Below are 1,131,647 nucleotides of genomic sequence, written 5' to 3' on the forward strand. Positions count from 1 at the left end.
ATTCAGGTCCCACAGAGGACAGCTATTCACCCACAAAGGGCAGCCAAAAGTTAGGCTTGGTTTTCCCAGTGCTTCACCCTTCTGGTCTTCCTGGTATACAGTTTTACCTTTCAGCGTAGCATGAAGTACAAGGAGATTTTTCAGACAGGCTTCTAAACCAAGCTCTTTCTTCTAGACTTCATAGAGAATAGAGACTAAAGTGACTTCTCTGTCACCCTCAGTTTCCTTGTCCCTCCTCAGCAGTCATTGGAAATTGGATTGGTCATGGTTATAGGTTTCTTTTTTTAGGTCATTTCTTTTCTGCTGGACTTTTCTTCTGAACCCCAGAGGCTTACTGTGTTTTCTTGTCATGATAACCATAGCAATCTTAAACCCCCCTAACTTAAATACAACTGTTCCTCTCTGTCCAGATTCACAAAGGGCTGCGTTACACTCACTCCATTTCCCGTTCCTAAAATGGCAGGCCCAGCCCTTTTTTATTCTGTTCATACTTGTAAAATTATAATTACTTTGAATTTATACAGATACATTCACCTGTCTTTAGAAATACTTCTGTTTCAAAATATAATTGCCCTTTGCAAGGACTTTAGGGTCTGGGCTTGCACTCACATTTTTGTGAATAAAGACTTGTAGCAGCCCTGGGCTGTACCGGTGCTTCCATCCTCTGGAACTCCTGCATGTTCATTTGGGATGAAAGATTCAGTAAATAGAGCAGTGCAAGTATGAATTGTACATTTACAAAGTCTTGTCCCATGATTAATTTGGACCAGGCCTTTGTGGGACTCAGCACAGCGTGTCATTAACAGAAAGGTAAATGCTGACATGTATTTACCCCCTGATCTAAAATATCTGCTACGGCTTTTTCAAATAAAAGCCTGTCCACACTTTCTGATATGAGCATAAGGTTCTTGGAGGTTATTGACCTAAGCTAAAAAGTAAAGGAATAAAATCAAATATCATGCTGAGGCAGACATCTACCACAGATAATTCAGCATAAACATTCAGCAATATAATAAACTGTAGGAAACATTCTTATAATGGACCTGTCACGCATTCTTAAGGGCTGACCTTATCACTCCTGCTTACAAGCACCCACACATCCTTCTGCACAGTACTTGTGCTAAAGATTACTTGTAAAAAAAATAATAAAAACAACAACAACAAAGACAAACAAACACAACAATATAGCTTGTTCAAAGTAAAAGGCTTTGTCTACTACTCATATTTCAGGAGGTTCATTTTTTGATAAATGATTAAATTCTATTTTGCCTCTTTTTTTTATCTAATCCTTTTCCAAAGTAAGAAGTCTCACTTAGCAGAATGTCCCTAAGCCATTTCATTCCCTTCCACTAGTCATATTGCATGAAAGAAGAGCCCTAGGGACTAAAGTGCCTTGCTGTCTGTAGCATAACCTCAGCTCTTTGTTCCAGACTTCAGACTTCCTGTTTGCTGTTGAGCAGGTAGCTGCTTGTAATTTCCTAGCTGTAAGCACATACATATTCAAAGGGCTGTTGTGTGAGTAAACACATGGAAGATGAAGGGGTGCTTACATAGCAAGGTATTGCTAACTTGAGATAGGTAGAACCGAGGTCACGGGGGAGCTCACATGCTGAGAAGATGTAGGTGGATTTTTCATAATCCTCTGATGGACAGATACACTGAGTAAAAAATAAAGAATGTGTGGTCACAGATTTGCTGTTTTGCAACTAAGCATGTGTGGCAGAGGAAGACTTGAAACTTACTGATCTCAGTTTGTTTTGGTAATGGAAAGTTAGAAGTAATGGCTGGTTTTCTCACAAAAAGCTCTTCCTATTTCTTGCTCACTTTATAGCATTAACATAAATATATTACATCAAGAAGTAAAGCAGATAGAAAAAAGGCAAAAAACAACCATGAAAATCATGTTTAAAACACATTATTAGGGGCTTGAAAACTAAGCAAATGGAAGATATAAGAAAAGGTCCAAACAATCTACAAATGTAGCATACGTGCATTATTTTACAGTCTGTGATTCCTGACAATGTGACATAAACAAAGACCAAAGGGAAAGGCTATCCAGAAGCAATTAATGAGGGGTGTCATTATTTTGCCCAGCTGTGGCTGGGCAGTTGCTTGCATGGATGACAGCTGAGATGAATTGGGTCTGTAGGAGAGAAGAAACTAGGGGGGGAAGAGCTTTGTTAGAAGTGCTGGTGATAGTTTTGTAGGGTTGTTTGTTTTTGTTTTTACTTGCTTGACACTAGAGGCACTTTGCTGGAATTCAGAGTGGCATCTGCTCTGGATTTTGCTCTTTTTTCTCCTCCAAAATGAGTTCAAGTGTGAATTACCTGCAAGTTGTGGGGAACTTCTGTTTTTGCCTGTGATCCTGTAGTATCCAGAATGTGATGCTGAGTCTGGTTAGCCCTGAGGGGAGTGAAACCTGTGGCTGGTTATGTAGAAAGAAATTCTTAAATAAGATGCTGACTCTTTCTTTTCTGTTGTGCTCTGGCTGGATTCCTGCAAAAGTGCAGTAAGGTTACTGCTTCAATATAGCCTGGCAGGAAGTGGTGGAGAGTGATCAGAGCAACTTTTCTGTGGCCCTTAGGAAATTTTGACCCAACCTAGCAGTGATACCTGGCTGTAGAGTCTTGCTTGGTCTCATAAAGTTGAATGAGATATAAATATGCCTGTTGGTGAGGTATGTCCTGACCAGTGCATGCAAAGCTTACCTGATTCAGGTCAGCTGCGTGCCTTCCATTGTAACCAGCTTGTCCTACTGTGGCAACTTGCTCACTAGCGTGAGAACAAACATGAGCTGGGTCAGCGTGGTTTTCTGTGCCTAGACCTCTTGCGGCTTTCAGCAATACAGATTGCTTATCATGAAACAGTAACAGAACCATAAGAGATGTTTGAAATGAAGTCCTTTCTTATGCCTATGGTTTATTTGCATGTTTTTCCTGCTCCATAAGATTGAAATGATTTGATGGCTCAAGTAATTGTGCCCAAGTATACAATACAGAAATCCGTGTTTATGGTTAGTCTTAAGTTGTACAAGTTTAATGAGGGATTTTATGGTGCTAAATACAGCAAGTTTTTGTGGAGACCAGTAGAGTTGTGGGATATAGAACTTTTCTTCCCCTGATAACTGCTTCCAACTCAACCCATCTCAGAAACTGAGCTATTTGAAGAAAAACTCTCTGCTAGTGTGAGTGAGAATAAAGGCGTTCTCCCCAGTGGAAGTGCAACTTGTTAGAAAAAGTTTAGTGCTGAAATTTTGAAGGTCCATTTATGAATAAAAGGTGTATGTCTTCACCTCATTCCTAATTCCATCATGGTTTGGCACTGGTTTAATTCCTTCGCTCTGTTGAAAAGTTCGTTTCTGAAAACTAGTTCTTTTGACAAAGACTCAATTATTTATAATCTATCAAAGCCATCCAAGATGAAATACTAGGTGCTAAAGGAGTCTCCTGTGAGAAATGTATACTGTCCATTAATGGCTGGAAGTCATAGCCAAACAAATTCTAACAGGAAAACAGGTACAGATTTATTTTCCCTTTAGTTTTACCCTAAGATGAAAGCTTGCTCTAGTAGTAATGTTTGCCAACAGACCTGCTCTTATGGGGAGGACTGTTCCTACTGAATCTCTCTGAAGAAGATAGGTTTGTTCTCTTCTGTCATGAAGGGTAATGTCTGCTGTCCCTATTACAGGAGGATCTGAGGCAAAATCCATACTTCTCTTTCAGGAAAATGTTTCCTAAAGACATGCTAATGAAGAATTACAGTTAAAATGCGTTGTAGTAGGAGAAATTTACTTACCTTCTAGCACATGAGCCATGGTTCCTTTTATTTCTGCAAATAAGAGTGAAGAAAGACTTGGGTTATAAGAAGAGACAAAAGCAAAGTCTGATTAAAATTGACTCTCAGATTCTGGAATTATGTGACAGTGTCAGGTGTCTCAAGTCTCAGAGCCTATACTGTTCTTCAGAGCTTCGGAAATGACTACAGACATAGAGCAGTAATTCACCCAGGACTCCGTTCACCAGCATAATGCCTGATGTTACGTTAATACAATGTCTTGCTGCTATGTCACAAGCAGACACGCAGAATAATTAAGCATCTAAGTGAATGTGAAGGGAGCAGGGGAGAACCTGTCTTCTCTTCAGCTCCAGCTTTTTGGCTGAGGGTGCAGGACCATGTGCAGGCAACTCTAATACCTGACTGTGGTGTTTGCCTCCAAAGTCTCATCCTCAAGGTGTTATTGCTCTCGTACAAATGTGGACTACTATGAAAATGCTATTTTTTTCATATGTTCCCATGTGAGTACACTTCTTGATATACCTCCAGATATTTTTAAATCTGTTTTTTTCACATCTCAGTGTATGAGATATACTTTCTGATGTATAATATACTGATATAATTTCTAATATACTTTCTCATGTGCTTGTTTTGTGTAAAACCAAGGTAACAGTTCCAAAATATACTATCTGCTCTTTAATCTCCATCTTACACGTCAAGCAAGTAGTAACACTTAATTTTTAGGGTGGAATGAGAGTTTTCACTGAGCCAAAACAGCACTTGATTCACTGTGAGGATTTCCTGTGCATCTTTTTTGGTGGTTGTTAGATATCAGTCAAGATTTAGTTTTCTACACGTTGAATCTAAATGTTTAATTCTGAGGCTTTTTTGGCTGAAACAAATTGAAGTATTCAGAAATTCAACAATCATCATAAATATATTCCCAGCTCTGTCTTTGGTACAGAATTCTTCTCCAAACTCTTCTGCACTGTTTTCTCTGTGTGTTTTTGTTTTTCCTTTAGTTTTAACTCTGAATGAATTTGCAGTGGGCAAATATCTGCTTTATCTGGTGCCCTGAGGTTTTTGTGCATGGATGGAGCATTGCAACAGATGTATAAGCACAGCTGTGGAAACCACAGTGCACACAGTTTCTTATTAGCTATTCCCCTCAAACACAGGAGCAATCTAACTGCTAGATATGTGGGGTTCAGTGGTTTTCTTCTGTGATGTTGTTTGGCAATCATGATGGCAAGTGCTGTTTTAAGTGCTTTAAGGAAGACTTCAACACAATTGTCTTTACTTAGTGTGTTCGTTTTCCTAACCCAGAAAGTGTTTGTCCTTCTGGATGATGTCCAGTTCTGGTACGTGTCACGAAGGGACCTTGGTGGCTATGCCCTGGCCTGTGCCTTGATGGGCCAGGCAGCCACTTGGATCTGCTGTCTACTCCAAGACAACCTCCTCTTGTCAGCCTTACATGTCAGAAAGAAGCGTGCTTTGATGCATGTTCCTCTGAGTAGGTTCAATAGTGAGCTTCCATCAAAGGATTTTCCCTTAAAAATCTGTCTGAAGTGTTTTGAAGAGAGCCTGAACCCAGGGGAAATACCAGTTTGTATCAACCAACAAAAAGCCCTGTGAAAGCCACTGGCATGTGTTGATGTATAGTTTGGAACCTCTAGATTGGGATTTGTTTTTCCTGACAAAAGTTAAACATCTCCTGTGCTGTTCCCTGCCACCTTTCTCCCACACATCCCCCCCCAACCCCTCAAAACCCACCAAAGCTCACTACCTTCACCATTTCCCCCCTCCTCCCTCTCTGTCCAGCAGCGGACCAGGAAAGGTCATTTGGATGCTTTCTCAGCTGTGAGTTTGCTGTGTGGCCTCATGACAAGTAACCTGGGGAGCACACTTGCTTGGTCCCATTTTTCTGAAAGACTCCGCACTGGGGGGGAACACAGGCTACTGCATTTATATTGTAGCTCCTGCAGTGAATTTTCTTCTGTCCTTTTTCCATCCAGCTGCTGACCAGCAGTACCCTGTTCCTGACGCGAGCATGCTATCTAGCCATGGGTGCAACAAAGCTAAGGAACAATTGGTGCACATTCTCCTGACCTCCAGCATCAATAGCTACTTGCTCCTGAAGGCAGTCTGCCATGGTTGTTGCTCCAATAGCAAGCAGTGTGAAGGCTCAGGCAGTTTTCCAACAAAACTCAAGTCAACTTTGCTCTCAGTGCTCAAGTGGATGAGTCGCTCAGCTGAGTAGGAAGACCTTGTTGCTGTGCTCTCAGGAGTCAGCATTGCTGTTTGCTGTGCCAGATCGCCCTGACGAGCCTGCTCCCAAATGATCTGCTTCTTGGAGCTGGAGATCCCTCTTCACAGCACCAAGCTTCCTGTGCTGACAGTCTGGGAAGGCATGTGGAAATAGATATAGTGACTGTGACTTCTGTCTGTCCCCCCTTCTCACACAGCTGTGTGAAGATAAATTTTGCATTAGATGTTACGGAACTGGAGGAAACATTTTTCCTCTAGTAATGACAGGGTGTTATCACTGTCCAGGCATGACCCCAGGTTATTCCCCAAAAAACTCATAATCTGATACCTTTTCTTTACAGTGTGATCTTCTGCCAATGCCTGAACATGTCCAAAGACAGAAAAGTAGTTACAAGATTTTTAAAACCGCTTTTGGAGAAGGCAGCTGTGCCAGAATGGGGGAGACTGAATAGGAGGGTTAAGCAGAAATATCTGTTGTTTATTCATCTTTTGACACAAGAAGAGCTCTTTAAAATGAGTGGCCATGTCTTCCCTTGCAGTCTGCTTTGCAGTTTCTTTACCACTGTAGAGATATTGCCTCTAACTGGAACACAACTTCACTCTTGTGCTGGAGCACCACCAGTGTTTGAGAGGACTAAGCAGCTGCTGCTGTTTAAGCAGATGTCTTCACCTGCCTTGCCACCTCCCGGGCTGGTCCTTTCCCCTGCCGTGGTACTTACTCCCTTATGGCAGTCTTGGGGTAGATCAGACCTCAAAGCTGACTTGTTTTTACCTACCAAGTTGCCTAACTGTTCATTGAGGAGCTGCATAAGCTGGTACCAATTTCAGTGATGGGACGCTGTGGAGGTGGGAATAAGCTGCTAGCAGCAGGGTGGGTGGGGGAATTTTGGGACCATTTTCTTATGGCACACAACCAAGGAGCAACATTGTTTTGTATGTATCCTGCCGATACTACAAACCCTAGACCAAAAGAGGGGCCTGGGATGTCTCTTGCTTTAATCTCTAGCTCTGGCTCCCTTAGTACCTTTTTCCTTTTGAGTCACCTTCTTGGCTTAAAGTGAGGATTTTTGGCAGCCACCCCCAAAACACCCAGAAGGAGAGGCCTGTTTTTCCCAGTGTTGTGTCAATTTGGTCACTCTTGCACACAGGTTACTTCTGCGCAGATTTGAGAGACGGAATCAGGGATACAAACGCTTCCAAAGATTTTCTGAAGTAACCCCATCTTACGCTACCTGCAATGAGAAACACATATGTTCCATTTTCTGTATCTTTGTTCACATGTTTATACATGAAATGGGAAGTCACTGTGAGAATCACACTTTTCTGTTCATTTTATCTTGCTTTTTCCAGCTGTACGAATCATAGCAGGTAGACGAAAAGCAGGGTACCCTACAGGTTGGTGTGAGAGCTTGTCAGGGGAATGATGTGGGTGTGTATGCTTGTACCGAGCTTCAGAAATACTCTGTGGAAGTGAGAATGTCTTTCAGTCTGTGTTCCTGTTTACTGTGCTCAGACAGCACTGGGGGGATATGAGGAGAATTGTACTAGGGATTTATGACTAGTAATGTGGAAGAGATGCAGCTGGCGACGCTGGAGAGCTCTGAGTGAATTCCGCAAAAGAACAGGATGTGAGAGGGGTTTTATGTAATACTCTGGGGCAAGCTCATCAAGCAACAAAAAAATGAGACTCTGTGGTCTCTCAGTTGTGCGAACATGGTGGGGAAGGACTGAAACTTAGAGAAGTCAGTTCTTTCTTAGGGGTGGAGGTGGGGGGGAAAAATTGGTGCAGTCTGAGTTTGTTAGAACTTTTTCCTCCTTTGTTTTTTTGTTTGCTTGTTTTTTGAGGAGGGGAAGAATAGTTTAAAACTGGTATATTAAAATACCCCAATGACAGCTAAAGAAAGAAAAAGGCAAGCAATCTTTTCCTGCCAAAGCTCTTTATGCAGTGAACATGCTGATGAGAGGATGGGGCATCCAGTGGGAGAAAGGAAGAAGCATTCTCGGTTGCTCCTGTAGTTGCCCAGGAGACTGGGCTGAAACTCAGACTGCAGAAAGCCTAGGTTGCTTTATCCTCTGTCCTGCAGAAGGATTTGTGATGGCTTTGAGAGTAAATAGACCAAGGAATAGGGACAAGGCTGGTCACACAATCCTGTGGACTCTGCTGTGTGAGTTTGATCTCTTTCATCCCTGAAGGAGGATAGGACTGTGAGCCATTTGAATGGAAATGGCAACAAAGAATGTAAGTTATTTTTCTTTCTGGCTAGAGTCTTGAGCAGTCTGGGGAACAGGAAGGGAAATACAGTAAGTTAGCCCCAAACAAGAGGTACAGCAAGTCTCAGATTCATGTCATGACTACTACTGACACTGGTGGGCTATTGTTAACCTAGGGCATGTCTGGCATCTCTGAAATTTTGCCTGCCTACGGTTTGTAAAGAGAGGAAAGGAAGAGATCTCTGCATACTGCCTTTGTCTGTAATATACTTAGTAAAAGTCAAGCAGAGTTGCAGCTTTCCAGATGGTCTCAACGTAAAATGCAGTGGTGAAGAAGCTGTGTGCTTGTGGGTAGGTTTGTATGTATGGGTGCTCAGAGCTTGCTCAGCTGCTGCAGAGATGCGATTTAGCCAAGTATGATGTGCGTGCAGTCAGTCAGTTGATGTGCGCTGTGGAAACTCACTCACCAGGATAACTACAAATATCTACTAAAGTCAGTGTGGTTTTCTGCTAGCCTTTGATAAGGCAGTTCAGTTACCACAAAGAACTAGCAGTAATTCAGTTAGCCATCCAAAGCATTTCTTTGTCTAGCTCTCGTCTCCGAGTTCATTTGCATTGTGTGTCAGCTGTGCAGCGTTTGAACCTCTGTGACCAAGCAGCTGTATGTGGCAGCACATGGGCACAACGCGGCCACATCAGCGAGTGAAAGGAGCGGTTTCACTGCGCTCTGCCAGCAGAATCAGTCTGCGTTTGTACAGAGTCATGGCCAGAAACACCCCTAAACAGCCATTTATAGGAGTCTGCTGGCCGCACATGAAGAGCGTGAGGAGAAGCAAGGTGTGGTGTGTAAATTAGCTGTTCAGCTAGGAAGTGGAGGCCAAGCTGGTTTGCTACTCAGAGAGGAAACAAGACATCTTCCACGTTATCAGGTTATAAGCAAGACTTAATAGACAAAAATAAGCATAAACTATCTTGAGATTCTATCTAAATATAATTGATGGGCCTGATGCCTAAAGGAGGACAGAGACTGTCAGACAGCTACGCTGCTAGAAAAGCTGCACAAGGATGGAGTGCGGTGACATGGCATTTTGTTTTCTCTGTAAAGCTAGATGACTACTCTGTATGTGCTGAGATTTACAAGCTTGCTCTTCTTATCACTGAAGTTTGTATGAGGTTTTGGTCCTGGCTCAGACATGAAATAAGGCTCACAAAGCTTGAGAAGTGCTCAGTCATGCGTAGAAGCAGTGAATGAAGAACACAGACCAAGATCATCTTACAGATTTCTGAAAGCCGTGGAGTTCCCTGTTCTCTGCCTTCTGTGCCCACTATGTAAGTTCAAGCTCAGCCCAGTCAGGTACTCTTCTGGGCAGGGGGTCCCGACAATCACCCTGTTTTGTCAACCTTAAGCCTAGTGTTTGTACACAAGCTGCTAGAACAAAGCTAATAAATCTGGTTGAACTTCATCAATGCCCTCAAAACACCAGAGGTTTGTGGTCATTTGTGGAGAAAAGCCAGCCTCCAAGGTCCTAGTTTCTGTGTTTTACTTTCTGTAACATATTAATGCTCCAGTTTTAAGCCCAACTTGATGACTGAGAGCTAGAGATCTGTGTAATTAATACTCCAAACAAACAAATGCTTGAATAGCTGTTGATATGGGGGGTGGGCAGGGGATGTGCAATTAACGTCACGTGGGATCGGAAGGGTTGTAAAGAGTATAGAGAGGCCTAACAGCTGGCAGATGGAAAAGGTCTCCAGGTGTATTAGTTTGGAACAGGGTCTTCTGTACAGTGACACTGATGAGACCTGGATTTCTGCTGAGTTTGGAGAAATGAGGTGGGTCTGAAATACCTACTGTTTCTTTGAAATTTCAGGTGCATAGTAATACTCAGCTCTAGTAACATCTACCCAAAATAGAAGTTCAGAAATGATGAACAGGCACGGTTATGTTTAGAGGCTTAGAAGTGGCAGCCTGTCATCAGCTGGAAGATTACACTCAAGGACTCCCTTGTGTTAGGACTACTAAGATGTGTTTAAAGAAACTGGTTATTAAAGAGCTGTGTTGCGTGTGCTGCAGCTCTCTGGATTATGCAAAGAGGTACATGCAAGTGTGAGGCTTAGATCTCAGGATTGTAATATCTTCTATGTTTCAGGTAGCATAACTGCTCAAGATCAAATATTCTTTTTTTTTTTTTTTGTAGCTCTTAGTGATGCGTCTTTAAAACTCGTATAGGGAAAATGAGAATGCTGCTCAAATTTAGCTTCAGTGCTGCATAACCGTACTTGGAAAGCTACTTCTCATTAGTATGCAAGAAAATTTCTTCTGATTTATCTTAACCAATAAGATAGGCTACTTAAATACTAGGATATAATCTATTTAAAATGGAGTGACTTCTTTTCATACATGGCAAATTAATTTCTTATTGCATGTATGTTAGTTTTGGTTTTATTTTTAAAAAAGTGATACATTTTTTTTAAGTATCAGCTTGTTGTCTGGGTGATAATGTCTACAGTTGCACTAGAGAAATGGTATAAAAAAGCTGACAAAGTTCAGGTAGGATCTGCCCTGCATGCCATGTTTCTGCGCAGTTACACTGGCTGCATTGTGGATGCTTGTTACTTCTTCCTGCATGCTTTGGCACTGGTGAGTCCCTGCTGCATCTCACAGTGCTGACTGTGAGTTTCTTTCATCTCTCCTCAGGTGCTGCATTACAAATAGCTCCACACATGGCTCTGCAGATGGAACGTGCCTTGGCTTTTACTGGTTCCTCATTGTCCTAGAAAACAAGACATCAATACTGTAAGTATGAGGACTAGTCTCTTTCATGAATGCAATTTTGGCCTCTAAGAACGTTAAAACAGAATTCCTCCCCCTTATTTTGATAGGGATCTCAGGAACAGAAGGCTTAATATCTGAGATCTCTTATTAGCGTGACCAGAGCTGGCCAAGCAAGTCATGAACCCCAGTGAACATGGAGCTTAAGTAAGTTGGATGCAGCAGTTAGTTCTGTCTCTGTGTTGTATGCATGGTGACTCTGGGCAGCAACTGCACCTCATGACAGAGAGGCTAGCTCCGATAAAGTAATTGGCCAAGCTGCCTGAACTCCAGAGCAGTTTCAAGAGCAGACCTGTTCCACTCTTGTACAATACTTCCTGCACTTCTACGCTGACCCTGCCTTCCATAGTTTCATTTGAGTAAGACAAGATCATCCAAAAGTCTGGCTCCAACCTCAGAAAGGCAATTTTCTACCTCTTATTCTTCATAGCCTGGCAATCCTTGTTCAGATCCATCACCCAGACAGATAAAACTACCCATTCCCTTTGTATTTCTCCTGCTGGAAGAAGTATGGCAGCAGATCTCTAACACCACATGAATGGCCTCTGAGACCAGCTGTGCAAACTGAACTAGCTTGCTTGTGAAAGACTCTGAGGTGACTGCACATGACATGTAGTACCAGAAGCCCTTCTAAACTTCCCTAGGACTGGCCAGAGGGGTTTTGTGTGTACTATGTCTTGCACATACCTGTTATCACAGAATACGTAGAGGTGAAAAAGAGCAAAAAGGAAAAGGAGGCTCAGCAGACAACCAAGGATGATGACACAGTGAAGAAACCATGCAACGCTGTCTGAAGAGAAACAGTTCTTTTAAGTACATTTCACAGATCATTTACCGTGTGCCTCTTTCAGGATCATACCTTCTAGACAACACTCTCTGTTGTGTACATCTGAATAATCCTGTCTTTTCACAGCTCTATCTGTGGGAGGGAAGACTACAAAAATCTATCTTCTTGCCTAAAATTTCACAGAGCACTTTTCAATTCTCACAGCATTTTTGTTTATCTTTCCCTGCCCCCAACAAATTTCTCCCCAAAAACTTCAGCTCAGCTGCATGGTTCCTGCTGTAATCTTCCTAGTGTCACTGATGCCTGTCATAGTGCTTGAACAGAGGGCTAGACAGGATTTTGAACGCTGAACACACAAGGGGGAGCTTACATGAGGAGCAGGCTATGGACTTGGTCTCATTCAGAGTTGTGTGGTACACCATGCAGGTTACAGTCTTCTCGTCGGTGCTGTGTGCTGTGAACCTGCTGAGCACGGTCACTGTCCCGTTATCGTGGCTGTCTGTTTCGGTCATGGAGTTGTTCTCAGGGACCCACGAGATCTCAGCAGCCGGCCTCCCCGCCGCTGCCTTGCACACGGGGTTCCTGTGGTCGTCGCAGTACAGGGACAGCCTTGGGGGGACTGCAAAGCATCAGGAAGGGGAGACATGTGGGTTGCTGCAGTTGGCAGAGGCTGTTCTTATTCTTTACCCAAAAGGAACGTCATGAAAAGAGGAGAGTCAGGTTGGAGGTGCCATCCCGTCACAGCAATGTGTGCCAAAGTGACAAAGATTTATGTCTTTTTTTTCCTCATTTTGGACAACTCTCCCACCTTGAGGTGAGTTACCACAGCCAGGTACCATTAGAGGAGGCATCTCTGGACGTGGAGGTGGGGAATTACCCAGAATACAGGGCTGAATCAGACTTTTGTCCTAGGCAGCCTTTATGCATGTGGCTTAAAATGGATTTGAATGGCAGGCTAGCAGGAAATGGGGCTGTTCTTCCTGCCTGGGTAACAACATCCCGTGTTTGATCGAATATCTCAGTACTCGGAGGTGTTGCCCTCCCATGTTTTTGTCATACTAAAGTAGCGTGTTAGTGAGTGACTACAGGAAAACAAGACGCACATGCAGACTCCTTCTTTAGTGTATTGGGGATTGCTTCACACCCGTCACTTGTAACTCTGCGGGGCAGAAAGGGGCAGCAGAAGGGAGAAGGGTTTTGGCAAATGAGGAGAGGGAAGAAACAGAGCTACTAAATGACATGCTTGACCATTAGTGCCATTGAGAAAGCTCCTCTTCTCAGTGCACGCTTCCTCCTGTGCAGGAGGAGAGGAGCTGTGTCTGTCTGGGGCTGGAGGTGGTCCTTTGGAGAAGGGAGAAATGAGGAAGGAGTCCCTTACCTAGCACGGTCAGCTGGTACATCTGGTGGAAATTCCCTTCCTGAGTTACCACTTCACAGCTGTAATTTCCTTCATCAGCCATTCCCACTTGCTGTATCTCAAGGGCATAAGACTGGTTTGATCTGAATTCACAGTTCACTCTGTCACTGCAGTTTGTTCTGTCCACCTTTTTCTGATCAGCCCTGTATCCCAAGGTGCAGGGGCCTCCTATCTTGGGGCTTATTTTCCACGTCACCATAGTTGCATCTGGTTTGTTAGGGCAGGTCATCACAGCGCTGTGACCCACTTGTGCTGCCATTCTGTTCCCTGGAGGAGACAAAGAAGGAGAAGGATGTGTGAAAAGGTGCCCAAGGATGTCACTCACAGCCTTGGAGTTCTGGTCTGTGCTTCGGAGGGAAATGTCAGCACTGTTACACTCCAGAGGGAGGCCCTGTCTGTGCCAGCCCAAGAGCTGCATGTCTTGGACAGAAAGAAATACACAGCCATGAATTTGGCTTTGCAAAAGTTGGTCCTTGGTTTTACTCTTCTGTAGAGTTCTCCTCCCTAAACCAGTAGATAAACAACATGACTGGGAAGCAAAGTCTGGCTGAGCTGCAGAGCCCACCTGTATGAGAAGATCTCTGTTTGCTTTTCTCCCTACATCACTGCCCAATACAGGAGAAAAATGAATGAAGACATTGACCCTACTTTTGTGCTGGATATGAGCAGCCGTCCTAATAAGGTCAAGCACAGATGGCAAATTTTGTCCTGTCACTCCAAAGTTTATATGAACTAATTTCCCTGGTTATAGTGCTGTCAAATGGAACAGTAGAAGAGTAAGTATGACATTTAACTGGAAATAAAACACATGCCTGCTGTCTGTCAGATGAAGAGATCCCTGATAGACTCGTGATCACTGTCCCATGACCACCTGTCTTACCTGATCCCAATAAAAACAAACGTGAATTTGCGTAGTTTATGTAGGGTAGGGAGGAGAAAGGTTATTGCTGTATTTTCAGATCCCATTATCTTTGGACTTTATCTTTTTTAAGTATTTAACTGAGTTTGTAAAGAAGAAAGAACCTTCCCATTAAATCTTAAGCTCTTGCAGGTTATTGCTTTTGCATCAGAAAAATCCCTTCAGCACTTTCTAAAGATTCCTTCCTCTAGACTTTTTCCCCAAAGAAGAATTGAGAAAACATGACTGTGATGCATTGCCCCTTCCTCCTTAGCCCTTAATAGATGCTTGGTCCCAAAGTACCGCCAGAACTACCTGTGGCTCCTGTGACTGCAGTCATGGTGAGCAGGACGGCGGTGTACGTGGTCTTCCTGATCTCTTCCAAGGCAGCTCTTGCGTGTGTGGATGATGCAGGTTTCTTGCACCATCCTGCTTGCTGTGAGATCCTCATCGTCCCCTGCCAGTGATCCTCAGCAGTCAGAGCCACCGCTCTTCCTAGGCTCCTGAAGGTTCCTGACTGCAGCTACAAATAGGTGGTTCTTCATAGCACAGAGCTTCTTCCTGTGCTGAGAATTGGTGAACGCAGAGGAAATGGTATTGATGGTTGCTTTCTGTACACTTCTCTTCTCACAGTAGCACTATGCAAGAAAATCTATGGCAGAACTTGCACAAAGTATAAGCCAAGTGATTTTCATGCCTGGTTCTGATCTGACAGTGAGGATTTTATCAAAGAAAAAAAAAAAAAAGTCACCTAACAGCTTAAGATCTTTCCTCTAGGATATATTGGCAATCCCTCCTTCCCTCCAGGCAGGGAACATAGGTAGGTAGAATCTTTGTGTGTGATGACACTGCTGTCTTATACCAGCAAAGGTACTTTCTCTGGATAGAGGATGAACTTCCCTGGAAATTAATGCACTGAACTTAATTTTATCAGAACCGTGTTAGCCTCCCCAAACCGTGAAGCCACGAGGCTGACGTGACGTGATGCCTGTTTGCTTGTTTTAGGAGACAAAACTCTTCCCCCACAACAACAAGCACAGCTGATTTATGCATTTCCATGGCCATGCTGAAATGTGCCCACCTGAAAAGGCCTCCGTTCTCTGGCCAAATGGATGCAAGGCATCACTGACCCAGAGAATCACTGGAGGAAGGCAAACATCCCAGCCCCCCTCCAGGTAGTAGGTACAGGTTAACCGAGAAGAGGCAGAGCACCCATTGGGGACCCAAAGGTAAAGCTGGGTAAGTTCAAAAGGAAAGTCATGCATCCTGTGATTGCAGTTCTTATATTTAGAGAAGCCAACAGCAGTGATATAATGAAATCCTCATCTCTGCTGGCTGCTGTTGCTGCAGTTTTCTTTCCGAAACTCACTTTGACAATTTCAGCTATCTTGGTCAATGCAGCTTCTGCTTCTGCTGTGTGGTTTGGAGCTTACATGCAACAAACACTTCTCACGTTTAGAGGTGGGTCCGAGACACAAGGATCACATTTGTCTCTCTGAGACAGAGATCCCTGCAGCACCGGAGGTACCGTAGCTTCAGCCATACCCATCCGGGTGACATAGTTCAGCACTAGATGGTGGACGCAGCAAAAAGCAAGCGGGAAGGTTGTGTATTAGTGATTTGGCTGAGATCAGGTAGGGGGTGTCTGGTGTTTTGCATTTCTGGAAGCCCAAACTCTGTCTGCCTTTAGGACTGGAGCCACACAGCATGGTAATACTGTGGTAAGAGCGTCACTGTCGTATCCTGGGCAGCTGCTCCGAGCTTCTGGCCTTGTTGTCTGCCTCTAGCACAGCCCTGGAACTGGTTTTAAGTGTACTTCAGTGTCAGATTGCTGCCGCCTCCTCCTCAGTTCAGAAGACATCTCCCCGAGGGGCTCCGTGCGTACACCCTGCTTCCAGCAGCGGGTCTTATCCTCCCCTGCTGCCCTCCCGGCCCCAATTACTGATGTGCCAGGTGCAGTTTGGTCTGACTTTACCCTCCTGGCTGCCTCCTGGAAGAGGCCACGCACTGCTGCGCTCTCATCTCCATCTCCTGGGCGAGGCAGGCAACGGCACCTGCCTGGAGATGCTCCTCCTGCAGCGAGCAGCTGCTGGGTCCCAAATGAAGCCTGTCCTTTTGCTTTTAGGGATGGTCTGTGTTGCTTTCTAGTCTTACTGCATTTATAAATTATCAAGGATTTTGCTCAGATCCTCACCTGAAATGTTTTCTGGACAGATCACTAGAGAATATGGTAATCTGAGCAACCATGTCATAGATCTGCAAGGGGCAGGAGCCAACTCTTACAAGGGCAGTCTTGGAGCAGTCTCGGACTTGTGGCCTCTGTGTGCCATCAGTACTGCTGAATTATGTCACACGATGGCCTTTGGACGCCCTGGCCACAAAAACTCCCATATACTGAAAAGGGCAGTCCTGAGTTGGTGCCTGGAGACCTACCTGGCTACAGAGGAAAAAGTTGTCAGTAGGAGACCACGGTGAGAATGAACAACTCAAACAGGGTTGTTCCTTCACACCTGAACGTGGTCAGCCTTGCTAAAGGTCTGGGAATGCCATGCTCACAGAGGCGGACATCTGCCACGGCGAGGGCGTTTGTCGCCTGGGGTGTGTGCAGGTGAGCGAGCCTTTATGTGGCAGCTCTGTCTGTCTGCGAACCTTTGGGATGGCTCCTCAGGAATTCCCCATGGGGAGTGCCAGCAGCAGTGAGCTGTGTGGGACGCTGGGGCAAAAATACCTGAAAGCACCCACTCTGCTTCACGTGTTACAGTTTAGCTTTAAAATGTGAAAATCTGCCTACTAGGATGGTTACAAACATGATCTTTGGCCAGGGTGGGTTTTCTGTTACTGGATTCACCGCAGATTTTAATTAAGTTAGGTTGTTAAATTACCACAAAACATTAGTGGTGTACCTAAACTAGTTCTTGAGATGTTTATTCTTCTGCTTTTTATCTCTATATTCATCTATGATTTATTTACATCACTGGGGGTGACAGGAGAAAGGCATGCTCTGTGTGTGTATATATATATATATATAAACTACATGTTTATTTGGTAGCGCTTTAAGTATGCACGTAGCAGACAGATTGTGGTCTGTCTTGAGTTACATGCATTAGAGCTCCACCTTGCTGCAAAAGGAAGCAGATTTTAAGTGGATGTAATTCATGAGACCAGGATATATACAATACAGATTTATTTATTTATTTATTTATTTATTTATTTATTTATTTATTTATCCCCCCCCCACACACGTTTTCACCTTTAGCCCACCTCTAGTCAGAAACTGGTCTCTTCAAGCAAAAACGTATGTCCTTTGCTGATCACAAATTTGTGAAGAAGCTCACACCTCTCAGCAGGAGCTTGTCCAGTTACCAAAGACTCACAGCCACCTCTGAGGAACACGCAGGCTGCCGGCTGGCCTTTTCTAGGGGGGCACAAGCTGCTGCCTCATCGCTTTGTGACTGGGCTCGCTACGAGGCCGCTCACTCAGCCGCTGTCCTGTTTGCCATCTAGCGGGGCTTCCTGCCCTTAGGAGCTGCTCGCTGTGCTATCCGAGCCGTGCAGCCCTACAGGGTCTCGTAGGAAAGCTGTGCCAGCCACCACCTTTCGGGGCCAACCACCACCGTTTAGGACTTCCAGGCCCTGGCGCAGGGAGCAGCCGGGTGGCGCCGCCCCGCCCGCCCCCGTGCCGTGCCGCCGCCATGCTGCTGCTGCGGGCGGCCCGCGGCCGGGCCGGGAGCGGGCCGGGGCCGGGGCCGAGGCCGGGGCCGGGCCGCTGCCCCCCGCCGCCCCTCGCCGCCCTGTCGCAGGTGCTGCGGCTGGAGCGGAGCCGCCGCGCCGCCGTGGTGTTCCCGCTGCAGAGGCTGGCCCGCTGCCTGCTCCCCGGCGCCGAGGCGGCGGCCCTCAGCCTCTTCCAGCCCGGCCTGCCCGCGCTGCGGAGCGCCGAGCGGCTCTTCGCGGCCGGCCCCGGCCACGCCGTCACCTACCTGAGCTCCGCCGTGCGCACGGAGCACGCCCCGCCGCCAGCCCTGCCCGAGGTCGGGGCCCGGGGATGGGGCCGGGATCCCGGCCGGTGGCCGCCCCCTGCCCGGGCGGGTGTGCGGGACACGGCCTCACTGCCTGCCCTTCTGTCCTCCTGCCCCAGGTGTGCTTCGTCGGCCGAAGCAACGTGGGCAAGTCGTCGCTGATCCGGGCCTTGTTCTCGCTGTCGCCAGAAGTGGAGGTCAGAGTGTCGAAAACGCCGGTGAGTGCCGCTCTGCTTCCCTCCCCTTGGTCAAAAGCCGGTGCTAAGCCGGTGCTAAGCCGGGCAAGAAGGGCGAAGGAAACCAGGGCTTGAGTAACATGAAGTGACAGGGGAGTGTGCCAGCTCGCAGCCATCACAGGCTTGGCTTTTCCAAAGGAAAAGATGGGAAGTGTCCAGCTTAGCACCTCAGCCAGGGCTGGCACATGTAGCAAGCAGCAAAGTCTTGCAAGCCAAGTGGTTGTGATGTTAAGCCCTTTGGGAAGCACCGGGCACAGAGATGAGTGTAGGTATTTTTAAGGACATTTATTTAAGGACATTTATTTTAAGGACAGAGCCATGTGGGGTTGTTAAAAGGAGACAACAACTTAAAGCAAGAGTAGCATTTTTGCAGCATTCTCTGGGGTGTAGGGTATAGTACGGAGATGCTTTGTGGGGCATCTCCTACTCCACTGTTTAAAGCAACTTCTTAACCCTTTGTCTCAAACTTTTTCCTTTTTTAAATCCTATGCCCAGGGCCACACAAAGAAGATGAATTTCTTCAAAGTCGGGAAGTACTTTACTCTGGTGGATATGCCAGGATATGGCTACCGTGCCCCACAAGACTTTGTGGAGATGGTGGAGGCCTACCTGCAGGAACGGCAGAAGTAAGGAACTTAACTGCACCTCCGTTCAGTGGTGAGAGCTGAACACCCATATGCAGCATCGTGGGGCTGGATGGAAAAATGCAGCAGAGGTGGCTGCTTTCAGTGGTAGTGCAGAAAAGATGGAGGTGCTGCTCCATGCTGACCTCTCAGTTACCACGCGTGGCCCAAATCCTACATTACATGTTCATGGTTATGAATTTGGAAGTAGCACAGTAAGATGATACAACGGTGGTGATTAATGTTGCCTGTATTTCTGACAGCTTGAAGAGGACTTTTCTATTAGTTGATGGTGTAGTAGGACTCCAGAAAACAGACCATATTGCAGTAGAGATGCTGGAAGAGTTTGGGATTCCTTATGTGGTAAGTGATGCTTTGTTCTCGAAAAGGTAGAACAAAAACTTGTGTTAGTTTTATGCTAAAGGTAATCTCTAAAGCTATGTACCCTCTACCTGAGCTCTTGCAAGTTGTCCTACCTAAGTAGAATACCTTCTACCCCACCTTTATTGTTAGTAACGTAGGTCTAAAGTATGTCTGGGGGGATTTGAAGGACTTTTTTGCTTGATTTATTAAATTAACACTTTTTTTCAGTGCTTAGATCAAGGAATTTGAAAAAGTCCACAGCTTATGCAGGCTATGGAAGTGTTTTGGTGAACTGTATTATACCATTTTTCCCAATTAGATAAGACCCAGAGCTTTCAGCCTGCCTTGCAAGATGTTCCAGCATAGCAGCAAAATAATCCTCTTTTCCTGTCTCAATCTTCCCTTTCTGTATCTGTGCAGATGGTGTTAACAAAAATTGACCGAGCTTCCAAGGGACTGTTGTTAAAGAATGTACTGGGAATCCAGGAGTTTGTGAAGGAGAAAACTCAAGGATGCTTCCCTCAGCTATTCCTGGTCAGGTAAAGCTCTTCTCCGTTGCTGCTGTTGGCTTTCAGGTGATGATTTGCACTGGACAAGCTACCTAAAATGGGTCTGTCTGCGCTAGAGATGACACTTCCGTGTGCCCCAGGATGACAGGTGGGCTGCCTGCACAGGAACGCCCCTCCTTCTTCCCTATCCTCTACACCTATGTTGAGTTCAGCTTTGAAGGGTGCTGGGAAGGGTAGCAGTACCTATGCTGCCTGATAGCAGTCTTTGCCACTTTGTTTGGAGCTGTGTTAACAGCAGCAAGCCGTAACTGATTACACTGTAGAAGTGCTTACATCCCCCCAGTGCAGTACAACCTTAATTTAATACAGCCAGTGGCTGAGCTTGTTTGTAGTACGTGAAGGTAATGCAGCATCAGGGACTGAATATCCGTGTCTTTGTTTCCACAGTTCTGTAGTGTTTTCAGGAATCCACTTGCTAAGGTGTTTTATAGCCCATGTTACTGGAAACCTGCCTGCTGTAGAGGACAGCTGAAGACTGGCTCCTGATCTGCTCGGCTCATCCAGAACAAAAGGTACCAAAACTACAGGTCTATATTTTCATTGTAAATAACCCAAAGCACTAAAGTTTATTTCTGGATAAATTTGCATAAGATGTTGGATAAATTAATGTTTGTAAGGATAAGTTTAGTGTTTAATAAACTCATCAATTCAGGAATTTTGCACTGTGAATTAATCCAGGGTACTTTAAAACTATTTTACAAACCTACATGATTGTGTGGAGAAAAAAAAAAAATCAGAACCTCCAAAGACAAGCTAGGTTTTAATACAGCATTTCCTTTCCCTCCAGGTAAATGTTCAAAAAGCTACCACTGCATACATAAGCTCTGCTGTAGTTAGGATACCAGAGAGAGTCTAGTAATCTCATTACTAAACTGAATGTCTTTGTATCAAGGAAAAACTAAAGCTCTAATATTAAGCAAACTACACTTGTCACGTTGAACTGAATGATAACCCTGAGGTTTACATCTCTCAGCTTATGTAGCGGGGACTGAAAATGAGCAAGCGGGCACTCTGCCTGCTCTAAGGCTATGTCGAGTGGAAATAGCCAACACTTTGTTTGTGAGGGGCTTTTGGGGAACTTTTTGTAATTTTTTGCTGTTGTAATTCCTCTGCATTGTGCATTCTGTAGGTTCACCATTATAGCAAGCCTCGCTTGCGTCCATCAACTTGTCCCTGTTCCAGGTGGACACAGGAAAGGAAACATTTAATGGGATCTGCCTCTTGGTTGCTGTCGGCTTGAAGAGTGCGATAGATGAATGGACACCTAGGGGGGGAGTCTCTCCTCCTGCCCGTTACCACCAGTCAGCGCTGTGTCTACCTTCTGTTTTAAATCCCGTACGGAGTCCTGCAGCTGTGCTCAGACGAGTTGCCAGTGACGAGGCCACTCTATGCATCTGCCATACCCTGGAAGCTGAAGCACAGTTCTGGGGTCCCACAGCAGCTGTACCGGGCTAAGAGCACCTGACTGGGGGGAGACCAGAGGTGGCTAGTTACAAGGTACAAAATCAGCAAGAAGGATTGCTATTAAATAGCAGCAGTTGTACAAGGGAATTTAGACCAAAGCTATTAAGTGCCTGTGTCAAACTCTGGCACTCATCTTGTCCAGGCTTAAGATTGCCGACTGTGTGTATGCAGCTGTCTAAGTTACTTACATTCGGTTCTGGAGAAAGAATAGTTCTGTAAACCACTAAGGGTTAGAAGGTGGGATTTCTGTTATTTTGTTACTTTACAGAATTTACTCTAACGCTCAGATTAGACTTGAATGAAGTAAGGTCTGTTTCCAGCACATACATAGGAAGTGGCAGTGTGTGAGGAACGCAGGAGACAGCTGTGTATCTCTAGTTTCCATGGCAGAGCAGAGGTCAAGCCTGTAGTTCTCTGGTATTTTACCTCTAATCCAAAAGTGTTCCACAGGAAATCAGCCTGCAGGATGTTTGATCCTAGGAGTAAATACAGTACTATGTAGACAGATGGAATTATGTGCAAGTCTTAAAAAACGGTATCTTAAAACCAGTATCTTTCAAAAACATCAATATAGTCAAGGCTATCATTTTCGAGGCTGCAGTCTTGACTGAGGAGCCTCTAAAAATAAGCCTGTATGGTTAATGGGTACATGTAAAAGAAAGCACATTTCTGGTTTTAGTCTCTCTTCAGAGCAAAATCCGTTACAATGCTCAGAAGTGTTTTATTAACTATTTAAATACATCAGGTATGTCTGGTAAGTCCGTTTGTAAAAATAAAAGTGCTTTAAAGTGGCAGCAGACGGAATCAGACCCTATGATCCTTGAATGTGTGTAGGGTTACCATAGGTGTCCATAGGGGCACCAACATGGAGCTAGGTCGTACAGTTTCTTAGAGCCATACTAGAGACAGTACGCAGTGTCTTATCCTGAAAAAACAGCTTTACCTCTGGATATATTTGGGTTTTCTGCTGTGTTGGCCAAAAGATTCTCATTCAAGAATGCCTCAAATACTGAAAAAACTCTAGTGTTTTGTTCAGCCATTTGCAAGAGAGAACACACATCAGTTTGTTACATGTAGGAGCCAGTGCCCCTGCGGCAGGTAAGATAAGTAAATAAAATCAAGTCCTCTGCTGGACTTTAATATTAAATCTTGGGCCAAGGGCCTTGGCCTTGTCTGCACCTGTTGTGTACAGAAATGGTTTTTGAGTACTGGCTTCTAAGAAAAAGGATATCACCTTGAGCATTCTCTGATCTTTCAGCAGTACCTCTCGTTTTTCTTCCTCTACTGCATCAGGTCTAGGCTGTCACCACAAGTCTGGCACAGTAGTGTCTCTACATCAAATTATTCCTTGATTTGAAAACTCTGGCTTAATGAAGAATCTTTTGTCTGCCTTATGCTGTCTGCCCTCCTATGCAAGTATACAAGAATAGCCGGTAAAACTACCCTGTTTTAAAGAAAGAGGGCTTGCCTTACCCTCTCATGACATCTGGAACATGCTTGGCACCCCCTTCACTATGGGGATGTGGATGGTTGGGCCCACTTCTGGGCTAATGGAGATGGTAGTGAAGGATTTCTGTTCGGTCATTCAGGAGTAACACCATTCATACAAATTTAAAAAATAATAATAAAAAAAAAGCCACCTTAACCTCCTGAGGTCCCTTCCAACCCCAATTATCCTGTAATCTGACAGCCCAATATTGAGGGTCATATACAGATGGGGGAAGGGTCACCAAATCTACCCCAGAGTAATTTATCTGCATCTTAAAAGTACACAGCTTGAATCTGGAAGAATTAGAGCATCTTCCTGGTTTTGTGAAATTGAAAAATGCTCATACCATCCCTGCATCCACAGAATAGGAAACCACAGGCTTAAACGCAATTATATTTGCATTGGTAAAGCTCTTTGCTTTCGTTAGCTATAGTCATTAGCACTGGACCAATCCTTTCTCTGGCTTCTCCTTGCAATCCCCAAACTGGTCCACTTCCTGGCCCAAGACAAGTCCCTGTGCAGCCCAACCCCAAACTCTTGCGTATGGCTTGGTTTCCCCACTGAAGCCCCTACACAGGCACAGGGGCTGGTGTCAGAGCAGGAATCTCTCAAACCCTACCCTGTTCCTTTCCACACATCGAACCACTTGTCGGGCAAGGAGGCCGAGGGTTTGCCTGCTCTGGGAGGTGGTTACACAAAAAGCATGGATGAAGCAGGGAACAAGAGCCCGGGTGCGCCCCTAGGAGGGAGTTACAGCTTCTCCCCTGAAGACAGCACCCGCTGACACCAGAGGAGCCGGAAAGGCTGCGGGCCTCGCAGACACCGGCTGCAGCCGGCCTTGTCCCGCCGCAGCCCCGTTACCGGCGGCACCTCCCGCCCGGACGGGGCCAGGGCTGCGGCCTCCGTGCCACGAGATGGCGGCCGCCAGCGGGGGCGCGGCGGGGCGAGCGGAAGCTGCTTGGGGCGGCTGGGAGCGGCGGGCGGCGGCCATGGCTGACGAGGAGGAGGACGCGCCGGTGAGCGGGGCCGGGCGGGGGGCGGCCGGGGCCGGGGCCGGGTGCGGGGCCGGGGCCGGGTGCGGGTCCCCCCGCGCTGACGGCGCCTCTCCCCCGCTGCGTGCGCCCAGTTCGAGGAGGACGCGGAGGAAGGCGGCGGAGGCCTGGACGGCGGGCAGGGCCGGAGGAAGCGGCTCTTCTCCAAAGAGCGTGAGTCGGGGCGGGGGGCGCCGCCTGCCCGCGGCTGGGGGCTCCTGCCCCCCTCCTGCGGCCCCTGCGCTGGTCGGGGGGCGTGAACGGGCGAGGCAGGCTCACGCCTCGCGTCTCCCCGCAGTGAGGTGCATGATGTACGGGTTCGGGGACGACCAGAACCCCTACACGGAGTCTGTGGACATCCTCGAGGACCTGGTCATTGAGTTCATCACGGAGATGGTAAGTCGGCCGCGGGGCAGCGCGGGCAGGGCGTCCTCGCTAAGGCCTCAGCCTGCTGAAGGAAGGGTAGCGCCTCTGGCCCGATTGTTGCGCTATCCCAGGCAAAAAGCTGTGGTGCTACCAGGAGAAACCTCAGCTCAGACTTTGCACTTCCAAGGCTGAGACAAAATTCATGCATTTTGCTCCATGGGGGCTTAGAACAGTGCTGAAACCTTTAAGTAGCAGTTAGTGTTGTAGGGGGAAAAAATCCACAGCTGACTTTGCAGTTGACTGTGGCATCACTACACATACAGCTGACAAAATACAAAGCACAACCTCAGAAGCTTATCTACTTAGGTTTTCTCAATGTTTTTACATAGATGGAAAAGCAATTCCATGCAACAAAATAAATGCAGGCTTCTGGGGCCTGAAGCCATTGCTGCTGTAAACGTTTGGATACTGTCTGAAAGCTTGTGGTTTAAAAAAGTATATATTAATGTTCGTAGACCCCCCTCTCTCTTGAAAGGTTAGTCTTGCCTACCCTGCTCAGCATGCCTTAAACTGCATTCTGGTACAGGTACTGCACGCTGCATGCCAATTCTGCTTGATGATATTGCTCCTCAACCACTCTGCAGACCAGGCGTCCCCTCCTGTGTGTGATCTGGGTTCAGTTTGATGTCATTACTATTACGTGTAGAGCAGTATGTGGGGCGGGAGTGACGGCACTTAGCAGTTCTGTGACTAGGACACTGGTGCCCAGATCCTGAAATTGCCAGCTTCTTGATTATAAAAATGCCAGGGAATAAAGTGGTATTAAGAGCTGAAAAAAACCTCAGGGGCCAGAGGAATGCTGTTTTTCTTCCTCCTACAGACACACAAGGCCATGTCAATTGGACGGCAGGGGCGTGTACAGGTTGAAGACATCGTCTTTCTAATCCGCAAGGACCCCCGCAAGTTTGCCAGGGTTAAAGACCTCCTAACCATGAACGAAGAACTGAAACGAGCCAGAAAGGCCTTTGATGAAGCAAACTACGGATCCTGATTCTGTGCGCAGCCTGCTCTGGGGCACGTCTCAGGCACCTGCTGCCTAGCGGGAAGGAATGTCATGTGTTGTTCGGAGGGGTCACTCGGGATGGAGACCATCCCTGAGGGATATTGGCCCTGCCCCTTCTGACAGGTGTTCAGGCAGCTGAATGTTACCCGACTGGATGTGGTATGCTTTTTGTACTATTCTGTCACTTCAAGAAATGAGCTGTAAAGATTCTTTGAAGGGGAAAATTCTGTTTGAAGTAGGACTGTGATGAATCAGACACCTAGAGGGCTAATGACATTTTTTTTCTCTATTTTGGTTATCACTAGGTATTCTGTTTACAGGAAACGTAGAAAATGGATTTTGGTTAAGTGGACATACCAAGTTTTCTAGCCCAAACTCTTAGAAGTTCTGCTGGCTGTTCTGTATATACCCCTTGAATAAAAAAGTTTAAGTTTACGTGTGCTCATTCTTCATAAAAACTTACACTGATCACGCAGGGTGCATGATGTTGTGTTGTTTTTTTTTTTAAACACCTAAGTGCCTGTTGGGGTTCTGTCCATGTAGACACAGCTCTCTTGTCTTTTACAGTAAGTAAAACTAGGAAGCTGAGGTTAACCGGCTCTAGATTTACTTGCACTTAGACATTTTCCTTGCCCCTGCTGAGCAGGTACTCTACAGTGAAGCTGCTTCGTCTTTGTTCTGATAATTTTTTCTGTGTAGTTTCCTGGCGATGCTGATCTTGGGACTTAGGCTTTGGCTTGTAACTGACGGAAAGCACTGACCTCACTGCTTGTTCTAACCTTATTTCGTAAGTACGAATAGCTCAACCTTACCTTGCCAAGCCGGCAGAAATTGCACATTGAAAAGACTTCAGGACAGCGGGAGACAAGTTCATGGGTAAGTTTACTCTTATAGGCCCTGTCTGTTTTTGCCCCATTTCTGGAGCAGCAGGACTCAGGTAACTCCCCATTTCAGGACAAGGACAACAAATGCTGGACAACAAATACTGAAAACTGGTAATACTGCAAGTGAAGGCTGTCACCTGTATGAGGCAGCAAAGAAGGAAAAGTATAATGACACTTTCTTGGAAAAGTGACAAATCTTTGGTCCTAGGCAGCAGCAAATGATCAGCTGCAGCCCTCTGCCTTGGTTGCTAGTTATCTGCCCTGTGGATGATGGTCCAGCAACAGAGAAAGGGCTTTAAATAAGACGTAATTCAAAGCTGCTGTTCCTGAAAAGTCTAGGTGAAAGGATAAAGATTGCTCATCTGTTTTGAATGCTGTTCCATTAAAAAAAAAAAAAGGTATTTTATAAAAATATACTAAAATAGTTATTTTCTTAGCAGAATTTAGGGTATGAGTTACCAAAACACTAGGTATTCTGAGAGTTTAACATAGAAAAAAGGCAAGCCCTCATCCTCCCAGTCCAGGATCACACACCCATTGCAGCAAAAATAGAATCGATATCCGTGTTGTCAGAGACTTCTTCCTGCACGGAGCCAGGGCTTTCTCTCAACAGCAGCCGCTTTGGGGTCCCTGCTGCGCTCAGTTTGTCAGCAGCTGTACAAGCGATGGAAGGTCCAGCCTGTCCTGAAGGCCCCCCGGTGAGTAACGCACCGTTCTCACAGACTCCAAAAAGCTCAGGCTGGTTTTGCTGTGCAGTCCGAGTTCTCTTCAAGCACTTGGACGATTTCATCTTCCTCTGCCAGAGCCGTGCCCCCAGGTACTGCCTCGGCCAGCGCGTGCTCTGTGAGCCGTACAGCAGGTATTTGCAGAGAGAGGTTTTGACACAGCACAGCTTCTTCTGCAGGCTTAAGGGAAGGAAGGTGCACAAAACAGAACTTTTAGCAGCTGTTAACAGTTACTTCTGGTGTTTTCAGAGATTCGGTTATTGGCGTTCTCTACCATTTTACTTGTCACACCCATGAGATACAACAGCATCTTGTACAATAGTAGCCAGGGCTTTTTGAAGAAGCCTGGCACCCTTTACATCATCTAGCAGTTACCATTTACATGCCTGTGGTTGAAATTGCATTTTCATTCTCCCTCTTTATTCTGTATTTGTGCATCTGCTGACCTTTCAAATCCTCTCACAAATGAAACCAAACAGAATATTCATATCAGAGGGTGTAGTGACCTGAAGTAGTGAGCCTGTTTAAGCTCAAGAAAGCAGTTTAGACCACTGCATTTCTCTGCACTGCAGCAAAACACAACATTAAAATGTAGTGCCAGATCCAGAATGCCCCTGCACGTGTAACGTACCTGCATCCTTGCGCCTCCACATGGTGTAACCGGTTGCTTTTCAACAATTTGTTACGCAGAAAATAAGCTGCTGGTTTGAGTTTGTTGCCTTTGCACCACAGAATAGCTTTTCTGAGTGCCTCTGACAGCTCCCCAAAAGATGCAGCTGTTTGAAACATCTGTATGAGAGACCCAGTGTGCTGCAATTTTGCCATATAGCGGGAAAGCGATTCTGGCATTTCTTTAAAAGGTGTTGATGTAATGTATCGATCCTGAAACAAAGAATAACACGAACAGTTACCTTTTATGTTACACCAGAGTGTTAGGATCTTTAAAGTTAAAATAAAGAATGTGTAAGATGGTGGCACACAAACCTCTTGTGTTGGAGGTCTGGATGGTCTAAGTAAGCTCTTCACGTCAAACCCCAGGTGCTTTCCTAGAGAGAGAGAGGGGAGAGTTCCTGTTATGAGGTTACGAGTTTTAAATCTTTGCACGCAGACACTAACGCTTTGCCCTGCTGAGCTCTCAGCTCTTCTGCTGTCTCAGCAGGCTCACGCCTGTGCTCAACACTCTCCTCCTCTTCCAAGGTCAGGAGAGGGGAGTTTGTACTCGAAACACCCCCTCTGTGTAGTAAAGCGCTTGGCTGTGTTGGGCAGAGGTTGCAGTCAGTCTCAGCTGTCAGAAAGCAGTGGCACCGTGGCACAAGACCTTACCTCTGTTCTCTCTGGTCACCAGAACTGGCTCTCCAACATCTGTAGGGACACTCGCGTTTTTCACGGCACTCGCACAGGTCAGAAAACCTCTCTTTTTCCCAGCCTCCGATGCTGCCTTTGGCACGGCTGGGAAAAGCTTCTTCATCCAGCTGGTGGGTCGTTTTGCTGTTAGCATTTTAGCCTTTTGCTTCTTCACCTCAGAAGAAAGGTCAACTCCAAGGAAGTTTCTGATATCAGACGGGAAGGCAAACCCCTTAATATAAGGCATCTGCTGGGTCTCGGACACCAGACGCAGTGATGTTGACAGCACACCATACAAGGAAACGAGGCTCTGCAATATGCATCTGTACTGAATCCTGAAGAGAGAAGATAGATGTGTGTCCTCTAGCAAGACCTTGTGCTTACACTCACTGAACAAGTCCTTCAACTCAAGAGGAAGAGCTACAGAAAAGATCCCAAGCTGCCCTTTATCTCTACTCCCCCTCACTACACTTTTTCTTTTTACACTCCACCACCACGTTTTCCTTTAATATTCGTCGGAGCTCCCCCTGCCGACACACCTTCCACCTTTCAGGCACGTTCACAATCAGAGTGTAGGACTAGCAAAGAGGATTTCCCTGAAAAATTCAGCAGTGATGTAGAACAACTTTATCACAGCCCTTCCATTTCAGCATGAGGCAGACTTACTGCTTGCTGCAAAAAGTATCAGATGCCAGTGTCTGCGGCAGGCTGGCGTTATGCGGTGTTAGTAAAACCACAGCATTAAAGGCTGCTATGAACTAAGAACAAAGCCTTCCGAAACGGCATGCAAGAAGTCTCTCTCCACTTACACAACTCTTCAGGTGCTAGAATCAAGTCCAAAAGGATGGAGGGATCTCTGATTCATACGATTTTTTTTCCCCTCTCCTCCCAGCTGAATAAAGCTCACTCAGCAGCAAGACTTTAATTACAAGCCCTTCTCCCTGACAGGCATGTCAAACAGACAGACAACAAACAAGACTCTTGACTACACAAACCATAGCCGGCTCAACAACCCCGAAGCCACGGTGTTCAAAAGTATGTATTCTTGTGAACAGAGGTGTTTAACGGACAAGCTGAAGATTACACCAGTTAAGGTTAAAAAATAAACAGCCTGTAATGAAACTTGCTGAGCACACCAACTAGAGGTGGCTCGCAAGGCAATATCCTAGATAATTTGGGGAGATGAGTATCAAAACTTTGGGTTGCTCAAAGAGAGAAGAGCAGCCAGCCAACAGCCTGAGGTTCCCGCTTAATAACATGAAAATGAGATGTTTGGCTATCAAAGAAACTTCAAGTTGCATACATGAATTGCACTGCTGAGTCCATCAGCAATACAGGTGCTACAGCAGACCTTATTTTGGTCTCATGAACTGCTGCTGGTGACCTGTAGGAATGCTGACATAGTGAGAAAAGGATACAGAAATGCTTTACAGCAACAGTCCAGTAGACGCAGAATGAGCTTGCAGCCTCCCAGTACCTTCACAGCCACCGTTTCCAGCATAGGCTGGCTGGGAACTAAGTACTCTGCATGGGCCTGGGATTTATTTTTCCTGTGGCAACACAAAGACAAGGAGATGGTTATGATCTAGCATCTTCTCATTTAGCTCTGAAGACTCAGCCAACAGGCAGTATAACACACAGCGTCATGATGCTTACTTGGGAATCAGTTCTGCCAGGGTTTCAATGCTGCCCACCAAGTTCATCTTCCACAGGCGCTTCAAGCATTGTTCCACCTGGAGGAAAGAAAATTCCTTCAACTGGTGTTATGAGATGTGAGTGCCTTGGTCTAAGAACTGTCACTATAATCACTACTGTGAATAAGGGATTAAGTCAAGAGCCAGAGCAGGCCACTGTTAATAGGTGCTGCTTGGTTTTTCCTGCAGTACACAATGGCTTTTGGTATTTAACTAGTTTTTCGAAAACAAAAAAGCATAATGAACGAAGAAGGTAAGAACGATTGCAGTTTCATTTCAACGTAGTTATTTGAAGATAGTGACATTCCCTTTACTGGAAAGCTGGAAAATTGGTAAGGAGTTCAGTTTTTGTCTTAAAAGAGGAAGTACCTGATAGAGTGGCCTGTGGTTGTTCCCCCCCCACCCCCCCAGTTATAATTAATTGAAATTCAAATCCCTGTATGAATCTTATACTCAAAGGTACACAGTTGCACATACTTCAGGTCTTGGTACAAGCAAAAGAGGGTTGACTACTAGTTATAAAAGGCTGGAAAAGTGCAAATTCATAGGATCCTAGAGCCACTACGGTTGGAAAAGACCTCCAAGATCATCTGGTCCAACCATCAACCTACCACCAATCACCCACTAAACCATGTCCCTAAGCACCACGTCCAACCTTTCCTAGAACACCCCCAGGGACGGTGACGCCACCACCTCCCTGGGCAACCCGTCCCAGTGCCTGACTGCTCCTCCTGAGAAGAAATGCCTCCTCATTTCCAACCTAAAAATGGCACAGCGGAGATCCTGGAAACCCTCACTGAACTGAACTGATGAGACTCAAAGATGGGCAAAATGCACCTGATGAAGAAATCTGTGGGGGTTTTTTTTGCGTGTGTACGGCTTTTGTTTTGTTTATCCCCACGATGTGACGGGCGCCCAGCTCTGCTCCCAGAGCCTTCCCGGGACTGACAACCGGGCCCCGGGCCGCAGAAAGCCGCCGACCCCCCGCGCCCCCTCCTCACCTGCTGCAGGGCCAGGTACGGCCGGTGCCGGAGCAGCCTGCGGCGGTACACGTACAGCAGGCCCCGCAGGACGCGTCCCTCGACGGCCGGGCCTCTCCCGCACAGCCCCTGCACGGCCGCCCCGCAGCGGCGCCGCAGCGCCGGCAGGCCCCTCACTGCGGGCGGGAGGCACTCAGCAACCGCAACAACCGCCGCAACCCGACCGCCCCCCCCCCCCCCCCCCGCGCCCCAAGCCGCCCGCCCGTCCCCGGGGACCTGCGGGGTGCCGGGCCGCCAGGGGCACCGTGTGGCTGCCGGCCGGCCACGGCACGTCCAGCCGGTTCCACGCCGCCTCGGCCGCCGCCATCTTCTCGCCGTCAGGGCGGAGCGGGGCGGGACCCGCTGAGGGGAGCCGGGCACCCTCCAGCGGCTGCTGCAGCGCGTTGAAGGAATAAAGTTAAATCGAACGCGGATCTCGCTGGTTTTGTTCCTTTTTGGAGTCCCCTTTGCTATGTGCTTCCCGTTGTTCCTATCAAAGTGGCGTCCCTTTAAAAAAAAATGTGGAGCAAAATTGGCGTTAACGATGGCACCTGTGGGGGAGAGAACGTGTTGGAGAGCAAAGCTGGGGGCAGAGCTGATAAAAGGCAGCTGCCCCAACATCTGCTGTCCTGGGGATGGGGGTGCTGAGTTCCTAGGCTGGGGGCACAGCCTGGGATATGAGGTGTGAAGGCGCAAATGGAGTCCCCGTGCTGTGAGCAGAAGGCTGCGAAGGTCTCTCTAGCTGAGGTTCTGAGGTGCTTCGAGCACCCCATAAGCGAGGAGCAAGCCTGGGCTATTTGCTTTCAGTGCTGCTGCAAAATGAAGCAATTGGCGCAGGGGCTGTACCCATTGCTCCATTCCGTGTTCATAAAAGGCCCTGGGAGCATCTTTATCCATGCTGATGGCACTGCTTCCTTCAGGGTGTACCATAAGTCTGGTGAGAGCACAAGCAGCTGAGGATGCTAGGGGCTGTTATTATAACTGGCTGAAACTTAGGAGCAAAGTGGGAGAAAAGATTTTTTTCGTTCCTGCTCTGCATGTTTTTCAGGGTGTTCTGACTGTATAGGCTATCCTGCTGCCTATGTTTTATTTTAAAGGACCATAGATGAGTGGTAATGCAGATGTATAGTCTGATTTTTTTATTATTTTTTTTTAATAATGCTTTAGTGAGTTACTTATTTCAAGGGAATAGCTGGGATGAAAGTTTATTACAACTTATGTTGAAAGAAATTATTATTTAAAATAAAGCCTCAGGTTGTTTCATGTCCTGCTCTGTTTATCTTCTGAGCTATGGCTCCCTTGTATGAACTCTCACAGCAAATCTAAAACTGACTTTTTTATCACTATGTGCAGCTAGCAAACAGCAACAAACTTTGTCTTATGTAGTTGCACTACTGCAGAGTTCATTGCTCTGAGGGGGCAAGAGTGTGTAGTAAAGAAAGAAGATAAATATCCATGGCCTTCCATGTGATTAGATACCTACCAGCAAATAAAAGGAAGCAACTAGCAGCAGTTAGTTTGGGGCTAATGCTCACAGTAAGTAAAAAGAGTATCTTGTGTTGCTCTGCAGCGGTCTCAAAATGCAGGCCTGTTTTCCCCGGGTGGGACTGACCTTACCGAGAAGGATTTGTTTCCTTACTACCAAGAACTCTTCTAATTTCTTTCTCTCAACAGAGCTATTAAAAGCTGTTTATCAAGGCTTTTGCAGTTATCTTCCCCTTACCTTCTCTCGTTTCCATTTCAGATGTTGGCAGCATTCAGCAGTCAGAGGACAAGGTAAGCCTGTCTCTTTGCCTTCCTATGTGTGCGGATACAATCCTGCTGTGGCAGAAGGCCAGCCTGGGAGATGTCGGTGTCTAAAATTGTCAATGTGTTTATACTCGCTAAGCGTTGCGGGAGTCACTGTCCCCTGCAATCTGGAAAATGAAACAAAATGTTAGGAGTGAACTCAAGTAAAGCAGTCTGTGAAACAATGTGCACAGATGCTGCCGACTGTGGGATAGCCTACAGACTTTTTGTCTTGGTAACAGAGCGTTTAGAGGTGCTAGATAGATTATTTAAAAGCTTAAAATAGCCTATCTGGGGAGTGTTTCATGTTATTTGATAAGCACCTAGTTGCTTTGAGCCCTTCTCATCCTGAGTGGTGTGCTCAGCTGTGAGGGGCAGCAGAGCCCCCCCCCGCCCATGGCTGGGAAATGAGGGCTGTGAAGATCATTCACAACACTTGGTGCTGTACTGCTTCCTTGGCCTCTGTCTGCAGCTGCTGGAGTACTTGGGAGTGGTGATCTATGAAGCCCTGGACTGGGGAATCGACAGCCAAGTGGAGCGAGAACTGAGTGATCCCCTGGAGAAGCTGCTCTGCCTCATGTTGAAACTGGATGACGAGGCAATGAAGCCAGCGGTCACGCTGCAGGATGTTATCAAGGTTTCCTTTTTTCTGCTTAGTAAATACAGCAGCTTTGGAGGAGCTGAAGGTTAACAGTGCTGTTAAGCAAGATGACAGACCATTTTGGGGGAAAGTAGCTTGTGGGAGGACATAGAGGGAACACGTGGCTTTCCCATCAGAAAGGGAAGGCAAAAACATTTTAGGTGCACTCAAATGCCTATGGAAAAGAATTAAGAACGAAGACTGAGCATGGCTCTTGCAGCTCTGTCTACAAAGTCCTTCTGTACGTAGTCTCCAAAGGCTGCATTCAACACCTAGAAGACTGTGGACAAGTGACTTGTTTCAATATCCATAATATTTGGTCTCTGCAAGAGGACTTGGATGTCACAACTCAAACTAACAGCTTCCTCTCAACCATAATTTAAGGGTACAAGAAACTTTCCATGCCCCAGTCCCATTAGGGTAGGGGAGCAAGGGGGAAAAAGAACATAAGTGACTGCACCTGCTGTGTTTTGTTGTGGTGTGTATGTGTTGGAAGTTTTCCCTTCCAGGCACTTATTTCAAAGCACCCATTGTGGAGAACAAGATAGATAAATTACACACAGCTACTTAGATTATTGTTCGTAGAAGATTAGGCATCTTGCTTCTTTGCTCCTCTGTATCTGCAATAGAACAAACAAAAAAGATACAAAGGAATTGAGGAAGATGATTTTTAACCATACATCAAGAAAACTGAATTTTGCTTTCTTCCAGCCTTCCATGTTTTTTCATTTCAAGATCTCTTTTAAATGACTCCATTTCTTTCAGGCCTGTGAAGAGCGCTTGTCCATGCCTTCTGAGGCTAAGAGCCATTATGAAATGACCTGTAGGAGTCTTTTTACTGAATTTATGGAACTTCAGAAGCTTGTCTCCATCATCCATACCTCCAAAGAGGTATATTTGTGATCACCCCTTAGCTACTATCATTTCTACCTGCATAAATTGATCTAATTATAAAGTAATCTTCCCGTTGCACTAGAAATGGAATACCTAGCTGAAGGTGTATTTTGATGACATGAATGGCTTCTGTCTCTGCATTGTAGTAGTAATTTATTGTAGTTTTTGAATGTCTGGGTGTTTGGGGCTTCAAAGCTTTTCTATGTTAATAATTTATACTGGATAGATGGGAAAGCACTGGACAGCGCAATGTAATGACCCCATGTGCTTGCTCCTCAGAGTCTGAGAAAAATGGATGTTGAAGATTTGCTGGAAACCCCCCTGCAGAAGAAGGAAAAACAGTGGGTAAGGGATTTAATTTCTTCATTATGGTAGGTTGGGCTTTTTTTTTTTTGTCCACCCATGCTTCTGTGAGGTTTTCCAATGACTCTTTAAAAAACAAAGAAGAGAGCTTGAACACCAACAAAACTTCTTAGGTTGTTCAAGAGCCTAAGTAGTTAAAGACTTGTCTGCAAAACAAGCTGGGAGTGAACTTGAAGTTAAATTATTTCATGTGTTTACCTCATGCGGACACTTATTCTGCACAAAGAGCCTCTTTGTGGTTCAGCTTAAACCACTTCTAAAAGTGAAATTGGAGGCACTCTTTGGAATAAGTGTCCACAAGTACTTACTCATGCTGTTTCTTCCTGAAAATGAGACCCAAACTCCATCTCTTGGCAGGAATTGATACCTGCCAAAAGCAGTCTGCTTGTTTCTGTAGCGGGATTGACAACTCTCAGAAATCTGATCTGTTGGTGGTAGAAGTAAGGTGAACGAGATCACTTTTAGCATGTGGGGTCTGTGCTGATTCGGGGCTGGAGAGACTGAAAGCAGTTGATAGCTCTGACCATCCTTTTGAGCTTCAGCAGCTCAAAAAAGGCAGAAAGGAGGGGGAGGCTGGAGATGTAGCTCCTACCTCCTGTCCATGTCCTTTCTTGTCCTTCCATTCTGTCCTTCTGGGGATGTTGGACTGTGTGTTTGGGGCAGAGGAAGCAACTCACTCTGTTCTTTTCAAGCCCTACATAGTTAGGGCTCAATCAGAAACAAATAGCTCTTCTGGCTGGAGCTCTGCCCGGCATAAACAAATGCACTGTAGTCTGGAGTCTGTGGAGACAAACGGCAAGCCCCGAGAGACTTGTGGACTCGCTCCCTTTGTCTAAATAGCACTTGCTTTGAAGCGTGCTCAAACTATTCGTATGAAAATGTTTGTGAAATGTGTGTTTGGGCATATTCTCAATTTTGTGATCTATTAAAATAAACTGGCAAGCTATCTCAAACCACAAACTCATCAACAGCAGTTGATGCTCTTTTCTGCAGGGAATACATGAATAAATACATGGGCTTTGCCGTGTGGCCTGAAGGCCAGTGTGTTTGGCCTCTGCTCCTTCAGGAGACATAAATTCCAAAAGCAGGATGTCTGTTGCAAATCCTCTGACTCTAGTTTCCAAGTCCCTATGCACCAGTTGATTGCATCGTTCTGACACACTCTTGAGTTTAAAATAACCAGGGTGCCAACTTTGCTGGGATCCCACAGATTGGAGCTGATGCCTTGACCGGTGCCAAGCAGTTAACGCTGTCTGTGGACCAGCCTTTTCCATCCCGTCTGCTCTGAAACAGGCATTCTGAAACACAGGCCACAAGCTGATATCGTGCAGGGCTGTACCATCCCAGCAGAGCTTACCGTGTGGGTCAGAAGACACTCTTCACCTTGAAATCCAGGCACTGAGACCTCTTAGGAACAGCTGTCTTCCCATGAATGAAAGGAATGAAATATGTTTAGTGTTGTACAGGAAGCAAATGCTGATCAGTTTGCCCAGCTTTTTTTTCAGCAGGACTTTGAGAGATTTTTTTGTGTTCTCCTAAACAATTATGTTAATCCGGGAGATACGGCTAGTGTGTGGCTACTGTCTGACAGTTCTGCTTGTCTGGAGTTGAGATACAACTGTTCCAAAGCCTGGCTAAAACAATCCAACGAAGCATCCTTCTCCTTGAAGGCAGCCCATCAGTCAGAGCTTGCATAAGACATTTCTGATATTATACCAAGATATCTGAAGGGATAAGTAGAGAGAAGGTGCTTCATCCTGTAAGTGAAAGAGGGAGAGGAAATCAAGTCAGAAGTTTTGTTCTGAGGCAATTTTCTAAAATGTTTTGCTTCCCTTTCAGTGTTTATAATACAATCACTCGTTCTTACTCGATTTGCCTTTGGGATCCAGATAAGCTGTTGACTTAGCACTTCCATTACAATGTTGTCTAAACAGGCTATTGAGTGGATTATGTTTTTTTTTCCTGTCTTAACTTTTTTTGGGTTATCCTGCATGCCTGAGCATCCTGTGGAAAGAGGTACTAATACAGGAAGAGGATGAGCAGATGTCAGTGTAATCAGATTGTGTCTCCAGGCTGAAAAAGCTAACATAAGCTGCTGCAAAGGTTGAAGTGTGAGATCTCTTTCCCTTTGTCTTCCTCTTTGGTCTGTGGGCTCTTCAATCCTTGGCTTCTGAAAATTCAGAGGATTTTAATGGTAAGGTTTGGGATTTCATTCTCAGTATTTCCTAGGAGGTAATAAAATGGAGAAGAAAAGGATGAAAAAACAAAAAAAAAACCCTCTGGCACCTGCAGTACTTCCAAGAAGTACTTATTGAAGAAAATGGGTCTAACTATCTAGTAACAAACTGTTTTGCTGAAGTATGTTCTTAAAGTTGATGACAAAATTCAGGAATGAGCTGGGGAGCCAGCTCACTTATTGTAAAGTGACTTCTATAAAGAGAAGCAATTCTCCATCTTGGTACTGTGCCCTGCAAGTGGGTTGAAGGAGGTGTTAAGGACACGTTTCTATGTTTCTGCAAGACCTCAGCTGCTAAGTGTGCCCTGTTACAGGGAGGGTGAGAGTGCTGCTCCGTGTGTTTCTGCCTGCTGTTGACTTGTCCCTCGCTGGGTTCTCCTAGGCACCCCTGTGGCCCAGTGTCATCTGTGAGCTGCAGGGTGGTGTGAGGCTGCACAAGGCCACCGAACGACCAGAGCGCCCTGCCCCGCTCAAAGAGCGTGCCCTCTCCCCCTATGAGTTACTTCTGGATGACATTCAGCACAAGAGGTACAACCTTCGGAAGGTGAGTGACTGACCGACTGCAGTCGGTGGACAGTTTTGCAACCACCTGCTCTAACTGCTTGGTTTCTAAACAATACTTGCTGAGACCTCTTCCCCAAACCTTGTTTTAAAGTCTTTCTCAAAGGTACTCCTAGTCCAGAACTGTCTGGAGCTTCCTCTCAGCTCAATATTTGATCACCACGTTTATCCATCCAAACACTTTATTCCCAGTACCATTTTATTTCAGGACTAGCCAGACTTTTATGAAGCTGGATGGTAAACTTGTTCTCCCTTCAGGGCAGCAGCTCCATGAAACAGACCCTTGCCTGCTTATGCTTTCTTCCTCAGACATTTATGTCTTTACAGGCTCCTTGAGCTGTACTGTCTGGCATTTCTGACTAGTTTTTCTTGCCTTTTCAGCTGCTGCGGGATGCATGAAAGTATAAAATCACTTTTGAGTGAGTGCTCTGCTCAGCCTCAGGCAGAGGCCTGTAGGCAGTGTAAACAGGCTACTGCAGGAATTTAGGCAGGGTTAAAAAAAAAAAAAAGAAATCCAAACTGCTTCCAGGGGCTGTGATGCTGACTCAAGAGGTAGGGGCTTCCAGCAATGTTGATGGTGCTGAAGATGCCCGGATACAAAAATGACTGAGTGCCTCTGAAGGTTTGTGATGCTGTTCACTTGCTGCAGCTTGAGCTGGGAGTGATGAGCAGATCTAAAACATTGGCATAAGGCTTTGTGGCATTGGCGTGCTTTGCAAACAGACATCTTGGCAGAAGATGAGACAACTCTACTTGTAATAAAGAGCAATATTTTAAAAAGTGTAAAGTTTGCTTACCATGCTAGACATCAGCTTTTTTTCCTCCCCTTGATGGTGCTCCTTGAGTGCAGAGGGTTAACAGCTGCAGCTAAACCACGCACCCTTAAAGAAATTCTCACTTCTCTTGGCTGTGGCTCCAGCCTTCAGAAAAGGCTCTGGCATTTGTTTGGAGACTGATAATTTGTTCAATAAATAAATGGATAGTAACAGAAGGGAGAAAATACATCACAGCTACTTGTGTTTTATTGCAATGCACGACAGAATCATTGCACTGTGCAGTACAAAACGATAGCTCCAGGTGGCAGGATGAACTGGCTTGATTTCTTTTTCTTCCCGGGGTTGATGAGAAGCACAAGCTTCAATCTGAAGTCCCGAATGCTAGAAGAAAGCATGGAGTACTTACTACTTAGGCCTTTGTTTGTGAAAGCTCTTAAGCGAGGATTTCCCCATCTGCAAAGCTACTTTAAGCTTCTGTAGCAAACAGTGGTCTAATTTGCAAATGAATGAAAGCCCAGCTAGTGTGGGAAGCTGTTGTTGTTCTACCTGCACTCCCACGTGTTCTCCAGTTGTACACGGGGAGAGTAAATAGCATAGCCTTCAAGTATCAATAAGTGAACTAGGCAGCTAGAGGCGTGCATGTACAGCTTGACTTCTTTTCTGCGGTGCTTCCCTCTGCAGCAAGCACCGCATCATTCTGTATTTCCCTGTGCCATTTTTATGCCTTCCCCACATTCCCCATTCTCAAATCCTGACTTGAGTTATTCACTGTGCCACTGACTAGAAAGATGTACGAGGAGTAGAGAAAACCTTACTGCTTAAGCATAATTTCTCTTCTTTCAGGTGATCATCGAGCAAAAATGCAGAACCCCCAGTGATGATGTAGCTGCTCCCAAGCCTCACCTAAAACCTGTAGGTGACCTGGTGCTGCATCTAAATCTAATGAGAGCAAAACAAGATGACTTTGGAGCTGACAGGATGTTTTCTAGGAATATGGAGTTAATGTCTTAGCTACTGGTTTGGGTTTGGGAGAGGCACGTATGAACCATGCTTAAATTTTCGACAGACCCTCTGCCAACCTACCGTGTTAGGACTACGGTAGGTGACAAATCTTCAGAGGAGAAAGATGATCAGTCTCTCTGTTCCTGTTGCTGTTTCTTCCATCTGGAACATTTTGTGGTCCCAAAAATACTCCATATTCCTTGATCAAGCCTTGTCTCTAATCTGAGAGTTGCTAAAAGTATTCTACAGCAAACACATTATCTAAAGCTTCTCACGTACTTCAAAAAACTAGAAATGAGGCATGGAAAGCAGAAGCGTACAGGGCCTAGCGCCCTCTCTAGCGAGAGGCAGTTGTAAAACAGTGCCATTGCTGGAGATCTGGTTGCCACCACTGGTCTCAATCTTTCTACTGTTTCTTCCTGGTGATATGCTCTACCTGCAGGTGCTGCAGAGGAAGCTGAAAGAGTGCGTGCCACAGGAGTCCAGGTGGCACGAACAGCTCCTGGCAGAAATAAAACAGCCACAGACGCTTCAGCCATCCACAGCAAGGGAAAGCGGGGCCAGGCCCAAAGGTACCTGCTGCAAAGCGACCCATCAAGCATGCAAGTGAAGTCACGGTTGACTAAAAATAATGGACGGCCTTTGAAATGAAAGCCCACTTTTTTTTTTTCCCCGTAGCATATAATGCAAGGGAGGTGGGAATGCAAAATTTATGTTGATAAAGGTGATATGGCATAAGAATTTTCCAGAAAATCTGTTTGTGGCGTATTAAGACTTGAAAATGTTTCAACTTACCCTTTTTTAGGGGGTTCAAATTTGTCAGCTAAGTTAGAGAACAGGATTTCAACCATCACCTGAAACTAAAGACTATCTAACAGAACAAAGTCAAACCAAATATCAAATTCTGGTACGTGGGTATAAGATTTGTTATTTTCTTGCCACAGCACAATATCTTGTGTGTATTTTTCTTCCCCTCTCCCAACCCTCAGAAATGCCTGTGATGCCCAAAATCGCCTTGAGACCTCCAAGTGATCGTTTCTTAACATTTCAAGATGCCAGTACAGAGTTTAAAACTGTCAACGCTATAGCACAGCAGCTGGAACCAGAAGTTCAGGTAAGGGTTTAAATGAAGGGACTGGAGAGGTGTAAATAATCTGGTCTAGGCTTTGGATCTGTACACACACACATCCTAGAACATGAGGTTTAAATCTTAGTGTGAGTAATCTTGTCCATCTAAAGTGAATAAACATGACAGTATTAGGTTCACTGAAGTCCTTGCCTCTACAGAAGCTCATGTGATATTTAAACACTTTATTGTGGCATGACTGCAGCCTATAAAAACTAACTTCTGATCTGGTCTCTAAAACTAGGGCTTGCAGAAGTCTTGATATGCATAGGAGTTTGGCCAATATGGGCCAAAACTTCTCCCACTTTACCTCACAGTGAGGCGACTGATGCTAGAAATATTTGCACTTCATGTGATTTATTTTCAGGAAGCAACTTTACTGGTGAATTCCCACTCTTGGGCATGTGGAGAAACTAAGGCAGTACCATTCTTCAGTAAACTGGGATATGTGGTCCTTGTGTTCCTTAACTCCACAGACTGCTTATGAAAAGCTTCACTGCTTGCTTCTGGAATTCAGTCTGAGCGTAGTCGGAAATCCTGTGGAACAGAACTTGAGCCCTAACACATCGTGTCCAGCACAGATGCTCTGGCAAACAAACAGCAGTCTTTCTGTAAACATTAGCCTGGAATACAATTGCTTAACTGAGGAAAACGGATATGAATTAATAAAAGCAGAAAAATGTAGCTATATTTGCACAAGTCTGTGCTACTTGTAGGAATGTTCAGTGTTTGAGGAGCACGTGGTTGGTGTATTACTGTAAGCTGGAAGGACCTTCTTTATGGAGACTGCAATATGATCGAATTGTGTTCCTGCTTCTCTAGAGAAGCTAGAAACAATGCTCTCTAGATACAGCATTGGGTTTGAACTCGGTTACTGGGGTGTAATTTCTTGAACTGTTCTCCAGTGTTGCTATATGTGAGCCGGAGCCAAGAAAATGGCAAGGTACTCTGAAAGCTGTAAAGGAAGAATCTAGTGAAGTTAGTTGGCTCCTGCCTAGATGAAACTAAAATCTGCACTGAACTAAGTGAGGGAGATAACAGATGAATCTGAAATTTCACCAGCTTGACCAGAGCTTCCTTGCTGGGGGGAATTAACTTGTAATTGCCTCTTGGAACACAAAGTTTCTAAATGTACCGCATTTTTTTTTCTCCCCTCCACTTCTGACTAAGCCTTGGACTATTTCTAGTCAGTTCTGGGTCCTGGGTTCTGTTTAGCAGCAGTGCTTCTGAGCAAGTGGGCTTGGTCTCTCTTGTATACAGTTTAAGAATACCTTGTCCTCTGATTTACAGGAACCTACTCCCAAGCTGTCTTCCAGCACCCACCTTGCCGCAGCCAAGTCATCAGTAGTGTCCTGCAAGAGCACAGGTCAGTGTCCTTTTTGCTGCAAATCCAGACCGGGTGGTAATAAAGCACAGTCAGAGTCAGTGCCTGCTGGGCTGCCAAAGTCTTAGGTTGGGGCTCACTGTGCTACACATCTCTGCGCACCTAAAGACACTTGACAGGAGAAGCTCCAACACCAAGTAATGAGTTTAGGGAGGTGCACTTCCTCAACTGCAGAGGAATGGTTTTCTGAAGCTTGGATGGCTCCTGCAGCTTCAAAACAATGATAGCGTGTCCCCGAAGGCGTGTAAGTAGAAATCACAGTAAAAGCTAAATGAACATTTTGGATGTTCAGGATGAAAGTGCACCACGTGATTTTATTAAACTAAATGGTGCTAACTAATGAAGACTCGTCACTCCCTACTGACAACCGTAATTACTGTAACCTCTGCTTTTTGTTATCAGGGCTGATGGAGGTTGAGGGTGGGGGAAAGTAGGCCTTGCTGCTTTCAGAAAGGAGGGGTAGTGCTCTTGAGCAGTCACCTTTTGGGGAGAATATTTATAAGCTGCCAGTCCTTTCTTCCGTAATCCAAAACTCTCTCTTCCTGCTCAGGTCTCACTGCATGTCCTCCCGTGAGTGCACCCATGCTAGCAGACATCAAATTTGACTGTTCCCTGAACGCTGGCCAACAGCAGCTGCCTCCTTACAGAGCAAGATCCAAATCTTTAGAGAGTGGCCTTCAAAGCAAGGAACTTGTAAGTGGGGCATATCAGCTGGCAAGCTGTTCTGATACATCTGGTGATGACTCCAGAAGGCACCTTGAACCTTGTGCATGCAGTGATCACGTTATATTGGTTTTATTTAAGCCACATAGCATGCTAAACTTCAGATTAGAAATTGGGATATTTATTGTTTCCTTGGAGATGGTGTAAAAATAAGGATGTATGCTGTAGTGTCCTTGTGGGGATTTCTTATTGTTCAGTTTGAATGATATGAAAGCGTTCTTCCTCTTATAAGACAAAAATGCAACTTCATTACTTGGAAGTATCTGTGCAGGCTTCCTCAAGCAGCCTGTGGCTGGCAGTGGGACAGTCGTGCATTCTCCATCTCCCCTCTGTCTAGACTTTAATACACTCACGAGCATCCTTTCAGCTGCATTAAGAGGAACCAAGTGTCTGACAACATGTAGATAGCAAAGCATCAGTGACTTCTAAATGTATGTAGTAATGAAGTGACCAGGCTCTAAATGTGGGAGTAATGCTGGGTTTGTGCTCTTCTGTGCCACCTTCTGAATCATGGCTTAGCCCTGTTCTGTGCTGACGGATAAAAGCACTTTTCTTTCCTGGTTGACAACCAAACCGTAGCCCTCATTTGTGCGGGCTGATGGCTCTCTTGGGCAAGATAAGGCAAGAGTGTCACACTGAGGAAAGGGACGCTGTGCCTAGGTGAGGAGGGGCCAGGGTGCCACCTCTGCTGTGCTCTGTGTCACAGGTGAGAAGTCCCAAGAGACTGGCTCTGGAGATGGGATTAACTGTTATGGGGACCGAAGGACCTGCTTCAGGAAGCTGCTTGCGTTCTTGTCTATAAGCTCAAAAACTACAGCAGGGCTCCCTGTAGTGTTCTAGTAGTGACTAGTATTGTCAGTCAACGCCTACTGCCTATCGCTAGCAGAACTGAGTTTTGGGGACAAATGCTGCTGAGCCTCCTGGGACCCAATTTTGAGGATGACTTCCCCAAATATGTGTGCCTTCAGCTTTCTCTGATGCTTGACCTCCTGTCTTTGGATAGGACTGTCACCTTCCTAGTACGTGGCCGTCACCAACCATTGCTGAACTGATTGGAACCAGATATGCAACGAGAGTGCTGGAAGGGGAAGGCCAAGGAGGCAGTGATGGTGTCTCTTCAAGAGGAAAGGTAAGTTTCTTCTCCTTGTTGTTGTGCTGCCTGTGCCTTTGCAAAAGCTGGCTGGCTTCATGTCCCTCAGTGCTGAACTGCTGAGGTGCTTTCTGCCTCAGTTTATCCTGTTCATGCAGCTGTTCTGAGTTTGGCCCATGGCTGCACAAAATCTTTTAATACTTGTGCTGTGATGACTTCTAATCAGACATATGCTGTGTAAGTTGCCTAGGAAATAACCCAGCCGTTGCTAATACTTCCTGACTGTTACTTCCATGCTGGCAGAACTGTTCCTGTTGGCCAGCTCTAAAATCACAAAGATATTGACTGGGATTTGGTATACGGTGAAGCAAAGGCTGTTAACTCCCACAGCTGAGTTGTGCTGATGTGAACCACCTTGCTGAGCAGCGGATGCAAAGGCTGGGGAGATGAGGGGGCAGGGAACAACCTGCAGCACAGGACCGCTGGCTGGGCACTTCTTTATTCATCCAGTCTGTTCTAGAGGGCTTGTTCCACCAAGCCCCTCTAGAGCAGATGTCTTCAGTGCAAGCCCTTTGCGATGCAGATGTGAAGATGTTCATGCTGCTTGTTTTGGGGATCAGCTTCTTGCCCTCACTTTATTTAGCAGACAGTTCTGCTAGTACAGCTCTGATACTTCCCCACCCTCTTTATCTCGTGCTCCTGAATCTGTTTTCTCCTCACCTTACTCACCGACCCTGCTTTAACTTGCCTCTCTCTGCCTATACTAAAATGGCTCTCTTACCCCCTTTGTGTTCTTGCTGCTGAAGTTTTTTTAGCTTTCTCAAGCTCTGTTTCTCAAGATAATATCACTTCTGACTGCCAGCTGTGTATGAATGTTCTTTTTTATAAAGTTCAAGCGACTCATCAGCTTCCTTATGACTCATTTTTTTTTTTTGCTTCAGGATTGGATTCAAAGTTGCCCTGACTTAATCTCTTTGGGATTGCTGCAGTCTACCTCAAAGAATGTCTCTCTTCTTCCCTCTCTTAACTAGCTACTGTTACACTCTTGCACAATACAGCTATTGTTTGTTCAAGAGCCTTTTTTTAAACTCCTGTTGTCTGGCAGCTGCCCTAAACCTCTGCATCATAAAAACACAGGCTTACAAATAAGGCTTTTTTTGGCCTTTTTAGCCTTTAATTCCTGTCTTTCTGCTATCCTTCATTGGATCTCTATTATTGTATGTGGATCTAAAGCCTTTAGAAGGCTAGTTTATATGCTTGCTCCTTGGCAGGCAGTGGATGCTGCTGGTAGGAAGATATTTCCAGTTGGCATTCACAAATAACTTTCTATTCCACAGATCTGTTTCAGCTGCCGTAAGCAGATGTTTCTTAAGTGGCCTTACAGCTGTTACCTCTGCAGCAGGTGAGCTGTTACAAAAGGGCTGAATGAGGAGGGAGAAGAGTGAAAGAACAGTACTGCAATACTCAGTATTCAAACAGTTGTAGCACTTGGATGGGAATGGGTTCCCTAGCCTTGCAGTTTTGCCTTACTACACAAGCCCGGCTGAAGTGTCTACAGCTGCAGAGGAGATGGAAAAACTTGCCTCTGAAGTGGTATCAATACTAACTTGTAGTATCAAGCTAGCAATAACCGAATTTACTGTGCTATCAGTAGACTTGATTCTTCTCAGCAATTACTCCATTTTGCTCTGTAGGTTGCATTTTACTTCAGTCAAGGGCTTGAGAGGTTCTGGGAGAGGCTTTTCAGCAGAATCTTCTGTTTAGGACTGGAAAAGCAGACTCTAGACCTTGTGACTGGGAAAGAAGTTGGACCCACTAGTATCCACTTATTTGTTAGTTTTTCTCATGGGAGAGAGATAATTTCAGTCTCACTTAAATCTATTTGAAGCAGCAGCAAAGCACTGAATTGGTTACAAGTAAACCTCTGGGAGTTTAGTAACTGGTGTTGGTGCTTGCTGAAAAGCAGTGGGTACTTGCAGATAAAGCCTTCAAGCTATGAATGCTGATGTGCTTCAGCTGACTAAAACTGCCATAAATAGGAGGGCTGGAAAACTGAACGGGGAGTTCTAGACTTGTTCGCTTTGCCATCAAGTGATTGTGCCACAATCACGTTAAGGCTTCTTTGGGAAAGTCACCCTTAGCTACAGCATTGGTATCTGCTGAGCTTTACTCAAATGATAACGTTGGGAATTTTTTTTCTCCTAGTGTCATCTGCTGTGACTGCTGCATCAAGGCAAGTCTAGTCTTTACAACAGCAAATCTTTTTTTTCTGTTTTTTTCTGCACCTCACCTAGTCATAGGAAACTTTCCTTCACCTCACTGATACCTCAAATCTACCCTCTAGCTTTTTTTCTAAGAAAAGGAAAGAGGCCATAATACAAGGTACAAAAGCAGCCAGGAAAGACAGACTATTCAGCTGAAACAGCTCTGGCTCCTCTTTCTTTGATCCTGTGTAAAGTGGTTGGGATTACTCTGTGCTCTATTTATACAAGGGTCAGGGAGTTCACTGCATTAATGTTTATCTTGTAAGTGCAGTAATAAATCAACTACATGCCATGCAAATTTTCTTGCTAAGAAGGAGGATTTCCTTGAGAACTCGGGTGACTTGTGCTGTGATTGTAGATGTCCGTGCCCTTCAGAATGTGTGTTCATCTCCCACTCCACTTCTTAAAACTTGTGAGACTCTCCAGAGAGGAAGACCCAGCTACTCAAGAGAGGAAGAACTCAGAGCTGCTGCATGAAGTAGAGCACTGGGAGAGTTGTAGGTAAGCTGGGACAGATATGGTTTCACCTTGAAAGGTGGTACCTGTTACTTGTATATGCAAATCAACAAACATGACAGCAACTGCTCGATGTAGTCCTGTGCTGGTCAGCTGAATGTTATGCTGGATGATTCATCTAGCTACTGGTCTAAATGGACCTACAGTTCTCTGAAAGCATTGTGGGTTGTAGATGACCAAATGGGAGGATGTGTAGGTGCTGTGAAATCCATTTTACTTTTTAGCTGTCAGGTTGCCAACTGATTCAGGGGTGTCCATGTTAGCTAAGACAAAAGTACTCCTGATAGCTTCATTTATATGAGAATTTCCAGACTCCATTACATTCTATATCCATAACAGCTGTGGGCATGTTACTACAACTCAGCAGTAGCCTCTATCCCTAGAACTACAAATATGCGAATGGTCTCAGGTATAACTGACTGAAGGGTAATGCAACAAATGGTTTCCTGAGTCCTCCCATACACATACAGATACCCTGTCCTTTTTGTCCCTGGAAAGGGAATTATTGCAAAGCAAGCTTCTGACAGGTCTGAGTGGAAAAGGCAGACCCTGTGAGTGTAAGGGTAATATCTAGGACTCGAAACATACCTTCTGTTCTCTTCTTTCCAAATATGTTTGTATATATTCTACTGGGTGAACAGGTATCTTTTCCCTCTGAAACTGTTCTTTAATGTAACTAAAATAGCCACAGTGGTTTCTGGTTCAAATGACTGCACCTCAGTGACCAAAACTCAAGGCAGTATTCACTACTGACATTATCACTGGCAGTCCTTTGCAGGTGCTGCAGAAGAGGTCTGAGTGATGGCATTACTGCCAGCCTTCCAGATGTCAAAGAAACATCCTACAGCACATGCTGTAAGGATTCAGTCATAACCTTGGATCAACCACAGATATCCGTTAGCCCTTTAGCTGAAATGCTGTGTTAGTCAACAGAGAGGTGTCAGTAAATGAAGCTGCTCTGGTGCTTAGTAGCTTCCCCAGGAGGAGTTGACTGCCCCATTGAACTCGTGTATAATCACTTAACGTTGGATCAGGCCTGGGGGAAGGGTAGAAAAGCTCTGTACCCTCTAACAGATACCCAGGTCAGTTTTCCTGTTGTTTTTTTCCCCTTTCCTGCTCCAGCGTGCCTGTTATTTTGGAGCCCCGTTGCCTAGCACGGCCTCTGTGCTGTTACTCGAGGACCATGGCAGACTGGCTGACTGCAGACATCTGCACTCAGTGTGAGCATTATCTGCTGAACGTGGCTTCCAACCAACAGCAGAACATCCCACTCAGGAGAATTTCCCAGTCTTGGACTAAACTGGAATGACTCTGCCATACATTTCTCCTGTCACTTGTTCTGTACCTGAATAATTTAAACAGCTTTATGCACTTTCTGACATAAAGGCCCGAATAAAAGACTTCCCTGCTGTTTAGTCTAAGCAGGAAGCGCAGTTAGTATTTATGTATTGTGAAGTATTATAAAACATTGTGGTTTTTAGAACTGTTTTAATTCTTTTATGTGTCTTTGGGGAAAATAAATGTTGAAGCACTATCACGCCTCTAGCACTTCCTCCTTTGCACCTGCAGTTGTCATTTTGTGGCACTGTTTGCATTCCTTGCTAAGCCGACTTTGCCCTATGCCATGAATATAGGGAAACTTTTAAGCTAAAACCTCTATTTCATTTTGCAGACACTTATTCTTCCCCGATAACTCACTGCAAAGCACCTGAACTCACTGCTGTGATGAATGTAACACTAGTGAAGGCTGTCAGGCAGCCTGCTCCATCTGTTTGCTCAGGAATTGCTCTTGATTTCTTTCTTGTGTGTGTGTGCTAGCTGTGCTTTGCCAGCAGAGCTCTTCATGGCACTAGTCTATCCCAGTGCCATCATCACCTGAGGGAGGGTGGCTGTTTTCTAGGGAATCTTGGTTTTTGTATTGGTCTACAGCTTTGCCCTAAGCTAAACTGGACTATTGCAACCTGTGTGACACTGGAACAATAAAGAACGTTTTGGTAAATTCTTTGTGTGGTTAAAACCAGAAATGAGATGCTTTGATAGTATGTCTGCTTCTCCCCAGGAATTGCCTATATGGAAGGGGTGTAGGTGCTCTGATTTGTCTTCCACAGGATTCTCTGTGGTGTGGTGCGCAGGGCCTGGATAGACAGTGCTGAAGGATACAATGGACTTGTAGCTGGAATGAGTCATACTGAAGAAAATACTGACTGCAAAGGGAAGTGAAGAGCCAGTTTCCCCAGAGAGTGGAGAAGGGAAGAAAGGCATGTTTAAGCTGAACTCAAGGTGTGCCTCAAAACTGCCAGAAGGGTCAATATCTCCAACTGACTTGTGCTAGCCTAACTCTGCTTCCTCTAAATTGCCTGTCTGCAAGCTGATGCCTACATGCACGTTTGGGCAAGCTCTGCAAGTCAGTGAGTGCAGGGAGGCTGAAGCTTTTGCTTCCTTTTGGAGCAAGTTCAAGTGTTCTTCCTTCAGTCAATTAGGAGGGGTGCAGCCTGCCTGCCTGCCTGGGTCCTCTACTGTATGTGCTAATTGCTGGTGCTGCTGGGAGGCACATCCATATCAGGCAGGTGGGCTCCTTGCAGGCTGCAGGGAATGGCAGCCAAGCCACAGCTGTGCTTGCTGGCGAGATGGGCACACAGAGTGGGGCCAGGGGCATGATGTGCTCTTGGATTCCTGCTGAGTGAGGTAGTACAGACAGAGCAAGAAAGGAGCTGAGATCAGCCTGTCTTGAGTAATCTGCAAGCCTGAAGAGCCTCTCAGAGCCTAGGTACAGTAGTATGGGGAAAAAGGTATCTGTATTATGCTGATGTAGATGATTTATCAGGATAGCAAAGGCAGCTCTAGGTTCTGTCTATTGTTGGTCTTTTTTTTTTTTTACTACTGTGTGACCCACAAGTGGTGTGAAATATCCTCACAGCAGATCAAAATCAGGCAAAGGAGGAGGTAGGATGATGCTAAGGGGCAGCTTGCCTCTACTGCTTATCCTGATCTAGCAAGCTGTCTACTCTAGTGATTGTTGGCCTCTGAGCAGGCCAGTAAAACCTCTGTCCCCTGTACTGGAGTGATCTCTAGCCTTCCTTGAACTTTAGCTTTCAACCATTGCTCCTGATCATGGCAAGGCTTGATAGCTTGTGGGGGTAGGTTTACTAGAAATGTACTAGAAATTTGGCTGTTCAGCCACAGCCAAAGGAGCCTGTCCATCTCCTCTTGCCTTCTTCATTTCCCTGGACAAGGAGAGCCCCTTAGAGGGAACAGAGGCCAGGCCTTACCTGGGAGCCATGGAGCACGGGGTGGAGTGGGTGCAGGGAGCCTGAAGCCAGAGCTGGAGCCTCCCAGGTGGAACTGGTCTGGGACCAAGCCTTAAGGCACAAAGAGCAGCACCTTTGGGGGAGGTGGAGGTGGCTGTGCAAAACCTGTTCTGTTCAGGTTTGGAGGAAAGCATTCCCTCTGCAAGAATGCAGCAGGATTTGATCTGTCTTCTAGTCTTTTGCTGGCTCCTCTCACTATACTGACCAGAGCTTTCCCTGCTCGCAGTTAACTGATCTTAGTTGTTTGTGTTACGTACTGGTGAAACTTACCTTTGGGAGTTGGGGGCCTCTTGGTATCCTCACACAACTGCAGGAAGTGTTTTGTGTCCAGGCTCTGGCCTTAGGTCCCTTCACGCAGGTCCAGCTGCAGTCTTCAGTGCTATCCCAGTAGTGAATCATGACTGAAATGTGGGCAAAAAAGTCTAATTACTACAACCGGTAATAGCGGGAAGCCCTTTTTTAAGGGATAAAGTGTAATCGTACACTGAATACAGCCACCCCGGGCTGGCGGCTCCCCCGGGCCCGGCAGGGGGCAGCCACGGGCCGCGGCGGGGCTGGGCCCGGCCCCGGGGCTGGCGCCGGTGGAGCTGCCCCGGGACCGGGCGGTGCTCGGCGTACGGCCGCCTGGCTTCGTCCCCGGCCCGGTGTTGGTCGTTTTCTGGAAAGTAAAGGATATATTTGTTATATGTAAACGGCCTCTTTGTTTTCTTTGTCACTGCTGGGTGAGGCAGCGGGAGGCGAGGGGTGGTTGGGCTGAGGGGTGACAGGGTGTGACACGCACAGGTGTGCAAGGCCAAAGAGCAGGGAAGGAGATAGCTGAACAAAAAGGAGGTTTTAGGTGTTGGCGAGCCAGCAGGAGAGGCCTTACTGCAGTAACTCTGTGTGGATTTCAACATCTTTTTCTGTTTGATGCTATAAACCAGCTGGGAAAACACAGTGACTGACCCTTGTGGAAAATAGGCACAAACCCACTTTAATAACCTCACCTGGCGAGCCAGGGCCAGCTACTTCTCCTTCAAATGAAAGGTTGTTTTCAGTGGGCTTTTGCCCTGTGTTCAATTTAGACCTGCTTAATTTTTTCCTTCTCTTATTAACGTTAGGGGTGACATTTTATATCTGAAGTAAAACTGTGGATATAGTGTTGGACAGAATTAAATTTAAAAAAATAAATTAGCCAAACTGGGGAAAGGGTCTGGAAGAAACAGGAGGCCATTCAATAAGGGTGTGTGGAAAGTCTTACACTTCAGCAGCAATGTGAGCTCCACAAAGACCGACGAGGGAGTGGTGGGTTAACCAGCACTTCTTCAGAAAAAGGATCAAAAGCTGAATGCAAGTCGGCTATGTCATGGTGTTGAGGTGATGGAAAATGAGAAGAGATGTGGAGTAATTGGATCCAGCCCAGAGGAGAGCAGGGAGAACAACCGGAAGCCTAGAAACTATTACCTGCCAGGAAAGCTTGAAAGGACTGAAATTCCCCATCCCAAAGGAGGAGAGAACTGAAGTCTTTAAGCACATAAAAGGACACAATCTTTACTCCTTGTCTGTGATGGAAAAGGAGAAAGAAAAAAAAAAAAAGGCTTAAATCACAGCAGGAAAGACTCAATTTAGATGTTAGGAAAAACTTTCTAATGACAGGGATAATAAAGAATAGACTGCCTGGGGAGTGGAGAGCTTTAAGATCAAGTTAGGCAACATCTGTCAGGGATGCCCGAGGTTTAGGTGATGCTGCCTTGGGTTAGAGGGATGGACTGGTCTGACCTTTTGAGGTCCCTTTCAGCCCTAATTTTTCAGTGGTTCTGCGGGCCGACATTAATCTTCTTAATGGTATTTAAACAGTCAGCAGCTTCTCTTAAGTAACTGCTAGCAAGTCTCTTCTCTTGCCTGCGGTTTAAAATTAGCTTAATTTCCATGCATCACTTTCACCCTCCAGCTCCTGAGTCCTGCACAGCCAACCAGCAGCTGAATTCCTTGACTGCCTGTCAGTACCTTGCTTGTGGCTCTGTAAATATCCAAAAAGAAGAAGAAGGGATAGAAATAACGAATATAGGTGGCTGTCTTCAGCGGGAGGGCGGCCTCCTTTTATGCCTTTTTATGTAGGAGATAGTCCCCTTTCTTGTAACAGCCTAAACTTGCGTACATTTGTTTCAGTGCCTGCCCTGCACCCCAGCCACCTGCTTTTCCACCCCACTGCAGCTTTCTGGGGGAGCTTCTTGTGCCCCACTCTGCCACTGTGTGAGGAAAGAGCCACCTCTAGCAAAGGTTGGCCTCTTCCTCGCTGCCAGTTTGTCATAGGGCAAGTGGATTGTTCAAGCCCAGAAGCTACCCAACATGTGTGGGCACTCATACATAACAATGCTAAGGTGTGTAACAGCAGGCGTTGGCATTAATACATTGTCCACAGGTGATCTCTGCTCAAATGGCACAAAGCCTAGAAAAAGTGAGGCTGTGGTGTGGGGTTGGCGCTGGGTCTGGGAGCATATCCTTCCATCCCTTGAAACTACAAATGAAGGTGAGTTGAGTTTTTCATCTGCTAGCAATGGAGTGAGGATTGGGGAGAAAATGGCAAGGCTCTGCAATCCTTGTCTAGTGGGCCCAATTCTTGGAAATCAGATGAGTTGGTGAGTGTGTCTTGGAGACAGACGTGTTTGCAAACTTGTTAGTTATTTGCTTAAAACAGAAAAGATGGTGTTTCCATAGCTGGGAAAAACTGCTTCTAACAAAAGGGGGAACCACAAGTATCTTATCTGCCCACAGAGAAGCAGTCACAGCTTTCTACCACTAATCTTCTGCAGTGGTTTTAATCAGCTGAGATAATTGTGGGGCAGATATGCAGGCCTCCCCATTCTCTTTTGTTAACAGACAAGAGCTGTGCTATCTCTCGGTGACTGTTAAGTATTAAGAGTGTTATTTTATATGTGGGAGTAATGTACAAAGAAGCAAAGTGGCCACCGCAGTAGCAGGTTGGAACACAGGGTCTTTCACTCTCAGCCCTGAGCACCTTCTTCCAGACTGTGTTGCCAGCTCGGAGACTTGGGGGCTTGTTATTTATATGCATAATAAAACACCACCTGAATGCAGCTGGAATCCTACCTTTGAGCACCATTAACACTCCAGTGACTTCATTTACAGTTATTTCACTTTGCCTCTCTTGGAATGAGAGTTTCAGGTGTGCTCTCCTTTAAAAAAAATACTGTGAAATATGCATATTTTACAGTAGGTTGTGTTTTTGTAGAGTCTACCCAGACTATATAATAGCCACTCTGTGCACAAATTGTACAGTCAGTTCCACTATCAGAACTATGACAGTTTGAAGCAGACTTTCTAAACGAGACCTCAAATTTTTAAGACACTTTTAGGAACAATACAAATACAGTAAGCTCCTAAGTTCCTCACGAGTTAAGGGTGAAGCAAGCTTATTCTGCTGTGGCTTGGGAAAGCTTTTTAAAGCTTTTTTTTAAGTGCTATAAAATTCATAAGCCTTCTTGAGGTATTCTGAACACTGCTGTCTTCCAGGATTTGGGGGTAGGACGAGATTGGTCCCCCAAATGCAAGTTTATTTGAATGAAGTAATTTATATAAAGCGCAGTGGGATATTTCATGGGAAGAGGAAATCAGGGCCTTTTTTATTTTCTGACCAGACATCATCACCTGGGGAACCTCGGTCCATTTCAGCCGAGCACCCTGTGTTTTTGGGTGCTGCAGACTCTGAGGTTTTCTGTCTGAGCGTTGCTGCCAGCTGCAGCGAGCTCGATCTCTGCTTAGCTCCAGAGCTGGAGCCAGACTGCATGCTAACACAGAATGGCTGCAGGCCTTTTTGGTGTTTTTACTCTGTGGAGTTTTTATGAGACCATATCTGTCAAACGTATGTGTGAAGATAAATCAAACAAGCACAGCCACGGCTATTAAATAAATGTGAAATCTGAGTGGCTTCCACCAGCCCCTCAGTCCCTCCCCCCTAGCTGCCGTGTGTGCTGAGTGTTTTACAGAAACAGGAGGGTGAGGGACGGCTGGTTATGGGAAAGGGAAAGCAGAGGGGAGGCAGCTCCTGGGGAAGGGGCTGACTTCTTTGCAGGGGGAAGCAGAGCTACGAGATGGGTTTGGGGCTCATGCTGCCAAAAGATTTGGGTCTGGAAAGAGCTCGTTTGGGATTTTTTATGACTTTTGAAGAGTTAGGGGCTCAAAGCATTCCATCAGGAATGTGGTCTGACTGCTCTCACGACATCCAAAGTGCAGTGAGAATGGGTACTCAGCAGAGGAGGGAGGAAGGTTCTCCAAGAAGTGTGATCAGTTGGCAGTCTCAGACCATGTGTGGGCACCATGAAGTAGCTGTGCAGTGAATACCGAAGCCTGAGAAGGACACCCACCTTCTACATGCCTCACAGACTGTCCTCTCCTGTGGAATAAAATTTTCTTGACCTGATCTCCAATCAGTTTTTCTCCTGTTCCTTAAACTGTCCTTCCCCCAGGAGAAGGGTGGTCCTTCCAAGGTCAGGGTTGAGGCTGCTGACAGGTCAGGGAGGGCAAGGTCAGGCTTGAAGCTGACTGTCTGTACCAAAGCTGTCCCACATAGGGAGAGGGGCTTGCAGTTTCCAAAGCCATCAATCTGCTCCCCACTTTCACCAGCTATTCACCTCTCCCAGTTTTAAGTGGAAGAAAATACAGCCAAGCTCTTCAAGCCCTTGTGTCACGCCTCTGGGAGCTGCATTCTTGCCCTCGAGTGGTCAGTCAGTGAAACAGAATAGCCAATATATCACTCACAGCATCTTTATTTGAGGCTTGAATCTGGATCAACGTATCTGAGGGCTACTGTAACTGGGAAATGATTCTTCTGATTTCTGACAATGGGTCCTCTTCTGCCACTGAGGAAGCATTTGTCATTTCCCCCTGGCTGCGCTAGGGTTTGGCTGAACGTGCTTATTTACCCCAGCGCTTTGTACACAGGGGGAGTGTGTCCTCGGGGAGGAGATGGGGGCTGACACGAGCCAAGGCTAACAAATCACACAGTAATGCAGCATGCTATGCTTGTGCCCCAGGTGAAACAGGAGGGCAGCGCCGTGATGGGCTCTGGACACGGCCTGTAAGGCAGGAGCAGGGGACAGGGGGTATTTGACCTGGGTCCTATATGCGTGAAACCATTGTACCTCTGTCAAATTGCAGTGCTGGTTTCTGCTGGCAGAGGATTTGACCCCAGTATAGTCTGCTATGCATAGTGTGTCATGAAGTCTCCGGGACATTGTGGTCTACGTCTATCACCAGCGTTCAGTTGAAAGAAAATAAATATCAGAGGTGCTTTTTGCCAGTAAAAACATAAAAGGAAAGAGAAGGCTACTGTACTACCATTTCTGCTGAGTTGCTAATGGAAGGCCAAAAGATTGTTAGTAATAATTAGCGATGAATGTGAGACTGCTGTTGAACAAATGATTGATTAACCCCTGGAAGGCCAGGAAAACACTTAGGATCAATGTTTCCTGGAAGGCAAGACATTCAGATTGAACTGGATGGGCTTATAGGGCCAGGTTGCTCAGCTGATGTCCGTTCTTAGTTGACGTGCTGGCATTACTACCTTCAATGAAATCTGAATCAGACAATTTAGGTAAGCTGAAAAAATCTTATCCTAAGTTTTCCATTGATTGTGATTAATGTTAAATATTTAAGGGGCTAGCTTTTCATTCAGTATTGGGGATAGTTTTGTGGTCTTTTGTTTTTTATTTTTTTTATTTTTTTTTTCCTGTTAATTTTGGAAATGCAATTCCATTTACAGTGGAAATGCAATTCCATTTACAAGTGCAGGTGTTTCATGGAACAGAAGTAACACGATGGTGAACCCAGCCCAGGATAACTTTTAATTCTCTGGCCCTCCATTTATTCTGCCTCTCTCTGCTTGTGGTCACCAGTAATCTTCTGTTTACATTCCCGCCCTGTAACCAGCAGCAGAACCTTGTTAAGATCACTCTAGGGGTGTAGATTGGCTTCGACATGTAATGTTTTGAGGAAAAAAACAAACAAAACACTCCCACTGAGATCTGCAGCACGCGCTATGGTGCTCACAACATTGGCGCTTGTCTTGGGTGCCAGACTTGCAGCCTTTCCCTCTGCTTTGGCCAGAGGAGACAGGCGCTGGTCACTGGGCAAGCATGAAACCAAACCACGATTTTCTCACCTCCCATGGGCATCAACCTCTGCTCCTGTCACCGCTGACAGTTGTGACTGCAGGGAGCCTCCTTTTTTGCAGCAAGAGCTGTTTCCCCACCAACAGCAACGGGAGCAGCAAGCCCTACTTTCCAGGGCTTCCAGTGCTCTCGGGTCGGGTCTGGCCCGGCCTCCTTTGCCTCCCCGTGACAGGGGAAGTCTGGGCAGGCCCTTGCTGCTCCTCAGATGTGCAAAAAGATCCGAGGCACTCACTGCAGACAAGTGACTGGAAGGGGAGAAAGTGCAGAGAGTTAAGGGTGCTTTAGGAGAGCAGGCTGAGGAAGGGCAAGGAGAAACACCTTGGCTACCTGCCCCACTGAATGCTCTTAGCAAGGCCCTCCGTTTCAGGCGGACCCTTCCCAGCCCTCTCCCTCAGCCAGCCTGCCCCAGAGGAGGCTCTGACGGCCGCCAGATCTCTGTTCCCCCTCCAGATCCCCGAGGCAGGACACTTATGTCATTCCTGTCAGCTCTCCAGCCTGTTCTTCAAGCTCTCCCCTCACAGAGGCTTCACAGCTGGATACTTTATGCATTTCTTCCATCTATTTGCCCTAATAGTTTCATAACATCAGGCCTGAATCTTTCTTACTGCAGTTTAAGCCTGTTACTGTATCCTAACCTCGCCGTTATAGGCAGGTAAAACTGACCAGTGCCTTTCTCCTGTTGCAGCAATCTGTCATGAACTTGCAGACTCGTTGTGCTTCTCCTTGGTCTTCTTTTCTTAAGGCTAAACTTCAACAATTCTTTCAGATTTTCCCCCAAGATCATGTTCTCTAGACATCTGATTATTCTTTTTTTTTTTTTTTCTTTCTTTTTTTTTCCCCCCTCTGGACTGTATCTAATTAGCCTACATCTTTTTTTGGCTCTTCCAAGAGTATGGCACTGATGACAAACAGTTTGGTTTTTAATCGCCTCTAAACCTCAGCTCCAGTAGTTCCATATCCATATTTGTGCAGCCAGTTATTCCTCAGTGTGGAGTCTTGCATGGATTCCTACTGTGTCCTTTCTTTTTTTTCCCTGACTGTTTCTCTAATTCATCAAGCTGTTTTTTAGAAACTCTGTTCCTGCCTTCAGTGTACTTGCAGAGCCTTCCAGCTTTGGACATCCTGCAAATTTAATCATCTTTCTTCTCGTTCAAAGTCCAAGTCTCTGGCTGACTGGAGTCAGCCAGAGAGAGAAACCTGTGGATCTCTCTTCAATGTGCTCCTGTATTTGGAGAGCCAAGTCTTGTTCAAAACCTTTCTCGGTACCAGTGCTGCGTCTGCTCTGCAGTAGATAGACCACACATTCCTTGCTGGTTTAAGAGGATTTCATGCAAGCCAGTGTCAAAGAACTTAACTCAAGTAAAGATACTGACATCTGCTTCTTCTTACCAGCCTGTGAGATCTGTCTCCTTGTTTTAAAAGGAAATTAGATGGGTTTGTCAAGACTAGACTGTGAAGCTAATATTGGTTGTTACCCATCCCATTACATTCCAGTTCCTTACAAATAGCTTTTTTTTTTTCATTACTCATTCCAGAATTTTTCCTGTAATTAAAATTAACTTCATTGGTCTATAATTTCCCAGTTTCATTTTTTTTTTCCAAAGACTTTCTGATTTGGTCTGTCCTTGCTTTTGCTATGCTTGTATAGTAATTCTCAGTAAGCTAGCCCGGATTCCACTCTCTATACACAACCTCCTTCTTCTGCCTGAGTTTAACAGCAGCCAGTCTAGTCAAGCTGGTCTTTTCTTGTGCTCCTTTTCCTGTCTCTGAAATGGTGTAGACCTTGCTGCCTTCCTGTCCCAGGAACCTACTGGGTGCAAAAATCTCCCGTTACTATCAAAGCCTGGGCTGTGGTTGGAATCCGCTGTTGCTTCCTGGCTTGTTGGTTTGCAGGAGGCCTGTTGTTGTGACGAGGCCTACATCTGGTGACCTGTAGGCCATCCTATGCAGTTGATACCCATGTTTTCTCCTTGAACTATATTAATTATAGCATTTCATCTGGCAGATCTTCTGGGTGAGGGTTACCCCTGAGCTGAGCCACCCACCTCAGCGCTATCATTACTTTTTTTGTTTTATTTTGTCTTGTTAGAAATGCATGAATGAGATGGTCACATCCGCAGCAATGCCCAGCAGCTATCCATTGCAGCTACTCTGGAAGAGACGGAATCGATAGCGAGCACCACTGGCAAACCAGTTCCTCCCTTGCAATTACTTTTCTTAGCCTTTGAAGTGAAGGCTAGATCTGCATCGCTGTACTGGCAATGAAGTCCTAACTCAGGCCATCTTTGCATAATGTTTGCTCAGGTGTGATGTTGGAAGTGAAATCATCGCTGCCCCTTTTCCAGAAAAAATAGTCATTATTTGCCACATTTAATTAAGTTTTCTCCTCCATTCACACCCCCTCCCCCATCCAGCTCTGAAGTTAGTTTTATAGTTTCCTCTCAGCCTTCTCCTTTGATCCTAAAGTAGCTGTCACCTCAGTACCTACAGCCATTCCTTTCTCACCTTGGCCAGCATAAAATGTGTTTGTGTGTTAATGGCTTTCTCCTCGGGGGCTGCTGACTCTCTTTACTAGTCAGCTGGATGCTAGATGAAATCATTCCCCCTGCTGTTGCAAGTATGTCACATATATATTTCCCCGCCTGTGCTTTATGTTCCGTCCCAAATTCGCTCATAGGAAATGACTCTGTTTTAGTTCATTTTGTTTTGGAAAGTGAATCTGTTGCCAGGGGAATGCAAGAGGTTTCCAGGCGCGGGGTCCAGGTTTGGTGCAGGAAGGTGCTGCGCAGACCTTGCCACACACAGCCTGCTGCAACTCCTCGCTCTTGCTCTGCGAGGAATTATTCCCTCCTCAGCACTGGCCATGCTCAAGCAAAAGTGTCCTAAGTTGTGTCAGATCTCTGCCTTGGTTGGCTGGGCATGTGACCTCCTCTCTCTACCTCGTCTGATTTGTGTCAGCTAACTTGCCCTGGACAAGAACTGAGGCTTGAGCTCCTTAGCTGTGGTATTGAGATCCACACAGGACCCATCTCACGGGCATGGTGTACCAAGAGGGCTAATGGGGGACAGGGCCGATGTGAGAAGAGTCTGGAAGAGCAAATCTAGAAGGGAGGAGTGACAGTGTGAGTGAAATGCCAGCAAAGAGATGTGTGCAGCTAGATGCAGGGACCTCAGCATGCTCCCACGCTGCTCCTCAGAGGTGAAACTTTAAGCCCCTGTAATCAGTGACAGATGCCGGCTGCTGAACCAGAACCAGGAGAGGGAAGCGAAGATGAGGGTCATGCAGAGACGTGTGTTAGGCGTGTGAGGAACGATTGCAGATTATAGTCTCCAAAATGAACAAATGTTGTTCGCTAGCATTTGCTGAAGATTAACTTTTCTTTTAAACGACCCCCCCCATTTGCAGAAGAGGTCTGGAGAAAAGGTCTGTGATTTCTTGTTCTCTTTATTTCTTGGCATATTGCTCTGTGAGTAAGCTTATTAAACCTTACTTCTGCAGATCATTTTCAAATTTATGCTTACATTATGACCAAAAAAAAAAAAAAAAAGGAAGGAAAAAGATACCTCCATCCAAAAAAATGGCTGGCAGAGGATGAAAAGAAGTCTGCTTTGGAAATGAACGCTGTCTCTCCCTCTCTAATTCATATGCACACATAGCCTTGGTGGGCAGACCACTGCTGATCAAGGTTACTAACAAAAGTTAAGGCCAAATCTGGAACAAGGGAGAACTCTGAGTAGAAACAGCTCAGCAGATGCACATTTATTTATTACATTCACTGCAGCAGCAAAGAAAAAAAAAAAAAAAACACAAAACAAAAATATTTCTTGTGCCTGCATCTGATTTGCCTGCAATGACCTCTCTTTCCTTCGAGCCAAGTCCTTTCTTTCTGCAGATCTCCATGTATGGTTGGCATTCCACAATTAGGGAGGCGTCAATAAATCAGTGACAGGCAAGCAGGGACTTCAGCCTTCCCTAGAGTTTGCACTGCCAAAAGTTCATCTCTGAGTGCTCCCTCTTCGTTGCGAGCAGCAGTCAGCATGCCTGGGGTTTGCGAGCTGGAGCAGCATGGGCCCGAAGCCGGCCAAGCTCTGGAGCTGGAATCGGAGGGGGTGGGGACATGGATCACATTGGGTTGAGCTGAACACTGTTAGATATTGGGCTGCGCCGTGAGCCAAGAACTTGGGTGGTAGCTATTGTTGTGAATCACGATCGAGAAATGTTGTTATTACATAGTGCTGTACAATGGGCTGGGGCCTGATGCAAGCGGCGGGGATCCAGCTTTGCAGAACATAAAGACCTAAGAAAGGCTCATGGGGCAAGAAAGGCTCGTGGGGCAAAGGGGTAGCAACGCCTGTGTGTGGTGGAGAAGGTGCTCTATGAAGTGCCAGTGGTGTGGTGCAGTTGCCCAGGTGCCATTTGAGGTAGGCATGGTGTGCCTGTCACAGAATGGTTTGGGTGGTACAGGGCCTCAGCAGGGCCCTAGCCTCAGCCCCCACTAAGTGCAAGGCTTCTCTCAAAGCTAGATAAAGTTGTCCAGGACCCCGTCCAGCTGCGTTTTGAAAATCTTCAAGGACGAGGATTTCACAGTCTGTGAAACCTGGGCCAATGCTGAACCAGGCAAGGTTTTTTTTTTCTTAGCATTTCTCTCGCTGCAGCCTGTGCCCATTGCCTCTTGTCCTCTCTCTCTCCACCTCCAAGCGGAGCCTGGTTCTTGGCTTCTCTGTAACCTCCTTTAGGCAACTGAAGACTGCAAGCAGATTCCCCCTTAGCCTTCTCTGCTCCAGGCTGAACAGGTCCATTTCTCTCAGCTTCTCCTGACAGGCCCACTGTAGCCCTCAGTCCTCTTAGTGGGAAGTAATCTTCCTCTGCCTTGTCTATTTAGACAGTAAGGTCTTTGGGATGGGTTTTGTTATTTGGTACACGCAGGGCAATTTGAGACCTCCTGGATCTCTTTGCAGGGGTCTCGCAAGTTCACTGCACGTAAATAAATAACAGAGCACAAATCAGCTTTGGAAATCCTCTGAGAATCGGGTGTGCAGAGGGGCCTGGAGAGGTGATGAGTTAGAGCGGGGAGGCAAGAGCGATGGATGACCCCTTTATGGGGACATCTTTCTTCTGCAGGTCACCCCATTCCTTTGCCTATTGGAAATCAGAGAGGGGCTGCAAGAAAATCTGCAGGATCACGTGGAGAGCAGGACAGGGAAGGAGTACACTACTGGGCACTCGGTAATGGTTTCATAGGTGCCCGCACCATTTTTAGTGCAGGTGAAGGAGAGCCTGCGGTATCCGTAATTGGCTCCAAAGCCTCCCCGTTAGTGCTCAGCTGGCCTAAATCTTTGCTGCAAACCCAGTTCTCCTCATGCTTCTCCCTTGGACTCTAGTCTGTAGCACGAGCCTTTATGTATTGAAAGCCTGTTATGTTCCCACTTAGTTTTCTCTTCACTAGACTAAACAAACTCAATTCTTTCAATCTCCCCTCATAGATTATTTTCTAAAGCTTTTATCATGCTTGCTGTTGCACCTCGGAGCGCTTCCCAGTTTGTTTACCCCACTGGAGATTGCTGCCACGGCATCCCTGGTGCCAACTGCAGCACGGTTGTTTTCTCCCATGCCTGGCTTATGAATCTTGTATTCATGCGTCCCATCGAGAGACTTGTCTGTTTTGAAACAGCATGACAGCATTGACTAGATTTTTGTCTGTGGTGCCGGGAGCCTGTCCTGCAGCCGTGCTCTTTGTGCAATTAGTCCCTGCTTTGCGCCGCAGTCCCAGCACCTCGCTGTGGCATTCTGTGCTTGCTCTGGTGTGATTTCCATCCCGCTGATTTGAGACCAGCTCTCCAATTTATCCGGATTGTTTTGAAATCCGTTGCTGCCTTCCCCTTTGCACACCCCGTGGCTTCAACTCCTCCCAGCTCAGCGGTGCTCATGAATGCTATCCTGCTTTCTCTACAGCATCCCTGCAGTTGCCGTCCCCATGATCTCCTCTCCTGCAGCCAGCCAAGCTGTTGAACCGCATGGGGCCTGGGGCAGAGGCCTGCTGGCAGCAAAGGCAGTCGCTAAACTTTGAGGGCAGCCTTATAGGGAGCTGCACACCTTCCTGTAGGGTGATTTCACCTGGTGGTTTCTGAGACGGTTCTGCACGCTGGTGGGCACCATGCCTTGCTGGTGCTTGGTATCTGCCGCTGGTCTGCTGGGAGCAGTGTTGCAAAGCACCAAGGAAAGAACAGGCCCCAAAAGCTACCTTGAAGTTCACAGCTGCGAGGATCTGAACTGTGGGGAAAAGAAAAACCAGAGGCAACATGTAGGCACATGGGTGCACTGGAGGGTCAGGCACTTCCCTTGCTGCAGCACCGTGAATACCTGAATCCCCCTGGGCCCCTGCTGAGCCGACAGCGGGACCCACCTGTGCCTCACAGTCTCCAGGCTGGGCTGTGGGCTCACATACTTTTTCCAGGCTGTTTCTCTGGGATCCCCGACAGCATTGCAAGCCCTAGTGAGTCTGCCCCCAGCTAGCACACACAATGCTCTGTGCAGGGTCAATCCAGCTGGCATTTGTGCTGGAGATGTGAGAGATGGCAGGGTGGGAACAGTGGGACAGACACTGGGCTGGCAGAGGCCAGGTCCCTCTGGCCGTACGATGATCTCCTGCTGCTCCTCCATCCCTTCAGTTCCTGGTGTGCCCCGTGTCATTTCTGACACCAAACCATCCCCTCACCCAACAGCAACCTGTCTCCCACGTTTGGCAAAAGCCACCCATTTCCCATTTGCAGCAGCCGCACTTTGATCTGCCAGCGCTTTGCAGGGCTTGGTTTCCCCACTGGCTGTGAGGCACCAGGCTGAGGAGCAAAGCAGGGCTGGGGTGAGGGGTCTGTGCCTTCCAGGAGCCCTTGGCTCAGCCCCTAGACACAAAGCTAACAGGCTCAGGAAAAGCCAGTGGGTGAGCCAGAGTTTCAAGTTCAATTGCAACAGCATCCTCTAGACCTGTTAATGCTTTTGATTTAGGTATGACATTCCTTTGATGCATAACTGCTCATATGATGCTCAGGGGATTCATATGTCTGAGGGCAGTGTTTATGGCTTGCCTGTTGTCTTTGCTGGACCGCCATTTCAAAGTAGGTGCAGTTCTCAGAAACGCATTGGTTATGAAATGGACATATTCAGAAAGGGCTGCTGCAATGGTCCTTCCTGAAATGTGGGGCAAGCTTGAGGAGAGTTGCCTGCTTTCACACCAGAATCACCTGTGTGTCCCATAAATTTGGGTGTTTTTGAATATTATTTGCCCCAGAAATAAGGAACCGGAAATAAGGAACAGAAATAAGGAGCTCCACGCTTAGTGGAGGAAAAGTTATTTATAGTAAAGGTAGAAAATGTGCAATAATTAATGTTCCCTGCATGTGTAATGTCTAAGAGCCCGTCATCATTGCTCTTTAGTATCCATCCTAAGTCATGTCCAGACCCTGGCAACTCAAAGGGAATAAAGAGAGGTCAGTTTTGTGTCTTCTAGACTCTCATTGGAATAAGTACCCACATCCTGACGGGGACACCACACCTTGCAATGCCAAACAGGCTGCCCCAGCTGTTTTGGGTATCTTCCTACAGGATGGCACATCAAGTTTCAGGGCTATTAATCCAGCACCTCCCACATGGTCTTTGTATTTGTAGGGGTGTAAATGGTCTGGATCTACACCAATATTTTTGTTAATGGTTTAGGCATATGCAAAACGGAACGTCAAGTGTTACCGTGCCTTCTTTAAAAAAGATGTTTCACTTCATATTTAAAACAGAGAAAAAGCAAGAAAACAGAACAATTTATGCATTTCTTGCCATTTAAAGGCATTCAGCCCTAGTTCCAACAGTAAGAGATGTAAAATATCACCACACAGCTCTTTTTCTTTCCTCAGGTGGCTATGTATGAGTCTGTCAGGTTGATGACTCCATCTTTTTGCACCAAGAAATGCAGATTTTCGTTCGTCTCTGCTAAAGGCAGACTTGTGGGCCAACCTCCTAAAAGGGATCGTTGTTCAAAGAGCTGCTCTTCCGTCCCACTTTGGTAACTTTTTCCATTCACTCTCCTCAGGTGCGAGGCCCCAGTTTAGCAAGGTGTTTAAACACCTCTTTAAGCCTAGGATGAAGCAGAGCCCTTGAGCATGCCCTCAACCCCAGGCGTGAGTCACCCTGCAGTACAGCGAGCAATTAAGCAGGTGCGTGGCTGGAGCAGAGCCTAATGACTCCTTAGGTCCTTTGTCAGCAGCAGCATAAATCCTCCTGGTGGCAGGGGCGGGAGTGGGGACGGATGCGTGCTGCTATCATCACCCCCTCTCCAAAGCTGGACTTGCTCCTGAAGGCCGCCTGCTGCCTTCCTCCCTCTGCTCCCCAGCTGCTGGGTAGCCATCACCTCTCTGAGAGGAGCAGTGACCTGCTACACACCCAGATTTACAGAAAGTTTGGCAAGATCATCCTCCATTTCACAGGAACGTGGGCTGATGGCGAGGAAGGGAGACTGGGATCCCCCCAGGGCCGGCTCCCGGTGACCCGAGCAGGGCGATGACGGCGGGGCCGCCCCAGTTGATGCCTGCTGGGGACGTGAGGGGCAGCGAGGGAGGGAAAGGTTTTCTTTGGTTTTGTTTCTCCGAGCACGCGGGGGCCGGGAAGCCCTCCTGCAGCCGCCTCATCGCTTGGAAAGCAGAGCACCATCTCTGTTTAATTTTAATGCAGCCCATTAACTAAGCTGCCTCGCTGCACTTTGTCCATCTGGGTCGCCCTGTGTGCGCCAGCGTTTCCCTTTCACATTATTCCCCCTTGTGAGACTCACCCCCCCTCTTCCCAGCCTGTCTGCATTGTGCTGCTCAGGGCCAGAGCACAACCTGCTGCTGTTCCTGTACCAAAGGGTACTAGTATGTCCAAAGACAAGCTGTGTGTATTGCAAGAAACTTTTAAAAAATGCCCTTATTTCACAAGAAATGGAATAAATGCAGAGCATGGCTAGCGCTGTGCGCAATTGTTAAACGGTAAAAAAAATAAAAGGGGAGAAGAGAGGAGGAGGATGGAGGAACTGGGGGCAAGGGAGGCAGCTAGGAAAGTGGGGTCCCTCCACTACTGCAGCCATCAATTACAGGGTTTGGAGCTTGGTAGCTGCTGTTGTCGGCAGCGTGGAGGGTTGTTTTCTCTCTCTTTTTATTTTTTTTTGTGAGGTCTGGGCAAGGAGGGCGAGCAGCCGGGGGCGGGGAAGGAGGGTGAATGCAGGATTTTGCCCAACCCAGTGATTCTCAATGGAGGCTCTGGGCGATGCTCAAAGAAAGGCACCCGCGGGGCTGCGGCATCCATTGCCGGTGGGATGCTGCGGAAATTTTGGCGCCCTCAGAGGCCTCTGAGCTCAGTCCGTGCGCTTGTGCTCCGCTGCAAAACCGAGGCGGGTAAATAAATAGGCTGTGCAGCACGGAGCTTTGGCTGGGGCGATGCTGGCCTGCGCCAGCTGGGGCTGTGTGTGCGTGCGTGTAAAGCTACACATACACATGCTCATATATATATATATATATACACACACATATATATAACACATTCCTGTGCAGAGCGTGGGCTTTACGGCCATCAGCGGAGACTGCTGGAGCTCTCCCCCTCGCAGTTTGTGCAGTCCCCAGCTAGGTGATATCATCTCTTCCAGGAAAACATCTGGTCCTGATTTACCGGCTGCCCTTCTGGGTAATGTGCTCCTCGGATTAATTACTTTCACAGTTAAAAACGTGCACCTTGACTTCACAGTCTGAAGTTGTCCGGCCTCGGCTCCCCGCAGCTGGTCCTCATCATGCCCCTTTTTTGCCAGATTAAAGGGTTCTTTGATATCAGGAATCTCTCTCCCCCTTGAAGTGCTGGTAGATCAAATCACTCCTCGGACTCACCGAGGAGTCTGTGCTTTTTAAATTACACACAATAGGGCAGGTTGTCTGGGCTTCACGTCCCACCTCCCCAGCAGAAACCTTTCCAAATTGAGCTGCGCAGCGTTAAATATCCCATGGCACCTGCACCTGCTCGCTCACCTGTGGCTGAGGCAGGCACAGTTGCAGTCATGCCCTGGTTGGGCTGCTCCCACGGTGTAAAAGGAGCAATTAAAATGAAATTCACTGTCCTTTTTGCCAATGAGAAACTCATGGCACGCCAAGCAAGGGTGGCCAGCACATTTTTTTGCTACTGGTCTTTGAGGAACAGATTCATCTCTTGGGTCAAAGGGTGTTTAGCCACAATAATTTAAATTTGGAAAAAACAAAAAAGTTTATATTTAGGAACCTTGTACTTTTTTTGATTGTTGGTTTACAACATACTTTCAGATTTTATCTTGTCATCGTACTGTGACACAAATGGAGCAAAGCTTTTCAACGAAGCCAGGTGTGAAGGTGTCTCCCCACCCAGCTTTGCAGTAAACAGATGCCTGTGTCATAGAGGGGACCCTGGGAATGCTCAGCTTGACTGAAACAGAAAGGAGAGCCACGTTGTACCCCCACACATTGCATTTTATAGCTTTTTTTGTTGTTGTTTATAAGCCCTTCAGCACAGTATTGCTTCTGCATTTATTAAGCTCAAGAATCACGCAGGACAGCATGTGGGTTTTCACCCAGATTTTAAACAGTTCTCTGCTTTCAGCATTCACGTATGTGGTCTTTGCTTCTGGCCCTGTCCTGTTTCAGTAAGTCTGATGCCTTTCTCCATGAGTTTGGCATAAATAGGAGTAACTCCATCTTGCTATAAGGAGTTGGCTGGGGAAGCTGTCCAGCTACAGCTGTACGGGGGACCTGAGCTCTTCTAGCTCAGCCTCCTCATCGCTGAACCATCTCCCAGCTGGAGCCATTCCTCAAGAGCTTCAGATTGGGAAGAGAGAAGACTGGCTTGGGCAGCCTTTCCCACGAAATGACGTCTCTAAAACAAGGGATTTCTCTCTCAGAGTGTGTTTTACGCAGAGCTACAAGTCTCAAGGTGAGGGCAAAGCAGACCTTTATTCACCATCTTCTAAACTCAGGAGGTAAAGCCATGGGGTGTCCCATGGAGCACTGCAACAGTATAGTCCAGGCCCTGGTAAATGCAGGCTGCCAAACTTTTCTCCAAAGATGGATTAAAATTCATCTTTCAGAAAGATTGCCTTTCTTCACAGGCTCTGTGCGATCTCCAGTTGGGCCTCTACCTGCTGCAAATTAAAGCTAATTGAAAAAGTCTCTTCAAACTGCCCAAGCGAGCTGACTGAGGCACTCCATCCCCACTGGTGTGCCGACTGGTGGCATATTTCCACCAGGCCTGTAACTCCATCGGCAAAAACAGAGAGCAGTTGGCTCCTCAGACATCAAACCTCCTTCTTCCTGTGTGGCGCTCAGTGCTAATGGGAATGGAAAGGAGAAGAAAGATCTCCTTTCTTGCCTCAAATCCTCCTACCCCACGTCCCAGTCCCAGGGGTCCCGTGTGATATGAGACATGTGTTTTCCTTTCATCCCTGCTTGAGAAACTCATGTTTCTACATTAGCATGCAAGATGGAAGAGAGCCAGCCGTTCAGCAGGGCTGCTTTGGGAGGATTTCATCCTGGAGACCACTTTTACCTTTTCCTCGCTGTCTCCCCAGCATTGCCTGCAGCAGGAAATTCCTGACAGTTTGTCACCTGTTTGTTCCTGGAGTTGCTGAGCCAGGTCTCTTGACCCTGTTGGTGATACACTTAGAAATGACGACAAGCATCTCTCACCGGAGGCTGTTTTTGGCAGCTCAGGTACAAGCTGCCCTATGGGGCTGGTGGCGAAGGAGTGGAGAGGGGAGGTGGCTCTTGTCTCACCTGGTGGAGAGGTGCTAATTAAGGTGGCTACTTTGACTTTTCCTCCCCTGACACCCTGTGTCAGGTTTTCCACAGCCCGGTTAAGACCGTGCATGACCAAACCGGCCTCCCATCTATTCCTCTCTTCATCACCAGTCCCTTGCCCAGGTACCAGTGCATGCTTTTATTAAGAATAACGAAACCTGCTTGTCCTGCAGCATAGTGTTCGCTCATTGCAGTGCTGCTCTGTAGGGAAATGGTGAATATATTTTTCCTTTTTATTAGGCCTACAACTGCTTGCTGAGAGAGGAGCCCCAGAGGAATGCTTCCTAACCAGACATCAGCCAGACCTTAACTGTGTGACCTTACGGCTTGTAGACAGCAGTTTTGCTAGCCCATCCAAAACAAACCTATCCTTTGTCCAGATGCAGAAACTGCACGGAGGCTGTTTCGTTTAGAAGCCCTTCTTTGGACAGCTTATTCCTCTGGTGGCCCAGGAAGGCTGTCAGCCTCTCTTGTGAACTATTTACCACCTCTGCTCTTTGTAACACCGAGACTTTTTGCTGCCTCGCTCTCTCCCCGGGACCAACGGCCTGAAAGCAACAGCGCACGCCCAATTCAAGCTATGCGTGACTCCCCCAGCTCTGCCTTCGTTATAAATAAGCCAGTTGGGCCTGGCCAGCCCTTCACGGACGTCCATGAATTTTTCCATTCCCAGTGAAGCAGGGATGCTTTAGGTTTCCTCTTTCCCACTGAAATAGCCCAGAGCTTGCTGTCTCAATCTGATTTTGAATGGGGCAGGGGTTCACGGTTCCGTACCGACGCCAAGCCGTGGGTGGGAGCAGAGAGGAGGGTTTCTTTCCTAGGGACTTGAAATCTCTTCTCGGTCTGTTTCTGAAAGATTTCATCTCTCCAGGAAGCAGCGCTCTCCCGGGATAAGCTGTTTGTGCAAGGCTTGGCCCTGTGGGCTCATGCTGAAGACTTCAGACATAGACAAACCAAAAGCCTGCTCTTTTTCTGGGCTTGGTCCAGTCAGGATCCATATTTCAGGGGAGTCTTTCCATCCAAGAAACTGAATCTGAGCTGCTCGTATCTCCAACTGGGAAGCGTTTCAGAGGAAAGAATAGCTTTAGCCCAGAGAGGCATGTGAAACGCCGTCGCCCCGACTTAGCTTTCCCTCCGGGCAGAAGACAAAGCCGTGGGCCGGGGGGGCTGCTCGTGACCGGGGTGGGCGGGCGATGAAGGGACTTGACAAAGGGCACACAAACAGGCTGCAGCAGCGACAAGGGGAAAAAAATTGACGTGCCGTTTTGTTATCCCTCTCCGGTCCGCAGGGACTGGTCTGCACAGCTGGGTGTGGATGAGAGCCTCCATACTATCCGGACAAAAAAAAAAAAAAAAAAAAAAAAAAAACCGGAAAGATAAAGATACAGAGATTGAGTTAGGAGCGAGCAGACCCCATTTCTAAGGGGCTTTTAGCAGTGGTGCCAAAGCTGGGGGCCATGTGAAACACACCCCGCTTTAGATCATGAAAGCCAGCACCTGGGGCAGATTTTCTTCCAGGGCTGGAAGCGTGGGAACGCCTTCTCTTGAGGTGTATCTTATTTCTGTGGTCTGGCTAAAGAGGTCCCTCGCTCCCAAACCGTCACAGCCTTTGTTTCTTTCCCAAACCTCCCAGCACAAATCTTTGCCTCGAGATCACCGGATCAGCTGCCACCTCCCTGCGCTGGTCCCTACTGTACCCGCCAGCCCGGTGTGTTTTATTTCAGACCGTACATCTCGGGATGAGCTGTGTTTCAGGCTGTACATACCCAGAGGAGCTGTGTTTTGGAGACTGTACGTCCTCGCACCCAGCAGCAGCATCCCTCCCCCTTTCCAAAAAGCTGGCGTGGGTGGAGGTGGCGGGGGGAAGTAAGATGTCACTCTTGTCCTGGGCAGAGAGACAGGGACTTGTCACTGGAGGTGGGGGCAGAAGGGGCTCGGGGGAGAGGAAGAAGGTGCTGACAGCCCCTCCCTGAGATGTCCCTGACCCCTGCCCGGGCTTTCCTCATTGCCCCCGTGCATGCTCTGGCCAGCGGCGCGGGGGGCCCTTAAAAAGCCTTGCTGAGAAAGGTATTTCTTGTGGGGGGCATAAAAAAAAAAAAAAGCGGGAGGTGGTAGGGGGGAGAAGAGAGAGGGCAGGCCCCTTCGCTCCCCACTGAGCCCATTTCTCCTGCTTTGCCGGAGCTGTCAGCCTTGAATCCCGGCGGCGTCCCGTAACGAATTGGCAGCAATGGGGGCTTTGGGAGCCGGGCGAGCGCGGGCGCGGGGGCTGCGCGGGCGGCGTTGGGGATAAAGGCGCCTGTCACCTCCTTTGTGCCTGCCCGTGGGGGCGTGCGCCCCTCGCTGCGGAGGGTTTGGCTGGGGGGCGAGGGGATGGAGACGGGGGCAGCAGGGAGCTGCTCCCAAAGGGATGGGGAGCGGGGGGCATGGGGCTGCTCCTGCTGCCCCCCACGAGGAGTGGGATGGTGTTGCGCTGCGATGCTGGGGAGATGCAGAGGCCAGCGCCCCGTTTTCCGTCCCACTGACGAGCCCTTTCTGTGTCTGAGGGAAAATCTCCTGCCCCAGGTGAGAGCTGTGAGCCCTGTCCCTGCACTCAGGTCTCTGTTCATCTTCTGGAGGCAGAGGCTGGGGCTTCTCCTTTGTCACGGAGCCAGTTGCACAACCACGTCACAGCGTCGCAGACAAAATATTGTCCGGGCGACGTTTTTAATGGCTTGGGTTGACTCATGTAAAAATGCCTCGCTGTCCATGACATTTGTGGAGACAATCTGCTGATAAAAGGATTCGTGCGTTTGCAAATGGAAAGAAAGAAAAATAACAATTGCATTTCTCAAGGGTCCTTCACAGTGGAATTTAATAACTGAAGCAACCAAACAGGGACAAGTGTAGGAAAAACAGGCTCCTGAGGCAGTTGGGCAAGAGTACAGTCAGCGAGCACACATAGCACAGCAGTGCTCATAGCGTGTGACATTTGTACTTTGTACCCAGTCTGAACCCAGCTTTGGGGACAGAAAATAAGTGAAAGATGGTCCATGCATTCATAGGTCTGAAGGCCAAAAGAGATAATTAGACCATCTAGTCTGAACTTTTTGTTTCACCAAGACCCCAGGATGACACCCAGCTATCCTTATTTTGAGCTAAATGACTTGGATCTGACCAGTATTTTTCTTTATCACAGTGTTTTGTCTCTGGAGCTTGAGTAGACCCCATGTAAAAAAGTCTGGGCTCTTGGCAAAATGCATTTACTGTTCTGTGTTTGCCTCACCTGGCTGGTGCCACTGCTGGAGCGAGCCAGTGCCACGATAAGGCAACAGATCAGTCTGTTCTTAGAAAAGGAGAACATATCATCTGATGCATCCTTACACTTTGGAAATCAGTTCTTTGTGGAATGATTTTTTAAAAAAGATATAGAGAAATACATTAAAAATACATAGTTAATATTTTTGAAGGCTTTCTGCTTTGTTTGAAGCTTAATGGATTGCCCTGTTGCTTTCTCCACGCCCCAAACACCCAAGGTCTAATGCAGCTCTGTCCATGCTTGGTCCATCCAGTGGCCACCAGCTCCAGCCCAAGCTCCCAAGGAGCTCTGTAAAGAGATTGACTCAGCTCAGAAAGGAACAAGACCCTCGTGCGTGCTCCAAACAGTTGTTCAGAAATGCCTGCACAGCCACAGGCTGCACTGGTCCTTGGCCACTTGTGATGATTGCACCATGGGCTCTGTGGATGACAGACTGCCTTAATGCTCTGCATTTGCAGGGCACCTCGCGCAGTACCATATTAATGTGTAATATTAATTACCCCAGCCCACGTTCAATGCCAAGGCCCTCCTGTGAGGGTGCGAGTGGGGCTGGCACCGCTTTTGCAGTGATTTTTCAGGAGCTGCACAGAGGGGCATGGTGCCCGTGGCTGCGGCCCTGCTCTGCCCGAGAAGAAGTGATTCCTGGCAGAGGCATCAGCACAAGCCTCACATTTGCTCTCTCTCAACTGAGAATAAAAAATAATTCGTTTTCAGGTAATACGGTGCTGTTCTTTCCATGTGGAAAAATTGGGAAGGCATGCTAGACTGTCACTCTTTTATTTTTCTTCTTGCTAACTGTGTTGATTTCTGCCTCCCCACTCCCAGCTGCCGCTCCTCTCCAAGTTGCCCTTTTTGACTCCTCAGTTAACTTCTATGTCCATCCGTTTACCACTAAGGACGTGGCGATCCTGGGATGTAAATCTGCACTGACGTCCCTGCCACTTGCCTGCTTTTGCAGGGGCTGACATCTGCGAGACTCGTGGCAGCACCGAGCAGTGCCCTCCTCCCTGAGGGCTGCTGGCCCCTTCCCAAAGCCCAGCGCCTTGGTCCAGGACAGAAAGCCAACAGCAAGCAGCCTGGGCGACTGCTGATGCTGGTCTCCAGCCACCAAGAACCACGTGAGCCTGGGTGTAGTCTACACCCTCTGGTTTCTGCTGGCTCACCTGGCCTTCTGCTGGCTCACCAGCTCACCCTGCTTGCCGTCACTTCAAGCCGTGGACTGTCTTTATTCATTGCATTAACTTGGGCAGACACCCTTGGTGAGACTTTGGTTAATTTGGGGCCCAGGCCAAACTTTCACAAGCTTTGCTTTGGAGCTAAACTGTGCTTTTTAGACAGCATCTTGGGAGTAACTTTTAGGGTAGAAACAAGGGCAGCTGGGCACAGGCTTTGTTTTGAGTCATCATGACATACCAGAGTTGGTTTTCGGGCAGAGCAGAAACTTGCATAAGGCCCCAGCCCACATGCGATGCCTTTCATGGAGCACTGGAGCTACTGTTTCTTGAAATGGGAGGTTTGTTCATCTTAGCAGGAAGATGGGTTTTGGGGACACCTCCAGAGTCAGGACAATGTGTTTGCTCCTAATGTCACCTCAGGGTGAAACAGCTCCTCCCTACACAGCAAATCTCTGACAAGCCTCACAACGGGAAGGGGGCCAGAGATGGTGGCAGGCCCTGATGGTGCATCCCAGACTGTACTAATAGGAAGGGTCGCCACAGCACCATTTTCCAGAGGTAAGGCCCCTGCTGTGACATAACAGCATTATTTGCCCAGATATGGGCTTTATTCTGTATTCAGTCTGATTCTTAAGGCCTGTTAGAGGCAAGCAAAGCACTTCTCCTGGAGCCCTGCAGCTGGCACCTCTGCTGCCAGGCAGAGGACAGGGCCTTTGCTGAAAGCCCTTCTGAGCCACTGAGGGAAATGGTCTCATTGATGTTTATGTATTGAGCCCTTTTTCTTCTGCTCAGCATTATCCAAATCAAGCAAGACGACTTTGTGGAGGCTGAAATAAATGAGCTGTCCGCTTTGATCCTATAGGCACTAAAACTGGGCAAGCTAAAAATCCCAGCTTTGATACGCTTGGATCACGGCCTTCCTTGCTTCACTGGAGGGTGTGCTCTGATGATGTTGCTGTCCTGTGCCCAGCTGCTTGAAAGATTTCTTTTAATTACTTTCCTTTAACATAGCTTCCCTTAGCACAAAAGGAGCCATAAACATCGCAGCTGTGCAAAATGATGTGAAGACATGATACAAACCTATGTGCTCAAGAGGCCTGTGAGCCTGACAGCGCACTGTAGGCAAATGGTTTTTAATGAAATCATATGCAAGTGGCGTTTCAGCAGGGTTTTCATCTGTCTCTTCCCACTCAAGTGAAAGGAAATAAAGGGGCATACTCTTTAAAAAATGATTTTTAAGGTTTTAGAAAGAAGCAGAGAGAAAAGAGAGTGGGACTAACAGGTGGCCTGTGTTCTGCCCGGGGCTCTCCCATGGGCTAGCTGTATGATTTTGTTCAGTTCCCACCACTGCTCTGCTCCTCTGTGTCCCCATATGTAGGGTGGGAAGAAAGACAACGAGTGGATAAGGAAAATGGGAGCAGAGATAGGGACGAGTAGGTGGATAATGAGGGGAAAAGTTTAAAAGGGTCATCAATTCTCAGGCTGCAGGATTCAGCTCAATATTTATATACTGCCAGGAGGAAATCTGGGAGCTGTATGATACAACTGCTCCCAGCAAGATTTCTTGCACTTCCTATTGACACCGGGCAAGCGGATCTCAGCTCTGGCCCAGTCAGGCCTTTCTTGTGTTCCTACCAGCACCCACTTTCACAAAGCATCTCCCCGTAGGTAAGCAGGAAGCTGTGCACGAGTGTTATTCTTATTAGGGATGACTGGCTGGAAAGGCCCAGGCGAGTCTCCACCCCACCACGGTCCACAATGGGGCGATTACAAGGCAGCAAGTTAAGCGTGAGCTTTGGGGGCTGCTGTCTTGAGCTCTTTCAGCTCGGGCTCCCTCTGCTTTAGGAGGGGTCTGTGCTGTGGTGCCCAGGGAGAAAGGGTGCCGGCTCTGCCATGCCATCGCCCCCGGTGCTGTGGGAATGCGGCTGCATGCCGAGGGGGTGCCGCACTGCTCCGCAGGCCTGCCGAGCTGCAGCCGCTGCCTTGCCTCTGGGGCTGAGGGCTGGGGGAGCTGGGGGGGCACCGGTGGAGGGGGGAAAGGAAGCAACTTTTTAAATAAAAAAAAAAAAAAATAAGTGATGAATAGATCGGCTAATCCCGGGAAAGCTTGAGAATATAGAGCAGCGTCTGTGGGGCCTCCCTTTTTTCTTTTCTTTTTTTAATTTTCTTTTCTTTAATTTCGCTGCAGCACGTATAATCAATTATGGCCTGAATCGGGGATAAGGGGAGGGAAAGTACTTCAATTCATAAATCAATTTTATACGGTCATCAGTCAGGTTGTGAATGCAAATACCTCTGTCGGTTTAGGTTATTCAGAATTAATTGACTCCCACCGGGCTGGGCTGCAGATGGAGAGGAGCTTTCTCACAAAGTCTGCTCAGGCTCAGCATGGGGGCAGGCAGGCGGGCCGGCTTCCTCCTCCTCCTCCTCTTCCTCTGCTTTCCTCTCCCGGAGCATTATGCTGCTGGCACTGGGGAGAGTTTTGTGTGCGTGTGCGCGTCTGTGAGAGGGAGCGGGAGAGATGCTTGAAGAAAGAAAGGGATATGCAAAGATTAAAGTCACAAGCCCCCTCTTCAGCCCTGGCCTGCGCAGACACTTTTATGTGATTAGGAATGCTTTGCTTTCAAGGGTTTGCTTTTAAGCCTTGAGCTTCTCTTGAACTTCTCCAATAAGAAAACAAACAGCAGTGTCAAAGCCTCCCCCTGTGCCTGGAATTCGGGCGAGAATCGTGTCATTAAAAAGCCACTTTGCTACTGGGACTTTGGCATCTGAGCCACTGTTTCAAAGCCCGTCTGGGGCAGGAGAGATCGAAAGTCATTAAACATCTAGTGGTTGTTTTGGTGGCCTATTGAAAAATGAGTTTTGGAGGGTTTGGGGCCACCAGGAGGACACGGGACACACGCGGCCACCTGGATCCCCATTCCCTGCTACTCCTGGCTGCGGCAGACCAGTGGCCAAATTATCTGGTGAAGGGGGGCTTTTTGGAGGAAGCCCAAGGGATGGATTTGTTGTGAGGGTGAAGATGTGTGTAGCCCATAGCCCCCCTTTTCTGCCCCCGTTAGCGCTGCCCTGCTTTGCTAGGACTTTGCAGACCTGGGCATCTCAGCTTCAAACCCCAGGAGAACTTCCTCTCAGCTCTCCAAACTCTAGAGAAGGAGGCCCTCAGATATGCACCAGTAAATAGCTAACTCATTCCATCAGCATATATGAGATCAATTGCCAAGAACAGTTGGCACATGTAGCCCTCTTTTAAACAGGGGTAAACTGAGGCAGAAATGAGGTGGCTTGATCCAAAACACCACCCTTTAAAAACTGGCATAGCTGGAAATAAAGCCTAGGTTCTGTGATCATTACTGTAGCTGCCAGGGCACAGACCTGAGAGATCACCAGAGAGCTGAACGTACACTTCTACCTTTTGTAAAGTAAAAGATAGGGCATGTTCATGCCTGTTTTAGGTTTTGGTGGGGCTGGATGACCTGGTCTAAGCTGACCTGACGGAGCTGATCCACATTATCCTGTGGAAACAACAGGTCAGCAACACTGAAAGCTCAGAAGACACCATGGAGACAGCCATCCCTGAGGCTTGGCGATGCTCAAAGTGCCCCGGGAGGAGGAGGCTGCAGAGGAAGATGTCTGTAACTGCGTGCAGTTCAGTGGGGAGGTGGAAAGCTGCCTTGCAGACCTTCAGCGGGAGGAGTGCGGTGTAGACCTTGGCAAGGGGAAGCGATAGGGAGCAGCAGAACAAAAGAGCCATGCAACTTCCCCTCAATGCCTTCCTCCATTTTGAGTAAATCTACTATTTTAGTGATAACCAAAGAGACAGGTGCTCTGGACAGCCTTTCACAAGGCTCTGCCAACTTCACAGCATCCCTTATCTTCAAAACCCTCTGCTATTTTTCACACATGCAATTTTGCCAGAGCCTCAATTTTGTCAAATACTGTGGTTTAGAGAAGGCACAGGTTGGTTTGCTAACTCCAGCACTGACCAAAGAGCCCCAGGGAATTTACCACTGCTGCTGTATGCTCAAGTGCAACCTATGAGAAAGAAAAGAATAGGTATTTGCAGGAGTGTTGAGTCCTTCAGGATGAAAATGAGAATTGCGTGGACACGTTCAGCTTCCTTCTGCTGGCGTTGGTGTTTCTGACTGTGTCTCTCTCCTCGGAGATCTTCAGAAGCATGGTCCTGGGCAGCCTGCTCCAGGAGGCCCTACTCGAGCAGGAGATTGGACCAAACGACCTCCAGAGGTCCCTTCCTACCTCAGCCATTCTGGGCTCCTATTATTCTGTTTGCTGTGGTCAGCACGGTTTCTCTGCTGCTCCTGCTCCTCACAGCAGGGGAGCAGGAGGCAGGAGTGTTTGGTGTGTCCAGCTTGTGGTGCCACAGATGAACCTCGGCCATGTGGCTCCTTGTGTAGCAGCCAGGTGCTCTTTCTTCCCATGCCCAGTGCCAGAAAACTCATGCATTAGATAAAACATGACGTTGCGGCCTGTTTCGCTCCAACGCTCCACTCTTTGTGGACTTTCTCTGGGTCCCATCTTCCCGCTGGCCTGACAGGAACCAGGCCTGACTTTTCCTAAACACGACCCACCAGGGCCAGAAGCTGGGATATGTGCCGAGCCGGAGCCAAATCCCCAGGTTAGAAGCCCCTGAGATTATCTGCTTGGGATTCGTCAAATTACAAAGTAGTTTAAAAAGCCTTTCTGCTCACCAAGCGAATTTCATGTGCGAGAGCAAACCTACTTTAACGCCCCGCCGGCTCTCCCTGCATTCCCTCGCTGCTTCATCGTTCAGCGCCCGACAATGCTTCATGTGTTTCTGTTTGCTCAGCATGCAGAGGGGAGGCCTCCCCCTCGCCGGAGCTTTCTTAGCATTTTTAATCATGTTTATAAAGTCAAATACCTAAGTGACCAAGAGCCGCCGGAGCCGCTTCTCCGCCCGGCGGGGTACCGAAATCTCTCCTTGAAGTCCGTGGGGAGAGCCACGCTCTGCCGAAACGCTGACCAGAGCCGGGGCGCTCGCAGAGGGGAGGAGCGAGCCCCTTGTTCGACTACACAGCCCCTTTCACGGGGGCCCGGGGAAGGAGGGGGAAATCTTTACACCCGCGGTGGGACTTCTGAAGAATTTACAGTCGTCTTTCCTGGAGACACTAAAGATTTTACAGCCCTGGTACCAGCGGTTACAATGCCCTACGGAGCGCGGGGCTGAGCGTGTGCCAGGGACCCCTTCATCTCGCCAGAGGCTGGCCGGCGGCCAGGGTCTTCGAGCGGGGCCGTGCTTTTCAGCGAGGGAAGGGAGCGAGGCAGGAGCAGGGGGAGAGGCCGAGCAGAGGGGGCGAGGAGGGGAACAAAGGAGGGCAGGATGGGAGCGCTGCGGGAGGAGAGGAGGCAGCAAGGAGCGAAAGGGAGGCAGAGGAAGGAGAGGAGGCAAGAGTGGAGGACGAGGAGGAGGCAGCCCGGGGTGAAGGAGATGAAGTGAGGGAGGAGAGGGAGGGAGAAGAAATGTGGAGGACGGCAGAGGGAGGAAATGTGAGAAGAAGGAATAACAAAAAGGGAGCCAGGAAGAGGGAAAGGAAGGAATAGCAAATAAGAGCCAAGGAAAGTTATAAAGCAAAACAGGGTCTTCAAGCAGGTACAGCGAGGAGGCTCAAAAACAGCTCACAGCCCAGTCCCCTGGGCAGCCCCAGCAGAGAAAATGAGGCTTTGCAGGGACCCTCCCCAAGCCTTTACACTCTCAGAGGAGCTGGCAGCTCTTCTGCATGCCCTGTTCTGCATAAACCTGCACACCAGGTGCCTCTCTGGCAGATGCTCACCACAACGAACACGAGGGTGTGCATACCTCTACACGCACATGCAAGTGTGTCACACACCCCAACGTGTGACATCTGCGCTGTGCACCTGCTGTGCACCAGCAGGCTCTCCCCTTGCCTTCCCCTGCCCGTGCAGCACCCACACACACAGCTCCAGCTCCACTCCCTCTTCGGCTGGCTGCAACACAAGGCTTGTGCTCTGTGAAAAATGCTGAGGTTTAGCCATGTGTGTTCACTTTTTTTTTTTTTTTTTTTTTTTTTTTTTTTTGGTGATGGCCGGGGAAAGAATCCAGCAGAAAAATGAATACCTGAGGTAATTTCTGAATGCTGCATCTGCTTGTTTTACAAATGGGAGGGTGTTTCCCAGGGGTCCCATGTGCTGGTACACCTCCTGCTAGCGGAGCCATGGCAAACATGTTGCTCTCAGGCCAAAAGGGACATACAGAGCTACTGCCAACAGTGTGTGCCCAATCCACTGTGTTTTTAAAGCACGATACACCAACCTATACTCAGGGAGGGTCAGCCACAATCATAAAGGTCCCTTGTAGTGAACTTCATGCTCAACACATCTGTCTGGTTATAATGGACAGAAAATGGCTTGCAACAGAGATTTTCTAGATTTTACATACATTGTCATAGCCCAGAAAGGGTAGGGAAGCAAAGGTTGAGAGGCCTGGTAACTGCATGTTGGGATGAAGCAGTAAAAATGGTTTAATTTTCCATTAAAATCCCTCCCCATGAGCTGTGCAAACTTTTTCCTGCTAGAGAAATGCCATGCAAAGGGTAACACATTGCTGTTTGCACTCTCCCACATGGACAAGAGCCACAGGCCTGAGCTAGAGGCCCAGCTGGCAGCCCGCGGAGGTGGGTTTGTGCACGTGGCCTCCCTGGGAGCGTGTCCTGACATCTAAGCACCACGGTGGAGCCACAAGGACCTCAGGAGATCATCCTCTGGTGTCAGACCTCCTCTGTGGGTGCCCCAGGGGACACAACTCATTGGGAACAGCTGGACAGATGGGTGCCATTATTTCGAGGCCTACCACATGTGCATCTCCTTCAGCATGTAGACCAGCCTTTTGGGAATGCTTACCTACTGCCACTGGCTGTTATCACCTCCTGTTGAAACAACGCTGCCTCAGAAATGCCCCCGTCTCCTTTCTCCCCATGTTTTCCTTGAATCTTTTGGCTCTCCCACAGAATAACCAGAAAAGCATAGGGTATAGTGCATGCATTGAGGGGACAACCAATGTGAAACAGAAAGGAAATGACGGGAACACATATTGGGCACGCTCTCTGGAACCAGCAATGCAGGTTGAATTTGCTTTGTTTTTACTCTTCAACCTGTTCTTATTCGGGCATCACAGGTGGCAGTAAAGCCGAGACGATGCTTTGGATACACACGGTCATTTTTACTAGGAGAGATCACTGGGGAGCTTACATGTCAGGGCAGGAGTGGAAAGTTGCTGGCTCTTGTGCCGAGACTTTCTTGTTAATCCAAGCAATTCACCCACAAAAAACCCTAATGACTTCAAACCATAGTCCAGTGGGGCCCCAGCGTCCTCCAGCCATAAACAGAAGAGAGAAATGGATCTGATAAAGAGCAGCTCGTCTGGTAGGCTTGGAGGAATGTTAAGTGCGTAGTCCGTGAGAGCAGGAACAGGCATGGCAGAGCACAGATCTTGGCTCCAGGGGCTGATATACCACAGATTGTGTACATCTTTCTCTCCTGCGGGTGAATAATTGTCCCCCCGGCTGGTGGGGAGCGGGTTCCTCCTCCAGCCTAACCTGGCCTTCAGCTACGACACACCGTCCAAACGTTTCCAGACTCCAGCAGCAGCCCGTACGAAGCGAAGGAGCTTGGCACCTTGGGAGGTGTGGCCCACGGCCTTCATTCCTGATGTTATTTGGTTCCCTAATTTTGGAAAGAGCAGTGGAAACAATTAGGTCTCTTAATTTCTCCGAGGCAAGATCCAAATACAGAAAAGAATACATCTCCCAGGCAGGGAGAAGCGGGGAATTAACTGCCTTTTTTTGGATGAGATCAGAGAAAGCTGATTTATGAAGCAAAGAGAAAGCAAAGTGCTTTTATGGGTAAAATGTTCCCTGCTTATTTCCTTTCTGTCAGACTACGTTCCTCCCACGCTTCTGGCTGCAAGCTTGCTCCTTGGAATCCTGTTTAAGCATTTCAGCATGTGCTGATTTAACTGGGCAAGGATTCTGACAGATCTTTGCAGAAAACATCACAGGAGCTGCTGGAGGTGACTGCCTAATGCTGACCTGGGGCACACTGAAGAGGACCAGGCTGGTGAGCAAAGATGCAGCCAGCTTCATGCCCTTGCAGCTCCCCCAGAGCATCAAGCTCTCAGGAGATGCTCCTCCTGCTCTGCCAGGTCAGGGTGTATCTCCCCACCTGCTTTTTCTCCTCTTGAGGAGTTAGAGGCAAGTCCGGTCCATGGAGAGGGGGGCTGAAGCCTCTCTGAGACCGGGGGCATTTGGTTCCAGCTCAGCCAGAGCGAGTGAAATCAGAACGGGAGAGAAATTCAAGCGGGTGGGTGTGGAATGAGAAAGCTTGTGCGAATGAGTTTCCACACACAGGGCTTTCAGCTCCTGCCAACGTACACATGGGACGGATGAACTCAGGGGAACTCAAGAGAGGCTCGTGTCTGCTAAGGGAGGCTGTAGCAAACATCTGACATTGAACTACCAGGTACCAGGGCTAAGACTGGAGTATCTGCAATGCTGACAGTCTAGCCATGGTCCTTGTGACAAAGGTGTCTCTTCAGGGCCAGACTGAGCTGCAAAATTCATCTGCTGTGCCCACCCATCCCAGCCACGCGAGCACAGCCCAGTTTTGACTTAGGTAGGTGCAGCCATCAGCGCAGGCATTGCTGGAGGGAACACGAACAGAGCTGTGCTGGTGGTTTATGGAGCAGGTCAGTGCAGCCTGGTTTGCACACGCACCAGACTGTCCTGCAGGGGTGTGTAAAGGTCTTGGTGCCAGCGGCTGCCACCCCCGCTAGGCACCACCTGCCGATGAGGCGTCCCCCAGGAAGGACACCGCACGGAGGCTGTAAGGGACAGGAGCAGCCCAACACCTGGCATACTCGCACAACATCTAATCAGCAGAGGGGGCATAATGAAATTACCCCCCCGTGAAGTCAGGCAAAAGAGGAGAATATTGTTTAATAACAACCACAACGATGTCTAGAAGACCCCGTGCTCAGACCCCAAACTGCGGTAGGTTTACAGGGAGGAGGAGGGGGTAGGGAAGAGAAAGCCCCACGAATTGACCTCTCTCCCCCCTGCCCCCGCCTCTTTCTTTAAATCCCCACCTAGTCAGGAGTGCTCATTAAGGATGGCTCTCGTTTCCCTAATTAGGCTGCCCCCTTCTCTTCACGGGGCTCCAGACCTCTGCCATTCAGCAATAACAAGAATAACAAGAAACTCGTTATTTTACAACCTGGGCCGGGGAGGAGGGGCGAGGGGGAGAAGATGGGCTTTGTGATGGGCTGCTCGGAGGGAAGCCAGCTCAGAGAAACCTGGGGGCTGCGGGGAGGGCGTTTTTAAGTGCAAAATGACATTTAGGCAAAGGCAACTCTGTTAAGGACAAAGCTATGCCAGCCCTGGAGGTGTGGCGAAGCGTTCACAGATCCCACGAAAGGACCAGGCAGAGATCTCGCCTCAGGTTGGCGCACGCTTTGTGTAGCATCCTGCCCCGTGCCCAGCCACCATGACCCCACATGTGTTTAAGTGTTTTTCTGGATGAAGGGGGGAAAACATTAAAAAAAAAAAAAAAAAAGCAATGCTCGCCACCTTGCAAAATCAGACCCTCCCTGGCCATTTGGAATGAATTTTGTCAAGAACAGCTTATCGTCTCCATAAATTGTCACAGATCCATGCTATTTTGCAGAGTTAAACATTTCAACATTTTATCCACATTACCAATTAAGCCATCTTTGCTCAATTTATGCCTCATTTAAATAACTTATTACATCAGATATAGCTTTTTTATAGTTTGGTTTTAAGTCTCTTTCTCATACTCTCTTTAAGACTTGTCTAAGTCTTTCAAGATGTTCTTTAAAGCCCTCAGACCAAATTAAAACATCATTCACTGGAGCTTCGGCACTTAGCAGTTTCTCACAGATCTGGCAATTACCCTTTGAAATACCTCGGGAGCAGAACAAATGCCAAATGGTGTCTGCCTCAACTTATACAGGAACGTTTTCAAGCACGAACGTCGAGTTATGCCTCAAAATAGGTACAGGCGTGCAAGCCAGCAGCCCTGATTCTTCTGAGGTGACGAACGTCCTGCAACAGTGTCCTGAATGATTTATGATATCAATTATTTGGATTTTGCCTCTGAGCCTTTCTTACAATGATGGGTCATATTGTTTCCTAAGTTCATGTTCATGCCTTAACTCAGTTGCATCTGCTAACGGGTTCAGATTGTCCTGATTGTAAATAGACAAACAAATATGTATCTGCTGGGACCGAGATTGACTGTGCCAAACCCTCTGTAAGCCCTCTTCTCTTCTTCCCACAAAGAAAGAAAAAAAAAAGAAAAAAAGAAAAGACCCCCCCCCCCCCCCCCCCCCGAAAAAAAAAAAATTAGATCAAGGCAAATAATTTCAGCTGAAACAGTTTTCTCATGGTAGGCTTTTTGTGCCACTCCTGCCCCACCCCCAAGATTTGTGTCACCTGGAACATTTAGCAAATTTACAAATTCTCCCACCAAGAAATATTTGGTGAGGACTCAGGCTGGAGAGGGGGGCATCTTACAGCTTTGTGGACAGCCTGAGCTGGTGGAGCCTGCTCTAGCTTGTGGAGATGTTCAGCATCTTCGGGACTTTGCCTTTTCCTAATGGTAAAATCCATCTTTTTCTTTCCTGGTTACCCTGACCCCTCTGCCCAGAGGAGCACTTAATGTTTTGTCTGTGCTGGGGCTGGGAGATGTCTTGGCTGTGGTAGGAAGGAAGAGAGTGCCCCAGATCGCACATCTGGTTCCGCATCTCCTCTTGCTCCTCTGTTTCAAGCAGAAACACATGGCAGGTATCTTTACAAGCTCTGTATATCTGTGTTACACCAAGTGCATCTGTGTTGCGCTTGGAGGGGAGCCCAGAAGTTGCTTTCCATGTCAGGCTTGCTGTCTGTACTGGCAGTGGATGTGGGAAGGTGGAAAGGTCCTGATGTGCCCCAGCACACCCACTGCTGCCAAAGGGATAGCAGCCCCTGCCTTGCTGAGCTTGTGCCTTGAGGTGGAAGTGAAGGTGGAGGAGATCTTGGCTTCAGGCAACTGAGAGGCTTCTCCAGGGTCACCCAAGGAAGCAGAGAGCCGTGTGTGGTTGCTATTGGCTTGTACCTTGGGGACAGCACAGGCTCCTTTACTTGCTGAAAGGAGCAATGGAGGAAAAAGCCCCATTTTCTTTCCCCTGCCCCACTCTGTCCCTGTTGCCCCGGGTGCATTGTCCCCTTTTGTCCCCGAGAAGCACGCGTGTCCGGTAGCACTGCAGTTATTTTTAGGACAGCTTGGCCAGCATCCACACTGGTGGTGGCTTTGGTGAGCCGGGAGAAGCTGACTTTTCTCTCTCTGCCTTTCAATGTTTGGAAACAGTGAGGCTGCCAAGGGAGCCCGTCTCCTGCTCTGCACTTCCAGACTCTGGAAAGCGAGAGTGAGCCTTGAAAAGCCTGGCAGGATGGTCGGGCGAGCGTGCCAGGGAGCCGGCAGCGCGGTGCCAACACCATCGGCCCTTTTCTGTGACCGGCCAGAGAAAGATGGAGCTGGAGAGCGTGTGGGGGGGTGAACGGGAAGCAGGGGCGGAGGGAGAGGCTGGAAAAATTGCACAAGGCTCCTCAGAGGGAGACTTTTCATTTCCTGCGCCTGGCTTTCTGCGTTGGGTACGAAGGCAGCTGGGGAGGGGGGCCAGCATTGGCACGGAAGATGGAGCGAGGAGGTGGGGAAGGACGGCAGTACCAATGGGGCTTCCCAAAAAATGGTTCCCTTGGTCCTCCTGATGCCTGGTGAGAAGGGACGAAGGCATCCTTAGGTAGGTCAGCAGTGAAGAGCTGGGCACTGCAGTGCTGGGGGCCCTGGCACAGAGGACGCTTTGTACCTGAGATGCTCCTGGTGGAGCAAAGACCGAGTGTAGTGCAGCCTGCTCAGCCAGCCCACGCTTCCACTGCTGTTTTTGCCCCAGCTACTCCAAATCTAACCTCTGAATTAAAGTGTATTTTCTTCTGGTGTTTAAAAATAATAATAATAAAGGAGCAGAAGGCATATCTTTGTACCAAAAGCATTGTGAATACCCTGTGCCATGCCAGGGAGCAGCCAGGCCACTGACACTGCAGCAGCTGGCACTGAGGGATGTGTCCTTCCAACAGGCTGGCACCTGCTTTGCTGCAGGGACACTCGTGGTGATCCTGTGCTGCCAGGTGGTGGGAGATAGGTCCCCTTCTTCTCCTGCAGCTCTGTGCCACGTTGCTGCTGCCAAAAATGTGAAGGGCTCCTGTGTGCGAAGGGGAGGGGAGGAAGAGGAGAGAAAAGAGATGTAAGTGTATGGGTGTGCTGGGGGGGATGGACGTGCTGGGAAAGAACAGGACAGCTCTCAGGAGAGGATTAGCACCCTCTGCGGACTTTCGCTTGGTGTATGTGGTGTCCCACGATCTGAGCAGCAGCTCCTCTCATGCCATTGTGCGCCCAACCCGCTTAAACCAGCGCTGTTGTTTTCGGCAGGGCCGGGCGAGCGTTTGCTGAAGATGCTGCTCCACCTGCTCGCCCTCCTGCTCTTTCTCTCTCCCTCCTTCCCCTGCTGCCGCGGTTCGGTTCCCCTCTCCCGCCCCGCTCTCCTCACACAGCGGGATTAATCCATCAGCCCGCGCCGCGGAGGAGGAGGGGCGAGGAGCCCGCACTCCAGTGAGCACTGGAGAGGCCCCCATTCATGGGTCAACAAAACCGGGGAGGACTCTTGGACTTAATCAGCCAAGGAGCGCTCCAGCCCTGCAGACAATTAACATCAAAGCAGGGCAGGAGGGAGAGGAGACGGGGCAGAGGGGAAAGCCTGGAAACCCGTGTGTGAATCCCGATTGAAAGAGAGGGAGGAAGGGGTGAGAGGGAGGAGGCCCGGGCGGCATGCAGGAGGAGCCCACCTGCGGCTGGCTCCAGGATGGGGAAGCCAAGGTGCGAGGCTGTGGCCTTGCTGGGGGTGGTGTCCCAGCCTCCCTGCTCCTGCCCAAATCCTCTCGCTGAGGCCCTGCCTCACTCAGAAGGCTATTTCTAACAGTCCTGTCACAGTTCATGTAAGCAGGGAAAAAATTTTTAATGCTTTCTGAATAGAGAGCAGCTCCTGCCTCTGCGGTTGTGTGAGCACAGCGAACCCAAGGGAGGGGGGTGACAGGCTTGCAAGGGGAAGGGGCTGGCGGAGGAGGCTGCGGGGCTGTTTTCTGGCACTCGTACTACACGCTTCCCCCTCGGCAGGCCTCACTCTGCAGAGACCTTTCCACACCTCAGGAGCACCACAAGGAAACGTGAGGCTGCTGGTGAGCCCTTTCAGTTGCGATTTACCATCTTCTGAGTTGCTACGTGGGTATTGAATGGAAAATCATATCCGTGCCACAGCTTGACAGCATATTCCTTCTCCTTGGCCTCAAACTGTTCAGACTTCTCCTGCCCGGAGCTTTGTGACAGGTCTTGCTGCCACCAGCCTGCAGGTACAGCTGGTGCTGTGCTGAGATGCTGCAGCCCACGTAACAGCTTCACCCACGGCAAGGGTGGCGTTACCATTATGTTAGCGCTGCCAGAACACTGCTGCCAGCAGCCGGGTCTGTAGGACTTCCTCCTGCAGTGGCAGAGCACCGCTCCTTGCAGTTCAGAAGCTGGCACCACAGCCCTGCTTGTCTAAAATATACCTAGGGGTGTGCATGCATCGTGGGGGTTAGGATGAACTCCTCATTTGGGGGAGCAGGGAGTTCTGGCTTATGCTTTTTGAGAAAATCGCATAGAGACACAACCCCGTTATAGACTGTGAAGAGAAATCAGGGAAGATGGAGTACAAAGACAAGGAAAAGGTGGCAAAAACACTGCCAATGTGAATTACCTCTCCTAGTTGATAGGTGACTTTCATATAAAAAAGAAAATCTCTCTGAACTGCTAGCTAGCCCTATGAAACTCTGTTTCCATATCAGTATCCACCCCAGAGTGCATTGCCCAACTCAGAGTAACTTCTGGAGCATTTCTGGAGACACTTCTGACAAGCTTTCTGAAAAGCTTTTATTATCTCTTTCACCATGAGAATGGTAGCTCCATCCCTCTGTACATCCCAAGAGCTGATCACTGCAAGCCTTGCTGCTCGGGGACAGGCAGCTGACAAGCTCTCCCTTCTCCATCAGTCCTGATGCTGGTCTCCGAGCTGTGAGTGGATAAGCAGGACGAGGACAGGGCTATGTACATCCCACAGAGAGCAGGACTCTAAGGATGGGCTCAGGCCAAGGCCTGCTGCTCCGGGTGGGTTTGCGGCACTGCACGGACAGGTTTGTGCTGGGGTGGTTATCTCAGTGTGCGTACCTCAGTGGCTGGCAGGCAGGCACAGGAGCAGCTCTCAAGGTATCCATTACATCTTAATTGTGGCTGTCTGGCCACAAGAAAGGACAGGAAGGGGAGCGCAGGGCCAGCCTTGGCTTTTGTTTCATGTGCTGAACTTTCAGGCGCCTCTTTGCTTTCTTCCACCCACCCGCTTCTGCTCGGGTAGAGCCGCTCACACCACGCGTACTCCCATTTTGTCCCACCGTGGCTCTTCTCCAAGAGCTGTCCCTTGGAAAAGGGGAGGGGGAAGAAGGGGTTGCAATGAGGTAAAGCAGCATAATGCATTCCTGCACCTTCCTCCTCCTCCTCTGCGCCGTCTCCTGAGCATCCCTCCCTCTTCCTCAGCAGGTACCTGTGAAAAGTGACCCTGTCAACAAAACCCCAGCAGGACCGGCCTTTGGTCTCGCTCAGGCAGCTGGTTCCCATTAAATGTTCTCAATCACGGAGAATTCTTTCTCTCATCTGAAATATTTCATTATTGCTTTTCCTTTCTTCCAGTTTCCTAAGGAGAAGGGAGGGAGTGTGAGTGCAGTGAACTAAAGAAAGGGAATTTAGAGCTTGATCTTATCACTCCCATGTGGAAGGCTTGTGAGCTAGCCAGCAGCTGGGACATTTATTCCCTCTCTTATGTGCACAATGTATTCCTCCTCATCTTTTCATCCCCCCTCAGGTAGAGTCAAAACAGAAAAGAAAGGCCTCTGTTACCCTGAGCACAAGTCTCTCCCTCTGCTTATGTGCAACTAAGTGAGCCCAGGAGTTAAAATGGGTTGGGTTACCCTTGGCAGGAGGCTGAGGGGAACAAATATGAGCATCCTGGTTTTGCCCAGGTGCCACTGCTGTTGGAGAAAGAGAGAAGTATTTGTCTGGACAGTTTGCTGGTACCCTCTCTCCTGGACCAACACCCTGTTTTTCTCCTTTTTGCTTCTCTACAGCAGATGAGGGTGAGGTGAAGGGTGTGGGAGCAGCTCAAGACAGGGAAGGAGAGCAGTAACAAGGAGGCACATGTTTTTTGGCTGGCTGGTAAAGAGGGTAGGAGTGCTTATCCTTGTGAAGAGAAGGAAATGTATGACTGCATAAAACCACCATTTTGCTGGGACTGACTCTGGTGTTTAACAGCTGAGGTGATCCTAGGGCTTGCTGCAACGCTGCCATGGCCCAGAATGACAGAAATGGGCACGTACATTTTCACAAGCCATTTTCCAACCTCTGTTGCTTTGGGAAGACAAAGAAGACATGAAGTCCCACGTTGTCCAATGAGCAAATGCCCGTGCTTGGTCTTCTCTGGAATTTCTGCCATTTGTCTCTGCTGTTCATTTCTATCCTGTGGCCTGGTGCGCTGCCTGCAATGTTTCTCTTGGGACCAGAGACACGTTTCTCCTCACGGTTTGTTACTAGGAACTGTCATATCATCTTCAGCCATCTGAGAAAGTATCCTCATCTCCTTGCTTGCAACTGGCTCGCAAACAGCTTCCCCATAGGGCTGAATGGCGAAGGATCCTGCATCTCTCCTGCCTTAGCATGGACGCATGAGAAAGAAATCAACCCTGAGTGCTTCACAGTAGGAATGTAGAGCTGGAAGGGATCCCCTGTTTTACCACGTCTTGTCCCTTGCTATTGTCAGCAATCACATAATGCAATCATTCTCACAAATGCGAAGCTCCAAACAATCCTAACAAGTTTTAAGATTCTCCCACTACCCCAATTAGTAGGCTATTCCAGAACTTGACAGCTCTGAGGCTTAAGCCATTCTTCTTATTTCCAGTCTCAATTTATTCCTGGCTGGAGCATGCCCACTTGTTCTCCTGCCAACATTGTTCCAAAGCTTAAATAGCTCTGCTCCCTCCCTGGTGCTCATCCCTCTGATGTGTTTACCAAGAACAATCATATCCATTCTCAGCCTGCGTTTTGCTGGGCTAAATAAATCAACGGGCTCCTATCCTGTGATAGGCACCCTCTTCCCCTGACCGTCCAGCTAGCCTTTGTCTGCATCTCCTCTGCTCTCAGCTCTCCTCTTTCCAGCACGGGTGGTGAGAACCACAGACCATTCTCCACGATCTGTGCCTGCGGCAGGGACCTGAGTAGCTCTGGGATTTCTGATGGTGCCCCGGAGACAGAAGGTCCAAGCACGGGGCTTTTTATAGGCACAAACTGTTTTTCCCAGTGGATTTGGTTTTCAACCGCCTAGTGCTGGGGGATGCAACCCTATCTCAGGGTGGTTTTCTCGACACTGCTATGGAGTCAGCAGTCCCGCTTGGCTCTGAAGCTATTGTTGCTCAGCTTTCTATAAAGCATGCAATACTAGCTTGCAGAACCATAGGTATAAAGTTACTCTTGAGGTTTTGACTCATCTGGTGGCACTAGCTGTTAAAGCTGGGTCTCCGATTTCCCAGTGTAGTGAGGCACCCTGAGTCGTATCACTGGATAGCTTTAGCAGAAGGTTTTGTTTATACTTTTTTTTTACAGAGCAATAGGTCCACATACTTTTTTTTTCCTGCGATGCTTTCCTGGACAGTCTGAATTCCTGTCAACAGGATATTGAGAGGCCCAGATAAAACTATATAAGTGTGTGTGTGCTTTTCACGTAATTTAGTATGTATCTGACCCTCTACCTCTCCTAAAACACTTCATTTTTCTCTTATGAAAGGTGTGCAGAGTGGAGATGACAGATTTTAGGCTGGGATACTCTGCAGCAGAAAGAAACAAATAGATCTACTTTTCAGTTAAGCCAAACCTGGGCTTCAGGGGGAAGAAAAAAAAGCCAATTTCAGCTTCTGGAAGTGTAGGAATCTAGCCATGCTCCTCATTATTTTACTCTGTGGCTCATCCTTTACACACAGGGTACTCTCCAAGTACCATGCCCTTTAGATTTGAGGAAGGCAAGCAGTTGTGCAAGTGCATTGCAATATTATTTTAGGAACTGGAGTTAGAAGAAGTGACTAGCTGAAAGGGAGATGTGCACAGGCTACAGTCCTTGGGGTGCAAAGTCTGACTCTGGGTGCCTCTCACCAGATCTTAGTTGCATTTTCTTACATGCTGTTATAAGGGTGCCATAAAAAAAAAAAGTGTTTTTCCCTATATGTCTAATTTTTGGCCTGCAGTGGACTTTTCTGGATATGTCATCAGGACTGTGAATTTATGCAGATGTTTCACCGTGCCCCTGGAGGTTCAGAAATAACAGTGCCTGACACTGGAGAGAGGTGCTGAAAGGCACCCTTTGCTCTGCACCCTTTCTGCCACCTGAGAAGCTCTGGGTCACAGAAGTCTGCCCTTACTGATAGCTGTCCATCACGTTCATTCAATTCTGTTTTGTACATCTGTAACACCACTGCTTGTGTCTTGTCAGAATCCCATATTCTGGCTTTACTGGGACCCAAGATCTCAGCAAGCGCCATGCAATACAGAAGCAGTGCAGCACGGAGATCTGCCTCCTGACGGATTGGCTCCACGCTTGAGAAAATGGGCTCTGTAAGCAAGCACCCATGGGCTAAACTAATTTGGGTTCTCCCTGGTTACACAATTCCAGGTTTTGCACCATGGCATGCCTTCTGTCTGCACAGGGAGGCTGAGGTATAACAGGAAACAACTACTCAAAAACCTGAATCTTTTTCCCCCCCTGAAGTCTTTTGTTCCTGAAGCCAAATCATAGTAAATCAAGGGGTTCTGCCTTATATGCAATTAAAGTGGTCTTAAAAAAATAAAAAATAAAAAAAAAATCCTACCAAATCCCCAACTCCCAGAAAGGAAGAGGAGGAGGAAAAGATGGGACCTCAGAGAGGCTTCATAAATCACGTTGCAGTGGACCTGGTGCAGATGTTCCTGCATTCAGCCCACCAGGCAAAGCGCAGCGCCATAATGGGACTGAACGGCCACATGTGAAAGCAGACAGAAGACAGCTGACTTGGAGGAGACGTGCTCTCTCTGGCACATACAACACATGCTCGGTCCCTGCCCTGGCCTCCCTCGGTCCCTCCTGCCAAAAAATAAACAAGCCAGATCAAACCTGTCATGGTCTGGAAGTCTTCAGCTATCCCTTTTATTGTAACGTGGTGTGCATGCTCTAGTTTCCCAGTGCTTAACGCCTTGGCATAGCACTGAAAAAATGTCTCGATCTCCAGTTCTGGGACTGTGGCTTTCCACCTGGCTGTCCAGGCAGCACCCAGGCCCAGGGCAGCAAGACACAGCAAGGAGGTGAAGGAAAGGGACGGGAATTTCTCCACAGCCAGACTTTTCCTATTTTTTGGGTGTGTCCTTACTGAGTAACCCAGGAAGCCCCATCCCTGCAGCACCTACTCTGTCCTAGAGACCCCTGTAGAGGGTCCAGGTGCACCAGTGCAGGTGGCCAAGGGCTGAAGTGAGCACTGGGGTCCACAGGATGCAGCCAGCCAGGAGGGACAGGTGGCTGTAGGGATGAGCACCAGGAGACCTAGCTCCATGTGGCTCTGGAGGAAGGGGCTGCCTTGGTGCTGCTGCCACTGACGGCACAAGCAAGAGCATGGTCCATCCCCAGATCCTCAATCCCAAAGCATCCTCATCCACATCAACAGGTCTTACAGCTCCTCCTGATAGAAGAATAAAGCTCACACATCACCCAGCGGCTGTGTCTTGAGTCTGGGAATAAGGGAAGTGGGTGGCAGGTGAAGTTTAAAGCCAGGTTTGTCTGTGGGTAGCCTTGGAAAGTGTGTCCTATTTCACTGAAGGAGCCTGAAATGCTGCAGTTGTTAGAAACAGCCTCGTCAAGTTTGCTAGCGTTTCCCTCAGTGTCCTTTGGTGGGTACCCACAGCAAGAAGGTTGGAAAGAAAAAAACCTAGGTCTTACCCGCCTAGCTGCACAGTGATTGTGCTTTTGTTTTCGGTGTATCTGGGTACCCATCTGCCAGTATATCAGGGCACCAGCAAGTGCAGAAACGGGCAGCCACCTTGTCTTTGTCCCCAGAGAGAGACAGAAGCAGACACACATCATGTGAGTCATGCCAGTGGGGAGACGTCATTTTTCCCTGCCATTATTTTTTTTTATTATTATTTGATTTGTCCTCGTTTCAAGAAGCAGGAATCATTCTCGTTGCGTTTTGTCCTTTGTGTAAGGGAAGGAAAAGACATGTCGGGAATTCCAGCAGGCTTTGGGGCAGCCAGCACCTGGGTGGTGCATTGTCTTTAAAATGGTCTCCAAAAATAACCAGGACCGCAAAAGGGGAAAAATTAATAAGGATAATTAACTAGTTTCCATCTCCAAATGCTTTGGAGACATGAGCTAATCAGTCTGTAGACACATACAAACACACACAATGTCTGTAATTAGTTTGCTCTTCTACTTCCTTACCTCTTCCCCTAGCAGATTGCCCACCGAGATCCCTATCAGGCAGAACAGGTCTCTTTCTGCCCCCTTTGCAGAGGCCTGACAGTCTTGCCTCTGCTCATATTGCACCGTGCCTCTGTCAGTCTGTCTGTCTGACTGCTTCCCTCCCCTGCTGGCCAAGATCAGATTTCACCAAATGAATCACAGTCTAGTGGAAACTCCCTCAGATCTTTGCCAAGAATTGCAAAGTTGATGAAAATGGGACTCACAGCCAAAGGGAATTTAGCACGGTTCCTTACTGGTTCCAACCAACTGGTTTCCCACTGCTGTTGGTTGCTTCTGGTTGTCCTGTTTCCACGTTCAGCCTGGCACATCTCCTCCACCAGGAGCGGCGTTCCCAGGATTATCAAGTTTGTTACCAGATGCTGCACCACACCTCCGGGGCCCTCCTGGTAGCTGCAGACTGCCCAACTCTTCCCTTCCACCTGGGCGTTTCCTGCTTGGTTTTCTTTTTGCAATGAAGGGAACTCAGTAAGACCAAATGCCCATGCATCCAGATCACCAGTGTGGGTTTAAACTTCTCTGTTCTGAGTAGGCTTTTTTTTTTTAAATCTGGTATAGCCCTTGAACCTTACTTCCCTCTCTGATGACTTCATGGTGCTGCTGGTTTCAGCGCTTGGTCTAGCAGAGGAGGTAGCCTCTGGCTGAGAACCACAGGTCCCCTCCCAGATGAGGCCCAGACTCCATGTGGGACCCTAGGCAAAGTTACTTTGCTTCTGAACCTCATCTTCTCCACCAGTAAAATCAGTGTAATAAACCCTTTTATAAAATGCTTTAAGGAAGACACTGGGTTTAGTGCTGGAGGGGTAACTCATGATGGAGAGAAACCACTGCGTGGTCTCCTAGGACCTTCTGCACACAGAAAGGAGGTTGTTTCATGCCACCCTCAAGATAACCCCCAAACACTTAGTAACAATCCTTTCCTCAGCCCCAGGCTCTGATGCTGCAGTGAGGAGGCTGCAGCACTGGGGTCTTCAGATTCTTCATCCAGACAAAGACTTAGTGGAAGACCCTTTTGAACAGTTACTGAGAGAGAAAAGCCCCAGTGCTTTCAGGCTTAGCATCCCATCTTTGTGATCGCCAGGAACGTGCTGTGGAGTACCACCAAGGCCCCGCAGGAGAGGCCCTGTCATACTCCTGGCTGCTTTTGTGCTCTGCTCAAGTCTCCTTGGGTTGGTGTTGTCCCACATGTCCAGAAACAAGCCTGCACCTCACGTGGCTCCTGAGAAGCCACTGAAGAGGAAACCCTTAAAGTTTGGTGGTCAGTAGGAAGCTCTTCATCCCCTGGGCTCCCGTCTGCTCCAGCATCTCCAGCCCCAAGAGGCCCAGGTGTGCTGCAGCTCTGTCTCCACCAGCACGAGCCTTCCCCAGAGCAGGGAGCAGCTCCTGGGGCCAGTGTTGGTTTCCACCAGGAGAAGGCAATGCTCCTCTGCCACAACCGCCTTGCCCAGGGAGAACTGCAGGCCCTTATCACCATCCAGCCCCTTGCTGCGAGGAGGAGCGATCATTTTCCTTTCTGGGTCTCCCTGCTCTCTCTCCAGCTCTCTGCTCTCTCTTTCCCTCTCATCTATTTCCTTTGACGCCAGGCCCAGGCCCATTGCCAAGTCTCAGATCCATTAGCGAGGTGCCTCGCTGACTGAAGCACAAATCAGGATGGATCCGGGTGCAATTAACAGCTTCTAGCACCTCATCTGGAAGGCATTAGCTTGGCTTTTGGGGGAGGGGGTTATGGGTTGGGAGGAGAAGTGAGAAATAAGAGGGAATGGATATAGATGCCAAACAGAATAAATAAGCTATTTCTGCCCCTTTTAGGAACCACCATCCAGCATCTGACAGCAGCACACAAGCAGATGTGCAGTCGCCATCAGCGGGGAGTGCAGTTACTGTACCGAGCCAGTGTACCCTATAGACCTTCCCTCCTGGGAGGATTCAGCTGTTGGGTCCAGCAATGTACCACGATGGCATGGAGGTGTGCAGTCAGCCACGGCTTGTGAGCGATGTCCCAAAGCAAGGCTTGTGGTTATGGGAGCTGTAAATGCACTTTTGTCTACCTTGTCCTCATCTTCCTATGGTGCTCTATTCCATCTGGCTCTCAGTGTACTAAAATCCCTAACAGCATGATGCTCTGGTGTCTCTCTTGCACTTGAAGAGCCAAGACAGACCAGCATATATTGGTTATGGTGGCCCATAGGTGTGTTGTAGACCAAGAAGCCGCAGATAATGCAGTTCTTGCCTGTGCAAAGACATTGGGCTTCACCCAGCCTTGTACATCCCATCGAGGAAACCTCTGGTATTGCTCTCAGCAGAGACAAAGGGCAGCCTCACTCCTCACCAGCTTGCTCTGGGGTGCCCAAATGCACAGGTGTCTGTGGCTCTCGGGCAGCCTCAGCTCTAAGCTAAAGGAACAGGGCAAGCATACTTGTAGTGCAGCCGTCACGCTCCCAGAAAGGGCATGCTGTTTTCTGAAATGGTGTATGCTGGGGGAAAACCAAACACTAATTGCCCTCTCCTCGTGTGGCAGAGCCTGCTAGCCTGCAAGGCAAGGGAGCTTAGCTTTTATTTAAACATCTGGGTGCGATCCCAGTGCCCAGGCGCCAGATCCCCGTGCCACAGCTCACAAGGTTTTCCACTCCCAGGGCCACCTGCTGATGGCCAGAGGCTGAGGAAGCCAAGGCGTCCTCCGAGTCAGTGATCTCATGTTGTTCCTGCACAGGCAGCAGCTGGAAGTAGCTGGAAACAGCCCTCAGAGTAATTTTTCCTATGCCGGCTGTTGCCGAACGATGGTCTGTGGAACCCTGCTGGTTGGTGAGCTCATGGAAAGCCATCTGCACCTGGGCTCGGGGGCCATCCGGCCAAAACGGTGGTGACATAGGTGCGGGGCTGCGTGGGGGAAATGTGGAGGGCTGGTATTTGTTGGTTCAAGGAGCCCGGGATGTGTTGTTACAGCCGGTGCTCTCTGTCGTGTTCCTGCTGGCGGACACACGTATGGCAAGTGGATGCAGAGGGCAGCGAGGGGGAGTGGATGCGCTCGGCCGTGCCTTGCTGCCTGCAGAGGAGGACGCATGCTCGCGCTCGGCCGGCGGCTGCCTGCACATATTCCCGTGTTTTCCCGGCTGGAATGGAGGGAGAAGGCCTGTTTTCGGTTAAGCCCTTGGTCACACGAAGATGCCTTTCCTATTACTCTTTTGTTTTCCCTTCCCAGTAACATTCCCGTTTAACTCTTCCAACACTCCCCCGGGGTGCAGCTCACCCTTCCCGAGGGATGCCCCCAGGCAGGGGCAATTCGGGAGCAAGGGGAGGTTGTGGGGGTCCAGGGCTGGAGCCCCCAAACCCCACATACAGGCTTGGGGAAGCTGTTGCAGGGGAGGATGGCAGCGCCAGGAAGAGCTGGGGTGCCAGGAGGAGGATACTCCAACGCCACAGTGCTGAGCGTGGTGGAAATACCTAAAGAGTCAGTCACGGTGTTATCATGGCTGAATTTGGCTCCAAACTTCAAATCCGCAAAGGGGGAGTGCTGGAGGGGGGTGGGGGGGGTGGGGGGGGGCAGAAAAGAAAACATGCAAAGGCCTTTTCAAAACCAAAGACCACAAGAAAAAACTTCCTATAAACAAATCAAATGGAAATATTTTTTTAGTTCTATAAACATTTCCCCTTGAAGCGTTCAACCCAAATATTGCATCACTGTGCTAAGACATAAACAAAGCTTACAGTGAAAGAGATGCACACCAACAATAGACTAGCCTGTTTGCCTTGTCCGGGCTGTGAGAAGTGCAAAAAATAAACAAACAGGGCAAAGAGTGACAAGCAGAAGAGAGAGATGCCTGAGGAGTACTTGTCTGAGCTTTTGAGGGAGGGGAGACCACCACCCCCACCAATTCCCAGTAAAGTTCAAGGAGAAAATTCGGCTCCTTCGGGGTCCTTAGGAAGTCCCAGGTCACAGGACAGATGGGCCAGATTGTGAGGTGGCCTCTAGGTTTTCCTCAAATACATTAACCCTTTGTAGGGTTGTTTAGAAAAAATGTGTTTGACGCGAACATCTCTTGGGTAGAGATGTATTAATTTTTGTGGCGATTGTAATGGTGGTAGCAAGAACAAAACTGGCCGAGCTGTGCTGTGTTTGATAATGATGTCGTGCTTCCCTAGAGGAAGTCCAGCCTCTTGACCATGGAGAGGTTGTTGCCCTCTGAGCAGCAGTGAGCGGGCTTTCAGAAGGGGGCAGGGTCTGGGGGCCTGGCTTTTAGTTTGGATGCACTCTAGGAGGAAGAATTTGGCATCAAACGAGAAAATCTGACATCCCTCACACACCCAAGAAACGTGCCCAAGAGGCAGCAGCATCAGGTCATGCTGGGGGCCTCAGGGCTGTATTTTGCTCTGTCCTCCTGGGGTATAGGTACCCCTAATATGGCATGGCCTCATTTCTCACATTTTGGGGACATACTATGACCCCACGCACGAAGATCTTCAGTGGTGGGACACAAAGAGACCTGCCTTCAGTCCTCCTCCTGCTCCTGTGGCAGGGAGAGCAGCAGCCATGAGTAGGAAGGACAGCTGGACAAGGACGGGATGGGTGGATGAGGCAGCAGAAGCAGGTAAGGGATGAGGTGGTGAGCAATTTGGATAACAACTTGGTTATCACTCAGTATCGTGGTCCGACACTGGGACCAGTATATCCCTCACACACACACTGTAGGAGCTGCCATACATCTCCTGTTATGTCTCCCCCACCAAGAGAGACAGGCAAGGAGCTGCACAAGCTGCTCTTGTGGGAGGGGAATTCCCTGTCATTGCAGCTCACGCAAGAGACACTGTAGGAAAGGCCACAAAAAAAGCAAGCTGCTTCGCAGTTCAGTCTCATGGGAAAGTTTTACTACCAGAGAGCTGGTATAACTTGAAACCCCTTGAGCAAACTGACCCTATATTTCTGATGAGAGGAAAGGGGAATGAGATTATGCTTGATCGCTCAGCTGGGGTCACTCTGCTTGGTCAGCGCAATGAGCAGAAGCAACTTGGATTTCCCTGGTGGCTTTACGCCCTCCCTCCACGAGCCTTCCTGCTGCTCTGCGACCCCAGCCACATGGTCTGCAGGCCTGCACGGTACAGCAAACCTTCTGAGAGCATTTGATCTGCCCAGGCTCACTACAAAAGCTTCTTGATGCATGCTTTGGTCTCGCCAAAACGACTTCAGGTGCTGCTGCAGGAGGTGATTTATGAGAGGAGGCCAGAAGAAAGGGCCTCACACGCTTCTCACGTTACATTGCCTCCACACCGGTGGGAATTCAGGGGCGCCTACACCCGGGTAGCTGAGGGAGAACTGGGCCCAAACTGAGACTATCTGACCAACAGACAGGACCAAAGGGCTGTAAGCACTAAGCAGGGGTGGACCAAAGCAGTAGGCCCAAGTAGGCCCAGAAGTAACGAGGTGAGCTGTTCCTGTACCACCAAAACCCCGAGTCGTACAGAAAGGATTGCTCCCCTTTTCTGCCTTCCACAAGGAGCCTGCCGGCATGGCCTGTGCCAGGCAGGAACGGATTGCACGGGTCTTGGCCTACGCAAGGGTGTTGGGAGCACCGATGGCTTGCAGGGCTTCAGGAGGTGGTCCACAACTGGGTTGCAGCATCCTCCTCCGAGTCCTCCCCCCGTACACTCGCGCCTCGTGCAACATCTAACACATGCAGCCAAATGAAACAGCGGCAAATAAAAGCAGCTGGGAGAAATGAAAAAAGCAGAATTTCAAAGCTTTGGCTGATCTTTATTTGGCAGCACATGCTGGCTGCTGTGTGGTATCACTCTGTGAAAGAATCTGTGGATTTTTTTATTATTTTTTTTCTTCCCCCAGAGGTTAGTTTGTTCTCTGGATTAAAAAGGGATCAGAAACACTAAGCTGTATAACCTTTTAAAGTTCGTCTAACCCTTGTCCTCAGAAACTGTATACTCCTGAGCACCGCAGCCTTGGTATCAGCTGTGGTTCTCTTTTCTAAAGGGGGACCTGGTTTCTAAAGTTACAAAGAAATGCCTGGGAGGTGCTTTGCTATCCTGCTCTTTAACATGCAACGGGAGTGTATGTGTGCACAGCCTAATGAGAGGACAAAACCGGGCATACGCGCACAGAGGCACGGAGCTGTAAGAGCAGCTTTCTTTTACACGGTCTGCAGATTGCAGTGGGGTGTCAGCGTTCGGTTTCATAGACAAAAGTAGCATTTTGGAGGGGAGAGTGTTAAAAGAGTAATGCAGGCAGGCAATGTGTAGCCAGACTAACCCAAAGGAGAGGCACTTAAAGCAGTTCAGAAGTCAGGGGCTGCAAGTCTAAACACCAGAGGGCTGGGATATTGCTGAGGGTGATATGAAAGGGTCGCACTACGAATGATGAACAAAGATGGAAATGCAGGTTGGTAACATGATGATGCTTTAGGAGACGTGTCTGTCTGAGCTGGACAAGAGTACCCCTCTCCTAGGGCAGTCTCTTGCAGGCTCCCCGGGTTCGGCTAGCCGCAGAGGCACAGCTGCAGAAGGTCAGCTTATGAAGGGTGGCACCTCTGATGTTCCTTGAGAGGTGAGGAACCTCACCTGGCCAGGGGGACCTTCAGGAGAGGGGATTTGTCCCAATGAAGTGTTAGGGGCTGGCTGAGTGGGACCTGCCTGCACCACAGGGGCTTCCCCGTGTGCCTCACGGTCTCCAGGCTGGGCTGTGGGCTCACAGATTTTTTCCAGGCTGTTTCTCCGGGATCCCTGACAGAGCCCATCAGAGCTGCCTTTTATCAGCACTGCATGCCCTAGCGAGCCTGCCCTGGCTCACACACAAAGTGCTCTGCGCAGGGTCAACCCAGCCGGATTTCACGCTGGGGATGCAGGTGATGGCAGGGTCGGGGCACGGGGACAGCCGTGGGGCTGGCCAGGATGAGGACTTGTTGGAGGGCTCTTCCAAGGGGCAGAACAAGCCAGAGGCAGTGAAAAAGAAGGAAGGCAAGGCAACAGGTGTGGGGGGAAGCGGTGGAGGAGAAGAGATTATGGGTAAATAATAGGTGAATAGACAGAGTGCCACAAAGAGAGAATGTGATGTAAAGGAGATCTGCATGCCTTAAAATGTAAGCTCCCTTGCTGATAGACATGACAGGTAGCTATTTATCATCAGTGTAATTACTCGGGCACTGCACCCCAGCTAAAGGGGTCTTTTCAGCCTTCAGCATTAACCTGGAACACCTTTAGGATGCCTCCCTATCTTGGCTGTTGATGTCTGTAAACCCCAAACGACTTACTTCAGATTAAGGGAATCAGTAAAAAGTGTGAAATCCTAAACCCGGTGAAGTCTGTAGCGATGGGAATAAGACTCCTATTGACTATGGTAGCACCAGATTTCCATGCAGCATCTCCACAGAGAAAAAAAAAAGTGGTTCATCTAGCATGAGAAGAAACTGCTTTTTCACATCACTGTCCCAGCGGAAGAGGAAATGCATGGTCTTGATTTTATGTTCTGTCCAGCAGGCTTATCATTACTCTGAGGTGGATTTTGGCAATGAAGCCACAGGCAGGAGGGCAGATGCTGACGAGCTCTTTCTGCACACGGCAAGTTCGTGGTGCTCCTATGTCCAGGCTCAGGACTTCCCACATCCAGCATGACAGCACTGCTGTGTGGTCACGATCACAAACGTGGCTGCATTGGCTTTCACTGCATGAGGAGTTTTAAACTGTAGAAGAGTTGTTGCGAAGTTCTGAGGAAGGAAAGCAGGATCTCAGGGGGAAAAAAAGGCTATTTACTTAGGGTGTTTGAGCTCCTTACTCAAGCAAAAGGTTTTGCCTTTTGCATTGGATTATTTACAATTAACAAAGGCTTTTCTTAAAGACCCTGTCCTCCACCTGAAATGCTTAGTGCATTGTAAAGCACTCCCCAAACACAAGACGATCTCTCCAACTGTAGATTCCTGAGCTTTTTAAGACAAGGAGACAAATGAACGTGAACTTGACCATCTCATAGACCAGGGAGCCCTGGAGTCCAAATATTTCGTATCAATGAACTAACCACTAACAGAATAATACTTCTTTAGAAAGTCCCCCATATGCATATAATGCAACACCTGGAGTGTAGGCACAGCCATACCCATATGAAACACATTTTATACCAATATACCTATCATTGTGCAAAAGGAGAACGACACTTTTCTGGGGGAATCTTTCATATATGCTGTTTTAACTGTGTCTGAAATAGGGATTGTACCAACAAAACCACCCTGTTGCCAGCCCCTATCCAAAACAAGGCAAGTCTATCACCCGTTTACCCCTAAGGTTACAAGCGTACACCATGCATGTATTCTGAAATAACATCTCAGCCAAAGTGGGACATCTCTGTCCGACATCAGGGCGAGCTTCTCACAAGCAAGTCTGTGTCCCTGACTTGGGCCCTAGCGGTGAAACTAAACTGACCTCAGGCTGGTTTAGTTTACTCCAGCACAGATTTCCTAATATAGCCAGGCCCTATCTCTTGTCATCCCGTCCCACCCCCCCTCTTTAATTTGGCTCTCTTGAGTTTTGATGACTGAATCGCTTCCTTCTTTCTTTCTCTGATTACTTTCTTAATCTTCTGCCCCTGAAAGATGCTTAGATCCTGAATCCCTGTACAAATACACTTTCCTTTCTAAGCTTTTCACCAGCCAAGCAAGGTTTTATTTGTTTATTTAATTTGACAAGCTGGGAGAGAAATGATCCCATTTCCTATGGATTATCGAAGTAACAAATAGCTTTACAAGAGGGTAAACAAAGCAAAACTCATGCTGAAACCCCTTTGAACCAGGGGCTTCCCATTCACTTCCCCACTTGGGATAGAGGCTGCTGCCCTTGGACTGGGCAGCTCCTGGAGATGTGTCCTTGCTGCCTTCTTGTCCTCTCTCACCAGACTCACCATGAATTCCCAACAAGGCAGCCACATGGCTTTGAGCTCACTCTGCAAAGGAGGGCTTTCTGCGCCTTGCCTTTGGCTCCATGGCCCAATGCCTCCTGTGGGAACAGAAAAACCTGGGAGCAAGTCCAGGAGCCTCGATGGAGGCAGGAATGCTGCACAGATTTTTTTCTGGGAGTTTCACTTGACTCAGAGGCTGGGCATGGACACCTGGAAACATCAATCTGTGCATGCAACTCCTGTAACATGTGTTTCTGAGAAGAGAGAGGCACAAATTTGGGCTAAAATTTAGAGGGAGTCAGAGTTAGTAGTGCTGATAGCGCCCCCCCCCCCAGGACAACAGCCAGGACAGCAGTGTGCAAGTCACAGTTTTTCGGGGAGCCCAGGTTTGGGGGCTGGGGGCTGCCCGTCTCTCCCCCACCCCCAGCATCCCCTTCTGTTTATTGCTCCGTCCATAATTGGGAGGCATGTGTGGATGAATTAAACATAGCAGGGCGGATGAGAAAACTCTCCCTCTTAGCTGGCTGAATGAGCAAATTTAACTGAGCCTGTTACCCACTGCGTATCGTACCGACATGCCAGGGTCCGGTTTCCTTTGAGCTCGCCCTTTCATGCGGAGTCCCTCGGTGCCCCCCGCCTTGCTCCGCACAATGTCAAACAGCTGGAGCTCCTGCGGCCCGAGGAGGAGCCTTTGCATCCGACAGCAGCAGCAGTGGGAATTTTGCCTGGGATCGCAGAGGGCTGGGGCCGAGGATCGGGATGCTCCAGCACCTCCAGAGGGGGACGGGTCCCCCCCAGCCGCAGCTTGCGTCTGGTCAATGCCCATGGTAAAAGCTTCCTTAAACCCTAGGGAATGGGGCTAAAGGAGGGGTTTTTGGCTTTCTCACTGCTTTGAACTTCAGCCAGGTCAATGACAACCTGAGGGCAGTTCTGGTGGGTGGTTTGATGTAAAGGGGTGCCAGCCTAGAGCCGGTGAGCTTGTCTGTGGATGCACAGGGGACATGTTTGCATGAACCAGCTTCCTACTTCATCCCCAAGGCATTTCTTAGACTGATGTGGGAAGAATAGTAAATGAAGGGTGCTGCTGCACCCCACGTTTCCTCCTCCCTGTGGATAAACAGGGAATGTAATCCTGTGGGGCTGCAATCCTGGCCTTTTTTTTTTTTTTTTCCCCTAGCACGAAACAAGCCCCAGGGCAAGTTCTTTTCACAGGGTAGCTTTAATTCTTCTCCCTCACCTCTTTCTTCCCACCTCTGTAAGCCTAAAACTCGTGAGGGCTAATTCAATTCCTGTTTTAATTTAGGACAGTTTACGACTACTCTAAATTAGGAAACCACTGCTTTTCAGATAAGGCAGGTGCTAGAGGTCTCAGCACTTGTAAAAATTAGTCCACTTAGTGAGGTGTCTACATATGGATTTAGCACCTAAGGGCTGTGTTGCTGAGCAATGAAAAGAAAAACTTGGACTCTGGGAAACAGTTCTTTAAAAGATAATTGGACAGCAAAGTTAATGCTGGGGAGGAAGGAAGTTTGTGTTCAATTTGGTAAGCCTGCCCATTCATGTACAAGTTGACGAGCCATCAGTACATATTTCCTTGGAACTCCAGAAACCACGCAGATGAATCAGTTTTGAAATTTTCAGTATCCCTGTCATAAAAGGAGGAAACAAGAAACTCAAAACCAAGCAGAAACAACAACAACAACAAAAATCAGACTTAGAAACTATAAATCACGTGTATCATCTATGCTCTGTGCATGGCAAAGGTGTGAGAAACCTATTCATAGTTTGTAAACAATCCTAGTCTGACTTTGCAGTGACAGCAGATTTGTTTCAAACTCATCTTTATTGTAGAACTTTGACAGGATTTCCCTGCACCTCTGGGGTAATTTTACTAGCTTGTATGTTGTTGGGCACATATACATCCTTTGGAGTGGAGGGAGGCAATGAGCAGGAGTTGGTTTGGTTTGATTCCAAGGATTGGTGTCCTTGCTTTTTTTTTTTTTTTTAAAATTTGTGCTTGAGATACTTTCCCCAAGAGTAATCATCTGCCAGGGGGAAGATTGGAAGAAAAGGTCTTCTCCTTCTTTTTTCACTTTTTTTCCACATCACCTTCAGAGAAGCCATATTTATGGGTTAATTTGTGGAGTCAGTCACTTTCCTTGAAACTAGCTGGCTAAAATCACACAGGCTGTTCGACCTCCATTGGAAGGGACTGTGTTCATTTAGCAAAATATTAGTGCTGGCACTTTGGTGGAAAACTGCAACCTGAAATAAACAGTTGGGCTCACATTATTTCATCTGGCTGCATAAAAAATTTGCCTCCTACTTAGACATTTCTTTTCCTCCTTCTCTGCCTACATTCTTGTTTCAGATGTCTTGACATCCTGATACAGATGGTCTGTCCTGTGTCCCACAGCAGTGCAAATGGGATGGGTGTCCTCTCCTGGAGGGAATGAGTCTGTGGGTGATGCCCGCCAGATAAAGCACCTCAGGTCCCTTCACAAACACTGGTTTGTGAGGCAGCTATGGAGATGTTTGAACTCCATTCGCACAACTGGGGGAACTGAGGCACACAGTGTCGACAGGCACTTGCGCAGTCCCACCCTGCAAGCCATCGCCAGAGCCTGGAGGAGGGATCTAATTCTCCTGCAGACATGTAACATGCAGAGCTGAGCGTAACACAAAAACCTGGCATGGCTCGGTGTTGGCAGGTTTGCCTGAAAGAGCAGGGATGGCTGAAGAAGCTACCCAGCTTGTGAGGCTGCAGGTCAGGGCATGCTTGTGCACGGTTGCTCATAGGTACCTTCAGCGGGTGCCTGCTGGTGAGCTGGCAGACCCGTAGGAAAGCTGTCTGACCCCTTGAAGGTTTCTCCAACAGGTAGTTGGAGAAACTTCCACACAGTTTTCAGGACTTGGTCCCTACAGGGTGGCAAGGTCAATCAGAAGGTCTACCACAACACCTCCAATGATATTTACCTCCAGAGAGTCTCACAGCCCAAACATTGCCCCCTAAACCCCCAAGTCCCCCAGTCCCTGGTGCCCACAGTGCCTGCGGGCACTGCCCATCCCTCCCGACCCCATGCCGGGGCATCCGCTTCGTGTGGTGAGGTCTGGCCGCCATCTCCCCTCTGGCCCTGGGGGAGCCGTGGCCCTGCGGCCACCATCCCGCGGGCCACCCCGTTGCCCCAGCCGCCACAGCGGCCTCCCTCCTTGTCAGGCCAAACTTTTCGGCCCAACTTTCCTGCTTCCGCCTGCCGGGGGGGAGTGCGGCGGCCGGGCGGGTAGCAGCTCCGCGGGTGCCGGCGGCCTCCCTTCGGGGTAGACAACGTCCAGATGATGCTGGTTATTGTTATTGCTGGGGGGGGGGGGGGGGGTTGAACAGGCGGCCGCTGCCTTGCTTTTTGGGGAAGGGAGTTTAATTTTGTGTTTTCTCCCTCCTCTGGCTCCTCCTCTTCATCCCTCCTCCTCCTCAGGGGGAGGGGAGGAGGGAGAGGCGCTGGGGCAGGAGTAGCCGGAGCAGGGAATTGTTTGGGAGTTCAGTCATCCAAAAGCCGTCTCCCGTATGGAGGGTCTGGCTCCCCGCGTCCTCGCTCTCCTTCCCTCCTCCTCCTCCTCCTCCTCCTTCTCCTCCTCCTCATCCTCCTCCTCCTCCTCCACCCGCACTGCTCTCCCCGCCGTGCCTCAGCTCCGCATATAACCAGCCACAACACACCGCCGGCAACCCCCAAGTCAAGGGCCCCCACCTTCCCCTCCCTTTCCCCCCAAAACAGGCTTTCTTCCTTTCTCTCTCTCTTTTTTTTTTCTCTCTTTATTATTATTATTTTTCTTCTCTGTGTGTGTGTGCTGAATTCCCCGCAGATCCGGCCTGGAAGTTCCCAGCTCCTGGAGTTAAGCCTCTTTGTTGCTTCGCTCAATTTCGGGCACGGTCGTGTTCCCCCCGCCTGCTGGGCCGGAGCCCCCGGTGAGTGAAGTAGCGGGGAGCGGGACAGGGGGGCGTCCAGCCAAGGGGCGAGGGGCTTTCCCCCTCCTCAGCCCTCCGGCTTTGTGCCGGAGTTGGGGAAGTTGCTGTCGGGATGCTGGGAAGGGGTCAGCGGGCGCGCCAAGGAGGTGACAAGAGAAGAGCGATGTCCCACTGGCCCCAGCCAGTGCGGGATTCGGGTTTGTGCTGGGGCAGGTGGGATTTGGGGAGTGGGTCATCCTCTCCCAGCCCTTCCTCCTCGGCCAGGCGGCGTTAATGGAGGGCCCGGAGCACGTACACGCCGCGGTGCTGCGGCGCTTTGCTTAAAACTTCCCCTAAAGCTTGGTCCACGACATCTCCCTGTCCTCACCACTGGCTGGTCGAGGAGTGTGGTGGAGAGAGGGAGAGGGAAAAGCTGTGCAAAAAAAAAAAAAATGTTTTCATCTCCTGTTGCTCCAGCTCTTGTCAAAAGCAGATGGGAGTTTGCAGGCAAGTCTCAGCTCCTGCAAACACAACCAAATACACTTTGGTTTGTGCTGTGTGAAGGGGCTGCTCCTGCAAAGAAAAGCGTGGGTGGGTAATCCGTGAGCAAAATTTCAGTCCTTCTCTTGTGCAACTGTAGATTTTTATCTCTGGTGCAAGGACGAGGAACGATTTGGGTTGGGGGAAGTGATTTTCTGCTCTGTGGCGGGATGCTGGAGGATTTGTGCATGTGTGCCTTGCTGCGTGTACTGTAACTTTGGCAGGTCTTGGTGTTGGCTGCAAATAGCAAATGTGCTGGGGACAAAGTGGGATGCAGCATTTGTAGCTGTGTCCAAATGAAACCTTTTACAATGCTCTGCATATGCTAATAATTACTTTGAAAAGTAGTAATAGACTTTTCCCAATACCTCCAGCTGGCAAAAGGTATTTAATACAAATCTTGTGTCTTTGAGCACTTCCTCAGCTAATTCTGGCACCCCAAGTGTGATTTCACTGGCATTGTAGGAAAGGCAGTTCAGGTCTATTAAAGGTTTTTTTTGTTCTTGTTTGTTTTAAAGAAACTCTCTTGACCTCTCTGCAGCATTATGCAAGTGGGATAACAGGCTTCCACACACACTGTGTGCCCGCCCGTAATTCCAGGCATGTCTTAAATTGTTTGATTTTCTTGGTGTCCAGTTCTAATTTCTATATCACTACCACGGTATCTTTTTGGTACGTTAATTCGCAATCTGCCATTAAAGTTTATTTTCCCATGGGCTAAAAAACTGTCATGGAAAATATTAGAAGAATGTGGGTGCTTTTGCGAGTAGGGCTTTAACTTAGTTTTCTTGTGTTTTGAACTGCCTCAATGTGCCTACGTTTGAAGGACTCTTACATATATATGCATATATACATACATGCACGTGTTTTTTTCAGTGGGTTGGATATTGAGGTTTATGGCTCTGGCAAGGACTTCAGCAGAAACATTTCACGGGTTTGCAATGAAGATTTGTTCTGTTTATTTAAGTGACCTAAAGAAATGAAGGTGAAATAACTTCCCTTGCTAATGGGAGTCATCTTGGGACCTTCTAAAGTAAATAGGACAATTAGGGAGAGCTGTGAGCTCCCTGCTGAGTGAGTGATATTCTCTGACAAGAAATAAATGGAGTTTTGTTCTATGTACTTTTTAAAAAAACCCCACCCCCCCAGCTACAATTACAGAGACTCATCCCACAATACAACACAGACAAGAGGTGTTTGCTGTGAGGGTTGGAGTCAGGTAGAGAGCAGTCCTCCCCGCTGGGGAAAATGAGGCAGGTTCATCTGGAGAGTGCGCAGGGGTCCTGTGCAGATTTTGAAAGTAAGTTCAGTTTTCCATCTCTCTCACACATACACATGCTCGCCCCATGACACCTTTCTTTGAGAGATATCCCAGCACAAATAGCTGAAACCACAAACATCTCTTCTCTGCTTGGTGCAAAGGAGAACTTTTACAGGTGAATATATGTGCTACAAACTGGCATGTAAGTCTTACGGATGCTCTGTAGCCCTGTGGTCTGGAAAATATAGCTTTTCTGTATCAAATACTGACACGATATCCCCAGTAAGTACAGGACGAGAGGCTCTTCACCACTGCAAAGTGAAGCTGGGTGCCTGGTGTTTGGAGAGGCCTTCCCAGCCAGTCGGGTGTGAGACTCTCAGCTTGGAGTTTTGCTCTTTCAGAGGACAGGTGAATTATTGCCCAGCCCCCATGCTTCTTGAAATTACGTTCAGTCCTCAAAACTAACATCAGACATGCCTCCAAGCGCTCGATACCAAACTTGCAGCTGTGCTGTGCTTTCAGGTTACTGGTTCAGCTCCTTCCACCCGGCCACCTCGGCCAGCGGATTTTGCCCTTTGGGAGCCGCCTGGAGCCTCTTGCCCAGCAAGGAGCAGTGCAGGTGGGGTTGGGAAGCGAGCAGCCTGCTCTGTCCCCACTCCCCCCCGAGATGCTGAGGGGACACTTCCTTCCCTCAGTTAAGAAAACTAATCTGTTTAGAGCAGACCTGATTTTTTATTGTTTCTCTTCATTGCTACTGGATGACCATGCTTGACTAAAATACCAACCTGACACTGCTTCCCAGCTTCTTCCTTAATTGTGTGTCCTCATGAGCACAGAGGCCTCACAGTCCGAGACCATGCATGGCAAAAGAAAACCCTATTGCTTCTTCTGCCTGGGCTGTGAGAGGAAAGACGAGTGACAGGGGAGGAAAGACACTCTTCAGGTGGACGCAGAGGTTTGGATGTTGAGCTGTCAGGACTGTGGCCACAGCCAATGCACATACATTGCACGATCTTAAACAATTTCCTTCATAGCCCTGTACCTCAGTTTCCCCCTGCAGAAAACGGGGCTGAACCCTGTGCAGGTGGGGTGAGCGCTGTGGCAGGGCAGACGTTGCCACTCAAATTGCCATCAACAGCAGTGTCTCTTGTGTCTCAGGGCAGAGCTCAGACACACCAGGGGACACCTGCTTGGCCATGCTCCTCTGCGCCTCCGAAATCTTTCCCTGTGCCCAGGTGAAGACAGGCCATCTCCCAAAGGGCCCCTTACCTACCAGGTTGGCCCCGGATGGGTCTCCAGGGACCTCGGGCTCAGTCAGTCTCAGTCACTCAGCCCTCAAGAAGTTCCAGCAGCAGTAGGCCAGAGTGACTCTGGGTTAACACGAGTTTCTTTGGCAACAAATAATGGTCGGCCAGTCATTTTAGTGCCTGACGCCGAGTGCCTCAGACGTATGAGGAGCAATTCGCTTGGACTTCTTTTATGTGCAAGGGTATTTTGATGTATTACTGCTTGCATATAGTAGACCAGGGATTGCAAATCACTTGGTTTAAGCCATAGCCTCCCGGGCTAAGAGCTTTGCCCTGCAAAGTCTGCTGTTGGGATGGGGTATCCCACAACGCAGAAGCTCTCTTGCAAAACCTTCAGAGACTTCCTGTTTCTGGTTAGACTGAAAACACCCTGAGGGAAAAACCTGCTGCTGTGTACTTTGGTGCTCCTGTGGTCAGTCTCAGCTTAAAAGGTTGCTATGTATTCCAGCTCCTAGGCCACAAGGACAATTTGCAGAGAGTAATGAATAAAGGGATTGCAGGTCCCAGTGAAGACTGGCTTCCATTTTTTGCTAAATGTATTTTTTGAGTAAGTGTTCGACAAAATGCATCGCAAACATCTTTTCTTATTTCCTGGTGTCTGGTTCAGTCCTTCTTGGCCCTGAATCACACGACATTGTTTCCGCTGCTTCGTTGGCTGAGCACAGCGCTCGAAGCTTGTTTTCTGGAGGCAACGCTCACAGGATGGGAAGCCTTCAAAATCTGCTTTGTATGCACATTTGCGCGTAAGGCATCTTCAAATCTGCTCTCCACAGGAGCGTGGGCTCCAGCAACACAGCTGCAGGAGAGCTGGTGGAAAGCAGAGACAAAAGGAGCTGGAGCACGGTGGAAGCGAGCCGGCTGAGGAGCTCGGAGAGTTGTTTGTTGTAGGGGAAAAGCCTTCAGTGCTCGCGCGGTTCTGAAGCTGCCGCGGGCGGTGCGGGGTTTTGTACGTAAACAGGGAACAACAGATCCCTGCCCTGAGGAGCCTGCATGCTCCTTTTATTAAAATGGCCTCTTTTCTTCCCTGTGAAAGGACAAGCAGGCTGAGGGGCTCAGCTGTGCCTGATGGAGTTGTTAGCAGAGCACCTGGCGCGGTGGAGGCTCAGTGGCTGAGAGGGGCTCTCGGGCTGCTCTTGTGCCTTACAGGAGCACTCGAACAAGAGTCAGTGCCAGTTTATTTTGGCTCTGGTGGGACTGATGGAGGAAAATGTGCTTCAGGGAGCGTGTGGGACGTGCTCGAGCTTCTTCGCCCTCTTTGTGGGCAGCATGCCAGCGCAGAGGTGAGAGCCAAGCCTTACCCTCCCTTTCAGCTCGGCTGCTCTGGGGATGCTGCTGCCCTGTGGCCAAAACCTTCCCTGAGCTCCCTTTGGACGTGGGGCTCGCGGCTGCACCTTGTGCCCGTGCAGCGAGTCAGAGACTGGCTGGGCATCATCCAAACCACGCAGCAGCATGTTGCCGCTATGAAAACCCGCTGTTGTTGAGATCACAGAGGTTTGGGGCTGTGGTGTATGTCTGTGAAAGCCAGATGGTGGCTTGGAAACCGGTCACCTTTTGTGAGCTTCTGCGCCTGGCAGAGGGAGTAAGTCTTTCACCCCGAGCCCCATGATGGCAATGCCATTTTTGCTCTGCAAGGTCTGCTCTGGAAAAGGGATTGGCCAGCAAGTCCTGCACTTGTGCAGAGCTGTGGTCCTACAGCCCGGCCAAGTGCAAGGATGCGTTCGCTGGCTGTGATGCCAGCGAGTCTGAACAAGCTTCTGTGTCTAAAGGCTGTGCATCAGGCTCTTCTCCTGTTCTTTAAATCCTAGGAGTGGAGGGGAAAAGGGTGTGAAGGTCCCTGTCAGAGTTGCGTTGGCAGCTTTCAGATATCACAGGGAGGTTGCTTTTTGTTTTTCACCTAACTAACAAAGGACAGGTTAGGCAGAGCCCCGCGGACCAATGTTGAGCTTGGTATGGATAAGAAAGCTTGTGCAGATGCAGACCTACTGATGTAGCGTTTGAGAAATAAACCTCAAATGTGGATGCACTGGCCTAGAGTATAGCATTTACATGCAAAAGGCTGCTTCATCTGCTAATGTCACTGGAACTCATCCTGGTACTTTTAGGAAGAGCAGCTACCTGGCTTAGTGATGCCAGCCTTTTAGGGCACGAGCCTGGGATGGCAGGAGAGCTGGGTTTGGCTCTTTGCATCCAGATTTCCCCCGGGGTTAGGGCAAGTTTCCTCAGTTCTCCACCTGCAAAACCTGAGAGCGGCACTTCCCTGCCTCCTTGTGGTGCTGAGGGTAGGTCTGCCGGAGATCGGCAGAGGCCGTGGCTTTGCTGGCTGCCAAAAAAACCCTCTCTGATTAGGACCGCCGTCGGTTTCAGCAGAGAGCCTCCTGTGGCATTGGCAGCCCGACGGGAGGCTGTTGCGGTTGCCTCTGGGGACGTCCACCCGTGCGTGCTGGGTGGATGTGGGCTCTGGGTTTGGTCTGGGGGCAGGCTGGCTGTCCGGCTGGAGAGGAGACGCTCGCTGAGCGTGACCCGTGGGGAGTCTAGCGTAGGTAGCAGCGCTGCAGCTGCAGCAAATTTATGGCTCCAGCCAGCGGTGGTACAGAGAGGCCATTGTAGTCTTATGTACTACTGTACAGTGTGTATCTCGACACGCAAAGTGGCTCCTGTTTTTTTTTTTTTTTTTTTTCCCTCCTCCTCTCCATCCCTCCATGTCTAGCTTTATGAAGTTCCACCCCTTAAATTGCAAATTTGGCCTTATCTTCAAAGAAGCCCTTTGGTGCCAAGCTTTTAAAGGTAGGTAGGAGGCAAGAGCAAAAACATCAAATCCATTAACAGCCTGGTTGCCAGAGAAAATGTTTTTTAAAACAAAATCTGAAACTTTAGTGTTCGAGATCCAACACCAAGATTGAATACAAGTATGGGCCTTGTCCCCGGAGAGTGGCAGTACTGGGAATATGCTGGCAGAGACCATGGAACGAGGATTCTTGTGCATGCACGCACACAAATAGACAATTATTTGGAAGCCAATGGTGTTCTGGATGCTGAATAATAATTTACTTCATCTAGTGCCTTCTGTCCCAAGTTGCTCCCTGGGCTGTAGCTGACGTGGAGAGCCTTCTCATCGCTCCAGTCCTCTGCTGGATGGCAGTCCCCTCTGGGGCAGGAAGGTGGTGCTTGCTTGCACGTTCCTCGTCCGTGGGTGGTAAAAGGGGTGAGCCTTCTTCAGAGCCTGCTGCTGTCCATGAGCAATTCCTTTGGGCCCCCTGAATCTGAGTTGATGGTGAATGTGATTTATTTGTTTTTTTTCCCCCCACCGAAAGCTGCTTGTTTAACAAACCCAAGCACTGTCAGATTGAAGGGGTGGGTTTGAGTCATGGTGTCAAGAGATGTTTTCAAAAACGCGCTGGGTGGGATTTTCCAAGAGCACCTGGGGTGACTTAATGGTATGGTGGAGAGTCAAGGAAAGGTGTGCGCTGAGGGACCAGACAGCTCTCCCCTCGCTTTTAAATACGAGGTCGCAGTTGGCAAGTCTGTGGGACGGTCCCACTGTCACAAGTATAACAGCTGCCCAGATTATTCCCAACCACCTACTCTTGCATGGCGATACGCTCTTTATTTCAAAAGTGGCTGTCGGGCACATCTTGGCTTGCAAACAGTGTAAGTGCAGCTTCCAAGTCAGAGCTATCAGAGTAGAAGGAGAGCACGGTGGTGTAAATCCCCAGCTGTAAAGGGGTTTGAGTCCAGTGAGGAGCACCCCATAACCAGCTCCCTGTGGGGGCCTGGCCAGCCAGGCTGCAACGGAGCTGTGGGACTCCGCCAGGAGGAGGGCTTGATATCTACCAGGCTTTGAATCCCTGTGGGGACTTCCTTACCTCTCAGCTGGCCAAGCTGGACATCTGGCTTGTAGCTCTTGGGCACCTTTGGAGCTTGATGCTTGTGGGGTGAGACGGGGCTGTGAGAAGCTATGAGCGCAGAGGGCTCCTAAGAGAGGCATCCCAGCAGCTCGGTATGTGTCCATCAACACCAGGGACACGTCCAAAGCTGGAGCTGACCTGAAGAAAAGAGGTCTTTTCATCCCAGGAGGTGAGGAGTAGAGCTCGTTGTGTGCCAACTTGTGCCTGAGCACTCGCCGTAATGCCGTAGAGGAAAAGTGCTAGACGGTTCAAGGGCAAATTGCTTCTGAGGACTTTGCCACTCTGGCCACCTGAGCAGCGGTGAACGTTACACGAGTAGCTTAGTGTGTTGGCACCTGAGCTCCAGGTCCTGCCAGAGACTTCTTCCCAGCCAGCAGAGAGGGAGAAGGTCTCAGGCTGATGGTCAGCTATGCTCGGTGACCATGCAGCCCATGAGCTCCACAAACACGCAGTACAAGCTGTGGGACCCTGCTGATCGCCTCATGAAGACTGCTGTCTTTTGTGCAAGCAAGGGTCAACTATTTACGTAACGCACTAAGCTAGGCAGGAACATACTTGCTATATGTACAGTTGTTGGGTTTTCCTCATGATTGCCTGGCTGCAGATTTGGGGAGGAGGGAGAAGAAGCACAAAGAGGACGATGGCAAGAGCAAAGTGGCAAGTCATGTTTATTATTGATGCCTGACCACCTAACCTGCTCTCTGCCCTATAATCTGCCTCCCCTGGGATAGCTTTGGACACCCCTAACATCCGAGCCACTTCAAAGAACCACCTTTCCAAAAATTTCCCAAACGAGTGACCAAGCAAACAAGCATGAATTTCAGCAGCCACAAAAATCTGAGTGTAACCCAGTTTTTGCACAGCTGAAGCATTGAAGATAAGTAGAGGTTTCTTAACACTGGCTCCCTGGGCAAAGGCCTGAGGAAGGCCTGCCACGCCACCACTGTATTCCAAAACCTAAATTATTATTTGTATTGTAGTAGTGTCTACAAGGTTTAACCGAGACAGGGACCCAGCCACGTTAGATACTGTGCTAGCCTGTAGTGGGAGACAGTTCCTACCTCCCGCTTTGAAACAGTAAGACAAAAGCAGGACAGGAGATGAAAACAAAGCATGAAAAAGGACTTGTGTGCCTTGGGGTCACTCAGCACATTGGGACTGGAGCTTAGTATGGACACTGTGTTGCCTGATACCCAGCCCGGTGCTGCATCCTCCACCTTGCCCTGCTCTTCAGAAGAGCATCACTAGGGCTACTCTTCCTCAAAGCTCTCTTCAGCTGAGAGTTGTCCATAACAGAGTCTTATCTCCCTTAGCCCTCAGCTCACATCAGTCAACGAAGGACGGTGGCTCCAGTGAGTGGTTGTCCAAATGGAGCTCCTGGTGCTGCAGGCATTGTTGGTAGTGTCTTGCCCCTGTGGAGTGCTGCAAGAGTGGGTGGGTGGCTGAGGGGAGAGGAATGACTTTGGTTTTCTCCTGTCAGCTGGTTTTTGGTTGTGGTGATTTGAAAGATACCTGGGAGAGCTGAGAGTCAGTGTAATAAAAGTGCGTGCTGCAAGCAAAACGATCTCGCTGCATAAATACTGCGTGCCTTCTTTCTCGAGGGGTCTGGGACCGTGCTCCTCCTGCTCTGGAGGCACTTAATTTTAGTACACGAGCCAAGGATGAGCTCTAGCAGACACTGCCAAAGCCAAGCCCATGTGCTGCGGCCCAGATGCAAGAGGGCACGTTGCTTGCCACTCTGCAGTCAGCACAGAAATACCGTGCGTTGTAGGGAGGCGCAGGAGGAGGGATGAGGAGCAGTAGGAATAAAAGAGCTGCTCTTCCTGAGAGCTCCGGACCATGTTGAGCATTGGGCTGGGGACATGCTGGGTGTCTGGATGGTAGCCCAGCTCCTACTTGGTGCAGGTAGCCTGGGATGGAGCACCCTTGTGGACCCCGACGGTGGGACATGAGCAGAGCCTGGCTTGTCAGAGAAATGGGGAACCATCTCTCAAGGAGGATAGGACGGCTTCAGCCCTCCTTTCTGGTCTGACTTGTGGCACTGTTTTGGGGAGCACGTAGAGGGATGTGGCCTGCACAGGCGTCCTCCTCTGGCACCTGTTTGTGTGCAAAGAGCTACGGGCAAGTCTTCCTGGGGGCTGTTGTGGCCATGTCCTGCTGCTGCGTGAGCAACAGCCTCCGCTGCAGTCAGAGGCTCCTTGCACGGAGGAACGCTTTGAAACGTGTTTTAATGGCATTGTGTAGCCAAGGGCTCTTTGCGGCTGGATGAGGAGATGACTCCTTCCCTTGCTCTGCAGGGCGAGGAGCCTGTTCGAAGCAGGACTCCTCCATTTTGTGAGCGGGTTTCATTCTGCCCTCCGCCAGCTAAATAACTTAACAGAAGAGGTCTTAGATGAGGTGACTCCCTGGCTCAGTAAGTGCCTTTGGAGTGGTAGGGTGGTGGCCAGGCAGCTGCATGGGTACGTTTTTTTTCTTTTGTGCTTGTTGGTTCCAGGTTGCTCCTTGTGCATGAAAGTCTGCGAGGAGGCACCAACGTAGCTGTTGCCTTCGTTTCTGTCCAGCTGGATTGGGCAGTCTGTGGGATGGGGAAGATATAAAAAAAAAAAAATGGGTTGTGCCACCCATCTCTCCTCATGCTTAGTGAAAATAACGTCTCCCTCCTTCCCAGCATACACATCCCTCTCAGTTCTTCTCGGACTTGGCAATGGGAAATGATACTGGGATTACAGCGGGTCCTTCAAATGCGCTCCCGTTCCCCAAGCGCGTGCTGCCTCCTAAAGGATGTGGGGCTGCTGCTGGGCCCTCACGCCTCCCTCCTTCCCAATTTCCTGGCTTTAATTTACCCTCTTATGCCTGAGGTCCCTGTGCCGGGGCCGAGCAAGGCTTGTTGGGCCGTATCCTGAACGCCCCTGTCCTTACTTGTTTTGGGGAGGGCTGATAAGGAACCGCTGGCGGTGCCTCCGCGCTGCTGGAGCGGTGCTCCCAGCCCTCGCCGACCCGGGGCGAGCGCGGGGTGCTGGCGTGTCAGAGCGGGTTCGGGGAGCCCTTGCCCAGGCAGGCAAGGCTGCAGCCTCCCCGGAGGCTGCTCTTGGAGACAGACCAGCCTCCTTGGAAAGGGGAGCCATGGCTCTGCTTCCCTCCTGCCCCACAGATCGGGGCCCAGGGGTTCAGAGGCAACCTTCTCAGCATTTCTGATCTCGTGATGCTGTGTGGGCTCAGCGGTGTTCGTGTGGACCCAGATCCCTTCATGTGGCTCGAGGAGAGGCTTGACAGGGCTGGCAGATGTGGCATGTGGCAGGCCAGGAGGCCTCAGCAGGACATTTTTGAGCCACAGCAAGGCAGCCTTGTCTGGGAGCCTGCAGCCTTGAGCTTCCAGGGCTTTCTGCTGAATCAGTCAATAAGTAAAAAGCTGCTGGTAGATAAGGGATAGGAAGGCAGATCCTAAAGTAGAGATCATTAGAAAGTCATGTTTGGGGTGGACTTCAAGGGGTCGCCTCCACCACAGACTCCTCGCATGCTGTTTCTTAAGGTCTCCTTAACTACTGAGGCCCTTACTTGGGGGCTGCAAAAAAAAACCAACTCATTTTCCATGTAACACTTCTGTAGTCGATAGAGAAAGCTGGCAGAGGTTTCTCTGTGGCTTTTATAGCAGGGGCTCCCCAGGGGCTTTGCTGAGGTACAGAGCCCCAGAGGCTGCGATGGGTCTGTTCCCCTCTTGCACGAGGGAGGACGCTCCCAACAGATGTTTGTTATCGGCAGGGCAGGGGGGCTGGAAAACAGACAGACTTCAGCTGGCGAGAAGCACAGAGGGAAATTATCATCATTTCCCTATTAGGCTTGTAGAGGGAATTCTGGAAGCTGCTTTTTGTTCCATTGTTACACTTTATGTTTATATAGCTTATCTCTTTCATGAGAGACTTAAATCCTGAAGTGTGTTGTAGATGTGACTACATGAGAATGCTTTGCTTTATCCATCCCTAAACAGAGGATGGCAGATGCTCAACTGGACTTGAAATCATGGAGCAGCATTTCCTCAAAACCGAGGAGTACTTTTCATCCTAAAAGAGTTGATGGCATTTTTGCAAGTTAATAAACGATCGGTATTTTCCATACTGATACATCTGAGATTGGATTTCCCTTGTATAGCCGAGTTTTCCCAGTTGCTACAGAGTGAGGAAAAAGTCTTTGTTCCTTCCCACTCTTCATATTGCCTGTGTGGTCTGTAGCAAGTGACAGCATTTCACCTACTTTGGAGGGGATGGTGGTGGGGTAGGTACTGACTGAGCTGGTCCACAGATGACTTTGCACGGAACAGTGAAAGTTTTTTCTAGGGGTATTGGTGCTATGGGACAGTCACAGACTTCCCTTCTCAAAGAAGGCGTTGACAGTCTCTGTAAGCAATTAGAGAGACATTCTTTGAGGCAGAGGATGTCTTTTTATTGCAGTTCTGTAGAGTACCTAATACTGTTGTCTTAAAAGAACCTCTGTAAAATAAGAGAATCGATTGCTCCTTATTTTCCTTTACTGGACAGGTAATGTAAGGATCTTTGGAAGACCCAATGGGTTTTATTTCTTTTTCCCTGGTAGACAACTGAGCAAATACCAGAGGCTGTATCTTTTAAGAATTTCTTGTGCTCAGTGACATACACTAATAAATGGACGGTAGATTCCTGTCTGTTCTGCATCTCCTGTTGTCAGCCCCCTGAGGCCCAGGGCCTGGTGGCTGGTTATGGTGTGTCACTGCTTCTGCCTGCTCTCCTCCCCGGGTACAGTCCTCTCCAAAAGTGACTAAGCACATAAAGCAAGGATTGGGTTGTTGGTTTTTTGGTTTAGATTTTTTTTTCTTCCCCTATTCTAGCACAGACATTGACCACAGTCATGCATTTGTTTTTCTCTCTTACTTCCAAATGCAGTCACATAACAATAGCTTAGAAAAAAAAATATTGGAAGCAATTTGGTCGTGAATTTGTTTCCTTTTTTGGGCTACGAGAAGTGGCTTAGCATTGGGGTGAGGAGGCCTGGAGCTCCGAGCCATCTTTCTCAGGGTTTAATGGGCACCATCCTGGTCAAAAGAGAAGCACTGTGGAAAGCCATCCTTTTGGGGGCAAGCACTTCCATTGCTCTGTGTGCAGGGCCCCGGGCTGGGGGCCTTTTTTCTCAGCTGATTCCAAGACATTATTTGCTATTTACGTAACAGCAAAGTCTCGCACAGACGCTGCTAAACAGGCTTTGTCTGGCAGACAGGGGAAGGGCTAGGGGAGAAATGCTGCTTCCCCTGTCAGACTTCTTCACAAGTGGGTGGCTGTTTGCTTTCCTTAACAGATCGCTAATAGAAGGTGGCGGGTGTTGTTGTAATTCTTTTTTTTTTTATATTTTATGTAGGACGTCATGACAGGTGGTGGTTTTGAATATTTTTTTTACAGCTGTAGAAACAGATTACTCTCTAAAACAAGTTGACAAGGATGGAGGAGTGAGAGCTGATGAGAGGCGGGATGATCTGCAAAGAGGAAGACAGGTCAAGGTGCCAGGTGGTACCCTCATAAAGAATGGGAGAAGTATTTTGCAGACAGGATTGGGGGATATCTTTGGGTCTTCAGAGAGGGTACCACCTTTTGCAAGACAAATAGAAGGCCATAAGATGGGACAAGAATGAGATTGGCACGCTGGTCAGGAGGGTGCTTTGCTGTTAAAATCTCAAACAATGCAGGCAATGAAATCCTGAAATTTTATCCACGGTTCAATGGATTTGGTCCTTACGGGAAGGAAGGCATCAGCAAGTGGAGCTTACACATACCAGAGAGAGAATGCCATTTGATAAAGGCTAGAGCAGTAGGTGAAGTTTTCGGATCACAGGAAGTTTCCTTAAAGTATTTATTTATTTATGGCTTTGCTGAAAAAAAAAATTGCGGCCAGCTGTGTTTAAAAATATACCAGTAACAAGATACTTAAAGAAAAGGAGTCAATCTCTCCCCCTCCTGACGTGCCGCCGGGTGCCAGCCGCAGAGCCTGAGGCCGTGACCACGGCAGGGCCCTGCAGCCTCCAGCGCCAGGCGTGGGGCTCTCGGGGATCGCCCTTTGGCCGTGCTCCAGGGGCAGCCAGGGCTGGTTTTGCCTGGGCTGCTGAGGAGCCTTGAACTGTCTCTGACAGCCCCGGTGGGGAAATGCGGGAATGAGGAGGAGGAAGGGAAGCCGAGGGCTTTTGTACTGAGGGAACAAAAAACATCCTCTGCGTGTCCCTGGGTTCAGGATCTGCAGACTCTCCAAACTGGCTTGCTTTTTCTGTGGTGATTTTTTTTTCCCTTTCCTTAAATGTTTCTTTAACTGATGTGATTTTTGTATTTTTGGCTGGAGGGTGTCTGTTTGGGAGACAGAAGCCGTCTGGGGATCATCTCTTGGCCCATCCAGCTCATCCTCAGAGCACACGCAACCATCTCCTGCAGGCTGCATTTCCTCTAGGATTCCCTGTGGCTTTGCCGAGGCCAGGCCTTCATGTTTGGCAGTGAAGACGGAAAGGCCACCAAACAGGCTGGCTGGCTGGGCTGTGTCCTCCAGCCCTCTGCCTGTGAGGGCTCGGGGGGTGGTTTGGCCTTGCGGCAACAAGAAGTATCCTTCTGGGGCAAAATGCTCAACTTGTGGCCCTGGGACCAGCACAATGAGATAAGAGCATTTGGTCTCCACCAGCCCTGGGTGCCGCTTTCCGACTATCCAGGAGAGCTGCAGCTATGGGAGCGGTGAAAAATGTATGTAGTGGTAGGCAGGAAAACATTTTGAGGAAGAAGATGCTGCTTCTGGTGATGGTCTGGAAAGGCAAAGCAAGTTAGGTTTGGGCCTAGGTGGAGGATTGTGTGGAGAAGTCTCATCTCCTCTGGGCCCACTGGTTTTGGCCCCAAGATGATGTGACATATCACAAGGGAAAAATCTCCTCTCCCCACTGTTTCCTTTCTCCACCACTGGTAGCTAATCAAGATTCAATTTTAATGACTTCCCTCTACTCTCTCTGCTTCCTCTCCCCCTGCCCCACACATGCCTTTTTTATATTATTTTTTAATGCATTTCTTTTTGGCAGGAGTTAAAACGCAAGAAGCATTTGGACCAAGATGAAACCGGTCGAGGAACATGTTGGGCAGTGCAATGCTTTGTTCTGAGTTCAGGGGGAGAAGAGGGGGAAGTGAGGGGAGGGAGGGATGTCATTTCCCAGATGGGGACCCTGCCAAAGATGTTCTTGCTTTGGAAAGCGAAAAGCGGTTTTGAGGTTATACCAGCTTTAACCCTTCGTCATTCCACTTCTGTCACGCAGGGAAGCTCCAAAGTCGTAGTCCTAAAATGTGGCCATGTTGTGCTGTGTGTCCCAGGTGACCTGAGCAGTCCCAAGCCAAAGTCTGCTGTTGTGACTGAGTACTGATGGCAGCCCGAGGTTCTTGCTGTTGGAAAACAGAGAGTGGATGAGAAATCTGCGTTTGTTTATCAGTGAGGATCCAGAAATGGTGTGGTTGCTGTTCAAAAAAACAAAATCAGCACTCTCCCCACAGGGAGTCGAGACTGCCGTGCCGTTTCCTGCCCTGCCAGAAGCACCTGGTGGGATTTGGGATGCTGCTGAACTCTGCTTCAGCTGTTCCCATCAGGAGGCCTCACGATGTGCAAGACGCTTCGGAGACACCTTGTCCTTCAGCGCCTGGGGCCAGAGGAGCCCTGCCAGGGGGGCACTGCTGGGAGAGGGGCTGCAGCGAGCCCCACATAGTTTGTGGTGGCACTGGAGACCACTGGGAGGCCTGTGCTGGCTCTCTCCCTCTGTTTCCAGCCAGTCTCCTGGGCTGCAAAATTGTGGTGTTAGAGGGCATGGCAGAGTGGAAAGCCTACGCAGGCATGTTCTGCTGTACTGGCGACTGCCTTGGGCCACAAATATTGCATGGTGTGTGGGCTGCTGATTTAATTGCCCCGGGGTTGTTGCCCTGTAGCTGAGGGTGAGAATACAGGGAAGGGAAAGTTAAAGCAGCAAGATCTTTTCGTTACGATGTTTTCTTGCAGCACTTGTGTCAGGTCTCCAAAGGAGGTCATGCACCTCCCAGTTAAAAAAAATCCAGGGCTTGATTTGTGCTGTTGGGCAGTTTGATGGTATGGAGACCTGGACCAAAGGCACGAACACCCTGATGACATGAAATGCATAAATGTCGCTTAGTGTACGCCCAGGCAGAGTCACTGTTCATGGCTGCTAAACCTGAAAGGTCTTTCTTCATGGGGACCAGCAATCTCTCTAGCCTTCCAATCTCTCATAACCCCCTTTCATCCGGCTAGGAGGAAAATAGCTTTCTTAATCCCACCGTGAACCTCCTGAACATAACCACGACCTTCATCTCCAAAGAAGGTGTCAGTAACTGGTCTGGAGACCATAAGCTTCTTCTCCCCAACAGCTGTGGCAGCAATGCGTGAATTTTTGGTCTCTTGCACGTAGCTCAGATGGTCCCAGATGCACTAAGGCGTGGCTACAGCAGCACCGCTGTGGGCACACTGGTCACCAGGAGCAATGTGCCCAGTACTGGCCTTGAAACATGCCTCGTGTCTTGCACACTTCTTTCTAGGCTGCCAAGAGGGGCCTGATCTGTAGCAAATGAATATCTGTGATATTTGGTTTCGCCTGTCAGGATGGGGTGGAGGAAAATAGAGACAAGTGGACAGAAGAAGCATGTGTGTGGTTACACGTGTAATGGGTTACACAGGTCTGTAGGCCTAGTTGGAAATCTCATGTGTACGATTTCCTGTGCAGAAAGTCTGAACTTACATTTTTTCATCCCTTTTCTTGGACCCCTGAAGTCATCCACATACCCCTTTCAGTAGCCTTGTGAACCATGGATGGGAAGCGCTGGCCGATGGACAGACTCTTGAGTGGGAAGCAGGAGAGCAAAGTTTCCCTCCTGTGCTCCACTGCATGACTAAAAGAAAATTCCTTTGCCTCCTCAGTCAAGGTTCCCCTTCGTCCCTCTTGCTGGCTTTTGCCACTTAAATAAAAAGCACGTAGAGTGGCCATAGCCTTGCAGCACCTAGCACAGCATTCCCCACAGCTGGTCCATCTCCCCTCAGCCTGGAGCTGGGCTCCATTTCACTTGCCCTGGTGTTTGCGTATGTATGCAGGCACTGCAGGAAAATATCCACTGATCCCATGCTGACTGCTCTGCCCGCACCTACCTGGCTCTGTGACAGTATTTTGAAGGCACGAGTTGCTTCTCATTCAGCTGATGTAGTGGTGGTCTCCCTGTTGTAGCTCAGCCCCCTGGATTCACGATGGCCTCGGGTGGGCTGCGACAGCCGACCACGGGGCGCTGGCAAATGGTGGCACGTTGACTCTGCTGCTTCTCCTTCCCTGTTTACTTAGTTCTTGGCAGCTGGATGTTTGAATGTTTGTAGCTCAATGTTGTTTGAATGTTGCAGTGTTTGCTTGACAAACACTTTCCCTGGAGTCTGTGATTACGGAAAGTTTAGTCTGACAAGGCCCACTGAATTATCCTGTTCTCTGTTGTCAATAATCTCTTGGATGTTGTCTCCCTTAACCGCAATATTTTGTGTGTGGTGCAAATTCTTTTCTTTCCCCTTGTTGTAATCAGCCTGCCCCTCCCTGCTTGGTTCAGCTGATGAAGCCGTAACCCTAGGATGCTGACATCTGTACTTTACTAATCCAGAAATCCTGGGGCTACCAGGAAGCAGTATAAATAATAAGACCGCATACCTGTCTAGCACCTGAGAATCCAAAGCTGTCTGACGCACGTACTGCTTGCACCGGCTGGGGTTTGCTATTCCTGTTTTCGCAGCCCGGGAAGCTGAGGCACAAGGTAGGGCTGTGTTTTGTCCAAAAGATGAAGTGCTGATTCCAGAAATGTGGAGTCATAACCTCCGTGACTGAGTTGCTATCCCTCTTCGTTTTACAGAATTTGAACCCTAAAAGAAAGCAATTAGAGTGGGCTGTGTGGTTTCAAGCAATGCTTTATTTGCAGTGATCCACGGGCATTTTGGCACCCCAGTAAATCCAATCTGAGAACAAAAAAGCAATCACAGGATTTCTCCAGGGTAAGTTATGTTCCTTGGCTGCAGCCAGATGTCCATAACGTGCCTCACAGGAGGGGCGACGTCAAAGTACCGTATCTTGTGGTCAGCTTGGTGGTTTGGAGCGATGCTGAGGGACAGGCGTTCACGGCGGGTTCTGGAGAGGGGAAAGATCCTGCTGTGCTTCAGGGGCGGTAATGAGACCCCTGGAAATCTGCCTGCAGGGGGCCGAGTGGCCAGCCTGGGCTGTCCCGCTGCTGGCCCAGCTGGGCACTGCTGGTTTCCTTACCACCTCCAAGCCAAGGGCCTGCCAAAATAACCGGGGCTGGTTTACGGTCTTGGGTGGAAACCACAGGCAAACCGTGTTGAATCGCTGGATTCTACCCCAAACCAGGCAACGTGCACGGGCTTCTGTTTAGTGTCATTTGGAGATGACTGGGAGAGGAGAGAGGCGGAGGAAAGCCGGCGTGGATCCGGCATTGACGTAAGGCTGTAGGTAGTCTGTTCCTCACGCCTGCAAATACCGTTCCCACGGCTAGATCGTACCGGTGAGAGCCGAATAATACCCGAGCAGACGTCCCCTGGGAAATGGGGTGTAAGAGGAGGAATATTTTGTCTGCAGTCCTTTCAGAAAGGGACACTTGAGGGGGGGAAGGAAAAAAAAAAAGGCTGGCGATGAGGATTAGGGTGAATGCGTGCCCTCAAGGCACGTAATCTCCGCTGAGGCTTAGGGGAAGTTGGGTCGGTGATCCCTGCACTGCAAGGCTGACCCCCTGCAGCACCGTGAGCGTGGGGGATAGGAAACCCTCGGGCTGAGCGAGCCCCAGGGGGTAAAAGCATATTTGTTTTTCACGTGCAGCATCAAGAACATTTGTGGAAGGGAGGCAAGCATGTTCAAAAACACGCTAGGGAAGGGGTGGACAAGCATGATGCTGAATAGCTCAGGAAATGTTGTAAAAGAGCTGCATCCACGCAGAGCACAAGAGCAGCACCCTTACGTCCAGACCCTCACGTACATGCCAGTGTTTTTTAATGCATCGCACTCCTCCCTTGGTGTCGGGGCACCCCCAGCTCCCTCCGCTCTGCCCTTTTCTCCTCTTCCCCCTTCTCCCATGTGCTTTTATTCCTCCCGCAAACAGCGTGCGCCAAATCCAACCTCACAGCTGGCTCGGCTCCACGTGTTTGTTTTCTGTGCCTGCGCGGCGCTTGCCAGCGCCGCTTGCGCCCTTGCTCCGAGGTGGAGGCGGGGGGAGAGCAGGGGCGGTGGGGAGGGAAACAGGAGCAGGCTGCTGCTTTCCAAACCCTTATTTGTTTAAAGCTTAAGCCTGTTTGAGAGCGCCTTTTTGGAGTGAGGGGTAAGTGGCAGGGGCGGGATGCGGGGGAATGGAGAAAGTAAACTGTGTGTCAAGGAAAGCAAACTTTGCAGCTGGAATTGCTGCTGGTGCTCATTGTGTGAAGGGGCCGGGGAGGTGCCTCTGGCTCCGGGGACGTGCCGGCCCTCTCGGCGCGGACGTGAGCGTGAAAGGACGAGGATGAAGAGCAGGGAGCTGGCGAGGGACCGACGCCGTGCCACAGCACTGGCAGCTGGCACGTGGGTGCTGCTGCCCAGCAAGCGCTGGTGGTGGGGCTGCATCGAGCACGGCAGTGTTTGGAGAAGTGTTTATTGCTGGGATGATAAATGGGGCAAAAGGGTGTGCAGAAATTACCTTAAACAACAAAAAAAGCATCGGGATGTGGGGCAGTCTGACAGCTGTGTGCCGAGCCCAGGGCTGACCCCGTGCCCCACCCAGGTGCTTGGCACCAGCCGGGGTGTTTTCTGTGGGTGCTCATCTCTGTCCCTTCGTTTTGGTGCCCTCAAGCTTCCTCTTGCGTTTTTTTTGGAGCAGTAACATGTTTTCCAGGGGAAATTTGTCCCAGCAGAGAGTCCTAGAGGCTTTTGACCTGCTCCCATAACCAAAATGATTATTGCTGGTGAGAAGCATTTGAGTGACAGCAATAGAGAGTAAAAACTCCCATTTATTCCCAAACTCTAAAAAAAAAAAAAAAAAAAGGTAAAACCCCTCTTAAATACAATCTTCAAAGGCCAAGAAAAATGGACTTGTGCTCTTTTGCATCCCAGCAACAAGTCATTGCTGAAAGGAGTGCAAACGAGAAGGCAGTTTTTCTTTATGGTGGTGATGGGGATGCCTCTAAAGCCAGCCATCTGGGGATTAAACTTTGTATTGACGTTACTGGCGAGCACTTTGTCCTGTCTCTTTTGTATGCTCTTCTGGATTTTTATGTCAACTGTGTTAAACTAGCCTTGCACTTGTTAATGCAATTTCTGGGCCTGCTCCCATTGAAGTCATGGCAAAGATCACGCCGATTTTGGAGGCAGCGGGATCAAGTCCTCTGCTGTGATCATCTCAGTGCGTTGTTTTAGCAGGTATTTCTGACTTGTATTTCATATAGGCTTAGTCAGTTTTTTTGACTGTTAACGCTGCAACTGTTGTAGGTGCCCTTGCTGCCAAATACACCCTGGACAAAAGCTCAAGAGCTAGGAAAGTAGCCAAGGCTTCTCTCTGCCCCATCAGGAAACTTTCCCCATTGCAACTTCCCCCAAGGAAAGCTTAACAGTTTGTTGCTGGCAGTTTCTGTAGGCTTTTCTGGTTTGGGGGGGGAGGGGGTTGTTTGTTTGTTTTTTCACTCTATTATTGTTCCTAATTTGATACGGTGAAGATTTTTCTATTGTTCTTAGACAAAGAATTTTTATTAAAAAAAAAAAAAAGGAGCTTGGAGGTGGGTTCATGTTTAAGCATGTAAAGAAGACAGCTGCTCTCAGGAAGAGCGGTTTGCCCGCTGTGATGAAGGTCCCGCGATTAAGCAAAGTGTAGGTGTGCCATGGCATCGCCCTTGACTTCCTCATTGCTGTTTAATTTTCCTGATTTGAGCTTTCTGCCACCTCTGTTCCTTACTTTCCTTTGGTACCTCACAGGGCTTTTCCCCCGTGTTATTTTCCCTGCTTCTTGCCGGGCCTGTCTCCTCGCTGACCTCTCCCTAACCCAAGAGGCAATTAAAGCCTCAACCTCAGACTTCGAGTTTTGTTTTTTTGTTTGGAGAGGATGAGACAGGAAAAACAAAAGCGGTGCCCTGACTTGTGTAAACTAGCCACAGGCACATCTGTGTCGGCGCGATGACGGCTCCCGGCGGGAGCTGCCCGGCCCTCCCGGCGCTCTGCTCCCCGCGGCTGTTGGTGGAGTGGGGGGGACGGCAGCGACCTGATGCCCCACTTGTGCCCGGGGGAAATTCGGCCCCGTGGCAGGCAGGTTGTGCATCCTTCCCACCTCGAGGTTGGTACCGAGTGGCTGGGGCTGGTGGGAACGGCCCCTGGGGGTGCTTTGCAGCCCTGAAGTCCTCCTGATGTGTCGGGAGTCCTGTGCGGTGCTACCAGCATCTCTGCAGAGGTGTGAAACGCCGGCCTGCCTCTCACGCTGCCTCTTAGGGCACGCCAAAGCAGAGGCAAGTGCCTCATGCTTCGCCCAGCCACTCCAAATAGGAAAAGGCATGGATGGATACATTTTTGTTATCCCTTGCATCAAACATGCTAAGGCGAGCAATGCTCCTAGCCTGTGGTTTGAAGTCTCTAGGGCGTGGGATGGTTTTTGCTCTGCTCTGTGCAGCATCTGTCTGCAGCTGTGCCTGCATTGACAGTGGTCTCTGGCTTTAATTGCGATGTGAATGATAAAATGAGTGTCATTTTCAGAAGGCTAGGACGCCGGGGTTGACAAACAAGTATGCAGCAAAGTAAATTCCCAGGCTTCCAAGACGGACGGTGGTTTTCACATCACACCTGGGTCAGCGGGTGACCCCGTTCCTGCTCCGTTCTCCACAGCGTTTCCCATTGCAGAGGCGCAACGCTGTCCTGCTGCGGAGCCCCAGGTCAGCCGGCCTTCCTTGCTGCGCCAGGAGCTGGGTTAATGCCACGGTAGCTCTTCCAGGTTGGAACCAAAGCAGGACCAAGCCTCAACCCCAAAGCGGGGTTAAGGGTTTCGGCCGGGGGCGCACCCTGTGCCAGCCCCAGGGGCAGCCCCAGCCAGCGCTCTGGGCGCGCTTTCCCCCGGCGGCGCGGGTTGGAGAAGGAGCGGGCGAGCCGCCGGGCTTGTTGCAGCAACAACATCTGTTTCCTGGGTGCACTTTGTCTCTGAAGAGCCCGCGCCGCACGCTCCATCTGCGCCCTTCTTTTTGTGCCGCGCTTCGCCGGCGAGGACGGGGGCCCGCGGGGAGGAGAGGGTCTCCGGCACGCACCCGCGCCCCCCGAGCTGGGAGAGCCCGGCCGGGCAGCCCCTGCGTCCCCCTCCTCGCCCCCCTGTCCCCTTCCCGGGCCGTCCCTTCGGGGAGCCCCCAGCCTCTCCAGATTAGAGCTCTCCAGGGACGGGGCCTTTTGAAAGGAAGAAAGGAAAAAGGGGGTGTGGGGTGGGGAGGGGAGGAAAAGGGAGAGGGGGAGAGAAAGAAAGAGGGGGAGCAGAAGAATGAAAACAGACCCAAGGGGCAATAGTCCCTCGAGCCATTTCACTGCATTACAATGAATATGGACTCTATTAAGCTCCGTTCTGCCTGTTAGTGTTTCCCAGGGCAACACAGCTCCCATATGGCAAGCATGCAGCAGATTAGGATGGGCCTCCGGGCTTCATTGAGGGCCCGGGGCTTGACTGGCAGTTGAACCCCATTCCCCCCCCCCCCCTCCTCCTCACACTTGACACTGCCTGTGTTTATCTAAAGCGAAAAAAGGGGCCGGGGTGGGAGAAGGGGGCATTTGGGGGGTTATTGTCCCGGGCAATGGGAGAGGGCAGGGAGAGGGGTGGGGGGGCCGGGGGAGGGGGCCGGGGGGGGGCGCAGCCCCTCATACATATGCAGGAGGGGCCGTGAATGGGCAGAGGAGAAATAAAGCAGATGGAATTCGTGTTAAAGAACAGCCACAATCGCCCTCCGAAAACGAGCAGAGAAAAGCGGGCGGCCTTAAAGGAGCGCAGGGAGCAGCGTTTATCCAATTAGCAGGGTTGTCAAATTGAATTTACTCAGGACGGAGCGGGGGGGCCGGGGGGAGGCGAGGGAAATTAAGTGCCGAGGGCATGGGGGGAGCGCGCCTTGCCTTGCCTTGCCTTGCCTTGCCTTGCCTTGCCTGCTGCCGGAGTTTCGTCTTTTCAAGAGCCCGAGCTGTTTTCGGGGCTCTGGGATGGCCTGGGGAGGGCATCCTTGCCTCCCCTGTCCCAGGGTGTCCGTCTGTCCAGCCGACCTGGGACCTACAGGCCTCACCAGCCCGTGCCCGCTAAGCAGTGACGCTGGCCTGGATTTTTGGGGACACGAGCAGAAAGAAGTCGGGAAGGCTTTGCGCCCTGCTGCCCGTTTCAGGCTGCACGATGCCACCAGGGGCAGGTGTGGAAAGGGGTTGCCTTTGGGGCTTCTTCCTGAGGGAGATTTAAGCAAAAAGTCACAAAGATCGCAGCGCGTTTGGTTTGGTTTGTTGCTGGTTTGGTGTATGTGAGCAGCTCTGCTCAACAAGTAGGAGCTGTTTTACTTGCGAGTTTATTTTGTTTCTTTTAGGCAGGTGTCTATTGCCACCGAATTGCTCGGGACCGGCCTGGGGGAAATCTGTGGTGTTTTTTTAGGGCCAGCTGGTGCCCAGGCGTGATCTGTAGTTAGCAGGCAAACTTGCTGGTTTGCAGCGTGGTGGTGCCATGCTGGGTTTGGCTCTGGCTGTTTTCTTTCTCCTAGCTGTGAGCACAAAGTTATCCCACAATTTCTCTTTGGCCAGTGAGAGGGCCCCCCTTTTTTTTTGCCTGACCTCTCCAAAAAGGCAGGGAGGAACTCCTCACACCAGTGGATCAAAGGCTCTGTTAGCAGGGCTAACTGCTGACCTGCTCGGGTGTCTCACCTCGACCGTGCCTTTCAGCCGGAGGATTACGTGCTTGTGTGGTGGCACTTTTCAGAGGGGACAGCAGCAGTTTGGGGTCCAAGAACCACTTGCCTGCTGGGATGGACACCCCAGGCAGGGGCTGGTTTCTATTTGGGACCCTTGTAAATCACAGGCGGCGTGGCTGTAACGAGGGCTGCTCGGCCGGCCCTCGTTAAGCAGGAGGGGGCTCGGGGCTGTGGGCAGCATTTCCTCAGTAAAACCTTCAGCTTCTAATCACCCAACACCTCTCTCGCCGCCCGCCTTTAATTCGGGCCCCTTTTCCCCTTCCAGCCTCGCCACCCCTTCTCCACACACGCCTCCCTTCCCTCTCATGGCCTCTTCTTGCCGTCCCCATCCCACTCCTCTCCCTCTGCAAGGGGGGCTTCGGTGTGGGGCAGGGGGCTTCAGGGTGGGGCGGGAAGCGGAGCCGACAGGTTTTACACCCCCCGCCGTCCCCCTCATCTGACGAAGCCCTCGTTAATTTTGTTCTCCTAATGGCCCCTCCTTTGATTTACTGGGCTGTCTGAAGGGGACTTCGAGCCTTCGCTCCCCTGGCAGGAAATTGTTATTTTAACCTGACAGGAAAGAATTAAAAATAAATAAGTAAATAACTCCCCCACCGCTGCCCCCCCCTTTGGAGCTCTTCCCGTGACTTTAACTCCTTCTTTTCCTCCAGCAGAGGCTGGAGGTGATGGTGGCCGCAGAAGTGCCAGCAGCCGGGGACATTGCTCGGGGACCGCAGCCCGGGGCCACCTCCGCTCCTTCGGGATGCAGGGTGGATCGAAAGCCGCCCGATTAATAAAGTTCCTCGCTCTGCACCACTGCAGGCTGCTTAAGGGCAGCGCTTTCAAAAGAGGTCAGCTCCCATTTAGGCGTCGAAGTAAGTTGGTCGCCTATTCAGGAGAGCTCAGCATGTCAAGAACTGAATGCTTTTGAAAATCTGGCTTCAATTGTGGAAGCTGAGAATTTCGAAATCTGGCCCCGGATCCTAATAGTCCTTTTGGAATTGATGTTTTCATTCATTTTCCTCATTATTTTTATGCCGGCCATTTACTTTTTGTACTTCACTCAGCTGTGAAAGAAATGGCCACATGTCCCTTTTTAGAGCTCATATTCTGCCTGGAGGTTTGGGGAGGTACCATACACTTGTTGCAGCACACCTTCTCTCCTCGCTCTCCGCTCGGTGCTGGTTAATCCGCCTAGTGCCTCGGCCAAACTTTGTCCTCGCCCCTTTCCCTCCCACCCCCCACCTCTTGCCCTTCTTCTCTTCGCAGACCTGGGGACAGCCAGTTCGGTCCTTGCCTCCATGTGCCTGGGTGGTCCTCGCTCGCGAAGGGTCCGTCGCACGTCTGCGCCCTTGGCTCTGCCCTTCTGGCCAGCGGCTCTGCGCGGCGCGTTGCTGCAGGGAGGTCTGGTTGGGAACCTCTTCGCCGTCCCCCTCCCCCAGCATGGACTCCGAGGAGTCCAACCCTTTTCCGTCCAACATTTTTCCATCCTGCTGCCAAACCCATCCAGAGAGGGCGAATGAGTCAGCTTTGCTCCGTAGGCTTCCAGCACTGAGGAGCAAGGCTCGAGTCCTACCCCAAAATGATTCTTCTACTTTGGTGGAAGACTGTCCGTCCCCGGTGTACCTCCTGGTGTGAGGTAGAAACCCAGTTTTGAAGCCTAAACCAACGCAGAGTCTTTTCTAGGTTAAGGTGGCACATCGGTGGTGTCAACGGAGGTACTGCTCTGCTAGAGAAGGACCTCGGGCGCTTCTACTGCCGTGGTCAGAGGTGGCTGTGGCACAAGGGAGGACACTTTGGTAGCTCCATTAGGTGGAGAAATGAACTTGAGTGACTCAGATGCTCTCCAAACCAATAGCTGAAGGATCTCCAGCCACAGTTTGTGCTGGTTAGCGGGCAAAACGCCTCAAAGCCAAATAATTGAGGCTCTTCCCTCCTCGGGGGAGGAGAGCGGTGCTGGGAAGGATGAGGCACGTGGGAGGGAGGTTGCTGTGTTATCGCTTTGGTGCTGGTGGTTACCCACAGAGGATTTCCACATGTAATGGAGCTGTGGGCTGCAGCAGCGTGACTTCAGCTGATCTTTCCGGGAGCCTGCAGGGTCTGCAGCAGCCTGATACCCAACAGCCAGGCTCAGTCTGTGCTCCTGGATGCCACGTAGGGACACACCAAGCGTGACCTAATTCGCCCTGCCTCTCGGCAGAGCTTGTTATCTTGGGCTCGCGGCCACGCCAACTGTGGCTGCCCGACTCCCGGGAAAGAGCTGGCTCACGTCGAGCCCGCTGGGAGGGCAGGCAGGGTGAGCTCGCATCAGGCTGCAAAGTACGGCGCTGGGATGCTCTTCGTGGCATTCGCAAGGCTTCAGCTGCAGATCGGTTTGCTTGGCATTGCTTCCTTTGCATCACCAGCAAAATCATGGCTTGGTGAGATCTCCCTGAGTGCTGTGGCTCCTTGCCTTACCGAGCATCTCACGGGGTGTCTGTGTCAGCCTGCACAACAGGAGCCTCTCTTTTGGAGGTTATGCTTGAAGGGATTTGCCCCCTCTTTTTGACCGAGATGGGTATGGAAAGGACGTGCTCAAACTGGTCATTGCTTGAGCCATGTAGATCTTTGGTCCCCCTTGCCAGCTTTGTCTGCTTTGGTGTTCATTCCTCACGGTCCCTCCTAAGCAGCTGCTGCGACGTGCAGCTCTTCACAGCAACCTGAGCTGTGATGGGTGGCCTTGGGCTTCGCATTTTTTGAAGATTGTTGGTGCCTTCAAATACGAACCTGGTGGTTTGTCCAGACAGGTAGTTAACTCTAAATAGGCTGTGCTTCAGGCTGAGTAGTTTATCTGAAATCTTCCCATACGTTGGTTCTCTTAGTTTAGAATAAAGGTGCCAAGTAAGTGTGGTTCACCTTGTGCCAGTGTCTGCAGCCTGCTCAGGCTTTGGTGAAACCCTGAAAGTTTATGGGTGCTGATAGAGGAGCTAGGCAGGGCTGGAAAACAGAGAGAAGTCTGAGGGTTTTATAACATCATCTTTTTTTGTCTCCTGCAGGAAGCCACTGCCGCACCTCCACCACATCCCTTGAAGCAGCTTATGGGACCGTTCCCTGGGCGCCTCTGCCCCAGGAGACACCGCATGGGATGGCAATGACACGTGGGAAGAAGAGACCCATGTCCCCCGTCCCTTGCCTCCTCCTCGCAGCCGCTAGCTGCTTTGCCCAACTGAGTGAGTTTCTGCTCTTCTATATTCTGGTTTGTTTATGTTTTGTCTCGAGGGAAGCTGAGCTCCTGGGATCCCACTTCTTTCTGGCTCCAAATGCTCCTCAAAGGGAGAAGGGGTGACAGGTGGGGCTGGACATCCCTGCCAAGAAGAAATGAGGCTGGTGTGTGTCTCCAAGTACTAGTGGGGGAGGATGAGGAGCTGAGGGGAGGGTGAGGCACGTATAGAAGCGATGGGGAATGCAAAATGCAGCAGCACTGCAGGTTTTCCCTCTGTGCCCTCTTTTGCTGAGACTCACGGGGCTTTCCTCCTGCTGTTTCTTTCTCTCCGTGCAGGTGAATCTCTGCAGGTCACCGTGCAGCCTGCCTCCATTGTCCAAAAATTCGGGGGCCCGGTCAGCCTGGGGTGTGTGGTGGACCCCCCTGGAGTGAACCTCACCTGGAGACTCAACGGGAAGGAGCTGGCTGGGTCGGACGAGGCGCTGGGTATCCACGTCGAGCGAGGGAAACTCGTCGTCGCAGCCCTCAACAACCACACCGTGGGGCGCTACCAGTGCATTGCTCGTGTGCCCGAGGGAGTCATCGCCAGTGTCCCCGCGGTGGTCACGCTAGCTAGTGAGTAACTTTGGTCTTCTGCCCTCCCCTGCACTGCTCAGGCCTCTGCTCACCCATCTCGAGAGGTTCTTCTAAGCTCTCTTGTTTGCCCTGGCAGGAAGGGAGGGCTCCTTTGACTTTTCAGGACATTTTTGTAGTTGTGGTCCTCACCGCTGCTCCTGGGGAGGCTCTGCCTGGGCCACCCTTGTCGGGGCAGAGGAGTCTGAACCTCTCCGAGACCCGTGCAGCATTTAGCACAGCAGGTCGTGCTGAGGAGACCTCCATCCCCCGGCAGTGCCAGCACTGCCTCCGGGCCCCCTCCCCAGGCACAGAGAGGGCTTCGTCTTCACAGCAAGGGGGAGCGTGGGGCTAAGCCTTAAGAAAGCGCAGAAGTGAAGATGTTTGTGCAGAGTGGGGGCTGGTTTTGCTTTAAAGCCAAGAGCTATTGGCTTGTCACTGATACATTAATCAGAAGTGAAATGTTTAGGCCAGGCTGGGTGGGAGGAGGAGGTGAGGGAGAGTTGCTGCGCTCCGAAGCCGGGCGGGAGGGGGTTGTCACGGGGCCGAACCCGTCGGGGGATTTGGCCTGAGCTCCGCACCGAGATTAAGTTTCGGAGAACGCATTCCAGAGCAGAAAGGGGGCTGTGTGCGCTGGTGGCCTGATAGAGGGAAGGAGAGGAGGGGAGAGGTGGATGGGGTTACCAAGGACATGGTTTGCATTTAGGAGAGCAGGGTGTGCGCAGCCCCTCAGCCTGATCGTTTCATTCTCAGGCTGATCTCCTTTTCTCCTTTTCCCCCTCGCCCCAGCCCACCGCCACCACCAGCTCCGTCTTCTTTGATGAAGAGTGGCAGTTTGAGGGTCTTCCTGGGTCTGGCACCAGTGGTGGGCAGGAGACAGGTCCTACGGCACCAGAAGGTCCCAGTGTGCCCCTCAGGACAGATCAAGACCACGACCAAGTAGTCCGTGGAGTGTGACGTGCTGCTGATGTGAGCCTGGCCTGGGGAGCATGGGATGAGTGGTGCACTGAATGGCTCCGAGCTGGCCCTAAGCCACCCCGAGGCTGTGAGGCGGCCTCGGATGGGGAGGGCTTGGAAACCTGTGAGTGAAGAGAGAAGGGGCAGCCCTGGGAAGACGTGGGGCTGAAGGTGTAGGAGAGAAACCTTCTGGAGGGGTTCGAACAGCCAGGCTCACATCAGGGAGCTGGAGGCCGCTCTCAACATCAGCTTTGCAGTGGTCTCAGATAAGGGGGGGCACCGATTTGTGGTGGGACTGAGATGGGAAGCCCACCAGGTGCACCACGAGCTGTCACTCCTGCTCCAGGCCGTATCTACAGAGCTGGGGACCAAGGTGGGGGAGAGGAAAGCCCCTGGCAGGCTGGCATTGCCATTGGCACCGTGGGCTTGTTCCAGGGCACCGGCTGGGCTGGGAGAAAACCCTCTGAAAGTCTTGGCTCCGTCCTAAAATTACTTTTGGAGGTGGAAGAGAGAAGCTGGAACGTGAAGGAAAAAAAGCAGGAGGCAGAAAGAAGTATTTTCCAGATTATGATTTAGGTTGATTTTGGAAGTGGATCAGGAGTCGTTGGAAAAAGTGTCTTGCTAGCTTTCGAGGGGCGTAGGTAACATCTGGCCAACTTTTTGGCTCTTTCTCTCCTCCTCCCTTGGAGGAAACCCCCTCAAGCGCCCCAGGTGCTGCGTCCCTCGGCGCCTCCTCGGCTTCGCCGATGGTCAGCAAGCAGGCAGACAGACGGTGTGCTGCAGCCGTGGCACTGGTGCCTCCCTCCCCGTCCGTGGCACAGCGACGCCGGCTGGCGCTCCCCAGCCCGTCCCTGCCCCCCCCGGCTCAGAGGGCTGGTTGAAGCCAGCATTTAGTTCCTCTGGCAGGGAGAAAATGGTGGTTGGACAGCCCAGGGGTGCGCAGGAAGGGGAGGATTTCTTAAAGCAGCAAGAGGAGCAGCACTTGGGGCGTCCTGCAGCGGGCTGGAGGCCGGCGCAGCCTGAATGTGTGGGGCGGAGGTATCCTGAGCCCTTTGCAGGGCTGAGAGCAGCAAGGAAGAGAAAGGTGTTTTCTCTGCCAGCTTCCAGGCGGCAAACAGCCCTGGTGCTACACAGAAAGGTACGGCTGCAGCCGACATTGGGGGGGCCACATAAATCCGCCAGGGGCGTGAGCACGGTGTGGTGTGGGCTGGTGCTGCCGTGGCAAAAGACTTCCAAAGCTGAGAGCTCGTGGGGTGGTAACTCAGAGGGAAAAACATGCCGAAGTGCTTGGCTGGAGCAGAGGTGCTGAAGTGCAGGCAGCCAGAGGTGGTGAAAGCCGTGCAAGCCCCAGCATTTGGCTGCGTGCGTGGAAAAATCCGTGCATTCAGCACAACAGCCAGCCCGGGATGGATAGACGTGTCATTTAAACCCCCCAAAAATGAAATCAGGGGTGAGGCAAAGGGGGAGCCACCTGCTCTGGTGTATCCCCGTGCCACGACCCTGCGGGTGGGGATGAGAGCGGTGTCCGTGTGTCCCGGGGATGCCGCGGGATGGGGGAGGCTCGCTGCCCCCCAGCAGCACGTGGGGAAAGCCGAGCCGTGGTGCTCGCGGGCAGCGACCCTGCGCCGGGTCAGGCTGGGGGTCCCCGAGGAATTTGCAGCTGCGTCCTGAAGCCGGCCCCACTCCTTTCCCTCCGCCTGGGCCTCTCCGCTGATGGCTCCCCCGAGGCAGGGGGGCCGGCTGCAGGTTGGAAGAGCATTTGCTGAGCCGGCACGGCACGGCACGGGGGGGGGGCTCTGGCCCCGGGGGCAGAGGTGGCGTGAGGAGGGGAGAGAAGGAAAACACAGGTGGTGCTGCTTGAGCTGCGGAGAGCTGGCAGGAGGGCTGCGGGACGGCCCGGGGCGATGCGGAGGCCAGGGGGAGCGGGGCTTGGGGATGCACCTGGGGGTGCATGAGGGAGCCGGAGGCTGTAGGGCAGCCTGGGTATGCCCGCGAGGGCCGCGGGGAGGACTTTCACCTTGAGGGCCTGCTTTTTATTTACTCCGACTCCTTCTCCCGAGTTATTTATGGCCTCCCATTCATTTAATCCGCTCTGTCTCGCCCGTCTCGCTGCTTGGCCCCCGGCCCCGGACTGCAGCTGGTTTCGCTCCCCGATGACAGCGGCGCAGGCAGCTGCGGGGCTGACCCTCCTCGCGCCTCCAAGCGGGGCGCAGATGGACACGAGCAACGGCCGCTGGTCGCGCTCCTTTATACTCACAGACATAAAAATAATAATAATTGTAAGCCCTGTTATCCCCGCGCGGCCGGGCTTCGCAGCCAGGAGAAGGGGGAAGCGGTTTCTCCCAGCTGCGGCGCGGATTTTGACCGGGGTGCGAAGGGGCGCACGTGCTGCGTCCCCTGACCCTCACCGGGGTCCCCCCCATCCCAGGGGGCTCCTCTGAAGCCCCCAGGAGGAAGCTGCGTGTCCCCTCCGTTTTGCCGTGCTGTGGTGCACATGGGGAAGCGGCGGGGAGCCAGGGCAGAGCCCGCTGGCAAATAACGCAGCCTTGTTCGCTGTGGGGGAGCAGGAATTTAGGGGAGTAGCTTGGCAGGGAGCTTTTGTTGCTTGCGTGTTGGAAAATGGCTCGTCCTGCTGCCCACCTGATGACTTCCCCCCTCTCCCCCACCGCTCTCACCCCGCGGCCCCTTTCCTCCATCCTCTCCCCCTCGGCGGGGGGACGCAGGAGGAGCCGTGGGTCCCAGCCCCCTCAGCGGGGCACCCCGCAGCTGGGCCAAGCTGCTGGGGGGCTGCGTGCGAGGGACCCCCCGCGTCTGCCGTCCCGAGGGTCCCCCCCACGGGGACGGTGCTCCCCGGTGGGGCTGTGGGGCTGCGCAGAGCCCATGCGTGCATGCACACGTGTGTGTGTGTGCATGTGCAGCTCCCTGCCAGCGGTGCTGGAGCCTATGCCTTGGCTCCGAAATCTTAATTTGGCCGTGATGAATCCAGACCACCAAGGCGCACATTAACTTCCCCGATGCTCGTTTATATTTTGGCGATCGGAGAAGTATGTGTGATGTGGGCAGGCGGACGCTGGGCTCTCGCCTCTTCTCCACCTCCTTCCATTTCTGCGGCTCTCGCTATTTTATTCCTTGATCGAGTACAAAAAGTGAAGAGGAGAAAATGCCCGGCACCCTTCCCCTCCCCAGCAGGAACTTTCGTTGCTGGAGGAGCGCGGGGCGCCGCCAGCTTTTCACAAGTGAAGAGTTAACCTTCATCTGGCTTTAATACCCAGTGGAAACATGGCTCCCCTCCTCGGCCTGTCTTAAAGGATTAATGGCATTTCTGAAGTTCGCCCTTATTCCTTCTTTTTATTTTTATTATTATTATTTTTTTGTAATTGAATGGTGCCAAGAAATTCCAGAAGTATGAAGCATGTTCGCTGCAAATCATTTTTATGACATTGCAAAACCTCCCCTCCTCTGCTCGGCCTCCTCCCCTCCCCTCGGACCCGGGCACGGGAACACTCGCTCCCCCAGCAGCCGCCCGGCAGCCCCTCCGCGCCGCCTTCGGGGAGGCTTTCTCGCCGCCCTGCCAAGAGGGCTGGTTTTTATTTAAACCCCATAAAGGATCTTGCTTTAATCAGAAAGTCTGCTTGAGAAATTTCATGTCACTTTTCCATGACTGTGGGTGGGAGAAGCTCGGAGCCAGCGTTGTCTCTTGCTCTTGGAGCGCTGCTATGTTTCCCAGAGAACAAAAACACATTTTTTGCAGGCTCGGCTGCCAAGGGAAGGCTGCGTGGAGCCCGCCCTCCACGAGCCCTCGTGCCCCCCAGCTCTCCAAACTGCCCACGGGCACTTGGATGGGTTCGGAGGGGGCGGCCGAGCGCAGGGCGGGTGCCCTCGTCCTGATGTAGCTGCGTGCTGCTCGGGGACACGTGCTCGCCGCTGGGCAGCCAGGCGACCTGCTGCCTGCCCTGGCAGGGGCAGGTCCACTATTTGCGCTTTCTCTCTCTGTGTTTCCATGTTTCTTTTGTATAAAGAGTGCCCTGAGCAGAGAGGCTGGCTGCTGGAGTGCTGGAAGAGCGCAGGGCAGCTCTGGGTGCGAGAGCTGCTCGCTGGGAGCAGCTCCTGTCCCAGTGCACACTTGCCTTCTGGAGCAGGGACCTCCAGTTTGCTGCTTGAAATAAGTGGTTTTGGGGTCTTTCCCTTCCAAATCTTGTTGCCTCCCTGATTTTGTCCCTCACTCTCGCCTGCGTTTTGATGCTTGTATAATTTTGGGAAAGAAGGCAGATAGTTGAGAGCCTGGTGCCCATGGGAAGCTTTGTGACGTGAAGTTCACTTGGGTGTCATTTTGGTGTCATTCTGCACACCCTTGAAGCACCCTAAACTGTGATTAAAGCATTTGCTTCTCAGTAGCAGGCCAGCAGCTGTGTTGGAAATAGCAGACAGTAGAAGGACCAGTTTTGGCTGCCCCTCGGTGCTGCAGTAAGCTGGCTCTTCTTTGAGGCTGGGATTTTTTGCACCCAGCCTCTCAGCCATGGAGCAGGCAGCTTCTCCAGAAGCTGTGTTATAATTTACCTGCTTTGTAGGAAGGAGGAGGAGGGAAAAAAAAAAAAACAGCTCTGAAAGGGGACCAGTTTCCTTAGCTGCTGTCCTCTGCCGGCACCAGGGCAAGCAGCCCTGCGCCCACAGGGAGAGGCCAAGGCGATGGTGAGGTGCTGAGATGCCCCGTCGTTCGTTCACTCCCTGTGCAGATCTCAAGGACTTCAAGTTTGACGGCCAGCACGTGATCGAGGTGGACGAAGGCAACACGGCCGTCATCGCCTGCGACCTGCCCGAGAGCCACCCCAAGGCCCAGGTGCGCTACAGCGTGAAGCACGAGTGGCTGGAGGCCTCCCGAGGTGAGCGCCTAGGGGGTCTGTCCCCCCGTGTCCCCCCACGGCCTTGGTTTTACCCTTCCCTGCCAGCAAGAGTGCTGTCTGCCTGCTGCCTCCCTCTTGTCCCTTTTTGGCCAGTTTGAGGACAGGCTCTTGTAGGGTCTCTGCTGGATCTCCCTGTTGTCCCCTACTCCTGGGGGGCCAGGTGTAACACCAGCTTGTGGAAGGGGGAAGGAAGCAGAATTAGGTGATGCACCATGTCGCTCTTCACTGGGCATCCCTATTTGTCCATGAAGTGTTCCCCTAGCCCAGCCCCTGGATAAAGATTTTTCTGAATTTGGGGAATTTTTAAAAACTTGAGTCTCGATTCTACAGCTTTGCTCCATCTGCTGCAGGCACTTGTGGCAAGCTAGCTTCATCTGAGGCTCTCTTCCTTCCACAACTGCATCGTTGCTCCTCCTGGTGTGTGAACAAAAAGGGGTCATTTCAGCGTTCTCCTGTTGTATTTTTCCCTTCCCACTTGTCCACCTTTTCTACAGGGCACAGTGTTTCTTCCGGGGGACACACCTTATGACCATGCGCCATCTCCTCTTCTCTCCCTGCAGACAATTACCTTATCATGCCATCCGGGAACCTGCAGATTGTCAATGCCAGCCAGGAGGATGAGGGGACTTACAAATGTGCTGCCTACAACCCCGTGACGCAGGAGGTGAAAACCTCAGTGTCCAGTGAGAGGCTCCGCGTGAGACGTAAGCTGCTCTCCTTTCTTTGCACATCTTCTCCTTAGCCGTTCTGGCCCTGGGTGTACATACAAAGTGCTACTGCAGCTGTTTTTTGGTATGAACCACCATTGTCAGCTGCTGAGAAAACTCCTTCCCAGCAGCAGAATGCCCCAAGGTCTGCTCCTGGGATCGCTGTGCCTGCTCAGGATTTATTTTTGGTGACGTGCGAGGACAGGTCCTTAGTCCTTCAGCAAGACTACTTTGCTGTGTGCACGCATCCCTTAAAGAATGGCCTTGTCCTGCACTGCCGCCTTCCTGCCCACCTACCTCCTTCCTCCTTTTGTCGCCAGGCTCCACAGCAGAGGCAGCTCGGATAATCTACCCCCCCGAGGCTCAGACCATCATCGTCACCAAAGGCCAAAGCCTCATCCTGGAGTGCGTGGCCAGCGGGATCCCCCCGCCGCGGGTCACCTGGGCCAAGGACGGCTCCAGCGTCTCCGCGTTCAACAAGACGCGGTTCCTGCTCAGCAACCTCCTCATTGACCCCACCAGCGAGGAGGACTCGGGGACCTACAGCTGCACGGCCGACAATGGGGTTGGCGAGGCCGGAGCCGCGTTCATCTTCTACAACGTGCAGGTGTTCGGTGAGTGCTGCTGTAGTCCTCATTGGAAGAGGGGCTCGGACTTTCTCTACTGCTTTCAGGTTCCAGTTCCGATGAGACGGGATGAATTCTGACTTGAGGGTGGTGGTTCCTCCTTCCTGGCTCCCACCATGAGCTGGAGATGATGGATCCTCCCTCCTGTGGGGAAGGTTTGCTCTAACACTCTCTAGTGGAGGACTGGCTGCTTCTCAGGCATATTTGAGCTAGATAATAGCAAAGACATCAGTGTCTTGCTTTTCACTCACTCCTTGTACAGAAGCTCTTTACGGGGTGAGAAATGTAACGGGTACTACACCTTCTGTGTTTCTACCACACATCCTTCTCCTTCTCACAAGCATTAAGGAGGATAAGCCCGTGTTTTGTTGGATTTCATGACACCCAAGTGCTGAAGTGTTACTGGCATGAGCACAAGCTTTGCAGAGTAATGTTTCAGCTAAGAAAAATGGGACTCATAAGTGCCTGCTGTCATCCTGTGGCTGAGAGGGACACCTCTCTGTGTGGTAGATGTTGGATGCTGAAGGGGAGTACCACATCCATGTGGGACCCCTCAGAGGTAGCAGGACTGGCAGGGAGGGTTGAGAACCTACAGAGAAGAGCGCAAAGCCACGATGGTGCCGTGCTCCCTGCCAGGTGATGCTCAGCAGCTGTGCTGTTTCCCCTTGCAGAGCCCCCGGAGGTCACGATGGAGCTGTCCCAGCAGATCATTCCCTGGGGCCAGAGCGCCAAGTTCACCTGCGAGGTGCGGGGGAACCCCCAGCCCTCCGTCGTGTGGCTGCGCAACGCCGTGCCCCTCTCCGCCAGCCACCGGCTCCGGCTCTCCCGCCGGGCGCTGCGGGTGGTCAGCGTGGGGCCCGAGGACGACGGCATCTACCAGTGCATGGCAGAGAACGAGGTCGGCAGCGCGCAAGCCATGGTGCAGCTGAGGACAGCCCGGCCAGGTCAGTCCCTCTCTGGAAGTTTGTGGTCACTCAGTGCTGGAGCCTAACGCACGGGGAAAGAGCAGAGGGGAGCAGAAGAGAGTTGGTGTATCACCCTCTTGCTTGGGTTTGAGCTGCCATACTCTTCCTTCCTTTTCACCCTACACTCTGAGGGTTTCTGGAGGAGCCACCTGTTTCCTTGGACCCTGATCCAGGGTAAGAGGGCTAGGAAGCCCTCAGAGAGGTAAGAAGTCCTATATGGCCCAGGCATGTTCTGGGAGAGGCCCCAGTGGGGTGTGTTATGTTTATACCAGGAGAGAAAGCTTGTTTCTAATACCTTTTGGAGTGGCACAGCCGGCAGCACCATCTGGGACCTGATACCTCTAAGGGACCTGTGGTGCAGTGTGTAAATAGCTCTGGTCTTCTGAGAGGAATCAGGGGGCTTCTCGCAGCTCTGTCCTCACCCCAGGACTGGATTGGGATTTACCCTGCCCTTACCGCCCATTTACTCTTGACATCTTGTCTTTCAGGAGCTACCCTCAACCCTGGGCGAGATGCCCGGCTGGGCTCAGCTCAGCCTCCGACGCCGCCTTCCAGGGAGGGTGCCTTAAAGCTGCCCCTGGATAAAGCCGGGCTGCCGAAGCCTGGGACCACCCCGCTGTCAGCATCTGCACAGTGCGCAGCCAGCAGGGAGCTGGTGTCTCCAGCCGAGGCCCCCATCATCCTCAGCTCTCCCCGGACGTCGAAGACAGACAGCTACGACCTGGTGTGGAGACCCCGGCCTGACAGCAGAGCCCCCATCCTCTACTACGTGGTGAAGCATCGCAAGGTATCAGTTGCTGTTTTGCCCTGTTCATGTTCCTTCCTCTGTGCTGGTCTCCAGGTGGGCTGCCAGCCTTGGATTTGTCTGTTTAATACCTGTATTTCCTTTGGGTAGGCAGAGGGTTGCAGTAGAGAGGTAGGTTTTGCTTTGGGCTTTGAGTACATTTCAGATCTGGTGTGTTTTTGATTCCCAGCCACTGCAAGGCACCATTTTCAATTATATGTGAATATATGCATCTATTTTCCTGGAGTTGCTTGACTTCATGAAAATACAATATAACAGGAGGCTTCTATAACACCCCCATATTCTTGATTTCTTTCTAAACAAAACTTACGCTGAGGGTTTTAACTAACTATCTCTTTATATAGCCCTTTAAAACAAAGACAGAAGATGCCAACACAAGAGCACAAGGGGGCAAGTTTTAGAAACAAAAGATGTCAAATCCTCACCAGACTGCAGGGTCTAGTTGTCTGCCAGGAGGAGATTTGTCCCCCAGTGGTGTATCATGTAACAAGCAGTTCTGCATGCAATCTTAACTCGCGGGCTGGAGTTTGTCCATATTTTATTTGTTTTTCAGCGCTTCACCTGGAAGGGGCTGTAGGGCAGTGGAGGTCACCATGGGTCACTGCAGTTTGCAGTAATATGTTTTCAGTGTAGTCCAAATTCTCAGCTGGAGACTCTTTCTTGGGACGCTGAAGGATTGTGTGGAAAGGAATTAGTCCCAATAACCCTTAAACTTGTTTAGAAAGAGTCTCTTTCTATGCGATCTGTAGGATCAAGTTATATAATGATCTGGTTTTAACATCTCCGACTGGAAAAGCGTGTTTGTAGAGAGGGAAGGAATCAATTCAGCAACAAAAGAAAAGGCTCTTTGTGTGAAAGATGGCTAAGGAAAGTAAAACCTAATGACAGGAGGCTTAAAATTGTGCTGGGCAAGGGTCTGTTTCTCTTCTGGAAAATATCTGCGGCTGTCTCTTTTCCCTGCACGTACACTGACCCTAAATTCTTAGCAGCCTGCAAGCAGTCAGATGCCATGCAGCCATTATCTTTGTTTCTTAAGAATTTCTCTTTTTCTTTCCTGGATATTAGCAGTCTTTAGGGCTCCCCTCCCTGGCCTCACAGCTCCGCGGGCTGAGGAATAAAAATAAAACGAGGCAGGCATTAATCAGTCAGTGTCAAATGCTTGGAGAAGATGAATGATACAGCAGAGTCTTGGCATTTCCGTTCTGTTGCGTTGCCTGCATTGCTAATGCTCCTTTCAGCACCGGGTCACTTCGGTGTCCTGTGTATTTGCTTGAAAAAATATTATCCTTACAGCTGGGGAGAAGGAGGAGAGTCCCACCTTCCCTTCTGCTCCGTATGGGGCGTCAGGACATCACCAGAAAACAGTATTTCCACATCTTTCCAGGCATACATGATCTATTCCCTGCATAAGGCGCTGTGTTTCCGCCAGGAAATGCCAGAGGTGAGGCTTCAGAGCCTTAACTCTGCCCTTCATCAAGCATCCTGGACTAATGTGCAGCTTCCCCAAATCCCACTGCGTAATCCCAACTGGCACAGCCTGGGCAGGCTTTGAACGCTCCCTCTGTGTCCCCGGATCCCTCAGCTCTGCAATATCAGGCTGAAAACATCTCCCTCCTGCACGGACAGGAGGAAAGTTAGCCATACTTTACACGACGCCCCAAGGGAACGCTTCAGGGCTCGGTGCTGGCCAGAAGCCCAGCCAGCCCCCAGCTTTGCAACGCCGGTGTCGGTCTCTCAGCAGGTCACCAACGCCTCGGACAGCTGGGCAGTGAGGGACGTCCCGGCCTCGCAGCACCGCCTGACGCTCACCAGGCTGGACCCCGGCAGCCTCTACGAGGTGGAGATGGCTGCCCACAACTGTGCCGGCGAGGGACAGACGGCCATGGTGACCTTCCGGACTGGTAAAGGTCCAGCCTGGCCCTGGCTGTTTTGCTCTGAGCCAGGGGAGGGCCCCTACAAGCATCCTTCCTCCCTCCGTGGCTCAGTTGGACACCTGCAGAAGTGAAGAAAATAGGCCTGGGAGGGCTGTCAGGAGGTTGTTAATCCATCCTGTGCCTTTGGGGGTTATTCTGGAGCCGTGTTTGTCCAATCTGTTCATAAAACCTTGTCCTGCACTAAAGGAAACTGCAGGCCCTCCTCCAGCAGTCTGTGTCACGCTGAGCTGGCTGCACCACCGAGAGGATGCTCCTAGTGTCTAAGCTCAGTCCCCCCGTCCCATGCTGCTTATCCTGTCCCCCAGCAAGGATGGGGAATGGCATTCCCTTCCTTGAAACCTTCCCCATGGTGCTGGGCCTGCTCACGTATCCTCTGAGGCCCCTGCACTGTGCTATTTACCACCTCCTCGGGCAGAAATCTAGCAACAAGATTTCCAGAAAACCAATTAAAAGTTTTAGAAAATTAAATATTAGTGGGGGCAAAAGAAAAGCAATTAACAGTAGAACCAATCTGCCCCTTTAGCTTCGGTTCCTGTCTGCAAGTTGAGCACTTTGAAGCCCTAGGGCTGTTTGAGTCCAAGGAGTATTTACCTCGGCATCGCAGCTGGGAATCTGTCTTTATTCACGACAGCAACAATTAACTCTGACCTGCATTACCGTGTCCCTGATGCCATCTCTCCCTTCTGCGCAGGCCGGCGTCCAAAACCAGAGATTGTTGCCAGCAAAGAGCAGCAAATCCAGAGGGATGACCCAGGCACGAGCACCCAGAGCAGTAACCAGTCCGACAACAGCCGCCTGTCCCGTAAGGCCCTGCCTGGCCTGGGTTGGCAAGGAGGGAGGGCGAGGGGCACCGGGTCGGTGCTGGGGCTAGAGTCTCCCCTGGGTAAAGCAAGGGTGGGTGGTCTCTAGCTCCTGACTAGGAGATATCTTTCTCGGACACCCCTGTGCTTCTTGGCAGGCAGGCAGTCTTTGGAGGGGAAGCTGATCCCAGAGCCTGTCCCCACCGTTAACACAAGGACCTGTCAGAAACTAAGAATGGGCAGTGAGGGTAGGCGGTTGCTCCATCTGGGCATTGTGCTGCACTGGAGGAACACCAGTTCCTGCTTAGTTAATCCAATTTGTTGTTTCCCACCTTGTGCCTGCCACTGGTATTCAGCAGTGCCGTTATCCTTGCTGTAGTTCATGTGTTCCCTTTGCTTTCATCTCCGCAGCTCCGTCTGTCTCTTTCCCTCCCATCTTTTGATTGTTTTTGTATCAGGTTATATTTCTACAGTTCGGAACTCTTCCGTATTTCCTCCTCAGCTGGCTCCTCTCAGCCTTTCCTGTTTTCACCTCCTACACCTGTCCGTCCCCTTCCTGTCCCCAGTGTCAGGCTCCCCTGCTCACTGCCTCCACATCAGCCGGGCCTCTCGTCTCCAGCCCCGCATCCGCACCTCTCAGTGCTGCCCCTCCTGTGATGGGCGTACACACCACAGACCTCTTCTCTCCCTGCTCGAGTTGGGAGGGGAAAAGGAGCAAGGTGCAAACAGGAGTAAAAGATGTTTGGAGAGACTGAAAGGAACGAGGATTTGGGGATGCCAGCTCTAATGAAGAGGCAGAAAGAAATTAGCACTCAGGACTCAGCACATGGGTGGGTGCAGGGCAGGCAGTCCTTCACCTGCTTACCTCTGAGCTACAGGATCCTCCAGACACGGTCAGAGGAGGGTGTTTCATGTCTTGATGTGCCCTTTGCAGCTCCAGAGGCACCAGATCGTCCAACCATCTCCATGGCATCGGAGACATCTGTGTACGTGACCTGGATCCCCCGGGGCAACGGCGGGTTTCCCATCCAGTCTTTCCGGGTAGAATACAAGAAACTGAAGAAGCTGGGAGACTGGGTCCTGGCCACCAGTGACATTCCTCCTTCTCGCCTCTCCGTGGAAATCCCTGGCCTGGAGAAAGGTAGGCAGGTGTTCTCCTCCCCGCTTCCTGGAGGGCTGTGGGAGAGCTGCGCGGCCCCTGTAGGATGGTCAGCCAGCTGTCGCAGCTCACTCAGCCCTGCCGTGTGGGATCAGAACAAAGCCGCCCCAGCTCCAGCCTCGGATGCTTGGGGAAATGCTGCAGATGCTTCTCCAATTTCTCCAGCTGCAGAGACCAGCATAGATTTGACCTCCCTCAGGGAGTCTTGCACATGCTTTTCTGTCTTACAGGACGTAGTTACTGAAAGCATAAGAGTGTCTTGTCTTTGCCATTTATTAGACAGGACAGAGCTTTCCTTCCTTAGCCGCAGGCAAGACAGACGGACACACCATTCCCATTGCACTTCACATGAGAAAAAAGGCATCGCTAAGTGGGACAGCTTTAAAGGACAAAATCACCCAAACTTAAAGAGCAGAAAAATGATGTTTGATTAAACATTATTTAGGCTTAGAGCTTTTATCTGAGATTTATGATTTCCATGTAGTAGAGGAAGGATGACATCCCATACCTGCTCTGGGGTAAGGACATCCTTTCAACCATCTCTGAATCCATCCACATACCTGCCATAACTGTGACCTGGCCTCTAGACCATCCAGACGGTAATTAGGAGAGGCAAATAAAAGCAGGCTCAGTCTAGCACATGGCTGAAATCTGGCCATGCATTTTTTATCGAAGCCTGGCTGTAGTCTCTCCACCTTCTGGAGATGTGGCTCCTCTCCAGAGTCAGGCCTGTGCTGACAGCAGAAGCCTTGGAAGACATTGGCGCTGTCTTGGTAAAACTCTTATTTCCCATTTCTCCCCTAGGCACTTCCTATAAGTTCCGTGTCCGAGCACTGAACATCCTGGGGGAGAGCGAGCCCAGTGCTGCGTCTCGGCCATATGTGGTGTCTGGGTACAGCAACCGAGTCTACGAGCGCCCCGTGGCCGGGCCGTACATCACCTTCACAGATGCCATCAACGAGACCACCATCATGCTGAAGTGGATGGTAAGGTTTGTAGGGAGGAAAGGTCTCTGAAAGTGCAGGGTGCAGGTGTGTGGGTGCTACCTGCCTGGCTTACAACGCTTCCAGGTTACCAGGCTGGAGCCTGTCAGCAGCACGAATGGATTGGGGATCCGATAGCTCTCACAGAAAACAAGGGTCAGGCTTGGGCCGTGTAGAAGTGGAGGAATTCAGAGAGCCTGGGAAGCTCTTTTCATCTGAATCCAGCGTTGCGCACAGGAGGCATTTCAGTGGATAACCTCAGGGTCTTGACCAGTTCATTCAACAAGCACGGTTCAGCTACTCTGGGGGTGGCTGCTTGCTCCCCTGGCCAAACTCCTGGAATCCATTAGCACCTCTTGTCTGTCCCAGTAGTTCCCAGCAGACGTGTCCTTCACTCTCACTTGCAGAATAGCAGCTGTAAGGGCTGGTAATTGTTTACAGCAGTCCAGCCCAGAGGATTTTTAGGAGCGGGCAGGATCTTTTGGATCACAAGCTCAGATCTAAGTGTTTCCAACAGCTTATTCAGAGGGGTGCATCACTCTCTTCTCTCCCAGTTCCTTCTGGCTTGAAATTGCTACAGGGCAGCATGGGCACTGCTGTTGTTTTAAACACAGTAGCTGATATAATACCGGGTGAAAGACAGTATGAGCACATGGAGCTGGGGCAGTACAGCTTTGGGTGGAGGAGGAGCAGAGTTGTCCATACAAACATGAGACTTCTCCAGTCGCTGGTTCATGGCAAGGTAGATGCTGTTTGTCTGGAAGCGGTGAGACTGTTAGAGTCAAGGTGAAAGTGTGTTTGTCCTTGCTCAGCTGAGTCACTGATGCTGAGGAATTTTTTCTTTTTAGCATTGGCGGTAGCTGCTGGGAGGGCGCAGAATACAGGATGTTTGGGTTGACAGGACTAGATTCATGGCCTGCCTGTTACCTGAGAGAGGCAAGATGTTAGAGTATAAAATAGCAATGAGCTCTTGGAAGGAAGTCCTTACTGTGAAAACCAGCGGCAGGACAAGGAAGAGCTCCCTGTGGGTCTTCCTCCTGCCTCATCCCATTTGTCCTGACTCTTCCTTGCCCAACAGAGGGCTCTGCTAATTTCTGCTCTCCCTCCCATTCTCTGCAGTATATCCCTGCCAGCAACAACAACACTCCCATCCACGGCTTTTATATCTACTACCGCCCCACTGACAGTGACAATGACAGCGACTACAAGAAGGATGTGGTGGAAGGTAGGAGATTTTGGAGTCTGGTCCCAGCTCTTGATTTCTTCTGTAAGAGTACATGGCCAGAAGGAGCCTTGTATACCAAAGGCACGAGGTGGCTGCTGCTGCTGGCTAGTCGTGCTTCACCTCTCACTGCTGCAGAGATGGGCCAGCTGCAAGTTCCCCACGGGAGCTAAAGGCACCGTGTGTGTGTGTTCCCTCCTCAGGAGATCGGTACTGGCACTCCATCAGCCACTTGCAGCCAGAAACCTCGTACGACATTAAGATGCAGTGCTTCAATGAGGGCGGCGAAAGCGAGTTCAGCAACGTGATGATCTGTGAAACCAAAGGTAAGCAGCTTCACGGGTACCACCCCTGCCTGACTGTACACCATCCACGCTCAGGCAAGCAGGTGGAGACAGAAGAGCGGGGTAAATTTGTTGGTGCTGATTCTCAGTTTGTGTATACACCCGTACCAGTACTCACAGACACCTGAAGCAGACCTGTGAGTCCATCAGCATTTCCCTCAGAGCAGTACTGACCTTTTCTCCTCCTAAGTGCCACGTAGACGGTGACTGGAACCAGAAGGGCTAACTCCCCCTTGCTGGTCTGAACTGCTGTGCTTGATTATAAGCGAGTCCCATCTCGTCTTCCAAGCAGCTGCACTGTCGCAATAGGGACAGCATTAAGTCCAAGTGGGCGTTTTGGAGGCTTTCCCTTTTTCCTTGTGCTTTAGCAGCCCAACAGCCTGGCAGATCTGTAAAGCAAGCACAAAGGACTCATCTGTATGGCAATATGCTTCAGCCCAGGAAATCCTCTGGCATCCAGAAGCACTTCTTCAAAGCCACTGCAGAAGTCTGTTCACTCCACAGCAGTGTAGACATCCCTGGAGAGTGCTGCTCTTGCTCCTGCCCTGTCTGTGTCTCACTCTGACTCTTTCCTTCACAGCTCGGAAGTCTCTTGGTCTGCCAGGTCGTCTTCCACCCTCAACAGTGGCCCCCCAGCAGCATCCCCCGCTCAGCGGCGGGCACAGCGGCCTGGGGACAGGAGCCATGGTGGCCCGTTCCAGCGACTTGCCGTACTTGATTGTGGGCGTCGTGCTGGGCTCCATTGTGCTCCTCATCGTGGCCTTCATCCCATTTTGCCTTTGGAGAGCCTGGTCCAAGCAGAGTGAGTGTCCTTTCTTGAGGGCTGATTTACAGGATGTGCTCACCGTGTGGGTTATATCTGAACCTAGGTGTAATTGGGTCAAACACAGAATGTGAAGGCTGCGCGTTCTGTGAAGCAGGGATAAGGGTGGGCAGAGGACAGGATAAAAATGTCCTGTGGAAGTCCCCTGTGAAGACAAAAGCTACTGGTCTGTCCCTTGTCCCGTTTACCTTGTTGAGAAGGAACCCTGGGACTAGAAGAGGTGGCAAGCAGCACTGCCTTTACTTTTGTGGTGGGCTTCTTTCCGCTTTTTGTCCCCAAGGGTGCTTTGAGTGCCAAATAGCTGCCTGACAGGACTGCCTAATACTGTCCCACCCAGCAGCTCACTTCAAGAAGCTCAGCTTTACCTCTGCTTTTGGTCTCAGATTTCCTTTTTCTTCCCTCTGCAGAGCAAACCATCGATATGGGCTTCCCAGGAGCTGGGCTGCTGGTATCATCCTGCCAGTACACCATGGTGCCCCTGAGGGCCATCTCTGCTCCTCGTGCCAACGGACACCCCTACGTTAACGGGCAGCCCTACACCAATGGGGCACATCTGAATGGCATCTGCCCCTCTGCAGGAGTGGGCTATGCAAGCACCAAGCCCCGAGACTACAGTCCAGACGTGCAGCAGGTATGTCCACATCTGCAGTTGATTTGACGTGAGCTGGAGGCCACAGCTGCAGTGGGAGGGCTTCTGCAGACATGCCTGACACCCCTTGCAGCATGCAAAAGTGCCCAGACTGTCTCCTCCTTACATGAGGTTTCCCCAGGGCAGTGGAGTTGCATGAGACATGGGAAGAGCAGGAAGGTCTCCAATTCACTCGTGATGAGGTGGTTTCCTGGGGCAGTGGCTCTTAAGTATGGAAGAGGCAGTGGGCAAAAAGCCCACTTAATGGAAATGGTTCCTGTTTCTCCTAAGCAAATCTTACAGGGACTGGCAACGTTGAGGATTCTGTGTGTAAATAGTAACATAAACCAAGGCAGTGCCACAACTGAGACTGTACATTGGTTATCATGAGCCAGTAATTCAGTAGTAAGCATGAAGTGAGTTTTTCAGCTCAGTTCTCCTCTATCTGCTATGGCAGAAGAAACAGTTTCAGCTTTCTCTACCTACTAAGCAAGAGCTTCGCCGTTCTGCCCCATGGTTCTGGTTCTGATGGAGATCAGCACCTACTTCTTAATGCTGCTTTGTGGCATTTCTAAGATCCTTCTCTCTCTCATTCCAGTCACACGAGGAGACCAACGCCTTGCTGCAGGCACGAGTGCTGCAAAACGGGAGTGCCCAGCGAGACTACCAACCCTCCAGGTTAGTCCTGGCTTACGGAGGGGGAGGATGGAACGATCCAGTGGGGCCTGCCAGAAAACACCTGCTCACAAAAGTTAGCCCTCAGGTTGCTCTATTCTCTGTCACAGTTCATTTGGGAAACAAAACTGTGCTCCAGCATTCAGCCTTTTTCATCTAAGTCCTTTTCACACAGCTCATTCCTATGGTTTGAGCGAGGGGTAATTGCATTTTAGAGATAAGACCTACTGTCCCTTATCCTCCCATTTCCTCCTCCTGCTTCTAAGCAGGAGACTAAAGAGTACAAAGAGAGAAACCAGCATCTGTGGCTGGATGCTGATAAACAGCTGCCCAGAATCTGGCTAGTTGCAGGCGCTCTGTCTTGCTGTTGACACTTCAAGTCATTATTCCACTGCTCCCTGGGAGGGATTACTCCTCCCAGCTGCTGTGGCACTCACAAAGTTTTGAATGGTGGATACCAGTTCCCATCACCTCATTCTTGTCCCACAAGTATATCCCAATTTCCCCTCATTTAGGAACGTTTTATGTCATTCCATTGATGCAGCTAATTGCTACATAGATCATCTCTTTCAAGGAGGAAACATCTGTGCATAGTGCTAAACTTTTTTCTTCGTCTGCCTCCCCAGATTGCCCAGTTCCAGACCAGAAGACAGCTCTTTCCTCTACAGCCTCCCAGATGACTCCACTCACCAACTTCTCCAGCCACAAGATGACTGTCCTCACCTTCAAGAGCACTTCATTGGCCTGCATCATCCAGTGATGGGCAGCAAAGTTGGAGGCCCTAGTTTGGATGCTCGACGGGATCCACTGTTCCACCAAGGTCAGTGGTCTGGAAAACTCAGTGCTTGCTTCATCTTGTTGTTTTGGGCTGATTTTGAAGGGAATTCTTACCAGAGAGCCTTTCTGATGGCTTTGTTCATGCTCATTTCTGTGGTGCAAAGACTTAATAACGTGTAGAGCAGCTTAAAAAGGCCACGCTAGCAGTTGGGGACTGTAAATTGCCTGGGACAGTCTTACAGGACAGATTTCTCAATTCTCTGAGAACATGAAACTGTATGCTGCTGGAAGGGCACACACCTACCTGCAGTTGCAGCAGAGGTACTGTCCCTTAGTCCTTCATCTCACGTCTTCCAGACCACCAGGCAAGCACCAAGGTCCCTGAGGACTTAAACGAATCCATCCCCCTAGGATGTGATCCATTGATCCACCCCTCCTGTAGCATGGATCAAACTCCCATGTAACTGGGAATTTTAGAATTTGTCTTTTATCAGAATACCTATCCTCATAAAATGGACTGCTGAGAAGAAAGCTACCACAGCACCTCTCATTTCTGTATGCATTTTAACGGTCTCTTGCTCCTCTGCCTTTCAGGAAGCCCTTGCTGCCTAGGCCTAGTGCCAGTTGAAGAGGTAGAAAGGCTAGACTGCTGCCAGTCCAGAGGAGACCTCCATCCCCAGAATCCAGTCATCACATCCTTGAGTCAGGACCTACCAGGACATCTGAACAGCAGCTCGCCACCACTGAGGACCTTAGAGACTCATTCTCCTACCAGTTAGGGACCAAGCTGCCTTTTGCAAAGACTTATTCTAAAGAGAAAAAGAGAATGGGTATTTATTTTTGTATACCACCCCTATTTATATATTTATGCACTTGTATATAGATGTATATGTGCCTTTTATAATGCTATGGAGACAGAAGTTATCCTCAGCAAGGCAACGGGAGGGCTGAAGGAACAAGGCCGCAAGCTATCCGTGGCACTGGGCTGTTGGTCAGAGCACAAGACTGAGACAGCAGCACGAGACATTGCAAGACATGGGTCCAAACAGAGCTGCCACCACCAAGATCTAGCACCCTCATGCAGTGAGGGCTTCGCACAAGATAACGCTACCAAGAAGGTCTTTTCTCCTCGCCCACAGGAAGGCATGTCCCAGGAACATGCTCCTGCGGGCGGACTGGAGTTATGCACTCTGCCTAATCAACTTAAACAACCCTTCACATAGATGCCAGCTGCAGCCGCGTATCTGTAAAGACAAACCCACGCTTTAACACCTAAAATAAAGGCTTAAGTCTTTTCTGGGGCTGACTGTACACTAAATCCTCCCACAAAATGAACCTACACTTTTTTTTTTCCTTCCAGAAATAGCAAACAGGATACCTGGGGAAAGGTGACATCTTCCTGCAGCTAGAGTTTCCAGTAGGCCGCCCAAGTGACCCTTCTCAATGCTGAACCTGGGAGAAGAGGGACTGCCACTACCTGTGCCAGTTAAGTGACATGAGACCGCTAGGAGGAGCAGAGCTAGAGGAAATTTTCATTCATCTCCAAGGATAGCTGCATAAAATTTGGGGTGGACACCCAAATCCCTGACCCCCCAACATCCTGGGGTTTTGTTGCTTCAAAAGCTTCCAGCATCTAGGTTTGGGGACAAGGCTGTTTTCTTTTTTTCCCCCTGAGGAAACAAGATGCACAGCACCTTCATAGGGACCCACTGAAAAGGCTGCCAGCACAAATACCACTCATTTGGTCGTGCTGAGGCCAGCAGGGGCAGTTCTTGTGCCTGGCAAGGATACGGTTGGATCCTGCCTGAAGGTATACCTCACAGAGGAGTAATGACTAGGGAGGGAGTGGTGAGGAGGAGCAAGAGCAGCTGCAGGTTGTTCAAGCTGTTTAATTTAAAAAGAGCAACAACTTCCAAACTTCCTTGTGCATTGTTAGAAACTTTGCAATGGAAGAACATTTAAAAAAAAAAAAATCCCTCCACTTTGGGGTTGAAGGAACCATGGTAAGACAAGGTAAGTGCTATAAATGGTCACTCACTGTCAGCATCCCAAGTGCCAGAGGAAAAAAAAAAAAAAGGAATATAACCTGAAAACAGACAAAGCCTGGCTCTGCTCTCAGTCTGGTCTACTGCTGCAAGTCAGTGGAATTACAGGCTACTTCACTGCTCATCTGTTGCTACAGCCTCCTTGTGCCAAGTAAATCCGACATCCTGCACTTCAGCGAGTTTCCCACTTCTGTAGAGCAGGCAAGTCTCCGATTGGCGCCAGACCCATCTGAGCGCTGTAGGCCCTGAGGAAAAAGGTCCCCTTGCCTTCTCCAACCACACAGCACTCCCCATCTCCACAAAACTGCTGTTGCTGCTAGGATGTTCAACAGGTAACAAGGTGCACCCCCAAGACAGACCTCCTTTACCAGTTTTGAGAACACAGGTACCAAAGATAGTTTCAGATGGACAAAACTTTCTCATACCCAGCCTTCCAAACCCCTTTTTGTGCTGAGACCTACGAACAGGCATACGCAGCTGCACATGCAATACACATACACAGATCATCTGTCTAGTGCAGAGCTCTGCAATGGACTGATGACAGCATTTACTGGTTGCATTTGCCCATTTTAATTCTGTATTTGCCACTATAGTCATATTTTGACAGAGAAAACCCTTTAAAACTAACCCCCTGCTTAGCCAAAACAATACATTTCGCACTTCTAGGTATTACTACTGCTGCAGTTAACTACATCCATTTTTAAGGGACGCTGGGACTGTTAGTTACCGTGCATGGTGTAAGAACGGGGAAGGGTTCAGAGAGTGTCTCAGAGTCCTGTGGTGATGAAGGCTGTAGAAAGAGGCACCCATCTTTTCCGGTTAGGAGACTGAGTTGTTCTCTTATGCAACCATCTTTTCTGCTGAGAAGACTGATCTCTTCCCTTAGGAGGGCAATGTCATGAGCCCTGTGTTTCAGCAGTGACTCCATCCTGGCCTTCTCTTTGATGTCTGCAGTTCGGGGGCCCTGAAATTCTGCTCCCTGTAAGGAGAGAAAAAACAGCTCCCATAAAACATGCAAGAATTAACAGTGGAAATGTATTTCCTTTGGGAAAGTGAGGCTTTCCAAGGCACAGGACAGCTTCATGACTACGCCACAGTCCAAACGCCTCCCAAGTCAGATTGAGGGACTGTCAGCTTAGGCTCAGTCTGTCTTATTCCATAATACTTTGGTCTCAAAGAATATACCTTAACTCATTTGGCTGTTTACATGCATCAAAGGAATAATTTTGACTTCCTGCAAGACATTTTCTAATTAGAAATAAGATTAGTTTGTTCTGATATTAGAAAGCATCTAAGAAATTACCAGAGAATTTAAAATATGGCCTACTTCAGGATCAGCTCATCTATCTCCCCTTCTAAAAGACCCAGAGCAGCCATTCAGCCTGTGCTGCTAGGAAATATTACCCTGGACTGCTAACTGCAGAGCAGGATGCTTGACCAGGGAGATGGTGAGGGCTGGATGAACTCTTTTCCACTTTTGAACAGCCCCAAACCTGCATGTAGCAGTACCTTACTGTGTTTCAGCTACCACAGTAGCTATAAGACTTACTAGATCATTCTTTAGTGAATCCAGCGTAGTTTCAAGTTGCTGCTTTTCAAGGCAGAAGCGGTTCAGCTGCTGCAGCTTTCTGGTATTTTCCTTTGTCAGCATCATTAGCTTCTGCTGCAGGTCTAAGGTTCTTTTCTAGAAAGATTAAAAAAAAATTAAACTAGGATGAGAAAGGATAAACAGTGTGAAACAGGGAACAAGTGCTAAGCAGAACATGTCACGGAAAGAGGTAAACAACAAACTGATCCTACATACACCATGTGATCCCACAATACCTTCAGTGCAATGTGTTCTTTTTTGTTGTTGTTGCTGTTGTTTTCCATTATTGCAAATAACTAGGCATTTAGTTTAAAGCAGTTAGTCAAGAGCATAGGAAAGAGAAAACTGTTAGGTACGTACTACGCCATACGCGTGTAAGGTATTAAGCTGGCTCCTACACCTGCCACAAACCAGCATAAAAGACAGAGAAGTCTGGGGCTATGGATTTCCACTTTGAAATCTGGATCTCGTACCCAAGTCCAGGAGGAGGAGCGGGTTCTTTGCATAGCTACAAACACAAGACAATCAGGAGAGCAAGGAGCTGCTGGAAATCTGAACAGTCTGTCTTCCTGAAAACGTGTCATGCTGTACAAACACGCAAGGAACAGACAGGACAGTTCATTACAAACCAACTTGTGCCCTTCTGGAGTTCATTATAAAAGCCTTGAAACACATCTAGATGTGTGCTGTGTTGAATGACACCAGACTAACTTCCCTAAGGAGCAGTGTATATGCCACATCAAGGCTAACCTCAAAACATGTTAGCAATTTACATGAACAGAAAAAAAGTAGAAACCATGAAACCTATTACGTGTATATATATATATATATAAAGGATAAAGGTGATGATGCTTTACTGCTCAGGAGGGGTGGGGGAAGATCTCAGTCAAGCAATTTAAACAAGACATGCTACTTGCTCATAGAGATATTTTCTGGATCTCTTGAGATCATCTCATTTTCTGTTTTTTCTCTCTCCATGTTTTTAAAAAGACAGACAATGACAGCACTCTGTAAGGACAGCATAAGAGTGTTGCCTGTTTGTACCACAGTAGCTGCGCCTTAGGCCTCCCAGACAGGGAAAAGCACTTTTCATACTGCACAGTCTAGTGTCCCAGACATAAGCCAGCACTGCCCTGCACTCAAATAGTTTGTCACCAAATGCAGTGGGAGGAGGCAGTAGGTACCGAATGGAAAGCACTCCGGAAGAACTGAAGCAGAAGGATGCATTGGAGGAAAGATTTTTTTATTTTTTATTTTTTTTAAGTGTGTCAACTACCTCCACAAGAAAATAGGATGTGCAGCAGCAACTGGAGCAGAGGTAGGAGTCATGATGGGACATGGAAATCGGACATTCTGGTCAACTTGGTGACAGGAGAAAAAGAAAAACAAAACACGAATACGTTCACAAAAAATGTTAGTGTAGCTATTCAGCCCCAGCAAATGAAGCCTTAATAGAACATCACAGTCATATATATATGCCCCCCTCATATTCCTGCTCCTTACCTCCCACTCTTTGAGTTCCTGGGAGTGCTCATATTCTTTCTGCATTATTTCTACTTCCAGCTCTTCCAAGCATATGTTAACAGAGTGTGCTTGAACTGCTTCAAAATCAACCATCCGGCCAAACTTCAGCATCATCAGCTGATTGCATTCCTCTTCCAGTCCTAAAAGAGGCACAAATGGTAGAACTGCTTTTCATTGTTTAATAAGAATTTACCTCCAGCTTTCTGTCTGAGCTCAGTGGTATATGCTCTAGAATAAATAATTCACTCAAAGCCACACAGAAATCACAACTGAATAGTGCCATTGGTTATTGCCCGTGACCACACCTGTGTTGTCAAGAAGCCACGCTCTTAGCCAGTCCTAGTGAGCCACCTCCACACCACGGACTATAAAATGCTTCAGTGGGTTGGCAGAAGGGGGTTCAGTGGTAGTAGACACCAGGACATCTCTGGGTCTGGTCCTCCGTTTTATGTTTGTAAATGTTTTGAATAGAGATTTTATCATTCTTACATTACACGGAGGAAATTGCATAAAAAGCTTATGTGGCTTTGCAGAAAGAACTTTTTTCTAGCAGTTCCTGTTTAGAGCCAGAAATAGCAATTGTGTGTCCTGATTCCCAGCATCTCACCTCAGTCAGCTCTCCTTTTACTAAGTGCCCAAATTATTTAACATAGCCTAATGACTCTGCAGTGCAGAACTACCAATACTTCATCAGAACAGTCCACTCAATCCACTCTGGTTTATTTTCTGCAGTAACCAGCTGTGACATTTGGGTGAGAGTAAAGACAGACATCTGCTGAGTTACCCACACCCAGAGAGGGAACAAAATGAACAATAAAGGCTGTGTTGTTTGGAGTCTGTTACTCACGGCGAATATTTATCTCCATCTCCTTTTTGTCCTGGATAAGTTGCTTATGTTGCTGCTGTGCCTTCTTATACATCTCTCTCTGCATTATCTTTTCATTACGTAGGTCCACAATTCTCTTCTGCAGATACTCTAAGGACTGGTTGGTAAATACCAGAGCTTGGGAAAGGTCACTGGGTATCTCCCCATTAACGAAGTACTCCACCTGTCAGAAACAGAAGTTATCCATAAGCAAGGCTAATTTGACTTGTTAAGGGCACCGAAGATCACTCTGGACAAAAAATGTATAAGAGTTTGAAAACTAATGAATGACGTAATAGCGTGGGCACAGTTCTCATGTTTTGGGCCAGGGAATTACTACCACTCAGAAGCTAAAAGGCTACTTGGAGCTGTGATGACTCCCTGTATACAAAGCTGTTTTCCTTTCTATAGCACTGAAAATAAAGTAGAGTAGGGGACTCCCTGTTGAGTGTCTCTGTGCTTCTGAATGAGCTGGGACCTGCAGAATTGCATAGCTGGGCCTGGAACTCTTCTGTCTTTCTTACCAACATTTTAATGCAGGTAGGGAGAACAAATGGAGAGAGCTGAGTTTGCTTCAGAGGTGTATGAGTCACAAGAGGCAGAAGCCTATGTTTTCTCTCTGAGGACAAGATTCAGCCCAGAGGAAATAACAGTATTGTCTTGAGTTTTCATCTTCATTTTCTACTAATCATCCCTGGGATAACAGCTGCACAGATGAATACAATTTGCCTACAGTTTGGCATTCTTGAATTGGGAAAAACTCCCATTACTTTCAGTAGTTTGTTGTTGTTTTTGTTTTCAGTAGAATATTGGCAGACATAGACCTGAAGAAATATTCCATGCCAAACCTATAAAACACTTGAAGGCTGCACACGTTTCAGCAACGTGCTGCCCCTAGCTGTCCTTATATGAAGGAAAACAAACCTAGAGGAAATAGCAGTATGAAGTTCAATTAATGGCACTGTCACTCCAAGGAGACTGTAGTAAATTAGGAAGTAAAGGCCCAAAAAACGAATAACACTACTGTTTAGATGTACACAGGCCATTCTGCACCTGCCAAAAGTAAGAGTAATAAAAACACAAAATCTTGAATTACCTGATGAAGTTTCAAAGGCACAACTACATATAACTCATTAAATTTCTGCTGCTTTTCCCACTGAAAGGTGTCCAGTTCCCTCTCTGCTGTGTTCAGACTGGCTTCTATTGCTTTTGCCTGCAGAAAGGCAAATTGTGGACAGACAAAATCTTATAGTATTCAAATACACAAGACAGCAAGGATCTGTGTTAGAGTCCTTGATCTGAAGGAAAAGAAGCATGGAAAAAAATCCTCTTTTTTTCCCATGTAGTATAATAGATGAGTTTCACAGCTTAACATGAGGCTTATTTCTGTATTTAAACAAAATTCTATGCTGAATACTTTTGTACACATGTACACATATATATCTCCTTACTTGAGAGGCCCCATATGTATCAAGAGCCAGTTGCTTTGTTTAGTGTCCAATACACTTCTAGATTAACAGAGTCTGCAAGATATTTTTTTATTGTTTTATGCCTGGAAATGCTTATTGATTCTGCATGAGAAAGAAACAATTCAAACTCAAATGTCAGACCCCAGGGTGAATATGTGGCAGCTGGCACTTAGGAAAGCCTTTAAAAACTAAACAAAAAACGTTGTAAGTTAAGCATATTTGCTGGGACATTTTTGAGACACAATAAAAGCAAGCCTTGCATAATGGTATTTTGGCAGAACTCTCTCTCTATCCCAGAAAACCCTTTAAATTGAGATATTTTTGAATTAATATAAATCAAATGTCTTGATGAATGCAGGAGCTCAAAAAAGCTAAAAGGAAAACTTGCACCAAGTGAGTTTATTCAATAATTACTATGACAAAGAGCAGAAGAAAATAACTAAAAGCAAAAGAAACAGATGGAAGGATAGCATTTTTATGGTTTATTTTAGCGTGCATTTGTGTTAGGGCGACTCTTTATATTCTCCAACCCCATACACATGCACACAGGATGGGCCAAATTGCACCGGGCATTGCATCTGAACCAGAGTCTGGTTTCTGCTGCTGCACAATGGTTAGACAGTTGGGAAGAAACTGGACCTAAAACCTGGATCCAGCCCCCTAACAGCTAAGGTCAGACCACCTTGATTTACTCTTTCCAGGAGGATGGGTGACCCATGGTGAGCTGCCTCCTGCCTGTGTGCTAGCATGGTTATCTCTACCCGAACTGAGGCCACATAAAAGGTTATGATTTCCATTTTAAATCTTAGCCAAAATCAATAGCACAACATTTTCATTGTACTGGAGCCAGCTGATGCTTTCTGAGAAGACAACAGTACCATACCTTTTTGACCAAGACATTATATTCCTTTCTGAGGTTAGCAGCAACTCTCTTCTCCTTTGTTAAAGCTTCCTGAATGTCTACCCGCTTCTCCCGGAGCTGGATGGTGTTTTGGAAGAGCGCCTTATCACAGTCTGAGAAGGAAAGGGTCAGAGGATAGCTTAGTTTCATTACGACTGTACAGTAGTTACAAGCTTGAGCTAGTAACTTCTCCTAATGTGCATGTTGCCCAACATTCCCCATAGTAAGACCATGCTCTTGGTCCCTTAGAGCTTTGTCAGAACTTAAACCCTATGGGCCAAGTTCCTCCATGAGGGGGTAGATGTCTTGGATGGATCTTTTTTCTTTATATTCAGTCAAGACAGTTTGTTTCCAGAAGTAAGACTAAATGCATCAAATAAGACTAAATGCATATTAAAGCCAAGTGCTCAAAAGTTAGCCTTTGTAACTAATTCAGTCCCAGTAATTAATACACGTTCCATTACAATCTTTAGTTACGTGAACATGTAGTTGTTTATCTGTGAATTTCTACCTGGTGCAGCAAATTCAGTCATACTAATTAATTCAGCATTACCAACAGAAATCAATTCACATTAAAAAAAAAAAATAGGCAAAGCAAATTACACTTAAAGACTGCATACGAAGAGGTTAATGCAACATGTCATTTCCCCATTAAATCAGTAATTTGGATTTTTTCAATAAAAAGTAAAAATGCTCCACATTTCTTCCCAACATTTCACTGAAAAAGGAGATGGACAAGGAGTTAAGAAAAAATTCAATTTATGAAAATGATGCTAAAATCCAATGTGAAAAAAAAAAAAAAAGGTAATTTATTGGTAAATTCTAGCAGAAAAAAAAAAAGCAGTGTTGTTAAATGGTCACTGATATCTCACTCAAAGATCTTAAAAAAAAATAGTTAAACTCCTACAAAAGAAAAGAAGAGGTTGCTTGCTTTTGCTGAATGAATGACTGAATTAATGAATGCAGAGGATTTTGCAAAGCTCCTACCTTTTCAGATAAGGAGGGAAGCCTAGAAACATGCAATTACTGCATAAATCCACGAGGTGGTAACAAAGAGCTTAATTTAACATTATTGTAGTGTCCCCCCAGAGCTTCCCTGAACAGGGACCCAGCTAGGCCTGGCGGCAGGTTTCCAGAGAGCAGCTGCAGCCTCACTCCAGCTCCGCTTCTGTGAGGAGCCTTTTCTCTCCAGAAAACAGCCATGAAATGCTGAATGGTTCTTTACATAAAATAATTAATTTTTAGCACTTAGAGAAGTTTTATTTTTCCAAACTTTTTAATTACTGTACCCTATACTGTCAGCGGTTTCATTATCTTCACTGAGATTTCCTGGGGACAAATGCTGCACTCAGGAGGACCGCACACATTCTGTCCCTTAATGGCATTAATGTGAGGTGAATAATGAAAAATCCCTTTTAAAAATACAATACTGTCCCTAAAGCTCAACTAGTACTCAACCCAACGAAATGCTATCTTAGTACTCTTTGGACAAACGGAGACATCAAAGACTTCATCTTCAGATCTAGAATCTTCTTCATCGCTCCCCAAGCTGGACTCTTCATCACTCTCCCATTCACTCCCATCTTTCTCATCTGGAAGAAAAGGACAGTACTGCTGACTTGCAGAACACCCCTCAAATTCACTAGCTGTGCATTATGTGAATGTGCTGGTGAACACAATAATCAACAAAAAAGCACCCTGATAATATGTGGCTCCAGGCACCCTTTGCCTATTGCATTAATTTGATAATTTAACAGAAAGGAAAAAAAAAAAGTGGGGGAGAGAGAGATCAAAAAAGTGGGGGAGAGAGTAGTGCCAAATGCATGAACACAGGCACATTTTTTGAGATTTTCTTCAATTTTTCCTCTCTTTATGTGTGTAAAGAATTTGGAATTTAAAACTCGTAGGTTTACCACTCTACTATAGAGATTAAACAACCAAGCAAAATACACAGAAGCACAAAACTGTCACAAAAGCATCACTGTTGATTGCACTTTTTGCTAATCATGTCCCAGTGGAAATCAAAAGCCAAGTCAACGAGAGGGTGCAAGTGTTTTAGCTCAGTAAGACTGCCTAGCCTTAACAATTAAAACCTAGTCACTAAGATAAATGAAATCCTTTCACAATGTGTTTAGTCGTGTGACTAATAGATGATTGCAGATTAGGTCTATGATCTCTCATTAGTCAATGGACAGATTAAAGGAGAATGTCACCAATGTGGCAGACTAATCACTTATCCATAGCTCCCATTGGCACAGCACAGGAAGCAGCTATTTAAAGCTTTGCCTCTTCTTCATACCAATTATCAATCCTCAATATTGACATACAGGAAGTACGTTGTAGGAGCTGTGATCAGACCAAATATAATCATGTTAGAGGCTGAATTACACTGTTGTTATCATTCATGTTGGCTTCCATAGAACATGGGGAGGTACAGAAACAAAACCCAGGTAGGTCTAATCTATTTATTTTTTTGAACCAAGTTCAGTATTGCATGTATCCAGGGATCCAGCTAGACTGAGAGACATTTACTTTACTGCACAGAAGTATGTGCAACAAACCCAAAAAATGAGAAAAGTATCTCCAACCTGCTTCTCTTTCTACTTTTTTTTCCGTGCACTTCATTTTCTTCTTCAGAACCTTGGTCAGAAAATGGGCAAACTTGTTGTTTTCTCCAAGGGATGCTTGGAAGCTGGCATAAAGAGCTTTCTTACATTCCCGAAGCTTTACAATCTCAGACTTTCTATCCTCCATCTGTGCAAGGTAGCTGTTCAATTTTGACTAAACAAACAAAAAAATATTCTTTAGTCAACAGGCACACAACCTTTGAACTTTTATGTAGGTAAGACGTATCAGTGAAGATCTGGAAATGCAAAACTTGACTTTCTCTCTTTGAATTCCTGCTCCAGTCAAGCAAAACCTAGAAGTATGTTCTTAAGTTAAAGTATATGATTTGTCATTGACTCCACATCATGAAGAAACTATAAAAATACAACTACTTTGACTGTGAAAAGATTAACTATTGGAAGTTAAAAGCAACCATCCTAGGCTGATCACCAAGAGTTTCTTGCTTTTCCAAATTTAGCACTAGATATTAGATCAGTGCTAAAAGGAAGCAAAGAGAAGCCACCATTTATTTGATGCCTTACTTTCTTTTCAGGCCACTCATCAGCAGTATTTTTAAGTCCAGAGACACATGGCCTACATACCTGCATGGCCTCCTGCTCACTGCGGAGGGTGTTAACATGCCCCTGGAGAACATTCTCAGTTTTCTCAACATCCTTCAGGATAAGCAGCTCTTCATACCAAGTGATGTAGCGCAGGTCAGCATACTTCATCTGCACATCCAGCTGCAGTTTCTTGTGCCGCAGGACACGAAGTTCAGCATCAAAGTTGATCACTAGTGAATTGATCTGGAGTAAAAGAGAACTGCAAATGAGGAATAAGGAGAGTATTTGGAGTAGAGTTAAACATGTAAAGCAAGAGAAAGGAGCAGAAGGGAAAAATTCTTTCTGTCAAGTCAACAACTTGCTCATGCTATCCACTAATGATTACTGAAGCACTTAAAAAGACAAAGTTAACTCCAATTGTTTCTATATTCTCAGCACAATAACACAAAAATCACCCGGGCTTCACAGGGATGTTTCGTTGCATCCCACTCCACCCAAAAAGTATTTTACTCTTCAGAGAATGTTTTACAGTAGTCTGTAGTACACTTAAGGAGTCCATGTAACAACCCAGACATAGCAATAATTACTGTCTTCTGCCTTGACACACTTCTCTCAGAATACCTGACAGCTCTTCCCTTAGACATTTACAGTTAAATCAGTACTAGCAGCTGCCAACATGGCCATATACATATGTGATGGTCATAGCAGCATTTGGATATTCTCTCAAAACCTCTATACACATGAACACAAGGGTATCTGTGTCAGATAAAACCAAAGAGTCAATGACCAACAACAGATATTAGAGAAAAGAAGGTATGAAACGGAGCCAACAAGTGAATGCAAGTGAATGGTGATACACCTCTGGCAAGCTCCTCTCTGTACCCTCCTAAACTCTGATTTATGGACATCCTGAGCTTGTAGTACTATGTTTGCATTTAACATCTTGAATGGATTTTTTTCTTCCAGAGTTTATCAAATTGTAGCTACTTCCACATCCAAAGTTCAGTTATTGGTCGCATAGGAACAACAAGCTTTCCACCTGACCATTTCATTTGGTCTCTCTCCTTCTTTTAAGAGCTGATTGCCACTCTCCTTTTCTTATGCTATTCATAATTTTGTCACCTCTGGTACATTCCTTTCAGTACTCCTTTTTCCAGACCAAGGATGCCTTATACATGTAGATATGCCTTTTAAAGAAGCTTTTCCATGACCTTAAACCTGGTATGTTTAAAATTATTTTTAAGACCACAGTGTCAGGACTAGTCATGTTACTTAAAAGCTGAGAACTTCATGAATCATAGCAAAAAATAAGAATCAGATCTATTGCCTGGACTCAAAAAGTGATGAAGAGAAAAAAAATCTAACACGTTATTTGCCTTTTTTTTGGCCACTGAGCTCATAGTTTCACATAACAATCAATAACAAATTAGAAATCTGATTTTCAATTGATTATAGTCAGCACAGAGGTCACTGTTACAGGTTTATATAGATTTACCCTGTAAATTTGTACTAGATAGCATTTTCCTGAAATTATGAAAGGCATGGGTAGCTGCAGTCCTGAGACAGGAGGAAAGGGGTTCATTTCTGATTGAGTGAGATTGTTCAGTATGAAAAAAATAACTTCTGATTTCCTACCTTTTTAATCAAGGAATCCTGCAAATACAGGTTTTTTATCTTCTCCCTCTTTAAAATTTCCAGTTCCATTTCAGTTGGCTCTGCCTTCTCAATCTCAAAAAGCTTTTTCTGCTCTATGACCACAGATGATGTTATTTTCATTGGGTGTTCTCTTGCAGGCTGTGTCATGGGGCCAGACTCTTTAAGGGAAGAAGCCTTTAGAAAGCTACGCCTAAGTGCACCAGATGAGGAAGACCCTTCCAATGGTTCCTGGAGCTTTGCCTTGGCCTCCTGCTCCTGTTTGAACTTAAGGAGGATGTCAGTGTCATATTCAAATTTTTTTTCTGGAATCTCATCTGGGTGTAACCGAGGAATCGGGGGAAGAGGGAGATGTTCTGATAAATCTAACGCTGCCTGTATGGATTTCAATTCTTGCACTAAACACTTGATTTCATCAATAACAGAAACCTTGAGATCCCGCAAGGACATGATCTGTTTGTTCATATTCACTTTCTTCTTATGAATCTGCAAAGAAAAACGATTTTAGTAGGATTTCCCCAGTGATACTTACATAATATGCACTCTTCCCCAACACAGGTAATGGAGAAGAGGCTTGTCATACTGACCTTCCTTCTTTCCATACTAGCTTTCTTTTCTGTACCACCTCCACACGAGTGTTTTTAAACAGCTATCTTTCTCTCTCTATTTTTAAAAACTGTGGAACCACCTCTCTAACTCTTCTTCAAAAGAAAATAGTAAAAGAGTGGAAATGAGGCTTCCCCTCTCTCTCCTGACTTGATTGTCTGTTTTCTGCACTGCTTCAACATTTCACGTCAAGAAATTCACAAAGACTAATAATTAGCTGTGGGTTTTAGAGGATTAGTCATTTGGGCTGTCTCTCATTAAATACAGAGAGCATCTCAGCTTTGATACATGGCTCTCTTCTCAGGCATATTGTACAATTAACATACCAACAAAGAGAAAATTAGATCTCTTTTAGTATTTTGTAAAGCAAAATTTCCATCCCAAGAGCAAAGGAACTACACCTGAGAGGACCTTTACTGTATGCATTACCAAATGCACAGCTGTACAGAGATCTAGACTTCTTTGACAGTCCTTGAAACAAAGCAGTTATCTCATATAAATGCCAAAGACACTGAAGCAGTCCTTCAAAAACATAGGTTCTGGAACGCAGATGTGATTCTCGTCAATAAAATATGTGAAGGTGAAGCTGAAATCACAACCACTGCAGACAGTTAGAAATGGAACAAAGTTCTGAATTTTTGAAGTACAGTTGATAGCAATATTAAAGACAAGAAAGTAACATCCTTTCAAATGCTTTTGGATTTGATAAACAGCCACTAGATGTCCAAAACAAATCCTCTCCAGGCCTTTTAGCAATCTGGAGTGCCAAAGTCAACTCAGAAAATTTTGGCATTAGGTGAATATTTTTCCCCTACTTGAGATGAAGATCTACTAATCCAAGAAGTGACACTTAAATCAGATGTAAAAATAGATTCATAGAATCATTTAAGTTGGAAAAGACCTTGGCAGAATCCTCTCTAATCTTTATGAAATAAAACAATATTATACATCAGGCATCTGAAGTAACTGGAATTCTTCATCTGTATAAATCTGGGATTTACAACTAGAACTATTCCTTTTGCTTGCTTTGGCTTGTCCAACCAAGTCAGGTTAACCACTGGGTATCTAGTAACATCAGCACCACAATCTAGTCCTGGAGCCCAAGCATGAGATTAAAGCAATCCAACAAATTCCCTAAGATTGTGGCATTGCTTCTGTAATGCTGAGACCTCACTGCCAAAGCAATACAGACTAAAAGGAGCCTGAGACTAGGCAATATGTTTGAGAGGATAAGACTATGGAAGATTCATGGCCACAGAATATGACAAACCATGCAGTGAACAGGCTCCTCTCTCAGTAGGAAAGCCTCCATACCAAAAAGCAACTTGACAGTTCCAGGTTAAATGGATACATTTCTTCATTGTTCTTTTTTCTAAAGAAATTCATCATCACTCTTTTACACTCCAGATAAATAAAATGAGAAATAGAAGCTGGGAGTGGGGAAGGGCGCTGGCAGAAGTCACAAGGAAATAGCAAAGTTACTGCACAACATTTGAGCTTGTTGGGTCTTTCTGGTTAAAAGACGTAATAGCTGTAGGAGTTCTGTTGCAGGAAGGCAGTTCCAGAACATCTAGTTTCCTGGAAGGCTCCAATATTTAGTACCCAGAAGCAGTGACTGCTGAAGCACATATATGAAGAGGCTATGCTAAAAAGACCTATCTTTGCTCATATCCCTGTTTTTGTAAAGCTATTTCATAGAAGGGATTAGCTCAGTGTGGTAAGGAAAGCATCAGTCACTAGATGGTAAGACTTTTTTTTTTTTTAAAAAGAATTAAAAGGCACCTTCCTGCTGAAACACTGGAAAATGTAACTACTTTGGTTAAAAAGAGCCATCTGAGAGTTATCCTGGATTGACTCAGTTTTGAGTTTGGTGGAGCATTAGCAGTCCACAAGAGAAAGACTCCTTTGTAACTAAATCTGAATTGACACAGTCTGTCCTTCAATGGCTCTTCCCACAACCACTTCAATTTCCGTTCAAAAAATGTCTTCAGCAATTAATCAACTATTCTTCCTCCTGCAAAACGGCAGAAGTATCTACATCAGTGAATCGGTTTACATACCAACACTTCCAAGGATGCAAGCTGCATCACCTTCTTTTCAGCGTTCATATGTTCGTGCTGAGGGACTCTGTAATCAGTGGCAGTCTTCAGCTTATAACACCCCATATTTTCCCGTGCTTCTTTAATGGCCTGAACATCTTTGGGATTCTCATAATCATCACTAGGTTTGCTCTTGTATCTGGTAGGTACAAAGCAAAGATGAACTTTAAGACAGAAAGCATACAAATGGGGACAAAGTATACAGTACAAAACAGGGTCACTTCATACCTTCTGATGCATGCAGAAAGGCTTGGGAGGATCAAGAAAGTATCACATACCTCTTTCAGAAAACAGTGACTACTTTGGAAAGGATATCCTTGCACATTTGAAAGAAAACTTCAGACATTTCCCTCCCTCCCCCCCAAAAAAGCACACTAGTAGGTAATGGCCTTCATGTGTAACTAACTTAACCCACAACTGTTGCAGCATCTGGTACATCTGGTGCTGGTAGGGTTAATTGAAGAGGTTGACTGTGATGGTTTAGGTGTCCCTAAATCATGATTGATTTAGATACCCTCTTAATCCCTATATGAAGATGCAGCCGCTTAGCTAAATTCAAGTTGTTTAATGTTTTAGAAGAACCATGGAAACATAAAAGCTTTTAATTGTCTCTTGAGACTCTGAGGTACACAAAGCTTCATGTATTTTAATTTCACCCATTAGGAATATAAGAAACTAGGCAGAGATTTGATAGTGCCATATAACAGCTAAATAGGATTGCTTGACCTCAGACAACAGCAAAACTAAAAGGGCACAGAGTCCAATTAAAGACTCACAGTTTTTCCCACTCCGCATTCCTCTTCATTATCTTAGCTTTCATCTCATTGGATTTCTCAGCAATTCTTCTGATTTGCTCACGTTTGCTTTCTATAAAACGTGCTGTTGGCTTTCGGACCTCTGACTTCTTCAGCTTTTCAGCCTCCCCCTCAAAAATTCTAGCATCTGAACCAAAAAATAACCATGTGAAGATGTAAATACCATGCAACACAGTACAATCTTAACTACTGGAAACCCCCGAGACATCTTTTGTAAAGCTGGTGTTAACCAGGATAGTTTCACTTTAGTGGACGTTCTGAACATATTCAGGTTCTTTGAATCAGCTCTTAGTCGAGTTCTACCCACGGTTTTGACAGATGATTGCTGACATTGCATTAAATGCGGAAAACTATGTACATATGTTACAAGTATGTAGGTACTAAAAAACATAACAGTTATATTTCTTTACCCATACCTGGAGGAATTATCATTTCTTTAGCCTGGACTCAAGAAAACAAACTGAGATGAAAGACAAAAGCATATTACTGGTAATCTGTAAAAGCCCATCATTAGCCCTATGCTTACGCTTTGTCTCTCTGACGGTCTCCTTTTTTTCCATCTTTTTCCATGCCCGCTTAAGTACTGTCTTCCTCCAAGACGGATGTTCCTTATCTTGGCAGTACTTCTCAGAGAGTGCTAGAAGTCTATAGGTGGAAATCTGATGATTGCTTTGAATAGCATGAACAATAACAGTGTCAAATTCCAGTGAGGACCGAAACCTGTAGAGCCAAATTAGACAAAACTGTCTGGTGTCAGTAGGTGCAACCTACCATTTTTCCTTCACCAAAAGGACCTGAGTAAAGCAATTTACTTTTTACATATATAATCATTACAAACAAATACAGTAACTACATAACAGCATGATGAAATCTGACACCATCTATTGACTTTTATCTGATCTAGGAATAGAGACGCTCAAGAATAAATATAGTAACACTGCTCCCAATATCAAAACTTATACCAGGTTCTACATGAAAGTATCTTTCATTTTCCATGAGGGGCTGCTTAAAAATATGTTCGTTCAATTCTCCTTTCCAGTTATACACTCTCTGTGACTAAATGGTTTTTGTTATTGTGTATTATTTCTATTGTGCATTTATTTTTATGAATTCATCTTTTGCTATAAGAGCAACCAAAAACGCACTTTGTGCTTTAACTTGTGTTCTTGAGGAAGTTAATTTCATAACTTTAAACTGTATAGATAATATTGCGTTAAGAATGACATGGAAGTATTTAACAGACATGCAGCATACTTGAAAAACAGGAGTTTGTTTCATAGGTTGCGCTTCAAAGCTCCAGTAAGAATTCCCGGTTCTTACTGACATTTACTGGCAAAATCCAAGCAAACTTATTCTCCTCCCAACGAAAAAAAAAAGACCACTTTTCTTCTTAAAGAAGTAAATCTGAATTAAGCTATTTCCTTGATATGAACATCTGAATTTTGACCAAGAATTCAAAAGAAGCACACACAAAAATCAATGTATACTCTTGTGTATGTTTCAAATCAAATAAGGACATAATCATAACAGAAGAATATAAATATTTATTATATGAGTGGAAAAAATATATTTTTTTTTCCTTGTGGTAGGTACAAATCAGTAAATAATAAGCCCCATGCAAGGTCAGTGGGAGAGGTAGAAGAAAAGAGGTACTTACCAATTTCGCAGTTTCTGCAGTCCAATCAAGTTTTTCTCATGTTCCCAAGCTAGTTCCTTTTCCACTAACTGGATTTTCTGTGCTGTCTGCCTATTCAGATCCTCAAAGATCCTATGATCCATCTCGTACTGCTGTAAAAACACAGAAAACCCAGCATCACATTATCTTGGCTGCTAGGTTTTGCTAAGAAATATTTTGGGCCTGATGCCAGCATCTCATGCACATTGGCACAATTATTTATTTCAGGAGCTATTCAGATCTCCACAGAGAATCACGTTCCTCCCCCCCCCATATGCTTCTTAAATGGCACAAATCATCAGCTATGATTTAGAAATCCTGGAAAATTATACAGTCAAGTGCATTAACCCATAGCACTAGACATCTTTGGCCCCAACACATAGGGCGGCAACATTTTTAAAAGGTACCTCTTATGGTAAATGACTTATGAAAAACAAACATACATCTCTGTGCAGCTGCATGTGCTTTGGCAACTCCTGATTCTTCTGAAGCAGAAAAAGAAACTCTTGTCTCAGAGCAGTTAACTCCTCTCTTTTCTTGCTTTTTTTGTCTTCAGCTTCCTTCATGATCCGTTCATACTCCTCTTTCTGCTTGACTTCCTCAATGCTGAAAATGCAAGAAGAAGGAAATGGTATTATCCCAATGGAATAGAGGAAAGATTAAAGTTTATGTAACCTTCTAGATTTCCTTGATGGGCTTCAACTTCCGGTGAACTCAGCGGCCCTGAAGGTAACTTAGGAAGAAGTCCCTTGCTGTATATTTATACAGGCCTAACATAATTGGACTTTGACCTTGACCTTGTGTTGTCCCTGTAGTCTCAAGTTAAATAAGTCTCGGGGTACCGTATTTGAATTACTTCCACAGAAAAGTAGAAGAAATGGAAGGAAAGTCTGACAAAACTTTGTGCGTAATGACGAAATAATCCAAATTCAGCGTGATGACCTCTTCCCTTCTCTTAAAAAGAAAAAGGAGGTATGTGCTCTGAAGAAAAAGCTGTCAACAGTTGGATATCTCTTTCATCATTATCCAAGCATCTCTTACTTGTAGGCATTGGGATCCTCAATGTCTTCAGTAGCTTTCTCCATCTCAAGACCACTCTGGAATAAAAATGTCTTGCCTTTAAACAAGCAATAATAGTTTCAACAGACAACAAAGGTTTTACAAACATTAAGACAGAACTTCTGTTGCCTCTCAGAAAAACAAAAGAACCCTTCATGATCAATATTGCTCTACTGGTCTTAAATACCAGCCTTTGATGTTTCAAGAACAAGAAACAATTAAGTTGGCTTACATGTAAAAGAACAAATGAAGCTGAGTTCTTGGGGACAGAGAACAGAAATTCTATATCCTCCTCATCAACATTAATGCCTAAATCATTGTTTGTCCCAACTTCACTCTGTCCCATAACATCTTTGGTTCTCCACCCCACAGATCGAATTCTCGTCTCCTCTAACTGCCAGGCTGACAAGAGACATCATATCCTGGGCTAATTCCAAGTTACACGTGTAATTCATCTGGTTTGCTTCTGCTGACTGTGTAATGGGTTCACAATTATTAGCTGTGAGGAATGACAGATGGATGGACACTGCAGTCATACAAGCCCCATTTCCTTAGGAAATCATGCTCTAAGACAAGAGGGGGGCCTATCACCCTACAGTGAATACAGTGGTACTAAATTGATCTGTAATTTAACTCAATTAGTTTCAGAGGACTTGTATTTGATTCTCTAGGAATCTCATTAAGTTTAATGATGATGGAATTTTTAAAATCTTCCACATGACTTAAAACTAGAATAGATACTTAATGAAGATTTACTTTGATAAGGAAAAAACTCTATTAGGGTGGTCATTAAGCAGCATTGCTAGCCTGCACAATAGCAATTAACTGTAAAGATCTTTATATAGAGCTACTTACATATTCAAAATGATAAAACTGCATGTATGCTTTATAATTGTATATTAATTATTACTTGTAATACAGGAGCTAGCGAGGTTCTGATACCACAGGTTTCCATCATTCACTTAGTTTAAGAAAATACTTTGGAGTCTACTCCTAGTGTTATATATTCTTGCGATACTGGTAAAGAATTCCAACTGGCCATGAATAACTTAACCAAATTACTAAAATCCCAATTTCCTCTGTCTCCCTCACTATGCATCTTTCAAAAACTAGCTACTGACTAATATTAAAAATATTTAAAAGATGCATTTGTTTTATGTTGATGCTTTAAAATTTTAACTGCACCAAATGTATAACCAATACAAATTTAATTGCACATGATAGTACTTCTTTACTCAACAGATCTCATTACTTTTTTCAAGTTAGATAGGTTTCATTGAGGCACTCAAGAGATTTTTTAGTTAGGTAATTTTGGATAGTTCAATAAAGTCCGAACATGCTACGGTGGGGGAACTAACATCTCTCTTCTTGTGTATTATCAGTAGAACTGTTACCAAGTTCCAGTGTCTACTGTTCAGACACACTAACGTTAAAGAGCTGCACTGTGATTACAGGACAACTGTAAAATCATTACTGCTAGAACTTTACAAGACTGAAAGAGGAACAGTATCGTCATGCTCCGCTATTTTGCAAATTAGAAAAAATCCAACTTTTGAATTGTACAATAAATGGTACCAAAAGCATTGAGAAACTATGCATTTGGCATTCTCCAATGTTATTTCTAGAATCCCCATCCAGAGCAGAATCATACTCTACCGGAATAAAATCAAAGATGGGTATTAAGTTTGCCAAATCCTTGTGGTACTTCCATCCTAGGTATGCCTATGATTATACTTTTGAGCGAGAAAAAGATAGTACAATATGATATATGAACCACACACACTATTTGGAGAAAAACACAAAACATTGAAAAGGAGCAATGCAGTCGTATTGCCTGTTGATTAGGGAATGTTTTGCAATAACTCTTCTTCCAAATCGTTTGGGAAATCTCAGCTTCTGCTGTGAAAGATCTATGATGTCAAATAATTGAACTGGATTTTAGCCATATGCAGTAGTTTCATAGCAAATAGACCTAATTCAGTGAAAGAAGGTGGCACAGTATGTACGTATTCAGATTTGTTCTATAATCAGAGCTATAATTCTCCATATGATAAAAACAAGAGTTTAGGGGATCTTCATTTAGTGACTTACCCTAGGAGAGGGAATTTTGGCTTTTAGCTCTTTGTGAACATCCTCTGGAGACAAGATGTTGAAGGTAAAAATGTTTCCATCTCCACCACAGGTAATCAGAAACCTATCATCATAACTAGAACAGATCCCCCGGATCTGGCCATAATCATTGTCATGTACATTGAAGGACCAGTAATCCTTCAGGGTATTTGCCGAGAGGTCTTTATCTTGGAGAGCATAAACCCGCAGTGCTCCATTCTGCATCCCACAGAACATCAATAGTCTGCTGGTACTGTCAGATAAGCAACCAGAAACAATAATAGAAGATAACTTGCAACAACGAAGGCCACAACTCAAAACACAATGCTTCTAAGGAAGAGCTAATCTAGCTGACTAAATGTAGACTTTCCAACTTTTGCTTTGTGGTTGCAAAGTATTTGGACCATCTAAAGTAAGTATGGTACTACTGCAGCCTTTTTCCCAGCTGTTTGCTCAGTACTGTTCTAGCATCTACTGAGTATCGCAGAACTGGTCTCAGCCCTGAATTGGACAGTGCAGAAGACATCAAGTTTAGAGATAAAAAAAAAAAGTTTTCCCTCCCCAGTCCTCATCTAGTAGGAATGGTGGCCAATTGAAATGCAGCCATCTGTGGATAAAAGTCTGAACTAAACCTGCCTCCTTAGAAGCAATTCATGCCTAGCCTTACAGGGAACCCTAACATTAGGAGTCTGAAAATAACTCACTCTTCCCATTTGTACAGTTCACAGAATGTCCTGAGAAGCCTGTACTCTTTGGACAAGAGAGATGGACTGATCCCTCCATGTTCTCCTCAAAGACTAACTGTGTCCTCTCTTTGCTAGCTAGCAAAGAGAATCAGTGGTCTGGTGATCATAATTTGCAATCCAATTAAAAGGGTAGCAGAGACTTCTGATGGTTCTTCTGGAGCTCTTCAAGCTAGGATGCATAAGCCTTAATCAATACTTAATTAGAAATCAGCCATTTTCATCTTGAAGAGCTTTTAAAGATACTCTGCCAGATACACTGTCCAACTGTGTCCATTATGAATTTTAAATGAAACTCTGAGGAACCAGGGAGAGTTCCTGTGTACTATAACTGATCCACAATTAAAAAGGAACAAAGCAGTGTACCCTTCTCCTTTCCAAGTTCAGTATCATCAAGCTTTGTAACAAAGCTATCTGTTACACTAAATTGTTTTACCCGAAGGAGATCCAGTGGATGGGATTGTCGTCAGCGTCCTCAATAGGAATAACTTCAAAGGGTTCATCATGCCTCTGTTCAGGGTCTTCTTGGTGCTGATTTGAGGAGAATGCACAATGATAGAGGAAACCTGAGTCATATCCACCCTGAAGAGAAGGACCATAAAGAAGTGTTGACAAAAGAATGCTGATGAAGCTGACCAGGTAAATGCAATCTTCTAAATAATTTTTCCTTTCTTAAGTATCTACTGTAGGTTAAGAAATGTTACTTCCAAACAACTAAAGATCCTATTTACCCCTAGAGATAATCTATAATGATCACTGGCAATACAAACCATCCTACCAATATGTTAAATTCTACCTTCTGCTAGTGAGGAAACAGGTTAGCCTTTGTGCCCAATTCAGGCATCACAGAGAATAGTACCTATTTGAAATTTACTGAGTAATCTGAGCTGGAGTGGCACTACTGATTTAATTCAAAAACATCACTGAAAACATCAACTATGACATGAATTCCATGTCCTAGAGATGGCAGGTTTCAAATGAGTTTTCTCAGATACCCAGATGTGAGGGGAAGGTTGCCACATCTTGCAATCCCACCAATATGAAATAAAAATTGATTTACCAAGGAAAGCCAAAATTTCCCTGGTGCTGAATAAAACCCACAGAGAATGGGACTGGGCTCCTCTGGTATGTACAGAGTTGGCAATGGCTCTTCTTCAGGTTCCTCTTCAGGTTCTTCTTCTATGTCCTTTCCCATCTCCTGTTGCTGCTTTATCCATTCAAGCTTTGCTTTCTCCTTCTCCTGCCTTTTTTTTTCTCTCAGTGCAATCTCCTCTTCCAGCTGTTACAACAAGCAGTGAAACACAGAGACATGAAACTGACTGGAGGAATCTAATAAATGAAATCCAAGAAGATCCTGGCATTATATACACAGAATATCCAAAGAAATCTCTTTTCCTTCAACTAAGCAGAGATTAACCAGACTTCATGGGAATCTCCAGTAGAAATGCCCACTCCTCTCCTCCGAAGCATTTTAACTCATAGTCCTCAGAAACAGAAACTATTCTCATGCCTTTAAAAATCTACTGCTATATGGACTCTGCAGCTTATGCAACGTATTTCAGTGCTTCACCATCCTTACTGTTAAATAGCTTTCCTTACATTTTATCTAACATATCCTTGTTGCAGCTTATTAATTATTTTTCTACTCCCAGAGGGAAAAAAAAAGGACAATTAATACTCTCTCTCTCTATAGAAGCCCTTTCCATTTTTAAAAAGACTTACAGTGTCTCCCAACAATGTTACTCCACTTGGACCAAAAAGCTAGTTCTTATTCAGAAATACATAGATTTCAACAGTGAAGGTTCATTTTTCACACTAAAAAAAATGCCCCTCTTAAGTTATAACAACATAAAAAAATCAGAAATATATAACTGCCCCCCCAAAAAAAAAGATTTAATGTTTGCCTCAAAGCAACCACATGGGTGTTTTATGACTACTCAAAGGAATTTCCTACAGGGCTACCATCAACGACAAGAAACATACTTTCTCTGAAAATTACCAAAATGAAAATATTTTAAAAACTGATGTGCTAACTTCACTTTCACTAACGTCATCTTCTAATTCCTATAGAAACGCACATCATGCTTTCTGTTTTCTACTTGAATAAACAAACAGTAACTTGTAAATCCAAATGTTGTAACACAGCCACAGATGGACTCTACCTTGCCTTCCTCTCTAAGAAGCTTAGCAAAAATTGTATGCTTTAATACAGGGAGTAGAAACTTTTTAAAGGTAGTTTTGTCCTCTGAACATGAAATTCCTCCACAGGAGAGTACTTTACCTTGATTCGGGATTTAATACTATAAAAATGAAAGTACTGTGTTGGCAGGTTTTTGATTTGGTAGGTGGATGCTGTATCCTGTTCCTCAGGGACAGGGGCAGGAACCTGGAGAACAAAGCCATTCTCACAAAGGATGAGCAGCATGCTCTCCACCTGTACAAAAACACATAAAATACAAGTATGGGGCAGGTGTACAAATGGAATTGGGAGAAAGGGGAAAAAGTCAGTAGATGAACGGGTACAAAACCAAGCTCTAACCAGGAGGCATTAACCCTTAACTGTGCTGTCATTTAAGTGGACACTTTTAAATGGATGCTAGAAATCAGTGACCCTCTCATATACTGTGTATCGCAGGCAAAGTTAAAGAATTGAAGTCCTTGCCATATACAAAACAACTATCATTCTGACACCACCTAACTAGGAAGCATCATGATGATATTTTGGGATTTTGGTTAAATTGAAGGGTAGATCTGACCCACAAGTTAGGAGGTGAGATTTTATTTTGGTAATTGCTTGAAAATTTGTATGTTTCTATACTACCTAAATCCCTTAATACCTTCAAGACTGGGCTGGGAATCTTGCCAGATGCTATTTAGCTTTGAGTTTGTTTGTTTGTTTTTTAATTGCTGGTACCTGTCAGGTCCCGTAAAATGCCAAGTAAGGAAGAATAGCCAAGGTGAAGGTAATATTTTTTTAGTTTTGAGAGTTTAAAAGGCAAGTCTTTATGTAGTTTCAATTTTCATAAGCTATCTGGAGAACAGAGAGAGTCTTATTTATCTGAACCGTCACTAAAAATGTGCAGACGGGGGTATATTAGAGTTGCTATGGAAACCTTAGCTAGGAACGATATGGTTCTTGTATAAAATTTCAGCCTTACAAACACATTCGTTAGATTTATAGTCTTTAATTACCATGGTGCTTATTTCAAAGAGGAAAAAAAATACTCAGATGCTTTAATCATGTTCAGCCAGTGTTCATATCCAGCAGTGGAGACCTAATACCGATAAACACAATTACTCAGAAGAATCTGAAAAAATCAAACACACATTGTGTGATTTTTAATAGTAGGGAGTATCTTGTCCTCAAGGAAAGGATCCAAAATGTCAATGTCAGACCAAGATCTATCATTTCTATAGTAAGACAGAGTTCATACCAGCAAGAGTTCTTTTGCCAGCACAGTTTTTATCTGTTCTCGCAAAAAAGCAACAGCTAAAGTTTGCTGCTGCACACCATTTTAATGCATCCTGGTGGCCACTTTGTCAGTATTAAATACAATGAACTATCTCCCTTCTAGATAAGATTACTGGATTGACAAAAAAATTCACAAGTTACTCTAACCTCATCAGACTTTTAAAATAAGTATTAGCAAGAATCTATTTGAGTATGTCACTGAACAACTTCAAATAGAGAGCATAAGTTCTGAGAAATACCCAGAAGTTTTCTGAAAGCTTTGTCTGCAATTGCAAATGCCTGTTTTAACATCAGCAAGAGGCACAGGCAATAATACTCAAGCGATGCTTTTCTCAAAAACAACAACAACAACAAACACATTCCAAAAGTTAAGGCACTTGTCAGCTCAAGGCAGGGACTCAAAACACTAAGCAAAATTCTGTGGTTTACATATGTTTCTGCTCTTGATTATCCAAAGTCCAAATATGTCCAAATTAACTGAATCAGACATACAGCTACACAGGATCTATCTGTCATTCTGAAGCAGCATGCAAAACAAAGCAGCAAAACATCTTTTGCACTGTCTATAGAGAACATGGCTAGAGTGATTGATCTTTGTCTGTTTTCATTGGAAGTTCTTTTCAAAATGACATTCTGACACTGAAAGGAAGGAAAAAAACAAACATGCATTACTCACATGAGAAGGTGGAGACCACTGTAACGCCTGCACAGGCCCGGGGACACAGATGAATCCAACTGGCTCGTATTTGTCTTCAACAGCAAAAAAGAAAACTGTTTTGTCTTTACTCTGATGAAAAAAGAAAAAAGAAAAGAAGAGATAATGACTGAATGAAAGTGACCAAAACTGACCAAAAAATTTGTAGTACTGTATGAAATACGTACTTCAGATGTTTTGTGGCTAGACACGGGGACCTACAAGTGCCTTGGAACTTAGAATTGGATTTCCATGGTGATTACAGTAGGAAGGGGAATAAAAATCCTGCTCATCTTCCTCCAGGGCCCTGACTGCACTCGTAGGCTTTAATCACTGTGATGTGCCTCTGCTGGCTTCTCCATCCATGCATGTTCTCTGCCCATTGCCCCAGGAGCTCACCTAAAGCTTGGGCCCAGGTCCGGCCCTGGCATGAGCTATGTCATAGCCATGCCTGTTTCCAGCCCGATATCCTGCTGTCCCCAAGCAGTACTCTGGATTTCCTCCTTTGATTTCTGATGTGGCTTGTTACCTTGCCTTTGACTCATGGATGTTGGGCTGTTGGTGGAAGTGTTTGCTGTCACCAGCCCTGCTCTGCTCACCCAGCTCAGGCCCTGTGGGACCGTGCCCTGCGTTGGGGCACTGCCTTTGCTTGTGTTGAGGCCACCATAGTGGAGCAGCCCCACTGTTGCTGCTCCCAGAAAACCCTCATATTAGGAATGGCTCTCTGAAGTACTCACTGAGTTGTTCTCTTCACCTTCTGCTTTCATTTATATTTCTCTCATCTCAGTATCACATATATTTACTGTGCAATGCTGTCATGCACCTGCTTGTTACAGAGGTGATTTGTAAGACATGACAGCACAGGCTGATCTCAGATACTAAGAAAATCCGTAACTGGTGCACAAGATGAAGCACGGCAGCTTGAATTTTGCACTAAATGAAATACATGGCAATCGAGGAATATGAAACTGCAACTGAACTGCTAATGGCTGAAGGCCAGCTTTTAAAAAGAGGTACCCCACTGACTAGAAGTCATTTCAAAGCCTAGCAGGCACACTGACAACCTGATCGGTCAACCGTGCTGTAATGCAAACCAGTGTTGGGTAGCAGCTGGAGTGCTGCCAAGGTGGTGTACAAATGAACTTGCTTTTACTAAATCCAAGATACTACTAAACTAATTCCAAAATAAGCCAAATGCATCTTCAAAATGGATTACAGAATTCATACTAAACAGTCTAGTAATTCACCAAATGATGGTATGGATTGCATGGTTGGTTTCCTTCATATAACAAAGGTGTGTGCAAACAGATCCATCTCTTCCTCCAGCACTACAGAGAACTACAAGAAATGATCAACAGCAATAATGGAAGTATAACTGCATTGTCAGTAACCAAACTTTGCCTTATTTCTTTAAATAATTTCTACATTTGTGGGTTAAAAAAATAACCAAATGAAGTAATACATACCCCTGTGGCAAGGACATCTCCATCTCGTTCATAAGCCAAGGCCGTAACTGCAGAAGTATGAGGTTTGAAAGCTTGTTTCAGATTCATCTCTGCGTTACCTATATTGGTCCGTCCTCTGAGAATAGCCAGTCCTTTGGGATCATAAATTTCAATTATGCGAACAACACCATCTTCAAAGCCCACAGCAATTAGACCTCCTTTAGGATTTACCTTTGAGTGGAAGAAGGAAGAAAAAAAATCCCAATGTATATCAGTGAGTTTAGAATAACAATCTGTGTCACGTATTTTGGTGTTAACCTATAACTCACCTTACACAGACACAGCGTTAAAGCACGAAGAATGTTCCATACATGGAAAATCTTGTTTATCCTTTCTAATATGCTACCATAAAGGGAGGGGGAAGACTAGGGGTGGAAGGAGGTTGTTTTAATTTTTTTATATATATATATTATTTTTTTTACTGATGACATGCCATTGGGACTGGCAATATCAGTGAGGATGTAGTTGCAATTTATGAGCAAAAGGTGTTTCATATTGATATACATATATATCAGTATCTTCTTCTTAAGCAGAAGAGTTGGAACTCAAAAAGAAATTATTATACTACCCTGAATATAATATTTGGCATTGAATGTGGGCATGATTTCTGAAGAGATGAGGGCACAGATTTCATGACATCCAACAGGATCCCAAGATCCTTCTCTGCAGAACTGCTTTCCAGCTGGTAGGCTCCCAAGTAGTACTCATGTCTGTGGTATTCCTCCCCAGATGCAGGACTTTGCATTTTCCCTTGTTGAACTTCATGAGATTCCTCTCAGCCTGAATCCCCAGCCTGTCCAGGTTTCTCCAAAGGGCAGTACAGCTATCTGGTCTATCTGTCTGGCCACTCCTTTCCAGTTTTGTATCATCCGCAAACATACTGAAGGTGCACTCTGTCCCAGCATCCAGGTCATTAATGAGGAGTATTGGTCCCTGTAATGACCCCTGGGGTACACAACTAGAGACTTGCTTCTAACTGGACTTTGTGCTGCTAATCACTACCCTCTGGGGCCTGGCCATTCAGGCAGTTTAAAATCCATGTCACTGTTCACTTACCTAACCTGCACTTTGCCAGCTTGCCTATGAGGATGTAACAGGATACAGGTGTTTCAAAACACACGGGACAAAATTTTCTTAGCACAAATTTTCAAGTACATTCAAGCACTTTAAACTACGGGTACGTATCTAATAGGATTTTAAAAGAAGCTAGCTAGACTAAGTACTTCTGATTTTTTCAGCCTATGCTTAGTACTAACTTTTGTAAAACTGATCTGAATCAGTTTTGTAATGTACAATTTATTGTGGTGATCAGCTTACCTCTTGAATGTAGAGGTCATCATCTAATAGCATCCCTGCAGGTCTGCATGACAAGAATTATAGTCACAAGACTATAATGATGACTACCCTTGCCTTGGAAATTCAAGTAAAGCACTCTCCTCCATAAATTTGCTTTCAACGAAGCTGCCAGGCTTGCTATGTTTCCTTAAGAACATAACTAGACACTACTTTAATTAAAATTAGCAAATATGTCTAAAACTGATAGACCCCACACTCTACAAATGATCAGTTCTGGTGACATTTTTTTATGATTAATCTCCAAATGTTTGTGGATTGTCTGTGCTGTCATTTTGAAATGTGTTAACTACCTCATTTTAATTGACAATTACTTGGCTTGGATTAAATAGAAGCTGTTAGCCTATAAACTATCATTTCTTCCTGGACTGCATACAGAGATCTGATTTTAAAATCTCACAAAGACACAAAGCTGGATACACGACAATCCACAGTAAAGTCAAACTGTGCATATATATACTGTATATATACATACTACTACAAAAGCTTATGCACACATGCTACTACAGTAAATTCCAGCATGGTCTAAACAGTAACTTCTTTAAGGTTTTATATTGTGAGCACCTTTCTTTATGCTTGCAGGCTCATAGGCCCTTTATGATTTTTTCTTAACACACACAAAAGAAAAAACTTACAACACGAGGTGCCCATGTCAGTGCTGTTCCTCCTTGTTTAAACTGAATTTCACCCAGCTGCCTGTTGCTGGTGAAATCATAGATACGCACTGACCCTGTGTGGAAAGGAAACAACAGGAATTTATTTCTTGCAGTGTCATTTCCATTTTAAGATTCATGGTGAAACGTCTATTTATTTGAATGAAAGGCGGGATGGAAAGTTATTAATTTTTCTCTTTGAGTATCAAACGTCCATCTGGAAAGACATTCCTGGTGATTACAGAGTACCACAGCTATCATGGTGCTCATCAACAAAACATAAGCTTTCTTCACACTTTAGCTTACACACTCCCGTGAGTTGTCACAGCTGAGGGGTGTAGTAAGAAGTCCCATGCTGACCACCATGTGCAATTTTTGAGTAATCACAGGACTGTGGCCTACTCTAAGGGAAATCTGTACTGTCAACATAGGAAAAGATGATACGCTAATAGCTGGAATTGCCTAAGGAGCAAAATATTTAAATGGATGAAAATGGGAGGTTGTCCAAAAAAAATCCATTTTCATCAAAGGTGAAATTAACAGATTGGTAGATACATATATTGGTCTGCATAAAATTCCATTCCAGATGGCATATATCCTAAGTATCATTTGCTCAACTGGTACAAGTTTGTCTTCAGGCTAGAAGTGCATATATATTGTATAACACAGGCAAACGACAAGATACGGCTGACAAGAATTGAGTTAAAGACCTTGTAGCATTTTCTGAGCAGCATGAATGACATTGTTAATGCTCTGGCCTGTGGTTCTTCTTTCAAACCATGGTAAAGCTAACAGTAAGAAGCCTAAATAGCTGTATCTATATAAGTTAAATTAATGTCTGGCATTACACATTAGCTGTTGTTGAGAGCAAGATAGTTATTGCATTTTCTAAGAAAGCCACAAATATTACTATTCATAACGACTTACACAATACTAGAAATGTATGTAATTTCTTATAAAATAAAGATCCCAACACTTATCAATCCAGAAGCTTCAATACAAATGCTGTTATTCAATACAAATGTTGTCTTTCCAGCTGTTCCTTCAAAACAAACAGAATTTACAAAGCTTCCCATTAAAAATTTCTCTCATTAATATCCCAGGCTTATAAGATTAAGCATTCCCAGTGTATTATTTCAAAACTTTGATGATTTGTCTTAACTGTAAAAGAACTGATCCAAGAATAACAGTTGATGGTAAATGGACTTTTCAAGAGCAAATACACAACTGCAATTCAAAACAGAGTAGTTCCAAACATAGCATCATTGCTCTGCAAAAACAATGATGACAGTGGTATCGGAGGAAAGGAATTACTTACGATCGAGAGCAGTGGTGGCCATAAGGTATGTCACAGGAGAGACACTCACAGCCTCAATCCTTCCGGAGTGAAAGGTATACAGGCACTCTGGATCACGGGTCTGTAGTGCAAAAGAGAAAACCAGAAATTCTGCTATGTGCTGGAGTTGCACTTGTAAGTTATTAGCAACTGTACCTTTGGCAGGCATGAGTTCCTTGTTTAAAAAAGAATAAAATCAAATGTTCATAAGAAGATCATGAACAAATCAGTATAAGAACATTAAGCTGTTTCAAAATCCCATCATTTTCTATGTGTAAATAAGGGGAAATACAGGAAAACCACTTTCATTGAGTGGTTTCAGACCTGAAATGAATATTTTCAGTACAGAGTTGTTGCTCTAAAGGCAAAGAAAATGCTCCCAGTCCTAGGCTTATACTGCCTTGGAAATCTTTTCATCATCCAAGGAATTGTAGTTTTTGTCATGTATCTTTTACGTTAATTTTTATATCATGTTTTATACATCTCTTTTTACCATGAAATTCTTGGAACATTATTTATCTGTTAGCCCAGAACTTTATTCCAATCAAAGGGAAAATTCCAATTTACTTCAACGTATTCTGGAGCAAAAACTAAATGCCCCCATTTTACCTTTGTTATTTCTTTCATCATCAAAAACATCTCCAGCAGTAATACTTGTAGCCAACTGGATAAAACATATCAAGTGCACTTCATCTTCTCCTTGTTTTTCCTAGTTCTTCATGTCATTTACAGGCAACAGTAATGACTCTTTCAAATACACCTAACTAGATAGGGTACGTAAGTACTCCTTGAACTCACTTCCTGCACTCATGCAACTTTTATTTCCAGTTTATGAAAATAAAATTCCTTTATGATAAATTTTAGTTGCCAAATTCAAATTAAGGAAGCAAAAATCAATAATGACTTTTGATAATCCTGCACAATCATTATAGTCAATAATGTTATGAAAATATTTTTTAAAGAAGAAAGATCTTATCAATGCTAAAATTTCCAGCTGTGCTGGAAACACAAACTTCATTGTAGATGAATCCCATATAATTAAATAAAGTAACTGCAAAGGAATTGAAATAAATCAGAAGAAAAACAAAAATGAACTTACCATATTTGAAAAAGTCAAATCTAGCTTCCAGATTGCTCCATTGGCATCCTGAAGAAGCAAAACCAAAACATGTAACCTGAATATTTTCAAACTCAACATGGAAGTAAAATTGCCCACAAGCACTCCTTAAAAGTTCCTCAATGATTATCATGGTGAAACTGAAATCACAGAAGGTAGTGCTATTGGTCCTATCAGTCCTCTCCATCAGTTCAGGATAATAGATTTTGACATTCTCCTACACTTATGCAGCTCTGGCTCTGCAAGTCATAGTCTCACATATTACCAAGATCGAAATCTACAGAAAAGAGATATACTGACCTGTAAGGTACTCCTGCTATAACCAAGCATTACTTCTCTCATTCTGTGTTTCTCCACAGGGCTGTACGTACTTGAGTGTATTTTACCTGAGCATACCAAATGGGCTGTCCACTGTCATGAACTTTTGACATGAAATTCAGACTGACGTTCCTGCCAACGTGAAGTTCATTCATAGGCTCCACCTCCAATAACCCTGTGTCATCCACACAATCAGCAGCATCTATTGTCTCAAAATTCCACACCTTCATGGAATGAAAACAAAAAATGGGAAAAAAAGAGACTGGGTTTTTATTAGGTCAGATTATGTTTTCATATACAATTAATATGGAAATTCAAAATAATAAGAAACCAGGGGAGGGTAGAATCTATAGGTGAAGATGACACCTGTCACATATGCCTCGCTGTTCTGAATCTAACCTAAAACAGTGAATCAGCAAATATTATCTCATACAATTGGGTGCAATGTAAAGTATATGCAAAAGTTCCCTCTCCAATTCTGATATAACAATAGATTAAATACAGCCCTGGCACTGGCAGAACTACACGTAGCAACCTCAGAGCTACAGAAATTAAATGATATCTGACAGCTCAGAGCATTGCTCATACTGAAGCAGCATGGAAGAAAGAATGGGAAATCCAACGCATCCATGTTCTTCTCTGCGGTATAAATCAGTTGGCACCTTGGAATCAAGTGAGTTTTCCTAATGGGCTAAGATTGATTTATGAAATACAACAACAAAAACAGGGTGTTTGGAACCATGTGTTGTCTAGAATAGCTTCCTGATGATTATCTGGGTCTATAGAACATGAGCAGAAGACACGTCTTCCCTTAAAGAGCAAGTAAACAAGATAGCAAAATCCTTGACAATTGACAGATGAGATCAGAAACTGGTCTAGATACATAAACCATTTTGACCTTAATTTATAGGATTGTGTGTTAACTTCAGGATGCTTGATGCTTTTTCTTTTGATTGTTCCTGTGTTTCATTGCATGTATCTCTGAGGTTAAATGAAATAGAAATTAACTAATAACTCTAATAACCTCAGCATTAAAATAATCAGAAAATGTATTTCAAGTATTGCCATAGTTTATCGTTTGAAATAACACCAATGTAACACTAGGTCTGAAAATTATAAAGATTAACCAAAACAACATATGAAAAAAAGTGTTAGAATGCAGGGAAGCTTTTAGAGAATCACTGAAAATTATTTTGATTTATTTTAGTAGAAGGTGATTTATTTACCACTGTGAAACAAAAAATTTTGTGTAAACAATACTTGATTCAAACATTTACACTGGAGATGTGTCTGTATTCTGTTCTAAAAAAGAGTCATTCTCATAAAGCAACTGTAATGCAAAAATGCCCCTATAAATGAGCTCCAGAAATTAATAAATAAATAAATAAATAAATTACCTCCTGACCAAAAATTTGCACACCTAAAGGCAGAGCAAAAGAACTCACCCGAATGAAGCCATCTTGTCCAACAGTGGTAAGTTCTCCTTCATCCAAAACTAACTGGGTGATAGGGCCAGCGTGACAAGGCTTGTGTCCAGCTCGACAGAGCTCTACTTTGATGAGGCCCCCTTCCCAGAGCAGCAAGTTGCCCCACTCAGCCCCCGAGATAACCTTCAATGCAGAGGAAGAGAAGCACTTAAGCACCTGCCCTTAACCATACAGAAATATACGCAAAAATATGGTTAACATTTGTGGCTTCCTTCTACAAAAGCATTAAATTAATAGCAATGTACAGATATTTCCAAGAGAAGGTGTAAAGGGAGACACAATTCACCTTTTTAGGAATATGACATCATTTACATGCACTGAAATGGTTGAGATTAGGGCTAACACACTTTATATTTCTGTACACTAAGGTTTTCACTATCCCATTAGAGAAGCCTCAGCTCTAAGCCAACAGAGATCTTTTGTCTGGGAATTACAATATTAACCATACTTTTCAATTATTACAATGCAAGCATTTTCTTTGGCAAATTAATGTCAATATTAGCTCATCAGAGCAGTGCACTGAGGGTCTAATTCATATCACTTAGAAGCAAATAGTAATTCTCCAACTAACTCAGTAGACTATATATCAAAACCTGAGAGGGAACATAAAATCAATTAAAATTGTTCTGACTTACCTTCCCATCAGGTAGCTCCACATACCCTATAATGTCAGTCACTGATGTTTTTCCAAACCTGCCCAAGGCTCCTTGCAACTTGAGACCACTGAATGTGAGAGCCATCTTCCAGAACCTGAGTATAGAAAACACATCCCTCTCTGACAAAAGGCTTCCTAGACATGCTCTTTACTCTCTCAGACATTATAATAATCTTACCAGGGATGCCGTTTTATGATGTTCATTTATTATTCTTTTTTCCACAGGAGACCTTGGTTTTTTCTTTTTAAAATGAGATATAACTTTGTAACCTCACAAACTTTTCCATATCCTACCTCCATGAAAAACCTGGGAGAAGGATTTGGCTTGGGTAGAATGAAGACTAAGCTATTATTTAAAACAAGTGTAAAACACATAGCTATATCTTTCCTGATACAACCAATACATGTAACTATAATAACATCTATTATAGTCTTGCTATCTCCACTGTATGATGTTCAACTTTGTAAATCCAAGGGACTAAGTTCCTCGCTAAATTTCATACAAGTACCACCATGCACATGAGCATGACTGCAAAATCTCAGTGAGCAAAAACTTTTATCATAGATCTTCAAAGCTATTCCTAATTAATTATATTATTTTAGCAGTATAAAAGATAGCTTTAAATTACTGCATTACAGAAAAAATAACATCTACAGCAAATAGGGATGGTGCAGGAGACATTACATTTAAGATAGGTGTTAGAAATTGGAATTTGAGCCCACATCCGTATTAAGTGTCATGTACATCTCTGTTACAAAGCTATATCAGAGTTTATTCATAGCATTTAACTCAAAAGAAAGTTTATAAGAGAGTTTGTTTTGTCAGATTTCCATAAATAATATATTCTAAACCACTTCCATTCTTGGTCTAAATAAGTGATTTCTTGTTTCAGACCCACCTTGCAACCAAAATATAGAGCACATCTCAGATTTTGATCTGAATCCTCTATAAAATTCAGAGAAATTTTATAAAAGTATCGTTTCTATTACAATAGCATCCAAGTCATATCTTAAGTCACTGCTGTTTTAACAATGAACTTTGGATAAACACAGAGCACAAAGCTAGTCCCTGTCCCAAAAGGTTTAAAGCTCTCATTTATTATTTTATTACAAAAGAATCCATGAACTTACCAATGGAGGCAGTGTATGGAAATATACCTTTTGTAAAGTTCCTTGTGAGTTTTTGGTAGTATCAGTGGCTTTCTGATCCATGACATGGAAATCAGTTCTAATGTCTGCCCAAACAGCAGCTGAGTTCAATAAATCAAAGGTAGAAAGCCCAGATGGCAAAGGAGGCATGCATGCTACATTAACAGCTAGAAGACATGTATATGTACATATTTTTGTATTAAGTCTCCCCAATGCTTGTTGGAATTACAAAAATGGAGCCATTAGAATAGATATCCAATGCTAAGCATCATCGGCAGCAAAGACATTTAAAAGACTTCACTGGCTGAAGGACTTTCTTTTGTAACTGCAATAGGTAAAATAACATTCACTGCTGGTGAATGTTTGCTAACAATACATTCCTGCTAGTCATCATCTAGACATTATGACTTTAGAGTTGATATGTATTAATAATAATTGGCAAACCTACCTGATGTGTCCTACTCCCACTGTAGTTAGCTGTTCCTCGTTATCAGGAGAAAATGTGACCCTGTAAACATCCTGTGAAAAAGCTTTTGACCTTAACACAATCTTTTCTTGTTTCCAGTCCCAGATAGTCAACATGTAGTCAGGGCTGCTTCCAATACTAGCCAGCAAAGTGCCAGCACGGTTGAAATCGCCAAAAACATAGGCTTTCTCTGTTCCACCTGAAGAAATGTACAAGTCCCAATCCACACATGCATGGAAAAGAGGAAAAAACAATAGAAAAATATGTTTAAAAGGCGCTCAACGTTCACTGCAGTTTGTTGTGGTTTTTTTCCACTACTTAACAGTTCTCAGTTGGTTATTTCTACTGAATAAAGGCTTTCTCCTGTCCAATAATGAAAAAGCTGGAAACCAGTGTTTCCTACTCTGCTGTGAAGTACCAAAGGGTTGTAATTCTTTCTAAACTTAAAGTGAACCACTACTCCATCTGCTGGGATCTATAAACGCTGGCCCATTTGTGTAAAATGAAAATAGTACTTTTTACAGTACCTCGTAGTATTCTGTAGGGCCTCAGTGAAGGATAGTCGTAGATGATGAGGTTTGGTTTCTCTCCTTTTTCTCCTACTGCGAAGTACTGCTTAGTAGGGTGTGCCTTGAAAAAGCAAAAGTCCTGTTGCATGTTGTAAAGACATCTTTGTCTTTATTCTGCTAGTTAAGTTATTGTATTTGCTCACACATTAGTCAAAAGATATTGCTTTACATACTAGGTTGCATTTTTCTGTATGTTTATCCTGAACAACTGCCAATCTATTGCTCAATACCAGAACAAAGTCACTATACAAACACAATGGTAAAACCATTATGCACACAAAATGGGATTATTGTGCATATACTGCAGAATCATGACAAACTGTGAAACTGTACAATAATCTCCTTTATTATGCATCCTTTTGATATTTCTACCTCACTCAACCCACCGGCTGATTGTACCATGTGCATCATTTGGGTCAGCAGCCATCCATGTGTAAAGCTGCAGAAAAGACATCCTGAATTACGTTGTTCTGAAGATAGACAGATGTAGCATAATTTTCCAGAAAAGGTTGCTTACAATGGAGCAGAACAGTCTGAGGCTGGTATCCTGAAAGCCCTGCTCATATGGAATACAACATGCTCATATGGAATGCAACTGAGAGATGGCAGAGCTATTCACAGGGAAAGGTGCCACAAAACCAGAGAAAACATTTGAGATTCAGGCCTTTCATAGGAGTTTACTAGAGTGAAACAAGATACTTCTTCTCTTCGTTTACCTAGGTACTTAATTTTCTAAATTTTAACTGCAGGCAAGACACTAAATTAGTATCAGCTGTGAATAGGAAAAATTAAAGTGTTCAAGAGAAAAAGTTGGTATGAGCCAAAATATTAAAATAAAAAAATAAGAATGTAATAGGGCCTAAAATGAATCCTAGCTGGCACCTGTCAGCCCTTTAAGGTACCTGGGCCTGAGACAGGTACGCAGATATTTGTGCTCTGCCAATCATACTGACAGGCTGAGTAGCTTGCACTGCATGGTCCACACATCCCTTTAATCTGTACCATTTTCTTACGTATATGCATGTGCAACTACAGAACATCCCATCAAGCAACCAAGAGACCATGTCCCTTTATAGAGAGGGACTAGCATCCTAAAACAAGAAAAGAAAAAAAAAGCCATACCGTTATAAACCCAATTCCACCTCCACTGCTGCTCCGGAGATAACTTTGAGATTCATTTTTCAGGTCCAGGAGCACTACCTGGTTGCCTGCTATATATAGCAGTGTTTGGCTATCCATCACCATCAGGTTTACACTTCTTTTGCAGTCATATCCAAAAGAATGTCTGAGAACAATGTAATAAGGAAAAGATTTCGACACTGGCTTTCTAGAAAAGCTTACTAAGTGGACAGAAATGCTTAAACCAAAACTGAGACAAATACTGAGCCTGGTGACTAAAAGGCTGATGGCAACAGTTTTCTTCAATACACAGTGAAGGTAAACTATATGAAGTCTCTATAATTGAGGGGAAGGCAGAAGTGTAGACCTTCTAAAACTTGTGATCCATCCTTCCATCTCCATTACAGGGTACACTTCTTGCCTCTGCTGGACTCTTTGGGGCTGCAAGGAATTCATATTCTACCAGTTTAGCAACCCATTTTCAAAGTATAAGAAATGTGCATCAGATTACTCGTAACTTTTCTACAGTTGAGAGTTCAAACCAAGGAGCTACTCAGGCTCACTTGTTAAATGTCTACAAGGCAGATGTAGAGCAGGGAAAATCCAGTCTTAAACAGCAACTTGACTGTGTCTGCAGAGAAAGCCACCAACACTTGTAAAAGTCACATATCATATCCAACTTGACTGTACCTAGCAAAGAACTTATTATAGCTCTCAATTGATTGGCATCGCTTCCTTCATTCCACCCAGGCTAGGTCTTTTGAGCAGCAGGCTACAAATCTACATAGTTTCTTCTGCACTTCTTCCTTAGCAGTTCTGTGAAGAAATACGAGGTATACAGCTGTGTACTCACCCCCAGCTGCTTGGGGAACAACAGTATATAAAGGCAGAGCTTTGCTGGGAATATTCTTACCCTAGTTCTCTGCCTAATCACATTACCTTGACTGATCTAGTTATATGGGAGTACTTACTAAAGTAATAATTATGCCTAATAAGAAATATTTATGAGGTCAAGTAAATGTTTAAGATTAAATTCATCCAGGACCATGACTGGTTAGGATTCTTAACTATGTTTCAGCCAAAGGTATCCCACTAACACCACAGAGGGTACTCCACATTATACAAGTATAATTTTAAGAACATGTATTAAGAAATCCTTAGCTTTAAATCTGTACAGCCTCAACAGAAAGGATACTCAAGAGTAAGAAGGTTAATTGGTATCCCAGAGTCTTCAGTGACAAACGGCCGTGAATACACATCTTCACAGTTATAGAAGAAAGTTTCCGATATTTTCTGTTCTATCTTCTCAGGCCTTTTTTCTGCCTTTGGGGCTACTTCAGCACTATCTTCTTCTTCCAAGTCATCCTCTGCATGTCAAAAGTGGGAATATAAAGAAAATTTATACTCAGCATAAATCAGCATAGCTGAAAACGGGGGGCATTCTGTCTTAGTGACAACCTGTCCTGAACAGCCCATAGCAAGCCCTCCCTCCAGCTTTTAAAGACTTCACTGTTAACACTCAAATTTGAAGAACTTACAGGAAAAAAAGATTGAGAATATTTTAAAAAACATTGTTTTTAATACCGAAGTAGTTCAGCGTTCTTTGGTATTTAGGTCTCTGCTTTAGAAACCAAATAGTATTGTAAATATCTCTTTTCAGCAGCTACTGAATGCACATAGTCATAGAAAACAACAAGTAAAAGCACATACTCTTTGCTCTTTCACATAGAGCAGACCACCATAAGTCATCATTGTCCCAGAAAACGCATACTGCTGATGTGTGACCAAGCATAGTTCTTCACTGTGATGCAGAATACTGCCAACTAGTCATAAGCACTTGTTAAAACTGCATTCAAGTTAGATACCTCAGACTGAATTCCTATTACCTACTTTGCAAGCTTCTCACCTTACGTTAATTTTTTTTCTCCTCAACCAACAGAGGGGTCAGATACCAGCAAGGGGAAGGAGTGAAATGAAGTACATGACGTAAGCCAACAGAAAATGAGCAGTGAAACTCAGCTGCAGTTTGATGGCACTGGTCTGAGATGCTGTTCATAACAACAGCAGCCAAAAAAGGAAAACTAGAAAGCAGTGGGATTTTTAAGTTCAAGCCAACATTTCTTCAGTGGAAAGCAGTACCCACCAATGCTCTCTGTGTCTGATTCCACTTCCTCCACATCCTCCTCTTGTTCCTCTGCAGTTGGTGACTCCTTTGGAAGACTAGTTCTGCTTTCTTCTGCAAAGGAAAATTGGGATCATTGTCTCTTGGGTATGAATTCATTTGACTAATTTAATACAGTTCTATAGTAGTAAAAAAAAAAAAAAATCCCCTCTATCCAAAAATAGACTTCCTGCTGTTCAGCATCAAGTATAGGCAGACGTTTGCTTTCAGATAACTATATTTTAAAACTTAGGAGGAGGAAGGAAGGAAACACGTCCCATAACAGGAAAAAGGTATAATAGAAAGATCAAACATGCCAAAAGTAATATGCCAACATAAGCATCAGAAATCTTTCAAAGTTCCACAAGAGACTCGCTAGTGGATTCTGTTACCCATGCTATCTAAATCTAGTGTGTTAGATGAGATGCAGAGTGGACTCAAATAGACACTGGACAGAAGCTGCTGTAGGTTCAGTACTGGAATCATGATATAACAGCAGAAAATACTCACGGACACCACTGGGATCTGCCTGTGTACCTTCTGCTGGCTTCTCATCTGCTCCCTCCTGTTCACCTGGAGATGGCATGTCTTCTTTACCTGGTGGCAGTAAAGAGGAATTTCTAGTATTTTTGCCTTCATCTGCCAGTTAGACTATTTTCATTTCCTCTCAAATGCTCTCCGATTCCCAAATATAATATTTGTGTTCTGCCTGTATACTACAAATATGAATAATCCTAGGATTTGTCCTACTTTACCGGGTGAATTTGTTGTTTCAGTTTTTAAACCTCTGGGCTCTGTGTACATCCCTACAGACAGACTTTCATCTAAATACTGTGTATCAAGGGAAACTGAAGAGAGATTCACACATTTTTGGGCTTCTCTTTAGGGTACTGGGGTAACATTTGTTTCTGAGAGAACAAAGCTGTTCTTCCACCTTTCTGGTAGACTTCACAAAAATATCAGTAGATAGATATTCTGGGATCATCAGACATCTTGAATGGAGAAGCAGGAGAGGTGAATCCTTAAGAAAAAAAATTCTTCAAAACATTCTATACTGAGTTAATAAAATTAACACAGTTTAAAAAAAAAAAATTAAACTGCTTAACTAACTCCCTCTGTCAATTCTTCAGCTTTCAGACTATTATTTTCAGAGTGCTACAATTTCCCTAGTTACCCCTGTCCTCTGAGTTGGGAAAGATTGGGAATTTTCAAACACAAACCAAGCATGTTGATCATTTATATAAATTTCTCTGAAAGAAGCCAAAGAAGATAAGTGTTGTGTTTATTCTAAATTTGTTCACTTTTTGATTTCAAATGTGGTATCTATTTCAAAAAACAAAAACGCCTTAAAATGAACATGGGAGCAATTTTGTACAAATACTACAGCTGTAAAATATGATCAGAATTCAGAAAATTCGTTAGTTGAATGAAAAGAAATCTAAATATTTAGAATAATGAATATAGCCAGAATGAAAACAAATTTCTTTGTATGTGTGAGCTGGACTTTGACAGCATGAGAGAGTCCCTAAAAATGCATTTCTCGTTTCTGGCATTGAGTCAGAATCCATTTGGAAAAAGATCTTTTGAGGTGTCTCAGTCTTTTCAGGTATTTCACGAAAAACAAAGTGTCCAAACATAATGCTACCCTCCAGAAAGACAGAGAAGGCAAAGAAATATTGCAGATGTGTTATTCATGTCACTACATGGTCAACCCACCCTACACAATCTTCATCTGAAGGCTCTGAAGCTTTGCCAGAGTCTGACTTTGCTGAATAATTTCATTTAAGATTTAAAATGAGCTTTTACCCCTCGGGAACGCTGAGGAAAACTTGAAAATAGCCATGCAGAAAGTTTTAAATTCAGAAAACAAATCAAAAGAAAACAATTCCAATATATCTCCAAATATTTAAATGAAATTCACGAGTTTTTAGTGAGCTAGTAGAACTGATGTCATTGAAAGAATAGTTTCACACTAGTTGCATAAAAATATGGTGGAGTGTTCAGAGACCTGGATTCTCACTCCAAACCCTGTAAAGACGTGAACAATTTGTATCAGCCGTTTCACCTTTGGCTGTCTCGCTTATCTCTTGTGAAAAATGAGATAATAATACTTACCCATCTTAGCAAAGTGTTTTGATATCCATAGAGAAAAGTGCTATAACATTTCAAATTATTGTAACTAATTAGCAATCATTTATCTTCTAAAAATTAAGACTAGAGTAGTTTTCATTATAAATTAATTCAACTCTGGAAAATGCTTTAGGCTGAAAGAGGGTCTGAACATTTCTGCCTGCATCGATATCTGGGTTCCAGTTATAGAAAGCTACTGCAATGTTCACTGTGCATGTTACTGTGACGGCATTCAAACACTGTGCCAAAAAAAAAAAAAAAATTAATTTTAAGACTGTGAGGAAATTCAAGAGGGGGACATCTACTTTTGTTGCGGATTCTGGGTTTCGTGGATTGACTGATCCAAGAAAACTTCCATGCAAGTTCACTGTGACAACGGTATGCATCTCTCTGAAATCCAAGATAGTGGAAAGTAAAGCTAATATGACAATTCTAGCAGGGAAAAAACAGGCTGGTAATCAGAAATTTTTGTCAACCCTAATCATACAGAATGCCTTACCACAATGCTTTTATTTTTTCCCCTCCAATCCTAGTAATTCGACATTCTGACTTAGAACACTCTACCAGATCCACATCAGTTCTACCATCTTGCTTTCTGACAATTCACTCGGGAGTGAATTCAGGTTTTCTTTGATTCAGTGGCCAGTGCTATAAACTGTGAACTTAGGCAATTTGAGGGAAAATGAAGTTTTGCTGTTCTCTTGGCTACGTTCTCAAAAGCCGCAGATCACCTCAGAATGGAGAAATACATTCATTCAGGTACGTTCTCTCAGTTATTTCAAAACTAAGATCGTTTGTTGGCAATTTTGCCACCACACAGAACCCTTACATACAGAAGCTTCTTCACAAATTTCTCAGTAAACTTGGGCATTAAGAGAACTCTCTTCTCAGGCAATTGTTTCGTTTATGCTTTTATTCCTTGTGAAGGAACTCAGCTGATCCCAGCACCCTGTTTCCCTTTATAGATTCTAATTGTGACTCCTTTTAGCACAGTACTATAAGCCTTACCGGCTAGCCACTGCTGTCTTTCTGGCCTGGAGGTAACACTGACCTAAGGATTGAAATGCTCTGCTATCATGAGAGTTGTCTGCCATGGGGAATTACATGCTTATCATCTGTTCCAGACTGAAGCGTCTTCCTCAAGTCTAGCTCTGCTTTGGAAATATCAGATTTCTCCCCATCTGCCAAGTCCTGCTTGTTTAACTCAAGATACAGTCCTCTCAGTAATTTTTTCTGTTTTTTCCTTCTTTTTATGAAAACCACCATGCTATCCAACGACTAAGAATTCCTTTTAGCCTTCAGACCACATCACAGCACAACAGCAATTTACTGGGCCAACGATAGGAACACGTGCAAACAACAGAGTTTTGCAAAGCTTAACTTCACTCAAAAAGAAATTAAAATCTTTAGGTGCTCATATACACAAATATATGACTGTAAGTCAGGCTTAGCTATCCAGTCCTGTCTGTGTATCACTATGTGTCTGCATTACCACAAATTTACTATTAAGAGTCAGTTCCAGGCAATCAACCCAAAATCCCAAGGAAATAATTTTTCATAATAGAGTAGTGCTGTCTCTTATAATAGAAGACACGAGAGAGAGGAGATTAACAGACAACACCAATTCTTGCAGCAATTAAGGTGAAGCATATAAAATATTTACTAGCTAGAGACTGAGGCAGCAAGGACAGAGCTACAAAGAAGGACTGAGACACATCATCTTTATTACAGCCTCGTTATCTCTTTTGTTACCCAACAGAGAGAGAAAAGAAGGGGATGGGAGAGCTCTGCTTAGAACCTGGCTGTTGTTGTGTATATTCAAAGTATTTTCCTACGCAATGGGAGAAATAAAACCAAACTCTGATTTCCAGCCTGGCAACTAAACCAGCCCTTTTTTATGATCCCGATGCGCTAGCTCTGCTTCACGCAAGCAGACACGCCAAGTCTATGAAAGCCTGCCCTGCGAATAAAGGTTAGTTACCAGTTTTCTATTAAACGAAAACACGAAACGTGTGGTATCACCACGGTTACTCATTAACTGGAGGAAAACCATAAAACCCAGCCACAAACGGCACGCCACTGATGCAGCGGGCAGTAAAACTAACTGCCCCTTCACACCCAGCGAGGCAAAGCCAACAAAGCCCACCAGGTTTCAGCAGCAGGGGGTTGCCCATGCCAGCTGCAGAGCTCCCCTCCTCTTTTACTGCCGGGATTTTGGGGCTGCCCTCACGGCCTGGGGGTGCCCTTATGGCAGGGGGGTGCCCCCACGGGCCCAGCCCCGCCGCCCCCTACCTGGGGCCGGCTCCAGCGCGGCGTCCGCGGTCTCCAGGCAACGGCCCCGGCGGCGCGCGGAGCACCATGGGAGATGTAGTTCGGCGGCCGGCGAGGAGAGGCCGCGCGGATGGGGCGGCCTGCAGGCGGCCGTTAGCAGGGCTAACGGCTGTGGGGCGGGGGGCACGCGGTGGCGCTGCTCCCACCATGCTTTAGAGGGGGTTTTGTGTGGGTTTGGGGCATTTGTTTTTAAAAGGAAGATACCTTTCAGGCAGCCTTTTCAAAAAATAAGCGGGAAACCTACTTGATTCCCCAAACTTTCAGCGTCGTCAGATATTTTCTGAAGTATTCACATGCACGAACGCAGTTGAAACGTGGCGAGCTTTACAGCACAGGGCTGCCTTCCTACCCGCTCCCACACAGTGGTCAGTGTTTCTGAGGACAGCAGAGCCTGGACGAAAACGTGTGTTGAGGTCTCTGTCCGTATCCACTTGTCCCATGGATAATGTTGTCTTCAGTTCTGACCCATGGCTGCCGTCAGGAGGGCTGCTGCTCAGCGTGGCGAGAGGTCAGTGCCCACGGGGGTCATTTCACACGAGTGTAATGCACCTTGTGGGCACAATTCAGCTCAGCACTCAACCCCGTCCTCGCCATCTCCTCCAGAAACAGCAGCCAGTAAAAGTGTGACCCCAGCAATGGCCCAGCTAGAGACGCCAAGACCACAGCGACACTCTCCAGCATCTCACGACTCCCACATGGAGCTGAAATGCTCCTGGGTGCAGGTGAGAGCCTTTCCACACCGGTCTTCCTTTCACAGTCGGCTCTGCAGAAGAAATCTGCAAAACCAGAGCTCCAGGAGCAAAATGCCTCCACCTGAGCTCCAGGAGAGCGGCCACCTACCCAAGCACCTGCCACCTCCCGCTGTGGGACAGAAGGCTGGCTGTCAGCCACCACCACCTGCACACTATATATATAAACATATATGTGTATTATATGTGTATATATATATATATAAATACATATACATTTTAAAGCGGTTCCTGAAGCTGTGGGGCCGGTATCTGCCCGCCCAGGTGCGGAGGAGGAGGAGGAGGCGGCGGTGGGCGGGAGGGAGGCCGCGCGGCAGGGAGGGGACAGGTGGCACGGGAAGGGGAGGACCCGGGCCAGACCTGGCCGGTGCTGGAGGAAGAGGAGGAGGAGGAGGAAGCCCCGCCATGGCTCTGCTGCCGGCCTGCCTGCTGCTGGCCTGGCTGCCGGCCGGTGAGTGGGGCGGTGGGATGGGGGCTGCCGGCCTCCCCTTCCCTCCCCGCCCCGGGACACCGTCGGGGCGAACGCGTTGGGGTTGGGGGAACGGGGTCGCCCCGCTCCTGTCCCGGTTTGGGGCTAGGGTGGTCCGGCCCCGGTCCTGAGCTTATCCCGGGGCAGGGCGGAAGAGCGGTGCCGCCCCAGCTCGGCACGAAAGGTCGCACCGGGTGGTTTCGGTGCCCCAGAGGTGCGGCCAGCTCCTGGCCCAGGAGGAAGTGGCCCTGCGCTTCCCGGCCGCCTCGGGGCAGGCAGCGGGGTTCGCACAATCGCCGTGCTTCTGGGGTCTTTGTTTACGTTTAACTGTAAACGCCAAGGATATGTTTTTCACAGAGAACCGGTAAAAGAGGCAATAAAATAACCGAGGTATGCTTATTGATTGTCTTGCTTGGCAGCAACGTGCCTGCGGGATGGTCTGGCTAAAAACTGTCTTCGCCAGTTCTAAAGGGCAGTGTCTTTTCAAAGGAAGTCACAGATCTGAGGTAGCGTGACTTGTTAGGTTGGTAGTGCCCAGGTTTGTCCTTTCTAAGCCGGAAAAGAAGGAGAGCAGCATGCTGTAGGTGAATGCAGCTCGACCTTAGGAACCTGCCTTAATGTCGCAGCATTTCAGTTGTCTTGTGTGATCGTGGTTGAGGGGGTTAATATGAAACATCAGACACGCTGAGACATCTCACTGTCCTCCAGTGGGAACAGTAGGATTTTAACCTCCTTAAAAAGTAAGGAACTTACCTTTCAGCTCTGACTCCTTTGTAGAACAGAGGTAGTGACTAAAGATCCCTTTCAAACAGAGCTTTGGTTTCAGTAAGTGAAAATTACACAGTGGTTTTGAGTATTTTATTCTTGCCTGAGAGATGCTGCTATAGGAAGCCCACAGGAAGGCTGTTGTGTTTCCATGGGCCTCAACAGGTCATAATTCTTATGGGAAATATCTGTTTGGCTGCCAATGACATGAAGGTTTTGCCAGTCTTGGGGGTTCAGATTTTGGTTTGGTTTCATGTGGTTTCCCACACAGATCTTGTGTATTAGATGTTTCACAATGAAAGCTGAAACAAAGTGCATTAACATACAATGCAATTAAATAAGAGCCACTGCAACTACCTATCACCAGCCCTTGTCTTGCTACAGCACTGTAAAAACTACAGAGCCTTGCTTTTGCTAGAATTTTGCACAGTTGCTGCTATTTCTGTATTTAAGTGTATGTGCGTATATTTTATTTTTCAGAAAAGCCTTGAACTCAGAGTTTACCATGGTCCTCTCTGTGTTCACATGGCATTTTTTTAGGCAAAAGATCTCTCTCTGCTGTGCTTCGAGTTGGCTGGCCAAGAGTCTTACTTCAAGGTAGAAACTGAGCAGGTACTGCACTGCCAGTATCCTACTGCAAAAAGACTTGTTGAGGCAGTGCTGCACCTCTGCAGCCATATGGTTTCTACGTGGCGGAAACTGCCAGGAGCATACTCCATGCAGCCTAAGAGGATAGTGAAAGAATGATGCTTGCAGATGTGATCCAGATGTTATTATATATTCCCTTATCCCTGTTCTTATCCTGAATATATAGAATAAAGGGAAAGACTTTGAATACGCAATACAAAGCAAGTGCTTGTTCATGACCCTTTTGGTTGGTGCCGTCCAGACCTCCCCCTTTCCTTCTCTCCTTCCATGCTGTCATGCTCCCCAGTCAAGAAAGCACCTAGCATAGTACTGCAAGCCATGCCCTGTTCTCTGGGATGAATTCCAAACAGGGCATCCTACGCTCACTCTGCGCTGTTTGTATTGCCTTATCAAAGGCAACTGGTGATAACTTCACTATTGTTCATGACAAGCACAACTTACTCTATTATCAAAGTTTAAACAAGATAGAGATGTCTCTGGAGTGTGGCTAAAATAAAGCATAGCTTTTGAGAAACTTTGTAAAAACTTGCTCAGTGGATGCTGTTGCTTGGGTAGAAGATGCTGTGGAAGTTGTTGTGAATGAGTTGTAAACGTGCACAACAACATTAAAATGAGGTGTTGTAGATGCAGGTCCTGTGTGAGGCAAAGAGAAGTTGTGGGTCTGGTCCAGAGTGAAAGTTGTGATGTGATGTGTGCTCCTGAGGGCTGACTGCCTTCTGTTTTCTTGTTTGCAGGTTGTCTCTCCCTGCTGGTGACAGTGCAGGATACTGAGCGTTACACCACCTTATTTGCCAGCGTCATCCTCAAGTGTGATTACAGCACCTCAGCACAGCTGCAGGATGTCGTGGTGACCTGGCGCTTCAAATCCTTCTGCAAGGACCCCATCTTTGACTACTACTCAGCCTGTGAGTGTCAGGGGTGTCCTCCAAAGAATCCCTTTTCAAATGGAAAAGAAGGGGCAGGCAGACTTACTGGGGAATACAGGCTTTTGACCTCTTCCTAACCACAAGCCAGGTCTGGTTGGTGGTATTTCCCCAGGCTTCAAGAAAAAGAGGTCATGTCTGTGATTTTCTTTGCAATGTCAAGGCTTTATGATCCTGTGTCATAGAAATCCCAGCCACATCAGCTCATCTGTCCTTCGTGTCATCAGATTAGCAGGCAGTGAGGTTCAGCCGTGTTTGACGCATCTCAAACTTGGCAGCCCCACCTTCTGCTTCTGCATATTTGAAAGTAAGGGTCCCACAACAGGTAGACTTGATGATTCCATGATGGGGCACAGGGTTGGAGCTAGAGTCCAGTTACTGGGTGTTACTGATTTTAGGAAGAAATACATGCATTTTGGAAGGCAGAAAGACTTCTAAGTGATAGCATTTAGTACCTGCAGCAGCATTCCATGTGCAGACATTGTGGTGTGTGCAGCCTTGTTTCAGGGATGTTTATGGTTCTTAAGATGGTAGGTTTAAGATGGTCAACCTTAGCTTAATTGTGCCCTTAAAAATGAATTCAGAATTTGTCCTTTCTTCTCTTCATTGCAAACCCTTTACAGACAATGCTCTCTGAATGAGTAGTCTCCTCAAGTCTCAGCTCCCAAATGCCTGGCTGTTCAATGTTAGATTATACTGTGAATCTCTCAAGAGAGAGACAGAAATTGCCTCTAGTCCCCCGTTAATGCTGTTGGGCCTCTCCACATAATCCTGAGCTGGAATCAGATGATGGGTTCTTTTATGTCTTTAGGAGCCCCACAACATGTAACGGCATACAGGGGGGATAGAGAGATAATTCCTACAGCGGTTCATGTATGTCTAGATACTTTGTTTGGTAAACACACTTATGTTTTTATCCCAGTAGTCCTGGGAGTTCTGTGACTTTTTCCCTTGCAGTTTACCTTCACATTGGTACCTGCCCTCTTGCCTTCCATTATTAGCTTCTTTCTATTGTTGTTCTTTCTGTTGTGAGCACATGAGTCATCTCCACTGCAGCTCCTACGTTCTCAAAATCTGTCATTCCTGTGGCTCTATCTCTGTTTGCTTTTAAGCACTCCAAAGCAACTTGTCCTTGCTGTTTTGAAGCCATGCTTTCTATTACTGAACAAAAGCAAATGCACATGTGCATTCAAGAGTTTTCAAAAAGTTTTCGTACTGCTTACAAGGGGATAGAAAATTAAATTTGAAATAATAACTTTTGGCATCTTTTCTGGTGATGTGTTTATAGCATACCAGGCTGGTTTAGCTCTTGGCCAGGACCCTTCTGATGACTGCAACGACAGCCAGCGAAAGGTGCGCATCGTCATCCAGAAATACGGACAGAATGAGCCTGTGCTGGGTGTGGACTACCGGCAACGGAAGATCACCATTCAGAACCGTAAGTGACTTGGCCTCACAGGCAGGCAGCGAGCTCAGTAACTATCCAGTATCTGGGCCTGTGAAGTGACAAGAAGCATAAATGTGGCTAATGCCATCTGTAGCCACACATACTCTGTGAGGTGGCAATGGAACAAGAGTTATGAAGGGCCAGCTCCCTTGTTCCCAGCTGGCCTGAGGGTGTTGGAGGCATTACAAACTAAGGCTGAGTTGAGGATGCCTGAGCATTTTGCTGAAGGGCAAAGGTAAGCTGAGGAGTCCAGAGGCCAGAAAACAGTTTTCCTCTAAGAAGTACTGTATAGTTGTCCACGTGCATTGTATGCTCCATGCTGCCCCTGGAGCAGTAGCTGTTGCTACTTCCAGGGAGTTACTGGGATGTCTGACCTAATGGGGACTGTGGTTTGTGTTCCAAAACTAGTGTTGGCAGCATCCATTTTAATACCCATCACCTGGTAGCACTCTGGTATTTCATGGCACAAAGAATTAGCCCCACTTCTAAGTATTGTTGCCTTCCAGCAACACAAAGAGAAAAGGGGCTGGCAGTTACTGCTGTTTACAGAAGTTCTCAGTGGACTCAAAGGGGATTGCCTTAAGGTGATGGCTACCCTTGGGGAGAGGGGAGATGCAGTACTGAATGTTGCCTGCAGGCCGAGGACCCTCTTAGAGTGGGGCCTGAAAGTAGTGTCAGTCCCAAATAGCCTGCTGACCTCTCCGTCCTTCTTCTGCAGGGGCAGACCTTGTCATCAGTGAGGTCATGTGGTGGGACCATGGCGTGTACTACTGCACTGTGGAAGCACCAGGAGATACCTCAGGCGATCCAGACAAAGAAGTTAAGCTGATTGTGCTGCGTAAGTGCCAGTGGTCTGTTGCCTGGGTAGCAGATACCTCCTTCTGTTCTCTTTCTCTCCACCCAAATATTTCTCCAGTAGTGGAGAGGTACTTAGTAACTTACTGTGCGCAGGTACGTAGGGATCCTCTTTCTCTCTCCATTTCTCCCACAGACTGGCTCACAGTACTCCTCATCATCCTCGGTGGCCTCCTCCTCCTCCTGCTGATAGGAATATGCTGGTGCCAGTGCTGCCCCCAGTATTGCTGCTGCCACATCCCGTGTGTCTGCTGCCCAACCCGGTGCTGCTGTAATGAGGAAGGTGAGGTGTCCATGTCCAAATGTGTGTCCGTTCATGGCTTCTGTCAAGACAAAAGCTTGAGACACAGCTTGCTGAGTTCCACTTTCTCCCTCCAGTTCAGTGTCCATATAGACTGAGACATTTATTTGGGCAATGTAACACTCATGATCACTTTACTTAGAGAAGGGTAGCTAGGGACGTGGATCCCACCTTGCGCCTCTATGGCCTGCTTTCAGAAGTTCGTCCCCACTGCCATCTCACTGCCAGCTTTGCCCATGTCATGCAGGGCACGGTCACTGGCCTTTTGTGCGTAGCTCAAGACTGTTTTCTTCTCTGTCTTGTGGTTCTTATGCCCGTGCACATGAGGAAGGCAAGCAAGTACCTTGTCCTTATTGTGATGTTACTCTCCAAACTGTCCTAATCTTCAAGTGTGTTGCTCTGAGAGGTACTTGCATAAAAATTAGATTTTTGTTTCTTCTTGTTATTTTTGGAGATACTTCTTTCACAAGAAAAAGGTTTGTTTTTTTTTATGGGGAGAAGGAAGTGAGAAAGAAACGAGAAAGATGGTCTGTCATGATGGTCAATACTGCAAATGCTTTCTGAGGTTTTGAGGATCAAGAGAAACTTTGTTGTGTATAGGTTTTTGCAGAAACAAAGATTCTGCAGCCAGACCCTGCTCTGTTAAGAGGGCCAGCCAGGAATGGCATTTGAATTTTGGCTACTGAGGTTTTTTATCTGCTGTGTTTTTGTAACTGAAACTTATCAGCGACACAAGGTAGAATACCCCCCATGCAGTTTACACGATTTGACAGGAACAAAACACCGCAAATACATTTACTTATCACTGAAATCACCAGATTCTTCCCTGGATGCTGCAAGAAGATTTGTGAACAGAGGGCTGTGTTTCTGGTTTCCTTTTAACTGCAAAAGAATTACTTGGTATACCTTGGGTGTTAGTAAGCTTTCTAAGAGCTAAAAGAAGTGCCTGTGAGAGGTTTAGATTGAAGTTTAATCTGCTTAGCCTTTGCAAAGAGCTAACAGACCATCTCATTTGCTAAAGCCAAAACTGAACAAAACACTTTCTGGGGCTTTATGGGCTGTCAAGTGAAATGTATGGTGGTGAGGACGCTATGCAAATTTGGCAGAGAAATTACTTTCCATGAGGGGAGAGAGAGGTTATAGAGATGAAAGACTCATACCTCCAGACTTCCTAGTTCTCATCAAAAATGGATTCTGAAAACGCATGAGCTTTTTTGGAGGGTTTTCTGTTCTGTAGGAGGTGATGGCACACTCCAGAGTAATGCTTTTGTCTTTCCTGCCTCCTATGTAGGATAAATATGAGAGATTCTTGTGGGGTTCCCAAAACTTCTCCCTGCTCATGAGAGAAGGTACGGATGAGTTCAGCCTCCTTGACTGGCTGCTGGATTCAGTGAATGTAATTTCCATCCCAGATGCCTGCCCTCTTTATCATCCACTTTGCAAGGGATCCTTATGATTGCTCCCCTGCTTTAGTGCTCCTTCACTTCATCCTGCATCTGACTGACTTTTTGGCCTTCAGGAAATGAATTGGAGACTTAAAAAACAAAAGAAGATTGAGACAGGAGGCATCTCAAAAAACAGTCCTGAGGAATAAGAGTTCCACTACAACTGAAGAAAAGGCAAAAATCCTCAGTTAAATCTTAGAATTACAGTGCAAGTTGTGGTTGATTTCTTCCCACTTAACTGGCCACTAGAGGGTAGCCTAGGTCTGCTGAATGGGCATAGAATACAGTGAGGCAAGGTAACTGGATGTTCTAAGTCAGGTCATCAGCTAACACGATTTTGAACCTAGTAATATAAGTGATTTGTTTGGGTAATTCAGAATTGGTATTACAGAAATATTAAAAATGCCCCAGGGGCAAGCCAATTATATTCCCCATGGAAAACTCTGTGAAAAAAGCCTGGTAGTACAGATACTGTGGTAAATACATGTTTGACCTCCTTCTGTTCCTATTAGTTCCTTTTCTCCCGTGGACTTCTCCTACTAATGAATTGGTGCACAAGGATGTATTTGCACCGGGGTCTGACTAAGTTGGAAAGTATTTTTTTTTTTTTAGAATTGGATAATTGTCCCGGCAGCTGTAAAGTCTGTCAAAGGTAAAGAACAAACTTTCTCTGCAGGGAATGGGTGGAAGAAACAACAAAACATCCTGCCAGAGTTTTACAGCAGGTATGTTTTGGAACTAGGGTGAAGATAAATATGTTCACAAGCACTTTAGAAAAGAGATCTGTAACTTTATCTCCATTTTTTAAGTTGGGGGGAACCAGAGTGCATAGTTCAGTGAGTTCATGTATCAGTTTCAAACTGGAAAGCAAAGTGTCTGGAGGAGGAAGAAAAGATGAGGCTATTGGAAGAAGTCTAAGGATAATTCTGCATTTGTTCAACTGTAGGGATAGATCAGAGAATCACAGGCACAGAATTACTTTGGTCCTAGCAACTGCCTTCATACCCTAAGGAGGAGAACCTGCAGTGCAGTTGTTATCCCTGTAGCTGCTGAGCCTTTCACTGCTCAGGCCAGACTGCATTCAAAACCCAGGGATGTGCACTCAGCAGGTGGTAGGACATTCTCAAGGTGATAACCAGAGGAGTGGGAGAACAGATAAGGCCTTTCTCTTCCTTTTATGCCCCTATTTTCTTCTTTCTCTCTTCCTTCCAAGTCTGAAGGCTGAACTGGAGGAAAATCCCTTGGAAAAAAAAATAATGAATGAAGTTTGACATAAAATTCTTGAAAACTGCTACCTCAGGCCACACTGCTTTGAAGAAAAATCACAGTATTTGGATTAAACCCCCTGAAGTCCCCAGCTGTGTAGGTCAGTCTGTTTGGAGCCAAGCTGGAGAGGGGGAAGTAATATGGAGTGAAGAACAAAGTGGAGCTGCATGAACTGGGGGGAAAGGGAAGGCTGTGTGGAGAGGCATGGTCAGTCCCTGTTACGCCACAAGTGATGCTCTGTGTAAATTTAGTGAAACTGCTAAAGGAAGGCATATGTACCATCTGTTTAAGAAATGAAGTGCCCTGTGAAATGGAGGGAGGAGTTGAGACCCAAAGAGCACACAATCTAAATGTTGCTTGCCACAGATGAACCCAGGGGGCAGAATTAATTGGAGCTTAGCTGTAGCCTGGTTTCTTAAAGAAGGAAGGCTTATGTAGTCAGCCTGTCCATCCCCAGTCTCTTCCCCTCCAGTAACTTTTAATTTTATCAGTCGACTTCAGCCAGATTTATCAGAGGGGTAAATGTCTCAAAGGCAATTACATTCCTGTCTCCTGAAATGCATAGGCAAGAATGTTCTGTTAGTGCCTTACAGGAAAAGAGGCTTCAGTGAAATTCTGCCTCTTCTGAGACTCCAGAGAAATTTTGCAGAAGTCCCAGTTGCAGAAAAGTTTCATGCAGTAGTGAGAGACAAGCCATGCAGAGTTGGGCTTGCAGAATTTACTGGTACACTTGAGTTTTTATTCTAAGTGGTAGAAGGAGTAAGTTTCTTTAAGATGTTTTTAGCTATTCTCCCCCCAAAAAAGCAGCAATGAGTGATGGATTTGAAGACAGGTGGTGGGATTGTCTCTGTAGGGTTGAGATGGAAGTGCTGAAAAGGTGAAGTGGGATTGGAGCCTGACCCCTGTGGTAGGGGTCTGGAGTTAGTGGTGGAAAAGTAGTGAGGGAGAGGAATTTCCATGGAGTTTGCTCTTTTGTCTCACAGGACATTGCTGCTGAGAATAGGAAATTTAGTTTGTTCACTAGTTTGACCACCCTGTCCAAAGGGGTTTAAGTTTAGCAGTCATGCTGAGGTAAAACAGAGAGAGAGACAAGAGCAGCTGAAAGACTAGACAGGGAGAAGCTGGACAATGCATCTCTGAGTGCTTTGTCTGTGGAACAGAGAGGAAACAATTAAGGCTTCAGAGCGTGGTGTGGATGATAAGATCTGGATAAAGCCTACATGAAGGGGGCAAGAAAGGTCTCATTTAACTCTAGGAGACCAGTGGCAAGCTGAAAGAGTTTTAAGAGAGAAAACAGTATGGTAGATGTCTCACTGTCTGAACCATTATTTCCCACCTTTCTACAACTGTACTCATAATGACGTGGCAGGCAGAAGTCCTGCATTTGGTTACGTGCTGTGTACTTAATCATAGTGCTATTTGTTCCCAGTTCCTGGAAATGTACCCTAAATGTCTGGCAGTAACCCTTTTCTTCAGTTTTAGGTATCTTTTTGAAGCCATACAAGTTTGTGTTGAAATTTCCTATTCTTAATTTTTAACCTTTGTCATAGGTTGGCAAGAGCTTTTCATTCTGTGAATTTTATGTACCTGGTCACATTTAAAGTCTGTAGTCTGTCAAGCAAGATGGCAGGTGTACTGCAAGCTGTGCAAGGGGTAGTTGCCCTAAGCTTTCTTCCTCTTTTACAGCACTGGAACGGCATCGGTTCATGAAGCGGGCTCAGGCACTTGCGCCTTGGATGTCGCCTAACATGTTCTATGGAGGCGGCGATAGGAACTCGCAACTTTCCTCTTACCAGCTGAACCCTCTACTGCAACAAGGTGAGGTCACGGCATCATTTCAGAGAGAAATCGGGAAATTGGGACGAGAAGCAGGAAACTTCTCAGGCAGCTTCAGCAGTGAGGCTTCATCCTCTCTACTGCAGAAGTGAGAAAGATGTTCCTAGCATGACAGCTCTGCAACATCTGTAGTGCTCTTTAGACTTGCCTGGGTGGATAAAGACAGGATATCTGTCTTAAGTGTCTTGCTAGACTCAGTGCCAGTGAAGTAGCTTAATGCTAACTAGGGCATAACTTGTGCTACCCCACAGTGACTGCAGGGTAAATATACCCAGCTTATCTCACTTCATGTGGTAGAGGAGGGTACTGTATCTTTGTTCTGCCGTGCTGGTCACGGTCAACTCCTTATAGCCAAAATTGACATGACAAGTGAGGTGCAATTTGTTTGAGTTCTTATCAAATGTCTAGTCTTCATATGATTGAGGGCAAACTCCCTTCCGTGCAATAGATCTAGCCCGCAAGCAGTGAAGAATAAAGGACTCGTTTCTGAACACGGAAGAACTTGCTAGATGTTCTGCCCCCAAATCCTACATCAGCGATATATATTTCTGCCTTAATGGATGAGGAAAGATGGAGTGTATGAAGCTATAGAGAAATAAATGATATTGCTGGTAATAAGTTATTTTATTACTTAATAACTGCACAAAATTAGGGGATTTCAATATAATGGCTTCTCAAATATAATATTTTTTTCATCTGAACTTAGCTTTTCATCGCTATACAGCAGTCACAGATTTACAGTCTGTTACAAACTGTTTGAAGACATGGTTTGTAAACTTCATAATGTTAGATTCAACACATTTGAATGTACACTTTTTTTTTTAACTCTCTAGTTAATTCTACAGTTGCCATTTTTCCTAGCCAGGACACCAGTTCTCTTTAGGAAGATCTGGTGAGTGAGCCATCATGATTTAAGACAGAATGCACTGAGACTTCTCAAGGAAATGCACATGTGTCCTGGCAGAGTACAATGAACAACTAAATTCCTCAGGCTGTTTCTTAGCATGTTTCAGGTCAACTTTGAAATTTTAGAGGTGCTGAATGGAAGGGAACTCTAAGGTCATCTAGTGTTAGCTCTTGCTTAAAGGAAGACTGTCTCCAAACTCAGTCATATTAGCTGTGGCTTTGTCCAGCTGAGTCCTGGAAACCTGCAAGGATGGCGATTCCATGACCTTTTTCGGTAACTGTTCCAGAGCAGCACCAGCTTCCTGGTGAAGAAATGTGTGTGCTTATGTGCATTTGTATTAAAAAAAAAAAATCTTATTTTTCAGTATTGATCCATATTACTTCCAGCTCAGTGAAATCTAAGAGGAAACACTATGAACTTTCTCTAATTAAAAAAAAAAAAAAAAAAATAAGGAAAAAATAGTGTCAATGCTGTAGGGAAAAACGTGTTCCTCTCTGAACACGTTTCTTGGTGTTCTGGATGACTTTGATTTCTTACCTCTGTGCTGCTCAAAACACAGATCCTGGCTGCAACTTACCAGTTGCTACGCTTTATACTTCACTTTGTGTGGTTGTGGTGCTTGAGTTTGAAGAGCTCTTGCAGTGAGGAAGAGAAGAGAGGCTCAAAAGGGATTTAGCCAAAAACATGAGTGCAGAGAGGCCCTCTCTTTATTGTTTCTCCTTGTCTTGCTGCATTCTCCTGTGCTTTTATCCTTAGATGTGTCTCTGCAGAACAGCCTCCCACTGGTGCAGCCACCAGCTCAACTTGCCCCTAACAAAGGTGTTTTGGACTATCTGGAGTCTGAAATCCAAAAACTGAACCTGTCGCAGCCCCAGCCACCCCCCCACCAGCGGCAGGCTGTGCAGCCCAGCCTGCTGTCCTCCCTGGGCTCCGACATCATGCCACGCAGTGTAACAGGTCCTCCGCCGCTCGCCGACCGCGTCCCCTCCTCCCATGGGAGCAGCAACTCCTCACGGGCGCAGAGAGCTGCCCGCAGCCCCAGGCCCTGGGACTCTGCAGCAGAGAACAGGAGGGAAAATCGGAGGTGGCCCTTGCCGTCCAGCGGGGATTCTCGTTCCAGCTACAGTCGGGAGCCCCGGGACAGGCAGCGAGAGGACTATCCTCAGCGGCAGAGGACAGGCGGCTACAGCGGCAGGCCCCAGCACTCCAGGCGGGATGTGTCACCCACCCGCCGGACTGAGAGGGCCAAAAGCAGCAGCAGCAGCTGCAGCTTCTATTCGGAGGAGCCCAGGGAGCGCTCCGGCCACCATCGTGACTGGAGGCAGCAGCCGGCTGGGAGGCGAGAGTACCAGCAGCACACCGGGAGGAGCAGTAACTCGGGTCACCGGAGGCACAGCTACTCTCCTCCTTCTCGCCGGGGGTCCTGGAGCTCCTCAGAGGAGCACAACCGTCTCCCAGCGACAAACCGCAGGCGGCGCAATCGGTCTCGGGAATGGCCAGAAGACAAACCCCCCAGTTACCGCTCACTGGAAATCATCCCAGATCGGGACAGCAAGCACAGGGACGGTGCGGGACTGCGGTCGGTAAGTCAGCCGCCTTTTTGCTCTCCTGCCTAAGGGAGGAGCTGGGTTCTGGGGTTGACAGTAAATGATTGTTACTTTCTGCAGCCTGTTGTCTTTCAAAAGGCAGGCAAGGAGCACTGAGTACCCTGCATGGCTTGGTTATGAAGAGGCTGCTGAGTTCACTGCCTTCAGACATACGTTGCATGGCTATAGTGTGTTCAGGGACAAAGTGAGACGCTAAATAAAGTAGGTCCCCTATCACATCCCACAGTGGGTGACATGTTATACCCTCTTCACTGCTGCTCCTACCTAGAGCCATTTGGGGTTCTGTGTGCTGGTGTTAGAAAAGGTCTTCTACACTGCCTAGGGAGGAGCACTTCCAGAGTAGGCCGCAGTATTGAGTATCCCTCTCTAGCCTTTTCTGGCATTGCTTTGCTACTGATTACTTTTATTTTAACGTATGAGTAATTCTATTACCAATCTCTGACATTTAATTTTCATACTGTCTTGGTGGCATTTTTAAGATAGTTCATATGGGAAAGCATCTAGGTAAGATGCCTAAAGCTACGTGAAATAGGCTTTTAAAATCACAAGTGGCTGTAGTGGTGGGAAATGCATGATGCTTCAGGCCAGGTGGGTGAGAGTGACTTCCTTGTTGCAACTCCTGAGCACTGCACTCCCATTATATGGGCAGTGAATAGCTATTGTTCACATCTCATCTTGTCAGTTCACACTGGGACTATATTTCAGCCAGCATCCTGTGTGTGAAAAGGTTCATATCCAATTGCTAGCCTCCGAGTTAGACACCGCAAGTTAGACACCCTTTAAAAAATGGAGTTTTTTAAAAACAAAAAAATGTTAAGTGTCCATTACTGCCTATATGCAGTATTTTACCAGGTGGCAGCCTTCAAAAAGGGCTGTATTTTGCATATAACGATTTTCTCCTCTGAATTTTTTAAGGAAATGCAGCTCTAGTCCCAGCTGGGATGTATGGGTGGTTTTGTTGTGGTGCTCAGAGCAGGTAGGAAGACGCATGTTTTCCATCCATCCTTCCTTGTTCCTGAATCTTTTATTTTCTCTTTCAGGACAGAGGGAGTTCCCACAGTGCAAGAAGCATAGTCATTTAATGCCAGTACTGAAAGAACTGGGATTCCCACTGGACTCCTCTTAGCTTCTCAGCTATGTCAGTTGGAACGGCTGCTTTTAATTGAACAGGCAACCAGAAAACAAGACAAAAGATGAAACTGCTTCCCCTTAAACTTGTGGCCCTGAAGAATTTATGTTTAGTGACCATGAAAGCAATACGTAACACCTTTTTGTTACTGCTTTGATTTGGAGACTTAAGTTTTTAATGGGCTGTGGTCCACTGAAAATGTTCTATTGGAACCAGCAGGATTTTTTAATAAACGGTGTATTCCCAGACTTCAAAGAGAGACATCAGTTGCCTTCATTAGGTACCCTGGCACTACAAGGAGCCCAGTCTGTAGAATACTGGTCCTTTGCACACCAGTTACTGGAGAATGACTCAGATAATCGCAGAGTTGTAAAGTCAGAACAATAGAATAAGTTGGAGGAGGCCTCTGGAGCTCATCTGATCAGGCCCCTTCAGAGGCTGGTGCAGGGAGGCACAACATCTCCTTTCTTAGGCCCTCTGATATACTTCAGAATATGTAAAATTTCTGCTTCTGCCTGGCTACTCAGCATAGTTAGGCATTTGCTTCCTTTTGTATCTGGTAAGCCTCTCTTCCTAAAAGAAGAATCACAGCGACAGAAGGATGATAGAAGGATGTACAACTGCCTTAATAAGGGCTCACTGGCACAACTGAAAGTTACCACCTCATGCGCCTTGTATTGACTGAAATACCCTGCCCTACGTTAAGCTTAGACCTTAGTACCTATAGCAATGCTTGTTCTAGCCTTTAAAGCAGACTTGAATTTATTTGTAAATGTAATGGGCCAAATTTACCAAAGCTTGGTTGTCCCCACAGGGACTGAGCAAGGTATGACTAGTGTCCCTCATATGGTGGACCAGAATGTCCTTCAACTCTAGGAAGCATGACTTTGATGGTTGTATGCTTCCTGAGCCATCTACTCTTTTCTATGCGTTTTATGTTCTCCCTTTGCTCGCTGTGCCATGTATGATATACATGGGGTGGGATAAAGGGCTCCGAAGAAGTCTTACGGTCGCAATTTTTACTATTGTCTTCTTGATCTTTACCCCGACACACACCGGTTCTGAATACATGGTGCATCTGATCTACAGCTAGGTTGCAGGGTTTTCTTATCTCTTACCTTCCAACCTGAACACAGGATTTCTCTATGCTTTGAGACCAGCTGCAAAGGGGAGTGGCTTGCCATTTCTCTTCGATGTGATTCATCCCTTGTTTTCATTTAAGATGTGCTGGAAAAATTGATGTTCTCTGGGTGTTGTAGTTGCATGCTGGCAGCTTCCACAGAAAACTGGCTTGCCAAAGGCACTTCTGGATTCAAGACTCAACTGTTGGCAAGGAGCTTTAGGAGCATCTTGTGAATTATTGTGTAACCCACAGGCACAGAGATTGGCCAGTGTTAATGACTGTATTGCCCAGCTTATTTCCCAACCAGTGCCACATGGGACACTTTCAATTATTTGTTCTTTTATGTCCCAGTTACTGATGTCCCTGGAAGACTGACTTGGGCATGCTTTCATTTTGCCCACCTCCCTTTTTCTTTTCTTTGGACAATGATGGGAAACATAATGCTAGAAGCAAGCACTCCTAGCTGGATATCTGATACAGTTGCTGGTCGACCAAAGGCTACAATGGAGAGCGCTCATTTTCCTACAGTTTCTTGGCTGACAGTGCTTATTTCTGATTCCTTTGTATGGAGATAGAGCAGCAGGATCCGCTAGCTTCTCGACCCAGCCTAAATGTCCAGGCTTCAGGGAATGCCCCTTTCTCCTTCAAGAGTAGAGTCTATTGAGACATCAGTTGTGATCCTGATCTGGTAGCACGGGAAAGAGTTTCCTTTTCTTAGTGTTTAACTGTGTATAAGCCAACACATGTCCAGCAAGTTTTACCAAGAAAACCCAGATGTCTGTGTGTAACAGCAGCAGTGTTTGAAGCTCGACGCTCTAGTGTGAGCACACCAGCTGCAGAGGTTGCACTTTTTGATCTAAATACCGTGAAAGAGCCTTCCATCGCTACTTGTCACCGTGGTCCCCATATTTGTGACTAAGTGTAGATTGTGTGAATTCATGCAAATCATGCTGTGTGAAGTCTGAAGAGTTTTATCTTTATCATGCTTGAGCTCCTCTTCAGTCACTTTGTTCACAGTTATGGAAGTGTTAAACAAAACTCTTCAGGGAAAAATGATTATATCTCAGACTTAATTCTGTGACTTAAACTGCAGACAGAAGTCAATTAGGTTTTCCAGCAGGGAAGCAGAAATGGTACCAGGTTTGCTAATATCTGGTCCACAGAACACTGTAGTTCATAAAGCACCAGTTGGTGGGCTGTGAAACAATTAAAAAGGAAATCTATAAATGCATACTTTGCAACTGAAAGCAGGCAGAAAAGCTGGAAGGAAATAGGCTACACTTTAAATGCTCATTTCTATTTTTAATTGGCTATAAATGAAAGTTTTTGCAACAGCACTGCTCAATACTATTTATATTCCCTTTTTTTTCCAGTAAGATTACCAGATCTTTGACGTTTTTAAAAGAGAGATTGAATTGAGTAGCTCAAATACTACACACTGAAAGAAATTACAGTAGGAAATGGCCTAGCCTTATTCTTTCTAGGCTGTAACTTACTGATGTTTAATTTTTTAGCCATTCCAAAGAGCTGATGTTCATGTGTCAGCCCATTTGTGATGAAAGAAATTGGATATGTTTCTTTTTTAGAGTTATTGTCACTCTAGACTTTTGTTTCTTCCTGTCATGCAGTTGAAGGAACATACCTTACCATCCAGAATGAATTTCCTGTATCAAGAGTGCCTTGATAGCCACTGGAGTTATCCTAATTAAAATAATAATGTAATGAGTAAGTGACCATGCCCCATGGGGCAGATAAGGACACCCATGCTGCTTCTGTCAGCTGCTTTCTACCTCAGGCCAGAGATTCATCAAGAAAGATTAAAAAAAAAAAAGTAATAAATTATTTTTTCTTTGATTCAGAAAGGACTTGCAATACCTGGCTTTCTTGCTTATTTGCAGAGCACCCTGCTATTCCAGGATGCCGTTCCAGGAACGGGGGGCAAGGGCTGCTTCTTGTGCAATCATTGATCTGGGCTTGGCAATTGCCTGTTTGGCAGGAGAAAGTGCTGAAAGGCCCAGTTGCTATCTCTGGGGTTGTATTCATGATAGCACTAGGTAAAGTTAGGCTAACTTGGTGGGGAGGGTAAGTTGCCTCATGATAGCAACTACAATGCAAAGCTCCTCAGCTGTACATATCACTGCACAGGGCAGCTAAACCCCCTTGGTGTTACTACCTCGAGCAGCACATCAGTTTAAAGCGCCCTCTTTGTACAGTCAGAGACTGCCGTTTGTTGATCTGACGTAGGAGAAAGATGTGACGTTAATTAACACCCATAGTAATAACTGCTCATTGCTATTTCTGTTAAGTTTAATGCCTATAATGTGCCTTGTACTGGTTTTCTGAATGTTATTGCAGCTGTAAGAGCAGGTGGTAAATGTGTAGATTCTTTTCAATGATTGTTGAATGTATCATTAAAATATAAAGGAACTTACAAACTGTTGCTCCTGTGTGTTCTTCCTAGACCATAAATTGCTTTTGAGTATTTTCACCAGAAGTGGAACTGAAAATTCTCTGTTCTGACTTCTAGAAGTAACCTCGTTAGACATTAGTAAGAATTTTCTGTTGCTTATTTTTGGACAAAAATGCAAGATGGTTTGTTTCTATGAGTGGATTTTTTTTTTTTGGTCAGTGTTTGTAATATTTTCAGGAGGTTTTTTTTGTTTGTTTTTCCCAAGAAAAAAATTAATAAATATTTCACCAAGAAAGTAGGAAAATTGTCTGGAAACCCACTGACAGCCCTCTTGAATGAAGTGCCCTGAGTTGTATCACTGCTGCAATCACTGACTTGGCTGCCCTGGCTGTGAAAGGGGAACGCTTGCTTTCTGACTGGGCCCGGTCCCTCAAGCAGCCTGGGGAGAAATTATATTTCCCCAGTCCATGTTTTGACAGCTGGCTCAGGTGCATGCCCATCTTGTCAGCCTGTGCAAAAAGGCTTGGATATAGGGACAGAGGAGCTGCGAGAGTGCTGCATGGATGTCCACGTTTACCTGCGTGCCTCAGTTGGTTAATGCATGTGTTGGAAACAGAGGGTGAAATATGGATGAGCGTAATAGCCACAAATAGTTTGCATCTGTCAGCCCAGTGAGAATACAGAATGGGCCTTCCCACAGGAGCAGTGGGAGCAAAATTCAGCCCAGCTCTAGCTACTGTTAATGTGGAATTTGGTCAGCTTATGAAAGGGGCCTCCATGACATGGTTGCCTGAAAAGCAGGGGACTCAGTGACCCAGGAGCTGCCTTCCACGTCTCCTAGGCTCAGGTCAGACTGACCCTCCATTACCAAATCCCAATAACAGCAAAAGAGCAAATGGGGAAACAAAGCAGGACCTTTGACCCCTTGCTATCTCTATATTAGCTCTGCATAAATGCCGGTGTCTCAGATGAGCATCTACCTCAGCTTCGGCCTGAGAGAGAGAAAGCAGGACAGGTAAGAGCTGCACTGTCTGTTCTGGGTGGTATGGACTTTGTGAATGGTGTATCTAGGATGGAGAGAAGTGAGTGGAGGGGGAAGAGGGTGGGAGTGCTTGAGCAACCTGGATTGAAGTTAAGTGATGGATGGCTCCATAGGACACTCATAGGAGTGTCGAGCCCATGGTAGGGATTACAGAGTTTCAGCGTTGGAAGATGTATAACTTTTTTCCCAGCTGCTCTCAACACAGGGGCTACAGGCTTTAAAGCAGGTAAGATCCCCTCTTTACGCTCCTGGGAAGCAAATTTCTAACTTTTGTCTACAGAGGGAGAATTTGGCTCTAGGATTAAAAATCAAGGGAGGATGGTAACTGAGGAACTGCTGCTGGCTGGCAAATGTCTAGTGAAGATGGAGTGGTAACTTTTTGAGGTAATCTGTGCATAGAAGGAGAACAAAATGGAAATTGTCTTACTGTGGAATAAGAGGGAGCACTGACTAGTGCCACTACCTGGAACAGGATTTAGCAAAGTATTCATAAGGAATAGGCTTGCAGCCTTTTTTTGATGTTGCAGGTCTTGGTACTGCAATGTTCACTTCGTGTTGTTCTGACATGCCACCCCGTAATTCAGGCTGTAATCAATTTTAACTTCTAAAAACCTTTCTAAGAACACTGTATTTGAATATCTTGTTTAGATGCAATGTCATCCTTTCAACGTACTAAGTACCAACTTTTTAAGAGTTCCTCTGCCTTTTTTAATAGACAAAAGGATATTGGATGAGGCTGAAGTTTGTACTTATTCCCTTCTAAAAACGTGTTCTGCCTGGGTTGCTATCTGATTCACTAATCACAGCGTGGAAAAGAACCTGGTTGAGTCTTTTCTCGACTAGTTCAAGACAAAATACTCAGATCACTGGGTCGTTCAGATCATTTTATATGAAGCACTGACTAGCACAAGGTTCTTAGAGCCATTTGCAAGAAATCAAACCAGTGGACTTAATAGACTTTTTGCAGTTGTACCTATGCATAGAAGAAGCCTATTCTGACCACTGCCAGTTTTTAACAGTTGTTGTTAGCCAGTTTTAGTTGTTTGCTCAAATACTGAAACATGGAATTTTAGTTCTCTTCTTTTAAAAAAAGAAAAAGTAACTTTAACTGTCACAGATTTCCTGGAACTCAAAGCTCTCATTCATTGTGGATATTTGTCATTATATAAATAAAAGTACACTCATTTTTGTGCTATCTTTTCCTCACCTCAGAAGAAATGCACCATGTGATCTTTCCTGCTTTCTTTTTCATTTATTCATTAGGTTTGTTGCACAAATGTGGTGTCTAACAGACATGTTTTATTTCTCTGAAAACAAACAAAGCATTGTGTTGTGATTCCAGCAGGTCTCCCGGTGCGCGGGGCTGAACTGGTACCGCAAACCATGGTGCAATCCAGGGCACTGGTGATAGCTCTGATCCTGCTCCTTAGCACCACCGTTCCCGGTAAGTCTGAAAAGCTTTTGTAACAGTTTTTCACTTGCCTTAGAGAAGCCTGTCCCATCCATAAGGTAAAAATATGAATATATGTCCCATCCACAAGGTAAAAACATGAATATATGGTGCTAGCTAGAGTGAAACCAGACAGTAGGAGCTTGGTGTACAAACCATCCATACCTGGTGCAAATATTCTAGCATGTAAAGCCTATGACTCAGGTGCCCCAAAATTAGCAGTGAGGTGCTGCTGGATGCTGCTAGAGCAAATTCTGGGGGAGGCTCTGAACCTGAGAATTTCATGTCTCTTCCCATTGCGTGTGGGGGAAGACATCAGAGGAACTGGAGAAACCTCATGCCTTTTTTGCCTCCTCCTTCTCAGAAGTGCACTCAAAGTCCATCTTTGAGAGGGACCGTCGTGACTGGTTGGTCATCCCCGATGCAATTGCAGCTTACATCTATGAAACTGTGAACAAGATGTCCCCTAGAGTTGGTCAGTTCTTGGCGGATGCTGCCCAGACTCCAGTAGTTGTTGGGACCAGGTATGGAAAATCTGTGCTAGCATTGCAGCAGCCATGGGTGGAAAGGGAGAGGGAGGAGTGGGAGAAAGAACAGATTAATGAACTATCTGTAGAAGGAGACCCAAGGGACAATTAATCAACAACCACAGCGTGATGTGACTATAAATAAAAGCAAGGTTGATATGGCTTCATATGACAGTGCAACCTCTTCCCAGGGATGCACGTTGAATACAATACTCACGGGGATAGCAAATACTGCTCTTTAGACATGGGTAGTGAGGGAGAGGCCACTGACTGGTGGGGCATCAGCCCCCCTGGAAGGAGCTGGGTAGGTGGAGTGGTGCTGTCTGTGAGGGGCTGAGTACTAAAGGTGCCAGCAAACACTGGTGGCGCTCAATTCACACAATTGGCTCTAACTGTAAATACGTATTCCTCAGAGAAGGGGAAAGGATTTCCTCCTGAAAGGAAAAGCAAGATGACCCAAGAGATACAGTTTCATCCAAGTCATGGAAAATACTACCTATTCTTATCTTCTGAGGAAAGCCCCTCTAGGAGTGCTGAGGAGCTTCGCACTCTCAGTGAAAAAAGCAGTGTGAAAGAAGGGTAGTTTGATAACTACTGCAGATGCAGACTACCCTCACTCACATACGTGTGTATCTTACCACATATGCTCTTGTCTCCTGCAGGACTTTCCTCATCAGAGAAACGACCAAACTCAGTTTACTGGCTGAACAGCTGATGGAAAAAATAAAGAACCTGTGGTATACAAAAGTGCTAGGCTACTAGTCAGAAGAAGCCAGTGTTTCCTGATGTGAGTTGGCAGCATCCTGCAGTGTCCTCTTCCCCCTGCCCCTTCTATGGACCAAGATCAGTCAATAACACATAATCGATGCTCCTGTTAATGCCACTAGAGGGAACCCAGCGTCAAAGACCAAAGGATGGAAGAAACCTGCTGAAGTCTCCCCCGAAAAAAAAATAATAAAAAAAAAATAAAGCTGCTGGGCATGGGGAGGGCAATGAGATTGCAGAGCTCTTCTGTAGCCAAATCTTGAAAATTAATTCCTCCTGAATGACTTGGCTATTGACCCTCTAATAAAAAAATTCTTGTTGTTACACTTCCTTAGGTTTCCTACTTGTATTGATTGTTATTAAATCACATCCACCTTGGCACCCCATTCTGCTGAGAATATAGCTGCAATTCACAGTAAGTCATTGCAGACTGTGGTAACAAACCCTGACAGTACAGGCACATTTAACCAAGCTCAGGCTCCTCTTGGTGGATGGGGGGACAGGACAGGACTACCAGAGCATCTTTTGGGGTAGCCACAACATGGCGACCATAACCTCACATCAAGACAGACAATGAAGTGCTGAGTCCTACTGATTGTGCTCCTTGGTTAGGTAAGAAGCAAGCAGGTGCATCTGCATCAAGTGTCTGAAGATTTCAAATCACTTGGGAAAACAAGTGCCAGTAAATGAAACTGTGCATCAGTTTGAGTAGGACTTTGAAAGAGTGATTCATCATTCAAGCAGTGAGGGAGCCTTTCCAAAGGAGAAAGGAGGGGAAAATCCCTCAGTAGTTTCAGGATGGAGGGTGATCAGTTTATGAGATGGGCGCCTATGCCCAGAACTGTTTTTGAAGACCTAGAAGGTCTTTGCCAGCCCTGTGTAAGTGTGCCTAATCTCAAATGCCCACATTAAGTAAAGAAATCCACCTACTTCATCAGCGGGTAAGCAGAAACAAGTAGGCAATGTCTGAAATCACAGTGGGAGACTGCAGCAGACGCTAAAACAAAACACTGCTAGTCACAAGATCTAGGAGTCACAGGCATGTGAGCAGGGCTGCTGCTTAGAAGGGACAGCATTTACAAGGCTGACAAAAGGAGATTTGCCTAAAAACTGCAAAGCAACACTACTGTCCTTTAGGGCACATCTCTGTTTGGTTTCCACTCGTTGGGGTCAGAGTTACGGGAGTGTAACTGACCGTACTGCGGTCCCTGCTGGCTCCTGGCTTGTCCTCCCTTTTAGAGCAGCCCAGCGCTTGCTGCTCCCTGACACTGTTTCTAGGTTATCTGGTAACCAGCAATGAGTAGAGGAAACATAAAAAGGGGGACAGCCCAAGGAGGAACTGGGAGACATTAGCGTTCAGCTGTCATGGACGTATGGAAGAGAGCAAGGGGAGAAGTGAGGGCTGACAGAGAGGAGGGAGAAGCAATAGACACTGAAGGAAGACAAAACAGCAACCTCAAGGCTATCCCTTCCCCTATTTGAGTCTGACTGTAGAAATGAATTCAAATAGCTGACAAAAGGCTAAATAACAGGCAACGGCTATATTTCATCCTGTATCTCTGCTCCAACCTCCCACTAGCGTTGGTGGAAGAGCTGCCCTGTCTCTACAAGCACAGTTCTAGCCTTGGATTTTACCCCGCAGTCCACAATTTACAACAATATTTGACCTTGTCAAGAGACAAGGCTTTGCCATTGTCAAGCTTCAGTACTTGTATTGCTTGGGCAGCCTTATGATGGGGGAAAGAAAGTCCTAATTGAGCAGGAAGGCTTTCTTTGGTGTGGAGCACTGGATACTGAAAATGTACATATCCACTTTCTTTCTTATAGGTCAGAAAGACTTAATTGTCAGCAGTACCTGATTCTCCAAAGTTTCCCGTTGCCCCACTCTCAACTTCCTCTTCTAAGGTCTCCCCTATGAGAGGAGTTTGCTTCAGCACAAACCCAAACATGCTCTAGCTGTTGTCCTGTTGGAGCAATATGGTAGGCTGCAAATAATGCAGGACAATGGTCTTTTGGGGAAATGGGACTCCTATGTTTTGGGGGTTGATTGTTTGTTTTTTTTTTTAATTATTAGTTGGATCAGCTATTGACATAAATTTGCACTTAACCAGTTGTCTTGAATAATAAATCTCTTTTCACATTTTCTGTGTCTCAGCAGGTACGTGGTACCATGCACAGTTGGAGTGAAATCAGTCCCTATGCAGAGCAGCAAGCTCTTTCACCTTTAGTTACTTCACCACTTTTGCAGACCTATTTTGCAGATTTCTTTATTGCTGCCAGTTTTGCTCAGACTAGTTCCGCTTCCCTGGTCACGCATGAATGTGCCACATGCATATATGAATTACATTAATGCATCACTACTGAGAAAAAGGCTTAGAAAATTGCAGTTTGTGCTGATAAGCATGTTGACCACATGAAAAAAAAACAGAAACTTCAGTCCTTTCTGCTACAGAAATAATTTCCTACCTGTTTGTTTTGCATGTCTGCTCAGTCTCTCTCTTTCTTCCCAGATGTAACCCTTGCAGGCAAAACTCTGTATCTTAAATCCACTCCTGCATTCAGCATCCTGTGACTTCTCAGGACGGGTGTTTTTCTCACTGCTTGGGCACTCCAGGCATATTTTCTCCTTAAAAGAATGAAAGTCATGAGTCTTTTAAAAGAGCCTGAATGTGTCCTTAGAGTTATGTGCCTTGGAAACTGGTGCTTCAGACTTCTCTTTGTATGTGCTGCTAAAAAAAAAATGGTAGGGAAAAGTTTGGAAAGTAGAGGGGAATTCACGTTGTGTTTTGAGCCAGTTGTATTGCTTTGTCAATGCAACCCGGTGTCACTTCTCTACTGTATCGTGGCATAGCTGGAGCAGAGCAGCACTTGCTGTGAATTCCATGCTAAAACTTAATGCAGTTCTGATATTTTGTTAAACACGCATATAATCTGTTCGTTCCTCTGCAGTGTAACCTCCAGAAAGTCCTAGCCAGCCACGTTTGATATTGATCAGTTTTAGTATATGGGCAAAACTGAATCAGCATGTAGATCTCTGATTCTCCCGAATCTCACAATCACAGTTATCTGAGCATTTGTATGCTTTAAAAGAAGTAAACAGAAAACTTTTCGGGTGGCTGATCTGCTGCATAATCTACAATGTAGGACAATCTACAAAATAAAAAACCTGCCGCTGCCACTTGTGACCCTGACATTGCAGGCATCGTCTTTTGGCAAGTTCTTTAAAAGCAGAAACTAGCAGCTGAGATCTGGCACAGCATTCAGGATGGGACTAGGTAGGGAAAAAAAAAAAAAAAAGGCATTTTATCCCAACAGGGATCCTGGGGCAAACTGATGGGACTGGTAGTGAAGGGGTCTTACTCTTAAATTATTTGCTCATCTGCTCGGTAGGAATAAACAGCTTAATCTTAATCTGCCTGTAATTTCTTTATAAATAGAGATGGCAATCACTTCCCAAGTGATGCCTCTGAAAGTTCACTGAGTGCCCCGACATTCTTGGAGAGACTTTGTGAGGGAAGTGTTTACTTTGGTTGATATTCATGCTACAGAAACTTTCTTTGTGAGTAATCATCATTCACTTACCAGCTTTGGGAAAGCTTGTGGTATAACTGGTTCAACTGAATCCATTGAGATGAAATCTTCAGAGATGTCCGTTTGCTGTTGTTTCTGAGATGGGTGAATAACATCTCGTGTGTTCCTGATCTCTGCAAAAACACCCTTTCTTGGTAAGTATCTACCGTGCTGAGTGCTTTACACTGTTTTCTGTTGCGCAGCCTGCTGATGGCACGGAACTGTTTGCTTTTTACGCATCCCAGCTCCCTTTACCTGCTAGACATGGAAAAATTACACCTTGCTGCTGACAAGCAAATGGCTTGCACCATGCACTGCTGTGCCTGGGAGGGCTGACAACCAGCACAAGTGCTTCAGGAGCAGAAAGCTGAAGCAGAACAGGTGGGAAGGGACCTGATGGGTGCTGCAGGCTGGGACATTCCTCAGGAGATCAGGACGGATGGCATCCCCATCCAGCATGGATTGGCACACCTCCAGCAATGGGGGCATCCCCAGCTTCCAGCGCTCTGAGTGAAGAATTTCTTCCTCACACGCCTTCTTGAAAAAACAGGCGACGACAGCTGGAGGTGTGTGTGCGTGGGGGGGGGGGGGGGGGTTAAGTCACACAAAGCAAGCCACGCAAAGCAAGTCACACAGAAAGCCACACACAGCAAGTCGCCCAAGTAAAATTTATGCCTGCCTCTCTCCCCCCGGGACCCTTTTGCCACCCCTCTCCCCTCAGGGCACCCCGGGGGCTCGGCGGGCACGGTGCTGGGGGGCCGCCAGCCCTTGCGTGCCAGGCGCCGGCCGGCGGGCGGCGGAGATCACTCAGCGCCGCTCTCTCTTTCGGCCGCAGCCCGCTCTCCCCCGCCGCCGCGGCCGGCCCTGACTCAGAGCGGCACCGCCGCCGAGCGCCCTTCGCACGCGAGGCCGCCGCCCCCGGCCCCGGCCCCGGCCCCGGCCCCAGCCCCGGCCCCGGCCCCGGCCCCGCCGCACTCGGGCCCCGCCGCGGAGCGGGGCGGCGGCGGAGCGGCCCCGGAGCTCAGGTAGGGCTGGGGCGGAGGGGGGGGCACCCCTCTGCTCCATGCTTACTTCGAGGGGGGTGCGGGCATGGGGAGAGCGGGGTCAGAGCACGAGGAGGAGGAGGAAGGAGCGGTTCTGCCCCAATCCCCCCCCCCGCTTTATGGCCAGGCTGGGTGGGGAGGACCCCTTGGGTTGTTTCCACGCCGAAGAAGTCGGGTTTTTCGGGTTGTGCTACGAGGCGTACCTGGTGCCGAGGCGGGGGCTGCTTTCGGTTGGGTGTGACGACCCTGTGGGGTGAGAGGGGAGCCCGGCCGTCCCATAGTGCTGAATCCCTCCATGCGTGCTTTGGTTTTTGGGGGGGACGTGGGGCGAGGCGACTCCGCAAAAAAAAACACTTTTAAAAGCATTTCCGTTTTCGCTGTTCCAGACCTAAACACAGGCGCAGCATCGGTGGCTGCAGGTGTGAGCTAACCGCCCTATAGCTGTAGGTTATTGAGTTGGCAGGGACCCACAAGGATGCCCTGAGGGTAGCAGAGATAAAACCGGCTTCGTTAGCGCGCCATGAACACTGCAGTGTCTGTGCGCAGGCCACAGCATCGGGTACCAGCCATGCCTCGCGGGAGGCCGTGTTTCTGAAAACGGCGTTGCAGAGAAGTTCCCTACAGCCCCGAGTGGCACTGACTGTGCCCGCAGAATAAATATGCACAGGTGTAGCTGTGGTGTGAGTCAGCGAAGAGCACAGGTCTGCCATTTCCACAGCCTCTCGCCTCCAGGTCCGCAGTAGCACCCCAGCTAGCCTGGTTCAGATACTGCTTTGGAGGCTGCTCAGGTCAGGGCCTGCAGAGGACACTAAAGAGAAAACATGCAACTCATGCTTTGCGAACTGCAAGATGGGTTTATTTTTATCCTGGCTACGATGCTCTCCTTTCCCTCCAAAGCTGCCCGTGTCCCTGTCCTACACACAGGGTGCGGACGGGAGCGCCCTGCCCGAGGAGCATCGCTTCAGGGTCCACAAAATGGCGTGCGTGGTGCCGCGAAGGCGGCGTGATCTGCAGGACCCGGCTGTTTTCTGTTGTGGTCAGTAAAACACTGGGCTCTTGTTTTGCGAAGAAAACAAAAAAAGAAAAAATAAAAGGTCTAGTCTTGTTAATAGTTAGAGGTCACACTCAGATTCTTAGTTTAATGCTGTCTTTTTTGGGGGAGGAGGTGAGGTTAAGCTGCCTTTGTTGCTATTAGCTAATTCAGCATATTTAGGTTTCCCATGCTTCTAGTTTCTGAGCTGCTTTGCTCTGTGCAAAAGTGGGAAGGCTCTTGTGTTTCTCCTGTTTGGGTGACAAAAATTGCTGGAATTATATACGTGTACTGCTGTTTTAGCTATTTAAGCAACTCATTGACTCTTTTAGCAGGTAAAAGCTTTCAGTGGTTTAAGATTTAAAAGAAGCTTGTAGTTTTCTAATAAAGTTGACTTGAAATTAGTTACATTTCATATATAGTAACTCTGGTAGATACTGCTGGTGGAAGAGAATGCTACTTTTATTTTTAGTTACCCGTTCTCCCAAATAATAGTTTAATACCTCGGAAAAACAAAGATCTATTGTGTAAAATCAATGCTCACATGACATTTAATACTATAATATTTATTGAGAATCAGTTCTTCATCCAGAGTAGTCCTGAAATGATTCCAGTCATTTCTCTAAAAAATGTGTCACATGAAGGTACATTTTTTTGTCTTGAGCCTAGTGATGGGGCTGGTCTGCATCTGCTCAGAAGAGGCTAGCGCTGCAAATAGGGCAGAAAATACCAACTTTCAGCTTCCGTGTCTGTAAAAGCAACCTTTGTCCATGTAAACTCTGTCCTCCTCCTCAGCGACTTCTTACTAGCGGTTTGGTTTACATTTTTTTCCACTTGAATGGTGAGCTCCTTTTGCTTCATCATGCGTTATTGCAGAGGGTGCACTGGCTGACAGACGGAGGGAGGAAAAAAACCTGTCTGCATCGTGTTGCCTCAGCGGGTGTCTGTAGCTTTTGCCAGCCCACATGCAGTGCTGGAAATAGGGTGGAGGCAATTGCCTTCGCTCAACCTGGAGAAAAATGTGTGTGGCAAAAGGCAAGATAGAAGAGTACCAGGCACTGCTGCAAGTTTTTTGGGTGGCTCACTGGCTACCAGCCCCCATGGAGGGTTGGCAGGCAGTACAGGCACTGCTAACTCATGCCATGGCCAGACACGGCGTCAAAATCCTGAGTGTGAAGGGTTTGGGTTTGAAGGGACCTTATAGACCATCTAATTCCAACCCCGCTGCCATGGGCAGGGACCCCTCCCACCAGCCCAGGCTGCCCAAAGCCCCATCCAGCCCGGCCTTGAGCACCCCCAGGGATGGGGCATCCACAGCTTCTCTGGGCAGCCTGTGCCAGGGCCTCACCACCGTCATAGGAAAGAATTTCTTCCTAATGTCTAGTCTAAACCTGCCCTTCTTTATTTTAAAACTACCCTTTTTTGGTTTAAAAATACTTCCCTGCTCCGCAAGCACTTGCTGCCGCAGGGTGCGGATGTTTGTGGTGTTACTGCCATGACCGAGCGAGTGACAGAGCTGGCTGGCACAACCCAGTGAGCTGGCACTTTGCTGGTGCTGATGGCTGGTTACGGCCTCACAGCCCATCAACTTTCTTTTTAATCGGAAGTTTCTTTCCAGTCTTGTTTGCAAAGAAAGCACGTGTGGTTCGAGGATAAACCAGCAAGTTCAAGAGCAATGAAAAAGACCTTCTAAACAGATCTGCATGGGATTTCATGATTTTCAAAGCATTGATTGAATTCTGAGAAGTGAATTGCTACCATTACGTTTTTTGTCAGATATGTGTCAAGAATAGTTGACGTGTATTTGCTGGTGATCTAGACAATTGCCTGAGGTCTCCTCCAGCTGTGCTGCACTGGTAATGACACTGGTGTTACAACATGAGTCAGAAAACACGGTTGCTTTCTTAAAATAAAAGGAAGGCTGCGTGTCTTTGTCCAGCCGTCGACAGCTCTTGGCAGACACCAACACTACAGCTTCTCACCGTGGCGCCACGTGTGTCTCTGACACCAAATAAACCCTACCCACCGTGGGGCAGGAGGCCCTGCTTTATTTTCTGGCCTCGTAAAAATGCAGGCACTGCCATGCAAAGGCCGGGTTCAGCACGAGACAAATAGACAGCTGCTTTGCTGTTCTAGTTTAATTATAAGACTGAAAACGTATACTTTGGTCCTCGTTCACTCTGTGCAGTGTTTTGGAAATCCTGTTTTTATTGTAATCTTCCTTTTTCACTTCCTCTGGACCTTTTCACAAAACTTGATTTAGGGCAGATGCTATCCTATCAGGTCTTACGGCAAATACAGATCTCATTTACTTACTTATTTATTTATTTATTTGAGATGCTTAGCCTCGCTCTCCAGCTCTGGCTTTCAAGTCTGGCCGAAGTAAGCATTGTCCAGGGACGTGGCCCAGGGAAGGCATCCGGAGAAGGGAGACTGAGCCTTCCAACACATGAAGCAAACGCACGGACCACTGGTGTTTGGCTGGGTAACGCACAGGCTTACAGCTGTGGGTGAGGACATGGGTTTAGGACACCTGAGCTGCTCTCAGCTGGCTGGTTTGCAGGATTGGTGTGGCTGAAGAAACGCCAGCATGCACTTTACGGTCAACTTGCAGCCCAAGCAGATAGCCCCAGCGTCCCAGGCCTTGTTCATCCATCACTGATATTCCCATCACCATCACCTGCTGAATGGCAATTTGGGAAAGTTGTGTCCGATGGCCTCAGGGAACTGAGCCCAGCGGCACAGCCCAGAGCATCTATTCAGATGGCTCTTGTCTTTGTGGGGGGCTGTGTAATTATAGGAGTTTCATGGGACCTCAGACTGTTTGGAGATGAATCACTAGCATGAACTCTGAAAGAGGGCACACTGATCCCACTGAGTTCACTGCTGGCTACGCAGTCTGTGGGTTAGGCTTTCGGTCTTATCATGCAGCCAAACCCCAACTCTCTTGAAGTTAGCCCTATAAAACTCCGGCTGATTCCAGTGAAAACAGGAGTTTCCCCATCGACTTTAATTGCTATTTATTTGGGTGACAGTGGGGGGTAGGGACCTATAAGCGTCACTAGTCCAGATGCCCAAGTCCTCAAAAACTTTGAGTAGTGGGAGGGTTGCATCACCTTTCAGCAAGGATTTCGGATGTTTCTAATAGCCTTGGGATGGTTGCAGCCTCTGCAGGAGCTGTGCAGGTGGGAGCATGCTACACTGCCGTCGCTTCATCCGCTCCAAACTTTAGTCCTAGGCTCTGTGGGGTTATCAGGGTTATTCCAGGATTATTCTCCGCATCCTCCAGCTAGATCTCTTCTTTTTTTTTCTTTTTTTTTTTGTGCAGCAGCCCTGCTCTGAAATGTTTTCTCAAGTGCCAGCTTAGTTTCTCATGGGCACCTTGTTTTAGTACACTTCGTATCTGCCGCATGCTCTGCTCTACTCCTGCAAAGAAGCAGGTGCTCGCCAGGTCTCTCCGTGCCTTTATTCTCTTGATTTTTCTCTCAGCTGCCTCCTCTCTCCTGGCGAGGTGTGCACATGGGTTTTTTAATTACCTGACTATTCCTAAGTGCCCTGAGGTGCCACGTTCTTTGATGGGAAATCAAAATAGCTGGGTGCCATTTCACCTCACCTCCAGCCGAGCTGCTGGGAGGTCTTGGGCATGCAATTGCACTTCTCAGTGCAGTCGTCTGCCTTCTCTTTGCCTCCTAACACCCCTCCATCTGTAGTCTGTAGTGTCCTGGCTGGCAATGAGGAGGGCAGAGGTTTATGTGCATGTATTTCTTGAGAGCTGTCGAGCTCCCACCCTTACCTGCAACATTTCCTTCAGTGGCATGATTGCACCCGTGGCGGGTAACTCCCACAGGTTCAAAGCTGCACAAAAAAGCGTGCATCTCTTCTTCTTTTTTTTTTTTTTTTTTATGGTTTTAATGTTTTGCTGCGTGTGAAGCGTGGGTAGGTATTTCTGTGGTTCCCAGAGGAGGGAGGGTGAGGAGGGGGTGACGGGGGAAATGCGCGGGGAGGACTGGGGCTGTGTGGTCATGCAGGTGTTTAGGCAGCACGCAGGGGGAAGTCGAGCGAGTGGTCCAGTCAGGTGCCTGCTACTGCATATGGCAAGCATATTGATTTATACGTGGTGTTCCTGGGTGGAAAACCTGTTCTTTGCATTTTAGGTCTGTCCTTCTGGTCATTTTGCCTACCGGTTTTGAAGCTAGACTGAAAATTTGGATGGATTTTAAAACCGCTGTCCAAGTTTCGTTCTCAGAGCAGAGTGCCACGCAGTTTCATGCTCTGGTTTTCTTTGCCTGAAACTGAGGGTAAAACAAAGGGCATCCTTCAGGTGGCAGCTGTCATTTTGTATTAATAGTAACTAGTTTTATCCACATACAGAGAAAGATCATCAAATTCTGGGACAGAGGCGGGTTATTTTCAGACTTGACTAGTGACTTTTGGATGCGTTCAGTTATTTTATGTGATTATCTAATTGATTTATTTTTGAAGAGCCAGCTGTTTAGAAAGTGAGTACTCAGCCCTTTCTGGAAATCAGTGCTTTGCAAAGGGTCTGAAGCTAGGCATCCACTAACGAAAGCCTCAGAAGTCACCAGTCACCTTGTGGGAAGCGTTTTCTTTGAGCACAGATTCCTGCCTTACCTCCCCCGTGCCCTACTCCAGTACCCAGAGCAGCAAAATGCAGTCCAAATTTCCAGAGAACCACTGGTCTCTCCTCTTCTGTTGTAGGGATGCCTGTGGTAAAACCCCAAGTACTTTAGAAAACGTGAAAAGTAAACAGTAGAGGAAGTAAGTTCACTGACTGGACTTAGTGGGAGCTTCTGACTAAGAATACGAATCTCTTACTAAGAAGGAAACTGTTTTGAAGTTTGAAAAGATGTATTTTGGTTACAATGCATTATTTAGATGATTGATACCGATAATCTTGCGTGCTCTCAAACACAACACGTGACCCCTATTTCTAAAGCTGCATTTTATCTGTTACAAAAACACAGGAGCGGTGAATTGGGAAAATAAAACCTGCAATTCAATTCATATTTAAAAATAAATAACAACCCTACCAGACTGGCCTTTGCTAGGGCTTTTCTCCTGAGTGATGAATCCTCTTCACTTTCTCATCCCCCGTATTTCATGTTCTTTTACTTTATTATGAACTCCCATCTTAGATGCCTAGGTGTTTGGGGCCAGATTCTCTCTGGACTATGCTGAGCATCGTGTGGGTGCTCAGTTCCTTTAGCGGGCTCTCCAAAACCTCCTGCCACGTGCAGTGGGACTCCAGCAGGGCGCTGAAGACCCACATCTGGAAACTAAGCAGGTGCTTGGGTTGTTACTGAAACCTCGAGTGCACTAACTGCAGGTTTTGTGGTACAGTATTAAAATGTTACATGAAGTAACGTGGGCTGCTTCTGGTTTTCTAGGGCTACCTGTGTGTCTGACATTAGGTAGCGCAGTAATTACTTTTGAGTCCATTTTAATGCATTGTCAGTGCGTATTTCCACTGGATAGGAATTTAGGTAGCTCTTCCCTTGTTCCTGTTCATCATCCAATCTCAATTTCTCTGACTGCATGCAGAATGCTGGCATATTTGGTAACCAGTCTGTGTGGAGCTATTTCCCATTGTAGGATTGTCTTTAAGCCATTTGTGATAACTTCTTCCTGTTCTTCCTTTGCCAGGCTTTTACCTAAAATATGCTCCTTAATTGGGTGAAGCCTTTTAAATATGAGAAGAACCAAAATAATTTTTCAGTTAGAAATTTTGGAGCACGTAATGATTTGAGTTCACTGCTTGCAGATCTGCTCGTGAGTCTCTGTTGACTCATGAATATAAGTGATTATACGAGAACAGCAAATTGATATTCCAGCACTATATAACTGCTAAAAGTGCGCTTAAGTGTCCCCAGTCATGAGTTGGCATCTGCTTATAATATACGCTTTACTAGCACCTGTAAAAAAAACTTATTTTCTCTTATTTATCTATTTGTCTGTTTCTCTTATTTGTCTTATTTCTCTGTTTTCTGTTACTGTTCCTGTGCAGCGATCAACAAATTTTACTGGATGTAGCATGGCAGCGTCTTTGTGCAGCTGTCCACATTGGTGCATCTGGTGCTGAGATGAAGGCTGCCTAAATTCCTTACCCCATTAAGTGAGCATCGATTCTGGGTACAATTTTCCTTTGTGTTGAGATGAAACACTTTATTTCTGAAAAACGTTGATTCGTTGAAGCCAAAACGGATACCAAGAGATGCGTCTGACCGGGTCTGACTTACGTCAAGAAGCAGAGGCACTTGACCTTCAATTGTGTACATCTCAGGAAAGAGCACTAACCTCTAGATTGTTTTTTTTTTTTATTTATAGTTGTTTTCATGAAAACCTCAGAGGTCTCGATTTCATTCCAAGGCAGTAGAAAAATATCTCTGAAATCATGAAAAGCTCTGTGGGATGGGCAGATACACGTTCCCACCCAGATCTGCGGACAGCTTTCTAGTTACTAATACTTTGCTGCATTTCCATGACAATGAAAGGAGAAGTTAGGTTAAAAGCAAACAAACAAACCCCACGTTTTATAGCTGGAATCATCTCTAATTTATTTTTTAAAAAGTCCAAATTACTTACAAAGATCTGTGGTAGGTGTCATGTCAGAATCGCACCTCTTCCATGTCACACAGCAAAGCACTTTGGAGTCATCAAGGTCTTTTAACAAAGATAAAATAGGCAGGCTGTTACGTTACTCAAACCTACCAGGTTAATTACTTGAAATCACAATAATTTTGCTATCATCCTAAGCTGTATTAGTGCTAACATACAAATAATGAATATTAACATGAAATAGTCAAAATTCCAGAAGTTTGTTCAACTTCTGTTGTCTTTCATGTGCAAGAACTGAACATAACATTTACCTTCTAAAATAGATCTGCAGTTTACAAAAATAAAATAAGCACCTTCATAGGGTACGGTCTTTTGGATGAAAGCCTAAAATAATCCAGAGAGTTTTGCCTTGTTGGATTAGTTGCCTCCTTTGTAGGTTTTTTCCGTCATGTGAAGCATTCGCTGCGGCATTACATATGATTCTCTTCAAGCCTTGAAATATTTAGCAAATTCATTGTTGTTTTTTTTTTTTTTTATTTTATTACTATTATTATTTTTTCCAGGGGCTAGTGTGAAAGGTTAGGCAGTGGAAGGAGATCCTGGTAGGTTTTCCAGGTCATTGTTCCAATTTGGTCTGGTATTCTGAAGCGAAACCAAATGAAACCAGCAGCACTAACTTAAAATAACTGAAATTCCTGTAGATTGGTTATATTCCAAAGAGATCGTTCTGCTTTGGATGGGATTGAGGCGGAGGGAAATAATAAGTGAGTCTGACTCACTAAGAAAACGCTCTTTAAAACAAGATGTGATTTTTTTCAGTGACAGGGATCACAGGTTATTTGGAATGTAAATCACCAATCTCTTTTTCTTTCTTCTTTTTTTCAATTAAAAAAGAAGCCACTTGCTATGTACTGATAAAAGTAGACAGAGGGTAAAGGATTGGTGAGAGGAGACGACTGAGACAGTAGTTTTTGAAGGTCAGACAAGACTGAAACGTGAACTGCATTGTTCTGATTTTCAGACACAGGAAGGTCTGAAAACGCAGTTGTCGTTCTGCGTGCATCTGTAAGCCTGAAAAAGGGGGGTGGCAGTTAGGTGTGGGGAGTAAAGTTTCTCACGTGGAGGAAGAAAAACAAAATCTTTTAGAAGAGGTAGTGGGGGAGAAAAATACGCATGCAGTGAAGGGAGGGGAGCGCGAAAAGCTGGTGTGTGTCTCAGGTACTCCCTTGCAACCCAGGCACACATCCCAGCATCTCTCTGCGTGCCTTGGTGTCACCGGTGATGGCTGGAAGATGCTTTTGCCTGCACTGGCCCTAGCAGGGCTGGGGTCCGTGCCTTGGTTGATGGGCTTGCGCTGCCCTCAGGTGAGGTTTGCTTTCGTGTCTCTGCCTTCATTAAGCAGCACCGCCGCAAGGCTCAAGAAAAAATGCAAATACCTGGATTTATTCATAACACCCAAACTAGTTATCCCCACTACGGATGTTTAGAGAATACAGAGGAAAGGCAAGGCGAGGGAAGAGCTGTAATGAATGCAGTTGTGCTGGAGTTACATCAGAGACGTACCTCCTCCATCATTCAGTTTGCACATTTTTTCCCTTGTGACCAGTGTTCAGGGCTTTGCCCATTTCTCTCTGGTTTTGACAAATTGTGTTGGCTCTTCTGGTATAGCTGTCTTCTCTTTGAAGCCTTGCAGCCCGTCTGCACGGGTGCCACCGTTCACCCTGCGAGTCCTTGTGTCCTCTTCCTAGGTTGGAGACCGTAACTGTTTTTATTAGACCACCCTCTTTAATTAAAATAAAAGTTATTTTCCACAGATTTATAAAACATCTCAGTGTTACTCCAGGAACAATCTCCTGCGCCTCATTACCTAGAAAACAACTCAGCTTCAATGAAATGGAAAGGTCTCTTCTCTAACAATCAAAGTGGTCTCAGGACTATGGATGCAGACCCTTTATTCATGAAGAAGCCATGCCTGAGCCGCTCGGGTCAGTGATGGCACTGGTCCATGGGCCAGCTCGTTCCTGCCCTGGCAAAGCTCATTCCCTTCCCTACAAGAAGGGAATGATCACAGAACCAGACTCGTATAGCTTAGCTTTAAACTCTGCCGCCCAGTGAAGTGGGAAGAGGTTTCCTGTATAGCATCGCATGGAAGTTGTCACCACCTTATTTTACTTCTTAAAAAGTAGAGCCAAAGATGTATACTTGCTGACTTCTTGGTTTCAGTTGGCAGAAGAGAAATTGCCTTACCTTACAGGGCTGTAAATATCATTACATATCTTTTAGTCATTGCAGTTCAAGATTTGTTTCCATATATGTTGTCTTATCACCTTGTGATAAGATGTCTTCTGCCTCTAAAGTCAACACGTTTGCGGGTTTTGCGAAAGCTAGTTCAAAAGCTTCAAAGGCTAAGTGTAAAAGAGAAGAAAGATAGGAATCTTGAAAAATCAGGAAATACAGAAGGAAAGTTTCGAACAGTCTTTTGACTCAGTCACGTTATACATCCTGGGTGCTTTAAGGTATTGATTTATTGGATTTATGACAAGCAGTAGTATGTTAATCTAAACATTTTACAAGAGAGACGACAGAATATGAGACATTGCAACACAGCCAAGGTATCAGGGCTGTTGGAAGTCTAATTCATATTTTAACCGTGCACTTTAAAACATTTGTTTTAAGAAAACATTTCTATCACTGGCATTTAGAAAAAGAACTCCAGTACCGGATTTCTGATGAGCTGTGTAACTCCGTATTTGTTCAGCTTGTTCTTCTATGAGGTATTACAGCTGTTAAAAATGTGGACTTGACACCAGCTGGGCAAGTGCTATCTCCTCTGCAGTATATAAAATGCAAGACATCTGCATTTCCCAGAGACTGCTAAATAGGAATGGAACGGCTTCATAGAGCTTTTATTATTATTATTATTATTATTATTATTAATGTATAGAATTTAACCCTATCAATGAACTAACAGAGTGCAGCTTTTGGATTCCTTTTCTGTGAGCATTCCTGTAGCCAGAGTTTCTCAGCGTTCTCTGTTTCACTCAAACGTTTGTGAAACTCTGGCTAATTTTGCTTTTCAGGCACATTTGCATTTGACTTTGCTTGTGTCTTGACATAAACTGGTTGCAGCTAAACAAAGCAGACCTGGACTTCGAAGGGTGCACAGCATCATACCGTTATACAGCAACCCAAGCAGTCAGAAATTGTGTCATATCCCCAAAACCATCTTAAAAGGTGTGAAGGTGTTGTTGTTTTGCTTTTTTTTTTTTTTGTGGTTGGGTTGTTGTTGTTGTTGTTTTGTTTGTTTTTTTGCTTGTTTGTTTTTAAGAAAAAATGTTAAATGCGGAGTCTCATTGGCTTGTCTTCTGGTTTCTCTGCCTTCAAACCTTTTTTTTTCTGAAATCATAGGGGCTAGAAACTTATTTTAATTACTGCGATTAAAACTGAGATTTAATCCCATAATCAAGAAGCTGACGCTTTTAAGGAAAACGCACAAGGCTCAAGTTATGACAGCAGGTAACACAGCAATTCATTAAAACATTGCATTTCTAAACTCAGAAAACCTCCAGAAAAGGAGAATCGATCAGGTTGTTTCCAGGACGTTGCGATGTTTTCGTGTGTAGGCTAGGAACCGAAGAGAAGCAATACTTCTGTTTTTCTTGCTCTGAGCAGAATGAAAACCTACGCCTTTCAGTTCAAAGCCTGCCTCGGGGTGGCTCCGACTGATCGGCCTCCCCCTTGCCTGTGTCGGTAGGGCTCCGTGGATCTCTCTCGGTGTGGCGTTTTCAGGCTTGCATGGCGCAGCGACACAGCAATCGCTGTGAACCATAGGTCAGTGGTTAAGGTTTCCTATTCCATTTACCTGTCTTTAAAGGGAAGTGCTGCTCCTCCAGCCTGACGTGCCGGCTGCATTACAGCTGTAGCTCTGCCCCTGTCGCTCGTTTCTTTTTTTCCCCTTTCCTTGCTTTAGTCTTTTCCTGCCGTCTCTGGAGAGAGAGGTCCCTTCCTCCGCGGTCCTGGCTCCCAGTCAGAGGGACACCGAGCGCTTCCTCTTCCTAGCAGCGTACTCCCCCACGATGAAATTGGATAAGGAGTGGCTCAAGCGGGTGTCCAGAGTGTCAGAGACACTGCCGCTGCTGCTGACTTTCACCCACGGGCACAGGCACCTGAGCATGGCCCTGCGGATGTAGTTGTCAAAGCAGTAGTAAATGAAGGGGTTGGCACAGCTGTTGGCGAAGGCAAAGGGGCTGCTCACCTTCATGCCCACCTGGGCCACCACGTCAGGAAAACAGTCGGGCAGCTTCCGCAGTCCCAACAGGATGGCCATAAGCTTGAAAAGGTTGAAGGGGACCCAGGAGATGACAAAAGCAGCCACTACAATGAAGACGATCTTGATGGATTTTCTCAGTTTCTTATCGTGTTTCCCGGACCTCTGGTAATGCATGCAGAGCCTCCTGGTGATGGAGCAGTAAAAGGTCAGGATGCTCAACAGCGGGAAGAAGAAGGCCAGGATCAACATCATCAGCGACACGATCTGTTTGGATTCTGTCACGGCTTTGTCTGCGCAGTACGTCTTGCCATAGCGCTCCTGCAGCTCCCTGGACAGAAGGGTCGGTATCCCCAGGCAGCAGGATAATAACCAGACGCAGATGCAGAGGCCGGTGGAATAGGATCTGGTTCTGACCCTTCTGGCGACAGCGGGGTACATGATGGCAAGGTACCGGTCCGCGCTCATGCAAGTGAGGAGGAGGATGCTGCAGTACATGTTGACGGAGATGATAAAAGAACTGGCTTTACAGAGGAAAGATCCTACCCTCCAGCTCCCGTCCGATACCTCCTTGTCCACCCACAACGGCAGCGTGATGAGGAAGATGAAGTCAGAAGCAGCGAGGTTGATGATGAAGATGTCGATCAGCCTCTGGACCCGGCGCTTGAACACCAAGGCCGCTATCAGGATGGAGTTGCCGATGATGCCCACCAGGAACACGACAGTGTACAGGATGGGGAGGAAAGTAGTCATGTGCTGCAGACGCTTGTACTGGCAGTTGTCCTCATAGAAGTAGTCATCGTAGTTCAAAGTGACCATAGTCACAGGCGAAAGCTGGCTGAGGTCCATTTCTGGCCAGGCCGTCCTCATCCTGGCGCTGAGGAAGGCTCCGAGTTCCCCCTACTCTTCCCCTCGAGGCCTGCTTTAAAAACATGTTAGCGATAAGGGGGGAGGAGAGGGGGAAGGAGGAGGAGAAAAGTGGTTTTGGGGGGGGGTAATTCTTACACTTTTAGCCAATCGTGTAGGAAATAGACAAGCAACGAGCGTCTTTGATTAGTCAAAACCCTGTCCTATGAATAAAGAGCTGCAGCTTTTTTTTTAAATCAGGCTTAGTTTTACTGATTTTATCTTCATTTTATGTTTGCCTGTAGAGGTGAACGAGTTTGTGTATTGCTTTTGTTTTGGGGGGTGGAAGGTTGTTTTCAAGATTCTGAACTTAATTTTTTTTTTTTTTAGGACAGGATATTACTAGTTTGCAGAGATTAAAGGTTGTACCACCTCAGAAAAAGTCAGAGAGTGGTGAATTCAGGTGCCACATTCTCTATCTTTCGTCAAGTTTTTTTTTGCTTAAGTTGCCCTTTGGGGCAAGCTCAGCTTTTCTGCATCTTGGAGGCTTTTATACTTTCTTTGTTCGTTTATGATTGTTATTTTCTGTTGAGAGTAATTCTCTCATATGGATGTCCTTAGGCAAAAAACATTTAAAACCACGGTCTCCAATCCGCCCCGTAGATGTTTGGTGCTGGTTGCAGGCTCCTGACTGCTCTGCCAGTACCCCCTCAAGCCCCTCACCCAGCTTCACCAGAGTCTTTGAGACGTAGAGGCCAGGTCACCGGCATGTCACGTCTTCAGCTGCAGTCCGAACCCTAACTCGGTGTTCCCGTCCCCGCACCAGCTTGCTTGTAGGCCGCACTTCTCGTCCCCAGAATGGTGGCGTGGTCTTTCTCCTCCTGACCACAAAGCCTCCATCCCTTTGAGCCATTCTCAGATACGCTGCTCACTTTTCCTAAAGAGCCATAATTTCCTCCATCATTTTTTCACAGTTTCGTGCACGGCTCCAGCTGTTGCTTAACCGTACAGTCAGCTCTTGTGGTGTTGCATAAATCAAGTGAAAATTCTCACTTTTTGAGGTACTGATTTTATTACGTCTTTGTCAGTGTGTACTAACTTGAAACAACTTCTACTATTGTTCTTCATCATCCTTCCTCTCTTCTGCAGATCAGTTCATCTTCTCCTTCCCCTCCCACCTGCATGTTCACAGACCCGGCGTGTCCTGGGGCTTCTCAAAGCTTTGAGCAAATCGTTCCTGGAAAGCTCTCCAGTCCCAGCCAGGTCAGGACCACATATGTCTGCCTCCACACGCAGAGAGCAACTCTGCATCTGACAGGCAATTAATCCCGTCCAGGGCACGCTGGATGCCCTCAGGCTCACTCTGCCAGTGCTGTGGTTACGTGCTCCGGTGTTGTGGGTACTTGGTAGACTTCCAGGTGCCTGGACGGGCAGACAGCTGCTATTAGACTGATGGATCAAGGGGTATTTAGATGGGCACTCTCTGTTGCGGATATTCTGATGATTAATTAGGAGTTAGTTATATATGACAGCCTTCCGTTCCGTGGGGCACTAGTGGACTCCTCTCTCGCAGACATGAGCACGTGTGTTATTCTACTCTGCACTTAGATCCTAACACCTTACATGCAGTCAACAAGCTTTATAAATCACGCACAACCTTCTCTCTCTCCATCTCACATCACAAAATACTCCTTGAAATTCACTCCCTCCCTCTCTTCATCCCAAAGTACACAAAAAAAGCCAGTAACTTTTAAATAAGCGTAATAGAACCATGAGATAAGCATATACCCATGCACTCTTGTGCTTGTGGTTCCTCACCTTGTTGTCTCCGTGCAACTTAATAGCCTTACAGAGCAAAACAAAAAATTGGATAGTAAGCCTTTTCCACCAGGGATCAGTTCTGCTCTCTGGGGTGAGCTCTGTACTTTGTGAATGCTTCAGAGAGAGATGTGGATGTTGCTCTGAGTTTCCGTATTACAGATGTAATGCTTCCTCATCTGGACAGAGGATTTGCAAAAATACTATGATGTGTTGTCACAAATGACGAAGCTGTCTGTAGTTGTCTCAGTGAAGCAGCAGCAGGTGTGTTTGCAGGTGGTCTATAAGCCTTGTCTTTTTTTAATGTGGTATTGATTTGCTTAGGGCTTATCTTCACACAGGATCTGCATCTCCCAGAGCTCGTTTCCCTGAAGGAGAGCTCTCAAAAACACTCAGCACACAGAAATGCCCCTCACAACGCTGCTGTGCACATACTCCAGAAAGCCCGGCACATGATATGCTGAGACCCCAGAGATGCCATGAGAGTTGTCACCAGGAGGACAGCCTCCACCCCTCCTCACCACCCTCCTAGACGTCTACAGCACTTTTGTCCTCCTCCCACACCTCCTCAGGTAGGTGTCAGTCCTTTTCCTGGACAAAACACTCTGCTGAAGCAGCAGCCACTGGCTTGGCTGCAATGTGTTTCCTTCCATCCGGGGTACACATCCTCTCCAGCCCTTGCCACAGTGCTCTTGAGGCAATGTGAAACACGCGGCCACCAGGTGCTGAGTTGTTTTGAACCTGAGAGTGAACCTGAAGCTTTTGTGACCACACGCTTATGACAGATGCTGTTGTTGTGGCCGTGTGTGTGGTCAGAGCCACTTCAGCGCGTCTGCTTCTCTGATGTCCCTGCTTTTTTAAAACGCACTTGTGAAGTGTGTTGTGTCAATGTTTGTACCGTTCCTTAAACCTTCCTAATAGGAAATACTGCAGTCATTGAACTGGAGGCAGCTGCTCGGTGCAGCAGGTACAGCTCAAAACATCACACTCTTGTAGAGCCTCAGCAGCTTTTCTGACAGTAGCGAGGGAAAACATTTAACATTGTTCTCAGTCGGGTAAAGCTTGTTGACACGTGTTATGGTAGCCTTATAATGTTATGGCAAAATGAGTAAAAGATGTGCAGCAAAACTATCTGTACAGGAAGTATGTGGGATGTTGATTTAATTTGTTTCACCACCACCCCTTACATATTTCTACAATTGAAGCATTTCTGGCACCAAGGTGAGTGGTTTTTTTTCCCCTTTTTTTTTTTTTTACATTATCTGTTTTACTGCTAGGTTTAATGTTTTATTCTAACTTGTACGTGTGCTTTTATGTAAGTACAGGCATTTAGATGAAATTAATATGCATCAGTAAATTATTAATGATGATAAATGCTGAGAAGGAACAGAGCTTCATTTGGCCATGAAAGAAAGTGTAGTAGTTTCTAAATGATTGTGCTTCAAAAACCTTCTGTAAGGAATAGAGATTTGCAGACCAAATAAAAAAATATTGGCTGAAACTGTCCTATTATGCTACAGCTGTGGTGAAGGCAAGCTCAGAGGAAACCATATGAATGCCAACTAACAGAAGTTTCATGCCAAAATGAAGAGGAGAGGGTGGAACTGATTGAAGTAAAATTGTGGGTGCCAAGACAGTGCACCAGGATGGGCTGAAGTAGTTTCCTATCTGGAGCAAATGGTCTTCAACGTGGGATGCAGGAAGAAAATATTTTTGGTGCAATTAGTAAATAAAAATATTGATGAAAAAGTGTTTATTTCTTTCCTCTTTTTCTCATCCTTTTTTAATTTCTATTTTTGTGTTTGTTTTATAATGTGCATAATATGTTAGTACAGTAGTAAGTGTAAATAATTTATAAATAAATATACATATAATGGAGGTGCATAGATCAAAAATGTTTTACTGATTGGAGTCCACGATCAAAAAAGTTTGGAGACCCTTGACCTGGAGGTTGAGTGGGTATCTTTAAAGTGAACCTGTGCTATTCATCATATTTGGAAGAAGCACATCTGGAAGGTCTTTCTGTGAAAAATGTAATTAGGGTAGGATTTGCTTAGCCTATAGTCTTCTGTGCCAAAGATACAAAAATACAGAAGGCAAAAATAAAACTGGGGAGACTAAAAAATTTGAGGGGAATCCATGGGATTTCTGCTGCACTGTCTGTGTGAAATGTTCATAGATTGTGCCTAAAACACAAAAACTAAAACCGCCATTTTTATTACAGAGTTTACCTGTCGGGAGAAGCGATATCTTGTAGAAAATTAGCTAGTAATATTGAAAGAAATAGGCAATCTTGCAAGCACCTTTTCCAGGTCTGAATCAGTAACTCAAGAAGTGGTATTTGAAGAAGTTTTTTTCATTTCTCATTCAGTATCAACTCCATTTAATACAGATAATGCCTCCTCCTCTGAGTGTTTACTTATTTCCTTAGTGTGCAAGAGCTAAAATGCCACAAATTTTGTGTGAAGATTTTCTTTTACAACACACGAGGATTTTGTTGGCTTGTTTGCAACATCGCTGTTAAACTGTCCGTGCTGGAACACTCTTGCTGGAGGTACAAGACACGATTCAGGGCTGCTATCTAAGAAACTACAGATCTGCACAAGGCAGGAACAGCTTTTAATCTATAGCCATCAGCATTATTCACTTTGTGCTTTCATGTGTGAACTACCGCAGTTTCTGAAGCAAACTTTTACTTTGAAAATTTTCTGGAATAATGCTGTTGTGTAGCTGATCTGATCTAGCAGAGGTTCTGCTGAAGCAGGTTGAGGAGGTGTGAAAAGAAAATGGCAAAAGATTGGTGTTAGCTATGAACGACTGTGCGTTCGTTTGTAATGTTTTTATTGGGTTACCCTTATATTATATGAAGTGATTTTCTTTCAGAAAAAAGAAAATCCAGATGAAATTTGTTGAGAGTATTTTAAATTAAATTAAATGAACATGCACCTCTCTTTCCTATGGTTGTTTTTAAGCAGCTGTACATATCATTGATCAGGACAGATGATGAGTAAGAAGAGGCCAATGCAGTCTAATTCTGTAATGGAAGTAGCAATGACTGACAAATTTTCCAGAAATGATTCTCATTTTTACAAGATCAGATCTTTTAGGGAAACAAACAAACAAAAAAAACTATAGGCTTGCCAGTGCTAGATAATTCACTATGATTTATAGTGATTGCAATTCTTGTTATTCCATAGCTTACAATAGAGTTGTTTTGTGTGTGTGTGTTTGTTGTTTTTTTTTTTTTTCTTTTAACATCTTCTAGCTTCAAATTCTCCTAGTTTTGCCAGGTATGCTGAAAAAAAATATTACTGATTTTTTGTTCCCTATTGTCATTACTTGTATTTTATGATCTTGTAACTCCTTAGCTCTCTCTTCAATATACTATATTGGCTGACCGTCTTTGATGTTTCCCTGAAAGAGGTTTTCTCACTGCATAGTGATTTTCATGCCCCTTTTCAGGTTCATCTCTACTTTGCCAACATGTCAAAACTAGACACAGTATGTCAGCAGCCAGTGGCAACTCTGGATCTGATATAACTCCTGTCCTCCTTGTGATTTCTTTGTTTATACACCCAAGGTTGCAGGAACATGGGGTTTTTTTGGCCACAGCCACATCTTGGCAGCTGGTAATCCACCATGACTCATCTGTCCTTTTCATTTTTCCTAGGATAAAGTCGTCTGCCATGCAAGTATAGCCTCTGCTCTGTGCTCTTAAATGAACGTGCTCATTGATGACCCTATTGACACATATGTTTGTTTGCCCCCAGCTTCCAAATGACCAGGTCACCCTGTACCAGTGCCCTATCCATTTAATTATTTACCCTTCCCTCAGGCCTTGTGTCATCTGTGAAGTTTATCAGTGATGATGCTCTGCTTTCTTCGATAAAAATGCTAAATATTTTAGAATCCAGCATAAACATGGTCAGAACCCAGACAACTTCCTAGCTTATAGTTATGAGGTGCTGGTGAACCAGCAACATGATCTGGAAAGGTGTGCCATCCTGGGAGGGGTTTATTAACTAAAAATACCCATCACTGATGTTACCTTTACCATCCTAGCCTGTTATCCCACTGAAAAAAATGCTTCCTGGCCACCTGAGAAGAGGAGCTGGATGGGGTCGTTTCCCCAGAAGTCCCCAGAGATGTGAAAACCTTGGACGTGACTCCGTTTGCTGGGTGTGTGTTTGCTGGTTTGGAGGTTGGTAAAACCAAAACTGGGTGTGGAGGTCTCTCAGCGGGTGGGTGTTAACCACCGTTAGGAGTCCTCCTTCAGCTTGTGTGGGTACGGGGACCAGGGATGGGGGGCAACGTCCAACTCGGGGCATGGAGTCAGTGCTGCCGTTTTTTGTGGGTTTTACTAATTTATTTTTTTTTTAATGTGGTGTTTTCCCAAGTCATGCTGCCAGGATATCACACCACCGTTTTTACAAGCAATAGAGCAGAAAGGGAAGAAAGATGAGCTTTATGGCTGCAGCGGGAGGCGAAATAATGACATTGCAGAAGGCAGAAGGGCACTGCTCAGTGTTTTGGGGTGATTTTGTGGAATCTCGTGGCTGTTTCATCCAGCAGGGGACGTCTGACTGAAAGTGTAGGGGGCTGCCAGCCCCCAGCCTGAGCTGAGGGGACAAAGCGGGGTGGGTGTCTCTGTGGGGAGACTACAACTCCCAGCAGGCATCGCGGCGGGGAGCCGCCCGCCTCCCGCGGTACCACGGGGCTGGGCGGGCAGGACTACATCCCCCAGCGTGCCTCGTGCCGAGGGCGTGGCATGGGGGCGCGAGGCGGCGGGCGGTGGGTGCCGCGTGCCGCGGCGGTTGCGGCCGTTGGGACCGTTGGCGGGCGGGTGCTGAGGGCGTGAGGGGAGCGGGGCGGGGCCGGGCCGGGCCGGGCCGTGTGTGGGCGGCCCGGGGCTGTAGGGGGGGGGGGAAGGGGTCCTGAGGTGGGTGATGGCCGCTGTTGTGCTTCCAGGTCGCTGCGCGGGCGCTGAGGGCGCTGCGCAGACGGGATGGATGGAGGAGCTGGGGCTGGCGGCTGCGTGTGCTCAGTGCTTTGGCTTCCCGCAGGACGCGGATAACGCGGCGCGCTGAGGTGGTCGGCGGCCAACGGAACCCTGTGCTGAGGGGCGGCGGGGAGCGCTGAGGTAAGACGCCTTCGGTACCATCCTTGCCTAAGCCTTCTTTACCCTCAGTGCCAAAAAGAAGCTTCTGCTTATCAGTGTTCCTCCCCACGCTCGCATCTTTTTTTCAGGCCTTCCTCCTCTTCTCCCCCACAGCAGTCCAGTCTAAAGCATGTTTTCTGTAAAAACGCCAGCCCTCGTTAGACTGCCTTTGTGGCCTTCCTCTGTTGTGATGGCAAGTGAAGTGAGCTTCCTACGTGTGGTGGCCTGCTCCTGGCTGAGGGGAGGTAGCGACTGCTGTAACAGGAGAGAAATGTTTTTATTTTTGTGTTCCCTTCCGCCATGGTATAGCAGCTTTGTAAAAGGCTTGGTCATTTCCTAGCCTTGTAGTTGTTTATCTGCCAGAATACTTGCTGTTGTGCTCTTCTGTGTTTTTTCTTTTTTCAACTCCCCGGGCTTGTGCTTTTTCTCCTTATGTGAAACATATGCATTTTTTCATTCCTTTGAGTGTTGCTGCTGGTTTGGACTTTGCCTTCTCTCTTATGAACTGATGCTTTGGATTTTTTATATGTCTCCTTTTAAAAAATACATAATTTCAACGTCCTGTGAAGCATTTATGCTTGAGTGCCTGTATGCTACTGCCTTGTGTTGTTTTATGTTCATTGCATAGTTTAGTTTCAGGAATAACTTGTTTGAAATGGTGTCTGCTGTTAGAATGAAGTGTGCTGGCAGTGCAGTATGAACGTATATACCTCTTGTAAAATGATGAAGGTTCTTGCTGACAGTCTATGATGGCAGAAAGTATTTCTATTTAGTATCAATCTTTGTCTCTATAATTAGTGTCAGCTCTGGTAGTAGTAATGTTGGTGGTTGCTTTTTTTTTATTTCTGTTTTAAGTAGTCTTATGCTAAAGCACCTCCTACATGTTTTTCTGCACAAAACCTTTTGGAAAGCATGTCATAATCCCTGAAACATGCCACATCTCTCTTCACAGTCTTTCTGTGATAACTCTGACTGGCACTGCCTACTACCCCCATTGAGTTCTGCCTGGGGCTGGAAGCATGATTCTCTCTGTAATAGAGCAAAGGACACCTCGTTTAAGTGGGTGTGTGTCTGCTGTGAATGAAGATGCATTGGGTATGCACTGTAAATGAGCAGGATAGTCCAGTCTCCTGGGGTGTTTGCAGTGGGAAGAACTTCGAGTTCAAAATTGGCCTGAAGTGTTGTTGAGTGTATCTCTTCTGTAATTCTTTTCGTCTTCTGAAAGTACTTAAAGGGTTAGCAGAAGCACTGAGAGGACTGTTATTATAAGGAACTGGGGGTGTGCTCTTGCATTGGCACAGTCTTGTACGTTCTTCAAATCCATGCGTGTTCTTTCTAGAACAACCTGACACAAACCACCTGCTAATTTTTAGGGACTGTAGCCATCTTGCCTGCTTCTGCCTGTCCCCAGAGCTGTGCGTTACAATGATTGAGCATCACTGGGTGGCCATGTCTCTTTTGGCCTGTGGGTAACAAATGCTGGGCAGTGCTTGAATTTTTTCTTAACTCTTCAATTGGCTTTTTGGTTGTCAGCTGCCATAACTCTGCTAAGCCTGCTGTATGTTTCCCAGTATGCAGCAAGCTGGCCAGAAGCGTGTGGTTGCATTTTAATGATGCCATGATAAGCATATTTCCAGTACCAACGTTCTGGACCTGGCAGCAGGGATGTCGTATCTGAAAGTACGACTTCTCGAGCCAGTTGTTTTCTTTCTGTGTGCTAGGTACTACGGACTTTGTAAGCATTTATAACAAAAAGCCGCAAAGCAGTGGCCTGGTAATGTCCTGCTTACAACCTTGTTTCACCGGGTACTACTTTGAGGATGGAACCTGTAGGCTCTCTTGTGCTCCCTCCTTCCAGAGAGAGCCCTCTCTGAAGAGAGGAGCCTAGTGCTGAAGGGCTCCTCTTGCAGTGACTGCAGGGTAGTAGAAAATCCAGACCGGCCTGCTCGCCAGCTGGTTCTGCTGCTTACCTGAAACAGTTCCCAGGGATCTGTTCGGCTCAGCGGGGCAGCAGCCAGGCAGCACAACGTTAGCTGCGGAGATGCCGCATGTGCCGTTTGCTTTGTGAGAAGTTTGTGAAGGGGAAGAGATCCCCGAGTGAACTCGGTGTAGAAGAACAGAGGGGCAGCCCTATACGGCAGCTTGCTTGTCCCTGTTCTGCTCATCCAGTGCCTTGTGCGCTCTAAGCTAGATGCTTGGATGTCAAGGGAGAGTGCAAGCGCGTAACCAAAGATGAAACAGCACAGAGTATTTGCTTCTGAGTCTGGACTTGGTTCTGCGTCTTCTAGATGAATAAGCCCAGGTATGGTGTTTTCTTCCTCTTTTTAAATCGCAATTCTGGATTCACAGTTCACAGAATTGTAGTACGTGAACTTCTTAGTGCTTTAAATGGGTGCTACTTGTCAATTCACCAAAAACCAGTTCTATTCTTGATCATTTCTAAGGAAGCAGTTAAATGAGGCATACTCCATAATAATCCCTCTTTGAAAATAGAAAAGAGACGTGGGATGATATGAGTGTACATCATCTCCTGTCCCCAACCCTGTTAGTTTGAACCAAATAGAGGAGCAGATAGGAGGGAAAAGGAACGAGAAGGGCACTGTTAGCAGCAAACACTGGTGTGCCTTTGAAACTCCCTGCTTATTTTGCACCTTGTTTCATAGTTCAGAATTTCATATTGGCAGGTCTGACTTGAGCACTCATACTTTCCCTTGTGAATGTTGCATGTTTAAGCATTTGTTGTTTCCTGTTCCAGTTCATTTGGCTGCAAAGAAACAAGACTAAAATATTTTGATCAGAGTGTGGGAGAAGGAAGGTAAAACAAGCAGTAAAGAAGAACTGATTAGATAGTAGCTCATGCCACCAGAATAGCTCTAGTTGCAAAGGTAACTTCAATTAATATTTTATTTGGCAAGTGCCTCAAGCCTGACTTATCATAATCCATAAACTTAATCAAGCACAGCAAATGGACGAGCATAACAGGCATTTGAAAGTCCTCTGACGCATTGCACTCTCTGCAAAACATTACGTGTGTTAGCAATCAATTACTCATTAAAATCACGGTACTGTTGAAGTGTAAGTGCATGCAGTATCTGTTTTTTGCTGTGCCTTCTTTACTCTGACTTTCTGCTGTGAGCATGGGCCTGTGAAGGAGGGCATTAGTGACCTCCTGCAGTGAGCTGGGCCAAGGCCCTCATGCTGGTGCGGGAAGGTATTTCAGTTTTGGAAGCTCCTGTCATCCAGTGCCTGTGGAACAGGGCGCTCCCCTTGCATTGTTTTAGTTCTTTGACACGCCTCTGTACACACTGGCATTATTGCAGTTTTTATTGTCATTTCCAAGCTTGTCTTTCAGCACTGCCTTCGTGTTCTGTCTCTGGTGCCTAGATACGTTTCAGTGTTTCCCAAAAGGCATTCCAGTATCTTGGCATGGCTGCCCTTTGTGAACAGTCTGGAGAAGTTTTTTTGGCATGCTAGTGATTCTTATCTTTGCTGTAAACACAAGCTGTGGAAGCCGTATGGGATGGCAGGCTAAAAATAATTCTACCCTCGGTAATCTCTTAAGGCAAGATAAGTCTTCTGACTGAGCGCTGTAGGTGGATTCTCTGCTCTGTGGTTCCCTACCGTCAGGGTCAGAAGTGCCAGTGAGCTGTGCCATCTGCTCTGGGGACACAACTGCTGTTGGTCTCTCAGGGAGAGAGGAGAGCAGCTAGCACAGAGTGCTGCAGGAGGCTGGGAGAAAGGCGACAGCTGTGCCTTGAGCACCCGACCCCGTGGGCGTGAGCTAGTGCTGCAGACTTAGCGTTGCTGTGCCTCCAGCCTCCTGGCAGGGGAAGAGATGCATATCCTGAAGGCGCATTGCGTAACAGGAGTGGCGTCATGAGCATGACGCTGCTGCGTGGATAACTCTGTTGTAAGTATCTGAGGAGTTACTCACCTGGCCTTCTCTTTTCTTTCAGCAGCAAGGGTGCAATGATGGATAACCGTTTTGCTACAGCGCTCGTAATTGCCTGCGTTCTCAGCCTCATCTCCACCATATACATGGCGGCTTCCATTGGCACTGATTTTTGGTACGAATACCATACCCTGTCCCCTGCTGAGAACATTACAGAGGCTGGCAGGAGCGTCTGGGAAGAATTCGTCAGCGAAGAGGCAGATGAGAAGACCTACACAGATGCGCTCTTCCGGTGCAACGGCACAGTTGGGTTGTGGCGGAGGTGTATCACTGTACCCAAAAACTCTCACTGGTACAGCCCACCAGGTATCTGGAGTAATTAACACTTCCCTCGCTTGTCTAGAGGGGTACATGCTAACTTCCTCACAACATGTCCGTGTCACTTTCTTCCTCCAGAAAGCTTATTTCTAGCTTGTATGTGTTGTTTTTTCTTTTTTTTTTTTTAATAAAGGCAGTCTAAGCTTTTAAAGAAGGGAAAGGTAAAAGTCTGTGGCTGTCAGTGCTACAGAATCAGACACGTGATCTAAATTTAGTGTAACTTGGTTTTCCTTAGTGTCCGTTGCCCATTGGGTGATACAGTTGTTGTTGCTCTGCCCATCGCCCTCTTTCTAAGAGAGGTCAAGGGATCCAGCAATGGGGAAAAAATACTGCTTTATCAAGATGACACTCAGTCCTTTTAGCTAGCCATTCATTTAGCTCGTGTGTCACAAATGTCCCACTGTGGCATCAGCTTGTTTTGGAGTACTTGTAGTGTTGGATATGGAATGAACTATTTGTATTCCCTTTTTTGACAATTGTTGGAGGATATAAAGAAGTGCAGTGAGCAATTATTTTAATTGCTTCAAAGTAGGGTTTGAACACGTGTGAAATTCTGAACCCTCTTGGAAAAAATACTTTCAAATGCTTTTTCTGGAGAAAACATTACATAAAATACATTTTTTTTCCTCTAATGAAAATACATTTTGAAAGAAATGTAAAAACAACTCTGCTCATTAGCATTCTCCAAGCAATACCTAATTGAGAGATAGAAGGGGAGAAATTTAGTATGAAAAGCAGGTATTTCTTTTTCTTTAAGCAGTCCTTTCCATCTCATTTTTGGATGAGGTGTTGAGTAAGATATCACATTCTGCATGTGGATATAAGCACAGCTCTGTTATGGGAGTACAGGAATGTGAAACAACATAGTTAAGCATCATGTGCCACATTTTGTCCCTACTTGCATGGCACAGATCTATAGATTACCCAGGTGAGCTTAAAGGTTCTGCATGTTTGAATGCTGTGCCTCCTTCTAGTAACTCCATTATGCCTACTGCCTGCTAAGGTTTCCTTCAGATCTCTTTTGAGAGGTTTTGTTTTGTCTAAAATAGAAGTTGGAGGAGCTTCCCAGCTTAAGAGGTTGGAAGAGGAGGAATTGGATGGAGATGGGGTGGGGGGAACCTAATGGTAATTGTATTGGTTTTGTTTGTTTTTCTGTTCCAGAAACTGATATGACTACAAACTGCATCAGTTTTTCCCTCTCTGATCAGTTTATGGAAAAGTACATAGAGCCTGGAAATCACAACAGTGGCACGGATTTGAATCGGACTTGTAAGTGTCTTTCACATGTGGCAGGTAGAAAAGGGGGATAAAAGAGAATGGGGTTTTCCAAATGCAGTCAGTAGTGAGGAAGCATCTGCGTATTGCTCTGCGTATTTTATTTTTTGCAAGTAACACAGGTAGTAGGTCAAAGTTTAAAAGGAAAACTTGGGTGCTTTAGCATAGATTTTTAGCCATGAATGTGGTACAGGAGCTTAGGAGTTAACAAGTAAAGTTCTTCCTACTTCAGTTGGAGCCTTTGGTCCTTTTTTAGTTAAGCCAATGAAGTAGTTTGGGTAGAAAGGAATATAACCTGGTGGGAGAAGGTCAATTTTTAGCACATCATTGAGAAACCTGTCTTGTGTGTTTCTTTAACACGCAGATCTCTGGCGATTGCAGTTTCTCCTGCCCTTTGTCAGCCTTGGTCTCATGTGCTTCGGAGCTCTGATTGGGCTCTGTGCATGTGCCTGTCGCAGCCTGTACCCTGCCATCGCCACCGGCGTCCTCCATTTCCTCGCAGGTCGGTCTCCTGCCACCCACTGCTTACCCTCCCTCCTCCAGAATCTCTTGGCGAGAGCCAGAGCTCTCCAACAGCGAACTCATCACGCGTTACTTCTTCCTTCCTCAGGACTTTGTACGCTGGGCCTGGTTGGCTGCTATGTAGCTGGGATCGAGCTGCTCCATAAGAAGCTGCCCCTGCCTGACGACGTGAGGGGTGAATTTGGCTGGTCCTTCTGCCTGGCCTGTGTCTCGGCACCTCTGCAGTTCATGGCGGCCGCTCTCTTCATCTGGGCAGCTCGCACCAACAGGAAGGAATTCACTCTCTTGAAAGCGTACCGTGTAGCATAAGTACTGCTGCCTAAGTGTTAGGTTTCCATGTTATAGCCTCTTCTCCACATGGCCCTGTCTACTTTTTTCTTCTTTTATTCAGAATTTTACCTTGTACTGCGTTCTTCTTGCCAGTGTAGCCTGCAGGGCCTGAAGACAAAGACCTCTGGGCTAAATGACCAAACTCTGCCAGAAGTCTGCAGAACTTTAACGATTTTTTTAATTTTTTTTTTAAGAATTATTGTTTTTTAAGCTTCATTTGGTTGTTGAATATCCCCTTGGTTAGGTGTACATGCCCCTTCCTCATTTTATTTCCTTGTCATCCTGGAGGAAATGAGAGGGGTCATGAGGAGGAAATGAGATAGGAAAAGATGCAGGTAGGGAATGGGAACTACGGAGCAGAAAAAATAAATAATCAGGACTTGTCTGCTGCATGACCTATGGAGAGCACCCAAGAGACATGGGGGAGCAAAGGTACCTTTCTTGTGGAAATGCTGTCATTAAATCAGTGCTGTAGCTTAGCTGTGGGGCTCTTATTCTCACTAGCTCACTACTTGTGGCTTCTGCTGAAACTGATGTAGGCAGGGCAGCTGGCTCTGGGAGTGCACAGCACGCCGTCCTGCGTGGAGAATCCTAAATGGAGAATCGGTGCTGCTTTTGCTATGGAACAGGAGAAGTTGGGGTCCCCGCGGAGCTTTGTGCTGCTCTAACTGCACTGCTTCCGGGGCCCGGGATGGTTCGGTATCTGCACTACATGTGATTGTGCACTCTAATCCTAACGTGCGGTGCTTTTGCTTGCTGTGAAATAAGGCTTTCCTCTCCCTTGTGGTGTTGAAGAGAACCCCTCACAACCTTCTTCATTTTTAATTTGGTTTAGTGTATGTGTGTATATGTACATAACATAAACGTTTTTTAAAACTCACCTATTTATCCTATATAGCACACAACAGGGTTTTTTTTAAAAGGTGCTGCTCAATTCCCACATTGCCCCAAACCTATTGTTTAAATGAAATAAAACAATCCTCAGATGTTTTCAGTGTTGCGTTAATTTGATGGGAGGGTGAGGGAGTGTTCTGGAGTTAATTTTGGTTGGGGAAAGAAAAAAGTGTCCATATCTCTTTCTGTATTCAGGGAAATGTCACTATAAGCAAATATGTTTGATTATGTTTCTTAGGAAATTCTTGTGCTTCTGTGAACTTTAAATATTCCTTTACTTATCACTGGGGGACACAACACTCCATAATTTGATTAGCACTTTGCTTACTTTGCACTTATTTATCCTAAATCACTGCATCCCTGGCCAGACCGAGTGGCATGTCTTATCTTGGAACACTGTTTTCTAGATTGAACTGTTTAATTCTGAGGCCTTAACTCCCCGCGTTTATAAGAAACATGTTTTAGAAGAAATGAATCCTGACAAAATGAATGACTCTGTGGTGTCAAGGGTTCTGTGAGTTACCTTTGAGAATGACATGGAAGTAGGCATTGTGTATCTCTGCTGGGTTTTGCTTTGTTTGAATAGGGGTTACTTTGCAGTCCAGTTCTCTAAAAATCAGGAATCTCTTTCAGTATTGTTTCTTCAGTGATTTTTTTATCCTGTTTGATAGGGATCAACCTACTTCTCCTTTTATAACCGTCACTACAGTCTTTACAAAATGAAACAGGATAGACTCATCCATGATGCTGAAAACCGGGATCATGAAGAAAGCTGCAACACAAACTGTTCATTCAGGATAACCGTCTTCCCCCTGTTTAGTAATTTTTCACCTTTCCACCTAAAAAGGCTTTTCTCCCTCTCTATGATGTCTGAGCCAATTCTAACCTTGTGAGAGGGGCTGTGGTATTTCTTTACAGAGTCTGAGGATAAATGAAAACCCTTGCTGCTGATATGTACTAAGTTGTTTTTTTATTCAGTCATTAGTTATCTCTGACTTCCCTACATAAGGCCCAACTGCTCAGCTTGTCATCTCTCCTTTGTCAGAAATAGTAGAGCATACAAGCCTCAGTTAGGGTCAAAGGGACCGGAAGGTGCTTATTCAGCACTCTGTGAGAGAGGAAACACTGCTGGTTATTTTATCTAGTATGGTGATTTTTCTTTTTTCCTTTCCTAGGAGCTGGCAGAACTTAATCTGTGCAAAGGGAGTCCTGCTTGCTCTCTCCTCTTGTATCAGACACCAGTTTCTCTGAAGCATGAATTGCCGTTTTTGAACGCTAACATTCTTGCTTCTAAAAGATGTATTGTTTTGGGTAGAAAGGGAAGTGTTAGAGGTGCTCTTGGTCACTTCAAGTATCAGTGAAAACAAGATAAGATTGCCTACTTTTCTCTCTCTCAAATAAATGCTTCTGTTTTTCTGTGCCCTGAAATGAAGAGGAAAAAAAAGCCTTGATTTGAAGCATTTATGTAAAATGTGTGTTGCCTTTCAAGTTTTTGTTTTTTCACTCTTGTGTAGAGGTTTCTCTATCAAAACAGATTTCAGAGAGGAAGAAGCAGGTCACTTAGAGGGCTATTTCTCTCCATGGTTTGGGATGATGGGTCTGCACCTAGCTCTCTTGCTCTGTAACCATGTGCCTTGCTCACGGTAAAGACCGGGAGAAGAGTTCTTGGGCTGCCAGCTTGGGGGGCCCACTAAGTGCTCTTGGAAGAAGGAAGCAGCGCGCAGGCAGATCCTCCAGAGGTTGGCTGCATTCAGAGATGCTTGAGGCCTGTGTGCGTTATACATATCTGCAAATGCAGACACCCTCGCTCAAAAAAAAGGAAGGGTGCTCCAACTCTGGAAGAAAGCGGTGAGATGGAAGGCTGATTTGTGTCCCTCAGTATCTTGTGGTCTGACCGTGAGAGATGTTTACTGATACTGGCTGAGCACTGGAGGTAGGGATGAGGCAGATGCAGACAGTGAGATCAGAAGAGATGTTTTCTTTAAAAGGAAAAAAGAAATCCTTGTGTGTCTGCATGTGTGTGTGTAGGGGAGGTGGCACCAATCTCTCATACTTACGTTGCACAGCGAACATGAAGATCTATCAAAGGGAAAGGAGAAACAAAAAGGAGGAAGAATCCCTTCAGACCAAGAGTGAGAATGGAGGACTCTTAACAGCACATGGAAACAAGCACCAAGGACTCCAGTTTAACTCTTCCTGAGGTACTGCAACGGTCACTGCTGCCCCTCCAGCACAGTGCTGCGTGGAGGTGGCATAGCCAAGTGGGTGAACTCTTGTGCTCACAAGAGAAGCCCACAAAGGCTCTGTCCTATGATCCACTATATTACACTCCTCTGCCTTTCTCCCTTGTAAAATTACTACTTTTAAAAATAGACATAGGGATAGATTTTATTTATTGGTCAGGTTTAAGCAGTGAGTATCAGATGTCTCTGTGCTCCTTGCTTGCTGTGTCCAGACAGAGGATGAGGTGGATGCTGATTGATTTTTTGCAAAGGATCCAAGCATCTTTCTAGCCTCAGGTTTTCTGATGTGAAGATCGAAAACTTTCAAGAAAACGGGAACATTCTGTTCAATCAAAACTAATCATTATTTAATCAAAACCCTTCTTAAAAACAAAACCAACCAAACAAATGAAGAGCTAGTGAATTTTTAATGCCTTTCTTTTTCCAGCTTACTCAGGCCTTTCATCTGCCTCTTTTTAAGTGTCTCACATGAAGTGGTTTTAGAATACTGTCTTTTTTTAGCTTGATGTTTGTGAAGAAGTTAGCCTCCCAGTGTATTCTGTATCACTGTCCCTGGAAAGGGAAAACCTTTACATATGTAACTTTTTAATGGACCTAACCATTACATTGTTAACTTGGGCTAGTTTTCGGTATCAGACCTGCATATTTTTTTTCAATTTGTTGTACCCATTAAATAATTGGAGGGAGCCAAACATGCTTATAACCTTTCAAAAAAGTAATTAATGAGGAAGTGTTTCCACAGGACTTTGTTAGTGAGGCTTCCTTCTGTCCCATGTTACGATTTATGTGTTTGGGCCCTTACTATTAGTTCTTTTTTCCGTTTAGCTTCCAGAGCTGAATATACATGTAGATTTTGCTGCACAATAGAAGAACATTAACATGAACTGTTGTTGAGGGCCATTCCCTGTTGTAACTTCACCTTTATTGTCCTCATGATACAAGGGTTAAACTACGCCATCTCTGTTCTTGGAAGGATGGGAAAAGCCTGGTGAAGAAGCAGCAGGTGGTCTCTGTGGAAGAACCATCTTCTGCTCACTGCCTGCTTGGAGGAAACAAGGCAGTCCCTCGCCAGCGGGGGGAGCCCAGCTCTCTGCCAGTGCCCACCGTGGTTGTGCGCTCGTAAGCTCAGTGGAGGAGACTCACGTTAGCTGTAACAACTGTCAATAATCAGGTGTCGTTTGCACTGTGTCAGGTGAGTGTGATTAAAGCCTTTCCCAGCAGTGTAAACTGTGATGTGTCTTGAGTATATTCATCAGCTAAGCTACTGAATCAATACTGTACTGATGTATTGTTCTGTTTCTGTTTTGTTTAGGCCAAGTACAGCTCGTACATTTAACTAATATTATTCCTTGGGAATATTTCTCTGTATAGTCTGGTAGTGGGCACTGGCAACACCTCTTTATGCCAGATGATTTCTGTGTAAATTCACTGAGGAGCCTCTCCTTATCAGAGGATTTGCCTGCAACAAACACATGTAAAGAGCATCAGAGCTGACAACTCATTGATTTAATTCACCAGTTAGTCACTAAACTGATGTGGTATGTTTTGAAGCAATGGCCTGATGAGACCAGGAGTGTGCTGGCGTTGCAGTGCTAATTTTCTATGATGCACTGGCTCTGCCAGAGCATTTCTGCCTATGGGTGATTTTGATACCAGCCACCAGAGAACTAGTTCTGCAGCCTCTTGAAGTCCTTCCTTCCACCTTCCTGGGCCTTGGCCCTGCGCTGTACCATGCTTCCTTACTGCTACTGATTCCCACATTTAAACTACTTGTGTGGGTGATTTTATGATCCCCATGACATTATGGGTGTTGGACAAATGACTTAAGTACATAGCTTTAGTTGATAAAAGGGTGGGGTTCATCTTCACCAGAAATGAGCTCTGCTTTCTGGAATTGTCGAAGTAGCGTTTTTGTTGTTTTTTTGGCAAACAAATCCATTTTGCCTTACATTCAAGTGACCCATTTAACTAGCCAGTCTTTGCTTTTGCATTTTGATGTTTACTTCCACGCCAGCAAAGCAGCAGCAGTAGTATAAAGCCACACTGTCTGAGCAGTATACTAGGACTGCTTGAGTTTCGTAAAGGTCTTCAGGTTCTGGAGGGGGATTAACCATCCACAACCAGTGATGACATCACAAAGGGTGTCAATAGCAGAATGCTGCTGGAGAAGTTAGATGTGCCACCTATAAAACTGGGAGGTGAGGTAGAAGGACTGGTGAGTGGGGCACCAGCTGAAGTGGGAAATGAGCAGTCCCTTAGAGTAGGTTGCAGGTTCTGGAGCAGCTCCGCCATTCTGCTTGAGCCACTGCAGATGTCCAGAAACAGCTCTGAGGGCTGCATTAATTGTGTGAGGGGTAGCACAGAAGATACATTGCCGTTTCCCCTACTGGCTGTAGGAGCCATGGCTGTCCTCCGTGAGGAGCCCAAGGGAGTGTGGGGAGAGGAAGTCAAACCTGTTTTGGAGAGGATAGGTGTGGTTTATCTCCAGCCACCTTTGTGAGCTGACAGGAGTGTCATCTCGTGAGCAATAGACCTGTTATTCTCCTTTTGAGTCTCCTTGCTTCTTCCCCCCGACTCCTACACTGATTCTCCCCTCTCCACTCTCTCTCTCTCTCTTTCGTAGTCTGCTTTACCATGATAAATAAACCCAGAGGGCCTAAATTCTGTCCACATCCCTGTTATGCACCCAATTGAGTGCATTGGAAAGCCTAAAGCCAACTAACTGAAAATGCCAGGCGCAGGAACCTTTGTTAGGCCGTGCAGCTGTGGCCCTGAATGCCTTCAGAGCACTGGAACCCTTTTCAGATGCTGCTCTGTCAGATGAACATGATTAAATGAACATGATATGATTAAATAAACAAATCCAGTGTTTACAGAGTGAGAAACAAGACCTTAATTTGCAGTAAAGAATTTACATAGTATGTTCTGGGCTAAAGGAGCTCTTGTTCCTGCCAGCTGTCTAGTTCTGTTATGCTCCATTCCCTGGATCATCTTTCCTCCAGGAGATGCCAGTAGGGGGGATAACTAGATACCCTAGAACTATAGAGTAGGGATACTAAAAAGATAAGTAAACATAGACCCTCAGATGAGCATTGTGAAATTCAGTAAGGATCCAACTTTATTATTTAACCTGGGAGACTGGCTCAAGATGTTTTCCAAGAAGTCACTTGTAGACTTTCCTACTATATTTGTCTGAAGTATATTTAGTTTGGGACTTATTTAATCTAGCTCTTAAGTGAGACAAGCTTAAGGAAGCTGATATCCATCTATTTATGATTATTGTCTTCCCTTCTTTATAACTTCAGAATCTATTGACCAGCTCAAGCCAGAGTTGCTGAAATAGTAATTCTTATAATTTTAATCTAAATAGACCTCACAGAGGACAGGGACTCTGTTAGTGTCGCTGCTGAAGGGAGCATCACCACCTAGGCCTTTGTCTAGACTACAGTTTGTTTTAACCATTGAAGGCACTGCTATAAAATGAAAAGAGGTATTACGTACCGAGAATTCCTGAGGTGATTTTGCAAGGGATGAACGAAATATAATGGGAAATGTTCCTCTTGGTTTTACAATGACAAGACTAATCTTGAAATTTTGTAGATACGTTATGTGATGCCACTCTGTAAAATTCACTGTCACCTGTATGTGACTCTTTTGAATCTCAGTGCAGTGTTTTCAGTCAGTAGTCACTTGGTGTAATGAAGAAGCAGTTTCTCACTGATTCTGCCTTCACAATACATCTCACAATAGATTCCTGTCCCATTTATGGTGTTTTCTGTAGTCAGTAAGTATGCACATACATAGTGTTTGTAGACCCAGACTGATGTGTTTTAGGTATTGATGGAGTGGCATTAGAAATTGTCATAAACAGAATAAGAGTAGGTTTTTGATATGCAATGGGAATTTTTTGATGTTTATAATGCAGAGTCAGGCTAAAATGAAGGTGATCGAAGGAAAGCATTGGGAATTAGAGGTAACGTAGGACTTTACAAAAGCAAGGTTTGGAAAAGAAGTCTGAACTGCAAATAATAAAGCTGATATTCTTTCTGGCCTTGCAGAAAAGAAGATAGTTTCATATTAGTGATACAACGATACCTGTCCTGAGACAGTATTCTTCTTGAGCTTGTTCACACAGAAGCACTTGTTGGCTGGTTTCCAAAGAAACTGAAATTTCCCTCTGAAAATCATCTTTCAAATAGGAAATATTTGTTTCTCATCATACTATTTTTCTAATGATAGATTCTGCAATACCTGAATTCATTGTATTACGAGTGTTGCTTCATTCTTGAGCTCCACTTCTGTATGTCTTTTTTTTTTTAAGTAAGGTTCTGCCTAATCTTCTCCTGGTTCCTCCCAGAAGAGCACTTTGAAAGCTTTCCTGTTACTGAATACTACACAAATCTTCTCACAGTGGGGAAAAAAAAAATGGAAAGACTAATGAAGAGGTAAATACGTTCAAATCATGAGCAGTTAAACCCAGAAAGACAAGAGCCAGATTCAACAGGAAATAATCCGGTCTGAAAATAGTTTCTAGTATCTTAATGCTATGGTGGTTGACACTGCTTTGTGGGTATATGGCGTTGAGGAGATGATGTAAGTAACTCATATTCAGAAGTTACAAGGAAATGCTGAGAGTTCAATTCCAGTATGACTGCATCTCACATTTAAGGGCTTTAAGTATAAATTTAAGATTTTAGTGTTATATGTTAATTCTGTTTCAAAATCTCATTGTAAGACTTAAGAGAAAAATAAATAGAGACTCAGGGCTTTGTTGCTTACCTAGGCTCAGGGGTTTAGGGAATTTGTTTTTAAACTGTTGTGGTTTTTAGCTTGGTTTAATTTTTAAATTTCTGATTGTTTCTGAGGCAAAGAACCTTAGCACATGATTCTAAGAAAGAAATATCTCCCCAGAAATCACAGCACCAATATATTTAATATCTAGAATTACATTGTTTTTTATCTTGGTGTAGTGCATTGAGGCTGACAAATTACCTTTTCTGAGGATTTATACTACAAAGACTTAGGAAGATGATGGTTGGAGGGAAAGAGCCAGCCAGTAAGACCTTTCCAGTCCTTACTTTTTCCCAAATGTGTCCTGCCATTAACCTGTTGATATCAGACTTACACTCAAAGCTCTGTACAATGGTACAGAGATACTTCAGCAAACAGCACAAGGGAGCCATGAATATACAAGGAAAGATGAATGCACAAGTACAGAACTATGGTGATGGGTAAAAACTCAGACTTGACTCCTTCTCCCCAGTGTTGGAAGTAAGAAATGTAAATTACTGTTCTTTTTCCCTGTAAATATGGGTGAAGTACAGTAATTGTAGCCAGGAAAGGCGTGGAAAAACGAACACGAAAGAATAATATTCTTTTCCTTTAAAAAAAAAAAAAAGTGGTGACTTAAAAACCAAGCTTTTGTGTTTATCTAGGATTAGCATAAAGCAGATCAGCAAAAATCAATTCTGTAGTAATCTCAGGAAAAAAAACTCTCCTCATACAAACAGGAAACAAAGCACCAAAGACAATTCGGTGTTGGTTGAATGTGTGAAGCCTTTGTTGTCATTATGCAAGACAGGATGGCAAACATGTAAAGCCAAATTTAAGCTCAACAGTGGCCTGTTGTTCTGCTAGGCAAAGGCAAACTGCAAAACTGAGAAAGCGTGAAGGCTGAAGTATCAGTAACTACAGAGATTATTGATGAAATGTATGTATTAATAGTTAAACTAGGGACATATAGAGGCTTGTAAAACCATCTCCAAGTGATGCACTTAAATTCTACGGACAAAACAAGTGTTAAAAGTGTTTTTGGAAAAATATCTTCTGTGTAAATTACCCCAAGAAGTAGACTTGTTGTTTCACTCAACCCAACAGAGATTTTTACAGAATACTTGTTGAAGAAGAAAAAAAAATATTTCTAAAATAACGGAAGAAATTAAGCAAGTAGACTGCATCCATATCCTGAAGTACATGAAGCCAGGTAGCCAGCTCTGATAGCCCTAGGAAACTCAGCCAAGATGCATGTTTTTTCCTGGGCTCAAAAAACTTGAAGAAAACTCCCTAAAGAGATGACTGTCAGATGGATGCAACAACAGAAATGTGATCTGACTGGGGAGAAAAAGCACAATATTCTTGCAGCTTGGTGCCAAAAATTAGTATCAACCGTTTGGATAGTGTTTCTTGACCATGCTAAAAGACTAGAACTGGAGAGGGGAGTTAAGAATGTTTGTAGGGAGCTGGTTTAGGGAACATACAAACCCTGGCAGCAGCGGTTAGGAATTTTCATGGAATTTTCAACTATTAAGCAGTGACTGGCATCAAAGAAGTGGTGAGGCATTTCAGGAGGTGCAGCCTGATATCACATTCCATAGTGTCACAGCCAACAGCATGCTAAATTAGCACTTAAAATTATAATTACACTTTATTTAAGTGTGGTCTTATGGTTACTGTAAGTAACCATACTGGTTTGAGACAGCTGGGAGAGCCAAGTAAAGGTTAAAATCTTTCTATGCTTGTAAGGAAAAGGCTACATGAAGTTACATTCGTGTCAAGATTAAGATTTGCTCAGCGTAAAGAAGCAGTTTTACTGGGAGTTGAGCAGATGTCTGTGGGGCTTGGAGCCTCCCCTCTTAGCACTTCCTCACTGTGGTATGAAGGTTGTTGGCCAATGTACTAAGCTAATCAACGTTCAGCCCGCACTAACATCAAGCCCTTGCCTAACCAGTCCTTGGGTGCAAAAGGTACAGGCTTTGGTTTGGTAAATCCTTGTCACGTAAGGGAGAAAAGGACTGGCAATGGGACTGCATGTGTGGTCAGTTACCCAGTACAAGCACAAAATGTGAAGGTGTAATACATGGAGCGTGCCCTCAACCTGTGGCTGGTCAGACAGGAACAAAACACAAACCCACGAGGTGACCGCGATGACTAGCTCAGAACATTGTCTTTCCAGCAGAACAAATTGCAGAGCTGTCTCCTCCCTTTCTCCTGAAAGGTGGAGCTCTTTTGGCTGTGCTGTTTTTTTATCCCTTTCCCAAACCTTTTTATATACTAAGTAGGAAACACAGAAGACAGCAGTTTCCACAGCAGTGAAGAGGTGATGAGTCACAAAACAAAAACAAGGTAGTGGTGGCAAATATGAGTGTTGCTGCAGTGGTGGATGCATGTATAGAAAAAGAGAGGTTTTGAAGGGCCTGTGAGAGGATAGTCACGATGTAAGCAGAGTACAGTATTTGAATTTGGGATTGATAATTCAGATTGTGATTGGGGAAATAGTAAAGAAGAGTTTCCCAATAGGGTACGGGGGGGTGAAGATGTTTACAGAAGCCTGGCCTGACTAAAAGCAGAGGGATTCCAGGAATCCTTAAAAACTTGCCATGTGGAGCACTGGTTGATGTCAAGGAAAGGGCAGCTAAACCCTTGTTTTCTAGTGTCCCTCCTAATAAATCTACAGTAGTAACCTTGAGCTCAGCTATCCTTCAAAAGGGCTACAGGATCACAAATAATCATGGTAGCACCTCCAGGGAGTGCGTGATTTCATGTTTCCTGTAGGAGCAGGAATTCCACCTAAGATTTAGCCTACTGTTGGCTTTTTCTTTATTTATTTGGATATCAAACATAAAAGATGCCAGCCTGTAAACTGGATGCAGCCTAGTAAAGCAATCTGGATAGCGGAGGGGAGATGGTGTAACATATCCCCGTTTTCTTCAGGAAGTCTGTGTGAACTTCCATGTGCTTCATGATCTAGCCAGGACCAACTGGTGTTATGAATGGAGGCTTTCAATAAATAAGAGAGCCCTTTTCCAGGTATTCTGGCACCTGAGACTTGAGACAGTATGTGTGAACCTTAAAGCTGTTCATGATGGAGGTGAAAGTAGTAGGTTGGGACAAAATGTGGAAGGAGAGAAGTGCAGGATGGCAAGCGCAGAAAGTGCAGAAGCAGGAAATCTAGCAATTGATGGGGAGGAAAAAAAGGGTAATGAAGCCTGAACAATGGGGAAAATGAGAAGCGAAAGCAGACAGCGTTTCGAGCTGACTAAATGCATAGTAGACTACAGAGATAAACACTGCTGCAATAAGGGAGCCTTGGAGTCAGGACTGAAATATACTGGCAGAGCTAGGAGGGAATGATGGTCTAGAATAGCCAGGGTTGAAATGCATCTTCAAATCTGGAAGAAGAACTTTATGTGCTCCTGATTTCTATTACACCTTCCCCACTCAGGCCACCTCTTCCTCTGTCTCCCAGTCTCGTTTCTGAGCAGTAGCTATGAACACACGTCTTTACATTCCCATATCCAACAGCCTCATGTGCTACCTGTTGTTACTAGTGAAAAGTGAAGCTCAAGCAGGGCAATATGCAAAATGCAAGTGAAGCAAGTTAAACCAAGGAATTCATTTGTTTTCCCTAAGCAGTAATGAATATGCCCTCATGATCCCAGCGCATTTACCGTAGTGTAGTAAAACCACTATTAGCAGTTAGTATATTTATTAAAGTGTTAACTTAGGCAACAGCAACCAGTCATTGCAGAGATAAATAAGAGACTCAACCAGTCAGCAGTTTGAAATAATCACAAGAAAACAATACATTAATTCTGCTTTCAGAATTTCAGATTTTTCAATTCATTTCCAAGTTTAAATTTGGGCATACTTCCCTATTGTCCTACAGCACTCTTCTTCAAACAGTGCAGACACATTTGGCTATCAGAGGAGTCTGTGTTTCTTCATTTTGTGTTTATTGCTGAACTGGAGAAGCATAAATAATATCTTCAAGGGAGGGCAATGTGAGAAAGAAAAAAACGATAGAATCAAATTTTAGTCTGAACATTTATAACACCTTTTTTTAATTAGGTTTGCAATTCAGGAAATGTTTGATACAAAGATGTTAAATGTAGGTGTTCAAAACTAAATGACTCAGATAAATCTAAGCTGTAGAATAGATGCTTTGAGCACTCAGACTGACTTTGGAGATTGCTTATAGTGATGGACAACCTGTCAAAGTTAGGCAACAGGTTACGGTCACTATATCAGAGCTCATTTTCCTGCCAGAGACTCGGTGAGGTTTCCTTAGCTGTGCGTTGCTATTTCCACAAGTGGATGTTGGCTACTTCTTGCCCTGGTCCCTGATTTCCTTGTTCAGAGAGTCAGCTGTTGCGTTGCAGACTGGAGGTCAGAGTGTGAGCTGAACGCAAGGCCACGTAGACAAGGAGCCCCAGACCTTGACCTGCAAGTTACTGTGACGAGATATAGAGTTCAAGCTGCCTGCCTCTCAGTCTTTCAGGCGCTGCGCTGTTCCCAGTTTGACCCCTGGCTCAGGGACCCTGAGAAGCCAGTAAAGCATCTGCAGAAGTCCCTCACACCTCTCTTTTGGTCCCCTCTTGAGAAAGGGAACTCAGGTATCTGTCAGAGGTGGAGTTTGCTCCACCGGGGGTCTCATTCAGTCAGGCCCCAGGCAGTGCTTTAAAGCTTGTCACCCTGCTTGCACTTCCCATTTTGATCACCTGCATCCCTGGAGCCCTAGAGGAAAGCACACCCACCCTCCAGCATCCTCCTTCCGCAAAGTTATGCTATTAAGGTTAAATATTAGCCAGCAACGGCTCAGATGGGAGTTGGAATCACCACTTCAGTATAATTACTGGAGGGAGTTCCCGAGGGAGGAGACACAAGCCGCGCAACTCCTGCTGGGCCCCCGCGAGGCAGCGGAGGAGCGCACATGAGCGTGCAGCTGCCCGCTCTGCTCCCTTTGCCTTTCTCCTTTTCCTGCTGCGAGCACGGGGCCTGTGGCAGTGGTGGGCCGGGGATTTCAGTCTCACAGTTACGGTAGGGTTGTGCTCGCCCATCAGAGCCCTCAGGAACAGAAAACATCAGAGCTGTGCAGCTGCCGAAGCCGCAGCTCCGTACCCCATCGCTGAGCCTGCTTTGACCAGCTCTCTGGTCTGGTTGCCCTGTATCGCTAAAGATGCCCAATACATACAATTTCTTGAAAACTTGCTTGGCAAAGATTGCCAGCTGCTGCAGCTGGACTGCTCTCAGCGGAAGGCAGCCCAGGAAACCCCTTGCTGCTGACCTTTGATTCAAACGCCAATATTTAGCAAGCAAATATTTAAAGGCATGCCATTAGGCACGAAGGCACGGCTTTAACATAGGAAACTCCAGCGAGGGGTGCAGCTGAGACAGACCCGCACCGTGCAGGGGAAGGGACAAACAGCCTTCCTCCCCTCCTCTTCCTCTCTGGCAGAGCATCCAGCCGTGACCACCAGCAGCGGCCGTGCGATGGGGCCACCACCTCTCCAGTTCAGCTGCCCACAGCAACTGGTGTGACCGGAGCGTGTGCTGGCCCCGTAGACCCAGCCCTGACCGCTGACCCACATACCGAGGAGTGTTCAAAAAATTAATTAGTCTCAGTCAGGTGCAGCAACAGGCTGCACCTAGAGGATATTTTTCCCTCTGGAGCGGCCCAGAATTAGCTCTGCTGGTCAGTTTATAATTAGATACTTGCATCTAACAGTATTTTTTTCTGTTAGATGTTTCTAGTTTTGTCTCTTCTTTTTAAAATGTGAAAAATAATCAGTCTTAAAGTAATATATATATATATATACACACACATACACACACCCTGAAAAGAATGATCTATAAAAAGAGAAAATCCCTGCCAGGTGGACACCACAGCAGAAAGCCCAAGCCGCAGGCGGCGCGGTGGCTGGCTTCCCTTTTCCGAAGCTACTCAGAGGTTAACCAGGGTCTGTGAGCAAACAGCTTAGAGAAAGAGCCCAGCTTAGTGCCCGGGGCTGTCCCAGGAGGCGATGGCAAGCAAACAGGGGCAGCCCGCACCCTCTCCAGCGCAGCAAGGAGCCCTTTGGGCAGGGCTGCCACTGAGGGAAGTTGCAGGAGGGGGTGTTTGGCTTTACAGGCATATGCGCACAGATGTATATATATAAAAACCCAGCAGACGGAGCCCGGGAGGGTTGGCAAACACACCCACACCTTGGTTCGCCGGGCAGCGCTCTGGGCGTCCCGGTGGCTGAACTCCAGCGTAGGGGAGTGTGCGGGTAGTGGGGATATCTGCCCATGGGCTCGCTGCTGCTGCTGCTGCTGCTGCTGCAGGCAGGTGAGTGCCGCGTCCGTGCCCCATCCCTCTGCCCCTGCAGCCCCCCTGCCCCAGGCAGCTTCTCCCCTTGCTGGCAGATTTACCTGGGTCATCCGTATCTTTTGGCTGAGTATAAAGTACCGCTTTTTCTTTCTTTTTTTTTTTTTTTTTTTTTTCAGCTTTATAGTGCAGGGCTGTGTAAGCAAGCCGCGTGCCTGCTTCGTTTCCATGGTGGTTTACAGAGCTGCTGCTGCTGTACAAACATAGGTCATTTTTTGGGGGATAATTTTCTGCTACAAAGTAGTTGGTGTTTGTGTTTCTTTCCAGAAGTATCTTCTTTTTATACTAATGACTACGGAGCGAGCAGATTTCACTCCATGCGAAGTTCAAAAAGAAGAAAAAAAATCCTATTTAAAAAGCCATAAACGTCTGCTGACATAAAGCCCCTACACACAGCAGCAGCATGACTCTAAACCAACAGGTCTGAGGTTTCTCCAGCAGTACAGATTTAAAATTAACCCCAAAACGTTGCCTTAATCTGCAGCAAAGGCTGCCCGTGCCCACGGGAAATGGCAAGTTTAAGCTGTCAGATCCAGCTCCACTCACCTCCCTGCAGGTATGTTTTCTGCCGAGGCGCCTGTCGACAGCAGAGCTAATGACCGGCCACGCTCACGGGAGATGTGGCCAAGTTCAGGCTGCTGGCGAGACTCGGACTCTTTCAGGGCTTCCACGGCCACGTTGGCTCGGCTGCCCAGCACATTAAAACCAGCTGCAGATCTTGGTCCAGTTATTAGCCGTGCGCCTGGGTAGCGAGGCGTACTTGCTCGGGCTGACCCTGAGCTGCGGCAGTGCGCTGTCAGCTCAAACCCCAGCCGGCTTTCAAAGAATGAAACAGAAACATCAGACGCTGCCTGGATGCCTGAATTATTTCAAGCTCTTGCAGAGCACACAGCCTTAAGCGTTTCTTTTGGACTCAATTCCCCCTGGGTCCTTTTCTCCGCTTTCATGGGTAGCTCTGCGCTGTAATTACAGTTCCTTGATCCTCGGAGATAGCCCCGAAAGAAGAGCGGCCTTTCTTTTTCTGGGTGAGGCAATGAGATCTTACCCCAGCCTCGGCTGTGCTCAGCCAGCGGCCAGTCCAGAGGTCCTGTCTAAGAGGTCAGTGAAAAACAGCAAAAAATAAAAAATAAACCAAGCTCCTTGTCAGGAGGCTTGAACGTCGACAAAGACGGTTTTGTTTCCATTGGAACATTTACAGCCTGCTTCAGTCTGCAGACCTCAAAATTATTACTTTTTGCCCCAAATGCAGGGCATTTGACCTGTTCCAGTGGCATTACCTGCGATGTCCCTGGGGGTCCCCAGAGCCGAGCCTGCTGCTAACCCCGGGGCACCCACTGTTTGGACAAGGGAAATAGGTCGCCTCTTCATTTTCTGAATAACACGGGTCTAATGTGCTTTTGCCACGAAATCTGAACACTCGAGTAGTGTTTAGGTGAGCGGATCGGTTACTTTTTCAGGAATGTGCACTTAATCCCCGAGGAGCGCCCTGAGAAGCATAAGGAGGCTGTGTGAAACCCCGAGACGGAGAGCGCGAGGCTCTGCTCACTTCGGAGCCGGGATTGCCGGGGGGAAAAGGATGGGGGAAAGTGCTGTGGGCTGGGCTGCGGCTCCACATTTCACAGAGAGGAAGCAAATGGCCGGCTTGTCATTAACGGGGACAGACACACGTTGCCTTCAGCGGGGTTTTGGATCAAGCCCAGAGCATGAACCGGAGTGCTAGAGGGGAGAGGCCCAAGCGAGGGGATTAGCTGGCTGGGTTTTGAAAGGAAAGCAAGAGTTTTAATAACAGTACTGCATCCCCGGGTGGTTTAGGGGGTCCACATACACACAGCGCTTTGCAGAGGCCTGGCATGCTGAAATATCAGGGGCTATTCAGCGTGGCGAGGGCTCCCCGCTCCGCAGCTCGAGCTGCATCGGGACCAAGCACACCGCGAGGGCCGGCCCTTTGCTACGGCTTCTCCTTCATCCCGGGCCGAGCGCTCACCCAGCAGGGTGCTTAGGCGAGCGGGGCGGCCGGTCCGAGGGGCCTGGTGCCGGCAGCGGGTGGCTTGGCTGTACGGGGCGGAGGAGTTGCGCAAAGCGCTCAGTTCCTCACGGTGAGCGCGGGCAGTAATTGCTAACCACTGTGCATTGCTATCGGTAACGTGACGATAAGCATCAGAGGCCGTGCTGTGAACTTCAAAGCGGTTTGAGTATTAGGGGCAGGGTACCCTCGCTTTCTGCAACAGTTGCTGGAACTGAGAGTCTGTGATTTCTTTTAAAAAAAAATAAAAAATCTTTCAAAATAACATTCGAAATCACCATAAAGTGGTTTGAAAGACCTGTAGCTCAAAGGGCTCCAGAGCAGTTTAGGTGGCTGTCTGCACACTCTGGCAGACACAGAACTCCTTTTGTTGTTTTATTATTATTATTATTATTTATTTATTCAAATTCATGCAGCCGACATACTGTTACAACTTAAATGGACCGTAGTAACAGAAGTGGACGTAAATGATGGCATGGTATACCTTACAGGCCTGGGGTCTTGCAGCTATTATATATAAATTGTATATAATGCAGCTATTGTATATAAATTAATAGCACTGTCACCTCTTTGTGATCCGGAGAACAGGTTAAAATACCCTGGATAGTAGGGAAGACTTGGATAACGCAAGACATGTTGGCCAACAGAGAAACCCCACCTTTTTCTGCAGATCCCAGGTACAGCCTGGCTGTGTGCAGCTCCAACCTGGGACACCACAGCTCACCCAGTGAGTTTTCCGTGGTTGGGGACACCGCTTCCAGGTGCAAGGTGGCCCCAGGTGCAGCACAGCTGCAGTCACACGCTGGTGCACCGGAGCTGGGAAGTCTGGCTTGATTTGAGCTGACTGCTTGGGGTCTGCTTGGGTATTTCTCCCCTCTGCTGGGCAAATGTGGTGGCCAGTTAGATTGCCCCAGCTGCGCCCAAACAACCAGTCAAGACCCAAAATCTCCCTGTAAGGATTTTAAGATCAGCATCCGGCGTGTTTAATCCTTGCGTGAATCCTTGTCCTGTCTTTGCAGTTTGGAAAGGCGCCCTGGGAAAATCCCATTCGCTGCACACCCGAGGAATCATTGAACTGGCAGGAGCTATCACCTGTGGCACGGGGCGGTCTCCCTTGGCATATATTGGCTATGGGTGCTACTGCGGACTGGGAGGACAAGGCTGGCCTAAAGATAAAACAGACTGGTAAGAAGAACCTCAGCTGTGTGTCCAAAAGCACTGCAGATCTCCTTGCTCTTCCCTGCCTGTACTCCTGTTCCTCCAAGGACTCGTTACGGAGGGAGCTTAGTATATGTCAACAGCACTGGGCAATTGTGAGAGAGGAGGCATGTACCACCTGGTGTAAGAACGAGGCTTCAGCCGCCTCCTGGATGAGAACTTTGCTCCAGGGAGCTGGCCCTATGGGGTAGAGGGCAAAGGAGGAACCAGGATGAGAGTTCCTGAACTAGCTGCGTCTTTATGCACAGAGAGGGCAGTGACCAAGATTGTTTGGACGGTCGTTTCACCTGGTCCTGAAAATGACAGGGATGGGAACTTTGCTGGTTACCTTCTGGAGGAATCCAGATCTTTGTGAAGGGTGGTCAAACCTGTTGCCTTCATCGCCTGTTAGTTTACACTAAATCAAGCAAGGACAGCGGCGTAGAGCATGGTGTTATTTCCCCCTTTCTTTCTTAGTGGGGGATACACTGTGCTTTGTATTTCCAAGGCTAAAAACGATGAGTCTGTAAGGTGTTACAATGAAAGGATTCTTTCTTGTACTTTGCCGCCAGCGTACATGTAAATCTTTATCATGAGGGGCTCTGGGGTGCTCTGAGCCCTTGATTTGCAATCTCATCTGGTTTAAAACCTCAAAGACAGAGCACACAGGTCTATCTGCTTTTATCTGCAGTCAGCAAGCCAAGAGTTACCCATACACAAGTGCTGCTTTTTGCAGGAGGGAAGGCAGTGTGTAGCTCACTGGAAAGGAAGCTGGCTGACTTTTCCAGTGTACCCAGCTCTTGGAGACATTGCATATTTCTACCAAATCAAACTTTGAATAGGGAAGTGGCAGGACAGAAGAAGGAGAAAAAAAAAAGAAGGGGTGAAGGGGAGAGAAAAGATGCCAAGGCTAAAGGCCAAATCCTCTGTGGGTATAAAGCAGCAAGTAGCCATTTAAGCCAGTAGAGCTCTTTTCGTTAATGCAGTGGGAATTTCCCTGCCAAAAACCCTCTCTTCATATCCCTGGTTTATATGTGCATGGCATCTATGAAACAGTGGATATGGGACTTGCAAATAATGAATGGCCGGCCACAAAGTGTTATAGGTGTCAGGTCTAGAGATTTCTTTTCATTCTCAGTTATATCTCTTGATCTACTTATAACCATCTAGAACCATGCCTATAAACATGTTTATTATTTTCATTATCTCTTTACCAACTCTTATAACCAAGCCTTTAATGTAAAATATGACTTCACTAATTTGGAGTACTTCATTAGCTGAAGGCCTGAGTGGAGTCACCCAGAAGCTTTTTTCCACAGATGTTCAGTGACTCCAAATTTAGGCAACTGTGGGAGATGAAAGTGCTCAGAGCTCCTGAAAAACAAAGTAAAATCTCATCTGGTATTCATCAGTGTGGGTTTCTGCTGCTGTTTGATTTCTATGGGACGTGGATTTTGTCCTAATGGCAGAAAATAGGGACTCTGCAACTGGAAATGACTCAAAAATACCAGATAGATAGTTTGTAAAAAGGAATCTCAATCATTTAAGTACATTCATTACTGTTGCTTAGCTGAAATGTTTGGTTGTGAAAACAAGAAAAATACATATTTTGTTTTAGTTAGGTTCTTAGTTAAGAATAATTGGCAATGACACACTAGATTTAGCCCTAAAAGTTTCTAATTTATGTTCACTAGAGGAATTTTCTGATACCTGTTAGTGCAAACTACTGCAAAAATCAGCGTGGCTGGGTATCCCATGCCAGTTAGTGACCACATTATTTTCCATATTTACCATTCTAAAAAAGTGTGATGTGGAGTGTCAAAGCTATATGCTTTGAGTGACAAATACTGGTGGAAATGACTCACCCCTTGACACCTCTTTTGTTAGGGCCTCCGTAAAGAACCTAGGAGTGATTTTTCTTGTGAGTAATTCAGTCAATCTGTCTAGACAGGTCTAGAGTGTTTCTAATCACCTCTCTTTCATGGGGAAAAAAAAAAAAAAAGTGTGTCAAGTAGGTAATCCTTTTATGAGGTTTATTCCGCACACTGACTTAGATGTAGTGTTGCCAGTAATTACCTTTTCCCTTTTGTTCCACTCTTACAGACCCTTCACTTCAAGACATAATGACATCTCTTCTCCATAAAGTCAATAGATATGTTTCTCCTTCCCGGTTCTATTCCCTGGATTTTTGCACCACAACTGAAAGGAGAGCTGCTATAATGCCTGCATTTACCTGGACTTGTAGTCCTATTTATTTATTTTTATCATCCTGGAAATGTTGCCCCTGCACTTCTGCCTGGGATTTCCAGGAGGAAGCATGGGCACCCCCATTTATGTGAAGCAAAACCATCGAAAGCCCAAGCAAAGGTATTTAGGCAGTGCTCAGCTTGCACTGAGCAGTGGTTTGTAAAGCAGGACATAAAGGTGCTCAGCACCTCCCTTGAAACACAGACACCACGAGAGGCAGGGCGGCATATGTGGCTCATCCAAGTCTTGGCAAACCCACACAGAAGAGTAAGATTTCCCTTCAGCTACTGGTTTAAAGCAAAGCGCAGGGGTGGCTGTGCTGTTCAGATGACAAACACAACGTGACAAATTCTTACCTTAGCAGCATTTGCTCACTGCAGGGTCAGGCCAGCCAAAGCTGTCTGTAGCCATTAGGGCTGTCCCCTCACACAGGCGTGATGAATGGGTTGCTTACTAATGCAGCTGAGTTTGTTTTTCGTACTTGTTGACCAACGCTCTGCTGCGCTGTTTGCGCTGGTCTGGCAGAGCATTAGCAGGTTTTTAAGAGCTTTAACACCACATTTTGACCCAGGTGCAGAAAAAGGCTTTTCCAGACAGGAAGGGCCATCTGAAGATGGCAATAGGATGGCAGGTTTCCTCGCTCTTCATTCCTTGGCAGGTCTTTCAGAGCATCTGAAAGATGCTTGTAAAATATGAGCTAAAGCCTTCTCTCTCCGTGTTGGTGTCAGCCACATGTCACCCTGCTGCCGTTATGGGCATCAGGAGGAAAACGTAAGTGGAAGGAGAACTGTGCCCCAAATCCTGTGGCTCTGCAGAGTTTATGCAGTCACCTGACTTCACAAAGCCAGCTAAGGAGCGTCTTCAAGAGCTATCACACCTCTTTAGTGCTCATTTGGTCATCTTTGCCTGATTTGCAGACCATCTTTCACCTCTTCCAAGATCTGTTCCCACAGATCTCTCTCTCCTCACAGGAAAACTTTCAGATATGTATATCCCATGGGGTTTATTCCCATTCTTAAGTCCTCTGAGGAGGTGGCGTGGAGGTAGATACTCGTCTGCTGCTGTTAACTTCCATTTCACTGCGTTGTGAGTAGTCTGGTTGTAATCATCTCACCGGTTTCATCTTTGCAGGCTGGAGAAGAAGAAGGGTGTTGGGTTTGCAGACTCATCTGTGGGATGAAATTGCTACTTTAACTACTAAATCTGTCAGTCAGTAGGGAAAGCACACCAGTCTGAATTCAGGATGTGTATAAGCACAGGGCTTACACAAAAGCTAAATTTTATCTGACTGGCCTGATTCTCATGTTTCTTTTACATGATTTACCTAATCTAGTTGCAGTGATTTTATTAGGGTTTGTATCAGTGGTAGATTTTGGTTTTTGCACTTCAGATCTCTTTCTTCTTGGCTTTATCACTTCCTGCAGCCTACTGGCCTTCGTATCCATAAACCAGTTTCTAAAAGGGCAAGAATGGTTCTGCAGCAGAAGGTGATGAAGTCTGTGATGTTCCTGAGCTCTCAGGTGAAGTGCTGACAGCTCTCAGTGGGTCCTCGGAGAAGCCCCACTTTCTGCACAGGGGAGCTTCATCCTTCTTGCAGCATTGTTCTTTTTTTTCCAGAGGGATATATAATGGTGGGTCCCAGAGTGCATCACAGAGCTTTTTATTGGCTTTTCAGATGCGTTGTCCTCAGGCCTTGAAGATGACAAACAAGGTCTTCAATTAGACCTCATCAACATCTTGAAGAGGTGCACATCTAGGACTTAAGAGCTTCTCTAAAAGCCTTCTGCTCCTCATTTCTCCTTGAGGCCAACCTGCTTCAGCACTTCCCAGTTACCAGAACAGTTCCTCCGTGGTGTCCCTATGGTCCTGCAGGGACAGCTTCTGGAAGTACAGGAGATCACTCCACCTGAGCTCCAGCCTCTGACCTCTCATTCGTGCTGTAACAACCTGTGTTATCTACCATAGGAACTCCTGAAGTGCTAAATCATTTCTTTTAATGATTTTCATCAGTCTGTTTATTTTAATTTAATCAGTCTATTTTAATTCACTAAGCTACCAGAATAAAATTCAAGTGGGGTGAAGTTTTCCTATATATCCTGAAGTAATCAATAGTGGGAATTATCTCACTGAGTACAGTCTGTAGTGCAGATATCAGTGGCTGAGCTAGTCACCCTAAGCCCCCTCTATGGTCAAAGAAGAGCAGTCAGTATCTGCAATGCTTTTCACCTACGTTAGATCTATGCGGTAGGATAATATGAACCGTGCCCTGGGCATGCATAAAGGGAGCCTAGGTCAATCCTTTACACGTAGATGTTTACAGCTAGGGGTGTAAAGTCTGAATCCCACCTTTGAGGCTGATGGGTTTGTAGCCAGCTGCTCATTGAAGCCAAGGAAGGCAAAAACCATCCTGACTCCGGATTCTGTGTTGGGTCCAAGCCCAAACTGGTGAGCCATGGTCACGCACCTCACCGTAATGCTTCAGCCCCTGGCAGTGAGCGGGATTACCATGTCCTGGGTATTGACCACACCTTTCTTTCTGGGGACAAAAACCGCAGGGCAAGAAGAAACGTCATGGTCTTGGGAGCAAATATGGCATTAGCAAGCTCCTGAGCTTTCACGGAGATGCCAGGACACTCTGCTCATTAACAATTTACTGACAGAGCCGTCATTAGCGGTGCCTGAGTGGAACACCCCTGCGGCACTTGGAAACCCCCCAAGCAAAACCTTGCAGGGTGCCTAAGCCCAGACTCTGCCTTTTTTTCTCCCTAAGGTGCTGCCACAGGCACGACTGCTGCTACGACAAGGCGGAGAGAGAGGGCTGCAGCCCCAAGGTGCAGAGATACCAGTGGGAGTGCGAGGAGAAGGCCGTGCAGTGCGGTAAGGAGGCTGTCGCCTGCATCGGGTTCGGTTCCCTCCCTCCTTCGGGGGAGCACAGGCTGACATAAAAGCTCCGTGTGCCTCGGAGGTAGGTCTGTGCATACCGAGCTGGTTTTAAAACTGCTTTGGGCATCCTTCGTTCTCCTCTGAGCTCTCTTCCTGTTCCTGGACAGGTAAGGTAGGGCGCCAGCCTTGTGTGGGACTCCAGCCTGAAGCCCTCAGGTTCCAGCAGGATTTTGAAGCTTGCAGATTTGAGTGCTCTCGAGTGCCGCAGGCACATACAGCGTGTGTAGGCTGTGCTCAGCTCTGCAGCTGGTACCCAGTCAGGAAGGTCTTGAATTGCACAGTCACAGCCCGTCAGTGGCTCACACCAGTTTGTTTTGACATACACCAGATGACTCCAGTCTCAGAATTTGTCACTTCTATTTCTAAGTCTTCCAAAAGTCCCTGATGGTAAAATCCATTGTGGAGCTCCTTGGAAGTTTGAAAAGAAATGTGAGAGTAAAACCCGTCCCCGTACCATCAAAGCTATTGCTTGAAGACTAAATGATTATTTCTATTTTGTTAGAAGATCATATCCTTGTAGTGCAATCCTCAACCTCTCCAGCAGCTGAAAACCTGCCAGCAGATACAGGATGTGGCACAACATATCCACAGTAGCTCCTGTCCGAGTGCCAAAACAACCTATTAAATAGAGAGTGCTGGCTGAGGAATATTTTGCTAAAGTCATAACTGCTCTCCCTCTCATTTATCCGTATTTCCATAGCTGTCTGATATTTTCTGCTAGCTGTTTTGATATGTAACTATTTCATTTTTTTGCTGTGAAGGAACAACCCCAGTTGTAGATGTAAGACTTAAAGAGTCCATGAGATGTGCCATGTTAGCCCCATAAAAATGCACAGGGCTGTACTTGTTCCAACCTGGTTAACAAGTGTTAGTTAAACAAATGCCATTAATTCCTTAGCTATGTCCAGGCAGGGCCTCATGAACATCCAGCAACTGTTCTCCACGAGGCTTCAGCAAGCTTCACTTCCTCTTACATCCACCACAGGGAAGAACAACAGAAACGTGCCCTGAAGACAAATTTCCTAGGCTGCAGCACAGCAGGTTTTACTGCGATGTGAAGGTGTAATGTCTGATTGCGTTCAAACTAAAGGAATAAAGAGATTTCAAGGCATGTGTGCTGGGCCTAGAGGAATGATGTCCGGAGAAATTACAAGCAAAACTGCTTTCACTGTCCATGCTATGCAAGAGGAAATCGTATGCCTGTGGCCTGGCACTATGTCATAAACACAGGTATTTTCAGGGAAATGAAACAGAAACTCATTTTACCTGGGACTTCTCACATCTTTTGCTACTGCTATGCAGTTTTGTGTAACGAAAAAAAAATTGGCAAACCCATATATTTCAGTCCAGATACGCCATCACTTGTAGGTGAATTCTGTTCAGTAAATATCCGGAATATAGAAAAGGCTGTAAGCTGCTGGGGCTGGTCAAAAAAAATCTTTGTGCTCTCACAGGACTGGCTGCCAAGTCAGGCTGCTGTACTGATGTTAGGCTGACAGTGGTTGGCATGGCATAGGGAGAACTCAAGGAGCAGAGGGCAGGGAGAAAACCTGAATGGTAGTTAAGCAAAAAATGGACTTATTGCTGAGTCCTCACGAAGGGATCCCTTAAAATGTTACTGGTAGGTGCGTGATTCTCTTCAGAATAGCTTAAGAAATGTGGGCTCATCTTATTTATCAGATATAGGGTTGATCCAGCAAAGTCCAGTGAAATCTGGAAAGATTTGTATGCACGGCAGTTGGTTTTGGATCAAAGCCTGTGTGCACTGACATGAAATAATGCTTTAAACTCTGCCTAGCGCAGGGTTTGGAGGGAGATAGAAAATCTACGGGAGCGGCCTCATATAAACAAGGCACTGTGCTTTTAAGTAATATTAGCTAACAGCTGCATATAACCTCGAGGTGGGATGGGCTTCATTAGCCCAAAATCAGTCACTTGCAATGGAGCCACCTGAGCTAGCTGCCTTGATGCTCTCTGTGGTGTTACCTGGTCATGCAGTTGTATGGCTGTGTGGTGTATAGCTCCATGTGTAGGGTTTAGATCAGGCTCTGCAGCCCATGACTCACAAAAATCAGGTAGCTGACCCTGCTGCCGAGTCCTTCAGCTCCTCTGCTGTGATCAAAGAGGTGAGAGCAACTCACGGGGCATGACAGAAGGGTGCCTGGCAGGTGCTGCCATGGCCCTGGGTTTCCAAATGTCCAGTCCTCTCCTGAGAATGGTCCCTCTGGGACACTCTTCTGTTCAAATAGCATTTTTCTTTTGAAACTGGTCTGATCTGAAGAGGGAGGAATAAAAGCTGGCTTAAGGAAAATGGAGGATTTTTAGCTCAGGCTAAGCTAAAATAATTTTCTTTTTTAGCTTTGGTCGCTGAACTAAAAACCCATCGTTCACACAGCTTCAGAAGCAGGGAGTGCTCTGTGCTGGGCACATCTTATAGGCATTGCCACTTTACATTCAGCTGCCACTTTCTGATGCTCCTGGCCACAGTTAAGGTCAGACCCACTGACAGAGAGGGGATGGGGAGGATCAGATCCACACACAACACAACACGTTGGTCCTGCTGTCCTCCTGCTCACGCCGATGGGGATTTTCTGCGTAGCAGCTGAGTAACCTCCTTTGCCTCCTCCCACAGCCTGTGTTCCCCAAGAACCACTTTGTTAGGGACTTGCTCGCTCTTCAAAGTGTTTCCCCCCTTGGTCCAGCACACCATCCCTCATCTTCTGTTCACATTTTCTCTTGCAGATAAAGTGACAGACCGATGTGAAAAAATGGTGTGCCAGTGCGACCAAGAAGCAGCCAAGTGCTGGGGAGAAGCCCCTTACAACCCGCTCTTCACCCTCTGGCCAGACTTTCTGTGTGGACGGACTCATCCCACCTGCCACTTCAGCTACGGGGGGGAAAAATAGTCTTGTTAGAAGCTTTCCTCTAATCTGAAGGCACTGGAATAAAAATTGTACCTCTTTTCCGTGAGCTAACAATGGTGTGAGAGAATTTCTGTCAGGTAAGGGCTTGTGGGGAAGAAAGACAGGGCAAAATGTGTGCCTCTTCCAAATACTGAAGTAAGGATAAAATCTGATCCTTTCTGATCCTTTCTGTGCGAAAGGTGAGGACTCCTGTGACACTCCAAGCAGATCTGCGCTGAAACTGAGTGTTGTCAGCAGTGTAGCAAGAGCACATTGCCAGTCGCCAAATGGCTTTTTTTGTCCTTTCACACAGCCTGACCTTCAGCTCCCACACAACTGCACATAATCTGGAAAATATGTAGAGACTTCTGCCAAACTTTTTTTTTTTTTTTGGTGTGTGTGTGTTGTATTTAAAAAAAAAATCTCAGAGAAAAGAGATACTGGTTTCTGAAGACCAGAATCATGCCAGTCTGGAAGTACAGTGACCCGCTGTATTTACCTGGGGTTGCAGGAGGATCGGGAGCATCACAACAGGAGGAAGCCTCGTTATGCCTTACTTGCAATCAGAGGAGTTCTCCTGGCTGAGCTGCTTCCTCCCGAAAGGAAGAGCAGAGCTCTTGCCCTGGGAAGGGCTCCAACCCTTCTTGTAGACTGCGTGTGTGTGTTTCTGAGCCATCTTCTACCTCTTGTTCTTGCCCCACAATGCTGGGGATGCTCCTGGGGAGCGTTCAAAGGTACGCAGAGTTGCACTGGGACGTTACTGGTGCAAGACCAGCAAATATTTCTGACTTTAGCCAGTAGGCACACCTCGCCAAGGCAGAAGAGCACGTTCCTTGCCTGCCACACGTTTCAAACCCTGATGTGCTGCTCTCCTGTACCGGTGTTGGCACAGTCCCCTGCCACTGACCGCCTGGGGATCAATTACTGTCACATCAAGGGACCAGGGCAGTGGAGAACATTACTCATGACAAGCAAATCTTACATCTCTCCTTTTTCTTAAAGCTATTTGAGGCTTAGATAGAAGCACTGTATTTCCCTCTGGAAGAGTAAAACAAAACCCCGTTTTGTCAGGCAGGGGTAGCATTCAAGTGGGCCTTCTTTGCCTCTTTGTTGCAGGACTGTAGGCTGGAGCAAGCCCACGGGACAAGAGCCTCTGTACTGAGAGGGGGACATTCCCAGGCAGATGGGAACACTGGCTGCACCCAAAAAGTGACACATTCTGGGCAAATGCATGGCGCTTCCCTCAGGCAGGTGTTTTTGTGGCTGGAAGCCTTCCTTCTGTCCACTTTGAAGCACTGCTGGCAGACTTGGAGCATCTCCAAATAAGATGTAATGGCAGGGAAAGACCCAAGGTACCTCATCAGAGCCTAGATTCAGAGAGATGTGGCCAGACCAAGTGGGCCCTCAGCAGGTGACAACACAAATTCCTTTATGAAAGGCTGTTTTGCTCCTCGCTGCAGGTGGATGTTGAATATGCCACTGCAGCTGTCAAAGCTGCAGGAAGAAGAAACATACTAGAAAAAGAAAAAATGCCAAAAGCAAGACGTATGAATGCAAAAACTTTTATTACATCTAGAGCTTCCTTTTTGGCTTACAAGTTCCACATTTAGCCTTTGCATCTTCCAGTGATTTCTGTGGCACTGCAGATCAAGCTATGTTGCAAGAAAGAAAGAATAGAAGAAGTGAGCGATATGACATTAGTACAACACAAGAAACTCTCCCGAGGCTATCTGGCAAAGTGAGAGGTTATAAACTCTGTTTGCTCAGAGGGTTTTCTAAGGGATGACGCTGTGTGGGCAGAATCAGCCTAGGCTCTACTCAGCAAGGCTGGGAGGGTAAGAGGGAGCAGAGCTCCTGGCTCTGTCCCTGTCTCTGTCCCAGCAAAGCTGGCCATCAGGTGGCGGCAGCGCTCCAGTGAAGAGCAAACACAGCTCTTCGTGTTTGTTTGATTGATTGATTTCACGGAATCGCAGAATGGGTTGGGTTGGAAGTTTAGGTTGAGTAAGATTTTTGAGTTCCGGAGAAGAGAGAAACAAAATGAGCTTTTCAAAAGAGTCCCATTTAGCAAAGCGTCCAGTCAGCTGAGCTCGTCCTGAAATACAGACTGCATCTTGGGCTGCGCCAAAGGGAAACTAAACTTGTGGCAAAGTCCAGCTTTCGGTGTCAGCTTACTGTTATTAGAACAGCTGCCAGAGCTGGAAAAAAAGAGGCAGTTGCGTTTTTGGATACGTCAGCCTCTCCCTGGGTCATTTATTTGTGTAATGAAAATGTCTGTTTTACCCTATCTGAGCAGTTGATCTAATAAAAGATATTACTGGGCTTTACAAACCACATCTCGTGTGTGTACTTTGTCCATTAGAGGCTTTCTGTATGCAAGCATGACAAGACTACTGATATAAGTGTGTAGTCAGTGGGAGAAAGAACCATTCTTCAGGATAAACCCCAAAGAACACAAGCAGATCCAGGAGGACTTGGTTAAAAGGAGAAAGAGTGTCTCACGGAACAACTCTTTGCTAAAGGTGGCAATTAAAGAAGATACTCTTTTATTTATAGGTAACTCACTGGGCCCATACATGAAGGTCTTTCCAACATAACCAAAGAAATACCTGCAAAAGAAATGGAATAGAGGACCAGCCCTGGCAGAGTTTCATCCACACTGCATGCTTCCTGAACCAGACACCTGCTCTGACCAGAGGTAAGTAAATGGCTAATTCCTACTCCAGTTAAAAAAAGGAAAGAGGTGACCAGGGTCATCTTCCTACCAAGTAATGCCAGGTTTTGTTCTGTGCTCCATACCTTGGTGAGAGCCTTGCTTCATGCAGAGGGCACACCTCCTTAGCTGCGGGGTTAGAACAATTATCAGAATCACCACGCCTCCGATGCCCGCCGCCACAACTCCGATGATCGTTCCAATGGATTCTTCGATACCGAACAGGCCTGGGGGAGAAGGAAAGGCAGAGAGAGCAGCATAAGATATCTTTCAGGCACGCGTATGCAATGCAGTTAGCACATTTGCTGCAGTGTCTGTAGGAAAGCTTCTTGCCATGACAGTGACTGTAACGATGTCTTGTCTGGCATGAAATCATTGTCTTCCACATGTGAGAGAACGTATTGCACGACGGAGCAATTTTTTCCATTCCTATGCATGAAGCTGCTATGCTTTCTGGGGGTTTAGGGACAGGATAGCCCCATCTCCCTAGCAGTCTCCCTTAACCTGGTGCTGTTATGGAGCAGCACCCAAAGGCGGGCAGAGCTCCACTGAAGCCCTTTCTTTGACTTGTTACTCTTCGGGGCTGTTGCATGGTAGAGATAGGATGATCCCATTTTCTTTGAGATAAGAGCACGTTGGCCTCCTAGCTGCACTATTTATTGTGACTGAAGGATGATTCAGGAAGAACCTTTGGTTAGGTGGGGACACTAGACCCACCTAGTTATGGGATGCATCACGGAGAGCACCTGCCCCACAGCACAGCCTGCCAGAGGAGGAGACTCTCTGTGAGAGGGAACTGGGCGCGCAGTGGCACAAGACTGATCTGAACAGATTTTATGTGACTGCCCCCTGGTAGGCATTCTGCCATGTGACTCATCCAGAAAGGATAATAAAAGAATACTTTAAAAGCCTTCCAGTTTCATCTACAATTACAGTACGATCAGGCATTCATTACATATCTCTAAGGGGTTGCATTTAAGCTTCACTAGAAAATCTGGATGCTGTTGCTACTCTATTGGCTACAAGATAAATTCTGAAATCTTATCTCAGTTTTAATCGGCCCTTAATCATAATGAGTTTAACTCAGGACACCTACCACTGAGCTACACTGAGGCAATTCACTGAGGAAAGGAAGAAAGGGTCTGTACAGGACATCACCAACTGTTCTGCTCCCCCACTTACCTTCTCTTTTTCTCTTAACGTAGGTGCTTAAGACAGACCCACCAATACCTTCATCTCCATGCTCCGTCACCACTCACAACCAGAAGTCAAACCTATTGCACAGGTGCTGAGGAATTCATAGACAGATTTCCAGACATCTGGTCACTTGTTCACAGGAGAAGCTGCTACCTTGCTGAATAGATGGACATGCAGTCGCTCACCAGTAAACGAGCTGTAGCTCAACAGTAAAAACCCAACCTGATCTTCCCACATACAGGGAGGTGTCCTGTAGTTGAAATTGATTTGGGGGGCTGCTCGTTCATCAAAAAGGCAATGAAGGTGGTGTAGAACCATCACTTACCTCACTTCAAAATATACGTCATCTGCTTCATGTAATGGACAAGTTAACACTGTCATCTAATTTCTCCTTTTAATTTTAGATAAGTTTTTGGACAGTCTGAATTTGTGGCACACTTCATTTCTTGTGAATTATATTTCTCATGTTCTCTTGTCCCTTTAATTCAGGCAGAAATGATGTATTTCATCTTCTCAGGAACACAGAAAGGCAATTATATCGGCCAGGGAGCAGACATTGCACGAGTAACACGCACTACTGAGACTATGAGATCAAGCCAGTGGGAGACCTCATAAGATACATAGCCAAGTCCTTGCAGGGGCATGATTTTCTTGCCTTGTCAGAGCTGTGGTTTAAATTGAGTAGTTGTATAAAAATTAGTAAGGGAAGGATTCAGGCTCAAAAGGGCAAAGGCCTAGTGAAACTCAGTGAGCTAGAAGCTTTGATAATGAACAGCACTTGCATGATTTACTCCTGACAAAGAAAGTGCTACTTTTTGTAAGTTAGATAATAAGATAATAAACCTTTTGATGTTTTGATTCGTTGGGATTGGAATGTGTTTGGCCTATATAAAAAGGAAAGCTTCTTTGACATTCCCAGTTGATAAAGGCAAAGCAAGTTATCTCCACACTTAATATGCCTGGTGTCTATTTGTGAGGCTAAGAAAACAGCATGGCAGTTTTAATGCTACTTTGATTTTAATGTGACTGAAATTAAGCAGAACCAATATAATATGATCCTTGTGTTTTATCATGGGATTACTTACGTCATCCAGAGTTAAGGAATGAATATGCAGATTAGTGGGTTGGAGAGAAATGACGTCCAAAAAAAAGGAGAAAGTATCTTGTCACCTGCCACTCATAGGGGTTCAGCTGAACAAAGCCTTGAACACAAGAGAACTTGTCTGGCAGTTTCATTCTTGGCACTCACTGATTTTAGTGACAAAATTATTTCTTCCTTTTTTGGTTGTAAATGTCTCTTTTTATAATAACACCTGTGTGATTGTTTCTAGGAGCAAGCCAATCAAAATTACCTAGCCTAACAAACAGAATGACAAATACTACCTAGCAATTACACTCCATGGCACCAGCCCATAGCTGCTAGAGGCCAAGCAGACTAACTTCCCTCCTTCTGCAAGCATGTAGACCAGCTTTGGAGGAGGAAGAGGGAGAAAAGAATATAATAAATAACACCAAATATTACCCAGAGCCCTCCTGATCCTCAGCTTTGTGCCGTCTCCTGTCGCCACCTTCCCGTCTGGAAGTGTAACCTCACAGAAATAGATTCCGTGGTCACCGGTCGTCACATTGAGGATCACCAGGGAGGCATCTCCCTGGGACAAGTCTCCGCTCAGGAAAACCCTAGAGTTATTTGGCAAGATGGTCACGTTGTTTTCTAGCAGGTCCATCTGCCCCTTTTCGTCTTCTTTGTACCACTTCACCGTCAGGTCAGCCAGGGAAGGACGTTGCGGACTGCTAAAGTGGCAATTTAAGACCACAGTTTCCCCCTCTTTGGCTTTTTCCTTGGCTGGTGTTTGAGTCACAAAAATGTGCCATGGCTCAGGCGTCGTCAACAGTGGAGGCTGTGCTTCCCTGTGAGATACAGCTGCACTCTCCTTGCTTGGATTTCCACCACTAACACCAGCATCTGTACCAGAAAAGAGAGAGAGAAGAGAAGGGTTGAGCGCAGTAGGATTATAAGCTTTGTGGCTGTTCCTGACCTGTAACCACAGCAAAGAACGGCTCCTGGATTTAGGACTCGAGGTTGGTCACCATTATGGCAATAGGGATGTTTTTCATGGTTCCTGCTTAGGTTATGTTCATGTGTGCAGATAGGTTCGCTGCCACATTCAGCCACATTTCCACCTGGAACTCTAACCTCTTTCTTCCCACTCCAAAAAGTCTCAGGGTCTCAACCATTTTCAAGTCACAGCAAAAAATGCATGTCCCCTTGCACACAGACAGCTCTGTTCAGACAAGTACAGTGAACACGTGTGCATCTGAATGCAAGTGCCTGCATCCCAAAACATAATGTGTTAGCTTCTTAGGGGGTTTGGCATGCACTTCCAGTTTCAGGGCAGGAAGTCTTGGGCCCTTGGGAAGAAATCTCCATTGCCACAGACTGAACACTCAGAAGTTATTGTCTGCGAACAGGGGGATGGCATCTTAGCTTGCTGCAGGTGTTGAATACTGATGTGTTTCTCTAGAGTGGTGACACGCTCTACTCAGGAGAGACAGATTTTCTAGCACAGGAACTCCTAAAGATGATGCCTAACCAACCTGAAGAGCAGATCTGATTTTCAAAGAGGCTGAAATTGAGGAGTTAGCAGGCTCTCAGAAAATGTAAAAATAAAGTTCACGCTCTATATCCTTACCGGGGATATAAAAGCTTAATGACAGAGAATGAAAGGGAGAAGAGAAGACCTGGAGAGCCGAGGGAAGCTGCAGGTGAGAGGCACTGACTGCAGTATGTTCTGTATCTGTTTTACAAACAGAGCAGGAAAGCACAAAGATGGGACTTGATTTTCTGTTTGCCTAGCAGAAAGTTAGTTAAGCCATTCTGCCTGGGCAGCCCACTTTCTGGAACTGTTTTCAACAAGTTAGAGTTCCTGTGGGTTTCAACATGTAGATTTCAACATACACGTTTGATAACTTGAGTTGTTGTGAAAACACTCAGCCTATGAAATAGCCAACTCCATTTTGACAACCAACATCCTGAAACACAGAGAAGATGCACCTGAAGACGCTGTCATGCTATCTTATTTTTAATTAAGAGGACTCCTGTCACTGGGTGACATTTATCCTCTGTGAAGGGATCCCATTATCCCGCTACTCTTTGTTAGAAAAATACAGACGATACGCCTGTACCAGAGATTTAAAGCTGCCTTCCCTCACGCAACTGCTAATCATAGTAGCAAGCAGCCTCGAGCTAGGAGTAATGCAAGTGTATCTCATTTCTGGAATCAAGCCTGGGCTGGGAAGATGAGAGGAATAGTTGCTGTCTCAAATCCCCCGCTGGAACAAAAAGAGGGGGAAACAAACTCTTAAAAATAACCCAGCAGCTACCTCCAAGCAAGGGTTCAAACCAATCTTTGGCAAAACTTTCTTCCACTGTTTTATTTTCTTCGAGTAAAAAACGGTCTCCCTTCTTACAAGTCGGTGCCCTCTCAAGGACTGCGGATCACTCGGGGAAGGTTGTGATCTCCTATTGTCTTCAGCCTTTCACCGCCGTTCAAAGGGTGTGAGGTGCTATTGTCTGGGCCTGCCGAAGCTTCTCAGTGACAATAGCCTCTGTTCATCAGGGACAAACGTCTCATGGCAATGGAAAACCAACCCGCTCGCTTGATGACGGGTTTGAGAGTTACTTGAATGCTCCTCCAGGCAAGCTTGTGTACAAAATCACAGTTGTATTCATAAGCTATTATTATTTATGACTTGTATGGCAGTAGCACTGACAGTTTGTGTCAGAAAGCAGGGCCTTGCTTTTCTAGGTGTCTCACAAAAGGGTGATGCACAGAGTTTACAGTTTAAGTGCCAGACAAGAGATAACACATGGATGCAGAAATATACATGAAACAAAAGCTGGCTATGAAACTGGGCAACCACATAGCATGCAACGTGTCTACTGTCCCCAGATGGCTCACAAGTGGTGCCCACATAAGATGATATGTAGCGTGACTGAAACCCAAGCCACAGGACACAGAAATAAATAAATAAATAAATAAATAAATAAATAAATAAATAAATAAGTAGGTAAAAACAACAATCCAGAACAGAACATGTTGTGCATCCTTCACAAAATGGTAACAGCTTCCACCACCCTTTTTTCAGGAATGAATTTCCAGTTCCAGGCTGTGAAGTTGGTCAAAACAGGAAGATGAGGGAGAAAAGAGAAGAGCTGGTTAGCTTGTGACTTTCCCCACGCCCCTGTGACAGGATGAAAGAGAAGCAAGTCACTGCATGCAGCGGACAGAGGTTTGTGCGAGCAAGCTGTCTGCCAGCAGTCCAACAACACAAGGAAGAAGGCCTGGGAAGCAGGACACACGGAGATTTTCCAGAGTTTTCTTGTTTCCTTCCCTGTTCTGTTAATAACCCCATTTCAGCTCCTGTGTGGAGACACTGACAGGCAGCAGGTACTTTTCAATCAGACGAGAAGCAGCTTTAAAAAGCTCTACATCATCAAATTTCTGAGTGGTTGGGAGGAAAGAAAAAAAGTTCACAAGGAGTCTCCTATTTTTATACACCTTGTGAAAACCTTGTGAAAACTCAAGTTTAATCTTGAAGTACAAAGTGTAGTGCAAATACTTTGACAAATGTGTGACAAAGCTGAAGGTAGCTTGACATATTTTGTTTTTGTGCATATTCTGATGTGATGCATTTCATTATTTGTTAAAGCACTTTTGTCTTGAATATTCTTTTAAAATCTCTATTCATCAATCATCTTTGCTGGATACTGCTGCTTTAGCAACAGCAGTGTGTGCCACTGCTACCTTCTTTTCAAGGAACGGCAACAGAATTTCTCCTCTGCTAGAGGTATTCCTGCCTTACCATACACACTCCCTGCAACACAATCATATTCCTTTTAGTGAAGAAAAAGGCATCATTTTCACACAGTCACTTAGTGGCACAGAGATCGTAACAGAGCAGGAACAATGTGCTTTGATGTTGCCTCTTGTTCATCACCAGTTTCATTTGCACTGCCTATCAGGAAATAACTGGCCTTGTCATCTGTGTTACCCCACGTCTTTGATTCAATAGATCTATCTTACAGCTAATTAGGAAAATCAAAATGCAAGAGGAGTAGGCTGTATCATTTAATCCCAGCTCTGTTTGGGGTTTTCACTGATAAGGTCACAGCACAGCCTCTATTTTTCTTTCTTTCTTCCTTCCTTTTTTTTTTTTTTTTCTGGTAAGGTTGCAAAACTGGAACCTGCTAGCTCACTGGTATTTAAATACACAATGCCCTTATCATACTGGCATTTGGCAGTATACCAATGCCAAATGCTCTGTTGACTCTGCTTCAAAGCTCTTTTTATGTCAATCGCTTCATTAGGAGAGTGATGTGTAGGTCCCCCTTCAGTGGGTTGTAGGGCTCAGTCCCCCCTGGAGAGGAATAGGAGGCTTTTTGGTGAAAGCTCTTAGGCTAGACAGAGCACAGAGACATACAGCATGGATGATCTTGTCTTGACCTGGAAAAATTATTAGATGATCTAATAGGTCACTGTCATATAAAGTTGCTCGTTCATGGCCATTTTTCAGCCATGAGGGGAGAAAGCTCTCTGGGACTCTGTGTAATGTGACAACATGCTCCACGTTTTCCAGTACCCACAGAGCACCTACTAACCCACCAGCCTACCCTTTACTCCATCTGCAGGTTGGTCCTTTCCCATGTGAGGCCATATCATTGGCTGTGGCTGAGAAATACACGAGGTAGTCAAGAGGAGGCAGGAGGACAAAAGGAAAGAATAAAATATGCTAGCATAAAAATGCTTCCTAGTCCTGGAACCTCAGATTTCCCTGTTGGTCCCTGGAGTTCACCAGAGCAGCCCTGCAAGCTTCATTTGCCAGGGGCCAACAGCCTCGGGGAACCAGAATGGAGGCTGGAGGTCAGTACCAAATGTGCTCTTTCTTGCTGTGCTTCCTTTCCTTTGTTCAAGCTCAATAAATGGAGAAGAGGTTGAGGACTCAATTTCCAACCCACATAAAAATCCTCACGTGCTGGAACGACCATCTTTCAGGTGGTTTTCTTGGCTTTCAAGCTCAACTTCACACCCAGCTGGTGCTGCGAGGGTGCTTTGCAAGCTCTAGCCTGCTCCCAGTTGGCCTGTGATTAAGTGATCAATGACTGCTCATAGCTTATCTCAATTTATATGACTTTTGCCCTGGGTTAAGTTTGGCTTTCACAGATGGATGTGAGTAACTACCTTGTGTGGATAACTGCTTGCTAATACATCAGAGAACTAAAATAGAAATGAAGGTTCTAGCAATGATGATACACAGCCCTTCTTCTTGAAAAACCCAGGCAAACTCACACTTTCTGGAAAGATAAATTCCACCCTGGGGATCAAGTCCAAACACGTACTGCTGTTAACTAAATAGGAACATATGTATAAAGAAAAACATGTTTTAACGCAGTGTACAACACTGGATATAGTTTTCCTGCATCCTGGGGAAGCCCTCAGGAAAGAATATTTTTTTGGAAAAAAAAAAAAAAGGAAAAAAAAAAGAAGAGAACCTCTCAATCCAAATTCTAGGAAAAAAACTATATTTCTTCTAATTAAGGAAGGTGTTGTAGTACTCACCCACCAGTAAGAAGAAGAGAAATGAAGACACTGCAGATCCATAGAGCTTCCCAATGTGCTGGCTCATCGCTGCTGAAGTATGTGGTCTCACCAATAGTACAAGCAAAAAAAGTAGTGCAGGTGGTACGGGCAAGACAAAATACGTGTGCGCTATTGCAACAGGACCTCACATTCTGCCCAGTGAATGTCACACTAAAGTTACCACCGCGCTCTGCCTGCTGCCTGGATGACAGCCACATCTGAAGTCACAACAATGACTTCCCGGGGGCTGTTCTCATCTATCCCATAGAAGATGCCAAAAATGCTCTGAGAGCAGAGGGAAGATAATTTTGTTTGTTTTGTTTTTGTTTTTTGTTTTGGCCTCGTATAAACCAGAACTCTGGGCCGAGTACAGAATATCCAGGTATTCAAAAGGAGACCTCTCTTCTGCTGAACCCCTTCCTAGTGGAGGTGAGAAGAGAAAGCAAACTCGATTCCTAGCATCCTAGGGAAGTTACGGGAATTTATTATATTTGTGGCTGTACACACACTGTGTGTATAGCTAAAATATATTCTTTAAAGTACGGAGCCATACGCTGCAGCCGTATGGAGCACGTGCCAGCCCAGCTGGCTGGCTGACGCCTCTCCCAGTGCACCTATCCAGCAGCCTGCTGGCTTTATCTAAGGGCTTTGCTTATCTTTAGCACTCTTCAGATAACGGAATTTCGCTTGATTATCCAGTAGAGGCTCAATTCCACACCCATTAAAACACTTTTGCCGCACATTTCTAAGGGAAGCATCAGTATTTCTGCTTTTCTTGGTATTTAGAAGCAAAAAGGACAGCCCCCCCCCCCAAACAAAACAAAGAGAAAACCCTACACACCATGAGGAAAACTGTCCTAATGCTACAGCTTTCATGACTAGTCTTCTGACAAATTCTTTGACTTGCATCTCTGCAGGTGGAAGGACTGCAATAACTGTTTCATGAAATTCCACACTTGACTCGCAAAAGCCTACTGACTGAACGATGTCAAGAGGAACAACATCTAGCTTTGACGTAGTGACACCTGTATCAATGAAAGCAGGGTTATGGCTGAAGAACCTAGAAGGCAAATATTTAAATGGGCTGGTAGAGTGGGAAGACCCGACCTGGGATTATCAGGAAGGAATTACTCTGAAGAAACTATTTATTAAGTAGGGAGTTGGGACCAAGCGTAGGGCAACATATCACTTTGGTGCAAAGCTGAAAGGTAGAGCTCAAGGCCCTCCTCAAGGAAGTATTGCCAAAGTGCTAGACAGTAAAGAAAGTATCTATGAAAGGAACAAGCCAGGGGAATCAAAAGCAACCAAGAATTTGAGGAGGGAATAACCAGCGAAGTCAGAGGCAGCTGGCACATCGAGAGGAGCTGGGACTGAGTTAGTGGCCATGGCTGGGCGGCAAAGGAGTCAGTGTGGGAAGATGGGTCTGGATCAAAGGCATTCCAAACACTATCTGATGTAAGCCCAAGTATCTGATGCATTTCTAAAAAAAAAAAAAAAGTGTGTTGTGATGAGCATAAATGGCACGTGCAGTGTGTCCGTTTCATCCTGTAATGGTAACTCTGCTGTGAATCCTCCATGAAACAGGACGTGCCCAAGAAAAGCTGTCGGGCCAGCCAGCTTCAAACCAAGGGAATACAGAGGGTTTTCAGTGTTTTAGTTTAGTGTTTTTGTTTTTCAGTGTCGCAGGCAGCCACCAGCTGAAGGTGAAGCTTCTCCCCCTCGCCTAACCCGACACGATTATAGGGTTTCGCTCTCCCCCCTCTAGGGGTCCCTGTGGAGCGGCGTTGGGCAGGCTTTGCCCAGCCCCACCGCCTCCCGCAGTCAGGGAGGGAAGGAAGGAGGGGGGGGCTGTGTCATCACTTTTTCCTCCTCAAACTTTCCACCAACTCCGGGACGTCCTCACTGAGCTCTCCCAAAGCCTCACAGGGGCTCCCCCCGTGTGTATGGGGGGGGGGGGGGGGGATCGCAAAACCCCCTCCGCCTAACCCGGCTCCCCATCGGGGCCGTCCGGCAGCCCCCTGCCGTGGGCGGGCGGCCCCTCTCCCTTCTCTCCTCTCCCCCTCTCCCCGGCCCGGCCTCCTCATGAGCCGCTGGCCCTTGGCAAGCGCCTCCCGCCTTCGGCTCCGCGCCTGCCCCTTTAAATGGCGGCCGCGGCCCCGCTGAGGCGCTTGGCGGGCGCCGCGCCGCCCTCGCCCCCCTCCATGGTAAGCGCCGCCGCTGCCACCGGGCTCTGCGCGCTCCCCGCCGGTGAGCTCCGTGCCCCGGCCCCGGGAGGGGGGAAAGGGGGGGGGTCCTGCACGCCTCCGCCGCCGTTTCGGAAAGTTTTGGGGGGCAGCGAGCGGGGCAGGGCCCGCCGGGGCTGGGGGGAGCCGTGGCGGTGCCTCCCCGGCGCTGCTCGCCCCGCGGCTCGGCTGCGGGTTCCGCCGGGCGAGAAGCCGGGTTTGGGCTCTTCTGGGTGGGCTGGGGGCTGGTGGGGCCCGCAGGGGTGCTGGCCCGGCTTGCTGTGGGATTTGGGACGAGTGTCCCCCTGTACTGTAGCTCCGCTGCCCCTCCTGAAGCAGAACCGAGCTCCCAAGCGAATAGCGGTGTCAGGGGGAAGTGCTCCAAAAGCGTGCTTATTTTCATAGTAAGGAATGCAGGTAGTGCTGCTGGCCTCTGTAGTGTTGCATCTTGTACAAATAAACCTTACGGTGTAAATAATAGGCATAAGTATATGTATTTGTATCGTCATAAAGTATGTTGCATCTCTGGGAAGTGCAACATCTGCACGACCTTTCTTGCTTTCTGAAAGGTCCCTCGGTTCCCAGAGGTGTCCTGCAAGTTGTGCACAAGTGTCTCGTGTTCATGTAAGCTCAGCTCTAAACGTCTGTGTGGCTTCAATGCCCAAGTCGAGGTGTTGCTGTGGAAATAATATACTCTGATAACAAGGTAGGTAAAAATTAAATATAGCATACGCTGTAAAAAATCAATGAAAATGCTGCCAGTGGGAAGTGTTTCCATGCCGCTCACCTGGATAAATCTAGCACGTCAAGTTTCGTTTAATACGCAGCTCTTAAATGGCTTAACCATCTTCTTATTTCAGCACCTTTCTCCTCTGTTGTCAAATGACATAACCTCGCTTCCTTGTTCTCAGGAAGTTCATGAAGTGGATCATGGTCTTATCAGCCAGCTGCTTGCGGACTCAGAGGAGACGCTTGGTTCGTGCACAGAAAAGATGCAGGTTCCTGCCCAGTACAGTTGGAGTGCTGACTGGAGCTTTTGGGTAACGTGTCTTTTCTTCCAATTTGTTTATCTGTCTGCATCTGTATGTATGTATATGGACTAGCTTTATATCCTCTCTTCTCAGGTTACTTTGTTGTCATGAATTAGTAAAGCGTTCTCCACCCATGTAGTGAGGTAGGTAATTTATCATTATCGGCTTACTAAAGTGTAAGCTGAAACTGAGAGGGGATGAAGTTGTTTACCTGATGTCACGTATCAAGTTAGTGACAGGACTTCTGACTTCCGTGCCCAGTCCTGTCTCCCAGTTCCTTGCCCGGTTCATTGACCTGTCCAATGTCTCTGTATGCCTCTAGAAAGTCACTGATGCTTTTTAACAGTAAGGGCTGAGTTTAATTCTTTATCTTGGATAAGATGTATTTTCCTGGCATCTGTTTTTTTTTTTTTTTTTGTCAGGTGAGAATATGTGTTTTCCACAAGGATAAGCTTTCTGAGTTCTGTATAAAGGAATAAAGGATGGTATTTGTAACTAGGAAGGGCAGAAGAAGCATGCACATGTTCATTCTGCTGTTCTCCAAGGTGTTGCCTCACTGAAAATGGAGGGCATTAAAAAATAAACACTTCTTAAAACTCTTTTAATTTTTTTGATTTTTTTTTTCTCCAGTATATTGACAGAAGGTGAACTTACAATTGTGGGCTTAGTGTGTGTGTTGCTTTTAGTTTAGTGGATGGGTTGCCCTGTTAGGAAGGTGGCACACTTGGGTGTGCGGCGACAGGTAGGGAAACACCTGATCTCGTGAAAGATTTGGATTCCTCAGAGCTCTGACGGTGTGACTCAGGATCTGCATCAGGTGGCCTCAGTAAATTGGCGTGCCTTAGCTTGTGCATAGGAACATCATCTGGACGGCCATGTCCTTGTCCTGATGAGGTCATCAGAGTGTTCATTGTGCTAAGCAGCTGAAAGATGAAGTAACTCGCAGAGGCCACAGGAAATCGGTGGCAGAGCTGCAAGCAGACGTGTGGGATCAGATTTCCCAGCTTCTTGTTTGAATCTTGTTAGATTTATAAATCTAATTTGCGTGTCTCTTCATCCCTCCTGTTCAAGCCCTAGGGGCTGTCCTCAGTGGTCAGAACACTGACTTCACATCTCAGGTGCTAGCATACATTTCCTCTGAAATGCATGTATGCTTTTAAACTGAACAATAGCCATCTCGAGCCACTACAAATGGGAAAGGCTGAATCCAGGTAGGTCTGAGAATTACACTGCTAGAGTGCTTGGATCATTCAGTGTTTTTTTCATTGTTCCTACAACAACAAAGATGATATAGGGCATTCTGCCTGTGCCCAGCTGTACCTCTGTATTTGAGTTGGTAGCAAATAATGTTGTGTAGGCACTGTACCTGTCAGCTGAGCTCTCATTAGATAATAAATTAGATTGTTTGTGTACCACTGAGAGTTAGTTTGCACAATCGTTAGCACAGTTGGTATTTTATGTGGGAAAGAAACCTGTTGAGATCTCAGGGTCAGTTTGTTGGACTTAGAGTTAGCAAGGATTTGCTAAGCTTGGCAATCTGAAATAGTGAAGTATGAAGTTTATAACTGTGCTACTGGCTCTGAATTTTTAGCTTTGAGATGCATGCCTAAGGCTAGAAGTTTCTCTGAGCAGGACCTCAGGCAGTGTGTGTGCAGTATACTGCGTGTCCTCACAGTGCCATTTTCTGCCTGTCCATAACTTTTGTGGGTACTGGGATTCTTCTGTGCTGTGACAGCTACTAAACAAGTGTGAAGCATTCTCTAGTATTTAGTGGTTGCCTTCTATCTATGGTTTATACTCAAAGACTTCAATATTTGTTTGAAGTTTGTGTTTATCTGGCTCGGCAAATATGACCTTGTTCTTAAGAGAATTGTGTAAATACTTGCCTCTTTTAAGACAGTGCTGTGGCTTTGAAGTTCCAACTATGCGGCTTATGGTGCTGATTAGTTTTAAAAAAACTTCTGTGGATCTGTTTGTAGGAGGCTGTGCTACTCATTTTCTCAGCCTCAAGAAGACTGAACTTAGAAGCAGCAAGAAGCAGAATGTTGCAAATTCAAGGCCAAAAAAAAAAAAGGTGCTTGCATCTTCTAATTAAAACGTTATGTCATTGGCATCTTTCCCTGTTCTTCTAGACAGAAAATGTGTTTTAATAACTTTCATGGCTGATGATCAGCTGCTAAGGATATAAACAAATCATTAGAACTCCCTGAATATTGAGTCACAGTTGATGTGTAGGTGATAACATGGAAGGCAGCTTGTTGCAGTGCCTAAAGCATGTGTCATGAGCACTTGACCAAGGATGATCTTAGTGTCCCGTGGCAGGTGTGGATTTGTTAATGCTCATTCCTACTTTTAAGTTGGTAAAACTAAGGAGCTCTTACAACAGCAAGAGCAGCCTGCAGGAGTGGCTGGATATCAGCTTTGTTGCCTGGCTTATTTGCTTTGAGAGCTTGTAAGTGTCTGACTTTTGTTCACGGATTCATTTTTTTTTTCTGAATATGTCCTGTTGCTTCTCTGATGATGGAAACCAAATGTGGATGTTAAAGTCTGACTGGTTTGACTTCAATTTTTCATGGATTTGAGTGGGAGTAGGCAGTTGTGCCATGCCTCTGAAAGTCATGCTAAGTATCACTAATGCTTTATAGGTGCTATGAGCAAATGCAATTAACAGCAGACTCAGATTGGGAGCCTCTGGGTTATAGTCTCTTTCCTGACTATGGTGAGTGGGGAGAAGGAAGAGTGGCAGGAGAAGAAGAAAGAGAAAAGAAAAATCTCAGCCTATGCTTGACTTTTTCATCTCTAAAGCAAGAATACTTTGGACAGCGTTATTGGAAAAATTGTGAGAATTAATTTTCTGTACTAGTGTAAGCAATTCTTAAATTATAGCACTACAAACTGCTGTTACGAGACTTACAGATTTTACTGGTACTTGCAGTGCTTCTTTGAGGATGTTGTTTTCATAAATACCCTTTAAAGTGTTGTTGTGAGGATATTTTTGAGGTGTTGGTTTTTTGTTTGGTTTTTGAAGACTGTTCCCTGGAGGTGGACAAAGCTAGACTTTGTCCTCATGGAGGAAGAAAAAAGCTTGTTTGCAAACTTGACCACCTTACTGGAACCTGTAAGGCTTGCATCTACTTTTGATTATATGGTTCTGGTTTTGGCATCTGCAAATGGAAATGATGAAAATCAAAGATGCTTTGGAAATTAAGGTACATATGGAAGCTTTATCTCAAGATTCTGAAACCATTTTTTACCCTTCTTACATTCTTCATACTGAAATATAATTAAATTTAATATCTTTGGAAGAAGAAACCTGTGAAAATCTTGACTGTTCTCCTATTGTAATGAATAAAAGGATAAAGGTGAATGAGGAAGCTAGTGAAAAGGATCCTTGCATCAAAAGTGAGGATATTCTGTCTGGGAACTGTTGTCTATTAACAAACAGCCAAAGTTCATAGATGTCTGTAATAAGAAGAATGCCAGTGGAAAGAAAGAACAAAAAAGTAAGTCCTTATCTCATCATGAAACAGTAGGTGGAAAGAGTTGTTGAAATCAAATGGGCATCTCAGAAAACTGTTTTTATCTGAGAGGGTTGTTTAAGAGTTTGGAAATGGAGGTGGTGAGGAGGTCTGCAAAAAGAGAGATAATGAGAGATGCTTTATAGAAGAAAACTTGAATGCGATGTAATGTCAGTTTAAAGAGCTGGTCAGTTTCAAGGAGTATGGCAACAGAAGCAAACAAATCATACAGGGAAAAGTAAAATGAGAGGCCTTTTATTTTTCATAATACCAGAACCAATGAGGTTATACAAGACTTGGAAAAGGGTTTTGAAATTTGAAAAACATGGATATGGTTTATGAGAGAGAGCTAATCTGTGGGAAAGTGTAAGTATATATGCCAAGACTGTGATAAACATATGGCTCAAACCCGCACAGGAGGGATGCGGATATATACATCACAATTCAGGTGGTAACTTTTTGTGGCACAGGTATAAGCTGACATACTCTGGGGCTTAAGACTGCTAAGGGCTTGATGAAATATTTCATGCATCTGTAGTTGTTTGAATGCTCCTTTCTGTGCACGCTGATGTTTGCTCCAGGAATGGATTATTGGGTGACTTGTATCAGTGACTATGTTTTGACAGACCAATGTTTAAGGTCCTTGGTCAGCTGCTTTATCTCCAGTATTGTGCACTTGGTATGTTACTTCCAAAGAAAGATTTCTTCTCATCTGTTACCTCCAAATGCTTGGCTTCTGAAGGAGAAACATCACGGCTTGTGACGTCAGAGGAGGATTTTTAGCTGCCTCCTTGTTTGCTGGTATGAAGCAGCTGGCTGAGGAGGAGAAGAATTAGATGTAGGTCTCCAAAGAGAATAAAATTCCTAAGCAAGCTCTTGCTGTACTTCTAGCTCTGGTATGTCATTTGTTGACCTATCTGGAATCTCTGGAATAGGTGCTGTTTAGCCCTGTGTATACGGATGCAGCATTTTGAAAGGGTAAGGAAAAGGCAATTTTGTATTTCTGACTATCCCTTGAACATGGTTTATTAGGTTAGTGGCTGTTTTTGTTTGTTTTTCCCTCTCCCCTCACTTGTTTTCACTCTGGGAATCCCTTGTTGTTGTTGATACAGCTCCAAACTGAGCACTGGAGTAGATCTGACTGCCTTCAAGTTCCAGCCTGTTCTGAACAGTAGTTAGTGCCCTGTCCAAATATACTTTCCCCAGCTGCAGTAATTTGAAGTTGTATCTAATATGCTTTATTACACACCTCTAAAGAATTAGCCCAGAACCTGGTGGGTAACAGATCAGGAAGAAAATGCTTCAGATTCGTGTGATTTCTTTATTTATTTGGACACTGCAAACAGAAACATTGGATGTGCAATATAACTTTGAAAATCAGTGTAGTTAGTGCTGGTTGAGTGAAATCTCCTTTTCAAAATCTGAAATCTCCTGTGGATGGTTAGATGACTTGGGACACATGCTTCCCTTTTCAAAAACATGAGAACGGTAAAGAGGAGTATATGACTTTTCTGTTAAGGCTTACTCTGGAAGTCATATTCTGTCTCATTTCATGGAACAGATGGTTCTGCTCTAATTAAGTTATGTAAAGATTCCTTAGTGATATCAGCAGTATTTTAGAAGTTACATGGAATAAGTGGGCTTCTTGGGTAGTGCTTTTTTTGTTGAAGTTGTTTGTGGAGTCAGTAAAGCCTACAACTGAGGTGTTCTTTCACGAGTTTTAAGTTTGATGTGTTCAGTTTATGTATTTGTTACTGCAACCCACCCCAAATCCTCAAGGAAATGACAAAGTTATTCAGCTTGCTCATAGAGCTTCTCAGATTCTCCTGTTTTCTGCTATTCCTACCCAGCAGGACTCAAGATACCAACGCTTGCAGAGTAAGTGGAGGTCTGTGATCATGAACTGCGGTGCGTATGCAGCTCTGCTTAGCTTACACTGATAGAAATGCCCCCCAGTAGCTGACCCCGTGCATTCCAGTTTTATGTAAGGGTGAAGAAAAATTGTGTATGTTCTTTCGTGGTGCCAATGGTTCAGTCAAGTCTGGGAGCAGCTTTTAATGTAGAAATGACTAAGAGTAAAATTTGCATTTGGTTTCTAAGGTAGAAAAGGAAGAGCTCAAATTAGATATTTCATAAGACAAATAGTTTTGGGGCAAATCTGTGGCAAGTGGTATTTTCCATGTAACTTCAGATGCAGTAGAGCTACTTGTAAGCCTTTTCTCCTACTTCCTAAAAGGATCAAATAAGTCTAAAGAAAAGCAGTTTGGTTTTTTTCTTCAATACATTGTCTTCAGTGAAAGATCAGGTGAAGGAACAGATGCTATTAACAAATAACATTGGCTAATTGTTTCACACGTGTTGTAGGAAGAAATATGAGTCAGATGAAACTGTCGTTCAGAAAGTCTGTTTGTTTTTCTTTTTTTATCCAAAAAGAAGTCATCTTGACTGAGCTTTTAATTACTACTGCATCATATTAGTTAGTATGCTGATGTCTATTGGAACCTGACAATGTGGTTACAGGGCTTGAGGTTAAACTGGGGAGCAGAGAAATTGTCTGAGCTAAAGGATAACTCTGTGCAGGGAGAGTGACGAGCTCTCTTCCATCACATTGCAAAATTACATGACGTTAAAATAGTAACTTCAGAGTTCATACAAACACACTTGGCTTATTTGTATTAAGTCTGATTTAGAACTTGGTCTTTTAGATCTTATTTTTTTTTTAAGATCTTTGTATGTTAGATAAAATTCGTGTTGAGAAGGAGAAAAAAAGGATGACTTGAATCTTTGAATTATATCCTTGAAATGAGGAGAGTGTGTACAGGCTTGCAAATTTTTCCTAAAATGAAAAGGAGCTAGGCACTTAAGACCCTTGTCAATTTGACATTTACTGGTGTCTTGGGAAGATGGTGTGAAGCACCCTCTCTGGTAGAGGCATTGTAGGCATAACTTTACTACCAGGTGTGAGGAAGTTATTGCCAGCTATGGATGGTTTTGATGAGGATGTTGAGTAAGTCTGAGGTTGGACCACTTTGCCTCCTGGAAGCTAAAAGCATTTTAGTTTTCTCTTCTGAGCTGGGGAAGGTATTTTTTTCTATGGAAGTGACCAAATCTCTTGAATGTTTTTGCTTAGCCTTCTTGTTTAAAATCAAAGTGTTTGTTTCATCTGACCTCAGAGGTACTTTGTAGCAGTTATGTAAGTAATTATAGTTGAAACTGAAATCGTTAGCCTTGTTGCAAACTGGTTCACGCTTCCATACTCAGGTGTGTTTAACCAGTTGAAGATGACTTTATCTTATAAACAGGAAATCCCCTGAAACCACTTCACACTTCTGCCACTTCTGAGGCTGGAGCCACACTGGTACCCAGGCTTTGGTGGTGCCTTTCTGAGACCGTTTTGGGTCCTCCTGCTCTCTTTCTGGTAGAAGGAAATCGTCAACAATTTTTTCCCTACGGATTTGCCTCTCGATATCTTGTGGCTCCTTTTAGCACACCGAGATTCCCTGTGGTTTATCTCAGCTCTGTCTCAGGAAGGCAGGAGAGTTGCCTCGTTTTTCTGGTGAAACCAGTTGGTGTTATTTACCCGTGCAGCTGATCTTGGCAGAAGAACTGCGGGGCATCTGAAGTGCCACCACCCAAGTGCTTAATAGCAGTGAGCAGCCGTGGCTGGTAATGTGGCTGTAAATATGGCCCCATTGTATTCAATTGTCTTGTTCCTTGAGGTGTTCAGATTTAAATCTGATTATATGAGTGACTAAAATGCTTTGAAATCCATCTTTATTTTTTTTTCCTCCTCTCAGCTTCCTCAGCAGGGCTGTATGTAGTAGGAGAGGGATTTCTCTTCCCTGTGAGTCATTAGCTGTATCTTCAGCCAAGTGCCCAAGGGGATCTGCTCACTCCCGGCCCAGCCTCCTACACCTCCAAGTGGATGTAACACAGTCACCTGCCTCTTCTCGTGTGGCTTTGAAACCTCACGTGTATTGTGGCAGCTTTTTGGCCAGCGTTGCAGCTGGGGATGCATGGGTGATGCTGTGCCCCTCCGCACTTCAACACTGGGAGATGCTCCTAAGCAGCGCATTGATTCCTCCCTGGCTGGTTGTGCTCCCAGAATGTCCCCGAACACAAATTGTAGTCGGAGCCTGGCTCCACCTCGCTGCTCGCAGAAATGCAGCAGACAGGTCCCAGGTGAGACAGATGGGAAGGCACAGACAGCACAAAGAAAGCAGAGTAGTTGTGTGCCTACTGTTCCCCTTTGAGGGCAGACAGAGGTCTGACAGGCATGCAGAGCCCCGCATCCTCCAGGCAGCTGCTCTGTGCCTGCGAAGGATGGAGCTCTTGGCAGCGGTGTGCTCATATTGGCAGCTTGGCCCTGCATGAAGCATGCCCCAGTCTCCGAACTTCTGGAGCTCAGGCTGAGGAGGTGTCTTAGCAAGGGCTGTAGCCTTCTGCGATGCGGAGAGGAGGAGCACTGGGGACCAAGTGCTCCTTTCTGAGCTGGTGTTTCCCTGGTGACAGTAGTTTCCTCTGCTGTCCCCTTTGGGACTCCAGTGAACTTCAAGTGACCTGTGCTGCTTCGTTTGGTCTGCCTCCCCCAGTCTGTTTAGGTTATGGTCATTTTAGGCTGGAGCTCCTCCCCAGTCCCCTTACTTTTTATTTAACTACTTCTCGCAGGGTTTGTGTGCTAGTTCTGCAAGACCCGAGTGTCTCTGTTTTCTGTGCTGGCATGCAGGCAGAGGCTGGCAGAAAGCTAGCTAGTGCTGCTGGATGTCGTCCAGCGCTGGCTCTGAATGAGTGGGTGAGGAGAGGGGAGCTGCAGAGACTGCCGGAGTGCTGGCCAGGGACTTGCGTGGACTGGAACAGACTGCAGCCAGCTAGAGGAGGAGGAGGTATGTGTAGGCTACGTGCATCTTCTGTCTTTACATTAGCTTCATGCCTCAGTCAGTTTTATTTCTGAAATTGAGCATATGCTTTGCTCCTCGCTGTACATGTCAAACTTGATTATTTTTTTTCTGCATCCAAATCAGAGTTGTTACGAAAGTACGTCGGCTTAGGAAAGTGCATCGCCATTTAGAAGAGGTTTAGAACACTTACTCGCAAGGAGGAAACAGTAAATACTGCAAAGCAATTGCTTCAGAATAAGCAGGGGATATATTCAATCAAAACTTTTTTTTTTCCAGAGGAGTTTATAATGTTCCTTCTGATAAGAGGCTTTCTTATCACTGATAAGAACGCATTTTCAGCTGCAGTGCATTTCCAGAAGGCTTAGTTTGTGTGTGCTTGAAGTGTGTTTCCTTTTGTGCTTGCAAGATGCATTATTCATTAGGTGCTGTTCCCTCTGGATAGAGAGCACTCATGAAAACTGTATTCTGAGCTGTCATTTAGTAACGTGTGTAGTTAAATTGCACCGCCGTTGAGTGGACTGTAGAGCCTCATGAGGTTAAATACAGACCTTGTTGGAATAGCTTCAGCTGAGTCCTGTGTCACTGAAACGTAGTGGCTTGGGAAATGGAGCTGGTTCTCATGGGGTCCTGAAGGAGAAACTGTGGAGATCTCTTCACGTTTTCTAAATTGAAACGTTTTATTTCTAAGTTCTTCCTACTCTTCTCTATTTTTTTCTAATGAAAACTGTTGCGCAGCCAACTGAAGATTGAAGTTCAGTGAAGAACTTTGGATCTGTGAAGACCGTTCACAACTTCCATCTTTTGAACGTCAAGTCTTTAGTTTCCTTTCTGCTTGGGCGGGAAACCAAATTTCAATCTTTTTTTTCCACAAAAACGGTGTTCGTGCCTTATTCCTAATGGTATAGCCTGGTTTTAGCAGCAGAGCTCCCAGTGTTTCACATAGTGCTAACTTTTCTTGTCAGAATTGTACTTGTGACAACTTTGGTTGTGGACTGGAGGCTCTTTTCCAAGCAGTGCTGCAACATGACTTGATGTTTATACTTGTGTAGGCACCGCTCAAGCATGAGACCTTCTGTCCTGCCCTCGGAGGGAGAAGGTGGCTGGTGAAGTGCAGGAGACGATCGGGCCTTTGTGAGCAGGATTCGAGGCCAGCCGTGCTCATGTCGCACCATGTGGTAAACGGTTGTGGTACAGCCTTTCTGATCAGTAGTCCAACAGAGCTGCTTTTCTGAAACATAAGGGTTTGATCCTCTTCTGTGGATATCCTTTGTCCTTGTTGTCAGGTCAACAAGGGCTTGATGAGGCTGAGGTCTGCAGTGGAGCTGGTGAGGGCTGGACTGCTGTTGAGCTGGTGCAAGTGGGAAAGGGGGTGAACAGATGAAAGCTGGGGAGTATGAGACACTGCTTCTGAGGTACTTGACCCACCAGTCTTCAGACTCCCTCTTTAAGTACCTGATTTTAGTCAGTTTCATGAGAATGGGTTTTTCAAATACTTTAAGAGTGTGTCCAATATTTCAGAAGCTCTCCATAATGAAATATGTGAGATATTTCTTGCTATGTGGATTTTTGGAAGCTACTTGTGTTAGAGCAAATTAGTGGTCTGTTTTAATTTTTTATTGTGCCTGTCCATGCATCTGTAGGAACTACTTAATACTAACACTTGTTTTAGGGGGACTAGGTACTGTCTTTAGCCTTGCATGTGGTATCTTACGGATTTAAAAACAATAAAAAACTGGAAAAAACAGTAACTTGAGTTTTTGCTCATGACCTCTTCTAATATCCCTTGACATTTTACGTGCTGTATTTCCAACAGAAGAAAGGCCCAGTTGCACTAAAATTCTTACTGGATGCTGCTCTGCCTGTACACAGATGCCACTGAAGGACAAAGCTGCCAGTGGTTTGTTCTCTGCTCGGTCACTAAGAAATGTTAAAATCTGTTTCTCCTTCAGCCTGTGCAAATAAGAGCGGGGTTGGGCTGCAGAAGGGGACGTAATGACCCCAGTGTGCAGCCCTGTGCCTGCCAGTGGCCCACTGGAAGAGTGCCCTGTGCTTAGGAGACTCCCCTCTCCGGAGAAGTTAAGGGTGATTGAAGAAGAGCATAAAATGAATGTAAGTAAAATGGTCCTGGCTCCTTAAACTCTTCCCCTTTCCCACTGTGGCTATGAGCTGGCTTCCATTTGCGTTAAGAGAGTAAAAATTTACTCTTGGAGAGCCAGTTCCTGTGGATTACGGTGGCTGAACTGACCCTAGCAACAGTTGCTTGCTTTCTTTCTCTTTTTATTTGCAATGAATCATATGACCTATTAATTAAATACAACCGTGTGGACAACTACGTGAGATCAAATAGCTCTTTATTTAAAACAAAAAAAGTGGAAACTCTACACAGCCAGTCCTGAAGTGCATGGCGTACTGTACACACCACAGTAAGTCACCTGGAGTGAGGAGGTGTCTTGTGACTCCTTCTTTCCCTGTGGAAGTTCAATGTTTTTATGCTTTGAGAGAAAGGAAAGAACGGTAAGATACTGCTAGTACACCTTAAGAGTAGCCAGTAATTGGAGTTATTTCTAACCCAAAATTTCTCTGATTTTTTTTTTTAAAGAATGGTTAGTGAAAATAAATCACTGTAAAGGGGTGGATTGATTTTATTTGCTCACGAGAGAGTTAACACAGAACAAGTCTGACATATTTAAAATACAGCCTCACACTTGTTTTCAGAAGAAATAGGAATCTGTGTCCCAGTGCCTTGAAAAGATAAGGGAGACTGGTAGTCACATGAATGTGAGCTTTCACTGTGTTTCTCTGCCCAAAAGCAAATGTGAGTCCTGAATTTGTGTGTTTGCAGTGATTCCTGCAATGTTATGTCTATCTCTGGAGCTCACAGCTGAAGAACCACACTGAAAGTAGGAGGGGATTCAGAAGAGCCTTCACAATAAGTCTGCAAAAAATCTTGCTAATAGACCTGAGAAACTTAATGCCTTCTAAAAGAAGATAGGGTGTGACTTGCTCACAGTCTGGAAAGAGTTCACAAGGTGAAAATAACATTAATCAACAGACAGCTAGAACAACTACCCGTAGCTAGGGTAGATTCTCCATCAGTGGCGACTTTGAAATCAAGAAGATAAAATATGTATCTCTGTATGTATTTTATTTTCCAAGGGGGAACTTGATCATCACAGCTCTGGTTTTAAAGCAGGACTTAAGTCACAACATCATGCGTTATGGGTTAGATTGGATGGTTCTAATGGAGGCTTCTGGGCTGAAGAAATGACTGCAGTGGGATCTGTGTTTAGCTGATGAAAAGGCTTGTCAGAGTGGACATGTTGTACAGGTAGCCTCAGCAGAGGGACCACATTGTGCCGAGTTGTTCCTATGATTATAGATAAGTTTGCCTGTATCTGCTTTGGAGTACGTGAAGTCTTCATTTTGCTTGCCCAACGCTGCTAAATTACTTTTTTTCAGGGCTGTTAAGGCTCTCTCATAGCCTAATGAGGCTTTAGACCTGCTGAAAGTGTGGTGTTGCCCTGTTTTTTATATTTCTGCCTGTACAGATAGGTCTCAAGAATACTTTTGTTCTAAATCAGTCTTTTTGTATAAAATCAGACTCCCCTCTGACTGTGGTGTTCTTCTGGAGGCGTTTTTCTTTTGATGCTAAGCAGGATTTTAGATGTATTTGAATAAGGGAAAACAATCCGTTCTTCATTAGAAATGCAACAATTTTCCCAAGGGTAATTAATGTTTATTTTAATGTGCTAGGGTAGGATTAAAAAGTAATTTGTTTTCAACTGTGCCTAGAAACTTAATTGGAAACTACAGGTCAAGTTCTTCTGTGTCTGAGGAACAGCACATCAGGAGGTCTTTATTTACAGGGGTGGATGGTGTGGATCTCTTACTTGTGAACTGAGGAGCAAGAGCAGTAGTCCATGTTGTTATGTTTAAGTGAAGCTTTTAAATATACGTGAGGAATAAATCAGGCAGCTTGTTCATAGGCTTACTGGAATCTGGGACCCCAAGCACATAGTAGTGACTGATACCAAGACTGTGAAGCTCAGTAGGAGGCTTGTGTGGATCTCTTAAAATCAGGTGAACTCCAAGTTTTATTACTCTGAGAGAGGTCATCTTACCTCTGCTCTCAGCTGTTTGTATTTATTTCTGCATGTCAAAAAATACAGAATGCAAATTGTTGTGTAGCGTGCGGGTTTGTGGTGTCTCAAAACAAGGACAAAACACTAACAAAGCAAATGCAAAATTATTAACTGCCATTAGCAAACTTTAAAAATGTGCACACAGATCTACTGAGGTTGACTGACTATTTGCATGCTTGCTTATATATGCAATAGAATGATTTCTGAATGATTAGCATTTTTATTGTACCCTTGGGAGAGAAGGCATACCTTAACTTTCCTCCACAGTTTGCTAAGTGGCTCAAATTCTTTGCAGTGTCCACACTTTGAAGGTGTAGATGTGAAGGGAACCTTCACAGGCTTTAACAGGCTTTCATCATAGGAATAACTCAGGTTAGTCTTATTTAAATTGACATTATTTCTGGAACTTTATATAGTTGAACTCGGTCAATTTCTAAACAAGGTACAACAGTGTCCTGATTCAGTGTCTTCAAGTTGTTTCTGATTCCTACGTAGCTGTCTTTAAAACTTTCTGGACAGTGCTGAAGAGGTTTTTCTGCTTTTGTTGCTTTGTAGAAGTCTGGTGTATTTTGTGGCCTCAGATAAAGAACGTTAATATGTTGTCACTGGACTTAATGGTTTGCCTAGTGATTAAATATAGCATGCCCATAAATGCCTAAGATTATCCTGAGGCAACGTGTTTGCCCGATGACTTATAAGTAAACTTGGAAATACGCATGTGTTTAAAAACTGTTGTTTTCATCTGTTAAGCTCCCTAGTGCAGCCTATCTTGTGATTTCTTCTTTTAATAGCTGATGGTAAGTTTTGTAACCTAGAGGTGGCAACCTGCCCAAATCCTGCCATGTATTGGACGCTATAATGGTGATATGGGAGATACTGAATTCATAGAAATGGAAATGTCTCCTTTCCTTTGTTTGAAGGAAATTGATGTTGCCAGTAGTATTAAAATTGTCTCTGTTGTTTCCAGAGTCCGTTGACTGATGTCTTAATCACCAAGCCACATACTGAGTGCATAATAATTACAGATCTAAGTAAGCTCATTTTCATACAAAATAAGGAAAAGATAAGGTTAAAAAGCTTCAGTGTGCTCATTTTTCTTCTGATTAGATAAGGATTCAAAGCAGGCTCTTCATAAATGTCCTGAGAGCTCCATGGAAATCTACTATTAATAAGAGCATTTCTTATTGCCTATTTGCCAATCATGTGACAAAGAACACTTAAATGCCAGCAAGGGATTCTCAGACAAGCTATAGCAGGTTTTATGCTCTAGAGAATTATTTTTTTTCCTGTGTAAAACTCAAGATATCTTGAGTTTTTATTCTTGGAGCTGTTGAGCTGGCTGATTTGAGCATTAGAATAAAATTGTCTGTGATTCTGTAATGCTCCTGTTCTCTTCCCCTGATACCTTTTGTCTTACAACCACTCTTATAACCACATGCTCAGTTTCTGTACAGCTAAATATATGTCTCTTGTATACAGCGTGTTTCTAGAAGTACTTTCTCTTAAAAGCATGACTAGAACTAGCTGAAGTACAGCTATGGAAGCATACAGCTTAGAGGACATGTCTAACATTGTCCTGTTGATTGCACCTAAAACTTACTTTTCTCTCCCTCCCTCAATGCCTTTTACACTACAGTGCTTAGAATATTAGTGGGCAGACATAGAGGCTTTCTGTTATTGGAGGCTACAGAAGGTAATGTTTAGGAACTTATCTTTTTAAAGCTGAACAGAGTCAGACTTTGCCCTCACTGTGTTATATTCACTTAAACACCTGGCCTTGAAGTTGCACTCTTATATTCTTGTGGCGTTCTCAAGTGTAGGTAGACGAGAGAGCATCATAGAACATTTGTGGGGAAATCTTGAGCCATGAGACACAGGAATGTCTCCTGTGGGAAATGGCAAAATGTGAAAATGGTGATGAGGTGGTGGCACTACTGGGACTAGTTTATTAAAAGAGCTGGCTTTGTTCTGCAGTTCTTCTGGAAACAACCACAGACATACTGAAATGGTACTGACCAACTAGTGTGCTGCAAGAGGGTGCTAAAACTGGGTGGTTTTCAGTAAACATGCTGCAAAGTCTTATGGTTAAAAGTGGTTCTTTTGCCTCTTTCCTTCTTCCCCCACCCTGAAAGTAAATAGCCCCTGGTCTCATGATAGAAATGGGTTTAAGATGTGCATCCAGTTTTGGAAGGACTCAAGTCCTCAAGGACATATAGCAGCTATATGCTGTTCAGACCTTTAGAAAGGTGTTCAAGAAAACAAACCACCACCACCAAAACCCCAAAAAATCCAGGCTGTAAAAGAGGCTTTTTATGGTATACCTGGTTTTGGTACCACCTGAAAGTGGCTTATTCCTGTCTTAGCTGTAATTTGACTCAGTCGGTCACTGATTTGTACAGTATTTTCTTCAAGGTTTTCTTACTTTTTCCCAGCTTTGGGACTACAGGAAGGCCCCTAAACTAAGTGGCCAAAACCTGTTACAAAAAAAAATGAGACCTTGTTACTACTGCAAAATTACTACCAAGTTTAGTCTTCTCTGAGTTTACCACCCAATTTTAATCTTATATGAGTCCTAGGTTGTGATCCCCTTAAATATGGGGTGGAACATAAAACAGATCAGGAGATCAAGAGCTGGTGGTGGTGCTGCTATTTGTGTTTGCAGGAATAAACTTTGGCCTTTATTCCTGCAGGCCTAATTGTAGTAACTGGCAAAAATCCCTTCTGTAGTAACGTTTTTCCCCAGTGGCGCTCCAATTAGAAATTGGTGTTATAGGTGGTGTTTTCTTGTCCAGCTGATGGCCTGTGGGAGGACCCAATCTCCTCCGTCACCTCCTGTGCTGTGGCTTTGCTGCCTCTTCATCGAGTCTGTGCTAGAAGAGGTTGATCTCTGCAAAGGGCTGTGGTGTGCTTGTGAGCGAAGCAGGTTGCTGTCATGCAATTGTAATGCCTCATAATTAGCATCTGGCCTGATAAAGGGAACAGTTTGGACCCTTCTATCCTAAATGCTGGGAGCACACTCCTGCATAAGAGCATAATGTTACAGTGACAATCCCATTTAGATAGCACCTATTCTTTATTGCTCGTTTGGTGTCCATTTGTTCTTGAAGATAAAGTTACAGATCTAGCATGAAGACATTTGATGGTTGAAAATAAATCTGTTTGCTTAACCTTTTACCACTCTTTGTTGCAGCTCTCAAGTTCCACTTACAAATATAGGAGCGAGGAATTCAAGAGGCAGTTTTCTCATCTGCCAGATTCAGAGAGACTCATAGTAGGTAAGACATAATCACACCAAAACTGCTTCTCTTATGACTGATAATTCCAGACTGCAGCAGTGCCAAGGCTTTTTTTTTTTAGTAGCGTATTCTAACTGTAGCTGAGAACTTCCTGTTCTCCTGTCTCTGAGCCACCAGGACATATCTGCAGGGAAAGTCAGGTCCAAACTCCTCTCTTGCACTGCCTGCTTTGTCAAAAGACGGGCTCCTTTTTCCAGCTGAGAAGTGAAGGAAACAATACAGGATCCTTTGGTCCATCTGTATATTGGATGAGAGCTTCTTAATGTGTTTTTCTGCTGCTACTTTTTAGTGGGTGACAAAACACCTGCTGAAAATGGTGAAGATATGACTGACAGCTGTTAGGTGGCAAGCTGGAAAGAGAGGTTGCCCTGCAGGGTCAGGGTGAGTGCTTAGCAAATAAGCTCAACTTACGTGCATTGCCTTGTACAATGCAAGTGTGCGAGGAACAGAGGCAGAGTTAAATCCAAAGAGCACTGCACTTATTTTATGTTGATGTGGTTTCTGGGACTGAGTGATGCAGTGGGTGCTAGTAGTTTTAAGACTCTTTTCAAAGATAAATGCCAGCGATGTGGCATTTTTCTTTGAAAGAGGGCTGGGGCTGTTCAGCCTGGAGAAGAGGAGGCTCAGGGGATCTTTTTCAATGTGTATAGATACCTGAGGAGGGAAAGAGGATGGAGCCAGGCTCTTTTCAGCATTTCCCAGAAACAGGACAAGAGGCTATGTGCAGAAGTTGGAACACGAGATTCTGTCTAAACACCAGGAAGCCCTCTTTTTTTTTTTTTTTTTTTTTTTACTGTGACAGTGATGGAACCCTGGCACAGGCTGCCCAGAGAGGTTGTGGACTCTCCCTCCTTGGAGATCTTCAGAAGGTGTCTGGACATGGCCCTGGGCAGCCTGTTCTAGGTGGCCCTGCTCGAGCAGGGGCAGTTGGACCAGATGACCTCCAGAGGTGCCTTCCAGCCATAACCATTCTGTGGCTCTGATGAGGTGGCTGCAGGAGTAGAAGTACAACTCAACTTGAGGAGCAGTGGTGGTGAGAAGTGTATGGGGATGTGGGGGAAGCGAGGCAAGTGGCAGAACTTCAGACTATGGTGCATAGCTTCTTGCCACTGAGATGTTCCTTTTGAACTCTGACCGCCAATTTTGCTCCAGAGCAAAATCCAAATAATGCAAGTGTAAAACCCTACCTCCTTTGCCTGCAGTGCTACATCCTATTCCCTCTTTTATTGCTTGCCTTGCAGGTAAGTCTAGCTGTGCTGCCTGAGTATTGAATAACAAATGCACTGTCTAAGAATCGGGCTTTGTTTTTATACAAAAGTGGCATTGTGAGTATTTTCTAAGTTCTCTCTCATCTTATGCAACCTTCAAGGCACTGAATATTGAGAGGTTGTCAGTACATGCTTGTAGTGTGCCAAGTTCCTTGCAGGTTAATGGAAGAGGAATTGGAACTTGCACTTGCACAGGAAAAAGTCACATCCCTCCATCCTTTTGCAGCCTTAGAAGGAGGCAGTTATCCTCTGAAATGCCTGTCACATTTTTCAAATAGTTGAGCTAAGTACAGAAGTAAGTCAACAGAAAAGGATATTACTTCAAAGCTTTGGTTTGATGTTTCTCCTTGCACAGGACAGATTTAAAAGCAGTGGAGCAAAATCTGAAGCACAGTTTCAATGAACAGACCAGACCGCTTAGGACTTGGAGAATGATTTGGTAAAGGGTTAGTCTGAACAATGTAGCAGCATCTGTTCTATCAGAAACAAAGTCGTTACTTTATGAGGGTAAAAAAAAATATATACATAAAAATTAGTGCTCCTTTGCAAAGACTCCTTGCATCTTCTAAATAAAGAACTGTGCCTCTGCTTGATGCAGAGGAACTTTTCCCAGGCTTTACAATGCTCAAAGAAGCAATTACTTGCTGCAGTTCATCAGAAGAACGGTAACTGTTCTTAACTTAACTGCTTAAAAAAAAACACACAAAACTATTCCACCATAATAAACACTATATACAAAGATTATGATTTTTTTTGTCTATTATAATGAAAGAAATGAGTTAGACTTTCAAAATGGGAACTTAAAGGAGTGCCACTAACTTTAATTTGTCTGAAAATATTGTTTACAGGCAGCATCTTAAGTTACTGGATCTGATAACTTAAAGGAAGAGATTAGCATTTTTCCTTCTTGTTTTGACATCCTCTTTTGTAGGTAGGTCATGGTGTTGCTTGTCACTTGCCTGATGCTCCCAGGGGAGTCTTTTTATGCTAGTTCTGCAAGAAAAGAGGAAGGGTATTTTCTTTTTTATGGATGTCAAACCTGGTATGGATATCTGGCTAGTATGTGGATGAGGAAAAAGGAATTAAATGGTTGCATAATACTAGGCAGTACTTAAAAGGTCAGAATCAGTCTCCATCCTCCAAACAAACATAGAAATTGGATAAAAACGTCTTTAGTACTGTTTCTTTAAAGTCCTTAACCTCAAACTCCTACTGCATTCACCTCCCCAGCCCTACAGTATTTTGGTATCTGAGTTGTTAAATTTTTAATATGCACTTACATACACTGGAAAAAAGAATAATTTTAACTGTTTGGAGTTACGTCTCCAAGGGCTCTTATACATGCCTTATGCTTGTTGCAAGAAACTTTATTTTCACTTGATTGTTTGAAGGAGAAATCTGAGAGAATTCTTAAAATTGTAGTAAAAGCTCCTGCAGATGCAGACTTACTGTGAAGTTAGGATGGTGAGGGACTTCTGAACCTCTTGCAACTTGGACAAGAGCTATATTCTTCATTGTGGTGTATAGAAAATCAAAATTCTAGCAGAGAAAATACCAGATAAAATGCTTTTCAAAATAAAAGGTGAAACTCTTTGATACCTCTACAGTAGAAGTTGTTAAAGTCCTGTGTGAATAGCTGTATTCTATGTATCTTTTATATGTAAGGTAACCTTTAGGTCAGAGCTTCCAGAAGGGGCCAGTCTGTCTTAGTTTTCTTGCTGTATGACTAAAGAGAGCTTTGACACTTACTTCCATAGGCTCAGCTTAGTGCTGAGTACTTCTGAAAATTTCTTTTGTTTTACTCTTCAGGCTCTTAAATTATGAAAATTCTCCTCAAGAATTTTTTAAAAGTGCGACCAAATCCTCTGCTCTTGATTTTGATTAGCAGATACCTAATGATGGGTAACTTCTAGATGAAAAAAATATTATTTAATAGGAATGTTTTAGCCAGTGACAGTGATCGTAATAAAAATAAGTCAACTGCTGAAAATATCTCTTGCCTGAAGAACTGGATTGCTTCAAGCTGTCTTCTAGTGTCTCACTTTGCAGATAGTTTTAGCTAGTGATAGGATCTGTCTGGTGAAAAATTAACAGTACTTCATATGTTGTAGTAAGTTATGTAGGAGTTGACAGTATAATCTGTTGTACTATAAAGTGGTTGTGCATTCTGTTTTATTTAGGCACTCTGAAGTTTGACTTAGGAATACAAGGAAGACACACTCACAATCTTGCCTGATACCTCTCCTCCGAAAATAAAGGATAATGTACAGGGGGTTGGTACATGGAGTGTTGTCCTTTCACAGACATTTCCATTGACTCTGATACTGGGGTGTTCCCAGAACAGTGCTCTGGATGCAACCCAATGCAAGCCTGCCTTGACAGACTTGAGAAGAGTGAAAGAAATGGCTTTTTATTTGAATTGCAACAACCTTATCTCATTTTAAGTTAACATGTTTGGGTCTATTGAGCTGTGGCAAATGAGTAAACTTGTTCTTTCTCTCTATATGTAGATTACGCCTGTGCACTCCAGAAGGATATCCTGCTGCAAGGACGTTTGTACCTCTCTGAAAACTGGCTCTGTTTCCACAGCAACATTTTCCGATGGGAGACCACAGTAAGATCGCTTGGTGCAGTTGAATCCCACCTCTTTGTCCTGGGCTATCAGGATATAGGACTTTTTTGAGGGACTCTTATGCTCTGTCTGTCAAATTACAATGAGTTAAAAGTGTTAAAAGCAGTTGTTGCACTCGCTGTAGGAAAAAAACATAAATCAGCGAATGAGAAAGGTAAGATAGCCTAGTTAATAGGTAAGGGAGTTGTCAAAAACATTTTACAACTGTGAGAGTGCTAACCACTTGAATTCTACTCTGTACTTTGAAGTACATAGGACAGGCAACAAATAGGCGATGTACTTAAGACAGGAGGTATAGAAATGCTTAACTAAAAACCAAGCTTAGTTTTGTCAGATGGATTTGATGATCAAATCTTTCTTATTGCAGACTCCTTATCTAAAAAAACAAAACCAAAACTCTAGAAATCACAGCCTTGAATATATAATCTATTCAAAGACTAGTTTTCAGCCAAAACAGCATACATCTTAGTAACCTGCTCCTGCTTGCCTAGCAGTGTGATATTTTGAGCAGTATCTTAAGGCAATCTGAGCTCATCAGCTATATTGGTAGAGCCAAATTTTGGGGCCTCCTTAGCAGGGTGCTAATGCAGATAGGGAGAGTAAGTAGAAGGCCTTCTGCGCACAAAGGAGAAAGCAAGATCCAGCTGTGTGTTCTTCCTTTATCTAAACTGAACAGCAGCACAATCTTACTTTCAAGGGAAGGCTGGTCAAAGTATAAATGCTTGTTGCCACACTTAAACGGAAGCATTTCAAGTACTAATACATAAGGCAAATGCACACACGTAGGAAGATTTCCAGTGTCTGGGCTGTAGATAAACCTCTGTACAAATGGACTAGACTACAAACTTTTTGCGAGATAACAGAGACAAGATGGTCTGTTATTTGATCTATTCCTTCCCTGTATGACATACCGAGTGAGATTGGTTTTGGAGTCTGTGTGGTTTGTATGTGGGTAGGGTTGTGCCCTTGATCCTGGAGTGCTGCTGGAGAGGTGGAAGAAAACTACTTGCTTCCCAAGTCCTAGTATGAAATAAGAGGGAATTGCTTTTAAATCTTCTTAATTTGCTTCTACTTTGGAATGCTTACTGTTAAAGTTAGCAAATGAAGACAGCAGTTGCCTCCATAATCTCATCTGTATTTCATCCAAGTGTTTAGGGTTAGTTTAAGTTCCTCTAGCAAATTCTGACTCTGTAAATTAAAATAACAGTTAAACCTAAAAAATAATAATTATTAAATCTCTTTTCTTCTTAGATTTCTATTGCCTTGAAGGATATCACTTTCATGACAAAGGAGAAGACTGCTCGGCTCATTCCAAATGCTATACAGATAGCAACAAAGGGAGAGAAGGTGAAAATGTGTATTTAAATACACTCTTCTTTTAAGTGATAATTTCTAGAACAGAGCGCTTATAGTTTTTCATTTGAATAAGTAACTTTCACTGTCAAATCTTTAAATATGACTAGGACTAGACAACGGACTTGGTTGTTTGGTCCCTGTGCACATTGGCTTGATAATTCAACTTTAGTAGTGGAGTCTGTAACCAAACTAGTGTTGATGCAGTAACTTGAAGGGGGTTTTTTGTCTTACTGATTCTCAAAGGAAATCTGCTTAAAAACTAGAAGTTTAGGACACGAATTCAAAATGTCTTTGAACTAGAGATCTGTGTTCTTATTGGATTTAAGTGTCCCAGAAGAAAATTGCTGAAAGCGAAACAACCGTTACCACAGGTTTTAAGTCATGGAGAAATCTACCCATAAACCACCCAATTTTATACATTGGGAAGTATAGTTTTCTTGGGGGTGCGTTTAGGGAAAGCTGAAAAGCATGATTCAGAATGCTCTTACGTGCAATGTACTTCATGATATCTCTTATGTCAATACCTTGAAAATAAGATTAATTCTTTGCTGGGTACAGAGAGTAGTTATAGTTATCCATGGTAAATCTGGAGCTGTTGTTTGTGAAGGTGTTGACATTTCCTGTTGCTTCATTTTTGGCTGCTCCCTCAATTTCTTCTAAAAATACTAACTTCCTTCATTAAGGAAGATATTTCTTTCACTGGTAAAAAGACTTTCAAACTGGAAAGATTTTAAAACTACAAATGATGGAACTAATTTGATCTCCTGTTTTGATTATCGTAATTTCACATCTCGTGAAAAAAATAATGAAAGGAGTATGTAGAGTTAGGATGGAAAGGGCTGTGGCCTGTAAGAAATAGGCATGTGCGTCTCTGATTTGTTCCACCCCCCCATTTGGAAGTGGGAGAAAGGTTTAACTGTGTATGTAGTTGAGGGGCAGCTCTTTTTTATGCAAAAGGTACAAATGATTGCAGTTGGGTGCACAGAAGAGCAAGGGTCTTTATATACTCTGTGGATATTGGGGAACTAACTTGCTTTTTAGAAGTGATTAAAAAGTGTGGACTGTGAGGAATACGAGAGGAACATTCCATTGGCGAAAACCTTACGGTATTTAAGGAATAAGGAAACATTCTGGCTTTCTTAAAAATACCTACAAGTGAGTTTTTTGTACCTTTTATTTCCTTCTGCAGTTTTTCTTCACATCATTCAGTGCAAGAGACAGAAGCTACCTCAGTATTTTCCGATTATGGCAGAATGTGTTGTTGGATAAGGTAAGCTTGTAAGTGCTGGTACCTGGGGTTAAGTAACAAAATAATCTTTTTCTAACATATGTAGATGTGTCTTTAGAGGATGAGAGACTTTGCTTAAGAAGTTAGCTTTTCCTTCCTGACACAGAATTATAACCTGGTGTTCTTCACCTCCTTGTACTTTAGATTACAAATAAACTTTGTATCCTCCCCTTCTTTATACTGCCATCTACAACTTTGCTGTTTATAGAGCATTTTGTCTTTGAAGACAGGTAGCATGATTCTCTTAACTACCAACTTAAGCAGATGTTGGCATGCATTTGTTTCACATTTTCTGTGGCTAATTTGTGACCAAAAGGGCAAGAGACTTTTTTCAGGGAAAGCGTTTTTCCTTTTTAAGGAAAAACCCAAAAGTCACCTTCTCAGATAAGTTAGCAGAACCTTTGCCAACCAACTCATTACAATTCCCCTGACCTTGAATAAACGCAACAAAGGCAGGCTGAATGATATAAAAGTGTATCTTGGCAACTCTGCTAGTTAGCTTGATGTATATTGCAATTTGTGGGCACTTAAGTTAATCTTCTTTCTAAAAATATGCTGACACTTTCTTTTGCAGAACATCAATGTAACCAATGCAATTTTTGTAAACCAATTCCTTCCTGTTTATGGCTCTTGTTGTTTAAAAATTCCAACACGTTTGCAATTGAACACTGAAATATCCATATATAACTCCGTAGTGCGGTGGTCCCCAAAGGCTTAAAGCTGTTGTGATACTCTTATGTGGTTGCCACAGACATTTTTGGGCTGCTTTAAAATTCAAACCAAAGATGCCTTTTATAAAAAAAAAAAAGCTGAAAATCAAGGAGAGTGCCAATTAAGGCAAAATTAATCTGTTTACAGCAAATCTTTACTGCTTATCCGAACTGGATCAAGTTATAGAGGGGATGAGGGGAGAAACTGACATTTCTAGAATTGGATCCACCGGTTACACTACAATGACAGCTGTTCCCTGACCTGTTGCTAAAAGAAAGCTGGTAATGCATCCAAGTAGCTTTGCTGCTTCTCCCAGCTTCCACATGCAAACCCCCACACCCTCAAGGCAAGGGACAGCATACATTTGAAAGGTATCTCATAACTTCTGAAGCTCTGTCATGGTATACAGTGCTGTGAGTGTGTGAAGCGTGGTGTTTCTGGGATCCAGTGGCCAAAGGGATCCCATCAGAATTTGTGAGGTTTGTGACAACATACTGAATCTCTGGAACCAATTCCAAAAGGAGCTGGTTTTGATGTTTCTTCTGCTAGCAGTTAAATATTTTAAAGACTGTGGATAATTTAGTTATTCTCTGGAGTATGTCTACTAGACTAGGCATTGACATGCAGCTGTTAAATTATGAAATAGTTATTCAGGTCTTGTCAGAAGTAAACTCTGAATGCAGCCATCGGAGTATTGGTTTGCGCCACCTGATGGTAGATAATCCCAGAGTTGCAGGATTTGGATCCAGGGGACTGGAGAAGTATGTGCTTCAAATCATGTTTGTGCAGAGGTCACTTTCAGTCACTGATTATGGCCTCTTCCTGGGCTTTGAGTTTGTGTTACGAGATCTTGCGTCTGAAGAGTGACCTATATGCTTTAACTGAGATGCACTAAGCTTTTACCCCTTGCAGAACTTCTCAGTAGGGTCAGCGTGCTCTTTCCCAGATCTCCATCTTGTGGCCATTCTGCATTGTAAAGTATCACGTGTCATAGACAGTTGAACAAGTAGCCTTCTGTAAAGTCTGCCTTTCTATTAGAAAATTACTTGCCGTTTGCCATGCATTGTGTAGGAGAAGCAGTAAGTGCTATTCCATGCCTGAGCTTAGTTAGGCCATCAAGATGCTGTCCTCCAAGTTTGTGTCGCTGTTGTTGTAAGGATTCCAGGTCATCTTAGTTGAGCTGGAATTACCTAGCTCATCGTGTCTCCTTCAAATTTTGCTCAGAGTACAATACTCTGCACTTGATGCCCTTCAGATGGGAATCAGTGGGTACCTTCCTCCTACGATGGCCCCTTCTTAGGATTTCTTTTTGAAATGTCCTTGTGAAGATTTCTTTTTTTTTGGGGGGGGGGGGGGAATCCAGTTTTTATCTATTCCTATTGCAAAATGTGCTCAGAGTGAGCCCTTCAGGTTTTTAGCTTGCCATTGTTTTTTAAATGCTCCTGCTTGAAGGGGAAGCATCATGGAAAATAAGGAATCATTAATGTAGGTCTGGAAGAGACATGACACCGACCTTGATAAAACAGATAGCTGCTTCCACATCCACTGAGGCTTTCAATAATGTATCATCAGTTTATAAAATCAGCCAGAATTCCTGTTTTGCAACAGGCCTTCCAGATTGGTAAAACAACATTACTAATGGCTATTAATGATGGTAAGAGCAATGGCATGTATACTATTGCTTTGTTTTCCTAAAGTTCATGGGTGTCAAATATCCCTTAGTTTGAGGGAGAAGGAAAAAATTAAAATCTAATTAGGCAGGTCATTCAAATCCTAAACAAACAGTGTTTCTTATTTCTAATGGAACAAGATCTTAACTTAATCGGCTTCAATTCCCTTGAGTCCTTTTCCTTGGAGTTGGATTTATTTTCTTATTGTTCTTATGCATTGCTGGGTAGAGATTTGCACCAATCTCCAAAGATGATGTAGCAGGTAAGTCCAGAGGTGTGAAAAGGGACCAGAGTTTTTGCTGAGCTGAGAGGTTCTTGTGGCAAAAATCTACTGGGGCAGCAAATCTGCCATCCATGCCAACTTCTAGCGCAAAGTTGTGAAAGAGACGCTTTGCACTTTTGTGTGCAAAAAGGGTTGTTTTAGAGGTGAAACAGGGCTCAGGGTCGATTCTGACCTTTGTGCTCAGTAAGTGAGAGGGGGATTTCACTGTTAGCCTCCATTAATCTGTGATTGAGCAGTCAGACAAAATTCCATGTTAAAGTTCCTTGGTGGGGGAGTGTGTGTTTGTATTTGGGGTGTCTCTGGAGTAAACCTGCATGGACTGTCTTGTCTTGGTCTGTCCGTGGGGGTAAAAATCAGCAGCTTTGCTTCTGCCAATGGTATTTTGTAGTATTGCTTGTTCCATGCTGCCAGTTTGACTAGCGTGAAGCAAAGTATTGGTATTTTATGCTCCAGGATGAAAGGAGAAAACTATTCTAGCTGCTTCTTGCAGCCTTACTTTTTATAAAGAACTGAGGAATAATCTGGCATAGACCATCACCTCGAGTGGGCAAAGCACTCCAGGTTTAGGTTCAAGCTTCAGAGCCTCTCAAACCAGAACTAATTTGACACAACAGAGTAAGGTGTTCTGCTGTCGGGCTGTGACCCTACTACACCCAGCCATGCTCAATATATAATAATCGAGCAGAGTGCAAGAAGCCTGTTGTTTCTAGACCCGGCAGCTATTAAGTTTGTTTTCGGAAACCTACAGGAAACAGCTTTATTGGTTCCCCAAACACGCAGTTTTGTCGCTCTGCCTGAGGCCGAGAGGAGCAGGGCGTGAGGGGGCCGGGGCCTGGCGGGGCGCGGCGGGCCCGCCATGAGCTCCCCGGGGCTGCCCCCGGCGGCCGTGGGGCCGGGCCCGGTGTCCCGGGAGCGGCGGGGAGGAGCCGGGACGAGGGACCGGGGCCGGGACCGGGACTGGGGCCGGGCCAGGCGGGAGGAGCCGGCGGGGCGGTGTGTGTAGGTGAGCCTGGGCGGCCGGCTTGGGGCTGGCAGGAGCCGCGGTGCTGTGGAAAGGGCCGCGGGTGGAGGGAGCCGGGAGGCGGGGAGGATCCTCGGAAAGGGCCTTCAATAATGCACGGCTGCTTGGAGCGATCGGCTCATGCAAAGAGTAAGCAGGACTTGTGTTACTGCCTGACTGGCACGCTGCGGTTCCCTCGGTCAATATGGATCGCGGCTCAGGCGCGTTTTCCGGTGTGATGCCTGTCGTCTTCTTTGCTAAATCCCCAAACCTCATTACCTCCTTTCCTTTCTTTCTACTTTCGTTTTAGCCCTTTCCTGCCAGGAAAAGTGGACTTTGAAACCTGTTGCTTACTTTGCCAATTGGAGTTTGTCGTAGTGCTGTCACTTCCCTAATTTTCCTGATGATCAGAGAGAGCCCGAATAGATCCCAGTAGCTGCGGGAAGTCGTGCAGCAGGGCAGGCAGCTTACGGGGAAAGAGAGGAGCTAGCTGTGGGTCAGGTGAAGTAAAATAGTTGCTTTTGCTCTGGAAGTGTTAAAGGGGGGTTGTGGCAGTGTCCCACCTTGGCGAGATGGGCTGACGGCTCACCTAGACACTGCTGCTCGTAGTGACTGAAATGTTAGCCTCTTACCGCTGGTAAAGTGGTCTGAGCATCCCGAGGAAACAGGCGTGTTATCTATTAAACAGCTTGTCCGGGACCAAAGAGGCAGCCTCTGGCTGGCTGTTGGTCGTGTGCCGTATCCTGTGAAATTCAAGAGGGAGCTGCCTTGAAGGTACCTGTGAAAACATTGGTGACAAACGAAGAAGCAAGTAGTAGCTACAAGTTTGTTTTTTCTTGAAATACCAGGTTTTTAATGTCTAGTGTTACTGGTTGAACAGTGGTGGGTTGGGAAGATGGAGTAGACGGGAGTACAGTTCCCCAAAATGCTGAAATCCAATCTTGAAATGTGATACCTAAATGCTTTCAGACCTTGTCAGAAGTGAGGTTAAAGGCTGTGGCGTAATTCAAACTTCTTACTGTTTTACCTACCGTGCCTTACTGCCCCGTACCATAGTTCTTGACTAGCTCGCTTTCTTTCAGAGGCTGACCAAGCAGGAATTCTGGCAGCTGGTGCACCAGAGCTATGGCTCTGAGCTGGGCCTGAACACCGAGGAGATGGAGAGCTTCCACTCATCGTCTGAGGACAATGGGCAGTCTCGGTAAGAGAAGGCTCTAAAGCTTATTGAAAGACTCATGGAAAAGCAATGTCCTCTTTCTTTGAAATTGTTTTTCTGAATTGCTTCTGTAGCCTTACTGGAAGGGATAAACTTATAGTAAAGACCTGAACTGCATAAACTGAACTGCATAAAAACTTAATTGTGCTCATTGTTTAAAATAGTAGGAGCACAGCTGAGGCCCCTTAGGGGAGGCAGATAGGAAGACCTTGCTGTCCTTGGATCTGCTTGGGGGGAGGGCAGGATAGCTTAAATATCAACTTTTTTCCTGGTTCTACTTAGTCAGGACCTATATGCCCTTAAACAATACGGAAGGGCTGAATGGAATGGAGCTATATCAAATGTTTTAATGCTTTTTCTTTCCTCCTTGGAGACTAAAACGCTTGCTTTGCTTTGTTCTTCTGACGTCTGAGGTCTTAGCTTGTTTTTGTATGATGTTCAGCTTGAATTAGGAAGCTAGAAGAAGATAACTAGATTGTTTTTGATCTGTTTTGTTGATTTCTCAGAACAAAGGTGAATTAACTTAAGAACAGTCAGTGTAATTCTAGTAACAGGGCTTTAGTTTTGTATCTGTATGTAAGCAAGCGTGGCTCTCTAAAACTGAACAGTGTAACTTGCATCTTCTTTTCAATCCTGCATTATCTCAGCATGTTTGTTAGGGGAAAAAAAGTAAATTCACTGCAAGCTTCAGAAGATGTCTCATTAAATACTTCATGGTTTTCTACCTGTAAAAAAATGCAGTACTTTGCAACTCAGGAATAAGGGATGCAGGAAAGATCTTACCTCAAACTTTCTTCAGACATTTTCTTCCCAAATTTGTTATAAGCTACTTCTGTTTCCCATTTTCTCACAGTGCTTACTTTCTCTAATTCACTGGTGCTCAGTTTTGCTAACCTAACAGGCAGAAGCTGGATTTTTTTGGTGGTTAGGGTGAGGAACATGGCTTGAGAGATTAATAAGATGGAGGAATGAGTTGGTAGTTTTTAATGTTAGCTGAACAGCCATGGTTTGAGAGCAAAAATCACACATGAAAAGCTTTCTCTGATTTTCTCAGCTTTTACAGCTCCAAAGATATCTTCCTTTTTCTTTTGGACAGATCCAGCGTTTGTGATGAACCTGGAGAAAGGGATGACAAACTACCTAAAACAATTGGTTTAGTTCGGGAACCCACACTTCAGACAGAAGGAGAGTCACTCAGCAGACATGCACTGTCAGGAGTAAGTGTTGACCTTCTTGCTATTTGTAACTGATAAGCATATATGCTTAACTCACATATCTGTAAGCGTAAGAATGCATGGGGTTGTAACTTCTGAAATTCACTGGAAGTTCACAATAGTCTAAAAGGTTTTCACATCAGAAATTGAGTAAGAATATTGTCAGATCTCAGGAATATCTTCGGGAAACAAATATTTGTATAAGATGTTGGTATGAGTTTCAGCAGCATCCTGTTGCTAATTCACTGCAAATCTGGCCAGAATGCTGAGGTTTGGGTATTGATCTTCACAGCTGTAAAAAAAAAAATAAAAAAAAATAAAACTGTTTATCCACCTTCCTATAGACCCAGTGCATTTTTATGTAAGTGCTTTGTGAAAGAAATGCTTTCGTTTGCATTCTTAAAAATATAGATCTCCTCATAAAGATATCTTGTACATGAAGATAATAATATCCTCATGTACATCCTGTACATTTTTGGAGATCAGTTGGTCTGTTGCTGTGAATGACTGAGACCTTCCTTCCCCCTCCACATCCCCTAAATTAAATGTCGAGAAATGTTTCAGAAATGGAGGGGAGAAAGAACCCTTGGAAGGGTGAGTATTCCCCTAATCCCTCGTGTTAATAAAACTGTACAGGCATAGGTGTTTCATTCATGGTGTTGAATGAATTTGTGAATGTGACTGGCTGTCTACAAGGGCAGGCACGTTAGTAGCGGTGTTCGAGATGTGCACAGCACTTAGCACAGTTCCTGGGGCTCCTATGTGCAGTTGTAGGCCTAAAAGGTTATGGACATTATCTCTTGGTTAATAGGTACCCCAAGGGAAAGATCTGGGAAAAGCAAACAGAGCACCAAAGCGTTTCGCTTTACTCAGATTGGGAATTTAATTGCTGTTTCTGCTGTGACAAAATTGAGGAGGAGAAAAAGATGCTTTAATAATCCTTACTTTCATATAGTAGTTATTCTGTCTTGCTAAAACTGATCTGCCGGTTAAGTAGGCTTTAAAGAGTTTTGTGGAAATCTAACTTAATGTCTAGAGACTGATATCCGTCAAACAATACTGGTATTTGTCAGATGTTAAAAGCTTAGTTATTAGGGTGGTGGGTATCCCTCATGAAAATCCTAGGAGTGTAAGACAAGTTTTTTGAAGAGCTGTAGGGGACTGTTGTCCCCTGTTTGAAGAGCTGTTGGGAAGATTGTGGATGCTGCTGGACTTTGGGCTCTTTAGGATAAGTAAAATCTACCCAGGTAGCCTTGATTTGGACTTGCTCGAGTCTTGTTTGCACAAGTACAAGGCCTCTTAAAATAACCACTCTGTTTGGAAAAGTGCTTTGTTTACCTACTGGGTGTCACTCCCAGAGATCTCTCTTGTAGGTGCTAAATCTAATTGGGCATGTTGGTAAGCAGGAATGCCTAGGGATGGGATCGGTAAGCAGGGAAAAGTGCTAGGATTCTCCCTTGACTTGCCTGCATTTAAAAAGTTCTCTAATTGTGAGGTAAAATGTCAGTCTCAATAAATCTGTTTAGTTTATGATTTTACTGTAGCTAAAACATGTAATGGTTGTGTTCAGCTGTATGTGTCATTTGGCATTTCTTAAGAATGTCGACACTCCACAGCTCTGGATTACTGCGCATGTTGCAGAAGCACAGGGGCAATAGGAGGAGATGGGATGGTAGTGCTTAAAAAGCTTTTATCAAAAATGATTGCACTGATGACACACAACACAATTGCCTTCCAAAGGCTGGAGGGAAAGAGGCTGAACTCCTCCCTTTGTGCTCTGACAGGCAAGGGAAATCTAAAGCTCTTTCAAAAAGAGATCAAAACTAATGGAGGGGTTGGCTCGCAGTTCTTGGACTGTCTTGGAAAAAGGATTGTCAATGGCTGGCTGTTCATAGTTAATTAAAGAAAGTGGGTGTGTAGTACCACTTACGGCTTGTCTGCTTCTCCAAGTGCAGGTCATCTCTGTATGGAAACCACTTTCTTCTTTCTACTCTTCCTTGGAAGGCTCTGTAAAATTTCCTTGTCTCGGAGCCCTCTGTTCACAGGTTAAAAACTAAAATGCATTGGCACAGAGCTTAGCAGTACTGGACAGGCTCAGGAGGCAAACGTGCGTAGGGAAGAAATGCTCTATTTAATTCTAGAATTCTAGTTGGCAGATCTTAAAATCAGTAATCTTTAGTGTAAAAATAATAATTAAAAAAAATACAGAAACGGAAAAAACTGATCACAGATATTCCAAAGGCATCAGCATGAATTTCTTCCTTGACATCATAAAGGACTTTATAGATCTGTGTCAATTTCTAGGTAAATGTTTTGCCACTCCTAGCTCCCTTCACCTTTCTCTCTGTACTGGGAGAAAGTTTTGACATTGAAATGTTACTGTCCTCGTTCCTGTTGTGTGCCTGAGTGTAACTTCAGGCATAGTAGCTCCTTTCAGTAGGCACACATTTGTTAATTGATCTGCTTTGCTGATGCAGTATTCCTTTTTTTTTGACCTTGAGGGGATATTTTTGCTCGCTTCTACTGCAGTTGAATTCATGCCTGTCTCTATTCTCCAGCCACCCACCTTCTGCTAATGGCCCTCAGTTGCACAAAATGGTAAATGGTCTTTATTTTGAAAAAAGCCAAGTAGTACAGGAAGTACGTGATGACTATTCAAGCAGCGGATGCTCTTGTTTTATTTAGTCAGTGCTGAATAATCTTTAAGGATGATGGTGTTGCAGATGAATTGGAGCTACTCACTTGAGGAGGACCTGATCTTGTTTATCACAGTCCACGTGCTGCTGCCTGTGGGGGCTGTGCTATTCTTGATGCCAGCTGTTCCACTGGAGGCAACGGGAGCTTTGAAGGGAGGCTTAGGATGAAGACTGGCTCATAGCCAGGCTTTTTGGGTGGCACTCTGAGATGCACAAACCTTGTACATGTGGTTTTGCCAGCAGTTACTTCTTGAAGCGCTCAGTGATGCGTTTTGGTAGGCTTAGCCCCCAGTCGCTATAGTTAAGGGTTCAGAGCTGCATTGATTCAGTGACTGGTGCTGTGGGGAGTGCTCTGCTTGTGTATTACAGATGGCAAATGATACTCTATTCCTTTGTTTTGAAGAAATAACATTTTATAGGTAGGATGGCTCTAGACACTATTTTAAATTTTCCCTTTATCAAAGGGTACTGGAACCCTACAAAGTAAGAACACTCTCTTCAGATATCTAATTATGATGATCTAATCGTGGTGAAGAAGAGAGGTCCTGTCTACTTCATTGTGCTTCCCCAAAGGATTGTTGGACCCCTTCCTAAATTGCCAAAAAAAAAAAAAAACATATAAAAAACCCACAACCTGACCAATAAAAAGTAAACAATCATATTAAGTTAATGAGTTTATAAAAGCTAGCATGGATACAGGGAAGGGGACCAAGCTATGCAGGTGGATGCAAAGGGACTGGGTAGGGAACAAACTGCCCCTTTTAGGCAGCTCTTGGTAAGATGAACCAGATAAGTTTGTCCCTTGCTACTAGGGCAAAGTGAAGTCTGAGATAAAGAAGAGAGGAGGCTGGCTGGTATAGGGGAACAAGGGAGGAAATTAATACTTAACTGTGGGGTAACTGAGCAGGTAGAATTTGTGGCTTCCTTTCTGAATTTTTTTCTTTGCAAGTAACTTTTTTAAAATGTTGTGTGTTTATTGATTTATTTTTTTTTCCTAATGGTTGTTTCAGGTAGAAGAGTCCCCGACTGAGACGCAAATAAAGAAGAGCCCTCTTCCATCTTCAGAAAGAAAATCTGTTAAGCTAGTCAGGAGCAGATCTTTAGAAAAGTCCTTGGATCTGAATGAGAATGAAAATCTTCCAGAGAAGAGCAGTGCCTCAGACAGTGAAGAAGGTAAATCTTTTAACAGTTAGAAGCAGTAAGACAACCCTACTATTGTACTCTTCTGATCCTTCTCACTTGGTGGAGTAAGTTAGAAAACTTCCTGATTTTGTAAAATTTGTTTACTTGTCTGTTCCCCGGAGTTGCAGCAAAAACATCTTTGTAACTTAGTTTCTGGAAAAGGTCTTAAACTAGAAGAAAATTCTTGACAACGTGGTGTTCACTTTCCATGTTCTCATAGGTATTTCAAATGTGTTTTTTTCATTTGTTTTCACTCTTTGGGAACTGAGGAGAAACACTTCAGGCTGTTCTTTTAATTACCCCCCTCCCACCCCCTTGCATTTCTTTCTTGATGCATATGGGCTTCAGTGTTACTGATGGCGAGGAACTTGCTGTCTTGTCTGGAGTTTAAACTTCCCAGCTTTCAGGAGTGTGTTCTGCATATTCTGAATCTTGTCTGAAGATGAACAACCTTAAATACATCTTAGAGTAGATCACACCGTGTTTTCATTGCATACCAACAAAGCTAGTATCTTAATGGATCCCAACGCATCATCCTCTTCAGTTATATCTCATCATCTAGTACCAGGCTAGCAGGAGCTTGGATACCACACCAATGTAGCACTTGCAACTTGGCAAATGCATGCTTCCTTTCCTCTTTTTGTCCTAGGAGAGAAAAGTATGGCTGTGTGTTTCATAGTGGCTTTGGTGTGACTGTTTTTGCTATGTCCTGGGCAGAGAGTAAGGCCCAAAGCATGCCTTGCACCCAGACTGGATGGCAGTGACATATGTGCAGATTTCTCTGGGTGCTTGTTCTTTGGTCCCACAGAGGCTCTTGACAAGTTCCCCCTCTAATATGAGCTCTTCCCTTATCGTGGGGAGCTCTTCTGTGCAAAAACCCATAGTTTCACAAACACTTCACAGAAGCTGTGATGGATGTTCTGTTGAATATCCCCGTCTTGGGCTCTGTGAACACCTTTAAAACAAAGCACACACAACCTGAATCGGTTTCAAAGTCTCTAGTGGCATGCAAATGAAGGACAGAAAACCTCAACAGGGCAGCTACTTCTGAACACACCGCTATTTTTCTTTCATATGCAAAGAGAGAACTTGCTTTCATTGCCTGTTGTCAAGAATAGAACAGATCAATTTGAGGCCGGTTCTTAATCTGGCTGAGAAATTTGTGTATCATCTTTTCAGTCAGAATTGGCAATTGAAGGTGTGTGCAGATGCTGTTAAGTTGGGATCACTGGAGTGTGGAAAGCTTTCAAAGTTGTGGATTGATCTGGCCATCTGCAAGGTGTGATCTTTGCCTGAGGATATACTTCATATTTCAGTTACCTTTCTCGTTGCTCCCCAGCACTGCTTCTGTTTGCTGGTGTTGGGATTCAGCTTGATGGATGTCAAGCTGTATCATTTTTGGGAGTATACGTATTTGAACAAGTTGCTGGTTATGCCCCTGTGCATTGAACAAGCTTTACACATTGACTCAATCCCAGGTGTATCTCTTAAAGCAGAAGAAAGTTTCAGTCTTCCGATGTTTTAGATATTTTGGATACCCATGGATTTTTAAATGGTGAAGGTATCCAATGAAATGGGTTGAAAATAGGCCTGTTTGCCTAAATGATAAAGGCAAATACCAGCTGTCATCCCTGTGCTGGTGATATTCAGCAAACAAAGCATATTAAACTGGAGATGTCCCTTTAAAAGAGGACTGAATTCATGCTGCTCTTCCTATTTCTCCTCCCTCCCCCAAGATGAGTCTCTTTTATTCGGAGCAGGATTTTCTAGTCCCACAACATTAATCTTTTCTCACAGATTACTCTCCTCATGCTTAGAATTCTTTTCTTCTGTTTCTCTGTCTGTTTTCTATTGCAGTTGCCCCACACTCTTACAAGGTGAACTCCTTCATTCAGATGAAATTAGCTATCCCACACAGCAAAGGGTTACCCATGCAATTAATCTCTCTTGTGTCCTCTGGCTCATGCTCAGGCGGCCCACAGAGGTGTTCTGGCAAATAAGGTGAGGGGGCAAGCTCAAGACTTGTTCTCCAACTTCACGTCCACCTGACACCAAAAGCTGGAATGTCAGAGCCTTGGCAACTCCTTGTCCTTCATGATTTTCACATTGCAAACCGGGGGAGGGGGTCTCTCACTGCACGCCACTGGCTCAATGACCTGTATCTTGGTGTATTAGTTTGGTTTCATAAACTGGAGTATAAATCTTGGGCCGTGACAAACTCTTGGCTGAGATAGAAGTTAATATCTGCAGTCTCAACGATAAATTTTAGAAAACAAATTTTAGCTCAAGCACAGAATGTGCTCCCAATATAGAAGCATCAGATTCTGAGTTTCCTCAAAGGACTGACTGTGTTGGATGTAGGGTTTCTATATGCAACTATAATGCTCAGCAACATGAAATGCCTCAAAGAAAGAAGGGAGAAGTAGGATATTGGAAAACACTGTTAGAAAGCTTTACTGTGTATGGGGACCTTGTAATTCCTGATCTCCTTGCATAATTTGACTTTGGTGTTTCTGTGTGCATTAATAACCACCCTAAATGCGTGGTCTGCAGGAGAGCATAACTGCTTGTACTCAAATGCTGTGAGGTGGGTACAGTGATGGTGTGGCTTTTTTTGCCGATAGGGATATGGGATGTGGAGGGGTTGAAAAGAGTTCAGCCTGCTTTTTTTCTTTTTTGAAGAGGTGAAATTCTGGATATACGGTGCATGTACAGAAGAGCATCCCTTAGCCCTGTTACCTTGCTGACATAATCACAATATTTAAAGCACGTACTCTGTTAAATGTATGGCTGCCAATAATCTGTTGCTTTGGGATTTGAAGGAATATCTGTTGTGAATTATCTAAAAGGCTTAAGCTTTTATTGTGATCAGGAAAAAGATAGCACTGTCACAGTATTTTTCAGTACTTCCCCCAAGGTAATTTGGTATTTAGCCTTTTAAAGTATAGGAGAATTCTTTGATAATGGTTACTATTGCTGATGTAGTCTTTAAATAGATGGTGGCTGGAACATATTCACTCTAGGAATTAGTTTTAATGACTTGATTTCAGGTGCGTCTGTTTTAAGTCTCTGACCTGTGCATTATTTACAGCGTGCAGTTCTTTCCCCCTCCATCCCCAGTGGCATAGAAATCCCAAACAGCACCATGAGTTGTGTACATACGTTTATCTCCTCATCCTCTCCCAGCTCTGTGGAGTGGAAGATTCAGCTGTCTTAGAAACCTGTTTGATAGCCTCTGTTCTTACTAGTTTAACTTTTTTTTTTGCTTGGGGTACGTGTTTAGCTTCACGAGCTGCTGGTTGTTAACAGGAATTGGAAGAACAGTATCTCTTTTTGACTCCTCTGCACCCCCTCCAATTTTTTTTGTCTTGCACTGCAAATGGTTTCAAACCTCTGCAGTCACTGGTGCCTAATGGTATTATATGCAAACAGTATTTCACAGCTTGCCATACAGTGATGAAAATGACCTTACGAAGTGTAAGGCAGCAGTGGGGGAGGGAGGAGACCTGCTGTCTTCTTGCAGAACGAGGACACTCACGGTAATGTTTGCTTGGCGTTTTTGGGTCCCTAGGGATCCTAACCTAAAATCAGAGTGATTTCAAGTTCTCTTATCAGACAGTTACTCCAATTCATCTATAAATGTTTTCAGGCTGAGCGAGTTAGCGGCTGATAATTACATACCGCTAAGGGGTTAGAACAGCGTTAAGGAGCTAGACTGATATCTGCATGGGAATAAAAACATTTTTTCATATACAGTATCTCTAAGCTAGTTCTAGGTAGAAAATGCTCCATGTTGCTCTTGAATTGTAATAACTCATACAGGTAAGCCCACCTACCTCTTAATTAAACCAAAAAAAGAGTAGACAAATATGTATATTTGTAACATAGACAAGTGTTTCAAGCTTTCTATTCTGTCCAAACTGCAAGTGTGTAATCTGTACACTTATTCTTGCTATTCTGCTGTTGGTGCTCACTGCTTCATGTGGGATTCCTGCAGATAAACCCTGAGAAGCCCAGATGGAAGTGACTTAAATCTTGTCAAGCTCTTGGTATATGCAGTGACTGGCTCCTGCAGGTGTGGAATTCAGACGCTTTCATACATGTGTTTTCCAGGCCTCTTTCAGAAAGCCTGGAAACATTTCAGATAAAATAGCTGTTTAAACAGGAGAATCTAAAGTAGCTGATTAGCCTGATTATATCAGCCTAGTTTCAGCTTGGGTTTTCTGAAAATACTCTTGCGATAACACCAATTTTTTCAAGAGCTGAGAGACTGTAACTAAAAACACTTCTCAATAGATGCTTTCATGCACTTGGCAGCTCACTGACTACTCCTTATAGAGCTATAACTAGATAGAAAAAGTGTAGGCAAATCAGCTAACAGGAAATTGTCTATAAATTAAAACACTATAGATCCATGGATGCACTTGCTGTTGAACTTGAGCCTTGGTACAAGGAGGAGAGACTTCATGTTTGAAGAGTAAAATATTCCAGTAGCGAGGTCCAGACCGTAAAGTAATAATGCATGAGCTTTGAATTATCTGCTGCCTGGCTCCATACAAGCTGGCTGATGTCCAGTAGTCAAAGGGAATGTCAGCATCAGAACACCTGAAGCTTCCCCTCCCTCTCTTAGCAAAAGAGGGGAAGTGGGGAGTGCATTTTGAGATGAGGTCTGCGGCATTGAGGCCTTGTTAGCTGAGGTCGCTCACAGTTCACTGAGTTTTGATGGAACTAGGCTCAGCTCCGAGAGGAAATACAGTGAACGTAAGCTGAAAACCCAGCCTGAATTTCTAGCTTCCTGCAGAATGTTTCAACACAGCCGAATCTGTATTCTAGCAAATAATGACTGCATGTTGGTCGGTTAAATACGCCTCGCAAAATACGTGCTGGCTTTCTGTCCCACCTTGCAATTGTATAAGCAGAACGTAGCACAGGAAGGCCATCTCTTGGGCAAGCATGAAGATGTCGCTTACGCTTCACTTTGGGGTCGTGTATTGAAGTCTGCTTAGGTCAAAACTTTTTTGGAGACGTGTATGTGTGTAGTGGGGACTTCTAACAGGCTGGAAGCAGTGCTGGAGGAGAAGGCCGCTCAGAATCGGAACTGGGTTTCACTGCAGGCTTCTGTTATGATTAGTTGCTACACTTACATTTATCAATACTGACTGCTATGAAATCCTGTTTAAGTGCTGTAACCTATGCCTGCAGGCAGTTTGTGAACTGTAGCATGATATTCAAGCTACCTTTGCTTTGGTTGCTGGCAGTGACCTTTGATAGCTCTGAGAATTCACTTATATCAGTTGAAAGGTTAGGCATCCTGACTTCTGTCTTGCTTCCACAAGCTTTGTTTTCAGGCGTTTTGCCTGGTTTTGGTGTGTGGGGTTGGGTTTTTAGGTTTTTTGTACTTCTTTTTTTTGGTAATAGCCTAGAATGGGCTTGTTTGTAAAGCATGAGCAGACAGAGTTGGGGTTGGCACAGGAAATGGCTGTCCCTCCAGGATTATGATTCTGTCCCTTATCTATTGAGAGAGTGGCTGCAACAGCCACAAAGCTGACTCATGCCAGCAACCAACAAGCAGCAGAAATAAAGCTCAGTGCTGTGACAACAGAACACCTTTGGGGTGCTTGTTGGTGGTTTGACATAGGGAGGATGATAAAGCATCCTGGTGTGCTTTGCGGGGCTGCACAATGGAGCAGGGTGCTCCTTGCATTCCCCTTGCAATAGGTATGGAGGAAGGAACAGTCTGAGGAAAGGTCTGTGCCTGGTCTCAGTGTGGACAGTACCAGCATACAGATGTTAGAAGCAGAATTCTGGTACTAGCCACAAGTGAAAAGGAAAACTAGTGTGCTCTCGCTGTCCTGCTTGCTATGAACATGTCATATAATAGGCACATATTAAATGAGGATTGTGCTGACTCTGTCTTCTCCAGTGTGTCCTGTAGGATCAGTAGAATTCTGAAGGCAAAACTCAAGCAATGCGATCTTGTAATGTTGATTTATCGACTTATCCAGTGAAATAGTGAGAGATGGGCTAAAAAACCACCTCTGGACTTTGTTCCCAGCTCCCAAAGACCACCTTACTACAGATTAATGTGCTGCTGTCAATTCTGAGTTTCTGAGAGTAAGAAACAATTGCTGATGCAAGCTTGGGAAGGATATGATATAATAAAGCTTAGTACTATTAAAAAAACCTTTATAATAGTCCTTTTATGTTTTTAACCCAATCTCTCTGCCTTTCCTTAGCAGTGAAGGAGACTGTCTCTGAGAATGATCTCTATGGGAGACTTTTTATAAACAGAGTTTTCCACATCACTGCAGACAAGATGTTTGAAATCCTCTTCACCAATTCTCACTTCATGCAGAGGTTTCTCAATTCCAGGAGTATAGTAGGTAATGTACTCTTCTTCCTTCTGTCTGTGTTGCAACTTACTCCGAAAACTTCAACCTCTGAGAAATGATAAATAGGGCTGAGTTTGAATTTTAGGTTTCTCCTTGCTTTAAAAGGATTTTGAAGCTCTCAAGTTCTGCTATAAAAGACACTATTAAGAGCTAGCATGTTTCTGTAGATCAGTCATATTTCTGAGTAAGAACCTCATTTCAATGCACAACAAAACTGCATCTTAATGCCTAAATTGTTGCATTCTGTGAGGTGTTTCCTTCCATTGTGTCCCAGAAATAGTGAAGTCTGTACAGTTGACGCATAGATGAAATTGCTGCATCCTCCTAAATGATGCTCTCAGGCTTTAATTTTCTGGATGAGTAAACTTTATTCATTGAGATGATAAGGTAAGAAAACTAAGCTGAAAAGGGAAATATTTATTCAGTGTTAGCTTGGAAGGCAGAGTGGCAAAAGCAATTTGATAATGCGGGATGAATCCTTTCAACTTTAAGCAGATAGGAAATGGTATATTTTCATTTATTTGCTTACTCTTCTCTGCATCCCCAAGTCTCTTTCAGTAGACTTAGGTTCAGCTACTTACTGCCTTACCTTTGCTCATTCAGTGAACTAAAGTTTCCCTTTTCATGCAAAAAGCACACAACCACTTGGAGACAGTTTCGTCTCTCCCCACATTGCTGTTATAAAATTGCACTTTAAGATATGAAGGGGCAGAGATGATGCCGTTCAGATGATCTGCATGTGAGATTTTGTATAATTTGTCATCTAGATGCTGTATCGACCCCTTGGAATAGAGATTCCAGTGGCAATCAGCTGAGGACTTTGACGTACACTGTAACAATTAACAATCCTCTCTGTGGGAAGTTCACAACTGCAACTGAAAAGCAGGTACTGTCTGCACGTGTGTCTGTTTGGTGCCTTTTAAAGCAAGGAAGGGGTGAGCTCTGCAGTCTTGTCAGAGATCTGACCGTGGATTAGAGTTCAGTGAGCTGAATGTGGATCTGCAGTTTAAATATAGCATCCTGAAGGGTATCTTTCTGCCCCTTTCACCATTAATGAGCAAATGCAGAAAGCTTCTCTGACTTTATCAGCCTTTACGCGTGGCTGTGAGGTTCTCCCACAGACTGTGGGGAGTAGCATTGACCTCGTGTATGAACTGGGGGGTGGCCAGAAAAGATGCAGTAATCTGCTTTCAGTGTCCAGTTCTGGGCTCCCCAGTACAAGAGAGGAATGGCGTTTTTGGAGAGAGTTTAGTGAAGGGCCACAAAGACGAAGGGCAGGAGCATCTCTCCTATGAGGAAAGGCCGAGAGGGCTGGGACTCTTCAGCCTGGAAAAGAGAAGGCTTGGGGTGGGGATCCTATTGACGTGTATATAAATACCTGATGGGAGGGTGGAAAGAGGATGGAGCCAGGCTCTTTTCAGTGGTGGTAGGACAAGAGGCAGCAGGCACAAGAGGTGTTTCTTCTGAACATCAGGAAACACTTTTTTTTTTTATTGTGAGGGTGACGGAGCACTAGAACAGCCTGCCTGAAGAGGTTGTGGAGTCTTCCTTGGAGATCTTCAAAAGCTGCCTGGACATGGTCTAGGGTAGCCTGTTCTAGGTGGCCCTGCTTGAGCAGAGTGGTTGGACCAGATGACCTCCAGAGGTCTCTTCCAACCTTAACCCTTCTGTGGTAAAGGTTAGGGAAAGGTCTCATAGCTCATTCTCAAAGAACTGTGGTCATGCGTCAGCGGGCAGTCTTGCATTCGGTACTTGGTATGTCAGTGGAGAAGGGGGGTGGTGTACTGCTTCTGCTTGTACTGGCTTTAGCTGGGGATGTCATCTCTTCTCCACCCTGACTATACTTGACATTCTTAACTGACTTCTCTCATGGTTGTTCAGGCTTTCTCCCTACTCCACTTCACTTGGATTGGAATTGGTTGGCCTAACATAAAGAATTGGGGCTGAAGGGGGGAAAAAAAATATCAAACACCATGAATACACTTACTCCTTCCTGTTTTTTCATCATAGATCCTGCATAAGCAGAGCCAGAAAGGTCAGTCTTATCAGGTGGATGCTGAAGTACTGACCCATGATGTCCCCTACCACGATTACTTCTACACTGTGAACCGATACTGCATCAGCCGCACGTCCAGTCACAAATGTCGATTACGGTGAGCCTGAGCGATGCGCAGCGGGAGCCGAGGACTCGGAGGCATCTCTGTTGCAGGCTGTTGAAATCTGCTTATCAAAAGATCTGCCTGCAGCGTAAAGAATGCTTCGTTTCTCTTGAAGCTGGGGATCTCTCCTGAAAAATAAGCTTGTTCTATCTCCTGTCATATGTATGCTGTACTCAGATATGATTAATTTGGTGAGAAATTAAGTCTTACGCTGGTCTTACAAGATACAGAGCTCATCTCCAAGGCTGTGGACTGGGTTCTGATCAGCACTGGGTTTTGAATGCAGTTGCATGAGTGAGATGAATTGGAACTATGACAGATGTTTTGTGACAAAGCTTCTGAGGTATCCTTGCATAAGGGCCTGCAGAGGAGGGTAGTTTCACAGGAAGATGAAGGAAGCATACCCGTAGAAGTACATTGGGTACTTGAGCAAATCATTGTTAGACTTCATTATTAGACTTTAGGTAGGTGGGGGTGTCGTAAGGCACTTCCCTCTCCCATTTGAAAATGTCTGAAGTGATCAAGTTCCTTGTTGGCTGCATTTGTGTGACTATGTAACTCTTGGTAACTTTTTTTAACATTGTCCTTAGTGATTCCTTTTATCTCAAACTTTATCAGAATACAGGTAAGGTGAGCAAGCCTGGATTTCCTTCTGGTTTATCTTAGGCTATAAAAGTGCTGAAGACTCCCTCCTCTTCGGGGAGGGAAAAGGGTCCTTGAACAACTGTTCTGGATGACTTTGAGTGAGTCATCCTTCCTATTTGAGGGCTCTATTTGTTTTTTTTGAGGTGCATGACAACCCTAAGATAAGTGCAAAAGCCAGGGTTTGAATACAGTGTAAAGAGGATGAATGTATAGAACAAAGTGCATGCTGATGCTACAACTGGCTTTATATTATACTGTTTAAAAGAGCTCAGGAAGTAATTGAAAGATTTTTTTTTTGTTAGAGTAGGGACTCGGTGGGCATATGTTTCTTGGAATGATTACTTGAAAAAGTTGGGCAAGTATGTATTTCAGTAAGGTCAGTGTTATGGATTTGAGTAAAGATCATGAGCTATCCTTTTGTCCTTTATCTTTATGAAGAGCTTTAAGATTCACTCGGTTGTCCGAACAAGCCCTCTGCAGGGTTCTGTTCTAGTACCTTCCCATTCTGGAAGCAGTATTGCCTAGCTTAACCTGGGAGACGCAAGTAGGAATGTCTCTCTTCCTCTGTCGTGCGTACAGAGAGTGAGTTTAATTTCTGTCTCCTCAGGGTAGGATCTGAGTACTGGATGCACGGTAATGAATTTTACCTGCTGCTGCTGTTGTGCCCATGTAGTATATCATGTGTGCATACGGAGTAAAAAGCAGAACTTCTATTTGTAAGGTTATTTTAAATGTTTGTTCAAGTCAGAGCAGTTTGCAGGAGAGAAACACCCCACTGCTCTGAGTCTGAAAAGAAAACACTTCAAAATGAGTTCAAAATGTTTACAATGATTTGGACATTTGGATCTCCTGAGGCTTTTAGCTTGATGTGTTGTCTTTGCCTGTGTCTGTCTCTTGCCTCGCTTCAGTGTAAGTGCTGCTCAGGTGGAAAGCCAAGGCAGTTCCAGTTGTTATTTCAGGTTATGGACATAAGCTAGGGGCTTGCCTCTGATAAGAGATTTCTGCTATCACTGTGCTACCTAGCAGAATGCTTCTTTTTCTTCACTGTTGTGTTCTGTTTCTTAGGGTTTCTGCAGAAGTAAAGTACAAAAAGCAGCCTTGGGGCCTGGTAAAGTCTGTAATCGAGAAGAACACCTGGGGAGGAATACAGGAGAACTTCAAACAACTTGGTGAGGCATTTCCTTCTCTTTGGTGGAGTAAGGAGGCTACCTTCCCTATGCATGTTTTCATCTGTGTCAAACTTCTTTCCTTAAAGAATGGTTTGAAAAGAAGGTATCAACCAAAGGGATCTCTAGTTATCGATACATCTGTCAGTTCTGGGGGTGTAAAAGATGCCTGGCAGCATAATGCCTTCCAAAAGCTCTTGCATGCCTTGTCAGCAATTGCTTCCTGAAGGAAGCAGGAGAAAAACTTTTACTCTCAACTGCATATGCCTGTCTCTAACACGAGTATTTCCTTGATTGTGAGTATGAGAAGAGGAGCAGCGGCACTTGGCAGGCACCCTGGCTACGGCTGTTAACAGCCTGGCCAGCCGTGTGCTGGCTCAGTCTAATGCAATTCCTAATCTCGGTCTAACAGTGTCTGGAAGCGTTCCTCCTAACTACAGTCTAACACAATAAACAATCGTGCATAGCCTGAGTGTTCATCAGATCTGACAGGTGCCCAACGTGCCATATAGCAAAGAAGATGACTAGTATAGGTTAAGACATAGTTTATGTCAATTACCTGACTTAAGTTCATTTACTAGAAGATGTACTTACTCTTCTCACCACCACCCTCCATATCTTGTTTGCAATTTAAGTCTTCAGTGCTTGGCTTTTTGGCTTTCTTTAAAGTTCAGGAACCTTATTTTTTTACTGCAGAATCAGATCTGCTAATGGAGGAATATGCAATTAACCAATCCATAGAAGATACTGGAAAATTAGTTGCCCTGAGACGAAGACGACGCACTTTACACCGGAGTCTGGCAGAATCGCTTCCCAAACGCTCCTCCCAGCACTCCTCTGGTGACATGGGGCTGGAGTCCCAGGGCAGCATAATAGGTAGGAGTTCTTGTATCCAGATTTTTATACCCAGTATTTTCCACAAGGTGTGTTTAAGAAAGTTTAACTCTTACAGTAGTGCCAGAGTAACACTTGTGTGTATATTGCTCTTGTTTTTATCTGATTGGTGTGATAGCAAATGCTTTAGTGTGTTCAGCCTTGCATAAAATCAGTTAGGAACATGCGTAGTCACTATTATGGGGAACACATGATGAAATCAAACCTAATCCTACCTTCCGTTTTTGAAAAATTAAAATAAAATCCTAAAATGCTGCACAGTACATGTGTAGAATTGAAAATGAGATGGGATCAGAAACAAATGTAATCTGATTTTTTGCCAAGTTGCTGAAAATTTGCTTTGCTTTTTCTTCAAACTGCACATCTGAGTCGTGAGATGATTAACTGTCACTCACTGCTTGGCCTTAGCACCTCATACTTGATTTTGTTGGTAATGTTGGAGTCCATTTTCTATCTGTTTTTGTAACTTCTATGTTACTGAAGCATTTTTTCGTAGTTTTACTGCCACTGAGTATGACAGACTTGGACTCAGATGGAACAAGTTAAAGGGGAATTTGATTTAGCATTTGTTGGCAGGAAGTCTCATTTGGTCAGGAGAACAAGCAGAAAAGAGCAATGTTGCAGACTGTCTGCTAATACGGGACCAGCAGTGTGCGTGCTGAATGAGTGGTGGTAATGCATGGGCTGCAGCATCCTCAGGCCATCCGGGCTTAATGCGATGTCCTAGAGCTGTGTTCCCTGCAGCATACTGGAATGGAGGGAATCCTCCTGAGGGAAGAGCCTGGCTCTCTAGCTGACTTGTCTGAGATGACTGCGGAAATGACTGGGTGCATTAAGTCCATTCTGGAGAGAATCTTGTGTACCTGTGTGATCTGTTGCTTTCCTCAGAAGTTGTTGAGCAGTTCTGTGTGTGCAGTGCTGGGCACTGACACGTGTCTGTTAGGGGTGTTCTTCAGGACTTCTTAACCTCCTTCTCTTCCATGCCCTCTAGGAAGGAAAAGAGATCCTGTAAATAGGACCACCACCATCATTGTAGTAATGAGTGTCTTGTAAGTACTCGCTTGCATTAAATCATGGTTTAACTCAATCTCAGCTTGGTGTTTGTCTGTATCTGCCTGTACCTACCTCACTTGCACATTAACATTGCATGTAGCAGGATAAATCCTAACCGATTTTGAATGTAAATTTAGAAACTTGGGTAGAAGTGGAAATGGATTGACTTAAGAAGTGACAGAGAATGAAAACGCTGCTTTGACAAACTAGTCTGTTGTAGGTTTACCTATATCTGATCCTACAAAAAATTCCAGAACTTAATTCATTCCCATTTTGACAGCTGCAGAGGAGGCACTGCTGTTGCTTCATGAAGGTTGCTGTTGCACAGCTTAAAGCTAACTGCTGAGAATTGTTTGGGTAAATCTTTCTTTTCAGTATAGCACTGCCCCATGGCCTTTGGCCCCAGAAGCATTCACTTTTCCTAGATGTTTGTAGCCCAAGTCTCACTTCTGTAGCGTTCTAACGGTAATGGCAAAGCCTGTCTGACTTAATTTTGTTCTCTGTTCTCTCTGCAGTTTGCTGCTGTTGGTTTTGTTGAACATAACGCTGTTTCTCAAACTGTCAAAGATAGAGCACGCAGCTCAGTCTCTCTATCATGTCCAGCTTCAGGAAGAAAACTCTTTGAAGTAAGTTGAATACACAGTCTTTGCTTTTGTTCTTCCTCAGCCTATGACAGAATCTGATTTAAAGAAATAGATTTCAAACAATGAAACCTGGTGGTACGTTTTCAAAAGCTGTTAGGGCTTGTTGCTCTTCTGTGGTCTATGCTGATATCCGGTGACATGTCTGACTGCATTTTGCAGTAATAAATTTCTCCTTTGACAAGCTGTTTTTTGGGGAAGTGTTAACCTTAGCTTGCATTTATCACCCTGCTGTGACTCATCTGCTGTGAATATTGTAGTGCTGATCACAGAACTGAAGTATTCACTTCATCCTGTGTGAACCAGCATGATCTCAAACATCACGTTAAAGGTTCACTTAGCTTTTTAGCTTCCATCTCTGTGCATCTCTTGCAAAATCCCTTCTCCCCCTCAAACTTATATGTTAGGTGCCTTTCATATTCAGATCTCTTTAAGAGGCTCAGGTATTGCTCCTTCTCATCGATGTGTTATAGGTAAACAAGTTACAAATGATAACCTGATCTTGAGTATGGAGGCGGTGTGGTGACCTCCCATGGTGAAGATATAGAGTAACTGATTTAGAGTAGCTTCCTTCATAAGAAAGATCTTACCATCTTGGTCCTTTGGGGACCCAGGAGTTGGACTCAACGAACCTTGTGGGTCCCTTCCAACTCGGTTATTCTATGATTCTGTGATCTTAACTGTGAGAACTTAAATTGTTGACATAATGTGAGCACATTTGTGACTGCCGCTACAAAGGCCTGAGGCAGTACCTTCAAGTCAACAGGAAGCAGATTTGAACTGCAGACACCTTTTTATGTGGCTTTTGGAAAAGGATGTCCTTAGCAATGGTGGTAGAGTAATTGCTTTTTGGTGGATAGGCACAGGGAGGTGCTTGTTTCGTGTTTCTGATGTCATCTCGATCTCTTTCAGCATATCCCCAGAAATGGTATCAAAAGAGGAGATCCCTCAATATGATAAGGAACAGGTTAAACACGTGAAGGGAGTACTAAGAGATTCAATTGAAATGCTTGAGCAGGTAAGTCTGCCAGTCTTTGCTGGTGATACTCTTGTTTTTCAACAACTCAAGTTTTCTCCCTTATGCCAGGATAACCTTTTTTTTTTAAATGTTTTCTGGTGCTAACTAAAGTTTCATGCCTACTTGGCCTCAGTTTTGTCCTAGGCTTGAATTTGGTACAAAGGCAGTGCTCATGTTTCCGATGGATTTTTCTTTGGGCTAGAATTAAATGGTCATATCAATTTTCTTAAACCTGTCAGGTACCTTTTATTGATGAGATCTGTTGATGGATTTTTGAATCGTGACAAAGCAAAGATTGGAGTAACTCAAAACAGATCCTCTTTTCTGAGACGACTCAAAACATAACTAAGTATTTGCTTACCTCACTGCAGGGTTTCTTCAGGCAGGTTTATCTAGGCTTTTGCTCCCCTCTACCCATCTAGATGTTGGTGAGAGCTTCACTTAATGGGCCACCCAATCTCTGGTCCTGAAGTCGAGGGCTGCTAAACCCCTCGGCTGAAATTACAACTCAGCAAGTGAAGGACAGTGAAATTCATACAGCAGTTTCTACTTATAACCTATGAATGTTCTGATTTTAAGCTCTTTTTATTAAATCTTAAAATGTGACAGAAGAAATTATTAGATTAGGAAAGCTGTGGGGGAGTTCACATGTAGCTCTATCCATCAGCAGTTTGCTCCGTGCTCTCCCACGCACTAAAGGAGGGTAGAAAAAAGCCAGTTTTGATATTCCCTGTTTAGAGGTGTCTCTGCACAAAAAGCTGCTATTAATTTGTTAACCGTTTTGGGCACAACTTGAGATGCTTCCAAGTGCTGGAGACTTCACTGTAGAAATTAATTTCCTAGTTTCCATTCCTTCTTCAGTTTCTTTGCCTCCTACCCAAACAATTGTGAATGCTGAAGCGTTAAACTGCCTTTTTGAATTTTCGCAGTGTGAAAACTTTTAAAAGGTGGAGTGAGAACTCAGCCACCTCTCCCATCCCAAATAACGCTTTTGTGGGGAAGTCACGCCTCATCAGTGTCCTTTCACCTTGTGTTTTCTGAGGGTTGTCAGCAACCTAATTGCGTCTTGTGTATCAAAATGCACTGGAAGGGCTGGGTACTAAAAATTTTATAGATTGATTATGCCTTGCTGCCATTTTCCTTCAAGTATTTGCCACGAATGTCAACAATGACTGAAAATGAGTGGGGAAACTTCTCTGTGCTATTGTATAGCAGGGTGTTAAGACTTTATCATATTGTGATGTTAGTAATTATAAAGCTAATAATTACTAACAGTACAGTATGATGAACTGCATAGAGTGGTAGCTGTTAAGAAAGCAGAGTACAGTGACTCCTTAAAGAGAAAGGAAGCAGGAAATGGGATGGAATCCCTCTAAGAAGAGGAGGGAGGGGAACAGGATTTTCCTGATGGTCCTTACCAGCAGATTGATTAATTCACTATTTATTTCCCCAGCTGAAGCTCTCCCTGTCCATGCTCCAGAGAAGCTTTGATCACCTGAACAAGACCCAGAGCAGCAAGCCCGACAGCTAATGCCTGCCCCAGCCCTCAACCCCAAGGAGACGCGTGCTCGAGGACTCGTGGGGCAGGGACTGTACCCGTCCCTTCCGGACTCTTTTCTATGGCGGCTCCGCAGCCGCACGGAATAAAGCTTTCTAGAAGCAGCACGCTGGCTCTGCGCTCCTGTAGGGGGTACCCCCCGTTGCGGGGGTACCCCCTGTTTTTGGGGGCTGTGCTCCTGTAGGAGGTACCCCGTATTTCGGGGGGCTGTTTGCCCAGCAGCACTGAGCTCTGCAGGCAACGAGCCGGGTTTGTGCTGGGCAGATCTCCTCCCCGTGTCAATGGGGAGGTGCCCCCAGTGCGCAGGGCGAGGTCCCCACCACGCCCCCATCGCGCCTGTGGGGCCGCGCCATCAATGAATGACCCGCGCGGGAAAAGCGCTGCCCCTTTACGCCAGGTGCCGCTACGTCACGCCTAGCCCCGCCCCGCCCGCGCAGCCATTGGCCCGTCCCGCCGTCAGCTTGAAGGGACCCAGGGCGAGGGGGGGGAACCCGGCACACCTCCGCGTTGGGGGCGGGGCCGGGAGCGCGGGCGGACCAATAGCGGCCGGGCTCCGCCGGAGGGGGGCGGGGCCTGCGGGGAGGAGGCGGGGGCGGGCGCGAGGCACCTGCTGAGGGGAGGGGGCGGGGGCGGGGCGGGCGGAGAGGTGCGGCCGCGCCCCTCCCCCCGCCCCCCCCTCCCTCCCTGCCGGTCCCGTCCCTCCCCTCAGGGCCGGGGCACGGCGGGGAGGGAGGGAAGGAGGTAGGGAGGCGGCGGCGGCGATGGAGGAGCCGCTGTGCTGCTGCGAGTACGTGGACCGGCGGGGCCGGCGGAACCACCTGGCGGCGTGCTGCTGCGACTGCCGGGAGCTGGACGAGGGCTGCGACAGGTAACGGCTCCGGGCACCCCCCCGTCCCCCCGCCTTGGGGTCCCCTCAGGGAATCCCCTCAGGGAAGCGACCGTTGGGGTCCCCTCAGAGAATCCCCTCAGGGAAGCGACCGTTGGGGTCCCCTCAGAGAATCAACCGTTAGGACCCCCTCAGTGTGTACCCGCTCTCCTCCTCTCCCTGCCCTCCCCTTTCCTCTTGGGAAACTTTCCAGCCCCCTTCCCCACAGTTAAGGGGGGTGGCTGCCTCTTCTCCACAGAGATCCCCCCAGGTGTTCCCTGTGTTTTCCCTTCGCTGTGTTTTCCCCCCCCCAACAGGTGGCTGACCTGCAGGTCCCTGCCCCCAGGCGCTCTGGAGAGGATCGCCGACGACGTTGCGGACCGCTGCCGCGTCCCTTGGTTCGCAGGGGCCGTGAAGATCAACATCAGCCTCGTGCCGCCGCTCGTGCTGCTGCCTGTCTTCCTCCACGTCGCGGCTCTGCACTTCCTGCTGGGGCTGGTCATCTTGACTTCGCTTCCCGTGGTGGTGCTGTGGTATTACTACCTCACCCACAGGAGGAAGGAGCGGACTCTCTTCTTCTTGAGCCTGGGACTCTTCTCCTTGGGCTACATGTACTATGTCTTTCTCCAGGAGGTGGTTCCCCGAGGCCACGTGGGGCATTCCCAAGTGGTGCTCCTCACCTCTGGGTTAGTTCTCATGCTTGCAGCCTTGTCACGAGCCAAGAAAGACCCCGGCTACCTTCCCATCCCAGCAGGTGATGGCAAGTCATCGCATCAGGATTTTCCCAACAAGAACCTTCAAGGGAGCTCCAACGGGCTCCACGGAGTCACTACGGCAGGAGCTGCCAGTGCCCGTACTGTGAATGGGGAGGCCAAAGGCTACTCCAGAGCCTCAGCTGAGGGGCCAGAAGGTGTGAGAAAGGACTGGTGTGCTAAATGCCAGCTGGTCAGGCCAGCCCGAGCGGGGCACTGCCGGCTTTGTGGCAGGTGTGTGAGGAGACTGGATCATCACTGTGTCTGGTAGGTTTTGCACAGCTGAGGCTATGTATTTTTTGTTCCTCTCCTTTTTCTTTTAAGTTAATGTCTTTTTTCCCCTAGCCTATTCCAAATGTTCAGTGATGTTCTTTCAAAAAGTAAATTTGCTGTTTAACTGTGACGACCGCTGCTAATTTCTACAGCGTATTTCAGAATTGCTCCTGGTTGTCTAAGTCTTCTTTGTCTTTTTTCTGACGTGGTCTGAGGAGCACTAGGGATCCTGCAGTTAACTTGCATAAGTGCTCACCTGGGAGCAAGGGAACCCAAAGCTGCCCGTGCACAGTACTGTAATCAAGGAGCAGCAGGTATAAATGCCTTAGCTTAGGATACTATGCTTCCTATAAGTTTCTGAGGCAAATAGTCTACCGCTCCTGCTGTACTGGTCTATTGACTTGTGCCTATAAGCTTTCTATAAAAAGCAGTAATGCTGCTTTGAAGCTGCCTGTGTTGTAGCGAGACCTTGGAGATGAGGTTCTCTGACAGTTGGGGGAGGGAGAAAAAAAGAAGCAAGCTCTTTTCTTTTTTCTTTTCTTCTCCCAAGCAAAGTAACTTCTTCTTTCCTTTTTGGAGGATTAACAGCTGTGTAGGGGAGCAGAACCACCAAGCATTCATCCTTGCGCTCTCCTTCTTCATGCTCACCTCTGTGTATGGGATTACGCTGACCCTGGACACCATCTGTAGGGGACGAACCCTGTTCGTGGCATTGTTCTACTGCCCTGGGGCCTATTCTGACTACAGGTGAGACGTCTGCACGGGAGAGAGCTGGGCTGGGAACTCAAGCCTGAGCAGGCAGCTTGGCTCCTTGCCTTTCCTCGTTCTGTGCTCACGGCCAGTGCTATTGACTGTCAAGCCTGACCAAAAAGTGCTCCTTAAAAAGCTCTGGAAAGCAAGGATGCATCTCTGCTTTTGCCAAGGTGGGGAGCCTGAGACTCAGAGAGCTCACAGTTTATGTCTAGGAAACTGTTGGAGGAGCTGGGATTTGAAGTCTTTATTTACTGCGTCCTATAGAGATACACCCTTTAGATGTTTGTTCCCAGTGAAGGGCGATAGTCTGACAGTCTGGAATCAGCGTGCTGCCTCGCTGAGGAAAGAGATGGTGTTTGTCTAGTGGCTTTGTCGCTCCAAGTTATCTGCTCGGTACAGACAGCATTAATATGCCTTGTCTGGCTGGGAGGGTGGCGAGAAGCATCAGACACGAGTTTGGAGACCGGCTCTGCTGCTGGTGCACGGAGCACGCTAGCATGAGTGGCTCTGCCTTCCTCTGTACTCCATCATCTGTCAGGTGCGAGCACCATCGTTTCCTCAAGTAAGGCTTTTACAGCAGTGAGAGCGAAGAGCTAGGTAGCACGACAGGAACGTGCAGGAGTAGCTCTGGTAGCGCTAAAAGCTGTCATTAAGTAAGCCATGAAGCTTTAATTTTGAGAAAGCCTTTAAGGATTATCTGATGAAAGCGGCAAAGCGAGATCGCTGCGGCAGATGTAGACGGGGATTTGAAAGGATAGCGATTACTAGGGAAAGTCGCTCTGAAGCAGCTGCTCCAAAACTAAATGGCTTCCTTCCCATTTCTTTCCCTGCTGCCAGCTCTGCTCTGTCGTTCACCTGTGTGTGGTACTGTGCCATTGTAACAGCTGGCATGGGATACATCCTCCTCATCCAGCTGTTGAACATCAGCTACAACGTGACCGAGAGGGAAGCTCGGCTGGCTCTGCGGGACAACACCGGGCGCAGGCTCCTGGGTGGGTTAGTGATAGACACTGGCCAGTACAACAGGGGCTTTCTATGCAACTGGGGCCACTTCTTGAGTCTGGGGTCTCCCCCTCCACTGCGCTCTGCCGAAGACATCGTCTGACAGCCTTTTTTCCTGCAGATGACGTTGACTGACTTTCTTTAGCGGGGGAACGGCCCCTTCCCCTAGAACTCCCCCCTCCACGCCCTTCCTTCGTGGTCGGTGTATGGGCTGCCCACCCCGTCACGGACATTGGAGGCTTTCCCAGGCAGAGTGGTTCTTCGCGTGCCATCAGCCAGCAATAGGTTGTGGAAAGCAGTAAGCCATATGCACAAACCTGGAGAGCAGGAGCCTGCTGCCTTTTTGCACTGCCGGAAGCTTCATGTGGCTCAGCTTGGCAGGAAGAAGAGCACAAGGTTTTGAGAACTTGGCTTTTTGTTAGGCGGGAACTCTGGCATCAAGAGGAACCTGCTGCTGGACTTCAGCGTGCATGCCGGTTCCTGCAAAGGTTAAGGAATCCCTGGCTCATACCTACATGCAGCATTTCAGAGATGTCAGGAGGGTGAACTTTTAATACAGATAACATGCACCACTGCAGAAGCCAGGCTCCTTGGCTAAAAGAGACTGTTCAGGCAGTCGCTGAGCAGCTCCCTCCTCTCTGGTGTGTTTTTTTCTTTCATTTTCTATTCCATCCAGCTCTGTATACATGCTAGTGCTTGTATTAAGTGCCTTTGTGAGCAACATTCCTGTAGGGCTTTGTAAGATCCTCTTGTCTCCTGCCCTGTCTCTCTGACTGGGTGAGAAGACGCTGTCATCTTGGATCTCGTCATTCTTTTTGTAAGCTGAGTTTTTGTTGGGTTGATGGCTCGTCTCATCTCCCTCAAAGTGTTTCTGCTCTGATGATGGATTCTGACGTGAGACAGCAGGTAAACATACCAAGGAAGAAGGAGATGTTTTGAAGCAACATGTAATGGAGTACGAGGGGGAAAACAGACCTCTGCCTGATGGTACTGCTGCTGTACAGAAATGACTCCTTCCTCCTTGAGAAGGAGGGAGTCTGCGGGAGCATAGGCACCTCTGCTAGCTGCGGCTTTGGTAGGCAGTGTTTTGGTTGGGGTCGCTTATGTTGCTAATAAGCGATCCAGTCTCCTCTCAGCCCAGTCAGTGGGGTCTGCCTCGGTGCCTGGCTTCTACTTTCTCAGGCCGGGAAGCCGAGGAGCAGTTCAGTGTCTGCGCGTGTAGGGAGGTAGAGGGGGGTGTGAGAGCTGGCTGCTTTTGGGGCAGCTGACCCATGGCGGCAGGTGAATGAGCGTGCTGAACATGTTCTGCAGGAAGGCCCTGTGTTCCTCAGCAGCCTGCAACTGCATTATTATTACCCAGACCTGAGCTTCAGCTGCAGTCACAAGGCTTTGGTGAGGATGGCTTCTAGTTTTGTGGGTGGGATTTTTGGTGTTTGTTTTAAATCCTTTCTGCGTGCTGGCCCTGCAGAAAGGTCTGGCTGGAAAGGCCTGCGACTGTGGCATGAGAGCTGGAGCTTAGGCCTAAGATTCAGAAGCAGTGGAAGAGCCTCGTCCTAGTTAGTTCCAGATGCGTGTGCAGCTTGCACAGCTCATGCTTCTGCTTGGGTGGCCGGCAGCTGGGGGGTGTTGCAAATTCAGTGTGCACCACTACCTTTTCTCCTAAGACGACAGCAGAATTACAGCTGTCCCCAGAGATCCCTGCCATCTTTGGTGTGTATGCTCCTGATTACATGTCCCAGTTTAAGGTGAAGACCACGTCCCTCTTTGTGCTGTTTGCTTTCCTCGAGCGGCACCTGCGCTTTTTATACCCATCACGTAACTGAGGAGCAGCTGCACTTGGGATGGGGCTGTGCAGAAACAGCTACCCCTTTACAACCAGTGAGCAATCTTGTTTGAGGTAAAGGGGACGCCTCTCATGCTTTTCCTGACTTTACTGGCCACACTAAGAGATTTCTGACCAATTCCCAGTGTGAATTAAAGGCACTCAGCTGGACTGTGCTATTCCTCTGGCAGCTAAGCATGACCTGACTGTTGGGAGCTGGAGCCTGACCCCAAGGAGTTTAGCTTTACACAAAAACCTCACCTCCGCACGCGTTGTCTAAGTGTTTCCATGGCACACATGCATTTTGTGGAGCCTCCTGAGATGATCTGAAGCTTGGCAGCCCTAGAGACTGCCATGCTGTGGGTTAGCAGGTTTGTGATCTTCTCAGACCTCGTCCTGCTGGCTCTTGGGAAGACAAAGCCAGCATTCCCACCTGGGCTAAACAACCCCCTGCCATGGAGATCAATCACATGTCCATGAGCTGAGCAAGCTGTGGGAGTGCTGTCAGGTTTGAGATGAGTGGATTCTCAGTCCCGCTGCTCCGGCTGAGAGCTGGGCAGGTGACAGACGCATTCCTCTGGCAGTGCCTGGCCCTGTAGTGCTCACTGTCCCACAGGTATTTGTTAGCACTTTGCAGCCCGCGTGCCACTATGGCCTTGTCCCTTGCCTTTTGGTGAGCCCTGGCTTACACCAAGGTTGCTGCAGTGGCATCGGCCGCGTGGACTTTCAAGCCCACTCTAATAGTGGGGTAAAGTGCCAAAGTAAAATTTATTTTTTGCACTCCTTCCAGAGGGAGCCAGAACCCTTCAGGACAGTAAAATGGTTGTAAGGCTGGGGCTTTGTGCAAGGAGAACTCGGTGCTGAGATCCTCCAGTGAACAGGAAGTTCGTGTCACTCTAATCTGCATAGCAGTGGTGACCCTTTCTTTAAGGACTTGGCTTTTGGTTTGTTTACCCTCCTGGCTTCTTCCTGAGAGGATTTGCATTGTGCTTTCCGTCTCCCAAGGCACACACAAAGTAACACGATCTATCGCCGCCTGGAAGAGCGGAAGAGTTGCTAGCTGTGGATGCACACTCTGGGTCTCTTCTTTTAATAGCCCTGAGAAGCAGCAAGAAGCCTTTGAAAAGGTAACGCTCCCTTTTCCACTTCCAGCGAGGGCAGACTGTTGGGATCCCTTGTGCACTAAGGGGCCTTTATTTATTTATTTTATTGCTGGGCTCAATATTGACCACTAAAAAATTAAAACCTAGTGCAGCCTGGCAGGGCTGGAGGGTCAGGTCAGTCCTCGGGCTCCCTCTTTCCCACTACCCCAGCCAGGCAACTCGCAGGCCAGGCGTTTGGCCTGAAGGCAGGGACCAGTGCCTTGCCCATAAAAGAGCAGGCACCTACCTATGTGGCAATAAGAAAAGTGTGCTGCTGGCCCTTTCCAAGCTTTCCCCATGTAGGAAGAGAGGACCCAGAGTTGATAAGAAGCAGGGAAGGATTTGGGTGATACCTAGCCTCTATGTTTCCCCACCTAGACGTGGAGATGAGTTTATCCTGCTTTAGCCGTGACCTTGTGAGGCATTTTTGTTCCACAATCCGCGTGGTCTTCAGGGCAACTCTTGAAGGGCCAGGGTCTTGATGTTGCTGCTGTTGTAGTGGTAAGCCCCCTGCGTGCGAATACCAGCACCCAGTAGTTTGGTGACTGTGCTAAGAACTGCACCCCATTAGATACTGCGCAACTGGTGGCTTTACACTGAGTGTGCTCTCTGAAACTGTGCTTCTTTGTAGACAAATCGCAGCCCCCCCTATAGACTGTTTTCTCCATTTAACTCGTCCTGAAATGACAAAAGTCACTCGTGAGCCTGAGTTGGTGCTGCTTGTGACTTCTGATCACATTTCAGCCTTCATGCTATGATGGTGCTTTTTTTTTCTTCTAAGTAGGTTGCTTTCAAGTGTCTTGATGAAACCATTTGCTGTAAAAATTTCTTGTAGAGATAAAATGGATACTGCCTCACTGCCTAATGTCTTAATAATGTGCTTGACTTTCTCTTTCTATATGAATGTATATTGCCTCATTAGGGCAGGAAGCGTGTGTGATTATGGATGTTTTCCCTATATTGCTTTCAGCGAAGAATTCCACGTTTTCCTAGGATTTTCTTCCACTGCCAGGATGTTTGTACAGTGAAACTCTTTCTCTGGACAGGTGAGGTTCTTTCTGAAGTGTGGGAAATCAGCTTCCCAAAATCTTTGTCTTTATGGAACTGCTTTTAATGATAACATGGAGAATGAATGACAGGCTCTGGAAGACCTGTCTGCCTTGGGGAGTGGGGTGTGTGTTCCCCCACCCTGGCCAAAGCTTTAGGAGGAAACTTCATGCAACATTTGTGAGCTTTGTTGAACGGACTGGTGTGTGTATGTGTGTGTCCAGTTTACATCTTATCCAGTGTTTTCAAATTGATGCAATTATGAATCAAAATAAATGATTGGAAATCATCCGTGAAGTTGCCTGTTGATTTATGCCACCCTGCTCAGCCAGGTGAAATGACTGAGTAGTGCCCTCATCTCATGGCTACTGTGAAGTGGGCATGGGGAACAAGGGAGCAACAGGCTAAGGAGAACCTAGGGAACAAGTGTTCTTGCAGTTCTGCAAATGCTGTTGTGCATTTATTCGTGTTGGGATGAAACAGAGCTGTTGGCAGTTCTCACGACCATAGAAGCTTGGGATACCTCCTCGTCCCCTCCAGTGGGGATTTGCACCAGGATCTTGAATTCTGAGAGCAATCTGTTAGCAGGCATTGAGTGTAATCTGACTGGGTTCCTAGCCTTTTTGTCCAGTGTCTTGCTTTCCCTCGTATACCTGCCCTTACAATGCATCCAGAACACTGAGAAGGAAGCTTCTGCCTTTAAACTCTTTTTAAGCCACGTTTGGAAATAACATGGATACTCCCTGTGCAGACAGTGGGAAGAGTGATCCTGCTGGCATCTTGGGATGTCTCCCGAAAGGCAAGATGACCTTTAACAAACAGAATCACAGGTGCCTTTGCTGGTTTCAAGAGTTCTGCTGTGATTTGCCCAGTGGCACTTCTCTCTGCTGTTCAGCCATTTCTCTTGGAAGGTCACTTTGTGCGCTTGTTGACAACGAGGACCTTTCACAGCAGTGAGCCAGGTCTCCACCCGTTGGTAGAGACTGGTGTGCCGATCACCAAAAAGCAAATACTTCAGGGGTCAAGGTTTTTGGGAAGGCATGTGAGTAAGAACTCTGCAGGGCAGGTGCTGGCTGGGGATGGGGAGAAGGGGAGCTTGCAATCACTTCACACTTGTGAATTTGCTGTTACACCCCAGTGGCAATGCCCCCTCTCCCTGCTCTGCTGGAGAAGGGATGCCTGGCTCTGGCTCTGCAGCCACCTCCCTCTCTGGCTAAGAAAAGCAAGGAGCTGACAGGAAGGAGTGGGTCTGAGCTGAGAGTGTGGGCTGATGACCAGCATTAAGGCACCGACATCCACATCTAACCGAGCGCTGAGGCGGGAGGGATGCTCCAGCACAGCTGCAGGCCGAAGCTGTTTGCTCAGCCTGACGTGTGTCACCTTCCTGCTGGGAACTGTTTGCTGGAGCTTTCATTGTCAAAGTTCTAACAGCATGCCGCAGATTTTAGGGGTGTCCTGTGCCGTCTGTCAACAGCACCATCAGGCACAGCCTTGCTTCTGCTGAGGAGGGATGGTTTGTTTCTACTGGGCATGGATTAAACAGGGAAGCTGAGGGGCTTCTCATCTCCCCTTGGATGGTGACTGGGGTCGGTAGGAATGTGCCTGATCCCTGTCCCTCAGCTGGGTTAAGCTGAGGCTTCAGCTTCATGCTAGCATGGGATTAGCCATAGCAAGGGCAAAGGGGTGTCAAAGCACAGCTCCTCCTGGATCTTCTGGATTCTCACTGCTGGAACCATCCAGCAGAAGAGCAACTTAATAGGAAAAGCTTTGTCAAAGCTACAACCCGAAAACCCTAGAAGTTGAGAGCATTAGAGACAAAGTCCCATTCTCAAAGGCAAATGCTGACTGTATGTCAAGTCCTGGGGGGAGAACTGTGCTCCACAGAAGCAGCATTATTTCTGGGGATGGTGAGTGGGCACAAAATGCCCAACAGTGGCAGTGTTGTTGGGGGAAGAATCTGTGGTTCATTATACTGGTGCACCCTGACTAGCTGAGTAGCCAGAGATTCAGCCTGTTGCTAGCCTCTCTGGCGCATTCCTCTGTGAAATTTGCCACTCTTCTGCAGTGCCTGTTCCTCCCTGCAAGACAAGTTATTCAGCCCTTTCTCAGCTTGTAGCTTCCTCTCGCAATCTGCTCCTAACGCAGCCAGATGGTCTGTGCTCGCCCACACGCCGTGCAGCACCTTCAGCTCCCTGCGCTTGGATAAGGCGCTCGTCTGACCCGCTGGTGGTCGGGTCTGTAAATCAGCCCTGGGGAGAGGGTAAATGTTAAGGTGCTGTGGAGGGAGGCAAGCTGGGCGTGACACAGTCTTCAGAAGGACGCTTGGGGTCTGCTGGACGGCCTGGCTTGTGTGGGAGGGGAGGCTCTCTGGCCAGATCCCTGCGAGCTCTCTGTACGGGACTTCAGCCCAGTGCCTCAGCTTCCGACGCCTTCACACTGAAAACTCACTTGTGCTCGTTTCAGATTTGGGTTTATTGGAAACTTTCACGGCATACACAGGATTTAAAAATTATCCAGTACAATGGATAACAGCAAACTGTCATCTTCCTCGCATTGCCCAAGTACTCTCCATACTGCCAAATCGTTTTGGAGAGAACTTTGCCTATCTTGTGAGGGGGAAGCGACTCCAGATTCCTCCCTTATGCTATTGCTCAGAGAAGACATACTGTACCTTCTCTGCATTACTATATCTGCACTGTGCTGCAGGTTAAGGCTCAAGAATTATGAGAAACCTTATTTTTCTGTTTGAGCTTATGTAAAAGCACTTAAAAATATATATATATATATATATATTTGGTGTTATTTGAGGTGTTGGCTCAAGTGGAAGGGCCTAGACAGACTTGCACAATCCATCTTCAAATACTACAGTTGACCAGCATGGGAAATGTTTAAATGATGGATGCGAAGCCAGAGGATCGTGAACTTGGAATAACCACTTGTACCCAAAATCAAAGCACTGCGCTTGTGAACTGGCCAGCACAGTAAACGAGACTGTGCCTTGTAAGAGTCCAGGTTTTAGATTGTCTGCATGTGATGCTGTAACCTGGACTGTTAGTAAATACAATTTGCATAAACAGCTCTTCCCTCGCCTTCTCTCATCCACGCTTCCCTGGCTCAGTTAGCCAGAAGCTGTTCTCTGGGTGGCCAAGTTCACAGTAGGGGTTAGCAGGGATCAGCTGACAGTGAAGTCTGTTTGCTCTACCATCAAGCTGTCGCCCTACAGAGTACTGGCACCAGAAAAGCACCAGGTTTCTGCCTAATAGGTACATTTCAGTTCCGTGCCTCCTGTGATGGAGGAGGGTTACTGTCAGTGCCGCAGCTCTGCGTGAAGAAAGGGTCCTGGGCTAAAGCTCACCCTGGGCTAGCCTTTGGTTACCTAGGGCTCGCTGCCACCCAGCCCAGACCTCCCAGTGGAGACCTCAAACTGGGAGGACCTTGTGGGCAAGAACCTCCTCAAGTCAAAGTGATGAAATCATCCAAGTAGGTTCCATATGCACGTGGGTTGGTCTGGCCAGTTTCTTCTGTTACATTTGGAAGTCAGGGAGAATTTCAGCTACTCTCCTTCGTAGCTGGTTCCTCCTTTCCTCCCTCTCCCTTTCCTTTTTCATCAGTAATGGGTACTGCCTCCAAGCTTTGAATGCATTCAGCATGAGTCTCCTAAAAGAAATGAGGGAAGCACAGAACAAAGTGATGACACTAAGATGTATGCATAACATGCCAGGTAATCAAAACATATTTGAGAGGGAATTCCCCTGAAATACTTCTTTCTTCAAGAATAAGCAGTCTCCCAAAACAGTTCCTTCAGGAGAAGCACAAATGTAAAATTCAGACTCGCTCAGTCCAGATCAACTACTTGGGGACGTGGGCAGGTGGGCTCTATTTCTTACCTGACTTGTAGCACCCCACCAAAGGTGCCTTGCCCCGGGTTCCCATATGGCAACAGGGAGCAACAGGCCCTTCTAAAGAGCAGTGCACTGTGCCGAGGGCTGAACTGCCTGTTGCCAGGAGGAGGAGGAGGTAAAGAGGAACAACGTGACTATGCTCCTGATGTAAGGTCGTATTGTAGAATGAATCCAGTCTCTTCCTGCGGCTGAATTCTCCCTGCCTCCTCTGGTTTGTTGGGTTAAACCAGGCCCTGTTCTGACCTTACAGACTAAGCAAGCTAGAACAGGTTCATTATACCCCATATGAGGTGAATTTCATTTAATTCTTCCTTTGAGGTGCTGCACGTCCTGTTTGGGCCATAGCACAGGCACAGCCTACTCATGACTGCATGCAACTGACATGCTTTCATGGTCAGGGAGGTGAACATGTTTGTTTTCTGCTGGACTTCGATAATAGCTCTTCCTGTTAAAATGCACAGTGAATGCAGTCATGGGACAATGAACTGGGTGCATCCAGCTCCAGCTGTGATCAATAGAACTGTCTGCTCTAGTTCTTCCTGCCAAACCAGGCTGATGATCGCAGAAAACAAAAAATTCCCTAAGTAGGGTTTCTAAGTTTATCAACTTTGGATTTGTAAACCAAATCATCCACAGTAGACAAAACAATACAGCGTAATTCCTGCACAATTTCTGCTTGTTATAATTGTACTTAAAGATTTTCCTAAGGCAGCTTTTAGCAGAAGCTGCATAGCCAGATCTGCTAATCAGCTTAGAAAGTTTCAGCCACTTAGCTGCTTTCACTGTATTCTCTTTCAGCAGATTTAAAAGTCCTGTGAAGGATATGACTAAACTTCCTTTTCCAGGCTGTTTGGAAATTTCTACCATAACCTTATGCTGATGTTGTCTATGCACATGACAGAAACAAAATACCAACTGTATACAATCCCTTTCACATGTTCCTGGGGAGCAGATCATTGCTCTGTCAAGAGCAGAGTCCCTAAAGTATTCTATGGGGTAGAATTAAACCCAAGTAAAAAGAACTGTTGGCAAGGGAATGCACTTACTTGTCTCTATGTTCAGTAGCAATCTTCAGTTTCTCCCTTAAGGTGTCTTTTTCCTCCATGACCAGATGAAACCATGCCCAGAAGAACTTCCTCTTGAGGCAGGCTGCACGGAGGGTATTCGCTCTCTCTTCTAGACTGGACAGATAATCCTTGTACTAGGGAAGGAAAGCAGAAAGAGGTGAGAATGGCTTCTTTCTCCCACCCCCAGCCCAATAAACACATACAGAGCAGTGCTGAGACAGTGCCTCTGAGGGACAACAGGGACAGTAGTGGAGGAAAATCAACGGGGAGCAAGGGGAAAGCATGAAGGTGGTAGTGGGGAACAGCATGTAGGAGAGCGTCCTGGGTTGTGGAGGATGATGGAGGGTGGAGAGCTGAAGGAGGCCTCTGTGGAAGGGAATGTGGTGGTGCTGGAATAGGGACAGAGCAAGCCAGGAAAGTTGGGGCTGTAGGTGTGTGGAGTGGTGGTGAAGGGAAAGCACGGCAGCAGCTGGCTCCCCTGGTATTGCTTCTCCACTGGGGTGCAGGCAAACCTTTAGCCAGTTCCTGAAGCCTCGTCTGAGCAACGTGTGGCAATGGAAGTCCTCAGCCCGAGACACCTTCTCCGAAAGGCTGCTCTGGGTGTGCTGGAGCCAAGCCATCAGGCATTTCCTCTGCAGGCCCAGGCAGTGGTGCTTCTCGGCCACCTGAGCAAAGGCAGAGAGAAGGCAGCTAGTTATCTGGACTAGCGACTACAAAAGCCTCAGCTACTGAAAGCTGGCTACTCTAGAAAATTACCTCAGCTCTTGGGGGCCTCTAAATGCAGGTGTCTGACAGCTGGAATACCTTACAGCATTAAATTCCCACAAAGAGGAGGCAGCATAAGGAACAAGACCAGTCTCCCTATCACACCACTGCTGTGTCACTCCTAGAGAACATCCTTTTGAACTAGACGTGCGGTTTGACCTGTTGTGAATGGAGCAGAGGCACGGCCTAACAGTTCAGTCCAAACTGCTCCTTAAAGCTGAACAGCAGGACAGCAGGACGACTTAGAGAGCAGCTGCTATCCCCTAGTTCATCCCAGCCGGATGCCCATGTGCATTTGGTTGAGCTCTTCAGTAGCTGCAGCTCCAGTGACTTAAATGGAAGCTTGCCAGCTTAGCCTTGGGCTTTGGCTACATTTTCAGGATACAGTTGAGTACTATTAGTCTACTTCTGATAAGGCACGCCAACTCATTCACGTACAGAAATGTTTCATTAGCAGTATTTGTATGTCACGGTCTCAGAAGCCACTAGCTCTTCTGCACTGAAGGCATGGCCAGGCCAGAACAGATCCCTGGATTGTCACCTGTGGTATCGTACTTCTAGCAGCGGCCAACAGCGCTCCAGCACTGACTCCAGGTAGAAGGAAAGCCCTAGTGATGGGCTGGGGTTAACTACTAAATACAATGCCTTAGAATTATCTGATTAGCTTTGCTGTGGTGCAAAAGAACTGGCAGGCTCACATCATATAATTTCAGTTTATTTTTTTGGCTGTATCGTACTAAACTAACTCCCACTGTGTTACTGGCATCGAGTCAAGTGGCGGTTAATATTGCAGACAAGTGTAGGCTAACAAAAGATGACTTCTCATTAGACTGAAATTCATTCCTTTCTCTGTCCTTTTGGTTCCTGTTTAATCAGCTATAAATGAGGAGGCCACCCTTGTGGGTTTTTGATGACCTTTCGTGATTATTGTCAGATGAGTTGATTTAAAGCACTAATGTAGGGCAGGGTGTGCAAGGAGAATTTTTGCTTTGCCATTTCTACCTGGCTTAAGAGCCCATTAAGGTTTCTGCTACCTTCTGCATCCATTCTTTTTCCCTTCCTCCCATGATGCCAGTCCTTTGCTTTATCCTCAGCACTTACCACCAAGTTTTCCTTGGCTTGCTCCCTCAGCCTCTTCCATGGCACCATTCCCAATTTTCTCAGCAGGATGCTCTCATAGTGATCTTTGGCCTTTTTCTGGAGCTCCTGTTCTCTTTCCAGCCTCCTCTGCTTCTCCAGCTCTTTCTACAATACAAAGAGCAGGAGTTTTAATTCAGCCTGCATGAAATGAACATTAAGCTTGTCATACTGGAGTTGAAGGTCCTGATCTCACGGGAAATGGGAATCTGCACCATCATTAGCAGTGCAGATCAGGCATGACCCAGCGTATTAGAACCCGTTTTCGTAGGCCCTGTGTGAATGTATGGCCTTCCCTCAGCACCACAGTTTGGTGTTACAATCACCGTCCCTGTAATCTGTGGCTACCAGCAGTGCTGATATAGCAACAACTTTCTTTTGATGGGCCTTCATCCATGTGAGGAAGGGTTCCTTGGTGAGCTCCAGAAGGGTAGCTTTCTATGTCTGTAAAATTAGACTGAAAACCTGTACAAAAATGCTTCTGAGTTTATGCATGGAATTTAGCTTAAATAGCAGGGAAGGTATGTGGGTATTATATAACCGTACGATATTTTTGACTGAGACTCAAAGATGAAGGTCAAACATCCTAAAACACTCAGTGCAAGTAGGACAGCACTTGTAGGTCAAATTCCAGTAGGATTTCAAGTGTGGTGCTATTTGGGTTATTAGTATAGCTCATTTGCAAGTAACAAGAATGACACGGGGCTATTCCTAGGCTGCTGGATACTGTTAGCTCCAAGGAAAGGATGCCGCTAATTCTTCAGCTGGAAGGCTGCCCTTGATAGATCTCTCAGGCTTGTTTACTGATAAGTTGTGTGTTTGTGACTGGTATCACTGTGTATGCTGGAAGAGGATGCAGGTGGAAGGAGCAGCCTGAAAGTGGCCCAGACAAGCTGCCACTGCGGGGGTTTACGTGGCTGTAGCTCGGCAGTGGATGTCCACCAGCTGGGACCTCTAGTCTGGCTGGTGAGATGGGGACAGTACATGCTTCACAGCACGTTCGGGCCACAGCCCTTTTACTAATGTCCCTAAAAAAGGGGGAGGTGGTGAGCTGATACAGCTGGTGCTGTGCAGTGGAGCACTGCTGTGTTAACAAAGGCTTTCAGTTCACACCCCTGGCTGCTGACTCAGTGCTAGTGGGTAACAGCTCCTCTTCCCTATCCCTGTTAGGTGGGTGAGACAGCTGAGGTGTTTGGTCACCAGCTTCTGTAGCCTCCTCTCCTCCCGTCTTTTTTCCTGCTGAGCTTCCTTTTCCTCAGCCTCCTTCTTCTGACGTGCTTCCTCTTCAGCTTTCATCTGGGCCTTGAAATAGAGAAAATGGAGGAAGGTAAAATTTTGTTCAGCATATGCAACCTTTTTGGAGAACACAGTCCTCTAAACTTTCTCAGACAAGCAGTATTCTAGTACTGTCCAGAACCTGAAACTTCAGAAGGAGGCAGACTTTGTCACATACTAGACATGATCTACACTGAACAATGAACTGTGAAAGAGGGGGAGAAGGAAGTGTTCCTTCTACTACCTATATATGGCCATCTTTCTTTGCCCTAAGTTATAGTAGTTGCCCACTCTTCCAATAAAACACTTAAAACCATACCCCAGGTTACTTATTGATAACATGATTGCTGAAGTCAGTAGTGAACCTCTGGGCTCTGCTCTGAAGTTTTACATCTGCATGTTAAAGAGCATTACAGGTGCTCACATACGTTTTTCCCCAAACACTGAAGACCAAAGAAGCTGTTTTACTTCAGCACTGGTTATATGTGGTACATGTGTACATACAATATCTTTCTCTGAATGTTCACCCGTTCCCCTTGCAAACCCCAGCCTGCTTTCATTCCACAAAGTTCTTGTTCTTGGCGTATGCATCAAAGGTCTCAAACCCACATGATAATGCATGATTATAATGACTGTGCTTCCTCCAGTCTCTATGATCATGGCAGCAGTAGCTGAGGAAACCTAACCTAATGCTTGTCTGCCCACCCTATGGTTGATGTGTTCTCTAAGGTTTGTTTAAGTTTACTAGTATGCATGCACATCCCTCTTCCTTGGAGAAGAAACACTGATTGTTTTAGAACCCCAGTTCTGAGCTTTCTAATCCTAATGCAAATTAGGATTGATGTTCTCAGTAACAGATTAATGCCTTGAAGCTAAGAAGGCTCCTGTTTGATGCATATCACGGAATTTCTATATTAGCTATGCAAATATTGTCAATATCTTCCCTTTTCAGAAGAGATTTGCTAGAAACCAAGATGCAGCATTTTTACTAGGTCAGACTGCACTTCCTCAAGCTGCACATGACCTGACCAGACAGGAGAGGGAAAACCCACCATTTGCTAGGTCCAGTCAGGTGGATTTCAATTCCACTCTTCCCATCCTTGGCAACAACGGTTACAACCATGAGGTAGGCGTGAAAGAGGTGGCGGAGGGGTGGTAAGGGAAGCTGCTTCTAGAGTTGTAACAGCAAGCATCAACACAAAATGTCTGTGATATGGCAGGGCTAGTGGGGTCACTTTTTGATGTACGCTGGACATCTGCTTTCTTTACAAGCCATAAAACTCCTCATTTGGCTAAAGGGCCTCTTCTTGGTTCACAACTTCATGGTGTTAAAATAGCACTTCTTATGACTCAAATAGCATGAAAGAGTCTTCGTTTCATTTTCCACTGTCCTTACCAGTCTCTCCTCTTCTCTTTGTTGTTTGGCTTCTTCTAATTTCCTCCTTCGTTCTGCCCGCTGGATTGCTCTCTCCTCCATAGCTACAGAAGTGGAAACAACAAAAGGACGTTAGTCTTAGTGCAAATGAGCTATAGGATAATGGCACAAGCTTGGTGAATGGGAAGGATGACCCCTTCTCTCTACTGCCAGGTCCCCTGGTGACCTGGCAATGCCAGGACTAAGTGACTTGCTTTCTGCTGCCTCTTATGGCTGGCAGTTTCACAAACGAGGAACCCACAAACTCTTTTAAGACTCAGGACTGCCCCAGTTAGATTCACTCCACCCTCCTTGGTTGACAGTCACCGCCTGGATTATAAAAGGCGCTGTGTCCGTCCAGAAGTTTTCTCTCTTTATTCCCTTGAATGAGCGCTGGGGCTCAGGGCACCTGATTTAGCAGCAGTTGCAATAAGGTCTCTAGGAAGCTCCAACTACTTAGAGTGACTGCATGATGAAAAACATCCCTGCCACGGTGACACATCGGTACTTGGTCCCTTTAGTGAGAAACTACTACTTAATGCTGCTTTGGGGAGATGAGTTGCAATGCTGCAGTCTTGCTGGCTATGACTGAAGGTGTTAGTCTGACCTCACAGAACATGCAGTGGGCCTGAGAACCTGTGCTTACTCCTTCTGCAGTCACAAACAAAGCACAGGCTGGAGCAATCCATAATTGGAAGGGCGTTTAATTGCTTTGACCACAATAGGTTTCCTCAAGTTCTTTTTCCCCTTCAGCTGTGCCAGGGTTCTCTGCCAAGGGAAAATCATCTTGAGATGACTTTGCACTTAACTACTTAGGGGGATCTTCAAAGAAAAGCACTTGAGTGCTCTGAAAATACTCTTACTGTCCCCAGGCTGTACAGAGCTCAGACAATCAGTGAGTGATGGCTTGTACTAGGTAGCGTGGGAGCTGAACACAGTCAGTTAACGAAAGGCATCTGTTAATGCACAGCAATCAGGGCCAAAAAGGTATGGTGATCCCAAGACTGTTAAAACATCACAACAATCACATACCAGACAGTCTTTCTTGCAGGCTGTGACTACCCCTAGGTTGATACGGAAGAATATAAGCTAGGGAGGTAGCAGAATCTGATCTTAATTCACTGTACGACAAGGCTGTTTTCCATGTGTAATGTGTATCTGCCATTCCAGCATGGCCAGAGAAGGGGAGCTACCTCACAGAAGGGAGGGATCTGGAGCTCCTTCCCCAGCCTACCTACTGTTGTCTCACAAAATCTTGGGTTGGCACTTCGTTCTCTTGGAAATCTTAATACCTCTGACAAAGGTAGGTGAAAATGAGCGCTCAGTTTAAGTGTTGATTGGATGTGCGACGGGAATAAAACTGACAGCAAAACGACCTGTAGAGCTTCTCTCAGAGTCTTGTCACACCAGAAACAGTCACAAGTGTTACGACTAATGGTTTCCACAGCGTTCTGAGCATCAACTTGGGGTGCTTGCAGCGGCCCAGGTTTTACAGATGCCTGACTTGGCCATGAAAACAGCTCACACTCTCACAGTGCTGGTCATAGGCAAAGAAAGAGAAGTTTCCAGATGAGCTGTTGAGCAAAGCGGTCTGGCATGGTCTTTGCTACCAAGAACAATACCTTTCAGTATGGGATGAGCTGAGGTCAGCTGGGTGGAGGGCCTCCTGCCTTGCGTCACTGCCCTGGTGTTCTGGGACCTATGAGAAAGAGGTAGGCTATGAAAAGGAAGAGTGAAGACATCAATCAGTGAGCTCGGTCAAACCATGTCTCACACCTACTACCTGAGACCGAGAAACAGGCCTTGTAGTTTCTACCCTTCACTGTGCTACATTTTCACTGTGGGCCCCTGATATACATTTCTTCTGCCTGAAACCGGATTAATGATGCAACCTTACAAAGAAGATGAGTACCCTGAGCTGCTGCATGTTGTGAAATACTGAGTATGACAGTTTCTCTCTTTTCCTAACTAAATCCCTGCTGCTATTATGTGTAACACTCCAGTGCTGCTGTTTCTAAGTGGACCCTGTATGGATCACACGGTGTCAAGTCAATACAGAACACAGAGGATGAGAACTGTGGCGAGACCAACGCAACCCTTGAGGCTAGGTCGCAGGTAAGAGGAACAGCAGATAGCACTAGTATGACTGAAGCGTTCCTGGCAAATTCTGGCTCAGCTTGGGTAGAAATGAGATATGATGACTAACTGATCCTGCTCTACCAAGGGGGCTTATACCTCAAAGGGGTGGTATTGCATTTGGATTGTCTTCCGCTCTCCATTTTTAACTCCCTGGTTTGTGAAGCAGAGTTGTTAAGTGCCTGGGTTACTGCCATGGCTTGTGCTGCCTCTCCTTTTGCTCTGCTCAGCCTCTGATCTTCCTGCAGCTCAAGGATCAGCTCTTGCTGTTTCTGAAGCTGCTGCCTCTGCTCCTCAATCAGACGTTGCTGAAAGGCGTAACGGTGCTCAAAACAACTACCATAAGCAGGGGTTGTCTTGGGGCTGGGTGCCTGAAACTGCTGGGGGAGAGTGGCTATTTGATTCCTGTACGTAGCCTGGTGCTGGGCATTCAGGGCTGAATGTTTTAGGGTGATCTGCCAGGCAAACTTGGGTTTTCTGTTGGAATGAGATGTGTGAGCAGCATCCCAACAAGAGTGGTCTCTGGTCTGGTCGGGTTCTTCCTGTACGAGGCATGTTTCAGTTGGCTGGGAAAGAAAAAAAAAAAAAAACACAAAAAGAAAGATTTGGCATTAATTGAAATCAAGCTCTCTTCTGCCCTTTCCACATAATAAGCGTTTCTTGAATGAAAAATCTAGTGAGGGGCCTGAGAAGTAGGGCAATCTCAGCTACACAATCTTCATCCAGTTCCTAGTCAAGGCAGAGGGACACAGTTATGCGCATAACTGGAAGGATGTTGGGAAAACACTGTTAAGAAGCTGTGTGCCATTTCCCTGGGAGGAGGAAATCCTGATCAGGCAAGAGCTCTGGCAGGCATATTACCCCAACCATTTCGTCAGGGAGCACAGCACAGGACAGTTCATTTCTCAGGGGTTAGCTCATCTCTCAAGGATTACCATGATCCCTTTTGGACTCTGTTGTCCCTATGCAATGCTCAGACTGAGAATAAAGGAAAAACAGTTGTTGAAAATGAAATACAAGTGGTCTACAAGGCTGATCTACTGGACAGCCTCTTTTCAAATGGAAGAACAGTCTACAAAGGGCTGCTTTCTTGCCTCTTCTCCAGCTTAGGTCAAGTATTACCATGAAACTGGTGCACACTGGGGAGTCAGGCTGCGCCTTCCCTGACACCTGATTTTTTCTCAGAAGAGGCATCAGATGCCAGCTCTGCTTTCTGACTCCTAGGTCAAACTCCAAATTCAGTCCCATCCTTCCAGCACAAGCTTTTCCACCACATCTGAAGAAAAATACTGGCCGTCTAGGATGATTTAAGCACAATAGGAAATCAACTTTCACTGACATTTAAGCAAATGAACAGCTTGAACTGTAATATGCATGTCTGTATGTGTGAGCTCTCATACTGGGTGCTGTTTTACAGCTTTTATAGACGGAAAGGAAAGGCAGGCTCTGACAAAAGACAATTTAAGGAAGCATCCTGATTCTCCTACCTCCTTGTGATGTGCATTATCCTGAGATATTCACTGACAGCTCCCCCCCCACTTCTGAAAAGCCAGAGAGCTGCACTGCCATGACAAAATCTCGTCATGCAGTCGAAAGTTATTCTTTTTCAGTCTAAGCAGGCATCAAAGATGTAACTAATCTCTCAGCAGAAGTGATCTGGGGGTGGGACGCTCACTGCGACTCAGAGTACATGAAGGGTTGTTCTCTGGCACCATAAGAGATCATTTTATTTTTAAAACTCATCCACTGTCCTTCATGGTTACCTCTGCTCTTTAACAGGCTTCCCTCCTGAACAGTAGGCAGGTATTTAGGGGTCACCCTGGGCAAAAAACCTTCCTCTGCTCTTTATTTCGGATTGCACAAAAGCACTTTGTGAGATTACAGGGATGCCAATAGACAAAGCTACATGGAAAGCTTTACCTCGTCTTGCTGCAAAACTTGATGCTGGTTTACTTTTGCTGTCCTAGGCTTGCTAGCCTCCTGTGGCCCGTCCAGGCCCCCCTTCCCCAGTGACACCGCCTCCAGCAGCTGTGCCATCTTCCTCTTTGTCTCCTCCCTCTTGAGCTGCAGCTCTCGCTTTTCTGTCTCTGCTTGGCTCCAGCGGTGCCATGCTAGAAAGCAGCAGCGCAGAAGCCGCCGCCGATTATGCTCTGCAGACAGCTGGTTTTTCCTGAATGAGAAAGCACTTTTGTTACGATAGGAGTGAGGCTTCTGTCCAAGCCTGCCTGAAACAACTCCATCAAGTACAGTAGTCCAGGCCCCGTAACTTCCCAGGTCCTTTTGTTGTTCAGCTCTGGAGGCCCTCCAAAGCTGTAGCGTTTTGCCAAGGAGGAATGGGAAGGCAGATGATGCCCATTACTTTGAAGTAAGTGTCCCACTTGGCATTTTGCATTTCCCTCTGTCACGCCTGGGCAGCTGCACAGAGAGGGGGAAGTGCCAGTGCCTCCCCACACAGCCTCCCAGACACCTGCAAGAGCAGGATATTTCCCTGCTGACAGGGAACTGATCCAACAGCCTTAATGAAAGGGACTGGTCAAAACGGCTGTAATACTACTGAAGTAGGAGATACCCTCCTATTATCTGAGGCCCAGAGCAAGCCAAAATGAGATTTCCAGGGAAAATACCTAGAGAGAGAGTTGCAGGCTTGTTAGAAAGTGCTAAAGCTCTAGCTTCTCTCTTTCCTCCTTTTCATCTGTGCCACAAGGTCTCCAGCAGAATGTAGGCAATGTAGCAATTTTCTCAAAAAGCCTCTGTTTTCCTCCTGCTGGCTAACTGGCAAGCCCCTTTTACAGCCCTCTTGTCACCACACAGAGTACTGCTGCAGCTGGAGGAACTTCACAGTGCAGGGTCACTACCTGTTTTGGTCTTGGAGATGGACTTCCAATTGCTGTGTCTCCTGCTGTACTTTCTGGGTCCACGTATAGTTTCTCCAGGCTCGCAGGGCCTTCAGTTGGCATTTCCAGTCAGCAAGGGCTCTGGCTTTCCCCATTTTAATTCTGCGTTCCAGAATGAGTTTGAACCAAGCAGAGAAATGTCGCTGCATGCACTGCATGGGAGAGTTTCAGAAAACCAATGAGTAAGGTACAGTCCAACACAAACGCCAATCCTCTCCACCATCCCCCTTATCTGACTTTTGCTTTTGAGGTTCTTTTTAGAATCCCCACTTTCCATAAATACCTTAAAGGTAAAATAAAATAATGCAGAGCAAAGGTAGTCTTCTGCAAAAGGCAGACTAGAAAGAGAACACCATGGGGTTCCATGCTTTTGAGTGAAACACGCTCAGTTCACCAAGTATAATAAGGAATAAAACGCATGAGGAATTCAGGAACAGTTTCTAGAGGTAAGAAAGATGTTTCAAAATCTGGAAAATGCCTAAGATTCTATAAACAAGGGCACTTCTGTGGAGAAGAGTTAACAAACAGCTCCATGGACCAGTTGCTGATTTTTTTCAACTTAGACAAAACTCAAGACACTTCCCAGCGTGAATTTATGACATGACCTAAGCTCACCTTTGTTCCAGTAGGAAGCCAAACCGTTCCCCTATTGTGTAATTAGACTCGCTGCCTCTGGGAGTGATTTACATTGTACAGAACAGCAATTTGCTATCTAATCTACCCCATAATTCTAGCCCTGCCACTGCAGACACTGTTCATTTTGATCCTCCAAGTGGGTCAACTCACAGGACTCAGCTGTTCTCCTTTTGTGATAATGCCTTGTAATAATTGCATTCCTCTCGGTCACTGAAATCTCCAAATGAAAACTTACAAAAAGGACAAAATGTCAATGCATTAGCTATTTTTTTCTGCTTTAAGAAAATAATCAATGTCACTATTGCTTAGCTCGGCTAAGCTGTGGCTTTTCACATTATGCCAGCTCTAAATTGTTCTGCAGCTTCCTTTAGGCTTATCTTCACAGCTTAGATTGTGCTGGAAAGAGGCTGTGTCCTGCTAAACAGTAGCCAAGCTCACATCCAGCAGACCGGGGAGATGAAGTGAGCCGGGGGAGAATCACCATTAAAGCTGAGATTCTTTGACGGAAAAAAAAAAATCTAGATGTAGAGAAGTAGACGTTAATGACGACTGTTCTGTTAATTAAAAACATTACATGATGGATGGTATACATACTGCACACAGGGAAGTTTATTCCCTTCGCTGAAACCACCCATATAAGATCATTCAGTCCAAAAATCTCTCCAACTGTAAGGGTTCGATGCAACATGTTTAACAGAGCTGGCTGCAGCATCAGAAATGAGCAGGGGAATCTCTCTTACTTTTGTAAACTCTCAGGGTGAGAAAAAGGGAAAATCCCCACCTTTAGATACCCCTAGTGGTAAGACATGGAGAACAGTTGATTGATGGGAAGCTCCCCTACAGTTTAACTACCAATAAAAACCAGTTACTGTTTTCACCCAACCAGTTTCTCCAGCTTAATCTCCCAATAGCAGGTAAGTGGGTTCAGGGCTCCAGGACACTTGTGTTTTTATTTCCCTTCAGAGCACTGCTCGTGCTGTTTTTCAGAACTAGAGGAGTAACAGTCAAAAACCAGGGAAAAAGAATTAGCTTCCTACTAGGAATTACTAAAGGCTACATGTTTGTCTCAAGCTGCTGCAGTATCACAGAATATTCCCCTATACCTGGTGGGGGTGGATGCTCAAGGAACCCGTTACTGTGTGTAAACTGGCATACTTCAACTCCTGGAGACAACTCAGAAGTCAGCACAGGCCCTCAGTGCTTCTCTTTCCTACCCGCCCTGCTCCTGTACCAGGCTCTTCAAGGCAACCTTCAAATATCTTCCCATACACACAGTAAGGGAACTTCTCACGCCCTTCTGTGCCACTTTCTCCCTCCCCACTTCCTTCCTCAGGGGAAAGCAAATCTTGCTCTAGAGCCGCCGCCTCTGTACATCTGCCTGTTCCTCAGCTGCAGAAGCCTTTGTGTTTGCAACTGGAAGTGACACCTTTTCCACAGCTCTAAGTGAAATCTTCCACTGGGTACACTTGTGACCCAGACTGGGTGTGGTGTCTCCAGATTTCTCATTCCTAGTCTTACAGTGTACTTCTTGGCCTGCTTTTCTACTTGCCTAATATCAGGAGGAGAGCTTGGAAAAAGGGAAAGAAAAAAAACCCGAACACTAATAACTAGGATTTTTTACTTCAGTTTTGCAAACAGTACCTGAGGGCAGGTAGTTCAGAGTCTCAGATAAAAGGACGGTGATGCTTACTCTCTGTTTGTTGGTGTGAATCTTGATCAGCAGCTCCTGAGCCTTTCTCTGTTTCTCCTTTTCTTGCTCTTCTTTCTTCAGGTGCAGGGGCGGTGACACCGTAATAGATACCTCCTGCACTGACAGGTTCTGGCTTTCTCCTTGTCTCTTCCCCTCCCTGGAAAGTGAGCAAACATCAAGATCTAATACAATAAGGAAATTGCTGTAGTACAGACCTCACTCCCTTTTTTGCCAATCCTAAGAGAATGACCTCTAGAAAGCTGCTGATTACTTAACTTAGCCTTCCTAGAGAACAGCCCACATTTCAATACATTTCAATAAATCTTCTCGCATTAGAAGATTTAGGATATTAGGGCTGCCTAAGTAAATAAATGGCATCCCTACAAGTCACATCTCTGTGGCAACCCAAGCTCAGCAGAAGCAAAGAGCATCCCTCTGCAGAATTCTTAGCCAACAGTGCACTTTATTCTCCCACAGGAGAGGAAGTCTATTAAGCGATAGACGTTCAGCATAGACTATTCTAGGCTGGCCAGCATTTTCATTGCAATTTCACGCATTTTCTTCAGTGCACTGGTTTTCATGCTGTATTAAACACTGATCAGGCTGGATGTGGCCACAGAGTTGATGGAGAGAATGCACAGCGGTGCAAGCATGCTCCTACTTTTGTGATTGCGTGTACCTACTGGTAATGGCTGAAGGGAGTCTAACATCTTTAGCCCATCTTCTAATGAGAGATTCTGCCACTGAAGTCAGTAACAAAGGAGCAAAAGGTTTGGGGAAGAGTTTGGAGACAGGAATAGAAAATGTTTCCTTTGGGACCACCGCTCCTCTTACGTTTACCAAAAGGAGCTAATAAGAGAAGTTGTTCTTCCCTATGGTGCCTTCCATGCCCCTCTCTCCCTCTTACATTCTCCGTGCTTCTGCCATGGTTTGCCTCTTCTCAGCCATTTCCTTTCGCAGCTTCACCATTTCCCTCTGGATCTCCTCCTCCTCCACCTTGGCCTTCAGGGCCTTCCTTCTGTCCTCCTCCTGTATTTGGAGCTTGGCCTCAGACAGAATGGATTTCTTCAGGGACTTTTCTTGCCTCTGCAGCTCTAACGCCTTCTGACGCCTCAGTCGATTTTCTTTCACCTGGGAAGGAAGAAATCAGCAAAAGTCAATGCAGGTGCCAAAAGCTGAAGATTTTGAGGTTCATTGTAGATTGACAGGGTGGGAAGCACGCAACCCTATCTGTAGCTGTCACTGACTGGACTGGTGCTGTTCTCTGACCAGCAAAAAACACCAGTTAGGAGAGCGGGGTTAAACCAAGATTATGTGGTGGGAGCAAACTCAGAGCTGAGGGTCTGGTGGCTTTTCCAGTCAGTCTTCAGAAAGGGGGAAAACTTGAAACGATGAAATAGTGGAAGTTCACCTTAACAGTGAAAGCTTCCCATGCAAGCTACTGTGAAACGCTAACATGCAAGTGGAAACAACAACTTTTCAGTTAAACCTTGGAGAAGTATCCTAGGGTATTTGCCTGCAAGTCAGGGATTATTGCAGGCTGGGAGAGAACACTGGGAAAGTATCACTGAGCTTAATCTAATCCTATAATCCTCTATCTTACTTCTTTAACTGTGCTGTGCTGCCCTGCCTGCACACCTGCTTGTGTCTGAGCTCCATGGTTATTCGTGGATCTGCAAGTTTTTGTCTTCCTTTCGTGTCTTCAAGCCTAAGGTCTTCCAGTATCCTGCAGTTCACAACTTCGCTCTGCAAAAGATGCTGTAGGTATTCTTGGGCAGAAGAACTTTCCAATTCATGTTCCAGAGAGCTGCACAAGTCTGAAATGAGGAACTCAGTTCATCTCAAGATAGCCTGAAATGAATAAACCCCTGTCTTGGATCACGAAGCCTAACATAATTAAAGGGATCACTTTCCCAGCCTGTGAATGCATTTCTGATGAAAGCAGACACAGTGACTGCACTCCATTTATCCCCAAAGAGTCTTAATCAGTTTCCCATTGAACACAGTAGAGCAGCAACGACATTTTGTCCATTTTTTACTGCCTTGCCTCTGAGCATCTCAAATTGTTGTATAAATTTGACAGGCCTCACACATACCCAAAAGCAACAGAAATAAAATCTCTTTTACAAAGGGAGACATCAGATGTTTGTGCAGCCCAATAGCGAGCCGCTGTCAGAGCTGGGGAAGAAAAATCTTCATCTGTACTCGTTTCACCTGAGCCCACCCTCCTGGCCTCAGAGACTCATAGCTGTCAGCCCAACAGCCCATCTCCCTTCCCCAGCACGTGCTCAGAAAGGGAGCCAAGAACCGCTTTGCTGTGCTCTCACCATCAAACTGCTCGTACTTCGGAACGGCTGTAGAAGGATTTTCCGGGAGGACAGAGCCAACTTCGCTTTCTCCATCGCTCATCAGCTCCAGTTGCAGTTTGGACTTCATCCAGCTACTGAGCAGCTCTCGGGCTATCACAAGGAAAGAGACTGATGATGACTTTACTAGCTTTAAAAATATATGCCTAAGCGTAAGCTAGCATGACTCTGTCTCTGGGATGGTTATATCACATGCAGGAAACACATTCTAAAATGACTGAAAGCTGATCTGCAACATAAAATGGACTAGGGATAATAATTCTCATCTTCCTAATCTACAAAAGAACAGGAAGAGAAGGTGGCAATTTTTTTTTCCCTGTCACATATGTCACAAATGAATTCTTTTCCACCTAATTTTTTCTACAAGATTCTTTGGACATTGAGACCACTCTTGATTATAAAAACATTTATCAAGCAGACGGAATTCATAGGAAGCAATTCATAACTCAGATAGCTTTTAAATGTTTCACCACTGCACTTGCAGACACTTAAGATATTTTCCACATGTACAGCCAGGGTTGTCATATGTTCAATACAAAAAGAAGCAGTTTGGACAAATGTTTGTTTCAAGCATACAGGTTAACCTTTGCAAGTACCACAGCTCCAGTAACTACTAGATTAAAAATCTGCCATGGGGCAAGCTTCAGCAGGGACTACCTGCAGTCAGAAGATGTAACTACAGGAATTCACCCACGACGGATTTGCTACTACTCAGTGAGATAGATGCCTAATACACAACTGGGTATAAAGTCCTTCTGTGGACTTATTTGCAAATTCTCCATACTCTTCTGCAGAAAAATGCAAAAAACTCCTTCTTTAGAGCTTCTACTCGAGAGCAGGGACAGCTAATGTGGCTGCTGCCTCAACAGCGCACCAGGCCTCACTGCGTGGGTGGCCAGGCTGTTCCTGAAGCAGAACACTGCAAACTGCATCAGGAGCAGCCCTACAAGAAGCTGAGGCATCCATGCAGCAAGGATGGGCAAAGAGCGGGGATCTCGTCAGCCACTGCGGGGCTGTAAGCCTTTAGACAGGACAAACGGCTGCTCAAATCTCTAGTTCTAACACAAAATGAAGATATTCCCAGTGAGTCCTGATATTTCTAAGGCAGTAAAGCCTTTCTAAACTTCTTTAAAATGGGTTGCTGTTTTTTTTTTTTTTTTAAGAAAACGTAGATTTGATGTTTATTGTCCTTCAAATCACTTTTGTTCTCTATAATCTCAGCTCAGGAACAAGAAAATATATCTGATATAAAAAATAAGAGAGAAAAACTGCTTATCACTTGGGAACGGAGTTACTTTTTTGACTGAAATGTGAGCTCTTCATAACTGGAATAAATGAGTTCTAGCACTTCTCTTATCCATACCTTTCCTTGCAAAATGGAATATGTGCAGATAATGCCATTAAATACTCTAATAATGGACTTCCAGATAAAACACTTTCATTTGTGCTTGTAACAATCCCGAGGGATTGGCAAATACAAAAAGGGAAACACTAGCAGAAAAGGACAAACAAAAATAATAAGGAATCATGAGGAAAGCAAGCAACTTCTCCAGCAACTGCAAAGACAGCTCCTTTTGAGCCACTATGCTGCATAATATATTCCGACAGTGCACGGTAAGCAGATATGTGTACTCTGTGCTATTAGTTGAACTGCTGTTGCTTACAAGTTAAAAAGCTGACCTCTTGTTTTGAAGAGGATGCACTTGGGAGATTTGTCTTCATTTCTTTCTGTACAGCTCAGTGTTGAGTTTTAAAAGAACGATTCACTCTGGTTTTAAAATCCTATCTCCTACACTGCAGATGTACTTCTTGCATGGATAGGAAATCAAATTATTTTTTAAAATGTTTTAGTTTTACTTTCAAATTTCAGTAAGTACTTGTGGCTGCAGGCATTACAAAGAGAATATTTAGTTAGTTAATTGGCAAGGAAAACTTTGCATGAGAATCAAAGGAAAACCACAAAATTATTCATAGATGTGAAAGTTACACAGGGCCACTCCATTTTCACATCTGTCCTGCTGTCAAAAATCTGTCAGGTAATTTCATCCAGTTTCCTGATGCCCAGCAACTTGTATTTGACCAGATCTTCAAAGACAGTATTCATCCTTGTCTTGACCTGAAACTTCCAGGAGACAGGGAGTTCATCATTCTCTCAGGTATGCTAATTAAGATCTACCCTGAACTCCACCAAATTTTCTTTTATGCCTTTGTCCCTTAGATGAAAGGCTCCAATCTGTCTTGCTATGAACTGTTTCTTTTGGTCTGCCACTTTGTAACAGCCTGTTCAGACCAGAACCACAGTGCTGGATCAAGAAGAGTTCATTTAGGCAGCTTGTGGCAAGCAGTATTTCATCTCACCTTCCTTACAGGCCTCATCATGATCTTGCAGCTGTTCCACAGTTTCCAACCTCGTCACAGGACCACAAAGCCCTTGTGGGTACCTCGGCTCTTGAAGGGAAAAAGCTTCAGAGATGGCATACTCAGAGGCTTGCTCCACTCTCTTTAAAGAAAGAAAAACATTTCTAATGTTTGATGTATATTCATTCTCAAATTTCCTACATCCAGGTCTCTCCTCGAGAGAGGACAAACATCAGTGGGGCTGTCACACAAGACAGTACGGCTGTTATAAGAAATAGATTTCTTTCGAAACACATTTCTCCAACTGCTTCTGACTGACTGGAGAAATTTCACTTAGAAATGATTAAGTAATGAGCATTCATTTGGCAATTACTGCCAATCATAGTGATTGGAGAACATGCTGGGAGAATGCAAACACCCAGCCCCTGGGGGCTGAACAGAGACTTGCTGAGTTAGTCCCCTGCAACCACCAAGTAAGAAAGCTGGTATCAGCGTTTTGTCACAAACAGGCTGGCCAGCATGTCCAAAGGATTTTCTGCCCCATATTCATTTCTCCGAGAAGCAGTCAGTCCTGACTGGTCACCGGGGTTTCACACGTAACACCCGCACCCCAGACAGGGCGTACAACTGTGGAGCATCTTCCCTCGGTGGCAGGGCAACCAGAGCGAGCTGCAGCCGGAGACACAGGAGCTGGGCGATGAGGAGCCACACACTGACTCCCACCTGCCGCAAGGAGCAGGTTTGGGCTGGGAGGACAGAGGTACCTAAGGCAACCCAGCAGCGAGCCCCGTGCTGGACCCACGGCTCCGGGGCACAACCAGGGGCACCGCGCTCCCGAGCCAGCTGCGAGAGGGGCTCGCTGCACCTTCGCCCAGCGCTCTCAGCGCCAACCCCCGGCTGGAAGACAAGCACAAAATTCCAATCACAAGGCACAAAAATAAAATAAAACAGCCTTTCGCCGCGCACAGACCTGCGGGCGGGCCGGGGCGGTGAGGCGCCGCCAGCTCCAGAGCCGCGACATGGCCGCCCGCCGCCCGGCGTGCACCGCGAGGGGGGAGAGGAGGGCGAGCGGCGGCGGCCGCCCTTCCTCTTCCTTCTCCTCCTCCTTCTCCTCTTCCTCCTCCTCCTCCTTCTCCTCTTCGTCCTCCTTCTGCTCGGGCCCGGGATGCGGCTGAAGCTGTGCGGGGTGGGCGGCGGGCGGCTGGGGATGCTGGCGGGGCTGGGCCGGAGCGGGGCGGGCGCCCTGCCGCTGCCCGGCTGCCTGCTGTACACGCGGTGCGGCTCCGCGCCGCACCTCACCTGCGACACCCTCGGGGAGGTCGCCGGGGTCCCCCCTGTGGCCCAGCTCACCCTGTCCTCCATGTGAGTACCTTGCGGGGGGACATGGAGCTCAGGAGCCGCCGGTTTTCCTCGGCGGTTTGGTTTTTGTTGGCGTAATTTACCTGTTTTTGTGTCCGGGTGCAGGGCGGAGCTCCACGAGGTGCTGGAAGAGTACAAGGAAGGAGCTGCGAAGTTTGTAGGTAAAGTGTAACGGGGGGTGTTTGTGTAACGGGGGGTGTTTGTGTAACGGGGGTGTTGGTGTGTGCCTTGGGAGAGGGAGCGCGGGCGGGTGCCACGGGTGCGTATTTAGGCAGCGAGTAGGTGCAGAGGGTTTCCACATTCAGGTGTTTTCTTACCCAAAGCATCACTAACGAGGGCTTAAAATTGTATTTTGTCAGCAGTATGACCAGAAATCCTTTAAACAGTACAAAAATACGTAGTTTTGCTTTGCTTCGCTTTACCAGCCCCTAACCATCTTCTTGAGGGTGCTTCAGCACTGACTACGCTGAGCTTAAATCAGAAGTTGAGACCAGACCTGGGAGGGGTGTTAGTGTGGCCTGACGCTGCTGCAAGTGAATCTTGCAAAGTGAGATTTCTGACCTCTTCTAAGAGAAAACTAGAAATTGCCCTGAAAACAGCCTTTCCCATACAGCTGTCTAAATAATTCCCTTTGAATATCTATCTGCTCAGCCTGGCTTTTTTTTTATTATCATAAAGCAGTTGGTTTCATCTGACCCATCAAGAAGTCTTAATTCAGTGTGAGAAATAATTAAAGAGGAAAAAAAAATCTTTAAAATCTTCATCCAGTGTGAAGAAGGGGCAAAGCACCCCTCCCATCAAATCAGTCTTATCTGGTGGACACTTCTGGCTGCAATCTATTCCTGTCCTGAGAGGATGTTAGGGGAGCAACCTATGGTGGATTTGCAAGAGCTTTGAGGAGCTAAACAAGCAGCGGGAGAAGATAATTTTCCCCCTGTCCTTCATTCCTGTTGGTTTAGCAGTCAGGCTGTACTTGCTTCCTGTTCTTGTCTTCTGTTTTTCCACGTTGCATGGTCAGTTTTAAGAACACATGCAACTATCCATAAGTTGCGTATAAAACAAGCAATGATGCCACAGTCCTCAGCTACTGCACCAAGCTTTTGTAGTCTTTGTCAGTCCCTGTACTCCATTCTTGTAGCACAAATGAAGCCTTTACCTTGGCGCTAAGGATGTGCGAAGCCACAGGTCCTGTGTTCATCGCAGTCTTGTTTTTCCCCTGGCTGACATTACAGATGGGTAAAGGCCTGACCACATGTGGTATGTAACCGAGATCGCTGTTGGTGTGCTTGGGTGGGGAAGGAACCTGAGCGTGCTGTGAATGTAAAATTGGTATTTTGCATGAATATCTGTATTCAGAGTTAGTATTTCTGTCTGAGCAGGTAGCTCAGAGAAATGGAGGATGATCAGCCAGGTCAACAAACTTCTCTGGGATGCTCTGTTTGTCTAGGTGTCTCAGGCTATAGTGGGTATATGGTAAATCCCATGATGTGGTAGAGTGTCTGTTTAATGTTTGTAATGTATGGACATTTCTTAACATAGAAATCTATTGGACTGTGCAAGAAAAATAACTTCTGAGTTGTTAATAGTTTTAATCAGACCTGAGGTATGTTTATGAATGTTTAGTATGTTTCAATTGCACATAAATTGTTAAAAATTAAACAAACAAACCAAAAAAAAACAACTTAAGGAGTTTTGTCCTATGTACTGAGACCTTTTTTTAAAAAAAACAAAACAAAACACTAACATTCTGGACATTGATTTCAGTCATTACACAGGCAAAGCTATGGCTTGGATTTCCAAAGGAAGTTTGCATGCAGCTCCTGATAAACATTGATTACATTGCGTCAACTTACTCCATCAAGAAAAATTGAAAATCCCTTCTACCTGAAACTTCTTGGAAGCTTTACTAAGTTCAGTGCCTATCCTTGAAGAGAAAACTGTGGCGTTACTGTCTTAACTTACTCATGACATTTGAAAACTCTGGTTTGGCAGAGATGATAAATCTCATGTCTGTAGCTGATCTGTTTTCTCACAATATGTTGTCCTTCCTTTTAAAATTCTAGGCTTCAGGCTGTTGCTCTCTTTAGATTGTGTCAGCTGAGTGGTCAAGTGAATCAGTTACTGTGTCTGGTGAATTTCAGTAGCAGGAGTATTAATTGAGAAAAAACACATATAAACCTCAGTGGGGCTACGTAGCTTGCAGAACTGATGGGTGTTATTTCATGGTTTGTGCTGATGCTGTGCTCTCTTCTCTTTAGTCAGTAAAGCTGGGGAAAAAGTTGTCTGTCTTTGGTGCTGAGACATCAACTGAGCAGTGGTTTCTTAGCCAGTCCTGCAGAAGAACTTCAGGGGAGGATTTGTGTGATTATTTGTGGGAAGATACCCTATTCCCTTTTGAAAATTCACAAAACGTGCCTCTGTTTTAGCTTTGTTTTGGTTCATGAAGCTCTACTCTGTTGCTATGTTGCCAGGTATGCCAGACACGGCGATGTACTGCTCCCTTCATGACCCAGTCACTCCTTGTCCATCTGGCTACAACACTAACAAGGTACAGTAATTGTGAAGACTTGAAAGAGTTCACTTCAGGTTCTCAAACGAGAGCTGCCCGTCTGTCCTCCTTACCTGGGTGGGTGTGCCTAGAGTGCTACAGGGTGATATTCATACACTATAGAAAAATAACTTTCTGCACTAAGAAGAATGTCACTTACCTGCTCGTACCTCCAACTAAATAAAGCTGGATGGTTTTTTTACTTGGCAGTGTAAGAACAGCTCCTGAGTAGTTAAGTGGTGATTCAGATTGGAAGGAGAGCTCTGGACTCTCGTGCTGTTGCGGTTAACATGGCAGTAAAAGAGAATACGTGCATTCTGGCTTACGTGCTGAACAAGCTTAAAGTGATGCCATTGATAAGCAGTAAACCTGAAACGCTGTCTTTGGTTATAGTCTGCTACAGGCCCACAAAGGGGAAGAACTTAGCATTTCTGCAGGAAGACATCTCAGGCCTAGCCTTGTGGGCCTTTGCCAATTCCAGCCTACAGGTGTGTGTATTCCCCACACAGTCCACATACTGCCTGGTGTCTGCTACAGTTTTGGCCTGGAAGGGCTGCTCCTGGCACCTGCTTAGATGTGGTCAGTACCAAGGCCTGCTTGGGTACGATAACAGGTCTTTGAATGAGAGAGGATAACCTCTGCCAGACAGGGGTTTTTTTGCACTATCTTGCTAGGAACCAGGCTGAGTCTTGTCCCTCTGCAGGAGAGGAATTGCCTGAAGCTCATTTCACTGCTGTGCAGCTGTGATGTTAGAGCAGCCTTCTGGGTGCTGCGGGGTTGAATTATTTTTTTTTTTCTCTTGGAGGCTGGTGCAGACTTTCATCACCTAGTTACAAGGCCAGTGAGTTGTCTTTCTGCAGCTGGATCTGTGCTGACAAGTACTTCTGAAAGCTCTTTGAAAGCAATGGACAGAAAGCTCTGCTAGATTCTGTGCCAGAAAGCCTGGCACAGGCTGGATTTAAATAATCATGGTGTAGTGTTCTTTATCAGGTCTCTAAGCCACCTAGGGCTTTAGCAGCATGGCTACTTTATTTATTAAAGCTTTTTTTTTTTTCATGGACAGCAGTATGAAGGCAACCAGACTTTATTATACTTCGTGTCCTTGCTCTGCAGATACTAATTGTGGTCTCCCTCTTTTGAAGTTGCTTTTTTAATGGGGAATTTACCAAAAAATTATATTACTTAAGAGACTTCTGTCTGTCTCTGTTACCAAGATAGCGAGGCCAAAAGTAATTAGGCGAGATAGATGAATGGACAGACCTTTTCACATTTAAAAAACAATAAGGGGGTTGCAGGTAAAAATAACCAGCTTCTAAAGAACTCAAGCCCAATACGTAACCTACTTTAATGCCTCTTTAAAGTTTTACAGCAGCAGAGTCAAAAGTCTGAAAACAACATAACGAAAGGAACTGTCAAGTTGCACTCTGGGTTAGTCATTGATTCCACAGAATAGGACGAAATATGGTGGATTGTTGCAGTGGTTCCAGTAGCGCTGTGTGGACTTGAACATTTGGTGGATTAAATGTTGACATCTGCTAGCCCAGATGCGTTCATATGCCTTAACTTCTCTGTGCAGGTGCTTTGTCTGGCTTTAAAATCTTTTATGAGGGCAATATGGAGTAGTGATGGAAAATGAGGGCCAGTGTGCACATGGAACAGACACTACAATCCAAAAGAGTGCCTGCCATTTCTTATGTTTTTTTGGTTTGAAATCTCTATTTCTTTTGCATTTGATATTTCAGTCCCTTAAGCGGCTGAATTTGAGACCTAAAATAACATTGGATTCTAAGATTAAATTGCCTTACAGGTGTTTGTGTTCTTCCCAGTGTGTCTGTGCACTTGGAAGAGGAAATAAATTCTGCTGCTGCATTTTGTATAGTGTACAGAAAAACTAGTGAGTTGTATTTCCCATTACAGCCTTTGCTGCTCTTCGTGGGATGAAAACATAAGTTTGATGGCAATTAAATCTTTTCTTCTTTCTCATTTTTTTTTCCCAATTCTGCCACTGATTTTGGTGTTGATAGGCCAGCCCAGTTGCTCTGTTTCAGAGACTTCCAAACACATTGAGAAGTTGCTGTGCTGAGTATGTGTGATGGTTTCACCAAAGAGTATCCTTGAAATCCTGCCTTGGTCGCTTATCTTGTTCATTCATTGTGCCGAGGGCAGCTGATTACCTGAGCCATGCTCCTGGGGAGTTTATGTAGTGTCGTTCAAGCATCTGATGTGTCACCAAGTTAACAGGTCCGTTAATCTTTGCACGAACCTTCATCCCTATTTTTTCTTGGCAGACAGTGTCTGTGTGGGGTACCGCGGGGCGCATGGAAATAACAGCTTCCAGGTTCATGGACATTCAGCGGGCTATCCAGCCAGACTGGTTCCAGTGCATCTCTGACGGAGACACCATTTCTGGGGAAGTTAGTAGGAAAAGGGCCAAGAAGTCTGTGGATAGGTCGCTTTCCTTCCTGGACATATGCCTTCAGCTGCTGGAGAAATCACCGGTAAGGTCCCCAAGATGTCATACATATAAATACCTGATTTGAGATATGTATATATATATATGTGTGTATATATATGTGTATCAGAACAGTAGGTTTTCCTTCTACCATTTTCTTTTCATAATAACATGTAGTGAATTTCTTTCACTTAACCCTCATGCTATGTTTGCACGGGCAAAGTAGGATTTTTCTCATTCAGATTGAGACAACTCATCTTTTTGCTCTGCAGTCCCTTCATTTCCATGTGAAGGAGGACTTGCCAGGATTTGCCAGTGCTATTCTGTATTTTTTCCAGGAGGCTTGAAACTAACTTCCCTTTTGGTGAAAGGGAACAAATCATCCAAGTTTGTATTACAAAAGAAAGTGCTTGCAGGAGCTGATACTGGCATCCTCTGAAAGGCAATCAAGTGTGAGCTCTGGTGTCTGACAGCCAGGACAAGGACACCTGCTTTGTATTCTCCTCTGACACATGTAGTGCTGAGGGGATGTCTGCAAAAAGCTGGTGTACAGAAATGATCTGTGGTTGTAAGGTGGAAAAAAGGCACTAAAATTCTCAGTCAGTCAGTGTCAAGGCCAGGAACAGAACATTGTCTCTCTTAATCCCATTTCTACCTTGGATTTCACAGTGCTGTGTTAGGGACTTGTCTTACGTGGGATGAAATGCTGTTGGTTTTCCAAGTTCTGGGAATGTGGGGTTTAAGTAGCAGGCATCTGGAGTCTGGGCTGTAGGATCTTGCTTGTCTTTGGCAGAGCTCTAACACTTGTAGCTTTCTTCTGGGCCAGGAACTACAAGGAAGCGTAATGTTTGGGGCAATTGAAGGTGGAGATATCTTGGAAGAGAGGATCAGATCAGCCAGGGAGACTGCCAAGCGACCTGTGGGTGGCTTTCTGCTAGATGGCTTCCAGGGATCTGCCATGGCCAAGGAGACCAAGTTGAAACTGATAGCTTCTGTCACAGCAGAGCTGCCAGAGGATAAACCAAGGTAAGTTGTGTGGGCGACATCCCAAGAAGCCCGTCTGTCCTTTTATGAGGAGCATCTACAGGCTGCTTTGCAGTACTGCTGTAGGAAACAGTCACGGCCTTGCACAGCACTGTGTGTATGGGCCGGGCTGCATCTATTCCACCACTGTCTTCAGACTTCAACCCTTGTTTCAATTCTCGGTTATAACTGGCACCAAGCTGTGTTTACACTGTGGATTTTAATATTCCCCACATTCTGAGAACAATCAAAATTGAGTTCAAGTCTTTTATTTTCTTCAGGCCAAACTATAGGTAGGGTATGTCTGGGCTGTTCGCATTTGGCCTCTGAGGACGTAGTTTACTGGAAGTTCAGCTAGAACAAAAAATTATCAACCCTTTCGACAGGGGCACCTTCTCAGAAAAAATCTTAGTGAGCCTGTGAATTACCAGAGCTGGTACAGCCTGGCCAACCAGAATTGCATTCCCTGCTTGGCTTGGCATAACGTGGGGACTGTAGCGTCTTCTGCGTTGTTGGTTCTGCCCATCTGATCCATGCCAGAATCAGGATGGAAGTGGCACTGTTCCTGACTCTTACAGATGATTTACAGTAACTAAAGGCTTCCAGAAAACGTGTGCTAATATTTGCTAGGTGGTTCAGAGGTGGAGGAGTTACGATTGGGTTGAGCTTGCTGGCTTTTGTATGCGTTCTGGGTTGCTCTTACTACTTCTGTTGCTCCTGCCCTTGTATGGGTGCTTTTTTCATCGTTTCCCAAAGAGAATGACTCAGGCCCTGCTGTCTTTCTGTAGCTGTGCTGCCCTCTGCTAGCTGAGCATTGCTCTTACCTGCCGGTGTTCAAAGGGAAGTAAAATGCAAACGTGTGCCCGGTACTGCAGCTTGTTCATGCTTAGCGGTGCCTGGGGTTTGAATTTTCCTGACAATTAGGAGGCTTGCTGTGTTGTTGCCATCTTGTCTGGTTGAGCTGCTTAAAAAGATCCCCTGCGAGCATTAGAGTCCAATCTGCTCAGCTAACCTCCGTGGCTACCAGAGCATCTGCCTCATCTGTCAGATGGTTTGCTCGTCTGGTTAAGACAAGCGTTCCTGACCTCTTTGCAGGAAGAAAGCTGGTGTGCCTTAGGGGGTCTTGTAAATACCTCAAGTGAATTTCAGACAGTCCTGCTTGCTTGAATCACCCTTGCCATTCTGGCTGGAGAAGCTGTTTTGCAGCTGTGTTTTCCATCCTAATATGAAACTCTCTAGAAGGCAAACATTTCCTCTGCTTCACCTGGGAAGGAACGGCTTTTTGTGTTGGAGAAATGATCTTAAGAATTTAATCTTTAGGGTCCTTTCACATACAGCAGTCTCCTGGTCAAAGTTTTCCTTCTCAATAGGGGCAGAACCCTTGCAAGAACAAACTTTTGTCCTTAGCTGTTCAAAGGTAAGTTTTAGCAAGGGTTTTGGTCACGTATGCTGAGCTAGTATTTTAACTATTGAGTGTCATTTTCTTCCTTTCACAAGAGCCCAAACCAGAAGACACTCATGCAGTAAATTTTTTCCCATCCATATTCTGTGCTCATCAGATTAATCCAAGTACTTAGAGAAATTACTAAAAACAGCACCTTGTGACTTCATTTGTTGGCCCCTGTGTATTTTCCTAATTATCTGTTTAGATCTCTGCATTAGCTTTTACTGCTGTCAGCCCAGCCATGCACCTGCAGGAGAGCAGGCACTGCTCTGTTCCCCTCTGCTTCACCAACGCCTCGGGGAAGCTACCAGCTAAATTTGGCTAACAGCAGGATCTCCATTACCACTGATGGCAATCCAGCTGGGCTCTTCCTGGCTCTTAATGCCATATCCCTGTTACAGCCCAGGTTTGGGGGTAAATCATTTGTTTTAGAGAATCGGAGACGTTATTTGTAGAATAAAGTGTGCATCAGTGAGGGTGAAAAGGTATGCTGGAGTAGGCAGAGTATAGAGAGGAAGAAAGAAAAAAAGCAAGGAACTTCTTTCCATTTCCACTGATGCTTCTCGTTAGCATATTCTCTTCCAGGTAGTTCGAGTGCCTGGAGAACTGTCTGTCACCCAAAGGACTTGTGTCTTTGACCAGCCATCTACTGCTGCTCCTGATGGAGTCTTTTTAGACTGCCTCCTGAGCAGTTACTAAACAAACGGGTCCATATATCTGGTAACTTGTAGTTACTTAGGGCAGATACATGACTAAGGAAAATACCTGTGCCTAAAGGCATAGCTTTTAGGTGAATTTTGAATTTAAGTGTATTTATGTGGTTGTGAAAGGACCCAAATCACTTCAGACATGATGGATGCTTCCTTCTGCTCGGGATATTCTAGGCTTGTCTTTGTGCATCTCTTACAGAATCATCCATGGCGTGGGCAAACCAGATGAGGTGCTCGAGTGCATTGAAAGGGGCGTGGACATCTTTGAGAGCTTCTTTCCCTTCCAAGTGACGGAGCGGGGCTGTGCCTTGGTTTTTGGCTATGATTACCATCCAGAGCCTGAAGCAGCAGGTAGGCTGTTTCCCTATCAGCCAGTACTGTGGCAAGCATAATTCATGTTTTGGAGGAGTCTGCGTTTGAGGGTTTTGGCCTTAAGTGCAGCAATCACAGGAAAACCTGGAATTTAGTTGTCAAATATTGCTCTTGAAGGTGGGATGTTGTGGTGTGAAACCTCTGAGGGGAACTTAAGGTCTCAGCCTATGACCTGAATGCCTGATTAGCCAAAATGTGCTTAATGATTTCAGAAACACCTACTGAACAGAGGTTTATATAGGCTTAACTGTGTTTATCTGCCCTCACTAGAACTGTTTGACACCATTGACAAATTTTCTGTTGGTGTTAGCAGTAAAGGCTGGACCTATTTATGTGATGTTCTATGATACTTGACCTTTATATTTAACCGAATATGTGCTTGTTTTAAAAATAAAGTCCCTTCTCCTTTCTAGCTGACCAAAGTTAGGGATCCTGTTTCTTTGGGCAGCTTCCCTCTCAGCTCTTGCATTCATCAGTCATATCAGAACAAAAACAAGATGTTCATAACTCATTACCTCATTAAGCTTTGAGATAGGAGCATGTGTAGCAACCGCTAAAGCATCTATTAAACATGTTTTAAGCAGTCATCTTGTTTTGGACTTAGTAAATGTTTTTAACATAAAAAAAAATATTTTACATTTTTCCTCCTAGGTAGAACCTAGCTTCTTTTCATGCCTGGATAATTCAAAACCAGATGAATAGAACAGAACATCTCGTTTCTTTGTGCTTGCTCCTTTTTTTTTTTTTTTTTTTAAAACCCTTCTCTGTTTGTTGTTCTTTACCTCATCTCACCTTATTCTTAAACCAAAAGATTATGGTAGGGACGGCCTCTTTGTTCTGTCTGTGTAACACTCAGTAGGCATGGATTGTGCAAACAGTAATAATATTGATGTTTCCAGAAACATCTCCCACTCAAGAACAAGCCTAAAAATGCAAACCTACAAAATTATGGGGTGATTTTTTTTTTATTTTTAAGATAGACTGCTGAAAAGGAAGATGTATGGAATCTACATCTTCTGCATCGATCTGTCTGCATCAGTGCTATTAGCTTGTTTGATTTCAGTTGCTTAGGGGAAAAAAAAACAGCAACAAAAATAATCTAAATCTTTGAGACTGACAACATGGAAAGCAGAATGATTGAATGCAGATGAGTTGCCTGTCTATTCTAACAGAATCTCAATAAAATCAATTTGTTCAGGTGACTGCTTTCTATTGAGCACGCAGTTCAGACTGGAAATAATTTTGACATTTTATTAAGAATTCAGCTCAGTAGAGCAGCAAAAAAATGTGCTGTTATTTCAGCTCTAGCTCTTCATTAGATTTAATAGATCAGTTTTCACTTGTCCCTTGCTGTTTTAATCATCCAAAATTGTACTTGTATTAACTAACCTATGATAATTAAAGAAAAAGAGTTGCTTACTATGGGAGGGAGGTGGAAAGTTGTGGTAGGAGTTTTGATCTGGCAAGAGAGCAGCAGAAACATCTAATGTAGGGTTGCTACACGTCTGCCCTTTCTATCTGTTTATAAAGGGCTGTTGTCTTTTTATTTAAAACAGTTTTAAAACAAAATGGGGCCCAGGACCTGGAGAAAAATGGCGCTGAAGAAGACCAGGATGAAATCGCCAAAGCTGACCCAGAAATGACGCCATTTGAGATATTTCTGAAGGATAAAAGGTAAGTGGGTTTGTGAGGAGGGTACGTGCAGCTGTACCAGGAAATACCATGATTTTGTCCTCTGTATTTGATTGCATATGGTGGGATGGGAGACTTCATAAAATGTGAAGCTGTTGAGGAAATTAAAGTACTTCTAAAACTTCTAAACACTGAACGGAGAGTGTCAGACAATCGTTCCAGACTGATACCTAGCAGCAGTGTATGGCTGAAAGCACTGCAGTTTGCTTGATCTCAGGCCAGAGATTTTCTGACCGCTTATCCAGCAGATAAACTGTGGTCTTAGCAGTGTTGAAAGACAGTAGTTTGACAAAGGCTGTCTGAGGATCCTTTGGGTCTTCTGCATCTAACTAACTTGAGTCATTTTCAGATGCAAGATTTTATTTGAAGCAGTGGCAGAGCCTCTGCTTTGTGACTCAGCTGGAGTGCCTGTAGAGTGAGATACCTACAATTCTGGGATATTTCACAAAAACTTTGGCCTGCCCTTTCTTCTTTTTCACATCTGCTGCTAGGCTGAGCATTCATTTGTTGATTGCTCCACTTTCTCCTCATTTTGTGAGAATAGTGCATCTCGGAGTAGAGGGGAATACTGCTCTGTGAATATCAGAATTGGTAAATCCTTGTTTCTGATAGCTTCCTCCTCTGTGGACTGATAGCTAGCGAGGTGAGTCTTGTGCTGCAGCTCTTCTGTCAGGGAAGGCACAGATGAGGCTTCTCTCTGCTGTTAGTGGTGATGCAGTCAGAACTATCTTCTGACTCAACTGTGTGGCCTCTTGGCTCCATGATATGGTTTAGTGGAGCACTTGTTAGTGTTAGGTCAGAGGCTGGACTAGATGATCTTGGAGGTCTCTTCCAACCTAGATGATTTTGTGATTCTGTGTCTTAAAGCAACTAGATTCCGGCCCTCAAGGCTCAAGTCCCTTGCAAAGGCCATGTAATAACCGGATACTGTTTGCTACTTGAATGGGTCTTACCTTTGATGTTAATCCAACGTTGCTTCCTCCTCAGATACCAGGACGATTTTGGTCCTTTGCTGGAAGGCTGCACCTGTTACTGCTGTCAGAGGCATACTCGCGCCTACCTCCATCACCTCCTCGTGACCAATGAGCTGCTGGCTGGTGTCCTGCTCATGATGCACAACTTCCAGCACTACTTCAGCTTCTTCGGTGCCATACGGGATGCCTTAAAAGACAATAAACTGGATCAGCTGAAAAAGTTCGTCTTCAGTCAGGCACTTGAAGGCCCAGCAAATGCAAGGACAGGCCAGTGAGTTTGGAGAAGATAGAGGAGGTTGCAGCTTTCATCCTTTTCCAGTGGGACTGTGTAAACTGAACTGTTAGCGGGGTCACCTGGACCTGCTAGGTAGTAAAATGCCTACCTGCCTGGAGAGAATTTAAAGGAACGTTTGAAGATCTTGCATTTAGCTGGGAGAGAAAGATGTTATTCACACGTCCCTTTCAGTTAATTGGCTTGGTGCATTCTCAGGTTACAGGAGAGCTTGAGGCGTTCAGCACCTCACAGGACCAGTATGGATAGCTTTGTTTTCAGTAATTCGGCGGTGGTTTTCCATGTGGAAGAACTCCATATGGAAGCTCAGCAGCTGTTTGGGACTCGTGCCCCTCTCCCCCAGAAAATGCTGGTGGTGTGATTGTCCCATCATGCAGGTCCTTGATGGGAGATCCTGCCTCAGTCTAGTACGCGACTCCTTGTGGCTGCTGCCAGCATCGGTGTCCCTGAGAAGAACTGACTGGAAGTGCCGCTGTATTCAGTGGCACAAAGGGACTGGGCACATACCTCTGTCCCACTGCCTGCAGTGCAGAACGTTTTCTGGGCCAAGGGGCCTTCTGCTTCAGCCTGGCCTGGAAAACCCCTGCCTCAGGAGTCCTAGTCTGTGGCATGAGAGCCATAAAGAAGAGCAAGTGTTTAATCCATGTCCTGCTGTAGACGTTTTGTGCATCCTTTCACCTGTATGGATTAAGGTGGCATCCCTGTAATAGTGTATGGATGATGACGAGTGTACCATTCCTTCCAACTGCCCTGGCACTGGCAAACAGCAAGCTATGCTAATGCCAGTGTGGGATAAGATGTGGAAGGGACATACCAAAAGAAAAGGCGTTTAGACAAGATTCCCGTTGCTCCTTATTTTAAAATACTGTGTTGTTAAGTCATGTTCCTTTTGTTAGTTCTTTTATGCCCCCTTACCTTGTAACTGTGGCTGTATGCATTTTATATGACAAAGCAACAATAAATTTTTTTATTCATCACACTGTTTCCTCAAGGTGTGACAGAGATGGTGTACCAGAGAGTTTGAGTGCAGTAGTGGAGGTAATGTCTCCTGAGAACATGAACTAGCAGCCCAACAGAGGACAATGATCCATCTAGGGGTAGGGTACTGTCACTGAGCAGGGTCTGTGTCAGTTACTTCAGAAGAAGCCAAAATAGACCTGGAAGTATTAAAGACACTTACTGCTTCCTCTTCCTGAAAGTACTCTAGCAGCTGAATTAAGCTTATAAAAATACTACAGTTGAAGTTGCTGGCCTTAAAGCAATTCAGGATAAATGTGCAGTTTGCTGCTCTTCACCCTTTCTTTAATGCTTTAAGATTACTTTATTAATTTATTTATTAACTTACTACTTTTTTTTAAGATTACTTCTTAAAGAACACTTCAAGATCTTGCATTAGAATGGCTTTACCACAGCACACAAGGAGTCGTCAGCTTTGCCCGTCAGCATTGCCTGTGCATCCCTGTTTCCTGTGACAGATAACAAACACAATGGTGTCAGAGTACCTTTCACCAATCAAGCCTTATTGACTGTGTTGCACTATTTCTGTTCAACAAGTTCCTAAAGAAATGGTGCAAAGACTGCGCAACTGCTGTCTTGAAACAGTCTATAGGGAATAGTTTAGCCACAGAAACTACATAAGCAAGGATGTTAGTCCTGTGTTTTCAGTAAGTACTTTATTACTCTTGATACAGCACAGGGAACTTGGAAAAGGCTTCATGTTGGGAAATTCAACGTGAGGTAGGAGGTCTGTCATCTAGAATCCATCTATCTTAGAGGGCAGAGAGTTCTAATGAAAGAAAAATGTTCTATATCTCTTTCAAGAGGATTGCAGAAGAACGATAGTATTGTTTTTGATCAAAGGTATGTGTCGCGGTGCTTGTTTTCTGCAGTGCCAGTTTTCACAGTGTTGCATGTGTCAGTGCAAAACATTATTGGAGGGGACTGAGTTTTTAAACTTCTCATTCACTCACACTCTTGTATCCACATACACAAAATCGCCAAGATACTTGACTGCCCAGCATTCGTGGACCAAAATGCCTGTGTCCAGGAGGTCTGTCAGGTATGCTCTGCAAAGTACCGAAGACAAGGGATGCCAGCTATTGTGTCCTTGTGTTACCTGCGTTGTTCTTAGGTTGTTTGTCTGATGGCTGGTTTTGGAAGTGTCACTATGTACCCTTTGGGAGCTATCCGTGATTGGTCTCCTCATCCTGTTTCACCTATGTGGCTTAACTAGGATTTATTCATTTTCCTTTGTCCCCAAACCTGACTGTCCTGAGAAGATGCATGCAAAGGTACTGGGATTTTAGTGACCTGCTAATTTAAGTGCTAACAACATGCCATTCTTAACAACCCTCCTGGTCTTCCTTCTTACCTTCCAGTCTTTCTGTACTGCTGTGTGAGTGTGAATGAACACTCACGAGTTTTTCCATTTTGGTTCTCTGCTTAGTTTTTGTGTGTGTGCTGTGTGTACAAGAGCTGCATAGAGTGAACAATTTCATATTGGGCAAAATTTCATTTAGTCAACTACATCCACTCATTATCTAACAAACAGTAATGAACTGCACTAACTCCACAATAAACTTGATACATTATATTTACACAGGTTGTCATTCTATCAGCACTCCTAATAAACATTGTAAAAAAAATCTCTGTGAATTTAGAAATTTTTTGGTTCTGTTTCCAAGCAGAGACCTATTTTCTTTCAAAAATTTTCTTTCTTGTCCTAACATGTAGTTTTCTTACCCACCTTTCACAGAGAAGCCAAAATTGAAAGAAGTATGGAGTGGAAAATTTTCTGTGCTAAATTACCTTTATGTAGCGCAGAAAACTCTACAAAAACACCATTGTCTGCCTTCCATCCCCAAATGGCAGAACACAAAAGAGCAGGGACAAATACAAGAGAGAGTGTGTTACAGAAACATTATACAGTAGAACATCTTTTCCTTATCATCTTCTACTGTAGTCTTCTCCTAGATAAAGAAAAATTTTCATGCTCCTGTGTTTCTGATGAGAATAATTGGCAGGGCCATGCGTTACTGTGCCTTTCTGACCACTTCATTGGTATTCTGCTCAGTAACTTACTTCTTTCAGAGCTGTTTTAATATTGCAGACCCTCCAGTAGTTTCAAAGGTATGCTTTAAAATATATTGAGGAAAAATAAATCAAATTGGTCAGTCCAAAAAAGGCTTTCTCTGTTCCTTCAGGTACGGCATTTCTTCCCCTGTACGTTCACCCCCTCCATCCAGTGAATTGCTGTGACACAGGGTCCCTGACAGGTTGTATCAAGCCTTGTCTGACAGTTTCTAGGTCTGCTCTTCTGTGGCTCCAGGGAGCTGCAGGAGCTGTTGAAGGCTGGAAGTGTTCCAGCAGGGTGTTCAATTTATTTCTAAGCCTCTTAGGCCCAGATGGCTTTCAGATCGTGGTGCTTTTATGCATAGAAAAGTTGGTTCCAGGTAAGTTGCAGAGGTGCTTTTAAGCATCAGGTAGCTTTTTTTTTTTTTTGGGTTCATAACCTGAGTTGACAGGCAAAGGGCTGTTTAAAAAAAATAGCCCTACTAAAATGCTTAAACCTTTCCCTCAGTAATCTCAGAGAATCTTCCTCTCCGACAGGGAAGGCATACACAAAATACATGATGGTTCAGGCCAGTTCAGTGGTCTTACAAACACTCTGGTATGAGCTACGTAATTCACTAGGGACTTCATCTCTTTTCTGGTAATGCAACATGCACTTCTTCAGTTTATTAAGGTCACAGAATCGTTTAGATTGGAAAGTCCAACCATTAACCTAGCAAACCTGGCTGTTCAAACACATTGCCATCCTTCCTTAAGCACTTTCTTTAGGCATGATCGGCCTTTCCAAACAAGAGAATAAAGTTAAATCCCTTTGAGAAGCTGGATCTAGATGGCCAAGCTGGTGCTGGCACAAGAGTGGTTAACACCTTCCTGCAGCAAAATGTTCCTGTTGTTTCCCTGTGGATGGTGTGAGTGTGAATGCCGTCTGCCAGAGCACGCATTGCCCTCCCCTCCGGCACGCTGGCTGGGAAAGGCAATACCTTCCCTGCCTTGCAACGAGGTGATGATGAACTGCCTGGTTGTTTCTACATCTGTCCTCGGTTCGATTTAATTAAACTGGGGAGGGGAAGGTGCAGCACAGCGTGATGCCCTGTTATGCGTCCGACATGCCTTCTCTAGCTCCCGGCCTTGCTCGTTCCCCGTCATTTCACAGACTTAGGAGAAAGCCTGCTCTCTTCAGCAGCTGTCTGTGTGCCCGAGCATCTCACAGAGCTCTTTGTGGGGCAGGTTTGGATGCAAAGGGGTTATCTGGGCAGCCAGGCCAATTGCAAACTTCAGACTGAATTTCAGAAACTACGTAGTAGGGACAGGGCCATATGTAAAGAGGTGATAACTGGAGGCATCTAGATCCGTTAGACAACTCAGGATTCACCAGATTTCTGTTTTCCCTATCCCCCTGCTACTGTATAAAACGTCTTTCTGGCCAAGGCTGTGGCTGGAGTGCTGGGATAGGCAATGGCTGTGTTTCATGCCTGTGGCCCCACAGAATGAGGCGCATCTCACCCGTCCATGCTTACAGAGCGGGTTGATTTGCAGATTATTGGTCAAGAAAACATCCAAGAACGATGATCCCATTTGTGACGTTGAAACATAGTGGTCCAGCAAACATTTTCACAACAGAAAGGAGTTCTGTCATGGTCTTTGGCTAGAGTTCCTGGACCCATTACACTGCTGTATATGTGATGCTTTTTACACTTAAGTTGACTGCCCTTCCGAGGCACTGCCCATGCATTGTAAAGCACTGAATTAAAGTTTCTCTATATCAGTGCTTCGTGCCTGTTGCTCCCTCCCTCACAGCAGAGCAGACGGTTTGCTTTTCTGTGAGGTAATCGGAGGAGGCATTGAAGTGATGGAGCTAACATCCTGCAGCAAGCCAGCAGAGCTGAGGCTACAAATCTGTCCTGAGCTTTTTACGCCACCCTGCCCTGTCCAGCGTGGAACCGTCTGCAATGTAATGTCAAATGTAATGCTACTGTGGGCTGAAAATCAGCTGAGGAAACCAACTCTTAGGAAAGCCAGATGCCAGGCGAAGTTGAATGAACTGGGTTGGGAGAGAACACAGGAGACTGGCAGGCAGCCGAAGCCTTTGAAGAGATGCAGCATCTTTGAGGAAGGGAGCAGGAGATGGAGCATCTGGGAGGAAGGAGCAGAGGCAAACAAGATGATTAGAATTTGGCAAGGCCAGCAGAGAAAGGAGTGGGAACAGTGCAGTATGTCCGCAGCTAGCTTTGCCAACACCGAGCTGCAGAAGACACTGGCACGTGCTTTTTTACATCCTTTTTTTTTCCTGAATATCTTGAGGAGGAACAAGCAATTTGTTGTTCTGGAAGTTTAGCATTGGCTGCTATACTCCTGCTCGCCGAGGCAAAAGGCCAAGGAGTGATGCCGGTGGCCTTCACACGTGGGGCTGAGGGGAGATAGGGTGCTGGACTCACCCTGATACTCACCTCCCCTGCTCCCTGCAGCCAGCAGCATCACAAAAAGCAGGGGAGCCCCACAGCACTAACAGCCTGCCCACCTCCCTCCACTTCAGACTGACGTGCACGCTGCAGGTGCTGTCAGCTGAGGCATGGCAAGGTGAGCAGCCACCTGCATCGCACCCCTTCAGCAGAGGCACAGGGTGGCAAAGACACACGCGGTCCCATAGCAAGCGTGCTTCTGCCCTGTGAAAAGCAGTCTGTACTGTGCTGTTTGATCAGCATCGCTCACAGTTGCAGGATAAAACATGAGAACTGACAGGAGTCCCTAGGGCAGGGAACCAGAAAGGTCTTCCCCACGTCACCAAACACAGAGCAGGCTGGTGCTTGTCTCGCCAAGATGCTTAAATCATTATACAGAAATTAATTTTTAATTATGTTCGTTTTCTTCTTTGGCTCTAGGGGCTTTCTTGTTCCCTGCCTCACGCTTCCAGAGGCATTCAGAAATAGCTGAGACCAGTGTCTGGCAGCAAGAGACTTGCTGATGTGTGGCCAGAATCATGGAAGAGGCTCAGGAGAATTCCTCGCCTGGGCTGGGGGGAAGAGCATCTCTGCTGGAGAAAGGCATGGTCGGGGTCAGCTGAGGAGCTTCAGTTCTGGCACCGAAGGTGATATGAAACTGAAGAAAGGAGGCATGAGCGATGCCAGGAAAGCAGATCAAGAAAGTTCACTATTCTCTTTGGAATTGAGGTTGGCTATCTGGAGGGTAACAGAGCTGGATCAGTGGCATTTGACATTGAAAAGAAAGTTTGGGATGCATCTTCTACCTCCTGTTCAATGTCTTAGCGGCTGATGCTGGCTTTGAAGAAATATCATCATGCATCCCTCACACCCTGAATTGCCTTCTTTCTGCTCCTAAGGCAGCGGATCAGGTGGTTAAGATACCAGGAAATGGCCACCATGTTAATTCACTGTTATCGTTAGACAGTTCACGTCAGTCATTCCCCCAGACTGCAGGTGCTTGAGACCACAGCCAGGAGCCGTGGAGCACATGTGGGGCTCAGGTCTGTGACAGACACCTCGAGACACTACAGCACATTCTGAAAAAACTCTTATTCTGAATAATAGACTCACAATCCATTTTATTTATGTGCTTCATGTTCTAAAACTAAAGGCTGCCTCAGAGTCCTCGTGAGGGTCCCCCACATCCCTCAGGGCTGCCCTGGTGGGGGGCAAGGGATCAGGGCAGCCACATATGTCTGGTGGGGGCAGCATCCCTGGGGTGCCCCTGGTACGTGGAGGAGACCGGGGCACTGTGGCTTTGATGGAGGTGATGTGTGGTGCTGCAGGAGACCTGCACAAGTCTACCTGAACAAGGCTTGGCGGTACGCGGGCTCCCACAGCTCGGTCAGAGCCTTTTGGGAGCTGGGATGAAATGTCTGGCTGGAGAAATGCTGGAGTGGGAGGTAAACAATGTTTTTCAGTCTGTTTTTCAGGCGTGCTGTGCCTCTGCTGCAATTTCGTCTAGACAGGCAGTACTTGGATGGCCTCTTCTTGCCTTGCTGGGGAGGCTGCTGTTCCTGGCAGGTTTTGCCAGCTCTCCTTGGTTTACAAACGCTCTTAACTCTCCTGAGCTGCCGTGGAGATGCTTTCTGGTTATGCTGTCTGCCAGCTTGATTACAGAGGGTGTCTAGTAGAGGGGATCTTTGGTATCCTATCCCTGCTGCCTGGTGGAGCACAGCGAGGGTGAGCACAGGCTATGCAGCCCCTTGCTGTGCCTGCAGGTCTGCCAAGACATGCCATCAGTGCAAGGCTCCCACTCTGGGAGTTATTTACAGCCTGCAGCAGGCTCTGAGCTCCCTTTTCCCCTCTGTGAGAAAGGAGGATTTTTTTGCATTCTCCAAAGGTTTTTCTAATGTGAATACCAGTATCTAAATGAAAATCTGTGAAATGGTTCTTCAGCAAAGAAGGCTCCTGTGCTGAGTACAAAAATCTCTGCTCACCTCTCCTCTTCCAGATGCTCTTGGACTGGGGGGAAAACCAGCAAAAATGAAAATGTAGAAAATGAAGGTTAAGAGAAGGTATTTCAGTTACACATTGAGGGAGCGTGGATTATTCTACTGCAAATAACTGGAGCTGGGGCTCCTCCGCTGTCCCTCTGGGTTGCTGGGGAAGGCAGGGGGCCATCAACTCACTGCACCTTCAGTCGCTTCTGCTCCTTGGCCTTTCCTGCAAGGTCAAAAGTAAAGTAAAACTGGGGCATGGAGCTCAAGCAGTGCTTAAGGAAGGGGGAGAGCAATGGTTTTATCACCCCGAATCATCTTGGGGATCACTGCTTGAAGAACAGGCTCAAAATCAAGATCAGACTGAACATGACAACTGAGGGCTTGAAATGGACCCAGTCATCCTTTAAAAGGTCTGCTTGTTTCCACCTTTCTGGCAACTGTGCGTAAAGCGACTGAAACTGGTCCCTGGTGGTCTGTATTATGACAGCATCTTAATGAGAATTACTTGGGCAGCAATCTGTCCGCAGGTTGATTCCCTGGATTTATACCCCCTATATCCTGGGGGATGAGTGCCTCCTGTGCAGTCCAGCACCTTTGAGCCCATGGAAAAAAACTACCACATGCCTGCATAGCTGAAAAACCAATTGACCGTCTTTTCAGAATTCATCTGCTGGAGGTGTTTACAGCAGACATTGATTTCTTTCCCAGTTTCACTAGTGCTTCACCGTGTGAGGCTTGGAAAACCACTTCCCTCCTTTGATCTTCATTAGTGAAATGCAAGCAATAGTAATGACCTCTTGTGGGTGCCTGGGAAGACGATCATTTCATGCAGGGAAGGTGTTAAGAAGGCTGCAGGTGAAAAAAGGCTTATGGCAGGGCTACGTTCACCACAAAGGCACCAAAGCTTCCAGTTAGACACGTGTTTTATTGGGTTACTGCAGTTACAATACAGTACGGAGGGCACCTCCCCGCACAAACAACACATGCTGTCTGCTAGTGTCTCCCCCCCAAACCCCGCAAACAAAAGAAGCAGCTAGAGCTCCGCTATGTGCTCCAGGACAAAGTCTTGGCTTTGTGTTAGGAAAGAGAGGAAGCACTGCCCCGATGGAGGAGCTGTGGCGTAGACAAAGGCAGGGACAACACGCGGTTACACCCAAAGCTGTCGAACAAGTGCGGCTAACAGCGCAGCTAAGCCTAAGCTTGGGAGCGGGAGCTGGAGCCTCGGGTGAGTCACTGGATCCTGCACAGTGAGGGGAAAAGATGGGAGAAACAACGAGACTGTCCCCAGACAGGTTTTGCTGTACAAGAAGAGCATTAGGCTGCCCTGGCACGAGATGATCTGACATGGCCTAGGGCAGGGCTGGTCTGGTGGTCATCTAGGTCTTACTCTGGCCGTGTAAGGCCAGAGTACCTATGACCTGTACCTATGACAGCGCTGCACTTCTCGTGCAATCTGCTGTGACACAGCAAACGGATGACAGCCACCTCTCCACCTGCAGGGAACAGTACAATAAAGGGGATGTTTTGTCTGCATTTAGGGAAATTTTCTCAAGCACTGAAACCGATCCGTTGTTATAGGCAAAACCTTTGATGGACACAACAGCGATGTTACAGTTTCTCCATCAGTGTTCCCTCTCTACGTTTCCTTGCCAAATTTTTGCCCTTGGCTCCTGAATGAAGGGATAAGGATCCTTATCAAAGCGGCCATGTTCTGCCCTCGCCTCAGGGCTGCTGCTCGTGTGCTGGGTGCCTCCAGCAGGCCGAGGCTGTGGTGGTAGGAGGACTCACCATTTCACCTCTGTGTCTTCCTTCCCTACCTCCCCAGCAGTGAGAAGGACTTGTGCTGTTCAAAGCAGAGGCTCTGACAGTTGCTGCACAAAGCCAGCCATGCAGGTGGGGTGGCTCTTGCTCGTCCCACAGCTCAAAAAGCAGGAGGAGGGAAGGGCCCACGCCATGTCCCCAGCCCAGGCCCCAGCTGCGACCTGCAGCCTGGCAGAGGCAGAGGGGCCGAGCACGGCTCAGCGCCAGCCCTGCTGTCAGCAGCAGAGGATCTTGAGGAAGGCTCTGCGGAAGTCGGTGTTGAAGGTGGTGTAGATGATGGGGTTGAGGGCACTGTTGACGTAGCCGAGCCAGGTGCTGGCGCTGTACAGCCCCGGGGGCACGCGGCAGGCCGGGCAGTGGGCGTTGAGGATGTGAATCAAGAAGAAGGGCAGCCAGCAGACTATGAACGCCCCTGAGTTGAGAGAGAGAGAGAAAACAATCCCTGACTTTTGAGAGAAGCAATGACTTGGAAAGAGGCCTGCACCTGTGCACTCTTCCCCCACCCTCTCACTACTTCTGTGCAGCTCAGAGTGCACTTGCCTGCGTTTGGCAAACACTGAAGAAATGTCATGTTTATTCCTGATAGAGAGGGACTTTGCAGGAGCTTGGGCTCCTTAGGGTCAATTATATTAATGAATGGGCCTTTAGATGTGGCCTGGTGACAGTGGCCACAGCTTAGGAGGAAAGACTACTGCCTTAGCTGTTTTAATACGCTGTGATGATGGTTGCATAATTTCCCTGCTAGTAGTGAGTTAATTAGGGGAAGCAGTGTGTCTGCTGATTGTGGCAGGTGGCTCTGGCTCCAGTCTCTTGACTTCCCTGTCGAGCTCTATGAGCTGGTTCCTCTGCTGCTCCTTGCCTGTTTCCCCTTCTGTACCTGGAGTTAAGTGCTGCATATGTGCATTTGGGAACTTAGGATCACTCCAGCTTAATAATAATAATAAATAATAATCAATAACAACAAAAATTTAAAAGTACTGAAAGAAAAGAGAAAGCAAAGGTACCCCTTATGCCGCACTAGACAGAGCTGCTCTCACTCACCCAGGACGATAGCTAGCATCTGTGTAGCCTTCCTCTCCCGAAGCTGGATCAGCCGGGGCTGCTGGTGCGCTAGCTTCAGAGAGCTGATGGTTTTGCCATTGCTGAGCCTCCGCACCTCCAGCCCTGGACTCCTACTCTTTCTCCTCTCTTCCAGCCTGTTGTGCTGTGTAGTCCCTGGTGTCTTGCTGAGGGATGCATCTTGGCAGAAGCTGCGGTACCGCTGGAGGCTGAAGACTGTCAGCAATTTCCTTTTGGTAGACATCTCCTGGCCTGAGCGTTTGAGCGGGAGACAAGGGGAAAAGGTGCCCTGGCATCTGTCTGACAAAGATTTCCTCTCGATGTGTTCCTGCAAAAGAGGATGCCACAGAGGAACTGGGAAACATCCAATCCATTCTCTGGGTCAAAGGATGATGGGGAGAGTTGTAAGCCATCCTTAGCCCCACTCATTTCTTGGGCACTAAGACTATCCTCTGGAGATGGCACAAAATTCAGAGACTGGGACAGGCCTTGGCTTATCAGAGGGCTGGAGCAGGCCCTGACAACTCTCTGCCTCCATCCCACCAAAGAGAAGCATGAGAACAAGAGCTGAAACACCCCCTCTATTAACCTGTCACTTGCATTTTGTGACATCCCTGCTCCCCTCAGCATCCCCACCCTTTTCTAACATGGCTTTGCTCTGAGAAAGTGGGCAAAACAAGTGGGTATGAGTGACCAGGAGATCACTTTCAACCTATTGCGTCAGTTCCCATGGCTGCAGATATTTCATCTAGAAAGGTCAGTGGAACAAATGCTGCATGCACCATGAACATTTTGAACTCTTAAGCCTGCCAGATGAAGAGATTTTTTATTAATAATCTGGGTTATTAAAGTCTGTGAAGCCCTGAGAATGAAACCTCTTAGAGTAGAAATCAATAAATGAAGAAATTAAAATCAATAAATGAAATTAGCCAGACTTCTGCATGGCTGAGAAAGCATGGCTCTGAAGAAACGTTGATATAGGCTGTGCTCTTTTCTAGTTGGCTGGTTCCAGAGGACAGAGATACACATGGGATATCTTCTTTCTAGAGGACTGAAAAAGGGCTTAACTAGAGCTTCTGCCTCTCAAGTATCATGGTGTATGAGTGAGTGACGTGATGAAAAGATGTCATGTCCCTTCCTTATGCTTTCCACTCCACGCTTTGACACTCTGAGGAGAAGAGATAATGCATGCTCTGTTCTTTCTGACAGCTCCTACTGCATTCATGGGGATCTTACTTCGTGTGTACAGCATGGTCTGGTGCTGCCGCTGTGGCTGCCCTGTCGGGTGAGGGTTCGCTTCCTTTGTCTTTGTCTTAGCACGAGGTAAATCCGGACATAGAGCAGCAGGGTCACCATGAAGGGGAGGTAGAAGGACACCAAAGAGGAGTAGATGACGAAAATAGGGTTGGATATGGAACAGACACTGGGATCCCCTGGGGAGGAGAAAGAGAGAGAGAGGAGAGGCTGAGCTGCTTGAATTTATTACAAGAAGGCCCTGATGTGTTGGCAAAGCAGGTCGACTGATGGCTGAGGGACAAGGGCAGTCTAAGGAGAGCAAGTATCTTCAATCTCCGTTGTTGCATATTATACTGTGGCCTACCCACTCACCTAACCCGTGCTTAAAATGGGCTCTGCCTCGGGTCATCCAGCATGACTCAACACACATCTGCTTGTTCTGGCCAACAGCTCTGCCCTCTTCTCTCACCTTTACCCCCAGCTTTCCTCAGAGGATCCTTTCTCCTTTTTCCTTTCTCCCGTTATTCTGGCAGCTTCTGAGCTGTCTAGATGCAGAGGTGTGCACCGCTTGCACCTGTCTGGACCAGGTAGTGAAGGGGAACAGCACTTCCCTCCCCGTGCCCCTTCTCACCTCAGGCACTGCCCAGAGGATGGACGGGGAGCAGAGGACCTCTGCCTGTGGCACAGAGGGAGGAAGGCTCCCCTGCACCTCAGCCTCCATGGAGAATTGGCAAGATGCAGGAAGTCTTATGTGTGTGTTGGAAGTGCTGCATGAATGATTGTTCAGGGGATTTCTAGACCTGGGCACTTTGAAGGGCAGTGACTTGACAGTAAGGCAGGCAGGTCTGTGCTCACAGCAACAGCCACTGTCTGCCGGAGCAAATGGCAAGTTTAGACAAGAGAACATCTGCTCTCCAGCACTGGAGATTTTTGTCACCCTTCATAGGGTGCTTTCCAGTTCCCTAAAATTTCCTGTAACTTGAAAAGCCTGCAGGACTCACATTAAATGACATGGCCATACACAGGGCAGCTCAACTTCCAGCCCCTCCCTACGCACAATTGTTTGGGATGTCATTTACCTGTAGTATTGAAGCCAAAGAGGAGAGGGCACGACACTGCGAATGCCAGCATCCAGACTATCACAATCATAAGAGAGACCCTCCTGCAGGAGCTCTGCCCGGTGTTGTACTGGTACTGCACTGGTTTCACCACTGCGGTGTACCTGCGGACCAAAACAGCTCCAGAAAAAGGAGACGTAAGAATGGCGTGAGGAGAAGGACCAGGTTTGAAAAGGAAGAAGGAAAGCCACATAGGGAATGCGATGGTCGAAGTGGTGAAGAGATGGGAGAGGAAAGGAGGGAAGAGCAGATGATGGGATCAGCAGTTTGTAAAAATGGTGAGCAGGGTATTGCGGGGAGGAACAGAGGAAATCTGAGTTAGTTGGCAGCACTGGGGAGAAACACTCTGCAGATCCGTTAGCATTGTGAAACTACAACATGCGTGGTACCAGATAGACCTAGAAACCTGGGGAAACCTCCCCTCCACCCCCTATGGCTATATGTGAACTGCTGGGAGGGAGCAGACTGTGAAGCAAACACAGCCTGCTACACTCTGTGCCTCAGCTGCCCGCTCTGGTGTTGGCCTTGTGGACAGCCAGATGATTGCCCCCGGGAGTATGCTGGGGACATTTGGGTGCTGGAGTGCCCCTAGGACACAGCTCCACAAGCCTGGGACTTGTGAGGCACAGGAGCCTCAGCTTGAGTATCACCTGGCAGCAGAGCCTAAGTGAAACAGGGAGTCTCCCATGGAGAAACACTAGACTAGTCCATCATTGAGAGCTGCCTCGTGCACTTACCCTTGAACCAGAAGTTACAAAGGTGCAGCGTGTAGTGTTTTCTCCTACCCTCACTGCTCCCCATAAGCAGGAAGTTTAGGTCCTAACTGTACTGCACGTGCCAAGGTCCTGGCTCCCAGCCCTCAGTGTTGCCTACACTAAGCTCAATTTTAAGATGCAGAAAAAGATGGTAAGGCTGAAGATTATGCAGCAATTATCTTCTTCCCTCCATGTGTATATGACAACACTTTTTTTTTGTGATTTTTTTTCTGAGCAGGCTCTCTAGGGGGCAAAACCCTCTTTGATACTCAGTGGGAATTTGATGACAGATTCTGGTTTCTACCTTCAAAAAGGATGAGGATGTAGCTGACTACCAACTGGTGTTGTTTAATTGCTTGTCTCTCTCTACTCTTTTCTTAAGCACGGACATCTTCTAGCATGTGGTGGGCAAAGCCACATTAACAGCAGTAGTGGCAGTGATAGACCTGCAGGAAAGTGTATGTTCATGAAGACACTGGCACTGCCTGTGCCAACACCACGTCCTTGTCCCTTCCATGGTCGGGTATGGGGCCTACCCCACCCTCAGACTATTCCCCTGTATGTGCTTGGCACTCACCTGTCAATGCTGATAGCGCAGAGGTTTAAAATGCTGGCCGTGCACATCATGACATCCATGGTGACGAAGATATCGCAACAGATGCGGCTGAAAGTCCAGACTCCCCCGGTCACCTGCATCAGCAATCACAAAGCCGTCAGCCTTGCTCTGCAAGGAGTCCTAATAGATTATGTATAAGGAGGTGCTCTCCTTCAAGTATCTCAACAGCTAGATGAATTCATATTCACTGTGATGTGCAGAGGGAAAGTGAGGCATCTGTATTGTATTCAAGATAATACAGGGGTCGGTCACAGGGAATCCAGGAGCTGCACCTCAATTTCACTCTTTTTCTGACTCTTACAGAGGTACGCAGGATGAAGAAATAGACAGCAGCTATCCATTTCCTTAAGGTCTAGCATGATAAATTGAATTAAATATGATATCACTGTATACATCCTTTGATTAAGGATTATCTGACAAAATCTAAAGGCTAAAGGTGCTTCTCAGCTTAGCTGCTGGAGTTCTCTTGCAGGCAGCGAGCTGGAAAAGTGCTGCAAATTTTATGCATTTATGCATGAAACAGTGACCTGAGACCCGAGGCTTCTCCAGAACTTCATTTGGATTCTTATCTCAGTTACAGATTTTGATTATCAGATCTGAATGAGAACTCACAAGCTATTCAGATAAAGGGTTTTGGGTTGCTATCATGTCTAGCTTTTGTTCTGGTTGTTTTGAATTTTTAATCTCAAGTGTGCAATCATGAAAACTTAGCTGTGGCCAATCTTCGTGATGGAGGAACACATTTTTGGCCCAGCCATCGAGTTCTTGACAATGACCTTTCCAGCTGACAGCAGTATGCTCCAAGCACCGTGTGGCACTGTTGTGAATGGGCCAGCTCTGCTTGAGGCGGGGATGATGGCCTGGCCCCGGGCAAGTTGGTCGGCCTCAGCACCTGCTCCTTGTAGGAGGTGAACAAGAAGGCAGCCTGCCCTCCAAGAGATAAGCCCGATGGAGGAATACAGCAAGCTAAGTTAATGCCATGCTGGTTGAAGTGGGGTAGGAGAGAAAGAGGAAGAAAGTCCTTCCTCTAAGATAGCAGTGCTGTCTGCCTTGTGTGGGAGGCCTGGAGTTTAGCCTCCACCCCTGCAGATCCTGCTGGTTCAGCTGGATCCTGGGAAGCTGTCGGGAACTGACACCAGTTCCTGGTCTCTCTGCTTATGTTCAGATTACACCCGGGGTACTGCATCAGGTTTTGGGGCCCAGCATGGGAAACACATCAATAAACTGGAGTGAGCCCAGCAGTGGGCCAACAAGATGGTCCCTAGGGGCTGAAGCACCTGTCTTGTGAGGGGAAGCTAGGGGAACAGGGCTCGTTCAGCCTGGAGAAGAGGTGGCTTTGTGTCCCCAGTACCTAGTGGGAGGTCACTGAGAGGGCTGGAGCCAGGTTACTGAGAAGGTGGAGCCAAGCTTTTCACAGCAGTGCGTGGTGGAAGTATGAGAGACAACGGGCATTGAAAGAAGAGAGGTTCACACTGGTTATGACAATCAACCCAGTCTGACCTCATGGCTGATCAGCTTCAGGCAGGGCATTGGACTGGAGACCTCCTGAGGACCCTTTCTGCCAGAATTATCCTGTGATCCTGTGAACATGTTCCAGCTACCTACCTAGCTGGCTTCTGGGGCCATGCAGCATAGTGAAGAGATGATGAGGCATGAGCATTGTAACAACTTCTTATAACTCATTTCCCCTCAAGGGGGTATGTGCTGGTATGCTCCTCCTTAACCCTCAGCTCCCTGAGCTCCAGCACCGATCCATTCCCTTAGCTTAGGTCATTTACTGTGTCCTACCTGTCCTAAGACAAGAGCTAGGCATTTGAAAATACTCATACCAGGACAGGCTGGAGATGGTACCACAAGCAAGCTTTAGTCCTATGGCAGTGGGCCAACTCTATAGCAAGTGTCAGTGCCTGGGAAGGACGCAGCTCACCATAGAGAGAGGCAGCACTGATGTGCTTGTATAAACACAGAATTAGCTCTGTATGGATTCTTTTCAGGCTTGTTTAACAAATAATCCTGAGGAATTTAAATGTTTTTTGATTGTTTCTCTGCCAGCATTCCTACACAGGGGCACCAAAATTTCCTGAGGTGAGCTGTCTCCAGGATATTCTCTGCTGGACCCAGCTGCTGTATGTCAGAAGTCAGGTACCAAACCAAGCAGTTGCCCATTAGATCACCTAACACTGAATGGATGCATGGGAGAGAAGTAGAAATAGGCCTGCAAAATGAAGAAAGGAACTGTGCTTTCATCTTGAGATTTTGGGGCTCCTTTGTTTTCTTTAAAAAAAAAAAAAAGTCAAGAGAGAGAAAAACAAACAAACAAAAAAAACAACTTAGAGATTTTCTGCACAATTAGGTGGGCTACAAGATGTACAAACTGAAGGCTGCCCTTCTGAAATTAGGGACTTGAACAGATTCAGTTTTTAAAGAAATCCCACACCATTTGTGTTTAGTTGCAGATTTTGAGACCTGCTTGCCCACCTCATAATACCCCAAAATTATAAATGCTGGAAACCTTTGCAGTGGGACCCAGTAAGGTTTTTTTTTTTTTTTTGTAGTCTGGGGTATAACAAAATGCAGTGTGTACGTGTGATCTGTGGAGTCTGAAGAATATGTCACCAGGAACTGCTGCCAGGTGTTTGCAAGGAAGCCAGCAGCTGCTAACCCAGCAGATGTGCAAGCACTTAACTGAGGGAGTTTCCAAGGTCCTGAGTGTGTTTGAATGTGAAGCCTAAGGAGAAGCTCCGGGAATGTATGCCATTAAAACTGAAGAAGGTGCTGGTGGGAATGGCCCTGACGTGAACCCTCTCAGGATGATGCATTCAGATCATGCCACCTGTATGCTAAGCTGTAGCTTGCATTGAGGCGATGCTTGGCAGATCAAAATGCTGGGCTTAAAACCCATCCTCACTTCATCAGTCAGAGCTTCTAAAATGAGGGGCAGCCCTGTGGAAGTCAGTGAAGTAGTTAGTGTTTACATGCAGGATAATACAGAATTAATTCCAGAATTTAACAATGAAGAGAGCCCTTTTATTACAGGCCTTGTTCACAATTTTTTAATTCTATTTCTGCACTTTATTTTCTTGCTCTGTTCTGCTCATCTTTGTTACAGAAGCTATAGCTTGCCAGTGTGCATTTCTGGTTTTCATGTGCTGGCAAGGTATCTATTCTTTATCCCTCTGGTGCCTTTTATCCAGGAATCTCAAAGCACATCACAGGTATTAATTGAATGTCTCCTCACAACTGCCTGGGTGAGGTGGATGGTCAAATATTATTCTTCTCTTACGATGATGAGAGCAAACCACAGAGAGATGAGCTGATACAATCTCTCATTACCACTCAGTGTGTGTGCAGCAGAACTGAGAACAGAGTCCAGGATGAAATCCTGGTTCTGTCAAAGATGATGCTAAAGCTCCCTATAGACCATTCAGGTCAGGTTCTCACCCCGGCTTGCTCAATGACCAGTCTGCATTATCCACAAAGCTACAGTATTGCTATTTTTAACTTTCCAACACTTTAGGAAGGCTTCCAATCTAAAAACCATCATCGTGCATTCATAACTTTCATAAATCTGTCATTCTCCTGAATCCTTAAAAATAAACAAATTAATCTCTGTAAATCATATTTATGTAACAATGCATGGCTAGCAATGACTAAAGTATGAGCAGGTACGTAAGCAGCTGTGCATTTAAGCATGCTCACTTGAGTTTTGTGTTTAAGAGAAAGTTCTTCTTGGGGCTGCAATTAGCTCCCTGCAGCTGTGAAATCACTGCTTATGCTTTTGCATGGACAGAGCAACCAAAAGCATGCAAGCGGACAGGCCAGCCGACAAGTGGGAAACTGCTGAGCTGCAGTAACTCATCTTTTTGTCCTCCCTTTGATGGTAGTCTGGTGAGCTCCTTGAATGCCAAGAGCAGTTGCAGGTCTCACCGCTCCGTTGTGAGAGCCACAGACACTGGACATCAGTGACAATCACCTTTTGAAGCCTTTTTTTCCTTTTTAGAGTTAGAACTGGATGTTACGAGAAGCCCAAGAAAGATGTTACAGGTCATGCTGCTGCATGTTCTCCTCCATTTGCGTGCTGACCGTAAGGCATGACGGTATCGATGCCATCAGACTCCATAGCCCCAGAGGTCAGTAAAGAATTAGGGAAGCAGCACTGCTATATTAGTCCTACCTGTTGACCCCAGACGATTGCTAGGCACTGTGCAGAATAGCGATTTTGTGCCAGAAACTTCATTAGCTGGAGATGAGGATTTTGAGGTTATAAAATGTTCCTATTGTTGCTCTGTCACAGCCTTCCCAAAAGACTTCTCAGAACGAGACAGATCTAGGCTGCCTGACAGATAAAAAGGCAAATTTCATGGAGAAGGTCCAGACCACAGATGGCTCTTAAAATTGAGTGTAAAGCACATAAAGTTCACAAGTGACAGTTAAATCTGAGGGATTCATCTACCTTTAGCTTCCCCATAAATAATGGCCAGGTTTCAGATGTTTGGTTTGGCAAATGCTCAGCAGATGTACAGGTATTGTATGTGGTTTCAGGGACTGAATGATCTCTTGGCAATTTCCAGGCCCAGAGTGTACTGAAGCATGATGCAATTTCTGCTTCATCTGTAGCGCTGTTGATTCCATAAACAGTGACAAATATCTAAACAACTCTGGAGTTTTTTTCAACTTTTTTTATTTTTATTTTATTTTATTTTATTTTTTAATCTTAGTGTTTCTAGAGTCTTAAGGCCTAGTTATCTAGAGGGTACTATGTAATGCTGGGAGTGGTAGATTGGATTTGTGATGTGTGTAGGTCCTTCTCCCTTTTGTTTGGGTAACTTCTGCAGTCTCTTGGATCAGTTACTTTGATTCTCCAAGCTCCGGAGTGGAAAATGAATCTTGAATGGGCCTGCAAACACAACGAGGGAATGGACCTGCCATTGTGATTGCAAACAGTGCCCACAATACCGCCGGGGGGCAGAGGCTGCTCCACAGATGTGCCCCAGTGCCACCCTTTCCACAGTGATAGTGAGTAGTAAATCTTTTCCTAACGAAAAGCACATTGTGATTTCATTAGAGACTGGAATTATGCTTGAGGTGATGGAATATTCCTGTACGAGCAGTCTGAAATAAAAATTGCCTTTTAGTAATACTTTTAGTTATAAGCAAAATGGAGTGTCTAATTCTGTTCTGCTGGGATGGCTTCCCCTTCCCTCCTGCCCCTTATTCCTTGTTTTTTATCTTTCTTTCCACACAAATTAGTCTAAATGTCGCTACTAACTTCATCAGGAACATGATCACACAAGCAGCATCATGTTGCTCGCTTTGTTCTTTCATTCCACAGAGATGCTCTACATAAATAATTACCCATCAATGCCCTTGTACACAGAGCAGACACTTAATTTCTTTTAATTGTAGTCTTGCTGAGACTGCATTGGACACAGTTTGGAACAGTGGCTTGGATTGACATAAGGGAAACACCTGTGCCAAAGCCTAGAGCCATGCTGGCTACTGAACATGTTCTGGTGGCAGTGTTGGTCACTGCCACCTTGCACGCGCATAGCAGGTCTGGCATTTGCTGGAGTTGTCCCGTATCGTCCTACTTTCTATTCGTGCACTGCACAGTCCACACGCACAAGTCAAAATCCCTCTCTGCTGCTGCTCTGCTTTGTGGGAAGGAGGTCAGCCAACGGTGGCGAGCTGTCAGCAGAATACTTTACTCACCCTCCAGCCTGATCTCACCTTGCCCCTTAGAGAAAGAGCACGAGGATTCAGAGAGGTCACAGCTCAGAGGTTTGTTCTGTCTCTGTTAGCATGGGAACAGGGCTAACAGGGCGCAGCTGAAAGCTTATGGCTCATAGGCATTCACTCTTAATTTTCCTAGCTCTACCAATTTACTTGAATAAGCATAAAAATGCTAAAGAGAACAGATAAAAATGCCAGCTGTAGCATGCACTCCTGTATTTACTGTAGCAAAAATGTTTGCCCTGGGAGTGGCTTCAGTAATTCAGGATTTTGCCGCAGTGTGGGGGGGATTTGGAGTCCATCCTTGCTGCCCTATATCTGATGGTGCTGCTCATACCATGCACCGTCATGCCAATATAGGTTTACACCAGCCCAATGTGCAAAGATCAGGGAAATGGAGAAAAAGACCCTGAGGGCTTGACAAATCCTTTGAATTTATTGTGAGAATGCTCACTTAAAGAGATTTTGGAGCACGCTCTTTGGCTTCATCTCTTTGTCAGCCTACTTGGGGAATGTTGCTTGGAGCTGACCTAACATCATGGACATTAAGGCTCTTAAACTCCACAGGAGATGAGGGCTCGACCGCCTTCACTCGTTTTCTGGCCAGCAGGCAGGGATTGACCTGGACTCCAAGAAGAGTTGCTGCAAGACATTTCCACCCCCCTTCTTCCCCCTGCCATTCCCGAGACATCATGGTGCTCACTGGCAACCCTCCTGGCTGACGGAGTCAGCTCCAAGGATGCTCAGATGAAAGCGGCGTCAGCACGTCAGGGGCCACAGCCTACACTTCCGGCTGCAGCCCAGCTGCTGCTCGAGCTCAAAGAGGTTGGAAGAGCGAGGCTCAGCATGTCTGCTGGCAGGTGGAGCTGTGGTGTGTTTGTCTGGCTTGTGTCCGGCCCACCAGGACCACCTGTGTGACGCTGTGGGCTGCCACACACCCCACAAATGCTCTGGAGCTGGCTGGGGGGCTGAAACGTGAAGGGGCTTTATCAATACCAGACAGAGCTGGCCTAACCTGAGCGCACGCACTCGTACTGCGGTTCAGCTCTGCTGGTCTTTCCTCCGACGCACTCACCTCCAGGTACACCACCCACGGCATCACCAAAGTAGCCACCAGCAAGTCCGCCACCGCCAGGCTTACCACAAGGTAGTTTGTGGTGGTTTGCAGGGCACGCTCCCTCAGCACGGCTAGGCAGACCAGCACGTTCCCGAAGATGATGGCCAAGATCAGGAGGCAGTAGCAGAGGGCGTAGTAGGCGTGTGAGCGCGGCAGGCCCGGCTCTGTCGTGTTACCTGCCCCACAGGGAACGGCGTCGGTGCTGTTAAGATGGCCGCCGGTTCCTGTGAAGAGCGCCATGGGGATGCTGCTGCAAAGAGAAGAAGACGACTGAAAATTGATGCTTTTAGTAACTCTGGAGAATGGTAGCCTTTTGTAGATGGCATACGTCTTTCATATTTCACTCGTGGCGCTACCTCGAGCCAAATCTAGAGGTCTTTATTCTGCTCATATGAAGGCGGAGCTTGGTTTTAAAGTCTTGCTTGTCCGGTTTGGTTTTCACTGAACCTAAGCCAAAAGAAGAATGCCAGGTTTCACCTGCTGTGTGCATCTGAACGGTGCATCTCACCAGCCAATGCAGCTGTAAGGACAGGGGCAAGGGTTTTGGGAAGAGAGTACCCTCCCTCTTCCCTCATCAAAAATCTCTTTAGGATCTTCATGCAGTCAAGTGCTCAGCAGCCTGGCAGAGAGATCGCACCTGCGCTTCTCGAGCAGGCTCTTGAACCCTGGCTGCCTTGCAGCGAGCACCACTGGCTGAATTACTCTTTTCCTGCAACGTGCTCCTGTCCCAGGCCTTCTGTTCAAATAATGCTCCGCTTCAACCCTGCCTAGCTTGCCAAAGCTCAACTGTCAGCGCAGCCCCCATTTTATCCATATTGTGCTCCGTGTTTGCCATGCCTGGCTGGAAGATACGCTTCCTGTGCTGAAGAGCAAATCGACTTGTCATTTGGGACGAAATAATGGAAGGGTGCATGCAGCAGACTCTACATTTCTCTTTCTTACAATGGGTTTGTGATTGTGCCCAGGAACCTACCCAATCTTGATTTAGAAGGAGGCTGATTTTTTCCAGGTACATGAAGGCTGCCATCCCAGGGTTGTTCTCTGACATTTAATCCCTTTTATCTGATTTATTTTTTTTTGGCTAATGCTCCCATCGCTAAACTCATCCTCGGCTTGACAAGTACTAGAGGCAAGGACAGAACATTGCAAAGAAGGCGCTATAAATATTCTTCCTTGCTCCACCTTACCCGCTCAAGAGGAGCATCCGTGATGCGACGCACACGCTGCTGGCGGAGTAGCTGTGCAGGAGGTGTGAATTGCTCCAGCCCCATGCACACATGCATCCTGATGCCAAACTGCCCCTGCTGGCTTGGAGTCAGGCGAGGGCAAGGGCTGAATGAGGTGGAAGCCGTCCCGCAAACACGGATCCCTTAGGAGAGGGGTGAAACAACCTCTTACAGATGTGTTTTGCTTGGAAGACGCAGCGCTTGTCTCTCCTCTCTCTTTCTTCCACCTGCCCCCGACAAAAAGTTAAGGCTCCCACTGGCCCCGAAGAACTCCCCGTGCAGCCAGGGCTGCTGCCGAGCCCAGGACCGCTGCTGCACAAAGCACCCCGGCCCCAACCACCCATCTTGCTCATTTCGCAGCGCCCCTCTACACCGACACAACTCCGGGAAACCCGCACCCTGTGGGGCCGCGTTGGTAAAACCCCCAAACCCCCTGCCCTAAGCAGCCGCCCGCCTCGCAAGCAAAGCCAAAGCCTCCCCCAGCCGTGCCCCACAATTTCCTCGGGGTCCCCCCGGCTCCTGCCCCCCGGCCGCCCTCTCTGCCCTCCCCAGCCCCCGGGATCTGACCCCATCCTCCTGCCCCGCCGTGGGGGGGATCGAGGGGGTCGGGGTCGGGGGTCTGAGGGGCAGGGGGCCAGCAGCGATCGACACTTACCCCCCGACCGCCGGGCCCCGGCGCCGCCGCCGAGCGGGGCTCGGTCTCGGTGCCGCCCCCTCCCCGCCCCGGCCCGGCCCCGGGGGCGGGCGGGGACCCGCGGTGGCCGGGGAGGGGGAGAGGGGCGGTGGGGGGTGGGGGGGGCGGCGAGGCTTGAAAAGATGTGGTGATTTTAAAGAAGAAAAAGAAGGAAAAAAAGATGTATATAAAGCGGAGGAGAGAGGGTTTTTACAAGGGGAGGGAGTTGCAGAAGTCATAAATCATAGGATCATAGAACCACTACGGCTGGAAAAGACCTCCAGGATCATCTGGTCCAACCATCCCCCTACCACCCACCAATGTCACCCACTAAACCATGTCCCTAAGCACCAGGTCCAGCCTTTCCTAGAACACCCCCAAGGACGGTGACGCAACCACCTCCCTGGGCAACCCGTTCCAATGCTTGACTGCTCTTTCTGAGAAGAAATGTCTCCTCATTTGCAACCTAAACCTCCCCTGGTGCAACTTGAGGCCATTCCCTCTAGTCCTATTGCTGGTTATCTGTGAGAAGAGGCCGATCCCCAGCTCCCCACACCTTTCAGGTAGCTGTAGAGGGCAATGAGGTCTCCCCTGAGCCTCCTCTTCTCCAGACTAAACAACCCCAGCTCCCTCAGCCACTCCTCAAAGGACTTGTGGTCCAGGCCCTTCAACAGCCTCGTAGCCCTTCTCTGGACATGCTCCAGGGCCTCGATGTCCTTCTTCTAGTGAGGGGCCCAAAGCTGAACACAGCACTCAAGGTGCGGCCTCACCAGAGCAGAGTACAGGGGGACGATCACCTCCCTGGTCCTGCTGGCCACGCTATTCTTGATACAAGCCATGATGCCGTTGGCCTTCTTGGCCACCTGGGCACACTGCTGGCTTGTGTTCAGGCGAGCGTCAACCAACACCCCCAGATCCTTTTCCTCTGCACAGCTTTCCAGCCACTCTGCCCCAAGCCTGTAGCATTGCATGGGGTTGTTGTGACTAAAATGCAGGACCTGTCACCTAGCCATGTTGAACCTCATCCCATTGGCCTCTGCCCATCAATCCAACCTGTCCAGGTCGGATCATAAATGAGCTGCCTTAAACCTGGGGAGGTGGAGAGCAAAGGGGGAGAAAACTGAGAGGGAGCACGGTGTTGGGGAAGTGACCTGAGTAAAACCACTGCCCTGAGATGCGGCTCCCCAGAGGCCTGAGACAGGGTCTGCAGGGCTGCGTGCGCCCTGGCACTGTGGTCCTGGGTAGGCTCTGCAGCCACAAGTGACCCTGATGGGGCTGGGCTTCCCAGCCTATTGGGGATGGGCTTCATGTGCCTGCTGGGCAGGGTGGCCACTGGGCAGGTGGGCGAGAAGGTGAGGAGATGAGCTACCTCAGCAAGCTTGCCTTGGGATGGTGCTGCCTGGATTGCCTCTCCTGGTAGCAAATTCCCCCAGATAATCTCTTCGTAGGTAAGGGTGGTAGGAGGGGAAAGCGCTGTGGAGAACGCTTGTCCACATCAGATGTGGGTGATGTGAGAAGATTGGCTTCAGCCTGGCCAGGGGATGTAGAGGGTGAAATGCCCATACTGAGCTCAATGCCTGTAAGCTTGTGCCCAGCCTTGCCCTGGGACAGGTCAGGGGATGGTACTGGGTGACTCTGATGAGCTCCCACCGGGTATCTACAGGTGCCACATTCGCAGATGTCCTTGGTGGAGGGTTTGGCTGTCAAGCTACAGAGCAAAAGATCCATGAAGGGCTCCCTGGGGAGCTCCTGGAGTGTGACCCATGAGCTTGAATGTGTCCGACTAACTTGAGCTGTTGTCTGTCCCATACTGCCCACCTTCAGGGAGATGCATTTGCTAACTGTGCATGGAGTAGATAAGCAAAGGGGGGAAGCCCTCCAGCCCCCCCTGCAGAGGCATTTTAGCTGTGAGCTTGGAAAGAGTCCCACACGCCCACACAACTGTGCTTCGAACGGGAGGGAAAGCGCACGGCGGTGCTCGTTCTGTGTAGCGAGGTCTGTGGGAGTTGCAGGCTGGGTGTGAAATGGCCGGAGAATGCAGCTCCTGGCAGTGGGTCCGACAGCTGCAGGGTGCTGGAGGCGGTGCAGCATAATTTTAACACTCTAAAGCACAGTTTGTATGCCATTCCTTAAGGACTGAGGCCAGCAAAGTGTTTGCATCGGCTGCAGGACACCAGTCCACAATTTGCTGTATTCACGTTATCTATCCCATGTAATGGATAACCAAGAATCAATAAAGAGACATCTCCTGGCACCTGTCGCCCTCCTCTGAGACAGGGAGGTTTCCTGTTTTTCACCAGGAGGAAACCCAGGGCTTTACCCACCAGCACATTGCTGTTCTCCTCCAGATCTCCACCTGGCAGAGACTCAGCACTGACGCCTTCCCCAGCTCCTTTCCTCTTGTGTTGGTGGAGCCCTGGCGCCCCCTCTCCTGGGAACATCCTTACTCCTTAATCCATGTCCTCACCACTGAGATGCCCACTGCGTCTGCCTTTACCCTCCTCTGCTCCTGCCTATCTCTTTTCCTAATATTACTCTGTCTTGATTAAAAAAAAAATCCCATTGAACTTGTTGCTGCTCTGTTTAAACTCTTTCTCAGGGGTGTACCTCCATCACGGGGTGGCTCTGTTCATGCCCCTGGTTTCCCTGAGCCTGGGAGCAATTTGAGGCAGGGACTTAATGACTTTCTTGTGTTTGCTCTACAGCAGCAATCTAGTGGAGCAAAATAATAATCCATGTGATCATTTAATTTAGATTAGATTGTACCACATGCAGAGGCATGGCTGAGTTAAAATCACATCGGCAATCTTGATTGTGATATTTGCAGGGATTTTTTATTATTTTTTTTTTAACTTTATAACTTCTTTAATGCAGTGTTTAGTGGAAACCCTCTCAAACCCTCTACCCTATAAAAAGCCCTGAGCAGCCTGGTCTAACCGTGTGCCTGAGCCTGCTTGGAGCAGGAGGTTGAGCTAGAGACCTCCTGGGGTCCCTTCCCACCTCTGTTCTCCTATGTGGCCATGGAAATACCTTTGCCCTCTGGATGTAGAACTAACAGAGCTTTCCTGGGCGGCAGAAGATGCAAACTTCTGATGAAACTTTAGCTTGTACCCACACCACCTAAGCCAGACCTGCCTATTCAGCCTTGGCTGCTGTTGCAACAACTACCAAAGTGGAAGGCAGGCAGCTTCAGGATAACGTTTGCACAGCAGCTTGCAAAACCAGTGCAGGCTCCTTGGAGAAATGGAGGGAAACTACCACAGCTCATGTTGAATAGGATTCACAGGAGATTCAGATCCTGCTGATGTCCATTCCTTTCTGCTCTCCCTTTACTTTCCCTGTTCCCTGCTCTGGCAGTCTGGACTGAGGGGCTACATCCCAAATCTTCACAGCATGGAGCAATGTGAGGTTATCTGGCCAGGAATGATTTTCATAGAAATCATACCTGCAAATGGTTTTATACAGCAAAATAGTATTATGACAAGAGGAGGATTCAGGGGACTGGGAAGGTAAGGTTAAAGCAGTAGGACATGGGGTAGACAGGAGGAAAAATGCACATGCAAGAAAAGGGACATCAGTGTTCAAAAATGCTGTTCTGGTCTTCAGGGAAAGCTGTTCATGTTCTCATGATCAGAGGCTGAGGAGCTGAGAGGCTGAACCTCCCTCCTGCCCCAGAAAATGAATGTTTCTGGTCCACTATGGAATAAGCTGCTGGAGCTCCTTCCACATTCTTCTGTGAGGCATGCTCTTCCAACAGCCAGGGCTGCCAAGGCATCTGATAAAGCAGCCCTCACTCTAAGGCAGATTGGTTTCTGCTGAATACCCTATGTGAAACCACACTCGTAGGCAGGGAGGAGTGCTGTTTGCCCTGGGGGGGCAGTGTCCCATTCTCCATGGGAAGGTTCTCCATAGCTGATGGAGCAAAGTCCAGTCAGAAGCAGGATGGATTAAGTTGCTCCTTTCGAGCTTGAGGAGGGGTCCCATGAGCCAAACCAAATGCCAACCTGCAGGTGCTCCTCAGGTTGGTCTCCTTCCCTCTTCCATCCCTCCCCTCCACCTCAGACTGATGCTTTCCTTAGCAGAGAGCTCATGCAAGCATCCTGAACTGCTTGCAGTCCTCTTCTTCCTGCCCACCTCTTCCATCCTAAAGACCAATGAGGCTTGAAAACTTCTGAGCCACTTTGACTTAAAAGCACTAAGACCACTGAACTGAGGCAAGACCTACAAAATTACAGCCCAAGGGGTGAGACGAGAAGAAATTAGACTGTGTTCTGGAAAGCATTACAGCTTTCAAGGGTGAGATTGCACCTCAAATATTGTGCTCAGTTTTGGGGCCCTCACTACGAGAAGGATATTGAATTGCTCGAGTGTGTGCAGAGAAGAGCAACGAAGCTGATTAAATGATCAGAAAATATTGAGGAATAGGGAACTGGGTTTGTTTAGTCTGAAGAGAAGGAGGCCGGGGCGGATACTTCATCCACAACTACCTGAAAGAAGGTTACAGCGAGGAGGGTGTCCATCTCTTTTCTCAAGTAGCTAGTGATAGGACACGAAGAAATGGCCTCAATTTGCACCAGAGGAGGTTTAGCTTGGATATCAGGAATAATTTTTCCTGATATTTTTTCTCTTTTCTACCTTTTCTCTCCCTCAAATACCTGCTCTGAGTCCCATTCCTCTGCCTACCTCACCAAAACCTGCTTTATTTACAGTTTCTTTTGAACTTTTCAATGCAAACTTCTGTTCTGGACTCTCCGCTGGGACAGAAAATGGCGAGACTTACTGCTGCCTCTCTTTTTTCTACTCTGTATCCCTGAAGGGCACTAGAAGACAAGGAGCAGTTTAAGGTGTCATTTCTAGCTGCATCTTCCTATTTTGCTGCTGTTTGCATGCTGCTCAGGTCTTGAAATCTTGCATTAAGTGTTTTTTCCTGAAGGAGCAAATAGCAGCTTAATCAGAATCATCTGCAGGGCACTTGCATTCACACAATCTTTATGCAGCTATGGGGTAATTTACTTATTTCTGTTAAACCAAGCCTCTGAGAAAAGATGATAGAAATGAGGAGATGGAGTGTGCGCTTGGGTTTGACTTCAGGGCTGTTTTCTCCCCAGACTCAGCTGTGGGCACAGGTCTATGAGTGTGGTGGAGCAGTGCTATTGCCACACCACAGCTCTGGGCAGCTGCAGGGTGGATGTTCCCAAAGTTGTCATGATGGCAGCTAATGACAAGGAATAAAAAGGAGTTTTTTGGGGGGAAATGGTATCTTATCTTGGAAAATGCCTTCTGAACGTCCCATGCATTAAAGCAAGCCCTGGAGCAGGGCTGTAGGGACTGGCCACAATGTTATGGGAGCTATCAGCGTGGATTTGATCCCTCTTGGTGTCCCCCTGACTTTTTTTTCTGAATCCAGATGATGCAAAAGGCAAAAAATCTAATCCGCCTCTTGGTAGCAATGGTATGGTGTGGCAGTGAGTCATACAGGATAATTACAGTGTTTAAAAAAACAAACTATCAATGCCTAGTGCCTTTTAATTTCAACAAATATCTTCTTGTGAGGGGAGATTAATGATACCTAATATCCTCACACAGATTCTCTCTCAGGAATGGGATCTGCATGCACATCTCTTAAGAGATCATCCCTGGATTACAGGATGAGGAGGGGTCTTTATTCACCACCAGAATGTGCATTTGGATGGTTGGAAATTTTCACCATATTTAGGCTCTGTTATGTTACTTCAGCTTTTTTTTGTGTGTGTGTGTGCTGGCAGAACCAGCCCTCTCTGTGCCACGAGGTGCCCAGAGAGCACCTCACATGCTGATAGTCCTCAGCTACTCCTCCCCACCTTCCCCAGAGGTTTGCCTGTCAGCCAGGCAAAACTTAACTTTTTTTTCTTTTCTTTCTTTTTTCTTTCTTTCTTTCTTTTTCTTTCTTTCTTTCTTTCTTTCTTTCTTTCTTTCTTTCTTTCTTTCTTTCTTTCTTTCTTTCTTTCTTTCTTTCTTTCTTTTTTCTTTTTCTCTCTTTCCTTCTTTCCTTCCTTCCTTCCTTCTTTCCTTCCTTCCTTCCTTCCTTCCTTCCTTCTTTTTTCTTTCTTTCTTTTTCTTTCTTTCTTTCTTTCTTTCTTTCTTTCTTTCTTTCTTTCTTTCTTTCTTTCTTTCTTTCTTTCTTTCTTTCTTTCTTTCTTTCTTTTTCTCTCTTTCCTTCTTTCCTTCCTTCCTTCCTTCTTTCCTTCCTTCCTTCCTTCCTTTCTTTCTTTCTTTCTTTCTTTCTTTCTTTCTTTCTTTCTTTCTTTCTTTTTCTTTCTTTCTTTCTTTCTTTCTTTCTTTCTTTCTTTCTTCTTTCTTTCTTTCTTTCTTTCTTTCTTTCTTTCTTTCTTTTTTCTTTCTTTCTTTCTTTCTTTCTTCCTTTCTTTCTTTCTTTCTTCTTTTTTCTTTTCCTTTTTCCTTTTTTTTCACTTTTTTCTCTCTCTTTTGTTCTCTTTCTTTTCTTTTCTTTTCTTTTCTTTTCTTTTCTTTTCTTTTCTTTTCTTTTCTTTTCTTTTCTTTTCTTTTCTTTTCTTTTCTTTTCTTTTCTTTTCTTTTCTTTTCTTTTCTTTTCTTTTCTTTTCTTTTCTTTTCTTTTCTTTTCTTTTCTTTTCTTTTTTCTTTTCCCTTCCCTTCCCTTCCCTTCCCTTCCCTTCCCTTCCCTTCCCTTCCCTTCCCTTCCCTTCCCTTCCCTTCCCTTCCCTTCCCTTCCCTTCCCTTCCCTTCCCTTCCCTTCCCTTCCCTTCCCTTCCCTTTTCCCTTTTCCCTTTTCCCTTTTTCCCTTTTCCCTTTTCCCTTTTCCCTTTTCCCTTTTCCCTTTTCCCTTTTCCCTTTTCCCTTTTCCCTTTTCCCTTTTCCCTTTTCCCTTTTCCCTTTTCCCTTTTCCCTTTTCCCTTTTCCCTTTTCCCTTTTCCCTTTTCCCTTTTCCCTTTTCCCTTTTCCCTTTTCCCTTTTCCCTTTTCCCTTCCCTTCCCTTCCCTTCCCTTCCCTTCCCTTCCCTTCCCTTCCCTTCCCTTCCCTTCCCTTCCCTTCCCTTCCCTTCCCTTCCCTTCCCTTCCCTTCCCTTCCCTTCCCTTCCCTTCCCTTCCCTTCCCTTCCCTTCCCTTCCCTTCCCTTCCCTTCCCTTCCCTTCCCTTCCCCCTTCCCTTCTCTTCCCTTCTCTTCTCTTCTCTTCTCTTCTCTTCTCTTCTCTTCTCTTCTCTTTTCTCTTTTCTTTTCTTTTCTTTTCTTTTCTTTTCTTTTCTTTTCTTTTCTTTTCTTTTCTTTTCTTTTCTTTTCTTTTCTTTTCTTTTCTTTCCAGAGGAAACTGCCTCTGAACAGTTCCTTTTATGTGCCCAGAGACCACTGCAACATTATTCTGTGCAAGACTTGCCCTTGTTCTGGGAGGGAATTGAGAGAACTGAGGCTGTTCCTTGCCTTACTCACCTGATGTTGTTGCCTATTGGCTCAATGAGTCTGCATTCATCAGTGTGGGAAAAACTTGATACAGCAGTTGAGCAATTAATCCCTCACCTCAGCCTTCCTTGGGGTTCTAAGTATTTCCATTAAAGTTCTTGCTGCCTGTATGCTTCCCTTGGGATTCTAAAAGTGCTTCAAAGTATTAGAAGGAAAATTAAATTATTTCAAGCACTTGCAAAAGGAAGGACATTTGCAATTAAGGAAATATATGCTTTGCTGTCTCCAGTCATTTGATAATGTAGGTTTGTAATGACAGGGAAGGGGAGACATGATTTTGCAGATCTTACCACAAACCAGAGAAGTTATATTTGTTAAAAATGCAGGCACTAATGATTTTTATTAATTTTTATTTATTTATTTATTTATTTAATTTTTAAATAACCAGTACAGATATGGTGTGCTAGCAGTTTTTTCTTTCTAGTTAGGGTTTTGGATTTGTATTTTCTTTTCAGTTAAAACCCTCATAACCACAAAATTCAAGCAGTTCTGAGAAAGAGCATTTTAAAAATCTCTTGATATTTCACAAAATAGCAGTACTAAATTAGAATAAATGAATCACAGGATCATTGATTCATCTAGGTTGGAAAAGACCTTCAGGATCACCAAGTCCAATCATCAGCCTGGCCTACTGAGTCCCATCACTAGACCATGTCCCTAAGTGCCACATCCACACGTTTCTGAAATACCTGCAGGGATGGAGACTCCACCACCTCCCTGGGTGGCCTGTTCCAATGATCGACCACCCTCTCCATGAAGAAATTCTTCCTGATATCCAACCTAAACCTCCCCTGGCACAGCTTGAGGCCCTTTCTCACATCCCATCACTAGTCACTTAAAAGATGGACACTCTCCTTGCTGAAACCTCCTTTCAGGCAGTTGTAGAGAGCAATAAAGTCTCCCCTGAGACTCTTCTCCAGACTAAACAGCCCCAGGTCCCTCAGCCACTCCTCATCAGTCTTGTTTTCTAGTCCCTTCAGCAGCTTTGTTGGTCTTCTCTGGACCTGCTTGTGCAACTCACTATCCTTCTTGTAGTCCAGACCATTAGAGAACATAAATGACAAAAATGCCTTCCATTTAAGTAGTTGAGTAGAAACTTCTTTGTGCCTGTAGATGTTTGATTAGTTTAAACAATATGTTTCTGAATTGTAGAATTTTACTTGTAGCAAACAAACAAATATGAATGAACCTCTGAGTTTTGGGGGCATAGTAATAAGTTCAAGGGATAACAAGAATGTAGGGGGAAAATGTAACAAAGATCATTGTTGTATTTTATGGAAGGGAAGATATCTTCTAAACAAAAATCTTCATCAGTCCAATTTCACAAACTCATGCACTAACAAGCACCGAGATATGTGTGTGTTCAGGTGATCTGGATCACTTGTGTGCAACATGGAGGGGTAGGGATAGTGGCTATCAAGTCCTTACCTGCCTTCTGTGGTTTTCTTGACCAGCAATAGCAAAATAAAATTTGGACCAACGCTAAGGGAGGTCTCCCTTAGGAGTCAGCAGCTGCTGCAGGCTGGTCCTGTGCCTGAGCTTCTGGATGGCTGCAACTTCACCAGCCCATGGGCTGGGTTGCTTGTTTGGACTATATATTTGAACTGTGCATCCTTAGTCTGTTTTTCTGCTGGGCCAACAGGAAGAGGAGTGGTGTGTGTGATATGCTGCAGCTTTCTTGCCATCTTCCTGTTATTTGGATGCTAGGTCTTCTGCAGAGCTGTCTGTGCTGTGGTTGTATCAGCCTTTTGGCCATGATGTGAGCAATGCACTCCTCAGTGCGACCATAGGGAACGGTGTCGTTTGTTACCAGTTCAAGCTTTTCTTTTAATCCTCCTGCTGATGTTCCTTCTGCTGCTTACAAACATCTCTATTCATGCTGCATTCCTACCAAATTTCTGTTACAGTGATGACTTTGCTGCTTTTATGTAGGAGATGAGACAGAAAAGGCCTGTCTAGTATCCTTCCCTTGGCTTTGACAGTGTCACACCACCAGGGGAGGTTACCTCATGCTGGCTGCCTTTTCCTTGTCAATATTTTCATCTTCCTGTGAACCATGAGGTCAGAGTGATGCTGGTTTCAGTCCAGAGCTGCTAATGCACCTGAGGAAAAATATGTGTGCCAGTGGCTCCTTTGGGATCACTCAAGCACTTGAAGTCACAGAGGAGGCCAAGTATCTTGCTGGAATTGGGCCCTGCTTGCTTGCTGCTTCAGCGTGGGTGGCCGTGGGCTTTGGCTGTGACCTGCTGAGACCACACAAACCTGTCTGGGATGTTGAAATCCCCTCACCGTTGTACTTCTTTTATGAAATGAAGGCAGGGTGAAGGGCCAGGACATGGCGAGGGTCTAGGGGGCTGTAGGTTATGAACCGGCCTTGTTAAAGGTGTCAGTCAAGCATGTGGAATAGCAGCAAACATGTGGGTAGATGAGTCTGACAGGGAGAGGCCTCCTGAGGTGCTCGTGGCCTAGACGTGGCCCAGAAGGACACAACAAGGGCCCGGGTGTCATGGACAGAGGAGGGAGCTAGGGAAGACTGTGAGGAGATGGGAGATCTCAATGGGGTGGAGAGGGTTTGGGCCATATTGTGTTTTGTGGCTGGAAGGGAAACCTGCTGGTATCCACCAGACCTCAAACAAGCACACACCTCACGTGGGCAACTGGGGAAGGAAAGCTCCAGGGCCAATGCACACATCTAACATCACTGCTACAGTTTGGCCATGTAGTTTTATAGCTGTTTTTGCTAGTGCTCACTTCACATGTACACACAAATGGAGAGACGTTTCCTGGTGGTCTTTCCCAAAAAGTCAGCTCAAGAGCATGGTCAGATAGTCACGTTTTTTCAACAAATGCTTTCAGGATGGTTTATGGGTCATGCGCATTTGTGCTTCCCACTCTTGGGTGCCTGTGCACATCCTGCCTCCTTCAAGAGAGAAAAGGAGCAGAGGGCACCGAGGAGCACAGCTGCTCTGAGGTGCTGGCACAGATGCCAGGAACTTAGAAGGGCTCCAACACCTGAATTTCTCTGGCATTTTTTCAAATGTCACCCAAAGCTGACACAGGGTGGTCTGCTAACATTTTTCTTTCTTGCATGTAATTGCAGCCTAATGGCCTTGTTAAAATACTTGGTTTTATGATCTGTTTTTTCTCCTAAGCAGCTGTTTATACACTTTATTAATGGTGACTAATTAAGTCCCTTGGATAAAGTCCTTTGGAGGCTATCCAAAGACATAAACCCAAATAAGCCTCGACACCGTGATGAAACACAGTCTCTAAAATATCTCCCCAAAAGACACGCGAGCAGATTGCAAATAGACCAAAGAAAGGTCTGATGAAAAGATGTGGGTGAGAAGATGTATAGCTTGAGGTAGGCGTCATCCAAAACCGTGAGGAGGAGGGGGGAAGGAAATGGGATTAAAATGCCTCAAAGTTACTTTTGCGCATGAGGTCTTAAAGCCAACCACTTGTATTTATAGCCAGCCCGGATCGCTAATGCACTTCTGGGCGAAGAGGCAATTACGAGACCGGTGCTGGCAGCTCTGAGCCATCGGTGCTGTGCTAGTAAAGTCCACAAAGCATCCTGAAAGCAATGAGCAGCTGTGAAGTCAGGCTACTGACCTCTTCGTGCTGGACAGTAAATCCCCTCATATGCAGCCTCTTTGGCTTTTAAAAGGTGTTTGGAACAGACAAGCTGGGAGAGGAAGAAAAATTAAGAGTAGGTGAAGTTTTGGTGCAGTGTGGGGCTGAGGCAAGGTGGCGGTGAGAGGCCTGTGCAGGCAGGGCTGGGGGCTGAGGCGGGACCCCTCTGCTGCTGCCCTCACCTGGCTCCACCTGGCTTTTGGGGCACGGTGCAAATGAGCTCATTAGCGAGCCCTTCTCTGAAGCTGGAAAGGAGAAATGGCTCTCCTTACTTCATGCGAAGGCTGCCCCCCTACCCTTTCCTGTGATTTTTGTCAGACTTATTCCAGTGCTGTTGGGAAGTCAGCAACAGGACAGCAGAAAAATCTGTGATGGAAACCTGGTGGATTTTTGCCGTCACGGCCTACACCTTAGTTTCCAGTAGGGAACAAAGTCACTTCTACTATATCCTCAGAAAGTGTGCGAGAAAGGACAGACCTGTAGCTGTCTGATTTTGCCTCCTCTGTTTCTTGGTGACAGTAAATGTTGATAAAGGCCTCATCTCCTGTGGCTGTACTACAGACAAGAGACCTCCCCATAGACATCACGCAAGCATCTTGGCACAAAGCACACAGGTCTTAAATTTCAGAGAACGAGGATGTATCAGGCTGACAAACTTGTCTTCTCACAAGATCTTCCTCCATTACAGACTGGAGCAGGAACTGCAAGTGCTATCACTTGTTAGCAAACCCTGGGTTTTCTTCTGGCCACCCTAGGACACCTGGTGCACCAGGTTACAAGGCAGGGCCAGAGAAATGAACGTAGGGAGAACAGCTGAGGTCCCAGGAGCACAGGCATGGGATGAGAGGAAAGCCCTTCGAAGTAAAAGCATGGGGTGATACCAGAGGCTGCAGGGCTATAAGCAACACATAGCTGGTCACTGGTCACCTAAGGGGTGCAGCACTGGGAAGAACCTGTTTTAGGCCACAACAAGGCCAATGATCCTATGCCAGGGAGGTGTGCATGGCTTATTTGTGCTCATGAACCTATTAGCTATGCTGAGTTATATTCTGAGCTGAGTTGAAAAATAAAAAAAAAAGTCTCTTGTTGAAGGAGACTATATGTTTTAAAACAAGGACCTTCTGTTGGGAAGCCAACCAACAACAGGATGGAGGTCATGTACCCTGGACACGTGCAGGCTTGGTCAGCAGCTCGTGGCTGCTGATAGCACAGGAAGTGCTGCGTAGGCTGCGATTAGGCTGCGTATACAAATCTGCAACAACCCCCACTGTTTGCACAGGTGTTTTGCTGCAGAATGGAAGGCTTGGTCACATATTGTTGTTTGTGTAAGCATCATCTTATTATTACTGGAGGCAGAAGACTGCCAATGCTTGCCTATGGTCTAGTATCCTGCCCCTGTGGTTTAGCTCCAATTTGGATGCAACAGCAACGGCAGGCCAGCGGGTTCAGCAGGACGCTCTTTCACTTGTCCTGTTCACTGACCATGCCCGTTTCAGATAAAGTCCCATAGATGGCTTGCTTACCCATGAGCTGCTGGTTTGCCAGTCACATCCATGTCTTTTACGTACATATACACAAGGAGGAATGAATCCCAGCAGTGGTTAACACCCCTACAGAGCTATGGGTTTGGACACAGCCAGCAATGACAGGTTGCTGGACAGTGTCTCTCTGCTGCTTTCCCTAGACATTGTGGTGGGGTTATGCCAAGACTCTCCTCTTCAGCTTTCTCCTTTCTTTCCCCCTCCCTCCAACTGAGCTTTCTGCAAAGCTGTGTTTCTGCTGCCCTGCCTATTTCCCAAACCAGTGACCCGAGGCTTTCATGGCTTGGTGTCAGCATGGCCTGGTTGCTCCTGCCAAGGGGCTGCTTGGGTGGGCAAAAAGTGTCCCCATGCTCTCTGGTCCAGGTACAGTCCTAGGAGGGCGCTGGGTTGTGGTGGCTTTCCCATGGTTCAGGCATGGAATGAGAAACCTTGGGGTTTGTCTGAAATGCTGGCAGCATGGGCAAGATGCTTTTATCATTCAGTACTTCCCTCACTGCTGCTGGCCTTCGAAATAATGCAAGAAAACAAACAAACAAACAAAAAAAGGGCTATGCTATTGTCTGGGGAAGTTGGGATCCCATTGTTTGCTTGTTTGTTTGCTTGTTTATTTTCTTTTTTTTTTTTCTTCCCTTTGATTGCTTTGTTTTTAGTCTCTTCCAGGCAGCTGGCTCTGTCCCATTCATCAGGCTAATTGATGATGGGCGGTGTGTCTTTACTGAAAACAGAACTTGTCTGAATAGCTGGATTCTTCCTCGTTTGTTCACTGTGATGATGAACCAAGATGGGATGACAGTCAGCAGCAGTGCCAGTGCAGGTGTTGTGCTCTTCCTTGGCTCAGGCCTGCACACCAGGCCCGTGCACCATCCTCATGGTACACCTGGTGAAGGGATCAGCCAGGATTTTGGCCTGGGCTCTTGATGTGGGCTGTGCCACCACATGTGAGAGCCGTCAACTCGCTGCAGATTGCTGGTGGCGGGGGCGGGGGGAGCATTAGCTGAGTGCTTTCATCCACCCAGGTCTGAGCTTGAAGCCCATCAGTGGGACTGGTGTGAGCAAATTCATTGGCACAGAGAGCTTTGTCCTGCACAGCTGTGTTTTCACAGACACCTTTAACTCCTTGGGTTAGTGATATTTATGCCTTCCCTTACCACCAATATAATGACTTGGTCTTCACACCTGTACGAGTGCCGCAGAGCTGCCATTGACGATGACGATGGCTGAAGGGAGCCCCTGTGACAAGGCCTCCAAGCACCTCAGTCACACCCTGCACCCCTGGGACGTGGTGTGGTTGTTCCCATTTTAACAGTGAGGCTGGCAGAGCTTCCAGGAGCTGAGGTGAGGTCTAAGGCCACACAGGGCAGCAACAACTGAGAGCATTCGGCTGCCTTTCAGATGTTTTCTCTTGCTAAGTGAGCATGGGGACCAGGCAGCTGAATTTGGTGTGTGACAAAGGTTTGTAACAGATTGGGAACTTCAAGGCCTCACAGCAACTTCCATAGAATGGTTAAGGTTGGAGGGGACTTCTGGAGGTCATCTGGAGCAAAACTTTCCCCCTGCCTTAATGGGAGCCCTGAGCAACATCACTCTGACTGCTCTTCTTCTTTCCCCTTGTCCAGGAGACATGGCCAGAGAGGTGCTGACACCTAGCAGTATTTCTGCAGCCAGCAAAGGCAATGTGATACAGGGCTGGTGAGCCAAACTGGTACAACCGGGTGGATCTGGTGGTTTACCTGGAGAGCTCTCCCTGGCAGGAGACTGTGGGAGTATGGCTGTAAAATCCACACCTTGCCTTCTGGCATTGATGGAGGTGGGATGTTCTTGGAGGGGATGGGTAAGCCAAGGGAAACTGCAGGAAAAAGGGTTCTTGGCAGGCAAGGAGAAGATCTGAAAGCATCCACAACCTGCTTTTGAAAGGAGCTGAGGCTCAGCTTTGAGGAGCTGTGTAGGTGTTTTGCTTCCTTTGAAATGGAGATGCCTTTGAGACATGGACTTGTATCCTTGGGCCTGGCCTTAAGGCTTTTCATAAATCTGACTGGGCATTCAAAATCATTGAGCTGCTTCTGACAACCATCTTGCATTCCATGGTATTGGTTGGGAATAGACCGCCACCCTTCTGAAATAAACGAGGCTATTTTTAATGATATTTGACTGTAATTTAATTTTTTATCAATGCTTATCAAAATTCACAGCTTTGATATAAAGCGGTCTGAACTTCGTATGTTTTCATTGGAAAAAGGGAATAGTCATCTTGGTTTTGGCACAGTGAGGCATTTTGAATTCTGTCAGAAAGCAGCCTGAAAAAATATTGAGGTTGCCATTAAAAAAAAAAAAAAGTTCTTTTTTTCCATATTCTAAAATAAATGTGAATCTTCAAATATGCTTTTCTGAAAACCTTGATTTGGGAGTTGTCCTGTAACTACAGCAAAGACCACAAATCCCCAGCCATGGATCTTGCATCTTTTTGCTAATGATGTGAACAATTATGCCTGAACAGGATTTTTCTTGTGGGGCAATTTATCTATCCAATGACCTTTCTAGCAAAGGGTCTTTACAAACATGTAAGATTAAGGCTGGCCTTGACAAAGCTGCAGCTGTGTCAGCCAGCTAGCTGGCAACAAAGCTTAACCACCCTGCTGGTGGGCTAGGCAGGCTGATGGCTGCTTATGGAGACTGTGTGTGTGTGTCTTGCTGTTGAGGCCCCCACCTTGTCATATGATTTGAGGTACACCCCTTGGAAATGGATACTCTCAGTCATAACCCATTTTGCTGCACGTCTGGGCATGCGGCCTGGGTGGAGATGCCTGCAGGTGGCTTGTGCCATCACACCATGTCTGCTCCCGGGCAGAGGGAAGGCCAGAGATGTTCAGGGTGAGCTGGTGATGGTTGCAGACAACGTCCACTGCCTGGTTTCTTGGTGGTAAGGAGCCCGAGGGCTGGGGAAAGGCCTGCAAGGAGCACTTGTAGTCCATGTTTAACTCATTAACGCAACCCAGCACTCCCTTTGTCAGTCCTTCCTTAAGATTTCCTTCCTTAGCAAATGTGAAGGAGGGTCTTCAACCCATGCTAATTCTGTGCTTCTGTGTTCACCTGTATCCTTCATTCCCTTCAGGGCCTGATGTCGAACTCCCCAGGAGGGCTGTGGTTGAGGAAACCTCTCAGAGTTGAGTCACAGTACGAATGAATGTCTGCCTGTGTGTGTGAGAGTGTGTGAGAGATGTCTCCATTTCCTTCCAGGTACTTAATCAGAACGTGCTGGGGCTTCCCAGCAGCCTATTTCTAGATAATTTCCTGCTTTTCCCACTCTCAGCTCTAGGTGCAGTTCTGAGGAGAATCTTATGTCAGGATCCTCATTTTAGGCTTATCTTGTGTGTCTAAGTGTGCCAGCGTATCTCACAGCTGCTCCCCCACCCCACGGAGAAGCCCCAGAGGACCCTCATTTCCTCAAGGGCCAAAGGAGGAAATTGCACGGCCCAGGAGACTTCATTTCCTCCTTGTCTGGGCACAGGGTCCTGTAGGTGCTTCCCTACCCCTCATCGGCTGAGCATGCGATGCCTCTCTGGAATGCTACAGCCGTCTGGGCTGGTATCAGAACACATCCCAGATCACCTCTGTTCCCCATCTCCTCCTTATTCCTCCACTAAGCTCCCACCCAAAATCACCTCAGGAGACAGCATGACCCGCAGCTGGGCCATTCTGAAGCATTGCCCAAACTTGGCTTAAAACCTGGAAACTCGTCCATTTCAGTGGTGCTGGGCATGTATGTAGTGTGGAGCAGTTGGCTTTGAGGAGGAATCCAACACCTTGGTTTGCCATGTGGAAAAGAACGACAAAAAAGCATGATCCACACGTGCCACCATATATAATATGGAGGATGCTTTCCAGGGACACCGAGGATCAGGAAACACATCAGAGGAAGGGGTAAACAGGTAAACAGGTCTTTATTTAGCAGGCAGCATTTTGCGAGTGATGGCAAATCTACCCCATGATAAAGTGATAGACAGCCGAGCCTGGGGATGGCCCTAGTGTTGCTGTAGATCAATGTGGTGTGAGTAGAAGCAGTGAAGTGCTAATAGTAAATCCATGCTGTTCCTCTGCTCTGTTTCTCATGAGGTTTTTCCTAATTGTTTTTTCACCTCTGTCCTGAGCTTCTGCAAAAGTTCTTGTGAGGGTTCACTGAGAAAAGACCAGCAAGTGATTAACCCCACTGGAGGGCTAGCTCCTTCTTAAAGGGCATGTGAAAAGATGGGTGACCGTCACCCATCATGAAAGACAGTGGCAGCAGAGCACCTTTGATAAGAGGTCAGGTAGGACTGATCCCTGCATCTCGTTGTCTTATCCCAAGATAAGAGAGTGGGGCTGCTTGTACCTTGCTTGCCAGCAGGGTGGACGGGATTTTGCTGAGGAGCTTATCCACCATGTTTTTCCCCAGGTGGGAGAATCCCTTCCTTTCTACCACTCAGGCTTTGGAGGACAGTGAGGACAGTTGTCTTTCATCCCATTATGGAAAATGGAGAAGATAATTGTTTTGCATACAGTGCATGCAGCAGAAAACAAATGGGCAAAATGGTCCTAAATTTCAGTAGGATAAAGTTAAGATGGGGTACCTTGGTCTCACCTTGGAGCTCTCAGTCTGCTCCAAGCAGAAAGCTGGTAATCCTAAATAAGACCAGGCTGTTTGCAATATGGGATCTGGAAAGAAGGGTAGGGGCTTTTCTAGTTTCAATGTGGCTTTGGTTAAGTGGGAGCAGACTTCAGTGAGAAGCAGTGTTTGGGAAGAGAGCAGGAGCTTAGTTTATGTCCGCATTTCTAATTCTGCTTTGTACATTTGTACAAATAATTCTCAGCCTTAGCGGCTCATGGGTAATGTCCATGCCCTGTTTTTATATTACTTCTGCTGTAACTTGCAGTAACCTTTTCTGTGTTTTTGTGGCACTGGTTCAAGAATGATCTGAGAATGAAGCTGGTGGGCCTTGTCCACTCAATGTTTTTAATGAACATCGTCAAACTTGGGGTATTGCAACTCAGGGGTGAATTGGTACTGCAGGGAAAATCGTAGCAAATTTAGGGAAAGTTAAGAATGACATCCACTAGGAAAATGGCAGGGCTCAAACAGCAGTGCTGAAGAGCAGGACTGAATGGCCCTGTTGATATCTATAGAAAATTTTAAAATGTCGTATTTAACAAAATTTGCTCCCTTTTAAGCATTTGGTTTTAAAAGTTGCTAGATTGAAACACTGTGTCTGTTTCATTCAACCAATTCTCTGCTGCACAGGCTGCCTGTGGGATTTGCTGCCTGTGAGATTTTGACCACTCCCTCTTTAGATCTGTGGCAAAAATCTTTAGTGAACAGCACAAAGCCGTATGTCTTTGTAATGAGCAAGGAAGATGAATGAAAATGAAACTAGAGGACGGATGACTAGCCATTGCGAAGAAAAGAAATCCAGGGAAAATGACCAGAGGCCCGTCAGAGTGAGTGCAAGTCCCACTTAGCCCCAAGGAGCACTTCACCCTTGGAGAGTTTGAACCAACAGGCAGAATCTGTTTGGCAGAATCTGTTTTGGGTATTTGGAGAGGGCAGGCAAGGGCTGGACAATTGAAATGTATTGTTTTCACGGACCTTGTGCGGTGTCACTTAACATCAGAAGTAATTTGCAGTATCCCAGGATGGTTGAGGTGGGAAGGGACCCTCTGGTCCAACTCCTGCTCTAGCAGAGATACCTGGAACAGGCTGCCCAGGGCAGAGTCCAAAATTCATTTCATTTTTCAGTGAAGTCTCAGACACCAGTACCCCAAACCTCCAAGCATCTGTCCCCAACACGCAGTACTGCTGATGTTCAGACTTAACAACAATCACGCCGTGATCCTCTGGAGAAAAATAAAAGCACAAAGACGCCTGCCACGTTCTTTTGTCTTTTTTTTTTTTTTTAATTATTCCTTCATATTCAAACTTCACAAACAGTGTGAACTTGTACAATACCTCAGAAAGTGAAACTTACAAAAAAAGTGCTGGTAACATTAAAAAAAAAAACAAAAACAAACATCATTCTTAGCAACATCAATTACTCTTCCACACAAAACAGAAACCTTGTAAAATTTATTTCCGTATTTTTTTAAGGCGTAATACTTCCGTATAAAGTATATGCAAGAGATAAAACTTCACAGTATTCCAAAATGTCACAATAATAATAATAATAATATAGTATAATGAAGCGCTACAGTTAATTTTCTTTTTTTATTTTTTTTCCTGTTTTAAATAACAAATACAAGTCACAGGTAAATATACGTGAGAAAAATACGAGGCTAATATTAAATGGCAGGTAAGGATACTCTCACTGTAAGAAAAAACTGGCAGGATGTGTGTATTTATTCTATATTTTAAAGCACTTGATAGAAAAGGCGTATGCAAGGTTTTTTTTTTTTTTAACAATTTTCTATTTGCTTGTTTTTGATAACTGACATACCATTTACAGAGTATAATGAGAGAAAAAAAAGGAACTTAACCCCTCAAAACTGTTGACCTGCTCTTCACATCGTCACAAACCATGTTTCTCGAGAGATGTCTGTATAGCGGTGCGCGTGCGTGGGTGTGCGGACGGGCGGGCGTGCAACAACGCAAGCGACCGCGGCAGCACGCGGCGGTCCGGGCACAGACCCGGCTCCTCCTGGAGCTCTCCAGGGCCGGATCCGTGGGTCTCTATTCAGGCAAGGCCATCGGTGTAAAGACCCCGGGATTCAGCCCTGGGTGCCGTTTCCCATTCGCTTGGCTCTGGCTGCTGGGAGTTTCTTTGTCCCCGGGATGAAAGCGCCCCATTTTGTTACACACACACACACACACACGAGCGTGTGGTTGTTTTCTTTTTCCCCTCTTACCCCTTCTGCGAAACAGAGCGAATGAAACCAAGAAATTTCCTCCTGGGTCCCAGCCGAAGCCACGGGAATGGGAAGGTGCCCTCGCCCCCGCACGCTTGCGTGTAGGTGCTGACAGCCAGCCGCTCAGCCAACGGGCAACAAAAAGACAGCAGATAGCATTAACACATCAGTAAGGTGCTCAAAGAAAAAAAGGTGGCTCCCACTCCTGGAATGGGAAGCCACGTAAGGTGCTTCAAAAAGTTTTTTTTTTTTTTTTTTTTTCTCAGTTTCAGACATTTTAAAAAAAGGACTGATTGAGCATGTGGTACGTGAGAGCAAGGCCGAGAGTTTTGAGACTTCTGACATCCTCCATAAACAAGAGCTTCCTCAGGGCAGGATGTATTTCATTTCGTTTGCTTTTTTCTTTTGCGGGTGGATCAGTTTAGATGCAATTCTTTTTTTCCCATATAAAACAAAACAAAAAAACCATAACAAAACAACCCAATGTGAGAATTAGTGTTAAAGTCAAACCGCGTTATTGGGCTGAGTTTTTGTTTTTGTTTTTGTTGGTTTTGCCCATTCACTCAGTTAGCACCGTTCCTTTTTATTCCGGTTACAACCCAATTCCTTCTGTAATTATTGAACATACAGAAAGGACCAAGTAGTTGCTTTTATTTTTTGTGATCTGTTTCAAGAGCCCAACCGTTAATTCCTCTGCTGCTGCTGTGTTTGTGTAGCATCTGGTTTCATGAGCTTAAGGAGAAAGGTTAGTCTGCTGATATTTAAGGTTGACGTGTGTGTTCGTATGCATACACATTGTTCTATACATACACACTGCATGGAGTACATTTTAACTGGAGATAAAGTGAACTGGGTTCAAACACATATGCACTAGCTTCCCCTATGTATTTGAAACAGTCTGGAGCTTTGATTTGATTTTTTTTTTAAAGTGCATTTAAAGCAAAACAACTGGCATTCACATACCCCGTGGAAAACACTGTAGCGGTGGAAAGCTTGACTATGCTAAACTCCTTGGACTCAACAATGCCAAAAGCAAATGGGGCAGTGACAGGCCTCAGTGTAGGCAGCTATTCTTGGGCAGCACCATTGGCAAGGAGGGAAGGCAGGAGGTGGTGGAAGGGAAATTGCTTTAGAGCTTGAATATTTGAGCGGTTTTCAGTTCTGACATAGCTGTGTCATTCCCAATACAGCTCCCATTACGATGATTACTGACCTCTGTTTTATGCGTCTGACTCTCCCTAGTTCTGGCTTTCATCGATACTTTCATGCGTGTGTCCCCCAAGTGCCAGCATCTATTAGGAATAAGGCACTGTTGAATTTACAGTTTTACAAAAGATGCAAAATAATCCAACCCTAACAATCCCGACTGCCCGCACTGCTTTCCTCCCTCTCCCTCCTATTTTTTTTTTTTTTTGGAAATATTGCATGTGATGTAGTTTTTAGTCTACATGTATAGAGTGTCAAAAGTAGGCCTTGGACAAATATCTGAAGTCCATCATCAGCACCAAAGGTTGCTAGGAATACGCCTCTGTGTATACGTGCACACCATTAATGGGGAGGGGGAGATAAACCCATCGTTCCCCGGCTGCTCCTCCCTGTCTCTAGAGCCTAACCTACAGAATAGATTTCCAGTCCCCCATCCACAGCATTTTCATTTATTATCTCTTTATGGAAGTGCAAAGGGGACTTTGCATTCCCACCACCCAGGCGTGTGCAGCTTTTACAGGTGGATTTGTTAAAGGGTGACCTGGAAAACCCGCGTGTCAGGAGAACAGCACGGGTAGACCTTCACCCTGCCAGATGGGCACTATTTGGGGGCTGCTTTAGCATGGATTCTTAAAATCAGAAAAGCCCCTGCAGTGCTGCTGGCCTCCTCCGTGGGGTCAGGGACACCGACCGTGCCACGGTCAAGTCCGCAGAGAGGACGAGGGGCAGCTGGCTGCGGATCTTTTGTCCTGTGCACTGCAGGCTGCTTCTCCAGTATGCCAAAGCGCTATTTTCTCTCCATGGTTTTGACCCGGGAATAAGACATGTTCCGGTAATTGGGTGGGGTTTATTGGCCCTAAAAATGCCACGGTCAGCCCATCGTAATATGCATTTGCTGTGGCAGCTGGCATATCCTTCTCCTGCTAAAACACTGAAAATGAGCCGTCAACTACTTTTCCTGAGCCAGGATCCCACTGGCTCCTCTCACCTTTTACCAAACGCTAGGGCTGCCTCGTAAAGCAGAGAATATAGAGAAAGTAAGAAAAGCAAGCAGACAGTAGGGATTATAGCAAAGAAAGCACGAGACCAGACACTCTAGCATTTAAGTGCTCGGCCGGTCAGTTTACCCACCATCCTTAAAATGGACTGAGATTTAAGGAGTCTGAACTGGTACGGACTGGGTTTTTAGAAGTGACACAAACCTTGGGCAGAAATTGAGTTGCCTTTTCTTTTTTTTTTTTTTTTAGTGGTTTAAAAGTCATCTCGATAAGGCCACAAACTGCATTTGTCTCGTCAGCGTAACTGCTTGCAAATGACATGAATTCCAGCAGAGTGCTTCGCTCAGCCGGGATAGGAATCGAGGAGAAAAGCCATCCCATGCCCACTGGGACTGATGGTAGGAGAGAGGGCCATCTGAGGAGGTGGTGGTGGAGGGTGTCTCCTTGGGAAGACCTGCTACGTGTGGAAAGGGGAAGGAGCTGAAAACTGTCTCTCCACTCCCCTTCCCCTCACCACCACCTCAGTGTTTTGCCAGACGCCTGTAGACAAGTAGCACTCCTAAGCAGCCTCCTCCTGCCTCTCTCGCACGTCTAAGTTGGGGAAGGGGAGGAGGTCGGTATAATTACAAAAGGGGAAAAAGAAGGCACATGATTTTACTCAGTCCTGACTGAACCCACATTTCGAAAGCAAGGGCAGTTTAGGTGGAGGGCAAAAGAAGTGCTCAGCAGAGCGGATGCGCACTGAGAAGAAATCTCAGGGCAAAGGAAGAGGGAGAATAAAAAGGAAAGGCAGGAGAAATGAAGGCCACATTCAGCTTTCTGTCTGCTTGACAGTCTCAAGATTTGGCTGCATTATTGTCCAGGAAGGAAAAGAGTCTGGTTGGTCTAGTATGTAGCCCAGTTACATATCTCCAGTTTTTGTTATGGCTGTTGGTGTCTTCCCCTTTCCCTTTTCTCTGGTCCCACGAATGCCTGAAGCATTGCTTCTCCAATCGTTTTTAAGCTTGTTCCTCAAAACTGAGAGCACCACACACCTCTTTGGTCACCTCCAGTCTCTACTTCTCCTCAGATCAACAGCCAGCGATCGCACTGAGCAGTGCTCCCTGCTGTTCGTGCCCACTGGTGGCGTGCCAAAAGAGCTCGCTTGGCACATGAAAAGGGAGAACCACCCTCCAGGTTTTGGTTGGGTTAGTGAGGCTGTCCCAAAAGCCTCTGGCCTGATAATGGGCATGCCAGGGGAGCTGTTGACTGAGAAACTGGGATGTCATTTACAGAGGTCCTTATGAGCATCGCGGCTCTCAGTCACTTAGCCCCTTGCACATTGCCACGTCTACATACCACAAGTTTTCTTTCTCCACCAGTGAGTGCAAGCCCTTTGCGTTCCTGTGGTAGATGGGAGAAGAAGTAGAGCTGACGGAGCGGGTTTGGGATTCCAAAACACTGTTTTGTGTTTTTCCCCCGAGTTTCTGCCTCAAAAATGCATTCAGTTTCTCTTTTACTTCTCCCCCTCCCACTTTTCGACCCAAATTTGCTCAGGAAATCGTGAGACAGAGTAATGAGAAGTAGGATCACCAACAGCTCTATGAAGACACAGGGTGGTAAAATGCTTCCACACAAACTCACAGTCCAGTGTTTGTGACATTTCATAAATAACTTTTTTTTTTTTAAAAAAAAGAATAACACAAGAACAATCCCTTTACTTACTCATCTGAAACAAAATAAACAGCAGTGGCTACAAACTTCTTCTTGTAACAATTACAAAAAAACTCCCAACAATACAATCCCCCAACTTTTAACACGCGCCTTGAATGGTTTTTTTTTTTTATTATTTTTTATTTTAAACCTCAAAACTGCAGCATATCCTTAAGGGCAAACTTTTCAATTAGTTTTTTCTTTCTTTTCTTTTTTTTTTTTAAATAATGTGTTCACCAAAAAGAAAAAAAAATTCCACAAAACAGTCTTGTACCAAGAAAATGCATTCAAAAATAGAAAATACTACACAACAAAAATATGTACCCTTCCTTTCCAAAAGAGTCTTCACAAAAATGTAGAAAAATGCCAACCATTTTTTTCCTTTCCTGAACACTTAACTTTCAACCTAGGGCACAATTATTTATTGACTTATAATGTCTGTTTTTGCATAAAATATGGAAGATACAAACCAACTATCAGGACTGTGAAGTTACAAACAACAACACATTATTCTCCCCACCCCACATTCCCTCCTTAGAAAACAAAACAGCGAAAGCCAATGTTTCAACAACTGACTGAAAGCCGTCAGGCTAGGAAAAACCATCAGCTGATATGGGAATTCAAAGATGCTGGCATAACAGGAAAATCATCTGCCTTTTAAAATGCGTGCTCTTTGCATTCATCTCAACACATGCATCTGTCCCGCTGTACTCAGGTGAGCAGGCACTAGGGGGGCAGGACACTGCCAAACACAGAAAGAGACGGGAAGGATTTGGGGCAACGAGCCCCCAGATTTTTTTTTGTGTGTGTGTGTGTCTGTGGCATTTTACTCGCAAAAGAACCGTAGCCATTTTGAAAGACAGAGAGGATGTTTCCATATGCCTTAAAAGTGCAAGGGCCATCTCTGGGTTATAGTAGTTAAATACGCAGAAGTTTTACTACGCTTAATAGTCAAGTCCATTTTCTGGCAAAGGCAGGCTCTTCAACCAGAGTTAGATCGGATCAGTTCGCGGCTGGGAGTGGGTAACAGCTGAAAGCTGGTAGGCAAAAGGTGTCATGCAAAGGTGCATCCAGAACTGATTTATTCAGTGGGAAAGTGTTTTGCCTACCTCAAACAATGTTCGATGGGTATTATGCGATTAACACAGCCAAAAGACCAGCCATTTCCACATCAATAAAATCTAGCAGTGGGGACTTAGGTACTACAGGGAAGGCAGCTGTATCTTGCATGCATGTGGCTAAATCCATCCTTTGTATACCTCTTTTGACTTCATTGCAATTACATCTGCTTGCACCAGGGATGAATTTTGCCCCATGTGGTTCTGGATTTTATGACTGTTGGCCATTTAGGAGCCCAGCCCTGCAAAACACTGCGCTCAAATACTCCAGGTAGCAGAGCTAGAATCAAAGAGGCTTCTCTCTTCCTTTGTTTGAGATTGATTGTTTTCTTTCTAGCATATCTGATAGAAGATGCTTCCACAATAAGGAAGAAGAGAGGAGCTTTTTCTTAGCCTTTTCCACTGCGTGGCTGTGTGTTTTCCATTTTTTTTTTCAAACGGCAAAATGTGTTTGTGTTTACTTCCAGTGCATTTTTTTTCTCAAAAATTCAAAACAAAAAGGAAACATTATTTATCCCATCCTTCAAAAGGAAAACAAAAACAAAACAGATTGATAAAGTACAATACAATAAAATCAGGCATTATAAAAGACAACATGATGTGCAACAGCAATACCAAAGAAACAAAAATAAAATATATATATATATTAGGATACAAGGATGAATGAGCCAACAAAGCTATCTATCCCTGCTACTGGATGATTGGTAAGCATTGGTTAAGAAATAGGTAAGGCTATTCTGAGATTTCTAACTTAACACAGTTAACCACTGCTTCTCTTACACCTTTGTTTCCTAAATTTTTCACCTTTCACTCACTGGTCTTTTACGTCTTGAAACTGATTTTTTTCCTTTTCATATTTTTTGGTCTACAGTAGAATTACATGTTAATAATAACAGCAAAACAACACCCAAGCTCATTGTGAGAGTAAGTTGGTGCCACATCCATGATGCAGAAGAGAGAAAACAGACAACAGAACAACTGCAATCAGTTTTTCACACACAAAGCATATTCAAGGGCAACAGCATGGTTGAACAAAACAAGTTTGGGGGGGCAAGGAGCAGAAGCTGTAGGCCTGGAACTACACCAGCAACCAGAGTCCGGTCTCTTGCCTTTATGGGTGTCCTGAGGGACAACAGTAGCTGAATTTGCCATGTGGCTTTGCCATTCTTGTCACCTGGAGCAACAGCTGACCGGCCACCTACTCACCACTAATTGCACTCCTGGTTTGATGGAAAACCAAAAGGAAAAGGAAAGGCGAAAGGCTCCTAGCTAGGGCCAAGGCTATGTCTTGGTCACCTTGGCTGATTCGGCAAGCCACCAGCCAGTGTGAAACTGGGATCAATCAGGGAGGGCACCTGGCTGGCAGGCCATTTGGAAGTAGTCTAGAAGCAAATTCAGACTGCCTAAGGTGATGTGACAGATTGCTTAGCCTTCTCCATCAGGGAAACCATGATGAACTCTAACAGGATAGTCTGGGATCATTCTGCTAGCATAAATTCTCTAAGTTCAGCAGGGATGAGAAAGCATACATTCTCTATTGCTACAGAATTGCCTTTGTAAATGTCAGCATCACCAGCCACCAGAAATGTGTTCCCTACAAACACAGCCATAGCACTGTGACTGAAGCTCCATCACGGTTCCTGGCATCTCCTTTTTTTTTTTTTCTCCATTGGAACTTCTGAAACAACATTCTCTTCAAGGGTAAGCTATAGAGCTACGGTAGAGTTGAAAACATCACTAGCATCTTATTGAACTATAACTACGCCACACAGTCCCAGCAAATACTCAAGCTGATCCTCAGTAGTGCTTGTCAACGTCTAGGAAAGGAACATACAGAAAGAAGATGATCAAACAGTAAAGGGAAGTTCTGGTTTGGATCTAGCCCACTGGCCAAAGTGTTCTTCATTCAAGAGAAAAGGTGCAACAACGAAGCAGGATGTCAAATGGAGGAGAATTATGGAAGTTAGTATTTCTCCATCTGGAGAAAAAAATAGGGCATTAAGTTATGTGGCATCTCTAATCAGCAACATATGTTTTGGCTTCTTAAAATAAACCTCAAGTTATCCTTGGTTTCTCAGTCAAGCACTGTCCACACAGGGCTTTAGTACCATGCTGAAAAAATTGAGTTTGTGCTATATTTAAATGCAGTTCCAGTCAAACTAGTTTCAAACTGACCATGTAAAAAGGAACAACCTATTTAAGAGCCATTTAAAACTCTACAATCGCACTTACGTCCAGGAACTGATCTGGCTGAGCACTGTAACCGAGCGGGAACAGAGGCTGGAATGTGGCTTTCTGAAATGGTTTGGTTCTTCTCTACATGGGCTAGACCGCTTTTGTTGAAACTGAGTCAGCTGGAATCAGGTTTAAACAGGCAGAATTCAAACCCCATTTGGGAGCATGGCTCAAAGCCCTCTTTTCCAGGTTTGCAGTACTTTTTAAAAAACTAGTGCAAATGGCATCTTATCACAGCATTGCAAGCATGCAGTGTTCCTCTCCTTGTCCAAATACGGCTGACAGCGGGTCACACCACAAGGGAGGAATATGCAGCAATCAGTCAGCCAGAACAGCTCAAACTACAGAAGTTCTTTATTTCACCACAGCAGGAAAGGCACTCTGGACACAGCAGGCTCAGTAAACCCTCAGCTTCACTTTTTTCTGGAGCAGTCCACTACTCCTCTTTGACAATGCAAATCTACTCTGACAGTAGCAATATATGCAGCTGCCTTAAATGACAAAACAAAACAAAACTCACCTAAACAAAAATGGGGGATATTGGCTCATAACCCAAATTAACTTCAGTAGACAGACTTGATTTCCTCCCATATCATGACTCCGTAGCCGTCACTACTCTTACAGAAGCAAATGCCACTTAAACTAAATGTGCTCTCCTGCCACTGTATTATGCTGGCTCTCAAACGAACTGTGCTTTTGCTGGGCATCCACTGCCACATTACTAGAAGATGGCCTTCCAGTGGTATTCATCTTACAGGAGTCCTGCAGATGGCTCAGAAAGAGACCGCCCTGCCTGCTCTCACGGGAAGAGTCATTCAGTAGTTCACCTAACACTACCTCAGAGGGATATCTCCAGTTCTTCTCTTCCAGTACTTCCAAGCCACGATGGATGAAATGTGACTAAGAGTGGAAATCTTAGAGTTTCCCAGACAAGCATATCCTTATCTCCAAAGTCTCTTTTGGTTCCAGATCCTCTTCTCCTCTAGTTGTTCATACTTTTCTCAAACGAGGCAGTCCAACAGACCGACCAGCAAAACCAGCTTTGCACTGTGCAGGTCTGCATAAGGTCTGTACCACTGCCCACTCCCTGGTACTAATGGAGCCAAAAGGTCTTAGCTTCAGGCCTCAGGAGAAATTCAGGGTGTGAATAGGCCTCTGAACACCCAATTACTGTAGGCTTTCCTTAGGAATTGGAATCTCCCCCCTTATGCTCATGAAACCTCCGTGCACATCAGACAGGTAGTCCCTATACTGCAGACCCAAAGCAGATGCACTCCTGTGTTACACTCTTCTCCTAGCTGCTACACAGAGCATTCTTCACGACTCTAATCTGCCTTCTGGCAGAAGTTGGAACTATAGTCTTACTGAAGAGATTCAACACAAACTTTTGATAATTTTTAGACCACAAAGAGCTACAGCAGAGATGGACCTTGCTGCAAATTACTGTTGTTTTCTTTTTTTCTCATATTATGCTTGTTACGAAGTCAATGATCAAGGTATAGGCCAACATGCATCATGACTGTAAAATATTTTCCAGCTTAGGATTCTGTTTGGTTCCAGCCAAAAGCCTTTGTAATGCTTGACTATTTCTTTGAGGAGAGAAATCAGACTGAAGATCTAAAAATGCCGGAGAGCACCTTTGCCCAAGCAGGAATATTCTTTATTGTACTGAATTCCACATCGCCCTTCCTTGTCCACATCCCTCCTGTTCCCTCTGCCCCCAAAGGCTTGACTGGAACATTTTCAATAGAGTGTTCAGAATGACTGTTTATTGCACCGTCCCCATAACAGCCTTTGAAAGAAGTGCTTTATTTATTTATTTATTTTCAGTGACCTTCCCCTTTGGTAAGCCTGCTTTGTGGCTTCACTTCTTGAGCTGAGAGATCACGCTTACACCCAAGGGATACTGATTACAGTCAAACATCTCTGAGGAGATCCGATCTGACAAGGCAGGTTTTGAGCAGATTTTGAACTAGGAATTGGTATCTTCATGTTGAAGCCTTACTCTGGTTTTGTGCTAAGCAGTTCTCTTAATGCTCTCACAGCCGCAAAGAACACTCTCTAGGAAAAGTGGGGAAAAGATCTGTAGCACCCTGAAACCTGTGATGCCTCTTCTGTTTCCATTATAGTGCTTTTGTTACTTTATTATTATTATTATTATTTTACAGAAGCTATCCAATACAGCTATCTCAGTGTCTGACTAGTTGCTTAAAGTAAAGGTAATCTCAGTTCTCTTCCAACCTGGTCAAGTTTAAGATACATCCTGTTTTCTGTGCCCATCCCTTTCTCTTCTCCCTTCCTGCTTAATTGGCCCCTTCCAATCCCACCACATGTAAATACATTTCAGTAGTGCAATGCAGTGCAGTGCAGTCATACTTAGTGCAAAAATAAAAAGCCTTATCCAGACCAAAAAAGCACAAACTCCCTCCCCACCCCACCCAATCCCCAAGAAATCAGCTTTCAGTAAAAGTACACGAATGCCCCAAAACAAGGGGGGATTTGCAGTCTCCCAGCCACACTTTCACATGCCTTATTTTCTCTCCTCCTCCTGCTCAATGTAGAGATCTCGTTAGTAGACAGGACATTTATTGAAAATTTAATAAGCTGAACAACTGAAAATGGAAAGGAGACAAGTCATTGTCTGGGGGCTGCAGAAAGAAGAGAGAACTAAATGGATACAGCAAAAAAGGTCAGTAGTGGTTTTACACAAACTTGTCAGATGCGAACTTTGCAAGGGTACACCTTGCAAAGGGCATGTGTAAGTGTGGATAAAAAACCTAAAAAGCTTCCCTGTTCCCAATATACAGTCCTTATTTTAACAGTGCCCAAGCTAAGGTTCTGTAGTGCAATCAACTCTTCAACATGGCAGCTCTTTGTGGCCACCCTAAAACAAATGGACAGATCAACACTAACTTCAGTTTTCTCCCTCTCACGCAGAGACACACGTGCGTGGACAACTCCCTCCCTCACCCTTCAAATACACAAGCAATATATATATAGGATTTTTTTTTTCATAGCCCTTCTAGGACTATGGTGGGAAAAGCAGGAATTATTAATGACAGGCATATAAGATCTTACGTACCTAAAAATGAAAACACATAAGACAAACAAAATAAAGCTTGCTAGTAACAAAGGCAAGTAGGTTACTGAATCCCAATTAGCCCATACCTCCCCATGTCAACTGACCTGTTTTAACAAAATAAAACATCTGCCGGGGCTTGCCACTCATTAAGATATCACTTGGGAAAACACAATAAAGGCCTTGGGATACTCACTGGTTTGGAGATTAAGTTCAGTATGGACAGCCACAAGAGCTTCCATCTAACCCTCATAACAACGAGAAAGGACTGTGGGAAACCACTAAAATTGTGTAAGAGGCCACAACAGGGACGGAGGAGCAAGAAAGGGAAATGTATAGAAAGAGGAACACATTAGGGCAATTCCGCTGCTGCTATATGAACCTCTCTGCAATTGCATGGTACACAGAGTATATTGCATGATGCTTCATCTAGGCCTAAGCACATGCTTTCTCATGCCTTCTCTCTTTTCTCCTATTCCCGATCCTTTGTTGAAGACTGCAGCCAACCAAGTATGTAAACAAAAGCAAATACCAACAAATAAACCAAAGAATATATGAGAAACAGGTTCCTCCTTTTTCTTTGTCTTGCAAAGGTAGAAGAACTGTGCCCTCGACTCCAGACACACAGATACACTCTGTTTCATTCTAGTGCAGAAAAGATTAACGGGCTTTCAAATGCACAGAAATAAGGGAGAAGCCTAAGAGAAGGAATCTAAATAAGGGTGCAGGGACCCTGAATATCCACCTCCAAACTAGAAAAATGCCAGCCCATAAGGACTTTTGCTGTTTGTCTTTAGCAATGAGCCTACCATAAAAAATAGAGACTGTAATCGAATTGCTAGGCATGGCAAGGGGCCAGCATCTAAACACACTCTGTCTGGGTGCATAGCTACAGCAGTGTGTCCCATGTCAAAGCATACACAAGACACAAAACTGATAAAGCTTTCTAGCTTTTCTGTAAAGTCCGTGAATATCAATTTTGCCTCTCTAATCATCAGCAATGAATTTTCTTGCTGTTCAGCTGGCTGTACTTTGAGGGTATCCAATCTGCTTGCTGAAATGCTAAGCTCATGCCAGACTACGTGGTTTCCAATCCATTCTCCTGCATATATCCTGCATGTTTTTAAAAAAAAAAAAAAAGTCTAAAGAAAAGCTTGATGTATACTCTGAATTTGGGGTTATATAATCAGATGTTACAAAGAAGCAACTTTATTTTACCCACATGATTACAGAAAAGGTATGGCTAGAGAGCTTCTGGGTAAAGTAGTCAGAAACCTAGAATCAAATAACTCCAAATATCACTGCTGCAATGACACTGGGTCATAGCTGTCATTTACTCCCCAAATGCTTTTACATTGTTTTGGTAATAGAAAAGTGATGTAGCAAGGTTGTAAATTAGGGAAAAGCAATTGCTGTGTTTCATATACGTATATACTAGCTGTTGTGGCTCACTATTTAATTACTGAAGATAAATACGCTACTATTTACCTCTCTCTGGACAAAAAGAGTCCCATGTCTTGTTCAATGGGAAGCAGCCTTCTGAATTTTTAAGCCTCCCAGCAAAAAGGAGAGACTATTTAATCACAGAGCCCTTAACACAGGTAAAATCTGTCCAGTGGAATGAAATCAAATCTTAGGTCAGTTTTACGAAGGATAAAAATTTTGGGCAGAAACATGCTAAATTAGCGGGAGCGGTCCTGTGACATCTTAATGGATGTATATGAAACTAGTTCTTAGGACTATGACTTTCTGTAGGACTATATATGCTTTCCCTGTCTTAGAAGATGCACTGAAGTCAACAAAAGATTACGAGTCACGCCTGGAGAATTTAGCCCAGTGAGTATTGGTCCGACCAGTTTTCAGGATTAAGCATCGACCTCACTGGTGCTGACAAGAAAGGTTATGCAGTACATCCTTCCTGAGCTGAGCAGCCTATTTATCTTATGTTTGGCAACAAAAGCTGATTATGGGTGGAACTTAGGGGAAACCACCAATTTTCTGCTTCATTTCCTTGTAAGAACTTCTTTGAATCTGAACTTTGGAGCAAGGATCCAGGGGACTGAATACTCAGCATATGTGGAACTGGGAATAAATCAAAGATTTAAAAGATTCATCAGAATTTCACAGCAGTCTGACCTACATCCCATCATTACAACAAAGGAAACAGGGCACCCCAAAAGACAATGAAACTTGTTGAAGATGCTTGCGAACAAGTTTAGTTCTGACACCAATAACTGAAAGATTGACATCTCTTCCCTCAATAAATAGAAACTATACCTTTTTAAAAACTAAAGATAGTCATACATGAAAAAGAAAGAGCAGCAGCAGATGCTGAAGATTCAGTCTTTTCCTCTAAGTGGTGTGGATGATGAGCAAGTCTCTTGTATGGAGTTCAAACACTCCTCTTTCCTGGGAGCCCCCCAGTCTTTGGTGCAAGCACCCCCAAAGTGGGGGGACTCTCCTCTTGTTCAACCTTGCAGTGAAGAGCTTTAAAATCCCTTTCTGTCCCTGCACAGTAGCACAGAGCAACATTCTCTTAGTACAAGGTTCTCCCTCTCGTGGTGACAGTGTTACCTACTTCAAATGTTGTGTTCCTCAAAAGCTGTACAAAACAGAAAAGAAGTGCAAAAGGGAGCTGAATACAAATGCTGTCAACTACAGAAACATGAGACCATGGCTTGCATTAGCCCAGGAGGTCTGCTCGGTCAACGAGGAGATGGAAAACAAAAGAAATAATGAAAACCATATACTAGAATAAAGCTAATACTTGGACAGGGCCTTCCCTTGATGTTTGTATCATTCAAGGAAAGTCTCCAATGCAAGATTCTATAAAACTGCAAAGCCAGTATCACTTTCTGTTTTCTGTCTCCTCAGAAAAGCAGAAAATATGCACATATGAAATGAGTTTCTTAGAACAACACAATTCTCAAGACTAGTGTATCTTCAGAGAATGAAAAAGAAAGGATACATGTTCAAAAAAGCAAGATTTCTGGATTCACAAATGACTGACTGTCGTTTATGTTAAAGGTATGTTAAAATAGTGTTCACCAGCCGATTATTTTGTTAGTTTCACTTTCCCTTAGGCAATTGTATCTGTACACACTGCATTCTAAAAGTACAATCTCTAGTGTGGATAATCTACCTGTTTGGTACCATCCTGTTTGTAAAACCACTTCTTAGCCTAAAAATATAAACTGTAAACTGTATAAGATGCAAAATGAACTGAGGTGCTTAAAAAAAGCATTAGGAAAAATAAAAGGCAACAAGGAAGTTAAATCAAGAAACGTATTAACTAGTAATTATCCTAAATGAATTACTGAACCTTACAAAGGATTAGCAGGGGAAGCGTGGAATGGGTATGCAGCCATTTAAATGAGCAGGCATTCTCAGTGAAGTGAGAACACTCTCTACTAAAATATGTATGATTTAGCACTCAAAGGAAAAGGCAAAGACCATGGTCAGAAATTGTGGACCACTGAATCAGCACTCTGTTGCAGCAGCTAACTGGAATTAATTTGGGAAATGGCACCTTTTTGGCTTAAAGGGTGAAAAATCATCCTTTATGTAACAGGGCAAATTAGTAGTCTCTTCCTTCCCTCAGAAATGGATATACAGAGAATAAAGATAAGCCAGACTTAGAAATCACTACTGGAAGACCGTGACTTTTAAACTGCAAGTAGAAAGAAAAAATGTTGTGGTAGTGGCCTCCACATAAGTGCAAATGGCAGATGACAGGAGTCTGTAAGAAATGCCAGCACTTGATGATTCCCACGCTTGAAGTTCTCATTTTATTATCCCAAGAGGTGGAATAGTTAACTCTTTCCCTCTCTTCCCACTCCAAAATCACTTTTAAGTTTACTGATTTGCAGTGATATGGATTTACTCATTCTCAATGAAAGCACAGTTTGTAATTGATGTGACCATCTCTTATTTCTTCCAGTCTTTACAGTTAGAAGAAATGAGATACAATTAATACCTCCTCCACAACCCTCATCCACTTGATTTTGCACATTGTCATTTACGAGTGATATGTTATTGACCAAAGGAATGAAGGTCAGCTGAGATGTACCTGAATCAGAAAAGCAACCATACATTCCCAAGCTTTCATAAGTCTGGACTCGTACGAAGTTTTGATGTGGACTCACTGCCTGAGCAATCTGTTACAAGATGAGAACACAGAAAGAACACCCCAAGCCACAAGGTCTGGGCATCCATCAGCTTCCTCTGGGCTCTTTGGATCTAGATGTTGACATATCCCTAGTGACATTTTTTTCAGTAGCTCTGTGTTGACAATGAAATCCTAATGGGTCTGACTCAAAGTTCAGAACCAACTGGAAGATGATAAAGGCAACACTCACCTTGGAAAACTTTTGAACTGAAACTCCGACTTACGGAAGTTTGTTGTCATTTGAAAAAGGGAGGATCAAGTGGATAAGGAAAGACCTAATTGTGATATTAATAGTGGTGGATAGAGGTTTTTTGTATCCAATTCCTGTCAAAATCCACTGGCCACATTCAGAATGACTGTAAAAAAGAATAATATATATTCTTCTAAGTGCAGGGAAGAATTTTAGGAAACCTTAAGACTTTGAAGAAACAGATCTTGGAAAGAGTGAAAGATCTCTTGCGGCATCTTTCTCCAAGGCTAGTAGTAATGGAAGAGGAAAGTCTGACATACACTTTTACAAATGAAACAACAGGACATCTTTGAGGAGAGCTAATAGATAATCTTAATTGTTTTGACTTATTGTTCTTCTGATATGAAAGGGATAGCAGGGAACAATATCTAACTTTTTGTAGAGCCTAATACTGTTTTACCTTTTCTTAAAAAAAATTACTTTCCTACATCTCGCTACATAGAAATTTTTAAAAAGCCTGAAAAAATACTTGTAAAGACAATAAAGAAGCCAATAATATGAAAAAGCACACTAGAGCTGTAATAATGATTGTTAAATGCTTCAAATAGCTGCAGCAGTTGATTGGGTTGTGAATGATACATGTGAAAAATAATTCCTCTATGATCATAGGCAGATGCAAAAGTTAAATGATTATACTATGTATATATATTGATATAGAATTGCTATATATATTGTGTACTGTATGTTCTAGCTTTCAGAAATACTGTATTGTAGTGTACTGTACTTAACTAAGCAGATCTAAATAGCAACTTGTCATTTTCCACAAAGTCACTAGTACTGTTAACAAAAACCAAAAAGTCTATTTTCTCCAGTAAAAGAAATACGTACTGTTACAGTCACAGACATTTTGACTATAGAGAGACAATGTACATTAAACCAAAGAAAAACCCCAAACCAAAATAAAAACCTCACCCCAAAATCAACCAGCCAAAATCGTTGCATTTATCGTCTTACTCAAAAGGGGAAGGGAAATGCCACCAATATAAGAAGAGGAATAACATTTACTCAACTTTGTATGAGAAAATGAAAGGAAAAAATAAAATAAAATCATCAGTTACCCTTTCTGTGACGACGACAAAAGAACTCCAGAGTGAAAAGAATAAAAAGCTACTTCAGGGCCAACACGATACCAAAATAGGCAGCTGTAGCTAAACATACTGATTCATCCCGCTAACGAAATGAGAGCAAAATGAGTTCCAGAAATCCCACAGTTCTCGTGGATTACATGCTGAATGCTCTCACCAACCAATGCCTTCTTCTCCTGACAATCTACCAGTCTTCTAGACACACTAAAGATGTTCCTGAAAGGATTTTGGCAAACACCACGGGAGAGAAAGTTAATTGTTAGAGACTGCACATTCTGCCTACATTGTTTTTACTACTTGTAAAGATATTCATAGCCAACATATTGCAGAGTACATGAGGTGGGGAAAGAGCTGTTTGATAGGGCTCTGGATACAAGAGATTATTTTAGAGCCTGTACGTATCAATACACTGCGTTGCTAACTGTTTAATGACTTGGTAATTTTTTTACTGTCCTTTTTAAGGGGAGCAAAGAGGCAAGTTGGATTACATTGTTTGCATTTGATTCCCCTGTCAGGTGAACATGATGAAATTCAGTGGAAATGAGTGACTGAACTCAAGAGTATAGCTTGAGAGCTGTCAGTCCCCTGGATGTCCCTTCTGCTGGTGAAGCCTGCTGAGCAGCACTCTTTTATGTATGTTGTGGCTGAAAGACCATGCAAGGCTCTGAGAGGCACTCACAAAAACACGCTGGACCAGGTCTGGGAGTCAAGTTTTGAATGAGGGTAAATGTTTTATTTCGGCAAATGTTCAGTTAAGGGCATTTGGCCAACCAGATGTGTTTGGTGAATATATGTGTACATGCATATTGTTAAAGTAGCGTGCTACAGGTTTGTGCCAATGCTCCACAGTTCATGTTGTAACCCTTGTTTTATTTAAACCCTTCCCTGATCCATGTGTGTCTCCATACCCAATTAGGAATCTGTAAAGCCAGAGCTAGCTAGCTACCTACCTACACACGCACACATACACATATGTACTCACATCTGTCAGCATGCGCACACACACAGAGGCCATATAATTTAGTTTTGTTTGAAGATCCCATAGATACCATCAGACTGTGTGACAAATGAGAACCAAAGAAAAGACTTCGTGGGTGAGTGAGAAGAGAAAAGCTGTGATGTATTTCAGGGCACTTCTGTGACTGTAGTCCTGCTTCCTGAATGTGATGCTCCTCTCTAGTCAAACAGAATATGTTGGGGGTATTTTTAGGGGTCTTTATAAGTGTCAGAAAAGAAGTCGGTAATATCCAGGTGGCAAAAAGGAGTGAAATGAAATAGGTGCCTAGTTACATATATAGACCTCAGAAACATACCTGTCTGTTTTTTAAGAACAGGACATTGCAGAATGGGACAGCTGTGCACAACAGCGAGTATCTAACCAAGCTCCGCACTTCCTCAAGTGTTGTGTGACTGCTGAATGTGGCAAAAATCACCAAGTCAAACGCATGAAGTGTGCCGTTCTGCCAGGAAAACACCTAAAGCAGTAAATACATTGCTACATTGCTACCAGTTTTTCCAGCAGGGTAAGTCCCAGTGGGGACCTTATGAAAGCATAGGGGCTACTGCTGTACCTGAGCCCAACCTGACAGATCATTTACTAGAGATGCTTGGGGTGTGGTTGCACGACTGGGTGTGAAACTTCACAAGGAGAGCTTAAGTCTGCAATGAAGAGTGGAAACGTGAATACACCTATGGGCTGAAGTGGACAGTTCTCACACATGATGGGATATTGGTGCTTCTTTAGTTTTCTTAAAGTAAATCATAGGAAAACAATCAAAGTGCCTACATTTATTTCCAGTGTGTGCACACAATCCCAAAAGTGCTACTACAGATTGCACTGATAGAAATTAAGAACGGGATTTGCAAATGGAAAACAGCTTTTCACTGGATTTCTCTCACATGAATTTATTTTACTGGCATGGGTGAGGCTGGAGTCAGTAGTCAAATCACACAGCCTTGCCCTCATAATATTAATTTGGTTTAGAAACAGGATTTATCCTTCAGTATTTTACAGGGATCTAATGCCAACCAACCCAATATAAAGGAGATCACTTTGGAAGAGGACCAAACCTGCAGCTGTAACAGAAGGTAAGAAACAGCTGAGAAGCAATGTAAAGAGACCACTATGTGTCACTAATATTTCTTTACTCCTCCCCTACCCCTTCAAACAGGAAAACACAATATAATGCATTTTGAATGAAAGGAATGTTTTAGATGAAACTTTGCTACAGATACAAAACATAAGTACACTCCATACTGCTCAGATGCATGTGTTTTAAGACAGCAATTGTATTTGAGGCTGAAGTGTATTCATTTCCAAAAGAAGTATTTCACTGCTTTTTGCTTTTTAAAAAATAGTTAGGGACAAATGTGTAAATTGGAGGGGTTAAAGTCCAAGTTAACAGAGTGTTTGGAAGACCTTCCTGGCCTGCTTACCTCAGTTACTCTCCTTTTTTTTTTTTTTCTTCCTATTTCAACTTACTTGCTGCATGTATTGCAGAGTTCTGCTCAAAGGGCTGCAGAGGTCACAAGAGCTACTGACAGTCAAGCATTTGTTATGCTAAATATTCCTGGGGGAAACATTAAGAGTTTTCCTTGGGCATTTGTGCTTGTGCACAAAATCTCAGTTCACTGACTGCAGGGAAAGGCCATCTGTTAGTGAAGTAGACTTAGGCAGTGGAAACTGTGACCATGAGATACTATCAGAAGATTCATGTAACACTAGCAAAGTTCTGTGTATCTTGAGTCAGTGTCTTGTTATTATTTTAAAAGTTTTTATAGATAATTCTAGGGGAAACAGGCATTTAAAAAAACATGACTAATTCTTCTCCTGACATGACTTTGTTAGAATTATGGTTAGGATGCATTTGATTCCTTGTATTTTATAACAAACCTAGAAAAATCTTTATTGGAATTACCAACTGCAACATGAAGAGCAACTTAAAGCATATCACACGTCCAGGTTACTGATTTACCTTATTTACAGTAGACGAGTCAACTCTGCTTCTCCTAAACTTGGACTCTTGTAATGTCTCGGGAGAAAGCACTGCTGCTGAGGCTTAAGTGCAAAAAGAAACAAGCACCATTCCTAAATAAATCATGAAAAAGAAATCTATTTATATTTAACTGTATTTTTTTTCCACTGAAAATATAAATTTTAAACCAAAATTATCTAACACTATCCTAGTAATGATAAACTTAAACTCAGAGAGGCGGCATGTCCAGGTATCCACAGACGTACAGGGAAATAATTCTTTCATTCACCACAAATTTTGCACTTGTGTAACTCCACTGTTTTCATCTAAGCTACTCCTGATCCAGTAGGAGGGGGATTAGGAATAGAAACATTAAATGCATAACATTTTCTCTGCTCCTAGAGGCACTGATCTAGTTGATTAGTTATCAGCACTGGGAATAATTAGGTGGATTTATACTATTACCTAACACAGCTTTTTTCTTATTTACATTTTTTCTCAGAAAAATTAAACAAAGATTCTCCTTTGCATTTTACAACAATAGGTCTATGAGTGAAGCATTTCTGTTCTGAGATAGGTCATCTCTCTGTCAGTGTCACACTTGTGGATCCTATTTGTCTGTTCTACACTAAGGAAAACATAACACAACTTTTTGCTTTGTCTGAATTAGAGTATATGCATATTCTTCAAACTATTTCACCTTAATTTTTCTCCAAATTTCCCACCTTAGCCATCTGTCAAAATACGGGGACTCCTTTGCTCCTGCTGAGATGAACTGGATCGCTCTAAAGGAAGTTAACCGAAACCTTATGTACTACTTCTAGCAGGACAAACAAGAAGGTTAACTGCAGTATAACTGACTTTGCATGGCCAGAGCAAGCCGCTGATGGACATGAATCGAGCATCAGGCCACCTTCTGATACTTAAATCTTATTGGACATGTCATAAATATTTGGTCTCTACCCCTCTGGAAGTCTTTCCCACCTGATTTTTTTTTTTTTTTTTGTTACTCAAATACTGGGAAGGGTTTTCATTCCACTTATAAACTCAGGACTCCATTTATAAACTCATTCATATCAGGCTCCATTTATAAACTCAGATTTAACACATTAGCTGTAGATTCTATCCTAAGTCTTTTTGCAGCAGAGTTGTGATCACTTAGGGGCTAAATCCTACTGAGTTACAAGCCTCTTGGGATCTGAGGAGGCTCAGAACCTCTCAGAGCCGAGTTCTCATCACGTTACACCTCCTTCAGGAATTTTCACAGCCAGTGTACCAACAAATCGGGGAATGTGAAAAGTAGCTATTTAGCTTTAGGCAGACGAGATGCTGTTTCAGTTGGGCTACCTGCTGATTCATTTCTGTCAGGTTTATTTCAATAGCTCAGAGGAGCTGGATACTGAGTTGAAAGGGCTCGATTACCAAGGTCTAGTTTTCCTTGACAGAACAGTCACCAGGTACTAAATTGATATTATACTTCTTTTTGAGTGGCAAGTCATCTTGAGCAGTGAGAGCTGTAAGATCACCTTTACGTAAAACTGTCTAAAAGGTCACAGGCATAAGCATACTGGAGGTCTGGTTATGTTTGAAATGGTTTGGGTGTTTCTGTTTTTGGATTGGATTCAACGCTCCCACAAAGAGTATGTTTTGTGCCCTCAACTTACGGGATTTGTTTTCTTTACTAAGAAAGCCAGGACATGCTAGTATAACACTAAAGGCGAGAGATTTGTTCCTCCACCATGTTAATGATGCAGAATTAATCAACTAGCTCAAGGTTCACTGAAATCAGTCAGTTTGGGGTGAATAAGAGTTGAGGAGGCTGATGGTATGTGGGTTATTACTCAACTCTTCTTTGGATGAAAAAGAAATCAGAAGAAGAAAAATGGGTATCACTTGGCCTCTTTGATCTTAGAGCAAAGGGAAATCTTATTCTCTTAGAGAGTGAATTAAATGATACTTCTCCCTGTTAGCTTACTGTGAATTTGGGCTAATTTTGAAAGTATCTGACAGCATGGGCCAGACATAGGCCTAGTGGGAGCAAGACAGTTGTTGAGAAAGTGTCCCCAGAGCAGCTCCTACAGAACAGCTCTATTTCCCTTATGAGAGACTATTACTACGTGTTTTATGAGAGGAGTGACCAGCTCAAAATGCTCATATATTAAAATTTCTAAAGGCTAGTGTACTCTCCCGTTACTTTCCCATTATGTCATTATGTACAAGTTGTACTTTCTGTGCCTCTGGAAGAGATCTTGTAGGAGAACCTCATTTGTGCACACACACACGAGACACACACACACACACACACACATTCACTTGCCGTTCTCTCCTTCCTGACCAGCAGCCACTGACCTTGTGGTCCTGCATTCCTTGTGGATTCAGATTTCCCAAAGAGAGGCAGACTGCAGGGGAATGGGCAAGAGAAGACAAATTTTGGTCCTCTGATTTATTCTTCCATGTAATACAAGAACAAGGGTGCTTCAATGAACAGCAACAAATTTAACCAGAAAATGAATCATTTCTACAAGGCTGTAATTAAATTGAGGAACTCACTTCCATAGGATAGCATTGGGGCCACCTAGCAATTAATAAGCTAGATCTTTGTAGGATAATGAGAATTATCTGCCACAATATATAATTTTTATATGGGATAAAAAGTTAAGGCCATCAATTATTATGTCTTCAGGTTATAAGCAGATACATATCTCATAGGGATTATAATAAATCTTCTCTCTTAGGCTTACTACTTTGTAATTATCCAACACGGGTCTTTAATCTTCCTCCCAATCATCTGTACCTTGCCACAGAGTCAGAGACCGAACACTGGGTGAGGTGGACCACAGGGTGGGTCTGCTCTGGCCATTCCTACCTTTTCAATTGACTTCACCAGCCTCAGCAGCAGTAAGAGAAGGCACTTACCTCTCATTTAACCTAAGGCTTCCTAATTGCACTTTTGCCTTGTAGAGAGGCTTTGATTTGTATGCTTGAATCTGTGCCCCACTTAATGCCCTTTTCCATTGCCAAAGCAAAATAAAGAGAGCTTTAGGGAAAGGGAGAATCGGGCTCAAGGAATGCAGGATATTGCATGCTCCATCAGAGGGACGTGTGGCACTGTCCACTCCTTCTTATCTACCTCGTTTTACCTGGTGTTTTGAAGGAAACCCCTTAAGCATACTGAGATGGGTGCACTCAAACACTGTCAACAGCAGTTTATAGATCATTGGGACTACCAGTGTACTACAGGTATTCTTTCTAGTAAGGAATATAGTAGCAATGCATGAAGCTTGAAAATACCTGTAACATTCAGCTATTGTAGGTGTTTCCACACAGGAAATAAATATTTCTACAGACAGGAGGAAGCCTTATTAAAGAGAAGTTGATGTTTTACAAGATAAAGGGGTCTATGAGTGAGCTCCTAAGTTCACAGAAGGGCACTTAAAAAATGTAAGTGATCTGATGAGCACTTTCAGCTACATTTACAAGCACGCTGCAAGTTGCTCCATGTTTTACAAAATCTAGTCACTAATTTTTGAGCCTGGAAGTTTGATAAAATCGGGTTGTATTTCAGGCATGTATTTGTGAAGACCTTGACCTAAACTGTCCAAGTGATTTAGAACTCAGTTTATATGCCTTAGCTTTACTTCAAGGAGTTTACTTTTTAAATGGTACCTTTCATTCATTCAGAACTGATTTTTAATTCACTTAAACACCAGTATTTGGATTTTGGTGGATGTAAACCCTGATTCTTATTTCCTGTGTACTGGAATCTCTTCTGGTATCAGAACCATATTCCAGAATATGCTACATTTTGACTGTGGTTGACCAAATTTAACAATGACAAATTAAACAGCTTTTCCCCAGACCTCAGATGGCAAATGAACAGCTACAAATTTTTAAGCTGGGTAAAATTCATTAATTCCTCATATGGGAGAACACCGAACTTTTCAACACTAAAGATCTCAGAAAAAAACTTCTTTTCCCCAGAGAAGCATCTTCAAATCCTTTTGTATAGCTTCACATTCCCCACTCTCCTCCCCATCCCTGTCTCTAGAACATGTATTTTCTGTACAGATTTAGTGTTTCTTCGCACAGCAGATACTAGTTCTCCCTCTCTGTGTCTTAGGCTTAGTCTTTTCACTTCTTGGTTTACATGCCAGCATTTATTTTACCAGTGCAGTTATAAAAACAATATTTTTTAACTAGCTTGTGCTCCTCCTCTAGCCCAGCCAAACTAGTGTAGATTCTTTGTGAAAATCCTTGAACTACCCAAAGAAACTGGCGACAAAAAAAGACATTACCACACAAAAGGCTCATTCATTCTGGCACTTGCCTCAAAGTCTTTTTATGTTGTCTAGTGCAAGTGAGAATCAGGCCTTGGACATTTAGGATCTGCTGAACAATACCTTGCAGGTTACAGAAAGATTCTGAGAGTGAAGTATCTGTCAGAGTTTTTTTGCCCATAGTAAATCAGTAATGGAACGGGCCTAGAACGTAGCAACGAGGTTACCTGTGCTGAATCACAGACATCTGATACAGAAGCTGCAGGTGGAAAGAACACACAACATTTTATGTGCAGACCTATTGAGTCAATATTTAGAAGGTTGTCCAGCATCAAAGAATATCTCATGTGAAATGCTCAGTGTTCACAAGCAAAGTTTTGTAAACTTAAGAAAGCTTAATTTAAATATAGACACGAGTAAAAGCTAAACTAGCCATTTTTTTTTCTTTTTGCATATTTTTGTTAGGTGCTTCTTCTCTGCCTAAAAAATAAAGTCCAGAGTGCAGCTGGTGCAAATCCTAGCTATGGATTTCAAGCAAGACAAAGACAGTGTCAGACACTGAACCAACTGAACTAAGGACCCATGTACTTTGGGAGTTGGCTTTGGGGGAAAATTCTCACACAGATACACAGAAGACAACTAGGGAGAACACCAGCCCAAACACAATAAAACAAAATACAAAACACCAACATGTATATGCAGATCAGGAATCAATCTGTCACACCGATCCTACATTCCTTGCATAGCTTTGCATATGCAGAGAATGCGGGATGTGGCCCTTAAGTTAGACATTTTTGCAAATGAAGAAGGGAAGATTATTTGCAATGGTAACCTTTTAAGTTATTTTGGCATCAGCACAAATTACCAGGGGCAGGATCAGATTCCCACACAAATATGGAAGCTCTCTAGAGAGCAAGGCAGGGATGAGACAACAATACAGCAGATTACTTCTTGTCCAGTGACCAAAAAGAAGGGAAATCCTAGTTATTACACACTTCCAAAACTCATTACATTTTCAAAAACGAAGAAAGAAGAGAAAAAGACTACAAACTCTATCAGCCTCAAAAACAAGGGAACGTTGCAAGAAACTATCTTTCTCAAAAGGAACCTCCCTTCGGCAGAAATAAATTCTGAGATGGAACCAAAACCAGAAACAACAGAACCTTGGTAAGAGCCAAAAGAGAACCACGTAATTCAAAAACAAAGTAGCAGTTCAACCCACACTGCAGGATGCACAAACTCTAATAGATAATCCCACAGCTGACTTCACAGAGCCCCTCATCGACCCAGGTAATTCTTGATTCCATTAGAAACGAGAGAGAGAGTGAAAAAAATAATACTTGAAAAGAAAATTAAGAAACATCCTTCCTCTTTTTTAAAATAAAAATCAAGATCATCTCCCCTCCCCCCCTCTATCTGGAAGCAGGTTAGCTAACCTTAACAGTCTCAATTTAAAATAAAATATATATTTATATATATATTCATATATATAATAAAAGAGAAGATATTAGTGGCAGTGTACGCAAAACAAAAAAGAAAACAAAGAAAAATTACTTTTAACAATCTCACTTTTTTTGTTTTTTTTTTTACACAAATACTGTTGTAAATATATTAAAAAAATCAGCATTCTATCTGGTAAACGTCACTTTTGCCCCTCTATAAAATTTTGAATTAAAAAAGTCCCAAGAACTCTTTTTTTAATTATTCCCCTCCCCACCCGCCCTCTATTCCTCTTTCTTCCACAAGAATAAATCCTGATGCATTTTTTTTTTGCAAAGATTGTGGGAACTAACCCTTCTCTTGTACCTAGATCCATAGGTTGCAACCTCTGATATCTTTGATTTTCCTCTGTGTTTCTCTTTGCCTTCTGTGAAAGTCCCTCTTGATTGTGCTGAGGCCCTGGGCTCAGCGAAGACACTGAATAAATTACAAAAAGCCACCGTTGCTCGTTGTCTGAATCTTCTTGGTTTCTGCTGTAAGGTGGTGGTGGTATGGGAAAAGCAGCGGGGAGGGTGAGCCAAAGAGCGTGGGATGGAGCAGAATCCAGGTGAGGAACCTCTGATTCTTTTTTCCTCATCCTGCAGGGACTCCACACTATCCAAGCCACACTGCCTTGCACTCCCCTCAGCCCTTTCGTGTGTTTGTGGATGCATGTGTGTGAGAAAGCAGACACGTGGTGGAAACCAGCAGGGCCTTGTTTCCTCTGGTTGCTGCTCAACCAGAAGCAAAATATTCCACAGTTCTAACTGGATACTGTGAAGTCCAAAAGCGGTCAGCATTGTGAATTATGTCCATTGAAACACTGCGAGCGGTGTACTTATAACGACAGTAGGCCTTGTAGATTTTGTAATATATTTTGTTTTGTTTCTTTTTTTTTTGTAGTGCTCTTCACAAGTGAGAAAAAAGAAATTTTTTTGTTTGTTTTTATTTTTTTCTGTCTGTTTTTTGATTTTTTATGTTTTTTTTGTTTGTGTTTTTTTTGTGTTTTTTTTGTTTTTGTTTTTGTAGTAAAGAAGGGTTGTATTTAGAGGCCAGTAGCTAGAGATCCAACCAGTGGAGCTCATGAAGCACTACCTGGCCTTAAGGCCACCATCCGAGGGAGGTTGGGAAAATTATTATTCACCCAGCCTCCGGAAATGTAATGTACCAGCAGGCAAAAAACAGTTCTTCATGTAGTACAAAAACAACAAAACGAAATGAACCCAAAAAAAGGAGGAAAATAAAGGTAAAAATGAAACAAAAATCATTTCTTAAATTCTAGTGCCATAGCTTTTTTTGTTGTTTCTATTTTTTTGTTCATAACAAAGAGAGAGAGAGATTCTACTTATCCGTCTGACACATGCATCCTCATGTGGTCGTTGAAATGCTCGATTTGGTCAAACTTAGCTGGACAGACAGAGCAGACGTACGTGGTCCCCTCCGTGCAGGCCACCACCCCAGCAGGGACAGCCCTGGCGCCGGTGCCGGTGGCTCCAGGCGTGCCGTTGGTGGCACTGTGCAGAGCCACATGCCTCTCCAGCAGGGTCTTGTGGGAGAACTTCTTCTTGCAGATGTAGCACTCGTAGGACTTCTCCCCACGGTGGAGGCGCATGTGCACGTTAAGGGAGCTCTTCTGGGTGAAGCGCTTGTTGCAGATACTGCACTGGTACGCCCTCACGCCAGTGTGCGTCACCATGTGTTTGATTAAGTAATCCTTTAAAGAGAAGGAGCGCCAACAGATGCTGCATTGGTGGGGTTTCTCACCTGCCCATTGCCAAAGACAGAGAGAGAGAGAGAGAAAGAAAAACAGACAAAAAAAAAAAAAAAAGATAACAGAATTAAACCAGCTCTGTATGACTCTTTGCAATAAACTAATGGTGAGTCTTACACGGGTCTTTGGAGAGATGCTTTGGCTAAGAAGGTGTAGTTCTGTTAACAACTGTGTTTTGGGACCTAAAACTTTGTCTGACCAGGGGTTTCACAGTGCTTTACTATGGAGGCTGCAGGTATTCCCAACTTACACACAGTGAAAAGGAGCTCAGGTGATTTGCTCAAGCTCACGGAGACGGCACTGACAAAAACAGGAGTTAAAAAGTGCTGGCATCTTCTACTCAGCTTCAATAGCTCAGCCTCTGCTGCCCCAGGCAGGGAGGAGGAATGTTCATGTCTTGTCCTCTTACTCCTTTCTAGCAAGATCTTGTTCAAGTTATTTTACCTTTCACTGCTTCTGTCTCCCTACCCGTATGCAATAAAAACATGATCTACTAGACCGCTGACTTGTAACACACTCATTTTTGGTAAATTGCTTCAAATTTCCCAGAAGAGAAGTGCTAGAGATTGCCAAGGGAATCCAGCTCTTCGCGATAGGTTTACATTTGCTGCCCCTTTTTTGGTCAACTCTCTTAGCTGAATTATGGACAAGAGTAACCGAAAAGGGTACCAGTAAATATCAATATAGAGGACTACCCAGGCCAGCCAGCACAACAGAAAGGGCAGCCTAACACATGAACATCCATGGTAACAGAGGTGAAATTTAAATGACCTGACCACCAGATAAATAAAATTCCTAACCAGGTAACCCGGAGATGTGAACTCTGATCATATCCAGACAAACCATGATGAGGCAGCCTTAAAAAAATATTTAGCTGAGGATATATAACTGATTTGTCCAGACTACTCTTAATTCCTCTGCATGCTCAGAGTTCTTCTGGGAGACAATGCCACAGCCTTATGCTTCATAGCATCAAGCAACATTTACATGATATATGGTAGTTCATCACCCTCAAACCTGCTAGGGCGAGAGACTCCATGAAACAATAAAATGATCCTCTTGTTTCACCAACTGGAAAACTATTTCCTTTGGTCATTCTGCAATCTCCTATCTAGCAGACATCCTCTTCTTTCACATCCTGCTTCCTCCTTTTTACAATCTGCTCGGGACTATTTTATATCCTGAAGAGTCAATTTTCAGGGATGATCACATGCCTGTGGTAATGTGTCATTTGGCTTTGCGTAGTGAGATTAAAATATGCTACTTATGCTCAATTTTAAAAGGAGATCATTAATATGGATGGCAAGGACCCCTTTTTTTTTCAATCACCTCCATCTTTGTTTCTTTTTATTTCATGGTTTGTACTTATGATGGCAACCTCTGTGGATGGATCCACATGCTGCACTTCCTTGCACCAATGATGAGTTTGTCCCAGTTTGGTCAAAGATACTTGGTCAAAACCCAGTAAGTCCTTACTTTCCTGCCTTTGCCGAGCATAGAGTGGTGAGTTTAGACAGGCCAATATACTTGACATGTGCTATCTGGAAAATGATAGTGTGTCAGCTATAATCATGTCAGATTAATTTACAAGAGACTGATTACATTTGCAACACTCATTTTTGCCTCAGGCAAGATATCTCCCAGAGTTTTTAAGAAGTTGGTCTCCTTTGCTGTAGACCCTGTTAAGACTATGCTATAAAAACACCCTAATTTTTTCCTGCACATATTTCTAAGATATGCTGTGTTCTGGCTTTTTCTAATTTTATCTTCTAAACCTTCCTGGGACTTCTTCTGTCTTAAGAATCTCAAAACTCTTAAGGTTTTCTTCTTTGAATGTGAATTTAAATGCTTCCTTACTGATCACTGTGTTGCCTTTTCCAACTGTAGTTTTTTAGTCCATGATTCTTCATCTTGAAGCCAGGTGTTAGGTGAATTAGATGTGCTTGTTCTTCCTTTTGGTTCTTTATTTCCTATTTGGCTGGTTCCAGCCAGTAATATGGGGCAGTTACTGGATATTAATCACAGTGTGATATGTAGGAGAAGGCAACGATGGCTTATAAGGTGCATGGTAACTGCATACGTTCTAGCTCTGCGTTTCCACAACAGTGCACGTCTGAGAACAACACTGTGGGATACATTAAAGCCAGCCTGCATGGAACATGGCAAAACATCAGTCTCTAGTGTGTTTGCATCTATGTGAAAGGAGAAAGGGAGGGAGGTTTGTGCCTACACTGCAGTGCTTTCATTGCATATAAAGCTGCATCAGAGTATCATTCTTGGAAGTATAAAAACATAGAAAGATTGGGTGAACTTTAGCTTGTTGACTTCTGTTTTCCGATTAGACTCTTCCATGGATTCTCTTGTGAGCCCTCCTGACGGCAAGACTAATTCAGACATATGCATCTCCCAAATCTTTCCCTTTGTCCTTGGATCCTTTCCAGAACCACTTCGCCTGGCTACTTTCAACAGGGCTGAGTAAAGTCACCCTGACAGTGGGCACAGCTGTCTCCACTCAGTTTTTCGAGTGCCCCTGTCCAGCAATGGACAAGGTAACAGAGGCATGCTTTCTTCAAGACTTCAATATAAAGGTTATTTTCAGAAGGATTTTTTGAAGCCCTGCCCTCTATTGGTCAAGGTGCTATTGTTTTTCCAGATGTTCTAGAAACCAGTTAGTTCCTAAATGAACTTGGAAATCATTTATCTACACTATTCTTTCCTTGCCACTGGAAGTTCATTATTTTTGGTATTCTTAAGACACACACAAACTAAATATGAAGTCATGATTGGAAACGTCTATCCATTTCCTTGGTTCACTATGCATAGCAGCTAGGTCTTTCTTTTTGGTCCCTTTTATCCGACTCTAAATACCAAACATAGTATGCAGTTGAGGGTGGGAGAAGTAAAGCACCTAATCTCAGTAAAGTTATTTGTGAAAAAGCCTTTCTAGCTTTTGGAACAAGGATGCAGGCAGATGTATTTTACTGTGTTTTTAATGGGATATTTCTCTGAAAAACACAACACCATCTACATGGTATTTTAGCTACTCATCCACAACAGAAGGATGGAGGACATAAACAGACACAAGGGGTAGTCTTGGGATTCAGAATTCTTGATCCTTGCAATCGTACATTTTGTATCAGTCCTGAGGAGTGAACCTTTCTGTATATTACGTGTATACGAGAATATAAATGTGTGCCTTAGATTTCTAAAGGATTTTTAAAATTAAGTGATAATTATACATAAATAGTAGTTAAAAGTTTACATACACGCATGGAAGTGAAATTTATTTGATACAGTAGGGAGGCACGATTTACATTCCTCCCATACCTTAGGCAATTTCTCCAGGTTCTACTCCACATATCACAAACCAAGCATTTATTTTAAGACCTGATGTTAACAAAATGACTGCTTGGTGAGAGAAATATTTACACTTTCTCTAAACTAAAATTTATCTCCAAAGTCAAAATGAGCTGAGGGCTAAAGGATGCAAAATTTTCTCTTGAACCCAGAACAGCTTCTTCATTTAAGATATATATATATATATATATGTATATATATCCTTGCTTTAAGTCTCATAACTCAACAAAGCTAGAAAAGGCAGTTTTGGATTAGTAGCAAATATGGCTACCTATTTTGTCTCAAAAGACCATATACTAAAAACAGTCACATTTTTTAGACTAAAAGGTTGCTGCTGTTGTGTTACATTCATTATTTAAAAATTTTCTCCCACCAAGTCCTAGGTTTCTGTAGTTGCAGTTAGTGAAACATCTGGCTTACCAGGAGACGGGGAATTATAGCAATAAGCTTCAATGAAGTACAGAAAGACTTCTTGAAAAAACTCCAAATTTACTTCTTCATAGAAATATGTGAAATTTAGAAAATATGTGGCAGAGTGTGTGTAACACTCAGGCCTGGACCTACTGCTGCAACTCCACCAGGAATGAGCTTGGGGACAACAAATGCTTACCATTTCCTTGTATGGAAGCAGGACACATTTTATTCCAAGCAAAAAAGAGCTTGTTTCTGCACCATACACAGTTAGGCCCCTCTACGGGACCTGTGTGTGTCCACAGCGGCTCAACTTCAATGCAGTCAGCTTAGACAGTGTTCAGTGAGACCAGCTCTCTGAGCAGCCTCTCCCTCCTGCTTGCGCTGGGGGCTGGCAGGTTGGGAAACAGAACTGAAGTCCTTGTTTGTAAAGGACTTTCCCTGGCTTCATGTGTAAGCCAAAGGGACGTACTCTTACCTGTGTGTACAAACATGTGCTTGACGTAGTTCTGTTTGGCGGTGAAAGTCTTGTTACAGAGAGTGCACTCGTAAGGCTTTTTTTCGCCTTGCCCACCTGCTGTGCTGTGGCCCGCAGATGGGGCCAAGGGCTGAGGGGCTGGCAGCTGAGCAGTAAAGGTTGACAGGCCAGGCTGGGACACTGTCACAAACTGTGTCTGTTGGCCAGCTATGGGCTGGGGCAGGCTGAAGAGAAAAGGCTTAGGGCCGCTGCCAGCAGACTGTGTGGTGAAAAGGGCAGGCAGGTAGGTGTTGCCAGCTGTGCCAATGACCTGAGTGTTGCTGGTCAGAGTCAGTGGCATCCTCAGATTGCTGGTGAGGGTTTCTGTCTGGCGTAAGTAGATCTGTGTGGTTGGCAATGCTTGGGCAACAGTTGTGTTGACAGAAGGCTGCAAAGCCCCTTTTTCGGTGCTGTTATTGACTGTGAGCACTTTGCTGTCCATTTCAACGTCATTGCTTCTCTCTGGTGAGGAAGAGTTGGCATCTACATGTTGCTGCTGCTGCTGAGGCTGAGTGCCATCAGCAGGGACGTCGTTTTGATCTGCTTGAGAAGGTTCTTGCTGCCCATCCCGGCCCAGACCAGCCATAAACTGCTGCTCCACGGAATCGGGCTCAGTGCCAATGGAGGAACTGACTCCCGAGTCAAAACTCTCCCCTTTGGGCTCACTCTCAGTGCCTTCTGCTTGGTCAGTGTCCTCAGTGCATTCCTCAGACTCGTTGCGCTCAAGGATCTGCACCCTCTGTTGGCCATAGTAGTCATAGTCATCCTCCATCTCCTGCTTAATATGGATGTTGCCCATCAGGGTTTGAATTCGGACAGGGCGTGGTTGCTTGCGGCAGTGCGTGGTCTCTGGAGTGGTGGAGAGGTACCGCTCCATCTGTTGCGACCGTTCGTGGATCCGGGTAATCCAGCTGGGGTCTTCCATGTGATGGTCCCTGGGGAGCCCCAGGGCTGTTTCGTGGTGGCTGACCACAGCCCCACTGTAAAAGGAGCGCTCCCCACTGCCATTTTGCATGGAACAGGCATAGAGGGCTGAGTAGATCCTGTCTACACTGTGCTGCGAGTGGCTCTGCAGGTAGCCGGACTCTGTGTCAGTGCTCTGCCCCGAAGTGCCTGATTCGGGTGTTCCCCTGGGTGTCTCCTGGCCAGAATCCTGAATCACCGGGTAGACCTCTCCCACATTTTGTGAGACAATCCGTGTGCACTCATCAATCACAGTCTTGATCTGCAGGATGCTGGCAGCTGTGAGGATTTGGAGGGCCTCTGATTGTGAGACCCGCAGCACCCCACTGTACATGAAGTCAATGAGCTTTTGCACAGACTGGACTGACACCACCGAGGGGATCTCGATGTCGCTGTAGCCCAGCAGCAGCTTGTCCTGGAAGAAGGGGCTGCCAGCCGCCAGCACGCAGCGGTGGGCGCGTAGCATGCTCCCGTGGATGCGGACCGTCACGTCACAGAAGTGGCCACGGTTGCGCTGCTCGTTGAGGGTCTCGAGCACAGAATTGCTGAAGTTGTGAAGGTTGATGCTATGAATGCGCTCTGTCATCCCCTTGCAACTGATGTTACCTGTAGCAAAGCAGGTGACAAAAAAAAAAAAAAGAAGAAAAGAACAGATTGGGTCTTGTCCTCTGCAGAAACATAGCCAGGACATTGGCAAAGGTGACTGCCCACTGGATAAAAAAAAAGCAGATCATACTTTAAAAACCACAAACAAAGGCACAAATAAGAAGACACTGCCTTTGTAAGGATAGAAGTAAACTTCTGCAATTCTTTAGCAGAAGCTCATGTTCTGAATTTTTGGACAAAAGCAGACAAAAACAGGTGTAGCTGGCCTAAGTTTCAACCACATTCCTGGGCCTTGGACTTCCTATCAGCTTATATGGCTTTAAAAAGCCTAGGGCCAGCCAACTGTAAACACCGAGCTGGATTTTAGGCTGTTTGGATGTGGACTTACTCCAGAAATGATCAGATTCTTTCTTTAATGACCCTTTACTCCAAGTTGTTAATGCAAAGGGTCAACATGAAAATGCTGTTTCTATCTAGACTGTCAGTTTAAGGAATTTGGATCCTGGGTTTTATGCTACAGTTATTTGTACAAAAAGTTGGCAGTCACTTTGCAAAATCCAAATCTGGTTCAAGATTTAGAGTGTAAATGTTCCTAAAATCCCACGCACAGTGTTGTCTGGGGCTGTGGTTTAGAACATTTGCTACCCAGTAGTGACAAACAGTCCTCTATAAGAACCCAAAGCAAAAAGTTAACATGAGCTGTCCCCTTCATTTTTAGCATATCCCAAGTTCTGACTGGCACCAGAATGCCATCATATAAAAACAAATGTTCTCCTGCTGTTATTTACTTGACAGAAACTGGAAAATTACAGACATTTACTCTAAGGAAGACTTTGTCTTAGGTTGGCTGAATAATATAAACAGAGAACAGTTTAGAAAAGCACCTAACTAATATGGGTACAGAGCCAACATACCCTTCAAAATTAACTTTCCCAAGTAACTTCTTAATCTCTCAATCCACTTTTCCCTATCTCCATCTTGCTTTCTTTGGTTTTAATGTTTTTTCACTACCTTTCCTGTTCTTTACTCATTTTTCATCTGTTTAGCTTTTGATGGCAGAAACTACATTTTCATCTTTTAACTGTTAATAACCAACTGCCTTTTGAGTGGTAAACAAGTGAAACATTATTAATAAATTACCTCTCTTAGTATTCATAGTACATCCATCACCTTGGTTCCCAGAAAAGCACACTCGGGAAAGTAATGAAAAATCACCACTGGTATTACGGGCATTTTGTCTTGAATATTCCTACCTAAGCTACAACTCCTTTTACACAACTGGTTGTTAGGGTGTGAGAATTTAGAAGTGATGTTTGGTAGAGAAACATGAATAAATTAAACTAGCTTATTGTCACTGTCTGTTTTAACAGAAATATAGAGAGCAAATAAATGACATTGAAAATGGTTTCATATGCATGTTTTTTAACCCCAAAATGTCCCTCTGATCCAGCCTAAAGGGTGCTTTACATCTCATACTCAGACAATAAAACAATGTGCACTGCAATTTGCAGGAAAATATGGAGTGCTCTCTCCTCCACTTTTTCCTTCTCATTTATCCCCTCCTGCCATCTCAAGCACCTTTTATTTTGGTGCTTCAAATAAAAACCACCTTGGACACAGGCGGTCATTTCAATTCCATGAAGCCGATGATAATAAAAGGGAAGCATAAAGGTCAGGAACTAGAAATCCTGATGTGGCCAAGCTGAGTGAAGAAATCAGATGCTAACAGATGTGAACTAGCCAGTATCAGAAAGGTACTAATTTCCATGTAAGGTTAGAGCACTAGGGAGATGCTCAGATAGCAGTAACAAGGAGGAAACCACTAACAGTATCGTGAACATTGTGAATTACATCCGTCTTGTTCATAAGCTTTGTTGGGAAACCTGAGCTTTTCCCTCTGGTGAGGCTGATCACAGAACTGGAAAAACGTCTCAGCAACTAGGAGCCTTTCCTTCAAGAGCACTGCGATTACTATTACAAAAAATAATGTACAGAAGAGATCTATTTCCTCCTCCTTCCAGCCAGAATCATTCTCCAGAGGCTTCCAGGGTAGATCCATTTTTTTTTCTTTCCCAGCATGTCAGAGCACACAAGGATTCAAAATGTATTGAAAAAAGTAGGAATCCTCGATTTGAAAGGAAGAGAGCTTGGCAAAAGCTTTGTGTTTGTGAGGACACAGAAGCGTGGAAGATTAATGATAAACACTTATTTTCAAGACTTACAGTAGGCCATGGCAAGTGATTGCATAGCTACCCATTTATCTGCATCTCCCTTTGAGTGCTGGCCTATCAGTATACTGGAAATGTTTCCATCAATAACTATTGATCACTACTTGGTCTGACCCTATTGCTCCCTTTTCATGCAATTAGGTCTTTAAGATGTTTCCTTGAAAAGGGAATGACATATAGTTTATGTTTGGTTTTGTCAAATGAGGTATTTCATAATAAGAAGAGATATGCAGCAGTCTAATACAAAAAGCAGTCTAAACCAAAAATCATGCCTTGTATATGCACAAGGTCGAACATGCTACAGACAGGTCTCTTGACTTGAGTTGGTGCAAAGAATCCTGACTTTGTTCATATGCATCTTGGCAGACAACAACAACTTTGTTGGCCAGACTCTGAAAATTGACTCCTCAGACCCAGCTCCTTTTCAGTATGAGCTGCATCAAAAGTCTGGGAAAGTAAATTTTGCAACCTGTTCACAGATCATGTACAGAAAGGAGGAAGGACAAGGTTCACCTCTAAGTTTCAGCATCCTTCCTCAGGTCCTGGCTGGAAGAAGTGAGAGCTGTGTAACCACAATGCATTTGATCATTAGCTCCTGATGAAAACAGCCAGAGTTGATCAAGGTGAAGAAGAGGTTTGTGCATGTTCATGAGAGACTGGTGTGAACAGCTCTCCTATAGGAACTGATCTAGGATGCTAAATTCCATGAGGTGTAGGGACTGAAATAAAAGTCACTTGAGTCACTTCATGTAAGGCAAGGAGTACCTTTTGGTTGCTCCTAGTATAACAGTGCTTTCCCTTAAAGATCCTCTTCTTATTTCTTTACTGCTTCAAGTGAAATTGGAACATCTATCACCTCTTCAACTGATCAACAACTGAGATTCAGTCCTTCAGAATAAAACAAGAGTGGTAGGTGGAAGAGACACATAACAAATGGTAAAACAACTAATGCAGATTTTGAGGATATTTTTTCCAGGCCACCTCCCTTGACTCTTTACACTGAAAACCATTCCTACTCAAAGTACAGGCAAGCAAATCACTTGCAGTAGTGTCAGGGATGCTACAAACCACAGCAGCATAAAAAAGCAGTAATTCAATATAACAAATTCTAGAGATTGGTCTCTAGCAAAATTCACTGTCCCATGAATTCTCCCTCTCTGTAGGGAACTGCGTCCAGATCCAAGTTTTGCGGTTGCTCCTTACTGTACACTGCTGTAATCAAAAAGTCCAAAGGTGATGCTCCCCATAAAGGGGTGGACTTACCAATGTACGTTTAATTCTAAAGTAAATGTGGCATTCTGACAGAGAATACTAGAGCCTTGGACAAGCCCCAGCAGCTGTCAGTTCTGCACAAGACACACGCACACACACGCACACACACTCACCTACTCGCCGCACAGAATGCCTGGCTCGGGAGAAAGATTGCTGTCTCAGGCTCGTCTCAGACCTGCCACTCTTTTAAACTTGAGACAGTGGGAGATTTTCTGTGAAATTCAAGTGGTCTTTGTTAAGTGTCCTCCCACCCCCCTTCCCTTTTTTTTTTGTCCAGTAAACACGATGTAGAAATCCCAATGGACTCATTCTGAGAAACTCCTGTAAAATGGTTTTGTCCCCTTTCTGTGGAGCAAGTTCTGATTGGTGGGACATTCACAAACCATATAGGAAAGAATGGGTTTGAAAATGCAAAGGCCATTCTTACCCAGATGGGCAATGAATAGGCATTTGGCCAGTAAAAAAAAAAAAAAAAAAAAAAAAAAGAAAAGAAAAAAAAAAGAAAAAAAATAAGAATAAAAAAAGAAAAGAAAAAACTGCACATTTGCAATCCTCCTGGGATACAATTTGAAGCTGGCATGGCATAAAGGTGAAACATTTTACTGTGCAACTTTGAAAAAAGCTCCGTTTCCCCATATGCAAATGCACCGATTAAACTGTCAGGCTATTCACAGAAACATGCATGGAATTCATCCTCAACTAGTAAGAAGGAGCACAACATGGATGGGAAAGGGAAAAACTTTTGTTGTGTAATACATGACTGAGTGCTTAGATTAGTGTTTCCCTGAATCTCATCCACCCCTCCTGCTGACTTTTATACTAAGGGTATTCAAAGGAAGGCAGATTTTACCATGACAATAACAGTGACAACCTCTCCCAGTACAGTACCAAAGGGGAAGGCAATGGCAGAAGGAAACAGCAGGCAGTGGAATCCTGGAAGATGCTATAGAAAATGTGGAAGTGCAGCCCTGAGATACATCGAGGACTGCCTGAGGGCAGATTTCTATTTGCCAAAGCTTCAGTACATAGACCTACATAAAGCTAGAAAGGTATGGCTCATAAAAGTGATTTTTTTTTGTTTGCCAGAAACAGAGAGAATCATCCCAGCAAACACATGGTGTAGCAGAGCTACAAAGATGTACGGAATACTTCAGGTCATACACAAATGACTACGTTGTAAATTTTAAAATGTATTTTGTACGGGATTTTTTTTTGTACAGCCACTAGATGTCCCTTTCTGCAAAGCCAATGCTTGCTGCTTTAAAGCTCATAACCGAACGATATCACAGGATTTGATTTTCTCTAGTGTCCTTTAAAATCACAGTATCGCAAAGCTCATTGCACAGTAATGAATGACCATTTCTAGAAATAGTGATGTGGAAACCACCAAAGCTATTGTAACTCAGCAGTATCTCAGTGCATGGCCTTTACCTGAAGCAAACTATGACACTGAAATCCAGGCTCTTTTTTGAAACTTGCTGTGTAGTCTTTCACAGGAATAACTAGCAGAGTGAACCCCAAAGGCTCTGTCTTACTTTCATACTTAGAGGGTAAAATGAATAATTGCCCTCCAAATGAAAGAGTTGGTGGGCCTGTAGAAACATATAGATTGAGTTTTGGACTCACTTTTTCTTTAGAAGCATTCAGAAAATTGTTTGGCAACAAATCTTGTCTATGTATCAGTGAGAGGAACTACAACTATTTTGAAATTGCTGCTTACTTTGTCTTCCTGACAAGCTTCTCAGGCCTTGCATTGAGAATACACAGTCTGAGAGACAGAAGAAAAACTGGAGGCATTGTATCTCCTATAGAATATGTGCATCTGTAATTCAGTCATTAGTTTCTGGAAGCACCACAAACTGAAGTAACCTGCTGCTGGAGACCAGTGTCATCATCTACTTCTTTCTCTAATCTGTGGTCTCCAAATCAAATGTTGGAGGATTACAGCCTCCTAGTTGTATCAAAAGGATGCATTAAGTTCTTCACACAGTCATCTAGTCTATTCCTCTTCCTTGTGGTGGGAACAATTTACTTACACTACTTCTTCAGCAACTCACCTAATGTTTGCAAAACCAACAATGTGGGGGATTTTCACTCTCTCCCCAGACAGACTGCATACTATCTTTATAGCAAGGAAGTTTTCCTAGTATTCAACTTTCAAACCAATTAATCATCCTTTCCCCCAGCAGACAGAGAACTATTGACTACGTTCCTTTTTATAGCAGTCTCTTACATATTGGAAGGTGCCTCACATTTCTTTTTTAAACCTATTTTTTCTAGAAAATCCAAACTCAGTTCTCCCGATCACACTCACTGGACGTACGTTCTCTTCTCATTCTTACCTTCTTTCATATTCTATCCAGCTTGTTCTTCTCTCTTTTAAAATGCAGTAGATAAAGTACTAAAGTAGACAGAATACTTTAGCTGAGTGACATGAATGAACAGTTGCCTGAGACATCTCATATACATACACTTTAAATACCTTAAGGAATAAATAAAACCAAGCAAATAAAGTTCTGTTATCAAAATTAAACCCTACATTTTTTCCTTAAGAAAGGCATGTCTCAGTGAAGAATCCTCGATTTGGAATGAAGAAATCTCAACTCCTGCATAAACATGCCAGTTCAGGGGAAATACAGCGTGCCCATCACAACACATGAAAACCCCACAATTTCCATAGGAAGTTTTCTCATTTCCATGTATCAGTGTCCCAGCCTTAGCAATCATAACCATGGGTGCTTTCTTCAGTTCCAATGACCTGATTTATTCCTAGTGATGCAGTTTTTATGTTGTGTTGTTCTCAAATTAGTTACTCTAAAATAAAACTACATTAATAGAGTAAAAATATGTATCTAGTGTTTCCATAGACAAAATTAGTCCTGCATCAGGTTCCAACTCTTTGGGACCAAATTTATTGGAAGAACACTTTTTTCACTGAAGGAAGTGACTTGAATTTCAAATCCTGAAAAAATGTTAGTGGCTGACTTCTTAGTATATATATTTCAATGATTCCAGAGAGGCCGATGTAGCCAATCCTGTTCAGACTGATTCTCCTGAATATTTGGCCTCATTCTGAAAAGGGACCTTCAGGGGAAAAGCTTGTACGGAGTTTCAGGAACACAGGAAGAACATTTGTATCCTCAGCAGGAGATCTGACCAGGAGCAGCCCCTGCTTTCTGTTGCTTTAAAGGTTTGCTGGAATTTTCACCCAATCATCTGCTTGAACATCTTGAAAATCAGTATCTCCTTCTATAATATCTATCCAAAACAAACACCAGATGACACTACACGAATTGCCCTAACCCTACCAGATTGTTGTTAGAATCAAAATATGTAGCAGTCTACATTTAACAGGAAGTACTGTATTTTTACCAGCACAACATCTATTAATGTGTCAGTAATATACTCTATGGAAGAAAAAATCACTGTGTTCTGAAAGCTGTCAAACTTCTCTAAATTTCATAGTCTAATAACTACATTTATTTGAAAGACAGAAATGCATGCACACACAAGCACAACCTTATTCTCCGAGGACCAAACATATCGAGTAGATGGCTAATAAGAAAGAGTTTGTTTAAACTTTGCTCAGAGGACAGGGTTTTTCTGCAGACTAAGCCATGTGCAGCAAATTTCCTATGGATGATTTGTTTAGCTAATTGTCCTGTCCTTTTTAGCATCTACCTAATGATGAGATACCTATTTTACATAAAACTGGAGACAAAACCATAGGTGTCCAGTACATAAAATTGCTTCTATATCCGGTGGACATAAATCCCAAACGTCAAGCATAAAAGCCTCTATTTCAGTCTCCATGCTTGGGGAGCAGGCAGTGAATCACCTCCCTGTGCTTTGCCTGGAACTCTGCAGGAGGAGTCCATCAGCAGTAATCCCATTTACCCCAGGACTTGCAGAGTAGCAATGTCTGTGCCTCAGTTTGCTTCACATGTAAAAGAGGGGTAGCATCCTGCACCCAGCTTTGCCAAAGGACTGCCTGCCTTCGTTAATCTTTACAAATTGTTCTGCATTTCTTGGAATAAAGAGCACTAGAGAAAGACCAAGAATTAACTCCAAAGGTCTCTTCAGACCTCCAGGTTTACAAAAATAAAGCTTTCTTCTCATACTACTCTAGTGCTTTGGTTTCTTTACAACTCTTCTATGGTGAACATCCTACTTAAAACTGCCAAACACCAGGTCAAAACTAGCTTCAAGTCATAGTATTCTGGTGACCAAGGGCTTAGAAGTGTTATAGTACATTCACCTATTTTTATGTTAAAGAAATATTCAATTTTTAGACAGATTACTTATTTTTCCTGCTTTCCCACTAGTTTATATTCTTGCTATTTTAGGAAGTCCAGAGATACTTCAGAGAAAAGAGGCCTCTTTTATTCTCAGGCATATATTTGAGGTACAGTCCAACATACCTCCCTTGTGAATACTGGCATGCACTCTGTTTTACTCAATTCTCTGCTCCTCTCTCAACTTTCATTTGCAGACCCTCCACCGTTACAGCCATCCCAATATACCCCTGTAGTGCAGACACAGCCTATATGGATGGAGGCTGCTTTTCCATTAGGGGTCTACTATACCTCCAAACATACACTATGTTAACAGAAGAACCACCAACGCTGTCATCATAGCTGCATTACAGGGTATTTCACCAGGATGGCAGGGTTATTATATGGGTGTTAATTCTTGTGCCCCGGCCAGCTGTAATCATTTTACATTAGCAAAAGTTGGGATCACCAAACTCCACTGAAACCCGAAAGTGAGAAAACTGCAACTGCCCTCTTGTAATAGGAAACAGAGAAGGTCGTGTGGCCACATGATGGCACCATTTCCTAGGAAGAGAAACCAGGCCGTGCTCATCTCTTCCTCATTATGGAACGTTTTAATATTCTAAATGAAAACTGTTTCAACTGTGTTCGCTTGTTCCCAGAGAGCTCATGCACGATTATGCCAAGCCCCAGCATGGCCCAACTGTTTTAATTGGCTATAAGTTTAAGGCAGCTTGGTTCTTTAAAAATCTAGGTGCGTGCATCTACTGCGAGTTTTCCTCTGTGGTGCCAGGTACTGTTACTCAAAAGGCATGCTGAGGATTTGCAGTGAAAGAGTTACCAGCCAGGTAAGAGTTAAGATGGGCCAAACAATGCCCATGAAGTTACTGTGATAACACTCTCCATTTAAACAAAGGTTAGGGGTATGCTTCTTGGAAAAAAGGATAAACTTTTAGAAAAATGGAAGCAACCATGATGACGTATTTTGCTACTTTATGGTCCTGATTAAAAGCTTACTATATTAATTAAGAAGACTTTCACCTGTTTCAAGGGCTTTTGTTTAAATCTTAATGGCATATTTCACATTGCAAACCTGCATGAAAAGTGAACAGGGATTCCTTTTGGTCATCTCACTGTGCTGGATCGTATACATTTATGTCCTCTCAGAAATCCTGTTCAGGGAGGAGAAAGGGCTGGGGTTGGGGGTGGGAGCTGAGTGTGGAGGAGGAATGAATTAGAGGGATAATAGGTGCAAATACATTAAAATGTGTCTCCAAAAGAGACAATTGCTATTCCATGAACTCTTCAGATTTGCCCTGTATTGTTAGGTTTCCCCCCAGGCAGAAAGACAAGGAGAAAAAGCTTATCAGTTTGAGTGTGGTTAAATACAGTAAGACTAAAAGCCTATGGGCTTTGGTTAAAAGGAAAATATAGATTAAAACCTCTTAAGATAATTACCTGTTTAGAAGATTTCTATTCAAGCTGGAATCCTCTAGGGGAGTGGTTGTAGCAGTCTGTTAGGAAAAGGGTGCAGTCAGAAATGGTTGGCTTTCATGGGAGAGCTGCAGTCTGTGGAAGAGCACTGCTTATACCCTACGTGTTTCCAGAGAAAGGTCTTTAGAAGTAGGAGATTTTGTTCTGGTCACAGAAGTAGTGGTTGATGGGAGAAAAAAGGAATGGATGAGAAGCTGTAAATGCCAGTCCCCAGGACTGGGAAAAGAATTCTTTTATCTCTTCCAGTGGCTGTGTCTCAGTTCTGGGTAGAGGAAAGCTATCACATGAAAACGCTAGATTTTATTTGGTTATTTTTTTCATTTATCTTTTTTACCTGTTAGTGAAAGGGTAATTGTTAACTAATACAACTGGGTACTTTGGTGAATATCTCAACTTAGAAATACTGCGAGGCAGATATTCATACTGTGCTAGACTGTGGCTTCTTTATTTTGAGTTTAGGGGGTGAGTGTTCAGGCCTGCTTCTGATTCAGATTTAAATATCAGCGGTAAACAGTATAAGCTCACATCAATGATGCTGAAGGCCACAGGGGAAGTTTCTGTCCTCATTGAGACCTCTTCAATTCCTGGCAGCAGGCATATTCCAAACCCACCTGCTTAGTTTTGATAGAAAGAAAAACATACAACAGAATGCTCTAAACTAACAAATGACAGTACTAAACAAGAACATAGCATTCATGGAAGACTTGATATCATTAGATGGATCTGTAGCATTAAATGCACATTGCTGCTTCCAACACTTTTTCTTTTTTTTCTCTGCAGGGAAAAGGCCCAGGAATTGCATGTATATGCATGCATACAGGTGATACAAACAGGTGATACTACTCTAGTACTTAAGAGTTATTTCACAGGTGTGCCTTCAGGCACATTCTACCCTTTGCTCAGCCAAAAGACATGAGTGATAACATCTGGGAGTTTTGCTTTTGAATACAGGGAGGGCTATGCCCTGTTTTGAAGCACTACATAGGATCAAAGCACAAGGTATTTTTGTTAAAGTTGACGTGGCTGCACACACAGGCATGAAGCTGTGGGGAGAAGTCCCTTGCTCTGTTTTTATTTCCTCTATCATACCCCTTTTCACACAAAAATTGCTACTTTGTGTTTTTTTCTCTATCTGTGTAACATCAATAAATTACACGTTATCACTCCTATCATCTAGTTATAAAGAGCCTTTCAAGATTTTTAATAGATACACAATATTGCTACACTTACATTTTCACTGGTAAGAACTCCAAAATAGCTGTTGTGAGATTGCTCTTAATTTATACTACTTCTCTCTTGTGGGTTTTCAAGAAGAAGCATTTCACCACATGTCACAGATTGATATGGAGTATATATTGAGCATCCCAACCGGGCAGAGATCCTTTCAGTGTTTAATACAACAAAGCTGGGACGAGTAGAGGTTCTAGGGTTTGTTTACTTTTTATTTTCTTTCCATAGGCACAGTTAATTCCTCAAGGAGCTATTTGTACTGACAGATTAACTAGAGATCTTGAATTCTCTTTATATTCCAGTTCCTGAGTGGTGGAGACGTAAATCTAGATCTCATGTTATTTTAGCCTTCTAAATGACTCCATGGACAATGAAAAAAGCATAGAAGGCATAAATAAAAAGATGGTGCAATGGCATTCTCTTTAGAAACAATCACACTTGGTGTACTCTGGAACCCAAACGCACAAGGCCAGCAAGACCCCATTGTCGTGTTTCATTGTACACCAGGCTGCCAAGACAAATGCCATGATAGAAATGAAGGAGTTTAGCGTGAGTTCACTCCCCAGCATCCGCTAGTACACTTAATAGACATTGGTAGGTGGTATTAAACAGTATCTTGCTTAATGTTTCAGGTTCTCTCCCAGTATCATGTTAAGACTTCACCACGTAAGCTGAGATGAAAAGAGCAAAAAGCTCCAGTGCTAAACAGATCAGTGATGAAAAGAAACAGAAGGTGACCAAGTCTATTTTTACATCTGTAACTTTGGAGTTGCATAGTTGCAACAAACCAGGCAATTAATGCACCACTCAATGCTTCCCAAAGCATGGAAGGTGTCTCCTTATAGCATGCAAAGAACCACCCAAGAGAGATGTAAGCACTGAGGCATGCAGGGTATTAATAACACACAGCAGGACAAAAGAAGATATAGATGCAGCTGTTTTAACTTTCTTCAAGGAAGAGTCACCTGTCAAGCATATGAAAATCTTTTGTGTTTGACTCTGCTACATAAAGCATCCTTCTGTAGACCATAGCAGGGAAATAGTACATTTGGCTTAGGACTGAGGAGACAACAGCAGTTGCAGGCATGCTTAAAACATGAAATAGTAATGATCAACATGATTATGCTTCATAACCTTTGAGCAGGTTATATAAAAAGGTAGTATGGGCATGTGCAACTTCAGGAGGGAGAACTAGCAGAAAAAACAAAAACAAAACCCCAAAACAAGAGGAAATTAGTCAGAAAGAGTCTGAAAGGAAAAGATAAGGAATTAAAATCTATAAGATCAGCAGGGAGGTGGCCTTAAAAATACTTTATTAGAATCCATATCTAAGGACGACAACAACAAAAATAAGGAAGAAGAGAAACACTACAATGGTTAAATAACAAGGTATAAGAGTTCAGCAAAGCTGAAAACGTATCCTTCCAAACACGGAAATCATGCCCAAGTAACACTAATAGAACAGAGCATAAACTGTTGCATGCTCGATGTAAAACAAAGATTAGGCAGGATGAAGGGGAAATGTAAGGAAAAAAACAGCTAGAAGTATAAAGACTGATATCGTAATAAAATATTCTTTAAACATATCAGACAAAGAAAGCATACAGGGCAATGACTGGTACCTAAGAGCATTAGATTATGTGGATTGATAGATTAAATAGGCAAGAAGCAGACTCAGTAGGTTAGCTAGACTACTGATCTATGAAAGCAATAAAGGTAATCCAAGAAGTTACAGAAATTATCCAGTGGAATTTGCATTTTTTCCTTTAATTTTCAGAATGGAGGATGATGGGAGAAGGAAAACTACCTCAAGGAGGTGAAGAAGAAAGCACTGTCCTGGAGATTGTTACTGAAAAAAAACAAAACTAAACTAAAACAAAGAGAGAAAAAAAAAATAATAAAAAAATATCCAGATCAACCAACCTACCAGAAACCCCAAACAACGCAGGAGTATTAGAATGTCGTAATAAACAGTGATAAACACTTAGGAGTTTTATAGTATTCATTATTCACTCTTTTCATGAGTGAAATAGTTGAAACACTCATGTAATACATAAAGGAAGGATTTATAGAAGACTCATAACTTAAAGAATGGCAGTGAAAGTCAGTGGGGGACAGACTCTGAAAACATGAACAGGTAAACTCAGAAACATGCTACTTATGTTTTACTTGACAGTTACAGTATGTCTCAGTGGCTGCAGCATGAGCTGGAAATGGAAATACCATGGTATTTTCAACCTGGTCACCTCACTATCTTAAGAATGGAAACTATGGAATTTTAAAGAGTAATACACTTCTTTTCCTCTTCCCTGATACTTAGAAATAATAGACATGCTGGGGACATATCTTCAGGTTCTCCCCTGAAATCATGAAAGCTGGAAGCTTGCACGGCTTTTACAAACCAAAGCTGAAATTATGCATGTGTTCACTTATAGTTCCCTAAGTGGTGACCACTAAGAAAAGCCTTGAATACCACAAGCCAATTACAGTGTCATCAAATAAGAGAATCAACATTTAAGATAATTAGACAAATTTTAAAAAGCCTCTATGTGAGTTATACATGTGATTTATGCATCAGTAAAAGTTAGGCTCCAAAGTCACACAGTTGCTTCTGAAAACATACTCACTGACTTCATAACTGAAGTACCATATGTTATTAGTCATTTCTCATGAGAAGAAAAGCCCGAGAGACCAACCTGACAAAACTCACTTAGTGTACTGATTGGGAATACAGAGACCAGTTCCTATCAGTAGTACAACATTATACAGCACCACTTCTTCAGTGGATTGTGATGGCTTTTTCAAGAGAGGCAAGGCGAGCTTAGCAGCTTATAGTTTTACATACCTTTACTTGTACTTACTTCTGGCTCTAAACAACTCAAACAACATACATCTGCTTTAATGAAAACAAAAGTCATTCCTGCCTGATGTTTCTTTGATAATATTACAAACAGAAATAAAAACATACAGGATGCAGAAACCATCTATGACTTGAAAAGCGATGTATTTACTAAGCAGAATTCTGAATGTTCTGCAAGACAAACGTATAGCTACCTCTCATGAGATCAGTATTTGAGAACTATGGATGTCCTTGCTTTCAGCTTAGCTTCCTTCAGAAAAGGCTCATATCATTATTATATTGTCTACAATAGGTTACCTAAACATACTTCCTTTCTTAGGTCACCAAAAACAACCTAAAAATATTCAGCTCTAGCTAACACATAGACTAGCAAAAATACGGATGAAATGACAATTAATGTACTGCCTGCCACTGAAAACAAGGAAACTGGTAGAATCAGGGCCCTCCTTCTCCCCTTTGAAATTGTTTTCAAGCTCCAGAGCAGTTCTTAGGGAATCATAATCACACATTTACAGAGGCAAAGAGGGAAGACCATAAGGGCCCATAACCATTCTCTTCCTGCCACAGAACCTCAAAGAGGAACACAGGAAACCTAAAACATAAAGATGAGGCCAAACCACCTTAGGATCCATCTGGTCTCTACATTAGCCATGGGCAAATCAAACCTGTTGATTCACGAGAAGGGAATGGACGATCCCTCTAGCTGTGCAAGAAAATTAAAACCTAGAGTTTCACACCCACTCCCAATGCTCTGTGGAGTTTAGGAACCTCTTGAGGTTCCCTCTCTGCCTTTTCCCATTTCGCTGGAAGGCTAACTATCTACAAAAAGCAGAATTTAGAAAAAGAAAACAGCCAGCCTCAAATTTCCCATCCTGTGAAAGTTAAAAACTCTGGAATTGGACCAAGTCAGCCACATCACTTGAGGACATATGGACAAACAGTTCAGATCTAGTCCATCACCAAAAGTACTTATAAAATGCATTGTATTCAATACATAAGAACTCTCTGTCTCATTGTTAAAACATTACTTATAAAAGTCCTCCCCATCACAACAACTTGCCAATGATTATTTCTTGGATTTTTCAAAAGTTATCCATGCCTCACTTTTCTTTGCAACTTTGATTCCCTATCAGAGTCTGAGGTCTCTAAGAATTCCGTGTGCTTTAAAATCACAAAATTTGCTCCATCAGTGTTTCCAATAATTGTCCAACCTGCCTCCCAGTCCCATGAAAACTCTTTGCTAAGATGTTGCTTTTCCCTTGTCTGGAACAAATTCCTACACAGATGGACCATCCAACGTCTAAGAATAACTCTTTTAACTATCAATAGAGACAAAGAGATTCAGTTGCACTTTTCCCATGGGATTCCTTTAAGTTTGGACACATCTGTTAAGATGCATACATCAGAGCCTGAATGAAGTTTTTGTCTGATTGTATCTCTTAGCACTTGTGGAAGTTTCTGCCAAAATTATCTTATCTCTTGGCACTTGCAAAACATATATACTGATACATGCTTTCTAAAGGCCTCCTGAAATAAGTGGCCTAAACAGACCAAATCAGTTTAAATAGAGAGCAAAGTCCTGATGACTTCCTTTCCTCCTAGCAAAACCTGTAGAAGCTTTACCTGAGGGAGTTCAGCCTTCAAATCTACTACCAACTTTATGCGTCCTCTGTGCCTAAACAAAAAAGTGTGTGGAAAGTTGCAAACAGCACCAATCTCATATACTTTACTTGGCTTCTCTGTAACCTTTCCTGAACCTGTGCCTCCATACTCGGCTTTGTAGTTTTTTGCACAAACACCTTTCTTCTGAGTAAGCAGCTACATCTGTTTGTGACAGCTGAGTAGCTAGAGGTGTTTGGAGCTCTATCAACTCACTCTATGATTTAATTCCAAATTAATTCAAAGTGGTGCTTTCTATTTGCCAAGCCCTACATGAAAACAGTTACCTCAGGAAGCACCTCTTTCTCTAACCTCTTTCTCCAATTGCATGGCATGAGCTCACATTTTCTAAGACTGAAAAAAATGATAACTGGACACAATGTGTCCTAAGTTCTGGATTTTGCTTTAAAGATAAACTTGCACTGGAAATACATCATAATGTTCAAATCCAAAGTCCTAGAACAGTCAGAAGCAATTCAGTTTCATTGTGAATAAGCAGCACCAGAAGCAGCAGGTAGAATATACTACATTAAGCCCTAAATTAAGTTGTGTGTCACATACGACTTCACTCAGATTTTTTTTTCCCCCACTAGGTACTCATTTCAGTAAGACTAGCATTCAGACTATTGCTTAGGCTTTCTTCACCTCTGCCTTTTATGGGCGAGAAGCAGATGGCTATCATGGAGCTTTTATTTCCTATGCTTGGAAAAAGTATTTTGATGTGAATCATTCCAAAAGCACCCTGATTTTTTAAAGTAAATTGGCTTATGAATATTTCTCATAATAAATATGTGGTGGTGTTTTCTGCCAAGCACTAGTGATTGTGCATGCAAAATGGTCAGTGAAGATTTCAAACTGATTTGAATAGGTGGCCCATAAAATCCAAGTCTTTTTTCCAGATACATGAATGAGAGCTTATGGAGCCATCTGTACATCGGTACATTTTTCCAAGAATGGAAATACCCTACATGCTGACTCTTTCAGGGTGTTTCTAATATTTTGCATGAGACAATTCCTCTCAAAATTCCTGTCTAATCCTAGTTTCTAAATAGAGTATTTATCATCCTACCCCACCAGAATGAAAAATGCCTTCTTGAGAATGAAATATAATCTGCCCAGTCACAAGGGTAGAGGCTGCATGGTGGTCTGGACAAGGGAGGAGAAGCAATCCTGTAGTGTCTAGAAGGTAGGGAGAAGGACTGGAGGTGATACTGGCCCAAAGAAGGAAGACATCATCACAGGTCCAAATGCTGAGGGCAAAAAAGAGATGTGGCAACGTAGTTCTGAGAGGAGGGGAAGAGAAGGGCAAAGGGAGGGGTTCTAGTGTGAGGGGAAAGGCAGGGGAGGACAGAGGTAAGGAGAAAGAATTTATAATGACAGGGAAGCACATTTTTAAATGTTGGGAGCTACAAATACTAATCTCTTGGGTCAATTAGTGTGTTCTAGCAGAAGGAATTGAGGCAACATTAAAAAAAACACACAAATACATAACGTGGTAGATAGCTGTAGTAAATAAGCAGACATAAATTTATCATGCCTTATTTTGTCTTCATGTGAGAAACTGGCATTGCTATTTTGCAAGAGCGTGCCAAACACTAATTATATGCATACTGCCCCAAACAAATACAGCCTGATGAAGGTTATAACCCAGCATAAATAATGGAAGTTTTTCCATTGGTTTCAAAGCACAAGGAATCAACTAACAGAGATCAACACCACAAGAGGCTTTATCATTTCTTGAATTTTTGCAGGACTCTAACTGTATTTTGGGAACTAAATTTCAACAGCTACTGAAATAGGAGAGTATTAATGTTGAAAATATTATTAAAATTCTTTTCTGAAAAAATGATTTCCGTGTGAAAGGAGCATCCATTCTGGGTTTGAAGTTTTTCATTCATATTGGTACTGTGAATTTAGTAGGAGTTAAGGTGATTTGGGGACATTAAAACGTTTGGGGTGTAAAAGACAGTTTGTCCATAGAACAGGTAGAGCATGAAGAGCTGTAGGCTCCACCTCCCCATGGCGCCCTCTGCCAATATTCCTCACCCCTGAACTTGGCCACCTCAGAAAGCAAAAGCAGGAGGTCATTCTCTGAGTTCCCTACAATCCCTGTTGGCCTCTGTCCTAAGGTTGCTTTCATGGGTTTCTATTTGTACTGTCAAAAAACATCAGTGTGAGGTTTCAAATCCCATTTACTAATGAACTCTTTCATCTTTGTGAATGGGGTAAAGTGATTCTTTGTTTGAAAATAAGGATTATTTTTTTCTTGTTGTTCTGCTCATTTTTGCATCTTTTCACAAGCTTTTTGTTTTCAGAAAACATTACAAGACAAAACTGTACCCCAGTTTTAACAAAGAGTCTGACATCTCCAATTTGAAGAGAATTCTTACATATACTAAATAGCATGCTGCCTGCTGCTCAATTGTTTCACGTCTCTTTCTTCTCCCCAAATCACCAGGTGAGATTTAGGAAAGTCTCCCCAATGTTTTTATCAGCTCTATTAAAACCAAGATTTCTAGAAGAAGCTCATAATGAATACAGTCAGAAGCCAGCAGGAATGAATTGCAGCTAAAGTGATTTTGATAGTGATGAGCCCTATAACCCAGCTGCTTCCAAGTTTGGCCCTGAGGCAGGATTTTTAAATTAAGAAAAGAAAAGAATATACATACTTTTTAATCTGATTTTTTTTTATTGTCATGCCCTGATTTTTTTTATAGGCCTTTGCAAAGTCTGGTTGGCTTCTGAGCTCTTGAAACCTGGCATCATCATCTTTCTTCCTCCTTTTTTCCCCCTTGTAAGTTTACAAGATCCTAAAAGCACCACAAAAGAGGAAAGCTATATTTTATACAACTAGTGAATGATGAGGTTGACATCACCCTCTGTGTTCCTGCCCAAGAGACTTTCAGGCAGGGACCACTATGAAATGATGTTGTTTTGAAGACTTCACAGGGTAAGTGCTGACTTTCTAAAGCATAGTTTTAATCATTTCTCTCTCTCTCTTTTTTTTTGGGGGGGGGGGGGGCAAAATTTTCAATTTTGCATGTCCTTTAAAAGTTAATATCCTTTAAAAGTTAACCCATGCTGAGTAATCTGAAAGTGAATGCTCTGAAAATAAGGGTCTTAGGCTGCTACAAGCACAAAAGTTTACAAAGATCTTCCAGACCCCTCACATGCTGAATACAAACCCCTCTACAGAAGCACTCCTCCCTGTCTTGATGGAAATCCTTTACAAGCCAGAGTGTTAGAGCCAGACACTTGTTTTCTCCCACTGGAAAACAGTACAGGCAGAAACTCCCAGCCAGTAGATATGCTTGGGTAATGAGAAGCATATGACTACCTGAAGAGAAGTAACTACAGTTCTAGTTAGAAGGAGACACGCTCAGAGGGTTTTCCCTTTTTACTTCATAAGAAGTAGGAGCAGCCAACATGCTCTCATCTTCCTCTGGCTGGCTGCATTATCGTGACCCTAACACAAAACACTGTTTTAGGGATAATTCCCAAAAAAGGGAAAAGGTAAACCCTGAGGAAGTCATGCTTGTGCCATTATGGAAAGAACATCCAACCGGCTGGAAAACATGGTCTGCAGTAAGGAACATCTTTTCAGGAACCCTGGTGCAACCCAGGAGTGTGTCGGTGTACTCACAATCAGATGACCCTGTGTGTGCGTGCAGGTTTGTTGGTGAATGTGGTGAGTGGATGAGGGCCGGGCTCAGAGACGGAACAGCTTCAAGGTTCAGGCAGGGAAGGCCCGGCTTGGCGCTGCATGCACCCGTCTGAGTAATCTCATTCTCCTCAGACGCCTTCTGGTTTTCAGCTGTCTTGGGTTTCTTCCTGAAAATAAACAAAGAGACCTTTGAAGGGACTGACTGCATATTTGGGAAAAGGCATTTTTAGAATCTGTTAAAGATAACTTTCTTTTTCCCCCCTCACCCTCCCTCTCTCCTCCCTTTTCCCTTACAGGGAGGGAGGCAGAGAAGACTCTCCTCCATGTTTCTTGTTTGGAAACAAGCTGCTCCTTGTTTTGACTCTGATGCAATGGCCCTGAGACTGTATTACAGCAAACAGGCCAAGAACGAAACTCCTCATTCTGCCCCTACTGATGACATATAAAATGAAACTAGTCCCAGTGGTTTAGACAGTCGAAGCTTCATTTGACAAATATTAACTAAGGCTGCAGCATTCTGAACAGAAAGTTATACAGGAATGCAATAGATTTGTCTGAAAAGCAAAAAATATGCAAGTTTCCAGTTCAACACAAATCAGGGCAAAGACTTGTTTTGTAGAGAAAAGCAGTGAGGTATTTTTGATATGCAGAGGTCATCTAAGTAAAGTGTTAGGATTTGGAGCCTGAAAGAACAGGCTACAAGCACGATGCGTGCGAATCCTCAATGCCTCCATCTATTCAGAACCTCACGGTATTTTGTAAACACAAGGGATTAAAGAGTGTTAAGCAGGTAGTGATTACTCATTACACAAATGGGGAAACCGAGGCACAACAAAGAGACATGATGGACTTTGACTCATACAGCAAGTCCTCTGTACAGGCAGGCAAGAACCTGGATCTCCTCTTTGCTTCTTTTCTATTTTAGACTTGAGAGCCACACTTCTGCTGCTCCCTCGAGGCAGGTGGCTGCCAGAGGGACCTTGGGACACAGCCTCTAGCAGGGGACGCTGCTGCCCTGGCCTAGGATGTGGCCAACAGCACCCAGATAAACATTTAGCACAGGGTGCTGCTGGGGCCATGGTAGTGCAGCCTGGCATCCACCACTTTTTGTCTGGGTCCATGCTGGTGACAGAGCTCCTCTCGATGGAGACAGGTCCTCTGTATGAAGGGACAAGCCATCAGCCATTGCCAGCATGGGAAGGGCTCCCCACAGGGTATGCGTCCACCTGGGACAGCTTGCAGCCGACACGGTGAAAAACGTGATTTTTGAGACCTGGCAGGGCCTCTGGCTCAATTTTGAGACGACCCGGCCTTACAGGGACAACGGGGGGCAGCGGGACTCCCGCCGGGCCGAGCAGAGGCCAGGGCCGCTTACATAAAGGCGTTATATAAGGGCGGCACGCCCGGCCGGGGGCAGGGCCCGGGCCCGCCGCCATTTCCTGGCGGTCGCCGTCGGGGGGCAGCAGCCGCCTAGGCCGGGCCGGGCCGCCGTGGCGTCGGAGGGGTCTCCTCGGCCGCGACTGAGAGCTCGGCGGGTATGGGAGGGAGAAGAAGAAAACAAAAGTTAAACGGGCCAAAAAGATATAAAACAAACCACGACGCCACCCCACCCCCCCCCCCGCCCCTTTCCTCCCCCTGCTCTCGCCTTTCCACTAACAACCCACAAGGTGAAGAAAAAGTGGGGAGTCTTTAGTTTCCTAAAAAAAAGGAAAAAAGCGAGGCACAACAGGAGGAAAGACCAGTGTGCACACAGCGGCAGGACCCCCTGAGAGGCCAAAATGCCCCCAAATGCTCCCTCTTGTCCAGAAGGACTGCTTTCGGGTGTTGCAGGGGTGGTTTTCAGGGAAACCAAAGGTGATCGTGGGCAACACTGCTCACCCCGAGAGTGCTAGTATCCCAAATGTGTTTGTTTTGGATTACTGGGGTTAAAAATCCCCACAGCAGACACACTGAGGCATGGACTGAGGGCACAGCCTGCTGCTTTCTCCACATATATAATCAATATGCTCAAAATAACCCAGGCCAAAGTCTAATCGGATTTAAATTAAAACAAATAGGAGATGACAAAATGGACCTTACTTAAAGTTGTAAAGGTATAGGTAAGGGCTGAACCAATTAACTCTATCTTAAACAGATTGAAAATCATAGTATTTAAAAACATATTTTTCCTGAAGAGTAAACAGAGCATCTCATCACTACAAGCTCTGGCATCCCTCAGTCTGTTCCCCATCCCGTCACCACGATCCACGTCTTGCTACATAGATGAGCATACATGAGATGTATAGCTTGCACGTGAGCATGTATAATTTAAAGTGCACAGACTGCATATGTTTTGTTCATAGCAGTCTGTGTAGCTCCTTGGCATACCAACTCTGGTAACTTCCATTGTACGCCCTCACACGTCGCATGTCCTGACCCCATGACTTTTCCATGTGCACCCAGCACGTGCTGGATACTGCGGTGTGTATAAATCAGTGGTTTTTTTACAGCATTGCTACCCAAGAAGCTTTCAAATAGCATGGCTTTTGTCCAGGCAGCAAACGATATACATAGTCAGTTAGACTCTGGTTGTGTCTGGAAGCTGAGCTCCCATATTTCAGCCCGGAGGTAGCTGAAGTTGAACACTCAAGAGTATGGCCTCTGACTCCAGCTCTGTCCACACACAGAGCTGCTTTCCCTCGGCAGGACAGTACTGTTATTTGCAGGGTAGGGGCTCAGTCTGAGCAAGCACTGCCTGTTGGTTGCTATCACATCCAGAGTGTTTTGTTAGCACGGACCAAAGCTGAGCTTTACTTAATTGTGATCAGGCTGATCCTGTGTCTACCTCCCAAAACTCATTAGAGGGATAGGTTGGAAATACTTGAAGTATAGGTAGTGACACCAGTGAGGCTGTGCACATCATCCTCTGACTCTTCCTTTCCAAACTTACGTATTTTCTACCTTGTTCTGCAGGCTGACACTGTGTTACTGAGATGCTCTTGCATCATCACTTTTCCACATCAGCATCCTGCAGTGTGGAGACTTGTCCTCGCCTGGATGGGACGAGAAGCAATGGTACTGACTGGCACTAAAGGCAATACCTTTCCAAAGCAGCTCTCCATTTCTCTTATGGTGTTTGGACATGCCCTGTACCTCAGTACTACCTGAAAGGAACACAAACTTCCATGTAAGGAAGTCTGAGGAAGGGAAACAGCCTATGAAGAAACTCAAACGAGGTTCTTCTTCTCCAGTCTGCAACATCAGACTGCTGTTATCAGTTATGGAAAATGGGCAAAACCAGAAACACGCTCCTATTTCTCTAAGTATATTGCTATCCTTTTGTTCTACTCTATCTCCCATATAAAAACCTCCTATTGCTATGATCTCCACCTATATATTCTACTTAAATATTCATACATTCACTTACATGGTCTACTTATATTGCTATCTTATTGCTATATTCTTCACAAGGAGAGTTGTTAAGCACTGGATCAGACTGACAAGACGGGTTATGGCATCTCCATCCTTGGAGATTTTCAAAACTTAATTGAACAAGGCCCTGAGTAACCTGATCCAGCTTGGAAATCAGCCCTGCTCTGAGCAGGGAATTGGACTAGAGACCTCCAGAGGACCCTTCCAACCTAATTTCTTCTCTGATTGCATAGTTCTTCTATGAACACTTCCATCAGTGTGCTCTCTAATAAATCTCTGTGTTCCAGAAGGTAAAATGGGACACTAACTGTGGAAGAGTATGACTGGTCTTGGCTATGTCAAAGAAAAGAAAAAGGAGAGGAGGGGAGGGGAGGGGAGGGGAGGGGAGGGGAGGGGAGGGGAGGGGAGGGGAGGGGAGGGGAGGGGAGGGGAGGGGAGGGGAGGGGAGGGGAGGGGAGGGAGAGGAGAGGAGAGGAGAGGAGAGGAGAGAGGAGAGGAGAGGAGAGGAGAGGAGAGGAGAGGAGAGGAGAGGAGAGGAGAGGAGAGGAGAGGAGAGGAGAGGAGAGGAGAGGAGAGGAGAGGAGAGGAGAGGAGAGGAGAGGAGAGGAGAGGAGAGGAGAGGAGAGGAGAGGAGAGGAGAGGAGAGGAGAGTGAAAATGAAGCAAGTAATAAATATTGATTGTGGAGCCTTCCCAAAGTATAGCTACTTATGTATAATCCCTGGACTTCATTGATTGCAAACCTGGTGTGATTATTTCAATTGTGGAGGTCAGTCTACCTTGTTACTTTAGTTCATGTGAATACATTCTCCTCTACAGACTAATCCTGGAAACAAGAAGTTTGCTTTTGTTGCTACAGTCAATGAAAGTTGCAAGATATTTGGAAAAGACTTGGGAATTTGCCCTTGGAGCACGTGGGTCCTGTCTGATACCCAGTTATCCCTCTGAGCTCCTTCTCCACACTCACCTGCACAAGCCCTTCCAAGTACTGCACTCACTCTTAAAACTATCAGAGCGCTATCCTCATCATCTTTGCTTCTTGTGAAGGTCAGCAGAAGGCCAACATAGCAAAGAGAAGGTACTTCTTTGTATGAACCTGATGGACAGACTCACAGAAGTTGGGGACAGAAAAGACACTGGCTTTTCCAAGATAATCTGAGTCTTGAGGGTCACTACAGAATTCATACTTACTACTGATCTAAAAGAAATTTATCCAGTTGAGTTCTAAACATCCTACTTACTCATCTTTTTAAATGATGTGTCCTATGTCCAGATATGTTTATTTGTTGGTATTCATTTTCAGTGTTCCTTTGTGTTTATTGCGTTACTTCTCATTATGTTCATTTACACCACTTAAAATACGTTTTCTTTCTTGACTGCACACTCTCCAACACCTAATATCAGCCTAACTACATCCATTGTCATCCCTGAACAGAACCGTGTGTATTAGTGCTTTTCAGCTCTTGTGTAAAACAGGACCTACAGTCCCTACCAGCTTTTTCTTTCTGTTTCCTGAAACTCCTCTGTCACTATCTTCAATGCAGTGAGGCATTCCCTCCTTGCCATCTACCTCAATGCTACAGTATCACACGCTAAGGTCTCAGATGGTGGACAACTCACAATATTGCAGCTACTGCAGTGATTGCACTGCATGCAAAGTAGGATAGGCCCCGTTCTATTTATGTGGAAGACAGAACAGGTAATCTTTTGGATGTTCTAAGCTCAAAACTATCTAGAAAGTAATTCCTACCACTGAGCCTTTCAAACTCCTGCTACCCTTACCCCTTCTTGCTGCCACTAATGCATTTGGCTTTCTTGCCCCCAGTCCTCCACTTGCTCTCCACACGATTTCTTTGCATACATCTCCCCTGCAGCCAGTGCTTGAGTTTGGAATGAATTTCCCCTTGATGGGTTAGCAAGTTCTTCCAGCTGAACCCCCCCCCCCAAATCAGGTCTCTGTCAAAAACAGGTAATGTATGTTGTTGAGCTTCAACTGCTTTTCACAGGGCAGCTACCACTAATGCTCGAACCTACCCTTATGGAAGGAGCAGCAGTTTATCCTGTGGAGAGACCAAGTTAGCAACGAACAAATCAGCTCAGGTCTTGGATCCTGTGTAGCTGCGCAGAACCCACCGTAGTATCCTGGCTCTCAGGGGAGGCTATGATACTGTGACAGTATAAGAATAATACTACATAATGAACAATAACGAGGCAGTTTTCAGCCTCTGAATACAGGGAGGGCTGGGTCACCAACCAGACCTCTGTTCATTGCATACTAAGCAGCATGGAGGGAACATGTCACGGGTTGCTGATATTAGAAGTGCTGATGCTGGTTGAGTTTGCCCATCCATGTTCCAGGTATTATTTCTCTTCCTAGCAGATACTGCATCACCTTCTAGTAACTGCCCTCTGGTTGCCTGTAGTGTCCAAGCATTGTACTTAACTCATGAGTATACAGTTTGTCTGTAACCTTAGTAATTCACATAGACTGCATATAATTTTTTAAAAAAAAAGGCTTTTTGGACCTTAAAAATATAAGGGTGTGAAAACAATTCACGTCTGGTTTCAAGCAGTATTTTTTCTCAGTGCTGTGCTGCACATTCTTCCTCTGCCTGTATGCGACTAACACAGCTCCTGATATCAGCGCTTATCACTGCCAGTGTTGTGTCTCTTCCAGACGTGACATTGACAATACATATTTAGAAACTGACAAAGTGAAAGAGAGAGATGAGTATAATCACTGAATAAAAAAAAAACAACACAGAAAACACAGCAAACAAACGACAACAAACAAAACCAAACAAAACACAAGAGCAAAAAGCACTTAAATCTGCCCAAAGCCCTCACCTCAAAATTCAGGGCACACTGAACGCTGGAGCCACAGGTGAAGCTTCCTGAGACAAGCTCGCTTTAAAAAAAACCTAAGCCATTCCAGTTTTCCTGCCAGAAGTGTTGCTTCAGTACTAAGAAGTCCTGCACAGGCTGACTGCCTGAATATTCACACAGCTTCTCTGATGATTTTGCAGCCACATTGATCTTCATGCTGTTACAGCTACATGAGTGGCAGTTTGTTTAAAATCTCTGATTGCAAGTTTGTATCATACAATAGAAAACACAAACTCCTGAAAACATCGCCATAAAATGTAATATGAAAGAGAAATCCCAGCAGAATACTGCAGAACAAGAATGGGAGGCATGGAGAGCTGACAAGAGAGGCCCAATGTTCTTGTGCAATAAAAGCCTGGAAAATTTAATCAACGCAGAAAAGTAAAATAAACTCAAAAATCCCTTACAGGAGACTGATTAACATAATCAAGTTAAACTCAGAGATTAAGTTCAACTTAGATTGAAATTTGCTGGGTCTATTTTAGACCTGAAGTGGGGCTGATATGCCCCCAAATTTGTCCATTTTTTCCATCTAAACCACAAACCTCATAAAAGTTACTCCCTGCCTACAAAACTTGCCTTGGTTACAACCTCAGAGCATCTTGGCTACAGCAACACTGCCACAATACTGGCAAGCACTGAGAATTGATCATAACAAATCAAAACTATGAGATCTACAGGGGGAAAAAAAAGCGGTGCAAATAACACACAATTGATCGTTTCAGAGCATAATGAAACCACGATGCAAAGTCAAAATTGTCTTCGAATCTCAGGCAACTTTACCTATGTAATCCAGCCAAATTTACCAAATTGTAATGGCCTAAAGTAACTCCTGTCCAAATTAGAGATGACTTGAGGCCTGGAAAGAACAGATTAAACCTTTAAGGACTTGCAGTAAATTCAATCTGCATTGCATGAAACACCAGCGAGAGGAAAGGTGTCTCATTAAAAAGTAATAAGAATAAAAAAGAAGATAAACACTCTGAAGACAAACATGGATGAATCGACTACAACAGCACGAACTAGAGCAGGGAGCAGGGAGAACCTGCCAAACGAAAAGACACAAGCACATCAAACCAGCCATTGCTGAACTATGCTGTGAGGCTACGACTTAAATATTTAACAGCTTTTTATTGACATATTTTTTTGCCCACATATTTCCTTGTAAATTTCAAAAGCAAAACTTAGCTTACACTCATCAGTAATGCTCACAGGTGCTGCAGTTTGTTTTTGTTTTTTAAATGTCCTTTTTTTTTTTTTTGCTGAAACAAGCACTCTTTTGTAAGAGATAAAATATACTTACAGTGGTTTCCAAATGGTATCACTCTTCAGGTAAATTACTCCAAGCCTTGGACCTAGTGCAGACGTTCATTGGGGCAGGGAACAGAGAGAGGCTGTGTCTGTACCAGAAAGAACCAAAAGGAAAGGTCAGGGGGGAAATAATTATTTACCGAGAGCAAGAAAACTTGCTGCAATGCTAACTGGCATTCTCCACTGTCAGTACAGCTGGCCGGAGCCTGGTTCAACCTCTCCCGCCCCATCTGTAAATGACAACAGAATCGGTCCCCAGCTACCACAGGCTACCCATGCAACCTATTCTGGTGAACTTGGGACAGAGAGGACGAACCAGCAAAAGGCTATCAGTAGGATTCATTCTGAGAAGTTGCTCACTCTGACGGCATGAGCACGGAGAAGTGATGGAGAGCTAGCACAAACTTGGCACCAAAATGCATCTCATCAGAACAACAAGGCTAGTCCTGTTCAGAGCAGCAACAAACACTTCCTTAGAACTAAAAGGCAGGAAAAGGAAGGAAAAAAACTCCTTCGCTTCTTCTGCTGTCTTTGCATCACAAAAATGACGGCTCACATCAAAGCAGAAACCCCACTTATCTCCCATCGGCCACCAGGTCGACTGCAGTGAGGCCAGTGAAACAGCCTATTGTCAGCCCTTCAGGAAAAAGTCAGCTCAGCAGCAGCTTTATGTCTGAAATGTCCCAAGCTCAAGAGGGAGCTGGACTCAATGGACTAACACAGAAATGGATCTAAAGAGAAACCTCAGCTGCAGTGTTTATTAGAGGGTGATTTCACCACCCAGACCTATGTTTTTGGGAGTATTTACATTTTTGGGGGACTTGAATCCTTCGCTAGACTAACAGAACTCCTCCTTTGCTAACTTCTTATGATCTTTGGGTGGCTCGTTGTGGATGTTGGAAATGTGTCTGAAGTTAACATCCAGAGACAGAATTAAATCCTGCTTACTTCACTTATGCAAAGAACTCCTGGGACATCAGCATATTCAGTCCTACCCACAGTGAAGCCAATGGTGCTGTTTCCATGAATAAATAATTTTGTCTGCTCTGATCAGACAAGAAAAGCAAATATTTGCTTTATCAAAGAAATCAAGGAGGTGAAAAAAAAATGATAAGAGATGTAATTGTTATTTCACAGGTAGTTAATGTCACTGTGCAAGTTGGAATTTATGTCTGTAAATGCAACACAATAAAGAAAACCCCACTGTTAGTGCAGCAGGAACACTGGAATGAGTGCCAGCAGACACAATGAAGGATTTTAGATGACATTGGAATAATGTACTTCACAAAATATACATTCAGTTTTATGTTCAATTTACACATTTTGTAATGATGACGCTTACTGGAGACTGGGATATATGCTACATACTCATTTCAACAGGCTACACAAAACCCATCAACTACACTTCACAGGGCTCAAAAACCATCTTCTTTGATTCCAGTTTTTGTGGGCTCTCCCTTCTTGAGGTCTGCTTTGAATTGCAGATTGTGAAAATTTAAACAGAAAAAAAAAAATCCTCAACTCAGCCTGAACCTCTGACTTTCACCGGAGTTTGGAGTGGAACCATATGCCAGCATCAGGTTAGCTCAAAAGAACTCCACAGAACAGTGACACCTTTGACCAGTACGAAGGGTTGAATTTCAGAAGTGCAATAATGCCCAGCGATTCCGCAGATTGAAGTCCTTGCTAACACTCAGTATGGCTTACTTTCAAACTGTCCTTTCCACTTCTGTGCACACCCCACCTATTCTGTTAATGCTGACCTCCCTTCTTGTGTCCACTTTGAACACATCTGCCTTTTGTCTGGCTGTTCCTCATCTTTTTCAGGCATACATCCTGCATGCCTTGAAGAGTGCCCAGTACTTCAGTCGACATGCATTTTTAACTTGTACCAGAAGCAGAAAATCACAGGATTGGGTCTTTAGTCTTTACTTCGGCAAAACTCCTGCTCACTTCACTCCTAATTTCACACAAGAGAAGTCTAAGAACTGAATGTACTAATCCTGCATATTTTGTCACCTCTCTCTTTGTGTGTGTCATTTATTGCTCTTCCAATCTCTGGGATTCCAATCCAAGTGGCTCTCTGTCATAGCGCTGCCTAGCACTCAATCTGGCTTCACATCAAAGGTCAGGGAAACAAGTTGTTAGAGATGGGCTGTTCAAAGTCTTCTACAAAATCTGTGCACTAAAACCCCCGTGGAAATCTGCGCTTAGAATATTTCCATTTTTCTCCATCTTTTTTGCTAGGGCTTTGGAAGATACATCTCTTTTCCTCCAGTGTGATGCACGTAAAGCACTGAGATCATCAACAGTTGGCAGGTATGTTATAAGTACAAAACATCAACAAAGCTGATGGTACTTCAGAAGACACGCAGAGCACCACAGAGAAGGAAACACCCCCAAAATTCCTAGAAGTTTTTATCTAGCTAGAGGAAAAATAGAGGAAAATGATTTTTGATCACGAGAAGATTGGGCAAAAAGAGAGACATGCAGGACAGCAGAGGAATGGGATGTGTGGCACTGGGTTAAGTCACTTTTCCCCTATCTACCTGGGCTCCTCTATTCAGAAAAGGAAAACATTCACATCCCTGCTCCACAAGGTACTGTGTTCTTAATTAAGATCTTGGAGGATAAGCTTTCTGGATGAATGGATTCCAGAAATGCAGACTGCTATTACTTAAATATTTCCACTAACGATACTAACTCGGGCATTTTATATAACCTCACATTTATTCCACCTTGCTCTTCTCAAGCTTTATCTGGTAATTTAGAGGGTGTAAGAAACATTAATTGTATTACTGCTTTTATTAAGGAAGGTCCATTTTATGATAGCAGTGATGTACTACAGATTTTGATTTAGGATGTACACTTCAGGTCAATTTCTATAGTGGCTTCAGTGGAGACACAGTGGGCATAAAGTCAGCAGAAAATGTGGTACTTTACATAATAATGCTGATGATTAATGGGCTCCCAAACCATAACTCCATATTCTGAGGCACTGGCCCTCCTCCTCCTCCCTCCTGAAATTTGTGTCTTGACCCTTTCATCTCATTTGCCACCTTTCCGGAGCCGTTCATTAATCAGCACCATTGATCTGATGTGGTCTGTCATATCCTATTACTTAAAACACACATAAGCAAGCATTGGCCTGACTCTGATCTTTACGCAACACACCGCCACAATATTTCCTTTATAGAGGGCTTAAATACTATAAACATCCATTTCCTGTTGGTGCTCAGCCCTGAAATTTGCTTTTTCTAAGTTTGTTCCCTGTGGGACATTTCTGTCTCTGCCCCTAATTACACTTCTTTCTGCTCAGAGACATCACCGGACCCTTTCAGTATTCCCTCTTTGTTAGGGGCACCCACACGTTCGACCTGCAAGACACAACCAGCAGAATAGCTCTTTCTCTTTGTGCATGAGCCTGAAACCTGGTACCACAGTTTTCTGTTACTTTCTTTTAGTGACTCCTGATCAAGGGGGCTCAATTTTTTTTTAGTTAATTGCTATTTATTTTATCCCTGCAATGCTTTTTTCCCCTCATATCTTCAGAAGTCTGCTCCTTTCTGCCTTCTGTGTGATCCCTAGTAATGAAAAAATTAAAAGATGAGCTTCTTGTGAGCTTATTTCTGATTATTATTTGCTGCGCTGGCACAGCACAATCTATCATGAGGCAATGGAAAATAAGAACTCGCTAGTGCCACAGAAGTAAGCACGTCTGATCTTAATCCACATATTGTACAGGTCTCTTGAGTAAGGTGGGGTCAGTTTTAAATGACGCTTTCACAATCACAGATATATTTTCAGACTGAGCTGTCTAGGTTAAATGCAATTCTTTTTTGCTCACTTTTTCTCTGCAGGAGTAGCATTTTGGGTGAAATTTTTAAAGCAGCAGTGAGAAGGGAAAGATGAGAGCAGTGGTATTAGCCATCAACAAACGTGACTCGGGAGCCAACTTCTTGCATGAAGTGGGTGATTCCAGATGCACTTTACTGTTTCCTTTTCAAACGAAAGCACATCCTCTGACTAGGGCAGGCTGTGGCATTTATGTTAAGTGAACAAGGTTAGGACGTCGGCTACCTGCAGAGGTAGGTATACGACCGCAATGTCTTAAGCAGAGATCAAGACGCACTATTATATACACGACACCTTTCCAACAGAGACCAGAACTCGTGCCATAGAAAACAGAAGAATTTACCAGCACAGGGCACACTATCAGAAGGCCACAGCATTAATTTTTCTCAACAGTCAGGCCTTCATCTGTGAGAAGAAACTGCTCATTTCTGTACTCTACTGGGAAAACCGTATGTCCACTATCTGTAAGTGGGCCTGAAATTCAGAAATTAATTTGTTAATGGATTAGACATTTGCAGAAAGCCTGTTTAAAGAGGCTGGACTGCTCTAGCCTAGTAAAGGCCAATTTCCCATAAGGACATCTTTGCAAAAGTACTAGAGAAAAAAACCTCTCCCTGAAGTCCCAGGGGTTCTTACTGAAATCTGGAATAGCAATGCAGTTTGTAGTAATGTCTACATCATGTTCACAGTGTTTGTCTCACACACCCTCTATGACTTGTCTGTATCTGCTTCTTTTTCCTGTCTCTCACTCCCTTTTATCTGAGAGTATAAAATTTCACTTCTCTTAACAGGCAGTTCTTTTCTTCACTTTGAATTTGGCACTTGGAATGGGCATTTTCTAGGGATCACTTTCATCTGATGCTTCTTCTGATATTTCTTTCTATTTTGCAAGTGGTATTCTTAATGGAACAGCTAACTACATTTAAGAGCTAAGGTCCAAAAGGACAACTCTTCTGCCAACCTTCCCCTCTGCTCCCCATGCTGAACACCCCTCCTGCCCTAGGCAGTGGTACAAGGCCTCAACCATGAACTTTTGGAAATGTTCTCTCTCATTTCACATATATATTGAGGTGCTGCTTATTTTCCACTAATGAAGATCTCATTGTGCTTAGTATGTCAGGTACATAAGCCCAACCAGAGCATAAGCCCAACCTACTTTGCAGAGAAGTAGGTTAGATAGCACCTAAGCAGAGTGTAGGTCAGTCTCTTGGCTAAACCTTGCTGTGGGTAGACAATAAAGTCAAGGGGTGCACCTTCCCCCTCATTGTAAAGGACCAAGAGAGGAGGAAGTCCAGCCCAGCGACTCTTTGGGTTTGGTCCTGAGAAAAATCAGGGGAGATGGCAGAGCTCTGGCAGGCACATGAGGAAGCTGGAGATACAGAGGAGATGTTGGAAATTCAAGCTTAGAGCAGGCACATTTACACAGCGTTTCTGCTTGGATATTTATGGAGAGGTCCTCCAGAGCCCCATGGCAAACAAACAAACAAACAAACAAACAAACAAACAAAAAAACATGGCTCTGAAAGGAAAAAAACGACTTAAGAAAGCTATGAGGTGCTACTTGGTAAAATGATGTTAGACATCTGTTGGGAGTTTGCACTCTTGATTTGAAATGGTGAAGATAGCTGGAACCTGAAAGAGGCAACTAAATATCAGTAGACGGTAGGCTTAATCAGAGCAGAAGCAGATCATTGAAAGGCCTGATGTAACATTCAGCCAGACATTCAAATGAACACAAAAATCTACAGTGCCAGACTGAACCATGACAGTGTGTCAGCCTATGAGTTGTCTTTCACAAGTGGTAGAGAAAAACGGTACTGTACATATAGATAGATATACACTTACATGGCAACGATATATTTCTGCACAGTTATATACACAATTACTATTTTTAAATTATTCTGGCAAAACATTGTTGTTCCTAACACAGAATTCTCTGCATTCCTACAATGGAACCATCACAGTCATTTCTCAATGAAACCACGTACTTTTCAAAGCAATGCACTAAAGTAGGGCATGACTGAGGGAAATACATAAGGTCATGAATTTATTGGTGCTGTTTTCAAATACGGGGCAAATCTACGCTCAGTGGAACTGTACCTACACGAACCTTCCAGGGAAGAGACTGATTTCTGGGTCATGCTTGTATACTGCTAGTGTTGTTGTGTTTTAAATGCTCATTTTCTACAGATACCTACTATTAATAGAAGCAGTTTGAGGATATAAGAAGCCCCATGCATTCATGTGCTGATGCAGTAAGTTACAATGAATCAGGACTATAGTATGAAACTCAAAAGGTTGATGGGAGGGGAACAAGGTGAGAGGTTTTGAAGCCATGAACACTGAAGAGGGCCAGCACAATCAGAATATTGCCTTATTACCAAGAAAAAGGCACTTGGACAACATGACCCTTACTCGCTCTCCTAAGCAAAGTTCTCACAAAAAACCAAAGGTGTAGCTGTGCTGCAGTTATCACCAATGTTTCTGCCACTGAAATATGAGTTGCCATCACTGCAATCACCAGAGACGAAGAAAATGTGTAGAAATTAAATTGTTACAGCGATATATCTGCCTAAGCTACTGCTTTGGCTAGATGAGCCAGATTAGCTCATGACAGATGAGCTTCATGAACATTTCATTGCCAAGGAACCCTGTCAAAATATTGGTGATTTCTCCGAATCTGTTCAACATCATGGAGATGTCAAACGAAATCTGAAAGGACATTATTTTTCAGGAAGAACAAAAACAATGAAAGCATATGAAGAGAATGAGCTGAGTTTTTTCCTCCTCCATTACACATCGCTGTGCTTTGATTGACTGCTGTCCTTGCAAATACTTTAGCATAAACCCTGAAACCCTTACTCCAGTAGATGTTGGCGAACTGAATGTCTGCAAGAAATACATATCTCTGTGTTTCAGCAAGCAGGATTGCAAATTGATAATGTACTTTTACCAAGTTGCAGGGACTGTATCATCACAACACGTATCGCAGTTGAGTTACACTATTCATACTACCTGCACTGGTTCTACCATAATCCCCCTCCCTCATAGTCACAATGCTACAGCATTGGATGTATCCAATGTCTGGCCATCACGTTTGTACTTCTCATCAATCACAAATCTGAACTGCAGTGACATAATTATGGTAGGTGATACAAAACGGTAACTGATAAAAATCTTAGAAATCAGATTCTGCTTCTTCAAGGTTTGTTATTTAGAAGACACTATGAGACACTATTTACCTTCATTTATGGTATAATTCCACATAAGCCAAAGGAATACCAACAGATACAAATTTTGATGGATTTGATCTATTTGTCCCAGAACAAAACAATTTGATCCATTTGTCACAAAAGACAAAAACAAAAACAAAAAACAAAACACAAACAAGCACAAACACACACACAAAAATAGAACCAAGATAGACTAGTAAATGAAACTTTTATTCATACATCTGGCTTTCTCAAGCAGCAAGAGCCAAGTTGTCAAACTGATAAACAGAAAAATCAAGTATCCTTCCCTGCTTCCTCCACCCCACAAAAAAACAACACAAAAACATCATCTTAGGGGAATTCTCTATTATGAAACTTGTTTTAGAAGGAGCAGAAGAAACTTGCTACCTAATCCACTGATGCCTCTACTAGAGGAAGATTTATATTAAAGATCATGTCTGTGTACATTCTGAGGGGCAAGGTCTGAGACAAGGAGCTTTTTCCTTAGGTTTTAAGATTCATAGCACCGCTGCCCAAATGCTGAGCTAAACAACGATGTTACTGACAGTCAGGAAAAATACTCAAATGATTTAGAATTTCGTTGTTGTTGTTTTGGATGACTGTCTCCTGTCTCTGAAGATTTCCCTTGCAAGTCAATCATTAAAGAGTCAGTAACCAACACAATGAAAAGACTAGGTAAAAAGAACCACAAACGTGTTTTCCTAAATATGCATACTGTTCTTCCTGTGTGCTTGCTGCCTCTGGCCTCAAACTGTACAAATGAAAGCTTGTTTGATTTATGTCAAAAACTATATATAAAATATCACACACGATCCACAAGAGAAACAGAGTCACTCTGGGCTTTGGTTTCATTATCCATTGAGGAATAACTGACTGCAGCCTTGGAGTACATAGAACTGATCAAAGCGTTTGCTTCCTCACAAGCAAAGAGAAGCCCACTGTAGATTTCCTGTTTCATGCTTCAGTGCCAAAACACAATGAAAAAAAAGTTCTAGATGAACATGTGAATTATTCTAAAACATTGTTCAATCAAATCTGATGGCTACGCACATTTGTGAAGCTCATCATTTGAAATGTCAAGTCACTGACAGCAGCGTGTCCTGAGATGTGAGGTATATTTGTGATGATAAGAGTAATTATTATTATTTTAAAGTTATGTATCATCTGCATCAAAACAGGATTTTTCTTATGTATATCTGAAATGTAAAGATGTCAGTGACAACTATGTTATTCAGAACTGGGTTTTAAATACCCTGTGCTAGAAAAGGTCAGAGTCAGGATATGACTAAATACCATTTCTAAAGCACTCTGAGTTATTTTTCACTTTTCTCCTTAAACTTCATGCAGTGTGGCTGATGGAGAATGATTACTAAAATTAATAGTAGCTGAAGTGATTTCTACTCTGTACAGTATATAGAGCATCATGTGGTAAGGAAAATAACAGCTATAATTATTGTTATTCTTATTCCAGTATTAACAAATTATAAACTCTTGGGATTTATTGAAATTCAGCTCTCCGCTGAGCCTCTCTGAGGCTATTTCTCTGGTCATTTCAAAACTTTCTTGAATGAAACTGAAGGCAGTTGGCTCTGTCGCTAGATAAGTTATGCTAACGTAGGAGGGCTGTCTCCTGAGTGCTAAAAAGACCATTTCCAAATTTTCAGCATCTTCTTCCTTGACAGCAGAAGTTACTACACAGACTGATTTAGATGTTGCTGAAATGAAATTTTGCAGGATATCCAGTCTTCCAAGAGGAGTCGTGGTATGGAATGGCAGTGACTTGTGGAGACCTAATAACAACTTCCCCACCTTTTATCCCTGGAAGGTCAAACGCTGTAGACAAGTAAATCTCTGGTGTTTGCTTTGGTGTTCTGAACGTAACCCTGTTTTTTTCCCCATAAGGAAAGAAGTTCTGTAAAGAAGAGATTGGATCTTTAACTATAGGCAATCTGACAGCTACCTTACTCCTGCTATCTCCCAATAGAAATTGTCATACGAAAATGGCTCATATGAACAAAATCATGAAGGAGCTTGCAGATATTTTGATCTCTGCCACGACCAGCAAGAAGTACCATAGGAGATGGAGCAGGAATCTTAGCTGTAGGGGAGCTCAGAGCTATTCTAGTTCAATCAGATTTCACAATTTGCTCTAATGAAGAGCGCTGGCAGAAGTTCAAAGCTACTCCAGGTCTCGACTCTCCCTCCACATTACTATAAAAATGACTGTAGAAGTGTTAACTGCAGAGGAGCCAAAAGTTGTTTTGGTTCCAGCCTTCCCCAGCAGGAGTAACTGAGAAAATAGAGTAGGAGTGTTAGTTCTGCTCGCAGCTCCCTCAGCCTCGTGCAGAACACTAGAGATGCCACCGGGAACATGGCAAAGCATGCCCAGCGCGGTCCCCTGTCCCAGCTCCTACAGCCTCAGCCGCTCCCTGCAAAGGCCACGGATATGGGTGCATCAGCTTGGTAACTCCAGAATACTTCAGAATTACCATTAACCTCTGCTGCTGATAACCCCACGGCTGCTGGAGATGTAGAAGGTATCAAGAGAATGGCTGTATTCAGCCAGCATTGATTTCTTCAGCCTTTTGTCTGTGTCTGCTTTCTGTCTCGTTTGGAGGTGGTTACTGTTACTACAAGTAGCATGAATCATGTCTCTGTTAAAAAACAGAGCTTCAATTGTCTTACATAACCCCTGGTAACTGAATGTCTAATAATAGCAAGCCATTTCCAGGTAGGGAATCTGTCTGTGTCCCAGACCCAGACACATGCGCGTGCGCACACACACATATTCATATTACTTTTTACACCTCACTTCTGGGAAGGAGAGAGCTTTTAACATGCAATATGACAGTTCTAAGCTGCCGGACCTGGCAAGTATTATTTTAAAATGCCGTTTTTTCACTTATTGCCTTGAAAAGCTGGTCCAGTACGAGCAATTTGCTTCACAGCCCAAGCAGCGAGAGGTAGGGAAAAGAAAATGCAACAGCAGTGTTTGGTTTTGAGAGAGCATTAAATGGCAAAGACCTTGGCTGGATCTTGACCTGAAAGGTTAACTCTTGCTAGATGTGAACTCTCCATCTGTCTCTTAGAGAAGGCTCACATTTTGATAAAGCTGTTACTTTCCCTAGTTCTGACAAACCTTCATGTTTTAATTCCCTTAGTTCTCCCCTTGATATAGTAAAGGAAAATATGCAACTTCCTCATTAATGTAAGGTTAATAGATAATGTTGCAAATCATCACTGAGGTCTTCCAATGAAACTTCTTTTTATTTGTATTGCAACCCACAAGTAGTAAACAGAAAGGAGGAGTTTCTAAAGATTATACTGGCCTCACAAAAAATCTGAACTTTTCAGTAGGAGGTCAAAGAGGAAATTCTCCCCGGTAATATTGCTGCTGTTCTGTGAGACATTGGACTGTGTCCTCTTGCCAAACGGGACAAAATTTTGCTGTAGAGAAATGTGCTGTCTGGCCCATCAATTGTAGTATCCTGATTATGGTTAATAACAAACTTAAGACTCTTAAAAGGAAGAGAAAAATGCAGATGGAATGGTTCCAGACTGTTTCACAAGGTTTTCCAAAGAAACCTGTTGCTTCTGACCTCTCTTACCATCAACCAGCATATCTTGGCACCTCAGTTTGGGTTATATGGTATGACCAACGCAAGAGCCAGAGTTCACCCATTCCAATCTCCTACATTTTCTTGCTTTAAGAGATGGATCAGAGCCAGGGATTTGGAAAGCCGGTTTGACTTCTGGATTTTTCAGCTTTGAGAGTTCAGTTTAGGTTCATCTCTTCACATTCAGGGAATTTGATAATAAATAGTTAAAAGCTTAATGGATGACATAATGAAAAAATGTTTCCCTTCAGCTTTTATTTCTAAGGTTATTATCTTTTACAGCTTGTAAAATCTTTCTTAAAAGTTTGTTGGAAGTATTTTAAAATAGGAAGGCTGAATGGATCAGATGTCAGACTCCAGTTCTATGTCTACTTCTGACCAAGATGTACCATATAACCAGGCAATATCTTTGGAGGAACCATTATTTCCCTGTTTTGGGATCTGTGGACAATCATTGACAAAGTGGTATTGTGGGATCAAGAGTCTGATTAGAGTCCTGGATCCACCAACCACTGGACAGTAAAGTCTGAACTGAACTAAAGCTAAACAGTTTTTGAACTCCTGAACTGATTGGACTGGTCAATGGCTGCACACTGGCTTTCATGGATGCCCTCTGAGTAAGTTAGTCTGTAATATTCATGTGATCTCAGGCAGACTTTTGTGAGTACAACTGGGAAAAAAACATACTGGTACTTTTATTTGTTATCAAATAAAAACCAATGGTTGAGCAGCCACAAGCCTACTGCGAAAAGTCCAAAGACCCAAGCAAGTGAAAAAAACAAATCAAACAAGAAACCTGCTGAGTTGTAAACTGTAGTTTATCAGTATCATGCAGTCATGATGAGCTGACTGTGTTACTGCCCTAGGGTAAGAAGTTCTTACCTTTTCTGCAGGAAGTCAAATTAATTTGCCTTCACTATCTAGTAATCCCCTTGTCAAGCAGTAAGAAATTCAGATATTGGCCACTGTGTTACAGCGTACTATTTAGAAAGTTGAAAGAAAGAGAGAAATGAACAGAAACCACAGATCATGCATGAGTTGCTGAACTTGCAACACTCCTTCTAGAAAAACAGGATTAATAATTTAATTGCTGATCACAGTGCTATGTCCCAGATTCCAGCTAAGCATCTGGGAACACAACACACCTTGCTACACCAATGGGACTGTAACTCCCATTGAAAACGTTCACCATTGACACAGTAAAGGGTTAAACAAAACTTGGTCTCAAGTTTATAAAGGCATCCTAACTGGCTTCAAGTAGACACCAAACATCTATGCATCTGGAAAATGGAGCTTGCAATTGACTGTTCTGTGCCATCTGCTCTCAAGAACATTTTCTGCTTGGGAGTTGCATAAGCAATGAAAAAAAGCACACAAACAACTTCCTGTACCATGTTTTTGGTCACTTGTAATGACGCATTACAAAGTAAACCAGCTAAATATGCACAACTGTGCCTCACTCCAGATGACAACATGTATTATATAAGAGCAATCCCTGACAGAAAGACATTTACTTTAAAATATCACAACACAAAGAGCACCCAAGGGTAAATATTCACTGTATGTGAGAGTTGGGGGCAAATGATATGGAGAATTTTGCCTCCATCTCAAAGCCCAAGTACAGGTTAGAAGCTAGAAAAAAATTAAAAAGAGCACTTTTTTTTTTTTTTTTGATTTACAAAGTTAGACAGAACTTGTGGCATCTCCTTCTGTAAAGGGGAGTTTAACTTGTAATGAATGTAATCTTTTTGTTGTTATTTAATATCCCTTTAATGTGCTTTAGATTCAAAATTATTCCTATCCCGAAAGCTTTTAAAAACATCATTTGTTTAGACTCACTTTTTTTGTCTGTTGGGAAGCCATGGCCTGATTTAATCTCATATTGTGACATAAATAAAACAATATCCACAGGAATTAGAATAGTTTCGCCAGAATAAAAGTATCTACCTCTGAATGGGTTTCCAGGCCTTTAAATTGGGTAAGTATGTATGAGTTGGCCTGCTTCTCTGATGGAGCCGAATGGAGATGTATTGGGAAAGCCCACTATCATTGCAAGCACAGGGAACCGCTGAAGGAGAAGGGTGACTGAAACCTAAAATGAAGCCTGGTGCTTAACTAAAGGAAGGGAGTTTGCCTCTGCCTTGGTGGGTTTTTGGTGCTGAAGTTGAGAAGAGTTTCCCCACTAATGAACAGACTCAGGCTATTAGTTCACAACCCTTAACACTGGATCACCCTGCAGTATAGATCTGGCCCACTTTGGGCATGGGCACATGATCACATTACTATCAAATTAGCAAGAGTTTATGTTGCTGCGAGAGAACAGACGATATATAATCTAGGCTGAAGTCAGAGTGGCGCAGACCGGTGATATCTGATCTGGCACAAAGCCTGCCATATGAAGTTAATCCATTTGTTCTGAAAACATTTGAACTGGTATGTGAATTTATCCTAGATCAACACTTCGTGTTATATGGCTACAGTGGTTTTGATCGGGTTATTATGACCAGGATCCACTGTACCACCAAACCACAGCTTCAGAAACTGTTTATACCAGAGATTTTACATTGGCTCAACTAACTCCATCCATCTACAGGAAATTTGGGGGTGCAAACAGCTCCAGGGGAGAGGAGCTCCCATATACCTGAGAAGCGGACAGTCCTTGTAAAGACTATCCTAGTACAGAATAAAGGGGTTTGCTTCCAAATCAGCATCTACTAGTGCCAACAGGCCAAACAGACTAAGAACACCATATTCTCTGATTATCTTCAAAATATGGTGGCTTTTGTTGTTAATATGTGTTTTTCCTAGATAACAGACCCTGTAGGCTAGAACCTGCAGGACTAGATTATTCTCAGGAGAGCAGTTCATTTCTACGGAAACATCTCAGCCTGTGGCAAGAAAGTCTCAAGTTAATGCAAACTGTTTTATGATTTCAGCTGAATTAAGCAGGTGCACAGTTCACATGGGTCACCTCTGCATGGGAAAGAACATCAATATATTTTCTGTACCTACAATTCATTAATAACAGAACCTGGTTCATATCCTCTTTGCTACAGCATCCTTCCTCTGCCTCCCTTTGCCACCTAGCCCCCTTCTCCTCGACTAATGCCTTACACCTCTAGCCATCAGAGAGACACTGAACGAAATTTTGTTCATAATTATACTGGTGAGATTCCTCCAATTTCATGGAAGTTACATCCTCATAAATGAGAGCAGAATCCGTCCCTCTGTCTTTTCCGAAGGAAGACTAACGATCAAATAATTTTCTCACATCTCTGTTTGCACTTTCACAGTCTGGTTACATTGATTTGTGTCTCATAAGTAGACATTTCCTTTGTTGGTTACAAATCAATGTTATAGACCTAGCCTGCCTGCACATTTTTCCCTTCCCTCTTACTGTGTGAAAAACAAAGTGCAGCTTCAATTCTTCTTGCTTTATAAATGTGAACTTCCTTGATGAAGCAAAAGAGAGAAAAGCAGATAAAATTCCAGCTCTCCCTCAAAAAAACAGGAAACGTCTGTGCTTAAATTTCTAATTACTAAGATGCTTTATGGTATGATAAACACCTTTATCATTCCAGTCCTGCCATGGCTTTGTTAACCTAGTTATAATCCTCTGCTTCAGATATCACAAGATTTCCCACAGCAGCCCACTGTGATATCACAGACAGATATGACTTCATGGCATGAGTAAGGAAAAAAGAGGCAAAGGTTTTGGTCTGCAGCAGGACTGAGCTGCCACACAAAGCTCCTGAAAAGGATGGAAAAGAAAAGGGTTTGCAATTGGTTACTGAGAGGCAGTGAGCTTTTTGACTGGAGTATGAAAATACAACAGTGAAGATAGCTGGGTATTTTACTACAAATGGATACGCATGATAATAGAAAAGGAGTAGTAAGAAACAGAGCCATCAATCAGAATATACCAAGTGAAAGAAAGAACAGGTGTAAATGTGGAACATCTCAGTTTGATTTGCCTTTATTAAAAGAGCAAGAAAAAAAAGAAAAAAAAAAGTAAAAGCAGCTTCAAGTCAATCTCATCAATTTTAATACTATGAAGAAGTTTAGGAAATGACAGTTCCACCAATGTGATGGAAAACTCAGGGCTGCCAAAATAAAAATAGAAATAGATTAGAGCTGGCATCAATAAAAATAATAATAATAAGGTTTAAAGGATGTGAGATCAAAAAGGAAAATAAAAAGTTTTACAAATATGAAACAAGGCTTGCTATACTGCCGTCACCACCATCAAAGAACATCTTCAGAATTCAAAAGGGAATTTTATTTATTTTAAAGAACAGCTCTATGAATCAGGAAATCTGGGTCCTACTTAACACCTCTTCTGGGGAATCTATGCCTGGCCTTGAGAAAGATATTTCAGTGCTCTGTGCTTCAGCTTCTCTGTAAGGCCAGTCAAGTTAATAACAGATCAACTTCACAAGCAACTTATAAAGTTTAATTCATGAGTGTTGAGAATATGCTTTGAGATCTTTATGTAGAAACTATTATAAGGAAGGAGAAACAAAAAGGAATGTGAGGATTCAGGTAACACTTAAAAAAGAGATTCCACAACTCAACCGTTTCCTGGAAATCACAGGGAAAGAACAAAGCACTTCCTGCCTGGATTTTATTTCCAAAGGAAGCGTAAAGTTTCCTAGCCAAGTGGGCAATGTTCTCAGTACATTCCCCAAAACTACCTCCCCTCCAAAATAGATGAATCAGCAACTAAGAGGTAACGGGGAGCCCTGGCTTTGCTGTGTGCTTGCTCAGCCTCGCTCCCTCCTGGACTGCAACCCTGCAGCACTGTCTGCATGTGCCCCCTCCCAGTCAGGTAGCGCAGTGCTGTTGGCCTGGTGGGAAAAGCGATGAGGGGAAGTTATGGCCCACCACATGTCCCATTCCCTCCTCACTACTTAAACAGCTGGCTACTTGCACAGCCTCTTGCCAGCAGCAGTTCAGGCAAGAAGCCACAACTGTTGCTCTAAGACTTTGGGGACCAACCACTCAGTCTATTTGTCCCACCATTCCTCAACTCTAGGCAACTATCTGCTTTGCTTGTGTTTAAAATAGGCTTTCTAAAACTTTTGGGTATTGTAATAGTAGACATGATAGATTGCCAATGATAGATTAAATCCATAAACTAGGTTAGAAAGAAAGAAAAAAGAGATACGAAATGAGCAGACGAAAATCAAGAGAGTTATAAGAACAAAACAAAATTATTCTGAGTTGATGCAACTTTTCCAAATGATTTTACTGAAATGTAAATGACAAAGCTACCAGGTAGCCATGAGGTGGACCTGCAGTACCAAATCCATCCAATAATGTTGTTTTGGTTTATCATTGTCACAACTCTGGTCTCTAATAAGAGTTAATTATAAAGAAAGGACTCGAGAGGCAGAACTGCCCATACTTGGGTTAGTTTACTGATCAGGAATACAATCTACCAAAAAATCCAAGCAGCGATGTTTCCAATTCAAGAGGACCAGCACAACCATGTTCACCTATAGCATGGAGAAATCTCAGTATGCATTTCAATGCAACTATATTTATAGCTACTTGTTTACAGCATATGGTGCCTTCCACTGTGCTCTGCACATTTTTCCTATCTTGCACTATCAAAGTTACCAGACAGTGGAGAGGTATGTATCTTTCCCTTATCTTATCCTGACCAGGCTTCACTAACAAGGACATAAATTCTGCCTTTTCAATACCAAGCTGCAATTAGCACGGAGGTCGTGACACTACGGTTAGCACAAAGGTCACAGCAGCATGGCTACCCAGGGGTTTCCACATTAGAGTTAAGCAAGAGCCCAAACCACTCCGGGCATATGGAAAGGTATAAGCTTCTATAAGTCTGCATATATGCATGCTAGGAGTAAATATTTAAGTAACAAACAGCATGAAAACATGAGAATGAGAAAAACAATGTTGGTAAGCACAACAGCGATCAAAATATCTAACTGCCAGATGGACAAAATAGATTTACCTGATGGTAAGCACTGTGGAGAGAAACGAAGTCTTGCCTTTTACATTTCATGCATTTTTAGAAGCTGCTCAGATTATTTATTTACTTTAATCTGACGTCAATTCTGCTGACAGTAAGTGCTAGAGCAAAACTTCAACCGGAATACAAACACCTTCAAAAATTCCAGGTTACCTCAATATGGTGTTTCTTCTTGATTCTTTATATACATACATAAATATATATATATACATATATAAACACCAGAAAGTGAAACTTTGTGCTTCAAGTCACCCAGAGACCAGATCAAGCATTTTGCTGCAGGCTCACGTTACTTTAAAACCTAGTCTCACAAAGGCTCATTACAGGTCAATGTGATTTCTTTCCCTTAACATCTCCAAAGAAGCGTCCTTCCCTGCCTTGGATGGACTTCGGCGGCCAAAGGTGAGTGCCGGTATTTGCTACACGTTGGAGCAAGTGGCCTCAAAGTCCCAGCCCATAGGACTGGCTCCGAAAGCAGGTGTAGCTGTTAACTGCAATAACTGAAGTACATGTAACGTGAGAGGCTTATATTCTTACACTTTAGGAAAAAAGGGGGAGCAAGGGGGCTGGAGGAGCCTGAAAGGAAAATTAATAAATTGAGATCAATGGAAGCAGCCTGGAGGCTGCTAAAAAGTCTCTTTTAAGAGCCACAGACAATGGCCACAGTCTAGACCTAACACACACACAGAGAAAAGTCAAGACAAATCAGCACCATTAAAAGCTAAGTAATCACATCACATAACAGCGAGATACAGCAACAGTCTCTCTGTCTGGGCTTGGAGGTGAAATCACCTGGAATGTGACATTTGTTTCTGGGCACCTCCTCATCAGAGTGATTGGAGAGAGTTCAGAGAAGAGCCACATAAACCACCAGGGTGGTGGAAAGACTGAGCTACCAGGAGACTAAATGAAGAGCTACATCTGCATAGCCCAGTTACATGCCAATGGCTAGCAGACGAAGGGAAAGACAGGAAAACAAGCTGCATATAATTAAAAGGTGAAAATGCCAGGAAAAGAAAAAAAAAAAAGGAAAGGAAAAGAAAGGAAAGGAAAGAAGAGAGGATAACTAATAACAAAAAGGTGTACAGATAAAATCAAGAGCAGTAACATAAAGATGAAATTCCTGAGACCAAATAGTGTAGAAGAGCAGTCACCTTAGGGAAGGAGCTGAAGGTTGACTGTGTGTTTAGGACTGCCCTAGACAAAACAGTAGACATGTGATCCACTCACAATCCTTCATTGGCCCTGGCGAGATGGGCTGAGCAGGTCCTGATTGTTTTTCCAGTTTGATGACTCCAAGGTACACTGTGTTTTTCTGGCCTAAAAACCATCCTTAAAAAACATGGAAACCCGCGAAACACACTTTGGCAGGTTAGATGATGATTAACCAGAAGGAGACTAAAATTATGTTTGGTGGATAACCCTGTGAAGTAGATGGAGTTGCACAAGAAGAAAGGATTAGACCAGCAAGGAGCGAAATCTCAAGGGTTGAGGAGGTGGCTCTTTTAGCATCAGATGGTACAATAAGGAACAGCCAGAGGAGTGGATAATCCATTGCGTAAAGAGGGAGCAGCATGTATGGATCAAGCAACAGATCCTACAGTAACGTGGGGAAAACAGCTTAAAAGAATATGTGACCTCCTGAGCTGTGAGTTGGTCAGCCAGTACAAAGCGTAAGGAAGTGGCTGCACCCCAAACCCAGAAACCTGACCATGTAAAAAGGGACCTAGTCTGTCTCTGTAAAGCATTCTGAGAAGTCAGTGACAAAAAGATCGAGTCTTGCAGTCTTCCATACTACTGAACAGTGGATATAAGCTTATGAAAGAAAAAAACAATACTCCCATTACTTAAGTATTAAAACATTGCAAAAAGCTGCACGCAGACAAAATCCATCACAGATCCATGCAGGGGGTGGCAGTGGAAGGAGGGCAGGCATCTAGAAACGATGAGATGAAACGCGACTGTCACTTCCCATCCATAACCCCCCAGCAGCAAGGAGTGCAGTCAGGAAAACCACCAGCTAAACCTGAGACATAAAAGTTAACACATAAAGCAAAACAGATCCTGACTGATTTCAGCCTGCTCTGGAAATATTCCTTAGCTTTTTAAATGGTAAAAAAAAGAACTTTTGGATGAAAAGTAAAGGGAAGGTAGCGATAGACAAATAAACTTGATTTTACTGATAATTTTCAGCAAGAAGGATGAACTCTGTCTTTATAGCAGCGGTGATATTAAAGACGAAAATTAGGTTAGTGGCATATCTGAGTGTCATCTGTTACTCTTTTTATACATTTTAGAACCAGGGGAAAAACATAAACTTTCTTTGGACCAAAGACACTGATTTAACTCCCTTGTGGCCTTACACAGGAGTTTTTATTGCAGACCACAGGTAGCCCTGACAATGCAGCACTCCCTGGCACTGCCAGCTTAGCCTAAGGTCTAGGAGTACACCCCTACCAACTATGGGATCCTTTTATGATGTGAAGAAAAAAAAATCTTACAATATTTCAGGTGATATACCCAAAATTCATCTCTGTTTATGAATTATTCTTCCACTAGCCCTCCTCATTGGCTCAAATACGATATCTAGAAGACTCCCTCTGTTCTACCGTACTCAATGGTGCTTCCTGCACAAAATCCTAAATATAAACGCAATACTGATTACAGTGCAAATCAAGTACTGGAAGCTGAAGGTCCAACAAAATGGAGATTTCAGAATCAATATCAGATAAGGTTCTCATTACTCCTCAGACCATTGCAATTCCTTCCAAAACCCACAGTTTAAAGAGAGATTGGTTGTCTCCATTCATAGCCCAACTCCACAAACCCCTGTGCTGGCACAAGTGGGGGACTTGAGAACTGCAAAGTGTTGGCAAGTCTGAGTAGCCAGAGCGGGATGTCTGTTCAACTGGTTTGGTCCCTGCAGCCCATGTATCGTCAAGCCCCAGCCTGGGCAGCCAATTCACTTTCTGCAGTTCCCCTCTAACTAATTGTATGTACCTGTCCGTCTGCAGAGCCAAATATAGCTCCTTCTGAAAGAACAGAAAGGAATCCCTGCTGAGCGTAATGGAAGGCAAGGCCGCCATGTGTCTGCCTGGTGCTGCAGAGTCCTGTGACAAAGGTGGCTTGAGGCTGTGTGTTCATTTTCCAGCTGATACACATTGATAACTTGACCTCCGCACTTACAAGATACATGCAATATTTTGTTGCTTACCTCAGCATCTACAGGCCCTGTATCTTAAAACCCCATGTATGTCACCGCGGACTTTCCAAACAGCTGACAGACAAAATGCTTCTGACAGCCATTCTGGCTAGGGTAACAGCTAAATATGAGGAGGAAACACAATGCTGCTCACTCCCTCAAGTGCAAGCTAATTTTAAAGTTAATGCTGTAAGCCCATATAGATGGGATGCTTTAATGACCATCAGCCTGCCCAAACCAGCGCTCCTAACCCTATGGGTAATGCTGAAGTGACTGACAGCTGATAGCTCTTCTAAACACCAAGCAGAGCACTGCAGTCACTAGCAACTCAAACTGCTTAAAATGGTGTGATTTCTATCACTTTGACAATACTTATGACAATTCTCTTTAAGCATAAAGGGATTTTTAAAATTTGCTAAGATTTATAAAATGAGCCTGCCTAAAAGTTTGATGTGTGTATGTAAACTGATCTTTGAAATCACATCCAAAGAACAGTCTGATTTTGCCTTATATCAACATTAAAAAAGGTCTCTCAACTCACAGATATGACTTGAGATCTCCTTCCCTTGGTTTACAGAGCCTCACACTCAGCTCACCCACTTCCTTTTTTCCCCAAAGTCTGGGAAATAGATAGGGCTTTCACCCAAAACGTAACAATTTTTGACTTCCTCTGAGGAAGGGAAAGAAATGAATGTGATAACCAGTGAGACAAGGAGTGCGAGAGAATCGATGTCTGAGCTGATCAAGCTAATTTGTCTGTTGAGAAAGAGACCAAACCCCCTGAAGTCCCTCAAAGATCCAGAAGCATCTCTTAGATTATGCCTGAGAACAACCTGGAAGTCAGTGCCATCCAGAGAGCACTAACATATTAAATGCCACGGCAGAAAAAAAATATGCTACGCAAGCAAGAAGTTGCTTTGTACATGAGCTGAAGTTTTTAAACCATCCCCCACAGAGATAATCATAGTAAGATCCATAATGAGAAAGATCTTGTTACAATTCCTCACCAAACACTAATGTAAACAACACCACGCTTCTATATTCAGAAAGCATCTACATCCCTGACAAGTCTTCTAAGTTTTGAAGACCAGAGCAACAAAAACTAGACAAATGCAAGCAAGTCTTAATTTCCAGATACAGGTATCTTAACAACTGAAGGGTGAATTAGGATTTCTTCCTGGCACTTAAAGTATTAGGTACCAGAATACCTAATCTCTAATTTATGGCTGATTCAGCTCCTGCTAAAATAAGAGATGCTGGCGGATCCAAATAGGACGCTAGGACATTTCAAGAAACCCCAGAGCTATTACCAGGTCTGACTGGCTATGATACGCAAAGATGCTTTTTCAGGCAGGAGCAACGAGCGTGGCAGCACCCCACACAAACCGTGGTCCTGCTCAAACAGCCCCTTTAGCAGGGATCTGCACAGCCTCCCCTGTGTTCCTGACTTTCTGTATGCTGCCAGCATAGGTGCACCTACTGCTGGTGCAACAGATGTTAAAGCAGGAAAACCTGACTCCCAGCGCGGAGGGATTAATGGGGCATTAACATTAAGGCCCCAGTTGTGGCCATTTAAATGCTAACAGCCCTAAGTAAGTTAGCCAAAACACAAGCTTGCAGTGTGAGCCACTAGAACTTAATTATAGAACGTTTGGGGCCAAAACTTGCCCCAGGATATGCATGAAGTCATCCTGATGATGCTAATGGAAACCCATGTGCTATATATTAGAAAAGCAACTGGTTCTAAAAAGGGGCTATTTTAAAGCGGAACATAACAGGTTAGTTTTTGCTGAACAATCGTTTTACTATTTACATTTACAAAAATAAATCACGTCACAGATGCCCCGACTCATCATCTGGACTCTGATTTACATTCTTCGCTAATATTCCTGCAAAAATCAGCTGAAGAAAAGCTTGGTTTTAGAGCCGAGCATGTTGAATTAATGTTCTGTTAAATCTGGCAGATTTTGTCCATGGTTCTCTATTGACCCTTGTTGTAATTTTCCTTTTGACGCCCTTCTGATGCACCTTTTCCCATCCAAAGTGCTTTTCACGGTCCAGAGATGCTTTTTTTTTTGACTGAGCGGAGTGTATGGAGTGTATTTTCACCTCCTTTTCACCTCCCAGAGCAGTATTTCAGGGCCCATCATGAGGTATACCATTAAACCTAAAGCATGCACGTGGCTCCTCTTGCATCGCTGCTAACAGGCCTGTTAGATTTCAAAGCTGCTGGGCAGCAGCAGGTAAATGCAGCTTTTGTTTTAGCAGCTCAGTTACAGCTAAGTGAGCATCTGCCCTGGCTGTACACGATCAACCTTCTATTTAAGAGGAGTATAATTGTCAGTACATTTGCTGCCCTTTGAAACTTGGTGCGCGAGGCATCAGCCTGAGGGCCCACTGCAGCCTTTAGGACATTAAAAGCCCCATCCTTCGCTGCTTGCTACCATATGCTATTATTTATACGTGTGTAAAATGAGAGGGGAATACCTCACTACCTAAAGCTCCCAAAGATCCGTTTTGCAAGGGATTCATTAATTACGCAAGAGGCAAAGCTGGAGAAAATCAGTGTTGTTACATGGTTCTGTTACTTGCTATACACAAAATACCGAGCAAAATCCTGATGTCGCTTTACAGATTTTCCCATTCCTGTCGACAGGATGGTGGCTCTAGAGAAGTGTGCAATCAGACTTCGGTTTTCAGCTCTAATGCGTCTTTTTGCAAAGTGGGAGCTCAGCTGGCTTCATTTGCCACTTCTCTTTTAAGAATGTGGAAGTTATGGGTCCATTCACTCACATCCAGCCTCTGGTTCACCCAGAAAAGACTTTTATATCACCTCGTCTTCAGGAAACACATTTGTACTTCTGTTTTATGTCTCCATGAATGCCCCAGGTGCAACTTTGGAAGCAAAACTGTGGTGAAATTCAAGATAGCAAAAGCTCCCTGCCTTTGTTGTGGACTGCTTTGTGGCCAAACAGTTTTCCACTTTAAAACCTACATGCAATCTGGGGCTTGCGTTCATTCCTTGGTCTTTAGAACATCCCTTTGGGAACAGGCAGTAGAGTTGTATGTTTTACAGAGAAACACGGAGAAATTAAAATAATAAATGTCCACTAATTGCAGGCACCCAACCTGAAATACTTGCATCTAGATTTTGGAGGTCTTTGCGTCGCTGCATGTGTGTTCAGAACAGTTTCCACAAAGAAGACTGAAAAGTAACCAGTACTGAACCAAAATCTAAGAGTGGACAATTTCAAGCTACTTTATCAATGTGAAGTTATTTCTAGCATGTAGGCAACACATACCTGAGATTGAGAAAAAATATCCAGCCTCTCAGTGCACACTACATTGCGTAGCATATGCATTAGTGTTTAATAAAGTGTTTGGGGTCCACGCTAATTTTGACTTGTAGGGCTTCAAGTCATGCAGCTCCTGCGATGTTACTGTATGCTGCTATGAATACAGAGAAGAATTTTTAAGACCAGCTGAGTGTGTTACACTCACAACTCTCTTTATTTCAAGGTAAATCGTGAGTTTAATCTCTTTCAAAGGTTTCAAGGATCCTATCCACCTCTTCTGGGCAGATATTCTCAGGAAAGGATGCACTGTAAGCTGTATCCTCCCTTTCCATTGTATCCATTTGCCACTCTTTTCTTTCTGCCTATTCCTTTTTCTGCTTTTTCTTTTTTGTCTCTATTTATTTCCAGTCTTTCCCTTCGCTTTCCACTTGTTTGCAGCTTTCAGATACATATTTTGTAATACTCTCTAATGCACATCTTTTTTTTTTTTTTCTGCTGTTCCTACTCACCGTTCCTGGCACTGTCAATGTCATATGCCACCGCAGTATCTGGGCTGTAATTTGTGTGTTTACCTTTACCTTGCATTTATTATGATAAACTCTCTGTCTCCCACCCTAACCTTTCGTTAACTCTGATTTCCTATCCTCTTCAGTTCATACCACTCCAGAAAAGGCAGGAGGGGGAATTAAGTGCTTGTGGAGGCAGTGCTGGCTGTCACTGATTGATTGACAATGAGCACGGTGCCTGCAAGTGCCGAGATGCTGCGGTTTGTAGAGTGAAGGGAGACCTCGGTGCCCGCTACGCCCTCCTTGATTGGAGAGACGTTTTGAGTGTGACTGCCGATCATTGTTAGCCCAGTGACTCCCTGCATTCTCCTCACTTCCTTCTCCCAAGCTGTCAGACTGGCAAGGCTCAGGAGAAATCACAGGTTTCCTAATTGCATTTGTGCCTGCACAGAGAAAAAAACTTAAATACAGGCTGGTGAGATCTGTACTGATGATGGAGAATGTTTCGCTCCATTCTGTGCTAGTGCGGGCTCTTCAATTTGTGCCTGGCAGCTTCCTTGTTCCCGAGGACAGAAAGATAAACTGTGGCTTTGTATAGATGGGGAAGATGACAAAGAGAAAGGAGAGAAAAGGAAATTCATTACATTTATCAGCACAAACACTTTCTCAGACAATTCCTGCAATTTCGTGTACCAAGTCTCCTCCATGGGTGTCTCTCTCCTGGATGGCTGCATCCTGGATTTGTAGAAAGAGCCTGTTCCTTTATCCACACAGTATGATTGGAGGCCTTTCCTGGCGCTGGTCTGTCTGTTAAGATTCGTCTGACTACTCGGTGCTCAGATGCAAGGCAACACGTACCACTTCCAATGACATTTCCTCAATTTATAATGCCTCTGCTACTCCCTCCCCTGCTACAGTGAGAGGATGAGAGGGGCTTTGGCTATTTAGGCAGCGAGTTGTGCTTTGGCAGCCAGGTGAGCCAGACAGGAACGCATAGCAGCAGCCAGGCTGGACTCTGAATCTGACTCAGAAGTGTTGAAGTTTTCCTTTGATTGCACAGGACAGATCGTTCTTTTAACAGGCCATTTTTCTAGTCTAACCAAACACAAGCGTTGACTAAGTCAAGGTGGCCCAGAAGCTCTTGGGAATCCCAGCGTGTTTAATGATCTGAGAGAAAGCAGAAGCCACGGGCAGTCAATCTCCTGGGTTATGGGTGGCTCTGTGGGTAGCCTTAGTTTATGCAGCTCATTGGTCATGATTACTGAAATAACAACAAATTTCTTTCTTCTTTTTTATCGCAAAGTCTCCTGGGAAGCTTATTTTGCATACAGTGACTCAGAATGCTGCCTGCTAAGCTGCACGTACTGTATGTCTGTCTGGAACAAGTCAGGGTAATTTGTCCTCTTGTTTACAGCAGCCTATTTATAATGGTACAGAGTTGACCCAGGGATACACGAAGTCCCCTCTCTGAACTCTCAGAAAGGGGCTTTTCACCCTCATCACAAAGCCCAGAAAACTACAGCTCCCTCAACACCGCCTTCCAGTGAAGATGATCACCAAGGGCAACAGGGATCAGAGTGGCTCGGAGCAGGCTTTGATGAAATAGATCAACAAGAACATTTGTTGTGTCATGAACACAGCAAGACCCCCCTGCCCCAAGATGATGGGAGGCCAAAAGGATGGAGGACAAGTATCCTTGCATATGTAAGGATGATAGTATCCACTCACTATTTTCCCCAGAAATAAGTTGTTTGCAGAGGGTAGTGTCCTCAGAGAGACTGCTTTCAAAACTCAAAACTGCTAGAATGAAATCTATAAAGCCACAACCTTTCTCAGTCAGCCAATTTCATCTCTTAATAATATCTATTTCAGAAACCACCACATGTCACATATGTGGAAGGGATATGCATGTAATAAATCATACATGTGCACTCTAAATTAATTTTTCACAGGAGTAATTTTAAGTGTCCTACATTAGCATCTCCTGCTGGCTAACCTTTCCCCCCAAGAGTTAGATTAACAGTTCTCCAAACTGCTTCTTCCCATACAATGAAACAAGTTTTTTTTTCGCTGTTACAGATACAACATTCCTTTTTAAACCTGCAGCCTAAGCCTAAAGTCCAGTCTTTATTCAAAATTTCGTCCTTATATTCATGTGCAATTCCTATTTCACCTCAGAAGAAAGGAAACATCTCTGCTCTGGAAAAGACAGCAGGTTTCATAATCAGATGTGTCATGCTTATTTTTGACCCTGTTATAAGACCAAAACTAGTGATTATATGAATAGATTTCACATATTTCTTCTATAAATATCTACATATATGTCTGCACACACACATGCACAAAAACCTCCAATAATACATATTCATGCATGCATATGCATAACCAACTATTTAATCTTATTTTTACATGTATATATAATTACTGACGAGTATATATTTATACTTACATGCATACACTCACATACACAGCTTGTAAGCATTTTACCCTCATTAAATGCTTTCTTCCCAAGCTTTGTGCTGTCTCTTTTGTGATGTCTGAAGTATCTAGCTGAAGATGAAGGGATAAGATGAATTACCCCTGTACTTAAGAAAAGAAACCCAATGTGCCTAAAGCTTACCTAAAATATTTTTCTGTAATCTATGTATCATTAAAGAATACAAAAAACTTTTCCCTGCATCCTCTTTCATTTGCAACGAGCAACACCACTTGGAAATGGAGATTACAAGTCTCCCAAGCTCATGTCAATAACACTATGTGTCATATCAGGAATACCATTTCTACTATAGCTTTCTCCGTAACACAAGCTGCAGCAGGTACTGACTCTTCCGCCTTTGCTCGCAAGCCTCTCCTCTACCGTGCAATTTCTAGTATCTCAAGCTCCCTAGTGCTTACAAAGAAAACAGCCTCTTCTCCTGCTCCCTAATTCATTTTTCTTATTTCTTTTCCTTTTCAGGTCTTAACAATTGCATAGATTTTTATTTATTTATTTATAATTTCACCACATATCTGACTGTAAATTAAAGTGGTCCAAAGCCCTTGAAAGGAAATTTTCATTCCTGAAACAATGACAAATACAAGGTATGAATTTTGCTATGACAATAAGAGATTTATCTATCTACAAGACAGTCCTTTCATTTTCAAAGAGGATACACAGAACAGGGTTAGAAGCTCGTATGGTCCTGAGAGATCAGCAACACTATATATAGCAACGCTATGTACAGAAAAGCCCTAGATGTAATTTTCAAATTATTCTAAAATATGTTTACAGTTATTCCCTATCTCTAAGGTTGGTCATGAAGGACTGGTAGAGTTGATTGAACAGATGATTCAGAATGGAAAAATGTAACCCCTTTTTATTTATGGTACCCAAGTTTTAATTTTTTAAAAATTATATTGTTAGTCATTTGTGTGTGCTGAGCAGCTAGGATAATTGGTTTATATCCCTTTGGTGATATATGAAGGATTCATTTTTTTTACCATCATATTTATGCTGCGTGTCTGGTCATCTAAGTCATATGCTTCCTGTTTTTAACTGGATGACAAACTTTTGAAACAGAAGGATAGATTCCAAATGATGCATTAGCATTCATAATCATAAAAGTCTTCACCTGCACATTTCTGAAATATTCATTAGGAGAGAATTATGGCAGAATAAAGCAGAATCTGAACAAATATGCATAGACGCCATTTTGTGATGTTTTGCCAGGCCTGACATTAAAGACATTTTAGAGACAGAGGAAAAGTACAAACAATTGAAATGGGGAACTGTGACATTTTTTAAGTGGTTTTACTTTACCAAGACTTTCATGTCATGAATTAGACAGTAATATAAAATGGGATAAATTTATATGGAAAGTTTTATGTTACTATGTTATCATAGACTTCTCTACTGTCCAGGAAAGCGATTCTTCCAAACTTGTGCCTTTAAAAATGTTATTATGCCAGGTGTCAAATATTGTCCAGCCACATTACACCACTAAGAAGAGAAACCCTCCCATTATTAATCATTTTAGCCTGTGGTTGTATTTTGTTGTTTCCTTGCAATCCCACTCCAGGCCCTTGAGCTTTCTCCATCCAGAAGGAGTGGGAGAGAAGTGGAGGTAACAAATCTGATTATTGGTTGAGAGCCACACACAGCTTTCCTTTCCCAGAGAACAGATTTCTGCAGTAGTACGTGATGGTGGTGGCAGCAGAAAAGTCTATCTTGGAGTGCAGGGACTTTAAATATTTATTCCCTGGTCTTCTAAAAAAGAAGCCTTTGAGCTCATTTGCGCTATACTCTCTCACCACACCAAGAACATGGCTGGCAGAGAGCTGCTTTCCCCCAAGGCAGCTCCGTTTTCACCCTAGCAGACCTGGCCACGACACCCAGGCGCGACGCAGGAGGGGAATGCTGCGTGGGGCCGGGGCTGGAGGGGCGAGCAGCACCAGCTCTTCCCCTAGTACCACGGACAGAGCAGGCAGCCCTGGGCTTCCGCTGACAAGGGGAAACGAGGCCAGCGAAGAGCAGGAACTTCTTTCTTCTTAGCTACACAGGATGATCAGACTAATTTTTGCACAGACTAACCTGTTGACTGGCATTCTCAGCAGTCGCTTATCTTAATCACTGTGACTTGGAAGGAAAATAAAGGAGAAAAAAGGGTAAGATAAACTCCAAAAGCTGTCAACAATGATTTCTTCTGATTATGAGAGCTGCTGAGATCATATACCACTGACATCAATAGAAACTTGTGCGTAGCTCAGTATCCATCAGATTCCAAGACCCAGAGATGTGATTAATGCATTCTGATATGAGTCACAAAACTAACTCCTTTGCACAATGCTTTGAAAATTATACTTAAGACTGGGAGGAGAGCTGGACCTCACCATACATCTTATCATCATCCTCTTATGAGGGAAAAGCATTTTGTACAACCAATTCTATACTCTACTGCTCTCAAATTAGGTCTCACTCCGAAGGTGTGCATTCCCAACATTTCTTTCTTTCCTGGATACTTATGTGGGATCATGCAGCTGTAGCTTGCATGTAACCTTTAATATGTTTTGTGTCATAAAATCCTTGTAGATCACTAAAGTGCTAGCATTCCATTATACAGAGTGCGAACCTAAGGCTTGGAGAAGTTAAGTTACTTGCCTAAGAGTTACTTTTAATATGCAGAAATCTGAAAATCAGACTTTGGAATTCCAACTCAGTGATGATTTAACAATTGCAATAGTTATGGCTTTCCACTTCAGGATTAAAGACCCTCAAGACCCTTTTTCTCCTTTCTGCCTATGTCATTAAATCAGATCTTGCAGCTTTGTCGTTTCTTATTGTAGCTGGGATTGGCAGAGGCTGTAGTGCTGAAAGTCACAAGAGCCAGGAACCACCCCCACAGGACTTTTAACTTTTGACCCTACCTTCTTCCTTTGCTTCACTGAATTGCTTAACATTCCACGCATTCCAAACATTCTGCAAGCTTGAGTCTGAGTTTCTCTATGGGCAGCATCAGCTATATTTTGTTTTGGCAACATTTTCTGGTGATGTTAAGGTGAGATGCACAGAGAGCACTGAACATTTATTGAGTCTTTTATAAATCTGAACTCATTGCCTACATCAAGATTCACTCTCACAGACCATTTAAGAGCATGGCTGTTTCCTAGACCCATATCTCCTTTCCTCCTTTCTCTGCCAGGATGTTCTACTGCTCTGTTCAATCTCTGAGTGGTTGGTCTCAAGACAGTGTGTTTTTCCCTCAGCTCTAGTGTCCCTGCGCTCGGTGGCACAGTCACGTGCAATTTAGATCACTCAAACCCATCATTAAGAGATCTTGTATGCCAGCAGAGATACCACAGTAGACTAAGAACATCATGGTCAGGTGTCATAAAAAGAAAAGCGTGTTTGGCAGCCACAAGCTTCATTACATCTCTAGGAAAGGACTTTTACAAAATGAGGCTCCCTTGGTGCAAGAATCTTGTCTATCCACATTTCTCTACAACTTCAAGTACAGTCCTGGAGCCAGATGGATAGCAAGTGAGAAGCAGGCTGAAGGTTCTTTTCCTGATGGAAACAAAGCATGAATACCAGTTACTTTCAATACCATGCTCACTGTGCTTTGGCATTAGGAGACATCCTTATGCACAGATTTCTTACTTTCTAGTGTTTGTATGTTCTGGCCCAATGATGTTGCAATGTACATGTTAATGAGTGCATTTATTATATAGCTCACTGCACAAAGATTTCAGTTATATTATAGAAAACTCCCTAGTACTGATTTTTGGATCAGATATTTTCTGCATGTATTTGGAGTCTACTGTTGGTTATTAAGCAGCTTTTCTCCATTTTTGTGCTCTTGGTTCTGCCTGGGAATAAAGCTTAAGATGGGTCTGCCCTCTACTACTACCTTTTTTTTTTTTCCCCTATATCCCAGACTACAGTGTAGACCTCTCTTAACCCAGTGAGACAAGATAAGCCTTTTCTGCCTGGCAGCATTTCAGAGACATTAAGTGTAAGAGAGAAGGTAAGTAATTCACCATGCCTCCCCATTTCTGTAATGGGGGAGGACATCTTGATACATTTACAATACTCCTCTGGGGATATTTCATCAGTTATACCTAACTCTAATGGACAATAATTGATTTGAACTTTCTACTTAGCACAGAGCTGTAAACAGCTTCACTCCAGGTTGCAGCAATGAACTGGTGTTTTGTAAAATGGAGAGAAATTTGGAAAACTTCTGCATTGGTCTATTAAGTAAGCTAACACCTGAATGATCCAGGAATAAACTAACTTGTCCCCTCAATTTTAATAACTGGGAAAGCAGTTATTAACCTAAATTATACATTTTTTCATTCTAATATATCTCCTTTTTTTTTTTTTTTTTTCCCAAGGGTTGACATTTCAGCTATTTCATTTACTTTCAGTTGAGATTTGTTGAATCAGGATACAGTCTGTGAAGGTATTTTAATTGCTCTATTTAATGTCGGATGCTTATTTTTGTAGTTCTCAGAGCAAAAAGTCTAGAGAACTCTTTGTCCTGCTGTAGTCGTTAGACAACATTTGCTAATGTCTAAAGTCTGTCAAAAAAATAGCATCCAAGGCTCTCGGGGTATTCCCCTCCCCCTCCCCCAATCAATTTTGCTATTGGTTGGTACCTTGGGCTGTTTTATTCCTGGGCATGAAAGCAAAATTCCATCATTTTTGAAAATTTGGCATATACAGCATTATATTTTTGCCAAGGTTTGCAAAGTGAAAATACAGAGTTCTTCTTAGCTCTGCTAGGGAATAGCTAAGCAGCCCCTGTTATCACATGCTGTATTTTTTAATGCCTGTTGCATTAGAGATTATCACAAAAGGTTGCAACTGGGGCAAATGATCACATCAGTAATCCATATTTTGAGATCCCTACTTCCAACATACTGATCATTATGGTGAGCTATGAAAACACTTTCGCAAGGCGTTAACAATTTGTTAAAGATAACACCAATGCTCACAGAAAACTGACAAGCAAAGCAGCTTTGCTTTACGTTAATAATGCTAAGGTTAGAATTCAGGCAAGCATGAGCAAGAAAAGCCGAAACGATGACCTTCCCATTTCAGCCTTTTGTTCCTCTGAACAGCAGATGTCATTCTGCAAGACTGTATTTATGCACTGTTTTGTTGCATTGAGACAGAGAGAATTGTCTTGATTTTTCTTCCTTTTTGGATCATAATCTGGGACTGGTGCTGGAACAATTTACTGGCCTTGAAAGCTTTGCTACAAGGCCACAGAAGTGTCTCTAACATAGGCAGGTCAGAAGATGTCAGATTTCAAAATCAAGCAGTTCTAGCTGCCACTACTGCCTGACAATTTGAACCAGATCCCAACCTATTTTCAGCCGGTATGAGCTCTGAGAGCCTAATCCTCACAGGCCTTTCTCATTTTGGTACTCACTAACACCACTGACACTGGCCCTCTGAGCAGGATAAGGCCTTTTGTTTCCAATTTTTCCAGCTTGCAACAGATGACTGAAGACGTACTGAACCAAAATGGCAAAAGGCAAGATGGTCACCAGAGTAACTTTAATACTGTGAACGATTAGGATGAATAATGAAAAGCAGCCTACATGCCTTCAGAAAGTTGAGGACTGGTATTTGGTATGCAGTTCCTACCAGTGATGGTGTTTTAAGAGATAAAAGCTGCTAATTTCCTGCTAGTCCCTTGTTGGAGAAGAGTTTTTGGCATTCATGCCACACCAAGTTAAGGAGTTAGTAGCAAATACTAGGTGTAAGTGTAAATTTTACTCTCTGGATTGTGTCCTGGTGCTACAAACACAGCAACAGGGAAACTGGACTACTGCCGTTAACAGGCTGCATTCTCTTCTGGAGTTTGTAAATAACCAATTAAACAGAGTATTTCCACATTTTGAAGGTTAGGTGAACCAACGTTGAATGCCAACATGCTTCTGCTTATTACTATGATGCTTTTTGATTTTTTTGTAGCTCAGTCTACTTTGACTTTATAACAAGAGGCACAGCTGTATTTTGAGTATTTTCTGATGAATTACTCAAAGGGACACATTTCTTGACCCAGTGCCTCAATTTACCATCTTTCTTGAGACAAATTTGTGATTTGGGAATGGCAGAAGATGAAGAAAGAGAGGTGCTGGCAGGAAGGATTTCATCTGAGCACTTCACATTCCAGCACATTTCAGGCAGAAACTGTTAAAAGGAACTGGCTCTTCTAATATACTCCTTATCATGAAACCACGAAGACAGACTGGACTCAATTATTAACTTCTGTAGTGATAACATTTCCCCCATCTCTCCTATCCTCGTGGATATCCCAGGAAATGGATGCTGGATGCAATACATGGTACCAGCTGTCAGCTTGTGCTTCATAGAACAGAGCCTCGCTGGTAGCAGCGAGCAGCAGAATATCCTGGCATTCTGTGCTTCGAAAGGTGCCTTTCCATGGAGGTGACAGCCGAGAACAGAGGGCTCTCCTCTTCACAACAGGAGTCTGCAGGAATTTAAGCAATCAGGCACTGACAGATTCTTCCAAGCAAGTGGAAACAGCCAGTGAAGACTTAGAAGCCTACGAAAATCGTAGATGTTTTTAACTACAGTAATAAACAATTTAGAAACTACTGAAGCACATTTTACTAAATCCATTTATAAGATCACCTCCTGGTCTTTCAAAATATTAGAGCAACCCTTGAAACTCCTTGTATCTCCAGCTAATTTCGAGAACAGGTTACATTTCTTTTGGGCTAGGAGCACCATCACCTTCACAGTTCTCTGAGTACCCTAGGATTCATATGCAGCAAGATCCTAGATGATACACCACTACTTGCGGTTGTTTTCTTCTCTGTACACCCTCTCTGAATGTGGTCTGAAAAGGATGTTAATCAGTGGAAAGTCATAAAAGTTTCCAATATATACAATGATGACAAATGAAAAGAAATTCTTTACAACGTTGCATCCTTCCTATCCTGTAATGTTTCCTCTCTTCTTTAATAGTAGCCCTGCCCTTTCCCCCTCAGACTCCCAAGCATAAGTGCAGAACCTCTTTCTATGCGTTTTCTTTTCCAGTCACTGTTGAGTCCTTTTTTCTGTAACTTTTATTGGAGGCTTATCAACCTTTCTGATGGCTCTGCTTAGACTTATGCTTAAGGAAAAGCACTTGTTCAGCTTCTGCAGCCTCCTACACCTTTGCCCATGTAGGCATGCTGACCCTTCATTCCTGCACTGTGCAATGCATGTCTCCATGACTCCTCTCTCCTCTGGGCTGCTTAAGAAGCCTCTGTGAATCTTTTTATTTTGCCACCTGAGTTTTACAGTCTTCCCCTGGATTATCTTTTTTTTTTTTTTTTTTTTTTTGCATTTCTTTAAGCAAAAATAAAGTAGGCTACCATACTGTTTCTGAAACAATTCCTAAACACTACAGCGTGGGCCCGGGCCAAAGACCAGTTCTTTAAAGAGACGTTATAAATGGAAATCTTCTCCTACAACATATGCTATTTGCAACAACTGCTTCCTTCCAGCCATTCTGTAATGAAAATATTAATAATTTTAATTTACCCAAGTAAATAATTATAGGTGCAACTTTTAGGCTCTCATAATATTCTAATTTTTATTAAATTGTATTAAAGGAATGCAATGAAATGCAGCGTGATGAATTTATTTTCATGAAAACAGGGAGGAAGAGAATGGATCCAGTAAGACAAGATGCCAAGATCTTTGTAAACAGCAACCTTGGAAACCTACCTCTTCCCATTCTGTTCAAGAAATAAATCCTGCACTGAACTGGCTTAACCCAAGGTGCTCCAATCTTTGGAATTCAAATTAGACAATTAAATTTTCAAATAATTCTTAGATACAAAACCATCTCGCATATGGCTCCTAATGATGATCTCCAACAAAATATTGCTAAAGGAAGGGATAATTTTTATTGCTCACCTCTCCAAAACTTTCCCCAAATGGCAGCCCACACATCTGATCTTGATATTTTTCACTTGTGATTCTGGATACACGCAACAATTGTCTGGGAAATATTGCAAGGTCCCTTTATACAGGGTGAATTGGGTAAAGAGTCAAAATAAGTGGTGCCAATCCTTTATCCATCTGGTTTATGACTGTTCCAGATGGAAGGAAGCTATTAGAACACCATTCTTAACTCCCAGCAAAGGCAGAATATAGTCTCCAAATTAATGATTTACCATATGAGCGACCCAAGCTTAGTCAGAAGGCCAAGAAAGTACTTGGCCCACTCAAAAATGTTCAGATCAGCCTCAAAACGGAAAAGACCAGATTAACAGTTCCTGAAGTCTAGTAGCTGAGGGAGCTAGGACAGCCTGACGGTGCCTGACAAAAGCAGGACAGAAGTCAGCCCTTCCACTCCTGTGAAAGTTAAAAATACAGGTCTACCATCCCCTACACATTTTAGGACAACGGTGCTCTCCTGCAGTGGAGTTTCAAATCTGGCAATACGGACCCAGCCTTCGACACCAAGCACTCCTTCGAATGAGAAAAGCTACTGAAATGAATTACCTTCATTTCTTCAACTAAGTGCCCTACTTAACCACCAAACTGCACCAACCCTGTGAATAAAAATGTTCCATTAGCAACAGAAAACATGCGGCGAGTGTGGACAACTGGGGCTGTCAAGAACTGAGTAGATGGGGGGTGACCAGTGGGGTCCCCATCTGCCAGTGCAGCTGAATGGCAGGGCAGGGCACAGCTAAGCACACAAAGGGCTGGATGAACAGGAGGAACCCAAAGCTTCGAGTGACACCTAAAGGCAGCTGGGATAATAGAGACCTTGAAAGAGGTCTTTGAAATGGGAATGTGGAGCAGGGAGAGCAGGGGGACAGGAAAGGCATAACTGAGGATTTTTCTGTTCGTTAAAGTAAGTAAAATACAGCCCTCGCTCATTATGGAGGCAGACAGCCTAGCCAAGCTGGTACATCTCATCAGCCTATTAATAAAGCTGCTCTCGAATCTAGTTTCACAAGGCAAGCCATCGGAGTCTGTGCTTCCAACGTGTTGTACAGACACAGGGCTATGGAAAATCTCACCCTCCGGAGAGACCTGAGTGAGGCAGTCTTTTTCATTAATACCAAGTCTGCACAATGAATCAACAACAGATTCAATAAGGCCAGGAAGAGCAAAAATAGAGCTTCTGACCAAATAAAAGACATGTAATGAGATCAGAGTGAATTTAATGGGAACCTCTATTCCACTGAATAGACAAGGTCCCAGACATCCTCCTTCCTGGGTCTCAGGAGCTAAGCCAATAGACTTCGAGTTGCATCATTAAGTTCAAAATCAGATGAACTGTAATTGAAGTAAAAGTCTTATTTTTGGCTTGTTGATCAAAATGGAGATCAGATGTGCCTGAGGGCATGATTTTCATCAGGACCTCAATGCAATCCTTGATTTCCAGAGCACTGCACCTGCAATGAATCATGGGCTCAACTAGGAGCATATTAATACCCAGTTACCTGGTGTGCAGGTGGAAATAGCAAATGCAATATTTAAATGCTTTAAAAGCACCTGCCATTTATTATGAACACAATTCTTTTCGGGCACAAAATTGCATCTTAACTCACACATGCCATTATTGAAAATCATGCCCGATGATTTCGAAATAGTATATTTGCATTTGTGCCTACATCCTGATAGCCCTTCATTTTCCTCCCTCTAACAATTGGCCTAAAAGATCCTCCTCCTCCTCGCTAAGGAATTTAATAAAGCAGAACGATCTCCATGTTGTGATCATAGCAGATCCATTAAGCTTGTGGGAGAGTACGGCAAAGCCACATCAACCAAGAGCAGATCCTACACTGTAACTTGCAGCCAAAGATCACTAGTTAAATCCACAAAAAGCAGCATGTGGTCCCTCCTTTAATATGTAATACAGCAGACGATGGAGAATTGAGAGAAATGAGAAATCTTGTTCTCATGGGTGAAGGGACAGCCTGTCATCCGCCCAATTTTTTCCACACATTAGTAGGTAATAAATACAAATTAGCATCCATTGTCCTAATGTCTTGAAGCTTGCCCTCTTAACTTAGTGTCACACACAGATTCAGCACATCCTGTGGGATACGCTGGTACCTAGGCAGAAGGGAAGATAATTTGGGGGTTTGGTGATTTGGTGCAGACAAATGAAAGAAATGAATGGCTTCTTCATTTCACTTGTTTCCTGCAGAAGAAAGCATCTGCATCAAAATGAGTTTAAACATAAGGGAATACATTTTCAATGTGTTGCACAGGGATTTAGCCACATGACTCCCATTGATGTTTATGGGAAATGAGTGGCTAAATCCCCATGTAATAGGTTGAAATTTTAGCCCAAGGAGACTGACTGTGGAGCAACTCGTCAAGGTCTTTGCTTACAAAAATTGTAAGCGTATCAACCATTCTCAAATACCATCTCTCTTTACTGATATATAATCAAGTGAACCCCTTGAAAGGGACCGGTGAAATTACCTCTATTAAAAGGTCACTGAAAACCTTTAAACTGCTCTAGTAGTGAGTGCATGAACATGATCAGCGGGTGAAAGGGCATGTCAAAGGCTGACTTATGTGTTGATCATGTCACTTTTTACAAGCTGACGCTCTCCTGGAAGACAAAAATAAGGGGTTATTGAATGATTTAATGCTTCAAACTTCAGCAACAAAAGGCTTCTAGCAGCATGGACATCCTGCTATAAAATGCATCAAGAAGAGCTTCTAACCATAGTTAGTCTCAGTAGGTTGCAAGAAAAGAAGGAAGATGCTAAATCCCTTGGCTTTTCTCCTGCCTTAAGGAGGATGGAGATAAGCGTCAGATTAAAGTGAGAGAATCTCTTCTGTTTTCCAATTACACAGATACAGGCCTACCGCTAGCCAGAAAATTTTCAGTAGCCAAAATTTGCTACAAGATCTGCTATATGAGTATCAGATTAGAGGTTTAACTAGAAAATACAAGTCTAATTCTCTCCTCTGACATATGACAGTTACTTCTCAGGGTAAACTAGCAAAGGGCAAGCTTTTTCCTGACTAACATACATGGTCAGAGTAACAATGTTTCTGAGACCCGCATCACTTCTTGCACCCATGCCCATGAAATTCTGCAGTCATTCTCCATTCCCTCCCCTCGCAAAGAGAGTGTTAAGGAGCAAGTATGGGCAAAAATGAAAAGTTAAAACATAGCAGATCAATAGATTATTGAGGCACTGGAACAGGTTGCCCAGCGAAGCTGTGGATGCCCCATCCCTGGAGGTGTTCAAGACCAGGCTGGATGGGGCTTTGGGCAAGCTGATCTAGCGGGTGGCATCCCTGCCGATGGCAGGGGGTTGGAACTGGATGGTCTTTAAGGTCCCTTCCAACCTGTTCAGTGGTTCTATGATTCTGTGATTATATTCTATCATCATAGCGGTGCTTTAAAGGCAGCTCTTTTAAAAGCAGGTTCTTTACAGATGTGCAGCCAGCAGAAAATTGCTGTGCTTCTTTAATTTCTGTATACAGCTGCTGAGAAAAAAATCTTCCTATAGAGGTCAGTATTCATGATTATTATTTAGACGTGAGAAACTTCAGAAGGTTTTGACTACAGAAAAAAAAATTATTCTTTTTTGACAATTATAAACTGTCAAGCAGAGGTTTTTCATGAAGTTAGAGCAATGTACACCTATTTTTCTTTAGCCATCACACTATAGTTTCAAAAGATAAACTGCACTCCTCTGTGTATTTCAACTCTGAAATACTGTATATGTGAAAATTAATCTGGCAGACTTCTGAATCTGCAGGCTTCTGGGATGAGCAAATGGGTACAGTTTTCTTTTAACTGTTTTTTGAACCCCATGTGTTGAGAGAAAACAACAGAATGGAAATTGCTCATCAAAATGTTAACTTGTGGCACGGCAGAGCCACAAAGCAGGTGTGTGGCATGCCGTTCCCTTCGCTGACATGCCTACCACATGTCACCCAGTTCTGCCACCTCCGTCACTTTCTTTTGGAATCTCTCCTCCTGCAAACACTGAAATGTGGCTCGATGCAGAGTCTAGCACAGAAGTGACATGACCTTTTAGAGAGCAGGCAGCTCGGGAAAACATTCATTTAGGATAATGCCTCATGGAATAATCCTTTGGATTAGTGACCACAGTCTTCCAGCCCAAACATAAATGTCTTTCAGCTAATACTTTTGCTATTAGGAGTGTATCTAGTCAGAAAAAAAAAAATACAATCTTGCTAATTCAAGCTAACAGCTAGGATGCTGACCTATCACGAATAACTGAATTTTTCAAATTAGCAAACACTTGAACAGACAATACAAAATATAAATAAATAAAGGATAAAGCATCACAGAGCATACTTTGTTCATTTATTTTGACAACTGCTTAGGTTTAATTTGTGAAAATACTTTACAGTGTTCTTGTAAATGCGCTGTGATGAACTTTCTAAAAATAATAAAGTCTTCATAATCTTTAAATGAATGTCTATCTTTGTGGTTCTACTGCTTGCGGCTGGAAATGAAAGCTATTAATGCAGAAGTTACCCTATAGGGTGACTGAGTTTTTCAGAAAAAATATGAGAGAAGAGGTGTCTTTTTTGACTGCTCTTTTTTTGTTCACCGTGTTCTGTGCACTTGGACATCAGAGACTGCAAGGAGCCAAAAACGGTTCCATGACTCCTGGATCCTTCAGTCCTCTGCGAAGGATCACTCAGATCTCCCTAAAACATCTTGTGACAGACACACGATTGTGCCCTGGTCTTCAGTTCCCCCCTCCATTTGCCTTGTTTAGGGCCTTAACAAACTTTCACACATTTAGCACATCTGATGTGCTAAATTCCAAACACCTGCAACGGTGCTTCCCCTGGAGTTTACATTTCCTTTTCCCAGATAGAGAGAGAGACCAATAATGACCTGAAACAGGCAACTTTTGAACTCCCAGCTCTTTCAGTTTTGTCTCTCACAGTGACTGCTGGTCATTCCTCTCACCCACAAAGTGGAAGCTGAAGAACAAAAGGCTGTGGGCAGGATACTGCGAGCAGCCTGACTGAACAGACAGCAGGCAGGGGAAACAACCACTGGCTGGACTCGAGTGGAGAAAGCAGAGGGCTTGACCCAAATAGTTGCATAAAGCATTCCTAATAAAACATAACACAGCAGCAATCACCATCACGATATTTACTACAGTGTTAGTGTAGTTCACCAGTCAGGTGTCACAGTATCCCGAGGTTAAAATGGGGCAGCGCTTGCTGTGCAGACAGCAATGACGGGAATTTCAGGCTTGCCATTTTCCTGTGGCCAGAGAGGTAAATAACTCCCAGACGTAGTTTGATTTCAGCCACAGCATGGCAAAGGGAGAACCAAGTCATAGCTCCGCAGATAGCTCCAAGTCAGTTGCTCCACTGGCAGCCTCTGACTTTCCTTTCTTCTCAGGATGGAATTTATTATCGTAGCTCTGACTTCATTCTTAGTGGCTGAAGCTGTGTCCAGATTTCTCTTTGCCCAGATTTCTCTTTGCTGCCTGCTTAGACTACGTGGGGGCTATTGCCCTGGAGGATCGTGCTGTTTGAGGACAATAAACAGCTCCAAACATTCATTATTTCTTTTTAACCCCCATCTCCTCATTATCATTTTGCATTGGTAAATACAAAGTGCAGACAAGCAGTGAAAACAGAAGACGTGATGTACCCATGACAAAATACAGAAGCATTAAAGGAAAGTGAAGCTTCCTATCTTCTTTACTTAGAGCTGAAGTTAGCTGACCCACTAGAAATAATAAAACTGAGTTACAACAAAAAGAAATTTGATCCTTTTTTAAAGAATATCTATAACCTACATTGCACTGGAGAATCCAAGTCCCCAGGAGTTGTTGGGAAACATGCTGTATAGCTTTCAAAATGCATACCAACTTACCAATCTCATACTATAAGCTGAGCTGCATTAAGAGCTACCTGATGCCCTGAGGTCTAAGAGTGTGAGCTTTCAGAGTATTATGCAGTGTGGATCAGACCCCTCCCTAGGTTTGGTGGGCATTACTGTCCTGGTGTGAAACTCACTCACATCTTCAGCGTTACTGAAGCTCAAGAATATATTTTGCCTGGGACAATTTTAAAAGAGAGATGTGTTTTTTTCCTGGTGCTGCTCTTATTCAGGATTAAGTTCTACTTTATTTTGTTGTACCAACAAACAAACAACAAATCCAACTCCAAGCCATTAAGTCTAAATCCACTGGAGTTTTATTGCACTACTGCTTAAGTGGGAACAGACCTCAAATGCTACTTCTCCTTTTCTAAAAGCAGAAGACCTTAGCACTTGAGCTCAGAAGCTTGACCATTAATTGTTTGTATTGCAGAGCCTATGACATACTTAAGTAGCTGAGCATAACAATAAACACAATAGCCAGTTCATTAAATCATTCTTTGTTAAGACTTTCCAAAGCTTTGGGCTTAAGCCTCTTAAAATTGAAATCATTATGCTATTTTTTTAAACAAATGAGCAAACATAATTCACACAAAAAGGGGAAAGCACAACAGAGTCTTTGATGTATGCATCATCACTGTGATGCCTCACTGAGATTAAACTATATGTCTTAACACCGCTAAGAGGTTTCAGCAGCTCTTTCCAAGGCAAAGCTAAAATCAGGAAAGGCTATAAAGTGCTGCCGTTGCTGTCACCTCTCCTACAACAGCTTTCCTTGGCCTGTCACATCACGAGAGAGGCTATCAATAAACTCTGGAGAGTAGCGTTTGCAGCTTCTCTTGTTGCGTCTGTAAGATCCTGTCAAAACCTTGACTTGTTGACACATCCTGCCAGGCTCTGAGGATGACTGGGGATGATGAAAGGTGGACGCAGGAATGGAGGTTTGCTGTGCTGGGAGAACTGGTTCTTTTAACTCAGATGTGCTAGTGCTCCAGCTTGGAGAAACAGGGCCAAACTATTCACTGCCTTGCAGTTAGGCAGGTATTTCACACAAGGTTATTTAGAAAAGGCTAAAATACCTTCATAAAATGCTACATGGATGAGCACACCAAATTATGCTGCCTTTTAAATAAGCTCACAATCCCCACCCTTGCTTTTGCCACAGCTCTGGCTGACTACAGCTTGTTTCTCCTCTTCGTGCCAACACTGCAGCCGCACTTGTAAGAACTGCGTTTCCCTTTCCCCATAAAACAATCCTGCACCTTTTCTCACATCATATGTCACGGGCAGAATCTCTGCCATTCCCTTCCTATGAATACCGTTAGCATGTGAATTCACACACTATTAGCATGAGAACATGTTGTAAGGAAAGCAGAAGAGATGTGCAGATCTGAGCAAAAGGCTTAAAAGGAGAAATTGTTGTCTTATTTTCCCACTGTTGCTACTATCTTCTTTTTCCCTTCCTTCAGATGTGCTGGTTATGAGTTTCTGTATTACGGCTGTTGGACTCAGAGCCTGCTTCTGGGGGGTGCTGAGTACTCCCTGTTCCTGACGGGGTTAATGACAGCAAATACAAACAACAATGGGTGTATGCTCAACATCCTCATCTATTAGCTCAGTAAATCACTCTCTTGCAATTTTTACTATTTCTTACAATTGCTGTCACGATGAATTTTAAGCCAAACCTCACACTGATAGGCAAGTCACGGAACTGGGGCACGGCAGAGGACTCCTGCTCTGTTGCACACCTGCCTCCAAGATGTCCTTCCTGAGAAAAGGAGGGTGAAAAAAAAAAAAAACAGAACAAAACACGGGAGGAGAGTGAAGAAGAAGGGAAAGCCCAGCTTCTTTTTTGCACATAAGGTTCCTCAGCCTGAGCAGAGGGCTTGCGAACTACCTGCTTGGGACCTGTTGAGGCCTCAGATCTAAGACTAGACTTGCCTCTCTGAGCAGACACAAAGCACATACGGCTTTAAAGAAAATGCATAAATGAATTGAGAGTTAAAAACTACTAGAGAATACTCCCTGGGATTATCTGTACTATCAAGACAGGAAAACTTTGCAGATGCTACTGTCTCTCTAGAGGAATAAATGCTTGCATTTTAATATTCTCAGCAGCTGGTTCCTGTTGAATGCCATCAGGATGATTCAGCCACCCACCAGGAACACCAGTAGCAAGTGCACACAAATCTGTAAAACTTTCTACTCCTGATGCCAATGCTGTTACTTCGGCCGAGTCTGATCTGTATCAACTATTCTCCATTATTACTAGCAGCAGGTTTAACCTCACCCTGGGATGGTGAAAGAGAATAGCTAGTCCCTGGTGCTGCCATGCTCAATCCAACCAGCTGCCCCCTCTATTAGCAGTGCTTCCCACAATCCACATCCGTAGCAGCACACTCTGTGGTTACCTCATTCACCTTCAGCCTCGCCGCAAGCAACATATCTCTCCTGTGAGCTCCTCTCATCAAAGTAATGCTTTGGGCAATCCGATGTCCTTCCCCCTACCGTGGTCAACATCCAATGAAAGGGACATCGCCCTATAACATACTTGGTTTCTACATGAGACTCGGATGTGATAGATTACTTCCTCACCCTACTTGATAATCAATTTATCTCTAAAATCTGCTCTCTCTCCTCATTTTTGAAAAAATCAACCTCAGTGACATTCTGTCTGTGGTCTGTGGACCACTTCCAGGTGTTTTATGGAGGTGGATCTGTCTAACAGCAATAACGAAGCATTTACTTTTCCACAAGCAGCAATGCTTCCTGATGTTTGTTGACTGGGTCAGATCACACAAGGCTTCCTCTAATCCCAGTGAGATAAATTTCTGCCTCTCTTTTGTCTGCATTTCTTGGAAGTAGATTCATCTGCAATCCCAATTGCAGAACTGTACCTAGAGAGGACAGAAACTAGGGGAGAGAGAACTAAATGTCAGAGTGACCCAGGGAAACTGGTCCACCTGTGACTTTAGGTCTCATAGCAGGGGAAGAGTCTTTCATTTCTACTTCATGTGATGACTGACAGCCAGACACTGAAAATAAACAGCTCAAATACAAAACAGTGGGAAAGTAACAAAGCAGATGCACCCATCTGGTCAATAATGCACATTTAGTTTTCCTCCTTAATGTTCCCACCATTCAGCTGAGTACTAAAGGTGCTACAGGTAGACAGAAAAACAGTATCAACACCTATTCTAAAATGATAGCTTTTAATTTCATCATCACAGAGCATCCTAATTTCACTGTTGTCTTTGAATGCTTTGAAGAAAAAGCATGCCTTCAACATGGAGATAAATGTTAGCTCAGACCATGCCAGCAGCGTTGGTCTTTCATCAGAGATGACTCCAAATATCAGTGCCATCTACATACATAACTCCTTAAGTAATCTCTCTAATAAATGAAAGAAATGTAGATTTATTACCTGTGCCAAGATGTCCTAATGTGGAAAACAAGCCAAAACAGAGAAATTGGGGATTGTGCATGACTGACAGAAACATTATGTACACAAGAGTTTTAATGTCAGATCCCTGATGTACCCATATAGCTTGCGACACCTACTGCTGACTGCAATGATATTCATCCTGATTAGAAGTGATGCTATCATTTTCCTTACTTGCTTCACAAAGAATATCTTCAAGAAGCAGTGTGATTTCCAGAATCCAGGGTGGTCCCTACCATGATCTCACCTTAAATCAACAAAGTTATGGAGCTGCCACTTGCTCATTCTAATGAGTGTAGCGGTTAAGTGCCATTCAGAGTCAGCCAGGAGTCTGTGCATGAATATGGAAAAGAGAGGCAGGAGGGCAGCAAAAAGTGAGAGAACAACCTTCTATACCAAATTAAAAATGCAAAATTTTAATGAAAATTTTAACTGCTTTCACAGTTTTCTGGTATTTAATCTCAGGAAAAAAAAAGGAAAACTAAATTTCACAGAAATTGAAGCAACTGAAACTGAGAGTTATCTTTGATTAAACAATAAAAACATATTTTTTTTCTGCCTTGAAGAAAAGAGTGAGAGGAAAGGGAAAGAGAACATTTTAATTTATTTTTTACTTTTCTTTTTTTGCAATCAGTGATGAAGTTTCTTGACCAATTCTTCCAGTAAGCTATCTCATTGGATGAGATGTGGCAATGAGGATCTGTTACCCATTGTGGTTTCAGGGCTGAGAATGGATTGGATCATCTTCTCTGTTATTTTAGCCCCAAAGTATATTTTAAATAGCCTTAAGGAGAATGAAAATTCTTCTCATACCAGTGACAGGCAGAAATGGCTTTAGAAATGACTTTCATGTTTCCAACAGTTTTTTGCTTTTTTCTCCTTCTGAGTAATTTTTTTTTTCCTTTTCTTTTCTTGCACAAATGCAAGGGGATAGCCTTGTTTGAAAGATGTCAGAATACAACCCTCAGTGATCCATCAATCAACAAGAATACCCAGGGAAGTGTTTCTAGCAAGTAGTGAGTGTGGTGGAGTTCACTTCCATGGACTTCATTCAAATCAGTGACAAGTCAGCTACACAAAACCAGTTTGAAGGGCTGGCTTTTTTTTTTTTTTTTCCCCCATCTTTAAGTGTACGACAAAAGCATGTATCTTCTTGAAAGCTAACTCTGATTGGTCCAGATTGGCAGCATTTCAGTGCTTGGCCTACAATGGCAACTTAGAAATTATCTTTTGTCTTACTCTATTTTCCCAGATCAGTTAGGAGTTGGCATGTGTTTTGAAAAGAAAACCTAAGTCCTTTAGAAAAATTTATTTTTTTTTCTTAATAGAAACCAACCAGAATTTTACCTTGGCCAGAGGATTTTATCAAGATCTGAGAAGAGAACACTAATACCTTCAAAGTGAAAAGAATTAATGACACTCACACACGGCACTTTTGTAGCACCAGTGACAAGCATTACCAGAATTATTTCAGAGGTGAAGGAACACGAGAGAAACGACACAAAATTTGAGGTGAAGATGCAAGAGCTCTTTATACTGAGGCATGTGAAAACCAAAGGTGAACGCAACCTTACTGCTTGCGCCTAATGGCTTTGTAGCATTTTACAGGCCATATTGATCCAATCTTCTCAGCTGCCCCTGAGGCAGGAAACCACTGGCTAGTTTCAGGGTGGTTTGGAGCACCTTGGAACAAGGGCACTGAGTGACTTGTCCAAGGCTGTGCGGCGCGAGGGCACTGGGGTGAGGAATGGGTCCAACCCGTGATGCTACAGTCCCTGGTGTGAGCAGCGGTCCCGTTACAGAGGAGGCTGACGGGGATAGAGGGAACTTGAGAAAACCGAAAGTACAGTTACCCTCAGAAAGTTTTACCCTGTTCTTTGTTTCTCTGTCATTAGAAAAAAAAATAGCTATGTATGTACGAAGAGCTTTCTCTCGCCTAATTAGGCCTCCCTTTCGTTTTGCCCTGAACACTGGAGTTTTAATCCTGAACACAGAGGGGCCTTGGGCAGAAAATTTGGCCAGTCTTTTTCACAGAGCCTGAATGCGTTCAGACCCTTTAAAACCACACCAGCCCCTCACTAACATGAAGATTAAGCAGTACATTTTCAAAGCCATAATGAGCTAAGCCCGGTGGCCTCCTGTGAGATAGGAAACTACCCACTGACTGAGAAGCATTAGTCCCTACTACCCAAGGTGAATTACCACTTACTTTTTGTTACTTTCTTAACATAATTTGGTATTCCCCATTTGTCCTGACCTTATTGACCATTACAGACTACATTTGTTCCTTTACTGTATTTTAATAGCTTTAGGATGCTTCTCTCTTCACACTATTCTCTGTATCTATTCTGAAAACCTTTGCTCTTATTTTCCTGCCTCCTTCCCTCTTTATAGCTGGATCTTCACCTTTTCTCATGTATTTTTTTCATTTCTGCCTCACCTCACAAAAAAAAACAAAACACTGTTTCTGCATATGGCTTCTCTTCTCGGTTTTGCCATTTCTTCTGACACCAATAATCCCTCACATCTCACTTCAAATTCCACTAGTTAGTATCCCATACCTTCACACTGTACCGTGGCTGTCAAAAATTCATCATCAACCAGCCTGACCAGCAAAGTTTATTAATACCAAGTATGGGGAGAAGATTTCTGACAGTAGAGGGCCCCTTGATACATCAGGCAAAGGAGTAGCTGAAGTTACACGACAAATTCAGATTCAGTAGAAATGAAACAGACATTAAACTTTGGAACAGTTGACTTAAATAAGCGGTCAGGCTTTACTTAAGGAATTCAAGATTACCTCTTTCTGAAAGATAAAGATATGAGCGTTAATAAATGCATTGGGCTTTACCACATGAAGGGAACTAGATAGGACTACCACAAGGGTCCTTGCTGCTTGACCATCTTCAGAGATGAAAAGGCACCAGCATCCAAGCTGCCTCTGAGTTTGCTTGGCAGTTTCACCCATTGCTCCCACCTGCTAGTACATGTTGGACACTCTGGGACAACTCCTTCCCTCCTCACCTACAAGGATATTTCTCCCTTTTTGCTGGGGTTTCCGCTTCCCAAGCCAGGGCTTTCTGGTTGTCTTAAAAATGGTGATTGCGTTCCCCTACAACCCATCCATATGCAGAGAGAAAAACACAGAAATTTTTATTTTTCAAGAGTCTTTTCTCATTTCATAGCTATAGTCCTTGCCCCAGCGACTGCTCAGGGCTTTTCCAGACTGCCTCCAATAAAATTGACCTACTTCTCCTTGGCTCATTGAGGTCCCCAGAAGCATCAGTAAGAGCTCAAGATTAATACATTTTTTCTACTACATCTTAGAAAGATCTTAGCAGACACAAAGCTGCTAGGCCCAAGACACATAGAGTTATCAGTGACTCAATTTACATTCAATTACCATTTGGAAATTCATCTTCATCATCATAACTATGAGAAAATAGAGTCATGTCTTAACTATGGTACAACTAACAGAAATGGAACGAACCAGTACCAAGTAAGTGGACTTTTCAAGCTCTGTTTAAATTCATTTTTAACCGTGGGTTTATGGCATTGCAAAAATTTACTAAGAAAACATGGGTTAGTATTTGTCCAGTAGTTTCACATGAGAAGTGCTGTTACTGTTGTCAAAAAGTCTACTGCGGACTTAAGTAGCTGTGAGAATGCAAAACAGTTTAAAATGTGAATAGCTTTCGTAACTAATAGCAAGTAGGCAATATAACAGATGGCAACTCACATGAAAGATAAACCACATCTTAATAACAATAACTTGCATTCGGAGGGGTAGTGTTTCCTAGCGGTTACAGCATGGAACTGGGATCCAGGATTCCCATGTTATCTTCCTGGCTCTGATGCTGACTTGCTGTGCACTGAGAAAAGTCACTCAACATCTCCGTGCCTCGGTTTCCTCCTCTCCAAACTGGAGATAAATCTTACAAATACCACCAGGCTGCACAAGGGAAGGGGCTCAGGTCATCAGTTTTTTTAACAAACATTGTGAGACAAATGAAGGTACGGGAGAGAAGTGTTTGCTAATGTTGTTCTGACCAAATTCCAAGGTGGTTACTTTGCTCAACACTGAAATGCAGCCATCCCCGGATCGGGAAGTGGCAGCTGCTTAACTATGCTCCACACCATAATGATACGGTTCAGGCCAGGAAGTGAATATCACCGTACCCAACTGACACTTCAGAGGGAATTCGAGGAGGCCAAATATAATTACCTTAATTGAAATTTAGCCAGGACATTATGCAATCTTTAACGGCAGTCTGAATCTCTATTTTATATCTCCGACAAAAGGGAGCACCTACAGCTCTCCAGGTTTCTGTCATCATTTTTGGCACATTATTTCGTTTTGATCAGAAAAAAAGAGAGCTTCTCAGTCTCTGTTTCTGCTTTGTGCAGCTCTACAGAGTTTCCTGAAAGTCCTCCAAAGCAAGCATCAGAACAGTCTTACAATGTCTGACATGAGGTTAACACAAAATTAAGAGGCTTCAAAATAAATGTTCCCTTTTGCTTTCTGCTATATATCTTTTTGTTTGTTTGAGTGAGAGATTGCATTTTTAACTGCATCAGCAGCAGACACTCTAAGAGCATCAATTCTGCCATGCTTTCCAGACAGAGGTTTCACCCTGAATTTGGTGACAATTTCATGGAAACAAAAGTTGGAGAACTGGACCAGGAGGGAAAAAATGACTAGTAACAGAGAGGAAGATGCCTTGCAGTGTACACCCTGGTGCTTCAGCAACGTGCAGGCAATAGCATAAACTAAAGCGCAAAACCAACTTGCTGGCTCATATCATTAGTGGGGAAGACAGCCTCAGATGAGCTCTGTTTTACTCCTTCCAGCTTTATAGGGTTATTGTGGCACTGACAATTTTCTGTGGCTTCTGAAGATTATGGGGATATATCTCAACAAGCCAAAAAAAAAAGTCACAACCAACCAACCAACCAAAAAAAAATAGAAAAATAAAAAAATATATAAAGAACAGCTGATCTCACTGAAGAAGACTCTGGCATCTTCCTACACAGTTTTCATTGGTATTTCCTGATTCTCCGGCCAAAGAAATCATCACAAAACCGTTTTTTTCTGGGAGGAGGGGAAAAAATTGTTTCTCACGCTAGCTCTTTAGGCTTTATGGGATATGTAGTTGAAATTACCAGGTCAGAGTTTTATGGGTTCTATTCAAAGGACTACATAAAGAATATCCTATGTAACTAACTTACTGCTCTTCAGATGGTCAAAACTGAAAAGGCTATCCAAGCAAAAATCAAGTTCTGGAAAGTGCCATGAGAAATTTTACCCAGAGGAAGTGGATTCTGCTTCTGCTGGCTTCAGTGGAAACATAATCACTCAGATTTATTAATTTTTGTTTAAATATTAAGTTCATATAAAGAGATGTCTGGAAATTCCATGTTATTATTTTCAAAAGAGATGAGCTCAAATCAGAAAATCTGGATCTGGATGCCTAATAATGACAGAAGTTCAGGAGAGTTTGGACCGACAAGGCTGGCTCAGGCAAGTGTTGAGTGTTTTCCCAGGATTTTTTGAAGGCCAATACAAGGGTTTCAAAGAGGAGAGAGGCATGTGCAACATGGCAGAGTTACAAAAAAACATCGCTTGGAATTTCCTGGGTTTTGTGAGATTAAAATTCTAAGTCTAATTAGTTTAAGGAAATTAGCTCCTTATAATTTTAATTTTGTATTGAAGAAACACTAAAAATTAAAAATAGAATGAGAGGGGAAAAATTAATGGGTTTCAGTAATTAGTTAACCAGAAAATGCTCCTGTCTTAGTGTGACTGTCCAACACACATGAAAAAAAAAAAAAAGAAAAAAGTAACCGAGACTTTCTTCATATTTTCCAAAATAATATAAGCTTCACCTCTGAGCTTGGAATGAGTCCTTGACATTTCAACTCAGCTAGCTTTTTTAGTGGTAAACCACTGAAATTGGTGTTTAGGTTGAAATATCATCTCACCATAACACTAATACAGACACAGAATAAATACATGCGTCCTGGCAAAAATAAACCTGAATTTGTTCCTTCTACTGGCCACATCAGATTTACATGAGTTTTGTGCACTAATGAAACGTTAAATGAAAGGGAAACCTCTTCTGCAGGCAGATGTTTTCACCGAGTGCTGAACTAGAGATCCCTGACACAGGGAAGCAACAGGACAACTTATTACGCCGCTGGAAAATGTATTTCTCTTAGCCGTGGTGATCCCATCTGAGGCCCCACGAGCCACACACTGGTGCACTAAAGAGACATGTGTTAGACAAGCTGTTTTGTCCCTTGGCTATCACCCTCCCAAGCACTGAATAGATCCGGATTGGGCTGGCTTGTGAAAAAAAAGTCAGATGAAAGCTGTGAAATTAAGCCAAGTCAAAGCACAACTTTGGTGCAATTCCACCGATTCCAAGTTATGCTAACAAAACTTCATTAGCAACGGATCTGGCCTACCCTGCCCAGCCCAGAGCTGCGCTTGGAAACCTAACTGCAGCACTTAGCTTTAAAATTTCTGCGACCCTTCACCGTATTTATGCAACAAGGTAGCTAAATATGTGTTTTACCATTATTTGAGCTTAGAGTAACTTCGAAATAAGATGCAAAGTCCCAGAAGTTTGAGAAGAGCTCTTTTTCTTTCACATTTTTTTCTTTCACTAAAGCTGCCGAACACCAAGCTGCCGAAATGGCCACAAACCCGCAAGACCTTCGCACGGCCACAGCTCTCGAGCTTCAGCCTTGCCGCTGAGCTGTTTGCTGACTGTTGAGGCGACCGAACTCACGGGCGGCTACGAGAACAAGCTCACAAATAAAAATCGGCAGCTATGAAGGCTCAGAGGGCTGGAGCGCGCGTATGGTAGCAGGGAACATAATGTACCATGCATGAACAGCATGCAGTTTTTAAATGTTCGTAACACTTATTTCAAACCTAAATTTCTTCCAGCAAAGTCCGTAATTCCTGCCTCAGGACCACGAATGTGCCTCAGCACAAAATGTTAAAACAAAGCCAGTTTCAAGTTGCTAGAGTAAGAGAGAAAAGGCAAGAAGCCTCAAAATATTGTCTGAGGTCAAAGACGCTCTTCCTTCTCATTCAGATTACCGGTGAAAAGGAAGGATCTGCTGTTGAGAGTAAATAAGTGACACTTTAGTCCACTGGTAATTTTCTGAAAGATCTGGAGGCATATAAATATAAAGTTTCAGGCTGCAGGAGACATCTCAACTCATGTCTAACAACGCCACCACAGAGAGCACACACTGTGTGTTGCGGTTTCTGGTGTCCAGTTCAAGGGGATCACCCGAAATCCCGATGTTCTAGCTCTGTTTTTAATTAGCCCCATCTCAGGAAAGCCTGTACCGGCTTCAGTGGGAAGGTGTCTCAGCTAGATAAGAAAAAAGAAACACCACCACCTAGATGTGGTTCAACAGCATGAGCGAATTACAGTTGTTCCTGGATTTGTAACAAAAAATCTGTACTCTGTATCTGCCTCGCATACAAGACTGCTTCCGTACACCAGCCTAAGTATACACCAGCGAGGAAATGCTAAAACTCATAGACTATAGTTAGCTACGCTAACAGGAGTGTCAGTACAAACTGTATAAACGGGCAACAACACACACACGTACTTCCCCCTGGAGCGGGGCAATCGGCTGAGCCCAGCCAGTGGCGGAGCAGTGCGAGTGGTGGCACGGCTGGCCAGCCAAAGCACCCACCTCTTACAGAAAGTGTCACTAACTCCTTTGTGTCTCTGCAGAGCCAACAGGATTTCAGCTTTGACGATCGTACCAAATTCAGATGGAAACAACGCTGAGTTTCACAAAGACACAGAAGAAATTACAGAGGGAGCAAAGTAGTGTAAAAAGCTCATTTTCTGGTTTGCTTGCCAAAGTATATTACAATTCAGGGTGCACAAAAATGAAACAAACAAACACTGAATTCCTCCCAAACAATCTCAATAGCACACCCCCCGCCCCAACCCTCTCATTTTGAATTATGTTTAAGGATTTTTTTTCCTTTTCCTTTAGAAATCAATTCTAAACAATTGACAAAATAAATCCTTAGTTCAAAAACAGAAATGAAAACATTGCATAGGAAAGTATCAAAACAAAACATTACCTCTGTTTTGGAAAGACAGACCTTTTTTCTCGCAACAATTTAATGTTTTATGGCAACTCATTGTGTTTGTGTTGACGTGACTTTGCATTTCCAGGTAAAAAGTTTTCGAGCAGTGTTTATCTAAACAATGCATTGCTAAAACCAGCACAAATAGGAGCAGAAGTCATCTCGCTTAACTAAAATGTGACTCAGTATCATAAATATTGCTCTTCTACTTGGCTATCCACCTCCGATTCCTAGTTGCTGTCTGGCTCTTTCCGTCCTATTATTAGGCACCAGCGTTCTGGTACAGCAAACTTGTGTGGATGGCACGCATGAAACAGCTCTAATTTATACCTCGGACTTTATCCTGTATTCCTGGAGCACAGTATTTCATTTTCTGACGGCGCTAACTTCCCCGTTGTTCACCTAAATGCAGAAAAGCCCAGCATACGGCTCGCTACCCAGCAGCTTTTCAAAGTCAGCGAGTAGAAAGTGCCCAAATTAAATAAAAAAACAGGTAAAAGTTTACGGAAGTGAAACAAATGGCGCAGGTTAGCAGGGGCAGCCATAGGCAGCTCTGTGTTCTTGCTGAGACTGATACAGGTGCATCCTAACTTCACCGACCAAGGCAGGAAAGCCAGAAGGACAGACACACGTGTGTGTGGACACACCGACAAGTGAGAGAAAGGGACGAGGAAGAGGTAAAAGAGAGAAATAAAAAGGAAAGGTGTTAGTTATTTTTTTCAACTCTACAATGAACTCCAATTTTGGCAGAGGATTAAAAACAGCCCTTGGAAATAATTTTTTTTTCTTCTTCTTCTTTTCTCTAAAGCTTCAGCACAAAAAGAGTGATTATAAAAGGAATACACTCACACAGACGCACGTAAAACCGGGGGGAACTGGGGAGAAGGAAATGAAAGGAAAAGAAAACAAACAGACTCCTAACAGGCCCATACTGCTAACGGGAGTCCAAATAAAGAGTCATATGATATCTGATAGTGCAGGACACGTCGCCAGGAGCTGGAGCGGATTGCCTACAGGAAGAAAGAGCCAGTGTGTGACTGCTCAAAGAGCTTTTCTTTCTCCCCTTTTCATTTTTTTTTTTTTGCCCTCTCCCTCTTTTCTCCTGTACTGTGAACGTGTTGCTCTCAGGTCAGGTCCACGAAGAGTCCCCAAAAGACGGCTATCGTCTTTTTCTGCACTTCTGGAAGCAGGGACAGTTGCTGGGAGATGCCTTCTGGTTGAGATTGAGGGGGACTAAATCTAGATTTCAGCTCTGTCTGCCCTCCCTCTTCTGTCACCAGCTCCACGGTTGCAGATACAAAATGATCACAAAGGCATGTTATATTAAAAAAAAAAAAAAAAGAAGAAGAAAGAGGGAGGGAGGGAGGAAGAAAGAAGATTCAGGGAGGGAAAAAATAGAGACTGCTTATCCTATGGAAAACTTCAAAGGCCAAGTCCCATTTCAGTGCTCTTTTGTTTAGTTTTCCTCTGATTTTTTTTCTCTCTTTTTTTTCTTCTTTTTTAAGAGTCAGAGAGCAATTGAGAGAAGTCACAGAAAACACTCAGACCATGAAAACCGTCAGGAGTTGGGAAAACTCTCCAGAGGAAGGAGGAAAAGGAGGATTTAAAATAAAAGAAAGGGATTTGCGATTTGCCAAAAGTTCATCTATTTCCTAGGTTTGCCAACAGAACAACGAGCTCTTTTTGGTGCTTCGTCCGTCCCCCACCAAGCGTTTTACAAAACCTGGTGGAGCCCACAAAGTACTTTCGAGTGGAGGCTGCTATCCCCGCTGCCTACGTAAAAGCAGGGTGCCCTGGGCACCTGCAGGGAAGGGACCCTGGGCTGGGAGCAGGGGGCTCGAGGCCGCTCGCCACCCTCCTGCTGCTGCCAAAGCCGTGTCCGCCAGAGCCCTGGGGAGGGAAGGGCCCTGCCAGCAGATCTGGAGGGGTGGAAGCCCCTACAAACACCAAGCTGTGTTTTAGCTGGCGGTTTCACTCGCCATGGCTGGTTTTACTTCACTTTTGCAAGGGACAGGCTGTGTCCACCGAGACTTTTTGCCTCTACGGCACAGTGGTGTTCCCACAGCGGTGCAGACAGAGCGAAAGGACGCAATTTCCCCCCTTTTCATCGTCTGAGGATTTGTAAACGCAGTAATTCTCAGTGTACACTCACGACACAGAGATGTTGCTCAAAAACAGTGCCACAGATACATCTGTGATACCTACGTTGCTGTTACACACGACCTCTTCCAAGGGAAGCCTGCAGCATGAATATAAAAATTAAGGTATTGTAGCAATAACGCTCTGCATCCAGGAACGACTGTTGTAACTCTCTGGTAATTTCACCTAGTTCTATATAGCGCGTGCTGATGATTCTTACGGGGTGGATATAATCTACAGCTTCCTCTCTTGTTTTCTGTTACAGCTGATATACGATGCAGTTTCGAGACTGGTAATTTGTCAAAGCCCTGAAAATACAAATCAATAAAGGAAGGAAGGCAGAATTTGGCTAAATAAAGCACTTCCCCAAGCTACTGAATTTGCACTGGTATATATTCTCAAACATCCTAACCATTGTACAGAAGACAGTGTAGAGAAGATATCATGTATGTTATATACCAGATGCAATAAATTTCCAGTCTAAACACCTCCTCAAATATGATGCATTATTCCTTTTCTATACGGTGCACGGAAAGGTCTATGCCTTTTCCACATGCGAATACACAAAGAGTATATATATAAAAAACACAGTCAGAAGAACAAAAAATCTCTAGTGCCAGGTGGTCCGTCCCAAAATCCTCAATTTGTGGCTCTATGAGAGAAGTAAACTCTCAGGACGAAATGGAGCCCTTTGAGAGAGGGTCCCATCTACCAGGAGGAACAAACAAACAAACAAACAAACAAAAAAATCCCTGAGCTCCGACTAATCATTTGAGCTGCCAATGAGAGGTGACTTCTAGACAGATGGTCAGGGAAAAACTGAGTCCATGGACACAGACGTTGGTGCCCCATCTGTATTTTAGGATCCCAGCTTCAACAAGCCATTACCAACTTTTTTTGTAAGTGACAGAAAGTGAAAGATTTCAGTTCTCACTAACGTATTTATTTTTCATCGAAACCACCCTGTTCCCTTCTTTTTTTCTTCCCCCGGTAAGAATTTGTTGTTTAATTTTTTAAGTAAACAGAAACTGCTCACAGTACAACTTCTATGCCAAAAAAAAGAAAAAAAAAAAGAAAAAAAAAGAATAGGTAACTTGGCAAAACAGCAATCGGATTTAAAGAGAGAGTGAAAAAAGGGAGAAAAGAACGACATATCAAACTCACTTGGTCTCGTCCCCCTTCCATTCCTGTTCTTATTAATTCCAAATTACAATTTGGAGGTAAGGGAACTGAATTTCCTTTCAATCTATTTTGCTGCTGCCACACATTCTCTGCCTTGCTTCTGTCTCTTTCTTTTTAGGAGGGAAAAAAAAATCCCTAATAAAAATAGAAAAACATATCTCCAGCGTTAAGCTCGCTCTCCCCCTTCCTTTGTAAAGAACTCTTTGTTCTCTAGTGAAAATGCTGAAAAAATCCCTGGGCTCCCTGAAACAAGTGCAAAACACTTAGAGGCTTTTGGGCTGGCTGGGAGCCAGAAACCCTCCCGCTGTCTGGTTAGGAAGAGAGGGAAGCGAGAGAGAGAGAGAGAGAGAGAGAGAGAGAGAGGAGAGAGAGAGAGGGAAAAAATTGGAGCTTCCTTTAATAGACATAGGAAGCAGGTCTTTTTTTTTTTTTTTTTTTTTTTTTTTTTTTTCAAAACTGGCGGTCAAGCGTTAAGTAACTCCCTGCCTAAATCCACCTGCTAGCAATGAACTTGGGCAACCCCCCCGGGGGTGCACAAAGAGGAGCCACCGCACCGCGCTCCAGCCAGCCTCTGCTCCCCGCCGCCCCCTCCCCGCTGCCCTGCTTCCATTCTCCCTGCTCCCGGCACACCAATGCCCACAGCTCCTCTCTCCCCCTGCCACCAGCGACAGACATACCAAAATACACGCTCGCTCCGGCTCCTTAAAGAGCAGAGAGGGGAGGGAAAAAAATAAAAATAAAAAAAAAAGGAAAAAAGAAAAAAAAAAGGAAGAAAAAAGAAAAAAAAAAAAAGCTTTTCCCATCTCGGTTGCGACAGTGATAAGGGGTAGGGAACATCTCATACCTGGTGTGAATGCTAATCAGCCAGGAGTTCTCCTTTTTTCCCAAGACAGGGAACTGTTTCCTTCCAAATTTATTAGAACCTCCTCCACTGCCTCTTTGAAAAACCTTCTTTGTCACCCTCTTCCCAAGTCCCGATACTTCTTTAAAAAAAAAAAAAAATGGCTTCGGAGCTCCTTCTATTCTTGATATTGATTCTCTCTCTCTCTCCCTCTCCCTCTCTCTCTCTTTCTCTCCCCCCCACCCCCCCACCCCTCCTCCTTTCTCCTGTCTCTGTCTCTTCTGAGTGGTCTATTGATAAGTCCCTAGAGGCACTGGGTCAGCCTGCCCGTAGGAAACCAGACACAATGCACAAATCTCCGAGTGCCATTCTGCCATCAGCAAGCAGACCACGTTTAGGAGAGAGGAAAAAAAAAAAAAAACACACAGTAGAGCAAAAGACAGAGAGAGGGAGAGAGAGGGAGAGAGTGTGAGAAAAAGACTGATTGGAACAGGAGGGAGGGAGGGAGGGAGGGAGGGAGGGAGCGAGGGAGAGAGAGCGACACTGCCAGTCAGGTTAATCATCCCTACTTTAATTAGCTGTTCGGCTTAGACATAAAACAATTGAATTTGAATGATCTGTCAGTGGGCTCGGCTGAACCAAAGGGGAAATGCGAATATTACAAAAAAGACTGTTGGTGTATTCAGATAAGCCAGCCTGGAAAATCCTCAAAGGATAACTATTAAAACTTACCACCAAACAAAAAAGTACCGAGTCAGATGGCGTTATACCGGGGGCCCTCTCCAAAAAGCTGGGAGATCCCTTCCCTCGCCTTTTTACACGCCCCACAAGGTTTCACCGACGCAAAGATGCACACGTTCCTGGAGCCCTCATGTCTACCTGTCCCTGCAGGGTGGCAAGGGGAGTTCAGATTCCCCTGCTACTTCTGGCCATAGAAAGCGAGACCGCGGCGCTACTCAGCTGAATTTTTCCTGGTGGATCGGTGGAAATCTCTGATTCTGGGACTACACAAGCTCCGGGAGCGTCTCTCTGCTACGGATGTCTACATCCACATGGATAAATTGAGTATCTGCTCGATACGTACAGAGATGCTGCGAGAAGGCAGTGCCAGGTAGTGGAATAGATGAGTCCCAGGCACCGGGAACGGAAAAAAAAGTTATACCTAAAAATAGGTGGCAAAGCAATCTATTCGTTCTAGCCCGGGTTGCAATCTGAAGTGCAGCTCGAATGGATTAATCCTGGTGATAAACAGCGCGGTGGCAGCGCTGCGTGGCAGGCAGGGGAGGTATTTATGACACTTCTACAAAGTCTTCTTCGGAAAGGTGCAGACAGGCGCCTGCTCCCCCGCAGAAGCCAGGCGGCAGGTAACGCGGCTGCTGGCACTCTACCCTGCCAAAACCATCCCTTGTCAGAGGATGGGGACTTTCTCTGTGTTTCAGGGCATACACACACCGTTGCCCCCTCCTCTAGCTTGTGGCAGCAAGGCTGGGGGTGAACTGACTGTGCAAGGCAGGTATCTTCCCCGTGTTTCAAATACGTCCTCGGTATTGCAAATAGGGTTACAGCCACAGCAGCGAACCCATAAATTCCCCAGGGGAGCCATGAGCATCTCCTGTACGCAAACTTTTAGATGGGCACGGCTAACCTGCAGGCGCTGCTCTAAATACGAGGAGAAAGCAGAGAAGGAGTTTAAAACGCGGCTGGCTGCTGGTCTTCAAGAGGGAGCTCTGGGATTCCCTCTCACTTTGCATTTTGGGTACGGATGCTTAAAAAAAGATATGAAAAAAAAAAAAAAAACAGACAGAAGCCTTAGCAACTTCTCCACATTAATTTCATCATCTTTTCTACGCACATCTCCAGGCAAAATTAACATTGTTTTTTATGGGTTTCGCTGGTAATGGAGAACTGCCAGGTGGTGACAAAATTATTAATTCCCTCTATCAGCCTCTGCTGTGGGAAAAGGTGGGTTCCTGCCATTTTCCACCCCTTAAAACGCAATGTCCTGGGTGGCCCTATCCCATCTGCCTACCAGCCAGTTGGTGCCCGTTTACCCAGCGGAGAACTAGCCAGGTTCAGCAGGACAGAGGTGCACTGCAGACGCAAATGGGGCACTGGACTTAATGAGGTCTGTTAAATGCTATTTGTGAGTTTGTGTCCCCAGCCTCCCCAAAATACGAATTGCTCCCGTTTGAAATACACGCAGTCCTCTAGCAAGATTGTGGGAGGTAAGGCACTACCAAAGAATGATAAAGGAGATTTCAGAGGAACACAGTGCCATCAAAGGCCTCAACTGCTTACCAGATGAGATTTTGTAGAGCACTGTGACACAGACAAGCAGTTTTCTCTTCTCTGGGTCAGTACCAAACTAATAATCCTGCAGGGTGCAAAATAGCCCTGGGCTGTGTTTCTAATGAAATATGCAGAGGCTCTGACCACTTGATGCAGGAGTTCAGTGGAAGAAACAGTGTGCAGTCATGTAATTATGGGCTACAGCAGTGGTACAAGGGGCCCTCAGCAAGGTTGCACGGTGGCATTTCCTAACTTTTAAGTGCTTGACTTAGTAACATTAAAGTTACCGTAATGCACTTTCAATATAATTTCTCAGGGTGTTCTTTTAAAGCAAGCTCAAAACCCAAATGCCATTCCACGGAGCCGCCGATGCTGAGGCACCTGCGGAGCTGTAATACAGAACTCCACCACCGCAGCCGGCAGTGTCCTCGGCAGCACGAGTCGAACCTGCTTACGAAGTGATCAGCCACTGGAAGCGTGATGCTTTCTCCATGGCTCTGATGGTATTTGCCTGACCGTGGAAATGCTGAGACACAGGAGCCCTAGGCTGAGGGCCGAAGAGCAGAGAAAAGTGCACGGCTGTGGGGAGAGACCCTTTGATCTCTGGACTCAATAGTTTGTACCTCTTCTATTGCTGTCGATTTTGCTTCCACCCACTCCATTCAGCTGACCCCATGGATTGCTGTTCCTCCTGCTTCCTAGCTTGCCCTCTCTCATGCTGTTTCTTCTTCCCTACGCCACTCCTTGTCAGTCTGCTCCTCGTCCCATGAAACTAAAAAGAGCGTCCCCTCAAATACCTCTCCTCCACCCCAGGCATGGATGGGCACTGAGAGCACAGGAAAGCAAGCTGCTCAGCACGGCAAATGAGGCTACGTGGCGTTCCAGGCTGCCTTAACTAGACCACTTCTTGCAAGACTGTTTAAAAGTAATTCGGGTATCATAATTTGCAATCCACAGTGTAGACATATCAAAATGTCCTTGTTCTCATTTCCAGTGCTTGCTGCCATAGCAACCCTTGGTCAAAAGGAAATTTCCATTGATATCAGAAGGAGCAGCATTTCACCCAGGTGAGTTTTTACTATGTGGCACATATTTTATTAGCATGTCTTCCTGATATGGTGATCCCCAAATCTCCTATAGTGCTTCACGTAGAAAGTGCTACTGTTAAGTCCTGCTCTCAGAAGGTCCCCTTCTGCTAGAAGCTACCCAAGTCCAAGACCTCCTGATTTCTATCAGAATTTCAATCAAGAGCAGACCCAGAGTCTAAATGCAATAAAACAAACAAACAAGAGCAGCTCCAGAAATGTGCAGCGCCTTCCCCTCCTGAGATTTTATCACAGCTTTTAATTTAGATACATGATGATGATCTCTTTCTTTGCATCGCACTCTCTTGCTTGCTCTTCATTCGTATAAATCACTGCATGCATCAGGGAGGTTTAGCCCAAGAAGCGAGAACTGAAAGCTCAGTCTGAGCTGCTGAATAAAGTTTGCTGTTTCCCGTGGAAAAGGCAATCAGTGCTGCAGCAAGCTTTCAAGCTCTCCTGCATGATACCCACTCCGTAGGAAGACAATGTGGCAACAGAATTGGAATAGATGTTTAAATATGAGAACTGTAAATGGATTTGCCAGTGGCAAGTGGCAGGATTTATGAAGGGAAAAGCCACCAGAACAGCTCCTTGCTTTCTGACTTCTACTTGTATTACACAGCGGCAGCCAAAAGGAGGACACGAAACAGCAGCAGGCTGGGAAGGACCTGGAAATGACACAGCGCTCATTCCTTTAATGTATATGAAGTGTTCTGCAGCACAACTCATAACACTCAGCACGGCTGACACGAGCTGACGTTAATGGGAAATCAAGAGATCTGGGTGGCACGGAGAAGAATCTGGTTCCACAGAGAATGAAGTGCTCTGCAATGAAGGACAGTTAAGAGCTCCATCTACCTGAAAAAGGGGTGTAACTATGTAATCTCAGGATAAGTTGTATAAATGTATTCCTTTAGATTTATTGGCTTGTCCTCATAAGCAACAGAGTTGCTGCTTTTTGTTCAGAGATGTAAACCAGCACAGCGTGTTGCAGAGGGTGAATATATGGTTATCATCCCGTTCAAAACAAATCAGAAAAAATGACTGGAAACTCCACCCATTACAGAAGTCTACTCCTTGCTCATGAGAAGATCTTTTCGGCATACAATCATTCCTAATTTGCACTACTATGCTTGGTAGATGGCTTTGTATGCTAAGGTGAGAAAGCTACCCTGCTTTGCACCTAACCTAGTTCACTTCTGTCTTGTATGCAATTTGATTTTCTGGGGCAAACCAAACAAGCCTATTCCCTGTTGCATTGATTACCAGAGCTAGCTTTGCCTTGTGTATTAAAACTCTATCAAGTGTCCAGGACTGGTTCCTAAAGAACCTAGTACTGACACCGGACAGTTCCCGAGACAATTCCTTTCAGAGATTTGCTGACAACAAGGAAGTATAAATGGGAGCATCAGAAAGACTCCATATTTTTTCTACCTCTTAAACAATACAAATATAAAGTCCTATTTTGTGGAATGAAAAATGAAAATATTGCAAATTGGGCTGAGAGAGATATTTTTGTTCTTTTTTGCAGATTACCACCAGCAATAAGATGCTGAAAAGTGAGCCGTGCTCTCACAGGCACCAGTGTTATCCCCTTACCTTCACTGGACAAGCAACAGTGCAACCTACAGGAGCTTTATGAAACATCTGGTTGAGAAGACAAAAAGAGTAAGACTCCTGCATTTCTTCAGCTGCATTGGGTTGGAAAGTAACACGTGTGTTTTCTTAATGAATTAAGGAAATCTTATCACTGATTAAAAAGCAGATGAATAAAGAGGTGGTTTTGCAGGCAACACGTTTTCTATACGATTCTGTGGGTGCTTATTGTGAAGGCCTCAGAAGACTTCTAAACAACAAAAACATTAACTCTCAACCTTGGTCTACCCTCCATTGCTATCCATACTGTTGTTACCAGATTGTAGTATGTCTGCTCCAAAATTAAAATGACTTAAGCAGAACTGTGTGTTATGTTCAGTCTACTCTATGCTGGTCTGTTTGGTTGCAATCTATTCTGTGATTTCTGAAAGAAGTATCTTGGGGTGTCAGGGGGCTTAATTTTCTCTCATTTAATTTTATTATTTAAATTATTTTTATCTTTTTCTCTCATCTTAATTTTCTCTCATACTTGCATGGAAAGACAATTATAATTTTGAAGTGAGGAACTTTAAAACAGATGTCTGCCCCACTTCTGTTATGCTGATACGAAGCATGCCATATAACCCTCTTGCAAACCTTGGTCCTGTTGCACATTCTAAAATCCCATTTCCTGCATTTGCATGTGACATATACTGTGCCTCTGCACCCACTGTCTTTACCTAAATTTCTTACCTAAAGACATCTCGTTTCTGTAGGCTTTTCCATAGGCTCAACACTAAGTAAAAATCTTAATTATTCCTCATTCTTCATTCAGGACAAAACCTTTGTGAGAACAACAGTATTAATAGCAGTTTTAGGAGCTGCACAGCCTTAGCATGCCAAAACCATGAGGCTCCCACCAAAATCATGAGACTGTTTTCTGAAACTACATTGGTCCATCTTATTTAACTTTTCTTGCTCTCCCCTGGATGACAGTGTGAAATCAGTGTTGCCAGCACCACCACAGGGGAATACTGATCCCACTGATGGGCTCTGGCTTCTCTGTCCATCAACAAGTTTTGTCTAAAACTACCCAGCACCTCCTCTCTAACAGTTCTGCCAAGCTCTCTGACACACACCAAGTCTGTCTTGGTGTCTGTTTCTCCATGCTCTCTCTCCAAGCTCCTCTGCAGTTTCCTAAGCCTATTCTCTGCTGCAAGGGTCCCTACTCTGCGTATACCACTTCCTTTTTTTAGGCTTGGATATGAGTGGAGCATGTAGCTAAAGAATCAGATAAGAGTGTAGAGTTCTGTCTCTTTTCTGTAGCAGATATGATTGTCCATCATATCCTTGGGCTGGGTGAAACGGCGAGGAAGGAAGACAGATAGGCTGACTGTCACCTCCGCTCTCTCCACAGAAACAGCTACTACTGGCAAGGTGAACGGAACAAGACAAGCTCAGGAAGAAATCAAGAGTAGTTCATCACTCATTTTTCCTGTTTGTTTGTTCCTAATTATCTTGTAATACATTTCACTGTTAGTTTTATAATACAGAAAGACAGATCCTTCTGATTTGAGCACATAATGGCTACTTTTAAAATGGCTTGCTATATTCATTCTGGGGCAAGTCTCAATCTCTTCCTCCCTCCCTCCAGCTTACTGCCTCTCTTCTGGTTTTACTGGTGTGTGTCAATTCTCTAGTAAATGTACTCTGAGAAAAAGAAAAGAAGGGACAATAGAGGCAGCTTTCGCTTTCTTTTGATGAGATTGAGGCCACACTGAAGGAAACGCCAAAAAAATCTGTAATTTCATTTTGGCCAGTGCAACACCTCTTGCAGGCTTGAGCTATGCAAACTCCTGTGTAGCCCCTAGCACAAATCAACATAGCCTCTTTTATGTTCTTCTTCCGATATTCCTCTCTGACCTTAGAGAAACAGAATATTGCTGTAGGGCAATGAACTCTCATATTGCCCTTGACATTTCTGCAATCCATCTCCCTGAATTGGGAGACCCTTTCACAGATCTCGAACCTCAGCAGCATAAGGAAGAATTAGTATAATTAAGAATTAGACACAGGGTCTCTAAAATGGGAATCATAACAATGACTAACGTCACAAGAGTGTTTTCAGAATTAATTCATGTAAGTAAAGCACTTAAAAGATAAAAATGAAGGAGCTGCCACATCAGATTAGACCACTGCTCCATCTAGTCGAATGCCCTGTGTACAACAGAGAGCAGCGGTACGCACAGGGTAGCAGGATTAGGGTCCCTGACCTGTGCAGGAACAGGGTTTGGTCTAAGCCAAAGGGGGAGGGCTTTGTGGTCAGGGAGTGTAGCAATAGGACAAGGGGGAATGGCTTTAAACTAAAAGAGGGGAGATTTAGATTAGACATTAGGAAGAAATTCTTCACTCAGAGGGCAGTGAGGCCCTGGCACAGGCTGCCCAGAGAAGCTGTGGATGCCCCATCCCTGGAGGTGCTCAAGGCCGGGCTGGATGGGGCTTTGGGCAACCTGGTCTGGTGGGAGGTGGCCCTGCCCGTGGCAGGGGGGTTGGAACTGGGTGGGCTTTAATGTCCCTTCCACCCAAACCAGTCTGTAATAATGTGACTCTATGACAACCTTCCTGTGAAATGTCACTACTTCAGATGATTTGATACTTTCTTTTAAATCTTATAATTTTTTCAACTTTATGAAAGATCCTAGTCTGAAAGAAAATTGTATGGGTTTGGATGGGTTTGCCTTCATGTAAGGGTGGGGTTTTAAAATTTATTTTCACTTTTTTATTAAATGTGCAATGTTTAATAGGAACAACACAGCAAAACCCTGTTAAAAGACAGAGCTACAAGGTATTTTAGTCTATGATTCTACTCTATTCTGTATTCTACTTTAGGACAGAGTAAGGAAAAAAATAATTAAAAGATAATCTGTGAAAACAAGAATTCCCTCATAACTGACCAAACTAGAAATGAGTCCTACATTACTGGGACTGGATAAAGTATCACCAGTGCCGGATTATTACATAAGAATATGTTAGTAATGTAGCAGGAGTCTAGTCTTTTAAGATGTGAAAGAGCGTTATCTAACCTCTCCGCAAAGTTCAGGAAGAAGAGCCATATGTCCAAATAATCATTTTCTTGGTGGTGTTTAACATGTCAGTTTTTTTTTAAGGGGCTTATTTCAAGTCAAAAAAAAAAAAGTGTGAAATGCATTTCGATTTTTTTTTTGGCAAAAGCAGCTCATTTTCAAGCTTGCAAGGAAACAAGAAAAACAAAATCAAATGTCAAGTAGATTTGCTCTTTGTTGTAATTAATACGCAAGCATTTGCTTGTAGATGGTCCTGAGCCTGCAAACAAGTAACGCCAGTCGTGGTGCTATTAAAAATGAGTAGTTCTCTAAGAATCAAAGGGCCAAGTGTTCAGCCAGTGAAAATATTCAAATCAATGGCCCTAGGCCAGTTTACATCAGCTAGGGATCTGACCACAAAGGAAGGACGGCAGGAAGCAGGATGACCGAGGACGTGCCACGTGTTTGCAGGATTGGGCTCTGCGTGCTAAAAGCAATGCAACAGCAAAGAAAGGTAGGACAGACTTCTTCAGAGAGGGAGGTGGGAAATGATTAACTGAAAACAAGGAAATTGCAAAGCTCTACATGCTCGCCTAAATTCTGGTCAAGGAGGTTAGATGAGATTTCTCTTTGAGTCAGAGCAATGTAGTGGATAAAAAGACCCTGTCTAGCCAGGGGGATTTCCTGAGGCCATCGCAGACCAGCTCAACATGCTGTTAAGAGGCTCGTTTTCATGAGAGTTTTTGTTGCATTTGTAACGCTTGCTCCAGGTCCCCCAGAGCTTTAAGTGCCACATCACAGCGCTACAGGCGCAGTGCTGAATGCTTGGCATGGGACCAGGCATCTTCCCTTTCTTCTCCTGATTTCCTCAAGTCGGCAGGTGGGGCTCCAGGGCTCCATCTTGTTTTGATTTGTGGGGGGAAGTTTTTCTCCAAGAAGGATGAAGAAAAATTTCCTGTTGGATATTTGCTCTTCCCCTCCTTTCCCCCATGTTGTTCTGTGGAGGCGTTCAGAGAGAGAGAGAAAAAAGTTTGTTTTTTTTTTTCTTTTTCTTCAAAGGGACTCACTATTTTTCCTGAAATGGGATGCTGGAAATAGTTCATCACCAAGGTCTGCTGGCCTGAGATCTGCTCGTATTTACATCAGGGTGATTCAGTAGCAATTCCACTGAGGTCACTGGAAGTGCTCTGGCATCCAGTGCCCCTCACTGAACGCAGGATCAGGCCAATTGCGCCAAACTGCTCAGTGAGATCAGTAATGGTTCAAGCTCTTGGCCAGGCCACGGAATGGGTGTAAATGGATGCAGGGCAGAGAAAATGTAAACCTGTACCAACTTTCCTGGTGAGATGTTCATTAAACCGTCAGAACTTGAATGCTGGAGGGAGGAAGCAGGGGGCAAAGCCAGCACAGCAAAAAGTGCTACAAACTTTACTGCCCGATAGCAGCTGGGAAAAAAGAGAATCGAGGCAACGTATACTATTTTGTCACTTGTTTTCCCACAAACTTGTGTGCAATGTGTAATTCTCTCTAAATTCAGGTCACTGCTGAATTTAACCCTATAGCTTTGAACAATCAATTATTTTCCATAGTATAACCACTTCATTTCAAGACTGGTTTTAATGGTTGATTAGGTCTAGATTAAATAATGTAACTACAGACCAGTAGTAGGTGTTTGCTCTATATAAAGTTGGCATATCACTGAGCAGGTATTACTTTTTAATGCTTCAATGTACTCAATAACTAATAACATTACATTGTAAACTGGCTGAATAACCATCACCTTAGCATGCTACAGCTAACACCTCCAAATTCAATCTCTTCTCCAAAGACTCTTGTTCAGCCTTTTAAATGGTCAACTCCTTGGAGAAGGTGAGGAACGGAACCACAAAAGACTATGCAAAGAAAGCTGTTTAACTCTGTGAGCATCAGCACTCAGGTTGTATGACTGTAGGTAAATGCTATGCCTCAGTTTCCCCATCTCTACATAACAATGTTACCTAATTAATCAATTGCTATAAAGAGCACACAGTTCTTTTTTTAAGATGTATTTCAGCAGACTACTTGAGGTAGACATTTCAAATGATTTTGCAGAAAATCTCTTAAAAATGACCTTTATGTTAAAATAAATATGTGCTTATGTGTTCTGTCAAATCAAGAACTGTTCCTCAGTTTCCTCTGTAAATAAATGGTGAAATGCTGAAAATATGACTTCTCTACTCAGGGAAATCCAAGGAAAGTTAATTCATTAGCAATTACCCACAGAAAACTCTCAGGCAGAAAGTCTTGGTGCAGTCACGTTAGATACTACTGATAACTGAGGCAGAAGAGGGCCAGAGCTCACCTTGCAAAGAATTTGGAGGTTCATTGTAACAAAACTTAGAAGATCTAAACCGCTGATTGTGCAGAGCAGCAGGGCCTGGGAACCCTGAGGATGTGCTGTGCTCTGCTACCGTGGAAGAAAGGAGGGCTTCAAAACTTGTTTCACTAATGCCGTGTCTTACTACCAGTGAGAACCACAGACTGCTTCTACTCTGTTGAAAGATGTCTCCTTTCTATCACACAGATGTCTCCTTTCTACAGTGGAAAAGTAAGAGGGAGAAAAAGAGGTAGAAGTGATGAAGGAAGGGCACATTTTCAGAGGAGGGAAAACCACAAAACATTCAGAAGTGGCAAAAGGCCTTTACATGAAATAAGAGTACTGGAGATATGTAAATTAAATGGGCTGCTCAAATGTCATATTTAAGTTCAGCTGGTCATATGAAGGATCGGGAATGATCAGTCTGGGTTAGAGAAGTGTGCATTTGGCCAGCTGCATTAAATATGGCCTTTGCCTTCCTGTAATTCTTAGAAGGGTACAGACCAAAATCAAGCAACAGGTGGTCTCTTCTGATATACAGCAGAAAATCTTGTCCTCCCATGTATGATTATTATGAGGTCTGAAACAATGCAGACAGAGAAGACAGGAGATGTACATTATAGAAATAAACTGGAAGCATAGTTAAAGGTTACTAAGACTTTTTCCCTCCAGCTGCCATCGATACGAAAGAATAGATCAGTTAATTTCACTTTTTGTTCCCTAAATTCTAAGGTTTGATGACTACCAGGCTACAATATTTCACTAAAAAAAAAAAGGACTGTTTTTTACTTAAAAGCACAAAAAGTATACAGAGAAAGTCATTTTCAAGGTCAGAGGGTTGTTTTGACATTTAAGAAATACTAAAACAGTTTTTGGCTTTTAAATTTGTAAACCAGAATTACTTCCTGATCTGAGAGACAATCTGCCAAATTTCTAGCTGGCCACAGACTTCTCAGGGTAAGCTAGAATTATCAGATATATGATGTTGTCTAGGTGCGCGCCTCTGTGATTTTAAAATGAAATGTTGATCAACCTTAGAAAAACACAGTTTCTGAGACCCTTTGTACAAATAACACGCTTCCCTGCTTACAGCAACTAAAGAGACAATCCTCTCTAATAACCATTTTGGTACAATATTTTGCTAACTGCTGGAGAACTCAATACCTTGAGACGAATATACTAATGAAAAAAATAGAGGGAAATAGAGAAATTTCTGTACACAGAAGCCAAGTAGCTCCTTTTATTTTATACCAAGGCTTTGATCCTCCCACCAGCCTTGTTGCAATACAAACCAATTTCATTTAATACTGTATCTGACAAGCCAGAATTCTCCAAGATTGCAAAACTCTGCTAAATCCCAGTGCAAACTGCAAACAGGCTGACAAAATGTTTCACAAAGAGCACACATGCAGGTGGGCTATACATGCATTGGTAGTACAACCTTGCCATGCAAGCTTGACAAAACTTTGGGTAAATATAGTATGACAGAGTCAATATTGTCATTAAAGACATGCAACAGAAAGCATTCCTGTACATTGCCACCTGTTGCATCTTGCTTCTCCTGCCTGTGCCCACGGCTCTGTTTCTTCAAAATGGGTTGTAAAACAGTTATGCTGTTTAAAATGGAGAGGTACCTGCCTCTCACTCCAAAACAGCAACATTGATTTTGCTGTTTCAATTAGGCAAGAAAAACAAATTTTTCATTGTTCTCTCTCCATGCTTTTTTCAACCACTCCTGATAAAGCCTGAAAAAAAATCAGTCAAAAAAGGTGACCGCTCAAGATGCCGTCCAGCACAGGCAGCCACGCTAAACCATAAATCCCTGCTGAAGTAGAGGGGCCACAAAGAGGGTGCTCCAAAGTTTCTGTTGCTTCTAACATACCTCCCATGTGCACCTGTGTTATTTAAATGATGTCAACTGGTGTATACAGCATACTGTTACGGAAAATATTTTTTTTTCTAAGACTCTGCTTACTGGGTTTTAGTTTGTTTCTCCTATTTCAGTCAAAGTTTAAATGCAATTGTATTTAAAGGTTTGTTCTGCTTTTTTAAAGTGCTGTTCATACCAGTTAACGAGAAAGCAGAGAATTTGCCAGCCTGCAACTCCGTTGTACTGAAACTGCTCTGGGCTTTACAAGATGCAACTCTTTCTCCAGGGAAGGATTTATCTCCAACAGATTAGCAAACTCACTGACTTCTGCCTTTTACTAATCCTTCTCCTCTTTCCTCTATCCAGTTATCTCAACACATCATCCTCTGGTCAACGAATATTAAAAAAAAAAAAACACAACATACAATCTAAAAGATGACTCAGGAAAGCAAGAATGAATGAGTTCTGATAAAAATATCCATGAACCTGAAACTTCCTGCTGCACAGGGTGTGTACGCACAAGAAAGAGATGTGTAGCAATACTGCTCAGCATTTGAATTGTTTTAGCAAAATGCAATAGTGGAGAAATTTTGGATCAGAAAATTTGTAAAGCAGAGGAAGAAATGCTGCTAGCTAGTGAAGAGCCTTGTTTCCTTCTAAAGCCCAGTTAAAGGCTGGCTTAAGCTGTCGTTTTGTTTCCGGTAGGAGAACAAGGACAGCTTGTTGTGAGAACCACTGGCAACACCAGTCACCTCAAAGGGGCAAAAGATGAGGTGAAAACAAAACTGAGGCCCTTCATGAGCAAAGATGGTCAATACGTAGGGCACACAGCCAAAGCTTTCGAACAGCTTAGAAAAGATTGATGGTGGCCTGCTATGCCGAGGGGATTTGTGGAGTTAGGTGCTCCAAGCTGGCTAGATACATCTTTTTTTCTTCATGTGAATCCACAGTTTAGGTGAGCAGATTAAATCTAATGAAATCTGGGGCTGCCGCAAATATGCCTGTAAAAACAGCAAGCTGAAGTCTGCCTCACGATTACCATTTCTCAAGGACCTCAGATCAGCTGTGCTTCGAAAATGAAACAATATTTATGTCCCGCTGAAATATCAGCACTGAATCCTTAACCTGGGGTTGCTGCTGAAAACCTTCTGCATAATGCACGAGGCAGCCTTGCTTTCCCTTCTAGCATCGCGTGTCGTGCAGAGCTAAAAGGAGCGAGCACCAAAAAGCCTGCTTGATCGGGAAAGCAAGACATTGGCACTCTGCACTCTGACAAGGAGTGGGCTTGTTAGGTGCGAGCAGCAGTCCTACAAAACCACTGATAATAGCTGAACTTCAAGATGAACGGCGTTCTGGTGAGCTGGGTCATGATTACCACTAATATACGGAGGGAGAAAGCGAGGTGCAATGACTGGAGATTTCCTCAGCATCGGAGGGAGCTTTTCTGCTAGGGTTAAAGTGAAAATTCATGTCTCAGTCCCAAGAGCAAACCACAAGCTCATATTGCTTTTACTACAAACAGATTTCCCTTCACCATACTGTACTTCTTGCTGACTATTCAGTATGGTCATCCAAAAATACTCCTATTTGTGTTATTTTTCACACACACCGCCCTGAAACAAAATTCAGTATGAAAGAAGAGCAGTTTCCTCCAATACAGCTCAACATCCAAACTAAGCAGCAGTAAAATGGTATTTATTCACCGACTGAGGTTTCAAACAGTAAAATGATTGTTACTGAGTTACAGACTGGACCGTGCCCTGAACAAGACCCCAGAATATGTCTCCGGTGGCAGCTCTGTCACCTCAACAGCCCTCCAGTGGTCTGGGGGAGGAGGAGGAGCGCGTGGCCTAAGCCCCAGACTTAGGCCTGGGGGCAATACCTGAATTCAACCAAGTGTCAAGGTTGCAGGGGGCAGAATGGGGCAGAATTTGCCTTTGGTATTGAGATGGGAGACGGAAAGAGGTGAGATGGGTGCCTGTGCCCAGAGCCTGTGGATGAATGAGGCTCTTTCTTCACCTGCCACGGGAATCAGGGAGAGACTAGCCCAGGGATCGGCAGTGCCAAGTGTGCCTCAGAGAGCAGCTGCACTTCAAAAGGCAAGCAATCTGAAGGCGTGGGGGTGTTCATGAAGGACCTCAGTTTTGTTTTCACGTCATCTTTTGCCCCTCTGTGACTGGTGTCATGAGCAAGATGGCCAATACGCAGGGCACACAGTCAAAGGGCCACAGGTCAGCAGGAGAGCAGCTGAAGAGCAGCACAAGGGAATTGCAGCCACTCCAGGCAATATGGCACCTTCATCAGGGGCCCAACTTAAAGGTCTTTCTGCTATCAAGAGGGCCACGAGGATGATCAGAGGGTTGGAGCACCTCTCCTATGAAGAATGGCTGAGGGAGCTGGGGATGTTCAGCCCAGAAAAGAGGAGGCTCTGCAGAGACAGTGGCCTTCCAGTACCTAGAGGGGGCCTACAGGAAAGCTGGGGAGGGACTCTTGGTCAGGGGGAGGGGGAGTGAACTTAAACTAAAAGAGGATAGATTTATATTAGACATTAGGAAGAAATTCTTCACTGTGAGGGTGGTGAGGTACTGGAACAGGTTGCCCAGAGAAGCTGTTCAAGGCCAGGCTGGATGGGGCTTTGGGCAACCTGGTCTAGTGGGAGGCGTCCCTGCCCTTGGCAAGGGGGTTGGAACTAAATGGTCTTTAAGGCCCCTTCCAACCCAAACCATCCTGTGATTTCAAACACAGTTGTATTCTCTTTCTACTTGAACTTTGGCAAGCCCTGTACCTTTCTCTATGTATTTGTTTTCCTGTTTGAATATGTGATATTCAAATGAAATATAAATATTAATATTTGATTAACTCACAGCTACAAAGCTTAGTTCCTTAAATTCTAGTACAGATCTTTGAAATCTTTGAAAAACTATATAAATATGAATTCTTTTATTTTTCTAGCATTGCATTAACGACCGTACAGTGGAAGTTGATGAATTAAATAATCTCTGTCTATATTTGCTTATATCTTTCTGAAACAGTTACCTTTCTCATGCCTTGTCTCAATCCAGAAATGACATTTTTGGTAAAGCTTTGCAAAAACGCATTCAGCTGTTTTTGAGTCATCCAAGTATGTAAAAAACAGTTTCCAGCTGTTAAGTTTTCCATAAACCTTTTTTTTTCTTAAACACGCTTGTATAATTATAACACAGCTTTGTTTTAAAACATCAAACTTGACACGTACATAGTCCTGAAAGAGAAGTAGCAGTGCTGCCATGTTTGAAACCACTTGGTTATGAAATAACAAGGTTATTACCATATTAAAACATCTTTCTTTTCTTAAAGATTCTCACAGACTCTAAGCTACGGATTTCTAACTTTAGACACCACTGAAACTTCTCAATTGTGTAACTGACCAAAAAAACCCACACAAACAAATGAAGAAAAAGAGTCACTATTCTTGCAATCTGAGCAAGATGCAACACAGAAGACCGGTGAACACTGTTTACAATGGGATTAGGCTCAGTCCTGCCTATCGTGTACGTTGTATACACATACGCACTCTCAAGGAGAACTGCTAAAGCTCTGGCATGATCTTCTCGCTGGAGTGAATGGCGATGGCTGGAGCTCCGTGCTTGGCAGCCCTGTCTGCTGGCTGATGCCTCCAGGCTGCTCCTGCTCCCTCTGCTCTCAAGATCGTGCTTCAACTAGCAGTACAGACCTAGGGTTATCTACTCTCCAAAAAATTTGGAGTTCTCACTTATGGTGGGACAAGGACAACTGTATCATTTCCCTTCATCTACAACATGCGGGCTCTCGCTGCAGTGGCAATAGCTTTCCATAAATGCTCTGAATTCAATTTACCATTGCATACCTCTGCAGTTTTACTATTGCATCTTTGCATTTTGGTAAAGAATGGCATCAAATCTGACTGGAGAAGATTCTTTGCTTACGTTCTGTCCAGATATAAGTGCAATGACTTGATACCAAGCAGTCATTTACTTAAACATTTCATTTCACCTGAACTATTTCAGTTTTTGATGTCTTAGTGAAGTAAATATTGGTCCTGAGAATATTAATGGTGGCTGAAACAGGAGCTGCAGTTTGATTGATTATTGCATTACATGGGTTTTGCTCGCAAAACTATTTTCTCATTTGATGATGTAAAGGCATATGTGGCTTTTCTGCCTTGCACAAACCAATAGCCTTAGCACGAATCCTCCTATTAGTTTGCAGTAACTCTTTCTATGCAACGTTTCTGCAAAAGGAAAGTCACTGCATGTGCAGGTTTCTGTATGGGGCTGAAGTGATTTGTACAGCCAAGAAGGGGCTCAGTAGCTGTTTCTCATTCAAAGTAAACATCAGTACCTGCATATATTCTCCTACTGTGCAGGTGTGAGTCCAGAGAAACTATCAATGTCAGTGACATTACAGTGAATCTGAGAAGACAGCCTGACTCATCTGAAAGGAAAAGATACAACTCTGATGGCTTTCATGGACAGAAATGTGTGCACACATGTGCATGAATACATCCTTCCTCACTTTACACTATCCATGCTTTTAACAATATATCTATAACTTGTTCTTATGTCCATTACATTGAGAGGCTTTTCAATGTATTTCAAACCACTGCAAACATGGACAGTGCTCAACAAACAAAATGTCACTGTAATATAATTTCAGGGAAAAAACTCAGCTGCTCCTACCCATCAAACTGTCTTCTCTATGTGCTATATTGCCTTGGTAAACCCGCAGCTAGGGAACATGCAGTGAAAGACCCTATTGTATGGAAGGGGCAGAGGTAAGGTTGCTGTGGGAACCTTAACTCTAAATTTCCTGAATTTACGGAGATTAAAATCTGTCTTCACATCACATTAGCATACTTTTTGTGTATACAGAACATGGCCTAGGCAAGTGCATTGTTTCTAAAGGAAAAGGTATATTGTTGGGTAAATAGATGCCTGCACATTTTGGCAAGTCTAAGCTACATAATTCAGTTCTAATCAATGCTACTGGATTCTGAAACCAACCAATAAGATAATGAAGTGGAAAAAGCAATAAAATAAAATAAGTAAGCTATCCTGCATAAGCTATTCTAAGCTTCAGTATTGAGACAAAATACGGGTAAGAGTTTGCCATTTGCTAGTTGTTAATAATCATCATCAGATCTGCCAGACACACTCTTCAAGGGCTCTGTCTGTCTGGACCAGGTAGATGCTGCAATACACAAAGGACATCACATCCAGAGAAAGAAAGAGTGTTCGTGGACAATGATGCAGCGGTCTTAATTAAGATTTTCATTACTGATACATACATTAAGGTTTTGCTAATGCAAGTGCCCAAGCACTGTCATGTGTAGGTAGATGTCTCTGATTCTATCTCTAGAAACCCTTTTGCAAATCATGCGAACATTCACCAGCCAAGGCTCAAAATCAGCTCACCTGCCCTTTGCTATAATGACAATGAAAAATAATAAATGATATTTTATTTGTGTGCCAGATGAGAACTTAACACTTTGTAGGTGTCAGAATGAATAGGATTCTGCAAAGCTGTGCTACGGTGTATTGGAACTGATTTGCATCTCACTTACACCTGTTTGATGCTGATGTAACATCATGAGCTTCAATAGCATGAGTGTAGCAAATACTCGAGGAAAAAGGAATGAAAGACATGGAGGTAAATGGAAAATGGGATAAAACACAACATGAGTTTTCCAAAGATAGACTGTATTAGACTAACCCAATAACTTTCTTTGATAAGGTAACTGATTATCCAGACAAAGGAAGTGCAGTAAATTTAATCTATCAGTAAAGCATTTGATATGGTATCACAAGGGAAATTATGAATTAAGATGAAGATTAGCGAAAGGACTGTAAAGTGAGCAAATGCTTACCTGAAGGGGAGTTTTGAAAAAAGAATTACTGAGCAAGGTGAAGGCTATATTTCCATAATTTTTAGTTAAACATAATAGTATTTTTTAAATTAATAGGTTTGGGAGGAGTGGGTGATTTTTCTTTATGAAACACCTCATAAAAGGAGGGGACATCATAAAGCAGGAAAAAGAAGGAGTATGCTTAACAGACATAAAAGGATTAATCAGTTTTAATGAATTGCTCATTAATAATATTTAGACCTTATTCACCTGTCAGGAGAATAACTTCAATGTTTCCATGTTATTTCTATGGTTCTGTCCTTTGGGAAGTTCAAATATGCCACAGCTCTCTCAAAAATGCCAGAGCAGTTTACTTGTGCAGTTGAATTAGGCATCCATTTCACTTTTGTGCTTTTAAAATATTGTTACACCCAGAACATAGCAAGGCTACGATATTGCAATGGCACACTCAGTACCAAGATGACATGCAACAAAATATAGCCATGCCAGGAAGTAAGGTGAAGACAGCGCTACAGATGTCACAGTAGAAGGTACCAATATGAGGTTAATTTGCAGGCTCTGAAAGAAATGATCTGCTAGCATATTTTCAACAAGCTTACAAAAAAAACAGGATTTTTGACAATCTTCCCTGAGGCATGCCTCAGTCTACAGGTAATTCAATGACTAAAATTGTTACCTTTCCATTAAAGTTCATTGGAGGAAAAGCTGCATTTTTCTTTTAGTCTTCTGTGGCAGAATTTTATTCCTTAGTGTCATAACTAGATCATGCTAGGCATGCATGGACATTCACAGCAAGAAATTCACACTGAGAACCAAACTTGAAGGATTTAAGCGCAAGAATTGAAAAACAGTTTGTCAAATATATTATTCTTTGAGGTTGGTTATATGCCGATCACACATAAAAGGTATCCTTCACACCCTTCAGTGCTTATTGCAGAGCATTCAGAATGTAACACATTAATTTTTGTCTTTTATCTAAAAGGGAGTTTACTGCAAAAAGTGAAATTCAATTAATCTCTTTTACCAGTATCAAGGATAAGCGAAGACAGATGAATATGAAATTTAAACACATATCCAGGTCCAAATGTTGCAACTGATCCTTACTTTTGTGATTGGTTGAAGCATGAATAGTTTTAAATTGTATGTTATTTGAAGTTGGGATTCCAATTTTGTCTCTGACAATCAAGCTGTTTAGCATATGCTTAAGAAGTTAAAACATTAGAAAACAGCATTCAGAAAACGGATACAGCCATTCTATTAAATTTAAACTCAATCTGATGGAAGAGAAGTCAGCAAGATCTATTCAAATCCAAAAGCATTTTCTTCTGGTTGTGTTCAAAAATCTAATATTTTGGGCATGCAAACACATGAAATGAAAATATTACCTGGGGGGCTCTATTCATGAATTATATTCAGCATGATATTATCCAAAATGATGGAGGGAAGCAGCAGCGAGCAAGAAGTTCAGAGGAAGAAAACATTATTTCTTAATACACTATGAATCTTTTATGTCTAAGATTTCCCATTCCCACCAAGAGGTAAACCAGCCTTCATGAAGCACATCCTGAGGACTAATCAATGGTCACATATGTTTTGACATGTACATCTGTGTAATGGCACACAGGTAAACTATATAGCAGATGGCTTCCGTTTCTTTTTTTTAAGTGAGAGAGGCGGAAAGAAAAGGGAAATGGATGAGATGCTCTTTAAAGCACATTTTCAATCATGGTGCCCTATATGTAGGACGTTTAGCATAAATGTGGAGACTTAGTCCAGCATTTAGACCTCTGTGAGAACTTGCATTTCAGTGTCAGTCCCACTAGTCAGATTTATGACCTTCTGATCAAGAGGTGGTTTTTGGGAAACCATCTGTTTCTGGTTATCTGGCTTTATAATAACCACTCCTCCAGTGCAACTTTCTCTTAGTACTTTTTTTTTTTCACATTAAATCTGGTGTGTACATTTTATGGAGACAGGTACGTGCACATTTTATGTAACATGACGTTAAAGCTGAGTGCATCAGAGAGTTTTTTAGAGAAGGACTGACAGTACATTTCAGAAAAAAAGAGAGACGTGGTGATATAAATGTGGAACAGCAACATGCTTGCCCAAGTTGGAAGATAATTTACCATAACTGCAAAGGGAATATTCTGAAAAGCTCTGCTACACTCTGTAGTCGTGCCATTTTGCACAGTGATTTCAGACCTAACAAACTGGACTGTCTCAATATTTGGATGGTTGATGTTGTTCAAACTGCTGTAGGCAATGCTGCTACTGCTTCAGCAAGGTAGTCTTTTCTATCCAAATATACTGAATTATTCTAGTGTGGAGTAAGACCAAAAAAAAGTGCACTGGACAATTGCATTTTCTTTGTCCTTTTCTTTTTTTTTCTAGCTAAATCTAAATACTGTACTTCCAGAATTTTCTAGTATAATGTCCAATTTTTCTGCTGTAACCTTTTACATTTCAAAGAAAGCTAACACTCAGTATATTATATTACACTAATTTGATGAAAAATAACCAGAACAAAAGAATCTCCAATAAGCATAATGGCAGAAAGGCATGATATTTCCAGCTGTCATGCTGGCCAATCTCAAATTCAACCTCATTCAACCTCAGTGGATATTTCGTAGGTATTGCAAGGCTAAGCAGGTCGCTTACATGCCTCTGTCATAATCCTCACATCAACTTCACAGCTGTGGGTAGCCATTTTTATTTGTTAAATAATTTGAGTATTAACAGTTAAACTAATGCTTGAATGAAAAACTGGTATTAGACTTGGCCTTTTTCCCCCAGCTACTTCTCTGGTTTTCTGGATATTTGGTCTGTTTTTATTAAAAATGTTTTAGGGAAAAACAAACAAAAACAAACAAACAAAAAACAAACAAACAAACATGAACTTCATCAGAGTTGTTTTAAAGAAGATAATTTTTTTCATGCAAGTCTATTGCTTAAGACCATTTGATGGTTATGTCTTCAGACAAAGAATTAAGTTTGAAGTCCTGGCAATTGTTTAAGAATATTCAGCCAGGGGTGGATTCTCAGTTATACAGTTTGATTTCTATAAGCACTTCAGAATATAATTTCTACTCCACTTCTATTTCTGTTCTGTTTTACCATTTCTCTCATTTGCAACCACCAAATAGAGGGTCTCTGCCCATGTTGTTTGCTTTTTATGGAGAATTCCTTTTCTTCAGGAAAACATACAATAGCTGGGAAAATACTATCTCTTTCCTGTTTTAAATTGCTGTGTAGGTGACAATCCCCTTTGAACCAACTCCTTACTTTTGTAAGTGGATATACTGATTCTTCTGGATAATTTGTATGTCAATTTATTACATTAAATATGATAATTCTTGAAAAATGAAAACAGCTCTTGAAAGCTGTTGTAAATACAAGACTTAGTACATCTAGACTTTTTTTTTTTGTCATTTTGAAAATGTTCATTTTTGATTCATTAATAAGCTTGATCTGGAGGTTATTATCCTCCTTTGAAGTAATGGAGAAATTCTTAAGAAACCTGAGAATAGAAAAGATGCCTCCTCCCTGTTCCTGATGTAGCAATCATAGTTGTTATTCTGAAGTTCCTCATCTGCAAAACAATATGAACACTAAGTAAAGAGGTTCAGATGCTGCTATTTGTAGATATTTCAAGATGATGATTTGGATTGCTACCAGATGACAGTTTGGTGGTGAACAAGTACCAACAGCAAGAACATATACAGAGAGAGATATCAAAGGCTATTTAAGCATCATCATGTCTGATAAAGTGAACACGTACTCTCAGAAACTGGCAACTGGCAGCCTGGAACATTGCTGGGTGTATTTTGACACACAAATCACTGATCATATGATGGATGGTTCTCATAACTATGATGAGATCAGTAAGATGCTACTCATCTTCCCTTAGGTCATCACTACTTGACCAAGTATATCTTCATGAAGCTGAGGAATAAATGACACTTTATTATTTTTTTTTTTTAAGAGGATGTCAAAGCACAAGGATCAGGATCAGTGCAGAATCTAATTGGAATGATGCTGGAGTTCAGTACACTCCAGTTAGATCAAGGAAATGAACAGATGTCCATGGAATCAGGTTAACACAACACGCAACTTCTTTGTATCTGGATCACTTTGGGGCGTTTCTGCTTTGTACTTACCCAAAGATAACAGCAGATAATCCTTCAATATTGTGTGATTTCCACCTGAATGGGTAGTGCTCTGGAAGTAAAAAGAGCATCTCACTGCAGCTATTTATCCTATGGTAGCTACCTATCTTACTGCAAAGCACCTTAGTATTGTCAACACTGTTACTTGGTGTTGACAATATGATAGAAAGGCTCAAGACTGGTAAGACGACTTTATTCCATGAAAAGGTCTATTTTTGACAAAGAATCCACCTGCTTCTCTCAAAACTCCTGAAGACATTCAAGTGGAGCAGAGATTAATTGCATTCCTCTTAAGTGGGAATATTGCCTGGGGGAGAGATACATGAAATCCCTCCACCTCCAAAATCCAGATGACATATAGACAGACAGACACGTACATAACCTGCAGGAGGAGGAGGAAGACTCTGAATCATCAGCAAGTAGTGGGTAGGGATATGAGAAGAAAGCCCAGCGGTGGGTACTGAGGCAGAGGGGCAGAACAAATCAATTATTATCTATAGATTAGAAACATACTTGACAGGTACCATTAACAGCTTCTAACGTGAAAATGTCCCAATTCTACTTTTTTTTTTTTTTTTCTGTTACCCAAAAGAACTTAAAAGATCAGTGGCCTGAAGGATCTACCTTACAGAGAGAAAGAAGAGAGCCAGTACAAACAATACAAACTACACGCATGCCTGAAATAATGTGAGGCTCCTGTGGAGCTGGCTGAGTTGGGAATGGAGGAGCACAAAAAAGCCCTTAGCTATAGAATAAGCCTGACTTAAAGAAGCAAGAAAGTGTGTGACTCTAGCTTTACAGGTCAAGAAACAAAGGGAAACAACATCTTCACGGTCACACAGCAAAGCACTGTCAGAGAGGGATTTCGGCTCTGGGTTTCCACATGCCTATCCAGCATGAAGCTAGCTTGTTGCTTCCATCAAAACTGCCTTGCACACAGCTACCTCACGCTGCCAAAGCAGAGCAGGGATAAATAAACTGGTGAGTTTGTACAAATGTCGATGGCTTGCAGTCCTTGCACAGACACAAACGGCTTCACCGCTGCTACAGGAAGTGTTAACACAAGAGGTGTGCATTTCGAGGCCCTGAGTATCATTAACACTTTTTATCGATATTATGAAGTTCTGCAAGAAAAATAATAGGATTTGTCCGGGACTGTTATGAACCGCCCCTGCTGGATAAATACATAATACATGATGGCAAAGGTCTGATGGGACTTTAATCAATTGCCTTTCTGAGTCAAATAAATGTCACATTAGACGTAAGCCATGTTGTATTCTGTGGGGGCCTCTGCTCCCCTCGTCTCACAGGCCTGACACTGCCACAGGGAGCTATGCACGCGCATAGACTCCTACTTATTTGTAGCAAATATATCAGAGGAAAACGGGAACAGCACGTTGTAAATTACAGATTTGGGACACCTTATAATGAAAGGAAAAGGGGAATGGAAAGAAATATGGGGAGATCACTGGCATGAGAGGTCAGCTCAAATACGTCTCCTTGGTAGTTGGCATTGTCATATCACCTTTGGCAGTCACTGCAGCATATCTCATGTTTTTGCCCGTAGGGCGGGGGAGAAGCAAGTCTGCCATTTCTTTCTGCATGGCAAAAGTACCGAGTCAACTTTAAATGTTAAAGTCACATATTTTAGCTCTGCTATCAGCAAAAGAAAGCTCTTTGTTTTAGCGTGCACCTGAAAAAAGTCTGAATGTCTCTTTGCACTTCAGCATTCCTTTGAATAAAATTCCAACAAACAGAACTCAACTTGAACTAAAAGTTGCAGTTTAATTTCTCTCCCAAATATAAAAATGCTATTTTTTCTTACTGGGCTATGCCTTTTTTTTTTTTATAATTTTAATTCCAGGCATCACTTTAACAGCCATCTACTTTCCTTTCTGAACATGTAGTAGACATGAATTTAAATTGCAAAATGGAGATCTGAAGTAACACAAAGTCCAGACAGATTTGGACATGGAGTTCTAAACATAAATTTAGAAGTCCTCATTATTTTTGGCAATAGCTCCAGCTTGAACACCCCAAAACAGTGGCTTAAAATGCTGGTGGACATTTGGAAAACTTTGGTCTATCTTTACTTCAGTAAATATTATGATGTGGTAGTTCTATATTTCCCTTTATATCACAACAAAAACCTTCATTGTTACAAAACAGTAGTTTTCACTGCCAATACACATTAAAGACTCCAGGCAAAATGTAAACTTTTGTTCTAAATACACAAAAGCATCATGGGTTAGAGCCTGGCAAAATTAAAAACGAAATAAAACAAACAAATTATCCCAAAATTTCCATCCCCTTTGCCCCCCAAAAAAGAAAAAGCAAAACTCAAATGATTAATTTTTTAATTCTTCCTGTTCTAGTTCTTAAGAACACGATTATCTGGATTCATGCTGTATTTTTTCCAGTGAAAAAGTCACTGTGCTGATAACTTACGTAGCAGCAGCCAAACCCAAGTGAAGGAGAACAGGCAAAAAAAGAACCCTACCTAATATTTTCCAAAGAAACCACTAATGGGTTTTTGGTTTTGATATTGTTAGGTGTCAAGGTGAATACAGCATATTTAGTTTACCCAGATAAGAAGAGCAGGTTGGTATTAGGTTGGAAAGCACACGGGACTGGGGTAAGGAAGGGTTCCATGCCACGAAGGCAGGTATCAGAAGGGATGGGCTGAAATGCTAGTTGACTGATTCCTACACTTGTTTAACTCTTGCACAGTACGGAATATGATACACCTTATTCTCAGAGTTCAACAACACAATACCCATCACAACAAATATATCCCCAGATTTAACAGAAGTCCTTCAGAAATGCACATATCAATTCCAGATCAATTGATCACACAATGTCACTGAACTAAGCCTGAGTCCCATAAGCTGATGCTGCATTATAATTCTAGACTGCTGCACCAGTATAACAACTCAGTATTGACTCTTGTGGCCATAGGGAGTAACAGAGAAGTTCACAAGGGCTCTCTCTACTGCCCTGAATGGAACTTGAACAAAACGTGTGACTTGTATTAATGAAAAGTATAAAATGTTTGGTAACAAATACTTACAGAAGAGACAGGAAAGGTTCCTTCGGAGGAAGGCCACAAACTGATCGTGAGTGATCTGTAAAGAAAAGGGAGAAAAAAAGAAGAAATTATTAAATTAAGCTATAATAAACACTCTAAATGATACCAAGATAAAGAAGGGATCGAGGAGACTCACAGATGGTAGCAGTTGCCACAGGACAGAAAAAAAAGCGTTTAAAATTCACAAAATGTATACATTTTGGAAGTTTTGAAATTACCTGACCCCAAAACTATATAGCTGAGAAAACTGTTAATGGCTGAGGAGCTTTTCAATCCTGTGATAATTCCAAGCCAGCAGAGACTAAATATCCTCTGGTGGCTGTTCAACAGTCTCCATGAAATAGGCTTGTGGTTCCTATGGACAAATGCTCTTATCATGAAAACACTGCCAGATTTGAATGGCATCCTTCTTAGCAGCCATGCCAGATGATATAGGCCTCTAAAACAGAACTCGCCTTCTTGATCCTGACCTTCACAGAAGAGGGGTTAGGCATATTATTAGGGCTGAGGATGCTTACATTACAGCTGATAGCTGCACAGAAAAATTGTGTTGTCTTAGTTCCTTCTGTCAACACAGTATCTTTTGGACTTGACAGATTTGTTACCCAGAGACCCCTCAGAAAAAACCAACACAACAAACGGATGTATCAAAGCGGAAAGGCTAAAAGATTACAAACTTTTGGTAGACTAAAGGTCTGCTTTCCTAAGTCTACTAAGGAATACTAAGCTACACTGCCAACACATTGTGCAAAACATATTAACATAGGATGAAGCAATGGACAAAATGAATCAAAGCTTTGAATTGTAACAAGAAGATACACGCCTATTTGACAAAGAAAACAAAGGCAGATGCCCCCAAAGTGTTTTATGCTACAAATCAGTCCTGTCCTGCCTTCCCTTCACCAAGCAGAAATAAATTCAGGCAGTCAGACCAGACAGTGTTCTCCGAAAGACTGCTGGTCTGGGGACCAGGAGCACGATGCATAACAGCCCCAGGATCCATACGGTGCTCTCTAGTACTTAATTCAAGCCATGGCTCTCATCTACTGTTTCCTGTCCAGGTACGGGGAGAGATTAGCTCATTACTCAAAGCAATTAAAAATATTCACAGAAGTACGAACCTAAGTTGAGATAGTGAAGGAAAATGAGGAGCTGTCACAGGAGAGAAAGAAGGAAGGCAGGTAGAAAATTTGTTGAGTTATAGCTATTATTTGTAGGAATTCTAGGCATGGTAGATGAGAGTATGAGAGAAAGCATAAATGCTTATCTAGCGTTTGGTCATCTACCCAGGAAGGTAAAAGAAATACAGCAAAGAGCAGAGAGAATCATCAAAACTGCAGGTCAGCAAAGAAGATATTTATAGCATTTGTTGGATAGACTACCCTGAGAGGCCCTATTTAGCTGCAAAATTTCTCTTTAAAGAAGAGAGGAAACTGATTACTCCCACATTTGAAAAAGATTTGTATGAGACAGATGACAGGATGCCCAGACTGAAGAGCTGAAGTGCCCCAAGATGATATGAGATGGTCAAGATCAGGCTGGTAGAGAACAGGTCACTATTTATGCTATTTTCAAGAATCCGTAACTGATAAACTTTAACAGGGAAGTTCAGGTAGAAAAAAGCATCCTTTGCTAAGCACTTATCCCTTATTTGCATTTTAGATGGCTCCTGAAGATGTAAATATGAGGCTCACAGACACATCTGGAATAGACTATATGCAAAGGACTGCAATGGCTGGTAGTTGGGAAGTACTTTTTCAGGGTTTTGGGCAGCTGGGACACTGAGCTGCACCATAACAGAACCTGAGACAAAAGGTCTGAGCCAAAGAATGTGTCTTGGAGCTCCAGAGCTTAAATCAAAAAAAAAAAAAAAAAGACAAGAGGAAAAAAAAAAGAAGTAGGAGGCATCCAGCATGGGAAAAAAACACAGAATGGAAAATTTTAGCCTAGTGGTTAGAGTTTGGCTGTGTTATAAGCAATATAAAACAAGTTCTCTTAAGGGAAAGCGTCAAGCAACTTTGATGACACGGATGCCAAAGAATTCTACAAATTATGACCTGAGACTCTGGAGGTGCTGAGTAATGACTTACACCAGCATTACCATAGAATTTGTTGTAAGGAATGAACAAGACTGTCATACCTAATTAAAACTGTAGGGTAATTCTAGACAGGCAGAATATACTAGAAGCTGCAAACTAGAAGCTGGCAAATCGTCAGAACTGAAAGACCATAATTTTTTAAATGATCGCAACTGGTCTGGACACTTGATTACAAGTTTTGTTCAAAAGAAAATACATAAAAACTTTCCATGTAAGTATTTGAAAAACAAGATGTGTCTGAGGAAACTATGATTCATTCCAGGTTAGATAACTGCAGCACACGTATGCTGGAAAGAAGTGGGCCAAGTTCTGTTCTCACAGCCTTGTGCAGTCTTGCAGACTTGGTTGGAGCCATGAGCAGAACTTTTCATCATATGGCACTGTTTGTCACTAGAGATGGACGTAACCTAATTACATTATATTAACACAGTAGATTTCTTCAAGATATACTATTACATGATAGATAAAAAATGAAGTCTAAGAAAGCTGACCATTTTTCTCAGTCCTCCAAGTTATAAGCGGAATAATTACCTGTCTCTACTTATGCCATTTTTTCCCACCCAGTATTGCTCTATTTGGTGGGGCGGAGAAAAGGAATCCACTGATCTTTTTCATATTCAATTCCCAGTGTTAATTAATCATTATTACTTGGAAGCCGTTTTGGCCATTGGACAGGATAGCCAGGGGCTAATCTTAAATCTGCCCTTGTTTCATTGTGGCCAGATTCTGCCCACTTTCTCTTTCTTTGCCATGTGAATACATGCCATTTAAATCACAAAGACTAAGAGATGAGTAAGCCCTAAACGTTAAGGATATTTAGGAATCTATCTCCCCATAATTTTAATGAGAATTAGTCTTCTAAATGTTCAAGGATTTCTACTTTCGGGAGTTAAGATAGTGAAATCCAGTCATCTGAGCTAGTTTATGTATGCAGGTAATAGATTTATGAGTCTAAATACAATTTTCAAAGGTGACTTAGGCATTCACATCAAAGTCTATTGGAAGTTAGCAAAATTCTGGCTGTAAACCACCTGGGGACTTCAGAATGTTTTACCTTTGTTAGCTTAAGTAGCACTTACTTTCAACGAAATTAACATTTGAGGTGCCAAAGTCATTTTTACAATTGGCATTTTGTTGCTTCTAGCAATTTTTCACTAAGTGGCTTGAGTTAACCTGCTTTCAGTGCCTTCTTCTTAGTAGTAAATCAGGACAGAGATTTTGCTTCATTTGTGCAAAGTGATTTAGGCTCTTTCAGATGTATTGCACTACCGAGATGAGAAATGATATTCGTTCAACCCCTTTGCTGGCAAAAAGGAGGCAGGTTATGAACTACCTTAAACAGGGAAGAGTGGCGACAGATTCAGATAATCCCAACCTGACTGCTCTTCCCTCAAAACGTTTTCAGCCTTTACCAACACGGAACCAGCAAACGGCACAGATTTATATGACACCTACTCAGTGTACTGAATCTGAGACGTAGAGTATTGCCATACCCCTTCTTCTGGATGCACTACACCTGCTCTGTATATAAACTAGAATTTAATCCCAGCAGAAGATGAAGACAATAATTTACTAGAGAATCCCTCAGTTCAAAGGAGGCCAAACTGAGCCACTGCCATGATGGGAAAAAATGGTGAAACAGGAGGCTGTTTCAGATGAAATTCGGCAGAGCTCTGTAAATGATCTGAGGGGGCAGAGAGGCTACACTGACATAGCAGAGACATGTCTCTGACATAGCAGAGACAGATTACAGCAAAATTAAATTGAGGATTTTAGTGGATATAATTGTTGTTTTTATATATTAATGAACAACAATAATACGTGATTCTAAACTGAATACCAGGTTTGACATTTAATCTGAGCGCTCGTACTATCCATAAATGTTCATAAACGTCACAAGACCCCAACCCTTTGATTGAATTACAATCCAGTATGCAATTTAGGAAACGTGGATTAATCTACATAGATTTATATTTCTCCAGGTTACATTGTTATTTGTTGATTTATACCCTTTCCCCCTAAGTGTTCTTTTCATCGAGAATCCAGGAAAATACATGCAAATCTTTAATAGGAGAGCAAAGGAGAGCAGCTCAAGATCCAGCGACTAGCAGCAGATGGAAACTTAGTTCAGTGAAACCTATACTAATTATCATTTGCTTTTTGAAATCACCTCTGCTAATGGCCAGCAAGATCTTAGTCCCTGTGATATCTCCTATTACCTTTGCATTAACTCTTACTACAGCTAACAATCACCTAACAAGTTTCTTGGCAAAGCTGTGCAATTAAACTGCCTTTCAATCATCTTTCTGAGGAATCCTGAAATGGAAACTGCTTTAGTATTAGGAGTTAATTGCAAAAATGCAAAGGAAGGCAGTTAAATGTTAGCATCCAGCTCTGGGGCTCCCAGCATAAGAAATACATGAACTTGCTAGAGCAGGTCCAGAAGAGAGCCACAAAGATGATCAGAGGGCTGGAGCACCTCTCCTATGAAGACAGGCTGAGGGAGTTGGGGATGTTCAGTCCGGAAAAGAGGAGGCTCTGCAGAGACAGTGGCCTTCCAGCACCTAGAGGGGGCTTACAGGAATGCTGGGGATGGACTCTTGATCAGGGAGTGTAGGGATAGGACAAAGGGTAATGGCTTTAAACCAAAAGACGGCAGATTTAGGTTAGACATTAGGAAGAAATTCTTTCCTATGAGGGTGGTGAGGCACTGGCACAGGTTACCCAGAAAAGCTGTGGATGCCCCATCCCTGGAGGTGTTCATGGCGAGGCTGGATGAGGCTTTGGGCAACCTGGTCTGGTGGGAGGTGTCCCTGCCCCTGGCAGGGGGATTGGAACTGGATGAGTTTTGAGGTCCCTTCCAACCCAAAATGTTCGATGATTCTGTGATACCAAATGTATGAGAACATCTTAGCCACAGATGTCACATGTGAGGCAGGGAACTACATCAAGCAAAGTAACATATAGATGAAAATGATCTTAAAAGATCTCCTTTTCCTTCCTTCGTTCTTTCCTTCCTTCATTCTTTCCTTCATTCCTTCATTCGTTCCTTCTTTCTTCCTATCTTTCTTTCTCTCTCTCTCTTTCTTCCTCTGTGGTCATGCTACTTGAGGTGACCACCTCTTTTAACAACTGATATATCTAGAATTCCATTGCCATCTATATTAATAAGCTTCACGGCACAATGGTATCTGCTTGGGGACTGATAATGACACCTACTTAAACAATGTGTTAAAGCACAGAACAAACCAAAAGGCCAACCAGGCAGTAGCACTTCCTGACATCCTTAGAAGCCCAGTCCTGCTCCCTTTGAAATCAACAGTTTTCTCAAAGGATTATATAGGCCAATTCCCATTTTCCTCTGCATTTTACTTCTGTGTGCCTATGAGAAGAGGGACAATGCCACAGTGCAGCCCTTGTAGTTGTGAATTCATTCATTCATACGTATATTAAGAGAAGGACTGGTTGCTTCATCTAATAAGAAGGGAAATAAGCATCACTCTGTTGAGTTAGTGCTATGAAAGTGATGAGCTGAAGAGATGGTTTTACAAGTGACAGCTTACTCCAGTGAGGGAGAAGGCACAGATGGAAGAGGATACTGCAAAGTAGGCTTGAGGGACAGTTATACGGTTATGTATCAAGTCTTAGCCTTCTATACTGGAGAATCAAAATAGAATTATTTTTAAAAAATTACCAGGATTATTTGTACACGTTAGAATTAAGGTATGTTGCACTGCGATGTACTTTCACACGCACTTTGGTTATGAATCATTTAGAAAAATTGAATGTACTCTTTACTATATGTGTGAACACTCCTGTTAACGAAGCAAATAACCAACTAGTGGTTCTGTAGAGAATGTAACACTGACCTGAGAACAATTTTGAATCATAATTAATGAGGATATGCCCACTACTCATTTTCCAAAGATTGTTTAGATTGTTTGTTTAGAAGCTACAGTCCACAAAAGATAACAGAAAGGGTTAACTGACTTTTTATTCCTCCCTTGAACTAGAAGACAGAAAGCCTTGCTGTTTACCTTATCACATATTGTAATGGGTTTATGAATAGCTATATCTTACGTTTTCTTTAATTGGTATGTAAGTAACTACTTAAAATAGTTGTTAAATCTGGACCAGAAAGTGTAATAAAAGGAGAGTAGTGAGTTTGTTTTTCAATTAAAAATAGCTAAAAGGTTAGCCTTGTCTTTTTCAAATTAAGAAATATGCAATGGGCAAAGGATACTTTAAATATGTGCTATGCATGCACGCACACACAAATGCTTTTATAAACCAGAAAATTCACGGACCCTTAACTAGGCAATACAAAAGAAAAGTCTTGAAGGAATAGATGTTTCAACACACACTGCTTGCCAGGAAGACTGGATAATATTATATTTTGATAAGACAAAAGAAATTAATCCAAAGTTTGGACTTTTATGTTTCTAAGCTAATTCAAAAAGACACCAAGTCAAAGAGCTGTCTCATTCTGTTGCTAACTCAGCCCAAAATAAGTCCTACCAGCTGTTCTCAGTGAAAACAATGAGGTAGATGAAATAAGAAAAGGACTCTCTTACATTTGCAGACTGAACTCTAATTAACATCCATCAGAGGTCTCCAGCTCCCCAAGAAGAACTTCAGTCAAGAAAGGTCTCTATATAAAGCACCTCTGAGGAAAACATCTTTCAAAGAAGAGCAGGAGAACTCTCGGAAGCAACATCACGTTACAGCTTCAACAGCAGCTGCTGTAAGAGGTTCAGGGTGAGAGCAAAACGAGCAAAAACCCACTTTCCCCCCCAAAAAAGAGTTAAATATATACTTGTTTTAAAATTTAAATGTAGCATTTTGAGCATGCATCCTGACCTAAAGATGGTATGAAACGTTATCATGATTAATTTTCAGTAACTCTGACTACTGACTGTATCTTTGAGGAATTTGTAAAAATAAGGGAAACCAGGATGTTGGGTTGGCAGGTACCTCACAGCACAGCCCACCAGGAGAAGGAAGCTGCCCACCACCACCCGTCTTGTGCCAGGACACTGCTGTGCACCACTGCCCCAGAGACGGGCACAGGCAAGCAGGTGCCGTGCTTCTCACGTGCCTGGGGACTAAATCTGGGAAACAATACCCGGGAATGGAAACAGATTACCTGGGAATGAGTGGCCACCACCAGAATAACCCACACTGCCTATTTCTGAGTGCCCAGGGGTGCCGTGCTGTAGCATATCTTCTGCTTCCCTGCTTGGAGGTTTGCAGCTCCAATGCACAGTCCACATTCCCTTCACCCTTTCTTAAGTACCTGTCCTGAATTCAGCAGTGCCCAAAAAGTTGGACTACACGGTATAAGAAAGTACAGTCAAATAACACCAAACTACTTAAGCAGACTACACTTGAGTGACTGAAATGTTAAGCTGAAAAAGTATGGTACTAGGAACCAAATGCATCTGTATTAATAAAAGCAATTAGTGAAGTTTGGCTTGTTGTCTCCTATTAATAATGAGATAATTGCTCTAAACTCTAGTGATACATATAAATAGGTTACTGATATGAGGAAGTGACCCTGGAAAATGAGTTTAAGTTATTGGTTGGGAGCTTTCTGTTGCTAATTATTATTTTCTTTCTGGGTATTGATGTTCCTCTAGGATGATCTGATAAATCTAGCAATGTTGTGATCACTCCTCTAAATGGTATCTTTGGATCATGCGTGGTCCCAAGAGCCATGACACTCCAGTGTACTTTACGTAATTTATTTCCAAAGTGAGACATGCTGACTCTCCATAATATTTCTTTCATTTTAACAACTGACTAACATTCAATTTGGGACATAAGTACTCCGATATATCATTTTTCCCTGAAGGCACTGCAGATCAGAACTAAAGGGCACTGAGTTTGCGAGCACCACGAGGCTCAGATAACAGGGTGGGCACTGTGAAGCCCGGCTGAGGGAAGCTGCAAGGGGACTGGAGGGCAGTGCAGAGCTCTCAGAAGCCCCAGGCTGGGGTTACGCTGGACTTGAAAAATCCACCTTGCTCTCTTCGGAGAGAGCTGTGTGCTCTGTATAGTGTTTTAGGACTTGAATATGAGGGTGTCTGTTACATCAGGAACCAAGTGGCAGCAAGATCATTATGGAAAAGTGTAACAACGTCAAATCCATAATCACAACCATTTAAAGAAAATGTCAGGATGTTTTCCTAACGGCCTACCCAGAAGAGAAATCATGACGTGAATATATGAAGACCTATAGGAAAATGCTAACCTGACAGATACCAGGAGGAGCAAAGCCTTGAAAGGTATCAAATGGTTTGTGCTCTCTTCTTTACAATTTGTACAACCTCAAACATACACTGTGTTCTTGTGACAGGATTCAGTGCTTGGAACTAGACAAAAAGTATTACAGAAGGTATTTCATTTTCCTTTAAAGCCCTACAGGCCCACTGAAGTCACCAGGGTTATGCAGCTGCACCGGTGTGTGCAGTAGTAAGCCCTCGGCATCTATAAAAACAGGTTAAATACGTGCCCTTTCTGAGTTTTCCAGAAGGAGGACCAAGTTTTTTTTGTTTTTTTCCTAAAAGGCCATAATCAATACTTTGGAATTTATTTTTCACCTGCTTCTTTTCACTCTATGCCTATTAAAGTAAATCAAAACTACTGTATAAAGATCCACTAAAACAGCTTCTGGGAACAATACTCTTCATTTTATATTCGGCATGAGAACAGTGTACTCTATAGCATGCAGTTAGTTTTGTGACACGTGCCCTGAAAATTCAGTTTCAGGGGAACTAGATTTTTCATTGCTTTTTTAGATGGGGATGGGTGCCTGAAGAGGCAAGAATGCAGTCTCTTATCACTGAATCTGATCCCTCTTAACATTGAAGCTGATGCCTTTTTATAGGATCCTGTCCCTAAATTTAAGCGTTACTGCAAATTTATCTAAACCACCTCTCTCTTTCATTCCTTATAATAATTATTATACATTATTATTATTATTATTATTATCATCATCATCATCATCATCATCATCATCCTTGCAGAAGGAGGGCTTAAAGTGGTGCAACAGCCAGGTAGCTTAGATAGTCATTTCACACCACATCTTCAGTCTTAACCAGAGTGATCATTTGATAATTTAGAGGACAGACAGATAGAGGATAGAGGACAACACCAGATATTTGGCTGAATAAATTTATTGCATAATGTAATTGAAATGAAAAGGTATATGTCCCAGTCAGACATAATATAAAAGTAACCACACTGTAAGTCCTTAGCAGCTTTTCTAATAGGTCTCATTGTCTGAAGCGACACCATTCCAGTCCTGAAACTTTTCCTTTCTTGAAACACCAAAACATTTTGAGGTATCTCAGCCCGGCAATTTCATTCAGTCAACAAGTGGAAATAATATTTATAAATGAACGGTGGGAAGGGCTTCAAGAATATTTGAATTACTTCGGGGGTTTTCCAAATTTTCCAGGTTTCTCCAAATCAATATTGATAATCCAAGTCGTAAAATTCATTCAGAGGGGAACTAACGTGCCTTGGAGCTCTGGATTTCAATATGCATAGTCACCAGAGTTGTATTTATAAAAAAATCTGCCAATGAGCTGAATGTTACCTTTTGCTTTACAGAAAAAGTCATCCTTATTCCCATTTTATGGAATGAACAAATGAAAGGATAGAAAGCTAAACTGATCTTGAAGTCGATCAATGCTAAATGATAAGAAGCATAGGAACAGCACAAAGCTGCACCAGGGGATGTTCAGACTAGACATTAGGAAAAATTTATTTACTGTAAGGGTGGTCAAACACTGGAACAGGCTTCCTAGTGAGGTGGTTGATGCCCCATGCCTTTTAGAGTTCAAGAGACATTTGGATGATGCCCTCAATAACATGCTTTAACTGTTGGTTAGTCCTGAAGTGATCAGGCAGTTGGACTAGGTGATCCTGCTAGGTCCCTTCCAACTGAACTACTCTTTTCTATTCTGTAAAGCAAAACTGAGAAATGATCTCACATCTTTTGATGCCCAGTTTAGAGCTTTAGCGACATGAAGTGAGAACAAAAATCCTTTAGGAAACCTGAAAAGCCATCTGCATACTGCTTTCAATGAAGAAAAGCTGATCCCTTTGATTGCTGAAGCCAAGCCGAACAGCAGACAGAGATTTCACAAAGTCTCTTAGTGGCGAGCCATAGTTTACATTATTTATCAGCTTTCCTACAAAGCGTAAGTGTCCATTTCACAAAGACAAAACCAAAAGCAAACGATTCCAAGAACTCATCCAAACCCAGTTTACATAGTTCGTTGCATCCATTTGCTTCAGAAAAGTAAACCTTTCTTTATGGGTTGGGTTTGAATATAATCATTATACCATTTTCCCAGATCATCTGAAAATGCAACAAGTTACAGCAATCAAAAGGAAGTTCACAGGTGAGTCAGTTTAAGAACCAGCACAATAAACTGACATTATAGTATAAGAACATGTCACTTCTATAGATGGACTCTATCTTGTAAAGCAAGTGCAAAGTTATATTCAGTGTTAGTTTGGGAGACAAGTGGGTGGGGGAGGAAAGAATCAGATCCAAGGGATACTGTATAGCACAAGAGCAATGCCAGCTTTATTTTGCAACCCATTATTTTCATAAGAACATGAATCAAAGAGATAAACTATGCCAATTTCTTCATAGCTGACTTGTTACAGGATATTGTTTGAGTCTTCACTAATGACTCCTTGAGGTTGGTTATTACTCTGATTAGGAGTTGGGAGGATAGAGGTCTGAGACCTTTCAAAGGAAACATTTTGTTCAGAACTGTTACAGAAAATAAAGTCAGCATTGCAGTAACTTTAACAACCCAACCAGAATAATGGTCTGTGCATGCAGACTGTGCTTTTGCTATTTTAAATGAGGGAGATAAACTCTACATAAGATGGGAAGCCGAGATAACCAGCTATTCAGTCTTGGGGATCAGAAAGCTGTCAGCCTGAGAAATATGAGTATCTGTGGAAACACTCTGGAAAAGGAAGGATGGTGAAGTTATTAGCAGGTGGGAGAAAAAAAAAAAAAGCTTTAAAATTTGCTTTTGGTTTGTGACAAAGATAAATACATTAAGGAATCTGAGATGCTTCTGTACCCTTGGTAGCATACTGAGATTTCTTTTCATGCAAAAGCAGGGTGTATGCAATGCTATTCTGCTCTGACAGTTATCCCAAAAAGATCAGTGGTCATGCCCATCACTGAGGTCAGCATGAAAACTCCTACCGGCTTCATGAAGAACGAAGCAGAGGTAGTTCTACACTACCGTGTGCTAGTTTGTAGCAATGGCAGATAAAAAACACGGCTTGAAGATGAGGGCAGGTTTTGTGGGATCTGGTTCCCCTCAGACTCCTTGGTCAACTTAGTCATAAAACCTTAGTATTCTCATGCCGCAAAACTGAGATTATAATAACTCAGTTCCTCAGATGGTATATTGTGAGGGGATGCATTTGAAAATTAAGAATCCTTTTCTTTTCTTATCAACTCTATTGTTTACCGGTTGTAGCTTTTTCCACCAGCATCTAGCACTTACCAGCACGGCAGGGGCAGGGTCAACAGTGTTTGCCCAGACTCATTTGGTACCTCAGAGATAGAACAAGGTACCTGACAAAGGTATCGTTATACCCTGGTGAAATTTCACTGGAGGATTTTGAGTTAACCACGTATTTGAGAACAACTAGGAGTTTTCCTTTGTCAAAACACTCAACAGTTTCCTTGTCAGTGCAGGTGAAACAGTGAAAAATGCTGTGGAGAGAAATGTCTTCTCTAGCCAGAACTTTTTAATACACACAGATATTAACAAACCAACCTGAGTGCTCTATGAGCTAAGCTCGTGTCAATATCCTGAAAGACCCTCCAGGAAAAGTTATGTACTAGTCTAATAAACAGATGCTATTTGCTACGATAGCTATATAGAAAATGCTTGTGCTTCCTCAAAATATGTTTTCCTGGGGAACGGACACAGATAAGACATACCATGTAACCTTGCAGATGATCACCGTTTTCTAGCCTCGAAGAAGGGAAACTCATGCAAGCAAACAACCACTTCCACCCGCACCGTACGAAAGCGATCACTGTGAAGGATTTAATGGAATCAGCTTGTCAAAATGATGAAGCTGAAAAAGCTTTTACAGAATATGTCCATGACAAAAAACTTTAGCATAACGTATATAGTGCAGAGTGGTTTTTGTCATGGCAAAAAGGAAGGAATATCATTAATTTAGACACTAAGTGTAAGGTTCTGCTGAAAACCTCCATGGGATAAATCACAGGAATACAGCCTTGACCAGACAAATGGAGCCAGGCAAGTCCCAGTTCTTGTTAGAAGTCATCGAAAGTGCCATTGAGTTTTTAAAGTCTGTCATCTCCGGTAGATGATAAGAAAAGGGTTGGGCTGTTTTCTTCAGATCTACAAGCATCTGGCTACAGTCTTGCTGAGGCATATACATGATTGGAATCGAAAATGAGCTCTTTTAAAAGTGCTCCTTAAAGGGACCCTATTCATACAGAGTACTTTCTCCCCAAATCTTTTATGGGAAAGAAGCTCATTACGGTCACACAGACAAATGCTGTATAATCTTTCACCCTGTCCACTAGCGATGTGTTCAATCCAATTTACAGCACTTCCCACTATTCTAGTTCTGGACTCCCCACACAGCTCTCCTAAATGCATACCCATCCTGACCCACTGCTCCCCACCTGCTGTTCTTTCAATTTCAGGCTTCCCTGGAGCACTGACTGCCATTCATGCCTAATAGCAAGGTGGAGCAACTTGATTATACAACTCTGAAAAGTAAAATTTCTGTGGCTTTTGTGCTGAAATGCCATAATTAAGATGCATATTATCGTACGTTGGAATGCTCGGAGATAGCAATGCAGTGGCCTTCACTTCAGAAAATGACATTTTGTACCCGTGACAATTTATATTCATCAAAAAACCAAAAGTTTCTGATTGCAGCTCCTTTAAGCTTCCTCCATAGCTAGCTGATCCATCTATCCCTGTTCCTTGCCTCCATCTCCACATCAGCACTCAAGGAAGTAGAGGTTGGTAATAAGTACAGAAACATTTTCAGGGAATCATTTACTTGGCTTATTCATGTCCTTCTTTGCTTTTGGAATGTCCACCAGCAGACTGCATACATATTTTTTTTTCAACGCAGCCTGTTTTTTTCATCTAACTTGGGCAATACTGTTCACGAAGCGCCTGCAGCCTGCTTCAAGTACTTGACATTTGGAACAGGGGTGCAGAGGTGGGATCAAGCAATGCAATCAACCACGTCACACAATAGGTGAACAGCATTGTTTTTGCTTCCTGACTGGATTAATGTTAAACCCTTGAGCCCTGAAACCATGTACTCAAGCCTGTGCTTAACTTCAAACGTGTGAATGCAATGGGACTCAAGCATGTAATTAAAATTTAACCTTTATTTCAGGTTTTAGTTAGTAGAAATGGACTTATGCATGTGCTTAAATGACTTGCTTTGTAGAGACAATTTATTGAGCTGAAATAAGAATTGGGAAGAAGAGATGAAGACATCATTGGGATTTGGATTCATTCAAGATGAGAGGGGAAAGAAATGTCTCTATGGAATTATAAAAGTGAGTGACTTCTTTTGGAAGAGAGAAAGCATTTTTGATGCGATACTCCTAGATTTACTGACATTCTGTAGCTTCCTGGTTAGGGACGCAGTTCAACTTTCTCTCACATTTTCTATTTAAGCTAGTCGCATATGTATGTCCATTGCCATTTGCAGAAGGTCAGGGCAGCTTCTGGGCTGCTTCCTTTGACTGCACAACGGAGGTGACAAACGTGTGCAAAGCCACATCTCACAGCGCTCATCACTTAGAGGGTAAATACATCCACGAGCTGATAGTTCACTATCTAAGAGAATACGAGCATGTGATTTTAAAGTGGGCCTTTTGCCTTTGCTAGAGTAAAGCCTGCCTGCTCAAATGTTTGCACAAAGCAAACACATGAAGGGTGTGACTGCAGCTGGAGCAAACTCATTTGTAAAAGTAAGCGAATACTCATGGACTTTTGGTGTGTGTATGCGTTAATGTCCACACACTTGTTCTTTTATTAGGTATAAATGGCCTTTCTGCTTGACACTGAGAAACTGTACATCCGTGTTCATCTCAAGGAAATATTCACATCTGCCAGCCTCCCTCCTCTGTCAATACAGCCATGTCGAGGCTATGAGCAGGGGCGACTCCTAAAGATGATGCAGGGCTGACAACAAAACCTTGCATCAAAGGTAGCATTCTCTGCCTCTGTAAAATGCAGGCATTTTACAAGCCTTTCTCCTTAAGGAATTAGGATTAGACTTCAAAGCTGCAGAACAAAACAGAGTCATACAGGCACAAAATTATTAGGCTAAGTCCATGGATGGTGATACCAAGGGGTTTAACGTTCATGAGATCTTTTCAGACTATTGTAGCATCCTCTCTGTTCTCAGAATCCTCTTCCCTGAGAGCGCCTCCAACCCCTCTTGCAGCGCCCACTGTATTAACTGGCATGACATTGCCATGTGTCCCCTGCCTCGCAGGTGGCATCGTATTCCCACTAGAAAGGTTCAGTACACCTATTTCATGTTTCTTAATAAAGCAAAGGATTACAAGGTACTAAAAGTATCCGGCACAACCCCACTAGTCCCTCTTTCACCCCAATTCTCTTCTGCCCAGCTACTCATTACATCAATTCTAAATTAATTTATCTTAGGTAAACATCCCAGAAATATTATGAACAAAACCAACTCCTCTTCAACTTGTTACACTTTTTTTTTCCTTTCACACTCTTTACAAACAGAAGTAGAAAAAAAATATATGTACATAACAGCAAATGTTCTCTCACTATTTTCCTTTTTTTTTTTAAAAAAAAAACACACACTGTTTTTATCTTATATAAACAGTGGTGATGGAATTATAAACACCATTATTCCACCTCCATGTTAATACTCTTATTATCTTGCATAAACAGAAGTGAACGAATACGTACATGACACCAATCAATCCTTAAAAAAAAAAAAAAGAGAGAGAAGTTTTTATCTTTTATAAACAGCGGAGGAAGAACTTAATGAATTCAAAATGTAGTTTTCCTGTTTATATTATTATGATCCGAAAGTAGAAACCAAATGGATGTATATTCAACATCGCACGAGCTGTCAGTAATGAAATACTTTCTTTCTGCATACTTCAAGAGTGAATGCAGTACTAGTGAAATCTGCTGGTCCACGAGATCTGAAAACTGATGGCCTGAGTTTACCCATGGAACAGGCAGGCAAGGAACTGTGCTGTGTTCTCCTATGGTACTTCTGCCAAAGTTCTTCAACCCCTTCCTTGAAGAGCCATTCAAGATAAAATATTATAGCTCAGTCTGTGTGGTGAACAGTTAGTACTTGGTCTTTCTGCCGAGATTCCCAGATATAGGGGGCCAATTAATACAGATGGATTTTGCGTAATGTGGACACCTGCCACCAGAAACTAGGCTCAGACCCCTAAGTCATTTCACAGAGGCCACCCAACAGCTGTTTGACAGTAATGACTTTGGGGCATGAGTGACCTAGGTCAGATATAAACGTGTAACTTCAAGCTGATAGGCTCCATATGTCAGTACTAATCCCCATAACCACCCACGCCTTCTGCTTTCTTATTTGTGTGTGTGTTTGTTTCTGGCTAATCTTCTAAAGCCCATCTCGGAGCCTAAAAGATTTTTCCCTCTACCTCATATGTCAGGGTTGAAGTGCTATTTCAACTTTTTTCCCCTCTACCATGCCTTCTTCTGGTGGACATCTCTTCCTTTGCTTTAGTCATGCAGATTGTACCTCTTTCTCACCAGATTGTACCTCTTTCTCACCCTGAATTAAGTCAGTCATGGCAATTGAGCTTCCCAGAACAGACAACTAGAGGAGATTTTTTTTTTCCTCAGGGCTTGCCCCTTTTCAAAAAGGAGCTGCTCTTCAGGTTCACAATGTTCACTGCTTCTGCTGTCCTTTATGGAAATGAAATGCATTTTGTTTCAGCTAGGCTGGGTATAAATGCATGCTGGGGTCTCCTGCACAGCTGGGTGCAACTGGCAGGCCAAGTGATCAGCCTTGCATTTCTTTTAAAAGCATTTAGGCTGAGGTTCCAGCCAGAAGACAGCTGCCTCAGGCATGGAGGTTTCAACTCATATTCTGCTTGCCCACTTCCCACAAAGTTGGGACCTGGGCATTCGAAGAGAACCCTTGAGAAATTAGGACCCAATTCCACTGCACAGATTTTAACAGGTGTTAAACAAGCATGGTTTGAACCACCTGCTAAAGGGCAACAATCTCTTCTAAGAGTTATTCCATGTGCTAAAAAGAACGTGGAGGAAAACCTTTGTAAGAAAATCCAGGGGAATTAGGGTCAATCAGGGAATGCAGAGTCCCTCTGCTTAGGGAGTAGAAGAAATAGTTTTGTTTGGTGGCAATCTGCTTAGCTGCATCTCAGAGTGTGAACAAATGTCCTTAAAATAATAATTGCTCAGATAACTGGGATGCACTGATTGTGAAAATAGAAACAGTGTTGTCTCCCCTTCCTTCCCCCCTTTCTCCTTGTATTCCATTGACTTTCTATATTTGCACATACTCTGAGCCCAATTAGTGACCCTTCTGCTTGTTATCGGAGAAAAGCCCTGAGATGCAAAGACCTGGACAGCAGAATCTATCTCTGAATTTTCCCACTTCATAGGGATGTTTAAGTCTAAATTTTGCAGCATAAGGCCCCTCTATCTAAAAAGGCTTCTTAAAACACCAAATTAAACACACAAGAGAGAAGTAAGGCCTTTCTGAGGAGGGTAGCCAAAAATAGAAGGAAAAAAACATATTTCACCATTTGTTTTGAAAACACCAAAAATGATTAAAACATATTATAAACGAAACTAAACTAAAAAAAAAATATCTTACCATATGAACAAATTCCCTGCCAAGTTCCATTTTTAAATCAAAGCCTTTTTAGGCTCATATGTTGAAAAAGAGAGTCTTAAACTAACAAACTTATGTAATGGATTTAAAAAAACTGCACAGACGTGCTTAACTGAAATTGCCAAATCTGTTAGGACTACATGAGAAGAGAGGAGGAGGAAAGGGAAGGACTCACAAAGGTTTGGGATTCATCTGTGCAACTGCCCCCAAATTAAGACTCCCCTTGAAGATGATTCCAACTTTCAAGAAGCCAAGAAAGATGACTCACTCTAATTTAGTTTTTACCCTCACCCCCTTTCAGCAGACCTCAAAATCTGAGACAAACACAACTGGGTTTCCTTACCCATAGAAAAAATGACAAACTTACATGTGGATAGCAAAGGGAAATGAAAAGAGGGGGTGAGTGAGAAGAGAGATACAAATATATCCACAAAGACTCTCAAACAAGAGGCAAAAAAGGTTAGGGAGATTTTGGGGGTTGGTAGAAAAATATACACTGCAAACTAGGACAAAGAGATGCATTGAGTGGTGAGCAAAATGTTGTTAAGTACCATGAGGGGAAAATTTTTGAAAGACAATTGAATGCTCTTACATGTACCCAGCTTTTGGATTGTTCCTTTCCACCTAATAAATATTAGGTTTTGCGTTAGCTGAGAGGCTATCATTATACTTTAAGTATAAAGAAAATTTCAAGCGTAAGAGAAATGATGACTGAAACAGCTTTGCTGCAACTGAAAAGCCACTCAGAAAGGGAGTTCTCAGCCTGCCAAACCTTTGCCGTCCCGGCAAGGATTCCCAGGTCCTTCTCAGGCACTGTGTGTCTTCTTCCCTTCTGAAAAGCATCCAGATGTTGCAAGCCCATGCAGTGATAGTTCTACTACCACAGGCAAAGTGCAACATCCTCTGATGTGCTCAGGTGCACCTGTTCTTCTCTTCATGCCAAATTTTGGGTGGCCAGGAAGGCCTGCTCAGGTCACCCGAATGATCTTCCAAGTCTTCTTACGAGTCATTTGCGTTCCTTCACCTGACATCTGTCCAGGTCAACTAACAGGCCTCTTTCTTTCCCTTTTAACAGGTTCCCCAACCAAGCTTTGTTCCTTTAGGATTTAAGCCTTAGCAGGAACAACAAAATTACTTCTGCATCTGGTGACTGTATGGTCTTGCTTCCCTGGCATGTTTCCGCGTTAACTTCCTGGTGTTCAGACAAGATCGCGTCTGGATCCAGATTTAAACAGCCCTTCAGAGCACATAGCTGGTTGGGTTGCTCAGAGGCAGTGCTCTGATTCAAGCCTATCTCTGTACTAATCTGACAAGAATGCCATGAAGACCAAAGGGTAAAGAGTTATAATTACTTAGTATCGTAATTATAGGAGGGCAAAGGGGGTTCTGTTGCTTTTTGAAAATTAAAAATGTGTGTAAGTTCAAGAATACTTTTCTGTCAAATTTACGCAGAAAAATAATCTCGGTTCATAATGATGAACAATGACTTAACTAGAAAAATAAATCACAGCCAGAAGGCAGGTCCCAGGACTATGCAGTCAGCAGAAGATATAAAATCCCTCATGATATAAGAAAAGTTACAATAGGGCCACAATAAACTATCCATGTTCAGTGGCCTCAGCTATTCCCTCTGTTACTCCTGCACAACCCAGACATCTGCAGATGTTTCTTCCAGTCACTCTTCTACAACGACGAGGCCTACGAATCACACCGTCGATGATTCCTGCTCTACCCACCACCTCCAGGGGAATAACCTACAGGGAATTTGCCTGTCTGGGATGAGAGAGTTTAAAAATCACTTCAGGAATGTCTCATTATAACCGGATTTGTAGACTATTTATACAGGCACACGCAGTGCTATTCTTTATACTCCTTGTTTACATTAAGGTTCCTGACTTTGAGGATCTGAAGCTTCAGGTCCCAAGGTGCCGTCCCCCACAATGGCACTGAGTCACTGCCTTGTGCTGCCAGCCGCATGCAGCGGTCTTGATGCTTTTCACCTCATTTTCCCAAAAGCAAAGCTTGGATTCAGTTTGCTGAAAGGCCCCAGTTTTAAGTAGCCTTTGATTCAGGCTGAGCAAGGTCTGATCTGAGCTTAACTATCACTTTATCCCCATAGCTTTAATCTAGGAGTTACCAAGCGATACATCACCATCACCATCACCCCCAAAGTGAGGAGTTGCACCAGGCCTACAAAGCAACAGCATGCGTGTCTGAGTCCAGCCTCTGGTCCTGGCCAAATTTTTAAAATGCTTTGAGAATGCCTAGGGAAAGCAGTGATGAAACAAAATGCCCATGCAAAATTAACCCCTTCTCAGTGACTATCAACAGCAGGAAACACATGCCATGGTAAATTAACCTGCAGTATATACCTAACTATAAGAATATAAGCAAGACAAGAGGCTAAAATGTGCCTTCATTTACATTTACGACTGTATAAATCTTGTATGTTGTGCAGCTGAAGTCAGATTTTGGTTCAAAAGGTCTTAGATAACGGTCTTAGATGACAGATCTTAGAAGGTCCTAGAGTTCTCAGTAAAGCTGTGGGTGCTCCGCACCTTATCTTGTGGAGTCACCTGTATTTCGAGCTTCTAGATTTTAAACTTCAGAAATTATCCTCACCAGTAAAAAACTGAACGAAATCCACACTTTTGCTTAATAAAATAATAATAATAATAAACCAACAGTACAGCTCCCCTAGCTTCAGTTCACCTTTTATGCATGCATGGAAGTATCTCTCTGGGTAGAAGAGCATGGTTGTTCTGGGAAAAAGGAGTAATTTCCAGCTGGAGCACCGTACAAAGAAAAAAATTTAATTTGATCAAGGGAGCAATCTCTCTTCCATTCTCAAATCAGTATTTGCTGCCAGAAATGGGAAAGCTGTGGCTCAAACCTGTAAATGCTTGAGAAAACATGATGGTTTGCAATAAAACGTGCAAGCGCTTTAGTTACAGCCACCTCTTTAAGTGGAAGTAGAGAAGGAAGCATGGTCTAGGGGCTAGTGAGGCTTCACAAAATTACCATGAAATTCTACCAGCCCCAAGGCAAATAACTACCTAAGAGCAGTTTTCCTGCCATGGCTATCTGGCACTAACAATCTGATAGTTCACTGATGAGCAACAGTGGAAACAGAAGATCTTTTAAGCATGCCATCAACAACCCACCAAACCCCCCACATCCTTGCACCCTACAGAAAACTGAGGTTTTGCAAGACTAGTTTAGAATACAATGCTAAGAAACAAGAACACCCAAGCTGTAACCCCATTTTTCCATGGGAACCCACAGTGAACCCCAGGACAAATAAGTTCATCCAAATGCTCCTAAAGTCGGCTGAAGGAGAACTTGGTTTTCCACAGAGTTTAAAAAGCATGAAAAAATACGGTAGGAGACTATTAAAATGCATCACCACACTACAGCAACACTGTGTTCTTTTAATTGGCCCATTCCTTTAACAGATGTTTGAGCAGTGGGCTGCAACGTACTATAGCTGAAACCCACAAAAAAATGGACGTGTGCATTGTTTAGTTTTTGGAAAGTACTCTGCGGCCTTTTAGAGCTGGGACATAAATGTAAGGCATACCTGATCCCAGCTCCCAGAAATAATTAAGAGCCAGTGCCAATGTATATTCCAAGTCTGATTTACAGTTCTTGTCAGTATAAATACAACTGTCCTTTTCTGCCACAGGGAAGGGTGAACGGCATTAGAAAAAAAAAAAAAAATGCAAACCAGTCTGATCTTTTACCCGGAACGCTGCTGAGTAACTAATCCTTTAGCTGTTCCAGTTTGGGAATGAACAACAAAGGCACCAGGCATTTTGTTCTGAGAATTGTTGTATATTTGGACCTTGAATCTTTTTCAAATTTTAAAAATATTGGTGGAATTAGTCAGCCCTTTGTTATTAAATACATACAATGAACTTTTGGAAGAAAAAAAAAACATTGTTTAGAAATACAATGCAATTTGCTAGGCCTATGACACTGAGTCAAAAAAAAACACTCTGTACAACACAGCTCTTAAAAAACTTCTAGTCCAGTTTTGCAAATAAAAACATTCAATGCAGTTCCTACCATTCTGGATACTTAGCCAAACCGATCTTTCTAGTCCTTTAGCTACTAGTACTCAGAGGAGAGTTGAATGGACAGAAAACAGATGAGGAGCCCGGCATTATCTGCAGTAAGTCTGGCCCCTCAAAATCAGCTTTGCCTTTGATTTGAAGAAGGCTTCATTAAATGTGGGATTTCATTCTCTGCTTTGACACTCACTGCCTTGAATGATCTAGTCATTTCCTGCCTCAGTTTCCCCTTGCCACCAGGGAACAACTTCAGCTGTAAAATGAACTGTTGTTTTTAAATGAAGACACATCATCATCAAAAGGAAAAGTTCTGGATCCCTACAACAGTTCAAAGAAGGAAAGAAACTGAAATTCCACTAGCCTTAAGACAGTCGATAGCTCAGCAAGATACTGAGCGCCTTAGCATAAAGCCTGTGCCTGTAGTGAGCTTTCTTACATCTTCTGCTTATATTTCTGAGAAGCAGAAATCCTTTGGAAAAGCAAAACTGGATCAATACAGAAAAGAAGGGCTCTGAAGGGAGTTTAGAGAAATCTCGCATGCTGCAACTCCCCTGTTGACCATTGAAGCATGAAGTTTAAATGTTTCCAGCCAAGCCTTCAAAAATACATATACATTGTGGATCTCCTCAGAGCATTTTGTCTTTTTCAAATCTAATAGTAAGGTAGATACATTGCATTAGGTACAGAACATCAGATCAGCATTCCTGCTGAGCAGATGGAGCACAGATGGAGAAGCAACCTGACCTCAAAGCTAGAGCACAAGGAATTGGTACAACTTAGAATCAGTCCTGGGCATTGGGATGTCTATTGTTGGTGCCACCCACAGCTCCCTATCCACCACTGCTACAATGATGCCTGAAATGCTCAGGAAGCAGATTTTGGAATGCTATTGCTCACAATTCAAGACTATAAAGGAAGTTAGAAGTTGTGATGGTTTTCTTCAAAATTTTCGGTAATAAACTGTGATGGTTTAGGGGATGCTTTAGAACAAGCTCAGATATTTGCAGAGTTGGGACAGAGCACTGAGTTTGGGGAAATAACTTCATTTACCAGACCACTGCAAGCTCTCCCCACTCATGAGTCAAAACTCTTGGGTTTTCTGCTTGTCTGAAGTGAACCTCTCACCATTAAGCTTCAGTGCTGTAGCAGAAATCATACACTCAGAGGAACCTGGGCTTCCCCCAACTCCCTCAATAGATTCTGGGTTCATTTTCTTTATCTTTTCAAGTATTTAGTACAAATACTTGAAAAATATTTTCCACACTTCTCCATTCTTGCCACAACTATCTTTTAAGTACCCATAATAAATCAGAGGGATGTACATACAGGTGGGAAATAGTGGCACAGAAAAACTAAGGCTGAGGACAAATATGGTATTTTGATTCCTATTTCCTAGTAATTACTATGAATATTCAGCACCAAAAGGGGAGTTAGGCGCTGAAATGGAGCCCTTACTCCTGCTGACAATCAATCAAGCAGGAGGAAAGTGATACAAAAGCTAATTGAACTCAACTCCCAGCTTAAGACCTCGGACCATACTTGTAGGCTGCAAGAGTGGAAAGGGACCGTGCCATTTCATACAGATGTCCTAGAAATGTTCTGCTTGCACTTCCTGTTCACCCTTTTCCCCCTAGATCTTCTGCTTTGTTAAACTGTGTCAACCTGTTCTGCTCAAACCAGCTTTATCATCAACTTCATCTGCTACGAACACGGGAAGCTCAATTACCAGAATATCATGCAAAAATACTGGTAAGAATTTGGCCAGTCAAAGGTTCAGATAATGTAGGAAGCTTTAATGGGAACAGACAGGCTATAAAGGACACACGCCAATCTGAGATAAATGAAAGTTATTCTGTATCCTAAGCTAAAATAAAAATTGCTGAAATGAAAGCTGTAAGTGATGCTTGGACTCAAAACTGGTTATGCTTAAGTGCAAGCAGAGGCCTCAGTGTCATTTACACTATCACTTTCTTGTTTTCTTCTTTTTGTACTAAATACCATACGATGGAACATATCATGAAACTGAGTATCAGCTGGGTGCATACAACAAGGACTACTTGAGAATTTTCCAATAGAACATATGGCCATCGGAAGATGCTGATTTATCAAAAGTGAAACATTGAAAATACAGTTTCAATTACTTTTTTTTTTTAAAGAAGAAATGGAATGATCTTCTACAATCAAGTTAATATTGCATCTCAATATTGCACCTTTTAGAGGGTTTTTTATTATTCAGATGGAATTGCATGATAGAAAACAAAAATAAAAGGAGAAGTCAGAGCAAATGCAGTGAGCTTTTAATGAACTATCAATTAATTTTTTTGGAGTAAAATCATGGGCACTTATGCCAGAAAATGAAAAACAAACAAACAAACAAAAACCCACAGAATCCTACAACACTCTGAAAACTTGAAAACCAATTCTTAGTTCTGCATACACACTAAAAGAAAAATCCCTTCAGCTTTGCTACGTAAATGAGAGCAGTATACATGGAGATAGGTCTGTGTTTCCTAAATGCTGCAGAGGTATGCTGTTTCAGGACCATCTGGGGCCTGGTAAGAAGAGGAAATGACAGGGAAGAAGGAGTATGGCTTAGTGAGCTGTCTTCTATATAGGATCTCCTGACAGAAGCAATATCAGTGGAGTCCACTGTAGTCCTAAGGCTACAAATAATTTCTGCAGTGGCATCAATCAGTCTGTGGGCTGGGACAACAAGGTCCCTTGCAGAAGGGAACAAATGGGCTGAGAAGTAATGAATATTAAGGGAATTACTGAAGCTGCCGGATACATCAAGGTTACATAGTCCCTCTGACTTTTTGCCTGACACCACAAGACTGGATCTGCAAAAAAGCCTTGCCCAGGCTACGTAACGGAAGGATGAGAATGTCCCTCCTGACATGCATTTCAGCACAGTCAGGCTCCTAAGTGCTTCTGTGGATCAGGGCCTGATGGCTCTGTGTTTCTACAGCACTACTGCGAAGCCCATGCCTATTTTTATGAAGAGTTGGCACGAGGATCAAGATCAGTATTTCAAAACGTGGAGGAACGGCAAATACCATACAAAAATATAAAACCTGAGGTTAAATTCCAGAATGCTCACCCTTGCTGATGATATGCTGTGCCTTAGACCCTGCATTTGTCTAAGTAGTATGGCTGTTGAAGATGAAGCATTGCATTTTGCGCTGACTCCGGTGGGGGGGAAGAACCATCATTCCCATAGCAATCAGAAAATGAAAGACATACGAGGACGTAGTTCAGGCATGAGAAAACCTTACCCTAATTGCTGATTACTAAAGTACCATAATGTGCTAGAGAAGAAAGGATTCCTGAGAACATCAGGACAGGACATTAGCAGATTAATATTAATCTCTAGAGTTCCAGATTCATTTCCTGTCCATGTTAATGTCCTCTTGATTACTGCAGAAAACAATCACACAAAAAAGTTCAATTATAAACAGGAGAAGAGACTTAAAATATTAACATTTTTGAAGCTTTCAACCAAATACATATAATTAAATGAAAAGCCAGGTTAATGCAATGTTAAAGTTGAGATTTTAATTGTGCAAAGGTCATGGTATTTAGCATCAAAGTTCATCAGTACGATTAAACATATTGGGCCAAATTCTGTTATCAGTTACATTGGTATAAACTTAGAGCATCTTTATTTTATTAAGTAGAATTATATTAGAATCATGCTAGCATAAGGAAGGCAGAAGTCGATTCCACATTGGCGTGTATAAACACTCGAACTTCCTCACAATATATGCAATACACAAGCCATATAATACAAAACACTATATGTGTATTAAAAAGAACATTGTAGACATGAGACAAAGCACAGTGGAATTTAATTACAGTCTGTGCAGAAGTTCAGTGAAAAAAAAAAAGCACTGCCTTTTCAATTGCATGAGACTTTATCATTTGTCAAATTATTTCACATTGTCCAGGACAGCGTCATGAAAAATTGTATCCAGTGCCTGCAAGACAGCGGAAGGATATTGATTGTACTTTTGCACAAGTAATATCTGAATCTTCACACTGAATTAACATCATTGCACAACTAAGGATGCACGTTCCAAAGATGGCCACGTTTTGTCTATCTAGCCTCGCACTGCACAGTCAGACTTGCATATGCACTCGTTCGACTATCCATTGCAACCACAAAGGACTGAGCTGTTTTCCTGCAAAGAACAGGATACTGAACACCCAAAAGCTTTGCACCCATAAACAGTCCTGCTTCTGAGCTAAGTGCAGCCAACAAGCGTGCTTCTCTGCACAAAACTGCATGTCAACAAACCTCCATTGAAGCCTGTCTGAAAATCCAGTATAAAATGTCCTCATTCTCTTTTAAAAGACAACATAATTTAAAACAGGAGAAAACAGAATAATAATGTACTTTATTGGAATAAGTAGGTCATCAAAAAATAAATGCGTCTACGTTTATTGGAACGTCTAGTCCTCATAAATGGCTTAATGGATTTTTTTCAAACTTACTGAAACATTATTCACCTCTGAGCTTAGAACAAGCTTGAGAAATTTCAGCCAAAAAGGTAATTGTTTCACAAAGTTATAAACCACCAAAGATAGGGGGCTTACAATAAAAGTGCTGTCTCAACCATAACTACAATAAATACAGCTAATGAATAAATGTGGTCTGGCAAGAAGAAATACAATTTGGAAAGTCTGATGTGGCCTGCACAAAATGCAGGAAGGTAATCAAGTGAGTAAATGTCAAATGAAGGATTATCATGTCTTCTGAAGAATTCATCTCCACAGAAGATTCAGTGAAGGACCTCAAGATCCAAAGGCGGTATAGCTATATTTAAAAGTGAAGAAAATCTCTCCTTTATTAACAGCAGTTGCATCCAATGCCTGCAAGCAATAATGATGCATCAAAGCTTACATATTACTACAATTACTTGCACTGGTAATCTCTAACTGAAATCATGATAAGATCCTACTTTCTTTCTCTTCCAAAACCTTCCATGCTCAAACAGCACCAATCTGCACATTGAAACACAAAGATACTGTATTTCCAGTGGCAACTCTTTGTATGGCATCCCTATAACTCCTATTGTAGCCACCTTGGGATATATTTACATATCTGCAGTATTATTATCTGTACACATCATGTCTTTGTGCTCTAGAACTGTATAGCCAACAAAATGTACATTTGATAACACGGCAAACAGAAAAGATAGGGAAGTTATAATTACTTGGCTTAGGTATAAAAGAACACAGTTTTTAGAGGTTATGCTTTTGCTCAGACAGGTTTCTGGATGATGAAGACTGCCCAGCCATTCCTACTAGACTAAGACAGGCACTGCTTTCAAACACCTTTATCATCTACGGCATAGTCACAAGTCCCTGTTTATATGCATGCACATGCAGTCTCAAAAATCCTTTACAAAAGGGTAGAATTATTTTAAATTGGATTGAAATTTCCCCTGTACATAACCAGGAGGTACATGTTCTTCCGTGTCATCTAGATACCACTAAATTTTTTCTCCAGCTATCCTTCTTGAAAAATAAAATATAATGCAGAAACCTTGAGAGAAAACTAATCTCACAAAAATTTAGTTCAAGATACATAGGCATAAAATTAAAAGAAAAGTTTCAAAATGACCATTGGTTTTGCCTTGAAACCCCACCACACCCATACTTCAGCAGGGCCTTTTTGGTTCAGCTGTGGAATGCTATACATCAACTGAAATGTAGATGTCCATGCGCTAAGGCCACTTGAGGAGGATTTAGCAACTGATAGAAAGTTATTTCTTCCTCAATTGGATTTTATAAACTTCTACACCAAAATAAACTATCAAAATCAACCAAATTTCCAATTGTGGCAAACTATAACAGGTTGTTTAACTTGTGAAATATTACGTGAAAGGAAATCAGAACTCAGTTTCACAGTTGATATTTGGGCTTTCCAGCCCGTGAAGTCAAGTGGAGGTTTGAATGAGGGAAAGATGGGAAGATCACAATACTGGGATCCTTAACCATCTCAGTTTTAACAACAAAGATGCTATTAAGGACAGTGAATCATCATTTCTTTATATCCATTCTGAACTTACTATATTGCACAAAAGGAAAGGAAGCAAGTAACACAATAAACCACAATCACTTTAATTAGCGTTGCAATTGCAAACAGTGCCACAGTTATTTAAACATTAACCCAGTAAAGCTTTAGTTCACTCAAGGTCCCCCTCAAATCCTACATCTAAGCTGCCTTCTGCAGGTGTTTTACTAGCTAAAATCCTACAAATTTCTCCTTGTATAATTAATTTCATCATACGCTTGGTATTAAACACCACCTTCATCTCTTTCTGAATAACTTTTATAGGGAGTTGCAAGAGAACTCGACTAACTGTCAAACTAATTCTAGGAAGAACAATGATTTAATGCTTGTATTGTGAGATCACACTTTCCCAATTCAAAGGTTTAAATTTTTTTTTTTTTTTTGCTATTTTTAGGGGTACTGAATTGCCAATAATCTGACTCAAGGCACACTGAACTCAGTGGGAATTTCTCTGTCAAGTCCAATCGGTTTTTATCTGTACCTTCTGGAAAATATCATTAAATAACAAGATACTTATTAAATCATGATATATTTGTTATTTCAATTTTTATCTACTTCTTATAGCATACTATCTAAAGCACTTCCAAAACACTTCCAAGTTATAAAAATTCCTAAATTCTTATGAAATGTCAAGTGTGTTGAATTCCTCCTCATAACTACAAGCAGTTCTATTGCTATTTGGCACAGCTTTGCTAGAAAATCTCTGTAGTTTATGCTTGATTTGTTGGAGTAAAGATATCTGAGGTTTTGTAATTTATAGATTCAGATTTGTCCCAGGTTTTTCTTTTCTTTATCTGTTTCATGATTCAAAAACACTGAAGACTGACACCTGCAAATAAGAGTGACATTTATTTTTAATTCAGTTTAAAAATCTATGTTTGAAATTTTAGAAAATGAACATCCCTATAGAAACATTTAACCTACATGGGAATAAAGATCTTACTAAACGAATTGTCTCAAACCAAGGGCTGTGTATTTTGCAAATGCAATTTAGTATGTTTCAACTAAGAGCTAAATAATCATTCTGGTTTTACAACACCTAAATATGTGGCCAAATATTCTTTTTGGCTAGTTGATATGCTGTTTCGCCAGCTTGATATTTTATCATTTCCTTCTTGCTTGATTCTTAGAGCCATCTTTTCTCTCTCAGTGTCACTAAATGTACCATTTGGAAGCACATAATAGCCAAAACATAACATAAAGAAGAGCTGCAGTCACTAGCTTTTCTCTATGCCCGGACTGGTGATGTAGGTATCTTCTGCTGAGAGGCTGTTTATCAAGCCAAGCTATGCGTCCTGCTGAATGGCTGAAGTTCCCATTGCAGCTGATTTGTCTGTTCAGTATTTCAGTGTGAACAAGATGCCCGCCAAGCCTGCTATCCTTCAGGTTTATCTCTTCCCTGCTCAGCAAACAGCATAATGACAGTATTTGTGCTGTTGTGACTTACAATACAACACTCATTGTATAAGATTTCTCTATCCTTTACAAAGTCAGTTGAAATTTCCTATTTTTCTAGTTCCCTCTTGTTTATGCCCTCTTCTCCTCAATACATGTCTTCTGCCTTCCTCCTGGCTAGTTTCTAGTGTCAGCTCCTCAACGTGCCAGGCTCCTCTAGTACGTTCCTGAGAAAGCAATCTGCCCTATTGGAGTGTAATGGTCCCTCCAGCTCAGACTGTAGCTGCTGAAAGGCCTCTTTGGTTTCAGAGCAGTAGACTAGGGCCATATCAGCCCCTGACATGCTTCCTACAGGAGAAGCCCAGAGGGTACTCCAAACTGCTCTGGTGGGCAAGCTGGCAAGTCTTGGAGGTGGCAGCAAAGATCCTTAGATGAATTGCTATAATCAAACCCAACAGCAGGCAGCTATCAGGATTTGAAACAACATCCAGTGTCAATGGAACATACCCTAGTCTGCTAAGGTGCTTTTGAAAACACCTTCAGCCAATCAGTGACATCATTAAACACATACGTGCTTTTGATAATCTGGCATCCAACCCTTAGATTGGTCCACTGCAGAGTCTCTGTAAATGGAAAGAGTGACAACAGCATACGCTTGTAGCCAAACACCATACAGAAAGCCCTACTGTGGCTGATATTCACCTCTCATCCTGAATACCGAGGTACAATCCAGAGAGGCTACGCTACCATGCAGCAATCCGCTGTCTGGTTCTAGGTATCTGGTCATCCCCGCATGCAAAACCCTATTCTCAAGAAATAACTGCAAACTATTCTGTTTCTGTAGAAAGCAAGGGTGTCTGTGAATCTCCAGACATTATTTGCCCCAGGCAAAATCTGCATTCACTTCAAGGGTTCAGAGGTTATTGTTCATTTACTTTATTAAAGCATTTGTTCCAGTTTCAAAATATAGCAAATCTGAGAATTATGAAACATCCCTAGTCAGTCAGATGTCTGTGTATCACCAACAATCAGGACAGCAGGCCATTGCAAAGCTCTGTTTTTTGGAAAAAATCACTGCTCAGAAAATTTTTAGCGATGCTTAGAAAGTCACAGGACCTAAATAGGTTCTCCACGTCAACAATAAAAGACAAAGCTTAAAAACAAAGATTAGGTCGGATAATCATATGGTTAAAAACAGTCAGAAATCAGGGCTGCTATCCACCCTAATTAGATTTCGGTCTCCAAAGTAGCAGCACAAAGCTCTTTTCGTACAGGGAGCCGAACACTAGCGCTCTCTGAAGCACTGTGAGAGTGAAGTAAGGGTTCAGGAAAGCTCCATCCTCCAAACCTCTTTATTTATCTGACCAGGAGCAGGCAAAACACTCTCATTAGCACTTGCTGAGCTCCAAAGTCCTGGTTATAGCGTGCCCACTGGCATTTCGTGACTCCCGAGAGGGATGACTGTCTGTTTAACAGCAGTGCCAGCCTCTTCCTATTCCCCCGTTCCTGCTGGCACCCTGAGGCAAGCATCTGGGAGTGTATGCTGCCCCTTTCTGAAGCAGGTGCAAAGAATGGTAGTCAGCGTGTTCACTCCCCATGAGCCTGCTACAGGCAGACAGAAAAGCCTGGAAATCCCTCCAGTAACCCTCCCGGGGGAGAATGAGAATTTAGCCAAGTGCACTTAAGACCAAAATTGTTGCAGAAAGGAGACACATACACTTGTTAAAATCCGTCTGCAACACTCCCTCCCATCCTCCCCTTGCTGTGGACTGATCTGGATTTCTAAAGAGTATAATTATGTCTTGCACAATGATTATGAGCTTTGGGAGCTCTCAGAGAAAATTTCCTCACTGCACATGTGGCCATTGGCTGACATACCAAACATATCACTCTGTTTTTTATTTTTTATTTTTTAAACTCTGCATTTTGCTGGGAGGGAGGCCAAAGAGAAAGGACAGACATCCAAGCTCAAGGCCAGGTTCTGCACTATGTGGGTACGTTCTGGAGGCCAGAGGGAGAAACCACAAGAACGATCTTTGTTCACTAATGCTCCCGTTCCTCTGCTGGCCTTCCTACTATCGACAGCAGGATGCCCAATCTATCCATCCATCACCAACAGACCCTTCACCAGGAATGTATTGATGCATTCTTGATTTGCCCCTCCTGTTTTATGTTTTCCCTTAAAAGGCATACAAAATAGATTTTGTCTTCCCTAAAGCAGATGCTCAGAATTCATTGTATGCCCATTTAGCAATACTAAGGTTTGCAATCAGTGTCAAGCTACCTGGAGGCCTTAAAAAAACACTGACTGGCAAAATGGTAACAGCAAAAATTACCATAGTACACTATCCTCCTTTCTAAGAGGATCGTGATGGGCTGGACATCAGCTTTATCAATGGGAAATGACTTTGAACTGAGTACAATTAATATTTTTATTTAAAAAAAAGAACAACTTTCCTGAATGAGACAATGTGTGCTCATGCAAAAATGGCACTACTATATATCACAAATCATACAGCCATTTGAGAATAAAATATACTATTCCACCTGCATGCTGTGAAAATTTCAAGCCACCTGCACTTCGTAAAATGAAGGTATGTAAGAATAGCGTCAGTCACTCAGCTTGTATACCTGAGGGTAATGGACATCATCCTTTTTCCCATCCAAGTCACCATCTTTTCCATTTCCAAAGGGCCTCCAAAGATGAAAATGAACTTGACAATCATTCTGCAAGGCAAACTGATCCTGATTCTTCCAGTCACTTTGTAATTCACTGCAGATGGTGAGAGTGAGATGTTTACTGGCTGGCAGGTAATGAGCCTCGTTGTAGATAATAGTGATGGACGGGCAATCTTGCCTGCTGACAAGGAGGCAACTCAACATGGGTACATGGCATTCATCCATGACTTCATGTAAAAGGATAGCTGTGACAATGTACACAGGTTATAAACTACCATCCTCTGTTAATGTCAGCATGCAGCTACACTTAAGTCTATCCAGTTCACTTTTAGGTAGCGTGGAATTGATCCTGATTGTCCATGAAAGTAGAACAGGCTGATTTGTGACCTAATGCCTACTGTTCTATAAGAAGAAAGTTGATCTGTTTAAACATCTAGATATCCCCTCTTCCCAGGTAACGTCATTCATCACAGCTGTCAGTGCTTCTTTAAACGAGAAAGGACCCTTAGGCATAGTATAAAACTCTCTGGAAGAATTATGTATACCATTGCCAAAAGCAGAAATAGTTCCCTTTTTTTTTTTTCTTTTTTTCTTTTTTTCTTTTTTCCACTGGGCTTGTACACACGCTGTGAAAGGCCTATACACACTGAATTATAAGTCAGTACTTCTGTTTCCCTCCCCACCCCCGTATAAAGGAACTCGTATTAGAGACCTACATGCTGTCCTGATTTTATCTCAGACATAAGGGTAGTGGATTTGGACTAGCTCAGCCATTTGATGAGATATACTTAAGCAGCTGGTTCTGAGGGAAAATCAGAGTAATTCAGAAATGCAACAGAAGATAAAGAAAAGCCCTAGCTCCATTTCCCCTCTCCTCCTAACTTTATGAAGTAAAAATAAAAAATCACATACTTAACCAAATACCATGGATGTCTTTTGTTTCAGTAGAATATATTCCTCTCGAAGAAAGGCAGCATGGTTCAAATTAACAAAATACACATCTTAAAAAGATATTTGTTCTTATATATGTCTAAATATACACACGTTTAAAAACGGATATTATCATTCCACAGATAGACAACAATTAGTCTTAGTCCTCCTATTCTGAATCAAATATCCTTTCCCTCTTTCTCTGGTGAAATCTGTTCATTTGTACTGTACCCGGGCTTCAAAACTTGATAAACGATCCCAGAGCTATGAAAGTTTCATCCAAAACCTGTCTCTTCATAGATTCACTCCAGATATTCTTTCTGCTTTAAAGACTCATGTGATCAGCGCTTTGATCCTTTCTTCCTCAGCTCTATTAGGGGTACCATCTCTTCAGGGCTTGCAGCTTATAAAAAGACCACCATATTTTTGATATGCCTTTGATGTTGTCTTCCAAAGTATCTTTGATTTTTAAGTTCTGTTCAACTCTTTCACCATTAACCTTGATTTCACTTAGGAATTAATAGATCTATAGTTTTCTTGGAAAGCTAATTTAGAAATTCTGCTTTCTCTTTCACTATTTTTTCCCTCTTACTTGGAAAGGTAGGTGAAACTACAAAAAGCTGACCAGCATTAGGAAAAAAAAAAAAAAGAAACTATACACAAGCTAACGCTTTTCTTGCATTTTCAAGCTTATTGCATAAGTGAATCATTAAACTGCCAGCAAATGAAATGGTTCTGCATGATGATAACGAGCCATACAGACCTTCCACTAGGTCACTGGTGACTGAAAGGTGTTACTAATGGATGACTCCTCAATAGGACTGTAGGCTCAGTCCCATGCTTGTAGACAAAATTTCCCCCACATATGACAGTTGCATTCCTCCTTCTTTTGACACTAAGCGAAGAGGCAGAAGTTGAAAAGGTCACAGGAACTACATTACTTGAAGTAAACTGCACACGAAGCAGTAGAACACTTACTCCAGAGAAGAAGCTGGTGTTGTCTTTCTGGTCTCTTTAGTAGGTATTTTCAATTCTTAGCTTATGATATTTGAGATTTATTCCCCCTCCTCAGGCACCACTAAATGTGACTGAAGATTCATGTTCATTGGGATAAATAGACATCTGAAGGCTAAAAACAGGTCAGCCATAGATGCGCACACACACGCCCTACAGGATTTATTTATGCATCCTAACCATGTTCAGGTAACATTGAAATACATTTCAGGTTCTTGAAGAAAAAAGAAAGTTCCATCTACGGAAGTTGTAACTCAGTGTGCCTTTATTTGAAACTATCCTGCTTTCTTTCCACTACACCCTTTTTTATTTCCTATCCTTTAGAGAAAGAACTTAGAGGACATTATATCCCCCTCCTCACTTAAAAGAAGCAGCTACAAAAGGAGATGAACATGCTTAGGAAGTCCCTGCAACAACCAGCATGTGCATACCCATCCTTTTCAGTATCTGCACAGGGTCATCACCGCAGCCTGTTCCCTTTGCTAAGGCACCACCAGCACAGTTTAAGGGTTCCTTCCCAAGAGCGTTTGTGACACTACCACAATTATCATTCTGGCTTAACGCTCTAACACCTAACCCCTGGGACACCCAGAGCTTCTGATAAGACACCACAATGAGAGAATTCAAATTCAGCTCATCAGATACGTGCCCCTACCAGCGATCTTTCCTATCACTCATCGCACTCTCTATCTAAATCATCTTTGGCAGAGAAGCACGGGCTGGGTGCTACATGACCCACTTGCAGCACTTCTCACCCTCCACCATTTCAGCGTATGGTCTAACGTCGTGGCTTGCGAGCCTCATCCGAGGCTCTCTGCGTAGCCCCATGGCCAGGCACGGCTCCTACTGTATCATGCCTCTCCCAGAATCTTAGCCCTGCTGGAAAGCATTCAGCATTGAGAGGACCCGTCTTTATGCTGATAACACTAAAATATAAAATAATGCCAACAGCTGGTGCTACAAATGGCTTTTAAAAACGATGTTCATTCACTAAAATTCCTCTTGCTACTTTTGACATGAAACACGCAGTCTCTAATTATTCTGATCAAGACGGTGAAATACAAAAACAAACTTTAATTGTGTTTAACAGATATTTAATCAGGACTCACTGAACTACAGATTAAAGCTGAAATTCATAAACCATAATTACCCAATTGTCGCAAGCTTTTTGGTCCACATTCTGCTTCCGTCTGGGCGTCTGGCACTTTGCCCCGAATTTCTTTTAGTGTCTTCTCAGTTTCATTGCTGTTCATGTTTTCCAGCAGAGATTTAGCACAGATTATAAAATATCTGTTCTTGGCAACTTTATTAGTTGTTTTTTTTTTTTCTTTTCTTACAAAGATTATATCCTACCTATCCCCTTCCTGGGGCTGAATGAACAGGCACACACTGTGGGTTATTTCTTGCCACAAGCTGCCCCTTCCTCCTGCCACAGTCCATGGTATTCACCTATTCTGTTCAGTTTCTGATTCCCTGACCATCGCCGTGCAACCAGAGCACCATCCGGATATTGCTTCGAGGGTGCCATCTCACATATCTACCATGAATTATTTCTTCCTCTCTTCTTTATCCAAAGATACAAGTGGGTGCAATATGGTTTCCTATTTTGGTAGGGTATTTTAATGTGCTTGATGCCCTGTATTTATATTTAAGAAAGCGTGATGAAAGATATATGCTTCCCATGGGAAGCAGAGTGGTGAGGTATACGCTACCCACCAGTTCCTGAGGGAATTAACTGCACAGGCTCCGACTGCCTCCTGAGAAAATTACAGATTGTCCTTTAGCACAGAGACTGATTGTGCCAGAGAAGCACAGTTGTTGACAGTAATTTTTTGGGCTCCATGCATTTTGTGCAGGTTATGTGGGTACGCTGAAGGCAAGGATTTGATTTAACCTACATGGGAAAGCAGTATCGATACCTGGTGTTTTTACAGCGATCTGTGCTCCCAAGCACATACGATCTGGTGTTTTTTGCTAGGCAGAGTTTTCTAAGTCCTGTAGTCTTCATGCCCAGCTACAATATATCGTACTCTAGCAGAAAAAGGATGAACCTCAAAGGTGAAAGCACTGCCCATTAGGATGAGATTGATATACTCAGCCTCCAGGAGAGGTTAGAAAGTGGTATGCTTTTTGGAACCTTAGCTTCTGCTCCATAACGACATCTAAACTATGGATCATGTGCCCTCGACAAGACATTATATTTTATTTTCACTGTGGACTTCCAAGATTTGGCAAAGCATGAGTGGAAGAAACACTAATCAAAAATTTCAGAGAACTGACAGCCAGAAGATGAAACTAGAACTACAGAAGCTTTCTTGTGCTGCTATTGTACTGCACCAGAGTTAGGTTCTGCACAAAAACAATGCTGAACTTACTGGAAATTGGTGGAGCTTAGTTGCATCTTGCTTATTAGCTTATCTTTTTTCCACAAAGCTGCTCACACTGCTTCAAAAATCCACGACTCTTCAAATTCCCCATTAGAAGACTCCCAGAAAAAAAATCATTCAGTCTCCACTGCAGCACCTCCCTCATCAAGAATCATTCCCAGAACTTTGCAAGGGAAGGGTATGATGTAGCCCCTAAGAAACAAGAAAAGCAGCTTACCAAATTGCAGCTCAAGCTGGCAAACACCAAAGATACGTTACCCTGTCGGAGCAGTGAAGTTGGCTCCAATACTGGCACCAGGCAGAATAGCCAGCTTATTTAGTGGTGGGGAAATAAAGAACTGGTAAAGATGGGGTCAGCCTTAACACCTCTTAAATTTGGGGTATTGGGAGTGGAAGAGATATCTAAAAGACGACACTGTGGAAGAATGGGATCTCAACCTTCTGTTGAAAATATAAAATGAGTCAGCTTGATAGGAAGTGAGATGTCCTTCCACGCATATCTGTGAATGATTTTTCTCTTAAGAGTTGGAGCGTTCTTGAAGAACTCTGAGTCCGGAAGAAGATATACGGAACCATGTACTGAAGGTCTTCCACATATTTGTCCCCTACTGACATTCATTCAAACATTTTTCTTTGTTATCCTGACAAGACCTATGTGAATACAAGCTAAACCTTTACCTATTTTCCTGGGCCTGTTGTCAACTAAAACACAAAACGTACATGGATTTTTTCCACATCTTTCACATTTTTCATTATCAAACCCAGTATTTCCTATGTTTAATTTTATCACCATCATTTTGCCTAGCTTCACTTCCACCTCGTTTGAAGAGCCAAACAGTTCTCTTCTCTCTGATTCCCACTGAATCAGTCACATACCTTTCTCAAAAGCTCCTTTACAGCAAGTCTTAGACAAGCAATAATGTACTACCTCAGTAGCCACTGATGCACGTATATCAAACTTCTTTTTTGTTTGTTTTGAAACCTTCCCTGAAGCCTTCAAGACTTGACTGACTTCAATGCCTCTGCAAGATCCTGTATCTGACTTCACAGCAGTCAGACACCAGACTGGGAAGACAGACAAGGAGAAACGTGTTATTTCTTCTGTTTCCTCGTTTCTTTTCCTACCTAAGAGATCTGATTCTTTGTGTCATCCACACGCTATGAAGTCCAGTCACACTTAGGTCTTTGCATCTCAAGCTGAAGGCTGATGAGAACACATGCTCCAGGATAGCTGATTTTTCACAAACTAATTGTTTTGCAGTTTGGCACAGTTGTTGGTCCAAGAGTTTCAAGCTCTATATTTAAACAGTGATAAAGAAATTGCTATACGGTGTTACTGTCATTCTTCATTCAGACTGTTCCTCTGAAAACAGCCTACAGCCTTTGAGATGCGAAATGTATTGTTTTAATGTAGTCAAGGTCCCTGCTTGCTACATTGTTAAATCTATTTAGCAGATTCTTCTTGGTATAATCTGTCCCCAGACCTAAGGAAGCTCAGTGATTTTAAGTGTTTTAAACTAATGATAATGGTTAGTGCTGAGAACAGATGTACCTGGCTGTGGTTTGATCTATTCTATTAGGCTGCTAGGAGCTGTGTATTCATATTGACTTACCATTTTATGTCTATTTTCAAGGTGTGATGGCTGCATGGGGTGTAGTCTGTTTTTTCCCCTGACATATGATGTATCATCATGTGTGTATTTTTTGATACATGGTGATTGCACAGAGAGAGAGATGGAGAACATCTGCATGTTTGTTTCCATGCCTTCCTAAGAGTTTGTATGTCTATTCCAGCTGGCCACTGGCAAGATTAAGGGAAGCAGTGACATATACCTGTTTTCATACTAGACCATAACCCAGAGAATGGTTGCACATATTAGATGAGCATGCAAAGAGTTTGATGACTATGCTAGGTACTGCAGAAGTTTACTTTTCTTGGCGAGAAAGCACCGTGCATGAATGAATTCCCTGTAATTGGTGGCTGCACTGATAACATGCTAAGTGGAAGCTGTTTTACTATGCTTCTCTATCCATAACACAACAAAATGTAAAACTCTTCAGTCGTATCAATAAATGGTGCTTCACTTCCCTTCAGCACAATGGAGTGAAATTTCCACTGAGAATTATTTTCCCGATCATATTGTGGGCTAGGTGCCGCCATTCACAAACATCTGCCATTGCCACCATCCAGGGAGAATACAGTATTTGGGTTGTGCTATAGGAAGTCTTGCATCTGAAGGCCTCACCTCTGTCCAGCAACACAGAAGCAAATCCTTCCTGCTGCTACAGAATATACTACTGACTCCCTGCCAGTAGGACTTAGAGAATTAAGCTCTTGCAGAACAGAAGCAGCCTGCAATCTGCCTTATCATAGCGCAATAGGAGACGTTTACTGAAAACGAATGCAGCCTCCTTAAACATCTCCCATACACGCAACCATTTCCCTGTAAGAGTTCAAAAAGCAGACGCAAATGAAATGCCACGTGGGGGCTCTAGCAAAGACACCACCTCCTTCCTGACTAAATGAATGGAACCTACACAGTCCAACGAGGTTAAAATCCAAAACCGTGAAAACAACTAAAATATGGGCAAGCTGAGAGAGATGCAAACACCAGACAAGACACTAGATCTGAACAGAGATGTATAAATTCCTACCCTGATCAGGAAAGATGAACTGCAGGTGTCAGCATAGCTCAGATGACACCATGCTGGGCCAGCACACCATCAGTTCAACCATATTTTCAGTGTGCAACTCAGTTCTCATCTTGTGGGCCAGTGCAGCTGTGTTGCAGGCTAAATCCAGGAGCCTCTTTGTCTCTGATGTTTTGGCCATTTTGACTAAGGCAGAGCCCAACAGAACAACAGGCACTATAGGCTTAGGCCTATAGCTTCAGCTTTCTTAATCAAAGAATGACACCAGTATCAGATATTTAATTTTTATTTAAATACAAAGAATTTTTGTCTTATGGCTGTAAAGAAAAATGAAAGAAAAGAAAATACAGCCGAGATGTAACTGATAGACATGTTCTGCATTCACTAAACCATGTTCTGGGCACACTGTCTCTTTACAAATAGGCATACATTCTTACAAAAACACTACAGGTTAAATACCTAGGCCTTTACTTCAGAATGGAGATAATTTTGCAGTGAAAAGTCAGAACCTATAAAGATAAATTCTAATCCATGTCTGACCTTGAGGCTCTGCCTATACTTGAATTTTCATTTTCTTCTCCTGTTACCTCATCTCCTTCCCCATCAAGTCCATCCACCACAGAGGTCAATTTGCCTTCCACAGCCTCTCACAACAAGCGCCACAAACATCCTTCCCTTTCCCAAATCCTTCTTAAAGGGTTCTTTCCCCTGTCAGGATGTTATACACATGCAGGGGGGGGAAAGGCCAGGTATCTTACATTTAATAATTATCTCAAAGAGAACACATACAAAGCTCATTAAGAATTTCTCCCTGGCAGTGAGAAGGGAGTAAGGACTGCTTGCCCACTGCTAGGAGATTGCTCTGTATCTGAAGCTGGCATAGCCAGTTCTCTCTTATATTTTACATTCTAGCTAAAAAGGTTCTTTTTTAAAGCCTGAAAGGAAAAGGTGTTTTAGGAAATCATGTTTTGGTGGAATTCCTCAACAAAACACAATTTAAGGGGCAGTTAGCTGGGATCTTACACACTGGGACATGACATTCTATCAGCTCGGCTTTGGTTACGCTTTTAAGGCATATTTCTTGGCTATGCTGTTGAGAAATTTCTGTGACTTTGGTTTTAAATGGAAATTGATGCTGATATAATTCAACCTGAAGTTCATGATAGGAGAAGATCTGAAAATGTTTCCTTACCTTACATCACTCTAGTGATCTTACTCATCTCCCTTATGTTCTTGTTATGCATTCATGTTATCTGCATATACTGGACTGTGGGTCTTTGCAAGAAGCAGCCGATACTCCTGGACAGGTGCGGAGCACCGTGCACTGATGGAGCTTTTTAAACCTCAAGTAATAATAGTGGCAAGAAATATCATCTGGAAATTGTAAAATTCATGACCATAATACCCTAGGCAAGGAGAATAGCAGGATCCCAAAATGATTTAGGTATTTATACATATATTGAGAATATATGAGAAACTCCCCTCAAGTTTCCAACATAGATCAAGTGCTTCGGTCATTCTGGCATCGATCATTGCTGAGCGTCTTGCTCTTCTCTCCAAAGCATTCATCACAAGACGTTGTGAAGAACAGGGTGCAAGGCTAGGGAAGGCCAATGCATCTCCCTGCCTTCTCTCCTCGACCCTGACATTGCTGAGCCCTGCGGCACCACCAGCCCACATGTGTGTGGTGGGGGCACCCTGTGAGAGAGGCGGGACGGAGACATTTTGGGTAGAACAGCAGCTAAGGGAACACGTGGGAGCAGCAGGAGCGGAGCAGGCAAAGGGGCTGGCTTGGGAGGAGTGGAATCATAAGACCTGGAGCTAAAATCCAAAGATACCCAGCAGTACCCTGCTACACCTCCCTGCACAGAGCCCCCACAACTGCAGCAGATTCACCAGTGTAGAAGTGCAGAAAGCTAAAGCTCTTACCAAACAAGTGACCACAGCCCACAGGGAAGGGGTGACAAGTACAAAGCACAAAAATGTCGACAGAAGAGACACAAGAAAGACAGGTGTTTTCTACCCCAAAGTCCCTGATGTAAGAGAGAGCAAGGCAAATCTTTCATACATTTTTTTTTAAAATGTTATTAGAAATGAATTCTCATCAGAAGGCAATGAGGCAAAAATTGTTCTCACACTAGCAGGGGAAACGGCGAAGCTGGCATCACAGCTAGCTGGGTCAGGATCTGGTCACAAATGACAGACACTGCATGACACATAAGGTATACCATGGCTTGCAAGATACCTGAAAATCTGCCTTTTTGCCCCTCTGCAAGTATTCCTGCCATCACCACACCAGTGGCAACTCACAGCTCAGAATCCAACTGAAGCAAACAGAGCCCGACGAAGTGCTGCAGGGGACTGAAGAAGATGGTGATGCACCCTGAATATAGGACAGGGAGGATGCTGTTTTTCTGTTAAACAAATAATAATTACTTCTGCAACCAGAAAGGAAATGGGAAGATGGCAAAAACCTATTTGGCCATGTTGCAGAGAGGAAAGTATTAATTATATTCTAGTAGCAATCTTTATTCTCAAAGAAATCTTGTCAAGCCTACACTTCTGAAGAAACTTCTCATGAGGGAGGGGAAAAACCCCTATTATTAAAAGCAGCCCCAGCCTGTGCCTTCTGGTTTTGGTCTGAGTCCAGTATCCACAACAGAAACCTTTCAACAGAAGGCAGTATGGACTTCTCATGGAAAAGGTACAAAATCAGGCCCCATATTCCCAGTGAAAACTGGCCTTTTTCCCCTCCTCCCAATCTTATTGTTCCCAAAAGATACAATGAAAATACAAGACTGCTGGGATTTCTATAAGAAGATTTGGCAGGTTTTTCATATTTGTTTAGACTGCAAGATATAATTTGAATTTGGGGCTTGCCTTTCTCTCTCTCTCTCACTAAGAAGAAGAATGAGTTATTTGTTCTCTGAATAAGTATTTGTTATTAGTGGATCAGACATGGATAAGGTATATTATTACAACCATGTTTGTTAGGTATGATTTACATTGTTTGCTGCATATCATCTTAGGCTGTCTTTAATTTTGTTATACTTTAGGGTTTTTTTGTTTGGTTTTATGCATTTAGTCACAGTTGGTTGTGTTTTGAACTTTGAAAAAAATTAATACAAAGGAAATTAAAAAAAAGAAAAAGAAAATATTTTCAAAATGATGTGGAAATCAAATCTATCCCTCAGTAATTTGATTTGTAGGAAATGGAGAGCAAAGCATTACAAAGCATTACAAACAGAATGCCTTGAAGTGCATCATAATTACTTACATGTGCAAATACATTGTCTAGGTTTAGGCATTCAGTTAATAACAGTCATAAAAATTCTATGCCCTTACAGAGGGTCTTTCATTCAAGCTTCTCAAGGTTTGTGTAAGCAATCACTAACTAATGCTTGGGTACCTGTGAGTACTTTGCTGCTCATAAGGATGGAGAAATAGGGGCAAAAACTCTAAAGGTCAAGGATAAATTATGATCTGGTGTCAAGGCAGGAGACAATTGCAGAATGATGGTTTTCTACCTGCATGCGGATCAGTGATGCAGAAGTTTGTAGCTGATCCTGATCCTACAATGTAATGGTGTAAGAACGAACAAGTGCAACAAATGTGCTGTTTAGACCTCCTGTTCCACAAAGTTTAAAGGCTGAGAGCTGACATAAATCAGATCTATCGCTAAGGACTGGCACATGGGCTGACAAATTTGCCTTGTTTGGAACCCTTTACAATGTAAATGGTTCCTATATGAGGCTCCACAAGTGGTTTTCAGACCATGTATCGTTTATGGAAACCTGGGATGAATGTTGAACAAATCTGGAAGAAATGTAGCCTATTAAATTCAGTTGATGCAGAAAGTCAAAAAGGCCAGTTATACATTTTGAGATTATTCTCTCTTTGGTCTCTAAAGTTTTAAGTACCTGAAACTCATCACAAAACTCTGACAGTCTCCACGTTACCCAAACACTTTTCCATAGTTCCTGCCATGGAAGAAATACTGAATTTTGTACTCTTCTTCTGTTTAACCTCCATGCCACATCCGAACTGCACAGCTGTGTTGCTTTCTTCTGAAGAGTGGAACCCAAGGCTTCTGCACTCTAGCTCCTTGCTAGCCAGAACTCCATTCCTCATTTACTAGAACATATGTTTTCGTTTCAGTAGATGACCAAAACCCAAGACTGACAAATTATTTTTGCTGTTTCATTTAGCCATGCAATAATGCTCATGCTTTAAAGTACTACCTGCTGAAATAGTAATAAGTGCCGTACTGCAGTTGCTGACCTACGTACACATGCAACTGCCTGTTCTAAGGATTTGACATTAACACATCCCATTTTTGTTTAGCCTACATTTTAGTGCTCAGCGTAGCTGCAGCGAAGAAATGTTTCTCTATACATTTACATTACCTGTTATGCTTTACACTAATAAAAAGTGGATATTATTTATTTGTCTGGCTGACTGACAAAGCCAGGCATCAAAGCATCATTCCAGTGTCACATACTTCAACACTCTAATCTTTCAGAACTTGTAAAGCAATCTCTTACGGCGCTCTGTGGGCTGTGAGATCACCCTGACAAACTGTGATAATGTTGGCAATCTCCAAATGGGTGTTCATTTGCAATCTTACTACAGAGGAATTGCTACATTTCCAAATTTGAGGGCTTGACATAATCTGTCTCCACAAAGCTATCAGGGTCTGTCATAAGGCTATCTGTGACCTGGGGATTTTATGGGGTTAACATCTATCCACAGCGCAACTTCACTGTAAGCAGTGGAATTAGCTAGAGTATGACTTTATCTATTTGCTTTCTTTCTCTTCATTTAAAATGCCCCTTATTTGTACATATATATAAAAATTGCCAACAGCACCTAGTATCAATATCCAAGTCAGGCAGGGTGACTGTACCTCAAAACCACAACGACTTTCTTGCAGCTCACACTAGACCCTCTGCTCCCCCCATCACACTCTGTGGCTGAGAAACAAGGCAAATGTCAGGTCAAGCTACGCAGCTATTGCCATCATCTCTTCCGTTCCGTATGCTCCCAGTACTGGCAGTCTCTGGGCTGCAGTCCACAGGATATCCACAATTATGGCCCAGATTGAGGGAGGGGTAGAAAAACGATGGTGCTCTGCCAAGTGTGTCAGAACCTGAACTTGATCCATTTTCAAATTAAAGCTGGGGACTGTGGGACAGCACCACGTTCTCTCTAATCCATCTAAAGAAAGGAAAATAACTTATCATCACAAAAAAAAAGAAGTCAGAGTTAGTGCAGATCTAACATAAATAACTATTTTATATTTGCCTCTGAACTTTATCTTTAACTAAAGAAATATGCTGTCTTGACGCCGAAGGAAGATTTTTAACGTGCCATAAGACAGTTAAGCACCACAAGAAAAAGTGAGACAGAGGGAGTCAGTCTTCATCATATTTATGAGGGCCACAAAACTGCTAGTGAGGTAATTTAATTCTGAAATTACTTAGGAGTCCTTTATAAAAGCAGGGAATGCAGGATGGAAATAGAAAACTTTAAAAAAAGTGCATCCAGTGTTTAGAAATACAATCCAGGCACAATACCCTTTCCCTGCTATCATCCCCTTAGGCAAATTTGCCAGCTCCACAGCTCATCGCAGTTAACAAAAGATGCTCCTCAAATCCTGCTCAGGATGCTGGTTTGCCAGCAGAGCCTGGCCATGTTCTGGTCAAAAAACCTGTGACAGGGCACAGACATCCCACAACCATACAGCATTGGAGCACAGGCTTAACTTTAAGCACTGGTTTGAATATTTTGATGAATTAATGCTAGGATGTTTTGCCCTGCTTAGTGCATTTTTACCAGAAAAGTTCCCTTCCTTGAATTATTCTATGTAACCAAAGCAAAAATTGTTAAAAGTTTTATTGAGCATCACTTTAACCCCATTTAAACTATTTTCTGCATTTCATTCTCTATGGAAAAGGAAACTTAGTGTCACTATCCAACCTCAGGAATAAGTACCTAACCGCAATGCTACTAGAGATTTTTTTAAAAATCCAAGTAAATTCCAAACTTGTATTTTGGGCCCCAAATTACAGCAAAATGGCTCCTGCTCTTGTTAGTAAAACACCTGTTGTTTTCACCAGGAGTAGTACATTCCTCACATCTCTAATCCTTCAGAAAAGTGCATACGGCCTTGGAAGCCAAAGGTAAATATTTTAATGTGTGCATTATCTTACTGAAGTCAGTAGATTGGGTAGATATGAAAAAAAAAAGGGGGGGGGGGGAGGGCATGATCAGGTACCCAAAGGATTCATGGGCTTCAAACGTTTAAATAGCATCATTAACACAAATACTGCAGATGGGACAGTCCTGAATACAGCAATAAAAATGGTCTGTCCTTTTCCTTCCTACAACACATGGACTTGTGGTTAAAGTTTTTATTCTAGACTAAGCTAAGAATTTAACCTCCCAGTTAGTGACACTTCTTTTTGCTAACCATTGCTGAATTATAACAATGTTTCCCCTTTTTATGAATATTTTTTAGTATTTTTAATACTGACAATAAGTCACTATACACTCCAAACTATCTGAAAAATAAAGAAGACAAAGTATCACTGGTAGATCACTATTTATGGAGGGAAAGTATGCAGAAATAACTTAAATTTACCATAAACAAGGGGTTTCATACCATGACAGCAAATTTTAATGTAATTCATTTGTCATATAAATTGTGTCCATGGAGAGGTCCCATAAAATTAATTAGGTCAGAGAGAAAATAAAAGCAAATAAAAAACTTCTCAAAACTTCAAAGAATATATTTTAAAGATAGCACTATCAACAATATCATTGGAAAGTTCTTCCCTCCTCTTCCCCTCTTCATTCCAGGAGACAAAGATCATCGGATTGAGAATCACCTTGGCCCTCCAAGACATAGGAAATCGTATAGGTTCAAGCGCAAAACATTTCTGAAACTGAAAATTTTGCAAGCAGCTCTGCCTTTCCAAACTACAAACACCCAGAGTTCTGAAATATAATTTAGTAAAAGCATTCATTGTGTCAGTGTGGCTTTTAAGCACAAAGCTACAGTTGCAAAATCTGGGCATGATGCATTCATCACACAACACAGAAAAGCAAGGGGAGGAGGGCAGAAGAAAACAATAAGAATTTTAGACGAATTTTAATTCTGGCCAAACTCATACTAAAATCAAAACTCTGAAGCTTTGTCTGTCTGTTAGCTTCTCTAGTTTTTATATGAAAAGGAATTTGTCCTTGTACTTTTCCTGTATCAGTCTGGCTTCATTTAGTGAAAGAAACAAGACTTCGCTTTTTGCACTCTTCTCAACACAGCTCACTGAATTGGAGGTGCTGATACACATATACAAAATCCAACATATTTTCCAATCCCATTCTGAACACAGATGAGATTTTGCTCTTACTGCTGCCTGTGCAACCTTACCGGGTAGGCTGGTGCAATAAGGACGCAACAGGAAGACAACGAAATGCAGAGGAGTAACTGAGCTGATGGTGCTTGATCATTAACAACATTACCAGGCTATGCACTAATGGCTAACTCCACAGCGCAGATTTCATCTGGATCATGTGAGGGCACGAGATCCCATTTATGCCTGCTCTTATATGTTTTAGTGATAGCAGCAGGGAACATAAGATACCGGGTAAGGCATGCAGTTTGCTGCTGTAAAGTCAAAGCATCAAACCATTTAAAAAAAAAATCTTCAACAGAAAGAATGAATTTATAATGGATCCATGCTTTGTGTTTTGAGGTGACAAGAGTTCTCGATCTGGTAGAAAGTTCCTAAAGCTCGATTTACTACATTGTCAAAATATAGCCTGAGGGGACAATCTGACTTACAGCATCTTTATGACTGGTGATGAAAGAACCCTGCTTGGCTTTTAGATGCTGAGTTTGGCTCAAGATAGTGCAGTAGAGAACAGAACATCTTTTATTTTATGCTGGGAGTTCACAGTGTTCCCCTTCAGCACAGAATTAGGTTTTACTACATAGAATTCTCACACACAGTTCACTGATGGTTAGAATTCACACCTTCAGGTTTTGGGGATATACTTCACACCCTTCATTGTTACTGCTACTGAAGATATGGATTACAGTGTCCTCATGTCATTGTAGCATCTGTAATGGGAATCTTTCGAAAAATTGGGAAAAAAATGTGTATTTTGCCAGGCTTCAGAATGTCTTATTCAGTTTTGGAAGGGCTTCAGAGCACAGTAACCACATTAATTGGACATTATACGGACAGCCAAGGGTAGCTCAGTTACTGCACAGCTTTTACTGTTCCTTGTCATGTTGCTTCGAAACACATTTTGTGTTTTAACTAGTCATATATACATATGAAAGCATTGCACAACACTGGTCAATGCTGCAGATCCACAGGAAATAATTGTTTCACAAACATGAAGCAATCTGCACAAATATAAATAGCATGGCCCAAGTCTGTTCTAAATTACACTTATGCAAATCCATGGAAGTCAACTAGTTCTACTAGCAGAATAAAACAGATAAGAGCATATAAAAATGTAAAATACGTTCCGCTGTACAGCTCTCCTTGGGCCAAAGCCTGCCAGCCTGCCATCATTTACATTCTCCTAGTTTCCCAGCATGGCTTTACAGGAAATAAGAAAAATAAGAATATCTGGGAATTCTAGTCCTATCATGCACTGGAGGACACATGTCCAAGAACATATGGACTTAAATGTGTCAGCATCCTACATCACTCTTATTTCAAGGATGTTATTAATTTTTGTGGGTGGAGTCCAAAATCTTAATGCCATATTAACACACAGTGGCTGTTTCTGTAATGCACGTGTCACAGGGAGCATACGTATAGCAGTCTGAGGATAACATTTGAGCTTGATTTTGAATGATTTTTGGAATTCTAATGCTCTCAAAAGATGAAGAAATGATACTATTAACAGGGTATTGCACAACTTTTGTTTTTACAGTTTCACCATACACCAGGATATGATGCAATTGCAAATCTGGACTCTCCAAACACAGCACTTTAAATGAATCTCTTTTTGCTCTACGATGCACAGCAGGTGACTTCAGGTTTGGTACCTTCAATATTGGAGCAATTTATATGAGTGATGTATGTTCCTCTAGTCAAAAATAAGACCAAGATCAGAAAAGTCTTTGTCCATCTAATAACCCAAATTTCAGTCCAAACCTTCCCAATTGAATCAGCCTCTTCACCAAAATTGCAGGTACAGACAGATAATGTGGGTACCTGCCACACAAATGTTCCAACTGGAAACAGTGAAAAATGTATTGCCAAAGGGCTTTTCTGCTGTGAATCAACAGGTGGTTTGGCACTGAAATTTCTACCTGTTTGTGGTTTTCATCTTTGGTTTTAAGACAGAAAATGAGATGATACCTTTCAATGCTGCATCTCAAGCAGACTGTTCGGAGAGCAAGATTTCATTCCAACCAAATCTCTCTGTCTCTCTTGCAAAGTTGAGGAAAACTGCCAACCACTGCTGCTCTTGCCATCAGCACGCCATGTAGATGTTAGGAAAAGGCAAAGTAAAGGGAGAGAAGAAAAAGGGAAGAAAAATGTAAGTTTTACATAAACAACAAACTGCACGTAATGACTGCTTTTGAGGTCAACAAAATTAATTTCTTTTAGTGTGAGGAAATAAACAAATATATGAAATCTTGGAATAGCTTAAACTGAGAGATTTTTTTATTTTACAGGATATTTGTTTAAATTCAGCTCCGAGGGATACAATATTTTGAAAACATATGATAAACTTAAAAGGACAACATTGAAGAAATATACCTATCATGTCATCAAAAAGAACTACACTATTACTCATGGAGCAGGCTAAGCACCTCCGACAAACACTCTGTAAAGCAGCATAAGCAATTACAACATATGTCCTTGCCTGCAAATAGCCCAGGGTGCTAGAAGTGGGGTTTGGTTTTTGTTTTTAAAGCCTTGTGCATGGGCCTAACTGCCTTTGTTGAAGGTAGTGTTAACACACATCAAATGCAGTGGGAACCAAATGCGGGTAACTGCATACTTTGAAAAATCACAGCCAGTATGTTCATCTGATGCCATCATTCTCTGAGGACAAAGTGTAGGCTATGGAATAGTACAAGCAATAGGGAGCAGTAGTCTCAAGTAAGCTTTTCAGAGCTAGGGAAGCTTATTTCATTTCAGGGGTACTTTTTAACAGATAATTGGGAATGTGCATCTTCAAAACAGCAGTCGAGAGTAGGCAAAGACAGCCTAGATATCCTTACTGTGATAGAAGTTTCAATGCCTTTTCATAAAACAAGTGTTCTTCAATGCAACTCTCAGCAACCATTAAGGGAACAACAGCCAGTGAAACTATGCTTTTCCGATTAAAGCAAGAAAATGAAAGTCACTGCCTCTCCACTAACAGTAGACATAATGAGAATGACTTCGACACAATGGCTACTAATCAAAATGGGTCCACATTCACCAGTACACAGAAAAGTGGAATCCTCATGACCAGTGAGAACCTTTGTTTTGCCCCAATAACTGTAAAACTGTTTTAGGAAGTTGTATATACTAATTTAGCTACAGAACATGAGAACTGCATGATTAAATTATTTATACTAATAAAACCGAGGACCAGAGATGAACAGAAAATGGCCCTATCTTATAGCGAAGATGTAATCACTGGGGCTGGTGGGCAAAAGCTTCCTGCTCTTGAGCTGGAATGAGAAAACAGAAATGTGGGTCTTTTTTCCCATGATAAGGTGCTTCCACAAAAATTTGCCTCTGAGATAACTGAAATAGAATTTTTCTGTTAAGTAGCTAGAAAATAGAGAAAAAAAGAGTAAAGAGCCTTCCAGAACCAGCAGTTGGGAAATACTTGTTTTGACTTTTCTTGGGTAAAACAGTTACTCCCAAGGAAAATTTATATTTCAAGAAGAGAATTTCCACTGAAAAATCATTCCAATGGAAAATGCCTGGCCACAGCTACAAAGGCTAGGACCACTGGCCTCAGCCAGGAAAAGGAGAATGCCAAGGCCACTGAACTGGGTAACCCAAGTCCCAGGCTCTATTTCTGGTGCTGCCACAGTCCTCTTACACAATCTTGGGATATATGTTGTATGCTGCCCGACGCAACACGCACGTTTAATGACTTTGAGCCCTTACAGTAACAACAGTATTTTCCCTCCTACAGCAGCTAGTTCTTGATGCTGAGATGAAGAGAGAAACGCGACCTATGGCTGCAACACACTGGTAATCAAACACTATTGTATACCATAGGGATGTGTGTGGGGGTGCCTTTTCATCGTAGAACTAATCAGATTTTCTACACACAGAGTCAGACAACTGTATAGTCCAGTCTTGTGATCTGTGTTCCAAGCTGCCAGAAATAAGGCAGGAAAGAAGGGGGGCCATCTCCTGTGTCCTTAATGAAAGAAGAAGAGAGATGACTGGACTAAGAGCTGATGAGGTTACAAGGCAACAGCAGTGCCATGAGTTGTTTGGGCTTAAAGCCAGATGTCTTGTATTTCCTTTGATTGTTTCTAAATAATTAATGGAATTAATTTAATCATGTGACACCCCCCTCTTTTTTCTTCTTTTTTTTTTTTTGGTAGTATTTGGCTCTGTGTACTAACAGTAAATATAAAGGAGAAAAACGGGGCTGTCTATAGCACACTGAACATTGATGCGGTGTGTTCGGACTGCATCAACAGCTGATACTCGTCTCCACCAGACTATCTATCTACAGCACACACAGTGTTTGCATGAAGTAGATCAAGTAGTAGCCTTCATACTCCATCCCTAAACCAGCTCATCTACGGCATATGGACACTGCACGTTTGAAGTAGTAAAAGAGAGGGTACAGCTCTCTCTCCGCCCACACTAAGATGAACCTGCCACTACTATTTCACGTAACGTTTTCTGGCAAGCTCCCAGTTTTCAGTCATGCTGGTTTGCTTGAAAGAAACACTCAGAGGAGACTCTGCTTGTCTTGCTGTTCGAACAAACAAAATAATCACGCATCTTGAGCTAATTGTCCAAAGCTTAATGAAGTTCATACGAAAGAGGCTACCCATGATGTGAGCATTCCCTCCTGACTTATCCACATCAGCCACTGCTGTTGGCAACAGGAAGGGGATTATGAGGATAATAAGTAACCCTGAGCTCTGGTCTAGACAAGCCTTTGCTTGGTCTTAGTAGCAGTCAGTGCACAAAGAAAACAGCATCCACCAGCAGTAAAAATCCCACTTTTCCAAAATTTTCAACACCAGGGTACTGATCGCAACAGCAGGAGAACCCATGCTCTTGCACCTCTCCTTGAGGCTGCAAGTCTCAGAGGCAATGCGTAACACTGCGAACAGAGTGTTAGGATTGGACTAATGATTTAGGACTGCCAAAATGCAACAGCAGATATCCTGAACAAATGAAGACTAATGAAGGCAGCTCCTTACGCTCTACATGCACGTGTACTCAGTAAAATTGTTTGCCCATTCTCCTACATGCTTCCACAGCATGCTCTCAGCTCCCTTACACAATTCTTATACAATTTTCTAGTCCCACCCATCTCATCTACCCTTTCTTCTACCACATCTCAGTTTATCTTGAATCTCATGGCACCCACTAGCAGATAATTTTAAATGTGGCAGCTGAAAGGTGATGGAAGTGAGAGAGAAATGTGACAGCTCGGAGCAGACCCCTGTTTTGCTCAGCAATGCCCCAGAGTTTTGGACCCAAGGACACAGCAACGCAAGACCTTCACAGATGTCAAGAGAAATTTCCAGAGACATGCACAAAGCTGACCTCATCAAGGAGTATAGGTGGGGAGTCAGAGAGGGCTTGGTCAAATCTTGTTTCTTACTTTTTATCCAGGGCTCCCTATTTGGCAGTCACTGGATCAAGCAACAGTATTAGTGCTTTCTACAGTTACTGTTCTTCAGTCAAGGGATGCGAATGCTGAAGAGTTCTCCATCAGAAAGCTAATCTTCAAGGCCTTAGCAGTCAAGACCTAGCAATCCTACAGGAATCTTTCTCCGTCACTAACCCAGCAAACCAGTTTGGCTCACACAAATAAATTAATTTAATTAGAGAAAGATTGCAAGGGCCATACACCTGAACGTTTCAACTGAGACTGGGGCAGAGTCAAAAACCGCATCAAGCCCACACAGTACAGAGAACTTCAGCACCAGATTGCACGCCGCAGCACTGCAGAGTGCTTTGTGGATCGGAGCTCAGACTGTGGGGCAATTCTGCCAAAAAGGAGCAGGATGAATGAGACTGATAATGCTAAGCAGCCAACGCCTTACCTTGTCCTGTAAGACTTTCTCTAACAAGGTTTGCAAAGGAAATAGCCAACAATACCGCTGACCAGCATTTGCATCACAGCACTTTACAAACGGCCCCTGTACCTGCTTGCTTTCCAGGATTTGGGGAGTGGGGATGTGCTAAAGTGAGATGACGACATTTTTCCTGTGGCACCAAGGATCTCTGAAAGTGTCTACATATCAAACTTTGCTGCGAATGTGTCTTTTGTTCCTTCTTCTGCTTTATTTCCCTTTAATGATAGCTTTGCAGTGAATCCCATTTGTAAGTAGCTCAAATAAATGCAAATTTTATCTTGTAAGCAATACCCTCCAAAATACTACTACAACTGAAAATAAAAAACTAACAGCTAAAAGGCACTGGGTCTTCCCCAATGCCCTCATATCCCCAGGGTACTGGATGGCTTGCTATTATTATATATGGAGTACCTTGGAGGGTATTTGGCATTATAAATATGTACTGTATTGAAATATATAGCCCAAGTCCCCAGGGCCCTACATTCTAATTAGAATCAGAGTTGTGCAAATAACTGATTTATTTAGGTTGCTGACCAAACTGTGAACACTGAAAGGAAAAACACCACCTATGAGTTTTATAAAACGGGGTAGCCATTTGTTTGCATTAGATACGTTTCAATTAAAGTAGATTTTGTTTCAAAACAAAACCAGGAATCTCGTTTAGAAATACAAACCCCCAATTTTTTGGCTTTCCAAAACATTTCTCTTTTATTTTTTCCCCCAGTTTGTTTGTTTTTCATAGTTTTGGATAACCCATATCTGAGACTAGCAGCTTTCAGCAAATAAAATATTACACTCAACAATTTTACCCAGATCTAAACCTAAGGGCTAAACTGTGAGTCCATCAGCTCTGGACTTTGCTAGGGAGGTGCAGAGGCAGTGCACCCACCGGGCATTGGTGCTGGCTGCTGGAGGCAGCCTGATGGTGAACCTCAGGCTAGCAGAAGTCTGCAGGAGCATAAGGAGAGGGCTCAGATATAGAAGATGGCTGAGGTTATAGGCATGTTCCTGTGTATCTGGTGTCAGCCTCTCTGGGGATGGCTCCTAACTCTTTGTAGTTAGCAACTGCAAGCAGCAGATTTCTGACAGCCCTCTTTCCAGTGTAGCAGAGCAAACCAGCCCTCACCACAGCCTTCTGTAATATTCATTCTACATGGGAAGAGAAGTATGGCTCCAATACACACAACAGTGAATAACCCGCCTGACAAATGCAAACGGGTTTGACCAGGGAGGCAGGGGATTTGCCTTCATTCCTTGGTTCAGCCCCTGCCTGTGCATCCAAGGAGAGTTATTTCATTTCTTTATGGTTGTCTCTCTGTCCACACTTTGCCTCTGCTGTCTCCAAGCTCTTCAGGTTTAGATTTGCCTCCTGAAGTGTGTCTGTACGGCACCTAACACAATAGATTGCTTATCTCAGCTGGGGCCTCCATGATTTATTTATCTTATAAATAACTGCTTGACTGCAGTCAAATCTCTTTTTAATGCCAATAGTTTCACTTGCATATATTTAGTAGTCCATCATGGGACCATCAGTTTCTTTTTAATTAATTACTTATTAATAGAGGTAAAATATGAACGGATAGCAAGTTTAGATTTTTCCTGTTTCATCAATTCCAGCGGTAAAAGAAAGCATCTTGTTTACAGCTACTAGAAACCAACGGGGACATGTACTGAATGAAGTCTGTCACCTAAGATCCCCTTGGCACTTTTATGCCCCATTATTTGGGGACAAATCCATTCAGCCCTCCGGGGAGGGCAAGGTAGCTGGGTTGAAAGAACCTCCAAATCCTCTGTGCAGGGCTTTGGCCACAAGATTGCAACTGGTATGAATAGGTATGAATGCAAGATCCTAATGTATTCCTAGAACAGGTCTGTAAAGAGGTAGAAACAGTTTGTGAGGCATAAATAAATAAGTCTGCTTGCCTCTGCTTTGGAGACCCCGTACCTCTTATAGGGCCCACTCGCTAACCCAGAAGATGACTTTAGAACTCGTTAGAAAATAAACAATCCAGAAATAGAAACGAATGCAACATGACGAACCCTTCAAGTTCGACACACAGCACTGGGGTTGGGGGTGGGGAGTTTTTTCAGAGCACACGGGGCTGTCACTGACAATAAAGTCAGTCACGTTTTTAAAACACTGGGGACGGAGCTGAAAATGTGCCCCATTATGCCTTGAGATGTACTCCCTGGGTACAAAAGGTGCGTGGGTTACCTCAAGCTCGTGTGCTACTTTGCTGAGACTGTAAAAGGCAGAACAAAGTACAGACTGAGAACGAAGAACTGTAGAGGATATGCGATTGTATCTGCTCTGCGGGCCCAATCCTGTGTGCCTCAGGCATCTTGGAGTACTATTTCCCTCCATCCTTCCGACAACTGCTCTTTAACAGGCAAAACCATGCTGCTGCTGACAGGCTCCAGGAGACAGCAGAGCAATCTCGCAGCCTGTACGCCCGTGAGGCTGAGCCTCGCTCGCAGCCTCCTGCTAGGGGGCTGTTTAAGGCTTCCAAGCCCTGCTGCTCATGGCCGAGCTCTGTCCAAAGGCCTCATCTGCAGGCAGCGATTCCCACCCTGCACACCAGTGCCCCTGCTCCCCCTTCCACGCCGTGCTAAAGGAGCAATTATTATAATCAAAAATAAATCCTTCTCCCTGCCGATTGTACTTACTGGCCATTGCTGCCATCTAGCCAGAAGCATCACCAATATTCACAGAAGCCTTCAGCCTGTTTGTTTTCCCTCTGCTGCTGGCCTAGCAGCAGGGATAAATGCCTCCCTTGTTACTCACTAGCTCCACGGAGGCATTTGTAAACTTTCATAGGGGTTTCCTTTTGTTTTGTTTTGTTTTGTTTTCAACAGGTGACAAAATACTGTACAAGTGCAGTTGCTCTGGGGACACAAACAGGAAAATGGAGATCAGGTGCAGCTGTAGCTGAAAAATGGGAAAATTCAATATAAAGGTAGCTGATAAGAGACTGCTACAAAGTGTGAAGAAATGTTTGAGAAGGGGTACTTAGCTTTTATTATTATTATTATTATTTTTTGACTTACTCCTGCAAGGTGGTTCTAGCAGAATAATTTTGTCTATTTTGTTATCATGCCAAATTTTGGCAGGTGTTACTGGGGGAAGGTTGCAATTTTATTGAAAAAAGTTTCTGGATGTTATTGGAAAGGGATTAAGAAGTTGTTGACTCAAGCTAGCATTGAAGGATGTGCTGAAGGTCACAGCTGAGGGACTCTGGCTGGTGTTACTGGACTTGGTGAAGGAGGAACGATAAGGATGTAATTTCAGAGAGCTCCCAAGTTCAAATTCATTCTTTAAAGAATTTGTTCCCAAAATTCAGTAGTGGAAATGTTTACACCGAAGGGCTCACTCTGCAGCCATCCCTTCATCTCCTTTTGGTACACATGACATGAGATACGATTGAAAAAGAATATTCCGAGAAGGATATTTAGAAACATTCAGATGGAGTTTCACAGACTGCTTTCTGCCTAAAATTCAGCTCTAAGAAGCCAACTTAAACTCACAGACACTGTAGGCATTCACTTCCTTAGACAACGTGGTTTCAGAGACATGGTCCCGGCAACATAATAAGCAAAAGGCGAAGCATAATGGGTAAAGAGAAAATAAATGTGACTGCATCATAAAATAAACCAATTGCTCTCTGCCCATAATGTTCAACCAAATAAAAGAGTGGAGAGGAGGAATACAATGAATATTTGTGAATCAAAATTTCTGCTACTGTACTTACTATTCCACACAGGGGAAAAAAAAATGCAAAAGTTGTATTTTACTTCCCTGATTTTTTTTCCCACTAAATAGGGAGGTTTCATGGGTATTCTAGAGTAATATTCAGCTGTGAATCCAATTTATGCAGTGGGATAGGATTAAAAAAGGAACAGAAGGTCTGGATTCTGAACCTGCTCTAACAGCTTTGATTTGAATACAACCCAAGTCTTGAAATGGCTTGTTTTCCACTTCTGGTTTGGAGCTGGTTGAAATATTGCCACAGTAGCACTTCCTGTAAAATTTTTGTCCAAGATTCTCATTATTTGGAACTAAACTCTGAAGATTTTGGCACCATGAAATCCAAACAAAACTCCATTCCTGACTCAACTGGCCCAGGAGTCAACCCAAGCTTAATCTGGTTCTGGGTCCAAATCCAGCTTCAGCCCATTTCCATTGTTATATAGATTATGCCATAATACCACCTCCAGCTTCAGGATTTATAATGCCTCCTCGCAGGATGCATATTTGTGTGTAAATACATAAATCACATCAGATAAACAAAGAAGACATGCCAGAAAACAGGAGGGGAGGGAAGAGGAGAGATACCTACCAAGCAGTTTGTCTCTAAAGTGTTGCCAGTTGTGAAAGGACTTGACGTGCTAATATCCGCTCATTCAGACTCTTACAGACATGCTAAGAGTGTGACGGCTGGCAGGCAGTGCATTTAAGTGCTGTTACTGAGGCCCCCAAATATTGACAGAGTGCCAGACTCTGAGAAACTATTGATGTATGCAGCCGGCCGCTGCTCCAGACACCTCTCAGACAGAGTCTTTAAATGTCACAGATTAATGAATTTTCATGAAATGGAGAATGAGAGAAAGAATTAAAAAAAATAAATATATCCCACAGCACCAACATGAAAGCATCTTTTATCCCTACACAATATTCTGCCCTCAAGCCTCAAGATTCCTACTAGATTGTAACAGATTGTAAGACAGCAGTAGATGCAGGGTCAAGGAAGGTAGACCCTCGAGATCACGCAGGGCACCCTCAAAAAAAGCCAAAATGAGAGATGATCATTCCCAGGGGGAAAAAGAAAAAAAGAGAGGGGCAGGTCTTATTTTCATTTTAACCAAACCCATGGGTTACACAGTTTAAGGGATAGAATTGGTTAAATGGTTCTCATTTGAGGTACAAATAGGGCCAAACTGCAAAGTTCAGATGTTGCCTTTGAAGGACTCTGACTTCAGAGTCATTCAGATAGATAGCTGCACTTGGACCCTCTCTTAGTACTTGATATTGTGTTTGATCTTATCCAAGAAATAGGCAGTTACGATAGAACATCTTTATGTCATCAGATAAACTAAGTATGCTGATTATTTATCTTTTTTCATTTATATCAGTGAACTCAAATATGTATGAAAACTTCAAATATCATTAAAATGTAATAATGCAAAATGTGGTTGGAGCGTAAATGACAAATCTATGCATAAGACAGCACTTAAAGAGGAAGGAAGTGAAAGGATCTTGTAGATGATGTATGCAAAGGTAAAAATGGGCCATTTATAGCCAACCATTAAAAATGCAGCTTCAGCAAGCCCCTCTGCACACAGCCACTGGGAAGCAGGGCTCCACGTGCCACTTGCTCAGTTGTTTCCAGGGCTTTGATTCCCACAAGGCCCGGCTGCCCCCTGTGAAGGTCAGCATGATCTGGTGTGGGAGTACTGGGTTGAGGAGCAGGAACCGTACCCAACACGGCGTTTGTGTGTGGGGCTGGCTAGGTGAAGTAGGCTGCACGCATGCAGCAAAGCATCCCTCAGCATCAGCAGCATGGCGAGACCCTGTGGTTTTCCCCTTACATTTTTGCTGCAGAAAAGTCAACATTTTTCACTGAAAAAATTTCTCCTAAGTATCCTCTCTATCTGGCCACACAAGGCTTTGCTGACCACAGCAGCTATAAAATCTCACTGTATGTAAGAACAGGGACTAGCACAAGCAGTGTTCAAGAGGAGCTTGTTTTCACATCATCTTGTCAGGCAGGTTATTTGGGACTACCTTTGCCAAAGCAAAAATAAAAATAACAAAAATAAATAAATAAATAAAAAGATGGAGCTAATTTTTTGACTGTTAGGGCAACTGGAAACAAGTATAAGGACTCCGAATTTAAGCTCCAGCTTCTGACGACTAAAAATGCTTTGGGTTTTGAAAGCCAACATGCTCCTTCAGGTTGGCACTTGTGGTAATCAACTGTAACATGGACTACAACAACCAGCCATTTGCGTCACCCATTCTTGCCACCACCTAAAGCCGGCCTTCCCTATCACCACACATCCCACGACTGCCAGCAGGCTCTCCAGCACTGTTATCCCGTACCCGTAGCTCTACAGACGATGTGGAGGAAGGAGCAAGCAGCCATCCGTTGCAGATCAGCCAGGGGGAAGGCAGAGCACACACGCATGTAAGAGTAGATGACACAAATGACTGATTAAGTATATGAGAAGGCAAAATGTCAAAGCCTTTCTATTCTGAGAACAATCTCTATACAAACAAAGAAAAAAATCAATATAGATTTTCACACAGGGAAGTATTTTACACATCATTGAAAGCTTACTTTTAAACAGTACTTTTTCTGGAGGGTTTTTAAAGAGCCTAACATTACTGCCCCTTCTGGCCTTCCCTGTCTCCTCGCACACTCCTTTTCCATTCTCCTCTCTTCCTCTCTCTCTTTATTAAAAAGTAACCAAGGAACTACTATTAAACACTAACCCAGTGGTTCTCTCAGTCCAGTAGGTCCTCCTCAACAAAGGCCAGCACTGGTTGTACTGAAGAAGATGCAAAAACCCCTCAGCATTTCCCCTCTACAGAAGGGCCCTAGCTACGAAGCTGCCTCTCACAAGGGCCAATGACGCAGGCTCTCTGCAATACTGACATGGCAACGCCCCTTTGGGTCCAACGATAACTCCAGAGGCACCTGACTGGACATGCTTGCCTCGTGCTGGAGGATCCCAGCACACTGTCTGCCCTACTTGCCCCTAGACATACTTTCCACAGTGCTGGGAGGTGACTTAGGGGATGGTGCATGGCCAAACCCTTCCCAGGTGAGACCAGGGGAGAACTTCCCACCCTGGTACTGTGCTCCCTCCACAGCACACCTCCGCCTTCATGCTCCAGCCCAACACCACCTCTCACCACCAGCCAGGAGGGGTACTTTGGCTTCCTGGGGACTTCACATGGCTGCCAGTCACAAACTTGACTGGGAGATCTGTCTCTTTCTGGAGGAATGGGAAAATGATGTTAACACTTTTAAAACATAACAAAATTCTAAGTGAGCATGTTGGAAAGGGAGCAAGTGGGGCAAATCTCTAACTTACTGCAGGGACGGACACATTTTCAAGGAGGCTTTGGCATTTTAATTAAATGAAGGGACTGTGTTAGATGCAACAAAGTCTTGTTACTTCCCTGAAGATATGCAAGATGTTTCTCTCCCTGTCTTCCTTTGCAAATACTAGTACAACAACAACAAAAAAAACAGGCACAAGTCTTGTCTCTGTTTTCTCTCTATGCTATGCATGTTACAACAGCCATATTAGTTCCATAAATTCTGTACTATCTCCAAGACCGGGATAATAAAGGTGGGCAAAAATTTGGAAGAACTGGAAGTACTAATAGTTACACAAAATAAAATAAATAATAAATGCACACAAAATATCAATTACAAGGGAAGTAATAGGATAAAAGGTGTTACGGAATCAAAGTTATTAGGTATGAAAGGGTCCTTGGAAGTTCTTGAGTTCAAATTCCTTCATCTAGTCTAGGGTAGTATCAAAGGCCATCTCCTTGATCTCATCTCGTCTCTTTGACTGTCTCCTTATGCTTTTGATCAATTAATTAATTCTTTGTAATAATTTCTGATTACTATTGTCTAACTTCCATCCTTCTTTCCTCTCCTCTATGTGTGTGCACACATCATAGACCACAACTAGCTTGCACGCATCCCTGCTTCTTAAAAGTCCCACCTCTTCTGCTGACTTACTGCTCTCCTAATCAAAAGGGCAGGAGGAAGCAGTCAGGATTCATTCTTCTACCTTTCTCCTTCTCTCTCCATCTCTTTTTTCAAATGGCATAAATGTCAACTTTCTGAAAGGATGTTTGGCATAGCTGAGTTCAGTCATGTAATGTACAAAGTCGGCATGATCAAAAGGTTGCAGGGCTGCCCACTGCTAAAGAAGAAGAAAAAAAAGGAAACTGGGATCTCTTCTGAAGTGTGAAAGAATGCATGAGCCAACTGTTGCCACTGGAAACACCATGTCTATTAGCAGTGGCAGTGGGTCTGAAACAAGAAAATGTAGGTCCAGATTCCAATTTTTCCTAAATTCAGAGCTGTTTTAATCTGATTTTCCTCCCTTAGAGAAACAGGGATATACAGAGCTATGGAACTGAATACTTTTATTCTCTGCATTGTTATACAAAAAAAAAAAAAAAAAAAAAAAAAAAAGACTACACCTATGTAAAAATACAGCAGTTGTTTTTACAGACAAAGTTGCTGAAACTAATCAGACAGAACACGGATTCACACATCAAAAATACACCGTCTCTCTGGTGGTTTTATACTGCTATCTCTCACCACAGTATGTTCATTCTCATTCTATCCACCATTGAAAAAGAGCAGAAATTATTCCTCCTTTCCACATAACTAAGATCATTTTGATTTCATGTGGAAACTGGTTTGCAATTGCAGGGTGCTTCAGGATTGCTAAACACATGCTCACATACTCCTCTACATTTCTGACGCAACGCTTCTGGTTTTATTCAGCCATCCTATTTGCTCCACTTTGCTGAGTCCCTGTGAAAATTTTTACATCTTCTTACCAAATGTCAACATTAGAGAACACTCCAGCTATGCCATGGACTCCTGCAAAAAGCCTGAACTCAGTGGCCTGAAAATCAGTGGTCCAAGTACTCAGCATTAATAATCTCTCCATGAGCCATGACTGAGTTTTCTTGCCGGAAGATAACCCAAAAATGGAGACAGAAAAGCTCATCGTCAATATCCATTTAATAGAAAAATCTTAATTATAGATAGCTTTCAGTCCCAGAACAGTAGACAGGAACTTGAGATTAATTCCCCCTATGACAAAGTATGTGAACAATAACCAGAATTTGTAATCAATACCCAGAGGAGAGAACATCCAAATTGTAACAGGGATTTGGGATTCATTCCCAGAGGACGTAATATATGATTTGGAGCAGGTAGACTGGGATTAATTTTTGATTATGAAATATTTGAACAGCAATTTTCAACTTTTAATGAAGAGAGGATGTGGACACCACAATTAATATAATTTCTAAGTCTCTCCTTCATATTTCAAGACACAAATGACAGATCACAAACAGCTGTTCGGGTTGTACACAAGTTAACGTGGGAGTGCCACCTAAAGGAAAGTGCACTAGGATGGGACTCTGGAGAGAGGCATGCAAAGATAAGAGTTGCAGTTCATTTCTAATAAAACTTGCTTATTGAAAATTCTGCATTAGAATGAATTACTCTGTGTTTGCTGACTTTACATGGATAATCTTAAGTCAGAAAACATCGGCACAAAATCATGGCTTTTCTTCTGCACTAGGAAAAATTTAAAGGTGTGCAAAGGAGAAGGAATTCTTGCTCTGAAGGAAAATTTCAAAACAGAAGTATGCAAGGCAAAATATACAGAATCTCAGCATGTCCTGGAGGGGAATACAATCAAAGTTTGTAAAGTTACTTAGAATATAATAAAATAGCTAATTATTTACCTAGAATAAAGGTAACAAGTGAGCTGTGAATCTTATCCTTTTCTGTTAGCTTCTCCAAAATAATTTTCTTTATGTTTTCCTCACAGACCAATGAGTAATTTTAATGATAATGAGCTACATCTGTAGCCATGTAAGATAAAGCAAATGTAATCTGCCTGCATATTTTGCCATTTATGAGTTAATGTAACAAATTGATGCTTCAGGATGGCAAGCTGATCATTGCAGGGGGCAGAAAGAAGCTGGCCTCCATGTCCAGTATTGCTCAATTGGGTGGATTCAGTATCCAGAGGAATAAGGCCTTCCCCAGAAGCAACCTTCAGATGCAGGACTAATGATAAGATGAAATAAAAGCCTTTTTTATGCTCAGCAAATACTCCTAATTTATCTTTCCTATCTTTTAAAATATTTTAAAAGCTTCTGGGATTTCTGGAATTGGTGATTAACTCTTTCTTTTTACTCTTGTTGCATAAAACTTTTGGAACTTTCACTAGAAACAGCCAATCCAGATGGTATTCTTTGTGGGGCTACCTCTCTCCCCTAAACCCTCAGATTCACATCTGCCCATGGATCATTTCCTAACCCTCCAAAATTATATACAAGTATGCTGTCTCTGCCAGACCCTATTAATCATAAACTTCTTCTCATTTCATTTCAGTATTAAACTCATCTTGTTCAAATCTCTAATTTTCCACAGTGACAGAGGAGTTCTCTATACATCATTCAGCTCTATTTCCTAGGTACGTTCAGAATTACAAAATTCATTCAAGCCCATCTGATCTCTTCTCACTAAACCTCCTGCCTTCCACTGACTGACAGAGAAGAATTAGCCTTCCTCCTGTCAAGTAGACATCTTTCCTCACAAAAGTATGCGAAAACACATCCAAATACAGCCAGTGACTCAGCGTGCCCTTGTACTTGTGTCTTTGCTCTACAGAGCAGTCAATTTTATGGAGCAGCAAGTCTCACTGATATAATATCAAACAGACTACTAATATTTCTAGAGTGAAAACAGCTGTAGCATTCCCTACACCACAGGGTATCGCATGTTGAAAGCACCAATGTGGATGAAGTGGCACTGTTTGCACCGCTCATTCTTAGGGAAGCAGAAAGTCTCACAATGAAGTCATGCTCAGGAGTGACACTGCTGAGCCTAATACATCACAGGTCATTTTAAGTCATTAAAAACTAAAAATTGCCAACCACAATTATCCTCAGTGATCCTATCTAATATTAAACCCAAATGAAGATTTCAGGGTTGGGAAGAACGAGTATGTCAGATAGTCTCGCTTCTTTCCTTGCTGTAACAGCGCCATCCATCTCGTTTCTAACCCATTGCCACAGCTTCTCTCTGGTTTTACAAAGAAACTGCAGCACTGTGCCAGCAAAACAAACGATGGTACTGCTGTAGTGGACAAACAGAGATGGGACCACAAGAGCACTGAAGCCACTCTTTGAGCTTTCTGATGAGCCAGGGATTCAGCAGAAACAATGATGCCACCCCCAGAAGCTACGTGACACAAGAAGTTTGGTGCCAGGCAGAGTCTTTTTGCTCACACGGGGTCTAAGAGACTCAGGCTACAAGGAAGTAAGGTTCCTCACCATGACATGAGACCTGCAGAGCCCTCCACTGCCACATTCACACCCAGGCTACACCAACTCTTCTGACAAGTTAACCAATGCATCTAGGGCAGGGGACTTGGAGTCAGTGAGACTACATCAGGGCATGGTGTTAGATTAGTCACCTCACCAACCTCTGCCTCAGTATCTCCAAGCATGAATAAGTTTTTGGCACCTACCAGTTCGTAGGGTTGATATCTTCCTAAACATTAGACAGACAGATTGATATTTCATTTTAGAGAACACTCTCTATTCTATTATACTTTTGCTGATTTGAAAGCAAACAGACTCTGTAGCAGTATTTCTTGACTAAAAACCTGTAGAAGAAATTAAGTTGCAGTCTTTTGCAACCAGAATCTGGAAGGGTGTCCCATTGTAATATTTTCAAAGAGAAGTTGTGCTTGCAGTATGTATGTGCATATGGTGTTTATGAATTGTTTTTTAACTTTAGATATTTTATTCATTTTTCCACATGCTACAAGTAGAACACACATCTTTGTTGGACAGACACCAATACAGTAAGACAGCTTTAGATTTCAGACACTCAGGATTCAGTGGGACAAAAGGCTACCCTATCTTCATGCCAGGACATCACGTCCTGAAATTAGGACACATGCCATCAGGCAGTCAATATCTCACTAAAGATATGCTGCCCTCAATACATTCAGTTATACTAAATGAAGGAAACTGTAACCACTTCCAGTTATTCCATACAGAGATAAGGACCATGAGAACTCTAAGTCTTGGCATCCACCATCCTATTTTGATTACACTGTATTGTGGGATCTGCTGTTATCCACAGTTTGTGGACTTCGTTTTTTTTTTCCCACTTGCAGTATGCACAGCCAGCATAAAAACATCAGTCATAACAAGGTTCAGAAGTCAATAAAGTGGAGAGAGGAAGGTGGGTAAGGAATGGCACAGAAAAAGACCTGGCTAGTTCTTTTTGAAACGGAGTCAGAAAAAGCATAGACCCTATTGATATCTGCATCCATTGTCCTTGTAGTCAGCAACACAGAGTTCAAAATTCACTTCTCCCATTTACACTGTGTGCATGCACGTAAGCTGCTCTCGCAGACTCCTAAAGAATATTTAATGCATGTTCTCTAGGATAACAGTCTAGCCAAACTAAGAAGTGCATTTTATTGCTCAAACTCAGATGAAATGCAAGCATGAACAGCCTCCCTTCACACCAGAAAAGTCTGTCCTACTACTGTCATGCCTAATAACTATGTAAACCTTGTTTATTTACTTTCAACACTGCTGTCGTTGTAAGCCATACCACTGTCGTAGGATTCACAGGACGGTGGCATTTAAGAGGAAGAGGCAGTGGTTTAATCGATTTTCCAGAAAAAAAAAAAAAGCTCCAAAACCAAAATAAAGCATTCTTGATGAAGAATGGAAACACTAATGTTATAACCGAGTACTTTTTTATAATTTAACGTGCTGAACAATTATTCTGGTAAGTGCAATGTAAGACTGGACAGACTGGTTCAGAGAAAATAAATAAATACTCGTTCTGTTCCCAGTAGCAATTTAACACCTCTCTTGCACCCCAAGGTCTCAGACACACTGAGTACAAAAAATACTTTTTTCCCACCATCTGGAAAAAAAAAAGAGGAAAAAAAAGGGAACCAAAGATGAAAATTTACATGGACTTGATACGCTTCAGTTTTTAGATATACAAATTAAAATCCCTAAGTTAGTATATAAGGCACATGATCCTAACGATCCTTGTCCAGAGCCTTACTGAAAGTCCCTTCCTGTGCCTGGCTTAAATGTGAGGTTTCTTGACAAGCTATAATGAATGGTTAACCTCGCTTTCCTGATAAAACGCAAACGCTTTCTGACTTCACTCTTTTCTTGAAACAAACCCAAGCGGGTGAAATACATGAACTTCTGTCCACGTGGCTGCTGCTCTGTGCATGAGAAAACAAAAAGGAAATTCTCACTCAGGTGTATTGGGCACTGCTGCTGGCAGGTTTGGATCTGCTCCCCAAATGGACAGATTCGGGGCAGCACTGATTCCTCTCCCCACCACCACCATCTCTCCAGTGGCACACCAGCCCCGGGGCTGTGCACAGGGATTTGAGGGAGGCATGGTATAAATAGGAGACGTGCCGTAGCCCTGCGGATCACAGGTGGCACAGCACATTCATCTTCGCGTGTGCCAGGCTGGATACCTACGACGTACAAGTGGTAAAGGTCAGACGTGTCAGCTACGATGGCAACAAACAGCCTCACCCGCCAGCACAGGTGCATTCACCTCTTGCTGCTCACAGCATGTGGGTGCCTCTGGAGCTGGCAGAGGCACAGCTCTGGAGCACCAGGCATCACGTCCCACCACCGAGTGTCACCGCCTCGGCCTGGGACACTCGCTCCTTCCCTGGCTGCTGCAGAGGACGCTGTCTGGGCTGCGTCCTGCAGCACAGGGGGTAGATAACACCCGTATTTTGGAACTGCTCTCTTCAGGGGCCATGGAAGAGATGTATTATTTATAGGCACACGGATGAAAACATTAAGTACGTACATAGGGGCCCGCATGCCCGCCGGGGAGGGGCAATTACTGCCAGGCAGTAATTTCAGTCTGAAGTTCCTATGACTTAAATAGCCACTTGAGCTCTGCTCTCGCAGTTTACGATGTCAATAGACCCCCTAAATGAAATTACAGCCTTCTGATACGCAGCAGGGTAGCTTTTCTTCACCGTGTAATATACGCGGCCGGGAGAAATTGCACTATATATGGAGTTTCACTAAAGCAGAGTTTATCATAAGAATGTTCCCACTAAAATATGATTAGGCTTCTTGTTTGCCGGATAACACATCTAATGAATCAGGGTGTGCATGATAGCCATGTTTTGTGAACTCAGACACATACCCTGAGGTGAACTGGGCACTCCACCGCCTCAAAGCACTAGCGATTTCATTCCCACCGTAATTTGCACCTGCTTTGTTTTGCCAGCAGCACAAACCCATGCTAGCTCTGGAACTTGCGTCTATTCTAGGAACTTGAAACATGAACAGAGGGAAAAACAAACAATGCAGCACCAGGGAGATCTATGCACTGGATTTAAAGGGTTTTAAAGCATGTCTGAGCATCGCTAAATGGGAAGAAGTTTTCCCTTCCCTCGAAGAAGCCCCATAAGGTCAGAAAATAACATTTCCACATTACAGATGGGCAAGTAAGATATAGATAGAGGTAAAGGCTACAGAGTGACGGAGCTGAGATTCACATCTGCCAGATACTATTCTGTTTCCCTCTGCTCTTATTATACTGTTCATCCACACCCCTTTTCTCTGCCCAGGTCAGTAAGAAAAGCCTTCATTTTACAACTCATACACCTTGTTACTCCTTTAACCTTCAGCTATGATGATGAGTTAACTGTTCTAATGCTCCATGTAACAACACAGCTTTGGAGCTGACCATCAGTGGTCTGTGGCCACTTCACCTAGGTAACTTGCAAGTCATAGAATGGTTTGAGTTGGAAGAGACCTTAAAGATCATCTAGCTCCATCCCCCCAAATCACTTTTACTTTCATAACTTTCCCTCTTATTTGACTTCAAATCAAGTTTCACTTTCTTTTCTGATTTACATATAGTGAAAATAGTGCTGTTTCAATTTTGTGGCCCTAGGAAATACGCCATTGTTTGACTTCTGGAAAAAAAAAAAAAAGAAAAAAATCAATAACATTTGGAATACCTTAAAAGGGGCAAGATACTCAAAATGAAGCAGTTGCTTTCACTGTAAAACCTGATTATCAGTATGGCTTAAGTTCTTGTTCCAGTATCTACAAAACTGTGCATCTTTATCATCACAGCCTTTTCTGTGCTACGTTCTTGCCTGATGCAGTCAACAGAACAAACACATCACATCAAACACAAGCAGTGTGCTGGTTTGAATGCAAATGAAAGACTACCATTCGCTCTTTGATTGTGTCAGGCAGGAGATGATACCTTCCCCACCTTACCTATGGGTAACAAGGGGAGGTTTAACTCAGCAGGACTTGTACAACACTTTGAGATTACCGGTTGGAAGGGTAACTAAAATGGCTGCCAGTAGAGGCAAACGGGGCATTTGTAAAAGAATATTAATTTTGATTTTCTAAAGCAACTATGGCAAACTATTACACGGTAAACAAAGAAGTTACTACTAATGAGACAGCTTATCATCTTACTGTCCCAGAGCGTTAAAACAGACAGTTAAAATATGATTTGAAATTGCAGATTTTCACCCAAATGATTTTAGACCATAGACAAACCATTATAACCTTGGACTAGAGTCAATAAGCAGTTTATACCATAATAAGAAAGACTCCTGATTTTCTCCACATTGTTGTACATAAATACCAGTGAAGACAAGTTCCTTTACCTCCACAGAGACTTGCAGAATACATTAATTAAATAATTTAAACACCAAGAGGTTTAGAACAACACAGAGACTCTTAAAAAAGAAATAAAACATTGTTTTGCCTTCTCGGTGGAAGTCGCCAGAGTGACAGCCCTTGACTACCGTATATCCAGAGAACAAGTGTTACATAGGCAGAAGTTTGAAGTTTCAGACATTTAGCGCTGTGCTTTGAGAACTTTCCATTTCAGAAGTACTTATGTCTTTCAGACTTACACTGCCTGGAGGGAGAAAGTAAATCAGAGATAAGCTTCAAAGATCAGACCCAAAAGTGTGTGTGGGCGTTCAGTATAGCCCATTTAGAGAAAAGAAAAAATCCATTATATTTCTGCCTGTGATGTGAACTGCCTGAAAGTTTGGGATGTTCTGATCTGTCAGCTTCTTTGAGTACACTGTAAAAAGGTGATGCAAATGCCAACTTTGGATCTTAATATCCATTTAGTCAAAAGCAGGAACCATTTGGATTAGGGCTTCGATGGGTGTAAAGATTATTCTGTGTGTGCATACGACTCTTTATTGAGGGAATTGGCCAGCCTAATTGTGGGTTTTGTTAAGAAGTAGCTATTTAGTTTAGGTTCAGGGAGAGGTTCCACAGTTGCAGTGCACCAAGAGAAAGAGCTAACCCTCGCTGCTCAGTGCTGAAGGAAATCTACAGTCAACTTATGGGTCTGTAGATGAAAGAAAAAAAAAAAAAAAAGAGGAGTTCACAGTTCTCTATGGTTCTAATGTAAACCCAGAGGAAACTCAGAGGTTTTGTCTATGCTCCATCTACAGTTTTTGGGCTTAGTTAAACGTTAGGCTGAAACTGAAACACTGAGAAGGACTGAGAACCCCACATGGATCACGACCAAAGAAAATATTTGCAAAAATTGCCAAGCAGTAAAACCACCAAGTCTTGCATGGCTTTACTTACTGGTTATAAGAAATAGCAAGTACTTTAACGTGGCTTGGGTTTCATCTGACACTGAGGTCGATTCTGAAGTCAATGGCAAAACCTCCGATAACTCCAGTGAAAGACTGGTCAAAGCCAGGTTTTGTATGCTGTCCTTAACAATTTGCACTGGCGATGAAGCCAGGGAAAAGCTGACTTGACTTCCTCTGTGTGTCACAGGTGAACAGCAGTGTTTGGAGAGGGGGTATCTCCAGGGGGGTCAGATATGTGTGTTTGTTGATACACCTAGTGAATGAATCCAAGTCGTAGCACTGCTACGTGGAGAAGAACACCTTCTAATTAATACCACATGTGAGATACATTGGTGCCATTAAACATTTTGTTCTTTTGCCAGGGACAACATGTTTCAAAGAACAGGATAACACCTCAAAATACAAATATTTTGACTGCTACTCTGTGTCTCTGTGTTTCTTATATGCCTACTTTGTTAACAGTAGAAAGGATTAGTCAAGAAATGATTCATTTCTTCAACTCAGATAACATGGGAGATGATAAAAGATGAATGGAACAACCCACGCGCTGCCCTGGCCTTCTTTACCACTGCAGCAATAAAGATTTACAGAAGTGATACATTTAGCTGGGCAGGAGAGGACAAAAGGAAACCCTGAGTAATCTGGGCCTGGAACCAGAGACACACATCCTATTCCTTTTTCTTTCACTGGCTTTCCCATGTGGCCTCGACCAAATCACTTCACTTTCTGTGCCTCAGCTTCCCTATCCATCAGCTGGAAATAACTGCACAAGTTCCTCGATGTTGGTTGAGATACTTAATTCTTTAGTATCCAAAATTTTGTAGGTGAAGTTTTCCAGAAAACATTTTTTTCCTGACTGCCAGTTCCCCATACAAAGGGAAAAGAAAGGAATTGAGAGAGTTAATAAAATAAAATAAAATAAATGCAACCCTTCCCTCCCCCTCAAATGGACCAGAAGCCTATAAACCAACCAGTTCTTCCTATTCCCAGAGGTGGCTTCCGCAGAAGCATTTTCTTTTACTATGCATCCACTGTAGAGTTTCTTTTCTGCTTGGCTGGGCAATCAGGTATTCAGAGCATAATGTAAATGCTCAGAACACAGAGGCATGAAAACTTGCCAGACAGAAACTCCAAGTGGAGGATTAACGCTTTTTTCCCCCCTCTCCCATGCCCTCCCTTTCCCAGCTCGCCCAGCCCTCTGCCGTCGGCGTCGTCCCCCATGTGTCCCCCCCCCGTTCCCCCCCGTCCCCCATCCCCAAGCCCCCGCACCTCGGGAGCCGCTGCCGACCCCGACCCCCGCTGGTGGCTGCGGGGACACCGGGCGCAGCCGCCCCCCGCCCGGAGCTCCCGTCCCTCGGCTGCTCCCAGCTCCGTATCCCTCTATGGTCGCTGCCGATCTTGTTTTAAAAAGAGAAAAAAAAAAAAAAAAAAAAGGAAAAAAAAAAAAGGCAAAGCAAAAACCAAAACAAAACCCAACCAACAAAACAAAACACCACCACAACAACAAAAAACCCTTTATTTCCTGCTTTGCCTCAGCGGCACCGAGAATAGAAGCCTTGACACATCAAATTCTGGGAGCTCACCACTCACCAGGGCTGTGGTTCCTGGTCCAAGCGGTGACGAAGGAGAATCACCTCACAGTCTCTGGAGAGTGGCAAGGCTTGGCTGCTAAGCGCGCCCCGCGCTGATGGGCTTTTTGAGTTCACTGTGTTCCAGAGCGAGTGCCGAGGCAGAGAAATTAGGGAGGGGAGAGGTGGGAAGGAAAATCACTGGAGCCTCTTATGATCAAACTTCCACTAAGCAAGAGGAAATGTCTTATAAATAAACAACAGCAAGAGAAACAAAAAAATCCATCCCATCCTGCCAGAGGAATGTACATTATTGTCTCTCGACGGAAAACTTTACACCGCACCAGAAGGCAAGAAAGCAGCCATGTCTCCTGAAGCTGCCCTCCCTTACTGGGGAGGAGGGAGGGAGGGAGGGCAACACAAACTTTAGGAATAAAAAAAAAATATATTGGTAAGTTCATGCGATTTCCCAGTAGACAAACAAAACTGTCCAAATTCAACAGATGTCACTGTTCCAAGGTTTCACGCAGTGCTACATTTCTTTAGAACTGCTCATCGCCTCACCATTCGGACAGATTCGGGGAGGAAGTTCAAGGCAAGGGGAAGGAGGAGAAGGTCACGGTATACATGTGTGTGTGCACATATATGTGTGTCCTTGTCTATTTATATATATAATACCAACTCTTTATGCATTTTATGATGCATAGCTATAAGAACATTATATATAAGCATTTTTTTTTAAATACATACATGAACAACTCTTCTCCCTCACCTCCTTTTGAGGTTTATGGGCTGGAGACCTTCTGCCTTCGCTCTCATCTCACAAGGCTGGAACTGACGCCTACATAAAGCTCACATCGGATTGCACTGCAGGTCACAAGTGACATGAATTTGGTGATTTCAGTACAGTCCCTAGCTTTGCAAAAACTATTGCGTGATTTGGCACAATGCACGGCAAATAGCAGTCTCTTTATGAGGAACCACAGATGGCAACAGAAAGCGTAATTCAAATAATTTATCAAGCATATTTGGAGACCTAGAATGGGGGGATGGCCTGAGTCTATGAGAAACCAGTATGCTACAAGTCATTATTAGGGAGCTTATTAAATCTGCCTGGCATGTACAGCATTAGAAGATCACAGATTGCTGATGAGAGCCGAGATGCTTGGCAATGCTATGTTTTGGGTCATGACTAGAACAGCAGAGTACAGCAGGAGAGGACTCACTTCAAAGGAGAAGGGGGACAAAAGACTAAAAGATCATGAGATGCTGAAAATGTCTTGGCAGTCCCAATTTTCACTTTGTTTCTAGGGGACTCCTCCATTTGAGACAGAGCTGCAATGCATAGTGTGCATAGTGCTCATCCATACCTCTTCCAGATCTCAATGTCCCAAATCTCAAAAAAAAAAAATCCCTAGTCTGTTGAATACCTGAGGACTACTGTATGCACAAGACACAAATGAAAACTTGTTTTTTAACCTAATTAGCTTTACATCTGTGTGTTCTTGCTGGCGAAGCAATGCTTTCATTGATTTTTGTTAGCAACAATCAGTCTATGAACGCAGGTGGATAAGGCAGAGATATGCTTAAGTCGGAAGTACAGTTGAAAGAAAAACTTGAGAGTATTTAATGCAAAATTTATAATAAAACAGCTCTTTCAGGCTCACATCTTTTGGGCAAGCTATTGTTAAAGCATTTCTAGATCTACAATACCAAGGTGATCTTCATAAAACAAAAGAATTTTCAAGAGATTTCTTAAGACAGAAAAATCAAAGTGACATCACCCATACAACACCTGAGGAGCTGTGAGAAGGAAGGAACTCAACTCGATTATACCAGACTGACTGGTAAATTGTAAATTTGACCACCTGGCTCTTACATGCTAAAATCAAACAATTAAAAACACATAATCTGAGTCCAAACATTCTTTCTGCCCAACACTATTCACAGTAAAATGACTGACCTAAACCCAAGGTCAGTTTAGCAGCCTAATAGCTGCAGCTTGTTACCTGTGCTCGGATATTTCAGTAAAAATCCTCAAGAAGAAGCTTGGCAAGGGCTTTACTAGCCCATAGCACGTGTTCAGATCACAGGGATCCATGGACAGGCAAGTGTCCACTTCCTGACATCCCTGTGAAGCGCTTCAAGGCAGCATCATAACTGACTCCATTCTCCAAAAAGGGAGAACCAGAAGCCAATGGCTTCTGCTCTGTTTGAGCAGCCACCAGCCGATCGATCTAATCTCACAAGAACTGTTTTGCTCATGTATTGGGTCAGCTCGTCGTTCACCTCTCGCTACCAATATGTTTACTAGCATTACCAGGAATATTTAAGATAATTAAGAAAATTTCAAGCGCTTTCAAGTGAAACCTTATTACTGAGAGGTGCCCAGAGAATGAGGTGCTCAGAGAGCAGCAGTGCACAGAGTATAATGGAGCAGAATTTGAAAAAATAATTCCTGACCATGCCCAGTAAAACCTTCCCCATTTCTAAGCACGAACCACGATTAGCAGGCTGATCAACTGACCTTAGGTTCCCAATAACTTAAGCTGCCTTTAAGGGATTTACATAGATGAAAGTGAAGGCAGTATATGGCCCTCTGTGTTTAATAAGTCATTTGCTAAACAGTCTAGAGATCAATAGCAGACATTAAATTAAGCACTCTGGCATTCTGATTATTTAGTATCATTAAGCATTAGGGATGCCTGAACTATAAAAACAGGGAGCAGAGAACCAAATGAAATCTTCCATTAAAAAAAATAAGCCTATGAGGTTTCTAAAAAATTAGACTAAACAAAACAAAAAAAAAAAAACAACAAAAAAACACACGTGCAGCAAACAGATCACACAACTGTGATCAAAATCTCAGCAAATTCTAACTGTCTGCCTGTCAGCACAGACTATTTCCATTACAGACTTCAGGAGAGATTCTGAATTGTGCCGCTCTTGTTTCACTACCGTTAACAGTGGCCGCTGCCTCAGAACTGCAAAATAATAAGAGCCAGGAGGACAATCATTTTCCTCCGATTTTTTATTTTGACATTTCCCATTTGTGCCCTTTTTCAAAGTTTTAATTTGGTAAAGGCACTTTTCAGCCTGTCTTTTAACAGGTCACTAATAACTTGGGATGCAAGATCTCATATTTCATTTTTTTCTTTTTTTTTTTTTTGCTGCTGCCATCACTAAATATTTCATTTACCTTGAGTACAGCAGACCAGTCCAGAAGATTTTATTTATTTTTTCTTTCTGTAAGAGTGTTTACAGACCAGTTTTTGCAATTCATTATTTTGCATTTGGCTGGTTTGATCCTACCTGTTAAAGTAAAAGTATCAGACTGCCTACAGAAATATTTTCACCGTTTATGTAGTTCGGCACAGTAACTGTACTGACGTTCCTTCTTGGGACCTGACTTCAAATAATTTAATGTAATTTAAAAGCTTTAATTAGGTGACACCTAAAACACATGCTTTATCTACGTAGTATTTTGTAATATTCATAACAGTGTTACACACACAGATATAGATATATACATATGTGTACATACACACATGTATATATAAAGAAAATAATCATGGTTTTATTTCTCCCTCCTGACTTGGCTGTTAGCTCTTGAACACTAAATGTGTTTGGATGCAGTTCTACACACACAAACACAGAGCTAACCAGAATCCTTTTAAGAACAACAGTACAACCTGTGGGTTTCTCTGCCTGCCTTATATAGCCCTAGAGAGGACAAGCCTCCAAGGGCTCTCCCACACCTTTGCAAAGAAAGGGGGAAGAAACCCACCAGAGGCTTGGAGACACGACTTTTCTCCCCTCATTTCTCCATACAGCTAGAGACTGAGACTAGACCTCGGGAGCAGCTGCTGATAAACACACGGAGGTTAATTCTGTTTTTTGCTCCATTAACCCCTGCTCCACCTCTGTAATCCCCCTCGAGGAGAAAAGATAGCAAGATGACACGGGCGACACAGCCAGACACATGCGACAGGCTGGGCAGCAATACAAGTGGAGTCATACCATGGCACGGCTATCTCTGGACTCCTGGGTTTCCAAGGATTTAGAGACAAGTCTCCTTCGCTCCTGTCAATCCTGTCCTCCAAAGTGAACACTTGAAGGATCTCTGCAAGGTAAGCTTCATGGCACTTCCCATCAGCTTCCCCCTCTGCTGTATATTCCTCTGTGTAGGAGGAGATACACAAGCTTTGGCAGTGGATGCAAAGAGAGATAGAGCAGACGAGAGATAAACAGAGAAAGATGAGATAAACCTAGTGGAAAAGTCTTCTCCAGATGTAGCATCCCTATCTATAAATAGATAATCTACTAGTGTCCTCCAGATGCAAACACAGGGTTGAGATTTTTGTTGTTTTCTTGTTTAGTATAAAGCAATTAAAATGTAACAGCCTCTCTAAATATTCCTTTATTAAAAAAATAGGTCATGGACACAGAAGCAGTCAGTCATGGTTTGGAGTGGGCACGCAAACAATTTTCATTTGATTGTGCCCTTGTTTTTGTAACTAGCTTTTCTGCTCTGACCCGCTATACTTACCCTGTCTGCTGCGCTAACCAGCAACATGCCTTTTTAATCTGCCTTCCTGGGGTCTGCATTTGATTACAGCATTCATGTTCTATTTAGATTCTTTTGAATCATGCCCTGTGGTGCTAGCACGAAAGGTGTTATTTATAAAATGAAATTCTGTTGTATTGCAACTTGGATTCAAAGAGGACAAGTAATATTAAATACTTACTTTATTTAATAATATCTTGGATTTATTAACTCAATTTCATTACAAGATTAGAGATGGTAACCTGGAGGGGGTTATTAACTAATAAACAGGCCTCAGGCAACTTCGCCCCATATAAAATAAAATAAATAAAAATACATATATATGCATTTAAATTACTTCCATTCTGAGGGCCCAGATACACACCTCTAGCTCAAAAGAATGGCTTTCTTGACAAATAGTGTTGCAGAGAGATATTGGCTGGAAATCACTAAGCTCACAGTGCCCTTGGTACAACTAGCTATCCTGAGTGAGCGACCCCATTTGGTTGGTTGCAGCCCACGTGGGCTGAAGGCTACCACTCAGCTTTGACAGATCTGATACAGGCTGCAGTTATTTCAAACCACTGTGGGCAGCACATTAGAAACCGTGAAACTCTGCCAATCCATCTGACCCTCCCTGACTTATCCTGTACCGCAGGGCTCACATTTGTAAGATATTCCGCAGCTCTTACTCTCCCAGCATCAGTCCTGCACATTGCAGGACGTACTACAGGAGACTCGCCTCAAGCACGCAGAGAAAACCATAGGCAATGTGCTAGTTCTCTCAAAAACAAGCTTCTGAGCTACTGAAGAGCTTCGCTTTTCAGAAGGAGAGAGCGCAGAAGTTCCTGACTTTGTATACAGTATGATGTGGCTCTATATTCTGATACACAGCTGTTCGTGGCAACTTACATTACATTTAGAACTAGTGCATTTTCTATTCAGTAAGATACAGCATGACTAGCAGCTGAATTTAACCACCTGGCAGCAAGCTGAAACACTTTTGCAAGCATCCCAGCCCACTGATTAAACCCAAGTTAGAAAACTCATAGGAGGCTCAAAGCTCCCTAGAGTACAAGAATATTAAGTTACAATTCTTTGTCCATTTCCTAAACAAAACTAATGAATGCTAATGCACTTAACTCCCTCCTCTCTAAAACACTCCAAGACAAGGCATAGCTTATGTGACTTTGAACCTGTCAGGTCCGTGCTAAAGCCTGAGTCTGATGTGGGAAAATAGAAGAGTGTCAATGTCACAGGTATGACGGGTGGGGAATTCCCACTTGGAGGTGCACGGCTGCTAAAAGCTTTCACCCCACATCTGTTGCAGTTATCTGTGAGTCACCTGCAGTCAGCTTCATTAGACCCAAGGTGTCACTCAAAGAAGACAAGCTATTGCTAGAACAAGAGAAATCAGATTTTTAAGTGTTTGATAGATTAAAAGGAAAGTGTCACGATATGTTAAATGGATATTTAAATCCTCTAGGTCCCAGTTTTCAGCTACTTGCAGATCATATGCCTTCACATAAAGCTGGATGCTAGGCAGAGACCAAAAATAAAGGGCGAATGTCTTTTTTTCACTCGTGTGGTGTTGTTCACTGCAGTGACTCAGTGAAATATAAAATCCAGTGCATGCAGATTATGAAAAAATATAAATATTTAATTAATTAAATCTGTCCAGAAATGGATTTGAATTCAGAGCGATCTCCGAAATTCAGGAGAGAACACCTACAGCATGGTCGTGTACAGATATTCCCAAGAGAAACTGAGGTTAAGTAACAGAATTGTATGGAGAAGAGGTTAATTTGGGTCAAAAATGAAGGGAGATTGAGAAACAGATTTATGGTGAAACTTTCAAAGGCAGAAGCAATAATTGCACCCGCAAAAGGCATGTGCATCATTGCTACAAACAAAAACACATGCTTGGACTCTCTACAGGCAATCTGGCATCTGTTTCCCATTCCCTCCCTCCTCCTGACCCTAAGACCTCTTTCTCTGGAATTTTGTTCCATGAATATTCCATAATGCTCTACTCTGCTCCTATTTTCATGAAAAGTCAGTGAAAACACATTAGCTAATAAATGGAAGTTCACAGCATTACTGTCAATCAGTGGTTGGTTTCCATGAGAATGGAGAGATCTCAACAGAGAAAAATAGTGAGGTACAGGCACAAGTGATATTCAGTCTACATATGTTATGCGTACGGACCACTTTGAAACTACTGAACTAACTTATCTGGCATTTGATTTATTACCAAGCTCTCTAGGGTATCTACAAAATAAGCCAAACTTAAACAACATTCAGTTGGGTCATTTTGAAATGAGGCAGAAACAAAATATATTATTGGGTATGTTAGAAATGCTGTAATTCATTCTCATTCTTCCTTTCCTTATTTCTATATGATCAAAACCACCATTAAAAAAGAGAAAAACTGAAGGCTTTTTTTTTTTTTTTTAAATTTCATATCCCCAGGTCTCAAACAAAGTATAACAATTTCAATCCTGAAATAATTAGTGAGAGAAAATTGTAACTGATAACGTGGATTATAAAAGGAAACAATCTCCATATTGTTGATAAGAGTATGCCACTATTCTTGAAATTAATGCAGTCTGTTTACAATGAACAGGCTAGGAGAGTATACCCCATGATGCAAGGAGTATACTCCATGATGTAGATTGTTACAAAGTCTACTGATATCCAAAAGCACCTTTACCTTCTGTCATTTTTACCCAGTCAAAGTTTCTTGCATTTTCTCTATAACTAAGCAAAGTAAACTGTGCAGGAATTAAAAAATAAAAAACCCTCATAGTTATTCCTTTTTTTTTTTTTTTTTTTTTTAAGGAATACCAAAACCAGAAATGCTGCAGAAGGTAGTTTTGTGAACTTTATATTAAAAAGGACTCAGTTTTAAAACATACCCAAGTTTGAGACTATTCAGATAAAAGCTGGTTTTATTCCTGATTAAACTCACGGAGAATGAGCTTATGGCTGGGGGGAGAGAAATAGGGGCAAAAGAAAAAAAGCACCACCAAACCAAAAACCAGCTGACAGGTACAGTAAAACAAACAAACAAACAAAAAAAAAACACAAACAAAAAAAAACAAGCAACTAATTCCATACAACTGCTTCAGTGTGACGAATCTCAAGAAGAACAAACAAGTGCTGCAGGGCAGATTGTCTGAACTGTGGATGGAAAAATAGGATGAGAACTCAGGGAGAGGACATCACTGGATTAAGCCTGCACGAACTGACATCACTTGGTCTCTCACAGACCCACCAAGTTATAACAAGCATATATGAAATGTCATTTATATGCCTTCTCCCAAATCCCCACTTTTTTTTCCCCGCTCTTTTCATGGAAGAATCTCTCTGAATATATCTACCTAATGAAAAAATTCTCTTCTTTTCCTCAATGAAAGTCTAAAACGTTTCTGGGACAGACCGATTTCTAAGGTAAATGAGAATCGCACTCTAGCCACGTAGCAGGATAATTTTATCCCCCTTGGGATGCTCTCCTTTTGCCTGTGTAAGGTCAGCCTTTGAAGCCCACTCACAGAGCCCTACAATATGTTGAAAGAGCTCTTTAATTAGGCAGCCACCAAGATGAATGTGATACTTTGGTTCCATACGGAGAGTTGGGTATGCCCCGTAGGAAGCTGAAGGGCCCAGTTACAATACAGCTGTAACTCCAAAGCAATCTTGTTTCGTAGTACGCAGGGAAACGACAGTTTAAAAAGGTTGTTAAAATGCCATGGAAGGATGGAGGCCCTGCACAACCATATTACATGTCAGAACAAACAGGCCAACCTCAGTCAAGGCTTTATCCTCTCCATATCTCAGTTTCCCCATACGGCAGGCTGGAAGAATCGTGTTTTTCCACTTCACAGGGATGTTTTGGGAATTATCTGCTTAATATCCAGATTAAAGAAAAAAAGCCTGGGAATGGCAAACCGTGGTGGTGCTGAGTGAGCAGGCCTGCTGCTGTAACGTGGCTGTCGACAGCCGGCAGTAGGTAGCACAGACCTGGTGGAAGAGCCCTCCTGTCGATTTTAAGTTACGTGCACTTTTGTGCCTGTTCTGGAGGCCCCTGGAGATTAAATACTGCTGAGTGCTATTGCACAGTTTGCTTCAGAGAATGAAAAATATACTCTTTTAGCAGTTTTATTCCTTTATCAATTACTACTTTAAGAGACTTGTACTGTATTATTTTATATTGGCCACTTGTAAAAATAATTTATTCCCTGAAGAGTTTTATTCCTTTAACATTTCAAATTTCTGTTCAATGTTTACCATGTGACTGTTTTTGACAGACACTGAATGGAATACTTCATTAAAGGAAATAATACGACAGACTTTTTCTTAGGTACACTTTGACCATGTTTTAAAGTAAAAGACCTGGAGAGGATTTCTAGTAACGGAGAAGGTCTAGTAAATTTTTTTCTCTTTGCAGGTTTGTTTGCATTAATGCATTTTCACCAAGGGGAAAAAAAAAAAAAAAAAAAAAAAAAAAACAAAAAAAACACGACACAGATCTGGTCCAAATTTCTGGTAAAGTGCCAGGCCTATCTATGGAGGACCAAAACCACTTTCCTCATTTCCTCTGGGTGAATCTCTTATTCTTAAGCTTGCTCCTACCAAGGGCTGTATAGAAGGCTCCTAACATAGAAGTGGGTTCCTTACAGACTTGAAACTCTGTACAAACGCCATTGGGATGAAAATCTGTCAGGTGAGCATAGAGTCACTACTTGGCTACTTAGGAAGCATGCTTTTCAGTAACTCTGATGTTGCCGTGTAGCTCTGCAACTTAAGTTCTCTCTGTAAGTAGCCCAAACCACGATGCAAACAGCTGTCATGATGAGAAAGATGTCCAGGTGGGTTGGAAGGGCACCCTTACTTTGCATTTGGGAACAAGGGATCCTGGATGGAGGAACCCGGGTCACGTTCAGCCTGTGATATCACAGAACAGGGTGACATCACTGTGCACGCCTCAGCTGTCATACACAGCCCAGAATCGATTAAGGATGAAGCCACCTGGGATGAAGCTCATCTAGGGATGAACAGAAGACTGAACAGGACATGCAGCAGAGCAAAGCTGCCATGAGAGCACTGCCGAAAGACAGCTAAGCTTTTGTGGAGACAGGGCTACACAGACTGATAAAGCCTTTACAGCTCAACAGAAGATCTTGGTTTCATTGCCAGTTCATAATTCAGATCAGATGATGAAAGATTTGCTGAGATTTACAAACCCCTTTAATGAAGGTGGGCCCAGCTCAGAGTAACCCTGGAGCTGTTAAAACGATACCGTGCAGTACTGAAGGTTTTGTACAGCTTCAGCACAAACCCTGGAGGCTATAGAGACTCACCTGAGTTTTGCTTTAGGCTACTAAGTTCAAACAAACTTTGGGAAAAAAGGTTGGCAAAATAAAGCTCCTAGCCGCCACCTTTCATCAGCTGTTCCCAAAGCAGTCTAGACTACAGAGGGATTTGTTAATTTATGATGGCACAACTAGTACAAGGAGGAGGAATGCCTTCTTCAAGATTTTTTAGCATACCAGTGGCAGAGCAGGGACAGAACTCAGGTTACTTGTGGTCTAGCCCACCATCCTTCCCACCAGGCACAATGCCTGAAGAAAATGCTTCTCCTGGACACTGCAAATTAGCAAATTAGCTGTGCAAAGTTTTGGACAACTCTGCAGCAGCTGGAGACACACCATGCCCTCCCCCCCCCCCAGCAGCCAGAGACACACCATGTGTCTCCCCCCCGCCCCCCCCCAGCACCTCCCTTCAGCCCAGTCACATAAGTTTATTCACTGGATCTGGATGAAAAGAAGTGCTTTACTGACTGGAATGACTTGTGTCAATCTTTAGCCCTTTAAAGCACTGACTAATTTTAGTCTTTCTGTGGTTATATGCATTTGTAAACTATTAAAACAGTCTCCCCGGTACATGGAAAACATATGGTTTCAACAATGTTATTCCTTCATGAAGGCCTGTTTCTTCCAAGTTTCCTTTAGTTGTACACTAAGCCTGTTTGTTGTTCAGAATGCTTATTTTTATAACTATTTCTCCTCCCTTCCACAGTTATTTACTTAAATGATATATATGTACATGTGTGTGTATATATATATATTAAAAACACATACATTTACTGATTGAAGATGTAACTACACAGTGCATGTCAGAAAAGAGTATAAAAACTGCTTGTCCCCAGGAATGCATACCCTCTCACAGCTGGTGCACTGCAAGTTTGCAGAAAGCAAATGCAGCTTGTTGTGTGTTTTTTCTTTCTTACACGCTCAGTTAATACGTTAAGAAACAAGGAACAAGAAAGCCAGCCCAGACTGACCTCCATATAAATTCAGAATGAATCCCTACTTTTTATTGAGCCAACAGTCTATCAATGAACATCCATTGTTTCCCCACCACTCCCAAAATATGAAACTATAGCTGTTCTCAGTTTTAATTTTTTTTTTCTTTTTTCTGCGACTATTTTCTGTGTCAGAATGGATTCACTGTAACCACCATTTCTGGCTAGCTCTAAGGCCAACCTGAACTTGCTGAAGAGCTTTCCTCTTGGAATTGAACTCAGCACTCTTGCATTATTCCAAGCTCAAGTAATTTTGTGAACTTGAAGGAAGCTGTGTTTTTCTCTGTTATCTTGCTTGGCAATGCAGACCGCTGTTGGGTAACAGTTAATCTTAACCTTATTTTTACACTTGATGGTTGAAACGGGAGAAGTGGAGAAGACAAGACCAGGCTGGTAACTGGGGAACAGTCATTCTTGACCACCTTGTGGAACAAGGTGCAAATTCCATCAGGCTTCAGAGAAAAAAAAAAAATGTAAGCAAGAAACAATTTTCTCAGCATAAAACTAGGTTATGATAAACATTGCTCATCCAGGTCTGAAAAACTACGAGACTAAATCTAACACCTGGAATGCCTAAAAGAGAACAAAAGAATATTGCTTACATCACAGCAGAAAGGTTGCTTTAAAGAAATTCAGACCTGTGTCTCCAGCAAGCATGCTAGACCTACGTTCACTGAATTAGGGGGAAAAAATTAGATAAGTGAGTAAACAGGACAGATCAGAAGCAGTTAATAGCCTAGAAACAGATTTGGAAAAGGCATGGTGACTCTAACAAAACAGCATGGAAAACCTTGTAGGTTGGGTACCATATCACATTGCTGGATGAGGAAAAGCAGAAGCAGGATGAGGAAAAGCAAAAGCCAAACAAGACCATAAATTCATGACAGATACTAGCTGCATTGCCTGATGAATTTTTGAGACATGCTCAAATACTATGACTGGAAAACAATAATCTGTAAAATATAAATGAACATTTTTCTTTTCAGCCTTTTTTTTTCTTGCAATTTACAGATTTCCTTGCAATTTAATCTAATTTATTTACATTAAAAAAAAAAAATCTGAGTGAATTTATGCTATCAAGATTGGAAACTCACTGCTGTATATGCATCCTTTTTGCATATCAAGATATAAAACATTGCTCCTGCAAAAGTCTGGATGCAACTAAGAGGTCAGAAGGAAACACTCATCCATAGAATCAAAATGAACAAACTAAAAGATTTACAGCTCCAACAGTCTGTCCAAGTAGCATGGTTTTACCTCCTAAGTAATATAAGTCATAGAATTTCACTTGGTTATGTCTGCATTCAATTCACAGGGTGAGAGACTTACTCGAATTGTGAGAATGGGAGAAAAAAATAGAAAAGAAATCAAGGAAATGAGTACTAGACTTGGCATGGCAGAATAACTGTGAGTTAAGCAGATGTAATGAAGGCAGAGGACCACTTGAAAAAATAGATGTCTGCATAGTGAGTGGAGGTGCAAAGGTCTTGCAAAAGACCTGATAAATCTGTAACACAAATACAATGAAGAAGCACTAGGACAGCAAGGGAATAAGGAATGATAAAGATGAATTCCCTCTATACCTAAAAGTGAACTAAAAATACAGTAGCAGCAATACAGTAGCTGCTAGGTGAGCACACCGGAACTGCAATGCCTGCATTTTGACCTCTGGGTCTGATGTAAAATTAAGTTTCAAAAAGACAGAAAGGAAAAATGAGCTCGGCCTTCAGATGGGGCTCTGATGAAGGGCTGTTTGCTTTATTTATCCATTCAGATTTTTGCCACTTCTGCTGGAACAGTATGAAGGACAATCACTTAAAGTGCAATGAAATGAGTGCCTGAATGTGAACAGATTCAAAGACAAGATCCATCATGCCCCGACAAACTGTAATGCCAGAACCCTCCGCCATCATCACTCTGTCCGGAAACTGCCCTCAAATATTTGAAACATTCCTGGAATTAACAAATAAGTGCTGATTTGGCCTAGCTCCTTGCTTCCTGGTATCTCTGGCTGGCACTGACTTACAATGGGTGGTATTGTTATGCTGGAGGAATTCTTTTGCTTTTCTTCTTAAATTTCCCAGTGCCAGCAAGAGGAAGACTGACTCATTTCAACCAAAGTGACTCTTGAATCAAAGACCTGAGTAATTTAAAGGAAGTTTTTGTTGTATGCTTGGTTCATCATATCATTCATTGCTTAGATTATTAGGCTTCTAAAGATACAATCAAGCAGACACAACCATTTCTGTTATACTCAGGTACGCATTATTTTTATATTGAAAAGTTGGACATACAGAAACAGTTACGGTGTAGCCTTCTCTAACCTCTCTATCAAAGCCTTTCTATGCTATCTGGAAAGAGCTGTGTAGCACAGTATGTTTAACTTCTTAGAAAACGACAGTAAGAAAGTAAAAATGACAAAAAATATTTGTCAGTTCCCAAGTCATTGAAGCTGCAGTGCTCAGAATTTGCTTTATGCAATATACATAAATGTCAGGTCACAATGCAAAAACTGGAAAAGGAAAATAGAATACTTTCTCCTGTTGTGCTTTGGTCCCATAAAAAAGGCCATAACTCATCACTTAACTGGTGAATGCTTGCTGAACTAAACAGAATAATGTATTTCAAACATCTTTTTAATGAATAAAACTCAATGTAATACTACAGATATCTTCTCTGCTTTTTAAAGCTCACAGATATCGAGCTGTTTGAGGTGAAGTTCATCAGAATGTCTATAGACCATATATCTATATATTTATTCACACATTTTCACAACTAGCTTCCATTTGCAAGGATCCTTCCAATTATTACCTAATCAAGGCTCACAATGGCTCTTTCAGATGGAAAAACAGTGGCAAATGGGTGATGTGATCTGCTCAAGAACATAATAAGAAATCAGTCAGAGACAGTACTGTTAGAAACTTGGATCACTGGGAATCTTTCTTGTGTTTAAAGCATGCTTTCATTATCATAGAAAGCGCTGGCTCAGAACACTCATGTTTCTTTAAGACAAATAAAGTGCTGGTCCTAATATTCAAAAGTGTCTAGAAAGATCAAATTTGCATGAAAGACATGTAACATGCATGGTCCTTTTGCAGAGAAGAAGGAAGGACTGCTATGGATATTTAAATTATGTTCAAGGCTTAACCCCCAGGCCATTAGAACTGCAGATGCTAAATGCCAGTGCTTCCCTTGGATGCATGTAGGCACACTTGTATATTTTTACATATTTATACATAAACTATACATACTGTACATCTCTACATATTTGAACACACACAATATGAAGTGACTAATGTATGATTATTTGGTGGCACTGGTAGCAGCACTGCATACCTGGGTTCCATGAGTGAGCTCAACTCATTCTCTACTGGCCTAAGCAAAGAGCAGCTGGAAAGCATGAAAGTGGCATTCCTGCCATCTTGGCAGGAAGACTGGCGGCTACATTCCCTCTTCTCACATTAATCTCCTAACAGTCCCATACAGTGATCAAAAAGGGTTTATTTTCCATCACTGGGCTAGGCAGTTCAAGTTGAGCCTGAAGTATACTGGAGAGTTCAAGCAGGAAGGATGTGTGTGTAGGTAAGAGGCACAACTAGGGGTTAAGAAACTCTGTGTTCTCAACCAGTATCTTCATGTCACCTGCTACCCATGTCACAGGACAAGACAACAATAATTATTCGCTGCACCTTGGAGACTGAAAGGCTTGCTGCATATGCATACGTATATTCAGGTATGTATATAAGGTCTCCTGAATAGCACATGGTAACATATGGGGATAGATGCTCCATTTAGCCCAGTTCTCTGTCTCCAATGGAGGCCAAGAGCATGCATCTAGAAGGAAAGGTATAAAAAGAAAGCAAGCCTCTTGTAATATCTTCCCAGAATATCCTCTTTCCTGTCAGTGATTTTAAAAAGTTTGTGGACTTTTATGTATACTCATTATACCTGCAGGTGGGGTTAAACTAGGCTGGTAAAACTAGTAAGCCAAAACATAAATGTCACTAAGTGGTAACAAAACACAAGCCCAGCTGTAAACATATTGCAATATTCTATTGAAAAACTGCATTGTGAACTGTGAATACCTAACTGAGCTGTTTCTTTTAGACAATACTATTTCTTTTTGCTACAGCTAGCCCCAGTGTCAGTCTGAAAAGGGCTGTATAACCAGCCAGCAGAGCACAGTGCAACATGGATAATCAAACCTAGATCTCAAAAGCAGAATAGCATCATGGTGCACCTGAACAAATAAATACTTCGAAGAAGCAGTGCTTATGAACTTGGGTAGGGTGCCATGCTGTCAGACCTATGCTGCTTCTTTTTCCTAGAGGTGGTTTATTCACTGCAGACTTGCATTCTCTGTACTGTGCTGAACTGTGCAGTGACATACACTTAGTGACTGGTTTTCTCCTCTGTCCTGGACTAACTTCCCCCATAAAAGGACCACATTGGTAGTACAATACCTAACGGCAACATCCATATGAATTATTGCAGCCTAGTATCTTTTGTTTAAATGCTTTCTGTGATACCAAGGTGCCTTTAAAGAGAAATTTGTCCCATCTTAAGAGGTCTACCCAAGCAGAATAAATCACCCTCTGATAGGGTCCATTCATCTTCAGTTATTTTAGAGAAAAAAAATAAAATTCTGACTTTCAAGTTTCCAATGTTAAGCAGGATTTTTTTACACATAGCTGAGAGTTTGACTGTTGGCTCACAAAATAGCAATGACCTGGACTCAAATGCTGGATTCCAGCATGTCAAGGCTTGGAGGAAGTTGAAACCCAAGCTCACACCAAACTTTACAGTCTTCTTCTGTAAGCATATGCTTGTGTTTCACTGCAGGAGAAGTGTGTGGTGGGAATTCCTCTAATACTTTTCTGCTGTAAACTGGCACTCTTTTCATCCTCCTCATCAGATAGCATTCCCAATACACAGATGGGAAGAATAAAACATTCAAGATCCCTTCCTCTACATCTACAAAAGGGGTTTATGTATGGATCCCATTAAAATTAGCAGAAGAATTGTGAAGAAATTTGTACTATGAAGAGAATACGGCTCTGAGTTTCAAAAACTCAACCATCATTTTCAAAAGCTCAAAAACATCTGGGCACACCTATCACAAAGAAACAAAGAAATAAGGAATGTAGCACAGCTTATTTTCCCAACACGAGGACATCTAGTCTGATAAACTCAAGTTGTCTTGACCCAGAAGCAGAAACAATTTCAAATTAAACATTTATGAGGTTTTGCTTTCACTTATAATTTGTTTGGATATTGAAGAAAAAAACAACAAAACTAGAATAATTGACAGATCCTCATACTGAAAGTAAAGCAATCCAGTTCTAACCGTTGTTTTAAACACAAAAGAAATCAATGTTATTCCCACTAGCAGAAACGGATCATGATGCTACTCTTCAGTCAGTTCAACCTCTGCTGTACCCAGAAGGAAGGTAGAGAGAGGACTTCTAAGCACACATTCCTGTTTTTCTCATTCCACGTTGAGAAATGGAAAGGACATGTGCATATGTTACTTCCCATGCATCAGAAGGTGCTGCATGTAGGGTGCTGCAGTGAACTGCCTGCCTACAGGGAAGCCTTAGGAGAAGCTTTTAACAGATTTCTGCAAGAAGAATTAAATAGTTCATCAGAGAACAGATGTGAGGGGAAAGAACATTCATTCTTCCATATCCTGCACCTGTTCTGGCCTCATATAACCAGACGATTACAGCATTCCTGTCTTTTATCATTCTCAGAAGGGGAAGGAGTTTAAACTGCACATACCTCAAACCCTAATTTAACCAAATAAAATACCACTCAACCCTGTCAAATGCTTTATATGCATTCTTAAGCAAATGACGTAAGTTCTTCTTGAGTGAGGTATCCTATTTATTTTCACTTTAGACTGAACTGAAATCCTTCAAGTCTTTGCGCATGAGACAAGGAAAAGAAGAAAAAGTACTGCAGTGTGCTTGCCACATTCCAAATTACTGGGTAAATATAATTTTCTCTTTCAAGTCCGTTTTGCAGTATCAACAATGAAGTTTTATGCATTTCTGTCGTAAGTTAGTGAATAATGTTCTCGTCTTATCCCAGAAGTATTTTTTTTAAAGTAAATGATAAGATTTTGTGCAGTTTCTTTAAAAATGTAAAACTCTGATTACAAAAACATGTACACACATACTCAGCTTACATCTGGTTAGCTATTCCCCTGAATTTTTAGCCTTACAGGACTAGTCACACGCTCAAAATTAAGTAAGTAGTGGTAAATATTCACAAGAGCAAGAACTATGTTTATAAGGTCCTTTATAAATTTTTCAGGTAAAGAAACCTATAAAAATTCAAGATACTATTACCAGTTTTTATATTACTGTCACTGTTCTTAAAAATATAACAAGTATATAAAGTAAAATATGTATGTAGTGTAAATATTGCAATATTTACAAATGCTGTTCCCAGTAGAAACGAGATACCCCCAAATCAGTGACATTCTCAAATTCAGTAAGAAATAAATCTCTTTTCTGAGCCTTTATGTATTACAAATTGCAGTACCCATCATACTACTTTTATAATTCCCATCAATAGCTTTCACTTTTGTCACTACTTTTGACATCAAAACTGAACTATTGACCAGAGAATTTAATTTGTTTTATATCTTTCAAACAGGAGTATAGAGTCTCTCCAATAGTACTCAGTTCAGAAGCACATGCATGTGCAGCCCAGACCAGGGCACACGGACATTACTGGAAGCATGCCCACGTAGCTAAATGGTCTTCAATGCAGGTTTATTGGGAAAGTTCCTGCAGCTGTAAGAACAACTGCAGTAAAGCTAGCAGAAGCTCTGGGCGTGGCTAGTACAAATTAGAAATATTCTAAACAGACTGAACATCTCTTGCTGACACCTTAATTTGGATTTCTAAATGAGAAATTTCTTCCTCTGCTTTTCACGTGATAGCATCTTCATTTTGTCCTGACTTTCACTCAGCAAACTGCTCACATACTTGGTCAAGACCAGGAACATAAAAATCTGATGTTGAATCCTGAAGCACTATTCACTTCTTAACTTGGACAAAACTCCCTCTGAAATCAATAGAAGAGTACAGGCAAAAAAAGCAGCTGAGAATTTATCTAACTAGAATAACAGATGACGCATGATGACATGTCCTGTGACATTCTGCCCAGACTGGGAGAACTGACATGCAATAGGATTTTTTCCATGAGCCACCAAATGCCCTTTGAACTCTGTTTAGGAGGTTCCTTAGGCCTTTCACTGGAATTCAAAACAGTTGAAATGTTCATTGCCAAAAATGTAGACACCTTACAGCACTTCACTTTTAAATCTCTTCTCAGAAAGACACCTATGTACTTAAACTGCTCTCATCACTGTGCTAAGTGCTTTGCCCTGTAAAAAAAAAAAAAAAAAAAAAAAAAAAGAGCAATCTGTCATCCTAGGTGCTGTTCTTCTAAGCATCCATGAGAAACAACAAGACTAACCTAAAACTAGAGTGTATTACTTACAAACCTTTTGTTAAATAAAATAAAATGTTCCACGGAAATGTTTGTATGTCTCAGCAAGCTCTTACTGTAGGAATTCTGCCCAATTTTTGCACAATAAGCATGGCACAACATTTTGTTGGCATGTTTGTTGTACTTTTGTACTTTATTAGATGCTACAGAAACAGTCCAGGCTGAAACCTTTTGTGTGGCTCATTTGACTCTTCCTCCATTACTTGCTAAAAGGCCAGTAAAGCTAAATGCATACGCAGCAGAAAATCATGTTTACAAAAAATAATTCAGGCTCGTTATACAGCCAGCTGTTACTGGATGAATGGATTAATATACATTGAAAATTAGATGGCTTCAGTGTCCAGCCCATAATGGAAGATACGCGAAGTGGTACCAATGTTTATGCATAGGAAGTAAAAAGGCACACTTAGATCAGAATAGTTCTACATGAACTCCATCGTGTCAAACATAATAGACTCTCCTGACTAAGGGTCAAGAAGACCTGCCTTCAAGGAAAGCTAGTTGAAAGGCACTCATCTCCAGACACCCAAAGTGCAGCTTTCAAAATTAAAGAGATATCTAATCCATACAAGGAAAGGTCCTGAAGTAAACAACAAAAAAAATCTACGAACTGCCATATTTGTCTATATGAGAATTAAGATGTATTAGGCTATGGAAAAGAGTTTCTGGGAACAAAGTGTCTCTAAACTGAGAGACAAATTCTCTAGAATAAGATAATAGGGTTTCCACTCTTTGTCTCTTTTTGGAAACTTTCCTGTACACAGTTAAAAGCAAATCTGTCAGGAGCTGGAAGCTCTGCTACTAGCAGAAAAATTCCATGCAGCTAAAAGTAAAATGTATTTTGCTCTAATATCACGTCCAGTAAGCCAAACAAGGATTCTTTGCTTACATGGAAATCAGCATCTTCTTCATCATAATCCAGAACCCTAAATCATTGTTTGCCATGATACTACACACATTTATATGTGCAGCTGTGATCTCCCTGCCTAGCAGACAGTGCAATGAGAAGAGAACCAAATAAATCAATACACATAACACAAAACTATTATTCCTGTCCTCAGATGAATACCAGGCTCATGGTTCTGCATGCGACCTTCTGAAAAGACAAGCATTCCTGACAGAAAATACAGCTTACTACATAAATCCTAATGCTCTGAACACAATGTTAGAATAAAAAGCTCACACTACTTTTCAGGTAAGGACTATTCTAACTTCCTCCTTTACACAAGCAGGAATAGTCTTGGAGGGTAGTCCCAAGCACCATCGTACTTCAGACCCTACCAAGTAACAACAACAAAATACTAGGGAGCTTGTGAATGTTCCCCAGCAAACAAAAAGAAGAAACAGCGAGTGACTACCATCTCTCCTGATCCGTAGTACAGAGCCTTAATCCAGGAAAACCTTCTGACTTTCATGCCGAGTCTGAAAATACCATTGCAACTTTTGGATAAATACAGGATCTGTATGATGACGGTGGTGGATCTTGACTTTGCAGGTCCTTAACACAATATTTAGAGCAAAACCGTCCAAATAGCCTCCTTCTGAACATCTGCCCATTTAGCATGCAGTGCTTACAGAGTATATTGCCTACGCTCACAAGCCATGGCATGAAAAGACCCCAACCAGGCAGAAGGCTCACTGAGCACAAGCAAAATCCATTTTTCGGAAAGACAGGTCCCACTGCACTAGGCTTATTTCACAGCATCTTTCTTCCCTGGGTGAGAAGCCCTTCACCTCCATTTTAAGCAACTCAGAGCAAACAGAAGTCTATTCTGCCTTCTGCAACATGGCAGCACGCGACATTTTGAGTATTTGCTCTTCTCTCCACTGAAGATTGTACCTGCCCATACAGCAGACAAGGGGCTGAGAGCTCAAGGCTCATTTCAGCAGTGACCCTCAGAAGACGTTTGTTTGATTTATGTGCTGTGTCACCCCCTTGGTCTGATGAGAGCCCCCCCAACTCCCCTCCCTCTCCTCTCCTTTAATCTCTGCATGCTGTTATGCGAAAGGTGCCAACTTGAGAACAGACAGTTCTGAAAAGAAGGCAATTAAAAAAAAAAAAGCACCGTACTTTAGAAATTTAAACAACAAGCCCTGTGATCAAAATAATTCATAAAGGGAAGGATTTTATGAAGTCATTTCACGAGCACACAATGCTTTTTTTTTGCTTTGTTTTTTAAATAAATCCGTCAGTACACATGCCAAGGCAACACATCTGAATACAATATCAGCAGACACACCCTGAATCCCTGCGCCTGTGCTCTCCCAAGTTACAGCAAAAGCTAAAAGCTGGGCTTTTTGCCTACATCTTAACCATTATCAATTTCTTTCTTTAGTTCGGATGTGTTAGTTAAATTCCTTTTTTCCCCTCTTTCCTTCTCTGTCCTTTACAAGTGCTCCTTTCCTGCTCCCTTCACACACAGAAAAAACAGTATTTGAAAAATGGATTTTTCCCTTACTGACGGTGTCTGTTTAAAACAAAACAAAACAAAACAAAACAAAAAAACACAACAGAAACCACACAACACATAAAGAGATCTAACTTATAATGAATCCCTCTGGCATAAGGAAGCCTGTTCTAATCTCTCTTTATCGGGTCTGAGTGATAGTTTTGCTCAACGAGTATTGACAGGGCCGTCCTGTTTCTCAGGCTTTCATTTTCCCTGAGTTGGAAAAAGGATACAGTGCATTTTCACATTCTCCAAGTCTGCAGTTGTTTTTATATAAGAAGCAATTTGCTTGGGTCACATCAGGTCAAATGGGAAGCCTGCCCAGCTCTTGGTTTTAAAGGAAAAACATACAGAAAGACACAAAAACACAGCAGTTTCCTTCATTAAATTCCACTCTACCTGCCATGGGCTTGCAGCCACAATGGAATTTCCCACCCTGGCTGACCATAGCTAAACTTTTATTTTTAGTTTTTTTTTTCTTCCCTTTAAATAAAAAGCCTTATTAGTTTTCTTTAAAGTGAACTTTGAGGTAAGGGTTATTAAAGTCAATGTAATTGTCCATTTAAAAAAAATATATAAATTAATAAAAGCCTACACAGAAGCCGGGCCAAATGCTGAAGTCCTTATTGTAGTCCAGACTCTGATCCATGTTACAATGCTGTAAGTCAAAAGTAACTCTTCCAAAGTTGCTGGAGTTGTGCCTGGGTAAAAGATCAGAATCTTGCCTCAGTTTTTTAACTCATTTCTCACTTAGGGAAAACCTCAACTGACTCCAGGGAGAGTTTGCCTGAGCTAAGCCTGCCTGTGCAGCACAGCATGAAGCCTCTCTCTGCGACACACTCGGCGTTCTGCTCAGCCCTTTCAAACTAGAAGTAGCTTCAACACCTGAAGAGAATGGCACCCAAATAAGTCCCTTTGTTACTAGTCAGCAATTGCAAAGGTTAATGGTAGCAGGAAAGCTTACTCCCAAGCAAAAGGAACGCATCCACAATCGCTCCCCAGACTCCAAAACAATCACTGAAACCTGAGGTGAAACCCTGCCCTGAACTGCAAGATGATGCTGAGGGAGTGACTCAGCATGTACATTTTTAAGAACAATAGATCATGAAGATGCTTCATTGATTTCAATATAGCCCTAAGGAGAAACAAACAGCTGTTTGCTTTGCTTTGACTGTGATTTTATTGTACACACATGTAAAGGAGAGAAAAAAAAAAAAAGAGAAAAAAGAAAAAAAGAAGGGATACATCCTGAACCACAGGTGAGATAGAGTTTCTTTTAAGATGCTGAAAGGTGTCTAATTCAAATTCAGATCCATATAACTAAAGCATTTGTACCTGGACTCTCTCTGCTGAACACCCAGCTAATCCCAGTGTGCTGTTACTAGTTTGCATTTAACTGCAAACACTGTAATTAAGTTTGCAGAACAGTTTCCATTCAGACTGTTTGCCCATAACTTTCTGCAAAGTTCTTTTTTTCAGGCTGAAAGATTGGCCTCAACTGAATGATGCAAAATATAAGGCAAATTGGGGGCAGGTGGAAAGAGAGTGGTGGAGAACACGCTCAGCCTTGCATTACCAGCGGGTGGCCCCCTCCCTTTCTCACAATGTCCTCCACCCTGAAAAGTCTTTCAGCCTTTTCTACAATAAAGTCAAAAAAGAGAGGAAAAAAAAAAAGAAAGAACAGTTGGCTCAATGCCCCTGTATCCTCTGTTTTCCAGACGCTCATGTATGAAACAATGGCAGTTTTGCCTGAATTGGGGCTAAGGACTGCTGGACTTGCCCTTTGAAAAAAATTTTTGGACTTACTATCGAGACTTCCATCCAGAGATCACAAAGTGCTTTGCGCCACTTACCACACTGGGCAGACCTTTGAAGCAGTTTGAGCTGTGTGATAGCAGAGTCACCTCGTCCCTTGCAGTGTCCTTTCTCCAGCAGTCTAAGAAATAAACGATATTTTAAAAATCTCACATACTCCATTCAGTTTCAAAGGCTGGCTAGTAGGAAACTGCTAAGTTCTCTTCATTTTATTTTCCTATGGTCAAATGCTTCTTTTCTTGTATTCTGTCTGCTCTCTCTGGTGTCTGTTTTTCTAGTTGATTCATCTATTATCCCTCTTTATATAATCAAATTTCTCTAGTCAGGCTGTCATTGTGCTCTGGCCTTATTGTACTCTGTCACCTCCAACTTCTTTCCTTCAGAAACTCCACAACCCAATTCCTCTTTAAAGTTGCTTGCTGAAGCATTTGCTCTTTCAGCATCGCAGTACGTTTATAAACTGGAGATTAGTTCACTTTGTCTGTCTTCCAAAGCCATTTGCTGCTTGAGACCATTTCATGAGCTTGTCTATTCATGTGGATAAACAAAAAAACCCCTCAACTATAATGTGAATTAGGAAGAGGAAACAGCAGTTGCATGGAACATATATCAGTGAGGGTGAAATTAGTAACAGTCACAGTTTTTATCAGTGCTGTCTCTGAACTATTCTACTATGACCCACCTTTAAATAGACAGCAGGATTTCACAAGTTAAAAGGACGATATTCCTTTTTAGTAGAACTGAGTGACCTACCATAACATTTTGCTAGTGACTTCAGCATTTCTATACTGAACAGTCCCTAGACTCACAAACTTCTGTCTAGATGATTAATCTGAATATTCCGCAGTTCCCCAGAGCGGTCCATTATTTTCCACAAAGCCTTTAAAACTTTCTACTAGAGTTAGGTTTTTGAAGTGACGTCTGGCTAACAGATGTGCATATTCTGGTACTTTTAGGTATCTTTCCTCAAAACAAGAGCCTTTTCACAATTTAAATTCAAGTCAATGACAAAACTCCTACTGATTTAAAAAGATATGCCAAACTCTTGTTAAAGGGTGTGGGGCCCAAGGAAGCGTATCAGATGCTTTATATGTAACATCAGTATACATAACCAAAGTCCAGACTCTGGATGTGTTCAGGTGACCTGTCATCTGACCACCCTACTTCTTGCGGACTTCGTGGTAGTATATTGAGTAGTAAGCAGCAGGATGACTTTAAATACACGAGGCCTGAGTTTCCTTCATACGAGAACTGATCAGTTATTCATATCACTGACTCGAAAATGTCCCATTCCTAAGAAGACAACTGCAATTTATTGTCTGTGGAGCTACTAAGAGTAAAATCTCTTCGCTATCTGAGGCAAGCATTTGGATACCTACAGAAGGATTGAAAGGTTATAAATATAAGCAACCTAGTTTTTTATTTGTTGTCATGAGTGTCCAAAGGAAATGCTGTTGCCCCATAGAATAACATTAGATTTCTAAATTGTGTGGATTATTTACATGTTAAAAACATGGCAAAGGAGCTTCTCAACTGGGGAAATGTTGGCTGAAGTTAAATGTAGCACCACGAGCTGCGTTGAGCAGCTGAAGGCCTGCAGGACAGCCTCCTTACCTTGAAGTCACTCAAGATATGCCATTTAAAGTGGAGTTGTGTCAGAGCATTTCCCCTCCTGTGTAATGCTCCAGAAAACTCTCAGAAGACGGTCAAATTTACAAGCCCCCCCAAGCCCCTTGGTTTTAAAGGCCTCCGGCCTGCAGAAATGCACACCACTGAAACCCTTCAGGTGTCAGGGCAGCTGGTCTAGATTCACACCCACCAGATGCAGAAAATTAGATCCTCTCTATGCAGTAATAAATGGTACAAAGTGGACAGAGGTGAGAACCTGAACTTCTTGCCTATCTTGTGGAAATCTCTGTGCAGTCAGTGGTTCATCACAGCCTAATGATCTAGCGGAGAGAGGGCTGCCAGACCAGGTGTGCTGGTGACTTCTTAAGGAATTCAGCAGAACTTCCCTGGTCAGGGAAACCGAGCAGCCTTCAACACCACAACTGACTAAATGAATGTCTTATAATTTTATAAATGACAGCAGGAATGACTGTAATTATGCCTATTAGCAGATAAAAATGTCTCTAAAGGATTGGATTGGGGGTGCTTATAAAGCAAAACAGGAAACGGGCTCATGAATGCATCTGTGGCGCATGGTTAATCTAAGCTGAAGCCTTGCATACATTCATTTTCCATGCCAAGCATGATCATCATAAGACTTAATTATATTCTATCAGTTCTGCATGTTATAGATTGAACTGCTATAGGAAACTGGCTTAAAATGATAATCATGTTAAGATATAGCATGTATTTCCTTGAACACGTGCTTAGGTCTTTTGAGTCCTTCAACCATATTCCCAGAATCAAGCCTTTAAAATGAATTACTTCATTATTTGTTTTGCTTAGGAGTTTTCTGAAGCCAGACTAGGAAAAGAAACATTTCAAATACAAGTTCTCTAAAATCTGCTTATGCTTCATACATTTTGATTTAAATTCCATATAATAAGTTATTTTTATAGCCCTCAAGAGAGTAGTAAGCACTGGTAAAAGAAAGTAAGAGATACTAATCAACCCTACCTCAATGACTTGGATATTTAGGATGAAATCATGGCACCAGAAAGAAGGAAAAAACAAACAACAAAAAAACACCACCACATTGACTTCAATGTAGCTGAGATTTCAGCTTTCTGATTTGCTTAAATTGTAGATAATTTAATTTCCAAAGTACCTAATTGCTACAATAAGTGAGCAGAGGTAAAAGTTCACTAATGATAAGTTAAACACCAACAAAATGAATATTTACCCTCTTAATTCTCTTACGTCAAGATCCTTCCTGTCCTTAAAGCCGTGTGCCACACCTGATCTCTATAGAGCTAAAAGACACATATTACAGATAAAGAGTCATGAGGTAGGGGATTTCCAAAAGCAGCTGAGAGGCTGGAGATCACAAACTCTCTTAAGGGTCCTGCTGTTTTACTGCACAACTGGGCAGAATTGAGCTTGCAGCTGGGATCCTGGGTGAGTTGCTAGTCTTGGCCTCCGTGGTCCCTGCCAAATCACTTCTCCCCCAACATGAAGGACGGAAATGATTCAGCAGTGCCCTGTGCCAGCATAGTCCTGCTGTGGATCACACATCAGCCCTCCTCAGCCCTGCAACAGAGTCAAACACGAAGTGCTAAAACCCCAAATCTTTGCTGTCATTATTAGGAGACGTAGATTAAAGGTTTGCAGGTCTACAACACTCATTGTGCTGAAGGGTGGACAATCAGCTTAGGGCAGGAAGAAACAAGCCTCACAGTGGTCTGTAGCAGGGGAGATAAATTACCTACCTAATAGGAATATTTAAAGTTTGTATTAAAAATAATAATAAAAAAATCAGTGCAAAGCTGACATTGTAAGGCAGATGAGGATATCCAGACTTCTAATTTAAATTTTGTCACAATTTAAATACTTGTATTTTTGTTCACATTCCAGAACCTGCCAAGACCATCCTTTTTATTAATTTAATAGTATCATCATTATTTTCCCAACATGTTTAATTCTTGCATCAAAAGGAGCTAGCTGGTTGCTATGTTTGAGATGCTAAAGCTGTATGAATTCTCTAGAAATATTCACCATTCACTTACTCAGAATGGCAAGTTTCAATGAGATTTTCCTTGCTTTAATCGGTTTGAGCTAGCTCTTTGGCATTCTGTTATAAATAATAGAAGCTACACACTGCACTTTTATAACATCATTCATCTAAGGATCTCATAACTTAATTAAGAGGGACACTGTCAGGTTAAAAATCATATATTTTTTATTAAGTAATTTCCTTATCTATGTTACTAATAACATTTTAGGCTATTAAGCTGAAACAAATTCTTAAAATCTAATTTAACATCTACTACTAGCGTGTATATATTATATATACACAGCTGGTTTACTTTCTGAGATATTAAAACAGATGTGCTAGCTTTACTTCTGTTTCAAGTTGGTTTCATTTACAGATTTTCATGTGTGAACAATACTCTTTCTTCGGAGTGGTATAAACACTCCAGGAGAACATTTAAATGCAAACAAAAAACTATATTAACATTTAAGAAAATAAAACATATGGTTTTGTTAATATAAGACTTGCAAGATTTCAACAGCAATAAAACTTTAATTTTAGAGAAAACTATCTAACATTGTACGGTGCTTATTTTCACTTTCTCTAAAGGGAAGGTGAGAAGTACTACTTCTGCACTTTTTAATTACGGGAGTGCACAAATCTGTTTGCTGTGAGGGAATACTTCATTAATAAATTCATTCAACTATATCTGAGCCTTTTCAGATATCCAGAAAAGGCTGCTATATGCTGCTACTTCACAGAGTTCACAGAGGCTTAAAACAGAGATTCGGTTTTGATGGGGAAAGTTAACATAATGAAGTTTCTACCAGCCACAGTTTAGTTAAACTGTAAGTTGTTGAAACATACGCTGCGTTTCCAGAATGGGCACACAGTACCTAAAGCACTGTTGCGTCTCTTAGAATCTACAGAAATCAACTGTAACATCAAAAACTGCAGTATGCATTTTTGTAGCCTTCACTAAATACTGGGGAAAACTGAGACAGAGAGATTAAATGATCAAAGTCACAAGAGTGAGTCAATGATAAAACCAGATATATATATATTAGATATAGATATGCCTGCGCTACTCACTCCTCACCAAGCTACTTGGTATCTTCCTGATATTTCAATGTATTTTATGTGAAGAACAAACAAAGCTATTTTTCATTTCTGTGCCTATCAGCTAATATACAGAAAGGAAGAGGTGGTTTTCAAGTTTCCAGTAGGTCTTTTTGCTTAGAAAGACATTCCTTCTCTTTCTTCAGTTCCCTAGGTTCAATGATCAGCAAAGTGGGTGTTTACTTGCACCCTCAGAGCTCCTGCCACACAAGCCAAAAGGATTTTTACCTTTTGTTTTGCTTTTTAATGGTCCATTGCTCAGACATTAGTCCCAGGAGATAGACCACCAACTACTAAACTTTTTAAGCAGGTGGAGGTTGAAATGGGAAGCAGGTCATGGAGTCAACAGCAGTGAGTCAGCTCTGTCTACTGCTTGAAAAGAGAACTGTAACAAGAGTGAAAATAATATGTACAAATAACAAAATGTACAACCAAAAGGCCTCTCAGGAGCCAGTGAGAAACAATGGACGCGCACTAAAGCCAGCTTTGAAAATGGTGGTGCAGCCCAATATTCAAAACCAAACACAGGACAGTTGTGCAGAAAAATCCCTTAGATGAGATGTTCAAGGTTAATCAGCTGGGTAGTGCAGAGACAACATGAAATTAGGCCAAGGACCACCTTCCTATGACAGGAAGAATTAAAGAAACACCTTGCTGTTCTGCTTGAAAATGTGTTTTACCTAATAAATGCATGAGCTTTCAGAGGCAAACTTTTGCTGGCTCACTAGAGTAGTGGGACTTGAATATGTATTCGTTTGGTGATAACCAGTTTATTATAAAATCATTGGAATTCCCTGATAACCTCTCATTCTCTGATAAAACATTCATTATTTCACCTTAACATCGTCAGGATAATTTTTTTTTTTTCAGTTACAGACTTCTCATGTTGTACCTATTCAGGACCCAGGACATACAGCTGAGAACTGGTGGCCAGGGCCTGAGTGTCAGCATTTGCTTTATGGCTTCGGTAAGTCTTTCAAATTGTTGGTGTTTCATTTTCTTAATTTGTCATGTGCAAGACATGTCTTAAGAGACAGTGCTTCAGTACTATGAAGTCCAGCTATCATTACATACGTCTCAGCCAAACCAACTAGTGACAACTACAGATAGCACAATGCTTTTCAAAAATTTATTTGTATCGTTTTGTCGCTGTTTTAAAAGTATGAGGTCTGATTACTCTGATATTAATGTGTATAATTGTCTCATTAATCATCACACAGACCCTTCTCAACAGTAGGTATGTTTAAGAAGTGAATAAATAAATTGTAACAGTGATGATATTTTTCAAGTAATATAATTTTTAAATGTCACACACGTATGGCTGAAGATACCTGCCTCACAGGCCATTCTTAAAAGCAGAATTTAAAAGGTAACTTGTCTAATACAGCAAAGTCAATCCTACACAGACACACCAAGTCAACCATACACAGGTATATCTCTCCATGTCTTCTTTGTCACAGAATCACAGAATGGTTTGGGTTGGAAGAGACCTTAAAGCTCATCCAGTTCCAACTCCCCTGCCGTGGGCGGGGACACCTCCCACTAGACCAGGTTGCCCAAAGCCCCTGAGCACTTCCTGAGATGGGGCACTTGAAGGAGCTATGTTAATGCCCAGAGAGCAAATTTAGTCCTGTATTTCTATGCCTGGGAAGTTCTCTCTTAAAACTTAAAAACAAATCCCTAGTACAGTGATTTAAAGATAGTGCTGAAGGCAAAGTAAAAAACAAACAAACCAAACCACCACATTAAGACCAGATATAACTTGGAGTACATTTTTACTGTAATTACCAAGGAAAAAAAACATTGAAAACCAGCTGTACCTATTTACAAAAGAATTTAACCCAGACTCTGGGTTCTGATATCCTTATCTCGTGGACAGGCTGAGCACACAAGGAAGATGAGCACAGCACAGTACTCTTACATTTCTAGAAAGATTAGCCAGAGCAACCATGAGCTAATGGCCTCATCTCCTGCCACATAAAGGCTAAAAATTTCAAATTGACCATTATCCTAAAATAATCCTGTTAGGACATCTCATGGTGATATTTATTACATGTGTCCAGTTCAAAGGTGTTGCAAAATACATGCAGACAACTTTATTTTTCAAAGCTGAGCATTAACTACAAAATGTTCAGCTTCACAGTGCTCTTTACATGGGACACAAAATGAGTTTCTATGTTCCAGTAGCTGAAAGCAAATATATGCTAGTATTCCACATCTTTCTCTCCTTTGCCCAGGATGCTTTGGGCTCACGCATTCAGTAGTTCACCCTCTCATCCACACAGTCCTTTACTTTCTCCTGCTTTTTCACTCATTTCTTGCACTCACCCAGGCTCTCTCTCCATAATCAGCTATCCATTTTTTTAGAATCACAGAATGGTTTGGGTTGGAAGGGACCTTAAAGCCCATCCAGTTCCAACCCCCCTGCCATGGACAGGGCCACCTCCCACCAGACCAGGTTGCCCAAAGCCCCATCCAGCCTGGCCTTGAGCACCTCCAGGGATGGGGCATCCACAGCTTCTCTGGGCAGCCTGTGCCAGTGTGTCACCACCCTCAGAGTGAAGAATTTCTTCCTTATAGAATTGGAATGATTCAGTCTATCGGCATTCTTGTTCTCCTTTCTCTCTTTCATCACCCCACCAGCTGCTGGCAGGCTCTTCTCCCCACGGAGCAACCTTTTTGTATGGTTGTGGAGAGCCTCAGCAATGCTGCAGTTCCCACAGGACTTCCCTGCTGACAACGGGCCCCTGTAGGGTGCATGCAAAGGACCAAAACACATTGCCTTTTGGTCTGAGTTTGAGACCCTGATCAGACAACACAGCCGCTAATTATAATTTTGTCTAGTCTCTCACCCCTCCCTGAACCAGTTTCCTCTTTTCCCTATGAAGAGAGCTAGTAGTAGTGAAGTATATCCTTCGGGTACAGAAGGAAGGCCTCCTTCATTAAATGCTATGAAGTGTTTTGATATCCTCAGAAGCGTGGTGTTATTTAAGTGCTAATCACTCTAGTCTTCAGCATGTCCAAAATGATTTTGCTTGTTACCAAAAAGCTCCATTGTCACACATTACATTGCCATTGCACTGAAAAATAATTAACAGCCTACATTTGGGGGTCCATTATTTGAGCTGTCTGACTGACTAGGGAATTATCCAGAATTCCCAAGTTTTCAACAGAGAAATTAGAAAACATTAAAAAGGTAGGCCAGGGAACATCTCTGTGAAACAACTCACACAAAGAATGAGAAAAGAGACCATTCCTTGCAAGCACTAAGGCAAAGCAGTAGGCAAAAGTCAAGGTAATCTGATGTAACAAGCAATCTATATGATAATTTAAGAAGGTAATCTAAGAGGAGTCCCAAAGATTATCTAACTCAAGCATTTAGCAAACCATTCTTAAAAAGCTAGAATCCTGAAAATTTACCAAGAACAGCACACACTGATCAAATCAGGAGATGTAACATACGGCTGTACCATTTAATATTTCAAACACCACATAAAGCAAAACGTGATGTGTATATGAGAAGCAATCTATAGCACTTGAAACACTCGCAGATCCCGAGTTAACCATCTCCACTGTTGCTTGTTTGGAATCTCTTCACCTTTTTTTTCCCTGTAGGAAACCAACCTAACCAGCTTGAAGCCTACCTAACGCACATACTGCTATACATATACACAAGTCAGAAATGGAGTCAAAATTGCTGGCTGACCCAAGTAAACCAGGTAGGACTGAAACTCTGCATCCAAACAGATCTCAGGTTTGAATACCCACTGGAGTTTGACCTGGATCACTTCCTCATCCTTCAGAGGTCCCACATTCAATTAGCTAACATTGGGCATGTTATATAATTAAAAACAAACAAACAAAAAATAAAACAAAATTAACAAAACAAACAAAAACATGTAAAGTACCGGTGGCACGGAAGAAAACAAATGATAAACAAACAACAAAACCCCAAACATTTCAGCAGACTTATATGTAAGATGCAAATTTGCCCAAGACCAAAGACAGCTGGAAGTAGGTGGCATATATGTTGTAAAGGCAGTACAGGTATGTTAAGAACCTGAACTGTGAGACAAAACTCAAAGGAGCAACAGTCTGGGAAGGAACATCTTTGAAAGATTCCTTCCTTACAGTACCAAACTTTTTTTTTTCCTTCCTTTTTTTTTTTTTTTTTTTTTTAAATTACAGTCTCAAAGCTGGAGAAAGTCATCCTCCTTTTTCCTCTCCAGTTTCTGCTCCTGACCTCCAGCACCGAAGGCCAGCCCTGCACCCAGCACACTCAGCTTCCAGCCACTGTGGAATTTCTCACCCTGGCACCGCATGCCCAGCTGTGCTCATGGAAGTGGAAAATCTGACAGCATTGTCTGAAAGACACAGCTTGGGATAATTGTTCCTCGTAGTTCCTCTGTCAGTGAACATTATCATATTCCTCTCACAGGAAGGCTACTAAACCTTTCATATTCCTCAGCTCCCAGCCACAGAATTCCTCTTTGCCTTTAAAGTAGTAGTTATATATGCTGGGATGTGAGAAAAGGTTTTAAAATTTTGTGCAGATTAGGGATAAAATGTCCATAACTGTATTTGCTTTAATAATTTCTTTGTATGGCATAAACACGGGAAAAGGAGGAAAGGGAAGCAAAAAGTACTTATGTTTATGTAACATAGGATGGATGTCCTTCATGCCTGTAAAATTCTTATTTTATAAACACAATATATATATTACCCTTGTTTTAATGCAGGACAGAAAACCTACAACACTTTCACTGTGTAAATTTTGAAAGAAACGCAGAAGGAAAAGCTATGAGCCCCTCGCAGCCAGGTGCACGAGTAGCACAGATCCCTATAAGAGAAAGGATTTCCAGCACAGATCCCTGCTTTCTACCTTCATTTCGATGAATCCCATTCATCGTATCAAACCTTGGTATCTATATCAACTTCTTGGAAGGCCACTGTCACCATTATGTCAGAGCTCCACTTGACCTCCAATGCCTCTTCCCCCAGCCTCCCTGGGAGGCAGAAAGAGCTGTTATGCCCAAACTGGCTTCCCCAGGGTCCTCTGGGAGAGCTGTGGCAAAGCAAGGGTAAGAGCCCAGGGCTTATGTGTTTCAGGTTAGTACCTGACAACTTAACCCTCCAGTTTCTCTCTCAAATGCGTTCTGCAAGTTGTTATTATTTTTTTTTTTTTAGGGACACAGAACTGAAAAAAAGATCCCAGTGAAAATCCTATTCACTCCTGTAAGACAAAGCCTGCACTTTCTAGTGTTCTCTCTTGATTTTCCTCCCCTTCTCCCTCTTCGTTCTACCCTAACCAGTAATGTCACAAAAAAAGGTGATGGCCTTTTATGAGAATGCTAGCCAACACTTAAACATCAATTTCATTGGAGATTGTCAAACCCAAAGTCATGGCTGGAAGGATATTCTCTCTGCTGCTTCTTTCCATTTCTTTTGCTACAGGTAAGGGTGCTATTGTTATTCAGAGGAGAATAAACAACATTCCTACATTACCCTGAGAACTTGAATGACAGTTTCTCTGAGCAATTTTCCACCCTCATATTTGTGCACATTGCTGTAATGGCAAGCTTCGTGCTGATCTCATCTTAACACTTTTAGGTGAATGCTTATGTTAATAGAACAAATTAAGCTAGGGATTTTCATGCCACCTTGGGCTGGTTCCAGGCCAGGCTTGATTTCCCATCTTCAGATGAAAGAGATTAGTCAAAATCAGAGTCCACTAATCAAAGCCACCGCAGTGTTAAACAGGAACCTCAAAGTACCTTTGGTGATCCAGAAAACATATAAATAGCCGATGCCCAGGTGTAGAAAGCAATGCTGCTGGTAACATACTAAGTGATATTCTTTCTTTTGATGAAGTGAAGTAATATCCACAGTCTTCATCTCTTTCAGTAGTACAAAGAAGTATTCCCTCCACTCGTCTCTACACAGAAGTAGGGCATAGCCTAGCTATTCACATACCAGTACGTTTCTTCCAAGAATTAGTCATGATGTGAGGTGATTAAGAGATACCTTAAAGACTGCAACAGTGCACTGAAAACGTAGGCACACAAAATCCCTAGACATTTTATGAAATTCAGGCCAATATATATATATATAAAATTTATGCATACATAATGCATGTATATAGTGCAATGGATGTCTTTTTCTATATATTTTGTATGTTATGAATTTAAAGAAATAAAAAAACATGAAGTAAATACAAATACATGCACACACAGAGAAAATTATGTGGGCCTTTCTAGCATGAAAAGGAAATTATTAAAAGTTGGATAAACAACAACTGAGGATATGACAGGGGCAGCTGGAGAACCACACTGGGGGACAGAACTTCTAAGTGAATCCACACAAAAAAATGCCTCCCCTGACAATCCGTTGTTCTTCAAAGAGAATAATGATTCTAGAGATGAGTTTGCATTTGTCTTTGGATGTCACAATAAATGCTAAGAAAGCAACTGAATGAGAGTTATTATTTCCTCTGAGCAAAGAAGGATTTGGGTAGGCTGTCAGAATAGCAGCACCAGCGATCCGAGGGCAGATACAAAGCAACGGCAAGTTAGCAGGAATCTGTCCAGGGCCCTGGGAAAGGAAGATGAAAGAGGCCATGGGGCTAGCTGGAGATCTAATAAAGGTAGATATAAGAACCACAACTGCAAGACAGCTGTTAAATCACGAGGGACGTAGGAGCATTGTTTGAGAAAGCGATCACATGAGGCATAATTCCTCTGATTCTGTGACCACCAGAACACAAACCTCTGGGAGTCAGCAGAGAACGTGTTCCACTGAGGTCCAGGCTACTTTGCTGGAATAATTCAGCTGGTCTGGGGGTACTGGGGCTCTATCCGTGTCTCTACCTCATCCACACACTTGCCACCCTGGGAGAGTGAGCACAGCATGAAGCGCTGGTAACCCCTTTGTGTTCAAGAGTATTAGCAGTGATATTATGGGCTATCTAATCCTCTCTCTCTAAATGAGTGTGCTGGGCAGAACATAAATCCAGCCCTACCTCTGAGAAACAAGATGCTTTTCCAACTGGCCTGATTGAGTACTTGGCCTGATGATGACTTTCACAGTCAGATGTGCAATCTGCCCTCTGGCTCCTTGTTGGTTTGGACTCATTGCCTAATCTCTAATACCCGACTGCAAGAGATAGAGATTCCTGTTTGACTTCATAAGACAGTATGTCACAGACAATAGGTAAGCTGTGTCTTTGCACCTGACGTTTCCACAACAGATCCTTTCCACAGTGCACTCTTCCTTGCAGTGCTGCAATATGGAAAATGACAACTGTAAGGGACAGGAGAAGTAACCTTTAAAACTGCTGTACAGCAGCAGGAAAAAAAAATCACAAATTGATCCAAGAAAACAGGGCGCGTGCTATCCCACTTGGATGGGCTGCTTTGGGGTGTTAACATCACAATTCAATGGTACTGTATCATTATTTGCTAACCTCTATGGCAAATCTGAATACCTTTGTTTAAGAAGAACGATCTAAAATGGATTATGGGCTGCATTATGAAAGCATAAAAACATTTATAAAATCCACACCCCTGCCCTCCACGCCCATGCCATTCTATCAAAATATACAGAAGAAAATATTTACAAGGTATAATCTTCTCAGTTAGGCTCAGTTTCCTGTATATATTTTAAATGCAATTTCTCAAGAACGTACACATAAGGAAATCCAAGAAGTGGGAGGGGTCCACACAGACCTGTGCTCCAAATTTTAGATGAGAACCATGTTATTTTCTTATACACCAGTTTTGGTCTTTCAGATTGCCCCACGACAACAGGAAGAAGGTAGGAAATGAAGTTCAGACTAGAGATGAATGAAGGAAAACCCCAGTAGAGTGCAGCTTTTTCTGTATACGAAGTTGGTAACAATTAAGGGGAATTCTGAATCACAGTTTAATTTGGCATTTTCAGAGCTAGGATTACTTCATTTCAAAGACTGAGCTAAGTCTGCAAATTTCAAAGTATCTAGCACGCTATAAAAACAAGAAAATGGAGCAATCACCAGAAGAAAGAGTCAAGTGCTTAAACTAGGACAAAGTAATAACTGACACGGAACTGGGACTTTCCCCATTTTCACTCTCACAATCCTGTGGTAAACCATTTCACTTTGTCTTTGGTTTAATTTAGGAAAAAAATATTGAAAACTCTCATGCTTGGAATGAGTATATATTAATCTTTTGTTCTGAGTAATAAGGTGAAAAGAAATGTAGTCCTAGCAGGATACTAATTTCTGATGTTGTCAATTAAAAAATTTCTGCTGGTGTTTTGAATGGAAAAATCTCTCGGAAAGTGTTTTTATCGAAGCACCCAGTTCCAAGTCCTGGATTATTAGGTTAAGCTCCGTCAGCAGAGAGACCAATATAAATGCTTTTCATACCATCTGCCTCGATGCCTTGACAAAAAAATAAAGACGAGAAAATATGTAGATCCCAAATTCCCCAATTTTAACCTGTTTCTCTTTAATATAAAGCTGGGAATTCAGGTCCTAAAATATAAAATGAAAACCATGATTTCTTTTCTTTCTATCTTTCCTCAGAAACACACAGAACATCCAAAAACACACGGTGTTCCCAGGACTTATTTCTTTTTATATTTTCAAATCAGAAAAAAAAATGTTTTTACCTGATATTTATCAGGAGGCTCTATATAATCACAAAGGTTCTTATTTCCCTGTTTAAAAACAAATTAGGGTGTTGTACAGGGCCTTGGAATATTAGGAGGCAACTCCAACAGCTAATGATGGAGGACAGTGCCTCAGCAAAGGCATTAGCGATCCATCTGGCCAATTAAAGAGCAACTTAGGCAGAGCCCAATACTATTTCTCAATTACGGTGGCTGTGACATCGAGACTTGAGGAATAGTGAGATTTAGCATGAAATAATACCGTGAATCCAAACAGAGAAAAGCAAGGAATAGGTGTTGTAACCCCACAGCAGAGAGAAATGGGAAAACACTGTCAGCCAGAAGAGATGTACCTTGACTACCAGCAAGAAAGAGGGCAGGACTTTAAGAAAAACGGCTCAGACATGAAAGTAATACTAACAAAGCCCATCTTCCTACAGATTGGTGATCAGAGCCTGCAAGCTCTACACAATACGAGTACAATTATTGTAGGTCTCCCCTCCCACAAGAAAGGTAAAATTCTCAGTGAGCAAAAGACAGAGTGCTGTGGTTGCTCTGGAGCAAAGCATGTGCTGGCCAGCCAGCCGTCTTCCACTAAGCTTGGTTAAATGACAAGTTCTGCTTGATTTTGCCCAGAAGTGGCACTAGTTTGAACTTTTTCTCTTCTCTTTAGACACCCATTTTATAGAAAATGAATTCTTTTTTAAGTTCTTTCAGACTTGGCTGAAAATGGTCAGCACGCTCAAAAGTTGTGTATGGTCATAAGAGACAGGCATAGGGACAGAGAGTCCCATAAACTTACATGAGATAACTTGGCAGCAAAGTACAACAGAAATCTGTGATGTTTAAAATCTGGAAGCTTAAGCCCATGCCTAGCAGAGAGAAACCAAAGCGTTGCTCTGTTTGCTGCTTCCCTATCCTGACCTCCACGAGCCCTGACTTTGCTATTTCCTCCTGTGGCCATGACTGCAGACACAGACGAGCAGGATCTGCCATGGCAGAATTTGGACCTGGACAACGCGTAAGATTTCCTAATGCCTCTACATCACAGTATATTTTAAAATATTTTTTTTTTTCCACGTCTTGCACCTTCAAAAGCATACAACCTGAACTCATGTGTCAATAAAAGCATTTTTTCCTGTCCCTCCCCACCTGTGCCTCCTTCTATTCCTTTCTCCCATCTTCCAGCAGTGAAAGGAGAAGGAGTTAAAAGATCACGCTGCCTTCCAGACAGTACTTTCTCATGTATGTTACCTCTCTCCGCACACAAGTGACGCTGCCCTCCCTCTGGATGGTTCCACATATCTGTCCTCTGAAGCTAAAGAGATGGGAATGATTTTCCTCAACATGAAATGCCGTATAAAGAGTGTGGGTGGGAAATATGCAGTGTAATGGAACTGAAACCCCATAAGGGAAATCAACACAGGCAGTTGCTGATACGCTATTTACTTGGATAAATCATCCATTTTCCTCCTGGGCAAGATGACTTGAGGTATCACCTATCCGGGATGGCAAGTGCAAACATAAATAATAAATAAATCTATCTGAGGAAGAATTTTGACTGTAATGGGCTTTGTAGAGAAGTAAGTTTCAGTTAAACTTAATCCTTGCTGTCTTCTGTGTCTCCAGCAGCAGAAACATCTGGTCGGTTTTAGATTCCCCTTGGATTCCCAACTTCAAAGGGAGTTATAAAGAATAACAAATACATGTACTGGCACTGAAAAAAAAAAATTAGAGCAGCAGGAGAGAATGGTAAAATTGTCCTTATTTGACTGCTAGTGACAGGCGCCACAGGCAGAACTGTGAGAAAAAATCTTAACGGCTCAGGCAAATAAGCTTTTTTTTTTTTTTTTCCTAATGACTGGCTCTTTCTACTAATGACGCAGAAAATCTATGGGATCTGCCCCATAATGGCAAGAAGCACATGTGCCAAGGAACATGCACGCAAGGGTATGTAGAAAACAGATTTCAAATCAGATATGTACTAAATTAATAGGCAGGAAACCAGGAACTAAGTTTTGTTCCCAGCTCTTTAGCTGAGAGTTTGCTGTTTATGTTGTTGGTTAAATTACAGAGGGCCAAATTTGGGCTCTTTAAGTCAGTAGGACATTGCGAAGTATGGTCATAAACAATGACTGCCATACGCACTTGTCAGAACCTATTCCAAAACTCTCAGGAACAGGGGTAAGGGTGAGCAAACACAGTAACAGACGTCTGCAGCATGACGTCTTTCCTCTGCTACGTGGTGGCTGGAAAGTGAATGGGTGGCCATGCTGCCTTTATGAACACAGAACTACCTGCAACAGCCTTTGACACGACTTTGCCCGTCTGTGCACTGAGCTTCATGCTGATCTTCTGAATCAATGGGCTTGTGGAACAATGTCTCCCACTTCACTCATGCGGCATCAACAGTCTTCTTTATCAAGTTTTGTTCTTTCACCGCTTCAATCGTAGGGCTAATAAAATAAATGTAATGTGAAGGATGTGTGAGGATTCATGAACCTATGTGAAGCCTCCTGTAAGCTAAACATTAACTCTTGTAGGAACACTAAACTTGTTAATCTTTTCATCAATACTATAGTCTCCTAAATGCCTGGCTTCATGTCATGTGAAGACAGATGCCAGAGGGGAAAATTACAGAATAGGCTTTTGCAAATAGTATTATAACCACAGCTATCCCTCTTCCACCTCCAGTGACAGAGAGTCCATAGAATATAAATATTGAAGGTAGTCACCAAATAAATTCCAGTGATTCCTGAATCAAAGACACTGATCAACTTGTGGATATTTGATTGCTATTTTTGGCAACTAAATTATTTCTTGCAAATAATTCTTGCAGCTCTGTTACTGGACTTGCAAACATGACTTTTTTTCTGACCTTATTTTATCTTATTATGTCATGAGGTAAGCAGCTTCCCATTGTTTCAGATTCAAAGATATTTCAGGATCTCTTTAATGCCCCACGTAACAGCAAGACTGTATCAAGATTTTGCCATAAATACAGCAGTCTCGTATTTATATCAGAATGTTCAGTCATAAGAATCGTAAGTTCTTGTACCGTGCAATGATTGAAGGACTTCTGCAACAGGATCCTTACTGAAAGACCCTAATCCTAAATTGACTTCTCACTGAATAGTAGAAGACTCAAAATGAAGGTGCTCTACAAACTGCTATAGAAGAAGGAATTTAAGCATATGTCTGTGAGACAGAAATCATCCATTTTTGAAGCTCATACTGCAGTGCTACTAAACAGTTGAATCTAGAAAGGGAACCCAAAAAGAACTTGAATTGCACAGCAGAGACAGGACAAATCAATTCCATGTCCGGTGTACCGTTGCTTTGGGGGAGCCGTTGTGGGATAAATTCATCCCTCTTGCCCAGGAGCTACCACTGAAAGCAATGATACGTGAAGCAGGATCTCTGCTGACATCAGACTGTCAGGACCTGTGAAAGACAGTGCTTTTGGACGTACTGATGCAAAATTAACTTTTAGAAAAGTCTCTTTGACCCCTTGACCTAAAGATCTTTGACTCTTGAAAGGGGGCCTGTCTTACTAAGGCTCTATAATCTGTGTCACCAATATCCTCCCATTGGGAACCTTTTCAGACTAATGCTTACAATCTTAATTGTCCAGCAAAAGCATACTTCTAGAGAAAGTAACGAAAGATTTTGTGAGCACAATATGAAATCTCAGGATTCCCAAGAGATTTCTTCAAGGGCCACTTTATTTCAAGGTAACATCAGAAGTTTTCTAATTTCTGTATCTTCAGTCAGAGCTGACTGGCCTGGGTTGAGGGCAGCACAGGCTGAAACAGCTTGAAAGCCAGCTACAGGTTTGACTGCATCCAGCAGCATGCATGGAGAATCACCAACATGGACTTGATCCCCAGTGTCTGCTAAAGCCAAGGGAAAAAACTAGATCAGGTTTATAATATGTTACAAAAAAAAAAAAAATCACATTTTTTCTACAAGAAATGCTGCCTATAATGAAATACAGTTCATTAGAAAACCAAACAGCCACAATTCCTGTCTATACCTCTAATATTTACTCCTGCACACTGCAGAAATGACCTTGACTTTCTGAAGACAGACTGGCAAGTATCAGTCTAGAAGTGAAGGCTTAGAGAGATATGTTATAGCCTTCAACTATTACAGATAGCGAAGGAAACAAAAGGCACTGGAAGAGAATGGGAGGCAGAATAGCTTTCTCTCTACATCTGTTACAAGTTTTTAATGATACAAATCATTCTAGTTAAATCATATCTCTGAGTTTGGTGTGTTATTTATTAAAGAGAGCAGCACAACAAAGGGACATAGACAATCCATCCTGGGACAACAGCTAACAAACACTTCAGTTGCATAGCAGCATTTCACCAAGTACCTTTATAAATTTTTCTTTACATCTTGTTTATAGCACGTTACATTCTCCTGTAACTAGAGCTGGTAGACCAGATCCGGCATGGTCTATCAGTTTCTTGAGTACCTTTCCTGTCCTCTTATGTGTCTGTAAGCATTCAGGCACAGTGCAGCAATTCAATACAACCATTATAAATGCAGTTCAACTCCTGGCCAGCCCTCAGCATGCACATATACATTTGCAAAGCATTAATGGTATGTTAAGCTAAAAAGAACCATCCCAATAATACTAGCCAGATAGGCAAGATCTACAGCTGCTTTCTTTTTGCTTGGGATATTTTACTGCTTATATTATTATCTTTGTGATGTGTGATGCTCTACCAGCATGCAAGAAATATTGTGTGTCCACAACAAACTTTTTCAAAAATTTATTTACAGAGTGAGGTGGTGGAGCTTTTTTTTTTTTTTTTAAAGCCTAAAAATATCATTATTCCAGCTCTTCACGTTCAAGACCAGTGTAAAAATATATTCTTCAGATTAAATCAGCCTTCTTAAGACTAAATTCAATATATACTGATACGGCAGGTTACATGCTTAGTCACGTAAAAAATTCTGATGAATACAGGAGACAGCTGTTAGACAAAGCATATATTCCTGCCTGTCTCATCACTGGTCTGTGACTGAGAAATATCAAAGCAACTACACTATCATCCCTAGAATAAGTATTTATTTAAAAGCAGCTTTTCTGTACGACAAAATACCCCTTACCAAGTTTGGAAAACAGAAACAAAAGGTTAGGTGGTCAAACAAATGGAAAATCTTTTCATTTCTTATTTTTTGTCACCTTGTGTTTACCTCAGACTTGAGCGCAAACTCTGAAGTAGAGCTGCAGGATGCATTTCCTCTGCAGGGGTGATCAGATGCTGACTGTTCTATCCCTAACTTACAAAAGTCTCAGTGATAATATTTCTAAGCCAAATGACATTGCTGTATCTAGCCAAATTCAAGGAAGCCAGATCAGAATAACCAAGGTATCGTGTGAGCAGGGTAGTATTGCAGCCCTTTTTCAAAAAACAGGGATCCACACATTGTTGAGACAAGGTCAGGTCCTTTACATTTCATGTGAAACAGTCCCTCCAGCAACAGAGCAATCCTTAACTACGTGTTTTGCTTTTAATCTTTACCCTCAGCCCTACTTGTCAAAAATACCCCCTTTAAATTCATGTTGTTCTTTTGTAGAGTGCTCCCACGGAGCTGGGTTTATGCCAGTCCTGAAGAATTTAAGATTAGCCAAAACCATAACCTAAAGTAGTATGCCTCTGAGGCATACCATATCGTGGCCCTGGACAATACTGCTGCCAGAAGAACTGTAGTATTTAAGCATACCAACCCCACTAGAGAAAGTGGAACGGAGTGGAAAAAACATCCAAGACATTAAGAAGAGAAAGCAAGAGTGGTTTGGGTGTTACACAGGATGAGTAAAGACTGACAGCAACAACCAAAAATGCTCTAATAAGGGAAGGTCCCTTTCAAATAAGACCTAAGAAGCAACAAATTGAAGCGAATACACTAATATTAACTACATAGGTTTCACACACACACCATGACGTTGTAAACAGTTATACCAAGATAGGCACCCAGAATTTCAGAAATTTGGTCTGCAAGCACTCCACAGAGAAGGAAGCCAGTAGAACTGAAATGGTATCAAAGGCTTCTCAATTTGCAGAGCAGAAAGAATATATCTCCAGGGGAGACCTACATATAGTTGCAGAGACAGACACTATCTCTGTAACAGTTGATCAGAAAGTCCCATTATAAAATCCCAAATAATCCAAGGGACCATTTTTGTAATTTTATGAACTTCCACAGAGAATTAAATCAACTACAGAAACATTTGAAAAACACTGGTGTATTTGAAGTCCATTGCTGTGAGTGACATCAATACAAGACCTCAGCAAAGTTTAAGGGTCCTCATATATTTTAATATTTTTGTCTTAATAGAATATGAGAGATTTACTTTTTTTTATTTTAAATAGGTTTAGTAGAATTCTGATGAAGTGCTTCCCTAAATGTCACCTAGAAGAGCCCAAACACAACCCCATATTTCTGCTTTACAGGATAGCTACAGACTTTGAAATTTGCTTTTGTTTCACAGTTGAATTAAACAGTGTATTGCAAAGTTGCCCATGAAACAAAAATAAAAAATGATTTCAATCAACTGAATGTTTTGTTTTGACAAAATAATTTTGTTTTGATTGTTGCTTTCAGTTTTGATTTAAATTTTATATTAGAACATAGAACACATTTTTGAAAGAAAAGTTTGAAACAAGCATTTCTATTCCACAAATGCAAAAAAGCTTTATCTGTAAATATAGATAATGAAAATAAATTGAGTCCTAGGAGTGTGTGTGTGCATTTTATGTATATACAATTATATATATGTATGTATATATATATAAAATGAACCAGTATTTCAATCAGAAGAGAATTCCAATAGATTATTATTATTATTATTATTATTTTTTTTTTTTTTTTTTACTAATTCTAGTCCTGGCCTTCCATACTCTTTAGTGAACCTCAGAAGCTTGTAATACCTCTGGAATTCTATCAATATATCAGTGACAACCTAATTATTATTAATAATCTAGGTGGTATGTTGTTCCTATCTACTCCTTAGACTGGCGGAGCTTACTGGTGTATGAAAAGTAAAAAGCTTTTCATACAATTATTTATGTAACAACTAGCACAAGTCTTGTTGGGTCAAGTGTCCTTCATTACTATTGCCATTTGGTCTGTTCCTTTAAATTTAACTTACAGATAAATACAAGAATAATTGAGATTTTAAGATGTTTAAGCACCCAAAAGTTCCTTTTTCTTCAACCACTAAGAATCTTGCTCACTGCTCACACACTTCCAAACAAATAAAATGCAAAATACCATGAAGCCATGTAAGCTTGACTGAAACTGCAAGATGAGTCCTGACCTAAAGCAGGAGGAATTCAAATTAGGATTCACCTAAATCAGGTAGCAGCAAGAGCCCCAGCATATGAAAGTATTCACTTAGGAAGACCAGAAGGGGAGCTGAGGTATGGCTTGGCCTGTAAACATGACATCATTCCCAGTGATTGGCACCCCCTGGATATTTCAATGTTGAGATGCTTTTGAGAAGTGGTTGCCTCCTGCGCCATTTGGTGAAGGGCTTTTTGTGACATGGACGGAATCTCATTAAGAATCAAATAATTTGTTTGTTATAAAGCTCATTTCTAAATGCAGTGCTTGGAGCAGAAATCCGAGGATTCAAACAATTAATTGTACTGTTTAGTCTCCCATGAAAGCACTTTCTAACTTGAACCTACCTACTGGAACATCAGATGCCACACTTTGCAAAGCAGAGACGAGGAAAGTCTTGGGGAGAGCTGTTGGGATTACCTCTCCTGTGTTTTTTTAAAGTATTAGATTTGGGGAGCAATGTATGGGAAGAGAGAGGGGGGCAAAATAAAAAGAGTTTGGATTGCATATCTTTACAAACAGGTCATTACCATATGAGAGAAATACAAAGGCTTGTTCAAATGCCTGAACTACAATTACCTCTGTCACTTCTCTAACAGAGCTTTCCCTGCTGCACACCAAGCGGACTATTGAATGTGCCTTCTGCATACTGGGCCCACGGGCTGACAGCTTCCACAATCTGAAATGAATTGAATGCGCTCTCCTTCATCCTGCATATTTCTTCAGCTAAGATTGTCTGTAACCCCTTCCTAGCAGTAAGATTTCAGAGCCTAGCTGCCCTGCCTGAGGAAGATGACCGAGTCACTTATTCTTCACCTTCACAAAACAAAAACACCAATTTAGAGACCAGAGAAAACTGAAAATACCAAAAAGCACCTCTGTGCCTCAGCATCCTCAGCACTAACAGCAGAAGTTCCTTATGCTTAGATCAATATTATGTGAAAAAAATTCCCCTTTCCTATACACATTGCCTTTTCCAAATGAGGGACTGTCGGTTCTCTACTACCAGCTTTCCTCTCCCTTGTCTGGTCTTAAACTTACTGAAAAAATAAAAATAAAAAGAAGAAAAACCTCCCTCTGCTAAATGTAATACCTCCCCTCTCCTCTCTCAGTTTCCTTTGGGTCTCCCTTCACGACTCTGGCTTTGGTGTTTTTAAGACCCTGTGCTGATACCTGACCACTTTGTTCTTTTTTTTTTTCCTTTTTTTTTTTTTTTTTCCTGTTTGCTTAAAACTCCAGCCCCCAAAAGAGAATTTGGAGAAAACCAGCTTTCTCTAGTTACCCCATTGTTCTTCTCAGGCAAGATCTATTTCAGATGTTTCTATTTCAAATATTTAATGACAGACCTATTCATACAAAGATATGCCAACACCACTCCCCTGTCTCTTTGGCATGATGTAGAGCACAGAAAAAGATTGTCACAAGATAAAAGGATTCAGTCAGTCAATAAAATCAAGTTCAAACTTATAAACAGTACATAGCAGATTCCATACATCATCACAACTTCCCAAGTAAAAGTCTGACAACAGCATTTTTCAAGGGAGACCCCATGGGACAAACACATATCCACTTAATGCTACCACAGTGGACCCTCACTGGCTTCCTTTCCAATAGGACCCGAAGAGAAGCCAAAAACTGTAAACTTACTTCTGGGGTCTTGTCTTCACTGCAATGCCACTCGAAAGTAATGTGCTAATGTTGCACCCAGCACAACTCCCACCCACAAACAGAAGTCTCTTGCTCAAATTAAATGCTATTTTAACTTGACTCTTTGGCCTAAAAAAAAAGATTTGAAGTGGCAGCCCATGTGTTGTAGTTACTAGTGTTAGTAATGCAGTGGGAACTCAGCAGTTATCCTGCTATGGGTTTAAAGAGCTGATCTAAGGCCTTGTCTTGCATCTGGGATCTAGGCTAAAAATTCAATGCACAACCCTTATACCCAGTTATCTACATGAAGCTCACGGAGATAGCAGGTGACAGTCTGACATTAATGATCTGCTTCTTCTCTCTTCAGTCTCTACAGTATGTTGCTGACAATGAATACCTCTTATTTATAGAAGAAACTAATGCCTACAAAATCAATTTAAGACACAGAACTCTTACGAGCATCAGTCCATAACACTCTTGTGATAAATTTATTCAACACATGTAAAACTCTGCTGGTTTTAAGTAATTTTACTCACTACATGTGCCTATCCAGGCTATAATTGTTAATGAGGAGGGCCTTTTGCAAATACCTTAAGAGTCTCTGTCTGAAACAGCCCAGTTACACCTATAAACCAACTTTCACATGAACACATCATGATCAGATTTCAGCTCCATGTGAACTACAAGACTTATTATATACACGGACAAAAGAATTTTAAGGCACATTGTGGTGTGTGAAAGCAGGCTAAGGTGTCCATATAGACAATGTATCTGTGGCAAATCCAATCTCTTGCATCTTGACCATTACCTATATAAAGCCTCTCTTCACTCTAATAAGCTGGCATGAGATGACTAAACTTGAATATGGACAACTAAAACAAACCAACACAAAAGCTGCCATATTGTCATCTGAACATCTCATGCACCAGTTTATTTACATTCTCCAGGGCTATAACCCCAGCTGGTAGTTTTGATTAGTAGTGAATGTGCTCACACAACAAACTGGACCTTCTCCTTCTTGGGCATAAGCAATCCCTTCCCCAGATGACTGTGGAATATGAAGAAGCAAATCTGGGGGACATTGGGCAGGCAGTTTTGTCACATCACATATCTGAAAAACTACCATCGCTGTCTGGCTCACAAGAGGATTTGGCAGCAAGTCAGACTATTTTGACTATCTGGAGGACTCTTCCCCACTGCCAGAGTAGCAAGATACAGGCATCATAGAAGCTTATAACAGAGCATAAAGTAATGTTATTTAGAAGTGAATACAAAATTGTGGACCACAAGGCCAGCTGCAGGGGCTGTCTTTTGCTAACAGGTTTTAAGCCAAAGCACAGGATAACATGGCAAGCATCATCAGAGCATGTACGTATCTACTCTTTTTCTGTTATCATGCAAGGACAGCTTTGCCCACTGTAGCCATTAGCAAATGCCTTACTGTAAAACTACAAGTGTAGCAGGGTTTTAACAGCCTTTTTCCTCTAGCTGCTCTGGGATTTTTCCTTTCTTGGCTGTAACCAGTTGCAACCAGTTGTGAATAAGTCGTTATCCCCCTGTGCAACTCACAGCAACTAAAAGAAACCAATGTCATTATGCAAGTTTCAAAAAAAAAAAAAAAAAAGTTTTGTTTTATGGTTAATTATCCATGGTCTATTTACAAAATAAATCAACTCATTGTGCACCACCAGGATCTGAGGCCTCATTTGAACTTTGCTTTTCATTAATCACTTTAAAAATAAATGCTAACTAGATTTTCTTTATTTCCTTTTCGGTTTGTTACTTGCATCTGGGTATAAACTATAAAATTGGTGAAAGAATAAAGTATGGATTATTCACCCTCAGTTTCATGACTTACATGATCTCAGCCTTGTCTTTCTCCACGTGCCTAAACAGATGCACAGTCCAAAAATTCCAACATTCTGTAAGAAATGCAATCACAAGATTGAAATATTTTTTAAACTCAAACTTTGACTTGCTCAAAAAAATAAAAAGGAATTCTTGAAAAGCTTCCCTTAAGAAACAGAAAGTTGGGCAAATATTTACAAATATATATAAGCTATTGTAAGAGGCAAATAAAATTACTCATGTAGATACCTAAGTAATACACAAATGTTTGTGAGCTCTGAGTGCAAGGCTCTTTTGTTTAGACAAAATCTACTTGCAGGCAGGCTAGAGAAGGCAGAAAATGGATATCTGATTTTTGCAGTGCTTACAATTTATAAAAGAAACCAGAAATATTTTTTTTTTCTGAAAATGTTTTAATTATATAAGATGTTTAGATCTTGTCCACATGTGATGACAGAGAACTACCAAATTTCTGAAAACTAGCCAATCGAGAGGCAAAGGACACTCTTGGCTGCTCTGTTAAAAACTAACTTTATTAACACTTATTTCACTTCAGCAGAGAGTAAAACATATATTTGCATAAAGCTGAAATTCCCCTCAGCTTCAACTAAGACAGTTGGAGCTATGTATTTGTTTCGATTACAGACTGCCTGTTCAAGTAAGACAAAATAAGAAAGGCTGACAAACAACTAAAACAAGAAAAACATATATAACACTGAGATGTTAAAAAGCTGCCCACAAACTGTTTTTTTTTTTTTGGTCACATACAGTCACCCTTAAGAATTCTTTCTCCTTGCTATGAGGAACAGAAAGTCACAGTTCTCCAAGTTCTCCATGCAATCACTAGTGAAATGCTATGGAAAAAGCTGTGCTGTCACAGCAGGTCAAAAAATGTCGTTCTGCTGCTCTCAGGAATTAAACTACAACATTTAGCTTCAAAGCTCCTGAGCTGGGTGCAACTATAAAGAAGACTGAACACAGCCGACAGATATTTTTTAGAAACTGAGATGAAGAGCTGAAACTAAGACATTAGATCATTAATACTACATATTGTTACTAATAGGAGCTCAGGAAGGTAATTTTTGCTTGCCTGTTGGTGTGAAATAGAATCAGAGACATTTGAAAAGTTAAAGAAATCCACTGCCTACTCCTCCACTTTGCAGATAGCTGAGTCGCTTTAACTTTCATTTCCAAAAGTAAATTAGCTCCTACTTAAATGAAAGTAAAAAATTTAAAGCTGCCTCCACCTGACTGCAAAGTACTGCAGCCAGGCTGGAAGAGGAAAGGATAGGTCTTCAAAGAAAATAAAAGCCTTTTAAAGCGACTCCGAATACGAACGCTTGCCCTTGCAGCAGCGAGCTGTGGCCCTACAGCCGCTTTCCATTATAAATGCTAAATTGGGAAATGTTTAACATTCTTTGTTTAATCTTTGCAGTATAAAGAAAAAAACAGCTGATTCTCAGAAACAGCCCGAACAACCATTACGGGTCTGCCCCTCCCTTTCTCAGAGCAGAACAGACCATTTCCAGCCTCAGCTGACACTGACGCTTTTAAGCCAAAATGTAGATTTAGATGTACCCCAGATGACTAGATTGAAACTTCGTGATCTTTTTCTAAAGTGATGTCAGGAGCATAAAGCAACCAGGATATTTAATAAACCTTTAAGCAGAAAAAGTTGAGGAAATACATGGAGTGAAAGTTACGGGTGAAGATGCTTTCAGATGTTTTCTACACCATTTTCTATTAACATCTTTCCACAAAATCTTTCCATGAAAGGCAATATTATTTAGTTTGATTGCAAAAATTATCAACTAAGCGTGTTATACTCTTGTTCGCAGCACAGTCAAGACAGTGAGTCCATCCAATCTGCTGCCACCGATCACAAATCAAACACCAAAAGCTTGGAAGCAAACAATCCTCTCTCTTTTCCCCACACTGACAAGCTCTCCTTGTATCTTGTCTCTACAAGAACGGCTTTAAAGAGCTGAACTTCAGCATGTGTCCTAACAGCCAAACAAGTCGGAAGCATCTTCAGTCAAAATTATGAAGTAATACCCCAAACCGAGTCCCCACAGAAACTGATTTTTTTAGTTACTTTTCTCACAAGATTTTACCCTGAAGCAGACTTCCTGGAATATCAAGTCTATTTCCCTTCTCTCTTTTACTTTAGGTATAAAAGTCATGTCCTAAAGAGTGTTTTTAAAGCCTCCTAATCAACTAGGTGAAGAGAGCTTTGCCCTGTTTCCCACCCCAGGCACCAGCACAAAGTAACTGCCAGGGATGAAACCAACCAACCAACCAACCAACCAACCAACCATCCATCCATCCATCCATCCAGGAGGTCAAACCCCCGAGCAAATGAGGGTCTGCTCCTTCCCCAAAGTGGGTATGACACATTGCCCGGGCCATCCTCTCACTGGACTAACGTTGATACAGGCATTCAGTCCAAACAGAACACACTTTGTTTCATGGCAAGAGGAAAATATTAACAACCTTCCAGAAGAAAGAGCAAGCAACATCGAGATGTCTACTCCTCAAAAGAGCCTCTGCCAAAAGCACCGTGCCCATGCTGAGAACTTCTCCACATCCCCGGACTGCAGTGATTCTTCCCTGCAGGTGCCACGGCCCACCTCCCTAAACCATATTTAACAACAAAGACAAGGATGCACAGGTTCTGTGATGGGAGCAAAGAACCGTCCTGCCTTGTTTTCTGGGAAAGTATGAGATAATAGTTTTAAAAAGGAGGTGTACAAGAACATGCAGTGCAGCTAGGCTTGATACTTCAGTTACAGCCACTCTAAATATATTCCTTCTGGCATCATATCTTTGGGACACCAGTAAGTCAAAAAGACCCGTGAAGCTATTGAAGGTACTAGCAATCAGTTACTGACAGTGAAGGACACAAAATTGTCATAAACTTAAAACAAAGTGTCAGAGCTGCAAAAAAAGGATATTTTGAAGAACAGGAGGGGGTTAACCTTGCAGAAATATTAATAGATAGAAGAAAAAAGACTGTTGTATTTAATTCAGCACATTACTAGATATAGCAAAATCATATTAGCTAACTATTTTTCCAATATACTCAACCCCAAGCATGTGTCAAGAAAGCAAAATAATGAAATTTTAAAATAAAAATTAACGTAGAGCTTCTTTTTATTGTTGTTGCTCTTTTTAAACCCTTAGGGCTCATATTTAACCTTTTCTCTAAAATAACAAACTTGAATTTAAGAAAAATAAGGCAGAGATCTGCATAGTGGCAGGACTCGAACAGCTTTGTTTAAATACTACAGTTTTCTTAAGTTGTGAAATGAAGTCTTGTTTGTTAAAACTGAATAGTAACGTGCCATTTCAGAAACTGCTCAAATTTTTGTCTGTTCTGTTTATAAATTTAGGAAGACAGAATTTTCCTTCACAGGTTGAATGTCTAATGTCTGGTCAAGTCAAATCACCCTCTCCTCCATAAACTAAAATTAGATTTTACATTTTGCAGAAAACACAAAACTCCACCATTCTGGATGCCACTCAACTGCACAGATAAAACTAGAATTTTAGCAACATTCATTTCCAAGGTTTTTCAACTTGTTTAATTAGTAAGTACTCAGAAAATAATTAAACGTGTTGGACCATTCAGGAAGGTTAGTGCCTTGTTACAAGTCTACATAAGCTTACAAATCAAAGCTGGGTACTCAAGACTGGGGAAGTCAGAGGTAACTTAGTGATACAAACAGAAATTTCAGTAATTGAAAAGCAAGAAAATGATTTTAAGTGTGAATTCTGCTTGTCTACTGTTAGAAGTTATCAGGTTTTGTAGAATCTTTCAGTGCAGACGAAAAACTTCCAGAATAAACCTCTGGGAAGAACGGCAGAAAACACTTTTCTTTCAAGGACATATGACCACTCTTTTGATCAAGTTAAACACTGGAATCATATTCATCTCATACACACCTTCCAAGTATTTTACAAAGGGTTGACAGCAATTAAGGACACCAGGATTAGGGATTGTCATGCTCAGGAAGGTTAGTCTCCACCACTTCATATAACCATGTCATAAAATGCTACTGATTCAGCTCCATCCTTACAACTACATAGGTTTCCAGGATGTATTACTCCTACAGAGAATTCCTTCCAGAATTCTTCCTCTAAAGATCAGGGTCATCTTCTAATTTGCAGCTAACATTTATTTACAGTTAGTCCCTACAATTTGGTTTTTGTGGCGATACCAGTCAGAAGTGTTTTTTTTTTTTTTTTACCTCTCTGACTTATTTCAACACCTTCTGCCTTTACATTTAAATCCACTTTATAAGCATTAATGAAATAGCTTTAGAATATTTCTGTAGGGCACAATAAACCAAGTATCTGTGATAATCCCTAAGAGATTCTGTACCGAGACAGAAATAGAGGCAGAAGATCTGGTTGCCCAGAGCTAAAGCAAGAATTGGATTCAGAATCAGGCAAGGAATCCAGTTGTTCTAGTATCCTTCTGAAGATCTACGTACTGCCCACCAATTTTGTAAAATACAGCTTATATAATCAACTTATAACAGTATACTTATATAAGATACTTATATAGCTTAAAATATTCCACTTCCTGTTTTCAAAAAGCTTTTCTTGATTCTTTTCTTGATTGTCTCAGGGATTATTGTCAAAAGATGTCAACTATTTCCTTTTATTCCTGAAGTGGGCAAAATTTATGCTTGTGCTCACTTTATGTCTGCTTTACATTGCCAGGACAACACTTTAAAATAACCAAGAGTCAAGCCCTATAACTTTTTAATTGACCTTATACACCCCTGACGTAATATCAACAAAATTAGCAGCATTACACTAGGGAAGAATCTGCCCAAGAATGTGCACACAGACAAGAACTATTTGTAAAGGGCAAAAGAAAACAAACCCCGACACAATGCTCGCAACCACAAACAGGTCAGATCCTCAGAGGATACAACTATGAATAAATTGGTTGCAATAAGTATAAGCATATTTTCCTCTTGAAACATGATCAAAAAGCATGAAATTTTCATACTACTGACCATTTTCTTCCTCCTTTTATTTGCCCTCCCCTCCCCAAATCCTTCATCTTTGATTCTTTTAGCAGGGTTATATATTTTTCACTTGCATTTGACAGAAATCGATTTAAAATATCCCAACCAATCCTAATCAAAAGAATTTCTGGATTTCTATGGATATCAATCACGTAAATGCAATAAAAAGTGAATAAATAAAGTTCAGCGTAGCATAAAATTTTACTCTGCTTCCGCACTTGCCGCTGTTATGTGGAGAGTGACCTGACACTTTCATTCTATACATCTGAAGTTTGGAGGGGGGAGAAAAAATAAAAAAGAGAGAAGGAGGGAGAGCACAGCGCTGTGCAGAAGTCATGGATGTTCCAGAGCACACTGTGACAGGAAAACACTCAATAGGAATTCCAGCAGCCAAAAAAAGATCTTAAATAGATCCATTGTCTTCCAGTCTGAAGCCCTTAAAAAGGCTAGAAATTAAAGCCTGTGCTGCCGGCACCCAGTCGTTCTTTCCTTTCATCGGGATTTGCAGGTCTTAATGCGATCTGTCGTGAGGAAAAACAGTGGAGCTATACAGTCCGGAGAGGTAGCAGAAGTGAAAGGCAGACGAGAGTTACATAACTTGCTTTTTACATAAATATTGCAGTGAGAGGTATTTTGCTTTTCAGAAAGGAAAAAAGATATTAAAAGGCACAAGAGAATTCAATCCAGCCTCCCGTACTTCATGTCCCTCTTTCGCTTTGTAACATGCATCGAGCAGTTCAAGGGAGGTTTTTCTTCTCCTTTTTCCTATTAAACCTAAACAAATAACCAATTCTGTCTTAAATATGTTGTAATAGTTTTTCTCGTATTACCTGAGAAGTGCACCACATCATGGGAGATGGAAGAAAGTCTTATTTTAAAGCATAAGCAAGGACGGCTTGCTTATCTGCAGCACAGGGCACTTCAAATGACCATGGATGTTAAACTAACTCCCCTCGGTACAGTCTGAGAAAAGGGAAAAAAACTGCAAGTCTCCCCATCTGTTATTTCCTTTTTTTTTTTTTCTTTCCCCTCTTGGCTGTAGAAAAGCAAAATTATGCAAGAGCTTTTGAATGTAAAGCCTGTGTGTGCTTTTTTCCCTTTTTGTCTCTGTGTACACGGTATGTGATATTGCGTAACTGAGTACCGAGTGGGCGGCTAGCATTTACTATTGATTTACACTACTCCATATAATGAATTCAGAGCTCTGAGGGAGAGACGCACACGAAGAAAGACAGAGGGACAAGATGGGGATTTAAGGACGGGTGAGGAGTGGAGCCATGGAAAGAGGGGACCGAAACATCTGGGAACAGAAATACGCCTTTCTGAACCAAACAGGCTTTTCCCAGCCTCATCGTTTTGGTGCCCTTCGCCAGGTCTCTGGCAGCACAGATGCTCAACAAGAGCCACTAACCCCTCCAGCCAAAAGCAGGGTTTCCCTCCCACACCCACTGCCCAAATCTCATTAGAAACTTCAGAACAATATATACTTATGTCATTGTGGCACTTCCTGTGCTCACTGTGAAGATGCACAGGAAGCTCTTATTCAGCCACGAGGGTTAGCACTAAGAAAAATCTTTTTTAATTACTATTCTACATCAACTTTTGACTTATTCCTTCAGGATCTGCAGGCTTGTAGGAGCACTGAAGTCATAGGCAGTATGCACAGTATGTCATCTAAAGCCCTGCATCTTTTGATATGTTAGGTAGTAGCATGGGAATCAGAGAATGGCAACAGGGAACACAACCTATTTTGCTCTCTCTCTGCTGAGCAAGCACACACCTGGAGCCCTCAATTTAGACACCAGCACACCCCTAGCTCTATAATGAAAACCATATCCAGTCAATAAGGTGAAATTCTCTCATTCCCACAAGTGAATGCCCTGAATCCTTTGCCTCCAAGGTAAGACAAGGGTTTCCAAGTTCTGCCTGCTCCCACTTAATTCTAGGTCCTACAAAGCAAGGAAACACTGCCAGGCTGGCATGACACTGGCCTGTTAGATGCCACTTATTCATATTAGGTTGGGGATTTTGCTAACAATGTTGATGTGATTGTAGAGGTTTTTAATAGTTTCTAAAGCACACTTAAAGATTGAAAGACTAAAAGTAGTAGGTTTACTAAATGCCACAGCAGACATCTAGCCCAGTGGCAGAAAAAAAGAGCATGCTGATTACAAGAAAACAACTAACCAAAATCAAAAACCCAAACCAGCAGCTATCAATGCCCTTAAAGCTTCCTTTGCATTATCATCTTTGCCAGAAGACACGCATCCCCCATGTTGCTTTCTTCAAGCTCTGTATAATAGACAACACGCTTTTGTTTACAGGTCAAGCAAACAAAACAAAAAAAAATGACATTATAAAAAAGGTAGATCCTGTTTTAAGGAAATTCCATGTGTATACAATGTTTCTGACTGTTTTGTTGATTTTTTTTTCTGCAGATCCACATCTACTAACATTAACTATGATACTACCAGCTGGCACGCATTCAGAATCTCTGTTGGGATTTTAGGTTAGAGAGAAAAGGAAAATAGTAATTCTCTGTCTCACACATGCTTATTCATTTTGTTTGTACAAAACTGAAATTGCATTGAAATAACCCCAGAAATGTTTTACACACAAAGTCATGTGTGGCCTAACTAGTCTGATTTGTCCTAAAATGAAACTGATCCTTAAAGGAAAAGAGTAAGGTGTTCATAAAGAGGGACCTGGGTGTGCAATCTCAATTTAGCACTCTTTAGTAACAGGTCAGGCCAACAAAAAAATGTGTTCAGACATACTGGGAGAAAGAAATGAGACAGAGATAAACTCTCCCTGACTCTCATGGTGACATTAGAAATTATGCCTAACAATCAAACTTTGAGTGATGCTATACATGATAAGTATCTCAGGAAGACTGATCTATAGAACAGACTCAGAAAATAAAAAATATTTCCTAACCTTCTTTCTTCTGAAAAGACTGCATGTGAAGAGGAATGTTTCAGCATCAATTAATACACTTAAAGTTAGTTCACAAGTTGTAAATGTCCTCGTCAGGGATGCAGTGTAGAAGCTTAAAATGTATTAATCTCATGGGATGTTATATAAAAGAGATACACAGAGAAAATAAAGAAATGCCAACTAGGGCAAAGCAAGCTGTCATGTCAATAAGAGCAGTTCCAACAGTGCTATGCTTGTTTAACCAACAACCGGAGTAGACATATATTTAAGCACTAGTCTGAATGTTAGATTTTAAGCATCCAGCAATGGACTGCACATAACAGGCTAAGACAGAGATCAGAATCCAATAAAAATATGGGGACAGAAATTATGGAGTTCAGTTCTCATGTACATTGTACTTCAGGGGCTATCAAGCTGACAAAAGTTTCCATTAAAATCATCTTGCCTTCAATCACTCAAAAATGTTGGAAACTGCTGTGCAAATTTTCTATTCTTAATGTTTACCTCATATGCAATTCCATGAGATCTTGAATAAACAAAAGTTCATCTGTTTTGCACGTAGGGAATGTGAAAAGAAGAACATCCAGAGACTTAAAAGAAATGTGTAAAAAAGAGATTAAACTATCTATAGTATAAAGCATTAAAAATTGAAAACATGAACGGACTCATAGCTTATAAAGCCAATATCGGCTAGTTTCAAGTTTCAAGAATAAGTTTTCTATTACGATGAAAACATTATAGTTCTAAAAAGTCTACACAGTTATGAAATCCTACTAGATATTTTACAAAGGGCATCATGTACACAAACTTAGGTCAGAAAATCAAAACATAAATTTTGTTAGTGCTAACAAACTGTCTTTTTTGCATCAGAGTATGTAACAGTTTTTAACTTCTGATACATGTTCTCCCTACAACACAACATACCTGCAAAGTAGGCTTATTTGTCACTATGCGAGGTAGCTGGTTGGAGCTTGGGATTTTTTTGTTGTTTGTTGATAAGAGAAACACATCAATTGCAGATGCCATTTGCATGTATCAAAGATTCCATAGCTCTGTATTTGCTGAAAAGCAATGTGACCTCTCAGTAAAGACTGTATCATAAGGGAGAGACTAAGGTTATAAACAAGTTATTACTCTAGAATTTCATGATTTTGCATGAAAACAATGTTTCTCAGTACAATTTCTGTCTTTTTAATGACTGTAGGAGGAGATAAGCCCGGTGCTAGGTTGTCATGGGCCTTTAATGGCAAAATGAATAATAAAAAATATTAAAATGATAGAGACAAAAAATAAATACATTAGAGATGCTTGCCAACTCTTCCTGCTAATTAAAGAATCAATAAACCTTTTGCAGACCTCTTGCAACATGATTTTCCTTGCAATGAAAGAAACTCGCAACAAATATGCTTTTCTTGGCAATTTACTTTGATTTTTTTCCTATAGGCTGCTGTTTCACATGAACCTTTAGGACTCCTCCATTTTGGAAATGACTATGACACAGCAAAAGTTACTAAATTTTCCCCACCTCCCAACCAGCCAACTAAACATGTGTAATGGTGTATTTCCTAATGGTTCCTGCAGACCAACATATTTCCGAGACAGTTTTAGTTGAAATGAATGGCAGTAAAATTGGCAAAGACTCAGAAAGCAAAGTCCAAGGAGACTAGCAAAGAACTTAGTGTCAGAAAAATGGTCTCTGGATATTATTGCCATGTCTGCCAAAACCAAAAGAAGTGAGATTATGTCAGTGTTTCCATAATAAACCTCATTTTTCAAGACTCTGTAACTCAGCTGCAATGACCCGATCCAGACTAAAATCAGTACATACAAGGACTGAGATCATGTGCAAATATTTATCTATATATTTGAATTTATTTTCCCTACTGCAAATGTAATCTACTGTTATAATTTAATATGGCAAGGAATTATTAATGTAACAGAATTAGGGAGAGAAAGGAGAAGGGATACAGAAGACAAAATTCAGAAGTCACAGTGAATGCTTTCAGGGATAGCATAACTTCCCTACCACATATTCCCTATGAGATTTTCAAAAGACCATACAGTAACTGGGGGCACAATATAATACCTGTCCAACAAACCTTAAAAATTTGTTTTGGTCCCTAAATGCAAAATCCTATTTTGAAGCTATTCTGGCTGTTATGTAGCAGACTATGAAGAGACTAGAAGAGACCCAAAGGAGTTTACAGGATAGATGATGTTTGTTAATCTTTGAAGTACTGTACTTTATCACATTCATTCACCTCATACCTCTCAAATATCAGCCCTACAATCTACAGGTTTGATCCTACAGAGGTCTGAGTGACTCAGGGACGTGCAGACAAAGGGTAGGTCACAAGTCGGAGGAGCCCTCAAACTGCAGAGCGCAAGGCAGTACCCCACTGCACATGAAGACTGCTGGAACAGCTGAACACCTCCTCCAGCCCAGAGGAGAGAGCTGCTGCTTCTGCCACCGTCACCTCTAGCAGTAGTACCTCGACGAAGACCGCAAGGCCCTGCTTTACAAAATGGCTCTACTAGCTCAAGGAAATGCAAAAGTGAGAATGCCTACTGTATCAGCAGTTACAGATTTCCCCAGAGGTTCTCATTGTTCATATCTGTATGACCCCAGACTCCTATTTGTTTTTAATTCAAGTACCTCAATATGTACAGCAAAAAAAAAAGCACCTTCACAGGGTACTTCACATGACTCCAAGATCATTTTTTTTTTTTTTTTAAAGCACCTAGGTGGCTGGAAATTGGGGTCTACCCTGGATATCTAAATGTTAAAATATACCTGGAAGAGCTTATTTTCAGGCACCAAAATAGGAAAGCTGAATAAGAAATAGCTTGCAGCAAACTGTGCAACAAGTTCAGGATGCTCTAAGATGCTCTAAGCTGCCTTTCTCTTTTTATCCAATGAGGAAATTAGCTCAGACTAGATAGTATAAGAAAGCGAGAGTTACATGAGCTGAATATGACAGCAAGGCTTCCACCACTTGACATTTTAATTTTCTGTCTTTGGTTATGTTTTGTCTTATTGAGTATTGCTGGTCTGAGTGTGCATACACAGTGGCATTTACCTCTCTCCTGCTTTGCAGAGAGTCGTTCGGAATACAGAAACTTGACAATACTCATCAGCTAATGACATATTTTGAAAACAAGTAAATAAATTAAAAATAAGTGAATAATTTGTAACACAATACAGAGCAGCAGTAACAGTCTTTTGTACCATTATATCTTCATTTTTCCCCAAGACTGTCAGAGCACCTTGTAAAAAAAGATGCACACATATTAAGCACCTTGTTCCATGAGTAGTTCCAATGAAATCGTGAGACCTTTTAACAAAATAAGATATTATTCAGTTACCCAACCCTGTGACATAATTATTATCCATTCCACTTACAAATGGGGAAATAAGTACACAATTTGTGTAAGATCCCAAGCTAAGCAAGTGACAGAGCTGAAAACAGAATGCCAAACTCTCAGCTGCTGATTTCTCTGATCACCCTCATCAAAATGTTATATAATAATAATAATAATAAAGGCTTTCCAGGTCACCCAGAATAGCTACAGTGGTTTTCTTCATTTCTAATGGGATTAAGACCTTCCTGACTCTAACTACCTATATTACAGCTATGGATTGGCCAAAGTGAAATTGCTACAACAGAGAGAAAGCTGACTGCAAAAACTGGCATCAGAAATTTGCAGACAGAAGGCTAAGGTACATACATACACACACACAAACTATTTAAGTTAATTTTGTTGTGAACTTAAATGTTTTTCCCAATATTCTGCCACAGAAGTTCATCTGGGTACAGCAGCAGCAGAAAGTTGACAAAGATGGTGTGTGAGGCTTATTGTAAAAATAGAAACTAGAGGTTGCACTTTCTCAGACTGTGGGTCAGGATTTTTATTTTATTTACTTATTTTAAGGTAAAATTAGAAATGTTATGCTGTTTTCATTCTGTCTTCAATCCTGAAAGAAACTAAACAATAGCTTGCATTAAGCAAATAATTAAATATGGTAAATCTTCTGTCTTAATTGCTGCTCATATTGGAAATAAAAGTTTCTTTACCTTTTTACTACGTTTGCTGAAAGCCAACAGTGTCATCTCCCCAGTCATTTCAATGTCAGCTATTCGTTTATCATACAGAATGAAAGTAATAATAAAAGTGTGCTGATCTGCTTGCTTTCACTCTATATAGTGCCTATATTTATAGGCTTATGCTTCTATTTGAATCTATATTTATCTGCTTTATCTGCCTACAGTGCATCTGTTTCTCATACACACAGACATATATATACACACACACGCGTGCGTGCACACAAATATACAGGCATATATAAACACACATACGGGTATACCCAAAAATATGCATACTTACAGTAGGCTTCTGTTCAACAGTAAGATTTGTATAAATATAAACATATGCAGCATACACAACATAAATGAAGACACATACACAAAGAAAATCATAAACAATTAAATGAATATGCCTTGCTGGCTGTAGAAAGGTTTATTATTCAGTAGGCTGCCTTCTAAATAGGACTGTATATAATTGGTTCCCTTTACATTAGTCTGTTGCCGTAGATTTGCAAGCACTAACAATTTTGACTGTTATTTTGCCTAGAGTTTTTCTGTGTAAGCTCACTTGGCACAGCTGTGAAATCACTGCCAGCCTGTCTGCAGCCCGATTCCCCGTTGGTACCACTAGCAGTTTCCCTCAGGCTATTCATTAAAGAGGCCAGAGTTGAGTCACCCTGTACCAGTTCAGGAGACAATCCCCTAGAGGGAAAGAACAAGGTGTGACTCCAGATCCAGGTCAATCTGGCAGTTTTAAGTCCAAACATTAGTAGTGTGCTTCCCTGGGCCTTAAGAATAAACAGTATTCTCCCTAATTACCAGAGGATAAACACGGGTATTCACCTTCTTGTTAGCAGAAACCAGCGTGCCACGCTTCCCCACGTCACTAGGCAGAGTTCCAGTTGGTTTCTCCCGTCACTGCGGTCGGAGCTAGGTCCATCTCAACCTTTTTTCCTGCTAGCTAGGCTTCTGCTAAGTCTATTAGAGCTGCAAAAGGAGTTGACTGAACTTTAGTCTCTGATACTAAGGTCTCTGTGATGTTGTAATGTGATAAAGCCTGCGTTAGGCTAGTTATGGAAACAGATTATAGCATGTGTCCACTGGATGATCTTCACATCTTAATTCAGTACTTTATTCATTCACATCCTATCATCTCACAGGTGTGTTGGAGGAGGAGGTTGCACAAGATAACAACAAAGCTAAGCAACACAGTCACCGGGGACATCTGTTTCTCTCATTGGAGAAGCTATATTTTGGGTTTCCAGTTACTCGTAACACAGGGAAAATGAACTGTCAATTCAATATGTGTTACCTCTGGGCTCTCTGAAGGGAGTAGGAAACCCTGGTCCAAAACCTATTGGATATATAGACTACAGAGATAAGATACAAACATAAAGAGAACCTACTGGGTATGAAGGGCAGTTGAAAAAGGCAACCTTACCCATAAGACCGAAAAACTTCAAAATTGACCACACAACATATCTTCTCTTTTTACAGGTGTAAAAAACTGTATTCAGGTCTAAGAAAGTCTACATAAAAATCCACACAGTAAGTATATTGACAATATACTTCGTGGACAAAAAAAAATAAAAATAAAATATTAGGGTATATTTAAAAACCACAAAGTTCTAAAATCCTGCAACTCAGTACCAGGAAGAAAAAAAACACCCTTAAAAAAACTTTTTATGTCAAGATTGCATTGGCTAATTAAAACAGAAATACTACTTCCTAAATCAAAGAATTCTGGATAATTATTCTTTCATCCACTTGATAATATTTGGAAACTGGTCCTGCAGTAATTTAATGTTTAACAGGTATTAGATGGTCCATTTGAAAGGGTTTTTGGATAATCTACAGAGAAGAAGGCTTTTAAATATAATATGTATCTATTTTCTGTGTAGACAAAATTTTCTACATATCTTCACTTAATTTCTGTTTGATCATAATATTCCAAATTCTTGATCATTAAAATTAACTGCAGCTATTGAACAAAACTCAGTTCGTACTTTCCTCACTGTTAAAGTTATTCCTTACCCACTGATGACTGACGTAAGCATTTTAAATTTTAAAAAATACCATTCTTTCCTCTTAAATTGCTATTTTTTTAACTGATCAGCACAATGCATGTAGTAACATGACATCGACAGTACTTGAAAAGTTTATCTACCTAGAAATAAAATGCTAATTTGAAAAAGAAGAGAAAGGATTTTTAGTTAACTTCTGTATTATCTGACCACCACCAGTCTGGTAGGATCTATTACAAAAATACTACCATACGGCTAAAAATAACAATCTTGTGATAACTGTAATGAGCCTACATTTATGCTATTCTTAGTAGTGACCATTTAGCAAACAGTCCATTCATTTTTTTCTCAGCAGGATATTTTACAGTTTTAGCGTGTTTAAGAGCATCTCCAAATTGAAAAGTATTATTTAATTATTGAGGTGGCAACAGATTGATTACAGAATATAGTTTCTCTTTGAGAAACTGTGCCTTACATTGTACCTTTATACATATAAGAAACTATTTAAGCATTTCTTTGATGCACAAAAGTACAAACTCCTACCTCATTTGTTCAGCATTCTTTGAAATTCTGTAGGTAGAACATAAAAGGAATCTGTTTAATGCAAACTCCCTCCTTCTTTTGACAGAGAGTGAATATTACCAGAGTTCAAGAAATGCATCTACCTTTCTCTGTATACAATGTACTAAAAAATATAGGCTGGGACAAATGTCTAATACATCTTCTATTGCTTCAAGGAGAACAGCGATGTTAATACATAAATACCTCTCAAATCCTGGCGCATTGTCTGCCAATATATCTTAATATCTGACATACATGTATCGCTCCTTAGGAATCCTTCCATTAGATTTCCTAATTGGTATCTATGATCTTAAACATACTGTGTTATTTCTTGGAGAAGATTTAATGGTATGTTAAAATTCAAACTATATAAAGTAACCCTTTGCTTCCAAATAAATTAAAATATAAAAACTTAAGGCCTATCCTTGCCGCAACAAACTAGTCATGTAATTTCATGCTGATGCAGTCGAAAAGGTATATGACTCAATCTTGTATTAGTATAACTATATCCATGCATTAAGTTGATCTAGTATAATTGCTTCAGTAGAAACATCAATCCTTTTAATCAGATCAATTATATTAGTATAAAATCTATGCACATACTAGGCCTTATTGATGAGAACACCTAAGACGAAGTGGTAAACACCCAATTCCTGATTAATCTCAACAAATCTGAAGCTGCCCCAGATATATTGGACTTAAAGCAAGTAAAATATCCAGGCCACACACTAAAAAGTACAATCAAAATTTCAGAGACAACAATGCTTACTTAAAGATGAAAAGAAAGAAAATAATTGTTCAATTTCTCAACAGGCAAACAGTAATGAAAATTTATAAAAAGGAAATATTTTGTCAAGTTTAGTAGGACAAACTCAAAGAATGACATGCACATTGTAAACCAACCAAGTCTGTTTAGCAGTTCTTCTTAGAAAAGACTGAAATCTCATCAGCAACAACTGATCAATAGTGCTTTCTAACAAACAAAAACTTAAGTTGTATATATACAAGTACAGTTTGGTCCCATTATCGTCTCTCTACACAAAAGAAGCTCTCCTATTTTGCCAACAGCAATTAAAATTTGGAAAGACAGTAGGCAGTATCTTCCTGAAATATGACATTACAGCAATATCTCAACTATTTAACCCATAGCAGAAGGATAGAATTCTAACTTGGAAAATTCAGTAAAAGAAACAACAAATCTGTACTAAAATTTGAAGGCTGCAGGAATGCCTAGCTTAGCACAATGCATAGAGGTGTGTTTTTTTGTGTTTTGTTTTAAAGCGCTCCCAAGTACTATAGATGACTGAAGAACAAAATAAACTCTTGAAACTGAGATATCAGCAAATGAATTTCAAAATGTTATAAAAGACCTTCCCAAATGGCTATGCTCCAGGGCTTTAGCACTGAGTTTGATGCATCTTTTCAGGATGTTCTAGTTCTTTATTGTCCTCAAATAATCTGTGGTTCTTTGAATACTGAAAAAAACAGCCTTATTTCTCTTTGGAAGCCAGCAGAAACCAGTTGTTTAGCTCTGTAGATCATCTTGACCAAAATAATGAATTGCGTCAACAAATAAAATGCTGGCAAAAACTTTAGGAAACTATCTTAATCCTATCACTATTAACTTAAACTGATCATCCCAGCTTTCTTGGAGAAACGTTACAAATCACTTGCCTCATTTCACAATGAAAGAAAAGTATCTTCCTTTCTGCAGTAAGCACTGAAAAGATACCGAGTAGGGTTTTTGTGGATAATTATCCTGAGAAGTTATGTTGAAGACTCAAGTGGAACCTTATCCATGTGTAGAAAATACCTGATGTGGGGAAGTAAAGAAGACAGCCAAGCCCTTCTCCAAGCTATCCAGTGAAAGAACAACAGAAAACAAGCACAAACTGAAATGCAGGAAATTCCTCTTAAACATGAGAAAAAACTTTTGACTGTGAGGGTGGTCAAACACTGGATGGTTGCTCAGAGCGACTGGGGAGTCTCCATCCTCGGCGCTATTAAAAATTTAACAGGACACAAACGCTGAGCAACATGCTCTAGGTGATGCTGCATTGAACAGCAGAATTAGAGTAGATAATCTACATTGATCCCTTCTGACCTCAATGATTCTATGAAATTTTCTTTTCAGATACTAAGTTACTTCAAAATGTATTGAAATATTTCCCTGTGCATAGCTTTATTTGACTTGGTCCTGTTCAGAAATATAAAGCTTGCCTGTAGGTCCTGTAAGCTTAACAGGTAGAAGATTGAGTATACATAAAAGCATACTGAACACCATCATGAGCAGCAAAAGTCACATCCTTTATCGTGTACTTTGTTTATGATAGCTGCTGGAGACTGATACTCAGGTCACCATAATCTACACGCATCAGTTCTGTGTATCTCTTGACATGTCACCTTGCTTTACATTACTGAAATCAAATCTTCATTCTGCATTTCAACAAAGCCTAACAACTCTTTTATCCATCTGATGTAAATAAGTCAGGGAAAGAAGTAATGATTTTCTGCACCCATTCAACGAGATTTATTTTTCTAGGCTAACAGACTCTTCTGAAATTCCAACATGTGAATGAACAGATACTACCCAACTGATTTACATCATTAATACTAACATGAAGCTCCTCTTGCCTACCCTAACTTAAATTCCAAAAAGTATGGTTGTTTACAAACAAATATAAAATAATGATATAATTCCTAAACATCTTTCCATTATTTCCCTTTGTTTGGTACAAATATGAACTAGAAACAGTCACAATTTCAGCACAGAAAGAGATAAAACAATAATAATTTCATTCAGGCTTCAAAGCCTAGAAAACCAAAGCCTCAGCAAGAAAACCTCATTTTGGACAGACTCAACTGGATGTCTATATAGCTACCTATGTTCTTAAGAATTAAAACCAGTCATACTGACAAAGCAATGAACAGGAAAACAGCATATACCAGTTCTGTCTTTCACTCACAAACTCTGATCTCCTCAGAAATATGGGGGCCATATTCTGAACTCCTCAGAAATATGAGGAAAATTGATAATGGATAAATGTAACAACAGAATCAGAATCCTTTGGCTTTCCACCAGTCTAGAAGATGCTAATTTTAAAAGACAGTATTCTCAGGCATATCAATCTTTCCAAGCTTTTACTAGAGCACAGTGCTACTGAATTTTCAGCTGCTCAGAATTAAAACTAATTTGCCTTCTTGAGATTTCTGTACGTATCTACAAGTGAGAATCTTTTCAGACGTGATTGCTTAAAAATATGCTCTACAACAATTGATTAGAAGAAACGCTTAGACAGCAGTGTAATTTAAAAAGAGTTTTCATCATTACTGTCCAATTCTACATGAAGAAGAATTTGCATTTGGACTGTCCATCTTCTATTCTCAGCTCAGAACCTGTGAATTCCTTACATGGCCAGGTGATCATACTCTTACTACGACTACTTTTGAAGATTCAGAAGACGATCAATAAAGGGCTCAATAAATGGCTTATTAAGTTTTATAAAGGACTGAGTGGAACAAACTAGCTGATATTTATAATAACCTATAGATTCATCTGTAATATGCCCACAAAACGTATAATATGTACTATCCATATCAAAAATATTCTTAGAATATTGATCGATCATATATTTGCTTTTATGAATTCTTTTAAAGTGTGTCATCAATATAAGTGTAGCTGGATAAACAATTCAAGATGCAACTTGCAAGAAGGCTAGTATTTACAGCACCTGTAAACACATACAATACTTCATTGTGCAAAGACTTGAGTAATAGTTTACTGGTTTCACAAGGATGAATCCTTCACATTCCTTGGCTGCTGATCCAAATCTTATCTCCCCTTTCTGTGTAGTACCAGTAGGTATCTCAAACATCCAGGAAAACTGAGCAAATTGCACCCATAGTGACATATGGACCAACACCGCCTACAGTATAAGTAGGGAGCTGCATGGCTTTAGATTTTTAACAACTTCGAGGAAATTCCATGGAGTCTTCCAAGGAACACCATGGAGTATATATGTAGGGAGATTTTCTGAATTTTCTTATGAAAATTAATGTTAATAAATCAATGAATGGATTACTACTATGAATTCAAGCAAGTTTACCTATGTAACAATTATAATATTGGCGGTATTTCTCACTTTATGTGTAGTCATAAATTATGCATTCTGCTGTTACATCAGTAAAAATATTTTAGTGTCAGTCAAATGACCTCACATTTATTTGAAAGCAGAATCTGGTCCTGAATGTCACATCAGTGAGAGTTTAACAAAACGGAAATCTCTTGTGAGAAGGCAGTGCAGAATTTCATGGCACATTAATGAATCTTTTCTGATTGTGGTAAGGCTTTCACTTCATTGATGCACACTAAATAGCACAGACAGCTACCAGTCCTTACAGTCTGCTTTACAAAAGGAGTTTCCTGGTGACAACAAACGGCCATCCAAGAAGTTAAATACTGTCAGGAAATTCACTGGAGGAAAACAAATACGCTAGATATTACTTACTGAAAAAAAATATAAAGCATGAGGCTTATACCTTTAACTATTTAATTTTACCAACACCAAAACCAGAATGTAACTTCAGAGACTTGATTGCTGGGTCACATTTCTACATGAATCATAATTCTACTTTAATAATAGCATCTTATATTGGCTGTTTTCAGTAGAGAGTATCACGATTGTCATGCTCCAACAAGGCATCTATGTTTCTAAGTCTACAATGAGAACAGAAATTCTCCATTTTTATTATTTAGCCCCTAACTATATCATTTTGAGATAACAAGTCTACTCTCTCAAATCCAAGCAAAATTTCCTATCTAACACCACTGACTGAACCGCTGTGCTGCAGTTCCACAGATTTTCCCAGAGATACAACCACAGAGCATGACTCTGCAGCGTGATGGTTAAGCACATGGATATATGGGTAACGTGTCTGGGTTGGAAACTTTGTCAGGTGAATACATTGTACCACGTCAGTTCTGACCACGTCAGAGTAGTACATCAGAAACACATTATGGGGATAAGTGAATACAGAAACTTATTACACTTAGTGCAGGAAAAATCTAAGGGCATCATAGAAAAGCTGGAGAGAGTGATTATATAGGCTCAGGGGATATCAGCAATTATGAAAAGGACATTGCCAGCCACAACTGAAAAGCAAAGAACAAAGCCAACAATATGGTATTAATCACATGCCCTATCTGCGTATGATGCCAAACTATTCAAAGCACAGAATGTTCTTTATTCACCTCACTTTATATTACTGAATGAATATAGCTTTTATGAAAACGAGAGATTAAAAACATTGATATTAACCAACCTTTGGGCCAAATCCTACTTATCTTATTGATGCAAGTAGTTCCACTGATTTAAATAGATGTAATTACCATTGACTTCAATAGAGCTACTCATGGAGTTAGGAGGGCAGGATGTGGCTCATTGCATAAGTAAGCTTCCCTTACCACCATGAATGGTGCCAACTCATCATTTCTGACACAACCCTCCCTGCTTTCTGGTAACAGATTCCTTGACCAGAGACTTCTGTACATGCCAAAGTCTGTGACACTTTTGACACACGCACAATAAAAACTTGAATGAAATGACCGTTTTTATTTTTACCTCTTCAGAAGCAATAGACAGAATGCTGACAGCTAGAACTTCATAGCACATTTTAATTGTTCGTTCCTCCAATTCATTGTGAATGAAACATCTAGGTGGGGCTGGAATTAAGCTTCTGCAAAGACTACCTGTCCTCAGATAATTGTCATATATTTGAAAAGCATGGTACAAATTAAATCGATTTAAGGTAAGTCTCCTGGGTACAAAACAATGTTTCCAGCAACAGTTTTCTAGCAATAGTTAGCCCAACTGAATAAGACTAGACTCATCCCATTCTCTCTACTTTCATATTGAAATGCTGGGTCTTGTTTTTGACCACACCCATTCTCTTGTGCAGCATCCCTCCGGTCAGTGCCAGAATGGACAAGATTTGAGGGAGGAAAATACAGAACGCAGCAAACAACATGAAAGAGAGAAGAGAAGGAAAGAACATTGCATTTTGACAGTGTGAGAGTGATTCTAAGGCCACTGCCTTTTAGGAGCTCAATCCTTGTTCTTCTGCCATCCCGCTTCAATGACTCAGAGGAAAGCGTTGTTAAACATGTAAAATGGCAAGAGACACAGGCAAAGCAGAGGAAGGCAGAAGTCTGGAACTCTTTTTTCAATTACTGATATTTGAAGATGTACCGAAGCAGTGCTTTATGGCATTTAAGACCATTAGAATATACTGTAACCCATGAACCCCTAGCTTCAATCCCATCCTTTCACTTGCTACAGCATATTTTGAATGGCTATTTGTAACAGGGCCCAATTCTTATCTCTTTCTTATTTCATTACAGAGTTTAAGTTATCTCCATCAATCTCAAATTGCTTTGTGGACTGCTGAGATAAGAACCAGTTTCAAGATGTTATGCTGCACTGGTTCTTCCTTTTCTTGGTGAGGGGTTATTCGCTGCCCTGTGAAATCCCTTACTGGCATCTGAATGTAGTTACAGATTCAAAATTGACAGACCTATATATTAAGAGACACAGATTCTGGACACTTCAAAAAGAAAAAAAAGGCAAACAAAAACAAACAAAAAAATGAACTTTTCTTGCAGAGCGAATCTCTGCACATAGGGCATTATGAAATTCTACCTTGTTTTGCAGAAATAGTACAACAAGACTTAGATCCTGGTATGTGCACATTTTTTAAATGATTATTATCTCAAGCACACAGAATAATAGTTAATATTTCAGATTCTAAAATACAGTGGAGCCTCAATTATCCAAATTCAGTGAACCCAGACAAGGTTTTGCCCCTTGTCATTTATTAATTAAATGGTAAATTGCTTCTATTACTAATTATTTCCACAGATCCATGGGCATGCAGGGCATTTTGGTTACTCATAAACGCGATTATCGAGTTCTATTCAGTGTTCTTTCCATGTTCTTCAGATAATTGCGATTCTGATGTATTCTGAAAACCATTTAAAACATTTTTTACAATGTATTACTGGGAGAGCTTCCAGGTCTTGTACATCCTCTGGGGTGGAGGCATCCCCAAGATTGTGGGAGGCAGCACTCTTGACAAGCCAAAAGACAGGGAAGTATGTCAGCCAATACGTAGAACAAAAGTAAAACTACTTCTTGAGCACAATCTGACAATTTCTGATCCCAGCTGTATATCAGGTTGAGTGAGTGAGTGACTGTCTGAATAGGATGCCAGCAAGTCACATATTACATTAAACTCACTCTTTTCTTCTTTTTTTTTTTTTCCCCAGCTGGTCTCCATTCAAGGGAAGACAAGTTTAGCTTAAGATTTCTTAAGATCCTACAAAATCCTAAAAAAAAAAATGGTTCCAACTATAGCAAGATGTACCACACTTAAAAAGACTACGTGAGAGATTTTAAGGCTCCAGGTTCAGAACTGTGGGCAGGTCAGAATGATGCATCATCTATGGATGAAGCCATGAGAACTCAATCTTTGTAAAAAAAAAAAAAAAAAAAAAAAAATAATAATAATAATAATAATAATAAGGGACACAAGTTGGCAAAACTCAGGTACTGAATAGCAAAGCACTGCCTCAATAGACTAAATACACTTTAAGCAGAGCATCTAAACAGACAGTCAGGTCAAATAAGTAAGCACTGCAATACAAAACTGAACGTCTAAAGACTGAGCTAAGTGAAGTGCAATACCTATTTTTCAAAGACATATATGACACAACTTGAGCTGCTAGAGAAGATGTTGTGTGTTGCATTTCATAATAATGACTGAGTAAAATGCACAGGTGAGAGACGGGTGCTGGGAATTAAAGAAAGCATATATAAATAAAATGAATAGATTAAAATTAAGAAGTACAATGTTTTTTCAATTCCAGGCCTACATAGAAAGGGATAGGTGTTAGAATCATATTATGCAACATCTTCCCAAAACACTGACAATGACTATGAAATGTAAAAAAGAAGATTTGAGAAGCAACAATTAGTTAGAAAACCTGTGAAAGAAGAAGCAAGTAAAACACTAAACCTACTTTAACATGTTCATATCAAAGAACCATACTGTAATTATAATGCATGTAGAATTAGTTATCTATAGGACTGAAAAAATAACAGCAAAATCCACTACAGCAATACGCAATTTCGGAAAAAAAAATAAATCATATTTAAAATAAGGCATGTAGTAAAAAGGAAACTGAAAAAACGTTAGAAGTAAAATGCTTTAAGATGTTGCTGTTAGAAGATACGTTATCAGAGATTCAGGTCTCTTACAAGTAAAAGGAAAGCCTTACCTTAGAGTGGCTGTAATAATCTTGACCCCCAGTCGTCCACCTCAATCATTTTGAGAAACATCTCAGCAGTTTGTCTGGCAGGCACAGAAAATTACAGCCTAAGGTACTACAGAAATCCAGAAGCCATTCTGATTTACCTGAATATGCTAGATTGTAAACTGTCATAATTCGATTGCCACTTTAGATGAAAATCCTTTGCAAGGGGGCAAAATTCTCAGGGGAGAAGCTTGATATATCGCTGGATGCAGGAACTTTTAAAGTTGTCCTACAGTAACGCATATCTAGTCATTACTCTGAATTCACAAAACAAATACATAATCACCTGTGAAAAAAGAAAATCTCTAACAGGATTTTTTTATGAGCATCTTTACTAGAAGTAAAAAGCTACCATCTGAAAAGAGAAAGCCATATTTAATGCAGAAGATTTTTTTTTGAGTATGTAGAATAAAGCACGCCCATAAAAATGTTGAAGAAAAACTTTCTAAAGCCATAAATAACTTTTCCAAATACTCTACACAGAATCTGTAAGGCCAACAGATGAGGTGAAAAAAGTGTTCACAGAACAAAAATCCAAAATTAATTCATTGTATTTGTGTTCCCTATGGAGAAGTTTATAAAAGTCTGAGAAAATATGCAATGCAAAAAAAAAAAAATGGTTCTAATCTAACAGTTCTAAAGAAAATCAGACATGAAAGAACTTTACTAATAACTCTTGCACATAATCAGTGCAACAAAAGAATATTAGTGCACAACAAAATAATAGAAAGCGACTTACTGGCAATATTAAAAAAGGAAAAAGGGCTTTAGGAAGACCCATGTAGATCAGTCTATAATCTACAACATAGAGACTGGTAGAAAAATATAATAAATAACAAGTGACACTTGGGCAGATAAAACAGAGAAGATACAACATGAGCTTTTTGTAGAAGGAAGTCTTGTTTTGCAAATTTACAGAGTTCCCAGGAGGAGTGAACAGGCATATGTGGAAGAGACTCAAGTAGTACTAGTTGCTAAAAAAAATAGTAAAATTGAAAAACCTCACCAAAGACTCTAAAAGAAAGTAAGTTATCATGACATAAGAGAAAAGAGCCTCTCAGATTAATAACTGTCTCAAAGATGCACAATAAATGGGAGGAATAAACATTCGGCTTTTACAATGGAAGATGATTACTACCAGAGTCCCATAAGAATTTGCAGGAAGACTTATGCTGTTCAACATTTTCATAAATGGCTAGGGAAAGAAGACTAGTGACGCAACAAAATTTGCACTTCTTACCAAAAAAATATAGCACAACAAAAGCTAAAACTGAAATGTTCCAAAAAAAAAGACCTGGTAAAACTGAGATACTACACAATTAAGAGAAAAATGAATTTTAACCATTATAACACACAGCAATATTCATAGAAAAATGACCTCACATTCATACAATAGGATCTAGATGAGCTGTTACTACGTAGGAAAAAAGAGCAGGGAATCCTTGTGGATATACCTATGAAAGCACCAGGCTCAATACTCAGCATTGATCAAAAAGGTTAAAAAAAAAAAAAAAGTCTGGATTATTAAGAAAGAAATAGAAAATAAAACTAAAAACATAATTATGGCCCTCTAATAAATCCACAGTAGACTCATATACTGGATACTATACGTAAGCTTGAGCTCCCAGTGCAAAACAGGATATAAGCAAACTAAACAGACATGGAAAAGTGCAAAAATGTATGGAAGAATCTTCTGTGCAAGGAGAGATGAAAAAGAGTTGGGTTCTTTGCCCTGGAAAATAAATTATTGAGGAAAATAGAAAAGAGTTTTATAAAATCATAACAAACAAGAACAAGGTGAACTGCTAATAACTGTTCCATATTTCTTATTACATATTTCTAGGAAACATCCAAAGAAGTTATCAAGTACTAGGTTTAAGGCAAACAAAAGGAAGCACTTTTTCACACAATATGTAATTAAACTGTGGAATTCACTGGCACAGGATGTTTTCAATGCCAAAAGTAAAAACGGTTTCAAAAAGCAATTGGACAAAATCTCAACAGAAAGGTCTACCAGGTCAATTAAACACAAGGATCTGAAAGCAGAAAACGTTACCCTGCACTAAGAAATAGGAAGGCTCGTCTGCCACTTTCTAAGCAGCAGAATGAACCAATCTGACACATACCAGCGGCTAAGCTCCGACATAGCTAACATGTAGATCACAGAGATTCTGGCTTTAAAATGAATTTATGGAGCGAATGGATTATGGCCACAACTGATGATTTACCATTGCGCTGTCAACCTACTAGATATTGATTAATATCCTTACCAGGTACAACTATAGTTAAACTCTCTTTTAAGGACAAAGACTTAAGAGTGAAACAGGAAGAGCAATGTCTGAGGAACAAGACATTCTTTCAGACTTGTGATACGGATACAGCAGCTCTTCCTTACTGGCTTGGATTCTAGGTGGCAGTGTTCATTCCTGAGATGAAAACCATCTATCTCATTTTGTTACCAGTGATACCCTCTTTGGTTCAAATGGGTGTTCAACATTCACAATGATGGAGTGATATCTGTGGGAGCTGGAGATAGTCTACTGTCCATGATACACCCAAAGATGTCTTTTAAAAAATAAGTAAAAACATTAAGGCCACAAAGCAAAGCACTCAAAAGTAGGAAAATATCAAAATGAAGTCTGTCACAACAACTGTAGTGTCACAATACAATCTTCCATGTTATGATTGTATATTTTGTGTTCTGTATAATGGATAGCATCCAGGGAATGAGACTAATTCAAATATTCTTTTTTTATCCTCTCTGTTCAGTGTGTGGCCCCAAGCCTTGTTTACTGAGTTGCATCCAAGTCTTGCATGAAATAAGATGGCTTTTTGTTTCTGGCTTTCCTGTGGTACTCATCAGTATAGTGCCTGAATATCTCAACAATCTTCATGAATTAATCCTTACAATGTACCTTCAGATGTCTGGAATGATTATAATTCCTCATTGAAGAAAATTATGAAAGAAATTATGTGACTTTTTTTGTGACCACACAGGAAGTCTCTATCAAAGACAGGAAGACAACTTAGATCTTTTCATTCTAACGGGTGCCAAGAATCTCCTAAATTTATCCTACAGGAGGAGCACTCTGAGGATTCATGCTCTTCCAGCAGACCTGCAGCTCACCCATGGCATAAAAGTTCTCCAACAGGGATGGGATAGCAGGGACAGGAACCCCCTTCTGATCACACCATATATCTAATTCTTTCAATTGGAAAAAAGCTGCTCTAAGGATTAATTGCTCTGAGATTTGCAAAGCCTTTGGAGATACTCAAATTATCAGTATGATGAGGGACAAAGTTTTGGCACTTAGTTCTTATAATCTTTTGCAGAAATTTCTCCTCCTGATTTGCATTCTCTAGGATTCTTGCCAACACGAGGTATTCTATATTTTTCTAAAAAGTCTCAAGAAGGGGTAGTGGTATGGGTATAAGATATCAATAACTGACACATAGAGTATTTCTGTAATATGAAAGATTGCAATTTATGGTTGTGATGTAGTTCGTAACTATGAATTACATCTTTGTGGAATATTCTTTATACACTGCACTTGTGCTCAAAGTACATAAAAACACACAAAAAATTACCCTAATGTACGTGAGAAGTCTGTCTCACACCTAACAAAGCCAAGAAACCAAGAGTAAAGCTCAGTCTCTGTTCTTCTATTGTGTTTCCTATTGCGTCTACGTATTGCAGCATTTGTGGTCTGTAAGATCACCCACTGTAGGAACAACTTTCAGTTGTCTGTGACAATAGGGTGAGCTGAGGACAGACTGGCAATCTTTGGAGATGAATTTCCTGCCCTTTGTGGGTTTCAGTTAGACTCTTAAGCATTATTTGAACTTTTGTGGTTTAATTTTCTTTGTTGTTGTTTTAATTCTAATGGCAGAAAACAGGAGAAGAAACAACATCCCTCTGGAGGCAGTGAATTGCAGTATCTGAAGAGTAAACTGCCATGTTTTCTCTTTCGGGCATTTTAAGATATGTCAGCAAACAAAGATGACCTAGTAATTGTGTAGAATGGCAAGAGGATGCAAGGCTTCTTATTTACTACTAAATATACCAAAAGCCATAGTTTCTGTTGATGTTTTATGGCCTTCTGAACTGATTTCTCTCCATTAACATTCAACCACTACCACAGCCTCAGACACCACTCACCAATATTTTCTTAGTAAGGACGAAAAAAGAAAAGGGGTAGACGAACGGCTATTGCATTCAAGCAATCCTGCATTTGCAGTACTAGTTGGACAAGACATGTAGGAGAGAAAGCCTCTGCCAACCTGAGACCCTTATATTTGTTCCACTTGACTATTAATAGTTACTGTAGTTATCGTGCACATGTTATTCAGAGAACATGCTCTCTTAATTACTTAGGGAGCAATGGAAGTCCTCAGAAAAGGAAGTGGAAAATTCATTCCATGTTCTCAATTTACAGATCTATAGAAGACTGCTCTTCTGTCTCCCCATTTCCAATATCTGTGGGCCAAATCAACTACTTTTGCAATGAAAAGTAATGAAAAAGCTGTTTTCCTCTGGCAATGTGCAAGCCTAACTTGACAAGGATATTTTTTTTCAACCACTGGTGGCTTGAATCAAGAGACTTTCAAATAGCAGTGAACAGCTGCAAAGATGAGATCAGGAACTATACTTCAGTAACTAGATTTATTAAATTCTTAATAGGGGTCAGATCTGTTTGTTTTGCTCTCCCCTCATAGACTCTAAGGACATTACAAAATATTTGTTATGTATATGCAGGGGCTTTCACTTTATATATTTGAAATGAAATTATAAAAAAAACTCCAAAGTAAAAATAAATAAGCCACTAAAAAAAAAACAAAACACAAAAGACTTCAAGGGGGAAGACTGCCAGCTATGGGATAACAGTCATTAAATACCACCGTAAGTTTTCTCAAATTCCAGGGATCGTCAGCATGAGAGAGTTTTAGTTAGGTCCATCTTGACTAACATATGCAGAAGGGAACGTTTCTGTTTCTTCATTCCCTCATTCTCTTTAGTGTCACAGCTTCCTATCTCTTGCTTCTGTTTACAGTTGTCTCTCACCATGTACTTCAGGAAAAGAAAAATCTAAGTAAAGATCACAGCCTGTTCCATTATGTGCCCTTCCTCTTCTTCTCCTCCTCCTTTCTTGCATTTGTGCAGTGTTGTGGCACCTATTAACTACCAATGTTTTCAGAATGACATTATACAAGGTGCAGGATGTACCACTGTGCCCTAAAAATATCAACAACTGCATTAGTCTCACAATAATTAATGGCAGGCATTATGCAAATGACAACTTTTTCACTGCAAAATAATGACATTTCTTCATTTTGAGCAGAGTTATGCAAAACAATGAATTGGGGATGATAAATCACACAGGAGAATTAAGAAAGCCATAACGTTCCTGCCCAGGCAGGCAGAAAGACAGACAGACCAACAATTTAGAACACATTGTTTGTTCTCAAACCGCTATTAAGAAATAAATAAAAGCATAGCTAGTCGGTCATTAGAACGTATATGTAATTTAGTTTCCCCCCTTTAGGCAACTATGCATAAGGGGATGTTAAATTCTAGCAATTGGATTATTACAAGTCACAAGCAAATTTTTTTTATTAACCTTAATAAGTCATTCACTCAGAGACTACAGTCATCAGGCAAATAAAATGTATCACATGTCATTCTCCTACACATTAACTAATTTCTTATGCAAACATCACAATGTATAGCAATTACTGCTGCTCAAAAAAAAAAAAAAGTCAGTTTCAATTTGTTTTATTGCTTTTGTGCTTGGCCATTTCCTGTAGCACTTTATTGTCTATGCCCATATTTCAGTGCAAAAGAAATGCAAGAAACGAGACGCTACTTCTCCTAAACGTTCCCACACCTTTTTCTCCTTATTGTGACTGCTGTTGGAAAAAGCTGTGAGATTGTCTTGTAAGCCTCAAGAAGCTTCTCAAAGGCAAAAGCTAATGCTGACCAGCTGTGGGGACCCTCCCTTCCCCAGTCCCTTTCTCCATTACGTACTTCCCACCTCCTCAAAAAGCAATCCCTGCCCAGTCCTCCCAGCGCCTCCTGTGGAAAACCTGGCACAGGAAGGGCTGGGGAGCTTCCATTCCTGTGCTGCTCCCTAAAGCACTGGCTTCCCAGCGAGACGGGGACTGGAAGGCAGCTTTGAAGTCCTCTATATACAACCCTCCTCTGCTGTTCCTTACAGTGTCTCCTGCTGGAACTGAGGTATCTATAAGCTTTTTAATAGACAGCACTCCTGGATCTTTCTTTCTAGCAGTTCCTGCTGGGAGAATGTGATGTATCAAAGAATCACAGCGATTAAAGTTGGAAAGACCTACGGTATTTAATCATGTCCTCCATCCTCCCACCTGAGCTGGGGTATTCCTTACAATATTTTTTCTGATGTTCGATTTAGTCTAACTTTAAAGCATGCCAAATAGCTGGGCTTTCTCCACTTCCCTGGGGAGGTTATTCCACAGTGATATGCCACGAGACTGTAAGTTTCCCAAGGTATTCAGTGTGATTTTACTTCTTTATGCTTCATTTTCAGGCATGAGTTTCCAGACTCCCAATAATACCAAATGATTTATTTCCTCAGTTAGTAGAGACTGAAATTGCACCAGTTCTATTTTCCTCACATCCATGGCTCTATTGTGAAATTTAACAATATTATCCAGTGGGGAAAAAAACACCTGAAGGATTTGCAGCACCTAAAGGTTATCCAAAGACTGTTTTTTATCCCTCACTGTGACTTCTGACGAGACCTGGTATGAACAGGAAACCAAGAGAGGACCTTTACAACAACTCCGGCATTATCTCCCTTCCAGCCACATCAGCCACCCTCCTCGGGAAATGCTGGTGGCAGTTCCAAACACACATGAAGCCGATCACCAGCAAGGAGTACGTGTTTCCCTTGATGTCTGGAGATTAATGGTATAGCTCCTATTAAGCACAGTGAGGGGGGACTTGAAAACAAACAATTCATGCAGCCCATTAAAGAGTCATCTCAATCAGTGCTGAAGATCAACCACCACGCTTTCTTCTCCCCAAATGTAAAGTACCTTCTGCCTTCTCACCTAAAGACAACTCAGTACCACATTGACATAATCTTACAGAGAGCCCAGAAAACAAAACATTTGTGCTGGAAATAATGGCTGTCTTTGGAAACAAACTGGTAGCAGTTGAACCCCTCCTCCCATGCCCCCTCGATCCTCTCAGACCCCTTCCTATCTATTTCAGGACTTTTCAGATTCAGTGCTATTTCCCCCCTTGGAACAGTGCAAAAAATTCTCCACCTCCAGCCTCTCATCCGGAAGTTAATAACATTTTGCAGCTCTCCTTAAATAAAATCCAGCCCATCCTGGATCAATAAGACTGATGCCTATTTCCCTAATGGCAGCCGATTGCCATTTGCTATTCAAATCAGACTAGATAAATTACAGTACATGCCAAGGAACAGGCCAGTGAATTAAGACAGGCCTCCTGAGGACCAGCGATATTATTAATCTTTTAAGACACTATCATATTTCTTCTTGACAGTGTGCGTAGACTCTCAGACATGCTGCACCCAGATTGAAATATCAGCTGCTGCAAAAAATCAATAGCGTTAGAAACACAATAATTTTCTGTCTGCAGGGCCCCCAATAAGCAACACTTGTGTTTCTCCTCCTTTCCACATCTCTGCTCCAAATGCATTTGTTTTAAAGCAGAGGTCTAAAATCTGAATAATAATTGTTGTTGGCAAAGTTGCTTTTGTTGTCATCCTTTGCCACAGAAGCCACAGCTGTGATTTTTGATAAGGTTGCGGTTCTCAGAGACAGCGTGAGGTACGCAAGGGTCAGATACCTCGTGTATTTCACCCTTTCTCCCCACACCCTCACACTCAGTCTCTTGCTCCCTCACTGCAGACATGATAAAGACAGATATTGCGAGAGCTCCTGCTATCCCTAAGAAAAATGAAAACGGGGACCTTGGATGTGAACTGACAAAGGGAGACTGTACATGACAAGAAAGCAAAAAGCTTAAAGGATTTCTCTTTACACTGGCAACAGAAAGGGTCAATTCAAACAATTTTGATCTCTTTAGACCTGTGGATGAATTCAATACAGGCTCTGACAGTCATGTAAGCTGCCCCCCTGGTTTCTCAACTACTTTTTATGCTAAAGGGGAAAAAGATTCTACTGCTGATAAAATTCCCAAAAAGGGTATTTTATCATTTACTAGAGCAGTAGGCTTTGAGAAAAATGTGTAGCTTAGGGGACTGGCAACAAGGTGTTAAATGATTTTTTTCCTCATCCTTGACATGATGATAGTTTAAATATGTGAATATATATATATATATAAAAGCAAAACAAAATCAAAAGTCTTCACACGATCATAAGCATGAATGCACTTTACATATAATCGGATAAGGAAAACATTTGCAGAAACAGACCAGAGCGGATAAATCACCTCCAGGTTGGCTAAGTTGCTTTTCAGGATTGCCAGATTGCTGGCATCCCAGGTCAGCAGTGACCAGGAAGAGCTGATGAATGTCCCAACCGGGTGAGAGGAGTAGGGTGATGAAATCATTCAAGTTACATCACAATTAGCAGTTGCCTTCTGCCCTTAAGATATTATTAGCAGCATTGGAAGGACCAGAAACCACAACTATTAACTCTCTTCTGGCTCTTGCAGAATCTCGGGGGCTTAAATTCAACATCTCTTTAGCCTTCATTTAAAAAGTGGGGCAAGCATGGCCAAAAGCAGTGCAAATATTGATAAGCTTTCTAGTGAATCCCAAAGCAACCTGGCTGATGGCCCTGTGTTATCAGCAGGGCACTCGTTAGTGCCTGGATGAGGAGCCGACCTATGCTGTTGCAAGGTGTGCTCCACCTCCTGTTTGCTTAGCAGAGGATGTGCTTCCTTCTCCTTCCTGGGGTTCTCAGAGCAACACCTCTCCCTGCTGCACAAAGTGACATGCTTTGACGAAAAGGACAGTGAAGTGCCATCAGGCTTGTTGCTGGAGAGGGGGTCATTTTAATTAGAGCTGGCCAGTGGATGAGAGTTTTGGATTCTTCATGGGGACAGAAAAAATAGGTTTCTAGCATGCTAAAAAACAATTAGGTGGCCGAATGCCTTCAGTCCTAAAAACCTGAGGTTTTCAATCTCTGTCACCAAAAATGACCAAAAAATTCTCTTCAAAGTCTGCTAAAGAGAAAAGAGAATATTATGATGAGGTGGCACCTTGTCAATAGCATTCTTACCAGCTCTAAAACTAATACAGGAACATGATGCAATTTTCAATTAGAAAGTGAGTCATTTCCCAGTAACTTGCACATCCAAGGAGCAGCCTTGAGATTAAGCTCTTGCCCCTGGTTCTCCATGAGTTGGATTTGATTCACACATTTGAGTGGAATTGCTCCTGCCATTTAAATATTTTTTTAAAATTTTTTTAAATATTTAAATATCACCCTACTTTCAACAAATTCTGTTTATGCCATGTGAGGCCTCGGAATATGTGATAACACTTTGTACTCTTTCATTTCATTACCTACCTTTTTCCTAATTTTTCACCTATGTTAAAAAAATCATTAGTTCACACAGTACTAGAGCTAGTAACAGCATGGTTTCTTAGATGTCATGGTATCTATTGTAAGACAACTAACACCTACAAGTATCACAGAGAGAGAAAATCATTTCTCAGAGGAGATAAGAGGCTAAAACAATGTATACAGCAAGAACACTTTGAGACAGGCTTTCTGACAAAAGTGTCTACGGTGGTCCCAATAATGTAGTTGTAAGCTACCATATGACCCTCATAACCTCGGTCATTTCTATGCAGGAAGCCCAGGAGTCGTAACCAGGCTGCAGTATGGTGTCACGGACACAAAACTTCACACATCAAAGTAGATGATAGACAATACACTAAGAATAACACACCTTCATGTTTGTAAGCATACTGAACACCTGAATGCGAACTGAGGTCTTTACAAAAGTGGGTACTTCATGTCACTGGATAATGTAAATTAGGCATTCCCCACGCCAAGCCTACACTCCACCTGCATATATCCTTCTCCTGTTGTAGAGAATCACAATTTATTCTGATCAATATACACTAATTTCTTCCTTTCTTAGTAAGTGACATTATACACTACCCTATGCCCTCCATTATCCTCTTATTTAGAAAAGAAATCATTTCTGTAGTAACTGGCCATAAAACTATTGTTCAGGTTCCCCTGGCATTTTTCCCCAGGGAAGCAAGATCATCAGTGCAGCGGGATGGTTTTAGCAAGGCCACGTAACTAGATGGACTCCTTCATGCTGAAAAATACTCTCTTGGGATTTAAGAGAAGCTGTGCACATCTTCCTTCTGACATTTCTGTTTCTAAAGCAAAGGATTAGACTGAGGGCAAAAGTACTGTACAAATAAAGCGCTAGGGCTACTGCTGCTGGTCAAAGCTGGTTCAGAGATGATTCTCTAGACAGCCTCCTCTGGATAGATCCTGCTGGAACTGAGTCTGCAGTCTGCAATGTTTAAATACTATTCAGAAGTTAAAACACTAGTGACAAACCCAGTTAGGTTTAAAGCCAGATTTCCATTGCAAAACACCCTGCATGCCATCCCTGCTGACAGGCAATGCTAGGCACTGCTGTCAGCTACAGGGTACAAAAGGAAGAGGAAGAAAGTAAATGTATTGCAAGTTTAAGACAGAGAGACATACTGCTAACAACTGCTGTCTGATATTCTTCCTCATCCCCAGTCTCTGCCCTAAGACATTGCTCTGATTTTGCAATACAGAGGAGAATTGGTCTTTGCACAGAAATCTACCCACAGGCTGTAACTCCAGGATACCTTGAGAGTATTCATCTTACCCTGTGCTTGGCCTCTTTAGTCATAGGTGCTGAACACAGCAACCCTTTGATGAGGGTGCAGCAAGGGACCGTAATCAAACTGTGGTTGTGATTTGCCCTGATAGTCTACCAGCTCACTCAATGAAAACAGATGGATAGAGATGGAAATTGCAAGTGTTTTCAGGGGAAAGGAGTTGGGAGAAGAGTGAAAGTACAAGATCTGCACGCTAGAAGGGTGGAACAGAGAATCCTAAGTGCAAATCAAATGGTGTGGGTTGCACGGAATACATCACGTGAGAAAAGGAAGATCTGGCTGGAAACAGTCAAGACAGAAAAGACGCAAAGAGGAAAGCAGAGAACATGGAACAATAAGAATGATGAGATAAATCCGAATTTGGGGGATAGGTAGGGGAAGAAAGCTTAAGCATTCTAAAGACTCTAGCAAAATCAACCAGACTTCATCTCATCTGCACAGGATGTAGTGTCCTCCCTAAAAGCTGCAGATAGATAAAAGCTGTGTTTCCTCTTCCGGTCATTAGCACCTATGTCTTCGCAGTAAATTGAGAGAAAACTACTTTTGAGGGCTTTGTCAGCTATTCTTCTTTCTGTACACTATCACAACTTCCCTGGCATGGCCAGAGAAGTATCCAAATCAAGCATGTGTTAGAAAATTTGGATCTTCTCACCTCCTGTTAACGATCCACCTTCAGCTGAGGTCAGAGGTAACAGGACATCACTGCTACCCAACTGGTATACTCCATGCACTGTGAAACAGCGCTGGAGCAGGTAACGAACTTCTTGAGAATAAAGCTCTCCATGGTATACTGAAAAAGAAATTGCTACCGACACTCCCTGGTGTCACTCTTCATAAAGGAGGTCAGGGAGAATGAAGGCCTGACACCGACAGAGCAGGAGCACCCTAAATCCTCCCTTCGCTTCCAGTGGGACTCGTTACGAGTTCCCACAGAGCTGTGGGAGCTGAGCCCTACGCCTGTGCAGGACTCATTAAGTGATTTGTATCAGTAAGCTGTGGCCGCCTCCTTTGTCTGAAGGAATAGTCCCTCCAAGTCACGGCTGGTATCTCCTGGTGAGGGAGGGAGGGAGGGAGGGAACGTTTCACACAGTGGCAGCCCCGCGGCAGCTCTCACATGGGTAAAAATACATTTCTCTCTCACTTGCATGATTCTGTCCCCTCACTGGAACCTCTGCTGGAGACACTCCCAGATCAGTTACAGGTTTTAATTATGAGATGACAGTACCGATGGCTGGCTTTGCTTGAACCGGCATGTGTCACTGAAGCCGATGGGAAATATGTAAGAAAGAGACCCAGTTTAATTAGCCTGAATATTTTACAGTGATTATTTTCTACAAGTGAACCCTCCCACATCTTATTTGTCACCTGTCAGGTCTCTGTTCTTATCCACCACAATCTCTCCTTGCCTCTTAGTGTCATAAAAAAACCAATGGCAAAAATGACAGACAGATGCAAACAAGATTTTGGTAATTACAGCACTGAGGCTGGTGGTTGTTTGAACATCGTTTTATTTCTTCCAATCAAACAAGTCCTTGGACTTCACAGCCCTGGAGCTTCAGACAGGGGTGAAGCTGATTATATTATGACATTACAGTGCAGACTGGCAGATCAGACAAAGTGGATTTCACTCAGTAATTAAACTGCAGTATCTTTCGTCTAAAGTCCAGGGCAGGATTAATCGAAAGGTAGCTCTTTATCATTGCGATTAGTGCTGGGATTTGAAGAGTGAGTCCACAGATTTCTGATTTGATAGCTAGTCTTGGGTACCAGCTTATCGGTGGCGGCACATCTGTCTGACTTGTAAAAATAGCATGAGGTCAAGATGCATTCACCAAGTTGCACTATTTTTCTTTATTTTATTTTTAGCTGGAGGACATTCAGATTGATTTAAATATTACAGTGTTCTGTGTCTTTCTTTGGCAGTATGAAGATTTTTATTTAAGACCTCTTAACATATAATTCCCCCCACCCTAAACTGCACTGAAACTCTAGGTCTGACTCTAAATTTTCTCTGTAGCTTCACTTTTATTCTTCAGGATCCAAAAAGTCCACCTGATCTTGGGAAACAGAACAATTCAAATTTAAAAGGCAATAGCTTTTTAACTGCTCTAAAGAGATCTAGCAAATCAAGTTTCAAGCTTTCAAGGAGCTCCTAAGATTCACTGGATGAAAATACAGGCTTAAGATTTTGCTTTTGTGTCAGCATTATGTAAAATTCCTAACATCAAGTGCCAGCTGATGGTTTTTTTTTTAAAAAAAAAAAAAGTTTCCAAAGCTCCTGCTTCTCCTCACAAGTTTTGTAAACACAGAGCTGGGAAATCTTGCAGTGTACAGCTAGACAGTTTCCTTATGTTGCTGGCTGGGGAAACAGCACTCCTGGCACATGCCCTGATTTATTCACTGGAGAAGATTATCTACAGGTGGAAGCAAGGCAGGGAAAAGTAGTGGATATCTCTTCCTCCTTTCTCCTGGAAGTAGGCATTACGTTCAGGAAACAGAAAAAAGCAAATGGAAGAGAAAGAAACAACAACACTACTTCTCCCTCACATCAGCAAAACAGTTAGGATCTGACTTCAAATTCTGGAGATACTCTCTACCTAAAATCTCTTGCAGAGAATGCTGTTTCTGGTTAGACCTAGTGGGAATACCCCAGTAAAAATGCCAACAGCTTGCAAAAGTGTGTGGAGAGTGAATTGGCATTTGCTCTTAGAAAGTCATATACATTTTATGTTCATTTCAACAAGTTCTCAAGCCACGGTAGTCACAGAAACCAGTGAGTCACAGGCACTATTACTAGGTTCCAACTTTTTCCCCCAACAAATGCTGATTAAAAAATATATACTGGTGAAAGGTTCAATTAAAAAAAATACATATTTGCAGCTGTTGAAGAAGAATGCTTTTAAGGACAGTGTTAAGATTTTTATTATTTTTTATATATATATATTTTTTTTTGAAAATGGCAAACCTGTTAGCTGAAAATCAGAAGTATTTTCTCTGGAAGTCAATTTTTTCAAGAGAGTTCTTTGAGATCTTCCGCCTTCCAAAAACAAACAAAAAAAAAGACAGAGAAAGAAGAAAAAAGAAAGTCTTGCTTTACTCTGTTTTGTTTCTTCCACAGAACAGGTACTTTGCCTACCACAGTCTGCATGATTCAAATCTGACTTGGAATTGCTTGGCCCATCTCTACAAAAGGATAATCTCCAAAATGTCCTTTGACATTTTGGCTATAGCGACGTCTCCTCTCATTTGTATGAATCTCCGATGTAGATTACAAAGACCTAAAGCAGGGGCAATCTCTTAATTTCTGCACAAACATTTACTACAAACAGACCCTAATTCTGTTTGGGAACTGGGGCGGTACTGCAATCCAAATAACAAACTAAACAATTCCCTAGGCAAACAAACTATTTTATTTGCAGTTTTATTGTTATTGTTATTTTTGTAATGGAATTTACAGAGAGAAAAAAAAAAACAACAAATGATTCATAACTATTCATTTTAAATCTTGAAAGCTATTTCACAGCTCTCAAAGCCATAGAAGACCCTCAGTAATCCTGCAGCCCAATTCCCGTACAATAAAGAACATAGAATTTCACCCAGTAATTCTTATACCAATCCTAATAACTAGTGTCTGAATGAGTACATACCTTTTATTAATGAATACCGACTTAATTTAAGGAGTTAAAGCAGCAGAATATCACAGAACACCTTGGAAATTTAACAAGTACTTTCATTGCCCGAACACTTGTGAGTGTGGAGAGAAGAGAAAATGTAGCCAAGCAAACAGGCAGAAACATCACATAAATGAACATTGAATAGTGCACTTCTTGGTCAACTAATAAAAACACAGATAAGTAACACAAATACTTCTATGAATGGACATATGCACAGACAGAAGATAGTTTCGGCAATCTTTGTTTAAATGGCTAGCAAAATATATAATAAAATCCCACTGCTGTACTTGTTCTTTGTAGAGGTGTGAAGGTACAAATTTTGTTCCCAGTCCTGCTGCTGATACTATAGACACGTACTCAACTTGCCCAGGGATTTCAAAGCTAGTGTTCAGACCACTAAACTATTCCTCAGACCAAATTGAAAACAAAATGCAAATGAATACTGCCGATCCTAATTTCATACTGCTCCCTTCTTGTCTTTCACTGTTTTCCCCTGAAAATTCTAATGTCTTTTAAAAATACTAACAATCTAATAAGTACCAGGTTTTATTTTTTTTTTCCTCATTTCTGAATTTCTGTATGATGTTTTGATCATGATCGAGTGTCTTTCCTCCAATCATGAGGACTAGAAACATTTTACAAACAAAAACTGAAGATCTGGACATTATCTGTTTACTTCAAGAGTTGAATCTTCAAGGAAAGCATGAGATATTATGACACTTCCAGTAAAACCGCAACTATCGCCAGTGAAGTAAAATATTAATCTAGGTGTACACATCCCTCTGGTTCTCACCTCATGCATAAGCACTGAAATTCCACAAGAAGAGCCTTGTAGTTTTAAGTAGCTCTAGAGAAAAGCTGGTATTGTAACATACCCATGTTTTCACAAAGAGTGCTCCATCAGCAAGTGCTTCCCACTACACAGGAACAGACCCTAAAATGCTGAATCCCAGCTTTGGGGACACAGTGGCAAATCTCATATTAATATAAACGAGAGCAAAATTTGTCCCAGTGTAAATACAACCATGTTGTATTTTAGAGTTCCTACCCTAGAGAGAAGGAACTCTAAATAAGTTCTCATATTTCAGAGAACTACAAATTTCTTCTACCAATCACCAGGAAAAGGGAAAAATGCATGCTTTGAAGTATGATACTCTTTGAAATTATATCACAGGTGAAAGCTTGGTAAATCCAGCTAGGACAGGAAGAGAAATTCCCAGACATCATTACCAAAAGTAAGTGCAAATGTTCCCCAAACACAGAAGATGCTGTCAGTATCTTGGTTCCTAGGCCATATGTTACTTAGATGAACTAAATCGATTCAGAAACCTAACCAGGAAGTTACCACAAGGGTTGTAACTGTGATGCACTGATTAAGAATCTGTTTTTCTCAATTGAAGACAACCATAATTACTTTCAGCTGAGTCACTCACACTCTCATAATGTACCCATCCTTAAATGATATTTAACGTAGTATACTAAGCATGTCAAGCATACTTTCCATTAATAACACTTTGCACTTCTATTCTGCTTTTTATCCCAGGAGCCCAAAGCACTTTGTGATCGTGAATTAATCAATGTTACTACCACCTCTGCATCAGAAATAGCTGGCCAGAGCCTACACAATGATCTTGGACGATATCTGGGGATGTGAACCTCAGCCTTCTTATTGCCTGTCCCAAGTCTTGGCCAGAAAACAAATCACCAAGTCATAAAACTGACTGACAGTTCTTCCCCCAATTCACTGAATACTGTGTACAATCAGAAGAAATTTCTCAGAGTAAGCAGATACCATAAACTTTGCCTTTATCAAGGCAGAACAAATAAAATCGGAAGAATTACAAATAATTGAAAAAAAGCACAAATTATAGTTTCTTAAATGAACACCAACTTTGCCAGGGTTATGGTATCTCATTCCACTGCATTATCATTAGACAGATTTAGAATCTTTCACCTATGCTATGCTTAAAGGCAGCAGATAAAACTGTACAGCATGGAACATTAACAGACTAGAGAAAAAAAAAAAAAAAAAACTGATCTTGGTAACTTCAATTCTCCAAATCTGATTCTAAGTGAAGTTTCATGAAGTTAAACCAGACTTGAACATCAACAAAATACAGGTTTCTGCCTAAAGAATCTATAGACTGCTTGCTGGAAAAAGGTTAAAACAGTGTTGGGCAATATTCAAGAGCTCCTCAGGTTTCACCACCAAAGAAATCTGTCCTTTCAAGTTCCTGTAAATAGAGCATAAAATCCTGAAGTACCTCACTAACTCTTGATTTGGTCTCTACTTAGGCAAAATACTTACGGAAGTCAGTGGGAGCTTTGCTGGAATAAGGGCCAAGAAGAGAATTTGTAAAAGACATTATTCTTGTTTTCATGATAGAAAATAGTTGAAGAAGAGTGCAGGAAATGGAAGAAAAAGATTCATACTTCACTGTGTTACTTTAAGTAAGGATAATGTCTTCAAAAAAAAGGGCTCAGGTAACCAAACCAATCATGTCAAATTATAGTTGGTCCCTGACATCATAAATAGCCTTATATTAATAGCTAAAAAGAAACAATGTCATTCATGACATCTGTAAAATAGGACAAGATCAATATACATTGTGCAGTACCTAAAATTATAATCCAGTTATTTAAAACATATGGTATATCCCTTTGGGTAACATCAGATAATATATGCTTTACCTTTGTACTGGAGAATTTAATAAACTGCAGATATTTAATAGATCCTCTCTTCCTACACAGATTTCAGTAACATGGACATAAATTCATGGTTTTTTTTTTTGTTGTTGTTTGTTTTTTAACTTTTGCTTGATATGTATTGCAATTAACACTGAAGTTACAATACAACAATTCAACTTCTAGTAATTTTTTTTTCAGTGACTAGTAGGCACAAATGCATAGCAACCTGGGAAGTCAAGTCGTATTTACACCACTCAGCAAAAGTGCTGAGGGGCTTTTATGCTGTGTCAGATATACTAATGGTTAAACTGTATGCTTAACTATCCATCACACCCACTGTATATAGTACCCATAGAATGAGCATTTATAGGTAAAAATCCTGACTTAGGTGCTGATCTAAAATGCCAGAGGATCAACAGTGTAACCAGTTAATCATTAGTGAAATTAACTGGTCTACATCTGACCTCCATTCTTTTTATGATACTTAATTCTAATAACTGCTAGGAAAATGATTTCTCCTGAACTATTGCATATTAGGAATATGATCAATAAATCGCGTGCCAAATGTGGTTACAAGTGTGCAAAGTTTGATTTTTAGTTTAAATCATTTGCTTAAGCATAGCTTTCAAGTGCCATCATAGAAGCCCTAGGACTTCAACACATCTGGACACATCTAGCAGATATGACTTACCACTTCTGAAATACTTGTCTTTTGAGAAAAGCAGCTGTAAGCCAGGAGTTGTGTCGTAACACATCTCAAATTGTACCAAGAACCTATGTTTAAGCAACTGAAGTGGCCATTTACTGTACAGACAGTTAGTGCACGTGTATTAAGCTGTAGCTTTCCATCTATTCATTGCTTTCAAACCTTCTTATTCTCAGCACCAATATAAGAATATAAAATTCCTTCAATTTCTGGCCAAACAAACATAAAATTAGATATTAATGAAAAACTCTGCTCACAAAACTCCCTTTTATGTCCTCCATGTCTTGGCTCAGGAAATTCACACTATCTCTGCAAAGTAAACTTGCTGTAACACACAAAATTTCTTTTGACTCTGGCATAAACTGGAATTCTAAGGAAGAACATCAGTTTTATATTTTATAAAAACATTGAGCTCAATCCTGACAGAAATTCACAAACAAAAAGCCTGACTGCACAAACTGTGTTGGACTGCATTCCCCGTCTCTTGAATTGTCCTTTCAAGAGCATGAGATTGGATTTTCTGGACTAGATCCTGAGTCTATGCAAGCCTTTTACAGCAGCCAATGCACTTAACCCACTGATTTCAAATGTTTGCCCAGATTCCGTAAAATGGTATTGTTTGCTCTTGTTCTCACCTTCTGTCTTCACGTACTGCAAAAGCTACTGGGGAGACTAGCTGATACGAAGAGACTTCTATCAAAAGAAACCAGAAGTACCTCTCTGTAAAGCCCATCCAGTGTGTCGTCAAATTTCAAAATATGGATTTAAAAATACAGAGACATATCTGCATTTATTCAAGATCTCACAGAGATTGCAAATACTGTTAGACTAGGGTTTTAAGGCAAATAATATCATCTGCTGTCTCTGTTTCACTTCTTTAAAAAAAGGAAGCCCAGCACTGATAGAAGCTTTCAAGCTGCAGTTTATATTCTTATGACTCTACAGATTTTATTTCACCCATACTTGCTTTTTTCACTGGCAGTGGTGGTGTTTTTAGTTGGCTGTATTTTCCCCAGTATGTCCATTAAGAACAAGACTTTTGGTTCAGAGCACTGAAAGATTTGGTAGTGTAATGTGCACCCACAAAGGAGACATGGGTTTGGATTGAAAGCAACCTCAGGGACCTTGGTCAGTGAAGTACAGACATATCATAACCACACATTTATTGAAATGGGAGACTCCTCATGCAGACTGTTACCGTTGAATTCTTGAGTGTTTTTCTTTCAGAGACTTTGAATACTGTCTTTGAAATCTACAAGAAATCGAATTAGGACTCCTGGGTTCCATTTCCAGCTTGCCACTTACCCATGATAGGATATTTGGCAAATCATTTAACATAAATATGCTTCAGTTTACAGAGCTGAAATACTGCACATGGGTGTAGTAAGACTGATGAAAAGTACTATAACAGTATTATTAAAGTGCTTTCTCCCAGATTCTTAAAATTCCCTATCAAAGGTTCTCTTAACCCTCTTTGCTTAATTTTAAAGCCTACTCATTTTCTTTAGAAACTCCTTTTCAGAGGACAAAATTCTTCAAATGTCTAAAGATTTCCTTGCAGACATTTGTACAAGATTTTAGAATAAGGCTAAATATGGTGCCAGTAGACTAAAATGATTTATGAAATGATTGCCTTCAAGTCCCAACAGAGACCAGCATAATATGCTAGTATCTCTTTACATGTCTTTATCTACTTTAGCTATAGTTCTGGGTACATGTGAGAAAGGACAGCTGTTTCATTCTCTGTCGCCTCAGTCCTGCCACAGAAACCATTCAGTTTGTTCTGTGCTTGGGCTCTGCTAAGCAACTACTGGTTTGTGTAGTTTTTTCAAACAAATGACATTATTTTAAATTCAGTCTTTTAATGTGCAAATTTATGTTCACCAAAACCCCGAGGATCAGATCTAGCAGATTATAAGTACTAAGGGGAGTTGGGCTACATCAATTAATATTTAAAAGAAAACAATAATTTCACGTACAGTCAATTTATCAATAGTATACAGTACCCATGCTGAAACAACTGACGCAACCACTCAGTGCTAATCTTTACTCATACTATATGTAAAAGTAGAAAGAGCTCATAAAATGTAAATGCTAACCATTTAGGAGCTAATAGAAGTCTCATTATTATAACTGTGTACCAGGTAAGAAATGTCCACCTTACCAGTATCTTTACTATCTTTGTCTTTGACATGGACTGTGGGATTGAGTGCACCCTCAAGCAGGTTTGCAGACAACACCAAGCTGTGTGGTGTGGTCAACACGCTGGAGGGAAGGGACGCCATCCAGAGGGACCTTGAGTGGCGGGCCTGTGAGAACCTCATGAAGCTAAGTGCAAGGTCCTGCACCTGGGACAAGGCAATCCCAAGCACGTACACAGGCTGGGTGGAGAACGGATTGAGAGCAGCTCTGATAAGGACCTGAGGGTGATGGTGGATGAAAAGCTCAACGTGAGCTGGCAACATGCACCTGCAGCCCAGAAAACCAACTGTATCCTGGGCTGCATCAACAGAAGTGTGGCCAGCAGATCGAGGGAGGTGATTCTCCCTCTTTACTCTGCTCTTGTGAGACCCCATGGAGTACCGTGCACAGCTCTGGGGCCCCCAGCACAAGAAGGACATGGACCTATTAGAACAAGTCCAGAGAAGTGCCACAAGGATATCAGAGGGCTGGAGCACCTCTCTCCTGTGAAGAGAGGCTGAGGGAGTTAAGTGTTCTTAGGCCTGGAAAAGGAAAGGCTCCAGGGAGACATTATAGCGGCCTTCCAGTGCTAAAGAGGGCCTACAGAAAAAAATGAGGAAGGACTCTTTGTCAGGGTGTGTAGCGATAGGACAAGGAGTAATAATTCTAAACTAAAAGAGGGTGGATTTAGATTAGATATTGGGAATAAATTCTTCGCTGTAAGAGTGGTGAGGCACTGACACGGGTTGCCCAGAGAAGTTGTGCATGCCCCATCCCCAGAACTGTTTAAGGCCAGGTTGAATGGGGCTTTGAGCAACCTGATCTAGAGAGAGTTGTCCCTGCCCATGGCAGGGGGGTTGGAACTGGATGATCTTTATGGTCATTTCCAGCCCAAACATTTCTATGTCTCCATGGTGGTCTCACAACCTGCAAAGGAGCATAGTGTCCCCATTTTACATACAGAACCAAAAAAGCTAAGACTAACATTTCTACGACAACTCCCTAATTTCAGTTATTCAACTCAAGGCACCATACAGAAGAATTTCAGTTGACAATTTTTAACAGTTTACCATCTTCATCCAGACTTTCTTTGTAATCTATGAACAGAAGTGAGCCCTTACATGAGAGTATTTCATAAGCCTTTCATTGTGATAGGGCGAATCACACCTCTAAGTACCTACTATTCTCCACCCAACTACAACTGTAGTTGAAATGAGGAGATAAGATGGAGGTACCTGCACCATATGCTACTAACGCTGGAGAGAAGATCATTTGAGCTGGTTTTCAGAAGCTCTGAGCATCTGACAGTTAATGAAATCCATAAAAGCTACAAGTGCTTAGCCCTTACTTGAGCTAAAGATGTTTAAAATGGAGATTTCCAGAATTAAAGCACAATAACTGGGAGATCACGTTGTGAATTCATTAACACTTTGTTAATTCAAAACATTAACATCATAAGCATAAGGTTGGAGCTTTACTGCTCCTGCAGTCATTTTCTTTAGATGATGTCAGCTCTTCAGCTACAAGTAATACAAAAATCAGACTGGCCATGAGGAAGTCTAATGTTCGATGTCCCACTACAGACACCATCATTTTAACCACAACAGGACTTTTAGTGCTATCCTACCAGGAAAACTTTCTGATTAGCTTTTCCATTGTGATAGCACACACCGTTATCTGCTGTAGAGCAAGGGCATTCTTCAGCAAGCAGGACTGTCGCTAAATGTGATTCTGTGGTTTTCATGGAAGTTGTGCAGTTGCCTCTCTTGCTCATTACAAGTATTCTTTTTCCTCCTTCCCTCTTCAGTGAAAAAAGAAATCTGATCTTCACAGATGGAAAATTAAGTATTGCCAGGATGGTCAATATACCCAACAGCCATTCAAACTGGCCTGATAAATGAAAGCATTTAAATAGTTGCAACCAAAATAAGCAACAGAAGGTGGGAAAAGAAATGCATAATTATTCCAGCTAGTGGGGTACTGTTTGTTATACCAACTGGAGCATCACACAGTACACAGAACACAGACCACAGACTACTACTAGCAATAACAATATTTTTGCATGCTTTAATATCTGCTTACTAAATCACAGGTACATGTGGTATCCTAAATTAGAAAGAGTATAAATTAGCCTAGTTTCTGCCATGGAAGTGTCAGCATTGTCAATCAGTTGTTCAAACCCCACAGGCAAGAAGATTGCTCAGAAACATAAAATGGCCAACCTAATCACAACAATGTGATCGATTTAAATTTACTCCACTCCCTACATGATGTATACGTGCTTGCTGGGTGTGCATGTTAGAAATACCAGAGAAGAGGTAAACAAGATTATATAAAATTAAACAGAATCACCTTTCTTTCTCATATGGTCACCCTGACCTCCAAGGGTCAAGTTACTACACCAAGTAGCAAAGAATTGGCCACAAAGTAGTGGAGGAAAGGTCTTTGTGGCTGTCCTTTCTTTCCCCTTCACTAAGTGACTTTTCAGGGACTTTCCTGCATGTTAAGCATCTTTTTTGCATTGCTTAATATTGTTATTAATAATTCATATTTTTGTCTTTCTCCTCTCACTCTGACAACTTTTATTTTTAATCAATGGGCATGTGTCAAATTGCTTTGTTATTTATTTATAATGTAAGCTGACAAAAGAATGGGATATGTGGTATAAAGCTAAGAGTGTTTCTTTCCTATGGTTGATATCCTCAGTAATAACTGTGTGTCTTGTTCTAATCAGTATGGTCTAAAAACTAATTTTGCCACAAATAATGGAGGACATATTTAGTACAAATTTACAACTGTACAACTGCATGTCTCTACTCTGTCTCCATATTCAGGTACTGAAATAAAAGACAAATTTAGTTTTATTTGTATGCATGCACACTTTCTTTGGGAAAGAAAAGGAGTAAAGCTCACAAAGGTGTTACTAGCAATGTACCAAATACTTATACACTTATTCAGACAGATGTATTACTCAGATCAATGCGTACTGGTCCCTCAGTATATCAACAATTTTCATGAGCTATTTATGGCAGAAATCAGTACCACTGTTTCCAGCTAACAAAAACCACACAGAATCACTAACTTGCCTGACTAGAGAAGTCACCAGCACAAAACATGCTTCAAACAGTAGCCCACCTTGCCATAAAGCTAGAAAAACAACAAAACATTTCCTCACTGAACATATGAAAAGCAAGCTGTTGATTACAACTGGCTTCCATATTGCATACTTGCGATTTGAGTCTTAAAAAATATTTTATGCACACACATTTTACCTTGACTGCTACTTGAGAACTCATCTAGTTACTTTCTAGAATTCTTGTTTTCACAAATAGCTCCAGCTGAATAGAATTTCATGTTGTTACTGTCTTGGTGTATCCCAAGGCAGAAGAAAACCCCATCTGGACTGTAGGAGTGGTTTGGTGGTGCTCAGGACTGTATTCAGCAGCAATGTTTGCATGGGTAGTGTCATACAGGGTATAGTCATTTTAAAATAAAGGAATGAGGAAGGCGAAGGATTAGTCACACTTTTTTTGGATGTAAACGATCCTGTGCCATGCAACTCCTAATTCAAATGAGGGCATAGACTGTGGTTGTCTCCTCAGACTCCTTCTGCCTGAAAAGCTTCTGCTTCCCATTTTCCTATAGTTACCACCACTATGCACGTTGAACACTCAGTGGGAACCCTGTTTGAACTTTTTATTTCAAAGTGTAGGGAGAGGGTTGGTGCAATGAAGTAACATCCCTTCATATCACATGCCAAGCACAATGTATTATCAGTGGATGCTAGGTCCAGCAGAGTTACCTGTTACAGCTCTGAAAGCCAAGCAAGTGACACAGCACGGCAAAAATCTCAAAGCAACCATATGGGCTGGCCAGTGTATTTGAGAAGGTACGTCAAAGAAAGCAAGGTAGAGGATTATGTTGTTAAAGCTGTGGTTTGAGGGAGGGAAGAATTTACTTTGATTTTTAGAATAAACTGCCATAGTCTACATACACACATTTGATTTTATTTTCAAGTTAGCTGGTGTTTCATTCTGTTTTAATTAATCCGCCATGGAAGGGAGAATAAAAATTGAAGCATTTTCTTTGATGTTATCCTAGCCTTAATGCTTTCTTTCAGTGCTTTCTTCACCACACACATCATGCTGAGAATAAGCATGGCATTCAGAATGATGATTCTCCCTCCTGATTTACAACTCGGGGATACAAAGAATGCAAATGCCTATTTCTTACGAGTAAAGACCTGTTGGTAGCCAGATCTCTCCATCCCCAGCCTCCTTTTGATACCGTTATTGGGGAACCCAGAATCCATCACGACGCTAACAGAAGTGGACAGCTGACATATTTCTGCCGCTAACATCACTAGGAAGTGAATTCCACTTCTACAAAATAAGAGACCATTCAGATTCTTAGTGACAGAGAAAATAGCAGCCGTTTAACATGCTGCCACGTACAGCATCTAGATGACTTCAGAATTGGAAAGCATGGCCCAGGGAGAGGGACTGAAGCAGTCCAAACCTCGTGACACTGCTGAGGAATTAACCCAAGAAACCAGTCTGAGATTTCTGACCTCAGAAGGCTAGACAGTGTTCTCCTCACATACCTTCCTCTCCCAGGAGAACCTCACAAAATTAGCTTTATATTTCTATTTGTGTTACAAGCTAGGAATGGCATAGGCAAGAGCAAAGGATTCTTGTCTAGTATACTTCACAAGTTTATGGATTTTAAAAGGCCAGAGACAAAACCCAATGGATGCACAGACAAGCTATGCTGCAAGACAATTGAAAACACAGCAATTTTGAAATGAGGACAGTGTGCTGGAAAGCACTATCTCTCCTTGAATAAGAAATAATGCCCATTTCTGTACATTGTCTTCCCAAACCTGATTCAAGAATACAAAAGTGAAGGTGGGTGAGTTATTCGGTTGTTGGGGTGGGTTTTTTTGTTTAATTTTATTTTTGTTCATTTTCCTACACATGAACCTGCTTTTATTTAGGGGTGAGATTTTCACAATATTCAATACTGGTATAATTCACCTTAAGTGCATGGTACACCCCACATTGACTTCAGCAGACATAAAATAAAGCCATTGCTGGCTTTTGAAAAGCTTACGCTAAAATCAAACAAACAAATCTAAAATAATCATTTAATGACAGCGTATACATGATGTTTATGGGTGGTCCTGTCTTTTCTCACCATGTATTTTTCATTTCCTACCAGCTGAAGCTTCTCTTTTCTGTTATAACATGCTTGACTTACAGATGCAGTTTCATACCGAAATGATATAAAGGTATAAAGATATAAAGAAGGTTAATTGGAGAAAGCCACAGGCATTAGAGTTAAGTGTTCAACGTATACTCATACATACATATCTATACAATACAATCTGCCAGTATCATTATGTAAATACAGTTTAAAATGTTACTTGGTTTTTGTTCAGTATAAAATCTACTAGAAGTGAAGAAAGGCAGGCTTGCCCTAGCAGACAAGTGACACTACCTACGATTACTGATTTGATGAGTTTGCTCTTGGGATGAGGGAGTCAAAACAACTGGATCATCTGAAGTATCACACATCATTGCAACAACAAAAATCAGACTGAGTTATAAACAGATGTGCATGCTTCCAAGGACTATGGATCTTCTGACTTAGAGAGGAAAAGGTCAGGGCATCTGGTTTTTCTTCCTCAATTGCCACTTCATTTGGTGTGTGGCTTACTCTATTTCTCTGTGTCTATTTCCAAATTCCTGAATAGGAAATGCCAGTTGTACACAACACAAACACCCTGAAGTGTTGTGGTGTATTTTGATCAAGGTCTTTTGAGATCTCCTGAAGAGGCATGCTACCAGGGGATTAAGTATTGATCACAAAACAATTTGAGGTTTTTGTGTAAAAAATAATGGTATTATTACTGATGTGAAACCAAAGAAAACTTATCTTTTATGTAGTCACTTCCAAAGTATTTACTTCTACTCTACAAGCCTGCTTTATGCAGTATGTGTATTCTGAAATTAAGTACACTAAGAGGCAAGTCTTCTGATCATATATACACCATGAGCCAAATTTAATCCTGCCTCATAGACTGGTTGGATACTTTGACCTTCAAGAGGTGTCAATCAAGACAGAATTTATCTCAGTACCTTTCTCTGCCAAAGTTTTCCACAATCTTGCTCATGTGTTTTATAGTAATACTTTCTTTTTCCCTGTTCATTAACTATTAAAATAAAATATTCACATGACAGATTTTTGCCTCAGTTTTCCCACAGCAATCATATTTCCTCACCCAAGAGGATGTCAGGAAGCTTCATTAATTGTTTCTGAAACATTTACAACTTTTCATGGAAAAAGGTAAAGCATCCGTCTCCTGAAGGAGAAAAATAATTTCCAATGGATGAAGCATCTCAGCTCCCCTCTGCAGCGCACATGTATTTTTATTCTTCTCTCAGAGAGAAAGAATATGAGACACAGATGTTATAATCAGTTTGTCAAGTTCACACCTATTATCTAAAGAACAGAACTTATGTCTTTTCCCCTTCAGTTGCAGTCTTTAACCTCAAAGCAATGCTTCATGGTTAAAATACCTCTGGATCTGGTGACAGACCAGAGGGCATCTGAATTAAACAAATCATCCCGTGAGCAACAGCAGCAGCGAGGCTTGGTGTCCTTTGGATTTGGTTTTAATTTCTCCCCCTCTCCCAGCCACAACATCCCCAGCTATGACTGCCCTCCCCCACTTCTCCCTCCCATGCACTTTCGTGCTTCCCTCTGGCCAACACTTGCAGCCCCTCCAACTCCCTCCTCCATCCCTAGTGGCAGGGCACCCAGGACATGCTGAAGGGCACAAGTGCTAGCTCCTAGGTCAGTTTGGGTGAGCTGACTGGCCCTGGTGGCAGGACAACCCTTGTGTGCATCCTGAGTGCACGCTGTTACCCAGAGTTGTTGCAGTCCACAGTGGTTACCCCATGTGAAATAGAAGCCTGCTTACAAAGAAATTACCTCCTGGCAGCAGCTCACTTGAGCTAATCTTATGTAAGAGTTGCTTTCGTTTATTTTAAAACAAAAAAAAAAAATCTTTTAAAAGCTGAATTGGAGGAATGGATATTTAAAAAAAAAAAAGCTGTAAGTTTTCTAAAAGAAAAAAAAGCCTAAGATAAAAGTATCAGTAGTTGATGCAAACAGGTGAACATGCTAAAAAAAAAAGGAAAACAAAAAGAAAAAAAGACCCCAAACTTTAAAACATATCACCAGGGATACCACAAGGGGTGGTTGCCACTAATTTAAAGATTGTATTGTCCCTTTCCAGAGGGTGCATTTATTTTCTTTCTTTCTGTGTATCAGGACAGTAGATGTATTTTCACACCAGGTTAAACTATTGCTATCAAAATGATAGGTTATGAATGAGCTCCACAGGTATGCACTGAAAAAGTTATTTGCTGCAAACTGAAAAACGGGGACTGGTGCTCAGAAGAGATTAGGGATATCTCAGGAGCAGAAAAGGGAAAAAAACAACATCAGGAAGCTAGGTCTTCACAACAGGAAGCCGTGGGAGGCTTGGGGTGGATATTAAGCCACTGTTTGCTGAGGACTTGAATTAATGTATTATGGCTCTGTAACCATCAATTCCAATGAACATATCCAGACTGAGATCCTCTAAAGGAACGATCAGCATTGGCTTACAGACTTGAAAGCAAGAAAGCATCATACGAATAGTATTCTGTCTTCATGCATCATATAGGCACTTGACATCCTGCCTCCTACAGGCAAACCAGACAAGTCCTATGTAAAATAAAGATCTTCTGTGTTTCACTTGTCCTGCCTGAGATTTCCTCATCTGATTCCAGCCCTGCAGTCACCCACCACAGTACAGACTCCTTGCACAGCAGTGCTTCAGCTTTTCATCCTGTGGTCCCTTATGCCAGGCACAGCTGGACAGCTTGTCTTCCTGTCTGCTAAGCACATTGCTTACATCCATCGCCCAGAGCAGGGTGGAAGCCATGGCCGTGTACTGCAACATTCCAACATCCCCATATTGAAATTCCTTGCAGAAGTAGGACACACTAGATCAGTGGAACACTGTGGCTCCTCAGCTGCCATGGGGCTGTCACATGCTGTCTCCTTGGCTATCCTGGATCATGACCTAAATCATGTACATTCTTCTAACCCCTCTACGAAGTGACCCCAATGCATAGGTCTCATGTGCTGAGCCTGAAAGCAAACAGTACATTTGGGGAACTTTGGATTTATTTCAAAACAGATGAAGTCCTTTTCCAAAAGAAACAGGAACATTAAAGCCTTTGTAATGGAAACAGTGAGACATGGGCTTCAGACTGATCAAGCTGAAGCAATCTTCAAGGCAATCTTTTGTCACAAATGAGGAATATTTTCACTCCCCACCCCTTAGCAGACCCCTGTGATATATTTTATTTCCTTTGCAACTGGCATCAACTCATTTTCCAAAGTCAAATACATCTACCTTCCTTGTTTCTCTCTCTTGGGACTCTTTGAAAGAGAAGGAAAACATCAAGACTAGACTGTGTTGTGGGATTTAACATGTCAGGAGAGAAACAACAAAGAACACAATTATAAGAATGATACATAATACAAAATAAACTGGGAAAAGGGTGAGACAAAGAAAAAGCGCAGCTGAATCATCTGAGCTATAGCTGCAGAGATCCCTGCATAAATCCCCCTATAATTTGCCCTATCACAATCACTTGGTTTAGGATTCTGCTGTGCTCCATTTCACCACTGTCTATCATTCACACATATAAAACCAGTGCTGCTTTGAGCTACTCTACTCCTTGATCATAAAAAGCCTTCCTTCCCCCAAACCCGTCTGCCTGCCAGCTCAAAAATCCCAGGTAAATCCACCACATGGTATCACCTTCTCACAGCACTTAGAGCTGCAAGTCATGTCCAATCACCATTTATCCATCTCACTTCAGGCACCATTTTGTGAAGACTGACTCACTCCACCATGTTTACTCCTTAAGAGTACTAGGTAATTTGTCCTTTGCAGTAGCATCCATTTTGTCTACCTGATTTGCTCTCTTCTTGGAATTTCACGAGGTCACATCAGTTCTATGTCACAGGAGAGTACATGAACTGGTAGAAGGGGAAAAGTCACCATGGAAAGAATAAACGTCTTCATAAAAGGACACTATCACTGCCTGACATCTATTTACAGTTCAGATGTCATCACACAAGGCTGTCGAAACTCATGCAATTTTGGATAGTAGCTCTTATTCTGTGTTACTGACATCTCCCTAATAGGGCGTGTTTGTGGCATTTCTCTGGGTTTCTTGCATCATTTGTACACCATTCTAAGTACAATCCTAAATGTAATCATTCTTCTGCTGTCCTTCAAAGCTCCCTTCTATCACTGGCCACCTTTCACATCCAAGGTTAAAGCAGCTCTCTGGAACTTCTGTTAGCTTGAATTTTTCTGTTGCTTCATAGGAAAAGAATCACATAGTAACTCGAGCAATGCTTTAAATATGCAGAAAAGAAGTAACACCTTTATAATGAAAAGGTGAGCCTTCTAGTGAGAGAGGTCACTTTCTAGTAGCAATGTGCAAAGAAACACTAAAGCCTCATTATTACTCACAGCTATAGGGAGATCTCCTTCAGCTCAGTCGATGATTGTGTGGAACCAAAGGACCAGGACCACGAAGGCAATTTGTCTGAAAATAGGAAAAGGAGAGCAATCTTTTATTTAAGAATATCATGTATTTGCAGTTGGCTACAGTATTTTCTCCATGAAGACTCCATCTTTAAAACAAATGCAGAAAAAAAATCTCCCTGTTACTTTCTTCTCTCTCAAATGCTCAGAAAGTTTTCCATCCAATTCATCTTTTTCATTTCAACTTTTCAAAATGTTTTATAGATCGCATGACTTGTTTTTCCAATTTTTATGAACTTCGTTCCAACCTGATGACTAATGGAAAAATCTTTTTATGGAAAAATTGTGAATGTGATGTACCAGATTCAATAACTCTTGGAAAAACTTTTGCATCAGACTATCTATAATAGTCTCTCATACCTGTATTCATTGCTTTTTAAAATGTGATTATGATTACTGTGAATTTGTTTTCTAATAGACTAAATATACACTTTCCTTGCAATCTAAAATTTAAAGACTTGAATGCTTGCAGTAAGGACCAGGTTCATTATTTGTTCCTTCCTAATTTCTCACGACTAGATAAAATTCTGATTAGTTATTCTCTTGGTTTCCTTTACCTTTACTTTTCCCTGAAATGAAAGACCCTATTTCTCTCGTACTTCGATGAGAAGGCTAGAAGGTCTCTATCTTTTCCTCCACCAGCACTGTAAGAGTCATTTTGTCACCTTGTATAAATTACTTGCTTCTGCAAGGATAACTCTTATGATCTCTAGAGACAGGTAACACCACAAAGTCCTCTGGTATCCCAAGATCAAACGTGTTTAAAGCACCCATGACAATGAAGCGCACCCAGTCCTGCATTACGGCCCTTATTCAGTAAGCACAGGCCACAGATTTCACTTGGACAGCTCAAGCTTAAAATCACAAAATTAGAGCCTAATGACTTTATTAATAATATTATTAATAATGAAGCATTTATATTCTCTGGCCATTTTCATTTCAAATTGGGATTTATGGCAACATGAACAAAACCCCAAATAAATTGCATCTGAAGTTATCAATAGCTCACAGAAGCCCAGCTCTGTCAAAATGTGAGGAACTCAACAGGTGCAGATATAGCTCCTTAACCACTTGAATGCTGGCTCTATTTTTTTTGACAATCCTGTATTTAACCTGTAAGCTAGGAGACACAGGACTAGGAAGAAGTATCGATAGTGGTGTGATTTTTCCTTCTTTACTGGCAACCTACATGTGGTGTTTTGCTTGAGGCATTAAATACATTCCAGAAACACATTTGAGTTGCCTCAGTATCTAGTGTTTCAACAGTGATATACTTCTCCTTCCTTATCTTTTCCCAATACAGAGTTCACAATGGTCTGTAGAAGCATACATTCATTATTCCTCAGCTAGCATTCTGCTTTTTTGTGGAATACTGACCTAAATAGAGTTGTGCAAATTACTTGGCTGGTCAACGACCACAACAGAACTCAATGCAGCTCTCTACCTTTCAGCACTCTGCTTTATCCATAAAGCTTAACTTGTTCTTAGCAATAGATTGCTTCTTTCAGCATACAAACGTTGTCCCTGCATCATCTACCACAAATACAATTTTTAAATGTATGCATTTGGGCTCCTTGAGTCCACCTTCTCACTGTTTCTCCTTTCTTCCTGACTTGTCTGGAAATAAGATTTCTTTGCATTGCAGAATCTGAATAGGGAGCTGCACCTGTTAGCTCTGTGATACCTCAGGGCTCTCTAGTCAACCATCTGCTTTTCAAAAACTGTGTTAGCTCTTGGGCAAGCAAGACGACAGTAAAGTATGTTTTATCACCTTAATGCTGAACATGATCATTTACACTGTAGTATAACGTACCAGGCCAGTCAGAAGTTTTACTAAGGAAGAAAATTCCAGGTGAAAGGCAGAGAGGGGCAAGAAGAGGAGGGAAAAGGGTCACAGGGATGAACTGAGAGGAAATGAATGGGAATAAAACTAGCTTGCTTCCAACAAAAGTCAACTTGATATGCTCTACTTGGACCCAAGGACTTATTATTACATATTTCTATAACATGCTTCTATATAGTTGCAGAAATAAAAATAAATTGGTAAAAATTCAACAATCTAAACTGAAAAAAGCTTGATCCACACATTTTAACATGACTTCTCATCCTGAATTAGTGCCTGAAATTCATCTCTTTCGATTGAATTAAGTCTCAGAGCGCCACCCAGGCTTTGCCTGTTTTTTCCAGGAAGAGTAGACCAATGCCTGATTCATACTTCCATTATATCACAATTGTGCTTTTGTTTGGCATCCTCTCATCTCTTGCAAGTCACTTGCAGATGGTCTAGAAGCCACAGAACAAGCTGTACTTCCTTTTGATGTCAGCCATCACCATCTTGTGGAAGCCTTCCAGTTTACTACACACAAGGTACAATGATCACTCTCCACAGATCTCTCTTCTGACTTTAAAAAAAACTTTTCATAGGATTCTCTAGCTAGCCTTTCCTCAGTTATCAGGTTCCTATTATTATCAGGAATAAAGAAATAACTCGCACCGCTTTCATCTCACAAGGCACGATAAGTTCACAGCACCCAACTCAGGAAAAGGAGACAGGGATTTTGTGGATTGCTCGGTGCCTCATGCAGATTGGTGGTCCAAAGGAAATACTTCGGAGAATACTATAACGCTGTTACGTAAGTTGGTGTTATGCCATCCCTCTGGATTTTGCTGTCAACCCTGATCACCCTGTCTCAGATAGGATGTAAAAGAAGCAAAAAGGGTTCAGAGAGTAAAAAGACTCATTAAAGCCCTCAAGAGCTTTCCATATGCAAAAAGTTTAGAAAGCTTCAAACTGACAGAGAAAATGAAAAAGACTGAACATAGGAGAAGTGATATAAATGTAGCTGCATAGAGAAAATAAAATAAATCTGACCTCCCAAGAAAAGAGGGGACAGTCATTAAAACTAAAAGGCAGAACATTAAAACCAATAAAAGGATTATTATTTTTTTATCCACATACTATACAATTAACTTGCAGGACTCTGCACCCAAGACAGCAGAAGGGCCAAGGTTTTATGAGGGTTTGGAAAAGGACTAATTATTGCCTTACTAACAATAATAAAAACATAATAATAATATAATTGTAGAAATAATTATTAGCAGTAGTCAATAAACAGAATATCCGCAATTATGGTACAATAAGGAGTGAGACTGAAAACTGCCCATGTTTAAAGACAAAAGGCAACTTCAATTTGATACCTATTAAGGAGAAACTACCCCTGTGGGAAAGGTTAAATCACTTAGTCTTTAGCAGAAATCCAGCAAATTTTTTTTTGAAGGACCTGATACTGGGTTCTGTGATGCTAATGGTGTAGCTTTCCAGAGTGGTGTGTGAAATGCATATGTGCTCATCAGTCCAGTGTTCAACTTAAATACCCCACAGGACAGAATCTGTACAACCAAAATCAGATCCTTGTAAAATCAAAGAACATTTCTGTTTTCAGGGGTACATGCTATTTTTATTTACTTGTGAAAAGTGAGGTTATTTTGGCCATTTATTTTAATGCACATAACGAAGTGGGGGCAGAAAAGAATATTTTGTAGGTATAACAAAAAAAATGCTAGTGACAGTGTTTTTTTTCTTTGTTGATTAAGATGTGAAAAAGCATCAAATTTAAGGCAGAGCATTCTTAACCATCTACAGATCTCCATGCTCTAACAGACCTTTTTACTATTATAAAATCAAGTTTACATGTGGGATAAACAAAAATCAGATTCTCATGAAGTTGTACCAGCTCACAGACAGCCAAACGAGCCTGCATTCTCATGGATTTCTGTCCACGTTGGGTCTCCAATGTATAATTTTCTTAAAATTGTGAGGTAGCCTCTCCCTCAGTGGGGTCATTAAAAGAGCCTTTCCCTTTTAAAGAGCTGCCTAGTTCCACAAAACATGTGGAAGCTTTGGTATCTTGGAGACTTTTACTCATCAAACTTGGCTGAATGTGGCTAAATTTAAAAAATAAAAATAAAAAAAAAATAAATTGGAGACAGGTAATACAAACTACATCCAGGAGCAAACAGAGTGGGTTCCCGGAAATCTCATTTCCTTGGGGAGACACGCCTCGGGAAGACGTACAGATGCAGGCAGCCTGTGAGAGTTATGTAGAAAAACTTCTGTCCCTGCAGAATCTCCCAAGCATTCCTCCAGTGAAATCAGACTGCAGCAAAATGCAAGCACGTAGGGGCATGTGTTTCTGCCCCACACTCAGCTGCTGTGGAGATGTTTAAGTAGAGGCACTTCTAGAAAAGCCGGAACCCATTTAAACTAAATAAAATCAGGCCGTATACTCTCTGCCAAAAGCTTGTTTTGTTTCCTTGTACATCGGTATATCTTTGCCGACACAAAAGCATACACTACAACCTAGAAGACTATCTCCACTATTCCAACTTTTAGATGAAATATAGCTGTGAAACCAAAATATCACTTCTTCAGAAACAGAAAAAAGAAAAAAAAAAAGCAGTACTCCCATAAACAATGGTCAATCTAAAGCTTCAGAAGAAATATATGCAGTAACACACATTCTTACCTGCACAAGCCTGTAACATCAGCCTTTGAGGTTTTTTTTTACATCTACTCTGTAACGATGCATTTTTTGAAAATGCTTCTAGTGCTCAGGAATGCCAAGAATTTAGGAAGAGAGCCACAGCTTAAGAGAGCAATTATTTGCCAGTAAATACTCAATTTGCTTGTCCTGTGATTTTTCTTCTCCTAACTCGCCCTCTCCATAATCCGTCTCTCGCTGCGTCACAAGCACAAGAAGTCTTTTCTTCATAACATAACACTTCAGTTAGCTATTTTGTTAGCATTAATTAAGAATTCCCTCTGCTGGTCATTTTCTATACTCTTACAAATAGCACCTTGAGCCCCGGACATTAGAAAGCAGTGAGTCAGTGTGTGGGATTCAGCCACCGTTTATAAACACCTTCAACCACATTCACCCAGTTTACAATATTCAGGACATCTCAGCTGAATTACTGCTTTGTGTCCAGTTTGTATTCAGATGGGGGCCATATGTTCCTTCATGTATTAGAGCAGAGCTCATTAGCACTGCTGCAGTCAAGCCACAGCAAACATTTTTTTTTTCTATCTTGCCTCCATTTTAACCTGATTAAAAACATTTTCTCCAGGGTAGATTTCTGGAAGAGAACTGCTCAAATCAAAAGTACTGCCAAAATGGGTATGTGTAAATTTAAAATTACTTTTAAAATCAGTAGTTGCTTTTGCTGCAACAGAACTCTGTTGCTGTTTAGGATTAAACTACTTACTAGATGCACTTTCTAAAAACACAGAAAAGCCTTCATAAAAACTGGTACAGTAACCACAAGGGCTAAATATTCGGTGAGCAAAAAGACCTAGAAGAATTCAGCATTCAATCTTTCTCTTAAGGATTTAGGCACATAACCTATTTTAAAGAGGGTATGCATCTGTGCAGGCAGCATCATACAACTAGATTAACACCTTGCAATAATGGGGAGAGTGGGTGTAGTTAGAAATCTGGATGTGCAAATTGTATTTCCTAAGAAATTTTGTGTAGGCAAGTTCCATTCTGCTCAATCAACAGTAGGCAGAGAAATACTATATTTGGCAAAAATTAATAAAATACAGAAGGAGTGACTTGAATCACCCACATTAATTGCTAAATGAAAATCCAGGTTTTGAAATACAAAACAGGAACACCCTTATAGGGAGTAGAATTAAAAAGTGACCCACCTGGGATTGAACGATATGAGAAAGAATGCATTTAAATCCATTTTAGGATACAAGCAGGTCATCTTTCAAAGTCAGTTTGGGTCTGGTTACTTCTTACATGAGTGAAAACGAATTGTGGGCCAAAGACTGAAAATTAAGATCACGTCGTGGACGCTTTAGTGCATTTAGAAGTACTGCATGCATTTCGTATGATATGATAGAAAAACAGAACTATCACGTATTCATAGAATCACAGACTGGTTTGGGTTGGAAAGGACCTCAAAGCCCATCCAGTTCCAACGCTCTGCCATGGACAGGGACACCTCCCACCAGACCAGGTTGCCCAAAGCCCCATCCAGCCTGGCCTTGAACACCTCCAGGGATGGGGCATCAACAGCTTCTCTGGGCAAAAAATTCTACTCAAACAGTAAAATGTATAATTAACAATAAAATGTAATAATAATTCCTCATATACAAACATGCATTCTAAAATACCACATTCTGAGCACAAACAGAATCAGAACTATCAAACGTCCCTAGTATAATGCACTTATTTTGTGTCTATGCTATATATCAGCTGCTAAAAAGCAACAAGTGAAAAATGTGCTCAATCAATCCAGACATCTTTGGGATTCTTGTACGTATATATCTCATATGCCCAAATTGATTATTTCATGTTAGAAATTATTTAACCTTCCTCCCCAAACCCACCTGTCCATCCATAACACAAGAAGAACTATAAAACCACCTTCTGCATGCAAGACACCATCCAAAAAAAGTGAAATAGAATGACGAAACAAGTGGCATGTGAAAAGTAAAACAAACAAAAAAAACTACAATTACATTGCTCTGTTATTCCCTAAACCTGACTTCCCTGTGAAAACACGACACAAAATACACCTGAAGGTTAATATACTTAGCTATATAGGTGCCCACAAAACAGGAGAGCTTCGAAATGCCCACTTAGGACCTGCCACATATCATTGGACATAAACACCACAGTTTTTATTGGTTTCAAGTAAGACAGATAAACATATTTTAAAGAACCTTGCAACTGAGACCGTGTTTTCAGAAAGAGTCAGCTCCTCGGTAAGTCTTTAAAAGCAATGGACCTGCACTCCAATGGGAAAGTCTTGGAAAATATACTTAACTTCGGATGAACAGAGTCACATCCTAATTGCATGCAAGATAAACTAATGGTTTTCCCCTAGGCTTTGACTTAAACTGACATAAACAAAGCAGTCCAGAATTAGATCTGACTATTGTCTAGTATATGTTATGTATAATTTAAAGAGAGAGCAGAGAAGAGATCAGTCTTAGGAGGTACTTTCAGGTCATTTTTTTTTTCAGTATTTATATGAGAATCTGAAAATGAAACTTTAAATCAACTTTAAACAAAATGAAAGTACATTAAAGAAAATGAAAGTGACGAGCAGAATTCTGTTGTTAAGGCTTACAACCGGAAAAATAAACAGCACGAACAAAAATAAATTTGATTTTTATAAACAACTGTAAGCAACCAGCGTACACTGCAATATTCCACAATAAATAATTCTTTCTGAAAAAAATGGATAAGGGCTTCCTAATTTTTGTTGTCTTAAAGCATGTATTTTCACATTAATACACTAATTTGTCTTTGCACAGCCGAGGTTTTGAAAGAAGAGCTGACACACTTAATAGGAACAACTGGGTTAAATGGGAATTTACTGGATCAAGTCAGAACATAAATTCTTACTTATCCAGTGTAATTAATGTAAAATTATACTCTTCTCAACAGGGACTGTACGGTAAAAGGGATATCTGGTTTGCTTAGGAGGTGCCCCCATTAGCTGGCTTTTTTTTTTTTTTTTTTTTTTTTTTTACGTGCTCAAAGCAATCAGCCAGTAGAGCCAGACACTGTCCTCAGGTAACCTCGTGTAGCTGCCTTGAGTGCAAAACGCTGTCACTTCTCAGACTTCGCACACTGTGATCGGCTTCCTTCCTTCACAGCCGTCCCCCGTGGGAGGACAGAAGTGCAGCCGGCCCTCCTCGCTCGCGTGGCACTGGCACCGTGTGTCGGCAGCAGGGCTGCAGGTGGCCCCACGCCTCAGTGTGCACTTTTTGGGGAGAAACCCTTCCAAATTCAATTGACAGAAACACAGATACGTGGTCACTGTAACTTTTTAACTTCCCCTTTGGATTATTTTTTTTTTCTCCCTGCTAGAAGCTCCTATTTGCTCTCAGTTTCAAAGTTTTTTTATTTTTTTTCTATTATTTTATTTTCAGAAGCCAGACAGACGTTCTGTAGTGATGTCCAGTAAATAAAATCTCTTAACATGTCTTGGTGCTTTTTGGGGGACCACAGCAGCTCACGGTACTAATGTCCCCATCCCATCTCCCCATAGAAGGGACCCTCAGCACTACCCATGCCACACGTCACCACTACAGCACTATCACTGAGCAGTTTCAGCTGCTACAGAAGAGGAAACCAGAACTCAGAATAGTAACTTTAGAAGAACATCTTGACTTTGAGGAAAAGAGAAACACATCCAGCAAATTACACCCATGTTTAGGTACACTAAGTGGGAAACAAATGATTTAAGTTGTCCGGGAGAGTTAAAATTCAGCTGCTGAATGCTATGCCTTTATCCAGTAAATCCCGACCTAACTCCACAGACCAGCTTCTGAACAGTAAACCCTGATGCAAACCTGAGCTATTTCTACCTGAATCCCTGCCACCAACACCAAATTTACAAAGGTGTGCCTCTGATCCAGACCCGACCCAAGGAGCGATGTCTTTGGGAAGGTAAGTGGCTTGGTAAGTAGGAGATGTCACTTCAGTCAGCCCGCACAGGCTGTTACCAAATGGAAAAGGGATTTTGGGCCCTGGTGAAGAGGCTGCATCCACTAGTTGGCTGGCTACAAGAAACTTGCATGTGCTCGACTGTTTTTGATGGGGTTTCCCATCTACCTCTGTTGAAAGTTGCCGGAGAAAAGCTGGCTGGCTATTTGGCAGAAGATTCTCCCTGATGGGATTTTAACCAACAGTCCAGGTGCCCAGTAGACGTTACTGATGCACAGTTCCAGCTCTTATTTCTCTTTTTTTATTTCTTATTTATTTAAAGTTTTATGCATCTTCGCTTACAGCATGCAGTGCGCTTATTTTCAGCTCAGGTTTAAAAACTCACCAGGAGAAAAACTGTAATACCTTATCCTATCAGACTAATAACACAGAGCTTACATGCCCTTTAAATCAGAATTGCTTTCCCCCAGCCAACGGTGGATAAAATTGTTCTAGACTGCAGCAGATGGAACTGGAAACCTTTCCTTCCTGTTTATATCTGGGGCACATATGATCAGCCTATGCGGATAAGGCTTCAGCAAAACATTTCCAAAAGAAGTGTATCAGGAACGCGAGCATTTGCAGATAATAAATCACAGAAAAATGCTCCATTAAAGCTCTGGAAACAACCCTTTTCACCCTGCAAAGGGGATCAAAAGCTCCAAAGTACTAAGCCAGGCTGGGCAACTTCAGTCTCTACATCCCTCAAGCGTGAGAGGAGCACACAGAAATCTCTCGTATGTCAACAGCCAGGGCAACAGCGGAGGGAGAAGCAGAGGTTTCCCGAAGCAGCTGCTGACAAGGTGCGCTCAGGACGGAGCACAGAGGCCCTGTGTGATCGCCTTTGAGTAAGGAAGGTTTCCTGGTAAATCTCCAGGACTAGGCACTGCGAGAAAAGACTCCCCACTCAGGGCACGGACTGGGAACCTGACCAACACATGCGTTTTCTAGTGCTCATTATCAGTTTCAGAGAGCAGGTTTATCTTCAAAGGACCTAATGCAGCAGGGAAAGAGCATCCCCTGCCCTTTGCAGCCAGGGAACATAGGCACAGATACATCGACTTTTCCAAGGTTACAGAGCCAGAGACGAGGAAAAGAACCCAGATTTCTCTTGGTCTGCTGATCAGAGCCTTAAAAACACCAAACAATCCTCCCTCCAGCTTCAAGGCCACAGTTTGACGCTTAGTACTTTCGGAGGGCATAATCTGGGCACAAGTGAGGACGTGCAAGACAGGAAAAAAAAAAATCCTTGTTTGATCTTCACAGGAAACCCTAGCCCTGAAATAACCTTGAGGTAACGAATAATGAAAAACATGATTTCTACTTGCAAGTTTAACACATGAGGTTTGGCGGTCATCAAAGTGGTTTTGACTCTGAAGTGAGAACTGGTGTTTTTACACTATACTTTCAGCACAGTGGTTTTAAAATCTCTCTGTAAAGATGGATACAAGTAGTTTGTTTATTAGGTTAGGAATTAAAGAGGGGAAAAAAAAAACAGATTTAAAACTCTCCTTGGCTTAATTACTCTTAACATTTATTCACTTAATCAGATGAAAGAAAAATCAGCTTGACTTTTTTGACAGCAAAGACAAACCAACCGGAAAATTCACCTCCTACAAGAAATGTTGAAAGGGAAAACTCTGGATAGCAACATGTTAATAAAATGCTTTCAAATACAGACACAACTCGATTGTAATGAAATCTTATATTCTCTTTGACCTGCCACCCCTGCATTTAGCTTCTCCCCTCCAGAAGACAGGGAAAACTCTTGGATTCAAGTATCACTTTTCACCTCCTTACCCATAGGAAGGGGCACTGCACAGGACACCGATATGCAAAATCAGGTGCCTGTGAATTTACTTTGCAAAATACCTGCTTACACAAAAAAAAAATATGGAAGAAGCTACAATAAGGTCAAAAAATATGACTATTTCTTCAACATTATTTTGTTTCCTTCCTTAATTAATGTTGCTAAGACAGATGAATACTCTTAAATTCATTTCAAAAATAGGGATTACTGGGGGCCACTGATAGTTTTTTCTAAGTTTGCAACAAGTCAGCAGCAATGCTGGGAATGGACCACTGCTGCCAGGCTCTTGTTTTGTGTCTCTCTCTCTCTCTCTGCTCCAGGGCCCCAGATCTTCCCCAGCTCCTGGGAAATAGCGACTTTTATATCTAGAGATCAAAGGGGCAGCATTTATTCTCTGAGGACATGAAGTCCTAATACCAGCTAAGACTAAATGCTCTTAAATTGTTCACTGTAGGGAACTTGGAAAAGAGACTTTGTTTTGCACCATTTATAGTGTTCTGCAATCAAAAAATCTCAGAGACTGCAGGAAGATACATACTTACATTTAGGTTTGAGATGACTGTTCCAGGCCTCCCCCTAATATAATATTTCATAGGCAAATAATAAAATGGATATAGATGGTCTTTCATAACAAGCTTCCAATTTTATTTGGTTCTATTTAATCACGTATTTTGCTGAGGCCAACTGCATTCTCTCTGGTTGCTTAGACAGTGGGTTTCATGCATTCTTGCATATATTTGAACTTTTGATCATTTTCCAAAAATTCACTGCTAGTATCCTAGGCAGCCATCACTGGGTAGTGATATGGGTCATTCTAGTTCAGAATAAAAAGGAGATGAGTGTGACTGATCCTTTTTCTCAGGGCCAAATCTCATAACAAATCATCTGGAAAACTGCCAATGACTTCAATGAGACCAGAAATTGTCCCTACTGTTATCTAAAAAACTTCATATTCCTTATGAGAAAAGCAGGGTGCAAATTCTCTAGCCAGACTAGATTCATTCTCCTATAGACTAGGAGCAGGAGAATCAGATGAAAGAGCAAAGAAAGGGATAGAAGTCTTTACTGTTGTCTGTACATAGTTGCTCATTGAATTCCAAAGTAGATGTAGGGAAAGCAGCATTGTGTCAGTTCTTTCTGAGCAAAAGTGGAAATCCTACCTTTTTTCTTTTTTTAAGAGCTATTTAGAACACTTAATTTATTAAATTATATAATACAGGCCTGTTCCTGTCTTAATCCTTTAGACTTAGCTCCCAGCAGAGGGTGAATGGAAGAAAATGAAGCTGGAATATAAACTACTTATGAAGTGCTTTTTACCAGAAAATAAAAGGACAAAGTAAAAAAACAACAACAACAAAAAAAACCACAAAACATGTTTTTGTTGTTTTTAATTTCATTTGGAAAAAAAAATCAGTGCACCTATATGAGTATGTGTGTGCATGCACATATGTCAGATTTACTGCAATAACAAGAAAGAAAATGATCTGATCTTTAAAAAAGCCAGGAATCTGGGACTTGAATTCTCTGACTTCAATAGTGTTGCAAGGACTTGGAATGTGACAGATACTGGCATATTGTGTCCTGTTGTGAACGAGTGCTTGACTCTGAAGCTTTATAGCATCTCTGTTCCTAAACAGCAAAATGCACTACTCATGAGGCACATCTGAAGACTTAGGATTTGATGTGCTATTCTTGACCTCTCCCTTTCCAGTGCGCAGTGCTTACCCTGTCAACTGCCTGGCCTGTTATTGACCTTTAATTTCACAATAGGCTCATGTTGACAAATCACTTCGAAATGAGATCAACATAGATACGTAACTCATGGTACGATACAAACAGAAAGGAGTTTTCAAAAGCTGGTGAGCGCAGGAAATAAGCAGCAGTCATTACGTACAAGGGAAGTTACATGTTCAGCTGTTTGCATGCTGGGCTGACATCTTCAAGTATGGTATTATATTGCTTTATATTATATATAAAAGCACCTTTTTTTCCTGAAAGCCTATAAGATTTTTTCTTTCTTTTCTTGAACTAGTCCTATATTGTCTCTCAGTTCTGCTAGGCAGCCACCTCTAAGATGGAAGACAGAGGCAGGTATACAAGTGGAACACAATGCTGAATCACCAAGGAGTAATGGGATTTTTGGTTATTCCAAACACCACCAACCTTCCTTACCACCACAAACCTCTTATAGGAACACAAAGAGAACATATATAGGAAGACGATTTCAGTGTGAATTATACGATAATCAATTTATGTGCCAGGGGAAAAAAAAGATGGAAGGTGGAGGGAGTTTGAGATGACTGCCCCCAATGAAGGGATTTCAGTCTTGAGCTTCGTACCCCATAAGCAACCCCTCTAGCAAAGTTATCTTGTTCCACTGCTCTTTATGTTACGGGGTAAACACTTAAAGTGATAAGTTAACCACAGAATGTTTGTATTAAACATGGGCCTCCTGCTCTCTAGTTTCTATAATTTACAACAAAGAGTTTATTAAACACAACTCTTTCTGTCTGACATTCAAATCCATCTCTGCAACACACTCTCCTCTGGATTTGCGCCACAGAATGAAATGCTATGGAAAAACAAAATAAACCAAAACCCTGCTGTGGAAACAGGACAAATCTAGTTTCACATCCCCTGCAGAGAGAGAAACAAGACGGAAGTAAAAAGCACCAAATGGAGCTCATAAAGCTTCACTCTGATCTCAGCCTCCACATTCTGGCAGAAAGCACCACCTAAGAGATGTGCTCTGCTTCAAGTGACAACAGCCTCTGATTACAGCATGAACGCAAAAATATATTGTCTGTGAACAATTATCCCAAACAAACTCTGAATAAGGGAAATCTGACGGCAGAATAAGGGGAAATGTGGTGGGAGGTAGGGCTGATCGCCCCCCTCCCTCGCCAAGGCCTTATCTCATGCACCAGCCATCTGTAGTAGCTGTGCCTGCTACTACAGCTTGTGGGCTCCGCAGAGCCTCCTCTCCGCAGACTGCCTGCCTCTCGCATCGCGACGAGGTGGCAATCGCTGCACCCGTCAGAAGCCTTCTCCACCACAGGAGGGAAGCTGTTGTAGTTTGGTAACAAAACCGGATCCTTTCCACAGGTCCCTTTTATCACAGGTACACGCTTGTGCTCCTTGTAACACTCCGCATAGCGGCACATAAGCGGAAAGGAGCCCATCCCAACCCACAGATGCCACAGGGAGTTAATGGAACTAGCGTTTGTTAACTCTTTTGATAAATCTCCAAAGAAAAATTACATATTTGTTAGCAAGTCAATGCCCACAACAGGAACAGATTCTGAACATTTTGAACCTAACATGACAGAGAACAATGCACACCTTTCACTACTCACAAATAACTATTCCTTAGTTACGCGTTTGAAGGCCACCAACAACCCAGAGAGAAAAGGATGGTGGTCCTGAGGCAGGGATTCTTTGGGGGAGGGTTACTTTTACAGTACAGGCACGTAAATATGTACTTAAGTGTACACACCCTCATGTACTTAGGTACGTATATAAATGGATGGTAAAGGAAAGAAAAAGCAAACAACTAGATACAGAGAGGCCACTGTGGGATCAACCAAGCTGTCATCTTACCAGCAAAACTGCTCTTAAATTCAGGTAGGAAACAGCTCTTCTGCAAGAATGCTTTGCCCAAACAGGGGAGATCCTTTAACACCTTTAAGCACCAGGGGAGATCCTTTAACACCTTTATTGCTGAAAGCCTTCCCACGATGCCCAGGAGATCATGTCCACTTTGGGAATTTTGAGCTTGGTTCCTTGGCATACGTGGCACTCCGTATACATTCCTTGTTGGGCTCTTACAGGAAGATCATCTTTGAATCCCATGTCAGAGGATTGTCTCCATTTTAGATTACAGTCCTCTATTTGACTAAAAAGACAGCATTCCGCTGCGATTTTTTTTTTGTGTTGTTAATTAATTCATTTGAGACTATTCCTTAAATTTTCTTTTTAATGCGTTTTTGTGTGTGGGTATTATTAATCACTTCTAAAGTTGTTTGCAACTGTCAGGGATTAAAAGTCTTTGCTAACATACATATATAAATCTGTTTATATTATGCATGTTTATGCATATGTGCACGCACGTATACATTAAAAAACAAAGCAAAACAAAAAACCTTCCAACTGCATCTTTCTCTCTCCTCCCTTCTCCATTCTGAGCAGGTTCCCGCTATCAACTGCTGGAGTGTGCTCACTCTACACCTAGAGCTATAATTATTTTGCTTTAATTTTACAAAACCTTTTGTTCCATTCCCACGAGCCCACCTGATCCTTATATTACACTTGCTCTATTAAAACACTCATGCAGAACAAAGCACAGTTGTACTGATTCATAAGTAACTCGCCCCCCAACCCCCTTCTCTTTTTCTTTCTACTAGGCTCATACCTCTGACTGTAGTTTCACGACACTGTCCGTAATGCCAGTCCATGTTCCCATTTTTGCCTTGTTTTCTTTTAAACCTTTTTTTTCCTTAATGTTCTTAGGGTCAAATTACACTATTGTTTACTGTTTTTTCTTTTTTTTAATTGCTGTCGTTCTCAGTCATTATATTATGCTCTTTGGCATGACAATAGATATAGTGCATAGGGTGTTACAGAATTTATTTGTTGTAATCAGACTCTAGGATTTATTTTTTTAAATGATTCACACAATACAGGCACTAAAGCTAGCCCAAAATTTTACTGAGGCAAGGAGAAGACCATTTTTAGCCCAGACTTTGACATCAGCATCCCCTATTTACAGGAAAAGGGCACAGAAGCTTAGGTCGCGCTATTACCTGAGCATGGCCTGCATGAACCACCATGTTTTACAGAAGACTAAACACACTGACAACACTTGCAACAGGATCTTCAGAGGCACTGGGCATTTCAGATTTAGGAAAAAAACAACAAAACACCTTCTCATAAATTATTGCTGAAAAACTGAAGGACAGAGCCCAGCTCATCAATAAAGATGGAAACAATAGAAGGGCTTTTCCGTCTATTTGTCCTGTACAACAACAACTTTGAGCTGAGACAGCCTTTATTTTCTGGCTTATAAAGCACCAAGCATGTTGTTAGGACTAAGTAACGGGTAAATAGTAATCAGCCAGAACAGTGAGGAGTGGATGCTTATGAAGGAAACAGTAGCAAAGGGGAAATAAAATTGAATTCTCAGCAGCCATCTTTTCAAGATGGGGAGCAGGACATTTTGCAGCACCCTATGGCACAAAGCTGGTGGGTGACTACTGGAAAACTGACCAGATGAAGGTGTGAGAGAAGGCAAGAAGAGGAAGGGAAATGGCACCCGTGTTTCCTTTTCCCTGTGACACATGTAACAATGGTGAATACTAATGATTTACAGCAATGAAAGAGAATAACAGGGAAGAAGGGGAATGTGGCAAGGCACAGAACAAACACGGCTGTAAAGGGTGCAAATGAAAGTTGCAATTTCCCAAAGAATAACCGTTCTGCACATTTTATGTAGCATGTCAAATCTATCAGATTTTCTCTTATTAAATCATCATTCTACAGCAACAATCATTCTCTCAATCAATCCCCCGTGTTGTTAACTCTTAGTAATGACTAACTTGGCAGGAACTGATGTTTACATATATTTTAAAGTCCTTAGCGCTGTTCTTTATTTTTTTGGATGGTAAATTTCCTTTACATTTTGTCTTTTGTTTTTTAACCAGTTTTTAAAGGATGGATGCATTCAATTGGAAAATAAAGTTCTGTAACACACATACACACACACAGATTATGTTAGCTCAGGAAATTGGCAGTGGGATAAGAACAATACCATTCACCTCCTGATTGCTGATTCAAATCTAGCCCAAGCGAGATAGTCACAGAAGCTGTAAACCTCCCATGATGGCTTTGTGATTTGAGATTATATTTTATGAATCTCAATCCACTTCAGGCCAAGAACCAGAATCGCAAATCCTCTGCCTCAATGAACATTAACTGGCATCACTGCACACAGCAATATAGGAGATGCCAAAAAAACACCAAACTGGTCCTGGATACAAAGTTCCCACCTTATCCTGGGAACTGATCATTAAAAGACAGGGTTGGTGCATACAAGCGTGGAGCATGCACAGGGAAATGTCTCTCTCTCTCTACCAAACAGAAAAACCAACTCCCCTGTAGTCACATCTGCTAAGTGCTGCAACATTTACCTGAAATGTGAACTCCAAGAGTTCAGAAGTCCTAACTTTCCCCCAAACTAGGTGTCTGATGTTATGCCCCTGTACTATGACAGAGCCAAGAGAGTAGGGCAGTACATAGGACAGTAAAAGGAGAATAAAGCTAAGGTTTTCTATCCCAGTTAACAAGGAGGATGCATTAAGCCTATGCACACTCTTTACCCCCTTAAAATCAAGAGGGGAACAGACTGACTGCAGACTTTGGTCATTCTTTGGTCTACTTCTCCTCCCTAGATGGGAGGAACAATTAAGGTATTTAATTTCGCAGACGAGTAATCCTGAGGAAGGCTGTGTTACACCTTTTATATTATTAGGGACACAACTGGTTAGATGGTGATTAGGAGAGCTATTGCACTAAACAAAAATCCCATTGCAGCCAACAAAATAGTGATGTTGAAGCGTATTTTCCATGGCTCCTTCTTTTAGGGAGCATGAATGGTTAGAATCCCTCAGGAATTACCTGCTCCAGTTTCCTCCCTTAGATACATTCACTAACCTGAGGTGTATGTGAGGGGGGGAGGTCTCAGGACCCAAGAGTAGATTTAAGTTTTTCTACCATCTGTGCTGAAGTGCAGCCAATGCAAATTCCACCTTCAGATCTGCACTCCAGTGCCTCCCTGTTATGTTTCATTTCACACTTGTGATCTTTATTCCTTAGAAAGAGGAAAAATGCACAGCTGATGAGCCATGTTTGCATGCAACTTGAATTTGTTCCTTCAGTAGCTGTAGTTTGGACGTGCACTTGACTATTCAAAGTGAAAGTGAGATAAGAAATACAGCCGCATTTTAAATGGACAGCCATTCTTCATGCTACACAGGCATATTCAGAAGCAAGTAGTTCTCTTCAAAGTTTTCAGAGGCATCACTGAAAGCATTCACACACACAGGAAATAATTGGTGAGAAGGTGAGATTTTCCTCTTTTGCTATTTATTCATTTTTTCTTCTTTTCCCTTTTTGTCAATGAAAAGGGGAGACATTAACAATGAAAAATGAATATGGGTTTGATGGTCTTTGTCCACTATCACAAAATATTAAAAATGGGTAGCCCTACAAGTTTTACAGGATACCTCTGCATACATAAACATGTAACTTGTTTGTGCTTCCATCACAGCAGTTCCAGTAAAATGTATAGAATAATTCTACATGTAGCTAAATAAAGAGAACAAGTACAGTTAAACTCAGCTGATAAAGCAGAAGAAACAAAAACAACATCCCACAAAACTATTAAGAGTTGGGGGAAAAAGCACATCTTTTATATGAATTTAAACTTAAGATATGACAGAGAAAGATTATTTAATTTGGGAGATGTAAGGTTAATAATGTTGGTTCACTGGCAGAGAATTGAGATACACACTGGCATCTTTCTAAACCTACAGAAGTTGTTCTAAGTATGTTTTGGGGAGTCTCCAGAGGGAGCCAACTTGCCAAGGGAACCTGTATGTCTGTGGAAGCACACATTACTCAAGATGATAAATTACAAGATGGCTTAATCTAGCAAAGCAAGGAACCAGTACTTCAGCATAATAGGTAGAGTTTCACTGGAAACAAAAAACTCACTCTCGGAAGGCCCAGTAGACAGTTTCAGCTCTCATTTAACATGAAGTTTTATGGTTACTAGCTACACTTCAAAAAACCTCTTGTGAACTTGCTGGGTGTTTTGGGGAGAGCTGATTACAGCAGGGATCAAGAGGACTCAAAACCTAAGTATGCTTCAATCTGCCATGCCTCTTGCAAGGAAAAAGGCGGCACCAGCCAAGCGTAGAAGCAGGAGCTCCACACAGGCCCACACTGATCTGCTGTGCGCTGTGATGATGTGCTGTGCATTCACAGTCTGAAGAGCAAATCTGGACTCTCGTGAGTCTTAGCCTTTGTGGAAGCTCAGATCCTTAGAGTTCTTTTAGCTTATTTAACTAACACGCTGGCCTTGCGTGCACTGCTGACTCTGCCTATGTTGGAATCCCATCATTATTTTGTGTATCAAGTGACCCACCAGTTTCGAGAGTCTTTGCCAAGAATAAGAGGACACAGATGTTTACCATGACATTTGCATGACAAGGTGTTTATCTTGGATAATAGTATGGATAGTAACACAACAGTGAAAAAAACCTGTTCACGTATTTCCTTTGGAAAAAGGTCTCAGATGAAGAAAGAGTACCCAAAAGGAAGATGCTAGTACATATACATCCTAGACTCAGCCTTGATATGATATCTGAATGCGGATCAGGATTTGAATTTTACAATTAGGTTCACATGTCCTAATTAGTTTCTCAAGCTGCACAGAGAGCAGAGGAAGGTCACTTTAGACATATAAAAGGAGACAATAGTAAACTTTTGAAAAAACATTATAGAGAATAATTGTGCTCTGGAGGATTTATTTATTTACTAATGTAAACAGTGCACACTGAGATAACATCTGGCAATGTTTATTACAATGAAACCCAATCAATACTTCTGTCTGCTACAATATCTGTCCACAAAGCAGTCATTCCTCCTGGCACTCACAACAATACTCAACTATCTGTTAGAGTAGCCTTAGTCAGCAAAAAAGGAGGTGGTCACCTGAATTCTACTGTTTGAAACCCAAAAGAACATAGAGAATCGGGTGTACCTAGACACAAGAATGATGGTGGAAAGTCAGAGCGAGAGATAAAGCTCATAGCATTGCAAAAAACACGCTATTAATCCCCACAGCATTTCTAAAAGCAACAGATCCCAGGGTTGGTTTTTGTTTTTTGGTGTCTCTAAAGATTTACACTTTGGGCATTCCATTACTTTTGCTAGTAAGCTAACATGCCTTCTGTTGCATTTTACAGATAGATCTAAAATCAGAAAATTTGACTTCTCATTTCCTTTTGAAGTCAGAATTCAGAAAGAACACTGAACTTCCCCACAGAATTGAAAAGCCAGAAATGAATTCATAAGAATTTCCACGTAAGCCCTTCCATTCTTTTATATTCGCATTATTGCACGTCCCTGTAGAAAGCCTAGCAGCAGTCTATATCACTATAAAACATTCACTAGGCATAAGCTTAGTACTTACTGAACCTTCACCTTTCCTAAACCTGTGCCTCTTCCAGTCTAACAAATAGATTGACATGCAATGTCATGCATAACTACTACTACATATGGGTGATGAACTTAAGCAAAAAAGATAACAAAACCACACAATATACACACACAAAACCAATATTCTGATTTTCCCTTTTCACATTTTTAATTGATGTAACTTTACTTTTCTTGAAACTGTCTTTTCCAAATAAAAACAATATGCCTGATTAATGTGAATATACAAAAAGTAAATGTACATTTGCCCCTCTCTATTTTCACGTTTTGCTGGCTCACTGTTCAAGCGATTTTTATTTGTACAGGGCCTGAAGGTAAAACACAACCTTCTCTGCTACACCAAGTCCTGAGGCAAGAGCTCTGTTCAGAATTTATTGTGGTGATATGTTACCTTTTTCCCATAAAAAACGTCTCTCTGACAAGATAATTGGGATTGTAGTTATGAAGTGGAGAGCGCAGGGAGGCAAGGGGACACAACTCCTTTCCCTGTCTACAGGTAGGGATCTACAGGGCAGCGAACAGCCCATTTTAGCTCAGCCTAGTAAACTGAGCAGTGACAGACAGTAAGTGTGGCCATCACAGAGGAAGTTGTTGTATACTACACCAATCCCTGTAATTTGTATTAGCTAAAATTTGTGTTAGAATTTTTGGTTTAGGTTCTTACAGTTTCTCCCTCTCTGTCCAACTGAGGTCTTACCATAACCTCAAGGAAGTGGCCTTTAGAAATGAGCTATGGAGGAAGCTTAGCATTAGAGAGAGATTAGCAAACTGGAGAGAAACACAGAAACACTCCCAAACACTGATACCAGCAAAAGTCCCACCAATATAAAGGAAAGACCTACTTAAAGGGCAATAGTACCGTCCACCTCTTCTGTCAATTCAGCCTCATGAATTAGTGTTAGACTTGCAAATAAAGCTACTCAAATGTTCTGTGTAAGTGTGAAGACTGGGATTTCAGATGTGCAGAATGAGCTCCGTTAATTTTTCTAAGTTTAAACAAAGACAGGCCAAGTACACACTCAGTTTTGAAAGCTCAGCATTGAAAATGATCAGCCCGGGAGTCTCCGTTTGCAGATCAGTGCTGCAGAGGAGCGGAAAAGCCAAACTGAGGCAGGGACTGGGGATTTTACACCTGGTTTTCAGCACAGCCCCTGCCTCACAGAGGTACAGTTTGTCTGAACTGGGCATGAAATTTGACAGTTCCTCCTTGGCTCCACAGAAGAAAGATCTGTTCTATTAGCTAATATTAAATCGGGGCTAGATAAGATGGGAGAGGTGAATAATTTCTAACCAATATAGTCTTATGAACTTTCACAAAAGAACTCCAAACAACCTAAAATGAGGAGATTAAAAGCGAAATAAACCTTCATTTGACCACTACTGGGCTAAAACATGCATGACAACTTATGTAATTTTATTATTAAAAAAGTTTAATCATGTTATTTCAAAAAACAACAACAATAAAACCACCTCTTTCTAAAGAGAGCATCACATGTTTATTTTTCTGCTGCAAACTGTTTTCCTCTACATCACCTAAGGAATTTCCTCCATTTCCTCTTCTACCTTGAGGCTGACAACACAGCAGACAGAAGAGTCAGCACCTGCCCCTCATCCAGGCAGCACTGCTGGAGAGGTGGGAACAGATGCACGCGTGCAATGCAGCAGGCATCCCATAACCTACCCTGCAGAGCCATGCAGCTCAAGCACGTATTTGCAACACATCCTGGCTCCACTGAAAGGAACGTGGTGAAGTCCCACTGACTTTATCAAGGCCAAGATTTCACTCCATCTGTAAGACAAGCAATCAGAAGATGGCTGTACTCAATAAAGAAATTGTAACAGAGTTCTGGTGGCAATTGCAGGTGACATCACGTTTGCATAACCTCTCAGTGTGCTACAAAGAAAACTTGCTTTGTCACACAGCTTACCTGCAGCCCACAACTTCATTCTCCTGTTGCTCTCTCTAGAAAGCAGTAGAGGGAAGTTACAGGCAAAACCCTATCCCATTCAGACAGTGGGATGAAGTACTAGGAGCTGTAGAAGTGAGACTCAGTGTTTTACAAGATAGATATTCATGACTCCTACCATCTCATGGAGAAATCAGGAGAAAAAGTCCACTACCCTTTCTAGACTTCCACCAGTGCCTACAAGAGTAATCACAACACAGCTCTAAGAATTAGTTCAGCATTAGATAAGAAACACCTGTTCTGCTATACAGTATATTTCTTTTACAAGATTTCCTAGGTATAAGGAGCCTTAAAGAATAACTACTGTATGGTAAAGATACATTCTAAACATTATGACAGAGAGAGCGTACAAGATTTTCAGAAAGTAAATGCTTTTAAATGTAATTAAATCACAATAATGATAATCACATAACTGTGCCCTTGACAGTCTGACAATGCGGGGACATCAGAAATGTTTTCCACCATCGCAAGGCATGGGAAATATATGCCTATCTCATGCAGCTGAAAGGATAGGGGGATCTAAAAACGTATTTTAACAGCTGATAATTTCATAAAGAGTAGAATTTACCTGACACACCTGGATTTCTCTGGGACACTAATGGCTGCAGCAAGGATAGGATCCATTCTGTGTTTCAGGGTAATTGCTGGTAAGAAATCCTGCCCGTGAAAGAATCACCAAACCTTTAGCCTCTAGAGCTTCCCTTTGACTACCTCCAGGCAGCACTCCACCCAGCGAGATTTTTACCTTTGCCCTCAGTACTTCCCAAATAGCGGATAAAGACCCTACCTCTGGGCTTTGAATTCCTCTCAGAGTTAAGCACCTAAATGTTACTGCATCTAGCTTGAAAGCCCCTGTGATAAATTTCGACATGGTAGTGAAGGGGCCTTTCACCTTTCATCTCTGCAACAGGCTAAGGTTTCACGTATGAGAAAACAACAAAATTTTCAGAACCCCAGAAATTCAGGGACTGTCTGAATACAAAGCTTTGGTCCAGTACCATTCCAAAAACCATACACATTAATGTAAGAGATTTCATATTTGCTACAGATTATAATCATACATACCAATTGTGATTATCTTCCTGCATTAAGAACTATCCTGAATCTTTACCAGAGAGTAATTCTCTGGACAGGGCAGGAAAACATTTGAGGCAACTGTGACTGGTATCCTGAGGGAACAAAATATTCGCTAGATACCTAGAGCAGTACTGGCAGATTTTCTTCAGTGAAGTTCTCTTCAGTGAACTCAAGAAGACCACAGCATAACCAAGACCAGTAAACAGAACAGGAGATTTTCATAGCAAATAAATGTCTTCTTGAATGGTAAGCGTAGAATATGAGCAGAGGTAGCTGTGAAGAACAGTATTTTCTAAACTACAAACACAAGGAAGAGACAGCAAATAGTATCATTTCTGGGGTCAATATGGCAGAGAGGCACTGGCACAAATTCAACAGCACACTCAAGTGCTATCCATGCATAAATCAGTACCTACAGGAACACTGCGTATTGAGACTCGGGGATTTCTCACCTCTAATCACGCTGTATTTTCCATCAGGATGACACACTAATGCAAGTCCACACCCTCGTGGTCACCTGATTTCTGGGTTCCTCAGCAGCTTCTCTCTGCATTCCTCAGGCTTGTGTGATGTCTGACTGCTGGAAATTCCCTCCAGTTGTTAACTGCATCTAGGCAAAAGCTGTCATCTGCACACTAAGTCAGCTCAAGAGGTAATCATTTTGTAATTGTTTGCTTCAGGAATCCGGTATCATTTGTCCTGGAGAAGTGACAGCCATTCACACATAAGAAGGCCAGTTTTGTATTAAAACAGTGCAAGAGACATGACAAAACAGATTACCCTCCACACTAGAAATCCTAATGAATGGAAAAGGAAACCAAGCAGAGATGAGAATTCATCTGTCTCTGGCTCAGACTCTGAGAATGAAGTTTGGCAGGTTTTCCCATTGATGGTCTGATCTTGCAACCTACACTCACAGGAACTGTGCCACTATACCCTACACCTAAATGAACTGGGACTGCAGGATCATGACCTCAAATGGTCCATATTCAGAGAGGACATACAGCGATTTGGTGCAAAAATCCTTTCATTGCTGGGAATTACATGCCTAATTCCATGGAAAGGTTCTGCCAGTCTTAGAAGAGGTAAAATAAAATAACGCTCTTCCATTTTACGAACTAATTACATTATTCAGAATTTCCATGCAAACACAAGCTGGAATGAAAGTCCTGAGAAAACATTATGTAGACAAAAAAAAAAAAAGTAGCCTGCTGGGGAAAGCTCAGTGAAATTTTGATTCAGTGATGCCTTCAATATTACTGACACAAACATTCTGTAAAGCCACTTTTGCAATAGCCTTTAACAGCATAGACTGACCTGCCAAGTGCTCGCTATCTCCAACCCAGCTATCTTGCTGACATCTGAAGGCTCCTAGATGAGACAGGCATAAAAAGAGGAGGGAAGGAGCAACAACTAGGTCCTTTTAAACCACAGGATCACCCAAATGCTATAGGATAATGACATGCACAGACCGAGAGATTCTTTTGTCATGAGGAAATACAGAACTACTAAAACACATATGGAATGACAGCGCATTCTGTCAGGATTTTGAAGACCCTGCAGAGCATGCATTGGCACCAAAGCCACGAACATGTCAGCAGTGAAGCTCTGCAGATGATTTATTTAAAAATAAATAAGTATTCTGATCTCTCTTGTGCCAGTGGAAACTGATGAAAACAATAGATCAATTTTGATACAACTGAGATTTAAATCTATTCTAATCTATTATTTAGATAGAGGGGCAATGACGGAAAGGAGGGCAATAAGAAGAGCCACATCCTCTATAGTAAAATTCAGAGCAAGACCACTTACACTAATGAAGAAAATAGACCAGAAAGTTTGGGTAACTGACATTCATCAGACTGCCCTACATCAGACTCTGAAATTCAAAATGATTCAGTGAGAGTCTCCCCAGGGGCACTGATGCAAACATGGAATAACCACAATGCCCTTCTGTGGAGCCCCTCCCATTATATACTGGTTTAGCTGAAGAATTTCAGTTTGGATAGAACAAAATAAGAGGGCCAGGAACTGGAAAAAGCCAGGCCTGTATCATCTTTTTTTCCTTTTTTAGCTTATCCAGGAGCATCTCTGGCCAAAGATAATATATGCTTAATGGTCTTTACAATCATGATATATGCTCAATAATCTGTAGTCTTTCTTTTATCTCGAAGCTAGACCAGCAAATGCTTTGATAAATGGAGTGAGATATTTTCCACTTCTACCGTAATATCTTCAGGTGCTGAAATACTGAAGTGTTTTACAACTTACTGCAGTAGTGCTACTGAGGGAATCAGTGCTGATATTCCCATGCCTTTTTAATATGAGTGAATCACAACGCATATTCCTTTATATACTAAAGCAACCATGCACTAGAGAGCCATTTTCCTATCCTCATCTATTGTGGCCACTATTCTGTAAAAACAAGAGCTGCCACCTGTGATAAAAGTCAGAATTCTATTCATTTGTACACTACAACTGATACTCTTAACATACAGACCTAGAACAATAACAAACACCACCCTTAAGCATTTGCAAGAGAACAAAAAAAAAAACCAACAAACCGTGATAGACTTGATCAACAATCATTTCCAGCACTACTTTGTGCTAAGTTGTGGATGGGACTGATTAAAATCAACCTGAGAACTAACAATACTATCAGGCTGGACAATTGTACTTTGAGATTGGCAGTTTCACAAAGTGAAAATATCTCTCAAGTATGTTTGCATGAAAATTCAGAAAACTGAAAGTTCATTATCTCCTGAGAAATTACTTTTTGCAAACTGCTTTACTCCAGCCCTATTACATACTCACTCTGATCATCAGTCGTATTTGCACCTTTAAACCACCTCCATGGTCTATATCACAGGCTTTTGTACTAGGCTATACCTGGAGTGCCATCCAAATTTTCAAAAACAGTAACTGAAACAAATCAGCATTATTAGTACATTGACTGGGAAAAAAAAATAGACTCACAGCAACCAAAAATCTGTCTTTTGGTGTCTATACAATTCCTTCCCGTCCCCCTCTAAAAAAAGAAGGGTCAAATCGAAATGCTGGCAGCCCACTGAAATCCTTGAAGAGACAGTATGGTTTCAGTTATGAGAGGATGGAAAAATGAGAACCCTAGGGATCCTTTGGGAACATTAAGCTTTATTAATCAGGAATGTACTAGCCACATACCAACATTCCCAAACGGTATGCTGAATCAGACAAATGCAAGGGAACAACAAAAATCATCTAGTTCAGCATCTGTCTTATGGCACACCCCCAGAGGTGATTTTCCTACCCAATCCTTCAAAAAGAAACCTCCCTTGCTTCCACAGTACCTAGAGGTTGCGTGTTTTACTGCCTACACAGTCAGAACATGGTTCTTAATATGTAACTTGGTAATTTTCACTGCTCATTGAACTGATTTCTTTAGGTCTTTCTCCCAGTGGATATGAAGAACAATTAATCACTGTGCTCCTGATTATAACTTCTCACTCACTAGAATATTTTTTCTTACTCTCTTTAGTATATACAACAAAAGCAACACTTTTGGAAGCATATATTGCCATGTAGTACTCCAATGTATCCCCATGTCCCTGGGCCAGGTAAAAATCAAACAGTTTCTGCTTTCTAAATGATTTTAAGACTTGGACAATTTTTGCCTTGACAAACATTTATGACCTCTCCTCATTTCCACTGGGGTTCCACAGGTAGAAATCAGGGCAGAATTTATCCCCATGACTTTCTGGATTAATGCCTTAGTATAGGAAGGGGAAAAGGCAAAATTAATTCTCTTTGTTAGTGCTAAAACAATTCCTCAGTGACAGTCAGCCTCAAGACACTCATCTTTCTTCAAAGGAAGCATACTTCCATATTTATTTCACATTCAAACAAGTCTTCTCCAATGCAGTTTCTACAAGCCACTTCTGCATCTAAAAAGGGCTTAGTAAACTATTGAGAGCTCAAATTTTGTCAGAGGAATAGCGACTGGGAATGGGCAGAGCTCAACAAAGCACGTATTAGACATGCAATTCTAGTTAAAACAGCAAGTTACAGGAGGATAGCGCAGAGCCCTTATCCATCAGGATCCACAAGGATCCTTGTGCTGTGAAGAACGTGGTAGAGTAGCTTGTTTGTTGCTTCAGAATTCTTCCTTCATTTAAAAGCACTGCTGTGATGGACGAAGCCCTTCCTAGCCCTGACGTCCTGACACTACACATGCCGTATGCACTCTGGGATGCCAGCTTACTGTGTCACAGTGGCTTGGGTTCTGCCTGTTCCTTTCCTTATGCCTGCAAGCTCAATTGAACTTATGAAAATTCAAACTGTCTTCTGTCTGTTTCATACATCAACAGCAAACAATCAGTAGATAAAATGAATTTGTTCTCTGTAATTTGGAGTCTACACAAATGTCTCTACTCTATAATACAGAAAAAGGGAACAAAGTTTAGTATGCAAGGTTAATTCAGCATGGAGGAAAGTAGCAGGGAAACAGACAGAGAGAGAACACGAACAATAAAATACTCAACAGTGGAGAGAGTGACATGAGAAATACTTCTGTAAATTGGAGTTGGCCTTGATACCTTTGAGTGATGGAATTAAACAAAGGCACAAGTGAGTTGTGAAAGATCACCCCCATGAGTAGCTGTATCTCCATCCCTCGTGTTTTGTCTACACAATATACTTATTAATAATAACAATGGTTACTATTTCTTCTGTAAGAGCTTTGCAAAAAACAAACTCAATAATGTTCACAGAGCTGTATCAGCACGAACCAGATTGAAGTGATCTGCTGAACAAGGCGCCAAGAGGTTAAATGACTTGTCCAATGCCACTCAAGGAGCCAGCATCCATCAAAATTAGAACATCAGATCTCTTGGTCAGTAATCAGATCACAAGGCCACCTAAGGCTGAAACTATGAAAAGTCTCACTTTTTAACAAAAATAATGCATTGTATATTCTTTATTGGTCTTAGCCAACGGCAGCATAACCATTAGTCTGAGAGCACATCCAGTGCATCCCTTGTATAAGTTTTCATTGTGCGTACAGATTTTTTTTTTCTTCCACACACAAAATGCTTTCCCTTCTGCCTCATTCTAAAATGAGGTACATGCTGAATGCCAGCAGTGGTAACTAACTCCTCAGAGTGAACTTTATCCTGTTTTGGGTTAATTGCAAACAGTGAAGTACTTAAGCACATCTTTAAAGTTAAGCTTTTGAGTAGTCCTGCAGAGCTCAGTGAATCTATTTGCCTATTAATCTACGTAATTTTAGTACATAGCTAAGCTGAGCACCCAGCATAAGAAGAATCAAGTCCACAGACCTTTCCCACTAGGAGCATGCCTGCACTCCATTTAAAAGGCTGTATTTTTATGCAATTGCCTGCCAGATGTTCACGTGTTGTGAATCTGTATTCTCCTCTAATGCCATGTATCAAGTCAAGAACATTTTTATATCAGCTGAAAATTTGGCCCCTTTTATATTAAGCTGTTACTTTACAGACATCCACACCCTAAAACAAGGTTCCCACCCTTAAATTAAAGAAATCCAATTAAAAAAAACCACCAACACCAACAATTAAACACACCAGAAAACTACTAGATCATGGCTTGCCTTTTCTTCATGCTGTCTTCAGGTTAATACAGGGAACCCATACTTGAATTCACTTCATTAAAGATCTCAGAATTAGAGACACCTGACTACAGTGAACATACGTAAGAAAAATCTTAAGCATATTTCTGTTTATAATGAGGGTGTTCCATAGTTAGGTAGACATGAGGTAAAGCAAGAATCACAGCCTCACTTTACAGCATACCTGTGCGTACATAAAAATTCTCCCTCCTTATTCATCCTATTACAGGCTGTATGCCAAGGACAGAAAACATCAGAAAAAAACAAAAACCACAACATGACAAGAAACTCAAAGATTAGACACTTGGACCTCTATGTCATGGAATGGAAAGAAGAACTGGGCTCAACAGAAGAGATTTGGAGTCATGAACCCGTACTCCATTCCCAGTTTCACTTCTAATTTACTCTGATCTGGAGCAAGCTGCTCAACATTTCTGCCTTGATTTATATATATATTTTTTTTGTTTTTTTTTTCTGCACATGAGTTCTACACTTGTGTAGTTATCCCTCCTCAAAAGCTTAGACTGTCATCTCCTCCCTAACTGAAAAAGCCCATTCCAGCCAGCACCATCAGACCCATATATTGCTACCTGGTGTTTTGCCTTAGGGCTGTCCACATAGGACTTACTGACCATCTGGATCCTATGGATTCAGAGAACATGCTTAATTCACTCCTTGCACTGTTACATTTTGGAAAGAGAAATACTATTACTTTCCAATAAAAATTCTCCTGGTTGTTCACACAAAATTTCAAGACAACTTGGAAACTTAGTACTCCCACATTCACAGGTGTCCCCCAACTTTTCCCCCCACCCCTAATGCCTCCCCTTAAATTGTTGCTGTACCCAGCAGATCCATTAGTGTTTTCAGTTTAGGCCACTGGTTTAATTGTAAGGTTAACCTCTCACGGCCAGTGAAGCTGCTTGCGGTAGATATTCAGCAACGATGAACAGAAAATGTTAAATACAATTCACTGGCCACAGCCTGCAGTTAATGCACAATATTTAAGCAACACAATGGCACGGCCCTTGCCAGTAATGTAAAAACACAATGGAGTCAAGCCAGAATGGCACAATCTGCCTGCCTGAGTCATGCTTGGCGTTCCACGCTGGAAGGGGCACGCATTAGCTGCCCACAGTGTACTGTACCCTTCAGCTAGTTTAAAATAAATCACTAAAATACAATTAAAAAAAAATAAGATGGGGGAGGGAGGGGGTAGGGGTGCAGGGAGAGAAGAAAAATCCCATGGAATAGTTAAAATATTTTAATACCGAAGTACAAAAGTATCACTTCGGGAAAAGACTCTGGATGTCATTACAGACTGTACATTTTGATCTCAAACAAGAAAACAAACTGACTTTGCTTTGTAATATTCCACAGCTTTGCACCGCCCAACTAAAAAACATTTTTTCTTACTATCTACAAACTCATGGATTTTTATTCATATATTATTTCATTAAATTCAGAGCATCTGAATCTACTGCATTTCCCAATACTGTTTTGCCTGTCTGTTCTTCAGTCACTGAAGTTCCAAATCATAATTATTTACCCAAATACATTTGGTAAACAGATTCTAAATAAGGGTAGATGTACAATCTGCCTTGCACTTATGGAGCAACTACGATTTTAGAAAGAGACTCCTTTCTTGCTGAGACACAAGACATTATTTTGACTGTTTTGTTGTATCACAGAACAGACAAAATGAGAAATTTCTGCTTTCATCCATGTCCTAAAGCAGATGAAGCCTCCTGTGATATCATTAGAAAGTTGTTCAGTTTTTTCTCACATAAGGGACAAAATTTTATTATGACATCAGAAAAAGAAAATAAATTATACTTTATGCTATGAGGAATCTCCTACACCAAACTGCAGAAAAAGTCACTGACAAAGCCGCAGAAACTGTACGTCAACAGACACACAGACACACATTATTCCTAATAATATTCAAATTGAAGTGAAAAAGAAAGATCTATTCAGGGGTCTGAAATTAAAGATCTGAAAGATTTAAGTTTAGTTCTAATTTTTAAATAAAACATCCTTTGAACTTCTAAATCCTATTCAAGGGGACTCTGACCTTTATCCAAGACCAGTTACTGTGCTAACACTTTGGATGCATATTGAGGAAAAATACTCACACAAAAGGTACCGGAAAAGCTTTTACTTACAAGAATGCAGTGCAGTTTAATCTTTTTGTTTTTAAGGTGCAGTGATTTCAGCATCTACAATGTAACTTCAGGCAGTCTGAAAAGAAACAGGTTAAAATCTCTTTCAGTTATAATTGGTATTTCAGATTTAATTAAAAATTAAACTTTCATAATGTTTCACCATCCAAAGCAATGCATTATCAGTCAAGCATAGCCTTTTTTTTTCCTCCCTCTTTTTTTTTTTTTTTTGGTTAAAAGAAGCTCTTCCCAGAGTAGTTTGCAATGAAAGAAGAAGGGGAAAAAAGGCAATTGAGAGTAGCAAAATATATTTCTACAGTAAAAGATCTCTGAATAACTCGGATAGAAGCCTGCCACTTAATTTTAACAATCTACCTTATAATTAAAAAAAAAGCATCACAATTAAAGAAGACAGAAAAACACCATCACATACCAATGACTGCGAGGGGGAAAATGTTAATTTCAGCAAAACAAGGACATTGCTAGGACCAGAACATACGCACCAAAAGGGAAAATATGGTTTTACATAATGCCAGCCAACATTTTTTTAAAAATCCGTTCTACAGCATGTAGCACTTTCAGACTGTTGCATGGAGGAGCAGAGAAAGAAAGACAAGTTCCAAAAGAGGAAAGCTGTTTTTCAAGTGTACGAGGCAAAAGGTCCCTTGCACCCATTAGTTAAGGGATATGAAATAGCTCTACAAAACTGCAAAGTTTCTTATCGTGTAAAATAAATGTCATTTCACTGCGCAAAACAGATGATTAAGAAGTGGTAGCTGTAGACAAAGCATTTGAACAAATGCAAAAAAAAATATATTTTTTTCAAAATACAGTTAGAATGACGACAAAACTCCAGGGGTTCCACCATAAATATGAGTTTAAGTGTTAGACTGGAGTTTAAAACCCGTGGTTTTAATTATATCTAATTATAACGGCTACAAAACTAGGAGAAGTGAGAAAAACAAAAAATATTAATAATAAATTAAAACAATTTTGCAGTAAGTTGTCAGGATTTGACCTCATAATAACAAACCCTACACCTATACACAGACACATGCAACACAGCAATGATTCATTAAAGGAATAAATCAAAACTTGCTCAAATTTTATTTTAAAAAGATGACACCAGAACTTTCCGAATTTACCCCATTCAATGTCAAAGCTATTCTCTTCACTAGCAGCACACAGACAGAGACCCACAAATAAATTCTGGATACAAATCTAATACTGACTTTGAATGTCCCACAGTCTGGGGGCAATTCCTAAGTGAAATTATATTTTTGTTCTCAAATGAGTAAAAAAAATAATTCAACAAAACAAAGAACCAAACACAAAACCCAGCACCACAACAAAAAAACAACAGCACAAAATAGTTCTTCAGGCTTCAGTGTTATACCCCAATCTTGCCCCACAAACATTTACCAAGAAAAGTTATATCATGTGATATGCTGTCATACAAACATCATACACACGGTACTCTACAAACGTGAGCGAGCTCTGGAACTTATTTTAAGGCTTAACTCTGTCAAGATGAGATGTGTTAAAGAGCAGGAGGCAATGCAGAGAGCACCTGAAGGGAGAGCACAACAAGGATCACCAAATCTTAGGCAGAATGAAATCTTTAACATTCAAATGAAAGGAACAAGACCCCACACCCAGTGGTCCTAGGACAACACGGCCACAGGATAAATAGTAACCTTTCAAGACTTGGATGAAATTTTTCTTGAAGTAGCTTGGCAAGAGGAATCATCTGAGAAACATGTTCCTCATTCCCTATGCAATCTTTACATCACACAACTATCCTTCCTTCTCCTGATCAGCATCCAGGAATCCAGGAAGCTAGACAGAGGAACAGGGAAGAAATCAAGGCAAAAAAAATAAAATAGGTAGTAGAGTCCATCAGAACCAGGCAATGGCACAACCATCAGACGAATGATAACAGCGACAGCCTCTGAACTTCCATTTCTTTCTTGCCCTTCCCCTTCCAAGTTTACCCCCTTTTCTAACATCTTAAGAACTGTAATGCTGGCTTGCTGGCTGGGAAGGAGAGGGGCAGTGGTATTTTCAATCCAGAGCTATTTCTTTTAATGAATGCAATGAAAAACTGACCTCAACTGAGAAAACAAAGAGCATTCACTGAGGGTGAAATGTATCCCTGTATAGAGAGCCAGCATACAGACTGCACCACTGAAGCCCTATTCTGATGACCTAAATAGGAATAAATTGGTACACAAACTTCATCACAGTGAATTTTGTCCAAATCCCCGTTTTCTTGTAGAGAACGAGGAAGCATTTTGCCCTCTCCTATGAAACCACAAAGGTACAGCCCCCTCTCCGCATGCTCCATACCCTCCTTACGGCCATACATTGATGCGTTTTCCGAAGAGCTCTAACCCGAAGTCCTTTCTGTTCTTCTAATTGGAAAGAAAAACAAGGAAACACAACATCTAGCATTACCCTGCAAGCTGAGCAGCGGGGCACGGTGCTTTCAGAGAAAGCACTCCCTCTCCTCAAGGCAGGCATAACCGGCACACGCTACGACCCACCAATTAAAAGAAATGGAGCCTCGGAAACAACTCACCGTGAGACCCTTTTAACTGCCATCTTGAAAAACTTCAATTAAATAACCATAGGTAACACAACACCTGAAGTACACAACACGCACAGCCAGAGCACCGTAAAGAGCTATTTTAGCTACGAGTTGGAGGTAAACCCAGAGCAAAACCTACAGAAAGCCTCATTAAACACAGAATACCAATTGCTGCCATTTTAACCATATCCTTCTATTTAAAAACTAAGGAACTAATGACCTTGGGATGAAATGATTTGGAGAAGCATGCACGAGCAAGGAATAAAAGCGGAGGTGGCATCGGTGAGTGTGCCTAGCACTGCAGGGCAGTAGACCCCTGTCCTAAAAGAGGGCCCTTGTCCCCTGGTGAAAAGCAAGAAACAACCTGCCTTGAGAACAGCTGGTGAACTTCTGCTTTGGAGAAGCCCAAGAGCTGGAATTACAGGAATGAGGAGTATGAAATGAGGTACATTTGTAGAGTGTTAACAGGAGGAACAAGTGTTGGTTCTCAGCAAATGCTTCAAAAACAAATCACAGAAAGGTAAACATTTTCACTGTTCTTTTTCGTGGTTTTTGCTTGCCATGGAGCCTGCAAATTGTGAAAGCAAAGCTACTGAGTGTACATGACAAGTTTATCAGCAATATTTCATGGCCTATAGGGCACCAGACTCTGCTGTGCCTGATGGATATTAGTGGTCTAGCCCTCCACTTTCATAAAAACCACATTCACTCCACCTAAAAAATAAATAAAAAATAACAATCGTTTGTTATCAGAAAACATTTCAGAAGATTTCAGTCTTTTGCAACCTGTCTCTTAGCAATAAGGAAGTTCTGCATCTGTAAGGGTTTGATTTACTTTGAATACCTGATGTCAGCTGGAGGAGGTTAATGAAAATCATATGCAGTTGATTAGTTATAGGGAGAGAGAAGGGTAGGAGAGAATACAGCACAACACTTATTGACATCGATCAATTGACTGATGGTGTAAGTCAATTGCTCATACCATTGCTCTCGCTCCTAGAACTGCAAATCAATGCTGAAGCAACTGCCACAAATAACAATTCACACAGTGTAAAATACTGATATCCTTACTTTTGAAAAACCTCATTAATTATAATAAGAAAGTCCCTTTCAAGAACCTGGGAAACAAAAGAAAAACGTCAAGCCCATTAATTTCAAGAGAATTTTCAAATAAATTCAGAGGCCAGTCAAGAGACTTCATTCCAACTTCAGAATACGGACAGTGACTTAGGGTATGGCCCAGATTACTTTCTGGCATTTTAGGTTTGAAAACACAAACAGGGTCATGTCCTAATTGTGTCACAGAAATCAGAGAGAGAGAGAGAGGTCTCACCATGTAAGAGCAAACAAGCAAAGTTTGAAATTGGAACCAGTATATACAATGTTCTCTCTAGGCTCATTAGTAATGCAAAAGAATAAATCTTATTAACGTAGATACAGCATTACGCTCTTGTGCTTTTTAAGGTGAATGTACTTCAGTTGCTATTAGTCCAAGAGTCTTTTCTCCATATATAGGTTCATTTTGTGTCACCATTCATTTGTCTTGAGGGGATAGTGTAAAAAAAAAAAAACAAAAAGTAACGTCTGTGCCTAAAGAATCCTCCCAAACAGGGATGTTTTCCTGAACTGAAGCCCTTTGTACACTTTAAAAAGTATCTATGAGCTTTGCTCATTTCCAGCTCTTTCAACTCATGGCCATTTATAGGGTATAGCAGCAACGTCAGATGCAGCCCCACTATCAACCAGGGAGCTGAGCTGGGCATCTTCCAAACCCACAACTGTGGCTCCAACCCGGCTCACAGGGCTGCAGATGGAAGAAACCTGGGTTTTGTGGTTCAGCAGGAGAAGAGTAGAAGACAACCTACAGCACTGGGTTGGGAACAGGAACTCCTGCCACTGCAATAAAGGACAACAGCAGACTGAAGGTTTCTTTGTCAAAACGATAAATTTCCACCTGTTATTAGTTCACTGCAAAGCCGCGCACTGACGGAGATTTCATCTTCCTTATGGCATTCACCTATTAAGTTTACTTTCCCAGAGAAGACTCTCTCTCCATCACAAATTTTAGCTTCCAAGCCATAGTTGTTTCAGTTAGAAAAAGTATTTTGATAGGGAAAAAGGCATATTTTTGTCTACTTCTCTTCCAATTACACCCCACCACAACCAAAAAATAAAAAAGCAGCAGCATCTAAACTGTTTTCATTCAATTATGAAAAATATTGCACATAGGCTAAGACCAATGCTCCCTGAAATCCAGGTTTCAGAAAATTAGAGACACTCAAACAAAAGCTGTGATGCATAATCAACCCTAGTGGTCCCTCCAAAATAGGTGCTGCATGCAATTCCACCACAAGGCCCCTTTTAACTGTTAAAGGCATTGGATCCCTTATTACCATAGCCCACCCCTCTCACTTATTCCTACTGCTAACAGAATAAGCAAGGAGTACTTGAGAAGCCCAGCTGTGAAAGCACATTAGTAACTGAACTTCTCAACCCACTGAAGAGTTAGTCTCTTTATAACTGCACTTAAGACCTGCCCTGGACTCCCAAAGTGCAGTTCAGCCAATGGTTGTGCTATAGCCAGGTGGGTCCCAGCATCCTTCTAAATACCTCTTGAAGCTTTCCTCCTACGCAGGGATGATGATGGTAATCAAGTTGGCTGCTGAAAACCATGATATTCCCTATTCCAACTGTTTTCTTGCACAAGCTGTCCCTAGATCCTGTTTATGTTCCCAAGGAACAGGAACAGTGACAGCATGCAGCTTTCACGAGGCCTTGCCCAAACAATTCTTCCTCTGAAGACACAGTTTTTTTGCGAAGCAGCTCTGAAGCTGATATTCTCTGAACATCTCTTGGAATACAGATCGAGGTCTTCGCTTATACCCTTCACAAGTTACTGTAGCATATAAGCTTCTCCCAATTCTTTTCAAGGTTCATAATGCTTTGATCTTCACAGCCTCACTGCTTCTGTTGAATGGTATCATCTCCCATGGCTCGAATTATCTTTAGTGCATAAAATGATAATACCTGTTAAGAAGCAGGCTCTATCACATAATCACAGCAGAACCTTCACATTTATTCTGGTTTAACACAGAAACCTACATCAATAAATGTTTCATTGTGATGGGTATTTCAGTGTAGTGACAAACTGGGCGGATAAAGGAAATGTGGCGGATATAATTTGTTTGGATTTTAGCAAGGCCTTTGACACAGTACCACACAGGAAGCTCATAGACAGACTAGGGAATTATGGTCTGGATAATAATACAATAAGGTGGATAAGAACCTTCTGACAGATAGGAAGCAATGAGTTATTAATCAATGGTATTAGATAAGAATAGAAAGAAAAATCTACTCATATGCCTCGCAATGGGGCTAGGATTATTATCATTAAACAGATTCATTAAGGAACAGAAAAAAAAATGTAAATGTTGACAGCATCCAAAACTGATGATTCAGAAGTAAGATGTGTGTCAAATGTAAAAGGGTATTAAGGATCAAAATTTTAAGATCCAAATAACAGATGTGCACGAGCCAGAACAATGCAGTATGTAAAAATATCTTAACGTTTAAAGAAAGTTATTGCATACTGATATAAAATCTGGTTTTGAACTTGGAAATACAGAGTTTTCACTATGCAAGTATATGACTGTCACATTACTCTGCACCAGTATGGTCTGGTTGTGAAACTTGCTCCCTTGCAAAGCAAACTAAAAACAAATTGCTGCCACTGTGGTCACACAATATCATTTAGCTTCTTTTCTTAGAGTAAGGTTATTAGTTCTAATGATTAAAATTTAAAGCTTAGAGTCATCTCCTACAATGTCTTTAAATTCTTCTTTGTAAACAGTGTACTTCTTTAATTGTTGTCTTGAATTTCCACCCCCCGAACAGTCAATGCCTTTTCATTGCTGATTTGTAGTACAGGAGGTGACATTGAGCTGTCCCCACAGAGACACTGTGTGCACATAACGCTTGCTGTATAATGGGTACTCCCTCTCCCTTTCACTTCCATCACAGACCTGCCTTGAAGAGGTTCAGTCTGACCCTTATCTATTAAAGGGCAAGATCTTGCATGACAGGCATTATTCTGAGGTGAAATGTATGTTCATTGCTATGTGGTTTTTCATTTCATTGGACATATGGCAGAGAAGATCAAAGTGATAAATCTTTATTCTGAATTTGCAACATCCCTTAAAGTTGAGCAATTAAATATGACAGTTGAATATATTCAGGATAAACTCCATAACAGCAGCAAGGCTTGAAGTTCATCACATCCTCCCCCCCTCCTTTCTCTTACTAACACAGGAGCATCCTTTTCCTTGCACAAAAAATGCAGCCACAGTGCCACAGCCCCAACTTACTTTTGCTACTCCAAGAATAAGGACAAACTAACTTCTGTTGTCATCCTTCTTGAGGCAGCAAAAGCAAATTGAACAAGTAAAGGCTGCATGTTTTCCCCTGTAAAACTGTTAAATTGTAAAATTTGGAAAATTGTTACTTTTGTGGCACTTATTCTAGATTTCTCATTAATGGTACATTAACTGGCAAGCTGATGCCATGAGAATGTAACCTGCAGCACAGCTCCTTTTTGACATCCCATCAGCTGTTTCTGGGGCCTTTGCTCTTCTCCCAGGATTTAACAATACTCCTTCCTCCCTTATACAGCAGCCTAACCCTATCCTCCTGACAAATCCCTCCTTCACTCTGCCTGCCCTGTGAGAATACACCTTGTCTTGTTCACCTGCAGAACTTCCATTCCCCCTCTGTTGCACAACAAGGCGGGACTTGAAGGTGCGACACCCCTCTGACAGGAGAAAAATACAAGGAGGGAAGTGGTACAAACAGAGAGACCTGAATTTGTAGTTCTTGTTGAGGCCAGAGGAGTAGAAAGAGTGAGAGGTAGCAATACCCTGCCGTTGGCCACCCTCCAAGAGTAGCAAACACAAGCTTTGCTCCTGAGTAACCTTCCTCTACAGGGCTACCAAGTGCCTTGGGAGGATCGTGGGATCGGGACATGTAAGATGGGACACGTTATCTTTCACTAAAATGTACAGGTAATAGAAAGTAAAATCAGGATTACAGGCTACATTTGGATTTCACGCAAGCAGGTGCACCTCAAGTGGTACCAGGACACTTCCAGGCTGTCTGTGGAATAGGTTTATCCTACCGTTTGCGCAGAGGCCCAAGTCGCTGCACTTTTACATGGGCACGTTATGTACTTTTGCCAGTAGGCCGTTAACCTGAAGTCCAAAACCAGCTTCAACTTGCACAATGTCATGCATAAACCATGGCCAGAAGTTTCATATTATTTCAGTTTATGTAACTGCCATATTAAGCTTAAGGCCCAAGGAGGATACTGAACAATATCTTATTGTACAGGCTATTAAGGTTCAATATTACAGGGACAATGCTACTAAACCCCCCCCATTTCATTCATCTCAAAAATCTTTGGAAATTTAATACCAAAGGACTTTGAGACCTTTGGACTATATTGTAAACCTGCCGCTTAAGCTTTCAAATACTTCCCAGTGAAGTCCATATACATAATTCCTGCTTAGACATCGTTCTACAAGAAGTGAAACTGAGACCAAGTTGAGGCTGTACAAAAGTTCAGCTCCTGCATTACGATTTGGTAAAGCTCCACTGTAATTCCACCCCCCCCCGGAAACAATACCGAAAAGAAAGCATATCAGCAATGATTCAAACTGATCATTGCTTCAGAACAGGAAATAATATCTAAAAGAGAAAAAAGCATTCCATTTACTTTCACTATTAGTAAAAACAACAAAATGGTTTATATTGCCAGCCACATCCTGCAAAGATTTAACTAATAAAGCAACAGCATAATTACTAAATAAGTTTTAAATGAATTTGTAAAAAGAATAGCCTACTTTTGCTGGAGGCAAAGGATATCTAAATATGTTGCAGAACTGGATTCAGAGACCTCAGCATCCTGCCAGGCTGGTCCAATACAAATTATGTTTGTAGTCATTCCAGGGGCTTTGAGTCTGACTCTCTACTATAAAGTGTATGTATGCTTACATCTATGCAAGATTGATCTCCAAATACATGTGATAAAATGTATAATGCTATGTATGAGCTCAAGACTAGTAGGGCTTCTACAATGGTTGAATTGTTTGAAGTGCCAAGAATAAAATTCACTCTGGCTCCACCTGCATTAAAAAAACACACCACACCCCTAATAGACAGTAAATGATTATCATTAGAAAAGTTTATGTATTCAACCTGTTCTAGAATCTGTTTAAACAAAACAGATTAAATCAAACGCACCCCCCTGGTGGTCAACAAAATGACAAGATTGAAGTTGGTCTAAAAATTTTTTTGCTGTACAAATATTTTTTTACTGTTAAAGTGCAAAATCAAGTTCCATCATGTTAACATTAACACTGGGGAAAGGACTACAAGACCATATGCTAATTATCTTTCAGCATTGTTTCAGGTAAAGAGGAAGAAAAGTTCAAATATGCAATTGGTAACTAGATTTCTAATAAAATAACAACTAAATCTTTTTCAAGCCTTTTCCAAAATACCAGAAGTGATTAGAACACATTATGGACCAGTCACTTGCCAAGTTTCATGTTTGAAATCAAAGCTGTTTTAAAATTTCCTGAACAGAAAAAGCATTTTAAAACTGGTAACATTCAGTTGTGGTGATATAAGCAAATACCAGCCAATCTGAATCTTGGAACATTCTTGATCTAATGCCTTTGTGTTGCCACTAAGCCCAGAAAAATATTTCAGGCCCAATTACTAAGACAGTGGAAATTAAAAAAAAAAAAAGAATCATTTACATATTACTCAACTAAACTCGTTAGTTCTTCAATATACCTTAACAGAACTAAAACCAGAGATCCTTCAAGACTTCTTGTCATCACAACTCTGAGATGCATCTCCAAGTACCAAAGGGGACCTTGCCCGTAATTCGCACGGAAAGTCAAAAAAAGCCTTTCCATCCACTCTGCACCTCCTCCACAAAGATCTCAACACTCTTAAAGTGTGCTCTCTACAAATAGTATACAGAGGATATCAATAATATACAGAGGTCTATCATGGAAGAGCTGTTTCATTCCATTTTACATGCTGAGGAACTCTTTGAAACAATGCAGATGAGCACTATCCATTCTTCCCCTACCAATACCCAAAGAATGCATAGGAACTGAACCTGAATAAGTATCTTCCACCAGAAAGGTGCTTGAAAAATACACTAAGCCTGCCAGGAAACAAAACTCCTAATGCTATTCTACTCTGGGGTGATCTGTTTAAAGATTGTTGCATGTTTACTCTAGTGTGTGCAAGCAGAAAAAAAAAGTGATAAGCCAAATTTGAAGGCAATAGTTTACAAGAAAAAGTACAGGAGTTTAGGAATTATATACACCTATAAATTCTCATTATGCATCTGTGTTTACTAAAGACTGTTACACAAAATACTGCATCATTTAATGTCAATTGAATGGAGGTTTGTTTTCAATTACACATAGTCAAATGCCCCTACAATCACTTGGTACAATGACTAGGCAGAAATTTCCAGACACATCCAGCCTTTCCTCCCCGAATCTCAAAATGATTTAGAAGCTTTCTTTTCCCATGAACAAATACAATAATGCTGACTACAGCTACATTATTCCCTCAGCAATCTAGAGATGCTTGGGCAGAACTCGGAATTCCACCCACCAGGTCCTCTGCTGTAACCACCTAATATGAGACTCTCCCTCATGCATTTCTATCTTGAATCTTAAGCTTTTATTTTCTAACAACGCATACAATACTAATAGCTTTAGATTTCCTAACTGTGGCTGGAACTCATGTTTGGACAAAAGAAAAGCTTTCCATCTCCTGAGCCATACTTCAAACAAGCCCTGAATTATAAGTAATCAATGGTCCTGTCTTCATTGACTGGAAGTTTGCATTAACAAAAAATAACCAGTACAGTAGGGTCCTGACATTCAGAGAGACAAATAAAGATCTCTCGAAATAACTGTATTTAGAATTCACCAACTCATTGGTAAATTACAGAAGAAAAGTTGGTTTATCTTCTAAGTCACAAAGTCCAAAGGGAGAAACATAGTCCCACATAGTAAATGTATACAGAACTACTTCTTACCTCTACAAGCTGCTGAAAATCCCACTGTGTTAAGTACGATGGTACCATGGACACCTAAACATATTAACCTATGAAATCTGTGCTCCCTTACTTTTAGTGAAAGGCTAATGAAATGTTCCAGGTCAGCGTCTACTTGTAGAACACTTCTGAAGAGTAATGTGCTACCGTTCTTTCTCTTAAAGCAGCATAATTCATGTAGCACTGGTGGGGCTCTTGATGGCCTGCAGGAAACTAGTTAGTCACGTTATTCTGGTTCACCTTATTCCCAGTTGCTAAGCTGCATTAAAAAAGAGGGGTAAAAAGACATCCAAACATGCATTCAACATTTAAATTTGCACTGAAATCAACAGTGGTTCGATCTCAGAGAGCTACACATATCCAAGCTGGAGAGGAGAGAATTCTCACAGCTATGAATAAGAGGACAATTGGCTAAGATTTGGTAAGATGCCTCCCACATTAGTGTGTGTCCATAGCAGCAAAAAATTAAGAACCCTATCTTTAAGTTCCAACAAACACAGTATCAATTAGCAAGGGTTCTTAGCTTTGAGCTATCACTGTACTAAAAACAGAGATGTTCAGGAAACACATTACCCTCAAAAGTGATTTCACATACGGTCTGTAAACACGTTGCCCTTTTTAGGTAAAATGGCAATTGGTTGAAAGCCAGAAATATTAAGTGGAAGGGATCTTTAAAAGATAGCTTGCAACCCTAGGGAGAAAAAAAAAGGAGGCTGAAATAGGTAAGTACAGCAGTGGGGGTGGAGGGAGAGCAGAAAGAAACTTCACTTTTGCTTTGATTTTTTTTCGTTTACACGTATTGTATATGTAATATATTTAAGAGAAATGCAGGTGTTTTTCTTGTTTTTCTTTTCATAACCTTGTATGCGTCTCTGAAGAATGTGACCTATACCAATCCCCAATTTTTCTTTTTTTTTTTTGTGTCCGAAATTAATGTTTCTATATTGTCATAGACAGCTTACAGAAGACAGCTTGAAAATCACAGTTAAGGTTACAAAGCTGTACCAGTTTCCTTGAGTCAAAACTTAAAAATAATTCCTTATTTTCCATTTCTGTTGTACCTTTCCTTTACATTTTAAATGTTATGATACAATTTTCTTGAAAGGACAGCTTCCGGGTTGTTGGACACAGAGCATGGGTCTATTGTATTTAATATCGGAGTTGGAAGCATTAAGCAGGAAACAGCTTTTTACTCTTCCAGGAGTTCAAAATACTGTTTAAGTTTCTTACCGCAACTTCTCAATCAATACTTGGAAAAATACATATCTTGCTAAAAGAATCAATAGAACTTTCAATACGGAGTTGAAGCACTACATCACCTCATTTAAGGATTTCATAAACTCTTGTAAAATAAAAATTATTTCTTTTCTTGTCATTACTTGAAGGAGAGACAGACAGATAAGCCAGACTGGACAGTCAGAAAGACAATCTGATCCTTTTTTTCTCATCATACTGAACTCTCTCAAAAGGAGATTAAAGTGCAAAGATCCAAAACACAGCTCACATCTACCCGAGAAGAACTGAAATAGCACTCCTGCCAGTGAAACTCCTACAGATAACTGTTACTATTGCTTAACCTTGAATATCAGTACCATTAGCAGAAGATTAAAAGCTAAAACAATGCACTCCAGGTTTAGTGCCAAGGGTGAAGAGAAGCAGTATAATGAAGTGAATCATCATTGCAGATCTCTTCTTGTAATCAAGTAGCACGGTTCTTCATAATGCCATGTCATGCCATGCCAAGTGGGACGTACACCGAGAACCAAAACAGCAGTCCTTTCTGCTTGACCTAAACCAAACAACCACGCAAAGACAATAAATAGGGTCTAGGACCCTTTCTAAACAAAGACTTCTGTAGTTCTTAGCCACCTCTTCATAGTCAGTGCTACAGTCTGTATTTAAGAAAGGCATCATGTTACACTGACACCGTGTGAGCAACACCATGTGAACTACCCAGTGGTAAGCTCCTACCCACCCTGCTCCTTTTCCCCAGAGATGCCCAGAAGCATCCTTCTATTTTTCTCCACTACAGACAAGGGCTACAGAGCTCAAGGGCTTCACACCTTATTTAAGACATCCTAATGTGGTCTTTGTCACATTCCAGTCTCCCATTCCTTTTTGACAAATGGGACAAGTTGGGCCTCTGTTAATAACTATTGGTAAAAACAAGGCAAGGCCCAGAGCGGGGAAAAAAATACATTGGGTGTAATTTGGCATAGCCAAATTTAACTTCTGACTTATGACCAGAGAGATTTCTCACATAATGTCTGTTGGCTAATATTCACTGAAGACTCCCCATGGAATAGAAAAAAGACAAGGAGACCAGAGAGTACAGAAAACCATATGTGGCAGTAGTAACTACGGAAAATCTGGTGGCATCACAGACCCCTGTAGAGAAAGCAGTTTCATCTCAACTTTCTGTACCACAAAACAAATAAAACAAAACATCCTCTCCCTTTTACGAAGCTTTATAACAAATTCTGGAAGCACCATCCCTTTCATTACACAATCAAGAAAGGTGAAATTTATGATATATCAAATGCTCGTCCTCATGCCTGATGCTCGTACAGAGCTCAAACTCTGTATGAGCAAAGCAATACCCATGAATCCTTTAACTTTGATAACAAACTCAGTTAATCAGAATCATTATGGGCTCTGGGAGATCACACAATGGACAAATAAAAGCTACGAACAATAAACTATCTTCTTGCAGAACCGTACCCGTTATTCTTACTATCCTGACCTCCCAAGGAGCATTAAAGATGACAGCTCTCACATCAACTGAGCAAGTGCTTACCCTAAAAATAAGGTAGCACTGAGAGCAGATGAAACTACCCCCCTTTTGAGCAGGAAGAGGGCCAAGAAGCATAAAAACCTCAAGTAAGAGCAATTGAAAATGAAGAATTAAGAGGTCGATTCCCTCATAAAGAAGCTCTCAACTTTGATGACCTCAACCTTGGTGACTAAGATCACCGGGGACCGTAGGACAACTAGCAGGTATTAAACTGTGGTATTGTACGCTTGTAGCTAATGTAGGATGTAATTGTTAAGCACCAACTGTTTGAATATGCAGTGATAGTAATTAATAATGACTAAGAACTAACCAGTGCCTATATGCATTGTTAATGAACGCCATCGTCTTATAAAGATTTGCTTTTAAGCTTTAAACTGGCCTGATTTACCAGTCTTCCTAACTCTCCCATCACAGAAGCATCTCATTCCCTGACACGTGCACATATTCAGCTGCAATAGTAGGGAGGAAGGACAAGTCCCTGAAGCCTCCCCCAAAAGTAGCAGCAGGAAAGCTGTAAGGCAAGCTCCACAGTGGACTGATTTTAATGAGTAAATTATAGGCTACCAACTTCTCTAATCAAGCAATACACTGGACACAATAGGCTGGGCGCTAAAAAGCTGAGGAGTACTTAAATTTGTTATAACTGATGCTGATACCTGGCTTCCCACTACATTGGTCACATGTTGCATCACATTATCAAATAATAGAAAAAAAAGATGGGAAGGAATTGGCTCTAGCATACATTATAGATAGATGAAAGGAATGAAAAAGATATCTTGATGCTTTACTTGTAATAGGTTTGCCAGTGATAAGGAGAAAAACAAAACAAACAAAAACCCAAGCAAGTAAACTTATGTAGCCTCTTATATAGTCTGAACCTCTTATGGCAAGTTTCAATGACAGCAAGTCATAGGTAGCATGCGAAGAGTTAAAACCCTCCTTCTTTTTGGGAGATTGTTTTATTAACAGGAAGTAAAAGTTCAGGTAAACCTCTCCAAACCCATAACTGCCTTTAGGTCTCCTTTCTTCAGACATTTCAGACCATACTCCAAGCTCTCCTTAATTCAGAGAAACATTTTCAGCTGCATTATTCAATGAGCAGAACCTGATCAAACCTTCAAGTATGAATCATTTTCAAGATATATGTTAGCATATCTTAAGAAAATACTGACAGACTGTTTACCATTATCTTCTACCCTCTCGGTATTTTGCAATAAAGAACCCTGAGAACCTCAATCAGCAATCTGAAAATGGCCTTCATCCCATGAGAAGATCAATTCAATCAATCAATCTTTATCAAGCATAAAGAGACAAGTGGTTTGCCAAAGGTCATAGACCAAATCATTGGTTAAACCTGGAATAACTAAGGATATCCATCTCTAGATACCAGCTTTTTCTCTTGGTTTTCTTAAGGCTAAAAGTGTGTTGTCTGGATATATCCTCTCCCTAATCATATTTTAAATAAATTTACCAATTTCAGGAAAATATGCTAGAGGAGTATAACCATGAATTAAAAAAAAAAATTAAAAAAGCTTATTCCTACTATATTCATACAAAATAGGGGGTAGAAAAGACACTAAAATTCCCCTGGACAAGAACAGTTCACACCTTTCAGGTACACACAAGCCCACAACTTTAGACAGTGAGTCACTCAACCATAACACTAGCCAGTACAAAACCTCGATTCGTGAATTCCCATGCTCACTGAACTAATGGTGGTTTTTTTTGTTTGTTTGTTTTTTTTGAAAACTACTGAAAATGCATTCTTTTTCTCTACCACCCTTCCACAGTCCTGGGGGGACAAACAAACAAACCAACCCTCTGAGTAGAAGTCTTCTTGAGATAGGAAAAGTGTCTCCAAGAAACACTATATCAATGAGTAAATAAATAAATTTCTGCTTTCAATCAACAGCTAAAGATGTCAGAAGACTAGACCTGCATTCCAGATCTATTAAGTACTAAACATTTTATTTTGGCTAAAATGAACAATTTGTATGCCCTATGGAGATTCTATGAGGTTTAACAAACATTGTGAAAAAGAATGAAGGATCTCAAACAAATCTAAAATATGTAATTAAGGGGATCTGCTAGTATTTTAGGTATCTCCTATCTTTATCTGCTAATGTCTCAAAAGATATCAAGGACATTATTCTAATCTGGATTAAGGGGAAAAATTGATTTCCACTGTATTTCAGTTTCTACAGCTTCACACTGGTCAGCTTCTGGCTTCAAATAACAAAGAATAACAACGTGTTAACTGCACAAGGCACATTTAGACATAATCACTTGGGAAGGGATATATAAAAGACCTCAAGACAGCATAAACAACCTGAAGCTGTTAAATAGTCATTCATTAGTACACCCTTCAGTTGCTTGAGGTGGGGGAAAGACAGCATAATCTGGAAGCGTTAATGAATTGGTTAGCAATAGGCTACATATGGACAAGCAAGTATTTTCATCCGTGTGTTCAATTCTTTTCCCCTCAAGTAAAACACAGCATGGAACAGCAATTTTCCTACAGCTACCACACACCGGTAGTGTGTGTAAGGGAATGGAGAAGGTGCAACATGACATGGCCTGCAAGACGGAAGGTGGCCTCAAAATTAAAATGCAGCCCTAGTCCTAGTAGATGCTATGCTGCAGGTGGGAGAATCTAGAAAAGTAGACTGTGTGTTAGTTTACAGCGTCCTTTTCACATTTTGAGATTTTTGCTTCTACCTGTTTGACTTCTGTGCTTTCCCTTTTAGGCATCATCAGCCATTTCAGGGGGTTGTCATAAAAGACAAGTCTAAAAATTTCTTTCTTTCTTCAACAAGTAGTATGATTGCTCCATTAGCCAATACTACCACTTCTCCAGAGGCTGTCACTAAAATGGCAACTGATACCTTCATAGGAAATAACCACAATACCGCAGACCTCACGGTGTGACAGCAGTGTGTAAATACTGACTACTGTGTACGCAGAACTTTATTTTCTACTTGCATCTTCTTTATAATCGTGTGTCTCCAGGGATTTCAATGCAGTAACCCACAATTTGACCCTCATTTATACCTTAATCAGGCCTACTGCATGTGCTGCAAGCTGCCTAAAGAAGCTGGAAAACTTGAAACAAAACAAACGGTAATTTTTAAGGCTTCTGCTTTTCCCACCTGCACTCTGAAGGAATGCTGTTCGGACATCCCTTACGTTTAAGTACCTGCAGACAGTTTACCTCTGTGCTTATTTCATTATTGAGGCCAGAATTTTGGCACACAATCAAATAGTTCCTGTTTATAACCAAGACTGCTGCAGAGCTCAAGTACTGATTTCTTGAAAGCATCTTGCTGCACTAGAAATCTTTACAGGTTCGTGTTGCAGGTGGTCACGACGCATTCTCTCACTGTGATTTTTGTTTCCCATAATTATACTCTGGAATAATTATTTGGGTGGTCCGGTAAGGGAGTGAAAAAAAATAACATACTGTCTCCTGCGCTAGCAGAACAACACAATTTGATCATCAGGGCAAATGTGAAAAGCTCCACGTCTGAGTACCTCCAACTGGTACAAAAGTTTGAAATTTTATCTGAGTGTGAAGTTGGTGGCCCAGGTCCTTCTGTTTTCTTTTTCTCCTGTGCTCTACTTTATATCCCAACTCTGACTGTATTCGGCAGCGCACATTAGTGAATTCCAAATCATCAAGCTCATATTTAGTCCCTATTTTCAACTGCACACTAGAGACCTGCACCTATTCCACAAATAGAAAGAATCCAAATGCTTTCCCCTAGGCTCCTGCTTAGGATTTCATTATTAATTATATTTGAAGGTTATACAGTTAAAATACTAACTTTTTATTTGAACATTTATATTAAGCTGCTGAGATTTCTAGCAGCTTAGCAGCATTATTTCTGTGTAAGAGAATAAGCCTCTTAAATTCTGCACGCAGGCCTCTCGTCTAAAATGAAAGATTTTAGAAAGGCACTGAAAGGTAACACTGAGTTAATGATGCTTTTTAAACTGAGACCTCAAAGACTGATCATACAGAACTCTATCAGTTATGCACCCCCTTGACCTTTTCACAAGCTCTGCCAACAGTGCCTGAATTCATATAAAGTTTAGCAAAGTTAGTTCCAGATGATGGACCTCAGCCTCATTGCTAATTACAATTTGTTACGTGGATTTTCTATTTCCACTGCAGTAAGATATTTAAATATTTGTTAGCCAATCCCAGAGGACTGTACTTAATGTTTTCCCCTGAGATAATCTTGGATAGGTATGAGTCATCTACCAAGAATGGGGGATTTTAAGATAATGAATTTTTTTTTTGCAGGTGAGGATGCTGGCGGACAGATCCTATGACCTCAGCAAAAGAAGGTCTATGCCAACAAACTGCTACCTTATAGCACAAAGTTAATTAAACTCCCAAATTTTAGACAGCTGGCCATATTTTGATCTTAGATATATTTTAAAGTAAATCCAGAACACTGACGTGTATGAAAATCCAGAATTTATGATTGCATCAGACAAGAAAACGTATTTTACTAGACAAATTTCACCTCTAGTGCTGTTCTTTAATCACTGGATTGAAGCCAAGAATTAGATGCCCAATGGGAGAAGTGCTGAAAAACATATGGACAAATTATGGACAAATTTTCTCTCAAATACATAGTTGTATTTATTTGTTATAACAAAAGACAAGCAGCATCTTCCCATACAGGTCAGAAGCTGAATTTCAACAAACGGATCTCTCTCCGTCTAGATATATATAACCTTTGCCCCCTGGTGTTCCCCCAACAGACCTTCCCTTTTGTAATATTTTGCCCATACTTTTGAATCTGACATACAGAAAGGTCCATTTTCCCAAGACAATTTAGATTTCACAGCCAGACCTACCTACTTATAAATCTGAATAATCACGTTAAGAGTCACCACTATTTGTTTGCTTGTTTTAAGGATTCTTGCCAATTTGCAGCAAAGGTACTCCCTGGTCACCTTGACCAGCTAGAAAATCAAGAAATAACATGATGTCATTATTTTCAAGATTGCAACTCCATAAAAGCATCTGATCAGTTTGTAAAATGAACACCCCTTTAAAAAAAAAAAACACAAAGCTGATCCACATACCTTGACAAACCAGAGCTCACAAAACCACTAAACAGTGCTCTTCGTATGATTACAGCATGCCTTGTACCAAGTTACCTTGGATTAGAGCAAAGGTTGCATCTTTATAACCACCCAACAGTTACAACTGTGTTACAGCCTTGAAATCCACCTCTTAGAAAATATATTTTCTTAAAGTCTTGAATAACCACCTACTTTGTGTACTTTCAATATGTTATATTGCCCAAGCTCTATACAAATATTAACTTACTAATGGGAGCTAGTTAAATGGTATTTAAACCTTAAGGTGCAGCAAAACAGCAGTGCACTTAACTCCCATTTAAACAAACACACAGAAATGGCTAGATGGATTCTCTCCACGTAAAACTGGAAAGAATGAGAACAGATGAGTTATACACAATTTAAATACAAGTCCTCTCAGACCTGAGATGTGTGCAAGAACATCGGTCCTTCTAAGCATGCCACTAAGCAACCACAGTGCCGTTTTCCAAAGGCACAAAAAGCTGGGACCCTGCCCTCTCTCCCTCCTGCCTTTTGAACACCGAGTGCGTTTGAACTTCATGAAGCTGCACGAGGACAGCCTAAGTTTCAGCATAACTTGCTGAGACTTCATCTCACGTGCCAAGTTTCAGCCCAGAGTGAATTTTTAACAGTCCAGTTATAAACCCATGAAAATAGGGGCTTAGAGTTGAACTGCTGACAAACCCGTAAGTATAGCGGTGCACGCGGCGCCAATAATAGACAAAACTGCCCCATTTTATAGCACGCAGGAAGGCTGGAATTCAGCTGTTATCAGGGATAATAATAAACTTCTGCCAATGACTCAGGCTCTCAGCCTCAAATTTACATTCCCTCTGTCACTAAGAGTTTTTAAGTTAAACAATTTTACATGAAAACGCAGTCAACAGCATTTATATTACCAAGGGCATTTGTTCCCCTTGCTTTTGAACTAAAACGATGGCACAGCCTTCCTCCCGTTCCCCATCCCCTCCTCCCCTCGCCGTGCATGGACGGATCCTTGGACTCTCGTACATCCCGGATTAAACCCGGGCCCGCCCATGGCACCCAGCCCATCCATCCTCAGCCCAACTCCAGCCACCGCATTGCACTGCAGGGAGAGACGCTAGCGCTTGGCACTGCACGTCACCGTTCCCCGGCGCTGTACAGCGGCTCTTGGTCCTCTTACTCCAGAGAGCAAAGGAAAAGCAGCACACGGCACCATTAACAGATCATTTTTTTCTTTTCTCCTCCTTTTTCCTCTCCAGAATACTTCTTGTTGCACTCACAAACCACCTCAAGGAAAAAAAGCTGTAGCTTAACATCGTATCCCAGTTCCTCAGCGTTTCCTCCTACTTAAGAGCTGAGCTCAGATATGGAAAAACTAGACAAAAAAAGAGGCTTGTTTCTTATGTAAGAGGCACTTCAAAAAAAAATCTGGTCTGCAGAATAGAAAAGGTCCTCCAAATTGTCACCTGAGCAGCACACAGAGACCAGCTATCCAGAAACCATCTTGTGTACAACTCACCATTCCTCTGAGTGTGATGGAGGAATGGCAAGTTATCCTTCCCTCCCTTAAAGATCAGAATTACATCAGTGACCGGTACGTTTAAATTTATCTGCTCAATTTCTATATTTTATTTTTTTAATCCATCTCTCAGGAACAGCTTTTAACGCATTTAGATTTTTTTCTGTCATAAAATATTCTATTTATTTCCCAGCAGCTGGTGTCAAAAAAGTTGTTGTTTTCTTTAAATATTACTCTTAAATAAATAAAATCTGTTTTCATATCATGTAAAATTAGTTTTGCCTGCTGTGAGTTTGTGGCATTATGAAGTGATCATTTTTTTCCATGAATTATTCAAAATGAGGATAAAAAGGAGAAAGAGAAAGATGACGGACAATAGCACGTCGTTCGGTTTGTACAAATGCAGCAGTCCTACTAATAGTTCACTACATGCAGCACAGATGAAACACTTTTCTTTGTTAAACGTAGCCACTAACCTTAATTTAGTATTTCAGAGAAAGGTAGTGAAAGATTTACTTCTTTCCTTGGTGTCCCCCTTGTGACTTACCTAGTGGGGCAGATAATAGACATGTCTTCTTTTGCTAGCAAGACATCAATGTTCTAGACAAGAACTTTTTGGCTGCTTACACTCTGTACTAAGGTTCAGCTGGCCCCTCATGGCCTTTAAGTCTTTTTTTTTTTTTAATTTTATTTTATTTTTAACAACCTACTCTTTGTTTAAACCTCTGGTTTGACAGTGTCTCTCTGTCTTTTATGAAAAACTATTAGAATTGTTAACATTTCCTCTGGAGTCTTCATATTACCCTGTCTTTCAGAAGTGCTGTAACTGCACAGCTGTAATTATTCTCACTTTGGATCCTGATTGTCGTATTTGGAAGGGGATGAAGGGTGGGGATTTTAATATATCGTTCAGGCTCCCCAAGGCACATAGTATGCACCAAAACTACTACGAACTTTTAAGATGGAAGGGCTTGCAGACAGGATTTACAGATAAACTGCTAAGACATAAAATGCCACCTTCATCAAGAATGAGAAAATGGTAATAAATTAGAGAGTGAAAAACGGTAGTAAGCTAAAAAAAATACTATTTCAAATGGTTTATTGCTAAGCACTTCCTTGTAAAGGCATCTTCTCCTGAAAACAGAAGGCTTTCATTAACTTTCAGAATACAGCTACTAAGTAAAATAACAGCCTAGTGCTAAAAGAGTGGGCTTGAAACTCATGATTTTTACCTGTTATTATAACACTGAGATCACTTAAATTCTGTTTCAACTTCTCCAACCTATACGTTATGCAAATTAAAATATTTGTATCACAGTAATGCCCAAAAGGATGGATCAGAAACAACAGTCCCTTGCATCACACAGAAAGAGTCCCAACCCCAAATATTTTCAGTAGGGATAACCTTATTCTGCCACACAATATCCATTAAAAATATTGACCTTCACTCTTTTGGACTTTGAACAGGAAGAAGTTTAAGCGTTTAGAAAGGAAGTAGGGATTTTTTTTTTGAGGGAGGAAACTTCTCTTAAATCAGAGTGAATTTCCCTCAGAACATAATACGAATAGTAATACAAATGGATCCAAATGAAAATCCTAGCCCTGAACACTGGAATCCTGAGCTATTTGCTCTGAACAGCTTCTTAAAAAGGATGTTTCACACAACGGTATGTTGATCACAAAGTCCTTCCATAACAAAGCACAAACATCTTTGTTGTCAATTAAAAGTAAGATTAGGATGAAGTAGTCACCAGTGTCCCAAATTCCATTATCCCATAGCTACAAGCCATTAGTCTTTTTTTCCAATTTAATTTTTTAAAGTAGGTCATTCTTGTGTACTCTAATTCTCTTTTTCCCCCCCCTCCATCCATTCCAGCCCAATTTTGGCCAAGTTTCCATGCCCTAGAGACAAAATAAAATTAACACGTTTGTTTTATGTGTGATTAGAATACATCTGTACACACAACTCTCATCCATACCTTGAAAATTTCTATATACTATACAGAAGCAACTGCAATTGTCCATGCATCTTGGTTGCAAAGCCCTTCAATATTTTTCGTTTGGAGAGTAATGTAAATGGAAGGCATTTGAGGCTTCCTAGACAAAATAGGGTTTGTTTAATGTGAAAAACATCTTAAGACCTGACTGGGGGGACAGGGCATGGAAATCACGTCTCAAGCTATCTGAAAGGGATGTTGAGATGTTTACAGGAGACATCAACCTCCCACCTCCAAATCAGAACAGCTGCTTCATAGCCATCTCATCACACCTACAACTCTGCTGTAGAATTTCCCCTCTAAGTCTCCATTGTGAAAGGAGACCAGCTGAGGAAAATCAAACTTTACTTTGAGCTTTAGTACAAACAAGGGAGGATAGTGGGAGTACAGCATAGATGCCCACATAGCACATGCTTTATGCAAGATACAGGAAGAATTCAGATCCAGCACTAACTTTTGTAAGAAGTTCCACATGCCTTTTGGTAGATTAAAGGTCCAGTTAGAGACCTTCCCCACTCTGCCTGCAGTCACTGGGACCAGTGTATTCCATTCACAGCCACACAAAGAAGTTACAGACTTGCGCTCCAAATATTAAGGTACTCTTGCTTATATTGCTGTTCCCATTTTTGCTGGTTTTTGCTTTGCTACTTTTTTTTTTTAATACAAGCTCATTCAAATATGCTTTAGACAAGCAAATGTACAATTCCACTGACAATGATGAAGTTGCACCCACATATGCCAAGAGTGAATTTATCGATAGATAGGAATATAATTAATGCCAGTCACCATGGCATTATGATGGAAGATAGCTCGTCAAATAAACCGGATTTCATTCTTTGGTAAGCATACGTGTTTACTGAACATAACAGCATAAATGCGATACACTTACAGTTTCACAAGCACTTGACTTAGTACTAGCTGCACAGCTTTCCAGTTCTGCCAGTGAAAGCACATGTGGAATGGCTTAACAGCTAACTAATGGAAAACCCTTAGAAAAATGTTACTTGGGGGATCTTCAAACAGAGGTATCTTGAGAAAGATTCAGGTAAAAACAGTAATAGCCCGCAACACTATTCAGCATTTAGAACAATGACTCCTACATTACAAAAGCACTGCTGAGAAAAGTTTCCAGGTGACGCAAAGGCAGGTTGACTGACAAAAGATCAGGAGAACAGGGCATCTGTGGGTGGGGAGAATCAGTCATTGTACAAACTGCAGTTCCTTCAAATAATACACTTTTTAGCTTGGCATATGCTTAAGAAAAAGGAACATATATTGTATCTACAGCATTGGGCATGGGAAACGTGCTACATCCTGGAAGAGAGCAGCTCCAAAAAGGATTTAGAGGTCACAACGAACAAACAACTGAACAAGAACACCCAGTGCAATGTGGTAAAGATGGCTAAACACAATCCCTGGAGGCATAAACAGGAGGTAGTGGGTAGGCATTTTTACTTTTCTTTGTTGTATTGTTTTCTGAAGGGATCTTCAATTGGGTGAAGAAAGGCATAACAAGAACCAAAGTCTGGAACACAAAGCCAAGAAAGAAAGAAAAAGTCAAATCGAACCAGAAACAAATCCCACATTTTGAAACAGTAAGGGAATTAGCCATTGGAACAAAACTACCAATGGAAGGGAGGAGCTTTAACCTCCTGATGGCTTCAAGATGGAGAGATGTTGTGTGCGCGCATAACTGGGTTCAAATCAGAAATGGCTGGTCAAATGTAACAACTTGTGACACAGAATGTCAAAGCAGATGATCTAATGGTCCTTTCTGACCTCAAACCATATGAGAGGAAGTTTCTGATTATATATTTTTATGCAACTTGCAAATAGACTATTCTTCTTTCTGAGTGACCTTAACAAACGGACCTCTCACAGAAGGGTCTGTATACACCCAGCACCGTACAACCAGTTTTGCTGGTTCTGAAGATTTCTTAGAAAAAAATAAAATTCTGACATCTGGAGGCAGCTTGGAAAGATACTGCTCATGGCTTCTGAAAAATGCGTTGCTTTCTTTGTTATTTCACTAGCACATAGCTCAGTGGAGAGCCATCGCTGAGAGCTCACATTCAAGCAACTCCCAGCTCTGGAATGTTTGCAGTTCTCACTGAGTCTGCTTCTAGATTCAACTCTGCTTTGTTCTTGAAGCCAAATGTGATGCTACCTGAAAGAATGCTATCCACACAGCTAGGGAAAGTCTCCCTTTTGCAGCCATTGATTTGTTACATGTAACATTTTCCTTCAGGGCCCGCCCCCCCCCCCGGTTCTTCTTTTCAGTTATGACTCCTGGATCCCTCAGATTGTGAAATTTGCTTCGAGCTTCAGGTTCAAGTATGTATGACATGACTCTGAAATCACTTTTATCCTCTGTTGCATTTCCCACCCCCACACTCCCGAGAGTTCAAATACATATCTAAGAATACTACTACAGCTAACAAAAAACACAAACGAGATTTGTATTGCAACAAACTACAGCTTTTCAGGTCCTATCTGAAGGCTAAATCTGTAGAAGATAGACCCCCCCCCCCCCCCCCCCCCCCCCAAATACACTGCTGGGCACAGCACCAGAACTGGCTTCAGGGGAATAGCACCACCTACTGAACCACTTTTACAGCTCCCTGCATGTCATCCCAGCAATTCCCTTGACCAATTACTGACCAAGACAACTGTTTTTGCTAAATAAATCACGCCCCAAGGTGGTACAGCCATGGGCACCGCATGGAGCAAGAGATGTTTGGTTGCTATCCCTAGTTCTGAGGTTTCCTTCTACCTGCTGAAAATGGCTCAGCTTATAAATGCAATAATTTTCTTGATGTCACTAAAACTATGTTTTAGTTACAGTTACAAGCAAATGTCACTCATCTACACACTCTACCTACTGCCTGAAAACAATATGATTTAAGGAGTATGTCAGCAATAAGAAAAGACTCTTCCCACTGGATTAAAATGTGCATTTTAAGAAAGGAAACACTTTTAGAAAGAAGGAGAGGGAGTCTTCTGTTTCTGTAGTTTATTTTCCTGCTTAATGAAACAAGGTTTCCAGCTTCTACAATAGCAGCTGCAAAGGCACTTCATTAATCTCCTGAGTGCACTGCCTCTCCCTGCATACCTGTAGCTGCCCTGTTTTAGTCTCTTAAAAATTATCTGTTGGCATTGCTTCAATATTCTTATGAAATTAAAAAAAAAAAACACTCAAACTATGTTAATTCTACACCTTCCAGAAAAAAAATATCTTAACCAAAAAGTTCATTTACTGATATTTCACCCATATTCTGAAGACTTTCAGAAGCACTAAGCTCCAACTTATTCCTATTAAGAATAAACTAAATGATTGTCAATAAAGATCAAGTAAAGCAAATGCAAACTGTAGTCATCGTCTTTGCTGCTGTCTCAACACAGACCAAGTCTAATTCCAGATGCTTCTTCAGGCCAAAGCCTTCGGGATAATAAAAAATAAAAAAAACAACAAACAGACAAAAAGAAAAAAACAAAACAGCCAACCAAACAACAACAGCCAACCAACAAACATATCACACACTTTTCAGAAGTGCTCAAGTACGCTAGGAAAACAAATAACATGGGAAGCCAAAATTGCTGTTCTCCTAATGTCAAGTAGGCATTTTGAAAATCTCATCTGACGAGTTTGTCTAAATCCTTGGGCCAAATCTTAAGTTCTCCTACCTTATTCTGGAGTATTTAATGTGATTCAATAATTTAAAGTGGATATATAATATATAACACAATGTATTTTAAGAAGGAACAGCATTGATCATTCATAGACCTCACCCTCTTGCATTTCTTAGACACTAAGCACAAATAAAGCAAGGACTTCATTAAACAAAGGGTTCTCAAACCCTTTAACTGGGGTAATGGTAAAGCTGTAGACAGGAACGACTGGTAAGAAAAGCTAGTGACAGAGCAATGCTCCCAAGTCCAGTTACTAATCACAGTTGCTTCCTTCTATTTGCCACCTGCCATAATTATGATATAAGGGTGGAGTTTCAAATAGAGTTGATAGGAAATTTTGATGGAATGTCCCCCAGATCATTAGAAAAATACCAGACTTTTTATAGTACAATATTTGTTGAAAACATGAAGGCTTTTCTCAGCATCCATACCATGGTTAATCCACAGTTCAGAAAACTCCCTCACAGATGGGAAAAAAAAAAAAAGCTATACCATGCAAAGACATAAAAAAAGTTTCAGTTGACTCCAAATATAGGGCTTTTTAATTGTATGGATTAGAGAAGAATACTTTGTTTAAAACCCATTTCGTATATGGGTTTACAAAAAAAATATTATCCCACCAAGTGAAAATTCTAGCTTTTGTTCCATTCAAGGTTTTAGAGAACGGAAGAGAAATTAATATGTACACTCTAATCTATTCATGCAGTTACATTTTAACTCTGCAATATAATCTCTTCCTCTTCACAATATCATAATATTTTTCCTAACTTATCTCCAAGCTCTTGAACTTCACTTATGCATAAAACAGGACATACTGTTTTCCACATGTGTACTGTGTACACAGTAACAAGGAAATCAAATGAAAACTACAGAAGTCTCCAAAATGGAGAGAAGGACAAGGGCTTGCTTACAGTATTTTTCCCCCACTGGCGGATTGTCTTTCATAACAGAGTCCCTTGATTCACAAAAAAAATAAAATTGATTGTTCCAGTACCCTTTCTAACCATGAAGTACAGAAAAAATGTTGGGTAATACTTCTCAATGCAATAAAACAATAAATACCATTCTGCCATCAGAAGAACAAGCCAGTTAAACATGCTACTTTATTTTTAATTTGCAGGAAAAAAAAATCAGAGCTGGTTAAGGAGCAACCAGTCCCTCCCAGCAACCCCAACACCCCAAAAAAAAGAAAAGACCTTAAAGAACACACAGATGAACAGAGGAAAAAAAAAAAAGATCCCATGCATTAGGCAAAAGTCTGTAATATTATCTAGAACGACAGCACAGCCATTGTTAGTGCTGCCAAAGCACTGCATGTTTGCTATATCACCCGAGGTCCTAGGAGAATAATAAACTAAGCAGATTAGACATAGACTGATGTCTCCATGCCGCTTCCACCTCCACCAAACACAAGAGAGGGGCTGCACTTTAGGAGGCGGGTGGGCAGGTAGACCCAGAAAATGGGTACTGCGTGCTGGCGGGGGTGGCGGGGTGGGGAGGCACTGCCAACAACCAGGGCCTGTTTATTATTTAACAGTTGGTATTGCTAGGGGCCTGGCACTGCAATAGAGCAATCTCTGTTTCAGTGCAAGTAAGCCTGATTACGAGCGCTCAGGAGCCAAATCATGTTTACCGTAGTCTGCAAGAACCTCGGTGCCCCCAGCAGACATGGAAACTCTGACAATAGCTGCCATCCAGGAGGAAGGAAGTCTTCCCGAGGCAGAAGTAAAAAAGGAATTGTGATCTCTGTGCAGAGCACGAAGGTTTTGGATGGGACGATCCTCAAAGCTATAGTGCATCATATGCACTGTCATTGACCAGTCCATCCCCTCCCTCCTCTCCATTTTATGAACTGATGCATAAGCATCGATTCACCCTCTCAAGTAGCTGGCATTAGCCAGTGCTAAAATTGCTTTCAAGTTTGAAATGGGGGGTGACAACACTCTCGTGTATATAGTTTGCTTCCTCCCCAGCAAGGACAGTATGCCACAGAGAAAGCACTGTGCCAGTGTAACTCCTCTGATCAGCAGAAAGATACCACTGACAAAAAATTAGCTTTAAAACTTTTCTTAGCTTCTACTGGAAATTGTTCCTGTACGCAAGAAAAATCTGGAACATTTCCCTGCACGCACACAAACTCCAGCTAATCCATTTTTTTTAAAAAAAAGTTATTTACAGAAATGCTCACAAAGATTCAGCCACACTCTAAAACAAAAGTTGTAAAGTATGGAAACGATTGAGTAAATGCAATTATCAAACTGAGTGAACACCACCGGTTGAGACCTCAACAGTCCATTGCTGTAAAAATCATAGTAAAGGAAGATCAGACCGTCCTGGCGATATGAAGCCTTCAGTTGTAGCTTGTTGATCTAAATGCCAACTCACTGCAGTAACCACAAGAAGCTAATCACATCTGATAGCTGCTCCTTGGTCTACGTAAAACAAGCTCAATGAATCTCCTTCTGCTTCCCCACGAACGGGACTCGTTATCTTTGGCATTCCTCTGATTCTGGTGAAGTCCGGAGGGTGGGCTGCTGGAAGGCATGTAGGTTACTGGGATCTCTACCACTGGCCTGCTGTAATGCCCTGAGAGCTCATGGAAAGTGACTTTCCCCATGTTCCCTTCTTAAAGGGAGGATAATACATATAAAAAGTAACAACTAATTTGTTAATATTAACGAAGAGCTTACCAGCAGGGACATGGTACATGTGGTAAGAAACAGTTTTATTATATTTTGCATCACTACAATGGACCTTGACTGGCTTCATCAGCAGAGGGATGGCAAAACAGAGAAGTCTGTGGAAAGTCACGGTTGACTACATGAAGTCACCCCTGAGAGAGCACAGTAAGGTGAGATCCCTAGATCCACCAGTTATCTTCTCACCATGAGGAGGGGAAGGCCCTGAGCCTCACGCAGGATCCTGTGCCCAGGGCAAACCAGCGCCTGCCATCGCTTCTGTGCGGCGCCGCAGAGCGTTCCTCAGACAGGTGGTGAGGAGCACGAACAGCCACCTGCTCCTGGATCTCCTCTCGCTGTGTTCCCCAGCTGACTCTGGCCCTAACTGCTTTCAGCTGGCCAACGGCAGCTGCCCCATGCCACTGCGAGCGAGATGGCTGCAGGCCGCAAGCAGGCAGAGGGGGGTGGCAGCTGCGCACCCCTCCCCAGCCGCCTACAGGCCTCCTCCACCAGTCCCTCATCCCCTGAGAGGGAGAAGGCTCGGCCTTCTGTTAAATCCCTCATCCAGCCAGAAACCCCTCTGCCACAGCACAGGGCAGGCCAAGCAGCGGTCCAGCAGCCTTTATACGCTGGCAAAACCAGGGGCTCCTCGGTCAGTCCCTCAGCACTGAGGATGCCTGGGCACGGGGCAGGGTGGGCAGAGCACGCAGCACCTATGCTATGGATACATGCGGCAGCCGTCACTCCCCAGAGCTGCCAATTTGGCACTAGCGTGTAATTTGTACTAAATAACGTTTCAAGAATGCAACACAAATAACGTAATGATAGCAATTAGACCCTTTACCAAGCAAAGCTGTATCAGCCATGCAGTCCAGTCATTTCTCAGAAGGTGAAAAGCACTTGACTAAGGAATCTGCACCTTGACAGGCACTAGAGGTGTGCAGGTATATATAATAATTGCATTCCTCGTGTATTAATGTTTGCATATACGAAATGCATGCTGAGCTAGCATAACACCTCCTTCCTCAAATAATAACTAAGTTTCATACTGTGCCTGAAGTGCTCTTTATATAGTACGCAGAAATGGGTTATGTAAAGATCAGAGCTGCGAGAGCTGTTCACAACATAACTGAAAACCTAGTAACAAAATCCAGTTCTAGCTTAGGTTTCCCCAACACAAAACTCTGGCCAGCTTTACAGAAAGATCTGCGCATTTTTGAAGTTTTGACACCGATATCATACCAATCTTGTACCCAGCAAGGGAAAGGAGACTAGAAGGAGAACAAGAATAAAATGGGATGGGAAGGGACTGGAAAAAGAAAAAAGAAGCAGGAGCAGTACGATCACTTTTCTTCCAATGCTGCTGCCCTTCTTTTCCACACTGTGAAGGGGGGAAAATAGCCCCTGAATTTTAGGGAATGCATCTGGTTATCTGTGAACCACAACACCATGTGTGCAGTTAGGGGTGCTTAGATGCTTTTGTATGCATGTGCATTGTTACTAGGAGATGACTAGATTTGGTACCAGGATAATATTCCACCATTGTGTGGTGTGTTCCCATCTGATGTTGCTTTTTCCCCAGTTCAAAAAAAAAACCTAATAAAAAAGAAAATTAAAAAAGATACAATAATTGTTACTGCACACTCTAATGAATTATTGTGTTCAAGGTTCCTACAAAAAAGTAATATTATACTCGGCTTATGTTTTAATTGATTTATTAATATTTTATCACAGGAATGTAATTTAAGCTCCTCATGATTTAGATCTCATAAACCTTTAGCATTTTGCAAATTCAAATTCCAATTTAAAGCCAGGGCGAGCAATTAACTTTTCTATCATCTTGTCAGGGGAGAAGGTTCGTGTTTAATTTGAGACAAAATGACAGAAATATATATACACTGTATGTATTACTCCAATTTAATTTATGAGTCAGCACCATCCACCTTCCAAATGTAGATTTAATGGAAGGGGAGGGGGGAAAGGGGGAAGGGGGGAAGACCCTGCCATTATGACACTTGCTGTGATATCTACCCCAAATTCCCTGTGAAAAAAACATCCCTGGTTTACTGAGATACTGGGGCTAGATTGATTACAGCTCTATTTTCAATCCTTTTGTTTTAATTTCCATTCACTCATCGCTTTCTCATATAAAGCATGTTCTCTCAAATGTCAGCTAGCAGTTCCCAGCCAGCAATGGGCAGTTGATGCCACAGCAGGTTCTCCGATAGCCTGTCCTAGCTGCTCTGATTCCTGCCCCCCAGCAGTCCCCCTAAAAGGGCAGACACCAGGCAAAGAAAGCTCCCCATAGGACTGAAACGAGTTAATACCTGCTGGGCCAAATCCTGCAGTCCTCACTGATGCAGCAGTCTCACTCAAGCCTGTGCCATGTTCGTTTGATTAAGGAGAAAACAGAAAGAGATGGTGCTGCTTTACCATCGTCGTTATTATTTCCCATTTAAAAGAACATTCCAACCTCTTAACGTGTAACGAAGGAAACCTGCAGCCTAAATTTGCATGGGCAAAAATTTGCATGAACAAAAACAAACAGTTGGTTAGCATTTGCATGCGCTGTTTTAAGAAAGGAACGGCCAGTTTATGGCTACCTGCCAGAGATTACACAGATCTGCAGTACCCACAACATACAGCATAGCAAAGCATTGCACAGGAGTTAGCTCATGAACTTAAAAGGCAGCCACTGAGAAGCTGCCCCACATATTAGCTATTGGTCTTTACTGGGCCTTTAGCTAAAAGCTTTACTGGACACTTAGCTAAAGCTAACCTTCGGCTTGCTAGAGAGAACGTGGTTACATGGGCAAACTTTACCACAAAGGCAGAGACTCCTGAAAGTCCTATCATATCAGAGCTGACCGTTTCAGAAGGTGACTACGGGCTCAGTTCCAATATTTCTATAAGCAACCAAGCTGAATCTCAAGATTCCCAAACTCCTGATATTGTAGACTTCGACCCAGACTTTCCAAGATGTCCGAAGAGTCAGATCCTCTTCTGCTTTACAGAGCTGTGACACGCTGCAGGCTCAGATCCAACTCCGCATCCAAACCTAGCTACATATGATTGCAACTTGCAGTGTTCAACAAGTGTGTAAGTTAGAACCACTTCAGAAACATTCGCCCTCCTCAAAATCTGAGGTCTTGGCCTTCATTTTTCAAAATGTCTGAAAATAAAAATCAACCTACTTTGGGAGAAAACACTTTAATTTTTTTGTTTGTTTCAATATTTTCAGGCCATTTCATTGGAATAGTTAGGCATCTTTACTATCATTTTCTTTCCTTGGAAATAAAAGAGAATGCCCTTGTATTGAACATCTCAATTTCTTTAAACAAATAAATATTACATACACATGTATGTATATATATATTCATACACACAGAAGAAGTCCAACCAAACCTTTGCTCCAAAACTCCCTACGCAGCTCTCTACCAGCTTATAGTTAAGAATTATGCAGCAGAGATCAGACTGCAGGTACGGTCATGATACAAAATCCAAGATGCAGGAGATCTCTGGTATTCAGCTACACTCCCGTCTCGATAAACACTGGACGTCAAGCCAAACTCGAAAATCTTGTTTCATGCCCGATTCATTTATGAAGCTTCACTCTAATTCAGAGCCTTATCACTTTCTAAACTCAGGTAAAAAAGCTTTGCTGTCATGCATATTTTTAGACAAATTATAGTAGAGTGTCTTGCAATTTCCATTACTTTGTGGTGTCTGCACTGCTGATAGACACCAGCCCACATTGGCATCGCTGCCGAGGTGTCCTAATACTTGTCTGAAAAATACTATTAACTGCACATCACAGGCATTTGAAGTGCATAAGAAAACCATAAACTTAATTACACTGGAGGACTAGTGTGATCTCACATGATATTTGAGCTAGTGTTATTAAAAATAGAGAGATTGCATTTACTTAATGCTTCTTACAGTAAACCAGTCAATTTTAAACTTTCAAGGTTGTATAATCAGACAAAACAATATTGGGGAGTGGGGGGCAGAAGCTGTCTGTGGAATTTACCAGTACAAGCATTTCACATGTCAAGCAGCAAAAATTTGTTTATTCTACTAAAAAGAATAATCCTTAAAATTACTAATGTATACGAGACAGGATAGCTATTCAGACTGCACAGGACAAAGATTTAGACTGAAATAATTTGTGTAAAAGACTGGTTGCTATACAGCATTCTTCCTCACCCCACCCCCAAAAAAACACCAACCCTTTCTGGATTTCAGCCAGCTTTTAAGATCTCAGATCTTTCCCTGCTGCTGTCTAGCCATTACATCTTCTCATACCGGTAGCATTGTCTCCCCACTCCTAGAGTGGGGGAGAAGAACTTTTCTTCTCACTTCCTTTCTGGTATCTAAGGTTTACTTGTTTGAGGCTATGGGGTTTTTCTGAAATATAAGAGTGAGGAACCCTTCCACCTCCGAAACTGGAACCATGGAGAAAAAAAACAAACAGATTGTGCTCAAACAAACATGGATCCACATGCACACCCAGATTTTACATACTGAGCTCAAGGGGTGCTCTGTGGAATGAATCCCATCCAGAAACACTCATTCACCCATGGATACCCTTGCGCTTGCCAGGTGTCCATTAGGAGGGGAGAGGTGTTCTCTAATAATGGCTAGGGGGCAGAGAGTTGGAAAGCAACAATCTCTGCCTTGACTTCAGAGTGGCTGAAGCACTACACAAATGCCATCAAACCATCCTTTTGCTTGGAGAAAAGCAAAACCAATCCCCTTCATTTCTCTTCCTGTGCCCACCCAGCCTCTTCAGTCTTGAGGACATTGAAAAGGGAACAAGCATAGAGAGCAAACTTCTTGCCAGATAAATGCTGGTCAAGCATGTCTATCTCATAAAGTTACAGAAGTTACACAATGTTTTTGAGAGAAGTGTCTTAAATCTGCTCACAACATGAACCTGCCTTGCGATCGCACCAGCTGGACTCTGAAGCTAAGGTGTTGAGTCTTACTTTTGAACACTAATTCACTTACTTAAAAGCAGATTAAAGAAAAAAGGTTTAATCTTTAAATGTTTTATCAAAGATATCTCCCAGAGTAGTGGCTACTATAGGAGTTTCAAATCTTATAATCTGTGCTGTTGGAGATTTTATGCAGAAATGTTTGCTGTTCATGCTGCAATATTTCAGACCTCTACACATGACTGTGACTTACAAGAAAAAGACAAATCTTACCCTGTTTTTTTTTTTTTGAAAATTATCCATGCCTAAGGTAGCATAATAACATGCAAAAGACAACTTTTCAGATGGAATTGACTCACAAATGATTTTAACTATAGCTCTTCCCTTCAGCAAGAGATGTACAGCCACCCCAATTGGATAAAAACACTACCACTTGTAACACTGATGGTAAAATTTGTCTAGTGATGAGTGCATTGCTGTCATAGTATCCCACCTAGGACTGAGTTCTGTCCTAGCTTGCATTACATTCACTCAAAAATGCAAGATAAACTTTCAGGGTAGGCAAAAGGTGGCAGTGGGGGGAAGAAAATCTCTTTCTAGTCTTCCTGAAAGTCTGCACGGGGAGAAAAAAAACAGATTTACCTGGAAAATCAGCATGGTTTTGGCTCATAAAAACAAAAAACAAAACGACCAAAGCTAAAAAACCCACAACCTTTCCTGAACTGGTAACTTAAGTGGACAATAAAAGAGATTAAAGAGAAGTAAGAGAAGTAGCCTAAGAGCCTACAGGCAGGCCACTGTTTCTGAAAGGGCACTTCAAAAAGTGCTTCAGAAGCACACCTACAGAATTCATACACCACTTCAGTTAACACTCCTTTTCATGTTTGCCCAGGTTCACGTCACGGGTACAGCAACCCGAGGTGTTTCCACAGCAAACTTTCATGTCCGCTGCAATTTTCCCTTTCAAATTCAATATGGTAAAATGAAATGAAGCAAAATGAAACAATCTTTATATACCAGTTCAGCTAGCATTCCCTAGCCCTCATTGTGCTGCATCTCTCATCAGCTCTCATTTACTCAGACAAGACAGAAAAGATTTGCAGATCCTATTACATTTTCCCACCCTATTTCCCATTCTGTGTGTAATTTTTTTTTCCTTCAAATAATACTGATTGTGTCAACTGGAGGGGAAAAAAAAAAAAAAGAAACAAGCACTCTTTGTATTCTCTTCATAGTAATAAAATATGAAAAGAATTCACAAGAAAACAGCTGAATTCCCAGTGCTTAGAAAATGGACCTGGCTAGACAGACCAGTTCTACTTAGAGCAGCATCTCCAACTAAACCATCAAAGCATCATCAGGGTTGTGTGCGCTTTTCTCAGCGAGTAATGTGGAACACATTACACTTCCTACCAACTGAAAGTCAAAATCCTGGGAACTGCTATTTTACGGAAAGGGGCGGGGGGGGAGGAAGGGGGAGGACATTTGTATACCAGCAAAATGAAAAAGGCAAAGACAGCACAGGCTGTTACTAATGTTTTTGTTTTTTTTTTTTTTTTGGGGGGGGGGGGGGGGGGGGGCGCTTAGAAATACAAACAGAATGCTTTAAAAGGATATAAATAGTGAAGGGTTAAAAGGAGCCAGTGAACTGAAAAGAGAAGGCAAAAATACCTGCTTTCCTTGTAGCCCATCTATAGATGTCTGGTTTTATAAGCAAATCAAAAATCAAGCACTTTTTTCCCCTTTAAGCACATGCACGCTGTCACCTCAATCTTAAGAATAAGATCACCCTGTCTTTTTCAGCTATCTCCTGCCTCATTTATTAAACATTTTCCAGTGTTTGCAGTAAGTGAGCTGATGGATCTTACAGAAAACAGCCTCATGCTAAGGAACCTCCACTCAACCTCAGACCAGGTCCATTAGGTGTACTAAGAGATGATCGGTTCCCACAGAAAAGAACGTGATCATGTAATTAAAAACTGCAAAAGTACAGGGAAGTCAATTTAAGGCTGCTAAGCCAACTTCAATTCTGGCATTCACAGATGTGACTTCAGATAAGCAAGGTATTCTGTCACCTTGTTTAGCTAGTGTATTTAACTCTGGATTTTTAAATAGCAAGCTGAAAAAGAGAATCTACTACACACCAATACATCAGTGCTCTGTGGTTATCATCAGTTCGACAACCTTCAGGCTCACCAGAGAGAGAAAATTAAGAATTGAGAAGCTGATAATGATAGTAGGTCCTCCTTATTTTCACAGAACAGCAATTATCAGGATGTTGAGACACAGTTGACAAGAAAGAAAAAAAAACTCCCTGCCACAAAGGTCATTGCTTCTTTTCAAAGCTTCATTCCAAGTAAACCATGAAGGCATAAGAACTCTAAGAAGATGCTTTAGACTATTTTACTATGGGCAACACCAAATATTTTTATCTGGTATCAGATTGGTAAACGGTGCACCCGTAGCAGTTCTTCCTTAAAAGTTATGCTTAAAGCTAGTAAAATTAAGTAAAAATAGTTAAGATTCAATGAAACTTATAAACAAACAGGAGAGGCTGCTGTAGTACAGTAACTGCAAGACAGCAAAACTTGCCTCTAACAAACGGAGAGAATGTGCACAAGATGGTGCAAAAAGGAAAAACACTAGGCAGGCTTTAAAGAGTTTGGAGTATCAGAAACACATGATTTTAACCTGCACAAATACAACAGAAGCACAGGTTCAAGGAAAATCCCACCAAATCTGAAAAAAATGATGACCAATTAAGCTGAATTCTTAAATGCCCATTCAATTTGGTGGACAGAAGTGCCTGCATCAGTTCCCAAAAAACTCTACACACTCCCACTACCCTTGATACTGAGATGCTGACAACAGCAGTTGTGAAAGAGGGAAGAGTTGGTTTAATGGCCAGGCAGAGAAACTGTGAACTAAAACCAACAGAGTGGCAGTAGGGGTCTCTGCCGTCGGGAATTTTGTCATCTGTAACAACTTCAGTCAGTAAATCCCAAGAAAAGACATGCATCATCACCGATGAAACTGCAAGCACAACAGACTTGATTATTAATCAGATGCAAAGCTAAACTAACTTGACTCCTACTGGACAAGTCTTCAGCAGCCTCTCTTGTGCATCTACCTGCATTTATCTGAGCCCAAAATGGTTTGCTTCGCTAAAGCTCCTGGTACAGCAGCCCTCTCTTCCACCACGAGCACAAAGACTAATTCACCACACTGGAAGCAGAAAAAAACCCTCCCACTATTCAGCTGGTAGTGTTCATAAAAAGCACTACCCTCACCATACTCTCCAGACTGTCCCGCTCCTGCAAATGTATATATTATAAACATCCAGGTCTGGAATTTACAGTCAACAAACAGCAACACAAACAACCACCAGAGAATGTATAAACATTTGGAGGAACAAAAATACTCAGCCTGGCTGCACCGCACACAGTGTTTATTTATCTCCGTTGCATAAGATCAATGGGAGGAGACATTCAAAACAGCTTTTTAAGCAAAGTGTCACTCTGTGTTAGCTTATGTCAGCGGGGCTTCTTCCGAGTACTCGTGTCACCATAAGATAGGTATGTGTGCAGATAGTTTTCTTGGTCCTTTACTCCAGTCGTGGCAGCTGGGCACAAGCAAGCAGAGAGGAGAAGGGCTGCTAGCCCGATCGAGTTACTGATTTAACATTTAGAGTCTTTGCAGCTCGAGAGAAAATTGCTGTGTATTTGTAACCTGAATGCAGGTCAGTAACTTTCAAAGGTCAGGCTGAATGTTTAAGATCTTTTTGTTATTAATTCCCCCACCCCCGGTTCCCAGCTCTGTGAATGCCAACGAGCAGGCTCAACTTCTATCAAGCTGCAGAGCAGTTAGCGTGCACCTCTGAAGACCAGGTCCTCAAGAAGATGCAAAACGGTTTTGCAACAATGCCACTGTCACAGAAGACCTGCTTTTTAAATCAGAGATTTCTTTACTGGGGTTTCTTCATCTGTTGCTAACCCATTAGCCTAATGGCAAGGCAACGGAGTTTTCTCCATCCACTTATTTCACTTTTTAGGGATGCACATAAACTATTTTTGTGTTATCTTGCACAAATTTACACAAGATCACAAGATTTGATGATGCTCCTTAATAACACAGATAACTCCCCATAATACATCACACTTCTACAACCCCTTTAATCCAGAGATATCATAGCACTTTGCAAACAATGCATTTGCCTTACAACAACCCTCCCACACCTCATGTTAGGTCCGGATCATTATCCATACTTCACTGTCAAGGAAAGCTGAAGCAGAGTAAGATAATACAATTTAGCAGGGTTACAAAGAAAGCAGTACAAATCGGAGCAGAATGTGAGCTTCTTGACTTTTTAGCACTGTGATTCATCAGAAACCCAGTCATCTGAAATAATGATAAACTCTGTTGGATTTCACAATGCTTTGGGTAGATTTACATTTGTCCCACACAAATACTACGTGTGGCTTATGCTACTGGCTTTGCAAGTGTCCTCCAACTACGCATCATCTTTCAAGTTCGGGGATAGTGGACTAGGGGAAATACTTGTACTAACACAAAAACTTTGATATTTTCTTTCTGAAGGATGAAACTCCAGTTTGAAAACCTTTAAATGATGACAAAGAATATACCTAAAGCATCACAATACCTTGCAAACTAATTCCATTCATGTGCAATTTTGGAGCCCAGCCTCCAAAAGAGACAGAACAATAATCCAAGTGTGTGACTGTTGCATTTCTGTGGGTACAGCAATCAAAGCAAGCATCTGCCTCCTGCAAGGCTGTGAGATGCCAAGGGATCACATGAAGAAGTCAGTCTTTTTCCCCTACTGTGGTTGACTATACACACTCTCCTATTGTGTCTCATCAAAGAGCTGATGAGGGAGGAGTGGAGTGTACTGAAAGAGCAAACAGAAACAGAGCTAGGGACAATAGATGAAAGCAAAATAGCGATTCTGTGGAAATAGTTTGTGGACTGTACTACTTCAGGTCAAATTCAGATCTGAGGAACACAGACCGAGCTTTTCTGGAGCAGCACCTAGGGTAGCAGTGATCTGATTAACCATCAGCTTATAGGAAGCTTTGCGTTAACTTCAAAGGATTCTGATTTGAGAGAAAAGCATCTGCACTCTCAGGACCCTGGTTTCTAGTGCACCTCCCTTTCACTTAGGGTTTTTAGATTATATGCTCCTCTATTCCAGGTTCAAAGCACTGGAATTGATGATGGACCATTGGTTTAGCTTTCTAAAACCATAACAAATTTTTGAAACCAGATGAGTTTGTGCCCACACACTTGGTAGTAAAGCAAACTTGGTTTGAGGGCCAATGTCTTGTGGAGTAATCACAATACTGAGAAGGCAATACTATTAAATTTCAGGCTTTCGTGTAAGTTATAACGATGCCTTACTTCCTACCTTAAATATAATTCAAAATTTGCCATGACATCCCCTAGGTAACCACCTGCAATGATTAATTTTTCCAAGGAAAACTTTTTTTGCAGTATTGATGCAATAACCTTCTACCGCTATAGGCCTTACACAGGACTAGTCTTTTGTTTTAATGACTTTAAAAATCTCTTAAGATCCTCCCAAGACTTTTACGAGCAAGTAGCTCTCTGCTCTGGGAATGTCATCTCCATTACTAACAGTAAAAAGTGGTGCTTATGTATCCCACACCAACACTGAAACATAATCAAATAAGGAATACTGGTTAGATATTAGACACTGAGCACAGCAAAATAGACACACTGAATCTTCAGTAATTGTCAGAAGAACACAGCTTATTGAGAACAGATCCTGTTTCCCAGGAATGCAAAATTCTAATTTGTAATTTAGCACTAAAGAGGAAGAGAAAGCGCAGCCTAACATACGTTCCACTGATAAGGCACCCTACATTCCTACTACTTATACAGGTATCACACTGAAAGAAATACAGTGTGAATGCTCACAAAGTACCTTCAACCGTACGAACATATGATCAACTGTTATTCATGCTACATTATTAATATTCTACTTACCAGCGTCTAAAAGTTGATTGTTCATTATACTGAACAAACTCCTTTAATTTGTTATTTTTCTGGTTATGCATCTCAGTTTCTCAAGTGGGGGCACACTCCTACCCCATCCATTACAAGACCCCTCTGTAATATATTTGCCCAAATCAGTGCACTCAAACTCCTACAGAAATTATCCAACAGCATGAGCCAACTTGGAAAAAAAAGTCTGCCTTGCTGTGAAAGAAGACATTACCCCACCAGAACTATCACTCTCATGGCTTTTTCTTTTTTTATTTTTTTTAATGGAAGCAAAAACCCCTGTCATCTCACCTACTCCTCTTTTAATAAGGAATGACTGCCGTGACTACCCCCATCTAGAACCACCATTCACTGCCAGCACCTCTGCTCTCCTCGTGTGCTTAGAGAACAACTGATTAGCACTTTGCATAATTAACCTGATTAGCACTGTGCATAATCAAACTGATTAGCACTTTGCATAATTAAAAAGAAATAATAATAATAACAATAATAAGCAGTAGGTAATAGCAAAAGCTGCTAGTCCTATTGCCTGTTCGTTAGCTCTAGGATTAGTTTAGTGCAGCATATTTTATTTAAAACTTTTTTTTTTTAAAAAGATGCACAAGCTCCTGAGAAATAGAAGTTAAAAAAATTCTCATTTATTTTCAGATCACTGATGAAAATATTGGTTGTTTCACATTACAACTTAGCATTTCTTTTGCCCCTCTGTTGTAGCTGAAGATATTTAATAGGAAGATGTCACACTAGATGGACAGCTGGTCTTATTCCCACATCTTTCTGCAGTAATGCTTTTGGATTCATTATCACAGGATATGGACACCCCATATCCTTTTATGCATATATCCCTGCAACATATTTTGAGCACAGAAAAGCTGTATTACCCTTTTTGTAAAGATGGCCAAGGTATTAACACATGGATCCTCAAAAAGTACATACTGAATTCTCCGCCTGCCCTGAACACAGGAAGTTTGGAGAGCAACATACAGTTAATCAGGCTCCTGCCCCTAACCCTGCATCTTTCTTCCCCCATTTGAACATAGTCTTGTCTGCATGTGCATTTGGTGCCCTGCTCAAGAACACGTTGCAAGACAAAGCACTGTCCTTGACTGCTAGGCTCCTGTACAAACATCCCAACTGGTGTTTCAGGATTAACATAAATTCTTCAGATTTTGAGATGTGGCTGAAGTTGTGCCTATAGGCTGCACACTGCGTGAAAAAGTGTTAAATATTTGTATCACTAGTGACTCAACTCTCCTAGGATATGCAATGCCAGACAGCCTAGAAGAGCGGCGCCCCAAGTGAGTGGGTAAACCATTAACATTTTCTGTTTACTGATGTTGCCTCATACCTCCCACTCAACACAATACCGTGTGTTTCCCCTTACTTTATTAATCTTATCTTTCTCTAGAACCTTCATATTACAGCTCAGATTCTTCTTGTATTCCCATTAGAGCAATCCTCACCTTACATCTTCTGTTTGAGGTACTCTCCTTCCAGAATACCTTGAATGTTCAAGAATAATTTGAATAGAATGAAGGCGTTCTCCTTCAAGAACATCCACTGCCAACCCTCCACTGTATACTTACAATGACCTTGCCTATACTTCCCATCATGTAACAGACACACATTGCAGCTCCTCTGCTGATGGCTCAGCAAGCACGGTTGGGACATGGAGCCAACCAGGGAGTCAAGCTCCTTCTGAGTGATCAGCCCATCTGCCCTGCAGCTGTCTAGACAGGAATTGCTGCCTCTGGACGGTATGTGGCTCAGATGCAGCACATTGAATAGACCTGTCCTAGAACAATGACAAAAATTCCCCATTGTGCTATAGTTTCTCTCATAAATGTTCTCTCATAAAATAAACCAATGAGAAACTGTGGGGGGAAAGAGCAATAAAAGAGCATCTTGTCATAATTAACTGGAAATGTATTACTCATGCACAGGGGCCTCTCCATCACCCCAAGCAAAAGAACCCATATGAACAGCAAAGGGTGCAGAGCTAGTTCCTCTTTTCACAAGTTGTTTAGTTTCTGAAAAGTGTTGCTGTAGAGATTTTTCAAGTCCAAATGTTCCTGGGGAAGGTAGTTCCAGTAATTCTGGGAAGGAAGCCAATCCCTTGGCTTTGTGTGTAAATATTTAAACAACATTGTTTTTATATACATACATTTATACACATATACATATATGTCTTTAGACTTCCAGACTTGCAAAACGGGAACTGAAAAAATATGCCAAAATATAGTTATGAACTCGCTTGCCTGAACCATGACAACTGACCATCAGAAACAAAATACAATACCAACTTCAAAATAATTGAGCCATGTTGTCTGTGTATACTAATCCACTCAAACAGAAGAGTGGACAGATCAGAGCTACAGATTCTAAGGTGCAGAGATTGAAGTCTTAAAATTTATCTCCTTATAAGTGGCAAGAGCATAAGATTCATCAATTTTAAGCCTTTCAGAGCCTAGATGGATGCTGAGAGCTCCACCCACAGGTGTGGGATCTCCAGCCTTTAAGGACACAAAGCTTCACGTTCCCAGCATTTTAATGTTCCAAGCTGCAACTTCGTGTTTAGAAAAGTCACTGCTGTTTTAGGCTTGAATCAGGTTCATACTTCAAAAGGAATTACCTGGTAGAAAATTCCACCAAAGAATGGAAACATACCTGGCGTTGAGATTTAGTGAACAATGTGGAAAAAATACTTTAAAATTGTTGAGGAGGAGGCTGATAAAATGAAGGAAGATGATTTAGTGAGCATAAGGCAGACACTCAGGGCATATGATGAATAAATCAATCCATGAATATAAAATTTACCACATGGACTCCACCTGTATACACTCAGTAAGCAAAAACACACCCTAATACAAAGTACATGCATGTAAATGCATAGCTGTATGATTTAAAGAAATCAAACATTTATGAACACAGTATTTGTGTGTCATTTCAAATACATATATATACATAGAACAGCCAGTGTGAGTTTTAAGATCAGAGAAGTATACATACAAAAACACAGAGAAGAAAGGACCAAGAGTAGGGCAAGTCTTTTAGAAAATATTTTAATGGCTTTACAAAAAGCCCTCACCCAAAGTTTGAGGGTTTTTTGCAATCTTACATTTTCTATTGCAAAATACACCTGCTTTCTTTTCTCCTCCCCCCCCCAACTAAATATTTCTTCCATCTAATGACTCTCTTTATTAGACAGCATCTAATTTGCATACATTTACATACAATTTAACTGCTAGCTTGTGAGAACAAAGAAATGGCTCGGTATTGTACTGAAGGACAATACTCAGAAAAGGAAGGTATAAAATCTAGCTAGCTCAGTGGCTGTGTATTCTCTTTGTTTCAGAAATACCAGGATTTTTAAACACACTACTTAAAGGGTGAAAAAGATTATTTCACCAAACAATGAAAAAAGATACAGTGCAGCTCCCTTTTAACACATTCTCTCTCTGGCCTGGTTAATGGGATTTAAGGGTCCAAGATTTCTTTGCTTTCTTCTGTTTCCTTTATTAGAACTGATGGATTTAATTCTGTCACATATTTTACTTCATATTTTATTCCTATAACAATCTATGCTGAAGTTCAGCTCCAATGCTAATTCAATACTACCTTCCTTTCCTTACTGTCAGCCTGGAACAGGACTGAATGATCTTTGATGGGCATGAAGTGGTCTGCCCTCAATGCCCAGTGCTAATGGATTTTAGAGAGAGTCTGCCAGAATTTTACCTTGTGGCATCAAGTATAGAGATAATGAAAACTTACCATGTAGCTGACTGGGAATCAACAGGAAGGGAAGCAGGGCAGAGCTCCACTCGTGAGAACAGGGAGGGACTGTGGTCAGAGTAAATGCAGGATGCAAGGGATGTATCAAGCCCCCTAGTTCCCTAGAAGAAGAGGAGAAAAAGATCTTTAAGATGTCACAAAGGCAAGAACCTTTAGAAACAGTTGGCAGAAGCTCTAATACAGGCCCTACCAAAAGCACAATACGTCAGCAAAAGCTTTTTCTCCACAGGCTTTACAGCGGGAGTACCAAATGCAGAGAATGGCTGTAATTCTAATCCATGTGGAAGTGACATAAAAGTTTTGCAGGAAAAAAAACACATGATTTCAGGCTGCATGCTGCACATTTCCATGTCCCCTCAAATGTGCAAAACCCAGCGAAGCACAACAGTCTGCCATTTGTTGCGGCCTACACAGCAGCTAGCATCGCTGCCCAGCTCTCCTCAGCAGCATACTCACAGACTTGTGCTCAACAGGCCAAGTAATGCCTGGTTTTTGGAAAGGCAAAATACTGGCATTCAATAGTAGAAGGTCGGGGGGGGGGAAAAGAAGAACCCATCACCGGCACATTGTATGAACCTGTCCTACAGAAACACGGCAGGCGTAGCCCTTTCTAGTGCAGGGAGCCCTACTGAAATCTACTGGAACAAGGCATGGTAGCAAGTACTACGCCAAGCCAGCTTGTTTACCAAGCAGGTGTGGTATTTAGCATTCAGCAATCATCTGCTTGGTTCATTTCACCCCAGCCACAGTTTTACAGGCCCAGCAGAAGGCCAAGGGTTAACATCGCAAGCGTTCTCACACCAGTGGCACAGGGACACCGTGACAGAAGACAAAGGATCTGTGTTGCAAACTGTACATAGAGGAAACTCGTACTGATGCTTCCCTGATGTGCCTCACTGGCACTCAAAATACATTATAGATTATTTGCAGACACAAATTTTAATTTAAAGCTGGCTGAAATGTTAATGAAGTTTTAGCTGTTTTTCAAAGGGGAAAACTCCCTACTGCTTACAAAAAAAAGCCTACCACTTCCTGCCTGATCATTTTCTAATGGCATATAGCAACCAAACCCAATAAAATAAATTAATCAAGCCTTCAAATCATTTTCCCTTTTTCAAGGATGGAAAGGTTGAGGTGTGTGATCTTCAGAAGTTCTGATGCATACCACAATGCTGGTTTTAGCAAACAGTGAAGAAAGTAAATTCCAAAGCCAAAGTTCCTTTAACTCTCATATCCTGTACTCACAGCTTACATTGCTGAAACCATTGGGTTATTATTTCCAGAACCCTACCAGAGTTGTTCCACCGCAATCTGAGCTAATTTAAATTGCAGCTGCAACAATCTCAGCCTTCCCTCTCATTTTTTCTCTCCTGGACACATGTGCCTGACCCCATCCTTGAGCAAGAACTGCGTAACTGGTTCAGGGGGCTTTCAGCTGAATGAATGTTCCTTTTTCATATGTTTTCAGCCAAATAAACCTCCAGCCACAAATCAACATCCAGTCATGACATTTTGGGGCTAGAGCTAAGGAGGCAGCAGGACTGTACAAGTGAAGGAACAACAGAGAGGCCTGGATGTCAATCAGTTTAAGCTACTGTGGACCTACATCTTGAGAAGTCCAGGGCTGCTTTGGTATGGTGTGGAAGAAAGGCTCCTATCACATTGCTGGAAACCAAAGCAATCATGGCTTTACAGGTAGAAAAAAATGCCACCACCTCACATGCTAACCTAAAATAAACTGACGAGCTATACAGATCATGCAGAATAGATGCAGCGTGCTTTTGATGAAAAATAGCTTGAGATAATGGTGCACTGCTACAATCTGCACCAGGGGCAATTTCCAAGTGGCAGATTGAATTAGCCTCAAGTGACATGCATTACAGTAATGCTTCCCTGAGGCAATAAGGCAAGGTCCCACATTCAAAAGGAAAGAATTGAGCTTTCTTGCCAACGGCAAATGATAAAGCACACGATTAAGAAGCACTGTTACTAGGACATCCAGAAGCTCCTGGAAATCCTTCAAGGACTTCAGAAAATACATTTGGAAATAGAGAGCAGGAATTTTCTTTTTCATCTCTGCAGTTATGATATTGAGTATCTCTTGCTGCTTTCCCAGTGCACAACTATTAATTCCAGCTAGAGTGGAATCTAAGTTTTCTAGCACCATCATTTCTGAAGTCACTCTGCCCTAGCAGTTGTGGGATATAAATCTGGATTTCAGGTAAATACAGAAGACATTGCAGTCCAAATCTCCTCCCTTAGCTTGTTTGCTCCATGTAGCAACAACAACAAAATTAAACCCTACGTGAGAGAAATCCTGTGGCAGCAAGTAATCACCCGACACCATCATCCACAATTTCTTCAGAAGGAGTCACTAATGAACAACTTGACCAGCCAGTTAACATCCATAGATGATTCATCATCTTGGAAATTATAGTGGCTGAGAAAACTAGAAGAATCAGTGTGGATACCTGATCATTAGTTCAACAACCAATATTTCAACCAACTTTTCAGTACTAGAGGCAGTCAGAATTTTCATACCTCAATTGCAACCGGGCCTCAAGGGCAGAATACCAGATCAGACATAAGAACTGGTGGTTTTTTTTCCTTCCACAACAATGAAATCATACCTTCTTAAGCAGCGTTATATAACAGCACGTGATTCTGAAGCAATGGCATCCACACAACTAATTATTTTTATTGCAGCGTTATATATACTCTGAAGAGAGCTGTAGTTACCCTATCAATCATGAACAGATGCACAGGTTGTTACACAATTTTATACAGGTTCAAGTTATGTGACCAATACGATAGCTTGGCTGGTTTACCAACAGGAGATTTGTTTTCCTTCAGCTGCCCATAAGATACGGCTTCCTGATAAGAGTACAACCCAGTCAGGCATATATTCTTGCTATAGTGTTTCTGAATACTTCTTTCTATAAAACAATGGTCCACTGGAAGACGTGCATATGCACATTAATGTATGTATATGCATACATCTATAAAATACTTCGGTAAATACTTGTAATTAACACCTAATTGCAACAGTATCATTAGCTCATCATCACAATTGTTTGATTAAATGAATTATTTTCTCCAATTTACAACAGTGCCTACATCAGCTTTGACGGTCATTAAAACAATGAGGAGAACCTAAGAATTTTAAATGCTGCCAATATTTGAATACTTTCTATTCGAGTGTTCTTGATTCGTTTAAGTAGTATATTACCACAACACCAGCCTCAAATTTTATCTTCACTCTAACAATTCTTCTTGGAACTGAAAGTAGGTGAAGCAAATTGCAAATTGTTCATCAGATTTTTCCCTTTCTTTTCTTTTGTTGTTACGTACTCCACTGAAGCAGAGAGATGAAAGTATAAAGTTAGTGTAAGCAGAAGAATAACTCAGTGAAAAGTAGCCCCTCTTGTACCTAATTAAATTCTGGCATTTATGAATTTCCACTTTTTTGCACATAGCTGTCTCATTACATTTTGCGTTACACATTATGGGTGGGATTATCAAAAGGAACAATGGTGTGATTCTCTTTCCACTAAAACCATGGTGAAGCAGTTCTAGCTGAATCCATCAGCAGCACATTCAGGCCAGCTTCACAAGCTTTTGAAAATCCTCCCCGTTCCCCACCTGCCTGCAAAGTAGGGAGAACCAGAGGTACAGCACAAAAGATTCCACCAGCTTGTGCCTGAGTAGCAACAAGTTGCAGCTTGTACAATTCTGTCAAGATAAAGATGCTGAGAATTCCCTTCTAAATATAAACAATATTTCAGAAGCTAGCAAATTCTTCCGAACATTCACTTTGATTTGATAAATTTTATTAAATACAATTTGCCACAGCAGCATTTTAAAACATGATAGCTACAGCATGAATAGGTCATTTTTACACACACAAGTAAAATCTATCCAGTTGTGTATAGAGCGTAAATTATGTATGCAGGCCCACACACCCCGAGATAACAAAATTACCCAGCTTGCACACCAAGCAAGTCAGAAACTGTGTAGTCACAGATACCAAAGTCATGCCCAAGCCAATCAGTCCCGCAAAGCAGCTGCTATCTCAGCTGCTTATTAGTTCACCAGAACACTGGCCACGACCAAAGGCTTCAGACTGGCTTACAGCATGCGCTGAACAGCATTGGGTCTGCTTTCAAAATCCTGCACAAACACAACCATGGATGAATACTATCAAAGGGAGGGGGTAGTACAGAAACCCATTTTGAAATTTTCCTCAAAACATGATTTATTTTTTTTAAACACTGAAGAGAAAACCCTTAATCTTCAATACTACATAATAACAGAATCATGCTGTTTTGTGGCAGAATGCTAAGTTTCATTTTCAGCAGGAAAAAAAAGTGTATAATAATTTTCCTGATTTAGATGGGTTTTAGGTCAACCTTAGCTACATACAAATGAATGTTTTGTTCAAATTACAGGGTAATTTTAATTAGGACACCCTGTTAGACATCCTGTTGTTCTATTTAATGGACTTTCTCAATTATGAGAAGAAACACCTCCCCATCCACCCGTGATTCAAGTTAAGGTAAAGATTATGCTAAATAAATATACAAAGATAAAAGATATTTATCCTGCATTAGATCTTTTTTATTTCTCTTGATCTTTATTTGGCAGCTTCTATATTAAAAGGGCAGAGTTCAGAACTCAGCACCCATTAAACACCTGTTTAAAAACCACTTGAAGCACTGGAAACAGCCAAATATATCCCAATTAAGTGGAAACGTTGGCGCTGCTGTCCCAAGTAAGGAACACCCATTGCCATTTGCTCTCATTAAGTTAAACAGGTTTCTTGGGACATAGCTGAATTCCTGATTACGTGCATTGCAACTGGATGGAGAACACCAGAACAATAAAATTTAATTCGGCATAGCCTTCTGTCCAGTTGTCGAACACAGTATTTCGGGAGAAGCGGCTGAAGCTTTGGGAAGCGCCCAAGAGTTACATGCTGGATACAACATAATTCAGTCTTCTGTCAAGGAATTCTTGGTTGACCTGAGAGAATCAGGCCTGGGTTTCTTCTCAAAAACATTCCATGAGATTAAGAGCCAATTCACTTTTCTCAGCATTTCCTCCTCTGTACTTGGTATTAGTTTGACTGTCTTATACACTTTCATTTGTTAGTTAGAAGCATGATATGCTACCTTTTATGTTCTCTCCAATGTTAAGTCACTCACCAACTGCTTGATTTCATACGTTTATGATTTCAGTGATGGAATGACAAGCCCAGAAAATAAAGGCTTTGTTCATAGATCAGATGCGGTACTGCAAGTTTTCAAAATATTTTTGTCAGTGTATTTTAAGACTCTTCCAGAGGGACCAACTGCATGGCTAACAGAAGAATCTTGTCTCTATCATCCATCTAACCTCCTGGCCTCTGTCAAGGATGCAGACACGCTTGCCAATAAGCGACAAAGTCAAGTGGTCTTTTTCCAAAAACTCAACAATACATTTCAGGGTGGTGCCACTAGAAACCCACTAGACAGAATCAGAGCAGAGTAGCAGTGATTAAAAAGTATGTCTGAAATGGTTCTAATATCCATGCTCAATCCTCTATAATCCCACTTCATTATCAATTTATTAACTTCCTTTGTTGTCCCTTCCGTCACACTCCTGTGCTACTCACTAATATATCTTAGTTTTTAAGGTGCTTTACTCCATAAGCACAAAAAGCTAGCATACGTGGCATAAAATTGATCAGTCAACTGTATCCAAGTAAGGGATGTGCAGTCTCTAAACTGATACCTTAAAATTAAAGTTATTAAAAAAAAAGTTGGTTTAGTACTATATTACACACGTCTTAATTTACAACTCATACAACCATGATGTTAGCAGGATGAAAAAACCCTCTCTATTTTTCTCTTCAGTTTTGTCACACAGACTTCATATAAATCCTGTTGGTTTTCTAGTACCTTTTGTACTTAGTGTAGAATTCACAATTATTTAGAGCCTACATTTCTAAGTAAACTTCAGTACAAGAAAAAAACATTCTGGGAATATAAGATATCAGCTAGCAATAGCTACTGACCTAAAACTATATATATTTTCAAGACAACCATGAGAGTGGCAGATGCTTTCTTGTTCTGGCTGGCTACAAAAGGCACCAAGAAATCCTAAGATAGATACTTGCATACTTACTCTTTGCTTGTCCTCTCCTTCTCTCCCCCCCTCCAATAGCAAGTATTTTTGCATACAAACAACACTTTTCTGATTTGCTATTGCTCTTTATTTAGATATCCATGGGTGCTATATTCACTGCGGTCTCAAGAACAGTTTCCCTTCCATATTCCTACCGATCTCAACAAGAACACTGGGCACCAAAAACATCTGAAAGCGATAAATACTCCGTGTTGTGAATAGTGGAGAATAAATTAGTGTTGCTGCTTATAGCAAAAATGCTTTACAGCAGTATTCCCAAAACTTGAGGGCCACTGTCCTTACTAAGGCTTAAATTAAGAAATTACTAACTTCCCCTATTACAATTGTGGGCTGACATGTTCAGTAGATAGCATTTGTAGTTGCAGCACTTCCAGACTACAAAGAGCTGTAAGTGCTATCACTATGAACGGATGTTTTTATTAGTAGACATTTTTTTTAGACAGTAACCAGAAGGGAGTCAGGAAGTGGGAGCACAGGTGCAAACAAAAAAAAGCAAGCCCCACTACAGATCACTACAGCACATGAGAAAAATCAAGTGATGACATCACCTTACTGGGTCTGTCAAAGTGATTTCGGGTTGATTGGAATACTGGTTTTCATCTTTTTCTGCATCTCTGTTAGACAATTATCAAAACTGTTTAGCACCATCACTTTCACAGACGCTGATAAACCACGTTGTATTACTTGTACCTAAGCACACCAGGCAACTTGAAAGCAAATTTTACCACATCTAAAACAGTAGTATTCCATGCTGTAGAAATAAAGAGCACCTGCTCTGCAATACAGTTATTGAAAGGGTGGAAACAATTCATGCTATACATTTCAACTGGCTTTTCACTTCTGCTGAAAGGGAAGTGCATAACTAACCCTAAAGAAGTTGCCGCTAGACTCTTCAGTGCCTCAGCTCACCAAAACAAAAGGACCTGCAGATTGATGCTTCAGCTATGGAATATTCCAAGGTAGAAAAGACTTGGCTTATATCACAGATATCTACAGGCAAATCACATCATCTATTTGTATTTGATATAAATGAGAGATATAGGTTAAAGGGAGAGAAAGAAACAGCTTTAGACTTCTAACTGCATAAAAAAGCAGCTTTTAAGGCAGGCATGACCATGCGTCCAAGTCCTAGGAATAAGTGGTAACACCCAACAGGTGGGGGGAAAAAAAAAAGAGAAAGGCAGGAGGTACTGGAATAGGCTGATACTTTCTGCAATACAGCAACCTACCCAAATATTTACTGCCAAAGAAACAAAATAAGAGTTCATAATTACACTTGTATTAGGAAATACTCTCCTCATACTATCAGGACCCCACAATGGAGCAGCACCTTTCAAGACAAAGTGCAGAACTAGTCTTGAAACAGAAACTACAGTAGCGAAGGAAGAGAGCAAGAATGGAGGTGTGGGAAGACAAAACGGGGAAGACAAAAACAGATGGAATTAAGAATCCAGGTACAGCCCTTACTGCTCAAGTGGGGCTGCAGGGAGTTAAGAAAAAAGGAAAGAGAGGCACATAAACTTTAAGCACAAAGTGAGGAGAAGTCAGTGGAGGGATATATTACAAAAATTAATGTTTCAATATGCCATCTTGCAATATCATATTGAAAACCACACCACTGTGTGTTGTTACTGTATTTGACCAAGTGCACCATCGTGTTTAATTTGAACTTTATGATAAATCACATGACACAGGAAAGCAAGCAAGTGACTCACAGTCCCCTTTGAAATCTTACCCTATTAAAACTTAGACTGTAGCAGCAACACAGTAACCGAAACCTACCGACACTACACTATAGGAAGGGAACAGAAATATTGAAAAGCACATCCCCAGACTATCTGGTCATTTGTTAGACATGAACAGTAACTTCCCTGTGCCAGCAGTTGCTGTTGGACTAAGCAGTAGATAAATTTGATGTGTGCATCTGATACAGCAAGCCACAGGCTGCCCAATTTTCTAAGGAGTGCACAGACACTCCGCACACCTGAGCATGATTAAGACTTACTGCTTATGAAGAAGAGTCTGTATTGGCAGAGCATTCATTGGCTTGAAGGGGAGGGAGGCAGTTGGAGGAGAAGCACAAACCTGTTTCTGCTCACTACCACCAACATTACTGCATGTGCCAGTAATGAGGTGGACAGGCTAGAAGGGAAACAGGATATAGACCAGGAATGCTTTATCAGCTGCAAGACCAATGCTGGTTTTGGCACTACTTCCACTCTACTGAGTTGTGGGGAGAGGAAAACAAACAAACAAACATACACACACACAAAAACCACACACAGCAAAAAAAAAAAAAAACCACCCAAGCAGGTGCTAGCAATCTGAGACCACATGATGCCAGCTACAGCTGCTTCAAACTGATTCAATTACATCTGCCTGAATAGTCCCAGAACATTGAATCCACTGAAGAGAACCATAGGTTGAAGGGAGACCTAGTTCTTTGGGATTTTGACACTCCATTAAATTAAGGTAGAAGTCCCCCCAGTTGAATTCAGGAGAGGAAATTCAGGCACAGTCTGAAGCACGTGGACGTACACAGTCTAGGATAAGATGGAAGCTGGAAGATAGCAGATGCAGAACACTGGAATACACAGCAAAAGCCCTTTGGAAAGAATGCCTTAACATTTTCCTGAAACAGCCTGACAGCACTGCCCTGTTTCCCAAAACACTGGGTGCAGTACATTTGCTCGAACATGCTCTTGGGATTGGGACTTCACTCCAAACCTTGTTTGTACAAAAAGGGGCCAAGCAGCTGGGAAATTCTGGAGTGTAGTGTGTCCTCATTAGCTCCCATCTGCCATCAGAACTCAGCTCATGGCAAGTTTGGCTAAGTCCTGGTGTTCTCAGGTCCAAATCTGGGTCAGTTTTAATTACACTATACAGAATTCAGTGTGCAGTTTTTAAATCCTTATTATACAGTGCAGAAGAACGGGCAGCTCTCCAACTAATCAATTTTTTAAAAGTACATATATAAAAATTTTAAACCAGGCTAGACAGACAGTGGGTGGAAGAGGAAAAAAAAAAAGTATAAGTGAGTACAGGGGTGAGTTAAGAGAACTGTTAACAAAAGTGGGTCACCAGCAAGTTCTGCCTTCAAACTTCAAAGGAAGGGGGAAAAGAAAGAAAAAAACTTTTTTTTTTTTAAGACAGTACAACTGATGTGCAAGATGTGTACAATTCATGCTCCTTTTAGCATCAGCATGAGTTACACACAACAATGCTACTGCCAGATCACGAAAAAAAAAAAAAGACTCTTGTGGCTATAGGACCACATAGCAGGCACTGGTTGACCTATTCCTACGTGTGTTAACAGTCATATTGCCTGGACTGAAAAAAATCTTTTTCCCTACGGACAGATATGAAGATCATGGCCTTTACCCTCCAGTTATAGAAAAGGTGCAGTGGTTAGTTCAACAGGATCCTTGAATGTGATAATGAACTGCCGTTTATTACTCTAAAGCCTTACATGTTTAGTGTTTTTTGGGCTAGTCTAATTGCTATTTATTTCCCCTTTTTCTATGCCCTCAAATAGCCATCAGCCAGGTCAGGACTTGAAAAGAGCTTTGCTTGCCAGGTTGCTGGCAAACAAAATAATAGGAAGAACAGAGAATTGCATGTTTTTCACTGAACAGACACTTGGGATAGGATAACACGCCAATTCTTATCTGTGTAAATTGGGCTAAAATCTACTCTTGAAGTCAACAACCAGAATCTACCCTGTTTAGAATCTTTGTCAGATGCAAGGGAGCAAACAGGAGTCTTCAGTGACAGTTACATACATAAAGGTAGTTCAAGACTGGAGAAGGATGATCAAGGAGTAGTGTAAATCGAAATGAAATGATATATGCTTGTTAGAAAAGTATAATATTCTGCCATCCCCCTACACAAAAACTAAACCTTCAAAGAATTTCAAGACTGCATTAACCATTTGTGTGAACAAATTCCTGTTAAAGAAAGATTTTCTCTTCACATACCTTGTGAAGAATCATCAAAGCGAGTGTTTTATAGCTACAGCATAGGAGAAGCACAACACAATTCTTCATTCCCATTTTAAAGTAAATTTTCAGCTAGTAGCTCTTCCACACATCTCCAACTGATAGGTGAACCTAGTATATCCTTCCACAATTCAGAAGTACACTGCTGACTATTTCAAGATCAACAAGAGCTACAATGCTAAAGTAACACTTTTTTTTCTTTAAAAGAAAGTTTTTTCTTTATCGTAACCCCTCTCCCTCACGCATCTGTAATACATGAAAACCCACAGATCAAACATACATTATGCAACAACCCAAACAGAAATCAAAGACATAAAACCATACCACAAGAGCATTACAGACTTCAGTATTACCAGCTTCTCCATTATGATAGCATGTCTCAACCGTTGGAGGGCTTTTTGCCCACACCACCTGACTGGTCTTGAGCTCCAACAATCCCCACCTGGGCCCTCTTGTATTAATTAGGACAATTAGCCTCACCCTTTCTGGGATAATTGTCAATTTAGTTGAGCTGACACCAAAAAGTGGATTTAAAAAAAAAAAAAAAAAAAAGCTAAGTCTGAAGCCAAAAGTGGAGGGACAAGAAAATTATCCCATGCAAATCTGTTTTCTAAGTGTCTGATTTTTTTAGTAGAACTTTTTGCTGTGAAGTTTTTGTGTAGAGCAACAGGGTAACAATGTGCAGGAGAACATTAACATAGCAAACACCAGTAAATTTAGCCCGGGCATTATCATTGCATCATTCTTGTAACAGAAGAAAAATTGGAGTGGCCCAATGCGTGCTTTGACTATGTTGTCTTTTAAAGCCATGATAGTGCAGTCAGGCATGTTTGATGGACTCTGGAAGACATGATCCTCAGTGACAAGGCAGAATAGACAACCTGTAACTACACCCAATGAAGAGTGGAATAATAACGCTATCTAGTGCTGTACGTGCTCTGGAAAGCTGACAAGGAAGTCCAGTTGTGAAACAGGCTGGCAGCTTGGGAGCCTGGGAAGGGAGGGCTCTGCTCTTCAGAAGGAAAGTTCAGCTTCTACGTGCCTTTGTTATATATGTTACATATCATCTGTCAATGTAGCTTTATTAAATATTTTTGCATACCTCTTTCTTTGGCCTCTCTGCTTTTCCTCTTCTTCCACTTGAAATATATTAACAAGCCACCCCAAAAGGTAGGAGTCAAAGGCGGCTAGCGAATGCTCAAGTGGACTTTTACTAGGCTCTGACTAATCTTAAGGACCACAAGTATGACAAAAGGTGTCACTGACTACCTGCTCAGATGGTTGAACTATAGAATAGAATGAACACTAGCCTCTCAAGAGCCTTTGCATTCCCCTCTCTGGACATGTGGAAGCTGCAGCGTGGAAAACAAGGCCAAAAACAAGATGGCGGACTCCAGAGTGAAAGGACAAGTTCTGCTCACGTCCATAGAGATGGACTTTTATCCCCTCTCTCCTCCCTCTAAAAGCATGTTCAGGTGTGATCCAAGTCAAAGTCACTAAAACCCTTCAGGTTCTCCTGAACTGATATTGCATCCACCTCAGTTACCTGCTGTCAGCCTAACTTGTTCAAGGTGTATTTGGTAGTTCTGAATTCTGACCAGAGAGTCTACAGGAAAGGAGACTTGCTGATACTTCTGAATAATCCGTGCTGTTCTCGCATGGCAAAGCTCCCACACAAGCACAGCTTCCTGCTACAATTCTGTTCATTACGAAATGGTGAAAGATCTGGCATGGCAGATGAATGCAGATGTACTAAATAGTAAAAAAGCAAGTATGCCAACCTGAGACAGGGGACGTTTTATTTTGCAGGCTGTCAGCACCTGAGGATGTTAAGGAGGTAAGAGTAATTTACAGAATGAATTAAACCATGGGGGTCCCAAGTAAGAAATTAAAAAGAGACTCTTGTCAAACATATCTCTACTAAGATTTGATGATACTATATCCAACTATCTTACTGTATCTACAAATAGCAGCTCACGTAATCCTCTTAGTGGGGGTCTGTCCTTTTGACTACATGCGCTGAAATACCTAAGAAAACAGTCTGATTTAAAAACAGAATGAGTTTCCCAACTTTATTGTCCTTGGTTGTGAGAGCTTAAGTCATACCTTTAACATTTGAATGCCCGTTTTTCTATTGCATTTTATTTGTGAGTGGGTGTTATACGGTCTACATAAAATGAATCACTACATAAAAATGCAACACCTATTATCATGTATTTCATAAATACCCAACCTATAGCGTGTGCTGTGCAGCACAGTTGTTATTACCAGCTAACAGCATATTCTACACTAACAGAAGTCCTACAGATCTCATTTCTGTGAATTTTAAGAATGGTGGAGCAGAACTGAGGAGGCATTTGTCAAATTTGTGTGTTCCCTGTACCTGCAGAGGAGGTGGCAGCCTACAATTCTCTCACTGCAGTGAGGAGATGGTATCAAGAGGGTACTAAACAAGCCCAACCAAAGGTATCATGAGTACTTTCCTAAAGAATAATACCATATTTATTCAAATGTCCTCAAATGAAAACTGTATCCTGACTAAAGTGATGTCGTTTTGCAAGTTGCTAGCAACTTTACTGTGGTCTAGTTTCCTATCTGCATGACAAAAGACACTAAAAATGTGCACAGACCTAAATACATATTTTCAGCTTATTCCATTATTGGATAGCCAAACTAATGCCAGCTACTGAATTCTGAAGGCCCTCTGTGATGAAATAGACGTTAGCACAAGTTTAAGACCAGAAAGGAAGTGACAGCAGATATCACAAGAAGACTATGAAAAGAAAGTTTGCAATATTCTGCTTTCATATAGCAATATGAGATACAAACATCAATTATCCCCGATTATCCCCATTTCCTAGTTGAGGAAATAAAAATCCCTCCTTTAAGACACAAAATAAATCAAGGGACTCATGTGCTGAATGTGCAAGTTCATGGCATACTCTGTTTCCTATTCATTTTATCACGTGTAAATGTGATAATGTGTTAGGTACCCTTGGTACCTAACAATGAGTACTTTGTTTTATTCAGCTTAGGAAGTCAACAACAATACACAGGCATCAGAGCGTGCATCTGGAGCATTACTCAACTGAAAATCTACCATGTCCACATAACCTCTTCTTCCAGACCATACGGACAGCTGCACAGGCTCAGCAGCACAATCCTGACACTAGCCAAGGCAGTTAATTTCAGAAAGAATCTGTGGATGGGGCAAATCAGAGGTCTTGATGCCCTCCACTAAACCTTTCCAGTTGCTGGCAAACTGCTGGTTACAGATTTTCTGAGCAAGTGGTTATATTCCTACCTTTGCGTTAAACAGCCCTTGATGGATTTCTTTCAGGAGCGTATCTAATTTGCTTTGTAGGCAGATTTCCTTTTGCTTTTTCTTCATCTTAGGTTAATGACTTCCACTGTCAACATTTGCACTGTGTGCCTAAAGGAGATTTTCTAGAGCTGCAGAAAAGAGATCTCATACAAATATGAGGAAGAGACTGGACTATAGATCACTGCTCCTGGGCTAACCAGTATAGAGTCTCACGACAATAGCAGATCTGTTCCTGTCTCATGGTGAAAATTTAAAAAGATCACAGCAATGCTGTAGCTTTTCTGTTGGTTTAAATGGATTTATAACATACTCAGTCCCTTATAGAAGAGCACACAGATATTTCACTTGAGCCAATAGGCACAAACTGAGTAGGTATGAAGGTGAAATGGTCTCGATTTGCCAGTCAGACATGCAATCTGACTGTATCTGCTGCTAAGATGCTGCCTAAGTAGGCCAAGATCAAGGTTGCAAAGATTGATTTGATTCCCATCCCTCAAAGTAAAGAAGACCCAGAAATTAAAGCTCATAATAAAATTTAAAATTATCCCTGGAAATCATCTTGTACTGCCACACTGCAACGCACATATGATGCATTCATGCACACATACACCCCCATTCACTCTGAAATCCATGTTATCCCCTGCATTTGTATGTTGCACCACTGCAAACACACTCACTCTGAAAGAACATGACAGCTAGAGGAAACTAGCACTCAGTGGTGCAGAGAACCTACGCTGTTGTTCTCCTTTTCTAATCAGAAAACGTCGATTCACTCCTGCTTACCTCGCCTCCCTGCCCCTTACCAATGACAAACTCACCTTACATCTCTATAATGCTTCCTTTGGCCAGGTCTGCAACCCCAGGCAACCCAGCCTTGATCGTAGGCAGCAAAGGAAGAGAGATCAGCTAAGAGTTTGCCTTGCTCAGTGCATGTCACATAACACAAGCAACCTGCTAACGAGCTGCTATGTGCTCTCTCAAAGTCACAGCTGCCAGCAACAATTGAGCAAGTGCAGCCTAGCTTTTCAGGATTCCTGCCTGTTGCCCAGGAACCACACAAAGCACTGGAGATTTTAAACAGGTGCAAACAGTGCTTTTCTCCCATGCCTGGTCCTCCAGCGCGTCAGGCTGCACAGGCTCTGCAATGGCAACACAAGAAGAACCAGAAAGCAGCAAATGAAGTTTTAAAATGCAATCGGAGGTCCTGCCGATAAAGCTACACTTTTATAACGTGAGAAAAATGGCTTATACATAGCACTGCAGGCAGATAAAGGAAGACTTGGTTGGGCTTGCCTTTGTGCAGATCTGTTTGTTTGTTTGTTTTTTAAATGCATTAAAGCTCATATTTAAAAATTTCCTAAATTTGTCAGTATTTATCACCTGGAAAATATTTTTTTTATTGTAAACAGTAATGTTTCAGAACTCATAATGAGAACCAATAACAAATGAAAAAGGTGCATTTTAAAGCTTACTTTTAAAATAATTCTATAGCTGTATATGAATTTTTATTGCTCAAGCCTGTATGTTAAATAACTGTATTTACAGGCATAATATAACACAATTATCTGATTTTGTGTGTGTATAGAGATTAGATACATACCATATGATTACAGCCCGCTGCTTACCACTCTAATACTGTAAGTACACAGCTCAATGCATAGGTGGTACCGTAGGTAGACAGAAAAAGTACTTCCTGAAAATCTGACAAAATTAGACAAATTGTTTCTAATAGGCTTATTAGTTTTCTGCAATAACTCCAGAACAGCTTGTTTTGTCAATATTTCCTACGCTCTGTTAAGGTCATCTGTATGGGTTTATTAGCCATGTTCCCATGTTGATAATCAGGCAAATTCCTGTTAATTTCAGGCAGTACCTTGCCTGAATTAGAAGAGAGCAGGAACTTATTAAGGTCATTAGGATCTGGCTCTCCAATGTTATGATCAACTACTAGTCTAGTTTCTATCTGCTACTTACAAGGCTGCTCACAAGAGTAAGCACAGGTCAAGTCTTGAGCAAGGCTCTCTCACTGTTTGTCCAAAAATGCTGTAATGCTGACATGCATGCTAAGGGCTTCTGTCTAAAGAAAAACTGCTCAGATAGACTTTACCTTCCCTTTTGGATTCAGCTTTCCATTTGGATGGGAGGCTGAAAAGGCTAAAGGGTTCTCTTGTACAGACGCCAACAAAAACAAAGGTAAACTTAGAATTTTCATTAACTGTAAATTACAAGAGCAAACAGAAATAAGGATTGATGTGAGCAACAGGGAATGCTAAAGCTTCACCAAATGTAATGTGTAATGCCTCAACCCAAACATATTTTGGGATGACTGCCAAGAAGATGGGTATAAATGTGGGAGGCTTAGTAGAGTACAGTTTGAGCTAAAATGTGTAAAGTTTTCACTTGTGCTAAGGAAACATTCATAGCTAGGTAAAAACAAGGCCTTATGAAAAATTCAATTTTGCATCTAATCTAAATTTCCCTAGGCAAAGCAACTGCTCTCTGCTTAACTGATCATCAAGACAGTTGTTGGTAGCATGTAATTATTGTGGACGGTATTGCCATGGGTTAGGTGCTAGCTAAACTTTGTAGAGTCTGGAGCTGTCTAGTCCAGGGTTCAGTGGTTTGATGTACTCACTTCAACATGAACTGGAATTGGTCATTACAATGCTCTTGCCATTCAGTGGACCAATAACACTTGTACAACCACCAGGCAGAAATGCCAGCTCTGTCTACCAACCTTTTATGTACTATCTCACTTTACACTGTTATCTGGGATATATATTTTGACCCAGAATCTCCTAGTAATGAAGGACGCAGAATTGCAAACCACCAGAGCTTCTCCAATGGAGAATAATCATCATGGTGTCTTGAATATTACAGGGGCTGTGGTGGAAACATCATTAAATAACCCAAACAATCTCTTGGCTGTTAAAAATTCCCCAGCAGAAAAGAGACAACGTGGCAGAACTGTGGTTTATCCGCTGTCAGAACTGTGCCTCAACAGTAAGAGCATGAGGTGCTTGACTGGAAACCCAGTTCACGAACTAGGGATTTAGGTTTTTTTTCCATCAGATAAGCAAAAGGCAATTTTAGTAAAGACAAAAGACTGGGGAATATAAGACTATAAATTCTATGGAAGTGTTCAACACAGGCTCATTTGTCAGCTTTTCTTAAGATACTTTCTTCTTGTGTTGGTAAAGCAATTCTTTCAGCAAAGAAAAAAAAATAAAAATATCAATGGCATTAAAGCTTCTTATCTGTTTTGTCTCTGTAGACTTCAGAAAGCATACACAGTAATGAAGTTCCAAGAAGACATTTTACTTACTACCACTTCAGCTTTATTCATATGATTGGTTCCGAGATCTTGAGACAGTAACACAAGTTACTTCGTGTTTCTCCATGTTAAGTGCAGGGTGTGATCTTTCCTTCTCTGTGCCTGAGATGATATAGCATCTGCAGGTGACATACATACAGACAAGCTTTTAATTCTCCCTAATGCACCTCCAGTTCGAAAGATGTGGAAGTATGAAGTGCCTATTGACAAGACAATATAGGAATCATACTGACAATAGCCAATGCATCCCATTACGTGGCAAATAAACACGACACTCTGGTAAAGAGATTGTGACAATAGAAACATCTCCCATCTAGAAAAGAATGAAACTCTCTAAAGAAATTGCCTATTCATTCAAGGTGTAGGTATATTCAGCTAAGTATGCAGTTTGATGAAGCTTAATGACAAAGTGATGCAAAAGACTGTAAACTCTAGGCAAGGATCCTAGAAACTGTGAAACAAGACAGGAGTTAGTATTTTGGCAACGATCTTAGGGTGAAGTTACCCTCTTTTGCCTTCAAATTACATCAAGACAGTGAACCTCAGCTAAGCTTAGAAGAGTCTCAAAGAAGAATGTATCTGCAGTGGCTTCAGTAAAATAAAAAACTAGACTAACCATAGTCTTTACTGGTGCCGGCCAGACCACAAAGTGTATCATCAACTCCACTGTAAGGTAAAAGCTACTGTAATTTTAAAAGAATATTGATTATACATCCTGCCCCAGAAATGCTACAACCTGACAGGATTTCTCATAAACTAGGTCTTCTTACACCAGTTGTGATTATTTAACAAACGATACCAGAATGAGAAACATCAGATTACTTTCCAGAAGATATTTACAAAACTCTGGGATATTCTAAGCTCATATAAGCAAGCATTATTATTCTGAATAGCACTACAAGCTGCCCTCCATCCACAGCACCATGCAGATTGTCATTTTTGTAGTTAGGATTCGTTTTGCAGTAAGACTTAACTGTTCTTTCAAGTGCACTGTACTGCTAGTTGTTGTCACAATTATTTATAACTAGGGACATCCATCTCCTACTAACCTTCTGTTCTGGTCCAATATACAGGAAACAGTATTTGGAAGGCTGAAGTGCATTTATAAGAATTTCAACTCAATATTTTTTAGCCAGATTCTGCCCTCTCTTTTTGACTGCAATCCCAGACAAGTCAAAGATGGTATTCAGCCTTCCTCTCCTGTATGAGTGTTTGTATAAAAACTCAATTTTTTTATATAGGGTCAGGATAGCAAATGAAGATGCTCAACTAAAGAAGTGTTTTTTCAAGAGACTTGTAAAGATGAGACAACTAGTTGAGCTTCTTCTTTAAATTGTATCATGAAAGTATTGTAGCATTTTTTTAACACCAAGAAGCAGTGGAATAGTGCAGGGAACACTCAATGTCAAGAAACAATCTATCCCCAGCTTGGCAATGAATTATCCTACAACCTTGAGAAAGTTACTTAACTGTTCTGTGTTCAGTTTCCCCATCTATCAAATCGGGATAATGATACTTTGTATAACAACTCTGAGGTTCTTTAGAAAATATATTTCCATTTGGAAACTCTTAAAGTGCACTGGAATCTCTGAAAAACAGTGAGAATACAGAAATAAGTATTGCTTGAAAGGTTTGTTGCAATATGTTAATACAAGTCATACCTTTCTTGTAAGTACTTTGCATTGTGCTTAAGTGTTTCTATGTACTGTTTAAGTGAATCAACTACAATTATCGTACCTATAGTATTCTGCATTTGAAGATACTACAGGCTTTTAGTTTTAACTTGCAGCAGGAATCTTTTCCACTGACCTCAGTAAGAAATGGACTGGGCCCTGTATTTTTTTTCTAACACAGGCAACAATCCTTTGGTTAAAGTATCATTGCATTCTTTGGAATATACAATAATTAGGAAAGTCAAAGAGAAAAACAGGAACTTTGAGTCCTGCCTCCCCAACATTATTTTCAGTACCTACATGACACAGATGCCACAGAAGACTCACTCTTACTTTGAAGTACAAGAAAATATATCCTGGTAAGAGACTGACTGTCATTCAAAGCATCCTTTGAAACTTCTTAAAAACTGCAGCTGAGCTTTACATCTGGAGATGTTTTAATGACTATTTTTTCTGTACTTTTAGAGCACAGAAGAGCAAATTCATTACATGTTGAAAACTCAACGTACTTTGTAGGCTTTAGATATTTAAATAATTCTACTTCTGAAAGTTTGTCTGCTCAAATATGTACTCTTAGGGTGTAATACAAAAGCAGCTGGACATACACATTGTAGGTCAAATTCCAAGTCATTGATCAGTTAGTTACATTTTTTACGATAACTGCTTTAGAGCTGAAAAGAACTTTTGCCTCGAATTCATATTAAAAGAATGGGTCCCAAAGATTCTCAAATAATCAACCTTACAGATGGGACCAAGTGTTGAAACTGCCAGGCCCCCAAAAATATTTTTTCTGGACATCAGTAATGATCAAAAATGATCAGAATTGATTTCTCACCAGTTTAGAGACAACACTCATTCTAAAGCAAATGCTAAAATAATTGTATTAGTGTAGGAGACAAAGTTGGGGGGATTCTACGGCCATATCATCTTTAATAAGTGCTTCATTCACTAACTTTGTAACACAGAGAACAGAATTTCTGCCCATCAATTCTATCAATATATTCTATCATATTTCTAGCAGATCTAAAAAAGACCTCCAGGGATTACAAGCATTAAGTTAGATAGTCACCCCCTTATCTCCAAGTAACTGTAGAAAAAAAAACAAGCCCGATCTACATATTTGAATACGAAGACAGCAAACTAGATTGTATTTTTCTTATCAAGATTAATATAATATTTTAATACAAATAAGACAGCTAGCTAAGAATTACAACAGCAACAAGTGAAATTTCCCCCTCTTCCAGGTATGATTAAGAAAGCAACACCAGGGAAAAAATAAGGTCATTCAAATGAAAACTATGTTTAAAAAAAGAAGACAAAGCCTACAAGAATAAGGTGAATGAGGTGGGATGCCCTCAGATGTTTCACAGGATAGTCTGTGGATGAGGGTAAAAGAGTGGGAATGTGCCCATACGGGTAATGCTGGAGCTTCCAATGTCTCCAGCTCAAGTGACTAATGTGAATGTGTAGAGGGAAAACTGCTCCAAGCAGAACTTTTTGCCGATTAAGTCACTACCATAAATCTCAATATGTTCCCTGCCATATTGGCAGCCTGTCCCTTCTTCCTTTTAACTGTGGGCCAGATCCTCAGCTGGTACAAGTTGGCATCACGTTTTGTTGCCTTCAGTGGAGCTAAGCCAACTGATTCCATCTGAGCATCTGATATTATATTTCTGTAGCAGTCAAAAAAAAATGATACAGTGGCATTAATTACTGCACCACCATGTCTCATAACCTCATGGCAGAGGTGGAAGGACTTCTCACTTAGAGTCACTGATCAGCATGCAAACTGCAAGGGTCACTTGGCATTCTAAGCTCAGTTTGATGGCCATCTAGCTACTAGGATCTATTTTTTTTCAATTCCACAAGTCACTGGTAGTCATTCCTAACACAGGAGACACCATTTCTCATTTTTCCCAACGGATTCAAATACTTAAAATTTGTTAATCCCAAGGTGTTCAGTAGTTGTGCTATATCCTTAAAACACCACAAGCTATTGCATCCAAAATGCAGTGATCTAACACGCAGAACACACACTGGGGCAGACAAAAGTCCATTTAACTGAGAATCCTCAGTCCTACTGCCAGCAGCGGATGCTAAGGGAAAGAGGGTAAGCACACTTTCATCTGCAAGCTTTCTACTACAAAGTAATAGCATGCCAGAGATGCAGACTGAAAAATACTTGAGGTTATACCTGCAAGTCAAAGTCACAGAATCATGGAATCATTTAGGTCGGAAAAGACCTTCAGGATCATCATGCCCAACCAAATATACCTGTACTTTTATTTGTAACTCTTAGTAAGAGTTCTACAGCGGCAGCTACACAGAATCATTCTCACCATGGTATGCAGAGAAATCAAAAGATGGAAGGCAGCCTTCTTTCCAAGGTCCAGAGAGACAGCAGTAAGAGAACTCAAAATATTATCTCACGTCTTTCCGTATCTACATTTTTGTTTAGTGCTTGGGTTTTGTTGTGCACATCTTTGTTTGTTTGTTTGTTTGTTACTCCTGCTAGGCCACACTGCTCTGTAGACCTAACTAGCTATATTTCCATAGCCAGTTGGAATAGGGGCACTGGATTTCTGACACGACACTGAGAACCTTGCCTCAGACACCAATATTCTCGGCTTTATGATCTTTTGATAGAGAAGATGGTCATTTTTTGTTTCAGCAAAGGGAGAAACAGGGTATAGGACTCATTATGGACAACCACACATTGGTTTTGACTCTCTATAACAACAGCCTGACACTCATAGTTTATACTCTTTGTATGAAAACCCCATGTGCTGCATTTCACTGTAGAAGGAAATAACCTTAACAGGAAAATCCTAGCACCCAAACAAAACTCTTCGCCAGTGAAATGCCATTTCCTGCTTTCTGCCCAGCACAAAAAGGTATAAGACATCCAGTAAAAGTAAAGATCACTTGCATCAACCTTTCACATGCGTCAAAATATTCATTAACTCAAGTAGGTTATTGAGTTATTCAGGTTATTCAGTAGGTAACTGTGTGTTTGAGGGAGGTGTAAATGGGGAACTATTTTGTGGCACCGAATCTATCTTGGCCTGCCTGTATTTGCATTTCCTGCCCTTCCAGTATTCCCTATCACATAAAATTATCTCTTCAGCCCCTAAGTTGTTTTGTTTTAAGCACTTTATACCCCCTGAACACTCAACACTGAGATCTTACTGAACATTAAACAAGCAGATTCCCATCTTTGTCTTTAAAAGGATAAAATAAAAGTAGTTACCTATTAGACTAAAAATACTTTTTCTCCACCTGCTTGTTAGAATTGGCATGTTACAGCAGCATGCACATGCCTAACAAGCTTCCAAAAGAAGGACTGGAAGTAAGTGAATTCATCTAGAAGTAAATGTAAACTAAATAGCCGTATATTGGCTAAAGTGTATGTCCCAGAATACAAATAGTCTGCTGACAAGAAAAGGCCAAAACGTAGGAAGATATACCCTTGCCTTGGCTGACCTCAACAGGAGTTTTGCATGTGTAAGGACGAACCAAGAAATTCAGGGATTTAGCCATAAAAGAAAAGCACTACCAGGAAACAAAGAAAGAAGAAAAACAGTGAGAGAAGGAAACATTAGAGAAGACAACATGTAGGGGAAGGTTAAGAGTAAACAGGAAAATGCGAGGCAATAAGTAGGAAACAGGAGAAGCAAAGGACACATTGATTTCTTAAAGCTTTTAAAGGATTGACTGCAAGTCTCTCTGCTCAATACATATTAGTATTTAATATGCCAAAAGACAACTAACTGAATTTATTTATATTAGAAGGAAAGCCTGTTCTGATTTGGATGCATTTCGCTAAGTTCCTCTCCTCATCCATACCAAAATGGTAGTCTCCAGCTTTCTCTTAGCTTCCTCCCCCACTTGTACTCATAGCTTCGCTCTCCCTCTAGCTCTCATTAAAACAGTTTGCTGATGAGAAGGAACCATTTTTTCCCTTGCTAGTAATGGAAAAAGCAGCAACAGCCTCCCTTCTCTCTCTCTCAGGCCCCAGCTCAGCAAGGAATTTTTATCAGAAGACTGCTGAATTGACCCACAGAGGAGCAAAATTTGCAACTGAGAAGTAAGGAGTCATGTGACAGCTGAATTTCCCTCCAGCCGTCTGTTTACATACCAGGAAGATGCCAGGATACTGGTGAAGTGTGCTTAGCTTCTTTTTAAAAAATCCCTCTGTGATAAAATGTCTTAGCAGCCTAGCACATTTGCTATTAGCTTCTGATATTACAAATGAAGGAAAATGATGGGAGCTCTATTACTATCATTCCAGAGAGCATTCCACAGGGAACAACTCTGGATGAAGAAAAGAAATTATGGACTTTCTCTCAGAGATGAGCATATCTTAGTGTGGCAGATATGATCCACACGACAAAAAGGTTTCAAACCTATTACATATCCAGTAGAAAATGTAAGAGAATTTTAAACAGACACATTCTGCTTAATTCAAATAAAATTAAACCAGTTGATTAAGAATATGTCTTAAACTCACATGGAGAGTACCATCCATCTTTAAAAGTCTGACCCCCAATCTCTGTATATTATTCTTGGCAGAGATATGTCCACACTCCGTCATTTTGTCTTAAGTCGGTCTTAGGACCCAGCTGTTCTGATATTGATGAAAATGGAAATTTAGACCCTGAAATATTTCATTTAACTATTATTTAAGAAATATTATTGCTTAAATGAGACACATCATTCACAAAAGAAAAAAAAGGAAAAAATGAAAGAAAGAAAGAAAAAAGAAAGAAAAAAAAGGAAAAAGCTCATGAAAATCTGTTTTTTCTTCCTTTTTAAATGCATTATCTGTATCCAAATTTTATAACAATCCACAAATGTGTTTAGTCATCCTTACCACAGGGGAAGAATGTAAGTAGGGAATTTCTGTCTGACAAAAAACCTGCAAAGTGATAAAGCTTCTAATTTTGACTTCAGTGGAAATTTTGCTTGAGTATGGATTCAAAGGATTTGGCCTATGCTTTGCAGATGACTGGGATTCAAGCATATTATTACTTAGATAATCGTTTTGCTAGAATCATCAAGTGTGCTCTTAAAAGGACTGGAGGGAATGAGTTTGACAAGAGATCAAAGAGATCAATTATTATTGTGTCCAGTAGACATAAAGTGTCCATTGGACACCAGCTGGATGGGCAGAAGAGAGGAATTAATGCTATTTAGTTTTAGGGTGCTAACATAAAAAGTAGAGTAATTTCTTTCCTTCCCAAAAGCATGGTTGGCATTTATATTGCCATTCCTTATGTAATGAAACTTTCCTAATATTTATTATTTATCAAAAATACTAGTTTTGAATGTTTCCCTAAGAAGCTAATGAACCCAATTTTTATTTCTAATTATAAAAAGCAGGCAGCTCTTCCTAACAGGCCAAATACTGAAATCCTTGCCCAGCATTTAGACTGTCCACTGTTACAGATGTGACCAAGATTCCCCATGAGAGCTAGCTAGTAAGTCTGGAGAAATCTGGCCAGGCATCTTGATAATGAAAAGAAATATACGGGCTGTGCAGCCTCATAACTTTCGTGTCTGGAGTCTGTTTGTTTTTTTTTCTCTCCATTGAGCACTCTTTCCCTCCTCTGAAAAGATGTGGAAGGCAACAAGGGAAAAAAAAGCAACAACCCATCACAGAGTTGATCTGAATCTCCCCAAAGAAGCAGACAGAAAAAATGTCTCCTCAAAAGCAAATCCCAGGTGAAAGCTCCACGTCTCAGTTTTGTAGAGCTAAAGAAGAGAAGGGATGCAGATATTCTTTACTCCGGAACAACCTAGCCTCTAAACTTGTATTTAGAGCTTGTAAGTAGCTCTTTGTTTAGCCTTTGATTTTGATAGGTAGCAATAATTTGGCACTATTGCTCAGAGTCCATCTCTTTTATTTGCTATATGTTATAACCAACTTACATCTGCACACGTCATTGCAGAATTTGGCCATGAGATCTTGAAAGTAATGAGCAGTTCTATGACTCAATTGTGATATTGGTTTCTTCAAAACCTATTCCGTCAAAACTCTGTGAAACTGCAAAAAGGATATGAAGATAATATCAATACACACTGCAGCTGGCTACATAAGGAGTTGTAGAGGAAGAATAAGGGTTACCAGAGCAGGAAAATACTGTTAATTACTTAGCATTGTTTCTTGAGGCATAATACCAGTATCTGGAAACTGCACATTCCTACCTGTATACCACATCAATATTACAAGGAATAAATCTTTCAAGCAGAAAAGAGAAACTGAAAAGACAGATGAAACAAAAAAAAAAACCAACAACAAAAAAAAAGAAAAAAGAAAAAGCAACCCAAAAATGGTTGCTTTATATATATAGCACTATATATTATCTGCAAATGTTCAGCTGGTAACTTAACTTGTCTTACTCCCCCTTTCAGCAAAACTATGAGCATCACAACTGTCAGATTTCTTCTCCGGTGTGTCCAGTGATGGAAGTTCATAAAAAGCTAAAGGATAATGCTCAGTAGAAGCCAATAATAAGTTTGTGTTAAAATACCCACTTAATAAGAATGCCACTGAGACAGTGAATTTCCACCTTGGGTATGAAACGCTGGCATACTCAAGTTTCCCCTGTTTGAGGGGCTTAGGCAATGCTCTGTTCAAGAAGCTACAGATAAGCCTGTACTCCCATTATTTTGTTGTGAATTAGCTCAGCAGAACGGACTTTTATTCTGATATGACTCAAGCAAAAAGTACTCTGGACAGATATACCAGAAAAACAGAAAATACCCCACAAACAGCAATCATGTCGTTATTATGTAAAGTGTTTACAGGATTAGGCAGTAACAGCAGTGACATGATAACACATAGTAAGGCCTCATCCTGGAAGGCTCTCTCGTCTGAATAATCCTAAATAAGTGTGTGCAGTCCTTTGCAGGGATTGTAAAGTGCAGAAAACTATGAAATTTGGGTGGAAAGAGATCAAAAAGCTCAAGCACACAGTAGTGGTGTGTCTCACTTAAAATTCTACAGAAAACAAACAGAAATTCATAAATAGGATTGTCTCTGACTTTTGATCTTGTCTGTGGGACACAAGATCTCTTCCCTGAGAATAAATACACCAAAGCAAAAGCAACCCCTCCCTTGACATTTTATTATATTTCTGTAATTGTCTCGATATACCAGATCAATTGCATTTGAAAATGCAGCTATTAAACCATAACTAGACCATCTTCGGAGCCTTTGTTTGTCAATTGCATCAAACAACAATTCTTCTGCAGACAAGAAATCAGACTGTATTTTCACAATAATTGCAAGTCATTTCTAGGAGAAAGAGGTAGCAACAATACCCAAGGAAATAAAATAACACACTTTTGTGCTTTCCCATCAAACCCGATAGTGGTATGGGTTTAAATCAGTCAGAGGCAGCTACGCATGAGAGATTGCACTCTGCAGGCTCTATCAGTCAGAAGTCAAGGATACACGTCCATGATTTATCATACTTTTCATGGTAATTAGCTAGAGTGCCATTTTGCTTCCAGTAGCATCACTCAACTTTCTTTTTTTAATTTGGTCTTTTTTTCTGCAAATGAATTTACATATTTCTCAGTCTCTCATCCCCTACTATGTTTTATTTATGAATATAGGCCTTCCTGATGGTAACTTTAATGTGAAGAAGGTAGTAATTAGTGTACCTATCTGCTAAGTTAATCCCTTTCCCACAATGTCTGCAGAGAAGTTTAAGGTAAGTAACAGTTTACAGTCAATATTAGGTTTAATTATGCTTAATGAGGGTAACTGTCTCTGTTTACTAACTGCACCTAGGTGTGTAGCTCCTATATGAGTTTTTCTCCCAGCCTCATTCTGCACTGTTAATAGTGCCACTGTGCACGGTATGTGTGGTGCTTTAATGCATGAAACTGCTCCAGGAGAGCCAAGCAAGTGAGGCACCTGTTTCAACTCAGATTCAGTGGTAGGAGAACAGTCTTAAAACAATGGCAGCTTTGTGTAAGAAGGAAGTTTTGTTGTCTGGTATTTGAGTGTATGCAGTATATCAGGGAAAAAAAAAAATCAGACATTCCCCAAGCCCCTCTTCTTAAAAAAAAAAAAAAAAAAGAAATGAAATCAAAATAAATACATAAATTTAAATTAAATTAAAATAAATAAAACAAAGCACTTGTTCCCAATTTTAAGAGATCATCCCCCAAAATGTTTCCAGTAGGAGTTACTACACCCATTTGGTTCATCTAATGCTACGTTAACAATCCATACCTTAAAGGAAGTTACACAAAACAATGAAGGCTTCTTGTCTTACTCATATTGCAGCTATCCTACAGAGCTAAAAAGTTTCTAGAGATAACTGGAGACTACACTAATGTCATCTTTTAACTTTATACCAGAAAAAAAGACAAAAACAAAATGTCACATCCAAACCCACCTAGACTCTAGCTGCTCCATTTTTAGTCTGTTGCTTCAGCCTGCAACTTCCTAAAATGATAATCTAGATTTGAGTTTACTTCATTACTTTTTGCCATAATATTTTCCTTTGTGACTTCATGTATTACCCCCTTGGGAAATTCATGCAATGGGAAATTTTTATACATATTTATAACAACCCATGAAAAATGTAACTAAGTCTTTGATTCCCTAGGATGCATGGATTTGTTTTTTGTTATTTTTGTGTGCATGTGTATGTGCGTGCACACGCATGAGGGACTACGTGTGCAGGAGAAATGCCTAAAAACAAAGCAGTTTGATTTCCAGTGAGAAACGGAACTAGAACACACAAAAATTGTTCTGTAAAAGGAGAGGTTAGTTCATTTGATATTTCCACGGCAGTAAGAAGCAAGTTCTGCATTTTGTTCATATCAGGGAAATGTGAAGTTTACTTAGACATAGCTTAGGGGGCTTGTTTGTATTTCTGTTTTCTTTTTTGGCCTAGTGAGCACTCTGCATGAGTCCACATGTTCCCTCCTTATTTTTGGCATTGGCAAGACTTCAAGAAGAAAAAATCTTTGGTTAGAAAATTGTTTAAAAAAGGGGGAAAACCTTCAGCTTTTGTTTTTAAAAAAACACCCAATTATTTGAATGTCAAAGTATTAGTTACTAAAGTAAGATTTTATCTAAAGGCTAAATTCTAATTCTAGAAGCTCAATCCGGATCAGCATGCTTTGATTGTACAAGTTTTAATATCTAAGCTCAAGTCTCTTTCTTAAGGCTTGTATTATTTCTACAACGGGCCAGACTATAACCCTAACATCCATATTACTGGATGTTATATCCATATTACTGGATGTTAGGGAAAAGAATTCTAAAAAATAAGTGAGATTTTGTAACCGAGTGTCTTTCCTTCTCAATATTGTGTTCCAGAAAAACGTGATCTAAACATTTAAAAACAAGTCTAACTATGATGCAAAACTAAGAGCTACTTAATGAAAAAGTAGACACCTGCTTTCAAAGTGACAGTATATTCTTCTCTTTGCCATTTAAGACATCCATATTCAAATAAACATGGACTCCATTATGAGATGAAAATTATTTACATGCACATATAATTTTTTCAGAGAACTAAGGAGGATTTTTATCCAAGAAAGGAGCAGAAGTAGGAAGGGTCACTTTACTGTTTGAACATAAAATCCAGCAGCTAGTTTAATTTAATGAGTTAAAAAACTACGGAATGATTCTAAGGATCTTGAAAATTTAAAGAACTCTTGATTTCAAGCATATGTTATGAAAAAATCTAAGTGAGTAATGTATACACTACTTAATATAAGTGGCCAATACCAGGAAAGGGCATATTCAAGATACTTCTCACCTGCTGCTGCCTTGCAGTTACTGCCATAAACAACGTTTGGGTGACTGAACCTGTTTATGAAGCAAAGTCCTAGAATTAGAGGCAACAGGATTACCTGCAGGCCACTGATGCTCAGTGTACATACACGTGTAACTGTCTCCTCAAAAATCCACAGGCAGATCTCCAAACCATAGCAGGTAGATCTCCCTGAGAGGAAGATGGAACTGTGCATTATTATGAAAATTTGTGCAGCTCCCTTCCCCAGACACTGGCTAGAAAAAAAACACCACACACTTCTCTGCAGAGCCTGGGAGAATGGTGGGCTTGCTTACTTGGCTCAATGTGGATAATAACTAGGCTTTTCCCATTACAGTGTTGCCTCCACACACCTCTCTGCTCAGATTCACCAATTATAATGAAGAACCTTGGGAGGATAAGGATTTTTAAAACTAATTGCAAGACAACCAAAGAAAAAACTGTTTTTCAAATGTCCAGAGTTTGCTTCAGAAAAATCTTTTTTTTTCCCAAGATCTGGGGAAGTTCAGTCACCTCTAAATGAATTCAAGAGTCTGCTGCAGTACAGTGTATCAACAGAGAGGAAGGAGGTCATGCTCCCTTGACGACCTCTGAAACAAAGACGAGAGTCTCCAGTCTTGCTTGAGGAGCTTACCTGAGAAACCTACAGTTTGACGGCCTCCAGAATATCAAGGAGGCTTAAAGCATATGTTCAAATCATGTTTATATCTCAGGTAAGCACTTGGGACTTGAACATCGTGTTTTAATCACCTACCAATCAAACTGTTAGAACATAACTTACAAGAGAACTCTTACACATGGGAATTGAGATCTTGGGGCCAAACCCATCTCATAAAGAACATCTACATGTGCCTATAAACATCATTGTAAACATACTTTCATATAGAGGAAGGAAAATGTTTCTGATCACAGTTCTGCAAATGACAATTCAGATTATTAAAAAATTAAAGGCAGATTCTGTATGTAATGAAAATACTCTATGAGTGACTAAGTAGCAACATTTCTTGATCCTTTATTTTCTTCAAAATTGATTTCTTGCCAGGAAAAAAAAAAAAAAAAAAGCTTTCAGCTGCTTGTCTCTCAGAAGAGACTGCCTACTTTTGCAAATTCCCTCTGCCTTCCTTAAGATATGCCTTCTGAAGGCAAAGGGACTCACATAATCCCCGAAGTCCTATTAATATCAATAAGAATGATACAGGTTTGATTCAAAACAACCAGAGGGAATGGCTACAATGGGCTCAAAGCTGTTTTTCAGAGTCAGAATGGTCTGTATCATCTACTTGGCGCTAAAACATGCTTGCTGCTGCCATGCAAATGGTCCAGCTCATACTGCTGCTGACTTCTTGCTGTCTCTCATCTTATTGTCTGATATTTTATTTGCTGGTACAGGAGAAAGAGGGGTTTGGTCTTTTAAATGACCCTCATTTCTAATAGCACTGAGTTAAGTAGCAATGCTGTCCTGCTATTGATACTACTGCATAACGTAGGTTGGTCTTGACTAGAAGGTTTACAAACTTGGATGAGACACATGTAGGGTGTTCAACGGCACCACCACAATGTCACCATGCAAACATTTGAATTAGCTCTAAGAGAAAAATAGATGTCCACCTACAGAAAGAGGGTGTAGGGAGAGAGAGAGAGAGAGATGCTGAGACAGAGAAAGAGAGGGAAAGGGAGGGAGACAAAGAAAGGAGGGAAATTGGGAAGAAAGGAGAGATGAAGGGGGAAAAAGAGGGAGGGAGGAGGAAATTAAAAAGAATTTCAGAGTACTACTCAGTGGAAGATATATCTATGGAACTTTATGGGACACAGTAATGTTTTGAAGAGAAAATTTTGTTCTACCAGATGGAAGACTTACCACTCCCTTTAACAATTAGTCCCTTGCCAACCCAAGTTCTAATTGCATGAACTGTAGTAGCCAAGTGCCTACTGGGTTTAAAAAAGACAACATAAAAGAAATCTGACCGGGGGAGAAAATCTGACCAGAAGAAAAAACAAACAACAACAAAAGCAAAAAACAACACACTGCCCTGAGCTATCCACTGAAGAAAACTACCTTTCTCAAAACAAACACCAGAGATACTAAAGATCAGTATTTTAATCTGTTTGGACATCTGAATATTGACATCTGGACAGCAAAATAACTATTTTTTCTTTTCACTGAAGGTAAACTGAGTCAGTGAAAGAGAAGAAAGGCTTTATTACCAAATTTTGTTCTATGTCCCAAAAATGCTCATGTGTCATCAAAAATGTGTCATCTGTACCACATCCACCAAGTATTACGAGATGACCCACACTTACGATGAAAAAAATCTGACTTAAAGGAAAGTTTTGTCTTGGCTTCCACCCCAGCAGTCAATACAACTGCATATATCTGAGCAAGAACCATGGTGGTTAAATACCTTCTTCTGAATCTCAAAAGACTTCACTGATGTTCTGTTTTTTGCCCGTACTTTTTTTCACTCCCAGCGGACAGGGACGATGTCTTTTTCAGAGAGAATGTGTCAGATCATGGCCCCTGGCAAATCAACATGAATCGCTAAGAAAGAAAATTTTAACATCCTCCAGTTCCACTTTTAAAGTGCTAAATGAGGAAACCTGTTGTGCTAGTGTGTTGATTAGAGGAACTGTAAATGTCTTTACCAAAATAAAACATTCTCTCTCCCATCTTTTCTTTTTATATAGGAAAGTATACACACTGACCTTGCATTGTTAGTTTTACTACAATATCTGCTGAAAACCACAATGCGTATACACGCAGGTAAACATAAACACACACACACCACTGAACTTTGTGTTGGCAGCCAGACTGTGGTAACCCATGTCCCCTGGGCAGCAATCAGCTATGAAGGAACAGGAAAAAGTGAGTGTAATGATTAACTAGCCCAGTGGGCTATTATTCATGGAAGGTAGAGCAGCAGCATTGCAGACTGTGATGCTGGTCGCCTCTCCCTCTGGAATGCTGCCGGATGCCTGGAATCAAACTTAGCACAGAAAAAAAACAGCAAATCTAATGTCAACATAAGAAAGAAGCTGAATTTTGCCTCCTGGACTCTGCATGTAAGGAAGAAACTTGCAGGAGCAAAGATTTTCTGTTAAGCTTGATGTTGAAAGGATATGACAAATATTCCCATTTATCAAATATGTATGTGCAGTTTATGGTAAGACTAATAAGGTTATTGGTATCAGCTATAGGCAATTATTTTCTATACAGCATGAAGTAAACAACTTTAATGGCAACTGGCAAGTACCAATGTTGTTAGGAGCAGCCATGGTATTAATATTGGAGCAGATGGTTAAAGGGCATCCATTTAGTTGAAAGACTAAACAATGGGTTTCCCTCTAGCCAATCAGGGAAAAATCAAAGTCATCATAGCTGTTCCCCCTCTGTTGGTGCTTTACCCTGCAGTCCCCAGAAAGCTCCAGAAATTCCTTCAAAATTCTTTCAAATCTTTCCAATGCTTTTCAAGTAGTGCATCAAAGGTGAGCATACCACAACGCCCACTGTACTTCTCCCACTGTTACCGCAGTCAGCATTTAGCAGTGAGGCAATACACTACTGCCTGGACTTCAGCTTTGGGAAACCAAATTCAACCTGATCTCTTCTAGTTTTCAATGATTTAACCTCATCAGTCATGATAAAGAAGAAAATTAAAGTTTAAGCTTTTTATTATTTTTTTTACAACAAAAGCATTTGCTGTTTATTTAAGAAGACCTTGAAAAAAACTATTTAGAAAAAAAAAAAAAAAAGCAAATTCTTTCTTTCAATAAACTCTCTTTCCCTCTGAAAGGCTTTGCTCTGTGTGTGGATTATTCATTTACTTTAATTATTTTGAAGTGCCTCTGTTCGAGTGGGCAGGAGTTAAGTATCCACAACATCAGCGTAAGTCCTAGAACTAGTTGTTGTAAACAAAATGTTCTGCAGTGGCCTAAATCTGCATAAGTAGCAAGCCTTGAGAATTTTGGAAGTTCTTTTCCACAAAGAGTAATTCTGGGAACCCTGAAACCTATGGGACCCAATTCCCTGAGCATATATTGTGGGACTTACATTGTATAGATGGGTCATATCTCTCTAATCAGGAATGCAGATATAAATCCTTCTTCTCATCTTGTAGGAAAACAAACTTGTTGCTCCTATTTGAATGTGGAAAGCAAAATCTCACCTGTAAGAGGCTGGTACAGACAATGCAACTGGCCAGACATTTTCATCTACCACAAATAAGGGTTTATTAGGACACAATGACCAAGTGATATAACAGAACTCAGAGAGTCAGAACAACATAAGCAACTAGGCACATAATCAAAAACAAACAGCAATCTTTCATAATCTCTGTAATCACCTCTCTTTGTCTCACGCACATCCACACATATACCCATGTACAGTAACAGGAATACGTAAGTTGTTGTCCCTTGTTAAATGTTTTCATTGCCCAGATGTCTTCCTGGTTAATAAATACACACGCTAAGAACAACAAGAAAACAAGCTCTAAGAAAAAGCCCTTGGAAAACTTCAGACGGAAGACTTTGGATGTAGTTATGTGAAGACATTCACAGAAGGGAGAAGAAGAACAAAGTCTGAGGAAAATATACAAGATTAAACTATTATCACTTCACATGCAGTGGACTTTGACTTGAACAAGGACTCCAAAAATAAACACAACTAACATTTAAATCACAAGCTCTATTTTCAGTGACACCCTTTCTCACGTGACTGTATGTACACTCAAAAACAAAACCCCAGCAGCTAACATCCACAGCTTTGAGAAATTTTGATCCCAAGGATCGAGCTAACATCCAAACTTTCCATTGCGTCCACAGGCTTCTACGATTACATTCTTAAATAAAAGCACAAATGAAACGAAACTAAAACCAAAGAGAGAGAAACCAACTGAAATCAGCTGAAATGAGCATATGGAAGGTATGATGTAGACATCTGGAAAACCAGAAAACATCACCTCTGGTAAATCTCGTTTTGTATGTCTCCCCACTTTCAATCTGCATTCCTGTTCCTTGTGCATACTTCCACATAAATGTATAGCTCCTCTGCACTGTTGCCAATAGTTACACCCAATACTTACAGGTAAGCCTGCAACTCTCTTCCTCTACAGAGGTAAAAGAGAATGGAGGGAAATCAACAGCATGAAGGAAGTATGAAGTATGAAAACAATTCTGCACTTTCTCACCCGCAGTTGGTTATATCTTAGGAACAGTTGCTTTAAAATACAAGTTGTTGTTGAGGTTTGATTTAGAAATCCCTGTCAGTTTTGACATTCAGGTGAAAGTATTACTGCTGGCTCCAGAACAATTTGCATATCTTATCACTAAATAAAATGTCTGAGGTGTGTACCAATCTGATGAAATTATAAACAAGAGTCCACATAAGCACACGTCTTCCTGTTTGATTTCTGTCCTCTTCACTAATCTATAATAAATTATATGATCATCTCATTCTAGCCAGAGGTTTAACTGTGCATGTAAAAAGGAAAATGATAGCAGCCTATTCTTTTTCACACTTTACAGCTGAGAACCTGACAAAATTGTGGATTTGGTGAACAAGCAGAAAAGCTTATTTTGTTACCATCTACCCCTCTTTATAAGCCACACAACTGGTAGAAAATCCCATGTATTTATGTATCTTTAAAAAGTCTCCCACACTCAACATAAACAAGTAAATAGATACAATAAACTACACCTTTTTTTACTGCAATGACTAATATACATGCTTAACTTTATGTCCTGCAATTAATCTCATCTACTTCAACAGGATTACTCATAATGCTGTGAGTGAAATACATGTGTAAATCCTTGCAGAATCATGGCCTGAATTGCCAGCAGTATTACATGGAACAATTAAATGCCCAGGCCTAGAATGGCTCTTCAGAAAGATTAGAAGAAATCTTTAGGCATAAGAGGTAACAAAATCTACTCCAGGGAGAAGCTATGAGAAGAACAGTGTTCAGGGAATTGTCTTCCCTTGGGAAATTCACCTGTCACCACATTCTTCCAGTAACATTACATGCACCTTCTTCATCTACCAGTTATCACCTTCGCTCACCACTCTTTTCTCACTCATCAAAAACCTTTCTCCTTCTCCGCACATCCTCCTGCAGCTGCTTTGTGCCAAAGGAGACAGGAGATACATCTCACTTCTTTTTATTCTTTTGTGCAGTAAAACAGGAGTAGAGCACACTCTGGCCCTTATATTGACTACCTTAGTAACAAAACAGTTCACATGCTAATTAACTGAGCTGGGTGCACAATTGAACACTGCCACCAACTTTGCTTCTTAACCTGCTACTGAATCATTCACATGCTAGTCTCTTAACCCTCTCACTGAAGATTATTTGTTCAGTATACCCTATGGACAATCCTTAATCTGTATTTTCTTTACGTGAGTTCATTACAAGAAGCTGCTGATCAAAATGTATACAAATTGAATATCCAAACTGTCTAGTTCCACCTCCTGATGAGTAGCTTACCACCTGGCTTCCTATGTAAATACTCACAAATGCTATATCAATTTTTTTCTCTGTACATTATTTAGTGTTTGACTAAAATCCATGGCTTCCACAAACACTTCCGCTTGACAAAGTCAATTCCTTAAAAGTTCAAATGACTATTTGTCACTAACATTTCACCTCTACTAATGAACTGCAAAAATGAATGATAGAAAATGCAAAGCTGTATTATGCTTAGCAGTTAACATTTTAATAAGGAGGAGATTAGCAATTTTTAATACCTCCAGTGCTTTGTTATATACAGTAGCACAATAACTGAATATTTTAATTGCTAATTATTTAGACCTCATTCAGTTCTCACTCAGGCAAAACTCCCATTGAGGGACTCTTGCCTGAGAAAAGAGCTACAGGATTTGTCTTACTGTAATTTGAAAAAAAACACTTTATATATCATAAAAACTATCAAGTTATAGTGAGACAAAAATCATTAAATCCGTAGCAATATTAAACCCTACTGAAAGTCCCACTGACTCCTAACGCCAATGTTTTTATATTAAGTAAAATAGATAATTGCAGTTTACCAGTTGTAACTTACCTGCATAATTTAAGCCCAGATATGTTGGTGCTCTTAAAGAGATCTAATAATGTTTTGAGTCTTCTTATCGTACCCCTGCTTTTCTCCTGTGGGAAATCTCGGTTCAAATGTGATAGGGAAATAGCATTTCCAAACAATTACGGTATCAACACCTGTAGAAACCCAAAAAGTAGCATTTGATTTTACCTTTTGACTTCGGACTCCAAAAGGGTTAAGAGCAGCTCTCAACACTTCTTTTTTATGCTGCTGTAAAGAAAAAAAAAAAAAAAAGAAAGAAATTTTAAAAAATGCTTATGTTTACAGATTTGTGCACACAATACCTTCATTTTTTATAACAGTCAAATAACTACGAGTTCAGTGGGGGAAGTGGGTGGAATGCTGTATATATATAAACATATAACTATCTGAAGGAAGAACAAAAAAGTCCTACACATTAACGTTTAGCACACAGGTGACAAACAAATAAGCTAATTGTACTAGTATCCAACCTGTCACGTTACAGGTGAACTTCAGAGAGAAAAGTTACACAACTGAACACCAATTTAGCAGAGAGTGATTCATACGACTTCATGCTTTAAAAAAAAAATTAAAAAATCTCATTTTTTCCATTAAGTGTAGTTTCATTCCTGCTAGGGATAAAAACAAATGGGTGTCACAACTGAAGTTTCACCAGTTATGTTTGCCATTCAAATGCATTCGTGGGAAAAGTTACAGGTAAATACTCTAACAGTTCAAGAGTTTAAAGAGGTTCTTTTATTCTCCTTAAATGAAGAATTGTGTATAATGTCTTTGCATCTGTCAGCTATAAATGGCTTTAATGACTAGAATGCTCAGAAAATCTCTCTATAGGCTGCTTTTTGAAAAAAAGAATTAAAAGCAGACTTAGAACCATATAACACTAATTAACAAAATGTTCAGAACTGGCTGCCAAACAGTTGAGGATGGAGTATTTTGAAGTCAGAAATGAGACTTGGGCACTCCACTTCCACCAATTCAGAGTATGGTTTAGGGCCCTAATTGGCGTAACTTCCAGTTCCTGTTATGAGAGGTTCACTCTGGTTACAGCTCCCAAACCCACTTCAGCAGGGCTTCTTGCTTCCTCACAGGAGTTGCAAGATCTTTTCATTGCTCCCAAGTGCTGACCTTCCACCTGGGAACCCACGTCCAAATCTAATAACCAGCTCAAGTACGGCAGGAATGGGATAACCAAGCCTACTGGTATTCTGTAATCCTTTGCTGGTGAGGGGTTTTCAAAGCTATCCACAAAGGCATTTTAATCACTGAGATTTTGACCCCCTTGCCATACTGCAGAACTGATTCAATGGCACTTATTTGTCGTAGAGTTGCTTCTCCAAAGCTCATATGATTTGCTGCCTGTTAATCTGTTAGCGGACCTGTGATCTGTTACCTGCTAAAAGCAATTTGTTAACAGAAAAGAACTGAAAGAACTACTTTTTGGAGCAACTTTGCTTATTTGGAAAGAAAGGACACAAAGCATTGTTTTCTCAGGTTAAAGAAGACATAATGACAGCAGGCCTTCTGGCTCATTGCTCCCAAGCCTGACTTCCCACCAGATCCTTGCTACTACAGGTGCTACTACAGGTGCTACTACAGGTGCTACTACAGGTGCTACTGTTTCCACCTCGGTGACACACTCACAACTTCATTTCACACCTGCAGCCTTCCCTTAGTTTTCTGGGTGCTTCCTACCTCTGATCATCACCAGCGAACCATGCCCCAGGTTCTCCATCTGGGGAAATTTCTCTGGCCTACGTGGGTCAGCTGTGAGTGCACAGAGCACACAGTCTGTTAGATGGTGGCTTCCACCGCTTTCAGGGAAGGAGGTTTATTTTGCTGGAACTAAGGCTGTGCAGCATGTGCTTTAGCTTTCATAAGGTCTGCTGTTGCCTGAATAGACACGCCGGGCGGCAGCTGGTAGCACTTTCCAACATTACACAACCAGGATCTCGAACAGTCTGTCAGTTCTGCGCCGACAATGAATAAAGCAAACCAGGAGGCCTAAAATATTGAGTAACGAGGATCAGGTTTTGACCTTTAGATGCTGGTAGATGTATTGCACGAGGGTATGTTTGATTTGAGCGATACTAGTAGGTATGAAACCGTGCTGTTTGCCTAATGTCTAACTCATCTAACAACTGAAACGCTCTGCACTGGCTGGCAAACTACGTGCTGCAGTGAGAGATGGCTTGAATGCCTCTAGAGTATACTGGGGGAGCCCAGGAAGAGAGGGCGATGCTGGGGAATCGGAAGAGATGAAAAGCAGGAAAAAGTACAGGAAAAACCAATTACAAGGTGAAATAAATGTTTTCTGGTTTAAAGTCACTGAGCAGTTGGACCTGTGATGATGCTCAGGCATTATCTCCTCGAGCTCTTCAAAGTCAAAAGTTTCAGTTTCTCTTCTCTGGTCTACTGGCATTTGAAATTTTGTACACCTACCCATGGCATACATAGCTATCTTTCTGTCAGTTACCATTCTTGCCAGAAAGTATTATACAAAGGTCTGTGTCATTATAACTGCTACGTTTCTTTATTTTCACTACCATTAATTTATCCTTTCCAAACTTTTGAATGCCAGAGTTTAATTAGTGATAACGTTTCTGCCACACAGTTTTTAAAAACTATTTTTATATGGAATTTAAATTAATCAAGCCTTATATTTGAGATGGTCATTTGTAGGACCAAGACTGTTAACAGAGCTTATCATATCTAAAATTACAGGCCATTCATTTTGTTTTAAATTCCACCCTCTGTGTTTACATTTAACGGTTTCCCTTGGATCAACAGCTTATTGGTGACTCAAATTATATCAAATAATATGCTCAAAATCTGATGCAGCTGTATGACATCATGAAAAACTATGCACACGACTCAGGAAATTCACTTCGGGTCACCTTGAAAGTTAAGCCCCATGTACTAAGCAAAAGTGAATACTTCGCAGTGTTGGCTCAAAACAGCCTTACTGACTTCAACGTCACAAAATACACAATCCTCACAGAGACTTGAGGTAGATCACAGTAATTTTCCAGAAAAAATGTTGGTTTTTTTTCAATGATGAAGTCAATTAATTAAAATACTTAGCTGTTTTTTAAAATGTCTAATCAAATCTAGATCTACCACAAAGATAAGAAATACAGAAATGGACAATTTAAATGGTGCTAAATTAAAAATGCCTCTTCTGTTATACCAGTTGATTATACAGTAGCAACAGCATACAAATGCTAACAGGAAAGAACTATATATACTTGTTCACTTCTTTATGTTAATAACTTATAAGCTGCATGGCCTTTTGACTTTTGCTATGAATGAAAAAAATCCTATTCAGTGAACTATCGTCAGATTAAGTGAAACTAAGATAAGTACATTCCATATAAGAATATGTAAAGAATGTGCAAATTTTATTTACTTTTCTCTCAATTTATGGAACCTTTCCCAAGAGGGAGAAAATATTATAGGATGACAACTGTGAGGATCTTCTCTTTTTAAGATTCTATATCCAAAGAGTGAATTTCAAAGAATAAGATAAATTATTTTAGCATTACTCCAGTTCAGTTCCTCCAAAATACAATCATCATACATGCAAACTAAACTCCTGTAGCATGTGGATGAAAGGAATCACTGTTGATTAATGCTAAGAATATAGCAGCCAAAAGGATTTCAGATAATGATTCATGGTAAGACTACCAGTAAATTCCTTGGTCTCTTGAGGTTCAGTCAACCTGGCATGAGCATTGGGTAAAGTATGTCCTTAGCAAAATGGACAGTGCATCACAGCAATGCACTTTTAAAAACAAAACAAAAAAACTCAAGTGTGAATGCAATGCTTATGAAAAAGGCTAATGTGGCAAGCTTAAAGGTTGAAATCCTCTCATTTCCAGGACACTACTTTGAGTAGAACGAATTTACTCACATAGGCTCACCACTGACCCTCTGCCTTGAACTGCGGGATCATGTTGAGTGGTCACATATTGTGACTGGTTCGACCTCTTCCATTGGACGTACAACAACAGACCAATTACTACTAATGTAGTAACATTTTTCATGATACTGACTTCTGTCCACTGAGAACTAGACTTGAGATCTCTTTAACTTGTTTCAAGAGTCAAGCTTGTCTGTCTAGGGGGAAAAATAAATCAAATGACTAGCTTTAAATTTCTAACATAAGGACAGATTTTAGAGAATTTCTACATGAAGACTGCCAAAAACAGACTACTGACCTGACCTGTGAGTGTAAGATAACAAACTGGATATGAATTGGCTTTTTGGCAGGAAAGGTTTTTAAAGAAACAATACTCGGTGTTACAGCACCATTCTTAATGCAGGATAAAATCTTTTAGAAAACAACTTAAATTCTCTGTGCACTTCCAAATTCTACTTGAAGAAGACTATTTGCCCACATTTATCTATACGGAAGACTTGGATTAATAACCCTCTAGGATAAAAACAAAATGACCTTTCAGGCAAAAGTCATGCTATGGAGAAAAGGAAGTAGGTGAGCTTCTGTAACACTATCTACCAGCTTAACTTCCTCTTAACTTTATGTACTGTCTTTATTGAAACAGAAAATGTTGCCTGGAACACAAGAGGCAGAATTTTTAATATTAGAGGTACTAGTAACTAGCATGTATAATTCTTCAGAAGGAAATACCAATGCAGACAGTGAATTAAAACATGCCATGGTAACAGATGAAGACTTCAACTGTCAACAAAATCAGGCTATTAATTCTCACATAAACAGTCTTTTTAAATCTTTGATTTTTAATATACAGTCCAAAGATCACTCTCACATTTCAGCAGCTTTTGTCTTTTAATGCCAATCATTTCAACTGACTTTTCTCACTACCCTGTGCTTTCTCTCACCCTTGGAAAAGGTGAGTGAAAATATCAAATGTTATCTTACTCTGCCAAGACCAAAGGAACAGTTCAAATACTAAAAAAATTAGGCAATGACTTTGCTTAAGGTGGGGAGGGAATGATCAACAGTGGGGTGGATCCCTACCTCTCAGCATAAAAAAAAAAAAAAAAAAGACAAACCCAAATCTCTACTTATTCTCTTTTTCAATCTATGCCTGGTCTAGCTTCTGTAAACAGTAACTGAAAATTACTGGGTAGAAAACATAGAATAATTTTGCTGCTAATCAAGTGCCTTTTGTTTTTTGTTTTTCCCTCAAGAAACAGATACTAAGATTCAAAAGCAACCTGGCAACTTCTTGCCCTGTTCATTACCACTGAGAGTAAAGATGCCCTGACTGATCTGTTCAGACTGAACTACCAGCTACCACAGAGTACAGTCTCACAATGAACAACTCTAAATTTATTTGTGAGAGAAACTCACACTGCTGCTGGCCTCTCTGTACCTACTCAAATGACAAAGAAGATTTCAGACTCCAGAGCCATCACCTTTCACCAAAATGTAAGTAACTCACTTATAAGAAAACAGAAATATTATGTGCCTGGTGGCTTATTTTTTCCTTCAAATGTCTGTTCTATTTCTGAAAGAGGACAAGGCTGAAACTTTTCCTTGACTGAGATGTCGCCTCGTAACAGAATCCTCTATCCCTAGCCACTGGCATCAGAAAGTAAGAATCAAAGGTACTGCTTTTGTCCAAAAAAAAAAAAAAAATTATCACCTTTAAAAATTAATTTCCTCAAAGCACTGGAAATTGGTTTGGGGGAAAGCATAAGGGAAGAGAGAAAGATGACAATTCTCCATTCTCTCCAGAGACCAAGTGTCCCCACAGATTTTGGTTACTGTGCAACATTTAACTCCTTGATGGCTATTTTCTCATCTCCTCCTTGGCAGAAACTTCTTCAAATTTAAAAATCAGAACATAAGCCAAGTATATAAAAATAAATAAATAAAGCTCGACATCTATAAAAAGTACACAGACTAGCCTGCTTAATTATTAACAGGTAAACACAACAAATTCTGAATTATTTACTTAATCTTTTTCAGCTACAAACCTCAGACTTTTAGAGCATGAAACACATGCTTTATTTTAGGACACAAAGCAGATATTTTATAATGCTGTGTGGACTTTTTTTTTTTTTTTTCAGAGGTGGGGTTGTTTTGAAGAATACACACTTCTTATTAACCCCAAAATACCTTCCTCTCACTGAACCCTGCTGGAATTTTAAATACAGAAATAAAAGTTTTAGTACAAAGATCCTGTATTCATGTGTTCACCAGTGAATGAGCTGGCTTGTTTCTGACTTGCAGCTAAGTGAAAACAAGATTCCTGTGAGGCATATATGCAACCTCTCCTGTTTCTGTAAATCTGCTAGAAAGGAGCTGGGTTAAGAGAAGCTGGTGAAGGTTCCAGCCAGAAGTGCTACAAAGAAGGATAAAATAGTCTCAGGCACAAGCCCATTTTCTTTACTCAGTAAAGCTACCCTGCTGAAGTAAACCCTGCCTACCCCTCAAATAAAAGTCAATGCCACAGGTCCCCGATGATCCTACAAGCAACTGGTCTAGGCCCAACCATCTTTACGTTCCTTCTTCCTATGTATAATTATCCCTAAGGCAGTGCTGATCTGGTGCAGTCACTTTTCTGGTGTTGTGTTGAAAATGGAGGAAGTTCCAAGCTCCTTCCTGGAGGTGTGATGAAGCAGTGACAGCCCTGCACATGACAAAGTTGGCGCACACCCTTTAAAGTCTTCAGCAATCAGCAGTGTAGAACAACGCTATCTCCACCTCAGTAACCTCAGGTTGAGAACCACGCAGTCACTGCCGTCCAGAAAAATGCAAAATTATTATCAAGAAACGTGGTAGTGAATCTCAGACAATTTTTCTTAACCAGCCTTTCTTTGGAAACAATTTTATAATATTGCTTTTGAAGCCCTGGATTAGTAAAGGTATATGCAAATATACTGAAGTTGTGTATGTGAATGATGCCACCAAAAATCTATTCCAAAGCTTTCACACACGAGCAGAAGTCTCTACAAGAATTTTAGGATAATATCTGAGAAGGTGTTAACAAACTACTATTCCCTCATCGTTTCTACAAAACTGTACAAATGTGAGGTATTACATCATCTACTCTTAATTGCTATAATGGTCCAACATAATTTGTTTTCCCTGCTTTCAGATATTAATAATTTTGTCAATATTTATGTACCATACTTTGCTCAGCCTTCTAAAACCTTCCAAAGGTGCAATTCAGGAGATGAGATAGTTAAACACAGAGCTGGCTTAGCCTCTAATTTAGGTGGCCTACTTACGTTAGCAACATTTTATTAGCACGTTATGCTTTATGTTTAATATTTAGTACATTGTATGAAAATGGTTTACTGTGTACTGCTCACATAAATGACTTACAAATTCTGTTTGATACATAAGGAAAAATGTATAAGTAATACATGTATTTCTAAATATACCTAACACTATAGAAAATAGGGATAAACAGAAGATGTAGAGAAAACACAAAAATGTATCCAATAATGGAGTTAAAAGCTAGGTTATAATGTGTAGACCAAACAGGCAGAATTGGGTATATATGCACAAAGCCCATCCCTCTTTTAACTTTTCATTTCAAAGCTTCCTCTGGAGGCCTTAGAAGCTCTCCAGCTGAAGGAAAAGATGACTTTCTTGCTGAAGTCTCACAAAGGAGGCAATTGTAATGAAACACACAGGAAATCTCCCCAAATCTTTCATATTTTACCAGACCCAGAAAGACGAAGTAGGATCTTTGCCAGAATTCATGCACACTTTTGGGACCATTTTCACGAGGCACGTAGATTCACTATGTCCTCGTGAATTATGCAGCCCCTTTCCAGTGTGTTCGTAAGCAATGTTAGCTGGAAGCGCCAGTGAAAGATGCCCTGTGAGTGAGCAGTAGGTTGTTCCAAAGGACAATAACTCAGCCAAAACAGATTTAAGTTTTCCTGGAACAGTTGGAGAGCAGTTCTGAGTAAGGCATCCAGTTATCTAGCTACAGTGATATCTATTTTGGAGGTACTGATATTCAAGAATTATCACCGAAAAGGAGTTTTTGTTTGTCTTTACCTCATAGTTATGAGGAAAAGTACACTGGTTTTCATTCTCTTCCTATTTAAAAAGTGAATCAAAGATACACCAACAGGCATTTGTAAGGACCATATAAGGGAAAATTCCTCAGGTTCCTCTGAATTAAGCCTACATGAAAGGACCCATAAGCAGTCCCAGAACAATTCTTACTACCTTGGAAGTGCATGAAGAATGGATTTAGTCTAACGGCTTCAGCTAGGTTCTTCTTAAATTTCTAAGTATTGGTAGCTAAGACTTTAGCAAAGGCTTTAGCAAATACCAGACTTGTTTTCTGCGAAAGTATCCGATCACAGAAAAAGCATTTTTTTCTACTGGCGAAGTATTTTCGGTATTATTACGAAAGAACCTTTATTGGCATCCCTGCCAAAATATCAGTTCCAAAGCTTTTCTCACTTTCTTCAGCTGATGTTTTGTCAAGTAACATTCAAAATCATTTTTATTTTGAAAAACAAAAACAAAACAAAACTGATCCTATTTCACATTCTTTTTATCCCTGTACTTTTGTGAATTGTTAATAGTTATTCCAATACATGTATAGCACATTCTAAAATGACTCACAAAATTTCAGTTCACATTTCCTCTATGAAAAAAAAAATCTTTGAAAATGTATCTTTGCTCAGTTAGATTCAGTAGGGGACATTAAAAATTCAATATTTGCCATGTTGCAATGACTTCTGGACAGAAAACAGTTCCTTTAGGCTGCAGTAGGTTCTTCTAGTCTAAATATAAGGGGAATTATAAGTACACACTTGCAACAGTACTAAATATACCACACTGTACCACAATACAGCTACAATCCCAATTATCACCTTTTCCTTTATTTTTTCTTATCATTTCTATCTTTCATTACAGATACAGTATTTATTTTTTATAATGATTAACATGCAAAAATTGGTTCATAGAAACCAAGTAACAAGAATGGGTCTAATTAAAAATTCATATTATTACAAAAATAACCATTAGATTAATCAATATGAAGACCGAGATATTCAGATCAGTAGGATTTTTTTAGTTCTAACATTCATCCTGCTTTAAGGACATCAGGACACTTGATTTAGTAAAAATCTTAGCTGAGATACATCAACACACAGTATTCAGATTAAAATCATGTTGGGAGCTATATTGCAAGCTAGTAGATACCTCCATTATGAGAATGCCTCATATTTTATAGAATAAATATCATGTTTGTATAGATTAAGGTCTGACGGAAACAATTCAAGAGGGATTGTACACTTTCAACTGAAGATATACCCGCAAAAGTGAATGGATAGTTTGGGATTAAACTAATATTTGCTGTAATCTTACCCAAACCAATGAGATTCAAAAATCAATTCAACTCATTCCTATTAAAGAATTATGTTTATTATGCTGTAGAGTTTTCAAATTATGAACACTTTAATACAAATACTTTATGCAGTAAAATCTGTTTCTTCAAGTTGCTATCCCTCAAAGCATGTGATCCATTTGATACTATTATTTTGTTACATATACGTATATGACCTACATATATAACTTCTACCTACATTTTCCTTAAACATACACAAAATGACCTCCACGTTTTTCTCCATTTAGTACAGGTCAATGGATTATTCATGTTTTTGTCCTCTTATGAGGCCAAAATGAGACTAGACAAAGTTTCTGAAATACATTGTATTATAAAAAGCTGTTTTTCAGGTAATAAATTATTTATTTTACAGTAGAGTTTAGAGATTCCAGTGAGACCAATGTACCAGGCATTGCAGTGACACAGACTGAGAGATAGTTGTCACTTGAAAGAACTCTTCAGACAAGACAAGCAAGAAGTAGAAGTGCAAGAACTACTTTTTTAGATGCATTGAGACACACAGACTGGAGTTACTTTCTTGAGGATACACGGGAAATCAGTGACAGAGTGCTGAACTTTTATCACAAGTTACACTCCACTGCTTTAACAACAAAGCCTTCCTTCCTATCTATTAATTAATATAAAAGCCACAACAAAAATCCCAGTATTACATCTGCCCCATTAACTCAGCATTTCCAAACATCATACCACTTTTCATTTGCATAACTAGCATGAAGAAATTCAAAGTACTATATACTCTGAATGAAGCAAAAACAAATAGATTGTTCTTACTTTGGAAGCAGTAAAACAAACAAACAAATGAAAAACAAAACAACAAACAAAAAAAAAAAACCAGAAGGATTAAGCATAAATTCATCTCACCTAACCTTGGCCACCTAAAAGACACTGTTTAGGTTGTTTCTTCCGACACTGAAACGAGGTGAGCATCTCAAGAGTGAGATTCCTTCTCTTCTCAGATACATGGCTAAGTAAATCACCAGAGAAGCCTCTCCCTTTCCTTTATCAATAGAGATAGCCCAGGTGCCATGACTAAGTGCCTGATGTTTAGATGAATGAGCTAAAAATTCCTATCCTAGCACAAAGTAGATCTCCCCAAAGTTCCCTTCATATCTTTCCTAAGAGGCAAAACTCTGGCAGGCCAAGGTCTATACGTGTTAGTGCACATATGCGAGAAGTTAGGTGCATACTGCTAGATCAATTAATGTACTGACAAAAATCAGATCAAAAAACAGAACTCATTGCTTCTTAGCATCTGCATAGCCCAAATGTTGACCACCATTTCTTGAGTTACTGACAATGGGAACAAATGGCAGTAAATCCCTAGGTCTAGCTGAGACTGGTGCAGCACTTAGCCCATAGTGCTAACCAGCAGAACCCCAGCAGGAATACTCAGGGTGCTGACACAACATAAATAACGGTTATAAATAAAACTCACATCAAAATGAGATTTCTCAAAGAAAGGTGATGAAAGTCTGCTACCAGACTTTGATCAAAAGTCCTGCTATTCAGAGAAGGAAATACCTCTGAATCCCAGGGAAAATGAATCTGGTTGTGACTGACATAACCTTTAAAGAACAGAAATGCTTATATCATTGTCTCTGTAAATCCACAGATTAGATTTGGGGTCCAAAAATGCTTGACTTTTCCATGCCATCTTGCACACTTCTAATCTGGCACTAAACTACATGATAGGATTTTGAAGCTCTAAGCTAAATGTGAAGTAGTATTTCAAGTAGCTCTTCCGAAATGAAAGCTGGCTAACATAAAATTCAAATGATCACAGAATCACAGAATCGTCTAGGTTGGAAGAGACCTCTAAGATCATCTAGTCCAACCTCTGTCCTAACACTAACAAGTCCTACACTAAACCATATCACTAAGGGCTACATCTAAACGTCTTTTAAAGACCTCCAAGGATGGTGACTCCACCACCTCCCTGGGCAGCCCATTCCAATGCCTAACAACCCTTTCAGTAAAGAAGTTCTTCCTAACATCCAACCTAAACCTCCCCAGGCGCAACTTTAGCCCATTCCCCCTTGTCCTGTCACCAGGCACGTGGGAGAATAGACCAACCCCCACCTCTCTACAGCCTCCTTTCAGGTACCTATAGAGAGCGATGAGGTCTCCCCTGAGCCTCCTCTTCTCCAGGCTAAACAACCCCAGCTCCCTCGGCCGCTCCTCGTAAGACTTGTTCTCCAGACCTCTCACCAGCTTCGTTGCCCTTCTCTGGACTCTCTCAAGCACCTCCATGTCCTTCTTGTAGCGAGGATGCCTCTTCCAACATTAAAACGGACAACAGGCATGAAAACTGCAGTACCTCCAACAAGAGAATGACTTAGACTAACAGCTTCCATTCTGTGCATGCAAAGCTAAGAAATGTATTTCAGTATTTTTGCCAAATAAAACATGGAAAAGAGTTCTCTCAAAAAATCACAGGATTGTGATGGAGTTGCATGAAAAAACACCAGCGCTTTCACTTGATCACCTTCTGAGCCATAAAGGGTATGAGAAAGCTACAGGACCTTGAGAATTAGATTTTGCAAATTGAAAGTTCTCCTCTTTGGATACTGCCCCAAAGGCCCCATTGGCGGGGCACTGAAGCACTGAAGTCTTCGGTTCAAGCAAAGCACTGTTGTGTGGTGAACTATCCTGAATCTCGCATACTTTTCACAAGCCCAGCAGTTAGCATTGAGCCAACAGCTAGGAACACCACCGTCAGGCTCACGCTTCTCAGTTTTAGCAAGTTTCTGTTTCAAATGAAAGTTATGCTAAAAAGTTATGAAAGTTATGCTAAAAATGAAAGTTAAGCTAAAATGCCCAAAGCAGTATCAGTATTGACATTACGAATGGTTATCTGTTACCAGCCGAGAAGAATCAATACCCAGTGCAGCAGCTGGAGACCAGCTCTCAGTGTGTCATGGCTAGGATGAGTAGGCAGAAGAGCATGATGGAGAGGACTCCAACCTCTGTCTCCTGCTCCATGAAACATGGCAGCGATTAGCAGCTCACTTATTAAAAAGGACCTTCCAGGGCCAAAGTAGTGGAATGGCCTTTCCTAGGAATAAAGTCGCATTGCGGGTCTTAACACCTTCTTCCATGCATGCACAATTTATCTATCTGATCTGCCTTTTCTAAAGAGTGGAATGCTCAACAAACAAAACCTATGAAAAAAATAAAAAATAAAATAAAATAAAATAAAATAAAATAAAATAAAATAAAATAAAATAAAATAAAATAAAATAAAATAAAATAAAATAAAATAAAATAAAATAAAATAAAATAAAATAAAATAAAATAAAAACACTGTGTGGCCTCTACTCTTTCTCCAGATAAGACGATGAGAAAACAAACGGAAAAGGTCTCAGCTGACTCAGTGATGAGAATCTTTTAAGAGCCCATGTGCTAATAATTCCTTCTTCATTTGTCAATAACACTTTTGTACATTTTTTTAAGGGCATGAAAGTAATCATAATGCTTTGCCAGAATATGAAGATATGGATATCTTCATATCTATCTACTGCCATAAGTTAAATTTCCAAACCAGGTCAACCTCCATTATGCATAGGTATTAGACTGTTTTGTTAATGTTTATTTTTGCAGGGAGGAAAAAGAATATCTTAACTCTGAACTTTCCACTTTTGTTAATGATTAAGAAGTTATTTAAATATTAACTTTATTAAATTAATAATTTATATACACTCCTAAAATTTGCTTATTTACCACTTATTTACTTATTTAAAATTTACAACACATATTACCCAAACCTGTTTGTTGTTTTGGGTGCAGGTGCATGGAGTGGGTGAAGTATTCAGACAAAACAAAACAGTTTCCAACAGAAGGATATAAATCATGTTCTATTTATCTGAGAATAACATCTATTATTTAGTGTGGAGCAAATATGTTTAGAGGCTAAATGGTCTCTTTCAAATGACAGAGGGATTTTTTTTCTTTTTTTTTGTTTAGTACAACATGCCCCTGATATACCCAAATAGCTCTATTTAAAAGGCAATCTTTATTAGGTGATTTTTAAATGGGAATTACAATATGTACTAGTAAAAATTGCTCGACTGTTTACTTGCCACTTATTTACAGAGGCCAAATATTTTACCAACAGGAAAGATGAAATCTGTTACAAAAAAAATGGGACTTTTATGTTAAATCCCCTTTGTAACAAAAAGTTATTTTGTGTCTAGGTCTGGTCACCTAGAAAAAATGACAATGAACAAAGACTATATCATACTACAACAGTAATAACCGGTGCCCCAAACACTTTCCATCACAAATCTCCCTGGCATGATTCCCGCTTTGCAAGCAAGAAAAACTTATCTGAAAAACAAGTCAGGGTGAAATAAAGAACAGAAGGAAAAAAGGCTTCCTAACACTGAACTAGTGACATTGCGTCTTCTTTTTTTTTAATGAAAAAAATAGCGTGTTTTTGAAGTTTACCTCGCACACCCAACTGTGCATCCAGATTTGTGTCACCCACTATGATGACTAAAATCATACATCAAATAGGTATCACAGCCATTCAAATCTGAAAGTGACGGTAAAAATTCAGTCCTTACAATATTATCGGTGTAAACCCCTTGTAACATGCAGGATTTCTGCTCAGCAGACTCCCTCCAACACGTACACTCACAGCCCTCCATGTGATACCACAGGCAGCGCTTTCCGGTTACACAGAGCCCCACCAATTTACAAAGTCAAGAGTTAACAGCACGATGCTGTCTGAGAAAAAAAGCTTAACTTACGAACATGTTCAGATTGCCATTGCCCAAAAATCTGAGTAATGTTCCAGATATGTTATGTTAATCTGTTACACAAGATTGTCTGTAATGTGAATATTTTTTTAAGGAGTACCGAGGGTGGTGTTGGGGGTTGGATGAAGGCAGGTGGCCAAAGTTATTACTGAATTGAAGAGGATTATTTTAATTATTGTTGGACTATTAACCCTCTGTTTGGTCCTATTTAGCCAGTTGCATCATGTTTATGAGTAATATGATTTATAACCATTCTACTTGAAATCACTGTTGATCACCGAGCATTTGGGAATAAAAATAGATATGATTAGATGTGCAAAGCTCATTTGAAGGCAGTTTTATGCATAGACTGAGTTTCTATCCACTAAAAAATAGCCCTTAATAATAAGATATCAAGGAAAAAGCAGTGAGAAATGATATTTTATGTATATTATGTGATCTGTGTATTCTAGATGCACCTCATAATGAACGTGACCAAATACTGAACACGAACTGAAGAACAAACCTTTTGTGTTGATGCAAAATTTGAGTGGCAGGAAAAAAACATAGCAGAAGATAAGGGTTTTCATTCACAATGCAATGTAAATTAAAAAACCATGGATACAAAAGAGTAGAAACAAGAAGGTAATATAACAAACTTACATTTCACCCTCCATCATTAGAAGGATCAAAACAGGGGCATACATCTTCATTCTAGTCAGATGGCCACTATAAGAATAAATTATAGTAGCTTATACAAAAAATTAAAATATCAAGGACTCCGTTATGTATTAAATTGAAACAAAGCAAACCATAACAACAAAAAAGAAAAAAAAAAAAGCCACTAAGTCTGGTTTTTTGTTCGTTTGCTAATAAATGGCAAAATATACATGAAAGTAAGGTATAACCCTATTTATTCAATCACTTTGCCTTTAACTTTACCAGGAACAGTGTGAAGCTCGGAGATTTCCCTTACCAAGCCTATTTTCACTTTAAATAGGTCTTGATGGTGCTGTAGCTGCAGAGCCAAAAAAAAACGAGGCCAAATTTTATGTGGTCATGCTAGTGTGGTGAAAAAGCTTTTGTGAGGATTGGATGTTGTAACTGCATTTGTACATCTGGCTCCTCACGGACCTTCAAAGACTTACTTAGACATCTATAGATACTTACACAGATTATTAAATGGCCTGTTAGTAGAAGGGGTGGCTTCAGGACACTGCCACATTTGAATTCAGTGTATGCAACCGGACTCTGACATTTCATTTGGATACTTAGAACATTAATGTTATTGTATCCTGTAGACCTATATTAACAAGTTTGATGTAACAGATGGGAGCTTTTTCAAAAAAATGTAAACAGCTGATCTGAGAGCCAGCACTTTCTATAGACAGACCTTACAGTGAAATATAGCACTCTACTGTTTATTCCAAACACATAACAGCACTGTAAGTAGACCACTTTATACAATGAAGAAATACAGTAAACATAAAAAAGATACCTCAAGAATTTCTTTTCCCTCTTTCTGTTTTAAATAGAACACGCTCCCTCTAATTCTCTGCTTCTGACCTATCCAAAATAAAATGAAGAAAATATTGCCCTCTAAAAGCCAGCACAAACAATGTGAACCAAATCTCACCGAGTCTTCTTGCAGGGCATTCTCAACATCGCCACATTTCTAAATTTTGCTAATTTAAATGTTATGCTTGTTTTAATATTATCTATTGCAGTAGACCTTGCTGATTGTCTGTAATGTATTTTCCTAAACTCATTTAAATGGGTTTTAACTATTCTTGCTGGATTAACCTCTTCAACTTCTGTCTCGACTTGCATGTTTGTTCTTGCACATATATTTTAAGGGCATGTTAATAACGTAAATGGTTACAAATACAGGACTGTCTAGTTTCTACATTCTTCACATTGCATATTTGCCTTAACACAATTGAAATGAACAACAATAGCCACATCTGACTGGGGTTGCTTCTTGTATGCTTTCTGCGATGCAATAATAAAAAGACACTGAAAGTTCAGTGCTCTGGAACGGTAACTCTAATTATTGTAATGTTTACTACAGGAAATTACCTATTGGACAATGCTGCCCAGAATCCCTAACAGGAAATGGGATGTATTTCTGTTTGCAGAGAGAAACAGAAAGCCTAGTGCATTGTTAGCAGCGCTGCCTGAAGCCTCTTCTCCGTTATGTAGGATGAAAGACAGAAAACTGCAGCTCTTCCACAAATGCAATATGCAACAGATTCCCAGAACAGTCACTGAAAACGGGTTGTTGTTTTTTTTTTCCCTTGGAAAATAAGAAAATCAAACTGCCTTAGAGCAGTGCCCCCAAGTTGTTGATAGAATGATCTTAATTCCTCTGTTAAATAAGTAAACAACAAGAAAAAAAGCTCCCTGTTCACAAGGAACAGTGAAAGCACACCAGACCCACAGGATGGGATCTGCCTAAAACTAGCACTGAACCACTGTGGTCAGAGTCCACCTTGACTCCCCTTTTATTAAGATGCTCTTCTCCTTCAGTAAATCCATACAATGCTTTTATAACACTGTTAATACTTATATGAGAAGAAATATCCACATTTATTAGGCTTATGACTGTAAAACAACAACAACAAAACAACAGTAAAAATGGTTCTGGCATGGCAACTCTTATTTTGCACTTCTCTGTTTAACTTCCTTCATCAATTCTCACACTCATTCACTTTGCACTTCCATTTATTGTCTCAGAGCCAGGTTTTCAGTACTTTCTGTTCATCTCCAGCTCTCTCTGCAGCTTGATGCGACAACCAAACTGACTCCCGGGCTGTCATTTGGGATACTTTAACATTAACTGGGCAAAGTCCACATTCTATTACTTCAAATATTTCCCGAGTATCTATTCACTCTGCGCTTTAGAGATCTCCAGACTTTAGTTTACATTCCTTAAGACTTGATTTTTGCCCCGAGTCCAGTATCTTTGCAATATAACCTTTATACAAAACAAATGTTCCAGTATATGCAGAAGACTAAAGGAATGAAGGAGGTACTCGGCTCTCCATTAATTTTGCATGTGTTTAATGTTATCTTAGAGAAATGTACCCATTTTCATTTTGAATCTCATCTACAAACTATGCTGGGTGATTGTGCAAAGAGCCAGCATGCTAGCTTGTTTAAAGAAAACGGAGTGGAGCTAGGAACAAGCACTGGATGTCCATCGGCAGAACTCACCAGATAATAGGCAATGTTTGCTTACTGTCCAATGCTCTGTACCTTTGATTTTATTTGTCATATCCAGAGGATAAAAATCCAGAGGCAATCAGGCTGATGGTTTTTGTTTGGCTTCTTACACACAGAAACCAGCTAGGCACTTCTGATCTGAGTTCAGCCACCAAACTCATCTTCTAGTTGTGGGAGTGGAGATGAAAGCAGGATATTTCAATTAGGCTCGCTATAGAGATGATCTGGATCTGTGAATTAATTGAAGACCAAGAGGAACAGCTCCTGCATAACAGAGGCCATGGAATCTCACTCTGTAATTACAGTCAAGTTCAACTCCAAATCCAATAGAAACCAAAGGTGACCATTGCAGGCCCATCTCTAATCAGAAGTGGTTCTTTCCCTCACCACAAAGTGTAAAAAATCTTATGTTCCTTTCTAGTTCAAAAAGCCATTTGGGTTGAAAATGAACTGGTGTGAAAGATCTTTATTCCTTCATGGACAGGAACAAATTTTCCACTGTTACATGAAAAGACCAGAACAATGAAAGTATTGGGAAGGGAAGTTGGGGGCGGGGGGGGGGGGAGGAAAACTGTGCCTTTTTGGCAGCACTTACAGAACATTACTTAGGCTAGGTGGAGTCCTGCTGGGTTTAACCAACTGCTCAGATCCCCTGTAACATTTTACTGGCCCCCAGCTTTTACAGTGTACATCTCGGAGCATGACGAAAAAGCTTATATATACATTTATTTTAAAAGACACAAAACTCTTGAGCACACATCCAAAGCAGATCAATTGCCTTTGCAATATTCTCAGAACAAAATGTTCCACCAGCAGATCTGATAAGAAGAGCCAAAAAATGGAAAACACTTGCTACCAATTTATTGCAGTCACCCATAAACTATTACTAGAACATTATGTATTGGGGTTCAAGCCAGAAAGCTATTAAAGCGGACTGCACTAGTGTCTTTTCACTATGCTACTGAAGCATTAATAAGTCCTTAGAGAATTGTGTTTATGTTGAAAGAATCATCTTATAATCAAATTTTCACACACAAAAAACGCAGCTCTTTTTAGAATTACTGTGTGCCTTTGCTCTCACCCCCACATTGGCTAGTGTCTCCACAAATACCATCATTTTCTATGTTTCTGTCTGGCCCAAACCCTGATGTACATACTTCGTGTTCCAAGCTGGACAAATTTCAAGATAAATGGTGCTAATTGACAGTGTTAATGGGTGCAGGATGTACCACATCCCTTCCTCTGTTGTCTCTGCCTAAGTGTCTTTCCTACTCCTTACAGTCATTCTTTGTGCAAGGAGAAAAAGAGTTAAAAGATAATGCTAAAAGGGTATCATTACTTTTCTTCTTTTTTTTTTCCTCGACTTAGATACATAAATAATAAACATCCAGCGGTGTTCTATGGGACTGTGTTTCGAATCACTGTTACAGGAAAACCTCTAATGAATTACAGATCTCCTTTCCCATTTAAGAGAGAACACTGAAAACAGTGATATGCAGCAAGATGATGATTAACCCCATGACTTTTTTTTTTTTTACCCTAACAATTATGATTTTCATTTGAAAAGGTGTATGCTCTCTTTTCAGTTACTTTCCTGTGATAGTGCACAGGTGGAAAGCACATAAAAGAGCAGACCAAGCAGAATGATGGCAGTTTCTCTATCACTGGAAGCTCCTTAAAACAGTAAGTCCTAAAAGTTAAAATGAACTAGGCCAGCACGACAGACAGACTTCAGCTTCTACTTGAATTAAGTATATAAAGACCTAAAGTTCAAAGGAGGCAAAGTTCCAAGTCCTTTGTATGCATTTGTTCATATTATCCTAAGCAACTAGTTTAGCCAAGAGTTGAAATTTGCAGTTATTTCTTCTCATTATTATTAGTAGTATCATCATCACATAACTATTTCACCTATATCTCCACTTACAGTCCCAGACAGTGTAGGCTGTGTTACGATAACAAAATACCTTCTGTGATTTCTCTCTTCAATCCCTGGCATATCCTTATGATTTGAGAGTTCACCAGGGAAACTCTCCTGGCTGCTGACTAACTTGTAAACTGCTCTCACTGGGTACAAAAAGTTAAATTTCCATGCAAACAAGGAGAATCTTCAGCAATAAAATACCATTTTAGTGTCCATAACTACCTATTTTGTGAATTTGTTGGACAAATGTCATTGAATTTGATCAGACAGTACTGAGACAATTGACTTCAAACAGTCTGATTGGAAGAAATGTTAAGAACTTGCAGCTCTCACTGATGTCAATGGAAATCACAGAAACTTAGTACCTCCTTGACTTACAACAATAGTATACACACAGAAAAAGAAAAAAAGAAAAAAAAAAGGATAGCCAGTCAAATGTATCCCTCAAGTAACTTCACTTGATCCCACAGTGTTTTTTATCTCTTGATTAATGACTGTGGGATATATTGCTTTCTCAGGCAGCACATTTATGTGTGGAGCTTTTGTACTTGCTCGTGTAATTAGTTATATTCCAATCAAACTTACAACAAAAATAATAAGCAATCATTTCAACCTTCACTAGTGCACAGGACGCCAGAGAGTGATTTTGCAATAGATAAACAGACCAAATCTACAACTAAATCTCTCTCTGTAGTTTGCCTCTTCACAGCAGGCCTCAGGCTCTGCTGTCATCATGAGAGTCAATGAAATTTCCAGCTCAAGAGGTCCTTTTTGATTCTTCAAAGAACACAGAAACACGTGCTGGCATAACATGCCTGTGAGTTGTTTTAAGCGAGACCGTTAGCATAACGCTGAAACTGCCACTATGCCAGGGAGAGGAATGAAAAGGCATAAGCAGACAAATCTGCACCCCAAAAAGGCCTGGGAGGGTGCAGGTCTCAGGAGGAGATTTCATCTAGAGCCTATTCAGTGACTGAATTATTACACCTTCTACTTCAGCTCCATTAGTCCATATGCTTGCAAAAAAGTTGTCCACTGCTTCACTGAAAGGTTTACATTAAGGCAGAAGGTTGGTGCCCAAGAGAAATGTCCTAGATGGTGTCTACGCCTAAAAGCAAGATGTGCCTAATATGATTTTTCTGTAAAGGGAAACTGAAGTATGGTATTAATAAAAAATAAACGATGTTAACTTATGTTAAATCTTTCTTCTCCAAAAATACACAAATGAAAAAACCCTACCCATCAGTACTAATGCACAAGCAAGTCCTCTCCATCTGCCAAATATGTAGGTCATTTCAATGAGTGACAGAGACAAAAAGGCCTGATTTTAATTCACGAAATATTCCTGCTAATAGCAAAGTTATTGAGACATCTGTTAAAAGCCTGACCTGTTACAACAGGGGGATATCTAAAATGACTGAAATTTCTATTTAAACTAATGCTACACTGTTTTATTGGGCATTTTAAAGAGGTACTGCAATTAACGAAAACATTATATAAATTAGAAACAGGCCCACAATAATCCTCCAGATAAAATCTAGTGCTGTCTTCTATCGCTCCGGTATGAGCTTTTATTTGCATGTGCACTATTTGTATATATTACAATATAGCAGTTATAAAAAATATCTAAGAGTCATAGCAGCCCTGTTTAAAGTTTGGCAAGGAATAGTTGGCAGACTTTAAAAAAAAAAAAAAAAAAAGAAGAAGAAGAAAATATGTTTCATACCCTGTATGTAATTGAACATTCTTCAAATTCCTCTAATGGAAATGTCAATACCATGGAAATCCTTGAAACACGGACACAGATAGATAAATGTGACTGAAGCCAAACACCTCCACCCAGAATGAATAATGAGCCTTCAAACAAACAAACAAACATACTTAATGATGAACTACCCATCCAATTACACTAACAAAATTAAGCTTTTGCTTTTGGGGTAGTGGTGAGGTAAACAGAGGGAGATGGAAGATGCAGAACAAAAGCTGTCGTGAGGACTGCTCAGCAGGTGTAAGGTACGGACAGGATCTCAGCATGGTCAGCACGCAAGGAAAGGGAGGACCCTCCAAGACAGGTCCTCTGAAATCGTGTACAGGACTGAGACCTAAGTCATAATGAAGATAATGACTATTCTGCTATTGCCTTCAACAGAACAGGACCAATGACTTGGTTTCTTTTTATATTAGATGATATATGAGAAGATGCATTACAAACGTGGCAATTATCTTGATCTCGGAGGCGGGATGCTGCTTCAGGAGCTCTCACTCAATGCTCTTCTTCACATTGTCTCGCTCCCAAAAGCCAGTGTCAGAAAAGATGAGCCACAGAGATAGGAGTTACAGTGAGGGGCAGAAGTTGCAAGTTTCCGTTGCACTTCCTAAGAAAACACTCAACACAACATTTCAACTCCAAAATAAAGTGAAACCTGAATATATATCAGCATTGCTTCTCTTTCTTCCCCATGTCCCGGTTACCCACAAGATGTGACGTGCCCACACAAAAGGAAGTTGTAGGACTTTCTGCAGGGCTCCTACTGCTACAGATGCCTTGTGGACTAATGAAATACTGAAGTGCACACCACCAAATGCATAAATAACCAAGTATAACTGAGTAACAGTTCCTCAAAAAGCTGCCAAAAGCCTTTGAATGATAATACAGGATAAAATACAACTCTGAAAGTTTACCACTAGAACACTTATGTCTTTTATATTTAGTTCAAGCTTTCCTTTTTTCTGAATCTAAAAATGCTGGGTAGCAGATCAATATAATCTCATCAAAAATGCAATCCTGTTTATAAGAAAAAACTCAAACACATCATTATTTAAAAAGTGTGGGTCAGCCAAGATAAACTCAATACCTATGACAAAAATACTAGCATGTGCAGAAAATATAAGGTCTAATATATGCTCCTCCACCATTACAAGATATAACACATACCCTCAACATACATTTAAGTCATAACATACAGTGACTTGATGTACCACCCATGTAAAATCTAGTCCTTTTTAAATAAAATTAGCTAGGCAGAGATCTGGGTTTTGCTGCTGCTCCTAAGATGCTCTACGAATGTTCAGAGTTTTATAAACATGTCTTCATTTTTTCCCCTCTCACAGTCTTTATTTTACCACTTTTCTTATTGCTTTTTCCTTCTTCTGTAGCTGTGTGAGATATCAACATACAATGTGAAATACATATACCAGGGAGACAAAGTGCCTCAACCAAAGGCCTATCAAACATACAATATACAGATTTTTTTCTTCAGCATTCAGCTATGAAAGCACTACACACGGCTAACAATAGTAAGAAAGAAAAGTGATGATTTTAAGCTGCCACTCTCCCCTTGCAAACAACGTTCTTGACTTCTCCAGTCCCATAATTCTGAATTCTCAGTGCAATTCTAATAACCTCTTAATTGTACTTTTGAATGGAGTATAAACACACTTTAACAAAGCAAAAGAGCAGCAAACAGTGTCTAGATGAGTTACCTTCTACTTTGGTAAGGTCAAGGGATTTTTTTGCATTATTTAATTCCTCTTTCCAAATTCATGTTCTTTTGGTGCAGACAGTGGTTTCAGGGAAAATTCTTAAAATCCTACTTAACTAGGATCAAATAAATATCACTGAAGAAGCACAATGGTGCCTTTGCTTGTAGTCATTATGAAATGGACACTAGGAAAAGAAAATGATCTATTCAGAAGTGTGTAAATATCTCATCACTAATTTCAATACTGTAATATATACAGACATTCATACAATGCCAATCAATATTGCATGCTCTAAAACTAGTTACAGTTTTTATTCCTGTGTATTAAGTATTTTTTATTGTTTCTACTGGTAGGAGGGTCAGAGTAGGGAACAAGGTAACAGTATTACTTCTGAATGGTGGTCTAAAGAGAAGAGGTGAAAGTGCACTACAGACTTCACAAACTAATCCTCAGGCTAGGCTGAATATGAAGCAGACGTGGCACAGCACTGTTTGTGACTGGCCCAGTATCCCCCACTTTGCCTGCTACAGCACTAGCACCATACCAACATTCCCAGCCCCAACCCCTGTATGTTAAATATGGGTCAGAGCATGGTTCACACAACACTGCATGCTCTAAAATTTTGATGCTTCAGCATCTTCTAGAACAGATCTAATTTCCCCCCTGTTCCATGAAACTTTACAGTTTCATTTTTTCCCATTCTGCGTCACAACAGAACAAAGATCTCCCGAGCCTTTCATGAAAAACTAAGAAAGATAAAAAAGATACAGGTTTTCACCTGAGACACATGAGGCTCAGAGAAAAGACCTTAGTCAAATAAAAGATTTCAACATGGTTGTTCTCCATCTGGGGCAAAGGGACTTGATCTAAGGCAGCTGACCATTCTGAAAGTATTCTCAAAGTTTCCATTACTTTGGCCAGGCAATTTTTTGATGAATGCTATAAAACCCAGGAAATTGTTAATAAAATTTGGTAAAACCTCTTAAAAACTCCAAAACCAAATGTAATCTCTACTAGTGTCAACATTACTGCATACGATGATTAAATATCACTTTCTCTGATGTATTTGCACACACTTGTTTGCAAGTCCTTTTGCTGTCTACTGAGCTTCACTGGAAAAGTGAATAAATTTCAAGGGAAGCATGATGATGATGATGATTATTATTATTATTTTTTAATAGGAAAGAAGCTCTAAATGGAGGAGAGAGGTCCAAGTGGATCTCCAGATGGTGTAGGAGCCCCCCAGCTGGCCTCAGTATAAATACATGGAGATTTAAGCAGAAACCTAAGAGGTGCCTAACCTTTAGGTACCTCTGAAATATTGCACGTTTATATTGGGCCTGATGTTATTAAGGGTAATTCAGAAGTTCTCACTTCTGCACCAAAAGTTGGAACAACACCAGGGCTTTGGAGGTGGATTTCCACCAGATCCAATTTCTCCCATGTGCATTCACTTCAGAGGGATTCAGTGGAGCAAAGCAGAGATCAAGTCCTCTGATTTAGGCTTCAAATAACAGGACTGAAATCTCAATTCTTTTCTGGCTTCTTGAAAATTAAAGCCTGGGGGTGCAGAGAGAAGATGGAGAAAATCAAGACCTTAAACTTTACATTCCCATTTTGCCTCACATCTTGGAGGAATTATGGGGCCTCCAGTAACCTGCATCCTGCCCTGACTTTTGCAGGTACTGGAGATTTCTTCCTATTTTCAGTATTTTTGTTTCAGAAAAGATAAGAAGACAAGTTTCAATTTCCTGTTTCCCCTCTTCTTTCACAGCCAAAAGATGATTCCAACAATAGTGCCTGACCATATCCCACTGCCCTCCAGATGTCACCTGGAAGGGAAATGACCATTCCTGGTCTGGATCTTTTCCCTTTTACACCAAGTTCATGGCATTTTTACTCAAGAAGGCCTTTTATTGGAAAGAACTCTTTTCAAGGTACAAAACAGACCAGTGAAGTTCAAATCTTTGTCAAGATGAGAATTCTTCTCAGGTTCCACTAGACAAACATGTGGTGCTTTAATGTATAAACACAGAAACCTCACTTCACTACAAACAAGACTTAAGATTTTATTTTATTTTTTTCCGTGAGAGAGAAGAGTATAAAAGATTTCCAAACTGGCTGTGATAGATCTCTCCACAACAGTGGAGTAATGCAGTATACGCTAATAGTTTGTCATAAGAAAAGAATGATCGATACTCGGGGCACCAGCCATAGGCTGTGGAGAATTGGGTTCATCCATAGACCCTGAACATATGCTGTTACGTTTAGCAAGTGGAAATCTTACCATGCTCCAGTTCCACATCTAAATTGAAGTTCTGATAGTAAACATGAGGCCAAGGGTTCTAGCTCGGCTGGTTTATTTATCTCTACTTGGATTATTCTAACACAGCTGGTTTATTCGCATTTTAAAAACATAGTTTTAGCTTAAAAGATAAGGTGATGGGTTTGGTTTTGTTTTTTTGTTTGTTTGGTTGTTTTTTGCTTAGTTTTTGTTTGGTTGGTTGGTTTTAGTTTTTTGTTTTCAGTTATATGGAATTAAATTTATGGCAGTATCCAGCAGCCTTCTGTTTAAAGTTACCCTCATTACAAAACCCATTTTCAGGTAATTTGGGGTGAGGGGATGGGGGAAGATACATCTGATGCTTTAAATTATGCAGGGATGGAATCTTCATACAATCTGTCAGACCTGATGAGTATTTTGAAATGCTTTTCGTGTTAAAAAATAGAGTAGTTTTGGATGATGTTTATGCTGTACTGAACAAAAGCTACAGGATATGTGCATAGAAGATATTTTTCTCATCTTTACCTCTCTCGGTGTTTTAGGGAACTGTAGGGCTAGAAATGAAGGGCTTAACACTGGTTTCATTGCCTCCAAAGTTGGAGAACTTTAAATACTGTGCTGATCATAAAATAAGCATTTCAACAGTTTCTTAAAGTAGAAAAGGCTTTCAGGGAATGGAATGCAAAGAGAAAACACAGGATGCTGGAAAGCAGCATGGAGAAAACCAGATTGAAAAGATTTAACCTGAAGTATTTCTACATTTATTTTTTTTATTTGCATTTTTGAGCCTTAATCTTCAGACCTAAAGCTTCCAAAACTTTCAGAGTACTTTAAGGTCTCTGGAATACAGTCTGCCAGCCTGAATCCACAGCTTTTGTCCTTTTCACCCGTTTTCCTTCCAACACCACTACTATCCCACACATAATAACTAAAACCAAACCCACCTAATCCATCAAGTTGGGTTTGATTTACACAGAAAAAAAAATAAAAAAAAAATCTCTGAGTATCAGACACTTCTATTTCCAAACTTCAGACCAAAAATACAAAGTTAGACCTTAATGTGGTCTTATTGTAGACTTAAAACTGGCTGGTTTTGGTTAAAAGCAACTACAATGAAATTTAAGATATTAGAAGAAGTTACATGATAGAAACCACTAGGGGTTGGATTGTGCTGAATTTTTACTTGCATTTATTAAATATTTCCAAAGAAAGAGAGCGTTATGCCTTCCAAAGGAAGCCATTAATGAACACTCAACCTAGTCTAAGAAACAGAAAGATGGCAAGTAAAAAAGCAACTATGATCATAGCATCAATCAAATTCTCTTTGCCCTTTCACAGGCGAGACCCAAGACCATAAACAAAAGTGATGTGCATGGGCCAGCACAGAAACCTCACATTTTGATTCAGCCCTACCAGGCAGTTTCTCAGCAAGCATAAATCATCACAGACAATGGGAGCATGCTGACAGCAAGCATCTGATTATTTGGCCATCTATTTTGTCCTGAACGATGCTGCAATCAGAGACTCCACAGAGGAAAGTACAGCTTCCATTTGCTCACAAACTCGCTAGTGCAGTATACTTTTTACAGTGAGCAGAGAAGTCTTCAAGTCTTCATTTAACTTCAGTGGAGAATCCAAAATGGTGGCAGAGTGCCTCAGTAACGTCAAAACGAATGTGCTCACAGGCATTTTTAAAGTTGATGAGATCTGCTGCTGTTATGCCTTCTTGATGAAGGAACACAACAAAGAACAGCGCACAAGAATGCCAATTCCAAGTTCACATTTGGCACAGAAGAGAACTAATTACTATTTTCACTTCAACAGGATCTTTAGTGTCATCAACCCAGTCTATACCATTCTTAGCTAAAACTACTTGAAGACAAGGGGAATATCCTACTCCCCTTCATCAGGCAATTAGTTTTGGGTCACAGAGACAGTGTCTGCACAATGACACAAAACAGTTTTAAAACAAAAGAACCCCAGACCAACCCTGGTTCCTAAGCTTACACAACAAAGACTAGCTCAAATCTACACAGTGCAGAGCTAATGTCTCTCTTTCCAGCAGTCTAGTCTTGGACAGAATTAGTTGAGAAAGTACAAAGCAGAGACAGGCGAAGAGCTAGCAGGTGAACTGCATGGATGACCATGAATCAGGTGTTTAAACTCACCTCCTTGCCCTCTCTCATTTAGGAGAACAAATCATCCGCAATATACAATTTCCAAAATTTGACTTAAAAGATGTTACTTAGGCATCAACAACTCATTTTCAAAAGCGACTTTGGGTAGTTCTGATCCTAAGGTAAACCAAGCCTCACAGAACTGCAGAGGACATTATGTCCTAATTGGATGATCCACTACTGAAACTGGATTGTAAGAACTTCAGGCATGATTGAATCTTTAATTGAAATACTGAGCTGACATTCGAGAAAGATAAAATAAATGTGTACAAATAGGAAACAATTACTGAGTTAAGCTTCTGGGAGAGAAAATGTAAGGAGGTTTCTAATGCAGGGTAGGCAGATACAGGTAAATAAGAGCCAACTGAGAAAACCCTTTCAAGCACAAACTTTATCTACTACCTGACAGATAATATTGTTCTTCTGGGACTACTGGAAAACCTTCACTTATTGAAAGTGGTAACGCTACTGAGCTTTCCATCTCAACTGCCCAATATCATGCCATCCTCAATCTATCTGTCACACAGAATTCAGTTACCAGTAAAGATCATCAAAAACTTCTAAAAAATACACTACTGAGTGCTGTGATTTTACAGTTCTGAGGCAGTCTGCAAACCCAAGCAGGCTGACAATGCTGTGTCCCCACTGATCAATGCTGGCAAAGCAAGTTGTAAGACAGAGCAAGTTGTAAGACAAAGTTCAGCTTCTGTCCCAAATAAACCTCTGCAGGGGAAAAAATTAACTAAATAAAAAAGTTTAAAGAGTATTTTGATCTGGAGTCATCATTCTGTATTCAATTCCGGTTTATGTAATGCCTTCTTCCCTCCACACCCCAACTTTCTTCTTTCTTTTTTTTAATCTCTGGAAAATGGAGTTTAGGTATAGCTATCTATTATTCTTGCTCATCCATACCATCTATACCAAAAGACTATGGAGTTACAATGTCCAGAGAAGACACTGAAAGCTTTTAAAATTACCAAGAAATCAAGTGCAACGTACAGTTCTGTTGACTGGTCTGGATTAACTCCCCAAAGTGGCTGATAGAAAGACATGAGAATCCTTCCAAGAGGTTAAAACCTGTAGCTAATAAAAGTAGCTGCAATATGAAAAAGTGGGCTCTTCTCCCTTTAAATCACAGCCCATAGAGGCACTGAAGTAAATCCCTTAATCTCTTTTTAAGTAGCTATTTTATCCAGACTTCCTCTGTGGTTTATACCCTCAAAGTATCCACACCACAACTCAAGAACCGCCTGAGCAAGGAGCTGCAAGTTCCTTTTCTTCAAAAACCATATATAACAATTAAAAAAAAAAAAAAAAAAGAAAAGAGAGAAAGAGAGAGAGACAGAGAGAGACCCACTAAGATGAGTTTGGCCTTCCTGATCTTTTAACTCTTCATCCAAGACCATGCTTCAAAAGAAATATTCACCACTTTTAAAACCACCTTCACATACTCACTGAGGCATGACAATGATTAAAACACTTTATGATTTCATGTTGTACAAGTACATATCAGATCATGAATCTGTTCTGATCCTTGTACCAATTTATGGATGACAAATGCTGAACAGAGATTCTAAAGCCTCAAGTCTGTATCCATGGACAAGTTTCTGTATTCTTCACCACAATGTTCAGTAGAGCATTGGGCACATCCAAAGAGATTTGTCAAGAGTCAGTCTACAGGAACGAAACTGACTTGCTTTGGGATTTCTAGCAAGTTTAGGTGGATTGAGATGCAACCTTATAAGTCTAAATCTCCTAGCCATTTGCTCAAGTTGAATTGAAGGAAAACCTCAGAAAAAAACGTTCAGAAGAAAGGTTCAATAATGTGTTAAATGGTAACAATGTTCCTTGGGGAAAACCAGGAAGGTGTATTGAAGATGTTGGACCATGATTTCCTCAAACAAGCACAGTTCCACAACATCATGTTTTCATGTTCAGCTCATTGAACTATAACCTAAAAGGTGCTGGATTATGAAGGTGGAAGCATTCACTTACAGTCTTCAATTTACTGAGGACATCAAATGGAGGACATTAATGAGGACATCATTTTTCATTTGCTTATATATATTTTTATACAACACTTTGCATTTTCACAGACCCTTACAAACATTAACTAACGATCAAAATCCTCACCGGGAGGTAAGTGGCATTATCTACACATTACAGATGGGAGATGCCATGCAGAACAGTTGGGTAATGCATCTAAGACCACAGAGGAAGTCCTATTGATGCCAAGAGGAGCATATCCTTGCCCCCAAGACTCCCATTCACATCACACCTCTCCAATTACATACTAGACAATTACATACTAGACAGGTCTCTTCATCTGATAAAAAAGTCAGTCCTATCTTTCAGTTTTGATGAATAATAATTTGCTGTAGATGTTGACGGCATTTACCTTGCAATCTAGATGATTCCACTAACTCAGCACAGGAAACTCCACTGCAGTGTTGAAGGTTACAAACTGAAGTGTAAGATTTTAAGGAACATGCCAGAGAGGCAGATGGTTATACAGTAATGAAAGGAGAGCAATATAAACTAATACCACATTCTACAATCTCCTTCCTTGTTTAGACATATGCACCATGACTATTTACTAAACCCATCGCACATCTTTACATTTCATCATCTGCATCAGCTCTGAATTTTTTTGTGTTTGTTTTTGCTTAAATAAAGATAAACAGAAATCTTCACACCTGGTGCTCACATTTAAAGTCACAACACAGACAAAGAACCACTCATGAACTGGGAGAGAGACACTTGGTAGCTGAATTATGGGTTCCCATAACATTTCATTCGTTTGGTTAATGCATTTCTTTGAACTTTTCTGTCCTAAGTGCACAGGATATATGAGCATATCATCACTTTCATGACAGCCCAAATCACACACTTTCCATAGCAGTAGATTGACATGTCACAGAGAGTGTGATTAGGAGGTCATCAGAGTACACAAAGCACCAGATTAAAGCTCAAAACCAAGACATATTTGTTCCTTTGGTTATTAAAAAAAAAGATCAGCAGAGGAAAAAAGCCCTGTTGTAATTGAAAAATATGAGGCTCGATATATTGTTGAAAATACTGTTGTGCAAGGCTCTTGGATTTTTTTAAGCCAATGGTATGGTTTTTATGAAAGCAAAAATATGCATTTATTATAAAGTGGCCTCTACTTGTATTGGTATCAACTTGTCAGGCCAGTAAGATCTTCTGCTGCACAAAACTCTTTAAAAAAATCAGCAGAAGGATGAGTACAAGTTTCTAGCTTTGAGATCTTTTTGATTCTGTCTGTAGATCACATTGCCAGCTACCTTACAAAAAAGCTGTTGATTCTTTGGATCCCCAAAATTCTCTCAACTATAGCCCAATATGATCCATCTTCTGCTTTTTTCATACAGGAATCTAAGTCTGCCAGCTTGCTATTCCTTTCTGAGAAAAGTCATAAGAAGGAAGGAAAGCAGGCAAGCCATCATAAAATACCACTGATGTCCAGGAAATGCCAGCCTAACAGCTGTCACAACAAATGGACTTCAAAGTCACGGCAAAAAAATTAACAATTGTCCTTTCTAACACTGTATCATTAATGAAAAACTTTATGAGAACCATAACCAACTTAAGAAGGAGAAGGAAGAAGTGAAAAGAAAGGGTAGGCCAGGAGTTATTTCTTTTTCTTTGTATGTTTTCATTTGTTTTTTGTTACTTTGTTTTCCTATTTTTAAGGATAGATCCAAACGCCCACATTCTCCAGAATGTCCTTGATTAAAATCTTCAAGAAAGTTATCATTCATGCCACCTCTAACCTTACGTGTTCATGCTGCAAATTTTCAAGGAAAAATGCTTCCATCACGTCCTTGGTGCTAGTACTCAAGGATGCGCCTTTCTCATGAGCTCTGAAAATCTTAAAACCCCTTGTCTCCTTGAAGGAAGTAAACGGATGTCTGCTAAGCACTTAGGTTTACATAACATTTCTTCCCCCTTATTTATTGAAAACAAATCTTTTTTAAAAGCTCTCCACATTTTGAGAACACGGAATGCTTTCTTTCCTTTTTTTTTTCCCCTCTTTTTTTAAAAAGTATTTTTGGCAAAGTATGTTTTTGATTATTTAAAGATAATCTCTATTCTAAATTGCATCTGACTCACATAACCTCCATACTTTAGAAACCACAACAGAAGTGCCATATATTAGTTATAAATGAATAGGGAGTGAGTCAGTGAATAGTTAAGGACATTCCACGGAAATGCATGAGCTGCATACTAAGTTTTTAGAAAAATATTCAATTTCATTTTTAGAATTAACAGTATAGGTTACTTGGAACAAAGGAAAAACTCCTTTTTTAATTCCCAGATGCAATGTCTTTTGTTTTCCTTATGGATCTTTGTCTACTATATAAAGAGAACTTTAGTGAAGGGATAGAAACATTGATGTTTTCAGAGAAAGAATAAACACAACTCATACATACTAAAGGATTTCTTTAATTAAGACTTTTTTCTTTTTTTTTTTAACTCTTTCACCAGGAATAGCTCATTCTTTGGCTTTTGCAAGGCCATCTTACAATATTCTAGCTTAGATAAATGACTTTAAGGAAATTACATGCTTTTCTCTAGCTCCTAGTTCAAGTCTGCTTATGTTCAGTGCTTTAAGTAGTTAAAAAACAACATCAACAACAATAACAACAGTTGATACTTCTACTTGCCAAGGCTTGTATTCTAAGCAATGTCCTCACACTGAATACATGAAGAAGTTCATTAAATACTAACTGAAGTTTTCCATGCATTGTCATGTTTGCAGATCCACAGTGGGGAGTCATGCCCCTTACTGAATGCATCCCAGATCCAGTAAGTGTGGTCTAAATAACTACACAGAAACCCTACATAGGGGACATGAGACAAACAGAATTCTTACAGCACAGGATTATGGCTATAAAAATCATAATAACTCAAATTCTATCAAACCCATAGCTTTTGTCTGAAAAACCACTGCTTTCAGGATCAAAATCTGACAAATAAAACACTCACTACAGATGAACCTAAGAAAAAGGTTTGCCATTCCAACTTAAAGCCAGAAAAGTTGACTGGACCATAACACGAGCATAAACTTAAACGTGATGTGGGAACATATCTGGGATAGGGCTTTAGCATTTCTGACAGCCATAATTCATTTCCAGAAAAGCCACCAACCACGTGGGTGCTAAGCATGCTGGAGGATCCCAGCACAAAGCTAGGCGAGAAAACAACAACAACAACACGTGGTAGGGAATTTCTCGGTGGATCTATGTGTACGAAAACCAAAGGCTTGCAATAATCTTTCCCACTCCCTCCCCTGACCTGGCCTGCACTGGGTGTCTGGATGGAAAATGCAGGTCAAGTTCCAACACAATCATCCAGCCACGTCCTGGCCATTCCCTGCAGACTAGGGGTAGGCAGTCAATGAATCTCCAAAATACCAAAAGAGAACAGTATAAGTCAGTTATCAGGCTCACATTAAACAGCAGGGACTAAAAAGGCCGATGCTTGTAGCCAGTATTCTGCAGGCATATCCCAAGCTCAAGCACGGCTCTGGGACAGACGTGCCTTGACCCAAAGCTGCTGGTTGTGGACCCTTGTCTTTTTTCCAACCCGCTCATCTGTCAGTACCACACAGGAAAAGTTCAGGGTTCAAAAACAAGTCCACCCACCTATACCCTATACCTTTGGCTCACAGCAATAGTAAGCAATCTGCTCTGTGTATGACAGCTTGGGACAGCAGCTCTTGTAGCTGAGTACCTAAATAAAGAACCCCTGGGCAGGATACTAGTAACTAGTCTTAAATTAACAGATGTTTTCTATACGTGATAAAATAAGGATATCCACAAATGAGACAGGTGTGGGAGAGCCTAGACCCCTTCCCACTTAATCCCCATAGAAAATAAAATTTAAAAAAAGGCAAAAAAGTGTCCACCCACACAACCAATGCGGATCTTTTCGCCTCTTCTCAGATGGAGATATACACTCCCCTGATATCTCTGCCAATAAAACCACAAGGAGGAGCGAAACTTAATGAGATATAAAAATATAACTGGATTCCTTTTTGTATCATTTGCTGTTTTTATTTTTGGACTGTTTACACACTGAGGTGACATGATCTGTAGCAACACAGCACAACCCTAAAACCCAGCATCCCTCTCTGCAACACTTGCTCGAGAGTGTCCAGCCTGCCTACTGAAGCTAACAGTGGCTGATGTTGCAGAAGCAGACCATCCAAACTCTGAAAATGAAATGCAACAGATAAAAGGATAAAATAATTCTTATTCTTCAGGGCTTAGCCTCCAGCTGGCCACGTGTGCCAGAAAGGCAAGGATGGGAAGGGCACTTCCCAAGGGGATGACTGGGGCAGACAGCCCAGCATTTTCAATCGGAAAGATAACAGTTCTAGCAAGTCTGAGGAAAACAGCTATTGCTTTCTATCACATAACTTTAAGAGAACAGTTTTCAAAAGCCCAAGGACTAATCGGTCATGGCAAAACTTCACATGCTGCCCACAAAGTCTGTAATGGTTCTTTACTTCTATAATCAAAAATCAGCCCCCCTCCTAAACCTTCCCCGACTGTCTTTGTCTGTGGCCTCTGTCTGACCAACTGGTCTCAGTTTGCCCGGCCAGCTGCTTTTATACAAAGCAGAACAAAGTGCTTTTATCAAATCAAAAATCCCAGACTAGCAAACTAAATGACATTTTCAAATACATCTGGTTCACCTGGTGCAATTTCCCCCTCCGCTCCCAGTGATTTACAGACAATGTAGGATTACCAAAGTTGGGAATGCTCCCAGGTTTATATCTGGAGTATTTTAAAGAATGGCATTTGGTTTTCTTTCTTCTGTACACGCCAGTGAAGTAGGACCTTCTTAAACTGAGCCACGCCAGAATTGAAATATTCCAGCCCCCTAATATCACACAAGCTTAAAGGCCTATCCCCAGATGCGTGATCAGAGTTGTCCAGCAAATCTAAAGCCACAAATATAAAAGCCTTATATTACACGGAAAACCCTTTAATACAGTCAGCTACAGAACACATGCAACATGGGTACTGCTCTGAAGTTGGAAGCAAGCACTATTTATACTGCAACAGAGAGCAAGTTCGGTCTTAACAGGAGGGATGCCAGCTTCCCAAGCTGGCATGCATGATGGTTTTGCACACACAAAAATAAAAATGAGGAACAGAGGGCAGAGTGGGGAACAAGAGCTGTAGTCCTCACTCCTCCTGTCCATATCTATTAAGAGTGCAAAACGAGCTGTAAACAGTAAAGATGTCCCTATTAAACAAAAATACTGTCCAAATTAATCAGTGCTCAGGATGGTTAAATATTTTTAGGCTTAAAATAGTCCACTGCAATTCACTAGGACAATAAAAGACCTCCTAATTACAATAAGCCTACAGTGTAAACCGGCAGCCTTTATCAGAACGAATAAATAGGTGTTAAGGGTTCTTAAATTGTGGGAAAAAAATCTAAGTGAAAACAGTTTTTAATATGATTGCAACAAATAATAGAAATGAAAGAAGAGGGTAAAAGGAAAAGGAAAATGCTTAAGACGTCATTCCAGTCCTCTGCCAGGACACTATAAATGCTATTCTTCAGTACATTTCCTTGAGTCTTCTGCCTATTTGAGTCTTGTTTCTTAAGAACAGCTCTGTTCAGTGGTGTTCAGTTTCCTTCCTGGATGGGCCATTTGTTTTCTTCCAGTATTAGAGGGCTGCAAGTCCTTCTGACAACTACATGTCCAGATTTCCTACGGGCACACCTTTGTGTTACCTGTGAAACCGCTCTGCTTCCAGGTCAGGAGAGCGTGTGGGAAGACAGCTGCCAAGGGCAAACCATCACCAACAGACCAGTTCCTGCAGTGTCATCTCAGCCACCCTCTTCCCTGGGCACTTCTCACACCTCAGCAGGGAGCGAGCTGAAAATGAGATTAATTATTCCATTGGTGATAGCTTGATTCTGCCTACGCTTATCAGACGGATGGGTACACGTACAGCCATCTGATGGAAAAGGGCTGCTCCACAAAAATAGCAGCTGCAGGCAGGCTGCTGCCACCAGCACACAGCCCCTGTGCTGCAGCTCACTCTTCAGGAGCCCTCAGAAAAGCACGATGTAAGAAGCAGGCGAACCCTGACCTGTGCAGTCAGACCCATGTCCTTGTGCGCGTGATCCCAGGGCGGTGCGAAATCGTAGGCTTTTTACCATCTTCTTGTAGACTCCAATCCACGAGTCCAGCACATGCAGCTCCTCAGGAAGTTTTTGTGGTTCACGCTGAAATTTTTCCTTGCCGAGTTTTACCCCTTTGAACATCTTAAAATAATTCTTTTTTTTTTTTTGTCTTAATATTTTACACCCTTCAAATACTTGTGGATTGTTATCATATGTCTTAGTCATCATTTAGTCCAAACTGTACATAATAAATTCTTGTAATCTTTGCTCATATTTCAATCTCTTCAGCCTCTTAACTTCTGTTGCTCTTCTCTGAATTCTCCACTAATTTCTTGACAACTTTTTGGCAACAGAGTGGCCAGAATAATAGTGTCACGGACACCTTACGGCTGTACAGAGATAAAGAGGAAAGCTTGTGCAACACCAAAATGACATTAGCTCTTCCCAAAAAAACAACAAATATGTCTAATCTGTTGTCCAGGATCATTTATTTTTAGTGGCTACATCATGAAACGATCCAAAATACAAGTAAAAATAGTCACCTACAGGGATAACTTAGAGAGAGTTAGATATACTCAGAACTATGTGCAAACATTAATCTTCGTGTCACCTGTGAGGAAGGTAACATGGAATAGTATTTACCTGCAATGCTGGAGAGCAAATTGTTGACCCATCAAAAAGAAGCCACACCAAAATGATCAATCTGAACAGCTTCTTCACCACAAACAAAATTAAGGAGCAGGTTACAATCAAAAAGGCAAGGAGATAACTTGAGATTTAAAAAAGGGAAATCTTTTAAAAGGTCTATAACCCTTCCAAACTCTGGAAAATTCTAACATATAAAATCTCTCCAAAGCTAGACAAACCATGGTAGCTTTCTACAGAATAGAATAGAGGAAATATTCTTCAGAGAAATCTGATCAGGAGATCTAGGATGAAATCTGAAATCTGATCTAGGATGCATATAATCTAACTATTAACTTCCTAAAAGTTAGGTATCTAACTGAAGCCACCATAATCATCTTCAGTGAGCCATTAATCCCATCCCAAAACTCTAATATATTTAGGATGAATAGCTCTGTAGAGGTATTTCTCCTCCTCTGATAGCAGAGGGAGACTAAATTGCTGTCTTGACTGCATTTTCCTCTAAGTTGATTCAAGTTAAGAAACCTGTACTCAACTATCATTTTAAAATGTTGGTCTCTGAATGAACTAATGTAAGAAACTAGATTGTATAGATAATTTAAATATTATCTTCTCTGGAATTTTCCAATGGTTTGTTATTAAAAACAAAAAGAAAACAAACAAAAGGAAAAACTTGCAGATTCGTGTTCAGATGTCCTTCCATCTTTCCAAGTACTAAGTCAAGGGCTAATGAATATCTGCTGTGAAGAAAATTTCCTCTCAGGCAAACACTGCAAACGTTGTTGGCTCAATACTATGGAAATCTGTTGTTGCCTTAAGATGTACAGTTCAAACTCTCTGGAATTGCTATTAACTAACTAACCAAGGTTAAAGAAAGACCATCCAACCTTCACCTGGTTCACAACAGACTGAAACAGCAAATGAGAATGAACAGAGTTAGTCAACAGAGGAGACTTGCACAAAGCTGGGACAAAAATTGGACAAAGTAATTTTAGAGCACAATTATGGGGAACCATATGGTTGCAATGGCACTGATCTGCAAAACTTCCAAAAAAGCTCCCAGGAAAAGCAAATTATGTACAAGGAGAACTGAGAGAAAAACAGCAAGTCTATTGGGACATAGCTGACATGAGAGAACAAAACCTTGCTGCAAGGAACTTGCAAACTAAGAGCAAGAAATAATTAAAAAAAAAAAAAAAAGGAAGAAGAACAAATAAAGAAAAAAAGAAATAAGTGGAAGCCAAAAGTGTAGGAAAATAAGTACAATATGTTGATACTATAAACCACTTTTTAAGTCAGTAAATGCAGATTGCAATAGAATTACGTGGCTTTTAAGTGAGGACAGGATAGTCTCCTGGACGTTCCAACTCAGAGAAGTAACAATGGAAGAGGGCACAACACAATAGAGAGGGCATAATGAATACCGAAGGATCTACAAAAACACTTTAGGGACATCAAGGTTCAAAAGTGACTACAATTTTCTAGAAGCAAAGTGGTGAAGGAATCAGTGTTCCTCCCAGTCCTCACAGCAGAAGCACGGATTGGGCAAGGACAAAAAGCATCTTCTATGTCCATATAATACGACAAGAAGTTTGGTGAATAGGAAAATAAACTAGAAACCGTAATGCATCATCAAGATCGATGCTTAATTAGTATGAGAGAAAACTGACAGACTTACTTATATGGCTGTAACATATATGGGTATGTAACCTGTGTGAGGATACCTAAAAGGAAAAAAAGGAAGGGCATATTGCCTTGGAAAACTGAGAAAGCACAAGCACGCTCTGAGGTCCAGAATGTGCAGAGCGTCAAACCTCGTGAAAAACCACAGGTAGTGATTAAAGGCAAAAATACCCAGGCTTCACCACGACGGGGAAATACCACAAACTACCAAACAGGAAGATGAGTCTGACTTTTCAGAACAATTTGTGAGATAACCTGAAGCGTCTGCATGAAAAAGTTGGTGAAAATGGGGATTAATTATGCACATTCTTTGGAGAAAAGAAAACAGCAGATCACAGCTTTCCAGAAACTTCATGGAATGCACTGGCGAGAATTTTTTTCTTTCATTGGAAAGTAAAGAGAAGACCAAATGGGCATTTTTTCTAGACTGGGCTCTAGCCTGTATGGACAGACTGAGTGGGTAAGAGTGCAACGTGGACAGTAATGTTGTTGAGTGAAGTCTCAGGGAGAGTCTACAGGAAAAAAAAAAAGGAGACATAACCGTTCTTTGAAGAAATTACAATAAAATCAACATTAAATTATGAGCTCTTTACTGCTATCAAATGGAAAAAAAAAAAAAGCCCAAAGAAAACAGAAGGATATCAGAAAAGAAGACGATAATTATAAAAATAGTACAAACATGAAGGAGCAAAATCATTATGCTCAAAGCACAAAACTAACGAGGGATACCAAGAGTAACAAGAAGCCATTCTGTTAGTTCATTAGGTAGATGAAGATATGGATCTGTAAATCAATGGAGAGGAAGATCAACTGACAGATGATGTGAGTAGGCTGAAGTGCTTAACACCTTTTTTTGTGTCACCTTTCATTCAAAATTTCCAGTGGAGAGACATGGATAATTTGCTTAATACTCATGAAGAGGGATATGTTCTTACTCCAGAAGAGCAAACAGATTAGAGTACTTAACTAAGTTAGGTATTTTTCAAGTCATTTGGGCCTGATGAATTTCATCCCAGTATCCTTAAAGAGCTGTCTGAAACAGTTTTGGAGACTTTGTGAGAGACAAGAAAAGTTTGGAATAAATATAGTACCTACCATGAAAAGTGAGAGAAAAAGGAGAAAAGAAAGAACAAAGGAATTCTTGACCAATCAACTTAAGCTTAATTCCCAGAAAAAAAATCTTGATCAATGAAAACACCTAACTAAAAAAGATGAGTAGTAATCAACATTGATTTAAGAACAGATCATGTCAAAACAACCTTATTTCCTTCCAGAACAGGATAAGAAGCCCTGTAGAAAGCAGCAAGTGTCATTCATGTACCTTAACTTTATTTTAGCTTTTGGCAGTTTTATATAACATTCTTATAAACAAGTTTGGAGCAAAGCAAGCATAGTCAGAAGCAGATAACATAGATAGTCATAGATACAAAACTTCTTAGATAAGGGAATCCACACAGTAATTATCAAAATACAAGACTACAACTGGGTTGCTGCCCTGAGTTTTGTTCTATTAAACTTTCTCATTAATAAGCTAGATGATGGAATAGAAAACATGTTTGTTAAGCTTGCAGACCACAGGAACCTGGAAATGCACTGAGTGACTGAATAAAATTCAAAATGACCTTGGAAATAATAGAAATGGTGTAGAGGCGCTGGATGAGATTCAACGGGAGTATGCATGAAGTACCGTGCTTAGGCAGAAATAATTAACGACATAAATACAAGATGGGGTATAACTGAGAAGGCAGCAGTTTTTCAGAAAAGGATCTAGGGTTATTGTGAATTATAAGCTTGATATAAGTTTGCAGAATCTTGGTGAAACAAGGGAACAATCATCATTTGGAGCTTTCTATAAGCAGACATGCAGCCCTGAGGACACAGGAAGTGATCTTTCAGCTCTATGCAGTTTGGGGAAGTTTGAAGAGGCAAACCGTCCAGTTATGGACAGAGCTTTTCAAGAAACAGATGAAGAACATTCAGAAAAGAGCATGAATGATCATAAACGCAGATACCATACACAGAATGGAATTACTGCCAGAAATGACTACATTACCCAGATTACTAGTACATAAAAAGCTGTTGCAAAGGGAATGGGAATCACTGTCAAAGAAGTAAGTGAAGTAAACTGTAGTAAAGAAGATTCAGGTTAGGCAACAGGGAAGTCTTTCTAAGGGTAAGAATAATGAGGTACCAGAATAGATCACTTGAAGTGGGACTCATAACTTAACAGTCTGGACAAATACTTGTCAGGAATAACAAAACATACAGTCTATCCTCTTTTGGACAGGTAAGAGGACTTTGAGTGTTCCTTACACCTTTTTTTTTTTTCTTTTTTTTTTTTCTTTTTTTTTTTTTGAGGGTTCTAGAACAGAACTGGCAAGGACTAAAGGAGAATCTCCCCCCCAAAAAAGCCACATACGAAGGACAAGAGTTACGAAGCATTACAAAATTATCATATACCTTAAGAAGACAAAATTTCATCCCAGAAAGGGTTTGTCTTCATGCTTGGATTTCAGTAAGACATATAGTTGAACAAATAATCCAGGACAGAAGTGGTGGTGTCCCTAACGATCCTTCAGGACAACCTCATTACAGCATGCCTGTCAATCCATTAGGCTTCAGTTAAGTGCTACATGATTACAAATAAATCCATCATGTCCTGAGATTAACAAAAACAGTACCTGCTAGGCCTTTCAACTGGTCTGATTCCAGCACCAAGTCATGGCAAAGTGGAGGCAGTAAATTTAACAATTTATTGTCATCTGCTTACTGTCAAGGGAAGAAAAAGGAACAATAGGAACACAACAAAAGAAGAAGTAAAGGTAGAGTGCTGAAAATAATTGTACCCAGGGCACAGTATTCAAGCATGATTTTGTTAATAATGTGTTGATCAAGACTGGACTATTATATTAAGAAGGAAGAGCTGACAATCCAATAAGGAGTGGGCCTCAACTATATTTAGTTTTAATATTTTCAAGCTTTTCCAAAAGCAAAGAAGTTTCATGTGGTACCAACGCACTGGCAACAACATCTCCCAGTTCTGTGATGAACCCCCAAGGTGCACAGGTGGCAGCATGCCTGTGTTGTTTCTTCTTGTGCTTCAAAACAGCTCTCTCTCCATTCTCTCACCTCCCCACCTTTCTAACACTGATTCTACTTAAAGAACATTTACACAATGCACTTTCCATGCCCTTCTATCACAGCCCTCCCCATGGCACTGCCCCCTGCTTCATCCCCTCCCTGCTTTCCTCTCCGCCACAGAACCAGGGTCCAACCCCATCCTCTCACCCCTCCATCCCACTCCCTGCTCATCTTCCCCATGTTCCCCACCCTGTGTTGCCTTGGGCCTCCTCTCCAGTCTTGAACGGAAAGATCAGAGCCTGACACCAATGGTGTTTCAGCAGCTGGGCGCGGAGCAGGATGGTTTACCACCACAGGCAGAACAAGGCGGCACTCGCCACATGGCTTGCCTTAAGTGCTGTTGAGGTGACCAGGACAATTATCCAAGGAAAGACATTTATTGTGTGGTCAGGTAAGAATCCCCACGTGGGCAGGGCTGGGAGCTGCTAGGTATCTGAGCGGCTCATGCAGTTTGCAATTTTTCTTGAATAACTCATGCAGGCATAGATAAAAAGGCCTAGTCCTATTTACGTCAGTGGCAGAACTGTTTGGGGAATGGGAACAAGACTAACTTCTAACATTTTCCAAACAAATTGAACCATTACCCAAACTTACTCAAACACTTCTTGTACATTCTGACTCTTTCCAAATGCACTACTTGTAAATACAGGCATAAGCGTATGAGTTAGGACATACATAAACACATATAAACTATTTTCTATATTTCTGTGATGAATGCAGCCAATGTGAAGCCACTGGAATTCTGCTAATGACTGGAGACACATGCCCACCAGTGAAAAGAAATGAAATACCAAGAATTTATACTACAGTGACTACTGCTTCTAACTCCATCTAGTTGCTCAGTGCTGTCTGCCTTTACATTACCTGAAACTTCAAATTTCCAAAACTTCAGAAAAGTTAAGCCGTTCCTTTCATGTGTGAAACAACCTGTAGATCACATGATACCTGCTGCAAAGTGACACTGAGATCAAGAGCTTATTAAAAAAAAATTAAAAAAGGAAAAACTTGTATATGGATAGTAGGAATATCCATTACAACATCAAACAGACCTCTAATTGAGTAGAAAACCAGTACCTACTTTATTCAAAGACTTGGCCAATTATCCCATGGCAGAGTAAGGTAGGAGCTTCCTCCATCGCCAGTTTTTTCCATACTTGTTCATTGGAAGGCCTTCCCCATCTAGCTCAGAAGTTTCTGACACTTTCAGAAGCAGAGGTGACAGAGTATATGAACAACTTATTTAGTTTCTTCAACAGCTCCTGTCTTCCTATAGATAACTGTATGTTTTACTTTCATGTAAATACTGTATGCTACAATTATACAACTTTTTAAAATAAAGTTTTTGGTAGAAATGTGACACCATTTATCTGGAATTTCTAAGCTCATCTTGACCCACAAGTCCTCTGGCTAACAGCTTCAAAACTGGTACCTAAATTTGCTCTTCTAAATCCATGTTACTAAAAGTCCTGTGCATCCAGCACACTCAGCAGGGGTTTCTTGGCATTGAGCACTTTGGAAAACGTAGCTGCTTATTTAGAAGCATAAATATGGAATTGGGTTCTTTAAAACTTCAGTTTTGACAGTTTCAGAATATGTGTTCTCTGTCTCTGTATCATACAAAAAAAAAACAAAAAACAACACAACAAAAGAGAGATCAGCTAGCATACTTGAACAAACACACCCAATTTGAGCCTAGCAGATGACCACTTCCAATAAAGCCTTCAAGTTGATCACTTACTTTCTCTGCTGGCCTGGTAGAGGTAGAACCTACAGATATTTTTTTAAATCCCTCCATTTGCAGAAGTTTTCGCTGTGCAAATGATTGAAGAAATCTAATGTTGTTTAGCATGGAGATTCTACCAGCTAACTCACAGTTTGTCGATTATAAACTTTAATTAACAGCATTTTAACCTTATATGTGCACTTAGGAATAAAGTCAAATTAAATGAATGTAATACAAGTAAGGCTGGCAAACATACTTTAAAACATTCTTCAGGGCACAATCTGAACATACGCTTATGAGCTCCTACTTTCACACTGTGCATAGGCCTCTTTAAGAGAAAATGAGTTTCTCCCGAGATGGCTTGCCACTACTACGCTCCCAAGATATTCTGTTCTACCATTACAACCACATAAAAAACACAGATCCCTCTTTCTCACCTTTGAGCTAACCTTACACCAGAGTAGCCAAACGTAAGTATGGCAGCCAGTTGCAAAAGGGAAACAGAACTTGTGAATACACTTGTTTTTCTTCTAGTAATTCTAGAAGTCACTGAAAGTATATTGTACCTCTACCTTTGGTATGCTTTGTTCCCAAATACTGGGGCATAGGTGTGTACAAAGTGACTCTAACAGAAAGTCATCCTTATTAGCTGTGGACCCTCCAACAACTGCACAGGAAAACAATGGTGTCCAAGGACCGGCAGGGCAACTGATACTCTGACAAGAACAGTGCAATAATCAGTGGTATAATGTTTTCCACAGAGCAAAGGAGATATTGAAATTTGTTTTGTTCTGGATCCCCAATATCAAATGAATTGCTTGGGACAGCTTATCTGTCTCTAATGCCAAGTCTGCATGGAGGTGTTGAGAAAGTTAAGGCAAATCAACTGATGTCTGACTTCAATATGCACACATTTAATTGTCTTGAAGCTGTCAGTAGATGCTGTAATTCAACAGCAAAGCTCCCTGTAGTTCCTTATTCAGTTAAGCTACAGTGGCCTAAGACTAATTTACTCCTGAATTAAAGCAGTCCCCTAAAGATTCCATGCAACTCATTTTTGTGTACTGACTTCATGCATTTAGCCAATTTGCCTCAGCTCTTCCTGAGTTTCTCTTAAAGAGTTTTCAGTCCATAGCTGAAGGCAGCTCAGCTATTTCAACTCTGATATTTAGAGCATCAAACTTTTTTTTCCCATCTAGGACACAGAAAAACTAAAGAGAAGGTCCTTAGCTTAGCTGCTTCCTGCTCTAAGCTTGAAATTCGGTGGTATTGGAGTTTATTGTTACCTCATTCCTACTCTCGCTCTCTAACTTTGTGGAAGCCAGTTTTGGGAACTGGTATGTTAATATAAAGGAAACAAGCAGAAACAAGCAATGAAAAAATTGCAAGAAGATACTAATACCAAAGTGGGATTTGAACTGTGAGATCATCTTTAGAAACTTCAAATTATGTCAAAGCTGTATCTACTGACGCTGGTTTTTGCTTACCAGGATTTGGTAATTGCAGTCATATCTCTACGTTCTACCAATTCTCATTGCAATCACTGTCGTAGTACCTCAGCATGTTCTGGAAATGAATCATATTCCATCAATTCAACATTAGTTCAATTCAATGCTAATCCTAAACTGGGATTAACATTAGAATCATAGAATCCTATATTTTTCAAAAGATGTTAATAAAATTACCTATAGAAAGGATCTACGATTTTTAGAGCAAATGACTTGCTTCCTTACAGCTGTAGCTTAGAAGATCATTTTATTTAAGTCAAAATTTAAAGCACTTCTCAAACTATATAAGCACTTAGGTGAAGTAAAGGCTTCCGTGTTTCATCCAGGCTCATTAAAAATTACCTGGACACTGGCAGCAGTTGGGTAATACTTCGTTATGGCCTTAATGCAAGGAAGTTCAGGTTTCAGAGATGCTTTGAGTGCACTCGCACAGACACACTTAAGCGCACACATATGCAGATGATATATCCCAAGGTACCTTAGAAAATTAAAGTTCCTGTATTACGTTCCTTGATTGAGCTATCTGAATGATGAACTAGAGTTAGAGGCCCTACTGTATAGCAGCTGGCTGCATGGAGTGTTTAGAGGAATAAACAAATACACAAACTGCCTGATGTTTCCTTTCCCCAAAATAAATTCATTCATTATAAATGAACTGTCAGATCATCTTCTTTGGAGACTTCAAGTCATGTCAAAGTCGTATCTCCTGACGCTGGTTTTTGTTCATCACGATTTGGAAACTGCAATCATACCACCACGTTCCACCATTTCTCATCACAAGCACTGTTGTGGTACCTCGGCAGCTTCTGAAAATGAATCATACTACATGAATTCAAACACAGATCTAATATCTCTAAACACCAACCAAGCCAGGCACCACCAAAATAAAGAAGTGGGTAGCATGCAGCCAGGTGCGTGGACTTTTTAAACATGCCTTTTAAATTGTAGATGGTTTTAAAACAGAATATATCATCTCTCAATATCAGTTAAAAAAAATATCTCAATGCCCAAACTATCAGGCAAGAACTTTTTAATATTTTTATACTTTTTTATTACTCAAAATAAAAACAATAATAAATATGCAAATGAAAGCAAAGCCCTCTGGACAATACTTTCACTGATTTGCTGGAGGGAAGGACCCCTAGTGTCTATCTGGATGCTAGCCAGCCTGGGGTCTGGTGACTACACAGCATCCGGGATGAAAGAACATCTTAGCTTGTAAAATATTTCCTGCAAACACTTTCCTCTCTCCCTTACTTGGATGCCGACTGATTAAAATTAAAAAAAATAAATGTATACGGTTCTGCTTTCTTAAACTAATTATTTCAAAATATTATCAAGGTATCATGTGATCATCTGGACTCTGAGGATTCATCATTACTGATGAACGGGAATGTGCCTTGGCACAATAGTTTCAGTGGTTGATTATGCATTGCAGACACCTATAGATAAACATCTCTATTTGTAAAAAATGAGCACTGTCTCTGAGAGCAGCTTCTGATGAGGCTTTAAAAGCAGCATCAAAAAAATGTAATGCTAGAAGGATGAGGGTGCCCAGCGCTGTCACATACCAGCATTGCTTTCTAAGAGGAAAAAAAAAAAAATCTGCACCATTCCTTATGATCAGGGTTTTACCCATTTATTTGGCTAATCATTCAAATGGCTAAACAGACCTCTAATTTGAAAATAAAAACCGATTGATGCAATCACAAACAAGTTCTGAAATTGTGATTTATAAAAAAAGAGGGGAAATCGTGTTCTAAGCCAAAACACACACACAGTTACCTTTTTCTAATCACAGCATTCATTTCTCCTCATTATGATCTCACAAGCACATTAAAATCTTATTAACATTAATTACTTCTGAGCGTCTATGCATGAGCAGCGACAGGCTTGCGTGCGCGCGCGTGTGTGTATGTGTGTGTGTCTCTGGATCATATCTACATTTATATACCTTGCTGCACTTTGCTTATAAAACATGTGAAAATATTGCTGCTAACACCAATTAGCTAATTTCACACACACAGATAGTAAGCTGCTGTCTCGCTGCACAGCTTATTATAGACCAGCAGACAGATGGACAGACAAACAGACGCAAAAAGCATCACGGCTCCTCCTAAATGCAAGAGCTGAAATGCCTGGCACCCCCAGGAGTGCGAGTTTTATCCTCGTAAGTCTGAGGGAACAAAATGACACAAATAAAAAAAAAAATAATAAAAAAAATACAAGACAGCCAAATATCCCATTTTCTACACAGATGGGTTCAATGATGAAGTGATAGAGACAAAGAAAAAACTGGCAGGCAGACAAGCAGCAGGCGCACAGAGAGATAGACGGAGACAGATAAACAAAGCAACAGAGAAAAGAGATGAAAGCATATTAATATATGTGATTTGGGGCTAAGCAATATAAACTTTATCCCACCAATAAGGTAAGGAAAGAAATGGCAGAGCCGAGAATCACAATAGGTCCAACTTCGCAAGCAAAATAAAATCCTGACTCTCTACAAAACTATTTATGGATTCTATTTATACTGAGAACGCTACACACGGCGCTGCCACTGAGGATATTCAGCTCCACCACAAACTCCAGAATAAACACAGGCACCCCAGCAGTTGCTGCTGGAGAACCGCACCTTCCCCTTCTTTCCAACCCTTTGTTTCCAATCCAATTCAGCTTCACCTCTACCCCGCTCCTAAATCCTGCCCTCCTGAACACTTCTCTCTGCCAGGAGTTAAGATACAAACGACACATCGGCATCGCTCATCGTGTCACAGCCACGTTTCTCCATTGCCCGGGGATTACCCTCTCAACTACAACTCCTTCAGTCATTCACACGACACCAGCAGACGCTCACTTCTTGTTCATGGCATTTTCCTCCCTACCCAGATACCCACCTCTGCTCATCCTCCGCTACCCAGATAGCTAACTGCAACCCGCAGCTGGAATTAAAACTTCCACTGGCATTGGCTGAACACGAGGTTTAGAAGTAGTCAAAATTTGCCTTTTAGCACTTCCCTCCTTTGTTTCACTTCTGTATTCTTCCCCTGATGACGTGATCAGGCAAAACACTATACAGAGGGAAAGGATTAAAGCTTCACAAGACAGGTCTGCGGAGAAATTTCCAGATGGCATGAAACGCTACCTTACTTGGAAAATTTCTGAAATGAGGGCATTTTCATTTCTCGTGGTAACACAAGTGTTTGGATTTTCTGCTCACTCCTCCCAGATCACAAGAAGGTAAATGGGGCAATAACCGCTGTCTTATTCCAAGCCTTTTCACCTAAAGATTTCTGTGCACTTGGCAAAAGGCTCGTTAAGCTTCAAGGCATGACAAAGTTACTTTTGTCACTCCATTTTAGAGCTAGGGAACAGAGGAGCAGAGAGGTGAAGTAACCAGATCAGTAAGACGGTCTGCAGCAGATCCAAAAAGGGCTTTTAGTTACGTTTTCAACATCTTCTCTTTTTACACGTACCCTACCTAAGGCCATTATAAACAGTATCTGAACAATAATAATAATAATAATAATAATAATAATAATAATAATAATCAGTGTTTGAGGGTTGTACTCAGGATGCTTGACCTTTGTTGTGTTTACACACAATTCATCTTGCTCATGACCTACTCCTGATGATGGTCATCCAGGAGGATGCGCTCCCTCGCAAGCACAGCACTACCATGGATGCAGTCAAGCAACTCTGCCACATGTCAGATGCACCTCAACCAACCAAATTAGTTCTGGTGCATTCACAGCAAACCCAGTGATTCCAGGAAGCTTTGGAGCTCCTGAGCACGGACATTACACCTCTATCCCATGTAAGCGGTACACTCGGTGCATGCACAGCAAATCGGGTCACGTGGCAGAGAAGGACCCACGGCATATGGCCCCTTCTGCCACAAGGAGCAGGTACATGACCTGCTCAGGCAGAAAATAAGCAAGCAAATTGAACACCACTGCATTTGCTCAGCTTACTATGCTGCTTTTTTTTAAATACACAGATGTTGAGAGTGAAGACAGAGAAGAGCAAAAGCTTTGTAAACGAAGCAATGAGCAAAAAAGATTTGAAGTCTTACAGTTTAAGGCATATGGCAAAGTGGACTCATGCCTGAATATTTCCTTAAAAATAGAGCATGGACCTTTAAAGTCCCTCTTGAATCATGCAGAATTGCATCTTGCCTGGTGTGTCCCCACAGAAGTACTTGGAGAACAACTCTGAGTAGGCAAGGAGTCTTACCCATTCTGGCTAACGCTGGTTCAGCCAGAAATTCAGCTTATGAACCCAGGCTTCCCGGACAGCCAAGAGAAATTCCCCACTAGGCTTTCTTCAGCCTCCCCATCATGCTCTCACCTTCCTCTTGGCATGTTTGAAACTGGAAAACAACAGGGTCAAGGAGAACTTCTCCCTAAACACATCAGTTAATCCCGCTGTAATTGGAGGAAGGGCCACAAAAAGATGAGTTCAAAACAATAAAATAAAAAAAAAAGGTCAAGAAACAAGTATCCACTGGGCTTGCTGACTGAATGTTTACATAGCTGTTGACTCTTTAATCCTCCTTTGCCCCAACCCCATGTAGATATATATGGTTCACTGCACCCTGAAGGAAAAATGGAGTGCTACATAAAGCGCTCCTTTGGAGTTCTGAAGACTCTGTGTGCCTTAATTACATGCAGCAAAAGTTGTACCTCTGCAAATTACAAAACAAAAACAAAAAGCGGAAGCTCATTTATGTAAGCAAATGTATAACAGTGAAAATGCTTAATGAGAAAAAAAAGAAGTTGCCAGTTTTTATTACCACGATAGCACGCAGAAGCAAATATGTAACCTGCAGAATTTTTCCTACGTCTGAGTTTAGCGTGTAAACCGGATATAAGCATCCTAAAAAGTAGGAGTATTCAAATGCAACTGTCTTGAGGAACATCTCTCGTAGGACCAGTGCTTACCAGCAGAGGCAAACAAATCTCAGCGACCATTCAGTCTGTGAAACGGGTCATTATGCATAAATGAAAGGATAACAGGGAAAGATCTCTAGTGAGAGAAAACAAACAGCAAACAAACAAGGCATTTATTGGCTTTCCTGTACAAAGCAGCTTGATCTGCCTCTCTCGGGTGGGAGTTCTCCCTGCAAACCTGGTCTCTTCATCTCCTGTATGAACCTTATTGTACTGTGTCTACCAAAAGTTACAGCAGGCTGAGACAATATGAGAGTACTTAAGAGGTGCACTTGGCATCCAGACCAGCCTTGAGATCCAAAGCTCTTTGTGTCCTTCTGGAGGTTAATAAGATGAGATTTTACTGACTCCATCCCGGCTTTTACAAGCTTCTTGAGGATTACTGAAATTGGAGGTTGCATATGAAAAAGCTGGTTCACCCGTTTCCTAGAAGGGACGCTCATCCACTTTGCCCTTCGAGTCCTGAAATGTGAGACACGCCTGAGGAGTGTTCTTTGTTATAGTGTCTCACAAATATATCCAGCGATGGTGAGTCCATATGTCTCTGATAAAGAAAAAACCTTACTGTGCATTCCAGCCTTTTCTTTTGTAAACATACTAAACTAGACGAATTTGGCTCTCAAAGGAGAAAGTATTAATTGTGCTGGCTAATAAAACTTTCTGTTGCTCTCCTTCCAATCTGGTCTTCTAAGCATCAACAGACATTAAAACTGGCTTTTGGGAAGTGGGAATGTATCAGAAAGTAGTATAAAACCAAAACTTGCCTGTGAGTTTTCAGGAATTGAGATGAATCTCATTCCCAAGTAACAAAAAGTTAAACGCACCTACTCACTGCACAGCTTTCAAGTTGTACAAATAACGTACAAATAAGTCAGTTCCTCCTACTGTTCATTCTCTGACAGATGCCTCAGCAGTAATACATCTGTGCTCTGCCCAAATCCAGTACTCGCAGGCTTCCATTATTACTTGCATATGTTTGTTTCCACTGACAGTTTAAACAGACAAGTAACAATCCTCTTTAACTATGTGTCCAAAGAACCCTTAGGGGCTGTTTTCTCCTCTACATATTGCAACTCCCACTGAGCAGCTATGCAGACAAGCAGTTACACACACAAGAAGCCCAGAACAACGTAACTATTTGTAGGTACTTTTATATTCATGTGCGATATGGAGCTTCGGTCTTCTTTTGATGACTGTTTCAAGAAGCAAGCAACACCACTGTTTATTTCAGCCAAGTATAATCTTCCCCTATGATTATTATTGTACAAAAAGGGGTAAGAGACTGGTCCAGGTTTTGAACTTGTCTTTCTTGGACACAATGGACTCAAATCTAAGGCTGGACCTCACGGGGACATACCCAGCTGTGGGAAAGCCAATTGGAAAAAAAGTTACTTGTTGCTTACCAGCCTTTAAAGTTAACATTAACAGGATTAAGAGAGCAATTATAAATAATAATAATAAAATAAGCAAACAAAATTTTAAAAATGAATAAAAAAATCTGCTATTAAAAATAAGACTGTTGACAAGTGGACATGTTAGACGTATTTGGCCTCAATTTTGAGTTATGGTAGGGTCTTTTTTATATAATTCTGAAACTAGAATAAGATTGTAATGGCAAAGAAGTTGCATATGTGTTTCAATACCACAGTGGTTAAAAAAAAAAAAAAAAAAAAAGCTTTAACAGTTTTTAATATGGCCAGGAACCATTTGAGCTTCCGTTGTCCGTGGAACATGGTCTTGACTTTTCCAGGTCCCATCTGCTTGTACAATACACTGAGGAAGGAAGAAAGAAAGGCATCACTTCCTCTTTCTCTCTGTGCCTCGATTGTTCCTGATTTAAAAAATGGAAATAATAATGTTGATTCAGCTACTGGAGTTAAGCAAAACTAACTACTTTCATTAAACTCTATATTTGAGTAAGTTTCTTCAGAAAGGCAAAGTGCTATTTATTCGTATCAGCTGCTATCTCTGGCTAAACTGTCCTGGAATCTTTTGTGAGCGTTCCCTCCTCCGGCTGAACTCAGCTGATAACTGCACTCTGTTTTGAAGTACTTGTGTCACTCCTTTATCTAAAAAGCCTAGGAAAGACTTAGACAGAACAGGCACTTCTCTTTTGTGGGTAATGAGAACAAAGCAAAACAAAACAAATAAAAAATCATTCAGGGTCTCAGGATTAAGGCTTTGCAGATGATCAACCAAAAAAAAAAAAAAAAGGCATCTCTTGGATGTTAAATTCTTTGCAGGCTTTGCCTGGATATGACGAGAATAATCACCAACACCTCCTGAAAGCAAGCCTTTTCATCAAACCTCCGAAGCTCAGATTTCAAGGAGAGATCTGGTAGGAATCTTATTAATACACCTATGCACACTGCCACAAGGGAAACAGTATCTAACACAGCAAAAATGAGGTCAAATTCAGCAGCACTGTCCTAGAGAAAACTGTATCCTGGTCACAAATCACTTGTGGAGTACCATGTATCATCTTTACTGCTTCAGATGTATGCCAGCTGCAGCCAGTAGGCTAGAAATACAAAGCTAAATTCATCTCTCAGTTCAATGTTGATTCTTTTAAATTTCATGGAATTACAACACTTTTATACAAACGTAACTTAGGGCAAAACACGACCTATAAACTTTTTAGCAGATACGCAGATATTCAGAAACTTCACGTGGAACTTCTTATCCCATGAGCATAGTCCTCTGATGATTATTGTATGATGATTATTCCAGCTCACTGCTCATGAGGGAAAAGGGAAGGGCTGTAGCCTCATCCCACCTCACTCTGGCCCTATTCAAACCAAGTCCTGCTGCTACGATTTTCTCCCTCTCCTGCCAGTGGAACCAAGTTAGCCCCTCTTTTTGCATGAAGTTCAGACTTTTTGTCCTCATTTTCTTTGAACAGCTCTGCCCCCTGCCTGCGTCTCAGCTTTTATTTCTTCTAGCTGCTCGCATTCTTCCCAAACCTCCCTCCTAAATGCTCCATTTGTATCCTTCTCCCACATCGAAGCCAATGTTCCATAGTAACATTACTCAACCAGATTTTAATAACTCTTTAAAACAGCCTACAGACAACTAAACCATGCTCCTGAACAAAGAGCCTTAACCAGGAAACTCCAGAAAAGTTGTTTCTATCTCATCTCCTTTTTGCTTTTCTTTTTTTTTCCCTTGAAAAAGATACAAAATGAAAATTAACTCAACTTTGGTAGCAGAACAAATTTCCACATGCCTGGATATAGATGTGATCTAGACAAGACGGCTCCCACTCCACCATAAGAGACAACTTTACCTGGGCTAGCTCTGTCACCAATAGCAGTTTGTTCAAGGCAATCTAGGGCTGAATGCAGTGACAATACGTGGCTCAAGATGTGCAAAACTCACCTGAGATCCAACATAATACGGTCTGCATGATCAGGGCTGAGCAGATACTGCCACCTACACTACTGAAGTAAATGCTAGCTCTCATCTCCATGAGGTGAAAACTTCATCCAAACAACAAGTAAGACCTCAGGTGTCGGTTCTGTTCAGACATACCAGAGAAAGACTACATATATTTCAAAACCTTGATCGGGAAGCTAAAGCAAACCCACTAGAGTAAAGAAAGAGATGGCAATGCACTTTCAGGGTGATAAGGCAAAAAAAATGGGAGAGAAAGACTCTTACAGCAATAAAATTAGCTAATATAGCTATAGCTAATGCTCTCCCAACTGCTCTCAGGAACTGATAAACCTCATTAGTCCTATCTTGAAGACGAGCAACTGAGACACTGAGAAATGAAGTGACTTGTTGAAAATTACAAAAGAAACTAGAAACAAACTAAGGCTCCTGCTTCCATAATCAGTGAGTTATCCTTTCTGGTACCTACGTACTTGCATAAATCACTCTAGCTACTATACTTCAATCTCACTACAACTTCGGAGACCACACCATGGCTTTACGCTGACTAAAATATTTAAGAACTTTGTACAGAGGTTAAAAAAAATATCTAAAAGGCATCATGAAAAGCTCTGAATGGGATCCTGTCTCCTGTAAAAAGGGACTCAGAGATTAGCAGGGGGAAAAAAAAAAATAAAATGGTAAATTCCAGATTTCAGAAATGCCCTGCACCAGGGAAGAAGACTGAGCTTTCTCTTGCCCAGCACAAAGTACAGCACAGCCAAATGTACTACAAGAGCACAACTGGCTTTTAACCTCATTCAGGAGCAGCTGCTTTCACAGCAGTGAAACATTTCAGGCTGAGCTTGACTGACTTAGTGGATAAATGATTTGAAGTTGATATAGCTCAGAAAGAAACAACTCATTTAGGAAACGTCAGTACCTTAAAAACATTCTTTTTCTATTCAATCAGAGCAAGTTTTGAAGCTTTCAAAACTTGGCCATGGCTTGGAGAGGAAAATGTAAGCAGTGTTTTTATGAAATGCTGGAAATTACAAAACGCTGCTTGGACTTCAAACGGTTTGCCCGTGAGTCAGCAGAGGCTGAGCCTTCACTGAAAACTTGTATTGGTCCTAACTATTTTATTAGTTTAGTGCTAGCAAAAGGTGCCAGATTGGTAGCCCCAGGCGCTGCATTCTCTATTTATCCCCAAAGCAGGTACAGCAGGAGGGCAAGCCATCTCCGTACCAACCCCTGCTACGATTCCTCATGTCAAGGGACTTGGTGACAGGAGGGTGATCTGGTCTCGGCGCTGCTCTGCTTTCCTGATGCCTCTGCTGTGGCTGCCCGCACGGGGGCCAATTCCCTGCATTGTGTTTCAGGAGGATGGGTTCCTAAACCGCAGGGCCTACGAAAGGGAAATAATGGAGAATCATCCTATGAGCATCCTAGGAGACATGTTGAGAAAGAAGAACCAGGGATTATTTTCTTTGTATTATATTCCAGCCGTCTCAAAATGAACGAATACTGGAGAGAGCAATGAGGCCAGAGAGAGTCAATGTACTGAGTACAAATGAGATTTATATGTGGCTTGAGTCACTCCAGCCAATTAGCTACCCACCAGGCTGTTTGGTTTATTGTCCCTACTGGGTAAAGATTTAATAAGCAGTCACCTAGATGGGAAGCATGAGACTTGCAGAAAGGAAACTTTTCACTACTCTACATTGAAAACTTGAGCCCAGTCCTGCAACAGCTCTGCAGAGCCGATTCCCACTGATCTGTGGATGGCTGCAAGATGAGGCGCTTTATTGTGACAGTCCACAAGGTGGAAAATATGGGAAATACAGGACCATCTTTCATTACATAATTTCCATGTCAGAAATCTTCCGCACATTCCAAATGTTCTAAGGGAGTTAAAAAAGCTTTCTTAATTTTTTAATCCAACACTCAGACTTATCCAGAACTTTGACATTTTCCATAGTATGAAAGTACAAAAGGCTGGATTTTAAAAGCAGATCTACTGGGGAAATGCGCTGTGTAGGGAACATGTTAAACAATCCGGCCTATGTTTGGAAAAGAAATACAGATGCATCACAACGAGGAAGAATGTTCAAGAGCATCCCGAAAAAACAGCAGCTATTCAAGCCAAAGGACAGGATGAAGTGGGCACAGCAGTATAAAGCTGACAAGCAGATATAACTGACAGGGACAGAAAGAATTGGAGGCAGCCAAAGCCTTAGCTACACTAGGGCTTCTTCAGATCCTACGTGTACTCTAATTGAAGCTAAAAGCACAAACGAAAATGTGTTTAAAACTCCTTCAGATGGGAAGAATCCTCGAAGCAGCAGCAGCAAAATGGAAAATTCAAACTTTGGGAAATGATAGAAAAATTAATGCCTATTGAATATAAGTAAGACTGGAAACAAAGCAAAAAAGGCTAAATTAGTGGATCGGGCATTTCTTGACCTTACTTAGCAGTCATGCCTGGTATACAAGGCGTTAGCATACTTTGTAAGAAGGCTTCTTGTCCTGTTAATACTGCTTATTGCAAGACAGCTCAGAGCCATTCATTTAAATGCAATTTTTTGTAAGGCACTGTCCCAGCGGGTGTGGCCCGGTCTCCTGGGAATAGCATTTGTTAGTTTTAGAGAACCAGCAGAGGGAGCACATTAGCAATTAAACATGGTTTTGCTTGTGTTTGTGCCTAAACAATGAGTTTGGGGGGCTTTCTGTTTGTTTGTTTTTATTTTTATTGTCAGCATTCCTCCCTGTCACTAACACCAATGACTCACACAGCTATCAGATTGCTAGGGGTTGAGGAGCCAAAGCCACAGAGAATAACAGGCTCCACATCCACCCTGCATAACACGTTAGCGGACAGAGGCTTTTACCTAGGTGTCTTTCTTCTCTCTCCCCCCATATCAGCCTCCATCTTACCTGTTCCCAACCACCCGCCCATGAAATCTTGTGCTGCCACAAAACCACTACCAAACTCCTGCACTGGGACCGCTAACTTTCTAGCCAGAAAGAATGGCTTATGGATCCCCAGGGAGGGAAGAGAAATCAATAATTAACTTTCAGTCAGCTGAAAGGACAACTCTGAAGTCCGCAAGGTAACTTTCCCAGTCCTACGTCAATATCCACAAGGGGCGGATCATACTTTCAGCTACTGATGATTTTAGAAGCAAGGTATTAGAAAGCCTGTCTTATAGTGAGGGGAAAAAAAAAAAAAAAAAGTAATTTCACAGTAATTTCCACACTGTGTTTACCTCAGAATCAACTGGCACACCACACTTGCCTGCATTTTTAGCTCTACCACAATCCCAAGATAAATCTACTACGGAAGCATAACATTAAGAGGTCATCTCCAGACGTAGCTTACAGAATGGCAACAGTACTGACCAGCAAAAGATTTCCCAGAGATGCTCTGCAGAGGGGGACATGCACTACCCAGTCGGGTTTCCTTGCCCCTTCACTACAGTTATCAACTCCTGCTAATGCAAATTTATGTAATCACCGATTTGATACTAGCTCAAATATTGAGGAAGAACGTACTGGTTTTGGTTTGCCTTTTGTGCTGTCGTTTACACTTGTGCAAACCGGACAGAAAATGTTAGCTAAGGGTCTGTGATCGCTCACTTCACCAAAGCGCAAGGAAAGGCACATGCCACAGGGCACCGACGAATGAAGTCCTGAAGATGCTGCCAGTGCCTGAATTCAGCGGCACTGGCTTCTTGTAGAAGACCTTTTTTAACACGAGGTGTCGAGGAGCAGCGCCGGGTGCCAGCAGAGCAAGGGCAGCACAGGCCGTGGCACTATCCCTGGGGCTGGCGGGTGGGATATTCGCGGTGGGGAGAGACCCCTCCTTGGCACCACAAGCTTTCGGTCTTTGTGCTTGCACAGACCATGGCCTTTCTTCGCGTGGTGCCACCTAGCGCCAGCTCCTTCAGCGGCTCTCTTTTTCCTGCGGTGAGCATCTGCCCCCCAGGCCTCAGGCTGGGACCCTAGGCGCCCACCTCACCCAAGCCAAACCCCAGCCATCAAGGTAACAGCATGTTTGCTCCTACAGACGGCTCTATCTGACCGGCTCCGTTTCCCACTGCTGTATTTTAACTGCTTCGCGATACAGGGGGCTGCTGCGTGTGGGGCAGAAGAACCTGGGCCCCCCTCGCACAGCTCTGAGGTGCGCAGCAGCCAGCAGCGTCCCACCGGCAGCCGTGTGGGGCTCGCCTCTCCACCAGCGACCTACCTGCCCCGGGGGAGCGCTTTTACGAGACCCGTTCCCGAACCCAATGTCCACCAAAGCCTGGCAGGCAAAATAACCTCCGTGGGACACGAAGAAACTGAAGGACTGAGGAAAAAAAAAAAAAAAAAAAAGGCATGAAAACGTCAAGTGCATAGGCGGTAAACATCCAGAAATGCCAGTTTCCTATTAAAAGAGGATTGGATCAGTGCTGTTAGAACTAAATATTAACTTTTGAGATAAATAATAACCAGGAATATAGGTGACGCTGTCAAAGCCAAAACCATCCCGGACAAAAGCCTTTGCCTTTATTCACTCCTCACTGAAATGTTGATAAATCAGTGAAAATCTGCCGAAGTTAAAGCTCTGTAGGCATTACAACGGCCCCTCTGAGTTTGGAGCACAGTTAAACACTACTCTTTTACCACGAGAAACTGGGATTATTGGAACGGATAGATTATTAAAAATCCAATTTATTTTTCACAGTTGATATGGTTTGTTTACTTTCTGAATCTTCTTGGGCCAAACTAACGCAATCAATGAAGTCAGTTTCACTTTGATTTGCCATCCTTTTCTCTCTGCAGCACGGTTTGAACTGCCAACCTTACAGAGGGAACAAGTTATTGTTTAAAAACAACTATTTCCAGTACATTGTTTCATTAAAAAAATCTTTAAAGCATATATAAAGGGCTCGGGTTTTCTAAACGTTTTGCTTAAAAAAAAAAGAAAAAGTAACTTGAAGTTAAATTTCAGTATTTAATTCTCCATTAACATTTACAAATCTCTTTCAGTAGGAGCTCTTTACTATACAGACCACACTGTAAAACAGTCCTATAAAATGAGACAGGAGTGAAACCAAGTAAAATCTATAAGGCCACAGCATGCCATCAATTTCTAAACAGAACTCCTATTCAAATCGTTCTGCTTAAAACCTCATATGGCCAGCAAAAATGAACAGGGTTTTCTTGAAATGATTTAAATAACAATTTATCTAAGACTGTAATCTCTCTTGTATGGGATTTGTAAGCCATCCCACGGAATTCTCTAGCAGGGGACACTGTTCCCTATTTACATCAAAGTTTTATATAAATAATAATACTTTATTTTAATATTTTTTTAGATTTTCTGCAGCTGTTCTCCCTTATGAATAAGCTGGGCCTATGAAGAAAATGTGAAAATAGGAAAACTGTGAGTAATATTTATAATAATGATATATCCAACTCAGGAAATTGCTATAACTGTCTTTATCAAAATAAACAAGATTGGTATTTTTTCCTCCTGTAAGAGAAAAGCAAAATCCTCTACTATTAAAATTAATCTGACGTGGTATTTGTTTGGTATTTGGATTTGACCGTCTTATACCCCATTTTTGGTCCTGTTTAAAAAAAACAACAACAACAACAACCCAAACCAAAAACCACATGCACACAAAACCCAACTGCGTTGCTTTTCGTCTCGCAGGAGTGGAAGAGGCACATGCACACGCCATTCAGTCCAAAATTACTCTAGCTACAGGGCATGGCAAAGCATGAAATAACTGCTCCGGAGCACTTCCTCGTGTGGGTGTGTTAGATAACTGTCTGCTCCAGCACTAAAATAAAGCGTGCTGAGACCCAGCCGACACCGGGGAGCTCCGCTCTGGACCACCAAGTGGGCTGGGGGCACCTGAGCCCCAAGACCCCCCGGCAGCCTGGGCACCCGGCACCCTTTCAAGCTCCGCTGTGCCCCCTGGCCACGGGGCTTTTGGCTCGCTGGGTTCCAGCCACAGCATCATGCACTGGATTTAAGTTTACTTAGGCATACTTCACCCTTTGCTGTCATATCCAGATTGCAAACGGACTTTGTGCGGTCGGGAAAGGCTAAGACTTATTAATTTTTTTATTATTATTTTATAGAATATACTTAGGTTTCAAAGAAATTGAAATCCCTCTGATGGAAAAGTTTTCATGATTAAAAAGAGACCTTACTGCGTCACGAAAAACGTTTCTCCCACTCCGACTCTCTTTCTATGCTCACATTTTTCTTCCCTGGGGTCTTCACAAAAGGAAGAGATACGCCGCAGTCATTTTTAAAGTTTTCCTGAAACCTAAAGGTGAGGCTGGGTTTCCACTCAGCGTGCGTGCGGGACTCCCAAGGACGGGTCCGCCGGCCTCCCTGCCGGAGGAAAGCCGAGCTGCTGAAGGACACGGACCTGCCCTGGCTCGGGACGGAGCGCCAGGTGCCCGACAGCACGCACACCCCTCCAGAGGGGCTGCTGCCGCGACCCTGGTACGGGCTCAGCACCAGCCCGGGCACCGGGAGCTCCGTCCGCCTTCAGGGCCCCCGCGCGCCTGGCGGGACTTGTGCATCCCCTCCGGGCCCAGGTCTGAGTGTCAGAGCTGGAGGTGGAAGCTATAGGAGGAGAGGCAGCACCTTGCTGCAGGAACAGGTCATTTGGAGCCCTGAGCACTGCTAGAGCCTACCGGCAAAACGCTGGTTTAGAAGCCTGAGTAAAAAGGAGGAAGGAAAAAAAAAAAAAAAAAGAAAGAAAGAAAAAAGCAATGAATGTCATTCCCTAGCTAAGAGATGAGCCACCAATTCTTGGCACAGCGCTATGTAAAACCTTGAAAAGTTTCACTTGGGTTCTGGAATAAAGCTTCTAATAAAATGGAGCAAGTAGTTTCTGCAGTTGTCGTGCCAGTGAATAGATCTGCTGCTTTGGATTTCAATTAACTTAGTTTGTTCAGCGAGGAGGCACTTCGGTCGAAACTGGGGAGCTGCAAGTTAAAGGACAGCTAAAAAAAATAGCAAAACAACAGCAAAAAAAAAAAAAAGCCAAACCTGTTGGCAGCAAAAGTTCTCGCTGCCTGTAAAATAATGAATTTTATTAAAACATTTCAAAGGATCTGAAGGTTTGGGAGAATCTATCAGGCAGTCCCAGGTGGGTTAGGAATATTGCATTATAGACTTCTTTGTGCTGAGAGGAAGGCCTAATGCATTTTTTTAAGGAGTCCCTCCCTTGCTATTAAATAAATAATCTTCTATTAAAAAAGGTGATTGTTATTGTAGAGAGATCTTCACTGATCAGCGTCCATTTTATATAATTACTTAGGATTCTCCAGAACATTTTATGTAACTCACTTCCACTGACTGTCTTTTTTCTTTTCTCTCTTTTTTTTTTTGTTTTGTTTTGTTACCAGCAGAGTAACAGTTTTACTCTCCAACAGAAATGACAGGAGCTCAGATAAAAAGACCATTTCAAATGGATCGATTTAAGCAGCCTTTAGAACCCACGATAAATCTGGGCTCCAAAAACTCGACAATGCTAGATGGGCTACGAAATACATCGCCAATCCCTCCCCAGGAAAAAATAAAAAAGAAAAAGGAAGGGAAAAAAAAGAAAAAGAAAAAGAAAAAGAAAAGATTAATTCGGAGAAAAGCTTCGATGTTTGAAATTACAAATAAGCAGCGTATTTGTGCAAGGGAAAATGGTAAATAAATAGTTACTATTTCTGGACAAAATGGCTCGATAGATTTCATAATTTGCCACCACTGTAAAAAATATCTATTCCCTTCCCCCCCCCACCTTCCCCGCCAATACAGACGGAAACGCAAGCATAACCATGCAGAAAGTGGGAGGGTGGGGGGCAGCCAAGGATACGAACTCCCTCTTAGAAAGTTTGAATTCTTATTAACCCAGTGATGCCTCCATAATGTGACATTTGATCAGCAACACGAAAGTTGCAATATATGTCTCCTTTCTTCCCGGGAAAGGAAACTGGAAAAATACTAATAATGAAAAAGAGATGTTAAAAATACCCAAGAGGGGAAAAAAAAAAAGAAAAAAGTGCACGTACAATAACCCAAATTAACCCCCTCCGCCCCCGCACCAAAACAGACAAACAACGAGATCTCCGGATAAAAATCCTGTCGGAAGGAGTGGAACCTGCTTTCTCTTTTCTGCTGTTATTTGATGTATGGGTAGGCATGGACTTTAAACTTATAGTGTATACATAGACACAAAACAAAGGACGAGAGTCACCGTTAGCCCCGGCATTACAGTCGGGAGTCGTCGGCAAATAGTAATAAAAGCCCGTTTAGCAGTAAATAAGGAGAGCATGATATATGGACGGACAGATGGAACTGCATAAACAGAAAAGAAAAAGCAGAGGGACCCGCAAACAGGCGGAGAGGGCTGTTTTACAAGAGTGAAAGATATTGATTTACTTGGAACTAGTGTTGGAAAACAAACGTATTTGTTTCCTTTGCGATTAGGGGGGGGAGGAAGAAAAAAAAGAAAAAGTAATTAAAGTGAATCATAAGGGGGCACACCCTGCAATAAGTCCGGGGGGGGGGGGGAAGAAAAAAAAAAAAAAAAAACATTTCTAGAGGGTAAGGCCTTCTATAGATGTTCCCAATTTCCAGCGGGCGGCTAGGGCTGCCAAACTTACACCTCCAAATTAAAACCCGGGGGGGGGGAGGAAGGAGGGGAGGCTGGCGGGCCGGGTTCGGGGGAGCGGAGGCTTCGTGTCGTGTGTACCCCCCTTGCCCCCCCCTTGCCCCCCCCCAACCCGGGCTCGCTTCCTTCCCAAAGTTGGCCGGCCTACCTTGTTCCCCCGTCCTCCGCTCGCCTCCTCATAGCCGCTGCCTCCCCGGGAGCGCGCAGCGTGCGCGGCTAACGCCTGCCTGCCTCCCTAAGGGGTCCATTTTCCTGCTCGGGGCGGTGTGTACACACACGCGCTGCAACCTACCTTCCGCACCGCGCCGCGGCGACGGGAGAGGGAGAGCGAGAGCGAGGGAGCGGGCGGCGGCGGCGGCGGCGGCGGCGGAGGCAGGGGAGGCAAGGGGGGAGCCGAGACAAAGCCCTCCCTCCGCCCGGGCAGCCTCCCCTCCTTCCCCGCCGCTGCAACAGGTCGCGCCCCGGCCGGCACCGACGGGGGGGACCCCCGGGCGGGATGGGAGGGGGCGGGGGGGGGACACCCCGGGCGGGAGGGGACCCCCAGAGCGGGGACCCCCCAGGAGGGGACACCCTGAGGGGACCCCCGGAGAGGGGACCCCCAAAGGGGACACCTGGAGAGGAGGGGACCCCCCGAGAGGAGGGGTCCCCCAGAGGTGAGGGGATCTCCAGAAGCGATCCCCGGAGAGGGGACACATGGAGAGGGGACCCACGGAGAGGAGGGGAGCCCCCGGAGAGGAGGGGACCCCCAGAGGCGTGTGGACCCCCAGAGTTGTGCAGACACCCAGAGGTGATGGGATCCCCGGAGAGAGAACCCCTGGAGAGGGGACACCTGGAGGAGGGACCCCCAGAGAGAGGACCCCCGGGGAGGGGACACCTGGAGAGGGGACCCCCAGGGAGGTGGGGACCCCCAGAGAAGGGGACGCCGGCGTTTCCCCCACTGCCACCTTGCCCCGCTAGGCAGCGGGAGGGGAAGGTGTAAAGGCAGCTCCGCCGGGGCTGGGGGCTTGGGATGGGGGGAACAGCTGGCCCCACACAATAGGGGGGCCCCCAGACAATAGGGGAGCAGTGTGGGGGGGGTGAAGGCTCCGCTGAGGTGGCTGCGAGCAGAGAGAGGGGGCTGCTGGCCCCAGCACCCCCAAACACACACACGCCGAAACGGGTATCAGGAGGCTTCAGCCCCTACAGCTATAATAATGCGCCGTGCTTATGGCTGAACAGGTGCAATGCATATAGTACACGGCGTTACGAGGACGGAAATAAATCTCTCAAGTAAAAAAAAAAAAAAAGAAAGAAAACAACCAAACAAAACATTTTTCCCGGTTGCAAACAGGCCGAGGTTATTTAAAATAGGGGTCTGGTTTGGAAAATGTGCTCCCCGCTCCCTGCACTTTTTGGCTGGGGGGGGTAAGGGGGGGGGGGGGCACAGACAGAAAGAAGGTGCAAAAGGGAGACAACAAAGCCAGGAAACCCAGCACACGTAAGCGGTTACTAGATTTTTATTTTTACAACATTCTCTCATGGCTGAAGAAGATCGACGCTGCTACTAAAATAATTTTCACTCGGCCCTGCCTCCCCTCGCACACAAACTTATGCTGTTCACAAAAATTCTGATGATTTTAATGACAGCCACAGCCATGTGAAAGTAGCAAGAGCAGGAAAACAAGATTTTGCACCTGTATTTCATCCTCAGACAAAGGTCCTCCAAGAACTTTATCAGCCGGGTATCTTTATTTTAGCTGGAGAAACTGGGTCCAAAAAAAAAAAAAAAAAAAAAAAAAAAGTTAAGTGATATTCCCAAGGCTATGCTGTAAATCAGTGGATAAAGCGATGAGAACCCAAATCTCTTGGTGCTTAGCACGGAATTGGCTTCGAATAACTCATGGCCGTGTAAAAGTTAAGTGTCCCGTCTGAACCAGTCGCGTAGGCTCCCCCTGTTGCCAGTGGAGGGACAGGCACCTCCACAAAGCCACCCATCCCACTTCCCCCACCCCCCAAAAAGAGGAGTGAGCCTGTACAGCTGGATTAGGCCAGGCAGCTAGCTTTTAGTTGGCTAAAATTAAGTAAAATGAATCTCATTTGGATCCAAAGTCCTATTCCAACATCCTGCTTCCCAAAGTACATTTTTATGCCACATTCATTATTAGGCAATATATGCCTAACTTGTACCGATTGAAAAGGGACAGCCTACTGACTAAAAGAGACAGGTAAACCCCCTAGATTCATGGATTTGTACCCTTTGGCTGGCTGGATGTTCACAATTCACACACAGTCTTCATAATATTAACCAGCCTGGTGACTGATGAATTTGATTAGTTTTATTCACTGGTAGCTGCTACACATTTTTGTATTTTGCTCATAAACATCATATTTTCATACAGATGTACAGGAAATACAGAAAGATTAATCTTTTCTCAAAAGGTTAATTTTCACTACTGCCTTCATCATCAAAACACGACCTTTCTTACCTTAGGGTAAAATACAAAGAATAGAAAGCTCTACTAGGTGACTTAGTTCAACTCCTTCAGTAATATTTAGAAAAATGCACACCTGCAGTACATAGAGGTAGCTCTACAAGTTGAAGTACTCCAAATATATACAGCAAAATCCAGATGTTATATATTTGCTTCTCCGAACTTTATGACCATATTCAACTTATTGAAGGGTATGTAACGTTAAAAAACTAAAAGTGATCTAAGAGACTATTTCTAACTGTGGTTCTTTATATGGCCGTCTACGTGCCAAATGACCACACTCTGCCTCAGTTTTTCCATCTGTAAAATGGACCTGACTGTAGTTCCGTGAGCAAATAGTACTAAAAATATATGAAGTGCTTTGTTTTCCTATCTCAGCCTAGCATCTCTCAGACTTTTATGATGGAGAATATCATGTGAAAAATACAGATAACAAATCAAAGGTGATCTGTATTAAAGCCAGCTGATGAAAATCACAAGATTTTACATACTGCTATTCAGTTTAAATATGAGTAGTCTCAGAATTTCAAATTTAAAAAATAGATCTACACCAAAATGAGGGTATCAGATATAAGAACTTCTTAGTATTCTGGCACACTTGACCCAAAACTGACATTCACACCTCAGTCCTCCTACCTTATAGATTCAAATCTGAAGAGAGTCAAAACTTAACAAGTTTCAATAAAATACAGATTTGAACATTTTCAAATTAATTTTGACATTTAGGTTACACTAATTTGGAACCATGTAAGTTTGAACGATGTTCAAATTTGCCCTTGATCCAGATCCAAAAACTTTAAGTTGGGAGGCATCTAGAGCCTTACTTCCTGTAACTTTCTCGAAATTTTATACACATATCTAAACCAGGATCACAGGGTAAATTTACTCATATTCTCAGAAAGTCTGAATCTCAGTAAGGACCCTAAAACTGAACCTGATTCCACCCAGATATGGAGACACTTAGAACCAAACCTCAAATGACACCTGAAGCAAAGCACATTCAGAGTTGTGCAGGGTTTGGCTGCATATCAAGCAGATCCCAATGTAAGCTAGTTTTGGCCCTTAATCAGAAATGAATGCAATTAGCCATAACCTTTATAAAATCCAAGTATCTATCTGACCTCAACGATAAACCTCTCAAGTTGTGATCTGCACAACTGGTTCCTCGCCCGTGAGCCTTTCTGTATGGATACAAACCATCAACGGTTTGATTCTCTGTTGTCTTATAAATCAGTCAGCCTACCTAAACCACACAAAAAGTGTCCACCAGAACTGGTACGGCTGTGCAAGTCTTTGTTGCACATGACAAGATTCTGGATGACAGACTGAGAGGGAAGGAATGCGCTTTGGTGCCAAATAACATACTCTGTACTGCTCTGCTCTCTCCTCTCCTTTTTATGTTCCCAGGCTCACCAGCTTAGTGAGTTTAGACCTATCTTGTAGGCAACCACTAGAAGAGGAGTCATTGCATCCTATAACCATATCTGAGGTTACAACTGACTTCATTTAAAAAGATTTTGGCCTTTTAGCAGCTATATATTGGGTGATTCTCAAGTTCTAAAGAAATTTAAATAGGACTGACTCCATGGGCTGGTTGGGTATCCTGCCCATCATTGTGATGGGTTAACACACTATTTTGCTATATTGCTTCCAGCTGGACCAGAAACAGCAGCTCAGAACCCCAGTGTGAGGTCCTCACAGACCTTACAGACCTTACAGAGCAGTTGTTCAGCTGATCCCAAGTGCATCTTGTCCCATGCATTGCAACAAGCAAAATGGTGCTGAGGCTTAGCATATGGATACCACACTGGTGTTAAAAATTTCAGGCAAATATCTGTTGCAGTTCTCTTTCAGATAATACCGTCAGGACCTAGAAACACTCCGCAACATGTCTGAACTTGATTACTTCCACTTAGTCCCCTTCACCACATACTCAGATCTCCTAGACTCCCCTGGTATATCATACCGTCATGTTGCCAGCCCGACAGGAACGGTGATTCAGTTGTCTCTATTCATGTCCTGCGGTGTCTCTGCAACTTTGTTCAAATGTAATGAGAAAGATGCCAATTAAGAAGGCACAAGAGCCCTGCAGCTTGGCAGGCTGATTCAAATTAGATACCTGTATGAAGTGATTAAAATAGGTTTTTCTAAATCTGAAGATAACAGGAGGACAGTGTGTTTGATTTACATCAGCAGGGGTCAACAAAAATGTAGAAGAACCACACAGATGCTCTTTACCTCTGCAGATTTACTGGTGAAGATGACGAGGACAGAAGGAAAAAAATACAGTGTGCTCCTGGTGTCTTTCAATACACAAAGAATCTCAACTGTTGCCCCTCCTCAGCAGTCATTACTTACTGCCAGACCTCCAAATCAGTAATATTTTCTTTTAATTTAGTAGCTTTGATCCATTCTGCTGCACATACGTATTAAAAAAAAATAAAAAAAATCTCAAAACTTCATTTGGTAAATAGCTACTGTCATTTCCATTTCACAGACAGTAAAAACTAAGTGGAAAGAGTTAACCACTTGATTGAGAGTAGAAGTGGGATTGGGATGTTAGGCTTTCCTGACCAGGAGTTCAGGCTGTGCTGCCTCTATAGATCAGGATCTCAGACAGTCCAATTGATTGGAAAGACTGGGGCACACTTGCTGAACCAGAACTGTCTTTTCTATTTATTTATTTATTTGTTTTTAATTTTAAATCCAGGAATGTTGTGAATAATAGATCAGATGGAAAGATGAGATGTCTCCAACTGTTTCAATGGATTTGTGAAAATCTGCCTCCCAATCAAAAGAACCATGTACCATAAATGCTCACTTTCTTTTATGATGACAATATCAGCACTTTGGTAAAGGAACGCTTTGCACAGTGGCTGTTCCCTTACAGCACTTAAGCCACCTTGCACAAAAGATGCAAAGTGGTGTTTCCCATGCCAGACGCAATAGTACTGTGTTAGGTAAGTACTGCTGCTATGCTACATCAGTGAGTCGTGACAGTGAGGTATCTGTGATGGAAGAAATTTTGCCCTACCATAGCCAATCCCTTGCTATTTATACCCATCAATACTGGTGTGTATCATCATCATTCTTATCATCAATCATCATCTACAAGGACTGAGAGTCCTAATAAAACAAAGTCCAGAAGACTGGTATCATAGCACCATACCTTTTTGCAATTCGAGAACCAAAAACATAAAAAATCCTCAAACTCCCACATGGTCTATCTTCATCTCTTCATTATGCACACATGCACACACACTTGGCATGTTTGTGTGTGAACTTTACCTCTTGAACGTACAGAACGTGTTGTAATTATTTAACACAAAACAACCTGTAGCTAAGTATACGGCCTCGGCTACATCTGTGTTCGTCCTCTCCATTTGCAGAGTGTTGGGATATTACCTTTATTTGCATCAGCAAGCAATTTGTGACCAATTTAGCTGTTGAGCTAATGTGTAAGGCCCTCACCCAAGCTGTGGAGTTACAATGGAATCGGATCTTATTACATAGCCTACTGAATTGTATGGTGCACCCTCTATTATATAACTATATGCTTCCCAAAGGTTACCTATAATTTGATTATAAAGAATCACATTGCAGTTCAGTCAGCATTTAAAGGATGAGAAATTTGATGATTTACTTATGGAAATCCTTTAGAAACTGATCAACACATGGTTGTTGAAAAACGTAGTTTTGCCATTTGAAAGGAATTATGGTAACAAACAAGCCAGGATGCACATCCATCACTCTCTTCTACTGGATAACTAGAATGACTATCAAAGATTTCTATTTTTGTCCCAGAAAGTTAGGGAGCATGCAGGAGGATTTGATTTCTGTCATAATAATTACAGGCAGTCATGTGGTTATGACATGAACCACTGTGAAAATGCTGAAGCTCTAGGTGGTCATCAGTTCACTTTTACCCTCTTTATATAGTAGGAAAAAAAAAAGAAAGAAAAAAACCATACCACATACTTCTGCAATTCTAGTGATTGTCACATCAGATCAGATGCGCTGATTTTATTTTGCATGGAGATGATCTAGATGAGGAAAAATATAAGTATTGCTACCAATGTTTTGGAAGCTTGTGAATTGAGTGTATTTGCACAAGCTTATCAACATGAATCCATTCTACCTGGAAAATATTTATGTCAGCATTTTCAGAGATGGTACTCCTCCAAGATGTAATTATCTTTCTGTTTAGAATATTGCATATGTGATTATTGCCCCCAAATAAACAGACACTTCTAGGAAAAAGGAACAGGCAAAAAGAAAAGGAAATAAGAAAAAAAAATGAAATTTGTATGTATTACGTGGACAAAAACTTTTATTTGATTGACTATAAATAAAGTAGATGAAACCCAGCTCTACAGAAAAGAGACAGATAATATTGAAACTTCAAACATTCAAAACCCTCGAGTAGGCCCTAAAAGTTATGCAATTGTCTTAAAAGTTACGGGATTATTGTTTTTAATCTCTATTGTACTCCCAAGTATTTTTACTTTTTTTCTGCACAATTATGAAAACTAGAAACTTATTTACTTTCTTAAAGCTAGCGTTGTATGACCAACACCAAAAAAATCACAGGTACAATAATGCTGTAAGTTTTGAAAGGACCAGTGCTAATGCCATTACTCATCTAACACTTCACCACAAAATTCCTGCAGCTGATGTAGGATTCTTGTCCTCAAATATAGGCACTCTGTGAAAGTTCCTATATAAGATCTTTTTCCATGTATTCTAGGCAAGGGGAAACCAATGCATTTACCAAGCAGACTGGAAGTGTAAGTTATGGAAAATGCTAGACTCACAGGGTTGTGGCTTTATCACACTTTCAAGGAGCTCAGCACAAAATTTACCCTAGGACCCAGATTCAGATGGCCCAAATTCCTGCTAAGCCACCATGCTTAAGAATTCTGGATATATGCCCCTAAAATCCCACATCCAAACAATAGAAAGTATCAGGTTCAGGGCCTTCAGGGGTGTTTAGGGTAATTGACTCTGACATGGGGAGTGTATAGAGAAGTACCTGATTCTGTTTCTATTCTCCCTAGGCAAGCTAAATACTACAGAGACCAAAAGAAAATGGAAATGAGTAAAACATCAAACAAAGCTTTGTCCTTTTTTGTCCAAAAAATCAACTCCAAGACTCAACTGGTGACTTTTGTACCAAAAGCAGGGGAAACTCTAGAAAGGATGCAACCATTTCACCAGGGCTAATAACATCAATCTTCAGTATAAAAGTTTCCCTTCGACACAACTTGATTATCTGTGATCTATAGACCACCTCTGTGGGATTATTTTTGTGTGCAGGTGGGCAGGATTTAGTATTCATTGCCTTTGAAGTTTTTAGTCTATGTTCTTGAGGGATAAAAAACCCTAGATGTACTAGATGTAATAGAGAAAAGGAATGTCCTTGTCTGGATATTTTTTAATTTTACATAAAATAAATTCACTTACAAAAAATAGGCAAGATTGGCTACAATTAGTCCTTCAGTTTTAGCCTAAAGAATATTTTTGGATAATCAGAACACAGTTTGCTCAGCTCTTTTAAAGGATACATTTTGAGGTGCATTTCTTTCTTCTTTTTTAATACTAATTGAAAATAATTTTGGATGGAAAATACAATTTTTTTTTTTTTTTATTTTTTAAAGCCAGAGAAATTACAAGCAAAAAGTTGTATTAACTAAAATTAAGCCTCAGGTCTAATTTACACATGAAGAGAGATAAGAGCCTTTCTTTCAACCAGACCTACCAAAAATTGGAAGATCTGGTGAGGTTGGTAGCGGTGTAAGCCTGTAAACCCAACAGAAATGAAATTACAGAATCACAGTATCCTATGGGCAAACAACTCTTTTATTTTACCTGTATTTGAACGAAAGGGTCTTTCATTACAGAACTAGGGCACACAGAACAAGGTGACAAAATATTTCCAAAATAATATAATGGAAATGAAGTGTACCAACTTCAACGCTAAGCTTCAGTCAGGTTTTGTGAAGAGCTTGAGTTAGATATTATCTTATGGTCAAAGGGTTCCTTTTCTATAACTTTCTTTGCAATTATTAGCAAGGACTATAATATTTGGTATTGCTACAAAGACAGTCTATGATCATGTAATGAGATCCCCATTGTAATATCTGTGCAATTACACATAATTAAGTTTGCCAGGGGAACTTTAATTTCCTGATTTTTGAGTAAATAAAGAATCAATGTTAATATTCCACTAATCAGTACTAACTAACATTTAATTTGTTTTGTTTCAAAATCAGAGGTCACGTTGTGAAACCATTTGATAGTATGCAACAACAACAACAACAAAGCATGAACAAAATAAACAGAGGTTGGGCTAAGGATAACTTTGTATTAACTGGTACTTTGCTGTCCCAGTGTTCCATTTGTTCAGCTGTCCTGAAGCCAACAAAAAATCAGTAAGAATCAGAATGCAAATATGACTTTAAGCACTCCCTGTTGTGGTCTTGAAATGAATCGTTTGTTTTTACCACACCATGATAACATCGCAGATGTGAGAATCATAAATGTCAGTAAACCTTAAAGATTTCTGTTTCAGAAACAAATTTGCTACCACTACAGTTACATGAAAGTTTCAGCTAGCTTCAGTGGACCATTTGTGGGCCAAACACCAAACAAGAATGAAAAATTACATCTGATAGAAATACCAGATGGAATATCAAACTATACATCACGCATCCATCCAACTGAGTAAGAAAAGTAGAGTTTCAGTCTGGAATTCGTAGAGATTCATATAGTAAAGCTGTAACACACCACAGAAATTCACGAGGGGTTATCAGATACAGGTTTTTGGGGCAGGGGGACAGCTGGGAGCACCCTGTTAAGAGCTACCTGATGCAACACACATCCTCAGTCATCAGAACTGGGGCTGGCTCCTCAGGCACCACATCCCACTCAAGCATACATCTAGTGTTGATGGTCATTCAGTTTAAAAAATGCTATGAGAAAAGTAGACACAGAGTTATAATAGACAGAATCTATGGGGTATTTGTCTCCCAACCCGCTGTTTCAATCCAGACACTACTCCGGGTTCGAAGTATCAAAGTGTGACGACAATGCGCAAGGTGCGTAACGGAATTATCTAATTTCTTTTCCTGCCTTACTTCTTGAAAAACAGTAGAATAATAAATAATGTTATCATTTAAATGACTGTCAATAGTTTTCAAAGTCAACACTGCTTCAAACATCGGAGACTTCTCGTATTAGGAAGCTGACTGCAAATAACCAAGTGTCAGCTCACATCTAGTGCAATCTTTAATTAGAACCTCAGAGTCAGGCAGGCTACAAGCTTTTCAGCTCCTAAATTAAAGCTGTAATTTTGGAGCACAGGAAGTAAACCACCAGGGAAAAAAGCACCGGTTTACCATACTGCCAAAAGTCAGCTCAATCTGACCTCTGTTTCAAAATAAGAAGGACACAAATTACACCATTTTCTGGAGAAGCCACAATATAACACTGTCTACGTGTTTTTGATGTTAGGTACTTAATGATGTAGTTAATTCTTTAGGACCACTTTACAGACTACTCCTCTGAGAAAAAGAAAAGTTATGCACAAGACAAATGAAACCAAAAAGTTGACTTACAGGCTCCCAGCACTATCCACAGGTCTCAAAGCTCAAGATTATCCATCCTCATCACCAGCAAGGGTTCCCTTTCAGAGGAACAAGAACATTTGCTTCACAATAGCTCAAAGGTGTTCAAATCCCTGCAAGATACTAACACTATATTCCATTCATTTTAATGGAAAATAGATGTCCGAATTCCCAAAGACAGTCCTTTTACCATTGGGCCCAAAGAAACAGATTACATGAAAATATCTTTTTATCACAAGAGAAGACAGGAAAAAAATTCCAATTAAAATTGATGGAATTGATCGAAGAATGAAAGCCATCAAGGAACAGACAGGCAAAATGGGGAATAAAATAAGGGAAAAGTGCATAAAGTTATTTCATTCCCCTTAAGGAGTATAATAAAACCTCCCTACAAGAGTAAAGAAAGATATTTCCAATTTGTTTCCTAACAGCTAACTGAAGTATAGATTAGAGAGTAGGAAGGGTGCTGAAAATTGTAACAAATGCGGCCTCTAAAAGTTGGGAGTAAAGCATCGTAACTTGAACTACTCCATTGTCACAATTCAATGATCAAAAAGCATTCCCATGTTGCAGTAGGCATGACCACCCTTACCTTCATGGATTTGAATTCCAGCTGAAGCCCTTTCAGCTCCAAAAACATTGCTTGGGCTAAAAATGAGTTTCCTACAGCTGCAAACTGTCAGCATACCATAGGTATCTGTGTGTGTCCGGAAAGAGTTGTTAATTTGGTATGTAGTCACCAAAACTACAGTAAAAATACTTTGTTGCTTTGAAGCCTTAATCCTGCTCCTCTTTGCATAGCTTTATACTTCAGACACCTGCATACGCTCTCCTGCCAACTTAGCTCCTTTCGGTACTCAATTGTCTCATGTTCACTCGAGACTAGATCAGACCCCAGGAATTTCTGAGTCAAGTCCTGGAGCTATGACCATCTGTGTGGGGTCAAGGAAGGGAGTACTTGGTAGATGAAGAGCAGACCATCCCACACTGTTACATTCTCCCACTCTGGCCAGGCTCTCAAACCCCAGAAAGCTGCTTGGGACTCCCCACAGTACCTCACGAGCTCTTCTCATTCATAAGGTGGTATGTGTACCCCTGACTTCGAGAAAATGTCAATAAGCAATTACATGGAGTGTTACCTGTGCAACTGATAGGTGGACTTATATTCAACAGCACTGTGTCTGAGATTGCACAGAGAAGGCAACACTGGCATGTAGGTGCATACTACTTTGCAGCCAATAGAGAGAGTTAAAGAAAAAGAGAAAGAGAAAAAAAAAAAGAGAAAAAAAAGAAGAAAAAGAAAAAGAAAAAGAAAAAAGAAAAAGAAAAAAGAAAAAGAAAAAGAAAAAGAGAAAAAGAAAAAGAAAAAGAAAAAGAAAAAGAAAAAGAAAAAGAAAAAGAAAAAGAAAAAGAAAAAGAAAAAGAAAAAGAAAAAGAAAAAGAAAAAGAAAAAGAAAAAGAAAAAGAAAAAGAAAAAGAAAAAGAAAAAAGAAAAAGAAAAAGAAAAAGAAAGAGAAAGAAAAAGAAAAGAGAAAGAGAAAGAGAAAGAGAAAGAGAAAGAGAAAGAGAAAGAGAAAGAGAAAGAGAAAGAGAAAGAGAAAGAGAAAGAGAAAGAGAAAGAAAGAGAAAGAGAAAGAGAAAAAGAAAAAGAAAAAGAAAGAGAAAAAGAAAAAGAAAGAGAAAAAGAAAAAGAAAAGAAAGAGAAAAAGAAAAAGAAAAAGAAAAAGAAAAAGAAAAAGAAAAAGAAAAAGAAAAAGAAAAAGAAAAAGAAAAAGAAAAAGAAAAAGAAAAAGAAAAAGAAAAAGAAAAAGAAAAAGAAAAAGAAAAAGAAAAAGAAAAAGAAAAAGAAAAAGAAAAAGAAAAAGAAAAAGAAAAAGAAAAAGAAAAGAAAAAGAAAAAGAAAAAGAAAAAGAAAAAGAAAAAGAAAAAGAAAAAGAAAAAAAAGAAAAAAAAGAAAAAAAAGAAAGAGAAAGAGAAAAAGAAAAAGAAAAAAAAAAAGAAAAAGAAAAAGGAAAAAGAAGAAAAGAGTAAGCTATAGAGGACCACTAAATATGCCAATGACAAATATGGACAAAAAAAGCACAAAGTGTGTGGTACTGGTAAATTAGCATATTTCTCTCTTTTCAGCAACTGAGAGCATCTGAGGAACACTAGCTTCTAGAGAGATGCTCCTTTTGCCCTCTCTGCTTTAAACAGCAAAGCTCACAGAGGTGGGTTTGATGGATGAGATGGGGCCCAATAGACGAATCTACAGATGGTCTCAAAAGCAGAAATATATTTGCCCCAAGATACCAGGCCTGCATCTAATTTTTCAAGAGCACGAACTGTAGAGGAGTGCTGAAAACGCAGACAACACAATTTACAGCAGAACACTCCTCAAGCACCACACAATGGTCTCAGGGGAAATGTTATTACATTTTGCTGCTGCTGCTTATATCGAGTTTGGCCAAGAGTCCATGAGTCATGATACCTATATGTACGATGTCAGGTGCAGGAACAATCTGGTAGCATTTTTCTATTAGTGCTGAATGCTTGGGATCTGCCACTTAGAAATGCTTAAATGAAAATAACACAGAAGAGTAACATGCAATGCTTGAAACATTAGGCTCTAATTTCAATCTGCAAATGAAAAATGTAAACATTCTAAAACTTAATAGGGAAGTGACAACAGTGCTATGATTTTTGTCCCTTGTAAAAGACAACAAAAGATGTTCACTTTAGCCTACCTACTTACATGGGGAATAAGGAATGCTATCAGGGCCTGATGAGAGAGATGCTGCTCGTTGATGGAGTCATTTGTCATCAGATACTAAAAAGAAAGTAATAAATGGGTCCGGTTTTGAACATGATCTTATGATATTTTTAGGATCTAAAAACTGCCATTAAGTCGTCAGAGTATTCTATAACAAGGTTCTAAGGATAGCTAGCTATCTCACCCAGGTTTTCAATACCAACTATTAAATGCAGAGAGTGGGTTTCGTGTTCTGCAGTTAATATTAAAGATAGCAGTGTTAAAAACTGGAGCTTAATGGCTAAAACACATAGGAAAAATCATTTATTTGACTTCTCTTAACGTTGAAGAAAGCAACAGGAAACAAGTGTGTGCATGTACCAAAGTAATATGAAACCTGAGATAATTCTTTGATAGTATACTGCAGCCACTATCAAAAATTGTTTTCAAGAAGCTGGGATGAATTCACATCTATTTCAAAAAGCGCAGACAATTCATTTCTGCAGACCCTTTAAGATGAGATGCTCTTTTAAGTGAAACTAATGAAGCAGAACTCTGATGAGTTTGATGATCCTGAAAGTGAGATGTTTTTAGTGCTGACATTATGATTATTAAACGTAGCTGCAATGACAATTTAAATCTGTTCCAAACCTCCTAGATGCTCTTCAACATTAGACACCTTTGTGTCTTGAAGACCCAAAAATGAGCTTACTAGTTGATTATGCTTTAAAGAAAAGCTCTACTTAGCAAGACAGATGCAACCTTCTTTTATCTTAATGATATTGCCTTCCGTGGAACACAAAAGGAGCAACTGATAGCAATGATTGAAACATTTCTTTTAAAGATTTCTAATTTTAGCTGTCCACTAGAAGAAACTCCAAGTGAAGAAACAGGGAGAAAGAGAAATAAAATAAAGAAAATAAAGAAAAAGAAAGAGAAAGAGAGGGAGGGAAGGAGAGAGAGAGAGAGAGAGAGAGAGAAAGAAAGAAAGAAAGAAAGAAAGAAAGAAAGAAAGAAAGAAAGAAAGAGAAAGAAAGAAAGAAAGAATGAAAGAAAGAAAGAAATGAACCAGCATTGAATAGTGACATTAGTGCAGGATAGCTAGCTGACCATGACAAATGACCTCTGATGGCCACAAGCACGCAGACAATGAAATGTATGTCCTCGTGTGCTGCTATCAATTCTGTATCAAAATGAAAAACACAAATATTGGTGCAATGTTACCAAAGATACCATCCAAGACCAACTAGAACAACATGAGAAAGATGGCTTTACTTTTTGGTTAGGCAACAAAAACAAACTTGAAACAAGATCGTTTAAAACAATTCTTCTGCTGCTATGTGTGGCTGCTCAATGCTGTATTTCAACCACGCTGAGTTACAAAGCAGCAACCAAACTTTCCCAAAACTGTACTGTAGAGCCTATGGACAAAAATTGCTCCACAATTGCCCACAGCCTGGCTAACTTGAGTGAAAAAGGAAGACTGATGTCCCTGGTTTCCAGTGACACTTCGTGCTGCTCTCACGAACATGCACCTCTATCTATGTTTGCATCAGCAAGTACGCTGAAATCGGCAGTGAGAACAAGAAGGACTTTTTGTCAAAAAATAGTAAATGTTTTCCTCTGCGAGGAACTTTACAGAGAGGTACTAAATTTACAAAAGCAGTTGAAGCAGGTTTCAGTGGGACTTGACAGATTACAGGCTGATGACACTACCGTTACACCCTCAGTGGAAATGTGGTTTGATCTAATTAACAGCAAAGAACTAGAACCACTGAAGAACAAAATTAAAAAACTATTCGAAGACGCTTGGAAGCTTTCCATTTGATAGCCACCAGGACTGATTCCAAACACAGACGGATGGGATTAAACACAAAATAGGATGCAGAGTTTGGGGCAGGAATGGAACATATTCTGGATATCTCAAATCTTCTACGATTAAAAAATGAAGGTCCACATTTTTGCCCCAAACCTACAATTACAAAGTGGATTTGACTGAGCACAATTAATTTAATCATGTGAGTGGAAAATACAGATGTTATGTTAGACAAGACGGCTGACTTAGAAATGCTGGGTTTTAGAACAGATGTGTTGCTGTCCAGCCAACTCAGCATCACTTTTTACACGTTTTTAGTTTATTCATATCGGTTTGATTGAAAATGTGTAACATTGTAGGCGCTAAAATGAAAGAATCTGGTATGCAGAGTTAGATGTAAAACCTCCTAGACCTAACTTTTCTACAGACTATGCAGACCAGGAGTATGTTCTTAAGTTTTAATTAGGGAATCACACTCTTTGTACTTTAGATAACGGGTCTTTTTGTGTTTAAGGATTAAATATGCCCACAAAATGAATCACATCACATGAGCAATGTTTGAGCAAATAAAATACTACATTTGAGTGTTTTCTCCAAGAGGCTTTTGCAGAAATAGCCAAAAAAAGTCATGCTGAGGAGAAAAATCAACCCTGATATGTTGGCTGCTGTTGCCACATACAAATTTTCTCTCCACACCCAATAGAGAACACATACCTCAGCCGAACAATTGTGAGCGTACGTTAGCTATGCCAATATCCTGTGGAAAGTAACAAAAGGCTTTAACTTATTTTTAACTGAGAGAAGGGCATAACTAAGAAAGTTTGCACTTTATAATTTCAAGTCAGATTTGGGATTACTGTATTTCCCTCTTTGGGAAGTTGTATGATTACTAATTTTATAATTAAAAAAGTAAAAGTTAATGAGGAAACATGTTAACGTCAGATGATTTATGTGCCTATTAATATTACAAGTGTATTGGGAAAAAAAAGGGGGAAAAGGAAAAACCCATTGTGTAATCCAGTTCTGATGAAATGCCGGACAATTTTGAGACTGATAAAATGAGTCACTGCCAACTGACTCAGCATGACAACAGGAGTTCATTGTTGCATTTTGACTGAAGGAAACAAGCAGCCAGTTGGTTTAAACTGGATTCTTTCTTTCACTAAAATGTGATATTTCCACCATCTTCTTTCCCCATCTTCCACCAGCCCCTCTGGTGTCTCCAGTACATACTGCTTTTATTAAGTCCCGTGCTAGTCGGCTAGCACCGCATACAACACACATTAAGCCCTCGGATGCAGCATGTTATAAAATTAACTTAAAAGGCTGGAATACAGCTCTGTTTTTAAGTCCCAGTATATTTATATTTCACATATGGTTTTTGCTAGGCTATTCACAGGGGGGACTATAAAGCATCTCAACATGTGAGGTACTCTTATAAATTCCACGTTGTCCTTAGTTGCACTCGCTGTCCTCAGGCATGGGGGCCGTTGTACTGGAAGCACTGATACTGATATACGTGCTGCTTCTTACATCCACATCTCCCCCTCCCTGCTCAGAGGTTTGGCAGCAGCAGGACGGCTGAATTCAGCTCAAAAACTGGAATTCCTGCTCCTCTCCCAGGCCTTCTGGAGATTGCCTTCTGCCACCCACTGCAACTTCCCTCTGAAGTTAACAAAACAAGGAGAGCTCAGCAAGCGCCAAGGGGCTCAGGACCCTGTAGAGCCTAGGCAACACACCCACGCAAGATATACTGTCCCCATCCCTGAGCTCTCTGAGGACTGGAGCTGTGCCCAAGTGCTTTTAAATACAGTAATGATGTGGATTTATGCTGTTAATACACAGGAGGAACCAAGAGGAAGGCTCACCTGTTGCATAGCATTGTATAAAGTGTGCGCTGTGATGCTGCAAAATCTGGTTTGTGTCTCTTCTCCCTCAATATGCTCAGATCTCTCAGTCTTATCGTTCATTATTTTCTGCTTTTTTGCCCTTAAACTGCTTCTCCTGTAGTTGTCCAGAAACGTGAAGAAACCCTTTTTCTGAAGGAGATTATCCGAGTCTGAAAAGTTTATTAACTGCAGCTTATGAGAGAATCCTGAAAATAAATTATTTTTGAGAAGAAACAAGCATCAAGAAAGGTGCATACTTTTTCAGGCAGCTAAAACATCTCCTGTCATTATAACTTTTTAAAAAGCATATTTTGCCAAAAGCAACTATGCCATGCCAAAAATTATCATGCCAGGAGAAAGAAACTACTCACAACAGAAACACCGGTAGTCAACAAACTGGGTTATATTCCTGATAATTTACCAGGTGACTTTGACTAAGTCAGTCAGTGTCTCTAAATTTGAGTTTATCCATCAGTGCAAGAGGTTACTAATGCCTCCCTATTTCAGGAGGGTGTCTTAAAGCTTAATTAATTGATGTTCATAAAGAACTCACATTCTCAGATGAGAGGCATCAGAGAACACCAAAGTATTATTAATCTCAGGTGCCAAAAAATTATCCCTGCTCTTGCAAGAAACAGCTCTGAAATATTTGTAATTTCTATGGTAGCAATATCCCCAGTTCAGTTTGCAAATGATGAGAGTTATCCAAATAAAATAAATGTCTGGTCATCAGAGTAAACAAAGACATCATTTTAAGAGTCCAATCTAAATTGTAGAGATAATCAATATGAGAATAGCAGTGCCCACAATGAAACCTGTATTAATTATGAAGAGAGTTTATGAAAGAAATTAATCATTATTATGGAGTTCACTGTAGGAATTTAATAGCATGAGCCAATTCTACATGACTCTTATGATGCTTGAGGTCAAATATGCTGAGTTTGAAATAAACTTTAATCTACTCTGAACTAACTTTGTATAAAAAAAGAAAGCTTCTCATAAGTTCCACAGTACTGCCCAAAATAACAAATCTACTCTACCCCATAAGTGCGTGTGGTCTGATATGCCATCCTGAAAATAGATTCTAATGTCTCTCCTCCCCAACTTTTTTTTAATCAGTGCTATAGAAAAACTACATACAGTGATTACAAGAGAAAATTAGATATCAGAGGTAACCAATATGTTTTTATGATTTTTTTTTAACTAACCACTCATCCAAAATAAACACAGCAATGTTTATGGAAATAAAGAAATAAATTATAGCAATTTTAGGTAGCATACCGCAGTCAAATAAATACCGTTTTCTAATAAAACAAACTGGGAGAAACCCTAACAGAACTTAACCCATAGTAACCAAAAGAAAAACTCAGGAGACTTTCTGTTCCAAAATCAGAGTTGTTCTTGAAAGCAAAAGATTAATATCCATTGGTCAACTTGAGAGCTAATCAATTAATCCTTTTTGTTAGATCATAAATTCTCTGGGGAGATACTATGACTGGAGTTGTTGAAAATGCTCAGGGTTGGCTTAATTCCATCTCCAGTCAAGTCAAGTCCCCACTGTCTTCAAAGGGAGAAGAGCTAGACTGATGCTGAGAGCTTTTGAAAAGCCTATCCTTTGCATTTATTTGCTTTTGTGAAGTACTCCATAAAACAAATAAAAGCAGGATGACATAAGTAATGAGCCCATCCTACCTCTGAGGTCCACACGCAGCAAGTACTTTGTGGTCAGAAGCTGACAGAGAATTCTGGGGGAGTTTTGTCCGGGGAAATTTTGTGGGGGTTTGTGAGGGGGAGGAGGTTGTGATGCAGCCAGGTCAAAAAGGCTGGCTTCCCCTACAGGTGCACAGGGAGGCACAGCAGAAATAATACCTTGTTCTTTTCCAAAATATGGGACTATCCGTTTTGGAGGCTACTCATAACGAACACGGAGCTTGCAATACTGTCAGTACTAATTAGATGTGCAAAAGGAAGAATGAACCCTTAAAATATTGCAAGAACAAATGGTCCAATTAAAATAGTCCGAAAGAACTCAGTGGGAATATTTCTCTTAGCTTCCTTTGTTGATGCTGTAGGATTTCTTTGTAGTTGTACAATTCTGCTCACTCAAATTCTCTTGGCAACTACAGACTTCCTTACGTCTGATCTCATCACACACAGATGGCTCATGCTTGTAAAATATTATTTGGGGACGTGTTGGAGTGGCCTGAACATGGGTCACTCCAGCAGCGTAATCTGACTCTAACAGTTTCTCTGGACTCGGATAACCTTGAGTTCAGCCATTGTTTCCCAAACTGTAAAATGGGGAGAGCGTCAACCTGCTCACAAAGCAATGAGAATGTGTGAGCCAATATTCGTACAGCTCTGGAAAAAAAAAAAAAAAAAAAGGAAAAGTGTTATTGCTATTTGGGGAGAATATGAGAGGGTCATGTGGGCTTCAGTTTTATTCTCTTCTCTGAAACAAACACCGACACAGATATAAATAGTGCCTGCAGGAAAGCAAGGGTGAACTGCTTGCTTTTTAAAAAAATAAAATTGTAGCTTTTGCATGTGAAGTCTGTTTAGAAGAGTTTTGAATAGTTTAATAATTAAAAAAATTCTTTACTTCTAATAGTGTTAACATTTACCAAAGTAGATTTTTTTTTCAGTGGTTTCATAAATTCGCAGTATTTATCCACCAGTTCTGGTTTTCATAACAAGACTGTGGTTTTTATTTTGATCACTGGTTAATTTATTGCTGCAGCACATCATTTTCCTTTTCTTTTGGAGGTTCTGAGGAAAAGTAATTCTTTACAGACACTGTTCAGATGGTATTTTTCAATTAAAACCACTTAAAGCAGAAAAGAACGGTTGTCTGGTGGGGGACTGAAGATCAGAGTTCAATGCTTGGCTCTACAATAGACTCCCTGGGGAAATTTTCAAAGGCACAAATGGCAGGTTGGCACATCACTCCCATGCTTGCTTTAGTGGGAGTTAGTTGCCTCTGAAAACCTCTCTTTCCTTTCCCTGGATTATCCTGATCAAGTCACTAAATCTTTCTGTGTCTTAGTCTGCAGTCACTATAGTGGGAATTACAATATTTTGTTCCCTTCACCTTTTGCTTGACTTGCTCATTTAACTATATGCTTCCTGAGGCAGCGATTCTATTTTACAGTATGTAAAACACCCACACCAGCGGATGGGGCGCTGATCTCATCTGGGACTTGCCTAGTTCTATTGCAATACACAAATGATGTTAATAGTGATCTGGGAATCTGGATAGCATTAATTTAAACTGTTTTCTCGAAGCCCAGGTTATTGTGCCTTCTAGGAGCAGTACTGAACTGGAAATAAAACTGCCAGGATAACGCCATCCATAGAGCAGGTGCAGGACAGGCAAGATGGGGCAAACATCTCTGATATGGCACCAGCAACATGACCCATTCACCAAAAAGTGGGATGAGTAACCCTCTTCATCTCAATCCCTGATTTCTGGTAACTTTCCTTCAGGCCAACCAGAACCACACAAGTCTACATTCTTTGACTGAAACATTACATTTTACAGGAACAAATGTCTGTGCGAGGCGAGTGTGCACAAGGCACAGAAGTTTGTTTCAGCAAACAAATTGTGAATCTGAGTATGTTTTGACACCACAAGAGTACATGTACTGAGCCACCGCAGCAGCAAAAGCAGTTCTGTTTCATTTATCCTGCAAGTCAGGACTAGGCAACACAATTTTTATTTTCAAATGGCAAATGCAAAAATCTCAAAAATGTAACACATGCAACCAATTAAAGGGCAAGAATGACAATACAGTGAACAAATGTGCATGGCACGTAAATTCAAGGCAATTTTGAGCTGCATTTGTTTACCCAAAAAGTGGACTGCCCCAAAGAATTATGTAGGTGAAAATGAGAATTATTTTATCTCCTGAACTTAAATGCAATGTGGCTACAAGTAAAGAAAAATAAATAAATAAATAAACAAACAAATAAATAAATAAATAAATTTCCAGGCACATGCATTAATTACCTAGTAGCCTACCAGGAATTACCAAATTTGCCAGCTGTGATGAGGATAGAGCTCAGTATGTTCCAGAGCTTCGCCACTGAATGACGACGTATTTCAGACACCCAGTAGTAGTTAAACTGGCCTTTGTACTTTTGCCCTACTGTTTAAATGATTCTCTAAGCCATTCAACTTTCTCAATGACTTCTTTATGGCCATAACCAACAAAAGTTTTGTGGGCAAATTTTTTTCCACAAGTAAACTCTGCTGAAGCCAGCAGCATTACAGTAGAATTATTTTGATACAATGTATGCATAAAACTTACAGGTATCTTTATGTGCCATAGGCACATTCCCTGCTTCCTTCTCCATCATCCAGCTTGCATCGTCCGCACACTCAGCCCAGGATGCAATACAAGGCAGAGTTCCTACAGTAGATGTAAATAATTCAAGAAAGTTTGTAACTCCTCAGGGAGATTTACTCACAGATCACCTGCTCACAGAGCTTACAGAGATGTCAGAAAAGTTCCAGAATTATTAAAGATCAACAATGGGAAATAGCATAAGAGAATATCAGTATTATTTCTGCACAGAGCTGAAACTGGTTTTGATATTTTTCTTTTTGGATAAATTAACAAACTTCAAAGGAAGCGGTTTAAATTTGCCAGAGAAGAAATGTTGTTTGATTGCTTCATGTACTGGGGTGCTGCTGCAGTCAGATCCAGGAAGAATGACGCACCACAGTCTGACATGGCTTTGATAATAGATAAGTAAACCATAGGATTGCCAAATCAAGAGGTCAAAAAAAAAAAACCAAAAAAAAAACCACCCAACAACCCACCACCAAAAAGAAAAAACAAAACCAGGAAACAACAAAAACAAAAAGAGCTGCTAAAGCAAATCACACCAACAGAATATGCAGTGCAACATGAACAAAGGAAACCCAAGGAAACCCAAACAACCCCCTTCCCTATTACTGATGGCATGCCCCGTGTCCCACATGGCATCATCGCAAATGGATTCTGCACAGAGGGAGAAAGACATAAGCAAACAGTTCTGCAGCAACAGCAGCCCAGGCAGAACACCACCACTTGCCAACCGAGAAGCCTTGACTTACTGGCCACGTGCCTCCACTTCTGTTCTGCTGATCCACTTCCACTACATCAGTGGCACCTTGAGGTGGGTTTACAAGCACTGGTGACAGAAGCGTTGTGAACGTGACTTCCCGTTTGTGACAATCTTTGTATTTTCCTCCCAAAGGCAAAGCGTACTAAGGACATTCTTTACGTGTCCTGAGGCCAACAGGCTGTCACTTCCTTTACACAACATACCACATATATCTAGGACACAGAAAGGGTTATTTCAGACTTTAGAGGGGACATCTATACCCAGAACGTTTCCAAAATAAGGATGGCAAGTTGCTGAAATAACTTATTTAAAACTTTTTCTCAAGTACAGAGCAATAGAATTGGGGTAAAATCATCTAGAAGGGGTTGGAAACACTTCCTCTTGAAGCCTTAAACATCACTTCTAGTGACATTAACTTGAGCTACATATCCCATCGGAGAGCAAGTGTCAGCAAAGTAAATGCATTAGTTAAAGCTTAATAGTAGTTTGGTGTTCAATATCCTGAAATATTTAATATGTTTTTTCCCAAAGTAAACTGTTATTCAGTTTTAATGAAGACATTAACCTGCTTGATTTGTAAGCTCCTGTGGGAAGTCAGTCTAAAACACTGTCACAAGAGGTAGGCAGAAGTAACAAGAGCTATGACAGGAAATCAAGCACATTTTAAATGTTAAAAAAGCAGCCAGAAAACGAGTCTCAATATGCTCTTGTTTTCTTTTAGTTTTGTTTATTTTTTGGTAATATGATTTCTGCCCTTTAAAAGATGCCAATTAAGGCTGGTTATAACGTCGTCTGCACGTAACTGTGGGTATTGAAATCTATGTGAGTTTTCACCAACTATTTTGTAAACAAGAAGCGGTAGAGCACAGGCTCAAAAAAAAAAAGTTTGGGTCCAAATCTGAACTTTGAGACACTTTTCGGTTGCCAGCATTGCAGAATGACAGCTTTGAACCGGAACCCACTGCGACATTTTAGTCACAGTTTGCATGTCCTGGACCGACTCAGGATACAGGCTGCGCTTCATGGGAACAGCCAGTCTCGGGAGTTTTCTGCTTGAAGTGAGAGTGATAAAACAAGATGAGCAAAAACGGTGAGACCCCGAGCAATTAAAGTGGGTGTGTACTCTTCCTGAAATGCATATTGGTGGTTTGACAAGGGAGACAAGCTGGCTGCCTTGTTTCACAGTAGCTGCGTTCAGTTCATGCTGTCAAGCGTGGATTCTGACACTTAACAGTATTAATATTGCTATTTCTATTGATATAATTAGCGCTTCTATAAATAATAGCTAAAGCTGCCATAGCTAAGTATATTACTGCAATCAGCACCATCAGGCCCTTCTTGGTTACACCCCCTCCTGGAAATACAAGCTGATTGATCTAAACGAGGAGACAGCCACCGAGCAGGGCTGCTGTTTCTCGTGGCCCAGCTCGGAGCAGCTTCCACCACGCAGAAGACTCTTCCCAACAACCACTTTGGATGTGTGAGACTAAAGTTTCTCACCAGTCTTGCACCTGCCAATGTTTGAATGCTATAAATAGGGGCGCCTCTTTTCAGCCACATGATGCAAAAACCTCGCGTTGAGCTCGGCGGTTGTTATTCACACGCCACAATGGGGGAGAAGTCCTGCGAGAGTTTTGGAGAGAAGCTGGACCCAACCTCTAAATTCCACCTAAAGAGCACAAATGGTTCTATGTATTTATTTTACAGCTACGAAACGGGAAACTGCCTAACAAAACAGGCATTGCTGCTTGTACAGAATAATAACAGCGCCTGCTCTTTCAGCCCCAAATTTCATTCTATTGCGCTTAAAACTACCAAAGAACAGCTTTTCTAGTGGCCTGAACACCAAACTCCAGGCACTCCCAGTCTGTTTTAAAGAACTTTGCTGCTGTTTCACTATTCCTGAAAGCCCCGACTTCTACCATAGGGTAAAGCACAGATCGAGCAGCACTGGTCGTGGAAATAAAACCTCAGTGCCTCGACAGATGCTTGCAAAAAATACAAACAGTTAAAAGTTATCACCCATTTTTGAAACAGTGGGGATTTTCTGCTTTCTTCTTCCATAAAGTGATGTGTGACACAAAGGCTTGCTGAAGGCCAGTGTTTACAGCGTCTGGAAATATAAAGTGCTACGTGTAAGAAAAACAGCCGGCGTTTCTGACCGCAGTTTGTCACAAAAAACCTTTAAAAGTTGGAAATCCTTAAGCTTTAGACCTATGGATGTGCCAAAGGTAGTAAGGGGATTAAGTCATTTGTGTACAGGCGCATTTTTAAACCCTGTAGGTTCTTGCAGCAACGCTACTTGCTAGCTGCAGTACTTGAAAACTTAAAATGGTAAAGAGGATACTACAACTCAGAAGAAGCTTTGAACTCCTGTAATGCTAAGACAGCTCGCTTTGTATGAGGCCAAAGCACTCAGCACTGTGTCTGGCAGTAATATCAATGCCAAAATCATTCCTGTATAATTCCACTGATGTCACTTCAGTTATTTCAAAGAGGAAATTCATGTCTAAGCCACGTTCTGTTTTCTGATGCAAACCCAGAATAACTACAGTGAAGTTTATGAAGTTACTAACACTGGCACTCACTGTCAAACCAAATAGCCAATGGAATAATTGGCACCGAGTCTCTGAAATTACTACTGAGATATTCTACATAACCATAACAACGGCATTTCAGAATTCTCTGTGTATATACCTTTGCAAATATCTGTGATGACAGCACATGAGCATTATTCCTGTTACACAGATAGGAAACAAAGACGGAGCAATTTTCCCTAAAGTCAAATATGCTATTCGTGGCAGAGCTGAGAGCTTCAGGGTTCCAAGTCTTAAGCCAGGAACCAAAACCAGTAAACAAGCACTCAGTCTTCAGTGTGCTTTTATGAAAATATAAGAAGCAATAATTGGGTTGGACCCCGTATATGATAGAAAGAAAGAAAGAAAGAAAGAAAGAAAGAAAGAAAGAAAGAAAGAAAGAAAGAAAGAAAGAAAGAAAGAAAGAAAGAGGGAGAGAGAAAGAAAGAAAGAGAAAGAGAGAGAAAGAGAGAGAAAGAAAGAAAGAAAAAGAAAGAAAAAGAAAGAAAGAAAGAAAGAAAGAAAGGAAGGAAGGAAGGAAGGAAGGAAGGAAGGAAGGAAGGAAGGAAGGAAGGAAGGAAGGAAGGAAGGAAGGAAGGAAGGAAGGAAGGAAGGAGAAAGCAGAAGGAATAATTATTTTTTGAGTAAACAGCAAAACAATCAGAACTATCCCCGATGAGAAAATTTGATAACAAAGGGTTATATTTAGGCATTTCTTGAGGCATCTTTCAGGACTATCTGGTAAAATCAGAGTAGAATCTAGTATTTACTAGTATTGATAAGAGCAAGATAATCTACACCCTGAACTCTTTTTTTATTCCGCTCACACTGCTGGAGATACAAAATGTTGGACTTCACAAAGCAGTGCAAAGGTTCCAGAAATCACCTCTGGTTGTGAAAACCTGTCAATGACAACTATTTTGTTCTGCTTCGGGATCGCTCAGTGATTCATCTCGGAGTACACTACTCATGAAAATTAAAGAACTGGATTTTGTTTTGTTTGTGTTGCTCTGATACCTACGATCAAGGGTCAGCATGACTATGGGAGGATAAACAAACAAAGTTTACTAAAAGCTGCCAGTTTGAGACATTGTATTGTTTTTGTTTTGTTTTTAATACCATAATAATTTGTGCATACTTTCGACAATAGCTTGCCTCTTCGGAGAGTTTAAACTGCTGGTAAGATTACTTGGGCTACTGTGCATGCAATTACAGATGAATTTTGATTATTTAGCATTAAGTTGGTACTTTGAACAAATTAAAAATAATTATTTTTCTCCCTAGCATCTTCTATATTAGTAATTCCAGTTGCTCTGGAATCTCAATTAACTAAGCATCCTAAATTCTGTCCACGCTTGGCCAGAGGACAGCCTTTTCCTTCACGGTACAGGTGTGATTATTTGGGAACAGTTTGCAAATCTAAAACCCCACCTTGCTTGAAGGGATTTACAGCCTCACATGACAAACTGTACTGAACAATACTGAGGTCCTGTGAAAAATAAACAAAGAGAACACATTTATTTTCTAATACCGAGATGGAAATCACAAGTCTTAAGAGGCACCTGGAATTTGACCAGAGTTACCCAGCAAGGATCAAATCCTATTTGTCTTAGTCAGGCAGTCCTGCTGAAATCAAATAAGCCTACAGCACGGATCAGTCTACTAGGGCTATGGTTTAACCTCTGAGGCATGCCATAAATCCTGTACCATAAAATAGGTGCTATGGATTAATTTCTAATCCCAAATTATAACTCCTCGTTGAAGAACTGAAAACCCAATTCGCCTCAAAGATTTAAACGAGGATAGAACCACGCTGAGACCTTTCAAGACTTTACTTTTAAAACATCGAACACAAATATTTTCCAGTATACTAAATTAATGCATTGACAATTAAACCGCGCTGTTCGAAGTAACTGAACAAATCATTCACTATGACACAGCATCTTTTTTTTCTTTCCCAAATTTGCCTGCACATGTAGTCACTAATTTACCCAATAAATTAGTCCCACAAGTGGCTCTCCGAGTCATCAGTTTGAATTATCAAGTTTCTGCTGTATTTCCAAAACAATGCCAGGCATGCATGTGCGTGGGAGGGATGGGACAATGAAGCCAATAGGTGCAGCTGTGGCCTGGGAGGCAGAGGGGTCTGTGCAAACTCTGTCGCTGCCTGCTCTTTGACATTGGCAAGTCGTTTCACTGCTGTTTAATTCAGGGTCTTTCTAGCATATAATATTTTAGCTGTGAAGTCACCCCCCAAACATTTGGAAGGCAAAGAAGAGCCTTCGTGAGCTTCACAGAGTCCTTTTCCACTCTCAAACAGATACGTGGGGAGGCAGTCTGGGTTCGTTGCTTTTTTATCTTCCCCACGTGTAAATCAGAAAAAGAATCCAACCTTTACAAAGCAGATTTATGCAAGCACAGGTGAAAAACAGCCTCTGTAAATGCAGAATATTGAACGAACTAGCTGGCACCTTGTGCACCTGGCCTCACTGCTGCACAGGATCTGAGCTGCTCTCTTCTTTAGGTCGAATGCTAGAAGCCCCCTGATTTTAAAGCAGGGGCTTTGGATGCCATTCCTAACATTACAGCGTTACCATGATATCCTTGGCCAGAAAGATTCCTTTATTTGCTAGCACAACAAACAAGCCAAGTTTTATTTTAAGACTACAAACCATTTTATTTTGGAAGCCACAAGACATCCATACCTTTAACAACTGACTAGTCGCAGATTCTACGTGCTATCAGAAAGTTTTCTTCAGCTAGAAATGAGGATTTTTTTTTTAAACACCTACAGATTAAATGATGAGATTTAAAATAATGCTAAAATCTTCTGTAATGTTCTTCCTGCATTACAAATGGACTATTAAATCAGTGAAGTGCCAATCAAATGCTTTTGTACTTTGAAAGAAAGGTTTAAATAACAAAAGCAGTTTTTCAGGCCTCTCTCTCCCTCGGTAGTCAGTGTCACCTATGCACTAATTACAACATATTTACTCTCTTTTCTAGTAAGATCACAATTGAATAGATTTTCAGAGCACGATTTTTAAGAAAAGTTGCAATCAGAGTCTCGTGGATTCTGGCTCTTATTAATCCAGCTTGTCTAAGAAAAATACAATGTTGTGCAGTAAACTTCAAGATATATGACAGGACTGAATAATAACAGCTCTGGATTCGGTTCCCAGCTTAAAATCAACTCACTGCACGACCTCGGGTGAACCATTAATTAACTAGGGCCAAATCCTCTGTGGACTAAACACAATGGAGCTAGCCAGTTTGTACAAGCCAAAGATCTGGCCCCAAGTTTCCAGAAGTTTTGATTCAGGCTGGCCAAACACTGGAATTTTCATCCTATGAAAAAAATGCTCAGTTGTGTTTCAGGACAAAAAGTAAAGCTCTCACATCCTTTGTGGAATAAAAAGTCTAAGCAATTCCTTGTGTGTGTGTGTTGGGGGGGGGGACACGAAGCTCTCTCACAGGGGAAGGTTTTGTTCACCGTGCTTTCTCCCCGCGAGCAGAAAGTGGAATTGACAGAGGTTGTCAAGGCAGGTAGCCACGAACCATCACTTTAATTTTCTGGTCAGAAAAATCTATTTTTTTTTCCAGTAAAACTGGAACTTTCCTGCAGAAAACTGCAAGTTTACAAACACCACATTTTCCACTGGGGTGGGAAGGCTCCTTCCAGTCAACTCCGTGCGCTCGGAGCATCCACCGACGGCAGCCCAGCTGCTAAAAACACTCGCCTCGGAGTTCCTTACAGAAGGGTGACATTACTTTCCTACCATGGGGTTATTTTTGTTTTAAGTTACTTTTTGTTGCAAAGTGCCCCGGGATCCTCAGGTGCTAAAGGGGACGGCGTTTCCACGTTAGCTCCAGCATTTCAGGGACAGGATTTCTATATGGGAGGTGATTTCTCTATGGGATGTAATTTCTATGTGGGACTTAATTTCCACGCGGGACTTAATTTCGTGTGAGCGCACCTCCCCAGCGCTCAGGAAGGCTGGAAGGTATTCAGACTTCAGGACTGTTGTGCAGTTGCAGCGTTTACGTAGATACTTTTCCACCCCAAGCGTTTACTTTGACCCGCGAGCCTCTCTCCGGGCTCTGTGTACCACGGCACCGGCCCCCTTCTCTCACTTCATTAACATTTATCCCTCGCACCTCAGCCCCGGGGCTGCCCCCCCTCACAGGCGGCGGTTGGAGCCCAACGGCTCGCAGCGCGCTCCCAACGGCTGCACCCCCCCCCCCAGCGCCCCCCCCTCCTCCCCGTGGCCCCGCCCCTCGGTGGGCGTGGCCTCGGCGGCGGCTCCGCCCCTACCCGCCCGCTGACCCCGGAAGCGCGGTACCTCTCTCATCTTCCCCCTCAGCGCACCGGCTCGGCGCTTTTCACAGGCGGCCCCCCTCATTGGCCCCCGCACACCCCCGCTGCCCTGCCCCCATTGGCTCCGAGCCCCGCCACTCCCCACCTGGGACACGCCCCCAGATCCGGGCCCGCCCCCTTCCTGGCGACTAGCGGAGGGATTTTCTATAGGCGAAGCCGCGCTCGCCGGCCCGCTATGCGCGCCTCCTATTGGACCGCACAAAAGTCGGTCAAAAGCGTGACGCCTCTCATTGGCCGGCGCGGGAAGGATAACAGCCGCCTGGCTCTCTGATTGGCTCCGCCGAGGCGTCACTCTCTGCCGGCAGCTGAGCGCCGATTGGCCACCGCGGGTGCCTCCGCCCTCGAGCAGCAGGTTAGGTTGCGCTCCCCCCCCTTCTACGCATTTCTATTTCCCGCTTTATTTATTTATTTCCCCCCATAAACTTAAATGACCCCGGGGGGGCGGGGCCCGGCCGGCACGGCCGGCCAATGGGAGAGAAGGAAGGTGGGCGGGGGCGCTCTCCCTCCCCTTGGCCAATAGGAGGCGAGCGAGCGGGCCGCGCTTGGCTGCCCGCCGGCCAATCGCGCCGCGCCCTCCGCCCCCGCCCTGGCACGCGGGGGTCGGCGGCGCGAGGCGGGGGGGGGGGGCGGTTAACGGCCGCGGGGGGCGCGAGGCGCGGCCGTTGGGCGAGGCGGGAACGGGACGGGGGGGGGTGGGGCGAGGATAGCCTCAGGCTGCGGTGCCGCGTCCCGGGCGGGCGGGGTGCGTGAGGAAGGGACGCGGGGTTGTTTCCTTCCTGCGGCTGGGCGAGCCCGGCCCCGGCCCTGCAGGCAGGGAGAGAGGCGAGGAGAAGCTTGTCGCCTCGGTGGGGGCGAGTCGGGTATGCAGGGCTCGGTCTGAGACGCTCCGGGCCAGCAGTGGTGGTGGTTTTACTGTGAAGTAATGGTTCGCATACATTGGCCAAAAGCAACCTCACAAAAAGCACCGTCGCCACAAGCACCACGAGGATTCACTCTCTGAGTCTCCAAGAAGGCTTGGACTGCTAGTTCCTTCACAAGGGACATGAGTGAGGAAAACGTGCAAAAAAGACACTTGATTGCCTAAACCTGATTAAAATCATCATTCAGTCCACATCACCCCCTCAAAGGGAAGGCCAAGACCTTAATATTTTTACCCCATTAATATAAGCACAATAGCAGTAACCCTTGGTGTGTTAGCCGGCACAATCCCCCACACAACCCACATCAGAATAAAGAAAACCTGCTTAGTAACTTTGGTTATTGAGTTTTTGAAGTATCACGTGAACATATTTATAAAGTTTTTACTGTCCTTAAAAACCTCTTATGCTTTGTTTCTGTCAGTTTTTGATTGTAATCCTGTATGCCCATACTGTTTTTTCTGAATTCTGTTACTCTGACCTACCTTCCTCTTTCTGCCTTTTCTTTTTTTGAGGTCAAAGGAGGTTTCATGCTTTAGCCAAACTCGCCTCAGTATATTTCTTCTTTCCTTCCTGTGCACTAGGTTAGTTTAATTTGGCTATTATCATCCCTTTGAAGAACCCCGAGCTTCTTATCTCCTTTTTCTCTTGCAGTCTGGTCTTGTGCAAGGCAGCATAATTCTCCAGTTTCCTCATCCTTGCAGTCAGCTGTTTGCTCTTCTGTCCTTCCTTTTGCATGGACCACCAAATCTGAGGTTATCACCTTAACCCAAGATGCCTCCCACATTTGTATTCGTATCCCTCTGTGGGAGCCATGTGGGGAAGAGCCCCCCCTTCCAGCTGGTTTCTCCATCTCTCACATCAGAGTTTGCCACCAGTGTTTTCCAGGAAATGACCCCGTTGGGTTCCTTCCTGCACAACTGAGCCTCCTGGTGCCATCAGCTCAGGCAATTCTGCTGCCTGTCTGCACATCTCCTGCCTGGATGGTTGATTCTGTACCAGATGCTGGGAGGGTGCCCAGCTCCTTTTCTCCTTTCATCACGCCCAGGACTTCAGCAGCTCACACTCCCTTAGAGCATTATTTTACACCATTTCTGAACACCAGACAAGGCCACCTCTCTTCCCCAGCCCCTCACTATGCACCCTGAACAAAGGATTGCCTTTTTATTTATGTTCTGGTCATGTGGGTCACCCCACATGAACCTTCGCTCCACTTAGAGCCCACCCTTTATTTTTTAGCCCATGTAACCCTTTTTTATTCTGCAGGGGGGTTACTTATTTATTTATTGTAACAGGAGTAATTAGTAAGCAAATTACAAGTGGCATTTAAAGAAGGGAAGGAGCCCCATCAAACTGAGCTCGGTATTTTACTGAAGTACTTGGGTTTTAAACACTAGCATAATCTGACTATATAACTACTTAAATGTAAGCATACGCCAGAGTTCTTTGCTGAATCAAAGCTTTAATTTTCTTCCCATTTTCCTGTGGCCTGTTCTGCATATTTAAGCTGAGAGTGTGTGGAGTAAAACTCTCAGAAAAATAATTTCTCTAGGGCATATTCTGTTTGATAATGTCATACCTGGAACTTCATCTGGGCTGTCAAAACAATGGCGCATGACAGTAAAACTGAGCACACTTCATATACATAAATCTTTCACAGTCTGTAACTAAGTGTCTAGAATGAGCTGAAGGCTCCTCTAGCTGAGTTATTTTTCTAAATGAGAAATTATGTGACCGTTACAGCAGATAACCTCCCAGCTAGTAACTTGAGGTAACAACAGGTATAGGTGATAATATGTGGACACATGATGAGAGGGCATACTGCAGAAGGATAGGTAATTCTACAGAGGCATGGAGGAACAGATTCCTCTCCTTGGACAGCATTTGTTGCCCACCTCAGATCACAAGGCTCTGTTTCTGGTAGGAATAAGATCTGTTTCAGATGCCCAGCAAGGTATTGGTGATTTGCTGACACAAGTGGGGAGGAATGTTTCTAGGGGTGATGCAAGTCTGCTTCTATTTAATGCTGTCATTAATGACTGTGGGATAGCACAATTAAGTTTTGATTGAAAAATTATGCTCGAAAATGTTACAAACCTCTCCGAGAACATCGTTATAATGCAAGCCGACTGCATTAAACAGATGAAGTGTTGCAACCAACAGCAATTCTACTAAATACCAGACTAAGCATGATATAGAAACAAAACTATAGGAACAGCTGAGGAATTTCCTCCTGAAACAGGGATAACTACGGAGGCAGAAATATTCCCGAGGAGGATCCAAGAGGTCAGGCTAGACCACAACTGAAATACAAAGCAAAGGTTAAAAGAGCAAATCTCATTCTAGGGTATACAAACAGGAGTCAAACTAAGCCCAGGAAGAAGTAGTTCCTCTATACTCAGTGCCAAGGAAGCCTCAGCTGGAACTCCGTGTTCGGTTTCAGACACTGCATTTAGAAGAGACTCTGAAGATCAGAGACAAAAAAAGGTTTGAAGGGAGAACAGTAAGAGACTTAGAAAACGGGACCTATGAAAAAAGGACAGAGGAACAGGATTTGTTTAGTCTGGAAAAGAATGAAGAGGGGAACATCACAAAGTTCTTGAATTAAGTAAAATCACTGAAGATAAGTTGTTCTCCAAATCCACTGGGTCAATACAAAAAGTAACCGCTCTCATTTGTGGCAGCATTTTTGCTCAGATGTTGGGAAAACCTCCTAAGGGTTCCGCACTGTAATGGCATCCTTGGAGGCCGTAGTTTCCCCAGTACTGAATGCTTTAAAAATTACATCAGACTGGGGCCAACCACTTTGTCTGGACAATTGTCCAAGTCAAGGAGGGAAGATCTCAAGTGGCACACTGCCTTGGTGGGAACTGCACGACTGGGAGAAAGCAAACCAAAAATCCACGTCTTTTGGCAACAGCCAGCAACTTCTGCTTTACCTAGGGACAGGATGGTGTCAGGCAGCTCAAGGGGAGCACAGTGCTGCTCCAAGCAGCAGCAATTTCCGTCCTCTGCTTAGTTTAGGTAGTAAATAGTCAGGGCACCACCTCTGGGAGGCTACCAGGCAGCAGCTGTCAGATACTGTCAGCTATTGTTCCTGCAAGATCTTTCAGGTTTTTCCTAGCATTGCAGTTTTATGAGCAGGGGTTTCACCAGAGGAGCGTTAAAACAAGAGGCCAGTTTCCCACCTGTAGCTTTCCCTGGGGCTAAGGCTCTACAGAGCAAGCCAATAGAGTTGCACGCAAATCCCTCTATTTATGGAGTCATTTAAAACAGATCTTAAAAATAAGTTTTCTGGTCACACAGTACAAAGATCGGCAGGCTTAGAATCTTGTAAGCAGCAACATCAGAACAGGTTGCATTTTTGTAGTAAATGTGTGTGAATATCAAATTCTATATAGTTGCTTACCACGTTTAAGTTTTGGGGCCCAAATTTCTTACCTTCATTGACAGGAATGAAGAAGTAATCTCTCGTCAGGCAGAACTCACAGTAAAAGCATAAGAAGTTTAATTTATTACATTCTTACAATATGACTTCATTCTTGAGCATTCTGTGACAATCTGGCCTAATATTGCACTGATTCAGACAATAGAGCTGTTCTATTGTACTTTAATGACTGGAAATGTAATTTGCTTCCTGTTTAATATTTAAGCCAGCAATAATACCAAAAAGGCTTATTGCTCCTAAGAAAAGATGAAAGGGGCATAACTCTTTAGCTTTTTTGTGTTCAAAATCTGACCTACTTTAAAAATACTAGAAACTCATGGGAATGGCCTTCAGAATTAAAAATACCAATATAAGATTGTTGCTTGGGAATTTTAAGATACATCACTTCCAGCTCATTGAAAAGCAGAATTTCCCTCCCAAGGGAAATCCAGATGATTCAAAATTAATTTTTGTCTTGAATTACTGAATTAGCAGAGTGTTTTTCCACAGAAAGCAGACTTAAAAGAAAAAAGATCTTGAACTTTAGAAATATTTAATTCAGGCTTGATGACTAACCCGAAATCTTCCAGTCTGGCTCATTTTCAGATCAACCTATGCCTGCTCTAGCAACCCTTACATTATCAGTGCTTTGGGGGGCTTTCTGTTGTCCTGACAGAGAAGAACTCTACCTCTAGTCCACACTGCCCATAAAACTCTTGAGTGGTAAAGAAGGAAGACGGATTTTGGTGAACACATGAGGAAGACAACTCAGGAAAGCTAATCTGTGGAGGACAACAGCACGATCGTGCATTGTGTGAACTGCTACAACAGCGACAGATGCAGTGGCTCAGATAGGGATGCAAAATCAGAAATAAAACAACTTGAATGCAGACCAAAGTGACTAAAACGTGATTGTTACATGAGGTTCAGCTGCAAGCCTGCCCCAACCATTTCAACCTTAAAGGACCATTGCCTTTTCATTTGGTGCCACCGCACATCCCGTTACACTGTTGGACAATACCGCACGCACAGCTCTGCCACATCTCTCCTCTTCCTCTGCCCCTTGTCTCCTGCGTGAGTCCTCACCTTGAGGGCCACGTTCCTCCTTGCTGGCTGACACCTTCTGGCTGTCCCCATGGCAGGACCCAGGAGGTCGTGTCAAACACCTACAAGGCAAAAGAGAAACCAGAGTGATCTGAAGCTTCCTGAAATACCTTAGGGACAGAGCCATTGCTAGTACTTCACCAGTTAGGAGCAGTACCACCATGCAACTCTAAAGCAGATAAACGTACTGCGTTAAGCCACTGTCATGCTTCCACCTGACAGTTGGAAAAGTGGATCTTTTTGTGAAAGTTTTTTTTTTTTTTTTTAAACATCCGGTTGGGATGAATATTGGTAAATGTATGTAAAATACAACAAACCTTTCACAAGTAATTCTGTGCAAGCATCTATCATCAGGCCCCACTAACATCAGGTATCACTGGAAGGAAGATGGAAAGAAGATATTTTTGAATGTTTTTTTCACTTAGTTTTATAAATAAGAGGGTGGCATCTCTTTTTAAGCCATGACATTTTGACAAACAATGATGCTTTGTGTTACCCTCTGGTGAGAAGAAATGTGAGCAGAATGGTTTCAGGCTATCTGAAAAGCAGCTTGGGAAGGAAGACTGCTGTGTACTATTCCCAGATCAGTCATTTACTTGCTCCATGTATTTGGATAAGATATTTAGTCCTTATCTATATGCCAAGGTTGTACTGCTTTGCTTTAACTGTACCAGATCAGTAAAGCTGTACAAACCTTAGTATTAACACAACTATATTGGTATTAAAGTACTTTTATCAGAATAATGTGTTCATGTGGGCAAAGGGAATAATCTTACCACTATAATGTACCTTTGTACCATTATAACTGCTGGCACAGCGGGGAGTGGACTGTTATAATGCCAAGATAAAAAGATCTCAGCCCTCACCAAAATACTTACACCTAGTGCTAATATTGTGCATAGACCACCTCTGGTGTCTCAGCTTCCCCAGCTGTAAGAGACTTGTAGTTTGTGCCTTACAGGGCCGATGAGCCTTAATTTATATCTGTAACAAGGCTTCAAAAGTCTGCATGAAAGGTGACAGGGTTTTTTAGCCAGTCAATGCTTTTTTTTTTTAAAAAAAAATCAAATTTCTAAGAAGTGTTTGCAAGAGATAGCTGTGCCCCCAAAACATGTCATAGCAGAGCAGTTTAGCTGGGCTTGCCTCATTTTTCTGTGAACATTCACATTACATTTAACTCAGACTTCTGACAGCTATTTCATGACATATTGATTGTGAAACCATCCCTATTATTTCGTGTATTAATAGGGAAATCCACTCCTCTACTTCTCCGGCCTTCAGGGACTGGCTTTTCCCTCCCACTGCCATTAGCCTGACAAGCAAGAGTTAAATCAAGGGGTACAAAAGACAAAAAAAAAATCTTTCTCGAGACAAGCATACAATAGGGGTGTTTTCTGTGCTGCTTTTAGCCAAAAAATCCGGGAGGGGGAAAAAAAGTCAAGAGGCTGCCACCTGTTGGGAGAAAGGAGGGAGAACATGAGAGCCTCAAACCCTGGCAGCACCTGACAGGAGTTGAGCAATGTTGGGCTAATTGTTGGTGTAAATGACATCAGCATTTGGCCTGCGATCAGTAGCTTCTCTCCGAATAATTTAGTAAGTACAAATATTAAAAAATACTTGGAGTTAGACATTAACCAGATTAAATGTTTAGACAGCAATGGTAAAATGCATTTGATCAAACTTTATGGACTGAAACTCAAACAGTTTTATTTAGTAATAATAATGGGGATACTGATGCAATTCTTAGTTAATCAAAAGGGAAAACTCAGAAGCAACAGTCTTTTGAAATGGAAGAAATATCATTTCAAGGGCAACTCCAAATTTGTTCACGAAAGATTTCCTAATCCATGAGCCCATTCTAATCGCTCCTTTCCCACAGGCACTCGTTCTGAGTGTCAGGGCCACTGATGTTTTCTCCAGGTTCACTGTCCATTTGAAAGCCGTGGAGCTGGATGCTTTGCAGCAGACTTTCCAGTGCATCTTGCATCCCACACAGCTGCTCAGCCCTGCATTGACTCAGCTGTCTGCTACAGTGCATGTGAGGCTCTGACCAAACATTAATGGGAAAACCTTGGACCTTCAAGGGTCCCAGGAGATGCCTACACAGAAATGGATGCAGAAGACCAGGATCCTCTTTATTGTCACGCTCTAAAGACTTATACGCCTTTGTTTTCCAAACATCCAAGTAGAACATAACCCATACCATATACGTAAATGCCCCCATCTACTTTCTTCCAAAACATATAGCGTTAAAGCAAAGTTCAAGGACATTACAACAGAGTCCCCCTTTTTAGGGCAGAGCTTGGGTCCAGGAATTCTGTTAAGCTGTAGGAAAAGCGAGGCCTTAGAGGGTTCCCCTGGATTTCAAGTGCTGGAGCCTTCCCACCAGGCCTGCTTTCCAAATCACCTCCACCAGCATGGAGCTCCAGCCCAAAGCTGCTTGCTTGTGTCTAGGGAGGGGATCACATCTGGCTTGAATTTAGCATTTGCTGTTTGTTAGCACTCCAAAGTCTGTTTAATTTATGTGCAGCCTGCATGTGTGCACACATGTGTGTATGTATGTATTAAAGAAGACAGCTGGTTGTATGCAGGCAAGGTTGACTGTCACCCCGAGGCAAGAGGCCCATGGAAAGCAGGGTGGCCGGTGTTGCATTATTGCCCTTTACAATTCTTTGACCTCTGCTTGATATATTTTTCCATAACCCTAGGCAGTGAGCTCTCTGTGGGTGGGAACTATCTGTGTGTTATTGTCTGTTAAATGAGGCCCTTGTTGTGGAACAGTTTCTGAACATCACTGCTAGACAAATAATGCCAACAGGCAAGGTGGCCAGCATCTGTCTTTTCTGGTCCACCCCAGGCAGGGTGGGTATCGCCTGATCCAGGGGAAGCTGGCCTGCAACAGGAACAAAAAGCTGTTCCTTTAGAAATATGCTGACACCAGCAAAGCACGAAAGCCACAAGTCCCAAGAGCAAGAATGATACACAACACGTGAAGCAATAACTAGGGTAGCAGCTCACAAAGGTGACCCACAGACCTTCTGAGATGGACAGTTGGGAGCCAAGCAAGCACAGCCTCGTGCAACAGCATGAGATAGCACTCTGCCCAGGCATAGCAGAAGCACATAGAGTCATTGGAGTTAGCCCTTTCAGTTGCTGCTGTGCTTATTGCTAAAAAGGAGCAGCGCTAGCACATCAAGGTGATGCCCAGGAGACTCATACCTACATTTCTGACCCTGTAATATTTCTTTGTCCTGCAGGAATTGAAGTGTCTTTAATACACTGAGAGAACTCAGCGCTTTTCAATGGAGTTTGCACTGTGGGGCAGAAAATAAGTGTAGAACAGAGGAGATTTTGCCTTCTTCACAGTATCCAGTATATGACAGCGCTGTCAGGATGTTTATACACAGGTGCTACTGTTGTTCAAGTGAGTGACAGTGGTTGCAACATGCATCATGAATGACAACTGAAATTCAAAGCTATACCACTATAAAGTTGAGAGGCCCTTAGCTCAAAGTAGATGTGACAGAGGGCCCGCAGTATTCCCTGATTCTCTGGGAATAACATTTATATTTTGCCATGAAACTGTGCTTCAGAATGCAAGTCCTTAGGGTTACTAGGGAGGCACTGAAAGCATCAGCTGAATGTACCTGATGCAGTATTGCCTGACTGCTTTTTTGGCCTCTGAGGCTTTAGACTGGGGGGAATTACAAATATTGAGTTCCTCTCCAGGGGACATTAACTCTGGAATATAACGCTAGGCATTAAATTACAAAGCATACAATCACTTCACTGCTAACCAACTCATGCTTGTACCAGAAACCTCACTTAATCCTCACACCTTCCCCAGTCCCACAAACTCCTGTTGCCTTCTACTCAACCATCCAGTTTAGTTTGGCAATACATGAACCCTTTTTTAAGTGGTGTCAGGACAAAAAAACGTTTGTCATTCTGAAAATTGAAAGTAAAAAGATTAAAATATTGAACACTAAGTTGTGTATTATATTTTTATAAACAAGACTTGATTTTCACATTTCATTAAAAATGTACCTTAAAAATTAGATTCAAGACAATCAATGTCTAGTCTACTGCACCATCAAGATAAGAACCCAAGATGTTTTTAAAGGGTCTGTCTGGCGTCCTGTAAAGTTTAATGTGATTGAAGGGCCCTGATCATGTAGAATCTTGTTCAAGAAGCTGGAAATCATGAGATACAGGTACTGCTTTGTTGTGCTGTCAACTTGCTGAGAGTCCTTGGACAACTGGCTCATGTTGTCTTTTTCCATCAGAAAGCAGTAATATTTAAAACTTCTGCCTACAGTTAAGAGCACGAAGCAAGTAGAATAGAGCTGTTAACTCATATGCTATTTGCTAGCATTACTCTGGGATAAACAATGAGAATTGCAATTACGGGCAGGGTGAACATTACCATACTTGCAATAATGGAATAAGATTGCACCGAGTATTAAAGCTAGAGACCTATAAGTGTTAGCTCTCTTACCACTTCCCAGAACAAGCTCACCTCCGTTCTCTGGACAGCTAACAGCACACACTGCATATAGTGACAACGCAGAAGTGACAGCTCTCAGCCTCTGCTCACTGCCTCACTTACGTTCACATTAGGATATGACCTACAGGGTTGCAGGGGCATCGTGTTGCCTGACTGCTGGATGATGTCAGCCCCAGTCATCTATGTATCATGGCTCTGGGGCACTGAATCATTTCCTTTTTTGTGCCCTTTCTGATGGAGAGGATCTGGAAGTAAGTGCTTTCACCTTTCATAGCCCCTGGCTAGCTGTATCTGGCACGGGAACCCATCATACTGAGCAGGCTGTGCTGGAACTTCCCATTTTAACCGTAAGAGCTTAGAAATTATGGTGCTGCCATCCCATCTAGTGGAGGGATCAGATTAATTCATCAGCTGCTTGTTGCTAAGTAAGCACATACTTCTGCTGTGACTAGGAGCAGAGCCACCAGCCTGGTCAGGATATAAGCAATCCACACAATGTGCTCACACATTGTTGAGTGACCTGGTGTGGGACAAATTGGATGCACTTTCTGGCAAGAAAAAAAAAGTCTGAAAGTTTACACTGACATCCAGTAGCAATACCTGTGTCAGAAGACCAAGTCAGGAAGTCAATCTAATAGTTTGGGAGGGATCGCCAACAGAAATCCAGCTCTGCAGCAACGCTTCACTAACCAAGAGCAATGGGGAAGTGAGGAATCTATTACTTGACCTAGGTCTTCGTAGCTTCTCTCCTTGCCCCCACACAAATGCAGCTGTTTTCAACACATCTTCCTGTCAGCTCAAGAAAAAAAAATGTGAGCCTCAGCCCTTTCCATGGCTGTGGAAAAACTGGCTGAAGCCATTTGCACCGGGAAGGAACAGCTAGCTACCCCTGACTGCAGGCAACAGCTTTGCTGCTGCAGGGCAGGAACATGAGAAACAGCTGTAGTTTCTGAGCTGCTGCCAAGAATTAAAACTAATTAGCCATTTCGAGGCTAGCATAAACACTGGTTCTCTTTGAATCCTCCTACAACCTTCATAAGGGTCATGATCCACCATGGAAGAACTTTCACCTACTTCACAGGCAGGATGGGGAGGGAGAGATCACTCCTTCCTACACGGAAGAGACTGTAGAGCCAAGAACTGTTGTGTTTTCCTTCCCTGAGCAAGGGAACTGTCTCCTATCAGGTCAGATGAGCAGGGCACATTACAAAAAATCTAGCACTGGAAGAGTAAGCCGTCCCTGTACCTGTACAGAACATTATTTCGCCTGGCACTAAGGAAACGGAGTGGGGGAATATCTGTAATGCGTCTGATAGAATGAGCCTGCATGACTCCTCGTTGAGGATCACCTCTGCCAGCCTGTGGCCTCATTCCCCACCACGGACCCCCCCCGTGCAGCCACACAGTGCAGAGCTCTGTGCAGCTGCCCTGGGGCAGGCAGCTGCTATAGGGTGACACAGGCTGGATTTTGCCATCCTGCAACTTCGCATGTGCTAGGATGAGAGGTAGTCGGTTTTGAACGAGAAGTCTGCAGAGGCTTTCTAATCTATCATTCATTTGATGAGATCCCTTCAGGTTTCCTCTTTTAGAGGTCTGTGCGCTCTAGCCCAGCTTTTCAGACAAGAGGAGTCCTTAGAGCCATCACTCTTGCTGGGGAACAGCTTTGGGGCAAGTGGGCACACAACATGGGGGAGGGTGCCCCCATCCTGGCGGGTTATACACTGCAGGTAAGGATCAGACATCACTAAGGCAGCATAGGACTAACTTACTTCCACAAAGCACGTGGAAACAGGTTTTGTAGATCACCCACAGATTCCAGCTAAAGGTTTGCTAATGCAAAATAAGCAGCATCTGATTTTGTTCTTTCCCCTCACCCTCACATCATAATTAGATCACCAGTGAGTTAAATCATCATTTCTTTACACAACAAGAATACAATGCCTTCTGCTATTGATCAGTGCCTCCAGCTCGTGCACGCACAGCCCCATATCCCATTATTTCCAGTGGTACAAAAGTGCTGTCTTCAAAGTGCACTAGATGGCAGTGTTCCTTTTGAATCACTGCAGAGCCACCGATCCACCATGATCACTCGGAAAGCAAGGCCCTAACATGTTGGCATTGTCAATTCCAGGGTATTCTTCCAAAATTTGGGCTGCCAACCCTTGTGCCATTCTGAAATGGAAGATTGCCTCCTCGACTCCCTTCTGCTGTCACCTCTGGGCAAGCCTTCTTCACATTTAGTTGTCCACTATTGCTTCTTGCTGTTGAGCCCTCAGAGGTAGGGCTGAGGACAAGGATGAGTTGTGTTTCTGCAGCACAGGACTCATAGGTAGCTTAACCTTATTCAGGCTGAGCTTAAAAGTCACAGCAACTCCCCCATTGCAAGCTTTGATCTGTTGTCTGCATCGATCCTTGGGATTCTTTGGAACAGACCGTGCTTCCTTCACGTATCAGTATGAATTTAGAACATTAAAAGAAACACATTTGGCTTTCAGGTATGAAGTGAAGGGTATTTTTGCTCTGAGATGCTGGAGGTGCTCTGAATCAACACACCTCACCAGGGCAATACCACATCAAGACACATGTTGGGAGAGTCATTTTGATAGCATCATCTCAGGTTTGAACTTGCTGTCCACTCACAGGGGGTTCTTGACACATTCATTAGCATTACTCACCTCTAGTGAGAAATTTAATTTTAGCCAGCTGTCTCCACTGTGCAGCTCTGCCCCCTTTTGTGCCGAAAGGGAAGCTTCAAGCCATTCTGCAGCTGTGCTTTTAGGAGAGGAAGCAGCTCCAAAGGAAACAGTACTCTTCATCTGATCTTGAAGGGACAAGGGTGGAGAGCAGCCCAGCAGAGGAAACAGAAGATGAGCAAAGCAGTGCTCAAACTGCCTGGGCTGAATTCTACCCCTCATAAAGCAGGGAAGTTGTGGAAGGCAATTTAGGAGGGAAATTTGATAAGTGTTAAACAAATCCCAAGTGGCTGAATGACAGAAGTCCTGTCACCCTCGGACTCTGCTGGGGAGTTGAAGGTAAAATTGCTCCCCTGGTGATCAACCCTTGAGAAGCCCCAACACTGCATTTGCTGGGTGCCATACCCTGCCAGCAGCCCTGTGCTACGCTCCAGATAAACCTCACCCCTCTGGAGCTGGCAATCTACATCCTGATGCTACGCCTCCGGCTCCCTGCCAGTTGCCATCTCCTGCAGCCTGGGGTTACGGTGTCATTTTGGTGGCCAAACATACCGGCCCCTGGGGGGTAGTTTCTGGTGGCAAACCTCGCTCGTCTCCTTTGCCAAGAGAGGGCAGCATTCTCCCTCGGCTGGGAAGGCAGGGGAGGAGGGAGCCGGCTGGCCACAGACTTTCCAGGAAAAGGCATGCTTTATCAGATGGCATTTTAGAACAGACATTCATTTCAAGACTTCGTGCATCTGTTTAGAGAGATGCCAACTGATTTACACCTTGGGGTCACCAAGGACACTATCCTACCCATAAACAAAATCTGAGCCCATCCTAGGCTTGCCACCCCCAGCTACCCATGCCTGCCTTTATCCCAGCAAGGTGTGGCAGTCTCCTGGAAGCGAGCATCCCTGCCCAGGTGGTGGCACAGCACCAAAGGGAGCAACACCTCTATTTCAGACTGGAAAGTAATGCTTTTAGCTTCACCCTGCAAGGTGGTGCTGGAGGGGAGGCATGAGAGGAGTAGTGGGCAGGTACTCCACATTTCTTACTGTCTTATATTTGTATGTAAGCAATGCTAAAACTGGATTTGGGAAGCAGACAGTGGATGGAAATAGAGGAGTCCAGCATCTAGCAAGTGACTTGCATACCAAATGGAGACCTCTGCTTCCCAGAGCTGCATCTCCTTCAAACAGCCATCTACATGATCTACTGAGGATGCCCATGGAGGCTCTCATTGGTGCCTGCAGTTTATTTCTGGCAGTCTTCAGGCACTGAGCTTCTGATGAGCTCAGAGGAAGTGTGGTGCTGTTGAAAAATCCTACTGTTTGACTTGTGCTGCAGCAAGGGAGAAAGACACAAAAGCATTTCCCTGCTCAGGTTCCACCTGCAACAGGTGAGAACTCAAGAGGAAATGCAGATAGCTACTGCTGCACCATTTCTCTAAGCAAGGGAAGTGACTGATCACAGAAGGGTTCCCCATTCAGAGAACTAGCACTCACTTGTAGAGTTGGGGGAGAAAAAAAGAACAAGCCCATGCTGACAGATGTGCCACCAGCATTTCACTTCAGAGCTGCTGTGGTATGCTTATTATTGGTCTAATTAATGAGCTTGAAAGACTAGGAGTCACAAGGTTCATATGTAAAACAGATGGTAGACAGGACATCAATACAGCTTTTAGATTGTGCTGGAAAAAAAAGCAGAAGCTTTCTCTTGAAATAATTTCTGAGCAGCATTTGATTTACAGTTCTGATGCAGCACACTACTTATACTGTTGCAAACATTTAAGAATGAGGTTCTCACTGAAGTTGAATTTAACTACAGCAGTAGATGAGGGTGGCTTGAATCAAACGCTGAGAACATTACAGCGCTGTGCAAGATAAGTAGGTCTTATTGCTAGCTCCACTACTGACCTGACAAGCCATTTCACCCCTGCCCTTCTGCCAGCCTTATTTAAAAAGGGAAATACCTTCTCTTTATAATTCCTGGCGATACTTTTAAACTACATGTTATTAACTATCCTAGCAGACAGAGGGAAAATTGAGGACTGTTAGAAGTTCACATCCTTCAAATTCTGAGCACTGCAATATTTAAGCTGATAAGTACTTTTCACCAACTTCAGTAGAATAATTTCAAAGAAAAGTTAAACTGAGCCACCATGAACTGGTGCACTCAGGCACTGCATAGTTCAAGTCACCTCTGACTCAGTCTGGTCCTTCCATAAGCCACAGGGAAGGAGAGAGACCCTGAAGACACAGTGAAAGCCAACAAGTTGGCATTTGTCAGACTATAGCTGACCAATCCTTGTCTAAACATACTTGGGGACAGTGCCTAGTGGATAAATGGAAGATGAGCAGAACTCATGCCACCATACCCATGGGAGTCAAATCTAAACAGCTGGATGGATCCAAAGAGCACTGAAGATATGTTATAGATAGACACGTCCTAGCCACTAGACCATGTGCCCAAAGGCCAAACACCAGTTTGTGCTCTGGCTGTTGGCTCATAGTCACATCTCCATCACAGCTGGACACTCCTACTCCTGAAAGTGTGTGAACCCCAGGGTGGGAGAACATGCTACACTTCCACTTCCATTTAGTGTAACAGGCTTGGCTGTCAGCTTCACCATCACCGTGACACTGGTTGCTGGGTTTAAGGATGAAGAGAAAAATGTACTCTGCAGGACAGAGGCCTTTAACAACTGCAGTCAGTGTACCACAAGCCCAGCACTGAGCTGGAAACCACGTAGTGAGAGTTTAGCAAAAGCTTAGTGTGATCCGTTGACCAGAGCTATTGAAGGGGTGACTGCTGACTGAAAAGCAGCCAGGGACATTCAGAGCTCGGTCTCATAAGAAACCGGGCAGGAGCAGAATAGCAGAGTGCTGTTCATGTAGCCTGTGCCTGCCAGGGCCACAGGGGATGCTGGATGTGCTCTGCACTCCCGGTGAGGACGGGGAAAACCCCATGCTCAGCCATTTGTCTTTACCTAAAGCTCTGATCCTGACTGATTTTAGCAGAAAGATGGAAGAGACTCTCCACACCCAGCAATTAACTTCTGTACCAGTTGTGGCAATGGTCAGAGCAGAGGTCATCTGACATGCTCACCTCTGGTGAAGCATTGAGAGTAGCATGAGGATTTGCAGCTCTCAGACTTCTTTCTGTGGGAAGCAGAGACATTTGGCATGCTAAAAGCAAATGGGATCAGTGGTTTTCCTGTATTTCTTTAAAGTACTAAAGGGACCAGGTTCATTCAAGCCACAGGAAGGCACATTAATATCCAATAAGCTTTTGGCAGAACGCAGAAGAGCAGTGGAACACTTGCCAGAAGGCTTGCAATGCAGAGACTTGGGACTAGGCAGATCCAGTAATAGGCTGGAGCACCTACAATGGTAATTAGGCAGAAGTGCACCGCTCAATACCCCTTCTCCTTTCTCACCAGCCCTCCCCAGTCTCTTTGCTTTCCTCGAGAGAAAAGGAGGATAATACATACCTTTAGCCCAATTCCGCAAACCAGAGATCTTCATAGTGCTGCTTGTATGAAGCCATGTGCAAAAATAAACCCCTCCAAAGACAAATCTGTCCTACTGCCTTTTCCACAGGAGGGATGAAGAATGAGAATAACACAACTGCATCCCTATGTGGGTGACACTTGAACTTGCACATTATGGATTTCCAAGCTTGGTTTTGCTTCTTTGTGTACCTGATTGAAGCACTTCTGTGCTGCGTTCCTGCCTCACCCTGACCAAGGCAAAAGTAGTAAGCTTTCCTCAAAGTACCCTTCAAGTCTGAATCCCCCTATGTCATGGGAAACTACTGTGACCACAAGATATTCTTTTAGGGAGAATCATCTCTGGCTACATTGAAGGAGAACAATTGCTTGCATACTTCATGTAGAGATAACACACACCTGCATTCAGCAGAGTATCTAACAGCAGTGCATGTGTAGGATGGGATCCATCCTTCTGTGGGATCATGTTGGGACCCAGATGAAGAAATTGTCCACATTTCTTTTAAAGTCTCTCTTTCACTGCATTTCTTTCCATGTCTCCCACCTCCTGACATCTTTTGGTTTCCTGACCTGAGACAAACCAGCCCAACCCTTGAGCCAACACACCTGCAGGGGCCGCATGCTCAGCTCAGTTGTGGGAACAAGCTGCCAGGGAGGGGCAGCACACAGCATCACTGATGGTACCCCCACACAGGGGAACCCCAGTTCTCAGAGCAGAATAGAAGATAGACCTGACTAAACACGGTGACTGCGCAGGCAGGGCAGAGGGCTCACTCACCCCAGTGCTTCCTAATTGCCAGGATTTCAGCAGCTCCTTCCTGACCCTCGCTCAACGAGCTGGTTTCTGTAGATTTCATTCTGTGCCCTTTGTCTCCCCCCTCAGATGCTGCACAGGGAGGCTAAATCTAGCCCAGGTGCCTGGGCTGTGCCCTAAGGGCCACAGCAGCTGAGCACTGCAGCACCCAGCTCCCCTTCTGCATCTTGATCTGCACAGCAGGGAGCCACAGAGTCTGGTGACTAAAGCACAGGCTCGGGCATGGCTTTCTGCTGCCAATTTCAACATTGACATCTTGTGTTATTAACTAATGCTCACAAACAAAAAGGACATCGATGGTTTACTGCTTAAGCACACTTAACACTTAAAAGAGAAGGTTATTCTCTCAATGAGTGCTCCTGGCATTTAACATATCAGCCCTCTGCAGTCTCTTATTTAGAGAGATTTCCTTACACTTTGTTTTCACTGCCTCATCTTTCATTGTAATTACACAAGCTCGCATTAAAAATAGGGTATCTGTTTTTATAGAGGTTCAACAATTGCAAGCAGGAATGCTCCTGCTATTCTTCAGGAGATATTTCCAGTGAATAATTACTGTTTCTGCAGTGCCATCCTTCCCACCCTCCCACCCCTCAATTCTCCATGAACTTCTATAGGAAGCCATGTTGCTCACCTTACAGCACAGATTATTTCTGAGGCAGAGCACAATTAACAGTGCTCAGAACCATAAATCTTCAGACAGAAGCTGACAAATAACTTGATATCCAGATGAAGCGGAAGGGAAAAAATGCAGCTAGACATCAGATTTTGGAGTGCCCGTGCTTTATGAGGATGCTCCAGGAATCACAATGACTATAAATGGTCAGAAAACTCCATTTTAGGTTTCATGCAAGAGATGGCACTGTTAGTACCAGCAATTAATTTAGAAGCAGGAGGGGGTGTACGTGGGAGGGCACAGATGTATTTTTAAAGGTAGATTATAAACATTAATATTAGAAGAGGTATTTTTGTTTCTGTTTTGATTAACAGAAGGATATTAATTTTTAACTTCAGGAAAAACTCATGCACTCCATTGCAAACAGATTGATATTTCACTAGGACACAGGAAACAGAAAATAGAGTCAGCTGGGAAAGGAAACCCAGAAATCCAATGCCAACCAAGCTAGATATGTTTCCTCTTTAACCCAAAATTGATTTTATTTTTTTCTTATCCCAATGAAAAAAAAAATGGGAATACTCATGTGCCTGACCAGCATCACAAGCAGGAAAAGATGAAGAGCTTATATCTCTCTAGGCAAGCATTGTGTGAACATTTACTTGCTGGATGCCACAGGTAGTAGCCAAACATTTCTAGTTTTAAAAATCCCAAAGTAGAGTTAACAATCTCAGCAAAGCAAGCAATACTCACAAAGTCAACTTCCATGCCTTAATTCACTACTCAGCTCTCATTTCTTTCTGCCCTTACACTTACCTTATCTGCTTGACCTGCCAGTAAAGTCTCACCAGCGCTGAACCTCCACCACCTAGCCAAAAGCACTGAACTGGTCAATGCCTCTTTTAAACCTTGGCCCTGGACTGGGATTACAAATGAGTTAACAATCAGCTGGTGGATCCTGACCTGGCAGGTGTCCCTAAACCCCCACAGAGCTAACACAGTGCAGCTGAGTGAGGTGGTGCCATTGCTCTGATAGGCAGAAGTACCCAGTACTTGGGGTATTTACTGTGGTGTGAGGCATCCGCTCTCCCTTCTTAGCTAGGGAGGCAAGCAGAGGCTATGCTGGGATGTGCTTTTTGGTATTTAATACAAGTTCCTTTCAAAAAAGTTAGTTTTGGAACAGAAGCTCTTCCTCCACACTACCCTGGCAGTGTGTTCCTAGCCCTGTCTCATGCGAATATGAGCATCCATGCAGCTGTGCATCCAGCTTTTGTATGTGGTTGGGCTGACTTTCAGTTCTGTGATCCAGCTTACCTTGTGCTTCGTGAACGTTTGTGATGACAAAGGAAAAATGGGGAAAAGGGGCTAGATGTGCCCCTTTTCTCCTCAGCCTGCTTTTGGAGCAACTGAAACCATTTACTACATTACCAGCTACAGCATTGCTGTGATGCTCTTTCTGAAAGGCATCTGGTGCAGGGGTTGAATGCACCTTCTTACAGAGGGCCTAAATGCTCTCGGCAATTATCTATGGTTTTTTTTTTGTTGTTTGTTTGTTTTTCAAACAAATCAGTCTTGAAGTCTTAATATGAAAGTGTCCAAAGCAATGAATATACTTACTGTGCAAGGAAGAAAATAATTTGTAAGTGAGAGAAATACAAGATGATCTTGCTGACCAGTTAAGTTATTGAAAACTGTCAGTCTGATGATGCTTCAGCGTTAGGAAGCCAGAAAAGCATAATAAGAGTTGTAATATGTGATGTCTGTCTAAATCATTTATTTTTAATGAAGGAAAGAAAGAGAGCTTGAAGTTTTCTACCATCAACCCACCAGCAGTTACATTCAGCTGTTGAAATCCAAACCCACCCAGCTCTGCCATAAAGCACCTCTGCTTGGGATGTTTGTCATTTTCCTGGAGTAAGAAATCCCATAACTGTAATATAATGGGATGGCACCAAATACACTGTGAGGCCCTTCTACTGCCTTTCAGAAAAAAAAATCGTAACACTGACACAAAACACATCCCAGCAGGTTGGTATTGTGCTGTTTTGCTTTTTCAGCAAGAGTACAAAAGGAGAGACAAAACATATAGTGCCCAGATTTTTCCCTCAGTGCCATCCACAGACTTGGAGGGGAAATGAGCAGGACCATCACACTGCATACACATCTGGACATCCTGGTTCCCCATCCTTCACTTAAATCTCTTAGGAGGATGGGAATATCACACGCAGTTTAGAAAAAGCAACATCGGAAGTTAGAGGATGCTGCTGGTGTGCTGGCCACTGTGTGCAGGCTAACCTGAGAGTTTATATTTGTCTGGAGATGCCATTTGGGCAAGCTTGTCCCCACAAAATACTGTTTGTACTTCATACTGTGCTGGAAGAATTCGTATTTCTGACTGCAAGGTAATTGGGAGTCTGTTCAGGTACTGAAGGATAGAGCTCTGTGCTCAACTTGTGGGTAGAGGGAAGCTAAGCTCTGCTGATTTGGCTGAAAAAAAGGTGTTAGAAGATGGTGCTGCATCCCCACCACAGAAGCTCGATTAAATAAGCTGATCAAAATACAGTACATACAAACCTGTTGGCTCCGTGGTCTAATGAAGCTAAGGCAGGACAGTTTCTGCAGCCAGTAACACCAAGGGACAGGTGTGTCTGGTTGCTTTTAAAAAGGCAATCTGAATTATAAGGTACTCGTTTACCTTTGGGCACATGGGGGTGGCACTGTGGAGGAAGTGTCAAACACAGGCATCTGGAGAAGAAGCTTGAATGACAGTCATCACACCCCTGAGGGGCTCAGCGTTCGTCACAGGCAGAGGCTGAGCAAAGCTGCCAGCTCTTTGATAGCTTCTCCTGTCCTCAGCTTAATGGAGTACTCCATCATGGCTCACAGCACGAAGGAGTCTCGAGGGATGCCCTAGCATCCTGTCATATCATCTATCTTCAAGGTGTTTGGAGTTATGAAGACATCAGGATCCAGGTAGAAGTATTTGCCTTGGTTCTCCAGACAAGCTGGGGGAAACCTCTACATTGGGATGCTGGATCTCAAGCGTTTTCCACCGATATGCAAACTCTGACCTCACTAAAGAACAGGGACATGGTCTTCCCACTTCTACGTGCTTAAGTCAGCTCTGGAGGAGAGCACTGCACTTTCCACACCAAGGCAGCATTCTTTGCAATACACTTTGTTTCTTCACCTGAGCATTTCACCAGAGGATTGAAGAAGAATTGGAAAGCAACTGGGGCTTGGTGCCGTGGTTTGTTCAAAAAAACAAAACAAAACAAAAAAACACAACAACAATAACAAAAGCTGGTTGGAGAACTGAATGTTTCTCCTCGAAAAGCTCCATCATCTTCTGTTTCTGCAGCACAGGACCCAGATTGGACCAAGGCAACAATCTTCTTTCATTGCTTCTGGTACATGTCATTAATTTAGCACAAGAGATGTTGTTGGTAGACACCAGTTTCGCAGACTTCCAGTGTCATTAGCGATGTGGAATCTGCTGTGGAGTCTGCTATAATGTCTTGCTTGCAGTCGCTTTGCTGCACAAAAAGAGAAAGTCCAGCTACTGCAGTGACAGGCACATGTGAAACACTTGTCCTTTAGCATGACTGCTAATGCAGAACCTCGTTCAGATGTGCCCGAGCTGTCACAGTAACCTACATTACAAAGAAACATCGGCTCAGCTGTACAAATGGTGGGTTTTGTTCAGCTGAGAAATTTACGTTCTTCCACATTTGCTGTTTTGCTGCGGCTTTCGAGGAGCTAGGACATCGATGTATATTAAATACAGAAGTCAGACACCATCAGGACTGGTAATGGAAAAGATCTGAGACCCTTCTCCTGTGGGGCTGATGTGGGCCAGCGACCGAAAAATGAAAAGGCCAGGCCACCTGTTCTCTGGTTTTGGATGTAGAAGCGTGTGACAAACCTGGCAAGAAAGAAATGTTATTTTCACTGCTGGAAAACAGACCTCCCTTGGTTTCCAGGGCTGAAATCACAATACCTCTAGCTGCTCCTGACACACCGGCTGTTGCACGCCCTGCCTTGCAGGCAGCGCTGCGCCAGCCCCATCCCTTGCCACATTGTGTGGCCATGCCAAGCCCAGGTACTCAGCTGTGTCCATCACCTTGCCCTCTGTCTGCTTCCCAAAACAGTATAAAAGGATTGGTGCCTCTCAGCATGGATGCCTGCTCTGCTAACGTCGGTTTCGTGCATGCTAATGAGAAGAGCGGCAAGAACAGATTTATGTTAGGCTCAGCCCAGCAGTAACACGCATGAAAACGCTGACACAAATGCTGAATAAAAGGGATTTGAAAATCAACATCCCCTACTGTTACCAGCTACAGTGTAATCCTTTTCCAGGCCTGTTGGGAAATGTCCTCGGAGAAGCTCTGACATCAGCGCAGCTGCTTCTCTCTTTAGCATTTCGGCTTGCTTTCGGATTTTCGACCGAGGCAAAAAGACATGGCAGGGAGCGAGCGGGTGAGAGAGACAGATTATCTTCCTTTCTTAATCCTAGGTTTGGAGATAACATTGTTTACACTTCTGAGAATTAAATGGGCAACCGAAGAGGGTAAGGGTGTCTGGATGGAAGCACCTAGCTCCTAGGTGCTCTTTTTGCCTTCTCGGGCGCTAAGTACCTGAACCTCATCTTATCCCATACAGATACTCGTACAGCCACAGCTCTGCTGTCTTTCAGTCAAGGAATAGACAACGTGCAGAAATGCACCATGTCTGTTTTGAGTCCCCTGAGGTGTCTATGTGCTGCACCTAGCCCAAGATATGGCTCCGTCTTCCCCCTTGAACAAAGGATGTCTACCTGGCAATGTCAGCACTGGCCGTCAGCCGAGGAAGTGAATGAAATGTGAAGAAGACTGGATGCATCTCCAAAAGCCCAAGTCCAGGGCTGCAGTCCTTTGTATTGATCAGTGCAGCTTGTGCTTTGACCAGGGTGAAGCAGGTAGGCTGGGATCCTTAGTACCTGTGGCTGAATGCCATCCAAGTAACCCATCCCTACCATGTAGGTTTTTGGAGGCCCTCTGTACCATAGTCCTTTTGCATTTGTCTTTGCCAAGAATATCACTAAGAGTGGACTATAAATGGGCAAATCTTACCTAGCTTCAGCCACCTAAAAGGACACCTAAGTGAGCCATCGAGGCTTCCCTTAGGATCAACAGAAAGAATTGATCCCTTTCTGTTGATCCCTTAGGATCAACAGATCAACAGAAAGAGTTGGGAGTTGGGAGAGCCCACCCTGACTAATGCTCCCCATTTCTCCTACAAGAGGGTGAATTACCATCAAGAGATGCTTTTTATCATCTCTGTTGTCTATAGCAGATATACCTAGGGGATAGCTTAGATCTGTCTTGCTTCCAGGCTGTATCCCCTCCAGGGGGAAGAGGATTGAGCGTTGTGACAAGCGCCATATCTCTGCTAGAGGGATGGCCAGCAGGAGCCCCGATGCTCAGCATTGCTGAACCCCCTTAGAGGGCAGTCTCATTCCTTTGCCTCACTGAAAATCCCACTAACTGTCTACATGCAGTAAGCATGTTTTGGATACTGGAAGGCAAGTGTTAGGTAATAACTCTTAGCAGATTACTTAAAATTTATAAGTGGTTATAAATAATGAATGGGTACACTTCAGCTTTTAGAGCTAGCCATGTACTCTGAAATTTAAAGCTTCCATTCAGCAAGAGTGTTTATTTAGTTTCGGAGAACTGCACTCGTTTTTTTCTTTAGCTTAACAGATAACCTATTAAAAATTGAATGAATATTTTAGGAGCTGTAACAGCCCTACAGTAAATAGAAAGCTTACTCTATAATATTACACCCAATTTTTGTTGTTGTTGTCTATCACTGCATGTGACATGGTTCATCGACCGTGCCTCTCTGGCCAACATGAGAATAAGGAGGCATTTGTGTCCATAGAGATGGACATCCAGTCATGTATGATTCAGATGACCTTGGAAGTATCACCTGAAAAAACAAGTAAATTACTCGTTGCCTGTCATAGTGGATCTGGAGCCCCTCTGGAGATGCTGACTGTTGACATTTCAGTGAGAATTGAGGGCAATCAGAGCTAGTTAGTACTTAATAGTATTTACCTGTTGGGTTTTGATCAAAAGCATGTTAAAGCCAATGGAAGGAATGACCATCCTCAATCGGCTCTTGCTCAGTTTGCTAGAAAGAAACCCATAGATATATAGCAAAGAAACCATGCTGAAGTAATGCCATTAGCACAGCCCTGGCTCTGTCAGCATCCTCTATGGTGATTTCAATACATACAATTGGAAAAAAGACCGGAAAAGGAACTATCCACCCCAGCCATTTCCCTTGCCTGGGGGGTCTTTTTCTGCATGTCTTTAGGTATTGAGCTCCATATTAGAATTAATCTGCACCTAATGTTTCTCTACCAGTTGCCAATGCGAGGGGATTCGATATGATTCGGTGCTGATTTGTGGTGCAAGCTGAGCCCACGTTATCTCCTCCTGGGATCAACAGGAGTTAAGTACTATCCAGGTTGTGCTTAGTGAGCCGCAGCTGGAAATCAACACCCACACAGATTGGGGAAGAATGAGGATGTGTTTATATATATTGTTAGCATGTTTTGAAGTAAATATTGATTCATTCCACTAAGTTGATAAATAGGGATTAGTTTCTTTTCTGGTGTAGCTTTTTTTTTTTTTTCCTCTTTTTCTTTTTTTCTCTTTTTTTTTTTCCCCTTCTTTTTAAGGAACTTTCAGTGCTTTCTAGTTTGCAAAAGAAGTACTGAAATAAAAATGAATGAATGAAGGTATCCCTAACTGGCTTTAATTTTCACTCCCCGTCTGGCTTGCTTCGCACAATAAAGGAGACCTGGAAGTTGCAAAGAATTTTGTCAGACCTGTAAATAACGCCGTTATATAATTGTCTCCTCTCTGTCTCCATCTGCGTCCTTAAATGGATGGATCTGCGTGCCTTACATAACCCACTCCCATTTTCCTCCTGTTTTCCCCTCTCTTCTGCTTGGAGTCTCAGGACAGGGCCTGCTCCTTGTGTTTGCCTGTGTTTGGGACAAGTTTCCTTCTTACTTGTCCATTGCGTCCTGTGGTTGAGGGACCTCTGCTGCCTTCAATCCCTGCTTGGTCACTCCTCTGGCAGGCTGTAAGCACCAGGGCTTGGGCTCTGTGCTCTGTTCCTCTTGTATTTTTGGCCTGAAACCATAAACACCACTGTCAATAAATACTGGAGGGCAGGGGCCTGCTGCACTGAGCGTGGCACCTCAAGCTCAGCACCTCACATAGCAAGTTAAGACAGCACTGTTATTGCCAGTCCTGAGAAAGGTTGGCCTGAGTAACCAGAATACTGACCCTGTCAGTGTTTATTGGGGTTACCCGTCACCAAACACACCCTCCACCACCAAAAATATTCCCACTACTTCATATTTGCCTGTGCCTCTTGGGGCTGATGTTGAAATCCACAGAAGTGGTGGGTTGGACCTGGCGCCTATGGTAAAGCCCACATGGTAAAGGCCAGCTCTTATCAACAGTATCCTTAGGGTAAAGATAAGGGCTGCCCTGGATGCTAAGAGCCTGAGGAGTCACACATTGACCACTCTACTCAGAAGAGTGTCACATGCCACCATTTTCTCCCAGGTCTTTTTCGACATTAAGCTGCTTCTCTTCACTCTGCTAAGGAAGAGAGCAGGGGGAGGAGGCACTCTGGACTGGAGGATTTTACATTAACAGCTTGGGTGAACCTTGTTGAGCATCTTAAGTCCAGGTGTGGCAGTCTGTGACTACTGGGTGGGCTCTGCAGCAACCCTAGGGTCCCTACCAAGGAGCCGTGCAGGATATATGAAGCTCCTGCTCCTGCTGTCCCAATCTGTCCTGGCCCAGGGGAGGGTCTGCTTCTCTCTCCTTTACTGCTCCAAAGAGAAGTCAACAGTCTAGAGGGAATACATCTGCAGGATATTACAAGCCACTCACACAGGCTCCAATAGAAGCAGGGTATTGTAGTAAAATGATTCTTTATGGTCTCAAGGGTATTAAAAAATCTACCAGTGAGAGTATTTTGACAAATACCTCATTAAAAGCCCCAGAATCTCACACTGCACCAGTTTATGTAAATCCCAAGGACAAAGGAATATTTAACTTTTCACGTACCATAAATAAACCTGTTAAACTAATACATCTCTGAGGAATAATAAAATAGGCAAATACAGTAAATACGTTAGTTCTGCTCCACTTTTATGTGAGAGGTGCTTTCCTTTGTCTGCTATTCAGGCGTTTATTTCTGGAGGGTAAAAAAAAAAAGGAAATTGTTATTGATGAAAGGTGGCAGCCTGTTTGAATCTCAGCAAAGTAATGGCCTTCAATTGAAGGAGTGGCCAGCACACGCAGCATACATAGGAGATAATGGAAAAATCAAAGGGAAAGGAGGGAAGCCTAGTGGCTGAAAAGGAGCAGGAGGTAGATGCCAAGCGCAGTGCCTGGAATGAGATTTGTGGCTGTTTAGAGGAATCTATAAAGTCAGCGTGTGCTGCCTCTGTTCTCAGCAAATGGGGGAGAGGGCTTTGGCCTTACAGTTTTAAAAAAGGTCTCTCTTCTCTCCATTTCTGGTTACAGCCTCATTCGTCAACATAAAAGAAGGTTTTGAGACCTGAGTCACAAATGAGAGGATGTAGGAACACCGAGCATTTTGATCCTGACCTGCTGTATGTACAAAAAAGAGGAAGGGGGCTGGGTGCTAGTTTCCACAAAGAGGCTGTGCCTGAGTGCAAGAAGGGTGCTGGGAGCACAGACACGCCTAGGATAGGACCACCGTGCCTTAAGGGTCTTGTCTGGAAGACTTTACACAACATCTACTCCTCTCAAAATGATGAGATAAATCCCTATACCTTTACAACAAACTTATCACCTATCACGATACCAAAAGCTAGCTAAAAAGTTCCATGGAAGAGGACAGGGGAGACAGGTCACCATGGTTAACATGCTACATCACTGATATAGTAGGGTATTTACATATGTACAAAAACACTTACAGGAAATTTATGGGAAAGAAAGAAACAAACAAAAAAAACACCATACCAAGTGGTTTTCAGCAGTCTGACTAGTGGAAAATATTCCCTATTCTTAAATGCAGAGACCAGTTTAACCCTGAGTGCATGTGCAGAAAACAAGCAGGTAACTGAGAAGATGCAGTGCCAGTAGGAATGCCAGCGTGCCCTTTCTGCACTGGCTCACTAGCTGTCGGCAGTGTTGATGCTTCTCTCACCCTAAAGATGAGTCAGGTATCAAAGTGTGGGGAAAATTCCTATACTTGGCCCAGACAGGCCACCAGAGGAAGACAGGTGCATGAAATTAATACAAAGTAAATGTGATGCAAACACTATTGAACCACTTTCCTCTCAGCCCCTCAGAAGTCCCAAAACATGGGGCTCCTAAGGGTTTTATCACAGCCTGGCTTTCCTAGCTCCGGGGATCCTTCCATCGAGCTGTAGATTTCTTTCCAGATGCTTTCAGGTCCTGTTACTCCCATGGAGCTGTAACTAAATTTGCTTCAATTAAAAGCATGTGCTTTTCTGTGATATGGATGCTTATCCTCTTCCTTTCCAGACAAAAATGAAGCTTTTTTTTTTTTTTTTTTTCTTTTTAAAGAGCAGCAGTACTGGGTCAGAGCAATGTTTTAACTGGCCCAGTATGCAGTCTCTGCTGTTGGCCAAAAGTGGATGCCTAGCAAAGCGTGTCAGAACAATGTGTAATACTTCCTCTGCATATGCTTCCAACACTGCTTCTAACTGAGGGACATCCTGGACCGGGAGTTGTTTTGGTACATCTGAATTTCTTTATTCATCAGCTCATTCAACCTCCCTCTGAATCTACCTAAGTTCATAGCAATGCCTTGTGGCAAGGAGCTCCCCCGTTCAGCTGTGTGTTGTGAGAAACAATTCCTCCTTTGTCTGCTTTGAACCAGCTTCTACTAGCTTCATTTGGTGCTCAAGGTTCTTGTTTCACAGAAGACAGGTAACAGTCAGTGCGTGCCCACCATCTTCATGGCACTTGCTGCTTTACAGTCCTGTCTCATTTCTGGGCTGAAGAGTCCTAGAGGGCTTGATCTTCCCTGGTATGTGAGTTTTTCCACATATCCTCATTGTCTTTGAACCTCTTCCAGCTCTGCTGTGTCCCTTCCCGAGAAGGGGAGGCTAGACCTGAGGTCTCCAAGATGTGGGCAGGCTATGAGATTTTACAGTAGCCTGAGGATGGTTTGCATTTTCTGCTTGCTTATTTCCTAGGGAGTCCTAATATTTTGAACCATAGCAGGCTGCCAGTCTCTGGAGTAAAATTTCCAGAAGAAATGTATATTAATGAATCAGTTTTGAAAGGTAAGGGCCATGTGCACACACTTGATGCCATGTGTTCTCTTACTTTTGTCCCGTGAATCCTACTGGAAGAATCATCTGAGAGCAGCTGCTAGCTGACAGGAGTAACAGCCTGCAAATGGAGATGAATGGTGATCTCAAAGGTTAACAGGTACAAAAGACGATACCGAAGATCTGTGGATTTGCAAGGTGAAATTTCAGGCGTGGATTGCCAGAAAGCACAGGGTCTTCAGATGACACGAACACATCCTATGAACCAGGCATCAGAGCTCCCCTCTCTGTGAGCCCTATAAAACCAAAGTGAGACAATTACTCTGGAGAAAGCACTAAACTTTCCAATTAAATATATATATATATTTTCTGCAACCATTAGAACCCTTGTTTTTCAGCCAGCTGGAAATGCATCGTTTCCTTCTTCATCCCTGACAAATCTAAGAGCACTCAACTTTTCTCTCTGTGCTTTCTGACCAAGTTCTTTCATTCCTGATTTTCCAAAAGAGACCAGCTGCTCAGGTCCTTGAAGAGGGAGCGGGTGCAGCCCTGCTTTCCACAGGGATGCTAGCTGAAGGTGTTGATCCAAAAAGGATATGGTACAGCATAAGAAATCACTTGTCAGAGGCCAGGCTCCATCTTCAGTGAGCTGGAACTTCAGATTTCTTGGAACCATTGATCAGTGTAAGTGCAGGTCAATAGAGGCATTTAAATGTTAATTGATCACATTTTATTAGAAGTTTAGAGGGACTGTGAGTGTGTGTGTGTGTGCAGCAGGTGGGTAGTAAAGCCTGGCAATGTCAGATGAGGCAGCAGAGGGCCCATCTTGTCACTGGACAGTGGAGCTTCAGTGCTACAGCAAAGCAGAATGGCACCTCCTGAGCTTCAGCGTAAGGGGGCAAGAGGGTAAGAGGTAGGGAAGGTACACGGATGGTGCTCAGTGCTTTGAAGCATGCCCCAGCACACAGCAAGTTGCCTGCGGTAATCCTGACTTGCACTGGTAGCCTCCATCTGTCCCAGGGGCCTTGGGTGGCATCAAGTGGCCTGCATCAAAGCAGAGGAGCAGATTGGGATGCTTCATGGACAGTGAGAGCAGACGCGAGGGCAGCTCAGGTCCATGCTGATCAGCGAAATGTGAACAAGAGGTCCCAGGCTGTGTGGAAAGGCTTTAGAGAGTCACGGGATCTGCTAAGTGTAGATGTGGCCAGTGCCTCTTCATCCCAGCATTGGGCTGGTAGCGCTTGGTATGGTCCTCAATAGCTTCGTATCTCTTCGCTGAGATATATCTTGCATAAACCAGGAGCGGGATAAAAGCTGATCCAGAACTAAAGTGTCTGGCCATGGGTTACAAACCAGGGCTATAAAGGGCTGTTTTCCTGGTTGCCACATTCCCTCTCTTCAATCACAAGCAAACTACTCGCTGAGAGGTGGTGCCTGACTGCTGCTGCACCACGTTTTGAGGCAGCTGGGCACACGGGGCTGTGAGGCTGCCTGCTAACTGTGAGCGGGATCAGTCTGGAGTGATTGGGCAGTTCTCATAGTCCTCATTGCTTCTGCTGATCAATACCGGAGTGAAACCTGAAGCACAAGCTGATGAATCAAAACAGCAAAGTAGGGGGCAGAAAGCTCTGGTAATAGGTAGATGACAGCTTGAACAAATTGATAGGAAGAGGAAGACAGACATCCAGGAGAGGCAGGCAAGAAGGCAGAGCATAAATCCGGGGGCTCAGTGAGGGACTAGTGAATTGCAGAAAAGCTCTGGAGTATATATAAAATAGGCCTTTTATTATGACTTCCAGTGACATCTGGAACAATGAATGAATGAACAAAACAGAGATAAAAATCTCTAGAAAGAAGCATATGCATCCTTCCCTCTATATAAATGTAAAAGCCTTCTTGGAAACCTGTGCTGAACTCTTTTTGTTATTCTATCCCTCCTATAAGAGCACAGGGAAATTATCACCGGGAAAGGCCAAGACACTATTTCAGTATCACATTTCCCAAAGAAAACGAGAGCGAAATACAACTGTGGATGTAGTTTTACTGCCTTATGCAAGCAGTCAGACATATGCTCATGATTATTTTAATTGTAAAAGGATGGCCGCTTCTCTCGTGTTAAGGAGAAAGGGAATTCTTTTTACTCCTGATTGTTTTCAAGGGCGGGTTCACGTCAATAAAGGTCCACAGCACTTCCAAAAATCAGGTCAGACGTGCTCTGACGGGCAGCTGGTTTGCCCACCACTTTCCCTAAGAGCTGGTGTGACAGCTGTGGCTGAAGGGGACACTTCACGTTCCCAGCAAGTCTCTGTCAGGGGCTTTAGCTGCCACGGTGAAAGGCTCACGTCTGAGATCTGGCTTCTCCCGGAGATCAACCTTAAGCTTGCAACTGTCAGAGCGCAGAACAGGGATCATGTCTGAAGGAAAACATCTTCCTAGGTAGGAAAAGCGTCACGCCTTCATTTGTCATATTCTTTAGATAATTCTAGCTGTCTGCTTAGAGGTATGCGCTGGATAAGTACAGTATCTATGCACACAGAGAACTTGCTTCTGACAGCTCACAGTCAAACCATGTTTCCTGCCTTTGAAACGACTGTAAGGAGCACTGGATACCACCCTGATGTGTATTTCTGGCGTACCCATCAAAGAAGGAAAATAAATGACAGGACAGTAAGGGTGAATAATACCTTCTAAGTCATGTTTGGAATAATATGCAACATTTCCTGGGCAATATTTCAGATGGTGTGGGGTCCTAGAACTCTAGAAAGTTTCCTGAGCTTAATTCAGCTTATAGCCTTGCTTTGAGCCATAAAGGAGATCAACATCAGCTAGTATCACTGAATGTCCCTAAAGTATACAGGCTCACCCGAACCTGAAACTCTCAGAGAAACTCTGAGCTGTAAAACTTTGCAGAACTAACTGATGTAAAAAGCCTGCACATCCTTTTGACTGCATTGAAGAAGTCTTGGCTCTCACATACAGAACTGTAAGTCATGTTACCCCGTTCTTTTCCAATTTTCTGTCTTTAAATTCTCAAATAGCTCTGGGAAAGTTGCTGATTATCTCCATGCCTTTGGTTTTCTAAAACATAAATTAAAATAATGGTTGCCATCACTGTGATGAGGTCCTGATTTTTCATTCATTAGTGTTTTCAAAGTTTGGGAACCAGAGTAGAAAGTATAGAGAATGCCACAGTGATTGTTTATACACAGCGAGAAAGTATATTTTAGCTAGAGGCAGGAGGCATAGGTGGAATAAGGTCAGAGGGAGATGAAATGACTCAGACCTTTGGATTTGAAAAGTCATTAGTCTATCTGAGGACCTGGGGTCGACTGGTGAACATTTTGCCAGCGGTTCTCCTAAGGACCGACTCTCTGACACGGAGAAGATTCAACGATCTGCTGTTAACTGTAGTTCCCAGCGAGCTGAAGCTCTCAGATGCCATCAAGACATCAGCATGTCATAGATGGGCAGCTGGATTTCAGGAGGCCCTGCTTAGTTACAGGCATGCTCTCCATCACAGCACTTGTCTGTGCGTTTGGATCCGGCACACCGAAGAGCAGATGTAAGCGATGCAGGGATCTAGCACAGAACAGCTTGGGTGACATCAGAGTGACTGTGTGCTTCTGATGGGAAATGGTAGTATCAGGGCAGAGCAGGTGTGAGTCATCCCCCAGGGGAGACAGGCAGAAAAAAAGGAGATGGGGAGGGGAGGAGGAAAGCAAGAAACAGATTAGCTCATACAGATATATTCCCCTTGCCTGGCTTCCCCACCCTTTGCGCACTCCCCTCTCCCTACACAACGCGCATACATAAGCATGGAGATTTGGCTGTTCAGGCTCAGTTCCAAAGCCGCATCAGACAGATAATTCACTGCTTTGTTTTCCTCCCTTGCCCATCTCTGCCCCAAATTCAAGATCATTTAATATGTGGCTAGATAAAACTTGAGCAGTTCTTCAGTACGCATTTACTTTCTGCTATGCATTAGTCCAGTTCAATACTTCCCATGGCAGGGACTCAAATAAAAGTGGAGTGGGGACCCGGACAGAGTTGGCTGCAGCAGGCTTGCTGTATTTCTTGTGTGATCAGCTTTCACCATATCCCCAGTGTGTTCCAAGTGCCTTGCTGTAATGACTTAAATACAGAGGGTCACGATCAGGGCAGGAGGTGCTTTGAGTTTGTTGGATAAGACTGATGAGCAGTATACGAGGTGAATGGGTGGGAGGGACAATTATCAACATATGGGAAAGGACATTGCACTTTGGTGGCAATCTGACTAGTGCTGCAAACGTTCCTAACCACCATTAAGCTCTCAAAGAGGTACGTGTGCTCTCTGTAGCAGGCAATGAAACACAACTTCCAAATGAAAGCACAATCTCACTTGCCAGCCCTGTGAATCATTCTGAGACTGTAACACCACTATTTAGGACAATGGAGCAAATAATCTCTCCAGAAATGGAATGGTACTCAAAATATTTGTGAGATAAAAAGCTAAAGCTGCAGAAGAGTTCCTGGGAAGAACAGATTAAAAACAAACAAGACAGCCACAGATCCCCGTAGAGAATCCCTGCTCTACCAAATGACCTCATACCAGTGTGGTGTGCCAAATTCTGCCAGATTGTTACCAAATACAGAATCAGTGATCTTAAACTGCATTTAGAGATGACTGTGCACCTTGAGTAACAATGGAGAAGAAAAAAATAAAAAGTAGGGTGACGCTTTCTCATTTAAGTCCCAAAAGAAGAATATTTCGTTTAATGATGAGAAGAGACACAAGATGTTCTGTTAAAAGACAATAATGGAAAAGTGCCTGACAAGGAAAGAAAGGTGGCAATGCAGAATAACCATCACTAGAGAGTATTAGTGAATATATAGAAGGGGTCAAGCTAAACACGTTGGAAAGCATTAGCCTGGGCAGGTACTTGTACTATTGTATATACCTATAACAAAGCCCAAAGTTTTTTCTCCTTCTGTATGTTGACAACATTTTCCTCATCTGTAATGCTAGTAGGTTTTATATTTGGGAGTGGGGTCTTGTGTCGGTATGTCATGGAGCAAGTGTTACTAAGTGAAATGAGAATGCCTGGTGAAATTTGACCATGCTCACCAGTCCTGAGAGAACCCCTTTTTTTTTCTGCAAGTGCTGAATGCATTCCATTCGCATTATCTGAGGTGACGGGGAGAAGTAATTAAGACAAAAATAAAGAGAATCAAACCACTGCGAAAGTCTTGTAACGCCAAAGGTTGTGTTCAACAGCAGACTGAGATGACTCATATCTGTAAGCACTCTAAAATCCTTCTGCATGTTGACACAAGCCCATTGTCCTGCTGTTCGGTGTCTGTGTTCCAGTTGTCACAGAAAATGAAAGGACAATAGCTATTGTTATGTTGCAGCTGTATATTGTGACTGATTCATAGTTTCCCTTTTGGGGAGGAACACATGCTGGTCTTGCATGTTCTCATGCATTTGCAACACACACGTGTAAATCTCACATATCTGAGGACGGTAAGCCAGCATTAATGGACAGTGGGTATAAGCTGTTGTAGACAGCCTATATGAGTGTTTAAAGGTGTAAGTGAGGCAAGGTTTTTAGGCTGGAAAATCTCTTTATTAGGTGAACCGACACATTTTTTTTTCTGGAGGGGTGAGGGGGAACACAACAGAAAAGCCTTTGGGAACCCAAGACCTTCTTCAGGCTGAATGCTTTCCAGCAGAACCTGAAACAGCAACTGCGTCGCCAAATGGAAATTCTGTTTTCACAACAACTTTACATTCATTGTTAAGAAGAAAAAAAAAAAAAAAAAAAAAAAAGCTTTTGTGGTTTTTTGTTTAACCGAAGCCCCAATATTTCAAAACAAATGTGACATCTGTCTGTCTGCCTTTCAACTGATATTTTTGTGGAGAAATCCTTTCTAGATGAACTCTAGCCTGACATAACATTGAAGTGCATGCTCTCTCTCTCTCTCGTTTACATAAATACATCTTTTATTAACTGTCGGTACAGGAACTATTCATCATGTAAGACATAAACAGCTAATAAGCAAACAAGTTGGATGCTTTGCTGGCATAAGTCAGCAGAACTCTGTGAGTTCAATGGGTCTCCATCACTTTACATCATCTCAAGGTCCAATCCAGAGACACAGGCAGGAACACGGGCCAAATCCTGACTGAATCTCCATTATATTTTCCTCAGCTGTTGCTAAAGCTGATTTGGATGACAGACAGTGGAAAGCAAGCAGGAGCAAGCCCATACACAGAGGCAGTGCATGTGAGGCTAAGTATGCAGAATATTTTCTTCATTAAGCCATTAATAAGTATGGATACAGATGAAAGGCAGGTACTTGGGGTGAAACGCGTGTGGTCGTAGACACTGCTCCTCGGACTTCCTCTCTTACTGTTCATCTCTGTGTGCTAGGGTGGCAGACACACAACCGCGTGCCTTTCAATAATTCAGGATCAGTTTGCATGCATGGCCAATCCTGCTTGTCACATTTTCTCGCCCGATCACAGGTTCATCTCTCCATAAATGAAGCAAGGGCTGTAAGGAGTTGCAATATTTTTTATTAGACTGACTGATGTATTTGCAGGGGGAGGGAAGGACAAGAAGGAGAGCTCGTGTGCCTGAAATCTTTATCATTTTTTTCTAACCATATCAACTGGTCTAACAAAAGATATTACTTCTCCCAACAGCTTGTCTTGCTGATTTCCTTAGACTGCCATGACTACCTTCTGTTACTGCAATGACTTTACGTTAAGCTTGTGTGGAAGCAGAGCATTCCTACTAAGTGCACACCTCCATTGACATCTCTGTGCCACTTTACTATTATGAATGGTTATACTGCAGTTTACAGGTTTATGGGAATAAACAAGATTTGTTAATGTTTGAGTAAAGATGATTAATAATGGTTTGTCACTTCAGGATGAGTGAGAACCACTGATTTGCCCATGTAGACATGAAGATTTTAGCATCAGGACTGTTAAAAAATGCACATTGGTAACAAAATTGAACTCAACACTGAAATAACTCAGTCTGAGTCTCAGACGTTTTCTTAGTGTCACGTGGAATACTCCACTGATGGACACTGTTCTTTGCATTCTGAAGTAGGAGAGCTTACTTTAGAAAGCTCAATAGCTGAACCACTTTTAACCCATGCCAAGACATTTTTTGCTTAAAAAATATGCTTTGCTTCTTCCTATTCTGCTCTGTAAATGAGAGTTTAAAAGATTTCGCCTTCACAAAGTCAAGTAATAACAGTAAGAAGTTCAATAACAAGTCAGTCTTTGCTTAAGTTACTATAGAAATGGTATGGTATTGAATGTAATGCATGTAGAGGCTTCTGAATAGTGACACAATGTGCAATATCATATGAACATATAGACATAACCTATTACAGATCTTTTGCAGGGTATGATCTCATGCTGTGCAGAAGGGAGAAGAAAATACAGCAAAGAGCCAAAGCAAAGTTGAAGGATGTTGCGAATATCACAAACACCTGACTCATGTCTGTCCTCTTCATCTTTTCTTCTCCTTTTCACTTCGTCTAGGTGGTGTGCTGAAAGAAGCCTTCCTTTCCCCTCCTCTAAGCAGCTCTTTTGCAGTCCTAAGCATTCACAAAACAGGAGACTGTCCCCACGGAGATCAGTCCTGAGAGTTTTAAGCTAATTGTGTATTTTGAAATAACAAGGTTTGAGTTCATTTCACTTGCCTTTAGGGTGCAATTGCTTTGTGTTTCCAAGCTTTCATCTACAACCGAGCGCTGGGCGTCTCCTTTAATCTCTCAATTTAAGTAGTGTGAGGCAGAGAACTCTGATTTCTGGAGTTGTGGCTCCCACTCCTTTCTCTACCTACTGTGCTAATGTTCAGCAGAAGCGAAGGTGCCAGTTACAATTTCTGTATCTGTCCCATTAGCAACTCTGAGAAATCTTTTGGATTATACTTGAGGCTTGCTATGGTTTATTCTTCTATTCCAATCCCAGCTTTTATTATATACAAACATTTATACATCCATTTAGTCTGTTTTGCTCCCCTGTCTTGCCTTGGGTTATATTTCTGACTTGGTGCTTTCCATTTTGATTGAAGTGGTGTCTAGGTGGGTCTCATCTTCTTCTTGGTTCAAAGAACAATTCATTATTTGTTTGTGTCCAGGGAATGAATGCCTCTGTACAACGTGGTGCGAGACAGACGGATAAACATCCCTCCCGGCTGATTGATAGTCTTATTAAAGATTGCAGTACCTGAAATAATCCCCTGTAGCTTAATAAGGGTAAGAGCCCTTTCTCTTTTCCTCTCAGATTGGCTCTAGGGCATGCTTGGGACTCGGCTTATGCTCTGTCCAATCTTGTAGTGTTACTTAATTAGCCTTTATTGAAAGACATTAGCATTGATCAACTGTTGGACACGTTTTTATTGGGGGAGATGACCAAAGTGAACAGTTTATCTACAAAAAATGCAAATTCATTCAGTCCAAAACTGAATCAAAATTTGCAAATTTGAGTTCAGTAATCTTTTGCTATACTTGTATTGTTGCTATAATTTTATAATTGGTTTAATTGGTATGCAAGGGTTTTGAGCCCTTAGTTGTCATACATAATATGCAAAAGGAGGAAGAAATAGCGGGGACAGCTTGATTCCCTGGTTACACAATTCCTTCTTTGAGTTTCATATTTTATTTTAGTATTGAACTTCTTGCCCTCCTCTTAAAGGGCTTCTTTGCACTGTTTCCCACCCTGTGGTCCATCACCAGTCACTATTGACACTGTTAATGCATTCATCCTTGCTGTCTTCCTCCTGCTTCCCTCTTACCTTTTCCCTCTGTACCCTGTCTGCTGGAGACAACCTTCTGGACACTGTCCCCCTCGTTCCATAGATCCCTCATTGTTCCTTTTTTTAAAATTTTTTTTCCAGGCAGCTCCCAGGGACATTTATCACCTGACTGAATGTCCTTTCTAAATTAATAATTAGAGAGCAAACAAAATGTGTGCATAGCCAACACTGTGTTCAACTGTTGTAGCTTGCTGATCCAAAGGATGTGAAAATCAGCGTGCACCCCTCCTTTTTTGATCAGGGTTTGCTGCTACATTTCTGATCCTTGCTATGATTTTTTTTCTTTGTAATGTGCTGCTGCAACCCATATAATAAATTAGATTATAATCCCTGATGGGCAAGGACCTGTCTTTTTGATGTGCCTGTGCATTGTTGATCTTACAGTACATACGCGCGTTTGCACATTCTCGCCCCCTGCCTCTAGCACGCCAGCATTTAAGAATGAAATGAGAAAAGAGGTGGACAGTAATTTTTTAATTATTAGCATGCAGATGAGCCCCTTTAATTAAAGAAATGATACACGCTAAAAAAAAAGAAAGTTCCTCTGTCAGATGGCAGTCTTGTAATGGCTTTGTGTTTGTGCAATTAGGACCAAATCCTGAAGCCACCAAAGTCAATGGTGACCCTTAATGGGATTAATTCTTCATTTGTGGGGTGATGGGCTAGATGATCTAAGAGGCTTTTCGCGTCTTGTGCTTCTCCAATCTCTCTCAGGGTAAATGACACATAATGGAAAAGACAGCTGTTTTCAAATAAACTGCATTAAGCGTCCACATATAATTCTTAATGCAGGTTAAAAAAAAAATACAAAAAATAACCAACCCTGCCTCTCTGCTGCATGCATGCCCCTCTTACAGAGCAGGTCTCTTCCGTACTGCAGATACCGTATGAACTCGTCAATACCCTGCAGGTTTCTGGGGGGTATGTATCTCTGCATTTCCCGCGATCCTCTGGGAAAACTCTGCAGCGAGCTCTAATCAAATTGAACCGCTGTCAAGACTTCCTGTGAAGCTTCGAGGAAACATTTCTGAATATTAGAGGTAAAGGAGAGGAGAGTAAAGGCTGGGGGAGGGAGGCAGGACAGTTTTAGAGCTTAAGTGGATTACATAGCTCCATAACCCAGTTATGGGTCCATGGACTCGAGTGAGCTGTTTTTTCCCCTCCTCTGGCTGTCTGCCTGTCAGATCGCTCCCCTGACAGGCAGGCGTTATTAGCCTCCCCCAGCTGCCTCTCTCAGCATTTCTTCTTTCCCAGTGCTCACATCCCCTGGCTGCTCGCCTCAGCCCTTCTGGTATCTCCAGGTTCCCCAGGGTCCTTCCTGCAGCTGCACCGGCTGCCTGCACCCACTGAGGTCTCCTTCTACCAGTGCTGGTGGCAGGTCTCTGATCCCAGGCAGCGTGCAAAGGGTGCACGGATTAGCCATGTGTCTGAAAGGTTATCCACTTCTGACTGCCCTATTTTAGATAGCTAAGAGAGAGAGTTTAAAAACTGATGAACACCTGAGCTCTGGTGCGATAAATGTGGCGTGAGGGAGCAGCGACTGCTCAGCACATCCAGATCCATTCATATTTCTGCGCTGTGCAGAAATGTTGGGTGAGCACGAGTTAACCACCAGCCTGGTCGTTCAGCCTGAGCCTTGAAATTTCCCCTCAAGACTGAGGTGTGAGCCTGACATCTGCTGGGGACTGCACCACTGCTGCAGAAAAAGCCAGGCCGTCCTTTCTCAAAGCTCCTCGGCCCTCAGGAAGGCTGGTGGCTGGGGCAGCACAGAGGGGCAGAGCAGGGCTGCACCGCCAGGCTTTGGTTTTGCTGACAGCTGGATATCTGGGGCTTGCCTGGGTCTCGTCTGGCCCTCTGGGCTGTGCAGGCAGAGATGCCTCAGGAGACTTACCTGCACATGGAGGAAGCGGGGCCACGGCTTGGTGCCCACCTTCTGTGCACCTCTGTGCCTCCTTTCCATTCCCCCTTCCCACATTGCTGCTATGTTATCTCCAGATGGGACTTTTGCTGGGTCTTGCTGGAAAAGCTGGTTTCCAGGGCTGGCCATGGATAGGGGAAGCACGGAAGAGTGGCTCAAGGAGTGGCGGATGGTAGAAGCAAGTGCCCCTTGGTCTGATTAAATATGTCCAGATGCCTTCAGACAGTGCTAGAGGGTGCCGTGCTGCTGTATGGCTCTCCTAGAGGAGAATGCTCCGCTGTTGGTGGCTCGGCAGCATCCCTGGGCATTGCTTGGCTGGAGCTGAGGTATCGGGTCTCCTGCTCCAAGCAGGTCACGGTGCTCCTACGCTCCTTGGGTCCTCGCAGCAGGCTGTGCAGGCTGATGATGGCACTGGAAAAATCTCCATCGCTGTTGCTCTAAAGCAACACTATCCTCATTAATCATCCTTTGAACACGGCTGGGGAGATGCATGCACAGCGCAGCTTCTGCCCTGCAACGCTGGGCGTTCGCACAGCGTGAGCGAGCCCTGCACTCGTGCTGGGGGACCGGTGTGTCTGCTGGGCACAATGCAGCAGGCACCCTGGCGTGGTGGTACGGGTCCCTAAAAAGTCCCTAAAAAGTGAGGGTTGGTCGTATTAGGGGCTGTGCACCTCTGTGGCTGGAGCCGAGGTCGTAATCGGTTGGGTCTGCTTCAAAAGGCTGGTCCTTAAGCAACGTGCAGGCAATATGGCAGCTTGGAAGTTTGTTGATAGCTGGCTTATCAGCGATGTCTTCGGGCTTTTTGCCAGCCCCTAAATAACTGGGAAGCGTTACTTTCTCCTAAAACTAAACCTGGCCTTTGTGCAGCTTAGTCACCGAACGTATTTGTTGCTGGCAGAAATGAGCAGATAAAACACGGATTTGAAAACCTTGAGGAGAAGAAAGAAGCTGGCAGGTCTCGTGGTTTTAGCAGGGATCATATGACAGAGCTTTTTTTCTTTTCGTGAAGATTCATATTCTGGAGGAACATGACTAGTCAAGGATCTTGGGTTTTATTAATATTTTTAGAGCAAGTTTTTAGAGCTTTTGGCATGGAATAATGCTAAGAGCTTGATGCCAGTTTAACCTAATGATTCAGAAACCATAAAGCAAATAATAATAAGCCAACACATCTATTTTTAAACCCATGATTTAAACCACTGTCATGGTTTTGATGGGGCCTGACATGTGATTTTCCAGCATTTGGGACTGGTAATAAAGCTTTTGTGTACTGATTTGAATGGAAAATCCTTTTAAAATCCTCCAGCTTGCTTGCCTTAGTCAATACTTAACCAGAACTCAGTCGCAGCAGCAAAAAATATCCAGCAGTCAGGACGTTTTCCTTGCCTCTCTCCTTCTCTTCCCACATAGAAGAAAAAACCCTGACACACAAGGATCGTGGTTCATCCCCGTCCAAGGGCTGGGTTAGCTGAACTGCTGCACGGGAATCCCGGTGCTTGGGAATCCTGGAGCTGCCGACAGCCTCCCAGGGTGTCTGATCGTGAGACCGAAGCATCCCTCTGCAAGAGGGGTTTTCTGCAGGGCTGAGCATGGGCCACAGAGGACAGAGCTGGGCCAGGGCCACACGGCCAGCTTGGACTTGTGCTATGGTTATTTTGTGTCCCTGTAGAGTTGCCTGACACTGAAGCAGGGGGTGAGGTGGGTTTCAGAGATGAGAAGAGGGGCACAGAGCCCCTCTGCAGGCTCCTGCTGTCCCTGCGTGGGCACACGAAATCGCTTTTCAAGTGGCTGTGGCCATGGAAGAGTGGGAGAGTGCCAGCTGGTCCCTGTGGTTTCATCTCTCGTTGGGAGCTGAGTGAGGCAAACGTTTGTGGAGAGAAACCTCTGAAGGCAGGAAAGCTGAGCTGCTGTTCCTACTGCCCCCAGCCCCTTGTGCCCTTGCAGTCCGGGTCCAGATGTGGACCTTGGTGTGAGACAACCTCTTTTGCTGCTCCTAGACACAACCCAACTTTTTCCAGCTTGTCGAAAGGCCCTGGGACCAACGGGAGGAGCAGCAGGGCTCTGAGCGAGCCAGACCCATCTCGGTGCTGCGGTGAGGCACTTAGCTTTCTGGCCAGCGGGCATGCTGTTATTCCTCTAATACAGAGGAGTAAACACATGAGGAATATGTTTGAAAAAACAGGTGACTCATACATGAGAATAGCCTAATTCTGTCATTAGCAGAGGGTAATTTGCCATGTGTTTGTATCAATATTACACAGGTCTGGCACAAGGCTTCCCTCCCTTTGGGCTGTGCGTGCGGTCGCAGCTGCCTGCAGCGGGGCAGCAGGGGAGGGGGCGCAGCCAGCCGCTGCCCCCGCCTCTCCTCTTCTCCTGGAGAAGAGAACAGGGAAAAACCTGCTGCTTGGCCCTAAATCTGCTGGGAACTGACCTGAGACTTTGGGCAGAGCTTAGCTTCTTCCTCCTCCTATTAAAAAGTAAGAAGATGGTGTTTTATAGATCCATTATGGCAGCGCGTATGTGCTGATCCGGAGAGAACGGCGCGAAGAGCCTTGTGGGTTACTGCTGGGCACAGCGCTGTCAGCAGAAAGAGCACTTGAAATGAAATCTTGGAGAAAGAATGAATTGTGAACGGCCTTGGGTCAACATAATAGGTGTGTTCACTCTGAGGACTAATGATAACAGTTCAATGAAAAAAAAAAAACACACCTCCTTATCTAGAAGACATCTCCCACCACTGCCCTGCTGAAGGGAAGCTGATACATGAAGTTTTTTTTTCTGAAATGACTTAGGAGTCTCAGATACATTTTAAAAATCTACTTATAAAAATCTCTTCATAGAGATTTTTTTTTTTTCCGTAGTTTTTGAGGCAGAGATTTCGGTTTGGGTCTGGTTTAAATCAGACCTAAACCCAGGTACCAGCACATTCCCAGAAAATACCAGCTCTACAGCCCGTGGCATGCACACCATCTATTAATGATAAAATGAATGGACTGAATGTGAAGAAGCAGGATGGGGAAGGACTGCAAACTCCTACACCAAGCCCAGGTCGAGCCCTGCCAGCATGACCACAGAAACAGAAGGGACAGCACACTTCCCTGCTCAGTTTGGCGGCAGCAAGGTACTGCTGCTGGGGTCAAGAAGGGGGCATTGTCTTTTCATCATCGCTCTACCTCTCTGATTGTAAAGAAAAATATATATATATATATTTTTGGAGACAGGAGAGCAGGGCAAGCTTTACCTTGGCAATATTTTTCAGAAGGACGATCCCATTGTTTCTGGCAAAAGCAATTGGCAATTTCCACCCTGCTTTGTTTGGTCCACAGCAGTGAGAAAACTCGCACAGAAATGGTGTGGAAGATGGAAATCCCCCGGCGCCTTGGTGGCTGCCGCTGCCACGTTGCTTCTTCCTAAAGCTTGTCTTGAGGAAAGCCAGCTGCAGTCTTTCAAGGACCGTAAAGACCCGCTTCCTATCCATTTAGGTAGCAATTGTGATTGCGTGTAACCACTCATCCATTTTCAAAGTCCCAAGTGGGAAGGGAGTCTTCCTGCCTGTAGGTGAGTGTTTGCCGCTGGTCTCTCCCATCAGCCTCTGATCCGCAGCGGATATGGCTTTGTCACTGCCCCGTTAATTTAGTTACCATGATATAAAAATATTTCAAAAGACTGGCTCACTCAAATTGCAATAGCTCCAGGCAAGCAGGCTGCCAGCAGGGAGCTGCGTTACGGCTCAGCTTGAAAGAGCTCAGAGGTAAAGGCAGGTTCAGCGGTGACAAACAGGGAGCAACAAGCACCTCGCTCTGCCTCTTGGCTCCCAAAGCCCCATGTTTTTGCTAAACAACAACAAAAAAAGCTTTTCCAGTGGAGTGGGTTTGTCTGGGCTGGTTAGGGTGGTGTGAGTCATGGAAAAGAAATGACACCAGAAGTGCCAGCGTCACAAAGCCCTGTCCTGTGGAAAGCAGCATGCCTCCTGATCGCTGGCACGCCCTGGGCTGTGCTTGTCCCAGTGGCTTAGGATGAAATCAGAGATGACCTGGCACAGTCCCAGGTGTTAGGGACCCACGTTAGGGTCTCTGGCATCTCCAGGTCAGATGGTGTCTCCTTTCCTGGGAGCTGGTGGTGGCCGGAGGACGCAGGGAGTCCTTTGTCAGGGTTTGCCAACAGGTGCCTGCTTGAACAAGGGCTGGAGGGCTGCAGGGCCATGCAGGTGCTCCTGCCAGCCTATCAAGCTGGTGTGAGACCCCACGTATCCAGCAGCCCTCGTCAAGCAAAACTATGCCTCCTCTGCCCTTCAAATATCTGTGCATTTTTCAGCAAGTACTCCCTAGTGTTAAGGTGCCATGCGGGGTAGTTTGTGAGCAAGAATGGCAAGTGAGCCAAAGTCCCAGCACCTAGAGGTGCTTAATGCCTTGCACGGGGTAAGGAACTTGAGATTCCCATGCATTTTCTGTGGGAGATGTGTTGCCAGCATCTCAGACAGTCCTGCTTTGGACATTTTTGGGAAGAGAACTGCAAAGTGGACATGCTGGGGATGCTTTCCTTCCCCCCCCCACGGCAGGCCAGAGGCCTTGCTCTCTGCACCTAAGTCCCCACAGGAAAATATGGTGGTGCTAAAAGCTTTGCATGCGTCTCCAGTGTGCCTCGTTGCATTGCGTGTGTGAGCCTGAGCCTCCAGCCGGTGCAGCAGTGATACCCGCCGCGCCGTGCAAAATGCAGAGCCATGCTCCGCACGGACATGTGTGTCTGACTTCATGGGCAGGGCACATGTGGAGGAGGTCTGGCCTGGCACACAGACCCCCTGCTGCGTGCAGTCTGGTAGGCGCAGGACCCGGGGCACCTGCCTTCGGACAGCGCGGACATCTTGACCACAAAGGCAGCGCCTGGTCCTTCCCCACAGAGGAGGAGAGAGAAAGGAGCAATTTCAGACTCCGCAGCGAGTGCGTGCCTAGTGCACGTATTGGTAACAGCATCGTGCTGGGGGCTCGGTGTGCTCTTCCTGTTGCTCATTTGCTGGCGAGTGTGAAATGCAAATCCCTCGGGGGCTTCTGTCTCCGCTCAATATTCACAGGAGCATGAAGGCTCCTGTGAGGAGGGGAGGGCGAGAGCCAGCAGACAGCAGAGAGCTTTGTCTCCTCCTTTGTCTGGAGTTTACAGGTTAAAAAATCTGCTTGTTCCTGAGGCTTTGCAGGGAGTCCCAGGGCTGTGGCACCAGGGCTGCGGCTCCATCCAGCCTGGCAGACGCGGGCGAGGCGGCACGGTGCGGTGGTTTTACCCGCAGGAATGGCATGGAGCGGGTTTGCCCCAGAGGGTTGGGTGCCCATCCCTGCCCTGTGATGGTTGCAGCCCAAACCCGGCAGCTTTCTGGAAATGGCAATGAGACACTTGTTGCCATGGAGATCCCTAATACTTCTGACTCAGATGTAGCGTTGCTGTGGCAACTGCATCCGAAGCCCTCGGGAGGCAGCGCCGGCGCTATTTATTTTTCTCTCGTAGCAGAAAAGGGCTCCGAGAGCCCCATTGCGCTCCCTCATCGCTGCAGCGCGGTGACGAAGGCTGTCTCGTTGTTCTCCCACTGACCGATGGTTTTGATCCTTCACCAAAAGGGTCTGCTACTCAGCAGGGTAAAAACGCTCCGGAGCACCTCACTACGGGCGCATCGCCTGCACCGTAAGGCGTTCCCAGCCTCTGCCTTGTAGTGGCTCACCAGAAAAGAAATATATATATATATACACATATTTATTTTTCACAAGGAGCAAGCAGTGGCATTGCTTCCTAGGTAGGAACCAGCTCCTTCCATCTCGGGAGCTCAAGGCCAGACCCAGCTGGGGTGTGCGCACATGGTTTTAGGAGGACGAGTTTCCGCGGCTGGGAAAGGAGAGACAAAGGGAGCGGAGTGCGAGGGGTGGGTGTGCCCAGGGAGAAAAAGACAGGCTCTGTGTGCAGAAAGCGTGGCCGTGGGCACGGCTGCGGCTGTGAATGGGAGCGGAGCTGCCGGGAGAGGGGAGAGGCAGAGCAGAGGGTGGGTGTGCCGCGTGTGCCACGGGAGCAGGGATGCTCGGAGGCTGGCGTGAGCGCTTTTGTGTGCGACAGAGAGCACGGGCACGGGGAGAGCAGGTTCACGTCATGCGGATATGCTCGCACACGCATTCAGTCCGCTCCTCTGTCATCTTTGGGTAGTACAAAGAGAGCCACCAGTACACGTAATGCCTGAAAGGCACTCGAGTCCCTACAGGGCTGATAAGCTCGGGCGCGGGGGATGTATGCTAAGTCTGCTGTTACAAATCTTGCTGTTGCAGACTTCAGCAGCGCTGAATAAGCCAGCCAAAACCGTTTCACAATATCCTCCTTGGGCAGAGGCAGGTGAGAATGAGGAGGCATGTGAATTCTCCACGTGGGCTCCTTTGGACGTACGCCCCAGCCAAAGCCCCAGCCCTGAGAGCCCTGGGCATGGCTCCCAGGGGATGTGGTCAGTGTTTTTCCTGAGTCAAACACCTGACGGCTCAGTCAGGCAGCAGGAGTCACCAGAGAGATGGATAAAGCTGCCCTGATGTCCCAGGAGGTTCATAAACTTTCTCTATGGTTTTTCAAGCTTGGCAAAGAATCACACCAGCCTCTCTAGTGCCTGACATCCTGGCTCTTTCAGCCACCATCTTGCACTGGTAGGGCATGGCAGGATGCCCCAGAGCAGACCTTCAGACAAACTGGAGTGACTGGAAGGATGAAAAACATGAGGAAATCACCATCAAGGTGGGAGATAATTTTTACTGCTGGTAAGGTGTTGGCGTGGCTGCTGGGAGGGATGTGAAAGCAGCAAATGCAAAAGAAAGAAGGATGGTGCTGAAGAAATCAGCCACTTTCCGCAATGGGGAAGGGTTGAGGGCGGCTGCCAAGTGTCAGGTTCAGACGACGTGAGCACAGAAGCCTTTTTAGCAAAAGTAAGTAACACAAATAGTGGAGAGTATAGCCCCAAGATTTTGGGGGTGGAGCCTGATGAATATGAGACAATCTTAAAGAGGTGCTGGGGAACAAACACATGAGAATGAAGATCATGGGAAGGTCCAGGATAGAGAAAGATATTTCAGAGTCCCTGGAATGGGGCCATGTGCATGCATGAAGGTCTTATGCAGATTAGGTTAAAAGGGGGAAAAAAAGCAGAATGAAGGTCTGAGCTGTGAGGGTTCCAGCAGAGAGAAGCTATCAGGAAGGGAATGAACAGCAGCACCTGGGGTAGCAGCAAGGTTTCAGGGAGAAACTAGGTGTGAGTCAGGAAATACCCAGTGTAAGATTTCTGGATGAGGATGGAAAGGGAGGAAAGCCAGATGGAGGGGCTCTAGGAGTGAGTCTGAGGAGCTCAGGAGCTTAATAGCTGCTTGTTCAAAGAGTTTAGGGAGGCGCAGAGATGGGAAGGTAATTGAAGAGACATGGTCAAAGGAAAGTTTTAAACATGTGCAATGACATGCTTGGTATGCAGGGAGAAATTCATCCCTAGTGTACGCCTAATGAAATCAGTAGCTTTGGCTTTAGCTCTATCTGTTAATTCCACATGACAGAGGAAGAAGGAAGGGAATTGTTTGTTCTTCACAAAGCGATGATATCAAACAGCTTTGAGTGCTCTTTTTTTACCCATCAAAAAATATAACCCAAAATATTACAATGATATGTTTTTTTCTCTTCCTTCGCTCTGCACTCTGCCTGCTTCCTTAGAGGAAACCTCTCCCTGCTCATCATCAGGTGTGCTTGTGATGGGATACAGCAACGCCTGCACTGGACCTGTGCTGTCACACGTGGACCTTTGTCACATACGGCGGGCACAGTAGTACCTCTGCCCTGTCACTGCACACGTACTGGCCGCAGAGCTGGGGCCCTGTGTGGTGAGGTGCCTACATCTTGCCACCACCCCTACAGTACAAACTGGGGCTGGATGGGGTTCTTCATTGCCCCTGGGAAACTGCAGCTCCCTCCTCCACACGTGCTGGTTCTTGTGTAGGATATGGCTTTAAACTAAAAGGGAGTAGATTCAAGATATAAGAAAGAAATTCTTTACTCAGAGGGTGGTGAGGCACTGGCACAGGCTGCTGAGAGAAGCTGTGGATGCCCCATCCCTGGCGATGTTCAAGGCCAGGCTGGATGGGGCTTTGGGCAACCTGGTCTGGTGGTTGGAAGTAGATGAACCCTTAAGGTCCCTTCCAACCCGAACCATTCCGTGATTCTATGATTTTGTCTCTGACACCTGCTGGAATCAAAGTGAGGGGCAAGTGGGATCATGCTGGGGGAGCAAAGGCTGCTGGAAGTCCCTTGGAGCTAAAACTAAATGAAATCTAAGACTAAATATTGCAACATTTTAATCCCTGCTTTGGCATGATTAATTACCGACTTTGCTGAGCACAATTTCTTGCTCAAGACATGCAGAAATAGAAAAGTAAAGCTGAACTACTATGGCCTTTTTATTGTTATTTGTTTTGTTTGTTTGTTCTGACAGAAAATTAGGGGAATTGGAGGGGGCAACCCAATTAATGTATTGTTTATTTAACCTGACATGATCTAAGCTGCTACCCTCTGCTCTCTGCGCTCCCATCTAAGCCAAGTGAGAACACCTCTGTAAGGACTTTGTTGGCAGGAAAGATTTTGCTTCCTTGTTTGTCTTTGGGACAGTTCAGTCTCTCTCACAGAGCAGCATTTTTATTAAACAAGAATTACTGTGAAGTAGCTGCACATGAAAAAAAGATTTTTTTTTGTTGAAACACTGCACTAGGGATCTCCGGCAACTACCAGGTGCATCACAAGTATTTCAAAGAGAAAAACATGCACCTGCTGGGAGAGTGCTTGGAGGCTGGCTGGGGAGAAGGGAAGAAGAGACTGAAATACTGCAGCTGTCTTACCTGTTGTTTCTCACACGTAAAAGAAATGTTGTGGTATTGCCATGCAGGTTCAGCTTGACCTGAGCTGCAGACCTTCTAGCAGTGTTTGAATTCATCAGAGAGGAAAAATGGGCAACATTGGTAAGGGCAAGAGGGTGGGAGGGTGCATGCGTGCTGGGGGGGTGGAAGGGGAGAGGGAGGTTGTAGGGCAAAGAGCAAGGGAAGGAGGGGTGCAAAGGAGAAAAGAGGGCAGTTGTGTGGCCTGAATGCTAAACAGAGTCTTGGGACAATATCCGCCTGCTCTTGTTGATGAAAATTTTGTTTTTGTTGCTGTTGTTGTTGATTTTTAACAGAACCCTTTATTCACAATAAAACTCCCCCTAAAGCAAACAAACAAACAAACAAAAAAGTACAACCAGGCAGTCAGAAACCTTGATACTTCCTGTTCCATGTGCAGCTGAGCTTTCTTGCTTTGAGGAATTACACTGTAGTGAGAGGTCAAAGCACAAGAGCCATGAAGGTTTTGTTATTTTTTTCTCCTCGTGCTTCTTAAGCAGTGATGCCCATGAGATTAGTATTTACCTTGATTTAATGTCTCATCAGAAGCATGACATCCCCAGAAACCCTGCTGCGGTGCTACTAAATGAAGCATGCCTTGTTTCCTCAGCTGGGATTTAAACCTCTGCCCTTAGAGACCTGAGGGGTGGGGAAGAAGGATGGGGAGAGAGTGATAGATATTGACCCACCTAGCATGTAGGCTAAATTAAATAACCAGGCTTTATTTTTTAACCTATTTAAAACAGTTACCGTTCTCTGCACAATTGATGTTTGTGTTTGTGGAGGTTACCGAGGTGGCAGCTGCTGCAGCGTGAGCTTCCCCTGCTCTGTACCTTTCCCCTGACTAACATGCTGTGGGTGACCTTCGTGTGTAAGGACAGCCACTGTCTTAAGGAAAGAGAGAGAGAGAGAAAAGCATTTTTTCTGCCAGTTAATTGAATCCAGGCCTTCCTTTCAAGGTGGGCAGGGAAAGCTTTATTTTCCTCGAGCAGCAGGGAAACAGTTGCTTGCGGGGGAACTGAGGAAATGAAACCTTCTAAAGTCTCTTCACTAAAGATGTCAAACTGAATTTGAAGTGCATCCACTCTTAAACCAGAACTGACCATGGTCTACAGAAGTGCTCTACTGATTTTAGTACAGTACTGCTTTATACTAAGCAGCAATATGGCTTAGTGTCTATCTAGTTGGATGACCAGTTTCTCATTGTATCCTATATTTTCCTCTTTCCTGCTCTTTTCAGCACATCTGCCCCATACTGAGTCCCTAAGAAATATGACTCATTATAAAACCCTCCTTTGATGGCCTGTTGTGACAACTCTTTGAACTTTTGTGCTGGGAGAGCACAATGCACAAGACAGAATTATGGGCAGCTAAATTGCCTCATTAAGAGAATATTATCGGGTCCTATTTGGTCTTTTCCTATCAAGCACTTTTGAATACTTTATCCAAGACAGTTTTATGTTACAGGATATCCCCCCATCTCCCCTGAGAGACTTTCCCTTTGCTCTTTCCTCTTCATGTCTGTGCTCTTACAAGGACTGGATCCTACCATGATGTGGAGAGGGTGCATCATAGCTATTCCCTTGCCACAGGTTATCCAAGAAGAGCTATCAGGGGAGGATTGTCAACAGTCTTTCACTCCCAGTACAGTCATATTCTTCTGCACCAGAACTTCCAGTGTCTGCAGATTCCAAAAAACATCTTTCTACTTACAGCTAAAATTGTAGTATTGTTTTTCGTTTTTAATCTCATAGATGTGTGTCCCCCACAGTGTTTAGTTTGGTTTAGCATTGCACCTCCAGCTAGAACCCACAGGATCGTCGTGATTCCAGTACTTAGTCCTTTGCTACAGTGACTTGCCCCACTGAAATCTTGCACGCTGTACCTTTACTGTCCTGACTATTGCACATTTCTGTCTTATGGAGTCCCAGCTATGCAGACTTTTCAGAAACAGTATGCTAACACTTCACAAGTATTCTGAAATCTTCTCTTACTTATGGTTCTGTGCTTGTGGTTCAGAATTGCCCCTGTAGCTTCAAGAACCTTTTTCACAATATTCCTGTCATTCTCTGACTCAGGCCTCTTCCTTGGCCCTTACTCACACCTTTCTGCAGCTAGCAGTGCCCCACAAGCATGTGCTGTTTCACCCATTGCAATCCTTCACTGACCCCTACATAATGGCTTGCCTTTTAACACCACCTTAGCCTGTAGGACAGCAGCTTACCCCAGACCAGAAATGTGTGTGTGCTTGTGTGCTTCTGACCTAATTGGGAAGACTTTCATTTACAACTTTGCATGTTCCCTGCAGTGTGCCCTGCAGTACTGCTTAACATCACCCCACCAGGCTGGGAGCTCTGCTGGCTTGCCTGCATCGAGGAAGCCACCAACTGTGCTTGCAGGAAAGGTGCCTCAGCTGCAGGAGCTGGGGTGGGAGATGGGGGGTGTTTTACCACATGAGGTGACACAGGGTTTTAATTTTCCCTGGCACTGTGTTTCTCAATGCACACTGAAATTGTACTGCCTGGATTAGGTTCTGCTGCTTCCCTCCAGCCCAAAAGCCATGTTTGACCCCTGGTCAGCTCGAAAATCATGCTTTTGTGCTGTATGCTGAAACACACACAGTAACCTATGGCGAGGATAAGAATCAGATCCTCAGCCAGGGTAAATTGCTTCAGCTTCAGCAGAGTCAGTAAAGCTAATCCATTTTCTTCCAGCTGAGATTCGGGGAGCATGGATTAACTATACTGTCTGGAGTCAGCCTTGATTACAAATCCAGGCATAATGAAGGATGTGGCTTCACTCACCCTGTTGTTCTGCAACGTTTTGAGCATCTCCTTCGTGCAGCGGGGCTTTGAGGCTCATATCTCCTGCCGTCCTACAGTGTGTGGTAGAACAACCTGGCCGCTCATTCACGAAGAGGACAAAAGACACAAGGGGAAAGGACTTTCTGTTCCAGTGCTGAAACACAAGGCAAGGCAGTCTGAATCCACGGAGACCCTCTGATTGATGTGACAGGGAGGGCATGACAAGCCTGCTGATGTGCGAACAGCATTTTACTCCAGCTGATCTTGCCAAAAAAAATAAAACACCCATGACAAAAACTAAACTAGCTGGCTTACTTAGAGCATAAATGTCCAGGAATGGAGAACTGCCACCTGGTGTGAGTTATGAAGCCCTGTCTTCCTCTGTGAAGATGACCATGACAAATAGCGGCAGGTTGGGCCCAGGGCATCCTGTGCTCTGGTCTAGGCAGAGTTGGCTTTGCCCATCTCTGAAGGGCTGCCACCCTGCGATCTGCAGTTCAGCCCTAACTGCAGGCCATGAGATGAAGGGTACACGTGTGAGCCTGCACATATATGAACAAGTGTATGGCTTCTTGTATACAGCTTGAAGTAGCAGGGACTGGGGTTTCCATAAGGAAATCTGAATTTTCCTTGTCAGTTTTACCACAGAAGAATTTTGCTTGGACTGGGAGGGGAGGTCATGCTGCATTTTGGTGGTAGGCCACGATAGCTGGAGGAAAGCCTGGCCATTTACCTCTGTGTAGGAGGAGTACAAAGCATTCATTCCATGTCTTGTTCCTCAAGCCTTATGGCAGCTGTCTCCTGCACCACCCCATGCCACCAGGGCTCATGGTGTGAGGGGGCAAGGCAACTGCTGGACATGCAGTTTTCTGTCATCATCTTCTCCAGATTCCTCTGGCTTTTCCTCATCATTCCCATGCTAAACTGTAAAACTAGTAAGGCAGACCATGGTGTCCATACTGGCTTAGATTGTGATCTGTCTTCTGCCTGACTCAGAATAAGGCTTCCCCCCCCTGAGCTGGAGGAAAGCAAGAGTACCAAAAGTTCTTGTTGTCACACAGTTTTGTCACATGAGGACCAAGTAACAAAATATTCATTTCCTCCTTCTCAGTATGTGAGAGTGAACTGGGAGAGCCAAAACTGGAAAGACTGGCAGTGGCCTAGTTTGGAGGATTACGGCCTGGTGGCTCAGCCATGTTCTTCAGGAGTAGGAATGATGCGGGTTCAAACTCCTCATGTTGGGACTGAACTCATCTCCCTGCTGACACCAACAGCCTCTTTCCTCTCCTTAGTCTCATTTCATGTGAAATTATTTGGCAAATTCAGCTTGAATTCACCAAACATTTTGGTGTCCCAGAAAGTGCAGCTCACAGGAAACAAATGATGCAGCAGAATCAGAGAAAAAAATTCACCTGTCTCATTGCTGTCACACTTGCTTTAACTCAGCTCCTAATGGATCTGCAGCAAATTCTTCCTGTCTGTGACAAGCTTAGACGTAAAACAAAAACTGCCATCTGCCTTAGGAATCCTGAGGTAGTTTTCATAGGGTTTTCCCTAATTTCACCAATGTCAGACAAGGACTTCTTGGTGACCTCGGCAGCCCTCATGAGGGCAGAGCGAGGAGCAGCAGCGGGCCATTTAAATTGGGCGTAGCCGCCATTTTACAGTCACTCGCTGAGGTGATCTGCTTGGGAGGAGGGAAGGGGGGGAGGCACAACCTCCCCAGCAGATGCCTACCCCCAAACAGACTTCCTGAGGATCGAAAGAGCGGCCCAGACCACATGAAGTTGGCTCAGTGTCCCACCTGCATCAGAACCAGTGCCACAAAAAAGGCATGAAGGGTGTTTGTCATTGGAGACTCCTCTCTGAGAGGCACTGAGGCACACATTTGCCATCCAGACAATTTCTCCAGAGAGGTTTGCTGCCTGCCTGGGGCCCATATTCATGACATTATGAGGAGGTTACCATGTCTGATGAGTCCCAAAGACTACCACCCCTTCCTACTTTTTCACATAGGATCAAGCGATGCTGCGACAAGGAAACTCCGAAATATCAAAAAGCAGTTTAAGTCCCTTGGAAAGATGTTGAAGGGATTGGGGCACAAGTGATTTTCTCCTTTGTCCTCCCAGTTGGTGACAGGGGCCTAAGAAGAAGATGAACGGATCAAGTGAGTGGTTGGCTGCAAGACTGGTGCCATGCTCAAGGTTTTGGGTTCTACAGTATTGGATGCACTTTTGAGAGACCAGGCATGCTGGCACCTGGAGGTGTTCAAGACCAGGTTGGATGATGCCCTGGGCAACCTGATCTAATGGGTGGCATCCCTGCCCATGGCAGTGGGGTTGGAAGTGAGTGGTCTTTCCCTTGATATATAAATAATCTATAGATTTTCTTCTTTGAAAACAGGAATGGTATTTCTTGGATAAAATATTCCAGTTCTGATTGCTCCAGTGACCTTTCCCTTGCTGTCCACCAACTATTTTTTGTGTCCAGTATGGCTTCAAATTCTGCAAGCAGTGGGGCTTCCATCATTTTTTATGAAAATTATTCCTCTGCCTAATAGATCCCATTCTCTGCCAGGTTACACTGAAATGGTGTTTTCATTAATTTTATGTCAATGCATTTGCTTATGACCATCTGCTTCCTGTCCTTCAATACTCAAAACCATTGCACTCTTTGTGCTTCCATCCTTGAGGTTTGTTTAAATCTGTAATCCTCCCATGAAATTATCACTTGATTAAATTGTAGAGAATTACTTTTTGTTGCTTTTCTCTCTATAAGTTCTTGATCATTTTTGCTGTCCTTCTATGAATTTCTCTTTGATGCTGTCAATCTCTCTCTGGCTTTCAGCATCCAAAATACAATGCAGCATTCAAAATCCAATCCACTGTTCTAGTAGTGCCAGAAAATTGTACAAGGAAATGATCATTCCTCCAGATCAAAACATAAGTCTGTAAGCTCTGCCTTTTTTCCTTCTTGGCCACTGTACCTAGTCACCTCTTCCTCTTAAAGTGTTAACTATTTGTCCCATTTAATAAGTCCCTAGTAAGACTTGAAGATCCCTATGCATATTCTGGAAATGCCACACTGTCATAAAACAAAACAAAACAAAACAGCAACAACAACAAAAACCACGCCACCACCACCAAAAAAAACCAGACATCAGACATCATATCAGGCTATACAAGTCATGTAACATAATAGGTCATATTCTGCTCTGAGCAGGTAAAGCCTAGCTGAAACACTGCCTCCAGTTTTGCATGCTGCATGTGAAGATATATGCAGGCTATCTGGTGAGGACAGCAGAAAAGAGGAATAAAAACGATCTGTGGTCTAGAAAACACAACCTGTGAGGGAAGACTGAAAGATTTGTGGTTGTTGGAGCTAAAGAAGAGAAGACTGCGGCTAGAGAGAAGGAATAGCAAAACATAGATCTTAAAATATATAGGAAAATGCTACTAAGAGAAGGAGTAAACTAGTTTCTTCTTTTCCAGTGAGGATAAAACAAGAAGTATTGATCTTAAATTTCAGTAAAGGAGGCCTAGGCTAAATACTAGAACAAATTTTAAGGCTAAAGAAAGTGCATGTGAGGTCAGGAATAGATGGCCTAGGGAAACTGTGGGAATTGCCAGCATTGGATATTTTTTAGGATGGGTAAAACAATTGTCTATTAGGTGGAGTTTATACAAATAGTGGTCCTGACCTGACAAGCTGTATTTTCTGTGGCTCTGAGGGCAAAAAAATGACTACAGGTAGCTGACATTTTCAAACAGCTCCCTTCCTTTAAGTAGATTCTGTGTGTGTGTATGTGTATGTGAGTGCATGTGGATGCTGCTGGTGTTTGTGTGAGAGAAGCTGGCAGATAACACCCAGAGAATGTTGTTTAATTCCCTTTTCCAACAAACAATTGCCTTATACTATTTATTTTAACCTTAGGTTACCGGGAGAGAAGTGATAAGGGAGAATAAGCTGAGCTCCACAGGCTAAGGTTTGTATTGCTTGTTCAGCACATCTGATCATAGCTCTTCCTGCATCACACCTGAAATTAGGTATGGGATTATCCCAGAACGGTAAATATTGTATACTTGTTGGGCTGATCCGTGAATAGAGATGGACAGAGATGCTTACTGCTCGGCCCTCAGCTCAGCTTACTTGGCCTCAGAGCCAACTGAAACATTTGCCACATCCTTCTTGTTATATACTCATGTGGGATGTGTCCTGCTCACCCTGCCTTTCCCAGTCTAGCTGCATGCCTCTCCCCTTGGCTCTCGGTGAGCATCATCTGGTGCAACTGAAGAGCATGCTGGAGCTGAAAGGAGACACAAGGCAAAGACAAAGATCCTTGCGGCCTTTGACTTCAAAGAATACTATAGAGGAAAGAGGTGCTTTTGATTTGTAACTACCAGAGAGTGGCTTGCACCAGCATCTCTCATGATAGAGACACCCTTGGATCCTGGGCTCCTGCAAGGCGTAGGTAGCCTGCCAAAGTGGGTTAAAGAAGCAGGTATCAACCCACAAGGGCTGCCAAGAATTGCAATGAACTAGTCCAGCAATGAGGAGCTAGATATTCTGAAGGGTATCCTGACTACACCCTTTCATTATGTCCACATTTCTTGGGCCTGGCTTTGATTTAGTGCTTAAGTGAGCTCCTGGGTTTGGGGTGAGTGTGTCCAGTCAAGGGGCTTTCTGCACCTACTGGGACAGATGTGTCCAGTGGTGAGCCAGGGCCCTTTCTGCCTTCTCACAAATGGCATGGAGTGTGGTTGCTTTCTGGTATGAGAACAGGGGAGCAGTGAATTACACTACAAGCTGAAACACTCAAAGTCTTCTTCAAATGCATCATTCATGTGTGGAGATCTTAGCTGCAGATGTTGTGGATGTGATATGCTTTCTTACATGGGCTTAACTGGGGTCTGGACTGGTTTAGGGAAAGGGAATCTGCTGAGGTCAATAAAGATATCAATGGATCAAGAAATCTCAATCCTGCTGGAGATGTCAGAGTATTCTGGATGTTACAGATATACATGTGACTTGTGCTCTCTTAAGAAGAAGCACTCTCCAAGTATTTTCTTCCATTTACCGCTGGATGCATGTTCCTGGCTAGATGAACCATTTTTGTAACCCAGGAAAGCTGAGTAAGTTCTTATGTCAGCCTGATCTGTAATTATTTTATTGGAAATGCTGAGATAATTTAATACTTTGGGTAAAAATTGACACTATTGGGTTTAGCCAAGTGAAAGCTTCAACAAAGATTTCTAAACAGGGGCTGCAAATGTCTGCTCCCAATACAAAATCGCACATGTAAAATGTGTTAAAATTCTTATCCACAACTCAGCTAGTCTTTGGTGATTTTAATCTTTTCAGTTGTTACAGGCAGCAGTTTATAAAAGGTGTCTTCACAATATATTACAAATCCCACTGTGGGCTATTGCAAGAGTAGGGAAAAGTATGTTAATTCATAGTAGTAAGTTCAGGATCACACAAGCACATGCTTCCTTTTTGAGGATGCCAGTTGTACATGTAGCTGCAAGAGACTCACTAAGAGCTGTTTTTCACTGAACATTGTTTCCTGCCCCGACAGATAGCGTTGTTGAAGACCTTTGCACTTGCTAGTGACAACCAGGTGTGAACAGAGCTGACAGAAGACTTGGATAGTGCTTGACCCTCTTCTGAAGTGTGATTAGACAATAACCAGCCAAAATAGGACATTGCCTATATCTGTAGGGCAGTTTAATCTTTTCTTGAACTCTAAAAAGTTCCTTAAAGGCCTATATAAAAATCTCCAGCTCTCTTTAAAATTGGAGCCTGGTCCTTAAAAACTGACTGCCAACATACGGCCAATGCTCCATAAGACCTGATGCTCCACATAAAATTGTGGGGCTACAGAAAGCAGGCAGCACTAATGTTGGTAGGAAGAGTGTCTTCAGACTGGGCTTTGCCTACTTTGGGACAAAGTTTTTCAGATGCAGCTTTGTATCTCGGGCAAATAGCTCTTGCCAAGCTGTTTCTCAGAAGGTGAGAATCAAGCTGTTCCCTTCCTGACCCCCTCAGCTATCTCCCTTCAAGTCAAGGCTGGCAAAGGCAGTGACCTAAAACACTCACAAACAGCATAGTTTTGCATCAGTTGGATCCATGCTGTGCAATATTACTCATAAGAGTTTTCAGTATTTATTTCATTTTTATTTGGTATTATTTATCTTTGTATTTGATCTCCTGATCTTTTTAAATACACACCGTTAAAAGCTGGGTTAAGGTGCAGGTCTGTGATGTGTGATCCCAAGGCATGCTCCTGTAGACAAAACCACTTTGCTGTTAGTCTTGCATACAGCACTTCTGGGAACTGAGGGAGTGCACGTGTGCTTCTTAGCTGGTCTGATTGTTCACTGTTCTGTGTGAGCACAGTGCATAGATGTAATAACCGGCTTACTGTGCTTGAAGGTCTGGGATCTCTCAGGGTGCTGAAAATTTCTGGAGTGATTATCTGTAGCAGCCAATAAGCATATATGTATTTTTCTGCAAACTCTTGTTCTCCCTGAATCCCCATGTCTAGCAGTGCAGCTTATCACTTTTCCACTGCTGCGTATAGATATAACCTTGGACAGTATTCTGGAGCATTTTTGTTCACTTCCTCTCACCACTAAATATGACCACTTTTGCCAGCTTTCTGGAAGAAAAACTCCATTTCCAAGGGGATTTCTCAGAATTGTATGTACCTGTATCAAATTTGGACAGGTTTCTGAATGCACCAAATCCAAGCTGTACTAAACCAGGCCTGGACCTGGGGTCTGCTTTTCTGTTGCTTTTCTATGCAAGCTTATTTTAAAAAGCAGGAAAATAAAGCCTGGATAAAGATAAGCAGGAACATCTGATTCACAGCTTCTTCGCAGAATATGCAGCTATTAAATTCTTTTCCTGTGCTTTCTTGTAACACCGCAGGAACCGGACTGCTTTCATAAGCACTTGATTATATCCCACCAGCACTCTCATGCCCCATGAGGTAGTGAGTTTTCTCTTCTAGACTGATGAGAAATGAGAACTACTAGCAACGGTGGAGAAGAAGCCTCCTTAAATCTTAATCTGAGCCACTGCCTCCTAGCAGTATTCAGGAATCTTGTTTTGTCCCTGATTTCCCTACTGATCAATATCTTTCACGGCAACATTTGCTGGGGGACAGAGGAGATAAATGGGAGGAGATTGGTAAATGATTTGAGTTTTCAGCTAAGGAAGAAAGGAGCTGGACTGATGCTCACAGCAGAAATGAAGGGGGCAATAGTGAAGAGAATAGTTTGAAAATTAGGGAAGTGTTCCTCAGGGTGAGATCTCAGGGGCTGGAGAACAACCTTCTCAGGCAAGGTGTAGCAAAATAAGCCCTTGGAATTGTGTTTCACAGGGTGTGAGCACTTCTGACACTTGAAGGACCTGTACCACAGGAAAATGGGAAAGGAAGTGAGCATTGCTCTATGGCTTTTGCATACTTTCCTTGCATAGCTGTATTACCAGGAAACCCCACACTGAAAAGGATAAACAGAGGTGGCAAGATGAATGTCCGCTGGTACCTGCCTATGAAAAAAAATGACAACTATTAAGTGATTGTGCCAGTCTAGGAAAAAAATTGCTCCTAAATCCTACTACATGATCTGGGGCACAAGCACTGTTATGCGTTACTGAGATACCTCCCAGAGTACTAATTAATGAAAGTCCATGCCTAGGAACATCTTTGAGCTTTTGGATACAGATGCTGGACAAGGTATCCCATACTAATGTTATCCCGGTAATGTTATTACTATACATGCAACATGGAGAAAGAAAGTTCACACAGGCCATTACTCCAGAGTGGTTGATGCTCTCTGCAGGCTCTCACATAGCTTATTCTGGGATAACTTTTCTGTGTACTGGTATTCACAGATTCCCAGGAAAGGACTGTTGAGTATGAGCAATGAGAAGCACGTGGAAAAGCTGCAGAAATGGAGAAAAAAGCACAGTGTGTTTACAAACTAAAGCTGGCTCTGAAGAGAGGGGACCAGGGAGTTATACCGGGACAGCACAGAGCAGAACTGCTGTTGTCTTGGAAACTCAAAGAGAAAAATTAGCATACAGAAGGATTTTATTTTTCAGAGGTGATCTACAGACACGCATGCATGCACATGCACACACACACACTATATGTATATATATATTCATGTTCCTCTGCTGCTTTGCTGATGACTTTCTTGCCCAAAGCCAGTTGACATAAGAATTCATTGTGTCTAATATTAAAAGTGAGAATAGGAAAGAGAAACTTTCTGTTCAGTGTAATGAGAACTGATCTTGTGCTAGCAATTCAGAGAAACAGCTATTACATATATAAATGAATTAAAGTTAGAGATAGCAACAGTTTAGTTTTCTGCTCCCCCCAGAGAAGAAAAGGAAGGAGACCTATGTTAGATTATGAAGATGGAGAGCTGTGGGCATAGTTTAAGGGCTCCCTCATGCATCAAACTGAATTTCGAAGACAGCCAGGAAGACTCACTTCCCTCAAGTAGCTGCAATCACAGATATGATGGACATTAGTGATGGAGAAGGCTTGTGACCTTAGCTATGTCTTCCTGGTCAGTGAAGCAATTTTCCCTCAGCGGGAGGCTGAATGGAAGAAGGGACCTGCAGAAGACTCTGAAGCCATCTTTCAGCACATTGGAAGTACAGCCCCTTGCCAACAGGGACAAACTTGTTGCTGCCTGAGGCTGGGGTTGGTGACAGTATGTGTGTACACCAGTACATGCAGAGTGAGGCACACTACTTGGACTGAAGGCAGCTTAAGCTCACATACCTCCTGTCCTCCTCATGTACAGCTGAAATGAGGTGATATGAAGAGGAACCAGTGGTGGACTTGGCCCCTCAGCTCAGCTTTATGAACCTCTGGTACAGCCTGCCAGAGGCAGGCCCTGGCACTGCGAGGAGGAAGACATACTGTCCATGTGAGAAAAGAATGCTGTCTCTTTTGGTTCTGTGACTTACTGAATGGGTAAGAAAACATGCTGGCCTCTCCCTTCTGAGCAAAAATGTATGTCCATTTTGTCTGCCCTCGCCAGAATCTTGGTGAAATAGATTTGTAATTTCCCTCTTGCCCTGTTGTGCACTGGTTTGGGAAGGCAGCCAGTAGCACAGATCCAGGCTCTGGCATATGCATGCACTCTTGCATGGGCAATGAATTCCTTTCATAAAGATTTATTTTACTGTTTCCCATGCCACCTCTCTTTGCCCACAGCTATACATTATCACAGCACCCATAACAACATGTAAGTAGCTCCTTTAATTACTAGCCTGTATTTGCTATCCCTCTTCCTAATGGCCTGGAATTCACACTCCCATCCTTACTGTTCCCATCTCCCCCACTATCAACAAGGAGCCACGTTGTGGTTTTGTCTGAATTAAGTCTTTTGGCACCCTGCACTGCTCTCCATGGGCATCTGTATCTGCCCTGGTCTATACGGCGTTGGTCTGTTAGGACCTGGAAATTCAGGGTCTACTTTGATAGTCCATAGCAGCTCCAGTGCTTGGTATGCCACTTAGCTGTGATCTCCTGTGTGACTCACAGGTTGGTTTTTTTTGGAGACACAGCTGTTCTCAAACTGCAGTCCTTTCCTGGCTAGCTGGTTGAAACAACTTCCAGCATTACGGTCACTTCCACCCCCTTGCTCCAGGTTAGGGCTTGTTTTCTCCTGAGCAGTCTGAGCCTGGCAGACTTTGCAGACAGGGATGTTGTGAAATGAGGAGGCCTGTTATCAGAAGGGAATATGCAGCCTGCTTGGAGTGTAATCTATCCTCAAAAAATAACTTGGCAGAAACAATGCAGTTGGTAGTTTGGAGCATATACGCTGGTGTCATGAGTAACACGGTCCTTGTGGCTGAGCCTCCCCTAGCGCCTCCCACCAAGAGATGCGAACGGAGGTTGCCCTTCTATTAATTTAAACCAGCAGCAGCCGGCTCTCCCTAAACCACTGCTGATATCTTTCTGACAGTCTCCTTATCTGGGAAGAAAGGCGCTGATAAAAGACACATTAAAGCAGTCTGTCATCAAACATAACTATCTTGCCACTGTAAGTCAAAGCCACTGATTTACTTGTGATCGTTTATGAAGGAGCATCAGCTGTCACAGGCATGACCTCAATAAGGAGTGGCTGTAATAACACTCGGGGCATGGTTAGTCCCTTTCAACAAAGGACACCGAAATATGTATTCAGAGTCTTGTGTGGGGGAAACCAAGGTGGTGTTGCCCTAAGGGCATCCCAGCAGTGAGGTAGCCGGGTTCACTCTCCAAACCGCTGCTCCTTTGCCCTGGCTGCTGCCTCTTGAACAGCTTGAGGAGCAGCCCTCCAACCAGCCAACACTGCAACAAATTGCATTATGTACCTAAGACTACTCTTTTTTTCTTTTCCATACCATTTTATCCCCAACTATTTTATACCAAAGGGCTATCATCATAATGACTACAAAATGAATGAGGAGATGGGGGATGTCTTGGCATCAACAATTTAGTACTGGGTTAGACAGCATTTTCATGTAGAGTTTGCCAATATGAATCCAGCCCACACCAGCAGGGACTGCAAATTTCTATCAAGTGCTGACTGGCTGTCAGCCGATAGGAAACGAACTCAGTCTCAGTCCAGTTCCTACTCAATCAGTGAAAGTCAGAAATACCTCCACTGCTGGAAACTGTCTCCCTCTTTCACTGGCAAGCCTGGCAGAGAGGCTAGAAACTGAACAAGCTGCAAGCTACTCTCTCATCTCTGGGGAAAATATCTGAGACATATTAACATCAGGAGCTGTAAGGAAAAAGCTTACCCAAGCATTGCTGGTATTAAACCTGCTCTGTGTTGATGCTTGTTGCTGTTACTTCAATACTTTTCACCAGCCTCATATTTAGCACAAGCACAAAGAGGTTCTCAAGAAGAAAGAGGAAAATTGCAGGTGGTGTTTCAATTGCAAAGGCACTAAAGGAGTAGTCTAGGCAGTTTTAACAGGTGAATGAGCTTTCACCCAAGAGCTTGAAGATGTCCCGAATGCAACAGCTTTGTATTCTGAAGCCGTGTCAAGGAGAGGCAGGACTGCTCAGATGTCACAGCCAGGCCTGCTTGGGAATTTTTCAGCTGCACTGATTTTATTGAAATAGTGCTAGCTCACTAAAAGCCAAAGTTTCTGGGTAGTTCTGATTAAACAGCAGTTAGGAAGGATTTTTCCAAATTAATAATTGAATTCCTATCCAGAGTGATTTTCTGTCTTCCCCTAAATGGAGGCCACTAGCCAAAAGCCTTCTCGTGCTAGACACAATTTCACATCACAGAAATGCACACAAGGAACTGCAGCGGAAAAGGAGAAAAGAGCCAGATGAGAGCACTGACACTGTGCCACCCCATTGGCACAAAGACAGCTTGCTTTGCCTTTCACACCTGCACTGTTCACAGATTCACAGATTTCTCTAGGTTGGAAGAGACCTCAAGATCATCGAGTCCAACCTCCGACCTAACACTAAGTACTCCACTAAACCATATCCCTAAGCTCTACATCTAAACGTCTTTTAAAGACCTCCAGGGATGGTGACTCCACCACCTCCCTGGGCAGCCTGTTCCAATGCTTAATAACCCTTTCGGTAAAGAAGTACTTCCTAACATCCAACCTAAAACTCCCCTGTCGCAACTTTAGCCCATTCCCCCTCGTCCTGTCACTAGGCACGTGGGAGAATAGACCAACCCCCACCTCTCTACAGCCTCCTTTCAGGTAACTGTAGAGAGCGATGAGGTCGCCCCTGAGCCTCCTCTTCTCCAGGCTGAACAAGCCCAGCTCCCTCAGCCGCTCCTCGTAAGACTTGTTCTCCAGACCCCTCACCAGCTTGGTCGCCCTTCTCTGGACTCGCTCGAGCACGTCCATGTCCTTCCTGTAGCGAGGGGCCCAAAACTGAACACAGTACTCGAGGTGCGGCCTCACCAGAGCCGAGTACAGGGGCACAATCACTTCCCTCGACCTGCTGGCCACACTGCTTCTTATACAGGCCAGGATGCCGTTGGCCTTCTTGGCCACCTGAGCACACTGCTGGCTCATATTCAGCCGACTATCCACCAATACTCCCAGGTCCTTCTCGGCCAGGCAGCTTTCCAGCCACTCATCTCCCAGCCTGTAGCTCTGCTTGGGGTTGTTGCAGCCCAGGTGCAGGACCCGGCACTTGGCCTTGTTGAACTTCATGCAGTTGACCTCAGCCCATCGCTCCAGCCTATCCAGATCCTCCTGCAGAGCCTTCCTGCCCTCGAGCAGATCGACACACGTACTTAGCTTGGTGTCATCTGCAAACTTACTGAGGGTGCACTGGACGCCCTCATCCAGATCATCGATAAAGATATTAAAGAGGACCGGCCCCAGTACCGAGCCCTGGGGGACTCCACTAGTGACCGGCCTCCAACCAGATTTGACTCCATTCACCACAACTCTCTGGGCCCGGCCATCCAGCCAGTTTCTAACCCAGCGAAGCGTACGCCAGTCCAAGCCCCGAGCAGCCAGTTTCTTGAGGAGAATGTTGTGGGGAACGGTGTCAAAAGCCTTACTTAGGTCAAGGTAGACCACGTCCACAGCCTTTCCCTCATCCACCAAGCGCGTCACTTGGTCATAGAAGGAGATCAGGTTCGTCAAGCAGGACCTGCCTTTCATAAACCCATGCTGACTGGGCCTGATCGCCTGCTTGCCCTGCAAGTGCCGCGTGATGACCCTCAAGATAATCTGCTCCATGAGCTTCCCCGGCACTGAGGTCAAACTGACAGGCCTATAGTTCCCCGGGTCTGCCCTCCGGCCCTTCTTATAGATGGGCGTCACATTGGCTAGCCGCCAGTCAACCGGGACCTCCCCCGATAGCCAGGACTGCCGATAAATGATGGAAAGCGGCTCGGCCAAGCGGCTGTTGCAGTGGCCCTAAGAAACACAAGCTCATATTTCACCTGCACTTTCTCACCACATCCCTGTCTGTAGGAACAGGTCTGGAAGATCCCTCCAGACTTCCTTTCAGCATTGCTTTAGCTTCTAGTTTAGGAATTCTTGGAAAAATTCTTAGGAATTTTGGTACCTGTTCTGGCTTTATTTATTTATTTTTTTTCACTGAATAATTTCTCAACAGATTCATCACTGACAAATGGAAAAGACAAGAATGGTGATAGCTGGGTTCATTTGCCAACCAGTTTGAGATTGCATTAATTGTAGCATGATGCTTCAGAGTGCTGGTAAGAGTTGCTGCATCTATCCTGCAGCTAAGGGAGCCGAGGCACACGGTCTTGTCCACAGCCATCAGAGCCGGGCCAGAATTCAGAACTCCTGGTACCTTGTGCACTGCACTAACTGCTCAGATGCTGCTTACTCACTGAGCTTACAGTCACATATCCTGCTTTCACTGCCGCTTTCGCATTCCTGTTGATCAGAGCTCTCCCTTTAGCTATGCCTTTCAAGTCTTAGAAGCTGTAATGAATATGTATCAACATTTCAAAGCCGTAGATCCTGTGGTGGTGAAACAGAAAGGGGACGGTAGAGACAGACACACATACGATCTAACTCATTTTTAAATGTCTGTAATTCATCCAAGAGCATTATCAATAATTACTAGAAGAAAGCGATAACTTGCATCATGAAAAATCCGTGCTTTGGCGAAAAGCTGGCAGAAGGCCTTACAGATATCTTACACATCCAAAACCTTTCCTGAGCATGCTAATCAGCTGGAGGTGTTGGGGGAAGGAGACCTGGCTGTCTGTTCACTGCTCTGGTGGCCTCGCCAGGGAACCCTGCTGTTCTGTCAGCGCTGTGCCTACGTCAGGCACTTCGTATCCTGCTGCAGACAAACTAGGTGGATGAATACTAGATCTAGACTTAGCCAGTAGTTATGGGATTTCAGGGGAGCTCTGTGGGAGCTGGATGCATTATTCTCTTAGTTCTCCCTTGAAAGTTCAAGCCTGGATGCTCACTGGATATCCTCTTGGAGTTTCGCCACTGCTTCCTCTCAACTGTGCTATGCTTGTGACAGGGCAATGGGCATCTCTGGTAATCTGTTACACCTTTTTTAAGATCTTTCCCCTTAAAGTGGTGTCGGCAGGTGGCAAAGCAGAGGAAATGGGTCCAGAAATGGTTTCAATTTGCAATCCCCAGCAGCTACCTCCCACCTGCAGACCAGAATCTCCAATATAGACAAAGCCAGGGAAGGGAGAACAGATGGGGGAAAGGGCACTCAGGGAAGGGAGACTGTGTTGGAACTTGAGTATCTTGATCATCTGAAGCCACTCACAGCTGCCCAGTTCCTGCACATGATGCTACCAGAACTGTGGCATTTGGATCTGCTTCCCTCTCTTCCCATCCATTCCCTTACTGCTTCCCTCAGTCCCATTTTTATGGGCTACCAAAACTTGCTTCAAGCACAGGGCCCTGAGAGAATTGGGGTTGGGATGTGAGGATGCTGTGCCACTTTGTAGACCTTTGTGTTATTCTGTGGAGGATGAACAAACCTCTCCCTCCTTCCCACCACAACACCATAACCCATGTGATGCACCCCTACTTTGGGGCAGGGGTGGCTCAGGGGCTGTGAGCCTTTGCTACAGCCCCCATCCTTCCTTCCTCCTGGGCTCACCAGCACCACGGTGGTGGCAGAGATGCTGGCACAGGTCCCATGGGGCATCCTTGAGGTCATATCAGACACTAGGCACAAAGACAGCTGGGGCCACATTGTCCTAAACCTAACAGCTAGTTCAGCCGTAGCTCATCAGTTTGAGATTTCAGCCACCTCCACAGCTAGGGCTGACCAAAATCTTGTTGCAGCACAGACAGTCACAGCATTTCAGTCACCTCTGGTAGAGACCTCTGTGCTGGGGTAAAAGTGAGGAACATTTGGCAGTTTCAGGTAATATAACAGCAGCTGCTGACTCTGTGGTGCGTGTCCCATGAAACCGCCAAACACCTGTACTCTGCAGTCGGCATCTAGTTAATTAATGGATAAAATTCAAGAGATTAGCTTTCTGCCTAAAGACCTATATTCTTCAAATCCTGCAGGTGCATCTGGCACCGCAACCGGGAGGAAACTATCTGGGCTGGCAGCCTCTGGGCCACAGGTATGGTAGAAGACCCTCTGGTCTGGAGCCACCTGCCTCGGTGGTCTGAGAGGGCAAGGATAGCTCTTGGTCCACTGGTGGACAAGCAGCTTTCAGACCATGCAAGGATGTTTAAAGAAGATGGCATCATTTTCTTCTAGATGCTGTTGCTGGAGTCTTTATTTGAACCTTGCCCATATGTTAGAAGACAGTCTTCTTATATACTTGGCATGATCTCATACTTTTATATGCACCTTAGGGGCTTGATAAACGCATTTCATTTAATCACAGAAACCAAATGTTTTTTAGTGGCCCTTGCTGTTTCTCGTGTCATAAATGGGTCATTTTGCGCCAGCCTGTAACTCAGGAGTCCATAAGCTATACAGACACTCTTTGTCTTAAGCCTTGAGGCATCAGTTCCCTTTCAAAACAGGACATTTTTCTCATTGACAAAGTGACCTCAAGTAAATGCACTCATATAGTTCAGATAAAAATGTTCCTCAGTTAGAAAGTGGGAGTTTACCACAGTGAGGATTTTCAGCAGGAAAACACCTCATTTTCTCTCTTACATAAATAAATAAATAAATAAATACATCAGAAAGGGTTGGGCCAACTCCATCTTCCCCCATCCTCAGCTTTCATTTCATTGTCCTTGTTCTGTGTGTCCCCCTGCACAGGAGCAGCATCTCACGGGAAACACAAATGCCCATCTTCTTTCAGCTCCTTTCCACCCCCCCCACCATTTGTGCAGTGTGCTGTGCTCTCTTTGCATCTCAGGAAATGAAAACATGCAGAAATACATGTTTCCTATGAAGTGTGAAGTCCTTTGCAGATGATCAGTTGCTTGGACAGACTGGACTGGAAGCTCTACCCAGAAAACAGAAACCCAGGGTTTGTTATTTCAGCCCTAAAGTTGTGGCTCAAATACCACAATAAAGGCAGTGAAATTCTATGTGAAATTCAGTGTTAGAAAACCAGGCCAGAGCTCTGCCTGCTTCCTCTGCTTTGTAAGCGCAGTGGGTAATGGTTGGAGCTATAGATTGGCCAGTAAACGACTACTCAACTGGTATGTCATGGTACTGTCATTCCTGTATCCATTCCACAGAGCAGTATATGTAAGGTTATAATATTGTCTGCATAATCAGTGGGTGTTGCTGCTATTTTTTGCCTTAAGCATATGGTGGACAAACAACTTCTCCACTGTACATTTAAACCACTGTCATTGTTTCTATTCATCTATCCAGGATAAATTATATGGGGGAAGATGTGTAGGTGATGAAATTGCCCTCCATTTTTATCTTCTTTTTTTTTTTTAACTGACAAAGGAGAGACAACAGATGAGGTGTGTGTTGACACAGAGGTGGGTGGAAAGCATAAATAACTTGTGTCACAAGAAGTAAACCCTAAAAGCCAGCTTGGCTGTTTGGGGCTAGCGGCAGTCTGTGCGATAAGACGGTGTTCTTGTCTTCTTAAATCTTTCTATCTAGCCTTGCAATCTCTCAGCTATATTTTTTTGTGGGTTTCTTAAAAACAGAAACAAACAAAGATCCCATTTCACAGGGATTAGAGTTTCCATGGAGAGCTGTAGCCCTTGGCGCCTGTGGTAGGTTGCGGCCTGGCAGTAATGATAGCCCTTGCTTGGTCCCATCAGCCCTGAGACACCAGCGTCCACACCAACGTGCACATGGAGGAACACACACATGCACACACAGACACCTTGTCCTTAATGGAGTTTTAAACATTAATTTTGGGCACATGGGAAGTGCCGGGTAACAACTCTGTAAGCAGGAGTTGACTGACCACAGATCAGGTACGCGATTTGAGGCGGCATGAACAAGGAAGGCCTTGGTGGCCTTGCCAGTCCGCCTGTGACGTCTGTGTCTCCACAGCGTGGTTATTCCTTGGCCTTTTCAGGAAAGTGACCAACAAGAAGGCCTTTGAGGACCAACAGTGCGAGCGTTTTTTCTGATGTGGAGGTTGACCACTAGAAAATTAGAAAAACACCCTCTTCAAACTTCCTGACGTTTCTTTCCCTGCCCTTTTTGCATCCTGATCTCCAAGGCCTCTGGCCAAAATGAGCCTGGACTAGAAGGATCAGCAGCTGAACAAAATCAGAAGGCTTTTAGAGATCTTGACTAGTTGTGACAAAAGAACAGGGATTTTGCAAGGAGCAGGGTGCAAGGGGAAGAGGAGAGGAGCTCAGATTGGCAGGAAGGAGGCTGAGGCGGAGACCCAGGGATGGGGAAGGAGAGGGACCAATGCAGGAGGTGGACAGGGTGGCCAGAAGGATGCGGCTCCTTGCTTTTCTAAAACCTTGGTTTGTCACACTCATGAATCAAAAGGAGTAAAGGTTTCACAAAGAAGCACCTCAAAGTTAAACATTACCTGGGCAACATTCATTAGGCTCTGTAGCACATCCACGCTAAAATATCATGTCCAGTTACATGCTCGCCTGTGATTTTACTTATGTGGTAGGCTTTGTCTTGCAGCAGTCCAGGCAGACCTTGCTGCCTGTGCTGCAGACAGACGCCCTCCTTCTGAAAGACGTTGAAGGCAAACGCTCAGCGCAGGTCTGCGGCTGACTTTTGCTGCAGCAATGGTCTCTGCTCACGTGAGAAGGGCACTCAAGTGAGAGGAAGGCCTCATGGTGTTATTTTGCCAGCTCTATAGCTCTAGCGTGTTGTAAAGCTAACCAAAATACTCTGTTAAAGTTTGGACACTCCTTTCTGGCCATGCTGTCTCCAGAGAGATTAAACAAGAGGCCAGCAGAGAAGGGATGGGGTGGTGTGGGAAGCAGAAAAGAGGCACTTGCTATTCAAGTCCAGATAATGAGAACTGGCAAAGTTTTTTCACATGTGCTGGCAGCACTGTTTGGAGGGAGCATGAGTGGGGTGCAGCCTCCCTGATATCAAGGGAGGGTGGCCAAACACAGAACCAGGCTGGGGGGATAGGAGAAAAACATGGTTTTACCCAGCCTCAGCTGAGTGTGAGATTTGTGGAACAAAGTGACTGAACCCATAATAGCAGACTAGTGATCAAATTAGCTGTACTGGGCTATGCTACGCTGTGCTGTGCTATTCTGTTCATTCCTCCTCTTCTCTATGTAGGATTTTCACAGCTGCAGCATTACTGAATTTACTCATTTTAGAAGATATGCGTATTATCCCCATGACACCTGTAGACTGTTGTTCTCCTGCTGTACTGGCTCTCTGCTTACTGGCATACCTCACTGCTGGTAGGAGGCAATGGGGACTCTGACAGAAGGGACAAAAGCCAGCTTGAGGCTTATTTTGAAGCACTGAGTGAATATCAGGAGGCATCATTTTGCAGCACAACAGCAGTATGTAACTCTTGCACTGCAGGCTAGGAGCGTGTGCTGGGCAGCTGGAACAGCAGGAGAATTAAGACTTGATCTGTTCCTGTTTATGGCAAACGGGATTTCAGTCATTGCCTTCAGATGGAGCAGGACTGAGACCTGAGAACAGAGTCAGCCTGGCAGCTTGTTGTTTGCCTACTGACCTCACGCCAGTATCGCCTGCGCTGGTGCAGGGGACTGCAGAAGCCCGGTTGGAGGCAGGGGGGAATAATTAGCAGCGCTTATTAAAAGCTCTGGCGATTATTCATTACTGCTGCTGCTGTTGGCCACCCTGTTTCTACAGCGTGAGCTCTGAGGTAGGAGGCGGGGGGAGGGGGAAGGAGAAGCAAATGGGGGCCTTCTTCACCCTGGTGTTGCAGCGGACGTCTCTTTTCCAGAAGACGGATGTTGCGCGCTGAGTACCTCTCCAGAGAGCTAATGGCCGACATGGCATTATTACCAGCCTGCAATGAGCTCCATTTTTTTTTTTATGATAGTAATTTGTTACACCGGTTTGCCACACGCCCGCTGCTTCCTTGTTAATCCAATAATCTATATGAGAAAAGCAATTTGACATTCCTCCTTCCCATCTGCCACCCATCACCCAATCTATATCTTAACTATCAGTGATTTATTAATGGTGTCTGCATTAAGCACATCTCCGCTTCATTGGCGCCCCCATTCCCTCCCTCCTCTCTGGATACATTTAGAGAGCAGAGTCAGCATGGAGATGAAAAGCAGCAACAAAAGCAGCCAAGCCAGGGGACTTTGGGTGCTTAGGTCAAATAATCCACGTGCTCCCAAGTGAGGGCATCTAACAGCCCGAAACCCCTTCACTTGAGACTCAAGTGCACGCTCAGCCCTGCCGCTCCTCCCGATACCTGGCACACTAGGAAATGTAGGAAAATACCACGTTTGTGTCTATACTCCCTTTGCCAGCATCAGTTCCATCCAGCATGGGTCAGTGGTCAGGGGCTGTTAGGATGGCCGTCTGCTTTTGATGGGGCTCAGTCCGGTGGTTGTTGGACAATGCTTCAACAAGCTGAAACAACCACATCCGTGAACTGCAACAATAAAGAAGCGTGGTATCCAGGATCCTGGGTTCCTCGAAGTCTGATAAGGGTGAGTTTGTTAGCCTTTCTGTCAGTGGCAGGATGAACAGCACATCCTTTGTGCCAGCAGCTATTTCCATGACACTTGTAAGAATACCGTACCTTCAATACCCACATCCTTCAGCAGGGATGGTTTGAGATCGGCCAATGAGCTCAAAAGCTATCGGAGGTGAAGGGCATCTGAGAGGCTAACGTACACGCACATGGACACACGCGCTCCTGTGTGCTCACAAAAGCCTTGTTTCCTTAGAAACCCAGCTAAAATCTACTGCCAATATTTCAGCCTGCTTGCCAGTATCAGTAAGGAGCTCAGGGAGCACTTGAGTTCTGCAAAATGAAATTCTCTTTTCCTTTCGAAGGAATTCTCTGCTTGAAATTAGATTTGGGAAGCGCTGATTCTTGCACTGCTTGAAGCTTGCACTGCTCTACCTGTGCGGGTCGTGGGACTGGCATTCCCAGTCATTCACCTTTCGTTCTCAAAATTCAGCTAATGTCCTTGCGTATGCCGGCTGGGCGTTGCAAACAGGTTTCATCGATTCAATTATTCCCCATACAGCAATCTCATACACGCTTACCATACAGCTGTGCATCTTGCAGTATTTCCTTGTATGCAAAAAGCATGCTTAATGACTTTTAATTTTAATTTTCCAATGGGAAAAACAAAAAAGAACATTCAAGTGTACATCAAAGTTTGCCATGCACATCTTTCCTGTTGTACTACTGGAGATTTAAGGGCGTAGAGTGTAATAAGCAGATCTTCAGTGTTACATAATTTAACATGACCAGATTTTGTCATGTTAAAATCTGTGCTATACAGAAAGTTCATACCGCTGGTTGGATACAACAGGGGGTGTGGGCATTGTGGCAGAAGATATCTTTATTTCATTTTTGCCAACAGCTTTTTTTAAAGCGACTTCATTCATTTGGAACAGCCTAGCAGGACCTTTTCTGTAGTTATTATTACTTTTAAATTCCAGGAAAAAAAAAAAAGACATTAAAGAACGAAGTGCTGTAAGGAGAGCCAGATTCCCAGGGAACAATGGCAATGTGAAAATGAACCATTTATAAGCAAAATTGAAACGGAGTTCAGTGCTTTCTGCAGCCTGACTGAAAAGGATGCAAAGACTGGGTCTAGATGTGGAGAGGCAGGGGATGAAAAATGCTGGGTGCAACCAGCACTGCCCAGTTGTCTTCTGAGGTGCCTGGCGCAACCTGGATGGCTCCTGCACAGACTGGGTCCTGGCACAAGAAGGGTAGATGGGGAAAATTTAGATTCATATGGGTCTGTGATGACTGAATTGGAGGTCCCACAAGCTGTTCCCAGCTAGCCTTGCAGTCTTGCTGTACTGAGCAGTGTTTCATTTACTTTTTTTTGGGTTTTTGCCCCTTGGTCGCTGGTGAACTGTGGTTGAGATGCTGCTCTTACTGCTCACCTCCCCAGCCACTTTCAGTGCCTCAGGATACCAGTCTTAATATTGCTGAAGACTCCCAAGGTGAAAATTGTTGCTTATCCCTTCCCTCAAGGCTGAGATTTTCACTGGAGAATTAGGGAATGAGTTAAACCACATTTAACAAATGTCAGTATCATTTGGACTAATAACTCTTTTAGGCATATTGAAAAATCTTGGGATAAACAGACTGGGAAGAACTTGGCTCTAGACACATTTTTAAGAACTGGGTCATTTGGTTTGGGGTTTTTCTTTTTTTTTTTTCTTCTTTTTTTTTTTTTCTTTTTTTTCCCACTGTTAGATGTGTCTGTGCAGTGTTAATAGACCCTGAGGAAGTTTCAGGTTTTAGCGTGCCACTGTGCAATGACTGTACTGAATGTCCCAAGTGCCATCCCTGATTCAAAGAGCATAGCACACAATTCAGAATGAGACAAAAAGAAATGTTTTTGGTAAACAATCCCTTCATAATCATGAAATCAGTCATGGTCATACAGTAATTACATCTAAATCTGCTGAATAGCCAAAAAAGTGTTTTATTTCCCCCCCCAAGCTTCCTAAACTAGAGGCTGATGAGGAAGGACCCATATTAACACAGCCGTCTGCTTCAGGCATCCACCCACACTGATGGAGAGACAGACTTTATCCCTGCCTCTGCCTCATTGGCTTGAAATTATATTTCAACCCTAGATATTCTGGGGTAAATCTCTTTTATTCACTCCTGCTGGCGCTGCTCCACTTTCCTATAACATATTTAAATCCTTTTTGTGCTGGATTTCTAAAGAGGTTGGCTACATGCACTGCATGTGTAGTACAAAGCAGAACGATGTGAAGATTGACCTTAAATTGCATAAGAACCTCTACAGCAGAGGAGGTAGACCTAAAATGGGGAGACCTGAGTATTTCATAGTCCCCTCAGATGGCAAATGCTGTCCATCTGTGCTTTGTGTGTTTTAGCACTGCACTGCTGAATAAAGCAATGTCTGCCTCTAGTCATTTATTCCCATCATTTGTTTCTGTTAAACTTACTGAAAATGAAAAGGAAACATTTCCTTTTGAACTGAATGAAATGTTTTCTTTGAGCCAAAATAAGAAAAAAAAAAAAAGAGTTTGTTTGTTTGTTTGTTCATTGATTTGGCAAAGAAAGTCCCCTAAGCATTTGAATTTTGGCTCAGATCACAGCTACTACAATGTTTTGTCTTTATCTTGTTCATCTGTCAAACAGCAACAATAGTTCTCTACATAGGCATGGTGGAAACGTGATGCAATGGCTCAGGGTACCGAAAGATAAAGGAGGGTGAGGTTGCGTGGTAGGATGGTTATGGCTATTCAGACGTGGGGTGTGTGGGACACAAAGGTGTCAGTTCAGCTGAAGAGAGTAAGGCTGGGTTGTGTGGAAGCAGAGTGCATGAGCAAATCCGCTCCTCTCCCTTCTCTTCCCCAGAGTCGTTGCTTGTAGTCCCTGCTGCTCTCCCTTCTGGGAACACAAATATTTTGAGAACTGCACGATGCTGGCTTCTCCAGCTCACTTCCTCCGCATGAGAACAAAACCCCAGAAAAAAAAAGACAACAGGAATAATCCTGGAAACCATTTTCATAAAGGGTCCTATAGGCAAAGATGGGAAGCATATCTTTGGTTTATGATCCTGAAAAAATGTATTGTACATTGTAGTAGGAAGAAACTGTATATTTGCTTCGGGCATTCCCTCAGGCTGCTGTGCCTTAATGGCACAATGTTAAAGAAAGCTAATGCAAGAAAAAAAACACAACAGAGGATATGGAGAGCAGGGAGGGAGCTCAGGCTGAAGTTAGATCCTCATTTCATGTATCCCCTCCTACTCCAGATAACACCAGTTTGCTTCATCGGTAACTCTTACAAATTGAGGCTTTTGATAAACCATTGTCTCAGAACCTGGGGTTACCCAGGATTTTTCCTCTACCAGCATAGCTCTTTAGCAAATACTGCAAAGAAATGACTTTAACCTTTATATCATCATCTACATCTACGGCCTTATGTTAGGAAAAAAATAAAAAGTCAGCATTTTGCATTGTAAGACTGTCTGGTGCCGAGTCTTTCATGAGTTGCAGAGGGGCCAGGTGATGGATTATTTGCCCTTGCTACTGTATGTTGAAGAGCTCATTTGGCAGTACCATAGGAAGAAAGATTTCGTTAATGGCTGCAGAGAACACAAGTGAAAGCTGAGAATTACTGGGGGGGGAGCGTGGTGAATGAGAGGAAGAAGGTTGATGTCATGGTATTTGTAGCTTTGTAGATCTCTGCAATAACCTTTTCAGCTACAAAGTTATTTTCTCCTGGTAATCTGCTTCTGTTTTGTTTTGCTTGTTTGTTTGTTTGTTTGTTTTCTTTTTTTCCCAAGGAATACTAAGCATGCATGAAATTCTTATCAAAAAAATCAAATGTGAAATAGCAATGCTGGAAGGATAATGGTGTGACAACAGCCAAGCATAAGGTGTCTGAAACTTTTTTCAGTGGAAGATATTACTGTAATCATATAATTAATATTTTCCTTTATATTTTCTTAAGACAAATAGAAGAAACAGAAAAATCGTAAAAAGGTATTTACCCGTTTGTACTGAAAATGTTTTGTGCTTGATGAAAGCTCTTAGTTTTACAGTGAGCCTTTAGGAAACAAACAAACAACAACAACAACAAAACAACAACTAGCAATTCATATTTTAGGAAGAAAAATACAGAGAAAAAAATAATAGTTTCTGACTAGCTTTAGTTATCATGTATTTTTTTTATTAAAACCTCCATCTCTTTGCATTCCTGCTGCTTATTTGACAGTCTCTGCTTGTCTTTCCTGTATTCACTCGTCATCGTTTCACAATCTCTTTTTGTACTCTACACTTCCTCTTTTTAATTGGAATTTTCTTCTTTCCAAGTCCTTCACCCTTTTTGTTTCAGAACTCTTAGATGGTAGATGATCATAATAATATCCGAGTTAGAGCTGAACTTTAGACCCATGGTATAGCTGAATTGTTTTGAGATAGCTAAAAAATATTAACAGAAAAAAGGTAGACAGAAGACATAAAAGAATATTTTTGACCTGATTTGTAGAAGCAGAAAGGAGATGCAACAGCTTCAGCTAAAATAGAGTTCACATTTCTCTTCTGTTAGAGCTAATAAAGACTAAGATTTGTTAGATGGGAGAAGATATCTATTATTGATAAATATATCTACTTATGTATTTATATTTTTAAAATGAACACTTCCCATTCCAATTCTCTTCTTGCCCAAAAATATGTCATCCAAACAACTTGAAAGATGACTGAATCAGTGAATAATGGAGGTGGGAACAGACCCCTGGAAGTCTCTCGTCCCACCTGCTCAAAGCAGGGCCAGTCAGACCAGGTTGCTCAAGGCTCCATCCAGGGAAATTTTGAATATCTCCATGGAGGGAGATTACACCACTTCTCTTTGTGCACCTGCTCTGATCTATTGCAAAAAGCAGAAGACAGCTCGGTTTGCAAATGTTGTTGAGGTGGGAAGACTGAAGCTGCATTGGGCAAAGCCTTGGCCTCTCATTTTTTTGCGTCGTGCCCATGCTCTCTCCATCCATGAGCTTGAAGCAAATTGGAGAGGCAGTTCTAGTTTCTACCTCTCTTCACTACATAACTGTAATTCAGGCTTCAGTGAAACACATTCAGCCTGCTCAAGTGATCCAGTGCAACAGCCTCCAGGAAGAGAGAAAGAGATGAAGAAATACTCTGGTTCAACCTGTCAGAGGTAGTCCAGAAAGCTGGACTATAAGGGACTCGTACTACTAGAAAGTGGCATAAGGCAAAGGAGAGATAAAGGGAGAAAAGACCTTTTGGCCTTTTCATGCTTTTTGTGGGCCAGGAAGAATAGCTGCACCCAGGAAGGACGGATGGTTGGGATACTAGCATCAGACAACCTTGCTCCCCTCACCTTGGGAGTGCAAACCCTTGGGCTCTTTCCCTTTTGGAAGGCCACGAGCAAATAAGATCAGTCTTTTATGATGCACTAGAAACTCATACAGCACTCTGTAGAAACACAGGCTCTCAGGGGGTGGATGTGCAGCTGCCCATGAAGCAGTGTGTTTTGCTGTGTCCGGCAGAAGACAGTGAAACCAGAAGTCTTGCCCCATGGCTGGCCCCAGCACTTGTGGGCACCTAGAGCAACCTCCATCAAGCCAAGGGCCCTCCAAACGTGTGAACCTTCAGGATGAAGGCACAGCTGAGACAGCCTTACAACACAGACATCTGTAGCTTCTTCTTTAACTCCAAGTGGAATAACCTCATTGTATTACGGGAAAAAAAAATGGCCTTGTCAAAGTGCAGCAATCGAGAAGAGATTTAACAGTCCAGCCATCTTCTTTTGTGATAGGATTTATGTCTACTCTTTAAATCAGGAGTAATAACCAAATTATGTATATTGAAAATGGTGGGGTCTAGAAGTATATGAAACATTTGAAATGAAACCTGAAATGGACTGAAATTTGACTGGCTTCAGCTGTCACTACAAGCGTAAAACTCAGGTAGGGCTCATTAAGAAGTTCACCTGACCTTTTTGACTGAACCCAAGACCGATTTTCTGTCTAATCCATACAGAACATCTTTCTTTCTTTCTTCATTTTTTTCCCCTTTTTATTTTCCCACTAAATGAAATCTCACTGATTATGACTAGAAGCTCCTAAGTTTGCTCAGACCCAAAGTTCAAAGCTAGTTCAAAATACAGGAAGCATGTACCCATGAAAATGGGAATATTTGAGTTCTGAATCCCTAAGATCAGAGCAGCAGGAATTTGCACTTTGCTGAAGCTGCCTGAGCCAGAGTGCTCTGAAAAGATGAGCATTAAATCCTGATGAATAGAGAAGGATGAAGAGGCCCTGGCTTTGGCCTTGATCTTAGGCAAAGATGGTTTGCTTTCTTAAATGCTTTTGCAATGCAGATGAATCCTATCAACTAAATATTTTGGTAAAGACTGATGTGAAATACACTAGAAATGGGTAAATTGGTGCATAGGAGAAAGATGAGAAAAAACGTCTTTCATGCTTAGCTGTTGAGTAGAAAAATAGTATGTCTAGGAGAGATCTAACTCCACAGAATAACGAGTTTAGTCAGGACTAGTCATCTTAGTAGAAGTCTAAGCAGTGCTATTCATGATCTGCCGTAAAGCATTCAGGCTCACCCTAGGGAGTGGTGAAGACATCAAGAAATTGCATTGCTAAGCTGAAGATAAAGGCAGAAAACATGCATCACCCTTGCTAGGGAGTGTAGGTAAAGCACGTGCAAGACTGCTCACATTTGGGGAGTTACAGAAACAAGCAGAAAGAGAAGGACAAGTCTTACGTTTATTTTTTCCCCTTTTCTAAAAATGGATAGAATTTATACATTCTCTAGTACAAAGTATTTACCACAGAAGCTTCAGCATTGCATCCTGCCGCTCCCTCTGTCATACCACGGTTCAGGTTGAAGTTCCCTGCTTAGTTCTTATGAATTCTTCTGGAACGGGACAGTACTGGAAAATGGAGCTGGGACATAGTGGCATTGATATGTCTGCTTCTTGTCACCATCAGTTTGTCCTGAGAAAGATTCATAGGAAAGAGATGCATGCAGTGCTGACTGAAGACACCCATTGCAAAAATAATGGACAGCAGCAAGTCCTGTCAGAAACAAAACAAAAACAAAATAAAAAAACCCAACAAGAACAAAAAGGGAGGAATAAAGAGTGAGAAAGAAATGGACCTGTCGAAGATTCAATTCTGAAGGCTGGAAAGATCCACCTGTATCATCTTGCCTGATCTCCTTCCCAACATCAGGCAAGAAGCTACATCCCACAGCCCCCCTTCCTGATACAGAATATGCATTAGAACAAAAGGGTGTGATTTTAAAAGTCCGTATCATCCAGTTTAGCACTGGCTTGGTGCTGACAATCCCTAGCTCTGGCTCTATCATCACAGATAAGGGACAGGACTGTACTGCAAACTAATGTGACGTACTGATCTACTACATTACCTCATCCTCTCAAGGGATTAGAGCAAAGAGCTAAGTCACAGTGGTCTCCTAGCACACTTCAGTACCTAATTCTGGGTTGGTCTCAGGAGCCCCTTGCAACTCATAAAAAAATTCAACTGTCTCATATGCTTTGGAATAATGCACTGGCTCTGTCTTTGCCTGTAATGTGGAAAGTTATGAATGCTTTGAAGGCGGTAGAACAGGGACGTGGACACAAGCATAGAAAGGTTGTTTTCAGTACCCTGGGCAAAGGTTTTCTTACTGTAAGCTGCTGCTCCCCCTGGTTTGAGTCGTGTATGCCTGCCAAATGGTATGGGTGTCAGCCATCCAGCACTTGCTGATTCTTCTGGTCCTGCTGTAATTCAGTCAGGGAGGTGCTCTTTCTCCTGCCCCAGGGGCAAAGCGTTCACTCTGGAGTGAAGAAGAATAATGCTGGCTCTTCTCTTGCTTGCACCCTGCCTCCATTTCCCTCCTGCTGCTACTGAACCCTCTGACCCTTTCACAGGCAGCTCAGCAGCCTGCTCCACCTTTTATTGAATTGAATTGCAAATCTGAGAAGGCCGCAGTGGGAGCAAGCCATCCATTTCAATTCCGTGTCCCTGTTCTCCCTCCCATGGGACCAGGGCAGACCCTGAGGAAATGCAGCCAGCCTTTGTTGAACGGGTCCTCTGATGAGATTAACTCCTTGTTTAGTAAGAAGTCAGTCATACGATCCCAGCTGTGTTTGGTTCAGCCAAGGCTCAGTCATAAGATGGAACAAAATTTCTGGAGCTCTGCATACCCTAAGCGACTCACGGGCAGTGTCTCACATTTTCAGCAGTGTTAATGGAGTAGTAGACTTGCAAAGCCTGACTCACCATCTCTGCCACCCATTAGGAAAAACGAAGCAATAGCAGAGATCCAAGTTAAACAGGACAATCTACCTACCTACTGTATGACAAGAACAATTCTGACACGAGCACCCTTCAGCAAATTGCCTTTCTGCTGAGGAACCATGGAAGATAGATGACCAACAGGAGGAGCACCATGACCTGCAGCACATGCTGCAGGGAATTACAGTGCCCTGATCCTGAGGAAACGAGCACAGGCTACAGTCCCAGGGCCTGTGTCTTTACCTAGGGTGACTAATTCCCCCCCCGACTGCCAGAGGTGAGGGGTCAGAGGGAGAGGTCAGAGTAGGTCACAGGTCAGTGGAGAGAATACAAATCAAAAAGAAACCCTTGGCCTTTCAGCTTCGTTGTATTAGCGGTCGGATCTATCTTTGTGGGTTTTTTTTTTTTTTTTTTTTTTTTTAGCTCCAGTCTTGGAGCAAACTGCTTTCCTCTGAGCACCTGCAGAAAAGCAGTTCAGAAGATGGCAGCCACAATCACAAGGCTGATGCTCGACACCTCTTTGTGGTGACCCTGTGACAACAGGATTTCACTGCCAGGCTCCCTGGGGCTGCCCTCACCGCCGTTGGCTTCAGTGACAAAGCTCCTAGCCTTCTGGAGCCATGCAAGGCTTGCAGTGAATTGCAACATGTCATTGCAGCTGGCAGCGCAGACAAAGCTTTCCTCTGTGGTGTGCTGGGTGGCACATTGGCCCTTGTGTGGCCTGCTCGGTGCCCTGCGTTCGCCTTGCGTAAGCCACCAATGCCCCCTTCAGCGTGCTGTGGTTACGGTGTTACTTGAGACCGTTCCCTTTCCCCCTTCCTGGGCTCCCAAGGGTGCTCATTACTGACTCAGGGATGGGGTGTGGAGAACACAGGGAGAAGGAATTACCTCCTCGCTTTCTGTCTCGGCCTTTGTGTGTCTATGTGTGTTTTTTTTCTTTCAGTGACGACAGCAAATAAGCCTGCAATCCTGTTTCAAAATTAGGAGGTTTTCTTTCTTTTTTATTTTTACTTTTTTGACGTTTGGAAGGTCTTTCTCAAGCAGAACCCTTTCAATCTCAGGTTCTCCTGTGTCACCCCTGCAGCCCGTGTTATTGCTGTCTTGAAAGCAATAGCCCCATTTTGCAGAAGATTTGGAGTCCTTAAAATCAAGTTTGTTTCCGAAACAGAGAACTGAAAGGAGCCTTCTGGCTATTTCTTGAGACAGAGTGCTTTCATCTCCAGGTGACAGTAGCCCAGTGGGACTGGCATGCCCTGATGGCATGGAAGTACCAGGTAACGCGGAGTCAGGCCCTGAACTTCTGCTCCTCTGTGTAGGTGGCTGCTCCCTGGTCACTGCACTCGTGGCAGGCGCTGGCTGGAAGCTGCAAGGAGAGAACGTGCTGCCTCATTTTGCTTTTCTCGGTAGCATTTCTTTCTGAGGAGATGGCAGCTCTTTCTCCCCTTCCCTCCTGCCAGGTTTGGTTGATTTGGCAGGTTTCACAGATGCTGTCTGGGGGTTTTCCAGTCCCTTGGGCTAAGATGTCTGGCCCTGGGGGACAAAACTGTCAGCGCACTGCACATTCAGAGACTTTGATGGAGAGTAGGAGTTGCGGGTTTTGCCTTAGCAGGGGGACATGTTCTAGCTGTAAAAGACATAGGGTACATCTCTGTGTGAGCAAGGCAGTTGTTACATTGATAAACTCAGCCTTGTCGACAAAATGTCTATGGAGCATATAACTGTAGGCGGTATTTTTTATCCTGTTATATCTCTCCCTGTACCTACTATTAGAAGTTGTTGTCTTTACTGTCTCTCTGGGTCCAGGCCTGGTGAGAAACAGTAAGGTCAACAATCCTACAAGGCATCCATGTCTCAGCAGGCCCACTCTTTTTTATCCTGACAATGGCCAATAAATCTCAGAACATTTCCGTGAAATGCAGGAGACAGGAATGTGTTTATAGCCTGTATGTTGTTACTTAGAATATTACCCGCTTTTGTCATGGGAATAATCACTTCTAGTTGAGCTGGAAGAAAACCAGACTGTCCCAGGCAAAGGTGGCCTTGTGCCCAGGAATGTGGTGGTTTCCATGGAGAGAGCTTTAAGATGGGCTGTGTAGGGCCAAATTGGATCCCAGCAAGCCCCAAAGGTATCCGGGGCGTTGGTGCCCATTACAGCCTGCGAGCACCAGCACTGTGGTTTCCAAGGCTCTTTGCTTAGCTGTTAAATAGCAGCCGACTCTGCAGCTTGCTAGGGCTTAACCAAACTGGTCAATATTGTTAGAAAAAAGCAGTGGTGAAACAAGTGGTGCTTTCATACGGGGAAGAGGAAAGAGCTCGGCCTTAAGTCGTGGCAGCTCCTCTCTGTCCTGCCTTTAAAGTCTGGTCATGACTGTCAGCATGGGAATGTGGGAGAAGGAGTTTGGGGATTATTTGGTCCCATATGCTTTGGATACAGGGACTGGATTTTTAATCCTTTTGGTGCTGGTAAGGTTTTGCATGAGACTTACAGGAAACTTGAGATAGACGCATCAGGTTGGGCATGTCAGTCTGTTTTCCTTAGACGTGTCTGTGTTGGACATCTGAAAATAGAAGTATCTCCAATAATGGACAGACAAATCACATGCGAGCTTTTTAGGAGCAGTAACAGGAGGAATTGCTTATTTGGAGATATTTTAGCATGCTGGATGACATCCATCTTTTTTTCTGATTGTAGGTTGTTGAGATGAGTGATTCTCTGCATAGGACGAAAACTTTTTTTTTTTTTTTAAGAAGAAGAAATCTGGTTCTAGTTTGACTACTTATTCAGTATCTAAGTGGATATTCCTTTTCTGTACAGCTTCACACAGAAGACTGTTGCAGTCTCCGGCATAAGTCTCACTCATGTCTTTAATGAAAGCATGAGGCTTGCCATCGCCTTCCTTGACAGGCTGCTTTGGTTGTTGTCCAGAAAGCAACTCCAAACTATGTATTAGCAGCTTGGGCTATTTTTGAACAACAACATACTTTTTAAAATTAATAATTTATGCGCCTAAAAATTTCCCTGTCATTCTTCCCCTCAGAATGGAATTTCTTTTATTAGCTTCCTATTAAGCAGATTATGTTTTGATTTGGGGAGAGATTGTAGCTACTCCTTGATGAGAGCAGAGAGAGGAATTATTGGGAACATACTGCATTTCTTACCGTCAGTTGGCTGCATTTGACTGAACTGATGCTGGATGACATTTTCACTCCAGTGTAACACAGCACACGTCGTTGAGTGCTGGTGCCCTGCTGTGTGGCAGTTCATAGCCTAAAAACTGACATCTCACCACTGGGCAGTAAGATTGCCTTGTTCATTTTTAGGTTTTCAACGTGGCCGGTTGGAAGTGCTTAGGGAAGACTACAGGGAAGAGAACAAATAGTGACCAATCTTTGCTAAGCATATCTTTCCCAGCTCCCAGCTGTTGGCAGGTAAGGAAATTGAAATGTGGCAGATAGACTATAAAGTTGCATCCTCACATGCATTCCCTTTCTGGATCCATTTCAATCCCTGCCCTGCACTACTTCATATAACACGAAGATATACATTTATTTAAGCACTATCTGAAAGAACTACTTTTATCTAAACCTGACAATTCTGGTGATTCTTTATCTGGTGAACAATAACTCATTGTTCTTTAAGTGTCCCTGGCTCGTAGGATTTGTTGATAGTCATGTCTGGTTATCTATACAATGACTTCAACCATAAGCTATTGTTTAGTCTTTTGATCAACACTATGTTATTTTCATGGACTTGTTGATGGTCCCAGTTCAGTGAGGTCAGTCTTTGGCTGCAAACTCACTCATCAAAAAACAAAACAATATGCAAGCCTCCAGCTCTAAAGATTGTGACTGGAAGGATCTTTCAATGTATTTCTGCACCTGTCTTTTCCATTCATTTTCCTTTTTGTGAGAAAGCTGGAGGCTGTCTCGTTTCCCTTAAGAGCCAAGCACCCCTGCCAGACATCATGGCTGGTGGTGCACTGCAGCACACAGCCGCAACAGCGATGAAGTCCATTGACATTGGTGGGCCTTGTGGGAGACACAGTCCACTTGAAGACCCCAGCAGGTAATGTGAAATAGGAGTCGTTTCATACAGGGATTCCTACAAAACACCAAAACAGCACTGCAAACTCAAAATTACATTATTGTCAACCAGACTATTTTTGTTCTGGGATGAAATAGTTTGGTTTGCAGTAATCAATAAGGAACACTCAACTTGCTTCACAGAAAATTTTGATTAATTATTTTATTTTTCTCTTTTCACTGAGATCTTCTCTTAAAACACCTGACAGCAATTTTCTGACATTGCTAGGTTGAATCTCTGTGCAGGTGTTTCCACCTTCCCATAGCAATTTCTCATATACTGAATTGAAACTTTTGGCCAACTCCAGCGATATTGACTTTCCTGGCTCCCTTGCCCTATTGTCTCCTTGTCTGTCACAGTTGGAAGAGAAATACAGGCTAACAATTTCCAAAGCAGCCAAGTCCCCTGAGCCTAAGCTTTATTCCAGGCTGGCGTGATTAGTGCCAGCTTTACAGGCAGCTGAAGCAGGCAGTTGCCTAGGGCAGCAGACTGCTGGTGGCAGCAAAGCAGTCCCCATCCCTCTGCCTACTTTTCTGTCTCGGATCCATGGAGAAGGAGGCTGCCTGCTATTGCCAAGCCCATGGGCCAAGCTTTGAGAGCCAGTGGCTGGTCCTGGGTGTGCACTGTCTCCTCGGGAGCAGAAATCCCTGCTTGTCCTCCTGCCACCCCAGAGGATGGCAGCTCTCGCAGCCCCAGTTCTTCCCCCCGCTCTCCCTCCCCAGGCAGTGAGTGCTCACCCTTGTTGCCTCTCCATGAGGTGACAAAACTGAACTTCATCTACACTGACAAAGGGCTTTGAGAAGGCTCTGCAGGAGGTTCAGCCACGTAAGCTCTGCCTTATTTATACAAATAAGACTTAGGCTCTTTGGTCGCTCATATACTTTGGAAAACTTTACTGTCAGACACGTTATTCCTACCACTGAATTTTCCATAATGACAGACGGGTAGTTTGAATGGTTGTGAGGCATGACTTGTTTTTCACCAACTGACCTTGGCACCTCCAGAGAACTTTTACTTGTCTGTGCCCTTTGTTTCCACTTGGATCCACGTGTACGTTTGTGTGTGTGAGGAATAAATGTTTGAGTGGAGATTCCCCCTCTTCCAAGAGACTCTTGAGGTGGACATTTGCACCCAGAGTATTATTATTTGTGCCACCTTTGTGCAGCAGTATTTCAGTGCTGCAAAAAGATGCCCTCGTGTCTCTATGTTGTTCAGGTGGGGGACCATGAGCGTGCACATGGTGGGCACAGCATGCATGGGGACAGGATCAGGCTATATTTTTATTTGTGCTGCTCTGTGGGGTGGGCCATGCTTTGTGTGTGTGTGTGTGCTGGCAGTGTGAGCATGGACACGGCTCCTGTAAAGCACTAATCTGGGCAGTAGGTGGATTACATGCTTGGTGTCATTTGGGTTGCATGCATTGTGCACTGTGTTGGGCCTCGGCAAAGGACAATAGCAAGTCAAATGGAAATGCTGTCACTGTGAACACAGCACAAGGCAGAGCTGTCTCACCGCTCCAGTCCTTCTCACTTCCCTCCATGGCTTTCTCCCTTTCATTTTTTTGAGGGCAGGGAGATCTTCCCTTCATTTGCCGAGTGACCTCCCCATCCCCTGCCTGCAGCGCTGGAGAGAGATTAGCACAGATGATAAAACACAGAATAAACCTGCCGGAGCCAATATGTGAGAGTCTGTGATGGGAGGAGTGAGCAGCAAGGTGTCTGAGCATGGCCTGGTTGTCCCTAGGGGACACAGATGCAGGATGGTTTCAGGCCCTGGCGCCACTGCTCCAGTGGGGAATTGCGAGCACTTTAATTAGGAGCTGGCTTTAGCATTTCTCCAGGGCAGAGGGACAGGGGGAGACAAGGCCCTAGAGAGGAGGGGGAAGCTGGGAACAAGGAGCCAAGAGCACAAACTGGAATAGATTTTCTAAAGGAGGTATCCCTGTTACCTCCATGGATACCGGGCACCTGGAGATCTTCTAGAAGGCCATCAAGAAAAAAAAGAGTGGTTGTGATCAATGAAAGAAGAGCTGGTGGGGAAAGATTTTCTATTTCCAAATATCAAGAGTTCCCAAGTCTGTGTGGTTTGTCACATGCTTAAAGCAAGGTTGCCTTTACACTATGAGGCCTACATGCTGATTACCTCGCTCATCTTCATTTGCTGTGCAGCGCCTGAGAAATCACTTGAGGGCCTCCCCTTGTCAGTATCAGACTGAGGTGGAAAATAGGGCTGGAGGAGCTGGCATATTACCAGAGCCTGCAGTGAGAGACCTGAAGTGAGGACTGAGACCACAATTTCTCATGAAAGACCAAAATTTCTGATGAAAGAACCAGCTGCAGGCTTGCAGGCTACAACCGCAGGTATGGGCAGGAGAAATTGGATCGTGCTGGGTGCAGAGGGATCTCTGGCAGTGTATGGGGGATATGACTAAACTTCTCCCTGCAACCAAATCTTGTCTTTCTATTGCTGGGCATAACTTGCGCAGAAATGGCTATTCCCTGGGCCCTAGACAATATATTAAGGGTTAATGCACTGTGTAGTGGCAATAAATTTTGCTTGTATGACAGATGAGTGAGCCGGAAATGTTTGCTGAGGAGAAGCTGCTGTCAGCATCATGCCTTTCATTAGCCTGTACATTCCTCCCTTCCCTCTAATGAAATGCCCATTGACATTTATGGTCTTGTCACCTGGTGAGAAAGCCATTGTCACCTCCACACTGCCACTTCTCCCATCACAGCAGGTCTGGTTCTTGCACTTGAAAGTCATCACCGTCTTCTTTCTAAATGGACAAACCTTTCCTGGATGGGTTTTCTTGCTCTTTGAGCAAGCAAACATTACTGCATAAAGCTCAAGACAGCAGCAGAATGGGCCTGTATGGCATTACTTTCTGTGAACTGCACCTGCACTCTTCCAGAGACACCCAAGGAGGTTGTTTTCATGGACAATGGCCATTTTGTTCCCTTAAGTCCTGTAGACAGTTATAAAGATTTCATCTTCTCCCTGCTTTCTACTTACTTTTGCTCTTTCTCACCACTTTCTTTTGGCTGCTTTTACTTCCATATAGCTTTTGCTGACTCTTTTCGTGACGAGTGCAGGTCTCAAAGACAATCTTTGTACAGTGGCCAAGCAGATGAGAGAGACCATCTCAGTGTCTCACCAAGGGAAGGACAGAGATGTGGGCTCACCCCTGATTAGGCATCAGGAACTCTACACCAGAGAGAGCCCTTGAAGGCATCTCAGATGCCGAGAAAGCTTCTCAGTTTTCACCCAATCACAGGATGCAAACTGTCACAGATGGGTAGCAAACTATGCTTCAATGGTTGTGGTATTTATGGACCTACTTGCTTTATCCCGAGGTAATAATTATTTTACACTGAAGTTACATGTCTGTATGTGTACTGACAAACAGTTGCACGTTCATTTGTAATGGGTCTTGGTCAGACATACACTCATGGCATTTAAAAAAAAAAAATAAATCAACCCATACCTCCCATCACTGAAGAGGTAAATAACTAAACTTTAGTCTTTGCTCTGTTGTCTTCAGTGTCTTTCATTTTCCCTTGTTTGTTTGTTTGGTTTTGGTGTTTGTTTTGTTTGTTTTTGGTGTCTTCAGCTTTTTATTTCAGTATTTCTTGTTAAACCCCTTGGCATAACTGGGCATCCATTTCCACTGCTGGGACAATGAAATTGCAGAAATTCTTTCATGGTCTCTCAGAGGAGTTCCCGGGTCACTGGTAGGAGTCTATGAGTGAAGAAGGCTTGGTGCTAGTTACATCCCCTCCTGCATGTGCAACTCGAACCATCACATTGTTCACAGTCATGGGGGAAGGTGCTTGATTTTTTGGTCCAAGTCTGGTACCCAGGCAGCTGTTGTTCACCTCCTCAGGGGAGACATGGTGGGTTGAAAGGAGGGGTGGCTCTTGTCTTTGGGCTGCCAGCTGGACCTCTCTGGTATCGTGTTTACATCTGGACAAAGTACAACTCATGTACGTTCTCTTCTGATGATGTATTTCTGAGTATGAAGATGAACAGGAAGGACACTTCCTATGTCTCAGGTTGCACAGGTCTCCCTGTTTCAAAGGGAATCTGAATTTAAAGAAAAATAAATCTTTACTCTTCCATATCACTCCTTGAAGCAAAGGCGAGAAGTTTCCTATGAATTTAAAGGCATGATATGCAAGGAGGAGAATTGCTTCATCTCCTTTCAGTTAATAACATGCATATACTACACTTACGAAAACAGGCTTTTATTGATTTAATCTTCTGGCAGATCCGTATTTATGTTGTGGCTAAAACTGTCTGCCAGAAAGGACTGTTCCTCATCTCTGTCCTGATTCTGGTTTCAACAGTAACGTATTCACTTACATCTTCCTTAGGCCACTAAAGAGCAGGATCATTTAATTATTTTCTTTCCAGTAATTCAGGCCCTTTCCCCTCTCTGGACCTTTGTCTTATGATAGCTGAACTGTGGGTCATCATTATTTTTTCTTTCAGCCTTTTCTAAGTATAACGCTGGCTGTATACCTTTTGAGAACACCTTATTTTTCTCTTCTTTCTCTCTTTTGTTATTCCATAACTAACTTTCTGGTCTAGACGTAAAATCCTAGGAGACACGTATTGTGGTTTATTTACTCTAAATAACTTTTTCTTCCAACTCTTTTGTTAAATCCCATACAAGTAAATCAAAATGAATCTGTAAAACAGTGGTTTAAAAATAATGCAGTCATTTTTTTCTGCAGGGTCAATGGTAGCAGAAACTTTGAAGGTAGTGTACATAAAACAGGTTTTACGTACAGACTATCCTTGAAGACTATCCTATCTTTGAAGGACTTGCACAAAATTTTCTGCTACTCCACCTGATGTTAGGCAGGAAGGGCACTGCTGAATTTCAAGAATAGTTTGAAGTTTCCTAGAAGGTAACAGGCAATTGCTGGCAGAGGAACCTGTTTAAAACCCATCTGAAAAACCCATACTGAAGTTAAAGGCATAATTCCCACTGAATTCTCAATGGCAAGAAGGTTTACCTAGAGTATATAGGCTGCCACAGGCAAGAAAACATGTTCCCTAGAATCTTTTCACAGAAGGTTTTATTTTTGGATAAGGTCTCTATAGTCAAACAATGCAGTGTTTTACATCTGCACAAATAAGTAATTTCTTTTTCACAAACTTACAGTTTTGGAGACAGAAGGGACTAGTATACTACCATCTAATCTGACACAGGCCAGACATTTATACAGCTGTTTTAGTAATGAGTCCAATAACTTGTGTGTAGTTAAAATGCACCATCCAGTAGAGCATCTGATCTTGATTTGAAAACTTCATAAATCTGCCAAAGTCAACATATTATCTGTACATCATTTTAGTACTTTGTTCTTTTGTTTGGGCCCCTCCACTGTTAAAAAAACAGGTCTCATTTCTTGTTTGAATGTGTCTGTGTCTAGCTTCCTATTAGTTCATGGTCTGTACTTTCTCTGCCATACTAAAGATTCATTAAGGGCACTTCTCTTAAATTATTTACAAAGGTATGTTAGACATCTCTTGGTCTCCTCTTTGTTATGAGGAAGAGACTGAGCTTTTGATAAGTTACTCTCCCCATCTTTGAGATGTGTGAGCTGCCTCATAGCATGCTGTCTTCTTAGCCCAGTTTTTACACTATGGTTGTGTACAGAAAAAAATGGGCAGCACAAAATTCCTGTGCTTTGCCGATACCACCTCTTTTGTCTGTGCCTTCCTCACTTGAGACTGGGCCTCCCATTCTACCCGTAAGATGTGCTTTTTTGGAGTTGTTCAATTTTGGCTTGCATCCACATCTTTTTTTTTTTTTTTTTCTTGGGGGAGTTCCTTCACTTAACTGAGCCCAGAAGTCTCTGTATGTTCGAGTTTCCTTATGCAAACAATCTGCATCTTTTTCCAAGAGAAGGTTGTATGTAGCAGCAGGTTCTGGAAAACTCTTTCTCACAGCTATAAATTTGAAGAGATTTTATATTTCTCTGGGTAAAATCTTTGAAAACAGCTGTTGTCTCCATTTGAAAGAAAAGAGCATAGATAAGCCATCCATAAAAATGCATAAGCATGGAAAGTCAAAATAACATTTCCAGACATTAAGAAACAAATTATAACATTTGGACCGTGCTTGGTGTGAAGTTCCATGAGGGATGAGGAGGTCCTTACTTTGTTCAGAGCTATTCATCAGTCCCAAAATACTGCCCTCAACTTACCCATCAGAAGAGGACACCCCTGTAGTAGCCTTCATCTGTACTGCAAATGAAGACTACCTGAGGCAGATCTTGGATTCTGGCCCATTTATTGTACATTTAGAGGACCTAAAGAGGATCTTTAGAAGATCTTCAACTGTCTAACTATCAGAAACACTTTCTAAGGCATCCCTCTTTGCAAGTCCCATTGTGCAATCTCTTTCTTCACTTTCTGAGTTTCCTCATAGGAATTCCTGAACATGTTTGTCTTCATTTTTACCAATAAGTGATGCCCTTTGGGATCCCCTGTGGAGCTGTGAAGCTCAGGGTAAGTACCTGCTAGAGAAATAGAGGCATCCCTGGAGCAAAGGACATTGGGAAGAAGGCCAGGCAACTCAAATGTGATGCATTTATTACTATGGGGCTGTAGGAAAAGCCCTCTTCCCTTTACCCATCCCAATTTTCTTTTTCATTAGCCTCTTGACGCTAACCTCTGAATAACTTCTAAAGTAAACAGCCCATAAATATTGCACGAGTCTCCAATACTAAAAGCTGATAAAGTTTATAGCACTTATAAAATAAATAGAAGGAAATGCTTTTCAGTTTCCTATTTATAGGTCTCAGGAGGAATCTCAGGTATGATTTATCACTTCAATTTTAACTGTATTAGTCCCCCCCATCACATACACACAACTCTTTTCCTTGGTCATTCTTTTTTTTTCTCATACACAGCTGCTTCCTCTTTTCCCTGTAGACGTGCTCACACCCGCACAGCCATTTGCCCTCCACATCCTTTGCTAACAGGCAGGAGACTGTGTGCTCTTTTACAGAGTGTTGAGTGCCATCAGTTTTCACCAGAGTCAGCAGGCATTGAGGGTTCTCAGCATCACACAAGGGGCTCTCAGCAACACATAATGCAAAGGAAAAAAAAAAAAAAAAAGCTACTTTTTTCAAGTAAATGTGGCACGAGGCCAAAGAAGGATTAAAAAAGAGGGAGGCAACATTTTGGATGTGGGTGGATCATTAAAGCACAGAGAATATAGTTAACATAGGGTATGTTTCTTTTTAGGGCATTCCTATACACTTTCCAAGTGTTAATGTTTCTAAATATGCAGTATTCATTCTCAATTGCTAGGGGATTGCACTTGAGCATATAAGTGGACTCTGGCTGATAATACCCTTTTTCTTGGGGGAAAGGAACAGCATTTCTTCTATTTTATAGAAGGGGAGGGAGGCATACTTAGGGCCACATTTCACGTGTCTAAATAATTTTATTTTGTTCCAAAGGTGCACTTCTTAAGTGAATCTCTTGGTTGTTCCCCATTTACTTTCCCATTTAAATGGAAAAACCTGTTTCAGGAACATATCTGCTTCTGGGCACTCAGCCCATGGAACCAGACTACAGCTAGACCAACCTAAACCCTCCAAAATGTGTACAATGTAGACATCAGATCCTCAGTACTAGCTGTTTTGCTTTAGAGCTCCACTCCTATTACATTGCAGTATTTGCTAATGTGGCAAGCCACACAACCACCACAGCTTTTGACACCACTGCATCCTAACTGCATCTTCCTTTCCTGGTTCTGTCTTAAAAACAAACAAAAATGCCTTTCATGATTGCGATTGAAATAAATATGTTTGAAAATCCCCCAGGGTGCACCTCCCGTGTTTTTCTCCCCAGGAGGTTGTATTGATACTAGAACAGGAAGAAAGGTAAAAGGGTGACTGCCAAAAACAGGAGCCCACGGAGCTGGAATCTAATTTACCTAAGGAAATTAAAACTGCTGCTTCTGATACTGCTGATGTGAAGCTGCCATCTCCTCATCACAGGAGAGGGGAACTGCGGTTTCAGTGACACGAAACTGCTTGCTAGAAGTGACCAAAATGAATGAGGAAGGCGAGGGGGAATGGATCACAGCAGAAAGGTTCAACAGTGCAGGGAAAGAAAATGAGAGCTGCAAACTTCTGGGTGTGGGGAAAGAGGAATTCTTCAAGACACACACACACAGAAAACTGGTGTAGGGTGGAGAGGATGCTGCAGTCACAGAGCGTTTCTATTCCCGTGTGTCAAGAAGTGCTGCTTCTGTTTGGAACTTGTAAGGCCCTTCTTACAACTTCTTCCTGTGTCTTCTGGTATCAGTCTTTCCTGCCACTTATGAAATATTGCCTTGTCAGCACTGCCATTCTCCAGGGCCTGTCCCCTTCCTTCTCCAGCCTCCATTGCTCTGGTGAGGGCTACAGAGCTCTCCCCTTAACCACATCTGGTCAAACCATCACCCTTTTGTTATTCAGGCTATCAGGCAGTGTGAATAAACCTTTAATTGTTTGCTGCTTTATACCCCACTGACCACGCTGTTGTCTCCTATTGACAGCAGCTACGGATGCACTTTTCTATCTGCTCAGGGCAAAGGCAATTAGTCAATTAATATCAACTCAGTTCCTTTCCAGTTCAAAGCTTACACAAACATTGTGGTCCCAGGGAACCACTTCTGGACACAAAGTGTCATATTCTGGTTTCACTTGTCTTTTACCTTATTTAATAAATTTGACCTGCTGTGGAATATTGGTATACATTCATTGCTTTCAGGAAACATTGAAGCTTTAAGAAGGCAACCATAACTTCAGATGATTTGTACTTCCACCATTTAAATCATCCTGTTGTTATTTTGAGACTGCTGAGCATGAGGCTTGTTTCAGCTGAGCTTAGACATCTAAAAACCAGGTATCTGATATGCACATGAATTCAGGCTCTCTTTGTTATCAGTGGGGATACACAAGTGGCTACAAATAATGTTCCTTCCATCTGTTAGAGAAATCTCCCAGAATCAGACAAATGCTCCGTAGGTTAGGAAGCTTGTCTGGCCATGTTGCCCATATCATTAATGCAATGTGTGGGCTCCTTCAGAGGGATGATTTAAAGAACACTTTGCTGCTTCAGGATGTAGGAAGAGATCTGGAGAAGGCACCGAGAAACCTGGTCTGTAGCCACAGGTTTGGCATGGAGCTAGCTTTCTGTGCAGATGCCTCTCTTACTAAAAGATCCCACTGGGCATCAGCAGGGCGGTGCCTTTTGGTTGCAGTCCAGCATCTGGCACATGAGTTATTCAGGATTTGCATGACAACAGGGAATTCCTGAGCTTCTTACACGATAGCTGCTGGGTGATCCTTTTCTCCCAGCCTCGCTGACCAGGGCTCACTCTCCATCTTCACAAGGCCTTTCTACAGTGCATCTCTCTTACATCAGCGAAGAGGTTAATGAAAAAGCCACCTACTGCAGTCTGCCTAGGATAATAGCAGTCTCAGATGTTGAAATGCCTGGCAGATACTGCAAGGCCGAGCGGCAAATAAATATAGGAGCAAAGGAGAAGATGTGTGTGCTTGCTGAGGGGAATGAACAGGGTCTGGAGATGGCTGGGGGAAGCAGCCTGACAGGCAGCCATCAAAACCCAGGTGGATTTATTAGCCTGCCAAGAAGCAACAGGAGGAGGGAGATGCAGCGAAAGCAGTATGTTAAATTTAAATGTCAGTCAGAAACATGAGCTATGGAGCACTGTGAATAGCCTCTAAAGACCAAGCCCGATGTGCCAAAGAGGCTTGCTTTCCAGCGGTCAGTTCTCCTGCCTGTCACTGAGCTGGGAGAATGGAGAGAGCCTTCCAAGTCCGGAAAATGACACGGTTCCTATCCAGCCATTTTATTCTCTGCATCCTTAGGGTGACTCATGCTTCCTGATAACCATATCTCTGGCCATGAAGAACTGCAGGCATCACAGAAGAGCCCAGTCAAGACCAGGACTCATTTGGTGCCGTAGAGGAGATCACTAAAGATCAAACCAGACAGAATTTCCCTTCCTAACAAGTTGGGAAGAAGAGACCAGGTGCCAGTGTAGGGCTTGCATCCTCCCTGGTTTTGATCCTGGAAGAATGGGCTTCTGCAAGCTCAGTGATCTTCCTCTATGCCCCTTGGTCCAAAAGCTGAAAGATGCTTTCTTGCTCTGTCCTCAGAATAGATAGAAGAGCAGGCCACTGAGCCCTATGTTATGTGACTGTACCTCAGCATGGGACTGGTAGAGCTCCTCTGCAGGAAGAAATACCAGCATGGAAACTGCTCCACGCTCCATTCAGCAGTGAGCCTCGGCACTGAGGTTGCCAATGAGAGCGAATGCAGCTAGCTCCAAACAAGCTGTGGTTTTAGTGGTATGGGCACCTGTCCACTAGGAAGTGTGCTGAAACCTCCGATGCATTTCACGGGTTGTGCCAAAGACCCATCAAACACTAATAACATTCAATCACTGCTAACCAAGGCTGATTTTGGACCAGATGCTTGGAAGTGAAATACTACCTATCCCACGACCAGCCCCTGCCATAAGTCAATTATACATTGCAGTATTTGAAACCAATAAAACAGAGCTTTTTATTATATCCCATGGCTTTCTTTGGAAGGTATTGCAACCACAGTTGAGCTAGGAAACTTCACACATAGCTTATTTTGTTTTCCTTAATGACTTTATGTATATATCTCTTGTTACCAACCCTTTTATCCATGGGATGTTATTTTTTTAAATTGCAAAGAATATATTGTTTCCTTCTATTTCTGTCCAGCAATGAACTTCATGATCTTATTCTTTATTTAGATGCATTTGTTCGCCATTCAGACAGCATTAGTACTGCCCACAATTAGGATTCACTCTAATTCAAATGCCATCACTTACCACGCTCCCACCCACACAATAGGCAGCGAGGTCGCTGAGACCTTGGAGCATCTCGTGTGTAATGCTGGAGTCAGAACTGGGGTTTGGATCCACACAGAGATCTGTTCCAGCTCTAATGGGGTCCGGTCACTTTGCTGGGCAGTCAGATGTCACGGGATGCAAATGTTAGCCACATCTCTCACATATGAGCTATGGGTTAAAAGTGATTTTTAGTGCTTGAGCAGACTTAATCCAGAACTAGTTTATGTGAGGGCAACCCGCTGCTGGGTTCAGCTGGCTTTGAAAAACGCCTTTCAGATGGACAAAGCACATCTTGTCTGGAGCTTAGGTATCTCTGTATGGTGAATAACTGTGTATACCTGATGCTTCACAGACAGAGATCACCTGTCAGCACGCAAGAAGGAGGAAAACTCCTGGAAGAAGGAAAATTTGGAGCACAAATACAAAAAAAAAAATAACCACAAACCTGTTGTTTTGGTTTAATCTGAATTTATAAAATGAGGTGCGTCCGCAGTTTCAGTGCCACAGTGGAAAAGAATAACAAAGCTTAACAATGAAGAAAAGGTGAAAATAACACTTTTTTTTTTTTTTTAATTACAAGAGGAAACTGATGGAAGGAGGGGTGATAAATTGAATACAACGTATGATGTGAAAGCACACTAAATGAAAAGAGAGAGACTTTCCCTCTCTCCCTGCCATAATAATAAAATAAATAATAATAAAAAAAAAAATAAAATCAAGGGAATCTGCATTAAGAAAAGGCAGGCCTGCAAGGGGCAGGGAGATGCTGCTCCGTGGCAAGGTGAGAACTAATTCCCACCCCACGCCCTGCTCCTTCTTCTCCCCTGGACCTCTCGCCTCCCTCCCCCTTTCCCTTCCCCATCCGCCAGCCTCCAGCCTGCCATCCTTCAGCGGCTGCTCCCCTCTCATCCTGCGCTGTCTTTTTGACTTTAAGCAGTTCCCTAGCAACAGCTGGCTGCAGCAGAGAGGCAGAGCAGTGGACATTTTGCAGGCGCAGCGATGGGCAGGGCTCGGCTGGGCTGCAGGGTGCTGGGTGTCCCCAGGACAGGGCGCGAGGTGGCACCAGCCTGCGACAGGAGGGTGGCACCTAACACCTAGGCTTGCCCCGTTCTTCTTCTTGCTTGAGAAAATGTTGCTCATTCTGCTTCATTGGAAATGTTTATTTGTCCTGACCGAAATAACAGCACTGATTTTTACAGATAATAGTGGACAGCCAAGGACCCAGGCACGCATCCCCTTCCACCAGCCCTGCTTCTGCAGATGCTTTGGCAGAGGGGAGGGTGGATCTCATCCAACATCCTTCCAACCTCACTGTTATTACTGACGTTGTTGTTGCTCTTATTGTTTTTATCATCACTGTATTCCCCTTCTAATTTGCCCCAGAGAAACCAAACCTAACCTGCCCTGTGTTACTTCATGCCAGTCCTTCACCACCCACAGACTTCTCCCATCCAAGACTTCTCTCCCTCCGAGTCTTCCTCAGTCTTAACTTAGCTATAATGCCTCTGAAATATAAAACAACATTTTTAAAGCACAGAGAGTGATTTGGGAGCCCAACTGAAATAGACATTTAATAAAATTTAATCTCCTAAGTGCTGAAGTTACTCTGGCAAATATAATGCAAGCTTTTAAGCCATTTGGAGCAGCTTTTGAATATTGGACCTGAACTCAGCACTGCGATATTCAGTTACTCCAGAAGACGTTAGTACAATAGTTAAATCTGTAAAGTGGGCATATACTTGTAGAAATCTATAAAGCCAAGTGATCAAAGCGTCTGACAACACCCACAGTGTAAACAACACAGTTTAAAACAAAAGAAGAAAAAAGGCACAAGCGGGAAATGTTTTTCATCAGGGTGACCCCTGATGTTTGAACTCTGTGATGTTGGCGCGATCCAAGGTTTATTTCTCCTGCTTATTTCCAGGTTTTTTAACTCATACATTGAATAAAGGTGCAGAACTGTCTCTAAGAAATTATACATCTGCGTTGTGAATCCGACCTCACCCTCAGCCTTGTCTCTCTTCACGGCAGTGTTTTGTCCGTGCTTTGCTCAGCCCAGCACGGCCCAGCACTGGCAGCCCTGCCAGCTGGTGTACCTCCTGCGTGAACCACATCACTTACCCGCTGCTTCGCCCCACCTCCTGCCACCTGGCACAGCGGCTGCGTCTCCCACCTTGCCTGCTCAGCACTCCTAGCACCGTCCCCTCTGCACCCGGTGTGTCTGGCAGCCAGCTGTGTGCTGGGCTGGGGGTCCCACAGCACGAGGGGGGTGGCAGCCCTGCGCAGCTGCTGCAGAAATTGTGTCTGCTAAGGAGATCCCACACTCAGACATGCCCCATGGAGGTGCACTGTCTGTAAGAAAAGACCTTTTCTTGCCAATTGCCGTGCCGCCTGACATATTACAGTGGTTTAAGTCTGCTGTAAGGTAGGTAGTAGTATTAAGGTGAAGCCTTGCAAAGGATAACTATGTGCCTGGGCTCTCCTAGCCTGAAGAGGCACTATCTGTATGCTGCCTTTGCTGTCCTCTACATCAGCAGTAATCATCATTTGTGCTTGCATCCCCCTCACCTTCCACCACCATTCCCACCTTCCTAGCTCTGCCCCCGTGCCTCCACCCCTGTGACACCAGTCTCTGTCATAGGAGCCATTGCGCTCAGTAGGACAGGACAGGGATGGATAGGATGGGGGAAGTACGTATGAGCAGAGGGATGCTCAGGTAGAGAGAAGGGTTTGTGGGATTTAGGAAATAGGGCAATTTGTAAACAGAGCCCGTGTACTCTGAGGAACAAGGAAGGAGAGGTGGCGAGTGGAGGAGAGAAAACAGGCCCCACTGCTTGCTTGTGATCTCTCATAGATCCCCAGCCCCACTGCCATCCGCTCTTGCCCACACTCCTCCTGAAATCTACTGTCCTTTCCATCACGCTGATGCTGCCCAAAGCACCACTAATCCTTCCCCTGCTGCCCCTCTTTTCAGCCTTTGGGACCTGCTCCCTTGTCCTTCTGCCATGCTGCAGAGCTCACTTTTCTCACCCCATAATGTGCTGACAGCAGGAAAATTCCCTGAGGCTGAAAACCCTTGAGCTGCTGGGGCTGCGACCCAATGGCCAGGAATTTACCTGCCAGGCAGCCTCACACCAGCCATGCCTGCTGTCACACCTCTGTCAGCTGCAAATAGCAGCTCCCTCCTTGATCCCAACACTCCACCGAGGCTTCCGTGGGGATGAAAACATGCCCACGTCCTATGATCACACTTTTTTGCCTTTTTTAATCCCTTCCAAACCTCTGTTATTATTATTATTTTCCTATTCCCTGCTCCTCTGTATGTCTCTGGTCCTTTCTCTTCTGCATTTCCTTCTTTTGGCAATATTCATTTTTCACCTTATCTCCAGTCCTAAATTTGCTTTTTGTCAACCACTAGGGCTTGGCAGCAAGCTAGTTAATTCTGACTAAGTGCCCTCATTGGACTTAAGATGTGATTAATAGTGGAGCACAGGAGTTTGCACATCTCAGGCATTGTTTTAAGCTATCCATTGTCTCAGGCAGGGACCACTGCTTTATTTATACCAGCTTGCACTCGATAGGTTGTCTCCCAAACCAGAGGCAAGACTTCTTTTGTTTCCAAAGGAATTCTTATGTACTTCAGAAGTTAAGTATGCCATTTGGGCCACATAAACGTATGTTGGCCAGATGTTTAATACGCCCGTTTCAATGTGTTTTGCTGACAATAAAAGAATAATGAATGTTCCTGCAGGACAGTTTGATGTAGATTAGGATACAACCAAACGCATTTTGACATACGAGTTTGACAACAGAGCCAAAAAAAAAAAAAAAAAGAAATGTAAATACTGTTCTTATTTTTCCTCTGTGAGCTTGATGTTTTATCCATAGCTCTAAGCATAGCATACGTTATGAGTTGACCAGCAATATACCGTAAAAACAAGACAAGCAAACACCCCAAACCCAGCACAATAAATGTCACATAAATCATCTCAAATAATGGGTGTGAAGAATTTGTTCTTCCTGGCTATACTCAGTGAGTATCAGTCGCATTCCAGCAAGACTGAACTTGGTTGAGTAAGTAATAATCTGGAGTGTGTATATGTTCTACCTATAGAAATGATGACCTTAAAATATACCGAGACTACGATCGATCAAATTATGCTGTAATTTATATATCTCAAAATGCTATGGGAATTACTGGTTCTGTGTTGGTGTAACTGAAAGCAGCATTAGGCCTAAGATTTATGGTAGCAGTTTAGTACAGCAATAAGAGATTAACACGCACACAAACACAGTTTCTGCACTCAGTAAACCTCTACCAATCCCCAGTACTGCCACCAAAAGAAAATAGGATCTTCTCATCTGCAATAAAATATATTCTTTCTAAATTTGGTACTAGAAATGTTTATTCCTTGCACAGCTCAACCATATGAATAAAGAACTGAGAACGACTAGATCGATTCCAACACAAATCTGTTGGTATGCAGCGTATTGTATGTCATATGGAGTACTTCAAGTTACATGCTCAAATATGACACCAGTCAACATATTGGGAACTTGGAGTATGAAATCTTGGTTCTGCTAAAATCTTGGTGTAGTAGTCCCACAGTTTCCAATGGTTTGTTTCTGGACAGGTCTCACTTGTATCAGTGCTGGCATCCTTTTGCAGAGAATGGGCTACAGATGAAACTGGTGGGTGTGCTTGAAAATTGTTTTGCAGATAGAGCTGGTCGCTAGTGGTGTATTATCTTCTACATATTTAGCTCCTGTGGCCCTTAATGGCATTGTAAAGGGAAGATGGACACTGATACAGAGCTATAACCACCCCCGAAAGCTTATCTGTTGTCCATCATTGGATTCCAGAGCTTTTCCCTAGAAGAAAGGGCACTTCTCCATGAAATCAGGAAGCAGTAATGAAAATAGAAAAAAATAGCATTCAGAGATATGACTTAAAAAAAGCCTGGGACCAGACTAAGTGACATGGCATGAAGTTTGTGGGTCTTCACATTTAGAGTCGCGAGCTTTTTTCCAACACTTCCAACAGGAGCAACCTGTTTCTACCTAGTTCTCCCTCTCTGATCTGTGGCTTCTTTTCCCCTATTTATCTTTTTTCTTTTTTTTTTTCCTGGTATTTAGCTTTTCTGAGGAATGACTCCTCTCTCTTGTAATAAGGTACCACAGTGCACATTCTAATGAACACCTGATCTCTGTTATGACACTGAGATCATACGGCAAACAAACTAAAGGGTAAACAGGGATGAAGATGGAAATATCATCTCTGCAAGGATATACAGAGATCTGATGTCACTGAAAGCTGATGTCACTAGAAGTCTCTTTTGAAAAATCCTCTGTTTCCCATAGGTGGGATTTCCTTGCCAAGTGTGTAAACCCGGAGGACTGTAGTCTCAGCCTGTGTTATGTAAGAATATGTAACAACAGCTAAAGCAGAAGAAAACATTTAGTGTAGTTTGGAAACCTTTCCCTGATAGTGGCCAACGGTGGTACTCTGGTAAGAATATAGAGCAGGGAGAGAATATAACAACCTTTTCCATGTATACTCTCCCAGCCTCCAGCAAGTTTTGGCTCAAGAACTCCGTGTATAATACAGCAGCAGAGCTGCATCAGATAGCTTCAGATGTTTGTTTCTTCCAGGACTGTATCCAATTACTTCTGAAACACATAGGAACTTCCAGCATCCATAAAATCCTGATGAAAGGTACTCTGGAGCTTAACTGTGCACTACATAAAGGAGCTGTTTCCTTGCTCCATTTTGAACCTGCCACCTGCCTGCCTCAAACATGTGTTGTGCTGTGATTCCAGCACAGTATTTCTGGCCTCTTCCCCAAGCTGAGGTGTGGGAAATCACGTTTGCAGACTCAGCAGTGCTATGTAGCGCACATCAGTGTAGGACAGATGCATAGGAGGTGGTGTTATTTTCATACCACTCCTCTTCGGCTTTCAAGAATGGAAAGGCTCCTGGCCTTCTGGTCCGTCTTATTAACTGTATCTGGTTTTCTGGTTTTCATGGATAGATGGACATGATGCCAAGGATTCCTGGCATAAGAAGTGGCCCGACTATCAAAAAGGAATCTGAAAAGAGTCTGCTATGATTTTGTTCCTTCCTCTGATTCACAGAGATGTTTCAGTCTGCCAGTTAAAGCCCTGAAGTGACACAGGAGGTTATTCAGGGCCATTCTGTGGCGATGCAGCTGAGCAAAAAGTATGGTTTCCAACCTTACTAGCAGCTGTGCATGCTAAATACATGACTATCTTGCCAGCATGAAGAAGTCATGTGGCTCGACCAGCTTTTTCACTGTAGAGAGGATGGAAAAGATCTCCCAAGCTGTGCACAAAGCTGCACAGTACAGCCGCCTTCCTCCCACCACATCGCTCTGCGGTGGGTGTAAAGTAACACATTAAACACCTTTATAGCCATGTTAAGACTTCTGATTTTTTGATAAAGGTTCTTGGTATGTAAAAAAGAGTCTTTACATGCTTTTTCAGGCCTGAGCCACCAAGGTTCAGTACTGCTTATTGCAGAAATGCAAATGCAAGCTCAGGTCTGCTGATAGTGCTGCAGGGCCTAATAAGATGAGCACACTGGGTTGTGCTCTCCGCTGTCCGCACACGCTGCCTGCCTCAGTACTGACAGTGACCGTGACAAAACGTCTGACAGCAGAAATAACAGTAACAATGCTGCATCAAAACGGGTTCCACTCTCTCTCTTTTTTTTTTTTTTTTTTGGTGTGCCCTGACAAAAATGATCCCTCTCTTCCCTATGAATACCCTGCTCCACAAAGTGGTGTTGCCCCTCTTTCTTCCCCCTCTCCCTTCTGCCTCTCAGGGCGTCACCATCCTTCAGCAGGAAGGGTTGTCCTTGTGCCTCACCCCGGTGTCTCCTGTCCCTCCCCTTCCCCCGTGGGAATAGGCTGTTTTTTCTTCTCTCCTTCCAGTGCCTCCCTAACACGTCCACTGCCCACAAACCACTGAAGCAGTGCCTGTGCAGCACTGCCTGCGTTTAACGCCTGCTGCATTGTCCGCACTGAGCACAAGTTGGATGTGGCAGGCGAAAGGCTTGTCTATGCCTTGTGAGCAAGGTTACAAGAGCAATATGACAGTGTTAACTGTTTCTTCCCTGAGCACACTGTCTGTGCCATGTCTCGAGCTCCTTCAGCAAACACAGATGAAAAACAGCTTGCTTGCATCTTCCACTGCATTAGGCTAGCCTGGCTACTAAACCAGGTCCTTCTTAACAGAAACACAGTTGTGAGTACATTTGCATCTTACTCACACTCACGTGTGTGGCTGCCAGCGTGCAAAGGTAAAAGATCCTTCTTCTATGAGTTTTGGCCAGAGTGGCTTTTCCTCTGTTGCAGCACAGCGGATGCTTTCCAGAGACCCAGAGCCGGTCTCTCTGTGCACAGCAATATAAAGAAGGGAGTCACCAAAGGGGGAAGGCTGTGGTGGAAAGAAGAGTTGATAAAGGACGTGGGGTTCTCTCTGTTATGGAATATTTAGGAAAATATATGGAGATAGAACCAGTAGCGATGTTCTACAGGTTTCAAATATAAAACACAGGATTGTTGCACTGAGAATGAGCAAGCGAAAGAGGGTTATATATTCGATGGCTGAAATACTGCCAGTCTCTCTCCCCCGCCTCGAAATATGTTCATGACGCCTAGACATAAAGTTCAGTGTTTCATTCCATCTCAATAGGGATTTTATGACTAAAGTGCCGAGGGTAAGAAAAGACCAATTTGTAGTTTTATTGATCAGGCTAAAGGTCAGGGGCAGACGTGTAGGTCATGGTGCTTCCTCTGAGCAGACGTGGGACCAAGCGCCTACCTTCTGAAAGCTGAAGAATGAGGCAGGGGAGGGGGAACTTACACTGATGAAACATGACAGCTGAGATGTCAATCATGACCAAATTGGACAGGCTCAGAGATAGGAGGTCTCACAACAACCATAACTTTGCCCCCATGCCGGCATGCTCTGGCAGAGGGGCTTGTACTATGTGTTTGCTCAGGCTGTCATGTGGTGTATGGGCAAACGCCAGGACACAATTTAATACAATAAAAACATAATTCATGCTGACGAAGTTTATGAGATCAAGTTTCCCAGTCCTAGCTGAACCACATAAAGCATATATTGCCACTACAGGCATTTTGGCTGAAACAGTAGGGGCTTCTGCTGCATGGAGATAGCCTGGAAGGTATTCGTCATCATGGCCCACTCTGGGCTGGCTGCAATAGTAGAACAACACAAAACTACATTGATTCATTGTCAGGAATTTACAGTTTAAACTTAAAATGTCATGAAGTGAAATGGTTTCCACAGCAATGTCAGTTTTTCTCCCCTATATATATTAATTTTGTCCTTATTTGCCCCTGTGAATCACCACCAAAAGCAAGGCTTGGTCTCTGGAGGATATTCTGTTCCTGGTGTCTCTGTGTTACATTTGCAGCGTAAACCTGTTTATAGCTGAGACTGTGCTTGCTGTGAAAGAGAGATAATCCAACACAACTTTAATTAAAAATGGTTGAAAGCTAATTTTTGTTCCGGCTGATAGAAACGATAACAAGAAGCTGCTGGTGTAATGTTGATGGGACCCACCTTCTGTCCTTAGTTTGCTCCTGCTGTCCCCTGGGGAGTGGCTCATGTGTCCCAGAGCCCTGAAGCCAACTTGACCTTCATGCTTCTGGCAGACCTCTGCCTGGTGAAAAAGTCCTTATTAAGCAACCTGTGGCCCTCACAGCCTCTTCACCCTATTCTGATCTCCCTGCTTACCCCATCATGTGTAGCAATAGGAGGGTCTCATAACTTCTCGCTATTTAAGGTACATGCAGGTCAGGTAAACAGGTGGCTTAATTTAGGTATTGCATTTATTGACATTACTTCCTCAGGTTTAGTCCATACAAAGCAAAAATGGTGGGTTGTTTTACAGTAATTTTAATTTTCAGGTACAAAGGATAAAAGATTCCTAACTCATAAGTGACGAGCTAATACAGCTAAGCTTTCTGAAGAGGATCTGGAGAGCTAAAACTTACCCCTAAACTTCCCTTTCCTACGCTAGGCTGAAGGCTAACTAAGCCTGAAAAAAAGGCAAGGCTCCAAGTCCCTGAAGAAGATACCTCATTACAAGCATTAAATCTCTCTTAAGGATTTATCCTACCACCCAGACTGTCAGATGGTTTGATTAACATCTCATCATTTCACTAAATTTATAACCAAAAAAAAAAAAAAAAAAGAAGGATGGTTATCAGTGTGAGTATTTCTTGGTAGCTGATCCTGGCTTGTGGTAAATAAAGCAGACCACAAGCTCTGTTTTCTCTGATTTTGGATTTAATGAAGAAGCATTTAAAGGCCATGGGAAGTACAAGTTTAGTAATGGTGTATGTTACATGTAAAGTCTATCAGGGACTGAGATGGTCCAACATACACACTAGGATGTACTTGCAAAAATTGCATGCAGAAATGTAGAACAGGCCTACTTATATTTACCTTTCATATTCTCTAAGTTTGGATCATTTTTTCTTTGTCTGTTCTCTCCTTATCCTAACAACTTTTGAACTCCAAGTGAAATCTGATTTTATTCTCCCCCCAATCTATTTTCTCCCCATTTTTTCATCCTGTATTTCTTCTGCTTGTTGATTAGCTGAGCAATGAACTTCGTGATCGGATCTGAGGTCTAATGACGTGAAGCAGTGAATTGGTTAGCTAGTTACATAGCTAGCTGCTACACAGCTTGGTGGCTTCTGGATGGCTGCTGCACTAGGAGACAACTGTAGCCTCTTCTGGCTACAGCAATTTAATTGTTGTGGTCAGCTGGGAGAGTGATGAAAACATGGATGTCTTGTCAAAGAGCTTATTCTAAAGGAACGGGTGCAGTTATGCTTAGACAAAATCAAGTAATAGCTATTTACACCTCAGTAGCAATCTTTATGCCCAACATATTTGAAGAGTTCAGTGTTAACTCCCAGCACCCACCTCCCTCCAATCTATACCTTTCCTCTGGACCTTGGAGCTAGAGAACTGGCCTAGCATCACATAACAGGGATTGAATAGCCTAGGCTCTGCGTGTATTTAAATTACAGCCTTAATGCTCCATTAGCGTGCACTTCTATCGCCTTCGTTACTTATATATTTGAATGCCTGGTAAATAGGTTGTTCTCATAGGGAAGAAGGAAGGGTCATATTTATTTAGTGTAATAAGAAAATATGAGAGGAACAGAAAATAGAGAGCTGCCAGCAACTATACCTAGCATTTTGCAGCTGAGGGGGTTTGCGTCGAACATTCATGCCTATTAGACCACATCAGATCTCATAATTAACTAACGGCAGTGTGGGGGAGACATTCCCTGGCTGAAGCCAAACAGCAGCTGCAGTGTCTGTGCTGTATCATATTGGGGAGCAAACCCTCAGTGTGGGGGCTTGGGAGGACAACAGCCAAGAATATCTTGAGCTGCAAATAGTTCAGTCAATGCCAGAGATGGGTAAAAGGCAGAGAACATTTGAGAGACAACACAGAGGGAAAGCTGGAGGCCAACAGGCAGCTACCACCAGTTTGATTTAGAAGAGCTGAGACAGTAGGGCTGCTTCGTGTACATGGATAAAATCACAGTCTCAGAAGAAGCTTATGTGTATGAAGAATCACTACTTTTGATCTCTGGTGTGTAATTGCAAGTTAGGGACACTGTGAAATATTACTGAGAAATTGAGCAGAAAGATTCAACAGCTATACACAGTGACATAAATGGGAACAGGGTGAGATCCAGGAGAGCTGAAATTAGGGAGGAAGATGGCTCTGGGGATAGGTCAAAATAGGATTATGAATAAATCCCAAATTAGAGATATATCCCTGGTTTAAGTCCCCAGGGAAGGGAAGTCCTCACCAGAACAGAAACCTCCACAGGGCAGAGGAAACTGTTGAACCGCGAGTGCTGGCCATTACTGCCAGGTATTTGTGGCACCGGCTGGTGGTGGTGGTAGTGTGTGGCACATCTGCAGAGCTTCTCCATCTGAAAGTTATGCTATCGGGGGCAAGCAGAAAGCAGAATGAAGCCCTGACATAAGCTTCACACCCTGCTTCACCAGCAGCAGTGCACACCCTCCGCCTAAACCTCAATTTTCAGGGCGCGAACTGGGGCAGCAGCACAAGAGTGGGTGACAGTGGGATGTGATTGCTCAGCCCCTCACAGCCCCACCACTGCCACCCTGCCGCTCGCTGGACCAATGTGCACGGGCAGGGGGTCTAGACGGGTTTGGGAGCAGCTACAGCACGACACCAGCCGACCTTTCCCCGTCCGCCCACCCCAGGGCAGTGGCGGGGGAGGCCGGGTCAGAAAATGGCGGCCCGGCGGGCAGGTCGCGCGGCCGTGGCGGTCGGGGCGCAGGCGGCGGCTGATGGCGGCCGGTTTCCATGGTGACCGCGGCGGGGGAAGGGGAGATGGCTGCAGAGACGCGAGGGGGAGCGCGGGCGGGGAGAGATGGCGGCGGGGATGGCGGCGCGGGGGCGGAGGCGCTGACCCTTCGCCTGGGAGGCAAAGGGCTCCCTGCAGCCCCATGTGCTAAGGGTGGGTGCCCGTGGGTCCCCTGCAGCCACACACTCCTCTCCCCTCAGGCATCCCTGTTTCAGGGGAGGAAGAGGAGGAGGGAGAGGGTGTGGAGATGCCACTGTCAGCAGCACTCGTGTTCGTGGAGGTCTGGCCTGGTGGCTTGTTACATATGACTCCTAAGCAGCATCCTGCAAGGAGCTGGCTTGCAGCAAGATTGAAGGACACTGGCCCTTCTCCCTGTAAAACATTCAGCGGGTCAGCCCAGCCGCTTCCTGTGGTGGCAGCCCCTATGGCACCCCGGGGAGCACGGGGTCATCTTGGAGATGCTCTGGGTTTAGGTCAGGGTGTTCAGGAAGGTGCTTGGCGAGGAGAAAAGCCTGAGATGCGGCAAAGCACAGCTGGGATTCACAGGCAAAACAAACTGCCTGTGTAAATACATGGGCTTAGTATTCATACAGGAGTAAGTTCCAGAGTTCAGAATGGTTGTTACCGTATAGAAAAGTGCTTATCACCATGGTGACTGAGCAATGCTGTATCTTCCTAGGAATGGAAAGTTTCAGTCCCAGGGATCTGCGGCATATGACCAGTGGGTTAAATGCAGCTGTCTTTACCTTTTAAATCCAGGGATCGTGATTTGTGTGACAACTGTATATATGCCCGTGAAGTGAATTGGTTGGAATCAGCATGGCGTCCACCTGGTAGCTAGAGATACACAAAAAGGACACCACAAGTACCCGTTGGTGTCCATTTCAGGTAGTGTCTTCCAAAAAGAGTCTTGCATAAACTAAGGCAGCAGCAGGGAGTGCTGCAGGGAAGAAGGGGAGCACTGGAAGGGCTATCAGACTTCCCAGTTCTTTGAATAGCAGATTGTGTAGCATCTTAAGTCTAAAATGTCTTGGATTGAGTAGAGATTGCCATTCACCGTGTTGTAGTTGAGGATCTTGATGCCCACCAGATGTTCAAGTCTATATTAAAGGTAGGCATAAATATAACAGCATATATTCATGTATAAATTTAATGTAAGTATGTTAAATGTTAGGCCAAAAGGATCTGATGAACCTTTTTGGGTTTGTTTTGCTTATTCTTAAGGCATTTGGGTAAAACTCTGTTATCCATTTCCAGGTGTACCAAGAGCTTTCCTGGTGTTGATCCCCTCTTCCTACCACCCACCAGAAGCAGACCTTAATCTAATTAAAAATATATTACTGCTCCCTACAAACTTGGTCCTCTTCAGGAATTCCTAAGTATCAACCTCAGAGCCTTGGAGCCTCCCCTCTAAAAATCCTAATCATGGGTTGCTCCCCGAAAGGGTAACAACAAAACCGCCCTGAGTCACTGGCAGTTTCCTCAACTACTGCATGTCTAGCTAGGAAAAAGTTAGTTCTAGCCATAGTGTAGAGACTCGCTACTCACTGGTTCTCATACAAGGGCTCTGAACCAGGAAAAAACAAACAAACAAAAACAAACAAACAAAAACAAACAAAACACTAAACCTTTGGATTCTTCCTTGTCCAGGTCTTCATAGAGTCAGTGTGAAGCTTGGCTGATTTTCGTTGAAGTAGTGAAAGATTCCTGAAGCATATTGAGAGGAATTGGTTGAAGATGAGAGGGGTTTTGTGACCAAGAGCTGCTTGCAATGTGAAAGATGGAGCCCATGAAGAAGGTGAAAGTATCACTCATGAATGAGCTACCCAAGGTATGTTCAGATGGGCAAGGCAGCACTGTACTGTGGGTATATGGGTGTGGACCAGGCAAGCTAGTGTATCTCCACTTATCCATGCAGAGATCTGAGCACCCTGGAAGGAAACTAGCCATACGAACATAGCATGGCATTGAGGTTAATATACTCTGTTCTTGAGCAGAATTCACTGAAGGTCAAAGCTGTGCACATGTGGCCATGTTGTTTCCACCTCTGGGGTTATATGGGGCAGAATACCCACGACCAACTCTGGACACATGCAAAATAGGCAGTAGCTGCGTGAAGTAACAATATACCTCTGACCCTCCTGTCAACTTTGCCAGAATCATGGAAAGCCAGGTTGGCAACATCACTCAGAGAAGGGCTGAGATGTGTAAAGCAGCATTTATGAGGCCTGATGTTACCAACATCTGAGAAATATGCTAGTTGCTTCTGTTTTCTTCTTCCTGGAGTCTCAAGGGATCAGCATTCTAGTTCCTTTTTGTCTTCTTTCCCTTCCCAGTCCTCTTTTCTTTCTCTTTCCTCTTTTTGCACAGGACTAGTCCAGCTCAAATCCCCACATCATAACCGAACTTTACCTATGCTGCTGAGAATCTGCCAGTCACCTCTGGTACTGCCTTGAGGATCTACACTGCTTGTAGCCACATCCTTTGAGACCCTCAGGTCAGGATTGCTTGCCATAGCTAACCCTGCAGAAACCTCCCTCCCTGTCACTCCTCCTCCCTTCCCAAGACACTGTAGAGCTGACAGCAGCAGCTGAATTACCTGGCTGCTTTTCAAAAGAACGTATCCCAGAGCAAAGTAAGGCAGTGGCCTCAGCCACTCAGTGTAATTAAACACAAGCATCATATTTGTGTAGCTTGTGCCGTGGCAACCACAGCAGTTATTCTCATTCAGCTGGAAGGTTTAGAAGGCAGACTTGCGGTATTTCACAAAAGATCCTCTTTGCAGGCAGTGCCTTAAACCATTTCACTGAATGAAATACACTCAAGGAGCAAAGAGCGCTGGGGTGGGCCAGGGAGGGTTGGTGGGAGAAAAACACACTGGGCAGAACCACACCATTTCTGGCCGCGGTTCAACAGCAGCTCTTGGGGCAGGACCTGATATACTATTAGACTGAAAAAGGCTTTTTATACATTGTGTTTTGGTACCCAGATAGCATCTCTGTTTTTTTCTCTCTTTCTCTCTTGCGTTCCCCAGAGAGGCAATATATTGTCTTCCCTCTAGTTAAAGGGAGAGGGGGCTATTTGCACAGACAGGTCACTGTTTCTGTTGAAGGTGAAATGAAAAGGCCAGCTAATTCATGCACACAGACAGGAGGATATAGCAGTGTACTGTCAGCCATTACAGGAACCTGCAGCAAGACAGACCGGAGTGAGGCAGCTCTGCACAGTTCACACAGCACTTGCCAGAGATAACCTTCAGGTCAGGGTAGCAGAAAGAGTGATGCTGATAAAGAAAAGCCCATCAGAAGGAAAGGGAAAAACAGAATACAAGACAAGGGGTCAGTTTTTTTGGCTGCTGTATATCACCCTATATTCTCCTGGAGCTGTGGTGGGGAGAGAAAGGATGTGGCCACAGTACCTTGGTATCCCAGCTATCCTGGGCTCTCATACATCCAACATACAGCCAGGTGGTGGCATTGCCAAGGGCACAGAGGCAAGAACAATCTGGGACACGCCAAAGGGACTGTGAGATCTCTCATCATCTCTGATGGGCTCTATGTATTACGCTGGAGGTCCTGAGGTGGACACCTAGAACCTGGGTCATGATCTGCTGAGGGAAACAGCAGAGTTAGAGAGCCTAGAGTTGGAGCCCCTGTAATTCGGGGTTAGATACTGCTGCCAATGAATGCACAGGAGGTTTAGCAATCACTGTCTGCTAGTGTAGGTGAATAATATCACCTGAATATTACACAGTGCTTTTCATGAAGAGATCTCATGTGTGTGTTGTTACTGCTAGTTTTTTATAGCTTAGGAAACAGAGTTGTGGAGAGGGTGAGGGGAGTTGTCCAAGACTGCCCGGTAAACTGGTGGTAAAATGAATAGGAAGCCTGCTGTCTCACACTGCCAGACTGAATTCACTTGTCACACACAAGGTAATGAAACATAAGGCTGCTGTCTTCCTCTCAGTTCTTCTGAGATAAAGCAGAAAGCTCTCTCTGAGGTTGTGGATACCGAGGTCTCCTGTGCCAGAACAGCAGATGCCTGCGCTGTGTGGGTCCCATGCCCTATGAGGATCACTGTCCAGACAGCATGTCTCACTCTGCAACTGGTCTGAAGTATTCGTTCCTCACGTGGGATGGCAAATGGTGGGGAGGTAACTAGATTGATCTCCCTTGTAGGCCTTTGCCTGGGACTTGGTACACAAGTTCCAGATGGTACAAAGCCCCTGCTGCTTGGATCTGCACAGAAAACTGCTTCTTCCTCAGCCTATTTCACAACATATTTGGCTCTCTGTCGGTTGGTTGCTATTTGTACGAATTAAGCTGCACTGCCAGGAACGTTTGCAAACAGTGAAAAGCAAAGTGGGATGCACAAGGCAAGTCAAAATAGGTCTCAAATCTGGCAAAATGCCTGCAGGTGCTTATAACATTTGACTTACTCTAGCCCATGTATTACACACCCACACACTCATTCATCCAGCTTTCTCTTGCCTTCACGCCCACACACTCTCACCCTTCACAGGTTCATTCACCTTCTCGTCACCCTCCCCACTTTCTCTTCCAAACAGTTATTCCCACACACAAATCCACCTCTGACACCCTTTGTTCCCGATATACAAACACACACACGTTAATGAATGCTGGAGTGCAGTGTCTGTAGGTGGTATATATACATCCATGCAGCAGACTATGCTGTAATCTTATACCTATGCCGTGAAAAAGCCTTTGGGACTAGTGAGCTGAGAGCTCTGATTGCTCTCACTTCCACATAAAATACCACTGATCCAGTTTATGGGTCTGGTGGTTTCCATCCTCCCCTGTCTCGGCCTGAACTCTGCCATCATTCTTCACAGACCCTCCCTTTCTGCTCAGCTTCCCCTTGTTCCCCTTGACTCTTTCTCCTTGCACTTTTCCTTTCCCACATCGCTCCCCGAAACCGCAGGTATTCAGAGAGCCTGGCTGCCCCTGTCTCTCCTGAAGACCGAATGCTGTCCCTGGTTATCTCACAGGGAAAGCGAGCAGGGGTGAGCAATGAGCCTGCCGAGCAGTGGCAGGGCACGGGGCAGGAAATCCTGCAAGGTGCGGTGAGATCAGAGGCAGAGACGGTAAGCGGTGGGGCAGCCCATGCTGCCATCCATCCGAGCAGCGCTGAGTCCGCCTGGCATCGAGCCTGCCTCTAATGGAATGTGACCCACCGCTGGGAATGAGCTCATCTGTAATCCACTTAATTGAGTTTTATGAGCAGGGCTCTCACATCGGGGAGCCAGCCTGCCTCCTTCCTAGCACTCGCCCTCCTTTGCTTGCTGCCTGGGGAAGGGAAGGGGGCTGGGGGTGCAGGCAGTGCTCCACCCGGCTGTTGATTGTCTGGTTTCTGACTTTCTCCCCACTCTGGGGAATGCACAGAGAGCTCTTCAGGAGACCCACTGCCGCATTATCTAGCATTGTTTGCTTTTGCTGCAGATAGTGGATCTGAAATGTCCATGTGATTACTGGTGATGCTGTACGGACACCAGAGCCTACAGTGCTCACAGCTTTTTGGTCTCTGTTCCAGTGTTTGGTACTCAGAGGAGAGGTTTTGATGTGCTGTACGGATCTCATGCACACATCAACCATCTTACCTGGGGGTTCAAGTGGGATGGGGATAGAGCCATGCTGTTCTCACTCCTGCCTTTGGTGTGCAGTAATCAAGAGGTGGAGCTGTCAGGATGCCACAGGAGCCTTTGTTTACGCTGTAACGTCTTGCCATCTTTAGCATCTGCATCATCACTTGGTGGTGTTATGTAAGTTGGTCACATAAGGGCCAGCAAACAGAGAGAGCTGTCTGCTGTCTGCCTTGGGATTTGCCAGCTTGAATTTGGTGAAAGATGCAGCCTTTTCTTTTGGTGAAGCAGAACAGGGAAAGAGATACCGAGCAAGAGAGCCTTTTCCTCCTCTGGAAGGGCTAGTAGAGACCCTCTGGCATGCGTCATTTGGGAAGTGTTTCCTCCAGTGCTTGCATAAAGGCCTATATTTGAGATAAATGCTGGGTGCAACTCCTGCTACTTTCCCATCATGTCTGGTCTCCCTTGTAGGGAGGAAACTTTGACATGGTTTCAGATCTCATGTTTCATAAACCTTCCAGAGCAAGGACCTCAGCAGTCCAGAAATTTACAGCTTTAAAGGAAAGGACATGGCATATAGAAGGGAAACTGTGCTGATGCATTAATACAAACACTGTAGCAGACCTATCCTGGGAACAGCAGTGTCACCACTGTGCATTGGGTGATACTTAGGTGTTTCTTAAAATCCACAGCCACTGGAATCAGAGGATTACACGATAATAAAAGATTTCATTTATGTAAATGTGGACTTCTGGTCTTCAGAGTTGCAGACAACACTAAAAATACACACATACATATATATATATACATATAAACATATATATATATATAAAATAGCATGAATTTTAAACCAATCTCACACAGAAATGCAATGACTTTCCACTGACATCCTGATGCTGAGACAATATAATGACTTTTCAGGATGGTTCGTTGTAACTGTACTACAGCTGAAGTGCATGTTTTCTTCCCCTCTGCTTTCTAAGTTAAGGAATCCCTAAATCTGTTGTTGCTTTTAAAGAGGAAGTCTTTTTGTTTCGTGGGCACCTTAAGTGTGCATCCAGCTGGGTCAGCAATTCTCCTGTCTTTCTTTGTATTCTTGCAAAATGAGCATTGCAGGTTCTTCCAGTACCTTCGCCTCTCTCCTCTGTCCCAGCTCCTGTGTACACGTACGTTTAAGGAAGGGCTTTAGAGCAAGGAATCTACTACTCTACTGCTAGCAACATAAGAGAAATCTGTCACAAGTCAATGCTGAAAGGCTGGTATGCAGTTGGACAAACTTAGGCACAGACTGCCTTAGGGTGAGCAAAGGTAGTTTTTTTTCTTTCATACCACTTAACCCTAAAATCTGAAAACAGTCATCCCGGCGTCACATGAAGTCCCCAAATGGCCATGCAATATGGATAGGGGTAGCACTGTTCCAGTGAGTCCGATGCTGGAAATACCTTCTCCCAACTTATATGCATTCTTTTGCCATGTCCTTTCACTGCAAAACTCCTGACATCATGGTTGGTACTATTTTATCCCTTGAGTAGTAGTTAGCTTCAAAAATGGCAGAAGACCCTCAGTATTGCCTCCGGCTCTCTCTGTTTACAGAATCCGCACACAACATATGGTACATGGAGAAAGGAAGAGCTGTTAAAAGGATGAAAGCTGTTCCAGTAAATGTGGTTATTAGGAGCCATTGGAGTATCTGTCATTGATGGGAGCAAAATATTTTAGGATATTTGTACTTTATGACATAAATGTTTTTTTTTCAGGGAAACTTTGTAACAATGGTTTGTTTGAAGAGCAGACTGTCCAAGAAACTGCTTCTGCTGTGTCTCAGAGCACTGTCAGTGTCAAAGTTTCTGCTAAGATCTACAGTGTTTCACTCCGCTGCTGCTTCAAACCCATGAGAAGCTTGTGTGCCTCAATGCTCTTTTCCTCCCCATCCATAGATGTCAGCCTAATAAAAGGTACTGACCCTCTCTACAGCATTTGCCTCCAGTTTAGATGTTCAGGCGGCAGTGGGGGGGCTATCTTGTTTACCCAGGGCAGGTGATCTTGAAGTAGCCAAGTCAGAAGCAATTACTGCTCTTCCCTCTTTCTTCCCCCATTAAATCTCTTCTTTCCGTGGCAATTGCCCAGATTTGTTGTTGGGGCTGAGTTAAAGGCAGGAGACAGATTACTGACAGGGGCTGTGCTATGCTATGTCCATACCCCATCAGCTGTGGAAGATCATGCATCTCTTCACTCTCAGAAATAAATAGACAGCTTGGTTCTTCAGCCTAGCCCTCCCCCACTGAGCTCTTCACACACATCTATAAAACACCCACTCACAAGTATGTGTATAAACAAGAAAACAAATCACGCCACCTAAAAACTAATTGAACAATTCCTCCTACAGCCTGTGAAGGAAAAAAAATTAAAAGAAGGAGAATGTTGGTTGTTTCTATTTCGGAAATATTGAAGAGCTACTTAACTGCTATTGTGACAAAGATAGATAACTAGGTTGATTAGACAGAAAAGAAGAGGGAAAGTGTGGAACAGAGTGAGAGAGGAAGAAGCTTTGTCACATGGCTGTCTGTCAGCTTGATTAGTGGCTTTCTCCTGAATACTCAATGGAGTGGCCTCTATGGGTGAATCTCATTAGAGATAAAAATGGAAGAGCTGCAGGAGTCCACACTGAGATCTACCTAGAAAGTTTGACAGCAGGGCCTCTGCTCAGGCTCGAAGGAACAACAGCAAGGTCAGGAAGCAACTGAGAGGGAGATGGCAATGACAATGGCACTGCTGACCAAGTGACCTGTGGCAAACTCTTTGATCAGCAGTGCAGAAAAAGAGGGCTTGTTCCTAGTGACAACACAGTGGCCAAGACAGCACCACAAGGAAATGCTGTGCAGACAGCTTTCCAGGCAAGTTCACTAAGTCACAAGTGACTTTTCCCTGCAGGTCCTCAGAGGATTGCTGAAGCTAAGGTGATGCTAAGAAATAAATGTCCCTCACAACCACCAAGTAGGGTTTTAAGGTCAACAGTCCTCATGCGGTCGAGCAGCGTGAGACCTACCAAATTTCCTCAAGCAGGAATGACATCTAAATAGCATTCAAAATAATTATGGTTCCTAATGTCAGGATATTTGATGTTGCCAGGGAGAATTACAAAAGTCTGGAGCTGCTGAGAACAGCGGAGCAAGTCTCCTGGTCTGGTTTCTGGGGAATATTTTCTATGCAGCAGATGACCAGGCGGCTATCAGATATTTCAGGAAAGCAGACAGGGCAGCGTAGGCTGCAGTGTCAGGAAGTCCATGTGCCGTAGTAGGCTTATGGTTGCTCCACACAGCTGTCCTGGGTTTCTCACTGTAGAAAGGGGACTTAGGGATGCTTCCCTGCCTCAAGGGCCGTGAGATTAGGTCTTGCTTGTGCAGTGCTCTCTTATCCTCTAGTGCAATAATGCAATACAGCATGCCAGTGCTGTAAACAGCCTTACAGATGGGATCGTGGACAATTCACATCTATTTCAGAGGGCAAGGGGGGAAGAGGCACACGAGTATGTGGCGTGTGTGGGAAGTTTGCAGTGCATCTGCTCCTGCTCTATCAATTCTGTGGACAGAAAGAGGCTGACATTAACACTCCACTGTATGGATTTTGCAAGCTCTGTGGTGATATGTGCTTCCTGCAGTAGATTAGAGTCAATTTCTGTCTTGTCAAAAGTGGTTAGACATAGTCTAGTTTTGTCATGTGCTGGGGTTTAGATATTTGTGTGGTAGCTGAAGGCTTTGCTGACACTGTCAGGGAATGACTGCTTCAGACTTTTAATGGGACTATAGCCTAACAAGGGCCAGAATACTGCTGGGCATGGGTGTTTCATATGACCTGTTCAATCTATACAATGTACCTGTACTATCCACAGATGTCACAGCCAGAGGCCAGGTGTACCACAATCCCACCCTCGTACCTCTGAGGACAGCTCTTCAAGCTCCAGGCTTTCATGCTCCTAAGATGGGATCCGGTGTCTCTCCCATGACTTGCCTTCATCCTTCCGTTCTAGTTGCCTGTGATCCCAGCTGGTCCTGGCTCAGCAGGCTTCCTGATGGGAGCCGCGTGGCCCTGCACCCATACAGGTAAGCAGATAGAGTTCTCAAAGCATGATATTGTTAATCTGAACAGTGTCACAGGGCATGAAAGGAAAACCTCTCCTGTTGTTTCTCCTGATAGTAGTACAGATATTTTTGCTTTTCCAAGCACTCAGTGGAGCCTGTCTTTTGTAAGTTTGGGCTCCACAAAGGTATTCCCTTCCCTCTATGCCCAAGGAGGTGCTTTTTAAGCCGTACTGATCTTTTGGTCCAAAATCTCTGGCAAAATCCCCCTTAAGATGTGAAAGTAGCATTTTCCTGGGGATTGTGGAAAGTTACTTCATGTTAGTGACCATAGGTGTATTTATTCAAGGGTGTTTATTTAGAGCAAACACTTTGAAGCTGGTTTTCTGAGTTTTTTGTTTGTTTGTTTGTTTTTTTAATAACTTTTTCCTCTGCAGTTTTCCTTTAAAGCCTCCACTATGGTTGTAGTAAAGCTCCTCGTAGCCCAACATAGCCCTGCCAAACTTCCCCTTTAGCTAGTGTGTAGCATCACTGACTAGCTCTAGGTCCTTCACTGCATTTTCATATTAATTTGGTTTTGGTTATAAGGTAATTTGTTTTGTTTTTTTTGTAAGGTATTTGTTTTGGCTATAAGGTAATTCGAAAACTGGAAATCCAGATGAGGATATGAAGCGCTCTTTTGCCCAGGTCCCCCCAAAACTACCAGCTAACTGCCCTGGCTCTGAATCACTGACATGCAAGAGAAGTGCTCTGTCTTGCATACCCTAATTCTTACTGTTATCACTCTCCATTGTGTAAGGAAGCTCACAAAGGCAGAGATTCATCTAATATTCCCATTAGAACAATCCTGCTAATACAAGTGATTTAAGTGTAGACTTTTGTTGTAGAAATAATAGCTTAAGTGGAGGTGGAACCTCCTCTATACATCTTTCTTTTTTTTTTTTTTCTTTTGAAATCTCAGGGCCTACAGTGTATTATATGTCACAGGAAATATCGGTGTAACTGCACATTGTAATTTGCTTGCAGCACATATCATTGAGCATATCAATGAAATATTTGACAACGATAGCAACACAGAAAAAATCTGTTTTTATGATCTAGCAGACTTTTTTTATCAAGTTGACTCTCTTGTTATTTGTTGGTGGTGTAATATCATAACAAGAAGCACTGTATAACCAATAAAGTGGAAGTGTTACTTATAACATCTTCTCCATTGTAAAAGAAAGTCTTGCCAGAAAAGGCCTCTTTATGTGAGCACATAGGCATTTGTATAATCAAGGACTTCCCTCCACATCCTCCCATCTCTGCAAGCATTTTAGTAGTTTTGAGTGATGGAGTCTACAAATGAAAATGTCAGGCAGAAAGTGTTTATGCAATTTTGAAAATAACGTAGATACTGTAGTTGAATCTGAGAGAGATAAGATTACACTGTATGTGTCTGTTTGCGTGTCTGTATACATGAAAGAAAGTGAGTGAGAGAGATATTACATTGTGTTAGAAAAGGGAACGACAGTATGTATTAGAGGGAGATAAAATTGTGTTTTCGGGGCCTGTGTTTGAAAGATTTCATTTTGCAGATGTGTGTAGTTGGGTTTATGCTAAAAGATTTGTTTGTTTGTGTTTAGAGGGTGAGATTGCACTGGTTACATGCATTGAAAGGATGCGATGTGTTATAGTATGTATGCATGTGTACATATGCATAGGAAAAAGAGAGCCTACACTGTGTATGTTAAAGAGAGGAAATTCATACCATGTGTCCTAGGAGAAAGATGCAATATGTGTCTGTTACACAAAATGAAAATGTTAACATAAAATAACACAGCGTATATATATGTATCCATGTGTCTATGTATTTTAGATAATTTGTAATCTCTGGTTCTATTTTATATACAGTAGAAACCACTGTAGTGGTTTAGAAATATTTTCCAAAAATTGTGGAATTTCCTAGACCTTTTTTATACTTTTTCACTCAAAACACTTATGCTTTTAAAATAGGTGTTGAAGATGCAAAACAATATCTAAAGAAATATAACATATAAAATTCGTCCCTGAAAAAAGAGTCAATTGGAGTGAGTGTTCAGTTCATTGATGAACAGCACTTGGAGCTAACAGAAAAAAAAAATAAATCAGAACTTGTATTTTGCCTGAAGCAAATTTTAATGACACTTGTTTGGTATTTTATGATAAATTCATTCAAAACAGTAAGTTACCAGAAAAATATTCTTCCCTCCAGGAAACATGAACATGTCACTGGTGATTCAGAAGCTAGAAGTTGTGATATAAACATACATTTTTTTAAAGAATACATTCCATCCTTTTTTTTTTATTATTATATAAGTAATTTGAGTTTCTAAACTGTATGCTAAAAGCATCACCTGAATAGTGTTTTTAACCATGTTGAGAAATGGTAACATTTTGGATAAGTTAGAGAAAAAGTTTGACTGAGCCGTGTGATAGAGAAATAGCATAGTCCCTTTCATGTGCTGAAGAGAGAAGAAAATACTTCTACTGTCTTCTTCTCGACTCAGACCTCCCCTTCATCTTGACAGCAGTGCCTCTGCTTCCCTATTTCTTACACGTATTTAGCTCTCAGTACCAGGCACCCCTTGTCTTTCCAGTTTCAGTGGGATGACGTGGCCTCTTCAGATGTGCCCAAGCTGTGGTCTGCCTGCATGGACAAGGGCTCAGTCTACAGGGCAGCATGACAGTGGGGCGCAAAAAGCAGAGGCTGCTTTCCATGATCTTCGCTTTTGTCACTCTAGTCCTGGATGGCCAGGACTTGCTTCTGCTAATCTGAACGCAGCATCTGCTTGTAGGCTGGTGTTCTCCACAACAGTGATTCATGGACCCATCACTTCATGTCATGGGAACCTTAGGAAAAGCTATCAGACTGCCAAGACTGTCACCACACAAGTTTGGAGAGGAGTGCTTGGCATCCTCCTGCACACCTGCTTCTAGCAAGGGGAAGACAATCTGCCTTAAAGTATGTAGAGGCTTCTCTTTCACCAGTGCAGATGAACTCAATAAGGAGGTGAAGATCGGAGGCAGTCTGGGACCGGTACTGTTTAATACCTTTATCAATAACATAGACAGTGGGATCGAGTGCACCCTCAGCAAATTTGCAGATGACACCAAGCTGAGTGGTGAAGTCGATGCAATAGAGGGAAGGGATGCCATCCAAAGGGGCCTGGACAAGCTTGAGAAGTGGGCCCATGTGAACCTAATGAGGTTCAAAAAGTCCAAGTGCAAGGTGCTGCACCTGGGCTGGGGCAATCACAGACATGAGCACAGACTGGGAGAAGAACTCATCGAGAGAATCCCTGAGGTGAAGTACTTGGGGTTTCTGGTGGATGAAAAGCTTGACACGAGCCAGCAGTGCATGTTTGAAGACCAGAAAGCCAACTGCATCCTGGACTGCATCACCAGAGGAGGGGCCAGCGGGCCAAGGGAGGTGATTGTCCACCTCTGCTCTGCCCTTGTGAGGTCCCACTTGGAGTGCTGCATCCAACTCTGGGGCCCCCAACACAAGAAGGATGTGGGTCTGTTAGAGCAGGTCCAGAGGAGGGCCATGAAGTTGATCTGAGGGCTGGAGCACCACTCCTATGAAGAATGGCTGAGAGAGCTGGGGATGTTTAGCCTGGAGAAGAGAAGGCTCTGGGGAGGCAAATGCAAGCAGTACTACTAGCCACGAAAGATACCCATTAAACATCCGTGCCACTTTGTGTTACCGTATGATGAAACCTTTCCTGTCTCCCATGCTCAAGTAAGATGATAGGCACATATTTACTCAAACAGTTCATCTTCTCCATGCTCATTCCCCAAGACAGCTAATTCTGGACCGTGTTGGTTTCAGTGCTGGTGGAATCTGGCTTCACTGCACTTTGACAATACCTGTACAGCTTGCCTTGGTGGCCATATCTCTGTGCAGAAAAACCCAACAAATCCTCTTTGTAATCACTCATGCACTTTGTAGCAGGTGTATCTAATGCTTCTTCTGTGTGCTCTCGTGTTTATGTGCACCGCCAGGGTTGCCAGCTCACAGCACCTTTTTGTACTTCTCATTACATTTACTACTTTTCCTTACAGCCTGAGCTCCTGTAGTCAGGCAGCTGAATGAAAATGCTGGCTGTCATTTAAGAAAGGATGCAAATTTGGTTGTGGTTGTGGAGGAAGCCTGTAAATGTAGCGCTATAATTTATCAAAAAAAAAAAAAAAAAGAGAGTGAAGACATGTTTCCATGTTTAATTGCTTGATTTCTTAGTCAACTTATTAATTTGGGCGGAGGGGGGTTATACAACTCAGGTTTTTGACTATCCAAAGTGGATTTAGACATACCTTTGTATATACATGTGCCTTTTCAGCTGCATATATAAAAATACGCCTGCATCTGGGTGTAGAGATGCATATGTACACCCCCCACCTGCCAACTGCACCCATCCCTTTCTCGCAGAAATCTTCACTCTCTCTCTGCCTTTCTTCCACGTTTCCCTTTCTGCAGCTTCTGTCCACCACCCTTCCCTCAGTTATGGAATCTCCACTGTTGCTTTTATCGAGTAACCTTCTCCCCCGCTCTCCCTCCCTCCTCTCCTCCTTCACTCCAGGAAAGCTCTTTTTCACTGATGTCTGGCGTTCGTACCTCTGTAGACAGAGAATGGCAGGAAGACAGTGACGTGAGCAGACAGAATAACCGGGGAATAAAAAAGAGTTGGTTGAGAATCTGTAATTAGAAGCCCAATTTCCATTTCCTTCTCAGGCACTTTTAAAATCCCTTTCAGGGGTTTCTTGACTGTCTGAAAATTGAATGTCATTGAGATTTTTTTCTTCTTCTTCTTCTTCTTTTTTTTTTTTTTGCATCCTCTTGTTTCCTTGGCAACAAGTTGGTGATGCAGGAGCTAGAAATGTGCTGTGTCTCCGTGGAGATGTTGGCGTGGGTGTGCCATGGTGACATCCACGATGGACGCACAGCTCTACCAATCCTACCCCACCCCTTGCAATAAGCACAATAGGCCCAACCTCGGAGGTGACGCTTTTATTTTTAGCTTGATAGGTGTTAATCTGCTCTCTTCTCTTTGCACATACACCACGACAATGGGTCGTGAGATCCAGACACCTCATTAGTTACATCAGCACAAATTGACTGACTCGAGGAAGGCTTTTAGGGCCAAATCCTCAGCTTTCAATTCAGGAACTTTTAAACTTGGAAGAAAATATTCTCCTTTCTTGGAGGGGTACTCCTTACAATGACTTAAGTCTTTCCCCTTCTATTAGAGAAGAAAAAGTTCCCAGTCGTTACTAAATAGGACTGTGAATCAGAGCTCCTATGTTTCATTTTATTCTAAATTAAGTCATTTCTCTCTTTCATACCTCAAGGGCTGCTCATTTTGAATGCGAAAAAGCTGCTATTGCTCTTGGCCTGGGGCATGGGAGATTAAATTTTATTGAGATGCTTAACGGCGAGGTTCCAAGGCATCTAACTTGTACGCTCCCATAGGACATAAATTTCCCCTCCAAAGAGTCTGTTACTCAGATTAGCCCTTGTTTGGATCTGCCCACCAGCAAGAAGGTAGCCTGTAGGACTGTCCATAAAGCAAAAGGAAATTGTGAAGACTTTCTAGGTTAGACCTCCCCAAACACCCCAGTATGATGCCCTCTCTCTCTCTTGTCCCCCACACTCAATATCTTTAAAATATTTGTTCTTGTTGTGCATACAGCTGTTCAGCCTTGTTCTGTATTCTGCATTCATCAGCGTTCTGGCTGCAAGCCAAGACCCAAACTCTCCTTTAAAGTAGCTCTTGATACATACTATAGCAGGGTAAGGGCTAGCCACGGTCTCATCGAGCATCCAGAGGTCCTAAAGCCTTCTTTTTGTTGTTTCCTAGGAGGTTTTATGACATCACACCGAAACTGTGATGTCAACAAGGAACCCTCTGGGTAGGCTTTTGAGAGGTTGCTAAGGATCTTCTTACTGCCAAATGACTGTAACTTCATCCCAATGGGATTTGCAATAGGGCTCATCCATGCAGCAATAAAGCCAAGTATCAAATTCTTCTTGCCAGAAAGACCAATTAAAGGATTAAATGTGAAAAGCTGAAACCCATAACATCCATGGTGACAGGGTTTTCTTTTCTTTTTTAGACTGTAATCATCTTTGTAGCATATTGTTCTGGGATCAGCACCCTTGGGGATACATTAGTACGGCGATTGACGGAAAGAAGCTGGAGAGGGAAACCAAAGTGAACCCAGCCAAGGCAAGATAAGCTTCTCAGCCATGCTGGCAGATTTCTTTTGCCTTCTTCCCTACACTCCTGCAGCGATTCAAGCACAGACTGAGTTTATTCAGCTTCCAAGATGGCAAGGTGCTTGTTCAAAAGGTGTTTTATTGTGTGGAGCCAGAGGAAACATGAGGAACAATCAGATACCAGTGGCACATTAAGATGTGTCATTGACACATTATGTCAATGAGAAGGAGTGAATCCAGGTTCTGTTTTTAGGGACATTATGTTCTAAGGCAGGCACATAAATCTGACTCAAATGCCTTGCTTGTTGAATCTGAATCCAGTTTATTCCTGACTGCCACTGAATTCCAGGTCCGATTTTTCTTTTTATTTGCACTTGTATTAACAAAAGAAAGGGGCTGACACATCTGTCTAGCTGCAGCAGTATGCTTACCATTGTACCTAATGTTGTCTAAAGGAGGTCTCCTGCCTCAGGGAACTAGGAGCCCATAGGCCTGATATGATAAGATGCAGAGCACGATTCAAGACACACTTCTGCTGACTTTGGTGGGGAAAAAGTCTGCATGCTCACTGGAAGGGGAAGTGACATAGCACTGCCTTAGCTTAAAAGACATTGTATGATGAACTACCTGCAATTAACAGTGAAGACAGCAGTAAAGGTAGGTTGTTGGAAGACTCAGTAGAGGCGATGTGTCTAAAATCACGTGTCTAATCTAGATAGAGAGGAAGATGAGTGAGGGACCTTGCTCAACAATGTAGACAAAACCGTTTTGTGGGATTTTTTTTTTTTGTCTACATGCACTTAAAAAATACTTGCTCTCTGCAGAAAGTTTTTATCAAAACATTGCCATGGGGTTTTATTTCTTTGTTTGTTTGTTTGGTTTCTCAGCCTAAGAATTGTTACAAATTTTGCAGGAAGAGTTAAGATTTTCTCTAAAAAAACCTACCTCTTCCTTCTCCCCTTCCTTCCTCCTTGTCTTCCACATCTGGAGCTGTGGGAATGAATCCTACTCTTGTCAGGAACATTGCAAAGAAGATCCTGCTAGCTCAGGTTCCTCTCCATTTTGGACAGTCACAGAGAAATCCCAGATCAGCTTTGCTCATACCCAAGAGCAATAGCTTTCTCCACATCATTTGAAAAATGAGTACAACATAAAATAAAGTTCAGATTCTTCTGGCACCTTCTTTTGCTGTATACTTCTTGCATTTGTTAGTACACTTTTGTCAAAGGTGCTGTACACACAGAATACACAAGAAACCTCACCCTATCTCTTGCCCCCAGGAGATTAGACTAGCACGCACCAAGTATGTGATTGCTTTTGATTTCTCTTCCCTTCCTCTCCTTCTCCCCGAGTGAGATTCAGCAGCTTCTGCAATATGACAAGTTCCTGTCAGCTGTCAGGGCACTAAAATAAACCTTTATCTCGTCTCCACAGCCCTGAATGACAGGGCTGGCAATAGGTGCACCACAGCCAAACAGCCATTTCTCCCATATGCTCTTTCAACCTCACTGCATGCTAGCACAGCAATCTGTAGCCTGGCAAATTTGCTGTTTTTCCTTGCAAGACCTACAAAAGGAGGCAATCCTGGTTCATATTTCTTGCCGTTGCAGTGTCTTATTACACTGGGTTATAAGATTTCTTTTGCCTTCTTTCTCCAGCATTGGGTGAGAGTCCGAGCCAGAATGCCAGTCCAATGCTAGGGAATGAAAATCCTGCTAATTCTCCTAAATTAGAATTGGCTGCAAAAATGGCCTTGGGGCACACATTGTAAATTGAGTTGAAACCATGCAGTTGGAGGGAACAAAAAATTGTCTTTCTTTAGGGAGAGAAGACATTACATATTCACACTTCAAGCATGCGTACCGTTGCCAACTAATCCTTATTCCACAAGGCTAATTTTGAAATAGCATTTATATGGCATGGCTTGCTAGGGAGGGCACTGATGAATCAGTTAGCTGCCCTTTATAATAAACCCTGCACAACTGCTTCCTGTGTTGCTCTTTTCTACTGCCTTGCCTTCCAGTCATCTCTGTGCCACGCACTCCTTATTCAAAGGGCACCTGTTGAATAACCATGCAGCAGGGGCAATAAATAAGGGGAAGCACAAATACACAGTACAGTTCAAGCTACTACTTTTCTATGGTCTCGTTACAGGAATACGGGGATTCTGCTGAATGGCTGTGCTGATGTTTGATAAGGAATGATAAGCCTGTAATTCACTCGTATGGCTGTGCAACTGCTTCCTGCTAAGTGGGAAAGCCTGGACGAATGCTGTTAGCCCTAATACTGCTGCAGCTCAAAGCAGTCCTTTGCACCACAGGCATCGCAGATGCCGTTGGTTAAATACACTGTACAAAGCAGCATTTGCTTAAATATTGCTGCCCAATAACAGTTGGGAGGTCCAAAAATTGAAGAAGAAATATGTTTGCAGCCAGCTGCTGTAAGAATAGGTTCTGATTGGTCTGAAATGCTGTGTTGATTTGGAAACCTACCGATGGAGCAAGTTATATTAAAATTGCACTGCATTAGCAAAGATACCTACCCAGTGTGCTGGTTGTTCTGCTGGGTCATAATGTTGGTCTGTCCCTGTCATGAGGACTCTTCAGCTCACTATCTCACCCCAAATGACTTTCTTTGATAAAGAGACAGAAGCTACAAAGATAGTTCAATCTCCAGAAATTTGCCTCTGGGTAGAAGACAAAGGGGGTTTCAAATTAGTGAAAGAAAGGCAGGGAAACAGGCATTACTGTCTGTTTGGCAGCTAGAGTCACCATCCTTGGGTAGACCAAAGGTCCATCTAGTCCACTTTATTCAGGGGCCAACAACTGGGGTGGAGAGTAGTGAGAGAAGAAACAGCAAAGATGCTTCCTTCAAATACGCCTCCAGCCTCCAACAGTTTGCAGATGTCATACTTTCTGAGGTAGAGACTGTCTAATAAACAGACTCTTATCTATAAAAGAGCCACAGCAAATTTTGTTTCTTCTATTACGGCTAGGTCAGAGAAGATTATTAAGGGCTACAGGGGTCAAATGAAGGGACCATATAGGTTCAAGGCAATGGCTGTGACAGGGAGAATTTACAGAGGGTGTGGTAGAGAGGAAAGATAAGAACATGGGGTAGATTAGGCGATACTGTGTGACAAAGTGTCATAGAATAAGAGAAAGAGTTTTGTCTCACCAGACTTGAAAAGGATCAGATTTGAGACGTCTCAAACAGTGTCTTCATCACGTACAGTAATTACCTTAACCATGGATATGTTCAGCAGTGACTAATAATAAAGATGAACTATGATGTATCTCAAAGGGACTTAAAGAAAGATGGATGAGGAATTTTATTCTCATTTAGGAATGTGGTAATTTGGAACTGAAGTAAATTTATCAAGGTTCCAAATCATGTTAGGAGCAGTAAATATCTCACTGCAGTTAAAAACAGATACGGAACTATTTGAAATCATGAAAGAAAGGAGCAACTGCTTTCTAAACATTGTGCAGCAAATGATAACAGATTTTAAATAATATGAAGTCTGGTATGAGCCTCAGAAAAATATATAATGCTGTTGCCTGTGCTTAAGTGTATACACATTGAGAAAGGGTTGCTGCTCAGCTTTATATATCTCCCCATTAACAAATTCTTTTGTAAAGTCTATGAAAACATTTGTTTCAGGAGGAGATGTTGCTTTACCTGAAGCTTTACTTCAGTTTGTTAGGTCATTACCTTTTACAGAACCAAAATGTTGGTGAAAAAATGTGATGAGCACTGGGTTCAGAACAAAGCAACAAATCCTCTTAGGTCCCTAACGCAGTGACAGAGGAGATAAAGAAATGTGCTTAAAGTCAGGGATGGTGTAAGTGGATTGGGTTCACTAAGATGTTGCAAAGAAGTTTAAAAAAAAATTAGAGGAAATGGTTTTGTATCCAAATTTGAAAAAATGATGTTTATCAAAGCTTTTTTTTTTTTTTGGCACTTTGAGGAGTCCTATCTTTGATCCTTCTATAGAATTAATACCCATGAAGAATAAAAAAGTAAGTAAGGAACTGAGAAAGATAGAATTCACAGTAGATCCAATAACTTCCAGAAAATGAAAAGTAAAATACCAGCAAATAATAATAAAAAAGACATGAGATTATGACTAGAATGCATACATAAATTTTACAAAAACACATGGTTGCATTGGATATAATTAAACAATTTTAATAACTTCAATGAAGTTATTAAGCCATGGCAATTTTCCATTTACACTTCAAGAAAAACCCTACAGAGTAGAATCCCAGTGCCACTTAACATCACAGGAGAGGGCAGAAAGGTTTACCATTTCTTCTGTTTCTTTTATAATGTCTTTGCAAAAACTGTTGTGAAATTCTCAGGATTAGGTGAAATGACACGTCCTGCTCAAACTTCTTTGATATGTAGATGACCTCACTGCTACGAGACAGACAGGCAGTATTGTACAATAGAAAGTTGAAGGAAGTGACAGGAAAGACAGGATTTAAAATCAGTTTTAAGATCAATGAAGTTGAAACAAATGCTTCCTAGACTTTTTATTTGCAGAGGAATACAGTTGTAGTCTAATGCTGAGCATGACTTAAGTTTTCGAAGTACAAAACCATCCTCTAATTTTCCTGGGATGTGAGACCAGTGTACTTACACAGAAAGGGCCCATAGACGTCCTGGGAAATAATGAGACAAATTTTGGTAGCTGAGGTTGAGCAGTGTCTGAAGAAGATCTAATAAGAGACTGCAGGAGTTTGGCGAGATGGTAAAAAGATAGATGCAGCTATGTCCTAACATTTTTAGTAGGCACAGTGGGATCAAGATTAAGTCAGACACAGTAGCTAAACAACCCTTGGTACACCACTTTACTTCTTGGATGACTAAACATATAAAGGAGGCATTATTCACCAAAGATCTAAGAATTAATAACCTTCACTGGCTTTCAAGCAACAATGCTAAATGAGCAATGCATTTCAGCAGCTTCTCTTTCTCTGTTGGGTTCAGTTTTAGCCTATTAATTCCCAGTGGCTGCAGGAATGTTGGAAGACCTTGAGGGCATCACAGTGCTTCAAGCCAAGTCTTGGTAACTGTTGAGCTTAATGCAAGAATAAAAATGACCATGCTGCCCTCTGTTCAATGTTAGTGGCTAACAGCTAAGCAAGGGGGTTTGGAGTGTGTTGTGTAATATGGAAATTACCTGATACAGCCTGGTTGTACCTCTTTGTGCTTGGCGTTGCCTGAGGTGTTTTGAGCCTTTTTTTAAGGCTTTTATCCTCAAGAAGGAGATTAGTGACATTTAAAGTTTTAGGCTGAATTCAAGGCTGTTTTTGAAGAGAAGGGCCATGCCAGTCTTATCTTTGTGCTGTGACTAACTTTGAGAAAGCTGGATATACAAAATTTGATTTCCTACCATTACGAAGACTTACTTCAATTTTAGAAAGTAGCCAGGGAAGTTGCATGCAAAAAGCTATGCTGAGGAAACACGGATCTCTGACTTAAAAAGAACTCTAAAAATGAGGAAGCTCGGAATTACAGTTCCCGAAGCAGCTGAAATTGTATTCTCTTGTATCTGTTCTTAACAATAGAACCTTTCAATATATGATCATACGATACAGGTAAGATTGTCAAACTCTCCATCATTTACTGTGGAACATTGTTCATAGTTGAGCATAGCTTTCATAACAAACAGAGAATGAACTCTTTCCTCCTCTTTGGCTGAATACATTAAGGTAACAAGGCAGAATTACCCTTCACATTTTGCAGCATATGATATTAAAATAAATTTTATCTTTACCCCGCTGAGATGAACACTCATGAGAAGACCATCAAGATCAACATACTTGTCTTCCCTGGTGTAGGCACTGGGTAAATGCTTTTTTCCTCCTTTCTGCTTCGAACTGAAGGAGACTTTTCCACCTCCATTGAGTACTGCATCTCCTGTGCTATTTCCTGAGTGGGCACAAAAATCCCTGTTCACTTGACTGCAGGTCCTTGTCACCTCCCTTGCTCCTTCCCACTGCCTTCTTCAGGCTTACGTTTCCCTTTCTCAGGCCTCTGCTCCTGTCAAGTTGTGCCTCACCTACCGTAAGGAGGGTGCTGGCAGTTCTGGATGGCAGCTTACACCAGGAGGGTGGGAGAAGCTGGGTGAATGGTGAGTGCAGGTTGTAGGGCAAAGAAAGGGGTGAAGCAGGAGTGAAACGGGACTAGCTCCTCTAGCATGTCACAGTGCTAGGCATGCGTTATGCCACTGATGTTGTGTAATACAGCTCTGTCAGGTAGTGAGGGGGACTGTGTAGCTGCCTGGAGAGATTAAGCTGCCTCACTCCAGAAACCTTCTGTTTCTCCTTGCCACCAGAATCACTTGGGGAAGGAGATAATCCCCCAGATTTACGCAGTCAGAAAATTCACTGTTATGCTTGGAGCTGCTTCTAAACCTCCAGAAAAACCTGCTCCAGAAACAGAGCTCTGAATCCTGCGGAGCTGAGCTAAAACGGGGCCTTTCGCTGCGACGCGGTTTCCATCCACGGGGCAGCAGGTTTGGATTCCCGCCTGCACAGTCCTGGACTCTTAATAAAATTCCATCTGTGTTTCCTGCCCTCCGGGGTGAATGCTTTTGGCTAACAGTGGGGTCTTGGAAAACAAATAATAATTGCTATACCAGGGCACTACTGTGAAGGCTGGGCACGACGTAACTGTGAGCGTAGGAGAACTCTTTTTTTAATGAGGCCACACACCAAAGCAGAGCTCTGATGCCACTGGAGTGAGGTGATGAGGATACTGAGCTGTGGGAATCTTAACTGTGAATTTCCATTCTCCAATACGGATTATTTTATTGACCAAAATGAGCACTTTCTACCCTGGAAGACTGTTGCAACGTCTGCATTGCAAAAATGCCATTAATATAGGTCTGATGCTGGATTGCATGAAAATCACAGTTGGTCCACCTCCCAGTTCTAGCAGGACTCTGCTTAAAGGGAACTATAATAAAATTTGGCTATGGTGTGGCCAAGCTACAGACCAATTGTCCGTCTAAGTTCTTTGCATTTTCAACTGGGGAGCTCTTCCACTGTAGTTGGATACAGTGAGGTTTGCATTGTGGATCTTGCTGCAAGGGAACAAACCCTCTGCATATGCCATGCCTCCCGGATAAACTCAGGGACATGGACCTTCCTCTTTCAGTATCATGTCCAATCTAAATGAAGTCAAGGCAAGGGGAGCTGTTTTTTGGAGCCTTAAGGGCATAGGAAGCTCTTCAGCTTTTCTTTCACCCTTTTCCTGTCTGTGTCAAGGATACTCCATGTACTTTCCTGCGTGCAGACTGTTTCTGCTCAACTCAGCTGTTTTGCTAGAAGCAAGAATGTGATCAGCTGTGGGACAGGAAGGAAGGAGGATGAACCTGTCCCTGCCACTCACCTTCCTAGCGTTGGAGCAGCCAGGTCATCATCCCCACTCTGGCTTGAAGCAGGGGTGTTGCAGGCAGATGCAGAGCTGAGACAGATGTTCCAGAGAAGGCTCAGGGAATTGTGACACGCTATAACGTTGTCGTGTCATCATGCTGGTATCACCGGGCAGCTCTCACGTTCAGCAGTGGGGTGTTAGAGGAATGGCAATATATCAGTGAAGAAGCCAGGAAGTGTGAAACAGCACTGGGATGGACTTCTCTACTCTTTTCATGCTCTGAAGAGAGCAGGACTTGCTCCTTAACATCTGCCTCTGTCCTCGTCCCATCACACCCATCACTGTAAGGTGACCAGCTCAGATGCTGACAGCAACTTAGCCCGGGCACTGCAGGATTTTGAATAAATGATGGGGGCAGCCTGAAAAGCAGGGTAGGTTGGGCCACGCTGAGCTCCTGGGCACAACTGATTCTCCTTTGAAGCTTGCTTTGTTGGATCTGTGCTACAGCGGGAGGGACTGCTGTGTAGACCCAACGGCAGAGACTGAAGGGTCCCTGGAGGAGAAGGAGGTGGCTTCCTGGGTCATCCTGTCTCATATTTGGTCTGCCTTGTAAAGGATCACATTCCCCCATGGCAGACTATTACTACACTGAGGATAATAGCTGATAGGCTGACCACTTTCGGTGATTACATTTTTCTTTTTGACAGACAAACAGATAAGATTTCGTTTTACGGAAGAGTTATGGTTTCAGCACTAAGCCATGCTGGGATTTAACTGTTGTGTTTGTATTTTTGATGATTCTGAAGCTCAACAATAATTAACCGTGACCTTGTGGTTATAAAGACCATTGTTTGTGCATGTTAAAATCTTTCTACCCTTGCTCCTACCCAGATATTCCAGTTAGTGTATGCCACACAAGTTAGAGAAAAAACATCTTTTCTAAGAATGATAGAAACAGGGAAATTATTGAGGCCATTCCTTATTATGTTCCCTATTGTAAAGTCAGGTGTCTTCAGTGCTGTGAGCCCAGCTGTGCAGGCATGGGAAGAAAAGAAGAAATCACTGGGAATAAATGCAGAGCATCTGTGCATATTTCTTTGGCTAACACGTTAGCAACAGGTGCTAGTAACGTCCTGTGTATTCATTGTGGTGCAGGATGAGCAACCAAGCAGTCATGAAACTGAATGAAATATTTCTGTACTGGCATTTTCTGAAGCAGAAAAGCCTTCCACAGAAGGCTTCAGACCTCAGAAGACGCAGTGCCACACTGCCATTGTGACTTCTGAAAATCATGGGTTTAAAGCCTCTTATTACAACCTGTTGCACACAATCTTAGGTCAAAATAAACTAGGCTCTCCTTTCTTGTTATTAATAATTCAGGATTAACTCAAATACAAAAACTGGCATAAGTAATCCTTGTACTGAAGACTGTACTCCCCCAAGGAGATTGTGGAATCATAGAATGGTTTATAAATATATCTAAATATAAATATAATATAATGAATATGTCATAAATACATATAAATCAGCCTACAACATGAGTTTGGTCGTAGTGTTACCCTGCACTATTTTGTGTCAATCAGACACAGATGACTGAAAGTGAGCCCAAACGAGACCAGAGTTGGATAGCTACTGAGGATATGAAAAATGCAAGTGGGACAGCAGTGGGATTTTCAGGAATGCCTATTCAAATGAGGATCCTAAAAAATCTTTATGAAATTGGCTTTTTTCCCTTCAACATGAAATTTGGCTAACAAAAGGCGAGGCTACCACTATATGTGGAACATATGAATAAGGAGAAAATCCAGTCTATCTCCCAATGAAAGCAAGTCCCTCACTTCAGTGCTGTTTTTACTGAAGCTTTAAATATCCCTAGTAGCGGGACTTTCACAGTACTTCTCTTGAGAAGACGCCTCTTCAGCTTAGCTTGCTTACCACTGGGACAGCTCTTATAGGCAAACTATCTTCTTTTTTCTTCATTTTATTTAAGTTCATCTGGCCAGGGGGGTCGGCCTGATTACAGTCGCAGAAGCTGGTTCAAATTAAGTGGTTCTTCAAACCAGAAGTGATTATGAGCTCTTACTATAGCACCTAAATTTGCAGCTGAGCCAAAGATGCTTTTTTCTTGGACCAGTATGGACCTTGAGCTGCTGGTGTAACTTCAGGCACGGCTAAACCTTGTAGCAGAATTGAACAGGGAAAAAGCAGTGGTTTGTGCCTCTCAGTTCACCACCCTATGTTGTAACAACCACCGATATGTCTCATTGCTTTGAAATGTTCTGGACCCTTTTAAATTGAAAATGTGGCTTTGAAAACATGGCTTTGAATTAAAAGAGTCATCTCAATAATTACTTTACGTGCACCAAGCCCTCCTTCGCAGAGGAGGAACATGCAGCATGTGCCAAGCAGTGGGCTATGTATTCCTCCAAATAATTCCTTTCCTGTCTTGAGGCTTGTAGCTTTAGAAAATATCGCACTTCTTCACGTCCTTAGCTGTCATTTAGTCAAGTCTCACAGATGAATCTTTTAAAATCTACGCGCATTGTTCACCCCCACCTGCCAGCCCCCTTTCCCCAGCGCCCCATTCACGTTGTTCTTTGGACTGCTCTTCCTTTTGTTTGTGTACATTCAAAAGCCAAGGTCAAAGGGGCCTTCCAGGGCATGTCTACACTGCACAGAGCAGTGTTATCCAGAAACTCTGAAGGAGTGCTGAATGAACCAGCGTTGGCAGCACAGTGAAGAGACAAAAGCGTCAGCTGGATGAAAGCATCCTGTCTTGACTTGGTGACATCAAGAAATGGGGATTCACGTCTCTTTCCCTTGAGTTTTGCTTCTGCTGCTCATTAATACCTTGGCTGAAGTGTCTGTCTTTAATTTCTTACTCAAATTCCTCATTCTCTTCAGCCTTTCTTTCACTGCTGCAGACTCATCCTTTCTTCCTTGAATGCTGTTATCAGATAGTTTACCCTACAGGTTGAAGTGATGGCATAGCCAAAATGGCAGGACAAGAATTGTTGGGATATAATCATCAAAACCATGTAATTGGCTAAAGAATTTAAAGTCCAACTTTTTAAAGTACTTAAAGGGTCCTGATTTGAAAGAAAGGGGTGTCAGGAACTGAAGTACCCTGGAAACTCGGGTTGTCAGCATGTGGCTGTTTTACTTGAGCAGATTAATTCAGAAGGAACTCAGACGTGACTCTGCAGTGGACTGGCTGCTCACCACCCCTCCACATGCATGGGGAACCCACTGAGGGGTTTTGGTCTATGTGACAAAAGTGGTTAGCAGTAAGCTAGAGCATAGAGTGCCTGTGGGGCTGGGCACAAAGAGAAGTGGCTCTGACTCTGGCTCTGACTCAAGGTGGTGAGAAGCCACCCCAGGTGTGTAGAGGAAGGGGGCTGCCCCTGGCTGGCTGTACCAGCGCAGCCATTCTGCTGCCAGCCTGCTCCCTCTCTGGGTGGGTGTCTGGGAAAGGGGGGGCCAGGCAGGCTTTCCTCGCTAGGGCTCCCTACAGCAGGGAGGTTCCCTAAAAAGGCCTCCTCAGTGGGAAGAACATGAGCTTCTCAAACACTTCGGAAGCGTGATTCATCTGACCTAGTTTAGGCTCCTGCTATAGGATGATCTGAATCACATCCGAGAAGTTCCCATTCTCCTTCACTATCACCAAAGGAAGCCCAGGGTGATGCTCTCAGATAGAGCCACGCATGCTTGGCCAGATGAGTCCCATCTCCCAGGGGCACACGGAGCACTCATGTGGGTTAGCAAGCGCACACAAGCTCACGACACGCTGACTTTGTTCTGGCGATGAGCCCCCAGCAACTCCCGAAGCTGGGGCAGGGCCTCCGAAATCCCATGGGCATATTCCAAAATGTCACTGCGCCGCTTCTCAGAGCCTTGGCATGGTGTCGCCAGCGGTGGTGTGTGCCACTGACATCCCTTCCTCCAACCTGATGCCCACTGCTTTCTGCAGATCCGCTTCTTACCTGTCTTTTTTTTTTTTTATGATTGCATAGTTGGCGTTCTTTCTCTCTGCATGCATTTTCTGAAGCTGAATCTAATTTTCGTTACTTAATCCTGTGGTCTTCTTCGGTGTCAGCTGGTGTTTGCAACTCTTCCCAGTTTAGTATCATCTCTGAATCTCATTACCATGCCATTATTTCCCTTTTCTAGACTGCAAAACCAGAACTAACATTTATACCTGCTTAACCCTGAAAGGCGCTTCCCTTAAACTACACACAGATGTAGATAGCTAGGTAGATGCTCTTTGAAATGCTGTTTACTTTCCTTAAAAAAAATATAGGGTGCTGGGAACTGCAGTGATGTCATAGCAACTGAATGTGATTATGTAGGAGCCTGCACTGAGGGGTATTCCAGAAGCTGTATCTATATATGTATTTATTTGTGTAAGGGTGCGTGTCAATATTCGCGTTAACAATGCATTTGGATATACTCAATAATAACCTAAGACAATTTTTTTTTCTCTTTTGCGAGCAGTTTAACATTAAAAATAAATTAGAAGCAACTCCATGGCGTAGCAGAGAAGTTGATGTAGTGACATTAGTACTATGAAAGAGAACAGCATCCGACTGTGCCTCCCAGACACAGTAAATAAAATAAGCTAAATTTGAATTTTGGTAGATGAAATCCTGAAAATCCAGCAGTCTTTTTATATTTTTAACATGCTCGACAATCTCATGCTTCGGTTTAGACGTTGTCTGGAATATCTTTTTTCACGATGACAGATATAGCTATCCTGCTCATATATATTCGGAGAAAACACCGTGCTATAACTTCCAAGACGTGTGCTTGGGGGTGTGCACACGCATTAATGTTCACTCAGACTCCGGCATCGCCATGATCTCCTATGCATGCAGATCCATATATTTTTGTTCCCACACGTGCACAGGGGCGGGCTGCGTGTGTGAACGTGCACATCTCCCTTATAATAACTTACAGAAATTTGCAGGCTGAGATCAATAGGCGCAGGAATTACTTAGGCAGGGAAATTGAGAAGGGGAATAGAGAAGGGGAAGGGACGATGGCTGTAGTTTTTGGAGCTGTTCTGAAGCACAGATCTGTAGCAGGAGCATCATTTTCTGCGCCTGTACAAAGTCCACGGGATGGACTTGGGGGATGGGGGAGAAAGTTGTCCCGCTCCGTGCTGCAGGACTTGGCCACGCGGGGTTTGTGTCTGCACATAGGAAGGAGGCAGCGTGTGCATATATGTTGGCGAGTGTGCCGGGGAGGGGGAGGGGGGCCTTTAACAGCCATTTTACCATATTTTCCGACTCCCCTTTAGCTGTCAGCTCCCACCTACGGCACGTCACCTGTGCATGAAGCACACTGCATGCGGCGGCAAGGACCCCGCTCCCTCTTCTCCCCTCCGTGCCCACCCCGTGCTTTCTCCCCCATATAAATCCCACTCCCGGCGGCGGCCGGGGGGGCTCGGGTGGGAGCGGGGCTGGGGGCTCCCACCCACCCACCGCCTCCCCGCCGCAGTCCGCAGTGTCCCCCTCTGTACAGTGGGGAAGGCGTTGGGTAATTGGGTCCAGATTGGAGATGTTAATAATTCATGAGGCTGGCAAAGGGACCTGGGGGGGGTGGGGGGTGCGCTGGGCTGGGGGTGGGGTGGGGTGGGTTGGGGTGGGGAAGGTGACGAGCCGGGGAACAATTCTGGGCAGGGTAGGGATAGCGGGAGGGAGGCAGGGAGAGGCGGCGTGTGCATGTGTGGACCTCAGAGCCGCTGCTAACTGCCCTGGTGTGTGTGTGCGTGTGTGCGTGTGCGTGTGCGAGAGAGGGAGAGAGAGAGAGAGAGAGAGGGAGGGAGGGAGGGAGGGAGTGGAGAGGGTGGGGGGGAGAGATAAGAGAGAGAAGAGGAAAAGGAGAGAGGAGAAGGAAGGAAGAAGAAGGAAGGAAGGGGACAATACGATCATGCTGTGCTGTATGAGAAGAACAAAACAGGTAGAGCTGAAGATTTTTACGTTTCTTTCTGCTAAGAAATCGCCCAGGCTCTCGGGGGTCTGTGGGGTGCGTGTCTGCCTTGCGTGTGTGAGGGGCTGGGGTAGGGGCAGGGGCAGGGGGGAGGAAATTTCAGCTGCTTTCAGCAGATGTCTCTTTTGCAATTCTTTAGCATCTTGCGACTGAAGGCTCTTTTCACACCCTTCAGCGCGACTGCTTTGCCTTTCCGGGGCTGGCGATGTGGGGAAGGGGGGTGGCCTATGTCCACATTTGGGGAGCTACCAGGATCCCCCCTCTATTCTTCTTATTATTTTAATTGTCAGCAGATGCATTGCCTAGGATTTTCGGTCTGTGGTTCTGAGGGTGTGGATGGGGGGTGGGGGGGTGGGGGGCGGCTGGCAGGAAATGTGATGATATCTGCCTCTACCTTGGAGATAAAGGAAGCAATTCTTCGTCTTAAGCAGAAAAAAGAAAGGATGCCCGGTGAGCCTTGATCCCTGGTCAGAATGCTCTCTGTTGCTCACGGCTCCGATGAATGGGAGATGCTTTATGTGCATGTGCTGCGGGGTGGCTCGGAGGACAGGTGCATTCATTTTTTTATGTTACAACAATCTGAGCAGGACTTAACCTGAAGCTTTTTTTTTTTTTTTTTTTAAACCTATGGTATAAGGAAAAGTGTAATTAATTAATAACAAAAGCATTAGCCCGGGGAGGGGAGAGTCACCCTTTTTGCAATACCCTCCATAGTACAACCAGTTAGACAACTGCACCAGCTGGTAAAGAGACAGAGGACCACGCCTCTGTCAGCTCCCAACTCGGGTGGGATAAGGGAAGCTCGCGGTGTGAACCTGTTGGAAACCAGCTCATTCTCTTTACTGGTACCACCTGGCTTTCCCTATCACCAAATGGGGATGATAAGAAGATTTGGGTGGCGGCTAGTTTTCAGTGACAAAATTTTCATGACCAAAACGATAAGGAAATTTAATAAATAAATAAAAAAAAAAGCTACATCATTCATTCCCCCCTGGCTCTTCCCCTTTTTATTTCATGTGAAAGTCCAAGCCTGCTGCTGGTCAAAAGAGCCCATTTTGGCTGAGCTCCTTGGACTTCCTCGGGAGGATCTTGGATTTATTCAGTTGGAACTTGGAGGCAGGAGCTGGCCCTGGGTATCTTCATAAGGCATTTTGGAAACTTCCCCTAATTATGAATTTGTAGGTAATGACAAAGAGCTTTGGTCCTTGTTCTGAGAGCAGAGCTCAACTCAGTGTTAGGTGTGGAACCACAGTGGTTACTTTATATATGCATACATTTATATATCTCTTACAGTAAAGCACTGCAGCACTTGGGAGCAATAGCCTAGCACACTGATGCAAGTGACTCTGGTTACTACGGAAGAGCACAGCGTTTAAAGAAAATCCAGGTTAAGGTGTGTTTCTGAATGGAGATACGTGTGTTATCAAACGAAGGAGCAATTTTGTAGAATAATGGGGAGGGGCAGGCGAACAGGATGGAAAGGGACCCTGCGTCATGCCATGTTTTTCCCCATGCAGGTTTCAAATGCTCCACAATTAACGACACATTCACTAAAATCTGGAGGGAGGTGGTGATGGCTGGGGGGGGACCACGTTGCAGCCAGCCAGCAGAGCACGTTCAGCCGGCAAATACAGGATGAAAAGAGCAGAGGAGGAAAAGGCAGGCAGACAGAGAGGCAGAGTGACAGAGCAGTGGGCGGAGGTGCACAGCAGATTTTGAAATAAAGTAGGTAGCTCTGGGATTCTTCAGAGTCAGAAGACAGCTACTGGGAGAGGGGGATAATTTTGCCCGTACCGTCACAGGTTGGGCATGAATTTCCTAACTAATTTCCCGATGTGTCTGTTCAATAAATCTCAGTGCCTCCACTCCTATCATTCTGTATTCGAACACGTTCGGAAATGCATGGCATGCAGGTATCCTGCTCACACAGAGTGCTCTCTCCGCACACTGTACATTAATCCACCGCATGGTACACACCCCTTTGCGCGTGCATGTGCAGCACGCATCCTCGCTCTCTGGTCGCTCGCCTCTGTACTACACATATATGCAGAAGCACACATGCACTCGTTCGCACATGCTTTCTCATCCTTATGCAGCCATACATCCTGAATGTGCAGATTCTGTGAACGTTTCTGGGCTCAGAGCCCAGCTCCTGCTCCTATACCTGAATACACACCGAAATCGCCAAACTGGCGATGTAGCAGTTCAGTCAGCAATGTGCTGGTACATCAGAGTAAGCTTTAATGTGGAGGAGAAAAAGACCTTGGTTTTCAGCTTGTGCTCTTCCTCTGTCCCCACCCAGACCTTTTGCAGAAAGAAAAAAAAAAAAAAAAAAAAGGAATAGGTTCTTCATGGCATACAGCAGCTTCCTTCCCAAAATAAAGACCGCTCTCCTCAAATTATTTTTTGGGGAAGCCCTCGGTGTCCCGCCTTTCTGGCAGTGAAAGAGCAGGATGCTGAAATTACAGGCTTGGGCGTGGAAGAAAGCTTTTCACATTCACGTCTAGGTGTGCCTGTATGTGACTGTTCTCCCACCCCTCGCAGACAAATACGTTCACACACTTGTACCGTGCGGGTTATTCTTCCTAGTGGGTACGATGCCAGCGTGAAGAGCGAAGTATCTGGCTGACTGTGCCCACCCATGAGAGATGTAGATAGCTCGGGGTTGTCATTTCTGCCCACAGCTGATTGCACCTCTGAATCTGTGCCCACAAAATATTCAGCTAAAAGGAGGCATACCCGAAAGGCGATTTCTGAAAATCTGAGGTAAACCTTTGCTGCCAGGAAAGAGATGCAGCCTGGTGATACGCAGAGCCGGGCGGTTAGATAGGTGGCTAGGAACGCGGGTGTTGCATGCACCGCATCCTAGAACAGATGGGCGTTACGGGGGTATGTGCTCAGCACCGGATTGCATGAGTGATTAAACAATAACCCGCAAGCAGGTTTCCCACTTGTGGGTGCGATGAGTCTCATTCATCACCGGCCGTATCCGACGGCTTCCCTCCCGCTCTGTCCTCTGCTCCTCACCCCAGCGCTGGCGAGCCGGCGGCTGCAAAGGTTTAAACCTGCCACACCCATGGAGGCGAAGGAGGGAGGGGGGGAGAGGCAGTCTGCATTTCTTTCCCCTTCCACGCGAGCAGCATGAATAAACAGGGCTGTATCTCTAAAGATGCAGCTTAATGCAATTGGAGAAGGAGAAGGCATTAGGGAAGTGTTTCAGCGATCGCAGCCAGCCGGTGAGGTGTCTTGTCATTCCAGGAACTGCAGAGGTGTGCGGGAGGGAGGAAATGGCGAAAAAGAGAGAGGGGAAGATGCACGCGGAGTTCAGGTTTTGTTGCCTCAGGATATTAAAATATCTCGGATCTCATTTAGAATACCTCAATTATGCCATAATATGTGGATGCCTCAAAACTTGCAAGGCATGGTCTTGCCTTTAATCACTGCCATGGAGGGAGGAAAACGGGCATTTTAAGGGAAAGGTGGCCATCCTCGCCCCTCCTCCCTCCACTTGCCAGCATGGTGTAAATCACCACAGACCATTGACTTCAGGGCAGAGGCACTTCATCTGCACCTGGGGAGAGTCTAGCGGCTGCCTCTGCCTTTCTGGGAGATGCTGGAAGGTTTCTGCGCTTCTTTCAGTAAACAATTGCTGCATGGGAGTTTAATTACTTCAGGTCCTTACTGTTTCTCTTCCTGGGGCAATACCGCTGGGATTTCTCCTGAGAAGAGTGTCTCCAGAGAAACACCCCATCACCCTGTCCTCCTCCTCTGCCTTTGCCGACGATTAGAGGCATTGATTTCTCCTAGATCGCGTAATGTAACTGTTCTTAATGGCACAGGCAAGCCCCTTCCTCAGGAACTAATTGCAGGCAGACTTTCCAGGGGGAGAAGGACAGCACTAATGCTTGGTAGGAAAGAAACCAGTCTGTTGATCCAAATTGCCACTTGCTCCTGAATAGGAGCCCCAGTTGAAAGCAGTCAGTACCCACAGGTGCACCCAGGCATCCCCGCTGAGCAGGCTGCATTGAACCTACCTGTGCAGGGCTGGGTACACGTGTGTAGCCCGAGGCACCGACACGTGTTGTCTGAGGGCTTGTCCTGCCTGATGCTGAGAGGATCTGAGTTATCTCAGAGCTGCTCCTACCTCAGGATGAGGAAATGTGCTCCTGGCTGCCCTGCCACACCGAGAGGGTGGGCATCGCTTGGGCCTCCCAAGTCGTATGTTAAGAAGGGTAGTATCTGCCTTGCAGTCACAAGTTATGTGAAGGCTGGGCACTGCCCCAAGCTCAGGCTGAGACTGTCTGTGTAGCCTGAATCCATTGCTTGTGCTGTGGTGGGTGAGGCCTTCTCCTGTGGAAGGGTCACTGTGGCTGGGAGCCCTTCTCCTGTCGTGTGGCTTTCACTGACGAGAAGACAAAAGTGCAGAGAGGCTTCACCTCGGGTCTGCTCTCATTTCAGGCCTGCTGTCATGGACTCATTGATGCCATTCCAGGATGTAGGAGCTGCCCTACACAGACATTGCTTTTCCCCTTCCCCATTTCACAGAGACACCATGTGGAGGGAGAATTCCCTGCTGCTGAGAGCTGCCAAGTTGCAAAGCCTTCTTGTGCTAGTGGGAAGGTGGACTTGGCCCTCTGCCCACTGCAAGATAAAAGTAGGCTGATAGCCTTGCATGACGTAAATCAAGGGTGTGTGTACCTGCTCGGGTTCACTGGCCTCGTGCCTAGAGGCATGTGCTCCCCTGGGCAGCTCTCGCCTGCTCCACATGTGGAGGAAACGGAGCATGTGTGGGTCTGCACCAAACAGGCGTGTGTGTGCTGAGGGATCGGGGTGTTGCCAGCAGGCACAGCCTGAGGACTGCTGGGCTTTTGGGTGAGATAGCATGAAGCAAAAGCACCTCCATGGTTTTACATCAAGTGCATACAACCTGAGACCTCTGCATGCTGCCAGTGGTGCATTAGTGCTGGTGGTGCATTACTGACTGCCATTTGCTCAATCCATGTGTTGCATCCTTCCCTCTGTATAACTCCCCTCTTGCCCCCTCCTGCTGCACAAGTCACTGTCCCTTTCTGTTGCTTCAGGCTTCCTTCCTACAGTGGGGGGGCTTTATCTGGATTTGAAAATGAATGCTAGCTCTGATGACAGGTCCAGGCTAAAGCCATCTCAGTTTGGGAAACCTTTTAATGGCAGCTCGCTGTGCTCATGCCCTTTAGAAGTCACTGTGCATTTCTCCTGTTTGCTGTGAGGCTGGCAGGTCTCAGGGATGGATTTGGCAGCAGTCCACATCTGGCTGCATTTGAGTTCTGAAGGACCGATGGCCAACTGTAAGGCAACAGCTACAGCCCACTAGCTCTGTACAGGGAGATATGGGGCTGGTTAGAGGAGGTTGGCCATCTAGAAAGCCCAGTGGAAGGTGCATGGGCCTTGCTGGTGGAAATACCAGAACAGCAGAGTAGGTATCCTGGTGAAACATCTTTCAACAATTGAAGTCCAAAGTCAAAGTCTAAAATCCACCCCCATTTGTTTCATCTATAATTCCAAGATCCTCCCGAGCACGCCAGGAGATGTCATGTAACCTCAGAGCTCTGATGGCCTCATGTGGAGAAGGTGTTCATATATCCTTAGGGCTCTCTCTGTCACCTGCTGAGTGTGTTTGTAAAACTGCACGGCTTTTCACGGTTGCAAGCACCACAGGCTAGTAGTTAGTATATAGGAATGGGTTTGGGGAGAGCTGGTTTCTGTTCCTAGCAGTACTATTAACCTGTTTTCTGACTTGATGTAGGCATAGTTTTTCTGCTTGTCATGGCCCTCTCTGCAAGGTGTTTCTTTAATTTGGAAACTAAATAATTAGTGTGTGGAAAAAAAAGGATTCAGATGCCCTCAGGTGAAAGGTGATTTAGACAGGCAAAGCATTGCTTTGTCCATCCTCAGTCACTCCCACAGTTCTGGGCTGTTCACTAGCCATTTGAGTTCCTCTGACACAAACCATTGATCTTCCCACACCCAGGTTTTATCACAATGAGCCAGAGCTTGAGAGTAGGGCTACAACTTTTCCCCTGCCCTTCACCAGTGTGCCAGCTCCTCCCAACCTTCACAGTGCACCAGCCCGCATAGCCTAAAATATATGTGGGGTGGAGAGAGTGTCATGAAAATACTCATTTGTTTTGCATATAACAAAAGGAATTTGTGCTTTTGGAGTTACACTGATCCTCCTGTCTCCTCCTGTTATTCATTTTGTCTCTTCCCCCCATCTGTTCTGCTTCTTGCCTCCTTCTTGCTCCCTTGACCATGCAGTCCTCCTGCTGTTTCTTCTCTCCTCCACCTGGGTACCAGCCCTCCATTAAGCTGTGCTTCCTGGGGACTCCTGCTGGCAGCATCAGCCACTGCCATCAGGGTCTTTTTCCCTTCACCCCTCCTGGCTCTGGTATAAGCAGGGAAGCTGGTAGGAGGAGAAAATGCATGGGTTCTTCCTTTGTGCTTCCACTCGGCCTTTGTAGCATCCCCAGATCTCTCTCCTCCGTTTGGGCAGCTGTCGCAGCTACTGTAAATGAGCACCTATAGACAGAGACAGCAATGTGGTGCATCCTCACCTATCACATCACTGTCAGCATAGGTGAAAAGTTGCCCACCCCCAGCAGACAGCTGGGGAGGGGCACAACTGCCATAGGAGCAATGCAAGCAATACAAGATAGTATTACCATTCCTGCTTTCTTGAGGGTTCATGCTTCCTCTGAGCTTGTCCCTCAGCTACTAATGCCCCTCTTGGGTGCCAGGGTGTGGTCCAGCTGTCTTGCTAGCTCAAAAGGATGTTCTGAGCCTGGCTTCCTCCCACCAGGGCTGATTGGCTTTGATTCCTCGAAAGGGAAGCCAGGAGGTACTTATCTTCTTTCAAATTATAATCAATAAATGTCAATCCCATTCATTACTCATCTTACTTCTAAAGTTTCTTGAATTAATTCCAGTCATAATCATGGTATGTATTTATAGAAAGCCAGGACATCTCACAATATTTAAGCATTATCTCTGTAGCAGACATCTTTCTCTCAAGGCTGGTAATTTGTAAAGCTAATAGGCTCTGGAGGAATCTTATTCATTTGGTGTGACTGTCCCTAAAATTTAAGGATACAGAGGAGTGTGTTTGGATCTAGACCCAGCTCTGAAGATAGTTTTATTCCACTCTTCTCGTAATTGCTTAGGAGTGAAACTATAGTCTCAGGAACTTCTGTTTTTTATCAGTTGGGAAGGTTTTTAATAATTCATGAAGTCCGGAAAAATTTAGGTTTGATTACTCTTATAGTTAAGAGTTATCAATTGGCATCCATTTCTTTAGACTATTCAATGGAAACTAATCTATTTATTTTATCAACAGTATCCAATGACCTTATAAATCTGCAAAGTTAAGTAGTCAAGGGTGGGGAGATTGCGGCAGCATGGTGCCGTGCCTTTCTCTTTTGTCTACCTATGGCTTTAGGAGCGAGTTATTCAGCGGTGGACTTACAAATAGTTTAATGAAAATTACCTAGGTTTGGAAAAGTAGAGCTAAAGAAGGAAGGATGACTTGTTGATTTGCTGAAGTAAAACTTGCAGGCAGTTAGTTTCATGTAAGAGTGGGGTCCCCTGCTGCAAATCACCTGCTGAAAAAATGCCTAGAGAGCATCCCCTGCTCCACTGTGCTTGCGGGGTGTGGTGCGGCTGGGAGGCTGTACTGGAACTCGGGGAAACTGGAACGATGGGGAACTGATGTAAAGCAGCTTTTAGAAGCTGGACCAAAAGCTTGCCCTCAGCAGGGACACTTCACTGTAGACTAGAGAGAGCTGCACTGAAATGGCAGTTGCGTTCCTCAGAACCAGCGACAGCTTTCTTAGCTTAGGATTCCCTTCTTAGCTTATTGTACTGGAGTAGTCAGACTGGCAGCTTGCAAAGGCCTGGACTGCGCAGGCTGAGTCAGAACCTGTCAGAATGGAGACTTTTCCTAATTAGAGATGAAAGACAGTATTTTTAACCCTTCCTGCTGTTTGCATTTCCAGTGGAAGACCCAGAGGAACATCAAGCCCTACGTAGAGTTTTGAGGACAGACACCCACAACAGAAAATTGATGTTTAATGTTGACAGAACCTTTAAAAATGCAATAAAAAAGCATGACAAGGATGCAACCAATCCCACTTGAAGCACAGGATCTGCCAAAATGCCTTTCCTTTGTATCCAAAGGCCAGTCAGAAATACCAGCTAGAAGAGATTCAATCCTGAGAAAAGGAAGAATGGAGCAAGGAAAAAAGATGTTCCCCCCAAATAACTGAAGAACTGAAGCTAACCAAAACCTTCATGAAGTAAACAGAATTTGGATCACTTCCAGAGGATAGTTAGAAAAGTTAATATGTGAATCAATACCTGACGCTCCCTCTTATATGGTAAAACTATAGGCATGCAGGAAAAAGAACCTCCCATTGTGATGCCAGTGTACATGACTCTGTGGAAAACAAAAGAATTGACAAATCAGTGAAAAAATAGCTTCAAAACCTTATAAGAGCTTTTAGGAAATTTTCCTTTAAAGTTAATTCTGTTTTACAGTTTTAGTTTTGTTTTTTTTTTAACCTTTAAGTCATATGATTCTACAAGACAGGAAAAGATACCATAAGACAATGCCTTATCTTACAGAATTTCATTAAATTTTAATTAGGGTGTGGCTGAAAAGAGGAGGCTGAAATATATCACAGTTATTTTACCATTGTTCTGAACTCAGAAATAAGGGATTTATACTGTAGAGCTTCCTTCCTTTCTAACTGTGGAGGTACCTCAAGTCCCAGGATAATTACATATACACCTGTAAAGTCCTCTAAACATTTAAAGACTGCTTACTGGCATCCCTAGATGATCCTTAATTTTATAAACAATAATTAGCTGAATATCTACTTAAACAGCTAAGCTACTTTGGGATCTACAGACCAAGTATTCTTCCAGTTGCTCTTCCTGCGCAGCCAAAATGGGTAAGTTTGTCAGGTGAAGCGTCCACACAGAATGCACCCAAGAGGAAGGGAATGTGCTACCTTCCTGTCATCCAGAAATACTTTGGTTAAAATATTCACCCAGGAATGTGGTGATTATGCCTTTTCTCCCTCAGTAGATCTGAACCCCCATCTCCAAGGAGAATGTGCTAGTAGGCTATAGAATATGCCAGGACCCATTTTTTTGCAGTGTTTCCTGGGCACACTGATCTGTTTTGCATAGAAGAATCAAATATTAATATGGGCAGAGGAAAGGAGGGAAAGAATATCATCCTACCTTAGTGTTTAAGATACTCATAGAGGGGAGGGAAGAGTTTTACTTAAAACTACATCATGCATTGTCAGTAAGGTCATGGTGCTTAATGGCCATTTTGCATGTCTCCAGTAACGTGGTTCACTGCTAGTAGATGGCTGGAACAATTAACAGTGGCCACAAAGGAAGAAGATCAGGATCTAGAAAAGGGGTAGAACAAGTCAGGATATACTGATGTTAGATGGTTGTTTCAAATCTTACTAGTTTATTTACAAAGCTAATGGAAGCAACCTCTGAACCATCAGGTATGAGTGCTTTGAAAACTCATGAGGGCTGGGTGAGGTGTCTGAAAGCTGAAATAAAAGCCAAGGATGAGATAAAAGAAAAAAAAAAATTACAGAATACTCAGTTTAACTTCATTCCTGGAAAAAAAAAATGGTGGAAATAATCAAATAAAGAAGATGATTAGGAGCCAGCACAGATCTGTCAAGAATAGATCATGTCAAACTAATTTAGCTTTCTTCTATAACAAGCCTTGTGGATACAGGGGAAGTAGTTGTCATATCTTGTCATTTTGACATTATCTCACAAGCTTTTATCATAAGTGAAGCAAAGAAACATGGTCCAAAGTAAAACATTACAGCAGGGATGCAGAACTGGTGTAGCTAATCCCACTCAATGAGTAACTCTCACTGATTTCCTGTCGAAATAGAAGACTGTATTGAGCGGGTTGCCACAAGCTTGAGCTGTGGCCTGTTAGTGCATAATGTTTTCATTAAGTACATTATACTTCATATTTTAATTTCAGCCTGGATCACTGACTCGAGGAAATGTTTTTTAAATGTGCAGATGGCATGAACCAGATATATGTTGGCAAAAATTACTGGAATTCAAGAAAACCTTGTCAAGACAAGGACCTAGTTTGAAAAACATCAGAGGGAATCCAAGTTACTCTGCAGGGGTAGAATTAACAAATTGCACCCAGCTGCCCATGGGGGCCAACAGGACAACTACCTGTCCTTCAGGAGGGGAGACAGGATCTCTAGAGGACCACAAGTTCTTCTTATGAGATTGTGCAAATGGGAAAATAGGTTGTAAGACACGTCTAATAAGCCTTCAGCTCTGCGCAGCACATGTAAGTCTCAGCTGAAATAACAGGCCTTGTTCTTCACTGCACTTTAAGAAGAGTATGGTCCAGTGAGGGGGAGTGCAGACTGCGACAATGAGAATTGCTGGAGGTCAACAGAAACGTAATCTGTGAAGAAAGATTGAAATAATTTGTGTTTTCTTTTGTTTTCTTAACTTAAAAGGAGTAAGGATGAGAGGACTCGGGATATTAGTTTTCAAATACGTAAATGACAAGTGCAAGAAAATGGGAATAATCTGCTCTTCATATCCAGAGTGGATAAAACAAGGAGTAATGGTCTTTAATGGGCTGTCAGAATGATTCAGACTAGGCTTTAGGAGGATTTTTCTCACCAAAAGGATAGTGACACACTGGAGTAGATTGTCTGAGAAAGCAATGGCAGCTCCAGTCACTGAAGGGCTGTAGGAGGTACTTCTGAACCAGAGGATCAGAAGTATATCATACATTAACTAAATGGTCTCTTGTGGTTTCCCAGAAATATTTTCTATGATTAATATCGAATATTCACTGAAGCAAGAACTGGACCAAATCTGTCCTCTCACAGAAGAGCGCTTAACCAAATGGTCTATAAAGCTATATTTACTTCTGTGCTGTCTTTGTCTCTGGCCTCATGTGTATTTATGTCTTCCATGAAAAAAAAAAAAGCCTAAGAGCTTAAGCAGGAAAAGCTAGGAGCACCTTACTCTGAATAGGCTTCTGTAGGAGGAAAGTAAGACTTCAGGTCCTTCGGGTACAGTGGAGAACTGAACTGACATCTCCCATAATTTAGGTGTGCTAGTGTAATCACTGACTAGATAAACACCTATCAACTGCATGCTGTCAGAGAGGACTATAGCTGTTGTCCTTTTCTGGGCTGAGATTCAGGGCTTGGAATCCAAAACAGAAGATGCTTCCCTGATAACCAAGCAAGATGCCTAAGGTAAGAGCGAGATGCCTAAACCCAGAGAGTTTAGATGCCATTTTGTCTTCAGCATTTAATGTAGGCAGGTTCAAAAGATTTATTTGCTGTGTTATGATACTGAGGTGCCTAGTTCTCCCCATATTTTCTAGTGGACTAGAATGGTTTCTGCAAGGCATCTCATCTTCTTCCTAGACTAGCTCCAACATCTGTCTTCTGAACATGGACATCTGTTGGAACTCCACACTGGGATTCCCTTTTCATCATCCTCAGGAGAGGATTGTTACAAGGGATTTATCAGTTGGTGACTTCTACCTGCCTGACATAAATTGTCTCAAAGCATATATGTGGCAGTCACTCAGAAATTCCCAACTGGAGTGCTGCACCCCTACTAGCACTCACCTTTAGTGCTTAATCCCCTCTGCTCCCATTATGATGTGTCCCAGCAGTAGCTGGGAATACTAAATAAAACATGCTGAGACATGCAATTAAAGAGACTTCACCTTCAACAAATACTTTCTCATACAGCAGAAGAAATACTGTTGCATGAGAATGTAGAAGAAATAAAACTGAGCTGTAGTATCTTCTGTTATCACGTGCTGAGTCCATACAACCCATCAGGAAGATATCCTTTCTTAGGTTCTTCCAAAGCCTCCGCACAACACAAAAGCAGGAACAAGACATCCTGCCTGTAGTCAGGATTACCCAGCTTTTGGGGGATGAGAAGTTTTAACAGTCGAAGACAGTCTTTACAACTACATGGATTTTTGCTGAGCTTTTCCTGTTTGGATAAGGAGTTCTTGGTAGGGATTTTCTTCAAATATGCATTGTGATTTTTTATTTTTTTATTTGGCTATATCTGAGGTTGATATTAGAAGAATAAAGTTTGGAAAGTGCAATAGTTTTGCAACTATTTAATAAGCAAATGCTGTGAATTTATAATACAAGGAGAGAGAAAGCCATTATGATTTCAAATGATGGAATTTCCAATTTTCTTTCTTTTTGTTTTGCATTTTTAAAATAGGAAATGAAGCACTTTTTAAAAGCATACTTTGAGTTTTCAGTCAGACACTTTGGATATAGTCAAATGATTAATTGAAAGAGTTGCCAATCCTTCTCTAATTTGCCTTCCCTCATGTACAGGCATAATTATGTGGTCCTTAATTATATGGTCAAATAGTGGTATATATTTTTTTCAATAGGATCGCAGCCTCATTCAGTGCACAGAATGGGATATACTTAGGGACTGAATGGGTTTTGCCATAAACTAAGGTGTTTTCTATAGTCTCCTGTTCCACTTATTGCCAGTGATGAAGGTTGTGTATTGAATCGGGCAGGGGGCTGTTCAAAAGCAGAAGAATGGTCTCATGTTATGGCAATTGAATACTGCCCCTGAACCTTTCCTGCCTCTTGCCACAAGTTCCAATGTGATACTGAAAAAGCCGTATAAATGAGGCTTTCCATGGGTGGCCACTAATTGGTGTGCTCTCATTCTCTGGGTTCTCAGCCTGAGACACCTGGGGTCTGACTTGCCAAAATGCAGAGCTGGTATTGTATGGAGTCTGCTGCCAGCATGCACAGAGCTGGGGAAATGCTAATCCACGGCATCTCAATCTGGGGACCCAAATTAGTGGGTGCCCTGGACTTTTTGGCCTTATCCTCTTTGTGTCTTATTTCAGTGGTTGTAAAGTAGAGGTAACAGCCTCACCTGCCTCCCCTGTGAGAACATCTGTTAAGGCTCGTAGAGCACTGAGATGCTGCAGCAAAATTGCTCTGTGGAAAAGCCTATGAAGAAATCAGTAATTCTGTATTCAGTGCTGGCTTTCAAATGTATGCCAAATAATGCACTTCACCATGCCTGAAATTAGGATGAAGGGAAAATGCTGAAAGCACCCACTCAGTGAGCTTTGTCTAGCCTTTGTACTAGCTGGGGTGGGGAGGACTTGCAGGAAAAAAGTGGTATGATAAAAACTGTCATAAGGCATATGCACAAAGGAGTAAAAGCAAGATTTCAGAGGTAGTCTCCATTTTATGTTTTCTACTTCAGCCTTTACCATGTGCCCATGAAGATGATTGTAAGATAGGCTTTTTACGTAATGTATGAGTCATGGTACTTTGTACTTGTGCCTATGAACAATGGCTTGCAGAATACGTGGACAAAAATGGGCCAAATGTGTTGTCACTGAAACTAGTACTGTATTTTTGCCTGGTGCCAGAAGAAGTCATTTTAGATCCCTAACACATCAGGCTTTGAGCACTGCTGTTATTACTCCCTTTGTAAGTCTGGAAACTGAGGCACAGAAGAAAGTAGAATTATCTGCCTGTTTTTCCCTCTATATGCTACCTGTAGTGTTTACACTAGTATTTATATGCCTTGAATTAATCTAGAGATAATGGGAAAAGTACGTTTTGTTTTTCTTCTGCTCTTCCCCTGCTTTGCACATGGAAGAAGCAGCTTGAGTAATGTAAATCATTTGTTTGCTTCCTTTACTGGTCACTTAATATTTGCGTCTGTGGAAATGGAGCATGCATCTGTCTACAGAGAAGGGCTGAGCTGGAGAATTGAGGAAGCAGGAAGGTCTATGGTTTTGTAGGTCCTGTGTCCCGACCTCGATGCTGTTCTCATGAAGCTTAGGCTCCCTTTGTTACCCTGGAGGGCCTCTGTGTGGGGAAGTCATACTCAGTTTGCCTGGAACATCAGCTCCAGTTGAGAATGGGCTTAAGAAAAATGTCAGAGTCTTCAAATAGGGATTTACAGGTAGGCAGAGAAAAGTCAGGAGCCTCATTGATACATGGTCATACACTTTTATTAATGAGAGCCTGCCTGGGGTTGTTACTGTAGAGACTCAGAACACCTGCATGCCTTCCTCTGCTCTCTGTTGCATGAGATGGGACACAGGCTTCTGGCCAGGTGCAGGTGGGAATTTTTCCCACCGTTATTACATATGTTGGCTGCTGATGAACCAATGCGTTGCCTCTAAGGTCTCAGTGTTCATGAATTATCCCCAGAAAAAAAGTTTGCTTCTCCCACAGGGACACAAAGCAGCCTAAAACGCTCAGGGGAGAGTTTTGTCTTAAAAGAGCCTGAAATGGAAATACAGAAATCCCAGTGCAGAAATTCCAAAGTCTGTGAGTGAAAGGAATTCACCCACACTCCGATAGTATGGAAGAAGACTCGTGCCTCTGTCTGTTCTCCTGAGACGTGTCAACATGGCATGATACTGTAAACCTAAAAAATCTAACTACTGGTTATGACTTGAAGCCTATGCCTTATGAGGGCACCCCGTCTCCTGTTTTGGGGACCTTCTGCTGAGATTGCTCATCATGGCATCTTAAGAGACCTCCTCCCGCTCCTCTAGTTAATCCTCTGGCTGTCAGCAGTGTTGCAGACTTGATGGTCAAGGCTGAGTGATCTGGAGAGACACTTGACAGAGGTGGCCAAAAGAGAAGGTTCTGGTGCCAAGTCTGGGAAAAGGACCCTGCTCCTCTCCAGTCAAGAGTGGAAGTGGAGAGGCTATCAGCATAGGGAAGAAAGAGGCCTGGTTGCAAAGTGAAGGCTATCTCTCTAGGCCAAACCGAAGGCTATCTCTCTAGGCCAAACCAGATGCATGTTTGCCAAGAAGGTAATGGAAACATAAGTCTTGTGTTAGCGTTTGTGAAGTGGTGGGGGTTTTGTAGTCCCCACTGCTCTCAGATCAGATGGGATTTCACCCTGGGGCAACCCCTGTTCCTGTGTAGGTTGCCTAAGGATTATAAACTGCCATGGCACAGAAATGAGGGGAAAAGTGGGGAAAGGTGCCAGACTAGATCGTTGGGAGCATCTACAATCATGTGGCTCCACTGTCGTCTTCTCCCATAGAAGGAAAAGCACTGACCACAGCAGGTGGTGCTGCAATTTGCAAGCACCCACTCCAGAACCAAGTGGGCCTTCCCGAGCTCAGGTCAGCCTTCCCATCTCACAAAGTGCAGTAAGTGGCCCCACTGGCAGGGCTGGCTTTCTTCTCTTTCTCTTCTGCGGTTCTGACCGGACCCTGCAGAACGGCAAATGTGTTCCCCGTTGCTCTGCCTCCTCATATCCAGCCCCATTCAGTCCCATCTTTCACATGTGATTCATCGCATCTCAGCTTCACACAGCATGGTAGCGTTGCTGCCGGTATCTCCAACCTGTAATTTTTCAACTTGTCTCTGGGGTACTTGCCTCAAAGCTTTTCCGGCTGTCAGGCGCAGCAGACGACAGAGTGTACTGAGTACCTCTTAGGGGTACCATGAAGAGCGATTCTGCTGTGTGGAAATCTGTGAAAACTCTGAGCAGCACAGAAATGCCTGGAGATACTAATCAGAATTGGAGATGGGCACAGTTTTTAGGGAAAAAAAAAAACAAGTTGCAAGTACTGTGGTGTAAACAGGAGGTCAGTTTGCTGCTGTTGGCAGTGAAATAGCACTGTTATACAGAGCATAGGAAAATGCTGAACAGGATTTCTGTCATTCCTTTGCTCCACTTTTAGCAACATCCTGTGCTCTTGCCCTGCAGCACTCCTACTATTCCAGCTCTGATACTGCAGGGTAGCCACTGAGTTGCTGAAAACTAGGCAAGGATACAGCTGATCCTTTGAACAAAGTAATTCTCTGTTCAGTAGCTTTTTGTACATATTAAATGATGAAATCTTTAGGGGGCTTTTCCCTGATGCAGTAATTATGCATTCATTAGATTGCCGGATAAGACTTATTTTCCATTAATTTATTTTTTGCTAAGGAAAACGTCTCATTTTCTACTGATAATCCTGCCTCTCCTAATTCAAGGATGGCCAGCCTGTGACTTTTAAGCAACTGAAGTATGACTCTGGCAATGGAGATATGTCAAATTACTGCCAGCACACTCTGCTGACGTTAGGGCTACTTTTCTATCAGCATCTCCATGCAGGAAGATGGTCTCTGAGGCTTCTGAAGCCCACAGCTCCCAAAAGCACTAGGACTCAGCTGGGCACCCAGCCTCACCTCACTCCACATGGGGTGCTGGGACCTCGGGGATCTGTTGCTGTTTTCTGCCTGTTGAAAATCCCTCACCTGTTACCTGGTAGGGCTTTGACACCTCTTGGACACTGGCAGATGTTTTTTGTAGGCCAATCAGTTTGAGCTCCCATGCTTTAGCTCATTGTATTTTAGAACGTGAAAGGAACATAGCATTGGTTGAATCATCCTTCATTACTAGGAGTGGAAATGGATTTAGACTTCAGATGCAATGCGAACTGGTATATGTGTGAAAAAGACCACAGAGAAGCTATATTAGAAGAAAGTTATTAAGGCTGCTAAGTCAAGTACTCAGAAATTAGCCAATACTGGAAGTGCGGTTGCCTGTGAATCCTCAGCACGGTCTCTTCTTGTGTGTGTGTTTCAATATCCTTCTAATAACAGGAACACATTTTTCTTTCAAGGGATTCCTACCACATTCAGGTCACAGAATGGACAGTGCTCACTTAATGAGCAGTTATTCAATATTTTGTTCTCTCATACTATGTCTGCGTGTGACCCCACAGCTTTATTCAATAAATACTATTCAAACTCTGCTCTGAAATCAGAAATACTAATTTTCTCCTGGGCTGCCTTGTGATTCCGAGCACTTAGCTAACATTACTTATTTAATCTTTGCAACACTCATATGAGATAACTGAGTATTGTACTCCATTTTTTGCAGGTGAAGAACTGAGACACAAAGAGAGTTTGGTCAGCAGGATTCCCTACTTTTATGTGCCAAATTTGAGAAACAAAGGAAGTGACTTTTATTAGTAGTTTTTATTTTCTATGGCACATATCTGAAAACATCTCCCTTTAAACTCAGCTGCAGCTCTGAGCGCTCAGCCCTGCTCCAAATCAGACTCAAAGCGTCTGAAGCCAGCTACTCAAAGATGAGGAACACACAACTAGGAGTTGCCCTGTGAAAAATAAGGGCCAGGATAACAGAGGACTTCTGCAGCAAAGGTTGGGCAGGGCTGTAGAAGACCCATCTGTCAGCTGTCCTAACCCTGAGATCCTGTTCTTCTTTGGCAAGCCTCTGCCTCTTGAATTTTCATTTTCCACTTTCTGACTGCAAAAAATGGGACCGAGACTTCACTGTAATCCTTTTATTCCCCTGAGTTTCCTAAGCTTCAAATATCTAGAATTCCTACTAAAGCTTTAAGTCTTCTTTAAGCTCCTTTGTTTTACTTTGCAATCTTTCAGCAGATATTTACAAAGCTACTTCAAAACAGTGTCAGGGTGTTATCAGGTAATTTACAGAACTGTCCTAACAAATAAGATTTATATAGGCAGGATGCTAGCAGGTTTCTCAGAGAACCTTGGTGTCTAGTTCTCACTGGTTTCAACAGGATTAAGGCAAATAGGTATTTGTGAAGAGCCCACCACTGGTTCCTCAAAACCTAGTCCCTTATTTCTTCATTCAGTCAACTTTATGCTGACCCACTAGAACTAAAGCATAGAAATGTATACTAAAATGTTAATAATTCATGAATGTTTGTAAAGTGCTGTGAAAGTACAATCTAGAAAGCAAGCATCTTGGGGGAGGAGAGGGTATGTGTTATGTTTTCTTGAGGCTTCAAAATAATTGTTTCTGCAACCAAAGCAAAATACAGGAAACTTTTTTTCCTCTGCATTGCACTGAGATCAAAACGTTAAGTACCTGAAAGCCCCAATAGGTTCTCCAAGTCTACACTGAATGCTCTCAGATGTTACTAGTGATTAGTCAGATCCCCAAACCCTGAGTTAGTGACTCTTCTGGAAGAGTTCAGAAAGCGTTTGTGCGTTTGGAACTCATTCTTTTCTGGAAAGGCTCAAATGACTCTTGCTGAATTTAATCGCTTTGAAAATATTCTGTATCTATGCTTCATTTCTGATTTCATTTCAGCAGAATTTAGTGAATAGGTTATGCAGACTGACTTCAGGCAGTAGATTTCTTGCATATTATTGACATACTCCACTATTTATATACATGTATCTGTGTGTGCGTGTGTGTATGTGTGTGTTTGTGACATGCCTTTTGTGATACTCATATGATATGGTTTCCTCTGTCTGACAGGAAAGGAGAAAAATAGAGTTCAAACAAACAAACAAACAAAAACAGAACACCATCCCACAAATAACAGAAAAGCCGCATTCCAGAGCTGAATAGGTAATCACTCCCTGTAACAGAATTTGTGGGATTTGTGACTATTTTCATGGCTGAGGCAAAAGTTCATCTGAAAAGTGGAATATAATGGTGCCGTAACCTGGCCACATGACACAGACATTTGCAAACCGTTATCTTTGCTTCGTTTGAGCAGACCTACAATTTGCCTAACTCCAATTTAGGAAGGACTAAGTGTGATTGTTTATGGGTCAATAAATTGGGCTGGCAAGAACCAGCTTTGTCTTGCAATTCCCTGAAGAAGCAGGAATTACGTCTTTCTGCTAAGCAATGGCTCTATATTTTGTATGGTGCTAGGAGAGAGCAAGCTGGTCCCTATAGTATCTGAATTCTTTTTCCTCTGTGAACCAGCATGTGCTGCCTGTGCACTTTCTTGAGTTCAACACACTCCCATTGTCTTGTCTCCTGTTGCTTGTTTCATGGCTTCCTTTCCCAGCACCACAAGGGAGATATATCCCAAGGATGTAGAAATAATAATTATTGTCATCATCGTAAATCCTCATACATTTGGCTCTTCTCACAGTGGGCACCTCTCCCTTCATCTGGAAGCTCACTGTTAGTACAATAGGAGCCCGGATGGAAACTCTCTGAGAACCTCTGAAAAGTGGTTGGCTTCCTTCCACTCCGTCTTATTTGTCCTAGCCTGCTTCAGCTATCCAACCTCTTGACATCCTCAGAAAACTTCTAAATGTGCTGAATAGCATCTGGGGGAGGCTGACGGGAAACAGAGCAGTCAGGACTGTGTTTAACAGTCAGCATGGCTTGCTATCTATCTATAGGATACTCAGCCATTCATAAGTTCCCCTAAACTTTTTTATTTTGCCTTTTTTTTCACTGAGTGCTTAGCTATTTTCGTCACCATCTATGTTCATGGCTGCAGCTTTTTCTACTGCCTTTGGGAGTCTGATCCACACACTGATTTATTTTTAGCTACGTCGCTAATTATTATTTTTGTGAGTATAGTGTTTCATTATTCATTAAAGCCGGGGAGACATTTTAGTCATTTCTCAGTAGAGAAAATGTGAATTCAGTAACCAAAGTAAGAACTCTGATTAGGAGTTAAGAGAGCTAGGAAGAATGGCCTGGTAAAGAAGGATGGTATGAAAGGTGAGAGCTATCGACATACAAAGGAGTGTTACTAAGAAAGCAGAAACAAGCTGTTCTCAACATAGACAAGAAGCAGGGGGCTGACTGAAACTCTGGAAAGGAATTTAGTTCACCAAGGGAATAAGCTGTCAGAGAAACCCAGAGAATGATCTTTGGGGGAAATGCCCAAAGACTGATAAGAAGCACTGCTCTTGCAGGGTTGGTTAAATATGAAGAAAATCGGTCCTGCTGCAGTGCACAGGGAGGGCTGAGAGGACCCTGGAGAGGATCCAGCTGGCCATCAGGGCTTTCTAATGATTTGCTCCTCACTCTGTGACAAAGCTGTGTGGTGTGAACTGGTCCTTCCTGGCAGAAGATGAAACACTACACACTTTTCTGATGTTAGACTGTCCATGCATGCATCCCAGTGCTTTCTGTCTGTCTTTGCGCTGGACCATGAGGGAAGAAGGTGCTATTCCACAGGTTCTTCTCAGGCTGACAGCTCACTTTCTATATCACATCTGCAGCAGAACAGAAAGAAGTGGAGGGAGCTCTGTGCACTCTGCCTGCCCAGCCATCTCCTTGTTTTCTCGAAGGGTCTCCTTTTCCCTCAGCACCTCTGCCAGGTGGGCTGCTGAGTAAAGCTTTCCACAGGGAGAGCTCCAGGGGTGCCTGGATGTACAGTAAGGTTGCATTACAGATGCACCAGATACAGTGATCTAAACTGGGTGCCTGGGGAAAACACATTGCCATGCACGGTGCATCGAGGCTCCTGCCATGCTTCCTGACTGAAGAATGGAAAAAAGCCAGAAGACTTTAGGACCAAGATGTGTAAGGCTGTTTGAATCCCTTTTATAATAACAACTTAAAGATGAAATGCCCAGGCAGTGAAAAACTGGAAAGACAAAAGAGCTCACCTACAGCAGGAAGCTTAGAGGAACCTCTGAGTGACAATTACATGTGTCTGTGATATACTAGCCCTTAGGAGAGGTGATTCCAAACACTTCAGGCTTTTTTTTTTTTTTTCAACATCTATTCACATCTATTCAAAATGTTCCTTTTGGCTGGAGGTTTTTATAGCACTAACTTAGCAGTGTCCACAAAGGGTCTATCTCAGCATGCACTGCAGGCTTGCATCCCCCCTTCCCCTTTTTCAGTAGAGTTGTATACAGCAGAGAAGCAAAGTAGGAAACAAAATGGCTTGAAGCCACATGCGCATTTCCCATAGCTCAGTGCCAGTCTCTAGAATAAGTGATTAAGCCCTGAGGCTGCTCAGCCTCACGTTCAGCTGCCTGTGGCCCCAAAGGATCATTCCAATCAAAGCCGTGCCTGTGCTCTGGTGACAGTCCTACCTGAAGGATGGGAGAGGGGTAAGGCCCAGCATTAAGCCTTGGGCGCTCTGCCACTCAGCAGTGACAGCTGCAATCATGGGCTTGGTTCATCAGCTTTACGCCCCCTGGAACACACCGAAGCAGCACAAACGGTGCGTGGTCTCAGACAGACAAGCCCAGGTTCTTGAGCTGTGTCATACAGGCACCCCCTGGAGACCTTTTCAGGTTCTGACAGACACTCTTGCCTCCTTTCAGGATGTTCTTATCCTGCACTGGCAGGAGGGAATAGATAAGAGCACAGCTTAAATATTGCACAATCCTTTGTCTTGCTACAACACCATGCATTTGAGACTCTTGCAACACTAGGAATGCTAATTCAATTAGATTCAGAGTCCTTTTGGAACATAACAATGTCCTCTCTCCCCAGTCGCTTGGAGCAGCAGACCACAGAGGTCTTGTGAAAATTACCCCTGGTGAAAATGATGTTGAAATCAATGGAATTACGCCCCCACTTTAACCATCCAACATTGCATTTGGCCTTGAAATTCCAGTAAGATCTCAGTGCAATTGTTTGTTAATAAGCTGTAGAAACTTCAGGATAGGAGGAACAGAGAGATAAGGCCTAGGTTTTCTCACGGTTTGCTGTGCCAGCAGTATCCCAGAGCTCATAGTGGGCCCACGGACCTATTCCTCTATGTGATATCTCAAGGGTAATTTAGCTTAACAAAGGTGAGATTAAGAATGAAGGAGATAGGGGACCTCTCTCCTTTCTCTGCCTCTGCTTGCACATTAAACACATACAAGGAAGGGGAAAAAAAAAAAAGTAGGCCAAGAGTAATTTCACAGAAAGTTTTCTGTAAGGTCTCTGACATCCAAGACATGCTGCTGCTGTGAAAAATTCAGATCTATAAGAGGTGACCATGTCTTGCCCATTGCTTGTAGTGAGTCCATACGCGTGATGTCATGAGAGCCCTGTTTCGTGCCCTGCAGATCATCTGTGGGGCCACCATCAGCACCAGTGGTACCGCTGAAGTGAGGGTGGGTAGAGGGAAAGGCCAGGGCAAGCCAGAGGCAAAAGTAAATCCATATGCCTGATGGCAATCTCTGGGTCAGGCAAGCCCAGATGGGCACAAAGAGCCACAACACAAATCACTGAACTGAGCTGCTGTGAAGATCAGAGCCAGAGCTCAAAGCTGTCATTCTCTGCCTTCAGCAACAAGGCTGACCCCAGTCCTAGTGGCGCCAGGGCTGGTGTTAGCAAGGTCAGGCAACACCACAGAGCAAGAAGCTGAGCTGGCAGAGCCAGTCCTGGCTGGGAAGGAGAGGCAGGGCCACCGAGACCCATTGAACTCTTCAGAACCAGAAGCTGAGGAAAAAAAAAAAAAGCTGCCCCTGTAAGGAGATGGAATCTATACCAATGGGCAGCAGTCTTTACTATGGATTCATTCTCTTTGGGGATCTCTGAGGATACACAATCCTGATACACATGGTTCAGCTCTGCAGTGAGTGTGTGGGATTGGTCTATCTGGAAAAGAAAAAAAGCTTAAGAGATTATGAGTGAGGTATTTTAGGCTGAGCCGTTTTAGAGCTGGTTTGTCAAGTTATGTAGGAGACCTGCAAGCCTGGTTGCTTGGTTGTGCTGCAAGCAGCTCTGGTGGTTTGAAAGGTTGTTCTCTGCTCCCTGGGGAGAGGGGAAGCTGTTGGGTGAAGGTGGTGCTGTGGGTTAGGCTCTCTTTCAGGAGGATGGAAAAACAAATGATGAAGGTCTGACCGGGGAGAATAATGAAGAGTAAGAAAGCAACTCTAACTTTACTGTCCTTGCCAGATCTTGATCAAGAATCCTGGTTGTGACTTCTTCAGGTCACCCTGTAATTTCAGTGAGGTGCGGCACCCCTGTCCGCCCAGCCCCAAGTTAATCTGCTGTTTGTGGCTGTGGGCACAGGTAGCAGCTGCAGGCTTTCACCTAGCAGTAAGTGCAGTCCAGGAGGAGAGAGACCTTTCCTGATTTGTGCAGGTGCTAGGTGTAAAGTGGTGAGGGATGCAAGGTCTGGTTGAAATACAATTTCATTGTAGGGCGGTTCAGTGTGGAGCAGCATGGGAAGGCAGTGGAGGCTGTTGCACAGCCACAAGCATTTTCCTAAGGAAACGTTGGTTGACACGAGCATGGTTGATAGAGTGGTCTGTACTGAATGAACAGGATATTCATGAGATCACCTTGCCTCCCCTGCAACACCGCAGCAAAACACCAGATTTCAAGAGCAGAGTAAGCATTGCCCTCTGTGCTTTTCAAGTAGGGTGACACAGAGCTATGAGTGAAGGACCTGGGACCTGAACACCCTTCACTCCTCACCCGGATTTCCTCTCCTGTATCTCCCTGCCACTGTAAAGATGCTACTCCATCTCATTTCCATCCTCCGCTGTCCAGGAAGGGGAGGGAGCAGGAGAGTCTCTGTCCAGGTCTGTCAGACATCAACCCAATCACTCTGATTATGGACAGGGCCAGCTCCCCAACAGGGCGCTGTTGATCGCAGGAATAACCTGGCTGCTCCTGGAGAGAAGCCCGTGGAGGGTCCCCAGGACCACTGCTAGCCCAGTGCCATGGAAGTGACAGCCAGGGCTGTGCAGCAAGGTGGCACGTGCCAGAGAAAACACTGCCAGCACTTCTTTCCGCTGTGGCACAGACAGTCATGCCGATCTGCTCCAGGAGACCCTGCTCAGCTATTTAGCTGCCCATTTTCTCTGGGTATTTCTCACCGTCATGGCCTTAGGATGTGGATCAGTGATTTTTTTTCTCCATCTCACCTGCACTCCCCCTTCCTCTTTACTGCACCCCTCTCAGTGTGCCTGTTACTTATTTACCTCTCTTCATTCAGTGGCTTGGCTTTGGCTAGCTTTTACCTCTTCCCTGCCTTTCCTTTTCTCCTCATTTGGTTCCTGTGTTGCTCCTACTCCTCCAATCTCATTCCTTTCCATCTCTGCCTTGAGCTCTGCCATCTCACTCCTCCAGCCTTCCCCCTTACCAGACCAGTCTTTGCAGAGCCTCCTCTATGCACTTAGGGTTTCATCCCCACACCTCCCCGTCACTGCTCACCTGCAGAGTGGCAAGGCCTGGGGCTGTGCTGGGAGGGGAGGTCACTGCTGCAAGAGCAGAGCCCACCCTGCAAGCAGTTTCCCAAGCTACTGGGAATTAATCTGCACTTTGTTTTCCCTAGTTGCTGGAGATGTTTGCCTGACTTTAACAAACCTATAAGTGCTTTCTTAGAAGATAATTGCCCTCATTCCCAATGAAATAAATTAAAATAATAATAATAAAAAAGGAAAGAATACAGCCCCGTGGTTATCATCAAGCAGGGGGGAACCTACTTGATGCTCTGCTCTCCCTCGTCACTAGGTTGAGTGATTTCATGGCATTAGGGTTAGTTGCTGCCAGCAGGAGGTACCAGAAGAAATCCAAGGCTAACAGGCAGGTTAAAAAGCAGGTTTAGAGACTGGATGGTCCTGGGGCTGAGGCTTTCATGGTTACTCTGCTGGCTGCAAAAACCCTGGACAAAGCATCAGGGAGCACCAGTAGGCTCTGAACTAGTGATAGGGCCCCAGCCTAGCTGCTCATGGACTGATGGTCCCAGCACAAAATGCCTCACAATTCTGAGGTGCAACCCAGGAAAGGTCAAATTAACCCCAGAGAACAGCAATGGAAGGGCTTGCAGTATCTCTGCCTGCAGTTTATTGAGGCTGGAGAGAAGTAGGGACATTTCCCACCACCGGAGCTGCGTGCAGACCTGTGTTCCCACAGAGGGGATGGGGTAAGAGCTGCTGCTTCATGTGGAAGTGGCTCCAGAGACAATGCGTAACCCTGGGCTCTGGGGAGGCTTGGCAGCTGCCTGCATGAAATCTCAGGGAAGCAACTCGGAGCTGTAAATTACCCTCTGGCCCTTGGCTGTGGCTAGAGCAGAAGGAAATGTGTCCAGCCCTCACTGGGGGACGGGCGCTCTGGGCCATCAGAGATCAACAACAAATCCCCAAACATTTTTGTAGAGGCTAAAACTGAACATGAAAAGAGGAAGAGAGAGAGCGAGAGAGAAAAGGTGGGGAGGGAGGGAGATAATTCAGGATTTCATTGCCTGTTCATGGTCAGCAGAGTATGCAGGGATTCAGAGTGTGAAGGTGATACTTTAAAATAATTCCCATAGCAGCAACCATCCTTGCCAGAACCACCCAGAATGGGACCACCCAAACCACAGTCTGAGTCTGGATGAAACTTCTCTATAGTCCAGTGACATCCAAGTTTTTGTCTGTCTAAGCACATCTGCAGCAGAAATCTCATTTTCTATGAATGGGCTTTTCTAACCAAAGCATAGTTCAAATGATTTTTTTCACCCTTATGATGAATTTCTTCATCATGGTCTATTTTAAAAGAGAATTTACACTGTTTGCTTTGACACCTTCCTGCTTCATTCTCATGCTTCAGCCCCTTGATCTGAACATCTACTCTGTCTCCTTCTGGAGCAAAACAAGTATTTTCCTCCAAAAAGGAGACCAGGCACAGCTGACAGCACAGTATGTGCCAAAATCCAACCTGAAGCAAATCTGTTGATCCTGAAGCATGGATGTTGATCATGCCAAGCACACAAGACCTTCAGTACAGTCCACACAGACCTTGTGCTCTCAAGTGTCTTCACGCACTTAGGCTGTACCCCAGGGTAAACACATGCCCTTGACATCTACGATGTAAAAGCACCACTCTGGTGGGCTGTAACTCAGTCCTGTCTCTGGGTTTTTGAGCAGAAAGATGAGTGGATACATCCTGTGCCCCACGACCACAGGCATGCTACACAGAGCCCAGATGAGACCCAAGGCAAGTCCTGGACATGAGCCACTTTGCATCAGCTGCATGTGCAAGGCTCTTCTTTCTCTGGCCCAGCCTGCAGAGGCAGTGTAGGCATTACTGATTCCTTTCTCCATTTAGCTACTGGAGTAGTTAGTGCTTCAAGGTAGTAGATGACACTGTGGTTCACCACCAGCTTGACAGAGTGACAAATGCAAGAGAGATTCAAAAAACAAGTGAGGAATGTGTAATGGATTTATTGAGAAAGCACACTGAAAATACCTAGATGGGTCTAATTTAGGTTATTTTCCACCTCTCTTCTCATACACATAAGCATAACATCCACCCACCTGCCTGACCATCATTAGCCTGTTCCATTCCAGGTACCGTAAAACAGAGGGGAAATTTCACATGTGAAAGGATCTCATAGAAAAAAGGATGGAAACTTGATCATTGCTAGAGGATTTGAAACTAGAGAGCTGATACCCTGCTAGTTACACACTGGGGAACCATCCTGCATAAGCCTTTGGAGACATGAATTAACCTTTTCTCTCTCAAGGGTGTTTTTCCCACCATCACCATAGCCAGCCTGGGAAAAAAAGGAACTCTGTTTGTTTCCTCACCTCGCAGACAGGTTGTACTGAGAGGTGCCATCCTCTAGCCAGGTGTCTTCACACCATTTAACTGGGTTAAAAAAAGCTGTTCTCTGTGCTAAATTGCTTCCTCACTTCACAAGGCGTGAAAGTCTTTTCTCTCTCATGCGTCCATGCTTCACTCCTTCTGGGAAGACAGCTGGTCTTTTTTAGTAATGCATTTTGCTCCTTAAATGCTGTCTCTGAGACAAATCAGGTCACTGAGCCAAGCCCACAAAAGCTTTGAGGTGACTCAGTCTTGTGAAATCAGTGAGAATCAGGTGCCTAAATTTCGTTGTGAGTCTGGGCCCAAGTGACCTTGAATGACATCAGTCAAACATACGTTGTGTTCTAGCCAAGATTAGAGCATGGTTTGAGATGTACCTTAACCCCACAGATACCCCGGGTGGTTAGTTGATTCAGCACTACTTTACCTAGTCAGCGGAAGGAAAGGTTTCCACACACACCTTAGTGCAGGTGTCATGGAAATGTCATTTTTTTCTTAATATGAGGGTCTCTCTCCAACCCATCATCCAAAACACAGAGCTACATGGTTGTTTTTCTGTCCTTCCTCTGTGGTTACAGTTCATTGCTCTATCTGCTCTTCTCAAACACAAATCAGCCCCTCTGATGCCAGGCCATGAGGTGCACCGCAAGAGAGAAATGGATAAATGGCAAGCAAAGACAGAAACACAGTTTCCTCCTTTCTTGCTTTGCCTATGTGTGGCTGTAAATACACTGATGTGGAAAACATCTGATTTCTCCATTTCACCTTTCTTGCCATACCAGCATGTGGGGTGTTTAGATGGGCCTAGAGGTTAAAGCAATGCCTTCTTCACTCTTTGTCATGTTTTGATGCCTCTGTAAGCTTTGCTTTTGGAGATGGAAGGTAGTAAGGTGGCCAAATTAGAAATCTTGGGGCCATGGGTCAATGCAATTTCCACATTCCTGTTACCTAAGAACTAACCTCTTCCCTATCTGTGTCCTCCACATTCATTTCTCATCTCCTAATCTGAGCTATGTGACAGCAAGAAAAGTCTCACTCGCAGGAACAGTCTGCCTGGGAAGGGATGTCCTAGAAACCTGGAGGTGTGGCAGACAAGCAGATGGAGACGGTGAGAGGATCATCCCTCTCAGATCGGAAAGATGATGTGGGCTGTGTAGATAGCGACATAAAAGCGTAGCAGTGCATTTCATGAGGGCGAAGCTTTCCCCATTGGCTTCAGTGGGTATGCGGGGAAGTCCAAATGAAAAAGGATGTGTTTGACTATGTATATCCCTTATTACATTCATATAGCTATGTATCATCCAGCCTCAGTGTATTCAAGTCCTACCACTGAAAGATCTATGATTTGTTTCACACTAAAAGAAACAGGACATTTTCTCCATGTAGAATGAGAATACATTGCATGCACACTTAAAAAATCATGAATATTTCAATATTAAGTACTAGTGTGAGTTTCCTTTACACATAAATGTGTAGATGAAAGGGGTTTGTGATCAAATAGCAATATATGAAACTTATCCTTAACGGATCTGATTTTTGGCTGGGGGCTCTATATTCTGTACAAACATGAATAATAATAGCCACTTTTATACCACAATACTATGTGGTATACAATACTACCAAGTTGTCATACACGCATGGCAGATAGATAAGACAGAGAGATTTCTTGTTTTCCACTGTGATGCTTTTGAATACATCCCGGCAAGGCTGACTCACCCTTTTAGCTTTCCAAGGAAGATAAATTGCTTTCCAGGAGCTTCATTGTATACAGGTTATTTCTGAGCAGCTTCCTTAATTAAGGTTTATCTGTTGTGTGCATAATCCACAGATGAAGAGCCCTTGTCTCTTTCTGTGAGAACAGAAGATTCCCTCTGAACAATCTGTTTCTCACCCAACCCATTGTTACACAACATGACATACATACCAGATAGATATCGTGTCCTACCCCAGAAGTAGCTGCAGGCCAGTAGCCTGAAAATAAGTCATTTCAAATGCTCAGGATGCTTCAGTGGGGAAAACCTGAATAGAAATGGGATTCCTGAGAGCCACTAAGAGCCATCCAAGCTGGCACAGACACACTGTTAGTACATTTCTGTCATTCATGACCTTAAACCCCATCTCTGCCCCAGCCTCGTATTCCTTATCTTTTATATCTGAATTGATGCTGAAAGTGCCCCATTGGAAATATATTTTGCAACCGTGAACCTTGCGATCTGGCAAGGACTCAAACTTGATGTCATCCCAACTGGGATAAAAGGACAATGATGTCATCAGAATAGCAAGAGAGCCTTTTAGCTCTGTAATGCAGTAGGTGTGGGTGAGAGCTTTCATTCTGACATCCTTGGAGAGAAAAAGCGCTCTCCTTACCCTGCCAGGTAAAGGTGAGCCCTGCAGGGCAGCAGAGTCACAGCTCTCCAGGATGTCATCTGTCAGAAGAGGAGGAGAGCCCACCCTATGGTTCCCCTGGTTCCTGCTCCTGCTAGCAGCAGGAAGGAGAGAAGACCTTGCAGGGTTACAATGCCCAGATAACAGGGTAACTCCAGGGGAAGAAGTCACCAATGCATGCAACAGGTCACATTTCATCAGAGCTGTCCTGGTTGGTTCAGAAGGTACCTGAGATGTGAGAGCAGCAAGGCTAGTGGCAAGAGAACTCTCCCTTCATCTTTTGGTTTCATCTTTTGTTCCAAGATTAACAATTTTGTCATGATCACTAGTGGTTTTGGAGGAATCAGATATATAGTACTGGACTTCTAGTGTCTTGTAGGTATCTTTCCAGCCTCCCACTCCTGCCGCTGTTTGAAATTGGCCACAGACCTTAGTGAAAGAGAGTCAAAGCTAGGGCATCCAAGTGTTACCTGATGCTAGAATGAAATACCTAGTCTATGCCCATATTGCTGTGGCTTCAGTGTAATGCAGACATATTCAAGCTCTCCATAAACAGGCTAGTCCATAATGTTGCCACAGTGATTCAGGACTTAGTGCGAACTGCAAAACTTGCCTAAGGAGCAGGGTAGATGAACCTGTGCAGGACTTTGCATAACTTGTCTGGATCACAGCTCTTCCCCAAACCTGCTAGTTTAAAGCTACTTTGGATTTGCTTTCATCCCCTTGTGCTGAAATGAGGTTGAAGAGCTTCCCCCAGATGCTGAATAACACGGTGCAACATTAGCTATACAAGCAAAAGACACACGTAAATGGTTACAACATGTGTCGTCCTTACACATAACCATCCCCTGCTGCCTGATGAGCTGCCATGAACACAAAAGCCCACTTTCCAGACCACACCACTTAGTGGTCTTGGGGAAGCGCAGCTGTAACTGCTCAGCTCTGCCCCTCTGACAGCTACAGCCACCATTTTGTTCCCAGGTGCCAGCAGGAACATAACCTCTTATGCCAAATTGTGTGCATTAATATCAGTTGCGCATTTATTCATAGGCTCTTTCACTCACCCCCTACATAAACATGCTGATAACTAATTTTGCTGCCAGGTTTACGTCCTAGAGTGTTCAGACCATCCTCAGATGTGTGGAGCAGCTCTTTTCTTTCATGATTTGGGGTTGCTCGTTCTTTGGTCACTGTACCCACTTAAGATCATCCCTGTTTACCTGGGGAATGATCCTGCCTGGGCACCAGTGCCAGGGCAGGGGACCCTGTCCCAACCGGTGGCCCCAACTGGATATGGTGGGTACCACCTCTGGCATGCTGGCGGCCACGCGTTTGGCTCACTGGCATGGCTTTGCCCACATGTGGGTGACTGACCCTGTCTCACATCGGTGCTTGCACCCTGCAGGGGGAACGACCGCCTCCAGTCTGTTTCCCAGTGACTGCTGCCAGTTTGTCCCATCAGCAGCCACCCTCTTCACATGCAGGGCATTTCCAGTGCCATGTGTGCATAATGCAGCATCTCCTTCTCCCTTATTCCTGCTGCACTCTTTATAAGTGTGTTGATAGACTATATCCTCTCTCTGCTCTTCTGGTCCCAGGCCTTTCCCCATATGGCATCTCTCAGTTGCAGTGGCCTAAGGAGCGGTTTCCTCTTCCCACACAAGAAAAAATGCTTGCTATCTTTCTCAGCCAGCTCGTTTTCTTTCTTTTGTGACCTGAGCCAGCGCTGGAAACCAGGTGCAGACAGCAAAGAGGCCAGTGCCTCTGCTTCAGAGTGGCTCTTTTGAATGCTTCCCATTGGGAATATTAATAGAACGGTGTCCTTTCATCAATATGCAGCTGAGCTGCTACTTGCCCAAGAGCTGCTAAATTACTGGGCTGAAGCATGAGATGTCCTGTACTTTCAGTGGGAGTTTGCAAGCGGAGCATTATCTGTCTGCAGCAGACAGCATGAAGCACAGGCTCTGTTTTGGTCCCATTTAGGACTTTAATGCATGTCTTAAGTCTAAAAAACATGGGGAATGTCTGTTCTGTGTTGTAAGGCTGAATTCCACCCAATAGAGAAATAATAATCATCTGCTGGAATGGGAAATACTGATATCTATCTGCCTATTACTCCTTCATTGAAACCATGAGTGGGGAGCAGAGGAAAAGTGCTTGAAGTGCTTGCAGACAGGGCATTTGTGAGGCGTGTATCTGTGTGTGTCTGGCAGCATGCATCTGCCTAGGGTGGGTAGCAGTACTATTCTCTACGGGCAATCCTGAACCGAAAAGCTATAAAGCACAAAGCACTTGGTGTCATTAGAGTCACACACCTGTGAAACAAGGTATCATTAAAAGGGAACAAAGACTTGAAGGCATAGGTGGATTTGGAAAGACGGTGAAATTTGCCCTTGGAGAGTGTTTTGTAAATGACTAGGGGAAAAAGACTGGTAAATTTCAAAATGGATGGGAAAATAAATCATGGCAATAGTGACAACCCAGCTGGTGCAAGCCTTTCCACGCAGCCAAGGTGCTCTCAGTGTTGCTGACAGAGATGATGAGGTGCTCTAAATTCCTGTTACAAAAGCCCTGTGTCTGTTCAGCCCTAGGATGAAATTAGAGCCACCTGGCTTCAAAGCCTTGCCAAATCGAAAGGCTGCTTCAAAACTTGTCACCTGTTAGGAGGAGGGGAAGGTGGGACACTCCAAATTAAACGAGAGCCTGGGATACACCTGAAGAAGTCTTAACTTATCTACCTGTTTTCTCCTCTGCCTTCCTCCCTTGTTCTTTCTCCAAGGTTGAAAAAAATGAGGATGGGGACCAAAAGATTGAGCAAGATGGCATCAAACCAGAAGATAAAGCTCATAAGGCAGCCACCAAAATCCAGGCCAGCTTCCGCGGACACATAACAAGGAAAAAGCTCAAGGGAGAGAAGAAGGGGGATGCCCCGGCGTCTGAGAGCGAGGCCGCCGACAAGAAGGACGAAGGCTCTGCTGGTGGAGCGGCCGAGAACAAAGAGAGCGAGGCTCCCACTGCCACAGAGGCTGCCGCCGCTGACAGTGCCCAGCTGGAGGAGGGCAGCAAAGACAGCAGCGCGCCAGCGGAGGAGAAAAAAGGAGACGGAGCCGCTGACACGGGCTCAGAGCAGCCAGCCCCACAGGCTGCCACTCCTGCTGCCTCCTCGGAGGAAAAGTCTGCTGCTGCCGCCGCCGCCGAAACGGAAAGTGCCACTAAAGCTTCCACTGATAACTCGCCGTCCTTGAAGGCTGACGAAGCCCAAGACAAAGAGGAGCCTAAACAAGCCGACGTGCCTGCTGCTGACACCACTGCCACCACCACCCCTGCCGCAGAGGATGCTACTGCCAAGGCAACAGCGCAACCCCAAATGGAGACAGTGGAGAGCAGCCAAACCGAAGAGAAGACAGGTGAGTGAATGCCTCGGCAGGGAGTGGGCCTCTCCAGAAATGGATGCCTCCCTAGGTATCTTGGGGATGTATCTGAGGCTGGCCAACAAGGGTCAGCAGAGGAATCAGAATGAGGGTTAAGAAGGGAATCCATTTTAGGGGCAGGGGATGTGCATGCTCTTGCTTAACACCCTTTCCTCTGCTTCCCAGCAGCTTTTGGAAAAACTGCATCTCTTCTTGAGGCTCTTGCTCCTCTAGGTGGAGGTGCCATTTAGGCCTTTTTTTTGTGGAGCCAGTCAACTGTGGGGCTTGGAGGAGCCTGGAGAGCTCCCAGGCTCTGCATACACTAAAAAGGGAGGTGAACTTCCTAAGTCACACCAACACACAGCTCCAGTGGGGTAACAAAACAGCCCAAGCTGATATCAGCTCACTGGAGACTGCCAGCTAGAGCTGGAAATCTCACAAGGTAAAAGCCCTCTCATACTGCAGGCGGCCATTCATCCTTCCTGGTGGGATGGTAAAGAAGGAGCCAACAGGGTCTTTTTCTCATCTGCCTGTGAATGGGTGAGATTGTTGGTACAACTCCATCCTCGTAAGGAACATATTATCAGCATCACTTTCATCCAAACCAGTACTACTTTTAGCCTCTCTACTCAGACCAGCCTATGACAGCCATGCATATCACTTGCATGAATCTTTTAGACATGTGTCAGCTGGGTTAGACCCACATGATAATGGGATCAGGTAGGGAAAGGGAAGCTTAAAGGCCCTGACAGCTCTGTGAATGAGGACAGAAGAGAGAGTTGAATACAAACGATCGCTCTAGGAGGTATTTTCAATTCTTTGCTCCTGACCAAGCTGCAAGTCTGTTTAACTAGTTCCCCTGGGAAGAAGTGAAAGTTTTGAGAGGCAAAAGTGAGCATTTTTGACAGTGGCGTAGTGTTTACAAACCATAAAGAAGAGCTGTTTTTGAATTACAATACTGAGACTGGTAGAAAATATGTCAAAGGACTGGGGATGCTTTTGCTCTTGTTCCTTACCTTCCTTACATTATCAAAGAAAGATAAATAAAAGAAAGTTTACATCAGAAGTAGGCACCATGTGAAACTCAATCAAGAGGAAGTGCCAAGCATAACTGGCCTCCACATTCATGAGACACTCAGTTGTAGAAGGCATTCTGCATTCATTAGCTCATTGAGGAACAAATGTGGTTTATTACCTTGAAGTTCATAAACAGCCTTATATAAATGCTATAGAGCCCCTACATCCAATCTTACATTTACCAATGTTTCTTTGCATTTCATTTGGTCCGCTACTTTTTTTTGGTCACAAATTACAATTCCTGCACTCTAATTAGACTTCCGTCTTCATAGGTAGCTCAGGGCTTCAGGTAACTCTGTACCCACTCTGCAAAGTGGAAAGATAAGGAAGAACTTATCCAAAACGACCGATAAGCACTGAGAAAGGAGCTCATGCAAAACAATTGTGATTTAATGTGTGGACAAGGGGAGCTGTCCTGAAGAGTTTGACTCTAAGCTGAATGAACATAATAACAAAGAGATGCTTGTTTTTCTTCCTTTCACCTGAACGTTTCTAGAGATAAGCCTTGAACTTGCATCTGCCATGTTGGCTTTTTGTGATCCAGGTCTCCAGTTCTTTGTTTTCGCTTTATGTGATGAGTTGAGTGGCAAAATAAATGTTATGTGATTTGAGAAATCCAATCTGGTATGCTGCATGCTGTACTTGTTTTTATACATGGGCAAAGGTATAAACATCAATGGTAAAAATAGGACAGAGCGAATCAGTGTTTTGGGGCTCTGTGTACACAGAATAATGAGTGCAAATTAACTCTTATTTAAGATCTGCAATGCCTTATTCCTAAACAGGAATAGTGATTCTGTTTTGCATTAATATCCTATTTTTATTCAGATTAATCTGCTTTAATGGTTGGAGATAGGAAATTTATAGTAGCAGGCTATTTCATTTGCTTAATTTTACCTGTTTTCAATCATTGGTAATCAAAGAATGGTTTATTTCTATTCAGTATTCTGAGTTATTTGCAGCTATCTTCCCCATAGTCTTGTTGGCCTTAGCATCACTCGAAGTGGGAACATTACAATTTAATACACATTTGCACATGATACTGCTACTTATGTAAATATCTAGCCAACGGAATAAGTTATAAAATCTACAATCAAATATATATTAAAAAATGAGCTTTTAGTGATTATTTGACCGTTCAAGGCTAGTATGTGCATCTGTTCAGATTCATTCAATATGCATGCAGTAATACTCAAGCTTACAAATGTTTGCAGAAAGCAAACATGGAAGGTGTGTGGCCACAGTTAAACTGATATTCTCTTTAAAATGTTAATGAATATAGATTTTTTTTTTTCTGAATTCCAATTCAGGGATGATATCAGCCTTCCAGTCACAAACTCGAACAGCTGGGTAAGTGCCCCCTGAGCCATGCAAGAAGGAAATGGAGAAAGATTAAATAGGTCTTCTTGTCCATCTTTTTGAGGATGCTGGGCTGTGTTCTAAAATACACTCTACAGTACAATGGTCAGAATACTAAGAAGCTGCTTTCGCTTCAAAGCATCTTCCATAGAAGAGCATCATCACCAAATTAAAGATCCCACAAGTAGGAAATATTTCCTAATAGAAAGCCTAAGTTCTCTTTTTTCCTATCTTCATCCCGTTACTCCCTCTCATCTCTTTAAGCCGCTCTGTTTCTCTCTTGGTACTCACTCCTTCTGTAGGCTTAAAGACATGCCTCAACATTTCTTCCAGCCTTTCCCCAGCAAACACAGCACTGGTGGTTGCTGGCATGGCTGCAATAGTTTGGTCATTCATGAAAGAGGGAGGGCTACCAAACATCTGCCACTTGTGTACTCCGCCAGCCTGGGGACAGATCCTCTTTCAGCTTCATCAATCCCCTTCTCCCAGAAGTTGTCCCCTTGGCTTTCAAAGGTCATTTCTTATCGTTTCTGTGATTGAAGACTGGCACAGTAGCACGCAGTGTCAAGCTGCCAAAAATAAATCAAATTGGCTCCTAGCCAATGTCATCGGTTGGCTGGTTGCCATAGCATGCTTGGCTGCTACTACTGCGAGGCGTGCCGACCATGCTACTTTTGTGCAGTGATGATCATCTGCCTCGAATTTTACTACAATGGCTGTATCACATTATCTGTGGATGTCTTCCCTGGTGCAAACACGAGAAAAAGTCAACGACATCTCGTATGCAGAGATTTTTCCCTTCATTTAAGGGCAGGACAAAAAAGAGAGGAAGAAAGGAAAGGGCTAACTAACAGATAAAGAGACCTGCATGATCTTTAATGCTTAATATTTAATGTTTCTGGAGCAGGAGAGAGGCTTGGTGATTCTTCATACCATTCCCTAATTCCCCTGACAGACCTCAGCCCTTCTTGTTATTCAGTTCTACATACTCGACTTGTCTGTTGGTAATGGCTTAGGAAATGGCTTCGACCAACTGTCTTGTATCCAGTATTAGTTGTTCTCATATCCTGGGCATTCCCAGTTGTACAGTAGGGCAGTTTCTAAGCAATCCTCATTGTATCACCTCTGGGAAAAGTAGATGGATCCCGACCTGAGTAAGCCACGAAATGAGTTTGTGGACTTTGTTCAGCAGCTTATGGAGGACTGAAGTAAGAAGGACATCTTTTAGTTCTCTTCATGACTTCTGGTGGGCAACTCACATGCCAGGATGCTGTTCTCTTATTTGAGCTTCCTTGTAAAGAAGCTTTCTTTTTATGATCCAGCTTTTGCCTCTTTGGAGTTGGAATTATGCTTAGATGCCAACCTACTCAAGAGGTCAAAACTGGTAGGAGGGAATTTATACATTACTTATGTATCACGATGTAAGATATATTCTAATCCATGTTGCATTGGCTTAAATCTGAAAAGTCTTCATGAAAGTCACTGCAAAGAGTCTACATTAATACAGCTTTGAAAGATCAGCCCCCAGCACAGCAGACTATAGAAGATGGGATACTGTGTGCCTTATGGGGAGGAGAGAAGGTGAATACCACACAATGTTAGATTCTCTTTATACTCTCTGAGATTTTCAAGGCTCAGCTCCAAACCTGGCTAGCTCTCACATCAAAAGCACTCTCAGATTGTCAGGTAAGGATACAACAAAGCCCAGAAATGTGAAAGAGTAAATTGTGCCTAACGAAACAAATTGGTCTTCTTTTGTTGGGAAATGAAGAATGCTGTCTCCTGCTTGATGAAACAGCTTTACAATGGAGCAGTTTCACAGCTGAAATGAAAAATCAGCCACATGACAATTGCTTTGCATGCATGTGAGCCCACAGTTCCTCCTGGGCCCTGTACCCTGCAAGCTGGGAACACTGGGAGGCACTATCTTCGCTTCCTTAGAGAGAGCAAGTCCCTACAGATCCTTTTTCATGGTTTAGAGTCGAATCGGTTCTTTGTTTTCAGTTCAATCAGCATATTGATTGAAGGGCAATACTTGCTGCACCTAGAGAGCACTGGCTATATAAAGATTTGGAAAGGGAGACTGTCTATTGTCATGTACAAGCCAGAGGGTACAGCCTACGCCACGCAAGAGGATTGCAGTTGTGTAACTGGAGTTTTAGTCTTGGCCCATGGGTAGCTGGAAGGAGACAGAACACCCTCACTGCCATGCCTGTTTCACTAGAGCTTATCTCTGCTGCTACACCTGGCAGCTGAAGAAAGCAATGCAAATGCACCAGTCTTCCTGTGACTGCCCCAGAGGGACCAACTCTAAGCATGCATGCCAGCATTTTCCTGTCTGTAGTACTATTCAAGCAAAAAAGTAAGAATATAAACGCAATTTTGGTTACCCACAACATGCTGAAAGATGACAAAGTATGTGCCTAGTCCTCAGCTTCTTTGAAATTTTTAACCTTTGCATTGTGCCTAGATGGGTACATGAGTTGTATATGTATTTCAGAGCCTGCAAAATGGTTCAGATAAACTTGTGAGGGGCAGAGTGAGAAAAGCAGAATGTCACAGTTTTCCAGAGAACAGGAAACTTACACACCACCTGCAGCAGGTGCAGGATTTCCTCTTCTCTTGCAGAGTGAAATATGGTCTCTGGTCCCATGAGTGCCTCAGGTCTGCTTTTTCCAAATGAGGTGTTCTTTACCCAGTAAAGGTGCGAGCAATGCCATTGATAAAGCAAGATCTGACCTCTTTTAATGAAATCCTAGGTGGCACTAAGTGTATTTGCTGATGACAAGGTGTGGGCTGACTTTGGAAAATGCCTTCTGAGGAGAGCAAATTAATCACTGTTTTGGACTAAGGGGGTACCGGTTCTTCTGGGACCTCAATAAGAAAGGTGTGGACAGTCAAAGGTGGTTAAGTGGTTTATTTTGTGAGGATGGAAATTATACAAAAGATGACAGCAATCCTATGTAATCACGGCTGTTGCAGTATCAGAAGAGCCCCTCCTCAATGATCACAGCAGGCTGTGCAGAGTTCCTGTCCACTGGGAGGTTGGCCAGCCTCCCTGTTCTTCACATCTTTGTAGCATTTTTGCAGGTGAACAAAGTTATCAGTCTTGTACCTGTACAGTACTGAACTTTCTAGATGGTGCATACAGTGAGGTTTGCTGAGGGTGTTATACTCTTACACATCTCCATAGGAAGGAGCTCTACATATGGTATTGTTAAAGGCAGTGCATGCTGATATCACGGTATGTGCTTTTGTTATATAGTGGTCACTCACACTAACACACCAGTCTCTACAGCGAAGGCCCATGATTAAATTCAGCCTAGATTCTCCGTGAAATCAGTCTCTTTGTTACAATGTCTTCTGCAGTGACCCACTACAACTGCACTCAGACCATCTCGAGAAAATGCTCCAAAATCCCTACATGGGAGGAAGCCTTCCTGCCATAAACGATAGCCAGATTTTCAGGTGAGAAACGCTCAAATAGCAGACCAGTGGACAGAACAGACAGACAGACAATGAAACTTAAGTGGCAGCTGTTTGTTGTAGCTGCCAGCAGTGCTCTGCACAACCACCAGTGTCATCTCTTCATGCTAGGATCGAACTTTTCAGACAGATATAAGCTTGCAGAGTATCAGCTGGAATTTACAGCTCCAAGGAGCAGCACTTTACAGACAGAAGTACTGGACCTGTGGTACAGATGATTGCTGTGCACTGAGCGACGGGACTGGGAAAGTTCACCAGGGCAGCACGATCGGATTAGTTAGACATTCCTCAAGTGCTGTATGATAGCTGCATTGACACTGGATTATCAGTGGCAGTTCAGTGATCACTTCCAATCTCTGCAGCAGCTCCGTGGAGTCTGGCAAGGTGAAGTTGTGCTCCCAAGGGACTGTGGGTCCATGCAGAGGAATGTAAGAACTGCCAAGGCAGGTCAGACCTAACATCCATTTACTGTACTTCTCTAGCTGTGGCTAGCACCAAATACTGCTATAGGCAGATTTGGGATCAACTGCCCCTCTACAGCTAGGATCCATCTGTGTTCTCTGTCGCATAGGATTTGGTTTAACAGTTAAAACATGATGTATTATCTCTTGACACTAATTATAACTGGGGTTTTACATGGCATGTATAAATGCACAATATCTGACTAAGTGTTAACAGCTTTCCCAACTCCAACCAACTGCACAATGGCTAGAAAGATCACCAATGAATTGGCCACCATAGCCTTAAGTATCTTTCTTTACTTATGTTCATCAGAGAAAGAACAAAAGCTTCTGATAGCCCTACTTTACACTGTTGCTCATCGTATACAGCATCATATTGTATGTGCATATGCACAGATGGCATAGTACCATAGCCCTTGCTATTCCTATCTTCCCTGACAAAAACACAAGCAATGTTTTCAATTGCTTTTTGTGTGAAAGCATTCCCAGGCTTCTTAGCATCTTTGTTGCTTTTTGATGAATTTAAATCTCTTAAATCTATAAATGTCCTTTATGAGATGGGGTGACAAACACTGTATCCGTTGTACACAGTCCAGAAGAGGCTGTACTTGTATACGTGTACTTCCAGAAAGGCATTACTTCTTCTCTTTTTCTCCTTATCCCAGTCCTTAGGCACACTAACATCTTGGCTTTTTGAGCACAGCTATCCAATGATCATGGATGACTGCAATGATATCCAGGTCCATCGTGGACTTGAAAGTTCTCCTTTTTGTAAAAGCACCACACAGATATTATATATTTACACATAGTTGTCTGTGTGATTGGGCAGTGGCCAAGGGAACCAAAGAAATTTAATCAGTGGCATGAGGTCTTCAAGTCAGTGGTTGGCATGAAGACAGGTACTGGCATCAGCTGCCTGGGCTAGGCTCCACCTCCAGTTCTGGACCACCAACAGACTGTCCGAAAGCCCAACTCAAGCTAGCTCAACTTGGACAGGTCTCTAAGTGTAGTATATTTCTCAAGGGTACATCCATACTGCAAGCTTGACATAAAGGAGAGTTTCCTCATTCCCTAGCTTTTCTCTCTTCTCTCTTTCTCATTCTTTCTGAATGTCTTTCAGGCAGGAAATAGATGAGATGCATAAAGTTAATGTATGGGGGGAAATTATGTGACAGAGTGATACTGCTCTCTGCTTAGCTGTTCTCTGAAGGGAAGTTTGGTCTACCTTTTCAAGTTAGTAGAGCTATGGCTTTCTTCGTGTCTTTGTATTCCCTGCTGAAGATTTCCCTTTGCATACCTTTTAGCTCTAACGTTCTATACATTATAAAAGGTCTTGATTTTATCATCTCCAATTGTGAATATGTGGTCTGTGGAAATATGTCTTCTTCCTTTGTGTGTCCTTAGTGACATCACTGTCAGCATGGGACACTGAAACAGAGCCGAAAATCTCATCTGAGGTCTTGGCAGCCAGGAGTTGGACACCTGCCCTTTGCAGGGCTTCAGAGTAGTCAGGAAAAGAGCTACAGAAACCTGGACAGGGCCCAGAGATGCAAAGGAAAACGCCGTTCTTCTAATGACAGAAAAATTGAGACTCAAGGCTTCATGTAAGTAAGTCTTAGATAGAGGTCATAAGGTCCCAATTATCCAGTGTTCAAAAGACCACTCACTTTCCAGCTGTACCTTAAGGCAACTGCAAATGAGTCCTCTTTTCATTATGAAAGAAAACAGAAGGTGTAAGACGCTATTCAACCTCTCCATCTTCCTTCAGCAAGACACAGTAATTGGGAATGCTAATAATGATGACTGGACATTACCTGTAACCTACAGGGCTTAATGAAGAAGAAAATTTCTCTAACACTTGGAAGAGCATCCAAATCCCTATGCTAAAGTGGTGCAGTGCTGCAGAACCATAACTGACAGTGCATTGCATGGACAGGGAAAGGGGTGGGAGAGCAGGAGTGAGAGCTATGAGCAGTCTGCAGTAGCATTCCCCAGTGCTGCTGACTTCGGCAGAACTGTCTTGGCAGCTGTGAAAAATGTTTCAGAGACCTTACTGGATAACTACTTGAAGAGATGAAAAATGGGATAAAATAAAAATAATTAAAGTTGGAGCAGTGCAAAGTATTTTTAAAAATATCTTTGCTGTTCTTAAGGGATTTGGGCACCTGTTGATTTGGAAATGACACAAGTCTCTAAGAAGGAGGAGGAAAGTTGAATGCAAGCTTGTGTGGACTAAGTCCACAACTGCCTAGTTCTTTGATAAGTGTAAGACTCCTTCCCCACACTGGGTCTGGACCTAGAAATAAAAGAGTAAGTATTCCAGCCTTGACAGCTTGTTTTGCCTATCCCCAAATTTCTCTCTGAGCTTCCCTTCTTCCTCCGTCCTTACTTCCATCTTTTACAGCCTGTTTGGAGGCAACACTCACGAGCTATAGCTATATCTACGTGGCTGAAATCTAAGCCTCACCAGTTTACGTAAGGCGAGGATTTCACATGTGATTTCAGCATGGGTGTTGTAAAGGATTCAGAGTAATCTTCAGTCATCAATACTGAAACAAGAGCTAAGCCACTGGAGACGCAGCCCTGGACTGGACTCTGCCAAGCTGCACTTCAGGAAGACATGCAAGTTGAAGGAGTCTGTGGTCTTAATCTCAGATCTGCTTGCAAATGATCTATATGTTTCTCTCCCTGTTTAGTGCTCAGTGCAAAATTGTAACACTGCCCTTCTTCTTTTCCTTGTGGTTGGAAGAGGTAGAAACCTCTCTGCATTGATGGGGCCTGATCAGAGACTGCTGTAATGTTCGCTACAGAAATTCTGTCTGGTCCTTTGTCTACAGTCTGTTATTCAACTGTTATGTTAGGGATCCAGATGGTCAAAGCGCAGTGAAAGGAAGTAACTTTATTGCCAAACAGAGAGTATGTACTGGCACAAGATCTCCTCTGTACTATACCTGGTCATCCTGTCCCAGTGTACAGCTCCTACTATGTGCCATGGACATTCAGTGTACTGCAGGTTTGCAAGTCAGTGGGACCAGTAACTAAAAGATCCTTCAACAGTGTAAGCAGTTTTGACACATGCCTTTAAGATTTTATTTGGGGGTGAAGGTACTCTTTGCACAAATCCATCCCAGCACTACCTGTGAAGCCTTAATCTGGAGATTTATCAGTGTGAACAGACACAGTGCCAGGCACAGGGACTAAACTTGACCTCCTGTCCATGACATGAGCTCTCCTGAACACACCTGATGCCCAGCAGCAAGTCACTGAGGAGAAATGCACAGCACTGCCACCGAATAGCACCAGTTCTGTGGATGAACGGCAGGCTTTGGTCTCAAGAGATGCTAACCCAGTACTGTTCATTGCACTCAATAAAGACACACAAAATGAGAAAGAAAACGTTTCTTTCTGCCTCAGGCTAGAAACCTTCTTCATGGCTGAAGCCAAATGACTGTGAGAAAGATGGATGGAGTCACTGATTTCTACCTCAGGGAACAAAGAGAAAATTCCAGCCATTCCTAACTGATGTAGTATACTTCTTGTCCTCATTTCTAGCAAAACGCTCACACGTGTTTCTACCAAACAGAGGGCTTGAGCCTCGTTGCAGCTCAGACTACCTCCATGCAGAGCTTCTGAGTCCTGCCAGGCTGAATTTTTTCTTCTGTGAAACATGTCATCATTAAAGAACCCCTTGATTTGTCAATAACAAACATAACATATCAGTACATCCCAATGGTGGTATTTCTAGGTGAAAGTAGTAAGAGAAACTTTTGCCTGCTTTTATAGTAGCTAGTATGTGAGGGTCAGGTACTCCCTGAAGGGGACAGAAGACAAGATGGGCCCATGACCTACAGAGGGAAGCTGAAATCCAGGGAGCTTAACAAGCAAGCCATTGGGCTGCTGGCTATGCTGGGCAATGTTTCCCCTGATGCTTCCTGCTGGAGATGTTCCATTTTGTATAAATTATTTATTATTTACTGAGGCTGGGATGCAGAGCTTGGTCTCCCCCATTCAAGATGAATGCCCTGACAGCCAGGCTACGGAGCCAATCTTCTCCTCTGGCCCAATGAATATTTAATGATTTATGGAAGTGGAACAGCTCCATCAGGAGAGGAAGAGTGAGAGAGACGTGTTCATTCACGTAGAAATCCCACAACATCTCTTTGTGACCACCATGCAGGACCTGAGCCAAGGACCTTTGCAGTAAATAGTATCAGCCAGAGGACCAGGGGAGACAACATGAGCACAAAACGGTGGGGTGCCACTGCCTCCGCTTCAGTGCAATTTCAGAGCAGCTCAGGCCTGGTCAAGTTCTTGCCTCAGATAAGGCTGGTTTCTGTGATGGTTATCATCAAAATGATGATGCCTAAGGTGAGGGTACAGGCTGCTTCACCTTGAGTAAAAACTTTGGAGCTCTGCAAGTGGAGCTATGATAACTCACAACACAGCTGGGCTTTGTGGCAGACTTTGGCAATGTGTGAGGTGATGGGCAAGCGGCTGCCCCTTGGCTCCACAGCCAAAGCAAGGCCACCTCGGCTGGCAGTGTCAGCAAAGAGAGAGCAACTGCACTGCTGAAATGTCCTTTGATGAGGGAGAGAGGCAGCATTGTAGGCTAGCTCAGCAGAGAGCCATCTTAGCGCCCTGTATGGGTGCTTTTCCCACCACAGGAGCCATACAGAGGAGCTTCAACTTTGCCACTCACAAGCCAGATGAGCCTCCTCCTCCAGCATTTTGGGTGGTGTAGCGTGGCTGTGCACAAGACACGGGGCTGACACACTATACCTTTATGAGGCACATGTGTCCCCGGCATTTGCAGCTGACCTGCTGGGTGCCCTCATTAATCAATTCATTACCCGTCTAATCGAACTGTTTTAGTGAAAAGCCAATTAAGCCGAGATGATTGCTGTGGGGCAGCCGCCCTGATGCACTTGGTGCAGAGCTCACAAAGTTTGGAGGATGGAAAGTTCCTCCTGCAGAAGGCAACCTGGTAGAGGGTAAAAACCACTCCCTTATTTGAACTAAACCCAGAACTACTGATGCTGGCTGCTGCCCCTTCACAGGAACAGATTTCCCAGGATTGCTCCTCCCCTGTCCCAGCTCCATGCCGTGCCCTCGGGTCCTGTCGCTGTCCCCAGAGAGCAGAGCTCAGCGCCTGCCCCTCCGCTCCCCTCGTGAGGGAGCTGCAGGCCGCCATGAGGCCTCCCCTCAGCCTGCTCTGCTCTGGGCTGAGCAAACCAAGGGACCTTAGCTGTTCCTCATACATATTCCCCTCCAGACCCTTCACCATCCTCATAGCCCTCCTTTGGACACTCTCTAATAGTTTTTTTGTCCTTTTCATACTGTGGTGCCCAAACCTGCACACAATACTTGAGGTGAGGCCGCAGCAGCGCAAAACAGAGAGAGAAAATCCCTTACCTCAGCCAGCTAGCAGTGCTGTGCCTGATGCAACCCAGGGTAGCGTTGGCCCTTTTGGCTGCCAGGGCACGCTACTGGCTTATATTCAACCTGCCATCGACCACACCCCCAGATCTAATCCATGAGGTCACAAACCAGAGAGGATCAGGCTTTTGTGGTGTGAGCTAGGAAGGTGCCTGGTTGTCCATCCAGCTTTTCAGGATGAGTGCAGTGAATCCCACTCTTTCCACCCCTGGAGAGCCGTGATTAAGCAGTCTAAGCTAATGGAGTTGGGGTTGAGAGGAGGGTTGCTCTGCACCAGCAGTGCCACTCCACGTTTTCTCTGAGTGGGGATTTCCCCACACGTGTTCATAGATCAAAATTCCTCTTCCTACATCCAGGCTGTCAGAACCTGCGTGGTGACATTTTCATGTTGAAACAAACAACAAAGTCTCCCAGTAGCTTTGGTGGGAATAGCATTAAGCCTGATATGCCTCCCAGAGAGCTGCAGCTGTGTTTTGGTGCCCGTTCTGCACAAACACGTTGGGATCCAACATGTGTGCACCCCAGCTGTGCATATGGGAAATATTAATAATATCTTGATGCAAAGAGCTGGTGTTGTTGATGTTGCAACTGCTGGGGACAGTTATTTACAAGATGGCTGTGGAAGGCCTGACAACAGGCATTTAATTCATTTTAGCATCAGATTTTCAGAGCCTTGGTGTACGAAGATGGACTGAAACAAACTAGCGATCTCTAAATGAAATTTCTCTTTCGTTTCAGCATAAAATGGGAGGATGGCAAAGGGGAGAAAAAGAGACATTTTATATCCTCTCCTTGATTGTAATTCTCTGCCTTCAGCTAGATCAATATCACTTCTGCTAGAGATGGAGGCTGCTTTTGGTTTCCATGGTAATCTGGGTTGTTGGAGGCTTGCAGGCTCCATGAATCCCCAATTTATCAGCCTTCTAGGGTTTAATAATGGAGACCAGCAGTCAGGCTGCTTATGAATGGCACATGTCTTTTGGTCTGGGGGAAGGGAGGCGGGAGTGTGGTTTGTAGTAAGGGCTGCAGCAATTTGTTTCCCTGTCACTGACAGCTGAAGGGGGAGGAGAACAAGGGGAGGAGCAGCACATTAATTCTGGATGCACCAAAGGAATTTCTAGACCTTTTTGCTGCAATTATGGAAGATTTCCTCCTCTGGCCTCTTTTCCCTGAGCAACTTTGCTGAAGCAGGGGAAGAGAGCAACCTCACAGCCTGTCCTGTGTGACAAGGTAGGAGATATAGACTGAGAACCCAAAGGCTCCAGCACTGCACGTTTCCTTCCTGTCCTGAGCCCTCTTTATTTCAGGATCAGCAGTGCATGAATGCCAGCAGGCTGCCATTGTTTTGGGTTCATTTTTCTTCCACTACTGATCCTACCACAATTGCCAGGCTGATCAGCAGAGCTGTCACTTGCTGTGCTACTCTCTGTGCATCTGCCAGAACTATCCAAACGTGCACCTCCATCCCCAGATTGCTGTAAGCTTCACTCCGTGAATTAATTAGTTTTCTGGGATTGTCCTGGCTGCATGGCAATCACTGTCAGTCACTTCAGTAAGGCCACCTTTAGCTCATGCGGCCACGATCAACTCTGGGTGTTTCCATTGATTCTTATCTTTACTCTGATTTCTTCCCTATGATCTCATAGGGCAATCACAGTAAAGAGGCTAAAGAATAAATGGATGCATCTTGTCAAGACCCCGGTGCTCTCTCTTAACATGCACTCGGTTTCCAAACCATCCTCCAGCATTTAACCCAGCAAGAAGGAAAAGTTGGGTGACACAACAGAACACTGCTGCATGAGATGGGGACTTCTTGTTTTCCAATACATAAGCCAAGAACAGCTGCCAAGTGTTACATTCCACAGCTGGAAGCCAGTAAAAATATCTGTATTCAAGCTGTTCGAATCGCAAGGTATTTCAGGAATTAAAAAAGGTAGCCTTTATGGTCTGCAGGACCTATGTGAAATCTGCAGGGGTAGGGGAGGTGAAGAGCAAACAACTGCTGGGTTATTTCTCCTCAGGTCTTCCTGTTTCAGGGAGGTAAAGTAATGAATGCCGTTCTTCTACCTCCCATCTTGTGATGGCTTGTGGGAATATTACTGAGATTGCTGCACCATTTTGGCCTGAAAGTAGGACTTTGTGGAATTTCAGAAATCACAGGCTTTTTTGCTGAGTACCAGGACCAAGGTGCAGCACCTATGAAGGTGCTGCTGTGTGCAGAGGAGCTGGCTGAGGCTGGAATGAAGAGCTGAGGAGACTCAGCCTCCTGGGTACACCACAAGCTCTTGGGTGACCACAGCCCAGCTCTTCATACTGTGCTCTCTCTAAAATGCAGATAAAAACCTCTGCTTTCCTTGCTGGGATGCCACAAAAATTAAATACTTCCACGACTGTGAGTTAGGCCATCGTTATGGTGATGAAGACCAGTGCTTACATTGCTGTCTGCCTGTAGCAATTTGGGAAGGTCACAATGGAGACAGCTCTTGACCTTCACAAAGGTCCACGTTTGTCATAAATGCATGATTTGGTTATTATAGCCTACATGATCTGTATGTATATGTATATATCCTGTATGATCTGGATATTATATCTAAAAAGACCAGTACATTACCCCGCTGGAAAGTCAAGCAGTGCGAGCAACCGTCGGCTGCATTTGCTTGTAACAGTGATGGCAGCCAAGAAAGAGGTGTTGTTACAGGAGAGCTCATGGCCTGGAAAACCTAACCACTCGGGAGTGGTTCTTCCAGTCCCAGGCTGGATTGCAATGGCCTCGTTATAGGTACTGTGCATGGGCAGTCCGGGCCAAAAGTGCTGGCGCTAGGCAGGAATAAAACACCTGCCAGCGGCAGACATGCGGTTTGTCTCAGCCTTCAGGCTTGGCTGCATCCATGCGTGTGGGAAGGAAACAGCACCAGGAGAGAGGAGAGCCGCTCCTTTCCCATTCTTTAGAAAGCGAAAATGTTTGCAAATGTAGCTGTAACAGGGTTAACGCCTCACATTCGCGAGGAACATCCCCCCTCTCCTCTCTCCACCCGCGTCCTCCACCACTCCCATGTCTCTGGAGACCCCGCCGCTCCCGCCCGGCAGCCCAAGTTGGGAGTTTCCATGGCAACTCGGCAGCTGGTGTCTAGACACTGTGAAAGATGCTTCGCAATGGAGCCGGGAGCCTGACTCCCTCGGCACCCCCTCCCCGCTGCCGTGCACCCCCAGCTCCGCTCCCCCCTTCCCACCCTTGCAGGATGCCGACGCACGGTGGGATTTCCGCAGTGCTGGGGACCAAAGGCACCGGGAGGGAGGGGAAGGAGGGGAAATTCCTCAGCCGCTGGCTCGGCATCCTGACAAGGTGCAAAGGCAGCTGGGGCGACAGATCAGGGGCTGGCTGTCCTCTGAGGACTGAGCAGGACTGGGGAAAGAGGCGGCTGTCTGAGCTTGGGCCAATGTTGTCAGCCATGGGACTGGCAGGAGTTGTTTTTCTTCTCTCTGCTGGCGCAAAGGAGGTGGGCAGGCATGGGCTGACACAGAGATGAGGCGGTCCAGGAGTGGGAGGCCCAAAGTGCCATGTGTTGTGGCCATATTCACCTTTGTGTTTTAACCATAACAGGCCATGTCTTATCCCTCATCCCCAGTGTGTCCCATGTCCACTTCGTCTGCGGCATCTACGAGCACAGCACATATTACCCCCATTTCCCTGCTTCTTTCCTGCTTCTTTTCAGCAGTTACTGGGCAGCTTTCCTGGACCTCCTGCCTGCTACTTGCGGTGGGGACATCCCACCCCACCACCTTCTTGCAGGGTTTGCTGAGGGGATGCAGGTCTCCCAGGTGCCGTGTGCCCATCGAGACCCCCAGGGCTCACAGGGACCATGGAGCACCCTGGGTCCATCTGTAGCAAGTGAAGAGGTTGGGAGAAATCATGCAATTCAGCCCCCTGGGCCAGGCACAGCCACTCATCTGAAATCCCCGACTGCTTCACTTCTCAGCATTTTGCTGGGCCAGCGAAAATCTGTCAGTTTTCAGAAGCAGCGAGCAGGAAGGGCGTAGGATTTTAGCACTGTATATGGCACATAGCAAGGCTGACTGCAATGGGCTAACTTGGATTGGGAAGGGAACTGCATAAGCAACAGCTCTGAACCCGAACTGCATCTTGTTTCAGCAGTCTCAGACCTACCATTGTCTGCCTGGAACTGGCTCCTGGCTGGCTAGGAGGACAGATGGATCGGGACAGATGAATCAAGCTGTGAAGCCTGGATCGAAATCTGGACCCAAATGTCGTTAAAACTAGGAGATGCTTAGGTCATGGATTTCAAATGGGGCCTTGCAGCATTCCTTACCCTCCAAAAAATATCTCTAAACAGAGTCGTCTCTGGAGTAAATGAAGGCTGCTTATAACAGGGCAGCAAAACCCAGATTAATATTTGGAAGTAAATAGGAAGGGACCAGACGAGGCACAGGTTTTCAGTCCCATCTCTGGCCAAGCTGTGGCTGGCAGAGGGCGGAGGGGGGAAGGGGGAAGGATTGAGCATGGCAAAAGGACCCACATTGTGGCTGATGCGAGAGAAAGAGCAGCGGTTGAGGAGACATGGGCAATGCTTTAGCACAAAGGCATGTTCTAGCAGCACAATCAATATCAGCAATAATTATGCAAACAGTGGGAAAGCAGCAAAAGCAAAATCCCTGCATCTGTAGTAGAGTCCCAGAGTGTTTGTGCAATTTCTTTTATCTTGGCATCAGCTGTGGTAATTTAAAGATCTGCAGTGGAACAGAGAGGAAAAGGAAAACAAAACCCAAGCCACCAGCCACAAAAGAAATGATCAGCAGAGAGGTTACTGCTACTATGGTCATAAGCTGATGTCTGCTCTGATTTAATTAATCTTGGCAAGTCAGACGGGAGCTGGGCAGGTCCCAAGAGACAGTGTTTTACCCGGAAATCCACTCAACCTAATTTCTCTAATGTAGGGCAGTGGAGAGACTTGGAGAGGAGCCTGCACGCTCAGCCATTAGAGCGCAGCATAGGCAAAGGCAGCTGGAAGTGCCACCATCCAGCAATACTGCTGCCTGCGTGCCTGCCTCAGCTTTACAGCAACCAGAGCTGCATATGTTTGAGGCGTTTGCTCACCAGCAGGGCTCACAGATATCATTCTCGCCCTTTCCAGGAAATACGTGGAGTGCTGAGGGGCAGGAGCTCTCCAAGACCCTATTTCACCATGGATCTGTAATTCATTTCTGTATCATTTCTCTTCCGTGGGCAAGGCACAATTCCCTGTAAGGTACCTGTTGGAGCTGTAGGTTTGAGGCACCTCTTGACAAAGGCCCTTAAGCTGGGAAGCAAACACACTTCAGCCTCTCCCACCAAACAGCTCTGTCCCTGAAGCACTTGCACAGTCACAGCCTAAGGATTGTCTGAGACTGCCCCAAATGTTTCTCAGCTAGAGGCTGCCCCACCCAGCATGCTCGAATGAAGCAGGTTTGGTGGCAGCTCAGCTCACGGATGCTCATCGCCAATGCCAAATTATCTCATGCTATAGGATGATTTGGACTGAGGAAATCGCCATAGATTTAGAAAGATTGAAACACAGGTTGAAACTACTTAATATTACATCTCAGCCTTCCCTCCTGTATCATTTCTTCAATGCATGCATATATTGTTTTCTCATTTTTTTGAGCCTGGGCCCTTCTTTTTGCTTTGTCTCCGTGGCTGCGATGCTCTAGAACAAATGTGTATGTCTGCACCGATGCTAGACACCTTCGTTTGATAGACATGGGTGTTCCCTGTCTGCAACTCCTCTTGTCCTGAAGTAGGCGTCTAAATAGGTTAGGTTAATAGTCTTAAAAATGTTGTTTATTTCCACTGCTTGGAAAGGGAGCACAGGGTGAGAAGACCAGCTGGAGATGTCTGTGCGTAGATGCCTGAACTTAGGTAAGATGCCTGTTATCTTCCACTTCAACTTTCCCGTTTCGTGATCTCTCTGTGCTGCCCCAGTCCAGGTCTATCTTAAGAGATAACTCACTGCCTCTTCCTTGTTCTCTCCCTTGCAAGTGGACACAGGGGACCCTCATCTTGCAGGAGGAGATCTCAAAAAAATGGTGCATTCAGAAGAGGGCAGCTTTAGATACGTGAAAATTTGTCTACCTGGGAATGACATGTGGTTGTGCCTCAAGCAGGAGACAGAACGCTTCACATAAATGCCCCGAATTCTCACTTGCTTTCTTGTCACCTTTTACACCTACTCCAACAAAGTGCAAGGTGAATGTGCAATGCCAAGGCTGTACAGTTTTATCTGTGAACTGTACCTGTCCACTACAAACCAACAGCTGTGACAGCCCCGAGTTCAAGGAAGTGGGAAATCAAACCTAGTATCAGGTAAAAAAACAATGTAAGAAAGATCCTCTCTGATCTATGAAATCCCCCAGGATAGCTATATAATAATCTCCCCAGGGACACCTAACAGCCCTTTTCTGGGACGCTGAAAACTAGGATGGAGAAAACCCTGGAGACCATGCTGCAGAAATAGCCTGCATCAAACAAACTGGTGAAGGGTGAGTCAGACAAACTGTCTCACCTCTTCTTGTGAATCAGAAACTGCTATTAGCTGGCCCTGATGTCAGTAGGGTTGTGCTACCATGCTCCCATTGCACAGAGAGAATCCTCTTCTTTCACTGCTATGATTTAGCAGTGCCACAGCTTGAACTTCATTTTTTATGCTGGGTTGTTTATCCTTTGTGATGTTACCTCTTTCTGAAGTTCATTACAGAATAATAACACCAGGTTGCTTCTTTTCCCTTGTCCTAAAGATCAATGAAACGATGCTAAAGCTGCTAGGAAGTAAGACAAAGCTTAGTGGCAGCAGGGTGCACCTCTGTGTATGCTACTTCCCCTCGCTGCTTCAAAACCATGCAAAAAAAAAAAAAAGAGAAAAAAAAAAGAAGAGAAAAAAAAAGAAAAGAGGAAGAATGGCTAGCTGAATTTTGCTTGATAGTTCTCATCAGAAAGGTAGACCACTTGTTTATATTTGGGCCATCCATGGAGGTGAAAATTGGCTTGACTTTGCCATGTGTCCAGCGTTTGGGTTAGCAAGGCTTAAATGTGTTGTGAAGTGACTTCATAGCCTTTCTGCTGCTCCTTGACCTCGGAGTCAGTCCAGGCTATTTCAGCCATGGCAGATGTCAGTGCAGTCTCTGCCTACCACCAGCTGCTCCCCAGAGAAGAGCAGCGGGAGCAGCAAGGCTCCTCTGCCAGCCAGGAGCCTCTGGGTGCCACGGGCATTCCCTGGAAATCAGATTTGTCGCTGTGGCGAGCCAACAGGGAACATAACATGGCAGAAGGTCGTGTTTCAGTCTATCTGCTTATCCTAAGAGCAAGAACAGCGCAGGAAGCACTGTGAGTTATTCCGTGTTGCTCTGAGATTGCCAGCTCCCCCACTTTGAATGCAACCAGGTTCCTGCCCATGTCACTAGGACAACTGTCAAGAGCCTACTACTGAAGGAGCAAGACCCCAGTTTTAACTGCTGTTGAAATGGGGGCATCTGTGTGACCTAACCCTCTACATTATTTGGCCAAGGCTCTCAGTATAACAGCAGGTATTCAGGTCCTCCTGGTGTTATTCAGGTCCTCCCAGTGTCTATCCCTGTGCTAGCTGCATTAGGGGCCTTCTGTTGTGCTGTCTTGAAGAGGCTTTGGGGAGTCCTGGCTAAAACCTGTGCAGGTTTTCACTAAGAAGATGAAGAAATTTTTAAATATAATGAAATGCAGTGGCTGGGGTTTGTGTTCCTTAAGCTGTGTTGCTCATCCTTTGTTGATCTTTCATTCGTCTTGCATTAATGTATGGGAAAGCAGACATTTTGTCTTACTAGGATCTTTCAGAGCCTCCTAGCAAAGCTGCTGGCTAACAATAGTCTTCTGGCCTACATTTAGGTGTGGATGGTCATGCATACTCTCAGCTCCATAATTCAACACGTGTCCTGCTACAAACGCCTTGGAGAAGAGCAGGATTAAAAGGATTCCCCTCCCTCTGCAGAGATTCAATCATTCAGGAAAATTAACCAAACTGGTGCAAGTTAGCCTGCTTTGCCTTCCAACTATAATTGGATCCTATTTTAATCAATAACCTATTTTGGTTTTGGTTCATGGTTGTAGCTGTACTATATATAGAAGGAGTCTTTGAATATAATTCTGTTTTGCTGCTCAATGTCAAGGGAAAGCAAGTGCACAGCTTTTGCTGACAGGGAATTGCAGGTGCAGGGGCTCAGGGCATGGTATTGGGTGATAGAGTTGTTCCCACAGACATTTTGTAAAATCAGCAGCTGGTGTTCGCTAAGACAAAAAGTATGTGAAGGTCCAGAAGTAGAGCAGTTAATGTAGTTGATTCAGGGTAGGAAGTTACACTCTCCTCAAAGGTGATCCGTATGGAAATGGTGCATAGGAAGGCATATAAATGAGCGGCTAAGGAGTGGAGGGGGACAGGGAAGTGAGAATTGCAGCACCTACTGGCAGTGCTGGAAGCAAATACAAGCCTGCCATCTGATGGCATCGAATGGACCAGGCAAGGATGTATAAATGGTCTCAGTCAGGAAACGTTCACTTCCCAGTTAGCAATCTTACTAATGCTAAACATGGGTGTGAGGATGCTAATCCTCACAAACTAAACATTGGCATGTGAACATGAATATTATTAAGCTGACAGCATGGGCCATGATGTGTTTTTTGAATATGCCAATTAGCTTTGCCCCAGACAGCTCCCAGACACATCCACCCTTGTTCTGGGGAGCCATATGGACATGAGCCGTGTGGTGCCAGCTGGCCTCAGGGCCAGAGAGCAGTCCCTGGCCCATTTTATTTGCTGGTACAACATAATCTGATAGCCCATGACAGAAGCCAGGAACTGGCTGGTTCAGAGAGACCCCTGAGCCCACCATGAATGACCAGGAGAGGTCCAGTGATGCTATGGAGGTATATCAAGCTCCATCACTGAGGTATGTGACATACCAATCTTGTGCTCCATCCTGCACCACCCAGCCCTTTTGCATTTGCTTCTTTTCTCCATTTTTTATCCCAAATCTGGAGTAATGCTGCTTGCTTGACTTCTCCACAGTGTGTGGGGGGGTTGAGGGGTAGGCAGTGAGGAATGGGGAGAAAAAGGGATATAGAGCAGACCAGCCACTCCAGTGCACTAAACCCTTGTGCATTATTCTACTGGCTGAACCATCACCTTCACTTGCAAAAACCAGTCCACACGGTGCACAGACCTTAGTGGTGCTTCTGAAAGAGGGTCAGGGACACGCCAGCGTAGCCTGATCTGAAGAGGATGAGAGCTGGTCAGCAATAATTCAGAAACAAATAAGGGGGCATGGTGTCTTAGGCTGGATGAGCCCAGCAGCAAGATCATTCCAGCTTGAGTGGTGCTCACTCAGTTTGCTTTGTCCCTCCTGGCTGTCCCAGTACTGATTCCCTGTCTGGTTCTTTGTTGTAGGATTGCTACTAGAATTCATTTTAATATGCAAACAGTATGCTGGCGCAAGGTGTCTGACTGACAGGCAGACCCAGCCTCAAGTTACATCCATTGCTTCCCCCCGGGGCAGCTCTGCCTTTGAAAGGAGAGCCCAGAAAACTGGAGACAGTGACAGCCTCCTGGGCCCTGTTCTTGAAGGCATAAAGACATTTCTCTAGACCTCTGTTTGGTGTAAGAGAAGTCTGAATTACAGGTTATTATTATTTTTTCCTTCTGGGTCTTGAGAGCTTCAAGAGCTGGCAGAATTTTTTCTTCATGACCTCTTTAAGACTCAGCTGGGAGGGCCAGTAGCAGAAATTAGGGGGCACCAGTTCCATGGTGGTTGGCACAGCCGGTGGGTTCAATAAAAAGGTAATACAGGTATCTGATCTGGCAGATTTTAGCACATAAGCCAAGAGTTTCATCAGTACACGTGATGAAATGAATGATGGTTGCCAGCCACATCAGCAGGGAACTCTGCTTGGGGATCTGGGCAGCTCCTTCCAATTACACATGGTTTCTGGTGGGGCTGGAGGCATTTTGGGAGAGCCGTGTGCTCGTCTGCTAGGCTGAGCCCTGGCACGTTCTTCCCATGCCACAGAGATGCCAGGAACTGGGAGACCTGGTCACTTTGGGAAGAGAGAAGCCTGGAGCCATGCAGTTTGTCATGCAAGGGCTGTGTGCATGCGCAGGATGCTGTAGATCATGGCTGACTAACCCTGGACCGTCTCTTTCCCTACTAGATGCTGTAGAAGAAACCAAACCTACTGAAAGTGCCCAGCAGGAAGAGGTGAAAGAAGAAGAGAGCAAGGCGGACCAAGAAAATGCCTGAACATTAAGAAATGACTCCCCGTTGCCCCTCCCTCCCTCCCCCTATCCTCTATCCTTCCTTCCCACCCCAATCTCGATCTCCCCCCTTCCTGCTCACATCTGTGAGCCTGTCCGTCCCTCTCCCATTCCCACTTAAACCCTTTTTCTCTCTGTGTGGCAAACATTTAAAGAAAAAAAAAAGAAAAAAAAAAAGCAGGAAAAATCCCAGTCAAACAGTGTGGCTTAAACATTTCTTTGTTTCTTGGTGTTGTTATGGCGAGTTTTTTGGTAATGATGATCCAATCATTTTGGGAAAATTCTTGCACTGTATCAGAGTTCTTTGACCTGGCGCGTGCGTGTGTCTGTCTGCCCACCACGAGCGCTCTCTCTCTCTCTCTCTCTCTCTCTCTCCTCTCTCTCTCTTCTCCAAGTGTGTGTGTGTGCAATGTTCCGTTCATCTGAGGAGTCCAGACTTACCGAGTGAGTTAAAACAAAAGCAAAACAGGAAAAAAAAAATAATAATCCTTTTCTTCCTTTTTCAATGTGATGGAATGAACGAAAGAAAAACAAACAAACGAATGAAAAATAATACCAAACCCCAGTTTGTTTTCAGAACTAGAACAAAAAAAATATGTGCCAATTAGCGTAATGCTTGGCTCCAGGCTCCTTTTTCAAACTGAACAATAATTATAATAAATGAGAATAATGATCATTAACACCGCCGTGTCGCATTTCTATGCTGCCGTACACCCTCTGGCCTGCGTACACAGACCGGTCTTGGTGGGCCTCTTGTTGCGTGGCCCCGCTCTGCTCCTCAGCCACTGCTCCGCCACCGGTCAGTGACTATCCACTCTCCCTGGCATCACCAAGGGGATTTTTAGGGGACCTCAGGCTTGGATTTTGAGTGAGGCATCAGCACAGAGTGAGGCGTTAATGTAAATAACGGAAGTAGCAAAATTGGTCTTGGGAAAGAACAAAACAAGTGCCCCTCTAGGAGGCCCCTAGGTCCTGATTCAGAGGAGCATGGCGACCTCGGAGCAGCCCCACGGGTCCCAGCTGAGGCACCAGCTTTGGTCCATGCTGAGGCCCTGAACGCCCCCGGCCCCTGCCAGGGGATGTACTAAGGGCCAGGAGGGGCCCCACTGGTCCTCACCCCTCTGGGCTGGTGTTGGAGTTGTTGAGCAACGTGGTGTGGTCCTCCAAAACTGTTCTGTTTGGCAACAGGAATCGGGCCAGTGCATTAATAGGTGTGCAGCCAGGGCACGGTCTGGTGGCGTAAGAGCCAGCTGACAGCGCTTGGAGAAATCTCTCCGTCCTGCTGCCTAGCGAAACCTGGGTTTATTCACCCAGCTCTGGTGTGGGCCTGGGTTTTAGCTATCATTTACGGCCTTCCCCTGCAGCTGGCTGGAAGTGTAGCCGAGGCCTGTCACGGTGGCATTGCACCACCTCGTGAACCTCCACGGCCACGGCCCACGGGGTACAAAATTGTCCCTGATGCTCACTGAGCACCTGCCGGGCCCAGGCTCTCTTGTTGAGAGCAAACATTTCATATGTATTAAGGTGAAAAATTCTTTTTAAAGCCTTTTCCTAAAAGCTCGATTAAGGCCCAAGTTTTTCCACATGTTTTTCCACAGTTATTGCAAGGTTCCCTGGCTGCATTGGCAACGACAGCCAGCGTACTCCACAGTATTCCCATAAATACAGTTGGCAGGACCAGGAATAAATTGGCCTCCCAGCGATATCACCAAAAAACGGGTCTTCTGACTGCCCCAGAGTCCCTTTCTGGCCGATGCTCGGAGCAGCAGCCCCGCAGCCTTCGGAGGGCTGGCCGGCCCTCCCTGCCCGACTCCTTTCTTCTCCTCCATCTCTTTGTTGGAAATAGGGAGAAAAGATGAACGGTGTCTCCTCAGAGAGGATTGCTTTGAACGTAGACCGCTCACTGGAAGTGCCATCAAAATGCGCCAGGATTCTTTTCCGTGCGCTTCCTGGCCTTGTGTGGAAATAAGAGAGAGAGAGAGAGTGGGAGGATTAAAAAAGAGAGGGAAAGAGAGAGTGGGAGAGAGATTGGACAGAGATTTTAAAAAACAGGGATTAGAGAGAGGAGGGAGAAAAAGATTTTAGAGCGGATAGATGGATGATAGGGAGAGAGAGGGGAGTATAGCTAGAGTAAGAAAGGTTAGAGTGAAAAAGATGAGAGAGAGACAGGAAGAAATTAGGTAATATGGAGCAATAGGTGATTGATAGAGATAGTGAAACGTAGCTAGCTAAAGTAGATTAGACAGACTCAATAGGTAGAAAGATGGGCTGACTGACAGATAGGTATTGTGTCATACTTCATAAACGATATATATGCTAATATTCCCATGTCATGATGGGTAGTAAACCCTGAGACACCTTCCAGCCTGACCTCAATTCAGCAAATGTAGCGCGGACATCAGGCATTGCTTGGACCGTATGTCAGGTCTCACGAGCCTGCCCGTCCCTGCCGTGGGCGCGGCAGGGTGGTGTATGGGGAGGGACACAGGGGCTGAGGCGAGGGAGGAGAGGCGCAGAGTATGTTTGCTGTTCGTAGCACAGCGGGTGCCCGGCCGGGAGGTTGCAGATGCCCCGTGTCTCTAGCAGTGAGTGCATGGAGAGAACTGAGGTTCAGCTCTCAGGATCGGTGGGAGAGGTGTTTGGGAGGAGGCAGGAAGGAGGGAGCACAGCTTTTATTTGGCCTCATCTCCTGTCATGACCATTTAAAAGGGCTTTCTTAAGGACTGTCTTGTCCGTGTCTGCAAGGACCGCTTGGTCTCCCTGCTCTTCTGACTTCAGATCCCAAATCTTTCATCTTGCCTCCATTCCATTATTAGTATTTTTTACTTTAGAAGGAAAAGAAAACTGCCTCTCGTGTCCTTCTGGACATAAACCTTCCTCCCTCCTTGATAAACAGAAGCATTTTTCTCTCCCTGGGGACGTTTTCTCTTTGCATTTCGCATGTTGCCTCCCCCTTGGCTGATGGCTGGGGCATCGCGTGTGTTTTGCCACCATTTGTAAGAACATACTTTGCCATGTTGCTTAGAGAACAAAGGGTTGGGTTTTGTGTTTTGTTTCTCCCCCCCACGAAGAGAACGGGGTATGTGGTTACCAACTGCAAACCTAAAAAATCCAAATACTAATTCCTCTCCCTTGGTTCCAGTTTAAAATTACTGGCTGTAACCAAGCACCCCCCCTATCTTTCTTATTGTACCACGTCCTGATCCTGCCAGAGAGTCAGGGCAAAGAGAGCGTGAGAGAGAGCACACAGACAAACCCTTGCCTTGAGCATGGGGTGGTTTAATGTGTAGTACACAAGATTTGTATAGGAAGCTGGGCTGTCTTCAGGGTACAGGAAGAGAGCAGAGAAAAGCATTTGGATTTCCTTGAGTTGCCTCTTCAGCCAGATTTTTAAAGGCTGAAAGGAAACAGTACAAAGGATGTAGCATGGGACGGAAATTGGAAGAAGAACAGGGTTATTTGAGGAACAGTTTTTCTAGCAGGGTATCAAGTGAGCTAAGAGCAGCACAAGAGGCAGGAGATCCCAGAAGTTAAGAGGGGAGCAAAGAGTACCCAGCCGAGTAGCTGGAGTTTTTCTACTACTGCTCCTGATGCAACAACCAACACGAATTCCCTAGGGAGTATGTATCAGTTCCTCCTTCCCGGAGGAGTATCTCTCTTGCCTGGAGGTGTCTGTGGTTGTTACTTTATGCATGGTGAGGGAAGAGGATGTCAGAGTGACTCCTGCTGGGAGGACGGTTCCTGACCTCATGTACAGTGCTGAGTCCAAGAGGGGCTGTTTTTATGCCTCTGTAGTAAGATATGCTAGTGACCCACACCTATACCGCATGCTCCTAACAGCTGTAGGCCAGCTCTTGATATTTCACCTCATTAAGCCTTGGAAAAGTGTAAAGAAATCCAAGCCGTAACCCCTCCACCCCCATTCCATCAATGCTGCAAATCATTTGCGTGAATTTGGTCTGATTTGTGGCATCCACGGACTGTCTGCGCTGGTAGCATATAAAACCCACAGCCCTTGCAACCATTGCATCAGCCAAGAAGCTCCACCGTGAGCTGCGATCCAAAGGGAGGAGAGGTGCATCCTGCTGGGATCCCTTCAGACCCCGTGTTTTCCAGCCCCAAACCCTAACGCAGCCCTGTGAGAGGCCTCAGTTAGAAGGAACCCACCTATGGTGACTGCACGAGTACCATCACTTGGGGAATGTGTTACTCTAAAGGAAAGAAATGGCCATGACCAGAGGAGAGGGGGTTAGAAAGGAAGAGAAAGAAGGAAAAAATAGAAGGAAGTAGCTCATACCAAACTCCCCACGGGTCACAGTTTTTTCCTTTTTTCCTGCACTCTGCGAGTGGCACATGGTAGCATGTGAGGCTTTTTGTACCGAAGGTCTGGTGTTTGTCGTAGGTGTCTTAGGAGGGAAACAGAGCAGCTGTGGTTTGCAGAGGTGGAAGAAAGGGTCTGAGTGAATGTTCTTGCAGTCCCTGTTGGCCAAGATGTCCATTTGGTGACCACCCGCAGCTCAGTGACATGGGGCGGTGGTGGTGGGGTCCTCTTCCAGGCCTGTGCTCAGATCCCCTGCTTTTCTGCATTGCCACATTAGCACTTTCACTGGATATTTAGAGCACCTCAGGACTGGTTCTCCTCTCGCTCACACCGGGGTAACTCAGGAGTCACTCCACTGGAACCAGTGGTGTTAATCTGGTGTGAAAATAATGCGAGAGGAGGATTCATCTCCTCGGGGGGGGATTTTCCAGGTCCCCGAGGGGGAAAAAAATCAATGGGAGTTACATGTCTAACTGCCACTTGTGCCTGTGAAAGTCTGCCCCTTATCTACCCATATGTATATAGGGTACAGTTTTCAGAATAACCTAAGTGACGTGGGTGCTTAAGATTATGCATTTTGTTGGCTTTCAACAAGGCTTATGCTCCTAGGGCCCAGATCCCAGAGGATGTCCAAGATCGTCCTTGCAGCAAACTGGGGGGCTCAGGCCTAAAATTCTCCAAAGGTTTTTTGAAAATGGAGCTTCAGATCATGAGTCGTTTAGGTGGTCCTGAAAACACTACCCTCTATCCATTCTTCAGGGTGTTGATCTCAGGTCATGTGTGAGCCTGCATTCTTACTTACAATGCTTTATTACTACATTCCTCTGTTGAGCAATACTTGGAAGAAGAGGTGAAGGCCGAGATTTGCAGAACAGGCTAGTGACCGAGTGGCTCACATCTCGAGTGCCCGATTTAGAGACACCTTACTGGGGCCCGATCTGCAGGTCCCCCATATGACCCAAACATCACAATTCGTGTATTACACGCTCAGAACCACCGGTCACTTCCCAAAATCCCAGCCCGAGACCTAGACTGCTCTCACAAAAGAAAATCCTAGGATAGCCGTTCATCTAATAGCTTGGTTTTTCTGCTCATGCCTGTTCCCAATGAACAAAACACATCCCTATGCATCACCTAAGCCCTATTTTGAGGAGTTACACTGGCATACAGCTGAAGTAACACAGTGGTAAATCAGGGCCTGAAGAAGAATGCTACAGCCTAGAGAGTATAAAGAACTGTGACTTGTCTGGAGGCTAATAAGAGCAGAACTTGACAATTAGAGCGGCCCATTTCCGATGCTCTTGTGTGAGGATCTGGAAAGAGTCTCTCACTCATTGTACTTGTGCATTATGAATGTGTCCATCTGCAGAGATCTAATGTACACATATGTCCTGAATATTGTCCTAAGGTTGCAAGCTTCGAAACTGAGCAGAAAACATTCCCAAGAAGTGAGAATAATACAGATGTCTGTATTTGAAAAATTGGTTCAAATAAAGTCTCTCACTTATAAATACGTGTAGTTGCGTGCAATTATTTGCTCCTGGAATAGAAGTTTCTCCCTTGTGTGGATTTACAGTGCTTTTATGAAAGATCTCGTTCCATTTTCCCTTGACCTTCCCAGTCAAGTCATGTTACTGTGGAAAGAAATACCTTCTACTTATTCTCTCTGGGTAAAAAGCTATGTTAAAATGCCAGGGTTATGTAAAAGGCCTGGTATGTGTTACTGCTTTTAAATATCTATTGAGGTAGAAGACATAGGCCTGATGCAAGATGTGGTCTCTCCATGAAGAAGTACTAGATATTTTTATAATAAGAAACAGATATTGCCACAGACTCTCTTGACCCAGGAAAGGCCAGCGTGCGGTTGTCTGGACACTCCCTGAGACGTGGCTGAACCAAGAAAAGCTGTGCTTTCGGCACCACTTATCTGCACAATGGCCACAGCAAAATGCTGGGTCTGGGTAAGGGAATTTGCTGGCACATACAAATGGCGATGTGAATCACCATTAGGGAGAGCACCCAGCAGGTTTAAGGAAAAGCGAGTACCACACCTTTTAGATAGTCAGACAATCTGGAAAACTTTTTTTTTTTTTCATTATGCAACTGTACCTAAAGGTATCAAATTCCTTGCTGGATTTAAAGCTTCAGTAGTTCATTGGAAAAGTACAGAAGCTTTTGAAATAGGAACATATATTTCAGCACCTAGGAAGCCCCACCAAGTTCTTCCCTTCAGTATCAGCTTTGGGTCAAGCACAATGAAACACGAACAGAGCAGCGACTGCTGCCCAAGCTGTGCTAGGCTGTTGCCTTTAATGCTGTTCTGTGTCTGTCAGCAGCTCAAGAGGAGAGCTGAAATCAGACATTTTTATCTCATCTATTCATCGCAGGAAGCTCTGCAACCACGATTTAGAAATCACATGCAACTCATCTCTGAAATACAGCAGCTGGCTTAGCAAGGGCCCAGGAAAATTCCTGATGGGGCTCCAAGGAGCTGCCTGGGAAACAGAGCAGACCTCAGCATCTCGCACGGGCTCTGGACAAAGTGCCAATTTACAAATGAAAATGACACAATTAGATGTCTGTATTCTTGTATGTAATCATCAGTTGCCCTGTGGCTTCTCCAAAAAAGGCGTGGACTCCAGCTTGTGTGCAAACAAATATTTAGCATTCGAAATCAAGTGGTTTCAATTAGCCACATAGCTTGATTGCAGGGCTCAACCCTGGCAGATTGGTTGTGCTTCAGTGGGGTGAAACACCTGTACAGGGGCAGCCAAGGGCCTCCCTCTGAGTAAATGGCAGCTTCTCTGTAACTTCTGCAGGGCAGGAGTGAGCAGACGCTTTTCTGTCTCCACAGGTTCCCAGAGGCCTGGCTGAAGGCATTTCACCCCTCCAAAGCCCCCTTGCACTTCTCTGTGTCACGCTAGGTGGTGATTTCTTGTGGTCTTGGTCAATACCAGCAGCTTCACAGCCGCCTGGCCACCTTCACTGCCCTGCTGAGGTCACCAGCAGAAGACCAGTGCCCCTCCTGCCATCGCTCACATTTCCAAGTCTGCTATCTCTTACACAACAGGCAGCCTGAAGCGCCCTGTAATGGACATTTACAGCCCCCTAACCGGTTACACTTCGCCCTGTGTTACCGTCGCGTGTGGAGCTGGCATCCGGACTGACAGGGGCTGCTGCCCTCTGAAGAGGCGCACAAAAAGCCAGACAAAGGAAATTACGCACTTCTGCACCTAGGGCCGCTTTCGTTTATGAAAAATGAAATTATTTTTTTTCTCCATGCTTATTAAAGAGGAAATAATTTTCATCTCGCTTGGCACGGAAGGGTGAGCATGAATAATAGAAAGGCAAGGAGGTAAAAGCTTGGTCCTCTCAGAGGAGCGCCGCTGGATCTGTAGGCAGGGTTGGCAGGGGCGGTAGCTTGCACCAGGCAGCTGCAGGAACAGACGGGCCTTGGGGGGCTTCAACTCTGTAAATAAACCGGCCCACAACCCAAATTACAAGCTGGAAACAGGTAGAAAGGCAGTGCTTTGAGCTTAATTTAATTACGGTAATTGATGAAAGGAGTTATGAGTAAAATGTAATTAGGCTTGCGGGAGCCACGGGCGGATGCTAGGCCAGGGAAGAGATAAGAGACGCTATCTGTGGAGGGAGAAAGGGAGGGTGGTGCGGGCCGCCCCTGGCTAGGCAGCACGGGAAGGTTAGCTGGGCTGAAGTGAAAACTGTGGGTGAGACCTCTGCTGAGCCTACGATTGCTCTTTGTTATCATTTTCTCTTGAGCTCATCATCTTCTGAAGGATTTTGTGGCCATCCTTAGGACCCCCCTCATGGAGAGGAGCTGCCAGTTTCTCTCACTGGAGGAAAAGTTTAATGCAAAGGGCTCGATTTTCCCCTGCACACCACATCTGCCCATCCTTGACCATTTATCTACGCACATTCAGTCTGAGGTTTGGGTTTTGATGAGCCCCATTCACCTCCTCTCTGTGCTCATGTGCTATGCAGGGGCAGGTTGAGTGTGGGTGCTGTGGGGCAGGGCCCTCTTCCTTGTGTTTCTTCTCAGTTTAGGGTGGAATCTAGCATTTTAGGAACAACACCAGCAAACACTAAGAAACTGCTAGGTTTAATGGTGGTGCAAGGGGGTGTCTGGTGCTGGTGGCTGAGGAAGGGTGGCTCTTCCTCCTCGCCACCGCCAGACACGGCCGGGCAGCTCCCCTCGCCAGCCGGGAGCCCATTAATAAGGCTTTCCAGCTTGTCACTTCCACGCTGAATCCTTTGAAAGCCACGCTCCTCTGGGCCCATTAGAGGGAGGAACTGTCTCTGCCGAAACATATGGGGCTGTCAGGCTCTGTCTGGCTGCTGCTCTGAAAGCTGCCGCCGCTCTCGCTGTTTGCTGACTGCGGGGGAAGCTGTCTGGAGGCGGCGGTGTTGGGGACGGGGCTGGGGGAAGGTGACAGGGTAGCTGGGAAGGCTGCTGGGACGAGGACACGGGGCTAAAAGCCAGCTGGAAGGCTGCTGGGTGCTCAAGGGGAGCTGGCATGCTGTGGGTGGGATAGCGGGGGGCTGAGGATGACTGGGGTAAGTGAATATTGGGTTGGTGTGTTGGGACAGGCTGAGACCTGACTGGGTTTGTGCGGGGAAGGAGATGACTGCAGCACTGGGTGGCTGTGGGGATGGTGTGGAAGGGATGGTTTGGAGAGGGGGACGGTCACACTGGGCTGAGAGCTGCTGGGTGCATTCCTGACACCGCCTGGATGCCGCTGGAGCCTCTCATTAAGCAGCACGCCCACCCCCCTCCGCTCCATTTGCAGAGATTGAAGAGGATTTAATGGAGTCCCTTGACTTTTTCTTCTGAAATATTCATGGGTTTTAGCAGTCCATTTCGTGCTCACCTCCTCCTCCATTAGAGAGCATCGAGGAGGGACTGGGTGGAAAGTAGGCTGCCGTGGAGCCGGGGGTGCAGACGAAGGGACCCGAGGCTCTGACCAGAGACTGCTGGGAAGCGATCCTCTCGTGGGCTGCTCCCTGTCCCTCTCGCCAGGCCCTCAAAGTGGCTTGAAAAGAGCCCAGGGCAGCATGCACAGGGAGGTGATTAACACAGTGGGAAAGGAAGGAAATCAATTAGGCAGGGAGCGCTACCCAGAGTTGCTGCCCCCCGACCCTGTTGCAGACATACGGCCCATGCCTGTCTCCCTGCCCGTCTTCATCATCTGCTGGGAGCTCTGCAGGCATTGCACAAGCTGACGAAAAATGCCTGGAGGCAATTAGTCCCCTCCTTGCCTCTGCACGAATGCTGTGCTCGGATACAGGGAAATCCAGAGCTTTGGCGAGACAATGCAGATGTGTGCTGTATTTCGGGTGCTGCGTACAGCAAAGATCCCACAGGGAAGAGAGGGTGCCATAAGCAGTGCCACTGCACTCTGCTGTAGGAAGTGTCCCAGAAGATCGGGGCCAGATGGGATCTCTTGTACAAAGCAAGAGCAGCCAGACCTCACAGCACATCACACCGTGGCATAAAATAGATCCTACTCAGGTGTGCTTATTTCCATTTCATTGTTTTCTCCCTCTCCAATCTGACATTTTTTCCAAACCTGCTAGATACTAAAGCAGGGCTCGAATAGTCCAGCTGGTATGACCACACCCAAGTCCCAGAGCCAGATATTGTTAATATTTTGGGGGTAGGGAGAGGTGCAGCTCCCTGTTCCACATTTACACATCTTTTCCAGCAGACGTACTCTCAAAGCTTGCCGCTGGAAGTCGTAATGAAGTTTTACCAAGGGTCTCACAGACTACAGTCAGATCTGGAGGGTGCCCTAAGAGAACAGATTCTTGCTCCAGCAGCGCTATCACAGCAAAAGTACCAGAGGAGCTCACCCCGGTGCTCCAAAATCTGCCTGGCTTCTCCTTGCATTAGGACTTGGGTGCATGAAAAGAGCACAGCCTTGATGCTACTGAGTTGTTCACCTGGGATAACAGAGACAGAAAGCAGGGGAAAGCAGGATTATAAACTTACACATTCATCTGGCTTCTCCCTGATCGATATCTTTTTTTTTTTTTTTTTTAAAGGAAGATGCAACAGCATTGATTTACCCTTACTCTCAAAACACTCATCAAGCTGCTTCCCCTTCCCTCCCCATCACACACATACACACACACGTGTGTCCCAGGAATCAGATGTTTGTGTAAGTGCTTGCAGGATGTTCCCCATCTTCCTGAAATGATAATCAGCGTGCCTAGAATCAGCTTAATTACTAGGTATTCATCACACGCCCACAGGCTTTGCCACGGCAGCTCTGCACAGCATTGCTGTGAATGAGTCTGCATGTTTTTACCCCGCTGCCAAACGGTGCTCATGATCAAGAGCCGGAGCCCGCACATCCGAGCTGGTGGGCTGTCTGTTATTTAGGTATTTGTGGGCAGGGAGAAGGAAGTTTGCAAAGCAGTGGCAGCTAATCAGCAGATGCGGAGCATCTCAGGTTTAAGCATGCCTCACCTTTCAGTCTCTTTTCTTCTAGCCCTGTCTTTGCTGTCCCATGGATCCCTTCCAAACACAGACCTTGTGGCTCGCAGCACCCCGGGCTCTTCTGGGCTTGGTCTGTGCCCATCTCTGGAGCCTGAGCTGAGGCACCCACAGCTGTGGCACCACTCAGTCTCGTGTGCACAGCCAGGTAGGAGAAGGTATTTATTTACCTTGCATGTCTGTAATACAGTTGTTGCAGTGCTTGACCTTCTCTCCCTGAGCAATCAGATATATCCCAACATGTCCCCACTCAACTAGCTTCATGTGGCATCCCCCAGAGATAAATAATTGCTATTTACGCTACTATAAAACAGGTAATCACTTGTACACGCCACACAGAAACACACGGGTCGGCTGGCTCAAAATGCTGCGACCAGGCACGCAGCACAATTTTTCCCAGTGCTGGGTGCCCTGCGAGGCAGCAGAACACGTTTCCTATAAGAAGAGCACCCGTCAGGGCTGAGCAGAGCTTTTCTGAAGGACCTTCTGGGTTGCATCTGGGGGCATGTGCCGAGATCATGGTCACGCCTTCACTTTCTGTCAGTGCCCTTTCTTTTAGCCCTGCAGCAAACAGTCCCTCGTGTGACTTCTCAGTCAGGTGATTGCACAGGTACTCAGGGTGGGTGGAAGAAGGGTCCAGACTTCATTGCTCTGCCTCTGTTAGCCCGACAAGGTTTGGATGCTTCGTACAGCCATAGCCATCTTTGTTTCCTACACACAGGAGAAGTGACTTTTCCTCTCTTCTTAAAAGATACATCATAAAATGGCCAGAAACCATTTTGCCAAATCTTCCAGATGCCAATCTGGTAGCTATTCAAGGCCCTCCATATAAGCAAGCCAATGCTTAAGGCTGTTGGTTGCCGTCACAAGCAAAGGAGATGATCCAGCAATGCCTGGGTGCCTGTGTGGCTGGCCAGATCTAGCCTTTCGCTTCGGTGTTAGCAATGACAAGGCTAAAGGACTGTCCCACGGCTCTGCTGATGCCTCCAGACCTCAGAAGTCTGCCCGCCGTAGCATCATATCATTTTTGTCTATCCACGCAACCCCTGGAGCGCCGTGCAAAGGACGTTCATTGCAACACGGGGCTCAGACCCTCGAGATGTGTTGCGACACCCTGCTGTTATGCAGCAGGGCTCTGCCGCTTGCCCAAGGGCAGGGAAAGGCTGTGGCCGAGCTCAGAAGAGAGCTCATCCCTCCGGAGCTCGTGCAGATCAGATCAATAGCTCCTCTGCTCCCAAGTATTTGTTCTGCAGGGAAGAGGATAGGAATAAAACGAACCTTTAAGCCTTGTTAAAAATACATGCCATGAAGACAGCTGCTTTCCAGGGGTAAAAGCATCTCTGGGGATGATCTCTGGGGAACCCCTGCTCACAAAGCACCCAGCAGGGAAAAGGCTCCCAGGGAGCATCGCTGCAGGGAGCGCTCTGCTAAGTGCTGTGCCCCAGGAGAGCACCTGCAGGGCACCTGCCTGCCCTGGCTGCCCCCTCGATAGCCCCTCTCCCCCCAAAAAACAGTCACTAAAAGGCCTGCTTGCATAAGCTAAGGGTGTCTGTCGTTCAGCTCATCTAAAGATGACATTAAGCCTGTAAGATGACATTTTAGACTAGAAACACCTTTTCAGCTTGCTCAGCTCCTCATCAGCACCCGCCCTGTGGCAGCTGACCCATGCCCCATGGCGCCTGGTGATGATGGGCCTGTGCTGGCAAACAAGCAGACCCACCCCTTGCTCTTTTATTAATAAAATGAATTGCTCTTTTATTAATAAAAATATGTGATGGGGGCGCACCTCCTCCCCTGTGCCAGGGAAGAGGGGGAGTCAGGGTGGCAGTCCCCTGGGGCGCCGCAGGGTTTGCAGAGGGGAAGCCGGGGAGCTGTGCATGGCAAAGACAGAGCCTCGCACTGTGCAAACAGACCAGCCCTGCCTTTTTCTGCTGCCGAGACTGCTGGAGGGGAAAATTGGATTTGATTTTTTGTTCAGCAAGCCTCACGGCAAGCTCAGCTCTGCGGCTGGTGGAAAGGAAGCACCGCTTCTGGCTCACGTGCTCGGGTATCTGCTCAGCCACGAGCGACCCCGAGCGCTGCTCCTTCTCCTCGCTCTGACAGCCTGCGCTGGGGTGGGGATGCTGCACGCCTGCCGCAGAGACCTCAGCCTCCCTTGGCATATATCCATATTGCCCCGCATGGAGGAAGCCATGCTTCAAACGATGGTGGAGAGCCTCGGGATCCGTTGCTAAAACCCATCACGTGTGTGTACTTCCTCGGCTGACTGCAGCTACCTCCCAGATATGCCCTGCCTTGTCCTGCTTTTGTCCCACCAGGGTATGGTATGGCATGACATGGCACACCATGACCACGTGCAACTGAAGGAGGAGGAGGCTGCCCTCCTTCATCCCTCACTTTCATCTTACAGTATCTGCCTGGTCACCTCAAAGGCAGCTCCTATAACATTTTTCTGGCTGAAAGGCACTGATAGGGGAGCAGCATTTAATTTTTTTTCCCCATAAAATTTTTTTTCCATGAACCATTTTTTTTTCCATAAGCCGTGGGACAGATCGGAGTGTGACAGGTTCAGCTGTCAGGAGGTTCAGCAGTTCAGGATGAGGGGAAGAGCAAAAGCGACAAGAAATTTTTAGGAGATCTATATTAAATTCACTCTGTGTGGGATTACCATTCAGTATTAAGAGTAAAGTGAAACCTGAGCTGAGGGCCCATTATCCTCTTTGCAGTGCACTCTTAACAGCATCTCCATTCATAAAGCAGCTCCTGGCCTTCAGTCCTGATCTATTTGTTTTGCTCTAAAACACTTTTTAGCACGCGATGGATTTGTCCTGCCATGTACCTGTGTGCACAGGAAAGGGATAACACCTCTGCAGGCTGCCAGCTCCGTGCCCTTGTGTTGAATCCTATAAAAGTACCCTCCCAAGTGTGCATTATTTCACGCGGGTGCCCTCTGCAAGTCTCTTCATGAACACCTATTCAGCTGTGTTTCTTTTTCCATCTTCAGGACTACCAGAAGGCAAAGTGAGCAGATAGGTGATGAAAAGAGGGAAAATACAAAAGGCGGGCTGGGGAGGGAAAGGGTGAGGGCTGGGGAGGGAAACTCATTTTCTGTTTCCACCTGAGCAGGTCCCAGTGACCCGTCACAAGTGCGTGACTTGCCTGGTTTGGCAGAAATCACGGCACGCGGTCTCACCGGAGGGCTGCAGTGCCTGGCTTGAGCTACAAATCCTTTGTTCTGCAGCTCTGCCCTCGCTCGTGGAGGAAAGCTGCACGCATCTCCCAGCACGGGGCGAGGGGCGAGCTCCCAGCCCACTCCGTCCCAAAAGCACAGTCCCTTTTGCTCCATATCACAGGGACAGGCCTCACCCTTCACTGGCACTTTCTCAGCACCTCTGCAGAGTGGATGCAAATCCCAAAGGGATCATTTTACCCTGGCATAACAGGTAAATCACCCCTGGACTGACCTGATGTGTCCCCCTTTGCTACTCCCCTCCTGCCAGCCCCTGCCCAGCTCCCGCAAGGCTGGCAGCCTCTTCTGCGCCGCATCCTCCCACCCCGCTGCTGCGCTGCTCGGATAAAAGGTCCCCACCCTCATAAATAATCCATGTGGGCCAAATGGCTCATGCTCGCTCAACAAAACCGTGCTCCAGGAACAGAAAGGGGAGAGAGGCGCGCTAACATGGCACCATGAGGGCACGGGTCTGCTCCCCGTGACATGCACCTCTTCCCATCCATTGTGGGCCTTCATCCCTTAGGGTGCGAGGGCACTGGGCTAAGAACCTGCAAGGGAGTGCCCTGCCATTGCCAGTGCTTCGGAGATGGTCAGGGACAGAGGCCAGAGACTTGTTAAATCAAATTGCCTGGCTGCCAAGGACAGGGTCTATTCCCTCTGGCGTGCAGGCAAAAAAAAACACAACACAGAAACACAGCCTCTGTCCTCGTGCCCCAAGGCAAAGCCTCCCTGTCCTTGTTATCAGGACATCCCAGTTCCTCAGGCAGGTGTGCGGAGCTGAGCACAGCAGATCAGATTTTGGCCACCGGAGTAGGGATGACTTCCTGCTCCTGTTTGCCTTTTTTAGGTTTGTTGCAGATAGGGAGTGAAAAAGGTGGGAGGGAGGGATAACATCAGAGCAGATTCATCCTCTTGCTCTGAATAAATGTTGTCTTAGCTCCAGCAGTCTCCTGAGAGAGCGCGAGCACCGGGGGACAGGAGGGAGCGCTCTGAGGGTGCAGCCCGCGAGGGAGGGAGCGCGCGGGAGCACCGGGTTCCTTGAGAGAGAAAGTTTCATCGCCACCCAGTTAATCTCCTGAGCTCTTCATTGCAATTCTGTCTCGCTCGCTGCCTCTTGAAATGAGCTCCCATTTGTCTGTCTGGTGCTAATTTCCCCTCATTTGCCTCATCGCAGCCATCATTAGAGGCACAAAGTGCCTCCGGTGCCTTTGTTCCCCTGCCTTCAGATGCCCCCCTAAGTGCCACTCGGTTTTGCCAGCTCTGCTCTCACCCCAGCTCCTGGCAGCCTGGCCTGGCACCCTTGACGTGCCCCAGCCCTACACTGCCTGAGGACATGCAGCTGCCTGGGGCAGAGGCCATGCTACAGTGCATGGTTTCCCTGGTGGGAGAGGTAGCATGTACTGGGGTATGTTAAAAGACCTAGAAATGAGATTTACCAGTAAGGTTACGGGAATATATGCCAGGTCTATTGCACATTTTAATTAATAGCACCCAAATTTCCAAATTCCTGTTGCTTCCATTGTGCCATTCTTGAGCCTAAATGGGAAATCAGGACTTTTGAAGAGGCAGCAGTAAATGTTCTACAAACCATACACTATTGCAGTGTTGATCACCAGAAGGCATTGTGTAGAGCTCACCGTCTCCAGTGTGTTCCCATGTTTTGACAGAGGATGGCCCAGCAGCCAGGTGCTGGGTACAGATATCTGCCTGGGAGCAAGTGGCTGCACTTCCCAGCTGTCCTGTGTATCCCATCCCTCAGCCGCTCAGAGATGCCCCCGTGCTTCTGGGACCCCTGGGTTTGGAGCTAGTGGTACGCTGTGATGTTTGTGTCCCGATTTGTAACCCAGTCTGGGGCGTCACACTGGGAGAAATCTTGTGAAAATAAATAAATAAATAAATAATCTCTATTTCATGCCCCATACACCAAAATACGGCGTCTTGAAAACAAATATACTGCCTTGGGATTCCAGCAGCTGATGGGCACGAGTCAACCTCAATAGAGCCAGCTGGTGCAAAGTTGTGGCACGTCTCATCAGGTGTTTCATCTATTGACATTTAACTCCCCATACCAGGCTCTTTGTAGAGCACGAACCAGTCTTGGCTGAAACGCAAGGTGTTTTTTTGGACTCGCATTTTCTTGTGGCCTTTGCCATTACTCTTTTACCCTCATTTCCACTTGTGATTTAGCTGTGTGTGGACATAGTCCTCCAGCGAGGAGAGATGAAGAACACAGGCCCCAGAGCACCTCCTCACCTTTCCTACTCCTCTGGAAGTTTTGAGTTGCGCTAAGTGCCAAGAATTTGGGCCCTCATCTGTTGGTATGTCTGCATCACTGCTAATATTTTCCTTCCTACCTTTTCCAGTGGAGAATGGGGTACATCTGATAACCGCCGTAACAGACAGAGGCAGCTCTTTGTGGTAGTAAACGCAGCAATTAATGCTAATGAGGCTGCTGTTAGCAAGCAATACTATTGGTGCTGTGCTCATGCCTCACCAAATGCAAGGCTTCAGTTTGTTAAGCAGATGCCAGTG

The 1,131,647-nt window shown here is 43.4% G+C and overlaps 20 protein-coding genes and 8 long non-coding RNA genes across 126 annotated transcripts; 15 read left to right on the plus strand and 13 right to left on the minus strand.

The window, feature by feature from the left end:
- Window positions 1–10,697: 10,697 nt before the first annotated feature.
- LOC106038168 (cell surface glycoprotein CD200 receptor 1-B-like) lies at window positions 10,698–14,885 on the minus strand. Of its 3 annotated transcripts, XM_048058066.2 has the most exons (5): window positions 14,504–14,885; window positions 13,252–13,557; window positions 12,244–12,492; window positions 11,774–11,876; window positions 10,698–11,027 (listed from the first exon to the last, which is right to left on the minus strand). In XM_048058066.2, exons 1-5 carry the CDS (start codon window positions 14,637–14,639, stop codon window positions 11,009–11,011), a joined length of 813 nt encoding a protein of 270 aa, XP_047914023.2. In that variant the 5' UTR covers window positions 14,640–14,885; the 3' UTR covers window positions 10,698–11,008. The 3 variants fall into 3 exon arrangements, with proteins under 3 accessions (XP_047914023.2, XP_047914022.2, XP_047914024.2); XM_048058065.2 differs by lacking the exon at window positions 14,504–14,885 and having other exon boundaries at window positions 13,252–14,462; XM_048058067.2 differs by lacking the exons at window positions 11,774–11,876; window positions 14,504–14,885 and having other exon boundaries at window positions 10,700–11,027; window positions 13,252–14,462.
- Window positions 14,886–17,466: 2,581 nt separating this feature from the next.
- GTPBP8 (GTP binding protein 8) lies at window positions 17,467–22,256 on the plus strand. The gene is made up of 7 exons (XM_067003298.1): window positions 17,467–18,216; window positions 18,324–18,422; window positions 18,936–19,066; window positions 19,327–19,426; window positions 19,847–19,965; window positions 20,383–20,507; window positions 21,125–22,256. Exons 1-6 carry the CDS (start codon window positions 17,881–17,883, stop codon window positions 20,465–20,467), a joined length of 870 nt encoding a protein of 289 aa, XP_066859399.1. The 5' UTR covers window positions 17,467–17,880; the 3' UTR covers window positions 20,468–20,507; window positions 21,125–22,256.
- Window positions 22,257–23,805: 1,549 nt separating this feature from the next.
- On the plus strand, window positions 23,806–25,843 carry TAF13 (TATA-box binding protein associated factor 13). The gene is made up of 4 exons (XM_048058068.2): window positions 23,806–23,964; window positions 24,075–24,153; window positions 24,278–24,375; window positions 25,226–25,843. Exons 1-4 carry the CDS (start codon window positions 23,863–23,865, stop codon window positions 25,394–25,396), a joined length of 450 nt encoding a protein of 149 aa, XP_047914025.1. The 5' UTR covers window positions 23,806–23,862; the 3' UTR covers window positions 25,397–25,843.
- Window positions 25,844–26,272: 429 nt separating this feature from the next.
- On the minus strand, window positions 26,273–31,695 carry NEPRO (nucleolus and neural progenitor protein). Of its 3 annotated transcripts, XM_048058056.2 has the most exons (9): window positions 31,312–31,482; window positions 31,057–31,211; window positions 30,018–30,094; window positions 29,780–29,911; window positions 29,357–29,434; window positions 28,341–28,696; window positions 28,002–28,063; window positions 27,649–27,899; window positions 26,273–27,197 (listed from the first exon to the last, which is right to left on the minus strand). In XM_048058056.2, the coding sequence occupies exons 1-9, from the start codon at window positions 31,400–31,402 to the stop codon at window positions 26,819–26,821; spliced, it is 1,581 nt and encodes a 526-aa protein (XP_047914013.2). In that variant the 5' UTR covers window positions 31,403–31,482; the 3' UTR covers window positions 26,273–26,818. The 3 variants fall into 3 exon arrangements, with proteins under 3 accessions (XP_047914013.2, XP_047914014.2, XP_066859352.1); XM_048058057.2 differs by lacking the exon at window positions 31,057–31,211 and having other exon boundaries at window positions 31,312–31,695; XM_067003251.1 differs by having other exon boundaries at window positions 31,057–31,695.
- On the plus strand, window positions 31,623–48,458 carry LOC106038128 (protein spire homolog 1-like). 3 transcript variants are annotated; one of them, XM_013184418.3, is made up of 16 exons: window positions 31,623–32,011; window positions 32,819–32,850; window positions 33,335–33,499; window positions 34,268–34,393; window positions 34,676–34,741; window positions 37,378–37,539; window positions 39,176–39,244; window positions 39,777–39,906; window positions 40,324–40,448; window positions 41,751–41,826; window positions 42,395–42,537; window positions 43,571–43,696; window positions 44,995–45,059; window positions 45,863–45,890; window positions 46,280–46,422; window positions 47,560–48,454. In XM_013184418.3, exons 1-16 carry the CDS (start codon window positions 31,771–31,773, stop codon window positions 47,744–47,746), a joined length of 1,884 nt encoding a protein of 627 aa, XP_013039872.3. In that variant the 5' UTR covers window positions 31,623–31,770; the 3' UTR covers window positions 47,747–48,454. The 3 variants fall into 3 exon arrangements, 2 of the variants coding, with proteins under 2 accessions (XP_013039872.3, XP_047914011.2); XR_010833966.1 differs by lacking the exon at window positions 45,863–45,890 and having other exon boundaries at window positions 47,560–47,698; XM_048058054.2 differs by lacking the exon at window positions 34,268–34,393 and having other exon boundaries at window positions 47,560–48,458.
- Window positions 48,459–104,376: 55,918 nt separating this feature from the next.
- On the plus strand, window positions 104,377–151,179 carry BOC (BOC cell adhesion associated, oncogene regulated). 9 transcript variants are annotated; one of them, XM_067003354.1, is made up of 21 exons: window positions 104,377–104,396; window positions 104,695–104,797; window positions 129,028–129,162; window positions 130,794–130,967; window positions 131,297–131,575; window positions 137,263–137,409; window positions 137,991–138,134; window positions 138,458–138,751; window positions 139,435–139,707; window positions 140,217–140,515; window positions 142,272–142,440; window positions 143,159–143,269; window positions 144,202–144,408; window positions 145,231–145,412; window positions 146,529–146,634; window positions 146,835–146,957; window positions 147,556–147,777; window positions 148,206–148,429; window positions 149,025–149,104; window positions 149,728–149,921; window positions 150,473–151,179. In XM_067003354.1, exons 3-21 carry the CDS (start codon window positions 129,060–129,062, stop codon window positions 150,655–150,657), a joined length of 3,516 nt encoding a protein of 1,171 aa, XP_066859455.1. In that variant the 5' UTR covers window positions 104,377–104,396; window positions 104,695–104,797; window positions 129,028–129,059; the 3' UTR covers window positions 150,658–151,179. The 9 variants fall into 9 exon arrangements, with proteins under 9 accessions (XP_066859455.1, XP_066859454.1, XP_066859479.1 ...); XM_067003353.1 differs by lacking the exon at window positions 104,377–104,396 and adding an exon at window positions 104,398–104,405; XM_067003378.1 differs by lacking the exons at window positions 104,377–104,396; window positions 129,028–129,162 and having other exon boundaries at window positions 104,412–104,797.
- A 563-nt stretch (window positions 151,180–151,742) lies between these two features.
- Window positions 151,743–195,197, minus strand: CFAP44 (cilia and flagella associated protein 44). Of its 7 annotated transcripts, XM_048057887.2 has the most exons (36): window positions 194,530–194,643; window positions 193,392–193,434; window positions 190,764–190,850; window positions 190,236–190,328; window positions 189,288–189,459; window positions 188,096–188,258; window positions 186,932–187,034; window positions 186,387–186,603; window positions 184,770–184,884; window positions 184,093–184,257; window positions 182,716–182,871; window positions 182,312–182,359; window positions 181,195–181,294; window positions 179,859–179,953; window positions 177,832–178,041; window positions 176,348–176,458; window positions 174,481–174,633; window positions 173,260–173,478; window positions 172,636–172,781; window positions 171,439–171,709; window positions 169,330–169,385; window positions 168,732–168,894; window positions 168,271–168,401; window positions 167,140–167,333; window positions 166,575–166,740; window positions 165,760–165,937; window positions 163,076–163,579; window positions 161,480–161,683; window positions 160,859–161,051; window positions 159,752–159,862; window positions 158,253–158,383; window positions 156,997–157,113; window positions 155,883–156,084; window positions 155,015–155,175; window positions 153,473–153,607; window positions 151,745–152,902 (listed from the first exon to the last, which is right to left on the minus strand). In XM_048057887.2, the coding sequence occupies exons 3-36, from the start codon at window positions 190,837–190,839 to the stop codon at window positions 152,624–152,626; spliced, it is 5,538 nt and encodes a 1,845-aa protein (XP_047913844.2). In that variant the 5' UTR covers window positions 190,840–190,850; window positions 193,392–193,434; window positions 194,530–194,643; the 3' UTR covers window positions 151,745–152,623. The 7 variants fall into 7 exon arrangements, 6 of the variants coding, with proteins under 6 accessions (XP_066859423.1, XP_066859448.1, XP_013039708.3 ...); XM_067003322.1 differs by lacking the exons at window positions 193,392–193,434; window positions 194,530–194,643 and adding an exon at window positions 195,064–195,197 and having other exon boundaries at window positions 151,743–152,902; window positions 168,271–168,398; XM_013184254.3 differs by lacking the exons at window positions 193,392–193,434; window positions 194,530–194,643 and adding an exon at window positions 195,064–195,197 and having other exon boundaries at window positions 151,744–152,902.
- Window positions 195,198–195,298: 101 nt separating this feature from the next.
- Window positions 195,299–212,810, plus strand: ILDR1 (immunoglobulin like domain containing receptor 1). Of its 2 annotated transcripts, none has more exons than XM_013184356.3 (8): window positions 195,299–195,436; window positions 198,080–198,250; window positions 199,557–199,706; window positions 200,434–200,553; window positions 200,707–200,853; window positions 205,269–205,400; window positions 207,082–207,908; window positions 208,973–212,810. In XM_013184356.3, exons 1-8 carry the CDS (start codon window positions 195,421–195,423, stop codon window positions 209,012–209,014), a joined length of 1,605 nt encoding a protein of 534 aa, XP_013039810.2. In that variant the 5' UTR covers window positions 195,299–195,420; the 3' UTR covers window positions 209,015–212,810. The 2 variants fall into 2 exon arrangements, with proteins under 2 accessions (XP_013039810.2, XP_047913855.1); XM_048057898.2 differs by lacking the exon at window positions 195,299–195,436 and adding an exon at window positions 195,754–195,914 and having other exon boundaries at window positions 208,973–212,808.
- Window positions 212,811–214,966: 2,156 nt separating this feature from the next.
- On the minus strand, window positions 214,967–221,326 carry LOC106038103 (uncharacterized). The gene is made up of 4 exons (XR_001208415.3): window positions 221,195–221,326; window positions 219,961–220,082; window positions 218,845–219,004; window positions 214,967–215,094 (listed from the first exon to the last, which is right to left on the minus strand). It is a non-coding gene; the product is annotated as an uncharacterized lncRNA (long non-coding RNA).
- On the plus strand, window positions 214,985–216,491 carry LOC106038083 (apovitellenin-1). The gene is made up of 3 exons (XM_048057906.2): window positions 214,985–215,080; window positions 215,451–215,610; window positions 216,276–216,491. The coding sequence occupies exons 1-3, from the start codon at window positions 215,020–215,022 to the stop codon at window positions 216,373–216,375; spliced, it is 321 nt and encodes a 106-aa protein (XP_047913863.1). The 5' UTR covers window positions 214,985–215,019; the 3' UTR covers window positions 216,376–216,491.
- Window positions 221,327–231,000: 9,674 nt separating the features above from the next.
- Window positions 231,001–234,875, minus strand: GPR15 (G protein-coupled receptor 15). The gene has a single exon (XM_013184209.3). The coding sequence runs from the start codon at window positions 233,732–233,734 to the stop codon at window positions 232,625–232,627; it is 1,110 nt and encodes a 369-aa protein (XP_013039663.3). The 5' UTR covers window positions 233,735–234,875; the 3' UTR covers window positions 231,001–232,624.
- A 5,354-nt stretch (window positions 234,876–240,229) lies between these two features.
- CLDND1 (claudin domain containing 1) lies at window positions 240,230–248,073 on the plus strand. Of its 3 annotated transcripts, none has more exons than XM_013184225.3 (6): window positions 240,230–240,319; window positions 240,592–240,668; window positions 244,643–244,944; window positions 246,118–246,225; window positions 246,596–246,733; window positions 246,842–248,073. In XM_013184225.3, the coding sequence occupies exons 3-6, from the start codon at window positions 244,656–244,658 to the stop codon at window positions 247,060–247,062; spliced, it is 756 nt and encodes a 251-aa protein (XP_013039679.2). In that variant the 5' UTR covers window positions 240,230–240,319; window positions 240,592–240,668; window positions 244,643–244,655; the 3' UTR covers window positions 247,063–248,073. The 3 variants fall into 3 exon arrangements, with proteins under 3 accessions (XP_013039679.2, XP_047913860.1, XP_047913858.1); XM_048057903.2 differs by having other exon boundaries at window positions 244,646–244,944; XM_048057901.2 differs by lacking the exon at window positions 240,230–240,319 and having other exon boundaries at window positions 240,436–240,668.
- Window positions 248,074–251,707: 3,634 nt separating this feature from the next.
- LOC106037987 (phospholipase A2-like) lies at window positions 251,708–272,751 on the plus strand. Of its 3 annotated transcripts, none has more exons than XM_013184191.3 (4): window positions 251,708–252,418; window positions 264,406–264,571; window positions 269,601–269,707; window positions 272,516–272,751. In XM_013184191.3, exons 1-4 carry the CDS (start codon window positions 252,376–252,378, stop codon window positions 272,677–272,679), a joined length of 480 nt encoding a protein of 159 aa, XP_013039645.1. In that variant the 5' UTR covers window positions 251,708–252,375; the 3' UTR covers window positions 272,680–272,751. The 3 variants fall into 3 exon arrangements, with proteins under 3 accessions (XP_013039645.1, XP_047913862.2, XP_013039638.1); XM_048057905.2 differs by lacking the exon at window positions 251,708–252,418 and adding an exon at window positions 260,860–261,324; XM_013184184.3 differs by lacking the exon at window positions 251,708–252,418 and adding an exon at window positions 263,910–264,113.
- A 1,471-nt stretch (window positions 272,752–274,222) lies between these two features.
- Window positions 274,223–284,277, minus strand: LOC136791656 (myelin protein P0-like). Of its 2 annotated transcripts, none has more exons than XM_067003454.1 (4): window positions 283,208–284,277; window positions 278,106–278,549; window positions 275,473–275,613; window positions 274,223–274,328 (listed from the first exon to the last, which is right to left on the minus strand). In XM_067003454.1, exons 1-4 carry the CDS (start codon window positions 283,440–283,442, stop codon window positions 274,324–274,326), a joined length of 825 nt encoding a protein of 274 aa, XP_066859555.1. In that variant the 5' UTR covers window positions 283,443–284,277; the 3' UTR covers window positions 274,223–274,323. The 2 variants fall into 2 exon arrangements, with proteins under 2 accessions (XP_066859555.1, XP_066859558.1); XM_067003457.1 differs by having other exon boundaries at window positions 283,204–284,267.
- Window positions 284,278–285,155: 878 nt separating this feature from the next.
- On the plus strand, window positions 285,156–334,477 carry GRAMD1C (GRAM domain containing 1C). 6 transcript variants are annotated; one of them, XM_067003401.1, is made up of 18 exons: window positions 285,156–285,428; window positions 286,358–286,486; window positions 302,226–302,310; window positions 306,110–306,213; window positions 307,483–307,578; window positions 308,777–308,857; window positions 313,622–313,740; window positions 314,852–314,972; window positions 318,676–318,838; window positions 325,087–325,230; window positions 326,007–326,125; window positions 327,250–327,392; window positions 329,109–329,212; window positions 329,906–330,085; window positions 331,095–331,152; window positions 331,672–331,782; window positions 332,710–332,815; window positions 334,269–334,477. In XM_067003401.1, the coding sequence occupies exons 1-18, from the start codon at window positions 285,366–285,368 to the stop codon at window positions 334,344–334,346; spliced, it is 2,004 nt and encodes a 667-aa protein (XP_066859502.1). In that variant the 5' UTR covers window positions 285,156–285,365; the 3' UTR covers window positions 334,347–334,477. The 6 variants fall into 6 exon arrangements, with proteins under 6 accessions (XP_066859502.1, XP_066859497.1, XP_066859508.1 ...); XM_067003396.1 differs by having other exon boundaries at window positions 285,160–285,428; window positions 325,084–325,230; XM_067003407.1 differs by having other exon boundaries at window positions 285,337–285,471; window positions 325,084–325,230.
- Window positions 330,966–335,701, minus strand: LOC136791664 (uncharacterized). Its single transcript, XR_010834057.1, has 2 exons — window positions 335,565–335,701; window positions 330,966–331,090 (listed from the first exon to the last, which is right to left on the minus strand). It is a non-coding gene; the product is annotated as an uncharacterized lncRNA (long non-coding RNA).
- ZDHHC23 (zinc finger DHHC-type palmitoyltransferase 23) lies at window positions 335,038–342,318 on the plus strand. The gene is made up of 4 exons (XM_067003442.1): window positions 335,038–335,241; window positions 335,556–336,257; window positions 336,843–337,010; window positions 337,854–342,318. The coding sequence occupies exons 1-4, from the start codon at window positions 335,135–335,137 to the stop codon at window positions 338,119–338,121; spliced, it is 1,245 nt and encodes a 414-aa protein (XP_066859543.1). The 5' UTR covers window positions 335,038–335,134; the 3' UTR covers window positions 338,122–342,318.
- A 2,778-nt stretch (window positions 342,319–345,096) lies between these two features.
- On the minus strand, window positions 345,097–364,772 carry CCDC191 (coiled-coil domain containing 191). 3 transcript variants are annotated; one of them, XM_067003477.1, is made up of 16 exons: window positions 364,640–364,772; window positions 363,670–363,811; window positions 361,273–361,404; window positions 360,584–360,762; window positions 359,853–360,076; window positions 358,946–359,102; window positions 356,581–356,771; window positions 355,646–355,895; window positions 353,825–354,291; window positions 353,212–353,288; window positions 351,572–351,654; window positions 350,101–350,202; window positions 348,865–349,008; window positions 347,511–347,663; window positions 346,978–347,132; window positions 345,097–345,686 (listed from the first exon to the last, which is right to left on the minus strand). In XM_067003477.1, exons 1-16 carry the CDS (start codon window positions 364,688–364,690, stop codon window positions 345,554–345,556), a joined length of 2,640 nt encoding a protein of 879 aa, XP_066859578.1. In that variant the 5' UTR covers window positions 364,691–364,772; the 3' UTR covers window positions 345,097–345,553. The 3 variants fall into 3 exon arrangements, with proteins under 3 accessions (XP_066859578.1, XP_047913869.1, XP_066859590.1); XM_048057912.2 differs by having other exon boundaries at window positions 353,212–353,306; XM_067003489.1 differs by lacking the exons at window positions 360,584–360,762; window positions 364,640–364,772 and having other exon boundaries at window positions 353,212–353,306; window positions 363,670–363,809.
- Window positions 364,773–364,803: 31 nt separating this feature from the next.
- QTRT2 (queuine tRNA-ribosyltransferase accessory subunit 2) lies at window positions 364,804–377,512 on the plus strand. Of its 2 annotated transcripts, XM_048057924.2 has the most exons (9): window positions 364,958–365,031; window positions 365,134–365,189; window positions 366,167–366,285; window positions 367,500–367,576; window positions 369,865–370,074; window positions 370,855–371,054; window positions 373,405–373,556; window positions 375,134–375,251; window positions 376,257–377,512. In XM_048057924.2, exons 3-9 carry the CDS (start codon window positions 366,198–366,200, stop codon window positions 376,516–376,518), a joined length of 1,107 nt encoding a protein of 368 aa, XP_047913881.1. In that variant the 5' UTR covers window positions 364,958–365,031; window positions 365,134–365,189; window positions 366,167–366,197; the 3' UTR covers window positions 376,519–377,512. The 2 variants fall into 2 exon arrangements, with proteins under 2 accessions (XP_013039581.2, XP_047913881.1); XM_013184127.2 differs by lacking the exon at window positions 366,167–366,285 and having other exon boundaries at window positions 364,804–365,031.
- A 7,423-nt stretch (window positions 377,513–384,935) lies between these two features.
- Window positions 384,936–399,496, minus strand: DRD3 (dopamine receptor D3). Of its 6 annotated transcripts, none has more exons than XM_067003497.1 (8): window positions 399,367–399,496; window positions 398,673–398,938; window positions 397,384–397,732; window positions 390,597–390,709; window positions 389,226–389,368; window positions 388,147–388,343; window positions 386,893–387,238; window positions 384,936–386,263 (listed from the first exon to the last, which is right to left on the minus strand). In XM_067003497.1, the coding sequence occupies exons 2-8, from the start codon at window positions 398,762–398,764 to the stop codon at window positions 386,067–386,069; spliced, it is 1,437 nt and encodes a 478-aa protein (XP_066859598.1). In that variant the 5' UTR covers window positions 398,765–398,938; window positions 399,367–399,496; the 3' UTR covers window positions 384,936–386,066. The 6 variants fall into 6 exon arrangements, 5 of the variants coding, with proteins under 5 accessions (XP_066859598.1, XP_066859604.1, XP_066859600.1 ...); XM_067003503.1 differs by having other exon boundaries at window positions 397,510–397,735; XM_067003499.1 differs by having other exon boundaries at window positions 397,444–397,735.
- Window positions 399,497–418,113: 18,617 nt separating this feature from the next.
- ZBTB20 (zinc finger and BTB domain containing 20) lies at window positions 418,114–898,614 on the minus strand. 50 transcript variants are annotated; one of them, XM_067003540.1, is made up of 14 exons: window positions 898,330–898,602; window positions 837,270–837,329; window positions 801,688–801,809; window positions 758,424–758,499; window positions 727,921–727,996; window positions 712,030–712,101; window positions 698,152–698,225; window positions 650,938–651,020; window positions 606,237–606,339; window positions 558,564–558,618; window positions 477,372–477,468; window positions 469,752–469,939; window positions 449,484–451,091; window positions 418,114–445,230 (listed from the first exon to the last, which is right to left on the minus strand). In XM_067003540.1, the coding sequence occupies exons 13-14, from the start codon at window positions 451,069–451,071 to the stop codon at window positions 444,812–444,814; spliced, it is 2,007 nt and encodes a 668-aa protein (XP_066859641.1). In that variant the 5' UTR covers window positions 451,072–451,091; window positions 469,752–469,939; window positions 477,372–477,468; window positions 558,564–558,618; window positions 606,237–606,339; window positions 650,938–651,020; window positions 698,152–698,225; window positions 712,030–712,101; window positions 727,921–727,996; window positions 758,424–758,499; window positions 801,688–801,809; window positions 837,270–837,329; window positions 898,330–898,602; the 3' UTR covers window positions 418,114–444,811. The 50 variants fall into 50 exon arrangements, 46 of the variants coding, with proteins under 46 accessions (XP_066859641.1, XP_066859730.1, XP_066859728.1 ...); XM_067003629.1 differs by lacking the exon at window positions 712,030–712,101 and adding an exon at window positions 749,273–749,380; XM_067003627.1 differs by lacking the exon at window positions 698,152–698,225 and adding an exon at window positions 749,273–749,380.
- Window positions 898,615–899,603: 989 nt separating this feature from the next.
- LOC136791678 (uncharacterized) lies at window positions 899,604–926,846 on the minus strand. Of its 4 annotated transcripts, XR_010834164.1 has the most exons (6): window positions 926,745–926,823; window positions 923,833–923,890; window positions 919,815–920,037; window positions 919,024–919,125; window positions 914,693–914,919; window positions 899,604–899,926 (listed from the first exon to the last, which is right to left on the minus strand). It is a non-coding gene; the product is annotated as an uncharacterized lncRNA (long non-coding RNA). The 4 variants fall into 4 exon arrangements; XR_010834160.1 differs by lacking the exon at window positions 923,833–923,890 and having other exon boundaries at window positions 926,745–926,846; XR_010834162.1 differs by lacking the exon at window positions 926,745–926,823 and having other exon boundaries at window positions 923,833–926,589.
- A 146-nt stretch (window positions 926,847–926,992) lies between these two features.
- Window positions 926,993–930,083, plus strand: LOC125182087 (uncharacterized). The gene is made up of 2 exons (XR_007161033.2): window positions 926,993–927,131; window positions 930,043–930,083. It is a non-coding gene; the product is annotated as an uncharacterized lncRNA (long non-coding RNA).
- A 300-nt stretch (window positions 930,084–930,383) lies between these two features.
- LOC106037813 (uncharacterized) lies at window positions 930,384–945,322 on the minus strand. The gene is made up of 4 exons (XR_001208274.3): window positions 945,167–945,322; window positions 944,369–944,547; window positions 932,545–932,603; window positions 930,384–932,289 (listed from the first exon to the last, which is right to left on the minus strand). It is a non-coding gene; the product is annotated as an uncharacterized lncRNA (long non-coding RNA).
- Window positions 945,323–969,385: 24,063 nt separating this feature from the next.
- On the plus strand, window positions 969,386–983,039 carry LOC136791680 (uncharacterized). 3 transcript variants are annotated; one of them, XR_010834166.1, is made up of 5 exons: window positions 969,386–971,059; window positions 972,028–973,314; window positions 974,365–974,437; window positions 981,091–981,142; window positions 982,736–983,039. It is a non-coding gene; the product is annotated as an uncharacterized lncRNA (long non-coding RNA). The 3 variants fall into 3 exon arrangements; XR_010834165.1 differs by lacking the exon at window positions 969,386–971,059 and having other exon boundaries at window positions 971,914–973,314; XR_010834167.1 differs by lacking the exons at window positions 969,386–971,059; window positions 981,091–981,142; window positions 982,736–983,039 and adding an exon at window positions 977,068–977,437 and having other exon boundaries at window positions 971,914–973,314.
- A 46,484-nt stretch (window positions 983,040–1,029,523) lies between these two features.
- Window positions 1,029,524–1,048,487, plus strand: LOC106037809 (uncharacterized). Of its 5 annotated transcripts, none has more exons than XR_010834193.1 (7): window positions 1,029,524–1,031,605; window positions 1,032,212–1,032,563; window positions 1,033,103–1,033,283; window positions 1,038,809–1,039,006; window positions 1,040,941–1,041,151; window positions 1,047,263–1,047,483; window positions 1,048,356–1,048,487. It is a non-coding gene; the product is annotated as an uncharacterized lncRNA (long non-coding RNA). The 5 variants fall into 5 exon arrangements; XR_010834189.1 differs by adding an exon at window positions 1,033,823–1,033,949 and having other exon boundaries at window positions 1,047,263–1,048,484; XR_010834187.1 differs by having other exon boundaries at window positions 1,047,263–1,048,022; window positions 1,048,356–1,048,474.
- Window positions 1,048,488–1,060,560: 12,073 nt separating this feature from the next.
- GAP43 (growth associated protein 43) lies at window positions 1,060,561–1,120,114 on the plus strand. The gene is made up of 3 exons (XM_067003760.1): window positions 1,060,561–1,060,715; window positions 1,092,268–1,092,895; window positions 1,114,943–1,120,114. The coding sequence occupies exons 1-3, from the start codon at window positions 1,060,686–1,060,688 to the stop codon at window positions 1,115,029–1,115,031; spliced, it is 747 nt and encodes a 248-aa protein (XP_066859861.1). The 5' UTR covers window positions 1,060,561–1,060,685; the 3' UTR covers window positions 1,115,032–1,120,114.
- On the minus strand, window positions 1,064,828–1,105,103 carry LOC125182085 (uncharacterized). Of its 2 annotated transcripts, none has more exons than XR_010834182.1 (4): window positions 1,104,694–1,105,103; window positions 1,070,078–1,070,200; window positions 1,069,134–1,069,212; window positions 1,064,828–1,067,300 (listed from the first exon to the last, which is right to left on the minus strand). It is a non-coding gene; the product is annotated as an uncharacterized lncRNA (long non-coding RNA). The 2 variants fall into 2 exon arrangements; XR_010834181.1 differs by lacking the exon at window positions 1,064,828–1,067,300 and adding an exon at window positions 1,068,799–1,068,988 and having other exon boundaries at window positions 1,104,694–1,105,101.
- Window positions 1,120,115–1,131,647: the final 11,533 nt, after the last annotated feature.

The sequence above is a fragment of the Anser cygnoides genome, chromosome 1 (assembly GCF_040182565.1).
Source record: "Anser cygnoides isolate HZ-2024a breed goose chromosome 1, Taihu_goose_T2T_genome, whole genome shotgun sequence".
NCBI lineage: Eukaryota > Metazoa > Chordata > Aves > Anseriformes > Anatidae > Anser > Anser cygnoides.

Coding starts and splice junctions, on each gene's coding strand:
- BOC (XM_067003354.1), top strand. CDS start 129,060: ATGTGCCTGGGTGGTCCTCGCTCGCGAAGGGTCCGTCGCACGTCTGCG. Junction 137,410..137,990: donor GTGGCTGGAGGCCTCCCGAG/GTGAGCGCCTAG, acceptor CTCTCCCTGCAG/ACAATTACCTTATCATGCCA. Junction 146,958..147,555: donor GATGATCTGTGAAACCAAAG/GTAAGCAGCTTC, acceptor TTTCCTTCACAG/CTCGGAAGTCTCTTGGTCTG.
- GTPBP8 (XM_067003298.1), top strand. CDS start 17,881: ATGCTGCTGCTGCGGGCGGCCCGCGGCCGGGCCGGGAGCGGGCCGGGG. Junction 18,217..18,323: donor CGCCGCCAGCCCTGCCCGAG/GTCGGGGCCCGG, acceptor CTCCTGCCCCAG/GTGTGCTTCGTCGGCCGAAG. Junction 19,966..20,382: donor CCTCAGCTATTCCTGGTCAG/GTAAAGCTCTTC, acceptor TTGTTTCCACAG/TTCTGTAGTGTTTTCAGGAA.
- CCDC191 (XM_048057912.2), bottom strand. CDS start 364,690: ATGTCGCGGCTCTGGAGCTGGCGGCGCCTCACCGCCCCGGCCCGCCCG. Junction 363,812..364,639: donor CCGCCCCGGCCCGCCCGCAG/GTCTGTGCGCGG, acceptor CTTTCTTTAAAG/AGAGTGGAGCAAGCCTCTGA. Junction 359,103..359,852: donor ATGGCAGAAGCACGGAGAAT/GTAAGAGGGAGA, acceptor CTCACTTTCCAG/GGAGGGGAAGAGACAAGGAG.
- TAF13 (XM_048058068.2), top strand. CDS start 23,863: ATGGCGGCCGCCAGCGGGGGCGCGGCGGGGCGAGCGGAAGCTGCTTGG. Junction 23,965..24,074: donor ACGAGGAGGAGGACGCGCCG/GTGAGCGGGGCC, acceptor GCGTGCGCCCAG/TTCGAGGAGGACGCGGAGGA. Junction 24,376..25,225: donor TTGAGTTCATCACGGAGATG/GTAAGTCGGCCG, acceptor TTCCTCCTACAG/ACACACAAGGCCATGTCAAT.
- LOC136791656 (XM_067003454.1), bottom strand. CDS start 283,442: ATGTGGCTGTCATCCAGGCAGCAGGCAGAGCGCGGTGGTAACTTTAGT. Junction 278,550..283,207: donor CATTTCTCTTCTTCTTACTG/GTGGGTGAGTAC, acceptor TTTCTGGTACAG/ATGCTGGTGTTAGTGGTGGA. Junction 275,614..278,105: donor GAGGATCAGGAGGGCTCTGG/GTAATATTTGGT, acceptor CTTCTCCCCCAG/GCCTGTTCGGTATCGAAGAA.
- CLDND1 (XM_013184225.3), top strand. CDS start 244,656: ATGATGGATAACCGTTTTGCTACAGCGCTCGTAATTGCCTGCGTTCTC. Junction 244,945..246,117: donor TCACTGGTACAGCCCACCAG/GTATCTGGAGTA, acceptor TTTCTGTTCCAG/AAACTGATATGACTACAAAC. Junction 246,734..246,841: donor CGTCCTCCATTTCCTCGCAG/GTCGGTCTCCTG, acceptor TTCCTTCCTCAG/GACTTTGTACGCTGGGCCTG.
- LOC106038083 (XM_048057906.2), top strand. CDS start 215,020: ATGGTGCAATCCAGGGCACTGGTGATAGCTCTGATCCTGCTCCTTAGC. Junction 215,081..215,450: donor CCTTAGCACCACCGTTCCCG/GTAAGTCTGAAA, acceptor CCTCCTTCTCAG/AAGTGCACTCAAAGTCCATC. Junction 215,611..216,275: donor CCAGTAGTTGTTGGGACCAG/GTATGGAAAATC, acceptor TGTCTCCTGCAG/GACTTTCCTCATCAGAGAAA.
- QTRT2 (XM_013184127.2), top strand. CDS start 364,835: ATGCGGCTGAAGCTGTGCGGGGTGGGCGGCGGGCGGCTGGGGATGCTG. Junction 365,190..367,499: donor AGGAGCTGCGAAGTTTGTAG/GTAAAGTGTAAC, acceptor CTATGTTGCCAG/GTATGCCAGACACGGCGATG. Junction 367,577..369,864: donor CTGGCTACAACACTAACAAG/GTACAGTAATTG, acceptor TTTTCTTGGCAG/ACAGTGTCTGTGTGGGGTAC.
- LOC106038168 (XM_048058065.2), bottom strand. CDS start 13,708: ATGCAGCTCTTGGGCTGGCACAGACAGGGCCTCCCTCTGGAGTGTAAC. Junction 12,493..13,251: donor GTACCAGCTGACCGTGCTAG/GTAAGGGACTCC, acceptor GATGCTTTGCAG/TCCCCCCAAGGCTGTCCCTG. Junction 11,877..12,243: donor GTCCATAGCCTGCTCCTCAT/GTAAGCTCCCCC, acceptor GTTTCTCTTCAG/ACAGCGTTGCATGGTTTCTT.
- NEPRO (XM_067003251.1), bottom strand. CDS start 31,695: ATGTTGGGGCAGCTGCCTTTTATCAGCTCTGCCCCCAGCTTTGCTCTC. Junction 29,435..29,779: donor TGTTGCTGTAAAGCATTTCT/GTATCCTTTTCT, acceptor TGTAATCTTCAG/CTTGTCCGTTAAACACCTCT. Junction 28,697..29,356: donor GGGTTGTTGAGCCGGCTATG/GTTTGTGTAGTC, acceptor TTCTCTCTTCAG/GATTCAGTACAGATGCATAT.
- DRD3 (XM_067003492.1), bottom strand. CDS start 398,764: ATGTGTGCATGGGGCTGGAGCAATTCACACCTCCTGCACAGCTACTCC. Junction 397,736..398,672: donor CGGATGCTCCTCTTGAGCGG/GTAAGGTGGAGC, acceptor TTCTCTTTGCAG/CAGCATCCCCATGGCGCTCT. Junction 386,264..386,892: donor GATGCTAGCTATCGTCCTGG/GTGAGTGAGAGC, acceptor CTCTCAACTCAG/GGGCGTTCATAGTCTGCTGG.
- LOC106038128 (XM_013184418.3), top strand. CDS start 31,771: ATGGAGTCCCCGTGCTGTGAGCAGAAGGCTGCGAAGGTCTCTCTAGCT. Junction 37,540..39,175: donor AGAGGTACAACCTTCGGAAG/GTGAGTGACTGA, acceptor CTCTTCTTTCAG/GTGATCATCGAGCAAAAATG. Junction 39,907..40,323: donor AAGCGGGGCCAGGCCCAAAG/GTACCTGCTGCA, acceptor CCCAACCCTCAG/AAATGCCTGTGATGCCCAAA.
- GAP43 (XM_067003760.1), top strand. CDS start 1,060,686: ATGCTGTGCTGTATGAGAAGAACAAAACAG. Junction 1,060,716..1,092,267: donor GTATGAGAAGAACAAAACAG/GTAGAGCTGAAG, acceptor TCTTTCTCCAAG/GTTGAAAAAAATGAGGATGG. Junction 1,092,896..1,114,942: donor CCAAACCGAAGAGAAGACAG/GTGAGTGAATGC, acceptor TTTCCCTACTAG/ATGCTGTAGAAGAAACCAAA.
- LOC106037987 (XM_013184184.3), top strand. CDS start 264,020: ATGTTGGCCAACAGAGAAACCCCACCTTTTTCTGCAGATCCCAGGTAC. Junction 264,572..269,600: donor CCTAAAGATAAAACAGACTG/GTAAGAAGAACC, acceptor TTTCTCCCTAAG/GTGCTGCCACAGGCACGACT. Junction 269,708..272,515: donor GGAGAAGGCCGTGCAGTGCG/GTAAGGAGGCTG, acceptor TTTCTCTTGCAG/ATAAAGTGACAGACCGATGT.
- ILDR1 (XM_048057898.2), top strand. CDS start 195,869: ATGGCTCTGCTGCCGGCCTGCCTGCTGCTGGCCTGGCTGCCGGCCG. Junction 199,707..200,433: donor GAAGATCACCATTCAGAACC/GTAAGTGACTTG, acceptor CTTCTTCTGCAG/GGGCAGACCTTGTCATCAGT. Junction 200,854..205,268: donor GTGCTGCTGTAATGAGGAAG/GTGAGGTGTCCA, acceptor CCTCTTTTACAG/CACTGGAACGGCATCGGTTC.
- ZDHHC23 (XM_067003442.1), top strand. CDS start 335,135: ATGGAGGAGCCGCTGTGCTGCTGCGAGTACGTGGACCGGCGGGGCCGG. Junction 335,242..335,555: donor CTGGACGAGGGCTGCGACAG/GTAACGGCTCCG, acceptor CCCCCCCAACAG/GTGGCTGACCTGCAGGTCCC. Junction 336,258..336,842: donor CTGGATCATCACTGTGTCTG/GTAGGTTTTGCA, acceptor TCCTTTTTGGAG/GATTAACAGCTGTGTAGGGG.
- GPR15 (XM_013184209.3), bottom strand. CDS start 233,734: ATGAGGACGGCCTGGCCAGAAATGGACCTCAGCCAGCTTTCGCCTGTG.
- CFAP44 (XM_013184254.3), bottom strand. CDS start 195,154: ATGGGACAAGTGGATACGGACAGAGACCTCAACACACGTTTTCGTCCA. Junction 155,176..155,882: donor GATGGAGATAAATATTCGCC/GTGAGTAACAGA, acceptor TGCCTCTTTTAG/GACTGGAAGAGGAATGCAAT. Junction 153,608..155,014: donor AGGAACTCAAAGAGTGGGAG/GTAAGGAGCAGG, acceptor TAATCTTTCTAG/AAAAGAACCTTAGACCTGCA.
- ZBTB20 (XM_067003602.1), bottom strand. CDS start 451,071: ATGACAGAGCGCATTCATAGCATCAACCTTCACAACTTCAGCAATTCT. Junction 445,231..449,483: donor GCACATGTTTGTACACACAG/GTAAGAGTACGT, acceptor GGCAATGGGCAG/GTGAGAAACCCCACCAATGC.
- GRAMD1C (XM_067003396.1), top strand. CDS start 285,366: ATGGCGGCCGCGGCCCCGCTGAGGCGCTTGGCGGGCGCCGCGCCGCCC. Junction 313,741..314,851: donor GAGGACAATGGGCAGTCTCG/GTAAGAGAAGGC, acceptor TCTTTTGGACAG/ATCCAGCGTTTGTGATGAAC. Junction 329,213..329,905: donor GGAGAACTTCAAACAACTTG/GTGAGGCATTTC, acceptor TTTTTACTGCAG/AATCAGATCTGCTAATGGAG.